Here is a 1,153,433-nt window from a genome sequence, read left to right as displayed (position 1 = left end):
GTAAATGATAACAGATTTTTTTTTTTTGGGTGAACTATCCCTTTAAGCTGCTGTCTCAGTGGAAACATCCCAGACTTGCTGACTGAACCTTATTTAATTTTTTTCTCCTCGTTCCCTCAGCTTTTGTGTGTACCCCAAAGGTGACACTGGCACTTCATCTGTCTGAGTCAAGAGAAAATGAAAAATGCTCAAGCAAGTGACTGCACTGTCCCCTCAATTATTCATTTGTTGCTGGAGAGACTTATTCTGGCATATTGTGTTTTTTTTTTTCTTGGTCAAATCTGTTTTCGTTTGCCCCGAAGGTTCAAAACATTTCAAAAATATTGGAGCTCGTGTCTTCAGTTTAGTTCCCTCCAAAATATAAATTCTTTCTATATTTACTCACCCTTATGTTGTTCCAAACCTGTATGAAAAGAAAATTTGAAGAATGTTGATGCTGCTCTTTTTGATCCATACAGTGAAATTAAATGGGGCTGTCAGTCCCTAACATTCTGCCTAACGTCTCATTTTGTGTTGCATTGAAGAAAGAATGCCATGCTGGTTTGGAACAATATGAGGGTGAGTATAGGTTGACAGTTTATCATTTTTGGGTGAACTATCCCTTTAACCTCTGGATGACACATTCAGGGCAAACCTCAGTCAAATCTTATCCAGCCTATCGGCTGCTTTTCCAGAGGGCCATGCAATAAATGTAGCTGCGGACTTTCAGTTTTAATCAAACCAGAGCTCATTGCAGTCGCTCTGTCTCTTGTTGGGCCACTGCCTTACTGAACCAAAATGTTTACTTAAAGTCTTGCAGCCTCTATATTGGCCCTCGTATTCTGCATTTGGTGGGTCTTAACTTCAGATTTTGAGTAAACTTTAGAGCTTCAGCAATTGAGGTGAAGCAAGTTCACTTCTATAATTGCTTCATGTAAGCATAATGTTTTATTATTTGTCAGGCCAAATTAAACGCCAAAAGTGTGTGTGGCAAAGTCAGACCAGCAGGTGGCAGAATTGAGTGTAATGGAGAATTTCACTTGGGTTGGGGCTTGTGGGAATGGCTTTGAATTGTATTTTCTGTTTCACTTTTTGTCTGCTGCAATATAGATACATTCAGATTCTTGTGACCCATTTAAGAAAACTTGATGAATGGTGTCCAGTGAGTGTCAAACTCACCAAAAACCAAACACCAGCACAGAATGAATGAAAAAGATCAGTGACAGTGAGCTGGCTTTGGGTTTTTATTGGGTTTCTGTTTTATTGCATTAATGTTTTTGTCATAGTAATAAATATCCTGAGAGATTATACACACTTGACGATTGTTCATAATGTTAATTTGACAACCTTTAATGTAAAAAATGTATTTGTTGAAATAACATTGATTAATAAGTGCTGTAAAAGTATTGTTCATAGTTCATGTTAGCTAATGTAGTTAACATGATAAAATAATATCTAAGGGCAAATGAAGCCTCATATATATATATATATAAAATACGTGTGTATATATACGTGTGTGTGTGTTTGTGTAAAATATATATATATATGTATATGTATATATATATGTATATGAACCAAAAATGAAAATTCTGTCATTTACTCACCCTTATGTTGCTCCAAGCCTGTATGACTTAAGTGGAACACAAAAGAAAATATTTTGAAGAATGTTTCAACTGTTTTTGTTCATTTAATGAATGTCATATGAGGTCCATTGTTGTTTTGGACCCCATTGACTTTCATTGTATGGACAAAACAATAATAAATACACTGAGACATGTTTCTTTTGTGTTCCACAGAAGAAAGAAATGCATGCAGTTTTGGTGCGACATGAGGGTGAGTAAATGATGTCAGAATTTTCATTTTTGGGTGAACTCTCTTTAGGTATAGTTGTGACATGGCTCTTTGACTACTAGCTGACACAGTCCAGAATGGTCATTTTTGGGCCGTTGGGTAGTTTTCCTGTTTGTCGGTGGGGATAAGCGGTTCACACTCTGAAGCTCTTGTAAAATTGGTGCCACCATCCATCGTAGTGACTTTCTGACTTACTCCCAGAATCAGGTCCAGTTGCTGGACCACAGAATGTAAAGTCTCTCTTCTTGCTAGCTTTATTTACACACTTATATAGAGAAATGTATTTGTCTATTTCTTTTTTTTGTCATATTCTGTTATTTCCGGATTGGTAGACATATGAAATCATCCTCGGTCTTTGTATATAAGGCTCCTTTTCCCCATCATCCTGTTGTTCTTTTTAATGTTGATTATCTATTTGGTTTTTGTAAGAAAAGCATATTATGCTTTGTTCTGGTTGGATGTATTGACATTTGAAATTTTATTTTTGGACAGAACACAGAGCAGATGCTGTGGTAATAAACTTATGCTTCTCTGATTCATCAGTTTTGATTTTTACTCTTATTGCAGCATGTGTTTTATCCTCAGCCTGATTGCGATTGTTAGGGAAGTTGCTCAGATATTGGGTTGCAAAGAGAAGATCTCATACCTGAAACTTTGAAAGGTATGAATTAAGGAGCTCTCCATGAGTTCTAATGGTTAAGTAAATCTAAATAATATATTACAAACTCAATGAATTTCAAGTGTGGTGTTTTTTTTTTTTTTTTTTTTTAAGCTTGTTTTATGTGCTCTTGCATCATCCTTTCTTGAAAGGTTAAAAAAAATATTTCCTTGCATGTAATACCACATTCAAAATTTTTACACAGATACAACAGAGAGGATGTAATGCATGGAGTGATAAGTATATTAATTAATCATTGATCTCTTCGGTCCCTCTCAATCTTTATGGTTCCTTATCCTTATGTACAGTACAGTATTTGCTGGTGCAAATATTGCATTTGAGCTATTGACAAATACGGTTTGTCGGAGATAAAAATTAGAAATCTTTCAAAAATCTTGTTCCAAGTTTGGTTTCATAATAAAAATATTTCTAGCATTTTCAAAAATTAAAGGATTTAATAACAAAATTTCAAGTGATGTAACGAAGTAAAAGGGATTAAAATATTTTCTTTGCACCTTGAATACAGTTGAAGTCAGAAGTTTACATACACCTTAGCCAAATACATTTAAACTCCGTTTTTCACAATTCCTGACATTTAATCATAGAAAACATTCCCTGTCTTAGGTCAGTTAGGATCTCTGTTTTAAGAATTCGAAATGTCAATAATAGTAGAGAGAATTATATATTTCAGCTTATTACTTTCATCACATTCTCAGTGGGTCAGAAGTTTACATGCACTTTGTTAGTATTTGGTCGCATTGCCTTTAAATTGTTTTACTTGGGTCAAATGTTTTGGGTAGCCTTCCACAAGCTTCTCACAATAAGTTACTGGAATTTTGGCCCATTCCTCCAGATAGAACTGGTGTAACTGAGTCAGGTTTGTAGGCCTCCTTGCTCGCACACGTCAGTGATTGAGGTCAGGGCTTTGTGATGGCCACTCCAATACCTTGACTTTATTGTCCTTAAGCCATTTTGCCACAATATTGGAGGTGTGCTTTGGAGGTGTCATTGTCCATTTGGAAGACCCATTTGCGACCAAGCTTTAACTTCCTGGCTGATGTCTTGAGATGTTGCTTCAGTATATCTACATGATTTTCCTTCCTCATGATGCCATCTATTTTGTGAAGTGCACCAATCCCTCCTGCAGCAAAGCACCCTCACAACATGATGCTGCCACCCCCACACTTCACGGTTGGGATGGTGTTCTTTGGCTTGCAAGCCTCACCCTTTTTTCTCCAAACAAAACGATGGTCATTATGGCCAAACAGTTAAATTTTTGTTTCATTAGACCAGATGACATTTATCCAAAAAGTACGATCTTTGTCCCCATGTGCACTTGCAAACTGTAGTCTGGCTTTTTTATGGTGGTTTTGGAGCAGTGGCTTCTTCCTTGCTGAACAGCCTTTAGGCTATGTCGATATAGTACTTGTTTTACTGTGGATATAGATACTTGTTTACCTGTTTCCTCCAGCATCTTCACAAGGTCCTTTGCTTTTATTCTGGGATTGATTTGTATTGTAAAATTAACCAGATTTGTGGAAGTCCACAATTTCTCTTGGCTGATTTCTTTTGATTTTCCTACGATGTCAAGCAAAGAGGCACTGAGTTTGAAGGTAGGCCTTAAAATACATCCACATTTACACCTCCAATTCAGTACACCTCCTATCAGAAGCTAATTGTCTAAAGGCTTGACATCATTTTCTGGAATTTTCCAAGCTGCTTAAAGGCACAGTTAACTTGGTGTTTGTAAACTTCTGACCCACTGGAATTGTGATATAGTCCATTAAAAGTGAAACAATCTGTCTGTAAACAATTGTTGGAAAAATTACTCATGCACAAAGTAGATGTCCTAAACAACTTGCCGAAACTATAGTTTGCTAATATTAAATCTGTGGAGAGGTTAAAAAAAATTAGTTTTAATGACTTCAACCTAAGTGTATGTAAACTTCTGACTTCAACTGTGCATGTGACACGAGTATACATAACTTAATTGTTAGATTTATTGAGTCATGAATATCAACTTTTTTTTAAGTGTACTCCATTTGTCTTAAGTAAAATATGCCTTTTTATAAAAACTTAACACAGTCATGAGGATTTAAAGGGGTCCTCTCTATAAGGCATGAAATTATTTCATGCTTTGTCACAGGACAACACAATGACTATCTGAATGTTAGTTACACAACCTGACTTTGTTTCACTCCTTTTTTCTTTTCTTTTTTAAGATCTAATTATTCTAAACTATCTATACCAATCTTTTCTGGAGATTTTCAGCTTTTTATGAGATTTTATTTTTTCACAATCTCTTGGTGGTTACACCACTTAGAAAATGTTTACTTTAAGCCCCAGAAAAATAAATGTATATTCAAGTAATTTTGTGCGAGTAGCATTTTATTGCATTTTGATTAACTTCTCTGCTTCAGTGCGCAAATGAGAACTTCAAGAGGCCAGTGGAGGGCGCTTTAGGATTAAGGAATACTTTTTAAACTCATCTGAACTCATGTCAGTGTAATAAAATAGTATATATTTCATATTTTTGTGTATTTAATAAATCGGTGCCCGTTTGTAACATTATCTTTTTAGCATATTCAAAGAGCAGAAATGCAGATGCAGAGATATTAATCCACCTGCCAAATCACCACTGTATTTTGATTGAGGAATGTTTTACTTATAACACAAGTCTATAATTCTTACTCTTATGTACCTGCTTGTGTGTGTGTCAGCACTGTACAGTTGGGTGTCATACCCATGCCTTTCCTGTAACCTTACCTTGCCCTACTAACAATACTTCACACCCCCAAATAAATGATTTAAGACATGTTGCAAAGTATTGTGTACTCTGGTTAGCATTTTCTGCAATAAACAAGATAGGACCCTTGAAGGGGTCATTTGAGTTCAATTTTTTTTTTCTCCAAAACAGATAAATAGGCATTCATTTAACCAATGTATATAGGAAGGAAATGTTGGCCTATTATAAAGTTCCTGTGCTGGTTTGCACACGTTTCTGCTAGGCTGAGTTATTGGTGGCCTTCACTGTTCTGAGGGGGCTGGTTTGTGGTCTCCTAAACCTATCTTTACTGTATTGTACTGGTTCGTGTTGGTTTATACTGGTCTGCAATGTTCTGGAACATCTGTCCATATTCAGTTTGTCTCCTTGTGTGTTTAAACACATTCTTGGAATTTATCAATTAGTGGTAACAGTATGATTTATGTTACATCTGCCAAGTTGCTCATTCCATTTCCTGTGACATAACCTGTATGTAGTGGTATGGTATGTTCTTTCTTCTCCTGAAATGGTGTAACTCATCTCTCTCTCTTTTGTCTTTTATGGTGATTCAGCAGTTTGGAATTAGGTTTTGGGCTGTTTGAGCAGTTTATTAACTGTTTCTTATTAACTTCTTGAAAAGAAATAGATTGAAAAGATTTTAGCCCATAGATATTTTATTATCAACGAGAAACACCCACGTCTCTTGACCTTTAACAAAGAACAGTACAGAAATGAAATGTCAATAATAGACTGGTAAAACTGATTCAGTTGGCACTGCCACACACACTCCAGCATCATTTAACTACAGTATTTTGGATTTACTTAAAATAATTGCAGCTGCAAATGAAGTATAGTCTCATCAGGACTTTATTATCTTAATTGGCTTAATTCAGTTTCAATTTATTTGTGTACTGCTTTTCAAAATGCTTATTGTCCCAAAGCAGCTTTATGGATAATAATGCATGAACAGTGCTGGGTAGTAACTGATTACATGTAATCTGGATTATGTAATCAAATTACAAAATTCAAGTACTTGTAATTGGATTAAATTACATTACAAAATACTCGTTATTGGACTACAGTTACTTTCTTATGGATTACATGTTAATTAGGCAATGGCAGTAAATTGTTCATTATATGAAGTTTTTTTTCTCTTTTTAAAAAATCTTTTACATTTTTAACTCAGCCTTTCGAATGTTTTCAGAAGAGAGGGAGGGTTGTTAAATTGCGCACAGATCTGATACTAGTCATTAGCCAGGTGAAAATGGAGTGGTCTAAATCAGAGTTTGACCACTGGATGTCCAGAGATAATTTCACTTTTAAGGTTACACAGGGAAAAAAACATCACTGTGCAATGAAAACTCTGCCTTCCAAAGGTTAATATCCTGTCAACTGTAAATCAGTACAATCAGTACGCGATTACAATTCAGAAGTAATCTGCCCAGCACTACTTACGAACCCCTCAGTGTGCAAGTCAAAGGCAACAGTAGCAAGGGAAAACTCCTCAGATGTTTAAATAGATGGATGGATTTTTAGAATGAACTTGGACATGCATCATGACTCAAACAGGCGACACGACATGCGATTCTCAACAAGATGTTGAGAAATACCATCATAAGAATGACATGTAGAGGGAGCTTTTTATATGCTAAAGGGTGCAGTGTTTGTAAACTTGTATGACTGTGTAACACAGTGTCTGTGTTTTTGTGCACATCCATATTCTGTTGTTGGTTAAACTTACAGTACAGGTGTGACTGTGTTCTGAAGTATGTATTTGTGTGCACACATCATGCGGTTCATGCTATTCAGGAATGTTTCTGTGAGAATGTGTGTGTGTGTGAGTCAGGGCACTCCCTAACACTCGTGGTACTTTGACGTAAAACAGACAAGACAGAACAGGCTGATCCAACTACTTGGGAAAATATTGAGGGGTGGGGCTTAGTACCGGAAACATTCTCAAAAAGACAGTTAACCTGAAACTCCTGCTGGGGGTTAGTTTTGGGTTCAGGTATCAGGCAACTGCTACTTTTGCTTATCATTTTTGTTCTTTACAGCACTGCCAAATATTATAGCAAGCAAAAATGCATATTCTGCTTGGACTGTATGCAGTCAGACATATGCAGACTGAAATAATTATTTTGATTGGATAGATTGGCAAGCAGCCAGTGTTCCATGTTATTGTCTGTTTTTTACAGTATAAGTGACGGTATAAATGAGGAATGGTAGTGGTTTGCTCCTCCATTTGTCTCTCTTTCCTGTATGTACCTCCCTATGTTCTCTCTCCTCCCATTTCCGTTTCTTTTGGAATATTTCCTGGGGGCAACAGATTTAGGAAACTCCAGAGAAAAAAAAAAATCTGGGTCTGACTCATGGTTCTTACTCACACTTTATCAATGTCAAAATGCATATGTTTAAACAAACTCTAAGTAGCAAGTAAAACTTTAAAACTTAAATTTTTTTTTTGTTGACAATTCCAGTTATTTTATTGAGCCTCTTTTGTGTTCTTTATTTCTGAGAGAATGTTTGATTACACAACAGTTAGTTCTGGTCCTCTAATCAGTTTGGACAAGTGCCATTCCAAAAGTTCGGATATGTTTTAGAATAGATCTGATATGTTTCACTGTTTGTAGCACTCCGCTGGTCAGTGTTTGCGGCATTCTAGACAGAATATTAGTCTGTGCGTGGCCAGTGGCACAAAGGTTGATCCTGATTTGGCTTATTTTGGAACTACAATTTTTTTGAAAATAGCAAGAACAGACAAAATAACTGGCCATGTTGTGTCTAAAATGTAAGTTACTCCATATTAATTTCTTGCTTATATGTACATAACAGTCACCGGTCATTATCGCAAAATAAACCCAGACACTGTTTTGTATCACCCTGAATGAGTTTATACTGTGATAATGACCGGCTGACCGTATATCGTTACACTTATTACATGGCTACTTACCAAATAAATAATTAAACTGACATAATTATTTAAATTGAAATTACGTTATTATGCAAGTAGAAATAGATTGCAGAGTCTCCAGAAACAGCTGAATTTAACCTCTGGGTTCTTACCCAAATTCAATGGTATCAAATCAAAAGACTCGGATTAAAGCATTTGGGTCGATTGGATTACCTTTATGCTGCCTTAATGTCCTTTTCTGAGCTTGGAAGGGTTGATCCCTAATTGGCTAGAAGTGTAAGAATATATTCACATCAAATCTCCATCAAAATATCTATGTTTGTGTTCTGCAGAAGAAAGAATGTCATATAAGTTTGAGACAGCATAAAGTCCTATTCACGAATGTTTATTCATAATTAACTTTTTTAATTTTGTATTTATTTATCCCCTTTTCTCCCAATTTTGAATGCCCAATTCCCACTACTTAGTAGGTCCTCGTGGTGGTGCGGTTACTTACCTCAATCCGGGTGGCGGAGGACAAGTCTCAGTTGCCTCCGCTTCTGAGACGTCAATCCGTGCGTCTTATCACGTGGTTCGTCGTTCATGACACCGTGGAGACTCCACATGTGGAGGCTCATGCTATTCCCATTGAGAGTGAGAACCACTAATCGCAACCACGAGGAGGTTACCCCATGTGACTCTACCCTCCCTAGCAACCGGGCCAATTTGGTTGCTTAGGAGTCCTGGCTGGAGTCACTCAGCACACCCTGGATTCGAACTTGCGACTCCAGGGCTGGTAGTCAGCGTCAATACTCGCTGAGCTTTTTATCATGTTTCTAGAGTCACTGCTGTTGCACAATCCAGCACTTTATTTAACTGGCAAAAATCGGCATTGGACGTACAGATGATGATTAGTTTGCACACCCTCAAAAATTATTAACCTAAAACTACGCAGCTGCTGTTCATGAAACCTTTGCGCTACTAACATAAACCTGGTCTGTATTTGAAAGTCTGCTTATACCGTATATCCCATGTATAATCAATAAGCATAAATACAACAGAGTATATTCCTGTGCTTTTGTACTTCTCACGCACAAAAACTCTGAATTCAATGCAAATATGCAGTAAATAAATAATATACAAGCTGTATATATATATAAATTTTGTATTTTTTAGAATATTTATGTTGTTGGTACCTAATATTGTATAATATGCCTGGTGTTTTGTCTTTTTGTCTTGTCAATGTACATTATTTAATATGTATATCACTGTGCATTTTATTTTATCCTGGCATTAAAAATAGCAGTGAGGTTCTGCAATTTGTTTGGATTTAGCTTGTAGTAACATATCACATAAAAAAATATGCACTTTGATCGTAATCTTGACCAACCGTTTTGGAGATTTTGGACTTTCCCAATTCAAGTTGTTAGGACCTGTACTTGTTTACATTGAAAATAGCTGCCCAGCCTGCCTAGCAGCCAAAGATGGCTGTCGAGTATGGACTGACTGGCCTTGAAAGGGACTTTGACCTGGGATCGGGAGTTCGTTTGGAATAGACTCGTAGCAAAATAGATGTGATAATAAAAAGACGGGACGAATATTTATGCAACAACGCTTTCTATTCATTCCACTTGTACAAAGAAAACAGATTCTATATTCCTCAAAATGCATTAAAAAAAAAATTGAAAGAACATAATGAAACAGTAATGCCAAATTAGGTAAATAAATGCCTTAACAGCTTTAAATACTGTATATTAATCTCATGCATTGAAAACTGAATGCTGAAAGGTCTGTGCAGTAATCCAGAATACGTTTGTAGAACAGTGTCAGCTGCGGTACGGGGTGAAATTTTATTTGTTTCGGTCTCTGTTTGAATAGATCTTTCGTCTTGAGATTGTCACGCAAATCGTTGCAGATTTGGAGTGAACAGGCTTTAAGGGTGAGTACATGATGAAAGAATTATATTTTTTTCCTTTAAAGGAACATTCACCCAAAAAATTAAAATCCTGTCATAATTTACACGTGTTGTGTTGTCAAGATTTTACTGAAAAATGACTTAAATTTCATGTTGTTTCTCACCAAAACCTATTGTATTGCTTCAGAAGACTTGGATTATGACGCACAAGTAACATGGATTACTTTTATGATAATTTTGGGTTCTTTTTTTAAGCTTTGAATTGAGGCATTATCCACTGCCATTGTATTGAAAAGGCAGACCGAAATATTCAGTAAAACATCTTTTGCGTTTAGCATAAGAAAGAAAGTAATACAGGTTTGGATCGACATGAGGGTGACATAATTTTCATTTTTGGGGAGTTGGAGTTGAACCCCAACCCGAACTCACAGGTTATCCCCAGACATGAAATCACAGATATCTTGTCAACGTAAGGCCGACATACAAACCCATCATAATTTTTTTGCTCCTATGACTTGTGATTAAATTAAAATTAGCATTATTCATGAGCTCTTCTATTGTTTTGCATGTTTATGCTTGAGTTAATGGAAAAAAAATTGTGTTTGGAGATGCTGTTGGTCTGTTTGAGGGCACCCCTCGACCGCATCTTGTTTTTTTTTTAGGTTGATCTACATAGCAATGAGCATTTGCGATGTAATTTCCTGTTGCTGTGTGCATTCTGTGCCTATGCACTCCATTACACCTCGTAGCTGATCCGCAGTTGTTCTGCCACTTTACGTAAACAGCTCAGCTCGGTGGTTCCCCTTCTTTGCGACCAGCACTTCCTCTTGCTGCAAACACACTGACACACACACGCTCGCTGATGTGCACAGAGGCTCGCGATTTAAACCCTTTACTATGACCTGCTTAAAGTCGAGATCTTCCACAACAAAAGTCCTGTCGTTCACCACCTTTACATCACAGTCGTCATGGCAACTCGCTGTTTCATGTGATTTATGGGGGGATGTTTTCATACACAGGACATGCAATGCAAAACAACATGTTCTTTGGCTCTAATCATGTAATCATTTCTGTTTTTCACTCTTCTAAAAGAAGGCCTGGTGACTTGCAGATACAGAGCAGCAGTGAGAATTCATATGTTCTGTGTTATTTGTGTATGTGTATTTGTGTGTGCTTAGTAGCTAAGGTAATCACCCATCTATTTCAAATTCATCTCAATTTAATGTCTACAGTGGATATATCCCCCTTGCAACCTGATCTTTAGTCTTTGTCAAGGGCAAGGTGTCAGCTGGTAGGTTAGCATGACCCAGTTAGCCTCTGCAGGTAGATGTTGTAACTACACCATCTGGGCCCTAAAAAGCTCTTTCTCCTTTAAAGGCAAATTCTGGGTTCAGTAATTTTTTACTTGACCCTCCTTTTCTTTTTTTAAAAAAGTAGCAAAAATCAAGGTTACAGTGAGGCACTTACAGTGGGAGTGAATGGGGCCGACTTTTAAAGTGTTTAAAGGCAGAAATGTGAAGATTATAATTTAAAAAAGCATTTACACCCTGTCTACACAGGGTGCATCCGTTGACGTGATGCAGCACAACGGCTTGAGGCTGTCGAACGCATCGACACGAACACTCTAAATTTGTGTTGTTGGCAGTAGTAGTGAGACACGTGCAAATGCACACCTTAAGTTTGGAGGTGCAAGTTAGGACAAAATCTTTCAAAAGAAAAATATATAACTGCACACTCTCTTACAAGTTTGACAAAGGCTTGTTGCTGAAACGTTGGTAATAAAATAAACTTGTGAGAGAGTGTGCAGTTATATATTTTTCTGTTGGCAGTAGTAGCGCCAGCATGTGTAGTGCAAAATGGAACGAAACACCTGTTCACTGTTGGCGCAACGTGCTGCAATGGACACTTCCAGTGTAGGCCGAATCATTATATAGATTATAATGAGTTCTATTGCTTTTGACGAGACCCGACGCACTGCTCGCATCCAGTTTAGACAGGGTGTTAAATTATTTCTTCTATTAAAACTTGTCTAGTATTTGAGCTGTAAATTTGTTTAAATTTTCGTTATTACAGGGTTTACATCTGTGACGAGGAGGAGGGTGTGGCCAGCGCTGAATCAGCTGATCAGCGGGAGAGCGAAATAAAGGGGAGCCGGAGGCGCCAGTTCGAGAGAGAGAGAGAGAGAGAGATGCACTTGGCCGTGTTACATGTGTCTGTGTTTGTTTGTTTTAAGTTAAGTTTGACATTAAAACGTAGTTTACTGTTCAACTGGTTCCCGCCTCCTTGCTCATCCTTGAAGTGTTACAGTGGTGCTGAAGCCCGGGAGGGAGGAGGGATGCGCTGTCGCGAAGTCCTTGCCGCTGCCATCCGCCAAGAGAGCAGCCGCGGCCATGTACCGGACGACAGTGCATCTGTGAGCTGGCGAGCAAGTTCTCTCTCGCTCCTCTCTCTCTCTGTGTCTCCGCTCGCCCTTTCCCTCTCCCCTTGTCTCTCCCCCAGGTTCACAGGAGGCAGGGTGGACTACATGCTGACAGAACATGTCTCCCCTCCAGAGATGGGGGGGGAGGGGGAGTTAGTCAGGCCGGTGACGCCCCAGCCTGAATCGGGCGGGGGAGGAGTATGACGAGGAGGAGGCCGTGAAGGCGCTAAATCAGCTGATCAGCAGGAGAGCGAGATAAAGGGGAGCCAGAGGCGCCAGTTCGAGAGAGATGCACGTGGACAGGTGCATGTGTGTATTTCTGTTTGTTTTAAGTTAAGTTTGACATTAAAACTTTATTTACTGTACAGCTGGCTCCTCCTTGCCCATCCTTGAACTGTTACAAAGACTTTACTTCATCATGTCAACAAAGTTGTAAAATTGGATATAAATTATCTTTACACACTTTTGAAACACTAAGTATATCAATGTTTGTGGATTAGCCCTATTCACTTCCCATTGTAAGTGCCTTACAGCCCAGATTTTTGCTTTTTTTTTTTATGAAAAGGAGGGATTTTAATTGTTTTAATGAAAAGGATTTTTTGTTCCTGCTGCTTTTAAAGTCAAAGCTCAGGATAGTTGCTAGTGAAGACCTTGGGACTTTGTAAATTCTTGCAGTGCTATCAGCCAATCACCATTGTCATGAAATTTTCCTGCAGCTCCAGAGTGATTTGTCACATGGCATTTACAGCTCAGGTGATAGGCTCAAAAATTTCTGTGCACAGACCCTAGTGCCCCCGAGGAAAGATAACAGATTTCAGGCTTGCAGGACCACCCAGAAGTAGGCCTGCTCCAGCCAAGCACCTGCCTTTGAGATGAATGGGAACTCTAACTCTGTCTACGTATTATAGACATCCTTCGTAAAGGGCGAAAATAGACTTTTTTTTTTTTTTTTTTTTCAAGCAAGACTGTGACCTTAGTAACTCTAGTTTCTGGTCACCCCTAGCTGAGTATTTTCCGACCACACATCTTGAACTGTTAGGCCACCCCACCCTTTGTGTGTGTTTATAACTGTATGTGTGTATTAGTAATCAGTTCAAATGGTTACATATTCCATTCTGTTTCTTAGCATGACTTAACTTCTGCCAGATGACATGACTCAGCAGATATTCTCTCAGGTGCTGCAAAAACCATGACTGAGAACCCACAAATTTCCAACACTAAGGTCTTCTCATCTCTTGTGGTTTCCTCCCATGTAATTAATTGGGGAATCTTTCCCAGATTACAACAGGGGCATCTCTAAATCATGTTAAAAGTTCAAGCGGAAATGGGTTAGGCCTAATTGTAAGACATAATGGACTTTTGTTGTTCAATTGACACTTTAATTAGTTTACTTGAATTTGGAGCTTCAGTTTGAACTGATATACCTAACAATGACTGAATTGTTTGCCTTTTAAACTTAGCAGGAAATTTTCAAAAGCACTTATATATAAAAAAAATCAATAGCGAATGACAATACTAAATATCCCAGGATGTTTAAAATGCATCTTGACACTGTCCCATGTAACTCTGGAATAATACAAGCCTACTCAAAATGCTCTAATATCAGACTTCTTAAATATGGCTATGTATGCAAAGCATACAGTAGCATTTTATGTGAAACAGAGCCCTGTCAACCTTTATTCTAGCTAATTTGTGAGTCATATGTCTGGCTGTAAAGGGTGTGTCTGGAGTTTTAGGAGGGCAGAGACCAGCTGAATGTGTTTCTTGGATCACTCATTGAAAAGCTCAGACTGGGTTTTATTGTATCAGTCCTCCTTTCAATCACAAAGGGAAACTAAAAGTGTGTAATCATGGGGGTTTCATGTTTCGTGCTCACAATATTTATTTCTACCTGGAAACATCACTCATTTCTGCATGAGAATACACAATACCAAGTTTATAATATACAATACTGCTTAGCACAACAGAATATTACAGAGTCTACCCACGGTCAGAGACAGAGATAACCCAAAGACGTGTGTGTCGTATGTGTGTAATCATTCTTAGGGTTTTTAAAGTTCAAATGCATACGCAGTATTGTAAAGAGGAAGGGCTCTTCATTATATAAGCTCTTAAGAGCCCAAGCAAATATGTCACCTATTTTATCCTCAGTGGTATTTATCCAAGGTCCAGCCAAGTGTTTGTAAGGTCACACATTACTGACCAAAATATCAACAACAAGCTGGTTAGTGTCATCCTCTTGGAACTTAACTTTGCCCCTTAAACATACAGTGACCCCAAAAATTATATGCACACTTAAAAATGTATGAATGTCTTTGCATTATATATAGCCATATACAGAGTGACTATTTGGACTTGATGTAAATAGCACCTGCCACACAGCGCAGCTATTTGCACTCAAATAGTCTGCTGGAAAAATAAATTTAGACAAAATGCCCCATTAGTGTGGCTGCAGTGGTGTGAGCTATAACGGCAGTGTGAATGTGTTTTTCCGACCCGGGTTCGAATTCACCTTTTGTCCCACATTTTCTGTCTCCACTCTTAATATTTCCTTTAATACTAATAATAAATAAAAATGAATATAATGGTTGATTTCCTCACAGCCTTACTACAGTAATATGGTGTTAATATAGTAACCATGTTTAATTTTGTGGTTATTATGATTCTACTACAAAATACATGACTATGGTTCCTGTAGTAAAACCATGGTTAATTTTTTGTAAGGAAGGTTAACGGTAGGTTTAGGAGTAGTTATTGTTGTAGTGTGTCTGTGGGACTCCCCTATATGCACAAGGTGTCTGTGGGATGCCCCTATTTCGTTAGTATTTAAACAGGGATGCAAATAGTATCTGCAGCTATTTGCACTTAGTGCAAAGATGCCTTTTGTTACTATTTGCACTAAGTTATTTTCAAGAGATTTAGCACAAACACTTTTCAAGCAAAACATTGCACCAAAAATTTGTTAAGTTACAGATAATTAAATATATTTTTTTAATTTATTGATAAAAATTCAAATAAAAAGTGAGACTTCCATATTTTTAGACTAGTTGCTTAAAAGTAACTGGTAAAAAATGGCTTGCATAGTCTAGCATTGCACTTGCTTTGATATTCTGTACCTTATGAAATGACATTCAGACATTTTGAAAAGTGATTTAATGTCCAAACACTTTTTTGGGGCCACTGACAAAGACATTTATGGTGAAATAAAGAACATTCTATAAATACAACAACCTCAAGGAGGTGCATTGGTCATTATATCCACACACTAACCTTCAGCTACAGTTGCTCTCTAAAGTTACATTCTTACATGCATTTTATTTTATTTTCTCTCTCTTCTTTTTTCCCCCCTTCTCTTGTTCATGTTATCTCTCCAGGAAGGAAGAGATCCAATATAGTGATGTGGGTTGTGTTGAGTGCCACTGTGTGTTGTCAGTTAAGATTCCATCACATGAGTTTAAAAGGCGTAATTCATGCCTACGTACACAAACACACAGCAACCAATATCAGTATCCTCTGATCCTGATGGTGGCCTATTTTGAGACACCCACACAGATTGTCTATCTCATGGTTAGAGGTGAAGAGAGCAGATGCAACCTTTACGCTAGGGCGGCTGGGAGCCCCTCGCTGCTCTGTGTTGGAGTGATGGCAGGTGGAAATAAATGTTTGTAAAGAAGATAGTGACATCATGAGTGTTAAAACAGCTCAAACTGTAAAAAACAGTATAGTAGTCTTGGGCTACTGGGACAAAAGACAATCTGTAGCCTCAAGTCTAAATGGTTCAAAGACTTAAAGGTGCACTCCGTAATCAATTTCCTCATTTAAAAAGTTTTACTTCTGAGGAAATTTATAGTAATTTTGAAACATAAGTATAAAATCATTACCACTCATGTGAGATGATGAGTTCAGTCATATCAGTAACCTTTTAAAAGCTCTTTTATTCTACATGGAGCAGGGGCGCCTCATGGGGGCAGCCATGTTAAAATCACACAACAAGCTAAATACTACTCGCTTCATGTCAGTAACTGCCCTGTTATTGGACACTTTCATTCAAGAATTAAATTAATCCTGCTTTACTGACTATAGTGAATTTCTACAATGGCATCTGTAACCGAAAACTACTGAGTTTGAATGATGCAGCATCCAAGCCATTGGGTGTCAGTGTAAGCCATACTATGACATACTTGAAAAAATTACTGAGTACAGTGCTTTAAGACAATATCCACCTTATTTTTCAGCGAAACTAGGGCGCCACCATTATAAACCTTGAATGTGGACCACTTCTGGTATCAGCCACTTCCAGCTATTTTAGCGATACAAAAATACCACATTATGCTGCTTTATATTACAGGTTGGCAATATACACTATATTGCCAAAAGTATTTGTTCATCTGCCTTTAGACGCATATGAACTTAAGTGACATCCCAAGATGGGATTTTGACCTCAAGATGGCGCCGAGTATGGCTGCTGCGTTGTGAGCTCCGACACAACATAGCAATGTTTTGTTTGTTTTGTTTACAGTTCTTATGTTTTTTGTCTTGGATGTTGTCTGCCTTATTGTCTACGACAGACAAACACTTTTGGACATTGGTTCAGCGATTTCACACCGTAAACCGGACTTCACATTCCTCAATGCTGACCCGCTGTTTACAAACACACAAGCGGAGCCCTTTGTCTGGGCAGCACGGCCGCGGAAATGCAGGAGGAAAAGGGGAAACAGAGCCGGCGTTCTCATCAGAGTAAGACGCTGCGCAAATCGACCCCCGCTACCCACTATTCTGCTGGCAAATGTTAAGTCTCTGGATAACAAGCTCTGCGAGCTGAAAGCGCGGATCTCTTTCCAACGAGAGACGAGGGACTGCTGCATTATCTGCCTTACAGAAACTTGGATGTCTGCGGAGATTCCAGACTCAGCCATTGAACCCGCGGGGTTCTCCATGCACCGAGCGGACAGAGCGAAAGACCTCTCAGGTAAAACTAGAGGAGGTGGTGTATGTTTTATGATCAACAAATCCTGGTGTGATCAGAGGAACGTACATTCTATCAAGTCTTTCTGTTCTCCTGATCTGGAATTTCTTATGCTTCTGTGTCGACCATTCTGGCTACCGAGGGAATTTACAGCGGTCATTATCACAGCTGTGTACATCCCGCCACAAGCCGACACAGACCAGGCACTCAAGGAACTGTATGGGAGAATAAGTGAGCAGGAAACCGCGCACCCTGAGGCCGCGTTCATTGTGACCGGGGACTTTAATAAAGCCAGTTTAAAATCAGTCACACCAAAATATCACCAGCACATTAGTTTCAACACACGAGGGGACCGGGTTTTGGATCATTGCTACTCTCCGTTCCGGGATGGCTACAAATCCCTCCACCGCCCACCATTTGGCAAATCGGACCACTCTTCCATTCTGCTTCTGCCAGCTTACAGGCAGAAATTGAAACAGGAAGCACCCGCCCTCAGAACGATCCAGTGCTGGTCGGACCAATCAGATTCTATGCTACAAAACTGTTTTGATCACATGGACTGGGAGATGTTCCGGTCCGCCTCTGATGACGACATCGAGCTTTACGCTGATAGTGTAATGTGTTTCATCAGAACGTGCGTAGAGGAAGTGATTCCGACCAGAACTGTACGAATCTATCCGAATCAGAAGCCGTGGATCAATAGCGATGTTCGCGTGGCACTTAATGTGCGGACCTCCGCTTTTAATTCCGGGAACGAGGAGCAGCATAAACAAGCCAGTTATGCCCTCCGAAAAACTATCAAAACAGCAAAATGCCAGTACAGGAGCAAGATTGAAGGACAGTTTAACACCACCAACTCTAGAAGCATGTGGCAGGGAATTAACATCATCACGGACTTTAAAGGGAATAAAAACTCCGCCATGAACACCGCTGCCTCTCTACCGGATGAGCTAAATACTTTTTATGCTCGTTTCGAGGGAAATAACACCGCCCTCGCGGAGAGAGCTCTCGCGGCTGAAGCTACAGAGGTTAGTTCACTCTCCGTCTCTGTAGCGGATGTAACCCGATCCTTCCGACGGGTGAATATCCGCAAAGCCGCGGGCCCAGACGGCATTCCGGACCACGTCATCAGAGCGTGCGCGAACCAGCTGGCTGGTGTTTTTACAGACATTTTCAACCTTTCCCTCTCTTTGTCTGTTGTCCCCACATGCTTTAAAACATCCACCATTGTGCCTGTTCCAAAACAATCAAAAATAACTTGTTTAAATGACTGGCATCCTGTTGCTCTGACCCCCATCATCAGCAAATGCGTTGAGAGACTAATCAGAGATCACATCTGCTCTGTCTTGCCACTCAATCTTGACCCGCTGCAGTTTGCTTACCGCAACAACCGCTCCACTGATGATGCCATTGCATCTACAATACACACTGCTCTCTCCCACCTGGAAAAAAAGAACACTTATGTGAGAATGTTGTTTGTAGACTACAGCTCAGCATTCAACACCATAGTGCCCTCCAAGCTAGATGAGAAACTCCGGGCTCTGGGCTTAAACAGCTCGCTGTGCAGCTGGATCCTGGACTTCCTGTCAAGCAGACGCCAGGTGGTTAGAATTGGCAGCAACATCTCCTCATCACTGACCCTCAACACTGGAGCCCCACAGGGCTGTGTTCTCAGCCCACTACTGTATTCCTTGTACACACATGACTGTGTGGCAACACATAGCCCCAATGCCATCATTAAGTTTGCTGATGACACGACGGTGGTAGGTCTGATCACTGAAACAGCCTACAGAGAGGAGGTGCACACTCTGACACACTGGTGTCAGGAGCACAACCTCTCCCTCAATGTCAGTAAGACAAAGGAGCTTGTGGTGGACTTCAGGAGAAAAGACAGAGAACACAGTCCCATCACCATCAGTGGAGCACCAGTGGAGAGAGTCAGCAGCTTCAAGTTCCTAGGTGTCCACATCACTGAGGAACTCACATGGTCCGTCCACACTGAAGTCGTTGTGAAGAAGGCTCATCAGTGCCTCTTCTTCCTGAGACGGCTGAGGAAGTTTGGAATGAACCGCCACATCCTCACACGGTTCTACACCTGCACTGTGGAGAGCATCCTGACTGGCTGTATCTCCGCCTGGTACGGCAATAGCACCGCCCACAACCGCAAAGCACTGCAAAGGGTGGTGCAAACTGCCAGACACATCATCGGAGGTGAGCTTCCCTCCCTCCAGGAAATATATACAAGGCGGTGTGTGAAAAAAGCTCGGAGGATCATCAGAGACTCCAGCCACCCGAGCCATGGGCTGTTCTCACTGCTACCATCAGGTAGGCGGTATCGCAGCATCAGGACCCGCACCAGCCGACTCCATGATAGCTTCTTCCCCCAAGCAATCAGACTTTTGAACTTTTGATCTCCCACGATCAAATACATCAGCCCTGCACTTTATTACTCTTTTATCTCACACCGGACTGTCATAAATTATATTATTATTATTATATTATGTCTGTCTTAACAACTGACTATCAACCGACAGCCTGAATGTCAATACAGTACAATACTGTACATTCTATACATATATATATGTGTATATATATATATATATATATATATATATATATATATATATATATATATATATATATATATATATACTTTTTTTATATATATTTTAATTTTTCATTTTTATTGAATAATGTGTATCTATATAGTAAAAAACAAAAAAAACAAAAACAGCGTATTGTATACTGTACAGTGTATGTTATTATTTGTATATTGTTGAGTGTAATTATGTGTATAACAGATGTTTAAATTGTGTTGTGTTAATTTGATGTTATTGTAAATTGGTATATGTCTCATCACTGTCACGACTGCTATGTTGATTGGAACTGCACCCAAGAATTTCACACACCATTGCACTTGTGTATATGGCTGTGTGACAATAAAGTGATTTGATTTTGATTTGATTTTTGATTTGATTCCTAATCCATAGGGTTTAATATGACGTCGGCCCACCCTTTGCAGCTATAACAGCTTCAACTCTTCTGGGAAGGCTTTCCACAAGGTTTAGGAGTGTGTTTATGGGAATTTTTGACCATTCTTCCAGAAGCGCATTTGTGAGGTCAGACACTGATGTTGGACGAGAAGGCCTGGCTCGCAGTCTTCGCTCTAATTCATCCCAAAGGTGCTCTATCGGGTTGAGGTCAGGACTCTGTACAGGCCAGTCAAGTTCTTCCACACCAAACTGGAAGATGTCATGTTGGAACAGGAAGGGGCCATCCCCAAACTGTTCCCACAAAGTTGGGAGCATGGAATTGTCCAAAATCTCTTGGTATGCTGAAGCATTCAGAGTTCCTTTCACTGGAACTAAGGGGCCAAGCCCAGCTCCTGAAAAACAACCCCACACCATAATCCCCCCTCCACTAAACTTCACAGTTGGCACAATGCAGTCAGACAAGTACCGTTCTCCTGGCAACCGCCAAACCTAGACTCGTCCATCAGATTGCCAGATGGAGAAGCGTGATTCGTCACTCCAGAGAACGCGTCTCCACTGCTCTAGAGTCCAGTGGCGGCGTGCTTTACACCACTGCATCCGACACTTTGCATTGCACTTGGTGATGTATGGCTTGGATGCAGCTGCTCGGCCATGGAAACTCATTCCATGAAGCTCTCTACACACTGTTCTTGAGCTAATCTGAAGGCCACATGAACTTTGGAGGTCTGTAGCGATTGACTCTGCAGAAAGTTGGCGACCTCTGCACACTATGCGCCTCAGCATCCGCTGACCCCGCTCTGTCATTTTACGTGGCCTACCACTTCGTGGCTGAGTTGCTGTCATTCCCAATCGCATCCACTTTGTTATAATACCACTGACAGTTGACTGTGGAATATTTAGTAGCGAGGAAATTTCACGACTGGACTTGTTGCACAGGTGGCATCCTATCACAGTACCACGCTGGAATTCACTGAGATCCTGAGAGCGGCCCATTCTTTCACAAATGTTTGTAGAAGCAGTCTGCATGCCTAGATGCTTCATTTTATACACCTGTGGCCATGGAAGTGATTGGAACACCTGAATTCAATTATTTGGATGGGTGAGCGAATACTTTTGGCAATATAGTGTATGACATCATATTATTATCATTAATTATGATTTTCATAAACTCATTGGTTTTGAACGCATATAATTTTACCGTTTATTGCATTTTGCCATCGTTTTTATCACACTGTTGCACAGGCAGAATGAATGAAATCAGGCGCTGACAGGACAGTCCTTCGCACTGTCTGACACATCTTCACAAACTTAATGCAACCAGCAGAGAGAAGAAAGCCGTGGGGCAAATACTGCTTTAACTTTCTTTGCACCAAAATGGCGTCTTGTTTCATCTTGGCAAATTAATAAATGCATTTTACTCTCCGTTCTTGTCAGAGAGCATTCTCTCTTTCTTAGCAGTGTACAATAAACAAACACGCAGATCTTGCATACAGCATGGCTTATGAAACATCGCCTTTGGAAATAAACAAATAAAGGCATCATTGGAGGTTATGCAGGTACATATAAATGGAGGTTTACATTGAGACAAGAAACACTGCATCATCACGATCTCTATATCTGTATCTCTGTATATTATTACCATCTCTTCAATACAACACACAGCAACAAGTGAATGATTTACTTACTCTTTTACTATAAATGATGAAGTTAGAAAATTATCTGGCATTAGGCCATCATTCTGCTGTACATCCTGTGGTTTTGTGATAGTTTATAAACTTAGATCACTAAATTCTGGTATTATATTTTGTAAGTAAACTTTTTTATTAAATCTTACAATAATAAAGAAAAGCAAAAACTAATATATATACACAAACAACATTTAAACCCCACAACCAACCCTGCCCCCAACAAACATCCCTGTGGTCACACATGAGTACATTTACAGAAAAAAAGCACAAAAAAGCAAAAAAAATAAAAAATAAATAAATATATATATATATATATATATATATATATATATATATATATATATATATAATCATACTCAAGCAAATCTGCACTACTCTCTCCACGCCCCACCCCGAGAGCCCTCCAGAAACTAAAAATAATTGCACCATTTCCCAACAAACAAATCTAAGTTACCCTGTCTTCCAAATGAGACCTCTTCAAAAGCCTCCACCCTCCCCATCTCTGTGCACCACTCCCAAAATGGGGGCGAACTAGCTGACCTCCAACCCCTCAAAATAATCTGCCTGGCAATCATCACACAGGTCAGAACACAGAATCTGGGGCAAAACGAAACCCAAGTGCCCACCACATCACACACAAAACTCTGAACCTTCAACCAGAATTCCTGGATCTCAATACACCACCAAAAAACATGGGCCATGTCTCCATACTCCAATTGGCATCGCCAGCAGGTGGGTGTGTCTTTAAAACCAAGCCTATACAATCTAAAGCGGGTCCAATAAAATCTATGTAAATCTTGAATTGCATAAGGCACACCCTTGCACCTCTAGATGCAGACTTGATTTTTTTTAGAATCCTAGCCCACACTCCATCTTCCAGTACCAAGTTGACATCTTTCTCCCATAATCCCTTGATAGAAGTTAAAGCTTCGTCCCCCAGACTCTGAATTAGCAGGGAGTAATACACTGATGCCTCATGACCTTTTCCAAAAGCAGTAATCACCACTCCCAGAGTATCTGCCGATTTAGGGTGGTGTATGCTACTCCTAAAAATGGTACAGAGCATGTGGCACAGTTGTAAATGCCTATAAAACTGAGATCTGGGGATCCCAAAATGTTGAACCAAATTTTCAAAAGATCTCAACATTCCACTCTCATATAGGTCACTGAGCGTATTAACCTCCCTCACAATCCACTCTGACCAGCGAAAGGGGACTTATTAATACAAAATTTGGGGTTCTGCTATATGCTCGAGGCAACATTTAAATAAATGTCCGAGTTAAACACTCTGGACACTTTTGTCCATACCACGTGCAAATGCGAGATAACGGGGTGTAACTTAACTTCTCCAATTCGTTTGATAGAAAGGCTTTGCCTTCATCCTGTTCAATACCAAACCAGGGAGGGGCTCTCTCAGGTTGAAGCCACCAGTGAGCCAAATGTCTGAGACCGAATGCATAATAATAAAACAAAATCTTTGGCAATCGTCCTATGTAACTTATTGAAATGTAATCTGGGATGCTTACCATTCCAAATGAAGGACTTCGCTATGCTATCAAATTGCTTGAAATAAGAGAGGGGGACATCTACAGGGAGAGATTGTAGCAGGTAGTTACATTTTGGAATACAATTAATTTTAATAACATTAACCTTCCCAATCACAGATAAATGTAATTGTAGAAGATTCAACAATAAGGAAGCGGGAAGCAGGGTGGCAGTCCAGGTAAATCAAGCTTTAATGGTTTTTCCCAGTCTAACAAAAAGTCTCTGGCTTTTCAGCTCACAGCAGGGCATTTAATCTTCAGCTTCACAACAAGGTATCTACTTTAGCTTTAGTCATAAGAGACAACATAAACTCATAAATAATTAAGGTTAACAGCTTTGCAGCATTTAGCTTCACAATCTGGCAGGTCTGTGTGACTGGGACACTCTCTCTCACTGGTGTTCTCGGCAGCCTTTTCAAGCCCATCTCCGTTGACACTGTAATGAGACACAGGTGTTACGTATCATTAATCACCAGGTGATGGCCCTTACCTCTTCCTCTCTCCCCAGTTACAGACACATGACCACGTCCTGCTCCACAGTAATGAAGCCCACCTGCCCACATCGCTCGAAAAACTTTTTATTAAGGGATCAAAATTAACTCTAACTAAATCAGACAAATTTGCTGGGAATAAAATACTCAAATACTTAATGCCCTATTTGGGCCACTGGAAGGTGCCCGGCTGGAAAGCCGTTACTGGGCAGTACGTTGTCAGAGCCAAAGCTTCAGATTTAGACCAATTAACTCTGTATCCTGAGAACTTTGAAAAGGAATGAATAATTCTGTGGAGGCAAGGCATAGATCTAGTGGGGTCAGAGACAAATAATAAAATATAATCTGCGTAAAGCAAAAGCTTATGCGCCACACCTCCCGCCACCAACCCTGGAAAAATCATCTTCCCTTCTTATCGTGGCTGCTAATGGTTCAAGGGCAAGACAGAACAATAATGGGGTAAGAGGGCAACCCTGCCGGGTGCCCCTATCCAGAGTAAAATCATCTGAAATTAATCCATTTGTTTGTACCACCGCTACCGGATATCTATGAAGTAAATTAATCCATCCAATAAAAGTATTCCCGAACCCGTATATTTCCAAAATCTTAAAAAGTTAATCCCATTCTACCATATCAAACGTCTTTTCAGCGTCAAGAGAGATGGATGCGACCAGAATCTGCTCATTCGCCACTGATCACATAATATTGATGAGACGCCTAATGTTGTCAGAAGAGCTGCGGCCCGAATAAACCCCACCTGATCAATATGTATAAGAGATGTCATAACTTTACTTAATCGGTTAGCCAAAATATTTGACAATATTTTAATGTCTAGCTGGATCAGGGAAATTGGACGATAACTCTTACACTCACTTCGATCTTTGTCTTTTTTAAGAATTAGACTGATCTGGGCTTGTATCATGGTTGGTGGAAGCTTTCCATTCTTTAATGATTATGTATAAACTTCAATCAAAAGTGAGGCCACTTCTGTAGCATAAGATCTAAAAAAATCAGCGGCAAAGCCATCTGGCCCCGGATCCTTGCCTGTAGGCATGGCCTTAATTACCTCGCCAAGCTCCTCCAAGGTTATCTCAGAATCCAGAGAATTTTTTTGCTCAGTTGTCAATTTAGGGAGTTCTAATGGTTCCACAAAATTTCTAATATCCTCATCAGTAGACGAAGACATGGAACTATAGAGATCAAGATAGAATTCTTTAAAAGCATTATTAATAACAATGCTGAGGTAAATATTTCACCACCAGCAGAGGGAATGGTAGAAAAAGACTCTCTCTGCTTTATATATCTAACCAGATTTTCCCTGCTTTGTCCCCCGACTCAAAATATGACTGTCTTGCTCTGAATAACCAAAACTCCACCTTCTGCGACAAAATAGTATTATATCTGTATTTCAGTCGGGTCAATTCTCTGAGGCAATGAGATGACATTCGGTGCTTCAGCTCTGCCTCAGCACTTTTAATATTCCCTTCCAACTCCACGAGTTCCCATGCTTTGGAGTTTTTGATGAATGAGGCATACTATATGATCTGACCCCTAAGAACTGCCTTAAGTGCCTCCCAATCCATGCCCACAGAGGATACTGAGGACTAGTTGGTCTCCATATAAACATTGATTTCAGCCTTTAACATTTGTTGGAAATCAAGATTTTGTAAAAAGGGATACATTAAAGCGGCAACTATATGATTTATTTTTCTCCGTATGTGGCAACACTTCTAAACTCACCAGGGCGTGATCTGAGACTAAGATGTTTCCAACTGAGCAATCAACAACAGATGAAATGAGGGACTTTTATATATATATATATATATATATATATATATATATATATATATATATATATATATATATATATATATAAAAATCTATTCTAGAATAAATGTTATGGACTGATGAAAAAAATGTATAGTCCCTCCCAGATGGGTTTAAAAGTCTCCAAATATCTGTAAGACCAAGATTTTTACACATACTGTGAAGTGTCAGTGTTGCTAGGGGGCTTGCACACTTTTGCTTCGCTATGATCAAGGACTGAATCCATCAATAGATTAAAGTTTCCTCCCAATATTATATCATGAGGGGTGCCAGCGGCTTGCAACATCCCTTCAAGATCTATAAAAAAGCCCTGATCATCAGTGTTAGGTGTGTAAATATTAGCCAAAATCAATCTTTGCCCCTGAATTTCTGCTAAAACAATAATGACTCTTCCTGATTTATCTTTAATCTGTTTGAGACATTTGAATTGTAGATGTTTACTTATCAATGTAATGACTTCCCTGCTCTTACTTGAGCCAGCACTAAAGAAAACAAATCCACCCCATATCTTTCCAAATTTTTCAGCTTCCTGCAGGGAAAGATGTGTTTCTTAAAGAAACACTATATCATATTTCTTACGTTTAAGAAAATAAATAACCTTCCTTCTTTTTATGGGGCACCCCAGCACATTCACATTCCACGTGGAGAGAGACAATCCACTCATATTAACATTTGACATTTTGACATATTAGAAAAAATAGATTGTGTGTCAAAAATAAAATTATAAAGACCACATTCCAACATTAGTGCAACAGTAAAACCCCAAAAATCCTCCAGAACCAAACAAACAGAAAAAAGAAAAACATGCGCATTAACCCCATGCATGACAGCGCCGGTGTCCATCCCTCTAAACTCAAACAGTCCATGCACGCCTACGAGAGTGCCCGTGACAACTTTGCCGTCAGACTGCTCAAGTCTGGTGTTTCTATACAAATGGTGTGAGATAGAATTACATAACAGAAGAAAATCTATAATACAAACTCCAGCCAATAGGCAGAATAAACACAAAGAACATGTAGATTCATTCACAAAACTGTCCCGAAGATGTGTTCCTCCACAAAACAAACTCCAGCCTTTGCAGAACCAGCACACACACACACACACACACAAACACAAAAACACGTTCAGTTTCCTCGGACAGTCAAATGAATGCTCAGTGAGCCGGCCTTTCATGAGTGCAGCAGATGACCTAATCCTTCCAGTGTAATGCAAAAAAATACTCCACAAAACAAACTCCAGCCAATAGGAGGCATAAACACAAGGAACATGCAGATTCATCCACACACTGACCTGAAGGATTGTTATTCCACAAAACAAACTCCAGCCGCTAGGTGGAACCAGCACAAAAAGAAACAAAAAAGGCAGTCAAGTGTATGTTCAGCAAGTCAAGCTCACTTGGGGGCAACATGAAATCACCAAATGGCTTACTCACCCCATTGTCTCCATGAAAGACAATGCTTGCTGTGGGCATGTAAATATTTTGCGGCCATCCTTAGTATCTATTCTCAGTTTGGCCAGAAACAGCAGTGCAAAAGCGATCTTCCGTTGATGTAAGAGTTTCTTGCAGTCCTTGAATCGATCACGTTTCTCTCTTGTCGAATTCGTAAAGTCTGGGAACAAGAAAATGCTGTGGTTCTTCCAAGAAAGCCTTCCTTTACTCCTTGCCTCACGTAACACAAGATCTTTATCGGATGATCTCAGAAATTTGGCCAGAATTGATCGGGGCCTGTCTCCCTCAGCCGATCTCCGAGCCAGAACTCTGTGAGCTCACTCGATTTCCAGCTTATGGCCTGTTATGCCGAGTTGGGAAGAGCTTGTCTAGGAATTTCACCATTTCACCTTCCTCATGCTCAGGAATTCCAACAATTCGGACGTTGTTTTGCCGATTACGATTCTCAAGGTCTTTCAGTTTTTCCCAAACGCGTTCCAAATCTATCTTGGTTGCTAGCAGATTAGCAGCCAACTCCCTCTCCGATGACTCCAGATAATCGATAATCGTTTCTCGACATCCCCGATTCTTGTAACCAATTCAATTTAGATTCCATCGCAGTAATCAATCGACATATTACAGCAAGATCTTCCAAGTCCGCTACAACCTTCATCAGCATCACAGACATGCTGGACAGTTGGCGTTGAATTTCTTCCACCGCACCATCCAAACTGAGTCTGTGGTCTGCGGCCCTGTCAGGGGTATCAGCTTGAGCATGTAAGTGTCTTTTAATATCTCCAGAGCCCGAGGATTTTGAATTCTTTGACTTCATAGATAAGTTATGTAGCAGGGTGTATCGAATCTCACCAGTTTATGACATAAAAATAATAAAAAATTAGCAAAGTGCGCATGTTCGCCGTTCATGTTAATAAATGAGCGTATGTACATTGGAAGCAGAAGCAGAAGCAGCGCGTGAGCAGCAGTGCAGTGGGAGTTTCGGCATTGAGTCTCTTTTTGCTACGCTGCTCAAGTTAAATTAAAAAGAAAGTGCACTATTGATGACATCATGAAGAGTTGACCAAAAAAAAAAAAAAAAAAAAGAAATTAGTAGTTGTTGCACAGATTAAGCATATATTTGTAGTCTAGTGTGTTTTTATTTTAATTACAGCTGGTAGGAAATAAATAAATAAATGACACAAAAACAAAATGTAATTATTTTAATTATTTAGCTTAAGCAGACATTCAGTTTTATAATTTAAAACTAAAGTTTACAACATTCAAAGCCTTAAACAAACAAAATAAAACTGCCCTTTTATATACTGTTACATTGAGAGCAGGTCTAAAGCGGTAACAGTAATAAATACCCATATACAGCCGAGTGTGTTACCAAATGTAAACAAATGCACACGACAGCACGTGTGGTCAGGGCTATAGCAACTAATTCTGGGACCCCTCACTATATATTGCCCTGGGCCTCTTACCTATTAAAATAATACAGTTTTGAATTTGTTGTGGGCCCCACTGGACCTTTGAGCCCCTTGAATTGTTACTGCCTTTCACCCCACTAGCTATGGCCCTGTGTGTGGTTAGTGAATTCAGAACTTTCCTCAGTCTTGTACTGAAAGAAACTTGTATTAAAGTGCTCTGTTGCCTTTAACTTTTCATAAGGATTAATTAACAAAGGAAAAACTGTGGGACCTGGCTGTTGGTGGTGAATATGGTGAGTAACAAAGAACAAAAAGATGGTTGTGCATAATTACTTTTTTCTAACTATATTATTAAGCTATATTATTAAGTGTGATCAAGCCAAACCAAGTGATCAAAACAACATTCAGGCTCATCGTTCTCCCTTTCCACTAAATGATGATGTTTAAAAATGAGTAGAGCTTATTGTGTTGGCTGTCACTACATTAAATAATTCTACAAGACTGCATTAGATAACACCAGCATCATGTAAATAAGATTTCTTGACGATCATGCTTGTAACACTTATCAATAGCTCACTTCTGAAAGCCATTTTATAACTTATTTTTCTGTATAGAGCACAGCAGTCTCTGCAGCAGAAACACTGCTGGTGTAAAAGCACATGCGTTGTTTGCTGCAAAACTGTCGTGATGCACTGCTTCAGTTCAGCTCACGCACTGCTTCGCCGTGCAATGTAAAACAGCCGTAAGTCAGTAGTAGTGCTTGTCAAGGCAAGCATTACTATTATTATTGTTCATAAAACTGAAGTATGTCATTTCAGCGCCACTAGCACCATCAAACTGAATTGCAAAAATAAACATTTTCAGACGGCTTTCTGAATACACCCTTCATCTGCCATTGTTCTAAATAACAGATCATACCGACCCAAACACAAGCCAAAGGTTAGCCAATGTTGTTGTGTCAGGCTGGACGGGTTGCTCAACACAAACAGATAAATGTTGAAAGTGCTGCAGTGTTTACAATTTTAAGTGAAATCAAACTAAACATGGTTAACATACAGGTGCATCTCAATAAATTAGAATGTCGTGGAAAAGTTCATTTATTTCAGTAATTCAACTCAAATTGTGAAACTCGGGTATTAAATAAATACAATGCACACAGACTGAAGTAGTTTAAGTCTTTGGTTCTTTTAATTGTGATGATTTTGGCTCACATTTAACAAAAACCCACCAATTCACTATCTCAAAAAATTAGAATATGGTGACATGCCAATCAGCTAATCAACTCAAAACACCTGCAAAGGTTTCCTGAGCCTTCAAAATGGTCTCTCAGTTTGGTTCACTAGGCTACACAATCATGGGGAAGACTGCTGATCTGACAGTTGTCCAGAAAACAATCATTGACACCCTTCACAAGGAGGGTAAGCCACAAACATTCATTGCCAAAGAAGCTGGCTGTTCACAGAGTGCTGTATCCAAGCATGTTAACAGAAAGTTGAGTGGAAGGAAAAAGTGTGGAAGAAAAAGATGCACAACCAACCGAGAGAACCGCAGCCTTATGAGTATTGTCAAGCAAAATCGATTCAAGAATTTGGGTGAACTTCACAAGGAATGGACTGAGGCTGGGGTCAAGGCATCAAGAGCCACTACACACAGACGTGTCAAGGAATTTGGCTACAGTTGTCGTATTCCTCTTGTTAAGCCACTCCTGAACCACAGACAACGTCAGAGGCGTCTTACCTGGGCTAAGGAGAAGAACTGGACTGTTGCCCAGTGGTCCAAAGTCCTCTTTTCAGATGAGAGCAAGTTTTGTATTTCATTTGGAAACCAAGGTCCTAGAGTCTGGAGGAAGGGTGGAGAAGCTCATAGCCCAAGTTGCTTGAAGTCCAGTGTTAAGTTTCCACAGTCTGTGATGATTTGGGGTGCAATGTCATCTGCTGGTGTTGGTCCATTGTGTTTTTTGAAAACCAAAGTCACTGCACCCGTTTACAAAGAAATTTTGGAGCACTTCATGCTTCCTTCTGCTGACCAGCTTTTTAAAGATGCTGATTTCATTTTCCAGCAGGATTTGGCACCTGCCCACACTGCCAAAAGCACCAAAAGTTGGTTAAATGATCATGGTGTTGGTGTGCTTGACTGGCCAGCAAACTCACCAGACCTGAACCCCATAGAGACTCTATGGGGTATTGTCAAGAGGAAAATGAGAAACAAGAGACCAAAAAATGCAGATGAGCTGAATGCCACTGTCAAAGAAACCTGGGCTTCCATACCACCTCAGCAGTGCCACAAACTGATCACCTCCATGCCACGCCGAATTGAGGCAGTAATTAAAGCAAAAGGAGCCCCTACCAAGTATTGAGTACATATACAGTAAATGAACATACTTTCCAGAAGGCCAACAATTCACTAAAAATGTTTTTTTTTTATTGGTCTTATGATGTATTCTAATTTTTTGAGATAGTGAATTGGTGGGTTTTTGTTAAATGTGAGCCAAAATCATCACAATTAAAAGAACCAAAGACTTAAACTACTTCAGTCTGTGTGCATTGAATTGATTTAATACACGAGTTTCACAATTTGAGTTGAATTACTGAAATAAATGAACTTTTCCACGACATTCTAATTTATTGAGATGCACCTGTACATGTTTTTGCATATTAACCTGGGATAGGGGAAAATATTTGAACATAAAAAAATTACAAACATCAGCATTTGGGTGAGAAACAGAAAAATATTTAAGTCCTTTTTTACTATCAATCTCAATTTTCACATTCTTCTTGTTTTTGGCAGTTTTCATTCTTCATGCATATTGCCACCTACTGGGCAGGGAGGAGAATTTATAGTAAAAAAGGAATTAAATATTTATCTGTTTCTCACCGACACCTATCATATCGTTTCTGAAGATATAGATTTAACCACTGGAGTCTTATGGATTATTTTTAATGCTGTTTTTATGTGCTTTTTGGAGCTTCGAAATTTTGGCACCCATTCACTTGCATAGTGAGGACCTTCAGAGCTGAAATATTCTTCTAAAAATCTTTGTGTTCAGCAGAAGAAATAAAGTCATACACATCTGAGATGGCAGTACAGTGAGTAAATGATGAGAGAATTTTCATTTTTGGGTGAACAAAATACCTTTAAGTATTACACTTGGGCAGTAACACATCCCACACAGTTTTTGCTACAGACGACATATCAAATCGTGCACCTTGTTTTGATGAAAAGGTTCTATACTTTTCAAAACACCATTCAGACATTTTTTTATTTTTTATTTGTTTTCACCTAGCACTGAAAACTAGTAAAAAACTCCTATAAACTTGCATTGAAGAAGGAAACTGAGCTTCATAGAGACCACAATATTTTAGGTGGGCTCTTTTGCCATAGCAATGTTCTAAAAAACACTCAGAATGTTCATACTGTAGCAATGTACATCCTCATGGCAATAGGTTGTTTGCATTGGGATGGCAAGTTTTGCACAGGCAAGCACTACTCACATTTTCTTCAGAAAATGTAAAACTCTAGTTTCATTTGCAATTGATTTCAATGCATTTTGCAATGCGATTCTCTGGATAAAGAAAACTATTACTTGTCATTATTCGTTCCAAAGCAACTAAAAGTACACTGATTACAGTGATAGTCCTCCTGGAGCAACCATTACTTTGATAGGGTGATATAATTCTCTCAGTGGCCCTACCTGGCAAAGCTTTAACCATAAACAATCACCACTTCCCAGGTGGTAGTAGCCTAGTGGTTAAGGGTAATTGTTCGGGTTGAGTTATTTTGTAAATCATAATTTCATAATTTCAGTGTTAGTGTACAGCACTGGTATTATGACATGATGTTAATGGCTCATTAAAGGGGGGCAGTTCTAACATCTGAATGGGTGGCCAGTGATGGCCATAGTGGTGTCATCATTCTGACCAGTGTTCTGTTCGGTTGTGTTGCAAGAACAGGAAAGCTGTCAATTACTCAACCCTGTCCTGCATGATGCGAGCAGTACGACCAAACAACGTGGCGGTTGACATGAGGCACTGCGCAAGCGTGAGAAGGAGAATAGCAGAAGTGCAACAGATGTCGAAATCTGGGCCAGTGTCCTGCTGGGTCATGGCTCCACCCCTTACGGCCATTGTGGACGCCTGAGTTCCCGGCAGCCGTGTTGCAAGGAACCCGGATGTACACTGCCAGCATCATCTACTTGAGCCTAGGAGAAACAGAAGGAGACAAAAAGATAGAGAAATGGGGAAGTGGTGGATGAATGAATGGTTTTACCATGGGTACACTACGGCACTTTCAAATTGCTGACCTCATTCGCACCCACAAACCTGCTTCGCCATTTCATGGAGTATCACAATGATTCTATCCTCACCTTTTCTTTATTTCTCCTCATAAACACTTTATGAACATGGTATAAATGGACTCTTGATATGCCTCATTCAGATCATTCAGATCCTTGTGGCTGATGTCTGGACACCATATACTGTGGCCTACCTGTAATATTCCATAGCCTGGTTATGTATCCTCGGACTGAAGCTGTGTCCCAAATAATGCACTATACATTATGCACTTACAATATACAGTACACTATGTGTGTAGTGTATGAATTTTCAGTGTAATATCATCCCAAATGGAACACTTAACAATTTTTTACTACACAAACGAATTCAGTTTCATAGCCAATGAAAATGACATTTCAAACGCATGTGGTGTGTCGCTGCTAGCTGTAGTGGATTAGCCATCCTCAGTTCAACACTTGTACGTACATATTCACACAATGTAGGATGATGGTAAAGCATATAATTTACATTTGTGAGGTGCTGTCTTCACTGAAGTTTTGCTAGCTGCTACATTCTCCATTATTTACAACTGTTCTACCAGACCAGCAATACAGCTAGGTAACTTCGCCCCTTATACGGCAACTGCGAGCGCTGAGTGCATGAAGTATCCAAGATTCCACACTTCGTCTTGACGGTTGAAGAAATGCATCATCCGGGTGCTCGCAGTACACTTCTTTTTTGTTGCATTTTCAATGTGAACATACTACTCACACTTACACTTCAAAATAATGTAGAATAGTGCAGAAGTGTGCAGCTTGGGAGGTACCGTAACTCTCAAGAGGTGTCTTTTGATCATTTCTCAATTGAAAATTAGTTCTTTTCTAGTTTTATACACGCCAGACCGACAAACATCATCCTGATGTTGACTTCTTGGAAAGGTGTCAGAAACTCGTTGACTATAAATCTGTCTTGGAGGGATAGTTCACAATTGAAAGTCTGGCCTTGTTTTTTTGTGACAGTGGTGGTGATTATATTTAACTATGTCATTTTGGTATGAGGACAGTATGAGTTGGCCTCTTTCAAGATGTTGTAGTTATGCAGCACTTTCTTAGAGGCCCGAGTAGACTGTATGAGCAATGCGCACCAGCCGAACGACATTTTCTTTTAAAATGTGTTTTCAGTGAAAAGGCCATTTCAGGGAAGTGAGAGGATAACCACACTAAAAATATACAGAGGAAACACGAGGTCTGGTGTTTTTTTTGTTTTTTTTTAATTAAAAACATTTGATTTCAGCATGATTTAGACATTTCAGCCAAGTTCTGCAGTGATTGTTACGAATGACAAAAATCGACGTATGCAAAACAAATGAAACATAATGTTGACTTGTTTGAGTGCGTGGGATGAGGGCATGAGAATCTAGTGTAGGCTGGATCATATTAGTATCAGCAGGTCGGCCGGAGGCGTGACGCAACGAATCGTTTACTGACATACGCAACACTGTTGACGGTAAAATCCTGCCTGAAAGCGGGAGGGGCATTGCTTTCTAGTAAAAGGGGAAAAGAAACTTATAATCCTGATGTTGGAAACCCCTGAGAAAGAGCACTGGTACACAGGAGACCGGAACACGAAATAAAGTATATGAACGTAGCGACCGAAGCTGCGGGAGTCTGACCCCAGATTAAACGCACCAAGTCTATAGGACGCTAACTAACAGCTTTGAATAAACGCGCCGAGGAGCGCCTCACAGAAATATATATTTGGGGTCGAGATCTTTTGAATCTGTTTAAAAGTCCAATTGTGTTGGTGGTGTAAGGAGGTTATGTTTTGAAAGCTGTACTCGATGAAGAAATAAATAATAAATTACAATTTAAAGGAATATTTCGGGTTCAATACAAGTACAAGCTCAATCGACATCATTTATAGCATAATGTTGTTTACCACAAAAATTAATTTAGACTCATCCCTCCTTTTCTAGAAAAAAAAAAAAGGTAAAAGTGTGGGTTTAAGTGAAGCACTTACAACAGAAGTGAATGGAGCCAATCCATAAACATTAATATTTCAAAAGAAGAGCCACCAAATGTAAACAATATGCGTGTTAACATGATTTTAGTGTGATAAAATCGTGTACTAATATTTTCTGTGTAAAGTTATATCCAACTTCGTTGCCTTGACGATGTAAATCTGTAAAACCTAAAAGGACCTTAAACACGACAATTTAAACAACTTTACAGCTCAAATTATACACAAGTTTTAACAGAAGAATCAATGTAAGTACTTTTATAGAAATAATAAGCTTCACATTTCTGCATTTAAACTCTCCAAAAATTGGCTCCATTAACTTCCATTGTAAACACCTCACTGTAACCTTGATTTTTGCTCTTTTTAAAGGAAAGAAGGGGCAAAACAAATGCTGTAAATTAAGCTTAACTTGTATTGAACCCAGAATATCACTTTAATAGTGAAGAATAAAAGGGACAACATTAACGAGTCAATTTGGAGATGCATGCTGATACATATGTGGGTGTGAATCATAGGCAGTAAATGGACTGTAAAAACTTTGTAGCTAAATGTGGCACAAATAAGGTTCTCTATCGATTCAGTTCACAAGATATTGCTGAACACTTTGGGGAATTCCTTTTACACCGCCTAGTTGAAGCCTTTGTATCATAATGGCAACCTTATGATTGGCAATGGTGTTTGAGCCTAGCCCTTTTAGGTGCGCATTTGCCCTATATAAACGTGCTCACACACCATTTCTTCAGAATTTTATTCCTTCAAGGATGACATCATATCGTCTTGACTATGCACCTGGATCAGCCCTCCCCTGCAGATGCATCAGGACGTTCTTCGCCTGAATCTCAGTTCCTGCAGAGAAAGATCACCTGCCCCCCTCTAGTGTTCCGGCGAAGAAGTCTATCCGATTCGCAGCTGGATATTGTTCTTCGCTCAGCAAGACATCTACCTGCTTCCCGCAGCATATGTATCCTTTCATATATATATATATATATATATATATATATATATATATATATATATATATATATATATATTTTGTAATATTCTTTCCAAGTGACATAAAAAACTCATAAAAGAGCCGATTGTGTGTACGTGTCTTTTTAAAGATGTCGTATTGCAAGTATTCCTTTGAGCAAAACATCGCTCCGTCAGACCAAAATGAGAGCTGCGTTCAGTGTCTGGGCCACCCATGGTGAAGCAGCTCTCATGGGGCAGCCTGCCCTCACTGTGAGGACATGAGTCTCAAGATGCTCCACTTCCTCTGTGTTAAGTCTCGAGGGACCACATAGAACTGGAAGAACCCCAGGAGGATCTCGTGCTGGCGCAAGCCCCACGAGCCCCTCGATCTTCCCACGCAGCGTCTTTGCCAGTGCAGTACGCACGTGACGACCTCCCGCCCTCTATGAATGAGCACGGTGTTGTCGTATTTGGTGGGTCTGGCGATGATAATGATGCCGTGTCCCTCACAGCATCGGAGAATGGATGTTGCAGCCCCTCCCTCCAGCGAGGGTGAGGAGCATGCACTGGCCACTGATACGAGTTACTCCGCCTCACTGTGTGGGCGGCTGAGGAGCTTGACCTTGAGTGGTTGCCTCCTGTCAAGCCAGAATTCTCATCTGACTGAATGATTCCTGCACACCGTCCGCCGTCAAAAGACCGTGGTTCGGAAAGCAGTGTCGTTCTTCCCTGAGATTCACACGGAGCTTACTAAGACCTGCCGCGTGCCCTACTCAGCGTGTGCCCAGATTGGAGGGGCTGCCCTCCTCAGGCATATTTCAGCATCTTTGTTCTGTGATGCAAATAGCGCTGTCAGACCCCAGCGGGAAGAATCCCCCGTAAGTGTAGCGTTTATAAGAATCTAGAGCTCATGCCTTTTCTATTATGTTTCGATTCGGCCTTCCCCATTATTCTAGCTGGGAATGAGTCAGTTTTTGTTGCAACGTTTCCTATGCATTGCTAGAATAGCGCGCGTACCACGTAGCGGCTACTCGACTCGTGCCGAGGGCTGAAAAAGCTCTTTCTTCCTCTCCAACCAAACTCACTCGCCATGATAACCACAGGTGATTGGTGTCTATTGTTAGCTCGCTCGAGCTTTTACACTATTAGCGCTGTACATGGATGCGTGACATGCTCTGAGTGAGAAGCTCCCATCTGATAAGTGGCAGCTATCTGTGCCCATTATCCAAGCAAAATGTACAGATTTTGCTCATGGAAAGAAATTGATACTTTTATTCACCAAAGTGGCATTCAACTGATCACAATGTATAGTTAGGACATTAATAACATGAAAATTAATATTACAATTTGAATTTTTTTTTTTCAAAACTTCTTAAACTACTTCAAAGAGTTCTCATCAAAAAATCCTCCTCGTGCAGCAATGACAGCTTTGCAGATCCTTGACAATTTAGCATGATTACTCAAGGATAAGGTGTTGGAGTGATGGCTGCTGGAAATGGGGCCTGTCTAGATTTGATAAAAAATGACTTTTTTCAAATAGTGATGGTGCGGTTTTTTACATCAGTACTGTCCTGACCATACTTTGTGATCAGTTGAATGCCACTTTGGTGAATTAAATTACCAATTTCCTTCTGAAACGGCTAAATCTGTACATTATTCCAAACTTTTGGCCACCAGTGTACATATTCTTCTAAGTGTTTTATACCCTGGTGCGTGCATCCAAGGGTATTATGTTACATAGCGCGGCGTAATGGGACTACGTTCCCCAAAGCGTTCAGCAATGTCTCGTGAACTGAATCGATAGTGACCTTGGTTCCCTGAGATGAAGGCTGCACTACTACTTTAGAGATTCGAGGTATGAGTGATGCATTCTTGTCCTCAGTTAGAAAATTCTGAAGAAATGGTGTGTGAGCCCCCACTTATAGGGCACATGCGTGCCTAAAAGGGTGGGGCTCAAACACCATTGCCAATAATAAGATTGGCATTTTGATACAAAGGCTTCAACTAGGTTGTGGAAAAGAAATTCCCCAAAGTGTTCAGCAATGTCTCGTTCCCTTCATCTCAGGGAACTGAGGTTACAAGTCTAACCGGAGACGTTTTCCTGAAAACATGACAACCATTTGTCAATGACAATGTCACTAGTGTCAATAAACACGGAGTATTCATAAGGACAGTTTATTTATTTATTTATTTTTTTTTACCTGTTTTTAAGAACAGCTTAACACTGCGCAATGGTCAAAGACATCTGTCTAGCTTATACATAGAACAATTAAAAAACAGTGCAGAAGGACATAAATTGTGTTTGGTTTGAACAGCCCCTAAAGTGGTTGCACTAAAATTCGTTTTTACACGCAGAATCAGCGTTTTACATGCATAATTATGGTTGTGATAAGTACAAACAGACCTGTAAGAGCCCACTAAGGCATATTCCCAATATTTTACCTTACAGGACTAATTGAAATGTATGACTCACTTTTCAATTCTATAATATTTTGAAATGAATAATGTAAATTTGTAAAATGTTACAAACATTTATTTATTTTTTTATACATAAAAATTTAAAACAAAGGAAACTTGTCAAGTAAACAGTAAAAAAAAAAAGAAATCTAATTCAGTGCATTTATATAGTGTATGAAATGTTGTTTGTTAGCTCTGGGTCTCATAAATATTCACACAGCAGGTGAATTGGTAAGCCTGGTTGTGTTGGACTAAGTTATGTATTTAACAAGAGAGAATCTAACGCAGCAGTCAGTTATAGCAAGCACACATGCATGCACAGATGGAGAAGGAAGTTGGAAGTATTGAGCAACACAGATCCTCCTCCACTATATGATGGTGTAATGAAATACACTGTTCAAAACAACACCCTGTTCCTCCTTAATCAATCTCTTTCTCACCGTTCTACAGGTTCCCTTTCAAACATCAAACAAAATTTCAAACTTGACATAGAAAACTGCGACTGTGGTGCAATCATCTTTTAGGCTCATTCATTTCTAATTTTGAGGGCATTTAATTAAGTAAGACAATCAGTTTAATCACACAATCAATGTTTACACACTAAATACTGTGTGAATGTACGCAGATATTTGGAATATATGCACACTAATTAAATGGTGGAACCATACCAGTACATTCAATCAATCCGAATTTGAACAAGGAGAATCTAAGGTAGAGGAATAAAGTGTTTGTCATTACAAAAACACATTTGTATTTATAGATTGTTTGTTTACTGAATATACTGTATGTCAGTGACTTTTTGGAGGCTTTCTTTGAAAAAGATGTTATTGATTTTCTGTCAGCTGCTCTGTCTCTGGTATGAGAACTCGAACAAAGCAGACAGGCCTCGGTCCTTCTCACACACAAGAGGAAGATTTATTCTAGAAGTTTCAGCAGTTGATCACAAGTTTGAACTACCCACTGATACATTAACTAAACTAACGCTCTCTCTTTTTGTCCCCTCTCTCTCTTTTCTTCTCGTTCTCCCACCTTCTGTTGTCATGGTGATGAGCTGTTCCTTGTCTACCTGTTGGTTACTCTCCTCCCTGACTGACAGGTCATTCAACCTGTTCATCAGGTTCCATTTCCTCCTGTAGGACTATGGCAGGAATGGTCACACCTCAGCAACTCAAGAGTTTACCTTTAACCTACATGCTTAGATCCCAGCAATAAATCTCTTGTAAAAAAAGAAAAGTAGATTAAACAGGTTTACCATCTCTTTGTTGTAAATGTGTTGTTTATGTGCTTATAGTTCTGTGTGTGGGTGATTCAGGACATTTTTAATCAATTGAATCAGATCCATCTTAAAGGTTATTTAAAGTTCATTTAATAAGTCAGTTGCCAAGTCTTTAAAGCAGGTTTTCACTTCTAAATAGATATTAGGTGTTTCATTTCTCATAAGAAACATGAATTTATAATCATGTACTGTAGAAAGATAGATCTGTAGAAGAATAAAGGTTTGTATGATGTGGCCGATTTCCCATTGTATTTGTTGTATTCACTACATAGTGCTTACAACCTCCTATTAGACATTATTAACTAATTTAATTTACTGTAAAGAACCCAGAGCTGGTGAGTCTAGCCTTTAGGCCTCAGGTCAAATGAGCATTTTAAACAAGCTTTGCAATTGAATTGAAGCCCACCATCTGTTGATTTAAAGGTCTCGATTAAACCTACCTCATATTGATCTTTCAGCATTTCCCTTATCTAAATCCTGATATTCACTCTAATGAAACCATTTCACTGCTTACACTCCTATGTCAGCCTGCATTCCACGTCCATGTTTTAACATTTCGTTTTCTCTGCGATGTCCTCACCATCACATGCTTTTTGTTCAGTGGTAAGACACCAGTCTGTTAACTAGGTGTGTTTATTTGTATGTGTTTGTTAGTTTTGTGGGGCTAGTAAGTTCAATGTTTATCTAGCCTTGAACCAGAGTCTATGATGGATCGCTGAACTCTTTGGATTGTGGACCCTGCCTGTGTATTTTAGATAATTGTATCTCTGTACTGAGGTGACACATGAACACAGATCTCAAAAGATCTCCAACATATCGGTCATGAGACACAAGATTTCAGATAAATAACTGTAAACAGTTTGTGTGCATTGAAATAATTTAGTAGGGGCTTCAAGTTCAATTTTTGAAAACAGTTTGTATCTGTCCTGCGGTTTCTATATGCTTAAAAAGAAACTAATAAAGAGAAACCAGGAGTAAACTGCAGAATGGAAACTAAATCTCAGCTGCTGTGGGTGGGCGTGTGTGTGAAAATGATGCAAGTAATCCTGCACTCAAAGGTGTGCTTATGATGTGTTTACTATGACAGCGGTAATAAAACACACACAGGTTCCCATACAGTAAAAATCATTTAATTCAATAAAACAGTATATAGCAGTGGACCAGTTGTACCTTTGACGTCTTTACAAGACCACTTCACTGCCTTACCAATACTGTTACAATGAGTTGCATCATACCTCTGCAGTAAAACTCTTACCGTGACAACCACTGCCCTAGATATGGCGAAAGGAATTTAAATAACAGAATATTAAACAGTAGATATCTCACTTAAGAATCCGTACAAAAATACTTTACAGACGAAATACATGACAGGGTTTCCAGATTACCGAGCACACAGTGAGGATATTGCGCAATCCAGGCGCACAGTCCACTTTCATGTCTTTTCTTTCTCGGTTGGAAACGCGTTTTCGATCAGAAAAAAACAACAACAACCCCTTTTTTATAAATTCTGCACTCTTTGAAGTCATTTGATAGTCCGTGCCTTAATACATGGTCCGAGTACCATGGAGTCCCGTCAGCACTGGCCGGTGGCGGAGAGCAGGTTCCGTAGCGTCGCCAGCTCACGGGACAGCTGTTCTACGCGCTTCTGTAACCGGTCGTTCTCCGCCGCCAGTTCCAGCACTTTGTGCTGTGTCTCTAGGTTGCGCATTTTGGCTTTGTCTCTGCTTTTGCGCACGGCAAGATTGTTTCTCTCCCGCCGCTGTCTGTACTCGTCGCTGTCTTTCTCCAGCCTCTTCTTCCCTTTGCCTCCGGAAGCCATTTTTCCGCCCGGCTGAAGTGATCTTCCCTTACCTGACGGCGCAGGTGTACCTGGTGGACTCGAGCAAGAGGAGGACGCGGTGGAAATATTGCCCAGGCTCCCGCTCGGAGCGTTCTGGTACTGCAGATACGAGCGCATGTCAAACCCCCCGGAACCATCCATTTGCTTGTCTTCGCTGAGATCGTGTCGCCAGTTACTTTTGGCAAAACTGCCCAGAAAGTCCGGGCTGAAGACTGCGTCGATGCGCGTCTCCTGTAGCTCCGAATAAGCCAGTTGGCTCGGGTCGCGTTCGGTCAGCGAAATGTAGTTCTTGTAGTTTTGTAACGCTGCCAGTCTCTTGCTCTTGTTTTCCACCGAGAGAAAGTCGCTGTAGATTCCCACTGCGCGGTGCCGGGTTTCGTCTTGGTTGGCCAGATGCTGGTACTGAGAGTCCAAATAGATGCTGAAGTCTATTGCTTTCTCGTGCTCAGAGATGTCATTAAGCTTCGTCATGGAGCCGTTGGTGGGCTGCTTGCATACGCTGGCGCTGACCGGACTGCTGATGGTGTTAGCGCTGTGGAAGGCGAGGTAGTCCCCCTCGTAAAAATCGGCCACTTCCATGGATCTTAACACCCGCCGGATTGCGGCAGATCAGGGTTTCGCCGCCCTGATAACTTGAGTCGCGAGCGCAAATGGAAAAGACAGCAGCGCAGACTTCAGGCAAAAATGATCTGGATGACTTTTGTCTGGTATGTGGGTAAGAGGCTACCTTCCCAGCGATCGCTGGAGAGCTTAAGTCAGTTCCCATGTCTCGGATTGGGGTGTTTATAAGGGTGTGAGAGGGGGCGGTGACTCTGTATTTGGTATGTGACGTGTTTTTCTGGTTTGACCGCAGACATTGGCAGGACTCAACACTGGGGTCCGTGAACACATCATAAGTGCGTAACAGAAGAAAATAAATACGGTATAAACAGATACACATGTGCTGAGTTTAGGCTTCTTAAGAAACACCTTTTTGAAAATGAGTTGAAGACACATTCTCTTGAGGTCTAGATTAGATAAACGTGTTAAAAGGTAAAAATAGGGTCAGATCAAAATGAGACTAAATTAAAAACAAACAAACCTTTACTTTTACTTAAAAATGTGTGGTTTTGTATTGGCTTGCTTAAAGGTATAGTTCACCCAAAAATGGAAATTCTCTCATGATTTACTCGCCCTCATGCCATCCCAGATGTGTATGACTTTCTTTGTTCTGCAGAACAGAAACTAAGATTTCTAGAACATCTCAGCTCTGTTTGTCCATACAATGCAAGTGAATGATGACCAAAATTTTAAAGCTCCAAAAAGCACATAAAGAAAGCATAAATCCAGTTAATCCACAGGTTTCCAGTGGTTTAATCCATGTCTTCTGACGTGCTCCAATCGATTATAAGAACAGACCAAAGTATGACTCCTATCTCACTCTAAATCTTGACATCTGCAGTCTCCTTGGCGATCATGATCTGAAGCTCGATTACACTTCCTAGCGCTATTTAGCTCTCTGCACATGTGTCAAGCGCTAAGAAGTGATATTGAGCTTGAAATCATGATCGTGCCTAGAGACTGCAGTGGCAAGATGTACAGTGAAAAAGGAGTTATATTGTGGTCTGTTCTCACCCAAAATTGATTGCATCTTTTCAGAAGACATAGATTACACCACAGGAGTCGTATGGATTACTTTTATGCTGCTTCTGTGTTTTTTGGAGGATCAAAGTTTTGGTCACCATTCACTTGCATTGTATGGACCTACAGAGCTGAGATATTCTTCTCAAAATCTTCGTTTGTGTTCTGTAGAAGAAAGAAAGTCATACACATCTGGGATGACATGAGGATGAGTAAATGATGAGAGAATTTCCATTTTTCTCAACTATTCTTTTAACAGCACCATTGCCAAGGGCTTATGCTCACTGAAAGACGGTCCACAATATTTATTCGCACATCAAAGTTATTTGCATATATTATGTGCGTGCTTTATTTTTTGACCTCCCCTCCGAAATAAAATCAATTTCATAATCATCGTCGGGCTGCAGGAGATGGCTGTTGTAATAAACGCGCCTTGAGCATTCTCAATGTTGTGGTTTGTCTGCCTTCTGGCGGCTGTAAGATGATATTACAAGAGCTGCTTTACTGAGGAACTCTCCTAACATTTGTCTTGTTCTGTGCCTAAACATCTAGCTGTGCAAGAACTGACTCACTAAGCTGTCAGCGGACCTTCAATATCAGTTTTGTATTCACATTTGTGCACTGACTATTTTAGTGTGTGTGTGTATATATATATATATGCTACTATCTGTTATTAGTGTGCAGTGCCTCTTTTATGCTGCTACTAGTAAGCATGCAGCTTTATCTAATAAACGAAAAGAGGAGACAATAACCCTGGACTATCCTGCCAAGTGCATTGACCAAGGACACAATGATGATAATAGTTTTATGGCTTGCAGGTATCGAACCAGCAACCTTCCGATTATTATCTGGGCCAAGCTTCAAGTAAAGAGAACCCATAGTGGCAATACCCTTATAAATATAACCACACACTTTCCAGTTTAATCCTGTCTAAACCTACTTTAACACTCACATATTTCTACTTCAATGTAACATTGCTCTACTACCACAACTCTGTATTTATTTACTGATGCTAAGCGTGACTTTTAAATACCTGCTATTTTTACTGCACGGTGGTTTCTGGTGGCTTCTGTGTTTCACCTCCACTCTTTAGGCTTTTTAAGTAACTTTAAACATGCCACGATGAAAATGTAGACAATATTTAGGCCATCTATGTCATCAAAATGGTATTTGTGAGATATAAAGAGAGAACTGTAAACAATAAAAAACGATCGAACCTTCAATCACATTTTTACAATAAATTAATTAGAATTAAACACCACCGTCAGTGTAGCCTGTTTTCTCATTGGTTGCATCGGGGTGGGGCCAACATACCTTCTTTATAATTGGTCTATCAACTTGTTACGAAAATACAATCTAACGAGGCGATTGGTGGAGGGAGGAGACGCGGAACAGGGCGGACCAAGGAGTGGAGTTCAGATGCGGAATTAACATATCCGCTGCACCCTAACCGGACTAAACATGGCGAGCACCGAGAGGAAAAACAGGGCTTTGGAAAACTTTCCAACACCAGAAGCAACTGTATCTGACCAGCCGGGCGCGAGATGGGGTCCACAGCACGCGGGCGCTCGAGAGCTCGCGGAATTGTACTCGCCAGGTGAGAATGAAAACATGTTTTGGTGTTTCTTGGCGGCGCCGGTATCCGCCCGCCTCTGCCCACAGCGCGGAAAGCACTGCCAGCCACGAGTCTCGCAGGACAGCCCAAGACAGCACGGTCACAGAGCCCTACCAACCGCCCCCAGGTCCAGAGTAGTCGGTTTAGGAAGTGCACGTAGCAGAGCGGCTGTAGCTTCAGTCTGTAGTCTGTAGTCTGTGCGAGTGTAAACACGACGCAGTTATTATTGTATTAGTGTATAGGGACGGACTAATGAATACTGCAAGTGATGTGACAGTGAGTTTAAATGAGTACAACGCCCCACCAATGATGCCTGTCATTAAATGAGTCAAACATGATTGTCTTCTCGAAATGTGATCAAAATAGGTTTAATAAGACCATTTGTGAGCTCTCTCTTTGGGTCCCAATGGATTTCATTCTGGTACTGATGCATTCCTAATTTTGATACGATGTATGAGTTAAATAGTTGTAACCAACAGATACTGACAATAGATCAACATTGATTTCATAATGCCTCCTACATAGATTAATAAACAAAACATTGAAGGACAGTGTCAGATTGGCTCGTTGGAAGGGCCTTTACCTTAATAGGAATGACGGAACACACAGTGTTAAAGCTGAACAACAACAACATTTATTTCTCATTTGTTATTAACCCTTTCAGACCCTGATGGACATCACTTTTCTCTGGTTTTAAAGTGATCTAATGGATATTCATTGGATTTATTGCCTTTAACAGAAACAGTGGTATGCTGTTTTTGTATTGACATTTAACTTGGTGTCTCTTTGGAAGCATGATTTTTATTTGAAACAAATATCTGAGCTGTTCACTGAAAGATACATTTTTTAAAATGATCTTTCACTGTTGTACTTAGTTGTAGTAATTTCTTTAAAAATTTCTCAATTTTACCTTGTTACTACCTGTCCCATTCAAAACCTCTGTCCATTGTAACGGAGATCAGAAATAACTATTAAAATATTTTTCAAAAAATGAATTTTCTGATTAATTATCATGAATGGCTTTGTTATAGAAGAATTAAAGCATGGTCATATTTGATGTGTCCCTGCATAACTCGGGTCTGAAAGGGTTAACAAAAAAACAAAACAAAACAAAAAAAACCCCGTAAAGCCCTAGTTTGTTAAACTCTTAATTCGACTGTGTGCAGTAAATGAAGCAGATGTTCTGTAGGAGGAACTCCATCTGTACCAGAAGGGAACAGCATACCCTTGTCATTGTATGGAGGGCAAACGCTGCATATAATGTATCAACACATGATCAGAGAATGGTGGCGGAAACGTAAACAAAACAGCACAGAAAGCGGAGCAGTGTGAGGGTGTGGAATAGGTGTCAAAGATTTTATTTGTGTGGCTTTGGGTAGGGTGCTATATTTTAGTGTTGAGTGGAGATCAACGGATGTGGGATTCTGGGTAGCAAGAGTTTCTGAAGTGTCATCCAAACTGACATCAATGTCCTCTGATACTCTGGTGCTGTATACAGTTGCCATGGCAATAGAGGGAGTCTTCAGGCTCTCAGTTTTTGATCAGATCAACTCTGATTGACTTGGTATCCCTGGAACAAACACAGCATTATTTCTAGATTCAGACATGGCATCTTTCAGTGTTCTGTCAACTGTGTTGTGAATCATGTCGTTTGGTCACTTCAGATTCGAGCCGCAAAGCTGTTCTGCACTGATTTAAGGGCAGAGGTGGCACACAATGGTCGCTGTGTAAGGAAACAATATGACTGTGAGAGCGTTGCTTTGATACTGACCCACCACAAGCTCCATTTACATTTTTCTAAGACTGTTTGACTTCTGACTTGCTCAACCGTTTCTATCCTAACATTCAACATGTCAGCAGTTAATGTGGTAGACGTAGTTATTTATGTTGCTGTTCTGTTGATTGAACTTTGCCAGTTGTTCCCTTTATAGACCAGGGACCGGGTTTTTTAAAATTTAATTGTAGTCAAGTTTTAATATGCTGGTCTGCTCTAGCTGCTTCAGCATTTGACTTCAAACCGACTTGCCTTTAGCCTAATGGTTAAGTCATGCTCACAGAAAGGTTGTTCTGTAAAGTCCAGGAACTTTAGTGTTCCTGAAATCAACATTGTACCTTGGAGCAAGGCACTTTTTCTTAGGTTGCTCTTGAGACACGGTGTCCCTCCAGTCAGTGTACTGTAAGTCACTTGGGATGAAAAGCTGGTAGAAATTTACTAACACTTTGCAACTCTTGAAATTTTACCAAAGACTGCTCTTAAAGTTTTTACGTTCTTTCTCGCAGGAAAAAGATGTCAGGAATGGATCAGTGTGATACTTTGCTTTACCCTCATGGCCTTCAACTTCTGTTACCTGGTAACATACTTCCACCTGGGACACTCCTGGTACATCCTCTTTAGCATAGGTTGGTACCACAAACAAACCCACACAACCACATCAAGGCTTAATTGAGTACAGGTAGACACAACAAACAAGTCAAAGTACATCTCCTGAATTCTCAGTATTTAAAAGTCCTGGATTCTAACTTGCTGCTAAGACGTTTCTTTCTTTGTGTCTTTTAAACTAGCAAGTAGCAGAACATTTTGTTAAATTATAATTTTTTCTGTATCTGAAGTGGATTTTGGTTTTTAGTAGATTTGTGTAGCTTTTGGTGTGTGTTTTGTGTGTGTGCAGTGGCAGGAATCCTGACTGCAGACTTTGCCTCTGGTTTGGTCCACTGGGGTGCTGACACATGGGGATCAGTGGATCTGCCCATCTTTGGGAAGGTACAGGGGTGAAACGCCATTATTTTTATATTCTAAATGTTATTTCAGAGTCTGCACGGCCGAATACATATGTGGTCTTCAGAGTTATTTAGGGGTATACAAGGTTCTCTGTCATATACTTGGTAAACAAACAGAAATTGACTTCTACAAAGCCCATTGGACCACGAGTTTATTTTATTTTATAACATGGAAATTGGAGTACATGGGTGAAAAAGCATAAAACTGACAATTCAACAAACATTTTTCTAAAGAATAAAATATCTTAATTCCAGTTTTGTTGCACATCTGTATATTGGGGTACAGATTACAGAGAACATCACACTATAGTAATTGGCTATTTGACAACTACACTTTCAACCACTCTGCAGTTGCACTAGCAGTCATTTTTCTTAAAATAAATTCCTCCTTCTTGTTTGTTCACCATCAGGCCTTCATTCGACCATTTCGAGAGCACCACATCGATCCAACAGCTATAACGCGCCATGATTTCATAGAGACAAATGGTGATAATTGTATGTTAACCATCATCCCTCTGGCTAACATGGCAGCAAACTTCATGATGCTCTCACCAGGTAAGACATCAGTCACGTTATCCGTTCCACAGAGAAACAAACAATGAACCAAGAATGCAATTTCTGACTCCGCATCTCACTTCGCTCTCTTTCTCAATCTCTGTCCAGCGGAGATCTATCGGAACTACCCCTGGTACTGTTACGTCTTTGCTTTAGCCATTTTTGTTACATTGACCAATCAAATCCACAAATGGTCGCACACATATTTTGGGCTCCCAATCTGGGTGACGTTTCTTCAGGACTGTCACATCATATTACCACGGAAACACCACAGAGTTCACCATGTTTCACCTCATGAAACCTACTTCTGCATTACCACAGGTATACTCGCATTGTTGTGTGTAAGTACTTACCTTTGTGCTCATACGCTTAAGACTCCTACACACTAGGGCTATTTCTCAAAGAATGCACTTGCATTCTCATGAAGACCAGTCTCACATTGCTACCTTGAAAGACCAAACTCGGAACAACAGGAGGTCATAGAACAGATTTATGCAAGTTTTGAAATGTGCTTCAACATTCCTGTTGTGCAGTTGACCATCCAAGCACATTTGTTGTAGCCAGTGAGAGTACTACTAGCATTATCACACACCCGTGACGGCATTATTGGCATCACACCAGTGATGTTTTGCAGGACTAATCATACGTTGAAGGAAAATGTCTGTTAACGCTAGTTTCCTCCTCGTGTTTATTACTTTCTTGTACTTAAGTCACCATCCAATCCTTCCTCGATACTTAGCTTGATTAAGAACACATAACCGGGTAATTTTATAGGTTTTCTATACTTACATTCTTGAGTATTAGAATTTAATTTCAGCAGTGGATGATGACGTCCAACAAGTCCATAAGAACATAAGAAGTCGTAAGAATGCATATTGAGAAAAAGCAAAGACTTTTGATTTTAATGGGAATAGTGTGTTGCAATGACGTAGAGGGAATAATGCAAGGTTTTTAATTTTTATTATTTTTTTTTTACTTTTGCTGCAACGTATGCCGATGTAGGCATATGTTGACCAATAAGAATTTTAGAGAGATGGTCCAATTTTGCTTTTGGAAATCCCGTTTTCAGTACGAGCGATGTATCCCGAAAACGATAAATCATCTGATATTCGGTAAATTTAAATTCTCTAAGATCCATCTGAGACATGACAATGACTAACCACCATTCAGTTTGTTGTTACGTCCCATTGTGTTTCCACAATATCAGCTGGCGTGCAACAACATCTAATTCAAACAGTACCGCACACAAGCTCATGATATTCAAAGCGCTTACACGTTTCATTCCCCCCTCTATCCTAAACAGTTTCCTGTAACTTTTAACTGCCTTAAAAAGGTAATAACACTTCTGTCACATACTGTCAGCATATATGTGTACATCTCATTTAAGCAAAACCCTTTCTTTTTATACAGTTTAAATGCACAGACCTCACAAACCTGCGCACATAAATGAAAACGCATCTTTACGTTTTTCTTGACCCTATCTGTCAGATGCTCTTTCTGAGCTTTCTCTAGTGTGTAGGCACACTTTATCGAATTTTCACTATGTTACTACACACCCCTGGTTTCATTCAGTCATGAAAACAACCAAGTTCATTGTGTATTATGTATATATGTATATGGCTATGTGTTTGTTTGTGCAGGCTGGTTGAACTATCCTCTAGAGAAATTGGGATTCTGGAGGAACTTAGAAGATCTGATCCAGAGCGTGACAGGAGAGAAACCCAGATCAGATGACCTTAGATGGGCCCAGAAAACCAAGTAATCTTCCTCTGCCATTGACCCACTTCCCCTACCTCAGAGCTGATAATAAGAGAACAATCTTTTTTTTTTTCTCTGTCTATTTGTCCTCCCTCAGACAGAACAAGTGTAATGGAAAGATATCAAAGCCCAACTTTGAAAGCCATCTGCTCTTAGAAACGGAATTGACAAAGCGATTGAAAGCAATATTTCACCCTGCTCACACTCTTCTTCATCCTTTCTGGGTGCAAAGCATCCAGATCCTTTTTGAAAACTTGAGACTTCTGTGTATTGTTTAAAACTCCTTTAAGTGCAAAAAACAAATGAAAATTCAAAAGGTCAATACTTGAACAATGTGGGCTCTTTTCTGGACATTTTCTCCTCATCTTTCTCCTGCTCTCAAAACTTTGCTGACTAGCTGGCCTCTGCACTCTTGTGTTTAGCCTTTGGGACTGATCTTTCTTGCTCTCATCCTCCTCTTGTTTGGAGTTAAAGTGCAGTAAACTAAAGGCATTTCAGCTCTTTGCCACAGAGGGCTGAAAACCTGTGTCTTCATCAGTTGCTTGTGTCCAACTGGACAGCTGCATGATATGCAGTCTTACTTCAATACGCCTTAAAAGATGAATCACAGTTTGCTTCGCCTCATTACAATTAAACATATCTTTTCATTATTAATCATTTTCTTTTGAAGCACATTTGCAAATTCAGAGGTGCTGTAAGCAGTCAGCTCTTTACCAAGATGCATTGTTAGAAGTATTACCAGGTAGGTCAATATTTAAGCCATTAGTGTTTCGGTGTGAATAAGCCATGAGAGCAATGTTAATGTTCATGCTGCTTGACAGTGACATGTAAATAACGAAACCTAATGATATGCAGAAAAGGCCTCTGCGATATCATATGTATACATTTTGTATTAACTTCACCTTAGGAAAGGTGGATGCGAGCATGACTAGCTGACTGACACTAAATAAAACTTTCACTCTACAGCTGGGTTTTAGGTTTGCATACATTGTTACATAACAGATGCCCTGTGTAGTTAGTTCGAGGAAAGACATTTAACTTTCAGTTGAACACTAGCATGTTAAAGGGATAGTTCACCCCAAAATGAAAATTCTATATTGATTATATAAAAATTTAAATTCTAGAATCAGTCACCATTCACTTTCATTTTATGCAAAAAATTATGCAATGAAAGTGAGTGATTACTGTTGCTAACATTCTGCCTAACCTTTCCTTTTATTCACATAAGAAAGAAATTCATACAGGTTTAGAACAACATAAGGGTGAGTAAATGATGACAGAATTTGCATTTTTGCGTGCAATATCCATTTAAATCACAGCTCCTAGATCTTATTTAATAATAGTTTGAAATGTTAGAGGCAGTTATTGCATGACAGGCAGTTATTGAAAAAGACAGACCTTACACCTACTAACTGCTTATAATAAATTAAATGATACACATTTTTCATTATAAAGCTGCAATGACAATGGACTAGCAAAAGGCTGTTTTACTTGATTAAATCATATTTTTCAATTATAAGAAATGAGTCTTTCGCTTATGGAAAAAATATATTTGCTTTAAGTATGAGTGTCGCTATTCAAGTAATGTAGATTAGTATTCATCTTGTATGTGGTTACCATTGTAACACAATCCTCTTATAAAGAGTGAGGAAGAAATGAGTGAGGCTCTGCACTTCGAGAACATGGTTGTGCCATTTTTTATTTATTTATATTTTTTAGATTTTTTAATTGGTTACTTTGTTTCTTACAGAATGTTATATGATTAAATGTTACACTGTGTTTACACCAAATGATTTTATCAGTGAAACATTTTCTGATCGTATCCCCCAAAGCTGTAAAAATACAAAAAAACAACTAAAGTTATAGTTTATTAGGCTCTCTGCTTGTGTGCATTTTCATGCCAAACATTGAAAACATTGTTACTGTCTGCAGCAATGTGGTGATTTGTTTCAATAAGTCAATATGGTGATAGGGAATGTTTAGATACGTAGGTCAGCTTCTCAGAAGGTTAGAGAAAGTGTTTTAGAGAGCATATTCTTTTGTCAGAGTTGATTAACTGTTGTAACAGCCAGAACTATTAAAAAAAGAACATGAGAACATGAAGTGTTTTGAGCTTATTCATAATGTGTCGTTACATTTTCTTTTCCTCTTTTCTAAATTCAGGAGGATTTCTTCAGTGGAATATTATAGTATTTTTGACAGTTGACTAACAGCTTCTATATTTCTATGCTAATATGAGATGCCAAATGTATTTTTGCTCAGCTAATAATAGATCTGTTGTGGTGTGTTTGGTGATAAGAAGACTCTCCAGTGGAAATTTTCTCTGTACAGAGAACTGGAGCTTAAACCAATTACTTTGATTTTGCAGACTGTTAAATTTTTTTCATAGGGTTCCATTGGCTTCCATTTAATTCTGATCGATGCATTCGTTTTATTATGACATCGTTATTTTCTCCTACATTCTACACTTGTGGAGGATCATATACAGTTGTGCTCAAAAGTTTGCATACCCTTGGAGAATTGGTAATATATGTACCATTTTTAAAGAAAACATGAGTGAGCAGGCAAAACACATTTCTTTTATTTCTTATGGGATTCATATTCAACTGTAGGTTATAACAGAATGGAACAATCATAAAACAAAACATGGCAACAAAGAAAATGAAATGACCCCTGTTCAAAAGTCTGCATACCCTTAGTTCTTAATACTGTGTATTGCCCCCTTTAGCATCAATGACAGCGTGCAGTCTTTTGCAATAGTTGTCTATGTGGCCCCAAATTCTTGCAGGTGGTATAGCTGCCCATTCGTCTTGGCAAAATGCCTCCAGGTCATGCAAAGTCTTTGGTTGTCATGCATGAACTGCACGTTTGAGATCTCCCCAGAGTGGCTCTGATATTAAGGTCAGGAGACTGTGATGGCCACTACAGAACCTTCACATTTTTCTGCTGTATCCACTGGAGGGTCAACTTGGCCTTGTACTTAGGGTCATTGTCGTGCTGGAAAGTCCAAGAGCGTCCCATGCGCAGCTTTCATGCAGAAGAATGCGAATTGTCTGCCAGTATTCATCTTGCCATCAATTTTCACAAGATTCCCTGTGCCTTTAGAGCTCACACACCCCTAAAACATCAGTGAGCCACCACCATGCTTCACAGTGGGGATGGTATTCTTTTCACTATAGGCCTTGTTGACACCTCTCCAAACATAGTGCTTATGGTTGTGACCATAAAGCTCTATTTTGGTCTCATTACTCCAAATTACATTTTACAATTTCAGCTGGGGTATGCAAACATTTGAGCACAACTGTATTTCATATCTTTACATAAATGTGTTGAAAATGTGATGCACTGATAATGGACTTCACCAGCTTTAACACATTTCTGAGCTTTCCTAATCGTTTAAAATGCTGTAAGGGGTGGAACAACCATTGTGATGTGATGAAGCAGTGAAACATTGTGTTCTTCAGTTATGGTCATAAATGGTTGCAAAACTCTAGCATATGGATATAAAGCCCATAAAAATTAGGATTTTGCTTAAGAAATTTTACTAGATCTTTGTGCAGTGTGTAAGGGAGACTGATGTTGTTGTGATTGTATTATTGAATATGCAAGTTTAGAGTGCTAAAGTTAATTTCTCTGAGACTCCTTCCTTTTCATGCACAGTACAGCAACATAGAACTGCCCATGTGGATGTGAGGATATTGAACTAATCACATTGTACTTGCTCAAAAATATTGTTTTTTCCTTCAATAACAGAAGAAGCCAATTCCTTTGAGAGAATGTGCTGCAGCTGTTATTGGGTAATTTGATTGATGACCTTTGGCATTAAAACTTGTTACTGAATGTTTGTCCTTATAGATTTATTGGTAGAAGCTTTTTAAAAACACTGTCTCAGTTGATTTTGCAATTCATCTCAAAGTCTCACATTCTGTAAACTCTTAAGTTTTTATAAGATGGCTACTTTAAAAAAAAACAAACAAAAAAAGTAAAATAACACCTTAATGCCTTTTTTGTTATCTCCTCTTTTGGAAACTTATGTCATAAATTTCATAATTATTATGAAATTAATAAAGAATTCACAAGATTGTGACCTGATTTGTGTTTATTTTTTATTATGCCTATTTCGGGTCAACTGACCACAAGATGACTGCAGTTCTTGTATTGGTCAGTCTCTGTATTGAAGAGGAGAGCTAATCTGAAACACCACCAAAATCTCAGATTGTGTAGTTTGCATTCTTGTCATTGGGTCAATTCAGGGATGTTAAAAACATCATAAATGTGTTTTGTCCATTAACTTTACTGCAAGCTCCCACTTTTCAAATGCCTATACCTTTAGGTATGTTAACTTGTGAGAATGATGCAATTTATATGGAAAACTGAAACATGGTCATGTGAAGCACGTTCCTTTTGTCCTCGTGCTTTTACTTTTCAACTTCATTCCAAAGTTCAGTCACTCTCTCTCTCGCTCGTGCTCTCACATTTAAATATTTGGGCTGTCTTGTATGAACAGTTTGCCTCAGGGTATGGGATTTGGTTTAAGATAAGGATAGTGTCTCACCTGTTTTTGCCACAATTCCTTTACTTTAGATGTTCCATAGCTCATTTTCTTGTCTGTATCAGTATTATGATGCATGACAGTCACCCTGAAATTCTTCTGTAGAACTCATTTGTCATCTTCAGAAATTATTTTTTACATATAGTCTGTCTGAGACCTGCGGTCATAAAGTCGCTGCAAAACTTAAAGGAATAGTTCACCCAAAAATGAAAATTTGCTGATAATTTACTCACCCTCAGGCCATCCAAGATGTATCTGAGTTTATTTCTTCATCAAAACAGAATTTAAGATTTTTAGGATTTCATTTCAGGCCTCCTCCTTTAAACAATGCAAGTGAATGTACTCCATTTTTGACGGCCCAAAATGCATATTTAGGGTGCATCAAAATAATCCACACGACTCCAGTCGACAAATAAAGTTCTTCTGAACCCAAACGATTGATTATTTTTAGAAACAAAACAATACTTGTATACCTTTTTAACTACAAATGTTAATTTCCGTACATCTCTGTGACGCACGCTTATGAGAGGGATGACGTAAGCTTGTTGGTAAGGTCACGCGTCACGTGGAGGAGGAGGCAGTAAGCCTTGTTTTGATATGAGCAAAGAAGGCTGTGAAAAAAAAATCTGCATTATTTATCCTTCTGATCTTTCATTAAAAAAAAAATCACAAAAATGTGGCCTTTAATTGAAATAAAACAATTGAAAGAGGGGAAATATCTCATTATTAAATAAATATTTTTCTCCAAAACACATTGGCCTCAATTACTGGTGCACATGGGTGACTAGAAACATGAAATTGTTCAGCCATGACTTCCTGTTTCACAGGGGTATAAATATGAGGTAACACACAGGCCAAATTCCCTTAATCATCAATCACAGTGTGTTAGACTAAAGAATATAGTTCTGCTGTGCAGCAAAAGGTTGTTGAGCTTCACAAAATGGGAAGTGGCTATAAGAAAATATCCAAAGCATTGAAAATGCCCATTTCCACCATCAGGGCAATAATTAACAAGTTTCAATCAACTGGAGATCTTAAGAATCGGCCTGGAAAAGTGACATGTGTCTATACTGTCTCCACGCACAGTGAGGAGGATGGTTCAAGTGGCCAAAGAATCTGCAAGGATCACAGCTGGAGAATTGCAGAAATTATTTGGGTCTTAGGGTCAGAAAGCCTAAAAAAAAAAAAATAAATATCAGACCTCACCTATATCACCACAAGTTGTTTGGGAGGGTTTCAAGAAAAAAGCCTCTGCTCTTACCCAGCAACAAACTCAAGCTTCTTCAGTTTGCCAGACACTACTGGAACTTCAAATGTGACCGGGTTCTATGGTCAGATGAAAAAAAAAGAAGAAGAGCTTTTTGGCAGCAAACACCAGAGATGGGTTTGGCGCACAGAGGTGAAGTACCCAATGCCTATGGTTAAATGTGGTGCTGGATCTTTAATTCTGTGGGGCTGTTTTTTTTGCCAGAGGTCCTGGATATCTTGTTCGGATACAAGGCATCACGGACTCTATCAAATACCAACAGATAAAAAAATCAAAACCTGGCTGCCTCTGCCAGAAAGCTTACAATGGGCCCTGGTTGGATCTTCCAGCAGGACAATGATCCAAATCAAACATCAAAATCAACACCAAAATGGTTCACTGACCACAAAATCAAGGTTCTGCCATGGCCATCCCAGCCCCCTGACCTGAACCCCATAGAAAATTTGTGGGGTGAACTGAAGAGGAAAGTCCACCAACATGGACCTCTGAATTTGAAGGATCTGGAGAGATTCTGTATGGAGGAATGGTCTCAGATCCCTTGCCAGGTGTTCTCCAACCTCATTACAAGAGAAGATCTCAGAGCTTTTATCTTGGCAAAGGGAGGTTACAAAAAATTATGGCCAATGCGTTTTGAAGAAAAATATTTATTTAATAATGAGATATTTACCCCGTTTCAGTTGTTTTACTTCAGTTAAAGTTTAGATTTTTGTGAATGTTTTAAATGAAAGATCAAAAGGATAAACAATGCAGATTTTTTTCACAGCCTTCTTTGCTCATTTACCAAGGGTGCCAATATTTTTGGCCACTACTGTAACTGAATTTCAATGTAACTTAATGTTTTATGTTTTTTGGTTTTGAAATTATTTTGTTGGGTACCCACTACATGGGAAGGGAGCAGTGCTCTATGATTTAAATTATGTTTAGCTCATATTTGCTCATATATATTTATAAATACATGATTCAATAAATCAATGCATTTTTAAATTATAGAGCAGTCTTCAGGGTTCAACTATCGCAATAACTGAATGACCTAGAAAAACATTCGTTTTGCCATAACCTGAAAACCAAAATGCTCTTTTTCCACTGTGCATATGAGCTGCATTTCATATGACCTACATTCTGATGTAAATCATTAGAAAGGCAATCACAGTTCAGTGTAGAATGTGATTTCATGTAACTAAGAGAGGTGCTTTAGGGCACTTGGTGTCTTAACATCCCTGAACCTCAGCAGCAGCTGATTGTTTTTACCTCCTCTCTATTGGTGTCTGTCATTTAAACAAGATCTTATTCTTTCTCCTGACAATAAAATTGGTGTCATTTCTTAGAATTATTATTGTGGTTGAACATCAAAGTTGCCTACAGAACAAAATCTGTGAAAAGTTGGTTAATCAAAAATTTTGTGTATAAGTTTGAACAATGAACTAAGATCTATACAGCCCAAATTGTTTATTTCATTGAGAACAGAGATGTTAATACTTGAAATAAATCTTCTTTATTTAGGTAAAAGTTCAAAGCCCAGATCTTAACTACTGTAATATACTAGCTGTTAATCAGTAATGAGGGTTGCACTTTTAGGACACACCAAAGAATGGCTCCATGCATGTGAATGAGCTTTTAAGATCGTCACAAGCGGTTGCGATGCTTTGTGATTCATTAACTTGGATTTGGCTTGCTATTCAGAGTGAGTATAAAGATAAACAGCACCTTAGGGAAGTTTGATGTTTTATAAAGATTCATAACTGTGTTCAAAGTGTTCTAATATATTGTTTTATCATTTAAAACCTAAAAAACTATTTTTTATTAAATGTTTTGCTTGAAAAGTGTTCTTTCATTAAAATAAATGACACTTTTGATATAGTTTGCAAAGACTTTCATTCATTTTTAAATGTGGCTCAACTTTCCAAATACTTTTTTCGGGCTGCTGTCTTAGTCTTGATGTAGGCACTCTTATTATATATTAAAGACATTGGTTTAATAGAGCAGGTGTTTTGAAAATATAATAATGGATCAGCTAAAATGACATTTTGTGTAACTTGGTCATGTGACAGGAAAGTAACACACTTGATTAGAGAGGTTGAGCTTCAGGAGGGAAACAGACCACCCACCTACACACTATGCTGAGGTTAAAACTATAAATCATTGTGGAAATTAAGCTAAGAGTCAGAAGCTAACCAGTAACAACTGGATACTGGACCACTGAAATATTGTCTTTTCTATTAATTACCTGTTCTACAGCAAACTAATGTTGATGCCAAGAGGAAAAGGGTGTTCTATCTGGCTCATTGCCTCAGCAGGACTGTGAGTAACATACTGTATTTGTTTAATACTCCACCAGTGAGGTAACATGTAAAATTTCTATTTAAAAGCACATAAAATTATTTTGTTCTGAGATGAACAGAAATTGGATATAGAGCTAACATGTGAAAATTACTGATTGAAAAACATGTGCCGGCATTGTTATCATGCTGGAACAATTGTCAGTGTGTATAAATCTTAATTGCTGCATATCTTGTCCTCTTTGACCAAAGTGTTCCATAGTCATGCATGAGAAAGACAAATTCAGTTTCTTCACTTGCTTTAGCTTTTATACTTTGGCTGAAGCCTATAAAGTGTGACCACCTGTGTCATCAGCTTTTTTATTACAGCCTGTTTAATACAACAAACACATGAACCGTTGCCTATAATTCATGTTTGTTGTTGAAAACCCTGCTTATAATCTTCATATTACTATGGTGCACTTGTACTTTGTATTGCACAAGGTGCTATATAAATAACTTTTAAATCTAACATGATTTTTATTCTTCTAATGATATTAAGCTAATTTAGTGATTTTTATAAGCTTAAAAATGATAAAAGTGCAATTTTATCACCTTGAAAATGATTTGTAATTGATGCATATTTTTAAGGCTTTATCAATTTATATTTTAAATATTATTCCCACTCAAAACATTTATATATGAATTTAGATATATTTTAGATCAATAACTTATACAATAACCCAACAAGATATAAAACCCAAACACACACTCCCCTACGGTTAAGTGCTGTATTTATTCTATCAAACAGTAAGCAGTGTACATTACACTAAAAAAACTGTTTGAGAAAAGAAAAAAGGAAAAGAAATACATACTTTAATTAAAATACACAAATAAAAGCATCATTTAATGACAAACAAAATTAAGGTGAAGTTTACAAAGGTCAACTTACTGTCAAATTTGTGCTGTAGTCAAAGACATATTATGACAAGCCTGCTCTAAAAGGAACAGTTTGCCCAAAAAATCTCACCTTCATGCAATTCCAAATATCTGACTCTTTTCTGCAGAATTCAAAAATGATTTTAAGAAAATCTTAGCTCTGTAGGTCCTTACAATGCAAGTGATAGGTGACCAACACTTTGAAGATTCTAAAAGCACAAAGATAACCTAAAATTAACCCATATGACTCTAGTAGTTCAGTTAATGTTTTAAGTAATCCAATCAGTTTGGGGTGAGAAAATACCAAAAATTTTTTTGTGTAATTTTAAAATGCTTTAATTGATTAAACCACTAGAGTCTTATGGATTACTTTTATGATGTTTTTATGTTTTTTTGAGCCTTGCATGATTTACTTGCATTGTATGGACCTACAGAGGTGAGATCTGTGATTTGTGTTCTGCAGAAGAAAGAAAGTCATACACATTTGGGAAGGCACATGTGTGAGTAAATTATGAGAGAATTTTCATTTTTTGGGGAACTATTCCTTTAGGCTATAAAACATATCCTAAAATAATTTTTCAAAAAGAACACATTCATGATATAAAGCTGCTAGACATTAAAGACAAGGTAACATCTCAAACCTTTAAATGTTTTCCAAAAACAAAAATGCCATACATGACGCTTGGCTAACTGGACTGGACTATACCCACACTTGCTGATAAACTTATAACATTCTCCAAGAACATGTCTCTAAACAGATTTGTTTTTGTGGGGGAAAAAAATCTATTCTGGAATAAAACTTGGTAATAAACAAACAACTTTTCTTGCAAAACCAATGACAGTTATGCTTGCTCTAAGCTTGTATTTTGTTGAACTTTAAGAACATATCCCTCTATTCAGTGCATTCTGGACCAAAACCTGGTCCAGGAAAACAAAGAAAAGGCTTTGCTTGCAAAACTCTTAAAAAGAAGTTTGTTTTTAAGTGCTTGCACATTGGTGGATAACTTGCACACATCCATTTCTAATAATATCTTCTGAAAGGCCTCAAATGTATACCTCAGTTGTTTGGGATAGCTGAGGTTTAGGGCATATGTGAATCCCAGAAGAACTGCACAGGCTTTAGCAATATTTTCCAACCCAGTCATGGCTTGGACACCCTCCAAGATGATGCTGAAGTCCTCCTGCTCACCCCTTGTGCTGACAGTGATTTTCATTACATGCTGCAGGAGATCTTGCTGAACATCTGCATTAAAGCACTATAGAACACAAACACACAAGCATTTGATACTTCTCATGTTGCAAGTATTTCTAGCATGTCAGCATTTTAAAAAGTGATGCATGTATTTTTTTTATGTTAAAATACTCTTGTATCTCATTTTAATATTTGCAGACAACTTTTAGTAAACCACATGTTGCTCTGAAAAGTGTAAACATTGTGAATCTTCGACTACATTTATAAAATCCATTCTGACTGGCTGTTTGCAATGCAACTCTTATGGGGGTGCACAAAATTCAGTTCATCGGATAAGTTTTGCTAAAAGTTACCAGGCTGTAACAATGAACACCTAGTCAAAACTATTACTAGTGTATTATACTTATCACCTCCTTTTGTGTTTCACAGAGAGAAACTCATCCTGGTTTGGAAAGACATGAAACTATGTATTTTCTTTTATAAATAGACAAAAGTACTAATGCATTTTGTTTTACAAAACATCATAAATGTTCACATGCTGTATGACCAGTATGCTAATGGATGCTACCTAAGAAAATTTAGAGCACATGGCTAGCTTTTCATGATTGAGTTAAAAGCCAAGAAACAGGGGGGCCTGGGTAACTCAGCAAGTATTGATGCGGACTACCACCCCTGGAGCCACGAGCTCAAATCCAGAGTGTACTGAGAGACTCCAGCCAGGTCTCCTAAGCAAACAAACTGGCCCGATTGCTAGGGAGGGTAGAGTCACATGGGGTAACCTCCTCGTGGCCGCGATTAGTGGTTCTTGGCTCTCAATGGGGCACGTGGTAAGTTGTGCATGGAACGCGGAGAGCAGCATGAGCCTCCAGTGCTGTGAGTCTCTGTGGAATCATGCACAATGAGCCATGTGATAAGATGCGCGGATTGACGTCTCAGAAGTGGAGGAAACTGAGACTTGTCCTCCGCCACCCGGATTGAGGTGAGTAACGAGGACCTACTAAGTAATGGGAATTGGGCATTCCAAATTGGGAGAAAAAGGGATAAAAAAAAAAGAAAAGCCAAGAAACAGAGTATAATGAGTACTAGTCTACACCATATAATTTGAAGTTTATAGGTATAAATGTAAATAAAATAATAAAAAATAAAACAAGTAGACCTTGTTGCTATTTCTATACAAACCATGATCTCTTAGCCAATAAGAGTAATAATCATGTTACACATTACCCCTTTTCATCTTGGGTCACACAAGTTAACAAATTAGTTGGAAATGTTCATCCAAATATTGTGTCGTAACAGGCCAGCTAGCCATGTTTAATGTTCCATTACACCCAACGTACATTATTAACATGAAAATACCTCAACAAGCACACATATTCATTAGTTGTAGCGCATGTTGCTCGCGTCACTTAGGGTGACCAAATGACCATAACAAAAAGTCGGGATAACCCCCCTTAAATTATTAGTAGTTCAGATTAGTTTTCATGACAGTTTACAGTGTTTACCGTCAGTTCGCACACACAAAGTGATGTAGGTGTGTCTGCTGCATTTACTTTGCCGTCATACGTAATTAGAAAATGTATTTAGCTATTAATTATGCAGAAAATATTAAACTTGGTATTATTTGAAGACATTGAGAACTGGTCATTGAAATGATACACAGTATATTCTCTTTAATTAAAAAGATCGACAATCTGTTCACGTAATGTCATTTTATTTGTACTTCTGGAAAATATCCCTGAAATATGGGGCTGCATAAAATGTCTGAGAAAAACATGCATCAATCCATACACAACAGTTAGCTTCTATAGAAGACCAAAACTGCCTAAATTAAAAATAAATACAAATATTTGCAAATAAATGTAAAAAATTTTTTTTATTATTGTATTTATTTATTTACACATTCATTTCCAAATGTATTTCCTCATTATTTATGCATTTAATTATTTACAAATCTATTTATTAATACATGTATATATTTCCACATTTATACATTTCCAAATTTCTTTCTGTATGCTAATGAGGGGGTGTGTTTTCTCCCTCAGACTTTGCAATTGAGCTGAGTGCTCCAGAGTGAAGCTTGGAGGCCACAGTGACATCTTGTTGTTGACAAAAGAAAATGTGAGTCAACAGACTTGAAATATAGCCACAGATGGGTGTGGATGTAACTTGTAAAATAAATAAATGAGGAAATACATACATAAAATTATAAATACTCATTTATGTCACATTTGAAAATACATTTACACTACTGGTCAAAAGTTTTGAAACACTTGACTGAAATGTTTCTCATGATCTTAAAAATCTTTTGATCTGAAGGCGTATGCTTAAATGTTTGAAATTAGTTTTGTAGACAAAAATATAATTGTGCCACGATATTAATTTATTTCATTATAAAACTAAAATTTAATTTAAAAAAATTTTTTTTTCGAAATTGATGACTTGGACCAAATAATAAAGAAAAGCAGCCAATAAGTGCCCAACATAGATGGGAACTCCTTCAATACTGTTTTAAAAGCATCCCAGGGTGATACCTCTAGAAGTTGGTTGAGAAAATGTCAAGAGTACATGTCTGCAAATTCTAGGCAAAGGGTGACTGCTTTGAAGATGCTCAAATATAACACAGTTTTGATTTATTTTGGATTTTGTTTAGTCACAATATAATTCCCATAGTTCCATTTATGTTATTCCATAGTTTTGATGACTTTACTATTATTCTAAAATGTGAAAACAAATTATAATAAAGAATGTGTAAGTTTTTCAAAACATTTGACCGGTAGTGTATGTGTACACAGTTTCAAATGTTTACATTTATTTGGAAATGTATTTAGTTTTAATTTAGGCGGTTTTGCTCCTCCATAAAGCTTTATCAGAGGTTGTGGAGCGTGTCTTTTCATTTTCTAGTCTTTAACAACCACTTTCGACCAGGGGTTTCCAATCCTGCTCCTGGGGACCCACAGCTCTGTATAGTCCCCCTGACACACCCAGATCAGGTCATGGAGCTTTTACTAACGAGCTGATGATTTAAAAAATGTGCAGAGTTGTGTGTCCCCAAGAAGATGTTTGAAAACCACTGCTTTAAGGTTTACAGACTACATTTACTTTTTTAAAAAAAATGTTATCAGGGCATTTTATAGAGGATTAAACTCTGTAATCTTTTTCGGCGCAGGAATGCACAGTCCATAAAAAACTGGGAAAAATACTGGGCTGACAGTAGCAGAAGTGGGAGGGAGCAATGGGGCGGAAAAATTAGCACCACTGATTATGAGACTGCAGGAATTAATTTTTCTCTCATTAGTTGTTGCAAGTTGCTAAAATGATAAAAAAAAAAAAAAAGCACAGCAAATTAAGTTCAGTAACTCCATCGGAACGCTGCCCGTAAAATTGGGACTGTCCCGGTTTTCTCGGGATATCTGGTCACCCTAGTGTCACTTGAAAAAATGTACAAAAACTGAGATAAAGCAAACAGTGACCATTTGTTTAGTCTGATCATGTTGGTTTTCAAACCGTTTCTGAAGCACATCTTGCATTTTCGTTGTTTTTTGTTTTTTTTCAGGTTACAATGACCATGGCATAACCATCCCCCGTTTATATGCCATCTCCATGCAAATGGGTGACAAAAGGGGGCAGCATTATAAAACAATCATCGCCCTTTTTTCATCAGACCATCGTTCACATTTTCTCCAAAAAACACAGCATATTTAGATGTCTCTCTTATTTTACACACCTGATTCAACTAGCTCATCAGGACTGGCTTTGACATAAACTGGGAATATAAAACAAGGGAGCCATCCAAAATGTGCAATGTTAGTGGTGCTCCAGATCTGGAATGAACACACCTGGTCAACCTTTAATGAGACAATTAAGAAACAAAAAGAAATGACAAATTATTAAGGCTTACCTTTTTAGCGTGTACACGTGTCAACCAGTCTGCCAAAATGTCATCAAATCAGCAGTTGTTCACTTTCAAATGAATCGGTGTCCGTAAATCAAAACAAATAATTGCACTACATTTTACAAAATAATAAGGCTGTTTTCTCCCTATTTAATTAGTTGAATTGGTGTCTGTAAATTAAACCACAAAATTGCAAAAATTTTCCCAAAATAATTAGGTAGTATCCTTTCTTAATATTATTAGTTGAATTGGTGTCCATAAATTAACCACAAAATTGCAAAAAGTTTCCCAAAATAAAGTAGTTGTCTTTTCTCTTAAATTTATAAGTTAATTGTCCCCAATATTTTTTATATAATGCAAAGCCATAATTTCAAATATAAAATATCCGTAATATTTATACATTTAATCAAATTTACTTGACACGTGAATCACTTTTTACAGCAGAATCTGCCCAAAGTTAATTTCAGTATAGATTTAAAATCCTCTGGTAATTAAATAAATATTCCTGGTTCAATACAAGTTAAGTTCAATCGACAGCATTTGTGGCATAATATTGATTACTAAAAAAATTAAAATAAAAGTGCTTTTACAAGCTTCACGTTTCTGCCTTTAAACCCTCTAAAAATTAGCCCCATTCACTTCCATAGTGACTCATTGTACAAGTGTCTTACAAGTGTCTCATTGTAGCCTCTTTTTTTTTTTTTTAAAGAAAAGGACGGACAAGTCCACATCAACATGGTAATCAACAACTGCTGTCGATTAAGCTTAACTTGTATTGAACCTGGAATATTCCATCAACATCTCAGAAGATGACAATTTTGGGTGCATACACTAGGGAAAGCTTCTGACGTATGGGATTGCGAAAGGTCCGTTTGGAAGGCAAGTACCAAATGGAAGAGCCGGTTCAGTTTGAAAACATGCAGCCAGTGGTTGAGGTAGCGATGGCTACTGTATCTCTACAGTAACTATCTTTGTAGCCTGGCAGAGCAACATTATAACAGACAGGGATGAATACAACATATGTATGAGTTTGTCCTCCATATTTTATTTTTGATTTCACAGCGCAGCTAGTCCCGCCTTTCTGAGATTCTCATTAGTCAATGCATCCCTACGTCAGAATGCATTACAGCAAAAGTTGAAATGTTCACAATTTTAGGCTGCATGATGGAGCGTCACTATTGCAAACCCTTGCGCTTTCCCTCTCTGTCCTTCTGACGCACCAACCCTTTTGCAATGAAGTAGCTGACATATTGTAAACTCTAGTGTAGGCATCATTAGAGTTTTAATCTAAAAGGATTTCACACTTGCCTGTCATTCAAATTTCAATTGCCAATACTTAGTTACTACTACTACAATACTACTCTCTGTTTCTTTCAAAGGTGACTGGCTGTTGTCTCCACCAAGGGAAGAAGACATCAAACCCAAGTCAAACTGGAGTGACGTCACACCAAAACTGATACTAAAGTGACAAAGAAAATATCTGGACATCTCTCAAACCGACACATTTGCTGTCTAACAAAGTCTTCAGTATGCCTCTGTACACTCATGCCTTGGCATGTGCTTTTGGTCTGGGCTCCTGGGTGTCCATTAATGGCTTGTGGGTGGAGCTTCCAATGATTGTCAATATTCTGCTGGAGGGCTGGGACTTACCCTCTTACCTCACAGTCATCATTCAGCTTGCCAACCTCGGCCCTCTGCTGGTCACCCTGGCACACAAATTCTGTCCAGGGCGTCTACGTGAAAATCTGGTTATCTACACAGTCCTGTTAATCGGTGTTGTAGCCTGTGTTCTACTGGCTTTGTTTTGGAAGAACACCACAGTGCTCCTCGGTCAACGACGTAGCACAGCATTCTTTATCCTGACATTTTTTCTCGCATCAGTCGATTGCACCTCCTCTGTGACCTTCCTGCCATTTATGATGCAACTTCCAGCCAAATACATCACCACATACTTCATCGGAGAAGGGCTGAGTGGCCTGGTTCCAGGCCTAGTGGCACTGGCGCAAGGGGTCGGGATGTCAAAATGTGTCAACGTGTCACATACATCAGATAACCTTACAGATCCTGGAGACACAACCTATGTAGTGGAGACACAGTATCTCCCTCCCAATTTCTCCACAGAGATCTTTTTCTTCTTCCTGGCTGTAATGACTGCAATAAGTCTGGGTGCCTTCTTCATACTAAATCGTGTGCCTCGCACCTTTGAACTCTCCACTGAGAATCTTGTTCCAGGCTTAGATGCTGTGGCAACAGTCTGCAGGGGCTTGGAAGACCCAACAGGTCCAGAGAAAGATGAAAAGAAGCAGACCAAAGTGCCAATCCTTGCACCACTGCACACTGGCTACCAGCTCACGTTCATCTATTTCATGGTGGTGTGGGTGAATGGTGCAACAAATGGACTGCTGCCATCTGTGCAGACATTCTCCTGTATGCCCTATGGAAATATGGCCTATCACCTGTCAGCTGCTTTGTCGTCAGTGGCCAATCCAGTAGCATGCATCATTGCCATGTTTTTCCCTAAACGGTAACCTCTCCTCTTTTCCTTGATTCCAGTTTAACCATCTTTCATTTATTTATCATCTTTCACTGGTTTTGTAAGCATTGTTTATATAAGCTGCATTTGTATGATGAATGTACCAACATTTAAATCGTTATTCACTCTCAAATAATAAACTCAAACACTAAAAATCAACCAAAAAATTGTAAATCAAATATGGCGACACGTCAATAACATCAAACCTCATTGGTTATTGCTTCATGTCATCATTGACAAGTCAGCACTATTTTTTGTTGCAATCAACAGTAGTCCACAGATGCAGTCAATAGAGCTAAAGTTGTACTTAACACAGAATATTTATTTTCTCACATGATGATGTTTGGAAGGTTCTGGCATGTGCTTCATAATAGCAGATTGACTAACAGGGAGTTTATGTGATTTTCTTCCAGCTCATTAGTATTTCTGGGTTTCATGTGTCTGCTGGGCTCTGGTTTTGGAGGCTACAATATGGCCATGGCTGCCATGAGTCCTTGCCCGTTACTCCAAGATACACCTGTAGGGGATGCTATTATAGTAAGTTACTGTACATAGTATTGTGTTCAGCCATTTTCTAGATAAAGATTTTTTAAACATTTGCCTGTTGTTGTTGCCATCCAGAATGAAATGTTAAAAGCTAAATTTAATGGTATCATAACCTGTAAATAAAATGTACATTCTGAATAAGAATGAAACTTCATGAACATTAGAAATAAGTGTTTAATTTAATATTGGGGTAAACCTAAAATCCAAACCCTTGTGCAGAATAACTCCCTAGTTTCAAAGATGAGAGATACCAGTGCTTTCTCAACACCTGTATATGCCAACCGTATAATACCGTATAATAATGTATAATATGGAATCATCATGTATACAAAATTGCGTATTAAATCCATACGAGATGCTGTTTGTCCTGTATTTCAGCTCCTTACACCCAAACTGCTAAGAATGTTTAACAAACCGAGAGCATTGGACCTGAAATACAAACCTTTCGCTTGAGTTGTGTGAGATATCAGCTGTTCAGACCGCACACTTGACAGAAGCGGCCAGGGGAAAGTTTAAAGACAATCGGAGCATGTTTTCTGTTGTGTTTTCTGTCAGAAGCAGAAGCATTTTGTGAAACATATAGCATTTGAGTGCATGCTAATTGTTTCTCACCACTTTGATGATAAAACACCAGTAAACGCACCTATTCATGACATTACATTACATAAGTCAGTGCTCGTTCTGGAAAAGAGACTCTATAATAATACATGGTTGCTTAAGACAGTACTAAGACTTGAACCAGAGCCATAGCTAATGGAGTGAAAGGTGGTAATGATTCTAGGGACCCACATGTCCAACTGTATTTTTATATATGAAAGGGGCCCAGACCAGTATACAGTCGGGGGCCCAGAATTCCATACTTCAGCTCTGCTTGAACTAAGATAGTTACCCTGGAAAGCCAAATAATTTTAAGTGGTATATGGACCTACTATTTTTTAACACATTAGTCATATATTTACAAACTGATGACCCTAATTTTAAATGTAAGGCTGGTTTGTTGAGCTTTATTAAACAGAAAAGACTTAAGCTTTATTTAAGTGAAGAAAATGCTTGACAAAAAAAAAAATATATTTTCTTTCTACATTGATTGCAGCTTCGTTCTTTTGTCAAAAAGTAGTGTTTAATTAAAAGTGAAAACTGATAGAAATGTTGTTCTTCCTAGTCGTATGAAAGCGGTTAACACTGTATGTGTGTTAGGGGCCGTTCACACTGAATGCGTTTTATGTCCTCGCTGAACAAGTGTTAGGTGAACCTCTTTAACTGTTACGCAGGGGAAAAAAGTCCTCTATTTCGAGTTGGAATGTCACGTATTTGGCTGGTAGAAAGTTTGCAACCCTAAACATGACACGTCTAAACTTATATCATATACTTGCAAATATTTTACTTCAACAATGAATGAGGACCTAATTTGTCAGAGAGAGCAATCCTCAAATCATTTTGTATTTATTACCTTATTTTCTGTTGCAGGTTTTGTCGTGGGTGTTCTTCACTGGACTGCTGTCCTATGTAAAGGTGATGGTGGGTGTGATTCTGAGGGACCGGAGTCACAGTGCACTCGTGTGGTGTGGAGCAGCAGCGCAAGCAGGCTCCTTGTTGGGCTCCGTCATTATGTTTCCTCTGATCAACATCTATCACCTCTTCCAGTCAGGGGATATCTGCAATACAGTATGCCCATTATCATGAGAGTTTCTACAGCATTCATGTGTGGTGTGAAGGACTCATAGGGGAATAATCTACTCACACTTTTGCTGAGCGCAAAGAGCTAATAACTCACTGTAGACAAGATGAAACTATTTTTCAAAAGTGCATCAAAGTGTGCCAGGCCATCCTGAGAATAATGACAATATATGCGGCACTGATGTATGAAACGTGCCTGTATTGTGTTTCGATGCTCTTCCCTGTCATTTTATGCTACCATGAATTCACCATTTTTATATTTTTGTATTATTGTGGATTATTATTTATGGTGTTTTGACATCTAAATAGCTAGAAACATTTCACTGGCACAAATATTTTTGGATCATTCTGGACCATATTTTCATCAAATCAGCAATAAAATCTGACAACAATGGTATCATAAATTGTGCTTCATTAATGCTAAAAAACTATTTTTCAGGCTGGTCCAGCTAATGCGCATGCACGTTCTCAAGTTATCTGACAGGTGATGTCTCTTTAAAAAAGGTGATCGGCTCTTTACCTGGAAGGCCTGACATTTTATTTTTCTACACCCGCCATATTGGGTGTTCCAATTTCTCCTTTTTATTTTAATACAAGTGGTCTGTCTCGGGGCTAAATAGTCTCTGGCAGTACTGTACACATGAAAGTTACAGGGCTTTTATGGTGGTCATGAAAGAGTTGAAATATTGGATATAACTGTGTACACACAAGGTTAGAAAGCAATTTTTATCACACTAGTCTTTTTTAAACACGTATAACTATACTACTATATACTATATACTACTATATATACTACTATATGCATTGCCCAATAGAGTGCCATTGTAATTGGAGTAGCTATTGTATGCACAAATGCTTTGCTTGTTTTTACTGGGGGGCAAGAAATTAATTTATGTGGTAATTGGAAATTATGTCGCAGATGCTGTTGATTCGATCTTGTATTGAACCCGAAATGTTCTAAAAATAAATAAATAAATAAATAAATAATAATAATAATAATAATAATAAAAAAAAAAACTGACACTGTCGTGAAATTTTATCACCACTAGATGACGCTCATTTGCTGTATATGTTTTGCTGACGGGACTGCAAAATGACACATAGCCTGAGGTTTTAAAGTAAGCTGCTAATTTTATGTCAGCCAGTGTAAGAGTGTATTGCTGACAGAGCCAAAAATATTATATGCAAAGAAATAAAGCCTAATGGTCATTACATTGTTAATAATGAGTGACATCAGCAAATTAAGTTTTATTTGTCATTTATTAGCCTACTTGCCATTTAGTGGAAGATTTGATAGCTTTTCATCCAAAGCAATTTACAGTTCAGCGGTTGCAGAGACTGCCTTGTAAACTCTCTTGTAGCAACCTGGGATTTAGTGTTCTGCTCAAGGGCACAAACTGTGATTAGGATCTCAGTAAATGCCCAAAGTAGCACAACTGCAAGCAGAGCTGTAGCTAGTGGGGTGAAAAGTGGTAATAATTATTGGGGCCCACAGGACCAGAAGGGCCCCACAACAAATTCTAAACAGTATGTTTTAATAGGAAAGGGGCCCAGAGCAATATACAGTCAGGGGGCCCAGAATATCTTGCTACGGCCCTGGCTGCAAGTGTCTTAATGCTTTTATAAAACACTTTCTACATAATAAGAATATTATGTATTATGTGAGAAATTAACTTTTACATTAAGGGGCAATATTTGCCCCCTGGATTTGATTTACAGAGGCATTTTTTACCTTTAAGAATATATATATTTTTGTAACCATTTAAAACATAAGTAGTGTCTCATTCATTTATATCAAATACTACTACTGTCAAATACAAATTTAATCAATTCATTAATTCAAATTCTTAAGACTTACAATGCTCACCTCTTACTTTATAATGAAATCGACATTAAAGGAATGTTTTGGGTTCAATACAAGTTAAGCTCAATCAACAGCATTTATGGCATAATGTTGATGATTACCACAAAAATGTATTCCGAGTCATCCCTCTTTTTCTTTAAAAAAAGCAAAAATCGAGGTTACAGTGAGGCACTTACAATGGAAATTACTGTGGCTAATTTTGGAGGGTTTAAAGGCAGAAATGTGAAGTTTGTAATTTTTTAAAAGCACTTACATTCACTCTTCTGTTAAAACTCATGTATTAACTGAGCTTTTAAGTTGTTTACATTTTTACAGTCATTTTAGGGTTTGTTGACATTACTTCGTCATGGCAACGAAGTTGTAAAATTGGCTATAACTTTACACAGAAATGGTTATTAAGTGATTTTATCACATTAAATCATGTTTACATGCATATCCGTTATGTCTTGCAGCTATACTTTTGGAAAAGTCAGTATTTTAACGTTCAGAAATTGGCCCCCATTCACTTCCATTGTAAGTGCCTCACTGTAAACCAGATTATTTATTTATTTATTTATTTATTTTATATTATCCCCTTTTTCTCCACAATTTGGAATGCCCAATTCCCACTATTTAGGAGGTCCTTGTGGTGGCGCGGTTACTCACCTCAATCTGGGTGACTGTGTTCTGAGACAGTCAATCCACACATCTTATCACGTGGCTTGTTGTGCATGACACTGCAGAGACTCTGCATTTGGAGGCTCCTGCTACTCTCCGCGATCCACGCACAACTTACCACGCGCTCCATTGAGAGCGAGAACCACTAATCATGATCACGAGGAGGTTACCCCATGTGATTTCTACCCTCCCTAGCAACCAGGCCAATTTGGTTGCTTAGGAGACCTGGCTGGAGTCACTCAGCACACTCTGGATTCGAACTCGTGACTCCAGGGGTGGTAGTCCGCATCAATACTCGCTGAGCTACCCAGGCCCCCAGATTTTTGCTTTTTTCGAAGAAAAGGAGGGGCAAGTCAAAATTAATTTTTGTGGTAATCAATATTATGCCACAAATGCTGTCGCTAGAATTTAACTTGTATTGAACCCGGAACATTCCTTTAATTCATATTTTATGCCATAATACATATAACTACATCTACAATAAGAATACATCAGATTTTACATTACAAGGAAAAATGTTTTGCCCCAGAATTTTCTATTTCGGGAGCATTTTTGGTGTCAATTTTGCCCCAAGCCCCCCTTTATTTCTGACCCTGTTAAGGACACAGTTTTTCATTAAAACTTTATTTTATGAAGCAAATTTAACAAGTGCCATCATTCCTGTATCAAATATAATCCCTAACATCCCATCCATAATGGGTGCTGTAAAGTGATATGGTGAACAAGTGTTTCATGTCATAGCCGTTACTATATTGTGAGCTGTTACTTTACTGTTACTATCAGGGCCATAGCAAGGTCATCTGGGCCCTCTGACTGTATATTGATCTGGGCCCCTTTCCTATTACAAAATACAGTTTAGAATTTGTTGTGGGGCCCCTTGGATCTTTGGGCCCCTAGAATCGTTACCATCTTTCACCACACTAGCTACGGCCCTGGTTACTATATTGAGTCCCTACAGGTGAACAGACTATCAGAAATAAATTTACAGATGACTAAGGAGAGACAAAAAATGAGCAGTATTATTTCACTCAGCCCTTTCTCCCATGGGATTCAAGAGAAAGACAAAGAAGGGAGACACAGAGAGTAAAGGAGAGTGGTGTCAGCTGCTGACCCTGATTCTTGGGCACTCAGGAATGCTTGACTGATCCTAACAGGGTGTAAAATCCTAAATTACCCCCATCCACCCACCCCACGCAAAGCCTGTAGGTCAGAGGTCAGGAGATCATGCAGATGCCCTCTTCTCACTGTAGTCAGCATCTCAGGGGAAACAAAGCATTTCCTGAAATCTTCACAATGAGACATCTGAGGATCATACAGGTCTGTCTGTGTGGCCTTTCAAATATTGACAATACAAAGTAATTAAATGTAGAGTACTATAAATTGGTCATTAGTTTGATTCATATTTGTGTTAGATAATCTTTTTATATATTTTTTTAGAGCTCAAGCATTTTGCTGTCTTTGCTGATCAGTTGTTGCAGATAATAGCTATTTTGATCAATTAATGCAGAAAGAGCCTTGCTACACTGAGAAAATGTTAATAAAAAATGTGCCTCATGTGGTAACATCAATATTAGCTATAAAAATATTATTTAACATACGTAGCTAAATCATCCTAAAAATCCATTATCGGTCTACCTCTGGACATTTTAACTAAGACTGTGTCCCCAGATTTTCACTTGTTTTTCATTTATATTCTTAAAACCCTTTGAACAACAGGCTGCTGTTTCCAAATTTTATTTTCAGATGCCCTTGTGTGTATCAAGGGAACCTCTACAATACAACTGTCATCTGTTTCACTCCCCATTAGCTGTTCAAACACCCTTGTATGTGTCACTTTACAGTCTGAAGACACTCATGAACCACTGTCCTCTGTTGGTTTATCCATTTAAGGGCCCAATTGTTCTTCTGTGAAAAATGGGGTAGAAATAGCAGAGTGCCTGGATAATTAGCTCAATTTCTTGGATCTCTCTTTTTTTTGTCTGTCTCTGTCCCTTTGTGCTACCATGGTATTGACATGCAAAGTGTTTGGTGAGGAGAGTGTATGATTTTCTGGCTGAGTGTCAGATGGTCTTTCACTCTCCCAGCTGGTCCAAGAGCACGTAGCCACCTGGTTTCCTTCTTTTTGGTCACGTGAGAGCTGCAGAGTGTTGAGGGCTCTTTAAAATCACTGCTGCGAGTTCCATCTGCTCTACTCCAAACTTCAACAACATCAACATGCCCTTAAGTCTCCTAAGCCATCAGCAGAGACTCCACTGAAACAGGCTTTGTGAATTGAAAAGTGACACACTGATGTCCTCCAACCAACTGAAAAATGAAAGGATGATGATAAGTTAGGGACAATGTACAGTCAGTTGGTCAATATTGCAAAATAAGTCCTGTCAGGGTGATTTTTATAATTTATATTTATATCATTCTCACTTCCTGTCAGAGGTGAAGTAATGATGTAAAACAAAAGTTCCCATTCCAGTGTTCTGAGGTAATATGTTACAAAATTCATCATTGTGAAACACTGGAGTCAGAACATGATGAGTTTTCGGTGCATCTGGATCGTCCTCTGGAGCTGCATCAGCTGTCTTCTATGTTCAACTGTTTAAGCATTATGGTAACACGATCATTGATGACGTTTTAATAAACTGCTCTCTGTCATTCACACACTGTCTGACAGATGTAAATGTTTCCTCCCCTTTATTGTACCAGAGAGGTTCAGCAAGGGTCAACGGAGTCCCCCTGGGATCCTTTAGTTGCTGACGGTGTGTGTTGGGACATATGGAGCCATTTAGGATGTGAAACACTGTGAGGAAGTGAGAGCTTGTTAGTCTGTTATACTGAGTTTATTATTTCCCACTGAAAGTGTTTGAGTTTCTTGTGGACAGTGCATGTTGGACGTCAGTAAATGTTGTCTGACTGACACATATAATTCTATTTGTCTATCTGTCCATCTGCAGCTACAAATAGCGAAACTATTGGCTTAACTACATTTCTGAGTAGCGAGCTGGTAGCTTTGCTAGTTTTTAAATCAAGTAGCTTTTCAGTAGCGAAGCTATATTTTTGATTAGGTATTGGCATAGCTTTGACAAAAGCTACACCGCTACACCATGCGTGCACCTGGTGTTTACTATCGCCAGTTTTAAATTAGAACTAAAGATGTAGGACTCAAATGAATCGCTCATCTGAGTTGGTTCTTTACAATTAATTGGTCAAACATTATAGCAAATCAGTCTGAATCAGTACACTATTCAATCTGAATGGCTCACGTGCGTGCTGCTGAATCATTTGGTGCACGCTCTCACTTGGCAACATGCTCACGGAATATTTTAAAATATGGAAAATAAAGATAACACTAGTTGCAGTTGATCTACAATCAAAGCATACCAAACCTGCAAATGTGTCCTGTCGTTTTCCAGTGATGAAGAAGGTCTTTGTTATGTTCAACACGTAAACAGCTTGTGCGCTACTTCTGCAGGTAAAGATATTTTACCACCAAAAGAGTATCAAAACATTCAGTAGCCTACACGAAAACACATAAAAAAGTGTTTTTTGGACATGTAGCATTACCTGGGGGCACCATGTTAAGGCAATGGTATATGAATATGTTAATCATATATCACATTACAATGGTAGTACCATGGTATTCTTTGAAGTACTTTGAAGCACCATGAAAATACAGAATTGTACATAAATATGGTAATTGTATCTCAAAGTACCATGGTATTACCATTTGATACCATCAGATATCACATTGTTATTGCCCAGATGTGCTCACACACACAAGAAATTTGGCCTCTGATCATAAGCTTCTAGTGCAGACATACAATAGCTAGACACAAAATTACAGGATAAGATGAACAGTTTGTGTACCACTTTTTATACAGGAAAGAAACTTATGTTCAAATGGGTATGGGTTTGTTGAGGTAGTAGTATAAATATGAAAAATAAAATGTAAAAATAGTGATTTTTCATTTTAAACACATGGGTTTGTATAGGTAGCATGTATAAATATGAATTTACATGTTTTTTTTACATGCACATACATTTCATATCGCACTATACTGTATACTTGTATAATGTATTGCATTATACTGTACTATACTGTACCATGGCTTAGATAAGCATCATGTGAAGTCTTTTAGATGCTTTGTCTGTGGCAGTATGCTCTGTGCATCTGGTTGAAAAAAAAAAAAGTAGCTTAAACGTACACTCTTAAAAATTGCTGTTAATTTACTTCAAAATATCAACAGTATAATCCTGTTATTTTTAAATGCAGTACATTACTGTTAATTTTGGTTGGTTAAATGACTTAGACGTTATATTACGATATTTTACAGTATTGATTGCTCAAAGGAAAGAAAACAGTACTTTACAGTATTTTTTGCATTGCATTTTGGGAACACAAGACTACAGTGAGCCCACACGTGTTTAAGGGGTGATTTTTTTCACCCATCTTCATCTTCTGAATTAATAGGTGAGTACCCTTTTACTTTGTTTTTAGCATAGCCATAAAACATTACATTTATGTTCAACTCATATTGTGCTGTGATAATGATTTTGGTAGCCTACCTGCCATCAGATCCCAATATCAACTAAATAAGCTGTTTGTAACGTTATATTTCTGTCTTTAAGCCCAAGATCTTTGTTTCTTTTACTAAAATTGTTTTCTTTAGGTGATTTGTTGTCAGATTGAATAATGCACTGGATTTGGGTTAATTTGTTAATTTGCATGTCAGATTTGAGATTGGAGTCTGAGCTGACACACAAAACAGTGCAGAAACACCTCACTCAAGCGGTCAGTGTGGTCAGATAACATTAACAACTTTAACGTTCAGATCTGGGCTGCAAATCGCAAAAGAAGGATACTGGAATTGTATCTAACTTTTTAAACACTTGTTTCAGTGGGAAACCAACTGTAACTGTGACACCGAGCGCAGCTGGATTTCTGAAAAGGATCTTCCATATTACAGGGTGAGATTCATAAAAACGTAACTTCTTTTTATTCTGTGAAGTGCAGCCTTCAAATAACGTTGCAAATTTTATTTAAATAATGTTCCATTGTTGTCTCTGTAGCTGAAATGACAGGCATCTTCGTTTGTGCTCTGATGATGATAGAAAATCATACACATCTGGCATGGCATTAAGGTGAGTAAATAATGATTGAATTTTTATAATTGGGTGATCTATTCCTTTAAGAAAGCTCTCCTGACACTAATTATGAATACACACATTTGTTTTTCAGGCGTTTCATTGGGATAAATCCTGAGAGAGGCACCAAGGCTGGACGAGGCAAAGTCCTGTCAAAGCATACGGGGAAAGTTGCCCAGAAAAAGATGACATCAGTCAACCCTCGTGTCTCCAGTCTACTAAAGAAACTAATGGACTTTGAGTGGGACTTTATATAAGTCAGTGAACCCAGTCATTCACACACACACACTCACTCAAACTCACACAAACACTCACATACGAACACTATCTCACACACACACACACACACACACTCAACACACACAAACTCACACAAACACTCTCTCAAACACACTCAACACACACAAACTCACACAAGCACTCACTCACACACACACACACACACACACACACACTCACACACACACACACACAAACACTCTCTCACACACACATACTCTGTACACACAAACTCACACAAACACTCTCTCTCTCACACACACACACACACAAACACTCACACACACACACACTCAATACACACAAACTCACACAAACACTCTCACACACACACACACACACACACACAAACACTCAACACACACAAACTCACACAAACACTCTCTCTCACACACAAACAGTCTCACACACACACACACACACACATTCAACACACACAAACTCACACAAACACTCTCTCTCTCTCTCACAAACACACACACACACTCAATACACGCAAACTCTCACAAACACACAAACACATGCACACACACACACAAACTCACACAAACACTTTCTCAGACACTCACACACACACACACACAAACTCACATAAACACTTTCTCAGACACTCACACACACACACTCACACAAACACAAAAAAGTAAACACATTGTAGTCCTTTTTGCTAGCAGTTCATTATTACTCAATAGCTTATACAGTAGCATGTAGTGTATTTCTACTGTAGTTTACAGTAAAATCCTGCAAATATACCTCTTGTGAAAAAGTGCAAATAAACAGTAATTAACTGCTAATCCTTTTGTCAGTATTTTACTGTAAAGGTAGTAAAATAACAGCTTTGTGCTGTATTTGCAAAAACAGTAGCAAACTGTAAATTTCAGCTACAGCAATATACTGTTAATTTTACAGTAACTTGCTGGCAACCCTGCTGCCAGTTCTTTACTGTTTTTTTACGGGAAAATTTTTAACAGTGAAGCTACTTTTGGCATGTAGCTTGAAGTGTAACTTGCTACTTTCTCTTAAGTGTAGCTTTTAACTTAGCTTAACAAATTTTTTTTTGTCGAGTAGTTAGTAGCTTAGCTTGCTAAATTTTTTGAGTAGCTTGCCCAACACTGTCCATCTATCTAGCCAGCCATCTATCTATCTATCTATCTATCTATCTATCTATCTATCTATCTATCTATCTATCTGTCTATCTATCTATCTATCTATATGTCTGTCTGTCTGTCTGTCTATCTGTCAATCTATCTATCTACAGTTGAAGTCAGAAGTTTACATACACCTTTGCCAAATACATTTAAACTCGTAAAAAACGTTCCCTGTTTTAGGTCAGTTAGGATCACTACTTTATTTTAAGAATGTGAAATGTCAGAACAATTGTATAGAGAATGATTTATTTTGGCTTTTATTTCTTTCATCACATTCCCAGTGGGTCAGAAGTTTACATACACTTTGTTAGTATTTGGTAGCATTGCCTTTAAATTGTTTAACTTGGGTCAGACATTTTAGGTAGCCTTCCACAAGCTTCTCACAAAGTTGCTGGAATTTTGGCCGATTCCTCCAGACAGAACAGGTGTAACTGAGTCAGGTTATTAGTCCTCCTTGCTTGCACACACTTTTTCAGTTCTGCCCACAAATGTTCTATCAGATTGAGGTCAGGGCTTTGTGATGGCCACTCCAATACCTTGACATTGTTGTCCTTAAGCCATTTTGCCTTTGGAGGTATACTTGGGGTCATTGTCCATTTGGAAAACCTATTTGCGACCGAGCTTTAACTTCCTGGCTGATGTCTTGAGATGTTGCTTCAATATATCCAAATAATTTTCCTTCCTCATGATGCCATCTATTTTGTGAAGTGCACCAGGCCCTACTGCAGCAAAGCACCCCCACAACATGATGCTGCCACTCCCATGCTTCATGGTTGGGATGGTGTTCTTCGGCTTGCAAGCTTCACCCTTTTCCTCCAAATATAACGATGGTCATTATGGCCAAACAGTTCAATTTTTGTTTCATTAGACCAGAGGACATTTATCAAAAAGTAAGATCTTTGTCCCCATGATGCTTTTTTATGGTGGTTTTGGAGCAGTGGCTTCTTCATTGCTGAGCAGCCTTTCAGGTTATGTTGATATAGGACTCGTTTTACTGTGGATATAGACACTTGTCTACCTGTTTCCTCAAGTATCTTCACGAGGTCCTTTGCTGTTGTTCTGGGATTTATTTGCACTTTTCACACCAAACTATGTTCATCTCTAGGAGATAGAATGCATCTCTTCTCCTTCCTGAGCGGTATGATGGCTGCGTGGTCCCATGGTGTTAATACTTGCGTACTATTGTTTGTACAGATGAACGTGGTACTTTCAGGCATTTGGAAATTGCTCCTATAGTATATTTTTATATATTATAGTACATTTTTATATATCAAACATAGAAAAAGTGCTTATATAGAATAGTTTGAGCATTATTTTAATCCAGGAAAATAAGGATGAAACTGTAAGGTCTTCGTGACCTTGCTGAGAGAAAACTGGGCACTCAGCCATGACAGAAAAGTACTAGGGAGAGAGTACTCTTAAAAGCACTGAATGGCACAGACAATAGTTAAAGTTATTGTATACTTTCATAATAAATGAATTTAAAAAGTTATTTTTAAAAATAGACTAACTGCCAGAATTCCACCATTAAAAAGAAATCAGAGAGTCTGTGAAATAATGGTGGCGAACAAGGAGAGTGGAGAAGCGCGCTTATTGGTTAAGATAACAGGAGGGGTGTGATTACGAGGTAATGTGTGATAACAGAAGTGTAGAAAAAGACGGTGTGGTTGTTTCAAGGAGCACAATACTTGTTGACCCCTCTCCAAACATAGCGCTTAAGGTTGTGGCCATAAACTCCAAATTACAGTGTGCCAGAAGCTGTGAGGCGTGTCAAGGTGTTGTCGGGCATATTGTAACTGGGCTTTTTTGTGGCATTGGCTTCTTTCTGGCAACTCGACCATTCAGCTCATTTTTGTTCAAGTATCATCATATTGTGCTCCTTGAAACAACCACACCGTCTTTTTCCAGAGCAGCCTGTATTTCTCCTGAGGTTATCTGTGGGTTTTCTTTGTATCCTGAACAGTTCTTCTGGCAGTTGTGGCTGAAATATTTCTTGGTCTACCTGACCTTGGCTTGGTATCAAGAGATCCCTGAATTTTCCACTTCTTAATAAGTTACTGAACAGTACTGACTGGCATATTCAAGGCTTTGGATATCTTTTTATATCCTTTTCCATCTTTATAAAGTTCCATTACCTTGTTACGCAGGTTTTTTGACAATTCTTTTCTGCTCCCTATGGCTCAGTATCTAGCCTGCTCAGTGCATCCACGTGAGAGCTAACAAACTCATTGACTATCTATACACAGACATTAGTTGCAATTTAAAAAGCCACAGGTGTGGGAAATTAAACTTAAATTGCCATTTAAACCTATGTGTGTCACCTTGTGTGTCTGTAACAAGACCAAACATTCAAGGGTATGTAAACTTTTGATCAGGGCCATTTGGGTGATTTCTGTTATCATTATGATTTAAAAATGAGCCAAACAACTATGTAATAATAAATGGCTTCATATGATCACTATTCTTAAATAAAAGACAGGTTTTTTGCATGATCAGTCATATTTTCAAAATCAATGTCAAAATTTCACAATTTCTGCCAGGGTATGCAAATTTTGAGCACAACTGTATATATATATAATCTAAAAGAGCGGCTTATATGTTTGTGTATTTTTAAAGATGTCGTTCCATAAGTGTTCCTTGTGCGAGAGGCACATCCCACAATCAGATCAGCATGTGAGCTGCATTCTCTGTCTGGGCCTTGCCCACACACAGTCAGCTCTCAAGGAGACAGACTACTCTTACTACGACGGCATGAGTCTCAAGATGCTGCGCTCGCGAATCGCCCTCGTTCTGAGGGACGATTCAGCCTCCCGTGCCCTCCCACTCGCCTCTTCTGTGATACCCTAGGGATCACACGAGGAGGCACGGTGGGGCTGCGAGGTCGAGCAGGATGAATTTGAGGAGAACCTTGTGCCAGGACACGCCCCGCGAGCCCCTCAATCTTCATGCAGCGCGTCTATGCCAATACATTATGTGCATGATGAGCTCCGGCCCTCTGCAGGAGCGCACAGCCTCATCTCGTTCAGTGGTTCTGATGCTGGGGATGATGACGATGTCATGTCTCTCGCTGCATCAGGCGAGTGGCCAGCGAGGGCGAGGAGCATGTATGCGCTATTGACAAGGAGATGTTTTGTGTTCTTTCACCTTTCAAGGGCAGTCAAAGAGCTCGATATCGAGTGGTCTCTTCCAGAGAAACCTACACGCTCTCACCTTGATGAATGGTTCTTGCAGTCCGGACGCCTTCAAGCGACCGTGTCTCGTAGATCTGCCTCGTTCTTCCCTTAAGTTCATAACAAACTGTCAAAATCCTGGTGCACACCCTATTCAGCTTGCCCACGCAGCGATTACATCCTCTCCAATGTGGATCACAAGGAAGAAAACAGTTATGCCCAACAACCCCCCCTGAAAGAGGCAGTAGCAGCACATCTCTGCCCAGTGAGTAGCAGGGTGTGGACTAACGTCCGCACTGGCTGGAAGAGCATACCCTAGCGGTGGGCCAAACTGGTTCAGCACTCCACGTGATGACAGTGCTCCAAGTTTTTCAAGCTAAGCTCCTCAAACAAATGGAAAAGCAAGGCTATGATCCAGAGACATTCAAAGAGCTCCACACCGCTACTGACTTAGCGCTGTGAGCCACGAAAGTCACTGCACAGGCCATTGGCAAGTCAATGAGCAACCTGGTATTTTGGGATAGTCACATCTGGCTGACCCTCATGGAAATGTGTAAAGCCGCTCTATTTGATGGTCTGGTGTCTCCAGCTGGCCTTTTTGGAGGCTCTGTGAATAGAATTGATGAATGCTACATCATGACTCAGCAACAATCACAGGCTATGAGACATTTTATGCCAAAACGGAGCAGTACTTCATCACAACCGGCTTGCTCCCGCTCTGTCTCAGTCCAGCGCCCGGCTGAAAACCCCACACCAGCTGCCTCAGCACCGGCAAATGTCGCCACCGAGCTGCTGGTAAAGCCACGCAAGCTGTGGCCCAAACGAAGGCAGCCACCTCAGCTCAAGCCCTGCACCGATGGAAACCACCCCTCGCTCCCCCACAAAGCAAAACGCTCCTGATACACAATACTGTTCCCCTCTTCCCCACTGCTTTTTTATCAGGAAAGGAATATTGTTGTTCAAAATGTTGTTCAATATGTTGTTTTCTATGTCTCACATTAATCACATGCAATAAATTTTGCACATTATGCACAACTGCTTCCCAATGGTGAGCGACACATTATATCATGTATGAACATACAAAGATTGTAAAAAGAGTACAGCGCTCACACAAGACGCTCACACTTTTCAATAAAGGGCTTTCCCACTTCAAAGCCCACATATTTTGCACAACTGCTTCCCAATGGTGAGCAGCGCATTATATCTTGTTATGAATTACAAAGATTGACAAAAGATTACAGCGCTCTTTGCACATGCATGAGATGCTCACACTTTTTAAATAAAGGGCTTTCACACTTCAAAGCCTCACATTATGCGCAACCACTTCCCAATGGTGAGCGGCGCATTATATCATGCTATGAACATACCAAATTGCCCTCTGTCCCGTTACGCGGACGCGTGGCAAGCTCTTACTGCCATTCTGACTGGGTGCTAAAAAACTATCAAACAAGGTTATACAATCCAATTTGCATGTTGGCCGCCCCATTTCAAGGGTGTTCTGTCTTCCACAGTTCCGTCCAAAGACGCAGCTGTGTTACGAGCTGAAATACACAATCTTCTCGCAAAGAACGCGATAGAGGTTGTTTCATATGAATGAATAATTCTGCTGTCCCGCTGCACGAATGCGTGGCATGTCCTCACAGCCGTGTAAGAGCTGGTGTTTACAATGATAAAGCACAATCTGTGGTCTGACCACACGATATGCCAGTGTTGAGTGCACAGACTGCGACACACACAGCAGATTTACAGTCATTAATTCCTCGTTCTGGAGAAGCACAGCGGGCTTCGGCCCATTCTAGTTGAGACGCTTGAATCGCGCGCTAGTGACGCGGCCATTCAAATTGTTAACTCAGAAACTGATCTTATCACACATCTGTCCTCAGGACTGATTTGCATCAATATATCTGAAGGACGCGTACTTCATGTACCAATTGCACCCCATTACAGACAACTTTTTAAATTTGCGTTCGAGGGAACTGGTTATCAATTTAAAATCCTTCATTCAGTCTGTCTCTGGCTCCCAGCACCCATTGAATACCTCGCCCCATTGAAAATGAACGGTGTGTGTGTGTTTCGAATTACCTCAATGATTGGTTATTACTTGCCAATCAGAGGCACTACTGAGCGAACACAGAGACTTGCTGCTTTGCCATATGGAAAATCTGGTCTAATGTCAACTGGCGAAAAGCACACTTTCCCCAGCCAATAAATCTCTTTTTGAGAGTTTGTGCATGCGCACCTCATGAACGAGCGTGTACAGACCATTCTTCAAAGTCTGTTTCAGTTCAAACTAAAAAACATTAACACTGAAATCATTTCATTTTCATGTGCATCGCGGTAACTCGCCACGGTCTGGATGCTCTAGCACCATGGACAGCACCTGACACAGAGTGTTATGCTGGGTCAAGTTTTCAGAAATAAAGTGCTGACCACAAATGCATCCAACACAGGTTGTCCGAACAAACCAGAATGTGGTGATTCACAATACTGGAATGAAAAGCTCTTAAAGCGAGAAAGATGCTTTAAGAGCTTTAAGATGTCGGGCGTACATTACACGGGCGTCCAGTCGGGCGTGTGTAATGGACGCCCGACTTTCGATACCTGAAAACAGGAGCGAAACAGCCGTGACGTCAACCACCTAGAGCTGTTGGCTGTCTTTCTAGCTTCAAGAGCTTTTCATTCCAATATTGTGAATCACCACATTCTGGTTTGTCCGGACAACATAACAGTAATGGCGTATATATGTCGCCATGACATGCTGGCCGACGTATGGCTGGCGAAACGCAAGTATGCGCTTCCCCTGGTGTGCCTCCTTCATTCTGTTATCAGCAAAGTCCGAGTGGACATGGAAACAGTTCTGTTAATTGCGCCGAAATGGTCCAATCAGCCATGGTTTCCGGAAATGATAGAGATGTTATACAGCTCGCCATGGGAAATACAGCTGAGGAGGGATCTCCTCTCTCAGGCGCAAGGCACAATCTGGCATCCCCAGCCCAAGCTGTGGAACCTGCATGTGTGCCCCTGAACGGAGTGCGCTAAACACGCCAGAACTGATGCATTCAGTCAAGAAAACCATTTTACAGGCCAGAGCGCCATCCACGAGACGCCTCTATGTGCTAAAATGTAATGTGTTCACTGATTGGTGTCTTTCACGTGGCAAAGACCCAGTAAACTGCCCCATATATGAAATTCTCATATTTCTTCATTTCTAACTTCAAGCTTTCTTCCCTCCTCCATTTAATTCAGATGAGGAACAATCCTTGCATTTGTTATGCCCTGTGCGGGTGCTACACGAATACGTTGAGCGCACCCACCATTTCAGAATGTCTGATCAGCTCTTTGTGTGCTATGGAGGACACATGAAAGGAATGCTTGTCTCCAATCAAAGACTTTCTCATTGGAATGTTGATGCGATTGCTCTGGCTTACTAATCACAGTGTAAAATGTGCCCAATTGGTGTTAAAGCACACTCAACTAGAGGCATGGCCTCCTCATGGGCATGGACGAATGATTTTTGCAGCAGGATGGTCTTCTCAAAACACATTCACAAGGTTTTACAACCTAGATGTAATGTCTCTCTCTTCACAAGTCCTCTCTGTTTAGAGCGCTCGCTATTGCCAAACACATACTTATGCCCCTCCCCTTAAGTATGGGCTCCCCATAATTTTACACAACCGCCTGCATTCAAGCCATTGTAATTTACCATAAAGTCACAAGCACTTTCATTATAAATAAACTCCCTTCTCAACTGGGTTCGTGAAGGAGTTAATTCATACTATATGACTATAGTTCATATATTCATTCTGAGTGCTCTCCTCCTGGCCCAACAGCATACTCATGTCGGTCACCTGTCCCACGGGACTGCAGCGTCATGTTTCCTCTCTGGAAGGTTATGTCGTGTAGCGTGGCATGATGGGATTCTGTTCCTCATATGCATTAGCATGCAATATCAAGTGTACTGAGTCGTAAGGGAACGTCTCGGTTATGTACATAACCTCGGTTCCCTGAGACGAAGGCAACGAGACATTGCGAACGCTGGCAACACTACAAGACTCAGAGTTCTTCTAAGGTGTGAGCGATGTGCTCCTTGTCCCTCAGTCAGAAAATTCTGAGGAATGGTGTTTGCACACCTGCTTTTATAGCGGACAGCTTTGCGCTTAAAAAGGCGGGGCTCAAACCCCATAGCCAATATTAGAATATTGGTCGTGTGGAAGGACACTCCCCAAATGCGTTAGCACGCATGTCTCGTTCCCTTCGTCTCAGGGAACCAAGGTTACGTATGTAACCAAGACCATTTTCTCAGCCTGCATTAGAGGAGGATTAGGACTAAGAAATTCCCCTTCAGGCTGCATGAATACTAATTAGTGCTGTGTTAGTAGGTGGGGATGACCTTGACGACAAGCACATCTGGAGAATAGCGTATTAACTGTATTAGCATGAGCGTGGCACATTAATGCAACAGAACTTCAGTCACTCTGTGATTCCCACACAGCTACATTCAGCAATCATCTTCTATCATGTGAATTTGTTATAAAGACATTCTAAAGGTTAAAGAACACATTACTCCACAACAGATGGCTAACGTTGAGCTTTCCCCCAGACCCCCGCAAAACCCGATGATTATGATATAATCATAATAAGCACTTGTGAAAGTGCTTTAATGAAAGAAAACCAGTCCTTTTGTACAAAATGATTTAACAGTTAATGTCACAAATTTGCTTATTTGATTACTGATCATGAAATTGTGTAGAATCTTAAATATTTCTTATATTATGTAATAAATGTTTCAAAATCACGTAGAGGGGTAATCAGTAGCACGCAAGCAGGATATTTTAATTATATGAAGTTTTTCGCACCTGCATTCCAATCTACATCTTGATGTAATCCTTCCTCATGATCACCAGGTGTGTTTTCATGAGCTGAATGGGAGGCTAATCACTATTAAAATGTGACAAGTCTCGCTCTGCACGTGCAAGCCATTCGCGCATCACAAGCCAATCAAACAACCCTTAAAATCCTAAAACTTTATTTCCAGGTTTAATTTATATTTGGAATAGACTCAGATTTTTGAACCACACGATGTGGGTTTATGTTTTCTCTATTAATCTTTTAATCCCATGTGTCTCAAGGAAACGATTATAGTTCACTGCCTGATGTATTACTGTAATGAAGCTGATATATTATAAATGATCCAGAGCAAATAAACAGCACTTTGTTTAGTTAGAAAAACATCTGCCAAGAACAAAACAGTGAATTAAGGCCATTGACTTGACAATTGCCACCAGGGTTGGGGAGTAACGAAATACATGTAACGGGATTACGTATTTAAAATACAAAATATAAGTAACTGTACTCCACTACAGTTACAATTTAAATCATTGGTAATTAGAATACAGTTACATTCAAAAAGTATTTTGATTACTGAAGAGATTACTTTGCATTTTATTGTCATTTGTTTCATTTAATATTTAGTCCTTTCAGGTGGAAAACATTTATACATATAAATGATGTGATCCAAAGTGCATTTGAACAGCGTGAAACACTTTCATATGATGTGTTACATTCATACGAGCAGACAGAGAAGTACATTTGAAGTAAGTTTGGAGCAGAAGAAATAGAAATAAACCTTGTGTAAATTGTCAGCTTTACACTAAGCTAAAATGCTATTTCTAGTCATTTTACATGTTCATGTTACCAGGCACGATCATATTTTTTATCAAGAAAATTCACGTTGGATTATAATTTCTTTTTTCTAGTAAGACCTTTGATACTAGGGCAAAAATTGTATTCTTGATAATAATTTTTTTTATTGTTTTCCTCTAAAAAATATCTAAAAATCCTTAAAACAAGATCAATCAGATTAATCTTGTTTTATAAACAACACCTCATAAGATATTTAGGTTTTTCAGAGAATGTATTTTTAATATGTTTATTTTGTCCTACTGTACTGGCAGAGTTTTTATAGTCAAAACAAGTGAAAAAATCTACCAGTGCTGAAGAAGTAATCCAAAGTATTTAGAATACGTTACTGACCTTGAGTAATTTAACAGAATACATTACAAATTACATTTTACAGCATGTAATCTGTAACCTGTAGTGGAATACATTTCAAAAGTGACCCTCCCAACCCTGATTGCCACCCACTGACTGTCAAATACCTCAAGAGACTAGTCATCTTCCACACTGGCTGTATGCTACTGCCATTAAAAACTTTACAGTAAACACTCCTCATTTTAAGAAAACTAAAGTTTTGCTCCATCTTTTACAGTAATGATCAATCTGTGTAGAATTAAATCCACTCTGAACGCCATCTCTTTATCTCTCCCTCCACCACTTTCTCCAACTACCTCTTCTTCCATTCCCTCATCTGTTCCTCTATCCATCAATCTACCCTCCAACCTTTCAATTCTCCCTCCATCCTTTATTTTTCTCCTTCCATCTCCTCCAGCTGATTTATGATTTTTACCCAGGAAGGACACTGACTGCTTTTACATAATGAAAGGATAGAGAGAGTGTCCATTTGGACTACAGCCAGGTGAACACTATTAGCTCATCACTATGGTAACCTTCAGAGAGTTCCTCACCTTTCCAGAGTCACTTCTGCTGTCATTGAGTTTTATGATGTTCATCTTTTCTTTCTTTCCTCTCTAAATTTGCACTGTCGTGGCACAAGTCAATTTGCAGGAAATTAAGAAGTTGCCATGAGGGCCCTGACCCCTGAACCACAGCAAGTGGCTGCAGAGCTGAATGTTGTGGAAATATTTTATTTCCAATAATTACATTTGAAGTGTATAATTTCTGCACCACTAATGTCCCCAAACGGAATACTTGTTTTCAAACAAGTTCCCCAAACACTTCCCCCAGTGTCTGAAAGTAACTTTTATATTAAGGGGTAAAATTGGCCTTTTTTAGTTTTGATTTTAAGGGACATTATTTTACCCCTATGAGGGCAAAACATTTTTTTAACCATATAAAACATAAACTCTGTCTCATTCGTTTATTTCAAATATTTCAATTAAATCATTTCATTAGAACAAATTCTCCAGAGTGAGAATTTATGATCTCTTACCCTTAAAATTAAATCAGATCATATTTAATAAGATAAAATATACTATAATAGAATATTCGGGACTACATCAAATGTTACAAATAATAAACAAAATAATTCAGTACAGGGGCATTTTCTGCCCCCACACTTTGAATTTCTGGGGCCCTTTTGTCAATTTTTATGGCATTTTTGTCCCGAGTCCCCCTTAATTTCTGACCCTGCACTCCACTCCATTTACCATTGTTCAAAAAAAGAATGTGCAACAGACTTTTCACTGACAGATTACTTAACTTTTGGGTTGTTTCTCACCAAAACTTATCATATGCCATCAGAAGATTTGGAATATAATGCATGGGTCACATTAACTACTTTTATGATACTTTTGGGTCCTTTTTTAAACTTTAAAGTGAGTCACTATCAACTGCCATTGTATTGAAAAGACGGAGTGGGATTTTCATTAAGATTTCTTCTTTTGTGTTCCACATAACAACAAAAGTCATACGGGTTTGGAACAACATGACGGCAAGTAAATCATGACAGATTTTTTTATTATTTTTTTTAGAGATTTTCAATATAAGAACATCTATACACAATTTAAAAGTCACTATCACAATCTTAACTAGACACTAGATAGTAAAACATTTAGCTTTCCAGTTTCAGTGTAAAACATGACATAAAACATCTCCTAAATCTTACGGAACTCAGTCCATGGATTAATATTATTGAATTGTTTGTCTTTAAGCGAAACCAGGAAAACCATAGAATCCATCTAAAATATTTCAGATGTAAAATGGAAAATTGACTCCACCCAATCTTTCTTATTTTTTTCTTATGTTACTTATATTTTCCTTCTTATATAATTTCTTCTTTTTTTTTTTTATTTTCTGCATTGTAAGGTCAGTAAATAAAGAACTACAAAGAAAGAAAGAGAAGAGAAAAAGTAGAGGGATGCATTTCAGGACACTGACAATAGAGAGAATTTTACATTCAGGCCAACATTTGCCTCCCGGCTTGATCTCTCTATGTCTCTGTTTCTCTCTTACTGAGCCGCTGCTGTTTATTCTGCCTCACTGCTTCTCTCTTTTCTCATGCCACAACACCCCTTTCTCCTCACCTGGAGCCACAAGTTGACAGCACATCAGACTCCCCCACAGGTTTTTTCCAACTATGAGTCTTTCAATGAGTTTGAAGTTTACAGTTGGACATGTTTTATGCTGTGCTGATTGCTGCTTTCACATGTTGCAAAAGTCCAGGAGTGTTGTGTAACACAGACAGTTTTGACAACAGCTGTCATGTTCCACAAAGTCACCCTGAGCCGAAACATCTAATATTTCAGTTTATGCTGTGGAAAAAAATCTCTTTAGAAGTGAACTCAACAGAAAGATGAATAAACATGATTAAGATGCTAAATACTGTTACTTTGAGTGCTGAAAGGCAATCAAGCTCATACATATTTATAAAAATACATTTCAATTTTCATTTCAGAGAAAAAATAGAAGAGTGACCTTAACTGGATGAGGAAAACTTGAGGGGAATGCACTAAACTTGTACTGAGAATATGCATACATTTGAGTGTGTGTATGAGACTGATCTGTGTGACTGCGTCATAGTAGAATGAAGTTATAGCTGAAGTTAGTTGAAGGTTGAAGTCTGTGTTTTAGTCACTATCAGAGTTTGGTAGTGGAGATTATAAAAAGAAAAAATAGGTTATACTGAAAAACATATTAACCTACAAAAAGTGCTTTATGTAGTAAAGTCTAAACAAACTTATTTTATTCAAGTCAAAAACATTATTTTACATCACTGAAGCAACCTGAATACATTAGGCTACACCAACAAACTAATTTTAAGGGTTAGATAAGGTAGAAATAGCTTCATAAGTTAACAACTGCATGTTGCGTGTTTTATAGTATGCAGTACACTGAACAAATGTTAACCTAAAAAATGTGCTTCATGTGGTGACGTCTAAATTAACTGGCAGAGTTAAAGTATTATTTAATATCACTGAATCAACCTCACAGACGACATAATGGTAAGGGTTATTTATAACAAAAATATAAGGGTTAGATCATGTAGAAATGGCTTCTAAACAAGTGCAGGTTACCACTTTTAACAGTGTAGATTACAGGTAGGTTTAGATAAAAGTGTGGGCTGGTTTATGGGTTGGAATTGAGATTAAGACATTTCCACACTCTTCAGACTGATTTTGAGTCATAAAATATGTTTGTCATATTAACATTATGCCCAGTGACTTCTATGAATATAGAAGCTTTTTATTCAGAGTTCTACGCTGTGAAAAGTGTAACTGCTATTCTGTAATGAGCTATTTCTACCTGATCTGAACCTTAAATAGTTTCGTTGGTGTAACCTAATGTATTCAGATTGATTCAGTGATTTTAATTAACATGTTTGACTTGAATAAAACCATAAATTTAGATGTTACCACATATGAAGCGCATTTTTTAGGTTGTAAACATTTTTTCAGTGTAGTTTTATTTTTTTATTGAATGCCCAGGTAAATAAAACTGTCACTGTTTAAATGTGTTTCTGATTTAAAAATGAACATTAGCCATTTCTCTGATAAAAGTTATATTAACAGGTGTGTGTGTGTGTGTGTGTGTGTGTGCGTGTGTGGGTGGTTTACGAGGACATTTTTTTAAGTTACAAACTGGTAATTACAAGGGTATTATGCTATAAATGTGGTTTATGAGGACATTTGTAGTGTCCCCATAATTTAAATTGCTTAAAAAAACATACTAAATTATGTTTTATTGAAAATGTAAAAATGCAGAATTTTGTGAGGGTTAGGTTTAGGGGTAGGGTTAGGGTTAGGGGATAGAATCTATAGTTCATACAGTATAAAAATCATTATGTCTATGGAAAGTCCTCATAAGGATAGCCGCACCAACATGTGTGTGTGCGTTTGTGTGTGTGTGTGCATTTGTGCATGTGTGTGTACAGGGCTACACTGTACCTAGGCAGGGCTATTCATTCAGAAATTAGGCCATGGCCCAGCTGGTCTCAAGCGATTGGTCTTCTATTCACATACTGTTTCTGCAATACACTGCCCAAGGCCCCTGAAATGCTCCCATAGAAGAAGTCACATATATGGACTCATAGACAAGGGCTGACATTAATGTTTTAACAGAGGCAAATATAGAAAGAGGTTTTGAGATATTAGAATGGGTCAGAAATGAGGGATTGACCATCTCTCCACTCTGGAAAGCTTTTAAATACTTTTTTCTTTATGACAAAGTATAAATAATGGCTTGTTGTTCTTCCTGTGTCAGTTAATTCACAAACATGGAAATATGACTAATACAGCATTCTAATGTGCTCCTGGATGGCGCAGTAATTAATCCCATAGTCGGCCAAATCTGTGATGATTCCAGGGTCATAATCAGGTTCATAGGAGCTTGCACACATGTTCCAGTCCCTCAGTCACACATGTCAGTGCTGGGTGAAGAGAAGAGCATGTATACCTCTCAGAATACTGCAAAAAATGTGCTTTAAACATGAAAGCACCTAACCCATTAAATGACTAAGGAACATTCATAAAATCCCCACAAGCTAATGGACGCATTCATTTTCTGCACTGAGAGACACAGAATTTCAGGTCCAATGGGAAGTGTCCTTCAAAAGCAATATATTTGTGTATTTCTTCCTCTTTCATGGGTGCTTAAAAGTAAAATCTTTAAGTCAGACTGAAATACTGTCAATGATAAAGATCATTTACAGTCACAACAACAAGTGTACAAATATACAGCAGTATATTTGTATACTGTATATTTTAGCGTTTTTGAATTTTACATCCCCATCTGATGTCTTTGCCCACCTATCTAGAGAGTCGCCCATCAATTTACCACTGGATTAAATTGTTTCAGCCACAGACCAGCACACCCACACACAAACACACCAAGCGTTCAACATCAGGCAATCTGTGCTGTGTTTCTCATCCTCTAACCCCCCTCCCCATCTCCCTCTCTTTCCTCCTCTCTTACTACTCTTTGTTAGGTTCCAGCAGATGGATTTGGGAACAAAGAGTCCCCCCTTTACCACCCTACCCCCATCACACACTCACTCAAACATAACACATACTCATCACATATTCTGCAGGATGCTTCAATTCAGACCGATTTACTAGATAGCAGCACCACTCTCGTTTGCCCTCTTACACCGTCCTTCACTCTCCCTTCTCTCTGTCTGTCTGCCAAATTTCTATTTAGCTCTTCATGTGTGTATGTGTTTGTGTGTGTGTGTTTGGGGTAGCAGGTGTATAGATCTTTGGCTTCAGTGGGTCAGTCTCCAATAAAATAAAGAAGACTGAAGTCAGTTTGCGCATTGACAAGCTGCAAATCAACATCACAAAACTGAGAAGATCAGAACCAGCCCACCGGTTCTCCACTCCAATTTCAATGTTTGTCATCCAGTATGGAAATCAATACAGAAATTAAAACATACTGCCGTCATGTTTGCTGTAATTGTGAATGATTAATTACAAACTCTATAACTCTGGTGTGTATTTTGCACCTAGTTTAACATTTCATATGTCACTACTTGTATAATGTTCATTATTATTGGCTGATATGTGATGCGAAGAATCATCAGACAACATACAAGATGAATTATACATTTAGTTAAAAGATTGTTTGGTGAAGTACAGAAAATCAAAATACAAGCCCTATAAATGCATGAGCAGAGAGCAAGAGAGAGCTAGAATAGATGAGAGATAAAAGGTTATATAGCATTTAGATATGTGATACAATACATATAACATGTTATACAAATTTAATGAATATCTGTGTGATCAATGTTAAAAAAATGTGCATGGTGAGGTAACATCTAAATTGACTGATTTGATTCAAGTCAAAAATACCATTTTACATCACTGAATTAACCTTAATACATTAGGTTAGCACTAACAAAACTCATTAGATGGTAGAAATACTGTAACAGCTGCATGTTATCACTTTTTACAGTGCATGATAAATTGCAGTAAAATGATTTTTGAATTTAACATTGACAGATAAAAACAGGATATATGCTCTTCTACAAAAAGGTACAAAATAGGACATTGGGCCTATGTGCGATATTAAGAATAGCTGAAGCTTCTCTTGCTAGAGATGAAAATAACCTACTAAAATTAGCACTGATTACAGTATTTGCAAGGTCAAAGCATAAGCATGTAATGTCACAGATTGTAATATACAGACTGATGAATATGCCTTTGAAATGAATCATAATTTTGGATATACACAAAGTATCCTATTTTTATATTGCACATTCATCAAACTGTAAACAAATCTTCAGTACTTCCTAAGACCAAATCTGAATGCTGAATGTTAATTCGGCTTTCCATAGGAGAGACATTGTCATAACTATGTTTTATTTTATTATTATTAATAAATGTTTGGTTTAACATTTGTAACTATTACTAATCCCTGTCCTCCCAAAGAACCTTCCTCACCCTGAGGGAGTTCTGGAATGGGGAAAGTCATTCTGGATCATGGTGTGGGTCTGTAATCAAGGACGGATGCTCTCTTTGCAGACTGAAGGAGGGGATAACCCCCAGACCTATTATTTTTACAGTCAGTCCAGGTGAGGATTTGAGCTACTTCTGGTAGTTACCAAGCCAGTTGACACAATGAATAATAGTGAAAAACTAAATAACATGCTATGAAAGAGGAAGGAAGTGTAATGAAATGGAGCATCTAGTGAGTGGGAAGTGGGAAGTGCTAGAGTGCCATCTAAATGAGCTATTCAGAGTTTGGGATTTGAATAGATCGTATTTAACTAAGAGGCCCATTAGTCATGCCATCAAGAGCTTCTGCCTGTTGCTTCTGACATGCATAAAGGCACCTGCATCCAACACCCCATGATTTAACTACCCCCACCCGACTCCAGAGTCCTGTTAAAATATTGAGCAGGTACTTAAGTGTAATTTGGCTGAGTGCAGGCATTGCTGAAGAGTCCTTCATTCTCTCAAGATGTTTTTAAGAGACGTAACTAATGGCATCAATTATGTATGCTATTATTCGACATCTCAGACTAAACAGAGAAAAGAGCCGATTCAGCTTTGTTTTTGTTTTTAATCAGGATGTCTGATTACAACATTTTCACAAGTGGTTGACAGGTCTCATGGCAAAAACAATTGTCCCATCATACTAGTTTAATTTTTAAAGGAATGGTTCACCCAAAAATTACAATTCTGTCATCATTTACTCACATTCTTGTTGTTCCAAACTCTAGACTTTATTTCTTCCATAGAACACAAATGTGATAAAAAAATGTGATAACGCTTTAAATGATATTTTACATCCAGTACAAGATTAATGGACTGACCAATACTGTGAAAGCAGTTCTTATTATTCAATGTTATTACACAAGGATAAACGTATATTTTTGGCTCTTTTAATCTGACATAAACCTGTAACTGCATGGAATATCATTTCTTAATCACATATTACATTTAAGGAAGTGCCATCAGATCCCAAATCCTCCAGTTCAGTTTTTTCTTTTTTAATTGTTTTTTCCCCCTGATGTCTCTCTTCATTATCTCAGCTGTCATAACACCTCAATTCTCCCCTGCCGAACAAGTTTTATCTTAACAATTTTCCCCACTTTTTTTCTTTACAAACCATTTATTTTTTTATTTTTTTAGATTAAACTAAAGTTCTAAAATACTAAATACTCAAATTCAAAGTCTATTTATACATAAAAATAACAAACACTATCATTTCAAAATGCAAACCCCACCAATTATAATCAACAGTCTAGAAAAATGGTGGACAGAAAATAAGAAATTCAGAGGAAAATTATTTTCATCTTACAGAAACTTGTTGCTTTGCATCGAAAATCAAGAATTGATCCACAGAGTCAACTGAGAGCTCATGCACATCTGATGCTGTCTAACAACTTCAGGTTTATGGAAATGCTCTACAGGGCAGAAAAATGAAAATGAAAATATATATTTTTTTTTTTTTGTCTCGAGATGCAGTCTAAGTTAATAAAGATCAAAAACTCTCTAACTCGAATAGCACTGACAGAGAATAACGATGGAGAGACAGAGAAAAAGTAATGGAGAGAAGGGAGAGAGAGAGAGAGAGAGAGAGAGAGAAAGAGGCAGAGACAGGGAAGGAGGGGTAATTATGTGGAAATGAACAGTTTCCCAGCATGCTTCTCTCCCTCAGCGATGCAGACAGGAGCCATTTGTCATCTTGCCCAAAATGGCATCTCTGGAGCCTGTTTTAGAGAGTGAGGGATTGCTGAAAAGTGGGACTCTTTCTTTCTTTAATATTCTCACAGTCCTGTACTTGCTTTCATTCTCTACCTCCTCTTTTTCTTCACCCCCAGAACACTCTCTCTCTCTCTCTCGCACACACTCTATTGGAACTGTAAGTTAAGAGATGCAAGACACTTGTTCAATCAATATGTCTACAAAATCTGTTAGAAGAACACTGTTTGTACTGCTCTCTCTACTGAACCTAGAGCTCTGCTATTGACAGTGTTGGATAAGTTACTCTAAAAAAGTAATTAATTACTAACTACTAATTACATCTTCTACAGTGTAATTAGATTACTGTACTAATTACTCTGTCTGAAAGGTAATTGCATTACTTATTACTAATTACATTCTAAAACCCTTATCAACCTCGACCAGATGAAAAATACAAGGATAGTCATTAAATTGTTCTTTTAATTCTTTCAAATAAATTATTCATGATCTGGCCAATGAATTTAAGGGGGCTACATTTAATTAGAAAACATACATTTTATCATAAAACATTACATTTCGATTTTAACTTCACTATTATTTTATCTAGAATTGTTCTATAGTCTATTCAGTATTTAACACAATTACATCAGAAGTAACTGTAATTAAATTACTGAAAAATTAAGAGTAATCCCATACTTTAGTTTTTTCAATGAAAAAGTAATTTACAGTAATTAATTACACCCAACACTGGCTATCGACAACAGCAGTGACCAGAACACAGTGAGACAGAGATAATGTGATGTGATAAGATAAGTGCTTCCACAGGTGTCATTTATTCTTCAGTAGAAATCGTAATGGGTCTAAGGGTAAAATATACTTGTATATAATGGCTGTCACCCACATTCAAATGCGCAGCATTTTAGCAATTACAAGATCACAAGAGAATGACAGAAGTCAGGATATAAAGAATGAATATGAGAGCGAGAGAGAAAGAGACAGTAATGTGAAGGAAAGAGTAGGAGAGAATATCCCTACATGGGTTTTGTGTTTCTTCTTTGAGCAGGGCAAGAAGCTGCTTCCGGATAAATGAAACCACAGCGGAGGTAAAGAGAATCAGACACCTGGGATCTGAAACAGGAAGCATTCTAGAGAAAGTGATGGACGAGGAAGAGAGAGAGGCAGAAAAAGTAGCCTCATCTGAGGATGAGATAGATGGAGAGACAGAGTAAATCCCCCCAAACAATAATCACTGGATGAAACCCAAAGCCTTTCATACAGCACACAGCAGGCAGACCTGATCTGGCGATCTGGCCCTCTGGCCCACAGGCTCTGGGGGTGGGTGTGGTGAAGGGAACCGCCTGTCCTGGGGCAGTGACCAGATGCTCAAATGAAAGATTGGGATTTTTCCTCTTTGTGTGAGTGGGGTTGGGGGTTACACACACAACCTGTAACATTTCACTTGTTGATAATTACAGCGATTTTGGCCACTAGCTAAGCAGATTATAAAGACAGAAAAAAAAAAAAGAAAAAAAAAAAAAAGAATTAAGAAATGGACATAAAACTAGTTATAAAATATAAAATTCTAAAATATCAGTAAATAAAATAAAAAAAATTACATATAAAGATTAATAATTTTGAATATTTAATATTCATTTAATAATTTGACTAATATATATATATATATATATAGTATGTAAATGTACAGTATACATACAAATTGTACACATACAGTTGAAGTCAGAAGTTTACATACACTTAGGTTGAAATCATTAAAACTCATTTTTTAACCACTCCACAGATTTCATATTAGCAAACTATAGTTTGGCAAATTGTTTAAAGGAGACCTATTATGCCCCTTTTTACAACATGTAATATAAGTCTCAGGTGTCCCCAGAATGTGTCTGTGAAGTTTCAGCTCAAAATACCCCACGGATCATTTATTATACCATGTTGTAAATGCCTCTTTTTGGGTGGAATCAAAAACACACTGTTTTCGTGTGTGTCTCTTTAAATGCAAATGAGCTGCTGCTCCCCGCCCCCTTTCTGGAAGAGGGCTGTGCCTTTACAGCTCATGCTTCAGATACTATAGCAACAACAAATCAGAACTAATATGACTGACACCGTAAATACCGGAGTTCAGCCATATATGTATGAACCAGAGTTGGACACTGATGAAGGAGAGACTCCAGCAGAAGTCGCAACCGTAAACGATACAAAACATAGGCATTTTGAGTTTGTGATAGTGCTTCTTATGTAGAAAATCACTGCCCTCCATCTGCATTTCACGCCACAGCAACGCAGTGACGTGACGTCATGTGCAAACAAGCTATAACGACATAGCTCTGGTCTCCGTGAATACAATCAGAGACAATGGTAACTTTAGCTGCATTAGCCGTGGAATCAGCTAACAAGCACATTCAGAAAGGCGATTTGCAAACATTCACAAAATATAAAGTGCAATACTTACATCTTCAGGATATAAAGCTGGAACACGAACAGTTGGTACTGATCCATGCTTGAGAGTCAAATTTTTTGAAAATCCTGCTTTATATTGACCCTCATTCACAAAGCAGTCTGGTGTAAAATTATTTGCACAAACATACACAAATTTTGGTATGTTTTGGGGCACATTTTCTTCAAAAACAAAACTTGTCCACTGTGTCTTCAGTGGCTCTGATGCCAGGAGTACATGATGACTCTTATGTTCACTTTTACAGCCAACAACAGAACACTTATGACGCTTACGAAGCTGAGACATTCTTCTCACTGTAGCTGCTCCAGCGCGGGAACAAAATGGCGGACTGTGTGTCGATCACTCAGGGGAGGATCTACGATAATAGGGTGGAGTCCGTCACCAGTCGTGGGCATGGCCTGCTCTAAAGTGACGTCACTTTAGAGCGGATACGAAAACCAGTCATTTTGAGACACTGTTATTGATAAATAGAAATATAAGAAAGAGGAGTGAGTGGACTTTTAACATTGTAGGGTGGTTGTGTACACACTGCCGACTCACATTTATGTTCAAACACCATGTAAAAGTGAATTTTGCATAATAGGTCCCCTTTAAGACATCTACTTTGTGCATGACACAAGTAATTTTCCCAACAATTGTTTACAGACAGACTGTTTCACTTTTAACTGACTATATCACACTTCCAGTGGGTCATAAGTTTACATTCACTAAGTTGTAACACACCTTTAAGCAGCTTGGAAAATTCCAGAAAATTATGTTAAGCCATTAGACAATTAGGCAATTAGCTTCTGATAGGAGGTGTACTGAACTGGAGGTGGACCTGTGGATTTATTTTAAGGCTTACCTTCAAACCTTCTCCTTCATGGGAAAATCAGCCAAGAAAAAATGTAGACCTCCACAAGTCTGGTTCATCCTTGGGAGCAATTTCCAAACATCTGAAGGTACCACGTTCATCTGTACAAACAATAGTATGTAAGTATAAACACAATGGGCCAGGCAGGCATCATACCGCTTAGGAAGGAGATGCATTCTGTCTCCTAGAGATGAACATTGTTTGGTGTGAAAAGTGAGAACAACAGCAAAGGTCCATGTGAAGATTCTGGAGGAAACAGGTAGACAAGTATCTATATCCACAGTAAAACGTGTATTATATTATATTGACATAACCTGAAAGGCTGCTCAGCAAGGAAGAAACCAATGCTCCAAAACCGCCATAAAAAAGCCAGACTACAGTTTGCAAGTGCACATGGGGACAAAGATCATACTTTTTGGAGAAATTTCCTCTAGTCTGATGAAACAAAAATTTAACTGTTTGGCCATAATGACCATCGTTATGTTTGGAAGAAAAAGGGTGAGGCTTGCAAACCGAAGAACACTGTATAAAAGGCTCCCCAAATAAGAGACTTTTACTGCAGGACTTTTATTATGATAAGAGTTAGTGGAGGTTGCAGTTCCTTACCCTTCCTGTAGGAGGCATCATTGTGTTAGTTTGCTTTTGCTGAGTCAGTGTGTTATATGGAGAGAACTGCAGTGGTGCGGATAAAAGTTTTTCTGCCTGTTATTTGGATGTTCGTTGGTGATTTGGTGATTCAAAGTGTTAGTACATGACCATAGTGTTATTTGGTTTCTTTATGTTTTAACCGTACTGGAAGTGTATTAGTTAACTTTCTTGGGCACTTATATACATGGTGAATGACCAAACAGGAACTGATGTGGCAGGAACAGGAAGTGACAGAGTTCAATATTCAGGTGAGGGCTCCCTCTGGTGGACGGGAGCCTGTTCAGACATTACAGATTCCCCCTTTAAAATAACCTGTAGGTGTTCCTCTTGTGGGACGACCTCTTGGTCTGGGGGCCGGGCGATCCAGATGGGCTTGATGAAAGTCTCTGATGAGTGATGGATCCAAGATGTCTTTGGCTGGTATCCACGATCTCTCCTCTGGGCCGTATCCCTCCCAGTCCATGAGGTATTGAAGTTGACCACCCCTCCTGTGAGAATTGAGAATCTCCTGAACTATGTAGGCAGGAGCTCCATCGATTTCAAGTGGTGGAGGAGGTCCCTCGTTTGTAGCCTCAGGAATCAGTGACTCATGGACCGGTTTCTGGAGGGACACATGAAAAGAAGGAGAGATGCAGTAAGTGGCAGGTAATTCTAAATGGTATGTGACTGGATTAACTTAACGTAAGATCTTGAAGGGACCTACATACCTAGGACTGGTTGAGTAGATGGCAGAAGGCTCTCCATACTCTTGAAGTAAACTGAGGTCCTCGATCGGTGACTATGTCATCGGGTAATCCATAGACTCAAAACATTTGATTGAACAGCACTTGAGTTGTTTCCATGGCAGTGGGTAAACCCTTCAATGGAATAAGACAGCATGATTTTGAGAAGCAATTAATGGTGTCAATGATGGTGGTGGATCATTGAGAGTTAGGCAGATCAGTGATGAAATCAATAGACAAGAGGGACCAGGGATGTTGTGGAATGTGTAGTGGTTCTAATAGTCCTGCAGGTAGTTGACGAGGTGTGCGGGACAGGTCTGACAGGCACTCACATAGTTCTTGACATCAGTGGATAGTGTTGGCCACCAGAAAGAGTTCCTGACTAAAGTGTTCATACGGTTAATTTCAGGATGTCCAGAGGTGAGTGATGTGTGAACCCATTGAATAATTCTGTTGCGTAGACTGGAAGGAACATACACTTTGCCAGCCGGTCATTCGGGAGGGGAAGTTTCCTCTTGTTGAACGTGCTGAATCTCCTCCATGATATCCCACCGGATGGGTGCGATGATGATGAGGAAGGTAGAATCCTCTCCGGATTAATGTGTCTCACCAGATTCATAGATACGTGACATGGCATTGGCTTTACTATTCTTACTTCCTGGATGATATGTGACTGTGAAATCGAACTGAGTGAAGAAGAGTGCCCATCTGGCCTGGCGAGGATTCAATCTCTTGGCTTCCTTGATATATTCCAGATTTTTGTGATCGGTGATGACTTGAAAAGGATGATGTGTGCCTTCTAGCCAGTGTCTCCACTCTTCTAGAGCGGCCTTGATAGACAGTAACTCTTTGTTACCAATGTCGTAATTGTAAAATCAGCCAAGAAATACGTCATGCAGTAAATTATGGCTTTTACCTTGGTGAGATCCATATCCACTCCGGAGTGGCTAATATTATATCCCAAGAATGTGGTGGAAAGGACATGAAGTTCACACATCTCGGCTTTGACGAAAAGATTGTTCTGGAGTAGACATGACAAGACACTTCTTACTTTGTAGATATGTTCCTCCATAGACCGTGAATAGATCAAGATGTCGTCTATGTAGACTATCACATTTTGATTCAGGAGGTCCTTGAAGACTTCACTGATGAAAGATTGGAAGATGGAAGGGGAGTTGGATAGTCCGTACGGCATTAACAAGTATTTGTTGTGCCCCCTGGTGGTGAGAAAAGCTGTCTTCCATTCATCACCCTCTCGTATTCTGATGAGGTTGTAAGCAGATCTGAGGTCCAGTTTCGTGAAGTATCTGGCCTCTCGTAATTGTTCCAGGGAAGAAGAATAAGTGGGAGTGGATGGTGGTTCTTGACAGTAATTGCGGTGAGTGCATGATAGTCAATACAGGGTCTTAAGCCGCCATCTATCTTGTCAACAAAGAAGAATCCGGAAGCAGCTGGAGAAGTAGAGAGTATAATAAATCCATAATATAGAGCCTCATCAATGTACTCCTCCATGGCCTTGGTCTCTGGGATGGACAATGGGTAAACACAGCTCTTGGGTGGAGAAGTGATAGGAAGAAGGTCAATGGCACAGTCGCAGAATCGATGTGGAGGGAACCGGGTGGCCCTCTCTTTACTAAAAACCTCCGCCAAGTCAGCATACTCATTGGGGACATTGTTCAGCAATGAAGGGAGGTTCTCGGTGAAATGAGTTGTGCAGACTGTAAACTTGGGTGGCAGTTCTAGATAGTGGAGATGACAGTGAGGAAACCAATGGATTAAGTCCTTGTTCTTCCATGAAAACTGGGGTTCATGAGTGGATAACCAGAGAATTATTGGGTTTCGTGGTGAGGAAATGACGTACAGAGTGATTTCTTCTATGTGAAATCACATTGGCAGCAGCTCCAGAGTCTATTAACGCTAAGAAATGATATTCTTGGTTAGCTATGGACAAAATAATGGGTAGTGACAAGCCTTGACTGATTGTTAGAGGGTTAAAGATGTGACTCACTCGATAACGTTGTGAAAAGTTGGTAGCAGGTTTGATGGGGCAGTTGGAACAACGATGACCTGGTTCATCACAGTAGAAGCAGAGTTTATGAAGTAATCATCTTTTACGTTCCTCTTGAGACACGAGTTTGTCCTGTTTGCATAGTCTCCATAGGTTGCGGCTGACTTGGTACTTGAACTGAGGTTGTAGGTACATGACATGGCATGGAGGTATTGAAACATGGTTGCGATCGTAAGAGAGTTTGATAGCGAGGGTAATGTACTGAGAGAAGTCGAGGGAGTTATCTCTGCATACCAATTCTACCTGGAGTTTGGCTGACAGACTAGAACGAAAGATGCGTTTCAACGCGATGTCATTAAATCCACTCTGTGCTGCAAGAGCGTGAAACTGTATGGCATGGTCGGAAACAGATTTATTGCCTTGACGTAACTGAGTGAGTTGAGTTTCTGCATCCATGCCTCCCGCAGGGTATAGAAAAACATCACGAATCAACGTAGTATAATGACCGTAAGATTGCTGAATACGTGTATCATGATCCCAGACAGCCGTAGCCCACTCTAATGCCCTCCCAGTTAGTAAAGTCATGATAAATAAGCATTTCAACTTATCCTGGTTAAACACATCAGGTTGGTTTGAGAAGTAAATCGAGCATTGTTGTAGGAAACCAGTACAGTTATCAGGAGAGCCGTCAAACTTATCAGGAAGAGCAAATCTTACCGGATCATGACGTGGTGCAGGAAGGGACCGAATATATTGTGTTAGCTGGTCATTGGTGGCTTGTAACATTAGCAGCTGGTGTTGAAAACCTTTGAGCTCCTTATTTCGATACCCATTGGTTGAAAGGAGTTGAGAGACATCCGCTGGATCTGAGCCGGGTGACGTATTCTGTAAGGATAAGGTAGGCTGAGAGGATTCCATTTGCGGATATTTATTAGAGGGATTGAATAAACAATTCAAACAGTATTCCTTAAATGTAATCAGGTCACAGGCTTGGGACAGAACACAGATAAATTGGTCCACAGGCAAACAAATCCAAAACAGTAATCCAGCGACGTAAATCCAGCAAACGTAAGCAATGGTCATAACAGTAGTCAAAAACAATGGCAGAGAATAAAGGCTTGGTAAGGCAGATAACTGGCATTAGTTCGCAGAGTGATACTGTGAGAACATGGCTTATATATATGGTGAATAACCAAACAGGAACTGATGTGGCAGGAACAGGAAGTGACAGAGTTCAATATTCAGGTGAGGGCTCCCTCTGGTGGACGGGAGCCTGTTCAGACGTTACAGATGGATACTGCATTAAATATTACAGTTTACTTTGTAATCTGCCTGTAACCTGTAACAATTATACTACAGAAGAGTTAATCTGTATTATAAATACATTGGATGAGGTTTATTTGTACTAATAGTTTGTTTGTACATTGATTTGGGTTTATTGATAATAACATAACAGTCCTTGGTAGAACCAATAATCCTGTCGACATTTAATGGCAAATTCTGTTTGTAAATGGAGTTTTTGCCTGTTATTTAAATGTGAAAGTGAATATGCTTGTATTTTGTATTGAACATTGACAGTTATCAAAATATGTACCCATTTATACTTTATTTTAATGTAACATGTCTGAATATTGTTTTTCAGACTGTGAATTTTCTGTTTTAATACACTTTGTAAAGGAAGCTCCCGTCTCCTCATTATTTGTGTCCTGACCGACACACAGGGGTTTTTACTGGTAATAGGAGTAGAGTCAGAACCTAATAGTCCATTCACCTCTCCAACAAATTGGTCCTACGAGCCGGATACAATATTCATTCCTGCCACCATGGAGTTAGATGAAGAGATTAGTGGAGCAACCAGACCTAAGCGCCAAATATGACCACCAGTTCAACTCCAGGATTATGAAGTGCAGCATGTCGGGGGCAGACCTGTGACTGGAAATGTTATATTACCTCCCTGGGAGACACCCGGCCATGTGACACCTCCCCAGTCATCATGGAACTATACTGACAATCTCCATGGTGATGCAGCTCATCACACAGACTCACGTGTAGCATCACCAAGCTTCAGCTATTCAGAGCACAGCAAACACCTACCTCAATCATTCTCCTCAGCCCAGTGGAACAGTTATCCTGTGACTGAGCACCCTAAAGATCTCCAAGCCATCCGTAGAGAGAATGCCAAACTGCTTCACTCGCAGGAATCCTTCCATGCTGACCTGCTGGAGTTGAAAGAAGTATGTACATAGTTCAAAGAACTAGTTAAAGTTGCCCAAGCACTTCGAGCAGACCTTGATACAGCTAAAAGCCATGCCAGTCCTCCCTGCCACATCGACCAGTATGCGCCAGCTATATCAGCTGATGATGAAGAGTTTCCTGAACCTCCACCCTGGCCTGAACCTGATGCAGACCTTAGGAAGGGTATAGAGGCTTTAAAGTTATCAAACCTTGGTAGTGCTACATACCATGAGGTATCAAGGAGTCTAAGGGACTCTCAAGTTCACCCTTCACTTGAATACCATCATTCTCAATATTACTCTCAGAATCCAAGCAGGCTGCCACCACCTCCATCACCTGAAGAGCTCCAAGAGTTTTTATCTCCAGCTGAGCAGCCCTCCTATCTGAGACCTTCACGGGCCCAGATTCCAGCATATTACCCTTAACTTAGGCCCAGGCCTGCCCAGGCAAGTCGTTCAGTCCCTGCGCTTAAGGTAAAGTTACACACAGCACCTGTAACATATACATTAGCCTCAGAGCATGTGTACAGAGGGCCTGCAACGAATAGCCTTAGAGAACCTGCTTCCTTCAGATGGTACAGAACTATTCAAATATCAGATATTGGTTTTCCACTTAAAGTTTGATGAGGGTAAGCTGATAGCGGATGCCTATTTGAATTCTCGCACCCCCTTTACTGATATTATGTTGGCCCTCCATGAGAAGTTTGGTCAACCTCATCAGCTCGCTCTGAGGAAAATTGCTAGTGTCCTGGAGGGCCCTGATGTTAAGCGTGGGGATACAGCTGCATTCCAGAAGTTTGCTCTTCAAGTACAGTCATAGGTGGGCTTATTGAGAACTTTAGGACCTGAAGGTGACATTGAACTGAATTGCGGGTCCCATGTAGCACGCCTCTTGAGTAAGCTTCCTTCCGACCAATGAGCTGAGTTCCGCCGCCACATGTTCCAGCAACCTGGAATTGCACCTACTTTACATGATCTCTCTAACTGGCTCCGCTATGAATTCTGGTCTCATAGTTTTGATGTAGAAACTGCCTCAAGAGGAGTTCAAGTCCGACAAACATCTAGGTCTGAACATAGTAAGAGGACTGTCACCATTCTTCATGGGGTTGGAGAAGCTAAAAATATAGCTTCCCTGTCACCTCAAAAGGGTACTACCAGACCAAGTCAGTCAAAGTGAAATGATTCTGTCACTTCTGTGATAGTACAGAGCATTATTTGAGTCAATGCAATGCATTTGCCAAACTCACCACTGATCAGCTCAAGGAATGGATCCAAAGCAACAACCATTGCTGCCGTTGTGCCAGGTCCCATCATGCTGCTCAGTGCGACCTAAAAAAGCCTTGTAATCTGTGTCAGGGTAAACACCTTTGCCCTCTCCATGAGGTAAATGTCCGGCCATCACATGAGGACTCAGCCAGTGCTGAAAGGAGTTACCTTACTAGTTAATCTTTAGATAGATTTTACCTGGATAAACCTGTTGCCGAGTCATGCTGAAAATAGTTCCTGTGCACGTTCAGTATGAAGACCGCACTTTAGAAACCTTCGCCCTTCTGGATGACGTATCTGAAAGAACCATCCTGCTCCCAACTGTTGCCAAAGCCCTAGGCATACAGGGCAAGCCTGAAGATCTCCCATTGCGCACAGTGCGAGATGACATTAGAGTTATTCATGGACTCTCTATATCCTTTAAAGTATCACCAACCCATAAGCCTCAGACCAGTTACAATATTGAACATGCCTTCACAGTAGACTGTCTCAACTTGTCACGTCAGTCTTATCCTATGGATCAATTGCAAAGGAAGTATAAACACTTACAAGGCCTTCCTATCCTGCCCTTTAAAGATGCTCAGCCTCTACTTCTTATTGGATCAGATCAGCCTCATCTCATTACTCCAGTTGAGTCTGTTATATTAGGATCCCCTGGTGGACCTGCTGCTGTCCACACACACCTGGGATGGACCTTTCAGGACCCTGTATCATTCATGGGGCAGCCTGTACCATCTCCCCAATGTCTGCTGACCTCTGTTTGTTCCCTAAAGATGAGCTCTTCAAGAATGTTGAGAGACTCTGGCAGGTGGAGACTGTTCCTCACAGGGATGAGAAAGAAGTGACTCAGTCCAAGCAAGATCAGGAGGCTTTAAAGCTGCTTTAAACAAAGACCATCCATATGGAAATGGAAGGAGTTATCAGACTGGCAACACCATTATTATGACATAAAGATATGCCACAAATGTATGTCCCTACAGACTCAGTTATGTCTAACCTTCACAGTAACGAGAGACATTTGCTGAAGGACCCAGGGAAAGTGGAAGCCTATCAAGCAGAAATGGAGAAGCTCAAATGTACAGGAGCTATCCAGGAAGTTACCAAAGAAGTAGTAGACTCTGATGTATATTGGTATATACCTCACCACCTTGTCAGTCATAATGAGAAATCTTGCTTGGTTTTCAACTGTTCCCACTAATACTATGGGCAAAGTCTCAAACAGTACCTGTTGCCTGGTCCTACCCTTGGTGCATCATTATTAGGTGTACTCCTCAGATTCAGAGAGCATCCAGTTGCAGTAAGCGGTGACATCAAAGTGATGTTTCATCGGGTCCACCTCCTTCCCGAAGATTGTCCATTACTACAATTCCTCTGGTGTGATCTGGATGCGAATAAGCCCCCCAAAGTTTTTGAATGGCAAGTTTTACCCTTCAGCACTATATGCAGTCTGTGCTGTGCCACTTATGCTCTGCAATGCCATGTGAATGAGCACAGCCTGGCAGATGAGTCCATCAGGTTCTCAGTGGAGAGATGTTTTATGTGGATAACTGCCTTCAGAGTCTGTGCACCCCTGATGGAGCTAAACACTTAGTCGACAGACTGAGAGAGATACTATCACAAGCTGGATTTGAGATACGCCAGTGGGCCAGCAATGTTCCCAGTGTTTTGAGTCACTTACCTGCAGCAGCCCGATCGGAGAGCTTGGAACTTTGGTTGGCTCAAGATAAATCTGATACACCAGAGTCCACCTTAGGCCTAAGATGGAACTGGCAGATGGATACCCTTGCATACAAGCACCGACCTGTAGTGTATGAGACTCCCACCCTAAGGAATATCAACAAGGTAGTAGCCACTCAATATGACCCTCTGGGAATGCTTTTACTTTACACTACCCATGCAAAGATTATCATCAAGCAGCTATGGGGCAAACAGCAGTGTTGGGATGACCCAAACTTACCATCAGGGCTTTTGCAAGCATGGCATGTCTGGGAGAATGAACTTCACTCACTACCAAATATCACTGTTCCTAGAGCATATGTCCCTCATGAGGTCGATCAAGATGGTGTTAAGTATGAAGTCCACATATTCTCTGATGCTTCAGAGCAAACTTATGGAGCTGTGGCATACTTGAGGACCATTGACAAGAGAGGCCAAGTGTTCCTGTCTTTCACTGTAGCTCGATCTCGAGTGGCCCCCAAATGATCACATTCCATTCCTAGATTGGAGCTTTGTGGAGCTCTTGTGGCAGCACAGTTGGTTAAATTGCTAGAAAGGGAACTAATCTTGCTGATAGAGAGTACAGTTTTGTGGACTGACTCTACCATGGTTCTAACCTGGCTGAACTCAGAATCCTGTCACTACAAAGTCTTTGTTAGAAACAGAGTAGCCAAAATCCAGGAGCTAACAGAGAAATGTTCCTGGCGCTATGTGGATTCAGCGAATAATTCCGCTGATGACCTCACTAGAGGTAAGCCTCTAAATGCCCTCACCGAACAGAACAGATGGTCTCATGGACCTACCTTCCTTCTTCAAGATCCAGCTACCTGGCCTGTGATACCAAAATCCAACCTGACAGATGACCACACCAAATTACAGAAGTCTACCTTCTGCGGAGCCGCCATAGTGTCCTCTCAATCCAACAACCCTGAATTTTGGAATTATCATACCTGGCAGGAACTCCTTAATGCAACCGCTCAAGAAATCCAAGTAAACCCTACCTCTAGTTCCTATCCTCACGCAAATTATTATCACAAGGCGGAGGTCCTTATTCTTAAGCGGGCTCAGCAGGAGTCCTTTCCCGATGACTATCAACGCTTAGTATCTGGGAAATCAGTGTGTCTTCAGGAAGTCACCCTCTGACTTTAGCCCCTGAAATCGATGAATCCAGTGATTTAATCAGAGTTGGAGGTCGACTAAGGAGAGCTGAGAACATTGAAGAATCGGCTGTATACCCCATTGCCTTGGATGCTTCTCATCCTGTCACATGGCTGATGATTCAGCACTATGAAAACAAGTTGCATCATTCAGGACCTGAGCGAGTGTTTGAAGAAATGCGGCGCTATTATTGGATCCTTCGTGGCCGTGAAGCCATTTGTCGGTACCAGCATACATATCCAGAGTGCCAACGTTGGAGGGCACGGCCAACCATCCCTAAGATGTCAGACCAACCCTCAGCCCATCTCCACCTCTACAAACCTGCCTTTCATGCATGTGGAGTAAACTGCTTTGGGCCAGTGTTGATTAAGATTGGGACACGTACAGAAAAGTGCTGGGGAATAATCTTTAAGTGCTTAATGACCAGAGCAGTGCACCTGGACTTCCTCAGTAGCATGAATGCTGATTCTTTCCTAATGGCTCTGAGGAGATTTATCACACGACGAGGTACTCCTGCAGAGCTGTGGTCAGACCAAGGAACAAACTTCCGAGGAGGCAAGAGAGAACTGTGTGAAGCTTTTGCAGAGATGGCTCCTGATTTGCAGAAACAGCTTGCTCATCAAAGAATCCACTTTCACTTTAACCCCCATCAGCCCCACACTTCGGAGTGTGGGAGAGAGAGATACGATCTGTAAAGTCTGCACTCCATACTGTCTTGGGAGTCCAGTCAGTTCCAGAAGAGTTCCTCTTGATAGTACTGTTGGAGGTGGAGGCCATTCTGAACTCAAAACCTTTAGGGTATGTGTCATCTGATGTTAGAGACAGTGATCAGGTGACACCAAATAGTTTGCTCATGGGGCGACCAGATGGTTCCTTACCACCAGTAATTTACCTAGAGTTCGAATTGAGTCGCCGACACTGGAGGCATTCACAAGTCTTTGCTGATAACTTCTGGTCAAGGTATATCCGAAACTACATCCCAGGCAAAAGTGGCAAGCTTCCCCACCCTGACTTAAGAGAAAGTGATTGTCATGGTTGTAGATCCACAAATGCCTAGAGCCCTATGGCCTATTGGACATGTTATCAAGACCCACCACGGTCCAGATGGACACGTCAGATCTGCTGATGTAGATATTAAAGTGTAAATCTACACTTGACCAGTAGCACGACTGGTTATCCTACCAGCTTTGCCAGATAATGGAAATAGTCCTACAAGCCCAAACTGAATTAAGTTGCCTTTTAGAAGGAGCAAAGCTGCTTAGCAGCTTTGGGGGTGGCTGTATAAAAGGCTCCCCAAATAAGAGACTTTTACTGCAGGACTTTTATGATGAGTTAGTGGAGGTTGCAATTCCTTACCCTTCCTGTAGGAGGCATCATTGTGTTAGTTTGCTTTTGCTGTGTCAGTGTGTTATATGGAGAGAACTACAGTGGTGCGGATGAAAGTTTTTCTGCCTGTTATTTAGTTGTTCATTGGTGATTCAAAGTGTTAGTACATGACCATAAAGTAAGTGTTATTTGGTTTCTTTATTTTTTAACCGTACTGGAAGTGTATTAGTTAACTTTATGCACTTTCTCGGGCATGCCTGTACATGCCGCGATTCATGTGTGATCGCTTGATCTATAACTATTCATTGGGAATTTAGTTTTATCACTCAATCTGTGATGGATATGCATTAAATATTACAGTTTACTTTGTAAACTGCCTGTAACCTGTAACAATGATACGACAGAAGAGTTAATCTGTATTATAATTCTGTTGGATGAGGTTTATTTGTACTAATAGTTTGTTTGTACATTGATTTGGGTTTATTGATAATAACATATCAATATTCTAGTCATTCCTTGGTAGAACCAATAATCCTGTCGACCTTTAATGGCAAATTCTGTTTGTAAATGGAGATTTGCCTGTTATTTAAATGTGAAAGTGAATATGCTTGTATTTTGGATTGAACATTGACAGTTATCAAAATATGTACCCATTTATACTTTATTTGAATGTAACATGTCTGAATGTTGTTTTTCAGACTGTGAATCTTCTGCGATTTTAATACACTTTGGAAAGGAAACTCCGTCTCCTCATTATTCGTGTCCTGACCGACACACAGGGGTGTTTACTGCTAATAGGAGTATAGTGAGAACCTAATAGTCCATTCGCCTCTCAAACAAACACCATCCCAACCGTGAAGCATGAGGATGGCAGTATCATGTTGTGGGGGTGCTTTGCTGCAGGAGGGACTGGTGCACTTCACAAAATAGATGGCATCATGAGGAAAGAAAATTATGTGGATATATTGAAGCAAAGTCTCAAGACATCAGCCATGAAGTTAAAGCTCGGTCACAAATGGGTCTTCCAAATGGATAATGACCCAAAGCATACCTCCAAAGTTGTGGCAAAATGGCTTAAGGACAACAAAGTCAAGGTATTGGAGTGGCTATCACAAAGCCCCTAACCTAACCTAACCCAGCCCTAACCCTCAATCTGATAGATAATTTGTGGGCAGAACTGAAAAAGCGTGCGGGAGCAAGAAAGCCTACAAACCTGACTCGGTTACACCAGTTTTGTCTGGAGGAATGGGCCAAAATTCCAGCAACTTTTTTTGAGAAGCTTGTGGAAGGCTACCCAATGAAAATTCTATATATAAATATAATATATATGCTTAAAACATAAATTATTACAGTTATGATATAAATTAAATATTTTAAATTGAAATTATAATATATATATATATATATACACAGGTGCATCTCAATAAATTAGAATGTCGTGGAAAAGTTCATTTATTTCAGTAATTCAACTCAAATTGTGAAACTCGTGTATTAAATAAATTCAATGCACACAGACTGAAGTAGTTTAAGTCTTTGGTTCTTTTAATTGTGATGATTTTGGCTCACATTTAACAAAAACCCACCAATTCACTATCTCAAAAAATTAGAATACATCATAAGACCAATAAAAAAAAACATTTTTAGTGAATTGCTGGCCTTCTGGAAAGTATGTTCATTTACTCTATATGTACTCAATACTTGGTAGGGGCTCCTTTTGCTTTATTACTGCCTCAATTCGGCGTGGCATGGAGGTGATCAGTTTGTGGCACTGCTGAGGTGGTATGGAAGCCCAGGTTTCTTTGACAGTGGCCTTCAGCTCATCTGCATTTTTTGGTCTCTTGTTTCTCATTTTCCTCTTGACAATACCCCATAGATTCTCTATGGGGTTCAGGTCTGGTGAGTTTGCTGGCCAGTCAAGCACACCAACATCATGGTCATTTAACCAACTTTTGGTGCTTTTGGCAGTGTGGGCAGGTGCCAAATCCTGCTGGAAAATGAAATCAGCATCTTTAAAAAGCTGGTCAGCAGAAGGAAGCATGAAGTGCTCTAAAATTTCTTGGTAAACGGGTGCAGTGACTTTGGTTTTCAAAAAACACAATGGACCAACACCAGCAGATGACATTGCACCCCAAATCATCACAGACTGTGGAAACTTAACACTGGACTTCAAGCAACTTGGGCTATGAGCTTCTCCACCCTTCCTCCAGACTCCAGGACCTTGGTTTCCAAATGAAATACAAAACTTGCTCTCATCTGAAAAGAGGACTTTGGACCACTGGGCAACAGTCCAGTTCTTCTTCTCCTTAGCCCAGGTAAGACGCCTCTGACGTTGTCTGTGGTTCAGGAGTGGCTTAACAAGAGGAATACTATATATGTATATATATATATATATATATATATATATATATATATATATATATATATATATATATATATAATTAATTATTGAATTAACCCATTTAATCGCAAATTTTTCCAAGTTTATTGGGCGCATGTATTTTAATGATTGGATAGCACAATTCTTTTTAAAATTAGTGAATGTATGAGATTTATTCTTGGTCATCATTGTAACCATTGGAAAACTATAGGTAAATGATAAACCAAGAATAAATGCATATTTCTTTTTAATTTTACTTTGTTTCATTACTATTGTAACCAGCAGGATTAAATGTGTTAATTAATGTAATAAAAGTTGCAATAATGTACAAATGAACCCATATTTATGGACATACACTTGCATATTATATGCTCATAAAAATATTTAAAAAAAAAAAACTACTGAAAGAAAACACCAGTTGATATTTATGAGAACATGACTGAGCGTGTGTGTGTGTTGTATTATAATCATTGTAGAGAACTGTCCAGAGAGAGAGAGAGAGAGAGAGAGAGAGAGAGAGAGCGAGAGAGCGAGAGCGAGAGAGAGTATCATGTGGCGTATTCAAACACTTCATTAAGTGAATTGGGGGCTGGATTGAGAGACTCCCTCTTGCTTTGCATGTGAGCACAAAGACATAAAGAACATAAAGGATGCAGCAAGCAGGCAGATGCCGACATCATCCTGTCCAATGAAGTTCCATTCAGGAACACTGGCCTTCACCTTCCCTCATTGACACACACTGCTTTGTGTGTGTGTGTGTGTGTGTGTGTGAGATGGCCTATTTTGGGAATTTTCTGCAAAATTGTATGAACTCTTGTTCAAGTCTAAAATGTCTACATGTTACAGGTATTAAGGTTTATAACTGTTCAAGCAGACACACTGTAAAACATTTTTACCCACTTAAGTTTAACTGCTGCCTTAAATGTAATTAAAAGTAAAATCAAAGTGGTGATACTAAAGTTAAAACCTGCAGTGATAAATTTATTAAAATTCTTCGACAGTTTGGAATTGAATTACTTATGAAAAGTCAAGCTAAAACTCATAAATTGAATAGAAGTTACACAAATTATCCATGTAAGCGCAGCGTAGTTCAGTGGGAAGACTAGCAGCTGTACATTATCGCACCATTAGCTAGGTAACTCCTAGCCAATCACATGTAAGCCATTGCTTTATAAGTCTGCTCACAATCTATCACATCGCTGTTTCAGTGTGCTAATACAGCAGCCTCCACCACCCCACCACCACCAGTTGAGTCCCGTCCTGCACGGGGGTAGGATCCTCGCCCCTGCCTCCTATCTCCGGCAGGATATGACAGTTCCAAGTACAACTTCTTCGGACCGCCAGATGGGGCTTACGCAAAAGAGAGACATTACATTTCTGTTTTATATTCATCAAATAAATGTCATCTTAAATTTCATTCAAGTCTGCGAGTCTTCCTGATAGAAATAAAGTTACGGTACATGGATGAAAACAAAGATGTAGTGATGAAAACATTTGTATGGTGCAAACAAAATGCACAGTAAGAGTAGGAATTATAATTGATGTTGCTGATATAGAAAGAGTGGGAGAGGAAGATAAAGAGACATATTGTTCATCATGCTGGTACAGCTTGCCAGTGTTTGATATGATTGTCAGTGAAACAGAAGGGACACAAGACGAAGTTGAACAGAGTGCACGCAGGTTGTTATATCAACTCAGTTTGAGATCTGTGTGTGACATTTCAGGCCTGTCCTTCTCTTTTTCTCTCTCACAGAATGGGGGGAATGAGAAAAGAGTATGGTGTGTATCAGAAGGGGGTCTGTCTGTCTCTGTCTCTGTGTGTGTGAAGGCACAGACGGTTCAGTGGTAATGTGATGTGTGTCCCAAGGGATGTTTGATGGATTAATGCTGAGCAGCACCATTGCGATGTACCACCTGATCTCACTCCCACCGCCTCCCTCTATAAAACCTGCCTGACTGCTGATCTCAGCTAGTCTCACAGTCTCTCCTCTCTCTGTCTCTATCTTTCTCTCTCTCTTCTCTATCTCTTCCTCCTCTCAGCCGCCTCCACTGCAGGCAAGGAGCTATCCAGTGCTGAACAAGTGATTTTTTTTTCTTCTTTTTTTTTCAGAGGCGTAAGCGGGTGTGTGTGTGTGTGTACAGTAGCAAGCACATACACAGTATTGTATCATCAGACATTTCTCTCTCCTCCTCTTCATTTCCTTTTTCTACATTCACTCTTTTTCTTTCTGGGACGTGGAACATCTTTTTTTTAAAGTAATTTCGACTGGGACGGCTAAGATATTTTCTCCAGGATCTTTTTTTACCTCTTGGCTTTCTGTCTGCGGCCGATGTGAGGGATTTCTGGTGCGTCTGTGTGTGTGCGACCGTGTGAATCATGCCACGTTCGTTTCTGGTGAAGAAAATCAAACTGGATGATTTCTCCTCGTCTCCTGTGACAACATCTAATCATCATCACCATCATGATCTCGATGACTCCTTTACACGCTCTCGTTCCAATCCCGCGACGAGCCTGGGTGTCCGGCTCTGCGAAAATGGTGAGTCTGAATGTCCATGTTTGTCCCATATATTGTTTATATGAAACCAAACATCCAGTATCTTTACTTGACGTCCTCAATGTCCAACCCTATTCCCAAAAGGTTACAAGCCTTGTAAAAATACTTGCACTCTACCAAAACCATCATTTTGGTAATTTTAAAGTCAGAAGAATTCCAATTTGATGCTTTGTGTTTTGCACATTGAGTCCAACAGATGTTACATAAAGCTTGCCATTCTGTTGTCGCTTTAAGATTTACACTAATCCTTAAAAACCTCCATCCTTTCACCCCAAGCCCTCCTATCCTTGTATCCCACCATTGTGCCCCCCAGACTTTTGTTTGTTTTTGTTGTTTTTGACTCATGCGGACGTGCGGACGCAAATCAGGTCACGCAGAGAGATCAGCTTATGCGAATAAAGCCGTATGAAAGCACACGGGCAGAAGGTTGATACCAGTTTGTTTTCCGTAACAGCTAATGCTAACTCTAACACGCAGTGAGAGTCAGGCTAACCGCATAGATGCTTGGGCTTTGTGGAGCTGATGTGTTTGTCCTTAGCAGCTACTGCCCTTGAGTTTCAGTACAGCCCCCCCCTCCATCACTCCAACATACTCACTCTCTTTCTTTCTCTCTCTCCTCCCCCCATCCTTATTTTTCTGCCACATCTCACTATTTTTCTCTTCCTCGCTCCTGCTTCCGGGCACATGAATCTAAATGGTGGTGGTGGGTTGTGGTGAGGTAGAATTTCAGCCATCATTGATGCCTCTGGAGACATCTGAGTACAGTGCTGTACTGCTTCAAGGAGAAAGAGGGAGATGAAAAGAAAGAGGCCAATGAGGGGATGAAAATGCTTGAGGCAGCACTGACTTTGTCACATGATGCAGCAGTGTGCAGGAAGCACACACGCACACAACAGGACAAATAGCATCAGCATCCCTAAACGGACATGATGGGACAGTCTGAGCTAAAGTAAGCTAGTCTAGTAAATCTAAAGGGAGTCCAGAGAGCTCTGTGTCCTAACAGGCAGATTTCAGAAGCAGATGTGGGGCTCTCTCTGCCCCGCTACAGTACTTTTACGCAAATAAGCGAGATAAGACAAGAGGGATATCTTCCCTCCTGTTACAAAAACACAGCAGGCATTTGATATTTATCTGTTTTGGAATTATATGAACGTTTAAACTGTACTGTTCCTTTAAGAATTACATTTATGCTGATTTGGAATGCACTTTTTCATTACTTGTTGTTTTCAGATGAAATAATAATAAAAGTAAGGCAATTTAACTTCAAAATGCATTCGATCTGAATATGATATGAAATGCATATGAATTAATTATACATATTAACCATGTCGTGTTGTTCCCTCGATTGATTTGAAGCCTATTTCCCAAACAGCTGCTGTAATTAGTGTGAAAGACTGATAATATTGCTGCCTTGTGAAGGTCACTCGACAGGACCTCCGAAACAAAGGATGAACAACTCTGTCAAGTCAATGAGCTGAAGAGCTATTTCTACTGCTGAAAACACACACTTGCCTTTTTATGGGCTTTTATTAGATTCATACCTAGACAGCATTTTTGAGCATCATAAGCATGTTCTGAACGCACTTTTGTTTCACACTAAAATACTGACTGACACTTGTTACACCAGTTTTATTTTCTCTCATTAGGGAGCGGTGTTGAAATAATATAATAAGATCGAGATTTAACCAAGCATAAAAAAAAATAAAATAATTAAAATGACCTTTCTCAGCAGTTTCAAGGAATATATCACGAACTTTAAAATACAATCACCTATTAAATGCAAAGAAAAGTAGCCTCATAAGAAATTACCACAGTAACCACAGTTTTAAAATACTATAGTAGCTATAGTATGCTACCTTTATAACTACAATTACTGTTACTACTGTGAAATCATGCATTAACTGCATTAATACATTAAATAGACAAATCTGGGATCTTCAGACAGTGTAAGGTGCTTCTCTAATATTATTTATTTATTTATTTTCCAACTCCCACAGTTTTATTGTTGTGACAATATACGATTTTGGCCGAAACAACGGTTACCATGATAAAGGGAAATTGCTGACATACAAATTACATATAGGTCTACTAATAGAGGCTACATACAGCATATGCATGTTAAACCTTTCAGGTACTACAGCTCTCTGTGTTACATATTTAGCAGAAAATTAAATTATTTGCTCAGTCTTTTTCTCTCTCTCTTTCTTGCTCTGTTTTCTGTTCTGGCTTAAAACATACACTCCCATTGCTTCCTTCACTCTTACTGTTTTGCCAGCCCCATACTGATAGGCATACTGCACTTTGTAATAAATGCCATGTGGCATTCTCCTTTTAGCGCACAGATTGAATTAAAAACATTTTGACAAAGACATAGCACCTTGGAAGGTATATGTCGGTGAAATTCAAATGGCGATAAATGGCAGGTCTGGGCCCCATGGCTGCCAGAAATCCTTTTAGTGGTTCCTGAATGACCCTCACAAAGCATTAAGACTTGCTCTTCATGGTGAGAGGGCTCCATAATCAGTTTAGAGAAGTTAGTAAGGAGTTTATTTGTTTCATTGGATAGAGAGGCAATAAGAGGTCCTGTTCTATGGAATATGTCTTTATATTTGTAATATACTTCAATGTCTGGAAAAGGAATATTTCATTTTTAAATTTTTTTATTATTATTATTATTTTGAAATCTGGGAGCTTCAGTTGTCTTCTAACAGAAGTAAAAGTGTTTTGTAATGTTCTGTTTTCCTTAAAATGGTTTGAATCTGCTCACAATGTTAAAAACTATTTACTTCTACTTTTAACAGATTATGTTGCATAATGAATAAATAAACACTTCACCCTAAAGGAGGCTAATCTTGTCAAAGCAAGAGAGAGTCAGAGTGGCTTCTTCATCTCATTGAAAGAAAGAAAGACTCTTATATTTCCATCAGAGTTAACCTGCTTAATTAGCCATTACCCTTCTGTCAAATACCTCTGGGTCAACCTTGTGTCAAATACCTCTGGGTCAACACCCCCCCCCCCCCACACACACACACAGACACGCACAAACACAGACACAAATGAGGTAAGGTATGGAAATAGGACTTGAACCATGTACAAAATGAAATCATTTTTATGCTTTATAAAAGTGGAGAATCCAAAAACAAAGACTGTCGACTTCATGGATTCAGGGCTTTCACATTTGATGTGCAGAAAGGAGAAATGGTGTGATGCATTTTAGGAGGTTGTCATAGGAACAGGTGTACAGTCATTGCACTTGTTGAACTTCCTATTTTGTGTTTTTTCAAATAACTTATACAGTAGTATCTGTAATCCTGACATTCAGTCTGTATAGTGTAGTCATTCTCCAGGTTATAAAGACATACACTTGGACTTCAGTGAAAAAGTAAATGGTTAATGACCCAAGTTCAGCCATGAATCTCTATGGTGCAAGATAGGTTCTTTGAACTTGTTATCTGTTAGCCAATTTGCTCGCTCACATGTGACATGTTCAGCCAGTCATTTTGCATGATGTAAGCTGATTGGCCCTTTGACATGTAAACTTGTGTCCTTTTCTTTGTCTAACATTTAAATTACTCCGTTTGGCAGATAAGCTGGTTTCACTGCAATGCGCTGTGAGTTTTTCTCTGAAACTCACCTCCACCCCAGCTTCACTTGTCTAGATCTGCTACATGGGGATTGTTTGTATGTCTATTTGTGCAGCAGCATGTCCTACATGCTTGATGCTTGTCTTATGTTTGGTCTAAATGTGCAGCAACAGCATGTCCATGTAACGGGAGCCAGCTGGTATGTGATAGCTGTGCAGTGTGTGTAAACCTCACTCCCCTGGCCTCAAGAGGCGCACTAGCGACTGATGCTAGAGGCTGTAGCCTTTATCCTTCTCGTTAGTGTGTCCTCCTCCCATGCTGGCAGATGCCGGTTCAAATCCTGCTCAAAGCAGGTCGAGCAGGACCAGTTACAGTGGTGCCGTGACCTGGATGGGAGTGAGGTTTAGGGGGGTGAGTGTAAAGGGAGTCAGCTGGTACGTGATAACTGTGCAGTGTGTGTAAACCTCACTCCCCTGGCCTCAAGAGGCACACTATTGACTGATGCTAGAGGCTTTAGCCTCTAGCCTCCTCATTAGCGAACCTGCCTCCCATGCCGGCTGACGCCGGTTCGAATCCCGCTCAGAGCGGGTCGAGCAGGACCGGTTACATCCACATGCTTAACTCAGTATAACTGTGTATTTTCTAGCAGTAGCAAGTCTTGGTACTTGGTCTGCAGCAGCAGCGTATCAGATCTAGTACGCCAAGACCTATATCTTATCAATACTGTTTGTCATACCAACACAAGCTAAATCTTTTGTGCTGACATGGCTAAAATGAGTTAAAACATGCACATGTGTAATCTTTCTGCTTCTGTCCAACTGCAGGCTACATCCAGGATTACATCAGTTCCTCTGCATACACGGGGGAGAAGCAGGCCGACATGAAGCTGGGCTCTGGGTTGTCAGATCCATTGTACTCCCCCGTCAGCAGTGGAGGAGGTGAGTACTGCCAACCTGACCTGGAGCATCCTGACAGCCCTCAGTCCGGCCTCATGGCCCGTGGATACTTCAGCAGCGAGAGCGAATCTCTGTCTGAGGGTTACACCGTGGATGCATTCTTCATATCAGATGGCCGCTCGAGGAGGAAGGGAGAGGTTGCAGAAGCAAGGAAAGATACCACAGAAGAGAAGGCACCAGAAGGCCCCAACGAGGGCCCCAGACACACTTGCAACGAGTGTGGGAAGACCTATGCCACATCCTCCAACCTGAGCAGACACAAGCAAACTCACCGCAGCATCGACAGCAAGATGGCACGCAAGTGTCCCACCTGCAACAAGGTTTATGTGTCCATGCCAGCTCTTGCCATGCATATCCTCACTCATGACCTCAAGCACAAATGTCATGTGTGCAGTAAAGCTTTCAGTCGACCGTGGCTGCTTCAAGGGCACATGCGATCACATACGGGGGAAAAACCCTTCGCCTGTGCCCACTGCGGGAAAGCCTTCGCAGACCGATCCAACCTACGAGCGCACATGCAGACACATTCGGCTTTCAAGCACTACCGCTGCAAACGCTGCAATAAAACCTTTGCGCTGAAGTCCTACCTGAACAAGCATTATGAGTCCGCCTGCTTCAAAGGCTCTGGAGATGAGGACGAGTCTGGTTCTGAGAATTAAGGACACCAGATGCAGAAAAAGATGAAGAGAAAGATGAAGAAGAGATCATTGTTAACACTTAAAAATCCCTCAACCTCTTCACTAACCCCTTCACAGCCACCCCATTCTCCCTTTTTAAGAAAGCAATATTTTCACCAAGATAAACAAACAAACCCAATCATAAGAAGACAATAATGAATAGATGCTGGATTTTTTTTCTTTGGTTAAAAAAGACACTCTTGTACAGACACTTAAAATTATGAGGCCTGGCATGCAATTTTTTTATGAACATAATACTATTAATAATAATAATAATAATAATAATAATAATCATCATCATATTTAGATTCCTGATGTTTTATAGCAAATCATAAAAAATTCATAAAAACGGACAGCAACAGGTTTGTGTTTTTTTGAGAAATGAAAATCAATTTGTATTTTTATGCTGCTCTTTATTTTCAATTATTTTGCAACTGCCAACATTAACTTTTTATGAAAATGTGAATAATGACAGTATTTGCAAAAAAAAGAAAAAAAAAAAAAAGAAAAAAAAATATGAAAAGAAAAGATTGTAGACCTCTGAAAAGGTAAAACCTTTTGTTACAATTTGGTATTTTATTTATAAGTGTTATTTTTATATTTAAATCCCTGCAGTTTCTTGCTTCCATTTTAATTAATTAATTTATTTATTTATCGTGCCAATCATTTTCTGTAACTGCTGGTGTGTTAGCAGAGTGACCATCGGTTTGTTTACCATGGTAATCTTATAGAGGATACAGCACACAAGACTGAACATCTGAAAAACTTTTATTATACTACGTATGACAGGGACTTTCAACAACAGCATAGCAGATTTTTTAAACCTGCTCACTCTGCTGGTCTTCCTGCACAACTCACACTAAAACAGACTGCATGTGGTCCAACTGCCTGGAGCTTCACCTCTGGTCTTCCTGCTCCATGATTACCTCACCCAGAGGCAGGTATGGCATCTAACCTCTCCTCTGTCCAAGCTCTCCAAGCACCCATCATACAAACCTCATTTCTACCATTCCAGTATTATTGTTAAGTATTTATGTACTTATTTAAGCACTATTTTCATTTCTCTATTTATTAATGTGTATTTATGTATCTATTTATTTATTTATTTATTTATTTTGCTTGTTCTGGGTTATGGATACTGAACTGCCATTGACCTTTTAAGATGCTGCTCTTTAATAACTCTTTATATGCATGATTCAGCTGTAGAGCGATTTTAGTCTTTTTGGAGAGGAAAGGTATGCAGTGTTTGAAACAGAAGAATTCAGGTGATGATGCTTTGTTTATTGGGCAATAATTCTTCATAGGTACAGCAACTGAACTTGTATAATCACAGCTGTCCTATTAGCAGTCAATGTAGGGCAATAAACAAAAACCCCCTTAATATCTCCAATTTCATTCTCTCCATTTCGTTGTTTCTACAACTCCATTTCCTTCTGAGGCAAGCAGAGCATCTGTATACTGTATGGTGTGTTTGACTCCACCCACATTTATGTGACGTCACAATTCATCTCATTATTCGAGAAATCTCCTTAACATCTAAACACCAATAAAAACATGAATGACAAGTACAGCAAAATTCTGATTCCTGTAAGATCAAATTGAACAGATAATAAAACACTTGTTCTGTTCATAATTAAAATTTAAATGTCATTTAAATAATAGAATCAGCCGCAATAAGTCAAACTTTATGTACTTAACACTTTCAATAATTTATGCAGCTTTTTTGTAACAGCAGAATGGATTGTTCGTCTACTTTTCATCAAAAACGTAATAAAAAGCTATTATATCTCAGCAATAGCCAAGTTTTGAATGTAATTATAAAAGACTAACCCACATCATGACATATTTCATGCATTTGATTTTAGCTTACTATCCAAATAAATCCCATCATAAGCTGGAGCCACCAGATGATGACATGAATATGTTTATATAATATGCTTTGGGTGAAAGGAGTGCTGAGTTTCAGGACAGAGATTAAACAAAATAGAGGCTTAAAGGTAGCATTGCTGGAAATAACTGAGCATATGGCGTCAGTGCGCTACGGCTTCATAATAAAGATATGAAAGGTGCTTGCAGATGAAAGGATGAGAAGCACAATCAGATAATGTGATCGTGTAATCAGATGTCTCTTTTCCTGTCTTTCCTATGAAGCAGAGACAGTGGCATTTAAGAATAACAAAACTGTTAATTTAATATTATAGTTTGCACACGGTTTAAAAAAAACCTTATTTACAGAACTGTTGTATAAAAGCAACATCACACTCACAATTGTGCTGTTGTACTGACTACAACAGTATAAATAGGAAAACAGTGGTTCACAGCCATGCTGGTATTCATTACAACAGCACTCTTGCTTATGTTACATTTCTGAAATCCAAATACTTTGATCACCATCATTAAGGAATGAGAACAGCTTAAAATGCAAGAAAATAGATTTTAAAGGCAAAGCCTCTTTATTCTTCATTTGACCTGATTCATACAATCACATTATATGAGCTTATACTACGAGTCTGTTGAATGATTGTTTCTGATTGGTTGACAGACGTTCTAAGGTGTGCAATTATTTTTCAAGTAAACACATGACTATGAAGTAGCTCCAGGTCTTGACTGCATAACGGTTCCCTATCACTTCGCCAAATTATTTCAGTTATTTCAAAGTGCCCTACAGGCTACCACAACAAAATAACCAATTAAAACAAAGACATCGGTTAAAGTAAATCAGTTAAGAACGTCAGACAATGTCTAAAATATCCTACATTTATGTCAGTTTCGGTTGAAATAATGTTGGTGCAACTATCCTTATGAGGACTCTCCATAGACATAATTATTTTTATACTGTCTATCCCCTAACCCTACCCCTAAACCTAACCCTCACAAAAAACTTTCTGCATCTTTATGTTTTCAAACAAACATAGTTTAGTATGTTTTTTAAGCGATTTGAATTATGGGGACACTAGAAATGTCCTCATAAACCACATTTATAGCATAATACCCTTGTAATTACCAGTTTGTAACCTAATAAAATGTCCTTGTAAACCACCCAAACCCACCCACACACACACACACACACACACACACACACACACTGAGACTCGAGTTGCATCCAACAAATAGAGCCGCATCCCGGTGATTTGATTAATACAGTTTCTATTATCCGAAATAACTTTTAATGTTTCAGTGTATTTCGCCGTAATCAGCCTCACATAGCTATAGTGGAAAAAGCACCACGCTACCCCTCCCCCTCTGTTTCGCTCTCACACAAACTCTCTTGGTAGCAAAGTCAGCGCTCCCCCTCGACTCACTGCGATTGTAAACAGTTTTTTAGCAATAGAAAAGCTACATACATGAATGGCGACACTCGCTGCTGCTGAGATTTAAACTTACACTTTGTTAATTTGAAGCGATGGTATTCCTGTTGAGAGCCACTTTAAACACAGGCAGTTCAACTTGCGATCTTTCTCAGTTTCTCTCTCTTAATCTCTCGCTCACACATGATATGCACACACTTACTCGCAAGAGAAAAACAGAGCCGTCATGTCAGCCACACCTGCATCTCAGTAGGGTTGAAAAAAGTTGTTAAGGTGTACAACGGAAATGTGGTGACACTTGCTACTACTGAGAAGTGCTTAAACTTACATCTTGGCGATTTTGAAGCTATGTTACTTCTGACGAGAGCTGTAACAAAAAAGGTAATCCCTGAAGCGATCTCTCTCATTTTCTGCGTTTTTCTCTTTCGATCCCTCAAACATAAACTCATACACAAACTCACACACACACACACGCACTACCACATTATCCAGTAAGTCCTTGAGTAAAGCAGCGCAAGCCTCACTATCCTCACTATATTATGTTTAAAGTGACGTTTTCAAACTAGCAATGAAGGCTCGGACTGTATAAAAGCAAGACGCTGAATCCGTGGTGAAACAAAATAGTTCCTCTCATAAGAGCATTTTAGGGATGAAAACCAGAAAATGTCTTGATATAAAACCCTGAACAATGAATTAAGGTGTGGTAACCGTGGTATAAGTGGAGTAATTGACCCCGGGCCGTTGAATTGTTTAAAAATAATGCTGTACATACACATATGCAGATGCAGCTCATGTCAAAGTGAATGTTAGACTAGGTACAGCCAATAAAAAAGACTGGAAGTGTGCACTCTCTCTCTTCCCTAAGGGGTTAACAGGTGTTGGTGGACAGACAGTAGACAGAGAGCATAATTGAGTCTGTGTTTGACCTTGTGAGGAAGCAGCAGCAGCCAAAGGCTCTTTCAGCATTTTGCATGTTGTAAAAAGGACGGCACAATCTCAGTAATGGGCCAAAACCTGCTGGGAATAGATAATGAGTTTCTCCTCCCACTTTTCTTCTGCTCTTCATCTCTTATCCATCCATTCCTGACCTCGTACACTAGCACGCTGTCTCTCATTCTGTGTCCTAGCTGAGTTCTGCATGCTATTTCGATCTCATCTTTTATGGACACCCATCCTGCTTTTCTTCCCAAATCATCTCCCATATTTCTGACATACCCCACACATAGAGAATCAAGAGACTGCTTGTTATGAACTTAATTTTTTTTTTCAAATTGGGATATTTTCCATTGTAATTGCATCAAAGATTTTGAAGGTTGTAAATTTGAGGAAATTCTAATTATGCAAAGCTTGCTGTAATGTAGATCAGCTCTTTTAAAAGGCTATTCCAAAGGACTACTATCATTTTCCACAAACGTGAGATAACTGAAGAGACAGAGAAAGTGAAAGCATTGTTGCTAAAATAAGTGTAAATATGTGTGTATATAGATTTAAGCAATAATGAGAAATCGCATGTGGGAAAAGCGAATCCCTTTGCTTATACTATACCTTTTCTGAGCAGTTTAACCCTGGACAGGCTGAACAGGATCAGGGACTTCATTAGCTCATTACCTGCTGTAGCTACCAGCAATTTTAACAATGGTAATCATTCTCTCTGTTCACCAGGATCTATGATTCTTTGTCTCTCTCTCTCCCTCTTTCTCTCTCTGTTTTTTTCTTTTGTGGAAGTGCCCAGCCTGGCTGAACAATAACATGAAGTGCCAGAAAAATAAAGAGTTATTTCCATGACAAAAGCCTTCAGCATATGGTAGGCAAGTCACAGCCCTCCATATGGTCCTTGAGAGATTTCAGATTGTCTCTCTTTTCCCCCCTTGCCTTCTCTTTCTATCTTCCTTCTTTTTTTCTTTTTTTTTTTTTGTCTAAAAACCTAGATTTTTCCACTTCTGATGTTACTTTTTGCCTGTTATGAAGGGTAAAGCCAATAGTGATGATGTTTATGAACAATAAAATCAATAGCACAAGCAGTCTGCTGCATCGATTCTTTTTTTATTGGCTTAATTCATTTTAAACTTTCATTTATTTCTCTTAAACACAGAATTAGTATTTAAATGTACACATTGATATTATTTGAAAAGTCACCAACTTTTAGATATAAAAACCTGCAGACCCATATGTCATAAACACAAGCTATGTTTGTAATAGCATACTACTTTACTAGTATTGCTGCAGTATATAAGCTATGTCCCAAATTACACACTATACACTATCTTTAAACAAGTTTAAAGTTTTTTTTTTTGTTTTTTTTTTACTGTATGGCATGAAATTACACATTTTTAGGCCCCAAATTTGTAAAATGTTCGGCCACAATTTTTTAACATTTTTTTAACTAAAAGTTAATTAACAACAGATAGGCGGCACATTCAAACAGTTCTTGCACACTTTCAGAAATCAGAATTTATTTCACCCTGGCCTACCCTTGGCTATGCCACTGCAATATGGAAGTATTCACCATTTAACGGCTAAAGGAGTGACGTTTCAACCGCACATGATGTGTTGTCGCTAGCTTTAGTGTGTTAGCCAACCGAAGTTCAACACTTATGTTTCAAATAATGTACATATTCACAGAGCGTGTGTGATGGTAAAGCATTTTACTCACATTTTTAAGGTGCTGCCTTCACAGAAGTTTTGCTAGTTGGCATATTCACCAGCATCACCACTTCTGCTAAGTATGGCAAGTGTGACTGTTAATGCATGAAGTATCCAACATTCCACACTCCATTATTTTGGTTAATGAAGTACTGTACATCATCCGGTACTTGCAGTACATTTCTTTTTATTGCATTTTTAGCGTAAACATACTACTCACCCTACTTAACACTACAAAATGGTGTAGAATAGTGCAGAATAATGCAAATTGGGATGCAGCTATAGTAGGTAGCAGTGCACAGTATTCAAATTTTTAGTATGCATAGAATATCTGGATGCCTACTACTTTTGCCAAAATGAGCAGAAACAGAGCCCAATGAATGGAATACTGCATCCAAAAGCATTATACGCTTGCCGTGACCTTACGCTGCAAGTTTTGACATCCATTATTTCTGACATCTGTTTTTTGACTAATTGGCTAAATTTGGAGTCAACTACTACTATATATGGCAGAAATAGTAGGAGTAGTATGGTAGTATGCAATTCTGAATTTAGACATTACTGGATCAGACTTCCAAGTGTTAAGACATTTTACACAAAACGGAATTGAAAATTTTTTTATAATATAAACGTTTTTTATAATATAAATACATAAATTCAAACATACATAGGAAAATTTTCACGTGTATTAAATGACAGTTTTACACCAGTCAATAAAACATTGTGAGGCCAAGTGTAGCGTACTCGCGAACTGATTATTGTAAAATGATGCCTATTGTTTCACTTATTTTAAAAACAATAGTGGGCAGCACGCAGTGTATACTGCACAGTATTCAGTAGTAGTATGATAGTGTTCCATTCCACAGAGTCACAGATCAGAATAACTGAGTGACTCTTTCCTGTGCCCCTCCCTGACAACACCCTCACATCTTAGCAATGGCAAAGGAGCCTCTGTGAGCTGCTGAACTCGGATCAGCTTTCCCCTGCATGCATCAAGATTATAACTATCACAAGGAGAAAATATAAACTGTTATCAAGTCAGCAGCTAAAGTCAGCCTGAAACCTGATGCAGCATCTGTTCTGGTGCAGTTAAGCCAGTCTAAGTCATTAAATTTGAATGAAACATTGATTTTATTTTCCACTCGGGCCTTACCAGGATGCAGCACTCAAAGTTGAATGAGACTGATGCTGAAATTGAGCAAGAGAAAAACTGTCATCATAACAGAAATGGGACTGGTTTCCAGGAAATAGGAAACCATAATGACCTTCAATGTCCTACAACTCTATTAAGAAAGAAAAGGAGGAATTGGCTGTGATTTCTCTGATCAACTGATTTAACAAATGGCCGTGAATGTATTGTTATATTATTTTAGCAGTTACCTCAAGTGATGCATTTAAAAATTTAAATATGGTAGAAGTCTGACTGTCTTGATCCCTCAAAGGCAACTGAACACTGTTCTTGGTTTAATACCTTGTCCAGGGCCATAACAACCTAGACATTGTGTATTCAGAATTGTGCTCAATCAATTTGGGCATTTCAATGACCGGTTCTTAATTTTTTGTATTTGGCCCCCACAGTCTTAGATATTTGGTTGTATCCTTGTGTCTGGGTGTTAGTACAAAACAACAGGTTAATTACATCTCTATCAACCTGAGAGCACAGATCAAAGATCACACACAAAGTAAACTTTCGGCCTGTATTTTTAAATTATAGTGGAAGTTTTATTGGCTTAATAAAACCTTTATTGGCTTTATTAAACCAGATTTAATAATTTAATACAATGTCTTGGGTTAGCTTAAGCCAAAATCAATATGGAGCCACACTTTCTCCCTAGAAGTTCCCTGATGTATGTATAACAAAACATTTTCTCCCTTCCCGAAAAAGATTTACTGAAAAATCAACCAATGGCAAAATTCAAAAATTTTGGGGGCCAAATCCATATATTAAACTGAGGTAAAAAGAAACATACTTTATAATTATTTTACACATTATGGTTAATGTTTTATTTTAGCAAACATCCTACAGCCAGAGGCCTTGGTGGCACATCAAACAGACAGACACCAGAGATCCAAAGTGACTGAGCTTAGGAACAGATAGGTGCTTTATGGGTCATGTTTTCACGTCATGTGGAGGTAAACCAGTCATGCAACTAAAAAAAATAATAAAAAAAAAATTTGAATAAACTGTAAAATCTATCCAAAACAGCAGGGTGTAAGTGGGGCTATGACATTAAGACTTAGAAACTTGGATTTAATGTCATTTGAAACAGTGCCACATACAGTTGTGCTCAAAAGTTTGCATACCCTTGGAGAATTGATAATATATGTACCATTTTTAAAGAAAACATGAGTGAGCAGGCAAAACACATTTCTTTTATTTCTTATGGGATTCATTTTCAATTGTAGGTTATAACAGAATGGCACAATCATAAAACAAAACATGGCAACAAAGAAAAAAATTAAATGACCCCTGTTCAAAAGTCTGCATACCCTTAATACTGTGTATTGCCCCCTTTATCATCAATGACAGCGTGCAGTCTTTTGTAATAGTTGTCAATGATGCCCCAAATTCTTGCAGGTGGTATAGCTTCCCATTCGTCTTGGCAAAATGCCTCTAGGTCATGCAAAGTCTTTGGTCGTCTTGCATGAACCGCATATTTGAGATCACCCCAGAGTGGCTCGATGATATTAAGATCAGGAGACTGTGATGGCCACTCCAGAACCTTCAGCTTTTTCTGCTGTAACCACTGGAGGGTCAACTTGGCCTTGTGCTTAGGGTCATTGTCATGCTGGAAAGTCCAAGAGCGTCCCATGCGCAGCTTTTGTGCAGAAGAATGCAAATTGTCTGCCAGTATTTTCTGATAACATGCTGCATTCATCTTGCCATCAATTTTCACAAGATTCCCCATGCCTTTAGAGCTCACACACCCCCAAAACATCAGTGAGCCACCACCATGCTTCACAGTGGGGACGGTATTCTTTTCACTATAGGCCTTGTTGACCCCTCTCCAAACATAGCGCTTATTGCTGTGACCATTAAGCTCTGTTTTGGTCTCGTCACTCCAAATTACAGTGTGCCAGAAGCTGTGAGGCATGTCAAGGTGTTGTCGGGCATATTGTAACCGGGCTTTTTTGTGGCATTGGTGCAGTAAAGGCTTCTTTCTGGCAACTCGACCATGCAGCTCATTTTGTTCAAGTATCGTCATATTGTGCTCCTTGAAACAACCACACCGTCTTTTTCCAGAGCAGCCTGTATTTCTCCTGAGGTTACCTGTAGGTTTTTCTTTGTATCCCGAACAATTTTTCTGGCAGTTGTGGCTGAAATCTTTCTTGGTCTACCAGACCTTGGCTTGGTATCAAGAGATCCCTGAATTTTCCACTTCTTAATAAGTGATTGAACAGTACTGACTGGCATTTTCAAGGCTTTGGATATCTTTTTATATCCTTTTTCATCTTTATAAAGTTCCATTATCTTGTTACGCAGATCTTTTGACAGTTCTTTTCTGCTCCCCTTGGCTCAGTATCTAGCCTGCTCAGTGCATCCAAGTGAGAGCTAACAAACTCATTGACTATTTATACACAGACACTAATTGCAATTTAAAAAGCCACAGGTGTGGGAAATTAACCTTTAATTGCCATTTAAACCTGTGTGTGTCACCTTGTGTGGCTGTAACAAGGCCAAACATTTAAGGGTATGTAAACTTTTGATCAGGGCCATTTGGGTGATTTCTGTTATCATTATGGTTTAAAAAGTAGCCAAACAACTATGTGATAATAAATGGCTTCATATGATCACTATCCTTAAATAAAAGACCAGTGATCAGTCTTATTTTCAAAATCAATGCCACAGTTTCACAATTTCTGCCAGGGTATGCAAACTTTTGAGCACAACTGTATATATAATGCACATATTGTCCTTCCTTTTTCTCATGATAGATTATGATATTGCGTCAGGTTAACTGTGGAATATCAGCATGAATAAAGAGGTCAGTGTAACGTATGTCTCAGTGTGGTGAAGCTCCCTTCCCCTTATGGAACCATTAGATTTCATAAGAATCAATTATTAAACAACATCATCTGCAATATTGAACATGAAACTCTAAACCGCTCAACTCTCATTGAAGTGCCCTGAAAACACGCTGTCCTACTAAGCTTTACCCTTTACTGGCACATGCCTCTCAGGTTTAACTTGTTAGCATTGATCCTACATGAGAAAAATTAAAAGAACAAAAGGTGAAAACAGAAGCACAAGGTTTCATTGCATTCTTGAGGTAACTTGCTAACATTAATGTGATTGGACCCATGTAGTCAACACACACACTATTTGTCATATCATAGTGTGTGACTCTGTGTGCGTGCATATGCTCTGGGAATGCATAGTAGACTACAGTAGTTACTGATTATACTTGAAGAGATAAGAGCACCTAATCCTCCCTTGACTCTCCCTCACTTGCAGATATGGATGGGTGGGGGTGGAGGACGGAAACTGACCAACACACAATGATATAGGTTAGTTCAGTGTTTCTCAATTCTCCCCTAGAGATACCTGAATGTTTCACATTTCGGAATTCTTCCTTATTTGAGACACCTTATACAACCCATAACAACTCATTACATTGTTAGTTGGCTATTATCACCTGACATTGTGATTGCGTAGCCGAGTTCAGAAACTTTCAGCTGTAGTGTATTATAAATAATGATTCATGGCTGGTCATGGCTTATGATATTTGTGTGCTGCACATATGGATGTCAGTTTTAACTCCACCTACTATATCCTTCACTTTTGAAACTCAACATGACTCCGACGTTTGCACGACATCTGCTGGTACTTATAATTCACTGCATCTAGATCACACCTCCCATTTCATCCCATTGTGATTGAAGGGATATTTCAACCAAAAATGAAAATTCTCTCATCATTGATTCACCTTCATGCATCCCAGATGTGTATGAATTTATGTCTTTTGCAGAACAAAATAATGATTTTTAGAAGAATATCTCAGCTCTGCTGGTCCATACAATGCAAGTGAATGATGGCCAGAACTTTGAATCTCCAAAAATCACATGAAGTCAGCATAAAAGTAATCCATTTGACTCCAGTGGTTAACTCCATATCTTCAGAAGCGATATGATAGGTGAGAAACAGATCAATATTTAAGTCCTTTCTTTTTTCTTTTTTTTTTATTATAAATCTCCACTTTCAGTTCCACATTCTTCTTCTTCTTCTTTTTTTAAATTTTTTTTTTTTTGTCTACTGGGCAGGGAGAATTTCTAGTAAAAAATGACTTAAATATTGATCTGTTTCTCACCTATCATATTGCTTCTGAAGACATGGATTAAACCACTGGAGTCGTAAGGATTACTTTTATGCTGCCTTTATGTGCTTTTTAGAGATTCAAAGTTCTGGCCACCATTCACTTGCATTGTATGGACCAGCAGAGCTGAAATATTCTTCTAAAAGATAACAGATTGTATTAGATTTGCACTACCCATGTGTATGTGTGTATGTATGTATGTATGTATGTATGTATGTGTGTGTCTGTACGTATGTGTATAATTAGTTTTATTTTTTATTTTTTATTATTATCTATGTCTTGCTGCTGTTTTTGTATTGTTTTTTGTATTGTTGTATACTGGAAGCTCCTGTCACCAAGACAAATTCCTTGTATGTGTAAGCATACTTGGCATTAAAGCTGATTCTGATTCTGATTCTAAAAATCTTCATTTGTGTTCTGCAGAAGAAAGAAAGTCATACTCATCTGGAATGGCATAAGGGTAAATAAATTATGAAAGAATTTTAATTTTTGGGTGAACTATCCCTTTAATTACACTGAATTTATATATGTATAGCAGTGGGGGGATTATATAAAATTAAGACACATCATTGTAAATTAAAAAATGGCAATGGGATTTAAGAAATGTATCCTTTAACAATAAAAACATATGCAAATGTAAAGGAGGATGTGAATTTGTGTTATTAGTGAATATTTAAAAAAATTGTGAACTTTATTTTTTCTTTAGAAATACTTGCTATATATATGGTATCAATGTAAAACCTGATTAGCGAGTTCACTAAATTTTCAATGGTGTGCTCATTATGGTGCAATGAGATAAAACAATTCAGATTATGGTATGTCCAATATATTATGAATTATTTTAGTGCACACACCATATGGCTTTGAAAGTATGGAGTTATATAAACTCAAAACAGACAGTACAGTTTGTCTTATCTCAGTACAGAGAAAATGAACATCCCTTGCAAGCAATGCCTCATTATCCAGACTCTCTCCTCTTCACTGAGTCTTCTCTATGTGCCAGCCTGACTGCTTGTGATGTTTTCTGTTGTTTGTGTGAAAACCCATCTGTCTGTTACAGCCTGCTTGGCAGTAGGTCCAAACGTCCCTTCTGCTCCTGTCAGAACAATCAGCGCACAGCATTTAGAGATAAAAATGTTCATTTTCCTTTCCATTAACAATTCACAGAGCAAAGTGTAAGACAAGGTGAGACTGGCTCCAATAAATCTCACCTACAATAGATAAATCATAAAGGAAGAGGGTTTTGAGTGTGTTTGAGGAGGTATAGCTCATTAATGAATTAAACTCTAGCATTTGTTTGCAGCAAATTGTTGTACACTAGGCCTATAATTGAAAACAAGTGTTAATTTTTGTCTCAATCTATTTTAGGGTGACCAGACGTCCCTGTTTTCTGCTGTGCACTGAACAAGCACTACACGGACGCCTTTAACACTTGCGGACTGTCACCATGTCAACAACCGTGTCTCCTGATGAAAGGATTTAAACACACTCCTCCCGCTGGGCCCCATGGGAGATGTAGGCCCCTGGGCTTCAGCCCGTATAAGCCCATGCGTTAATGCACCCCTGTCCATAGGAGATACCATATGAGATAGGCCTAACTGATAGAAACAGTTAGGTGAAATAATGTAATAATAATAATTATTATTATTATTATTATACAATATTGAATATCTTTGTGTCATGACTACAAAGTTGAAAAAATCCCCAACAATATGAGGCATCTAAGGGCGGCAAAACCCTCTTCAGAACTGAATTTCAGGCCCTGATAGTACATAAGTATTTCTTGTGATGCTGAAGGAAATGGTAGTCAAGTGAGCTCATTTCTTTTTAAATTCCTCTGCCAGTTTGCCAGCAAGCAAGTTAGTATAGCCTACCATCTTATTTTTTGGAAAGTGCCAGGTAAAGGTGAAGGAAAAGAGGAGAAGGGAAGGAATTTTAGAAGAGAGTTAGAAGACTGATGTAAAGAGTGTGACCAAGGGCAGGTGTCCCTGTGCTGTGGAATCAGCTGCAATAGTTCCTATATTCAGTCATTGTTTATATACGTATGTTTGTTTAGTTCGATTTTATGCCACAATGTCATCTACTGTATACGGTGTAGAAAAGAATGAACTCTAATGTAACAGAAGACAATTAAAAATCAACTTTACCTCAATATCAGAATTTCTTTGAGACATACTCAAAAGAGTATACCATAGTTCACATTACTACATTCACCATGGTCAAAATACATAACATCCGAATTGTCCCCCTTTTTTAATTAATAGATAAGTAACATGAAATTTCAATGACATATTTACCACTGAACTAGAAATGTCCCCATTTTTCATTTCAGAAATCTGGTCCCCTTAATCTATCTTAACCCAGCAAACAGTATATATCTATAACCTATTTATTTGTTTGTCTCTAAATTGGTAATTAAGTAGTTTTGTTATAATTGTGTATGATAAGTAGGGTATTTAATTAATGTTTGACAGAGGTTAAAGGTGCACTCAGTACTTTTATTGATGTCTAAGTGGCTTACATTGGCTTACAATGACACCCAGTGGCCTGGATGGTGCATCATTCAAACTCAGTAGTTTTCAGCCACCAATGCCATTGTAGAATTCACTATGGTCAGTAAAGCAGGATTAGTTAAAGGTGCTATATGTAATATTTTTACTGTACTAAATCATAAAATGTAAAGAGAATTAGGAAAGATGCTAAATTGAAATACTGGCTTCTCCGTTAACAATGCTACAGCCAGTATATTCTACTTTGAAGTTTCCATTCCGGGCCAGAATTTTTGTTTATGTTTTGGCCTGTGTGATCCTGCCCACTGCCCACTCACCAATAATATTTCGACACCGCCGGGTTGCCAGATTTGAAAAAAGTTTTCAGGCAAACAACACTGCGTGCTGCTGCCATGGAAGCCAGTAAACGAACTGGATCAGAGGTAACAGATTCCACCCGACCTAAAAAGCCTTGCCATCCGTCTAAAAACCACCATGACCTGAGGCGTAGTAAAACAAGGATAAATATTGGAGATGCCTTTGGACGATGGAGACAGCTGAGGGCCCAGAAATCCTTTAAAACGGATGCTGAGTTGGCTCCTTTGCGTGTCAACACTCTGGCAACCCACATGAGCTTAGAGTCTGGGGCGGTGCAGACAACTCTCCAATATTTTGAATTTGGACTGCAGTACCCATTTCAAACGCTTGTTGTCAATCGTACATATAGTACTTTAAAGTCATGAATGAAAGTAGGGCAGTTACTGAGATTAAGCAAGTAGTATTTAGCTGCCCCCATGAGGCGCCCCTGCTCCATGTAGTATAAAAGAGCTTTTATAAGGTTACTGATATGACTGAACTCTTCATCTCATATGAATGGTCATGATTTTATACATATGTTTCAGAGTTACTATTCATTTCTTCAGAAGTAAAACTTTTTAAATGAGGAAAAAAATAATAATAATAATAATAAAAAAAATAATAAAAATACCAAGTGAAACTTTAATGATAATTCAGAAAGTAGTGAGACTTTTGATTAGACTCCACTGACTGTTACTTTGGTCCGCTGATTAAAGGAATATTCCAGGTTCAATACAGGTTTAGCTCAGTCGACAGAATTTGTGGCACAATATTGATTACCACAAAAAGTAATTTTGACTTGTCCCTCTTTTACTTTAAAAAAGTAAAAATCTGGGTTACAGTGCACTTACAATGGAAGTGAATGGGGCCAATCCATAAACATTTAAATACTGACTGTTTAAAAATTATAGCCACAAGATAAAATTGCATACTAACCTTTTCTGTGTAAAGTTTTAAGCCATGACGATGTAATGTCAACAAACCCTAAAACCCTAAAATGACTGTAAAAATTACAATTTAAACAACATTACAGCTCAAATAATACATGAGTTTTAACAGAAGAATTAATGTAAGTGTTTTTACAAAATTATAAGTTACACATTTATCTCTTTAAATCCTCCAAAAATTGGCCACAAGGTTACGACTGTAATCATGATACCCTGAAATGAGGGAATGAATGCTGCATCATAGCTGACACTATAGGGTTATCTCCGCAAGTGTAGCCAATCTCTGAAACTCTTTAAAATCTCGCCAATTTAGATTGGCAGATAGCGCTTTGTGCTCGGCCTCCCTTGTGCGCGTAGCGGGCGTATATAGAGGAGGTGCATAGCGCTATCTCTTCAGAATATTCGACTGAATGGTGCAAACGACACTTGGCCCTTGTAGCGAAGATTCAATAGCACGGCCAGCTTACGAAGCATTCAATCCCTCATTTCAGGGAACCATAGTTACAGTCATAACCTTATTGTTCCCTGTCAATTCAGTCATGAAAGCTGCGTCATAGCTGACACTATGGGGAATGTATACCATCACGCTGTGCTACTGATTCACATGTGTAACGATGCCTACTAGCCAATGGGGTAGCAAAAAACACCAAAAAAGTCTCCGCTTTGCATTGCAATAAGAAGGGAGAAGAAGAATGATGAATGGATGGATGTACATGGCGATGATGCTAACCGGATCGGGTAGCGCAGTCATCGCAAGATGAATTAAATCACTACCATGTGTGAGTAAGTATAAATAAGGGACTAACCAAATGGGTAGTGTAAACTTATATAAAGTGATCGCTAACTGCGGTTTATGGGATGACCATGTATAAATAAAGCTGGTAGTAAGCAGCAGAATATACAGTTTAACTCTCCTTCAAAGTAAGCACCTGGGAAGAGAGAGAAGAGACATCCAGGTTGTAAACATCTGGCGAAAGTGCTAGGGGAAGCCCAGCCTGCAGCTAGGCAGATGTTTTCAAGGTAAACACCATTAGACAATGCCCATGAAGATGCCATACCTCTAGTGGAGTGAGCTTTTACTCCAATGGGGCACTGTATGCCTTACGAGTCGTATGCAAGCACAATGGCATCCACTATCTAATGTGAAACCTTTGACTGGAGACAGCCAACCCTTTAAAGTGACCTGTAACGCAGACAAAGAGCTGATCCAAAAGCCGCATTTGCCTCGTGCGATCGATATACGTGTCTTACAGGACACAGTGTGTGTGTGTGTGGGGGGGGGGGTTTCAAAACTCTAAGCAGGAGTCGCTGACTGACAGCGCTTGAAGGTCCCTGACACGTTTTACTGAAGCCAAAGTGAGAAGCAGTGCAGACTTTAATGAGAGTACGTGCAAACTCACTGAATCCAATGGCTTGAACAGTGGGCCTGTGAGTGCTTTTAACACAAGCGCCAAGACACAAACTGGCACAGTGGTAGGGCGAGATGTTCTCAACCGCCTCGTGACACATAAGGATTTCACAAAAAAACGGTGTCTGCCTATTGATAGACCACTCAGTGGGATATGTCCGGTTGCTATGGCAGCAACATTAGGGATGGGCATGAGTACTCGAGTACTCGGGTACTCGGACGTGGCAGCAATGATCGATCATGAAAATGATGATCGATGGTGATCATGCATGATGTGACTTCTCACTTAATTCGAAACTTAGTGACAATTATCTGACAACTAAACACAAATGTGTCAAAGAGGGAGCTTATTTTTAATTTTGAGATTGATTACGCTGTGATTTGAGGGGTACATTGATTGTCTGAGACGTCTCATAGCAACCAAACTTATATATGACGCTGCAATGCTATCTTTACGATCATCAAAAGAGAGTGCGATTTACCATGTTTTGAACACATGTCTCTGCAAAACATTTGCTAAACACATTTTATTATCATATAAAGCTACACTATGTAGCTTTAAATGAGAGAGTGCAACAAAAATCCATCTTCCAAACCACGTCTTTACCCAAATACACTTTGATAACCCTATAATAATGTTTTATATTTTAGAGCTGTTGGGACGGATTTCGTGGGAAATTGCATGCATACGTCTTTTGTCCATGCGTGTTGACGTCATATCTGTACACAGAGCAAATAAGCTCTGGCTACTGTAGCGCATGTGTGGGAGTAGCGTGAACCTGAAAGTTTGTTGTCACAACAAACAAGAAAAATTTACCAAGGATCATTCAAAATGGCAAACCTCCGGGGAATCACCAGTTGTAAAAACAAAGAAATCCTGAACAGAGCAGAGTCTACAAGCAAAAAGGGAAAGCGACAGAGTCCGTAATAAAACCTGAATCAACATCGGCCTGGCTTTTCAGAGGTGGCGACAACTTCGAGATCTGAAAGGATTTAAAAGCGACCCAGAGATGGCTTTTTTCTTACTCAACCCACTAATGGATTTTGTTATCCTGTGTAGGCTAACTGGTTTTACACATGATCCAAGAATGGTTTTACTTAGCAGATAATCTCTGTAGAATGGAATTATCATGTTCCTGGAGAACGAGAATCATAGCTCTGACCAACTCCAAAAGACATAACCTGACATATTTGGTCCTACTGTGCAAAAATCTAATTAATTATGTGATGCTAGTTACAGTGACTAAACAGATCTCCATATGTCTGTCAGATCTCAGCCTCGCCACAAGATGGCAGTGTTATAACACTGATTATAGAGTCTCTGCTTTTGTCCTGCTATTGGTCCTCTGTAAATATCCTTCACTTTCAACACTGTGCCCTTGAGCAAGGCACCTAGGTTGCTCCATGAGGACTGTCTGTGTAATTTAAATTGGTGCCATTGTGTGGTGGAAAAATACAAATTTTATAATTATATTATAATTGTATTATATTATTATATTCTTTTAATACACATTTAAAAAAATGAACTTTCACTGTTGTTAGTTTCACTGAATCCTCCCTTATTCATATAACTCAAAATTTATGTAACCAGGTGAACTTAACTGTAAACCGTTAATTTAATGAAGTTAAATTAAGTTTCTATGCTTTAAAGCTTTACTTAATCTCTTTGTGTTGGGACAACATGATTTTTTGTTTGTTTTGTTAACAGAAACTGGGCTGGGGATTTCTACAGAGCCCTTTAGTTGACAGGGCAGGAATACAAATAAAGAAAAATTTGTTTTGCGTCCCTCACAATAGTTTTGCCATCCCTTGGAATGCGTTTTGCATCCCCTCACAATAGTTTTGTGTTCCTTTGCAAAAATGTACTATGATTTTATTCAGTATCAATTTTAACCTTGATATTCTTAGTAAAACCATAAGTATAATACAGGAAAATGAAACTATATGGTAATACATTTTGTGGTTATTATGATTTTACTACAACTACCATGATAGTTATTTAAGCTTTAAAAAGAAATAAAATAGTCTAAAACAATTAATAAATTTAAGAAAGTGTTTAAAATTGAGGTTTTTAAAAAGTATAAAAGAATGGGTTGAAGTTTGATTCAAATAATTTATTTGTTAGGGTGAAGTTAAATTTATAAATGTTATACAGCCATCTTGCTCTTATTTGTTTCTTTATATTTTCTTCTATTTCTTTATAGTTTTTTTTTTCTTATGAGTTGTGAATAGGAGTGGGTTAAGGTTAGGGTTAGGGGGTTAGGGCTAGGGTTAATGAGTTAATGTTAATGGTAGTATTTAAAAAGAGAATATAAAACTAGAGAGGTAAAAAGGGTAGGTATAATAAGCTTTGGCTTCAGCCTGTTCCTATTCAGATGTTGTATGGATTGAACTATCATCAATAAATAAATGAATGAAAATCAAAATGATACAGTATACTGTATTAAAACCATGGTTTCCACAAAATAAAAAAATAAAAAATAAACATGGTTCCCTGTCTGTCACTCACTCGACGTTGTGTCGATGTAGTGACACTAGGGGTTTGCTCTTGAGTGCCCCAATCACCTTTGCAGGTAGAGCGCGCCGTTGCGGTGCATTTATGCCCGCAGGGCGCAGCCACCTGGAGGAACCGACCAAGGCTCCCTTCTAAGGCGTGTACGTTTTCACTGTCACTCATGGCGAAGGCTTACAACGCCACGGGTCAGACCGCCTCAGCCTTGCATGCCATGGCCATCCTGCAGGTCCACCAGGCCAAGGCGCTCAAAGATCTGCACGAGGGTAGGACCGACCCAGGGCTTATGCAGGAACTGTGTACCACGACTGACCTTGCTCTACGGGCGACGAAAGTCATGGTGCGCACCCTGGGCTGGACAATGTCCACCTTGGTGGTCCAAGAGTGGCACCTGTGGCTCAACCTTGCAGAGATGCGTGATGCCAAGAAGGTCCGCTTTCTCGATGTACCCGTCTCCCAAGGGGGGCTCTTTGGCGACTCTTTGAGGATTTCGCCCATCAGTTCTCGATGGTGAAGAAGCAGACGGTGGCCATCAAACATATCCTGCCGTGGTGCAACTTGGCCACCTATAGGCCTCCGAAGTCCCACGCCCCGTCTGCCTCTCGCCAGGGCCGTCCTCCTGCGGTGCCAGCCCCAGCTCCCCCACCATCAGAGCCTGTACGCTGGCCTCTGAGAAGAAGATCCTCCCGAAGGAAGACGGCACCACCTGCCCATCAGCCGGCCGCCAAGAACCCGGACAGGCTTCGAAGCGGTCCGGAGACAGGCGACCCAGGGATGAGGCAACTCTCGCTGACTGCTCTGACCCAGGTGTGCGCACAGGCCCCACTCCCGCCCCTGGGTCAGCACGAAGTGAGTATCCTCTTAACATCGCTGGATGCGTTCTGGGCTCCGGCACCCAAATTGTCAATAAAAGAGCAGTTTTCTCATTCCCTGGGTCATTCTCCAATATTCAGCCCCTCCAGCCCTCACACCCACAACGGCCAGGCGCTGAAAGTCTTTCCGGTCATATGGCATCCTTGGCGACGGTACTCCCCCTCAGGCTGATGCATATGAGACCGCTCCAGCACTGGCCACAGACTCGAGTCCCGAGGTGGGCATGGCACCCAGTGCATGAATATCATGCCACGGTGCGGTCAAACTTTCAGTTCTTGGTCAGACCTGCCATTTCTACGGGCAGGGGTTCCCTTAGAGCAGGTTCGAGGTGTGTCGTGGTCACGACAGATGCCTCGAATTCGGGCTAGGGCGCTGTGTGCAACGGGCAGGCAGTATCGGGGCTCTGGACAGGGCCCCACCTGCAATGGCACATCAACTGCCTAGAGTTGCTGGCAGTATCGCTGGCCCTGTGGAGGCTTCGGCCGTTGATTCAGGGCAAGTACGTATTGGTCCGGACAGACAGGGTACGCTCACGTCACATGTCGCAACTCGGCCGTCACCTCCTCCTTTGGAGTCAGCAGATGTTGAAGTCTCTGTGAGCCACTCACCTCCCGGTTGGTAACGCTCCGTGGAGAGTGGAGACTCCACCCCCACGCAGTCCAGCTAATTTGGGAGAGATTTGGGGAGACGCAGGTGGACCTATTCGCCTCCCGAGAGTCCTCTCACTGCCCCCTTTTGTACTCCCTGTCCGAGGCTCCCCTTGGCACGGATGCCTTGACACACAGCTGGCCTCGGGGGCTGCACAAGTACGCGTTTCCCCCAGTGAGCCTCATTGCACAGACATTGTACAAAGTCAGGGAGGACGGGCAACAAGTCCTGATGGTTGCGCCATACTGGCCCAACCGGACTTGGTTTTCAGACCTGATGCTCCTGGCAGTAGCCCCTCCATGGCGCATTCCTCTGAGGCAGGACCTTCTCACTCAGAGGCAGGGCACACTATTAATGACCTTTTAATGAACTGATGTTCTCAACAATAATGTAAGTAGGTCATAAACAGAGATCTATATACAGGCTACTGAAAGTCTACTGAATGTTTGTTGAAACACTGTTTACTAGCTATAGCAAGTCAGTCGATAAGCTCTTATTTTGCTGCTGTTATACAGGCTATTGATAGTCTACTGAATGTTTGTTGAAACACTGTTTACTAGCTATAGCAAGACAGTTGATAAGTCACTTATAGTCAGTTAAATATCTGCTTGGGACCATCAAAATAAAGTGTTACCAGATTTAGAAGAGTTTCTGTTATGTTGGACATTTAGTTTCCATCATGCTGAAGAGTGGAGCTTGAGGTTAGCTTTAGGACAGGTACATGATGAGAATGCTTTACATTGTCTTACTCATTGAGCAACTGGTATGCTACTCAAATAATAGTTTTTCCCATTTGCATGCATTTAGTATGTTATCATTTACTGTACTAGCGGGTTAATCGCAGAAAGAGATTCATTTGAATTTGACATGTCTAATATAATTGGGTTTACTCAATTCAATTAGGTTACCTCTACTTGGAGTATTTAAGTTGAGATTACATGGTAGTTTTAATTGAAGAAAACACATTTGAAACAAGTGGAACCACTGTCCATGACTGAATCAAGTTCAGCCAAAGAGTTTTTATTTTTTTAGAATAAAATGCAAATGATTATGTTTTCAACTGGTGCTCAGACCCCAGTTTGACCAGCAGCTGTCTCATTCAGACACTTTATGCCAGAGTTTTTTAAACCTTTTGATGCCAAGTACCCCCAAATGTGATGATCACTTTCTAAAATGTAAAGGCAGTATAAAGATAAATGCTATGGCTGTATATATATATACACAGGTGCATCTCAATAAATTAGAACGTCGTGGAAAAGTTCATTTATTTCAGTAATTCAACTCAAATTGTGAAACTCGTGTATTAAATAAATTCAATGCACACAGACTGAAGTAGTTTAAGTCTTTGGTTTTTTTTAATTGTGATGATTTTGTCTTACATTTAACAAAAACCCACCAATTCACTATCTCAAAAAATTAGAATATGGTGACATGCCAATCAGCTAATCAACTCAAAACACCTGCAAAGGTTTCCTGAGCCTTCAAAATGGTCTCTCAGTTTGGTTCACTAGGCTACACAATCATGGGGAAGACTGCTGATCTGACAGTTGTCCAGAAGACAATCATTGACACCCTTCACAAGGAGGGTAAGCCACAAACATTCATTGCCAAAGAAGCTGGCTGTTCACAGAGTGCTGTATCCAAGCATGTTAACAGAAAGTTGAGTGGAAGGAAAAAGTGTGGAAGAAAAAGATGCACAACCAACCGAGAGAACCGCAGCCTTATGAGGATTGTCAAGCAAAATCGATTCAAGAATTTGGGTGAACTTCACAAGGAATGGACTGAGGCTGGGGTCAAGGCATCAAGAGCCACCATACACAGACGTGTCAAGGAATTTGGCTACAGTTGTCGGATTCCTCTTGTTAAGCCACTCCTGAACCACAGACAACGTCAGAGGCGTCTTACCTGGGCTAAGGAGAAGAAGAACTGGACTGTTGCCTAGTGGTCCAAAGTCCTCTTTTCAGATGAGAGCAAGTTTTGTATTTCATTTGGAAACCAAGGTCCTAGAGTCTGGAGGAAGGGTGGAGAAGCTCATAGCCCAAGTTGCTTGAAGTCCAGTGTTAAGTTTCCAGTCTGTGATGATTTGGGGTGCAATGTCATCTGCTGGTGTTGGTCCATTGTGTTTTTTGAAAACCAAAGTCACTGCACCCGTTTACCAAGAAATTTTGGAGCACTTCATGCTTCCTTCTGCTGACCAGCTTTTTAAAGATGCTGATTTCATTTTCCAGCAGGATTTGGCACCTGCCCACACTGCCAAAAGCACCAAAAGTTGGTTAAATGACCAAGGGTGTTGGTGTGCTTGACTGGCCAGCAAACTCACCAGACCTGTACCCCATAGAGAATCTATGGGGTATTGTCAAGAGGAAAATGAGAAACAAGAGACCAAAAAATGCAGATGAGCTGAGGGCCACTGTCAAAGAAACCTGGGCTTCCATACCACCTCAGCAGTGCCACAAACTGATCACCTCCATGCCACGCCGAATTGAGGCAGTAATTAAAGCAAAAGGAGCCCCTACCAAGTATTGAGTACATATACAGTAAATGAACATACGTTCCAGAAGGCCAACAATTCACTAAAAATGTTTTTTTTTATTGGTCTTATGATGTATTCTAATTTTTTGAGATAGTGAATTGGTGGGTTTTTGTTAAATGTGAGCCAAAATCATCACAATTAAAAGAACCAAAGACTTAAACTACTTCAGTCTGTGTGCATTGAATTTATTTAATACACGAGTTTCACAATTTGAGTTGAATTACTGAAATAAATGAACTTTTCCACGACATTCTAATTTATTGAGATCGACCTGTGTATATATATATATATATATATATATATATATATATATATATATATATATATATATATAATATAATATTGTGGTTAATCTCATGATTAGCCTTTAGAAAGCTGGTCAATTTAAACATGTTAAGCAGCACTGATAGTGTCAGATTTGGTCGATGTTAACTTCTTAACTTTTTAAAAAATATATTTTTTTATATATTTCTCTGAAATTGTCAGCGAAGCCCCTAGGACCTCCAGTTAGAAAACCCATGCTTTATGCCAAACCACAATATAAGCATCCACAAAATGACCACAGGCGTGTGCTGGTCTGGTGAATATCGAACTTGGCCATGCTACGTATGTGCTCTGAACCACAAGCCCTGAGAGTGGGTCACAAGAGAGGACTCTGATGTGAGATGGTAGTCTGGCAGAGACCAATTCATACAAGGACCCCCCCCCCCCCCCATACTATGTCCAGTTCTGAGACACTTCTAATCCCCCACAATGATGCTTTTTCTGATCAGCACATTTTAATTTAATAACAACAAACTGTTGTACTGTGTATGATATGATAGCTAGAGTTTTTTGTGTGAGGGTACTCTACACTCTAAAATTCTGCATACATAAAAAAATGTAATTGCATTTTTATGTGCCAGTGGAAGGGCATGAGAATTGTCGAATGTTCTGAAGCTTATACATTAAGGCAGCAGGACACGTTGGGGGGTCATGTGTCATGAGAACTGGCCGGCGCTCTTCTCCTCTGCAGGCTAGAGAGAAGCAAAGGAATGAATACACTCTCTCTGTGTTATTGCACTGCTATATATAGATAGATTTATGCTCACAGTCACACTGTACTCTAATGTAGAGGAAATAGAGTGGATCTGCTGATCTGAGAACAGTGTAGCATCCTGACTTGGAGAGTAGAGGATCAAACCTAAAGTACTCAAACAGTAATTTCTTCTCAGAGCTCTCGGCTGTTGTCTGGAGATCAGAGGACGACACTTCACATTTTGTTTCCTCCGTAACAGCACTTCCTTGTGACTCTTGACCTTAACGTAATATCCATATCCATAGGCCCCTCAGAGAGGGCTGCCTTCAACAACAAGCACTGCTTATTCTGAAACCCAGACTATTCTGCAGCATATATTGCAGGTGGCTGAGTGGATAATTGTAATACAATGGATGGATGGATGGACAGATACATAGATAGGAGGAATTATGTCTTTACAGCTGCATCCTTTGATGACAGAGGAAGGTACAGGCCTTTGATTGGTGATTACTACCTTGTAGATCACTGCTGGAAAATAACAAGGTCTCTCCATTGGCGATATATGAGTCCCTGGGGTGACGGCCCTGATCTTGGCCTCCCTTTGGGGCCCCTCAGGAAGTAAAGAGGGGGGCCTTGGACGCTTAGCGGAACAAACCTGCATGACTGTAAATTTCTGGCAAAAGAATAGTCGCGTGTGAGAAGACTTCCTGTGACTTCCTCACGGTGAGGAAAAAATGTCTCCTCAGAAGTCTCCTGACACGCACAACCCTGATGGAGGAGACAGAAAGAAAGAGAGACAGCAACACACCCATTTTGGGAAGTGTGGGTTACTCTTGCTGCTTTTTGGGGAAATTAAGGAAGCTGTAAGGTTGTCTCCTGCATCCCAAAGATTTTTCTTCTTAACTAGGTGGAGAGAGATGAGGAAAGACAGAGGGTGAGAGAAGAAACTGTTCAAGGTACATTAAGGAACATTTTACTTACTGATTAACAGCATCTTGAAGTGTTTGAGTGTGTTCTTCAAAGGGTACATTTTTGGAAGTATACTTCCGAATGACTTTGAGCGAATGGAACAGGCACCTGTTAATGTCCACCGAATAAGTGTTCCATTACTTCATGCTTTTGAGAGGCGTGAGAAATGATCTCTCACTCAGACGAATCCACTCTGCCTTAGGATCAGGAAGACTCATAGACTTGGATCTAATCTAGACGTTGAAGAAGAGTGCCCATTCTCTCATTATTGTGCATTAAATCCTGCCTGTGAGATTCAGAATGTGCAGTTATGGAGATTTTCATGGATCTTATTATAGTAGATAATAATAGCCATATTTACAATTCTATTGGCTGATAATGCAATAATGTGTGTTTATCTGTACAAAAATTAACTTTTGTGCTAGAAGAAGTGCCTTGGACTTTTCTTCTAATTTCCACAATTGAAACCTACTCAAAGAACACCTTCTGGGATTTTACTCCATGAGGTCCCTCCAGCAAGTAGCACTCCAAAATGTGTTACTTATATTTTCATTAGTTTGGTCTCATTGGTGTGTCTTAGGAAATCATGTTCACACAGACACAGTAGGTACCAGCCATGTGCAAAGTTTTACTGAATCTGATGAATGAACATTGGCGACGACTTGCTCCATTCTCAGTTTTAATGTGTTAGTTAAGAGTGTGTGCGTTGGTTCTCCCGCTGTATGGTCTTGTTTTGTATGTCAGAGTCAAAGACTTATGAAGCAATAGGACATGAATAGACTTCCTTTTCCTGTACAGCTTTTGACAGGATCCTACCATTGACCCTTACCTGCAGGGGTCAGTCAGCATTTTTCCGAATAGCATCTGATTTCACACTGTGGCTCTGTGCACTGTACGAAACCCCTGCTGACAGTGCAGTCCAGGGGGGGTTACATGATGACAAGAAAATGAGATATACTTGCACACTCACACATGAAAATGTAAACTATTAAATTGAAACTATTTCAGCATGCTTGTGTAGTGACACATAAATGAATAATGGACTTCTCCTCCCCACTGGATAGACACACAAAGGCCTCTTTGCAAATGCTGTGAAAAATTGGCTGTCCTGAAAACACATTTGTCTTCTTCGCTTTCTCATGCGTACACATCACCATCACATGTGGCCACAACATGCACAATATGAGTTATCAGTGAAAGACACACTGACCCAGGTCATAGCATTGATGTATTTCAGCATATTAAATCCCCACAGCAATATAGGATACACTTTCCTTAGATTTAAGTTTGTATATAGTCTCTATTTGTCCTTATGCTCTGTACATATTAAGTGGAAATTCATGCAATGGCGTTGCCAATATTTATAGCTAATAATGTGAACAAATGTGTGTCTATATGACAGCAACTTATGAGCAGGGGCACATTAACGCACAGGCTTTTATGGGCTGACGCCCAGTGGCCTACAACTCCCATGGGGCCCAGCGGGAGGAGCGCGTTTAAATGCTTTCAGCGGGAGATGTGGTTATTGACATGGTGACAGACAGTCCATAAGCGTTAAAGGCGTCCGTGTAGTGGTTGTTCAGTGCACAGCAGTTGCAACAACAACTTGAAGGGGACCTCGGCAGACCAGTGAGTCTATGGGCTGAGAGGTACCTGCTTATAAGAATAGAGCAGTAGAGTGTAGGTTAAATCAGGTGGAGAGGGAGTTCCTATAGAGTTTTCATACAGTCTAATATGGTCTTCCCCCTCTTCCCAAAACATATACACACCTGCTCCACTCACTCAAATACAAAAACCCTACAGCCTACCCAGTCCATCTCACTGTTTTTCCCTTCTAAACAGGACTGTTGGCTTGTCTCTTACATGATGTTATCAGTCCTGTAAATCTGTGTATTCAGCTGTACTCTGACCTCAGTGACTCACTCCATCCAACACACACACACACACACACACACACACACACACACACAGGAACATTGAATCTGTGCTTAATAAATACTTAAGAATTTAACAGTATCGTTTTGTTGAATCAGCACATGTATCAGCTGTTTCCCCTTCTGTAGAATGGATCTGATAAATATGAGCTTATCTGCTCTAATTGATAATTGTTTGTGACACATATGCTGCAAATCTAAGATTGCATTTAGCAGCATTGTTTTATGATCATTGTTGATCAATAGGGTCATCCTGTCTTTATTGATTATTGTCCCCTGGGCTTATAAAAATGCCATGCAGGTGTCATAACAATGTCGTAGAGGTGTCGTAGATGGTAGGAGGGGGGTTGTTGGTGCAGCTGAGGGAACAGAAAGTGCTGGGTTGAAGTGACATGTTTGCAAAAGCTGCTCGAAGTGAAATGTTACGGGCCGTGGAATTACAGAGAAAATAAATGGGAAAGAGAGAGAGGGTCTGGAAACCATTTGCCACTGTCTCACTTTCTTTTTTCTTAGATCATTCTAAACATCTGCCTCATGTTTATTTACTCAACACCCGCTTCTGGCTATTAACAAACCATCTCTACATGAGTTCAGCCCCTACAGAAGCTCATAGCCTCAAGCAGCACTTCTGCCCCAGGGCCAGGGTCGAAACCACAAAATATACATTGAGGGGGACCAGATTAGTGATATCCTTGTTGCTGTTCTGCTGCAGACCATTATGCACCACTGTCTAATTGTCATTAAGTTGTTGCAGGAATAACATAATAGTTTAAAAAAGTAATTTTTACCATGCTCAGTAGAGTTCTATATACAGATCTCAACACCACTCATCAATGTAATTTGAGATAGCCAGTCTAATCGATGAAGGTTAAGAAGCTAAGCGGGAACCTCGTGGATTATTCCAGCACCATGCATCAGCAAGCAGTTCAGGTTAGTGTCATGTGAGATGTAACTAACTAAATATGCAATATTTGCCAACGATTTTTTGATTTAAATGTTGTACCGACTGACAGTAAATTCCAAGGGTGCAAATCCATTTGGCGAAATTCACCATTTAGAATTGAAAATACGTCATTTACAGTATGTGATTCATATGTCATTCATAATTGTGAATGTGAAAACATTAACTGAGTAGTTTTCAGCATATCAGGCTTAAGACAAAGAGTAAATATGTGTATATAATAAGGAAATGAATGAATGTGGTAATTTGGCAGGTTTTTGAAAATTCACTTGACATTGTCTAAGAAACTGATCTAGAAAATGTTCTATCTTAAAGGACCAAAGAGGACCACTATATTTGTAACCTCAACACCCACGGTCCCCCACCCCCAAAATGGATTGGTTCCCCCTAATGTTCAAGACATGGTTACAGCCTTGCCCAGGGCCACAAACCAAACAGAGAGATGAACAAACATCAGTTGCATGTAAAATCAAGTAAAGTAAGACGAGTCAAGTCAGTGAGTCTAGTACTGAGGTTAGGTAATGGAGCGCTAATAAAAGGACTTAACCATCCAAAAAAATGCACTAAATTGTACTCATTTTAAAGAATAGTTCACCCCAAAATTTTTATTCTCTTATCATTTACTCACCCTCGTGCCATCTCTGATGTGTGTGACTTTCTGTCTACTGCTGAACACAAATTAAGATTTTTAGAAGAATATCTCAACTCTGTAGGTCCAGACAATACAAGTCAAAAGGGTTCAAAACTTTGAAGCTCCAAAGACACATAAAAGCAGCATAAAAGTAATCCATATACCTCCAGTGGTTTAATCCATATCTTCAGAAGTGACAAGTGTGGGTGAGAAACAGATCAACATTTAAGTCCTTTTTTTTTTTACTATAAATCTCTACTTTCACCAGCCCTCCTAAGTGCTCTCTTCTCTCATAAGAGTTCTTTTGTTTTTGGCTATTCACATTCTTCGAGCTTATTGCTACCTATTTGGCAAGGAGGGGAATTTATATTAAAAAGGACTTACTGTGAATATTGATCTGTTTTTCATATCGATCATATTGCTTCTGAAGAAATGGATTTAACCACTGGAGTTGTATGGATTACTTTTATGCTGCCATTATGTGCTTATGGAGCTTCAAAGTTTTGGACCCTGTTGACTTGCATTGTATGGACCTACAGAGCTAAGATACTCTTCTAAAAATCTTTGTTTGTGTTCTGCAGAAGAACAAAATTCATACACATCAGGCATGCCATGAGGGTGAGTAAATGATGAGAGAATTTTCATTTTTGGGTGAAGTAACCCTTTAAAGATGAAGAGTGTAATTTCTGTTCCAGTAGCACCTCCAAAGGGAATCACAAAATAAACATTGTTTTCAAACAGCCTTACGAATACACCCTCCACCTGCTGTTTATCGAATGAACAGATAGTCCCGCCTCCAACTCTCATTTGTTGATTCAATGTTGTTGTGTCGGGCTGTATGGGTCGCTCACAAATCATTTTTATAGCAGCACAGAGACATGATAGAAAATTAACCTATGAAAGATATTTGTCTCTGGCTCTGCATATAAAGTTACTTTAGCTTTAATTTCCCTTTATTTTTACATGACATTTTACTGTTACTTGTTATCACTTTGTGATGTAATAGTCTCCGAATCTTAGCTGGCACTGTGCTTTTAGCTGCTGTTATATGGCATATCCATATTTCCATAAAACATAATTGTTCCTATATTTAGCACCATTTATAAGTTATGCATATGGTAACGAATAGATATTATGGACCAAATGAGGATGACAACATTGCTTCAGCGCATAAATTGAGGTCAAAGATGAGAGGTCACAGGTTAGTGAGTTTGGTCACATAAGCCCATATGGTTGATTAAAGGTCTTGCATTCCTTTGCACTGAAACAGAAACTGAGTAAGAACATGGTCCCGTTCTGGAGAGACACGTTATTCTTACATGACAGAGCTAGTCATGAATTATGAGAGGAAGCAAAGCAAGAACGTATTTGCGAGTGTGACACAGAGAAATCAAATGCAGGAAATGTGTGAAACTATATGAAAGACAATAATAAAAAACAAACAAATCATATTCTCTGTATTTAAAAAAAAAACCTTAACAAACAAACAAATAAATAAATAAATATAACACCTGAAAAAAGAAAAAAAGGAACTCCAATTAGTGTGTCCATGACTCCATGTGTTTATGAGAGAAGAAGAGAAGGCAAGAAAAACAAGGAGAAAGAGAGAAAAAGAAAGGGGATGATGGAGAGAGAGAGAGAGAGAGAGAGAGAGAGAGAGAGAGAGAGAGAGAGAGAGAGAGAGAGAGAGAGAGACCCCCACTGTTCTTTATCGTGGCCCCTGTGCTCTTTGAGCTACCGAGAGAAAACAAACCGCAGCAGGTCTAAAACTCAAACTGACCAAAATCCCGTTCTCCACTCTCTGTATTAATATGTCCTTCTGAACTATTAAAAACTTCATTATGTTTATCGGCTCGAATGACTTGAAGCACAGATGAATATGGTCTTGTATTTTTTCGGAAATGCATGATGTTCAGAAAATCCTTGTGTAAATAAACTGTTAATAAGCCTATTTGTAGCATTAGGCTGCGTTTGCCAGTTTGTTTGTTTGCGTGTTAATTATTGTGTCCAGTGTTGTTTTAAACGCCTCACTGTCAAATAGCCACGCAATACAAGGCAATAAATTTGAGAGGATAATCTAGGTCATGAGCTAGGCTACATGCAGGTGCAGCTTCTATCTTTCCAAGTGAAGTTTTATTTTACTCCATGTCCATGATCTCTTTTATCAGCAAGTGTTTTAATGGCCTCCATTTCATGGGCGAATTCCATGTAATGAAATAATTAAAAAGCATGCTCAAAACTTTTTTGAGTTTTAGGATAATATTTATAAGTGCTGTGAAGTGTCATCAAATAGAATATAGCCCATATATATATATATATATATATATATATATATATATATATATATATATATATATATATATATATATACTCTCTCTCTCTCTCTCTCTATCTCTCTCTCTCTCTCTCTCTCTCTCTCTCTCTCTATATATATATATATATATATATATATTACAGAGCCATATTAATGCACGGGCTTACTGAGGCTAAACCCTGGGGCCTGTGACAGCAGGGGGCCCCGAAATCCCGTCAACGTTCTTGGGAGGGTGCGTTTGTAAGTGCTTTCTGCGGGAGACGCTGATGAAATCACAAAGAGGGTGCGCAATGGCTAAACCCGTCCATGTAGGTTATCAGAGTGGTAACCTGAGTAACTGTAGACTTTGTCAGTTTGAACTAGTCTGGCCATTCTCTGTTGACCTCTCTCATCAACAAAGTATTTCCATCCACAGAACAGCCCCTCACTGGATGTTTTTTGTTTTTGGCATCATTCGGAGTAAATTCTAGAGACTGTTGTGTGTGAAAATCCCAGGAGATCAGCAGTTGCAGAAATACTCAAATCAGCCCATCTGGCACCAACAATCATCCATGTGATTATCTAATCAGCCAATCGTGTGGCAGCAGTGCAGTGCATAAAATCACACAGATATGGGTCAGGAGCTTCAGTTAATGTTCACATCAACCATCAGAATGGGGAAAAAATTTGATCTCAGTGATTTCGACAGTGGCATGATTGTTGGTGTCAGATGGGCTGGTTTGAGTATTTTTGTAACTGTTGATGTCCTGGCTGATCGGTGTGTATATATATATGCTTATATGCATATACTATACTAATATTGTCAACTAAAACAGCTATCTTTGATATTGGCACAACGATTGTCAATGGGCTAAATGATAAATTGATAAATAAAATAATAGGCCTAAGCATAAATTATGTTAAACAGCAACGGTACTACACAGGAGGAATAATAATAAACATTTATTCTAAATTAATGTGGTAATAGGAATTATGAATAGATTTAGGCTATTGATTTGTTTGTTCATAATGATTGTATTTATAATGGACACAATGTTACTATCGCCTATGTTCTCTGGGTGTATTTTAATATGTAAAATAAATTGTAAATATTAAGTTGTATATATATATATATATATATATATATATATATATATATATATATATATATATATATATATAATAGGCTTCTTGTTTAAATATGATTTTTGCGAGTCTGAGAGACTTTGGTTATTTGCATATGACTGACTGCTCCTCCCTGATCCTATAAGACTCTGCGCGCTCAACTCCTGGTTTAGCTGTTGGCGCATGATTGACTGTAAGGAGGCATATCAAGAGGATCTTTACCATGATTTTGAGTAACTGAGATGATCGACTCTTGAAACACACCAGATAACAACACATCAAGGTTTTGCAATGCTGTCTTTGCGTGGCTAGTGCCTGACAACCAGTCATCATTTCATTTTGGATACTTTGGATACTGGCTTCCCTGTCTCATTGAGCTCTTCTGATTTTAAATCAGAATCCAAACAATTTCGGTGATGGCATTTGCCATGCTGCGGCCCCTTGCGACCCATCTAGCGTATCCGGATCTTGCCATGATGTCCGAGGATGAGGACAACCGCAGCGAGAGCGACGGCAGTTCGGAGCAAAGCTACGGCTGCTGCCCCAGTTCGGAGAAGCGGCGGAGGATGTCCCGCAAGTCCACGGTGAGCAGTGTGGTTATAGTAAAGCAACGGAACGCAGCAAACGCGCGGGAACGCGATAGGACGCAGAGCGTCAACACGGCTTTCACGGCGTTACGGACTCTTATTCCCACCGAGCCGGTGGACAGAAAGCTGTCAAAGATTGAGACTCTTCGCTTAGCGTCCAGTTACATCTCACATCTGGCCAATGTGCTCCTGATAGGGGACGGAGGAGAGGACGCGCAGCCGTGTGTGAGCGCGGTGTACAGTGCGCCGGGGGAGAGCGGAGGAAAGCAGCCGCGCACTATCTGTACTTTCTGCCTCAGCAGCCAGAGGAAAGGGGTAAGCAATTCAGATTGATGCACATCCAATATTGGTTAAATACCCTACATGTGAGAAATAACCTACTATTTAGAAGGAATTATAGGATGTTCAGATGATGGAATTAGAGGATGAATTAAGCACATCAGAAAGTGTTTATATTAAAATATAAAATATAATCAGTATACTAGCCTACTTTATATTGAGGTTGTATTTAAGATTAGGAAGAAAAACTTAAAACCAAAAAAGAAACTGTAAAAGCAGAGCTTGTTGATCAGTTTAGTGTTAAATATGCCAAAGGATAAGAACATTATGTTAAACTAATTTAGCTATAAATATCAGCAAATTTCCTCACAATATAGGCTGTTTTTCCCTGACACGTTTGTATTTAACGTCTTGATTGGGGCCTAAACCCCTGCGGTCCATGAGTGCTCTAATTTACTTAAAATAAAAGTCTCTTATTTAAAAGTCATTATAAAAATCGAATAAACCAAAAGGTTGGAATAGAATACATTACAGGAATTTAATATATGTGTATGGTCAGATATGAATAGGCCTAGAGCATATACAGTCTTTATTTTTGCTGTTGTTGTCTTTTGGTCACTTTAAATCACACCTGCTGTTTTTGCCAATGTGTGCCTTTGCAGATTAAGGACGGGACGGACTGTGTCCGCATGCGGGGAATCACTTCACTGCGCGTGACACGCCGGTAGCAAGCAGCAAAGCGTGATGAAGCCGGAACTCAGGGAGCGCGAGAGGTGTGCGAGCCGCGAGATGCTCTGGAGACTCCTCGCGAAACGCGCGGGACGGAGATTTTCGGAAGACTCGCCATTGAAACAACTGTTGATTTTGACATGTTTCTTTCCCTATGTCTGTTTTGTATAGAGATGTGAACATTTAAAATGCTGTGCATACAATGTACATTATATATGTTTTTTCTTCATTTAAAAAAAAAATAATAATAGAATTTATACTTGTCTTTTTTTTTTTTTTTACAGAAGTGAGAACACGGCGAAATAAAATATATTTTATCAGATCTCTCTCTCTCTCAGTTTTGAGTGGATAACAGGTGAAAAACAAAAACAAATCAGCACTTCTTAAAAATGATGTACGGTTGAAACGATAACTCTTTAAGTGTTATTTTTTCCAATAAATCTCACAAATGGCTTCCAAATGTAGGCTATAGACTAAAGCTGATCATGGTGACGAGTTTTCGTAATGATCCTAAGAATTTAACAAATTAATAAAACTACAGAATAGTCTATATACAGTCTTAAAATTATTAATTTTTAATAGCAAAATAAAAATAAGTGTTTGGTCGTAGTGTATCAGCTATATACGGTTTTGGCTAGTATTTCTTTGTGGATGATTTAATTGATGAATGTGTAAAAAAGTAACTGCAACATTTAAAAAAAAAAAAAATATTATTATTTTATTTTTTTAATCTGATTTAAATTTGTATTGGATTCTAACCATACAGTAATCTTATGTTTCAAATAGCCCAAGTGGTGCAATTTGAAGATTTAGGAGAACAGTGTAGCAGCTTCTGTTGGATGGTGTTTCTCGTCTGGGCTTGTATCCCTTTCCCCAAAGGTTAACAATCCAAACATGGTCAGGAAACTACACAAGCTAAAAGAACAGTTCTGGGCTCATGGGATACAAGCAGGCCTTCAAAATTATCAGTCTTCTCAGAATAAAAAAAAAAAAAAAAAAAGAAAAAAGAAAAAAAAAAGTCATTGATCATGTAATTGCATTAATTATATTTAACCTATCTTTTTCTCTGAGGTCCTTTTTGCTCAGCACCTGGTCAGTAACTTGAGTGAAGGACAGAATTTAAAATCTCAAACTTTGCCTTGTTTATATATATACACTCTCTCTCTCTCTCTCTCTCTCTCTCTCTCTCTCTCTCTCTCTCTCTCTCTCTCTCTCTCTCTCTCTCTCTCTCTCTCTCTCATTTTCTCTATATGACTCTCCCTATGTGCTTCTGAGATCTGGGATGTATTAGTCACGGTAAATACTACCCTTCAGTCAGCATGGGGACCTGCCACAGCTGTGCATCTGTGAACAGCATAAATCACCATTGTGTGTGTGGGGGGAGGGGAGGGGAGAGGTCAAAGGTCTGGGCAAAGATTAGGTGTCACAAACTCTGATCAAGGTCATAGGTCACTGTACATAGATTTGTTGGTGTTACACAAACTTGTAGTCCAAAAATGTTTATTTATGCACTTGGAAGATGCTTTTATCCAAAGCTGTGCCTTCAAGGTATAGGCCTTACATTTTATCAGAATGTGTGTTCCCACAAGCTCTGAAAGCTTCAGAAATCCGAAATCACTCTAAATTAAATATATTTATTTTTGAAATAATTTTTTATTGTTTTCAATTCCAACATAGATAAAACACAAAATTTAGGCCTGTGCATACATACATACATACATAGCCTATATATATTTCAACTTGTTAAACACATTGATGAGTATGCCACACTGACCATTTCAGAAGTAAAAGACCTTGTTTAAGAATCTGTGATGAATTATGAGGAACGTTATAGAAGAAGGAAACTTGAGTTTATCAAGACATTTTATTTTTAAAGTTAATTTAAATTATAACAATAATTTACTGTGTTTTTTTTTTTTTTTTTTTTACTGGTTCAGTATATTGCAATGGTGCTTTGGCAGCTGGCTTTGTCTGTATTCCCCTCGCCATAAGATGCAGATCAGCAGTGTCTAATGTGTGACTGATCTCTCACAGCCAAATGTACTGTAACACTGCAGTAATCGTTCGCACACTGCTGTGATTTCAACATTTCGCAGTAGATTCTGCAGGATTACCTTCGATATTGGACCTCCATAAATCGGTTTTGATTGGGTCTCATTGGGTCTTTCACCTGGCTGATTAGAAGCATTTCATAACAGAACCCAACAACCTCTGTCCTCTTTAGACTTAAACGTGACATTTGTTTATGAAACGGTTGCCTAGTGACACTTATCCCAAAAGGAAACTCCCTCCTCTAAGTTCTGGCAGGAAAATAGAATCTGCAGCCAGTATGGACACAGGCACACACACACGCATGTATACACACAAAGTTTGACAGACTTAGAGCAGACAGTTCAGTAAATGGTTGAGGAAGAGTTGAGGAAGACTCCCTGGTGCTTGTGTATTCATGGAAACTCAATAACAATTTAAGAATAGAGAAGAAATCTGCCTCTCTTTCTTTTTCTCTCCGTCTCTCACTCTCTTTCCGGTGTGTGTGGTTTTGGCTCATATGTCCGATGTGAGATGGCTCCCCTAGGCTTCTGTTCTGCAGGAAGTTGTCACGGACACACAGGAAAGCAAAACATGCATGTCCGACCCCACCGTGACTGTCTCACCATGCCTCACACACACACACACACACACACACACACACACACACACACACACACACACACCACTGCTGCTCCACCAGCCCAGCAGATGAATGTTTCCCAGACACCATATTTCACTCACATGGTTTTATCTGGGGAGGAAACAGAACTCTGACCACCATGGTAATCACATTAATATTGTAATAAAAACAATTTGATTATGCTTTTGAGCCCCTTTAACTGAAACAAGGTGTTGTGACATACAGTTGCTTTAAAAATAGGCAAATCTGAGTTAACATGAGAAATAAAGTAGCACATACAGGTGCAGTGGTGTAGTGGTTTTAACATTTAGTGGTTGCTAAATGACTATATATATATATATATATATATATATATATATATATATATATATATATATATATATATATATATATAGTATAAATGTATAAATGTATAGTTATACTTAAAAAGATTTAAAAAAAAGTCTAGTCAGAAGTCCAGCACCAAATAAATAAATAAATAATAATAATAATAAATGAAAACTAAAATTCTTATGTAGTAATGAAACTGTATTCAGACATACTTATTCAAACACACATAAAATGCATGAATATTGTTCACGATCAGTCAGTCAACCTGAATGCCATAAACACTAATGACAATGCCAATGATTTATTACAACTCAAATAAAATAATAATCTCAGCTCAAGTTTTTCAACTTTCCAACCCCTAAAGTGATAGCTCACCCAATAATGAAAATTCTGTCATCATTTACCCATCCTTATGTTGTTCCAAATTCTTCAACTTTCTTCTGTGGAGATGTTAGGCTGAATGTTAGCCACCATTCATTTTTATTTATTTGTTTTTCAATGCAATAAAAGTGAATGGTGGCTGAGTCTAACATTCTGCAAAACATCTACTTTTGCATTTCATAATTAAAATTTTTGGCTGTACTATCCCTTTAAGTTTTGTGGAGAAGAAAGGTGGAAGCATCACACATCTACAGTATAATGACTCACATTCTCAGTCTCTCTCTCTCTCGCGCGCACACACACACACACACACAGTTATTGTTTTTGTTCAATGCTCAGGAGCCTGGAAGCGGAATTCCCAGAGTTGGGAATTACGGGACAATGTAAACGCTCCACAGCTATCAGCATGGAATGCTGCTGAGCAGAAGATGTGACCCTCCCAGACATTAACCATGCAGAGGTGGTAAGCTAGGGGTGAGGGGTCAGTTTCAGTATCGTGCTAATGAAGCTTCCGAAAGAAAACAATCAAACAATAAGACACCCATACATCAGGAGGGGTGCAGAGAGTGAGATACTATCATCATGATCATCATCATCACCACCATCAAAGTATACTTAATAGGGACTATGTCAAAACTGGGTCACTGAAGGCAGCTCTCATCCAAAACACAGCAGACACAAACACAAAAAGTCCAGGGTCTGTGCCAGAATGCATTTCTTTAAACAAGCCTTTCACTTGAGACTGATTTTTTTTCCTGACTTATGACAATCGAATACATGTCTACCTTATCAATGAACGTAAATGGATTTAAAACAGAATCTAGATGCCCATCTAATACCAGCAAAGTCAGTGATACAATTCAAGTCAATCAAAAGAGAAATCCATCTCTGCTGAGTCTCAGCAAACCCATATGACTTTCTTTCTTGTGTAGAACACAAAATGAGATGTTAGATAGAATGTTAGCATCAGTCACCATTCTCTTATTGTTTAATAATAATAAAAATGCATCGAAAGTGGAAGTTGACAAAGAGTCATATTCTGACTGACACCTCATTCGGTGTTCCACTAAAGAAACTATCCCTTTAAATCTCCTCAAATTATAATAAATGCATGCTAAGAGTCTATATTATTTTCTAAATTTTTTTTAAATATATGAGCTGGGTGTTCCAGGTTTTCTTTATGAGTCTTTGCATGTATATGTGAACTGTATTATACACAATATTAATTATGTTTATTACATCATTGATGTATGTGTTGTATGTGTATGAGTGCATATTTCTTACTGTGTTTTCACATGGGAAAATCTCCCAGCTGTGGAGGCTTTGAGAGTCTGCTGAATATTGATGGAAAATTTGGGGCGTTCCTCTGTACGTGTGTGTGTGTGTGTGCGTGTGCAGAGGTAACGATCATCTAGAGGAAATCCTCAATCAGACGCCAGAAAGAGTGTCTGAACAAGCTCACTGACAGAAACATGGGCCTTCACAAACACACACACAGCTGTGCCTGTTAACAACCTCAGGGACCTGCTGCCGTCTACACAAAACACAATCACACAGACACACACGTCTACCTTCAAATTTCTGTCATTTTGTTTTGCTTCATTAAGAAGCCTCTCTGATACTTGTTCCTTCAGTTTTTATCTATTTATTAATTTTTTTATTAATTATTTCCCCACTGATGTTATGTCGTTTAAAGGAATGTTCTGGGTTCAATTTAAGTTAAGCTTGATCGACAGTATTTGTGGTATATTGCTGACTAGCAAATATTTCCAACTTGTCCATTGTTTATAAAAAATAAAATACAATTGTGGTTACAGTAAGGCGCTTACAATGGAAGTGAATGGGGCCAGTTCATAAATATTTAAAATATGCACAAGATGTAAACATTATGCAGGTTAACATGATTTTACTGTGACAAAATTGCTTACTTTGTCAGTGTGTAAAGTTATATCCTGTTACAACTTTGTTGCCTCCGGTAAACCATGTAAGCAATTTTATCACACAAAAATTGAGTAGAACAGAGATTTTAACATACTAAAATAATGTCAACATGCATAATGTTTACGTCAACAAACATGCCATTATGCATAATGTTTTTGGCCAGGGCCATAGCAAGGTATTCTGGGCCCCCTGACTGTATATTGCTCTGGGCCCCTTTCCTATTAAAAAATACAGTTTAGAATTTGTTGTGGGCCCCTTTGAACCTGTGGACCCCTAGAATCATTACCACCTTTCACCCCACTAGCTACGGCCCTGCTTGTGGCTATACTTTTGAAGCAGTGTGCATTTTAATGTTTATGGACTGGCCCCATTCACTTCCATTCTAAGTGCCTTGCGCTAACCGCGATTTTTGCATTTTTTTAAATGTATTTTTTTCCCCCTGTGGTAATCAGCGTTATGCTATGAATGCTGTTGATTAAACTTAACTTGTATTGAATCTGGAACATACCTTTAACCAAATTCAGTAAATTCAGTTCTTGTGCATTATTTTAAAATTTGCACCAAACCATATTGAAATCACCATCACCATTTTACCATAATTTCATTAAGATTAGCCAACTGTTGATGCTACTTAATCAAACCTCACATGGTCAGAACGTTTCATAATGTACTAAATATCATTATTTTATTTATGAGTATAAAAAGTTTTCTGCATGCAGTGGAGTAGATATCTCAGATCATCAACACGAGCCAAATCTCTCTTCTTCTCCCACTTCCCCTTGCTATAATCTCATTCATTGTGTCAGTTCATCCTGAGGTAGCCAAGGCATTGTTTAATCCAGATGGCATAATCACAACCCTCTCTCTCTCTTCCTCTTTCCATTCATAAGGTCTCCTATTAATATCCTGATGCCTAACTATCCTGTCAGCAAGAAAGACATAAGCAAACAGTGTGAAAAATATGGAGGTCGAGAGAGGGAAAGAAGGAGAGGGGAAGAGGAGAGAAGTGGGGAATCCCCAACATGAAGAACAACAGGATGGAAGAGAACATGTCTTACAGTACATTACGGGCAGGAGGAACTCTGTCTCCAGAGTGAGAGAGAAGACGGCAGAGTTCCTGAAGAAGAGCAAGTCTACCGTCAACCACTTTCACAGACGCCTTATTTACTGCTGGGGAAGAGTGGTTTTACGGCACTGTGATTCAGCCATTTGTGACTGCATATGAGACTCAAAGGAAGAAAAAAAAACTTCAAAAGAGAGGGAGATGAGAAAAAAAGAGAGAATGAAAAGAGAAGAGATTTTTTGAAATATTTGTGAATACTACCAGCATGAGAGCAGGTGTAGGTACTTTAAATCGGCCTTTAAAAACAAATAAGTATATGTAGAATGCGTTTAAAGAATACTTTCAATTACATGGATGACCAAAATAACAGAGTTCATCTGTCTGATGATGACTATAACTCTCTCCTGTTATTACTGTAACTTAACCACAACTGCAGTTCTCTTCCAGCAAAACAGTGCACAGACAGCACAAATCTACAAGTTGCAAAGCATTCATGTTTTCCATCTTATTCTGTGGTCATTAAGCACAGTTTCTAACCTGTCAGTAATTCCGTTATATCACATTGTGTTTACATCGGAAATTAGAATTGAAAACGTCAATTCATGCTTCCATGATGTCATCAATTCAATACACACTACCAGTATAATTCTTATTATCCTGTATTTTGTATGCAATTTCCCTTTTATTTAGAGCTTTTCATTTAGATATCATGCGCAGAATTTTGTCATTTTAACGCTTTCTAAATTACATGCCCATTGTTGGGGTTCAATGTCAATTTTCAGCTGCTGATTTAGCAGACTGAACATCATATCTGAAAGAGAATAGGTAAAACTTGCTAGTTTATAGCATTAAAACAAGTAAACAAAAGCCATTTATTTTCTATTGATTTATTTTGGTACAGAAAATTAACACAAGAGGAATGAAACAGAAAAATGCAAATCCAGCATAGTTATATGAAATTGATGTAATTTGGTCGCTTTTCCCCATTTTAGAAGAGATAGTGGGGGAATAAGAGAAAATCAAATTTAACAAAGAACTGTAAAATAAGCATGCATGCATGCAGAGGTATGTATCTGTATTTATTTAATTTTCAGTTACAGTAATATTGTAAACTGTAACTTGTTTGGATGGGTGTCTCTGAAGGCATATTTGATGAGGATAATAATAATATTGTTTATTATTAAACATCTTACTGAGGCATGATGGTGCACTGTTAAGATGGGTCCAACATTTCATATTAAGCTTGTCAGGGTGCGAGAGAGGACCCAAAAGCAGAGGTAACAGTTCAGTTGGATTTATTAATCAAACACAAAAGGTTCTTCAACAAAGCAAAGTCAAGCCCAGGTGATCTTTCTCCCCCGAGATGCGGGCAGAGGCCGAGGAATCCTCCTCCACATGAACTAGGCACCGAACTGGGGAAGGCGGCGGCAAACACGAACAGAAGGTAACTTCACTCCAGAAACTAAACAGCAGCCAGCTCCAACTGCACAAGAGAGCACAGTTAACATAGACAGTAAACGATACCTTCACGCTTGACAGTAACAAACACAACAATGATCCGACATCGGACATGGCACACGAGGGGATTTAAATAAACAGGGAAACAAAAAGAGGTGGGTGTCGCTCGCAGCTGAAGGTTGTAATGATCAGCATTCCCATGGAAACAATCAGGGTTCCCATGGAATTCAGCATGCCAGCGGCACCTGAAACATATAAGGGCAAAACGTAAACACGCTTTGACAAAACCAACAAGGGACGATGATGCCACAGTCCTCAACAGGCGGAACACACAACCTGGCAAGGTGCCAGGACCGTGACATCACCGGAGGGCACACTGAGGCAACTCACACACTGCGATAACCCACCGCCGGACCCGTACGGCCACACAAAGCACGAACACGAAACAGACAGGGGACGATGATGTCATGGTCCTCGTCAGAAAAAAACCCAACCTAACCTGTTGACAGGACCATGACATCACTGCTCAAACAAAAGGGGTGACACAAAACACTAAGGCAGGCCGATACTGCCACGACAAAGCTTCAAAACCTGCAAGTAGGTATAAGTAAGTTTTAGTTAAAACAACTGTTTTCGCAAACATCAATAAAATACAAAGTTTTCAAATTTAAGATTAAATTATTATGGGGTATTATTAAAATGCTATAATTCTAGCTTTCCTAGACTTCACACAGAAATGTTCAACAAGCAAATTCAAGCACATTTTTGACATACCTGTACTGAATTAAATTCTGCCATGCGATTTATTCTATTTTTCACCCTGTTATTTTTACAAGCTGGTCCAGTCTAAATAAAATTTAAAATAGAATAAAAGTCATTGAGTTTAAAAGTTTTAAAAATGTTTGGTTAATAAACAAGTTTTAGCAGTGCTGTTTCCCTCACTGCTACCATCAGGCAGGCGGTATCACAGCATAAGGACCCGCACCAGCCGACTTCATGATAGCTTCTTCCCCCAAGCAATCAAATTTTTGAACTCTTGATCGATCATGATACATATATCAGCACTGCACTTTATTAGCCTCAGACTGGACTCACATTTTATACTTCTCTTAATAACACGCTGGTAACTGACTATCAACTGACAGCTGAATGTCAACACAACACTTCATATTTATTTACACTGATTACAATATACTGTATACTGTATATTATTTTGAATGTATACAGTCTTCTTATTTTGTGTATACTGTATATTGTATATTATTTTTATTGTTTACAGTCTTCTTATTTTGTGTATACTGTATATTATTTTTATTGTATACAGTCTTCTTATTTTGTGTATACTGTATACTGTATATTATTTTGAATGTATACAGTCTTCTTATTTTGTGTATACTGTATATTGTATATTATTTTTATTGTTTACAGTCTTCTTATTTTGTGTATACTGTATATTATTTTTATTGTATACAGTCTTCTTATTTTGTGTATACTGTATACTGTATATTATTTTTATTGTATACAGTCTTCTTATTTTGTGTATACTGTATATTGTATATTATTTGTATTGTTTACAGTCTTCTTATTTTGTGTATACTGTATATTGTATATTATTTTTATTGTTTACAGTCTTCTTATTTTGTGTATACTGTATATTGTATATTATTTTTATTGTATACAGTCTTCTTATTTTGTGTATACTGTATATTGTATATTATTTTTATTGTATACAGTCTTATTTTGTGTATACTGTATATTGTATATTATTTTTATTGTATACAGTCTTCTTATTTTGTGTATACTGTATACTGTATATTATTTTTAATGTATACAGTCTTCTTATTTTGTGTATACTGTATATTGTATATAATTTGTATTGTATACAGTCTTCTTATTTTGTGTATACTGTATATTGTATATAATTTGTATTGTATACAGTCTTCTTATTTTGTGTATACTGTATATTGTATATTATTTTTATTGTAAACAGTCCTCTTATTTTGTGTATACTGTATACTGTATATTATTAGGTGTATATTGTGTTGTGTAACAATATGTGTAAACTATGTTATGTGTAAATCAGATGTTTATTGTAATTGTCATACTGCTATGTTGCTCGGAACTGCACCCAAGTCTTTCACACACTGTTGCACTTGTGTATGTGATTGAGTGACAGTAAAGAGATTTGATTTGATTTGATTTTAGTTGTAATGTTGGTCACGTACACCCTTACATTTTGTACAGTAAAATAACTTTTCTTTACGCTGGGACACAATGTAAAAGTCCCACTAGAGGTCAGAAAAGAGACATGTTTGAGGATGAGTTTCAGTTTTGCTAGATTCAAATACTTCTATTTGTATCAGACTGATGATGCTTTTTTTCAGTAACCTGTTTGTAGATCAAGTGAGTGATATGAAACCACTGTCTTAATAACTTAATAACTGCCACACTTTTAACTACTGTAAAGAGCTGAGAATGAGAAATCGTAGGATTTTAGGTAAGTGTATGAAACCTTAAACCTATATAAATGAAACCTAAAAGTTAAAAATCTTTAACTTTGTGAAGCCTGGTCAAGCTTATATTTATTTATTTCATTTCTTTATCTTAAAAACATAACTGATTATTTACTTATTTGTTATGTAGAAAACAAATCTGTGAGTCATCCTGGTGGGATCTGTTTATACATTATAGATTATAAAGGAGTGATCTGGTGTGTGATGATTTCGAGTGCTTCCTGTGCATTTCATTTTAGCTTTGTTGGTTAGTGTGGTAAAAATAATGGCTGAGATAGAGCCAAATGAGGCTTCAGTAAAATATTTTCACTTTAGTTTGTTCCCATTTATGTTAAAAGAGAACTGAGATTGATGCTGAAGTAGAGCTACTACTTCCTGCTGTGAAAGTAACTAGATTTACAAAATGACTGCTTATTTTCAATCTTTTTTAAATGATCTTTTTGAGTAAATGCTCTTTTGTGAAAGTGTTTGACAGTGAGTGAAGTTGAAGATGATTGGGAGACATTTTTCAGTTTTCTTTTATTTTTTGTGTAACATAAAATTAGTTTTATTGGAAAAAGTCACTCAAGCTTTACAAAGGTCTCAACTTATTGTAAAACTAATCATATATGGCCACCTCTTTAATCACATATTTATACTATCATTATCACTATATTATTTCCTTATAACAGGGCACCACAGGTTTACGTGACCACAAATACACAAAGTTTACTATATTCAGCTGTGCTTTTGTGCTGGAGATACCCAACATTTGAAACAGTTTCACTGTTGCCTCATGATTTTTCTCTGCTCAGTTCTTTGCTGTAACTTGCTATGTTGTCTCTGCTCCATGCTATGCTCATTAAATACACTACATCTCCGACCATGCCACTGCATCGGCACTCAGCAACTCAAATGCAATAATAATATTAAAGGGGTCATGACATAGCCTACTCTTTTTTATTTATTTTATTAATTGTATTATCTTTCCTGAGGTCCACTTATAATGTTACTACATTTTTTTTTTTTTTTTTTTTTCACCAAAACAGTCATGGTTTAATAATATATGATAATTTTCCACCCTGTCTCTGGCCCTCTGTCTGAAATGCTCAGTTTTAAGCTATCTGACCCTTTAACTCTCCTGTTGTGTTTAAATTTGGGTGACAACTTTTATGTTTGGGGTTAAAATGACCCCAAATATTTTAAAATAAGACTAATTACTCAAATTCTAAATGTTATTTGCTTTTATGTCATGCTTACTGACTGTGTCCCTTCTGACCAATCTTTTTATACAAAGTAGTAGGAGAAAACATGGCACTTGATATTTATATGTTTATTTTATATTTATAATTACATGTCCGGTTTGCATAGGAAATAATTTTTTATATCAGCAAAATCACAATTGTGTAAACAAACAATACTTTGTGCTGTTTGAAGGCTTAGTTTGTGGCATTAAGTAATAATATTTTTAGTCTTGTAAGAAAGGGCAAATTAATTTACTGTATGTTTAGGAAAATTATAACATTTACTATGTTTGGGGTCAATTTGATCCCAGTCTAAACAAACCTACTTTTAACATACTTACATATTTATTTGCAAAAAACATCACAGATCCTCAACAAGAAACATTCAACAATAGACCAGTGACAATAGATCAATGTTCATTGATATCCAATGTTCAGTCCTCGTCTGTGCTACTATGCACATTATGTACAGATTGTTTATAAATGTCTGTGTATTGCATTTGAAAGCAATGCCTTTTGATTCATGGTTGTAAAATTAATGTTTTTTAGTGCAGGCCTACTGTGTAATGTGTTTGTAAACACATTATTATGTTGTTTTCTTATAACCAGTTTTCTTCCTTCATACTATAAAAAAAGCTATACTACTACTACTACTACTACTAATAATAATAATAATTAAAGGCTAAAATACCCAAGTTACTTTTTCAAATTAGCTAATTCTACATTCATTGAATTTATTTACTGATAAATAAAACCTCTCCCTTTCCAATCAACATGATCATACGAGAAGTCAACATGTTGCTCCCAAATATTCCAGCACCCGGATATCAACCCCATTCTGCCGAGGGACTGGCAAGCACCATCCCCCATCAGACATCTTTTCTAAAGCTTTACACCTTATTCTGTGGTGCTATTTATAGTGTGTTGCATGCCAAACACAAATTTAGAATAGTCCCTTCATTTGTAAAAATCATGTTTATTGCATGTGAAAGCGATGCCTTTTGATTCATGGTTGTAAGAAAAATAGAGTCGTGTTTATAAACACATTATTATGTTGTTTTTACAAATATTAGTTTTCTTCCTTTATTTTAGGAAAAGTTGTTGATATAAAACTTTCACAATTAGTCAAAAAGAGGTTTTCAAAAGCGTGAAACACTGAAAGGGGACCAAAAGCTCATAAAAGCTCTCTAATAGAGAAAAACTCATGTTAGGGCATAAAGGTAAGAGACACTTTTGTAATAAGTTGACACTATCATGGGAGATAGTCGGCAAGGAAAGGTAAAACAGTAGAGAAAAAAAAAGCTGTACATGCATTTGGCAGATGCTTTTATCCAAAGTGATTTACAGTGCAATTATTACAGGGACAATCCCCCCAGAGCAACCTGGAGTTAAGTGCCTTGCTCAAGGACACAATGGTGTTGGTTGTGGGGATTGAACTGGCAACCTTCTGATTACCAGTTATGTGCTTTAGCCCACTACACCACCACCACATGCCTAACATAAAATATACTACTGTTCAAAAGTTTAGGGTCACTTACTCATTCTTTATTTTATTTTTTCCACATTCTAGAATAATAGTAAATTCATCACAACTATGGAATAATAGAAATGGAACTATGGGAATTATGTTGTGACTAAAAAATCCAAAATATATCAAAACTGTGTTATATTTTTGCATCTTCAAAGTGGCCACACTTTGCCTAGAATTTGCAGAAATGTACTCTTGGCATTTTCTCAACCAACTTCTTGAGGAAATCACCCTGGGATGCTTTTTAAACAGTACTGAAGGAGTTCCCATCCATGTGCTGGGCATTTAGTGGCTGCTTTTCTTAATTACTCAGCCACTTTTTTTTTTTTAATTAAATTTTAGTTTTATAATGAAATAAATTAATTTGGTGGCAAACATTTAAGCATACACCTTCAGATCAAAAAGTTTTTAAGATCATGAGAAACATTTCAGGCAAGTGACCCCAAACTTTTGAACGATAGTGTAGATTGGGGTCAAAATGACCTCAAACATCACCAATGTGCTTAAAATATGTACAAGGATTTTGAAAACTCTGAAACATGTGAAGAACATATTTATGTGTTCTTCTAATAAATTAAGGAAAGGTCAGAAGGATTCAAGGTTTTTTAGTAATTAAGACAGGTTTTGTATTCCTCTTTTGGACATATTTAAAAATATATATTTTTATTGATAGAAGGATTATTTGAACTGAGCTTATACCGAGCCAGTGGGGGGGCACTCTCTGAAGAAAATAAATACATGAATAATTACATAATAAATTAATAACCACTTGCTTGATCTGAACAAAGTAGGAGTAATTTTAAAGCTTAGAGTTTGGACTTTTCAATGCAAATAGCTGATCCTACCAATTATTAAATAATGCTTTTTAAGACTATCTTGATTCAAACGAGCCCAAACACAACATAATATAATAAGTAGATCTTGAAATATTCATCAAAGAGTGCACATGGAAAGATGATGCACAAAAGGGTGCTCAGCACACATTGTGTGTGTTGTGTGTGTGCACATGTCCGTGGACTTTGTGTGTGCAAACACACATCCACATATGTGCTCATCTAAAAGCTTGGGATGCTCCTGAACACTTAATATTTTCTGCAAAAACGGTCCAGGACACCTACAAAACAGCAAGAAAGAGCACAGTTGTTCTAATTTGACATCGCATCTTTTAAAAGCAGCGCGAGATGCATGATAATGGTCAAAGCCGTTCATCTAGTGCATGTTTATGTAGAAAAACATTGAAATCCAGATAGGCACATGAAGGTGTTATCTTAAAAGTGTAGATAAATCTCCCATGACAGGCCCTCTCTCCTCTTCACCTGTGTGACTGAGCACAGTGGGCAGGGTCAAGGGTGCAATGATGAAAAATAGCAGTTGATGTCTTGCTGAAGAGGCAGTCACATGCAGATGTATTTGGTCTTTGTGATGTCACAAGTTCCACAAATTCCAAATGAGCCATTTTTGAAGCTTGGTTTTAATAAATGCTCCTTTTCTATTAAAGAGGATGTTTTGAGTTCTGAATCTTACAGTACAGTTTTTATAGTACAATGACCTTTTACATGTCAAAAGATTAAGGAAAATTTGATTCCTCAAGTCATGGCCACTTTAATGTGGGGAAAGATGATGGTATCACAGTGAGAGAGAAAAGAGTTCGGAGCGGTGATAAAAAAATGCTGGTAGCCACAAAAGCATGAGACAGTCTACCCCGTCTGAACTGAATAATTACATCTGACACACGCACGATTACCAAAGAATGACTACAGGAATCCCTACCAAAACTTCAAAGAATTATTTGATATATTGATTAAAATTAGTTATTTATATATTTTAATGAGTTGAAAGACAAGAGTAAGATTTTAAGCTCAATAATAGATGAATCTTTAGAATTTAAATAGTTGTTACTGTGGCTGAGATACATAGTGTATGGTATATAAATATGGCGTAGCTCTAAGTAGTTAATTTCCATATGCCTTATTGAATTGCTTCTCTTATCACTATCATTAATCAGCATGGCTTGCTTAATTAAATGGAGGTCTGCTCGTCACAGGTGCAGCATAATAATTGGACAAATATATTTCTCCACATAGCATCCATGCAAGAACTTTACAACTGTTTGATCGCGTGCTAACATGTAGTGTTATATAAATATTGCCAGAACTACGGCCATACTGTATTAACTGCATGCATATTAATCATGCCTATTAATTAACCTCTAGTGATGGTTTAGTTTTAAAATAAAAGATGATTTAATGGTAGTAATTTAGAAGTACCAACAATAATATGCCAAAGAAGAATTATATTTTAGCTTTATTGTAAACATGGCCGGGTCTAGGGGGGGATTTCCCCATTGCCCTGCTAGATTTTCCTTGTGCCACCCTGAAACTTCTGATGCCCCCTGGACCAACGCTGAAACACTATCAAGGGGGACCAACCCAAGCAAAGTTATCAAGGAGGAGCACTTCACAATCCGACCTAGAGATATACACTTGCCCACCCTAAATGTCAAAATACCTCCCCGAAGATCATATTCTAGTTTCTTCACTGATTGTGAGGTAAAAATTCGGATTCACTCTGTATCACTCAGGCACCATCTGTAAGTTTCTTCAGAAAACAGAGTGTAGTGCACTTGGGCATGTTTAGAAATTTTAGAAGTAAAAAATCTAATTTGGATTAATTCTGAAAACTGGGACAGATAATGGACAATGTTGCATTGTGTTAAGAAAAAAATCTAATTTTCTGTTTCTAGTTTTCTAGTTTTGATAAAACACCACAGGACCCCCCGAGTTACATTATTTTGGCCTTATGGGGGGTCCTTAACTCATCTAGGGGGTCTGGGACCCACCAACATCCCCTCAATATGAACACTCGTCAGCGTTTCTGGTATGCTGATTTTAGGTGCCTCCTGAGAGCTTTATATGGGCTACTTTTGGTTAGTGTAAGCTGGAATAGGGATAACATGATTAGGTTGAAAAGACATATTTTTTCTACATCAGCAAAGGCTTTGAAAGTTTTTAATACTTGGGCTGACATGTTCAAACAAGGACCCCAATGCTCCAAAAATTAGAGCATTTTATTATAGATGAGAAATTAGCAGATACAGTATGCCGTACTGACATATACATACAAAAGTATTTGGATGAAACCTTTTCTCATTTTGATAAACCTGATGTTTGCTGTTTAGAGGGATTGGGCAGAAAGTTATTTTATGTTGTCATGATTACTCAATATTTTGTGTTGCTTTCTGTTTGCAGCATTCCTGTTGTTTGTAACTGCAGCATTACACTGTGAGATATTGGAGGGCATGGATTCTATTGAGGGAAAATGTAATGATGAAATCATACTTCCCTGTAAAGCTACTGACCAAACAGACAAGTACCGTTATGCCATTTGGAGAAAAAAAAACACACACGGAGCACCGGTATGTTGCTACTGACATGTTTTTGAGTGAGATTTTGAAATAGACACAGAGTTGCACTTTTAAAGATCACAATTTTTGTACCAAAGGTTTAAAAAGTAATATGAAGGAAAGCATATAAAGTTATTATTTTAGAATATCATGGTTAAACAGCAATACATTTCCTTTGAAGAGTGGAAGCCCATGCACCTCAGTGGCAAGTCATTCAGGAAGTGTAACATTTGACCTGCCTCTGTCCACAGTAAACACAGCTACAAAATCCCCTTACACTACCATATCTTTCTTTTCTGTAGGACACTCCTATCATCAAGAAGAAAAATCACAATATTACGCACTATTACATGTTAACTTCTGTGTCTCTGAAAGGGAAAGAGTCCCTGGAGTTACATAATGTGATGCCTTCAGACTCTGGAGTGTATGAGTGCTACCTTGCGGCAGATGTTGGGGGTCGAAATCAAGCATCTTTAATTAGGTTGAATATCTCAGGTAAATCAAGCTCCAACCAGCACTACAAACATCACTTTTATCCTGCACAATGAAAACATCAAGCTTGTTACGTTTTCGAATCTCACCTTCAGACATTGTCATGTATGTGTTTTGTCTGCTATATGTTATATAATATTTATATTTTAAATATATAAGTATGGTTACATTTTAATATAATATCGATAGTTTGAGTCCCTAACTACACTCCTACTCTAACCACTTCTAAACAATATATAAGAAAAACAAACATAAAAATCAGATAAATGTACAGTCACAATTAATTTAGTTACATTATATTCTTTTATTTAAGCTTTGGGTACAGGAATAAAATCCTCTGAAAAGACTCCAATATGGCACCAGACTGATATGTCATTTAAATATGGACCAAGAGTGGCTTTTTGGTGGTGCAGGATAAAAGTAGCTAGAGTTTCATTTCCTTTTGAGATTGCGTTGACAAAACAACTTCTACATCCCTTGTGCAGGAGCCACCAAGTTCACTAGAATTTCCTTATACACAGTAGTACTGGTACTTTTATTAAAGGAATGTCCCAAAGCAGTTGGAAAGCTAAACCCTTTTAAACAGCATTTCTAAGGGTGACATATTTCAGCTACTTTGCTAATTTCAACCACCCTTTGTTAAAAATACTGTCCTCTAAAAACATGACAGCCAACCCAATGTCAGCATCGGCAATCCTGCACATGCAAAATAATTTACGGACAGAATGGTTTCTGATTGGGTAGTTTTCTGATTGGCAAAAAAAAAATAAAAATTAAAGCCGCCCCCTCACTCTTTTTGGCTGTTTACCGAACTCAGGGCTGTCACAGAGTCAGGTATAATTTTTAGGACATCAATTTCAGTGATATCTGTCAGAGCATGGGGACAATTTATGCACAATATATTAAAAAAACTTACAGCACCTTTAAGACTTGTCTGGCACACCTGTTAGCATCTAATTTGTTACCACTGAGCAACCATCACGCGGCATTTATGAAAAGTTTTATGAGTATTTTTGATGTTCAAATTTAGCTAATTTTAGACTTAGGGTCTGTTCACACTGAACACTCCCTTGCGTTAAAAAACTAGACACATCGCCACAAATAGAGCAGAATGCAGGTGTCTCAAGGTGCATCAAAGCGTCTAAAAATTCTGGTGCTTCTGCATGAAGCACTAAAAAAATAGCAAGATGTGACTCAAAGGTTAAAGACGTCCAGATTCTAGTTTTTAAATAGGAAAATAATTAAAAAACAGCCCAGGCAGATGCAAAAATGCATTCAGTGTGAACAGCCCCTTAGGCTCAAGTCCACATACTGTTGTCTTACTTTGAAACAATCAGATATTTCTAGTATTATTATCATAATATTATCAAACTGTATTTCTTCCTAACTTCTGTACATGCATGTGTGTGAATTTTTAAATCTTTTCTTGTAATGTTTGTGACAGTATGCCAAGCATGTTTTATGTGACCCCGGAAAACAAAGCACTAACAGGGATCTGATTAATCAAATAATGTTTCTTTTACTTTTTTAGAATGTGTACATGTGAGGACAGTTTATCCTACCACCATGGTCACTAACATGTCCTGTCCTGCTGTAGTAGAATTTTCTGTTCCCTGGGCTGTGCTCGGCCTGTCTCTCTTCAGCCTGGCCAAAATTATACTTTGCATTGTAGCTGTAGGGGTGAGTATAATGTCAATCAATCCAATCAGTCATTCAAAAGACCTTTCCAGGAAATGCACAGGATATCGCATTGCACATTGCATGCAAACTAACATGGCATGAAATAAAATTAGCTTGAGTACATTTTTAAAAGACTGCACTTTTACAGTCCTATACAAAAGCCTTCAGCTATAACCACAATCCACAGTCATTGTGGTGGTCCTTTTACATCAACTGCATTGATGTTGAGCTTACAAATCTAACTGATTTTGAAAAAGTTTTTTTTTTTTTACCTTTTTTTTTACCTTATGTAAAACCAAATATGATTAGGCTAGTTCAGTGACATTTCACAGAATCTTTTTACGAGCACTACATAAAAGAATGGAGAATAAAAGCGAATTTTCCTGTGTATTTTCATTGAAGCTTCGGTTTTCATCATCGTTTTGCCTCTTGTGAAAAAAGGTTGTGCATATGAGCTGACATCACTTCTGTAACAGTTTTTATTTTAAGTCTGTAGTTTTAACTGCACCCAACAGCTAAGCAATTTGCATAAATATTTTTGAGTGAATAAGACACGATAAAATGTGCTCACTCAAAAGTTACGTGTTCATGTTTTGGAGAATTGTGAAACTGAACTATGTCCAGAAAAGAATAAACACGAGCGTTCCTCCGGAACTGGACTACTGATCGCTTGACAAGCACCATTGCACGTGTTGAGTGTTGTTAAAGTCACCGCTGAGTTTTGCGCAGAGAGGGCTCAGATGTTTACCGCCACAATTTTATCAAAAATCATATGGAAGGTCAGATAAAAGTGATTGGCAGGCCGCATCAAATCACTGGCTTACATTAATTAAAGACATTACATCGTACTGGGAGACTCTGAGAAGTGGTGGTACGCAAGAAAATCTGCCGGTACTCTGTAGAGTAAATTATAGAAGTGCAGGTACTGCGTACCACTGCGTTTTTTTTTATTTTTTTATTTATTTATTTTTTTTTTTGCATTTTACACCTCCAGAAACTATTGCACAACAGGAAACTTTGAGATAGTGAGGCCCATAACACTCCCCTTCTCTTCAAATATATCCCCCCTCGCTCACATTTCCTCACACTTTTACGCCCACACACACCCACAAGTGCACTTCAACAATGTTTTTGCACGGCTTCTCTTATCACTGAAAATAATGCTTTTTGTACTGCAAAAGATAGCGATGGTTTTGTAGCAAACACTACAAAAAAAAAAAAAAACAAAAAAAACAAAAAAAAAAAAGAAAAGAAAAAAAGACACTGATATATATGTATATGTGTCGAGATAATGGAGCAAGTGTTACATCAATTGTGTGCACATCAGGTTAGTAATAAGATTTCCGAATAAGCCCTGACTTTCAATTCCTTTATCACCTGACCATTAAGATGCTTTGGCTAAGCTGTAATTACGGATAATCTTTTGAATTCAGAAATTATTAAAAAATTACAATAACCAGAGTCTTATTGCTGAGAGTACAGTACATGGGAGAGTGTGTTTTGTGTGTCTGAAGCCTGTCTACTATAACATTTATTTTTGCAGGTGTGTGATCAAGTCATATTTAAAAGACTAAGAAGAAAACAAGATGTAAGGGGAAGCAAGAGAGAAACGTCAAGCTGTAAAGACTGAAATTCACACAAAGCTAATGGGGACATTTTTAACATATACATTAGCCAAGCTAAAACAATCCAACGCTCTAAACATTTAAAGGATCAGTCGCACCATTAAGTTGGGCTGATGAGATTCATTTATTTTCTGTATGGCTTTGTTATTCTTCCTTGCTTTTTATAGATGGTTTATTCCTAGGGGAGAAGTAACTGTCCATAAAAGTGGTTTGTTTTACAGCTGTTGAGGGAAAGAGTTGCAGAAGGTTGCTAATAATTAGGTCTTTATTCTGGCATTGCCAAAGCTACACAGTCGCATTTTATATTTTCCCCTGTAGTTTACAATTTTACATCCTGTACATATTTTTGTTTTGGACTGTCATTTGAGTATTTTAGATAAAACAACAGACAACACTGTTTTTAGACAACATGACAGAAAATGGATTGGTCCCAAGGGGAAAATATAGCAATATATATTTTAATGTTTTAAACTCTTAAATAGTAAAATTTAAAGGGTTAAATAAAGATGGTTAACAATATACTCTATCTATCTATCTACAGTTTCTCTCTCTCTCTCTCTCTCTCTCTCTCTCTCTCTATATATATATATAGTCAATGAGTTTGTTAGCACTCACATGGATGCACTGAGCAGGCTAGATACTGAGCAGAAAAGAACTGTAAAAAGACCTGTGTAACAAGGTAATGGAACTTTTTAAAGATGGAAAAGGATATAAAAATATATCCAAAGCCTTGAAAATGCCAGTCAGTACTGTTCAATCACTTATTAAGAAGTGGAAAATTCAGGGATCTCTTGATACCAAGCCAAGGTCAGGTAGACCAAGAAAGATTTCAGCCACAACTGCCAGAAGAATTGTTCGGGATACAAAGAAAAACCCACAGGTAACCTCAGGAGAAATACTCTGGAAAAAGACGGTGTGGTTGTTTCAAGGAGCACACTACGACAATACTTGAACAAAAATGAGCTGCATGGTCGAGTTGCCAGAAAAAAGCCTTTACTGCACCAATGCCACAAAAAAGCCCGGTTACAATATGCCCAACAATACCTTGACATGCCTCACAGCTTCTGGCACACTGTAATTTGGAGTGACGAGACCAAAATAGAGCTTTATGGTCACAACCATAAGCGCTATGTTTGGAGAGGGGTCAACAAATATTGTGCTCCTTGAAACAACCACACCATCTTTTTCCAGAGCAGCCTGTATTTCTCCTGAGGTTGCCTGTGGGTTTTTCTTTGTATCCCAAACAATTCTTCTGGCAGTTGTGGCTGAAATCTTTCTTGGTCTACCTGACCTTGGCTTGGTATCAAGAGATCCCTGGATTTTCCACTTCTTAATAAGTGATTGAACAGTACTGACTGGCATTTTCAAGGCTTTGGATATCTTTTTATATCCTTTTCCATCTCCATAAAGTTCCATTACCTTGTTACACAGATCTTTTGACAGTTCTTTTCTGCTCCCCAGCTCTTTTCTGCTCAGTATCTAGCCTGCTCAGTGCATCCATGTGAGAGCTAACAAACTCATTGACTATTTATACACAGACACTAATTGCAATTTAAAAAGCCACAGGTGTGGGAAATTAACCTTTAATTGCCATTTAAACCTGTGTGTGTCACCTTGTGTGTCTGTAACAAGGCCAAACATTCAAGGGTATGTAAACTTTTGATCAGGGCCATTTGGGTGATTTCTGTTATCATTATGGTTTAAAAAGTAGCCAAACAACTATGTGATTAATAAATGGCTTCATATGATCACTATCCTTAAATAAAAGTTGTTTTGCATGATCAGTCATATTTTCAAAATCAATGCCAAAATTTCACAATTTCTGCCAGGATATGCAAACTTTTGAGCACAACTGTATATACCGATCAGCCACAACATTAAAACCACCTGCCTAATATTGTGTAGGCCCCCCTCGTGCTGCCAAAACAGCGTTAACCCGCATCTCAGTATAGTATTCTGAGACGCTATTCTTCTCACCACAATTGTACAGAGCGGTGCCAAAAACAAAACATATCCAGTGAGGGGCAGTTTTGTGGATGGAAATGTCTTGTTGATGAGAGAGGTCAACAGAGAATGGCCAGACTGGTTCGAACTGACAAAGTCTACAGTGACTCAGATAACCGCTCTGTACAGTTGTGGTGAGAAGAATATCATCTCAGAATTTTATATATATATATATATATATATATATATATATATATATATATATATATATATGTACACTACCGGTCAAAAGTTTTGAAACACGACTGAAATGTTTCTCATGATCTTAAAAATCTTTTGATCTGAAGGCGTATGCTTAAATGTTTGAAATTAGTTTTGTAGACAAAAATATAATTGTGTCACCATATTAATTTATTTCATTATAAAACAAAAATTTAATTAAAAATACAAAAATGTTTTTGAAATTGATGACTTGGACCAAATAATAAAGAAAAGCAGCCAATAAGGGCCCAACATAGATGGGAACTCCTTCAAAACTGTTTAAAAAGCATCCCAGGGTGGTACCTCAAGAATTTGGTTGAGAAAATGTCAAGAGTACATGTCTGCAAATTCTAGGCAAAGGGTGACTACTTTGAAGATGCTAAAATATAACACAGTTTTGATTTATTTTGGATTTTGTTTAGTCACAACATAATTCCCATTGTTCCATTTATATTATTCCATAGTTTTGATGACTTTACTATTATTCTAAAATGTGAAGAAAAAATAAATTATAATAAAGAATGAGTAAGTGTTTCAAAACTTTTGACCGGTAGTGTGTGTGTGTATATATATATATATATATATATATATATATATATATATATATATATATATATATACTGTATACTGTATACTGTGTGTGTGTGTGTGTGTGATGTTAACCAGATAGTATTTTATCATCCTCTCAGGGTGGCAAACATGTCTGTGTAGAGGAAACCTGACAGGCTAGCTCTGCAGAAATGTAGGACTACATCAGAATCTTTTTATCTATTATTTGTGGTAAAATCACAAAGGCAGGTGATTTGGCACAAATCAGACTATCGGTGATATAATTAATTGTAAAGTCTAAAAGTTGTGGCCATAACAACGTTTGTTCCATCTTTTAAAAAAGAAAATAAATACAATTGTTTATTTTTTATGGTCTTTGTGGTAATTAAATCCCTTGATATTTTAGAGACCTACACAAAAGGGCCTCTCTCTATATATTTATTGGTCATGTTTTGTATTTTATGTGTATTATCATTAGGCTTATATTCAGTGTGTGTGTGGGGTTATATAAAATATACTCTGAGGCTGGGTTTGTTTGCAACATAAAGTATGTTTATTTAAAAATAAATAAATAATTTTGGGGATGTATAAACTGAACTGGGACCAAACTTTTTTATCCGTATTTATCTTACCTAAAACTTTTATTGTAACTAACTTGTTAACATATAAAACAAAAGGGTTAATAATGTGTTGTGAACAAACAGGGTTTGATTAGCTTTACTTTGAAAATAAAAAAACATACAAAGTACGGTCGTTGTTTATGAAAATTGAGAAAGAATATATAGATCTGCTAAAGTCTGTATCTTTGTCATTATCAAGACATAAGAGAACAATGACAATCTAATGTCTTATTATACAAAATAAATGTGGCCCAAAACTGAAAAAGAGCATTATGTCTGTTTTTCCTTTTTAAAATGTTTATTATCCTCCCATTCAATGACGGCAATTTGCCTTCCTTATCCTGCACACATTAATTTGCACACAGGAGCCAGATACTTGTGCAGATAATAATCATTAGAAACGGTGATCAAACTGATTTGTTGACGTTCAGGATTGAGAATTATGTAAAACCAAATATGATTAGGCTAGTTCAGTGACATTTCACAGAATCTTTTTACGAGCACTACATAAAAGAATGGAGAATAAAAGCGAATTTTCCTGTGTATTTTCATTGAAGCTTCGGTTTTCATCATCGTTTTGCCTCTTGTGAAAAAAGGTTGTGCATATGAGCTGACATCACTTCTGTAACAGTTTTTATTTTAAGTCTGTAGTTTTAACTGCACCCAACAGCTAAGCAATTTGCATAAATATTTTTGAGTGAATAAGACGCGATAAAATGTGCTCACTCAAAAGTTACGTGTTCATGTTTTGGAGAATTGTGAAACTGAACTATGTCCAGAAAAGAATAAACACGAGCGTTCCTCCGGAACTGGACTACTGATCGCTTGACAAGCACCATTGCACGTGTTGAGTGTTGTTAAAGTCACCGCTGAGTTTTGCGCAGAGAGGGCTCAGATGTTTACCGCCACAATTTTATCAAAAATCATATGGAAGGTCAGATAAAAGTGATTGGCAGGCCGCATCAAATCACTGGCTTACATTAATTAAAGACATTACATCGTACTGGGAGACTCTGAGAAGTGGTGGTACGCAAGAAAATCTGCCGGTACTCTGTAGAGTAAATTATAGAAGTGCAGGTACTGCGTACCACTGCGTTTTTTTTTATTTTTTTATTTATTTATTTTTTTTTTGCATTTTACACCTCCAGAAACTATTGCACAACAGGAAACTTTGAGATAGTGAGGCCCATAACACTCCCCTTCTCTTCAAATATATCCCCCCTCGCTCACATTTCCTCACACTTTTACGCCCACACACACCCACAAGTGCACTTCAACAATGTTTTTGCACGGCTTCTCTTATCACTGAAAATAATGCTTTTTGTACTGCAAAAGATAGCGATGGTTTTGTAGCAAACACTACAAAAAAAAAAAAAACAAAAAAAAAGAAAAAAAGACACTGATATATATGTATATGTGTCGAGATAATGGAGCAAGTGTTACATCAATTGTGTGCACATCAGGTTAGTAATAAGATTTCCGAATAAGCCCTGACTTTCAATTCCTTTATCACCTGACCATTAAGATGCTTTGGCTAAACTGTAATTACGGATAATCTTTTGAATTCAGAAATTATTAAAAAATTACAATAACCAGAGTCTTATTGCTGAGAGTACAGTACATGGGAGAGTGTGTTTTGTGTGTCTGAAGCCTGTCTACTATAACATTTATTTTTGCAGGTGTGTGATCAAGTCATATTTAAAAGACTAAGAAGAAAACAAGATGTAAGGGGAAGCAAGAGAGAAACGTCAAGCTGTAAAGACTGAAATTCACACAAAGCTAATGGGGACATTTTTAACATATACATTAGCCAAGCTAAAACAATCCAACGCTCTAAACATTTAAAGGATCAGTCGCACCATTAAGTTGGGCTGATGAGATTCATTTATTTTCTGTATGGCTTTGTTATTCTTCCTTGCTTTTTATAGATGGTTTATTCCTAGGGGAGAAGTAACTGTCCATAAAAGTGGTTTGTTTTACAGCTGTTGAGGGAAAGAGTTGCAGAAGGTTGCTAATAATTAGGTCTTTATTCTGGCATTGCCAAAGCTACACAGTCGCATTTTATATTTTCCCCTGTAGTTTACAATTTTACATCCTGTACATATTTTTGTTTTGGACTGTCATTTGAGTATTTTAGATAAAACAACAGACAACACTGTTTTTAGACAACATGACAGAAAATGGATTGGTCCTATAGGGGAAAATATAGCAATATATATTTTAAACTCTTAAATAGTAAAATTTAAAGGGTTAAATAAAGATGGTTAACAATATACTCTATCTATCGAGCGCTCCTCCGGAACTGGACTACTGATCGCTTGACGAGCGCCAATGCTGTTGCACGTGTTGAGTGTTGTTAAATTCACCGCTGAGTTTTGCGCAGAGAGGGCACAGATGTTTACCGCCGCGATTTTATCAAAAATCATTTGGAAGGTCAGATAAAATTGATTGGCAGGCCGCATCAAATCACTGATTTACATTAAATAAAGACATTACATCGTACTGGGAGACTCTGAGAAGTGGTGGTAGGCAAGAAAATCTGCCGGTACTATGTAGAGTAAATTATAAGTGCAGGTACTGCATACCACCCCACTTCAAGCACTAGTCGTTTGTAGGCTACGTTATACATGGTTATTATGCAACTGTGAAAACTGAAACTGAAAGAAGCAGTAGGCGAAAGTACGGAACATATCTGATCTGACTGTCATTTAAATCGCAGACGAGGCAAAATTTTTGTGTTGGTGTTTTCCTCCCGCGAGCTCTTTCTTTTAACCTATATAGTTTTGATATGATCGTATGAAAACCAATGAGATCGATCGCGTCATTTCTTCCTGGATTGCTGCAAAAGTGCAAGCAAATCGAAAAGTAAACAAAACGAAGATCATGCTACAATTCCACATTATTATTTGAAATTAGAAATTGCATTTAATCTTGCATGCACACTTTCGTGTTTTGCATTAGGTTTTGCAAAAGGTGCAAGGACGAAACAAACAACAACACGCAGATAGCCTACTAAACTGAAACTACAGTATAATATACTGTTAAGATCGTGACGCAACTGCGTATTCGTCTCCAAAACAGAACAGCTGCTGTGCAGCATTCATTTTGTTTCATACGATAAATGCATCAAATTGTATTATAATATAATTCCTTCAGTCAATCTGGTTCACCAATCACTACCAATAGAGGATCAATGCTGGATTAAAATACCTTGTCAAGCAAATATCGAACGAGGTCTAAAATACAGGAAAATCACCTGGTACAATGTTTGTGTTTTCAACAATACCATTTAAAATGTGCACTAACATGTTTGGTGAACTTGCAGTGTCTACTGGTTTAGGCACTGTTCTATACGTGCAGCTAATTTCACCTGTAAATATTTATGATCACTCAGTCAGATTTAAGAGCCAGAAATCCAAGAGAATGATTTGATTGTATAAGGAGAAATGTACTTCCTGGGGGAGTGTACTAAAAGTGCAACAAATCTATTTTTAACAGGTCGAAGAGGGCTCTGATGTTTTGACTGGACTTCTTTTAAAGGACCTGAATAAAAACATTACAACCCTCTTTAAGTTTGTTAAGCATTCCTATTAGGAGGATAACTCTCTCCTGATACCTGGTATTGCTGGAGAAAACTGTGGCCTTTACAAATGTACCCTGTGGCCTCCACTAGGTCATTATATTCAGGAAGGAGACTATGAATATTATTCAACAGGTGAGAATGGCTGTGCCTACAAGCTATGGGTGGGGTTCAAATGACTCTCTACACACAGTACTGCTGTTTCTCTGTGATACAATTTACATTTTGATATTGGTTGCCAGAGAAGACTCTAATTATAGCAGAAATGCATAAAACAGAATTTCTAATCTTAAATGTATAATGAGAATTTTTTACATACAACAACAACATGAAAATGTCTAAATTGTAACATGTATGTCAAGCATTGTTTTATTTTCACCAATTGTGTTTGTATTTAATCTTCCTAAATGATAAATGTGATGTGAACCAAAAATTAATCTTTTGTGTGTGTGTGTATTTTTGCTTAGATTGCACAAAATCTCAACAGCAAACGGTAAGCAGCAGGAAAGACGCTCAACCTGTCAAGAATCATTTAAAAATCTTAATTATCCCATGTATTCTTTTGGCTTGTGCTGTTGTTATTATGTTTCTAAACTACAAAATGATAAAGACACCTAAAGGAAAAGCTAATGTTAAAGAAAAACTTGTGCAAGCTGATGAAAACCTTTAGGAACATAGTTTGCTTCTATGTTCATAGGAAGTAAGTGAGTGTCATTGAACTTAAATTTACTGTAGCTTTACATAAGGTGCTATTTCGTTTGTTTCTAATTTACAGCATTTCTTAACATTGAATGATTTAAAATTTAATTTAAATATTATACAAATAAACAAAATACTTAAGATTGTCCTGTTACGTCTCTGGGTGTATGTAAGTGTAACCTTTTATTTGTTTATATTACTTGTTCATTTTTTAGTCACATCCATGTATAGAAATTTCGACAATTTTATGTTATTTAATACTTCCACTTTTTGTTATTTACTAAATAAAGTATTTTTGATTTTAAAATTGACTGGTTTTTGAGTGCTGGGATGGGAGAGGGGAAAACAGCCTGGTTACTTTCATAACCTCTGTTCCCTGATGGAGGGAAAGAGACATTGTGTCGATGTAGTGACACTAGGGGTCACTCTTGGGAGCCCCAAACACCTCTGATTTTGAAAAAATGCCAATGGGAATTGGCGAGTGGAATTTGCATGCCACTCCCCTGGACATACAGGTATAAAAGGAGCTGGCTCACAACCACTCATTCAGGTTTTGTGCTGACGAGCCGAGACAAGGTCCTGGCCATTTCAGCGGGTAGTTCAGTATTGTGGCAAGAGGGACACGACATCTCGTTCTCTCCATCATGGAACGGAGGTTACGAAAGTAACCAGGACGTTCCCTATCTGTCACTCACTCAACGTTGTGTCGATGTAGTGACACTAGGGGTCCCTATACGAAACGCCACAATAAGCTGAACTGTGATACGTGGAAAGGTGGTGCGAGACGGGCAGACCACTGTGTGCCTCGTAGCCAGCGCACCAGGCCGTCACGTAACCTCCCCCAATGCTCTTATGAGCGTCGATTGGTCCTTTGGGAACAAGTCGACATGCCCAACAAATAGGGACAGGCTAGCCCAGCCGTGGCCTCTTTTCCTCTTTTTTCTCCCCAAAAAGAGTGGAATTTTGTTTACCGGCTGGGGGCCATAAGTGTCTACATCGGGGGTTGTCACTCCCAGACACTGCGGAGACCACACCCCACACGGAGGGGGGTATTTTGAGTGGAAATTCGTCACATGGTCTTACTGAGTCTTGTCGGAAGTATGTCGTGGAGAACGGGGGAGGAGTTCTACAAACATGGTGATCGGGGGCAGAGGAACCTCTGCCCAAGGAAGACATAGTTTACCGACAGGGAAATAATTTAGCGGAAGATATATCACATGGGGTCACCTATGGGGAACCAGTGCATGTGGAGCACCTACCCCAGTACAGGGCTTAGTTAGCACATGTACTGGGCCGGCAGCGAGTTTCTCCGCAAACTTGCCTGCCACAGGGCTAAGGAGGAAAGTCATCCAGGGATCACAACTTGTGAACACGACTGGGAGTCAAAAGCGCACGTTTTCACCTCATGGGAGGGGAAAGGCGCTATTCGCAAGTGGTACACCCAGCCAGCTGTCCCGGAACTTACCTGCTCGTACCTGACAATACACGGGACGAGACCGGCTCAACCCAGAGATTATAGAACTTCGCAAAGATGTTGGGTGTTGCCCAGCCCGCTGCTCTGCAGATGTCTGCCAAAGAGGCGCCATTAGTCAGGGCCCAGGAGGCTGCCACACTCCTAATAGAGTGGGCTCGTAGCCCCACAGGGGGCGGCACGTCCTGAATGTTATATGCCATCACGATGAGGTCAAAGACCCAATGGGCGATCCTCTGTTTGGAGACAGCACTCCCTTTCCGCTGTCCGCCAAAGCAGACAAGGAGCTGCTTGGAACTTCTAAAGCTCTGCGTGCGATCCAAATAGATGCATAAAGCATGCAGCGGACACAGCAACGCCAAGGCTGGGTCTGCCTCCTCCCAGGGCAGTGCTTGCAGGCTTACCACCTGATCCCTAAATGGGGTCGTGGGAACCTTGGGCACATAGCCCGGTCGGGGTCTCAGGATCACGTGAGAGTAGCCTGGATTGAACTCCAGGCACGTTTCGCTGACAGAGAACGCCTGCAGGTCCCCTACCCTCTTGATGGAAGTGAGCGCAGTCAGGAGGGCAGTCTTCAAAGAGAGTGCCTTAAGCTCAACTGACTCTAGGGGCTCGAAGGGAGCTCCCCGTAGACCCCGAAGGACTACAGAGAGGTCCCACGAGGGGATGAGGCGCAGTCTGGAGGGATTCAACCTCCTAGCACCTCTCAGGAACCTGATGATCAAGTCATGCTTCCCCAAATACTTACCATCTACTGCATCGTGATGTGCAGAAATAGAGGCTACATACACCTTCAAGGTGGAGGGGGACAGCCACCCCTCCAGCCTCTCCTGCAGGCAGGAAAGCACCGATCTGACTGTGCATCTCTGGGGGTCTTAGCGTAGGGAAGAACACCACTTAGCGAACAGATGCCACTTCAAGGCATACAGGCGCCTCGTAGAGTGAGCCCTAGCCTGAGTGATCATGTCTGTCCTCCCGTCCAAGGGCCAGACATGGAGATTCCAGAGGACTAGTCGTGGGTGCCAGATGGTGCCCTGTACCTGAAAAATAAGGTCCTTCCTCAGGGGTATTCTCGGGGGGGGGGGGGGTGCTGTTGTGAGGAGCATGAGCTCCGTGAACCACGTCTGGGTGGGCCAGTAGGGTGCTACTAGGACGACCTGCTCCCCGTTCCCGGGTCTGTGCAAGTAGGCTCATTGGGGGAAACACGTATTTGCGTAGTCCTGGGGGCAAGCTGTGTGCCAGCACATCTATACCGAGGGGTGCCTCGGTCAGGGCGTACCAATGCAGGCAGTGGGATGATTCCTGGGAAGCAAACAGGTCTACTTGTGCTCGACCGAATTTACTCCAAGTCAGCTGGACCACCTGGGGGTGGAGTCTCCACTCTCCCCTGAGCATAACCTGTCGTGACAGTGCGTCCGCTGCGGTGTTGAGGTCGCCCGGGATATGAGTGGCTCACAGCGACTTGAGGCGCTGCTGACTCCAGAGGAGGAGATGGCGGGCGACGGGAGTGTAGGCCGCCTTGGAAGTTGATGTACACTACCGTCACCGTGTTGTCCGTCCAGACCAACACATGCTTTCCCTGGATCAACGGCCGGAGACTCATCAGGCGAGCAGTACTGCCAACAACTCGAGGCAGTTGATGTGCCAATGCAGCTGCCGGCCAGTCCAAGAGCCAGCGACTGTGTGCCCGTTGCAACTGTGCCCCAGCACACCTTGGAGGCATCCGCCGTAACCACGATGCGCCTGGAGATCTGCTCTAGGGGAATCTCTGCACGTAGAAATGCTAGGTCGGTCCAAGGGCTGAAGAGGCGGCGACAGATTGGTGTGATGACCACGCGATGTGTCCCGCGGCGCCATGCCCATCTCGGAACTCGAGTCTGAAGCCAGTGCTGAAGTGGTCTCATATGCATCAACCCGAGCGTGTGGATACCCAGGAGCATCTGAAAAAGTTTCAGTGGGACCGCTATTCTCCATCTGAATGCCTTCAGACAGTTCAGCACCGACTGTCCGCGCTCGTTCGTGAAGCGCGCCGTCATCCAGACTGAGTCCAACTCCAAGCCGAGAAAAGAGATGCTCTGAACCGGAGACAGCTTGCTCTTTTCCCAGTTGACTCAAAGCCCCAGCCGGCTGAGGAGTGTAAGCATCAGGTCTCTGTGCGCACACAACACATCCCGAGAGTGAGCAAGGATTAGATAGTCGTCAAGATAGTTACTTCCCTTAGCGGGGGCAAGGGCTTCCTCTGTGACCTTCATGAAGACGCGAGGGGACAAGGACAGGCCGAAGGGGAGGACCTTGTACTGGTATGCTTGGGCCTCGAAAAAGCAAACTGTAGGAAGGGTCTGTGACGAGGTAAAACCGAGACGTGGAAGTACGCGTCCTTCAGGTCTACCGCCGCGAACCAATCTTGATGCCGGACGCTCGTTAGAATGCGTTTTTGCGTCAGCATCTTGAGCGGGAGTGTGTGCAAAGCCCGGTTCAGTATCTCGCAGGTCCAAGATTGGCCGCAACCCACTGCCTTTCTTCGGTACGATGAAGTAGGGGCTGTAAAACCCCTTCTTCATCTCGGCCGGAGGGACAGGCTTTATCGCACCCTTCCGTAGAAGGGTAGCGATCTCTGCACGCAAGGTAGCGGCATTCTCGCCCTTCACCGAGGTGAAGCAGATGCCGCTGAACCTGGGCGGGCGCCTGGCGAACTGAATTGTGTAGCTAACTCAGATGGTCCGGGTCAGCCATCGCGACGGGTTGGGAAGCGCAAGTGAGGGGGACAAAGGGGACAATCTCGTCGGACGTACCGGTGGGTGGGGCCTTGCGGCAGGGCGGAGCCTGAGGCACCATGTTGAGAGGGCTCGAGCCCCGTGGCCGTGCTGAGTCCAGGGACATCGAAGCACTTCCTGGCTCCTGATACCCACCATAGGATTGGCCGGGGTTGGGCGTGTTTGTGCCACAGCTGGGTGCGCAGTGGCGGGGGGGCGCCCCTGGAGCGCCATACCTGCCATAAAGGAATGGTGGCCAGTGGTCGTGATAACGACAGCCGTGAGCACCAGATATGTGACCCAGGGAATGAGGAAACTGCTCCTTTTCTGAATGTGTAGGTGCCGCAGCCCTTCGGGCGTACGGCAAATGAACGAAAAGGCAAAGGATTCTCCTCCCGGCACTCCACTGGGGGATGGAGTGGTCTGCTTACCATCTCCAGGTCTCCACGTGCCTGGGTCGCCCGTCTCAGTGGTGCTTCGAAGCCTTTCTCGGGTTATTGGCGGCTGGCCGTGAGACGGGTGGCATCTGCTTCCTGTGGGTGGCTCCACGCCAGGGCTGGGCCGCGGGGGCGGGCTATGGTGGAGCCGGTGTTGTTGTGGTAGGAGGACACCCTTGGCGACGAGCAGACAAGGTGTGAAGTCTTGAACCGCGCCAATGCAGGATGTGCTGAATAGCCTCCGTCTGCTGTTTCACCGGCGAGAACTGATGGGCGAAGTCCTAAACGGTGTCGCTGAACAGGCTGACCTGGGAGACGGGGGCGTCAAGGAATCATACCTTCTTAACCAAGTTGTGCCATAAGTGGCACTCCTGGACCACCAGGGTGGACAACGCCTGCCTGAGAGTCCGCGCCGTGACCTTCGTCGCCCGGAGAGCGAGGTCTGTCGCCAAACGCAGCTCCTGCATCAATCCCGGGTCAGAACTACCCTCGTGCAGTTCTCTTAGCGCCTTGGCTTGGTGCACTTGCAGGGAGAGCCATGGCATGCAGGGCGGATGTGGCCTGTCCAGCGGTTCCGCAGGCCTTATTCGCCAGAGGTGACGTAGCCCTACAGGCACTGGAAGGGGGTCTCAGGCGGCCCCGCCACGTGGCGGCGTTTTGCGGGCACAGGTGCACCGCAACTGCCTTATCCACCTGGGGAATCGCCAAGTACCCCCTGGCAGCCCCACCATCGAGGGTAGTGAGAGCGGAGGAGCTCAGAGACCGGGTCTGGGCAGTGGAAGGTGCACACCACGACCTCGTGGGCTCCTCATGCACCTCCGGGAAGAAAGGGACCAGGGCGGGGCGCAGCCGTGAGTAGCTCTCCGGGCCCAGGAACCAATCGTCAGGCTGCGAGGATTCAGGGGGGTGGAGGGTTTCATTCCAGCCCCACACACGCAGCCGCCTGGGCTAGCATGGTTGCCAGCTGCACGTCAGTCGAGTCCTCAGCGTCAGACTGGACAGCCCACTCTCCGATGCAGCAATCGAGAGCTCATCCACTTCACGAGCGCCAAAACGAGATCGCGAACTCACCCTGAAACGAGTTGGTGGTCTCATCCCAGCAGGGCAAACGAGCGTACTGGGTAATGGGAGGTCCGTGGGGAGTTACCTGGCGGAATGGCTTCCAACTGCGACCGCAACGTTGTCATGGTCACGCTCTCACAGTGAGAACATGACCCGTCCACAAACGCTGTCTCCGCGTGGGCAGCGTGGAGTGATACTAAAGTATTTCTCAAAAAAGTTAGTGTACTTATTAACCAAATCAAGAAAAGTGTCAGTGAAAAGCATGAAATATGAGACAAGAGATATTTGAAAAAGCAAAAACAAAGAAAAAATCACTTGTGGGCAGAATAATTTTATTTGGCGTCATTTTCAACTAAGCTTGTAATTTTGTGAAAATATTATTTCGTTGTGCATATTTAGGATACGTCAAATGTTAGCTATGATATTATTCATAGCAAGACAAAGGAGTCTAATAAATACATTTAATTAAAAAAAATAAAAAATAAAATTCCACCACAGAATTTGAGATGTAGTGGAAATGACACTGTGGTGGGAATTTGCATGACTTTCAGAAAAAAAAGGAGGTCCGTGGGGAGTTACCTGGCGGAATGGCTTCCAACTGCGACCGCAACGTTGTCATGGTCACGCTCTCACAGTGAGAACATGACCCGTCCACAAACGCTGTCTCCGCGTGGGCAGCGTGGAGTGATACTAAAGTATTTCTCAAAAAAGTTAGTGTACTTATTAACCAAATCAAGAAAAGTGTCAGTGAAAAGCATGAAATATGAGACAAGAGATATTTGAAAAAGCAAAAACAAAGAAAAAATCACTTGTGGGCAGAATAATTTTATTTGGCGTCATTTTCAACTAAGCTTGTAATTTTGTGAAAATATTATTTCGTTGTGCATATTTAGGATACGTCAAATGTTAGCTATGATATTATTCATAGCAAGACAAAGGAGTCTAATAAATACATTTAATTAAAAAAAAAAAAAAAAAAAAAAAAAATTCCACCACAGAATTTGAGATGTAGTGGAAATGACACTGTGGTGGGAATTTGCATGACTTTCAGAAAAAAAAGGAGGTCCGTGGGGAGTTACCTGGCGGAATGGCTTCCAACTGCGACCGCAACGTTGTCATGGTCACGCTCTCACAGTGAGAACATGACCCGTCCACAAACGCTGTCTCCGTGTGGGCAGCGCCCAAGCACGTAAGACCGCGATCGTGGCCATCGCGATCGTGGTAACGACCGCAACCAGGAAATACACACAAATGGAGAGGCATCTTTAAAAAGACTCTCTCTGTTAATGCCACTCTTTTAGAAGGGAAAATATACTCTTTCAGTAGGAAGAATATACTCTTTTAGCTGCTGAAGCGCCCAGGGGCGTTCTCTGCACTTCACCAGTGCAAGAGGGGGAGAAGCCGCTGTAATGTGCCGTAAATCCAAAAGCTTTTCGAGGTGAATGGATCGGCAGAGTAATTCAACTCGCTGAACACAACCACTCAGCTCCGAAGAGAAAATCTGAATGAGTGGTTGCGAGCCAGCTCCTTCTATACCCGTATGTCTGGGGGAGTGGCATGCAAATTCCACTCGCCAATTCCCATTGGCCTTTTTTCAAAATCAGAGGTGTTTGGGGCTCCCAAGATGACCCCTAGCATCACTACATCGACACAACGTCGAGTGAGTGACAGATAGGGAACTCAATCTTTTTGATACTCCTCCCCAACCCTAGACTGGGGCAGAATGTAACAAAACTGAAAGTGTGTTTGGTGTATGGCAAAATGACTCAAATGAGAGGTTAGGGTTGACTGCAGTAATTCTCCAACCATTTATGAAACCCGCATAAAGACTTTCCTCAGAAAATATGAATCTAATGACCAGTGGAAAAGAACCAACTTCAGAGGAAGTGTGAGCGTAATGCATATCATCATTTTCGAAGATGATGATGATACATTTGATAGTGTGGCATAAGTAACCCTATTTTCTCTTTCTCTATTTTACTTACCACTTTTAGCTAATAAACTTATTGTACTGAAAAGGCCATTTAAAAGATTATTCCTGTTTTTTGAGCTATAATGTCTATATTTTTTTTAGTGTTTACCCTTAGTGTAGTAGTTGCTGAAGACAAGCCTTTGTTAATCACAGCAGACTGCAGAGATCACATCATTTTGCCTTGTGCTGCCTTTAAAAACAGTCAAAGCTACACCTCTGTTACTTGGTACAAGGTAAGACATGACCCTCAAATCTCAGATGACCACTGCTGGAAAGCATGCGGTGCATGTCTATATATTAACATGCTGAATTTATTAAATATCTGTAGATGCTGATTTGTGGAACACCCCCTCATGTGTTCATATATCCACATTGCTTGGCCAAAAGAGTTTTCTAGTTTGTGTCCTATTTCTGCTATATCAATCTGTTTTAACATCTGTTGCTTTAGGCAGGAAATGCGCTGATACATGGTTGGTTCCGCAGGCCTTATTCGCCAGAGATGACGTAACCCTACAGGCGCTGGAAGGGGGTCTCAGGCGGCCCCGCCACGTGGCGGCGTTTTGCGGGCACAGATGCACCGCAACTGCTTTATCCACCTGGGGAATCGCCAAGTACCCCCTGGCAGCCCCACCATCAAGGGTAGTGAGAGAGGAGGAGCTCAGAGACCGGGTCCGGGCAGTGAAAGGTGCACACCACGACCTCGTGGGCTCCTCATGCACCTCCGGGAAGGAAGGGACCAGGGCGGGGCGCAGCCGTGAGCAGCGCTCCGGGCCCAGGAACCAATCGTCAGGCTGTGAGGATTCAGGGGGGTGGAGGGTTTCATTCCAGCCCAACACACGCAGCCGCCTGGGCTAGCATGGCTGCCAGCTGCACGTCAGTCGAGTCCTCAGCATCAGACTGGACAGCCCGCTCTCCGATGCAGCAATCGAGAGCTCATCCACTTCACGAGCGCCAAAACGAGATCGCGAACTCACCCTGAAACGAGTTGGCGGTCTCATCCCAGCAGGGCAAACGAGCGTACTGGGTAATGGGAGGTCCGTGGGGAGTTACCTGGCGGAATGGCTCCCAATGGGGTCCCCAAATCGCCACCAGTGCTAATCGACGCGGCCTCAAACCCGTAGGTAGAAGGACCGAGGCGGGGAGCCGCTGGGGTGGTCTTTCCCTCTAACAAAGGAAAAACTGCGACCGCAACGTTGTCATGGTCACGCACTCACAGTGAGAACATGACCTGTCCACAAACGCTGTCTCCGCGTGGGCAGCGCCCAAGCACGTAAGACTGCGATCGTGGCCATCGGAAGCGGAGTGGTAACGACCGCAACCAGGAAATACACACAAACGGAGAGGCATCTTTAAAAAGACGCTCTCTGTTAATGCCACTCTTTTAGATGGGAAAATATACTCTTTCAGTAGGAAGAATATACTCTTTTATCTGCTCAAGCACCCAGGGGCGTTCTCTGCACTTCACCAGTGCAAGAGGGGGAGAAGCCGTTGTAATGTGCCGTAAATCCAAAAGCTTTTCGAGGTGAATGGATCGGCAGAGTAATTCAACTCGCTGAACACAACCGCTCGGCTCCGAAGAGAAAATCTGAATGAGTGGTTGCGAGCCAGCTCCTTCTATACCCGTATGTCCGGGGGAGTGGCATGCAAATTCCACTCGCCAATTCCCATTGGCCTTTTTCAAAATCAGGGGTGTTTGGGGCTCCCAAGATGACCCCTAGCGTCACTACATCGACACAACGTCGGTGAGTGACAGATAGGGAACTCAACCTTTTTGATACTCCTCCCCAACCCTAGACTGGGGCAGGATGTAACAAAACTGAAAATGTGTTTGATGTATGGCAAAATGACTCAAATGAGAGGTTAGGGTTGACTGTAGTAATTCTCCAACCATTTATGAAACCCGCATAAAGACTTTCCTCAGAAAATATGAATCTAATGACCAGTGGAAAAGAACCAACTTCAGAGGAAGTGTGAGCGTAACGCATTTCATCATTTTCGAAGATGATGATGATACATTTGATAGTGTGGGGTAAGTAACCCTATTTTCTCTTTCTCTATTTTACTTACCACTTTTAGCTAATAAACTTATTGTATTGAAAAGGCCATTTAAAAGATTATTCCTGTTTTTTGAGCTATAATGTCTATATTTTTTTTAGTGTTTACCCTTAGTGTAGTAGTTGCTGAAGACAAGCCTTTGTTAATCACAGCAGACTGCAGAGATCACATCATTTTGCCTTGTGCTGCCTTTAAAAACAGTCAAAGCTACACCTCTGTTACTTGGTACAAGGTAAGACATGACCCTCAAATCTCAGATGACCACTGCTGGAAAGCATGCGGTGCATGTCTATATATTAACATGCTGAATTTATTAAATATCTGTAGATGCTGATTTGTGGAACACCCCCTCATGTGTTCATATATCCACATTGCTTGGCCAAAAGAGTTTTCTAGTTTGTGTCCTATTTCTGCTATATCAATCTGTTTTAACATCTGTGGCTTTAGGCAGGAAATGCGCTGATACACAAACATTTCCTTTTCACCTCAGATCTTTATTTGAAAGAAATGGACCCGTGCATGTTTTGCTCGCAGTGTCAAAGATGTAAAACATATCCTTATTAAAGGTGCACTCAGTAATATTTTCCTCATCAAAAAGGTTGTACTCCAAAATAAATTAATTATTCATTATTATAATTATAAAAATATTTATAAAATCATGAGTACTTGCATGAGATAAATGAGACTCTTGTCATACCAGTAACCTTATAAAAGCTTTTTTATTTTACATGGAGAGGGTCCGCACATGGGGGCCGCCATGTTAGAATCACATGACCAGCCAAATACTACTGGCTTAATCTCAGTAACTTTCCTGTTATTGGACACTTTCACACATGGATTTAATTAATCATGGCTGACTGTGACTGTAAATAGTGAGTTTCTATAATGGCATCTGTAACTGAAAATTTTTATTTTGATGATGTTGCATCCACGCCGCCAGGTGTCACTGAAAGTCCAAAATGACACAAACCCAAAAATTACTGAATGCACCATAATGTTAGAGTACCAAATAATAATAATAATAATAATAATAAACATCATTCAGTAAAATAAAAGTCAAATATAAACATTGATCCAATTTAATGTTATTTTAGTGCTAAATGCGTAGTGCATCCTCAAAGAAATACATTTAAAAAGTCCATGTGACAACAAAATAAGTATATTTCTTGGTTGGATATGGACATAGTGTTGTGTAGATCAGTTGATTTTAGTGTAAGCATTGTGTGATTTTCAAATTGTGTATTAAGTTCCTGGATTTCAACGAAAAAATGGTCAAGAAGTTTGATTACTAACTTCTAAAACACTGCATCAAGAATTTCATGGTGATTAGAATATAAAACATGTTTTGCTGTTAAAGGGGTCCAGTTGGATTGAGAGAGATTCTCATCTTTTTGGTTTGATCCTCTTAACCCATCAGGGTGTTTCTTCAACTTTTAGGTAATTTCATGTCCCAGGGGTTAATTTGTATTGAAAAAAAAAACAAACAAATTTCAAGATTTTTCTTTTTGTTAAATGAAGGCCACATTATAACTGAATGGGACATTTTCTTTTACCAGGTCATCATTTATTTTTGGTACTATTTTTTTCAAATGCCCTTTATGTACAAATTATTTTGTTTTAGTTTTTTTCAGACCCAGACTTTCAATATTAAACTAAGAAAATCCATTATAAAAATAAAAATGTTTACATGTTTAAAACTAATCTGAACAAAAAGTTAAATAAACTATTTCAATATTTAGTGTGAATTATTTCTACCAATTTTTAATAAAATTACAACTGTTCCATAGTTGTGCTGTCTTTACCACCACACCAAATGATTTTACCCCTACTAAAGTATTTCTCAAAAAAGTTAGTGTACTTATTAACCAAATCAAGAAAAGTGTCAGTGAAAAGCATGAAATATGAGACAAGAGATATTTGAAAAAGCAAAAACAAAGAAAAAATCACTTGTGGGCAGAATAATTTTATTTGGCGTCATTTTCAACTAAGCTTGTAATTTTGTGAAAATATTATTTCGTTGTGCATATTTAGGATACGTCAAATGTTAGCTATGATATTATTCATAGCAAGACAAAGGAGTCTAATAAATACATTTAATTAAAAAAAAAAAAAATTCCACCACAGAATTTGAGATGTAGTGGAAATGACACTGTGGTGGGAATTTGCATGACTTTCAGAAAAAAAATAATAATAAAAAAAGTTGACATAAATCTCCTAAAATGCATGTACATGCACTGTTGGACATTGTTAGTAGGCTTAAAAAAAAATACTGAGTGTAAAAATGTTTTACCAATACTTTAGAAATTCACAGTGCTAAAAGTCCCCAAATGTTGAAGAAACAGCCATATAAGTAGACGTGTATGCTCAGGCATTTCTGTTAGAATTGGCAGAAAAAAGTTTTAAGAACCTTTTTATCTACTTGGTGTTGTGTTGCATGTGCAGAGCTACAGTATTTACACACTTTTTAATACACCATACAAACTTGTGCAGTGGCACATATTGACATGTATTTGTTTCTGTTTCTTAAAGATCTACAATAAAACCTGTTCGTCAATCCTCATTCAGGAAAAAAGTGTTGGCACACGAACTAAGTACAACAATTCTGTGTCACTGGGTAAAAATGCATCTTTGATCTTAAGGAAAGTTGCACCTGCAAATGCTGGGACCTATAAGTGTTTCTTAAGAGCGAAGGTCGGAGGGATAAACAACCACTCTTTGCTTACACTGAATATCTCAGGTATTAATTGTTTTGAGTAAGTAAATATTAACACTTGTTAAAGTTTTGCAACATTTTATTCAGCATGTTGTAATACTGCTATGAAATGGTAACACAATTTTGGCAAACTAGACACTCGTACACACATACACAAGCAGAGGACAATAACAAATTACCAACAACTGAATACTGTACATATGAAGTGATTCTTCACAATTTGCCCATTTCAGTTTGAGGAGGTTGCTCACCCAAAAATGAAAAGTTGTCACCATCATGTTGTTTTAAACCTGTTTGCCATTCTTTATGTGGAAAGAAGAATTTTGGGGACTGATTTGGTTCGACTGCTTGTTCCTAATCCTGCTTTGTTTCCTCCCCCTCCCCTGCCATCATATAGTTTGAGTTCGAACCGCTGTCCGATTGCGTCATCAGTGTGAGTACAATCGGCAGCTGTTTATGATTGTAACAAGGTAACAACTCGAGAAGACATCAGCTTTACTGTCTTAATTGAAGTATTGAAGTATGTCCCTGGATTTACCACCAAAACTTTACATGCACAGAACAACACTTGTGCTTGTCTGCCATGGATGCATTGAAGTTGCCAACCTGGTCTCATAGATTACTCTACATACGTTTTTGCAAACTGACTTGTACGTGCTACTTTCTATGTTTCACTGCAGTTTCCTGGTGAAATGAACACTAGAGAAACTACAACAACTGTGTGGTTTAAACATTGTTACACAAATCATGAGTATAAAAACGTATGTTTCACTCTATTTCTCACCCGCTATGTTATGGTATGAAAACACTTTTACTTTAGCGCATGATTTGAAAAACGATACATTTTAAAACTTGTATTACAAACCCACCTACAGTACATATACACTCTTATACTTATGTCGTTAGCTTGCTTGGTAGCTCACTTGAGAGAACATTGAACTTTGGCCTCCATGGCCACGGATGAAGTCCAGCCAAGGACACACAAAATTGAAAGTGGCATAGAAACAACATAAAATGTTCTGGTTGCTTCAGTTAATCTGTGTTTTCTTTTTCTTTTCTTAGAATTTGCATTTTAAAACACTGTCGGTTAGGGTAAAGGCCTAGGTATACTTCGTTTTTGCGTGTTCTGGATCGCCTCGCGCCTGGTCAACTGCGTTGCCTTTGTGAGTATACTCTACTGATGAATATGAACGCCTTTGACGCATGCCTACTACAACTTTTTTGTGACACTCTTTTAGTAGAGTTAATGGCCGGCGCATGTACCAACTATGCGCACAGACGATGACGCATCTGCGAGTCAAGAATATAATTTAGCTCAGTTTTGGCGCCCCCTGCTGGACATTCCACTTGAAATCTGCAGCTAAACATTTAATGAAGCACGTAATTTCAGTTTTGCAAAAATGTTGCAATGCTCACGTAATTTCATGAGACCAGGCTGGAAACTGCAATAATGTGAAGAATCTTGGGGTTTGACTGCTGCAAACCCGTGGATGTGTTGCAAGAGAAATGAAGAATGTGAGCTGTTCTGCGATTTAACTGATAGACAAGAAGATTTGAAAAATGCATTATACCATAATAATTGCGATCGGGAGCATGCACAGGCACAAATTATATGGCATCAACAGTGGTTCGATTGCGGTCATATCAGCAGCGAACCATACTGGAGTGCACATGAACCGTACCCCAGACCACTTTTTCAAACAGGATGATGTGAACAGTGTTTTCCGAACTTGGGTGCGCACCCGCGAACCACACCCAAGCTTGGAAATCAGTGTTTGCATCATCCAAATGAACCAAACCTTGATGTCAAACAAACCTGGGTTAGGTTTATATGCCAAAAGTGCTAGTGTGAAAGCACACTGACAGCCTCAGTCCTCTTCATTCACTTATGCTGTGTGGAAAAAAAGAAGCAATGAAAGTAAATTGTGAATAAGGTCATTTCATTTTGTGTTCCATAGAATAAAGAATGTACAGTCCCATAGGTCTGAAACAACATGAGGGTGACTAAATGATGACAGAATTTTCATTTTCGGGTGAACCATCTCTTAAACGACATGAACATTTCAAACACAAACACAAACACAATATTCTATAAGTCATCTGTGTGCATTGTTTCCAGAATGGCAAAGTTAACTTTTTTCCAAGATCATTTCTGCTCAGATAACATAGCTCTGTGATTGTCTCCCTAGATTGTATGTCAGCAGTTTCACCCACCTTTGATTTCTTCACCAAGTTTATTAATGGGTCATCGGAGAACATTAGCATGACTTATGTGAGTATGGATGCAGGGCTATCAACCCTTTGGGCCTCTGTAGGACTGGCTTTGAGTAAAGTTCTCCTCAGTGCTGTGTGTATATGGGTAGGTACCTCCTCTTGTGTAGCTGGCATCTTCTAATGTGTGTGTGTGTGTGTGTGTGTGTGTGTGTGTGTGTGTGTGTGTGTGTGTGTGTGTGTGCGTGCTTGTGTGTATTTATTTAAATATTGAAATCTGAAGTCTGTAGGTTTTGAGATGTTTCTATCCACAGGTCTTTAAGGAGCTCAGAGAACTTAGGAAAAGAAGACAGACATAAGACATCTTAATGTCTATCATCACCATTGTTTGCAGTATTTATTCATCACAGCATTCATATGGACATTCCTTACAGGCAGAGGAAATTCTGCAAAACTTATTATAAAAGAATATTGTTTGGTTGAGTAATTTATTTTGTGAATATATTGATCTGTGAATTTGTGAATAATATGTATTTTTACTGTAATTAGGAAACTTATGCTTTATATCCTTTAAGAGTAAATTGGATCCTAATACACTGTAAAATGATCAACTCTTCATTCCAGATTCTTGTACCTACTTGCAGTATTTAAATACATTATTTTACATGCTATATTTCCATAATGTGAGATGGCCAGGAAGATACATTTTATTAATAAAAGTTTGATTGTGCTTGCGTATGAGTGGGTGTAAATGTGAGAGTTGGTTTTGCTATTCATGGTGACAAAATTTCTGAAGAACTCATGATGACATTTAGATGAAAACAATGCCATAAAGGGTCCACATTATAAAGTAATATCTAACATATCTAAGATATATACCAGGGTAAGAGTTTATTTTTAATCAATAAATCTAGCTAGTTAAAGGGAAAGTTCTCCTAAAATTGCTAGAATATAATAATTATGTTGTTCTAAACCTGTATGACTTTATTTCTTCATATCAACACAGTAGATGTAAGGCAAAATGTTAAGGCTCAGGTATACAGTACCTTGTTTTTCCACATTCCACGTTCTGGGTCGTCTCACACACGGTCGAGCACGTAGCCTTTTACAGTATACTCTTTTGACAGCTAGCGAATAAGAATGCGTTCGACGCATGCACACTATGACTGCTTTGTGATACACTTTTAGTACAGTCAAAGGCAGGCACATGCACCGTTGATGCGCACAGATGAGGGCAGACTGTGCTGATGATGAAATTTGCTTCACGCATACTGTGTGTGTTCCAATCAGCAATGCCGACAGCTGATGTATACTTTGGCCTTTTTAGCCTCAGACATTAATGAAAGTGAATGGTGACTGAGGCTAACATTTTATTGAAGACAGAAAGTCATATGGGTTTGAAACAACATGAGGGTGAGTAAATAATGACAAAATATTTGTTTTGGGACAAACTATCCTTCACTTCTTACAGAAATTTGGTCTGCCAACAGCATTTCTGGTGGTTCTACATAGCAATGATTCAGTTATTTTATTCTCCGTGCCTGTCTGGTTTGGCTCTGCATCATCACACTTCCAGGAGAAGTTACGGAGCAATTTGTGCTGAGTTAATTAGCTGCCAGCTCCCTTCCCTCACAGATCTATATTCCTCCAGAATGAGAAGCGTCTGACCTCTCACACAAGACCACTTTCTATTCTAGCATCATCCATCTAAGCAGAGGCCAGGTCTGAGAGCTCTAAAATTCAGGAACAATCTACTAACTTTCAACACCCAGGCTAAAGCTATCTATCATAAATAAGTACTTTGCTCCCATATCTTCAGAGACCTCATCTCACTCACAAACTGAACATTGTTGTCTCCTTTGAGCCTCTACAATACTACTAGTTTTCTCATATACCTTATTCATAGAAGCGCCATATTTGATTTTTGATGTGAAAGGAAACAAAGCTGTCAGGGATGGACTTACTGTCTATTCAATGGAATGCACTGTATAACGCTCCTATATTACATGTACTTTTCCACAACTCATGTTTTCTGGAGTTTTGTCTTCTAAAATTTCTTGGAAAGATGTTTTCTTTTCAATGATTTGTCAATGGAATGACCAACAACAGTGCAACCCAATTTCAGAAGCAATATGATTGGTGTGGGTGAAATTTAAGTCCTTTTAATATCCACTTTCACTTTCATATTCTTCTTTTGTTTTTGACGATTCGGATTCTTCATGCATATGTAACGGGAAACAGCTGGTACGTGATAACTGTGCAGTATGTGTAAACCTCATTCCCCTGGCCTCATGAGGCGCACTAGGGACTGACGCTAGGGGCTGGTTGTAGCCTTTAGCCTCCTTGTTAGCACGCCCACCTCCCTTACGGCGACACTGGTTCGAATCCTGTTTGGACCAGTTACAGTGGTACCGTGACCCGGATGGGAGTGAGGTTTAAGGGGGTGAGTGTAATGGGAGTCAGCTGGTACATGTTTGCTGTGCGGTATGTATAAACCTCACTCCCTTGGCCTCAAGAGGCGCACTAGCGACTGCCGCTAGGGGCTGTAGCCTTTAGCTTCCTCGTTAGCACACCCACCAGCGACGCCATTTCGAATCCCGTTCAGAGCGGATTGAGCAGGACTGGTTAAACATATCGCCACCCACTGGGCAGAGAGGTGAATTTATAATAAAAAGAGACTTAAATATTGTTCCATTTCTCAGCCACACCTATCATATTGCTTCAGAAGACATGGATTTTCCACAGGAGTCTTATATGGTGCCTTTATATGCTTTTTGGAGCTTAAAACTTCTGACAACCATTCACTTGCATTAAATGGACCAACAGAGCTGAGATGTTCTTCTAATCTTTCTTAATCTTACAATCTTTGTTTGTACTCAGCAGAAGAAAGAAAGTAATTCACATCTGGAATGGCATGAGAGTGAGTAAATGATGAGAGAATTTTCATTTTGGGGTTTGATTTTAATTTGTTTTGTTGTTGCGTGTATTAATGTGCCTTTTTTTTATACTGTTGTTTCCTCTGCACCAAGACAAATTCCTTGTATTTGGTGAATTGTAAACTTTGAATGACAATATTTTCAAAATGCAAAAGACAGGTGTTGGCCAGCAGATGGCAGTGAATTGAAGGGCATGTCGTTTAATCACTGGATTTTATTTATTCGTATGACGTTAAACAATTTGTAAAAGCACAGCCATCATTACATGTAAAGTTGTCATAAGTTAAAGTCCAAGTCAGCTAGATATTGCACTGCCTCAGGAGTTGCTTCATGTGGCGCCCGAAGACCACCAATAAAGCATCTTATTGGGCACTCATTTACTATGTGATCAGTTGTCTGGCAAGCTGCCCCACAGTCACACGCTGGGGAATCTGCAGCTCCCCACTTATACACGAGAGAGACACACCTTCCTTGGGTGGTGCGAAAGCAGTTCAACATGACCCACTCACGCCACCTCAGTTCATAGCCAGGCACTCTGATTACTGGGTCAGCAAAACGGTGGCTATTTGCTTTAAGACGTGCTTGTCCATAAGATTCAATAGCTCCCTCTTGTGTTCATTGATTGAGGCGACAACATTGTTCAGAATTAAGATTTACACTTTTGTATCTGCAACATGTGCCATGTGGCAACGTGACAGGTTTGCAGAACTTCCTCAGAATCAGAAAATGGAGTTCCATGGAGGTCAAACATGTGGAGGAACTTTGAGTTTCGTTTGATGTTTGCTTCTTTAGGTGGAACAACTTGAAGCTTATTTCAAGCAGAGAAGATTCAGAGTGAAAAAAAAAAAAAGACAGAGACCTTGACTGCTGAAAGAGCTGGAGAGAGAGAGAGAGAGAGAGAGAGAGAGAGAGAGAGAGAGAGAGAGAGAGCAATACTATTTAAATATACTTATTTACTTAAATATTTATTTAATAATTTTACGGGTGGGGTCACACCACTGATGACAACCCTGGTTCTAGAGTAGCTGATGGGTTGATGCTCTTTAGGAAACTATACAAGTGAGTGGTCACATTCTGAGAGTTTCTCCCTAAGGTCCTTCTTCATTTAGCTGCAGGGGGCCCCAAAGTGTACAGAAAAAAAATTATTCATATGTCTTCTCAGATAATCTTTTCCTCGCCTGTCGAGAAGCTCTCTGATCACTGTCATAGGATTTCTGCCATCTCTCATTTACTCAGTAATTCTGCTTGTGTGTGTTCAAACCCCATGATGTTCCCCCTGCTGTGCAATGGTATTTTGCATGTTTCAGGTTTACCAACATTATGGGGACAAAAATCTCCTCAAAATACACCAAAAATGGTTAAAAACAGCATTAAGGGAACATCCCAACCATCCCCATAATTGAAACAGCTAAATAAACATAGCAAACAATGTTTTAATAAAAATGTTAAAATACAGAAATGTTTCTGTGAGGGTTAGGTTTAGGGGAAGGGGTATGGTTAGGGTTAGGGTATAGAAAATATCATTAACTCAGTATAAAACCTTTATGCCTCTGGAGATTCCTCATCAGAATAGCCGTACCAATGTGTATGTGTGTGAGAGTGTTTGGAGTATTAAAGCCATTATAAATGCAGAACAACATAGTCATAATTCAATTTTGTGCAATTATTGGCTCCTGTCATCTTTAGTCTTGCATTTGGAGTTGCACCGAAGCATAAAGGATGCATTTTACACAAGGTAGACTTCAACACATCATAAGCTGGGCTGTAACCACAAAAGACATTTTGTGTGTGTGAATCAGATACAGTATACACCTCCCCCCTCCCTCCCCCCCCCCATACAAGCACTGCAGTATAATTCACATTATGTTGTTACATTTTGTGATTACATAATGGTTTAAAGAAGTTTAATTTTTATTGTGCTAAGTGCTCTAACACTGCTTGTCAATGTTGTTTGAAATGGCCAATCCAATCAAAGAAGGCGGTACTCAGCTTTCATAGAAGCTAAATGGGAAATGTTCAGCATGACACATCAGCAAGGTCAGCAGTTCAGGTTAAGAGTATCAGTGCCATGTGCCAGTGCAATTCTCTTGACATAGTATAAGATAATGATTCATAAAAGTAGGAAAGTTATCACCCTCAGATTAGAACAAGAACATAGTAAGGCTAGTGGCTTTGACTTGTGTTTTTAGGCTGTGGCAAAGACAGTGTTATATACATTATATATAGTTTTTAATGAAAATATTTGCAAATAGGTCTACTTTACAATAAATTTGAGCTTTTCTTTAATGAATTCGGACTTTTGGACAAAAATCTCCTAAGTGTCTTCATTTTATTTTGGGTATGTGCTAGTCAGGTCTGTGCTTAAAAAGAGAGCAGTTTAAAGAGTAGTGTATTTAAGTCATGGTAACTCTCTGAAAGATTTAGCATGTTAATGTGTATGACATATTGATAGGAAATTGGTCTTGGCAGACTAGATCTGCTACGCTGCTTCTGCAGAGCAAGTAGGGAGTCTTGCTACTGCTAGAAAATACACAGTGTGGACATTGTCTTTTATTGATATAATTATACTGTATGTTAGTGAATATACTATGTGAACTTCAAAAGAACCATGTATCATTTAAAACCAAAATAATATTACATTTTGAGTCTTTATCAAATTTAAAGCCTTAATTCCAAAAGATTTAGCATTCAGCACCATAATTATATTAAGGACAAAAAAGGACAATTACATTTGTGTGTACCTCAACACCCGTGACACCCCCAAGAGGTTCAAGACGTGGTTACAGCATTGATCATCTGAATTATTGGATGCAGCCTGCTTTCCTTTCAAGACCCCTACAATTTAAGGGCCAGAGAGTTGGAAGGTGAGATCATTACTGATCTTTACATGTCACAGCTCAGGATAGTGAAGACTGTGCATGCTTTTGTGGTGACATCAGCCAATTAGTGTTGTCATGTGGTCATTTTTCTTTGGGTCCAAAGTAATTATTCACATGGCATTTATGGCTTAGATGTTTGAATCAAATACATACATACATACATACTGTACATACTTACCTAGCTGCCAAATTGAGTGCCCATAAGTGAAGTACTTCCAGGGAGTCCTGTGCCAGCCAAATAATTTCCATTGAGATGAATGCTAAAGGATAGCTTCTTCACAATAGGCCTCCTTGGTTAAAACCAAGTATCTTTTCTGTTTGTTTCTATATAAATTGTGAATTTAAGGGAAAGTCTCACATATTGTTTGTTGCTTGAGACATTTAAACAAATTTAATGTAGCTGAATAAATTGTCCTGTTGTAGCTGTTTTACTGCTGGTTGGTCTCTTGAGTCAATTTATATGATTAAACTTGAGTATCACTCATTCTCATCATAAGACTGTCCAGAACAGTGTTTAGGGCTTTATGCAAAAAATGCTTGTGCCCTGTTCACCAGCAAAAGCTCACTACTCTGAAGTTCTTTCTTGCCTTCAGCAACTGACATTTTTTATTCATGTGTTGGGACTCGTTTAGCAAAAGAATTTTAAAGCCAGTTTTTTCAAAATAGCCAGTTCAGTCTATTCATTCAGTATAATTAAATACTAGGCTAACTGTATATGGATACATATGTACCATTCTGAATGGCAATGTGGCAATGTTTCTTTCTAAAATGTGCTTGGGAAGGCCACAGCACAATGGTCAAACTCAGTGTTTACAATATTTCACAAGATTCAGTGTTATGAATTCTATGCTGCATGCAGAGAGGTAACCATTAACTGATCATTCATTGGGAGAAACTTTGACCACTTTGCTTACTTTATGATTCATCTTAGTGCATGTTAATTTAGGACTGTGCACATAGAACTCTGACTGACATGCAGTATTTAAAAGTTTGGAGTCAGTGTGGTGAATGGTGAAAATGACTGAATATATTTATTGATAAAAACAGGCTTTGTATGCTGACCTAATTTTTTTTGCTACATGGCAAGAGTGGTTATATTTTGAAAAATATCCATGCTTCAACGTTACATAGACCTTGACATCAAAAATGTTTTTAATTAACCGCACAAGCTTTAAAACATAAGCATAGCTTGCTCATTATTTTTTATATGGCAGAACATCACGGCAATTAATTTTTTATTTTTAAAACCCTTTTTAACCAGAACAATACAAATAGGATAGTTACTGCAATTACTGAATTTGAGGATAGCCTTTCCATCTGCTGTAATTATTATCCATGTTCACCTAAAGTTCACCTCATGTTTGCTACAGAGATACAAAAAAAAACTGAAGTCAGAATGTGAAAAACTATCATTAATCAAATATTTGTGGTCCTCCTGCATACCTACAAAATATTGCACATTCACACTCACAGACAAATAGTTGTTTATATTGTTTTTACTGTTACTGAGCTTATCATATTTTCTATGCCCCCCACCCAACACATTCTCACACATTTGTGACATTAAGAACAGCTTTGATTGGTTAAATATTATATTTTACATTTCTGTTTTATTTTCCTTTTTATTTACTTAAATATAAAATTTTACATTTATGTTTTCCTAAAGTGATAGATTACTTGTGCATGTAACAACCAATCAAGTGCTCAAACAACAGTTATAGCTCATGCGTTAAAAGTGCTAATACAGTTGTAAGCATAAAAGTTAACACCATTTTAGTGAGACAAGTCAACTAAATAGACCACTTAGCGCACATACTGTGGTACTGTTTGGTTAATAGCATAGTTGGGAATGTCTATTTTGTTGATTGAAATTGAAGTAGATGAATTTAGAAAAGGTGTATCGAAAAGTTAATGGTGAGCCTGGAGTTTGTTATTGAGGGTATATTTCACCACTGAATATTTGAAATTTGAAACTTTGACAGCAAACTGATCGACATTAGCTTACTTCAGCAGCTAGGTGGAGTGTGAAGGCAGACTGTTACAAATGGATCTATGAATTTGATTCTGACTGGTCTGTGATAAGACAATGTTGACACCTGAGTGACGGATTGCCCTGCTAAAAAACAACGTAGACCAAAATTATTTTCAATGCTGATCCAGGCTGGTTTATGCTGGTTGGTGTAGCTGTTGGACCAACATAGCCATACTGTTCACAATCTAAACTTAGCTGGCAAAGCAAGTCGACCAGCATTGTTTTTCAGTTGAAACTGGTTGGCCAAGGAAGTTTTGCTGGTCAAGCTAGTCATGAAGACTTGTGGAACACCAGCATCCCAAGCTAGGGACCAGCAACAAAAATACAACATCTGCTGGTGACCATACTTTTTTTTTTTTTCAGCAGGGGATGCACTCAAATGTTTCCAAAAGCAACCTTGATTCTACATTAGCAGCATTGAACACAGGTATTTACACACTGTTATCAGACAGAATGGACAGAACACAGTTGTACCATAGATTCCTGAAATATGCTACTGACGTCACTATACATAAATAGCATTAAAAATACATAATTGATCTTTTTCAGAAAGCACTGGGACACATTCCAACTGGTCACCTGACTTTTTTTTTTTTTTTTTTTTTTTTTTACACATAATAGCATTTGAGCTTTCAATTTCCTTGATAATGCTTTACAAGTTTCTAGATTCAGGTTCCTTTAAACGGTGTGTGTCTGCTTTTAGTTGCTTCCCTTAGCAACCTGGTTGCTTATCTCAGGCTGTGTAGCATAATTATTAACACCACCATTGCTGCGGGGAAAAAAACATGTAACCAGCCTAAGCTTTGCTGAAGGGCTAGCCAGGCTGGTCGAGCTGGTCCCCAAGCTGGCTAAACTGATGCTCAGCTGGTTTAGCTGGGTTGCCTGCTGGTCTCCCACACTGACCAGCTGAAAATAGCCCAAAACACCCTCTAAAACCAGCAAACAGATCAGCCTGACCAGCCTGGGAGACAAGCAAAGACCTGCAGTCCCACTTAGGCAGGCTCAGGGTAGACTTAAGTTTCTGCTTGTCATATTAGTTAAACTCTCCCTTACTGCGTCCATGACTTATTTGAAATCAGTCAGTCTTCTGTCTCTGCCTTTGTCTCTTTCTTTCCCTCAGTTTCCATTATCCTCACTCTTTTTCAAAGTGGAGGCTGACAGCCAAAACAGCAGAGTATCTCCTTGAAGGTTTTCCTCATCTCCAGGCTGCGGCAGGCATAGATGAGAGGGTCGATCACAGAGTTGCACATAATGAGGACCAGGTACGTTGTGAAGTGGGACATGTAGCAGAGGCAGAGTGGGTGGTGTGGACAGGACACCAGCAGAATAAGATGGAGGAAAAACGGCGCCCAACAGCACACAAACACCCCAAGCAGGATGGAGATAGTTATGGCTCCCTTCATGCAGCTACGTTGACGTGGGGCAGGGTTGCCGGCAGCAGCTGCTGCTGGGGGCAAGGCAGCAATTCGCTGGACATGAAGTCTGGCGAGTAAAAACATGTGTACGTAGAGAGTTGCCATGAGCACTAGCATAGCAATGAACATTGTAATCAGACACACAATCACAGTCTTGCTCTCCGAGTAGACTATAAAGACAATCCCACAAACCACACACACTAGCCAGATTGCAGCGATAGCTGCCAGTGCTCTTCGTACAGTTACTATGCTGTGGTAGCGTAAGGCGTAGAAAATTGTAACGTAGCGGTCAACAGCGATGGCCAGAAGGTTGCAGATGGATGCCACAAGTGAAATGCAGATCATTGAGTCAAAGACATTGTCCATCAAACGCACAAAATGATCACTGGCTACCAAAAGGCGACTGTTTAGTACTGCAATAACAACGGTCTCCAGAGAGTTTGAAACACTCACCAACATGTCGGCAGCAGCTAGACTGCACAGGAAAAAGTACATTGGAGAGTGAAGATTCTTATTTTTTACCACTGCTGAGATGACGAGGATGTTCTCCAGTAGACTCACGATACCCAAGGTGAGAAAAACCTCTGCCTTGATCTGCACCTGCTCACACAGCGCCCCTGCTGGATGATCCGCAGTACTGCCATTAGAAGGCAGCAAAGACGTACTGTTTGCATATTTCTGCCCTTGCAGGAATTGCAGGTATGAGTCCTTCATCAGAATTTGAAAAGATAAATAGAGCAAAAAGAAATGGGGAAGAACAGACAACAAGTGAGAAAATGAGAAAGAGAGAGTGAAAACAGAGAGGAAATAAAAAAATGTAAGCAAGATTGAGTATTAAAAACTAACAAAAATAATTAAGATAGTGGAATGGAGAATAATAATAATGGAAGGAGATGTAATTTAAGAATCAGATGAGGCAGTTTTGCAGATGTTTTCTTAGAAAAATCCTCTGTTGCTTTTTTGTGTTTGATGCTGGTGTAGAGATGCTCTGTGATTCAGAGGCTCGGAGCAAACGGTCTCTCTCACAGCCACTAACAGTACGTCAGCGTCATGCTGCCTCCCCCTGCTCTTTGTGTGTGTTTGCTTAAGATTTTAAATGAATGATGTGGGTTGATACACACACACACACACACACACACACACCACACACACACACACACACACACACACACACACACACACACACACACACACATGTTGGTGCAGCTGTCATTATAAGGACTCTCCATGGACATAATGATTTTTATACTGTACGAACTATAGATTCTATCCCCTAACCCTAACCCTACCCCTAAACCTAACCCTCACAAAAAACATTCTGCATTTTTACATTTTCAAAAAAACATAGTTTAGTATGTCTTTTAAGCGATTTGAATTATGGGGAATGTCCTAGAAATGTCCTCATAAACCACATTTATAGCATAATACCCATATAATTACCAGTTTGTAACCTAAAACCTTGTCAACCTTGTAACCATAAACCACTTTAACCGCCCACCCCAAAATACATCATTAAAAAAAGATTGGGAATGATTATATTTTTGTTTAAAAGGGGTTAATGCAGAACATCTGTATAGATCCACAAGTTACTGCAATGCATAAGTTACTGAAATCAAAATAATTAAACTAAAATTTGATAATATTGTGGGGGAGTTTTTCATTTAAGCATGTGAAACGATGAAGAGAGCATGTTATAGCTTGTTGCCAAATAATTTTTAGCTGGGATTTCAAAATAATTTAATATCACAACTTTGAGTTGCTACATCTATTTTTAATATATAAATAATCTATAATCACTGACTTACTTGTGCAACACTGTGATAATGAAATGTCCTTGCATGCAGAATTGATCTTTCTAAAGTATTCATAGTCATTTGCTACATGCAACAGATAAATATATTCCTTCTCTCGTATCACGCAGCTGTATCCAGGGCAACTTGTATGTTTTTCTTTACCACAAGCATTTAATTGTCAAACCTTGAGCAAGGAATCATGTTATGAACAATTATGAACAACAGCCAAAAATAATCACCCATGAATTAATAAAAGTGTCTTTTAAAGGTATGTCCACTATAATGGGCACTTCCATGTAACACCACAGAAGGACATGTCATTTTACAGAACCAAGAAACTGCTTGTGTGAATGAATTGAGTGTGAATGAGAGTGTATTCTTTTGGGTGAGAGTGTGTGTATTGGTTTTTGGGAGTCTACTTTGAAACTGTAGCTTTCCAATCTACAACTGCTCATAATTTCAAGTAGTTAAAGCACAGTCTGATTTTGTACACTATCTTTTAAAAAGTAGTTAGCTACACTACAAGCTAATAACAAAAAGTAATTTAAAAAATAATTGTAATATAACTATCAGATTATATGACTTATTTCTTAAATCAGAACACTATTTAACTTGCATAAAAATTAAAAATAACTAGGATGAAAACATTAAATTGAACATAAATAGAAGTTATACTAAATATCCTACATCCTATACTAAATTGAACACTAAACATAAAAAAATGTATACTAAATGAAGCTAATAAAACTAGAAAGCACCCTATATTCAAAAACATTGTAGGAAACAGCTACAATTAAATTCAAATAAAACGATGCAGTGACTTCTTTGCAGGGGTTCAAGTGAATCTGTAAAACTGATTAATTAACATGAAACATTCGAACGAACCAATTCATGAAAATACATTGGACTTCCCAACACTTCAAATCAGTGAATTGTTTATTTTAACCAGTTCATTTTCATGAACCACCTGAATGAATCAATTCACTCAAATGTTTTGGTCTTCCCAATGCTCTATATGATACATAGAAGAGAGTTTAGGTGAATGCGTTTGCTTGCTGCCTCGGCTGTATTACCTTGTGCGCAATGTGACAAAAAAGCACTTATATCCACCAATTTTTTTTTTACATAACATATTTTACATATTTTCAAACTTTTCAGAATTTTTGAACTAGCAACGAAGGCTCGGACTGTATCAAAGCAAGATGCTGAATCCGTGGAGGAAGAAAGTAGTTCCAATCACAAGAGCATTTTAGGGACGAAAACCAGAAAATGGCTGGAGATAAAACTCTGAACGACGTCTTAAGGTATGGTAACCGTGGTATAAGCTGAATAATTGACTCCGGCCCGTTGAATTATTGAAAAATAATGCACACCTGGTGTAACATTACCACCTCGGGTGTGCATTATTTTTCAATAATTCAACGGCCTGATGTCAATTATTCCTTACTTAGTTATTATATAATAAAGGTTAAAGAAAGGTACACATAGATTTCCAGTTGTTACATACACAGTACAATATGACTTGTTGTAATTTCCATGACACAGAATTTACAAAGCTAACTCAGATCAGCCCAAGGCTTTAACAGACATTGTGAATAAATTAATCTCTATGGTTATATGCTACATGTTTGCAACAGGTGGGAGTTTTTTTTTTTTTTTTTTTTACAGAGTGTGGCAATTTTTTTTCTAGAATTACAAAGATTATTTTTCAGAATAAAAGCTTTCTTTTTTTACTTTTCTTGCACTGCACAAGCTATTTAAATTGCCAACGAGAAGTGGTGTGTCCTTGACTGTGGATTTTACACAGCCAAAATGCACCATTTTTCCACAGAGGATGAGTTTAAATAAAATCTTTCCAACATTACCTATGAGAGATAAGATAATACACTACCGGTCAAAAGTTTTGAAACATTTACTCATTCTTTATTATAATTTTTTTCACATTTTAGATTAATAGTAAAGTCATTAAAACTATGGAATAACATAAACGAAACTATGGGAATTATGTTGTGACTAAACAAAATCTAAAATAAATCAAAACTGTGTTATATTTTTGCATCTTCAAAGTAGTCACCCTTGGTCAATCTGGGTGGCGGAGGATGAATCTCAGTTGCCTCCGTGTCTGAGACCGTCAACCCATGCATCTTATCATGTGGCTTGTTGAGCGCGTTACCACGGTGACATAGCGCATGTGGAGGCTTCACGCCATCCACTGCGGCATCCACGCACAACTCACCGCACGCCCCAACGAGAGCGAACCACATTATAGTGACCATGAGGAGGTTACCCCATGTGACTCTGTGCTCCCTAGCAACCAGGCCAATTTGGTTGCTTAGGAGACCTGGCTGGTGTCACTCAGCATGCCCTGGGATTCGAACTCGCGAACTCCAGGGGTGGTAGTCAGCGTCTTTACTCACTGAGGTACCCAGGCCCCCAGTGATGACAGCTTTGCAGATCCTTGGCATTCTAGCTGTTAGTTTGTCCAGATACTCAGATAACATTTCACCCCACGCTTCCTGTAGCATTTGCCATAGATGTGGCTGTCTTGTCGGGCACTTCTCATGCACCTTACAGTCTAGCTGATCCCACAAATGCTCAGTGGGTTTAAAATCCATAACACTCTTTTCTAATTGTCAGTTGTCCAATGTCTGTTTCTTTGCCAACTCTAAACTTTTCTTTTTGTTTTTCTGTTTTAAAAGTGTCTTTTTCTTTGCAATTTTTCCCATAAGGCTTGCACCCCTGAGTCTTCTCTTTACTGTTGTACATGAAACTGGTATTGAGTGGGTAGAATTCAATGAAGCTGTCAGCTGAGGACATGTGAGGTGTCTATTTCTCAAACTCAGTGGCGATTTCTTAGGGCCAGCAAAGCCTTCTCTGCTGGCGTCACATGCCTAATAAATAAATATTTTTCATCCTTTCATTCTCATTGACCTTTTTGCCTATGTATTTTCAATCGCTTTTTACTCCTAATTAATCTAAAAACGAATAGCAAAAAACTAAACAAATGTATCCATTCAGAATTTATTCCTCGATGCTTACAAGCAAAGTGTGACAACTGTCCAAAGCCATGCTCGTTAGCCGAAGCAGCGTGTAAGTCTGAGCTCCACCCCGTCAGGCCTTCAGAATTTCCACAGAATCCCTCAACACTGCAGTGAATAGGCATCTAAAGTCAGATTGTCAGATTCATCAGCCAATCAGATTGATTGATTTGTTCTTGTGGGTGTGGTCTTTAGGATATGTCCCAGTCCAGGCCTTCTAGCTGGCCTTGAGTGACGTAATCACGCTTTAAGTGATGCACGTAATTTGAAAGCGAAAAGCGCGAGATCTTGCTGATGAGTCGGCTGTCATCACTGCTGTTATTGCCGTTGAGAAAGAGATACTTTTGGATTTAAAAACCTAAGATATTCTGCATGATCGTGCGATTGATAAATTAAACCGGAAAGGAGGACTGATTTTCACTTCAAGCAAATTGGTAAGTGCTTTTTGCATTGTTATAGCAACATCAGGAGTTTTCTAAGTGTAAATTAGGTTGCTTGAGCATTCAGTGTCAGATCAAGTTTTGAAAAGTAACCATGTACCCTGATGAAACAAAATTTATTGCAAGCAAAACTGCAAAATTGCACAAACCGGCGCCGCGATATGCCAGCGATATGCAGAAAAGGACTTTTGGGCCAGTTTCTATATAAAATCCCAGGCCGATTTCCCTTCCCTGTCCGCCCTTGCTACACATGTCCGAGCACACACACAAAATAGAAAAATAAAGAAAAATAAATCATCCTGGTCAAAATGGATTAATGGATTTTTAAGGGTTAAAGAAATTTCAAAAGGCCAGCTGCAAATATGCTTGATTTCACTGAGCCGTTAAAGACATAGTAACTGATTTCATAATGTTTTCAAAATATGATGCTATGAACCGTCCCATAATAAAATGTACAATAACTTGTACGTTTGCCACCATACATACACAAACGTTCTTACATTTTAGCCACAATAGGGACAACGGTCTATAATGGTGTGTTAATGTGCTACTGTATTTAGACCTACTGTATTTAGACTCTGCAGGTCCATACAATGCAAGTGAATGGTGGCCAGAACTCTGAAGGTCCAAAAAGCATATGAAGGCAGCATAAAAGTAATCCATACAACTCCAGTGGTTAAATCAATGTCTTCAGAAGTCATATGATAGGTGTGGGTGAGAAACAGATCAATATTTCAGTAGTCCTTTTTTACTATCAGTCTTCACTTTCACATTCTGCCACCTACTGGTCAGGCTTGTCAAAGGTGGAGATTTATAGTAAAAAGGACATAAATATTTTTTTACCCACACCTATCATATCACTTCTGAAGACATGGATTAAACCACTGGAGTTGTATGGATTACTTTTATGCTGCTTTTATGTTCTTTTTGGACCTTCAGAGTTCTGTCCACCATTCACTTGCCTTGTTTGTATTCTGCATAAGAAAGTAAGTCATACACCTCTGGGATGGCCTGAGGGTGAGTAAATGATGAGATAATAAAATATTTTAGGTAAACTATCCCTTTAAGGTTTTAAGTCTTAAAACCTTATGGAATAAAAAATAAAATAATAAAAAAAGACTGGCTAGAAATGTCTTAGGTAGCATAATAAGTGAAGATGATGACGGCAAAACTAGAGTCCATTATTAACAATTCTGCACATCCTCTCCACAAGGTTTTTTCTTGGAACACCTTGGTCACTGCCTTATTTCACCAACCAAGATCTACGTTTTTTTTCTCTGTCTCGCTCAGCTTTAATTTACTGTCTGACAGTCTATTCAGGTGTAATAACACTGCACATGTTCAGTTTTCTTCTCCCTCTCACAGTTGCATAACCAGTGAATGCACTCAGATGTACCTTACGGTGTGTGTGTTGTGTAATATTTCACACTGTCCATTGTTTAACTACATATATATGTTGCTGTTTTGTGTTGAAGTCACCCTCAAAGAAGAAATCAGAATGTTGATCGTTAATCAGTTGTCTTTAAAGCCCTGTCTCTGCATTGTAGGGACAAATTAGGTTGAGAGCTACAATATGAGATTAAAGCAATAAGATTTAGTATTCTGGTAACATTACAAAACATTTAACATAATTCCAAACATCATTTATGATTTAGTTGAAATAGACCAAAGGGCTGTAAATACAATTAAAATACAGACAAACAAAGACTTGAGGCACGGCAGAAAACCGAATACTTGAGAGGTTATAAGTTAGTTATAAGATTTGCCATAAGGTAGCAGCAGTGCCAGAAATGAATGTTTTCTGCTTTTTTTTATTTAATTGGCCACCTGGATTGCTTTTCAGGGGCATTTTTTTCCCTTTCTGAAGGCATATTTTCTTATCCATGTAAAACAGCGTGCACCCATTCATGTCAGATATTTCAGTTGAATCAACTACAGTACTTAATCCAGTTATGGCTGTAACATATAAAACCATTTTAACATCATATACAAAAGCAGCTGAAAAATAATTCACAAGATATCATATAACACAATAAAAGCTTTTTACACAAATAGTTAAATAACAAATCTGCATGAGATTAAACACCAAAGGAATTCACTGTGGGAAATTCACTATCCTCTTTTTAAATATGTGGGGCAATATTTTTATTTATTTTCTGATCACTTTCGGTGGCATTTTTTGCCCTGAGCCCTGGTTCATTTCTGACCCTTGGTGGCAGCAAAGGTGCAAATGCATTAGTTTTAAGCCTGTTTTAAAAAGGTGAGTTCTGAGACTGTAGAGTTTATTTAAGTTAGTTTGACAAATTCATATTTGATTAAAACTTTAGGGAGGGGAAGGTTTTGTAACCCTAAACTCTGGAGGAATGAAGATGATCTGGATGACTGACCACCATTAGAATTTTTACTGGCCTTTTAAGGCTCTGAAAGTTCCTTTACTAGATTGAGCTAATTATCCACCTTTTTCCTGAACGCGGAAGTGCTCCACGATTCGACTGTTTTCAATTTCCGGTCTCCAGTGTTTTCACTCGCATCAGCGTATACTCTTAGAGGGGTAATGTAATGTTTAAGGTATTACATTTGTAAAAATTTCCATAAAAGATGCTGATACTTCACAGAGTCTATTTTTTTTTATAGACAGTGCCTCACCTAAGTATGTAGATGACATGAAGCGATGGTCAGAGAGGAGATAAGTTGACATCATTAATTATTATGAGTTGTTATGACAGCCAACAACTGCACAAGTTGAGCCTTAACACTTAAATTGTTGTTGTTCTCTTCTGGTCGCTTGTTTTGGCAGTTTTTACTTGCCATCTGGAGACCAGAAATAGAAAACAGGCAATTAGAACCATCATGGCGCCGCCCAGTGGTTGCTCAGGAAAACTGTGGATAGAATTAAAAGAAAAGAAGGGCTTATTTAGACAAATTACTGTCTTCTGAGCAATGGAGTTAGGCTTTTCTCAGAGCTTAAAGGCCATTGGGCAAAATAGTTCCAATAAAAGGATGCAACAGAGATCAGAGGAATGGGCAGAGATCTGACAGATCTGGTTGATTAGTGACCACATGGAAGACAGGCAGACTATAATGAAGAATCTCAAGAGAACTGAGAGAAATAGGCAGTGGCACAATTAATGAGCTGCAAGCCACTGAAAAAATGCACTGTGGTTTAAAAACAATGGTGGTTTGGAGATGATGGGTTAGTGGTAACAGTATCATACACTTTTATTCCCAGCCAGTGCTGAGAAACCACACACAATAGCCAGAAAATAAGTAAATGATGTAGAAAATCCTTCTTAATGATTAATTAATTTATATATCAATTTGCATATATATCAAATCCATGTTTTTTAACAGATGTAATGTCAATTGCAGTCTTTGTACTCCATGATTTAACTGTCATCTAAGCTTTATGTGTGGAAAAACTGTAACATCTAAGAACGAAAAACAACATCAGTGAAACTACTGTTACAGAGATGGCCACTTACATAAAAGACCAGAGAAACATTAAAAGCATGAAAATGTGTGTATCAGGTAACTATTATCAGAATGATGTGCGAGACCCGGTTGCGGAGTTCTGGGTCAGTATGTTTCCTAGAAAATAATTTTAAATTAAAAACTATGCACCCCTGTTTCATTCATTGATAAAAAAACAAAAAAAACAATTAACTTCTGATGTGTGGTGATGATGCTCTGATTTTGGTTTTTCAGACAGCATAGGTTGTTACTGATAATAAAAAAAATAAAAAAAGTGATTTTTGTTAACAGAAATTTTGTGTATATTGTCAAGGCCTCAGACAGCTCGGCCAAGGACTGTCTGATGAACTGTACAGTAGGGCCTATATGTTACACTAAGATGGCGAGGTAAAAGCCCATTGGCTAGCCGCTTTGTAATTCCAGAAGTGGTGTGCATAGATTTTTATCAAACAGTCCTTAGGGAAACAAAGTTTTGTTTAATAAGTATTTGCATTAGTTTGATGTCTTTGGCTATAGAACTTCAGTAAGAGAGCTTTGGAAACCTATGAGTGGCCTTGTCTCTCTCTCTTTTTTTCTTTTTTTCTGATTTTCTCCCCTTTTTCTCCCCAATTTGGAATGCCCAATTCCCAATGCGCTCCAAGTCCTTGTGGCGGTGTAGTGACTCACCTCAATCCGTGTGACGGAGGACGAATCTCAGTTGCCTCTGCGTCTGAGACCATCAACCCGTGCATCTTATCACGTGGCTTGTTGAGCGTGTTACCACGGAGACATAGCGTGTGTGGAGGCTTCACACTATTCTCCGCGGCATCCACGCACAACTTGCCACGTGCCCCACCGAGAGCGAACCACATTATGGCGACCATGAGGAGGTTAACCCATGTGACTCTACCCTCCCTAGCAACCAGGCCAATTTGGTTGCTTAGGAGACCTGGCTGGAGTCACTCAGCACGCCCTGGATTTGAACTTGCGACTCCAGGTGTGGTAGTCAGCGTCTTTACTTGCTGAGCTACCCAGGCCCCAGTGGCCTTGTCTCTTAAAGTATGCCTACGAATACCTCAGGCACAACTGTGAAAATGGCAGAGTGGTGGTAGATACAATTTACAGCTACGTGTAGTAGCAATGCCGAGGCAAAGTATGAAATGTAGTAGTTGTAACATGGACAAGTTGTCACAAGGCCTATATTTCATCAGCTACTGTACCTGTGTAAGTTTTGAGACAAAAGTCCAAAATATTTTTTCTCTAGCAAGTTTTGTAAGTTGGTTTGAAAGTGTTCATAACCCTCTTAAATTAGAATATTTTTTATGAATTCAATCCTGCAGTAATATCATCATATTTTGGCTATAGCTGTTGGGTAAACAATTAAACACCTTGCACCAAAAAAACATTAAAGTTTCATGAATTTTGCTTAAAAAAAGCTTATAGCTTACAATAGGCTGTTTAATAACAGGTTCCATTGTGACGAATAATGTGACATGCTATATTGGGGCATGTCATCAAAAATGGTCAATGTGTGTTCAGTGAAGTGTATCTTATTTTTTACTTTTAATAATGATGGATATCAATTGCTTTTTGTAGGCAAGACTATATCATATGTGCTTAAATAGAAAATGACTTATTTAAATTAGATTACCCTGGGAAATATTTACTGAGGAAAATGTGTGACAACTAGCCCCGGTTTTGCCTACGATGCACTTTCTGATACAAGCAAGAAAAAAACTAAATAAAAATGGTTAAAACTATGCAGCCTAATAATAGTCTACAGTAAAACTGAAACTAAATTGAAAACCCAAAATGCAAAAAAAAAAAAAAAAATAATAATAATAATAATAACCCTGCACACAGTCACAGAGTAGCCTACTTCCTAAAAGTTAATACACTGTGTAATCTGGAAAACATTCTAATGAAACATTATTCATCATCTCAAGATGAGTTGACCTCTGACACAGTTCAAATATTATCACGCTTTGCAGACACATTTTCTTTAGTTAATAAAGTACACTTTTAGTGCTTACTCTAACCTTCGTGAACCAGAAAACTTTGCTCTTCATCAATCCTGGCGCTGAAGACCTACCCACATTGTAGACTAAAGTCGAGGGGTCTGTGTACACACAGGGAGTTAACGAGTAAGCCAATAGTTAATCTTCTCCCGCTGTGCTAAAATATAATAAAGCAAAAGTAATAAAGTTGGAGACCAAGCACCAGTCTTCAGAGCCGCAGCGGTGCAAAGACAAGGAAGCCACAAGGAAACGCTTTTTGTACCGCTATGGACCCTGCAAAGTTTTCCAGGAAACTCTGGTGCATGCGCCAACAGCTCATTCTGATCCTCACGCCGCTGGTGTTGCTCCCTGTGCTCTTCGTTGTGCCGCCAAAGGTAAAAACCAAAATATATACACACACAGTATATACTGTATGTTAAATTCACTCACGGGCTGCTATGGCCTTTTGAACTCCTTGAGCTTTTGAGGAAGTATCATATGGGCAAATATTCGTTAAACCTACTTGATTTTGCCACCTGAGTAAAGTTATCTGTCTGAAAATACTGCCAGAGTCATCCTAAGAGAAATTCCAGATAAGATTTGTTTCATTAGTCTTGATATTTACACTCAAAAAATATATATTTTAGCCTATTTTTAAGATTTACGCATTTCATTTTTTTTTAAACAAAGTTCCATCAAATTTAGTTGTGTAATATTTTGCAAAATTAAATTAATAAAATGTAAAATATGTATTTTTTATTTGATTTGATTAAAAATTACTCTATTCAATTTGTTGGGATTTTGTTATGAAACTGAAATGTGTATATGTTATTATTTTATTGAGTGTACACTGACTATGGTATACAATACAGATGTATACTATATGATGCTAGGTTAAAATATGTAATTCCACTTTACATAATTAAAATTTTACCTCTTTATGAATACATGTATTGCTCTGAGAGCGTTTTAGTTTTTTTTTTTTTTTTTTTTTGCTGAATTTTTACACATTTCTCTCGGGAAAGGAATTTTCCTTTAGCCAGTCATGATATTCTTCATTAACTCGGCCCTTAAATGGATAGTTCACCCAAAATTTCTGGCTTCATTTACTCATCCTTATGTTGTTCCAAACCTGTATGACTTACTGCCTTCTGTGAAATGCAAAATAAGAGGTTTTGAAGCCTCAGTCAGCATTCCATTTTCATTGCATCTTTTGCCCCCCAATACACTGAAAGTGAATAGTGACTGAGGCTGTCATTCTGCCAAACTTCTTTTGTGTTGCACAAAAAGTAAAGGTTTGGAACAACATGAGAGTGAGTAAATGATAATAGAATTGTAATTTTTTTGGGTTAACTATCTCTTTAATACATACATGCATCTTGTCATCCACTCAACCAAGCTTCTAGCCATCCATGCATTCACTTCTCTATCCTTCCTGTCTGTTTCTTTCAGGAAGGAAAATGTTTGTATGTAGTGTTGCTTATGGCATTGTACTGGTGCACTGAAGCGCTCCCACTGGCAGTGACTGCCATGCTTCCTGTGTGCCTCTTCCCCACTATGGGAATCCTACCTTCTAAGAAGGTATGTCCACAGTATTTCCTTGAGACTAACTTCCTGTTCCTGAGCGGCTTAGTGATGGCATCCGCAATAGAGGAGTGGGGTCTCCATCGCCGCATTGCCCTCAAAGTGCTGAAAATCGTGGGAGTGAAACCGGCATGGTGAGAAGGTTCAAATTAAGAGGCTCTGTGTTTTAATTGTTCTTTTATAATAACATTTCTCATTTTATGATTCACGATCATCTTTATCTCCAAACTCAGGTGTTATTAATTGTAATTTAGGGCATTCTGTGCATACATGATCTATTTTAAACATAAGTCTACAGCAGGTGTCTGGAGGTGTGCGTGTGCTGGTGGTAAAATGATGCATGATGAAGTCGTCAATTCTGTCACTACAAAGTCAGCTTTCACATCTGACAAATAATTAACAAAACAGCAAATTTTTCTTTTATTCTGCCAAAAAAGGTTTTCTGCAGTGTATATTTAAAGCTTTGTTAGCCAAATGTTTTTATCATAAAATTAATCTGAGATTACCAGCAGATATTCCCAAACAAAAGGTTTATTTAGGGATAGTTCAGCTAAGAATGAAAATTCTGTCATTATTTACTCTCATGTTCTTTTAAACCTGTATGACTTTCTTTTCTCCATAGAACACAAAAGAAGATGTTCAGCAGGATTTTAGCTTCACTTGTATGGAAAAAAGATGCAATGAAAGTTAATAGTGAATGAAGCTAACATTCTGCCTAACATCTTACTTAATCATTTGAAAAATATACTTAACAAAGTTACAGTAGGCTATGTCACTGATTTCTGTGTGTCCTGAATTACCATGCACAGTTGGCTTATTTTATACAGTCACATTGTATTGGCATTGTAGCTTTATGAATGTTCAAATAGTTTCCTAGATTTTGGTGGTTGTAACTGTCTTGTTTTTGTTTCCATTTCAGGCTGATTTTAGGGATGATGGTCACTTCCTCTTTTCTGTCAATGTGGTTAAGTAATACAGCCACAACAGCCATGATGCTTCCTATTGCTAATGCCATACTGGAAAGTCTGTTTGGGAATCTGGAGGCTTTAAAAGAGAACTGCAAGGTCAAGAGTGACCCAGAGGGTGGGTGCAGTGAGAAAATGAATGAGCTCTTAAAGGTGCACTCAGTTGGGGGCCTGGGTAGCCCAGCGAGTAAAGTTCACGAGTTCGATCCCAGGGCGTACTGAGTGACTCTAGCCAGGTCTCCCAAGCAACCAAATTGGCCCAGTTGCTAGGGAGGGTAGAGTCATATGGGGTAACCTCCTCGTGGTCGCTATAATGTGGTTCGCTCGCGGTGGGGCTCATGGTGAGTTGTACATAAATGCTGCAGTGGTTGGCGTGAAGCCTCCACACACACTTTGTCTCCACGGTTACGTGCTCAACAAGCCACTTGAAAAGATGCGCGGGTTAACGGTCTCAGACGCGGAGGCAACTGAGATTCGTCCTCTGCCACCCGGATTGAGGCGAGTCACTATGCCACCATGAGGACTTAGAGCGCATTGGGAATTCCAAATTGGGGAGAAAAAGGGGAGTTATTTCGTTTTTAGAAATGTTGTTTTTGGGCAATTAATTCATGAGTAAAAGTGTCCAATGACAGGGTGGTTACGGAGATTAAACATGTAGTATTCGGCTTGTCATGTGATTCTATCATGGCAGCCCCCATGAGGGGACCCTCTCCATGTATAAATAAAAGAGCTTTTATAAGGATACTGATATGACTGGATTCTTCTTGTCATGTGAGTGGTCATGATTTTATACATATGTTGAAAAATAACTATTCATTTCTTTAGGAGTAACATTTTTTGAATGTGGAAAAAGTTAATGAGGGCACCTTTAAGTTTCTTGTATTTGTTGCGAAATCAACCTGCACACATGAAAACATAATGTAATAGACAAACTGAACTGAGAACTTTGAACTATACATTTTTTTCCAAAACAGCACTTTTGTTGTCAGTCAATATTCTTTTAATGTAAAGAGATGGAAAAGCTTTTCTTTTTCTTATTAAAATCTCAGACACACATCTATTAAAAGTAATGTTTATGTTTAATTCAGTTAAAAAAAAAAAATATTATAAGAGGTATTTATAATAAAAATTTGCATTGCAGGTGATTCCCAGGTGAAGATGTACGTACTACCTTCTGAAAAACAGATCTTGACAACAGATGACAAGTGAGCATGCAGACTTCAACTGTGAATGATACATCATCAGTATAGTGTAATAATTTAATTATCTGAAGTATTTATTATAGTTTATTTTTTATTGATGCACAATGACACTGTATACACATTTTATCAACATTATAATCTTATAGATTGTCACTGTGGATTAAATTGCAAAAGATGTCATTTTGAGACAGCCAGGCATGCTGTCTAAACTCTAGCAGACTCTTAAGTGTTAGAGCTCCATGTTAAACTTTCATCATCCTTACAGCTCCTAAATGAAAACATCCCATTCATTACTGAAAGTTTTTGTCCCATCTGTAACCTCACAGGTCTGTCTGGACAGACAGATCAGAGAAAAAGAATTTGGAAGAGATCAGAAAAGAGGCAGAATACCAGATAAGAGTGTGGAAAGGATTTCTGATCTGTATACCTTATGCTGCAAGCATTGGAGGAACGGCGACCCTCACCGGCACTGCCCCTAACTTGATCCTGGTGGGTCAGCTGAAGAGGTATTCACCCCAGACTATGCAGAAACTCATTTGCATGTCTAGATGATTTTAGTTCCTCTGTGAAAAGCAAAACAGCAATATAATCTTTAATACCTAATTTTGCCCATTAAGTCATTAAGTTATAAATTACACAGTACGTTTTAGAGACATGCCAAGTACTTTGCTATGAAGAAAGGCAGTGTTATTAAAATTTCATAATCTTCTTGGCATCTCCCACTCTGCTGTTATGCTCCATCCTTACAAAAATGTACCATGTTTCTGCCAAATATACAGTATTAGTTATTGTTGATTCTGTAAAACCATAACACATTAATATGGAATCTTCTTCAAACAGTGTAAGAAGCTTTCTGTCATTTTGGTTTATTTTATTTTTTATTTTTTTTATGACATTGGTGAAAATAAAACATGTGTCTAGCTTGGGGAGGATGAGGCCTATTCTTAGGACCACTGGGACTTTTACGTTGCGATATTGTTTTCATGACCGTTCTTAAAAACTTAGTCAATGGGTATGACTCTTAAATGGCTCCTAAAAGTCCATGCTTTTGTCATCAGTTACATCATTAGCAGCTTGATTACAGTCCCTGTAGGATTTAGTGATACCAATTATTCATGTCAATGACAGGTGACACTGTTGTGCTGCGTTTCCCCACATGTAGATGGCTTCAATCATCATCTTAAATGATCTTTTTCAAAGCTATTGTTCACCCAAAAATGATGAAATTCTCTCATCATTTACTCACCCTCATGTCATCCCATATGTGTGTGACTTTCTTTCTTCTGCTGAATACAAACATAGATTTTTAGAAGAATATCTCCCCTCTCTTGGCCAGAACTTTGAAGCACCAAAAAGGACATAAAGTCAGCAGTAATCCATAGGATAACAGTGGTTTAATCCATGTCTTTTGAAATGATTTGATAGGTGTGGGTGAGAAACAGGTCAATATTTTAGTTCCTTTTTACTATACATTCTCCTCACTGACCAGTAAATGGTGATATACACTAAGAATTTGAATCCCCAAAACAAAAGTAGAATGTGAAAGTCAGAGTGGAGATTTATAGCAAAAATCTGACTTAAATATTGATCTGTTTCTCACCCACACCTATCATATCACTTCTGAACACATGGATTAAACCAATGGAGTTGTATGGTTTACTTTATGATTCCTTTATGTGCTTTTTGAACCTTCAAAGTTTTGGTCAGCATTCATTTGAATTGTTTGGACCTACAGAGCTGAGATATTCTTGAAATCTAAAAATCTTTGTGTTCAGCAGAAAAAATGAAAGTCATGCACATCTAGGATGGCATGATGGTGAGTAAACAATGAGAACATTTTAATTTTTGAGTGAACTGTTCCTTTAATGAAAACACATGTAAAAGGCTAGAATCTTTAAGCTTCGGTTCAAAGAACTAAAACAGTGCTTTTCAAATTAGAGATTTTAGCTTTAATTCATTGCTAATAAGAATAACATTTATTTTCTCAGTACCAATGGATGAAGTTTATTTTTTCAGTCATCTAAACTTTTGCATTTTTAGATGATCTTTAAGACATTTATAAACTGTATTCCTCATGTGCATCATTGTTGATTCCCCACAATTTTAGGTTTTACTGTCCTTGTGAGGATATTTGATCACAATGTGGACAAAATCTGACCCACGAACACGTGCACACAGAAAGAGAGAGGTGAAATTAGGTTTATTTTTAAGAGAGGGACCGACTGTTAAAAGATTTGTTCTGCATTTATTTGTTTGTGCATAGTCTGTGAAAACTCCAAAGCAGTCATTTTAAAGAAAAAAACTGGGGCATTTGAGGTAAAAGAAGTTGTTTAGTCAAGTAATTAGGTCACCACTATCAACGGGCAAAAAAGGAACATAGTTTGCCCTCCACCCAGGATTACCTCGGAATTTAGCTGGCTGAGAGCCCAGCTGTATTACAACACATTTTACCAAGCAAGCTGAGTAATTCTGATTTCTGGAATAATTGTTTTTAGTAGTTGTTAAATAAGAAGCAGAGACATTTAATGAGATGCTGCACCAAACCATAAACCTCTGAAATCATGGCACTTGGGAACACAAGAACTGCGATGCATCAATTGAAATTCACAAAATTATTTACATTTATATTTATGCTTTTGGCACACACTTTCTTAGCATAGTGATTTACAAAAATGTGCTCACAGTTATATCAAGTAACAGGTGACATCAGATAGAAAGAGAGGACTGTACTGATCTGTGATGCAAAGGGTTGGTTAACTTTCATAATTTGTTTCAGTTGCAGAATGGGGTCTGAAATGTTAGTGAAGTGGAAAAAAGTCTCTCCAGTAAGAATAAAAAAGTAGCTGGTGAGTCTAACTATGTTCATTAGCTACCATTCGGGTATAAAGCGAAAGAACTTCCTCAGTCTGAATGTAGAGCACCTATTGTGTGGAAAGACTGAAGAGCTAGTATAGCAGTGGATGCAGTTGACCGCAGTACTTCAACTATGCTACTGTACTGTATATGGTTTAATCATGACTTGCAAAGGATGAATTGTAGGCCACAAATATAGACAGCCGAAAAAATAAATAATAATAATTATATGTTACTTAGTTTTTTCCCATTAATTTCTTTCTTTATTATTATTATTATTATTATTATTATTATTATTATTATTTTGCTTTAATCCAATGGTTGGATAAGTATGAACCCTGAGACCCCCGACTGAACTGAGTGGATGCCTTTATGTTTGGGTTGCACACACAATTCAGCATGTCATAAAGTGAGAGGTCAAATGTATCAGTGCTATGGTTCATTTGTGTTGCCACAACCTTTAGACATCGATTCTCTATGAAACAATCATAAGTTGAGCTGTACTTCTCATATTGAACCTTATCCAATGAGAGATTCCTGTTCGTGTGGAAAATCTGACAGTGTTTCTTTGTTATTTTCTTGTTTCTTAATTCAGCTGAGGTCCAAATGTTTGTTCAGCTGCTGGGATCCATTAAATGCTTTGCAGTATAATACACAACCAGTCAAAAGTTTTGACACAACTGACTGATTTATGTTTCTCATAATCTGAATATAAATTTCTTTACAAGAAAAACATTTAAATAATAATAATAAAAAAGTTTTCATTAATGAGTTGGATTATATGGTGAAGGAAAAGCAGCAAGGCCTTCTCCAATACTTTTTAAAAAGCATCCCACAATACCTCATAAAGTTGGTTGAGTGATGTCAGTTTTGATTGCCTTATTATTCCACAATCTAGAAAATTGTAATAATAAAGAATGAGTAGGTTTGTCTTAACTTTGGACTGGTAGTGTGTCTGTGTTTTAGTCTCAGAGGATACACAGTTCTTTATAGGCACTGTCAGTTTGTGGAAACATTTCCTTCAGTAGCTCATTTGGCTTTACGCTCAAATCATTTACTGAATTTCCTCACTTATGTCTAATTGGCAAAGACTTCTCGTCTCATAATGACAAGACAAAAATGACAGAAGTAGAGCTGAGGTCATAAAGGCTAGCTTTACAGTTTATGTGATCACCAATACTTTTTCTGCTTTAAGAATTTTAAAGAAACTAGAATTAGATTTAATTAGAATGTAAAAATAATATGGCTCTGAATTAAAAGATTGCCCAAGTTACCCAGTCACCACGAAACAGCGGACACAGAATTATTACTCCTTTTGTTACTTAGTAAAATCAAATTCAAAATATCAGTTTCCATGTCTCTAAACTGCCTTATCTTAAAGCTGTGATAACACAGACAAAAAGTGATTAACATTTGTTTATGTAAATAATATGTATTTGTTGTAAGCCATAATAAATCAGGTTCTACGCAACTTGTTTTAAGGTAACGTTTTATAATTTGATGAGAGAATGAACTTTACTATGTGAAAAAATAAATTAATGTATGTTTTCAATGCAATGTCTCGCATGTGTTTGTCTGTAGCTACTTCCCTGAATGTGACCTCATCAATTTCGGCTCATGGTTTGTCTTCGCCTTCCCGCTCATGCTCCTCTTCCTTATCCTGGGCTGGATCTGGATTGCTTTCCTCTATGGGGGGCTCAATACACGGTACACACCCCCAATCTTAGTACACATTCTCATGCACTGGAAGATACTGTACATACATCCTCGTGCATACATCTAAAAAATGTTTTTGTTTGTACACAGACTATGTATAAGTAAACACGATGAACGTGCAGCTGCAGAAGCTAAAGCCAAAACTGTTATTGATGAAGACTACAAAAAACTGGGGCCAATAAAGTAAGCCATGGTACAATTTATCCTGTTTACCAACACACACACTTATTTTTTTCACCTTCCTTCAATATAAAAAGAGAAAATGTGTAGTTGTAAACTTAAAGATCTGTTTCTACTGTACCTGATCTGACCCTAAAAAAAAAAAAAAAAAAAAAAAAAAGAGCCTTTTTTTTTTTTTTTTTTTAAGTAATTTTTTTAGGTTACCAGGCAAAACATTTTCTACAATGCTCTATTGTTCCTTTCCATCAGCAATTCCATTAAAATCATTTTTAATTCCTCTCCTCCAATCTTAATAGATTTGCAGAAGGATCCATCGCTTTCTTCTTCATTCTTTTTGCTATCCTTCTGTTCACCCGAGATCCAAAGTTTGTAACAGGATGGTCCATTTTCTTCACCAAAGGGTAAGACACATCTCAGTGACAGAAAGGTAATGAGCAATGTTGAAGACACTGAAAACACATTAATGTCCTGTCACATTTAAAAAGTAAAAGTAAAAGTTTAATGTTTTGGGTAATGCAATATGAATCCAATACCAAAACTGTCAGACTGAACATAAAAATAAATAAAAAAATAAAAATAAACAGAATGTGAATATTTTGTTTAAGTCATATATTTATATATTGTGAAACAAGCTCTTTTCAGTCTTTGTTATAAAGCTTCTTCATTTTGGCAACCTAATTTTCCTAAACAATAATCAGTATAATTTGTCTGTCTAACTTGAGGTGACATTGCTTGTACAGTATTCTGCATTTGTATTTGAATGCTGGTTGCCATACTGTTTTTCAGTATCTAATGTTGATGGTAACACATCGTATTTCAAAAAGTATGCCTATATAATACAAAATGACACTTGTTTGTTAATTCACGTTATTGCTGAAGGTCAAACGAGCAATACATTTTCAAAGAAATATCTGCTAAATTAAACCTGTGGCATATGGAATTGGTCTATTCTTTGTGCTGAAAATGTATGCAATTAGCAGTGTTTAGATGAATTATTATCATTCTGAAAAATAAAATGAATTTTTTTTTTTTTAAATGCCTCTTATATCAATGTTCCATTCCAGTATATATGGAAATTTTCATTTTTGAAAAGTTTGAAAGGTTTTAATAAATGTACAATGTCAGTACATTATTACATTAAGATTTGAAGGATTTCACTTACAAGGAAGAAAATTAATTTAACATATTTACATATGTAAAAGAGAATCCAGCAATAAGCCTCCTCTCCTCTCCTCTCCTCTCCTCTCCTCTCCTCTCCACTCTTACTTTTCTTTTTCTGTGGTCCATCACACTAATGCTTAAAGACAGAGAGGTTCAAGAATATGGACTAGTTGACATGCTCTCCATAGAGCTGAACTTTCTCTGTCTGCAGGATGTCAGTTTACCTCAGGTCATGCCTGAGTTACCAAGATAAGCCCACAACTTATAGCAAAGAAACAAAGAGAGCAGGAACATGATTCATTTGTGCTCAACAAGATATGAGGGTGATTCAGCACCTGTAGATGAAAGGAACATGTTTAAAAGCACGCTGTCTTGGAACAGTAAGAGATGATAAATTGGTTGCTAGGGTTGTGGACATTACATTGATTCAGTGCTACATATTAATGTGCTTAATGTAAAATCAAGATTGCTTGTTGCATTAATGTTAAGGATTTTTTGAATGCAAAATGTCATCAACTTTTTTCATTTTCAAAGCATCTTTTATTTCACTGTAAATGATGTAAACAATGTATAAATAATTAAAGGTGACTTGTGCCATTTCAATGTTAAAACACTGTCTCCAACTTAAAAGGCATAGTTTACCCAAAAGTAAATGTCATCATTTACTCAATCTCATGCTGTTCCAAACCTGTATTAATTTTGTTCTTCCGTGGAATACATAACGAGGTGTTTAGTAAAATGTTGGTCACCATTAACTTTCATTGTATGGAAAAAGATGTACTGAACCAACGGGGTAAGTGAAAGAGACAGAATTCTCATTTTGGGTGAACTATCCTTCTAATAAAAAAGGTAAGAGAAAACCTGCTGGAAAACAGTCATTATTTTAGCAGTTCTGTTTGGCGATGCTAGTGGCACAGGGTGCAGAAAATATGCTCTTTACTGTTAAATTATTTTTTCTAATTGTAAATTAACTGACAAATTGTTGATAACCAGTCAACTTGCTCATCAAATCTGGCACATAGCTTTCAACCTTTCAACCAAATTTGAAGCTATTATGAATAATGCAACATGATGTGTTCTCAGGGGCTTTACTCAATGCAAGAATTCCTAGCAAAACACTTTGTTTCAAAACAACAGAACAGCTAGTTCTATTATTGTGTTAAGAGTTGAAGCTCATATGACATAGCATGTACTGTGGTCCACTTTACTAATTAGAGCTTAAATTAGCAATGTGACTTGGTTTATACCTGTTTCTCTGTGCATCTGTATGTTTATCTCTCTCTCTGCTTTGCTGTCTCTCCAGCTATGTATCTGATGCTGTTACTGGAGTCATTATCATCTCCTTCCTCTTTTTCTTTCCATCCCAGCGTCCATCTAGCCGCTGGTGGTTCGATCCGAGAGGTCAGTAAACAGTTCATTGATCTCATTTTGTGTGGTCTTATGAGAGTTGAAAATGAACCATGGAGTATGAAATGAGCTAATAAACTTTAAATTGTGTGAAGACTGAAGAAATCAACATAATCTATACATATAATAAACCAGGAGGCAAATGACAGACACATCCTAACTCTAGAGTCCTATCTCATCTTATTAGTAACCATGGTGATTTCAGAACCATAACCTGGATTTGTCAGATCTTTAAGGAATAGTTCACCCAAAAATTACAATTCTCTCATCATTTACTCACCCTTATGCCATCCAAGATGTGTGTGACTTTCTTTTATCTGATGAATTCAAATGAAGATTTTTAGAATAATTTCTCATATTTTTTGGTCCATACAGTGCAAGTGAATGGGTGCCAAAATTGTGAAGCTCAAAAAACCACACAAGTCAGCATAAAAGAAATCCATAAGACTCCAGTGGTTAAATCAATATCTTCAGCAGTTATATGATAAGTGTGGGTGAGAAACAGGTCACTTTCACATTCTTCTTCTTTTGTTTTGGTGATTCTACAAGCATATGGCCCCTACTGGGCAGGGAGAAGAATTTCTTGCAAATAAGGACTTAAATATTGATCAGTTTCTCATCCATACCAATCATATCACTTCTGAAAATATGGATTAAAACACTGGAGTAGTATGGATTACTTTTATGATGCTTTTGTGTGTTTTTGTAGCGTCAAAATTTTGGCACCCATTCACTTGCATTGTTTGAACCTACAGAGCTGAAATATTCTTCTAAAAATCTTAATTTGTGTTCGGCAAATTAAGAAAGTCATACACATGTGGGATGGCATGAGGGTGAGTAAATGATGAGATAATTTTAAGTTTTAGGTGAACTATCCCTTTAAGACTTAAAATAGGACATTTCATTAATGCATCCCCTGACCTCTACCAATATTAGGCTAAATATTGTAAAGTGGGACATTTTTTGTTTGTTTTTTTGGCAGACACCAATGTTGTCAGTACACACTTTTACCTCAGTAACCTTCCAAAAGTACAGTTTATTCTGGCAGCCGAATAGGTTTATAGATCATGTGTGAATGTGGTTAATGTTGAATAAGATGAGGAATATTAATGATTCAGATTAGTGTGTCTGAGAGAGATCCAGCAGAGAACACTAATTGTTGGGCCACTGTGCAGAGATTATAATAATCTCACAGAAATCTCACCACCACTCACTATGTCTAACTATTTTTAAATTCTACTTTATTTGTAAGATCTCTTTATTCTGCTTCTATCTTGCACAAGCTTCTCATTTTACATCACATGTACACCACAGCAATATTGTCATGGCAGTATTCCGTGTGTAAAGGGTTAAATATGGCTTGAGCTATGTTGGTGTCTAGATCCTGCCTGTAACATTTTAAGCTCTCTCTAGGTCACAAAAACCATCTGCCTTACATCAATCAAATGAATCAAAAGTCAGACTTAATTTTCTCTGCTGCCAGATGCAATATTTTTACTTCCAGTTCCAAATCAATTTTCTTTCCTAGTGCAGTTCAGAAGATGCAGTCAAAAGTCAAACAGTGAAACACAAAGCATTTCAGAATTGTTTCGCCCAAAAAATTATGAATTTAAGATTTTTTTTTTATTAATTATTAAAAAACAAAATGCTGAGCAAGCTGAGAATGGAATCAACTTCAACTGAGTGTAGTGTTTCGTATTTATAAACATTTACATACATATACTACGCGGTTCAAAAGTACACTTCCGAAAATGCTTCTATTTTTAAATTGTATTCGTTTAATACATTTTTTCATTACAAATTGTATTTTCAGCATAAAAATTTTAGTAAAAAGTTACATTTAAATATGAACATGAATTTCTTAGTATTAGGTATATCCCAAGTTTGCTGTAATGACAGTACACACTCAAGCTAGTATAGACTCCACAAATTTGTGCAAAACCTGATGATTTGTGTTATCCAGCATGATTTGAAAGTGTTTCAAAGTAAATCTTGTATGATTTTTCAAAATGTAAAAAAGACATTGAACATTCAATTTTTTTTATTTTCAATGTGGACAGACATTTGAAATCACTGTAAACATCCTTGTATTTATTAACCTACTATCTAATCTTTCTCACACCTAAGATTTTTGCTTTATCAGCTGCAGAGACAGTCAGTCCTGTTAGAGGTTCTTGGGGTCATAATTTATTTTCATTTCTATCTCTGCCTCTCCAGCTTCAAATACTCCATATGTGCCCTTGTTGTCATGGAGAAAAGCTCAGGAGTGTGTGCCATGGAATATTATTTTGCTTTTGGGTGGTGGATTTGCAATGGCCAAAGGCTGTGAGGTACGTCATTATCTGTTAAGTTAAAACTGGTATGCATCAGAACCAAAGAGGTTGGTATGGCTCTCACAGACCCAACACTCAACAGTACAGTATTTAATTATTATGTATTAATATATAGGTATAGACAAAATTTCATAAGTCAGCCATTTACACTGGCGGCCAAAAGTTTAGAATGATGTACAGATTTTGCTCTTATGAAATTGGTACTTTTATTCAAAAAAGTGGCATTCAGGACATTAATAACAAGAACAATTACTATTACAATTTGAAAAAAATTGAAAACTACTTCAGAGTTCTGGTGATTTGCTCTGGTGTTGAGCAGGTAGAATTCAATGAAGCTGTCAGCTGAGGACATGTGAGGCATCTATTTCTCAAACTAGATTCTCTGATGTACTTATCCTCTTGTTTAGTTAAGTACACATCTCTTTCTGTCCTTGTTAGAGCCAGTTGTCCTTTGTCTTTGAAGACTGTAGTGTACACCTTTGTATGAAATCTTCAGTTTTTTTTTTTTTGGCAATTTCAAGCATTGTATAGCCTTCATTCCTCAAAACAATGATTGACTGATGAGTTTCTAGAGAAAGCTGTTTCTTTTTTGCCATTTTTGACCCAATATTGACCTTAAGACATGCCAGTCGATTGCATACTGTGGCAACTCAAAAACAAACACAAAGACAATATTAAGCTTCATTTAACGAACCAAATAGCTTTCAGCTATTTTATAATGGCAAGTGATTTTCTAGTACCAAATTAGCAATTTAGCATGATTACTCAAGGATAAGGTGTTGGCTGCTGGAAATGGGGTCTGTCTAGATTTGATCAAAAATGATTTTTTCAAATAGTGATGGTGCTGTTTTTTACATCAGTAATGTCCTGACTATACTTTGTGATTAGTTGAATGCCACTTTGGTGAATTAAAGTACCAATTTCCTTCTGAAACAGCAAAATCTGTACATTATCCCAAACTTTTGGCTGCCAGTGTACATTTGAAAAACTTCAAAATGGCATAACTTTTGTTTTGAACCTTTGAAGCATTTTGTAATTATTATTTTAAATAATTAATATTTAAATCAACATACAGGGATGCAAACTCATGAAAGAAAAAAGACTTCAGACAATCACAGGTCCACAAACATGTTATCCCAGGATAGATGAAAGTAAAGCTTATTAATGGCACAATTTTGCAATAAATAAAGGACATCTTTTTGTGGAGCACTTCTGTTTAACACATGACAATAAAAAAACTGAGTACATGCTAGTCATTAAGTAAATTAATCAATTACAATAATATGCACATGCACACTTTTATTTTTACTTTGTGCTTGTGCATCGTGGGATTTTGATTTATTCAAGTGGCTCGGGTCTTTTAACTACGTTAACCAAAATTCGTTCAGATTTATTTACTGATTCAACCATTTCTGGTGATGACAGGAGGTGGTGACAAATGAGCGTCTTGTGTGAAAGGAGTGATGTCATCGAATCAACAAACAAAAAACATTTGTACGTCTACAAATCTACCAAGATTCTTCAGTAGTGTTTAAACATTATAAAAACAAAGCAAATCTATAATTTCCCTTTAATTTGTGAATTGCTTATCAAAAGACAACACTAATACTAGTCTAATAATTATGAGTTTTAAAACGTCTGTACATTTTTGTGTATTAAAATGTGCGTCTACAAAGACAACAGTAATAGTCTAATGATTTGTATGAGTCTCAATAACGAACGTTTTATATTAAATTATTCTGACGTCACACCGTAGGAAACCCCATTTCCGGGTTCTTACAAGCAGCAGATTTCAATGGTGGAAATAGGCAGCGCTGCAGTTTAAATAATCTTTTAAGCTTAATAGAATGTAAAAATGTATTTTAATGTTAATAAAAGTTATTATAAAGGAATATCTATGGTTTACAGTGAAGAAAGTATGTGGGTTCTTTTCTGAAATATCGGCAAAACAAGTTTAAACTTGGTTCAATGAGCCTGTATGATTATGTCGGACATGTAACAGATTGATGAATACACATCCTCACATGTTTAACACACTTCTAAAGCCTAAGAAATGTGACATATAAAAATAAAAACTACCACTAGACATGCAATATGTGTCTTTACTGCTTAAATTATTAACCCACATACATTAAATAATAATATTCTTCAGTATGATCATATTCCATATCAAAACTTAATAACAGCTGTTTCGATTGAACAATATTATTTACTGCATTCAAAATAAATGCAAAGACATCGTTTTCACAGTATGACATTATTTTTATTCACTTATCCTTTCACAGACAGTAGTCCATGTTCTGCGGTTGTGGAGACGGGATCTGTTCCTCCCATTATATTGTATATGGTGGTCTTGATATAATCGTTAGATCATTTGACCTCATATCTGTCACAGCTACAGCACTTTGGAAATTAAAACAGCCATTTGCGATCAGAGTTTGCGTGATTTCTTCGTAAAAAAGTTAATATACATAAACAGCTGCTGCGGGTCAATTGTGTCTAATAGAACATACGTGATAACAATGACGGTGATCCATGAAGTATCATCATTTATGTAAAATCCTGAGATTTACCTGATGCAGCGATCTGGTGGAAATTTAAAGAAGCCCTAATCTCCAATAATCTGTGGAAAACGGGGTGTTTCAACCCCCAAAATAACACTTTTTGGGCAGTTTCAGCGCAATTTGAGTGAAGCGCCCATAGACAGCAGTTCTTTTCTGGGCAACCAAAAGAACCAGGAAAGGGCAGGGTGGAGCATTTTTTCTGAAATCGTGCCTTTTATGTAAATTTGGATAGTGCCTCATAAAGGGCGTACATCAGTGCTGCACAGAAATTTTTCCCAGAACATTCTCGCGACCCGGTAGCAATTCTTCCACGGCCCGGTACTGGGTCGTCACCCGGGGGTTGGGGATCTCTGGTCTAATCAATGCATCCATTCATTTTTAGAAAGTTGCTTGTACTACAAGGATTGTTTCAGTTCATGAAACTCAAATTTGATTGGCTGGATGGCTACTCAATCAGAGAATTCTGAAACATTCTGTATTCCAAATCCCTTTGGAATCGTTATGGCTTTAGCTTGAAAAAGTGCAGGGGACATGTCCCCACGGCTGTTATGCCCTCGTGTTTGTCCGTTCAAAGCAAGACGGAAAGAATATTCCACTAGGTGATGCTAGGGGTGCAGAAATTACACATTTCAGTGTTAAACCCTGATGTGGATTCTTTGTAAAGTGATACATGTGTTTTTGTTTTGGAATAGGAGTCAGGGTTAGCAGTGTGGATAGGAAGCCACTTGGAGCCTCTCGCCCAGGTTCCTTCTGCTGTCGCAGTCATGCTCATCACAGCCTTCATTGCCTGCTTCACTGAGTTTGCCAGTAACACAGCCACCATCATCATCTTCCTTCCCGTCATCGCTGAACTGGTATGGACACACGCACAGTGGCATCACAGCTTGTGTTTTTAATGTTATATGTGAGCTTAGAGTAATAAATATGCCATGATATAAACCATGAAAGAAACGTCCTCTCACTTTCAACTGCTTTTATTTCCAGCAAACTTAACATGTGTAAATATTTGTATGACCATAAAAAGATTCAACAACTGAGACATAAACTGAACAATTTTCACAGACATGTGACAAACAGAAATGGAATAATGTGTCCCTGAACAAAGGGGGAGTCAGTCAGTATCTGGTGTGGCCATCAGCTGCATTAAGTACTGCAGTGCATCTCCTCCTCATGGACTGCACCAGATTTTCCAGTTCTTGCTGTGAGATGTTACCGCACTCTTCCACCAAGGCATTTCCATGTTCCCGGACATCTGGGGGGAATGGCCCTAGCCCTCACCCTCCGATCCAACAGGTCCCAGACGTGATCAATAGGATTGAGATCCGGGCTCTTCGCTGGCCATGGCAGAACACTGACATTCCTGTCTTGCAGAAAATCATGCACAGAATGAGCAGTATGGTTGGTGGCATTGTCATGCTGGAGGACTTTTCGCAGTGCTGTCTGGTCCAGCGAAGGTGGGTTTGTGCCCATAGGTGACGTTGTTACCAGTGATGTCTGATATTGGCCTTCCTTACAACAGGCCTGTGAGCCCTCAGTCCAGCCTCTCTCCGCCTATTGCGGACAGTCTGAGCACTGATGGAGGGACTGTGTTTTCCTGGTGTAACTCGGGCAGTTGTTGTGGCCATCCTGTATCTGTCCCGCAGGTGTGATGTTCAGATATACCGATCCTGTGCAGGTGTTGTTACACATGGTCTGCCACTGCGAGTACGATCAACTGTCCTTCCTGTCTCCCTGTAGCGCTGTCTTAGGTGTCTCACATTACGGACATTGCAATTTATTGCCCTGGCCACATCTGCAGCCTTCATGCCTCCCTGCAGCATGCCTATGGCACGTTCACACAGGTGAGCAGGCACCTTAGGCATATTTCTTCTGGTGTTTTTCAGAGTCAGTAGAAAGGTCTCTTTAGTGTCCTAAGTTATTTTAACTGTGACCTTAACTGCCTACTGTCTGTAAACTGTTAGTGTCATAATGACTGTTCCACAGGTGCATTAATGGTTTATGGTTCATTGAACAAGCATGGAAAACATTGTTTAAACCCTTTCCAATAAAGAGTTTATTTGGATTTTACAAAATTACAAAATTGTATCAAAATACAGTATCCTGAAAAAGGGACATTTCTTTTTTTGCTGAGTTTGTTTTATAATGTGAACAATGAAAACAAATTGAAACATGACACTGTAAAAAGTGATAAGATGCAATTGATACCTTGAGGTTCAATCTACCTTGAGATCTAAGCCTTAAAAATTACTTTCGTTGGTGTGACCGGCTAATACAGTGATGCTGATTCAGTCATAATGAATCATATTTTTGACTTTAATAAAACCAGCTAATTTAGTGTTACCTGACTTTTTTTTTTTTAACACAACATTAGATCCACCAAACAGTAGTAAAAGATTCTCAAGAGGAAACATTTACATTGAATTTAAAGCATTAAATCTAGTGCCTGTTTAGGGCTTTACTGGTTGTTTAGATCAGTGTTACTATCAGAAATAATTAATAATTATTTCTGTAGGTACTAATTAATATTTAAATTAATCAATTGAATCTAACTCATTAAAACCTCATATGGGGCTCCAGTAAATGTAGTGTGCTACGTTTAGGAGCAAGTTTGGTTATTAGCAATAATTAATATTTATCAAAGATAATTATTAATTATTAAAATCAATAGAACATTGACGAGAATCAATGTTAGCTTTTTTTTAATCCTTTAAATCAACAATTATCAAAGATAATCATTAATTGTTAACATCGATGAAACATTAAAATTAACACTAGCTTATTGATTATTCAAATTCAACAATCAAAGATAATTATCAATTATCAAAAATCAATAGAATATTAATAAGGATTAACATTGACGGGGCACCACCCTGGAATTAGGGACTAATAACCAGATAGTAAAACAGTCTCAATATTAGATTGTTTCCTTAGGAAAATCGACATCCGAAGAATATCGATTTTCGGGAAAAAAACAATGAATGAAGGTTTGAATCCGAGCACTGACATCCCGTCAGCATGACACAGGCGTATGCAAAACAAAGATTATATAAACAAAGTTTATTTATGCAGTAATATCAATTAATAATTAATACAATGCAGTCAATAAACTTCTGACTTCCAACTACAAACTAAACAGTGATATGATTAGATATGGAAATAAAATAATCCTATAACACATCAGGTGTGTGTGTGTGTGTGTGTGGTTAGTACACGAGAAAGAGAGAGAGTGAGAGAGAGAAGTGACAGCCCTAAAGCCGATTTTGCGATAGTGGGAGAGAAAGCAGCACTCAGTTTATCACTCAGAGATGCGGTTTTACGAGCGGGGCTCGTAAAAGTCCCTTGTTATTTGACTCTTTAATGGATGAACTCAGTTGCTGTCTCACCTGCGATGGCGAAATTGCACAACAATCCAATTTGGTTGGACCACAATACAGCAAAACAAATTGGTGATAATTAATACCCTGAGTATTAATAATGAGCGGACATGGCGGTCCGTAAACTGTACAAGCAAAAACCTTGCTACACAAGAATAACACACTATAATGTTCTATCTCTGCCCAGACGTAAACCTCTTACTTGAATCGCATGAGGACACAGGTAGAATGTGTGTTCCTCCATCCTCTAACTCTGACCCGGTTCCTTGAGGCTTGGGTGATGACGGGAGGCCGTTTCCACACTCTGTCGGCGGGCGGTATGGCTGTTGATTCTCGGCGGGCTGGCGGAGAACTCAGAAATGTCGACTTGATTGAAGATGGAAGAGAAATCTTTAATCTCTTCACTTCTGTAGGCAAACGGATGAAGATGCGAATTGCTCGGCGGTCTCCTTCGGATCCGTTAGAGTGTTCGGTTGAACACAGAGTAATCTCAACTCGTCCAGTGAGATGGAGATTGTATGGCTACAGTTTCAAGTTGGACGTTACTTCCTTGTGCCACGAGGTTGCACAGGAGAGCAGCAAAGAGCTGCGTCCACACGCTGCAAACAAAGTCGCTGGAAGCAACTCATGAAAAAATTTCAGAGGTATTTCAACTCCTGATGATGTCATGTTTGAGGGACATTCTGTTGTGTGCCTCATCCAATAGGAGTTGAGAGTTCGATCCTTTAGTGAGCAAGGCTTCATGGATTTGTAGTCTGTTTTGGACTCCCTTTGTTTGATTTTGGCGCGATTTTTATCAGTAAGATTTATGACATGGAATGTGGGGGCTTGAGTTAGGTTTTTACAACTGTTAGGCCTGCCTTTGTCTTCTATCTGAATACATGAGGCCCAACACCTGTTTAAAGTCTTTGTTGATTTGTGTATATTTTAGGCCATCCGTGTGAAAGTCAATCCACTGTACTTCATGATCCCAGCAACAATGGGTTGCTCTTATGCTTTCATGCTTCCTGTGTCAACACCCCCCAACTCAATCGCCTTTGCCTCTGGACACCTGATGGTCAAAGATATGGTGAGAAGAGCAGCCAACCACAAAACATATGAAAAATCATTAATTCAGAGCACACAGATGTTATTTCTTCCATTCCTTATAAATACAAGACACATAGTCAAGTGAGTTTAAGGTGCACTCAGCAATATTTATGTTTGTGTTCGCTGACACCTATCGGCGTAGATACAGTCATACGCGAAAACAGATTATGTCAGATTGTAAAAATGCACTATTCGCAGCCAGCCATTTTATTCTGCGAGTGAACACATCCAATTATAGGGGGCTATTCAGATAAAGCGAGTTAAATTCGGCTGGACATGGTGGCACTCATGAATGTCTGCACACACTGTATATAGAATAAAACAACTTTTTCCTGATTTGACATAAGACTTTATCTCATGTGAGGGTATTTTAAAAATATTTTTTCAATAATATTCTACTACAATTTCTTTGTTTAAATGTTTTTAAAAAAATGCATAGTGTTGGGGTTTGCAGGTAAACAACTATTAATTAGATTCATGTTGGGGTTTCACAGGTGAAGACTGGGTTTGTGATGAACATCCTGGGAATTATGTGTGTGTTTCTGGCCATGAACACATGGGGTCTTCAAATGTTCAATCTACACATGTACCCTGACTGGGCAAGACCTTTAAATGCTACCTCAGCAACTGTGCCTACACATACCATACCAGCTACGAATATGACGTGCTAGAGAACACATGCCTACACACATGCAAACCAGCATATGGACATGTACACGGGGACTAAAAACGGTTCAAGGAATGAAAACCGAAAACGAACAATTTCTTCTGCAGAACGTAACCGAAAATGGGAACAAAGTGATTTTAAATTGTTTCAAATTGAAAACATTATTTTTAAATGCTTGTAACCGGTTATAACCGGTTAATTTCGTTCTGATAATTTTTCATGAAGCCAAAGGTTTATCACAGTAATTTTTTGGAACTACAACACTTCATGTTGCCAGAAAAATTAAAAATGTGCTTTGATTTAGAAGGAAACTGGTGCATCACACATTTCTTTGCCTAATTGCCCATTGTGGTTGTCGCATTCTGTTAATGAAGACCTTTTTTAACAACTATGTATAATTACCACATATACTGTACATGCATGGCTAATTCAAATACAGGGAAAACATTATTAGAAAGTACATTTCTCAGTTGTTTCCAAGTCTTCACTTAATTATTGTTAGATATGATGAATTGATACAGTTTTGATACTGCTGTGTTTTGACTGAGAAACAGATCTTTAATTATTTTTAATTGTTAATTAACTGTATGCTTGTTATGATTTCTGTGCTGATAATTCCACCACACAGGGGAAAAAATAGCTTATTTTGGTGAGGAATGTGGCTTATTTTGGGCCTGTTTTTCCAGACCATGTTGCTTGTTTCTCTTGCGAGATCTGGCAAAACTGCAATTGGTATTTCACCCACCCTTTAGGAGTACTGTCATTTTAAAAAGAACATTATTAACTGTTCTTTTATTTTGTTCTAACCAGTTACCATTTTGAAAGAAGGCTGCGGAACATCTGAACCAGAACAAAAAAATACAGTTTCTGCTCAGAACGAACCAAAATGAAAAACGTTTAATTTTTAGTCCCTGCATGTTCATGCATACGCACACACTATTCTTGTGAAGTGAATAAAATCCATGTATATAAGACCAAGTTTATGATACTTTCAGTCCAGATTCTGTATATACTGTAGATATAAGACTGAAACCAAATGGAAAATGAACTGACGAAATTACCACTGTAGATGGAGCAACATACTTTCATGACCTCACTTCCTGTTCAGCACTGCCCTCTTGTGCATTGAAGGAAACTAACGGGTGATGTTTAAGAAGTATATTAAGTTCATATATGTAGTTTAAAGCTGGTCTTTAAATCTTAAAATCTTTTAAGGAATCCTAAGCATCTTCTTGTAGATTGTAAATTTGTTCTATTAATGTAATTTGTATAATGTTAATTTGTGTGCAGTTGTTTTCTTCCAGTAATTAATCTCCAATATTTCCATGTCAAATTTTTATCATCTTGTGTCTATTATCTATAAATCTTAATTAAAGGTTTGATCCAACAAAACTACGCTGAGTTATTGGCAAACCCCTAATTAGACCAAGTCATATATTTAACATGCATTTTTATTGTTACACTCGCACCCACACAAACACAGAACACAGAAACACATTTCAAAGAACAACAAATACAAATCAAAAAAGATCATTCAGGTAAATAATCAATCCATACAAAGGAGATATGATGTCATTGTTCCCTGTACAGAACAGTATAAATTCATTAGAAAGGACTGTGGTAAAAATGAAAATGTACAGATGAAGAAAAAAACAAAAAACAAAAAAAACAAAAAAAAAAAACCGGCCAATATGCCTTTTTTTTATTTTTATTTTTTTTAATAAGAAGTGTATGTGTCCAAGTTCTATGAAAACCATTTGATTTGAAACCAGCAAGCACAGCACTGACATGTTTGATGGTTTCAGACTTCTGCATACTTCCCTTTCCCATATTTTTGGTATCTTCCTTTTAAGGTTCATTAAAGGAATTTGTGTTTTATCTGTCATGTCATGTGGTGTGAGTACGTTTGTAGCTGTGCAGTGTGGCCTGTGTTTATGTCTCATGTGAATCTGAGCAACTTATGAGTCAGTGTGCATGTGTGTTCAGTGCCCAGCTCAGAGTCATAGGATTGTGCATGTGTATATATATATGTGTGTGTTCAGTGCCCGGCTCAGTCTGAAGCTGACCAGTTCTGCTGCGTTCAAGTTCTAAGGATTTTATCAATTTTTTTATGTTAAGATGAATCTATGATCTTATTCAAGCCTCCGTTTAACCTACAGTATGATGATGTACTTCAGAAAATCTCTCTCCCTGTTTTCACTCAGGTATGTCAATATTTTCTGAAATGATAACAAACATATGACTCCAAGTAAATTGTTATGATTTTAATTTTGATTGTAACAGCACCATGGCTGAGAAGCAAATTATGAAGATTATGTAATAGAAGCATTTATTTATTTAGTGGTCACACTTAATATTACAGTGTACATGTTATTCCAAGTACTGAGTAAAAGTAATGAACTACATGTATTTAGTGTGTCCTTTTACACATTTCTTGCAATTTGTACATTACTATTGCTGTATTCATGTTACTCCGTAGTTACTATGACCTACAGTGTAATTATTTAGAATTACACATTGCTAGTATTGCTAAATATATTGTGACATGTTGTATTTGTAGCATAGACACTATAAAATAGTTTAATTGGTTTAGTTTTCAAAAGCTTTGTATTTGAAATTAGCAATTTTGTTCATTAAGAAATGCAATTTGTTTACAACTTTTATCTTTGAAGTAGAGCTTTAAGATGCAGTTAACCATCAGAATGACTTTCATAAAGTGCATTTGCTATTATACACTGTACACTTAAAAATATTTTAACCTATTTTTAAGATTTACACAGTTCAATTTCATAACATTTCATAGTAGGCTCAAATATTTTTGAGTGTACTCACTCAGCCCTCAATAAGGCATGGTCACATTTACCATTGCACAGTGAAATTCTGCATTTGAAATATAGTCATCTCATTGGGAATCCAGACAATTAGGAATTTTACCTGATTGACTTCCAGTGGCGAAGAATTTACCTAGAGATACTCTTGAGGAGATAACCTCTGCGGCTGTACCACTGGAGAATGTGTAACAGTCAATTGAGTTTTACGACAGTAAATCACACAACAGAAATTAGGCAGCACAATTATTCAAATAAATGATTGAGATCTGCTCGATCAACAATTACTGCTGCCATAATTATCTAATCATGGAAAGTGTCAATTATAGCATTCCACTGAGGTCTAATCTCAATGCTTTTTTGTTTGTATGTTTTTGCAGCAGCAGCAGTGGAGCACTAACAAATGAGACATGTCTGTAGCTCGATTTCTATGTATAATTTTTTCAAAATGTTAACAGTTTTGTTTATAATTCTGCAGAGAGGGCCCATAGGAAGTTGACCATTTAGGCACTGTCTTGATTTACTGAAGGTTAAAATAGCCATAAAGTATAAACAGTAGAACAGTTCTCAGCTAGTTTTTTGGATGTGTGGGTTACATAAAAATTATGGCATGCAGATGCCCCAGACAAAAAATTTATTTAATGTAAATTCTATTTTTCAAAATGAATCACAATACCATTATCAAGGGAAGTAATCAACAATTATGATTTATCATTATTTATCATAATTGTGCAACCCTAACACAATAGAATGGGTAGTTGTAAAATAAATCCTACCTGTCTGTGACTTCTCTAATAATGTTTTTTTTATTTATTTATTGTAAACTTCAAACATTTTGAAGATTAGCAGACAGGCAGACAATTCATTAAGTGATCAGCTGTTTCCTCACAAAAGCAGTTCATTCAGTGTACAGTGCACTTGCTGATATCCCGCCACATTGAGCTTTTTTTATTTTTGTTTGTTTGTTTTTTTGCCAACTTCGAGGCCACCTCCAAGGGAGGGGCTCTGATTTACATACACTGTTAACCCGAATAAGTTAGTAGAACTCAAAAAATTGAGGTAATCAGTTACATCAAATGTTTTAAATTAATACATTACAAGTTTAAGTAAGCAAAACTGTCAGATTTTGATTTTGTTCTACTCATGTGTGTTGATTTATTTTTTCTTATCTTGAAATATTGAGTAAGCTAACTCATGCATTTTAATGGTACTTTAAATTAAATCTTTGGCTGAACTTAAAATTACCATGTAAGCTCAACTTTAATATATAAAATAGAGGGAACCTAGCTAGCTAATAATAGTTAAACAAGCTAGTACAGTGAATGTTAGCATGCTTAATGCATGCTAATTGATAAACCATGCTTTTATTAGCACAGTGTAACGCTTAAGATGGTAAGGAGGAAGCTGGGATCGGCTTGACAAACACAGACATTTAATGATACTTTTCAGTGTGTAAAGAAACAAAAACACGCCCTGCTTTTCAGCCAGCTATGTCAAATCATAAAGACAGTCAAACACGTGGACAAGCTTCGTATATCTCTCTCCCGTCTGCCGCTGTCTCTTCTCCTTAAATACCTCCGCCTCCCCTCACTGGAATCACTCTGCCCAGATGCCGCTCTGCTCCGCCTTGCTCACCACACATAGAATTTTCTCAACAAGTATATCAATATACTGAAGAACATTCTAATATTGCACCTGTCCTCAATCTAATCTCAAGCTCCACTATTCACCATAATGGTAACCCCCCAAAAACTTTAACATGACAGAAACTCTTCTAAACAACACAACAAAATATTAAACACTAACAAGTATTTCCCTTTACATTCATCTTGCACAAAGACACACTATGTAACACTTAATTTTAACATTTACTCTCCCTGTCGAGTGCCATGTAAAGCATGCTGGAAAATAAAAATCCCCTTCCCAGTTTCAGTTAAATTTAACTTCCTGTAAATTTAAAGAGACAAATTCATTAAACTCAAAACATTATACTATTCTTGTTAAGTTTTGTGAACTCAAAAGAAAGTTCTAAATACTCATCAAGGTTAATTTATTTGAACTAATTTGTGTGATTTCATTTTTCCCTACTCAAAACAATGAATTATTTTGAGCATTAGGGTTTACAGTGTACACGAATAGGGTTCAAGTTTGGTGAACTTTCATACATAAGTTGGCAGCGTTGACCAATAGGAAGTTGCTGGATTTGGCAGTGACCTCTGTGTGTGCAGTGCTTCGTACATAGCTACACTGAATATTCTCAATGGACAAGGAAATCATTTTAGTGTTGAGTTTAAAGTACAGCATATACAGTACAGTATATATGCTACTTGACAAGTATTTTTTGCGGGTTTGACATCCGCCAATGCCTTCTTCGCTTGTGAAATTTGGCCGTGCAAAGGTAATTGTAACTGAGCCCTTCAAAACAGACATAGAGGATTTTCCTTCTAGTCTCTAAATCTTTTCCTGTACTCATTTACCACCTTTTCACTATTTATGTGTTTGTGTGTGATAGAGCATCAGTAAGGAGCAGTATGGAGATGCTCTGGTTGTGTTACTCTACTCCAACTCCTCAGAGTGCACATCAGCTACTTGCTCTATTTACTCTCTGTTTCTTCATTGCTGGGATCACTGCTGCCCTACTTTTCCACTGGCTCACAAACTTTCTAAAATATGATGTTCAGACAGCAGGGGTCGCAGCTGGTATCCATGCTACAGCTGTGTTCATCCTGTCATCTCTCATCCACCCATTCCGATGTGTCTTCACGCTGATCTTCCCAACATTGGGCACAAGACAGGGCCGTAAACTCCTCATGTCCACTTCTGTGATGATTGTTGTGCTTTACGTCCTACCCAACATGGCTGGCAACATTGCAACTCTAACACATATTGTGAAATGTGCATCAGAAAAGCTTACGCAAAGTCTCCTGAGCAGCTCAGAGCTCATCAACACCATAAAGGACAATATAGTCAAAAGAGCCGAAGAGAGTGTGGAAGCGACTTTGGTGCACACACTGCGTGATTTTGATCACACTACAAATATTAATGTTTCAGAAGTGAAGGAACGGTTGAATTTCTTGAGTAAACAAGTGCAGGAGGATTTCTCTGAATTTAAAAGTCAAGTACAGGATTTAAAGCTGGTAATGAGCAGAATCTTTGCAGCTGTTTTTGTTCTGTGTTTGTTCACAGAGTCTGTCATTTACCTCCGATCATATTTGACATCTGTGAGATTTGACAACACATATATCACAGGTGGGCTGAGGAGCAAAGCAACCAGTAAAGGGATCACTGTTGAAGCAAAGGATGTGAAAAATGGGGTGAACTCCACCAGTTTCAGAATAACTAAAAGGGAAATTTGCAGATGTCTGGCTCCCTCGGTGGTGATAACTCTATATCTATTGATGACAATTTTTCTGATAGTGCTGGACCACTTCTTATACTCCTTAGTGAAATCAGGTGGCCCTTGGATTTCCAACATACCATCCAGCAACGTCAGCATTAACGTCAACTTCAAGGTAATCCATTCCACCAGTTTTCTGACATTTGGGAGACACATGATGACAAAGAATGACAATTTTTTCTTCCATCTTCTGTTTTGTCACAGGTTGCAACTACGCTGCACATCTTTCAGCTTCTTAACTCAGACAGTCTGGTAGAATTGTTTAACTTCGACAGATCTTACACAGCCCTCATTCACTCAGATCCAAATGTGTGTGATGCCCAGCCCAGTAAGCTGAACCCAAGTGCAGTGACAGCGCTGGTGTTCCTGTATCTGCTCAGCTACACCATGCTGCTTCTGGAGGTCTATGCACGACGCCTTCGGAGGAAAGTTGCAGCTTCTTTCTTCCAGCAGCAGGAGGAGAGAAGGATTGAATTCCTTATTCAAAAAATTCAAGCCAAGCAAAAAACAAGACAAAATCAAGTTTTCTTTATAGAAACCAAACACCAGGATGAAGATACCAAGAAACAGATCTCTGGGATGGCAAGGGAATAAACTGATAAAATCAGTGATGCAGAATTCATCCTAAATATGTCTGTGACATACAGTATCTGTACAGTCCTGCATCATGGAGTCTTTCAGGTTCCTGGGCACTGCAATCCCCAGAACCTGAAATTGAAGACCTTTTCAGACTCCATTGTGAAAAAGGCCCAGCAGAGGTTGTACTTCCTTTGCCAGCTTAGGAAGTTCAACCTGCCACACGAGCTGCTGATCCAGTTCTTCTCAGCTGTTTTAAGGTCTGTCTTGTGCACTTCTAAAACTGTCCACCAAAATGGATCTAAAAAGACTGCACTGGGCAGTCAGAACCACTAAAAGGATATTTGGTACACCCCTGCACTCCTCACATGATTTATACAACTCTGGACTGACATGATCACACAAGAAATTGACATGCTGCTTCCGAATGTTCAAATACCCTGAAATCAACCCCATTTTGCCTAATTACTGACAAGTGCCATTCCCCATTTCCCAAATTACTAGCAAGCACCATCCACTATCAGACATTTATGCATCAGATAAAATGTGTTCACCTTTCCCTGTGGTGCTAGTGTGCGTTTTGCAGGTAATCTCTTAAACACACGTTCTAGTCTCATAAAAAACAGCAAGGAATCACATTCACTTCGAGACACTGGTTTGGGTCTTGAGGAAACCAAGAAGTAATCACATTCACATTTTCCCTTCAAAATGAAATTTTTACTCCATTGACAGTTAGGTTTAGGGTTGGGGTCTAGGTTAGGGAGTAGGGTTAATAAAATATGCATTCCTGTGGACTGAACCACATAATTTACTACTAAAAATACTTGTTTTTGTGCCACCCTACAGACATTTGACTTCAACAACCCTTTCAGCTTTGACCACTGGGGCAGTGGTTTCAAATTTCAGTAAACACAGACCAATTTCAGCAGCAGAACTTACAACCTCCTGTTGCCGAATTTACAGTGTGATCAGTCTAGAGAAAAAGGGCATGAAACTTCACAGACTCCACAGGCCACAACCTTTGTACTTCTGCCCTGTGGCGGGTGTTGCAAAGCACTGCATACCAAAACATACATTTATATATACAGCACAGCCATTATAGTCTTTTAGCAATATTCTTTTAGGCATGGTAGCTCAGTGGGTAGCACTGTCACCTCACAGCCATAAAGTCCCTAGTTTGAGTCCCGGGTCACCCAGGGCCTTTCTGTGCGGAGTTTGCATGTTCTTCGTGTGGGTTTTCTCCAGGTGCTCCGGTTTCCCCCACAATAAAAATAAAAAAAAAAAAACATTATTTATATATATTGTACAGTATTGTATTATATTGTATATGTAAACACACAGCACCTGTACACCATAACAAATTCCTTGTGTTTGAGCACATTTGGCCAAAAAAAACTCTTTCTGATTCTGATATCTATACACATCTGTACTGCCATTACAAACATGCTGTAAATATCAGACATAAATAATAAATGTGTCCTTTATATGTACATATCTGCATATATCTGCATTAATACTTATTTTTATTTGGTAAGAGGGTGAGTTGGGGCTGGATTCATCATTATTGTTGGCTTCATCTGTGTGTCTGCCACAAAGCAACTGAACAGAAATTAACATCAAACATAAAACAAAACCTTGTTTAAATGTGATTTGCATTTTATTTGGAAAGGTTTTTGAGATCTCCAAAGCCCAATAACAGACAGCAGAACCTGCTTTTGTCAGTTCAATTACTTTAGGGCATGACACAACTGTCTGCTTTCTCCACTGGACAATGGAACATTCTTTCTTTGGGGACTTAAGAGAAAAAATTATTGTCAGTGCCTTTAGAAAGTATTCAACCTCTTCTTCAATTGTCTTGTTACATCTTCAAATACACACTGAAACATTTATTTGACTTGAATAAAAACATCAGTTCTCATTTTCCAAAATATTTAACCCTCAATGTATTTAAATGAATGCGCTGAACATTTAGCCTATATATTTAATCATTGATTTTTAGTTGGACTCTTTCTTTTAGATCAAATTTTTTTTTTTTAACTAATTAACTTACAATCCATCAGTAAATCAATAACCTATTACTCTTCAGCTGTAACACACCTTGTCAAAAATGAGTTTTCAATAATGTTTGGGACTTATCTGTCTAAATCACAGTCTGTCTTCCAACTATTCTAACATTATTTTTGTCTTTTGCATGTACAGTATAATGTAATATTTGTTTTATTCTTATTTATTTGTATTGCTATAAGATGACCATACGATTTGAGTCATATGATGTATGACACGATAATGGATAAAAAGTCCTCAGTGTTGAACAGGGTGAAAACAGCTTTCTGCTTTTAACTATGAGGCAACAATCCATTAAGGAACCATGTTTGTGACATGCATCACAGTCCTTGGTCTAGCAGGAATGGCTGCTAGGAACACAACACTAATGGAAAGGAAATCAAAGGGTCTTACAGAACAGCAATCTAGGACACAAACACAAGCCTCAGTATGTAAGGAAGAGTAAAAGGTTTGGGTACTGCAATGTGGATTAAAGACTAGATATACAGTTGAAGTCAGAATTTACATACACCTTAGCCAAATACATTTAATCTCAGTTTTTCACAATTCCTGACGTACAAAACCATAGAAAACATTCCCTGTCTTAGGTCAGTTAGGATCACTACTTTATTTTAAGAACATGAAATGTCAGAATAATAGAAGAGAGAATGATTTATTTCAGCTTTTATTTCTTTCATCACATTCCCAGTGGGCCAGAAGTTTACATACAATGTGTTAGTATTTGGTAGCATTACCTTTAAATTGTTTAACTTTAAGGGCCAAAGGTTTTGGGTAGCCTTCTACAAGCTTCTCACAATAAGTTGCTGGAATTTTGGCCCTTTTTCAGTTCTGCCCATGCATTTTCTATCAGACTGAGGTCAGGGTTTTGTGATGGCCACTCCAATACCTTGACTTTGTTGTCCTTAAGCCATTTTGCAACAACTTTGGAGGTGTGCTTGGGGGTCATTGTCCATTTGGAAGACCCATTTGCGACTGAGTTTTAACTTCCTGGCTGATGTCTTGAGATGTTGCTTTAATATATCCACATAATTTTCCTGCCCCATGATGCCATCTATTTTGTGAAGTGCACCAGTCCCTCCTGCAGCAAAGCAACCCCACAACATGATGCTGCCACCCCCATGTTTCACGGTTGGGATGGTGTTCTTCAGCTTGCAAGCATCACCCTTTTTCCTCCAAACATAACGATGGTCATTATGGCCAAAAAGTTAAATTTTTGTTTCATTAGACCAGAGGAAATTTCTCCAAAAAATAAGATCTTTGTCCCCATGTGCACTTGCAAACTGTAGTCTGGCTTTTTTAAGGCCTGTTTTGGAGCAGTGGCTTCTTCCTTGCTGAGCAGCCTTTCAGGTTATGCCGATATAGAACTAGTTTTACTGTGGATATAGATACTTGTCTACCTGTTTCCTCCAGCATTTTCACAAGGACCTTTGCTGTTGTTCTGGGATTGATTTGCACTTTTTGCACCAAACTACTTTCATCTCTAGGAGACATAATGCATCTGCTTCCTGAGCGGTATGATGGCTGTTGTAACATTTGCTGGAACTGCTGACAATGATGTCAAAGACGAAGACGTGAAGATGAAGAACCCAAGTGCAGTTTATTTACAAACGTGAACACCAATAACCCTGACTACAAAACATGAACATGGACTAAACTAGACTTGACTTGACTACAGCGTACCAAACACATACCATCACATTCAATACTAGACAACTACACATTGGAAAACATGAGGCTTAAATACATGGACATGGGGGAAACATAAACCAATGAACAAACAGAAATGATAACAAGATAATTAAACAATAAACCAATGAAAACATGGCACATGAACATGGAGGGAAAATAGGAGTCACATGACAAGGGAAACAAGAACTAAACATTTCAAAATAAAAGACATGAATCAACAGAATACACATGACATATCCCCCCCACTAAGGGGTGGCTCCTGACACCCCAACACATAAACAAAACATGTAAAACATGACATAAATTCAAAGTTCTGTAGGGAGCGGGGGGGGGTGTCTTGAGGCGTGGGGCGTGGCGTGGTGAGAAAGGGCGAGGGGCATGGGACCAGGGCAAAGTCCATGGGGGGTGGAGCCATGAGAGGCTCGAGGGGCAGAGCCATGGAAGGCGGAGCCGTGAGAGGCTCGAGGGGCGGAGCCATGGAACTTGGTGCCCAGAGAGTAGCCGAAGACTCAAAGGGCCAGGGTGGAGCCGATGGCAGGGAGGACCAAGGCGGTGCTGGAGGCTCGGAGGAGCAAGGCGGAGCTAAGGGATCAGAAGACTGAGGTGGAGCCGGTGGGACTGAGGACCAAGGTGGAGCCGTAGGGAAGGAGGTCCCCGGTGAAGCTGACAGATTGGAGGGACGAGGCGCAGCCAGAGGATCGGAGAGCCAAAGCGGAGCCAGGTGACCGACAGACCAAGGAGGAGCTGGAGGGACGGGGGACCCCGGCACAGCCGACAGGCTGAAGAACCGTAGTGGAGCCGAGGGAACGCCGAGCTGAGGCAATGTCGAGGGACCGACAGGCCAAGGCGAAGTCCAGGGCTCGGAGGGTCCAGGCGGGGTCGGAGGGCCAAAAGTTCCCCTTGCCTGCTCAGGAGAACTAAGGGTGGGTATAAGGGTGGGAACCATCTCCAGGTCCCACTGCTCAGGTGTGGCTGTGACATGGCATGGAACAGGCTGAGGCGTTGCTGTGACGTGGCATGGAGCAGGCTGAGGCGTTGCTGTGACGTGGCATGGAGCAGGCTGAGGCGTTGCTGTGACGTGGCATGGAGCAGGCTGAGGCGTTGCTGTGACGTGGCATGGAGCAGGCTGAGGCGTTGCTGTGACGTGGCACTCTGGCTCGGCGGCGGCCGTGACGTGGCACTCTGGCTCGGCGGCGGCCGTGACGTGGCACTCTGGCTCGGCGGCGGCCGTGACGTGGCACTCTGGCTCGGCGGCGGCCGTGACGTGGCACTCTGGCTCGGCATCCGCCTCCCCCACAGTGAACGGGGAACCGATGAACCATAGGGCGAGGTCGATAGATTGAGCCAGGCTGAGGGAACTGCGACCGCCAGGCATCAAAAAAGAAATGGACTCATTCGGACCAAATCTAAAACAGTCTTTGAGGGCAACCTCATTAAAGTCCACCTGGCTGGCTAGACCGCAGAAGTCCTCAACATAGTCCTCCAGGGGACGATTCCCCTGACGTAGGCGCAGAAGTAAAACTGCTGGGTTCATGGTTGGTCTAGTATTCTGTAACGTTTGCTGGAACTGCTGACAATGATGGCAAAGACGAAGACGTGAAGATGAAGAACCCAAGTGCAGTTTATTTACAAACGTGAACACCAATAACCCTGACTACAGAACATGGACTTGACTTGACTTGACTTGACTTGACTACAGCATACCAAACACATACCATCACATTCAATACTAGACAACTACACAATGGAAAACATGAGGCTTAAATACATGGACATGGGGGAACATAAACCAATGAACAAACAGAACTGATAACAAGATAATTAAACAATAAACCAATGAAAACATGACACATGAATATGGAGGGAAAACAGGTATCACATGACAAGGGAAACAAGAACTAAACATTTCAAAATAAAAGACATGAATCAACAGAATACACATGACAGCTGTGTGGTCCCATGGTGTTTAAACTTGTGTACTATTGTTTGTACAGATGAATGTGGTACCTTCGGACATTTGTGGAGGTCCACAATTATTTTTCTGAGTTTTTGGCTGATTTCTTTTGATTTTCCCATGATTTCAAGCAAAGAGGCACTGAGTTTGAAGGTAGGCCTTAAAATACATCCACAAGTACACCTCCAATTCAGTACAGTTCCTATCAGAAGCTAATTGGCTAATTGTCTGAAGGCTTGACATCATTTTCTGGAATTTTCCAAGCTGCTTAAAGGCACAGTTAACTTAGTGTATGTAAATTATATTATAGTCAATAGTCAATTATAGTCAATTAAAAGTGAAACAATCTGTCTTTAAACAATTGTTGGAAAAATGACTTGTGTCATGCACAAAGTACAATGTCCTAAATGACTTGCCAAAACTATAGTTTGCTAATATTATATCTGTGGAGTGGTTAAAAAGTGAGTTTTTCTGACTTCAAAAGGACCAGTTCAAAAGAAAGATTCACTTGATGTTTTCATAAAACAAAAGATAAGTCTTGATAAGTCTTTCTGATTAGTCTTTTTAATTTTTAATTATGAAATATTTTATAATGTAACCAAAAAAATTTGCTTCATAGGGTAACATCTAAATTTACTAGTTTTATTCAAGTAAAAAATGACAAAAATCAGCTCAGCAAATTAGATAACACCAACGAAAGTCATTTATATGGTTTAGATCAGGCTTGAAGGTATTTTTTTTTTTTTCAGTGTTCACTGGCTGCCTTTTCAAACACACTGGACTTTCAAGAATAAAACGTTTGATGTTTTTACAATTTGCCAAACTGCCACTTGATGCCACTTCACAGCTTTGTCCCACTTGATCTGTGTTTACTGGTCACTTCCTCGAACCCTAAAGTTATGACTGACTCTGAATGAATGAATGAATGAATGAATCATCGTTACACTTATATAGCGCTTTTCTGACACTACACTCAAAGCGCTTTACATGGTGAACAGGGGACTCTGCTCACCCACCACCAGTGTGCAGCATCCACCTGGATGGTGCAACAGCAGCCATAGTGTGCCAGAAAGCTCACCACACACCAGCTGTTGATGGAGAGGAGAGAGTGGAGTGATAGAGCTAATTCATGGATGGGGATTATTAGGAGGCTATGATCAATAAGGGCCATGGTGGTAATTTTGCCAGGATGCCAGGATTACACCCCTACACTTTTACGGGAAATGTCCTGGGATTTTGAATGACCACAGAGAGTCAGAACCTCGGTTTAACATCTCATCCAAAAGATGGTGCCTTTATAAAGTATAGTGTCCCTGTCACTATACTGGGGCATTACGACCCACACAGACTACAGGGTGAGCACCCTCTGCTGGCCTCCCTAACACCTCTTCCAGCTGCAACCTTAGTTTTCCCCAGGAAGTCTCCCATCCAGGTACTGACCAGGCTCAACCCTGCTAAGCTTCAGTGGGCAACAGGTCTAGAGCTACAGGGTGATATGGCTGCTGATATGGCTCTGCCATAGCAAACTTATAAACATATTCTGCAAGCAACAGCACTATCACCTGTCTCATAGCAACTGCCTCTTTAAATTCACTGCATCACCATGCCTTTGTGATGCTAATAAACTGATAGAACCATTTTCAGGGATGAAAAGAGCAACCATTTGTCAGAGACCAAAAAAAAAAAAAAAAAGGCAGTTCTTGAAAAGGTAATTATGAGCATTAAAATGTTTAGAAGAAAAGTCAGTGAGGTCAGATATCCTAAACATAATGGATGATAACTGAAAATACACTGGAGACTAAAAACAGTGTAGAAAAAAGATGGGCTACTTCATAAAACATGGTGATTAAAATAAAATTGTACCCGACCCAACTGACATCGATAATGGACTGTTTTTTTCTTTTAAATCTAGTAGAGAATATGTGCTGATGGTTTCTCAGATTGTATTGCCTCTGAGAGCTTTTACCAACAAGTTTTACTGACTTATGAATTACAGATCCATTTCTTCTAACAATACACCACAATATGGTGTCCTGGAAATATAGTGTTAAGATACATTTGACTCATACATATTTCAGAAATTCAATGCATTGCATATATACAAAAAAAAAAAAAAAAAAAAAAAAAAAAGAGGATTACTGAAACTGCATGAGAGTTTCACATTTATGATGACAAAGCACTGGACAACTCAATGTATATAGAGAGGGGAAAGCTTGTATAGGAGCATATATTAATGTGGAAAGGAATGATTCAGTCAGCCTCAGACACGCACAAGCTTTTCTCTCAATCTAAGCTCTTGAGTTTATCCATTTTGGATAATTAAGGCTGCTGTGACACAGGTAGTGATGCAATCAGATTACAAAAAATACGCAATTAATTCAGATCACTTTGAACCCCTCATAAAACACTTTAAATTATTATTATATACTTTTCTAGATGTTCAGACACCTCACTGATTCACATGAGCAGCATTTCGAACAATTCAATTATTATTCCTGAATTTACATCGTCTATATTTCTTGTACATTAAACTTGTCCACAGAATTCAGAAGTCTGATTCAAAATAGGCTAATTCCTTAGTGTCATTTAACTCAAAAGGCAATCTAAAGCAACTCTCTGGTCTGTGATATATGAGAAATACAGTACATCTAAAAGCATTCCACAAGGGTGTAGTAAAATGTTATGTATGACACTTTCAGTACACATACTCACGTGCATGCAAATACCAGTGGTACATTCACATTCACTTGCTTAAAGGAATAGTTCACCCAAAAATGGGAATTCTCTCCTCATTTACTCACCCTCATGCCATCTGAGATGTGCATGACTCTTTCTTTTGCTGAACACAAACAAAGATTTTTAGATAAATATTTCAGCTTTGTAGGTCCTCATAATGCAAGTGAATGGGTACCAAAGTTTTGAAGCTCCAAAAGCACATATCAGTAATTAAATCATTTTTTACTATCAATCTCCACTTTCACTTTCTTCTTCTTTTGTTTTTGGTGATTCACATTTATAAAAAAAAATAAATAAAAAAAAAAGAATTAAAATGTATCTGTTTCTCACCAACACCTATCATATCACTTCTGAAAATATAGACTTAATAACTGGAGTAAGGCTTTTTTCTTGTTATTGACATTTTTATTGATTCCATCCACAAAAACCAATAAACACAACATAAAATATAGAATCAGTTATATAAATTAAACCCCTCCCCCCGACTCAAACACACATTACAGTGGTCTCTTACAATTATAACAAAAAAACAAAAAACAAAAAAAACAAAAAAAATTGAAACAAACTAAAAAAATTTACTTTCAAAAAACAAAGAGTGCACATACACATCAAACTAAAAATTTAAAATCAAAAATCCCTCTCCACTGCCCCTCCCCGAGAACCCTCCAAAAAATCAAAATATCCTTCCTATTAAACAAATCCTACTTTCCCAACCTTCTATGGATCGCCTCCTCAAATGCCGCAACCTCACCCATCTCCCCGCACCATTCCTGAAACGAAAGTGCCCCAGCCATCTTCCACCCCCTGAGAATTATTCGCCTGGCCACCATAACTCCGGCCAGGGCCCAACCTTTCAAGTGGCTATCCCCAAAATTAATGACCTCCCCATCACCCAAAATGCAGAGTCTGGGTAAAAAAAATGAAAATTGTGTGTCCAAAACATCACACATAAATCTTTGAATCTTTAACCTCCTGTATTTTAGCACATCCCCAAAAAACATGGGTTGTGTCCCCGTCTTCTGATTGGCATCGCCAAGTCTATACAATCTAGAGGGGGTCCAATATAAAGTGATTCAAAATCTTAAATTGCATCAGATGCACCCTTGAATCTCTAGATGTAGACTTGACATTTTTTTGAATCTTAGCCCACACTCCCTCCTCCAATACCAAGTTTAAATCTCTCTCCCACAATCTCTTGAGAGAAGTTGAAGCTCTGTCCCCCAGACTCTGAATTAACAGGTAGTAGTACACCGATGCCTCATGACCTTTTCCAAAAGCAGTAATCACAACTTCTAGAGTATCTGCACTTTTAGGGGGGAGAATGCTACTGAGCAGGTGGTGCAGCTGTAAGTACCTGAAGAACTGAGATCTGAGAATCCTGAAATGTTGGACCAAATTTTCAAATGATCTCAACCCGCCACTCTCATATAGGTCACCGAGTGTATTAACACCCCTCACAATCCAGTGGTGGCTCAGCGGTTAAGTCTCTGGGTTACTGATCAGAAGGTCGGGGGTTCAAGCCCCAGTACCGCCAAGATGCCACTGTTGGGCCCTTGAGCAAGGCCCTTGACCCTATCTGCTCCAGGGGCGCCGTATCATGGCTGACCCTGCACTCTGACCCCAGCCTAGCTGGGATATGTGAAAAAGAAGAATTTCACTGTATATGTGCAAATGTATAATGTGTGATAAATAAAGAAGATTGATTATGAATCCACTCCGAACAGCAGAAAGGTGACTCACCAATATGCAACTTTGGGTTTAGCCATATGCTCGAGGCAACATTTAAATAAATGTCTGAATTAAACACTCTGGACACTTTTGTCCATACTGAGTGCAAATGCGAGATAACAGGGTATGACTTAACTTCAGTTAGTTTAATAAAAAAGGCTTTGTAATAGTAAAATAGGGGCAAGAACTTTCTGTTAAATTCCAAACCAGGGAGGGGCTCTCTCAGGTGGAAATGACCAGTGAGCTAAATGTCTGAGACCGAATGCATAATAATAAAACAAAATCTTGGGTAGGCCTAGCCCACCTTTGTCAACCAGCCTATGTAACTTATTGAAATGTAAACTGGGACACTTTCCATTCCAAATGAAGGACTTCGCTATGCTATCAAATTGCTTGAAATAAGAGAGGGGGACACTTACAGGGAGAGATTGTAGTAGGTAGTTGAATTTTGGAATACAATTAATTTCAATAACATTAACCTTTCCAATCATCGATAAATGTAATGAAGCCCACTGTAAGGGGGTTCAGTGGAAAGAAGGCGGCGAGAACCGGCTTGACAACTTAAATAATAATTTAATAAACAATTTAACCAAAAACACACCACCATAAACACACACAGTACAGCTGCCTGTAATTCTCTCTCTCTCGAACTGTCGTCCCCGGCCGCCTTTATCCCTCGCGCGCTCCATCAGGCTGATTGGGGACCGGGCGTGCGTCATTCCAGCCCGGCCCCGCCCTCCTCGGCTCTACACTCCTCCTGGCATTGCCTCAGGCTGGGGAGCCCCCGGCATGACGTACATCCCCACTTCCTCTCCGGGGGGCGTGCCTTGCGCCCCGATTGCCGGCGGGTCATCCCCGCCTTCCTCGACCTGGGAGGAGACAGGAGGGGAAAAACAACAACAAAAACAAAATAGGCGAGGGAAAGGCCAACACAGAGCGACAGAGAGAGAGAGAGAGGAGAGAGAGAAAAAGAAACTCACCGGTTCTCTGATGCGCCGTCGCGTGGTCCTCGATCACTCCTCCACCCTCTCAGGTGGACGGCAGCCGCTCCTCCCCGGGCGGACCGGAGTCAGACCTCCGACCCCAGCGGACAGAATGCCCCTCCGCATTCCCGGCGTCCCGTGGGGACACTCCTCCGCCCCTGGCAGCGGCCCTACCACTCCAGGCGGTCGGGGAATCCAGTCCCCACTCGCCTCGTGGAAGGCGGCCTTTCCCCGCGTCCAGGTGATCGGGCAACTCTGTCCCCCGTCGGATGGCAGCGGCACTCCCCTGGGTGGATGGCAGTGTCGAGGACTCTGCGACGGAAATCCCTCCTCCCTCCTGGGTTTCGGCACCAGTGTAAGGGAGTTCAGTGGAAAGGAGGCGGCGAGAACCGGCTTGACAACTTAAATAATAATTTAATAAACAATTTAACCAAAAACACACCACCATAAACACACACAGTACAGCTGCCTGTAATTCTCTCTCTCTTGAACTGTCGTCCCCGGCTGCCTTTATCCCTCGCGCGCCCCATCAGGCTGATTGGGGACCGGGCGTGCATCATTCCAGCCCAGCCCCGCCCTCCTCGGCTCTACACCTACCTAGTCACATCACTCTCAAACCTTTTTTGGGTGGGGTGGAATAATAGGGTTCAAAACAGTGTTACTATGAATGCAAACTTTAATACAGTGAAAAAGACACTCTATTAGCATAACAAATATAAATAAATAAATAAAAATTTCCAACGTACTTTTGAATGTCCATGTACTAAAATAAAATATTTGATGCCATGAGTGTACCTTCATTTACTATTACTATTATTTTGAATGGCCATGGAAAATGAAGCAATGTGATAGCAATTTTACCTGGTCACAAAAACTAGTCCGTTAATTTACCTGATGAACTTTCACCTTTTGCTGACCCTTTATGTTTCGTAGAGCTAATGTGTGCTTCTAAATCACCTGCACCTTTATTAGCAACTGACACAGAAGTGCCAGCTTTACATGTCAAACATTATGCTTCCCACGGATCTCGACATGGACGAAAGCATGTGAATTTTTTGTGCAAATCTTCTGTAAATTTGCACTTTCGTTTGGGCACTGTTTCCACTCAGCTGTCATTTGCTGCTACTGTAAAGCAACTGTTTGATGCTGAACACAACAGCGCTTCACGCGTTCGCGGAGAGATTGACAGGCAGGAATTTGGCCAATAGTTGCTGCAAGCCTCTTATAATCGACCAACTGGTGTGCAAGAAGGCGGAACTTACAAAGAGGGGTTAAAGCAATGCAAATATGCACGCGCACACAATGAAGTATTAGGCCAGATGCACATCATAATGCAACTAAAGCCGAATCCCGGACATTTTTGCAAATTTAGAAATCCCGGCCGGACACTTTTTTAAAGTCCGAAAAAGAGGACATGTCTGGGAAAAAGAGGACATATGGTCACCCTACATTCTACCATATCATATGCCTTTTCGGTGTCAAGTGAAATGGCCGCGACTGGAGTCTGATCATTCGCCACTGACTACATAATATTGATGAGATGTCTAATGTTGTCAGAAGAGCTGTGGCCCCGAATACACCCCACCTGATCTATATGTATAAGAGATGTCATAACTTTACTTAATCGGTTAGCCAGAAACTTTGACAACATTTTTACATCTAACTGGATCAGGAAAATTGGATGGTAACTTTTACACTCGCTAGGATCTTTGTCCTTTTTAAGAATCAGACTGATCTGGGCTTGTGTCATGGTTAGAGGAAGCTTTCCATTCTTTAATGATTCCGTATAAACTTCTAACAAAAGTGGAGCCAGTTATGTAGCATAAGATCTAAAAAATTCAGCGGCAAAGCCATCTGGCCCTGGAGCCTTGTCAGTAGGCAGGGCCTTAATTACCTCATCAAGCTCCTCCAAGTTTATCTCAGAGTCGAGAGAACTGTTTTGCTCAGTCGTCAATTTAAGAAGTTCTAATGGTTCCACAAAGTTTCTAATATCTTCATCAGTAGATGAAGACGTGGAACTATAAAGATCAAGATAGAATTCTTTATTGGCATTATTAATATCAATGGCCGAGGTAAAAGTTTCACCACCAGCAGATTTCACTGAGGAAATGGTAGAAAAAGACTTTCTCTGTTTAATATATCTAGCCAGAGTTTTCCTGCTTTGTCCCCCGACTCATGACTGTCTTGTCCTGAATAAACAAAACTCCACTTTTCGTGACAAAATAGTATTATATCTGTATTTCAAATGGGTCAATTCTCTGAGGCCATCAGACAACATTTGGCACTTCAGCTCTGCCTCTGCCCTTTTAATATTCCCTTCCAACTCCACGAGTTCTCGTGCTTTGGATTTTTTGGTGAATGAGGCATACTTTATGATCCGACCCCTAAGAACCGCCTTAAGTGCCTCCCAAGCCACGACCACAGAAGATATTGAGGACCAGCTGGTCTCCATATAAACACTGATTTCAGTCTTTTACATTTGTTGGAAATCAGGATTTTGCAAAAGGGATACATTAAGGCACCAACTATATGATTTCTTTTTCTCTGTATGTGGCAACATCTCTAAACTCACCAGGGTGTGATCTAAGACTAAGATGTTTCCAATTGAGCAAACCACAACAGATGAAATGAGGGAAAAAAATCCATTCTAGAATAAATCGTATAGACTGATGAAAAAAAAATTTATAGTCCCTACCAGATGGGTTCAAATGTCTCCAAATATCTGCAAGACCAAGATTTTTACACATCCTGTGTAGTGTCAGTGTTGCTCTAGGGGGCTTACACACTTTTGCTTCACTATGATCAAAGACTGAGTCCATAAATAGATTACGAGAACCCCCTCATCAATTTTGCCATCGGATTGCTCAAGCCCGGTGTTTCTATAAAAATTTTATGAGGCAAAATTACATAACAGAAAATACTTTGTAAAACAAACTCCAGCCATTAGAAGGCATAAGCACAAAGAACAAGCAGATTCATCCACAGCTGTCCCGAAGGTATGTTCCTCCACAAAACAAACTCCAGCTGCCAGGCGGAACCAGCACAAAAAGAAACAAAACAGGTGTCCCGGTTCCTCGGACGGTCCAGTGTATATTTACCGAGTCGATTTGACTCAGAGGCCACATAAGAAACACACCATGATTTCCTCAGTCCATCAACTCTTTAGAAGACATCGCTTGTTGTAGGCATGTAGATAGTTTGCAGTCATCCTTATCACTAGCCGGGAACTTCAGTGTAAATCGATCTATCAGTGCAAAAGTTTCTTGAAGGAGTGTCACTCCACAAAACAAACTCCAGCCGCTAGGCGGAACCAACACAAAAAGAAACAAAAATGGCGCCCAGCTTCCTCAGACAGCCAGAGTAAGTACAGCGAGTCAGTCCACTCAAATGAGAAACATCAAATGGCTTACTCACTCCAATGTTTTTATGAAGGACAGTGCTTGCTTGGGGCATAAAAATACTTTTAATACATGCTTTGTATTTATACTCAGTTTGGCCGGGATCATCAGTGCAAAAGCGATTTTCCGTTGATGTAAAAGTTTCTTGCATTCCTTAAATCGATCATGTTTCTCTCGTCGAATTCGCAAAGTCTGGGAACAAAAAAATGTTGTGATTCTTCCAAGAAAGCTTCCCTTTGCTCCTCGCCTCACGTAACACAACATCTTTATCGGATGATCTCAGAAATTTGGCCAGGATCGATCGGGGCCTGTCACCCTCAGCTGATCTACGAGCTGGAACCCTGAGAGCTCGCTCGATTTCCAGCTTGTGGCCTGTTATGTCGAGCAGACTCGGGAAGAGCTTGTCTAGGAATTTCACCATATCTCTGCCTTCCTCATGCTCAGGAATTCCAACAATTCGGATGTTATTCCTGCAGCTCCTATTCTCAAGATCTTAAAGTTTTTCAAGAACGTGTTCCAAATCAACTTTGGTCGCCAGCGGATTATCAGATAATTCCCTCTCCGATGACTCCAGATAATTGATCCGCTTCTCAACATCTGTCACTCTTGTAACCAACTCAGAGAATTTTGTTTCCATCGCCGTAATCGATCGACGTATTACAGCGAGATCTTCTAAGTCAGCAACAATTTTCATCAGCATCACGAACATGTTGGACAGTTGACGATGGATTTCCCCGGCCGCACCATTCAAATCGAGTCCCTGGTCTACATGCCCGTCAGAGGTATCAGTTTGAGCACATAAGTGTCTTTTAATATCTCCAGAGCCTGAGGATTTTGAATTTTTTGACATATTGACTTCAAAGAGCAAATATGTAGCAGGGTGCATCAAATCTCACTGGATTATAAGACAAAAATAACTAAAAACTAGCATAGTGCGCAGAGCTCGTCGCCTACACGTCCGCTCCTCGCATGGTGTCACGACTCCCCTTTATGTGCTTTTTTGAGCTTCAACATTTTGGTATCCATTCATTTAAAGGGGTCATGAAATGGAAAATCAAATTTTCCTTGATATTTAAACATAAGACATACTTATGTATTATGTCTAACTACTATAAAAAACACAAAGTTTCAGATCTCAAAACTTCCTCAGTCTAAAAAAAAAAGAGCATTTATAGTTCTCACCTGTTTTAAAACGTCTTGTTTTGAAAACTGTGTGTTCGTGACGTCACAAGACATTGCTCAGTTATATTTACACACCCCACAGTGTGTGTCATCGCACCCTTGAACCCTCCCACTGGCGTTCAGTTCGTATCATAAACAGAGAGAGAGAGAGAGAGAGAGAGAGACAGGCCTAGTGTGACCAACTATTTCTGAACACTAAAGGGGACATATCTGGAATATTTAGATGTTTTTTTGTGAATATAACATGCATTACAAAGATGTTTTTGACCATTGTCATGTTTTTCACACCAGTTTTTAATGACACGGTGTCAAGTTACAATTCAGAAACAGAGATGCCATTCAGTTTCATTCAGTTGATCTGCTTTCTGTTCTTGCGCCCATCTGCACTATTTTTAATTGTTGGTGTGTGTAAACAAACACTATCTGGACGTCTTTGACAGTTTGGATGCTTTTCTGGCGATCTGCGCCTCAGTGCACCAGTGTGTGTGCATCTTGTTCATCTAGCAATGGACTGTGTATGTGGGAATATCAGCGTGGACTGCTTGTGAACCATTCATAATACGATACAAGTGTTGCAAAGGAACTGTTATTGAAGAAGAATGGGGCAGTTAAAAACACTTGGACTTTACTGCAAAATTGTGAGTAAACAGTTTCATTCATGAATATTTCATATGTCATGACTGTTTGATAGTTATGTTCCTGATGTGCTTGAGTGAACAGTGTAATATATACAGATGCAATGTGTTGGATGTGCGTTATGTGTAAACCCTGAAAGTTAGCTTTACAATGTTGTGGAGAACTTGTTTATTCTCTTCCGATTGAGTTTCAAATATGGCTGAATTTGAGGGGCTGCACGATGTTAGCTATTCAGAACAGTGGACATTTACATTTAAATTTAAATCTACACTATGTAACTTTTTTGTTAAAAAAATAACAAAATGTTATTAATGAGAGAGTGCAACAAAAATCCATCCTCCAAACTATGTCTTTACCCAATACACTTTGATAAACCTATAATAATGATTTATATTTTAGAGCTGTCGGGACGGATTTCATGGGAAATTGCATACATACACTAGCGGCCAAAAGTTTGGAATGATGTACAGATTTTGCGTTTGCTGTTTCGGAAGAAAATTGGTACTTTAATTCACCAAAGTGGCATTCAACTGATCACAAAGTATAGTCATGACATTACTGATGTAAAAAACAGCACCATCACTATTTGAAAAAAGTCATTTTTGATCAAATCTAGGCTGTGTCTCATTTGGAAGGATGCGTCCTCCGGAGGTCGCATTTCTCGGCTACATACGTCATCGAAGCTGTCTCATTTCATAAAAGCGAGTAGGACACTTCGAATGCAGCCTTCAAATGCGACCTTCTTTCACGGGAATTCGGAAAATGCATGAGGTGTATCCTTCGTGGGCACTCACAACCCACAATTCTTTGCTTCAACAGAAATGTAAAAAAAAAAAAAAAAAAGAGCCAATTTGCCCATAAATATGATGTTCAAAAGCAAGGAATGTTAATTCCCAAGTTGAAGTACCTCTGTAGATGGATGCAGAGTATATAATATGTATAATTATATTAATATATAATTAAAATAAAGTATTAGACTAAAAGTACAACTGTAAAATCTATTTTCTTTTCTCTTTACATCATAACTCTCCTTAAATGTACCTTATACATTCCCTTCTAAAGGGACTTTGTTCTCTTCTCACTCAAAGCGCTCGCACTTGTTAAAGAGTGGCGTGCTGTCATAGCAACCATGATACGTTCCGTTTCCGTTTGTCCTACGAAGGCCGTCTTGGTTAAATGAGATTTGTTTAAAGGAGGACACTCGGTATACTGCAGCCTTCAAAGGACGCGTCCTACCTAGCATGCAGCCTTCCAAATGAGACACAGCCCTAGACAGGCCCCATTTCCAGCAGCCATCACTCCAACACCTTATCCTTGAGTAATCATGCTAAATTGCTAATTTGGTACTAGAAAATCACTTACCATTATATCAAACACAGCTGAAAGCTATTTGGTTCGTTAAATGAAGCTTTACAGGTGCATCTCAATAAATTAGAATGTCGTGGAAAAGTTCATTTATTTCAGTAATTTAACTCAAATTGTGAAACTTGTGTATTAAATAAATTCAATGCACACAGACTGAAGTAGTTTAAGTCTTTGGTTCTTTTAATTGTGATGATTTTGGCTCACATTTAACAAAAACCCACCAATTCACTATCTCAAAAAATTAGAATACATCATAAGACCAATAAAAAAAACATTTTTAGTGAATTGTTGGCCTTCTGGAAATTATGTTCATTTACTGTATATGTACTCAATACTTGGTAGGGGCTCCTTTTGCTTTAATTACTGCCTCAATTTGGCGTGGCATGGAGGTGATCAGTTTGTGGCACTGCTGAGGTGGTATGGAAGCCCAGGTTTCTTTGACAGTGGCCTTCAGCTCATCTGCATTTTTTGGTCTCTTGTTTCTCATTTTCCTCTTGACAATACCCCATAGATTCTCTATGGGGTTCAGGTCTGGTGAGTTTGCTGGCCAGTCAAGCACACCAACACCATGGTCATTTAACCAACTTTTGGTGCTTTTGGCAGTGTGGGCAGGTGCCAAATCCTGCTGGAAAATGAAATCAGCATCTTTAAAAAGCTGGTCAGCAGAAGGAAGCATGAATTGCTCCAAAATTTCTTGGTAAACGGGTGCAGTGACTTTGGTTTTCAAAAAACACAATGGACCAACACCAGCAGATGACACTGCACCCCAAATCATCACAGACTGTGGAAACTTAACACTGGACTTCAAGCAACTTGGGCTATGAGCTTCTCCACCCTTCCTCCAGACTCTAGGACCTTGGTTTCCAAATGAAATACAAAACTTGCTCTCATCTGAAAAGAGGACTTTGGACCACTGGGCAACAGTCCAGTTCTTCTTCTCCTTAGCCCAGGTAAGACGCCAGGAGTGGCATAACAAGAGGAATACGACAACTGTAGCCAAATTCCTTGACATGTCTGTATGTGGTGGCTCTTGATGCCTTGACCCCAGCCTCAGTCCATTCCTTGTGAGGTTCTCCCAAATTCTTGAATCGATTTTGCTTGACAATCATAAGGCTGCGGTTCTCTCGGTTGGTTGTGCATCTTTTTCTTCCACACTTTTTCCTTCCACTCAACTTTCTGTTAACATGCTTGGATACAGCACTCTGTGAACAGCCAGCTTCTTTGGCAATGAATGTTTGTGGCTTACCCTCCTTGTGAAGGGTGTCAATGATTGTCTTCTGGACAACTGTCAGATCAGCAGTCTTCCCCATGATTGTGTAGCCTAGTGAACCAAACTGAGAGACCATTTTGAAGGCTCAGGAAACCTTTGCAGGTGTTTTGAGTTGATTAGCTGATTGGCATGTCACCATATTCTAATTTTTTGAGATAGTGAGTTGGTGGGTTTTTGTTAAATGTGAGCCAAAATCATCACAATTAAAAGAACCAAAGACTTAAACTACTTCAGTCTGTGTGCATTGAATTTATTTAATACACGAGTTTCACAATTTGAGTTGAATTACTGAAATAAATGAACTTTTCCACGACATTCTAATTTATTGAGATGCACCTGTACATTGTCTTTGTGTTTGTTTTTGAGTTGCCACAATATGCAATTGACTGGCAATTAAGGCCAATAGTAGGTCAAAAATGGCAAAAAAGAAACAGCCTTTTCTAGAAACTAGTCAGTCAATCATTGTTTTGAGGAATGAAGGCTATACAATGCTTGAAATTGCCAAAAAACTGAAGATTTCATACAAAGGTGTAGGATATTAGAAGCAGAAGAATTGCAGCCATATAACTTAACCCAACCTTCTAACCATGGAATTCCTCAACATCATAAATTAAAGACTCATGAAGCCTAGCTGACACTCACATATGGCCAATAAACTAACAAGAGACTGTCTAAATAACGCATGACTTGAGAACTTCATGCTTCTGAAGAAATGCCCCCACAATCAATGGTTCTGGCCTGACACTGCTATTAAGAACTTCTCTGCAAAGAGGCCCCTAAGTGCAGAGGTCACAAGCAATAAAAGACAGAAGACACATTCCCTGGAAGTCCCAGGAAAGACTCTGTTTTGTCCTCCGATACAAACCAATTTGCAACATTAAGACTCATGATTATTATTCTGCAAACCGCAGCTAAAAGGAATCCATGAACATTGTACTTCGCTGAGTTAAATCTACAAGGTACAGAATGCATTTAAACCCACAATGTACACAATACCTACCCTTGCTAGATAATTCTGCAAATTACTTTGACCTGTGTACTTTTAGAACTGACAAATTAATGATTATAGCCTAATGTACCTATTAATGTGTAGTGATTTGTAATCACTTATAACTAACAAATCGATGATTATAATCTTCAATCTGGTAAATTTAACTTGATAATATACCCCGACAATCAGGTTTCTCATAACGTGTAATGTATTATCCATGTTGTAAAACCAATGAATTAACCAGTATGATTTGTAACCAGGGATTTTCATGTTTTGTTACATACATGGGTTATATTTATGAAAGTATGTCATATTTAGTATGTAAATGTTTGCTTGTTTATGTAGAAGATGTTTATGACAACCAATGTCATGTCTCTTGCAAAGTTTTCAAGATATAAAAAGTTCATGAGTAACATGCACTAATTTTGAGCAGGAGTTGAAAAGAATCCTGTACACACAAAGGGTTGTAAATCAACTGTGAAAAGGACAGACCAGTCGACCATGTGATTCTGAAAAGCCACTTCTGATTGGCTCAGGACACCTTTGGGGTATGGCCTATTTCAGTTTAAAAGTTCCTAAACAGGAAGAACACGCTCTCTTACTTCTTCGCTGCTGCTTCTCTACTCGTCTCTTGCTTTTCACTGCAGCTCTTCAGCTCCAGATCCTCCGTGCCATGTAGAGTTCGGAAGCCTCTCACTCTCTGCTCTATGGTTCACACACCCTACGGGAGTCGCAAGTCTTCCTTGCAGAAGGCCTTGTTTCAAAGCCCACCAGCTTCATCCAGACAACAACTATCAGCGATCTAACAGAGATCCAAAACATCGAAGGAACGAACTTTCGACAAAGAGCCAAAGAACCAAGCAACACAAGGAAAAGCAACGCAAGGAAATGCAATGACACGCAAGTACATCTCCAGACTTTTGCTCAAAGTGCTGGTGTATTAGTTAAATACTTTGGGTAATCTGATTGCAAATTGATTTAGACTCAAAGAAGGATAAATGGTTCTTAAGGCATTGTCAACAGACTCCATAAAGTTCATTTTCTCTGTATTGATAATTTATTTCACATTCTGTCACTACTCACCAACCTGTTTCATGTTGTATGTGTTAGATTAGTTTTATGTTTAGAATAGCAAATTGTGTATGTATTCAAAGATAATTTGACTGTGATATATTATGATAAATAATCCAATCCCTGTTTTCAAAAGATTTCACTTAAAAGCTATACCTAAACATGTGTAATATTATTTTCAATAAGCCATGAGAATAATACTACTCCAATAAGTGAATTAATCATAATTCGCTTATTAAAGCTAATTCCTTTCAATAGAAAATGTGAGCTGATACAACGAGACGTTGTATTATGATTTTAATGGTGGAGAATTTTATTCAGGCAAATAATCTAGTTATTTGTCATTTATCTAATTTATAATGGTTATCGAACACAACTAATTCCATTATAAATTTCCTTACATAATAATGTAGGATAAGGACAGTTTAATTTAATTCCTAGCTCACACATATTACATTTCCTTGCATATAATGGTGGGGGTATGCAGGCATTGGGATTTTAACCCATCCCGTGTACATTTATACTACCAAAATTCCTACATATATTGGTGGAGAATGCGGGCAGAAATCTAAATGAGTTATTTGTTGTTTTATACACAGTCATTATTTTCTTTTAATCCATCTAACATATATTGTTGTTGGAAGGCGTGCAGAAAAAATCTAAATGAGTTATTTGTCATTTTATACACACAGTCATTCTTTTCTTTGAATGCGGAAACAGAACAGAGAAACTAAAATTTGCGTCTGTGTCGTATAGGTTATGCGCCGGTTTGTTGTCATGACAACGAGAAAGCTAGAGCTCCTATTTACCTCCGTTATAAGTTAAAGGCTGAACGCCGACTTCAGCGCTCATGAAAAGAGCACAGAAATTGAACTGAACTATCTGATTAAACAAACCCAGACCCTTTATGGAATAAAGTTCCAGTTAAACTAAGACTGCACGAAAGGAGTTTGAAATTTCCTCTGCCAGTACGAAGGAATCTCCTCACAGTGCAGTAAGGAAAAGATACGAGCGTTGTTCATCTATCTCTTTCTAAAAGGCCTTATTTTATAGCTAGATTGATGACATTGTGATGTTCCAGTGCATTCATCTAGACTATCTTAATCTTTGAAGTATATGTTCGCATTTTTGTGTCTGCTCGCTGAGCGAATTTGAAAATAACTTGTGTAATGTGCATCATTGTCTGAGTATAATTTTGAATGGGAGTGTAAATGTTTGATCACACTAGAGATTTGCAGTAAATCTTTTTTTTTCACCCAATTTGGAATGCCCAATTCCCAGTGCGCTTTTAAGTCCTCGTGGTCGCGTAGTGATTCGCCTCAATCTGGGTGGCGGAGGACGAATCCCAGTTGACTCCGCGTCTGAGACCATCAACCCACGCATCTTATCACGTGGCTTGTTGAGTGCATTGCCACGGAGACATAGCGCGCGTGGAGGCTTCACGCCATCCACCGCGGCATCCGCGCTCAACTCACCATGCGCCCCACCGACAACAAACCACATCATAGAGACCACGAGGAGGTTACCCAATGTGACTCTACCTACCCTCGCAACCGGGCCAATTTGGTTGCTTAGGAGACCTGGCTGGAGTCACTCAGCATGCCCTGGGATTCAAACTATCGAACTCCAGGGGTTGTAGCCATGCAGTAAATCTGTTTAACTTCAGTGGAAAGACCCTGTTGCATATCCAGAAACTGACACAAAATCCACTCTGATCAAATTACGTTGTTATTGAAACATCCGCAGTGAACCTGCCGCTTAAATATAGATTAATCTCGCTCCGAACGAGTCGAAAGTATAAGCGCCACTCCGTAAAACAATTACGTGAGTTGTCTGTAACTTGCATTGCTGAAGAATTGCTCTTTAAAAAACTAGAATGATAATACCATGCTGCAAACTGCTAAGCATGCTGTTTAGTTGTGCATTAAGATTCACCTTGAATGCATTGAGATCACAAGCGCCACATTGTGCTACGAGCTGGACGTGACAACTGTGATTTGTGCATTGTGGAATGTGCTGACATTCATAGGAATCGCTGAAACTGTGTTTCAGAAGTGCTAGAGAAAGATCATAAATCACTGGTGTTGGTTGCTGTGACGACGAAAGTTCATGGGGAGTCCTAAAGAGACTCTTCCCGGGCAAATTACCGCACATGCTCAACCTGCCGACGCCATATTGTCAATACAGCACAGCTAAGCTAATAGCATAACACAGCTAAGCTAACAGAATAACACAGCTAAGCTATACTAACAAGTTAGCGGTCTTTCATTGAAAGCCTATACTAAACCCTAGCATCAAAAGCTAGCAGTTAGCATCCAGCAGCCTGTTACAGTTAAATACAGATTGTGTTTGAACAAACTTTAAGCAATTTAACCCTTTTTCTTCTCAAACTTTAAACACTTTTGTCTCTCTTATGCATTTTATTCAGTTTTTCTCCCTCTCCATTATCTCATAACACATATTACAGTCTCTCAATGAGCAATTGAGTTGAAGTTATTTTAAGCTGAGTTTGGAGAGCTGATTAAAATTGATCTTTTCTTCACGTTTTCTTTATCACCACTTTTATCAAATCTTTATCAAAGCTGAACTACCTGATAATAATAAGTCTGAAACAGTGTACTTTTACAGAAAACTTACAGCTGCCTTATTATCTACCACCCATCAGTTTCCAGCTTATTTTTTAATTACATATTGGCTGTTTTATTTTATTTCACTTTTGTGTGTTGGGCACTGAGCTGATTCTGTTCTATGTGGAGGGCCCCCACTCTAGACATAATCAACTCAATCTCCTGGCCATACAGATTAAGACTTCCCCATAGTGGAACTTTGATAAAATCCCTCCAATAAAATTCTGTTACACAATCACGATCAACGAGTACCAAGCCTCAATCAGGATCCCTGTTATTGCTATCAAGCATAATGACAGTGGTGGATTTTGTTCATTTATTCTTTGTTTATTTACCACTTCATTTTTAATTCTCTGTCTCCCTCTAACTTTTCCTCTCCCCACTGTTTACAGTCTAGAGACAAAGCCTGTCGAACCACATATATTTCTGGTAAAATTTTTGGTCGTCAATAAGAGTCATCTTGGAATGTCAAATCATTAACCAAATTTTGTGTGTTCTCCCTAGTTTTAATGTCACGCAACTACTTTCTTTGTGTTTATCAATGCAATCCAAATTCCGGCATCCAAACACAGCCACGTCCGGAAATAAATTGCAGAGAGAAGCACCAGGTAACCGTGCCTTTGAGGCATCTGTGGTAAGCAGTTCAACTGTACTGCATAAACAGGTGTATGGTGTCAATCCTGCCAGATTGAAAATAAACATTTAATTACACTTCACTAGTTGTTCACACCCTCCATTTGTGTCCTCACACATTGAAGCCAACACCTAGCTGTAACACTACACCTAGGTCCTTAACCTCGTGCAGATCTGTGTCAGCTCTCTCTCCCTAGTCTTCCATTATAGTGTGCCAACATGTGGCTGAAAACTGACCCCACGGCCCACTGGAAAGACTTGAAGGCAATACTGAGTGACATGCTGGAAAAAGTCAACAACTACCTGGCCCACAGCCTCATAGGCCAGATGAAACTGAGCGACAAGAACGCCACCCATCTGACACAGGAAGTAAACGACCTAAAGCTGCAGTCCACAAAGACCCAAAAGGTGCTAACACATGCCATGTGCCGCATAGACCAGCTAGAAGCTGAAGCCCAAGAATGACACAAGGTGTCCAAACAACTTCAACATGCGTCAACGAGAGAAATCGAATGGCCCCAGGAAGCCCTGACAGCTGCCAAGCACAGAGAGGAGCAGGCTAAAGCAGCCCAAGAGGACCTGGAAAAGAAACTCCAGCACACTGGAAAAGGCCATGTTTGATTTGAAAAAGATGAACTCTCGAAACAAGGCCTTGGAAGGCCATCTGGAAATGTCCAGCACTAAAAATTAAACCCTGACCCAACATTTTGACCTCACCAAAGATGAGCTTGACATGGTCAGAGATGAACTGAAACACTCTTACGAGTTAAGGCTACAGTTTAAGATGGACGGGCATCCCACAGCAGCACCCCTGGTTGACAAAGCAGCATCCTACAACCAAAAGCTTCCACATGATGAGAGACACGATGGCCCACAGCACAAAACCTCAGCGGCCCTCTTCCAAGAACCCCTCTCCAACAACAATGAAAGGGTAAACATCCCAACAAACCCTGAAGCAGCACGTGGAATGGATTTGAAAAACCTCGACAAGCTGGCAAGGAACATTGAAAAGTTCACACCAAATCCTGCTGAGAGTCACAAGATCCATGCTTACCTGCGTGACATAGACTTCCACCTGAATATGAGGCCTCAGATGACTAACAGAGACACTTTATACCTACTATGGATAACATCCAGCCATGAGGTACAAAGTTTTCTTGACAGACAGTCAAACCACACAAAGTCTGACTACTGTAGGGCTTTACTGGTTGTTTAGATCAGTGTTACTATCAGAAATAATTAATAATTATTTCTGTAGTTATTAATTAATATTTAAATTAATTAATTGGATCTAACTCATTAAAACCTCATATGGGACTCCAGTAAATGTAGTGTGCTACGTTTAGGAGCAAGTTTGGTTATTAGCAATAATTAATAATTATCAAAGATAATTATTAATTATTAAAATCAATAGAACATTGATGAGAATCAATGTTAGCTTTTTTAATCCTTTAAATCAACAGTTATCAAAGATAATCGTTAATTGTTAACGTCGATGAAACATTAAAGTTAACACTAGCTTATTGATCATTCAAATTCAATCAAAGATACTTATCAATTATCAAAAATCAATAGAATATTAATAAGGATTAACATTGACGGGGCACCACCCTGAAATCAGGGACTAATAACCGAATATTAAAACAGTCTCAATGTTAGATTGTTTTCTTAGGAAAATCGACATCCGAAGAATATCGATTTTCGGGAAAAAAAAACAATGAATGAAGGTTTGAATCAGAGCACTGACATCCCGTCAGCATGACACAGGTGTATGCAAAACAAACCAAAACACTTCTCTTTGTAATATAAACAAAGTTTATTTATGCAGTAATATCAATTAATAATTAATACAATGCAGTCCATAAACTTCCGACTTACAACTACAAACTAAACAGTGATATGATTAGATATGGAAATAAAAATAATCCTATAACACATAAGGTGTGTGTGTGACAGTGTGTGTGTGTGTGTGTCAGTGTGGTTAGTGAGAGAGAGAGAGAGAGAGAGAGAGAGAGTGACAGCCCGAAAGCTGATTTCGCGATAGCTGGAGATAAAGCAGCCATGTTCATCACTCAGAGACGCGGTTTTACGAGCGGGGCTCGTAAAAGTCCCTTGTTATTTGACTCTTTAATGGATGAACTCAGTTGCTGTTTCACCCGCGATGGCGAAAATGCACAACAGTCCAATTTGGTTGGACCACAATACAGCAAAACAAATTCGTGATAATTAATACCCTGAGTATTAATAATTAGCGGACATGGCGGTCCGTAAACTGTACAAGCAAAAACCTTGAAACACAAGAATAGCACACTATAATATTCTATCTCTGCCCAGACGTAACCTCTTACTTGAATCGCATGAGGACACAGGTAGAATGTGTTTTCCTCCGTCCTTTAACTTTGACCCGGTTCCTTGAGGCTCGGGTGATGACGGGGGCCGTTTCCTCGTGCTGTCGGCGGGCGGTACGGCTGTTGATTCTTGGCGGGCTGGCAGAGAACTCAGAAATGTCAACTTGATTGAAGATGGGAGAGAAATCTTTAATCTCTTCACTTCTGTAGGCCAACGGATGAAGATGCGAATTGCTCAGCGGTCTCCTTCGGATCCGTTAGAGTGTTCGGTTGAACACAGAGTAATCTCAACTCGTCCAGCAAGATGGAGATTGTATGGCCACAGTTTCAAGTCGGAAGTTACTTCCTTAAGCCACGAGGTTGCACCGGAGAGCAGCAAAAAGCTACGTCCGTATTCGGTGAACGAAGTCGCTGGAAGCCACTTTGGAAGCATTTCAGAATTATTTGAAGTCCTGATGATGTCATGTTTGAGGGACGTTCTGTTGTGTGCCTCATCCAATAGGAGTTGAGTGCTCGATCCTTTAGTGAGCAAGTCTTCATGGATTTGTAGTCTGTTTTGGACTCCCTTTGTTTGATTTTGACGCGATTTTTATCAGTAAAACATCTGACTTAGAAGGAGGGGGCTTGAGGAATGTTTTTTATGACTGTTAGGCCTGCCTTTGTCTTCTATCTGAATACATGAGGCCCAACACTACCAACATCTGAGAGAGGCCCTGATTAAAGAATTTTCAGACCCAGAGTCTGAGCAAGAACTGTTTACCACCCTGAACACCAAACAGGGACAGAAAGAAACCATACAAGCCTACTACCATAGACTACGGCAAGACTATTTCCAGTCTCGGAATGAACATGAGATGGAAGAAGAATTCAACTTCAAAACCATTTTCCTCTGAAACCTGCGTCCCACGGTGAGATATCATCTAGGAGTCACAGCCTGTCCTCGCACGATGACAACTCAACAACTGCGTGATTTAGCACACAAGGCGTATGTTAAACAAAGAATGGCCTCAAGAAAGGCCCACAAGGCATCATCAGTCTCAAGCCTTACCTCTCAAAACCAAGGGCTGGCATCAGAAGATGTGGCATCACAGCAAAGCCAGGTTCTTTAGCATAGAGTGAAGTAAACTACATGGCATTCAAGAGCATGACCCCCACATTAGTGCCAGACCCATATGCATGTCCAAACCATGGAACAGACCATGTCCCTCAAGCAGTCCAAAAGAAAGGACAACATGGGAACCCAGACGGATGTTTGAAGGCAACCGATGATGAAAACCATTGCAACACTGTGCAGACAGACACAGAACTGAGCCTGCACACAGACATAGAACTAATCCTGCACATGAACCAGATGAGCCACCTGCAGAAAACTCACCAGAACTGCTGAAGCTACTCACAGCATACTTCAAGCAGAATCCACCCAAGGCCAACCATAAAGACATTTCATACCCCTCCTGTCATGACCAATGTCAGGAATACAGGTGCCAGACACAGCAGTGACTGACATGGCACTGGCTTATGGACCGAAAACTCAACCACATTCTAATTCAACATGACAGAAACTCAGTCATACAGCAGCTCATGATGAGTTATATACAGACCTCAAGAACTGTGTGAAAGACTTCTATGAACTGTGGCTTCATCAGCACCCACAGTCACCTAGAGGATCCAGATTAGCCAAGACGCAAAGCGCCAATCTTCAAATGGGTCCACTGAAACCAAGTCGACAGAAACGAGCTCCAAGTCTGACACAGTTTGAAATAGTCCAGCATACAGCTAAAAACAGTCAGACATAATTCAAAGTGTTCTTATAACACACCTTTAACACACCCAAACACTATAGGGAAATAACAAACTGTTTTCCTCATAGATAAAGCACCCAACATTACTTTTAAGGTACTGAAACCTTAGCTACCCTACACTAAGTCCATACAAGGTCACACTAACCACTCAACACTGGGTATGTAACTTACCCACACATTATGATAGGACACACTCAATAGGCAACACGCTAAAGCTAATCCAATTATATCAGGATTGACTCCTTAAGCTTTTCATTCACGAGCCACCATGAATTCATAGAGCATTCAGACAGCCTTGTGCGAATAAGACATTTATCCGTGATATGCTATGATATTGTGGACAAAGAAACCCTCCCAACTAAACTGAAGGAGCTTACTGCATTAAGCTACACAACTGAACCATGCGGATCAATTTCCAAAAGAACGCAATCCTTCATGTTTAGGACTTAGCCTTCGGTACTTTCCGAGTGAAGAGTGTCAAACAAAACTCAATCCTTCTGGTTTTAAATGGGTACTCCTTCACCCTTGGTTCTGAATCGCGACAGAAACAAGGCGGAAGGAATTCACCTAACTGAACTGACTGTAATCGGTTCAATTTCACAAACGATCTCTCGTATTCACGATGATTCACCTCAATCAAATCCAAATTACCCCTCCTGGTTTCTGAACCACTAAGGATAATTAAATACGACTCTAAAACATGAACAGTCGTAGAAGAGTCCAAATAATACATCCCAAGAATCCTTTGAATGCTAGAACACTTACTGAATAATTCATTATTCTGCACCAGTGCTTTAGCTTTGATGGAGGTGTTGTTTTGCTGTTTGTTTGTCTTCTTCTGCTTGTTTTCCAGCGATTGCGGATGTTTGCTTCAAACTTCCACAATCGAAAGGGGGATATGTAGGATATTAGATGCAGAAGAATTGCAGCCATATGACTTAACCCAACCTTCTAACCCTGGAATTCCTCAACGTCATAAATTAAAAAACTCTGCTTGAGCTGACGTCAAGAAGCCTAGCTCACATCTGGCTAATAAACTAACAAAAGAGACTTGTCTAAATAACGCATGACTTGAGAACTTCATGCTTCTGAAAAAATGCCCCCACATTCAATGGTTCTGGCCTGACACTGCTATTAAGAACTTCTCTGCAAAGAGGCCCCTAAGTGCAGAGGTCACAAGCAATAAAAGACAGATGACACATTCCCTGGAAGTCCCGGGAAAGACTCAGAACACACTCTGTTTTGTCCTCCGATACAAACCAATTTGCTACACTTAGACTCATGATTATTATTATGCAAACCGCAGCTAAAAGGAATCCATGAACATTGTACTTCGCTGAGTTAAATCTACAAGGTACAGAATGCATTTAAACCCACAATGTACACAATACCTAGCCTTGCTAGATAATTCTGCAAATTACTTTGATCTGTGATTACTTTTAAAACTGACGAATGATTATAGCCTGATGTACCTATTAATGTGTAGTGATTTGTAATCACTTATAACTAACAAATCGATAATTATAATCTTTAATCTGGTAATCTTAACTTGATAATATACCCCGACAATCAGGTTTCTCATAACATGTAATGTATTATCCATGTTGTAAAACCAATGAATTAACCAGTATGATTTGTAACCAGGGATTTTCATGTTTTGTTACTTACATGGGTTATATTTATGAAAGTATGTCATATTTAGTATGTAAATGTTTGCTTGTTTACGTAGATGATGTTTGACAACCAATGTCATGTTACTTGCAAAGTTTTCAAGATATAAAAGTTCATGAGTAACATGCTCTAATTTTGAGCAGGAGTTGAAAAGAATCCTGTACACACAAAGGGTTGTAAATCAACTGTGAAAAGGACAGACCAGTCAACCATGTGATTCTGAAAAGCCACTTCTGATTGGCTCAGGATGCCTTTGGGGTACAGCCAATTTCAGTTCAAAAGTTCCTAAACAGGAAGAACATGTTCTCTTACTTCTTCGTTGCTTCTTCTCTACTTGTCTCTTGCTTTTCACTGCAGCTCTTAAGCTCCAGATCCTCCATGCCATGTAGAGTTCGGAAATCCTCGGTACACAATGTCCCGAGGAAGCCTCTCACTCTCTGCTCTACAGTTCACACACCCTACGGGAGCCGTGAGTCTTCCTTGCAGAAGGCCTCATTTCAAAGCCCACCAGCTTCATCCAGACAACAAACTATCAGCGATCTAACAGAGATCCAAAACATCGACAGAAAAACTTTCGACAAAGAGCCAAAGAACCAAGCAACACAAGGAAACGCAATGCAAGGAAACGCAACGACACGCAAGTACATCTCCAGACTTTTGCTCAAAGTACAAAGCTAGACTGTATGGTGCGTGAGAAGTGCCCGACAGGACAGCCACATCTATGGCAAGTGCTACAGGAAGCGTGGGGTGAAATGTCACCTGAGTATCTGGACAAACTGACAGCTAGAATGCCAAGGATCTGAAAAGCTGTCATTGCTGCATGTGGAGGATTTTTTGATGAGAACCCTTTAAGTTTTTTTTTTTTTTTTTTCAAATTGTAATGGTAATTTTTCATGTTATTAATGTCCTAACTATACATTATGATCAGCTTAATGCCACTTTGATGAATAAAAGTACCAATTTATTTCCATAAGAGCAAAATCTGTACATTATTCCAAACTCATATCCATCATATCTGTACACAGAGAAAATAAGCTCTGGCTACTGTAACGCGTGTATGGTGTGGGAGTAGCATGAAGCTGAAAGTTTGTTGCCAAAACGAACGAGAAAAATTTACCATGGATCAACGGCAAACCTCCGGGGAATCACCAGTTGTAAAAACAAAGCAACCCCGAACAGAGCAGAGTCTACAAGCAAAAAGTGAAAGCGACAGAGTCCATAATAAAACCCGAATCAACATCAGCTTGGCTTTTCAGAGGTGGCGACAACTCCAAGATCTGAAAGGATTTATAAGTGACCCAGAGATGGCTTTTTCCTTACTCAACAGGTACTATATTTTATTGATATGGTTTATGTATAGTTGTGTAATCACACACAAACACATCTGTTATACTGTAACTTGCTAGCACGCGTGTGTATTATTCTTTATAACGGCAATAATTTATATAAATAAATCCTTTAGTATTACGCTTGCCAAGGACATGCGAGTCTTGAAATGATGTTGACCACTGGTTGGTAACAATGACAATCTATAAATGAGTTACTATCATGATCTATTTGGCCAGAATATCCTGCAGTTATAAAAACTTTACAACGTTTGACCTTATCAGACTAGCATTCATTGTCTAATGTTAACGAACGCTGCCTAACTTTTGTAACGTCATTTTTTTCAAAACATCAATGTTTCCAATAAGTCAAAACAACAGCATAAGATATGGCGCTTACCTGCTCAGATGACATGTATTTGGATATCCGTCTTTTCCTTTCTTTTGTTATTTATTTGTCCATTCGCTCTGATAAGATGTCCTGTAGCCATGTGTACACTGGTGCCTCGAACCACATTCATCCGTGCAGAGAAGCAGAGCCGAAGCACAACCAAAACAATGTTCTTCTGCAAGACACATGCAGTTTTATTTTTTAACCGCTAGAAGGCCACCAGTTACACAGTGGCCAAAACCGATCGTTTCAGACAGAGGGCCAGTAAATGATCATTTATTTCTAAACTATGACAGTTTTGGTAAAAAACACTTTATTTGCATTGTCAGTGGACCTCAGGGAAGATAATACAATTAGAAAATAATAGCATTTCATGACCCCTTTAAAAATCTTTGTGTACAGCAGAAGAAAGTAAGTCATACACATCTGGGATGGCATGAGGGTGGGTAATGGTGAGAGAATTTTCATTTTGGGGTGAACTAACCCTTTAAAGCCTTCATGCTCATTATACACAGACGCTCCGACACATTAATGTGCACTAGTGATGGGAAGATCGGATCATTTTACTGACATGAATCTGTCTCGTTCGGCAAAATGAACTAACGACTCTGACCAGAACACTCCAGAGGTGAACTAATCATTTCTGTTTCCTGTGTGAGCAATGTATAGCGTATACGGCTGTCACGTGACAAAAGAACGAACGACTCGGACCAAAAGAGTTTCCTGTACAGCCTATGCGGTTTTCACGTAACAAACGAACGGAGGTTGCGCAATGCACATGCGCGGTCAACACAAAATGAACGAATCACTCTCTGAGACTATACTCGTTCTTCTGAGTCACATAAAAGATTCGTTCAAAATGAACGAATCGTTCATAAACGACCCATCACTAATGTGCACAAGCCAGCATACATCATACACCGAACAAGGAGTAGTGCTTTTGATATGAGCAATGACTGAATAATCTAAACCACCAGTGAAGCCTCAAATAGCACAAACATCAGCAGGTTCTGAAACCTGAGCTTTCCTAAAACACACACTCCAAACTGCTAAATTTTATGGCAACAGGGACATCGCGTGGAACTAAAAAGAATTACAGAATGAAGGAAGGGACATTTTTAGCGCAGTGAGTGAAGTTATGGATTCGAGACGCTATAAACGAAGATGTTGTTGTTATACACTGTAAAACGTGACGTTTAAAAAGAAAAGTGTGAATTAATGAATTAACTTTTAAGTAATAGACTCGCTTAGTTAATAAATGTGATATTGTGCTCCAACACGTACATTGAAAGTGGACCATTTTAATTGTATTAAAGACCACTGACCTACTTTTACCCCCTTGCTTACAGAGAAATCGTCTGACAACAAAATATACTGGTTAAAACCACTTTGCACAGTATAGATTTGTTAATGGGGAGCATTTGATTCACTTCATTGAATTAAGAAACAACTGATGGACCAAATCGCACTAACGGACAAATTCCGGCTAGTAGAACATCATATAAATAATAATAATAATGATAATAATAATTAAAAAAATAAATAAATAAATAAATAAAAAAAACCATCAGTAAACACCAGTCGCCTCACCTGTGTCAGTCCCAGAGCCACTGCACCTGTCTGTGGTCTCTGAGTGACGCTCAGGTGCCTTAGTTGCGTCACGCGCAGAGGCAGAAACGCGGAAGAGAAGCGCGAGCACATTCCACGTCACTTGATGTGGATTTGCGCGAGCTATCCAGGAATCAATGACAATTGGGGATCCAGGACATGACAATTTAACGCTTTGATGCGAATCTCGTCGGGTGTGATGCCACGATCATTTTGCCTACACGCTCAAGCTGACAGTGAACGGAATCGCAGCGGATTGTGATCGGAGAATTCGGCTCTAGGTAATGTTTGTGTGTTTTTAGCTGTATTGGGGGCAGCGCGTGTTGCAGGCAGTTGTCTGTCACTGCTTTGACTGTCAGTTCTGTTTTCATACGCCGTCTGTCCTTCACAGCGGCAATGCGAATGATATGAGAGCCACATATTATAAAATACATGTGTTTTACAGTGGCTGTGTCTCAAAACATAAAACGGTGTCTACCTAGGCAGCATTTCTTTAAGCATCATAGGAGCGTTAGGAATTAGTTGATGCCCAATAATAATGCGCGGGCGCCGGTGATGCCCAAGCTTACTGTTTAGTGAGGCAGCTTACTACGTTTTGATAAACTGCTAGTGTGTTTTTTTTTTTCTCGACAGCTTTGAGCTGTGGTTCAAGATAGATTAAACACACATAATAATGGGCTGCGTTTGATTATGGGCCCTTTTCGCTTTGATTCCCTGATGATAACACTTGATAGTGCCTTGCTCTGTTCTTGCTTACTTGGCATACTTCCCTCCCCACAGATTTAATGCCAGTTAAATTACTTAGGTGTCTATTTGTGTAGATGTTTAACTAGCTTAAAACAGCTCTAAAATTCCCCACTTGCCAATTGCGGTACACCTGTCTCCCCCAAAGATCATTATAGGTTGCATGATATTATTTATTTTAACGTGCATAAAAGTGAAACCTAAACAATTGGTCTGTTGTGTATTAGAATGAAATCATGATTATGTTAAATATCCTTTGGCAAAAAATTAAGTAATTAAAGTTCCATTAATACAGGGTAATATTTTGCCATATAACCCATCAAAACATGATGTCTCAAGTAAGGTAAATAAGGTGCTGTTAAGGGTGTATCTTCTGTCACATCATGAATATGGGGTGTGTGTGCATTCTTTGTCTCTAAGTCAGTGAGAACAACTTCATTTTACTTATTCTGGTACAGTGTAATTTCATTTTGAAACAATGTTGGCAGTAAGGCTGCATAGGGTGCTTAATATGCTGTAATTAATTGTACTCTGAAACTGAATCAGAATTCATGTTTATTAGCCAAATAAGTTGCACTTACAAGGAATTTGACTCGGTCTTGGTGACTTGGTTTGCTCCAAGAACACACAGTACCTAAACTATAGGACACACACACACAAACAGAATATAAATGTACAAAATACAGTATATACCCTCATGCGCATCCATTATGTTTTGGCTTCGCTGTACACTATGCATCATTTAATTTCTTTTAAACTGACTGATCTCTGTTCAGGACACTCTGGGTTGTCATAAAAGGGTTCAAATTTAGACACACGGAGTCATGTGACAAAACACTGACAATGACTGCTGATTTTTTTTTTTGTTGTTGTTGGGAGAAACACCAACAACATTGCATCTTGTAAGAAACCTCATTAAGTTTTTCTAATGAAACCTGTTTGAGTCAAAAGACTAGAGTCTCTAGTTTCACCCAAAATGCCATTTTAAACACAATGACCGCAGGCGAGGTCTATAGGGCTATTTCCCCTTAGAAATCCTTTATTCACCTTGCCTTATATCACTGAGAATCAATGGTTACATTCAGAAGATGGAAAATGTTGCTTTTAGAGGCTTTATATGGAGTTAGGATGAAAATAAGGTACTTTTCTGAGACCAATGTACAATACAATATATGACATACAAGCCAACATGCGCTGTATGCACTACAATACAATATACAACAGTCAGTGTACATACAGTACACATGTGTGGGGTGTGTAATGGTGTAATGCTGCTCTCCTAGATTTGTTTCTCCTGTGAATCTAAATCACAAGGTCTGTTTATTCAGTCATTGTGCTGATACTGAACATGCCTTATTTTTTTCCTGTTGCAGAGTGTCTGCTTTGTTGCTCAATTTTAATGGGCGAATCAGGGACACGTCGCTCCACCCTGGTCTCCAGGCTTCCCATCTTCAGACGGAGTGTGAATAAGAGGCAGGACTCGCTCCCCTCCTCTCCCTCTTCCGGCTGTGTTGGCAATGGCGTCCACACTTCCTCTCCCTCCAGCACCAACTCCAGCTCAAGCAGCACAAGCAAACGCCGCAGCCTGTTCCGCACACCGTCCCTTAGCTTCCACAGCAAGCGGAACAGCGACCCCACCCAGCTCAACCTGGACAATCACAGCCAGGGGTCTGAGATGGTCTTCCGAGACCACAATTCAAAGACTCGACATTCGTTCGGATTTGGAGGACACAAAAAGAAGATCACCCAGTCTCAAACGGAAGACCTTAAGAAGGCCTCCACTAATCGCAGTGTGTTCATTAACTGCATCAGCTCACGGACGAATGAAGGAGACGATTCAGGTTTCCTTGATGATGTGAGCAGCAAAAAGTCTTCCCGACATAAGAAGCAGCTGCTGCCCAAGTCCTTCTCAGCCCTTCAGCAGTTTTCTAAGACGTCATCCAATGTCACTGAACAGGGTGAAGTTCAGGATTGTGCGAAAGAGCCTCCCAAAACTGGAACTCCAGTGTCCTGGCCTGGAGAGTTGGCTGAGAGTTCTCTACAGTCGCCTATGATTTCTGAGGATCACACCACGGCAATCACACCCTCTGATTTTGTTCCCGTCACCGAAGACTCTGTCTCAGAAGTGGATGCGTTGCCTGCACCCAGTCCAGCTGCTCCTCCAGAAAATTTCAGCCAGGCTGTTTCTACCTCACATGTGTCCATCAACCCTGCCCAGGTCACCACAGAGAAACCTGTACTGCCAGATACCAGCCACACAGCCAACACACAGTGTGAGAGCACCACTGCCCATACAGAGCCAATAATGCTCCAGACAGTTCAAGAGCTGAACCCTAACCCTAAACCTGATCAGTCAGAGGCCAGTGAGAATGAACAAGCTCCAGAACTTAGTGAGGATAGCAGCTCCAATCCAGAGGCCCGTGAGAGGAGGTCAAGGAATGCTGTTCTTATTCAGCAGGCTGGAAAACCATCTGGCTACAGCAAACTTGAGATGAGGCCAAGTCACCTGAGAAAGCCACACACAGGTAAATTCAGTGTACCCAGTTACTGCGTTTTGTTTAGAGACTATTTACTGTTTTATTTTTTTATTTTTTTTACAAAATTACAAGATCTCTACTGAAGATGACCTCAGGATAATACATGAAAAGCCATTTGGCATTATTAAACTACTTTGTCTTAATTCTGCGCATATTAGGTGTCTTGCTTCTGACACACCTGATTTAATTCAATTTACAGTAGTACTTTATTAATGAGATTATGAGTTGAACCAGGTGTGTTAGATTAGGCTGACAGCAAAAATGCATAGTGTTGGGGAATGTGACTGTTGTGTCTAGAAGGTATGCCTCGATCTGGTAGAGTCTGGCAAGAGTTGCATTTGCTGTTACTTTCTAAGGTGTGTCATAAAGAGTTTATTCATTAACTGATCAGAATCAAGTATTCCAGAGAACGGTGTTAAGAAATTTTAGATAAACTGAGACTGCTGAAGAGATTTCCAACCCAGATATCAGATGCTTTTAATGCAACATAGTCTTTTGACAGCCCGTAATAATTTGTATGAGATGGCGAAACTGTATGACTTGGCTCATTCAAAAAGACTTTTAGACCCATAGAGACCAATCAATCAACAAACTGAATTTGAAATCGATATCATGCAGGCATAAAATTTTAGCCTGACTCCTATCCAACACTTTATTTTACGAGAGGAAACATGTGCAAACAAATTTGATGTTTTCTTTCATCTGTTGTACACAAGATATTTTAATGTTGAAGTCATGGTAAGGGTTTGGGTATGTGTTCAGACTTTCTGGTTAGGTTTAGGTTTGGGGTTAAACTAAGGAAAAATCATTAGAACGTCTGTTCAGAACCTTGATGTTTCTCTTTCGATAATATATTATATATTATGTTTTAACAAATATACAGTTGTGCTCAAAAGTTTGCATACCCTGGCAGAAATTGTGAAATTTTGGCATTGATTTTGAAAATATGACTGATCATGCAAAAAAACTGTCTTTTATTTAAGGATAGTGATCATATGAAGCCATTTATTATCACATAGTTGTTTGGCTTCTTTTTAAATCATAATGATAACAGAAATCACCCAAATGGCCCTGATCAAAAGTTTACACACCCTTGAATGTTTGGCCTTGTTACAGACACACAAAATCAAATCAAAAAATAAAATCACTTTTATTCTCACACAACCATATACACAAGTGCAAAAGTGTGTGAAATTCTGGGGTGCAGTTCTGAGCAACATAGCAGTCGTGACAGTGATGAGACATATACCAATCTACAATAAACATCAAATTTACACAACACAGTTTAAAATCTAATTTACACATAATTACACACAATACAATATACAAATAATAACCTACAGTGTACATTATACAATACACACAATATAGAATACACATTATACAATAGAAAAAATAGTGTATATTTAATATATAGTATATATAGCGCTGATGAGCCTTCTTCACAACGGCCTCAGTGTGGACAGACCATGTGAGTTCCTCAGTGGTGTGTGGACACCCAGGAACTTGAAGCTGCTGACTCTCTCCACTGGTGCTCCATTGATGGGGATGAGGCTGTGTTCTCTGTCTTTTCTCCTGAAGTCCACCACAAGCTCCTTTGTCTTGCTGACGTTGAGGGAAAGGTTGTGCTCCTGACATCAGCGTGTCAGAGTGTGCACCTCCTCTCTGTAGGCCATTTCATCATTGTCAGTGATCAGACCTACCACCGTCGTATTATCAGCAAACCTAATGATGGCATTGAAGCTATGTGTTGCCACACAGTCATGTGTGTACAGTGAGTACAGGAGTGGGCTGAGAACACAGGTGACACACACAGGTTTAAATGGCAATTAAAGGTTAATTTCCCACACCTGTGGCTTTTTAAATTGCAATTAGTGTCTGTGTATAAATAGTCAATGAGTTTGTTAGCTCTCACGTGGATGCACGGGCATGCTAGATACCGAGCCATGGGGAAAGAGAAAAGAACTGTCAAAAGACCTGATTAACAGGGTAATGGAACCTTATAAAGATGGAAAAGGATATAAAAAGATATCACTGCTTTGAAAATGCCAGTCAGTACTGTTCAATCACTTATTAAGAAGTGGAAAATTCGGGATCTCTTGATACCAAGCCAAGGTCAGGTAGACCAAGACAGATTTCAGCCACAACTGCCAGAAGAATTGTTCGGGATACAAAGAAAAACCCACAGGTAACCTCAGGTTGTTTTCAAGAAGCACAATATGACAATACTTGAACAAAAATGAGCTGCATGGTTGAGTTGCCAGAAAGAAGCCTTTACTGCGCCAATGCCACAAAAAAGCCCGGTTACAATATGCCCGACAACACCTTGACACGCCTCACAGCTTCTGGCACACTGTAATTTGGAGTAACAAGACCAAAATAGAGCTTTATGGTCACAACCATAAGCGCTATGTTTGGAGAGGGGTCAACAAGGCCTACAGTAAAAAGAATACCAAACCCCACTGTGAAGCATGGTGGTGGCTCACTGATGTTTTGGGGGTGTGTGAGCTTTAAAGGCATGGGCAATCTTGTGAAAATTGGTGGCAAGATGAATGCAGCATGTTATCAGAAAATACTGGCAGACAATTTGCATTCTTCTGCACGAAAGCTGCGCACGGGACGCTCTTGAACTTTCCAGCATGACAATGACCCTAAGCACAAGGCCGAGTTGACCCTCCAATGGTTACAGCAGAAAAAGCTGAAGGTTCTGGAGTGGCCATCACAGTCTCCTGACCTTAATATCATCGAGCCACTCTGGGGAGATTTCAAACGTGCGGTTCATGCAAGACGACCAAAGACTTTGCATGACCTGGATGCATTTTGCCAAGACGAATGGGCAGCTATACCACCTGCAAGAATTTGGGGCCTCATAGACAACTATTACAAAAGACTGCATGCTGTCATTGATGCTAAAGGGGGCAATACACAGTATTAAGAACTAAGGATATGCAGACTTTTGAACAGGGGTCATTTAATTTTTTTTTTTGTTGCCATGTTTTGTTTTATGATTGTGCCATTCTGTTATAACCTACAGTTGAATATGAATCCCATAAGAAATAAAAGAAAGGTGTTTTGCCTGCTCATTCATGTTTTCTTTAAAAATGGTACATATATTACCAATTCTCAAAGGGTATTCAGACTTGAGCACAACTGTATCACATTGTCATATTTGTGATAAAAGCAAAATTTTGGGCTTCCTGAATGCCATGTAACCCAAACCCATAGTTTGATAATAGCTTAAACTGAGCGTGAAACTGATTATCTTCACAGCTCTGGGGAATTATTTTTCTTCGTTACTGTTGTTATTTTTATAGATAAAACCAAACTACACAAACAAAAGCTGTTTTTTTTTTTTTTTTTTTTTTCATTTTTTTTTACAATTTTGTAGAAGATTTTCCCACAACAGAAACTGTGTTCTCATGCTCCACTTTGACTGCATTTTGCTTATGACCTGTGTGCTCTTATATTGTAAGAGCTTTCACTCCAGAATGCCTGTGGCTTAGAGGTTTATTGGAAACAATGCTCCGCTGTATTAAATTTTCTCTCGTGATGAGCTGATATTGGCTTCCCTGTCTTACTCTCTCCCACGGATTCTCTTGCAGGAGAGAGTGAATTCTAGATATCTGTGGGTATTAATTTACAATTATTGTTTTGGTGTGATTCATTAAAGGAATAGTTCACCCAAAAATTCTCTCATCATTTACTCAACCTCATGCCATCCCAGATGTGTATGACTTTCATTCTTTTGCTGAACGCAAACAAAGTTTTTTAAAAGAATATCTCAGCTCTGTTGTTTCATACAATGCAAGTGGATGGTGATCAGCACTTTAAAGCCCCATACAGACATGCAGCGACTTTATCGCTTGATGTCGCTAGTCTCTGTACTGTGAAGACACTCGTGGGTTTTTCTGCTGCTGTCACTCTAACTTTATTGGTGGACTGCACGTCTAGCCATGTCTTTTAAAAATCCAATCACAGTTGAGGCATTTTGCAAATACAACTAAGATATCATTCTAATTTTACAATTATTCAGTTTTCTTGTCCCCAAAAAATGCACATTCTGCAGGGGAGAGTGTTTTTATATAAACTGCAGCAGTGCTCAGTGCATCATATAATTAGTAAGATGAACTATCTATCAATGTACAAATCAAACATCTGATTGCCAACAGTTTCTTTTCCATGTATCGTTTTTATCATATCCATGCATGTGGTTATAGATAAATCAAGCAGAGCAGTGAAATCTAGCCTGCAATTGACTCCATTATCTCAAAGGAAACGGTTGACATGAGCTCCACTGACACCATCTTCTCTCCTATTGGTTGTTGCTCCCGAAAGTTAATGTATCGCTTTATAACACATTAATTTAACCAGTGGAGTCATATGGATTACTTTTACTATGACTGTCTGTGCTTTTTGGAGCTTTAAATTGCTGCTCACCATCCAGTTGCATTGTATGGACCTACAGAGCTGAGATGTTCTTCTAAAGTCTTTGTTGGTGTTCTGCTGAAGAAAGAATGTCATACACATCTGGGACTGAATGAGGGTGAGTAAATTATGAGAGAATTTTCATTTTTGGGTGAACTATCCCTTTAATGTTTATATAAACAAGTATGCTTTGAGGTCTTTTATTTCAGAAATGCCTGCTTATCTCCAAAGAGGATGAAAGGTGTCTGAATGCTCATCTAACTTTTAAGATGCTTGTCAAATTTATTGTTCTCATTATTCATGTTGGCAACAGATTTGTATTATTAAATAATTTGGGCTTTACAAGCAGAGGCCATAGGCCAGATCGTTTGGCCTAGTTCAGATTTGCTAGAATCTTTAGCTTGTGTGGGTTTTGCATATTGTTCTCTTTTGAATATTTTTCCAGTGATCAGTACTTTGTATCCTTTTGAGCAGTATTTCTTGTGACTTTGAAGGTTTTGGGTTTTTATGGAAAAGCAATGTTATCTTTACACTTTTTATAAAAAGTTGTCTCAGTAGTGTCTTAGCTTCCAAGTATTTATGAGCACAAAACTGGAGCCAAAGTAGGCCTATGAGGCACCACTGAAGCATTGCTAGATTGCTTCACCTGCCTATGTTATGTAGCATGTGAGAATAGTTTAAGAGACAGGCAATGTTTTTATTTTATTTTAATTTATGTAAATCTCATGCAGTGGACGATTTTTAGGTTGTGCCCCAGGCTTAATATTTCTAAGATACTGTCTTTGTGTACATAGCATCTTTGCTACTTTTTATTTCCTTCAGCTTTTGACCTACAGCCTAATTTAAAGTCCAGCTGAGACTGGAAGTTACTGTAAACGATTGTTCATCAGCCAATAAAAGAAAGCACTGAGAACACCCTGCAGCAAGGTGATTTCCATATTTATTTTACCACTGTATTTGAATATTGTTTTCCATGAAACTACTTTCCCAGTTCACATCTTGTGCACCTTGTAGCCGTTCAAAAGCATGCTTTTTTTCTGTAACACTTTATAATAACTTTATCATTAAAGGGATAGTTCATCCAAAGTGAAATTCTGTCATCATTTACTTACCCTCATGTTATTCCAAACCCATATGACTTTCATTCTGCTCAAAATCCTCAGAAGAGAGAAGGTCATATGGTTTTAGAACAACATGAGGGTGAGTAAATGTAATGATGACAGAATTTTCTATTTCTATTTTCTAAGGGTATCTCCCTTCTACAAATTTCTTCGTTTGGCCCTCCACTTTTTGCAAAATTATACATTATGTGGTAAAAGTTTTGGCCGCCATGCAAAAATAAAATAAAATAAAAAATAGTAGTCTGCCACATAAAACAGCAGCTTTAAGAACCTGCAGTAGCCTCTGCATGTCAACCGACCAGCAGTGATCTCAAGGAATGCACAAGAGGTAGTCTAGGCCAGTGTTTCCCAACCTTTTTTCAGTCAAGGCACTCTTGAGAATTTAAAAAATCTTATGGCACCCTAGGTGGGGGAAGGAGGGGACTAGTAATATTAAAACATCCAAAAGTTTACAATAATCTCATCTAAATTTCACAAGGACTATTTTCATCAATTCTTACCTCCTAGTTTTATTCAGATGGAATGATTTTTTTAGTATACAACCTACTTTATAGCCCTTCTCTTCAGTCAGTTGTATTTCAGCAAGACATGCAATAATGTGCTGGCTTGCATATATATTGTTCTTGGCAAACACCTTAAAAAATAAATAAATACTTTAACCGGTAGTTACTGTAAAATGATAGTTCACTCAAAAATGAAAATTCTGTTGGATTTCAATGGATTTCAAAGTTGAATTTCAATGGTATCCCTTAAATCAATGCCCTCCAGAATAAAGTTGACAAAATGCACACAAAAAAATATCAGATCCTGAAAGAGGGGACATTACTGCTACATTAGTGATGATGTTGATTTGAAAATAGATAATATGAATAATAATAGAAATAAGACAATGATATTATGCATGTACTTTATTAATAATACAGTGTTTTATGTAAATTGGAAAACAGGTCACTTATTAAAATGACTGATTCACAAGACAGAGAAATACATGTAGTCTATAAGTCAGATTGAGAGGAGACATGTATCAGGTGTTTAACTGGATGAATAAGTCTGTTTTAAGAGTTTCTTTTCACCCTGAAGTGGTTCTGGTTGCATTGTACACAATTTTCTGTGCAATGGACAAAAGGTAGTGCGGTTCTTCCAGGGACACATACTTTAATACACATCAAAGCTGACATAGGACACAATAAGCTATATATGTGTAGCAGTAAATCACAACAACTATAACAGTAAATTACAATTAATTAGTTGATTAAATAAGTCAATGCATTTACATTACAGTTGATACCTAATTTAAATGTAATTATGTAATGCAATTAAATACACGTTTGAATGTGTAACATACATTAGATGTACAGTATGCAATGTATAACATACTTTCTGTTGGCAAACTGTTGGCAAGTCTATCATCAGTCTGTGCTGTTTTCTTCCCAGTATCCATGTGCAGCAGCGTGAGCCCGTACCATGAGGTGATGCGTATGGAGAGACGTCTACGGTCAGCCTCTGAAGGTGCAGGAGGACCCAGACTTCACCTCAGCCTCAGGGATCCTCACTGCATGGAGGGCAACACTTTATCCAAACAGAGAACCAGTTCCTCATCTTCCAAACTGGGTAGTCTGGTAAGTGTGAGTGTTGAACCTATAGACTATAAACCATAGTTCACCTCAAAATGAAAATGTTGTCATTTTTGCTCACTCAGATGCTATAGAGAACGCTAGGGACTAACAGCCTTAGTCGCCATTCAATTATATATATTTCTTTTCTCCATTCAATAAAAGTGAATGGTGACTTAGGCTGTTAGTCCCTAACATCTCCTTTTGTGTTCTACGGAAGAAAGTAATTTGAGTTTGGAATGATTTAAGGGTGAGAACATTATGATACAATTTTAAGTTTTTTCTGATCAATAGACCAGCCTGCTGTGTTTAAAGGGATAGTTCACCCAAAAATGAAAATTCTCTCATTTACTCACCCTCATGATATCCCAGGTGTGTATGACTTTCTTCACCAGAACACATTTGAAGAAAAACAGAAAAATATCTCAGCTCAGTAGGTCCTTAAAATGCAAGTGAATGGAGATTTCTCTTTTGAAGCTCCAAAAAGCTTAAACATCATTGATATGACTCCAGTATGTAAATTAATGTCTTCTAAAGAGATACGATCACTTTTGGTGTGAAAAAAGATCAATATTTAAGTACTTCTAAACTAAAAACCATCACTCTTAGAGTATGTCACGAGAGGGTGGAGTCCAAGCGGTCTCTCGTGTGACGTCTTCGCGTTGCCATGATACAGACGTAATCTCACGTTCTCCACTCAGTTGAGACATCCAGGATAAGCACACAAACGCACCATTGTGAGTAAAGAAATGGATAAATACAGATCTAAACCAAAACAGTAGTTGTTTTAGAAGCTGAGCAAGTAATACAATTTATATACAAAAATAGTTAATCCAAAAATGAAAATCCTGTCATTATTTACTCACACTCATGTTGTTAAAAAAAATCTGAATGACCTGTATTTCCATTGGAAAATTATTTTAGATTGTGTTAAGCATAAACCTAACCTAACTTATGCAATTTTGCTTCTCAGGTTATTTAAAAAAATAGTTTAAGTTGTATTTTAAAAATGTTTTTTTTTTCTAGAAACAATAGTGATTAAAATAGTGGTTATTTCACTCAAAAATGAAAATTCTCTAATAATTTACTCATGCCATCCCAGATGTGTATGACTTTCTTCTGCTGAAAACAATCAAAAATTTTAGGTCCATACAGTATAAATGAATGGGTGCCAAAATTTTGAAGCTCCAAAATCAAAAGTGGGCAAAATAAAAGTACTCCAAATGACTCTGGTGTTTAAATCCATATATTCTGAAGCAATTTGATAGGTGTGGGTGAGAAACAGATCAATATTTAAGTCCTTTTTTACTATAAATTCTCCTCCCTGCTCAGTCAATTTCCACTTTCACTTTATCAGTCTCCTTCTGTTTTCGGTGATTCACATCTTTCTTGCATGTCACCCCCTAAGGGGCAGGGAGAAGAATTTGTGACAAAAAATGATTTAAATATTCATCTGTTTCCCACCTACACCTATAATATCATGTCTGAACACATGGATTTAACCATTGGAGTCATATGGATTACTTTTATGTTCCCTTAATGTGGATTTTGGAGTTTCAAGATTTTGGCACCCATTCACTTTCATTGTGAGGACCTACAGAGCTGAAATATTCTTCTAAATATCTTAATTTGTGTTCTGCAGAAGAAAGTCATACAAATCTGGGATAATTACAGGGTGAGAAAATCATGAGAGAATTTTGGGTGAACCATCCCTTTTTTAGAAAAATATTTTCCAGTGTAAAACACTTTTCTGACATCATAAGATTGCAGCCCTTTTTATATAAATAAAACGCAATGTGCAAGCTTATCTTTTGTTTTCTATGGTATTTTTCATAATGTTTTGTTTTCAGTTTTTTTTAGTTCATTACTTGGCCTGTTGGAGTCGGCAATTTACACACACCAGTAAAACAGTGTGTCTGCACAGTCATGAGTGTGCTGACGGTGTGCACACATTTATGATTTAAGTTTATTTTATATAAATCCTGATGTGTGCGTGGGACTCAACTTTTATCCACCTTTTTCCTGGGGTCTTACTGGGGAAATGAATGTGGGTGGAACTTCCGCTGGAAGCCGTTCTGTAGCATTCCCTAGCCCTGGCTGCAGTCAATTTAGCCCCTGTTTACAACTGGTAATAAGACACGTTTTGGATGACCTGATCGCAAATGGTCAGCGCTAAATATAGTTGTAATCGGGGTGTAAAATGTTTTGTGATTGGATCACAAAAACACGCACAGAGACAGTCAAAAACCACATTGCATTTGAGGTTTAAAATGCTGTCCTTATGCGTGCTGGACGGCAGCGAAGCACCACCTCTCACCTTTCAATCACCCGCCAAACAAAAGTTTAAATTTGCTTGTGGATTTAAAAGGAAATAACTGTCCAATCGAAAAAATTGAAAAAGCAATTACATATCCAATGATGAGAACTTCACGGTAGGGATGGGCGATACCACTTAATTTTCTTTTTGATCCGATACCAAGTACTTTTTGGCCAATATCGCAGATATTGATACTAATAAGATACCTCTATTAAATTGAATTTTTACAAATTCTTTGGATAAAATTAGTAACTTTATTATTATTATTTTATATATTTATGGGCATATACAGAAAATTATTAGTCTGCTTTGTTTACCCTTTAAAAATTAGTTAGTATAAGCCACATAACCTAAAAATTTACCATAGATATTATTATATGGTTATGATTACAAAAACCAAGTTACCATATGCATACTACTGTAATGCTGTAGTAAAACCATGGTTAACTGTATCAAAACCTTGGTTACTGCCAAAAAATAAAAAACAAAAACATGTTTACTACACTTGTTGTTACTAGTCATGGTTAATACAATATTACTACAGTAAATCCATGGCAAGTTTTCATAAGGGTATCATTTATTAAGAAGGATTAAAGATCATTATAAATGTTTTAACATCTCTGAATTTAAATAAACCTGTAAAAATGGTCACACAAGCCCATTATAATACATGTCACATCTAGGTTTGTCATTTCTTAGTGTGAATAACTCCAGATGCTGTTATTCTGGAAAACTCAGGAAACCTCAGGAAAGCACTGCTCCCTATTTGAACGAGCGCTATGACTGAAAGGGTGGGCGCTGTCTGACTGCTAGTGGTATTTAGCATTTCTGCACGTCAAGATGAACGGAAGAAAAAATAGTTCCGGTGCCATGCAACAATTCGCTCATATAATCCTTTTTTCCACTTCAAACCTTATGAGATGCATTAATATTCATGTCATCTAAATAATAAGATCACTTGTTAAAAAAAAAAAAAAAAAAACCTTCAGAATTGATATTTTTATGTCAGAATCGATATTCTTTATACCACATCAGTATCGGAAGTATTGATACTTTAGTATCGATCTGCCCATCCCTACTTCACGGCTCTTCCTCAGTGTGTCTGTCTGATTGGAACGTGCAGGGTGAGAAGATGACAAGTACACACATCTGAAGCTGAACTAACACAGGTACTCCACTGAAACAACTGATAATTTTGCTCAAATTGTTGTGTTTGTGCTTCGATTAAATCTCAATTGCATCTGGGAGAAACTGTGTGCCGGTTTTGTTCACACTTTCTTTGTCTTTATGACTTTTTTGCAGTTTATTATCATTCAGTAACACACTGAGTGATTGATGTATGTCCTCATGAAATCATACACGCTCTCCTCAAAATCCCAACAGGACAATGAAAGATTGAATGGACGAACGCTGCAACAACAGCTGTGTTTACTTGACAACAGAAATAACGCCCACATTTCGCGCTAAGCATCAGGGGACGTAGGAAAAAGGTGGATACATCAGCCCCCAGGAATGTGTATAAAGAAATTAAATAGGATTCATTTTGATTTCATGTTGACTAAAGGACAAATTTTTGGGGGTTCAACCCATAATGTGAAACAAAATGTACATATTTTGCCTAGCTCCCAACAAGATATAAAGCATTTCTTTTGTTTCTGAATAATGTAGCCTGCACCTGCACAGCTTGAGGCCAAACTAATTGCACTTGTTTTCCACAAGCAAAGGAAACCTCCTCGTCCTGTGTTATTGTTCTTTAATGCTTGCAAAGGTGCCACTGCTAATTTATCATCGGATCACGTGCCGTGCAAAATCTCTGAGAAAGGTTTGCCGTAACTGTAGGCTGATTGGGGATTTCCACTTACATTATCCTGTTTGGCAGTTGTTCTTGGAAGAAACTATTTCCTAAAGGCAGTGTGTCTTATCGAGGACTTGTCAACAGGAATCGGAAATCATAAGGATCTCGTGCTGCAGAATGTTTTGGGTGACACTTGGCCTGTTGTAGATTTGTCAAGATCCAGTTATTGGTATGTTTGATACCATGCCAGATACAGATGAGATATGTGAGCCCACATTCTAATTTCAGGATGAAACAGGTTTTTTTTTTAAGGAAAATCCTCTTCTCCTTGATCAAATTTGTTTGATATGCAGTGCAATCATGCTGTTGTCAGTGGTTCAGAGAGAGGGCAGCTTAGCATGGACAATCATTTGCAAGACCAATCCTGGATATGAGGTCACACAAATACCCACCTTTGTTGAGCCATCTTCCATCTCAAAAAATGTGCAAAAAATAATTTGTAGTCAAATTAGGTTTGTGAACCAGCAGCCATATCACAAATTTGATGAAGTAACAGACAGATTTACTGAAGGCACTTATTTATCATTTATTTCATTCCTGAAAAAAGGCAGAGGAAAATGTATTGTGTGGGACAGCTTTATGCTGGCTTCCCATGGTTGTGGCAAACATGTATTCCAGGCTTGGAATTGTGATTTTCCGGCATGGGAAAGTAACGGAAATTACTCTAAATCTAAAGTAAATTTGCCATCAAGCCAGAGTTTAGGGTCATATTAGAGAAATTTTTACATCAATAAGTATAATTGTTTAAATATATTAATTCAAAAGACTATCAGGCCCTATTTGACATACAAATAGAAATCTGCCCCAGCAATCACTAAAATTATTTTGAAAAAATCCTTATCGAGTAATTTTAAATGACTGGAAAGGCCATGGAAAGGTAGAAATGCATTGGTCAAAAAGTGTTCGAACCCTGTGTATGAATATTTCTTTTGTAGATTTTTGGTAACGCTTTACAAAAAGCTAGAATTTGTTAACATTGGCTAGCTACATTAGATAACATGAACTAACAATGAACTGTTACTTTTAAAGTGCTTGTAAATCTTGGTTAATATTTATTCTTACATATACCAATTAGTGTTGCTCTGATACTAAAATTTTGGCTTTGGTACGATACAAGCCCTGGTGCCTTGGTATCGATACTAACTCGATACTTGGGCAACAAATAAAAAAACTTGAAGTCAGAAGTTTACATACACCTTAGCCAAATACATTTAAACTCAGTTTTTCACAATTCCTGACATTTAATCATAGAAAACATTCCCTGTCTTAGGTCATTTAGGATCACTACTTTATTTAAGAATGTGAAATGTCAGAATAATAGTAGAGAGAATTATGTATTTCAGCTTTTATTTCTTTCATCTCATTCCCAGTGGGTCAGAAGTTTACATACACTTTGTTAGTATTTGGTAGCATTGCCTTTAAATTGTTTAACTTGGGTCTAACGTTTTGGGTAGCCTTCCACAACTTCTCCCAATAAGTTGCCAGAATTTTGGCCCATTCCTCCAGACAGAACTGGTGTAACTGAGTCTGGTTTGTAGGCCTCTTTGCTCGCACATGCTTTTTCAGTTCTGCCCACAAATGTTCTATCAGATCAAGGTCAGGGCTTTGTGATGGCCACTCCAATACCTTGACTTTATTGTCCTTAAGCCATTTTACCACAACATTGGAGGTATGCTTGGGGTCATTGTCCATTTAGAAGACCCATTTGCGACCAAGCTTTAACTTCCTGGCTGATGTCTTGAGATTTTGCTACAGTATATCCACGTAATTTTCCTTCCTCATGATGCCATCTGTTTTGTGAAGTGCACCAGTCCTCCTGCAGCAAAGCACCCTCACAACATGATGCTGCCACCCCCATGCTTCACGGTTTGGATGGTGTTCTTCGGCTTGCAAGCCTCACCCTTTTTCCTCCAAACATAACAAATGGTCATTATGGCCAAACATTTAAATTTTTGTTTCATTAGACCAGAGGACATTTCTCCAGAAATTAAGTTCTTTGTCCCCATGTGCACTTGCAAACTGTAGTCTGGCTTTTTTATGGTGGTTTTGGAGCAGTGGCTTCTTCCTTGCTGAGCAGCCTTTCAGGTTATGTTGATATAGGACTTGTTTTAATGTGGATATAGATAGTTGTCTACATGTTTCCTCCAGCATCTTCACAAGGTCCTTTGCTGTTGTTCTGGGATTGATTTGCATTTTCACACCAAAATATGTTCATCTCTAGGAGATAGAATGCGTCTCCTTCCTGAGCGGTATGATGGCTGTGTGGTCCCATGGTGTTTGGAAGTACACCTCCAATTCTGTACACCTTCTATCAGAAGCTAATTGTCTAAAGGCTTGACATAATTTTCTGAAATTTTCCAAGCTGCTTAAAGGCACAGTTAACTTGGTGTATGTAAACTTTTGACTCACTGGAATTGTGATATAGTCTATTAAAACTGAAACAATCTGTCTGTAAACAATTGTTGGAAAAATTGCTCATGTCATGCACAAAGTAGATGTCCTAAATGACTTGCCAGACTAGTCTGCTAATATTAAATATGTGGAGTAGTTAAAAAATAAGTCTTAATGACTTCAACCTAAGTGTATTGTAAGGGGGTTTAGAGGAAAGGAGGAGGCGAGAACTGGCTTGACAACTTAAATAACAATTTATTAAACAAAAACCCAACCAAAAACACACAACTAAAAACACAGCACAGCTGTCTGTAATTCTCTCTCTCTCGAACTGTCGTCCCCGGCCGCCTTTATCCCTCGCGCGCCCCATCAGGCTGATTGGGGACCGGGTGTGTCTCATTCCAACCCGGCCCCGCCCTCCTCGGCTCTACATGTATGTAAACGTTTGACTTCAACTGTGTGTGTGTGTGTGTGTGTGTGTGTGTGTATATATTATTATTGGTAAAAAAATAAATAACAATGATGCGCAACACAGCTTTACCGTATTAATGAAAACATTAAATGAAAACAATTTGATTACCTTAGGCAAAAGGCTGCCATGGCTGAATCGCAACATGCTGATATTCAGTATACTTGCTTATGTGATATTGCTTACAGATAATAATACTAATAATATAACCATTTAATATTATATTATTGTTACAATGAGTATTATTGTTACTGCTTTGAATATTACACTTTTATACAGTAGTAATATTTTTCTGTCGTAATGTCTTGATTTTCACGCATCCAGTTAAATAAAGTTATAATTTCAGTGTGAATTTTATTTTGAAATATCTTTGAAATTCTTCCTGTTTGTGAAGGGTTAGTTATATCAAGCTTCCCGTAACTCGCGTGCTGAAATCTCTGAGCTGCAATGGAGAAAGAGTTCATTTGAGAGTTAACAGGAGTTTATACACTCAACACACTGATCTGTTGCTCTGCAGATGGATACTATTGGACACACTGCATTAAAATCAAGCATTAGAAGTGTGTGTTTCATTTGTGTGTGTGTGTTTGTGTGCATGCCTGTGTGCAGTTTTAAATTTTTTGATATCGTGATATTTTGTTAGTACCGGTATACCGTGCAACCCTAATGCTAATAAAATGAAAAGTTACTTTAAAAAGTATAAGTTAACAAGTTAATACTGTAGGGCTTTACTGGTTGTTTAGATCAGTGTTACTATCAGAAATAATTAATAATTATTTCTTTAGTTATTAATTAATATTTAAATTAATTAATTGAATCTAACTCATTAAAACCTCATATGGGGCTCTAGTAAATGTAGTGTGCTACGTTTAGGAGCAAGTTTGGTTATTAGCAATAATTAATAATTATCAAAGATAATTATTAATTATTAAAATCAATAGATTCTCATCAATGTTAGTTTTTTTAAAATCCTTTAAATCAACAATTATCAAAGATAATCATTAATTGTTAACATCGATGAAACAGTAATTAAAATTAACACTAGGTTATTGATCATTCAAATTCAATCATCAAAGATAATTATCAATTATCAAAAATCAGTAGAATATTAATAAGGATTAACATTGACAGGGCACCACCCTAAAATCAGGGACTAATAACCAAATAGTAAAACAGTCTCAATATTAGATTGTTTTCTTAGGAAAATCGACATCCGAAGAATATCGATTTTCGGGAAAAAAAACAATGAATGAAGGTTTGAATCCGAGCACTGACATCCCATCAGCATGACACAGGCATATGCAAAACAAACCAAAACACTTATACTATAAACAAAACACTATAAACAAAGTTTATTTATGCAGTAATATCAATTAATAAATAATACAATGCAGTCAATAACTTCTGACTTACAACTACAAACTAAACAGTGATATGATTAGATACGGAAATAAAATAATCCTATAACACGTAAGGTGTGTGTGTGGTTAGTACGAGAGAGAGAAGTGACGGCCCTAAAGCCGATTTCGCGATCATGGGAGAGAAAACAGCTGTTAGTTCATCGCTCTGAGACACGGTGGATGGCTCGTAAACAGTCCCGCATTATTTGACTCTTTAATGGATGAACTCAGTTGCTGTCTCACCCGCAATGGCGAAATTGCACAATAATCCAATTTGGTTGGACCACAATACAGCAAAACAAATTTGTGATAATTAATATCCTGAGTATTAATAATGAGCGGACATGGCGGTCCGTAAATTGTACAAGCAAAAACCTTGAAACACAAGAATAACACACTATAATATTCTATCTCTGCCCAGACGTAAACCTCTTACTTGAATCGCATGAGGACACAGGTAGAATGTGTTTTCCACCGTCCTTTAACTCTGACCCAGTTCCTTGAGGCTCGGGTGATGACAGGAGGCCATTTCCTCACTCTGTCGGCGGGCGGTGTGGCTGTTGATTCACGGCGGGCTGGCGAAAAACTCAGAAATGTCGACTTGATTGAAGATGGAAGAGAAATCTTTAATCTCTTCACTTCTGTAGGCAAACGGATGAAGATGCGAATTGCTCTGCGGTCTCCTTCGGATCCGTTAGAGTGTTCTGTTGAACACAGAGTAATCTCAACTCGTCCAGCGAGATGGAGATTGTATGGCTACAGTTTCAAGTCGGACGTTACTTCCTTGTGCTATGAGGTTGCACCGGAGAGCAGCGAAGAGCTGCGTCCACATGCTGCGAACAAAGTCGCTGGAAGCAAATCCCGAAAGCATTTCAGAGGTATTTCAACTCCTGATGATGTCATGTTTGAGGGACGTTCTGTTGTGTGCCTCATCCAATAGGAGTTGAGAGTTCGATCCTTTAGTGAGCAAGGCTTCAAGGGATTTGTAGTCTTTTTTGGACTCCCTTTGTTTGATTTTGGCACGATTTTTATCAGTAAGATTTACGACTTGGAATGTGGGGGCTTGAGTTAGGTTTTTACGACTGTGTTAGGCCTGCCTTTGTCTTCTATCTGAATACATGAGGCCCAACAATACATTATGAACTAACAATGAACAATTGTATTTTTATGAAGCAACAATAACCAATATTAATACAACATGTAAAAAAAGATTGCACATTGTTAGTTACCTAATACGTTTACCAATAGGGGTGTGACGAGATCTCGCGATATTAAAACGTGATGATATTTCTTGTTGAGGTGAAAAGCTGTCTCACGATATCAGCATGACGGAGTGTGAGGGTGAAATTATCATAGAAGATGCCCCCGCCACTTTTAAATCGTTTGTGTGGCAGCATTTTAGGTACCCGGTGGAAACAATTAACGGCGACAGAGTGACAGGCAAGACACGAACAAAGGCGTACGTCATCGAGGCTGTCTCGTTTCATTTTTTTTTTTTTTTAAATCTATTGTCAATGCCTTTTATGTAGATGCACTTACATTTATACAATTGTTAACCTTTTTTGCATTCCCAATAAAAAAATTAAATCAAATAAAAATGAAACGAGACTGCCTCGATGACGTATGTGGCCGACAAATGCGACCACAGGAGGACGCAGCCTTCCAAACGAGAGACAGCCAATATGTAAGCACTGTAAGAAAATAGTGCCTTTACACTGCGGCTAACACAAGCACTATGCGAAGACACCTACAGAACCACCGCAGCTCTCAACTAAAATCAACCAGGTCTGAAGAGACTCATGTGAAATCATACAGGAGAGAAGCCAGTCAGTTGAGTTTGTGGCAAAACCTTTTACAGTGCTTGCATATTGTTTTGTATTTTACTGCATATGATAATTCATACTCAGAAAGTAGAACTGAAGTGACATTCATTACAAGATGATTAGTTAAAACATTTCAAAATGCACCTGCATTGTTTTGCATTTTGTGACTTTCAGTCGAATAAAAGATTATTTTTCCAGTCATATACACTACCGGTCAAAAGTTTTGAAACACTTACCTGAAATGTTTCTCATGATCTTAAAAATCTTTTGATCTGAAGTTGTATGCTTAAATGTTTGAAATTAGTTTTGTAGACAAAAATATAATTGTGCCACCATATTAATTTATTTAATTACAAAACTAACATTTATTTAAAAAAAAAAAGTTTTTGAAATTGATGACTTGGACCAAATAATAAAGAAAAGCAGCCAATAAGTGCCCAACATAGATGGGAACTCCTTCAATACTGTTTAAAAAGCATCCCAGGGTGGTACCTCAAGAATTTGGTTGAGAAAATGTCGAGTACATGTCTGCAAAATCTAGGCAAAGGGTGATTACTCTGAAGATGCTAAAATATAACACAGTTTTGATTTATTTTGGATTTTGTTTAGTCACAACATAATTCCCATAGTTCCATATATGTTTTTCCATAGTTTTGAAGACTTGACTATTATTCTAAAATGTGAAGAAAAAAAATGATAATAAAGAATGAGTAAGTGTTTCAAAACTTTTGACCGGTAGTGTATATAGTGTTAAAATATCGTCTCGTCTCGTTCTCGTGAACCCAGTATCGTGTATCGTCACACCCCTATTTACTGTGCTAACAGATAGAACCTTATTTGTTAATTGTTACCAGATTTTCTCTTCTTACTACAAAAGAACCTAAATGCTTTTAACTTGCACAGTTTTTCTATGTGGATGTTTTCATTTACTTCTCCACTGCTGTAAGATTTTTTTAAACAAAGACCGGCAGGAAAAGGGAAGTGTTCAGTTGTTAAAGTGAGAATTTGTGGTCATGTTTACTACTCTAATGGGAAGCATGCCATTTGCTGGTTTGGGTATTCCTCAAACATTAAAATTTGAGTAACTACAGTAATTTCCCATTTTTGTAATCTTTGGCCAACACGCTTGTAAATCACCTAACAGTGTATTGAAAATTGGCTTTGCCTTCTGTATCTCAGTTTGCATCAAGATGTTATTTGTTTGATACAGCCTTAATTGTTTTTTGTTTGCAATCAACCTTCATATTGTTTGAGCAGGAGGCTTTGGACTTGCTGATGAATGAAACATTTGGCGGAAGCCAGTGTTGGTTAGCTTTATGTGCCTAAAGCCCTTGCATTTCAATTATGAGCGAGCCTTCTTATTGAATCAAGTTATGTTTTGCTCAATAGGCTGTGGTGGCCTAGCATTTCACCTTGACTTCAAATGAGGCATTATTTGAAATGAGTCGTTAATGTTATTTTGATTGTTTAATCAAAATTGTCTCTGCAGGTTCATTGCGTGGCTTAAAACCAGAACAGTCCAGCAATACTGATAGAGACATAGGTTCGAATATGGTACTCGTCAAATCCATATCCCACTCTCCTATTTTCTTTCCACCATTTCCTTGTCATCTCAACACTTTTTCTATAAAATAACCCCATTGGGACACATTTCTGCTGCACAAAGACAAAACTCAGTTTCTACGCCAATGGTGAACCTGATTAAAATGGCTTCAAATTTTTTTGGATTGTCCCGCCAGATGTGGATTGCAAAATAATCTTACTCGTTTTTTTTTTTTTTTTTCTGAATCTGAGCTTGTTTAGCCAAACCCATCTGTCACAGGACAGATCATAGTCTAAGAGACCCGATCTCAATTTAAATACCTGAATTTTGACAAAATTTTGCCTTTGTGATGTAGAATTGTGCAAATATGTTTTCTCAGCCTTATTTGGCTTCTGTAAGCAGTGCAGATTGCTTCTGAATGTCTCATGTCTGAGGGTGTATCCTTACATAACCTACGAATGTGTTAACCGGTTATATTTGTTCCTGAAATAGAGTGCTTCTATATGTTTGTTTTCTCACAGGGATGCGTTTCAAGCGATTACTGAAATACCAAAAGAGGAAAAGTTGTTTACATTGCGACTGAACTGTTTTGACCTTTTTGACAAGGGCTGCAGGATACCGCATTGATGAGTAAAGTATGTTTTCTCTCGATGCTGACATGAAAATAACAGAAAAATCATTCGTAACGTCGAGAGAGAGAGAATGAGTCACACCAAATGTCAGCTCTCCGTCACCCCCTCAATACCTTGGAAATAAACGTTTGAGAAAAAAGACCATCATCTCTTGCACTGGCAGTTATTTTTTTCTTTGTGGCCTTGTCATCTTGGACTGTCTATAGGTTTGAAAATGTCATTTGTTTTTCATCTTTATTTCATTTTGTATGGTGGTTTTAAATTCCAATTCAGCTTTATTTTTTATTTTTGGAAAATAACTATTTTTAGTGTTTAGTTTCAGTATAGTTCTAGTAGAGTCATGTCATTCCTATTATTTGTATAGTGCTTTTTACAGTGCGCATTATTTCAATGCAGCTTGACTGAAAATCATGCCTATAATGTCTTAAATGTCTGAAAGCCCCTAGTGAACAGCTTTATAATTCTAGTTTTCTCTTAGAAGCACAAGTTGTTGCATCTACCTGATGGCACATACCACACTTGATCAGAAACGGCACTCACAAAAAATAATACAATCAGAGTTTAAGTTCAAAGATTTATTTGTCGAATTCATAACACTGCAGTCCGCTGTAGTACATGCGGACAAAGAAATGCGCTAATTGCCCTTGCTGCTACATTTAGCAGTAAATTGTATATACCATCTCCAGGGCTTTTATGATTCAGCAGCATGGACTGGATAAGTTTAGATCTTCAGTCAGATGGCCAGCACCAGAGATAAACTAGTTGCTGGACTTGGCAGCATGTAAGTTTGCAAGTTCATGGAATAGGATCTTTGTATTATACTCGAGAGTTTTGTTTGAGGCTGTTTGTATCAACTAAAGGAGACTCTTACATCCACGTGTTGTCTTTACAACATTTCACGGAGGCCACAGCTCCATTATTTGATGTAAACACATTATTTGTTGCTACTGTACACACTAGTTAAATATTGTAGTGCCATTGATTTCAGATTTATCGGTCCATAAATGTCACATGCAAAAGGGGACCTGCTAACGATAATAACTTCGGTGTCTATGAATTGTTACTGGATTGATCAAGAACATTAGCGTAATTATGCACAAACACTACCTGTGTTTGGACCTTTATGTTTTACAGGGACGTTTATGAGTCATTACTTATTATAATGATCCTCTTTAAATATATCTAAATACAGTGTTTAAGCAGGTATCTTGTATGTCATCAGTACATGCTTAATAAGATCATTACAATAGTGATGCATTATGTTCATTTTGGCATTGTAATATTTCACAGAGGAAAAGACCACACCGTTTCATATCCTGTAAGTCTTAATTTGGTGCCCAGTGACCCTTTAATATCTTGCAAAGTCAAAGTCAAGGCACTTTTCTGTTCGGATGCACTATCCAGTTCTGTCCTCTGTCCTGCTTAATTAGCCGCAGAGCTGGACTTCTCCATTTTAATGGGACATAATAGCTGCACTTTTGCTGTTTTTTCTTTTACATGCACTTTTAAATAAGATTATCCTCAACTCATATTATAGCTCGGCTGATTCTTTATTAGTTTTTTTTTTTTGTCAATCCTGTTTGTGAGAATGGGCTAACTTGTTTTATTATTGTTTCTCACAGATTTATAAAGGGATATCTCACCCAAAAATTAAAAGTCTGTCACCATCTACACACCCATATGGTGTTACAAACCCGAAAGTCTTTATTTCTTCTGTAAAAAAATAAAAAAAAAAAATACAAAAGAAATTTTGTAGAATGTAAGCCTCAAGTCACCATTCACTTTCGTTTTATGAAAAGAAGATGCAATGAAAGTGATTTGGCCTGACATCTTTTTTTGTGTTCCATGGAAGAAAGAAAGTCATGCTGGTTTGGAACAACACAAGGGCAAGTAAATGATAGAATTTTCACTTTTTGGGGAACTGTTCCTTTATATCTTAAAAGCTGTTTTTTTTCCCCATACTGCGCACAAGATGGCAGTACAGCACTTTGAAGAGCATCAGCAAAAGCCTTGCAAAAGACATTTGGTTTGAGTGATAGCTACATATCCTGCTCCTTGAACACACTGTTGAATTTTTAACACCTTTTAGTTGGATTCGAAAAAAGGTTGCTGTGGAGGCGGTCTCTTTGAATCAAATTAAATCCTCTTTTGTCATCTCTGTTTAACAAGCTACCATTGAAATGCAGCTGGAGGTTTGTGCTGAATTGAAGAAAGTCATTAGTCATCGGTACCTGGCAAATAAATGCTTTGAAGTGGTGCAGCATCTAACTAAATATTGTCACAAATTAGCAAAATACCTATCTTTTAGTGTATGACTACCTAGCAAATAACTGTGGGTGCAAAAATTTTATTCATATTATTATTTTTTTTTTCATTACAAATTATCAGTATAACAATTTGATTGTAAAGTACATACGTTTTACATAAATTTCAGAATGTATTAGTATTTGGTTTGTCCCCCTTATCATTAATCATATGGCATGGACTCCATGGGTTTAAAACCTGATGATTCAGGAGCCTGGTAACCTAACCTCTCATACAAAGGCGTTAACATGGTCATTGTCACAAATTTACTTAAGTTAGAATCTTAAGTAGTTCTTAAGGTTTTTTTTTTTTTTTTTTTTTTCTTTTACATTATAACATGTCTTTTGTTTTACTTTCCCAGATTTTCAGTTTGGACATTTGGCCCTTACTGAATGTGTTTGACCTTGATCCTTGCATGATAAAGGTTTTTTTACTTTACAGGATGTTTTGAATAATTTTGGCTCTTCAGAGCTGGATGAAGATGACCTGATGCTGGATCTTGACCTCTCGGATGACCAGCGACCTCACCATGGTGTGTTTTTACTAGATTCCAGCTGCTCTCTCCTTTTACTTCAGACTCTCGAGCACACGTCATGGCGTTTATCTCTCATTCATATTCATGTTGTTCAGTCTTGTTGTAGGAATTACACACTCTTTAAATGGCTGGATTGCTTGAAGAAATTATTTTTGCATTAGATAAAAAAAGATGAGACCTACTTTCCTTCCCAGCTCTTTAGCCGGAAAGCTTTTAGATTTTAATACCTTGTAAAATTTTACCCCATAAAGTTATGCACGCATTCTATTGTGTATATTAGACATGCAGTCATGTTAATATTCTGATCTTTCAGGAGGTGCAACTCTACATGTAACATGCACCAAAGGCAAACCCTCTAGACACATAAACACTGCAGATGTCATTGCTGATATTCGCTAAAGCAGTTCTATTGCATGAGAAATGTATAGTGTAGTGCCTTTGCATGATATTATTCAAAGACTTTGGTATGAACGTCCCCTGGAGGTTGGATTTCGGACTATATGAACCCTAAGTTTTATATGTACTGTAGCCAGAGAACCCCATTAAAACATTTCATCACATCATTAATGAAATTCCCATTACTTTGGTAGCACTAAAATCTTATTTGAAAGGAAATGAGGAAGCTGATATTTTTGTGGTGACTGTGACTTTGATTACTATTATAGCTTCACGGGAGGATTCCAGTCAGTCCCTTGCATCGTGTCTAAACCTGCTGCCCTCACCCATGGAGCGGACCTCTGGAAGAGAGCACAGGGAGCCCCCCCACAGGTATTGTTGCCTCTCCAGAGCTTCTCTATAAACCACTCATTCACACTGCAACGTGTTTTGACAGGGAGACTAATATAACATACCCACTTCAATGACACAGTAAAGATGTTCACATTGTTCACACAATGGTCATCTTAGGCTAAATTCCCCATTCTGTTTGCAACCCATTTAACTTCTGTAGTGTGACATATTTCTGTCTGAAAGTCTGTAGGATATTCTACAAGAAAATGTAGTGCAGAACTTGATTTTATCCATTGGGAATTGATTTGATTGTGAAAAATAGGCATTAATACTAGAATGGAGTCTGATGACTGATGGAGGAGGGATGAAAAGTGAGATTTGTGATGTCAATGGAAAAGAAATCTTCAAAGGTGGAACAAGTATAGTGCACAATAAAGAATATACATTAAGTAAATGGGGTCAATTTTGTTTTCATATTGACTTTAACAATTAAAGATGAACAGTGTCATTTCTCTGTAAGTTTAATTGTAAGAGCGTAATTTTTTCAAAATAGCTTTGCTAAAACATTGCCCATTTGTTTTTGATAAACTACAGTAGGTCTGCCCCCAGCTCACACCATTGGTTACATCAGTGTTGTTGTGTCAGGCTGGACGGGTCGCTCAAAACAAACTGAGGAATTTTTATAGCGCCACAGAAACGTAGTGTTTACAGTGTTCGAGAAAATGAACCTGAGAATGCCTTTTAGTTGTCCCTGCATATTAAGCTGGGATAAGAGAAAATATTTTTACACCAAAAAAGTTACACACTTCAGCTTTTAAGTTAAAAGGTTTTGAAACTTTTATTTTATAAATGTTATACACAAACTGTTGATAACTGTCATTAAATAACGAGAATGAAGTTGTCAGTACTGCAGGGTAGGGAAGTTATTCAATTCATATTTGTTAATTAATTGTGTTAGTTACTATGGTGAAATCTCTAATGTAATTACTTTTGTAATTTTCAATTAGTTCCTTGTAATGGGAGAAATCAGTATCACAGTTGGGTAAGTAAACACATCAAATGCCTTTCCTGAGAAGTTAAGTCTTTCACTGATAAGAAACACATGAATGTTGCTTGCCTTCTAAGTTTGCCAGTTAAGTTGAGTGTATTAGAATGAATTCAAAGTCATCTATGCGTTAGTTTGTGCAAGATGTTTTACAGTAGGGGTGTAACGGTACATGTATTCGTCCCAAACCGTCACGGTACTGACGTCATGGTCCGGTGCATGCAGTCAGACGAAGAATACATCTGAGTCAGTCACAGGTGATCCACACTCCAATCCAGAAGGGGGCGCGCATGGTAATGCAATGCTGTTTGCTAACCGCCACAACAGGGAAAAGAGCAGAAGAAGAAGAGACCATCTATGCACCAACCCAAAACAAGAATGGCTTCTCCTAATGCACAAGTTTTATTTTTCATTATTCTATTTATTTTGTACTTTTATAACACAAGAGGTGCTTTCAAGTTTTGTAGCTGATTGTGACCAAATACCTTTTGTTTTTATCAACCCTACAAAAAAATATGGCCTATGAAAGAGTGCATTCTGTTTACTGCTTTGTGCTTAATACACTAAAGGAGGCTGTACTGTACCAACTACCTCAGGGGGGACTAAATGCTGCTAGGTGGAACAAACTGTAATTTGCACTACTGTATGTTCAAAATAAATGAAAAGAAACCTGGCATTTTGGATTTTTCCTTTTGTACCGAACTCGTATCGAACCGTGACTCCAAAACCGAGGTACGTACCGAACCTTGACTTCTGTGTTCCGTTACACCCCTATTATACAGTATACAGACCAGTTATTTGCAACTGGTTTTCCTTCCAAATTTTTGCTTTGAACATCGAGTGGAAAATCAACCCAGTTTATCATAGAGTGGTAAACAATATGACCTTAAAGGGATATTTCCCCCCAAAATTAAAATTCTGTCATCATTTAGTTGGTACTAGTCAGTTCCAGTCTGCAGATTTTTGAGTAGTCTGAGTCGAAGAAAATCACGTAGTATAAGATTGGTACCAACTCCGATTTCTTAGCCTTCGAATGGGATTCCATCTAGTCGGAGGATATCAAACATGTTTGATATTTTTCAACTGACTTTACACGACTACTAGAGGAAATCTCATAGTGTATGATGCTGCGTGACTGAAATCTCAAGTCATATGGTGATCAGCCAAAAGAAATTGAGCATGCAGTGGCTACGAAGCTCATAAAATGGAAATTGACCACTCAATTGCATCTTGTTTCCTAAATGATCAAACTTTCACTGGATGGAGTGGCATAGGTATTCACCTCACCAGTGGTTTGCACATTTAGAAAATGTTCTCTTACAAGATGAAGCTGAAACTGAAAGTCTGCCCTGACCCTCTTGCATAATGACAGCAGAGAGAGAGAGCAAATTATAGCATGGAAATTAGCCTAGAAAATTGAAAACATTTCCTGACCTTATAATTATTTGTACAGTTTTTAGAGCATTCCCCCAAATAGACTGGGTTTATTTTGAAATTCTTATAGAATGGACTCTACAACTGCTGCATGTTAACTACATTGAATATGTGATTAAATGTCGCTTTTTCCACACGAGTGAAAGGTTTGAAATTTAAAATCAACAGTGTAAATATTACCTTGAATTTCAGCAAAGTTATGGAAATTACATAAGCCTATATTAGAAAATGACATTTAATCGTATATTTAGAGGATGCCCTAAAATAGACTGGGCTTATTTTAAAATTATTACAGAAGATACTCTCAGACTGCTACATTTTAAAGGAATAGTTCACCCAAAAATATAACTTGCATTGTTTGTAGTGCTAAACAGCACAATTTCTCATGTGAACACGCTCATGAAGATGCAACGTCAATATTTTCACTGAAATATGACTTAAATTGTGGGTTGTTTCTTGCCAAAATTCATCACATGCCTTCAGAAGACTTGAGTTGCATTGATAACTTTCATGATACTTTTGGGTCCTAAAAGATTTAAAGTAAGCCGCTGTAAACAGCCATTGTATTGGAAAGATGGACCTGGATATTCAATAAAATATTCCCCTTTTGTGTTTTTCTTAAGAAAGAAAGTCATATGGGTGTGAAATGACACGAGGGTGAGTAAATTATGATCGAATTTTCATTTTTGGGTGAACTATTCCTGTAACTGCATAGAATGTGATAAATATTTGCTTTGTTTAACACAAGTAAGGTTTTAAAGCAACACTGCAGTGCGAAAGTAGAAATATTACCTTGAATTGCAGAAAGATAATGAGAATTACATTTCCAAACATGTATTGGGATATGGCATTTTATCATATTTTTAGAGCATGCCCCAAAATACACTGGGTTTATTTTGAAATTATTACTAATTTTAGGCTGCTCTAAAACTGCATGTTCACTACATGTTACAAGTAATTTAAATGGTTTTCTACACAAGTAGAGGCTTTAATGTTTAAAAGCAACACCTCAGTGCCAAAGAAAATATTACCTTGATTTGCAGAAAGGTTATGAGAATTACATTTCTAGACCTATACTGGGATATGACATTTTATTGTATATTTGAGCTACCGAATGCCTCATAAAAGCCATGCTGCTTCCAGAACACGTATTTTCGCCTTGTCAGCAGGTGGTGATTGAATGACCTTGTCTTGATGTCTTTGACATAGTTTTGAATGAGATTTCTACTCCGTAGCCCCGCAAGTCAGTGTTATTTTGGTTTATGTTGCATCCGAAGAATCTCTTTATGCATTTTCTGAATTTATGGCACCCTGAGACTGTGTTCTGTTCTCATCAATGTTAATGTTCTCACATCGTGTACTATGATACAACCTTGTGATCGACAAGGTTTATTCTTTTCATTGTCACCCTGGTTTACGCTATTTATTCTGCCATAACTTGTTTCATTATTAATTATTCGTCACTTGGCATGGTGCAGTAGTGGAGAGAACATTTAAAGCATTAGTACATCCAAAAGTGAAAATGTTGTCATTTTTATTTACTCCCCCTCATGTCATTTCAATCCTGTTTGCTGTTATTTTTTCAGTGGAAGCAAGGCTAATTTTTGAAGAGTCTTTATCCATCTCTTTTCCATACAACAACAGTTAATTGTTACCACAGCTGTCAAACTCCAAAAATTCCTTAAAATAAAAGTATTCTAGGTGCGCTCTGTGTGAGAAACAGACTGAAGCTGAAGTTGTTATCACTAAAGTTAAGTTAGTTAATTCCCCTCTGCTGCAGCAATTATGCATATTTGAACTGGAGCATCACCTTCGGTTACGGCACATATGTGAGAGCCAATGCCGTTTTGGCATCCATGACATTAAACCTGACGTCATTGCTCCCTTTTTGAATCTGAATGTGGGCATGAATGAGATTTCAAAGAGAGATTTAAGTCAGTAAATAATGACTTAAATTTTAGGCTGTTCCTCATACAAAACTATTGTATGTCTTAAGATTTCGCGTCATCCCCGCTGAAAAAAGATACAAACAAACAAAATAATTATATTGCTGGTCACCAACTTATTTTGTGTTTTGTTTACTGGTCGCCCAGTATGGGATGCTGGTGTTCCCACCAGGCTTTCAAACTAGCTAAACCAGCTTCATCAGAAAGACCATGCTGGACCAAAAGGCTTCACCAGCAAGGTTTTGCTGGTAAAATGCTTGGCTATGCTTTTCCACCAGTGAGACATGCAACAAATCCGTACTAACCATCATAAACCAGCCTAGACCAGCATGCTGGATAAGCTAGTCTTTATAGCAGGGATCTGAACTATTGTTATGGTGTGTTTTGTGCTTTTTGGAGCTTGCTTGCTGTGGTCACAAAAAAGTGCTGCGTAAAAGGTTTTTTTTTCTAAAAAAAAAAAAAAAAATTCCTAATTTGTGTTCCACAGAAAAAATAAAGGCAAACAGGTTTGCAATGACATGAGGGGTTAAGTAATATTTTTGGGTGAACTGCTCCCCTAAATAAAACATGCTGTTCCTAGCAGGAGTAATAACTCACCCTGTTACAAATTAATGAAACAGAAAAAGTAAAGTAATTGGCTTTTTCCTCATAATTGTGAAATTCATCACTCAGAGGGGCCAGGCAGAAGTGACGTGAAAGATACATGGGGTTGCAGTATAGTGTCATTATGGTGGGGAGGTGTCAGTTAGTATAGATGTCTTTAATGTACAGTGGCTGGGAGGCCTGTTTTCTGCTGTGAGTCAAGCTCAGCTAGAGTTGAGTATGCACTGTTTGACGGAATATAATCCTACACCCTGACTAAGTGACAAGGTATATTATCCCTAGGCAAAATCTGGGCTGTTGGTGTGGAAATGCATGAACCATCAGCGAGACTGATGCACAGCAGCTCATGTTGTGTTTTTCTCACTTCGCCCATTTTACCGCTCTGTAGCAAGGCAGATGGAAGTGTTTTGCTCTCTGAAGAGAGGCAGAAAGATGAAGCTATAGGAGAGAGCTGAAGAAAGAGCCTCAGTCCAACTTAACAGAGCTGCAAGTCTGAAACAGCATAGAGGTTTATGATTGATTTTTCTCTCATATGGCTTTCACACAGAGAGAGAGTGTGTACTTTAAAATTGAAGGAAACTGAAATCCTGGACCATATCAATTGGGTAGTTTTCCTTTTGCCATTTTGTGAGGAAAGAAATGGCTTTATTACAGTTGGATCTGATTTAGTTACACTATTATAGCAAGATCGTCTGAGGGGAAAAATCTAATTGTAAAACAATATCAAATTAAATTTCCTTGCTTTCCCGCATTTTCTTTAAATGTGCACACAGTCATTTTTTTTCCACAGTTTTATACAGAAATTAATAATACTTTTGAATAATATAAGTACAGTGATGTACACTTCAGTACATGAGATGAAGACTCAGTCATATCAGTGGCCTAGAAAAAGCTGTTTTTATTTTAAATTAACTCATATTGATATCTCATGACCTGTCACATGTCTTGCAACTCCACCAAATTAATAATAGAAATAATAATAACAACAACAACAGTAATGTATTTTATATATTGCTTTTCCAACGTTCAAGGCACTTTACAAAATTTATAATCTAAAAAATACAAGCAAACCAAACAATAAAGCAATAAACACAAAATGAAGTACATACATACAGTATATGCATATATAAATATGAATGAGATAAGGACTACAAGTGTGTGTGATTTAAAAAAAAAAAAAACTGTTATTTAACAAATGTGAATTTGAAGCTGCTGTATAATTAAAAAAAAAAAAAAATGGTGAAATTATCTTAAAGTAATTTTAACCATAGTCCTTATTGTACTCATAAATCCAAAACTGCTGATCTAAAAACCTATAGGAAATTCCAGAGGGAACCCATGGTAAATTCCAGGATGGCCTACAAATTGATGCTGTAGTCTTTAGGTGTCAATATATTGTAAATTTGAAGATCACTAAGACAACAAGAGCAAGTAAAACACAAACAAGAACTTACTGAGTGCACCTTTAACTCAGAAAGCCCAGTTGGTGGTGAGTGTCAATTCTCAGTGTCACAGTGCTGTATCTCTCGCTCCCTCTCTCGCTCGCATGTCCTTAAGGAGCAGGTTTGCTGCAGCAGGGGGCAGACTCCTCAGCTCTCTGCAAGCTGTGGTCCTCCACAACAGAAGGCTTCATGTCTGGCCTTGTGCTAATTTTCAGTCTCCTTACCGAAGTCTGTCAAGGTGATTCAAAGTGAGTGTGTGTGGGGGGGGGGGCCTTTCAAGAAACTCAGGTGTGACAGAAGGAGTTCAGATCTTTGCAGAAGTAATTACTGCAAATCAGTCCGATGTAGATTTTCTTTTTTTCTTTAAGTGTGGACAGGGAGTGTGACTGTTCCTAACCTTTGATCACACTCTCTTTGTGGCATCATGTTGAGTTCTCCGCAGTCAGTGCATGTGTGTGAGACCTGCCTCAGGGAAACTCTTCTGGGTGTCTAGCTGAGTCACAATGGCAGAATCCATTGTTGTTACACATTGCAGGGAAGCCTGTGCCATCACTAATTGGATACAGAGTGGTCTTGTTGGAGGCACCAACAGGCCATAAAATGTTGGAATGACGATTAAAAACCCAAATGGTTCTTATTTTTATATGGTAAAAGGATTCTTTCAAGGTTTTTGTTATAGAACATTTTGACAACTTGTAAAAAAGTCTATTAAAATATTTTTCTTCTACAGTAAGAATGGTTACCGCCTAATAAAAAATCATCACAAGAAGTCATCACCTAGAGGAAAAAGTGCTTTGTAATGAAAATCCATTAATCTTGCATTGTTTTGTAAAAGATTGAGGTAAACTTTTAAACTAACATTGCCTTCACTACAGTTTTTCACTACATCAGAAAATGCTGCAAATCACATCACACATAATGTAAGTGACACATTCTCATGAGACCAGAAGTTGATAAACATTTTTAAAAGAATAATTTGCATCTTGTGACCAAACATCACACACATTCGGTCACAAGACGAAATAAGAACCAAGGTTATGGACATAGCTGCCATTTCATTTTAGCGCTTTATGATTCATGATTTGATTTAATAGTGAATAACGACTTCAATTTAGTTCTGTTTATCTCACAAAGAGATTGTATCACTTCAGAACTATTAAAATCTTATATCAAGACATACCGATTACTTTAACTGTGATTTGGTGTTGTTTTTTTTGTTTTTTTTTGGGAATTGGAACTTTGAACAGACCAGAATCACAAGTCACCTGCATTATGGCAATCAACACTGTGAAGACTCAAGCTCCACTAATCACCATAATAGTAACTCCCAAAGCTCCAACATAACAGAAACTTTATAAATTATACAACAAAACTTTAAACAATAACAAGTCTCCCCCTTTATATTCATCTTGCTCAAAGACTTTTAACATTTATTCTCCCTGTGAAGTGGCATGAAAAACATGCTGGGAATTAGAAATCTCCTGCCCAGTTTCAGTTAACCAAAATAAAAATATTCATGTTGTCTAAACACACATTGATTAAGGAAAGCTTGGAAATAAAAATAGAAAAAAATTTGAGTAACGAGGAATGCCCAATAGCCTGCATCATTTTTATAGCAAACCGAAGCTTTTTGGAGAAAATTGTAGTTTCACCAACTCCACCAACGTTTAATGCATCTCTATAGAGCTGTGTGACAAAAATGCCCAAAAGTCTCTGCATCTACGCTCCAACTGCATCATTGATAGCTCAGATTGAGAGACTTCTGGACATCATTAAGTTTAAAGAGACAAGTTCATTACACTCAAAACAATAATACAGTTTAGGTTACTTAAAAGGTGTCAATTTTGTGAACTCAAAAGACAGAGAAAGTTCTAAATACTCATCAAGGTTAATTTATTTGAACTAATTTGTATTACTAATGTTTCCCCTACTCAATATAATAAATTACTTTTGAGCATTAGGTTTTCGGCATTAGGTTTACAGTGTTTGTGTTCCACCAAGGAAAGAAAGTCATGAGTTTGGAGAGACATAGCATGAATTAATGACAGAATTAAAATTTTTGGGTGAACTCTGTGAACTATTCCTTTAACTCTTGCTGCAACGCACTCTGATGTAGGCATCCATTGACCAATAAGAATTTCAGAGAATCCAGTTGTGCTTTTGGAAATCCAGCTCCCTGTGTTCTGCTTGATTTCAAACAAACCTGGCTCTTTCCACTCCCTCAAAACAAATCTCATGCATTCCTACCTGTCAAACGTTCCATCAGAGCCTTTTGTATCTGTAGGCTCCCTAAGACTGTCACTTGCAACAAATTACTCTTCCAAACACGTAAATATTTGATCAACCAGAAAGATTGCATTAATGTCAACAAACCGCCTGCAACCACTCCCACGTGAGCTCTGACATCATCTCTCGTGCCCTACTACAAAAAATTTAACGAAATATGCTGCAAGGGATGACGTGTAATGAACAAAATTAACACATTTAAACGTTTCAGATGTTTGGGGTTAAAGAGTTAGAAAGAAACAAACAAACACAAATTATGTCACTGCTGAGGTTGCTGATCTTGGCCAGAAGCTAGTCGTTGTAATAAAATGAGTGAAAATGTTTTGAGGAAGATGGTTAATGGCAGTGTGAAAACTGTTGACTTTTAAACACTACCACTGCTGCCAAAAATGCTTGCATTCATGGGTCTTTAGCAATTTGTTGTAGTCTCTTAGGGTTTTGTCAAAATATATTGCTTCTATAAATAAGATGGCCATCACCAAGAAATATGAGCATAAGGTCCAAGAGTCTTTAAATTTTTAACTCAAGGTACTAGTTGGGAAATTTGTTATTTGACAAAGGCACTCAATGTTACCTCAGTGCCAACAATAACAGTCAACCATATCTATCATACGGATGCTTTTCTTGATAAGGAATATAACATGGCAGCAGTAGCTTCTAGTAATGTTTATTAGTTTGAAGATGATAATAATGTGACCGGAGACAGAGACAGTATAAGGGGGAGGAGGTGGACCATTTCTAGGAAAATTAAAGGTATAGATCATTTCAAGGATGTAAATGATAACAAAGGAATTTGAAGGCTACTGGTCTGGGAGCACCTCCTGTTTCATTATCGGATCTTTTAAGTAAGGCTCTAAGTTAACATATTTTACCAAAGAACATTAAACATTTACATGCAGTGTTATAATCAATAAAGCTGTTCAATGAAGCTGTCTGTGTGACCCGTGGACAAAGTAAGGATTTCTTTCTTTTTTTTGTTTCTTTTTTTTTTTGTGTTCCTACTTTATAAATCGTTTTGGATAAAAGCATCTGCTAAATGACTAAATGTAATAGTAAATGACTTGTGCATCTTCATTCATTATAATGGGAGCAATCTACAGTCACTTTTAGAGCTCTACCTATCAAACTTACAATTAGTTGGCATAAATGTCAGAGGTGAGATGTGTGCTACAGTTGTTAGTACTGCATGTATCCAGCCGTCTCACTTCACTGCTGTTGTTCAAGCGTCCATTTGCAGTTGCTTTTTCTGAGATCTAAACACTTTAATTTCCATTTGTTCTAGACATCCAGGGAGCAACGAGTCACCGAACAACATGGTCCACATTTTAATGATGTTTTATGATGATTGCTATAATGAAGTATTTAAGCACACAGTTAGGGATAGTACTGGCTGACAAAGGCAGGGCCCAGATGGCATCACTCACATGTGAGTGGTAAGGAGGTGGCGGATGCGTCCTGGGGGAAGGACATAAAAGAGGAATGGTTCTCGACTAGGACACACGGGGATCTGTCGCCTGTGTACAATGTTTTGTCGCTGTGGATAATTATCCCATTATTGGACTACTGATGATGACTTTTTTTTTTTTTTTTCTTTTTTTGTGGAAATTGTCACATTATGATTGTTAATTGCACCTTTATCATCACCACCATTTTTTGTTTTTGTTTTTGTTTTTTCTCCCCAATTTGTAATGCCCAATTCCCAATGCACTTTAAGTCCTTGTGGTGGCGTAGTGACTCGCCTCAATCTTGATGGTGGAGGACGAATTCCAGTTGTCTCCGCGTCTGAGACCGTCAATCCGCACCTCTTATCACGTGGCTTGTTGAGCGCATTAACGTGGAGACGCCACGCGCCCCACCGAGAGCGAGAACCACACATTATAGTGACCGCGAGGAGGTTACCCCATGTGACTCTACACTCCCTGGCAACTGGGCCAATTTGGTTGCTTAGGAGACGGAGTCAATACTTGCTGAGCTACCCAGGTCCCCCCATCATCACCACCATTTTAAAATTGAACTGAACTGTATCTATGCCGGGGCTGGACCGTTAAACCCGATCTCTATGCTGCATGCCACCGGGCCAGAGCGACGCCAACAGGTGCACACACACACACAACCATCCATTCATTTTGTTAGGACGTTATATTGCATCACATAGGGACAGTTAAGTTTGCATGCTACGTGCGGAAGCCTGTTCAGTGTATTCCCAAGATAAACCTTTGTAGCGTGTTTGGTGGCAGGGTTCCGTATCGTAACATCCTAAACATTAGTAAAGTAAATCGTCACTATGAATGAAGCGCCTCCTGCTGTTGTTTTGAACGAGTATGACAACTAGTGGGAAATGTACAAGGAACTAAGTCGTCACTTCCTCGAACCGATGAATAGTCCTTGAAATGGTCTATATGGCGACTATAGGAATAGATTTCCCACCTTTCATTTAAAGGGCCAATCGACTTTTTGATATAGGCATCGCCTGTTTGTTTACTTGATAACACTTTCGCATTAACTGGACCAGCCTGAAAAATACTGTACTGTTTTTGTTTTTTTGTTTGTTTGTTTGTTTTTTTTGCATGAAATTATCAAAAGAAGCTAAATTTGTTCTACAACTCTGGTTTAGACAAATTTGATTGCTTATGTATTATTGAAATGTAATCTTGAAAAACAGTTTGGAGATTTTGGTCATTCTCCATATAAGCTGATAGGAGCTGTAGAAAATAGCTGCCCGGAGGCGTTACCAAAACATCTGTCATCTTGAGTTTACAAGGACACCTAGCTAACAATGCAATTTTTTCAAAAAACAATATTTGCAGTCAGCCATTATTAATTTAGTCAGTGATGGAAAGTGTCCAATAATGGAGGTTACCGAGATAAAGCTTGTAGTATTCTACTGGTCATGTGATCTCTTCGTACCAGCCGCTATGAGGTGACCCGCATCCTGTAGAATAAAACTGCTATTTGCTTCTGATATGATTGGAGTCTTCAACTCCATGTGAGTGTACATCATTTTAAACATATTTTTAATATTACTATTAATTTCCTTTTCATGTAAAACTTTAATGAGGTGAAAATTACTGAGTGCACCTTTAAAACTTTGCCTCTCTCACACTTACCCGTGAATACGTTCTAACAGGATCCACTCTTCCGTTAAACTTGTTTTTGTTTAAAGCAGGCTCTCCACTCGCACACAATACACACGCCTACGGAGCCACGCTTACTGAATACCTACAGGGGAAATAGCTTAGAAATGACTCCACAGAAAAGGTCAGAAGTCTTTAAAATCTCCATTACAATAATAACTGTACTAACAAGGACAGTGAACTTAAAAAAAAAAAAAAAAAAAAAAAAAAAAAAAATCTGAATATTGGAAGCCAAGCATTGAATCAATTGTTAAACTTCAAATACACAAGTGTCCAACTGTGATGGGGAACACCAAAACATGGGCAGAGCTCTGCTCCTTTTGAGCAAAGTTAATATGTAATTTAAGAACAAAGGGCCAGGGTTGCATAATGCTAATTATGATGTTAATAGCTTGATGAGAACGGCGCTAATAACTGTATTACACAATGTCGATCTGTCATGTGCCAGTACGGAATGCCAGTATTCTGGCTCTCAGTGACCTTGAAAAACACACTGCCTCCAAATGAGAGCTCACGCAGGGGGGATGTCAACCTGCTAAGTAGGGGTCAAATGCAAAAAAGCCCTAAACTTGATGGCAGTGTTAGCAGTGCCATAATCAGATAACGGCCAGATGCAATGTGATAATGGATATTCTGTAGTAGAATGATGCAGGGGACTTGATAATTAAAGTGGAATATGTACAGTAGGTATGACTTTTGCTGTAAATAGCGAGACAAACCTGCAACAGCAGCAAAGTGAAAAGGCCCTGAGGTCAGCAGCTTTTAGGGGTATCTTGGGACAGGAGCATTTCCAAAGACATGATTAAAAACACCTTGCATCTACTATGGGTAAATAAACAGTGTGATGTTATAAATAATAGATAGGCTCTGTTCCAAAACCTAGTGAGCTTCCGACTTAGGCAGGATTGTTGAAAGGCGTCATAGGCGTGCTCTAAACACCGAAGGCTGTTCCTAAAGGTAGGCATGTACAGTACTTTTATTCTTATTTTAGAGGATTGGGTCATTAGCTTGGCAATATGCTAACATCAAACTCTACTGAAATGACTGAGTGCCCTGGTTGACTGTAGTTATTCCCAGAAAAGTCTTTGACTGTGTTAAGTATTATTATAGAGACCAACTGCAAGGCCTGTCAAAGATGCACTGACACATAAAATTGTGACTGATGTTTGAATCTTAATAATGACTAGATATATGGAGCCTCCGTCAAGTAAATAAAATCCCCAAACCCTTCCAGACACAACAATAATTCTGATAGATCTTCTTATAGGAGATGGCATTTAACAACAGTGTCTGTGTTTTTAATATGCCTATGAATTGCCGGAGAGTGGCAAAATTGTGTTTCTGAATGGTTTTGAATGCCTCAGATAACTGACCTAAAGTAAATGCTTAGTCACTAGAGTTGTTAAGCAATGATAGATAATGACTGCTGTAGTGCTCACTCTGATTTCCTTTTTAAATAATAAATATTGTTTTTCATTAGGGTGGTCAACCGCTTATAATTTTTACTAAATACATTTTATGATATGCTGATTAATTGTATATTAATATTTGCCACCCATAAAGATAATTCCAAGACATTAGCCTACATTTTTGTGATAGACATTAGAAAATGTGGGGTTTAAAGTCAACGTACTGATTGTTTTATTTTCTTATTATTGATCATAAGCCCATCATTGGCCTGCAATCCATTTTCGAATTGACTTTGTCTGTGGTACACTTAAGGGCCGTTCACGCAGAACACATTCTTGTATTCCATCTGCGATATTTTAATTGTTCGTCTGTAAACATCTTTGGTCATTGTATAGAATCTCACGCCAGAGCACCAGTATGCGTCCTGTGTGAACGATTCCTTACTGATTCAATGCTGCTCTTGGTTGATGTGGTTTAGCGAGGCGCATTGTCTGCAGACTTGGAAAAACTTTGTCTTCTTTAAGCTTAAATTGTTCTGTAGGAAAATCCCTTTTTACGGAATTTACGAACAGGTTAAGGGGGTATGATTAATTGCGTTTACTTTTTTCCCAGTACATTGTTTCTCTTTAAGTAATCGCACTAGTCAACTTAAGTTGAAAGCCTTTGCTTTCATACTTGGGAATTTGTAATTCCTGTATGCAGTGTTTTATTTATTGATTTATTTTTTCGTGCCACATTTTGACAAACCTTACCTTGTCTGAACCTTGACCCTGAACCTTGACCCTACATTTTACACATCAATTCACTCAGTGTCATGTAAAAAGTGAATATTGTTAAGTGCCATAGTCTTTTATTGCAGGCTGAAACTAAGAATAAAATCTTTGCTGCTGGCTTTCTGTTCAGACATTGAGTTATACAGCTTCTATTAGTTTAATGAGTACATTGAATGAGCACATCTTTCCCTATGCCATGTCTCAGAGAACATCATGAATAAGTCAGGATCCTGTCTATGATTTCTGAGACATTTGGCAACATAAGCCATTTATGAAATCATTTGTAAAATTCCAAAGTAGAAACAATTGAATGTGTCTGTGGAGGCGAGGGCGTGGTCGAGCGTTCGTCTGGGGAGAGAGCAAGCGGTAAGTGTTTTCACCTGAGATGAATTGCTGGTAATTGCTGTTTCTGTGTTTGCAGTGAGAGATGGGGGGGAAAGTAAAAAGGGGCCAGACCTCAGAGTGAGTGGGAGAGAGCCCAGCTGACAAGCTACGTGTCTGTTGGCCACTGCTGTTTCCATTAGAGAACCTTTTGAGTGGTTTATCTGAAACTACACCGTTGCGCATTCAATCGAACTTTTTTTGTTAATAATTTACCTTTGAGTTGGATTCGCTGTCTCCCGCTTCCTCATTCCTTGAACTTGTTGCACTGGTGCTGAAACCCGGGATTAGAGGAAGAAGGATACATTGTCATGGAGTCGTCGCCACTGGTGGAAGTCTTCCAGTCCCTTTCCAGCATCCAACAGGGCCAACATCAGGCCCTCGTGGATCTTCGAAGAGAGCAACAACAGCATTTTGAGGTGCTCCTTCAGGCCCAGGAGGAGGACCGGCAAGTGCTGCGGAGCTTAGTACCCCATGAGGGGGCGGCCACCATGGCCCTGGCAGCAGCGCACTCCCATGTGTTGCTCACCAAGATGGGACCTCAGGATGATCCGGAGGCATACCTTGAGCTCTTTGAGCACACCGCTGAAGCTCTAAAGTGACCACTGGATCAGTGGGTGGTCCATCTTCTGCCGTTGCTGATTGGGGAAGCCACAGTTTCCGGTCGCTGCTGAAGTCCATCTTGCAACTGGTCGGCCGCAGCCCAGAAGAACACCGCCAGGGCTTCCGCTCCTTGACGCTGAGCGAGGTTGGCCGACCGTTTGCCTTTGCCCAGCAACTCCGTGATGCCTGCCGGCGGTGGGTGCTGGCCAAGGAGAACAGCGTTGCCGATGATGTTATCAACCTGGTGGTGCTAGAGCAGTTTGTCTCCCGTTTGCTGAAGGGTACGGCCGAGTGTGTCCGGTGCCACCGACCGGTGTAGCTGGACGAAGCGGTCCAGCTGGTGGAAGACCATCTGGCAGCGTATCCGGGGGCCGGTGCACACCACACCCTTTCTCCGTCTAATGTCTTCTCCCCTGTTCTCCTCTGTTCTCATAATATTGAGGCAGTAGTTAGTCCTTGCTTCACCCATCCGCTAATTTTGGGAACTAATTGGCTCGGTCCGGTTCAGTGTGGATTATAGTAAAGTTAATGCGGTGTCGAATTTGATGCTTATCCAATGCCTCGTGTTGACGCTTCAGTTGCTCCACCACATGAAGGATGCCAATGCCTGGTATCTGATCACCTGTTGGTATCTGGCACTCCAGCCGTTTAAGTTCAAGGATTCACAGGCTGGGGCGCAGATGGCTATCTCAGACTTCCTCTCCAAAAGGGGGTGGGGGTGGATGTGGTCAATTCTGGTTCCCCCGGCCCGAGTCGGGCGGTGGGGGTATGTGGAGGCGAGGGTGTGGTCGAGCGTTCGTCTGGGGAGAGAGGAAGTGGTAAGGGTTTTCACCTGAGATGAGTTGCTGGTAATTGCTGTTTCTATGTTTGCAGTGAGAGACAGGGGAAATAAAAAGGTGCCAGACCTCAGAGTGAGGGGGAGAGAACCCAGCTGAAAAGCTACATGTGTGTTGGCCGCTGCCGTTTCCATTAGAGAACCTTTTGAGTGATTTATCTGAAGCTACACAGTTGCTCATTCAAGCGAACATGTTTGTGTTAATAATAAATTTACCTTTGAGTTGGATTTGCTGTCTCCCGCTTCCTCATTCCTTGAACTTGTTACAGTGTCCTTCAGGATATATAGTACATTTTCACTAGTCGATGGTATGGATTGAGTTATAAGAGAACATATCCCCATTTTTCTGAGAGATGTTACAGAAGGTGTATATTTGGGATGTTAATTGACAAGTGTGAGATGGAAAGCTTGTAACCTGCCACAAAGCAGTAAAGGGAAATTTCACTTTCCTCTTGCAGCTCCAAGGACACTCCACAAAGGCCCTGAATAAACTGTGGTAATGAAAAACAACTGCAAAAATGTCAGACATTTGTTTGAAAGACAGAGACTGTGTTTATACTGACTTGTCTTGACTCTGCAGTTCTTCTAGAGGTTTCCAAGAATCAAATACCTCATTTTAATGCAAACTCAGAGGTTCCTTTTGATCTTCTTTTAATACTGCACTTTCAAGAAGCATAAATACTTAATTATTGTTGAAGCACTTGAAATAAATTCGATCTGAAGCTCAGAAACGTAGAAAGACAAGTCTGGAGTAGAAATGTGCTCCTCCTTTTGAGCTGAATCAAAGTATCCAAATTAATGAGAAGTCTCCTTGTGTGTTTTGTGTGGGACTCTCAATAAGAGATCATTATCAGTACTCTCAATAAGAGATTATTATCAGTCCAAATACCCTGTGCTTCCTTTGAAGATTATCTTTGAAACAAGGTATAGATGATGGGTTTTTGTTCTTTCATAAAATAAGAACCAAAGAGAGAATCTGTCTTGAAAAAGATATTGCCTTAGCCTTGGATTTTGTGTTCGTCAACCGTGGAATGGATGGGGATGTTTTTCTTCCTCGTATACTGATATAGATCTCATAAATGAACATTATGAACCTCTTAACTGTCTAATTGTCTGAGTATATGTATAGTTAGTATCCACTTGCACCAAATGAAAGGCCTGATGAAGAGGGTATGTCTAGCCTTTCAATTGTCTCTCGAGTGTGTTTTCTCGTCAGTAAAACTTTGCCTTTCTGTCTCTTTCAAGAAGCACTCCTAATCAAGTATAATTTTATCTCATTCTCTACATGAATGATATTATCTGTTAATTTACCCAGATATCTACATGTAATGAATAGACTAAAATTATATTGTGATTCAAGTTAATTCTAGTTTGAAACAAGATTATGATTTTAGGTAGAAGACATGATTCAATGAATTGCATTTTATTTCATTTCATTAAATGCAATTATATTGCATTGTATGGTATTAAAATTCCTTCAATACACTATGTCGGCCATCGATTTTTTTCTGTGGAACTTCTTTGAACTCAAACTGTTTTTTGGAACTGTTACAGTTTCACTGTCTGTGATTATTCTACCTGTTTCATGCTCACTGTTTTAAGCTATATGGTACGAGAGGCTGTGCTGTATTGTGAGTAAGGTCACAGCTAAAGGGCTTTGTTAGGCTCAATACAGTCTAAAGTTTGGACACCAATTCATTCTTAATTCTTACTATTTTCCATGTTTTAGAATAATGTTATAGTCATCAAAACTATGTGATAGCACAAATGGAAGTATGGGAATTATGTAGTGACCAATTATTTTAATTATTTTAGAGTTTCCTTAGATTATGAGCTCTGCACTCGCTTGGCATTGTCTCAACCAACTTTATGAGGTGCCACTTGGGATGCATTTGAAACCGTATTGAAGGGTACTATGTATGCTGGGTACTTGTTGGCTGCTTTTCCTTCAACATCCATTCAACTCATCCATTGAAAAAAAAAATTGTAAAGAAAGCTGGAAAAAGTATGTAGGTACAGTTTATATTTGTCAACAAAATTAATTGCATCCATTCATGCCTTGTTTTTTTTATTTATTTATTATTATATTTTTTTATATTATTATTATTATTATTTTACATTAGTAGTTTAGTATACATTTACAAGGGCTCTCCATGCCCTACCAGTTTCATGCTTCACCATGTACCCAGAAACTGATTTAAACATTCACAAGAGCAATGCCTCAAGTGCTATAATGCTTTTATAAAATTGTTACTAAATAATAAAAATATAAATGACACACTTTCAATTAAATTGTTGTTTAATTTAGCAAATTCATTAAGTGCCATCCTTCCACTTGGATATACAGTATATAGTCCCTGACATGTAAGCAAAGTTAATAATTGGCCTCTATGGTTGCTGTGCTATGATATACAAATATTTTGTGTCAGCTGTTACCATGTATTTTAGCATGGCTGAAATGCTGTATTGAGCAATCAGCATTCACCAAACAAGAATGGAGCTATGCTTTCAGAATGTTTTCTCATGTTTAATGTGATCTTTCGGTCCTTCCAGGGAGCAGCGGCCGATGTCCCTCTGCCTGTCTCGTGACGATGAGCCCTTGGCTGGGCTGGAAGCATTACCATTCAGGCTGATGCAGCAGGACTGCACAGCGGTAAAGACTCTTCTGCTGCGTTTACGCAGGACCCTGCAGGAGGTAATGTCCCTGACACTTCCTTCATTAAGCCACTATAGAAGAGAGCTGTCCATGCACTACCTCATCATGTACCCAGAAACACTGAGAGGATGTAAAATTTCAAAAGAACCAAATTCAGACAGTATAGACCTTTGTTGGAGTAAACTAAATATTTAATAGGTCACAAACAAGAAGGCTTTGAGGAGTGGAAGTACAGTCTGTTTAATGTGTTTTGTTGTGTACTGTACCTGGGGTCATTCAGCCTACAGTACTTTGAAAATGTGTCTTTCTTTCAATTTCCAATGGACATAACCTCAGGCAACATGGGTAGTGAACAATAGACCTACTGTAGACTTTAGACAGTATGACATATTGAAAGGACTGCACTTCTGTCCCTCATAGCCATTTTTTTTCGCTCTTTATCTAATAAAATAAGGAATCTACCTACACTAAAGTTATCTGCCATCCTTCATAAAGACTTCAAGAATACAATAATTATTTATTGCTGGTACGGTTGTCATGATACCAACATTTGAGTAGTTGTGAAAAATGAAATTTCAGAATTCTTGAAACCATTTTTGTTACCACAGCAAAAACTAATACTTCTACTCTTATATTAAAAAAAGTGAGATATTGATATAAATATTAACAATTAAGAGAAGTGAGTTGTTTTGTCTTTTTCTGGTTAATATTGTTGATTGATTAATATTAATTAAATAATAGACAGCGGCAGATCTGTTGGGCTGCAAAGGCTAATGCACAGATATTTTGATGCATCTTTTTTGACTGATATTGTTTTTGTTTTGTTTTGTTTTTTTTGTAGGGCTGTGAATCGATACATGTTTTTTTACTAATTAATAGTAAACATGATAAATTACAGCAAACATTAAAACAATCACAGGACACCTTGGTATATTATGAAATTATTAATTTAATTTATTAAAAATGGACAAATTCCATGTATTCCATCAATAAATATGATGATATATAAGTCTTAATATAATTTATGATAAATTGCATCTAATATGTCTTAATATAATTTATTATAAATTGCATATAATATATTGCGCAAATGTGTGTGTGTGTGTATGTATGTATGTGTCTCTCTCTCTCTCTCTCTCTCTCTCTCTCTCTCTCTATATATATATATATATATATATATATATATATATATATATATATATATATATATATATCTCACACGCACACACTGATCAGCCACAACATTAAAACCACCTGCCTAATATTGTGTAGGTCCCGCCATCAATCATGCCATGGTCTAAATCACTGAGATCACATTTTTTTCCCCATTCTGATGGTTGATGTGAACATTAACTGAAGTTCCTGACCCATATCTGCATGATTTTATGCACAGCACTGCTGCCACATGATTGGCTGATTAGATAATCGCATGGATGATTGTTGGTGCCAGACGGGCTGGTTTGAGTATTTCTGTAACTGCTGATCTCCTGGAATTTTCACACACAACAGTCTCTAGAATTTACTCCGAATGGTGCCAAAAACAAAAAACATCCAGTGAGCTGCAGTTCTGTGGATGGAATCGCCTTGTTGATGAGAGAGGTCAACAGAGAATGGCCAGACAGGTTTGAACTGACAAAGTTTATGGTAACTCGGATAACCACTCTGTACAATTTTGTACTCTGTACAAAAGTTTAACTAATTTTCTCCACAAATGTCATGTCAAAAATATTCAACCCCCAAAGTCAATCATTTGTGGAGCATCCTTTATCCTTAATAACAGCAAATAAATGTTTCAGGTAAGTGTTCTCAGGCTTCGGACACCTCTCTTTTAGAAATGTTACACATTTCTCATGAGCAAAAGCTTCTAGCTCATTGACATTCTTTGGTTTCTGTACTGCCACTGCTTCCTTGAAATCCCAACAAAGGTTTGCAATGGGATTTTAATGATGGACTGAAAGGGCCATTTAAGGACATTCCACAACCTATCCCTGAACCAGATTTTGGACAACTTGGATGTATCCTTGGTGTTATTGTCTTGCTGGAAAGTCCAGTGATCACCAAGCTTCAATTTACACACTGATGGCATCAAATTTTTCATGCCAAAATGGCCTGATACCTGAAAGAATCCATGGTGTCAGTCACATAGTCAGGATAGCCGTTTCCTGCAGCCGCAAAACTCCTCCATAACAGGACTGACCCATCTCCATGCTTGACTGTGGGGATGGTGTCGTTCTTGTCATCACCTTGTCATCTGACTCCAGACGTACTGCTGACCTATGGGTCTAAAACTCATTTTCAGTTTAGTGTCATACGTCTATAAAACCTTCTTCCAGGACTCCACAGGTCTTTCCTAATTACTTCTTGAATATTCAAGTCAACATTTCCATTGGTGAAGTTTTGCTTTCTTCTATACCCAAAGAAGGTTGCTGTTGTACCATATTTAAAAAATGTATGAATGGTGCTGCCAACTTTGTTTATTGGAAATTGAAGTGCCTTGGAAATGTACTTTTAGCCATGACCTTTCTTGTGTAATGAAATAATCTCCTCTATTAGCTTTTGAGACAGCTTATTTTTAATTGCATTTTTTGCATAGAAATACATTTTTGCTTACAATGCTAAACTTAAATTTTAAAACTTAAATAAGTGCCATTGCAGATTGATGACTTAATTTTGTTTTAAAACAATTACTTGTGTAGTCTTACATATTTAAGTATAGCCTTACTATACTTACATATAGGGGTTGAATAATTATGACATGGCTGTATTTTAAAAAAATCCTGCTATTTAGAAATATTAGGTTATATATTCACACTATGACTTTGTGTCACTCAACTGATATAGATGTAAAGTTTAAAAATTCTGGGTCATCAGAAAAGCTTACCTTTTGTAAATCCTTACTGTCTTGGGGGGGGTTGAATAATTTCGATTGCAACTGTGTGTGTGTGTGTGTGTGTGTGTGTGTATACATATATATATACACACACACACACACACACACACACACACACACACACACTGGCGGCCAAAAATTTTGAATAATGTACAGATTTCGCAAAAGTGGCATTCAACTGATCACAATGTGATCACAATGTGATCACTGAGCGGACGGAGCGAAAGACCTCTCAGGTAAAAGCAGAGGAGGTGGTGTATGTTTTATGATCAACAAATCCTGGTGTGATCAGAGGAACGTACATTCTATCAAGTCTTTCTGCTCTCCTGATCTGGAATTTCTTATGCTTCTGTGTCGACCATTCTGGCTACCGAGGGAATTCACAGCGGTCATTATCACAGCTGTGTACATCCCGCCACAAACCGACACAGACCGGGCACTCAAGGAACTGTATGGGAGTATAAGTGAGCAGGAAACCGTGCACCCTGAGGCCGCGTTCATTGTGACTGGGGACTTTAATAAAGCCAGTTTAAAATCAGTCGCACCAAAATGACACCAGCACATTAGTTTCAACACACGAGGGGACCGGGTTTTGGACCATTGCTACTCTCCCTTCTGGGATGGCTACAAATCCCTCCCCCGCCCACCATTTGGCAAATCGGACCACTCTTCCATTCTGCTTCTGCCCGCTTACAGGCAGAAATTGAAACAGGAAGCACCCACCTTCAGAACGATCCAGTGCTGGTCAGACCAATCAGATTCTACGCTACAAGATTTTTTTGATCACACGGACTGGGAGGTGTTCCGGTCCGCTTCTGATGACGACATCGAGCTTTACGCTGATAGCGTAATGTGTTTCATCAGAATGTGCGTAGAGGACGTGGTTCCGACCAGAACAATACGGATCTATCCGAATCAGAAACCTTGGATTAATAGCGATGTTCGCACGGCACTTAATGTGCGGACCTCCGCTTTTAATTCCGGGAACGCGGAGGAGCATAAACAAGCCAGTTATGCCCTCCGAAAACAGAGAAAACGCCAGTACAGGAGCAAGATTGAAGGACAGTTTAACACCACCAACTCTAGAAGCATGTGGCAGGGAATTAACATCATCACGGCTTTAAAGGGAATAAAAACTCCGTCATGAACACTGCTGCCTCTCTCCCGGATGAGCTAAATACTTTATTTATGCTCGTTTCGAGGAAAATAACACCGCCCTTGTGGAGAGAGCTCTTGCGGCCGAAGCTACAGAGGTTAGTTCACTCTCCGTCTCTGTAGCGGATGTAACCCGATCCTTCCGACGGGTGAATATCCGCAAAGCCGCGGGCCCAGACGGCATTCCGGGCTGCATCATCAGAGCGTGCGCGAACCAGCTGCCTGGTGTTTTTACAGACACTTTCAACCTTTCCCTCTCTTGCACTTGTGTATATGGCTGTGTGACAATAAAGTGATTTGATTTGATTTGATATATTCTGACTGCACCCATGAGTTAGAGCACTTTATTGAGTTGGAACTTTTCTGGTAAAAACGTTTGTTTCTCACTCTAACAGATATAATTTTTCTTTCATTAGGCTACTAATGATTTAGGTGAAGTAATCATTACTGTGGTTAGGTCAATTTAAATATATATATATATTTTTTTTTTAACACCTGCTACAGTTGAAATAAAATGTATAATAAATTATTTAAAACTATAACATTTCTGTCAAAATACCACAGTTACTGTTACTGTAAAATCATGATAAATATAAGCAAAAGTGATGTGTAAAAAAAAAAAAAAAAAAAAAAAAAAAAACTATTTTGGCACCTGCAGAGTGTTGTCTCTTTTCTTCGTCAGTGATGAATAGAATGTTAGGGCTGTCCAGCTGTTTGAGAGGTTTGACTTCCTCGGCAGGGCTTTAAACTAGACATTTTCAGAATTCAAATGGGTCTTAAGTTTTGAGGTCTCTGCCGCAATATCAAGTGTTCAGTTCTGCACAATCCCATCTCAGGAGTGCTGATAGTGAGGGGAGCCCGGTTGAAACGCACGCTCCAAAATTACACTAGAACAGAGTTCTGTGAAACTAGGCTTCAACAGCACCGAGCAAAAAGCGCCGGACACCAGCTTTGATGGCCCAATACTGCAAAATATATTTGCATGTCCATGTGTTTCACTTGAATCGGTCTTTAATGATCAATATAGAGATAATTCAAATAAGGAAAGTGATGCATCGGAAAATCTATATTTTTACCCACCCTTGCTATTAACCGTAACGGCCGCACCTCTGTTCCACATTCCTACAAGTAGTAGCTCAGTTTTACAGTCCACCACAATAACAATCACTTTCCTTAGCAAAGGTCCAGAGAATAGCACACATGCATGAATTTTAAAGAGGAAGTTCTTTGGCCTCTTTCTGACTCTTCTCATTAACATACAAATTAGCCATCTTCCTTCTGAATTTGTAAACCACTATGTAACAAGAATCACAATGGCTCATGTATTTCTGCTGCACTTTTATTGTGCTTGACCAATAATTAAGCATAGCCTGGTCCATCTTCATTTCTTTTTGTGTCCTATAATACCTCATCTCCGACAAATTCTTGGCAATGCGTTGAGTGTACCAGTTCAAAATAATTAAGGCTCACAATTCAACGAAATGTAAAATAGTAAACATGTGATATGCCCATGGATTTAAACTGGCTTTTTGTTGTCCTGCCTGGCTTATCTGCATAACTATACTGTTTTACGCTAGAAACATTTGTTCAGAAGTTGCCATTTGTGTGCAAATAACCATTTTGTTACTTCATATTCAGAGCATTCATTTTAATGTTGAACAGGGTAAGGTGTTACAGAAATTAGTGTCATATTTTTTCAGAAAATAATTTAGGGTTTTAATGTCTGTTTCTGGTGTTATTTTGTCATTTAACAGTTTATGCTTGACAACCATGAATGCACTGGGATTAATTAGCATTAGTGAAACATTTGTCTTTGTTTTGCTATATACCTTCTTGATTACCTCAATATGTTTGCACTTTTCATTATAGTTTTCATGTCCTCTCCTTGTAGTTGAAACACAAACACACATTAATAAAACAAGCACATATTGTATCATATCTTGAATCCTTTAATAACTAGAGTCTGAAACGACTGTGATAAACTTAATTTGCTGTGGAAAATTTACCAAAAATTTAATTTGAAATTGTGAAATTATACAAGTGGTCGCCTTCACCACTTGATTCATGTCCTTATTTTCTCGTTTCTTTTTTTTTTTTTTTTTTTACTTCCCACCATGGTGTTACTGGGATCTTATTGGCCCCAGTGCAAAAATACTTAATAAAAATACTTGATTGAAATTGTGAACATTTGTTTGTTATTAATAGCACATAGAACTGGTAATTTAAAAGTCTTTACTGTCTCTTCTTAAACATACTATTCCAAAAGGAGTAGTTAAAAGTAGTGTACAAAATAGTAGTGTTTATTCGTTCAGAAAGGCTGGTTAAATTTTGCTTAATAAAGCAAAATTAAGGGGAATAATTACTGTAATTATGCAGTATTATTTCTCCAACACGGTGACTTCTGTAACTACGGATGAATTTACCGTCTGTCCCTTTTATTATCCTATCATCTCAAACCAGTTTTCTTTCTCTAACAAAACATTACGGTACCACCACATGCTATTTTGCCTGATTCAGCTGAACTTTCTTGCTAGGATTGCCCAAAGCAAGAAGATTGTTTCAGTGTTGCTTCATCCTATATCTCAGTGAAAATATTTTGCTGTTTTTATTTATTTATTTATTTTTTTGACAAAGTTCTGATATCCGTATTATTGCTTTCTGTGTGTCTCTGCTCCACTTTACTTAAATTAAAATGTTTTGTTTCTGACCATGTCCCTCTCTCTTCTCACATTAAAGGAATAGTTCACCAAAAATGAAAATTATCTCATCATTTACCCTCATTCTTTCTTCTGTAGAACACGAACAAAGATTTTTAGAAGAATATCTCAGATCTGTAGGTCCGCACAATGCAAGTGAAGGGTGATCTAAATTTTGAATGTCCAAAGAGCACATAAAGGCAGCAGAAAGTAATCCATAAGGCCCCAGTGGTTTAATCCATGTCTTCTGAAGCAATCCAATTGGTTGTGAGTGAGAACAGACCAAAATATAACTCCTTTTTTACCATAAATCTTGACATCAGCAGTATCCTTGGGTATCATGATTTTGAGCTTGGTTACACTTCCTGTTGCCATCTAGCGCTCTGCACATGTGTCAAGCACTAGGACGTGTTAACAAGCTTGAAATCATGATCGTGTCTAGAGACTGCAATGGCAAGATCTTCAGTGAAAAAGGGGTTACATTTTGGTCTGTTCTTACCCAAACCATATTAGATAGACATGGATTAAAACTCTGTAGTCTTATGGATTACTTTTAAGATGCCTTTATTTGCATTTTGGGACATTCACTTGCATTGGATGGACCTACAGAGCTGAGATATTCTTCTAAAATACTTTGTTTGTGTTCTGCAGATAAAAGAAAGCCATACACATCTGGGATGGCATGCGCGTGAGTAAATGATGAGAGAATTTTCATTTTTGGGTGAACTATTCCTTTAATGGGTGTAGAGGTGACCGTAGTGCAGTGAGGAAGAAAAGGGTTCTGGCTACTGCCCAGAATGCAAAGAGCCATCTATACCATAAGTAGGGCTGGGCAATATGTCATAAAAAGTTATATCTCAATATTTTTCAGCCTATTGACGATATTTGATATATATCTCGATAATTATGTATTTGCTTTAAAATGGTTTAAAAATGTTTTTTATCAGAGGAACCATCATTTCATCCAAACAGCCATTGTAGCCAAGTAGATTAAATATTTTTAAGACATTAAGTAAAAATCTAATAATTAGTGTTTCATTAAATAAACACAAGGGAGAATGAAATTCAATCATTTTCATTGATATGCACTTTATATTAATATTTAATACACAATGATGCATAGTAGCTTAATAAAAAGCATTATTTGCCTTCAAATGTTTTTACTAATACATTTTTGTGAATGAACAAGGTGTGCAAAGCTACTTCACTGACTTCTTTTTGAAACCCCAGTTGAACATTGCATAATACAAAATTATTACTGGGACACGCCAGGTTTTTTATTATTAATATAATGCTGAATTATCATTAATATTGTCATTATTAGATTTCACCTTCACCTGGGGCTTTTATTTTGACACCGAAAGTGCTGTATTTCAACTTCACAAGGATCTTTTATTGCGACACAGAAAAGGCGATGTGTATTTGACAGTTTACAATGTCCCGCATTTCCTGAAACACTGTTATCTCCTTTTTTTTATTCTGAGCTGCATTTGTAGATTTGTATAATAGCTTGTAACTGTTACTAATGTTTGGAATTGCATGAATGCTTGAATCTGCATTACTTTGATTTCACAATGCACGTGAAAATTCTGAATATATATATATATATATATATAAGTCTTAGGCCCATTATATTTTTTTTAGAATTGAATTGAATAGAAGATGGACAAGGAACCCTACAACAGATGGTATGGCCCCCACAGAGCCCGGATCTCAACATCAATCTGGGATTACTTGAAGAGACAAAAGCAATTGAGAAAGCCTAAATAGATAGAAGAACTGTGGCAAGTTCTCCAAGAAGCTTGGAACATCCTATCACATGTGCCTAAAAGTTTTGCACATTACTGTACAATATAAATTGGTTGTCACATGCCCCAAAATAATTTTGGTGAACCCTTGACTCCTGTCATTGTAGTAAAATCTTTCCCCGTTTATGAAGGTGATGCAGAACATTTGCCATCACATGTTCAAAGGGTAATTAAACACCATATCAATGGGATCATCATTCTAGGCAGCACAACTAGAGTTTGTGAAACATGAAATTGGTAAAGTAGTGTGATCTGTATCAAAACTGTGTTGTTGTCCAGTTTTTTAAAAATGCATGAGTGCAATTGGTTTTCTGAAAGCTTTGGAAAACATGTTCTTGTTGCTTTTGGCTGTGTCTGGGTCAGATAGTTGAAATCGAGCATTTTAATGCTGTCATACTAGAGAGACCTCAGAGTCAACCAGTTCAGAGTAAAACGAGCAGAATGTTGTTATTTTTCTTTTTATTACTTATTTTCCTTTCATGTGTTCATTATATATTAAGATTAGCATAATCTTTGTCTTTCAGAGCACAGAGATCAGCCCTGCCAGCAGCCTTCATTCTCTCCCCTTAAGCCCCTGCAGTGAGAAATCACTTCCTTTTAAGGTAATTGTCAGCATTCAGTGTTTTGTCAAAATGTACAGTATGTCGCTAATATATTAAAGACCTTGTGAAATTGCTTGACCAGCTGTTTTCTCTCTTGTTTTGACGTATTTCCTATTAAAACATGAAGTTTGGGCAAGGCATATTGAAGGACTCTTTTGTTGTTCTTTAAATACCCAATAAGCAAGGTGCAAGACGGGTCATCTATATTTTTTGTCAGTTTTCCTGTAAGAGAAAAATGTAAATATGAATTCATATATCTGATAAAAGTGATTTTTGTCATTTTTAAGGAGAAGCACACATGGCCTTAAAGCCACAAACTCTAATTGTTGTTTCATTAATAGCTTGAAATGGCACTACTTTGTGACTGAGATTAAAAACACAGATTCACTTCTCTGAAGATTTCAAAGCCGATGGATCAAAAGTAACAACTGCGCTAAGAGACTGTATTGAGGCAGAGTTCTCTGCATTGATGTAACTAATTTTCCTACTCCATTGTACCTCTCCGAAGCACACCCTGTTCTTCTCATGCTGGCTTCTTTCTCTGACAGAATTTTAGTTACTCCACCATCAATAAACTTTTCCCACTATCATGATGGGATTATTTTGTTACGTCCCCTAATCTTTTGGAGATGGACTCGGACTGTCATCGGGAAAGGTTTATGAATTTGTATTTTTCTATGAGGAGCTTTTTGTTGGTAGAAGAGGATTTTGTTTTTCAACAGATTTTTTTTTTTGCATGGCTCAAAAATCCTGTCGAGTTGAGCGAAGTGGAAACGAGGACTGCGTCTTTCTCTATCCTCCTTACTGACCTACATGGAGCGCTAAAAGAAGTGACGGTTGCGGCAGCAAATCATGTGACTTTCAGGCTCATCCTTAGCCTAGCGCCATGCAGTGGGAGAGGGAGATGCTTAGAATAGGAGCCCATGCATTCTAACATTGTGTTCAGCTGACAGGAGAGGGGTGGGACTTGTCCTGATTCATTCCAGGGGAAAAAAAGGAAAAAATTCCAGATTTTAAAAATAAAGCCCTAGAATCCACCTGAGACGGAACCGTGTCACTTCTTGTCCTACTTTTAACAGAAAACTTCTCACCAAACATTTGTTATCCCCACCTTCGTAATAATTAGAGCCTGCGGAAAGCGTTCTCCTGCAGTGAGAGCACAGCATCGGATTGGGGAATGGAGTTGCATTGCACGCCTGGGAGAATGTGAGCGGACTGGGGTACCAGACTCATTTGTCCCAGTGTTCCTGTCACCTGCATATTAATAACATCTTGTTAAGTGAGTGTAGCTGTGCTCTCCACTCCGAGGGTGTCCTGTTTAAAATTTGTATTATCACAATCCTCCCTATACAGGAATAACTAAGGACATCTATTGCGGTTACACTTCCGATGCCCCCTTCAGAGTAAATCATGGTTAAAACCCTTTGCAATACCTTGTGCATCTCTAATTACTCCATACTTGGAAGTGAGAGAGAGAGATTCTTGCATTGTTAAAGGAATAGTTCACCCAAAAAAGAACATTCAGTCATCATTTACTCACCCTCATTTAGTTCCAAACAGTATGTCTTTTTTTTTTTCTTCTGTTAAACACCACAGGAGAAGTTTAGCAGAATGTCCAAGCTGTTTTCTTCCATACAATGAAGGCAGAAGGGGACCAAGCATTGTCGAGCTCCAAAAAGGACCAAAAAAAAAAAAAGCACCATACTATACATTTTGTCCATATGACTTGTGCTCTTTATTCCAAGTCTTCTGAAGCCATATGGTGGTTTTGTATAAGAAACAGAATGAAATTTAAGACGTTATTTACTGGAAATCTTGTTTGACAGCAGTGCTCACCATTTACTTTAATTGTACGGAAAAGAGGAACTTGGACATTCTGCTTTGAATAACTCCTTTTGTGTTCCACAAAAAAGAATGTCATACAGGTTTGTAATGACATGAAGGTGATTTCATTAAGACATTCTCATTTATTAAGTCCTTCATCCTTTTCTTGCCTCAAGTGTTTAATCTAGGACAGACAGATGGAAAAGTCACTCATATGCTGCTTTACAGCTTGGGCTAAAGACCCAGCTCTCTTTCCTGTGTGTGTATGCAACTGTGACCAAAACCTCTCTAGAGGTCCTCCATGGCACTGCACAGATAAAGTGCCTCTTGTTAAACCGATATAATTAAATATTCCCCACAGGCAGGGATTTGGAGGAGGCTACATCCTGCCTTTTTACTGCATGCATCGCTCAGGACATGACCTTTTTATGGCATCAGTTAGAATCAATTTGTGAGTTGGAAGTGCATGCAAAAGTAAATTCAAACTGGACGCACAAAAAATGCATTAAGATGTTATAAGTAAGGGCTCGGTATGGCACACGAGTGATACGATTGCAATAAAATGGATATGTATTTATTTTGTTTAGTTGTTTACCTTCCTCTTGCAGTGATCCTTCCTCATCGTCATAATGTTTGTTTTATTTTGTTGTAAGCAATTTAGAAGCCAAAATGTCCAAATGATACATATAGCACTTGTCCAGTTTGTCGCACAAGTAATCATGCACACATGTAGTTAGGTCTATATTTTTATTGTTTTTTGCTCTCAGAATTATTTTTTTGTATAAGTGAGATGTTACTGCGAATAACATTTTAAAATTAGGATCTCCACAGAATAAGACAATGGCAAATTCAAGATTTTCAACTTTGAAAACATGATTCTTAAAGGAAAAGTTCACCCAAAAATGAAGATTCCCTCATCATTCACTCACAGCCATGCCATCCTAGATGTGTATGAATTTTCTTTCTTCTACCGGACACAAGCAAACATTTTTAGAAGATTATCTCAGCTCTGTAGGTCCATACAATGCAAGTGAATGGTGACCAATATTTTGAAACTCACAGAAAGGCAGCATAAAGTAATTCATAAGACTCCAGTGGTTTAATCCATGTCTTCTGAATAGACTTTGGATGAGAACAGCCCAAAATAATAATCTTGACATCAGCAGTCTCCTTGGCGATCATGATTTTGAGCTCGATTACACTTCCTAGCTCCATCTAGCGCACTGCGCATGTGTCAGGCACTAGGAAGTGTAATTGAGCTTGAAATCATGATGGTGCCTAGAGACAGCAATGAGTTATGCTTTGGGCTGTTCTCACCCAAAAACAATTGGATCGCCTCAGAAGACATGCTTTAAACCACTGGAGTCTTATGGATTACTTTTATGCTGCATTTATGTGTGTTTTTGAGTTTCAACATTTTGGTCACCATTCACTTGCATTTTATGGACCTATAGAGCTGAGATATTCTTCTTAAAATCTTTGTGTGTGTTCTGCAGAAGAAAGAATGAGGGTGAGTATATGATGAGAGAATTTTCATTTTTGGGTGAACTATTCCTGTAACATTTCACATACAAAACACTTTGATGATGATGGTCTCAAAATTAAACATGACACAGTGATTTACAAGAAAAAAAATGGCACTTCATGTGATAGTTCATCCAAAAAGAAAATTCCATTTCATGAAAATTCTGTGACTGTGGCAAAATTTATCCAAAACAAAATTATGTTCATTACACATATAACTGCAGTTTCGAGGTGAAATGTCTTCCTACTTGCACAAAGATAAAAATTCTAGTTAGTCACTCTTTTTATGCTTTCATTACCAGGCAGAAATAAGCTTTCTTTACACAAACACATCAGACATTGACAACAGCTCCCTTGAGATGTTTATGTAATATGAACAAAAGGAGTGCATTCAAACCAAAGCCACAAAGCTTTGAACAACAAGGTCTCAAAGTATGTGACATTGAAGCTCATTATCCCCTCTACTGATCTCTCATGAAGGGTTCCGAACTCACGCACATTGTGTCCAGCTTCCTTTATGCCAATGCTTTCTACTCTAGTATTTCTGTAGAGGAAAGCTCTAGTTTTCAGGGGACGCAGGTACTTTTTGGTTGTTCGTTGAGGGCATATTCAGCTCCTGGGCCTTGCAGTCCTCCTCTGCTGCCCTTTAAGCTGTGGTCCCCCCTCCCCCAGCCTCACATAATGGATGCTGACAGCACAAGGTCGTGGTAAAGTGCCTGCTAGTTCAGGTGAAGTTTATGGAGGAGAGTGAAACCACGGCACAAAAAGCACACCTCCACCTCTCAACGGCAGCAGTTTTACACCCACACAGAAGGCTGCAGATTCAAACTGGGGGCGACGGCTTGAAAAACACAGACTGACTTTTTAAAGAGTATTTGTGTGTGCTTTGTATATAGGATCCTGGGAGAGAAGAGAACCAGTTCCTGCATCAGCAACTGAAGGAGAAAGATGAACTGATTCTTCGACTGCAGGCAGAGTTGGTGAGGAAACTCAAAAATTTCAAATTCTCAAGATAACACCTCCTCAAGTTTCATAACCAAAGCAGCACCTGTCTTTTGAGAGACTTGTAAGAGCCCTCAGGAGGCTTTACAATCAGAACAAGCTCAATTGCTCCATTGTCATTGGGATATCCAAATTTTATGCATTTTTCTGTTGAACAAGGACAGTTTGCATTGTACAACATTAAGTTCCAGTCTTCCAATCTAATTGAAGAAGTGCCATTCAAAGAGTGCTGATAGTTAGTATAACAGCACTGGGACACTTCAGTGCTTTGAGTTTGTTCAAAAAAACTAGAAAAAATAACTAGGCCATATTGTGTCTAAAATGCAAGTTACTCGATTTTAAAAGAATGGTTTATATTCTTATTTTTTATAGTAATAATTTACTCACCCTCATGTCTTTTAAATCTTTTATGACTTTCTGTCTTGTGCAGAACACAAATGAAGATGTTTTAAAGGGGTCATGACATACTCTTATATTTTATTTATATATATATAACACCCAATACGTTGCATTCGAATACATTAAACTGCCCACTCAAGCACAGCAGCGCCATAAACTTTCAAACAGTCATGACATTGGAAATATTTGTGAATTAAACTGTTTACTTACGGTTTTGCATCGGATCCAGTAGAGTTTTAACTGCCGTATCTTTAATAATGCTCATTCAGTAACAGTTCCTTTGCAAAACTTGAATCATATTTTGACTGGTTCACAAGCAATCCATGCTGAACTGAGCCAAAAACACATACATTACAATCCACGCTGAAATTTTCTGAATACGCAAATGTAATACAATCCATTGTGATTTTTGGTGCTTCAACAGCCAAAGCAGAGATGCTGGTCTTCACATCTCACATCGTCCATGTTTGTTTACACACAGAATGGCATGTGTTTATCCCAGTCAGTGGCAGCAGCAGAATGAGATGCGTTTTTAAAGGTTGCACTTGTACAGCTCTTAAAACTTGGTGCACATCACTGGAAATGCATCAGAACGATCAAAGACATCCATCTAGTGCATGTTTTTAACAATTAAAAAAACACAGATGGGTGCAAAAATGATCCAGGGCACCTCCAAAACAGCAAGAAAAAGCACAGCTGTTGTAACTTGACATCTTTTAAAAGCATGTGAGATGAATGATAACGGTCAAAGCCATTCATCTAGTACATGTTTATGTAGAAAAACATTTACATCCAGATAGGCACATGAAGGTGTCCTGTGTAAGTCCCCTTAAAAATGTAGATAAATCTCCCATTAAAGGCTCTCTCTCCTCTTCACCTGTGTGATTGAGCACAAGTGGGCGGTGCCAAGGGTACAATGACAAAAAAAATCTGTTGATGTCTTGCTGAAGAGGCAGTCGTATGCAGATGTATTTGGTCCTTGTGACGTCATAAGTTACACAAATTCCAAATGAGCCATTTTTGAAGCTTGGATTTAATAAATGCTCCTTTTCTATTAAAGAGGAAGTTTTGAGTTCTGAAACTTACAGTATGTTTTTATAGTACAATGACCTCTTATGTCGAAAGATCAAGGGAAATTTGATTCCTCATGTCATGACCCCTATAATGAATATCCTGGTCCATCTGTTCAGTACAATGGCAGATGATAGTGACTCAGTTTAAAGTGAAAAAAAAAGGACCCAACAGTATAAAAAAAATGGCCTATGTAACTTGTACATAATATTCTGAGTCTTCTGAAGTCACACAATACGTTTGGCGAGAAACAACCCATGAGAAACTTTGTTCATTAAAACATCTCCTTTTGTGTTCCACATTAGAAATTAAATCATGAGGGTAGAGTAAATTGTGACAGAATTTGTTTTTGTTTTTTTCATGGGGTAATCTACTTCTTGTTTTTAAGACTGTTGTATAAGAGCAATATTTCAGTCACAGTCGTGTTGTTGTACTGAATATCAACACTGTTGCTTGGGTGATATTGCTTAATTAACATTGTTTAGTTTCATACCCCTCCCCTCTCCCAAGGCTCTTATCAAGAAGTTGTGCCACTCAGCAGTTTCCTTTCAAATTTTAATGATATTTGATAGACTCACTTAATGTGCAGTAAACAGCTTGTTGCATGCTTTACATGCACTGTGAGACACATAATGTTCCCAGTCCTTGCAGCAAAAGGAGACACAAGTGAAGGAGAAATATGACAGCTCTATCTCAGATTTATAGACTAGTGGTCTTGTAGAGAGGGATGGGATGGTGTGATAGGCATGGAGGATGGGGTAGGATGAATAAAAATTACAGAGGGCACTAAAGAGGCTGTAAAAGCAAAAGGACAAACAAAGCTCATACAAACCACGAATATTATTTACTATGTGTATGTCTTCTAGCATTTAGAACTACTGTTCCCTGCCTAGATGAGAGGAATGATTGCTCAAGACTAGGGTTGGGAATCGAGAAATCATTCTTATTCTGAACTGGTACTATTTTTAAAATGAAAACCAGAACTGATGTTTGGTTCTGTTAATGGTTCTTGAGCATCTACATTCAAATAATTTACTCATGCCTTTCAAAACTTGTATGACTTTATTTCTTATGCAGAACACAAACGGAAATGTTTAATGAATATCCCGGTCCATCAATACAAAGGCAGATGATCGTAAATTCTTGCATCTATGCGGACAGAACACCGTACTAAAATAATATGACAGCATTTCCAGTACCACTACTGAATCTACAGCACCATGACAAATTAAGTTGTTTTAGCTGGGAAATCATACAAAAATCACATCTTTCTGATTGGTTGCATGCAGCAACATAATACAGCATGACTAGTGTAGTCTAGTTTGCAAAAAAGTTACATTTATTTAATTGGTTCTTTTTAATTAATTGCTCACAAATCAGTCTCTGTCTCATGAGATATCTGTTTGAATCAATCTGATGGCTCACTCACTGAATCAGTTAGAGCGGATCTTGACTTATTCAATGAACAGCAAGACTTGAGATGAACCTAGAACTGTCATTGTTTGTGTGTAAACTTAAATCGGTGTAGTTAAAGATTAACATTTAGAACAGTGCTTAATTGTAATAAATTGTTCTTCAATTAAAAAAAAAAGACATGTAGCCAAAAATAGTATTGTTGTTGTATAGCTTCATTAGAATTAACAATCATTAAAGAGCCAGAATCGTTAGACGGAATCGGAACCAGAATCATTATATTTCTTAAGATTCCCATCCCTACTCAACACTTAACATTTCAGCTGCAGCACTGCATACATTTACATGTTTTCTAGACTTATAGATGGCTTTCTAGATTTTCAGTGAAAAGATTGCAAGTTTGCATTGATGTTTTGTGAATTTTTTTTTTTTTTTTTTTTTTTTTTTTTTTCTGAATTCAGAAAATTTGCTCCCAGTAGTGTTCAGCACATCTCTGAAGGTCACAGTTCTTTTTCTCAGAGAAAACAGTTTGTTGATAACACAGTGCTCCCTACAGTTGCTCAAATCCAAAATAAACCAATGTTTCAAAGTTCATGTGTGATGTGGGTTTCAGCCAGAGGGACTCCTATGGTGACTTTATATAATGTAAGACAAATATACTCTGAATTTACTGAACTCATTAAGGAACATATGTTTAAACCTGCATAATGTGGCATCTGATTGACGAAATCGTGATCAAAAGTATATTTGGTCATTGACATCATCACTTTACAGACTCTGCCACCCACAAACCTCTGCTTTATTTTTAGGAGTGTAAAAAATACTCATTGGTGAAACTGGCAGCCTGCTGGCTAGGCTCGTCTTTGTCAATTTTTACTGTCTGTATTGAATGTTATGAAGTATGGCTGCCCTAAATTTTGCTGCAGTAGTCTGCCATTCTGCCACATCCGAGAGGGGGATTAAGGCTGTTTGATATTCAAAGTCGGGACTCAACATTTTCTGATGATAAAGCTGATATGAATATAATCCAAATTTTTTTATGCTATACTTTGGTTTTATTTTATACATCCTTTTTCTTAACAGGACACCACCCGTGCTGCTCAGAAATCTCTTTGCCAAAAAACTGACAAAACCACTCAGACTGATTTCTTATTCTCAGAGGTGAGTACCCATTAAAGAACTGTACAAGAGCTCCCGACAACATTGCTAATGTTCAGAGGTCACTGAGCTGTGTCTAGTTTTTCTAATTGAATACAGGTTCCCACATCTGTTTTTTTTAATTTTTTTATTTCACTGACTTTAATGGCAGAAGGCACTGAAATTTGATTTCACATCATGAGCTAGTGGTTTTTGGAGAGTGTGGTTTCATTTGGTGTGGAGCAGTGGTTCCCCATGGTACTTCAGCCAGTTCGAGGGGGGATTTTGATTTCGTTTGTTAAACCCATAAAACGGAAATTACAATTTCAAAACATTAAAATAATTAAACTCGATTAATGTCATGATATTTTGGTAGTTAACACATTCAGTTCCTTTTTAAGGCAAGAAAGCAATGCAAACAAAAAGTTGACAAAAAGTTCTGTCAATCTGTTTGTGAGACACTTGTAGCTGTATATACACCCATATAGCCTATAGTATATAAAGGCTGCACAGAGGTACCTGGAATTTTTTTTTATTTTTTATTTTTTTTCTACTCAGTATTTGTGTCTTGTTTTTCAGTGAAAATGTCTCAATATCTTTAAAAAAAGATAATTTGACTTACCAAATGGGGTAAAAAATAGAAACATAAAGGGAAAACAAATTTATATTTATTTCCCCATTGGCAAATATTGTTTTCTTGTTGTAATACATTTTAATAAATATGTGTTACTAAATTTTGTTAGATTTCTCTGAAAAAAAAACCTAAAGGACTTAAAATACCAGCTATTTTTAGGGATTTGAACTGGTAAATGAAACAAAAATACTGAATAAAAAAATTCTGTTTTCTTTTACTTGATTAAAAGGGCTGTCAATTTAACGCATTTATTTAGTGTGATTAATTATATAAAAATAAAGTGTTAAAAAAATTAACGCATTAATCAAATTCTAGAATAAAAGTACAAATTTTCCTACCATACGAGCAATTCAAGTATGAAGTACATCTGTTTTTACGAGCCGTGTCGAAGCATCACAACAGACATCACAAGCAGCGCAGCCACAAAATGAGAACCGCTCACTTAGTAGGAAGCACAACAGGTGTGCGAAGCATCCTAAAAAAAGCAGCGTTTATGACGCTGAATACCAGTGAGATGCTCCAAACATGTCCGTCATGTGAGGCACGCACATGTACCGTACATAGAACGAGAATTAAAAAACGTGCAGATGGAACGCATACTTTGAGAACTGGACACATTGACTAACTCTATGCAAAACAGATTGCGTTCAACTGTAGTCTTGTTCAATGAAATGAGAATAAAACAAACAATATATTGAGTTCTTAAGCCTCTTTTTGTATTGTCTAATCAATGCTTTATTCATCGGCCACAATAATGCAATTTATTTAAAACTGAATTTCAATCCGTATTATATATTTAGAGGGTGTGCCCAACGTGCATGCCCTACGTAAGCCCTGTGTATTATATTTATAAATATTTGAATAATAATGCATTATTTATATGAATTATCTTTATTTAAGGGCCTTTCTCAGCAAATAAAGATGTATGTGATTGCAATTAATTTGATTAATTAATCGGCATGTCGTAATTAATTCTGTTACATTTTTTTTCAAGTGACAGCCCTAGATTAAAGATAATGCTAAATGATATCCAGTATAGTACGAGTTAAAATAACCCCATTTCTGGTTTGGTGGCTTTAGCACTTTAAGGACAAAAAAGTTTAGGAAACACTGATGTAGACATATATTTTAACAACTATATTTGGAATGAAATGTAGGTGCTTGCTTGTTCCCACAGGCGCCTCTTAATGGTGCACAAACAACAAATGATGATGCTATATTATAGTGAGTCAGCAAGCTGTGTTCATTTAAGCACATCAAACTTTAAATGACTCATTAACAGAGATTAATGCAACTGAGAGATTAAAGCATCAGAGACATTTACAAAACCCAGTCAGTAAACTTTTTTTAAACAATTTGGAATACTTACAAGAAGGCAGAAGTACATTTGATGGTTTGATGAAAAAGCTATTTGCACACACTTAATAGATTCCCCCCCCCCCCCGGCTCATAAATCTCTTTGGAATTTTTAAAGTTCTTTCAGCATTTGTGGTATTTGTGATGAGCATATTAACATTTTAATAAATTGAATTTGTTAGTTCACTGATGGTTAAGAAGAACGATTTCTTTCAAGATATCTGTCATATTTTACGTCCCAGGGGTAGAGTGGCTTGACAGTGGCCACATCAGTATGCATCTAGTCCCTTTTTTATTTTGAAATGGCTTTTAGTTGGACACGTGTGGAGACATGGTCCATTTTTTCCCCCTGGCATTTAACATCTCTCCAGACATTGTGCCTTGTATTATAGCTAATATGTGTATGTGATTTGAATCCAGATGGCTTTTTTCAAATTGCTTGACAATCCATTCTGATTCTATAGCGCCACTACTAATGTGCTGCCGTTCCATCAGACCTCAGCGTTGAATGCTGTTGATGAAAAGTGCTCTTAAAGTTGAAATATTAGAGTGCTCATTATATAGCTGTTTCATTAGATAAGCGTCATTTACGCAGTAAGCCAGCATCTTTTTTGCTGTGATGCCAAAAACAGCCAGCGTGGAAATGATCGTGTGGGAGGATGTAGGTGGATCTTCCTGTCTACCTCAGATGTGGCGGCAACGGATGAGCACAGAGAGGAACTGCACATGCACACGCACAAGACCCTCAGGCTTTCTGAATGCAACACACACCATCATTCTTTCCCCCCCGCTCAGCATGCGAGTTGAGTTTAGCATTTCCACCCTGCCCTATGTAGACTACGCCGCTATATGGGTTACCACATTGAGGACACGCAAATATCTGAAAGTGTGTCTACAAGTGGGTCAGCTATTTCGAAGGCTACTTCAACTGGAGGAGGTCATCTGTTTCCTTTTTTTCTCCTCGTTCTCCTCTTTCTTTCGTCTTTTTTTTTCTGGAGCACCCTGCTTCTCTCTCCAGCTGAGCTAATTAGCTGAAAGGGAGAGGAAGAAAGGCTTTGGTGCCCTCTGTTGAGTCACAGTGCACCAGAGGGCCAGACTGACATCTTTCGGACATGCTGGATCCTCTGTGTTTTTTGCTGCCATTGTCTCACAAAAACTTCTCAAGTCCTCTCTGTCTCTACTGGCCTGACGCACAGCAGGCAGGAGCAGGTTCATGAGGAGGGGTTCCTGTTAGGACAAAGAGACACAGCTAGATGGACAAGGGCCAGCCTGCTCATCTGTCCAAGAGAATGAGAAATGATGCGTAGTACTGCAGAATTATGTATAATGCTCTGAAGCGCACTGCTGAAACTCTTATTAGCTGAGTAATACATTCATATAGAATTCAACACATTTGCCACGTTCCCGCAGCACTGTTTTAGTCTAGTTTTAGAGTGCTAAATACAATTATTTCTCACACAGTTTGGTTATCAACAAGAGTGACAACCACATTTTATATCAAAATGACTTTTTAAAATGTTCATGTTTAGTTCAGGTGATCTGTTCTGTGTTAACGAAACCGCACTGGACAACGAGATGTTGGTCACGTCATACAGTGGGATAGCCACTCTGCACTGCACACCTACTTGTTCCAATAACTCACTGAACTGTGTGTCATCCGAAGGTCTTAGATCCAGTTGCTGTCTTTATGGATCTGATGAGCTGCTCCTATCAGTTTTGTGGTCTGGGCACAACCCAAATCCTGCACTCTACACTCTGTTATAAATAAATTAAAAGTATCTGAAGCCACTTAAGGTTGTTTTGATGGATGAACTAGTTCCTTGATTGCACGTTTTTATTAATAACATTGCTTCAATTGTAGTGAGACTTTCTGGAGTTCTGGAAGTTGCCTTCTTTTACATTTACTTTAGTCTCTGTTACTATGGTTACAGGCATTGTGGCTATCGCAAGAAATAAAGGGGCTTGACTTTGGCTATTTATACAGACAGTATTCAAACCATTCCTGTAAGCTGTTGTATGAGCAGGACAATTCGAGAGCCACACCTGTTAGTAAATACGGTTGTCATTCCATACATTGACTATGTGAACGTAGCCGTAGATTTAATAAGCCAGTGTCATGGTCACCTCAAAATTTGATGAAAGACCTTTTCTTTTGATTCCATAAGAAGCCTGACTGCACTGTTATGTCTGTTTACTCTGCTTTATTATGCTGGTTTAAGCCAGTTAATATTAAGCTCTGCCCTGCTCACTGCCGCTCAGCTATTTAAATGAAGAAGCACTTAAGCGCTCATTTACTCTGGCATTCCTCCCATCCGTAGCAGAGGTATGAAGGTTTATGGATTAGCTTCTGTTTTTTTTTTTTTTTTTTTTTGTGTGTGTTATTTCCCTTCTGGTCATAAATCTTTTTTATCAGTCATCATCAGTCTTTTTTATAGAATTGACAGTTCTTATTGAAATACTTGAATATTTAGCCAAATGGAAACCCCTTCCAGACAGAATAAGTCGGGTTTGAAGCTTGATGCCCAAACGGTTGGATCTGTACCAGTGAGCGAGATTGATCAGTGGTCAGCTCCATATAGCTAGAGGACACCTGTTAATGGAACACACTGGACATCACCCACTGCTCTGTTTTTCAGCTCTCCTTGCCAGGCCTGCTGAGAGGCTTGTTTCCTGCTTGTTTCATGAGGACCTAAATAATTTCATGCATCACTTTATTTTTCAATTCATTTTGGCTTGCTTATTTATTTATTTAGATTCATTTTGATTAGGGGTCGCCCTGTCTCACAGAGTCATGCTGCAGCCCATTGTTAGTGTTACTGCATTAAAAAAATATATAATTGAGGGTGATGATGTGTATTTTAAAAACTGATGATGTATTTGCCTCATCTTTACCCAGTTAGTGCTGTTTATAATGTATGTGCTGTCTAGCAGTTTGAGAGGTTTGACTTCCTCCATAATACTTTTTACTAGAATGTTCTCTGTAGAATTCAAATGGGTCACACGAGTTTTGTGCTTTCCACCGGCTGCCGCAATATTGAGTGAAGCGCGACTGAATCATGCAAGTTTCGCTCTGCGCTGTTCCAGAGCTCTGGCAATCTTATCTCTGGTATGCATTGCGGTGGTGCACACGAAAGCACGCTTCATTCCCCTCACACAGATGCACATGTAAGTTATGAGAGGCTTGATTACCATTAAATTTCCTTCGGCAGCAGCTCTGAGTCGTCTGACATTAACAGAATTTTCATTGCAGGAAAAACCCTGAAAAAACATCACACCGCCAAAGTGGTAAGTAAGAGTGACAGACTTACCCGCCATGGCCGATTTTTACCCACATTTGGCGGGTTGGCGGGTGTTAATTTTAAACACTGAGTGTTATGTAATTTAAGCTGTGGGAACACTGCAGTCTGCGCCTGCCCTTGGCACTCTGCAAACCCCATGTACTTGCTCCTGGGAGGAAATGGCCCAGGGTGATTAGGCTTCTGAATAGGGAAGTCATTCTTCATGATGGTTTTACCTTAACCTATCAACTTTTACTGCCTTATCTGTCTCTGAATTTGGCAGCATTGTAAACATCGCCAATGGATTTAGTGACCTGGAGAGAAGTTAGATAAACTTGGGCCAGCGCATTAATGAGACACGGTAAATAGGTGAGGTGAATTAATGATGTGTATACAATTCCAGATTGAAGTTCAAGGCTTTCCTTGCTGGCCAAGTTGTCTGTTGTTCCTGTGTATGTGTTTTGTGTGGTTGTTGACAAACTGTGCTCCAAAGATATATGCTTTGCTTTCAGGGCCATGCTTTAGTCAGCGCACCTGCCGTTTCCTAATGTAGGAGGCCATGTGAGTTGTGTTCGCTCATTGTGTTGTGGTCACTCGTGGTGTTTCCACCTAAGCATGGGATGCTGTTGTGCCACCCAGGGTTTGGCAACTGGTCTACACACCCTCTTTCTTTCTGTATGGTCTAGGGCTGAAATGATTAGTCAAAGTTATCGATAATGTTGATGATAAAAAATTGACAGACAAACATTTTCGTTGTCAAATAGCCGTTTGATCTCATTTAACACAACATTAGCTAATTTGAAATGCTAATGATGACGCAGGAGAGCAGCACTTCAGCTCGCATTTGATTGAGGAGAGGAAGAAAACCACTCACAGCCCAGACACATTCCAAACTTTCCAAACAGATTAAGGTGATGTATATCGCAGAGTATGAGGGAATTATAATACAAAAATGCAAAATAAGTAAATACAGAAGCAGTGCGGTCATGACATTAAATAAAGCAGAGCCGTACTTGGCATTCCGCTCAAGCAAACTTGCCTGTCAGAGCATCTAAGAAGGATACACCCCGGCGTTATGTCTTTAATGCATCCTTTATTAAAGTTCAAATAATAAGGAAGTGGTTTGTATAAATAAGCACAAACTCTGAAACTGACATTTCTCTATGCCTTCAGAGCCGCCTATATGAGTCGCATGAAAAACAGCGTGAGAGTGTTTCAGTTTTTCTCCCGGCTAATACACTGTCTCGTGCGGAGACACTCATCCCTTGCGCGCGCTTGCTGCAGCTACGTTATAACGTGATGGATCGCGATATAGTGGATTATAATATATGTCACAGTGTGTATCTTATCGTGAAAAAAATCTGTGATACGCGGCACTATTAAGAAGAGAGAGTTTGTTTTTTGTGAGATAAAGATGGATCGAAATCAAGTGAACAAAAAGGTGAGAGAGTGTAGTCTTACCCCATTTTATACAATGCAAAAACATTTTTTTTCCAATATAAATATCTAAAACTCCTTACGTACATTTACTTTAGGAGCTATTCTACAGAAGATAAAAATGTTATTGGCGAATGTTGAATATAATATTTAATATTTTAATATTATAAAATATCTAAAAATCCTTAAAACAAGATACATTTACCTGAGAAGCAACATATAAGATATTTAGACTTGTTTCAGAGAATGTATCTTGAATATAAATATATTTTGTCTTTACTGCACTGGCAGAAGTGTAAACAAGTGAAAAAATACACTTGTATACAAAATACACTTATAGGCCTATTCAAGATACATTCTCTGAAAGCAAGTCTGAATGTCTTCTAAGTTGATTCTTTTGATTGGTCGCAGAAAAAAACTCCAGAAAACTGACGAACACCGCATTACCGCTGATTGGATGCTAGGTGGTACTATGGGGTAATTTTCTTTAAGCAGGGTTAGGGTTAAGCCTACACAATAAAGCAAGACACCTTGATTTCAAACTTTGAACTTTGAATTTTTAGCTCAAATAAATAAAAAATAAATGAAACTGGAAAAAAAATTAGTGCAATTAAAATGTGTGTTGTTCAACTTTTTGAAAGATGGCTTTGCAACAGTTGTCAACATCTCTCTGGCAAAGAACCAACTTCATTTGTGCATTCTCTACCAGTTGGGTATTTCGTTGTCTGGGAAAATACATCATGTGTGTGAATAAATTTGTTTTGTTCCCTCCTTCACGATATATATATATATATATATATATATATATATATATATATAATATATATATAAATAAATATATTGCAATATCCAATTACATCGGCAACCCCCGGGCTGAGGGATCGGTGAATATTCTTGCTTTAGTGATTTTGCATTGAAAATTAAATGAATTTATTAAAAAACGAAAAACTTAAATCAAATACAATTTCTAAATTCAATTTGCACTCCAAACGAAATGAAAAAGCAAATAAAATAATGAAGTGATAAAAGAATAATATATATATATATACACTGAGATGTCTGAGGTAATTTGCAGCACTCATATACGATACTGTTCTTGCACAAAAAAATAAATTCAGGAGACAGAAACAAAGAGTGAGTGAGAACCTTTTACATGCGTGTGTTTCACGAGACTGCACGCCTCTGTATCAGCGCATCATCCATGCGCATAGACGGCTTTTCTGTCATCTGTTCTTAATAATATAATAAAGTGTTTCTTCAAGCGCGTGTCTGTGTGTCTATGGACAAGTTATTTGTAATATTTATTTGATAATAAAAATAGCCTAATAATAATAATAATAATAATAATAACAATTTAATACATGGGAAAATGGGCCAAATATAATCTTGACATCGTCAAAGGCATCAGCTATTGGTGATCACTCTGACCATCGTCGATCCCGAGATCATCATCTATCGGCACAACTCTAATGTGCATTTCTCTCTATAAATTCACAAAATATTCAGACAGTCTCCTTGCTGGTTTTTCCGACACATTCAGAATCATTACCGCTTTTGCCTGTGTCACTGTGGCTCGTTTCGTGTGTGCGCTTGTAAAATGTATATTTTAAAGGCTCATTATTACGGTTTAGTATTTCTCTGTAATGTAGAACAGCGTTAGCAATGTTACTAATAACGTTCTTTCTCAGCCCTGGAACTCAAACCATTTTCTGGTGCCCCCCCAAAAATATATATTTAAGTAATTAATATTATAAACGTGCGACTAGTCGACTAATGGCTTAAATGAATGCCTACTAGTCGACTAGGAAAATCTTTGGTCAGGGGCAGCCCTAGTAAGCATGTTTAATACAACCTTTTTAAGTCGATGCACAAGCTGAATAGTCGGTTAAGAGCTAATGATTAATTTTTGCAATAATCGCCCGAGTAGTTGAATAATCGTTCTAATAATCGTTAGATTAGTTGATTATAAAAATAATTGTTAGTTGCAGCCCTAGGATGGCCATTTTGTCTCAATGTCCACAAACCCCAGCACAAACCTGTACTCTTGCCTGCCTCTCTCTGCCTTTGTGTGTGTGTATGTGTATGTATGTGTGTATGTATGTATATATATATATATATATATATATATATATATATATATATATATATATATATATATATATATATATAATATTTATAAAATATTTTTATTATCTTGTCTGTTGATCTTGGTTCCTTTTCTTTCAAATATTCAGCGCAGGTTTTCACAAGCATCATGACTATCCAAGTGCTTACTCAGATTTTGGAGCCAAACGGGTTTTAGATGCAACTTCCTAAACATATTTGTGTCTCTGAAAATTAAGTTACATGATTATCGAAGGTAGAAAGTGTTTGTCTAAAATAATGTGCCAGAAGTCGCACATTCACGTCTAAATTTGGTCAGTCCAGTCGAGTCACACCTTCTACAGATCATTTGCATTAAACTAAATATTTTCTCATCATCTATCCACACTGTCACACGAAACAACACGAGTTGTTTTCAAAATGCAAAAAGAAAGAAAGGAAAAAAGAAAGCTGCTCTTTCCAGACAACTGATCACTGGCTGTCTGTTGCATTTTTTTCTTGGTTTATTAAAAAATGAAAATACATTTTAGGTTGAGATTTGAACCCGGGTCTCCTTGCACGCTACACGAAAATTCCTTTGGCCCCTCATATAAGTGCCTGACGCCCCAGCAGGTTATCACTGTGCACTGCTGGATACTCTGCACTTGGATGTACACCAGCCATCCTGTTTGGATGGCCACACTTACAAATGCCACTTAAGGAATGCTTTGAAATACCATCTGTACGACAGACACTTTTTTTTTGCATATTTTCTCTTTGTGTTTTTAGTTGAAGCTTTCTATCTGTCCATCATGCATTACTCATTTCCAGCTTCAGCCAGTGCCAGTACTTCAAAAACAACCTTGGTCTGATGAGTAATGTTTTGTCTATCTGTTCAGTTTCCATAACTTATTAAGAAAAAAATAACCCAATAATTAAAATTCTGTCATCATCTACTTACTCTCAAATTGTTCCAACCCATATGATGTACTTTCTTCTGTGCAGCATAAAAGATAACTTTTAAAGAACATCCTGGCCCCTTTTTTTCTATATAGCTGTAATCAAAGTGAATGGCGACTGGGGTTGTCAAGCTCCGCAGTGACAAAACACCATAAAAACGGTCCATACAAAGGAGTGCATTTTAATGTTCTTCTAAAACCTCTCATATTTAAAAGATTGTTTACCTTTCATGCACATTATGGATAAAAGATATTACAAACAACTTATCTTTTAAAGAGAAAATAAGGCTTTGACTTCATAATTTTATACTTGTGTTTGTCCTATAATGACTTCAGACGATATGAAAACGTTTCCAGTAAGGGAACATAATAAGCAACTAGTGTTGTCACGGTACCAACATTTCAGTAGTCGGTACCGATACCAGTGAAATTTCACAGTTCTTGATACCAATTTCAGTACCACAGCAAAAGTATGATAATGTGCTATTGAACACATAATTTTAGTTATTTTTAATAATTATTTTAGTAATTATTATTATTTTCCAGAACATGTTTTAAAGTTTAATTAAATTTAATCATCAAAATGGTGTCTAATCATTAATTCTTAAAACTTTTAGTGGAAAAATAACTTTTTAACATACACTATATTGCCAAAAGTATTCGCTCACCTGCCTTTAGACGCATATGAACTTAAGTGACATCCCATTCTTAATCCATAGGGTTTAATATGACGTCGGCCCACCCTTTGCAGCTATAACAGCTTCAACTATTCTGGGAAGGCTTTCCACAAGGTTTAGGAGTGTGTTTATGGGAATTTATGACCATTCTTCCAGAAGCGCATTTGTGAGGTCAGACACTGAGGTTGGACGAGAAGGCCTGGCTCACAGTCTTCGCTCAAATTCATCCCAAAGGTGCTCTATTGGGTTGAGGTCAGGACTCTGTGCAGGCCAGTCAAGTTCTTCCACACCAAACTCGCTCATCCATGTCTTTATTGACCTTGCTTTGTGCACTGGTGTGCAGTCATGCTGGAACAGGAAGGGGCCATCCCCAAACTGTTCCCACAAAGTTGGGAGCATGGAATTGTCCAAAATCTCTTGGTATGCTGAAGCATTCAGAGTTCCTTTCACTGGAACTAAGGGGCCAAGCCCAGCTCCTGAAAAACAACCCCACACCATAATCCCTCCTCCACCAAACTTCACAGTTGGCACAATGCAGTCAGACAAGTACAGTTCTCCTGGCAACCGCCAAACCCAGACTCGTCCATCAGATTGCCAGATGGAGAAGTGTGATTCGTCACTCCAGAGAACGCGTCTCCACTGCTCTAGAGTCCAGTGACGGCGTGCTTTACACCACTGCATCCGACGCTTTGCATTGCACTTGGTGATGTATGGCTTGGATGCAGCTGCTCGGCCATGGAAACCCATTCCATGAAGCTCTCTACGCACTGTTCTTGAGCTAATCTGAAGGTCACATGAACTTTGGAGGTCTGTTGCGATTGACTCTGCAGAAAGTTGGCGACCTCTGCGCACTATGCGCCTCAGCATCCGCTGACCCCGCTCTGTCATTTTACGTGGCCTACCACTTCGTGGCTGAGTTGCTGTCATTCCCAATCGCTTCCACTTTGTTATAATACCACTGACAGTTGACTGTGGAATATTTAGTAGCGAGGAAATTTCATGACTGGACTTGTTGCACAGGTGGCATCCTATCACAGTACCATGCTGGAATTCACTGAGCTCCTGAGAGCGGCCCATTTTTTCACAAATGTTTGTAGAAGCAGTCTGCATGCCTAGGTGCTTCATTTTATACACCTGTGGCCATGGAAGTGATTGGAACACCTGAATTCAATTATTTGGATGGGTGAGCGAATACTTTTGGCAATATAGTGTATCTTTGCATTTTTTTGTCAAACTTTTATTCAACAGCTGCCTTGCTTGTGAACAATTTATTAATTATTGTTATTATTATCATTACTACAGAGAATATTACATTTTACTATACATTTGTAATATATTTTTATTCAAAAATGTTTTTAATTTCTTCAATTTCAAGCATCTAGCTTTTATTTTGAATCGTGCTTTTATTATGACATGTGTTTTTCGCCGGAAGCTTCACTTTTCCGGATAAACTACATGGTCCAGTGTGATCATTGAAGACTTTTAAGCCAGGTCTGAAATCTCATCTGTTTACACTGGTTTACATATTCTGACAAATGAAATGTAGGACACAGTTTTGGAGTGTGTGTATTTTAGATTACTGGTGTTGTATATGTGGTAATTTTGAAATGTTATGTTTTAAATTGTATTACTTTGAATCACTTTGGTCAACTCTGTTGTTATAAATGCTATATAAATAAAGCTTAGCTGAGATTAAAGCACAAATGCTGTGATTTTAAATATAAAATATATTTGACATGCTGCGTGGTTCACAGTGGATTAGTGCTCTGCTCTGTCATCTCAAACAACGTGAATGATTCTCAATGTCTGTGGAGTTTCTGGTGGATGAGCGGTTGGATTTATACATTCGTTTAAAGTACACAGTTCATCCATGCTAAGATTGTAGCCTTTAGCAGTTTAATAAATCACACTAGGACATGTCACTTGGATTAATTGTCCATTTCAGTGTAAAAGGAATTACCGAGCACTTGTTCAAAATAAGCCTGTGAGCATTTTAAAGCTGTCGTGTGTCAGTCATATTTCACGGACTGGTACTGGATATAGTCGGTGCTCGGTACTACCGGTACTGCAGAAACACTGGTATCGTTACACCTTTTCTATTTTAGTATCGACTTGGTACTGAAGTACCGGTACTTTTGACAACACTATCAGCAATTATGCTCCCTGGTTTTTATGGTGCATTCTGGGAATGCCCTGACTACTGAACTAAGGAGCTGACTGATAGGCACCCTTACAAGCCATATAGACAACTTATATGGTGCTTAATTGTAATTTTGAAGCCCCAGTTCTCATTACATTTCACAATATGGAAAGAGTAGCCAGAATAGTCCTGAAAAATTCCCCTTTTGTGCTCCACAAAAGAAAGAAAGTCAAACAAGTTTGGAATGAAATGAGGGTGAGTAAATAATGACAGAATTTTCATTTTTAGGTGAAATATTCCCTTAAATCCTATAGACCTACCGTTTTAAAATAACATTTTGAGAGATCGCACAGAACCATACGCGTACATAGACTGTGTTTGTAGCATTGTAATTCACACAGACAGTGGAGACAGTGGTACCCAGCACTCTGTGTACCCAGGGCGACCGGAATGGGGAAAAGATGAAAGCCCCTTGTTTACTCAGGTGGAGGAGCTTTCTGCTGAGAGGTAGGGGCCTCCGACACTTTGATCCTCTTTGTCTGTTTATATTGATGTTTACAATTGTGTCTGCTGTAATGCAAAGTGAAAAAAAAAATGCACAAAAAGAGAGTATCTGTTTCTGTTATATGGCAATATTGACCTATTTGTTAACAGAAATGGGAACTGGGATATAACTGACACTGTTCCAGCGAATGTGGGCTGTGTAAGAACCGCAGGCCATAGATAAGTTGTATTGCATTCTTTTGTTCTGGCTGTTTATTTAGCAGAACACTGTCCCTTACCAGCTTTTTTCTTTAATGTTTTTGCCAGAACCCCTCCTTGTTTGTTCATTTCTTTTATTTATGACTTTGGAATTTCAGACCCCGGTGGTCCTTTTTTACTTGCATTAGCCATTAGGGCTGTGAATCTATTCACAGGCACCTCACAATTTGATAAAAATTTTATTCAAGGAGTCACAATCAGATTCCAAAGCGATTCTTGTTGCATCTCAATTTTTTCAGCAATATCATTGGGGTGCAAATTTGAGACGAAATTGTGAGTTAAGGTGGCTCGTTGACAAATTGTGCTCTGACCTGCAAACACAAAAAAGCTGATGCAATAAACTAATATCTGCTGCTTCTGTATGGTGTATAGTAAATGCTTTTCAATAATCAGAATATTTATAATTAATTTAAAAGTTCAGATTTTTGGAATCAATCCAGAATCATTTGAGAGAGTATGTAAATAGATTTTTTTTCTTCCTCTTCTCTATTAGACATTATCCCTCAACCAGCATCAAGAGTGTGTCATTGATAACCACCTCTGGGAGTTTGCGTGCTGTGATGGCAAGCGAGCATTTGAAGTGTCTCACAGTTCATAATTAAGTGTCACTCTGTGCCGTTATGCACATGATGAGATTGAGCTGGATGGGCGCCAGAATGTAGTCAGGTGGTCTGAGCTACCACATCTTTCTCTCTACTGGCTCTCATTTAGCCTAATAAGGAGGATGTACATCATCTGAGCTGTTTTGTTTCTGTTTACGTCCTGCTGCCATAGCCTTACGGCTATATCCAGGTTCAACTTGCAAGCAGGGAGAACAGTAGAGAGATAGAAAATCAGGTAGAAGAAGACCAGTCACAGAGGGATCGTGTGAAAAAGCAGAGTGATGGGGGAAGGGATGGTGGACAGAGCAAGTGAGAGAGAATTTGTGATAGTCAAAAAAGAGGATAGATTAGGTTTAACACACAAGGGATATAGATTTAGAGTGCTTTTGAGGTTAATAGAGAGACAGCAACACATGAGGCTAGTCATTAGAGTGGCCTTCCATCTGGGCTTTCTGTTGAAAAAAATATCAGGTGAGTCTGTGTTTTTGGTGCTGCAGTGACATGAGAACATCCACCAACAAGTAGTTAAGCAGCTTCCACATGACTCGCATTGGGTGTCAATGCTCTGCTGAATGCCAGCTTAAGCACCGCATTGCCCTCCTCATGGCAAGCATTTCGGAAAGAGCTACGGAGGGATGATTTTACAAGTTGGCCAGGCAGAAACTGGGAGGTGTGCACAGTAAATATTGAAAATACATATTGTATTTGGAGAAAAGAAATAAGTCCTGGCAATTGCTTTGATACATTGCATTACATTCATTGCTGAAAGCAATAAGAGGACTCGTTTATGCTAGGGTCTTAGAATGTTCTGAGAGCTGAGGTCAGTATTTAAGAAAAAGACATACAATATCCCTTCATAAAGTTTGACATTTTTATAGATATTTCTAGTTGTTATGTATTCTAAAATTCATCAGTAGTGAGGCAAAAATGTGTGTGAAAATAATTTTAGGGTTAAGTTAGACATGTAATTGTATAGACAGAATTTGCATATATGCAAATTGCCCAGTAATCATTGGTTGACACTTCGAAAGCTTAGCGGCAATAAGAGTTGAAATTGTTTCAACTTTGAGTGCCGCGTCACAGCCCTTCTATCAAGGGGAGCCTACAAGGTTAGCAAAGCAATACATAACTTGGCAATCCCAGAGACATTCTATAAGCAATACACTGGCGAGGAGACGAGGCCATTTTTATTTTTAATGGATGTCTATGGAGGAAATGCTTCAGTGTGCTGAATAAACTGCTTTTTGTGAGGAAACAGCTAATCACTTAATGAATCGACCGCCTGTCTGCTAATCTTCAACATGTTTTACACTAAAGAATCCTTTTGGAATTAACTATTTGTGGTGTTTACAATGATAAAATGACTGTTTTGCAAGAGAAGTCATGGACAAATTTGCGACAGGTAGGTGTCAGTTTATGGCTGTCACGATTCATTTGTATGGTAAACGTAAACTGTAATTTACTGTCGTAACACGCTAGTTGACTGTTACGCTTTCTCCTATGGTAAAAAAACGCAGAGGTTGTAATCTCAGTTTAGAAGATCTCTTGCCGCGTTATAACGTTTGACAGAAGCTGATGCTTCACTTCGTAGTTCAATGTATGCTGACGCTGATTGTTAACACGCATCAGTTGTTCCTGCTTTGGCTTTTTTTTTTTATTTATTTTTTTATCTATTTTCCTCAACGGAGCAAAAATAAAAAAATTTGCTGGCCATGTTGAATATTACAGGTGCAATATGTAACAATTTTCATGTAATACTCGCCTTTTTTTTTGGCCAATGTGTGAACGGCTTGTAACGTAACTTAAAACATGTGCCCTTCCCGGACTTCCTAGGTTGCCTATTAAAGCCTGTAGACTGATTTTGATCTACAGTCTGAGGTGGTACACCAATTATTTCAACATTCAAAAATCATACTCATTCTCATATGTTCTCATAAGCTTCTTGCACAATCTGGAAATGAGGCTACCTTTTCTTTCCTTTGGGATTTTCTAAATAGCAGGTCTTTTGTATTTTTATTTTGTATTTATTTTTATTTTTTTATTTAGCACCACTATCCTGTGTAAACATGTCGATGATAACTTTGTCAAGGGAAAAACTGTGATTCTAAGCCCTGACAGAAGGTCTGAGTCCCCGTGGACAGGGCCGACTGGAGACGCAGGGTGTTCGCAACCATTAGCAGAAGGTGAGTGCTGGTCCAGCCTATTCGGCCCTCTCCTGGGCCACTATAATAGAAAGCACAAGCAACACCTAACTGTGGACAGATGGCTAGGAGAGTCAGGAACATTGTGCCATAATAAAGTTCATAAATAATAATATAAACGGTGACATTCAGCAGTAATGAGGATCAGAAACGCACATTTATTTTGATCAAAGTTGCTCTCTGTGCCGGTGATTTGTATGTGTAATTTCAGAGGAAGAAAAGTCACATTCCTCTGCTCATACTGGCTGGGAAACAAATATGATTTTGCAAAACTCCCCTTCAGAATATTTGTGTTCCTATAGCAATGTGAAATATGACAGAGTTGATTCGATCAATGATGCCTTCAATTGTTTCTTCTGCAGGCAAGTTGAGTTTAGAACTGTGTTATTGTTAACTTAAAGGGGACATATTATGCCCCTTTTTACACAATGTAATACAAGTCTCAGGTGTCCCCAGAATGTGTCTGTCAAGTTTCAGCTCAAAATACCTAACAGGTCGTTTATTCTACCATGCCTTTTTTACCCCTGTTTTGTAGCCCTGTTCCAAACGGGCTGTTTTAGTGTCTGTAGCTTTAAATGAAAAACAGATATAGCTGTCGAAAATACCACTATCATAATCGTTTTTTAAATAATGACCGGTTTTATTACATGGAAATTCTTCATTACTTGACCACTCAAGCGGGACTGTGGAGGACGCCAATCAGTTTATATCGTAACTGAAACAGAGCTACAGCTTCATTGTTATGGAATTAGCACAAGCGGCTCTAGCGAGGAGATAAATATGGCGGACTGTGCGCTGCTCGCTCAAGTTTTAATGAGGGTAGATCTCTTCGCCAGCCATGTGTGGTACCTGTCCCCTTTTGACATCATAAGGGGCTGCAAACCTGAACGGCTCATTTGGAGACATTTTTTTTTTTTTTTATTGATGGTGAAAGGCAAGAAACGAGGGGATGGTCTTTTACCATATTTTGTGGTTGTTTACACAAGCTGGGGACACATGCTTTTGACCTGTAGACAAAAAAGTGGATTTTGCATAATATGTCCCCTTTAAACGTGCAAAAATATATATATATATATATATATATATATATATATATATACACACACACACACACACACACACACACACACACACACATATATATATATATATATATGTGTGTGTGTGTGTGTGTGTGTGTGTGTGTGTGTGTGTGTGTGTGTGTATACACACACTGTTAAATATTTTCCGTAAAAAAACAGTAAAGAACTGGCAGCAGGGTTGCCAGCAAGTTACTGTAAAATTAACAGTATCTTGCTGTAGCTGAAATTTACAGTTTGCTACTGTTTTTGGAAATACAGCATGACGTTGTTATTTTACTACCTTTACAGTAAAATACTGACAAAAGGATTAGCAGTTAATTACTGTTTATTTGCACTTTTTCACAAGAGGTATATTTGCAGGATTTTACTGTAAACTACAGTAGAAATACACTACATGCTACTGTATAAGCTATTGAGTAATGGACTGCTAGCAAAAAGGACTACAATGTGTTTACTTTTTTTTCTAAACCTTGTGATTTAATAAATTATTCCTTAGTCTTGCAATAAAAAATACCATGTTTTAATAGTGTATAAATGTAGCCTTTGAAATAGTGACAAACTTTTAAGACAAATAATACAGCTTCAAAGTGTCTTTTCAAAACTCTCTTTATTTGCAAAACACCATTCTTGCAAAACATCTGTACAAAATTATAAGGCAATTGGTAAAACAAAGCCCAAAGCTGATTTGGGTAAATAAACTTACATTTCAGCCATATAAATAATAAATACATATTATAACAAATAATAACAAATCTCTGTCTGTCCAAACACTGAACTCTGGACACAAACACTCAGTAAATAACTGAGAAAGTGGCAGAATGAATGACTAAAACAGTGTGTGTGAGTGTCTGAGAAAGTGTTTGTGTGTGTGTGAGTGTCTGAGAACGTGTTTATGTGAGTTTGTGTGTGTGTGTGTGTGTGAGTGTCTGAGAAAGTGTTTGTGTGAGTTTGTGTGTGTTTGTGTGTGAGTGTTTGTGTGTGTGTGAGAGTTTGTGTGTATTGAGTGTGTGTGTGTGTGTGAGAGAGAGAGAGTGTGTGTTGAGTGTGTGTGAGAGAGAGTGTTTGTGTGAGTTTGTGTGTGTGAGAGAGAGTGTGTTTGTGTGTGTGAGAGAGAGAGAGTGTGTGTTGAGTGTGTGTGAGAGAGAGTGTTTGTGTGAGTTTGTGTGTGTGAGTTTGTGTGTGTGAGTTTGTGTGTGTTTGTGTGTGTTTGTGTGTGTGAGAGAGTGTTTGTGTGTGTGAGAGTGTTTGTGTGAGTTTGTGTGTATTGAGTGTGTGTGTGTGAGAGAGTGTTTGTTTGTGTGTGTGTGTGTGTGTGTGTGAGAGAGTGCTTGTGTGAGTTTGTGTGAGTGTGAGAGTGTTTGTGTGAGTTGAGTGTGTGTGTGTGTGTGAGAGAGAGTGTGTGTGTGTGTGTGTGTGTGAGATAGTGTTCGTATGTGAGTGTTTGTGTGAGTTTGAGTGAGTTGAGTGAGTGTGTGTGTGTGAATGACTGGGTTCACTGACTTATATAAAGTCCCACTCAAAGTCCATTAGTTTCTTTAGTAGACTGGAGACACGAGGGTTGACTGATGTCATCTTTTTCTGGGCGACTTTCCCCGTATGCTTTGACAGGACTTTGCCTCGTCCAGCCTTGGTGCCTCTCTCAGGATTTATCCCGATGAAACACCTGAAAAACAAATGTGTGTATTCATAATTAGTGTCAGGAGAGCTTTCTTAAAGGAATAGATCACCCAAATATAAAAATTCAATCATTATTTACTCACCTTAATGCCATGCCAGATGTGTATGATTTTCTATCATCATCAGAACACAAACGTCATTTCAGCTACAGAGACAACAATGGAACATTATTTAAATAAAATTTGCAACGTTGTTTGAAGGCTGCACTTCGCAGAATAAAAAGAAGTTATGTTTTTATGAATCTCACCCTGTAATATGGAAGATCCTTTTCAGAAATCCAGCTGCGCTCGGTGTCACAGTTACAGTTGGTTTCCCACTGAAACAAGTGTTTAAAAAGTTAGACACAATTCCAGTATCACCAATCTTTTCAGATTAAAAGAGAAGGAATATCATGCATCCCTGCATAAAACTTAACATTATCAACTGTACAGCTGCGTTTCCCAAAAGCATTGTATACTTCGACTTCGTCGTAAGTAGATTGTAGAAAGTATTTTCACCAATGGTTTCTACAACCTATTTAAGCTTACAGTGCTTTTGCGATTTGCAGCCCAGATCTGAACGTTAAAGTTGTTAACGTTATCTGACCACACTGACCGCTTGAGAGGTGTTTCTGCACTGTTTTGTGTGTCAGCTCAGACTCCAATCTCAAATCTGACATGCAAATTAACAACTTAAACCAAATCCAGTGCATTATTCAATCTGACAACAAATCACTTAAAGAAAACAATTTTAGTAAAAGAAACAAAGATCTTGGGCTTAAAGACAGAAATATAACGTTACAAACAGCTTATTTAGTTGATATTGGGATCTGATGGCAGGTAGGCTACCAAAATCATTATCACAGCACAATATGAGTTGAACATAAATGTAATGTTTTATGGCTATGCTAAAAACAAAGCAAAAGGGTACTCACCTATTAATTCAGAAGATGAAGATGGGTGAAAAAAATCACCCCTTAAACACTTGTGGGCTCACTGTAGTCTTGTGTTCCCAAAATGCAATGCAAAAAATACTGTAAAGTACTGTTTTCTTTCCTTTGAGCAATCAATACTGTAAAATACCGTAATATAACGTCTAAGTCATTTAACCAACCAAAATTAACAGTAATGTACTGCATTTAAAAATAACAGGATTATACTGTTGATATTTTGAAGTAAATTAACAGCAATTTTTAAGTGTATATATATATATTAAAAAACTGACACCAAACTAAAATACATTTTCATGACTCTAAATAAAAGGTAACACTTTACATTAAGGTTGTATACATTAACATTAGTTAATGCAGTTAACATGAACTATTAACAATGAACAATACTTAAAGCATTAATTCATTTTATTTAAAGGTGCTGTATGTAAGATTCAGAAACCCTTGTTATTAATGACACCTGTGGCCATAAAGTGAACTGCAGCCAGCTACCTGTTGCTCGTGCTTGCGCTCGTGCACACATTCCATAGGGACGTGAGCGAGCGAGCATCGGCCAAAACAATGATGTAATGTACAAAGAGACTGAACGTGATTCTCCAGCATCATGCTGACAGATGAGGTAGCATAATTAAAATTAAACAGTTATGATTGTTTTACTTCAAACTTTGAGACTAAACTAAAACTACTTATCAGCTAGTATAGCATACTGATACACACATACATCTACATACTACCGAACTATACCAGACAGTTTACTATTACACTGCACTGTTATGTTGCACTATTGTATGTTTTGTATGTCATATGTTGTACTACAATCAAGAAACCAGCGTATTTGCTTAAATTTATCCTGTATACCTGACTTTTAGTATAAAGAGAAGATCGTTGAAATTATTTGAATGTTACGAAGCAAGGTAGCTTACAATTCGTCAGCGTTAGCAGGCAAGATCAAGTTAGCTAAAATTATACAGATCAATCCTTGTGGCACTGTATTTCACATGCTTTGCAGTTATGTAAGCTTACCTGTCCAATAAGAAGAACGGCAATTCAGGGTCGGATTTGATCCCCAAAACCGAACGAAGGCCCCTCCAGGAATCAAATACCATGCCGATGTTCACTCTAGTTTTCGCTCGACTACGATCATGTTCCCGCTTAACCAGACGGGATTCAGTTGATAATTTTTTATTTATTATTTTTTTTGGCTTACTCTGAGTTGGTGTTGTGCTGGGAGCTGGACGTTTTCTGGATTCCATCTCTAAGATAACGTTACCTAGTGTTGCAGTTTGTTGTCACTGTTGAATAGAGGAAGAGAAGCACCGAGGGAGCTCTCTCTCAGGAGCGCAGATAAACGACACATCCTTTGGATTTTCCCAGCAAAACCGACCCACTCCCTTAGCATGAAAATCAGTCTACAGGCTTGAATAGGCAACCTAGAAAGTCTGGGTAGGGCTCATTTTTTAAGTTGCATTACAAGCTGTTCACACATTGAAACAAAATGCATTAACTAATGTCATCATATAGAACCAAATTGTAAAATGTTAACAAAATAATAAAGAAAAGAAAAATAGATACATTGATAAAATATTTTTTTCAATCCTTTACAACCCGCCTTAATTAAACATCAAGATAACAATGGATGTCCCTTAGAAATTTAGTGTGTTAAATAATATCACCAAACACTCACGCCCTAAAATATTAAAAATAAAGTAAAAACTAAATATATAAAAAAAACTAAAACTAATCTTAAATTAGAAAACATGCTTAAAAAAAAAAAAAAATGAAAATGAACAGTCATGGAATGAAAACTAAACTGCTGTAAATTGAAATGACAGATTGAGGAAGGACACTCAGTCTTTCGCTGTGATGTTGCAATACAGGCCTTACCATTGCCTACATGAACTGCAACACCAGAAATCAATGAATATATTAATTTACACGAGTTGCAGGGTTCACACTGTCTTCATCTGGATTTCTTGCCATGAGATGGGAAATAATTTATGGACCAGCCTTACGTCTGTGTTCTTTTATTAAAGCTTGTGGCAGATTACCATTTTTTTGCAGTTGTTTCAAATTCCCTTGTTATTCTTGGCAGTAAAATATACTTGAGTTTCTCTTTTTCTTCGTCCACACCACAGTGTGACAGGCACCCACCCACAGCCTTCTCTAGCATCTCCTGCTTCACTTCCCAATCTCTCCATCTCTCTGTCAGACTGCAGAACTGAAGCCTGTTCCTGCTCAAACACATTTTCAAACACGTTCTCCAACTTCTGTTTTGCTCATTACTATTTTATTAACCTGTAAAACAATCTAGATAATAGGATGAACAAATGTAGGAATTACAGATTTGATTTCTCTCTCTCTCACTCTCTCTCTCTCTCTCTCACCCACTTTCTCATATATATTTATATATAATTAGCTCCCTGTGGCATGTAATTAGATCTATGAAATTTTCCTTTGTTTAGTGAAGATTAGTGCTGCTGGTTCCCCTTTTAAAATACCATTTGCCATTTCCATATTATCTTAATTTAATTCTAAATCTCAATGCCTTTTAGTTTTGAAGATGTTATCTCAAATTAGTGCTTGGTTGTTGAAAATTGCTTAAACCTAGTTTTGTTGACCTCATGTACCTGACATTTTGTCTAGCATTTATATGAAACGTATTCAGAAATATTGTGTATGACTGAATTATATCCACTGCAGCCTCATTTCCCACCCTGCTGCCCATCACCAGAGCTTAATTTATTACCATCTAATGTTTTTATGTTGTTTGTACATACACAAGCTAATGCACCACCATATCTGCAAACTGCCACAAGCCATTGTTTTTGGTTAGTATAAACCTTTTCTCTCCACTTCACTGAATTTACTTTCTGTCATTTGTACACATCATGTTCATCTGTCTCCTTGTTGTTTTGTTCTCCCCTCTCCCCTTTTTCCTCCCATGGGTGCAGTAAGCAGCAGCAGCAGCCCACGTTGGCAGCACATTGCAGGTAGGGTGTCTCACTGTGTACAGCAGCTCTGTCTCTAATCAAAGGCAGACAGCTTTTCCCCACCAATTCTCACCTTGGCTAATTGAGGGAAACCACAGAGCTTTTAAATTGCATCAACAAATAATCACACGCAAATGTCTTAATTGCTGTGGAGCTGTTTACGAAATTACCTTGATTGTTGCGTGGTAATTTTATCAGCGCTGTCCTAATCGTCTCTGTTGGCGACATGTTGATTGCTTGCTTTATTTTAATCCACACATGCAGATTCATGGCTGGCTGTGCTTTTCTGAAATCAGGTGGTATTTCTTTGGCGAAATGCTTTGCAGTGTATTTTGGCAATTTTTCTGTAAGACTCTTGTTTCACAAAAAATGCAAATCAGACCCTGCACTGTATGCAAGACATTGCTGTAATCTAGCAAAAAGTGGCTACTTTGAAGAAGCCAAAATATAAGAGTTTTGAGTTGTTTAACATTCTGTTTTGGTCATTACATAGTTGTCATTCTTTCATTTGTGTTTCTATTGGTTTGATGACAAACGTGGAAAATAGTAAAAATAAAATCATTCATTACATTAATGGTATTAAACATTTTGACATAATGTAATGGACATAATATAAAATATTCTAATTAATTGCAATTGCATATTTTCAATATTTGCTTTTTGACACCGTGTCAAGTTTTGAGTCTCAAGATGCCTGCGTTTTGTTCCATTCTGTTGCTCCTTGTCTAGCTCTTAGGAAAGCAAGAACAACTCAAATTGGTATTTTTTTTTGTGCGAAATGCTTGGAATTGTATTTTGGAAATTTTTCGTGCAACTCTTTTGCCATGATGCTGCAGACTCTCTTGTTCAGATTGTCACAAAAAATGCAAATCAGAACCTGAACTGTAAACATGACATTGAGCATTGTAGTTAAACATGACAGAAAAGCAAGATGTGTATATGCAACACAAGAGTCATTTAAAACACAGATTTGTTGGGAGATATGTGTGAAATCGAGGAAGACTTAGATATACATATTTATAGAGCAAGCCTCCAACACTGTTACAAAAAAAAATGTCAATAAGCTGCAAATCACACCTATATTTATTTCTGCCTGCTATATCTGCCTCTTGTAGTGGGTGCACAGTGGGTGCAGGAAAAATTAGACCTACAGTAGCTGCTTTGCTTTTTGCATTTTTGTGTTGTTTTAAGCTGAGAAAATATTCTGTCCCTGTAATAGTTACTGTGCTTATGGTGTAGTGTGCTCTGTTGGGGTGGGAATCAGCAGGGACCTGGCATTATAATATTATATCAATATCTGGGTTGTGATACGATAATATTGTGATTTTTATGTTTAGTGTATTGTAATTTAAAACTGTGATATATTGCAGTATTTTCGACCTAGTCTCAGAATGAACATTAACAAATTTTTTGCAAACTGACTTTTTCGTCACAGTTTCCTGGTAAAATGAACACTAGAGGCGCTACAACAACTGTACGCTTTATTCCCTTTCACACAAATCACAACTACAACATCTGATTATGACTTTTATAAACACTCATTTTTCACACTGTTCCTCACACACTGCTATGTTATGATATCAAAACACTTTTACTATAAAGCATCACTTGAAAAACGATATATTTTAATGCTTGTGTTACAGAATCGCCTACATTTACACACTTATCCCAGTGTGATTTACTTGCGCAGTAGCTCACCTAATAGAGTGTTGGACTTAAGACTCTGAAGTATGCGGTTTGAGACCTGTCAAGCACACAAGTTGACACGTGAGACGAGAGTGTCATAGAAGTGACATGAGATGACATGGTTGCTTCAGAAAATGTGCTTTTCATTTCTCATTTTCTTTTTGGATACTATCAGTTTAGGCATTGGTTTAGGGTAAGTACTGTATGTGTTTTGTTCACCTCTCATTTGATTTGAGATCACTATTGGTTAGGATCGCTTTTGACGCCCCCGGTGGACATTTCACTGAGAAACTGCAGCCAAATTTGTAATAAGGCACCTAATTTTGTTTTGCAAAAATGTTGCCACAGTCACATAATGAAACCAGGCTGAATATTTTACTCACTTGTTTCTTATTCTTCATTGGACTGAAGTGCTTTGTGTAACGTGCTGAACATCCTGCTTTACTTTATGGAGTAGAGCCATTGAAGTAGCATAGAGCATAGGCTCATCAGTGTCAGTAAAAAAAAAAAAAAAAAAATTGACATGAGGGAATAGTGTACCTTGGTTTCAGTGCATATAAAATTGCACAAACCTTTCCAATCTGGAGGATTTTGCTGTACGGAGGATCTGAACAGGCATCTTTTAAAATGAAGCAAGTTATTGACTGAGTTTGCATTTTGGTTGAATAGAAATAATTGAGTGTTTGTTGACCTAATGCCTTAGTACCCTTCATCACCTCACATATTTGTTTGAGTGGTGGTCAATCTTTTTCCCCCAAAAAAATATTATGTGAAAAATGTAACTACAAAGATTGATTCTTGGCCCAAGAATATCAGTAAAATATTATGAGGTAAAATATTCAGACTCGAGTCGCACTTAAGTCGAAAAAAAAAAACCCTCGCGCCTTGATTCGGACTCGTAAACAATTGACTTGAGACTTGACTTGGACTTGAGATCAGAGTCTCATAAAAACACATTCATTAGCATGCTTAAATGCATTTTTTTAACATTCCTTGAACAGGACAAATGTCTGGATAGAGTGAAGAGGTGCCGCTCACTCTCCCTGTGAGCTGTCTGGCTCATTCGTGCAGATCGTTTATTTCTTTAGTAGGTAAGGCTCAGTGTTGGGTAAGTTACTCTAAAAAAAAAATAAATAAATAAAAATTAATTACTAACTGTTAATTATATCTTCTACAGTGTAATTAGATTACTGCACTAATTACTCTGTCTGAAAAGTAATTTCATTACTTATTACTAATTACTCAACCAGATTAAAAATACAAGGATAGACATAAAATTGTTCTTTTAATTCTTTCAAATAAATCATATAAATGTAAATAAATTATTCATGAACTGGCCAAAGAATTTAAGGGGGCTGCATTAAATTAGAAAACATTTTACATTATACATTTTAACATTAGACGTTAAATTTTGATTTAAAATTCACAATTGTTTTATATAGAATTGTTCTGTAGTCTATCCAGTATTTAAGACATTTACATCAGAAGTAACTGTAATTAAATTACTGAAAAATTAAGAGTAATCCCTTTACTTTTCCCCTATGAAAAAGTAATTTAATTACAGTAATTAATTACTTAGTAAAGCATTACACCCAACACTAATACAGCTGATTCAAAAGAACCGACACAATAGAATGACTCGGTAATTAATTGAAATCTTCGCTTCGGCACGACTGCATCATCTAAACACCATTTATCATAACTTTGGATTCAAAAACCTTCAATATAATCAATAAACGGAATGCTGTATGTAAAACATGTGGGATGAACATCAAAGGTGCTAGCACTACTACACTGAACTTCATGAGACACCAGAAAAGTTGAGTCAGGCTTTTATGCTGTGAAAACAAATGTTTTTCTGGCTATGTGAGCAAAAATGCAAATACCCTTCAAACGTCATAATGATCCCTATTGCTTGATTTTAATCCTGCTGCGCTTTTTTCTACACCATTTACAAGGTTCGCACAAAGCCCTTTTAAGTGCTTGAATTTGTCTTTTAGAAATTTAAGAACTGGAATACCTGGAAAATCACCTTGTTTTGTTGAAAAGTGCTTGGAATGAAAACAGACAATTTCTTCTGTGCATGCGTGTCCAGCAAAGTTGAAATCCCGCACTCCACTTACATTGAATAATATGCCTTTTAATATTGTTTCTGTTCTTTACAGTCAGATAAAAAAAGTAAGAAGAAATATACATTTTAATCACACATAATACAGACAGATGTGATAAAAAAAAAATAGAAAAAGAAATAGAAATCAAAGGCTTTACTCTCGTTAATAAACGAACTGTAACATCTGTGCGAGTGTGTGAGATGCACGTTAAACTCTTAAAGTGACAGTACCATTTTAGTGTTTGTTATACAAATGAATGTCAACTTTGTTATTACTTGTAACTAGTATTATTTCAAACAGTGACACCTCATATCAGGTTATATACTTTTATAAAAATAAATGTGATTATAATAATGATGACAAACATATTATTAAAAAATAAATCGTACACTATTGCTTTTTCTGCAACTGATAAACCTGAATATAGTCCACTATTTTAAGGCATATTTGTTTGTGATCTTTTCTTATAGAGAAAGGTATATGAGAAACTCTTATTATTTAAACTTTTAGCATATATATATTGTGTATTAAAGAACATTATTTTGATAAGAAATTGTAATGTGCAGTTTGCTCAAACACAAAAAAACAACACCACAATTTTCTGTCATACTTTGTCATTTAAGTGTGATTATATTGAATCATGAACCTCATATCGTATATCGAACCGAATCGTGAGATAACAGTACTGTCCCATCCCCACTTATAAAGGTTTAAGACTTGTTTTAAATGTTAAAAGTCTATAATGCAGTCGTTGTTCACTGTCTGCAGGTTCACTGAATTCACCAGAGCAAAGAAAGCTATGAAATACTATGACATTTTGAAATTAATTGTTTATTGATTTTTATTTTTATTTTTTTTAACTGTATAAAAACAAAGTGAAATCTTATGTACTTTATTAGAAAAGTTTGAATAAATAAAAAACAATCCCTAGAAGTAATCAGTTTTAATATTTCAAAATTGAATTAGCCTTATACAGAGTTTATTAAACTAACCCGCTGAAGATAAAGAACTGTTGCCGAAAAATAACTTAAGACTTGACTTGGACTCTATGGCAGGGACTTGTGAACATGTCTGCTCAATGATCTTGACCAAACCAAGTGCACAAATCCTCTGTCAGTGTTATTTCAGTGTCACTGGATGGAAGAATATATTGAATTACTGTTGACTTTTAGAAGATTGTGTAGAGGTATAGTACAGAGACACCTGTTCCATAAATTTAGAAAGTTGCTCATGAGTCCTGCTAGCTGGTAGTCTTTTATGGAGAGATGTCAATATTTGGTCTCTCTTGATCCACGACATGTACCCCTCTCCACAGGTAAAACACCAAACCACAGAAATTAGTGCTGCTAAAAATTCTTTACGATCTTTAGATTTTTACGATACTCTCACTGTCAAAGCTCAAGGGCACAAGTAATGGAATCACGTTTATGATATCAGAAACTTGGCTTTTGGTATAAAAAATGGGTAGAAAATTTGTATTGTTGTGTACTGTTCTAAGAGACAAAAGAAAATAAGCAATGATCTTGTGGTATTGCACTAATGCTGTACATAGTTTTAGACATTTTCCCCAGGTAGGATGACTGACAGAGTTTTTCATCCCTAGTGGAAGCATGACAAATATGGATGTGACATTGATGTAATAGTTGACTTAAAGGGAGCAAAGTGACTTGCAGTCATGCATTTAAGTGAATATCTAAAAGACTTTGGACAGAAGTGATTGTGAGTGCCTTTTTGTCAAGTTAAATAGTATCAAATACTATTATATCAAATATCATGTGTCAGTCATCTTCGATGATAACTTTTTTCTGTGTGTGGTGGTATATTATGAAATATTGATGTCAAATTAGTGACATGTTGTATAGAAATGTTTTAAATCGCCAGTAATGATATAGAGTGTTGCTGAACAAATACACTGCACAGTAATTTACTGTGACTTTTGATGGAGGACCATTCACTCATTCATTCAATACAGTTTAAAAACATCACAGGTGGCACCTCAGAAAGTTGGTGGAGAGAATGCCAAGAGTTTGCAGAGCTGCAATTTAGTCAAATGGTGGCTACTTTTAAGAAGCTAAAATATTAAATAATTTTAGCATTATTTTGGTTACTATATAATGCCAATACTTTCCATTTGTGGTTTTGCATACTTTTGATGACTTTATTATTATTCTAAAATGTATAAAATAATGATAATAAATGAGTAGGCATGCCGAACCTTTGCCAGGTGGTGTTTATAATAAGTATTTAGTAGAGTACTATGGGCAAAATGTCCAAAGTGGGCTCACATTGACTGGTCCAATCACAATGGAGATTTATTTCTTTATAGAATACTTGAGATCTTATTAAAATGCCAAATATGATTGAAATGAAAAGGAAACGGTCCAGGTGCACCCTTTTCTAAAGTAGTTATTTTGAATAAGTGTTATCTTAATTTGTTACTCAAAAGTGTTTGCATTAGTTGGCAAATAAGGGCAATAGTTATAGTGCAAAATATACATTATCACTATAACCCCCTGGGGGCCCCTTACCCCACATGGGTTAAAAGGTCCCCTCGCCACTTTTTCACCTTTTTTTTTTAATGCATTTTAATTCAAACAACCTTCTTTTATTAATTATTTTCACACAATATATTTTGCTCCATCATTACTCAATAAAAAATAAATCTTTTCTTTATTGTTTTATACATTTTGTGACCAGAAAAAAGCACATATTCATTAAGGTGTGCCTTTAGCCCCATTGTACACTAATAATAATTGCCCCCATCTTTACCTAGGACTTGTCCTCAGATTTTATTGGACAAATGCTATTCGAGATATTTACTGTAAGAGGATGTTGTCATCATTAAATTAAAACTTAACAAGTGACAGATGGGTTTCCATACTGTCCGTACCACCATTGAGGACATTGTCTCTTTCCAGGGACATTACTTTTAATCAACCTCAATTGAACTGTTGAGGGCCTGCACTGATGTAGTAAAACTAGATTTTTTATTTATATACAAAGTGGTTCCTTTTAAGAGGAGAAAAAATGTAAGCCCCCACATAAATCATTCAAAGGATGGCTCTAGAAGTAATTGATTTTGTGTGAGTTGTTTTAGATGAAGCCCATATCAATCCAGTAAAATGAAAAATGTGCATCGAGCCTTTTTGCCCAGGGCGTTTTTTCTCATGTATGCATACAGTATATGTATATAATCGCCTTACCCATTTGGCTGAAGGGAAAACTGCTGAAAAGCAAGCTTAACTTTACATGACTTATCAAGTATGGCAGTTCCTCACTGATGATCCCTGAAATTGCTTGCACAATCACATGCGTATGCTTTAGGAACAAAACATTGAGTTATTAGCCTCTGTCCTTATGCAAAATATTCCGGTGCTGCTTATTTATGAATTCAGCATTTTTTTTGTGCTTTTTATTATTACTTTTAAATTGCCAAGATCACCTTGTAGATCCCTTGTGTATCTCATTTATTTCTTAGTGAGGTTAAGTCTAAATTACACAGCCTTTTGTTGTTGTTGTTAATGCATCTTTCTAACTTCCTGGACCATATCAAAGGGATAGTTCACCCAAAAATAAGAAATTCTGTCATTATTTACTCAGCCTCGTATTGTTCCAAACCCATATGACTTTCTTCTATGGAACAAAAGAATTGGATTATTTGAGGAATGTTGATGCTGCTCTTTTTTTCTCTCTCCGTAAAACTGAAGTAAAAGTGGACTGAGGCATTCTGCTTAACCTCTGCTTTTGTGTTCTTCTGAAGAAAGTAAGTCATACAGGTTTGGAACAACATGAGGTTGAATATAGGATGACATATTTTTTGCTTGAACTATCCCTTTAACACTGCCTCAAAAAAAAAAAAAAAAAAAAAAAAATCAAGCTTGTACACCAGCTCCAACTTCTTCATCTCTTCTTTCTTCACTAGTCCTTCAAATCTACCCAAATGTATTCTTGCCCAGAGATGTAGTGTGTGTTTTAAACAAACAGCTGTGCTGGATACCTGTCTCCATATGGATCCTATTAAAACCTCACGCAGCCATCTGTAGCTTAACCATGCCTTGATATCTCAAAACCACTTCCCTCAGCTCTGCTCTAGTTTGTCTTGTGAGTCTGCCACGATCCTCTTGCACGTTAGATTGTACGCAGGGAGGTGTGGCCTGCCTCTATCGGAATACTTCCATGTCTCTTATGAATTTTGATTAGTCTGAGAAGGTTAGCTTAAGGAACTTTACATTTACATGCTGGGTTTAAAAAGGATTAGGGCGAGTGCTTGGTTCCTGCCTTGACCCGTAATCTAGTCTTCCCATTTATAGAACACGACCTGCTGCTCGCTCCATACTGCTCTGAATGCGTGCCAGTATCTTACGAGACCAGTCATGTATGATTCACTCCTGATATGGACATGCATTTCAGTGCATCAATATTTAAATTTTTCTTATAGACCCATATGTGTCTAGGTGTAGTGAAGCTTCACTGATTGTGGTGCAAGACAGGGTGCCCCCTGATGATGCATTCTGACAGTTATTTGTTAAAATTAAAGGGATAGTTCACCCAAAAATGAAAATTCTGTCATTATTTATACATTGTCATGTCCATGTTCCAAATAGGTTTGACATTCTTCCGTGGAACACAAAAGGAAATGTTAGGCAGAATCTTAGGGACTGACAGCCTCAATCACTATTCACTTTCATAGCATCTTGTTTCCATAAAGAGAATGATAACTGAGGCTAACATTCTGCTTATAGAGAGAGTTCACCCAAAAATGAAAATTCATTCATTATTTACTCACCCTCCTCTTGTTCCAAACCAATATGACTTTCAGTACACAAAGGGAGGAATTTTACTCATTTCTGCACAGTGATTTCATACAATGGCAGTGGATGGTGACCACCTCTTCAAACAAAAACAAAAATACGCAGAAGTAAAATTCACAAGTCTAATACATTTTTAGAAGAGGTGGTCACCATCCACTGCCATTGTATGACATTACTGAGCAGAACATTTTGCCTTTGTGTACCAAAAAAGAAAGTCATATTGGTTTAGAGCAAGATGAGGGTGAGTAAATAATTAATGAATTAAAAATTTTGGGTGAACTATCCATTTAACATCTCCTTTTGTGTTCTATGGAATAAAGTCATACAGGTTTGGAATGACATGAGGGTGAAAAAATGATGATGAAAATGAAAATGCTGATTTTCATTTTTGGATGATTTATTGATGATAATATTTATTGAAAGTTTATTGTTACGCTGAGATGTGGCTTTGGAAAATGAACTATGGTTTAATAGTGTGATTTTTAGATGGGCCTTTAAAAAAAAATCTATTTTTGTTTGCATGGTGTTCTCAGACACCAGTGTGTTGGCTTCCTTAGAAACATGTTGTCTGTCATAGATTATTTTTTCTTTTATTTGCCCTATAATGCTGAAAATGTTGAATGAAACATGAAAACACATCAGATTTTTGTTGTTGTTGTTTCCTATTAAATATTCAAGTAATGACTGCTATTTATAGCTCAAGAAATCAAGAACTCATTAGCTCAAATCAGAAATGTGGAACAAAGTTGTCGAACTGTACTTGTGTGACGATTAACTCATGACAATACATTGCTGAATTTTTTTTTAAGCATCGTAATTGGAAAAACTCTGCAATCCACATATTCATCAAAACCAAGATTTTAGGTTTATTCATCTCTTAGAATATGCACACAAGAGAAAGTGAGACTGGGGCAGTCCAGGGCTTGAATCAGAGTGGAATTGTGGCTGAGTTGTTTCTTTGAGAGGAATCTGCTTTTAATGACCTGTCCAAGCCAGTATGCTTTTTTCTGTAGATGCCTATAGCCTTTAGAACACTAAGGGCTAGAGAAAAAGATTTGCAGCTATGGATAGCACCTTGAGCATTTTCTGGTTTCACTTTGCACTTGACCTAGTTACCTTTGAGTCTGGCTTAGATAATATGGCACAAAATGTGCATAGAATTTGACTGTAAATGTAGTTAGCTCTTTAATGAATCCAGATGGGATGTCTCTGTTTGTTAAACATTATTAGTGGCTTTTATGGAAATTAGAAATTTTAATGTAACATCATTTGAAACATTTACTTCAAAGATATAGAACTGAACTCAACATGAATATTAAATGGAATATAATTTTTTTTTTTCAAAAGTTATGCTTTAATTGGAAATTAAATTAGATGTGTTTCATTAAGTCAACTTAGAATATAGTCCTGTCCAAAGCTTCATCTTTTTTTATAGAACTACTGAAAATAGAACTACATTGTCTGAAATCATATGTTTGTATCCAGTTAAACGCAATCTAACGTAATCTAAAAAGCAGTTAAAGTGTTTTGGGGCTTAAATCAAAGTAAAGCACACATTATCTTGGGGACATCACAGAAGTTGTTAGATACTTGATTAGAAAATTGAAGAAAATGCCAAAGTAGATAGTAGATCAGATTCTTGATCTTCTTTGAATATTGTGTATGTTCACGAAAGATTATGTCAGAAGTACGAGATGACAAATAGATTATATCTGTATCGTCCTAGAGCATGTTTAATCACTTCAGACTAGATGTAGATTTCTCAGTGCTCATTGAAACAAACGTTTGTACATTTCCTCCCAGCACCATTCTCCAACTGGTCAGGGTCTATTTTAATTTGGACTATATTACATACATTCTTCCTCTAATTATGTTTCAAGTAAAAAAATAAATAACACAGATTTTGATTTATTTTGTTACAGACTGTGTTGCTTATTAAGTTCACATTACAGGCACATGAAGCTAAATGAACAAGTGTGAGGTTTTATTGCATCAGGATTTTATTCAGTGTCCTTGAGCGCATCATTAGCACAATATATTACTTTCGAATGCTGTGTTGAAATGGATAGAGCTGCTGAGAAAGTTGTTTACCTCCAGAATTCCTCTATTTTGTACTGTATATGTGACAGAAGATTTTTACTGTACAGAATAAGATGTGGGAAGCAGGGAAATGCAAACAATCATTGGAATTTGAAGCAATGTCCTCCTCTGATACGACATGATTTAATAAATTTTATGAATTCCCGTTCTGGGAAATTAAGCTGTTAGCACAGGTTCAAGAATGGTCTTTTTGTGTTGTATAGGGCTTCCATGCGCAGCCATCCTATATGTTAGATGTGCACCCTATGCATAGTCATCCCCTACTCAGTATCGCTAATTGATGCTACATCTTTCTAACTGTTACCTGTGTGTGTGCTGGAATAAATTTAAAAAGTAACCTGTACCAGAAAATATGTAAATAATAAGCATTATTTTCACTTGGATAAAACAGTGCCATTTTTCTGGTATTCTAATATATATAAACAAATATATAATAAAATTATATACTTTTTATTTTTTATTTTATTTTTTCAGTAGTCAGTAAATTTACGGCCAAATTCCTACAGCAATCTACTGCAATTCTTAAATACAGTAGTTTGCTGTTAAAAATCTTGCATTCTCACAAGAGCAGGCTCACTGTGAAGTGACTAGTTTTATGGTAAATAGCTGTTCTGTGCAAGGCATTAGGGGAAAATGAACATTTAAAATCATGATATCATCTTGGTGAAAGCTATAGTGACATTTTGAAATGTATATTTTAACCCCCCCATGTTTGTGGCACATGGTTAGTGTTCATGATGTTTCTGACCAACACCTCTGTACTTTATCATCTCACATCAGCCTTCACTTGTCTGTCTAATGAGAGGTCAAATAAAACAAAATCAACCTTAGAAGCAATGTACATATTAAATGTACAACTTTGCCAGGATTGAACAGTGTATTTTGTATGAAAAAAAAAACAACAACAATCTGTACACAGTAAAATAACAGTATAGCACTGCATTGTTGGTTATAATGGTGAAATACCCATAAGCCTTTGTGCTTAAGTATTAAGTAATAAGTATGTATGCTTTGGCAAATGAATTGGAGCTACAAAAAAAAAAAAAAAAAAAAGAAAAGAAAAAAAAACGTACAAAATTATTTATTCAGACTTAATAGAAGTCTTAGTTAAATTAGTGTTGTTGTTTTGTTATCAATAGTTGTGTTTTGATTGAAGTCACCATTATGGTGATTAGTGATCTCTTGAGCTGGCACCTTGGACCTTCTTTATTATTATTCTATTATGTTCTTCCAGCCAGTCAATTTACGTTTAAGTAAAAGACAAGTTGTTGCACTGTGCTACTTGGAAGACAAAACCCAAGGTCAGCCTGAATGTCTGATTGCAAATGGCACTATATGTGGCAATAGTGATGCATTACACATAAAAGCAAAAACAATAAAGGATATTTCAGCAAAATTATATCAGCAAATTGAGTGTTTGATGTTTTTGATGAATTTACAGCATAACTCGAATTTGATGAAGTTACAGCATTACTCAAGTTGTTATCAAGACACACAGATATCAACTCTCGGCATACAAAATGCAACAGTGGTGACAATTAACAAACATACTTTTAGGTAAATAAGTAAGAGCTGAATATTAAAATCCAAGTAACTTAGACTACAATAAAAACAACATCAAAATAAACCAGTAAATAGTAATTTCTTCATGCCGCAGTGCATGCTGGGAACTTAGCTGTAAATTTCAACAACAGTAGATAGTATGTAATTTGACAGCTATATGCTGCTAAATTACAGTTGTATACTGTAGCTGTAAAAACAGTATCTAGCTGTTAATTTCAGCAACAGCAAGACACCGTTAATTTTACAGTAACATGCTGGCAACCTGCTAGTTCTTTACTTTTTTTTGACGGGAAAATCTTTAAGAGTGTGGGTTTCGGAAGTATTTTTCCCATTCGTTTCATCCATAGACTTTTCATAAAATCCTCTGTAAAAGAGTTGTAAGTCATGAACCAAACCAACCAGCTCCAAGGTAAATCACAACATCACAAATTTTGTTTTGAAGCAAAAAATATTTGAAAATCAAACAAAAAGACAAAGGTACAAGAGTGTATACTTACTGTCTTTCACAAGGGCACAGATTATAATCTCATGAAGCATTGCGAATGATGTCACTGAATAGAAACGATGGGAATATATTAAACTATTGATTTTAGGTTGTTGATTATAAGTATAGAAACAATATATTTTATGTTTATTGCAATATATTCCACTATGTACAAATAGATAGTAGAAGTAGTTTAAGGGTGAAGAGACACCAAATTGATTACATCATTCACAGTCCGTCATGGGCGGTCGCTCAGAGGCATGTATTGTGGGCTTGGTTGTCCTTTGTTCTCTGATTTGTGAAGCTTTCTCTGCTGGACTATGGATAATGTAGTTGTTTACCATGAATTCCTTTATCAAACATGATTTTAAAACAATGAAGTTGAAATAATTCAGATGGATAACTTCAACGAAAGCATATAATCTCGATGAACAACCTTTGATCTTGCAGTAGGTCTGTCTTTAAAGTTATCGTTGAAAATCAATTCACCTACGGGAACAATTAATGGGATTTTTACTTCCGGAACCAGACTGCTGTGCTCATAATTCTTCAGTCATGGCTTACTTGCTAAACTGGATGGGATTTTAAATAACCTGGTAAACCACATTTGAAGAACAGATCCATTTAAAACCACATTTTGAAGACATCTTACACAATACATTAGGTCTTTTGCAATAATAGAGCTGTTATTACAGATGATACATTGCTTTTTCTCTATATTTTTCTATATAACAGAATATATCTATATCTGTATTATTGCTTTTTCTCTCTTTTTCTTCATATTGTGGCCCAATTTTCAATTTTCCTTTGAAATTACATGATTGCGAATTCCCGTTCCAGGAAAAGACACTGTTATGTTTCTGTATGTTTCTGGGAATGCTCTTCTTGTGTTGAAAAGGGTGTCAATTAAAGGTGTGCTGATATAATAACATATTGATATATCACAATACTTTTCTGATTATATCGTATTGATACTTTAGATCCCTGTTATAATATTTTTATTCATCTATTTGTATATTCATATAATGTAGACCTGCAAATTCACAATTTCTCTAATAGACATGCTGGGTCTCTCTCACGCGCTCTCAACAGTTTTAGTCGGATTTCAATTATGATAATGTGATCATGCATTGTGATGTATTGAATCTCTACATATGTATTGCAGTGTCTTGAGGTGGTTGCCGATACCATGGTGTGCATACACCTTTCTATAGTTGGATAGCTTCCGTGGCTTCCGATGTTTGGTCATCCCCCACTCAGCATTGCTAATTGATGCAGCATCCTGCTGATTCATACCTGTATGTGCTAGCATGTGTCCAGTCATGGCTCTGTGCCAAGGGATGGGTTGCATATCCATCACTACTCTTCATTGAGTGATCAGGGACCAGCTGAGGGACCAGATGCAGGACACCTCAGGTTCATTAGTCTTACCAAAGTAGGGCAGGTGCGGTGTGAGCACCCAAGTCCCTCTTCTGTACTGTATCTTCTTTGCGAGGCTCAGGGTATGACAGGCGTGACTCATACAACACAATGGCCATTTTTGCATAGGCCAGGGTCTTTCCTGCTCTCTGCTAAATGGACCCGGTCACCATTTCAGTTGATGGAACCCCCGGCTGTTAAATATTGGGGGTTCCCTGCCATGTGCTGTGAATATTTTGTCTCTCAGATACTGAGGGCCGCAACCCTTTGAATCTCATAACAATTTACAGCAACATGAATGAACAGAGCTAAAACATTAATATTAATGAAAAATTCCTTCTGCACATTCGGAAATGCCTTGAGGTGCAAATTGTTAAAATGTTTTGCCAACAGATATGGAAAATTAATATGCAGACAAAGAAAATCTGATAACAGTGAATATTCTTTGCTTTTTTGTTTTATGTGGAGAGTCTTCAATGAGACAAGCTACCCACACATTTTCATTAAAGAAATATTCTGTGTTCAGTACAAGTTAAGCTCAATCGAAAGCATTTGTGGCATAATTTGTGGCAAAAATGACTGCAGCCAGTGCTAGGAAATGCTGTAGAACAACTTCCGGCAGAAGTCCCACCCACATTTGTTTCCCCAGTAAGACCCTCAGGAAAAAGGTGCATAGTCTGAATCGACTTAAGCGGGCATAGACGGTGTGAGTTCTGACACTTGGGAGGTCATTGAGCCCCTGCACACATTACGAGTCAGTTTGTCTGAAAATCGTACAGGTGCAATCGTACACGACACGACTTTACGACCTGGTGAATTCCGAAGCAATCGCACAAATTTTTGTGCTATTTATCATTATTAGACATAAAGCCAGAGGAGGACATTGTTTTCATTCCTTGTAGCTTGCGATTTAGAAATAAAAAAGAAGACTGGCATGGCCAAAGGCTGCATTAGCTGACAACTCAAAAAAAAAGAAAAAGAAAAAATATATATATACACTACCATTCAAATGTTTGGGGTCACTTGCCTGAAATGATTCTCATGATCTTAAAAACCTTTTGATCGGAAGGCATATGTTTAAATGTTTGAAATTAGTTTTGTAGACAAAAATATAATTGTGCCAACATATTAATTTATTTAATTACAAAACTAACATTTTATAAAAAAATTAATTAAAAAAAGTTTTTGAAATGGATGACTTGGACCGAATAATTAAGAAAAGCAGCCACGAAGTGCCCAGCATATAGATGGGAACTCCTTAAATACTGTTTAACAAGCATCCCAGGGTGATACCTCAAGAAGTTGGTTGAGAAAATGTCTTGAGTACATTTCTGCAAAATCTAGGCAAAGTGTGGCCACTTTGAAGATGCTAAAATATGACACAGTTTTGATTTATTTTGGATTTTTTTTATTCACAACATTATTCCATATTTGTGATGACTTTAGTATTATTCTAAAATGTGAAAAAAATAAATATATATATATATATATATATATATATATATATATATATATATATATATATGGATAATTAGTACAAATGCTGTCTGACATTTGACAGATTCAGATTTCGAAGGGAGGCTTTGATTTCATGACTGCATACATCAATCATAACATCAGTGTGTTGCTGCCAGTTACTGCATGACAATAAAGTGCACAAAATTGACAAGATTAAAAAGTGCAAAATTCATGCACCGTTTCTGATGGTTATACTTGGATTTAATCTAGATGTAGGCTACGTCCTTCTCATCTGTATCACTACTTGCATGTTGATAGCAGACATTCTACGGAAGATCCATGAGGTCTTGTCCATGTAAATGCACTTTAAAGCCGTATGTAGCAAAGCTTAAAAATCTTGTTTTAGTGCAGCTGTTGATTGAGAGGTAGAACTTTCAACCTAGTTTTCTAAGTAGTGTAGAAAACCTTGTTTTCACCAGACTCACTCTTGGGGAGTTAAACAAATCTATCACATATCCACTATCGTGTATATACAATTAGAACAGATGCTATCCACCTTATTCCTACATTCCGTGATTCTTTGCGCTAAATGTGGGAGGTACTTCTGCTAAGAAGTAAACACAGTTGTAGTTGCATCGTACATTTATTAATTTTTTCGGTGCGGTGTTGATCATTCTTTTATTCTTCTAGATGTGTGAGCACTGCCTGACAGAGCTTAATAAGAACAATATACGGATAGCCGTTCCATCTTTAATAGAGGTTTGGGGGGACGATTAAAAGAAGTGGCCTCAGGATGTATGTAGAGCTACGAACCGCACGTTATCCCTGAGCTCTGTAAGGACATCGTAACGTGTTCTAGCCGAAACCACTTGAGCAAAACATAACACAATATTCACTAAGACCTTGTTTATAGCTGGTATTTGTTTTGTTTAATGATTCAAAATAAAATGACTCGCATCTCAACACGTCTCTGTTTATTAACTGATCACACATTACATGTTAGTCTTGTACATCTGTTTCTCAAACTATTTGTAACATTTGCTGCAACACAGTGCCATCTACTAGATTCTTGAAGAACAACAGGTATTGTAATTAATGCACATCATCACAGTATTAAGATGTATCTCGGGTGATCCGATCACATGTGGTCAGGCAAGACACATCGCTGTTGGTTGCACAAATGCATCTCCTGTGAGCACTTGTGATTGGTTTTTGAGGGGAGGGTTTCATGATGGCATATATCATCACTACATCATACATTAATAAACCAGAAAAATGTCACAAAAGACAAAGAAACTTGGAAAAATGGTGCATCAGGTACAGCTCAAATTTCAACTACTGTAAGTGCACACAAAGACACTGAAGAAGATCCGTAAAGATCTCGTACATGTATATGTAAGCTATTTTTCAATTTTTATGATCGGACAGTTATTTCCTTTTAAAGCCATGTGTCACCAGAGTCATGAACAGTTTAAACACTTGATTTAACGCAGCAGTTGACTGACAGATATGGAGTGGCACTTTGCTGCATCCCGGACGGTGTTTACAGCATTTCAAATGTGTTTTTGCCTCTCTATGTGTTTTTTGTGATTCGACCACAAAAGGTTTTGCACCCCATTTACACCTGTATATTGTGCTGATCACTTGTCATTGGATCATCCGAATCACATCCTATTACCAGCTGAAAATAGCGTCTAAATGACCGCTGCCTACATTAGCGAATGCTACAGAACGATATCCATCAGATGTGCATCCCTTATCTGTTTCCCCAGTAAGACCCCGAAGAATAAGGTGGATACCCCCCTAAATAATGCAGTAGAACTGAAACGAATGCAAGAATGACGAATAAAACAGACCATGACGTCCATCAGAGTGATAAAGATTGTTTCCAAGCACAACCTGTATGGCAAATGATTTGTTTGATGAACAGAGAACATCATGGCATTTCTGTAGAATCCTTCCCAGTGATGTGGTCGTGAATAATATGGGAAAACACAGTTTTAACACGACCATTTTCTCCAAATGTGTAAAAGCTTCATGAACACTCAGTTTACATTGATCGTGTGAGTTGTAACACCTTCTCTTGATTGGTCAACTTCAGGTAGATCGGCAAATCGGCCCAAATTTTTTAAACATCTTTAAAAATTATCGGGAGGTCATGAGCTGCTCGTAAACAACTTGGCTCCGCTCGTAATTCCTTTCACACGATGAGAGCTATGACCACACAAGCACCCACGTTTTCCACGTGATCTCTCCCGACTGGAAAAAATCGGTCGGGAGCTTGCACGACAGCCAAAAATCGCACCGTGTATGCCCGCCATAATTTATTAGTAACTGATGTCGGCTGGTCAAACATACCGCTCAGGAAAGAGGCGCATTCTGTCTCCTAGAGATGAACATAGTTTGGTGCAAAAAGTGCAGATCAATCTCAGAACAACAGCAAAGGACCTTGTGAAGATCCTGGAGGAACAGGTAGACAAGTATCTATATCCACAGTAAAACGAGTTCTATATCGACAAAACCTGAAATGTTGCTCAGCAAGGAAGAAGCCACTGCCCCAAAACCGCCATTAAAAAAGCCAGACTACAGTTTGCAAGTGCACATGAGGACAAAGATCTTACTTTTTGGAGAAATGTCCTCTGGTCTGATGAAACAAAATGACCATAATGACCATTGTTATGTTTGGAGGAAAAAGGGTGAGGCTTGCAAGCCGAAGATCCACTTTTATCCCCTTTTCTCCCAATTTGGAATGACCAATTCCCACTACTTATTCAGTCCTCGTGGTGGCGTGGTTACTCACCGCAATCTGGGTGGCGGTGGACAAGCCTCAGTTGTCTCCGCTTCTGAGACCGTCAATCCACGCATCTAATCACGTGGCTCACGTGGAGGCTCATGCTACTCTCTGTGATCCACGCACAACTTACCATGCACCCCATCGTGACCATGAGGAGGTTACCCCATGTGACTCTACCCTCCCTAGCAACCGGGCCAGTTTGGTTGCTCAGGAGACCTGGATTCGAACTCGCAACTTGCTGAGCTACACAGGCCCTGACATTTCACATTCTTAAAATAAAGTAGTGATCCTAACTGACCTAAGACAGGCAATGTTTTCTACAATTAAATGTCAGGGCTTGTGAAAAATTTAAATGTATTTGGCTAAGGTGTATGTAAACTTCTGACTTAAACTGTATGCTTGCACACAAACAGATGAAAACATCAGTCATAGTACAGCGTAGTGGTAGTACAGCATTTTAAAGTTCCCTATTCAGAGTATTTTGCCTTTACAAAATTATTTTATGCAGCCAGTTTAAAAATTCTGTCCCATCATGACAATATTGTTCTAACAAAGACCGCTGTCAAACTCCTCTCCTCCCATGCCCATCAAATGATGTTTCATCACACTCGTAGTAAAAACATTCAGTCAGTGAACAGAATAATTATTACACAGCAAACAGGGTTTCAAATTTCATATATGTTCACAGATAGACAGATAGATTTAAAGTTAATAAATGATTCATGAAAGAATACTTTTGTTTTACTCACAGACTTTATTTGTGCACAGCATAATTACAACAGATGTGGCTTATTTGTTGCTTATTTTTCATGAAACACAAACATTATATGAATTTTTTTATAGATGATTACTTAAAGTAGACTCTCTCGATTAAAATAATTCTGAAAACACCATGATACGGTGTGTAAATCCTGAGGGAATCTCCATGGAGTGTGTCTGACATGCTTCTGAACGGCTGAATGCCTGCCAGTTGCAACATTTGTCATGAAACACTAAACTACATTTTCTGAGATGTTACCTGGTATGTATGTGTTACACATGATAGAAGACAAAGTATCCATTATTTTAAGACAAAAGTGATTAATTTAGGGATTTTTTGCACTATTTTCATCTTCAGGTTTAAAATCAACATCGAGTCAATGTCACACGATGTGATGTGTCCCTGTACTATGGTGCATCGTCACGTCATCAGTGTCTCATAAATATTAATGAGACTGTGTGGCCTTATCCTGTGAGAACGGGCTGTCTCATGATTATTCATTAAACCACATGACCAGCGCTTCAAACTCTCAAGAGCCTCGGTGTCAGTTGACAGTTGATTGTACCAACGCAAGTACCCCCCACCGCGTGCTGCTGACAGAGGGACAGGATAGTCTTTCAATCATTGCCAAAACCTTTTAAATTTTCAAGCAGCATGCATTTATTAACATGAGTGTTTTGAGATATGCGGTGAGGTGGACTGTCTCTGACTGGGGCTTATTTGAGATGCGGTTTACATCGATTGTCCCAGACACACAAACCCTGTCCGTCCGTCCGTGTTAACCGATCTAAGCACTTATATTTGTGAATCAACATCTTGGAATAAGTCTCAAAAGTTAAGTATAAAAAACACCGCCTGCACACCACTAGCAAAACCGCCTGCAATTTGCCACTTTCCGCGTGCCTCTAATTGAAAATGAACTAGACACTTGTGCTTGCCGCATCCCGTGTGAAACGGCCTTTATTCACAGGTGTGACTTATCTGGGTTTTTTTTTTTTCTCTCAACAACGTGATTTTGACTAGGTGTGACTTTTATTCAGGTGCGACTTTTTCCAAAAAATACGGTCATGGGGTTTCACTTCGATTCAAAAGAGATTTTTGTAAATGCAGAATGATTTCATTTGATTCTTTAAACTCAACAGCGAAACTATTTCAGACTGTTTTTTTGCACCAAAAGTAGACCACATGGGCCGTTTGGAATATAATAAAATCAGTACACTTCTACAGTAAAGAGTGTACTGTAGAAGTGTATAACTAATTAAAAGTATTATGTAATTACTAATTATTTATGAAAATAAATTTTTATTCAAAGCATATTTTTTTTACCAAGTATGTAGATAAAATACAATCCCAAAATCACAAACTAATTTCATTAAGTTACTTCTGGACAACCTCAAGGCCACATGTGCAATTAAAGAAAAAGAGAAAAGCAATATCAACTAGATAACTTAAACATAGCACAGCAACATTGTCGTAACCAATAGCAGCTGGTTTGGGAGTTTGGGACAGGACTATCTGTTTGTCCAACCATTGGATGACAGAGAAGGGATTGTTTGGGAAATGGTCATTATTTTTCCACTTCACATTCAAGTATACATTTTTATTCTTTACACTGATCAAAGATGAGACCAAGTGCATGAAGTTGCTGGCAGTTACAGGGCGCAGGTGTACAAGGATCACTGTCCAGATTCGTCTCCCTTTGTCCCATCTTGCTGTCCTCTTTCTTTTCTCCCTCCTGCACCTCTTCATGGTCTGTCAGTAGGTACAATAGTGGTAATTAATAAGGGCTGTGTGTTGAGCAGGACTTGCATGTGTGTGAGGAGCTGACAGCAGAGGCCCTGACTGTAGAGCCCTCAAGGTGAGTTAGATATGAGAGAGGCTTCCACAGGGCCAAACTTCCCTTCATTCACACAATCACCCAACGGCGAGTGTCATTTGACAGCTCTGCCCAGGGTAGCCATGAAGGACAGAGTGTTCTCGTCTTTTCTATGCTTCGCCGCCGACCCCCGGCGCACTACCCTCCCTCTTCTCTACCAGCAGTGCATGAGAATTTTGCCCAACGCTTTGTGCCCTCTGTGAGTTCCTTGAAGCCAAACATTTTGAGTAATCTAGACAGCCTCTTATAATTTCAGTTGAAAGCTGTGCCATCTCTTTGTATTCCCAGTCATTTTTCTGTGAAAAATTTGTTTATTTGGCTGAAGAAATTTGAGCTCACGAAGTAACATAATAAAGCAATATCACCCGAGCAACGAGTGATGTTACAGTCACACTGATGTTCAGTATAAGAGCACAATTGTGAGTGTGATATTGCTGTTTTATACAACAGTTAGTTATGGTCCTCGAATCTGATTGGATGAGAGATGCTCCACGAGTACTGATGTCTCACACCATCAGCACTCAGATGCTTCACTGTTTGTATCACTCCACTTGTGTTCATGGCATTCTAAACTAAAGTGTATGAGAGCAGCGCAGATAAGAACAGCTAGATGAGTGTCTTTTCATTTATCCCTGTGACATTAGAGGTTTAGCTGACAAAAGACCATTTTTATGTGTTATGAACAAGTTAAGTTTGACGTGCAATGAGTCAGCGCACGTCAGTCAGCTAGCATTTTCTTTGAAGTCATCGGCATTGTCTCTCACTCCATTATTGCTCGGATTACTACTACTATTACTACATCACAGCTGGGAAATACAGTTGAACTAACAGCTTCAGCATTAAGGCATAACACAGCAGAGAGACACAACTGACTGTGTAATTGGATACCTGATACTATTGGATACCAGAGTGTCCACATTGGGAAATGTAAACATTCATCATGGCGGAGGAGAGTATGCACCAGCTACCACGAAATACTTGCGGTAGCCAGTTATTGGAGCTTGCAGTCCAATAAATTATTAGAAACAGCCCAAGTCATCCTTACTAGTTCTAAAGTGATGTTTTCAAATTAGTAATGGAAGTTTGTACATATCTTTTTAACTAGCAATGGAAGATCCTGATCCGTAGCGTAAGAAAGTAGTTCCATGCACAAATGCTTTTTTGTGACAGTCCTTAGTTTTTCCTCATTTTTTATTTACTTGTTTGATAAACTGTTGTATAAAAGCAATATCACACTTGCAATCATGCTCTATGGCCATAAATCAGCACGGCTGTGATTTCCTGCAAAATTTTAAATAGAGTCCACGTAAGACCTATTATGCGTCTCCCATTCCTCTTCAGTACGAAACACACACTGCTGAATTGTGGGTTTTCTTGTCAAAGTCATTCACTTGCGGCTGAATCACAGCTATGCTGATGTATGGCCATACATCGCTCTTGCTTGTGTGATATTGCTTTAATACAACTGTTCTATAAACAAGATGTTAAAATTGAGTAACTTGAGACAAATTTTGGCCATTTCGTACTTTAAATGTTTTCTCCACCAATGAAAATTATTTCAAAAGAAGTCAAAGCATAAAGATTTGCATGTCGGCAAGCAACATTCACATGCAAATCTGACAGCCTGTCTGGAACAGAGTTTGTGAGTAGAATCCTGCTCCAAGCGATCACTAAGTGAGAGAAAACTCTGATGCTCCAACTTTCAAAAAACCCACTTCTTGTCCTATGCAAAATTACACAACCCCACTTGCACTCCACACCGTTCACATACCATACTTAGGTCTCGAATGCCGTGAACACAGACAAGTGTCCCATGGCTGTTACACTAAATAGAAGTACTTTTGGAATGCCACTTGGCCAGTCAAATTAATGGAACCAGAACTAACTCTTGTATAATGATGAATAAGATTACAGAAATAAATTTTGAAACTTTTCTGAGATTTTTCCTGTAGCAAGTTCATGTTCCCCCGTTTGCAGTTTAGTATGAAGGAAAACTTGTTTCAAGATTTCTCCAGGAAGAGTAAACAATATCAGAGAGTCTGAGTTTAGGCTGGATTTAAGATGCATTTTCGTCCAGTCAGTGTAGGCTTTGCAATGGCCCGAAGGCCCTTAGAGAGAGAGAAAGGGAATGAATGTGTGTGTCTGATGCGGATGTAGGATGTACTGGTGTGAGAAATGAGGTGCTGTGAAGTAGGCAAGCCCTCCAGCAGTCCGTGTACTGCTGATAAGAGATGAGGGCCTCGGGGAAATGTAGCTGGTCAGATAACAGTGGCGTTTCTCACAGGTGTTTTAGGGCAAAAAGCATGCACCCACACTCCAGTAATGCTTGGCATGAAGAGCCTTTTATTGAATCCGATATGCAAATACAATACTCATACAAAAAGCATTGGTAAACAGAGATGGTGCAGCCTAATGAAACTATCTTTGTTCATGAAATATTAAATAATTCAAACTGGAATTGCCTCATTAAAAAATAATCACAGTATCTGCTTTGGCAAACTTGCAAAACCTTCCACTTTGAGAAAGAAGTAGATTTGATTTGAGAATGTTCTAAAGAATATCGTGTGTGCTTCAATGGATGCAAGGAAATCTGATCTTTTGTTCAAGGTCAATGTCACAAATTTGCTTATTTGATTAGTGACCTAGAAAAGTGCAGAATCTTAAATATTTCTTATTCCTTGTACATCATAAAATGTCTTTGTTTTAAATCTTTTAAAATCCTAAAACGTTTATAAACCTATAAATAATTTTTTCATGTTTAAATTTGATTTGTTTGTACTCTGACTTTGAAACAGTACTGTAAATTTACAAATGATTTAAAAAAAAAAAGTTTTATTATACATACTGTATATGTAAAGTTATACAGAACAAAAAAACAAAACAAAAAACAAAAAATCAGCAAAAACTATGGCCCAGATGTTGACATTCACATGGATTTTGCGCTGTTAGTCTGGTAGGACGACTTCTTGCGTGTCTCATATCAGGAGACTCATTTGGCTTGAGGATGTGTGTCCTCATATACTTTCACACCTGACGTTAAAGTCTGGGATTGGGCTCTGCAGTACAGGTCATCACATCGATTTTTGCTCAAGCCCTGAGCCAGGCTCAGCATTAACAGCCACATGAGAATGACAGTTCACATTTCTGCGGAGTGACACCAGAGCAAATGGATGGCAGCAGAGGAGATGCACTAAACAACACAACTAGAGGGCTTTTAGACCTTTGGCTTCGTGAATCATGTTGTACCTCCACACCACCGCCATCGCTCTAGATGGACTGAAAATTATGCATCATGCCAGGTTGCTTAAGGGATACTCAGCTTGGATACAAAGAGCGTTATTTTTGTCTACAGTGCTCAAGGACTGCAAATTTCTGCCATTGTTCTGGCAGTTTTCTGCATGGAGAGTCTAGAAGAACGTATGTGAGTGGAATGGAGCGACAGTAGTTTCACCTCCTCGCTCAAAGCATTCTGCCATAAGTCCGCTCCAGTTCCACTCTGGGTTTTCCATTTCCTGCTCCCCTCTCATTGGTGAGAGAAGCCCAAACTGATGCTGGAGCATGAAAAAATACAGACGCACTGGCTTCAAAGGTGAAGTGTAACTTATTTGATGTTAAACTACTCCTGAATGCAGAGGCAACTATAAGTAAGCCATTCATAGCCACCAATGGGCAACACTGTGTTTCTGTGGTGCTATAAAATTATTGCTCAGTTTGTTTGAACATCCTGACTGCCTTATGAAGTAACATTGACTCAACCAATGGCATGAGTTTGGGGTGGGACTATCTGTTTTTTCAATCAACAGAAGACAGGGAAAGTATTTGGGAAAGCTGTTTCCATTTGCAATTCCATTTTTAAACACTTCAGATTAAAAAAAAAAAAAACCCTCAGTCCAGGCAAGTCCACACAGCTCCGCTTCCACTTCACACCGCTCACATACATAAGTCTGAAACAGCACAAACACAGAAAAGCAGAGTGCAGAGATGTGTTTTTGTCTTCAGCACTTGAGGACTGCTAATCTCTGCCATTGTTTTGGCTGTTTTCTGCTTGGAGAGGGTTGTTGAGTAGATATCAGCTGGAGTGCAAGGAGCCAGCAGGTTTCTTCCATTGCTTTGTGTGTCAGCTTGTGACACTTAATGGTGTGCAGTAAGTTGTGCGACACATGTTGTTGCGTTAAGCTACTCAGTGTAACACACATGCATACATGTGTGGTTCCTTCATGGAGCTGACGATCATTAAATAGGCAGCTGAAGCTTTTCGATGACACTCGTGCAGCTGCAACAGTCTCATAAGCTTCAGAAGACATCTGCCACCTTATCTGATAGAAACTCAATTTATGAATGTTTTTTTTCTTTCAATCCTTCATCTCTTTCTCTCTTGCTAGGATTCCCCCCCATTTTGATATATATTTTCCATTATTGTTTATCCAGGTCCTGTGCTGTCAGAGAGAACAACACAAGGACTGTAAAGAATCTTATCTTCCCTAAAACTGACAGCTGTTGGAGGGGCTCAATAGGGGGGAAAGCCTTTGAAGTATACTCACTTCACATATCAAATCCAGCCTCCATCATTCCTCATCATCTAGGAACAAGGCTCGCTTCTTTCACGTAAAAACTCAGTGAACAGAGCACCCCAACCCGCATGCGTCTTTCAGCTTTTCGTGTTTCTCTTTTTTACGTTATCTCTGTCTGAGTTTTTCTTTTTGCTTCCATCCATTTTGTCTTTGTATTTTGGGAGCCTCTTTTTCAGCCCTCAAATTTCGATCAGTCTTTCCTCCATCAATCACGGTTTCAGCACACATAAATGTGCAGACTTTTCTGTAGCTGACATTTCTTTCCTTTAATCCACCTGCAGTTGAGCTGGGCTCATATGACCAATTTTTGGGGAAGCTACTTGGAAACTGGGGGGCTATTTAAGAAAGAACTATCTTTCTTAATATATAACTATCAGATGATGTATGTATGCATTTTTTTTTCAATCAGAGCTGTATTTATCTAGCACAAAAACAATGATGATCTTAATAAAGTTGACATCATTAAACAATTGATTTACATTAAATACTGTACCTCAAATATAACTGAAAAACCCCATAATTACATAACGTCAAAAATATTGTAATGAACATCAGCATTTAACTAAATATTATATTGTTTCATAACATTATTCTAATTAATATAATATTGTTTTATATATCACTTAGATAAATGTTATGTTGCACAGGGACTCATCAGTTAAACGAATGCCCAAACAAGTAGATTCATCAGATTAAATCTGACTTAACAGTGCTTCATATGAGAGAGATATGGATAGCTGGGCTATACAGCTGCATGTGCAAAATAAAGCAACAATATACTTGTTACTAGAAAAGTGACTTTGTTTTGAAAATGGGTTTAAGTACTGTCAAGCTACTGAAAAAATGTAGTTAAAGGAATAGTTCACCCAAAAAGTAGTTCATCCTTCTTTCATCATTTACTCACCCTCATGCCGTCTCAAGCTAGTATGACTTTCATTCTTCTGCGGAACACAAACAAACATTTTTGAAGGGTTTTTAGGTGTTTTTGTCCATACCCCAGTGTAAGTCAGTGGGGTCCTAAACTTTCAGGCTCAGAAAAGTGCATAAAGGCAGCGTTATAGTAATCCATGGTTTAATCCATTTCTTCTGAAGCGATATGATAACTTTGGGTGAAAAACTAAGAAAAATTCAATTCTAATTCACCAAAATGTTTTACTTCTGAACTTCCATGTATTGCACATTCGTCAGGTCCTCGCATGAACATGCAAGTGTGCATGTGTCAAGAAGACGGATTAAACCACTGAAGTCGTATGGATTACTTTTATGCTGCTTTTATGTCCTTTTTGAAAGTTTAAGACCCCTTTAACGACTTTGTTTGTGTTCTGCAGAAGAAAGGCATATGAGTATGAGATGGCATGAGGCTGAGTAAATGAAGAGAGAATTATAATTTTTAAGTGAATTATTCCTTTTAGTAGTGATGCTACTTTTTATTAGTTACTGGTTTATTATTATTATAACTGAAACTGACACATCATGGCACAGGGTACTGAGCATAGGGGCAGCCGTTGTATACCATGAGCCCATTAAAATCATGTAGAGGCAGTATTTTAATCATCACTCTGATAAGCACTGGTGAGGAGGACAGCCATTTGTCTTTAAGACCCCTCAAAATGTGGCACTTTATCCTCTGTCTTCCTCTCCTCCTCTCTTTCTCTCGATCTTAAGCATCTCTTCATCATCTCAACCAAGACTCAGAGGGATGCAGTTTCAGGAAGTATGTGCAGACGACATGCCTCTCTACCCCTCATTGGCTGATTATGGAGCCTGGCATTTGGGAGACAGTGACAAAAGATATTGGCTCACTGTATGCCAAAATAAATTTAATTTTTTACCCTCTTTCTGTTGTTGTCTGATCGAAAGATATTACATACACTACCGGTTAAAAGTTTTGAAACACTTACTTATTCTTATATATATATATATTTTCACATTTTAGATTAATAGTAAAGTCAGTAAAACTATGGAATAACATAAATGGAACTATGGGAATTATGTTGTGACTAAAAATCCAAAATAAATCAAAACTGTGTTATATTTGAGCATCTTCAAAGTAGTCACCCTTTGCCTAGAATTTGCAGACATGTACTCTTGACATTTTCTCAGCCAACTTCTAGAGGTATCACCCTGGGATGCTTTTTAAACAGTAATGAAGGAGTTCCCATCTATGTTGGGCACTTATTGGCTGCTTTTCTTTATTATTTGGTCCAAGTCATCAATTTCAAAAACCTTTTTTTTTTTTTTATTACATTTTAGATTTATAATGAAATAAATTAATATGGTGGCACAATTATATTTCTGTCTACAAAATTAATTTCAAACATTTAAGCTTACAATTTCAGATTAAAAGGTTTTTAAGATCATGAGAAACATTTTGGTCAAGGGTTTCAAAACTTTTGACCGGTAGTGTAGGTGTATTTCTTATTTAATGTAGGCTTGTGTCTGAGAGATAAATTGAATAGCGTACTCTGTGTCCTCAGCAGAGTCGACGGTAAAAATGGTGTTGCCACACAAATTCAAAGAGGAAGCTGTGGCACTCTTTCATGGTGTTTATTTGAGAAAACCTCCTGTGTGAGTAGAGAGATTCATAGTGTCTATTTATTTAACAAGATCCCAGGAAAAAATAAAAAAACTTCTTGTCTGTCAAGACACTGACGAGAAGTGCCGTTGAATTGTTTCCCCTCCCCAAACATATTATTTTTCTGAGAGTATGAAAATGGGCTGTGCTTGCTTGAAAGTACTTTTTTGAAAGTAATACATCATAAGAGATCTGTAGACTGGGCTCAGTCATCAGTCTAGGACTATACATAATACAAAGGGATTACTGTCCATTACCTACGGCTTAGACAGCGTGGCTCTTTGCAACAGTTGCTTGTTGCATGTGTGTGAGCGTGTGTACGTGTGTTTATAGGTGTGCTGAAGTGTGAAAAATGAGTAGGCTGCATCTTGCTACTTCCAGCCTACTGCATATAATCAGCCAGGGGCTTTTAACAGAAGCATGCCATTAGCGCAGAACCTGCTTTTTCACAAGCTAATAAAGACCCATATGCATTACGATTGTTAAATCTGTCTGATTTACTCCAGTCGCTGTTTTTCCACTGGATGACTCTAGGCATGTGTGCATTTCTGGCCTCAATCCAGAGCAGGTACCAAACTTCTCTCTCCGTCACCATCTGATGCATTAACGCCTTTAAGTGTATGCATCCAAAGGCTGAATGCTGGAAAGAGTGTACTTAAAAGAACATAGGCATTGTAAATCCAAACTCCAGTCCCAAAAGCATCACCACAAGACTCACAACTTTCTCTATTTTTGATAGCGTGAGATGCATGCAAGGTTAGCTTAAAAACTGTGTACCGCAGTCTTGACCTGGAAACGAGAGGCTATTCTGTTTCAGTGGAGGAGATGCCTCAGTATGCTAAATGAACTGCTTTTCAGTTAATAGATTGACTGCTTGTGTGCTAATCTTCAACATGTTTGGTATGAATTCATTTTGGATTGAGCTATTGTATGTTTGAAGTAAAAACATATAAGAGAAGTCAGACAATTTTGTGACGGCACTTAACATACATTTTTATGGTATACGTAAATGGTGACTTGCTGCCGTAAAACTCTGAAAGCAATTCAGTGCTATTAGATCTATTAAATTACTGGCTTCAAAGCCACACGTGTTGACCATTATGCTTTCTCAACTAATGCGGAGCCGTTTCACCTGCATTAGCATGTACGTCTTTCCATGCCTCACATGGAGTCTGTTCCATAACGTAAGAATTTAATTACAGCCTCTATTTTAAATTTTATTTCACATCACAGCTGAAGTTCTTACATTAACCACATCACATTTAATTAGCCAATTTCCTAACTTTGTGAAGTGCTGATTAGCATCAAGTAACAGAGTATTACTTTATGGCTGCCAGCTCAGTCTGAGTTACAGTTTGAGTTATGAATCAAACAATCAGTCTCTAGTTTTCCGCTAATTTATTTTTTGTGTTCAATATTTGTACTGCACTCATTTAACATTGTGAGTATTAGAGAGTCTGTTATGTAAGGAGGAGGCAGTGTTGTGTGCAAAATGAACAGGTGGCTCAAGCTCCTCGGCGCAGGCTTTGTTTCTTGTGCCACCTCCCCACAATGTGTGCCTTTTGGCCTCCTCTTCCCAAAAAAGGCAATATTCCAGTTGGTCTAGAAACAAGTAGAAAAGGTTTTAAAAAGCCAAGCAAGCTTTTTCAAAATGTCAAAGAATTAAGTGGCTTAATTTAGGGGCTTTCAGACTGGAGACTTTGAAACCCCAGGGGCCGTAAGGGAGTGCTAGGGAGTCTGCAGAAATTGACCAGATTTGGCATAATTTTTATTTTATGCAGTTTTCTAAAGACTGGTCAGAATAATTTTATTCAGTTGTCAGCCATAGATTTTTAACGGTGAGAAATAAATCGGCATATAGTTGCACTCTAGGGAGTTTTTCCTCACCACCAATGTCCCCTTGTGTAATAAAGCACTTTATAAAAAATTTAAACTGAATTGAAATGTATCTCTTCATGGTTTTTGCTAACATTGCTCTAATAGTGGGTAGAACTTAAAATGAAGTAAATATTTTCTAGATATTTTTTTCTTCTTCTGGCTTTTGTAAAATAACTATATAGAAGTGAATTATTTAATTATGCAATCAACATGTTGTCTTTCTAATACCACTCTTAACCATTGTTCTTTAATAGTATAAATAGGTCTTTATGCATATATGGCTGCCTTTCTATTTTAGGAATGGTGTCCCTCACAAGAGGATGATCATAATTGGGGGTCCTTGGCATTATAAAGTTTAAAAACCCTTGGCTTATTAGACCTTAGTCAGGGTAGCCATAATGATTTTTATGTAGATGAAAACGAGCTGTGTGGGATAGACTTGCAGTCTGAAAGGTTTTTGGAAAGATACATTTTCTATGTTTCATCAGCTGTGAATGATCACCACCAATTATTGTTAAACAACAATATAACCCATTGAACAGACTGTGCATCTATCCCTCACACAGCCTTGTTTTTATTCCCATCTCAAATTCAATACAGCACTACTCTGACTAAGGTCCACTTGCTCTTAGTTTCCTCACTTTCCAATCTTTTGTTTCAACAGGCCAATCATCCAAGTCGTCCCAATGGCCAAAACAGCAACATTCCTAGCAGCAACAGCAGCCTCATAAGGGAGCGAAGGCCAGCGCGACCTGCACCAGAGCGGCCAGCAGTATGTGAGGAGTGGGCTTTCGGCCATGGTGGGGGAAGGCTGCGAGAGCCACTGCGAAGAGCCGCTGAAGGTGGGCCGCTGACATCTGAGATACCTGGACCTCGGAAGACAGAGCACCCGGGGCCATCTCAGATCCCTCGAGCAGTGGCCGGCAGTAGTACGAGCCTTCCCAGCAAGAACAGTCCTTCACGGAGCCTGTCCTCAGACAGTGAGAGGGGGCCCCGCAGTGAGCGAGGGGCTCTTCCCAGACTTCAGTCATCCTTCACTGGCCGCCTGGGCCAGCCGCCCCGTGGGCCTCTGTCTTTACATATGTACAGCCGAAAGAACGTCTTTCTACAGCACTCACTCCATACAGCTGAACTACAGGCTCTCGCTCAGCAGGATGGCTGAGAACACCCACTTGAAACACACTTGTACACACACATGGATACTGAACAGTGACACATTTCTCAGATGCATATGAACTCAACATTAACTTAACCTTGGAGCAGTTTCTCAGTGACCAGGAGTACCTTCAGACCCACTTGTGCTCAGTTATTTTCCCTGCACAGTAACAACTGTTTTTCCTCTTAAAGGGACCGTTCACCCAAAAATTTTAATTCTTTCATTTACTCAATTTCATATTGTTCCAAACCCATATTACTTACATTCTTCCATGGAGAACTTAAGCAGACGATCTCAGTCACCATTCACTTTAATTGTATGGAAAAAATATGCAATGAAAGTGAATAATCACTGAGGTTAACATGCTGCCTAACATTGCCTTTTTTGTTCTGCAGAAGAAAGAAAGTAAAATGGGTTTGGAACAACACGAGGGTGAGTAAATTATAACAAAATCAAAATTTTTGGGTTAACTATTGCTTGAAATCTCAGCCAGACTTTAACCACACACAAAGACTCTACTTCTTTTCGAAGAGTTTTGAAACCCGTCATCTATATTAAGTGTACCAAAACCAATCCATTGTCTGCACTACTTACTGTTGAAGTCATTAAAACTATTTTTTTTAACCACTCCACAGATTTAATATTAGCAAACAATAGTTTTGGCAAGTCGTTTAGGACATCTACTTTGTGCATGACACAAGTAATTTTTCCAACAATCGTTTACAGACAGATTGTTTCATGTTTAATTGACTATTATCACAATTCCAGTGGGTCAGAAGTTTGCATACACTAAGTGTGCCTTTAAGCAGCTTGGACAATTCCAGAAAATTATGTCAAGACTTTAGGCAATTATCCAATTAGCTTCTGATAGGAGGTGTACTGAATTGGAGGTGTACTTGTGGATGTATTTTAAGGCCTACCTTTAAACTCGGTGCCTCTTTGCTTGACATCATGGGAAAATCAAAAGAAATCAGCCAAGACCTCAGAAAAATAATTGTGGACCTCCACAAGTCTGGTTCATCCTTGGGAAAAATTTCCAAATGCCTGAAGGTACCACGTTCATCCATACAAACAATAGTACGCAAGTATAAACACCATGGGACCACGCAGCCATCATAACGCTCAGGAAAGAGATGCATTATGTCTCCTAGAGATGAACATAGTTTGATGCGAAAATTGCAAATCAATCCCAGAACAACAGCAAAGGACCTTGTGAAGATGCTGAAGGAAACAGGTAGAAAAGTATCTATATCCACAGTAAACCGTGTCCTATATCGACATAACCTGAAAGGCTGCTCAGCAAGGAAGAAGCCACTGTTCCAAAACCGCCATTAAAAAAAGCCAGACTACAGTTTGCAAGTGCACATGGGGACAAAGAACTTAATTTCTGGAGAAATGTCCTCTGGTCTAATGAAACAAAAATGTAACTGTTTGGCCATAATGACCATCGTTATGTTTGGAGGAAAAAGGGTGAGGCTTGAAAGCCAAAGAACACCATCCCAACCATGAAGCATGGGGGTGGCAGCATCATGTTGTGGGGGTGCTTTGCTGCAGGTGGGATTGGTGCACTTCACAAAATAGATATATTTAAGCAACATCTCAAGACATCAGCCAGGAAGTTAAAGCTCAGTAGAAAATGGACAATGACCCCAAGCATACCTCCAGAGTTGTGGCAAAATGGCTTAAGGACAACAAAGTCAAGGTACTGGAGTGGCCATCACAAAGCCTTGACCTCAATCTGATAGAAAATTTGTGGGCAGAACTGAAAAAGCATGTGCGAGCCAGGAGGCCTACAAACCTGACTCAGTTACACCAGTTCTGTCTGGAGGAATGGGCCAAAATTCTGGCAACTTATTGTGAGCTTGTGGAAGGCTACCCCAAAATGTTTGACCCAAGTTAAACAATTGAAAGGCAATGCTACCAAATACTAACAAAGTGCATGTAGATTTCTGACCCAGTGGGAATGTGATAAAATAAATAAAAGATTAAATAAATAATTCTCTCTACTATTATTCTTACCTTTCCCATTCATAAAATAAAGTAGTGATCCTAACTGACCTAAGACAGGGAATGTTTTCTATAAATGTCAGGAATTATGAAAAACTGAGTTTAAATGTATTTGGCTAAGGTGTATGTGAACTTCTGACTTAAACTGTAAGTCTGTTTCAAAGAAATAGTACATGCTGCTCTAATAAGGACTTTAGATAGTCTGTTCATGTGACAGTTTCACTCAAAAGACCTCCAAGGTATCCAAGAAGTTCTGAGGTATGTGAAAGCGAATATGTCAACATTTGTCCTCCCTTGTCTCATTGTTTGAAAGCCCTCAGTGAGTTTCATTTCAAAGTTTTCAAGACATTTTTCTCTAGACTCAATTGTTAGAATAAGTCTAATTAGTATGGTAGTAATTTTTATAATAGTAGGTTACACAGCTAGCCCCACCACATTATTTTGCACCAGCAAACATGACACTGAAGACCCATGCATATATTGCCAAATCAATCCTCGGTTGGAGAGAGTGCTTTAAACTCTTGCTGCCAGTGAGAATAGCCCATGTGTTCTCAGACCCTTTTTAGGAAGTTTAGCACTCATTAGCCTCTTTTAATTGCATGCTGCTTTTTTTTTATTTATTTTTCTGTTTCATTTTGCTGCAAACAAAAATAGAAGCTTAGAAAAAAAAAATATACTGATTGTAAGCTAAAATGGATTTGACAGCCCTTGTGGAAGGATTCAGCGATAGAGCCTTAAGTCTTAAACACAACTGTCTTTGCTGGAGATCTGTCTGTATTGACTAGTTCAAGACAGACAGATCTTAAAGGGATAGTTCACCCAAAATTGAAAATTCTGTCATTATTAACTCTGATGTTGTTCCAAACCTGTATCAATGTTTTTCTTCCGTGGAACACGAAAAGAGATATTTGGTAAAATGATGGTTACATGGCTCATTGTACGTATTGTGGCACTTTCCTGGTGAAATGCGGCACCACAACAACAATTAATTTATTCACTTTCACACAAATCACAAGTAAAATAAATAAATTCATAAACACTTAATTTTCACACTTTTCCTCACACAATGCTATCCTACGACATCAAAACACTTTTGCTACAGCACATGACTTGTAAGGAGATCCATTTTAACATTATGCATTTATGTATTACATAACCAACTACATTTACAAGCTTGTTCGAGTGCGATCAAATTGTGCGAGAGCTTAACTGATAGAGCATTGCATTTGCCATCTAAAGGACTGGGGTACGAGTCCTGAAGAGCACGAGAGTCAACACTTGAGCCGGAAGTGTCTTAGAAGCAACAAAAAATGACGTGGTTGCTTCAACAATTGTGCTGTTCATCTCTTATTTTCTTTTTATGACACTATCGATTAGGTTTAAGGTCTAAGGTAGGGAGGAGGTTTTGCTCATTTGAAACTTGATCAGGCATAAACCATAACCTCATCTGTTTGGGAGAAATTTGAATTCTCTTTTATTGCCATGAGGACATTTCACTTTGGAACTGCCGCAATACTTGAAAGGAACCATTTTGCAAAAATGTTGACTGAGGCTTAGTCACCATTAACTTCCATTAGATGAAACAAAAACAAAAAAAAGCAGCATCAACATTCTTCTAAATTCTTTTCCGTGGAAGAATAATAAAATCTAGTAATTGGGAACAACATGAGGGTGAGTAAATCATGACAGGATTTTTATTTTTGGGTGAACTATCACTTTAAAGGCAGCTAGATTTAAAGAAAGAAATGAAAAACTCCCTGCAGTGAAGTAAACCACATTATTAGATTTACTTTTTAAAAAGCACACTTTTAAATAGGTGAGGCTTTAATTTTAATTTAAAAATATAAGGCAAGTAAAATTTTATTAAAAATGTTGATAACTTTAATAAATGTAAAACTACCAACCTCTTATGGAGATCAAATGCACTCCGAGGAGAGGTGGTTGAAAGGAGGAATGGCCTCATTTCCGCAGTGTTGGGACAACATTGGTGTAACATTGGGACAGTGTTGACCCGACTTTGCGGATCAGGAGCTCGAGCAAGGACACATGGAGGAGAAGGAAACCCTGAAGAAACACAGTCCCATCCAGCAGGTCTACTCCCCTAGGTCCACTGCTCCAGTTTCAGCAATCTGTTGGGAGCACCATCACTTTCAATCTCTCTCTCTATACGTCTCCCTCTCAGACCTACTTCCAGCTCTCTGTGATCAGGCCCAGGGAAAGAAAGGCTTTAGCACGGTCTCACCCTTACATGCTCTGTTATCGATACCTAACGGGAACGTGTTTGTCTTGCGTTATTTCAGAATGACCTCATTAGGGCAGACACTGCTGTTCAGTCTTTGAGACAGTTCAACCCTTGATCACTGTTGTCAGCAATACTGTTTAAATTCTGTATGGGTGCCAGTCTGTGACTGTTGAATGTTAAAGGGTCAGCTCACAGCCATCATTTACTCAGCCTCATGTCATTCCAAACTTGTATGACTTTTTTTTTTTTACGTGAAACACAAAAGAAGGTGCAAGGCAGAATGTTAGGGACCGATAGTCTAAGTCACCGTTCACTTTCATGTGGAAAGAGTGGAAGAGAGACATACACTCATGCTTGTTTGGGACAATATGAGGACAAGCAAATGATGACAGAACTGTTCCTTTAAATGTGTTTTTTTACGAGCTGGAAGAATTGTTATTATTGATTGCTGTGCATTTGAGCCATGATACTTGAAGGATGTATGTTTAAATGGACTTGAATATGGGAGATCATGGGTACGTGCAAGTACAGAACTCATGACATCTCTACAAATGTCAATAAGTGACTCGATCATAAACATGACTGTATGTACTGTCACATTTAATTGTTTAATAGGTATTTATTATGTGATATTGTGAAATGACTATCACCTGAGACTCTTATTTGATTTGTCTGGGCTCTTTGTATCAACATATAAAATTGTCTTCATTACCGATACTGGTGATGTCAAAATCGTCTCTTACTGTACATCACTTTGAAATGTTGAAATTCTTGTTTACATACAAATGGTACATTTAAGAGATTTAAACAATAATACGATTTTAAAGAACCTTTAACTGTATCTTTTCTCTCACTGTTGGTATTTTCACTGAATTTAATATATTCACTCTCAATAAAGAGATATTATTTAAAGAAAAAGAAATTACCTGTAAAGAGAAACATGTAAGCCCTTGTTTTTGTTGTTAATTGTTAGTTTTGATTTGTTTGTTTTTTTTTTTGTTGTTGTTTTTTTTTTTTCAAGCTGTCTTTTTCAAGTGCCAGCTTTGCCAAATTAGGATGCCTGTTCCTTGACGTTTGACAATTTTTAATGTACAGGGTATACTTTACATCTCTGGAAACTAGGCAGCATGCTGCCCTGCCTTTGCTTCTTGGTGAAGAGGAAAAATAAACATCTTCCTTCTCAAAACGTTCTCTGGAAATTGCTTATTGTGTTGCCTGTAGTGTATTGCATCAGACTATATGGCTCAAAAGCCCCTGTCTAAATCACGCTCTTTCACTGATTTCTTGTTCAAGCTTCACAGTCCACTTCAACTATCCAGGTTGCACAGCATATATCGTTCCTCTTATTCATCCATAAGTTTTTTCCAGCTAAAAGGAGGCCAGAGAGAGACCTTCAACTTCTGGGCAAAAGTAATTGCAGTGCTCTGCAGGGAGGGAAGCCAGTACCGTACACATCGGGGAATGACAAGTGTTTGTTGTCTCGGTGTGGGGGTGTGTTTTTCTGTCACTGCTCATCTGTGTTTTCATGAAATTGATGTGGTTATGTATGACACCTGCATGAAAATCTCAGTAATCTTTTCAAAAAATGTGTGCGTCCACTGTTGTCAGAAGTGATTTTCTACGGGGTTTTTGTTTGTTTTTTGAGTGCCTCTTTTTCATACTGTTTCTTGAAGTTGTCATTTTTAGTGGTCATAGACCTTATTCAGAGCAGCACCACATTTAATTTTTGATGTGAATGAAAACATAGCTCTGGGGGATAGAGTTGGTCTCTTTGGGACTGGACTATTTTTTAGATCTGGTGTTCAACATTGTGTTGACAAACATAAAAAATGAATCTCTCTAAAAAACTGCAGAAAACACGAACTGTAAAAAGCTGATTTGATCTTGGACCATTATAGGCCTTTTTACGTTGCATGCCATTGAAGATATAGGTCGACCGATACTGGATTTTGCCGATACGATAACTAAGGTGGTGGAAAAAGCTGATAAATTATTAATCTGCTGATAGTTTTCATGTGTCATGCATTGGTCCATAAATAGTAATGTTTTTGGACAAATGTTTTTTACAAAAATGGACGACATTTTTGTATTTATGTCCTACTGTATATATTCACCAGATGAAGAGTTTTAATATACATTTACATCTTTGAAGGAGATGCCATGTACTGTACAGCATGTACTGACAGGGCACATTTCTGCATAGCTTACATGGATGTATACCTGCATTTCAGATAAAAACACTTGATAATTATCTATGCATTAATCCTTAAATGCACGGGTGTTTCGCCAAACATTATTACATACCTAGCGACCCGGCATGTATATCTATCATAAATGGATTTACAAAATGACCAGATGGTGTCAAATTTTCAAAGCATTTTCAAGACAATTAAACAATAATAGAATAGCATATATTCTGATATATTTTTATGTTCTATTTTTCAAATATCAAAGAGATGATGCAACAAATATAGAACAGAAATAATTTCCTCCACGGTGAAATTTCATGAGATGCAACTGGCTGTCAAACACATACTGAGCTACATACAGTATAACACATGAGCTACACATGTATTTTCGTAGGCACTTTTTGAGTCTAAATAGATGCAAAACTTACATAATTTCAGTAGTACACAGAAGTGACAATAGCTATATGATACTGTTCATGTGTTACACTTGCTATAGTTTACTTTCACATTGCTTCTACATCAAATAGCTATGTCAAATGAAAATCAAGTCAATCTTTGAAACATCAGCGCCGCCTTCAGTAAGAAATAGCATGTATAATATGTATGTGTACACGCATATTGAATACTGATAATTCACCATTGTCACACAGAAAACGTGATATAGTAGTCATTTGTATTAATATAGTACTTGTCTTGGAATAAACAAAGAAATAGATATCCTGTAATAGAAAACTTCAGACTGGAGACATTACTTAATTCATTTGTGTGGAGTGCCACATAAATCACAACAACAACAACAGAAATACTTAATTTGTGATTTTATATGAGTTAACGTGGAAATACAGAGGCAGAAGTCACTGATAGGCTACATACAACTACATAGGTTTGAACAAAGTCTGTTTCGGAAATCTTGGTCTTGCCACATCCAAGCCCTTTGGTAGACTGAACGCAATATAATAATGAGCTAACTGTACATTTCTTAGTCATCTCTGCTGAACCGGACTATGCTGGTTCAGGCTAGTCTCAGCATTGCCAAGCCAGCCTATCTGTTTAGCCAGCTGGTCTTCCAGCCTGAAAAGTTCCCAAAAACCTGCCAACACACCAAGCTGGGAGACCAGCAAACCATCTTAGGCAGGTTTAAGTTTTGTTTTTTGTTTTGTTTTTCTACCCGGTAAGGTAGAAATGTATCTTGGGAATACATTGAAAGAATGTGTAAGGAAAATAATAACATCCATATTTGCAAATGTGCCCATTAACCCATATTAAAACTTGCTACTCTTAATTACACAAAATGTTTTGTTCAAAACACTTTGGGCTCATGGCTTGCCATTGAGAGTAAACACACACTGAGTTGATGCTCCCCAAACTCAAGGAAGGTCTTAGTGGGCCAACAATTCTGCCTGCAGCTCACTGCACCCCACTGGGATGCCTGTCTCCCTATGGTGCCCAAAGCAATGCCCTCTGCACTCACCCTGCCCAGACACACTGACATACTGAGCCATTCTTGGAACCAAGAAGAGACAGACTCACCAGCTTACTTTCCCCACATGGTGATGCTTTCTCTCCGACAACTAAGGAATGAAACAAAGCAGTAGGAGACGACATAGAACAGCCCACACAGCTCCTGGTGGTAAAGGGAGTGTTGTATCTTTATACGTTGCCATGCTTGGCAAGCAGCTTCTCAGTCATTATTGGCATCATCTGCTATGACACATCATGGTGAAAAAGTCTGGCTTGTTGGTCAAACAGCACCAGTGTTGAGTATCTACTCTGGATGAAACAAGGTTTAACACACCTCCACTGGTCTACAATCCTTATCTCCCCACTTCATATTCAAAGAGCTCTCTGCACCAGCTAAACAAATGGAGGGTGCCAGTAATAGCAAATAAATATGATTATTATTCCTTTCCCGGATGAGATAAAGAGTGTGATGGAAGATTCTTTTTAACCGTCAGCTTCTTCCTCTATAACAGGAATTCAGTTATGCTCGTGAAGGAATGGTATATAATATCGGCTCGCTTTGATAGCATGCGTCTTAGATTGGAAATCACCCAGCGATATGAGGAATAATCAGAACTGATGTTCTGATTTTCTGAACATGTTTCGTCATGGGAGGACAGCAGGAACTCTGGGCTCATTTGCTCTCAGCGATTATCAGCAGGCTTCTCATAGCGAGTGAGAGATTCAGATGACTCTCATTCTCTCTATCTGTCTTTCACTCTCTCCTCTCTCCCCTCCCCAAAGTGCCGTGGCAGTTTTTCACACTTGCTGCCATTAATTTTTCTTAATGTTAATCAATTTTGCGGTCTATAGGCCTTGTCTGACTGACATACTGAAGCATTTTCATATCAGCACTACTAGACAATACTGAACAGTGTTTTTAAAAACTATGAAACTATGACTTATGTGAAGAGGTGCATGTTGGGATACATTCATGAGTTGTTATTGTTTTCCCTCCCATGGAGCCACATTCATTTGCATCTTCCATCAGAGAGCATCTTTTCAGCTGTGAATAGCCTACGTCTTTCACAGTTTTGCTCACATTCAGGACTCACAAACCATTGCTTGCAGCAACACCACAGCAATGAGTCTGAAACCTCCCTAACACCTGCAAAGCTGCATTACATATTACCCAAAATTGCAGACCTCAGGGCAGTTTGTTGTTGCTGCTATAGATTTAGGTCGATAAATGCCTCAGCAGGTTTAGCTCAGTATCAGGTCTCCCCATTCCACGTCAATCCAGGCTAATACCTTCCGCTGTTCTCAAGGTCCCACGTCTTTGATGCAGGTGTTTGACCTATTTTATCTTCAACAGCTCCTACCAAAACTACTCATAATATCTGACTGCTATGAAAGTAGTATATTTGTCAGTGTAACGGGAGTCAGCTGGTACGTGATAGCTGTGCAATGTGTAAATCTCACTCCCCTGGCCTCAAGAGGCGCACTAGCGACTGACGTTAGAGGCTATAGCCCAGGGCTAGTCAACTGGAGGCCCACAGGCCAAACCTGGCCCACCAATCATCTTTGTCTGGCCCTTCGACTGATTTTTGATCAAATTGCCTAGCCATCTGAAATACCAGAGCGCTCTCTGTGCAAAGCTCAGCATCCGTAAGAGCGAGCCTCAGTAATCAGCGGTGAGTTTAACAGCGCTCAGTGGTGCATGCAACAACATTCAGCCATCATCAGTTGTCCAGAACGGAGCGCATGTTTAAGCTTTTCTGGCAATAGTTTAGTTACATTGCTTTGCTTAACATGGATTGCACCATTTAGGTGAGAATTTGATCGCATCGTTTTCAATCAAATGTATTTATATAAACTGCTTAGTTATGTGGAGTGCAGTCAAATCTACAGATGTAAAAAATTATCACCGCAGAAATATTGTCAGCACATATGCACATCTTAGGCAACAACGTTCAAAGAAAATGTGCTGAATAGTTTGCGTTTTTCACTATTCTTGAAGTGTCAGACTAGCATGTTTCATCTGCTCAGGGTCTGTAGAGCTCATAAAAAAGTGAGAATGTGAAACTGAACCTGCATATATCCTGATTATATTTGGTTCTATACAGCTGTGAGTTAATCCTCTCAACCACGAACAGCATCAACTCAGTTTGTTATTCTTTTGCCAGTGATTATCTGCACAAAAATCTGGCTCCTGCACTGGCTATTGTGTGCAAATTCACAATATTTGCAGGACTATTTTTTCCTCACTGAATAGGATGATACTTTATAGAGAAAATGGAAGACATTTTATCTTTTTTTTTTTTTTTTTAAATAAAATTGAATTTAAATGCATTAAGTAAACATAACATTTCTATATGACCATTGTTTTCATATGTGGGTTTATATTGTGAGAGGGCTTTAGGAGATCTAAATGTTTTTCCTCAGTTTTCATAATTTGTAAACAATAGCCCTAAAATGTTAAAATTATTATAATGTTTTTTGTTTTTTTCCAAGTAAAGCTGATCAAAAATTATTTGTTAGTTAAGAGTATAAGTCATTATTTTCAGTCAGATCTTATAAAGGAATTTATGGCCAGACCTTAAAAATGTATAATTCAATATACAGTATACCCTGTGACTATTTTAATATGAATAAATGCACAGTATTAAAGGTGTTTTTAAGTAGCATGTTACTTGCAGTCAAAGTGCTAGCTGAGATGAATGCTGAAAACATGTTGGCCCCTGCCAAGTTTTCATGTGGATAATCTGGCCCCCGCAAGAAAGAAGTTGAAGAGCCCTGCTGTAGCCTTTAGCCTCCTCGTTAGCACGCACGCCTCCCATGCCGGCTGACGCTGGTTCGAATCCTGCTCGGAGAGGGTCAGGCAGGACTGGTTACATCTGGACAGGGGATAGAAGTGGTTTTGTTTGAGCTGTAATGTTGTTTAAATTGTCACTTTTACAGTCGTTCTAGGGTTTTAGGGTTCACAGCATTACATCGTCATGGCAACAAAGTGGTGATATTGGATATAACTTTACACAGAAGAGGTTAGTATGTGATTTTGTCACACTAAAATCATGTTAACACGTATTGTTTACGTCTTGTGGCAATACTTTTTTCCCAAAATGTTAAAATTTACGGATTGGCCCTATTGACTTCCATTGTAAGTTCCTCACTGTAACCCAGATTTTTGCTTTTTTTTTTTTTTTTTAAAGAAGATGGACAAGACGAAATTAGTTTTAGCTGTAAAAAATATTATGCCACAAATGCTGTTGATTAAGCTTTACTTGTATTGAACCCGGAATATTCCTTTAAAGACATGTTTTACTGAGTCAGGTGTGAAACAACTTGATTGGCTAGCACAAAGCCCAAACCTGAACCCCAATTAACATCTTTTGGATAAAATAAAACACTGACAACGAGCCAAGCCCCATCGCCCAACATCAGTGCCTGCATGCTCTTGTGTCTGAATGAAAGTAAATCCCTTCAACCATAGCCATGTTCCAACATCTAGTGGAAAGCCTTCTCAAAAGAGTTGAAGCTGTTGAGGCAGCAAAAGAAGGCACCAGTGGCATAGGTTTGAAATTAAATGTTTAATAAATGTTAAGCTCAGACGACAGCATTTATTACACGATGTTGATCACAAAAAAAATAAAAATAAAAAAGAAATATATATATATATTTTCAGTCGTCCCCTGTTTTTTTTTTTTTTTTTTTTTTTTTTAATATCAGACAATATGACATGTTTTTTTGAAGTGTAAATTCCTCCATTAAAACTTGTATTATTTGACCTGTACATTTGTCTAAATATGTATTTTTTGTGGTGGGACAACTTTTCAAAGTGGATTCTCTTTATTATTTGTAGTTCCTGTGAGCGGCACCACACACCTGTTGCCAGGTAAATACTCATCAGAAAGCTTTTATTTTGACTGTTTCTGGCTGTTTTACATTATCAGATAACGTAAACGTATGCAGACAATAGAAAGTTGACAAGTTTATGTTCTTCTGATGGTTTAATATAATGGCACACTAATCAATCAGTAGTTGTCAACAAGGTAAGTTACATCACCTCCTTATGGTATCCGCATAGCCATTTTAATCTGCACTGTGCTAAAGTTACTGGAATTACTGGTGTGATGTTGTCATGACAACAAAGTTGAAACATTGGAAATAACTTTACACAGACAAGGTTAGTAAGTGATTTTATCACACTGCATTCATGTTATCACACATATTGTTTACGTCTTGTGGCAATACTTTTTTTCTCTCCAAATATTAACATTTATGGATTGGCCCCATTGACTTCCATACCTGTAACCCAGATTTTTGTTTTTATTTTTTAAAGAAGAGGGACAAGTCAAAATTTAGTTTTAGTGGTAAAAAATATTATGCCACAAATTCTGTTGATTAAGCTTTACTTGCTGTCGATTAAGCTTTACATGTTAACACGTATTATGTTTAAATCTTGTGGCTATACTTTTAAAACCGCGTGCATTTTTATGGTTTGTGAATTGGTCCTCCTTCAATTGTAAGTGTCTGTATACAACATTTTTGCTTTAAAAAAAAATAAATAAAAAGCATAAACAAAATGAGGGGGAAAAAAATATTTAGCAAAAACATAATGCAACAAATGTTTGCAAGGAAAACATTCTGCCTAACATAGCCTTTTGTGTTCCACAGAAAAAATAAAGTCAAACGGGTTTGAAACAACCTGAGGGTGAGTACATTTTGACAGATTTTTTTATTTATATTTATTTATTTATTTATTTTTGGTGAACTTGTACTAGAATCATTATTTTTTTTTTTTAAAACAGGGGATGGATATTTGTGTGGGGGGTCCATATAAGAAAGCAACATGTTTGTCTGGACTGGGGACAAAAGTACTCTCTTTGAAAGATGATATTTGGCAATGCAGTTTCTCTGAGAAGCCTGGCAGTTGTACTGGTTTCCTGTGAGGCATTGCAGTAGAGAGTACCTGTGCATTTTGGTGACAGTGATGACCCATGGACTCTTGTGTTTACTTTTAATCTGTGTCACTCTGACAGTGCAACAGATATGGCATCTTGCTGGTGCCCACTTGTTCCTACCTGCTTCAATTAAGTCCCTACCATTAATCATCTCCCAGAGTAGGCTCCTCAGCCTCTCCTTTTAAACTTTTCTCTAGTAATCATTTTAACAGAAATAACCCTCTCTCTCCCTCCCATTTCTCTCACCCTCTCCTCCATCCCAAAGGGTCAAGGTTTAGCATGAATACGATGGTTTATGGATTATGATGTAACTAACTACACCAATATGGGGGCCAAAAGCACCTTTCTCCATTAACGGCCATTCATAATTTGTTGTGTTTTCTTAATGGCAAAAAATAAATATCAATCAATAATATAATTCAAAAATTATTATATTACAGTAGATTTTGTTCAGTGGAAAAAGCATGAAATTTCCCCGGTATGCTGCCTTTGATGTCACAGCTAAGGATACTTAGTGAAGGGCTTGGGACTGTGGTGCCATCATCCAATCAGAATATATGTTTGTATTGTCATAGAAGCATGCAAAAGGAGGAGCATAGAAGATTCTAAAACCCTAGCCTTTCCACTCTCCCAGTCCTGGAAGTGGTTGTGACAGACAGAATGGGAGAAGGCTTGAGTGGACTGACTAATTTGTATATTCTTTGACGTCAGAAAACATGGCCGCAGTGCTGCATCTAAACAGTGTGCTCCGACGGTAACGGCTTTATACTTTTATTTAGCGATAGTTTTAAAGTTTGTAACATAAAAATATTGTGATGTTGAAAAAACTGTTTGATTAGCTTGTTCATTATGACAACCGATTTTGCTGGTAAACAGCAGCGTGAATGCAGATCACACCAGTTTGATCGTACGCGTCTGAGCCCAGCCTAGTGTAATCACACCGGTTTGATTGTACAAAATAACTGTATCTGAAACATGCAGAATTCAAATTGCGTATTTCTACTGCCTTATGCGCTAGCTAAGCAACTGCCTTTGTGATGAATGGATGAGAATGCTAATGAATAGCTTTTTTCTTTTTTTTTCTCAGCTGTCTCACTTCAAGTCTCCATGGACATTTTGTCCATGCAAATGGCTCTTATCAACTCTCTGGTACTCAGCATTTCAATCCCCATCCACCCCTAGACAGTACACTCCATTTCAACTCACTTTGTATGCCTATGTTTTCAGGGTCAGTCAGCCAGAAAAGCAATCATTCAGCCTCCCTTTATCACCTGAATGAAAGCAAGAGGTGTTAAGACCTGCAGTGATACTATAGACTCACACAAGTCTTACTACAGCAACCTTAAGAATCTTTTCTCTAAGTAACTGTATCAGAGTTCACCACCTCCAGTTGGGCATTAAGAGGAACCATTGTGTTTCATCTGCTTGCTGAAGAGGCAAAAGAAATTATCATGGCATTTGCCTCTTTATCCCCAAAAATGCTGCAATTCTGAGATACATGAATGTGTGACCCATTTTCTCCAAGTTCTCTGTCACCCTGCTAAAGGGGAGGGAGAAGCAGTTTGACACAATATACAAACACATTCAGAGAAAACAGCTCAGTGAAAACGCCTGACTCTGCATTGAGATCACGGTGGGGATTGATGGATTTATACACTCAGAGGCAGAATAGTCAATTATTCTCACAAGTGAAATGGAAACTGGACGTTGGATACATGTGACATCTCTTTCCTTTCAGCATGAAAGGAAATAACTGTCTTAGCTTGTTGAAAGTTTGGTAGGTAGTGCAGTTTCTTTAGGGTGTGAGGGTGTTGCCAGTTATGCTGGGCTTCTGGAACACGTGTGAAATTAGTTGGTTCTTTCACACTTGGTTTGGTTGAAGTAGGGATGGGAATTGTAAGGTGTTTCTGGTTCCGATTCTTCTAAATGATTCTGGTACCATTAACGATTCTTTCAGGAGGTCAGCATCATCGGATGAAATTTTGGAAATATGAAATGCAATTCTTATTGCATTTACTGCCTTTAGCAGCCTGTTACCACCAATGACGAGAACAGATTCTTAAAAAAATAGGTATCATAAACTAACAATTAACAAAAAATTAAGCATTTTAAGAAGATTAAGCATTTATTAATCTTCGTTAATGTCAATTAAAAATTTCAGGCATATTTTAAAAAGTGGAACAGAACCAGATCTAGGGTCCCAACTATAGGTGTGAGTTTTTCCTGCCTTTGAAGGTGTGACTCCAGGCAACATGCACAGAGAGTGCCAGAGTCAACCACATGCAAGGTGTCCCATTAATCATGTGAGGCAAACTCCACTGAAGGTCAGTGCCAAGGAGGTGGACTGCATCATCTTTTGGCCCCCTTTGGCCCTGTGGTTGGTGAACCCCAGGGGGAGACAAGTCTGTCACAAAGGGGCACATTCTGTTCTAGCTCAGTGCTTAACCACACTTCTTGGTGCCCTTGAAAAATGCAAGCCAACTTCATGACAGGAGGAAATGAGTTTAATATACGGAGGAATGGTATTCTTAGCAAATATCAAAGCTCAGATTGATGATGCCCTTCAGGAAACTAAACTGACAGTATTGGTTCCAGTGAAACAAACGTCTTTGCTCTTGTGTCAGAGGCCATAACTTATTGGTGGCTTGCCGCAGATAATTTTTTTGACCTGTGGGGGTGGGAAGAAGGGAAAGACACTGAAGGTGCCGTGGCATTGTGTGATTGGAGTCTCTCTTTCTCTCTCATCCTCTGAGGACAGATAGTGATTGATCTAAAGAGCGTCTGAGTCCTAATGCAGCAACTGTAAATAACCTAAAACTCATCTTTATTCAGACCTCTCCACCTACGTATTGACCCAAACACTTGGCACAAAACCGCATGCTGCAGCACTATCTCTTTATGGAGTCCTTATACAACTAGACCTGTCAATATTTAAGTAATGACATTCTTATCTCAAATGTGACCTCTCCTCCCATGGAGCAAGTTAATTACCATAAACTCATATCAGTTTAGATGCAACACATTTATGTTTAAACCCAGTAGTGTTTGCAAAATACTTTGAATCTACTGTTTTTCCTTCTCCAGTCAGAAAATCAAAGCGTTACATCCTGACAGTCTCATTACTTTCTTTTCCCCCCATCAAATCTTCAGTTACTTCAAAGCATTCCTTTATTGAAGTGAAATGTCAGGCAGCTCAAATAGAAGGGAGACCTCTGCTGTTTGTGAAGAGGTACTACTTTCATGTTGTAATGGCTCTGTTGCACATTAGACTATTAGTCAGTTTTATTTTGTCAGCAGAGTAGTGCATGCCATCAGTATTTAGCAATCTATCAGTCAACAGATGCAGATGGACAAGACATTCACTTTTCATGTGCTGTAATATCTAAACTGACTTGCTGGAAATCAGCACCAGCATAAGGTGAACAGCCGTCCTGTGACAGAAAAGCAAAGCAGCACTCTTGCGAAACAGCCAGACTCAGTTGTAGTTCCCCTCCTCCTCATGCAGTGGACAGCTCCTTTAGCACTGTGAATGAACAGGCTCTTATTTATAGATCACAGCTACTTTATGATGTCTTCTGAAACACTTGTCATCTTAGTCTAGCAAAGAACAGGCTCTGGCATGCAGGTTTTGTCAATGGAATCACATTTTCTGGAGGGAGCAAATAGCTAAAAATTGATCCACCAACTTTTATGCCCAGGCAGCAAATTACACATAACAGCCACAAATCACAAAGCTATTTCATTCCATTTATGAGCAGTTAATACTATTTAGTAATGGGGCCGATTTTCAGCTAAGTGTGCAGGAAGAAAAAGCTGCAATTGTGTTTTTTATTTCTTGGCCTTTATTTGAGCCAGTGATCAGCTATTTAGTGGCCCGACAGCTCACTGGATATCGCTCACAGGTAGTGCTATAAATAATGCATATGCTGTAACATATAGAAGTTTAAGTGCTCTTTCTTCATTCTGACACAGTGGCTTTTGAAGCTGATTCTTATGCAGTCTATCAGACTTGAAGGTCTCAGCTCAATTAATAATCTGGATCTAAATAAGCATTCATAGCATGTGATGGCCAGCACTGTCTAGGTTTCAGTTCAAATATGAATGTCTATTTCACTAATTATGAACAATCTTTTGGGAAAGTAGATCTACCAACTTTATCTTTTACTTGATGTGAAAATATCAATAGCTATGCATAAGATATAACTAAATGCAACCTGCTATTAACAGTAAGTAGTTCTCACCTATACACTCACACTGTTGTTGTTGTTGTTTTGTTTTTTTTGTTTTTTGTTTTTTTTCAAAAGTCCCCAAAAGCTCTGCAATACTTTATTTTGAAGTAACAAGATATTTTATTATTAATGAAACTTTGGAAACGTTCTCTCTAGCACAAATCTAAAAATTATGACTCTGATGTTGGGAGACCTATAAATATTTGGTGAGAATATCAGGACAGCTGCTGCTGCCTGAGCAAACTCCACAACACCTTCTAAAGTGCTTCTTATCCATTTCTCAACCCTAACTTTGCTCAGTCAACCTAAGGGCATGACATTGTGCGGACATGACCCCATAATCATTCTGTTTGCTTGCTGATAAATAATTTATTTTCAGAAATCACAGTGTTGGTGAGCAATGAATGAATGTGCTCGCTGTGTTCGTGTGGAATATTGTACAGTAGGTGATAAATGAGCAGCCTGGTCTCGTAAAATCACATTACTATACCTACATTCAGTTGCAACGCCAAGGTTGGGACATGGTGGGCCTGGGCCCACCCAAATTAGACCCAGACCCACCCAGAATATTAGAGATTATTCTTTGACTTCAAATATATTTATAAAATAGTTTAAATAATGCACAAATTCTGATTTCTGAAAGTGTGAAAGAACTGTTTGAATGCGCCACCTCTGTTGTTAAGGAAAATTTGGTAAAAAAAAATAAATAAATGTGGGCGAAAATTTGGCCCGTCCATTTTTATTGAGGCCCACCCTACATATTTGCTAAATTATTTTTACGTAAGTCATTGTAAGTTTCCTGGTGAAATAAACACTAGACTAGAGGCGCTACAACAACAATAACTTTTGTCCACTTTCATAAATAGTGAGTTGCACTAGCAATGCAAAGAGTCCTGAAGAGCACAAGAGTCGACACATGAGCCAAAAGTGTCATAGAAGCACCACAAAATTACCTGGTTGTTTCAGAAAATGCTTTTTTGATGTCAAATTGGTTTTTATGACACTATAGTATAGGTCTAAGGTTTAGGGTAGGCAGGTAGGTTTTGTTAATTTAAGACTCAATTGAGCATTCACCTTAAAAACCTCTTATAAATCTATTTGGGAGAACATTTAACATTTTATTCAGCTCGGAACTGCCGAGATATGTGTACAGAATCACATAATATCATTTTGCAGAAGTGTCTTTACAGTCACTTAGTTTTCATGAGATCAGCCTGGAAATGAGCTTGGGTGGAAAGTCTAAGAGAACAGAACTTAGTTACTGAAGTTTTTGAGTAAAAGAAGATATTTCATGGTGAAGTACAAAGAGTTTGAAAGGGTTACCAAATGCTGCATGTATTTTGAGTTGCTGAAGTGTGACAGAAAGGACTGTTCTTCAACAAAACACTGAAACTAATCTCGAGTGACAGTGCAGACTTCATGTGACAACATGCATGACAACATTCTTACACCAGATTCATTCCCATGCACTACGTTTACATGGCATCCATTAAGAGGCTTATCAATATTTATGCTTGCTAAAAGACGGGAGGATGAAGTCAGAGTCAAAGGTGAATGGAAACCCATCAAGCAGAATCCCACGTCTATACATGCATGTCAAATGGACAGCTATTGTACTCTAGTAATGGCATCAACTGCCTGACTGCAATAGGTTATATCTGATGTGCACTATTAGAATGAAGAGTTGCTATTATTTATTTATTTTTGATTTTTTTCCCCCCACCTTTTCTCCCAATTTGGAATGCCCAATTCCCAATGTGCTTTTAAGTCCTCGTGGTCGCGTAGTGATTCGCCTCAGTCCGGTGGCGAAGGACGAATCCCGGTTGCCTCCGCGTCTGAGACCGTCAACCCGTGCATCTTATCATGTGGCTTGTTGAGCGCGTTGCCACTGACACATAGTGCTTGTGGAGGCTTCACGCCACCCACCGCGGCAACCACGCTCAACTCACCATGCGCCCCACCGACAACGAACCACATTATAGCGACCACAAGGAGTTTACACCATGTGACTCTACCCTCACTAGCAACCGGCCAATTTGGTTGCTAAGGAGACCTGGCTCACACGTGATCCAATCACCCTGTTTAATGAGCCATCACTTTGTCTCTCTGTGGATTTGATATAGATGTTGAGACAATGTCTCCATATTCCCATCTCCTATAATCCTTTGGGTTTGCTGGGTCACATTAAAATCAACAATGTCATTGAATGGATAAACAGGTCATTGAAGTCAAGCCACACAAACTTATAATTGATAGGTCATGAGTTGTGACCGTTTAAAAAAAGGCTAGAATGTCACCTGATAAAACAATCTTCCAAGAGGTGTAATAACATTGTTGACTTTATATTAGACAGCGTTGTTTGTCAACCCTGAGTGCAACTGACAGCTCATGGAAGTCTCTTTGAGGAAGAAAGAGTCAGCACATCTCATGAAGGTTGCAAATAAATAAAGACGAAAATGTAATCTGAAGAATACCAGTACTGAACTGCTTTGTTTTATCTGGCACATCGAAAATGAACTTCTTTGTAGACGGCCAATGAAACAATGCCATAAAGCAGACACAAATGATCCAAACAGAGCAGGGTGCACTTGATGGATATCGAGGGTAGGCTGCATATTTCTGTGCTCAATGAGCAGTGCAAATCCATTTTGCGACTGTCATCAAAATTACTTTTGAAAAAGCATTAAAAAAAGTGATGCCATTGAACATGTTCTTTTGTTCTAAGATAAAAAAGAAATGCTTGCACAGGAGCAGACAATACTTTTCATCTTTCAGACATAACTAGCACACAGTTTCCTCAACAAACACAGTTTATTTTAGAAAATTCATCTCAGTAGTTGCCGACTTAAAGATTGTCAGTTGTCGGACAAGGGAGGCGTCAAAGTCTCACAGATGAGCCCTCTCCATTATCATGAAACTACCTGCTCCGCCCACTTTTCTGTCTATCATCTCTCTTCGTTTCTCTTTCCTCTGTGTTAATTCAGTTCTGGACAGCGCCGGGTACTGATGCTGCTGCCCGTATAGTCGCATATATCCTGGAGGCCTCCTCCCACTCATCACAGCTCGAGATTTCGCATCACGAGCCCTTAATTTTTTATCGCAGAAAAGTCCTGTCTCTCCGCAGCACTGCATCGGAATAAGGGCTCAATGAAGAAAATCTTCTTCAACTGAAATTTAACTGACATATCAGCGACATTCGTGACCGAGAGAGGGAAACCGGGTTTTTTTTATTTTTTTATTTATTTTTATTTATTTTTTTTGCATCAGCGCAAAAGGAAGTTATGTTCATTCCAGTCGCGCGCGGGGATGCTGGGATGCGTCGTGTTTAGCGCACGGAACCTCGATTTATTCGGCCAGACGGGAGAAATAAAAGGACCAGTATATGAGGCACATTTTTAACTTTGTCTGATATCGATTTGGATTCGCTAGAGAGCATTTGATTGGAGCATCGGGATGTTTTGACGGGTGCGGGAAATCTCCAAACAGGTTACAGAAGATTTTGCCCTCAAGTGAACCACATCCAAGCCAAAAAAATTAAAAAATAAATAAATAATAAAGCACCGACAGAGAGCAGTTTGAAAGGAGGCCAACCAGCCACTCTGCACAGGATTTAAAACTATCGTCGCTTTAACATCTTTTTGCACCTTCAAGGAGAATAGATTTTAACCGAGATGAAAGTTTTCCCGGCAGTATTGTTTCTTATCACATTTTGGAGTCTGGAGTGGGAGCCTGTGCTCCCCGATTCAATTATTCACATCGGTAAGTTCGGATCTCTGATACGACGGTTAGGGTTAGATAGACAGTGATTGCTCATTATATCATCTCCCATTGGTTTCCACTTGTATTATTTTCACATTGAGAAAAGCAATGCATTGTGAATTCACTTTACTTTGATTTTAAAAATGTAGCATCAACAGACGATCAATGTAATGTCCATCAGAAATGAATTTAGCTTTACAGGAACTGCTTCGCAATGGACGCACGTCATATTTTACTGCATAAATCCATTTGACTTTGATGAATAAGGTTGTGGCAGTAATATCAAGTTAGGGAATGAGATTAATATCTCCATTTGTCCCCATCAATACGTCCATTATGTAGCCTTTATAGCGATACTGACTGAGAACAGGTGGTTTGACTAGAAACGATCTCTCGTGACGCCGCATTGTAGGCTAAGCATGCATGCCACCATAGCGTTACGGTTTTGTTTGAAAAACAGATACTAGGTTTTGCAAAGGTTAAGAGTGTTGGAAATTCTCTTTGTAACCCTCTTTGGGGACACGTACGTGCATGTTTCAGTGATGGATACGAGGATTGGCACTGCAGCGCGAGATCGGATAGGGTTTAAGAGGTCTTATATCAGAGGTGCTGTAAAAAAAAAAAAAAAAAAAGTAGGTGGTGTGGAGGTGGAGGCCAGGATGCTGGGGATATGGCAAGAGTGAATTTGGCGTGGGAGCATGCGCTTGCTTAATTTAATTAAAGCTTGACTGATGCACATAACGAATAAATATGCGATGTGCCTGTATGTTTTTCTGGCTAGATGAACTGGTGCATGCCTATAAGTTGGTGAAATGACAATTATGCGTTAAACCTGGCATAAAAAAGACCTCCCAAAATGATCCATTCTCATATGGCAATCGAGATGGCCGAGGTGGATATTCGATTATGGGGATGAGTATGCCTGGGGATAGCTGGCAGACATGAAAATCGTTGTGCACAGTATCTTACGTCTTCTGCACCACTTGATGGATGCACCATTAATGTAGCAATTTCATGAACAAAACGACAGGGGTGAAGGTAAACTTTGTCTGCCGCATGAACAGTTTTTCCAAAGCAAACAGGTGGGTTTCAATACATTAAGAATATGTGTGTGTGTGTGTATTAAAATTCATGGTTAGCATTTTCACAGCATTCTGTGGTAATATGAGATAATACGGTTAAGACGCATACGAAATCAGAATATGCTTTCTCGTACTGCAGTGCAAAAAATGACATTGCGTGTTTCAGAGGGACGCTAGACTTTCTCTGCATTAGGACGGCTGAGATCATTTTAGCTGTTTTTAGTAATCCCCTCTTGCTTAATATTTTCTTCTGCAAAAGCCCCATGAAAAACTGACGTCATTTGAAAGATAAAACGACATCGTTTTCTGTTAGGTGAGGCGAGACATCTGATGAAGGCATTTTATCACACGCGCTTTACTTGATTGCAGAGGAGCATTCTAATGAGTTGCACACCAAGAGAAGTGTCTCGCGCGCAGTGCGCTGCATAGCAATTCCGCAGATCCTTTAGGAGCCCATTGAGAAAGTCACAGTGATGTCTGCGGAAAGCACAGTTTCCAGCAGAATGTGTATGCACGGTTGGCACCCTTCGTGGGGTGCACTTCCAAATGCACCCTTTCGTGAAAAAAGGAGGCTGTATAGTTAAGCTTTGAAGTTGGTTCTATCCTAGAGATTCATGATTAGGTAATTATTGCTGACGCTCTCCTAAACTCTGTTCACAAAACAAGTGCATACGTTTGATTTGGCTATGATGAATTTTGAACAAAGTAGCTCTACTTCCACCTAGTGGCTGCCCTACACTCTCCAAACTGAAAATACTCCTATGGGTTTTAAGTTATAAGGTCGCTCTATGCTCCTCTAAGCAAGTATTTTGGGGGATATTAGCATTCATCATGCGTTTCAAAAGCACAGCAATGCCAAACATTTGAACTGCATTTCCTCTTCAGTTAGATGCTCATTTCTAATGTGCTTGTCAAATTGGTTGGGAGCAATGCTGTAATCTTTAATGACATACAGTACCTGTTTCAATTAGCCTAAATGAAGTCTAAATTCTACTCACCATATATGATAGATGTAGAGTGTGGACTAGAGGTGTATAAGCCTCATTCTCAGAAAGATTTGGCAGATTGAGAGCATGTCTGGAACTCTTAGGGGATATCACAACACACTGACAGCATGCATTTTCAGTTGGGCTAAAGCCTCCTTGTAATGTTGGTTGCATGCTTAGCAATAATTATTGCGCAAATGAAAGAAAATATGGAGAAAAGCAATCAAAGCTGGTGCTGAATCAAATCATTCTCTCTGTCCTCTGCACACTCATGGGAAGTTACATGTTTAACTCTAAAGCCAGAGGAAATTGTAGAATATAATCCTGAGCACTTCATGGTAGGGGGGCCAGATGGGTTGTACCATTTCGTCAGTCTATTTTTGGACAGAACTGCTATGGCCTCCATCTCAAGAACATGGCGATAATGAGATGTGGTAGCCTGGAGACTATCCTTCATAGTGTTGCTTAAGCTCTCTGTCTGTCCTTCTTTGTAGTCATACAATGTAATGTAGTTACAATATAGTTAATGAGGAACTGTGCTTGTAAGGTCTTGTAAGTACAAGCAGTGCATTGAGCTGTATTTGTTTTGATTGTATGGCTGTATTGTGCCTGCTCAGGTGCTGTAACAGATAATGAAATGTTTAAACTCTAGAGATGGAAGGCTTTTCCAAAGATGATAAGGTGATTAGTTTTGAACTTTATATTGTGGCATTAGAAGAAGCATTTATTATGCAGCATTTGACAGAAAATGTTCTCACTCACAGTAAAGGGATAGTTGACCCAAAAATGAAAATTCCCTCATCATTTACTTATTTACCCCATGATATCCCAGATGTATATGACTTTCTTTCTTCACCAGAACACATTTGAAGAAAAATAGAAAAATATCTTAGCTAAGTAGGTCCTTAAAATGCAAGTGGATGGAGATTTCTCTTTTGAAGCTCAATCACAGACAGGCAGCATAAACATCGATACGACTCCAGCGGTTAAATTAATGACTTATAAAGCAACACGATCGCTTTTGGTGTGAAAAAGTTAATATTTAAGTATTTTTCTTTACTCTAAATCGTGCTTCCGTTCTGCAGCGGTATGCGCGTTTGAAATAATTGCATTGGCATTTGAAACATGTGAGAACTGACGTACGTGCGTCACAGCCAGAAGAGCAGTGCTGTTTACAATGAGAAGGAGGAACGCTGTACAGTAGCTTGGTTGGTTTTGGTTTAGATCTGTAATTATCTATTGCTTTACTCACAATGGTGCATTTGTGTGCTTATCCTGGATGTTTCAACCGAGTGGACATCGTGGCAACATGAATACATCACACGAGAGACCGCTTGAAATCCACCCTCTTGTGAAGCTTGCCGGAAAAGTTTGATTTTAGTTAAAAAGTACTTAAATATTGATCTTTTTTCGCACCAAAAGTGATCGTATCACTTTAGAAGACAAAAATTTAACAGCTGTTGTCATATGGATGAAGTTTATGCTGACTTTCTGCTGATTTTCAGAGCTTCAAAAGAGAAATCGTCATTCTCTTGCATTTTAAGGACCTACTGAGCTAAGATATTTTTCTTCAAATGTGTTCTGGTGAAGAAAGAATGTCATACACACCTGGGATATCATGGGGTAAATAAGTAAATAATCAGGGAATTTTCATTTTTGGGTGAACTATCCCTTAAAATGTTATGCAACATTTAGAGTTTAGTCAAGACAAGCATAAAGGGAATCTTCAAGAAATCAGAAAGCCTGCTATTGTAAATCAGTTAGTCTATCTCTTTAACATTTAAATACTAATGCATGCATACGTATAGGCAGGAATGCACCTTAAATGTTCATTTCTTTTTGTGCACATTACAAATGCAATTTGTTATATGCTATATGTTATATGCAAAATTATATTTATTTGAGAGACAAATGTAACATTTTATGCATTTATGATCAACAACAACAATATTATCTCCATGGAAGAACCCCTAAAAGATAACCATGTGAGGTTCTAAAAGAACCATTTGAGTTTAATTTAATTATACCAAATGTTTAAATGCTTACAATGGCTGTCACTTCAGTTGCCATGTGTTTTTGCCAATGATGTATAAAAAAAGCTGAAAATCCATTTTGAGAGTAACTCTTCATTTTATAACATTATGTAAGGTAGAAATTGAGTCAAATTGAGTCAATAAACTGTGGCACATTTACTGTACCATCAAAGACTTAAAATTATGTTGACAGTGACTGTTATTATGTTAACAAAGCACAAGAAGAGGAATATTAGACCCACTCATTTGGTTGAATGCTACCGTCTGTTTCGGATGTTCTCATTTGTTTAAATCTTCCACATTTCTTTGAAGTTTTATTTTAGATAGAATCGACCCATTGTCGTGAGATTCTGAGAACATAAGGGACGTTCTCTATTGTCTCTTTGTATTCATTTGATGCTGAGACTTTGAGTATTTCCTATGTGTTTACTAACAGGCTCCCAGTCGACAGAAACGCAGCGCTACGCTGAACACGTCAATCAAGCCTCGCTGCAGGCGTTATGGTTTGTTACTACGTTGCAATTACAATATATCGCTTGAAAATAAAAGTGTTTTGCTTCACTAACTGCTACTCTATCATCCATAATATCCCCATGCAAATTCAAGTCTTGAATTGAAACATCTGCTGAACATAAAACACAAAAAGTATGGGTTGTTCTGGACTAACAAATGCTGATACTCCAGGAAAGACGTTGAACTTAAAGGGATAGTTCACCCAAAAATAAAAATTTACTCACCCGCATGTTGTTTCAAACCCACATGAATTTCTTTCTTCCATGGTTCACGAAAGGACATGTTAGGCAGAATGACAGCCTGATAGTATGGAGAAAAAAATTACATGAAATGGTGACTGAGGCTGTCAGTACTGAACATTTTACCTTACATCTCCTTTTGTGTTCCACTAAATGAAGTCATACGAGTTTGGAACAGAAGGTAAATAACAATTTTGTTTTTCTTTGTTTTCAATGCACTAACCCTTTAAGATATACAAATACCTAGAATCCATACAGATGAATGAGACAGAAGTCTAGCATACTGTAGTACTCTAAGCACTGCTCTGAAAGGAGCAAGGCCCTTTTGAGAAGTAGTGACTCTGATCATTGTATGCGCTAGCACAGGGAGCCTTGGGCCTCCTCCTTAGACTGTTTTCTGTCTCTCTGTGTATCTTTTTCTTGCTTTCTTCCCACCTGCTCACTTGGTCCTCTTTAGGGGCATTTTGCTTCAAAAGCAGACGAGTTTAGTGTGTGGGGTGCATTTCTTACCAAGATTACGGTCACTCCCCTAGGAGGCAGTAGAGAGGCTGGATCTGTAAAATGCAGTGTTGTCAAATTCTTGTTTATTGTCATCGCATTATGAATCACAGTTATTTGCAGGTAGCCTTTTTGCCAAAGGAAAAATCTCTGTCTGTACTACAGAGAACATCTTTTTTTATTTTTTATTATTATGTTTATTTTCATTGCTTTCTTGAGATGTATTATTTACAGATAGTCACTCAATACAATTTCTTTGTATCTCTCTCTCTCAACATCTCTTCATAAAGTGTTGCTTTTCTCCTTGTGTCTGTAAAAAAGCTGTCTTGTCATTTGCATAGATGATTTTTGGCTCTGCGAATCTGTGTTCTGATAATATCATGTGATAAATATACTGTAGATATTTTTAAACACGTTAAATAAAATAAATTATGAATTGTGCAGCAATACTCATGCAAATGACTTATTCAATTATTCTGTTCTAAGCATAAGTCTTAAAATAAAGATTTAAAGCCTTAAATCCTCTTTGGAAGAATCCTGCTCTAAACCGTGTGGATACTGTTGTTTGGTCTCACTTATGCCTCTGATTTTCTCTGACCCCGAAATGAGGCATCTGCCTTTGTTCTCAGTAAAAGTCAAATCCCAACTTATGTCACCATAGACCCTCTCGTTATTTTCGATACCTCCATTTTGTTCAATAAGTGAGAAAAAGACACACACACACACACACACACAAAAACATTATCAAAATTAAACACACACACACACACACACACACACACGTGACAGTTTTTCTCAGAAAGGCTAATGATTGGAAACAATAATAGCTAGGCAAAAAGAGGCGCTTTCATATTAATCTAGCAAAAACCAGCACCAATCTCCAGTGCAACCTCTATGGGCCCACTTGGTAATAGACTGTATATTCTGATAATCGGGTGTGTGTGTCTTTAATACAACATCAAACTGAGTATACTGGTGCTTTAGGGCTGTTATTTTCTATAGGGCTTTTTAGAGGTTGAAAGAACTTTTCAATAAAGATTATATAGAAAGTTCAAAATCTTTCTCCTCATCTTCAAACCAAAGGTGAAGAGTGTAATTTCTGTCACTGTAGACCCTTGTCAATTTTTTTTAGACCTCCGCTTAGTTCAATAAGTAAAAGTAAAAACAGGCAGAACCAAAAAAAAAACAAAAAACAAGAACATACATACACACAAATGTGCCAGTTTTGCAAGAAAGTCAAATCATTGGAAACAATAGCAGCTCCGGGTTAACTGCGTAAGGTGTGGGCCAAAAAAGAAAGAGGGATGCAATTTAGTTGTGAGGCTATAATTTTCTTTAAGGTATTAAATCAGTTGTGTTTCCTGTCTGAAGCAAAAACGAAATGAAAACCATGATGTAGAGCAACAACAGAGTTACTTAAATGTGTAGTTGTTTTTGGTAGCAATGTACTGTGTGCTTCTACAGTACTGAAAACAGTGAAACCGCTGTACTTTCATGCTGGGAAAATGGAAGTCAGTGGGATGTTGCTTCTAGACGCTGCTGCTGGTTAACAGAGCTTTGTTCCAATAGGCAAGACGGCATCAGTTTCAAGGCTCGGAACCCAGCCAGGGAAGTGCAGGGCTAAAACACTGATCACAGGCTTTTGCTAGAGATTCTGCACTTTCGTTGGTTTGTAATGTTGCTCTTGGGACAACCTCCATTTCGATTTAATGCACCATGAAAAGAGGATAAACCATTCCTTTTAGGATAGGAGAGAGGAGGAAAAAAAGGCGTACGGGTGGTAACATGATTCATAAGACTCAAAGTCAGTCCCTAACTGCATCTTTTTGAATATCAGTATTGACAAGTTTAAGCTTCCTGCAACTTGTAAGTGTCAAACAAGGTTCCTCATCATCTGCTGGCTAAAGGCGTGTGTTGGAGGTATGGCCATCTGGGAAATCTAAACTGTGGTTGGGATTTTGGGCTGTCACTTCAACATTTAACAGCAACCATTCAGATCACTGTACATTCTGCATTTGAATTTGGTTATCTGATAAATTACTGTGAGACCAATAAATAACTTGAATCAAAACAAAATGTGCTGTGTCATTGTGACTGTGTTAATTATAGATTAATTTCTAAAGGGGTTTTAAGACTACAGAAACGTCCAATGTGGTCTCATAGAAACACATTACTATATCTAAATTTTTGCTAAATGAATTTTTATGTGGCTCAGCAGTTTTATCGCAGCAGTTTCCTGGAGAAATAAACTCTAGAAAACCTAAAACAATAACTTTTATCCCCTTTCACACCAATCACAAGTAAAACAGCAGATTATCAGTCCTCACACAATGCTATCTTATGACATAAAACACTTTTACTATAGGGCATGACTTGTAAGGCGATACATTTTGAAATTTGCTTTACATAACTAACTACATTTACAGGTTGTTCGAGAGCGGTCAAATTTCGCTCAGCTGATGAGAGGTTTGCACTTGCGATGCAAAGGCTTGGGCTACTAGTCCTGAAGTCACAAGAGTCAACCGGTGAGCCGAAAGTGTCATAGTAGCACCACAAAATGACACGATAGAGCATTTAACCTTGTAAATCTCATCTATTTGGCAGATCATTTAACTTGCTTTTAGCACAACTCAGTGAACATTTCACCTCGGAACTGCCGCGATACGTGCAAGGTGCCACGTGAAATCATTTTGCAAAGATATTGCCACAGTCATGTAATTTTCCAGCCTGGTCTCATGAAATTTACGTGAACATGACAACATTTTTGCAATTCAAAATTTATGTGCTGTATATCACATCTGGCTGCAGGTTTCCAGTGAAATGTCCAGCTGGGGGTGCCAATGGTGTTGTATTCAGACGTGGCTTTAAGGTGAATTTTTGATTTATTTTTATTTTTTTAAAACATAACGCCTAACCTAAAACTTTTGCCTGAACCTAACCAATAGTGTTTTAAAATGTGTTTTAAAATGCAGAAGTGAAATGTAAAAGCACATCTTCAGGGCTGGTCTTGAACCACAGTCCCCCAAATGGGAGTCCAATGCCCTGTCAGGAGAGCTACCACACAAACTGTGTTTGAATAAGTATATAAATGTAGGTGACTCTGTAATAAAAGCATTAAAATATCGTTTTTTTTAAAAGATGCGTTAGAGTAAAAGTGTGTCGATAACATAAAATTGCAGGGTCTGAGTAATAGAGAGAAAACAAAAATATTTATATTCATAATCAGCCATTTAAGTCATGATCTGAGTGAAAGTGAATAAAAAACACAAAAATTGTAGCTCCTCTAGTGTTCATTTCTCATGGAAACTGCAGGGAATTGTACCTGGAGACATGTTTAACAAGTTTTGGGATAGAGTCACGTTTTCACTGAGACCAGGTTGCAGCCTTAATGAGATCAGGATTAAAACTTAGATGTACCCTTTTATTTTGTTCCTCTCAGCTTTTATAAATGTTATGCATTTTCTCTATTCCTGACTTCAAAACAACACCATACTTATGATTGTATATTTATTTTGATGAGGAATATTTTGTGGGACAATAATGAAGCTCCATTTCAGTGTTGAATTGCAGTAGATGATGCATTTTGAAAGCTAGGCAAAAGGCAGTGCATTTCAAATTAGTCTTGCAAAAACAGTCTCTATGGATTCAAAACAGCAACCTCTGTGGACCCACTTGGTGATAGACTGTAGAATATTGTGAGAATTATATAAGAATGTGTGTGTGTGCGCGCAAACTAGGGGTGTACGTAACAGTTAAAATTTCTCATGTTTGGGTTTGTATCACGGTTTTAGGGCCACGGTTTCGGTCCGGTATTTGCTATGTTTAGAAAAAAGTATATATACTTCCAAATCCAAAGTAAGAAATTATATTATTTGGTAACATTTCAACATGTTTGCCCTTACTAAAATCACTATGGTTTTACTGCAGTAATCATAGATTAACTATAGTATTTGTAATAAAATCATAGTAACCACAAAATTAAAATAGTTACTGTCATCATGGTTATAATACTATAGCAAAATCATGGTTACTATATGGAAATTACTGTATTACTGTTGTAAAACCATGGTTAATTGTGTCAGAACCATGATTTCTGCCAAGAAAACCATGGTGACAGCAGTCATGTTTACTACAATATTACGATGGTAAAACCATGATTAATTTTTGTTAGTTCTTAACTAAAATATATATATATATATATATATATATATATACATTCTTATATATATATATATATATATATATATATATATATATATATATACGTAAGGGAATTTGTGCAGTTTTGGCTCACCTACGGCTCTGTGTGCGTTGCACGCTATCTATCCTCTTACAAAAAATCATGTTATTTTCACATGCAAATGAGCTTATGATTCGGTGCAAATTTTGCAGCTCTTGTAGTGGTAAACCTCCGGCAAACCTTTGACAACAATGAATAATTTGCCACAAGTTCGCCGCAAAGCTAATTTGCATGTGAAAATGATCTGTGGCGAATTTGCGGCAAGTTTGTGGAAAATTTGCCATGAGCTCTCAATCTCGAAGGGTCACTGGGTGATGTCATCGTAAATAGCTAATCATATATCGATGTATTACCAGTAAACAGCACTCGCGTAGAGCAATGTCTGCTAACAGTGCCTATTTTGTAAACGTTTTTTAACAATCGCTGTTGTAATTATTACAAAAAAGACAATGTTCCCATAAAGGAGACTTGAATGACACATTGGGGCTTCTCTATCAGCGGTTTTTCTCCATTTTTCCATTTTTAACTTAACACTAATGAGTGCAGAAAACTGATGTCATAAACTGATTTAATATACTTATAGTTAATATGACACCTTCTCTCTGTAGAAAGTTGACCCACATGAAACACAGATGGAGTGTATCCATTCACAGAGTGATACATTGCATTAACGGAGGTCGTAACTGTGTCTATCTATTTGATGCTTTGTTTTCCTCACCAAACCTAGTGCTCCATATGCGGCATTAAACTTACAGAACTGTGGGTGGTGAACCAAATGGTTTGTTTTTTTTACCGAAAACCAGTATATACCTAGCGCGTAGCTTATGTGTTTTAGTTTTGTTTTTTGTACTAAAACATAACACATCATAACTGGAGCTGTATGCCTGTTCTTATTATTGGGGTTTATACAAGAACATTTCAAAAGAGATTCTTTAGAAAGTTCAGTAACCTCCTCTGCATCTCTCAATGTAGCTAGATGTTCTTAAAGGGAAGTGTGTAATTTTTGCGCAACTAGCATCTCCAAATGGAAGAAAAAATGTTTTCAAGAAAAAACATTTTTGAAAGAGATTTCCCGAACACTTCCCCTGTCTTCCATTGGTTATGCAAACAGAAAGTCTCACCCCAAAGCTGGGATTGGAGAAAGAAAGAAAGAAAAAAATAAAGAAAAAAAAATACACACAACAGACTATCAGTGGCTGTCACATCAGCACTCCAGCTCCTCTCACTCTTCTCTTCTGCATTTGGTCGAATTACCTCATAAGTCTCAGCCATTTCCAAATGCCCACCCCATCATTATCGGAGATCTCCTCTTTAACCCCTACTCTTGCCCCACAGTTTCACAGCTACAAACGGCTTCTTTGACCTTCTCCATCATCCCCTTCTCATCCTCTTGAAGCCTTAAGTGTCACCCTCATTCACTGTTCAATGCTGTGTGACAACCTGCAGGGCTTGGATCTTATCTTATTATTTCCCATCGGTTTCCTTTATAACTTAAGCAATAGGTCTATGGATGCACTCTTATCTCTGTGTATCTCAAACTCCTGTCATTCATCCAAGAACTTTGACTTGTGTGGAAATGCAGTGTCCTTATATGTTTTCCTTGGCAGACAACCGACAAGCAGATGTGTTGTGACTGAGCACTGCTGTGTTTATGTAATTCACACATGCAAAGCATTGCTTGTGAATTCCTCGAATGACGTGGCATTGACTATGACATATGGTCAATGAAGCATAATGACCCAAATACACCTGCAGTATTAATCTGTGTCCATATTGAATATTGTAGCTGCTCAAACATTTTGCGATAAGATACATTTTCTCCTTTGATAAAAAAATTCTCCAAGTAAACTGTTGTGCTGGTATAAAGTAAAGGAATTCGTCTCTAAAGAGTTCAGGTCTATAAACCTTTTTTCCCCACTGTGATACAGTCTGATAATTGGCTTGTGCCACCAAACTCGTACTATTATAAGGGCGATTTGAGAGCTGGGTTGACCAACCTAATTGAAAAGGATGTGTGAGGAGACCTGAAATGTTTTTTCAGGGCCTGAAAATGAGCAAGTGGCAAAGGAATAATGCATGTCTCTTGGAGCGAAATTAGCAATGTTTTGTGGATTGTTTGATCTGCTGGCAATGGCCTGTCAGTCTGTCTCACAGCCAGTATGCTGTGCAATTTGCCACCATCTACTCAGCTCTCATTTAGTGAGTTCCCCTATTCTGCTCATATTCATGTCATCTGACGGGGAAATTGCCTTTCTTGTTATCGGATATCGCTCTTCACACAAAACTTGGCATAGGCGCCTACGCTTTAAGAAATAAAAATTTTGAAGGAAATAAATGTGTTTATTACAACAAGCTTGGTGATTAAAGTGGCTTTATTAGACCTGTATTTTACAATTGTAGTGCCTAGAGGCAAAAAAGGAGAGCTTTTGTTTTATCAGAGTTTACCACCAAGCAATGGCAAAATGCAGTATCTATGCTGCATCAGAATTGATTTATGACTGAAATCGTGTCTCTTGGAATATGATCTGTCATGTGACAGACTGGTTTGGCTCAACTTTGCTCAAACTGAGAGAACATGGAGTGTGAATATTGCACTGTTACATTAACTACATAATCCAGAGTAAAACCAAAACATTTTGAAGCCATTTCTCAGTTTCAGTGTTATTGCAGTTAGTGTTTTGCTTTTGTAGTGCAGTATTTATGATTGTGGACATCTGAGATTATAGCATGTCTATGTGATTCTTCTTTGTGGCAGTTTCACATCACTGATATTATGGACATGCTATACAGATGATTATGTTAAAGCTGTTCCAGTAATATATTCCAAGCATTTCTGTTGATAGGATGCTATTTATACCAGCAACGATAAAAACAAGGGATTTTGACAACAAAAATCTTAAATCTTGGTTTGAACAACAGTTGCATACTGATGCCCAGAGAGATGATGTGGGTGTAATGGAATTTCCATATGGAATCGCACAGTAAAAAAAAATAGGTTGGAAAGTGTCGCTGTTAGCAATTGTTGCCCTTTGCAAACCTGTGGCATTTTTGTCGGTCAGTTTGTCCCTTGTTTCCTCTAGTCAGTTCAAATTGTGCTACTTGTGTTTTTCTGTCTTGCTGGGAGGACACTGATGTGGTCTGGACTCCCCAGAGAAAGTCTGATCACAGGCCTTAAAATAATTGCTTTTGGAGGAATCAAATAGGCCTTCTTCCTCATAGCAAAATGCACCACCAGCCATTCCTTTTATTGGATGGTCAAAGGTTGCGGTCTCACCTCTTCCCACAAGGGCTTGTAGAGTCACTAGCTAATGGGAATTGTGATATAAGATAATATGTATTGATTGCTGAATGCAGTGTTTTTGCCACTTTGTCAAGCGCTTTGGATTAAACAGGGAAACCCATGGGCTGATGCAAAGCCTTGAAATATACTTTTTTACTCTTCGTCTGAATCACAGAAATGCTCCATCCCTCTTGCCATGCTCTCTGGCCACCCATCTTTCCACTGATAATTGGATCCTGGAAAAAGCTCAGTGAGAAACTGCTTTACATAGCTTTCTACATCAGAACATTCCAGGATTCCAGTGCTCTTCAATATTACATTTTGACCCTGTGTGAGTGGACGAAATATTCATAACGAAAAATGACTTTAATATGTGAAACTTTCCAGTAGTGTGTGAGCTGAATCTAACCTATCTATTGCCATTCATTTCATATGTAATTATATTTCAGTGTATCTGTTCATCTTACTGACATGTGAGCTGAATCTGACATGTACTGTTTAGAAATGTAGATCTTAAGATGTTGAACCTAATCCTATAATTTAATTCAACTAGGGCAGTCACATAAAGGGTACAAAACTCATAACTCATATAACTAAGTGTAGAGCCGAGGAGGGCGGGGCCGGGCTGGAATGAGACACACCCGGTCCCCAATCAGCCTGATGGGGTGCGCGAGGGATAAAGGCGGCCGGGGACGACAGTTCGGGAGAGAGAGAATTACAGGCAGCTGTGCTGTGTGTTTAGTTGTGTGTTTTGGTTGTGTTTTTGGTTAATAAATTGTTATTTAAGTTGCCAAGCCGGTTCTTGCCTCCTCCTTTCCACTGAACCCCCTTACACTGGTGCCGAAACCCGGGAAGAAGGAGGGATTCCCGTCGCAGGATCCTCGACACTGCCGTCCACCCAGGGGAGCGCCGCTGCCGTCCGATGGGGGACGGAGTAGCCCGACCACCCGGACGCGGGGAACGGCCGCCGTCCGCAAGGCGAGTGGGGACGGGACTCCCCGACCGCCTGGAGCGAGGGAGCCGCTGCCGGGGGCGGAGGAGTGCCCTGCCGTCCCCCGGGAACGCGGAGGGGTCGAGAGAAGACCGCCGTCCGCGGGGGGAGGAGGGAAGCGACTCCCCGACCACCTGGAGTGGTAGGGCCGCTGCCAGGGGCGGAGGAGAGTCCCCACGGGACGCCGGGAACGCAGAGGGGCGTTCTGTCCGCTGGGGGTCAGAGGTCTGACTCCGGTCCGCCCGGGGAGGAGCGGCTGCAGTCCGCCTGAGAGGGTGGAGTAGTGATCGAGGACCACGCGACGGCGCATCAGAGAACCGGCTTGGCAACTTAAATAACAATTTATTAACCAAAAATACAACCAAAACACACAACTAAACACACAGCACAGCTGCCTGTAATACTCTCGCTCCCGAACTGTCGTCCCCGGCCACCTTTATCCCCCGCCCGCCCCATCAGGCTGATTGGGGACCGGGTGTGTCTCATTCCAGCCCGGCCCCGCCCTCCTCGGCTCTACACTAAGGTACAGTATGATAAATGTGGAGTCACAATAATTTATTTGTGAGAATTACAAAAAGCACCATAAAAGTTGTCTAAAAAACTCAATCCAAGTGCTCCAAAGGCATTCAATAGCTTTGTGTGAGGAACAGAGTGAAATGTAAGGTTTAATAGTTGAAAATCTTCCCCTGCGTGAAGGCAGTCGCATCTCATTCAAAAGGATACATCCACTTTGGAATGTTGCAGTTGTTAACAATTCATACAAGAGCCAATGGCAAGTGACATCACTGATGTCAAACCTGTCTTAAAGATTTTTGAGGTGTCAACTTTTGTTTAAATGTGCTGAGATTCATGTGTTATGGTGGAGGGGCCAAATATCAGTGAAAAAATACTAAAATGTTTATGTTTCTTTAAACATTTTTCAACAAAAAGTTCAAAGTACATCTTAATAGTTATGGACTATATTTTTAGCTGTCTATAATTTACATAAAAACATGAATGTTTTAAAAAGAACAAGAAGCTGACACTAATAAGATTAAAAGATAGCTTTGTCGGGACTGTAGCAGTTGCATAGTTAATGCCTCCTAATCCCTTAGTGGAGAAAATGGAAACTTGGAATTTTCTAGTAGTTCTAAAATCAAAAGTTTGAGTTCTGGTTCTGCACTCTTATCCATATTCTCCATAACTAAATACTGAAACTGAAATAATTTCAGGCCACTCGCACTAGAGATAGACTCTTTAAAAAAAATAGTTTTTTCAATGATTCTTAGATTCAGCAAAGAACCTTCTACAGAGTTTATAAATGTTGCATTATAGGTTCTTCAAATATTGGTTTGCGGGGTCTGTAAAGCACCAGTACATATATGCTTCTTTAAAGAACTAGAGAATATTTAGTTCTTTGTAGAACTTTGTCTCATGGCATCAGGCTGTAAAATCTTTTTTGATTCTATTTAGAACTTACATTTTAGATTTAAAGAGCTTGATGACAATAGCAAGTCAAACTAAGGAATAATTAGTTTAGCCAGCCTGTACATAGTGCTCCTCTCCTGGTCTCCAGAGACTTCATGGGGTTAGAATTTCACTCAAATCAAAATGCAATTAAAATGATTGTCTAGGAGTGATTTTGATGCTGTCAAATTCAGAGAGTTCCAAAGGAAATATGTCAGTGGTTTGTCATCTCTCCTACTGTGATGTGCTGCTGTGCATTTCGATGTTAATGTAGAGCTTACTGTACACTGTTTGATTTTCATAGAGAGTGGGTTTGTTTTTGTAATAAAATATGATAGAGGGAGAGCACAGTAGGTGGAGCATTTTACAACAGAGCACCAGTAAAAATTATTGTTTGCAAGCACAGCTTGGCCTGCAGAGCCCAGCTTTATTTTATCTGCTTCAAAAGTGTTTCTGTTGACCAAGTAAATATAGCCCAGTCATCTAGGCCATCTTTTTCTAACTACATTCAAAGGTGATTGAGTGTCTGGCAGAGCATGTGAGCGAAGCGGAGTGGCGTGACACTCCTACCAAGCGGATGCTCCGCTCAAGTACCGCTCACGCTCACCGGTAAAAAAGCGTTCACTCAAATCCCGCTCCAACATTAAATTTCTCTGTAGTATACTTGGATCCAAACAGGTACACAGGGGTAGCTACAGTGACCCAAGCAACTGCCCCTTTGCCCACATGGGCTGAGGTGCCCCTCTGGGTGAAATATAGAGTATTGGGTGACATTTATTAAATTATCAAATGATTAGTAATAAACACATCTGAAATTATGTGATTGTATTGTTGTGTTTTAGTATATAAAATATCGTTGTTTATTTTGGACTGGTTTACAACTGCTGTTAGATAAACGGGTGAACCAGACCTTCCTTATCATTTGTAATCAGTCAAATATTTCCCTGTTAGCACATATCTTCAAATAATGCCTTAAAAAAATCCCAGTTCTAAATGACCTTTATTTACTTTAAACAAGTCTTCAAACATGCCTCTACAAGTGATAAAACATATGTGCGTTGGCACGTAAACTCGCATACGCGCAAATTTGCGCTTTTCAGTTTAAACTGGACCCGAGTTATACAACCGACCCAGATAAACACAATCTTTTCAACTATAAAGTTTGTTCGAGTCGTTTATGGCAATAATGAAAACATGGAGTGGTACCAGGAAAAATATTGCAGGTAAAAGTGAAATTCATAATTGTTTTTCAGTTGTCTCCACAGAATGATTATACTGTAGATTTGATACAGATTTGTTTCTGATTTAATGCTATCAGACTTTGGGTCTGTAAATTAAAATGAGCAATTTCTCATCCTAATTTTGTGTTCAGTTTTAAAGGGCGTATTATAGTTATAATGCTAAATAATGCTAAATTGCGAATAGATTTTTGATATATCAAACGGTGTTGCCATGGCGACGTGATAAAATAACGTCAAAAAATTGGAAAAATGAAGTTACTCATATCTTCTGCGTGCATCTTGTGATTTTCATCAAAACTGAGCCAAATGTTTGGCCTTGCGGGCTGATCACATTGAGGTGGCTACTGTGGGTCAGGGCTATATTTAATGTTAAGAGTACAAATAGCTCTACGTATTAACTTATAAGATAATATAAACATGTTTAATGCTCTCAAAATGAATAAGCAGCATAAGAACGTGTCTATATTCAATAACACTTCATTTAGTGATCTTTGGCATCAATATTATAATTCTATATTACAAAGAAAAGTAATGTAACAGAATTGAATGCATTGCTTTTTTATACAAAATTACTGGATGTATAAGTAAAATTCAGCATTCAATCATGGTAGATTAGTCTTATTTATTACAAAGAAAAGTAATGTAACAGAGTTGAATGCATTGTATTTTTATATAAAATACTGGATTTAGAGGCAAACTTCAGCATTCAATCATGGTAGATTAGTCTTATTAATGACAAACAATAAGATTAATCACAATTTGTTTAATTTACTGACAGCCTCGTGTTACTTCCATTTATAGATCGTAATTTCTTAACTTTCATGCGGTTTTCAAGGCATCCGGTTAAACCCTCGCATTTTCATTGCACAGAACACTAAAGAAAGACCTTTGAGTTTGTTTCTTGTGTACTTTACAATAGTTTTAATAGCTTTAAAATGCATCTCCCTCTGTCATATCCATAGAAACAAAGCAAGTGGCTCGTCGCGTCTCTCTGGTACTCGCATTGTCATTTCCTGAGTACTGGAACCTGTCAGGGCCAAACACGTTTGGTATTGCGCGAATGGGAAATTCAAGTGAGCCTGGAGTGCTTTTTGTTCACAATGCACGTTATTAGCGAACCGAACCAAAGGCTGCAAGCGAACCGTACTCAGATCACCTCCCGAGATGGTCTCGGCTCGGTTCGCTTTTATGGGGTCTGAGATCATTTGGTGCATACACATATGGGCGAAAAATCCTCCAAACTGATCTCAGACCCCTTAAACAGACCAAGAGTGAAAACACCCTAAGACTGCCTCTGTAGCACCCCTATTTTCACTTACAGTCACCAAAATTGGTACATATATCATTCTCGTCAAGCCGAACAATTTATGCATAATTATAGTCAACCTAACATAATTATGGTCATTAGGTCCGCCCAACAGGAAGTTGGCAATTTTTTATTTTTTGAATATTGCAGTCTCTGAACTTTTAAATACTTCTCATAGGGGATTCATGAGACTGTCACCACATTTAGACAACATTATGCCAAGACATTGAAGATGCTAAATTGTGAACATATTTTTGATATATTGAACGGTGTAACCATGGCGAGGCAATACATTTATGGTGAAAAAAGGGAAACAGGAAGTTCCTTATATCTTCTGTGTGCATTGTGTGATTTTGATGAAAATTCAGCTGTATGTTTGGTAATGGGGGCTGATCACATTGATGCAGCTATTATGGGTCACGGTCATAGCCCCACCAACTGGCAGCAGGAAGTGTGGCACTTTTAACAGACTTTGAAATAGCCCTCTTGTGTTTACATGAATTGCTTCAATATTCTTTAGAATAATGTCAAATGCCAAATGCATATGTCCACCATGCATTGTTTTTCGAAAGCCACCGGGTGGAAATGGACCCATGGTGCTTGGGCCCATCTTCGCTGCTTGCAGTTATATATGTCTCAGGTTCTCCTACAGGGAAGGCAATAATTCTGTTGCAAATCACCTATTCTTAACTGTGGTATATTAGCAATAAATTACTTTGATTTGTCTTTTGTCCTTTGAAAATGAGGAAAAATTAAATAAATATCAAAGCAAACAAACACACAAAACAACAACAACAAAAAGCAAACAAAACAAAAAACATGCTGTCTGAACATAATCACTTTTTTCCTGTTCTAATAAAGATAAGTTAACCTAATGTCATGACAAAATCGAAATAATGTGTTAGCCAGATGGCAAAATTGTAAGACAATTTAGCTTGAATGAAAACGTACGATTTTATTCCCATAAAGACAAACCAATTGATAATCAAAATTTTCAAATAAATACAATTAAAGTATCACATTTTAGGAAGCTTCCTATCCAATACTTTATTTAAAAAAAGGCAACATCAGTGAACAAATTTGGTTAATCATTCCATATTTATTTATTCAATACAAATGACAGATTAAGTCAATAACCTATATTTAATATCCTTTTTGTCATTACAAACTCATTTGTTTTCTTTCCTCCTTTTAAACACAAAAGTTATTTTTGCTATTATTTTCATATAATTGAATTAGAACTGGGACTGTCAAGCCCAAGAACAGACAAAAAACTACCATGTATTGTATTATACCATAAGTCCTCTGTCTGAAGCCATATGATAGCTTTCAAATCTCCCACTTTCAAATTTACCATGTTGGCCTTACGCACAAGAACCAAGGAAGTTTGACCTCAATTTTTTCTCCTCCAATAAAATGAATCTGACGTATCTGTGTACAAAACCAAAAGGAGTTATTTCTTGAATCATTAGCATGCTGCAGCAGATTTCAGTACACCAGATTTTAAAGTTATTGTATGTCATCAGAGGACTTGGAATATAGTGCACGAATTGTATGAATTATTTTTATGGTACTTTTTTGAAGCATGACAGCCCCTCCTATTCGGAAAGGCACAGAAATGCTGTGACCCCTTCTTGACTGATTCAAAATTAAAATCCTGGTTGGGTTTAGGTTTGGGTAAGGGATCAACTTTATGGTTAAGTTTAGTTTTGGGTAAGGAGATAGACATAAGAATTTATTGGTTTAAAATTTAGTTTGCTGTTTGGTTGAATTTTCTATATGAAAGTAAAAGTTGTACTTGTACTGCGTGAGCCAATTCATACACTATCTTTAGATTTTGCCATCTGGTTAAATCGCACAAATTATTATGAGTTCAACAAGAGATCGGGTTGGAAGAGTGGATACCATTGCACGTGGACTATTTTTGAAGATGGAATACTAGGAAGAATATTAAAGAGATGTACTGTAGCTTGAATTTGCATACTTCCCTGCTCTTTGATTTAATTAATACAGTGTCAATACACTGACAAAAAAATAAATAAAAATAAAACCATCATGGAAATCGTTTTGAGGCCAGTATTGCTAAACTGCTCTGGGCTCTGGCTCTAGGTTTTCTCAGAAAAATGTTTATGTCTGTGTTTACTTTCAAATTATGTAGTATTAAGAAATGTTTTACCCTTCCTTCAAAGAACAAAGTTAATCAGTAGGACAATGGCAGCTTTTGATAAATGCCAAACGGGCAGATTTAGCAGGCCCAGCTTAGAGACACATTTAAAAAAATCTGAAAACAATACGTTCTGATTGAGCACCGAGAAAAAGCAAACAGACTGATTTAATTATGACATTGCCTGTGGTATCTGAGGTATAACGAGCACTAATGGCTGAGCCCAGCCTAGCACGACGTGTAATCTGGGACTTGTTTGTTTATCTTTTTTCCCCACTGAGGTGACTATCTACAGTAAGCAGAGCTCAGATTAATGAGATGTCATCTGATGAGACTGCAGCGAAAATCCACCAGAGATAACTGCATCTACTGTAGTGTGTATGTGTGGCTGTTCAGTATATGCTATGGTTGAGTATCTGGGCCTGCTTACATGTAGCTGCACATGAATGTATGCACATTCTTTGACACCTGGTCTCCTCAAAATGGATAAAAATCTGATCAGCTATTACTGTACTGTATGCAAATGTAACAGAGCTCACTTCCGTGAAGATGCTAATGCCAGGCAGCAATATATATGGCATTAGTGTTTGAGTTTCATGGTTACTCCATCCATGTGGTTCATTCATGATTACTTGCTCTCGTGTGGATTGTGAGACTCCCAGACTTCGGAATGCTGACACAAGTTTACATATGTGGTCTGAAACACCTCCCCCCCCCCCAATTATTAATATATCATTGTTGCTGTTCTAATACAGTCCATTATGCACTGCTGTCTAGTTGTCATTAAGTTGTTGCAGGGTTAGCATGATAGTTAAAAAAGTGACATTTTTAGGGTGCTCAGTGGTCTAACACTTCTCTTTGCCTTTTAGCTAAATTCATTTTAATTACTTCATTTAATTAATGAATTATTATTATTTTATTTTTTATTTTTATAGAAAGTTATTCATAAAACTCAAAATAGGAGAGTTATGGCCCTCAGATTAGAAATAGAACATAGTAAGACTTGTGGCTTTGACTCAATTGTCTTTTTAGGTTGTGGCAAGGACAGTGTGATATTTTTTAATGAAAATATTATTTGCAAATAGTTAACAACAAATTTGAGCTTTTCTAACAATTTTCTTTAATTACTTCTGACTTTCTGACAAAAATTGTCTTCATTAAAAAAAGACCAGGGTTCATGAACTGCAACTATTTTATTTCAGGTATGTTTGAATGTACTATGTGAACTTCAAAAAATAAATAAAAATAATATATCTTTTATAACCAAACAATATTACATTTCAGTGTTCAAGACATGGTTACGGCATTGACTGCATGCACACTCCTTATTGGGTTTAAGTGATTGTATTGTTATCCATCTTGAATGCATCTTTGATGGAATTTACACTTGTCATGATTGGCTGACCAATCATTGAAAACGCATGAACTAACCAAGTGTAAATCTCCCCCCTGTGCCTTGAATTTTCTTTGTTTATGTTCTTGGTCTAATGCAATTGATGCAAAATCAGTTAAATGTATTTATATGCTTTTTGGGATTTTACCTTTCCTTTAGTGTGTAATATAGCTGTTTATGCATGGAAAAGGTATGCAAAGATACAAAGCACAAAGTCCACCCAAAAGGAAGTTATTGTCTCCCACAGACAACACTGCTCAAGAACTACAAGAAACGGCTGGATTGTAGTCCAGCCATTTCTTCCATAAAGTAGCTATGTCACTATGTAATACATTTGCATAATGCCTACCTTAGGGCTACTTTGGCCTGTCCTCAAACAAATGTAGTTATAGCAGAAGCCAGGATGGGTTGGGTTAGTGTTGTCACTATGTCGAGAAGACGCTGTTTTCTTCACTGCAAAAGCAAAACATCTTTGTTTGGACTTCCAAAGGCAGACGAATTGAAGTATCAGTGGTTAAAATTTATTTTTACCACTATTCCTCAGCAGTACAACCACAACCAATGCCGAATTTTCAAGACAATTACTCCTGAAAGATGGTGCAGTTCCTAATTTGTTGGGTCAATCTGGTGCTTCAGAATCACAACCTTTAAGTATGCTTGATTATTTGTGGATTTATCTTCTGCCGAGAGTTCAAATGCAGAGTTTTGTGTTGTAGCTATGGTGTACACCCAGTGCACAGCTATAGGCCTCTGCTAACCTGCTAGCTAATGTTATTGTGTTGAAATTAGGGATGTGTGAGACTAGTCGACTAGTCGACTAAACGGTTCTGATGCTGCTAGTCGACACTGGAATTACTAGTCGGTTAATATTTCCCCCCATTAAACTGATAATAATTTTTACACATTTACATTTGGCTTTATATTTTTACAGAGGCTGCACTTAAATTACTGTCATATTAATGTTACATATTTTAAATAGAATTAATAATACAAATATTATTTAAAAAAGAGGATATCTGGAGCAGATACAGAGTTTAATTTCACCTCAGGCTGCATGTGCTTCTTCCCTCTCTCACTCGCGGCGTGCAGAAAAATGTCCTCTCGCTAGACAAGCAAACTCAGCAAAGTAGTTATGAAATCACTTCGGTGGTGTGGGAATCAGCTTTCCAAATGTTTGAAAGTCCCTAAGGATGTTTTCAGATTTGAGTCTTCTTTACATCTGTGCATGCTTGTATGTTATTTTTCCACTGACCGGGCTTTTTCAAGTGCAGGATAGCCGCCTCAGGTGAGTCAAGTCCCGTCTTTCACCAGACCATGTCGACAGGTTAATGTTACTCATCAAAAAAGTTATGCTTTTGAGTAAGTAGCCTAGAAAATAACTGTTTTAGACTAGGTGTGCAATTTTTTAAATCTGCTGATTAAGAAGGCTATTTTCAACGAGGTACCGGCTGCTTAACATTTTAAACTATCTTTCATTCTGTGTGCACGTCATGTTTAGAATACATTAGGTTTATTGTAGGCTATATCACAGGCCTATTTTTTCTATCCTATAGCTATTTTAATTTTAATTTTTAAATCGTAACTGTTATTGGTTGATGTTCTTTACCGAATAGCTGTCATATTAGATCAATGGCTAATGCACGACTGCACGTCGTGAAATACGTGTGACTTTTCAGCACATTTTTTTCTCTCTCAAGATTTGGCTTAGTCTAAATGTTAATTGTTTTGTCCTGACTGAAATATGTTAAGTAACTTTTACTTGGTGATTTCCATTTAGAACAGGCTTTTAGGGTTGTTCCATTAATCCTGCACTATTCATTCAATTGTTTTCAATAAATATGTCTATTAAATATTCGCTAATGTTGATTCAGTGTATGCTGTCATGTTCTATATTTAAAGTACAATGATCATAATTCAAGGCGAGGACGTCGCAGATAAATGCCCCTTTTCAGTGGAATTTTGCTTCGATTTGGAATAGATTTAAGTATTTTAAATGGGTTGCATAATTATTATTATTATTTTTATTTATTTTTTATTGTTTTCTGAAGGTTGGTTTCTCTTTAGACTAGTCGGTTACAAAACTTCAGTATAAACGACAGTCAAATTAGTCGTAAACATCACTAGTTGAAATAGTTTTGCTAATCAGCTGTGGGCCCACTTTTACCTACAATTGTGTAGAATTATGCAGATTGTTTGTCGTTCTTACTATCATGAATAGCGATCAAGTGTGGAAATGGATTTACTTTTACAAACGGTAATTTTTACATCTGCAATCCACAGTAGTGCTTGGCTAACTTGCTATGTAATGTTATTGTTTTGGTAAGGGTTTACTGTTCAGCTGTGGGCCGGCTTTTACCTAAAACTGTGTAACAAAATGGTTGATCTCAAGAGTCTTATATAATTATATAATTACAAGCTGTAATGTTATGGCCGCTATCACGGTAGTCCACGGCTAACTTGCTCACTAAACGGGAGTAAGCCTCTGTTCTCCATTCATAGCATGGGCGAAAAAAGTTCGACTACACCTATTCCAGCAAAAGATGACTAACTTAGATGTACTATGCGTCTTTTACTTGAAGCTTTGTTAGCTTCACAATAATCAACAGTATACTTGTAAGAAAGCCTCAAAAGTCAAACTTACCACTGTGAAACATCCTGCTCAAGTCGTGCTTACGAAGGGGGTTCGGGTCGATCAGCTTGTTCTTCCAAACTTTCATTATCGGACTCGGGCTAGAGCTGAAACTCAGTTACAGTAAGGGCCATTACATTTCCGACACGCGGTTGACCAATCTCAACAGACTGGACCAGCTGACCAATCAGAGCTGAGTGGGCTTTTCTGAAAGGGGGGCTTCTAAGAGACAGGACCTAAATAAGAGCATTTAAGCAGAGGATGAAAATATGTTTAGCAGAACTGTACCGTATGAGACAAATAATGTGTTTTTTGAACATTAAAGTATGTAAACCTATTCTAGTAGACCCCCAAAATAAAATCATGTACCTGTAAATTAGCATAATATAGGCGCTATTTAAAGGAAATTAAATTTAGTCCCTTTCTTTACTGTTACAAGAACGACTTGTTCTGTCACATTCAGTCAAGTGTGTCTCTTTAGGGTAAGTTAATTATTTATGATCAGAGAACCCAGAATCTAGGCTTTGAACAAATTTACATTCCATATAGCAGATATTGTCTTGCCAATGAAATTATCATTTTTTTTTTACAACTTTATGACATATAATGTGTGGGTGTATAAAATATAATTGAAACAACCTGTCAAAACTTTTAGAGCTCAGTATGAAGTCAGTGAAAGTTAGTAGTAAGTTTACTACAAAGAGTTTGTAAAACCCACTCCCTTTGCTGTCAAGAAAAAAGTAAAATGCATGACTGTTTTCTCATCATTGTATGCCGATATTTATCTCACATTTGCAGAAAATAAGAAAAATTTGATAAATGCATTGCAGATGAAAGCGTAACGATCTCAGTGATAGATCTGTGACCATATTATTAGTGATAGATTTGTGATCATATTACAAGTAACTGGCTTGAGTTGCATGTCTTTGCCATCAGAGTTTATTTGTTTACAATCAAACACAATCTTTGCTCATATGCATGATCTAGCAGGCATGGGACTAAATGCTTGAAAGACTGATGTTATTCGTAAACAAAGAGAGACTGTCTTTGATATACATGAAGTGCAGGAATTTTTCATGAAGAAGAAAGGAAACAGTCTCCACACTTTAAATGTATAAAACCTAGGCTTCTAGTTGTCATTACCCAAATAAGCACAACACTTATTGGAAATGATGCAACAGTTAGTTCAGGTCCTCTAATCTGCTTGAACAAGCAATATTGCTGATATTTAGCATAACAGCAAAGGACTTCATGCATTACTCTACATGTCAGACAGGCAATGCATAGTTTATTTGGAACTATTTTGATTTGCGGAGCAAAAATAGACAAATGCAATATTGTGTCTAAAATGTAAGTTGCTGGATATTAATGTCTTATTCATAGAATTTTGTAGAACTAGAACTAGACTTTATATTATTTATAGAAGTGTTGTATTAATAGGGCTGGGAATCGAGAACCGGTACTTGTTCCGAACTGGTTCCATTCTTTAAAAAATACCGGAATCGTATGATCTTCATGATTTTCTGTTCTGTTAACGGTTCCACTACGTGCAATTTCCTGCCGATGCGGAAACAACACTGTACTAAAAAACGTCCTGGTTACTTGCGTAACCTCCGTTCTCTGATGGAGGGAACGAGACGTTGTGTCGATGTAGTGACACTAGGGGTCACTCTTGGGAGCCCGAGACACCTCTGGTCTTTGATAAAAGGCCAATGAAAATTGGCGAGTGGTATTTGCATGCCACTCCCCCGGACATACGGGTATAAAAGGAGCTGGTATGCAAGCACTCATTCAGGTTTTATGCTGAGGAGTCGAGACAAGGTCCGGCCATTTCAGCGGGTAGTTCAGCGTTGTGGCAGGAGGGACACAACGTCTCGTTCCCTCCATCAGGGAATGGAGGTTATGCAAGTAACCAGGACATTCCCTATCTGTCACTCACTCAACGTTGTGTCGATGTAGTGACACTAGAGGTCCCTATACAAAATGCAGCAACTGGCTGAACTGTGTTACGTGAACTGGCGGTGTGTGACGGGCAGACAACTGTGTGCCTCGTAGCCAGCACACCAGGCTGACACGTAACCTCCCCCAACATAGTTATGAGTGTCGAACGACCCTTTGGGGACAAGTCGACTACCCAAAAGATAGAGACAGGCTAACCCAGTCGTGGCCTCTTTTACCCTTCTTTTTTTCCACTCAAGGGGGATTATCCGACTGGGCCGCCAGGTCTAGTCAGGGGTTGTCCCTCCCAAGGGGAGGACACCGCGGAGACCACACCTTGCCCAAAGAGAGGGGGGATATTTAAGTGGAAAATACGTCACATGGTCTTGCCAACCATGTGGAGAAGTCTCATGGTAGATCCTACCCAACGGGGGAGGAGTTACTACATACATGGAGACTGTGGCAGAGGGGCTCTGCCCAAGGAAGACGCAGTTTGCCAACAGGGAAACGAATTAGCAGAAGATATACATCGCATGGGGTTACCTTACAGGGAACTGCCACATGCGGAGCACCTACCCCAGAACAGGGCTCTTAGTTAGCACGTGTACTGGGCCGGCAGCGAGTCTCTCCGAAAACTCGACTGCCACAGGTCTCGGAGGAAGTCAACCAGAGAACATAGTTTGTGAACACTACTGGGAATTAATTAACCCAGCTGGCTATCCCAGGCTTATCCGCTTGTATTGCATGCCACTACCTGGGACGAAACCAGTTCCACCCGGAGGTTGTAGAAACTTGCAAAGGTGTTCCCCAGCCCGCTGCTCTGCAAATATCTGTTAGAGAGGCACCCCTGGCCAGGGCCCAGGAGGCCGCTACACCCCTGGTAGAATGGGCTCGTAGGCCTACAGGGGGTGGCATGTCCTGGGTGTGATATGCCATAGCTATGGCGTCAATGAGCCAGTGGGCGATCCTCTGCTTGGAGACAACGCTTCCTTTCCGTTGTGCACCAAAGCAGACAAAGAGCTGCTCAGAGATCCTAAAGCTCTGCGTGCGATCCAAATAGATGTGTAAAGCACGCACCGGACACAGCAACGACAGGGCTTGGTCCGCCTCCTTCTGGGGCAGTGCTCGCAGGTTCATCACCTGGTCCCTAAAAGGGGTCATGGGAACCTTGAGCACATAGCCCGATCGGGGTCTCAAGATCACGTGAGAGTAGCCCGGACCGAACTCCAGGCACATTTCGCTGACAGAGAACGCTTGCAGGTCTCCTACCCTCTTGATTGAAGTGAGTGCAGTCAGGAGGGCAGTCTTCAAGGAGAGTGCCTTAAGCTCAGCTGACTGCAAAGGCTCAAAGGGGGCTCTCTGTAGACCCTGAAGAACTACAGAGAGGTAAATGAGGGAACGAGGCACAGTCTGGAGGGGTTCAGACTCCTGGCACCTCTCAGGAACCTGATTATCAGGTCGTGCTTCCCTAAGGACTTACCATCCACTGTGTCGTGGTGTGCTGCTTTAGCAGCAACGTACACCTTCAAGGTGGGCTGTCGCGAGGAACGTGAGGTCCGAGAACCACGTCTGGGTGGGCCATTAGGGTGCTACCAGGACGACATGCTCCTCGTCCTCCCTGACCTTGCACAGAGTCTGGGGGAAACACATATTTGCGCAGGCCAGGGGGCCAGCTGTGTGCCAGCACGTCTATACTGAGAGGTGCCTCAGTCAGGGCGTACCAGAGAAGGCAGTGGGAGGATTCTTGGGAGGCGAACTGGTCTACCAGCGCCTGTCCTAATCGACTCCAAATCAGCTGGACCACCTGAGGGTGGAATCTCCACTCTCCCCTGACGGTAACCTGTCGTAACAGCGCGTCCGCTGCAGTGTTGAGGTCGCCCGGGATGTGAGTGGCTCGCAGTGACTTGAAGTGCTGCTGACTCCAGAGGAGGAGACGGCGGGCGAGTTGTGACATACAACGAGAGCGCAGACCGCCTTGGTGGTTGTTATATGCTACTGTTGCCGTGTTGTCTGTCCAAACTAACACGTGCTTGCCCTGGATCAACGGCCAGAACCTCCGCAGGGTGAGCAGAATTGCCAGCAACTCGAGGCAGTTGATGTGCCAGCGCAGCCACGGGCCCGTCCATAAGCTGGCGGCTGCGTGCCCGTTGCAGACAGTGCCCCAGCCCGTTTTGGAGGCATCTGTCATGACCACGACACACCTGGAGACCTGCTCTAGGGGAAAACCTACCCATAGAATGAGAGGTCGGTCCAAGGGCTGAAGAGATGGTGACAGGCCGGCGTGATGGCAATGCGATGTGTCCCGCGGCGCCATGCCCATCTTGGGACTCGAGGCTGAAGCCAGTGCTGAAGCGGTCTCATATGCATCAACCCGAGCGGGGTGGCCATCGCTGAGGATGCCATATGCCCCAGGAGCCTCTGAAAGAGTTTCAGTGGAACCACTGTTTTCTGTTTGAACGCCTTCAAACAGGTCAGCACCGACTGTGCACGCTCATTCGTGAGGCGTGCTGTCAATGAGAGTCCAACTCCAAACCGAGAAAAGAGATGCTCTGAACTGGGAGGAGCTTGCTCTTTTCCCAGTTGACCCAAAGCCCTAATCGTCTGAGATGTGAGAGCACCAAGTCCCTGTGTGCACACAACATGTCCCGAGAGTGAGCTAGGATTAGCCAGTCGTTGAGATAGTTGAGAATGCGAATGCCCACTTCCCTTAACGGGGCAAGAGCTGCCTCTGCGACCTTCGTGAAGACGCGAGGGGACAAGGACAGGCCGAAAGGGAGGACCTTGTACTGCTACGCCTGACCCTCGAATGCAAACCGCAGGAAGGGTCTGTGTCGAGGTAGAATCGAGACGTGAAAGTCCTTCAGGTCTTCCGCCGCGAACCAATCTTGATTGGACGCTCGCCAGAATGCGTTTTTGCATCAGCATCTTGAACGGGAGTCTGTGTAAAGCCCGGCTCAGTACTCACAGGTCGAAAATTGGCTGCAACCCACCGCCTTTTTTCATTATGATGAAGTAGGGGCTGTAAAACCCCTTCTTCATCTCGGCCAGAGGGACAGGTTCTATTGCACCCTTCCGTAGGAGGGTGGCGATCTCAGCGTGCAAGGTAGCAGCGTTTTCGTCCTTCACCAAGGTGAAGTGGATACCGCTGCGGAACCTGGGCAGACGCCTGGCGAACTGAATCGCGTAGCTGTGTTGGACGGTCTGGACCAGCCATCTCGACGGATTGGGAAGCGCAAGCCACGCATCCAAGTTCCACACAAGGGGGACCAAAGGGACAATGTCATCGGACGTACTGGCAGGTGGGGCCTCATGGCAGGGAGGGAGTTCGAGGTGCCACACCATGTCGTGGCCGTGCTGAGTATAAGGACATCGAAACACTTACCTGGCTCCTTGTGACCACCCCCGGAACAGCCTGGGATGGAGAAGGAAGAGGCCTGTCCTCGCAACCCGTGGAGACTGTCACATCGGGGGCGGATGTGTGCCACAGCTGGGCGCGCAGGGGCGGGGAGACCGCCACTGGAGTGCCAATCCTGCAAGGGAAAAAAGGTGGATGATGGTTGTGATGACGACCCAGGGAAGGAGGAAACCACTCTTTTGCTGAACTGTTGGGTACCGTAGCCAATTGGGCATGCAGCGAATTCAAATCAAAAGGCAACAAAAGATTCTCCACCCAGTCCTCCACCGGGGGATGGAGTGGTCTTACTACCAGCTCCAGTGCAGTGGGTTCCATCGACCCTGGGTCGCCTGTCTCAGGGGTGCTTTGATAACCTTCATGGGTTCTTGGTGGCCGGCTGTGAGACGGGTGGCGTCTGCTTCTTGCGGTGGGCTCCATGCTGGGGCCGGGCCAAAGGGGCGGGCTGCGGCGGAGCCGGTGCAGTCACCGCAGGGGGACGCCCTTGGCAATGAGTGGTTGCATACCAGCTCCTTTTATACCTGTATGTCCGGGGGAGTGGCATGCAAATACCACTCGGCAATTTTCATTGGCCTTTTATCAAAGACTAGAGGTGTCTCGTGCTCCCAAGTGTGACCCCTAGTGTCACTACATCGACTCAACGTCGAGTGAGTGACAGATAGGGAACTCTGACTGTGTTTCCAGCAGCTCATTTCAGCAGCAGCGCTGACCTCTACAGGGTCTACAGCGTAAAACACAGCACTACCAGTGTATTTTGATTCATGAAGGAATTACTTTTATGAGCCGGCTCTTTTGAATATACAGCACAAAACATATGGCTCGTATAGTACAGTAAAGTATTAATCTTATACTAATGCACAAGTTAAGTCGAACTCGAAATTAAATAAGAACTATTGAAGTTTCACAAGCGTGATGTACAACATTAGGCTACAAAGCACAGTCTAAACTGTCTCTGGAACTGTTACTGTTATGTAATGTTCGTGAGATTTTAATCAAGCAGTGCAGTTACTGACTGGTGACAATGTAAAATTAAAGATACACAAGTTTTGTTGTAATAAGTGGAATTTTATAAAAGAATCAATTAATTATGCCATCACATTTGTTGTTTGTGTAGATGTTTTATTTAAAATAGTGTTAGGATCAATAATTGGATAGCATTTATGTCTCTGAAAAGTCTGCAAACACACCTTTTACAAGAATTATATAAAATTAATTTCTGATTTGTTATATCTGCTCTGTAGAAATCTGAAATGATCTCATAATTTTGCAAAAGACTGCAGAGGGCAGTAAATACAATAAGAATTGTATTTCTCATTTAATAATGAGAATATTAGTAATCTCATCAAATAATTCTTCCTCAAAAGTAGTACTGGAATCATTACTGGAACCATTAAGGAACCAAAATCATTAAGAGGAATCGGAATTGTAACCGGAAGCATTACATTTCTTACGATTCCCGTGCCCATGCATTAAAGAGTCGTGCCATCTATGTGTGTGTTTCTTGTGAGATAATAGTATTTATTTACTACTAGAAAAGGGCTGCAGTTTTTAACCATAGAGATTCCATGTATTATCCATTCATTTTATGTTTTTAATTACACACACATAACTAACTTGACACATATCAAAACACCTGGCACATACAAAATCACTATAGCGAGAAACTGATTCTTAACAGACTAATGTGGGACAAATATATACAAGATTTGGCAAGGACAGTTGCTGCATCATCAGAAGAGATTTCCACAATCATACGTCACAGCGGAGTGTGTTTTTGTTGTATGTATTGAGCTGAGCTGATTCAGAGAGAAACAAAACTCCGGTGATTATCTCGCAGCTGTTTCCCAGGGCGCTCACCTCAGCCCCCCCTGACCCCATCATGGTGTGCATGCATGTGGCGGCACCTGCATTAAGGCAGCCCGGGTCCAGCTCTCTCAGCTTTGCATACATCACCTGAGACACTGGAGAGATGTAACATCTGATGTGCTCTTTGACTGTTGCCCTATAGCGAGACTACATCAGGACCGCAGATTTACATCAGCGCTGTGCCAGTCTAGCTCTGCTTTATTTGATTAAAGTCTTGGCATACGAACAAAGGAGAGCAGATTACTCTATCGATCCAGGGAAGCTGAACTTCTTTGCAATGAATATTTCACATTCATTTATGATGTGTAATGGATTTGCATTATGAGAAGAGTAATATAAATATGAAATTTATTATTTAAGTTATATCACAGCTGCCTGCCGTACCACATTTCTCTCCTTTTCTTTTTCCTTTTCTCGCACCCGGGTGTTATTTGGGTCCCAATTCTAATCTGGTCAGAGGAATGCAAGGACATTGTTGCGGCTTGATCAATGCTGCTGTGGATTGAGTGTTTGCGTGTAGGTGGCAGTGCATTTTCTGAGCACACACAGTCACATCACCAGCCACAGGGAACAATTTCAGCTCTCAGATTCTCTCCTTTTATAATGCAAATGCAGTTTTGTCTGAAAATATGCGCTTATAGTGTCCTTCACGGCAGCTCCCCAGCTATGGACGATCTTTTATAAAGAAATTGCTTTGGAGGACGACCTCAACATTAATGAAAATCACAACTCCTTTAGTGCCATAATCTACATTACTAATTTTGTAGCAACATTTGTCCTTGTTTTATTGGTTTTTGTGACCAGGTTTCCGCCAGAAATATTATCACAGTGTTGATGTCTAATTACATTTTTTATTGTCTGAGACTGAGACTGTAGTTAATGACATCTGTGCTTGTATATTTTTGCATTTAGTCCATTATTTAGTGTAGTCATAAAATGGCATTTATTTGTGGTGGGTTGTAAATCTAATAACATAAACGGTTGGTTTTACAACAGTCCCTTATTGGTTTGTCACAATGGCATTTTATTTTGCAGGGTGTATAGTCCTTTATTGTCCTCATGTTTCAGTGTACTTGCATCACCAGCACATATAGTCCTCTTATTCAGATTTTTATTAAACTACTGTTGCATGAATAATGGAATTATCTTGGAGAGCTGGTAAAGGTCAAGTGATCATGTGTTTAACATGTTTTGAGGGTTAATTTGAATATTCATTTAGAAGATAAGTAGAGAAAAAACAGAATGAGTCATGATTAGTGGTTGACCGATATGGGTATTTTAATGGCCGATGCTGATATCCAGAGAGCAGGATGGCTGATAGGCCATATATATATCACACAATTTAATATAGTAAATAACATATACATAAAATTGCTAAAAAAAAAAAACAAACTCTTATTTAGCACTATATTTACTCATAGTACTCATGGGGGGGGGGGGGGGGGGGGTCCAACCAAGGAAAAACCCATATCATTAGACCACTACTGTGAATATTGGGTGGGACATGTTCCCCTCAGTGTCTATGGTAGTTTTTACTCCAGTGAATAGTGAACATTTCCACCGTCATTGCCTCAGTTCATCGAACAAACTATAACTTTTTTTTTATATATATTTTGTGAAATGCCCCACTAGTCACACAGTGTATATGGGATGTTGTCAACAATAGAACCTGTAATTAAACATTATAAGTGAAACAGCAAAAATGTAAAAGGTATCAGACAAATATATCAAACCAGTGTTTTGGCCAACAAATATTGTAATTAATACATTAATTAATTAATTAATAATTTTAAAAAGTGCACATTTATGACATTTGCCCAAACCTGACAAAAATACCTTTGTCCTGAGAACACAGTTAAACTTTTTTGTTAAATTCTACCTTCAGTGACGCTTGCCTGAATAGTGTAGTTTTAATGTGTTCACATGTTTATACAACAGCTATACACACATTTTTATTGTATTGGAATTATAGTTTAGAGAACAGAATTCACAAAAGTATGATAATTTAGGAGGGATTTGAACTAGGTGTTGAAACCAACGTTCAAAACCACTGCTAAAGAAAACACATTTGTATAATTGGACTTTTGATGTACTTTATATTTACTGAGATATATCCCTTGTAACAATTTCCTCATGTAAAAAAAAAAAAAGATCCTGTTCTTCCCTATCTGCCCATTACATTTCTTGTGGTAACACTGATTTAAAGTCACACAGTTGGTGAAATGAATATGCAATGTGCAGAATCAACCTGGTAGCAGATAAGTAGAGATAGTGGGAGTCCCTTTGAAGAGTCTCTACAGCAGCCGTGTTGTAAGTGACAGGTGTGAAATTACTGTGCTGTGGTTGAGGACATTCCCCACACTTGCTTTTAGACACAGTAGCACCATCCTACTGTCCTTCGACTTCATTTACATACCTTATAGGAAACATATAAAGAAGATTCACTGCCTGCCACAACGTCATACAAGGCAATTTCAGTGGAGTAGCTGAACCGCAGTGGATATTCTTGACTTCCTCCCAAGATGTCAGTGCATATAGAGCAGTATGCTTTGGAAAGAAATAGACAATGTTTATGTAGATATTTTATAGGGTGAGATAGGAGAGACATGTGAATGTGCACAGTGTTTTATTTTTAGGTGTGCTACAGAGGCAGTGCATATTGATAAACAGTATGTTATATAATCCATGCATACAGGCAAAATGTTTTCTAGATATTGCTTATTGAATGATCACAGAAAAGAGAAATAAATTCTAATTTAATGCCACAAAAATGGTTGACTTTTGATATTGTGAGAGTCTGGCCCTTTACATGAATTATTTCCATTGCATCTAATTCTTGTCCAAGTATTGTTAAAGGCAAGACTACACTGAAATTAAATCCTTTTCTTAATTTTCCAGTAGAAAACATCTTTACTAAGCCCAACTTAATGTATTGAGGTTCATGCTTAAAACAAGTGGAACTAATCTGCCATTGGAACAAGAAAAATACACTTATATTCCAGATAAATTATCTGAAAACCAGTCTTAAAGGGAAAGTTCACCCAAAAATGTAAATTCTGTCATTATTTATTCACCCTCACTGCAAAAATTTTGCTTGAAATACATGGTCACCATTCACTTTCATTGTATGGAAAAGAGTAGCTTGGACAAAGAAAGTCATACTAGTTTTGAACAAAAAGAGGGTGAGTAAATAATGACAGACTTTTCATTTTTTTTGGAGAACAGTGCCTTAAATATTTGTTTTTAGAATGCTCAAAGATAAAAGCTAATGATCGAGAATTATTATTATTATTTTTATTTTTTATTTTTTTTGCAGTGTATCCCTCCCAGACTGATCTCACAGTGAAATCGTAAACAGTAGGTTGAATTTACTTTAACTGAAATCAGTCTGTGCTTATCCAAAATGTAAAACAATACCCCCAGTGGCCAAAGTGGTAATTGTTGTTGGGTGTTTGGGCAGGCATGAGCTCCTTTTTCTGTCTGTAGTGTCCATGGAGGGGCCCTAAAAGAGTGAGTTGTGAAGCGAGTTGTTTTGAGTTGTACATGCTGTAAAACAGTGAAGATGAGTGCATATTTTATAAACTGTAACCTCCAACCCAAACACCAAACCTAAACCTAATCATCAGTAAAGTAAAAATGTAATGTTAGAGGAAAAATGCAACCTCTGTATCACACTCATCACTGATTATGTGAAGGCGATTACTTCCTGGTTTCAATGCGTGAGCCGAACCCAGATCTACCACACTGCTGCTGCAATGCGCTTCTGGTCATGCCACAGGGGAAGGTAAACACATTCGAGCCGAAGACAAAAATGTCTGATAGGAGATGCTGCTTGTTTGTAAGTCTGCAAAATGTGGAAAGAACATGCTCGGAAATAACTTGCCATTGGTGTATCAATGGGTGTTTAATACTTATGTGGTTTTCTTCTATTCTTGCAAGTAACAGGTCTCATTATACTACAAGAGGCTGTAAGTCTTAGCTTATACTTTCTCTTCGCTGAGGAATGATTTGCTGTTGCCTGTTGTCCTCCCCCATTCCCCCCTAATGTCTCATTGTCCTGGAGACTTTCAGAAATGAAAAATGAGAAAACATGTAATACCTTCACAACAACAGTGGGGATTTCGTATGTCTTTGTGGTTGAAGTGTTGGAGTTTAACATTTTTCTCATTTTGCTGCTAGGCCAAATGGAACCCTTTGACAGAGGTTACAACATGGGGTTTTAAAATGACAAACAAGAGGGTGCTGGGAGACACCTGGGTCATGCTCATGAGAGAACTTAAATTCAGCCACGTTGAAAACATGTTCCCACCCTCAAGACATGCTTGCTTAAATGGAAATTCATGCTTGAGCACTTCTGTGTGACCTCGCTGAATCTCATTGGTCTTTTCACTCTTCCTCGGGAAAAGGATATTTATGTAAAAATGTTCTGCTTATTTATTTATCATGTGTGTCTTGGCTTGTAACACCCATGTTCCATGTGATCGCGTGCACTCCTCACGTTAAGACTTTGGTCTATGCTTCATCTGTATGACCAATTCTTCTAAATCTGCTTCAAAGACAAAAGCAGTCAGGTTTGGACAGTTTCCCCAGAATTTGTCTAATCTTCCTCCTCAGAGTGAACGAGAGATGTTGAAGAGTTTTCCAGCGGCTGCAGTCAGCGGTTTCCCAGCAGCAAATGCTCTCTTCTCTGGCTTGACGACATGGAGAGAGGGCTCCATGCATGGAAATCTCACTGTCCTACATAATGCATGATGAGAGGTTTTCTTTTTTCTTTTTTCAAGTAAACAGATAGTGAATTTTTCATATCGCAGACAGATCTGATCAGCCTGTCATGCAGAAGGAACAAACTTGGTCAAGTGGCAAAAGAGGTTAAGGATTAGCTCCATGTATTTTGGATCCTAAAACTCCAGAGGTTGTTGCATAATTGAAAAAGGGTTTGCTCTCACTGTCTAACAGCAAAACTGTTTTGTATTGACACTCAATACAAAGGCAGTAGTTGTGTGGGGAGATCAGATCTGTGAAAAATGCTGCTATTTTTTGGAGTATCACTGGGTATTTAAGAATATCTCTATTATACTCGTTGCTGAAAAGCTATTTCTGGGGCTTTTTAAAAATAATTTAAATATGCTTTTTTATAGGTTATTACACAAAAAGGATACACTTTAGGAAAATGCACAAATAAAGACTAAATCCCACCTTGTATTTGTATTACCCTGAAATAGAAATCCCTGTGATCAATTAAAAAAAAAAATAAATAAAAAAAACAAAACCTTTGCAAAATCTCCCCTTTTCTATGATTCAAAGAATTCAGCAGATTGTAGGTGGCCAGGGTAGCTCAGCGAGTATTGACGCTGACTACCACCCCTGGAGTCGCGAGTTTGAATCCAGGGTGTGCTAAGTAACTCCAGCCAGGTCTCCTAAGGAACCAAATTGGCCCGGTTGCAAGGGAGGGTAGAGTCACATGGGGTAACCTCCTCATAGTCGCGGTTAAGTGGTTCTCGCTCTCAATGGGGCGCGTGGTAAGTTAGGCGTGGATCGCGGATTTAGCATGAGCCTCCACATGTTGTGAGACCCCGCGGTGTCATGCACAGTGAGCCACGTGATAAGATGCGTGGATTGACGATCTCAGAAGCGGAGGCAACTGAGACATGTCCTCCACCACCCAGAATGAGGTGAGTAACCGCACCACCACGAGGACCTACTAAAGTAGTGGGAATTGGGCATTCCAACATTGGGAGAAAAGAATAAAAAAATAATTCAGCAGATCAGAACAGATATTACATAGAATGCACTAGAGCTGACCATGCAGGAATGTTGTTTACATGGAATCCTCAATATTAGTGATTTTGACATGTGATTTGTTACAGCATAAAGACATCCTTTATAGGCATAGATTTACACTACTTTGGTAGTGCCAAGGGGTCAATGTTTGGCTGATTACTATCATCCAATAATCCTGTGCTGGTAGATCCCATCATTACACCATTTCAGAATAGTTATAGATGAAGACATTTGGAATTTGTGCATTCTTGTGGTGCCATAAGTTTATCACTGTTGTCAGCATGTCAGGACATCATTTTCCTGTGGCTCCATGGTGACTTGTTACATGGCATGTACAGCTCAAGTGATTGGCTCTAAAAAAAAAAAGGGCCTTTGGAAACGAGTGTGCCTTCTGCACTTTAAATGAGTATATGACTGAAGTGAGTGTGATCCCTACTTACTTGAATCTGTCATTACCATATTAAGTACTTGTCCTTTGACACACTAATTCCCAATAGATTTATTTGCGTGACTGAGCCTTATTTAAATTCATTTAATTTATGTGATGAACTTGTTTCTTAACTGATTTTATTTTTATTTGTTTTTGCTTATACTTGGATTGGTGGGCATTTGCTCCATGATATTCCATATCAGCAATTATCAATGTATTATCCAATTATTACTTCTCATCAAGCCAATAAAACACTTTTTTTTTTTTTACCTTTTTTTTTTCAGACATTTAAGCCAAAAAACAGAACCAAACCTGACAACACATTATTCACCTTATCAACACACAATATCAGTACATAACTCATGTCCATGCATACCATCACATACACATGCAACATACTCATACCTACTTTCAAAATAAATATCAAATATTTCAAAGAATGAAAGTCCTTCCATCGCTGCTACATAATGTTTTGCTGCAGTAAGTCCATCAAGCAAAATTTGTTTGAGTTACATATATTTTATGACACAAAATTTACAACCATGCCCCAAAAGCTGGTTACACAAAACGGATTTTCACACTGTGCTTCAATGCTGGTTATCATTTTTAAACACCGTTTTTAACACTTTACTATAAGGTTCCATTTTCCTAACATTAGTTAACAACATTAGTTACCTTGAACTAACAATAAACAAACGTTTTTGAGCATTTATTAATATTAGTTAATCTTAATTTCAACATTTACTAATAGATTTTTTAAATCAAAAGTTGTATTAGTTAACATTAGTTAATGCACTATAAACTATCATGAACTAACAATGAACAATTGTATTTTTATTTACTAACATTAACAAAGATGTATTAATGCTGTAAAAATATATTGTTCATTGTTTGATCATGATACCTAATGCATTTACTAATGTTAACGATGGAACCCTATTGTAAAGTGTTACCCCTGCTGTTAACCAAGGGTAAAGCAATGCTTTGCACATGTATTTTTAAAAAGGGGTAAGGACCACTTCTAACCCTGGAATATGAAACCCTGCCCTAGAGCAGGGTTAGCACTGCTTTTGTGTGGTTAACACCATAACTACATATAATAATGAGATGAGGCTGTAAGCCCGCATTGCTGTGCCAAGTGTATGCAGTGTAAAACACTGCAATGTTACAGGACATTGATTAGCAGCAGACAACCAATCATATAATACCTCAGAATTTACCTAATTTATTTTAATGCACTTTGTACAGTCGTAGAAACCAAGGGTTTACAAATCTACAGGGCGAAACCTCAAAACCTGTATACCCAGGAGCCAGGATTAAATCCCTAACCTAGAGTAAAGTGTGAACAATGTGAAACATGAAACAAGATAACCTAGGTTTTCATATTTCCAGGGTTAAGAAATATTGAAAAGTGTAAAAAGCCCTAAAGTGTCTCTTAACCCATTCTAAATATTCAAATTCAGATGTGATTTCAAAAGAACAATTTGACCAGAACTACAATAACTCATCTTCACACATGCACGCACACATGCACGCACGCGCACACACACACACATTTATATATTTAAACCCCTGTGGGAGTCATACTGCAAATGAGAAGAGTCCTCATTTAAGAACAAGGAGAGGAAATGGAAAAAGTAAGAAATAATAATGGAGAAAACGTCCACAGTGGGAAAGCAGAGGTTTATGGGGGTTATGAGAGGTGGTGGCAGTAAGGTTGAGTGTTGGGAGGAGGGATTAACGGCAGGGGGCCAAGGAGTCTAAGAAACCATTGTCACAAATCTATGTCTAAACACTTTATAAGAATGTCTGTTTTGCGAGGATATTAGAAATGGACAACCTTGTAAATTTTCAAAAGTACATTGGCCATTCATGAATTCCTTGAACTTGAAATAAAATATATTTTGGTTGCTAATATGGCTGGTAGATATAGACAACATTTTTTAAATAATTATATCTCAATATTTGTCAACCTCGGATGATATTCAAAATCTAGATATTTTTATATTTTCTCTTACATGGGTGATTTGTTTATTTTTCAAAGAAAAAACATCAGTTATAGCCAATAAGATTCAAAATGTTAAAACAACAAGTAAAATACAGTAATAAAACAAAAACAAAAACAAACAAACAATAAAACAAACAATTAAAAGCATTTTTTAAAGGAAAAATTTAATAAGAGAAAAATGACATTCAATTATTTCCATTCATATGCACCAAACAATAACATAGTAATAAACAGCAATATTTACCTGTATACACTGGCTATATTTTCACTACAATATTTTAATTGTAATATTTACTATGTTGCAGAATTTTATTTTGAATGCAAAGTTATTATGAATATATCGTTAATATTCAATACATCACACAGCCCTAGTTGTTTCTCAAAACAACAACAGTTCTGGATGTTTGTTGATTCGGCAGTGACCCTCTTTAAAGCCCGGACCACTTTAGGTACATTTTCAGTGACACCTTAATGTGTGGGCCATATTTTTTAATGGTAGCTACCCAAGGATAGGTGATAAACCTCTCTGTCTCAAGGGCACCTAGACATGGGAAACAATAAGTAATGGTGTGTAGGTGTAGTACTCTTTGTCGAGCAGTCTCGCGTTGCTTTACCATGTTATTATGCTGCCTATTTCACTCCCAAGAAGAAGTCATGGAGTTTGATCTATGGCAATAACTCATATGCAGCTGGTGTGGCTGATACGAGTAGCTCTTTACCGTAAGTAATGACAACATAAAGGAAATTTACCACCCTGCCACTCAGCCCTGGAGTAGGGCTCTGATATACGGACAACATCCTTGTGCTCGCTCTTCCAAACACGAGAGTTAATAATTCGACCAAGAGCACAGAAACATGCCCATGAATCATTGTGAAACAGTGGGGTTGGAGAAGCAGGGAGGTTTGATTTGAGGGCAAAACAGTGGGCTTGGGCTCAGAGGTCAAGGGCTTGAGAGGAGACAGCATTTTGTTGGGTCATAATGTTGATTTTGTGGACATTCCCATATGCTGTTTTGCATTGCTACAAGAAGCACATCCAGCATGTGGCTGAAGGTCATTGATCTGGATATATGAAATTCAGGGCTCAGCTTGAGAGTTTTAGGTCCTTCACTTTTGGCAAACATCCTTTCATTATCAGGTGTTACCTTTGATACTGCTTTATATATACAGTGGCACCAAAATGTATTTGGAAACTTTTGGAATGCCATTGCATTAGATCAAAACGATCATACCAAGTTACATTTACTGTATTTAAACCGTGCATTAACATTTATTTGTTTTCGGTGATCGGATCGCTATCGGATTGCACCTGATCACTTTAAATGACAGGTGTACATGCACCAAAGATGCAATGAGATCGGATCTAAATAGGAACACCGAAACCACATTTAGATGTGGTCAGGGACGGATTCTGACAATATTCAAAGAAGGTGTAAATGCCAATGCATTTTCGCATTTACCACTCTCTCTCCTCAAATCCACTCGCTTGTTTCTCTCTCATGTTTTCTAATCACTATGTGGCTTGCACGATACTCACGTGAAACCAGGCTTCACTCACTTATTTCAGATGAGAAGCATATTTAGCATTTTCAAAGTGCCGAACAAGAGATGATTATCATTAAATTTGCTGCAGTGACCTGCAATATAGAACATTTTCAGTTACCACAACCTCTGATGTAATATGTAAGTATTGTTTTCCATTTTGCGTGGGTAACTTTGATTGGATATCTATCCGATCACAGTGGAGAAGCATTTTACTACAAGGTGTGTGACAAGGAGGAGGGCGGGGCTTCGAGAGAGAGAGAAACGCACGCAGCTGTGCTGCATGTGTGTTCGTGTTTGTTTTATGTTTTTATGTTGAGTTTTTATTAAACTTTATGTTTAATGTTCAGCCGGTTCCAGCCTCCTACTTGCCTGTCCTTTAACTGTTACATTGTTGCCGAAACACGGGAGGGAGGAGGGATGCGCTGTCGCGTAATCCTTGCCACTGCCATCCGCCAGGGGAGCAGCCGCAGCCGTCTGCCTGGGACAGAAGGGTCGCTGCCGGCTGCCAAGAGCCGGAGGAACCGCGGCCGTCTGCAGAAGAGGAGCGGTTCCGTCCGCCAGGGGCCGGAGGACTCGCTGCCATCCGCCGGGGTAGGGGCGAGCTGGCGTCCACCAGAGGGTGGAAGAGCGGTTGAGGACCGGGTGACAGTGAGTCCGGGAGCCGGCGAGCAAGATTTTCTCTCTCTCTCCTCTCTCTCTCTGTCGCTCCGCCTCGATCTTTCCCTCTCCCCCTTCCCTCCCCTCATCTCTCCCAGGGCTCCAAAAGGCTGGGAAGACCTACCAGCAGCCACGGCTGGAATATATCCATTTAAAATTATAATGGGATCGATTGGATCGATCTGTCATTGATAAAAGTCCTATGCTTTCCCCATTTGTTTGCAGATGCCACTTGGTTAGATATTTGGTTTTCTAATGCAACTACATTTAGATTTGTTTAAGTGTGAACTAAATAACTTTTGGTGCCAATGTACAGTGTATCTCCGATACAGTATTACTGTAAAAATTAACCCTTGAGGCAGACAAAAATTATACATTTGGCCATGTCTTTCCTAGAATGGATCTTGAAAGTTTTATGATGGTCCACTAAGAGGGAAGTACACGATTCTTAAAGAAAAACAATTTTAATGGACAGAATGTACTAACAGAAAACACTGCTTAATATCCATTACTGAAATAATATCAAAGTAATTTGATGTTACAGTTGTAGTTTATATAATTTGATAGTTTATGTAGTTTTTCTTATCAGAAACACTTTTGAAAGATATTAAAAATCAAATAGTTAACTAGAGGTTTTTGTTTCGACTTCATAGTAGTAAAATTAACCAAAAAAGGGAAAAGTCTTTGTGTTGTGGCGGAATGATCCGCCCCTCTGGCTTGTCATCATCGCCCTGCCTCTTAGGGCTGCCCTTCTGCCAGGCTTACGATGGGAGTTGGGCGGGAGAGGGAGAAGAGGTGCATAATTAATAAGCCTTGTTTGGTCAGTGGTGAATGAAGCACACCTGATGGGGATAATGCTTCAACACCGCTGTCTTTAAAATGCAGTGCACACCTCTTCTCGGGGAGCCGGCTTCAAATCTCCATGTGTGCACACACTGGCATCCTCGCACACCCAGGACCAGAGCTGGGAGGGATCGGACAAGTGGACGCACTGCCGGACCCGTTCTTCGGACCCCCGGATGCCGTAGTGAGTCGCCGGGGGTGAACTATGAACACTACCCTGCCCCTTTCACGGAGCCCTGTTCACCGCGAGGATGCCAGATTCCCCCTTTTTTATGAACATTATTTCCCCTTGGACACTTTATTACCCCTTTTGGACATTTTATGTTTATTATTGTTTCCAATAAATGCCTCTCCGAGGCTTGACGCCACACGCGCTGTGTCTGTCTCTTGCTTGCCCTGCCACAGTATCTAATAAATATGTTTTTGGATCGACAGCCTTACTGTTCACCAAACACTTGAAAGCACTCTGCCGACCCGCAATAACATAACGCCAAGTTCATTGTTGTTATAAAAAATATTTCACTTTTTGTGAAGCTTTACACAGAGAGAAATGTTGAATCTCTGGTATTGTGTAGTCAAACACAATTTTTAGCTTGTACTGCACAATCTGCCAAGATTTTCTCCACTCCTCTGTGTAGTAGTGTTTGTTTAAAACTGCATTGCTGTAGGCTTTTCCAGATCGTCTGCAGCCAGAGGGACATTTTTATAGAATGTTCAATGGAATGCATTTCTGTGCTCATATTACCATTTACAGCGTGCCGTCCATTTAGACTTTTGATTAAGACCTCATCTTTTGCATAGAAAGAGACATACAGTGGGTGGATTTAGCTCATACAAGAACTGTGCAATATGTTAATAATTGAGAAGGCATCTGTTCCAATTAATATGCCCCTTCATATGAAATCCCCATTTAAATTCCAAAACTGGGTCACAGTCTCTATAGCATGATGAGATAAAATAAATAGCCTTCTTTATATCATTAAGTTTTAACAAGTGGGTTAAAACACGGTAGATTCTCCCTCATTTCTCCAAAGACTTCAGGAAGTCTCCTGGGTTTTCGACTGAATTTAAAGACGCTAACTTGCATAGGTTTGTGTGGATATCAGAATGCAACTCATTCCTCTACACGCTGACTCACTTTGAATGAGATGAGGCAGATCATTTCTTAAGTCTTTGTGATACAGGAACATCATTAACCTCATATTATGTTGATAGATGCCTTAATAGATCTTTAGAGCTGTTTAGGATGCGGGAGAAGTGGGCTCGACTGTAAAATTCCTTTGTGGGCGAAATGTAGAGTGTGTTTCTCATGCAGAATATCAAGTTGAGACACCAGTGAGATTTCTGCTCATTCTTTTCCAAATGGCTCTCCCTATCAATTGTCTCTCAAACACAGAACTCCTCCAGTCCTCCAGGGCCAAATCATGTGTGATTCCCTCCAGTGACGATGGATGTGTTAGCGCAAGTATGCCTGCATTCTGAATCTGACATTATACATGCTACATATTACATGTGCCATTTCTCAGGCTTATGTAATGCACTGAACATATTTGCTCTTTACAACGCAATGTAAACACATCCAGTGCCAGGGAGAGATAGGAATCAACTCTGTGTTCGTTACAGTAATGAGGATCATGTCTAGCGCTGACACTCTACTAATGCTTTATAGTGAGGCTTAGTTGTCGCAGTGTTTCTCCATGTGTGCCATTTGATCTTTAGCTGGATATGATTAAAGGGAGAAGGGAGACCTCAAGGAGGAAGGCTGAGAGAGACCAAGGGCACTGTGTCTCCATCTGTTTCATAGAGAATCTTAAAGGAGCACTGCACTGTATGTGTAAATCTCACTGTGATAGCAGTGTCGGATAAAAGGTGCGAGCTGACACCATTCGGAGTGCAGACACCCTCAGCAGTATTTTATCAGTGCTGTCAATGGCAGACAGAGCCTTTATTCATAGGTTTGGCAATTCACTCCCTCCTGAGCTGAGCGCAAACCTGCTCTGGTGGGTTCTGCTTTTTGAGGAACACAAAACTCTCCAACTTGCTTTTATCTTCCCTCGACTCACAGAACAACATGGCATTTCCCATATATCACTGATAGGTTGTGCCACAGATATGCTCAATGTGTCTTACTGCAGAATATGTCAACTGGTTATTCAAAGTCATAAAAAGTTGTTTTAAAGTGGGTGAGAGCCCAACGGTTTGACAATCACATTTTTATTTGTTTATTCTTAGATATGCATCAAAAATATCCCCATCTACAAGCAGTTTGACTTACGTTTGTGGAGACAAATATAGATAGTGGTAAAATGTAAAACATGGTGCTACAACCCAGAGTGTGTTCATTATTGAACACTTTTGGCAAACGCCTTTCAGGCATTTCCGTGGAAGGATGAACTCTGCCCTGATTGCTCACTTCAGCACAAACAGCCTTGGATGCCTTGTGAAAAGTCAGTGCTTTAAGTGTTCTGTGTACATTCAAGGTTTGACACCTGAAGCTTTAACTGCAAACTGTGTGTTTTGTGGTTAGTGGGCTGTAATTTATCTCTTGTGTGCCTTTTTATATGCCTGATGGTTAAAAAAAAATAAAAAAAAATAAAAAAGAGAGAAAGAAAACCAAACCAAAACAACAAATCTTAAACACAGTGTCAAATTTGCTATACATAAAAAGAGTAGTTTGTGTATCAGAATTTTCTAAGGATGGGCACACTGCACACTGTCTTTCATCCTCTGGATTTATGATGATCTTTAAAGGGGTCATGACATGCCTTTTTTAATTATTTAGATATGTTCCTTGAGGTTCACTTATAATATTAGGGGAGTTTTATAATAAAAAAAAAAAAGTCACATATTTGTAAAACATGATAATTTTCCACCCTCTGTCAGAAATGTTAGGTTTTGGTGCTGCCTCTCCTTTAAGATTTGACAGTAAATGGCCACTGTTATGAGTGGCTCTCTCCTCTTGACTAACCTGCTTTCTCTCCTTGCCATCTCACTGCTCACCATTACTGTGTGGGGCTGAAAAATACAGCACTTGAACATATAAAGCTTCCTAGTTGAAGGAGCTCTAGCATTCAAAATAGTATCAACCCCAGCGGCGGATAACCCATTATTCAAAAGAGTGCCCCATTGCGGGGCCATACCCATAACTTCCACAAGTCCGGCCGGGGGTGTCAAATGCTGCCCCGAGCCTGAGACAATATGTCTGTTCTGACTGGAATCTCCAGAGGCATTTCCTTGAGGAGAGAGACCAGAGTCGAAAACCATACTTGAGATGGCCAAAACGGCGACACTAACAGAAGCTAAACCAGATCCTCCAAACTCTCTGCAGAGCTGCATGCAGCAGACTGATCAGTAGGAATGCGTAAAGACACATTGTTGGCCACTGATGCGCCAACGCATCGATGCCCAGTGGTGTCGGGGGTGTGAGGGAAAACCAGAGGGGACAGTGTGACGTCTTGCTCAAAGCGAACAGGTCCACTTCCACTCTGCTGAACCTTCTCCAGATTTGTTCCATAATCTGAGGATGTAATGTCCACTCTCCGGGCATTAAGCACTATCTGGATAGGAGATCCGCCCCCAAATTCAACCAGCCTGGGACATCCATGGCTCATAGAGACAATACATTGTGTGATGTGCCAGTCTCAGCATGGCATGAGAACGCACTCCTCCTTGGCGATTGATGTACGACACCACTGTCCTGTTGTCTGATCGGATGAGGACATGGCTGCCCTGAATCTTTGGGAGGAAAATATTTAACGTCAACGTGAACATCTCCAGACTATTTATGTGCCAATATTGCTGCTGGCCCCAACCCGTGGAAGAGGTGTCTGCCGTTATAACTTTGCGGCGGCACACCTGTCCTAACAGAACACCTGATATCAAAAGGCGGGTCCGTTTCCATGGTAACACCCACAATAGCACCTACGTGTCACTTTGAAGAGATGGAACGCATGCTTCAGTAGTTGAAGTCCCTTTGTGGAGTTCATTCAACACTGAAAAGTTCTCGCATGCAACATGCCTGAGGAAATGACAGAGGAAGCCGCGATCATGAGCCCCAAAAGCTTGTGAAATGTTCTCGCAGGGAGAACACGTCCCACTCTGAACATCGCTAGACACTGGTGAAATGACAGAACGTGAACTGGAGACAAACGCAACTGCATCGCTCGCGAATCCAGCTCCACCCCTAGAAACAGAGTCTATTTCCCTGGTAACAGGACACTCTTTTCTAGGTTACACACAGCCCTAGATCAAATGGCTGGGAATGACATCTCGATGTTGGGCAGCCAAAGACTCTGATTGGACAAACATCAACCATTTCTCGAGATAATTCAAAATGCGGATGTCTTGCAGCGCGCCCTGTAACCACTAGATGGCGCACTTGGCTTTCTTTTGGCGACTGCCCCAGAAACAGTGGCACAGTGGAGGGAAGCCTTCGCTCTTCCAATACTGTGGCCGGTTGAAGGGAATTTGATAATATTTTTGCCTTTATTGTATTTAGGCATAAATGATGAGTGCCCTGAATGTATCTACAGCAAGGACACTGACAGAATAAACATTGACCCTCCCTGGTATTTGAATGGGAAAAAGTGTATGAACATTTGGAGGAATGTTTATTTTAGCCTTACAAGGCCGGCACACCGTCCTCGTCCTGTCTACCACTCACTCTCCACTGCTGCTGTAGTTCAATTGGAACCCGAAACTTTCCCACACTGCTGATTTAAAACAAGTAGGCGGGTCTTCGAGCTCTTGCGTGTCATCTGAACTCACCATTCTTGTTTTGGGTTGGTGCATAGATAGTGTCTTCTTCTTCTGCTCTTTTTCCTGTTGTGGCTGTTAGCAAATAGCGTTGCATTACTGAGCGAACCCCCTTCTGGATTGGATTGTGGATCGCCTGTGACTGACTCAGATGTATTCTTCGTCTGACTGCATGCACCGAACCGTGAAGCCAGTACCGTGATGGTTCGGGACGAATACATGTACCGTTACACCCCTACTCTGAATGTATTTACAGCAGAGGATGCCAGATAAACCATCTTCCCTAGCATAGAACGGGGAAGAATGTGCGAACATGGACAGTCCCAGCATTTGTGTGGATCTTATGTTCACTGTGTTTTGTGTACACTTGTGCTTGATGAACATCTAATTCTGTTATGCATGTCTCGAGACCCTTGGTCATGGAGACAGATGCTGAATTCGGGAAGGTTTTTTTTTTTTAATGTTCGCTCTCCAGCAAGCTGCGGGGGAAAACTAAGCCATATTCTGGTTGTTGGACATTCGAGACACGTACAACGGCAAACTCATCCCGATACAGACCGAAGGGCAAGCAGGAAAGAAATGGATATGTTTATACGGTCCAATTTCGTTCACTGAGTAGGGGCTTATCCATCATTACACAGCAAGCCTGTCAGACTCATGTGTAGACCAATTTTTACTGTACATTGAGTTATATTATGCATGCCCCGAGACCCTTGGTCATGGGTGCAGAGGCAAAACTCAAGCTGACAATATTCAATGCACGTTCGGCTGCATAAATTACAGGGGAGACTGAGCTAAATTTGTGTACTGAAAAAATGGGTTAGAACTAAACCGGTCCCAACATATAATGGGGGAACAACGCGTAGTACCCAGATAGCACGAAACACCCTCACGATCAAAAGCATCGCCTTGACCAACTCATTACCCAGCACGAGCTGCAGTGGGAAAACATGAGGGAAATTCCAAACGTCCATGACACCACCGAAAAATCGAGCAAAAACAGCAGTGCATGTCTCTTGTCTCGCCAGAACGCACAAATTAATTTATTAATAAAATTAATATTAATCCACAAATAAAATACCTTGCATCTCCTCATAGCATCCCAAAAGAATAATGGCACCGACAAAGCGCTCGCGTATTGGTTTGCCATCACTCCGTTGGGGCATATTCTCTTATTCCAGCCCCCTCGTTCTGCGGCCGGGCTCACCGGTCCATGCATGATCCCCTCCGCCACGAGCAATACGCTTCGAACAGAGAGGGGAGAGAGAAAAAAGGCAGAGGCTGCTCCTTCATTGACATATTCATGTGCATTCTCCCAGAATGTCACAGAAAAAGACAATAGGGTCAAAGGGGCCAATTCGTTTCCTTACCTTCATACGAATTCTCTCATACAGCATTTTTAATAGCGATGGCTCAAGAAGCGCATGGTACCTCTTTCGTGCGCTTGTTTTGTCAGAAAATGGCCTCCGAGATAGGCCTCAGAGCATGTCCAACGTGACTTGCACTTTCGCTAAAGGAGAGGGCGACAAACATGAGGAAGAATCCTATGTCCATTTGCACTCCAGTCTTCTCAGACACAAAGCCGAAAAACCCAAACTGCCCCTGCACACGGAGCTCCAGACTGAAGGCTGTGGACCTGGAACAAGTGGGGATAATGCCTCGTGGTGAGAAATTGCGAGCCCCGAACAGCGCCGCTGTCCCCGTCAGACCCTTGAAATGTTTGGAAAAAAACCACATTAAAATTGCTCTGAAATTAAATCACTTCTTAAATTCCATCCTGTGTTGCCACTCAAAATAGAGAATAATAATGATCCTTGCTTCGACATGAGTCGTTGGTGCAACACGGGCCAGACAAGATCATGCACTGAAGAACCGAAAACCTGACTCAATGGTGCCAAAGCGAGCACTTTTATGGAGCCCATGACGTAGCTCCCTAGGGGCATTGCTTAAGTGCCATGAGCCAATAAATTGGCGTGATTGTACAAGGGCTTCAGACCATGTGACACTCAGTGGTCCCAATGCAGATCGAGTTCCTATGAAAGGGAACCATACTATAGTACAACACACTGTATGGATACGTCAGTGCCCAAGATGAGAGCTTGCTTATCCCTCCTCTTACAAAAGCCTCTCCCCCCATTAATGTCTTTGTTATTGAAGCTCTCGATGGTATTTTAATCATTCAAGGATTACATATTCTTTTTCAAAGGGAAAACCAGCATGCAAACGTTGCACAAATTGTGCTCGGAAGGCATCCAATTCATACACAGGAGATTTTCTCAGCATTATCTGTTGTCATATGCCCCACCTAATCATATAGTTAGCAGCAGGAGGGAAAACCTGTCACTGGATTGAACGATGTACAATACGGACTCAAGACTCAAGTAGAGCTTGACACTCATTTGTTATTGTGGGTTATCTATTTAGTTAAGTTGTTAATGTGAAACATTTTCTGATGTGGCCGTCGAACTCTGATGAAAGCTTTACACATTTCCACATTCCAATTCGAATGCTCTTTATTTGTATTCATTTATTACATTTTCCTCATCACAATTGCATTTTGAAAGAGTTTTAAGTAAATTTCGTTTAAATGAATAAATAGAATGTAAAATTTGGAAAGGCTACAATTATTTTTAAAATATTTGATAATGCTTTCTGCAACCAATAGACAGCAGAAACTGTGTTTAAATCAATATATCTAGATTTTCCTCAATAATCATTGAAAATGAAAAAGCAGTATAAATGTATATAAATATTCAGCAAAACATTTTGTTTTTGTCCTCTAATATGTTTGGACAAATTTCAGAGTGTTGATAGTTACTACGACGTCACTGTATCACTTTGCGTGTCTGTGTTTGCTGCATTTCAGACAAGCCATCTCTAGGATATGCAGCGCTTGATCATGCTTTGGCTTCATTTGGAACTAAGTGACATAAAATAGATAAAACAACTAGCCATACTTTGTATAAAACATCAGTTACTCAATATTAACTTCTTACATGCAAGGCCTGTGGCCTTGAGCTTATGGCCAAATCACAGCCATGCTGATATTCAGTACTGCAAAACTCTTGCATGTGTGATGTCGCTTAAGTAAGGCCTACATACAAGTAACAGGCTTACAAAACCATAAGTATTCACTTCACAATTCCCATTCTGCAATACTTTTCACTTTACGGTATATACACTATATGGCCAAAAGTTTGTGGACACCATATGTTCTTGATGAACATTTAATTTCAAAACCTTAGGCATCCATTTCCCCCTTTGCTGTAATAACAGCTTCCACTCTTTTGGGAAGGCTTTCCACTATACTGCTTGTAGTAACATGGCTGCAGGGATTTGCTCTCATTCAGACACAAGGCTATCAGTGAGGTCAGGAACTGATGTTGGTCGATGGGGCCTGACTTACAGTTGCTGTTCCAGTTCACCCCAAAAGTGATCAGTGGGGTTCAGGCCTGGGCTTTGTGCAGGCCAGTCAATTTCTTCCACGCCAGACACAGTAAACCATTTCTTTATGGATCTCACTTTGTTCACAGGGGCATTGTCATGCTGGACCAGAAAAGGGCTATCCCCAAACAGTTACCACAAATTTGGAAGCACACAAAGCCCAAGCCATTACATAAAAAAACATTAAGATTTTTCTTTACTGGATTTAATGGAGTAACCAACTTCGTTAATTAGAAGGGGGTGTCCACAAACTTTTGGCCATATAGTGTACTAAGGTGCTTATGCAGCAGCAAATATTTTCATGATCAAAATCTTTGGTGTTTGCAAACTTTTGGACAACTCTTTGATCTCATCATATCAGCTCAAGAACTATACTTTCAGCATGGCTCACTCAAATAAGGTTGCATCAGCAGGGATTCGTCTTTTTTCTTCAAGCCGACAATGTCATCTCTCATCACAAAGATGTTTTTGTTCCTTGTTTACACAGAAATAGTCCCGTACAGATACACTGTGTGCTTATGTAAATGCTAGACTTTTGTTATGCTAAGCACTCTCTCCCTTTCATAATTTTTTCAGCTCTTGGCTGGCTGTAAAAGCAACCTCACCTGAATGTTGGCATTGTTAATGGGATGGTATATATTCAATAAGACTTGCATTTTGCTTCTGCGTTTGGAATTTTTTTTTTTTTTTTCTGCAGTGTGGCGAGCTTCCAATCTCTCTTGGATAAAAGTATGTAAATGGATCTTTAAACCAATGTGGTAAAGGACTTTTGAAGAGTGTGCTGACCAAAAGGCAATAGGCTGAGCAAAAATTCTGCATGTCTATTTGATTGCTTAATTAAATGTTTGATTTTCACCATCACTTTTTCTTTACTCTTGCTAATAAGGAATGCTTTTTTTGTGTGTTTTGAAGTTGAAGTGTTTGTCTGAAAATCTGTACCCCAAGGAAATACAAATTTCATGCTTTGCATGCTTTGTAAATGTTAGTATTAAAATGCCATTGGGCATTACATATATCATTGATAAATTGATAACATATAGAGTTTAGAGAATTGACTACAATTGATTTGTGATTTGGCCTAAATTCACTGGGTTAGGCCTAACTGCTGGAACAAAGTGCATGTAAAGCATCTCTTGTGTATCTCTGAAGATGTTGATCCACCCGCCTCCCCACCCCCTTTACATAATTTATGTTATAATTTAGCCGAGATGAGGATTGCTTGTGAAAAATGCAATCTGAAATGGGGAGAAATATTGTATTATTTATTTTGCTTAGGTGTTTTGTTGATTCAAGCAGAGGTCTCTCATTTTGTAAACATCAAACAGAGAACCAAGATCATAACTTGTCATTCTAGTGATGATTTTATTAGACAAAAAGGTTTATATACCTAGGTCTGTCGCGATTATTAAATAATCATCTGATCGCGGTTATTTGACCCAAATAAGGGAATCTTTAATCAAATATTCTGTATAAATGCCATGCACTTTAGTGTGTCATTCAGTTGAACTTTGAGTCTGAGCATCACTGAGCCGCAGCATGGAGGTGAACCCTCTCCTGTCCTGAAGAGCGCATGAAGCGCTCTGATGCGCATGCTGTCAGCTGAGGCTCGTGCCAAACTCCTGCAAAAATAAAAACTAACAAGTATAAACTTTGATGTTTCACTTTAAACGATCGTGTAATGGCAAATGTTTCTGGTTCATACACACGTGTTAATGACACGCAGTGACAAAGAGGAGGAGACGCACACTTACTCTATTTCTGTGGACTGATAAAATGATGAAACAAAATCTCAAAGGTTTTGCTTCATGACTAATATATGGAAGCCCAGAAGTGCCATTTACAAAAGAATGAAGAAATAAATGATCAATCTATTAATTTGAAAATATAAATGTGAATAAATAAACCAATTTATAAATGGACAAATAAATAGACACATTTAAATGTGAATAAATAAACCAATTTAAAAATGGACAGATAAATATATGCATTTAAATGTGTTTATTAAATTAATATTTTAAAATGTACTTATATTTAGCAATAAAATAGCACATTAATAAGTCATTTTAAAATGCACCTTTTAAATGGTGTTTTAAAAAGCATTTGCCAGTTGCTTTTCTTCATCTATTTGCCAACTGCTTTTCTTTATTGTTTGAATTTTCCTTTTCTTTTACCATTTGTCAGTCCATACCAGCTGAAGCCCAGGAGTTCCAATTAAAAAAAAACAATGAAGGAATACATTATCAATCGATTAATTTGAAAATAGAAACTTGAATAAATCAATTTGTAAATGGACAAATAAAAAGACAAATTTAAATGTGTTTATTTAATTCATGTTTAAACATTTAATTATATTTAACAATAAAATTGTGCATTAATAAATCATATTTATTTCATCTTTAAAATGTCATTAAATGTAGCAATAAATTAGTCTTTTAAATGCACTTTTAAAGCACCTTTTATATTGCATTTTAAAAAGGTATTTGCCAGTTGCTTTTCCTCATCCATTTGCCAGTGGCTTTTCTTTTTCGTTTTGCTTTTCGTTTTCTTTTTCATTTTTCTTTTCTTTTCTTTTTTTCTTTTTTATCCCCGTTTCTCCCAATTTGGAATGCCCAATTCCCACTACTTAGTAGGTCCTCGTGGTGGCATGGTTACTCACCTCAATCCAGGTGGTGGAGGACAAGTTTCAGTTGCCTCCACTTCTGAGACAGTCAATCCGTGTATCTTATCACGTGTATCGTTGTGCATGACACTACGGAGAATCCCAGCATGTGGAGGCTCATGCTACTCTCCGCGATCCACACACAACTTACCACGCACCACATTGAGAGCGAGAACCACTAATCGCAACCTCGAGGAGGTTACCCCATGTGACTCTACCCTCCCTAGCAACCGGGACAATTTGGTTGCTTAGGAGACCTGGCTGGAGTCACTCAGCACACCCTGGATTCGAACTCGTGACTCCAGGGGTGGTAGTCAGCATCAATACTTGCTGAGCTAACCAGGCCCCATCTTTTCCTTTTTTTAACCAATTGAGAATCGTGTTATAAAAATGCCAAAGGACTGTTGACTCCTGAGAGCAACCAATGAACTTTCGACTCAGTTATAAGACACACCCCCTCTCCCACGTGCCACTCGAAGAGTATGTAAGACGGCCTGTCGTTGGATGACGGTTTGAGCAGTTTACATGATATTATTGGATATGCACATAAGAAACGGGTGTGAAATATTTAAGAAGTTAATGGTGGCTCATTCACTGTTGCTGTGAAATACTGAACGTGGCCCTGTCATGGCTCCGGCGTTTGCCGGTTCATTCTGTTGTTTGTTTTTCTCTCTCCCTCGTGTTTCACAGGTGGAGTCGGTGAGCTTAAACGTTGTTTCCATGGGAACGCTGATCGCTCTCAGGGAGGCGTCGATTACGGTAATGGGTTTCTCACACACTTTACCTGTCTTCCTCTGATTGCATGCCCTACTTTATCCCTTGTGTGTTCCCTGTATTGTTTGCTTTACCTTAACTTTGTTCTCCTGTTTAGTGTGTAGTTCCGTTCTGTTGGTTGCTTTGTCTCCAGTGGTGTTTGCCCATCAGATCACCATTGCCTGGTGATCGCGCTCGAGAAGGATTCCTTGATTTCTGCCTGCGTGTTGGGAGACTTGTTTTGGGCTCTGCTTCACACCACACCACAATTCAATGGATTGTTCCTGACCTTCACAGTACACACGCTGATGAACACACTATCCTTGCACCAGTGGCTTCCTTTTGAGCTTGACCGAGCTGGCGCTGTTGCGCTTTTGTGAAGACTGTTTCATTAAAGACTTGTGAGCTTTACCTCTGCTTTTGGGTCCTGTCTTTCCCCAGCGTGACAGGCCCTACCTGAGCATGCACAGTGATATGTATCCATATTAGAGCTGGTAATCGTGATGCTGTGAACAGAACCAGCCTCCTGACATGCAGGAGGATGTGAGCAAGGGCAACGGCTCGAGATGCTGGAGAAAGCCGATGGACTTTCCAGAACTTATACTGAAGAAAACGCACATTCCCTTTCAGTTATATCACATTCATTAAAAAAACACTGTATGATCATCTTTAAATATTTTATTTTTATTTAAATAATTGCCTGTGTATGATCGAGAAAAGGCAGACTGTCGGAATGACGGTCAGCTGATGATACAGAGAAGGCAAGTGAGCACACTTTTGTGGAACAAATGGCAGTGTTTAAACTAATGTTGTGTATTACTAATGTGTACTATGAAAGTGTCTCTTTCAAATGAAAGTTTATATATATATATATATTTTTTTTTTTTTGTATATCTGTTTATAATGTCACAAATAAAGATTGTGCTTAAACTTTTGTTGTGATAATTTTCATAAAGATGTTTATTGACTGACAGGAGCTATTCACACAGTAAATACACAATGTACACATTCTTTTATCACATTCCTCTTTTACAATTGTAGTCTGGGTCTTATGGATTTAACATTTTGAATTTTGAATTAATTTACATTTTAATTGTACCTTAATTTATTATGTTATAAACAAAATTTAATTGACACAGATAATGGCAATTAACATGTCAAAAATGTTTGAGGTAAAATGTCCAAGATTTAGGCAAAAAAAAGCAACAACCAACAAGTGTTTTATCCCTTCACTGCTTGAATTGTGTGAAATGAAACAGTCACTTAACATAACTTTTACTGGAAGAAGAAAAAATTGCTTCTGGTTGTGTAAATGAAAGATAACACTTTATTAAGCTTTATAAACACAAACAGTTTAGCAAAGTTTCATTGTGTCCCAGTGCTTTTGATCGATGATCTCACAGTGCACAGAAGGTACAGTATCTTGTTAAATACAAAGAAAGGAAAACTTTATGATGTTTCTTTTAATGTCACAAATTGAGCACAAACGAATGGCACCTGTTTGGAGTGATTTGGACCACAAGGAGTGAAAAGTGACGTCACACAGTCAAAACAATTATGTCTAATATCTCAAACACCGAACCAGCACAAACGTTCATTTTTGCGGCACAAACGAATGGTATAGATTTGGTAATGATTTAATTATATGGGGTGCAAACTTCACAGAGGTTACTAAAGCAATTGCTTCTCTGCACTGCCTGAACTTACAGCTATTCACCTGTTTCATTACTGTATGACCACTCTCTCTGCCATATTTGTGAACAATGCCCATATACTGTACCTTCTGTGCACTGTGAGATCATCGATCATAAGCACTGGGACATGATGAAACTTTGCTAAACTGTTTCTGTATATAAAGCTTAATAAAGTGTTACCTTTCATTTACACAACCAGAAGCTCTTTTATTCCCAGGAAAATTTATGTAAAGTGACTGTTTCATTTCACACAATTCTAGCAGTAAAGGGGTAAAACACTTGTTGGTTATTGTTGTTTTTTTCTCGGAAAATGTCTGGCCTAAATCTTGGACATTTTACCTCAAACATCTTTGACATGTTAATTGTCATTATCTGTGTCAATTAAATTTTGTTTATAACATAATCGATTCAGGTACAATTAAAATGTAAATTCATTCAAAATTCAAATTGTTAAATCCATAAGACCCAGACTACAATTGTAAAAGAGGAATGTGATAAAATAATGTGTACAATGTGTGAATTGTGTGTTTACTGTGTGTATAGCCACTGTCAGTCAATAAACATCTTTATGAAGATGAGCACAACAAAAGATTAAGGACAAACTTTATTTGCAACATTATAAACAGATATACACAGTAGGTTGGTGTGGGGAATATATATATATATATATATATATATTAACTTTCATTTGAAAGAGACACTTTCATAGTACACATTAGTAATGCACAACATTAGTTTAAACACTGCCATTTGTTCCACAAAAGTGTGCTCACTTGCCTTCTCTGTATCATCAGCTGACCGTCATTCCAACAGTCTGCTTTTTCTCGGTTATACAAAGGCAATTATTTTAATAAAAATTAAATATTTAAAGATGATCATACAGTTTTTTTTTTTAATGAATGTGATATAACTGAAAGGGGATGTGCATTTTCTTCAGTATAAGTTCTGGAAAGTCCATCGGCTTTCTCCAGCAACTCGAGCCATTGCCCTTGCTCACCTCCGTTGTGTGTTTCAGTTCAGGCTGCGGGTCGGGAGGCTGGTTCTGTTCACAGCATCACAATTACCAGCTCCCATCCTGTACACGTATCACTGTGCATGCTCAGAAAGGGCCTGTCATGCTGGGGAAAGACAGGACCCAAAAGCAGAGGTAATGCTCACCAGTCTTTAATGAAAAAGTCTAAACAAATGCGCCAGCTTGGTCGAGCTCAAAAGGAAGCCACTGGGGCGAGGATAGTGTGTTCGTCAGTGTGTGTGCTGTGGAAGTCCAGAACAATCCATTGAATTGTGGTGTGGTACGAAGCAGAGCCCAAAACAAATCTCCCGACACACGGGCAGAAACCATGGAATCCTCCTCGAGCGCAATCACAAGGAAACGGCGATCTGATGGGCAAATACCACTGGAGACAAAGCAACCAACAGAACGGAACTACACACTAAACAGGAGAACAAAGTTAAGGTACAGCAAACAATAAACCAGCAAACATACAGGGAACACACAAGGGATAAAGTAGGGCGTGCAATCAGAGGAAGACAGGTAGAGTGTGTGAGAAACCCATTACCGTAATAGATGCCTCCCAGGGAAATGCTGATTAAGCTCACGACTCCACCTGTGAAACACGAGGGAGAGAGAAAAACAAACAACAGAATGAACCGGCAAACGCCGGAGCCATGACAGGGCCACGTTCAGCATTTCACAGCAACAGTGAATGAGCCACCATTAACTTCTGATATATTTCACATCCGTTTCTTATGTGCATATCCAATAATATCATGTAAACTGCTCAAACCGTCGTCCAATGACAGGCCGTCTTACATACTCTTCGAGTGGCACGTGGGAAAGGGTGTGTGTCTTATAACTGAGTCGAAAGTTCATTGGTTGGTCTCACGAGTCAACAGTCCAATGGCACTTTTTTTTTTTTTTTTTTAACAGTTCTCAATTGATTAAAGAAAAGGAAAAGAAAAAGGAAAAAGAAAAGGAAAAGCAAATGAAAAAGAAAAGCCACTGGCAAATGGATGAGGAAAAGCAATTGGCAAAAGACTTAAGAAAAGCAATTGCCAAATACCTTTTTAAAATGCAATTTAAGATGCTTTTAAAGTGCATTAAAAAGTTCATTTAAAAGACTCATTAATGTACTCATTTATTGATACATTTAATAATATTTTAAAGATGAAATAAATTTGATTTATTAATGCACAATTTTATTATTAAATATAATTTTTTAAACATTAATTAAATAAACACATTTAAATGTGTCTATTTATTTGTCCATTTACAAATTGGTTTATTTATTCAAATTTTTATTTTCAAAATAATAGATTGATAATTTATTCCTTCATTCTTTTGTAAATGGCACTCCTGGACTTCCATACAAATAAAGGCTTGTGGGTTTAATCAGAGCATTAAAATGACGTGTGAAAGTGAAGGAATTAGGAAAGGAATATTTTACTATTGCATAATATAATAACAAATATTATGTAAATATACTATTATATATCTAAAACTTATATTTTATTTTTTATTAAACAAATTATAAATTATATGAGTTAAAAAAACAAGTGTAAATGTAAAGATGACCAAAAACTTAACTTGACCAAAAAGAGAGATATATTTTAAATATTTAGAAATATTTTGATATTAAAACATTATTTTCATGTCATTCATAAGATTTAAAGCCTTAAAAGGCAATCAAAGTTTGTTCCAATTTTGTTATTTGATTTATATATTTAAAGTTAAATATGTAAAAATGACTTCTTAAGGTGTATGAAGCACACATGCAGAAAAAAATCTGACAATTTATATGACAATTAATCATGAAAGCCCTTAACGAGACAATTACTTGTCACAACCTTAAAACAGACAACTAATTGTCATAATCGCAATTATCTGTTTGACAAAAAATCGTAAGCCAAATTTCTAAATCGTGACAGCTCTAAATATGCCCTTGTTTGCAAAAGGAAAAATGCATCTTTTTTGTCATTTTTTTTCTGAAAAGAAAGACTGTAGATTGTAGATGCGTATATCTGCAGAAAAAATTATTTGGTCTACTTTTATGGCCGAAAAATACTCAACACATATACGTAAGCACAGATACTTCTGGCTACACAAACGTTGATTCCGTGCGTTCTTGCATTCCAGAATGTGTCTGACCGCAATTCATAACACAACACAAGTACGCATTGCATTCTCAACATTAACACAAGGGCTGCTATAGCAGACATAAGTATGAACTGTCCGCTTTTACCGTGAGTTTTCTCTTATAAGACAAAAACTGTCATAGCGGAGCAACAATTTGAAGAGAATCTTGTTGAACAAGTAAGTTAGAGACAATACATTTATAGCAACTTATCTTCATAGCACATCCAGTTTAATAGCACAGAATTTTGACGTAACTCTATCGCCCCCTTGAATACTGGGGTTTGTTACTAGCACACTAACACAAGAACGTGCGTTAAGGATCTTAAACCGGAACGTGCATTGGCAATATGTTGGCTAAGCACTTGCATCTCCAAACGCGTCTTTGCATGAAGTAAATCTCTGGCCTTAGGAGTACACTAGCACATAGATACAGTATAGTAAAAGCCCTAAAACCCCCATTTTGATTTCATGTGGACCAAATCTGTGACGATTTTGCAAGACTAACCTCTGACGGAACGTCTATTCACACTGAGTCCATAAAAAATGAAACTAAAAATTATTTCACTCCTGTACAGTTGGCAGCGCTGTTGCGTGGCTATTGTTATGCCAGTCTCCTGTCCACACCTTCAGCTGTTAAGAGGTTAATATAATGAATGCTGTTAAAGCATTTAATTACCTAATTTGGTATAACTGTTGCATTATGTTCTTTCCATGTTGTTGATGCATTTTGAGGAGTATATAATCTGTTTTTTATGCGAGTGAGATGAGTAAATTGCGCTGTTGTATATTTATTGTATTTTGCTACGAGTATATTACAAACAGACACCTGAAGCCAACTCTTTTTATAATGCCTGGATAAATGCCTAGATAATATAACACAAGGTACATTGATATAAATACATGTGGAATAATGTACATTAAGAATAACAGGTGTATTATAAAATATGATGCATAGCCTAATATTAAAAGAATATAAAATAATACGCTGGCTCTCGGTCTTTATTAAAATCCTTGCAAATTCGTTTGTCTACGGTAAAGTATAGCATGTAAAGAGTCTTTTTGAGGATTTTCTATGAGCTCAGTGCAAACGAATTGCTGAACCTCTCTGCTATTTTTAATGCTATGAGAATATAACAGGCACAGTGATAATACATATTAAATAATGTACATTAAGACAAACAAAAAAGAACATAAGCATACTTTCAAAAACAGAGTGGGTTTATGTTTGTACAAAGGGTTCATGAACTGCAACTATTTATTTTTAATTATATAATTTTCACGGGTGTGTATCAGCTGAATGTATGCCGGTGTTTGCCAGTTGATTAGCGTCATCAACATGCTGGACTGAGCAGCTGCAGCAACTGACAAAAAACTCTTATCTCATCAGTCAGTCAGTTTTCATCGCAGGAACACAAATTGGAACACTCACCATAAAAAAAAAAACTTTGGATTGTTGACGGACGATTTGTCGGATACAAAAGCTAGTTCGGAACGAACATTCGTACTGAAAAAACAGACTTGGTGTGAACAGGCCTTAACACTGTATGTCTTGCAATCATTAGTAAAAGGCACACTGAGTCATTTTCATCTTTAAACTTTGTATTACACACATTCCACTTGTTTGTCCTCTATAAATATGACCTATATTCGAATGGATTTGGTATTCAGAATATTGCATGCATAGATGCAAAGCTGTTAGCCTGTAGGCAAATGGAAAAGTTGGGGCTGCACACAGTCTGTTGGCTGGGAGCACTTGCTTTTTTCATCTCCTTCACTCCCCCCACTCTCTTGTCCTCCAGGCCACCCACTTCTGCTCCAGTGATGAATAAAACAACAGACTCGGGTTTGTTATGTTTGTGCTGACTCCCTGTGTTTTAAATGAAGCAGCAGACAAGCGCGAACACATTTACAAGTAGCGCCTTGCTTCGTAACACACATAATCACGCACAGGTCAACAGGGGAAGGGCAAACGGCTCCTGAAAAGTTCGCTTCATTGAAAAGCTTCCATGCCATAAATGAAAACTTCGGTACAAGATAAGGAAGGTAACCTGGCCCTTGAGCTGATGTATATGGCCAGGGGAGAGAGAAGCTCCCTTAGTTGTTCTTTTTAAGTCTGATCCCATAATTTGCCTCATTTCTGCTCATGGCTGATGTGTTCTGTGGTGATGGATTATGGGCCTGGGCACATTGTGTTAGATCTTGCATATCTTCAGCCAAGCTTGTCAGGAGCTGACCAACCTGCTTTTAAATTAATCCATCCCATCTCTCTCCCTGTCTCTCTCTTTTCCTTTTTCGTTCTCTGACACCCCAGAGTGAGTAGGGCGAGGCTGTGTCTTCTCATGCAGAATTTTTCACAGAATTACATCAGTGTCAAGCAGGCGAACACTTCCAGAAAATGTACCTCTCAGAATAGATGGATTATTACGTCTGTAACGCAACCTTATTCACAACAGCCTTACAAACATTTAAAAGATGCCTAACTGAATACGGACACCTACTTAAATTTTTGTTTATCATCTGCCTAACTTTCAGAAAGTGTAGCTAGCTATTTGAAAAGGTCACAACAAGCTACAGTAAATGCACTTCCTCAATGATGGCTTGTACTTAGCAAATCCATTTGAAAATAACTGGGAGAGGTGTCTTGGTTTACAGAGAATGACAGAGTCAAGGCAGTCTACTAACCTGTAATTCTAGTACATTTTCTCTCAGACCTTAATGTTGCGACCTCACCCTAGACGAGGTTATAACATAATTACTTTAAATACTTAAAGTAATTAAATACTTTGTTACGTCCCGTCTAGGGGTAAGGACTCACCATTAATAGAAACATTATATAATTTTTCTCCAACATGTGCTTTATAGATATTAGTGAATAAACAGCTAAACTTAAAGGAATATTCCAGGTTCAATACAAGTTAAGCTCACTTAACAGCATTTGTGGCATAATTTTGATTAACGTAAAGAAAAATATTTTTGTGAGGGTTTAAAGGCAGAAATGTGAAGCTTATTATTTTATAAAAGACTTTACATTAATTCTTCTTTTAAAACTTTTTTGTATTATTTAGGCTGTAAGATGTTTCATTTTTACAGTTGTTTTAAGGAATTACTGTTTTGTCGTCATGGCAACAAATTGTAAAATTGCATATAATTTTAGACAGAAAAGTTTAGTAAGCGATTTTATCACACTTAAATCATGTCAACACACATATTGTTTATGTGTTATGGCTATACTTTTGAAGCTTTGAGTATATTAAAGACTACAGATTCGACATATTCACTTCCATGGTAAGTGTCTCACTGTTACCCAGGTTTTTGCTTTTTTTTCCAGGAAAAGGAAGGACAAGTCAAAATTATTTTTTTGTGGTAATCAATATTATGCCACAAATGATTGTATTGAACCTGGAATATTGGTGAATGCATTGGTCTCTTCAGTGATGCTCACGAATCAGGACTAATGTTGGGATTCACAAGTCGTCACAAAAAGGAGCCTGCATGCTTGATGTGTGCAGTACCTGTAAGATCATCAGTGTGTTTAAACCTTAGGACAATAAATTATCTTATGCCTCAGTCTTAGTCTAAGTCTTATACTTGAATTTCTATCTCTGACTTTAAGACATCATTACTTGTCACCAGAGTTAAAAAGCAAACCTATATTAAGTGTTAATCTGACACTTACCGAGAGACCCTCAGAGCTGTAAATGAATGAATCAAAGCTCACTTTCCTGATTGTCTAGCCCTTTTGAGAGGTTCCTTGTGAGACCTGATTCTCTCATTCCAACAAACACAGACAGTGGGGACGCTGCGGGGAGCCATAGCAACAATCCTCAAGCTGTACGGGTAGGTGAAAATAACTCTTCGCCTGCCCCACTTTCCCCGGCATCTCCTCTCATTGCTTCTGCGCCTCTCCGTCTGCTGGACAGTGTAACTCATTGTTGGACTGTCACTCTCTTAATGATGTCAAAGGGTATTTCTCTAACAGGAGTCACGCCTTCACGTGCCCATCTGTCTAAGGACTCAGCAGCCCCATTTAAGCCAGGTTTGATTAAATGTCAGAAGCAAAGATGTGTGCAAAAGGAAAAGGTGAAGGACAGCAATGCAGGATGGAAATTGCTTTTGAGGGGTAGGGGAGGATAGCAGCTTAATGCATTAATGATGAAGGGAAATTAATTTACATTGTAATAATGAAAGTGCTTGGGAGCTGGATGGATTGTGGAGGGAGGCATATGGCAGCTTTCGCTGAAGAAACCATCTGAATATTTTTTCAAATCATTCTCAAAGGGGATAATGCACAGCAGGTGTCTCATTGCACACACAGGTCCTGTCACGCTGCCGATGGGAAAGCTTTCACTGACATTTTTCTACCAAAGTCCTAATATGGCCGTTCTGCTCTCACCTGAATGAGAATGGGCCCTGACATAAAGCAGAATGCATAACCACCTGTCAGACAATCACAGCTCCTTGTCTTGTAACAGCTGTATTGTAACAAATACAAATTAACAATGACTAGTCTTGTTTGTAATAAGTTACAGTCAATTAACCCCACAGTGACTTCTGTTGCACCAATGGTAGTTAATGAATCTGCTCACAAAGAGGAGATTCTACTCCCTAATTTAGACATTGTTTTCATGTGGTAAAGGATGTCCCTGCTAAAAAGACCAGCTTAGATCAACATTTCCATTTCTTTTCAGTACTTCTTCATGCTGGTGTATACTGGTTAGTGCTGGTCTGGAGATTGTTTGGTTGCATAACCATGCGGTTCACTAGCAAAACTTAGCTGATGAAGCTTTCAGTTGCCAAATTCATTGAAATAGTCTTTCAAGAATAAAGAGTTTAGCTGCATCAGAATTTGCGAACTTTCAGAGTATGTACTGCATTTGATGAAGAATATACTTATTAGCCATTAATAAAGGAAGTTCATTTAGTATGCATGTAAGTAGTATGAACATACTGCTGAACATACACGGGCAAAGTTGGCATTGTTCCAAGACCAGGAAATATGACATAGTAGCAACAGCTGTGAAAATTATTTAGTGTGGTTTTGTTAAACATCTTGTGGTTCTACACCATGTTTTAAAATTAAACATTTTGAATATGATGTCTTCTCAGCTCTGTCCAATAGATGCTCACTTCAGAATCTTGCCAAATGTAATAGGTCATCCGAATATTTCTCACCTACTGCTTTATGAATACTGAGAATTTGGACATACTACTCTGTTGACAATGCTTTTGTCATACTATATGGTAGGAAAGTATGCATATTGGGACACAGGACAGGTGTGCATTGCCACATCTCTCAGCGGGTGGGTGTGAGCGTAATGTTCCTCTACAAAATGCATTCTAATTTAGTCAATTATGGTTGTTGTCTTATACAGTCTATTACAAATGTTATTGTGATACATCTATTCTTATTGCCACCAGAATGAGGCATTGTAATATGTAAAAAGACAATGGGAGGGCAATGTCGGAGGGAGTTGTTTAGTCTGACACCCGTCTTCCATTCTTAATCACTGAGTGTTTAGACTCTAAGACCTCTTACAGAAGGCCAGAAGGCTCCTCAAAAACAGTTGTTAAGTGTTACATCCCCTACCAAAATTTAGTTGTTTTGAGACTGCTAGCGGGATGCCACCCAAAGATGATCTCTCTTGCCCTGTACTCACTGGTACCTATCTTAAGTGATCCAATCAGAAGTGTGTCTCAAATGCATCACCTGTTGCCACTTTTATCCAATTTTGAGGGTATTTCTGACTTTGTGACTATATAAGTGATTTATTTTCAGTTTTTTACTGCATGTTGATAAAGAAAAGTAGCACAGAGCATTTCTCCCAAAATATTTGAATTATCTAACCACAAATGCAATATTTTAAGCACAATTCTCTTTTATTTCACTCAAAAACATGCACTGAATTAACTTTAGATATGCTTGTCTTACTATGTCATTTCATGTTGATCTCAGGCATTCTGAAGATATTCTATTAAGTCTTGTATGTGACTATTTAAGGGCTTTTCAAATGTTTTATTGATCTGAAGGTTGTTGTCTTTTAAAGCCAGATAAGTTTAAAACCCGTTTTTACACAGCTGTTGATTGACAGGTAAGAAGGCATCCTTCTCTGTCCGAAACGCATGAGGTTATGCTAATACCATGTGTAAACGGTGTCTCTGGTTAAGCTAGTTAAGCAGACTGGATGTGACACTGGTATCCCATGCGTCGAAAACACAACATATCTATGCTGGTGTTTTCAGCAGGGGTGCCATCACTGTTTTAATATGGTTATGATGGGCTTTAAATAACTGCAAATAACCACAGCAGGTTGCCAGTCGTTCTTGACAGTTTAATTAAATTTCACCCATGGACCAATAAATGCAGGCACAGGCTTGAGGGGAGACCACCATACATCCTCCAACAAAAGCCAGAACAGCACCATTTGTTTTGCATGCTGGCAGACAACGTGAGGGCTTCACGGCTGCTAAGCAAAAATTGAGAGTTATTAATGGCTGACAGTGCATTGCAGGCCTCTGCCAGTATGATAAACAATGCTCCATGTTGCCTTTTTATATCACATATTATATCAGGCCATTACTGTTCTCAGTGGTCTGCAAAGCTCATTAATCCGCCTTGTCTCAGAGGTGTCACCACACACTGGCCGTCCTTTTTAGAGATGCGCCCCTGTGGCCATAAATATGCACCTAAGTCTCCAAAGCCTTCTTACCATTGCATACTAATACATCATCATCAGGCCACGCCAACAACACAGTTGCCTTCATCATCACCAAGGGCCACATGGGTAGATCAGGGTTGTAGCCCTTAAACACAGCAGTGCCATCTTTGATTTTTGACAACAATGATGATGAGGCTGTGAGGGATTGATGTACATTATTTTCAATGGGTTGTACTGTAATTTAAAGTGTTTTTGGATCGTTCCACTGACAAAATATCTTTCCAGACATGAGTTGTGAAAAATCAGATGGGATTTTTTTAATAAAGGAGATTTATACAGCTTTGTTCTGTGTGTGCCATTGAAGAGATGATAAGTCTATCCCTCACAGCCTCGTTTTCATTCAAGTCAAAGATGGCGTTAATGTGAACAAGGTCTATGCTTTTTTACTTTATCCTCCTGACTGCTGTACTGTACATTAAAAACCCCCTTCTTTGTCTGATTGTTCAGCTGGCCCATCTGACCTTTGGAACTGTGTGTGTGTTTGTTCAGTATTACCATTATGCCCTTAGGGGTGTTAAGTCATTTTGAATTGTGCGATAGAGGACCTAGTTTACACCTGGTGGTATTTAAGACAGATATGCATCTGAAATGTGTCTCTAGTGACCACTTATGATCAGATTTCGAGGGAAGGGTCTCTGATTTAATGATCACCTACATCACTTCGTCAGTGTATCGCTGCATTGCCGATAAAGTGCAAAAAAGTTTTTAAAAAGTACATACAGTAAAATCAGCACACTGTTGCTTTCAAATGAACTTATTCTCGCTGCAAATTTGACTTTTCGAGTGGAATGCATATTGTTATTTTACATAAGCATGCAAAGTATTAACTGAACTTCAGAAATGAGACCAACCAGAGAACTTGCCAAATGTAGATATTAAAACCAGGTGTAAACTTAAATTTGGGGTGTTAACCAAGATAACACAAGTGGTCAGCCCTAACACTGACCACTTGTGTTGTCTTGGTGAACACCCCAAACTCAAACTCCCATACACGCACATGTGTATACATACATTAGTGATGTTTTCTCCACCATAATAGGTGCTTTTACGGGAGATTCACCAGATAGTTTCCAAATGGCAATTTGCTTGCAAAGGCAGTTTCATTACACTGCCAATACCACTTAATATGGTTGTATGACAGGATGAACTACAGAGACTTTTCACCCAGCTGTGGTCCTCTCAAACTGACTAATAGTGACAGGCCTGACAGTGTGTTCCAATATAGAGCCTCTAGCTGCTCTGACTGACATGAAGGAGGGAAAAAGTCGTCTATCGTTTTCTTCAGGCCGAGACAGTTCATTCAGAGAGAACACACTGTTTAACCCGCTTATGGCCAATTATCCAAGCTCTTCCTCCAATGAATTTGACATTGTTTGAGAAGATCAATACGTTTTTGTCATCAGTGTGACATTGAATTATTTTGGCATTGTTCCATGTTCCTAATCCTTGTAAATGATTAATTGATTCTCATGGACAAAATGGAAGAATTCAGTTGCATTGCGATTGTCCTGTGCCCTTAGTTAGAAATTAGTAATAAAAGAAAGAAAGATAAAGGCGAGTCAATGCATACCCACTTCCTCAATAAGTAAGGCTATTATGGGTGGCACAAGTGACAGTCACTGGCCAAATAAATCCATAAAAATATAATTTTTAATTCAGTATATATGAAAGATGTGTTAGTATAGCAGTACATTTTTTATTAGTGAGCAAAGGAACCCGAGTTCAAATCCTGACCTAATATATATAGGTTTTTTAATATATCACGCATAATTGCAATTAAACTTGACAGCCAGTGATCACCATTTTATGGAAAAAAGTAGCTTTGACATTTGAAATTTTTGGAACATGCCCCCTCAGTTTTAATGGACATGATGCTTCTGCTGCTGCTTCTGATGATGATGAGAATAACAATAGCAACAACAACAGTTACAAATGTTCACCAGAAAGGGAGCAGTAACATTAACATTGTCTAATTGTCTAATAATAATCAATCATTAGCTACAATAAACTAACATTTCCAAATCATTGCATGATTGCTTCAAGAGGACAGGGAAAAATAATTTGGATGCTGTGTCAAAAAGTATACTTACTTTTTTTGGTTGGCCAAAGTTCATTTGAGCTGAGCCCACTTAATTAACCCAATATTTCTTGACGAGAAACCATTTAAGCAGTATATAATTTAATTAATTAATTTAAATTTTTAATTAATTAATTAATTAATTTATATACATGTACATTAATTAATTATACATAAGTATATAAGATCTATATTTTTTAATTAATTAAAAATCAACTTTATGCTGCTTTAAAAACAAATATTGGGTAAAATTAAAAGGGAGCACATGGAATTTACTCATTTCATTTACCAGAAAACTTTAGATTTCATGTAGCTTACACTTTAAAATTTGTATTTTAATTAAGGATCTCTTTCTGCCTGATCTAAAAAAATAAAAAAATAAAAAATTTGGTTTGTATAACTAAATGTAATCAGGTTGATTCAGACATATTAAATTGTTTTTCTTTTTAATTTAAAAAAAGCGGTTAATTTAGATGTTACCACATTTTTTACCTAACACAAGTTACTTGACAAAATATTTTACATATGCAGTACATATCATAGACACAGTAACAACACATTTTGCCCAAACTGAGTCATTACACTAATTGGGTCTGTTTATTTTCAGTCTTAGACTCTTTAGATTAAAAATTTTCTAACATCTAAATTACTTTTAATTGGTCAAAAATCAAGTCAAAAATATTATTTAACAAACTTTAACTGCATTAGGTTACACCACGAAAGACTATAATTTGGGGTTTAGATCAAGTAGAAAGAGCCCCTTAAGGTAACTTGCAGGTTACCAATTTTTACAGTGATCCTGTGACAGATGGGAAGCCAATTTTCTCAGTTTCATTGTTGGCGTAGTTACTGCATTTGCATTTGTGGGGCACAATTTGACAAATAGCTAGAGAAAAACACTCACTCTTTGGCTTGATAACTTCAGATTTTATATCTCAATCCAAGCAATAATACATAAATTATTTGGCTAATTTTAAATTTACTGACTTTTCAGTCAAACTCCGATAGCAATGAATCAGTACTAATATATTATAATTACGGTTTGAAATGAACACCAGCCAACCCACCAAATGCAGGTAAAAATCATCCATGGTGGGTAATTCTGTCACTCTTACTAGCCACTTTGGCAGGTGATGTTTTTTCAGGGTTTTTCCTGCATTGAAAATTCTGTGAATGTCGGGCTACTCGGAGCTGCTGCCGAAGGAAATGTAATGATATTCATGCCTCTCATAACTTACACATGCATCTGTTCAGGGCGAATGAATTATGCTTTCGCATGCACCACCGCAGCGCACACCAGAGCACTCTAGAGATAAGATCGCCAGAGCTCTGGAACAGCCAGGGTTGGCACCTGTCCCGTTAAATACGGGATTGTCCCATTTAAAAAATGAAAAGGTGCATCCTGTATCGAATCAATACGGGGCACGATTTGTCCTGTATTTTAAGCTGGTCAGATGGCGTCAGTGAAATCGTTCAAGATCGTTAATTTAATCTTGATGTTCATTGTAAATGTTGCCTAATGCAGGTAAGGGACTGTCTAAAAAGTCCACACATTGTGCTAAAACATCCTAATACTGTCGCGGGCGTGATAAGGGGCCACTGATCCACACAAACAACAACTGCCATTGCAACAAACATCTATTAGACTTTATTTTTATTAGGCTTCAGCTGTGAAAGGTGTAGTTAAAGGTTTCTAAAGGTGTTTAGGCTATTAGTTTTTTTATAACAAGCACTGTTTTTTATTTTTTATTTTAGAAAAAACTATCAACATTAACCTAACCACAGTAATGTGAAGCCACCCATGGTCTTATCTAATGGCCTTGTCATTACAAATGCCACTGTTAAACAATGGTAGAACAATGGTAATCTTTCATAGGCAAGTACAAATAGAAGGGATTGAAACTTCCATGAACTATGGAAAAATCATTGACACTAAAACTTTAGGCCTGTGTCCTGCTGAACTCACATAATTCCAGTTTAAATAAAATGTCCAAACAAATGCATGCAGTTACAGTCTTCAGTTACCTTTATCATTTTTTTGTGAGGTGGGGGATTTTGGCTAGTGAAAATTCTGAGTGGCATTTAAAACATGCCCAAATCACTCAAAGCATTCCATGCATTCCCAACCAGGCTCCAAAGACATGCACAACAGTCCTAAACACTAGAATTCTCATTACACTTATAACACGCACTACACCCATCCACCAAACCAGAAAACACTCTAGGCCATAAATTACCAAAATGAGACATGACCAACACCAAACCTACACACCCAGTGTCCTCGCATATGCACAAAACTTGGTCAAACTCCACACATGCAATCCACATGCACATCCCCCCCCCCCCCCAAAACGATCCACAACAAACACTCAACTTCAACACACAACTCCTCTGAACACACACCCAATGTAAATCGTCCTGGTTACTTTCGTAACCTCCATTCCCTGATGGAGGGAACGAGACAGTGTGTCGATGTAGTGACACTAGGGGTTGCCTTTGGGAGCCCCGAACACCTCTGATCTTTGAAAAAATGCCAATGGGAATTGGCGAGAGGAATTTGCATGCCACTCCCCTGGACATACGGGTATAAAAGGAGCTGGCTCGCAACCACTCATTCAGGTTTTGTGCTGAGGAGCTGATACAAGGTCCCGGCCATTTCAGTGGGTAGTTCAGTGTTGTGGCAAGAGGGACACACATCTATCTGTTACTTACTCGACATTGTGTCGATGTAGTGACACTAGGACCTATACAAAATGCAACAACGACTGAACTGTGTTACATGGACTGGCAGTGTGAGACGGGCAGACCGCTGTGTGCCTCGTAGCCAGCACACCAGGCTGTCACATAACAGTCCCTTCAGGGACAAGTCGACTGCCCAAAAAATAGGGACAGGTTAGCCCAGCCGTGGCCTTTTTTCCTCTTTTTTCTCCCCAAAAAGAGTGGAATTTGTTTACCGACTGGGGGCCATAAGTGTCTACGTTGGGGTGGTGTCACTCCCAAGGGGAAGACACCGCAGAGACCACATGCAATGGGGGGGGGGGGTTTGAGTGGAAATACGTCACATGGTCTTACTGAGTCTTGTCAGAAGTATGTCATGTGGAGAATTCCCATGGTAGGTCCTACCCAAGGGGGGAGGAGCTCTACAAACACGGTGACCAGGGCAGAGGAACCTTGTCCTGAGCGTGATATTCCATCATGATGGAGTCAATGACCCAGTGGGTGATCCTCTGTTTGGAGACAGCGCTCCCTTTCTACTGACCACCAAAGCAGACAAAGAGCTGCTCGTGTGATCCAAATAGATGCGTAAAGCACGCACCGGACACAGCAATGCCAAGGCTGGGTCTGCCTCCTCCTGGGGCAGCGCTTGCAGGTTCACCACCTGATCCCTAAACAGGGTTGTGGGAACCTTGGCACATAGCCCAGTAGGGGTCTCAGGATCACGTGAGAGTAGCCCAGACTGAACTCCAGGCAAGTTTCGCTGACAGAGAATGCCTGCAGGTCCCCTACCCTCTTGATGGAAGTGAGCACAGTCAGGAGGGCAGTCTTCAAAGAGAGTGCCTTTAGCTCAACTGACTCCAGGGGCTCGAAGGGAGCTCCCCGTAGACCCCGAAGGACTACCGAGAGGTCCCACAAGGGGATGAGGCATGGTCTGGGGGGATTCAACCTGTGAAAGGTGCCCGCCACGACCTTGTGAGCTCCTCATGCACCTCCGGGAAGAAAGGGACCGGGGCGTGGCACGGCCGTGAGCGGTGCTGGGCCCAGGAACCAATCGTCAGGCTGCAAGGGTTTGGGGGGGTGGAAGGTTCTACTCCAGCCCGACATACGCAGCCACCCGGGCAAGCATGGCTGCCAGCTGCACGTCAGGCTGCGACTGGGCGACCACACCCGAAGGTGGGAGCCCAGTCAAGTCCTCAGGGTCAGACTGGACAGCCCGCTCTCCGATGCTGCAATCGAGAGCTCATCCACTTCGCGAGCGCCGAAATGAGATCGCGAATTTTAACATTTGCCTTTACACATGTACACATTTGCTTTATAAAACACACAATGTAAACACATTTGTTCCTTGAAAAAGTGCTGGGGACGAAGTTTGGTTTTATTGAAAGTGAGGGGAACATGTCCACTGCATCCCCCTCGTATTCTACACACATGTATTTCTGACTTTTCCACTGTTTTCTGCTCTGATATAAACAAGACAGGTTATAAGAAATCTGATTGACGCCCCTGTCTCTGACTGTGGTGGCTAATCAAATTTTAAGGGTGACCATTCTGGACACACCCTTGTTACTTGGTGATATTGTTACCAGATGTTGTTGTATGAAATTATGATATAATAACAGAAAAATATGGCTGTATTAATCCAGTTGCCCTTGGTATGTCTGCTTGAGTCTGATTCAGTGCTATTTCTTTCCTCTTTGATTTATTTGATGAAGTTGCCTTTTTTTCTCACAACTCAATTGCCCAAGATCTGCAGCCACTCAGCCTGTTCAGAGCTGCAATACAGTAGCTTGTAAATCAGTACTTGCAACTGCCCTCTCATAGTCGCACACACGTGCTCACTTGCACTCTCTCACTCATCCGAAGAAGAGAAGCCCCCAAGAGATTTGCTTTTTTCCTCTTGAGAGTGGCTGCAGGATATTAATCTGGGCAGTGTTGCTCATGAGGACATGCCACAGGCTCTTGAGCATCTTATTATGGAATATGTTTTGTTCTCAATCATGCTACCTAGGTCCTTGAGAAAGTCTGTGCTGCATTTTGAACAAGCATCTGTGTCCTTTCGAAAATATAACCTTTTTTTTGCTGCCATCCTGAACCTCAGAAGTGCCACGATCATTCAAACTGAGTGGGCATATGCCAAGTGCATTCTGAATGCATCTTATGTACACAATTAAGTTGCATGATTATTGCAGGTACTAAAAAGTGTTTGTTGAAATAGCTGTGGCAGAAATTCCCATTCCCACTAGTCCAATCGAGTCACACCTTCTGCAGATCTTTTGCTTCATACTGATATTTCTGTCATCGTCTAACCACCTTCATGTTGCTTGAAACTCATATTACCTTTTCCATGTGGAACACAAAAGGAGTTATTACCAAAATGTTAAAGCTGCTCTTTCCAGTACAATGAAAATGTATGGTGATCACTGGCTGTAAAGTCCAGTCACAATTTTAACTGGTTATAAAGGAATAAATTTAGGTCACCTTGATTGCTAATAAAAAACTCTACCTCTAGACCAACAGTTCTTTCTCATAGTAATGGCTACTGAATTACTACTAACTATGAAACATTACTTTTTCTTTGACCTTGTGCTTAGGGCGATAAGGGAGCCAAGATCCCCACTGGTGCCCCTTAAAAAATGGGTGCATGACTCCCATGACACTTCAAGATTATTGGTCATTATCTGTCTTATTTCCCCCCAATTTATTATGAAGCAAGGTGGCAAGGTGCTCATTACTGACATGCAAGTTGAAAAGTTACAACAGATTATTATTCTGCTTGAACTCTGAATTATGGATATTTTACTTAAGGTGGCAAAACAAACCAAGGGAGGGTGGCCATAGAGAATAATACGCCCTCTGCTGTATTCCCCTCTGCAACGGATGAGTTATGCAGCTTTACAGAAATTTCTACCTTGAGTTTTGTTTCTATGGCAACTCAGATAACAGACCCATTATGATGTTTTGCAGATGATTGGAGACAAAGTGTGTGGGTGTTTTCTGAGATTTGTCTTGTTAAAAGCCTGACAGTTTTCATACAGTCTTGCAGGTAGTGTCTTGACTTGTCCTGTTCACTACTGTCCACAGTATTTAATGTGATATACTGTCTCTTGTTGCCACTAATGTATAGAGTACCAATTCATCCCTACGAAAGTCATGAACTGTGAAAATACTTGGCTTTAGCCTACTTCTTACGGACCACTAGGAGTTGACAAATTTACTTTCATGCATACAAGTCTACAAGATTAAATTTCCTTGTACATAGATATACAAGATCCGATTCTAGGCTCTGAAATACTGTTTTCTGCAACAGCCACTCTGCAGTGTCCAACAAGTGTAGATTAAATTGTTTACAGAAACATTTGCACTCTGCCTGCACTTATAGAAACCTGATGTGCACATACTGTATGTGGAGAACATTGTGTTTACGTGCATTTATATACAGTTGTGCTCAAAAGTTTGCATATCCTGGCAGAAATTGTGAAATTTTGGCATTGATTTTGAAAATATGACTGGTTGTTTCAAGGAGCACAATACGACGATACTTGAACAAAAATGAGCTGCATGGTCGAGTTGCCAGAAAGAAGCCAATGTCACAAAAAAGCCCGGTTACAATATGCCCGACAACACCTTGACATGCCTCACAGCTTCTGGCACACTGTAATTTGGAGTAATGAGATCAAAATAGAGCTTTATGGTCACAACCATAAGCACTATGTTTGGAGAGGGGTCAACAAGTATTGTGCTCCTTGAAACAACCACACAGAGCAGCCTGTATTTCTCCTGAGGTTACCTGTGGGTTTTTCTTTGTATACCGAACAATTCTTCTGGCAGTTGTGGCTGAAATCTTTCTTGGTCTGCCTGACCTTGGCTTGGTATCAAGAAATCCCTGAATTTTCCACTTCTTAATAAGTGATTGAACAGTACTGACTGGCATTTTCAAGGATTTGGATATCTTTTATATCCTTTTCCATCTTTATAATGTTCCATTACCTTGTTATGCAGGTCTTTTGACAGTTATTTTCTGCTCTCCATGGCTCAGTATCTAGCCTGCTCAGTGCATCCACGTGAGAGCTAACAAACTCATTGACTATTAATACATAGACACTAATTGCAATTTAAAAAGCCACAGGTGTGGGAAATTAACCTTTAATTGCCATTTAAACCTGTGTGTGTCACCTTGTGTGTCTGTAACAAGGCCAAACATTCAAGGGTATGTATTTGGGTGATTTCTGTTATCATTATGATTTAAAAAGGAGCCAAACAACTATGTGATAATAAATGGCTTCATATGATCACTATCCTTAAATAAAATACTTTTTTTGCATGATCAGTCATATTTTCTAAATCAGTGCCAAAATTTCACAATTTCTGCCAGGGTATGCAAACCTTTGAGCACAACTGTATATGATAACTGTGTATTAACTTTAAATAGTTGCCCGTCTACATGCAAAACCCTCTTTACTTAAAAGCTGGTGTATTATGCATAGTGTAGAATTGATTTAATATATTCTAAGTAATGTGCTGAATAAAGCCAGACAGAGTAATAAAAATAAAGCATTAGTGTTTGGCACAGTACTGCTGTCTGAAGCTCATTTTATGTTGTATATAGTCATTTTGCTTATGTTGTGGTAAAAAGTGTTTCCTAACTTTTATATTTGCATGTCCATAAATATTTGTCATTTCTTGCTTCAAAGAAAATAAATTGATTTCTAGAATGTGCTACCATATCAGTTATGTTGGCTAGATACATTTCATATTGCCTCAGTTTCTTAAAAAAATATAAATGAAGAATGAATACTGAAGAGATTGTAGCTATTTATGGATTCATGTTTATTTGAGAAACATTGTAGTACCTTCTGTGTTTTGAAGCTTGAGCACCAAGGTAGTACTGTGCAGTACTACAGCACAATGACGAATCTTAATAATCTGTTTTAGGGGCCATTTTCGATGAGTCTGCCAAAAAGGATGATGAGGTGTTTCGCCTGGCGGTGGCAGATCTCAATCTCAACAACGAGATTCTGGAGACAGAGAAGATCACAGTATCCGTGGAGTTTGTAGATGGGAACAACCCTTTCCAGGCAGTGCAGGAAGGTATGTCATTTGATTACTGAATATTTCAATGATCTGACTTCACAACAGTGGCCTGCACTTTTCCACATTCATGCCCTCTAAAAGCCAAAGTCTCATAAGAGAAGCAATCACAATGCAGTGAATTGTGACTTGTTCATTAGCTGTGATTGCTCTCATTTATTTTTTCTTTCACTGCACTCTCAAAACATCTCAACAGACTGTTTGGTTTATAAATGTTGGATATATGATAAGTGCCTCATCAAATCAGTTTACACTAATTAGAATAGAACAAGACAAACAAAACGTTCTTTGTATTTTGAAAGATTCAGACAGACAGACATACTTGCATAGCTGATATCACTGAGACTGGCTGTGGTCTGGAGAGGAGTGTTTGCAGATGGCAAGGGGATTTTCTGAATAAATCTTTTGACTAATTTAATGAAAAACAAAAGTTGGCAAATAATATCAGAAAACAGACTGTTGCAAAATCAAAATAAGCTGAACATCAGTTAAGCAAGAGTTATTAGAATTGAAAATAAATTCTCCATAAGGGCCAAAATATCACAGCAAAATGACCTCATATACAGATCTACTGTATATTGTATATGAGGCATTTAATACAAATTGAGTAGTATACTAATGATAGTATGCTGACAGACAGACAGATAGAGAGACAGATTGACATACATAAAATAAATACATAAGATAGATAGATAGATAGATAGATAGATAGATAGATAGATATAAATGTATTTTACTATACATCACATGAGGGAAATTGTACATTAAACAAAACAAACAAAAAAAAAAAACAAAAAAAAAAACACACACATATAAATACATATGAACTGGAGTGTACTAAAGGTTGTAAACAGAGCAAAGTAAAGCATTTGTTGAGAAAAACAGTTGAAGGCAGAGGATTCAAAACAAGTCAATGTTTCACTTCTCATGCACACAGCAGACGAATTGTAGAGTCTTATGACAGTAGGCAGGAATGACCTTCAGTGGCACCCTCTGTTACACCGTGGATGGATCACCTTCTTACTGAACGCACTCCTCATTTCAGCAAACATGACTTGGAGTGGGTGGGAGACATTGTTCATGATGTTCATTAATTTAGACACCATTCTCCTCTGAGCCACTACCTCCCCAGAGTCGAATAATGTTTGCATTAGACTAAAGACATGAATAGCCTGCATTTGTTTACTCGCTATTAAAAATATACATGGGATGTAAATAACTTTTTTGTGCCTATAAGGCCTTTATTTACATTACAATTTAGCTTGAAATTCCTGAATTTTTTTAACTTGAAGGGTAAGTACAAACAATTTAGGTGCCTGTTTTAATCATTAGAATGATATCTTGGCTCGGAGTCCGCTGTTGCGCCTGCCATAACTGTCAAGCCGCATTGGTTTTATTTTCATAATTCAAAAGTTGTCGCCTCAAGAAGCATTACAACACAGGTTTTATGTCATTGATGGTTGGGGTTAGGTTTTTAGGGGTAGGGTGGGATTAGCGGCTGTAAAATATATAGTATATAAATTATTATATTGTTACAAAATTGTTTGTCACAGTACATAAATCTGCCTGTTACATCTTTTTATCCACCATTTCTCTTCGTCCCGTGATGCTTAGAATGAAATACGGGCATTACTTTCGTTTTCAAGAAAACACAGCTGTTGTGCAGCATATGTCCATTCATTCTTTTGTTGCGGTGTTGGAATTTGAGGAGAGTGTGTATGATTTTGTGAGGAATATATCAATCACTATACCAGAATGATAATAAACTGCAGAAAAGCCATAAAGACAAAGAAAGCGTGGACAAAATCGGTGTGCTGTTTCTCCCAGATGCAGTTAAAGATTTATCTAAGAACAAATGCAGTATTTTGAGCAGAATTATCTGTTGTTTTTAGTTGAGTACCTGTGTTAGTTCAACTTCAGATGTGTGTGCTTGTCATCTTGTCACCCTGCATGTTCAAATCAGACAGACACACTGAGGAAGAGCCGTGATGTTTTCATCCTTGGGTATGTAATAGCTTTTTCAAGTTTTCCGATGGGACAGATATTTCCTTTTAAATCTGCACGTAAGTTTATACTTTTGTTCAGCGGGTGATTGACAGGTGAGAGGTGGTGCTTCGCTGCCGTCCGGGATGCAGCAGGACGGCATTTTAAACCTCAAATGTGATGTGGTTTTTGACTACCTCTGTATGTTATTTTTGTGATCCAATCACAAAACATTTTACACCCCGATTACAACTATATTTAGCGCTGACCACACAAATATATCTACACAGATATAACGTCCTGGTTACTTTCGTAACGTCCGTTCCCTGATGGAGGGAACGAGACGTAGTGTCGATGTAGTGACACTAGGGATTGCCCTTGGGAGCCCCAAACACCCCTGATCTTTGAGAAAAGGCCAATGGGAATTGGCGAGTGGAATTTGCATGCCACTCCCCCGGACATACAGGTATAAAAGGAGCTGGCTCGCAACCACTCATTCAGGTTTTGTGATGAGGAGCCGAGACAGGGTCCAGGCCATTTCAGCGGGTAGTTCAGAGTTGTGGCAGGAGGGCCATCAGCGAACGGAGGTTACAAAAGTAACCAGGACGTTCCCTATCTGTCACTCACTCGACGTTGTGTCGATGTAGTGACACTAGGGGTCCCTATACAAAATGCCACAACTAGCTGAACTGTGTTATGTGGACTGGTGGTGCGAGATGGGCAACCATTGCGTGCCTCGTAGCCAGCGCACCTGGCCGTCACGTAATCTCCCCCAATGCTCCTATGAGTGTCGTACGGTCGTACGTACAAGTCGACTGCCCAAAATGGGGACAGGCCGCCCCAGCTGTGGCCTCTTTTATTTTTTCTCCCCAAAAAAGAATGGAAATCGTTCAGCTGGGGGCCATAAATGTCCGCGTCGGGGGTGTCCATTCCCAAGGGGAAGACACTGCAGAGACCACATCCTGCCCGAAGGGGAGGCAATTGTGTGGAAATACATCACATGGTCTTACCGAATCTTGTCGACAGTGTTGCATGTGGAGAAGTCCCCGTGGTAGGTCCTACACATGGGACGAACTGGCTCAACCCAGAGATTGAGGAACCTCGTGAAGGTATTGGGTGTTGCCCAGCCCACTGCTCTACCAATGTCTGCCAAAGAAGCACCATTGATCAGGGCCCAGAAAGCCGCCACACTCCTGGTGGAAGCCACGACCCCAAGCTCCGGGCGAGGGGGACCAAGGAGACGCGGTGGGGTGAAACCGGAGGCGCCACACTGAGGGGGCTCAGACCCTGAACTCGGGGCCGTGCTGAGTCTGGGGACATCGAAGCACTTACCTGGCTCCAGGTACCCACCATAGGACCGGTCAGCGACGGGGAGGAGGGAACCGTCCTCGTAATTCGTCACAACCGCCCGGGCAGGTGTGTTGTGCCGCAACTGGGCACACAGGGGCGGGGGTCCCACCTCCATAGCATCATGCCTGCCATAAATGTGCAGTGTCCGGCGATCACAATAATGATGGCTGTAAACACCGGGTGTGTGACCCAGGAAATGAGGAAACCGCTCATTTTCTGAACATGTGGGTACCGCAGCCTTTCGGTCATGCGGCGCATCAAAGAAAAGGCAACAAAGGATTCCCCTCCCAGCCCTCCACCAGGGGATGGAGTGCTCTGCTTACCATCTCTGTGAGACTGTGAGACGGGGGGCATCTGCTTCCAGCGGGTGGCTCTTCGTCAGGGCTGGGCCACTGGGGGATGCCCTTGGCAATGAGCAGACGGGGTGCAGAATCTTGATCTGTGGTGGGGCAGGATATGCTGAATAGCCTCCGTCTGCTTCTTAACCGCCGAGAACTGCTGGGCAAAGTCCTCGATGGTGTCACCGAATAGGCCAACCTGGGAAACGGGGGTGTCAAGGAACCGTACCTTGTCAGCCTCCCTCATCTCGACCAAGTTGAGCCATAGGTGGTACTCCTGGACCACCAGGGTGGACATTGCCTGCCCGAGAGTCTGCGCCGTGACCTTTGTTGCCAAGCGCAGCTCCTGCATTAATCCCGGGTCAGAACTACTCTCATGCAGTTCTCTTAGTGCCTTGGTGCACCTGCAGGAGAGCCATGGTGTGCAGGGTGGAGGTCGGCCTGTCCAGCGGCACCATAGGCCTTAGTCGCCAGAGACGACGTAAACCTACAGGCGCTGGATGGGAGTCTCGGGCGGTTCCAACAGGTGGCTAAGTTTTGCGGGCAGAGGTGCACCGCAACCACCTTATACACCTGGGGAATCGCCGAGTACCCCCTGGCAGCCCCACCGTCAAGGGTAGTGAGAGCGGAGGAGTCCTGAGACTGGGTCCGGACAGTGAAAGGTGCCCGCCACGACCTCATGAGCTCCTCATGCACCTCCGGGAAGAAAGGGACTGGGGCGGGGGCGGGCACGGCCGTGAGCAGCACTCCGAGCCCAGGAACCAGTCATCAAGTAGCGAGGGTTCAGGGGGGAGTGGAGGATTCCATTCCAGCCCAACATTCGCAGCTGCCCAGGCACGCATGGCCGCCAGCTCCGCGTCTGCCTGCAACTGGGTGACCGCACCCGAAGGTGGGAGCCCAGTCGAGTCCTAAGCATCAGACTGGACCAGCCCACTCTCCGATGCTGCGATCGAGAGCTCACCCACTTCGCGAGCACCGAATGAGATCGTGAACTCGCCCTGAGATGAGCCGGCAGTCTCATCCCAGAACTCGACCGGGGCAAACGAGCGTACTGGGGAATGGGAGGTCTGTGGGGAGTTACCCGGCGGAGCGGCTCCCATTGGGGTCCCCAAATCGCCCCCAGTGCTAACTGACACGGCCTCAAACCCATAGGTAGAAGGACCTTGGCAGGGAGCTGCTGGGGTGGCTTTCCCTCTAACGAAGGAAAGCCACGACCGCAATGTTGCCATGGTCATGTTCTCGCAGTGAGAACATAACCAGTCCACGAACGCTGTCTCCGCGTGGGCAACGCCCAAGCATGTAAGACAGTGATCGTGGCCATCGGAAGCAGAGAGGTAACGACCGCAACCAGGAAATAAACACAGACGGAAAGGCATCTTTAAAAATACGCTCTCCGTCAGTGCAACTCTTTTAGTAGGGAAAATATACTCTTTTATCGCAAGAATATATACTCTTTTAGACTGTCGAAGCGCCCAGGAGCATTCTCTGCACTCCACCGGTGCACGAGGGGGAGAAGCCGCTGTAATGCGCCGTAAATCCAACAGTTTTTTTAGAGGTGAATGGAACAGCAGAGAATTCAGCTCGCTGAATACAACCGCTCGGCTCCGAAGAAAAAATCTGAATGAGTTGTTGCAAGCCAGCTCCTTTTATACCCGTATGTCCGGGGGAGTGGCATGCAAATTCCACTCGCCAATTCCCATTGGCCTTTTCTCAAAGATCAGAGGTGTTTGGGGCTCCCAAGGGGGACCCCTAGTGTCACTACATTGACACAACGTCGAGTGAGTGACAGATAGGGAACATCACATTACATGAGATGTATCTTGACTCAAGCATATTAGGTAACACTCCCTGTTAACTCTATTAAGATATGGTATTGTAAACATGGCTGACATTTTTTCGGACTCCCATTTAATAGTCTCTGATACTGTTATGTCGGCCAGCTCAGCTTTTTGTTCTCCTTCACATCTGAACGTGGATGAATTTAGCAAGACATCCTTTTAGCTGCTTGCATGGAGTTTAAGAGGTGGGAGTGTGAAGCATGTTTTGGTTGAACCCTGTTATCTAATGGAGAGGCCTGCTTTGGCTAAATACACTCTCTGCTCTTGAGATGTCTTCTCTCACATTATAAGGCTCCTTGGCTGTGTTTGCCTTCATCCTTTCTTCTATTTGTTTGAAGATCCTCAGTGACAGAGCCTAATTACAGGTGCACATGTGTTATGGTTCAGCATGAGCGCTAATGATTCTGCTTCTTATGGATGTATGGTTCTGGACCTCGTTATGTATACCTCATTTGTTTAAACATCTGTTTATCTCCTCAAAGTCAGCTTGCTATGTGATTAGTGTATTTTTTCCTCTATAAAAAGCATTCAAAGCTTGCCTCTCATGTAAAATCTGTTCTTCATTGGAACATTTCAGCAAGCTAGGATCTAATACCTACTTTTCTAACACCAAATTTGTTGGTTTTAGGTGGTTTTAGATGCTAGTTGGGCACTTGTGAGCCAGTCAGGGTTGAACTAAACCAGCTGAAAACCAGTTGACCAGACCAGTTTATACCATTTAAGACAAACTGGGAGTTTTTTTTTTTTTTTCCAAAGGAGGGAAGAGTTGACAAATGTACACTTGTTGTGTGGATTAGCTCACAGTGCATCGGTTTCCTATAGAGCTTCTGTTTATTAAAAGTAAATGAGGCAAAATACCCAGACTTGACATAAATAGAGATTAGCCTGCTATGGATTGTTGCAAGTTTTGCATGTAACCCTGTGGAGTCTACTTGTTCTTGTTTAATGTTTTCTTTAAAGGCGTGTGCATATTAGTGACTTGTTTATTGTGAAAAACAATTTTAAAGCCAGTGATTTAAATATCACAATGCATTATTTTAGACACAGACAATTCCCATCAGCCCATCCAATTGCGTCTCATGTCTGTACATTTGTTTGTGTTATGAGGCTGTGCAGTTTTTCACCTGAGTAGCAGAGTGAAAGATTTCTGTCTTCCAATTCTCAGGACTGCCCTTTCAGGTTTCATTCTGCCCTTAGGGGTAAAAGAGAGTCATGAAGGGGTGCCAGGAACATTTTTATTGTATTTTGTATTTTTTATTTTTTTTTGTATTTTTTTTTGTTTTTTTGTATCGAGAATCAGTGTTCATTTCCCACAAATTCTCCTCCTGGACAGATTGGTGTGTGCATGTGGCATGCTTTGTTCTGCTAGCATTCTAGGTGCTGTGAGTTTCTTACCAATCATCGGCTTGTCTGATCTGCAAACCGGGACTGACAAACTCCCTTTGAACTCACATCATAGATGTATTTTCTTTCGTCCTTTTCAAGGAAGCATCATCGGTCTCACCGGGGAGTGTGTCTTCATGAAAGGTCAGATGCACCGAAGGATGGCTGTTGAATTGAAAAACCCTTCACATACATTTAGATTCTGAGAAAACAGCCATGTGTCCGATGCAATATAGATTTGCTTTATTTATTTACTGAAGGCCTAGCACCATAAACCCTAGTAATACTACTGTATGTATTGTGGACATACTGTGATGCTGTACTTTTGAAGTAGACACACCAAGGCCATAACCACCATAGACATTGAGAGGAACACATCCCCAGGATTCAGGGGCTGGTTGCACCAGCTATACGTAAGTTACAACTTATCCTAGTTGTGGCGTAAATGGGAACTAACTCACAATTATGCACTACTAAATATTTGAGCGTTGCACTATTAAACTTAGGTAGAACCTATGTATAAAAATATATTTACGGTAGCCTCCGACCAGGAGTAACGGTTAGAATAATAAAGCAGACTGATATTTTATGACATCAGTGAGTTCATGTTTTTGCGTAACAGGCTTCAATCCTTTCGACATACCGTATGATGTTGACCTTTACACTTGTTTACATTTAAGTGAGGCAAAAAACTTTCTTTTAAGCGGCTCTTCAGCATGAAACATCATGGTTTCTTGTGTAACCACCGTTCCCAGATGGAGGGAACGAGACGTTGTGTCGATGTAGTGACACTAGGGGTCACCCTTGGGAGCCCGAGACACCTCTGTTCTTTGATAAAAGGCCAATGAAAATTGGCGAGTGGTATTTGCATGCCACTCCCCTGGACATACGGGTATAAAAGGAGCTGGTATGCAACCACTCATTCAGGTTTTATGCTGAGGAGCCGAATATAAGGTCCGGCCATTTCAGCGGGTAGTTCAGCGTTGTGGCAGGAGGGACACGACGTCTCTTTCCCTCCATCAGGGAACGGAGGTTACACAAGTAAACATGACGTTCCCTATCTGTCACTCACTCGACGTTGTGTCGATGTAGTGACACTAGGGGTCCCTTTACGAAATGCCACAATTGGCTGAACTGTGTTACGTGAACTGGCAGTGTGTGGTGGGCAGACTACTGTGTGCCTCATAGCCAGCACACCAGGTCGACACGTAACCTCCCCCAACATAGATATGAGTGTCAAATGGCCCTTTTTGGGGACAAGTCGACTACCCAAAAGATAGAGACAGGCTTATCCCAGTGGTGGCCTCTTTTCCCCTTCTTTTTTTCCCACTCCCTAAAAAAGAAGGGGGATTATCCGACTGGGCTGTCAGGTCTAGTCAGGGGGTGTCCCTCCCAAGGGGAAGACACTGCAGAGACCACACCTCACCAAAAGAGAGGGGGGGATATTTAAGTGGAAAAATACGTCACATGGTCTTTCCAACCATGTGGGGAGTCTTCAAGGTAGATCCTACCCAATGGGGGAGGAGTTACTACAAACATGGAGACTGGGGCAGAGGGGCTCTGCCCAAGGAAGATGCAGTTTGCCAACAGGGAAACGAATTAGCAGAAGATATATAAATCGCATGGGTTTAGCCTTACAGGGAACCACCACATGTGGAGCACCTACCCCAGAACAGGGCTCTTAGATTGCGCGTGTACTGGTCTGGCAGCGAGTTTCTCCGAAAACTCAACTGCCACAGGGCTCGGAGGAAGTCAACCAGGGAACAAAGTTTGTGAACACTACTGGGAATTAATGTTGCACATCTTCAGCTCCAAGGGAGGTGGAAAGTGCTATGTGCAAGTGATACACCCAGCCAGCTATCCCGGGCTTATCCGCTTGTGTTGCGTGCCACTACCTGGGACGAAACCGGTTCCACCCGGAGGTTGTAGAACCTTGCACAGGTGTTGGGTGTTGCCCAGCCCACTGCTCTGCAAATGTCTGTTAGAGAGGCACCCCTGGCCAGGGCCCAGGGAGCCGCTACACCCCTGGTAGAATGGGCTTGTAGCCCTACCGGGGGCGGCATGTCCTAGGCGACATATACCATAGTTATGGCATCAATGAGCCAGTGGGCAATCCTCTGCTTGGAGACAGTGCTTCCTTTCCGCTGTGCACAAAGCAGACAAAGAGCTGCTCAGAGATCCTAAAGCTCTGCGTGCAATCCAAATAGATGCGTAAAGCGCGCACTGGACACAGCAGTGACAGGGCTGGGTCTGCCTCCTGCTCGGGCAGCGCTTGCAGGTTCACCACCTGGTCCCTAAAGGGGTGGTGGGAACCTTGGGCACATAGCCCGGTCAGGGTCTCAGGATCACGTGAGAGTAACCTGGACCGAACTCCAGGCACGTTTCGTTGACAGAGAACGCTTGCAGGTCACCTACCCTCTTGATGGAAGTGAGCGCAGTCAGGAGGGCAGTCTTCAAGGAGAGTGCCTTAAGCTCAGCTGACTGCAAAGGCTCAAAGGGGGCTCTCTGTAGACCCTGAAGAACTACAGAGGGTCCGATGAGGGAACAAGGCGCAGCCTGGAGGGATTCAGCCTCCTGGCTCCTCTTAGGAACCTGATGATCAGGTCGTGCTTCCCTAAGGACTTACCGTCGACTGCGTCGTGGTGTGCTGCTATGGCGGCAACGTACACCTACAAGGTGGAATGGGACAGCCTCCCTTCCAACCTCTCCTGCAGGAAGGAAAGCACTGGTCCGACTGCGCATCTCTGGGGGTCTTCCCGACGGGAAGAACACCACTTAGCGAATAGACGCCTCTTAAAGGCATACAGGCGCCTCGTAGAGGGGGCCCTAGCCTGAGTGATCGTGTCTACCACCGCGAGTGGTAGACCACTTAGGTCTTCCGCGTCCTGTCCAGGGGCAAGACATGGAGATTACAGAGGTCTGGGCGCAGGTGCCAGATGGTGCCCCGTCCCTGAAAAAGAAGGTCCTTCCTCAGGGGCATTCGCCAGGGGGGAGCTGTCACGAGGAGCGTGAGGTCTGAGCACCACGTCTGGGTGAGCCAGTAGGGTGCTACCAGGATGACCTGCTCCTCGTCCACCCTGACCTTGCACAGGGTCTGTGCAAGCAGGCTCACTGGGGGAAACGCATATTTGCGCATGCCAGGGGGCCAGCTGTGTGCCAGCGCATCTATGCCAAGAGGGGCCTCGGTCAGGGCGTACCAGAGCGGGCAGTGGGGAGGATTCTTGGGAGGCAAACAGGTGCACCTGTGCCTGTCGAATCGACTCCAAATCAGCTGGACCACCTGAGGGTGGAGTCTCCACTCTCCCCTGAGGGTAACCTGTCGTGACAGCGTGTCCGCTGTAGTATTGAGGTTGCCCAGGATGTGAGTGGCTTGCAGTGGCTTGAAGTGCTGCTGACTCCAGAGGAGGAGACGGCGGGCGGGTAGTGACATACAACGAGAGCGCAGACCGCCTTGGCGGTTGACATATGCTACCGTCGTCATGTTGTTTGTCTGAACTAACATGTGCTTGCCCTGGATCAATGGCCGAAACCTCCGCAGGGCGTGCAGAATTGCCAACAACTCGAGGCAGTTGATGTGCCAATGCAGTTGCGGACCCTTCTAGAGGCCGGCGGCTGCATGCCCATTGCAAACAGCACCCCAGCCCGTTTTGGAGGTGTCTGTTGTGACCACGACGCGCCTGGAGACCAGTTCTTAAGGAACACCTGCTCATAGAAACAAGAGGTCGGTCCAAGGGCTGAAAAGACGGTGACAGACCGGCGTGATGGCCACATGATGTGTCCTGTGGCGCCATGCCCATCTCAGGACTCGAGTCTGGAGCCAGTGCTGAAGCGGCCTCATATGCATCAACCCGAGCGGGGTGGCCACCGCCGAGGACAGCATATGCCCCAGGAGCCTCTGAAAAAGTTTCAGTGTAACCACTGTTCTCTGTTTGAACGCCTTCAAACAGGCCAGCACCGACTGGGCATGCTCGTTCGTAAGGCGCCGTCAAGGAGACTGAGTCCAACTCTAAACCGAGAACAGAGATGCTCTGAACTGGGAGGAGCTTGCTCGTTTCCCAGTTGACCGAAAGCCCTAGTTGGCTGAGGTGTGAGAGCACCAGGTCCCTGTGTACCCACAACATGTTTCGAGAGTGAGCTAGGATTAGCCAGTCGTCGAGATAGTTGAGAATGCGAATGCCCACCTCCCTTAACGGGGCAAAGGCAGCCTCTGCGATCTTCGTAAAGACACGAGGAGACAGGGACAGGCCGAAAGGGAGGACTTTGTACTGATATGCCTGACCCTCGAACGTGAACCGCAGGAAGGGTCTGTGTCGAGGAACCAATTCTCTCGCACCCTTCTGTAGGAGGGTAGCGATCTCTGCAAGGTAGCAGCATTTTCGTCCTTCACCAAGGTGGAGTGGACACCGCTGAACCTGCGACGCCGGTGGATCGCGTAGCCGAGCGACGTCCGGACCAGCCCTTGCGATGGATTGGAAAGTGCAAGCCATGCGTCCAAGTTCCATCATCGGACGTACCGGCAGGTGGGGCCTTGCGGCGGGACAGAGCTCGAGGTGCCACACCACGTCGTGGCCGTGCTGAGTCTAAGGACTTTGAAGCACCTACATGGCTCCTTGTGACCACCCCCGGAACAGCCTGGGACGGGGGAGGAAGAGGCCTGTCCTTGTGACCCATGGAGACTGTCATATCGGGGGCGGATTTGTGCCACAGCTGGGCGCTTAGGTGCGGGAGACCGCCGCTGGAGCGCCAAACCTGCCAAATAGAGTGGTGGACGGTGGTCGTGATGACGGCCGTGCACACTGGATACATGACCCAGGGACAAGGAAACTGCTCTTGCTGAGCTCTTGAGTACTGCAGCCACTTGGGCATGCAGTGCAATTAAATGCAAAAGGTAACAAAAAGATGGAGAGATCTGCTTACCAACTCCAGAGCAGCAGGTTTCGTTGTCCCTGGGTCGCCCGTCTCAAGGGCGCTTTGAAGCCTTTCACGGGTTCTGGGTGGCCGCGAGATGGGTGGATCCTCCTTCCTGCGGTGGGCTCTACGCCAGGGCCTGGCCGAAAGTCCTCGACAGTGTCGCTGAATAGGCCCGCCTGGGAAATGGGGGCAGCAAGGAACTGTGTCTTGTCGGCCTCGCCCATCTCGACCAGGTTGAGCCAAAGGTGGTGCTCCTGGACCACTAGCGTGGCCATCGTCCGCCCGGGAGACCGTGCCGTGACCTCCGTCGCTCGGAGAGCGAGGTCAGTCACCGAGCGCAGTTCCTGCATCAATCCCGGGGCGGAACTACCCTCGTGCAGTTCCTTTAGCGCCTTGGCGTACTTGCAGGAGAGCCATGGTGTACAGGGTGGAGGCGGCTTGTCCAGCGGCACCGTAGACTTTGGGCGTCAGAGACGACGTAAACCTACAGGCCTTGGACGGGAAAATCTGAATGAGTGGTTGCATACCAGCTCCTTTTATACCGTATGTCCGGAGGAGTGACATGCAAATACCACTCACCAATTTTCATTGGCCTTTTATCAAAGACCAGAAGTGTCTCGGGCTCCCAAGAGTGACCCCTAGTGTCACTACATCTACACAATGTCGAGTGAGTGACAGATAGGGAACTGATCTAACGGTGCAATTTTCAGAGTGCGTTGCTCTGTGTCAAGTTTCAACACTTTCAAAATATATATAGGATATTAAAATGAATAAATGTCTATTTTTCCAGCATTTTGTATTAGTTTTTATTTATCATCCCTTATTTATTTTAGAAACAGTTCATATATATTGTTGATTACACAGGGCAAATATACTATTTATCAAATATAATTTATTAAAGCTGACAGTTACCTGAGCAAACAAGGTTTGAACATCAACCGTAACTAGATCAAATTGAAGTTCACGGCTTTTTAACAGTTCTGTGTACAAATTTGAAGGCTGTTTATTGGATCAATACAGGTAAAGTCATATTATGCGACTATGCATTACTTTACGGAGAGCTTACAACCTACTATTTAAGTCTTGCCTTAAGAAAAGGTGGTGCAACCAAATTAAGCACTGACTTAGTTACAAACTAACTAGTCGTTACTAAGCCCTTATTGTGAACTTTACTTCCCAACTTACGTGAGACCATAGGCACAGCTGGTGCAACCCTACCCAGATTAGTGTTCCATGTATCGTAGGGACTGTGGGAAGGCCTCACAAAGATAGCAAAACCCACTCAGACACCAGTAGATATAGTTCTGTGCTGTATGTGCTAGTGCTGTGTACAGTTGTGTTACTTAAAGAGATTCAAAGAAAGCCTGTCACTATGGACATTGTTTCTGAAAAAAAACCTTTTTTACAGAACTGTTTATTGATGCTTCTAGGCATCATGACATTACAGCTAAAATGCAATCTGGTTCTTTGGTACTTTGTGATAAAACTCTGAATATTTCATATTATATGATAAAGTTGTTGTTAATGATTCAGGTTGCTCTGTTCATAATCATTGTTTTTGTTTGCTTTGGTTAGTTAAATTTAGCTGCTTCACATTTTGAAGACCAGCTTTTCAGTTATTTATTTCATGGATTTGACCACAAATATCTCTTTCCAGCAATGGAAAGGCTGACATTTGTAATAAAGCGATGGTATGATGGCATTCTGCAGCTGACAGCTCGGTTAAACCCTGCCGCTGTGTTTTGGTGGCATGTTGAAGGAACTCGACTTTCCAAATATGTCAGTTTGGCACTTCTTCAATGGGGAAACTGGAACTTTCGAAGTTTCCCATGAATGATGGAGGGACATTTCTTTGTGGTTTTTGAAAATGCAAAAAGAGCAGCTGGTGGAACGTCTCTATTGGACAACACAGGAGGGGCAAGCAGCTTCCTACTCCAGCAGAGAACCGCCTGCTTGAGCTGTGAGTCTGAATTTGGCTCAAATGATGGAACTGATTATGATGAGAGGAGTCAAGCACTTGATGATCTGAAGCACCAGTGTTACGAAAGATAATTGGTTTTTAGATATAATTGGAAAAAATTATTATTGAAATGATATTTCAGAGGAGAAGATTCAAAGTATGTTTGAGGAAATAATACATTATAAACCTATATAAATGTCATTACCTTGAAAGTGAAAAATATAGGCCTACATTCAAGCCTGGCTCCAGTTCTCAATCATTAAAGGGACAGTTCACCCAAAAATTATGTGTTGTTGTTTCAAACCTGTATGACTTTCTGTCTTCTTGTTTTAAACATTACAGTAACTAATTCAATAAAACAAGATGACATGACCAAAAGTGCATTAGATATTTCTGTAAAACACGTTTTTGCAGCATATTAATATTAAATGTTGTTTATATTGTTGACTTCATTCTGCATCTTTTTCTTGGTCTTGTGTGTGGTTTTGCTATCTCTCCCATGCTGCGATTGTCCAAAGTATGGACAAAGCATCCAATCGTCTGAAAAGAGAGGTCCAGTAACCCTGGGGCTAAAGCGGTTGCCTCTTGTGCTCTCACTAAGCATACCCCCCCCCCCCCCCCCGTGTTTCTCTCCTTCTCTCCATACATAGCAAGAGGAGAAATAATAACTCTCATTTATTTCACAGATATCCTCCTCAACCTCAATCGCACTCTTTTCAAATCATTCTATTGGATCCTGTCACCGTAATGACACTTTTCATGCCTGATCCCCCTGAGCCATTGTGTGAGAGAGAATTAGGTTCTCCTGACCAGACCGCCTCTACTCTGCTGGGAACCTGATTGTGCAAACTGCAGACTGGCCTTCCTTTCCCCTCCAGCACAAAAACAGAATATAAATCAGCCTGCAGCTCCCTTCATGGTGATTTGAATCACTCAGAGGAATTATAATGACTTGGACCTTATGAAAGGTAGCATTTATTCATTAGTGTCCGTCTACTGTCACTTCTCGTGTCCTGGCTTGCAGGCAAAATTTCTTATCTCTCAGACAAGACCAGATTTCAAATAAAACTTTTTTTTGGAACACATTTGTAGGGTTAGTTCAAATTATTTTTTAAATTTTTTATTCACTCTTATGCTGTTCCAAACCCATATGACTTTTTCGTGGAACACAAAAGGAGATGTTAGAATGACAGCCACAGTCAACATTCACTTTCATCGTATGGAAAGAATATGCAGTGAAAGTGAATGGTTACTGGTACTAACATCTAACATCTGAACCTAACATCTCCTTTTGTTTTCTATGGAGAAAGTTAAGTCATATGGGCTTGGAACAACACAAGGTTTTTTTTTTTGTTTTGTTTTTTTTTGGTGATCTCTTTAAGTAACGGGTGAAGAATTGTTAAGAAACTATGGCTTCTTATCAATGAGACAATGCAACATACTTTTTTTATTCCTTAAAGGTGATTTCATCAGTGTTATATTCTGCTATCCCAGGTTACTGTGCTGAGACACTCAATTAAACTATTCAAAGGTTAATTTCCCCAAAAAGTGTACTGCAGCTTGGTGGCGCTTTCAAAACTGATCTGTTTGTTTGAGGATCCAGAGGCTGACCTTAATTCTATTTCTTTATTGCCCTTCCATTTGATCTCCACTGTCAAAAAGACCTCAGACAAACTAGAAGATTTCTACCAAGGCCTAGATCCTCTCACAATCTCTAGCAGCATGCACTGTACTCAAGAATTTTACAGCTTCCTTTCTCAAAGGCCTGGATTTAAGCCTCATTTAAGCATTTGGTTGTCAGTGGATGATCCTGGGATGATCTGGGTTTTGTGCTGATATGTGACACTGTGTGTTGTTACCAACAGCTATCCTTGTAGATCCTGGAGAAAGACATATCCCACACTATCCCTCGTTTAATCTTCCCATCTCTCCTTCCCCACCTCTATTGGCAGATGTAAAGCCCTGTTTGCCAACACACTAGTGTCGTCCATCACTCTGCCAGTGATTAGTATCCCCAGATGTTGGCATCTGAGATAGGCTGTTAGTCAGCTGACTGAGTTTGTGATCTGATTTCTCCCGACACTGGTGGTATAAATCAGGACCTGAATAATTAGTCGGAGGAAAAATTCACAATTCACAACTACTCTATTGGTCAAAACCAAAATGTTATTCCTTAAAGTAGGGGATAGAATTGACATATTACATAATATGGTTTAAATGAACTGTTCAAATGAAAGATGATGTAATACTGCTGGGCTATTCAACTTCATCGACAAGTGGGCCAGATAAAAAAAAAAAAAGACTTTGGGGCATGAGGGCTAAGCCTGAATATGTTGTCAATGAAAAGTTTCTATCTACATATAGTGTTATAGTAAATCTAAAAAAGTTGTTCAGTATATAAATAAAACATCTGTGTATATAGATGTATTTTTTTTTATTTATCATGAGGAATGTTTCAACCTAGCAGGAAATTCTAAAAAAAAACAAAACAAAAAAAAACAGCAACAACTAAATATATATTAAAGTGAAGTTTGTTATAGATGCAATGGTTTAAACTTTTGATTTTTAAATTGAATGTTTTCTTGACCAAATTAATTAATATAACTTTTTTGTTTCTTTGAACTTACGCTTGTCAGTCGACGATGATTTTAGTTATTTAATATTCCCATTCCATCAAAGTGATGGATAATGATCATTTTTTCCCAACTTCTGAAAGCGTCTAAAAAACATGGTGCTCCTGCACGAGACATGGCACGATGATCGCAGCCTGGTCTCATGAACATTACTTGACCATGGCAACATTTTTGCAAAAGAAAATTACATGCCTTATTACACATTTGGCTGCAGTTTCTCAGAGAAATGTCCAGCAGGGGGCACCAAAAGCAAGTGAAATAGTTTCTGAATCATATGAGGTTTTAAAGGTGAATGTTAGATGAATAATGAGTACTGTATTTCCCAAACCTAAAACTTTAACCTAAACCCAACCAATTGTGATCTAAAATCAAATAAGAGCTAGACACAAAACAGACATTCTTACCCTTAACCAATGCCTAAATGTATCCAATAGTGTCCAAAAACTAAAATTCGAAATTCAAAGCACATTCTCTAAATCAATCACGTCATCTCATTTCACTTTTATGACACTCTTCGCACATGTCAGTTTGCATGCTTAACTGGTCTCGAACCATGTTCTTATAAGTCCAAAGTCCAACACTCAATGAGGTGAGCCACTGTGGAAGCTAATAACAGTGGAATAAGTGTGTAAATGTAGGTGATTCTGTAATACAAGCATTAAAATATATAGTTTTTCTAATGATACATTATAATAAAAGTCATAACATAGCAGTGTGTTAGTAATAGTGCGAAAAATAAATGTTAATAAAGTAATAATCAGCCGTTGTTGTACAGTTGTGGTACTGCCTCTAGTGTTCATTTCACCAGGAAACTGCAACGAAAGGTTGAATTCGGCACGTAGAAGTCAGTTTGCAAAAATGTAGTAATACTAAAGTTCATTCTATGAGACTAGGTTGAATGTTCTTTTTCCTCGCAAGTTTACATGGGAAAACAAATAATGAAACATTTATATGCAAACAACAGACAACCAGTGTGAACAACCTTACGCGGGCCACTGACAATTTCAAAAGGACTGGAATTGGCTTGTGGGCTGCCAGTTGATTAGGCCTGTCAAAAAGGGTCTTGGTTCTTGGTTTCCTTTCAGAGAACATAAAGAATGTTTATACCACAGCAGTCTTTAAAAGGATGTTGAAGTTGTTGGACCTGAGATGGTGAACTTTCAGGTTCATCATTGCTTTATGGCAGTAAAGACACTGTAAGACCTCTGATAAGCTTTTAGTACAGAGTGGAATGTCAAGAGAAATGAAACTGGAGGTTACAAAAGGGACTGAACCAGAAAAAAGACAAGATAAGCACATTATTGTTATGTGCTTATATGTGCCTATATTATTGATATACAATATTTTTTTATGCGCATTTTACTGTAGTCATTCTACACCTTTTCTGTTAGGACCTTTTGTACTCGTTTTGATTGTTTTGATTTTGATTATTAGGCTTTATGTGAATCCAATATGTGATGACACTAAAAAGGAAGCCTAGTGCCACATGCACAAGTGACTGTATAGAGTGTATTTCATCTCAGTTCATTATATTGTGTATAATCCATACCTCTACACTGAAAAACTATTAAAATGTGCTTCATATGTCTTAACATTTAATTAACTGGTTTTATTCCACTCAAAAATATAATTTAACATCACTGAATCAACCTGAACACTTATTTTAAAGGTTAGGTCAACTAGAAATAGCTGCTTAAGGTAACAATTGCACTTTTGACAGTGAAGTCAGTGGCAGACCCTGGTATTGGTGAAATAGGCATTCACCTATGTATTCTTTAGGGTAGGGTAGCACAGGACACAGCTCCTGCACACAGTGCTCAGATGTTTGCTCCGCCCATCTACTGTATTGCTCATCCATGGCCCCACTCTGTTCCACTGAAATCTTCTAATAAAAGCAACCAAATGTGCCTTGTTAATGATATACATCCAATGATAGACTTTTGCCATTTTTATTTGTTTATTAAAAAATACTTAATTCAAGCAGGTATTGAAGCCAAGGCTTCTTGTTAAAGGCTTGAAACACAGATGAATACAGCTCACACTTTTGTGAAGTACTCAGACCCCTAAGGCTAAAACCCCAGAATCACCACTGATCACATGTTTTTTCTCCCCTTTTATCCCCAATTTGGAATTCCCAATGCGCTCTAAGTCCTCATGGTGGCGTAGTGACTCGCCTCAATCCAGGTGGCAGAGGACGAATCTCAGTTGCCTCCATGTCTGAGACCATCAATCCATGCATCTTATCACATGGCCTGTTGAGCGTGTTACCACGGAGACCTAGCGCATATGTAGGCTTCATGCTATTCTCCGCAGCATCCACGCACAATTCACCATGTGTCCCACCGAGAGCGAGAACCACATTATGGCGACCATGAGGAGGTTAACCCAACGTGACTCTACCCACCCTAGCAACTGGGCCAATTGGTTGCTTAGGAAGCCTGACTGGAGTCATTCAGCACGCCCTGGATTCAAACTTGCGACTGCAGGTGTGGTAGTCAGCTTTTTTACTTGCTGAGCTACCCAGGCCCCCCACTGATCACATGTTTAAAAAAATGGCTACATGTGCCACAAAACCCCCCAGTAAACTCTAGTTATATGTGCAGTAATATACAGTATGTGCCCCTGGCCACATGTACCAGGAAATACCTACATGTCCTGCAAAAATGGCTCTGTAAACTTAAGTCATATGTACAGTGTACAGTCAGGACAGACCATTTGTATCAAAGCTCCAAATCAGATTCTGCACAGTGGTGACTCTTTCACTGTAGCTTACATCACCATATGAATGTCACGTACATTACACTTCCTTTTGGCATATCTTTCTACTATGACATAAAGCCTTTGACCATTTTTGTCTTTCCCCAACCTTCTAGCACAAAGCATGTCAGTCACAGCCTAAACACCACTAAGCTGATCCTTGTTCTTCTAATTCCTAGTTCCTGCGTAATTTCTCTGACTACTCAAAATGATAATCTGGCTATATATAGAACTCACACAATTGGAGCCTTGATATCTGAATAGAGAAGGTCAGAGAACACAGGTGTGGTAACCGTAAAAAAAAAAATAAATAAACTTAAAACTGACTACTTCTTTCTTCCGTCTTATGTCAACTGATTCCAAGCTGCGTAAAGTTTTTATAATCAGGCTCTACCTCAGTACTGCCTCTTCATGCTAAAATTAATGAGGTGACTTTTCAAAACAGAGCATATTAACCCAGTCTGAGTTTATTTAATTAAAAATGGTAGAGCACTCCTCATGCCACAGCAGCAATGGAAGACTCTAAATGCCAGAGCCCATGTTGGTGGCTCTCTGCTTCTCAGGAGAGCATCTCTGCAGAGGGATGATTGCTTTGTTGAGTTTTAATGTCAGGATGTTTTTATTTATTTATTTATTTATTTTATTATAGGAGATGCAGTCCAGAAGCTTCCTTGGCTTTTGTTAGATGTGATAAACAGCTCCCTGGGCTTGGACCATAAAAACACTTTTCACATCTCTTAATTGAATTAACTTTTCTCATTGTGACAGCCAGGAGAGGGATATTGCCACAGGGACATGACTTTGATGGAGCATGGCATGGGTGGCGGGAAAGAAATCGGATGAAACCCGGCCTGGTGTCTTGTCAAGACTTGACATGGATTGATTGTTGTCCTAAATACTGAGATCTTTATATGGGCTATCCTGCTGAAAAAAAAAAAAAAAAAAAGCCTAGGCATGTTTGCTGGTCTTAGCTGGTTTAGGTTGGTCTTAGCTGGTTTAAGCTGGTCTCCCTGGTCTAAAACACTGTAATCCAGCTAAGAATGGTTTAGGATGCTTAATTTATTTATTTATGTATTTATTTATTGTCTACAGGGCAATAATTACAATTACAGTTGTAATAGCATTTTGTTTGTCTTTAAGATTTTGTAGAGTTATTTGTCAGCCCCCTGTTTGACTTGGCTGAGCTGTAGTAAGTAGACTGTGACCCATGTCTCCATCACTTGAACATACTGTCCAGGGCATTCAGTGCTCTCACTCTAGTGTGGCAAGAGACCTGAGGAGTAGGTTGCCATGGCAATGTCATCATCATTGTGTCCCTGTCGCTAGGCACTGGCTTTGGCGTGGTTTGCAGTGGGTAAGTGGGCGAGACTTCCTTCGAGCTAATCGATTTCTGCATGTGGCGATTGTGTGTGAGTGAATGTGCTTGTGTGAGCCGCAGTGTGTGTGTTTATGGAAAGCTATTAAGCATGAAAACATCAGCGTGTGTGTGTGTGTGCTGTTACACACACCACAGAGGTCAGTAATGAGATTGCTATCTGCCAGAATTCATTCTTGTATGTCGGTATGAAGATGCAGAGATTTAGACAGGGTCAGGAATCACACTGCACACTGAGGTTTTGCTAACAGCAGCCGGCAAATATTTTTGCCCCATTGCATCTCCTTTGCCGGGTAGATATTCTCATTTTTCTGGCCCTTGTGTCCGTGACAGGTATAAATATTACATCTATCCACAGTGTTGGAGAAAACAGTCTTGGCAGATAAGTAATAAAACCGAAATGAAATAAGAGAAAGGAGATTGATGAAATGTTAGTGATGAGGGGCTATAAAAGAACTGTTTCTGATCACATTACATAGCAATGCCACGCTCTCCTCAATCTCCCCATATCTCCCTCTGTGTCTTTCTTCTCTCTCTACTCCTCCCTGCATTTTATTGTCCAATATAAGTATGTGGGCAGTCCATAAGAGTGCTATTTTTGAATCTGTTCAGGATGGATGTCTCCTGGGAGCTGACTGGTATAATTTCAGGACCCAATCTTCATAGTTCCTAGTGCCCCCACCACAACAGGGATCACTTCAGCTTTTGTGGTCCACATCCGTGATACTGCAGTCTCCAGGTCTTTGTATTTGTTGATCTTCTCTGCTTCCTTGAGAGAGATATTCATGTCGTCTGGTATAGCAAGATCTATAAGTAAGCATTGCTTTCCCTTCTTATCATGGAAGATAATGTCGGGTCGATTTGCCCCTGTGGTACGATTCATCTGCATCGCCATGTCGTACATAATTGTGGTGTCCTCCGTATTCAAAACTTTGCTCATACCAGTGATCAGGCATGCTCAGGCCGAGTTCTTTTAACATTGACCAGCACAGAAAGCTAGCGATCTTATTATGCCGATGCATGTATTCAGTCGGTGCTAGCATGGAACAGAGTGCGATGATTGTTGATGGGACATTCTGCACTTACTGTCAACATTTTGCTTGAGAATTGTTCGTTGGTGGTAAAGTGTATTCAGTGCCTAATCTTGAGCTGCTATAATAATACTCTCCGTTTTTGCCTTGAGACCTGCACTGCACAGCCAATTCATTGTCATTTTCTTGTCAGCATATTGTTTGTCTAAATTCTTAATGTATTGGCCGTGAAGAGGCTTTGATCTGATGTTATTGATCTTCTCACTTTTTAAATTTTTTTTTAGTTTGGTCTTCATTGTCAGAGTTGATGTCAGTGTTTGACTTGTAGGCTCAGGCTGTAGGTATTTCTTCCTTATTTTTTGTCCAATTTTAGAGAGGGAATATTTGGCTTTGGAATCTTCATGATTTTTGATTATCTTTGTGAACTTGTTACCGGTTTGCTTAATGTAGTCACTTAACCCAAACATTGCATTGTTGTATGCACCCTCAAGTGTACAGGTGATCAATTTCAGTTTTTGGGTGATGAAAGCCATTTGACGTTAAAATGTTGGTCCATAACTTGAAGCATATTATTATTATTATTATTATTATTATTATTATTTAATTACTATAATATAATATTATGGTTGACTGGATTAAAAGAAAAATGATGACAAGTAGGCTGAGACCCTATTACAAAAGTAGGCAAAAAAGGTACACAGTGGACAGATGCAATGTAAATACGAAGAAGATGTGCTTTTTTCTTCTGTGTTTCACTGTTTTATTTATTTAATTTGGTTATTTTTAAGAGGACACAAATGTGAAAACTTTTTCTGGAAAATAGTCACTTACAATGTTTATCATATCACAGTTCAAATCACAATCACATCTTTTTTTAATAATCGCTATTACATATTTTGTCCAAACCATTCAGCCCTAATGAAAACCCTAATAATCTGCCTGTACAGTGGAACATTCCAGGCATCCTTACAAATGAAACACTATAGACTTTTATTCTTAGATCTTTAATGTTTGCATTTTGGTCTAATAAGGGTGCCTAGCCCCTTAATCCTCAGGTTCTTGACCTGAATTAGCATAAGCATCACATTTCTCACCTTTGCCCCATCTGAGGTGAAAACACCAGAATTGAGCTCATTATCAACCGCCCCTGAGTCATCAGGCATCCAACACATGCTGACATCATGAGCTCCCATCAGTAACTGCTAATGGCTGTTTAGTGTTAACCTCAAAGCAGAAAACAGAAGCAAAGGTTATCCTAGGAATAGCAATTTGTACAGCATAGCTTTTAAGAGGTTGAGAGATTCTGCAAGAAATTTAAGCACAGCGTAGTTCTAGCGGATGACTAGCAGCTGTACATCATCGCATCATTAGCTAGGTAACTCCTAGCCAATCACATGTCAGCCACCGCTTTATAAGTCTGCTCAAAATACAATGTGAATACTATGTCACATTGCTGTTTCAGTGTGCCAACATGGCAACCTCCACCACCCCACCGCTACTAGATGAGTCCCATCCTGCACAGGGGTAGGCTTCTTGCCCCTGCCTCCTATCTCCGGCAGGATCTGACGGTTCCGAATACAACTTCTTCTGACCGCCAGACGGGGCCTACACCAAAGAGAGACATTACATTCCTGTTTCATATTAATCAAATAAATGTCATCTAAAACTTTACTCATGTCTGCGAGTCTTCCTGATAGAACTGATTTGTACTGTAAACCAGTAGTTCCTCAACTGTTTTTGCTTCAGGACTCTATTCTTACATTGCAAGTGGTGACCCACAATATGTACCTAAATTGTTTATCGTACAAATTTTTTATTTTTTTTCCTCCAATGGTTTCATTCTGTCAGCACTGCACATAACACATAGTAGTCTGCACAAACCATGGTTATCCTTGTTGCAAGTGAACCAGTATTTAATGTAGTCTGGCTCATATTCATCAGGGCATGTCATGCAACCTGTTCATGTTGGTGTCTGCTTAATTTGGCTAGCTTCTACCAAATGACAGATCCAGCATTGCACCAAAATAACATTTTGATTGGACAAACAACCTTTGACCTGAATAACTTTTGAAATTTTTAAGCCTATTTGTTCTACTTCTTCTTTTCCACCCATGCTATGGAACGTTTTGGGCAACGAGAGTTTTCCAGCAGGTGTGATCAGTGGCGAGGTCTTCGACTTCATCCCAGGAGACATTGAGGGCTTTAAGGTTGTAGATGAAAGTCTGGTGTCAGGTCAGTCGTGGTCGGCCTCTACCGTGCCGGCCTCCAGGTGGAACCCATAGAAACGTCTTCTTGGGGATGTGGCTGCCGTCCATGTGGATAACATGTCCAGCTAATCGTAGGCAATGGCGTGCAATGATGTTCTACTCCCTTACATTAAATAAGTAGTTTCATACTGTTATTAAATTATAGTTGCATTTAGCATTGTTTTCCCCTGTTGTCTGTGACCCTATCAGAAAAGATGTGCAACCCTGACCCACCTTCTACAGAAGAAGCTGTACACCTTTCATGGCTACTGGCAGCAATAATGGATGGCTTGTGAATCCTGGAAATCCTGGAGGAGCTCAGCATTACTAATGGTCCCAAAAGGATTAGATCTTTAAAGGTCACAAAAGATAAGTTGGCCTTATCTTTTTGAAGTCAGTATTCCCCCCCCTGGGAAATAGTGCTGGTGTGTTCTCACAGCAAAAAAGGAAAAGAGCTATGAGTTGTGGTGTTCATCTGGGAGATTCTGGCCCATGCATCATCTCTCACCAACGGGGGGGATTAACATTTTTGTTAATACTTTCGTAACTGCGAATAACACAGAATACGATGGTTTGACAGCACTTAACAGGAAGTGCTGTAATGCCCATGGCTATGTAACTGGATCAGAATTTAAGAGATGCATGCTAAAGAATTTTGCTTAAATTGCTGTAATTGTTCTCCAGAGTTTGACAACTTGGGAACACTTTTTGACATATTGTTTCCAGGGCAACAAAAATGAGTAGGACCTGGCAAATGCACCTAGTTGGTACACCTAGATTGGAAATGTAAAATCAAAGGTAGAGATGTCACCAGATGGAGCTCTAGCAGGATGGATTAATGACAAAATGGAATTATGTATCTCCAAACCAGATGGAGATGCATCTGCTTTTCCTGTTTTCAGCCCCAGGGACAGTGGAGACACCAGAGCCTGGAGAGGTGAGCCAAGAGATACAAATAATATTCATCCCAATATTTCATGTCCTATGAAAAGGAAAAGGGTTTAGAGGATATTATCACGGAGAAACTTACTGAGGCAGGGATAAGGACTCAATCGCAGGGTTTATTGAACAGGTGAATTTTGCAGAGAATAAAACAACAGGTGAGGAACAGTCCTTTGATCTATGCCAGAAACATAAACAACACAGGAGAGTCCAATATGCTGGGGAATAAATGGAGGATGAACCAATACTAAACACTGATGAGGGGGACAAGAACTAGGTAAGTATTTACACTGGAAGGTCTAGACAAAACTAAGGAGTCTGTAGTCTCCGGGGAAACACTGACAATAACAGACAATGAATGTGTGTGAGAGCGGGGTATAAATCCAGTCCATGATTAGTCATTGATGATGTGCAGGTGCGTGTGATCAACTCAGGGGAGAGTGAGCAGAGTGTGGAGTGAGAGAGGGAGTCCGGTAGATCCGTGACAGATATTGCTTTAATACACTACCAGACTGCAATTGGATCTGATTTGAAACAAGCCTCTACTTGGTCAGGGTCAAGTTATGCAGTAGTGGTGAATTAGTTTGACATCTGTGGGCATCTTCCGTTTGGGTTTCTAATTATTTAGTTTCACAAGAGTAGCTGTATTTAACTTTATCAATTAGCAAGCCAAAGGGAGGAGAAAATGCTTCAGTCTCATTCTTGGCACCCCTGTAGTGAATGATGACACTGAAACTGTCAAGTCCAGCGGTTGTTAGATTGTGTGTGTGTGTGTGTGTGTGTGTGTATGTATATGTGTGTGTGCTGTAGTTGCTTGGATCTTAGATCTTTAGAATCCTCAAGGTGTATACCTGCTGAAAAGACAAGCTTGGACCAGCATGAATTTCCATCCTGGTCCAAGCTGGTTTATGCTTGTTTAGCTGGTGGACCAGTATAGACATGTTGTTCACCAGAAAACAAAATGCTGGTCAGCATCACTCTCACTCTACCAGGCAAAGCAATGCAGGTCACAACACATAGATTGGTGCAGCACAACATGTTACACTTTATTATGTCAAGTGGATCTCTCAGGCCACTAAAAGGTAAAAATCATTCAATCCTCAGCTTGAATGTCTAAACATTTGCACTATTTTTGCCAATGCACTCTCAGTATTTTTAATCAAGTCTCTGTTGTGTTTTTACTTCTTTTGTGACTGGGCCAAAAATAAAATATTTATATAATAGTAGTTCACGTTGCAGACTAAGTAAAATAAATGAAAATGTGAATATGGTTAAAAGAAAAGTGACTGCTTTATTGTTAAAACCTTTGTTATGCATTTATCAAGCATGATGCTGTGTTCTGGTATTGTAAATGAGGCCCTGTGCATAAGAATTAATAAATAAAAACTCTTAGTAAGTACTGTAGTCATTTAGCAGAGGCTTTTATAAAAAAAAAAAAAATAAGTATTTTGGAGCAACCTGTGGTTAAGTGCCTTGCTCAAGGTCACAATGGTAATGGCCCATGGCTCTTTCTCGTAAGCGAGTAACTGCCTGATGGCCGAAATTTGTTTTTGTCTTTTCTATTAAATTATACAGGAGCATTTATGACAGTGTGCCATTCTCTTCTTGTTTATGCACCTGCTTCAGTGTTTGGATGTGCACATACTACTTCTACTCTTTCTGGTAAGCGGCCCAAACCCCACCCCACTACGATTTTCCAGTGAAATGACAACTGTACCAATGCCAAAGATCACAAATATTAGGACATAAGTGTAAGTTTAAAAAGAGTTATATGGTAATGTAAACGACATTAGTTCTTAAAGGAATGTTCCAGGTTCAATACAAGTTAAGCTCAAACAATAGCATATGTGGCATAATGTTGATTACCACAAAAATTAATTGTGACTTGCCCCTCCTTTTCTTTAAAAAATCTAAAATCTGGGTTACAGTGAAGCACTTACAATGGAATGGAATGGGGGACAATTTTTGAATTTCAAAATACTCACTTTTTCAAAGGTTTAGCCACATGATGTAAACAATATACATGCTAACATGATTTTAGTGTGATAAAATCACTTACTAACCATTTCTGTGTGAAGTTGTAGCCAATTTTACAACTTTGTTGCCATGACAATGTAATGTCAACAAACCCTAAAATGACCATAAAAATGTCAATTTAAACAACTTTACCACTCAAATAATACAAGAGTTTTAACATAAGAATTGTTGTAAGTGCTTTTTATAACATTTTAAACTTCACATTTCTGCCTTTAAACCCGCCAGAAATTGGTCCCATTCACTTCTTTTGGAAGTGCCTCACTGTAACCTTGATTTTTTTTTATTTATTTTATTTTTTTTATAAAGGAGGGACGAGTCAAAATACATTTTTGTGGTAATCAACATTATGCCACAAATACTGTCGATTGAGCTTAAATTGTATTGAACCCTGAATATTCCTTTAACAGGTGGGACAGAGGCCAACTAAAAGGCGGAATCATATGGATGGATGGATAGGCAGAAAGTTAGATAGATAGATAGATAGATAGATAGATAGATAGATAGATAGAATGCCTCCCATTCAAACTCAAACACTTGTGAACATGGTTTTCTGCTAATTTCTCCAGCTTTGAAAAATGTGCAAGTGAATAATATAGGTTAGTTAACTATGGGAGAGAGGGAAATAGCACATAGAATTTCAGACTCACAGTCTGACTTTCTTGAAATTTTGAACATATTGTGCACTTAAGGTAGAATTATCTGCCTGAAGGACTTTTTTAGATGCAGAGAGTATAGAATTTCATTCTGTGCCTTTTCTGTGTCATTTCCAAGTCACAGGAGAGAGATGAGGTTTGACAAGACAGCCATCCCCCTCTTTGTTTTTTTTTTGAGGAGAAAATAAGAAGAAAACTGTTCAAAAATGCAACTTGTTTGTTTTAAATTTTATCTTGTTCAAATGGATCACTCACTTGTCTCTCACTCACAAAATTGGACAAGGAAGTGAACCAGGAATATAAAGTCAGTCTCCCCAGACCCAAATGTACTCTTAAAACTCTCCCAGCTAAGACCATTAACCTTTACCTCCAGTAAAGAGCAGATAAACAATGCGTATAGGGGAACAAACAGAGGAAAAATAACAGAGCTTTCCTTACAATTTTAAGCTTGAGAATTCACCTCCTGCCCTCCTGTCCAAGTGGTTAGATCAGATGACATATGGCAATGTATTGCTTTGCATTTTTGATCTAAAACCAAAACAGTGTGTGTAATATCTGTGCTAAAACACAATATGTTGCCCTTAGCTTTGTCATTTGTGGTGTATAGTTCTAATAACTGTCGAAGAGCTTAAACGTCTTATCAACGATCATCAACAACAATAAATTCCCAGTTGTGGATTGCTTCACAGGTGATCTTGCCCAAGGCTTGTTTGTGTCAAGGCTGGTGGTCTCTCTCTCTCTCTTTCACACACACCTTCCCCCATTCTCTCATCTATAGACAGTACATGCATACATTAAAGACAGTTTGACAGCCCCCCCTCTTCATCTGTCATCTGCTTTTTCTTCTTAGCTCAATTAGCTGCCTTTCAAGACAATGCCAACAAGACAATCACAGAGCCACTGCCTGTGTTCACCCATTGGATTCAGTTTGTAAGGATTTGAGTAGAGAGTCTGAATATTGATCATGATATTTCATGAAACGTCTTACATCTGGAGTCCCTCTGGGTTGATTTGTCATTCCATCCCCACCATCATTTGCATATCCCCCCTGTGGCAGAGGCTTAATTAGCTGGAGTCACTGGAGCAGTCTTTGATTATGCCTTTTAAAGAAACGTAACATTTGATCTCATTTAGAGCAGTTAAAGAAAGCAGCTAGGCTCATTGACCATTAGCTACGCACCCAACCAGAGCTTCTGGTGCATTTGTTGAGAGCAATGCCCTGAGCTACACTCTGAGCACCTTAATAATACAGGCACACTAGCTTAGTGTTATTTAATCAGCATCTACATTTGAGATAACATTTCAGGGCCCCACCTTCAGGGTGTGTTTTTTTTTTTTATATACCTGGGGAATGCTGCCCTTTAGCGTTCTTTTTTTAACTCAGTGGCAGTTGCTCGGCTGATGCATGCAGCCCCGGAGGTATATGACCTGCATGCTGCCATCTTTGCTTATGGGCACTCCAGAAACATTTGTTTTGAGCCAGTCACCTGAGCTGTATATGGCATGTGAGTAGTTACTCTGGAGTTGCAGGAAAATTACATCCTGACAATGTTGATTGGCTGATGGCACCACACGAACGTGCACAGTTCCAAGCCATTGCAGGAGTTGAAAGACATGAAAGGCAGCAGACAGGCCAATAAATTGGACAATGGTAAAATATCTACGATAATCTACTATTATAACAAACTAACAAAAACAGTAAAATGAATGAAAGTCCACCAGTTCTTGTGCTGTGTGTAGCACTTTCTGCTCTGCATTTCCTTATGAAGCTTGCAAAACATTTTATTTCGCCATAATACACAATTACTTTTGAACAGCCTTTAATGGAGACATAGATACATAATGAAACAACGTAATGATATAGTTACAGAATCAACCAGCAGTTGCGATGGAAATGATAATGAAGAGAATAGCCCATCCTGATAACTGCTGACAAGACTATGTGGCTCATCACCTATAATGCTAATGCTGATCAATGAATGTGCTCACTGGAGATTTTAATTTACAGGTTAGTTCACTCTATCCTGTTAGTGCCTGCCGTCACATTTCTAGTATGGCTTTACCATGCTCTGTGGCCTTAGTGCTTTCTTAAGTGTGATAATAGGCCCTTTCCCACTTATAGTCCTGGTACTTTTCCCTTAGTAACTTTCTAGATGAGAACTCTTATGAGGAACGGAACATCCAAGGAGACTTTTCCCCTGTTTCATTCGCATTCATAAAGTACCATCATAGTGACGTCATCTAGTATCGACCATTTTCATTCTGACGTTATTTGCACGTGTGTTTCAATAGCAACAACAACAAAATCAACAACACTGACAGAGGACACCAGGATCGGAGCTACACTTTGTTTGTTTAGGGCTGTTTTATACAAACTTTAGCTGCAACGGAAAATTTAGCTAATGGTTTATACAACAGTGTTTTTGGATGAATGGAACACTCTGAACAGTTTAAAAGGCACCTTATTTAATCCTACCTTCATCCATCCTTATACAGCCTCTGAAGGCAGCATTTTCTAGTTAACCATGCAGTAACAGGCATGCAAAACTTCCCACATGTAAACTAGATTTAATGATGGTTTATTGTATAATAAAGTTCAATAAACATCACAGTAAACATCTGATTATTTATATCCAACCACCCAGGAAACAGTCGATGTAGTAATCCAGAATTCACATTATTTTCTGTATAGTCACAGAGTACAGATGCGATGAAAACTCAATAATGAAGTCACACTGTATATGTTATTTCTGTTAAGGGAATTGTAAAATTAGCGCAATCCTCTCAATAGCAGGCTAGCAGCTAGTTTGTTTACTATAGCGGCTGTGGAGATTCTCTCCTTTCTCAATGCAGGTGTTTGTCTAATCACAGGCTGCAGCTCAGTTCTACTGTCCCTATATGGCCCAAAAGTATCTACCCTGGAGTAGGAGCTAAAAATGTCCCCTAAAACAGTTTAGAGGAACTATGGTTCCTTTGGTGGTAAAGCAATGAAAAGCACTAGTCCTGGGCAAAAGTACCTTAAAGGGCTTTAGTACTGCCAGTGTGAAAGGCCCTAATAATGTTAAAGGTGACTTAATGTAGTGACCCTCTTGGACACAGAGAAGAGTGTATTGTGGTGCTCGTCAACCCTCACTCCAGTCTATAATTGTGACATTCAGGTTTCCAGGGGAACGGGCACTATAAAGCAGCATCCAGCAGAGACATAGAGGCTCATTCAGGCCCAGCAGCCTCACACCAGCCTGTTACAGTCACTGTGGCCTGGCTTCCTCTCTCAGACTCAGCATTCAGTGGGCTTTTGTCACGGTGACCCAGCTCCATACATTCAGACAGGAGGCGAGCAGAGGAATACAGAGAACAAATGCCATTCATCCTGTCTCCTTTTCTCACTGCCTCTTCCCTTTCACACAAAGACCAAAAGAAAGAGACAGAAATTTCACAGTGAAAAGTGTCTTGAAAAATTAATGGGCTTTGACAATTAATTTAAAATGCATTAATTTTTCTTAATCGTGATTAAAACATTTATCGATTTGACATTAGATTTAAATTTTTTATTCAGCTCTGTATGAGTTCTAAACACTGGTTGGAGTAGGGTGGAAACTTTGCGATGTGTCCACCCGGGGTCATTACACTGACACACACCATGATACACACACAACAGCGATTTATGGTCAGTTATCAAGTGATGGAAAAAGGACCTCTTAATGCTATATGTTGTACAAAACAGGCCCAGGTTGGACTTGTGACAGAAATAAAGTACTTTGCAGCCTCTGTAAGGCACAATTTAATTACGACAGAAGCATGTCAAGTCTTAACTATCATGAAAACGCAGAATGAGACATTGTCTGCAAGCGCTTTTCATGCAGTTAAAAGCACAGCTTGATGCTGGCGTTGACACCCCTGACGCAAATTCTAAATGCGGCTTCACTACTGCTAAAGCAAAGCAGCCACAGTCTGCTGGCCGATTGATATTGTGGGGGATGCGAGTTAAAAGATTTAATGCACACTGCAATGAATACGCAAACTATGGGGACTAGTTCTTTCAGTTAGTCAACCTCCCACCTGTGTTTAATAGGAAAACGTTTAGTGTTACTGTGACAGGTTCTTAGCTCTCTTGTAAAGGAAGGAAGCGGGAGCTGGATAAACAGACCATGTGAGTCTTTATTTCTACACACTTTTCAGTATTTTCATCACTGTTTGATTTTCAGCACAACATGCACACACACAGCTTTGTGCGTCTCTCTCTCTCCCCTCCAGTGGAATGGACTGCTCTTTTATATCCCTCTCAGCTCTCACTGCAAACACAAACAGCTGTTAGAGATCATTTGCCACAGGTGTCAATCCTTACCGTTCTTCCTCTCGCAGCCTCGCTCTCCACAGATGTCGCTCAGCCATGCCCCCATCACCACAGTTACTTAAACTGTTGCTATTTTAGTGCATTTCTGTACTTTGGAAGACTTTGTTTGGAAAATGTTACTAAAGCATTATTGTTACATAGTGTTTTGTTTTCTTTCCTAAGGAGGAAATAAATGCATTTCGACAGGAAAAGAAGTATATAGAGTCAAATGTTAGCACTTTCAAAATCTACAATTAATCACTATTATCTATGAAAACATATGTGATTAATCTCGATTAAAAACTTTAATCAACTGACAGCACTAGTTTCCTTTAACAGGGTTGCATTCTCTTCATTTTAAATAGTTTTGTCCTGTAATTACATTCCCCAGGTGTATGGACAGATGCATCACTAAAACATCATGTATTTTGAATGAATGAATGTTTTTTGGGGTTTTACGTCTTTAACAATGCTTTGCAATAGCAAATTTTCCTTGATTGTTTTTTAGCTCAGAAAAAGTTCATTGTTCATACTGTTGGAGAACTGAAAACATTAATATATATATTTATTTATTTGTTATTTTTTATTTTTATATATTATGTTATTTTTATAACAAAGCTGCTAAATTGGCTCGATCTGCACAACCACAATTTTTTGACTACACAGTTGAATACATATGAACACATGACCACCCATATTTACACGTCACAGATGCCTATTAGGTCTTGAGAAACTTATCCCACCTGTAATAAGGAAAAATCAGGATAGATTCCTAAACACCAGAACTAACAAAAACAGTATAGTGTGGGAAAGTCCACCAATCTTTGTGCTGTTCTTGACTATGTGTAGCACCTGCCACTCTGCTCATCCTTCTAAATGATCCTGAAGGATTAGAAACAAGCAGATTAATTATTTTTATTTTTTTTTACAAAATTCCTGTTTATTTCAGTCTGACCAATTGGTTTGTGTGGCACATTTCTCCACATATTGTTTTGTTTTGCTTTTCAAAGCATTCTCACAAAATAAAACCTTTTTGTCTCGTGCAAATTATACATCTGTTGTGATTTTGGATAAAGTTAATCTTCGGCCCTGCATAGCCATATCCTGAAGTTGTAATGCAGTACATTATGGCCTCCTATCATGGGCAGTACTCACTATAAAGGAATGGGCTTAATAGTTTAACTGAAAGGCAGCATCGATATATTACCCTTAAATGAACGATGGCTTGGCTGTTACTCCTAAATTGATTTGGCAACATGCACACACTCCCACGCACTTTGATTCATGCACAGACATACACTCACTACACACACTCATCACCCACTCCCATCCATGCTGTCCGAACATCTGACACACTCAGATACATTTGTTTGTCAATTAAAGGCAGCATTGTATTTATGAAGTGTCAGAATGATGAACAGGCCTGTGCTGTCAGACCTGCATCAGAGTAAACGTCCACCAAGCGTAGAGACATCAGCGCTTATGTAGCCCATTAAGTCAGGCAGCCATGCATTTCATATCAGAATACAGCCATGGCTTGGAGAGAGACAGTCAGCATATGAACTCAGTATATTGGCCTGCTGTCTGCCAAGGCGACAGCAAATGATTGTTTGGCAGCTTTAAAGTCCACTCGCTCTGACTCAAATTCCTTTATTTGATTTCTCCTTTTGGTGTGGATGTGCTGCAGGGCTGGGTGGGAAAGATAGCATTCATAATACTTAGCTCTTTCATTGGATTGGACTGTGTAGTAGACTTGCTCTCTAGTGCCTCTGTCACTTAAGCTGGTATAGCAAAGTGGGGAATGCTCAGAGTATTATTTACCAAATTCACTTTTGTCCCCCATACGGTTGAGAATAATTTCTAGTTATGTAAAAGATAAAATTTAAGCCTATTTGCCTTCGCCAAATATTAATTATATTAATGCATTTTTATCTAGAAATCCTAATGCATTATACTGTAAAATACAAGACAATACAAAATAATTACCAAATACTGGTTGATAGTGACATACTTCACATGAGTGACACATAATAAGCTTTTTAATGTTCTACAGATATATCTTCTTTGGAATGTAGACTTGCAGGCACACAGATGGAAAGAGTCCCCAGGGATCCGCTATTCAGGGATTCACAATGGACTGGTCATAGTTCCGTCAAGATATATCATTGTGCTTTTGAGTGCTTAAACTGTAGTTCCCTATCTGTCCCTATCTGTGTCGATGTAGTGACACTAGGAGTCACTCTTGGGAGCCCTAAACACCTCTGGTCTTTGAAAAAAGGCCAATGAAAATTGGCGAGTGGAATTTGCATACTACTCCCCTGAACATACAGGTATAAAAGGAGCTAGTATGCAACCACTCATTCAGATTTTCTCTTCTGAGCCAAACGGTCGATGCTCACTGAGCTGAATTCTCACAGCTGTTCATTCACCTCTGCTGGATCTGATGGCGCATTTCAGCGGCTTCTCCCCCCTCTGCACTGGTGCACTGCACTTCATTTAATTTCGCCGCATGCCCAAGTGGCTGCAGTACCCAAGAGTTCAGCAAAAGAGCGGTTTCCTTGTTCCCTGGGTCACATAACCAATGCGCACGGCCATCATCACGACCACCGTCCACCATTCCATTTCGGCAGGTTTGGTGCTCCAGCAGCGGTCTCCCCGCCCCTGCGCGCCCAGCTGTGGCACAAATCTGCCCCTGATGTGACGGTCTCCACTGGTCATGAGGACAAGCCTCTTCCTCCCCCATCCCAGGCTGTTCCAGGGTTGGTCACAAGGAGCCAGGTAAGTGCTTCGATGTCCCTGAACTCAGCACGGCATGACATGGCACCTCAGGCTCTGCCCCGCCGCGAGGTACGTCTGACGAGATTGTCCCCTTGGTCCTCCTCGCTCAGAGCTTGGACGTGTGGCTTGCACTTTCCAACCCGATGGCTGGTCCGGACCGTCTGACTCGGCTATGCGATTCAGTTCGCCAGGCGTCCGCCCAAGTTCAGTGGCATCCACTTCACCTCGGTGAAGGGCGAGAACGCCGTTACCTTGCGCGCGGAAATCGCTACCCTCCTACGGAAGGGTGCGTTAGAGCCTGTCCCTCTGGCCGAGATGAAGAAGGGGTTTTACAGCCCCTACTTCATTGTACCGAAGAAAGGCAGTGGGTTGCAGCCAATCTTGGACCTGCAAGTACTGAACCGGGTTTTACACAGACTCCCGTTCAATATGCTGATGCAAAAACGCATTCAAGCACGCGTCCGGTATCAAGATTGGTTCGCGGTGGTAGACCTGAAGGACGCGTACTTCCACGTCTCGATTCTACCTCGACACAGACCCTTCCTGCGGTTTGCATTCGCAGCCCTTCCCCGTTAAGGGAAGTGGGCATTCACATCCTCAACTATCTTGACGACTGGCTAATCCTAGCTCACTCTCGGGATGTGTTGTGTGCGCACAGGGACCTGGTGCTCTTGCACCTCAGCCGACTAGGGCTTCGGGTCAACTGGGAAAAGAGCAAGCTCCTCCCGGTTCAGAGCATCTCTTTTCTCAGCTTGGAGTTGGACTCAGTCTCGATGATGGTGCACCTCACGAACGAGCACGCACAGTCAGTGCTGACCTGTTTGAAGGCATTCAGACAGAAGACAGCCGTTCCACTGAAACTGTTTCAGAGGGTCCTGGGGCATATGGCATCCTCAGCGGTGGCCACTCTGCTCAGGTTGATGCATATGAGACCGCTTCAGCACTGGCTCCAGTCTCGAGTCCCGAGATGGGCATGGCACCACGGGACACATCGCGTGGCCATCACGCCGGTCTGTCGCCGCCTCTTCAGCCCTTGGACCAACCTCACATTTCTACGCATCGTGGTTATGACAGACACCTCCAAAATGGGCTGGGGCGCTGTATGCAATGGGCACGCAGCCGCCGGCTCCTGGATGGGCCCGCAGCAACATTGTCACATCAACTGCCTCGAGTTGTTGGCAATTCTGCTTGCCCTGTGAAGGTTTCGGCCATTGATCCAGGGCAAGCATGTGTTAGTTCGGACAGACAACACGGCAACGGTGGCATACATCAACCATCAAGGCGGTTTACGCTGCCGTTGTATGTCACAACTCACCCGCTGTCTCCTCCACTGGAGTCAGCAGTCACTCACATACCGGGCGACCTCAACACTGCAGCGGACACGCTGTCATGACAGGTTACCCTCAGGGGAGAGTGGAGACTCCACCCTCAGGTGATCCAGCTGATTTGGAGTCGATTCGGGCAGGCACAGGTAGACCTGTTCACTTCCCGAGAATCCTCCCACTGCCCGCTCTGGTACGCCCTGACCGAGGCACCTCTCGGTATAGATGCGCTGGCACACAGCTGACCCCCTGGACTATGCAAATATGTGTTTCCCCCAGTGAGCCTAATTGCACAGACCCTGTGCAAGGTCAGGGAGGATAAGGAGCAGATCGTCCTGGTAGCACCCTACTGGCCCACCCAGACATGGTCTCAGACCTCACACTCCTCGCGACAGCCCCCCCCCCGGTGAATTCCCCTGAGGAAGGACCTTCTTTCTCAGGGATGGGGAGCCATCTGGCACCCATGACCAGACCTCTGGAATCTCCATGTCTGGCCCCTGGACGGGATGCGGAAGACTTAAGTGGCCTACCACCCATGGTGGTAGACACGATCACTCAGGCTAGGGCCCCCTCTACGAGGCACCTGTATGCCTTGAAGTGGCGTCTGTTCGCTAACTGGTGTTCTTCCTTACGCGAAGACCCCCAGAGATGTGCAGTCGGATCGGTGCTTTCCTTCCTGAGGAGAGGTTGGAAGGGCAGCTGTCCCCCTCCACCTTGAAGGTGTATGTAGCCGCTATAGCAGCACACCATGACACAGTGGACGGTAAGTCCTTAGGGAAGCACGACCTGATCATCAGGTTCCTGAGAGGCGCCAGGAGGTTGAATCCCTTCAGACCATGCCATATTCCTTCATGGGACCTCTCTGTAGTTCTTAAGGGTCTACAGGGAGCCCCCTTTGATCTCCTGCAGTCAGCTGAGCTTAAGGCACTCTCTTTAAAGACTGCCCTCCTGACTGCGCTCACTTCCATCAAGAGGGTAGGAGACCTGCAAGCGTTCTCTGTCAGCGAAATGTGCCTGGAGTTCGGTCCGGGCTACTCTCACGTGATCCTGAGACCCCGACCGGGCTATGTGCCCAAGGTTCCCACGACCCCTTTTAGGGATCAGGTGGTGAACCTGCAAGTGCTGCCCCAGGAGGAGGCAGACCCAGCCCTGATGTTGCTTTGTCCGGTGCACGCTTTACGCATCTATTTGGATCACACGCAGAGCTTTAGAGTCTCTGAGCAGCTCTTTGTCTGCTTTGGTGGACAGCGGAAAGGAAGCACTGTCTCCAAGCAGAAGATCGCCCACTGGGTCATTGACGCCATAGCAATGGCATATCACGTTCAGGACGTGCCGCCCTCGGCAGGGCTACGAGCCCATTCTACCAGGAGTGTGGTGGCCTCCTGGGCCTTGAACAGTGGCGCCTCTCTAACAGACATTTGCAGAGCAGCGGGCTGGGCAACACCCAACACCTTTGTGAGGTTCTACAATCTCCAGGAGGAACCGGTTTCGACCGTGTAGTGGCAGGCACAAGCAGGTAAGTCCAGGACAGCTGGCCGGTTGTATCGCTTGCGCATAGCACATAGACGTGCACTGTTGACTCCCAGTAGTGTTCACAAACTGTGTTCCCTGGATGACTTCTTCCGAGCCCTGTGGCAGACGAGTTTGCGGAGAAACTTTGATCCATTTACATGTGCTGACTAAGCCCTGTACTGGGGTAGGTGCTCCGCATGTGTTGGTTCCCCGTAGATAACCCCATGCAACGTATATCTTCCGCTAATTCGTTTCCCTGTTGGTAAACTGTGTCTTCCTTGGGCAGAGGCCCCTCTGAGGATAAGAGGCCACAACTGGTTTAGCCTGTCTCTATCTTTTGGGCAGTCGACTTGTTCCCGAAGGGCCGTTCAACACTCATAACAGCGTTGGGGGAGGTTACGTGTTGGCCTGGTGCGCTGGCTATGAGGCACACAGTGGTCTGCCCATCACACACCGCCAGTTCACATAACACAGTTCAGATAGTTGTGACGTTTCGTATAGGGACCCCTAATGTCACTACATCGACACAACGTTGAGTGAGTAACAGATAGGGAACATCCTGGTTACTTGTGTAACCTCCATTCCCTGATGGAGGGAATGAGACGTTGTGTCTACCCGCTGAAATGGTTGGGACCTTGCCTCGGCTCCTCAGCACAAAACCTGAATGAGTGGTTGCATACCAGCTCCTTTTATACCCGTCTGTTCAGGGGAGTGGTATGCAAATACCACTCGCAAATTTTCATTGGCCTTTTTTCAAAGACCAGAGGTGTTTCGGGCTCCCAAGAGTGACCCCTAGTGTCACTACATCGATACAATGTCTCGTTCCCTCCATCAGGGAACGGAGGTTACACAAGTAACCAGGACGTTCACTGTACTATTGTCCACATACATTTTCCTGTGTCTGTTGTCATAGTGCCAGCTTAAAACATTAAAAACATCCGGGGTTCTCTAGCTCCGTCTTCTTCCTTATGATCCATTTAATTTTATGACATTGTTAATAGTCTTTTAATATGTTTATATATGTGACTGCAACGCCACTACTTTTATTAGCTGAATCTGCATTTATTAACATGAACATAAGAATAAAGACTAAATTGTACTATTGTAGCGCTGTCAATTTATTAAAATAATTAATTGCGATTAATCCCATGAGTTTATAACATTAATGTGGTAATCAGATAACAGCATTTACCATGTTTTATTTTAAAATTGCATTAGTAAATTGTGTTATACTTCTAGTTGTAAAAGAAAAAAAAAAAAACTCTCTGAGTACAGCACATGTGGACACAGCAACATGTAATTTTGGTTCATGTTTTTATTTGCTAAGTATCAAGAACACCTCTTCCGAGGCGAATGGCACAACTTATCCATACAGTGGGAGTCAACCAAAGTCAAGGACAAGAATTGGTTCTTGAGCCAGGCTTCTTGCTATTAAGCCTAACTAAGCCATTCACATATTGGCCTGTACACTTGCTTTTCTTTATTTGTGTCGATCTTTTGCAAAGAAATTGAATGGGGGGGGGGGTGGGGGGGGGGGGGGGTTGTGCATTGCATATTCATGATGACCCCAAAGTGTTTTCCCTTTTCGCACAGCAGCCATTTCACCGAGCATACAGAATAAACAGACTTGGGTTTATCCCCAAGACCCCTTTGACGTCAGCTTAATATTATCAAAGTCAAAGTAAGTCAGTTGACACAGCAGCCATCTTGGTAACTCCCTTGGCCAGCTCTTTTTCTAGGTAGGTAATAGGCATACAAGTACAGCTCCTATCTACTTAAATGGGAAAAGACTGAAATCTTTGACATCATATGACAACATTGCCATCATAAATTTAGCTTTTTAAAGAGATAGTTCACCCCAAAATGAAAATTCTCTTATCATTTACTCGCCCTCATGATATCCCAGGTGTGTTTGACTTTCTTTTTTTCAGCAGAACACATTTGAAGAAAAACAGAAAAATATCTCAGCTCGGTAGGTCTTAAAATGCAATTGGATAGTGATCAGACTTTTGAAGCTCCAAAAATCACAGACAGTCAGCATAAACATCATCCATATGACTCCAGAGGTCTTTTAAAGTAGGGCTGCTCGATTAGGGCAAAAATTATAATCACGATTATTTTGGTCAGTACTGAGATCATGATTATTTAACACGATTACAATAGTAAGTAACACATTTAACAGCAGTAAGCATTTTCTCGTTTTCTTGTTATGGTTGTTTGATTACTATAATGACACACTACACTAGATGGCAGCAGGTCTATTAGCTTACATTATACATATATATTAAGTCCGACATTTTAATACAAATCTGCTTTTTTTCTCTGGTGTTTACATTCACTTTAGACATCACTTTCTGTGTTTACATGAATACCTCACCAAGACGGGCATTTTGGCGGAATTTTAAAATGTATTTGACCGTTCAGGCACGCATTAGCGTGAGCATTTTCGGAACACACGTGCATGTTCAGCACACACACACATATGCCTGCTGTCAATCAAACAATCCTGTTACGAGATCGCTAGCAAATTATAAAATTACATGCTCTGGATTACTTTCAACAGCAGAATAAGAATATGAACTTTCTAATAAGTGACACAGGCCTATGCTATCACAAATATAGCTGGTTATTTTTTCGTTATTGATGTTTTCCGGTCGGGCAAGTAAAATTCTCTTTCACTTGCCTCTTCAAAAATCCACTTGACAAGGACAAGCGGACAAGCATTAATGTCGAGCCCTGATTATATTTTTCTTGTGCAGTATAGCTCCTAAAATAAATGTACATTGTTTTAAATATTATTTTGGAAAACAAGCCAAAAAAGACTAATCAAAAACGTATTCTGTTCCAGTGTATAATGGGCTAAGACTACACTCTCTCACCTATGTTCACTTCGATCCATCTTTGACTCACAAAAAACGTTCTCTTCTTAATAGAGCTGCGTATCACTGATTTTCTTTTCAAGATAAGATACACAAAGTGAACGTGACACATATATTATGATTCACTATGACACGAGCCATCACATTATAATCTAGCTGCAGCAAACGTGATGAACGTCCCTGCGCCAGAGTGTGCATCAGCCGGGAGAAGATTCGATCTCTTCCTCAGTCACTTCACGCAACTCATAGATGCGGCGCTGACCGTACAGACAAAATGCCAGTTTCTGAGTTTATTTTCATAACCTGCTTCCTTATTATTTGAACTTTAATAAATAATGCTGGTGTGTTTCATTGCGAAATGGATTGTGGCACAATAATCATTTTATCTCGATTATCTTGTTTTCATAATCGTTGGAAGCCAAAATCGTAATTGAAAATAAAATTTGATTTATCACCAAGCCCTATTCTAAAGCAACACGATTGCTTTTGGTGTGATAAAGATAAATATTGAAGTACTTTTTAAATATAATCCATTGCTTCCAGTAAACTTCATGAGAGGGTGGAGTTCACACGATCTCTCGTATGACGTATTTACGTCGCCATGTTATGGACGTATCTCACGTTCTCCTCTCGGTTGAGACATCCAGGATAAGCACACAAATGCACCTACACGATTGCTTCACACGCATACTGCTGACTGGAAGCGATGATTTAGAGTTAAAAAAAGTACTTAAATATTGATCTTTTTCACTCCAAAATTGATCCTGTCACTTAAGAAGACATTAATTTAATCGCTGGAGTTGTATTGATGACATTTATGCTGACTGTCTGTACTTTTTGGAGCTTCAAAAGTTGGATCACCATCCACTTGCATTTTAAGGACCTACTGAGCTAAGATATTTTTCTATTTTTCTTCAAATGTGTTCTGCTGAAGAAAAAGTCATACACACTTGGGATATCATGAGGGTGAGTATATGATGAGAGAATTTTCATTTTTGGGTGAACTAACCCTTTAAGATCAAAACTCCTTTAACGCCTCTGCTATTACAATTACTGAAGCTTAAAGTACAGCAGTGATACAGCTAAAGCACCATTAGAGGGCTTGATTTGAAAAGGAAAACAAAAATCAATGAAGTAGTCTTTTGTTACATGACCATGTTACTTATAATTTCCCCCTTGTTTGTGTGCTATTGGTTTGTAGTGACCTCTTCCACTGTGTAATGAAGAAGTGTGGAGGTGTTTCTGATTGGCATGAGGTTTTACTCACATACTTCTCTCTTTCTCTCTCTCTCTCTCTCTCTCTCTCTCTCTCTCTCTCTCTCTCTCTCTCTCTCTCTCCTCTTTCTCACACTCAAGCACTCTCTCTCACTCACATCCACCATTCTTTCTTCATTCTGACTTTGTTCGTACCCAACTGTGAAATTATAGGATCGAAGATAATTTTTTTCTGGCTTTAGGATCTGCAGGCGACCCGGCACAGTTCAGTGAACAAAGTGCCATTTAGAGTTACAGAGGTTAGTACATTTTATTAAAAAAATAGCTGTGTAATTTTTATGAAGTTGTAAAAATCAATGAAGCAGTGACATCTCAGTCAGATGAAATGCATGCTGTGAAATTAATATAGTGGATGTAATACCAGAGCTACAATAAATAAAAGCTAAAAATACTGTTCTCTCATATGACATAACAAAACACCCTTCAATACGTTTTATTAACACATCACATTTGTTCCTTTGTGATGATAGGATCAAACATACAGTATATATTCATATAAAATTATGGGATTTTTATTATTGTTATTACATTAATGAAATACTTTTTTATTTCACCCCTCTCAAAATACCTGACCACAATTGCAAAAAATGCTGTGTCTTTATGAATGTGTAGGTAACGATTTTTTTTAAGTTGAATTACTCATACTTCTTTTTTATATCATGTTGCATAGTGTTTGAGAATCATATTCATGTTTAAAATACTGCCCACAAGCTTGCCGAATGGTGAATTGCCTGAAACATGACTTTTAACACATACCAAACATGAAAATATATATAATATAATATAATATAATATAATATAATATAGTTAGTTCCGGCCCTCGAATCTGATTGGACAAGAGACGTTCCATGAGTACTGATGGGGGGATAAAGATGACTTATGTTTGAATCTATTGGCAGATGAGTGAATCCTCAATGATGACTAACACTATTCTAAAACCATTTCCTAACAGCTATTTTGTTTTGTTTTTTTACAAATAAACATGGCCCATTTCCACAGACACACTTTGCCAAACTGTCCCTGATTCCTTTTATATACTAATTAAATTAATTTTATATTAAATTGATTAATTAAATAGCATTGCATTAAGACTGTGTAAGAGGACAGTAAATACATGAGGTACGCTATAAAAGAATGTGCAGTTGTTACCTTAAGGATCTATATCTACAACAAACATAATCTGAACTTTAAAATTTACTTCTGTTGAAAACCCCATGGTTTTCAAACTGGGAGGTGTGGAGATTGATGATAATTTCACCAAGTAAAATAAAAAGATACATAAATACAAAACAAATTTATTGTGAAGATAAATGAAAATTATTGGCATAATGGACCATAGTCCTGCTTCATAGACCATAGCTCTATGGCATTATAATATTGTTAATGTCGAGAGCACAACATGCATATCAAGCGAGATGTACCAGTTGCACCAGCGTGAATCTCTCCGCTCGGACACAGGCAACTCTCGCTCAAAACTGTACGCACGCGCTCTACATTCCAAATCTGTTAAAAAGCCACACAGCACCGCCACTGTTCATTCAGATTCTGCTTCTGCAAACGTGTTATATCAAGGGAGAAACAATATCAGAATAATCAACTCATCATTTGGCAGTAATTTATTTTTTATTTTTTATTTTTTTTAAATGCATCATAATATGGTTACATTCGTATTGCAAGAATGATATTCTGATGCTCACTGATGATGTAAGTGGCGTGAGCAAATAAAACTGTCAATTAAACATATGTTGCGACTGACAAAACAGCTGCACAAGTTAATCTAGGGTGCAGAAAATCCGAAAATATGTGGAACAAAATCACGCGTGCCCATTATTACAAGTTCAACATGATATTGGGTTGATGTGTCTTCATGTGTTTGTGACACATAGAGATGGAGATTGGCTCATGTGCTGAGTTTATCACAGATATAGGATAAAAACAGTTAGGCTAAGTAATCCCATTGTCATGAGGACAAACAGGTATTAAAAATAATGCAGAATACAGTTTCATATTATAAAAAAACAAAAACATTTATAGCTGTTAATCAAGCATCAGTGTTTACCACATTGGCCGAATGCGTCTGTCAGACTGAATTAAAGGTTATTGATCATCATTGGTGAAATGCTCCAACACCTGAAATACGATGCATTTTTATTATATTACACTAGAGGAAAATATCTGATAAAACTTCAGAAAAGTGGCCAGAATGTATCTGCTGTCTTATGTTTATTTATTTTTATTTTTTATTTATTTACATTTAGCATAGGCTATCTTATTTATTATTTATTTTGCTATTGAAAAGGCCTATACAACATTATTGTATGTTTGTAAATAAAAAAATAAATAAATAAAAAAATGTAAATTTAATTTTAGTCTTGTATATTTAGTAAAGAGGGCGGGCTTACTGTCCAAGACTTTGAAAAATCCCTGGTGTAACCTAATAAAGCCAGGTTAATTCAGTCACATTAAATAATATTTTTGACTGAAATAAAACCTGTTAATTTAGATCTTACTGAAGTAACCTAAATGTTTTAGGTGACCTGACCTAAAGTGTACTGAAATCTCACAATGATACACTTAGGCCAGTAGTCAGATATACAATAAAAAAGATTATCTGTAGACACAGTTTCCCCTCTGAGCTGTCTTACTGAAGGGAGACCAGGGGCAATTGCAACTGTGGGCAATTTCTTCAAATCAAAAATCAGCAAAAGCTGTGACATCTACTGTGTTTAGCACATGCTCAGTAGACTCAGTAGATGTGTGATCATATGACAAAGTGATTTTGAGGTAAAAAAAAGTTTATTTTTTATTTTATTTTTTTAGATATCCAGTATTTTTTCTATGATATCTAAAGTTTTGCCTTTGGATTAAAACTGATATCTATTTCATCTGTAGGTTGTTGATGAAAAGTTAACATGAGTGATAGATGCTAACATTGTCGTTGGTAGCTACCATTTTCCAAGAGTTGATCATGGCTGTGAGGTTGGGGGAAATTTAACACTAGTAATTAGATACAAATTGTGTGACATTTTAATTATAATTTGTATTTAGTTGTTTATGACTTATCAGCTGATCAATATATTTTTCATGGAATTAACTCAATCATTTCAAATTATTACAATGCATCCACTTGGGGTGTGTTCACACTTGGCAGGTTTGGTTGGATTAAAACAAACTCTGGTGCGATTGCTCTGTTAGTGCGGTTAATTTGAACAAGTGTGAACGCTGCCATCCGAACCTTGGTGCGCACCAAACAAGCGGACCGAGACCACCTGAATAGTGGGTCTCGGTCCACTTCCAGATGAACTCTGGTGTGGTTCGATTGATATATGAATGTAACATGGACCAAGGACGTCTAAACGGACCAAAAACAGGAAGTAATTTGCCTAATACTGACCTCAAGCATACCTGGTTCTTCTCATCATAGGAGCTATGTTGCCAATTACAGTTCGGTACAGGCGTCGGAACCGCCATCAGCCGTCCTTGCAGCATATCCTCATTTGTGTGTGCAACGGAGGAAATCCTGGCACTGTTTTGACTCCTTTACACATTTGATTAGCTCTTCGTTTGTTCTCAGCTTGTAAAAATACCACCATATATGCATATATAAATCTAGCATTGCAGCCAGCATTGTTTTGGATGTTCGCCAAGTTCCGTTGCAAAAATACATCATGTCCAATCAGGTTGTGACTTTTTCCTGATGCCTTTTGTTTTATATCTTTAGGTTCAGTGTTAAAAATGCCAGTGTGATCGCTAAGCGAACCAGGACTAAATGTATCATTTTCTTTTTTGGTCCAGACCAAGATGACCAAGAGAACCGAACTAGACTATGGGGCCTTTTACACCGATGTTTTATTACATCCGTCTGTGTTTTGTTTCTGTTGTCTTCTTATGTAAACCTGCTAGACAGACACTTTGTGCTGTGTACCACTGTTTTTTCAGCGTCTTGCACTGGAGCCCCATCTTTTTTGACGTGGCATCAGGTTAAAAAGAACATGTAAACACATTTAAAAATGTGTGTTGAGACACTGCAGCTTTTTTTTATGCAAGGATGCGTTCTGTGTGAATGGCCCCTTAGACTGCTTTAATCACTTATTATTCCTGACAGCTATAAGAATTATTACCTATTATTCCTGACAGCTATAAGAATTATTACCATATTAAGGCGAAAACTATTCAGTAACAAAATACAGTATAAGCATTAAAGTAATGATATTATTGTTTTAAGTGGTGGTCTTTTTGAGATATTGTGATTTACTTTACAGTGCTTTTTGGCACATGTGTATGTTTAGACCAAAATATGACAGGCAGATCTGTAGTAGTCTGTGAGTTAAGATGTAAAATGTAAAATATGTTAAAATAAGTCTTTGTATTTTACATTTACATTTATTCATTTGGCAGACGCTTTTATCCAAAGCAAAAGAGGAAAACATAAGCGAATCATCTTAAGGAGACAGTGGTATGAAAAGTGCTGTATTACAAAGTTTCACTAGCATCATAATATTATTCAAAACAGAATAAAGAACAACTTTTTTTTTTTTTTTTTTTTTTTAAAGACTGGTTAAGTGCTCATGGAAAAGATGTGTTTTTAGTCATATTTTGAAGACAGAGAGTGAGTCAGCTTCACGGATGGAGTTGGGAAGGTCGTTCCACCAACGTGGTACGATGAAGCTGAAAGTCCGTGAAAGTGTTTTGGTGCCTCTTTGTGTAGGTACAACAAGACGACGTTCCTTAGCCGACCGCAGGCTTCTAGTGGGCGCGTAGCTCTGCATAAATTATTTTAGGTATGCTGGAGCAGACCCAATGACTGTTCTGTATGCCAGCATCAGAGCCTTGAATTTGATACGTGCATCAACCGGCAGCCAGTGGAGAGAGACAAGGAGTGGTGTAACATGTGCTCTCTTTGGTTCATTAACTCAAGATGGTTAACAGGCGAGGAGTGGTGTAACATGTGCTCTCTTTGGTTCATTAACTCTCTTTGGTTTTGGACTCAAGATAGCGCCGAGTATGGCTGCTGCGTTGCGAGCTCCGACACAACATTGTAGTGTTTTGTTTGTTTTGTTTACAATTCTTATGTTTTTTGTATTGATGTTGTCTGCCTTATTGTCTACGACAGACAAACACTTTTGGACATTGGTTCAGCAATTACACACCGTAAACCGGACTTCAAATTCCTCAATGCCGACCTGCTGTTTACAAACACAGCAGCGGAGCCCTTTGTCTGGGCTGCCCGGCCGTGGAAACGCAGGAGGAAAAGGGGAAATAGAGCTGGCGTTCTCATCAGAGTAAGACATCGCGCAGATCGACCCCCGCTACCCAGTATTCTACTGGCAAATGTTCAGTCTCTGGATAACAAGCTCTGTGAGCAGAAAGCGCGGATCTCTTTCCAACGAGAGACTAGGGACTGCTGCATTATCTACCTAACAGAAACTTGGATGTCTGCTGAGATTCCAGATTCAGCCACTGAACCCGCGGGGTTCTCTGTGCACCGAGCTGACAGAGCGAAAGACCTCTCGGGTAAAAGCAGAGGTGGTGGTGTATGTTTTATGATCAACAAATCCTGGTGTGATCAGAGGAACGTACATTCTAAGTCTTTCTGCTCTCCTGATCTGGAATTTCTCATGCTTCTGTGTTGACCATTCTGGTTACCGAGGGAATTCACAGTGGTCATTATCATTGCTGTGTACATCCCGCCACAAGCCGACACAGACCAGGCACTCAAGGAACTGTAGGGGTTATTAGCAAGCAGGAAACCGCGCACCCGGAGGCTGCATTCATTGTGAACGGGGACTTTAATAAAGCCAGTTTCAAATCAGTCACACCAAAATACCACCAACATATTAGTTTTAACACACGAGGGGACCGGGTTTTGGACCATTGCTACTCTCCCTTCCGGGACAGCTACAAATCCCTCCCCCACCCACCATTTGGCAAATCGGACCACTCTTCCATTCTGCTTCTACCCGGTTACAGGCAGAAACTGAAACAGGAAGCACCCACCCTCAGAACGATCCAGTGCTGGTCGGACCAACCAGACTCTACACTACAAGACTGTTTTGATCACGTGGACTGGGAGATGTTCTGGTCCACCTCTGATGACGACATCGAGCTTTACATTGATAGCGCAACATGTTTCATCAGAAAGTGTGTAGAGGACGTCGTTCCGACCAGAACAATACGGATCTATCCGAACCAGAAACCTAAGCTACAGAGGTTAGTTCACTCTCTGTCTCTGTAGCGGATGTAACCCGATCCTTCCGACGGGTGAATATCCGCAAAGCCGCGGGTCCAGACGGCATTCCGGGCCACGTCATCAGAGCGTGCACGAACCAACTGGCTGGTGTTTTTACGGACATTTTCAACCTTTCCCTCTCTTTGTCTGTAGTCCCCACATGCTTTAAAACGTCCACCACTGTGCCTGTTCCAAAGCAATCCAAAATAACTTAAATGACTGGCGTCCTGTTGCTCTGACCCCCATCATCAGCAAAAGCTTTGAGAGACTAATCAGAGATTACATCTGCTCTGTGCTGCCTCCCTCACTAGACCCATTGCAGTTTGCTTACCGCAACAACCGCTCCACTGATGATGCCATTGCATCTACACTACACACTGCTCTCTCCCACCTGGAAAAAAAGAACACTTATGTGAGAATGCTGTTTGTAGACTACAGCTCAGCATTCAACACCATAGTGCCCTCCAAGCTTGATGAGAAACTCCGGGCTCTGGGCTTAAACAGCTCGCTGTGCAGCTGGATCCTGGACTTCCTGTCAAGCAGACGCCAGGTGGTTAGAATAGGCAGCAACATCTCCTCATCACTCTTTTTCCTTAGACGGCTGAGGAAGTTTGGAATGAACCGCCACATCCTCACACGGTTCTACACCTGCACTGTAGAGAGCATCCTGACTGGCTGCATCTCCACCTGGTATGGCAATAGCACCGCCCACAACCGCAAAGCACTGCAAAGGGTGGTGCGAACTGCCAGACACATCATCGAAGGTGAGCTTCCCTCCCTCCAGGACATATATACCAGGCGGTGTGTGAAAAAAGCTCGGAGGATCATCAGAGACTCCAGCCACCTGAGCCATGGGCTGTTCTCACTGCTACCATCAGGCAGGCAGTATCGCAGCATCAGGACCCGCACCAGGGTAGAGAGTAAGATCTGATGGTTGACTGTGCCAAAGGCTGCAGAAAGGTCCAGCAGAATCAGGATGGATGATCTGGATTCAGCTTTCACCCATCTCAGCGACTCAGTGACAGACAGCAGGGCAGTCTCGGTGGAGTGTCCACTTTTGAAGCCTGAATGATTGTCATCCAGCAGCTTGTTCTGTGAGAAATAGGCAGAGATTTGATTGAAAACTGCCCTTTCAAGTGTTTTTGCCATGAATGGGATGAGAGAGACTGGTCTGTAGTGTTCTATTTGTGTGGGTTAAGTGCGGGTTTCTTCAGCAGCTGGGTTACTCGAGCCTGCTTAAATGTAGTGGGAAAAGTGCCTGTAAGAAGAGATGTGTTAATTATGTGTGTGAGTGCAGGTAGGATGGATGGAGAAATGATTTGTATTTATTTGTATTTTTTTTTACCATGTTTGTTTGTTTCTGCATTACCTTTTCAGTTTCATAAATTTTTTGCATTCATTTTCAATTCTTCTTCCAAGAACGTGTATGCTGTTCAACTGTATTCTTTTATGTTGGCTGGACACTATGATTTGAGAACTCATTACAGGATTCTCAGGAGAGCAGTGGACATTTCCACTTTTCTCCTAACAGACAGTTTAAATTTGTATTCCACAGAGCCCGTAGTGCATCCAGGGAGCTCTGTGTAGCAAATGTCATGTTCTGTGTTTCAAAGCGTCTGACAAACTGACATTGACATTGGGCTGAAATGATTTATAGGAGGAAGTCTAAAGTTTTTATTTTATTTTATTATAATTATTATTATTTTTGTAGAGAAGAGAGTTTTTATGGAGGTTATTACATATCTACAGACACCACATCTTGCAGTCCTTGTCCAATACACTTCACTATCCATCTCAGGTACAAAACAATACAACTAGATTAAATTACGTGAGACAACTGAGTGATTTTTCATTCATCCAGTCCACCTTTTTCCTGACTTCTCCATGGGCTCCATGCTCCGCGCTTCTGCTTAGTTGTTGTTATTGTACGCTAGAGCTAGACAAACATTACTGTTGATGCCGATCATCAGAGGCTCTTGAGGAATATGTGCTGTTAGAGGATGTTATAACAATTACGGGTGGCTTAAAAAATTACTGGAAAATGAATGTTACAACTATAAACCCACCTAAAAGCTGTCAATGCCTGAAACTTTGAGTTGCACCAGATGCAATAAGCAGAGGTTGCATTAACATAATTCTCTGTCATTTGCCTATTTTTTTAAAACACTGATGGATAATTCCAAATGATACATCCCTCAAATCTGCTGAGTTTTAAATGAAACCAAAGGAGAACATGCGTCCTCTTTTCACGTACATGTCCTCTTTTTTGGATCTTAAAAAGCATTTGGTTGGATTCAGATTCCCAGATTTGTCCGTTTTCATATTGAAGTGCTTTCTGTCATCATCATCATACATTGTGTGTGCAACAAGAAACCTGGTGAAATCTAACGCATCATAAATGTGAATTCTCTCTCTGCGCACTGAATGTCTGTGTGTGTATCTCTCTTTTACACACACACACACACACACACACACACACACACACACACACACACACACACACACACACACACACACACACAGGGCATGAGCAGAAAGCGGGAGAGCCCAGTGTAGTAACTTTACCATGCAAATGTGTGTGATTATGTACTTATATATTCAGCGATTGCCATCAAAAGCGCCCATACACAGATTTTAGTGAGACAGGGATTTACTTTAAGTAAACTGGGAGTGTTCCATCGTTTTTGACTGTCGTTAGTGATTATTTCAATGCTTGGCAATGTGAATAAGTTGCAAACCGGAAGTCTGTAGCATCCGCATTGGGAGTACACGCTAAGCATAATGGGTAATTTTGCCACCACACCACTTCTTTGTTTATGTAGAGATGACAGTGAACCACTCACTATGATCAAATAAAGAAGTTTGTTCAGGTCCAACACAGGAGCAGGGCCAATGTTCACGGTTTAGTACAGGAACTGTAAGGTATTTCTAACTACTTACATATATGCTCAGTCAATAATATATGGTCAGAGCATTAATAAATTAAAAATAAAATAAAATAAAAAAATAGTCAGGCTAAGCTGAGATGAAACATGGTTCAAATCCAATGAATTTGTAGTAGATTCATTTGTAGTAGATACACACTCTATATACCAGCGGTCACCAATTAGCGGACCGTGGTCCGGGTCCAGACCCCAGATTGGTTCTATCTGGACTGTGAGACGTCATGACAACAGTTGCCCCATATCACCATTTCTACACTTTAGGTTAGCAGCGCGACAAAACAATGGACCTCAGCTGTGTACACGGTTATTTTAACATCAGTAGACCGTCGCAGAGAAATACAATGAACAGCAATATAGATGGATACTGCCATCTTTTGCTAAAACACACTGTAGAAAATGAAAATTAAGCAAAATGAAACAATATTCATGTGACTGATATGATTCCCACGGTTCAGCTAAGCAAGGTTTGTGACAGGAAAATTTATCATGGTTCCAGAGCACCTTTAGACTAGAAACACTTTTTTTTTTTTTCCTGTCAAAAATTAGCTTTATTAATAAACATGTTTTGAGCATATTGATAAAAAAAAAAAAAGATATTTTTGTTTAAATTTGTGAAAATGAATCAGAGTCAGAGATAGCATCATCTCAGGCATGGATAGCAAGAAAGACAACCAAAACTTTGAAATGATGAGTTTTCTGCTTATGATGAAAAACATTTCAACTATTTGATAGTCAACCTATTAACTGTATACTTAACTATAGCAAACAGTATTGTTTTTTTTTTAAATGGCACTATTTTGATATAAATTGTTTGGTTGTTTCTGGTAGATTTGCAGTTTAAGGAAAATATTAAAATGGTTATTTAAGACTTTTACATTACCAACATTTTTTCTCATGGGGGTAACCCCTGAACCCCCATACAGTATCTTTCCTATGTATACATAGAAATGGTAGAAGATCACCCATAGTGCACTTCTTTGGTTGTCTTTGGGCCCCCTAACTCCTGCCCAGTTATTAAGAGACTTTTTGCCTGTTTATAATTTATTATTTTGTTTCTTATTTTACAAAGTACTATTGCTGCCAAAATGGAAATTTATAATAATGTGATTTAACGATCACTCGTAAACCTTTAAAGACAGACCTACCGTAAGCTCCAAATACTTTTTTGCTTCAATTCAAAGTTTGTAATGTGATTTACCTAGGACCTGGTTGGTTTGGTTCATGGCTTAGAACTCTTCAGTGAGGGATTTTATGAAATCCAACTTCCTGTTTCTATAGGAAACATGCCAACACAGTAGAAAACTGTGCTTGTCAAGCGGCATCATGGGGTCTTCAAATCACCAATGGACCATGAAACAAATATTGTCTCTGAAACAAACTTTTCCAGTCTGTCAGCGAGGCTCTTTGAATGCTCTATTAAATGTTATGAGCAAGCAAGGTGCAGAGACTTAACAGATTAGCAAAAAAAAAAAAAAAAAAAAAAAAAAAGGGAAAAAAGAAGATAGAAAATAACTTGGCTTGGCTATGACAGAGCTGTATAAACGTGTTAAGGACAGAGGTGGGTAGTAACACCCTACATTTATTCCGTTACATTTACTTGAGTAACTTTCTGGGAATTGTTTTTTTTACTTACGAGTATGTTTTATGGTGGGTACTTTTCACTCTTACTCAAGTAAATTTCTGTAAAAAAAAAAGTTACTTTTACTTTGTTACAATGGGTAGCATTCCTGTTGTTACATTACTGGTTTTAATTTAATAAGTGTTAATAAATGCGTAATTTATTGAGATTTTGAATGGGACTCTTAAGACAGCGGAACTTCACAGCTGCACGCTGTCACTTGAGTCGTGTTCAACACTACAGCAGAAAGCACTCAAAACAAACATTTCTTCACTCCACACAATGCCTTCATTTACATCAAGACAAGAATATATTTTATGATTAAAATTGCAGCTCCAATTAAAGAAAACACGGTGAGGTAAATTTTAGAGGTTGTGATAATGTGCTTGTCTGTGTCATGGTGATGCTCAGTCATTTTCAGCATGAATCTATAACTGTGGGCTCTTATGACCTCAGTTTTTAAGTTTACATTTTTATATCAGCGCTGCAGCATATAAGTGCCTACTGTATAAATCCTTGTAAACATCTGCATTAAGTGCAAATGTTTTGCTCTGCCTATTGCAATTGTGAGCATTTCTGTATGTGCAAGGTTGGCACGTGCACAGCATTTGACAGATGCGGGCTGCTTTGTCTTATGGAAAACACAGTGTGTGTTTTTAGCCTTAGTGTACAGAACTAATTATATAAATTCTTTCGACACTGAACTAAATTCATGCAGGACTTAAAAAGCTGTGAAATAAGGACAGAAGGCATGAATAAAGCATGATCTTTATTCAGTGTATAATTAAACATTATATATAATTTGGGACTGTTTGACAATGTTCTAGTTTTTCACCGTAATAATTACTAGATGTCAGTATTGGCCTGCCTCAGTGTTTTGTGTATCCCCTTTGTGTGAGCGCAAGGGTCCGGTTGTTTGTGACTGCCGTGCGCGAGTTACAGCCGTGCGCTCTCCGGTGATGTCTTGGTCACTTCAACCTGTCAGGTTGGGTTTTGTCTGACGAGGACCATGTCATCATCGTCCCCTGTCTGTCTTGTGTTTCGTGTACATGCTTTGTGTGGGCGCACTGGTCCGGTGCTGGGTTACCGCAGTGCACGAATTGCCGCTGTGCACCCTCCGGTGATGTCACTGTCCAGTCGCCTTGCCAGGTTGAGTTGTGGTCTGACAACGGCTGTGGCATCATTGTTCCCTGTCTGTTTTTGTCAAAGTGTGTTTATGTTTAGCCCTTATGTGTTTCAGGTGCCGCTGGCATGCTGAATCAGCATTTCCATGGGAACCCTGATTGTTTCCATGGGAACGCTTATCATTACAACCTTCAGCTGTGAGCAGCACCTGCCCCTTGTTTGTTCCCCATTATTTAAATCCCCTCGTGTGTCATGTCCGATGTTGGATCATTGTCTTGTTGTTATTGTTTTGTTTAAAGTGACCAATGATATGTTGAATGCTTGCTGTCAAGTGTTAACCGTGCTCTCTTGTTTATTTGAAGATTGCTTGTGTGTCTGTTGGTTGCCTGTCTCTAGAGGTGTGGTTAACTTCCTGTTCACCTTCACCTGGTTGCCTTCGCCCATATTGTTGCCAAGTGCCCTTGGAGGAGGATTCCTCGGTCTCTGCCTGCATGTACGAGGAGATATTTGCCTGGGCTCGCTTTGTTTGATAAGAAACTTTTTGTTATAAATAAATCCTATAGACTGTTTTCCTCTGCTCTTGGGTCCTGTCTCTCACGCTCCCTGACACTAGAAAAAGATTTCCATACTTCTCTTCCAATTGACAGATTCGTCCAAATCTGAGAAGCATCCTTAAAGTGATAGTTCAGCCTTTAATTTATATTCTGTCGAAATTTCCCTGCCCTCATGTTCTTCCAACCCCATGAAACTTTCTGTATTCTGTGGAACCCAAAATATTTTATAATAGAAACGCCTTGTTGATGAGAGAGGTCAACAGAGAATGGCCAGACTGGTTTGAACTGACAAAGTCTACGGTAACTCAGATAACTGCTCTGTACAATTGTGGTGAGAAGAATAGCATCTCAAAATGCTATTCTGAGATGCAGGTTGGTGCTGTTTTGGCAATATGAGGAGGACCTACACAATGTTAGGCAGGTGGTTTTAATGTTGTGGCTGATCGGTGTATTATAAAGTTATAGATATGTATCTGTTTCTCACCCACACCTATCATATTGCTTCTGAAAATGACTGGTGTCATATGAATTAATTTTCTATGTGCTTTTTGGAGCTTCAAAGATCTGGTCACCATTCACTTGCATTGTATGACCCTACAGAGCTGAGATATTCTTCTAAAAATCGTCATTTGTGTTCTACAGAAGAAAGAAAGTCATACACATCTGGGATGGCATGAGGGTGAGAAAATGAGAGCATTTCAATTTTTGTGTGAAATATCCATTTAATTTGATACATGGAAGAAAGAAGTCACCTGGGTTTGGAACAACATGGTGATGACAAGTTCCATTATTAACAATAATATTAATAATATTATTAATAATAATAATAATAATAATAATCATTCTGTAATGCATGTTAAATGTGTACCATGCATTGGAATATAGGAGAGTAAACATCCATTATGTTATATGTGAAAGTAACTGGTTACTCACTACTTGAGTATTATTTTTATTAGATACATTCTTACTCTTACTTGAGTAATTTTTAACATTCTTACTTTTAGTTGTACTTGAGTAATTGTTTTTAAAGTAATTGTACTTTTACTCGAGTAAAGTTTTTGGCTACTTTACCCACCTCTGGTTAAGGAGCAGTAAAAACTGTACTGGATAATGGAGGGCAAGGGATAGGGTCACTACTGTCTACAATAACATACATTTTACAGTGTTTTTCCTTTCTCTCCACTGCCAGACCATAATGTAACAGTGTAGGTATTCAGTTTCCTGTCCAACCAGCACTGGGAAAGAATATATTAAAAAAAACAAAAAAACACAAAGCCCCTTTATAGTGGAAACAAGCCGACTTACTCTTTGTCATCCCAATAGGTACAATTCCCCATGATTTTAACATTTATTTCTTGATACTGATCTCCAAGGGTGGCAATCATAGGTGACAATTTTGTGATCTATGACACTAGACTGATAGCAATGATTTTGAAATGTATGTGGTCAACCTACCCACCTCTGCTTCCCAGAGGAAATCCCTGCCTCAGCTGGTCTGGTGGAAGAGATATTGATTTGCTTCAAGTGTGCGATCCATTTAGAGTCAAACAGCTCATTAGGCCCTCAGAGCAACAACATCAACTAATCACTATTTTAAAACATCATATGATAGAGCTGGTCCCCCGGCATGACTCCACAATGGAATGGTTTTGTTGGATAGGAAGGATTCCCTCCTGAATTGTGCCCTTCCTCTGTGTTGCTTTCTGATGAATGGAGCGAGTTGAGTTCACTCACATTCACTGAATAAAAGATCCCAAGTAAGCTCTCATGGGATGATACGCTGTCTACCCCTCCCAGCACTTCCCTCTCCCTTTACACTGCAAATGCAGACTCACACTTCAGGTGCCTGTGTTCTCTGGGCTTGGAGTTTTAACTAACTGGAACTGAAAGGAACTGCTGGTGTGCTCCCTCAGCTGGCTCCAGAGAACTGCCATCTTCAGGTGATGAAAGAGCAATGAAATGAGATTATATTATACTACCTGTGAATGAAAGGATTTCAAATGATTGCCCTGCTGAAAAAAATAAATACTTATGCAGGCTGGTTTATTCTGGTTAGTGGTAGTCTGGTGCCAGTCTAGTTGGTGCACCAGCATAGCCATTGTATTCATCAGCAGAACAGATGGTTTACCAAAGTAGCCTTGCTAGTTAAAGGGATAGTTCACCCCCCCTTATAGAATACACAATATTGTCTTATTGTGTATTCTATATATAATTTATTTTCTGTCCTATTTTTATTCTTATTCTATTTCTATTTATTATTTTTATTTTTATTTATTTATTTATTTTTTCTTATTATTATTATCTCTGTCTTGTTGCTGTATTGCGTTGTATTTTTTGTGCACTGGAAGCTCCTGTCACCAAGACAATTTCCTTGTATGTGTAAGCATACCTGGCAATAAAGCTGATTCTGATTCTGATTCTGATACACATAATTGAATGTTTGAATGAATAAAGACAGAATTTTTGGGTGACCATATACTTTTAATCTAGTTAAGAAGCCTGGTGGAGACACCAGCACTCCAGCATCCCATAATGGGGACGAGCACCCAAACCACAACATATGCTGGTGACCAGCCATGCTTTTCAGCAGGGTGCAAAAGAGAGCTGGTTTGAGGACTGCTTTATTGCTTGTTGGCAAGTTGTAAGACCTCATATTACTGTGAGCAGATCTCTGCTCTGCTGTTAGATTTATTTCTTGTCATATGATTTATGGTTTCACAGTAGAGAGCAAAGACCATAGCTGTGGTGATGAGAAAGGTCAACATGTCAGACTATCATGTAGAGCATCTCCAAACTCCAGAAATGAACTGCAGAGCTGAAATGGACTTTGTCAGTCAAAAGAGTTATAAAGAAACCCCAACTGCCTATTAGTGGTAAATATATTCAACGTCCCCATTAAGTCTGTGTTTCTATTTCTCCTCTCCCAAAGTCTATGTCAGCGATTTTCCGTTACTTTCTACTTTTTTTTTTTTTTCTACTTATCCACTTTTTGGTGCTTGTTTTTTTCAAGCCTTTTAGAAAGAGGAGATCCCAAGAGACAGGGTGACTTGCCTATAGCCAAATTCTGGCAGAGTCAACATCTCCCCATTGAACTTTGCACAGGAGTCAGCTCTGGCATTTGAACGAACATTTATAAAGCCAGCAACAAATTGTCAAGCCGTTTCTGTGCTCGGCTAATTCAGCTGACTGGTAAACATAAAGGATGGTAATACTGCAGATTTGTGGAAGGGATCTGTGGTTATTTAGGTAATTTGTGGAGCTGTTCTGTTAGGATAGTTAAAGCCGAGCCGCATTTCTGGGGGATTGTGGGACTAATAAATTAATCCGAATAATTGTTGGGAAGGCAAATAGCACAGTGCAGGGGAGCTGTTGCTTTTACTGAGCAATTATTGGTGGTGCTATCTGTGATTGTGCACTGCTGACCTGAGTATATCCCACTGGTTATTTCGTCATTAAAAGGCACCCTCTTGCTCTCCCTAGTTCTGTGGCTGAAGGCAAGGGTGTCAGACTCAATGTCTCCCAGCCTCAACACTTGCAGATAAATTGACTTAAATATTTTTTTAAGAGTGATAAAGGCTTCCTGTGAGAATCCTCTAGTGCATGCTCATTTTATTCCGCTGCCTTCACAGAAACCATCTTATGATGCTAAACAATTTCCTGGATATCATTTGGTTGGTAGTCAAAGATGCACCTGAGATTGGAGCATATTCCTACAGGACCATGACTCTCCAGGAGGCTTTTTCCAAACTATTGCATAGTTAGAAGAACAGTTGTTAAAACACTGATACTTAAATGTTTTTTTGTCATGTTTTCAATCAAACTTCATGCAATCTGGTTACATTTTTGATCAATTGAGGGGTAGAGTTGAAGTACTGAACAACTTGGAACATCTTTATTCCGGAGGAGCTAAAGCTGGGCCCACTTGCTGTTACAAAGCTGAGGGTTAAATAGGTTCCTCGGTTGAGGATATTCTAGATTAACAATGTTTTCCTTTGCCAAGCTTTCCTCAGAGAGAATTAGGCAAGAGACAACTACTGTAAGTAACATTGTAGAAGACAGTAATTCGTATTTCCCCAAACACTGTGACTCTCCGATGCTTTCAAAACATTAATCTAATACTACGTTCCATTAAACTCAGAAATTTTGAATTTCCAAGCCCCTACTAGGAAAAGTGCAATGGAACACCTCTTGAAGTCGGACTTACAACTTGGAAACTTGAGCAGAAATCCACAGTTCCTATTTCGCTGAGATGTAGGTGCATGACATCACATAGACGTGTTGGCGCCCTGGGAGATTTACAGAATTGATGATAAACTTTCACTTTTATTAAATAATATGCATCAATGAGTCCAAAAAGTTCCAAAATTACATGATAATAAAACTTGTTAGGCAGATGTTTGTAGAGATTAGTGATATCAAGTTGGAAGATTGCACATCCAACTTTGAATGGAATGCAGTATAATTGTTTGAGATTCTCAAACAGCCCAACACAGCAACACTGGCTCAACCGATGACATGAGTTTGGGGTGGGACTGCTTGCTTCTACAATGGCAGATATGTGGAATGTTGGGAAACCTGTTTGAAAACGGTCATTATTTTTCCAACTCTGTTTGGTGACACTAGTGGCGCAGTAATTAGACACTTCAGCTGTAATAATCCTTATGGTCCAAATAATGTTTGATTGTCTTTCACCGAAGACAGTTCTCTAAAATGAAAGTCAACCCAACTATAACTCCAATTTTTGTGAATCAACATAATAATGGTTTATTCACATCAATGTAACAATGTGATATTAGAGTTGGTGGCTCAGACTGGACCCAATGATCGCTTTATCAATGATGCAATATAGCACCAGTGTTTGGCTGCTCAGTTGTGTTGGAACTCTGCAGGGGACATGCAGAGAGCAAGGCTATGACATCACTTTCCAACTCCTTCTCTTATGAGTATGAATCTATATTTCAAAAGCATAGATGCATAAAGGCTCATGAAAATGGAGGCACTGTTTAATATTCATCCATATTTCTGGAGATTGTAAATTGAACATGTATTTTTCAGAGCTGGCGGTTTTGGTGCATATTGGGGCAATGCAAATGAAAGATTAGCTAAATAAAATATCAAACATAAATCAAAGAAAGTGGCATGGGCTGGCTCAATCAGTTTGCCATGTCACAGTTTTGTGAATGCTTCCCATCAGTCAACATTAAAGTCTATAAAACATACAAGTCACTCAACAATATAAATGGTACATTTGATTTCTGTTATACAGCATGCAGTTGCTCTGGGTATTTTTGCTATTCCTTTTCTGGTTGATGTCTTTTTTCAATCTCTTAATTCAGATTTAATTTTAGTGTCTTTGATATTTATGTGTATATGTGCATTGTCTTGTGATATAGATGAATGAGGTTGATAAATCGCTGCTAGTTAGTCAGCTAGAGCTGTGCAAAGAGGAACTGTCAATTTATACACCAGCGTTTAGACATAAAAAACACTTTTTGATAAATGAAGATCTACTTGTCTAGCAAACCAATGTTTGCATGCAACCATTGATTTCTTGAGGCTATAAATAAACATTTACCCAGCCCCCCTCAAATTGGCCCTGTGCAGAAAAGCATGCATAATCCGTATGATTTTAAAGTATGACCAATAATTGTCACCAGGCTACTGTAGATGCCTGTACCTTTGTCTCTTTGCACTTGTGTGAAGAATGATGGATCTATTAATATAAACTGCCATACAATTAAAATTAGTTATTCATTGTATTTGACTTTTTTATATGCACCTCTGTCTTATATATTTGCAGACACATGGAGACATCAATCAACTAAGTCATATTCATAAGACATAATCTCATATTCTTGCTTTGAATACTGTAAGGATTAGTATAATTCCCAAAATCGCTGTTTTATATTGTGTCCTGATTACCTATGGGATGTTGGGTCCAATTCAAAATTTGCCAGACATTTTAAACAAGCTGTTGAGCTGTCATTCAATACATTTAAAGCTGTGTTCATGTTTTGTGAAAATAGATTCACCTCAGAAGTCCTGCATCAGCCATGTTCAGCTGGTTTCCACAAATACTTGCATCTCATTGAGATGCAAGTATTTCAGCGAGCTCTTTATGGTCTCATATCCTATAGATTTATTGGCCTTGGGCCACATGGCAAAGCTTTATAACCCCTGTATATGACATTGTAAAGCTGTCATTTCAGCTTTATTAGTTAATGCTATTTGTTAAAACCCTTAGCTTTGGAGCTATGATTTCCCAGTTGAACTGTCAAGCTGTTCCCAACTGCACTGTAGTCAAGGCCATTTTATATTTCCCTTAGTTTTGTTCTTGCAGGGTTCAAATTTAGGCCTTTAGGAATAACACATTGGAAACTAAACAAGTGATTTACATGACTGTCTAATACCAATGAACAGTTTGACTACAAAGACAAACTCCATAATTATGACTGTAACAATAGGTAAATGTATGGTGAGACTATAGTATTTAATGACTGTGTTGATGCCTCTAGCTCCCATGGAACGCTAATTGCCATCTTTTTTCTCAGCAGGCTATATTAGCACAGGCTTTTTTACTATAGCTGCGGCAGTTCTAGATAACTATCTCGAGCAATGCTTACTATCCTCTCATCCATACCTCAGTACATATGTTCAGTCAGAATACAGTAGAGTTTATTATCAGTTTAATAGAGTGCCGGAAGTAATGAGGGAGTGCTGACTAATGACGGTTTGACAGAGGCAACGTTTAAAGTCCTGAAATGTGAGCGTAATCATCCCATTTTTACATCACATGATAATTAAAGTCATCAATCATATGCCTGGCCTTATCATATTCATGAAAATTTTCCAATTGGAGGGTTAGCTTGATGAGCCACAGCTGTCGTTCATCTGGCAGAGATAGATGGCACTTTCCGATGCACTGGCTGTATTGACATGCAAAAAGATTACCTGTAGGCTATTTAGGAAAATCTTTTAGCAAATATATGAGTAGATAATTACATGAGATCATGTTTATTTTGTAGTCGTCTGATTTTTTTATACTATGTTGAGTAGGTGTCTCTTACATTGTATAACCAACTTTGCTGTTTTAACAGGATTACTGTTCATATAGGGTGATATCAATGGAGAAAATCTTTTCTTAATTAGTTCTCTTCCCTTTTAATAAAGACTAAACAGAACATTATCCCTGGACTACCCATATTAATTTTGAGCCACCTGGCTTAGTTTATGCAAGTACCACTCACATATCCAGAGGTACATTAAAAATTATCATTATCGTCATGCTCTATTTTTATCCATTAAAGAAATATTGCAATGCTTGGTATTTTTAATGTTACATTGAGATCACAAGAACTTCTGTGGCAAGAGTTATTTAGTCTTATGGGTTATTGGCATATGTTTTTATTATTATTATTCTGCTCTTACACTGTGAAATAGTAGATAACAGACATCACAGAATTTTGCGATCTAGTCACTTGAAAAACATTCCATTAAGTATTCCATTGAACTACACTTGGGATCTCTTATTGCTCTCCCTAAATGCCCGAAACTCACATCTCTTTCTCAGTCTATTTTTGCTGGAACGCTTTAAAACTAAACCTAACCCTTTTCTTCACGTCTAATCCCTAATAGCATTCTTTACTGTGGGAATGTTTCTAAAGTAGGAAAATGCAAAAGACCAGATACAAAAAAATTTTACCCATCAAAATGACTGAAAGCATTTTGAATTATGATTAACCAAATTTTTGATTAACACAGCCTAGTTGATCTTAATGATGGTGACTCCACTGACACCTATTGTTTTTATTCTGAGCTAATGATACTGTATGTCCCCTAACCCTACCCTGAAGCCTAACCATCACAGAATTTTTTTTTTCTTTCTGTGTCCCTGTAAATGTGAAAAAAAAAGAACAACAAAAAAAAAAAAAAAAAACATTTTTACATTTTCATTAAGACATTATTTTGTGTTTACACCATTTTCCTAGTGAGGACTTATGGCTTGTCCCCACAATGTTTAATAATTTTTAATAAATACATTTTCAGGTTTTAATATTCTTGTTAAGACTGTCACAATGCAGGCAAAACTTGACCCACACAGTAAACTGTGGCTTAATGCACAAGTCTGCAGCATTGCATCAGCAAAAACTCTTTTGGGCAATTTCTGGTCATTAAGTTGTAGTTTTTTTGGAATGATGCAGCAATATTGGACATTGGGTCGCTGAAATATCCGGCAGCATACTTATGTTGACGTGCGTCTCCTCTACAAGTCACTTAAGATTATGCTTGCTTTGAAATAACTAAGAATGTCTCTAAAATGTCACTAGTCTTATACGAACAGCTGAGTCACAGCGGCTTGTTCGGTTATGGAGATAAAGATGGGACATTCACCCTGTAGCTACATTAACTTAATGCACAGTCAGAGGTGGTCACCAAGGAGGGTTGGAATTCACAGCACAAACTTTTAATGTCTGAGTCAGAAAGCATCATTTCTCTCCTGTCAGGTTACATTCAGAAAGAGTGGCTTCCTAAATGGATTCCTCATGCCAAGCATTAGATGTGTCTGAATGCTCAGCCTTCTAAGAGCACAGTTTTCTTTGCTTAATTTTTTGAATGTCTCAACTTTGTCATGGGATAAGATGAGCCTAGTAGGTCCTGATGACTGTAATATGCAGACTTTTGAAGTGATATATATATAAAAAACAGATTGGTATGTAAGGGAGGTTGAAATGGGTTGGAGAGCTACACAAAGCCTGTGTTTTCTTTACATGGCTAATCAACAAATGGCTCTGTGTTTATCTACACCATGTCTTTTAAAACATTAACACAGCCCTTTAAGGAATTTTCGGAGTTAAAATTTTGTCTTGTCCCTCAGTTTGTAAAACTTTAACAATAGAAGTCTATGGGGCCGATGCACTGGTGTTTTTAAAGCATAAATGTAAAGCTCGTATTTTTGTTAAAACACTCACATGACTAAAATTCAGTGAAAAGTGTTTATTTTACCTGTGAAGTTGTCTAAATCGTCCTTTTGAGGGACTACTTTTCCAGGTGGAAGAACTTCTGATTATATTTGACTGACGTAATTTATGTGGGTGGAGCTTGCACTATTAAACATGGTTTTACAGATTAAAATGGCTTTACCTCACATCCTTTTTTGGTACCTCTGTGGCAATATGATGCACAGGTACTGTTGATAGATCTTAAATTGTATTTAAGCCATACTGTATGTAGCAGAATTGAAGGAGGCACGTCATGGAAAAAACAGGTAAGTTCAGGTTTTGTTATCCCAAAGGGGTCCGCTTTATTGACGTGCAGAAGTGAAAACGTTTTTGTGAGTGTGTGGGAAATTGACGTGGCTCTGTATAGGTGGCACTCTGTGGGGGCTTGGCAGTGAGGTGAGAGTGGTTATCAATTCAGTGTGGGTAGCTCTTTTGTTGTAAGTGGTGCAGCATGTGTCCTAAGCAGCAGACAATCTGTCTCTGTAAGGGAGAAGGACAACACATTAGATTCTCTAAGGAGACAAAGCTCGTCTGAGCAAAGCCGGTATCATGCTTAAATAGTTAGTTAATCATTGTCCTGATGGGGTTCAGGTGGGCCCGGTTATGCTGCCATGTCTGCCCCATTTGTGAGTGGTTGCTTGTTGTTAGGGGCAAAGCTGGTGAACACCTGTCTGACTTGCCACTTGTAATACTCCTTTAAAGTAATATTAACAGACAATTTCCCAAGCACTTTATTGAAGTGTCAGACCTGGGAGGCACTACCTTGATGTTTTTGAGGCAGTGTCGATGATTTACAATTTTAAAATTCCATTCTCTCTGTTTGTGCTGGACTATGAGATATTCCAAATCCACATTTCTGTTTTTAACATCTGGCCACTGGCTAGCCACAAGGTCGTAACATCAAAGTAAGTTATTTTTATAGTCACCAGAGGCTGCAGCTAGTTTATTGTAAACAGGACATGATTAATGCTAGTGCTCTGGTGTTGACTGATTAAACTCTGTTGGCTGGGACATGTAAGAGTCATGTGGAGAGCATCTCCTTTCTGAAAGCATTGAGTGGGAGACAGAGTGAAAGGTGTCGTGGGATATGCACCTCAACTGTAATCTGTAGGTACACATTTTGCTGTTATTGCTATTTCCAAGTGTACCACGCAAGAATATCACTGCTATTTGGTACCCACTTAAAGTAGTCTTTAATATATGTGTTTAGTTGCAATTCACAGATTCCAAATATCAGCCTGTTTTGATTTTGCTTTGGCATTTATGTGATTCGGCTAGCTGTCCACCTGTGAGTCGGCTAGCTTTTTATCATATTTAGCATGTGTAGGTATATAACATGATTCAAGAGTGTTTAGAAACCTGGCTTATGTCTTGTGTCCTCACTTAAAATAATATTAAACTGACAAAACACTGTTGAAAAGACTTGCATACAGTATGTGTTTTAGATGCTGGTCAACAGCATGGGATAATCAGCTATTTTTTTTTTGTTAGAAGTATAAACCTCTCACAATTTTGTTATCAAAAAAGGGCTAGACCAAAACCAAACCAGCACTAACCATAAAACAGCCTGGCCCAGCATTACCGTTTATGCTGGTCTAAGCTGGCTGTTTCAGGGAAAGGTGAGAAGAGGGTGCTAGAGGCATTTAAATCTAAAGTTGTACAATAAAATCCTATGCTTGCACTCCTTGTGGTATTTGTCTCACATGCTCTGACCTGTTCTCCAACTCTCATGCTCTTTATCTCTAAGTTTCACTCTTTCTCCATATTTTCCACGCTCTTCACCTTTCTCCCACATTTGCATTTAAACTACATCACCATTTCCCTTCCTTTTTTCTATGTCTCTTCTTGCTTGAGCCACAGTGAATCGCTCTCCAGTTCACTAGATCTTACCATTGAACGTTGGGCATCACTCTGTAACGGTTTATATTAGCATCACAAAGGTGCAGTGTACTGTAGTTTCCTCAACTATCCTGACTCTCTTGCTTCTCCAGCTTTTGTTATTGAGCTGGAGTGCATCATAACCCAGAGGTCTGCATGGAAACTGATCACACCACGAATTGACACTGTACAGTCTTACTCAACAGAAAAAGCTTCTTGTAAGGATAAGAGACAGCTTGGCTTTAGCTTTCTGTGCAGATGAGGACATTGCATTCTATGCAGATTACACATTAAACACATATGTAACAGGTAAAGGTGGGCAAGGAGGTGGGAACCGGCTGAACAGTCAGCATAAAGGTTTAATGATATAAATGAACTTAACACTATAAAACATAAACGAACACAGACACACATGCAGTGCAGCCGCGTGCGTCTCTCTCTCGAACTGGCGCCTCCAGCTTGTCTTTGTACCCCTCCTGGCTGATTATCCCGATTCAGCCCTCCTCCATCGCCAGACTCAGGCCGGGGAAACCCCCGGCATGACGCACTCCCTTCCCTTCCTGGAGGGGGGGCGTTGCCCTTCTGGCCGTGCCTGCCAGCAGGTCTTCCCTGACTTTCTGGAGCCCTGGGAGAGACGAGGGAAGGGAAAGGGGAGAGGGAAAGAGCGAGGCGGAGCGACAGAGAGAGAGAAAAAAACTTGCTCGCTGGTTCCCGGACATGCTGTCGCCCGGTCCCCAACCACTCCTCTGCCCTCTGGCGAACGACAGCTCGCTCCTCCCCCGGCGGACGGCAGCAAATCCTCCGGCCCCTGGCGGACAGAATTGTTCTTCCCCTTCTTTGGCAGATGGCAGCAGTTCCTCTGGCTCTCAGCGGCCATCAGCGACCCCTCCATCCCCAGGCAGATGGCCTGGCTCCTTTGGCGCTCCTTTGGCGGATGGCAGCGGCGAGGACTCCGCGACAGTGCATCCCTCCTCCCTCCCGGGTTTCGACACTACTGTAACAGGTAAAGGTGGGCAAGGAGGAGGCGGGAACCGGCTGAACAGTCAACATAAAGGTTTAATGATATAAATGAACTTAAAACAACATAAAACATAAACAAACACAGATACACATGCAGCACGGCCGCATTCGTCTCTGTCTATAACTGGTGCCTCCGGCTTGTCTTTATCCCCCTTCTGGCTGATTAGCCCAATTCAGGGCCGGCCGTGTGTCCTCACGGCCTGGCCCCACCCTCCTCCTCATCACAACATAACTAATTGTTATCATTATTTTTATCTCTCCTTTTGTATCACTGTAAAGTAAAAACTGTTAACTCTGCCAAGAAGTCGACCTTGAAATAAAATGCAACAATTTTAAATAAGAAGGGGTTTACTTTTGGCATGTATAACTGATTCATATCAGTTATTAATGAAAATGTAAAAATGCAGAAAAGTTTGTGTGAGGGTTAGGTTTAGGGGTAGGTTTAGTGGATAGAAAATGTCACTACCTCCTTAATAATACAAAAGCAGTCAATGAAAAGTCCCCATCATGATAGAAAAACAAATGCATTTGTACGTGAGCATGTATCTGAGCATGGCATGAAATATGTGTCTGGTGTGTCTGTGCTAGAATTGCAGGTGATGTAGGTCACTGTGACAAGCTCTGAGCATTTGTGTATGTGTGTTTTTGGGTGTCAGCAGCACAGGTGTGTAACGCAAGTGTGTCTGTGTGTTTGACAGGTTTTTTGGTACAGTTGGTCGTACAAAAGCCAGAGTAGAGCAGCTCTGCTTCTCTGAAATCCCTTCAAATAGCAGCTGCTTAAGTCACTGATGGGGTCAGTGATGTAGAAAAAACACAAAACCATATGATGCCCAAGCAAAGCTTGGATGGAGATTGCTTAAAAAAGAAAAGTATCCTTGTTACTCTAAAATTCACTGAGGAATTTAGCACACAGCAGTTCAATATTAAATGGGTAATTGAAGCAAATAATGTTCATCAACACTTTTTTTTTTAAATCAAGGTTTTATGTTAAATGTATATAAATATATAAGAGAAGTGTATATCCTAGGTCCTGGAACTGGTCATAATTTCTCTCACCATTTTTGCTGTCAATAGTTCATTTTGAAATGGTCCTGCAGCAATGTTCCCTCTAACTTTTGTCCTTGCTAAGCAAATCCTATTTTGTTTTAATTGGTACCAGTACAAGTGAAATGTCATTCTTGATATTTAAAATTCAATACCACAGTAACAATGGATAATATGCTATTATGCTATTGAACACACTCCTTTATTTAAAAAGTTAGATATTAATGTAAATGTAAATATAAACATATTAAATAAAAATGTCCTGGTTACTTGCGTAACCTCCGTTCCCTGATTGAGGGAACGAGACGTTGTGTCGATGTAGTGACACTAGGGGTCACTCTTGGGAACCAGAAAGACCTCTGGTCTTTGATAAAAGGCGAGTGAAAATTGGTGAGTGGTATTTGCATGCCACTCCCCCGGACATACGGGTATAAAAGGAGCTGGTATGCAACCACTCATTCAGGTTTTATGCTGAGGAGCCGAGACAAGGTCCGGCCATTTCAGCGGGTAGTTCAGCGTTGTGGCAGGAGGGACACAATGTCTTGTTCCCTCCATCAGGGAATGGAGGTTACGCAAGTAACCAGGACGTTCCCTATCTGTCACTCACTCGACGTTGTGTCGATGTAGTGACACTAGGGGTCCCTATACAAAACGCCGCAACTGGCTGAACTGTGTTTCGTGAACTGGCGGTGTGTGACGGGCAGACCACTGTGTGCCTCATAGCCAGCGCACCAGGCCAACACGTAACCTCCCCCAACGCTGTTATGAGTGTTGAACGGCTATTTGGGGACAAGTCGACTACCCAAAAGATAGAGACAGGCTAACCCACTCCCTAAAAAAGAAGGGGGATTATCCAACTGGGCTGCCAGGTCTAGTCAGGGGGTGTCCCTCCCAAGGGGAAGACACCGCAGAGACCACACCTCGCCCAAAGAGAGAGGGGATTTTTAAGTGGAAAATACATCACATGGTCTTGCCGATCATGTGGAGAGTCTCATGGTAGATCCTACCCAACGGGGGAGGAGTTGCTACAAACATGGAGACTGTAGCAGAGGGGGCTCTGCCCAAGGAAGACGCAGTTTGCCAACAGGGAAACGAATTAGCAGAAGATATACATCACATGGGGTTACCTTACAGGGAACCACCACATGCGGAGCATCTACCCAAGAACAGGGCTCTTAGTTAGCACGTGTACTGGGCCGGCAGTGAGTCTCTCCGAAAACTCGACTGCCACAGGGCTCGGAGGAAGTCAACCAGGGAACATAGTTTGTGAACACTACTGGGAATTAATGGCGCACGTCTTCAGCTCAGAGGAGGTGAAACGCACTATGTGCAAGCAATACACCTGGCCGGCTATCCCGGGCTTATCAGCTTGTATTGCGTGCCATTACCTGGGATGAAACCGGTTCCACCCGGAGGTTGTATAACCTTGCAAAGGTGTTGGGTGTTGCCTAGCCTGATGCTCTGCAAATGTCTGTTATAGATGCACCCATGGCCAGGGCCCAGGAGGCCGCTACACCCCTGGTAGAATGGGCTAATAGCCCTACAGGGGGCGGCACGTCCTGGGTGTGATATGCCATAGCAATGGCGTCAATGAGCCAGTGGGCGATCCTCTGCTTTGAAACAATGCTTCCTTTCCGCTGTGCAACAAAGCAGACAAAGAGCTGCTCAGAGATCCTAAAGCTCTGCGTGCGATCCAAATAGATGTTTATAGCCCGCACCGGACACAGCAACGACAGGGCTGGGCCTGCCTCCTCCTGGGGCAGTGCTTGCAGGTTCACCACCTGGTCCCTAAAAGGGGTCGTGGGAACCTTGGGCACATAGCCCGGTCTGGGTCTCAGTATCACGTGAGAGTAGCCCAGACCGAACTCCAGGTACGTTTCGCTGACACAGAACGCTTGCAGGTCTCCAACCCTCTTGATGGAAGTGAGTGCAGTCAGGAGGGCAGTCTTCTAGGAGAGTGTCTTAAGCTCAGCTGACTGCAAAGGCTCAAAGGGGACTCTCTGTAGACCCTGAAGAACTACAGAGAGGTCCCATGAGGGAACGAGGCGTGGTCTGGAGAGATTCAGCCTCCTGGTGCCTCTCAGGAACATGATGATCAGGTCGTGCTTCCCTAAGGACTTACCATCCACTGTGTCGTGGTGTGCTGCTATAGCAGCTACGTACACCTTCAAGGTGGACAGGGACAGCCACCCTTCCAACCTCTCCTGCAGGGAGGAAAGCACCTATCCGACTGCGCATCTTTAGGGGTCTTCCTGTCGGGAAGAACACCACTTAGTGAACAGACGCCACTTAAAGGCATACAGGTGCCTCGTAGAGGGGGCCCTAGCCTGGGTGGTAGACAGCTTAGGTCTTCCGCATGCCGTCCAGGGGCCAGACATGGAGATTCCAGAGGTCTGGTCACGGGTGCCAGATGGTGCCCTGTCCCTGAGAAAGAAGGTCCTTCCTCAGGGGAATTCACCGGAGGGGGGGGGGGGGTGTTGTCATGAGGAGCGTGAGGTCTGAGAACCACATCTGGGTGGGCCAGTAGGGTGCTACCAGGACGACCTGCTCCTCGTCCTCCCTGACTTTGCACAGAGTCTGTGTAAGTAGGCTCACTGTGGGAAACGCAAGTTGCGACATACAAAGAGAGCGCAGACCACCTTGGCAGTTGACATATGCTACCATTGCCGTTTTATCTGTCCGAACTAACACATGCTTGCCCTGGATCAATGGCCGGAACCTCCGCAGGGCGAGCAGAATTGCCAACAACTCGAGACAATTGATGTGCCAATGCATTCACGGGCCCGTCCATAAGCCGGCGGCTGCGTGCCCATTGCAAACAGCGCCCCAGCCCGTTTTGGAGGCATCTGTCGTGACCACAACGCACCTGGAGATCTGCTCTAGGGGAACACCTGCCTGTAGAAATGAGAGGTCAGTCCAAGGGCTGAAAAGACGGTGACAGACCGGCGTGATGACCACGCGATGTGTCCCACGGCGCCATACCCATCTCGGGACTCGAGTCTGAAGCCAGTGCTGAAGTGGTCTCATATGCATCAACCCGAGCGGAGTGGTCACCGCTGAGGATGCCATATGCCCTAGGAGCCGCTGAAAGAGTTTCAGGGGAACTGCTGTTTTCTGTTTGAACGCCTTCAAACAGGCCAGCACTGACTGTGCATGCTTGTTCATGAGGTGCACTGTCAAAGAGACTCCAAACCGAGGAAAGAGATGCTGTGAACCAGGAGGAGCTTGCTCTTTTCCCAGTTAACCCGAAGACGTAATCGGCTGAGGTGCGAGAGCACCAAGTCCCTGTGTGCACACAACATGTCCCGAGAGTGAGCTAGGATTAGCCAATAATTGAGATAGTTGAGAATGCGAATGCCCACTTCCCTTAACGGGGCAAGGGCTGCCTCTGCAATCTTCGTGAAGTTGCGAGAGGACAAGGACAGGCCGAAAGGGAGGACCTTGTACTGATACGCCTGACCCTCGAATGCAAACCACAGGAAGGGTCTGTGTCGAGGTAGAATCGAGACGTGAAAGTACGCGTCCTTCAGGTCTACCGCCACAAACCAATCTTGATGCTGGACGCTCGCCAGAATGCATTTTTGCGTCAGCATCTTGAACGGGAGTCTGTGTAAAGCCCGGTTCAGTACTCGCAGGTCCAAGATTGGCCGCAACCCACCGCCTTTTTTCGGTACGATGAAGTAGGGGCTGCAAAACCCCTTCTTCATATCGGCCGGAGGGACAGGTTCTATCGCACCTTTCTGTAGGAGGGTAGCGATCTCCGCACGCAAGGTAGCAGCATTTTTGCCCTTCACGAAGGTGAAGTGGATACCGCTAAACCTGGGCGGATGCCTGGCGAACTGAATCATGTAGCTGAGTTGGACGGTCCGGACCAGCCATCGCAACGGATTGGAAAGTGCAAGCCACGCATCCAAGTTCCACGCAAGGTGGACCAAACGTTGTCGGACGTACCGGCAGGTGGGGCCTCGCGGCAGGGCGGAGTTCGAGGTGCCACACTATGTCATGGCCATGCTGAGTCTAGGGACATCGAAGCACTTACCTGGCTCCTTGTGACCACCTCCGGAACAGCCTGGGATGGGGGAGGAAGAGACCTGTCCTCGTAACCCATGGAGACTGTCACTTCGGGGCTGATGTGTGCCACAGCTGGGCATGCAGGGGTGGGGAGACCGCCGCTGGATCGCCAATCCTGCAAGGAAAAACCCGTGGATGGTGGTCGTGATGACGACCATGCACACTGGGTATGTGACCCAGGGAAGGAGGAAACTGCTCTTTTGCTGAACTGTTGGGTACTGCAGCCACTTGGGCATGCGGCAGAATTAAATAAAAAGGCAACAAAAGATTCTCCACCCAGCCCTCCACCAGGGGATGGAGTGGTCTTACTACCAGCTCCAATGCAGTGGGTTTCGTCGACCCTGGGTCGCCCGTCTCAGGGGTGCTTTGACGACCTTCGTGGGTTCTTAACGGCCGGCCTTGAGGGTGGCGTCTGCTTCCTGCGGTGGGCTCCACGCCGGGGCCGGGCCGAAGGGGCAGGCTGCGGCGGAGCCGGTGCAGTCACCACAGGGTATGCCCTTGGCGACGAGCAGACGGGGTGCGGGATCTTGAGCCGCGCCGGGTCAGGATATGCTGGATAGCCTCTGTCTGCTGCTTCACCATTGAAAACTGCTGGGCAAAGTCCTTGACGGTGTCGCCGAATAGGCCATCCTAGGAGATGGGGGCAGCATGGAACCGTGTCTTGTCGGCCTCACCCATCTCGACCAGATTGAGCCACAGATGGTGCTCCTGGACCACTAATGTGGACATCGTCCGCCTGAGAGACTGCACCGTGACCATCGTCGCTCAGAGAGCGAGGTCGGTTGCCGAGCGCAGTTCCTGCATCAAATCTGGGGCGGAACTACCCTCGTGCAGTTCTTTTAGCGCCTTGGCTTTGTGGACCTGCAGGAGAGCCATGGCATGCAGGGCAGAGGCGGCTTGTCCCTGTAGGCTTTGGCTGTCAGGGATGATGTGAACCTACAGGGCTTGGACGGGAGCTTTGGGCATCCGCGCCAGGTGGCGGTGCTCTGCGGGTATAGGTGCACCGCGAGCGCCTTATCCACCGGGGGAATTGCCGTATAGCCCCTGGCTGCCCTGCCATCGAGTGTAGTGAGGGCGGGGGAACTGAGAAATTGGGACCTGGCAGAAAAAGGTGCCTCCCACTATTTCGTCAGCTCCTCGTGCACTTCCGGGAAGAAAGGCACTGGAGCAGGGTGTGGCTGCTTTGAGCGGCGCCGAGAGCCCAGGAACCAATCATCGAGCCGCGAGGGTTCAGGGGAGAGCAGAGGGTTCCACTCTAGCCCAACGTTCGCGGCCGCCCAGGAAAGCATGTCCGTCATCTCTGCATCAGCCTGTGACTGGGCAATCGACCCTGAAAGGGGAGCCCAGCTGAGGCTTCTCTGTCCAACTGGACAAGCCCGCTCTCCATTGCTGTACTCGAGAACTCATCAGCTTCGCGGGCTCCGAACAAGAGGTCGAACTCGCCATGAGACGAGCCGGCGGACTCATCCGGAAGCCCGGTCGGGGCAGACGAGCGTGCTGGGGAATGGGAGGTCCACGGGGGGATACCCGGCGGAGGTGATCCCATTGGAGTCCCCAAATCGCCCCCAGTGCTAGCTGCGCTGGCCTCAAACCCGTAGGTAGAAGGACCGAGGCGGTCTTTTCTTACGAAAGCAAGCCACGACCGCAACGTTGCCATGGTCATGTTCTCGCAGTGAGAACATGAACCATCCACGAACGCTGCCTCCTTGTGGGTCGCGCCCAGACACGAAAGACAGTGATCGTGACCGTCTGAAATTGAGAGGTAACGACCGCAACCAGGAATAACACACAATCGGAAAGGCATTTTTAAAAAGACGTGTCTTTAAAAAGATGTTCTGTGTGTGCCACTCTTTTAGAGAAATATACTCTTTCAGAAAAATATACTCTCTTTTTTCTGCCGAAGCGCCCAGGGGCGTTCTCTGCAGTGCACCAGTGCAGAGGAGGGAGAAGCCACTGAAATGCGCCGTCAGATCCAGCAGAGGTGAATGAACAGTCGTGAGAATTCAGCTCAATGAGCATGAATCTTTCGGCTCTGAAGAGAAAATCTGAATGAGTGGTTGCATACCAGCTCCTTTTATACCCGTATGTCCGGGGGAGTGGCATGCAAATACCACTCGCCAATTTTCATTGGCCTTTTATCAAAGACCAGAGGTGTTTCGGGCTCCCAAGAGTGACCCCTAGTGTCACTACATCGACACAACTTCGAGTGAGTGACAGACAGGGAACAATGGCTTGTTGTCTTAAACACTGATTCATCTGTCGGTACAGAAGGACTGACCTTCATAATGGATCTAGCGTCTATGGAACTGTTGTCTCTGAGACAAGGAACAGAACCATCAAGCAGTACACTGATCAGCATCTCGACCACATGCTAAATTGGGGAGACACTGAGCTGAAGGACATATACAGATTTGGGCTCAATGAACCAATAACATGCTATCTGCTGGGAGGTAGGGGGCTGGCTATGTGAGGGATACCCTGGCGACCACTAGGGTTCCTATGTATGTTTACTGTTCACTTGTCTTTCATATGCTTATGGGTTTTTAAGTTCTTTTCCTTGTCGTTTTTAATTGGTTCTTGTGTTTATTAGTTTCAGGTGTTCTTTGTTTTCTCATTAGTTCCTTGTGTATTTAATCCCTGTGTTCCCCTGTGTTCTTTGTCAATCCTTATCCATTTATGGCTGTAGTGGTTTGTGCTATTCTTGTGTTTCTAGTTTTTTGTGTTTATTTTTCTGAGTTTAAATTAAAAGCCTGCACTTAGATCCTCCTTCTCTCGTCTATCACCAAACATTACACCCATGCTGCTGACCCAACATGCTACTGGTTGTGCCACAAGAGATGTAAACATATTTTATCTGATGTATAAATGTCTAATGAGAGATGCCAGCAGAATGGGGCCGATATCAGGGTGCTGGACTTTACATGCGATCATGTTGAAATGTTTTCCCCCCAAAGTCTCAAATTAGCGTACTGGTATTTAGATGAGAGGCTTCATGTTTTAGCCACGGCAACCAGGAGGCTGTCCCATTTTTTTTTCCAGTGTCTAATCTGTCCTTTTCTCTAGGTTCCTCTGTGAGTGTAAAGTCCACAAAGAACAATACAAACTGTGCTGTCTATAGTATTTTAACCTGCATTTTCAGCAGTGTTGCAGGGAGGACGGACAGACACAGTGGGAACCTTGGAGTCACACCTCAGAGGCTTAATTCACCTAAAAAGGGTGAAATAAAGTGTTCATAGGTGCATGAAGTGCAGGCTTTGCAGAGGTCCAGAGGGTGCTCCAGAAATATATCTACTTTTATGTTGAAAGTGAATGGTTACAGATAAATCAAGTAAACAACCAAGGATGCTCATGTTTATAAGTTTGAAGTTAGTTGTCTGTTTCAAGTATAATTTGTAGATGCAATTATATTTAGAGTAATACAGTTTGCTACTAATCCTTGACCTGAGAAATCTGTATAATCCTTTCAAATGCTGTAAAGCCAACTCATAATGCAACAAAACAAAGCTTTAAGTCTTTCTCCAAAAAAGAATGTAAAATTGTGTTCAAAGGAGCGGTTGGACTCAAAAAGGCATTTTGTGTATTAAAAGCCAAACAATGTCCTAACCTTTTGTGAGGCAATATGATTCCATTTGTTGCGTTATTGGATCAAGTCTGGATACAGGCTGAGAACACTTCATATTTGTCAACAGGAGGTTGCTGCTAAAATCAGTCTGTGCTTAATGAAATTTGAACCACTGCCCCCAGTGGCAAAGCTGGAAGTGAGCTCCAAAAGAGAGTTTTAGTTTTAAATTATGTATTATACATATTTTATTAATTCTTCCCCAAACCCAAATCCTAAACCTAACCATCAGTGGAGTAAAAATTTAATTTTAAAGCGAAAATGCAACTTTCGAGTTGCGCTCACAATTGTTTATGAGAACGTAGTTACTTCCCGTTTTCCATTGGACCCATACCCATGTCTCAGAGTGAACACGATTACTTCCTGGTTTCCATGGGACCAGATCCTGTGTCTAGGAGTGAACGTAATTACTTTTTTGTTTCCACGAGACCAGAACTAATTTCTTAGATATTGCTTGTTCAACGTACTATCAGTAGCTCCACAGGGAAATGTTTGAATTTAATGCAACAAGTTCTGAGGAGGTACGGCACTTGTCAGTCTTTTATCAGAATGGCGTTGATTTCAGGGTACATGAACAATCAGAAGTAGCATGTTGATTTGTGTTAGGTCCTGGTCCTTTATTAGGACATGGTGAAAGAATAGAAATAGTTTCAGACCAGCACTTGGGGATACATGTGTACTTGGATTTCAGTGGTAAATTCTATCCTCTATCTCCACCCCTCTTCCTTAATCTCTCTCACAAATACATACACAGAAACACATACACAGTGACCTTTAAATAGCTTGTCAGAAGTGGCTGTAATGTTGTCAGCAACAATAATTAATACACAGATTAATCATCTTGGCTGTATGTGTGTACGTGTTTGATGGTGGCCCTTCAGGTCTGTGTGAAAATGAATGAGACATCTGTAAGACAAATCTGAAAATATGGAGGGCACTGCTGTAAGGACAAGAGCTATGATTTACTCCTTGTCCTCATTAGTGTGGCCATGTGATGGGTTTTGCCCAGGCTGCCCTCTCCCACTGCAGGCTGGAACAATTAAAGTACATTAAAAGGAGCCAAGAGCCCTGGGGTTCTAGTGCCACAGCTGCTGTTGGTTCTCTTTTCTACTGTATCTGATAATGTTTTTTTTTTAAAAAAAGAAGTGTATGGCTTGCATTTAAAGAGAAAGATGACTCTAAAATACCAAATATTATTCTGCTGTGCTTTGATATGAACTGTAGCTAGGTAAACAGGTGTTTCATGTCATACTGCATAGTGTATTTTAGCATGACTAGGATGCTGTTTTGACCAATCAGCATTCAGGACCAGTACTATTCATTTTTCATAACATGACTAAAGTATTTGGCTTTACCGTGGTCACAAACGTCAGAGCATTTTAAACTATCCTTTGTGTGGAAAGACTGCAGTGCTCCTAATTCTCCATTCCCTCAACACACACAAACATGCTAAGTATAAATATTTTTATCCGTGAGGAAGAAGAGTAATGATATAGTATCACAGCTGCGGATCTCAGCTGATCCCTTTAATCTGCTGGGCTGTACTCCCACTCCTCACATACAGTGAATGGCCTAGGGAACTATATTTCTTGCTGCAGTAATGGTAACACCAGGAACCAGTGGGACATGTCTGTAACAGTATAAGGATGGACAAGGAGGAGGTGGGAACCAGCTTAACAGTCAACATAAACTTTAATGATATAAATGAACTTAAAACAACATAAAACTTAAGGACACAGACACACATGCAGCGTGGCCACGTGCGTCTCTCTCTCTCTCTCTCGAATCGGCACCTCCGGCTCCCCTTTATCTCGCTCTACCTTTATCTCACCCTCCCTATTGATTCAGCACTGCCACACCCTCCTCCTTGTCACAAAGTCCAACTCACTTTATCCCTCAGATAAGCATTCTGACATTGAGCATGGCCTTAGGTGAGGGCTTGACCAATATTTTAGCACCCTTGTACAGAGTCATTTGCCTGTGCTTGATGATATGTAAACAAGAACTGACAGTGTAAAGACAAACAATGTCAGCACTTGCATTAAATGAGGGCTGCCTATTCTCTGCAGCAGTATTATGTTTGTTTTACTGAGTATTTCAACCTTTACAAAACTTTAGCATTGTAAAATACCATAGTTATTGCAAAATACCATAGTTACTTGGGGCGTAAATCGGACGTTTCATCACGATACGATCTTATATAGATTCTCTTGGCCTGCGATCCAATATTTGCCGATTCTTCAAAGTCTTCTGCAATACGATTTCGATTTGATTCGATTCAGGGCCCTGCGATCGATATTCTGATATTATGTGCCTATTTTACACAGTTAAATTTTTTTTGCCCTCAAATCTATCCAAATTATAATCTTAATATTTAAATGAGCTCTCTGAAAAGTGTAAATTTAGTATCTACATTGGGACATCCACAACAAAATAAGGTACTTCAGACGTTGAAAAAAAATTATTCTGATAATAATATAAAAAATAACTTCACACACAAGTGATCATCAATCGTTTGATTACATCTTATTTTTCAGTTTCAAAGTACTTTCATACTACTATTCATGCTATCCACGAGTTTTCTTGGCTACAACTTCCGCAGTTGGAATGAAAAATTATGTTACAGTTAACTGAGATAAATGTTAGTAAAGTCTTATAACTGATGCTGGTGCTGGGCAGCAGGTGATTTCTCTTTCCCTCATTAGTGCTCTTCAGAATGTCAGCATTGTCAAAACGTTTCACATGATGGTTGAACTGCTCTGTGGTACTTTTAAATAGCAAATTCCCATGTAAATTTCAAATGGGTCTCATGCGCAACGGTTTCGTTGGAAGCCAGAATTAATCGCACGTGAGCTGCTCTGCGTTTGTCACGAGAGCTTTCATTTTATGGAGTGCCCGGTTGACGCGCGCGCGCACTGATCCTGTCACTGGTCTGGAGCTAATATTTCACAGGAAGACCGGTTGACGTGCTCGCACTGATCCTGTCACTGGTCTGGAGCTCGCGTTTCATGGGAAGCTCGGGCGATGCGCGCATACGGATAGCAGAGCGCAATTTGGCTTCACAGACCCTGTGCACATCCTTGTCCCACATGAAAAGCGTATTTAGCACTCATAAAGTGAAATTAATGTAATAAGTTTGCTTCATCTCCTGACGGAAATGCGTACGGACATGGCTGACATGAGAGTATTAAAATAAAGGTGCATTTTAAAAATAAAAGTCTATATTGATATTTACACGTTGTATCGATAATATTGGATCGTTGGTTATTGGATCGATGGATCTTTACACCCCTAATTGTTACTACAGTTATTATAATTACTGTAAATTCATTATAAATTAATAAGGCATCTCTTTCAAAAATCATGCGTTTACACGCACAATCTTACATCAGTTTTGCTTAATAAGCCGAAAATGTGTGTGATCATGCTAACTTGTTACACAGTTTGAAGTATAGGTCACTGGAACAACAATGGGTGTTTCCCAGTCTGTAGGCATTTTCAAATTGGGATGGGCATTTTTCAACTATCCAATGAAAGTAGGGAATCTTAATGTTGTAGGCAAATTATGTAAAGTGGTTGAAAAGAGCCCATCCCCATTTGAAAATGCCCACTGATTGGAAAATGCCCATGTTTGTTCTCCACAGTTTTCTTCATAAATGTTTAAGGTCATAAATGGTTTATCAGAAACCAGTTGGCACTTTTACATTCTTGCCCATTTCCCAAATTTCACGTTTCATGTAAACACTTTAACTGCCATTTTTACCACCTCATCCGGTGTTATGTGCATTCCTGTTTACAATTTGTCATCAAAAGCAGAGAATAATCAGATTTTTACAAATCTTTCATAAACATTTATTTATTTTTTTATTTTTTTGCATTGTTGGATTTTAAGTATAAGTTGATTTTGGTAGTTATGAGGGTATTTCTAGGCATTTAGACACACTCGTGATCTTTCTGTCATTGTCTTGATTTATTTTATTTACAGTTATCTCAGTTCTTCCAGTAGTAACAATAACTGCAGTCAACATAATCACATGGGAGGTTGGCATGTTGTTTCTGATACTTATGGAACCCTGGGATTGGCCACATTATGCCGACTCACTGACAAGCGGTATCTCTTATCAGATATGTATACATCGGCTCCAGCATGTTTACCTTTCCCTGTGGCATGACAGCATGCACGCCATGTCAGCAGCGTGGGAGACCTGGGTTTGAATGCCTCATTGAAACCAAGAAGTAATTGTGTTCGCATAATTATTGACGAGTGCAATTCGGAGGTGCATTTTTCCTGTTTGGCAGAAACAGTAGTTATCATTCTGAATTTTGAGTAGGGTGAAAATACTTTCTTGGATCCCAGCTTAATATGCAAATACATCTTAGTAAGACATTCATTGGCTATTTTCTCTGAAAAGTGTAAACACTGTGGCTCTGTGGCTCTATCAAAGCTTTGTGCTGTTTTATTCAGCATTCCAACGTAGCAACATTGTCTCAACCAATAGAATGAGTCTGGGCCGTGTCTATTTTTGTCCGACCAAAGGAAGTTCAGGAAACCTGTTTGAAAGCAGTCATTATTTCTGCAATTCTGTTGATGTGACTTTAGTTGAACTCAGAGTATACACCACTTTTAAATGGACACTAATGAGCTCCCTATGTTTGTGTACACCATAGATTTTCACTCCATGTCATTAACATTAACATCTCTATAAATTCTGCAAGGCTAAAGATTTGTGAGAAAATCATATCAGCTCAGCAACTCTTTCCACGTTTGCCACCCTGCTGCAGTTAACACTGACATAACACCTCTGTATCCACTTAAAGGGTAATATATCATGTTGTTGAGATACATCTTGTTGAGAAACTACATCAGCTGATGGCCATGACTGTGTGTGGCATTCCGTATGCTCAACATAAGACAGAGTCCTAAAATGGATGTATTTCCTGCCTAATCTAGCATTTTAACCCCACTGCGAAGCCTTGTGCACATTAGAGGAATAGTTCACCCAAAAATGAAAATTCTCTCATTATTCACTTACCCTGATGCTATCCCAGATGGGTATGACCGTTTATTCAGCAGAACACAAATTAAGATTTTTAGAAGAAGATAGAGCTCTGTCAGGTCCTTATAATGCAACTAAACGGGTGCCAGCACTTTGACGGTCCAAACATCACAGCATAAAAGTAATACAACAAAACAATGTTGGATGGTTGAATATCCCTGTTTAAAAGACATATGTTGTGTTTTGGATACTGGTCCCTACCAGGCTTCTTAACTAGCAAACCTCCCTTGGTCAATCAGCCTCATCAGAAAGACCATGCTGGTTGACCCTCCTTTTTTTTTTTTTTGCTGGTGAACAACATGACTCTGCTGGTCCACCAACAAGACCAGCATCAAACCAACATGAAAATTCATGCTGGTCTAAGATGGTCTTTTCAGCAGGGATGTCAACGCGCACCCACACGTCAACAGCTGAGCATGTGGGGCACGTTTGAGAATGGATCAATCACAAGAAATCATAGTTTGAGTTTCTCATCGCCTCTGACATGCATTCAGAGTCTAAACGCTAGCCCGAGGCAGAGCTTTAAATATACACATTACTGCCAGCTGTCAACATACATAGACAGGCTCGCTGTTGTATAGGTCGTCTAGGATTGCACTTTTCTTTTGCTGTAGGCCGAGAATGGTGTATTTGTCTATTTTGGAGGAATCTGTCTATTTTTGGAGGAAGCAAAAGCAAAATCTTCATTTATGATTTATAGATTTGCATTCCCAGCAAGCACTCATGAAATGCTCAGTGGTCTCAAGCTAAGCATCTTTGCTCTGCAAAAACATTTTTGAATTGAGAAGGGAAAGTTTTGCTTTTAACACCTCCGGGGGTCTCAGAGGCTACAGTACCCCTCACATCCAGATGTTACATCTTCTTATTGCCTCAGGCCTCTCAGCCGAAGTGTTTAGTGCATTGTGTAACTGGTGTCAAGACTATTTTGTCTGGCCTAACACTTTTTATTTCATACCAACATTGTAAAACTGCCCCAAACACACATAACACTAAAGTAAAAACACAATATACACACACTACAAAAATTTCAAAGTGAGGTGTCCTCGATTTCTTTTCTCATCCTCAAAGGCAATTGTAAAGAGAGGAGATTTCAGATGTGACTTAAGTCTCAACTGAAGGAGAGTTTGTTCCACAAAATTATCCTTGGATTTTATCCTGGAACGAGGGGCAGCCAACTGTCAGGAATGGAGTAAAATGAGGACTAAATTGCAGAGAAAGTTTAACAGTCTTTATTGAATGAACACAGTAGGCAGGAAGAAAGTGGCAAAACGTTCATAAAACCAGCACAGGCTGCAGATGGGAATGTCCAGGAAGGATATTGGAGCACCCGGGCTGATAATGGCAGTGATCTGAATGCAGAAGGTGACTAATATATTCCACAGCATAAATGACAGTGTCCAGTAAACAGGTAATCCATAGGGTGAGGTATATCCAACTGGAAGAAGCATACTAAACAGAGAAAAACAAGAAAACAGACAGCAGACAGACGGCAAGACTGCATGACAGGTGTACTGGAACAATCTGGCGACGAGAAAGAGAAACAAAGGGGAATAAATAAATAACAGGTGAGGATGCTGCCACGTGAGTGGTGTGAATCAGCATTTCCATAGAAATGCTAATTACACCAGCCATGTGGAAGAGGGAAACACTCGTGAGAGGAAAAAAACAAAAAAAAAACCCACACACACGTTGTTCCATGCTGGAACAACCAGATAACTATGACTGATAACCACTGCTCTCTCCCTCACGGACGGTAATTTGGGGATGGGGTTAAAATGAGCCACCTTCGAGAATCAGTCCACCAGAGTCAAAACCACGGTATTGCCACTGGATGGGGGCAAGCCAGTAACAAAATCCATGGTAAAATGGGATCAGAGTCTCGAAGGGACTGACAACGGTTGGAGAAGCCCTGCTTGGGGTCGATTGGAAGTCTTATTGCTAGCGCAAATAGGACAGGCCAAAACAAACCCACGAGAGTCAGTGACAAACTCATGAGAGGCAGTGACGGCCACCAAAACCACTGCTTAATTAACTCCTGGGTCCGAGCAACTCCTGGGTGGCAGGCTAGGTTGGATGAATGGCCGCACTGCAGGACAGGTGTGCGGACCGACTCAGGAACGAACAACAGATTCTCTGGGCACTTCTCGGGAGTGGGGACATCGCGTAAGGCTGGGCAGACTCTGGACTCAATCTCCCATGATACCACCACCACCACCACCACCCTGTTGAATTGAATGATGGTATCAGGAGAGGTTGAGTTGCTCTCGATGTCAAAGGAGCGAAATAGGGTGTCGGGTTTAAGGTTCTTATATCCAGGATGATACGAAATGATAAAATCAAATCTGCAAAAAAAAAAAAAAAAAAAAGCCCAACAAGCCAGTCTAGAATTTAGTCGCTTAGCGGTGCAGATGTACTCGAGGTTCTTGTGGTCATTCCACACAACAAATGGTACCCCTGACCCTTCCAACCAGTGATGACACTCCACCAATGCCAACCTGACAACCAGCAATTCCCTGTTCCCAATTTTGTAATTCTGTTCCGCTGGGAAAAGATCATGAGAAAACAATGCGCAGGGATGCATCCTCTCATCCGACGGAGATCTCTGGGACAAAACGGCCCCTACCTCTGACGCATCAACCTCCACCACAAAATGACGATATGAAACAAAGCAGCTTTTGAGCTTTTTGAATGCAGATTGAGCCTGCATGGACCAACTGAATCGTGTCTTAGTGAAGGTTAAACTTGTCACAGGAGAAGCGATCTGACTAAAGTTCTGGATGAACCACAGATTTAAAAAAACAAAATTGGGCCCTAATCCGGACTATGTGGTAAGGATTTCAGAGGTCCAACTTTGTAAATACGGATGCCCCCTGCAAGAGTTCGAAGGCTGAGGACATCAACAGCAGAGGATAACGATTATTTGCCGAGATGTCATTCAGCCCTGATAATCAATGTAGGGATGCAGAGAACCATCCTTTTTCTCCACGAAGAAGAACCCCGCCCCAGCCGGTGAGGAAGAGGGACGGATGATACCAACTGCAAGAGAATCATTAATATACTTATCCATGGCCTCCCTTTCAGGGGAAGAGAGTGAATACAGATGACCCCAAGGCAGAGAAGTACCAGAAAGAATAACAATCGCACAATCGTACGGGCAGTAAGGAGGCAGAAATGCAGTCTGGGACTTGCTGAAAAACGCCCTCAGATAATGGTAGATTTTGGGAACACCGGAAAGATCCACTGGTTCCTCCTGCAACACAGAACACGACAAAACAGGGTAGGGGGTCGGAACCAAGACACTGAGACAAACAGAAAGGACTCCAAGACAATACAGAACTCTTTAACCAGTCTGTAGCGGATTCAAAAATAAGGAAGTGGGAGGCGGGTGTCAGTCCAGGTAAATCAAGCTTTAATGGTTCTTCCCAGTCTAACAAACAGTCTTTGGCTTTTCAGCTTCACAGCAGGGCATTTACTCTTCAGCTTCACAACAAGGTATCTACTTTAGCTTTAGTCATAAGAGACAACATAAACTCCTAAATATTTAAGTTCAGCAGCTTTGCAGCGTTTAGCTCTCTCCCTCACTGGCGTTCTTGGTGGCCTTTTCAAGCCCATCTCCGTCGTCACTGAAATGAGACACAGGTGTTACGTATCATTAATAACCAGGCAATGGCCCTTATTGCTTCCTCTCTCCCCAGTGACAGACACATGACCACGTCCCACTCCACACAGTCTAACTGTGGATTATGTTTAATCAGCCACGGGTGTCCTAAAACCACAGGAACTGAGGGTGAGTGGATAATAAAGAATTTAATCTCTTCAACATGATTACCAGAAATAATCAGGGTTAGTGAGGCAGTAGTGTGAGTCACCTTAATGAGGGGGGTATCGCAGAGAGTGCTGGCAGTTATGGTCTACTGCATTCTTCGCAATATAACACTCAGAACCAGCCCGCATGATAGAAATTGTGCCATTCAAATTGCGCTCAAATTCGTACAAATTTGTAATGTGGGGTTAGTTAGTTGTTGCCTGATCTGAATATTCCTTTAGTGAATTGGTCGCTGAACCACCACAGACAGCGCATGCAAATACTGTATACGGTGCTTTAACTTATTCTTAGTGAATTGCCCCTTTGTGTTTAATCAGTTCTCATAAGATTAGGACAAGTCATGAAGTATAAACCCGATACTTCAATGCTAAGTAAATTTTCCGAACTATTAAAATGCCCTTGGAATATGACAGAACATGAGGGTTTTGTGAATAGAAAGCCTAGTGCAAAGACATGTGGTATCAAACACAAGTGTTTGTAAAGAGAATTTCCATAATCCTCTGAGATACTGTATGTCAGGGTTTAGGACTGCGGATCTTGGCAGCTGTAGCAATCATCTGTTCTGAGAGTCATAAAGGATGATGTGCTTGAGCTGTAATAACTAGGTCATATGTCCATTTGATTTCATTATGAATGTTTGAGATTAGAAATATCTATGTGCCAGAGTTGAATTAACTGCTGAGTGGCAACAGCTGGATGCTTGTGTAGAACCTTCTGTGTCATTAAAGCATTGGGAAGAATTCTTACAGGAATTTAAAATAAGCTAGAGGCTGAACATTAACATCATTAGCGTGTGGAATATACTGCACACTAAGATTAAGACAGAATACTGTGTGCAAGCTTTGACATGATGTATTGAATGTGATTAATTTATTAACTTGTTGAATCAATCTTTGTTTGATTTATGTGCCTTAAAGGCCAGTTGTCTATTTTCATTTTACAAGTATGTGTGTGCATGCTTTAACTTTTATCCTGTATGTTATCATGTGATGTGCAACACTTTTTATGGCATTGTGCTACTTATTGCAACTGAACAAGCATTATTTGCTTTGATAAAAATAAATGCCCCGTATTCTGTTCAAGTTCAGCATTTAATACTGTTCTCAGAAGTGAGTAGCAAGACTGCTTTCTAAAAGAGTACTGAGAGCACTCTATAAGATACGATAACAATCTATAATTTCTTTTTTAGATGAAAAAAGGAACACATAATATCCCTCTATACCCAATAAAGCAGAGCTTTTAGCACATGTTAGTTCACCATATAGGTATCACTCTGTTGCAGAGGTTGAAATGTCTGTGTTGTATGTGGGCAGATAAGCAGCAGGTTGATTGGATGCGTAGGCCTCCATTGACTGCACGTGCAAAGCTTGCTCTAAATCCTCCTTTCAGTTGTAATTCATTCAGTTCCATGCTTGCTATACATGGCAAAGAACTGTAATGAACTGAAGTGAAATTAACTGGACAGAAAAAAAAAAAAGAAAAGAAAAAAAAAAAAAGAAGAGATTTTCTCTTTATAGCTTCAAAAGCTTTTAAACTTTTGGCAAATCAGCTACATGAAAACAATTTGTGTTTCATTTGTACATCAACAAAAAAGAAGTCCCTTCTATTGACAGAATGAATAAATCATCATACACACTGACCATGTAAGATTAAGCGTCTTTAAAGCATGAGATGGTGCCTCAAACAAAAAAGCTGACTTTTTAAAAGCCTTTCGTTCTCTTAACACACAGACACAATTCCTCTGAGTTGGCCCGCACTCAAATACGGGCAGCTGAAGCAACTGCAATTGTCCTTGGATTCTCTTGAAAATGCTTTGTGCACATGGATTCCTGTGATTTTTGGCTGCGCTTCAAACACAGCTCTCCTCTTAATGCCATTTGCGGTCGTGGTTGGGCTCAAGAGTCAGATGCTACATATACTGCATTTGAGGGTCCAGTAGCTGAAAGTAGCTAATTAAAAAACACCCACAGCCATCGTAAAAACACCTCAACTATAACCTGACTGCAACGATTGGCGGTGGACGAAGGTTATTGGTCCATATCAGCAGTGGGAGCCCATATGTTGAGGGGCTTTCAGTTCTGTGTGCTAAAGGGACTCTGTGTACCCATTAGTTTGAGTTTTTGGTCATGCACTTCCTTATCAGAGCCCATAGGTGCCACTGTTTAATATCAGGCTGATCTGGCAAAGGCTAGGCAGTGGTGATGAATGTGGTAAACATTCATGGCTCCGCACAGTTCAAACCATTATCATCCATGGCCTGACGGGGTCTAAATCCTAATTATCTGCCTGTGAAAGGGAGCTGTTCTAGTGCTGCGTTCACCCCTCCTCTTTTGTGTCAATCATTACCACCCTTTTTTAAACCCAAATAAGGGTGCTACAGCATGTCAAGTAGCAGTGCTCTTTAAATGCCTCTGCTCTGCAGCAGCAATGCTGTGTCATGTCATTATCAGCTTTAATAATACAAAGGTATATGGCTGCATAGCCACATCAGTTGGCAAGTCTCAGACAGATCAGGAAGTATTTGCAAACACTTAGTTCACCCAAAAATGAAAATTCTGTCATCATTTACTCACCTTCATGCCATCCCAGATGTGTTTGACTTTCTTTCTTCTGCTTCTACAAAGACTTTTAGAAGAATATCTCAGTTCTTTTGGTCGATCTGATGCAAGTGAATGGTGTCCAGAACTTTGAAGGTCCAAAAAGCACATAAAGGCAGCATAAAAGTAGACCATTCGACTCCAGTGTTTAAATCCATGTCTTCAGAAGTAATATGATAGGTGTGGGTAAGAAACAGATCAATATTTAAGTAAATAAATCTCCACTTTTAAGCAGCCCTCCTAAGTGCTCTTCTCGCCTAAGAGTTCCTCTTCTTTTGTTTTGCCGATTTTAATTCTTCATGCATATCACCACCTACTGGGCAGGGAGGATAATTTATAGGAAGAAAATTACTTAAATATTGATCTGTTCACCCACACCTATCATATCCCTTCTGAAGTTATGGATTTAACTACTGGAGTCATCTGGATTACTTTTATGATGCCTTTATATGCTTTTTGGACCTTCAAAGCTCTGGCCACCATTCACTTGAATTTTATGGACCTACAAAGCTGAAATGTTCTTCTAAAATTCTTTGTTTATATTCAGCAGAAGAAAGAAACCTTAAGGTGTAAGCACATAGCATATTACTGTTGAGAGAATATACTGGCAAGACTTGGTGACTGAACTTTTGGCACACAGACTTACATCATGGTTAAAAGAACATTTGTGGAAAGGAATCATTTAAATACAAACTACAGTAATGTTTGAATTTTAAAATCAACAAATCAGATAGTTAGAATGGACAAGAGTGTGTGACATCTACAAACACATTCAAACGAAAGCCTAGGAGAAAAGGAGAAGCCAAAAGGGTAATAGCACTTATGAGATGGGTTGTTTTTGTATTATGTCAGACCAGTGAGGAACACACCAGATAAAAACAATCAAAACACCAGTACAAACAAATGTTAAGTTGATAAATGTCATAAAAGTAGACCATTCGACTCCAGTGTTTAAATCCATGTCTTCAAAAGTGATATGATAGGTGTGGGTAAGAAACAGATCAATATTTAAGTAAAATACTGGGCAGGGAGGATAATTTATAGGAAGAAAATTACTTAAATATTGATCTGTTCACCCACACCTATCATATCCCTTCTGAAGATATGGATTTAATTACTGGAGTCATCTGGATTACTTTTATGATGCCTTTATAAAAGTCACCTTTGTCAGTTGTACTCTTGTGTTCAGTGATAAAAACACATGATGTTTTTTCAACAGATGCTTTTTTATAATGGCATTTTATCATAGACATCACATTTTAAGCTGTACATATGAAAAAGTTCTTATGTTTTCAATATCTTTGTACACAGCATAATTAAAACACTTAAAAAATGTTGTATATTCACAGTTGGTGCATGTGTAGGAATAACCAGTCAGCCAGAAGGGGCTCCAAACAGCCCTAAAACAGAACAGATTGATGTAGTCTTTCAAATGAAAATGTAAACTTGCAGAGAGAAAGATGGAGTGTTTTGTTCTCCTGAAAGCTTATTGTGTATAACCTTGTGACCCTCGGCAACATTAAAGGGCGAAAAGAGTTGAGCTATCAGAGGAGCCAGTGAAGCAGATCAGTGGGCCGGCACATCTGTGTGATGCACATTGAGCACTAATGATGTTTTCTCAGTCCTGAGGCTGCTCTCATCTTGTCCGCTCTAATGGGCTACCCATGATTATCAGGGTACGGAAAATGAGATGAGTCATCCAATAATGTGGCAGCCTGTGCTAAAAGACAACTGGAACCAACAATCAGGCCCTGTTTTTCAGATTAATTATATTTAAACATGTCATCATGGATTAAGCATGGAAAAAGCTTTCTCAAAGTGACAGCTCCATGTCATGACGTGTGTGTCAGGTTTGTTTAAAGGAATAGTTAATTCAAAAATGAAAATTCTATCATCATCTAAGCACCCCCATGTTGTTCCCAACCAGTATGACTTTCTGCTGTGGGACACAAAAGGATATGTTAGGCAGAATATTAGGTGCTGACAGCTTTAGTCAATGGTCACTTTCAAGGTATGGAAAAAAAAGGTGCAATGAAAGTGAATGGTGACTGGTGTTTAACATCTCCTATTAAGGTTCATTGAAGGAAGAAGGTCAAAAGAAGAAGGTCAAAATGAGGGTGTGTAAAGGATGCTTTTTTTGGAGCGGGGGGTGGGGGGTTAGGATAGCATCTCTTTAAGAAGTATCGGTTAAAGGGAGGAATGGCAGGATGCAAGAAAACAGAGAGATGAAAGATAGCAGGGGTATTGATCCTCGTCCTCTTTCATGGAGACAGCGTATGCATACTTAATCCGATCGCAAGTTGTCTCCAGCATGCAATGGAGCGTGCAGCTCTCTCTCTCTCTAGCTCTCTCTCTCACACACACACACACACACACACACACACACACACAAAGGGTGGTGAGTATCGCATAGAGATGAATAGCCAATGTTAGCTGCGGGGGGAAAATCGCTTGGGAAATATGAATAATTTGAACATAGATTTGGGTCAGACAATTCAAGTAGTGGCAAGGGACAAGGGATGTGTTTTCACTGCATGGCAAAATGCATTTATACCATGTCGAATGAAGTTCTACAAACCTTTGGTTCAGATCAAAGGCTTTTTAGCAAGTCAGTCCACTGGCAGCCATTTTTGTCATGCCAGTGTAGATCTACTTGAATGGGGGAACACCAAAATCTCAATATGGTTGGTCAAGATTATGATCAAAGAACATATTTATAATCATCAGTAAAATCTGACAATGCTGGTATTATAAATTGTGCTTCTTTACCTCGGATTACACAAAAAAACGCAATTTTCCCGGCTTGTATAGCTAATGCGCATGCACGTTCTCGAGATGATTGACAGGCGATGTCTGTATCTAAAAGGTGATTGGTTCTTTTACCTGTAAGGTGGGACTAACTTTCTACATCCATTGACCGTTAGATGCAAGAGCCTCTTGGTTGGGCGTTCCAATTTCTCCCATTCATTTTAATAGAAGTGCCTCATCTCTACTCAGTAGTCTCAGTTCAGATTCAATGTACCAAGACCTGAGGTCACTTGCCTGCTCATGTTAAAGTCTCTAAAAGGTTTATTTATTTATTTTCACTCTACATTTGTTCTGTGCTCAAGGACAAATATAGCAGTGTTGGTCTCTGCATAGTCTGCACCAAACCAGCAGTAACTGGCCTAAAGCAGCTTGGACCAGCATGGGAATTCATGCTAGTCTTTTCAGTAGAGTGGTGACTCAAACTCTTAGGGAAGATAAATATTCATACATAGTAGCTTGATGTTGCACTGTCATGGTTAGACATTTACCTGTGACTTGTTTTGAGTGTTTGTCTGCAGTGTTTGCCAATACTCTCTTTTATCTCATTATTCATAGAGCTCTTTTAAATCCTACTCCCAGAGAACACCATAGTTACCTGCTTCTGCACCCAAATAGGATCCAATTAGCTCCAATTATTTGTGTCTTTTTCCATAGTGACTTGAAAGGCCTTTTCAAACCTGTGATTTAAACAAGTACTCCACCACACTCCTCCTAATGAGATCTACAGATGTTTTACTGAAGTTAAATTTAAAACACATGACAGGCAGGCTATTTGAATGACTAAGTAAGTTTACTGCTAGCAAATGATAACATGGTCTGCATTTTAAGTGGCCAAGTCTAAAGTGAGTGCATTTCACACCAGCCATGAGCTGTCATTGACTGTGTTTACATGCACAGATCTTCACTAATCTGAATTAAATTCAAGTCAATGGCAGATTCAGAATAGTGTATTTACCCAAAACACTGCAGTCTGATTAATTGTCTATTGTGTTTTTGTATTTATATGTGAATTACATTCATTTCAAACTAAATTTCTTTGTAAGAGAGCATGGGAATTTTACCATACCAGTGAGAAACTTTTGAGTACTATCATTGGTCTTGTCAGGGAAAGTAAAGGAGTCAGCTGACTAAATAAGTTAGGCGACACAGCATGACACCCGAGTGTGTAATTGCCATGTTTGCCTCTCAAACATATCTAAAAATATGCCAGGGAAACTTTGTTCTCAAGTTGTTAACTTTAACTTAAAAAACGAGACAAGAACTAGAAGCAACATCCCAAAATTCTTGTTTAAACATTTTAATCTCCTCTCCAATAAATAGATTTCTCTGGATGAGAGTACATAGCAAAGATTGGCAGGAGATAGTTGTCAAGCACTGCACTGAGCATGTACGTGAAGTATTTTTTAATCTGATTGAGATAGTAGTCAGAATCTAGTGTTTACATGACAATTTTTCCTCTATTTCACAGAATTTTTAAGATCAGCACCACCTCTTTCTATCGAATATTAATTTAAATTGGATTGGGCTTAGTTTTTTTTTTTTTTTTGTTAGTTTTTCTTAGTTTTTTTTTCAGATTGAGGTGTTTATTTTAAGGATTTTCATTCTGATTGATGTATCAGTCAGATTACTAATGTATTGTTAAAATGCATAAAAACATATCTTAAGACTTTTGCATACCCCACATATTTGTTATTCTACAGGGTTCTAAAGGGTCTTTTGAAAAGGTAAACCCTCTTCATACCTTTTGCTTATGTCACTTCTCGCTGGTTGGGGAATGCAGGAAGAGCTGAATGAGATTAAAGCATGGCCAAAGTAATTGGAAATTTGTACCTTGTCCCCCTGCTGGAATGATCATGTCAGCCTCAGTTAGAAGGCTGTTCAGTGTGACTAATCCCATCGCTGATGGACACCTGCTGTCTGTGGTACAGGGTGCAACTTCCCTCTGTGCATCCGCACCTCCGTGTAGTGTGAAATGTTCAGAATAATGGAATTAAAGAAATAGTTCACACAAAGGTGACATTTTCTTTAATTATTTACTCACCCCTCATGATGTTCAAAACCCATGAGTTGTGTGTGTTGGGGGGGACAAAAGCAGAAGTCTGAAGCAAAAACAGCACTGTAAAAACACAATAAAAGTATTCTACTTGACACAGTCCAAGTCTTCTGGAGCCATTTGATAGCTTTGTGTCGGAACAGACCACAATGTAATTCATAATTCACTCTCAGATCATTCATGCAAATAATTATGCCACCTTTTAATCAAATATGGCACCTATGGTGCAGGTTTGACTTCATAAATTTCAGTCCCTATGTCTCCAATAACTTTTGTTGCTATTGACGTCCAAACTGTGCAATGGGTGCCACATTTGTAATGAAAATAATGACTGTACATGATGATAGAATTTTAATTTTAGGTGAACTATTCCTTTAAGGCAGCAAGGTACCTAATAGATAAGAGAGATGGAAGGAAGGCAAATGTTGAGGGTTTACTTGGACATCCTTGAAGCTGCAGCCTTAACATGAGCTTGTTGTCTACTTGTTTTAGTGGTCTGTCATTTTGGTTTGACAGTTTTAATTTAGATTAAAAGCTTATTTTTTAATTGTAATGCAATTACAATAGCTCACAGAAAGTATTTTTTTCTACTTTAATTACTGCTACTTTAATGTATTCAATTACATTGTCATTCATCAAATTAATATTTATGATGTTAGATTTCATTTACGGTTATGAATTTAGCATAAACTATTATCCAGACTGACTTACAGTGCATTCAAGGTGTAACTTTTTTCTAGATTGGTTCCTGGGTGTTGCCTGCGCCATGTTCTACCACTTGAACTACAGGATTAGATCTTGAACTACAAGATTAATGTTTATGGAGTCAGATGTTGTTCAGATTAAACAAGACATCCTTAATTTGGTTATTTGGCATACTTATTGGAATTTATTATTGTTAATATTATTATGGGGTTGTTACGTTATTGCAGTTGCTTATTTATTCACTTCTCTTGTTCATTAGTGGGACATATTTGAGACTAGAACACACTGGTGACCTGAGGAAGTTATGAGGAAGATATTTCTTGTGAAGGCCAAACCTCCATCTGCCATTTTATTATGAACACTCAACATGTCTTTCTCACAATTAATTAACCTTTATTGACTTCCTGTAAGGCATTCAATTCTAGCTTTATCTGCTGACATTTAAATGACACATAAAAAGTAATTGGGAAATGATGGGGCTAAAGCTACATACACATGACAGCTGCTGATGGCTGCGTCCTGTCTTCCTATTGTCAACTCTCTAGGGGCTATTAGAGGTGGGGTTTTTAATGACTGATTTCAGTGATAAATCCTCTTAAGGTGTTGTTGGGTGTACAAAAGATGGATGGATAGCACACCCTTATAATTCAGTCAAATTCAAGTTTATTTCTATAGCACATTTAAAGGAATAGTTCACCCAAAAATGAAGCGCAGAAAGTCGTAGTAAAAGTAATCCACATGACTCCAGTGGTTAAATTAATGTCTTCTAAAGCTATATGATCACTTTGGGTGAGAAACAGATACATTTTTAAGTCCTTTTCACTATAATTGTTTAATTCCAATTTTTCTCCAATGCGCGTTAATGAGAGGACTGAGTTCACACAGCCTCTCATGTGACATAGGAGCATTTGCATGTTCACACGAGAACTGACGTGAAACAACCAGAGGTGCAGCTCGGATGATTTACAAGAGAACGCTGTTCACAAACTTAATTGGATTCAATTTCATTTAAACATGCCAACCCGCTTTTGCCATGTGAATGACTATGTTTACTCGGCCCTCTAATGAACGCCAGTAGAGAGCGACCGCAAGTTAACAATTATAGTGAAAAAGACTTAAATAGGTTTTAACCCAAAGCAAAGGTATCAATTTAGAAGACATAAATTTAACCACATTGTATGGATTACTTTTACTATGACTGTCTGTGCTTTTTGGAGCTTTAAGGTACTGATCACCATCCACTTGCATTGTATGGTGCTACAGAGCTGAGATATTATTCTAAAAATCTTTGTGTTCTGCTGAAGAAAGACAGTCATAGACATCTGGGATGGCATGAGGGTGAGTAAACGATAAGATAATTTTAATTTTGGGTGAACTATCCCTTTAAAAACATCAGAAATTGACAAGAGTGCTTAACACATAAAAAAACAGATAAAACAACAAGAAACATAAAAACATCATACATTCAATAAAACTTATTAACACCATTGTCTTCTGCATCAAAAGCCAACCAAAAAAGGTAAGTCTTAAGGCAAGATTTAAAAGTCTCAACTGTAGGAATAGCTCTGATGTGTAGAGGGAGATTATTGCAGAGTTTTCATTCTTTAGTGGAACATAAAAGGAGATCTAAGGCAGAACGTTCACCACAGTCACTATTCACTTTCATAGTATGGAAAAATAAATGTGCATTGAAAGTTTATGGGTACTGCGGCTTTCATTCTGCCTTCTGTAACATCTCTTTTTGTGTTCCACAGAAGATAGGAAGCGTTTGGAGCAACAAAAGGGACATGTAGGTTTGAAACAAGATAAGCGTAAATAAATGTTGATGGAATTTTCATTTTTGGCTGAACTATCCCTTTAAGAGGATTTATCACTTAAATGACTCATTAAAGACCAAATTTTTGGTCTTATTGAAGGGTTTTACAGTATTTGTGTTGGTCAGCAGTAAAGAGCCTGCCTTGTCTAGAGCCTATAAATTGTCTTTAGAGGGAAGAATTGCCTCTAAAGTAGAGAGCTGAGACACTGAAGCAGCCTGCTATGGAATGAATCACTTTGCATGCCCTCTAAATGAAAGCAGGGAAGAAAGGGAGCAGGGGGAATATAATATTGGTTATGCAGATGAAGCAGGGGGTGTGCGTGAGAGAGCGCCAGAATCATAGCACGAGCCGAGGCGTTGTGGAGAATCATTTGCAAGAGTTTCACAGGGATTGTTTTTGTTTAGCAGTAGGCGGTGGAAAGCAGATGAGGACCCTTGGTAGGAAGGTCTGGTAGGCAGCCAGATATTATCTTGAGGGGTACTAGCACTGGGGTACTCGTGCATTTAGGGGGCTTGTCTGGGTGACTGATTAGCTTGTGATTGCATAATTTTACCAGGTCACCAGCTCCCTTCTAGCCACTCTGTGAACAGCTCATTGCTCCTCAAGTCTATTAATTGATGAGCCAGTAAAGCATAAAATCAAAGGGCTATGTCTGATGATGTCACAATATGATGAAAAAAATTGTCACTAAGAAAAAATCCAAGCACAGAATTTAAATATACTCTTGCATAACTAAAAAGTTAGAGTACAATAAAAGCAGTGCACTTTCTGTGCTATTAGTTGAGTTGGCTGACATAAAAAAATATAATGCAGGTCCAGTGTAAGCCTGCAAGGCACACATCATACAGAAATAGCTAAGTGCTTACTGTTGGTCTACTAAAGGCCTTTTATTTATTGTCAGTATCGATGCCATTTTCAAAGATGGTAAATAAACAAAACAATGAAAATGGAAAATAAATTGCAGGAGCCAACTGGAGCGCTTTTCTACAAGGAGATTTGCTTTGTGGTTTTATATTTGAAGAGCAAAAATAATTTATTATAATGATTTTTAGTGGGTTCACAGGTTTGAAATCCACTCACAAACTCAAGTATGTACTATTATTTTAATCAAGTCAGCATTACAAGCAGTACACACACACACACACACACACACAAAAATGCTTAAAGGAAATATGACAAATAAACACAGATATAAGGAACTTCTCATAACGACAGAAGGTGAGAAGACGACAGCTGTGAAAAAGAAAGGGATGAATTTATTTGCTAACTATAGGGGAAGATATGCACCCAGGACTTTAAAGCCATCAATTTAAGGGGGTAATGCATTTATTCATTTGGAAATTCTATATGATTTTTTTATTTTATTTTTTTGTCTTGCATGGTAGCAAATATTTATAGTGGTCTTGCGTTACTCATCCGGCACTCGTGGGATGCTAAAAGCACTAGTCTGAAATGTGATTGCTAATATTCCAGAGGAAGACAGGATGCAAACCTCCTCACTCTTCATTTCAATAGCAAATTAGACTTTTTCATTTCCTCTGTCTGTTTTCTGAGAGGTATTTTTGTTCCATGGCTCCACAGAGATTCATTATTGCACAATACAGGTTCTCCATCAAATGCTTCACAATCCTGCCTGACAAGTCAATAGCCCCTCATCGCTAGCTTATTTTATTTATTCGCCTTGTAATCCTCAACTCATCATTTCTTCTGCCTGAATTTGTTTTATTCCTATTATCTCCCACTCTTGTTTTATTGCCTACCATCTCATTTAGCTGATTACTTTTAACATTTTATCTGGTTGTTGAGGTCAACTTGTAGACAACAACAGTTTTCAGCTGTATTTTCAGCTTTTCTTGACAGAACTTGTAGAGACTTCAGAATGATGCACTCACTTGGTCTAATAAGGGAACATCTTTCTGTTATTCTTCAATTTTTTTATGTTTTTGTATGTTGGGAGCAAATCCATTGTCAAGTAGGCAAAACAATAAGACAGCATCATATATTTATAGGGAAGACATCAAGAAATTATTCAAATGAGATGATAATTTTAGCATTCAAAGTGAGCCCCACTGTGCTGAGCAATTCGTCACTGTTTCTTTAACTCTAGAATTGTTTATAGCCAGAGAAAATGTAAAAAAAGTTGTATAAAGCTGCTTTTGCAAGGTTAGCATACGAATGTGCAACTTAAGTATAAGGAGCATTATACAGTATGGGGAACTCAATCTGCCCTTAATCATCTTTATGGATAATGAAGTCTCTTATGTTTGGATAATCACGGTGATATAGAAATTACACTACAAGGCCAAAAGTATGTGCATTACCCATTTCATTTAACGATTTTGCTATGTGAGCTACATGAATTTGCTATTTCAGCTACATGAATTACTAATACATGCATACAATCAAGCATATAGGCATGCAGTCTCCTTAGATAAACATTTGTAGTGCCCTTTGCCCCTGTGCACAAAGTGAGGTCCATAAAGAAAGATCTTGTTTGGCCTGCACAAAGTCCAGACCTCCACTAAACACCTTTGGGATGAATTGGAATGCAGACTGCAAGACAGACCGCATTGCCCAATCTCAGTGTCTTACCTCACGGATGCTCTTGTGTCTGATGCAGCCTGATGCAGCCATGATTACTGATGCAGTCATGTTTCAACATATAGTCAAAAGCCTTTCCAGAAGAGTGAAAGCTATAAATATAGTTTTAGCGACAATGGGATGACCAACCCCTTAAGGCCCATGGTTCTGAAATTAATCGCACAATAAGCACAGGAAGACATGGTGTTCAGGTGTCCACATAATTTTTGCCAAGTAATGTACAGTGTGGACGGGTGTAACACAAACATAGATTTGGAAAAATAGGAAGTGTTTTATACATGCAAACTGGGTCTAAATTCTAAGTCAAGTCAAGTAAATTCTATTTGTATAGAGCTTTTCACGATACATATTGTTTCAAAGCAGCTTTACAGAAAAGCATGCCGTAATGCCCTCAGTGAGCAAGCCAAAGTTGACTGCGCAAGGAAACAAACTATTTTTGTTTCTAAGTTGCGCTGGTACTTTTCATTTTGATTTTCTTTTTTGCCCAAATGACAAATTCTGTCCAGTCCAGCCTGGCTTTACCAACTACAATTACAGGCATACAGTCTCCTAGGGAGTTGAATCCCAAGAATAGGCCTGTACCTCTAATGGATAGTAGTGTTTGTCAGAGCACACTGGGCTTCAGGAAGGATGGCTGCTTAGAAAACAATAATGCAACCACTTTGCCCTGAGCCATTTTGTGAAGCTTCTAATGGTGATGGATTGCACTTACTCTGCATTGAACCTTTCATTGAAGAAACCACAAGCACTTCATATTGTCTCAGGCTAACTAACTTCAAAGGGACCACCTACATGTAGCGATCGCCTACACAGAGATGACTCAACTTACACGCGCAAAGCAGCAGCAGAGGCAGATTGTTGGTGCTCTGTTGCTGCGGTGAAGAAATGGGTACTAATTCTTTCTGACTAAACCAGGATAATTAAACAGCAGTTATTTTGAGATTAGATTTGTGGAAGATTAGGATTTTATCATGAACCTTGCTTAATAATACTCTTGTCCTAATTTGAGATGTCTTGTAAAGTCATTAGCATCTAAATGCATTGAATTAACGCTGTCATATGTGGCATGTCATATTCATAAGGAGTGCTTTAATAGTGAAAAATGACTTGTGCTTTTTTATGTCAATAATTTGTCCATGGTATCATGCATGGGCATAAACGGCAAATAAATATCCATTCTATTCTATTTGGGAATTAAAAATAGTCAAGGAACATTCCAATATGCTTTCCAGTGATGGCATGAATTACAAATGGCTTTAATAACCTCTCTGAAAACTGTTTTTCATTGGTGGGCACCACAGCGACTGGAGCATCTCATATGTTGCCAGACTTTTATGTGCAATTAATGGGCTTGCACTCCTGTGCAGAAGGAGGTCAGCATTACTCATACTGCCTAATAGCTACAGTACATGATACTGTACATGAGTATGAACAATAATGAGACAAATTACACCATTACATAGACTATTCAAAATAAGTAAATGGTCCCAGACCACAAATCAACATCGGCAGAGAAACAGATTTTGTATCTTCTACTTGCCTAATGATGATCAATTCTTACTGTAGATATTATATAGTCATAAAAGTGTTTGTCTTTGCATTATAAAAATGTACTGTAGTGGTACGATGGAAGAGTGAGGGTAGTAGATGGTCATGCCATGGTATTTTGATATATACTACATGGCCTCACATACTACAAGTATGTGAACACCTGAACAGAACACCCATGTTTACTTATTGAACAATTAAATTCATAACCATGGGAATTAATATGGAGTTAGTCCTCCCCTTGCTGCCATAACAGCTTCCAGTCCTCAGGAAAGGCTTTCCACTAGATGTTGAAACATGGCTGTGGGGATTTGCTCCTATTCAGACATAAGAGTAATTTACCCAGACAGTGATGTTGGGTGATGGGAATGTAGGTTAGTCACATTATTCCACACCAGACTGAGTAAACCATTGTAATGGTGGCATCCTATTACTGTGCCATGTTGAATGTAACTGAGCTCTTTGGTAAAGTCCAGTGTACTGAAAATGTTTGTAAAAGGAGAGTACATGGAGGTTTGCTTGCTTTTATGCACCTGTTAGTAAAGGGTGTAGCTGAAATATTCAAAAGTATGTGGGTGTGTGCATACTTTTGGCCATGTAGTGTATATACTATAGTAAAATCATTGAGTACTATGGTATAATATATAATGTACACTACATGGCCAAAGGTATATGGACAACCCCTTATAATTAATATTTTGTTTTGGGAATGTTTCAGCTTCACCTGGTACTCTACTCTAAAGAATACTATTATACAGTATGTCCAAAAAAAAAAAAAAAAAAAAAAAAAGAAATATATATATATATATATATATATATATATATATATATATATATATATATATATATATATATATTACTGTATAGTGGTACTAATGTGTCCAAAAACATGTTAATATCATGGTACCATGTTAAAATCATAAGTCCACAATTGATCTCTCTCTAGCTGTGCACCATATGCAGCACATATTTTCCATTTGTAGTCTGTTTTGACACTTTTTTTCTCTGTATAATGGCATGGTATATTTATCTCACACACTTATGTCTGTGGATCACCCATGTCTTTATGATGCAATTCTTGTCCCAACAGTGTTGTGAACTGACACCTCTCTTATTGTCTGTTCCAATCCCATGCCTTGCAATCCACCTCCCAGTGGCCTCTTTCTTATACTGTCTCATAGCACTTCTTCACTCTGCTGGTTTCTGCTTGGTTCCCCATAGAGGTTAATGTGTTAGGTTATGTGTGCTTTACCATGTAACTGTAATGCAGTGGAACAGGAAAAGCAAGTCCCAGTCTCTCCCAGCTTGATCTACTGAGGCCTGATTGGAAATTGGAGCTCTCTGTGGTGCTGAAATAGAAATGCCCTGTGCTCCATGCATCAGTTTAGAGCTAAGAATGACTTATTTTTAGGTTTTAGCAGCGCTGACAATGCATCTGCCAGCTACCTCTCTTCTCCTTTCATGCATTTAGCAGTTTTATTTTTTTTTGGCTTGGTACCAGGGGTTAAGGTATAATTGTGTACATGGAAAATTAATAGCTAATTAAGTCAGTGTCAGCATGATGATCTCACACAGAGAATGGCTTACTGGTAGGGGTGTTGCAGAGAATAGATGCCTCCGTTGAGTCAAGAGGAGGTGGGGGTGGGAGAAAGGCACCTGTAACTAGAGGGCGAGAAGATAGGCAGGAATTAAAAGGGGAAAGGCAGAGTGTTTAATGTATGGCCCCTAGGTAGTGTCATAAATAAATTAAATCATTAATAAGGAAACTGCATGCCTCAGACCGTGACATTTACTTGTTGTCTAGAGCTTGGTGTAATAATTGATCATTTAAATCTGATTAAGAAAAATCAATAATATATCCTGCATGTACATAAACATTCAATAGAAAGGTGAGCAGCTGACTGAGGTAGATCCTGTGTGTGTGTAGGTTTCACTATTTGTGAGTGCCACATTCTTGAGAATGTCCTCACTAATATAGAGAAACTTGTTGAAAACCCATTCGTAAGGACATTTTAGGTGGTCCTCACTAGTAAAAATAAATAAAATAAAGGCCAATAAATCAACCAAATCTTGTTTAGCTTTAAATCTACTGATGTGCACAAGTCTCTGTGAGGGTTAGGTTTAGGGAGAGGGTTAGGGTTAGGGAATAGAACATATCATTAGCCTGCTATGAAATCAAAAGTCTATAAGATGTCCTCACTTATATAGTGAAACAAACCTATGTGTGTGTGTCTGTGTATGCCTGTGTTTGTGTAAATGGGTATTTTCCAAAACCTAGTGAGCTGAGAGCTGGCGACCTCTGGCGACTAGATGTGGCCGTGGCGAGTGACACAACAAAGTTGAGAAAAGTTGAACTTTATGCAAATTAGGAGCAACTTTTGGAAATGAAAACCATTAGGAGTGAACAGAATGTCAGTGGAGCTCACGTCACCTGTCTCCTTTGAGATAATGGAGTCGAGTACAGGCTAGACAGACAAGAAGTTTCTGTTTCTGTTGATATGTCTGTAACCACATACAAGGATATGATAGAGTGATGCATGGAAAAGAAAATGTCGACAGTCTAAGTGAGTTTGATTCGAACATTGATATGTCGTTCATCTTATTAATTATATGATGCACTGAGCACTTCAGAACATTCATTTTTAGGGACAAGAAAACTGATTCCTTGTCGAAGTAGAGTGATATCTTAGTTTTCTTGGCAAAATGCCTCATCTGTGATCAGATTTTCGAAGAGATATGGCCAGACGTGCAGTCCACCAATAATGTTAGAGCAACAGCAGTAGGAACGTCCACTAGCGACTTCACAGTACAGCGACACCAAGTGATAAAGTAAATGCATGTGTGTGTATGGGGCTTTACAGCTGCTTTCAGCATCCCAACAGAGATGGAACCTTTTAAGTGACCGATTTGGATTTGCTCCACAGCAAATTTTGACCAATTTGCTCTACACAGGCAGCAACTCACTGTGCGATACAAATAGAACTCTACTCATGAGACGCGACTTTTATCAATTTATTCCAATAGAGTTTGATTTTAGCATGTTGATAAGTTAACGATCAATCTGTCAGGCACAAAACTGGGCACTTTTCTGGAATTGGTGCAATCCCCTGATTAGCATAAAATTGCATAGCACATACAAATATAAGATAAAATTGTATTTTTCCATAACAGAACAAAAAATAAGTCCATTATAGGGTTGATTATAGGTAGTTTTGTCTGCCATCTATTTTATTACTCATAATTATCTTTTCACACTGTATGCTGAGATTGCATTCTATGTGAAGGGTATATGCATATACGTACCACAGAACTTGGCCACAACATGGTTTCTGAGCCTTTGGAGCAGCCTTCATGTCGGGAGCACTCCATTCATGCCTTAAAATGCTGCCTCCATAGGTTATGGGAGAAAGTTTGTGGGAGTAAATGTATGGGTGAGTATGTGTGTTGTCCCCTCATTATAGCATTATAGAATTGAACCCTTCAGACCTTATTCCTTACAATCTTACGACTCACATGAGACTCATCTGTGTTGCTCCAAGCTTGTCAGCCACTCTTACACATCTTGCTGTCTTACCAGCCAGTGAGTTATAACCCTGGGCAACTCATGTTCCAGGCTTAAACCTCAAACTCCCTCTACTGTCTGCCTCATTTTTCAGCTTTTTTTTTTATTTTTATTTTTTTCTAAACTTGTTATTCACCACAGAGGCTTCTGCCAAGATAGCGAGTCACTAGTTTGATAAAACCATGACAGAAAAATTGATAGGGCTGTTGATGGGGGAATGGTAGTAAATGGAATACATGCACATAAACATGGCAACATTCACCCACACACACATACTGTCCAGAGGAACACTGCGTTGACCCTTAAGCTTTAAACTTGTAACGGTGAAACTGTCTCATACCACATAAAGCTCGTGGTTTCTATTTTTAAGGACTTTCTGGCATGGTTGAGAATTGAAGCCTTCGGATCTGTCACTTCAAATGAATGTTGTAGCTATTGACCACACAATTTCCTTGCCACTACGTATCCATGAGCATCAGTCGTGGGCTGCTAAATTTATCACTAGCAGGGATTTCAAAAGAGTTGACACAAAGAATGTTTCTTTTCATGCTTTGAGTCATCAGTTAGATGCCTTTAAAATCATTCTGTCATGACCATTTTCTCTATGGGAAACCTGTTTTAAATTACTTTTATTCTGCTTTTATTCCTAGGTTGTTCGCTTTTCATTTATAGTAATGTCTCACGAGATAGAGGTAAAAGGGGTTTGAGAGGGAGGGGCAATTGGATTGGGACATATCTAGTGTTGGCATAATGTGTTACATAATCAGATTACTTATAGAAAGTAATATGTTACCTCTCGAATTTACGCTATTGAATCATTAAATAAGTAGTAACCATTACACATTTTATTTATTTACTTAAATACTCTCCCTTTTACATTTCATAGTCACAGTTTGTGACACAGTGCGACATGATAAACTAGATCGCTCCCATTATAATCAGTGAAACTGTCCTTTCAACAGGCATAATGCCTATACAGGGGTATAGTTGTTGCTGGCAAATTAATCAGGGGACCAATACTTCATGCAGCAAATACAGCAAAAAATACTACAGTACTTTTGCATAAACTTTAAACTTTGAGGTTTTTGGGGTTAAACAAGTGTGACGTGAATGTAGACAAGATTTTCTGTTTCTATTTGGGCTGAAAGAGTCTCCTCATCCTGTTTTAATAAAAGTGGCCTATTTGTTGTGTTTCTTATAATACATGTATTTAGAATTTTCTCTCCCTCAGACACACTCTCCCACTCATACCTTTTCTTTTTGATAGCTGTATATATATATATATATATATATATATATATATATAAAAGTGCTTCTTTAGGCACAAAGACTGTTCACATATTTGTTTACTAGCTCATGTAATTACCCGTTTCAGTGTGCCCTCTCACAAAAGAGGCTAGACGTTACTCTCTCCAAGTGAGAAAGGGCATTTGGCAGCAGACTGATCACATTAGAAGCAGCAGCATATACTGTGGTTTCCAATATTTCTGAAAGTTTTTTTTAAAGCTTGAAAACTACTGGTCCGATTCATTGTAAATGCATGGAGAATAGCGACCAGTACATTACTCAAAATTTATATGTTTGTGTTCCACAAAAGAAAGAAAGACATATGGGTTTGGAATGATATTAGGTTGGGTAAATGATTACAGATTTTTTTTTTTTTTTTGGGTGAACTAATCCTTTAAGGTTTATATTAGAGAGGGTTGAAGGCAAAGCTTTTTTACCATCCCCCCCAGGCTCACTTTCATTCTCAGTCTCTGTGGCACGCATCCTCAGATGCTGTTCATGTTTAAAATTGACCGCCATGCCTCTCTGTTCATTTTTTCAAGCCTCACTTATCTTTATTTATTATTCTTTATTGTCTTCCTCACCAGAGACGGCCTGGGAGAGGGTTGGCCTGAGGATGCAAAAATGAAGAATGGAACACAACCTCTTAAGACATTACTCCACAGATATATGCTCTTAAAGGAGCAACATAATTCAAAGCAGCTGACTTGAGTGTCCTGCAACATGCAATGGGGAGTGTATTGCATTGCCATGGGTGTAATGTACTTTGTAGCTAATAAACAAAAAAACTGTAAGTCTGTAATTAAAAAGAAAGCTTAAAATGAGCTTTTTCCCCCATTCTCATCCCACTTAGTGCCCACGCAGTCTGTAATTTTTATGAGAGATCAAAGTTAAGAAGTTAAGGAGGGAAACTTGAGTGTATTCATCCTCTTTAATGTAAGCTGATGGGTTTGGCGTTTATTGTCTGCTAGGAAGTGAGCTCATCAGATGGCAATCTGAAGCAGTTGTTTAGAAACATGATTTTGTAGGCACATAGCCATGAATTACTAAAAGGAAATTACATTACATGTGATGGAGTACCTATAATACGTCAAATTGAATTGAGAAGCTACTTTCAATGCACTATGTGTGCTGTGCTTCACATGTGGGGTCTTGAATGTGTACTTTTCATGTGAGCCCGTTTGTACTGGACATCTTTGTGAATATCTTATCTGAATTTGATGTAGAAAACAAACAGTCATAGTCAACAGACAGCCACATGCACTTCCAGACAAGAAGTAAAACCCAATAAATAAAACAGCAAGTGGAGTCGGCTGAAATCTCTGTGCAATGGGGACTTGTCTTTTCACAGAAATCTGTCTACTGTTGGAAACACAAAGCCAATGCAATGCAGTTCTGTCTTCAAGACACAAGGGCTAACACCTCAGCTGTGCATGTGCTTCCTTGTAAAGCGAACCAATTATAATGCTGCTGATCTATTATGACATGTTTTATATATTTAAAGGGGATGTGTGTATGTTTTCCTTGTTAATATACTTTCTCTTATCCCAGTTTAATTTGTTAATAATATCTATAAGTAATCCATTAGTACACTGAAAAAACACATTTGTTGGTTTTACGTAATTCAATTGTGGACATCGGTTCCACACAATGAAAATGAGTTTCCTTAATATAAAAAGGAAATATAGGCTTTACTGAGATATTTTGTGTTGAATAAACCCAAAAGAATTGAGTTAACTTCACTTAAATTTTATTTGTCCAAATAACTCCAATGAACTTTGCAGCTTGCCACAATCTAGTTACTATACATATGATATTTTTGTTTACTTTAACAAATATGGTGCTGCTGAGAGTTTACACTGAAGCTCAATCAGCCTTTATGCTGATGATTCCTCTGTCTTTGCTTCATAACCAAAACAATACACATTGTTATTTTTTAGCATATATATCGCCCATCCTCAATCTAACCATTAGATCCACTCTTCTCCACAATGGTAACGTCCAAAAAAAAATCCACCAACACAGAAACTTCTCTAAATACCAACATAACAAAACTTTAAACACTAACAAGTCTCCTACTTCTTTCATTTTGTGTAGAAATACATTAAAATAACACTTAATTTATAAATGTACTCTCCCAATCCAGTCCAATGCAAAGCATGCTGGGTAATGTAAATTCCCTGCCCGGTTTCAGCAATAATTTGATGCAACAAATATTATTCGCATTGTTCCAACACAACTGGATTAAGTAAACATAGATGGATTGTACACAATGAAATTAAGTTAAGACCAAATGCTAAAGAAATGTGTTGGTAAATTGAGCAAGCAGTAAAAATTATGTTGAGTGAACACAATCCATTAGAAGTCTGAATCCATTTAATCATTTCATACCAATGTAATCATATCACTTTTTAATGACTGTGTTGAATTTTACTTGGACTTTATGCAATATGATTATGTTTTCATCTCAAACATAAATGTATTAAGTTGATTTTAAGTGCATTGGTTTAGTATGTTCAGTAGAGCTGCTTTCCATTTTTTTCCGTGTATGTTTGTCTTCCTTAAAAGGATAGCTCCCCTTAAAATGTAAATTTTCTCATTCTTTACTCACCCTCATGATATTCCAGGTGTATGAATTTCATTCTTCACCAGAACACATTTGAAGAAAAATATAAAAAATATCTTAGCTCATTATGTCCTTAAAATGCAAGTGAATGGAGATTTCTCTTTTGAAGCTCCAAAAATCACAGATAGTCAGCATAAACATCATCGATACAACTCCAGTGGTTAAATAAATGTCCTCTAAGGCAATATGATCACTTTTGGTGGAAAAAAAAAGATCAATGTTTAAGTACTTTTTAACTATAATCAGACACTTCAGGCAAGCTTCAGGAGAGGGTGGAGACCAAGAGGTCTCTCATGTGATGTATTCGCGTTGCCATGAGACAGAGGTAATCTCACGATCTCTACTCGGTTGAGACATCCAGGATAAGCACACAAACGCACCATTGTGAGTAAAGAAATAGATACAGTCGTGCTCAAAAGTTTGCATACCCTTGGAGAATTGGTAATATATGTACCATTTTTAAAGAAAACATGAGTAAGCAGGCAAAACACATTTCTTTTATTTCTTATGGGATTCATATTCAACTGTAGGTTATAACAGAATGGCACAATCATAAAACAAAACAAGGCAACAATGACAAAAATGAAATGACCCCTGTTCAAAAGTCTGCATACCCTTAGTTCTTAATACTGTGTATTACCCCCTTGAGCATCAATGACAGCGTGCAGTCTTTTGTAATAGTTGTCTATGAGGCCCCAAATTCTTGCAGATGGTATAGCTGCCCATTCGTCTTGGCAAAATGCCTCCAGGTCATGCAAAATCTTTGGTCGTCTTGCATGAACTGCACCTTTGAGATCTCCCCAGAGTGGCTTGATGATATTAAGGTCAGGAGACTGTGATGGCCACTCCAGAACCTTCACCTTTTCCTGCTGTAACCACTGGAGTGTCAACTTGTCATCATCGTGCTGGAAAGTCCAAGAGCATCCCATGCGCAGCTTTCGTGCAGAAGAATGCAAATAGTCTGCCAGTATTTTCTGATAACATGCTGCATTCATCTTGCCATCAATTTTCACAAGATTCCCCATGCCTTTAGATCTCACACACCCCCAAAACATTAGTGAGCCACCACCATGCTTCACAGTGGGGGTGGTATTCTTTTCACTATAAGCCTTGTTGACCCCTCTCCAAACATAGCGCTTATGGTTGTGACCATAAAGCTCTGTTTTGGTCTCGTCACTCCAAATTACAGTGTGCCAGAAGCTGTGAGGCATGTCAAGGTGTTGTCGGGCATATTGTAACTGGATTTTTTGTGGCATTGGCGCAGTAAAGGCTTCTTTCTGGCAACTCGACCATGCAGCTCATTTCTGTTCAAGTATCGTCGTATTGTGCTCCTTGAAACAACCACACTGTCTTTTTCCAGAGCAGCCTGTATTTCTCCTGAGGTTACCTGTAGGTTTTTCTTTGTATTCTGAACCATTCTTCTGGCAGTTTTGGCTGAAATCTTTCTTGGTCTACCTGACCTTGGCTTGGTATCAAGAGATCCCTGAATTTTCCACTTCTTAATAAGTGATTGAACAGTACTGACTGGCATTTTCAAGGATTTGGATATCTTTTTATATCCTTTTCCATCTTTATAAAGTTCCATTACCTTGTTACGCAGGTCTTTTGACAGTTCTTTTCTGCTCCCCATGGCTCAGTATCAAGCCTGCTCAGTGCATCCACGTGAGAGCTAACAAACTCATTGACTATTAATACACAGGCACTAATTGTAATTTAAAAAGCCACAGGTGTGGGAAATTAACCTTTAATTGCCATTTAAACCTGTGTGTGTCACCTTGTGTGTCTGTAACAAGGCCAAACATTCAAGGGTATGTAAACTTTTGATCAGGGCCATTTGGGTGATTTCTGTTATCATTATGAGTTAAAAAGGAGCCAAACAACTATGTGATGATAAATGGCTTCATATGATCACTATCCTTAAATAAAAGACTAGACTAACTAAAAGATAAAAGGTTTTTTTGCATGATCAGTCATATTGTCAAAATCAATGCCAAAATTTCACAATTTCTGCCAGGGTATGCAAACTTTTGAGCACAACTGTAAATAACAGATCTAAACCAAAACCAACCAAGCTACTGTACAGTGTTCCTCCTTCTCACTTGTAAACAGTGCTGCTCTTCCGGCTGTGACACACTAGCGTCAGATCTTGCGTGTTTCAAATACCAATGCAATTACGTCACACGCACTTACCGCTGCTGACCGGAAGCATGATTTAGAGTTTAAAAAAGTACTTAAATATTAATCTTTTTCACACCAGAAGTAACGTGTCACTTTAGAAGACATTAATTTAACAGCTGGTGTCGTATGGATGATGTTTATGCTGACTATCTGTGATTTTTGGAGCTTCAAAAGAGAAATTGCAATCCACTTGCATTGTAAGGACCTGCTGAGAAAATACATTTTTCTGTTTTTCTTCAAATGTGTTCTGGTGAAGAAAAGAAAGTCATACACATCTGGGATATTATGAGGGTGAGTAGATAATGAGAGAATTTCCATTTTTGGGTGAACTATCCCTTTAAGTGAAAATACTGAGGCTCTGTGGTAGTTTTAATAACATTGCTCTGTTTGTTCAAACATCACAACCAGACCAACACAGCAATATTGGCTCAACCAATGCCATGAGTTTGGGGCGGGACCTTCTGTTTGTTGACCAATAGCAGATGTGGGGAGTTTTCTGGAAACATGTTTGAAAACAATCTTTATTTTTCTAATTTGTTTGGTTTCAATAAAGGTATAGAAATGGTAGCACCTTTAAAGTTATGGTAGAAAGAATTAAAGTTTATAATTTTGTCCGACATGTATGTAATTATAAGTAAGACAATTGTAGGTTGATTCCCCCAAACTTATAGCAACACATACTGTAGCATTGACAAAACGACATTGTCTGAACAAATGGTATGACTTTTAGGTGGGACTATTTGTTTGGCTGACCAATGGAAGATGGGAGAGAGTGTTTGAGACAGCTGTTTGAAAACAGTCATTATTTATGCAGTTGTTTTTGGTGATGCTAGTAGCACAGAAATTACACACTTCACCTTTAACTGTATTTTATATGCTGTTAAAAACAGCTCAGTAAGTTTATCTCAGGGGACTATAATTGCTGGTTATAGGTTGAGCATATAGATTTTGAAGGATTAACTTCACTGCAAAGAAGAGACAGATAAGCATGAGGTGATAGGTAATACCCTCACCGAAAGCTATGTAAACCATTTGTGCCAAGGGACATCACAATGCTATAAAGCTTTCAGCTTTTTGAAAGGGTATTTTCGTTTTTCTTTTCCCATCTCACTGCTATCGTTCCATCAGTTCCTCCCCTCAGAAATCTGCTAGACTAAGGAAGACGAAACATTGTTTGGACTTGAGATGGGAAAGAATTCTGCTGCTTCTCTCCAGAGTATATGTGAGAGTAATTTGTGAGGCAACCAGTTTCCCTGTCTCTTTCTCTCTCTACCTTTGTACATCATTCAGACTCTCACTCTATGCTGAGTTGTGGCCAAGTAAATTGACCTCACATCATGCTGGGAGCCAAAGTTAGAATCTCTCACTGCAGCTCATTCTAAATGCCATGTTGGCAGTGTTGGGGAGTAGTGGAATACATGTAACAGTATTACGTATTTAAAATACAAAATATAAGTAACTGTATTCCACTACAGTTACAATTGAAATCATTGGTAATTAGAATACAGTTACATTCTGAAAGTATTTTGATTACTGAAGAGATTACTTTGCATTTTATTGTCATTTGTTTCATTTAATATTTAGTCCAAAGTGCATTTGAACAGCAGTGAAACACTTTCTTATGATGTGTTACATTCATACGAGCAGACAGAGAAGTAAATTTTTAGTAAGTTTGAAGCAGAAGAAATAGAAATAAACCTTGTGTAAATTGTCAGCTTTACGCTAAGCTAAAATGCTATTTCTAGCCATTTCACATGCACATGCTACCAGGCACGATCATATTTTTTTATCAAGAAAATTCACGTTGGATCATAATTTCTTTTTTTTCTAGTAAGACCTTTGATATTAGGGCAAAAATCATATTCTTGATAATATTTTTTTTTTTATTGTTTTCCTGTAACAATATCTAAAAATCCTTAAAACAAGATCAGTCAAATTGATCTTGTTTTAAGTATTTTAAGATATTAAGGTTTTTCAGAGAATGTATTTTTAACATGTGCATTTTGTCTGAGTTTTTATAGTCAAAACAAGTGAAAAAAATCTACAAGTGCTGAAGAAATAATCCAAAGTATTTAGAATACGCTACTGACCTTGAGTAATCAAACGGAATACGTTACAAATGACATTTTACAGCATGTATTCTGTAATCTGTAGTGGAATACATTTCAAAAGTAAACCTCCCAACTCTTTAATACTTTATATACTGGGGAAAGCTATCCGTTAGCATTCCCATTCATCTCAGTGACGGTTGCTTGGCTGGCGCAGGGCTCCCCAGAAATCCACAGTTTGAATTTTGCCATCTGTGCATATGTGCACTCAGTTCCGGAGACAGGGTTTTTTGAGCCAGTCATTTGAGCTGTAAATGCCATGTGACAAACTACTCTGAAGCCTCCGGAAATGACAATATGACTTGGCAATTCATGAATGCGCACTGTCCCAAGCTCTTCACAGGTAACTATCCTGTGAGCTATGGTATAAAAGATGGCAAACAGGGAAAATATAAGCCCAATTCTTTTAAGAGCAAAAAAATAAAATAAATCATTGGGCACTGGTAAACAATCTTCTATAATGGACCTAAATTTTTGCAACTTATGTTGCTTGCAAAATGTTTTTGTCAGAATACATTTACTTTTGAATTGCGGTCAATGGCGAAAGATGCTTTTGGGGTCCAGATGATGTATTTACACCATCTACCAGCAGGGGCTGACTGGGCCATTTTAACCAGCCAAACATTAACCCCATGTGTATATCATACTTATTAAGAGCTTATTTATAGGCATCGTCATTCACAAAATCAACAAAAGACAGTGCCTGTATGTGCCTGCAGAAAAAATTAATAAATACTGTAACTATGGATGTAAAGAATGAAGCAATGTCCATATACAGCATTACTCATTTAGTTTAATACTCTCTGCATTTTCCGAGAGTAGACTTCTCAGTCTTTGTTTTGTCAGGGGGGCAGTTGCCTTGTAGATATTGCATGCATCGAAAATAGCACAAAGAAAGCTCACATAAAATGCTAAAATATGTCATCAGCTGGAGTGGAGGCAGCCATTTTTTTGGAGATGGACATGCCTTGTGCATCATCTTTGCACAAAGCAGATCTGGAGCATACTAGCAATGAAAGCAAAGTTCTTCCACTCACTTGCAGGAAAAAAAGCTTAATTGATTGAACCAGCATCAATGCTCCTGGCCGTGTCTCATCTCAGTGTCTGGATGATGTTTTTGCACCGCCACTTGCCATACCTCAGTGTGGTCTGTTTTTAAGGAGTACATATGATTTATTTCTTGCCAAACAAGCCTTATTCACAAACTGTTTGAACCTTGCCTGGTCAGAAGGACTGAAACCACCACTGATGGTTTAATGCTATGTGACTAACATTACTGATGAGCTGTCTGAATGGAAAGCTTACTTGCCTGCAGATGTAGCGTTACCATGGGGATGAGACTGCCAAGCTTAGACTTGGCTAAAGCAGCTGTTTTTTTATTTGTTTATTTTTTATTTTTTTATTTGCAAAGGCACGTAGAGATTTGATGGTGTAGAACATTCATCAGAACGAACATAATCCTTAGAGAGCCGGTAAACATCTTCATCCAGCACTGTCCACGTCAGACCAAATTGTTGACATGTTTTCTACACTGCTGAATTTAGAATGAGATCAGAAGCTTCACAACCATTCAAACTGAAGGAGCATTTTTGAGCCAAGTAGATTTGAATGAAACTTTCAAAAAACTGATTTAAAAAACAGAAGTGTCTGTCTAAAACTATGTGGCAGAAATCACTCATTCGCAAGTCTAAACTTGGTCTTTCCAATCGAGTCTGACCTTGCACAGATCATTTGCTTTAAACTGAAAATGATATTGCCTACCTTCCCGAATGTCGCTCGAAACTTTTACTTTTCCCTAGTGGAAAACAAAAGAAGTTATCTAAATGTCAAAGCAGCTTTTTTCAATACAACAAAAAATTTATGGTGATTACTGCAGTCAAGTGCATTTGCAATTTTGCTTGATGTATTTTAAAACATAGCCTGAACAGTATGTATAATGTCAAGATTTAAACCCAAGTCCCCACACATGCCAAACATTAAAACACATCTACACTTTCATGCAACTTTTAAATTTATAAATTGCGTTTTTTCCCACCTACCTTCTTATCTTGCATAGGGCACCAAATAAGTGTGCCCTGTTAAAAAAATAAAAAAAATAAAATAGGTGCATGACACATTGAGTGAGATTGCAAATGTATCGACAGTCAAGACACGATCGCACCAGTTGATTCAGTAAAGAAATAGTGTCTTTTGTTTTAGACAAGAACTACCTGTTGCTAGGATTTTTACATGTCTGCAGAGAGGTATGTCTACATTTATTGATTTTATAATCGGTCAAACCATTTTGTTTGAGCGATAAACGACGTACCACCAACACATGATTTAACAAAAATATCTAGAGGTGAGAAAATGGCACATGAAAGATGACATTTACCTGCCGACTAAAGGACAGATATATTTGCACCTGCAATGCATTTTTTATTGAGAGAAATGTGTTTTTGTGAAATAGGAATGACAGTTATTAATATATTTGACTATGAAAAAGCTTTTCAGGGCAATAAAAACATTTTAACTTACTGTAAGTGATGTACTGCCGTGTTTTACATGATAGGGTCATGTTCAGCATCTCTGTTATATACATTAACATTTAGATTTGTCTTTTCTTAACATTTAGATAGTCCTTTACATATTTCAAGAAAAAGCTTCTTTTTTTTTTTAATCAGAATTGTGCGTATTGCTATTTAAAATGACTTTTAGTATGAGACTCTCAATTAATAATTAATAATAATGTCTTAATTTTGAAAACTAGAGGGAAAATAGCTCAGAGATTTTAATTCCAAATGATGTAATGTCATACCCAGTAAAACATACTTCAAACAGTGGACCAGTCCTGACCCCTCTTATCAGCCATTTCAGAGGGATTGAGTCAGTGCGAGGACACAGGGGCAGCTGACGCCCTCTGAACAGCCATTAACTCTGGGCAGTTTAGGTGGAGTAACACCTTCAGATGAACAGAAGCTGTCACCTCCATTTTTAGGAACAATCACTTTTGTGTATTGTGGAAAACACTGGCATTACTTGTATTAGTGATAAAACATACTTTTAAGGGTCCATGCACACAGGACGCATTTTGTGTTCAAGAACAGCTGGCAGTGCTGTGGAATGAAAACACAGCCAAAGATGTCCATCTATTGCATGTTAACATTTTAAAAAACAATTTTAAATGAATGCAGACAGACACAATAACACATTTTGCGTGAACGGCCCTTAACACCTTTAATTCATTGACAAGCTTTATTCTTTCTGCATGTGGGTTCATTTAGATTCAGCTCTTTTGTAAGGAGCTCTGGTTGTCAATAAGGATCGTTATTCAACCCTGTTCCAGCTCTTGAAATCATTCTGACTGTGTCTCTTCAGCAGCTTTATCTCTGTAGAGCTGGATAGGTGAAAGCAAGCAATTGTGGGTCTATTGAAGCAGTGTCAAGGATAGATAGGAAATAAAGGAGGCTAAGATCATTTGAAATATTGGGATGCAGCATCTAATATTTACCGGAGATAATATTTGTGTATATTTCTTTGTTTGTGTGTATAGGTGTCTTGGGTTGGCTGGGTGGAAACTGTGTTTAAAAGTGTAAATATACTATATTTGTTTACTCAAGCTTGCTGGTTTCTGCTTTCCTTGTGGTTTTATGTGTGCACTGCTCTTGGTGTGCAGCGTGTACTTCTGAGGAGATATTTTAGCAGATATTTTCTCTCATCAAAAATAAATATTGTTTAGCTACAATAATAACCCTTAGAATAGTTGAATTATATTTCCTAAAATAGGCTGTACTTTCTGCTCCCAGAGGCTCCATACACCCGTTATTCTTTTTTGTATGTAACATTTTACAGTCCTTCCTCAGTTAAAGGACGGATATACAGTAGGTCACCCTGCTATACTTAAAGGGTTAGTTTACCCAAAAATGAAAATTCTCTCATAATTTACTCACCCTCATGCCATTCCAGATGTGTATGACTTTCTTTCTTCTACTGAACACAATCAAAGATTTTTTAGAAGAATTTCTCAGCTCTTTGGGTCCATACAGTGTAGGTGAATGGGTGTCAAATTTTTGAAGCTCCAAAATACCACATATGGGAAACATAAAAGTATTCCAGATGACTCTGGTGGTTAAATCCATATATTCTGAAGAGATTTGATAGGTGTGTGTGAGAAACAGATAAATATTTAAGTCCTTTTTTTTTTTTTACCAAAAATGTTCTTCCCTGCTCAGTCATTTTCCAATTAACTTTCACTTTCTCATTCTCCTCCTCCTGTTTTTGGTGATATACATCCTTTATGCATATCACCCCCTAATGGGCAGGGAGGATAATTTATGACACAAAATGACTTAGGTGTGTTTGAGAAACAGATAAATATTTAAGTCATTTTGTGTCATAAATTATCCTCCCTGCCCATTAGGGGGTGATATGCATAAAGGATGTATATCACCAAAAACAGGAGGAGGAGAATGAGAAAGTGAAAGTTAATTGGAAAATGACTGAGCAGGGAAGAACATTTTTGGTAAAAAAAAAAAAAGGACTTAAATATTTATCTGTTTCTCACACACACCTATCATATCTTGTCTGAACACATTGATTTAACCACTGGAGTCATATGGTTTACTTTTATGCTCCCTTTATGTTGATGTCGAAATTTTGGCACCCATTCACTTGCATTGTGAGGACCTACAGAGCTAAAATATTCTTCTAAATATATTAATTTGTGTTCTTCTGAAGAAAGAAAGTCATACACATCTGGGATGGCATGAGGGTGAGTAAATCATGAGAGAATTTTCGTTTTTGGGTGAAATATTCCTTTAATGCAGACATATGTTTTGATTTTGTAAGTCTATAAAAACGTGAACCTGCAGGGCTCAACAGTAAGATTTTATTTAATTTTTTTCAGCTGTGCAGTTGGGCCAGTAGTTGCCCTACCAACATTTTCACTGGCTCCACCATATATACAATGTACTCTGTGTGTGTGTGTGTGTGTGTGTGTGTGTGAGAAAAAAAAAAAAAAAAAAAAAAAAATATATATATATATATATATATATATACACACACACACACACACTACTGGTCAAAAGTTTTGAAACACTTGACTGAAATGTTTCTCATGATCTTAAAAATCTTTTGATCTGAAGGCGTATGCTTAAATGTTTGAAATTAGTTTTGTAGACAAAAATATAATTGTGCCACCATGTAAATTTATTTCATTATAAAACTAAAATAAAAAAAAAACAAAAAACAAAAAAAAAACCTTTTTCAAATTAATGACTTGGACCAAATAATAAAGAAAAGCAGCCAATAAGTTCCCAACATAGATGGAAACTCCAATACTGTTTAAAAAGCATCCCAGGGTGATACCTCAAGAAGTTGGTTGAGAAAATGTCAAGAGTACATGTCTGCAAAATCTAGGCAAAGGGTGAGTACTTTGAAGATGCTAAAATATAACACAGTTTTGATTTATTTTGGATTTTGTTTAGTCACAACATAATTCCCATAGTTTTAATGACTTTACTATTATTCTAAAATGTGAAAAAAAAAATTATAATAAAGAATAAAGGTTTCAAAACTTTTGACCGATAGTGTATATATACACACACACATATACATACATATATGTATGTGTATGTGTGTATATATATATATATATATACACACACACATACATACATACATACACATATACACACAGACATACATATATACATATATATACATATACATACATACATACTACATACATACATATACATACACATATATACATATACAGTTGTGCTCAAAAGTTTGCATACCCTTGGAGAATTGGTAATATATGTACCATTTTTAAAGAAAACATGAGTGAGCAGGCAAAACATATATCTTTATTTCTTATGGGATTCATATTCAACTGTAGGTTATAACAGAATAGCACAATCATAAAACAAAACATGGCAACCAATAAAAAAAAAATGAAATGACCCCTGTTCAAAAGTCTGCATACCCTTAGTTCTTAATACTGTGTATTGCCCTGTTTAGCATCAATGACAGTGTGCAGTCTTTTGTAATAGTTGTCTATGAGGCCCCAAATTCTTGCAGGTGGTATAGCTGCCCAGTCTTGGCAAAATGCCTCCAGGTCATGCAAAGTCTTTGGTCGTCTTGCATGAACCGCACCTTTGAGATATTAAGGTCAGGAGACTGTGATGGCCACTCCAGAACCTTCACCTTTTTTCTTCTGTAACCACTGGAGGGTCAACTTGGCCTTATGCTTAGGGTCATTGTCGTGCTGGAAAGTCCAAGAGCGTCCCATGCGCAGCTTTCGTGCAGAAGAATGCAAATTGTCTGCCAGAATTTTCTGATAACATGCTGTATTCATCTTGCCATCAATTTTCACAAGATTCCCGTTCCTTTAGAGCTCACACACTCCCAAAACATCAGTGAGCCACCACTATGCTTCACTGTGGGGATGGTATTCTTTTCACAATAGGCCTTGTTGACCCCTCTCCAAACATAGCGCTTATGGTTGTGAAATTTTTCTTGGTCTACCTGACCTTGGCTTGGTATCAAGAGATCCCCGAATTTTCCACTTTTTAATAAGTGATTGAACAATACTGACTGGCATTTTCAAGGTTTGGATATCTTTTTATATCCTTTTCCATCTTTATGAAGTTCCATTACCTTGTTATGCAGGTCTTTTGACAGTTCTTTTCTGCTCCCCATGGCTCAGTATCTAGCCTGCTCAGTGCATCCACGTGAGAGCTAACAAATTCATTGACTATTTATACACAGACACTAATTGCAATTTAAAAAGCCACAGGTGTGGGAAATTTACCTTTAATTGCCATTTAAACCTGTGTGTGTCACCTTGTGTGTTTGTAACAAGGCCAAACATTCAAGGGTATGTAAACTTTTGATTAGGGCCATTTGGGTGATTTCTGTTACCATTATGATTTAAAAAGGTTCCAAACAACTAAGTGATAATAAATGGCTTCATATGATCATTATCCTTAAATAAAAGACAGTTTTTTTGCATGATCAGTCATATTTTCAAAATCAATGCCAAAATTTCCCAATTTCTGCCAGGGTATGCAAACTTTTGAGCACAACAGTATATGTATATATGTGTATGTATGTATATATATATATATATATATATATATATATATATATATATACACACATATATACAGTTGTGCTCTATCTCTACAGTTATCACATAGTTGTTTGGCTCCTTTTTAAATCATAATGATAACAGAAATCACCCAAATGACAATCTTTCTATTTTGCAAAAATAGCTGGAAATGATACAACTATAACGAAACTCCATAACGGCATACAATGCAAAACATTGGTTTATGTTCAACCCTTTCTTGCTGATTCCTAAGACTATCAAAAGTCATTCTTGCAATTTCCACAAAAACTATCTTTGTTAGCCAGTTAGATGACCTTACCTTGGTCACAAGTTTAATTTACCAGAATTTGCAACAACATTGTTCAATACATTGAAAAAAAAAGAAAAAAAAAAGAAAAGAAACTTAAGTTTTTAACTGGCCAAATAAGCAAGTGACAGTTTTGCCAACAGTGTTCTAGCTGCATTTTCCATTCTATAATTCATGAAAGGCTTTGAATACTTATCAGTTGTAACAAACAGGGCCTCACAATGTCAGGTAAGGTACTTTAGTCATTTTCATTTTACAGTTAATTTGTCATGAACAGAAGCTTGGCATTGGGCTACTTTGACCTGGTCATAGCTCTTTTTTTTTTTTAAGTCAACATTGTCAAAATTGAGTCAAGGCATAAGCGGGTGCCTTCCTGTTGGGATGGCAACCCTTCTGAATATTAAAATAAGGTGCTATGGCTGTGTCCATAAATAGAGCTTGTACTGACTGTGCAAATCATTTGGACTGAGTTGTCAAATGTGATTTTTGCTGCATAGTGCTGCATCTGTCCAGTAGAAGACGAGAGACGTTAAGGGGATGTTGGTAGAATTTGGCTTAAAAATACTATGAGGGGCGAATTCTCTAAACAGTTGCCCCAATTTTCTGCATGGTATTTCAACGCAAAAACCTTATTTTTCTTATTCTATATTCTTATTCATTATCCACCCACAATCTAGTTTAAGCAGGTGCAATCAGTTGAAATAGCTTTGCTTTTTGAGTCATTATTTTTTCCATGCAAACACACCTCCTTTCTATGTAAATTAGGCTCATAATAAGATTGTGCTGTATTCACAAAACTCTGTGCTACAGTATTTACACAGCACAATAAACATTGTGCTATTACCACCTGAGAAAAGCAGGTGGTAAATGGAATTTTATTTAAAACAGATGTTTGTGAACAAGTTTTGTTGTAATTTGTCAAATAATGATCAAATGGTGGAAAAGAGCAAGTATTCATTCAGATGTGTGGTGTAGTCAAGCGCACATTCGGCATGTTAAAGAGATGATTCAGGTGTCTGGATCACAGTAGTGGAGTGGTGCTATACAGCCCTGACAGAGTGTGCCATCATTGCGGTGGTTGGATTTCCACAAGATCAAAATTGTGTCATTCAAATTGGGTTCAGCACAGATTTTGTGGGTGTTTTTGTGTCGTTGCCATTCTGCATTATTCCTTTAGTGAATCGGTCGCTAAACCAACTCAGATAATGTCTGAAAATAAACAGCACTTTTACTGGGCACAATTAATTCAGTGAATTCCCCCCTGACTAATCTGCATTTTTTAGTCTGCAATGATACATAAGACCATAGACAGTTAGCTTCTGGCCCAGGCCCTAAGATTTTCATTCAGAAAATAATCTCTCTCCTAGGTAAAATATCCAGTGCTGACCATAGAAATGTGTGTGTGATCCATAAAGTTTTATACACACACACACACACACATATATATATATATATATATATATATATATATATATATATATATATATATATATATATATATATTTATATTTTCTTTAAGGCATCATTGAAACAGGTGCTTACCACAGTTAACCTAATCATATAACTTTGGCTCCCTCCATATAATAAAAGCGAATTGTGTATAATTTTCTCAGAAATCATACACCCTCACAGCCTACAGTGGTTTATTAACAGGCTATGCCTGATTAGAACCTTCTCAAGTGAATTTAATGGTGCTTCTTGTCTTAAGACATCAAATATGTTTAATGGGCTTTTCATATTGGGAATAAATTGATTTGACACAAAAATAACAGCTTCTCCCCATGATGGAATTTGTTCTCTTCCCAAGATGATTCCGGTGGGGGGAAGCTATTGTTTGGAATCTGGGGCAGAGTTCTCCCTTACCAGTGAAAGGATTATCTATCCCTCATCACATCTCAGTTCTCCTAATACCCACAGATCTTCTTTGACACATGGATAATATCACCACAGAAATAGGACCAAATTGTGAGTCTGTGCCCCCACCCAACCCCCAATCTCTGTCTGGACACTAAGTCTTAGTCTAGTTTGGCAGCTTCTATCAGATGAGTTGCCAGAAGGCATGTTAGCATCCACCTCCACATTAAACATGCATTTAGCTCAGGTCATGAAAACCTGGCAGTACCATGGATCTTCACCAGACCGAATCGGTTCACTGAAAGCTCAGAGCAAAGCCAAAGCTCTAAACAATTTTCTTTATCTCCATCTGGGTTTCTTCCCTGACCATTTTGATCAAAGCAAGGCCACATATTTTTGATCTGATAAGGTTGTTTTGAAAATGACAAACGCATCCAGCCTTGAAAATTGTTTTATGTTGCGTAACATAATTGTGGACAAAAACAATCGTTTTCTTGGCTATTGAGGATGTACAAAATTCCCTGTATGAGGATGGAATTATAACAAAGCGTCTTTTTTTTTTTTGGTATATACAGTATGTGCTATCGTAAAGACTGTACAGACAGTTAGGAGGAATTTGCGTGACAGTGCTCTAACGCTGACCCACTCAACTATGCATCTCCACACAAGAAAACATGCCACGAAAAACAGAAGGGAAAGACTGTCTGCAATGCATTCATATTTTAGCTGTGGCATGCAAGCCATTCGTTTTGTGGAATGGCACCCTTTTGGGCATGTTCCCTACACTGAGTGAGGTGACACATTTTGTTCATGTTCTCCTTAGTGTCAATCACAACCCCTACCATCTGGAGCTGCCACAAATTCTCTTGATCTAGGTAAATGAATGAAACAGTAAGGAAAACTAGATTGTAAATTTTTTTTCATATTTAACTGGTGCTTCCCTGTGCAAAACTCACTGCCACAATGCTAGGGTGTTGTGGGTGGTTGCCAGGGCATTGCTAGTGTGCTCTGTTGCTAGGTGGTTGCATACTGGCTTACTAGTACCCACCCTTAAGTCTCACTGATCTCAATGGGTCCCTCCTTCAATGTAAGTCAGTGTGGTTTTTTTCCCACCCAACTTAAGGTCTACTGGGCAAACAGCATAAGTCAGATCGCTTAGAAAATATAACAGCACACCTCTCCTCAGCAAGTCACACGAGTTGTGGTATCATATATATATTGATAGCACAAAAGCTCATCTAAGTATGAACAATAGTAAAAGTGATGCTTACCTTTCAAGCACCACAAATTAGTTTATTTTGAAAATAATAAAGAAGAAATAATGTTTTTTTGTTTACTTTTTTAAATCATGACATTTTCATTTTATTTTGGAAGCAATTAAAATGTTTTTAAAATCGAGTTTTGAAACATCCAGTTAACAACTAATAAATCAGTGTGTATTAAATTGCTTTTAATGTGCTTAACACTAATGATGCTACTAATCACAATTAAGTTGATAGTTTCACACCGGTGACCTTCACGCAATGATAAAAGGTCTTTTTATGTGTCACATGATGTTTATGATTCACACAACATGTTCAGTACATTATGCATTTTGTGGTGCAGATACAAGCATGACTCTCCATGCCAATTTCCAGCACTACCTTTCTGATTAGCTGCAGTCACATCATTACTTTGTGCATTAAAGGAATAGTTCACCCAGAAATGAAAATTTGCTGATAATTTACTCACCCTCAGGCCATCCAAGATGTATCCGAGTTTCTTTCTTCATCAAAACAGAATTTAAGATTTTTAGGATTTCATTTCAGGCCTCTTCCTTTAAACGATACAAGTGAATGTACTGCATTCCAAAATGCTTATTTAGGGTGCATCAAAATAATCCACACGACTCAAAGTTCTCCTGAACCCAAACGATTGATTATTTTAAGAAACAAACCAATACTTTTTAACTACAAATGCAGTACATGTAACGGGAATACATATTTAAATTACAAAATATAAGTAACTGTACTCCACTACAGTTACAATTTAAATCATTGGTATTTAGAATACAGTTACATTCTGAAAGTATTTTGATTACTGAAGAGAATACTTTGCATTTTATTGTCATTTGTTTCATTTAATATTTAGTCCAAAGTGCATTTGAACAGCGGTGAAACATTTTCTTATGATGTGTTACATTCATACAAGCAGACAGAGAAGGAAGTTTGAAGTAAGTTTGGAGCAGAAAAATAGAAATAAACCTTGTGTAAATTGTCAGCTTTATGCTAAGCTAAACTGCTATTTCTAGCCATTTTACATGCACGTTACCAGGCACGATAATTTTTTTTTTATCAAGAAAATTCACATTAGATCATAATTTCTTTTTTTCCTAGTAAGACCTTTGATATTAGGGCACAAATCATATTTTTGATAATAACTTTTGTATTGTTTTCCTGTAAAAATATCTAAAAATCCTTAAACTGTAGTGGAATACATTTTAAAAGTAACCCTCCCAACCCTGTTCATAGCCTCCTGATGATTTGATGACAGATCTGTGTAAGAGAAGACATTATGAAAAGATAGGTCATGAATGTGGACTAAAAATGGGTTCGCCAAAGTGTACCACCATCCACTAAATGTACAAGCAGAGAGTGATAGAGAGCCTAGGTAATTTTCTTTGATGTGCTCTCTGTAAACTTACAGCTCATACCTTAGACTTAAGGGCAGCAAAACCCTTAGTGTGGTGCTGGTACCATGGTATTAATGCAGTCACACATGCAACAACACAAGCTGCTTTGAGGAAAGTAAGTGAAAGTGCCACTAAAACCGCATTTTAGCACACATCCATTATTATTCAAACCAAATCCATAACATGTTTGTACTGAAAATAAGAAGCTGTTCCTTCAATTTTGAAGAGAGTTTGAATAGAATAAATTATGCTGTGGCATTAAAGCTGAAGTGTGTAATTTATGCGCCATGAGGATCACCAATGGGAAATTAAATAAAATTGCAAAATGATTCCAGAATACTGCCCCGTGTTCAATTGGGTGTACAATCAGATAGTCCTGCCCCAAACTTATACTTTTGGTTGAGTCAATGCTGCTGTGTCAGGCGGGAGGGGCTGCTCAAACAAACAGAGGAATGTTTTAATCAGTCTGATCTCATGAAAATTACATTACAATAATCATGTTGGCACGTGAGACACGCGAGAACTGACACACGTGCGACACCTGGTTGAGCAGCACTGTTTACAACTGAGTTGGAGGAATGCTGTACAGAAGCTTTGTTGGTTTTGGTTTAGATCTGTATTTGTATCTGTTACTTTACTCACAATAGTGCGTTTGTGTGCTTATCTTGGATGTCTCAAACGAGAGGAGAATGCGAGATTACTTTCCGTAACATGCCGATGCAAATACGTCACACGAAAGACCGCATGAACTCCACCCTCTTGTGAAGCTTACCAGAAGTGATGGCTTATAGTTAAAAATAACTTAAATATTTATCTTTCTTGCACCAAAAGCGATCTTATCACTTTAGAAGACATTTATTTAATCACTGGAGTCGTATGGATGATATTTATGCTGACTGTCTGTGATTTTTGGAGCTTCAAAAGTTGGATCACCATCCACTTGCATTTTAAGGACTTACAGAGCGAAGACATTTTTCTGTTTTTCTTCAAATGTGTTCTGCTGAAGAAAGAAAGTCATACACACCAGGGATAACATGAGATTGAGTAAATGATGAGAGAATTTTCATTTTTGCGTGAACTAACCCTTTAACAAAACATACATCCTTACCCTTAACCAACACCTAAACCTAAGTGATGGTGTCCTAAAAGGAAATGAGAACAACCATGTAATATAGTGTTGCTTCAATGACACTCTTATCTCATGAATCAACTTGTGTACTTGGCGGGGCTCGAGTCCTGTCTCCCTAGTTCCAAGTCCAACGCTTTAAGAGGTGAGGTACTGCACAAGATAATCATGCTGAAGTGTGTAACTGTAGGTATGTCTGTAATACAAGCTTTAAAATGTATAGTTTTTCAAATTATATGTTAGAGTAAAAGTGTTTTGATATAACATAGCAGTATGTGAGCATTACAGCGAAAAATAAGTGTTTATAAAGTCATAATAATCCATTGTACTCTTGATTTGTATGAAATGAATAAAACGCACAGTTGTAATGCAAAAAAATTGCAGCAAAATGTAGAACGTGGCACATTAAACTCAGTTTGCAAAAATTTTGTTAATGTTCATTCTATGAGACTAGATTGGTTTTAATAGCATCACAAAGCCAAAGTTTTTATGAAGTCACTGTGAAAGTGCCACTGAAACAGCAATTTACTGGATAGCCATTGTTAATTAAAACAAATGCATAACATGCATGTAAATAATAAGCCTTTTTTTTCTATTAAAACAAACTAGTTGAAATTTGAAGAAAATGCTGTGGGGTGCATTTTGTCCTACAACACAAATGAATGTTCTCTCAGAAGTCTTATTAACTGGAATTTCTGCTTGTCAGTGATTTGCACTGAAACCTCAAAGATCAATGGTGTATATTCACTTGCAAAAACACCTCAAAAAGGCATGTTGCCCTTCCCATAATGAACCCTTAAGAGTGGCTGACAGTGAACAAAGTAATGGCTGTAGCTAGCACCCCGAACATGTTCATTTCATGCGCTGTTGTCCTTGTTAGCTAAAGGCTGTTTGGATTGTTAGTAATGAGTTTTAGGAAAGCTTGTAAGCTACTGGGATGATAGGAAACCTGTGAGGTCTAAAAGTGAGCCAACCTCATAAGTTTCAACAGCAGACACACTCTAGAGGTTTGCTAATGGAGTGCTTCACTTTACCTTCAAACTCATTACCTTTCTCTGCAATAAAAAAATTTGATAATTACTTAATTAAATGGATAAACGAAACAACAGCATAAATAAGCCCTGACTTGCGTATAACCCTCACGTACCTTGTTCTGGTTGACATCTCCCTTAGCAAAGGCATAGAGAGATTGAATTTTGATTGAAGGTAGGTGTTGAATGCCTCTAGATGCAATTTGGGTTGCTTATGCATGCAGAATTAGAACTTGGCTGCTGTGTCGAGCTTGCACTGATTTTCATTTATCTCCAATTATGAAGATTTAGATACAAGAAAATGGTTGCCTGCTTGCTATCACAGTTTTGATGGCAAATAAGATATTCCTTGTGTGGCATTTTCTCATATCTGATCATCAGCAGAAAGGCATTAATTTACGACTTAAATGTGATGTAATTTTTTCATTGTTACAACTTATTCTTATTTTAGTTTAATGTTCAGAGACTACTATATGTAAGCCAATTGAAGGTTGACTTTCACAAGGAGTCTAAATACTGTGTCTTCGTGGCACTTTCAAACCAGTGCTCTGTTTGTTTGAGCAATCTGACATCAAGTTCTTGCTCGACCAATGGCGGAAGTCTGGGGTGGGACTGCTTGGCCATGCAATGGTAGACAACAAATGGGCAGTAGTGTTTGGGAAACATTATTATTTTTGCAATTCCATGTATTGCTACATGGGCGCACAATTGCACACTTCACTTTTAAGGGCCGTTTACACAGTATGTGTTCTAGCTTTCTGTCTGTGTTTTTTAATTTTTTTAATTTTTTTATTGTTGGTTTATGTACACATGCGTCAGACATTTTTGGCTATTTTTTCTTTTATTTTTTTGTTTTCTCATCAAAAATTATCTTATTTACCATGCCAGATGTGTGTGATTATTATTTTTTTTTTCCCACAAACAAAGATTTTTTGAAGATTATCTCAGCTCTGTAGGTCCTTACAATGCAAGTGAATTGTGACCAAAAATGTAAAGCTCCATAAAGCACATAAAGGCAGTGTGGCGAGCAGGGTGGGGTCGAACGGTGTCTGGACAGAGCGGGGCCGGGAAGATAAGTGGTGAATGATTTCCACCTGTGTGCCACAGCGGGCTCGCGTTCCAGTGAGGGGAGGTGGGAGTTTTTAAGGAGAGGAGACAGCAGCAGATGGGGAGAGAGCTGTACGTGTGCCGACGTGTTAGTGTGAAGCATTGTTATTGTGTGCGACTGAAAAGTGCAACAATAAATGTCTACGTGTTTGTCAAGCTGGTTCCCGCCTCCTCCTTGCCCATCCTTACTCGTTACACTGGTGCCGAAACCCAGGAAGGAGGAAGGATGCGCTGTCGTGGAGTCCTTGCCGCTGCTGTCCGCCAGGATGCAGAGTTGTGGCTGCCGTCCGCCGGGAGCCGGAGGAACCGCTGCCGTCTGCCAGGGGAGGAGCGGCTGTCGTCCACCAGGGGGCGGGAACCAGCTTGACAAAACATTGCACTTTTCAGTCGCACACAATAACACATAGGCAGAAAAAAAAAAGTAATCCATACAGCTCTGGTGGTTTAATACATGTCTTCAGAAGCGATATGATTGATAAAATGTCTTTTTTTCCTATAAATTTCTTCTTTCGACCAGCCCTCTTATGCACATTCACGAGATGGATTCACATTCTTCGTGCATATTGCCACCTACTGGGCTGTTGTGCAAAAATGCTTAATTTATTATTTTCCTTTCCTTTATCGCTCCCTGTTTTCTTCCTTGTCGCACTATACACAGAAAGGCGAATCGCCAAAAAACAGAAGAAGAAGAATTCAGTCCTCTCGTGAACAAGCATAGGAGGGCTGGATGAAAGTGGAGATTCATAGTAAAATATATTTAAATACTGATCTGTTTCTCATCTACACCTATCATGTCGCTTCTGAAGACATGGATTTAACCTCTGGAGTCGTATGGATCACTTTCATGCTGCCTTTATGTGCTTTTTGCTGCTTCAAAGTTTTGATCACAATTTACTTGCATTGTATGGACATTCAGAGCTGAGATATTCTTCTAAAAATCTTTGAGTTCAGCAGAAGAAAGTCATACACATCAGGCATGGCATGAGGTTGAGTAAATGAAAAGAGGATTTTCATTTTTGGGTGAACTATTCCTTTAAGAGTGGCTGACATTGCGTTATGTTCCATTCTTTTGCCCTCCATCTCACTATTTTTGAATGCAGGAACACATCCGTTTGAATGACCCCTAACAATGTAAGTTTTACTAGAATTTCCTAATAAGTTTTAAAGGTAAATATTAGACTAAATAGTGGAATTGAGCCATGCCATGTCTCTGCATGAAGTGATCTTGTTTTTATCCAGTAAAACAGTAAATATGTTTTGCAAGTTAAAAATTTCAAATAGTTGTACATGTAGTAACATTAGCAATTTCCCTTAGTAGAACATGGAAGATTGCACTTGGTGAACTTGACAGTGATCTAAACTTGACCTTAAAGGCCTTATTAAACATTTAACATTTACCAATGTTATTTAGTAGGAACACTTTTAGATTCTGTCAACTAGAATATGTCAAGAAACGAAGGTGTGAAAAACAGAAGAGCGTGAGAGCGATGTTAAATGTTCAGCAACTTTTTCCATGTCCTCCATGTCAACGTTAAAGGGATAGTCCAAAAAATGAAAATTCTGTCATCAATTTCTGACTTTCCGTCTTTCGTGAAACACAAAAGGGGTTATCTCAAGGGCGTAGCAGCTGCGGGGGACGTGGGAGACACGTCCCCCATACTCTTTAAAAAGGTGATTTTTGTCCCCCGTACTTTTCCAAGCTAACCCCGTACCGAGTCCAAATGGTGGATTTGTATACAGTATTCTTTGTGTTTTGCTACTTTGGGCTGATTGAGCTACCATCCAGCCAATCACAGTTGAGTTTCATGAGCCGAAACAACCTTTACGTAATAGGCCGTCAGTCAGACAGTCTAATCAACACAGCTCAGTTCATTTCTACAAAATTGCTTTCAACAATGCTCATTTATCCATGTTTTTCATTGATGTTGATCTAAATGAATAATCTAGAGATGAGGAACACACAAATGAGAGTTATTTATCGGCATATCGTTCTTGATTGGCAGCATTACGTGAAATGCGCTGCTGAAAAAAAAACAAAGGATAATCCTTCTTTTAAGCACACATTTTAAGTGGAGTTTATATCAGCGCATGAGTCTTCATTAAGTTATGTTTTTTACATTACGTTTGTGAGGTAATAGTTTGATCGGTTGTTTTTGCCAATTTAAGCAGATTACTAGATCTGTGTTAAATATGTAAAGCTAGTTTTAATATCAGCTGCTGTTTTTTACCTCTATGTTGTTGTTCAGTTGACAAACTGTAGGAAAAAATAGATAGATCTGCTGTGTTCTTAGAACATTTATGCATTTTACTGAAGCAAATAGATATGTAGACATGCTTATTTATACGTACATGAAAACGTACGCACGTTATTGAGACTATTATTGTTGTCTTTTGATAAAAGTTCTGCTCAGCAGTTAACAAACTGTAGGGAAATGATAGATTTGATTTGTCCTTATAATGCTTAAAACCTCTACTAAAATCTCTTTGTAGGTCTGTAGACATACACATTTTAAAAGATTAAAATTTTCATTAAATGGCCCTGAATGGATGTTGGTGGACATAATCAAAACACTCTAGCCATTTGGATACATTTAAATCCCACAATGCACAAGCACAGAGTAAAAATTAAAATTGTCATTATTGTAATTGATTAAATTGATTCAAGACCAGCTTGTGCTCAATCTTTTGTCATGTGTGAAACAGAAGCAAGTGCTCCACAAGATGCCCTTTATTTTTGCAGCTACTTTGCAAAATTTTGCTATTATTTTGCAATACTTGAATCTTTAAAATACTAAAAATATTAAAATACTTATATATACACACATATAAAACATATACCATACTTATATATTAATATATACTGTAATATATTAATACTGCACTGTGTTGCGTCTGTGCGAGCCACCTACTGATAGCTGTCTCCCCACTTTTAAAATGACTGCTACGCCCCTGGGTTATCTAGCCAGAATGTCTAAGCTGCTCTTGTCCATGCAGTGGAAGTAATGTCTTTAATTGTATGGGAAAAGCAGCTTGACATTCTGCCATAAATAACTCCTGTTGTGTTCATATGGGTTTAAAACAACATGAAGGTGCGTAAATGATGCCAGAATTTAATCTATTAAACATGTCTTCCAATCTATGTTTACTGCAAGCCAAATGAGACTTTAATTAAACACTTGCTTTAAAAAAAAAAAAAAAAAAAAAAAAAAAAAGACTAAAAGCCAAAAATCTGCTCTACAGAGACCTCTCCTCCTTTTTAAAAACATTACATCAAAATTAATTTTTAAGTCCATTTTAGCTCTCATCAGGCTTCATTATTTAAACACTTAAACACTTTGATAGAGTCAACTGCAGGTTTTTCAATTTTCTTGTATCATGGTTGCAGGCAACATTTAGACAATCAATTAGATGTTTTTGCTTTGCCAGGAACAAAATACTTTTAACTCAATTTTTACTGGCTGTTTGGCACGCAGCCATTCCCTGTTGTCTAAAGTGACAGTCCAGAGATTGATTACAGCACAGCCACTTCTCATTGTTTGAATGACACATGCTTAGTTAACCCTTTTATTAATCTCTGTCATGTAAATGCATTCAGTTTACAGTGATTGCCGTCTTGATTTTTTTTCTTTTTATTTCTCTCCAATAGTGAGTGCAATAATGTGTCAAAAAGTGAGAAAGCTTACTGTTTATTACACAAGCTCATTATATTCACAATCTAGCAGTAAAGGCAGTCTGAAAATAATAAATTTCTATCTATTTTTTTTCTCTATATGTGTTTACAAGATAGCAAATTAGCACTGATTGGTTTGACTTTGAAATCATTCACTCTCTTTCTATCCCCCCTTTTTATCTCTTTTTCTCGCAATCCCTTTTAGGTGCATAAGTTATAAATGCATAATGTCAAAGTTCCATTTAAAGCTGGTTAACTCGGCAGCCACCTTGGTAACGGCCCCGCACAGCTTTTTGCTATATAAGAAATTGGCATACAAGTAAAGAAAGAGACTGACACAGTAGGTGTAGCGTCAGGCCTTGGAGAGGCATTTTTTGGAAATAATATTAAACAAAACGTCCAAACAGGGAATTAAAGTGTCCATGGGGAAATAGTGCCTCAAAATAAAGGGGGGCACCCTCGTGGTGAATGGGGCTATGTATGGGCAGGGGCAGTGTCCATGGGATGGTCCATGACGTGGGCGGTGTCGAATGCCCGCACACGCACTCCCCTCCTTCTGGTATGCAATGGGTGGAGGCTTCTTTGGCGGCTTGTCTTCCCAAGGCCATGGCGTGTGAGGGGAAGGCGACCCAGCATCTTGGCCCATCGGCGCAAAGCGCGCTCCAATCCAGGGAGCGGGTCCAACGACGCATCTAACTCGCACCGGACCATCCCCGCTCCATTCCTGGATGTGCAAGGATGCCAGTGTGCGCACACGAGGAGATAGAAGCCAGTTTCCCAAGGAGAGGCGCACTCTGCATTTTAATGGCAGTGGTGATGAGGCAGTATTCACATTTGCTGCCCAAACGAGGCTCATGTTGCACCTCTCTCCTTTCTACTCTCGTTGTGAGCCTGGCTGAAGGATGGCCCAAAGAGTTGGAGCGACGATGCCGAGAGGGAGGGTTGGGTCGTTCTGCCACAGTGTTTATAGTTATTTTACAACAGCTTTGAACGCAGCTCATCCAATCAGAATTTAGTGTCTGAACTATCAGTTTTATAATAAGCATTATGTTTTTTTCACCATGTATGGTCCTTTGAATTGCCAGTCTCCTCTCCCTTATTCTGTCTTTAATAACATGTAACTCATCTCACTGTCGATCATTTTCAGCAAGCTTCAGCATCACTACATAGGAGGGTAGAATCCTGTCTCTATCTCTGAGCTATGAGCTGAAACTTTCATTGCATCTGTTGTTTAACATAGCAAGATCTGGAGTTGCTGTAATTACCCTAAAGGATATTGATTCCCTCATGCTTATCTCACACTCAAAGATAGCTGGCCGAGTTGACCATCTTTCTTTAATGGAGGTGAGAGACAGCGTCTCAAATATGCAGAGATATGATTCTTTTGACATTCTAAATGCTCCACTTATAGACAAGTTACTGCTGAAGAAAACCTGTGGTGGTTGTTACTGTGACAGTATCTTAATGGCATTCATGCAGTAGAAAAGAAGATTAAAAGTGCAATTGCTTGTTTCTTTGAGACTAATGCACCAATGCACTTTTTACAACAGATATGTTGTAAATATCCTATTCAGAAAGCAATACAATTAGTCTGACACGCCATTCTACGGTGAATCTCAAGTTCCTTATTATCTTCACCTACCCAGAGCTTTCACTTTGAAAGGCATCCACAATCAGAACACGCAAACTGATTGGTTTGCATGTTTCACTTATTTGCATGAGATTCGGCCATGTTCAATTATCCAGTGTAATTAAATAAATGTCAATGAATGTGCGTAATACCACAAACATTTGCCAAGTAGCACTGCTGTAAAAACAAGAGATAGTTCCGTGGTTCTTAATTCATCGAAGCAGAAGAAATTGTAAGATATTCACTTAAAGCAAATGTAAAGTAAGATCTTTAAACAATTTTTGACACAGCCTGGTGCAGTTTTTTGACTCTATAGAATGAAGTATGGCAGTAATCCACTCAACGGTATGATTCGCCATACAAAAATTCAAGGTTTAGCCTTTTTATCTAGATTAAAGGAAGTAGCTTTAAGGTATATCAAAGAAAACAAAAGTTTGTATGCCCCTTTCCTCGCTTTGGGAGAAATCTACACTGACAAATTCATTTCATGCAGCATTCCTTTGGGTATTTCAAATTATGGAAATAATCTTGATTGTGCATTTTATTTGCTCCTCCAAATAGGAAAATCACCAGACCGTGGCATTTTCCTCAAAACAGTACTTAGATAATAGAAAATAAAACTCTGTAGTGTATAGTGCACAAACAAGGTACTTTTTGAGGGCTGTAAGGCCAGTCAGATACAGCTAAACTAAGTAACTGGTCTGTAGAAGAGCATGAATATGAATTTGACACACCTTTTCCCTGAAGGACTTTCAAGAACATGTAATTGGGCTGTTTTGTTTGAAGTGCCGTCTTCCAGTAAAATCAGTCCATATCTGACGCTTCCATATGATGTGGCTCGACAAAGTGCCAGCTTCATAGGAGTACTTTAAGAACAAAAACAAAACAGCTCAACTGGCCTATTCAGACTATATATCCAAGTGTGCTGTCATCAAGGTTAATTTGCCATGGTGTTAGTTAATAGGAAAAATTATAAAAACTCTACAGTATTACTGAATAAGGTTTGTCTTATAAAGAGACACTGAAAAGTCATGATGATCTGAGAACACATCTTCCAGAAAGGCTAGGTACTACATCTTCATCTAAGTGACAACTGAATAGGCACTCTTTTTACTCTTTGCAGACAAAGTAGCCTACTGACTGCTGATGCATAAAAACTTCTGAATTACAATTTCAAAGATGTGTATTTTTAATAGTCTCTAGTCAGACGTATTTAACACTGTGACAGTGCATGAGATGCAAGTGCATTGGATCTGTGTTTGTGAAGAAGGGACTCTCTTGGGTTAGACATAATAAGGTCAACATCGGTTCAGAAGTGTTATGCTACATTACCACCTTGAATAAATTCTTCTCCCTACAACTTCTTTGGTCTAGCTTCCTTATTGTTCTGTGTTAGGGTTAAGTTATACTTACTGGGCTGCTTTTGTTTGCTTTAAAATTATGACGAAATGCACAGATGTTTTTGTTCTGCTAAAGTGTTTCTTATTGCAATATTTTTCCTGTTTGCGCACATCCCTGAAATGCTTGACCTAGGAGAACTCAGCCAGTCGAAGAGTGTTGATAAGTTAAATGTTAAAAAATTTATCACTTTGAAGCCTGTCTCTCCTTTTTTTATAGGTTGCTAAGAGATGGCAACCTTCTGTGACGTCACCCTCAACGGACTAATTTTAATACAATGCCACGTGTAGTTTAAAAGCAGGCTTCGCTTGCCTACACTGCTTCAGTTTGTTAAGCAGAAAAAAAGTTACACTGTAAAAAAATGTTTTATTGATTCAACTCATTAGATTTAGTGCCTTTTTTGCATGGGCTCCTCTTAGTTTAACTGTCTTAATATGATAAGTTTGTCTCACAAATTAAAAAGTAATCTCAATTAATTGAATGTAGTTGTGAAAACATCAGTTTATTTTGGTGAACTTCATCAGATTAGTCAGCTGAACTTAAATTGGATGTAGTTACAACAACTTCACATTAGTTTATGGAACTTTAAGACCTGCAACTGCAAAGTTAGAGTTCAGTGAACCTAACTTTGTCAAGTAAACTGCAAGTTTGATTAGGAGGCACATTGATGTCAACACTTGACACACAAACCTCAGTAATGGTGATGCTCAATAAACATCAAGTAAAAGATGAGCTCTTAAAATCACCACGCAACTATTAATCAACAGCAATGACAAAAACAACAGCAGCACATATAAAGTCTGCAAATGGCAAAAAAATAAGCCTACAACACTAACCTCATTATTTATTCATGTTGCAATTTTTATTTTTATCTTTTTGCACGATTTAAAAAGTATATATATATATATATATATATATATATATATAAAATGAAATAGCGAATATATCAATTTATATACAGTGCAGGGAGAGGCAGAAAAACCTGTAAGGGCTTATTTAAAGCCTCCACCTAAATAATGTTAAAATTTCATAATGTTAATAGAGAACACAAAATTAACATACAGAAAATAATATGACTATCATAATGATGAAAAACTACAGAAAATAACAAAATATGTACCATAACAACAACAATAAATAAATAAAAATAGATCAATAAACAAAAAAATGAATAAATAACATGTATATGTCTGTGTATATGTGCATTTGTATGCGTGCAAATGTGCATAGTGTGTGTGTGTGTGTGTGTGTGCATACCTGTGTGCGATATTCTATAAATGTGTGTACGTATGTGCAGTATGTGTATGAGCGTGTATGAGTGCCTTTAAGGGAGATATTGAATACACCTGTAATGACTCCTGAACAATAGTAATAATACGTCACTATGAACGAAATAATTAAAACATGACTACATGGACAACAATAAATGGGGAAAAGCAGTTACAAGGCAGCAATTAAGTGATTTTTTTAAGCATCTTTTGTAACATTATAAAGAAGAATATTTTTTTGCCTGTTGAGAAAAGCCATTCCATATTTTGGTACCCCTGAATCTTATCGAAAATTGACCACAACAAGTGAGAAATGTAGGAGGATGAAAATCTGAAGATTGACGAGTTAAGTGTGGACCTGTGAATATGCTTTAAAATAAGTCTTGAAATGCTCAGGAATAATCCCTTCACTTGAATATACCTTATAAATGAAAACACATATTTGAGAAATATTAATATCATACATAGTAAGAATCTGGAGTTTCTGAAATAGAGGGGCAGATGACATATATGACTCTGATCAGGTTGCAATCCTAACAAAACATTTCTGGAGGACCAACATTTTGTGGACAGTAGTAGGAAAAGTACTCGCCCAAACTATATTACAATCTGAAAGATAGGGATAAATTAGACTATAATAAAGAGTAAGTTTGTGGTAACAAGATGACTAACCCTCCTTATACCAAAAGATTTATTTATTTTTCTACTAACCAAGTCAATTTGTTCTCTCCAACTCAAACTCTCATCAACAAAATATTCCCTGGAATCTTGTAGTTGACACTTGATGCATCTCAACAGACTCAACTGTAATTTTAAATAAATCCTTAGAGTACAATTTTTTACCACAGAAAATGATAAAGTTAGATTTTGTAATATTCAGAGATAATTTAATCTAAACCATGTGGCGTAAGCAGTTAAACCAACATTCACATTCTTAATCAGGGAGTTATAATTTGAATAAGAGAGAACTAAGGTTGTGTCATCTGCAAACATTATTGGAGTAAGGATATAAGACATTGGACAAATCATTTGTATAGATAAGAAATAATAATGGTCCAAGAATGGACCCCTGAGGAACCCCACAGAGTAGTCTGGCCTTGTTGGAATAGCAACCCTTAAAGTGCAACTATTATGGTTTTTAAACATGCCTAATTTTGTTTTAAAGGTCTCATACAATAGATTTACATGCATCCAAGCCAAAAAAACACTTTAATTTGCTCTAAATTGCAGCATTACCTTTTTTTCCCAGTGTCAAAAACGACTCCTTCAATGATCCGTTCTAAAGGATTCATTCTAAACTCCTCCTTTCAGAGAGCCTACTCTGCTCCGATTGGTCAGATGTCCCAGTCTGTTGTGTTTGGTCTACCGCTTACAGCGTGTGTCGGAAAGGATACGGCCACTACCATATCCGAGTTTCAGCTCTGTCTAAAAAAATTTCTGTTTTACCTTACCAATTTGAGCCTGAGTCCGATAGTGGTACATTGGAAGATCAACCCGAACCACCATCGCAAGCACAACGAGAACAGGATGTTTCTCAGTGGTAAGTTTATATGTAGTTTGACAATAACGTGAGTTAGCTGGTTAGCAGAGGCTAACAGCTAACAGGCTAACAGCGTGCACTGGCTGTACATGTAAACAGACCAGAGGCCGGTTTTTTGTTACCAAATTATATAGGATAGTACAGGAAGTCTGGAATTACTAACGACTCAGGATCGGTTCTTTCTTTAGGGTGTCAATAACTTTGCAGACTTTTTCACATTCACAAACAGCTATATAACACTGCATGAAAGGTAATATTTGAAAAACCATAATAGGTGCTCTTTAACACAAACAAACAGTCTTCTGTTGGAGACATACTTTTTTAACCATTTGTATGAAGTATCATGAAAACCATATTTATACAGCTTTTCCAGTAAAATATGATTAAATGTTTCAAAAGCTTTTGACACGTCTATAACAATACTATAAATAAATTCATTATCAAGTGCAGAGGTAACTTTGTCAATCAGGTGAAGCAAAGCCATATATTCCGGTCAGACACAACATTAAAATCACCTGTCTGGGGGCCTGGGTAGCTCAGCGAGTATTGACGCTGACTACCACCCCTGGAGTTGCGAGTCTGAATCCAGGGTGTGCTGAGTGACTCCAGCTAGGTCTCCTTAGCAACCAAATTGGCCCGTTGATAGGGAGGGTAGAGTTACATGGGGTAACCTCCTCCCTTTTCGCTCTCAATGGGTCACTTAGTAATTTGTGCTTGGATCGCAGAGGGTAGCATGAGCCTCCACATGTGGAATCTCCGTGGTGTCATGCACAACGAGCCACGTGATAAGATGCGTGGATTGACGGTCTCAGAAGCAGAGGCAACTGAGACTTGTCCTCCGCCACCTGGATTGAGATGAGTAACTGCGCCATCATGAGGACCTACTAATTAGTGGGAATTGGGCATTCCAAATTGGGAGAAAATGGGATAAAGAAAAAAAAAAAAAAAACACCAGCCTAATATTTTGTAGGTCCCCTTCATGCCACCAAAACAGCGCCAACAATAATCCATGCGATTATCTAATCAGCCAATCATGTGGCAGAGTTCAGTGCATAAAATCATGCAGTTACGGGTCAGGAGCTTCAGTTAATGTTCACATCAACCATCAGAATGGGGAAAAAAATGCTATTCTGAGATGCGGGTTGGCACTGTTTTGGCAGCATGAGGGGGACCTACACAATATTAGGCAGGTGGTTTTAATGTTGTGGCTGATTGGTGTAGGTGGAATGATTTTTTTCAAAAGACATACTGGTGTTTGTAAACAATTTAATTAGAATCTAGATGAAAAATAATCCTTTTGTATATATATATTTATTTCTAATATTTTTTGAAAAACATGGCAAAACAGATATGGGTCTATAGTTATTAAAACAACATAGATCATCTGTCTTAAGTAGAGGAATAAATGTGCCTATTTTTAAATCCTCTGGCACAACGCTTGTTTTCAAAGACAGGGAAAAAATGTGAGCAAGTGGGTGCAATATTGACTGTTTCACCTGTTTGACAAGGAATGCTGAAATACTGTCATGACCAGCTGAAGATATTTTTAGTTCATCAATGATATCACTTATTTCTTGGGTATCAGGGGGCTCAAAAGTAGAGATAATAGGAACATTTCTTGGTATATAATCCAATGTATTACCATGACAAGCAGAAATGTTGTGCACTAATTCATAACTAATATTAACAAAAATGCATAATTTTTTTTAGCTATATCAAATCGATTGTTTAGAGAATTTTCTCCATCCAAAAGGGGTAGTCTTTTCTCTTTGCAACAACTGATTCATTACTTTCCATGTGGTTTTAATATCATTTGAACACCTCTTAATTTAAAATATTTCTTTTTTGTAGATTTAATGGAATTAATATATTTATTTCTATAAGATTTATAAACACCATGGGTGAGAAGGATTTGAACCATTTTCTATACAGTTTATTCTTTTTTCTCAACTTCAGTAAATCAACTGTAAACCGAGGCTTCTTGGAGTCTTGACTGTATTTCTTAACAGAACTGCCAACTGGAAAACATTCATTAAAACTAGAGCTAATAACTCTCATAAAATTTTGATATGAAATATCAGCATTCTTTTCCTCTTATTGATCATCCCATGAATTACTGGCAAGCATATCTTTAAATTTAGAAATATCTGACTTGCTCAATTCTTTTGTGCATTATTATTTTTTATTTTTTTTACTAACTTTAAAGAAATAGTGGAATATGGGAAAATGATCTGACAAGTCTAAATTCAAGACCCCAGATTCCATTCCTTCACTCAAAGAGTAGTCAAAATATTATCAAAAGTTGCTGAATTCTCTTTAACACATGTGGATTTATGAAGAGGGAAAAAGTAACTAGAATAAAGAATATTGAGAAAATCCCCAGAAAGGGTATCTAATTTATTTATTTATTTAAAAAGGTTTATATTGAAATATCCTAAAATGTAACAGTTTATCCTCATTGTTTATCAGGTCAAGAGAACTGGTCAAACTTTCATTAAAATCTTTTATGCTAGAGTCAGGTAGTTGATAAATTTACATTTATGCATTTGGCAGACACTTTTATCCAAAGAGACTTACAGTGCCCTTATTACAGGGACAATCCCCCTGGAGCAACCTGGAGTTAAGTGCCTTGCTCAAGGACACAATGGTGGTGGCTGTAGGGATTGAACCAACAGCCTTCTGCTTACCAGTTCAGTGCTTTAGTCCACTACGCCGCCGCCACTCTGTGGTGATAACACCAACAATAACATTCTTTCCACCAGAGAGCTCTACAAAAACAGAATCCACCTCAGCCCTATCTGACTTTAGAGAGAGATCATCTCTAATTTTAACGTCATAGTCACCATGAATAAACAGAGATACTCCACGTCCAGATCTATTCTCTCTTACGTAGTGAACTGAATTTTATTTAGGTAGTTTAAAGATTTCTCTAGAGTCCTCTGTAAGCCATGTTTCTGATAAAGCAATAATGGAAAAATGGTGTTTGAATGAGGATAATGAGGATAATTATTTGTCATAATTACTGGAAAGACTTCTTATATTCAGATGAAAAGTAGAGAATATATTAGGAGGCATAGAAACACAAATCATTAAACTGAGTTTCATTATAAAAGCTACAGAGGTTAGAGGCATGAAATGTTGAAAACATTTTTAGGTCTGGATCAACATCAAAATTGTAAGAGTCAGTTATAGAGAGATCAACGCGTTAAAAAGTCTGGCCTTCAAAATCAGATTTTTTTGTAGTCCATAGTGTGTAAAGAATAATGTACTGTAAATGTGTGATTAGGTAATCAAAATACTGTAAATGCCTAATATGGAGACTAAGGAGCCAAACTCTGAACGTTGGCCTTCTTTTGTTGTGATATTTTTTGGTAAGTGAATGGAGAATAATTTTGTCATATCTCAAATATGCAATGTCACCTCTCTCTCTCTCGAGCTGCCTTCATTGCTGGGAATAGTTCTTTCCCAGATGGTTTCAAGGAAATCCTCATTGATAAAGATGCCTGAGCCCTTCAAGTTTTTAGCTTTATCCAGAACAGCAAGTTTGTCCTTCAGCTGCAGAAATCTGACCACAATGGGACAAGATTTCTGATGATATCATTGGCATCCCAGTCCTATGAGCCCAATCCAAATTTATTTTCAAATGATCCAGTTGTAATTTTTCACTGAATAGTTTCCTCACTTTTTCTTCAGATTCAGACACCTTTTCTCTCCCAGACTTTTTAATGCCATCTACAACAATATTATGGTGTCTTGACTGGCCCTCCAAATATTCTGTCTTGTCTGAGATTGAGATCAAGCTTTTGCAAATTGTGTCCAATTCTGTCCTAGTTTCACAACAATTCTTGGACATGAGATTTTAAAATCGTTCAGAGTCATTTCTAGACTCACCTTGAAACCATAGACTTGCTTTGACAGATCATCAATCCACCTGTTTGAAGAATCAACTATGATCTGTACACAAGCTTTGAAGCTTTTTTCCTGTTGTTCTGTAGAACACTTTTTGCTGTTCCAAGAATTCACACACTTGAGCCATGGTGATATATTCCTCAGTGGTGTTGTTTGAAGCTTTGGGTGGCATGGTTTGGTCATCAAGACCTACTAGGCCCAAAGATCAACTGAATAGAGCCAAAAACCTCTGCAGGATACAAATAATGTCCACAGTTTTGCTGTAGAGAGTTGGTTAAACTCAATCTGCAACAGAAATTTTAATTTCTAGGTAGGATTCCTTAGATTATTGTTGGATAGAAAACCAGTCATAAATTCAGAGAAACACAACGGCAGCCATTTTGTCAATGCTTGCTGGGAGCTGGCAAGTTTTTGTTTGTGCAGACAGCTTTGTTAAGTGAAATGACACCTTAATATGTTAATATGATCACACATTATTAAGTTAAGCTGACTGAACAAATGAGTTGTGTCAACTTAAAAATAAAAAATAATACAGTGTAGGGTTCTTCCATTGTAATAATGAAATAGGATTTAGAAGATATCTAATACTTTGGTAATACACACCAACTGCTCATCCAAAAACAAGAAGATCTAACAGGCTTTTGATTATATCTTTTAAGTTATCGTAGAAACTAGTGTATATGTGCAGAGGAGCATTTCTTATATTCATTGTGGATTTTTGAAGTTTATACCCTAACTCTTTCTCTTTCTCTCTCTCTCTTTTGCTCTCTCGATCTGATGTTGCTGTGCTGCCAACTTCTGAAAATGCAGGTAAGAAACCAATTTACTTGCTTGCTGTTCATTCCACACCCAGTTTAGATTAAATCTGTTCTATGGATCACAGAATAGCAACCTATTTGATGATGTTTAAGCAGTTTTCTTCTCTATGCCAGAGGCCAAAAAGTAAAATAACCTGTCAGTGTGTTCTGGGCCCCAGACTGCTGATTCATTCTGGGCACCCAAACTTGCCATGTCAGCTTGCTGAGATGTACAACAGCAACAAGATTTGCACATTTCATTTATATCAGTGAAATGGTTGGGGAACTTTATGGGCTACTGTTCTTCTGGCCATTGGCACCACAGGAGTGCCCCTATAAAAACACTCACAAGGTTAACTTGCCATTGCTGCCACGCACTATATTTTCCACAGAATGTAAGCGGAAGTGAAAAACTCCTACCGCGTCAGTGGAGCATTCTACTCTGCCATATTAGTCAGCGTCTGGTGGTATGCAGTCATAGAGTCAAAGCAGATGGATAAGTACAGGATGGGGGTGGGTGAGTCATCAACTGGGTGAGAGGAAGGGGGCCTCATCAACTGAGAGTGTGGAGAAAGGACCTGACAACTTTTTGGGCTTTACATCAGTCATTTCTTGTGGCCTTATCGCTCAGATCCCCTTGTAGTTCAGAGAGCTCAGTATGCATCATAGCTGTATTTATTCCTCTGCTTTGTTGGTGTAAAGGCTGTTGTGCAAATTGCTTTCTCTGGCCAAATGGAATGAATTTGGCTGGGGATCTGCTGGAAGCATCTTTCAGATTTCGATCAGATTTTCGATCTGCTTTACAGTAGTCATGTCAGGGATTTCAGGGTTCCTGACATTTGAGGGAGTTGTACAATTGACCCTTCGCTAAGCTCCAACCCTTTAGCTACCGTTGCTTGCTCTTGGCCTCTAGTGGCTATAGGTGGCACTTCATATTCACTATATATATATATATATATATATATATATATATATATATATATATATATATATATATATATATATATATATATATATAATCAGTGGCTCTGTCAAGCTTTGCTGAACTTGCCATAGGAATGAATAGTAGATTATCATTACTGGCGGTTTTTTTTTTTTTTTTTTTTTTTTTTTTTTTTGGCAAAAAATACATATATATATTTTATTTTATTTTTATTTATTTTTTTTTTTGGCGGAATCGATAATATTCTAATGTGGGCTGGAATGAAGAATGACATTTTAAAGCATATTTATCTGACATCTTTTTGAAAAAAAATTTGGTTTTAATTAAGTCATTTGATTGAAAACTGTGGAGACTATGCATTAGAATTAAGGAAAACAATCATCACAGTCACTTGAAAAGAGGGAAGTGTCATTTAATGGCAATTGCACACCTGATAACATTACTGTAACTAAACAGAACTGCTCATAACATCTCATAACACACTAACAGAGGTGCTGTGAACTCTTTATTCACTATAAGACCTGATTTTATACGTAAATTATTAAAGTTAAGTTATTAGCATTAATTTACTTTGGACCAAATGTAGGTGTCCTTGCTGATGTTATACGTATGTGTTCATTTGGGAATGTGGGCTGACCAGGGGCGTTGCTTGGGAAAATGTGCACGAGGTGATAATATGAATATATATTTAAGCAATATCACATGAGCAAGAGTGCAATATGGCCCTACAGCAGCACTGCTGTGATTCGGCTGCAGGCCAAGTGCCATAGGTAATCACAGCAGTGCTGATTTAGGGCCATATAGCATGATTGCGAGTGTGATATTGCTTATATACAACAGTTCAATGAACAAGTAAATTGTAAAAAATTAGGAAAAATTGAGTACGGTCATAAAAATGTATTGGTGCATGGAACTACTTTATTATGCGGTGGATCAGAATCTGCCATTGCTGGTTCAAACCAAATGATGCTTTCAAGCCTCCGTTAGTAATTCAAAAATGTCACTTCAGAAATAGTATCACGGCTTGTGCTGTTTCTAACAAGTTATTGGATAAACAAGGATGGATGGATGGATGTGTGTGAGTGAGTGAGAGAGAGCGAGAGAGAGAGAGAGAGAGAGAGCAGTGGCGTATCCAAGACATTTTTACTGGGGTGGCCAAGATGGGGCACAGACCTAGTGTGGGGTGGTGATACCGGGAGAACCTTTATGAATGGCACATGATCAAAATGTGTAAATATCGCATTGCTTTGCTTCAACATCTACACATGTAGAATAAATGAATTCTTAAACTCATGTTAGCATTCACTGAATTGTTTGGATTCAATATCAGACTGTTGTTTTGACATTTGACAGTTTTCTATTCCTGTTCTATTTCAACCTATTACAGTTTCTGGGAATCTCTGGTTATTTTAACATAACATCCATTTTTAAATCAGTAATTGTTTAGGAAAAGTCAGTTATACATTTTTAAGAGCTATTCTCATGTAGAGAATTAATCTGCGTATAAAATCAGGTATAGTGTATAATCATAAAATGATACAAGTACAGGTGATAACTGATTGAGGTGCAATTCAATCAATTATTCATTCATTTATTAGCTATAACTGCACTGTCCAGCAGAAATATTGTTAAATTGGGTACGAGGGCTTATAGGTGTCTGTCTGGAAACCCCAAAATTGCAGATTGAGCTCTGAATACAGTAAAAAACAAAACTCTATTTACAGTGTCTACTCAGGTTTATTTTCCACATGTTCTGATAGCTTCAATTACTTTGAATATTACCAAATAAAATAGTTAGTCAAATCATTTGCAGCATTTAAGTGCAATTTGCCCTGCCTCTGCATATTTAAAATGTCAAATAAGGTATAAAAACTTTGAAGATTTTATTGGTCTGACTGACCAATAATACACAAAGAGCTCATAAATAACTCATGTAAAGATTTAAAGTACAGTCACAGCACAAACCCTTCCAGTTCACACACAGGTTAGCCATATAAATAACTTTAGCTATTGAACATATACATCTGTAAAACGCTTTACACACCTCCGGCATTAAATCAGAAAACATGGCATTTCATATTTCATGTCAATATAAAGATAACATGCTGAATGTGGTGTAGGGTCTAGCTTACTCTATAACCTAGCTACTGTAACAATGAAAAAATGTTTTCACATTCACATGGAAACTCAGGATAAATTAAATGTTAGATTAGATGAACATACCTCTCAAATAACAGCTTTCTTTTTGACCACAAATCGACGTCGTCAACTCATTGGAAGTTGGAGGTAGACGCTAGCTCGTGTCAGCTTCGTGCTTCTAACCGACCATTATACTCCAGACCTGGCGCCCGCTGCCCGCGACCTGCGGCACCTGCCTGGCCACCCGCAGCCTGCCCCTCCCCCCACTGATCAAAGATCAGCTCACACAGCTTCAGTCCCACCACTACTATAATGGTCAGAAATATAAGACTGACCCTGGGTCAGTGTGGCTCTAAATCAACAAATGACCTGAGATGTCATCTTTGATTGACAGGTGTTTCTATTGGTTCTTCGTTCTTGTGTTGATGAACATGATGAACTACCAATCAGTTCTGGGGTGGCCACAGGGTGGCCAATGAGATTTCAGGGGTGGCCCAGGCCACCACAGGCCACCCCCTAAAATCGCCACTGAGAGAGAGAGAGAGAAAGACTGAGCGTGTGTGATCACCTGTTGCCACACCCAAGCAGAGATGCTGTCAGCTTTCTGAAGATCAGCTTTCTCAGTGGAAAAGAAACGGTCCAAGCGGGGGTAATTCTACCTATTTCGCTGTAGCCGGTGTGCAAGAGTCGATCACTATAGAAACCGCTCCAATGTAGAAAGTCCGATAAGAGGTAAGCGCCTTCAGTTTGTGTAATTAATCAGTCTGTTGTGTCTCTCAGCTGTGATGAGCCGTAATGCTGAAGTTGTTTGTTTAAAGCCGTTTAAAGCTATTTCCTAGCTTTAGTAGTAGGAATACAAGCGATCATATAGTGCAGTATGTAAACACTGGCTGACGCGGATTCACTTCATGTCACCTAACTGGCTCATATTACACATAAAACTGATCTTTTGCCACCACCTGCTGGCTAACATATGTAATGTCCAAAAAATACATGTAAAAAAAAAAAGACAAACCGTAGCTCTTATCACATCTTCACTGCTCTTACACTTTAGCTTAGAATGGCATGAACACAAGCGGAGTGATACACACTGGTGTCAGACCATCAGTGCTCATGGAATGTCTCTCATCCAATCAGATTCGAGGACCGGAACTAACTATTGTATATATATATACAACTGCAAAATTATCAGTTTCTCTGGATTTACTATTTATATGTATGTGTTTGAGTAAAATTAATATTTTTGTTTTATTCTATATAGTACTGACAACACTTCTCCCAAATTCCAATTAAAAATATTGTCATTAGAGCATTTATTTGCAGAAAATAACAACTGGTCATAATAACATAAAAGATGCCATGTTTTCAGACCTCGAATAATGCAAAGAAAACAAGTTCAACTAATATTTTAACTTAGGAAGAGTTCAGAAATCAATATTTGGTGGAATAACTCTGATTTTCAAACACAGCTTTCATGCATCTTGGCATGCTCTCTACCAGTCTTTCACTTTGCTGTTGGGTGACTTTATGCCACTCCTGGTTAAAAAAATTCAAGCAGCTCGGCTTTGTTTGATGGTTTTTAGCCATCCATTTTCCTCTTGATCACATTCCAGAGGTTTTCAATGGGGTTCAGGTCTTGAGATTGTGCTGGCCATGACAGGGTCTTGATCCGGTGGTCCTTCGTCCCGGTGTGAATTCCCATAGCCGAGTGCCCCTGTTATACAGTCGGCCCTGACATTCCTGAGCTTAGAGCAAATTCTCCTGTGTTAGTTGTCCCAGGGTGTGGAGTTTTGCTCTAAGATCAAGAACGTACTGAGTTTCACTTTTACTGTTTGAAGGTCCCTCCTTCCAAGTTTCCCATATGACGTAGATCACGATGCGCAGGTGCCGCCCATACAGCAGCTCGAATGGGGAAAACCCTGTGGAGGCTTACAGGACATCTCGCACTGCAAATAACAGGGGTTCGAGCCATTTATCCCAATTTCTAGCATCTTCGTGGGGGGAGGGGGGGGGGAGATTGGGGAAAACATAGGGGGAGGGGAGAGAGAGTGGGAGGGCTCTTCCACCCTCTGGTACACCGACAGATGATCCTTTGCCAGTTGGACGGCCTCCTCCAGCGACGCCGGGCGATGGCACTGGACCCACTCCGCCTTTCCTTTCAGTAGCCAACGGATCAGCTGCTCCAGGACCACCTGGGGATAACTCCCTCGATGTCATGGTCCTCCACCAACAGCCACTTCAGGAAGGCATCCCGGAGCCACTGGGTGAAGGCAAACGGTCAGCCGGCCCCCTCTAATTTCATAGAGCAGAAGAGCTATCGGTACTGCTCCGGGCTGCGGCCGACCCGCTGCACAATGGTCTTCCTCAGGTCGTCGTAGACCAGGAGACTTGCTGCCAGCAGTTGTTGTGCCACGAGTTGGGCTTCCCCGGACAACAAGGGAATGAGCCTGGCCACCCACTGAGCATGCGGCGAGCCGCAGATCTCGGCTGTCCGCTCAAAAATATCCAGGAAGGCTTCTGGATCATCCTCTGCCCCGTCTTCATGAAAGCGGCCGGGAGCATGAGGGCTGCTGTGTCCGGGGTCACGTCCGGGGCTTTCTCCGGGGCTGAGGAGGCTCTGGATCGCATGCTGGTCCTCTGCTTGAGCTCGGAGGGTCTCATGAAAGCAACAATCTTGGTCTTGGCATAGCTCAAGCAGGGCCTCATGGTGTGTGTGATGCAGACCGTCTAGGGACTTGAGGACTTCGGCCAACTGCGAGAACTCAATTTCGGCATACTTCCTCCAATTTCCCAGGGTTTTGGCACCAGTGTAAGAATTTGACGTAGGGAGGGAAAGGAGGACACAGGAAACTGGGTTCTTCAACTCAATGGTATGATTTTTAATAAACATCTCAAAAGGGCTTTTCAGCAGTACACACTTTCACTTAAACACAACAGTCTCTTACAGATTGGTATCTCTCTCACTCTCTCATCGCTGGCATGGTCCCTTTATACCGCTCTCCCCAATGCTTACTGCAATGAGAAACAGGTGTTAGACATTATAAGGCTCAGGTGTGCGCACCCTTACCGCTTTCTCTCTGTCCGGACGAACGCTCGACCATGCCCGTGCCGCCACACACACATAAAACGATTCATTCTGGTGTCCTTGTAAGACTAGATAGCTTCAAGACACCACCAAACTTGCGACTGAAATAAAGTGATTTTTTTTTTTTGTTTTTTTTTTTTGTTGTTGTTGTTGTTTTTTTTTTTTCTATGATCCGCATAATCACTGACTACTGTGTGCCCCTGTGGCTGCAGCTCTTGCAAACTCCAACAATACTAATTGTTTAGCAGCTCCTCCCTGTTGGATCCCTAGACCTAATGTTGAATTCTAAAGAAAAAAAGGCATAGTGTGTCTCAAGGATATTGCTGTATTGAACCATGCACACTTTGAATACACACAGTCATTTGTTCCTCTCTGAAACCTTTTTGTCCCCCAGACTCCTTTGAGATTAAATGCTTATGAAGTTTTGAGCACCAAGAATGATGTTGCTAATCAAAAGTATAGTCTCAAATATAAATCCCACTATACTGAGCTCACTGCTAAGGACATAGTGAGTGAGAGAGAAATACATTGAAAGATATAAAAAGAGAGAGTGAGACAACTGAGTACAAGCAGTTCACTTGAGAGAAGCCAATACAGACCGCAGTGTGAAGGGATTTCAGTGTGTTTATTCCCGTCATGCTCAGGTGATCAGGACCCCAAGGGGCATGTGACCAACATCAAGTCCATCTCACTTAGAACTGCTTAAAGCTACATACGTATAGAGCATGGCAACGTTCCTGGGGTATTGCTCCCTTGAGTCCTTGATTGCTGTCAATCAAAGTATTTTAACCCTGTTTGCATTCTCATTAAGGCTGGGTGATTAATCAAATTTTATTTTCAATTACAATTTTGGCTTCCAACAATTATGAAAACAAGATAATCGAGATAAAACGATTATTGTGCCACATTCCATTTCACAATGAAACACCATTCCGTTTCGCAATGAAACACCCCGGTGTTATATCTTTAAAGCATCCTTTATTAAAGTTCAAATAATAAGGAAGCGGGTTATGAAAATAAACTCAGAAACTGGCATTTCTCTTTGTGGTCAGCGCTGCGTCTATGAGTTGCGTGAAGTGACCGGGAAGAGATTGAATCTTCTCCCAGCTGATGCACACTCTGGAGCGGGGACACTCGTCACTCGCATGCATTTGCTGCAGCTAGATTATAATGTGGTGGCTCACGACGTAGTGAATCATAACATATATGTCACGTTCACAGTGTGTGTCTTATCATGAAGACAATCTGCGATATGCAGCTCTATTAATAAGGGAAAGTTTGTTTTTTGTGAGTTAAAGATGGATTGAAGTGAACATAAAGGTGCGAGAGTGTAGTCCAGGGGTCGGTAACCTACGGCACATGGAAGGGTATTCACTGGTACGCCAGCAACGTGAGAGAGGAGTAGACTATTTTATTTATATAAATTCCGCACCTTCATTCCAATCTACATCTTGATGTAATCCTTTCTTATGATCACGCAGCGTTTTTTCATGAGCTGAATGGGAGGCTAAACAAAATATAAAAATGTGATGAGACTGCAGTATGCCCAATTCACACATCACGAGCCGGCAGCGCTTCACTTTTGGTTAATCACACAAGTAAACGCGCCAGCTTTGCTTCGGTCAGGCTACGCGGATGACAGCCTATATTCCCTGTTTCATTTGTTTATTTTTGCTTTCAGAACAACACATGATGTAATAAGGAAAACACCACTATTAATCCATGAGATTCAAACCCAGCATACAGGTACACCCTCCTTAAACCATAGTCACACTCAATATTACCTTAAAAGATTAAAAGAGAAAATATAAACCACATCGTGTTTTATTCAAAATATAAATTAAACCTGGAAATAAAGTTTTAGGATTTTGAGGTGCAATTCACCGAAAAGGGCTAAATAGTTGACTGGCTTGTTATGCGCGAATGGCTTGCACGCACAGCGCGAGTCTCGTCACACTTTAATAGTGTTTAGCCTCCCATTCAGCTGATAAAAACATGCTGCATGATCATGAGGAAGGATAAAGATGTAGATTGGAATGCAGGTGCGAAAAACTTTATAAATAAAATAGCCTGCTCCTCTCTCGCTGTTGCTTGTGTGCTAGTGAATACATGATTACAATGACATAATATAAGAAATATTTAAGATGCCACACAATTTTGTGATCAGTAATCAAATAAGCAAATTTGTGACATTAACTGTGTTAACTCATTTTGTACAAAAGGACTGGTTTTCTTTCATTAAAGCACTTTCACAAGATGCTCTGTGAAAATTCACATGCAGGATCATGATTATATCATAATCATCGGGTTTTGCACAAATTTCTGTATGCTGATAATATCATATGTAATGAAAAATAAAGGATTAAAGTAGAAAAATGCAAAATAGAAACATTTTCACAAGTAGACTCAAACTTCGGAAAATCACATAACATTAAGCAGCAGGACATTATGCTAGATAACACCTTTTGTGCTCCATGCACATACACATGTACAATGGCTGTATTACAGTAACTTTTTAATTCTTACTGTAATATCTTTATTTTTAAATCACATGTTTTTTAGGTTAGGGGGCAGGTTCGTCGGCACAGCCATTGACCAGGAAAATATAAAATGGCAATCCATGTCAAAAAGGTTGCCGACCCATGGTGTAGTCTTAGCCCATTATACACTGGAACAAAATACGTTTTTGATTAGTCTTTTGTGGCTTGTTTTCCAAAATAATATCTACAACTCCTTTAAAACAATGTACACTTACTTTAGGAGAATATTGAATACAATATTTAATCAGGGCTCGACATTAACGCTTGTCATCAAATGGATTTTTTAAGGTGCAAATATAAGAGTATTTTACTTAAGCAGACTGATAAAATCATCATTAACTAAAAAATAACCGGCTATATTTGTGATAGCCTAGGCCTCACTTGTTAGAAAGTTCATATTCTTATTCTACTGCTGAAAGTAATCCAGAGCACGTAATTTTATAATTCGCTAGTGATCTAGTAATAGCTGTGACCTGTTTGATTGACAGGCGGCGTATGTGTGTGTGCTGAACATGCGCATGTGTTCCAAAAATGCTTGCGCTAATGCATGCCTGAACGGTCAAATACATTTCAAAATTCTGCCAAAATACCCATCTTGGTGAGGTATTCATATAAACACTAAGAGTGATGTCTAAAGTGAACATAAACAGCGGAGAGAAAAAAGCAGATTTGTTTTAAAATGTTGGACTTGTAAGTATAAATGTAAGTTAATAAGCTGCTGCTGTCTAGTGTAGTGTGACATTCTAATAATCAAACAACCATAACAAGAAAACCAGAAAACACTTACTGCTCTTGACTGGATAACTTTAGTAGCTTTAAAAAGTATCCATGTATTAGAATCATACAGTGAAGACCAGTAGTAGATTTATGTTGCATTGCATTCTGAATGTTTACTTGCATACTTGTATGTATGTGTGTATATATATATATATATATATATATATATATATATATATATATATATATATATATACATATACACTGGTGGCCAAAAGTTTGGAATAATATACAGATTTTGCTGTTTCAGAAGGACATTTGGTACTTTAATTCACCAAGGTGGCTTTCAGCTGATCATAAAGTATAGTCAGGACATTACTGATGTAAAAAACAGCACCATCACTATTTGAAAAAAGTCATTTTTGATCAAATCTAGACAGACCCCATTTCCAGCAGCCATCACTCCAACACATTATCCTTGAGTAATCATGCTTAATTGCTAATTTGGTACTAGAAAATCACTTGCCATTATATCAAACACAGTTTAAAGCTATTTGGTTCATTAAATAAAGCTCAGCATTGTGTTTGTTTTTGAGTTGCCACAGTATGCAATAGACTGGCATGTCTTAAGGTCAATATTAGGTCAAAAATGGCAAAAAGAGAGAGCTTTCTCTAGTAACTTATCAGTAAATCATTGTTTTGAGGAATGAAGGCTATAAAATGCTTGAAATTGCCAAAAAACTGAAGATTTCATACAAAGGTGTACACTACAGTCTTCAAAGACAAATGACAACTGGTTCTAACAAGAACAGAAAGAGATGTCGAAGGCCAGATGTACAACTAAACAAGAGGATAAGTACATCAGAGTTTCTAGTTTGAGAAATAGATGCCTCACATGTCCTCAGCTGACAGCTTCATTGAATTCTTCCCGTTCAACACCAGTTACATGTCAACAGTAAAGAAAAGACTCGGGTGCAGGCCTTATGGGAAGAATTGCAAAGAAAAAGCCACTTTTGAAGCAGAAAAACAGAAAGAAAAGGTTAGAGTGGGCAAAGAAACACAGACATTGGACAACAGATAATTGGAAAAGAGTGTTATGGATCTTAACCCCATTATCATTTTGTGGGATCAGCTAGACTGTAAGGAGTGTGAGAAGTGCCCACCAAGACAGCCACATCTATGGCAAGTGCTACAGGAAGTGTGGGGTGAAATGTCACCTGAGTATCTGGACAAACTGACAGCTAGAATGCCAAAGATCTGCGAAGCTGTCATTGCTGCACGTGGAGGATTTTTGATGAGAACTCTCTAAAGCAGTTTAAGAAGTTCTGAAAAAAACAAAAAATTCAAGTTGTAATGTTAATTGTTCTTGCATCTTTTTTCCATACAATTAAAGTTAATAGTGACTGAGGCTAACATTTTGCCTATCGTCTCCTTTTGTGTTTCATAGTAGAAAGAAATTCATAGGTGTTTTGAGCAACATAAGGGTGACTAAATGATGACAGACTTTACATTTTTGGGAAAACTACCCCTTTAAAACTTTACACCATGTCTACACCGGACACGAGTGAAGCGTCAAAAGGAAATAGATCCCATTATAATCAATGAAACTGTCTACACTGAAAGCGTATGTTGTGTTGTGTCACATAGCGCTGACAATAATAGGATGCCCCGTTCTGTTGCTGACACACTGCAGAGCTTCTCCAGCTACTTTATTATCCTGTCCTTTTGAAATGAATTACTTACAACAAATATTGTACATTTTAATCTTTATGAATTTTGTTTGTTACTTATTTAAATAACTTCTGACTGCTACATTTAAGCCAGCTTGTGATGTTTGTGGTCTCTAGTCTACTTACTAAAATAATCTTTTTTTTTCTAACCACATTTATATGCAATATTAGCAAAAATAACATACAGGTTACATTATTATACCAGTGGATTTCTGGCAAAAATAAATTAGGATGGAGGTTATTTTCCAATTTAACCTGTAGTTTATTTTGAATCGAACACATTATCTTTGATCCATGTTAAGTATGTGCAGACACATCTAGTATTTCAAATATTTTAGGTCTTAATTTGTTTATTTGCACTGCACCCCCTGCTTTTGAGTGACACCTCCACTCACCCATGCATGCTTCATCTGTGTGTGAAAAAACAAAACACACTACCTCACTACGGGATACAGACTAGCTGTCCCCTGTTCTGCCACTGCCTGTCAGGTGCATCCAGATGTGTTGCGGCTATGTGTGCCCATTCCCCAGCTGGGTGCCATGCAGTCTAGAAGATGTGGTTTCCTAGCAACACATATACAAGAGCTTTCTGCAGTCCGCAGCGAGATACAGTGAGAGCGAGGGGCCTTTACCACGCTCTCGTGTTGTTAATGGAGCAAGCCATCTAAGCTGAGGACAGGGCTCTCTGCCACACCACATTTAGCCTGGCTCTGCCTTCTGTGATTTGAGCTCATCCCTGTCTGGCACTTTCCAGGCAGATGTCCCTTGACTGGCCTCAGACTTGGTGGAAAGTAGTGAAAATGTGTCCCTCCCTGTTCTTCAAGTGAGAGAGATGAAAGGCAGCGGGGCAAACATGAAATGTCTGGAACAGAACATGAGCAGATTTTTTTGTGTCCTGTAACACTGTGGCACATGACTGCAGATTGCTTGGTGAACTGGCTAATGCGATCATTTTAAAGACAGACCAGAGATGAGTGCCCTGCAGCACACTGAATGGCGGCAGTCATGTGAACCAGCTTTGATATAAGAAAAGGCAATGAGAGGGAGGTTTGCTTTCCTGGTATGTTAGTTTGATAGCGCTCCAATTGAAGTCAATATGAAATTACTGTAAAATTGATTGCTTTGTGATGGCTACTCCAGTACCTTGTCTTTGTTGTCCTTAAGCCATTTTGCCACAACTTTGGAGGTATGCTTGGGGTCATTGTCCATTTGGAAGACCCATTTGCGACCAAGTTTTAACTTCCTGGCTGATGTCTTGAGTTGTTGCTTCAATATATCCACATAATTTTCCTTCCTCATGTTGCCATTTATTTTGTGAAGTGCACCAGTCCCTCCTGCAGCAAAGCACCCCCACAACATGATGCTTCCATCCCCATGCTTCACAGTTGAGATGGTGTTCTTCGACTTGCAAGCCTCACCCTTTTTCCTCCAAACATAACGATGGTCATTATGGCCAAACAGTAAAATTTTTATTTCATCAGACCAGAGGACATTTCTCCAAAAAGTCAGATATTTGTCCCCATGTGCACTTGAGAACTGTAGTCTGGCATTTTTATGGTGGTTTTGGAGCAGTGGCTTCCTCCTTGCTGAGTAGCCTTTCAGGTTATGTTGATATAAGACTTGTTTTACTGTGGATATAGATACTTGTCTACCTGTTTCCTCCAGCATCTTCACAAGCATCTTCCTTTGCTGTTGTTCTGGGATTGATTTGCACTTTTTGCACCAAACTATGCTCATCTCTATGAGACAGAATGGGTCTCCTTACTGAGCAATATGATGGCTGCATGGTTCCATGGTGTTTATACTTGCATACTATTGTTTGTACAGATGAACATGGTTCCTTCAGGCATTTGGAAATTGCTCCCAAGGATGACATTTACATTTATGCATTTGGCAGACACCAAAGCAAATTACAGTGCCCTGATTACAGGGACAATCCCCCTGGAGCAACCTGGAGTTAAGTGCCTTGCTCAAGGACACAATGGTGGTGGCTGTGGGGATTGAACCAACAACCTTCCGCTTACCAGTTCAGTGCTTTAGTCCACTACACCACCACCACTCCGGATGATCCAGAATTGTGATTTCTTTTGATTTTCCCATGATGTCAAGCAAAGAGGCACTGAGTTTGAAGGTAGGTCTTAACATACATCCACAGGTACACCTCCAGTTGACTCCAATTAGCCAATTAGCCTATCAGAAGCTAATTGCCTAAAGGCTTGACATGGAATTTTCCAAGCTGTTAAAGGCACAGTGAACTTAGTATATGTAATGTTCTTTACTCGTGTCATGTACAAAGTAGATGTCCTAAACAGCTTGCCAAAACTATAGTTTGTTAATACTGTTGAATGCTTGATTCTGACTGGTTGACAGACGTTCTAAGGTATGCAATTATTTTATATATATATATATATATATATATCTCAGTGGTGAATTATCAGGGCCAGCAAAGCCTTCTCTGCTGGCGTAACATGCCAAATAAATAAATATTTTTCATCCTTTCATTCTCAATCACCTTTTTGCCTATGTATTTTTAACCGCTTTCCACTCTTAATTAATCTGCAAACAAATAGAGAAAAACAAAAAGTTTATCCAGTCAGGCCTTCAGATTTCGCCGAGATGCAGGAGCATGATGTCACACAAATATATAATATCGATAAATGAGTTCATTTCCACATTACATGCCCCTCAAAACATTATTGATATTAAAGCTTGTTTAACAAACACCTGCAGAAACAGGTATATAGAACATTATAATCTCTTTTGATAATTGTTCACCTGAAGCACAAATGCTTGTGCTGCAGCATTGTTTATCAGTTGGGTTGCTAGGAGACATCTCAAATGAGAGTCAAACCCCTGCTAAATTAACGGGAGTGTTGCAGTTCCGAATATCGGGGAATGGAATGCATTTATGATCAGAGATATCAAGTAGGAACATCCCACATCCAACTTGAATGGAACGCAGCATAACCGCGTACCCTGAAGAAATGAAATTTATTGCAAGCAACATTTAAATCGCAGATATTATTAGATAGATTTTTCCAGGTATTATAGACCTCCTTGGTAGATTCATATAAAAAATTATGATTTTTGAATGTCTGTTCGGGAGATGTTCATTTCACAAAACAGTCATGCTGCAGTTAAAATTAGGCTTGCTTGAGCAGTAAGTATTGTTTCAAGTTCTGGCTTTCTTGCGTGGACGTGTTTTTAAAATGTCAATTTGTATTATTAGTTAGCTGTGACATAATGTATGATGCCCAAAGGCATAGGGTGTCTTATTCATTGTGAAACTGTCTTAATGGCATGAATCACACTGAAGGCCTAGACTTTAAATGCACGGCCTGCCACTGATATATATATATATATATATATATATATATATATATATATATATATATATATATATATATACTGGTGGCCAAAAGTTTGGAATAATGTACAGATTTTGCTCTTATGGAAAGAGATTGGTTCTTTTATTCACCAAAGTGGCATTCAGCTGATCACAATGTATAGTGAGGACATTAATAACATGAAAAATTACTATTACAATTTGATTTTTTTTTTTTTTTCAGAACTTAAACTACTTCAGAGTTCTCATCAAAAAATCCTCCACATGCAGCAATGACAGCTTTGCAGATCCTTTTCATTCTAGATGTCAGTTTGTCCAGATACTCGGGTGACATTTCACCCCATGCTTCCTGTAGCACTTGCCATAGATGTGGCTGTCTTGTCGGGCACTACTCGCACACCTTACAGTCAAGCTGATCCCACAAAAGCTCAGTGGGGTTAAGATCCATAACACTATTTTCCAGTTATCTGTTGTCCAATGTCCAATTTCTTTTTGTTTTTCTGTTTCAGAAGTGTTTTTTTCTTTGCAATTCTTCCCATAAGGCCTGCACCCCTGAGTCTTCTCTTTACTGTTGTACATGAAACTGGTGTTGTGCGGGTAGAATTCAATGAAGCTGTCAGCTGAGGACATGTGAGGCATCTATTTCTCAAACTGGAGACTCTAATGTACTTATCCTCTTGTTTAGTTGTACATCTGGGCCTTCCACATTTATATATATATATATATATATATATATATATATATATATATATATATATATATATATATATATATATATATATATATATAGTGCCCGACCGATATATCGGATATTAGCCTATCACCGATATATCGTATCGGCGTATATTTTGCCGATATGCGCCGATATGAAAAGAACATATAATGCAGAAAACAATACTTTAGAATTGCATAGTTTGTCCAGCAGAGCGCGCTCCGACTCCACTGTTTACAGAGCTGACTCTGAGCTGACATGGTTCTGCAGACAGGGCAGAGTTAAATGGTGTGGATTTGAGCGATCTCTTCTCATTAAATTGCTAACTAGTTTGTGAAATACACTATATTGCCAAAAGTATTCGCTCATCTGCCTTTAGACGCATATGAACTTAAGTGACATCCCATTCTTAATCCATAGGGTTTAATATGACGTCGGCCCACCCTTTGCAGCTATAACAGCTTCAACTCTTCTGGGAAGGCTTTCCACAAGGTTTAGGAGTGTGTTTATGGGAGTTTTTGACCATTCTTCCAGAAGCGCATTTGTGAGGTCAGACACTGATGTTGGACGAGAAGGCCTGGGTCGCAGTCTTCACTCTAATTCATCCCAAAGGTGCTCTATCGGGTTGAGGTCAGGACTCTGTGCAGGCCAGTCAAGTTCTTCCACACCAAACTCGCTCATCCATGTCTTTATGGACCTTGCTTTGTGCACTGGTGCGCAGTCATGTTGGAACAGGAAGGGGCCATCCCCAAACTGTTCCCACAAAGTTGGGAGCATGGAATTGTCCAAAATCTCTTGGTATGCTGAAGCATTCAGAGTTCCTTTCACTGGAACTAAGGGGCCAAGCCCAGCTCCTGAAAAACAACCCCACACCATAATCCCCCCTCCACCAAACTTCACAGTTGGCACAATGCAGTCAGACAAGTACCGTTCTCCTGGCAACCATCAAACCCAGACTCGTCCATCAGATTGCCAGATGGAGAAGCGTGATTCGTCACTCCAGAGAACGCATCTCCACTGCTCTAGAGTCCAGTGGCGGCGTGCTTTATACCACTGCATCCGACGCTTTGCATTGCACTTGGTGATGTATGGCTTGGATGCAGCTGCTCGGCCATGGAAACCCATTCCATGAAGCTCTCTACGCACTGTTCTTGAGCTAATCTGAAGGCCACATGAACTTTGGAGGTCTGTAGCGACTGACTCTGCAGAAAGTTGGTGACCTCTGCGCACTATGCGCCTCAGCATCCGCTGACCCCGCTCTGTCATTTTACGTGGCCTACCACTTCATGGCTGAGTTGCTGTCATTCCCAATCGCTTCCACTTTGTTATAATACCACTGACAGTTGACTGTGGAATATTTAGTAGCGAGGAAATTTCATGACTGGACTTGTTGCACAGGTGGCATCCTATCACAGTACCACGCTGGAATTCACTGAGCTCCTGAGAGCGGCCCATTCTTTCACAAATGTTTGTAGAAGCAGTCTGCATGTCTAGGTGCTTCATTTTATACACCTGTGGCCATGGAAGTGATTGGAACACCTGAATTCAATTATTTGGATGGGTGAGCGAATACTTTTGGCAATATAGTGTACATACTGGAAAGTTAATATAAAATTACCCCATCATTTTATATAACTAATATAACGTTAACCCTGTCCCTGACAACCATGTCACTCATGTTTATCACATCTGTTTGCTGTTAGCCAGCTATAGTTTGTCAGTACAGTCAGTAGTGTAGCAGATTGAAAGGTAAACATCAGAGCATCTTTTTACAGCTCATCAGACAACGGTGCGGTGGTGGATTGCGTGTGGTGAGTGTTGATTTCACGCTTCGCTGTTGCCTAGTTGGTTAGACACAATGCTGGAAAGTAAATAAAGTCCATCTTTTACTCTCCGTGACAACAAGCTTATAGCTAACTATCTAATCACGTAGCTACTTTCATTGTTGTCAGCTGAGTGGAAGCTAATGAGTAAACATGTATTCACCAAAATGTTTTGTTCAGGATTCAAAGTTTGGTACCCCCTTCATCCGAATTTACAAAATGTCATATTTAGAAGTCTGGTTTTCCAGACATAAATAAAAGTAGATTTAATAAATAGTATATTTGCCCTGTGTAAATAATAATATATAGGAACTGTATCTAAAATAAATGAGGGGTGATACATACTAATACAACAGGCTGGAAAAATAGACATTTATTCATTTTAATATCCTATATATATATATATATATATATATATATATACTGAATGTGTTGAAACTTGACACCAGGCGACACACCCTTAAAACGGCACCGTTAGATCGGTTTCATGCTGAAGAGCTGCTTAAAAGTAAGTTTTTTTTCTCTCGTAAATGTAAATGAGTGTAAATGCCAACACCATCATATATATCGAAAGGACTGATGCCTGTCAACCAAAACATGAGCTCATTGATGGAATAAAAAAGCAGACTCATTTAATGACATCAGTTACTTCTGGTCGGAGGCTGCCGTATATATTTAGTTTATACGTAGGGTTACGTCCTACATAAATTTAATGGTGCAACGCTCAAATATTTAGTAGAGCGTAAATTGAGACTTAGTGCCCATTTACGCCACAACTAGGCTAAGTTGTAACATACGTATAGCTGGTGCAACCTGCCCCTGATGTTTGTTTAGCTATTTATTTTATTTTAATTTATTATTTATTTAAATGGTCAGCATTTGACTGATACTAAACAGTACTGATGTTTATTTAGTTATTTATTTTATTTGAATTTATTCTTTATTTTAATGGTCAGCAATTGACTTATACTAAACATACAGTGCTGATGTTAATTAAGCTATTTATTTGTATTTTTATTTATTCTTTATTTTAATGGTGGGCAATTGACATACTAAACATACAGTACTGCTTTTTATTTAGCTATTTATTGTATTTTTATTTATTCTTTATTTAAATGGTCAGCAATTGACTTATACTAACAGTACTGATGTTTATTAAGCTATTTATTGTATTTTTATTTATTCTTTATTTTCTCAGTTTCATTTCTAGAATTTGTTGACAATGTATAATAATAATGTCAAATATTCTTTGATAAAAATATTTTTTAAGAAAGCAGCCTTCTGAGTACCTTTGCATAGTTATATCGTTGCAAAGTCGGTGCACAATCCACATAGAAAAGGTCTGTTTTCATTCCAGCTCAAAAATTAGCTATATCGGTCACCATATCGGTAATCGGTGAATTTTCCCTCTCTAAAATCGGTATCGGTCTCAAAAATCCCATAATGGTCAGGCTCTAAATTAGAGCCCGACCAATATGGGATTTTTGAGACCGTATATATATATATATATATATATATATATATATATATATATATATATATATATATATATATATATAACACAGTTTTGAATTATTTTGGATTTTGTTTAGTCACAACATAATTCCCATAGTTCCATTTATGTTATTCCATAGTTTTGATGACTTTACTATTATTCTAATATGTGGAAGAAAGAAAAAATATAATAAAGAATAATTGTTTCAAAACTTTTGACCGGTAGTGTGTGTGTGTGTGTATATATATATATATATATATATATATATATATATATATATATAATACTGTATAATTGATATTTGTTTATTTGTTTATTTATATCTATATTGTTTAATTTAAGTGCATATTATTTCATAATACTGTATTTTAAGTGATGGTAATGTATACAAAAAATGTATTGATATATTGTATCTGTAAAAGTAATGTTCTTTGGTAGTTCATGTTAACTGTTGTTTTAATTAATGTTGAAGTATACAACCTTACCTTTTGCCACAGATATGTAGGTACAGTGCTTTAGAGTGAGGGAACAGGAAATGATGGAGAGAAGATGGTAGGGATTGGATCGAGAAATTATGCAAGTCAGACTCGAACCCACATTAGCTACATGAGCACCATGACAAAATGTCAAAGCATGTGAAGTAACTGCTAGACCACGCCTCCAACATCTTACAGTCTTAAGCATATAGTTTCACCGGTCCTAGATGCTCTTTCTGCAAAAGACAGACCCTACTCGCAGCTATGACTTTGCACACAGTTTTCTTTTTTCTTTCTTTTTTTTTTTTTTTTTTTTGGACAGGAGAGCCCTCTGCGACTCTAAGGACTTTACAGAAGGAACAAAGGGTGATCTGTCTGCTTACTGATTTTGCATGAGCAAAGCTGAAATGAGGGGCACCGTCCAGCTCTCCTGGGCATGCTTGATGTGCACATTCAAATTCAGATCTATTGTGCCTGCTGACATGAATAGAGAAAGCTCCAATTTCTGAGCTTTGACAAGATGAGCAGAGGAATTGTATTTGCCCTTCAAGCAGCAGTGATGCAAGAATAAGCAGTGAGGATGAATATTCTGCACTTAAAATCTGCACTTATGGGTAGGACTGTCTGGAATTTGATACCGCAGAATTCCACAAACAACTCTACAGATTTCTCCATAATTCCAGTGTCATTCACAAAGTTACATACACATCTTCTTCATTCATGGCATGTTTGATAATTAAATATTTTTAATACAAATTTAAATAAGCATTGACAGGTACAATAAGGTACCATTCATAAAAAAGGGGCAATTAAAAATGAGGGGTAGATAAAGGTGAGAGACGTGAGCTTAATATGAAAAAGTAGTGCAAATATCAATTGCATGTATTCTACTTTTATTTAATTGTTTATCTGTTTGCATTATCTTTCAGACAAATTTGTTTCATACCAACAAAATTAAACATCTAAGACCACATGGAAATGGTAAAGGTGAAGTTTGTAATTTCTTTGCCACTAGCATCACCAAACGTATTTTCGAAACTAATGTTTTCCGAACACTCCCCCATCTTCCATTGCCCAGACAAACAGATCTGTCTTGCCCCCAAACTTACACAATTGGTTGAGCCAATGTTGCTTTTTCAGGCTGTCCTGATGCTTAAACAAGCAAATGTTTTGATTGAGCCAAAACGATCAACAGTAGGATGGACAATAAGCTCTGATGTTGAGTCTAGTCACGCCCCTGGTGAGAGATTTAGAATGAGAGTTAGAGAAAGACACTTTCCCACACCTGCCCAGTGACTTGGGGGGCAGTGGCTGGCAGAGTCCTCTGCTTCTGTCAGGGCCAATCAGCGTGGGCTGAGAGCCTACATCTGCCATTTAGCTCTGAGAGGAGGGGCCCATGGGGCCAGCCCATAATAGCCCTCCACTTGCTTGATGAATCACCATTGACAACAGTCAGGAAGGACGGTATGGAGCAAGAGAGGTAGAGAGAGGCCAAAATTTATCCGCAGATTGGAACACCTCCTTTTTGGACCGTGCTGTTCAAAGGTCGTGTCAAATAGATTGTTGATTTGTACAAAATAAAGATTATGAGCCCCACAGTGAATGGATAGTATAGCATCATTCTGTTCTCAACACATGATTGTGACTGTGCTTGTTAAGTTATCCATTGTCATTAGGGGTTGGCAATACACCATCGGTAGACATGATAAACCGGTTGAAATTTGGCAACCGGTATACATTTTGGATTATCACCTGTATCGCGGTAACGCAAAATTGCCACCACATGGCAAGAAATGTGCACCTCATTCTATTCACGTAACACGTATGTGTTACACATTCTGTCAGAGAAATGGAAGTGGAAGGCAGAGCGCCTTCACGTGAGATTGGGACAACTGAACAAACAGGGTTTTTCAGGTACTGATGATTTTTCAGCGGCCACCCAAACGAAGTTTCGGGCCGCCAAAGCAAATTCAATGACATTATTTTCGTGTTCTAAATATGCTTCTCATCTCACACATGCAGCTGTGTTTCATGTGATTGATCTCTGAAGCATGAACATACGGGCGAGTCCAGCAGGCTTCAAGATTGTGCTCCACAGACAGGGGAATGCAGAGCGTGTGATCACTAGCGCTACTTAATCCGGTTTCTCTCTTTCGAGGCACAAACTTCAAAATTTGCATGACCCATTTGTATTCTACTGAGTTTTTGTTTTTTACCTTAAAGCGCTATGGAGGAAGTCAAACATCTCAAACGACGAGAGAGCCTGGCATTCTAACAAACACTGACGAGGAAAACAGCTAAAACACTGTGTCATGCGGGAACAATTATGCGTCATCTGTCATGCGGGTTTTTTAAACTACACCTCATCACCTTTAATAAAATTCAGTTCAAATGATGTTAGATATTAGAAAACAAACATACTTTGCTTTCAGATATTCAAATATTTTCTACAGAGTTTACTTAAAAGAGCATCATGAAGTGTTTTTTTATAAAGGATAGGAAGGATATTTTTTACTCATGAATTATTTCCTGTGTTGCATTGCTTTCAGAAGATGTCAAGTTTCTTGAGGAAAGTTTTATAATAATATTAATACTAGTCAACATCATCAGACTGAAATGCAAAATTAATTTAGCATTGTGGTAAGGTTGATTATCATTTTTTGATTACCTCCAATTGATTTTAGCTAGTAGTTTTCATTTTATAAAGTATTTAATTCAATGAATGGATTTTTCAAAAATTGCATTACAATATGGTTATTTAATATATAAACCAATTTTTATTTTTTTTTTGTGAAAAACATAACTATATCGTGATGTATAACGTTATCATGATAGAAAATCTGTGATATTGTGATATAAGATTTTGGTCATATTGCCCACCCCCAATTGTCATTATTCAGTATACCCCATGAAATCACTTGTTGAGTGCAGTTTTCTTTCCTGTGTTTATGTATTTTCTATTAAAACAGGAATTTAGTGAGGAACATATTTTTTAGTTTATCATTGTGGCAGTATGTACTGTATTTGATAAAAGATGCACTTCTCGTTGGTAAAACAGTACGTTCTTTAGGTATTCATGCGAGTAGTATGAATAGATTTCGAATATAACTGTCCTGTGACCCGAATATATGGCTGATAACAACAACCACAGAAGAAATCCACTGTTGTTTTGTTGAATAATGAACAACTTTCTTGGTATGTTCAGCACTTACAGTTGAAAAGAGCCGCCCGACTCGCAGTTCTCCGCCATTCTTTTAAATTCAGCGTTTTGAACGTGATATCTTCTCAGCTCCTGAGAAATTATGGGATCGTAAAGTGTCCACTCGATCCGCACTTCAGAATCTCGCCGGAAATAGTAGGTCATCCGGGTATTTCTCGCTTATTGCTTCATCAATACTGAGGATTCCTACATACTACTCCAGTGGTATACTGTTTTTTTTGGCATACTATATAGTAGGGAAGTATTTATAATCAAACACTTCTTATGTCACAGCCATGAACATGATTTGCTACTCGCTACAGCTAAACCATCTTTACACCGCAAAAGTTGCACAAAAGCTGCATCTGAAATTACATATATATCAAGAAAAGGTGTATTTACACAGACTGTCTAATGCTGCTCAAAGGTGGCATAAATGCATTTACACAGCAATTAAAAGTAGAGAATGTTAATGCACGTTTAAGGAGATTGCCAAGATTACTAATGTTGATTTGCATTATTGAGACATTGAAATTATTCTTATTAATGGACTGTTCTAGATCTCACTGCTTTCCCAGCATTGGGTTCAACTGGGAGTGAAAGAGTGTGAAGGGAGCAACCTCCTTCCAGTCTGCTAGCTCGCTGATGGGCTCAGATATTGGCATCAATCCTATTTGAACCCAGGAATCAACCATCACTTTTTGTGTATTTATTTATTTATTTATTTATTTAATGTACTCCCCACTGCACTTTTACTTGTCTTAATGTCAACAGCTGTTTCTGCGGTTCCTCCAGCTTTTAAAAGCGCTTACATAAATAATTAATTGACCATGAAATAATTAATAAGACCATTTTCTTCTGCATTTTATTATGGCCGAGCTGGAAACTCGGAGGAGAGGAGCCAGTGGGGCATATTGTCTACTCACCCATCCACATTTACACACACATACATGCATACTAACACAAGCCTATTACTGTCAAATCAACATGCTCACATATTGAGCTCCTTATCCACAATGGCCCACGCATCTCTGCACATGTGCACCTGCAAATTACATGCACTGAACATGAGATAGTGCTCTCATCTGCATCTGCAACATATGGCCATATACTGTATCATTTTCTTCACACAAGCCCGCTCTCTCCTCTTCTCCCAGGGATTTTCCACATGAACACACCTGGCCTCACAGTGTTCTCGCTGCAAAGCAACTGTGTATTTCAGGACAGATTACAGAGGGCTGCTTTGAGGGAGAGTGGGGTAAAATGTGTAAATAGGTAAGCTGTGTTGCCCCCTTAATTAGGAAGTGGCACAATTTTTGTCATGTCACCATATACAGTATTTAGAAAGGGCCCATTATATAAAAGCTGTTTTGTCAAATGTGGATCATAAAATAGTCTCACTCCATTTTTTTTTTTTTTTTTCTGAATCTGAGCCTAGTTGAGCCAACTCCATCTGTCACGGGACAGATCATTGTCAAGACCAGAATTTGGTTATAACTACATTTTTTCAAAATGTGAAGTTACTGCATTTTACCTTGGCAGGGCAGTCAAGATTAGCAATGAATCATTAAATTAAGAATTTTCCCCGAAATTGTAGCTGTGCAGTAAAGTGTGTCAGATGCTTTGAGGTAAGCTGTGCCAGTGGCTGTAACAGAGATGACAAGCTTTGTATTCAAATGCAGGACATTTTCATTTAAGCTGGGGGTTCAAATGTGAATCAAATAATATGAGGAAGTGTAGGAAAAGAGAAACTCATATTCAAAGATAATGTTCAAGGAATTTTGTCTGAAGTTATGAATTGAAGAAACTACCTCAGTCTCAAAAAGTTGGGGAAACAGTGACACAGATTACCCTACTCTATCGTACTAAAATTATACAACGTAGTAAAGATTCTTGACAAAGATTGCATTGACCCAGGACCGATGTCATTGAATAATGAGTGTTTAAACAGAGCACTGAGTCTAGACTAATGTACTGTAACAGTCATGTTCTGGAGTTGTACAGCCCTCTACTGGCATGCTACCACTCATACTCACATCGTATGCATATGCAAACACTCAAACTGGAATCTCCCAGCATGCACTTGGGCAAACATGCAGGCACAGAAACGCACTGCAACTACTAAGTCTCCTTGGGGCAAATGTCAATCCATGTTGTGTGCTCTAGGTGGTCTGTGGGTTGACAGTGACTGATGCAGGAGTGGCAGTCTTTGTCAGTGTCTGCATATGTGCACTGTTTCTTGGGAGTGGCATGGCCTCCTTGAAGCCAAGTGCACAGTACAAGATATAAGCTTGTCATCCTTTGATGTTTTATGTCTGCAACTAGTCTGCAACAAAAACTAGTTGCAGAATCTACAACAAATTTGAAACTGGTGAAATTTGACCAGCAACTCATCAGATGTGTCCTGACAAGTGAGAGGGCCACAATGACCAACAGCAAATAAAAAATATACAATGAAATAAAACATCAAACTGCTGCCCATGTCTTGTCAACCATTTTTATCCATATTTCTAGGCTTTTTCTTCCTTTTCCCATTTTGTGTCAAACCTTTTACAAATTAGTGAAAAAATGACCGCAAGCTCCATGTTATTTGTTAACTTGTTGTCAAAAATCAACTCTTACATTGCAATGGCCATAACTGCTGTTATGCTAAGATGCTTGTCCACCACTGGGCGACGGCATGAGAATTAAACATAAGAGCGAGTGCACCATGGGGTTCGATTACATTTTCCAGTTTTATAACTGCTTTTTCTCTCTGGTTTTTACTCTTCTAAAGCATAGGAAAGACACAACACTTGTCGCAAAAAGGTAATCAAAGAGAAGGCGAGTGGTTTACCATCAGATGCTGAGGGGTTGTGTATGCCAATGCCAGACACAAGCACACAGAAAGGTTAAAGTTCCCAGATGGGCTAAAAGAAAAATAATCAATATAGTAATAAAGTAATAAATCAACATATAAATTCAATGAGCTGTCTAGCGTAATATACCTCCCTGAAAAAGGAATGTAGAACAAATATTTACTATACTAGTTAAACCATCATCATAGAATTATGAAGATGCACTAGCATACTTTAACAAGTGACCAATCGTAAGTTGCCACATAGAAAGCCATTCAACCAGCACTGCTGAGCACAGGTAGCTGACCATGCAGATAACGGTTTGAAATTGTTCTGTGCCGAACCACGCTCAAGTGAAAATACTAGTGGAACCATTCCTCACCTCTGAACCATTCAGCCAGATTGTGGAAAAGCACTTCTGGTGTCTTTACTAGACATCTTTACTAGATTGAGCTTTACACTTTGCTAGTTTACCAGCATGGCTATTCTGATCCACCAGCTAGGCCAGCATTAATCAGTTTTAACCAGCTTAGAGCATTGAAATTGTAAGCTGGTCTTTTCAAAGGGGTCTTCAAGCACTCTGGGTTGATATCCAAATATCTCATGTGATGCTTTCTGTCATTCTTCTGAAGTTAAATTTTAAGGGAGATCTTTGGCCAGATCTGTCCGCCATCCTGAGGACATTGTCCATCCGTTGCACTCTGCCTTGTCCTAGCTTCATGTGCATGACTAACAGGGTAGCATGTGAGATAACCCTGTCTTCCCAGAAGATCTTTGTGATGTGATGGAAACAGGGATGAAAGCACTTGTGGTTAGACAAACTGGAGTGGATATAGCTTGTCTGGGCAGTTGATGACTTCAACTTCTAGAAAGATTGTAACAAATGGTGGATACCAGAATTGTAATCTGGTGAACAACCTGAAGCATCCATTATATACACTATTTTATTGCTAAAAATATTCTTAAATGATCTATTTGCAAGCCAATCTATGTAATTCAGTGCCTGGAACATTATTGTCACTCTGTGTGGTCTGGCTATTTTAGGCATATGCTACCTGTGTCCATGAAGTACAAATGGATACAGGTTGATAAACAGCCCCGTGTGGTCCAAGTCTACAGTATATATAAGCAATGAAGAATCCACAGGGGGTTTAGCACAAGGGTTTATTGTCTAAAGCAATGGCACACAGTTATTTCCAGGTGTACCACTCAGCTCTAACAATCAGCCCATCCAACTATATTTATGCTTGATGAAATATGATTTAATGGCAGAAAGTATAATAAAATATCCATAATATATATTGCAATTAGGTTAATTTAAAATGTACTGTTAATGCAAGTACAAAAGCTACCAGAGCTGGCAGAAAGTAGCCAAATTTAATCAATCATGGATACTTGTAGCTTTACTGAAGGACAGAAGAAACAGATATTAATTTTTATTGCCTCTGGAAAAACCACACCCTTTTGTCTGTCTGTAGGCCTTAGTAGAGAGACATAAGAAGAGAATGTGTTAGATGATGAACATTCATCCAAATGAAACATCTTTTTAGTGCTTGGGTGGCTGTGTCTGTGTGTAAATGTGAGTGTTAGAGAGTGTGTGTGTGTGTTTGTGTGTGTGTGTGTGCACGTGCGTGTGTGCACGTGTGTGTGTGCATACTAAGGATGAGGCCAGAATAATTATGCAGCAGGCAGTGAGAGACTACTGCTGTACTGCTCGCCCAACTGAGCTTTTATCATATTTCATTATTCATATTATTTATATGATGCATAAGTAGGTCTCCCTCTTTATTATAGTTGCATTTACCAGCCGCCCCCATCCCTGCATCTCTCCGGTGGCTCTGGGTGCAGGGGTGTAAAAGCCTGCAGCGTTTTCAAGTGTGATTTTAAACAATGCCCCAGGTCATGAAGATGGAGGAAAACAAAACATAAAGATAAAAATGTAAAGTGTTCACTGAACAACTGCTGAGTTGTTATGTTCCCCAGTGCTCCAATTCTGTTTGGTGTTTGTCTTTGGTTTATTTTCTTTTTCTTTCTATTGGCAGCATGTGCCAAAACTGTCTTAGCGATTCTGCTGTGGGTTATTAAATTCTGAGGTTTTGACTTCTGTTATGTTGTGTGTGAAAATCCCAGGAGATCGGCAGATACAGAAATACTCAAACCAGCCCATCTGGCACCAGCAATCATGCCACGGTCCAAATCACTGAGATGACATTTTTTCCCCATTCTGATGGTTGATGTGAACATTAACTGAAGCTCCTGACCCGTATCTACATGATTTTATGCACTGCTGCCACATGATTGTCTGATTGGATAATTGCATGGATGAATGTTGGTGCCAGACGGGCTGGTTTGAGTATTTCTGTAACTGCTAATCTCTTTGGATTTTCACGCACAACAATGTCTAGAATTTACTCCAAATGGTGCCAAAAACAAAAAACATCCAGTGAGCGACAGTTCTGTGAACGGAAATGCCTTGTTGATGAGCGAGGTCAACAGAGAATGGCCAGACTGGTTTTAACTGACAAAGTCTATGGTAATTCAGATAACCACTCTGTACAATTGTGATGAGAAGAATATCATCTCAGAATGCTATGGGTTGGTGCTGTTTTGGTGGCACGAGGGGGACCTACACAATATTAGGCAGGTGGTTTTAATGTTGTTGCTGATCGGTGTATGTATAGGGGATTATTTAGAACTGAGGAAGCTATGGTGGATAGAGGCCAATGGGCAAATTTGGCCAGGACACTGGGGTTACACACCTACTCTTTACGAGAAGTGCCCTGGGATTTGTAATAACTACAGAGAGTCAAGACCCCAGTTTAATGTCTCAACTGAAAGACGGTGCCTTCTTTACAGTATAGTGTCCCCGTCACTATACTGGGCCATTAGGATCCACACTGACCACAGGGTGAGCACCCCCTGTTGGCCTCCCTAATACCTTTTCCAGCAGCAACCTAAGTTTCCCCTAGGAGGCCTCTCATTCAGGTAATAGCCAGGCTCAACTCTGCTTAACTTCAGTGGGTAACCAAGTGAGAGCTGCAGGGTGATATGCTGCTGGTTATAAATGTTTACTTGATAACAATACATTATGTTTAGAAGCAAAATTGTTTAATATATATTCATGCCCCAAAAATCGCACATGCTGGAACTTTAAAGTAATACTTCATCCAAAAATAAAAATTCGGTGACACTTTACAATGAAGTTCCATTTGTTAACATTAGTTAACAACATTAGTTAACATGAACTAACAAAGAACAATACTTATTAAGCATTTATTAATCTTAGTTAATGTTAATTTCAACATTTACTCATACATTTTTAAAATTAAAAGTTGTATTTGTTAACATTACTTAATGCACCATGAACTAACATGAACTAACAATGAACAATTGTATTTTTATTAACTAACATAAACAAAGATTAATAAATTGTGTAACAAATATATTGTTAATTGTTAGTTCATGATGCCTAATGCATTAACTTATTTTTTTACGAATGGAACCTTACTGTAAAGTGTTACCGAAAATTCTCATCATTTACACACTCTCACGCCATCCCAGATCTGTATGACTTTCTTTCTACTGCAGAGTACAAATTATGATTTTTAGAAGAATATTTCAGCTCTGTAGGTCCATACAATGCAAGTGAATGGGTGCCAAATTCACATAAAGGCATCATAAAGATAATCCATACAATTCCAGTGTTTTAATCCATATTTTCAGAAGCCATATGATAGTTGTGGGTGAGAAACAGATCAATATTTAAGTCATTTTTTGCTTGAAATTCTTCTCCTTGCCCTGTAGAGGGCAGTATACATGAAGAATGTGAATCACCAAAAATACATTCATTTGATTTCAGCAGTAGAAAGAAAATCATACACATCTGGGATGGCATGAGAATGAGTAAATGATGAAAGAATTTTAATTTTTGGGTGAACTATTCCTTTAACGTCACATCCCAGATCCTACATTTGAAAATAATTATGTGAAAGAATGCTGTTTTGGTTACTGTTATTGTTAGGGTAAGTTTTAGGATTGGGTTAGTATATTAATGTTATAACTACTCAAATGTTTCCGTAAACCAGACATGCTGTGCCTTTCACAACATATCCAAATAAGTAAGTTCTTGCACTTGCTTACTGCATTGCAACTTTAGTTCCTGCTTCGGCCACTGAGAGATGTAGTATGGACATTCAGAAAGTATACATCAAATTTAGGAAACTATACATTCGACCTCATGCCATCGATTTTACATGAGATTGGTCTGATACATAGTTGACTATGTTGGCAGGGCATGTAGTTGAAAGGTTGATGCTTAAATGTCAAAAGTACACTTCTTCTTGTCCTTAAAAATTCTGGCTGCTGGAATTAATGTTTTGAGAATTGAATATCTTGTCCAAGGCAGCGTACAAAATTAGTCAGTAATTTACTTTGACATCATATCATATTAACAGTGGGACATTGTAAGACTTGTTTTGTATATGGAGCTAAATTAATGTAAATATCAAACTCTAGTGGCTGAATGTGCTCAAGCAAACCTTCCACCCTTGTAAATGTATTTGTTTGTTTGATCATTAGTGACTGTTCAGCAGACTGGCATAGATCACCTATAAATAGAGGAGTGAGGAAATGTGAAGGTTTGTTTTTCACAGTCAAAATAGCTAAAAAAAGTGTCATGTTCTTTTCTGTCGTTTTTGAAATCCTGCTTTGCATGTGTTGTGGCCAGGGGCCGACTAATGGTGGTGTGATGAGGCAGAGAGTGAGGTGCTCGTTAAGGAGCCCGCAGGGGGGTCTGTGTGCGTCTGCATATGTGTGCTTGTCTGTGTGGGCTAAGACCCCCTGGGCGATGTATAATCATTCCCATTATTAATGACATGGACTGCTTGGCCAGAGGGTGGAGACTGGGGCGAGAGTGAGATGTAGCTTTATTTTGCTTGTGTACCTTCTCTGTGAAGCCGGAGTTACATTCTACAAAGGTGGCATTTGACAAACTCATCAAAAATTAAGGATAAACACAACTGAGTCTGAAAAAGATGGAACCTTAAAGAAAGTTCACCCAAACAATGTAATTCTGTCATAATATTTTCTTAACCTCATTTTCTTTCAAACTAGCTTGGTATTCTTCTTTCCTAGGAACACAAAGGAAAATGTTAGGCTTTCCCTTGAAATAGTCACCCAAAAATGAACATTATTTCATCACCCATTTTATTTTCTTTCTTTTGTAAAATGCAGAATGAGATGTTGATGTCTAAGCTGCTGTTTTCCATTCAATGAAAGTGTATGATGATTTATGTTTGCCAAACATTGTTGTTTGTTATATAGTATTTCAAGTTTTTGAAGCCATAAGAACAGACAACTTGAACAGACCAAAATGTAAGCTGTTATTAACTTATATTTGTGAACTTGTTAGAACTCACAGACAGAGAGGAAGATTATCAGTGAACAACAACTTAAATTTGGTCTGTTCCTCACACAAAGCAGTTGAATGGATTGCTTTTATGAAACGTTTATGGCACTTTTTTAAGCTTGGCATTAGAAACCACAATCCACTTTCCTTTTATGGAAAATATCAAGTCGGACAATCTGACTAAACATCTCTGTTTGTGTTTCACACATGAAATGAGGTTGGAATGGCAGGGGTTAGTAAATAATGACAAACTTTTTCATTTTTTGTGTGAACTATTTCATATTTTAACAGGATGAAAAAAAAAATAACAACAATAAAAAATAAAAAAAGTGTTTTTATACACTCTCTGTCTCCATTTGATACTGCTTTGTTTCCTAAAGAATTATTTAGCCTGGTGCACGTTATGTATGTATACTTTTAGAGAAATTATGCTGTTTTCTTTGTAGCTTAAAAATGCCACCTTGTGCTTAATCCTTCGTATCATATTTTTACAGTGTTCTGCGCTGTTGCCACCACAGGTAGACATCAAAGACCACTCAGCAGAGTCACTTGAAATCCCCTGTATTATGTACAGACTAATTACTGTATATTATGTTTATTATTGAGTGGCAGAGTACAAAGTCCACCAGATGTACAGTAGCTACCTATTTTTCCATTGTTAAACATGATCAGAATGCTTTATAGAAATCTGAATGAATTAAACATTCCAACTTCTATAGCGTATTTCCATCAATATGTAAACATTCACATCAGAAGGCAGTTGTCGTTAAGTATGTATTCTCTTTGTGTCTGTGATGTCTGAGTAAAGCTTAGATCCTTTTTCTGCCAAGACAGCAAATGGGGATTAGTCACAGTTAGAGTAAATTGAACCCAAAGCAAAATGACTGCTTCACAAAGACGTGCAATAATAAATTAATTCAACAATTTTGTGCACAAATTATTTCTCGCCTCACTTTTATTTTGGCACATCCAGGATCGTTCAGAGTGCAAAGCGTCTTTCTAATGAATCCCGTTCTTTTTTGTCTTTCTAATGATCAGAGTGGTCCACAGAGATTAGCTATATTAGCAGGAGATGTCTTCTGCCGGTGCTGAGATGACACTCTGTTTTGAAGCTCTTTCACTTCTCGCCAACTCATTAGTTTAATTAAGTAATTAACGAGTGAGGTGGCATGCTAGCTGGCGAATTCTCAATGGGCCGATTGTTGTGTTATTCCATCTCTAGGGCCTGGCGTGAGCGCTATGAAACCAGTAGCCAGATCTGGAAAATGAAAAGAGGCATTGCACTGAAACCGAAATTATTCAAACTTGAAGCAGAACTTCCTCAACCCAACTTCTTCTATGGATGAAAAGACCTCTGAAAACATCAAAGATGCTTTAAAGATTATGTGCTGCTATTAGTTGAGTAATTATGCGTTAGAATAGAAACTCAGATGTTTTTTTATCATAGACTGTTATTAAAGTCTGTTATTTCCTTGTCTACTGCAGCTGTAAATGAAAGCATATGTTTTTGTGGCACTGAAATATATGGCTAATATAGACTTTAATTACAGTTACTCAGACATGTTTACAAGTCTCTGAGTCCAAGTCAAGTTTCAAGCCTTTTGTCACGAGTACAAGTCTAGTTTCAAGTCTTTTGTCACAAATACAAGTCTAGTCTCAAGTCTTTTGTCTGGGGTCCAAGTCAAGTTTTAAGTCTTTTGTCACGAGTCCAAGTCTAGTCTCAAGTCTTTTGTCATAAGTCCAAGTCAAGTCTCAAGTCTTTTGTCACGAGTCCAAAATCAAGTCTCAAGTCTTTTGTGATGAGTACAAGTCTAGTCTCAAGTCTTTTGTCACGAGTCCAAATCAAGTCTCAAGTCTTTTGTGACGAGTACAAGTCTAGTCTCATGTCTTTTGTCTGGGGTCCAAGTCAAGTCTCAAGTATTTTGTCACGAGTCCAAGTCTAGTCTCAAGTCTTTTGTCATGAGTACAAGTCTAGTCTCAAGTCTTCTGTCTGGCATCCAAGTCAAGTCTCAAGTCTTTTGTCACGAGTCCAAGTCTAGTCTCAAGTCTTTTGTCATAAGTCCAAGTCTAGTCTCAAGTCTTTTGTCATGAGTCCAAGTCTAGTCTCAAGTCTTTTGTCTGGGGTCCAAGTCTAGTCTCAAGTCTTTTGACATGAGTACAAGTCAAGTCTCAAAAGTGTCTACAATTCTCAAGTCATCTGTCACGAGTCCAAGTCAAGTCTCAAGACAAGTCCCAATCCAGTATCAAGTCTTTTGTCATGAGTCCAAGTCAGGTCTCAAGTCTTTGTCACAAGTCCTAGTCAATTCTCAATTCTTTTGACACGAGTCAAATTCAAGCTGTCCCAAACACATGTGACTTTCTTTCTTCCATTAAACACAACAGCAAATGTTAGGCAGAATGTTTTCTTATAACCTTATGGGTTTGAAAAAAACATGATGCTGAATAAATGATAGCGTATCCCTGGTATCCCTGGTCTCCTGGACGTCCGCCTGACCTGCTCTGGCTCCCTTGGTCTCCTGGCCGTCCACCTGACCTGCTCTGGTATCCCTGGTCTCCTGGCCGTCCGCCTGATCTGCTCTGGTTTCCTTGGTTCCCTGGTCATCTACCTGATCTGCCCTGGTTTCTTTGGACCCTGGCGTCGCCTGCCTCCTCGCTTCAGGCTTCCAGATCGTTGAATGTGGCAGGTGTGGGCGTTGGCTCGTTGGCCATGGCAGGTGTGGGCATCTGCTCATTGGCCGCAGCAGGCGTGGGCGTTGGCTCATTGCACGTGGCAGGCATGGGCGTTGGCTCATTGGACGTGGCAGGCGTGGGCGTCGGCTCATTGGACGCGGCAGGCATGGGCTTTGGCTCATTGGACGCGGCAGGCATGGGCACTGACAATTTGTGGGAAAGGGTTTTTGTGGCCCTATGCACTGCTATCAGTAGCAGATAATTTAACTTGGAGACAAGGGCCGTGAAGGCCTTTGAGCAATGAGTCGCGGAAGGCTGGACTGTGGCATGGCGTGGAGCCGACTCAGATTTGACTGTGACATGGCGTGGAACAGATTCAGACGTGGCTGTGACATGATGTGGAGCAGACTCAGACGTGGCTGTGACATGGCATGGAGCAGGCTGAAGCTTGGCTGTGACATGGCATGGAGCAGGCTGAGGCGTTGCTGTGACATGGCATGGAGCAGGCTAAGGCGTTGCTGTGACACGGCATGAAGCAGGCTGAGGCGTGGCTGTGACATGGCATGGAGAAGACTCAGACGTGGCTGTGACATGGCATGGAGAAGACTCAGACGTGGCTGTGACATGGCATGGAGAAGACTCAGACATGGCTGTGACATGGCAGGGAGCAGGCTGAGGTTTGGCTGTGACATGTATGGAGCAGGCTGAGGTTTGGCTGTGACATGGCATGGAACAGGCTGAGGCGTGGCTGTGACATGGCATGGAACAGGCTGAGGAGTGGCTGTGACATGGCATGAACAGGCTGAGGCGTGGCTGTGACATGGCATGAACAGGCTGAGGCGTGGCTGTGACATGGCATGGAGCAGGCTGAGGCGTGGCTGTGACATGGCATGGAGCAGGCTGAGATTTGATTGACTCGGAAGCTGGAACCGGGATTGTGAGAGGAGGATCCTCTGTGGAGAGTGTGTCGAGTGCTAGCCTCACATATTCCTCCCAAGTGTAATCTCCGGTCTCCGGCAATTCCCTCCACTGGCGTGTTGTAAGTCCGATTCTGTATATAGATTTCAGAGTGGCATCATCAAAACCAGTGTGGGCGGCAACAGTGGAAAAGTAATGGGAGTACTCCCTTATTGATAAGTCTGCCTGGCTTAATTGAACGAAGAATTCTGCTAGATCCACAGTGCAGTGAATTGTTCTAGTTGAGGCCGGGTGTGCTGCTGGGTTTGATGAAGGAGCTGAAAACTCGGTGGTTAGTTGGAAAAAGCCGTTGGATCAGTTTGTGGCGAAGTCTTCTGTAATGATGAGTCAACGGATTTGAGATCCATGTGCAGCTTTTAATAACAATAAATGCAGTAATACAGACAGGCAGGGGTAAAACACCAGCAGCAGTAATATCAAAAGCAGTCCAAAGGGATATTCAATAACCAGGCAAGAGGTTAGGGCAGGCAGCAGACAATCACAGGTTAAATCCAGATAAAAAAGGTAATAATAGTAGGCAGGCAGCAATGGATCAAAAACAGGGTAAACAGTCCAGGATAATACACAGGAAATACAACAAACTCAGAAAACACTCAGAAATGTCAGCCTGGGCAAAACAAGACTTCACAATGATAGAGAGTGAGAGTGAGACTTAAATAGCTGAGTAAATTGGAAACAGGTGAACAGGTAATTATTGCCAGGTACGGGGATTATGGGAAATGGAGTCCAGAGAGTTAAGTCAATCTCCAGGTGATGGAGCCCTCTGGTGGTGAGTGGGAGGAACAAAGGCAGGATTCATGACAGTTTATGTGTTACACTTGCTATAGTTTACGTTCATGTTGTTCCTTCATCAAATAGTAATGTCAAATGGAAATGAAGCCAATCACTGAAACATCAGTGCCACCTTGAGTAAGAAAGAACATATAATATGAATGTGTACACGCATAAGAATACTCTCACCAATCACCACCATTGCACAGAGAATCAACATGATATATGTATATATGTATGAATACAATACTAATTTATCTTGTAATAAACAAAGAAATAGATATCATGTGATAGTAAACTTAAATAGATATGAAATAATCATAAAAATTTGATTTATGGAAGTAAAAAAAAAAAATACACTATTACATACCTAGGGTCACTAATATATATATATATATATATATATATATATATATATATATATATATATATATATATATATATATATATATATATAAAGTACTGTATTTTGTGTGTGTGTGTGTGTGTGTGTGTATGTGTTACACTATTCTTAAGAGAAATGTTGAAGAATACTAAAGAGGTGTGGGCACAACTGAATGAAGGATATATAGGGGGTCAAATGGGGTCCCGGTTAACTGAAGACCGGAGGTATGCATTGTAGGGTCCAGTGCTATTCATTTCTCAGTCTCAGGCTCCCTTTTCCCTCTCTGCCATTACTTTTATAGTTTTATAAGGCACCCCTTCTAAGTCAATGTGGATCTCAAAGTGGAAAATATAAACTGGGTGCTTAAAGATATATTTAATGTGACTAACACTGTTAATGCTTTTCATAGGCAAATTCTAAGTATGTCATACCTTCCTGTGGAGCAAAAGAAGGGAGGAGATGGAGAGAGACAGAAAGCAATAAAGAGAAAAGCAGATGGGTGATAAACGATGTAGGAGTGGGAGCTGTGTGCCTTAGCTTAGAATGGTAATGATGACGGCCACAAGAAGAAGAAGAAGAAAAGTGCAGTTTCATGTCACTGCACTGATTTATGAATCCTACAGCACAGGAAGAAGCAGAAAAAGAGCCTGCATGTTTCATAGATATACACACACATATGCGCACGCACACGCGCACATTTAAATTCATTGCTTTCGGGCAGTCAGGCCCTAGTGGTTCTTCCAATAAACATTTACAAGAATTAGAATATTAAACTCAACCTGTCATAAGTAAGTTAATATCATAATGCCAGATCTTTGTTTTATGAGACAAATACACATGAGAATATATATGCGTTGTCCTATGGACCATGCAGAAGGCCCCATAATGAACAATCTCATTGTAGCAATGATAACTGCAGCAATTCACTCTTTTTATTGCCAGCCAGGGCTCTGTCTTCTGCAGTTATAGGACACAACCCTTTTGATTCAAGCCTTTTTGAATACACTTCCTTTTCGAGTCAGTTTTTAACCCTCATATTCTGTTTGGGTTTTGAGAGAGTATCTTTTGGTATTTCAAAACATTATATAATTAAAATTTAATATTGAGTAATATTGACTATCAAGATGATACTTAATGATTTTTCCTAATCATCTGAGATATGATTATAAACAAACATGATAACATAGCACCAAACTTCCTCAATTGAAAATGTTACATTACTAATGTTTGGGATCTCAGAGACCCTAGATATATGTAAAATGTGAATAAATGCAGCTAAACTTTTTTACGTGTTAAGATTATCTGGTTTATATTCTGTAGCAGCTCATGCCAGTTGTCTATTTGAATTTTACTTAATTTAATTTGTTTGTTTTTTTATCCCCAATTTGGCATGCCCAATTCCCAGTACACTCTAAGTCCTCGTGGTGGCATAGTGACTCACCTCAATCCAGGTGACGGAGGACGAATCTCAGTTGCCTCCGTGTCTGAGACCGGCAATCCGCGCATCTTATCACGTGGCTTGTTGAGCGCATTACCACGGAGATGTAGCATGTGTGGAGGCTCACATTATCCTCCGCGGCATCCTCGCACAGCTCACCACACGCCCCATCAAGAGCGAGAACCACATTATAGCGACCACGAGGAGGTTAACCCAGCATGACTCTACCCACCCTAGCAACCAGGCCAATTGGTTGCTTAGGAAGCCTGACTGGAGTCACTCAGCAAGCCCTGGATTCAATCTTGCGACTCCAGGTGTGGTAGTCAGCGTCTTTACCACTGAACCCAGGCCCCCTATTTGGATTTGTTTTATTTTTTCTGCACAATCTTTTTTGACAACAGCCAACAAATTGTATAGTACACGGAAACAACATTACTGTACTGGGTAATAACCACAATTCTGAAAAGTGCATGCCAACTTTGTAATATAACAGAGGGTTAAAGCTTCAATAGTATCTGTGAATTGGGTTTCGGTCAGAGGAACATTTGAAGAATCTGGAGGAAAAATAAGAGGTTTTATCCATAAATAAGGATACACACATAAAGTAAATCTCAAAGGGATACATAAATGAAAATTCTGTCATTTACTCACAATCCTGTGGTTCCAAACCCATATGAATGTATTTATTCTGTGAAACACAAAAGAAGACATTCAGCCATTCACTTTCAGTGTATGCGAGAATGATGCAATGAAATGGTGACGGGTTGTCTATCTGTAACATTCTGCCAAATATCTCATGTATTTTTTATTTTATTTTTATGGAAGAAAGAATCAGGTCTTACAGGTTTGGAACAGCATGAAGATGAGTAAATAAAAATAGAATTTTAATTTTTGGGTGAACTATCCCTTTAACAGAACATGAGGCTTTAAAATGCACTTTTTATACCAATTAATAGGTGAATTATCTAACTTAGACAGATAAATTAGACAGTTCACTTCAGAATGTTGAAAACAGTTGTGTAACAATTGTGATTTTTCATTACCTTTCCTCCTGAGTAGATACGTAGTCAAGTGGCACTGCTAATATCTGAGTGTTGTGCACATTTGTTTAGATGTCAAGACAACAGAATATTCCCTGTAGTATGTTTTTTTTTTTTTTTTTTTTCTTTTCTGCATTTTACCTCCAGCACCTCTGCTAAATGTGAATCGACATCGAATTATTGACAGGAAACCCATGCCATCAAATTAAGGAGTCCTCGCTTTTGTCCAAGAATCCACAAGACCTCTCCTTTAGCTGGTGCTGTATTAGCAGAAAAGAAACAATTCTACCGCTCAGTACACATCCTTTGTTCTCTTGTAACAATACTTCTTCCCACATGGCCATTTTCTCACCAGCTGGGGAAGAGTAGCTGTAATATAGGGGTTCTGCAGGCCAGCAACGTTGAGAAAGCACAGGATAATTATAATGATGAACATAATTATGACTTATTGTTACATGCAAAAATTCCCTTACAGATAAATTCACCTCATTTTCTGATAAATAATCTAATCAGGACCATTTGAGTCTCTTTAGAATACATTGTTTTATTTAATATATTTTAGATAGTAAAAGTCTACATCTATAGGTCTACAGATTGGCCGGATAGCAGGAGCCAGTTTACCCCTACTGGTAGATGCCGTAACCACCATCTGGGGCCCCCAAAAAGCATCTCTCTCCATTGACATTGACGGCCAGTCATTGTTTTCTGCAACATTTTCTGCAAACTATGTATGAATTTAAATTATTTTTTATTGCCAGTTTTTTTTTGCAGGGCTCTATAATGCATAATATACAAATATTTTTCTTTAATATCACTCAGGATTGTCATTTGTGAAGGACTGTGTGCGTTGCCATCAGCCAGTCAGCATTGTCAAGATGTCTTTTTTCAGCTCCAGAGTTATTAGTCACATGGCATTTATAGCTCTGGCTAATCCATTGTCCTGGAGTGCCATGAGCAAAGATGGCAGATTTGAAATTGTGTAATTCCTGTGCTAGCCGAGCAACTGCCGTATGGCGTGCAGGTAAACCCCCTTGGTCTATATACTGGAAAATGTAATGTTTAGGTTTGTAAAAGAAAGGAGTTTAATAAATGTGTACTGTACAATAATTATCAATAAGGAAACAGGAAAAAGAATAACAATTGCATGTTTAGAGGAATTTAATGTATTGTCAACAATATAAACAACCCCTAAATAGACTATCAACTGACCCACCTTTGATATTATCTCAGAGAAAACCATTAACACCCCAGGCACACTACAATAATGAATACACTTAGCCTCTTAATTATCACTTAGCAAAGGTCAGTGTAAATTAATTGCAATTAGAAGGTGATCTTGACCATCTAATATGGATCAAACAGCTGTAAATATAAATATAATTACAAATCAATATTACTGATATGCATCTGATTCAGGGGTGCAGCTGTTCTCCAGTAGACTGTAGAAGCACTGAAATCCCTACACTCAGGGGCATAGATTCCGGGGAGAATGGTGGGGAGGTAAGCCCCCCACCACCAACACCATCATGATCAGTGGAAACATGTAAATGTTTCACATTGCAACCACCCCCCTCCTCCCCTCCTCCTCCCCTCCCCAGTGTTCATGGCAAATCTATGCTCTTGCCTGCACTTGAGAAGAACAAAGAGGTAATACTGTGCCTTGTCCTTTTCTATCCTCTTCAACACATTTGTTTGTCAGGGAATGTCTATAGAGTCTGTCAGATGTTGTTATATACAAAGATTTATTTGGTTAAGTCTGATCGTGTGAGTATTACCTCCGATTTCTTGCACACTTTGGATGTGCTGGCCCTGTCTACACTGCTGGCAACGTATTTAATTAGTCACATGCAGGTAGCAAGCCTCTTGGCCATGATAGTATGTCTGAGCAAATTTGAACTCGCTGAAAGCACCTGATCCGCCAGCATTGCCAGCTGTTGGAAAAATCCTCCATTTTCCCACCACGACATGACTGTACACATCATTTTTTATGTGCTTGGCTTTGTGTGTCTGAACTGGCAATGGTGTTCGCTATTGTGCGCAGACACCTTGGGTTTGATTTTCAGTTGGCATCTGTTAAATGTTTGTAAATGTAAGAACATGATTCCAAACAACAGGATTTTCCACACTGTAATGCAGAGCACCCTGCCGAACTTCCTGCCTTCACCATCTGTTTTTAGTTAGTTTTGTGCTGTTTGATCTGTGAAAATCTCTCTAATCTATACATTGTGTTTTCAGAGAGATGCTTTTACACAGTGTGTGCTAAAACTGTGTCGTGGCTATTATCCAAAATTGTTTTTGTTTGTTTGTTTTGTTTTGTTTTTTCCCAATGGATTGTATGCAATGCGTAGTGTTTTATTAAATGAAGCTAATTTAGCTGTATGTTTAACAGTTACTGCCCTTTCTAATGTGTGTAATTAGCCAGCACATGCAGTAACTGTTTTATGTCTGTGACTTTTGTTAAATCCCAAACACAATTTCTACTTAAGCCAACCGTACCCTACAAGACTGAAGCTTGTTTGCCTTTGATGTTTTACATTTGCGACTAGTCTACAGCTAGTAGATAAAGCCCCAGATAGTAGCTAAACCGCTGCACATATTCAATCGTGCGCAATTCATATATGTTCAAAATATGGCTTACCAATCATAAGGTGTGCGCACAAACGAGAGAGCAGTGATGAACTTCAGCCAATGAAATTGCAGGAGAGCAGTGCAAGAGCAGTGTGAGCCAAAAACAAAAAAAACAAAAACAAAAAACATCATAAATAACTCTTCAAACTGCACCCCATTTCTCTCCAATCACTGTCTCATCCACATTTGTCAGATCTTGTTCTTCTTTTTTATCCCAGTTCAGTGCAAATCAATGCAAAAAATGACCTTAAGCCCTTCCTCCATGTCATTTTTTGACATTAATTTTGAATCTTAGAATTGTAGGTGCAGTCGTGAATTTCTTTCTTCCATTGAAAACAAAATGATATGTTAGGAAGTATGTTCTGCCTCGGTCACCATTCGGTTTCGTTGTATGCAATGTAAGTGAATGGTGACTGAGGCTAACATTAGCTTTTTGTGTTCAACGGAAGGAAGTCAATTGGTTTGAAACAACATTACGTAAGTAAATGGTGCCAGGATTTAAATTTTTTTGGTGAACTTTTCCTTTAAATGTGCGCAGGGTGATGAACTTCAGTCTTGTAGAGTGCACTTGGCATTACATGACCTTTGGAGGTGCTAATGCTTAATTTCATAACCCACATTGGCGTTTTTCAACTCAAAAGAAAAAAAATAAGTATTTTTTTTTCAATCATACAGCTTTATGCCATCTGTGCTGAGATTTATGCTCACACCTTTTTATGTGTTTTTATTCTTGTTAATTTCTTTATCAAATTACCCTAAAGAATGTGTCAAGAATACAATAAGCACTGATGCATTCGAATTTCGATTCTAAACAAATGAAAAGCTCTTGAGTTTAATGAGAGAAGAGTTTTGTGTAAAGAGCTTCACACATGAGGTAAGAAGGTTCGTTGCTGTCTGGAACATCGCCTGTTATATCCTGCTCCCACTGGACGATCTGGTCTGACACAACTTCATAATAATTACAGAGATGCTCCTCTGGGGCAGCTGTTGGCAGGGTTCAAAATGAAGCCGATGTTATGGTCGATGGCTTTTTATTATTTCATCCTCATTTTGGGAAGCAATCAGATGTTGAAATCCTGTTTAAATGTCCAGTTTTAATATTTGTAGCAGTACCTTTCAGTCTTCTCCTCCTGATAAATATCAATCTTGACATATATTGACACCCTTTACAAATCCACTTTCCGCCAAACATGCAAACCTAGGAGATTAATCCAGACAACTCAAGGTATTGCTCCCAAATGGCACAAGGAGCTCACTAAATTTGTAATTGAAAAGTAATTGGCTCATGTTCAAATAAGATCAGACAGTAATTACAGATGTGTTTGTTTAAGTGATTATAACAAGTGTGGAGATGAAATCCATTGGGTCATGTGTATCGTCTGGAGCATGTATTGGCCTGCTTTACATTAGCCCTGTATTGCACATTATCCTGACCCTGCATATTGATTGGCTTAAGCAGATGCAAATGCTCTTCCTATGACTTTGAGTGAGGAACTAATCTGGCAGAAGGTGGCATGTGCTATAATTAGCCTGGTTACAGAATTTGATGTGTGCAAACTTCGGACTATTCCTCTTTGTGATTATGTGACTCATGAATTAAATGAGGAGAGTTCTCCACCTCAAGCATTTTTTTAATTTGTCTGGTCTCAGATGCCTCAGAATAGGTCCTGATTCATTATGCACTAGTTTGATAGAAAATTCAGTGTGTCTGAGAGGTAAAGAAAGATATAGTTGGGTTGAGAGTCCACTTGTGAAAATGCTTCTGTTTCGCAATATTTTTTAAATAATTTGTAAGATATATATATATATATATATATATATATATATATATATATATATATATATATATATTATTTTTTTTAAATTACAAATTATATGAACAGTTTCAGTGAAAAATTTAACAGAAAAACATGAATTTCAGAATTTCAGAACATGCAGTTGAGCTGGCATAAAGGTTTGTGTGAAACCTGATGATCCATGTTATCCAGTATGATTTGTAAATATTTCATCTTGTATGCTTCAATAGAAGCAAGAGCATCTGATATTTCATACAAAAGAGTTAACTTGGTCACAGGTTTTTTGTTTGATTAGTGACCTATAAATAGCACAGAATCCTAAATAGTTCTTTTTCATTCTATGTCTCTTATAACGATTCTTTGTTTTACATTTTTCAAAATCCTAAAACTGTGTATTCCCAGGTTTAATTAGATTTGAATCCCAAATTGTCAATGTGGACAACATTGTCCAACAACAGATTGTCCAACAACATGTTGTTGTGTGGCTGTGCATCGGATCAGTACTTGAGCTTCGTTCCACACTGAAACCCTTTGAGAAACAGGATTTGGACTGCTCAGAGTCCACAATTAACAACATGCTTTTTGCTGTCAAGGTGTTTGAAAGCTCACCTCAATTTCAAGCCCTTCCTTAAATGTGACTGTGTTCATTACCCTATCTACCACAACAGACTACTGTCTGCTTTATCTCTCTAATGCAGTGTCTATGGACACCCTCCAAGGATTCTTCTCCCACACTGTGATACTGTTCCCTTTACATTTCCTTTAAAGTCTAAGCAGGTTTTCATACCAAGCAAGGGTTTTTTTTTTTTTTTAATGGTGACTATATTGAGGTTTTAATATAATGGCTCTCCCAGGCATAAACACAAGCAGGATCCATCAGAGCTTGAGGAGCTGTATGCTCCGCCGTCCTACAGAGGCATTCTGATAATCTCCGGACTCAGCGTCCATGCTGTCACCATCCATTCAACCATGAGAAGATCTTATCAATGCTTTTTATCTCACAAACCCTGATAACTAAAAACACTGATGAAGCAGCGACCCACCCGCGGCGTGACAGTCAAACATGGATGTCTTTTAGCCATCGATTTTCTGCTGTTCTTCTCTCTGGCTGTCACTGGAATGACTGAAACGGGCCCCGTGACCAGGTCGTGACTGAAGCTTTGGCTCTTTGCTCATTTCCATGCCTCTCTTGCTCTTAAAACCTAATGCGTCAGCAGTGATGATTGAAGACCACAATGCAGAAAAACAATATGTTTTTCAACATACACTGAACATGCTTGTAAGGCTTAAATAGTTCACACAAAAATGAAAATTCTGTCATAATTTATGCACCTTCGTGTTGTTGCTGTTCATATATACCTTAATATATATGACCGGATATGCAGAACAGATAGGCAGAACGGATAATGGATTTTAAGAGCTCCAGCAGAGGGGAATGTTTACAGGATATAACAACCAAAATGATGACCTGTTTCTCACACAAAGTTATGGTATGGCCTCAGACTTGCACCATAACACATGTATCGACTACTTTTTTGGTGTTTTTTGTTTTTGGAGAAAAGAGCTGTTTCGAGATTCTTGTGGAAAAAAAGTGACTGGCATATTTCTGCAAAATGATAGGCCTATTTCGTGGCTCCTTATACGTATTGCGGCAGTTCTGAGATGAAATTTTAAATCAAGAGTTTTAAATCAACCAAACTTAAACATTAGTCGCATGGTGCCATGCGAGGGTCGGGCGTGTGAAGGGCGAGCTCTGCGTACTTTGGTAGTTTTTAATACTTTTTGTGTCATAAACTGGTGAGATTCGATGCACCCTGTTCCATAACTGTTTTATGAAGACAGTATGTCAAATAATTCGAAATCCTCAGGCTCTGGGGACATTAAAAGACACTTACATGCTCAAGCTGATACCCCTGACAGGGCCGCAGACAAAGGACTCAGTTTAGATGGTGCGGTGGGAGAGATTCAGCATCAACTGTCGAGCATGTCGGCAATGCTGGTGAAGGTCGTTGCTGACTTGGAGGATCTTGCTGTAATACATTGCTCGATCACTGCCATGGAGATGAAGTTCTTTTAGTTGGTTACAAGAGTGGGGGATGTTAAAAAACAGATCGATTATCTGGAGTCATCGGAGAGGGAATTAGCTGCTAACCCGCTAGTGACCAAGACAGACTTGGAATGTGTTTGGGAAAAGTTGGAAGACTTTGACAATCATAACCGGCAAAACAATGTCCGAATTGTTGGGATTCCTGAGAACGAAGAAGGCAGAGATATGGTGAAATTCCTAGAAGAGCTCTTCCCAAGTCTGCTTGACATAACAGGCCATAAGCTGGAAATCAAGCGAGCTCACAGAGTTCCGGCTTGGAGATCCACGGAGGGAGACGGGCCCCAATGAATTCTGGCCAAATTCCTGAGATCATCTGATAAAGATTTTGTGTTATGCGAGGCGAGGAGTAAAGGAAGGCTTTCTTGGAAGAACCACAACATTTTCTTGTTCCCAGACTTTCGAATTCAACAAGAGAGAAACGTGATCGATTCAAGGAATGCAAGAAACTCTTACATCAATGGAAAGTCGCTTTTGCACTGATGTTCCCGGCCAAATTGAGAATAGATACTAAGGATGGCCGCAAAATATTTACATGCCCACAGCAAGCGATGTCCTTCATAAAGTCAATGGAATGAGTAAATTATTGTGTGATGCTCTTGATACAGCCAAATGGACATGACTCACTGAACATTCACTTGACTGTCTGAGGAAACTGAGCGCCTTTATTGTTTCTTTTTGTGTTGGTTCCGCCTAGCAGCTGGAGTTTGTTTTGTGGAATAACAGTCCTTAGGGACAGTTTGTGGATGAATCTGCATGTTCTTTGTGCTTGTGCCTCCTATTGGATGGAGTTTGTTTTGTGGAATATTTCTTGCAAATCATTAGAGTGATTAGGACATCTGTTCCACTCATGTAACGGACGAACGGACAGGCTCACTGAACATTCGTTTGACTGCCCGAAGAAACTGAACGGCCTTTCTTTTTATTTTATTTTATTTATTTTTTGTTGTTGTGCAGGTTCTGCTAGTGGCTGGAGTTTGTTTTGTGGAGGAACACACCTTTGAGATGGTTATGTGGATGATTCTACATGTTCTTTGTGCTTATGCCTCATATTGGTTGGAGTTTGTTTTATAGATTATTTTCTGTTGTGTAATTCTGTCTCACAAAATTTGTATAGAAGCACCGGACTTGAGCAATCCGATGGCAAATTTGTTTCGGGGGTTCACGTAGGCGTACATGGACTGTTTGGGTTTAGAGGGATGGACAGCAGTTGGCAATGTCGTGCGCAGGGTTAATGCGCACGTCTTTCTTTTTTCTGTATTTTTTTGTTCAAGGTTAAGTTCGGGTTTTGTTTGTTGCTCTAATGTTGGAATGTGGTCTTTATAATTTTGTTTTTGACACACGATCTATTTTTTCTCATATGTCAAAAATGTAAAATGTTAGGATTGAGTGGATTGTCTCTCTCCACGTGGAATGGGTTGGGGCACCCCATAAAAAAGAAGGAAGGTTATTTCTCTTCTTAAATGTAATTAACTTATTAAACACATCTTTCCCTGTAGGAAGCTGAAAATTTTAGGAAGATATGGGGTGGACATGTTTTTTTTAGTGCTGGCTCAAGTAAGAGCAGGGGAGTCATTACATTGATAAGTAAACATCTACAATTCAAATGTCTCTAACAGATTAAAGATAAATTAGGAAAAGTCATTATTGTTTTAGCTGAAATTCAGGGGCAAAGATTGATTTTGGCTCATATTTACACACCTAATGCTGATGATCAGGGCTTTTTTATAGATCTTAAAGGGATGTTGCAAGCCGCTGGCACCCCTCATGATATAATATTGGGAGGGGACTTTAATCTTTTGATGGACTCAGTCCTTGATCATAGTGAAGCAAATGTGTGTAAGCCCCCTAGAGCAACATTGACACTTCACAGGATGTGTAAAACTCTTGATCTTACAGATATTTGGAGACTTTTGAACCCTACTTTGGACTCTACACTTTATTCATCAGTCCATAAGATTTATTCTAGAATATATATATATATATATATATATATATTATATCTAAGTCCCTCATTTCATCTGTTGTTGATTGCTCAATTGGAAACATTTTAGTCTCAGATCATGCCCTGGTGAGTTTAGAGGTGTTGCCACACATGGAGAAAAGGAAATCATATAGTTGGCACTTTAATGTTTCCCTTTTGCAAAATCCTGAATTCCAACAAATGTTAAAGGCTGAAATCAATGTTTATATGGAGACCAACTGATCCTCAGTATCATCTGTGGGCATGGCTTGGGAGGCACTTAAGGCAGTTCTTAGGGGTCGGATCATACAGTATGCCTCATTCACCAAAAAATCCAAAGCATGGGAACTCGTGGAGTTGGAAGGGAATATTAAAAGTGCCAAGGCAGAGCTGAAGCACCGAATGTCATCTGATGGCCTCAGAGAATTGACCCGATTGAAATACAGATATAATACTATTTTGTCACGGAAGGTGGAGTTTTGGCTATTCAGGGCAAGACAATCATATTTTGAGTCGGGGGACAAAGCAGGGAAACTCTGGCTAGATATATAAAACAGAGAGAGTCTTTTTCTATCATTCCATCAGTGAAATCTGCTGGTGGTGAAATATTTACCTCAGCCATTGTTATTAATAATGCTTTTAAAGAATTCTGTCTTGATCTCTATAGTTCCACATCTTCGTCTACTAACTTTGTGGAACCATTAGAACTCCCTAAATTGATGGATAAGCAAAAAAATTCTCTTGATTCTGAGATAATCTTGGTGGAGCTTGGTGAGGTAATTGTCAATGCAAGCAAGGCTCCGGGGCCAGACAGCTTTGCGGCTGAATGTTTTAGATCTTATGCTACAGAGTTGGCTCCACTTTTGTTAGAAGTTTATACAGAATAATTAAAGAATGGAAAGCTTCCACCAATCATGACACAAGCCCGGATCAGACTGTTTCTTAAAAAGGACAAAGATCCAAGCGAGTGTAAGAGATATCGTCCAATTTCCTTGATCCAGCTAGATGTAAAATTATTGTCAAAAATTCTGGCCAACTGATTAAGTAAAGTTATGACATCTCTTATACATATAGATCAGGTGGGCTTTATCCTGGCCGCAGCTCTTCTGATAGCATTAGGCATTTCATCAGTATCATGTGGTCAGTGGCGAATGATCAGACTCCGGTCGCTGCCATCTCACTTGACGCCGAAAAGGCATTTGATATGGTAGAATGGGATTATCTTTTTAAGATTTTGGAAATATACAGGTTCGGGAATACTTTTATTGGATGGATTAAGTTACTTTATAGACACCCGGTAGTGGCAGTACAAACAAATGGATTAATTTTAGATTATTTTACTCTGGATGGGGCACTTGGCAGGGTTGCCCTCTTTCCCCATTATTGTTCTGTCTTGCCCTGCAACCATTAGCTGCCACGATAAGAAGGGAAGATGATTTTCCAGGTGTGGTATAAGCATAAGCTTTTGCTTTATGCATATTTTATTATTCGTCTCTGACCCCATTAGATCTATGCCTTGCCTCCATAAAATTATTAATTCCTTTTATAAGTTCTCGGGAGTCAGTTGATCTAAATCCGAAGCTTTGGCTCTGACAGCGTACTGCCCAGTAACGGCTTTCCAGCCGAGTGCCTTCCAGTGGCCCAAACAGGTGATTAAATATTTGAGTATTTTATTCCCAGCAAATTTGTCTGATTTAGTTAGAGTTAATTTTGATCCCTTAATAAAAAAGTTTTCGAGTGATGTGGGCAGGTGGGCTTCATTACATTTATCTATGATTGGGAAGGTTAATGTTATTAAAATGAATTGTATTCCAAAATTTAACTACCTGTTACAATCTCTCCCTGTAGATGTCCCCCTCTCTTATTTCAAGCAATTTGATAGCTTAGCGAAGTCCTTCATTTGGAATGGTAAACGTCCCAGATTACATTTCAGTAAGTTACATAGGCCGATTTACAAAGGAGGGCTAGGCCTACCCATGATTTGGTTTTATTATTATGCTTTCCGTCTCAGACATTTGGCTCATTGGTTGCTTCCACCTGAGAGAGCCCCTCCCTCATTTTGTATTGAACAGGAAGTTCTTGCCCTTATTTTGCCATTGCAAAGCCTTTCTATCAAACTAATCAGAGAAGTTAAGTTACACCCCGTTATCTCGCATTTGCACTCAGTATGGACAAAAGTGTCCAGAGTGTTTAATTCAGACATTTATTTAAATGTTGCCTCAAGGATATGACTGAACCCTAAATTATGTATTAATAAATTTATATAATACCTTTCTGCTGGCCAGAGTGGATTGTGAGGCGGGTTACTACACTCGGTGACCTGTATGAGAGTGGAGTGTTGAGATCTTTTGAAAATTTGGTTCAACATTTTGGGATTCCCAGATCTCAGTTCTATAGGTATTTACAGCTGTGCCACCTGCTCTGTATTCTTTTTGGGAGTAGCACACACCCCCCTAAAGCAGCAGATACTCTGGGAGAGGTGATTACTGCTTTTGGAAAGGTCATGAGGCATCAGTGTATTACTCCCTGCTAATTCAGAGTCTGAGGGACGGAGCTTCAACTTCTCTCAGGAGATTATGGGAGAAAGATTTAAATTTGGTATTGGATTTGGGAGTGTGGGCTAGGATTCGAAAAAATGTCTGTAACACACCAATGGAAAGGAGGAGGCGAGAACCGGCTTGACAATATAAATAATATTTAATGAGAAACTGAACCAAAAAGACGAACACACACAGGTGTCCAACAGCTGTCCGTAACTCTCTCTCTGACACACCGCTGTCTCCGGTCGGCCTTATCCCTCTCGGGCTTAATCAGCCTTATTAGGGGCCAGGTGTGCAGAATCACGACCTGGCCCCGCCCTCCACCCTGCCACAATGTCAAATCTACATCTAGAGATGCAAGGGTTCGCCTCATGCAATTCAAGATTTTACATAGATTCTATTGGACCCCCTCTAGATTGTATAGGCTTGGTCTTAAAGACACACCCACCTGCTGACAATGCAAGTCAGAATATGGAGACACAACCATGTCTTTTAGGGGTATGTTAAGATCCAAGAATTTTGGTTGAAGGTTCAGAGTTGTATGTGTGACGTTTTGGGCACTCAAATTTTACTTGGCCCCAGACTCTGTATTTTGGGTGATGGAGCGGTCATAAATTTGGGGGATAAACATATAAAAAATTGGGTTCTGACCAGTATCATGATTGGCAGACAAATTATCTTAAGGTGTTGGAAGTCAGACGGAGCCCCATCATTTCCGGAGTGGTGTGCAGAGATGGGGAGGGTGGCAGCTTTCGAGGAGGTGGCAAGTAGAAGGCTGGGGTTTGGGGACTTGTTTGTCAGGAAATTGGGTAATTATTTAGCGTTTTTGGGGGACTCTCGGGGAGGGAATGCGGAGAGAGAAGTTTAGTTTAATTATGTATGTTTATTATATTTTCTTTTTGTGTGTGTGTGTGTATGTGTGCATTATTATATGTGACCACAGAGTTTTTCGTTGGGGGTCAGGGTGGGGTTGGTGATTGGGGAGGGATATTAGTGGGGGTTAAATGTTAAATGTTGATTCGATGTGTATGTGTTGTATTTATCTCTGTTGTGTATTTTTGAATCAATAAAAAATGTTAATTAAAAAACATAAAAATAAAAAAATAAAAAAATAAAACAAAAACATAAACCTTGAACCAAACATTAAAGTGTATCTAAAGTAAAAGTGTTTTGATGTCATAGCATTTAGAACAGGGCAAAATATACATGTTTATGGACGGATAATCTGTCCTTCTGCTTGTGAGTTGTGTAAAAGAGAATAAAATTCACTGTTGTTGTAGCGACTCTTGTTTTCATTTCACCAGGAAATTGCCATGTTACATGCAATGAGCCACGAACAAATATTTGTTCAAAAGTGTTCGTGTAGTAACGTGTTTCTATGAGACCAGGTAGGAAAATGCTCAGTAGGAAAAATAACAGCATAAGGGATTTGGAAAAACATGAGAGTGAGAAAATATACATTTTTGGGTGAACTATCCCTTTAAAAGAGATGCATTTAAAATGCACATGCAAATCATACAAATCACTTATTTTACTGTCTACTGCTTTGAGACCTTCCTGGGGCTGTGCACTTGCTCTTTGTGCTAGTGAAAGTGCTAATTTTTTCTTGTTGAATACCCAGCATCGAAACCCTGCATGACACTTGCACAGTAGAAGTAAAATGAAAGCTTTCGTACTCTTCCTCAAGGTTAATGATCCTCCATATGCCCTGGTGACCATTCATGTCCCTGCAGCTTCACAATTACAGCACTGTTTGTGGAATTTCAATTATTTCATACCACTGAATAGTGGCACTTGTTACTTGAAAACTCCCTTTTAGGAGGTGGCAAAAAAAAAAAAAAAAAAAAAAAAGAAAGTGAGGATTTTTGTAAATATATGAGTGATATGTTTGTGATTGTGGTTATGGAAAAAATTATGATAAAGGTTTTTTAATGAGACTTCCAAATTCACAGATTGCCATTCTGCACAGAGGCATAATACGTAGTGAAATAAATTCAACGAAATCATGGACTAATTTATGGAAATTACATGCAATTACAATTAATATTTCCTTTATTTAATTCTATAATACTGAGCATCTGACTGAACAACATTCCTCTCCACATTGACACTTTGTAGGAGAAAAATTTGAATCTGTCTTGGTAGCTCCCAATCCAGTTATAAAGCTTATTGTTTATGTAATAATCACCACAGTACTTTAGCACCTGCAATTTCCAGGAAGCACAGTGCGAGGCCCTGACATTTGTGACTGAGTACAAATAGATCCCACTTGATTTGGCTTGACTGATCGAGCACATTATGGGAATAAATCTCTGAGAGGGTGTCTCAAAGCCCACTGTATGAGGCCCCTGGGAGGGGGGATGAGAGTCATGCTGTCAGCTTCTCTGAATGATGTAGCCAGAAACAGATAGATTTATTTGGCTGGAGACTATTAAGCCTGCTTAGAGAGCACTGAAAAAACTTTACCATGACACTTGTCAGTATTCAACAACAGCCGAATTATCAATTACATCCCGAGACATGTCACATGAGAATGGATTTTGATATTACAGAGAAAGCAGTTAAAGGGACAGTATAAAGAATAAAAATCTGTCATCATTTACTCAACCTCATGTTCTTCCAAACCTGTATTTTGTAAGTGCATCACAAAAAGAATATGTGGGACAGAATGTTAGCCTCAGTCACCATTCACTTTCATTGTATGGAACAAAGATGCAATAAAAGTGAATGGTGACTAAGGCTAACATGCTAGCTTACTTCTCCTTTTGTGCCCCATGGAAGAACGAAAGTCATATGGGTTTGAAACAATATGAGGGTGAGTGAACGATGACAGAATTTTCTTTTTAGTGTGAACTATCCCTTTAAGAAATGCATCATTTTCTCTTTTTGTCTTTCAGATAAGTCCCATTAGATGGGAATTTCACCAGAATCTGTGGTGTTTGTTGATTATCTTGTAGCTGAAGCTATTTGCAGTAAAACATTTTCCCCCAAAAAGGACAGTTCCACTGGAGCAACCTGGAAATAAGTGCCTTGCTCAAGGGCACAATGGTAAGAGTGTACCAAGATTTGAATTTACAACCTTTAAAGTAGGATCCTTAAGTGAATGTTAAAGGAATAATTCACCCAAAAACACATATTCTATCAGCATTTACTCATCCTCATGTTGTTCCAAATGAAAGATTTCCATTTAAATAATATATGATATACTTTCTTGTGTGAAATATAGAATACAATGTTTTAAGAATGTTAATGTTTCATCGATACAGCGAAAGCATGGTGACCACGAGCTGTCAAGCTAAAAAAAAAATAAAAAGAAAAGAAAGAAAAAAGCACCATGAAAATTACATAAAAGTTGTCCATATAACTGGTGCTCTATAAGTCTTATGAAGGAATATGATAACTCTGACTATGGAAACCAAAAACTGAAATTTAATTAACTGAAAAACATCCCCCAGCTCTCAAATTTAATTCTTACCAGCACATTTTCAAACTTGGAACATCAAGACATTAGCTACACATTGTGTATAAGTTATACATACTTCACCATTGAATTCTAAACCACCACCTCCACATTTGTGATCAACAGTTTTACACTATCATAGGCCCTGTTTACACATGGCATGCAATCATTATGATCCAGTCAAGCAGATCGGATCATCACTGAATCAGAACACTGCGCGTTTACATATGATCACATCAAGCAGCTTCTGTAACTGATCAAAAAGTCCCCGCCACCATGCTGACTTTAAACACGTAAACAAAGCATTACGCATTTCTCCAGTACCAATGAGATAAAAATCAAAATAAAAGAAATTTGAAACATTGTGACCACAAAAAAAAACAAAAAAAAAACAAAAAAAACAAAAAAAAAACAACAACAACAAAAAAAGATTTAAGTGTATATAGAAACTTTGGATGATATTTCATGAAGTGTAATGAGAAGATAAGTATGAAGATAAACTTAACTGGTGAGTTGGATCCTTCCAACTTGTAAGAAAAACGCTTCTGGGTCTGATAGTGCCCATGTAATGTGATATCATCAATATTGTATGCAAACTGTTAATGCTTATACAAGCCAAGAACAAAGGACATTTAATTCATATCATTATTTTGTCTTCGGTCAAACAGTTAATAATAACGTATATTAAATAAATAAGAGCCTACACTATCAACCTTCACACAAGATATGAGTGCAGTTAAGCTTACACGCTGATGCTACTGTTGCATGTCCTGACTGCTTTATGTAAACAAAGTGCAGAATGATAGTGTTGTGAGTTCAAGATTCAATTTATTTTCATTCAGCATTTACACAGGTGTACAAGTGATAAAATATTTCACTAAAGGGCCAAGACAGCAACAGAAGAACACTTACAAACGGGAGGAGCTAGGTAAATATTAGCCTGCCATTAGCCCTTAAAGAGAGGAGTGGGCGTAATGACAGTGGACGGGGTTTGTGTGACATTGATATGTGAATGCAGATATGATGGCTGGATTGTGTTTAGTTTACACTGATATCCGATCACAATGCGCCCCCAACTACCTCAGGATGAGGAAAAGCAGATCAGAACACATTCCAATCACAAATGCCTTCACACTTGTCTTTTCAATGCATATGTTCACAACATCCAGATACAGGTCACATTTTAATGGCAAGTGTAAAAGTGTAAAATACTCATTCTGTGATTTGAAATTATCAACACAAGACAAACGAGAACCAAGAACATTTATATTCACACGCTGTAACGTATTACAGTCCATCAGCATTCAGTTTGTTCAAAGGTTTAAAAAATCATTTATCTTGTTTTAGTGTTTGATGCAATTAAGGAGCATCCTGTTTCTGTCTCTCAGAATTGTGGTGTAAAAGACAAGAAAGAGACAAGTGCAATCTGCTGTCAATCAAAATTTCTTACGTGGCAGTAAAAAAATTGCTTCTTGTGGTAACATCCTAAATAACAGGTTTTATATACAGTATATATAATGTTCATATAATATATGCTTTATATATAAGTTATATATATATATATAGTCAATATAAGTCAAATGTAGCCTATTAATATGAATACATACATAAGTCATTTTTAAGGGTTGGATCAATTCGAAATAGATCTTTAAGCTAGCAATTGTTCATTTTTTACAGGGTAGTAGGGACATTTTCTACATATTCCATAAAAAACAAAAAATAGCTTGTAAACAGATTTTTTTCCCTTTGTTCTTGTACTACAGGAACTGCAGATCCAGTCAAGATTACTGATGGAGAATTACAATGTCTTTGGTCTGAAATAAAAATAATTGTAAGGTAGTAATTCCACTTGCGTCAGTATTGTTGACTTAGTGATGGTTCTTTTAATGCACAACAAATGATTATAATTTCCCTGCCAATGTGTTCTAATCTCTGTTAATAGTTTTTCAGGTTGTGCTTATATGATAACTTATAGCGCAACCACAAAGATATAAAAATCTGCCATCCTGGGTAAAACAAAAAAACAGCATGACACCAACAGATCAGCTAAGCCAGAAAGATCAAATACTGTAGGCAATAATCTTTCCATCATTTATGCAAATTAATACTGTTTTATGTCAGTGGAAGCCTGGACTGATTTCTCCCCCCTTCTGACCTTTTGCTTTCCTCATTTCTCATTCTTTAATTTTATCCTTCATTGTCTTTACATCTGTCTCCATCCTCATCTTCCTGATCTTATGACTTGGGGTGCTGACTGGTACACTTCTATTTAATGGTTCAGGAAATCGGATTCCAGAGGCCTTGGCTCCTTTAATCTTTCACCCCTGGCCCCATAAAAATGCCAACCAACCCAGCATCATTCTACTGCACACTCTCTCTCCTCATTCTCCCCATAAAACAGACTGAGCCTGCTAGGTTAGGACACAGTTAAACCATTCATTTGATTTTGTAGAATAATAAATAAAAAATGGTAAGGGAAGACTTGGCATACAAGGGAAATAACACAAAAGGTTGTTGGAAACATGCAGGGTTGTGTGCATTTCAGAATTAAATTGCTTTTTAAATTAAATTCTTGAATTTGAATTGAATTGAAATTGGAGGAACAGGATGCAGAATTTGAATTTTAGAAAGTGGAATTATAATGAAATTAAATAAAAGAAACAAGTAACTGCTAAAAGTGTAGTCTTTAATAATACTTTAGCCATTTATATATATATATATATATATATATATATATATATATATATATATATATATATATATATATATATATATAAATAGGAATTATTCATACAAATTTAATCTTACATACAACATGTTGCATACTTCTCAAAAATAGAAGAGAATATTAATAGTAATCAATTTTGAAATGCCACCTATAAAAAATGTTTGTAATTTATGTATTATAATCCATGTAATAAATTAATTTTCATGGTAGAACACTTTATTTCTTAGTCTTTAAAATGGAGCGAAGTTACATGAAGTAGGCTTACAAGATGTCAACCTTAATCAGAACAGAATAATAATAATATCTGTTTTTGTCCATTTTGTTGAACAAGCAAAATTTTATGAATTTCTCTGAATTACATTTTAATGAATTACTCTCTTTAATTCCAAATTAAAATTCTAATTCAAGTGTTGATGAATGAGAGGATTATTGCTGCTTGAAAACAGAGTCTAGCCATTTGGGATGAACAAGAATAGTTCTCTATTTTATATTCATATCAGTATGTGTTGTTTGATTTTCCTCAGACATCATTAATTTTAGTGACCAATGATTCAGAGTATTGGCCATGCATGTTCTATTAATTATCCCATTAGTCTTGTGTATGTGAAAATTATAATTGTTTAATTTTCTCTCTCTCTCTCTCTCTCTCTCTCTCTCTCTCTCTCTCTCTCTCTCTCTCTCTCTCTCTCTCTCTCTCTCTCTCTCTCTCTCTCTCTCTGAAAACCTTCCACCTTAAAACTCCTCTAGGTACAATTTAAATACACAAAAGAGAAAAAGGCAGAGTGAGACAGAGATAAATTGAATTTCTGTGTGTCAACAAAGTGTACTCCAGATTGCTTTGCGGATGGCATAGAAAAACACCTGTTTTGTTAAGAGAGGAGAGTTGTGAAGAGGCACAAGAGAAATTATTGAGCAGTGTAAAATGTAGCTCTTCAAAACCCACTCTGTAGTGCATCCAGATTGCAGGGTGAATATGTCACATGTGCGTGCAGGGCAACTTGTAACGCTGAGCCATTTGCGACTGTAATAATCAAACAGCACTAAACTGCACCAGTCTATGCATCTGGCCCTGGCCCTTGCATGCTGTTTATACATTTTGCCATGGCAAGCAGTGGTCACATTTGCATGAAATTGACTTGTTTAAATACCCATAAAGCATTTGTGCAAAAAACAGCAACACTTCTGTTGTCTCTGTAACACTCTTGCATTCATCTTGGAAGTCAATTAAAAATATAACATTATTCCTACTGTGGGTGCGTTCACTGTGGCGGCGGTTGCAGATTATCTGAGGGATGAATATAAATCATTGAGGAATGGAGACGGACAAAGATGATGAGTTTAGTGAAGTCATTCCACTGTCCGTGTGCTGCATTATGTATATTTTGTATGTATGTGTGTGTGTATATATATATATATATATATATATATATATATATATATATATATATATATATATATAGAGCCCGACCGATGTGGAATTTTTGAGACCGATACCGATTTTAGAGTGGGAAGATTCGCCGATTACCGATATTGAATTTTTGAGCTGGAATGAAAATGGACCTTTTCTATGTGGATTGTGCACCGGTTTTGTGACATATTTCCATTTCTATTATTCCAAAGTTGTGATGCCTTTACTATTATTCTAAAATGTGAAAAAAAAAAAATGAAAAAAATTAAGAATGAGTAAGTGACCCTAAACTTTTGAACGGTAGTGTAGGTAGAACATTACCCAATGTATAAACTAAATATATACGGCAGCCTCCGACCAGGAGTAACTGATGGAATAAAAAAGCAGACTGATATTTAATGACATCAATGAGCTCATGTTTTGGTTGACAGGCATCAGTCCTTTCGATATATATGATGGTGTTGGCATTTACACTCATTTACATTTACGAGAGAGAAAAAAAAAACGTACTTTTAAGCGGCTCTTCAGCATGAAACCGATCTAATGGTGCCGTTTTAAGGGTGTGTCGCACGATGTCAAGTTTCAGCACATTCAAAATATATATATATATATATATATATATATATATATATATATATATATATATATATATATATAGAATATTAAAATGAATAAATGTCTATTTTTCCAGCCTGTTGTATTAGTATGTATCACCCTTCATTTATTTTAGATACAGTTCCTATATATTATTATTTACACAGGGCAAATATACTATTTATTAAATCTACTTTTATTACATATCCTATTTTAATGTCTGGAAAACCAGACTTTTAAATATTAAATTTTATATATGCAACGACTGGAATTGTTCGGTTGAAGGGGGTACCAAACTGTGAATCCTGAACAAAACAATGTGCCCATTTACGCCACAACTAGGCTAAGTTGTAACGTATGTATATCTGGTACAACCGGCCCCTAATGTTTATTTAGCTATTTGTTTTATTTTATTTATTCTTTATTTTAATGGTCAGCAATTGACATACTAACATTACTGATGCTTATTAAGCTATTTATTGTATTTCTATTTATTCTTTATTTTCTCAGTGTTCATTTCTAGAATTTGTTGACAATGTATAATAATAATTTCAAATATTCTTTGATAAAAATACTTGTTTAAGAAAGCAGCCTTCTGAGTACCTTTGCATAGTCATATACCGAAATCTGTGAAAAATCCACATAGAAAAGGTCTGTTTTCATTCTAGCTCAAAAATTAACTATATCGGCCACCACATAGGTAATCTGTGAATTTTCCCTCTCTAAAATTGGTATCGGCCTCAAAAATCTCATATTGGTCGGGCTCTAGTGAATACATGTGTACATGCTGACAAGGTATGAAAGTAGCTTCGTGGTTAGCTAGTTAGCTGTAAGCTCATTGCCACAGAGAGAAAAAGATGGACTTTATTTACTTTCCAGCATTGTGTCTAACCAACTAGGTAACAGCGAAGCGTGAAATCAACACTCACCACACACAATCCACCACCGCACCGTTGTCTGCTGAGCTGCAAAAAGATTCTCTGATGTTTACCTTTCAATCTGCTACATTACTGACTGCACTGACAAACTATAGCTGTCTAACAGCAAACAGATGTGATAAACATGAGTGACATGGTTAACGTTATATTAGTTATATAAAATGATGGGGTAATTTTTTATTAACTTTCCAGTATGTAATTAACAAACTGGTTAGCAATTTAACGAGAAGAGACCATTTAACGCCGCCCTGTCTGCAGAGCCACCGTCAGCTCAGCTGATATATCGGCCGACCGATATATCCAGTCCAGTTTTTAGTGACCGCCGTGTGCGAGTTACCACTGTGCGCTCTCCTGTTATGTCATGGTCCTGTCACCTTGTCAGGTTGGGTTTTGTCTGACGAGGACCATGGCATCATCATTCCCTGTTTGTTTTGTTCCAAGCGTGTTGACATTTTTGCCCTCAAACCTCAAACCAGTCCGTCTGGCACCAACAATCATCCATTGTTGGTGCCAGAGGAAATGTATCCTCTTGAAATGTTTCAGCTTCTTGAAAATATTCAATACATATCTCAATATTTATGTATTTTCCCTGAAATGGCTTAAATTAAACAGCCATTGTTGTCAAGTAGATTAATGTTTTAAAATATGAAATAAAAAACAGTAAATACATCATTAAAAATATGAAGATGTGTTTTCCACACAGTTTTTCCACTAAATGAACCTAATTTAACGAATAATGATATTTAATCAATTAAAATTTTTATCGTCTCCATAAAATAATACATAGTAAATTTGGCAGTCTGTTACAATGTATTGGTTGCATTTGGGTGCTTATAAATGAAAATAATTAAATATTAATATAACCCATGTGGGGACTTCCGTGAACAAGCAAATCATTGAATCAGTTTTGAATCGATTTATTGAGGACCGTTTTAACTGAATCACAGAAATGTATCAAAATTACCAACTGTAGCAATGTTGCTAATTAAATTTAAATCAGAGATGCCATTAAAGCATCTCTCTCTCTCTCTTAATCCTTAAAGATTGTAAAACTTATCTAATGACACACTTGTCAAATGACACACTCTTCAGGAAAATTAATGGCCCAATAAAAAGCATTAAAATCATCATGAAGTTCACAATGTTGATCAACTTTATAGCGGCATCAAAATCATAATGAATATATCATACATATTCAATATATTGCACTGTACTACATTAGATATCTCTGTAGTGACATTTGACCTATTCTGTTCTCTCTACCCCACAACAGACATTTTAACCCACAGAGAGCATTTTGTGTGAAGTAGGCTGTGGAAAGAAGGAACTGCCTTAAAAAGATTTAACTTTAGTTTAAACTGGTATGGATGGAGAATATATCGAACAGGGAATTGACCCCTGTCTTGTTGAAATGGTTAATACATTTACAGTGAATAGGCCCAGGATGGGAGGGTCTATTTCTTCACTTTTTGTGTATGTACGTCAAGTCTGCAGTTATTAGAAGAGCAGCCAGGTATTACCATCAGCAGCTGTGCCTTAATCAATGAGAAATAGAAGCTTAGGCTACTTGAAGTAGAAAATGGTCCCTGTGGAGCAAAAGGATTGGCTGTGGATCTCAAAACAAGCTTGCAGTAAAGCAAGAAAACATTTTGGAAATTTAAAGTTTGTATTTCAGAGACATGTTGTAATGGATATAGCCTTATCACCTAGATGTCCTCTTTACAGCAAAAAAAAAATAAAACAAATAAATAAAAAAAAAACACATTCCTGTACGCCGCTGTCATGAAAATTGATATCCACCCACAGAATTCTTGGAACCCGAAATGTTGCCAGTTGTGATGCCTGTTCAAAAACATATCACATTATCTTGTTCAAGCTAAGCCGTAATTTGTTGTAGCAGTACTCTACTTATAGCTGGCTTGTCAGTTCGTAGTCTGGCTTCTAAACTATAATGCTAACTGACTAGCAGTATGCTGAGCCAGTAGGCTAACAGTTAGTTTAAAAAACTACTAGAAATATAAAAAAATAAATAAATAATAATAATTCATTTAATTTGTCTATTTATAGCTTTAGTTATATAAAGCTAAGAAACGACATACATACATCATTAAATAATTTTGTAGGTACCAAATAGATTAACCATTAATAGTTATTTCCACCAATAAAATCACTGTGGGGTCCAAGGTGGATAGGACTCTTCAGAGGGATAGAATCTAGCACAACACCGTGTCCAACAAAACAATGACGAAAGCCCTGGGAAATTGCAACACTTCGATGAAGTATCACACCCTGCTTTTGTCTGACAGAAGGAGGGCAAAATTTGCTCTGCCTGGGAAAAAAAAAAAAAAAAAAAAATCTATCTAAAGAAGTGGAGAGAAGCAAGAGTCAAGGACTTCAAATCTGATCTGAGTGTGACATTGAAGTCAACAAAGCAAGTTTGTGAGAGGGTGCAGAAATGTGTCAGGCCCTGGATGCTGGACACCAGGATCTCTTTGAGGTCTAATTCACCTTCCTGGATCAGAGAGATGTGAGAAATGATGGGCAATGCTTACATATTACACAAATATGAAATGTCATTCTGTACATACACTTGTGGCATAAAGTTTGGAATAATGTACAGATTTTTCTGTTTCGGAAGGAAATTGGTAATTTAATTCGCCAAAGGGGCATTCAACTGATCACAAAGTATAGTCAGGACATTACTGATGTAAAAAACAGCACCATCTCTATTTGTAAAAAGACATTTGATAAAATCTAGACAGGCCCCATTTCCAGCAGTCGTCATTCCAACACCTTATCCTTGAGTAATCATGCTTAATTGCTAATTTGGTACTAGAAAATCACTTGCCATTATATCAAACACAGCTGAAAGCTATTTGGTTTGTTAAATGAAGCTTAACATTGTCTTTGTGTTTGTTTTTGAGTTGATACAGTACGCAATAGACTGGCATGTCTTAAGGTCAATATTAGGTCATAAATGGCAAAAAAGAAACAGCTTTCTCTAGAAACTCGTCAGTCAATCATTGTTTTGAGGAATGCTATACAATGCTTGAAATTGCCAAAAAACTGAAGATTTCATACAAAGAGGTACACTATTCTTCAAAGACAAAGGACAACTGGCTCTTACAAGGACAGAAAGAGATGTGGAAGGCCAGATGTACAACTAAACAAGAGGATAAGTACATCAGAGTCTCTAGTTTGAGAAATAGATGCCTCACATGTCCTCAGCTGACAGCTTCATTGAATTCTACCCGCTCAACGCCAGTTTCATGTACAACAGTAAGGAGAAGACTCAGGGGTGCAGGCCTTATGGGAAGAATTGCAAAGAAAAAGCCACTTTTGAAACAGAAAAACAAAAAGAAAAGGTTAGAGTGGGCAAAGAAACAGACATTGAACAAGAGATAATTGGAAAAGAGTGTTATGGGTCTTAACCCCATTGAGCTTTTGTGGGATCAGCTAGACTGTAAGGTGCATGAGAAGTGCCCAACAAGACAGTCACATCTATGGCAAGTGCTACAGGAAGTGTGGGGTGAAATTTCACCTGAGTATCTGGACAAACTGACAGCTAGAATGCCAAAGATCTGCAAAGCTGTCATTGCTGCACGTGGAGGATTTTTTGATGAGAACTCTCTGAAGTAGTTTAAGAAGTTCTGAATTTTTTTTTCAAATTGTGATAGTAATTTTTCACCTTATTAATGTCCTGACTATATATTGTGATCAGTTGAATGCCACTTTGGTGAATAAAAGTACCAATTTCTTTCCATAAGAAAAGAAAGTGTTTCTCACACAAACACAAAACACCATCAGGGTAACGCATGTGAAACTAAAATAATGTAATAAACATTTACTAAACTACATAAAATATAGCATAGAAATCCCCATTGTACATTACAGATATAAATAAATAAATAAAAAACAAGAAGAAACATAACTATTTCCATAAAATATTGTGAAATGTGATGGCTCATGCAGGGACTTCTGGGAATGCCCAGTTTTTGTTTTTCACCATGATTTTATGATTTTAATAGTTTACCATAAAAGTACACGTTAGACAATATTGTTTTCTGTAAAATTACATGTATTACATATAATTTTTTACTGTATATGTTAAGGTAACTACCTGTTAACCAATTAACTTTTTTTACTGTAGCATTTTTACATTAATTTTCTGTTAAATTATGGACATTATTTACAGTTATAGAAATCCCAACATACATGGGTTAAAAAAACTTCCATTTTAAATTTGTACAGTAAGTGTATTTCAATAAGTGAAAGTTTATTTGCTTTCATTTTAATGAAGTAAACTGAACGAGCAGCAAAAATAAATTTTACTTTGGAGTTTAATTTTAAGTTTAACCTTCATTTAAAGGAGAAAGCCTGTTTTTGTCAGTAACACATATAATCTATTAACATTTTTTATTGATTCCTATATTAACACATACAAGCAAGAACATATACAAACAGAATCAATACTTAACCCCCTCTATTACTACCCCCCCCCCCCCAAAAAAAAACAACATCCCAGGTCCCACATAATTATAGACACACAAAAACAAATATAAAAAAAAAAAAATAATTAATCAAATTAAATTATTCACACACATAACGTTTACATCTCTCTCTCCACTGTCCTTCCCCGAGAGCCCTCCAAAAATGCCAAATATTTGCCCCATTTTCCCATAAACAAGTACAAATTACCCAATCCTCTAGATACCCCTTCTTCAAACGCTGCCACCCTCCCCATCTCTGTACACCACTCTAGAAATAATGGTGCTCCGTCGGACTTCCAACCCCTTAAAATGACTTGTCTACCGATCATAACATTTGTTAAAACCACATTTTTTATAAATTTCTCACCCAAATTTATGACAGCTCTGTCACCCAAAATACAAAGTCTGGGGCAAAGCAAAAATTAAGATCTTGAATCTTAACACACCCCCAAAAGGCATGAGTTGTGTCTCCAACTTCTGATTGACAACGCCAGCAGTTCGGTGTGTCTTTAAGACCAAGCCTATATAATCTAGAGGGGTTCCAGTAAAATCTATGTAGAATCTTAAATTGCATAAGGCGAACCCTTGCATCTCTAGATGCAGACTTGACATTTTTTAGAATCTTAGCCCACACTTCTTCCTCCAATACCAAATTCAAATCTTTTTCCCATAATCTCTTAGTAACACATATAATCAGTTAAGTAACAGGGAAAATGTCAATTTGGTGTGAATAAATGCATTTTATTGAAAATGGGGAATGCATGTTAAATTAAACTGCATTTTCTCTGTAAAGATAAATGTATTTTTTACAGTGTATGTTTACAGGTATAACTAATAAAGTGGTAACTGAATCTATATTAGGGTTCAGTATTGATCCAGATTTCCCAATTCAATTATATTCCGATTCACAATCTCTCGATTTGATTTGATTTGATTCATATGGGTTTATTTCAGTTATAATGTCCCTTTTGCTTACATATGAAAGAAATTCTCTCCCAGCTAATGCTGTTAATTATACAGGGGACCTTTTAACTAGTTACTTTAGGAAAATATTCATTTTAATAATTATATTTGATTACTTTTTCATTTTGGTCACATTTTGGCTTTTTTAAAAATGAACAAATTAAAGTTTTCAATCAATAAATCAGATATTATATTTAATATATTATTTTTTGTTACATATTTATTGTTTAATTGCATAATTTGTACTATTTACAAGTATTTACACTGATTTGTTGAACATGTGCTAAAACCGGTACTGTCTCTTTAACAAAAACCAGCATTTCTGTAAAGAGCGTCTGTAAAAGAGTGTGTTAACGAGAGAGGACTCAAATGGCTTTACCTCATCTCTGCTATCCATGATTAGAATACAATTTTTATGGTAACACTTTATAATAACTACATGGTATAAAGTATGTGTAAAGTATTAGTTTATAGTCAATTGATCATTTATAAATTACTGTTCCTATAACAAGCAACATACAAATAGTTTGTTATTTGTTTATATTCACTGTAGAAAATGATTTATTATTGTTTAAGAAGTTCATTTATAGGCAGTTTGATGATGTTTGTTGTTGTTGTTGTTGTTGTTGTCGTTGTTTTAACACGAACAAGGCATGAATTCATAGTAAATAAAGAAATTATATTTGTAATTAATTGAATTTACATTTAAACGCAATTGTTGTATTTGTTATTGTTCTAGTAATACTTACTGTTAAAGCAATTATTAATTAATATATAGGTCATATTAAAGCATTGACTAATTGCTAATTAAGCATTTTGTGGAACCTAATCTAAAGTGAGAACTTTATATGCCTAATTAAACATTTATTAATGATCCATTACTCTGAAAATCTGGCCGTGAAATAACCATCTCCACAGCATCTCAATCACGAAGGCTCAAAACGGACACTTAAAGCTTAAAAAAAAAAAAAAAAAAAAAAAAAAAGTACAGGAATAATAGTTAGAGAAGAAAATCACAGTTTATTAAAAGAGATCCTCTAATTGCTCAAATGGTACTTTAGCATGTTCCATCCTATTAAGCTTTATGAGCAGACTAGTTCTCATTAATGCCAATTAAAATTACTGTCTAATTCAGTTTCACCAGTGGACCTACTATAAATATTTCATTAAAATTAATCCGATTCCAGAAGGAAAGTCCAAAAATCCCGCTACAGTCTGTGCGCGCACTCTGGAAACAGCCAGCATGTCACCACGGTCACATTACCGTGAAAAAAAAAAAAAAGAAAAAAAAACCAGAAATAGGAAAGAGCATGTATTTAAATTATATTTTTGCCAATTCAGTGCCTATTAACTTCGTTAGTGAAAGTTTCCTTACTATGCTGCTGAAGTACAAGCGACGTCGTCACGCCGTACATGTTACTTTTCTCAGCGCTGGGCCAGATGGAACACTAGGGCATATTATGTAATATTTTTCCCGAGATTGCAGGGGCAGATTTGTATCTCAGGTACCAATCCTTGTAGTAAAAAGATACAAGCACAGTATTTAATGTACAAATGTCTGCAGTATGACAAAAAGGTCCTAAGATTTGAATGCTGATCAGCTTTCAGGATTCAGGCGGGGAGGTGCCCCCTTCATTTGTCTCTCATAGAAAGCCATTTTTAGCCAAATCACCACTTCGATGACAAGTTTCAATGAGCAAAATTACATTTTCATTACATCAACAACTTTGTTTCTTCAAAGAAAATGCAAATGTTTAAGTTGGCAAGGCATAAAAAATAGGACCCGATGAAATATTTGATTCCCTAATTCTGCTTTGTTTTCCCAAATTCTGTTTTCCATTCTATTTTTTTTTTCTGTATTCCATGTTTAAAAGATTTTTTTTTATAAAAATTATGACTAATCAAATGAATTCATAAAGAGTTCATCAAATGAAATTATTTTTATCAAATAAAGTGCTTCAATAACATCTTCACAGCTGAATCAAAAACAGTTATTTTTTTGTCAAATAACGTGAGCACAACAGAGAATCACTGTATACTTTAAAAACTTACAGTACATTCAGTACAACAGCACACTTGCTTGTGAAATTTGCTTAAATATAATTGTTCCTGATATAATAGTAATACTAATATTTATAATAATAATAATAATTATTATTATTATTACTATTATTATTAAAATTAATATTAAATTTTTACTATGCAGTAGTAATATATTTTTTGTCATAATTTCTTCAATTTCATTTCTTTTATTTTGATGGATCACTGTGTCAGTTTCTGTGTCTGTTTGACGGAAGTTTCACACTTCTGCATTAGCAGCTCGCTACGTGGTCGTTTGATTGTTACACCGTAAGAGGCTGCATTTTCATTAAATAAATTGTCTGTAATGTGCTGTATGCTTCACATTAAATGAGCATTTCAATTTCTGTAATCTAATACACAGATTACAGAAGTCATAATGTGATGTTTTTAGTGGGTCAACGCCTTCATACATCACTTTGAAGCTTGCAAAACAAGAGAACTGGATATTTCTTAAATGAAATTGCAGGCTGCTGTGGTTTAATAATCAGACTAGGACACATGTACAACACATTTAAAAGATCAACGGAAGAATTTGTGACAACGCAGTACTGACCCGAAAGGGCGAAACTCTCACACTGGCCTCGGGCCAGCTGGCTATACTTACTGTTGAACCATGTTAATAAATGTTTAATTAGGCATATATAGTTCTCACTTTAGATCACGCAAAATGCTTAGCTAGTCATTAGTAAGTGCTTTATTACAACCTCTATTAAGCACTAATTGATTTAATAGTAAGTGTTTCTAAAACATTAATATACACATCAATTAAGCAGAAATGTGTATTCAATTCATTACATATTTAATATCTTTATTAACTATGAATTTATGATTTCTTAATGTTCTCATAAACACTTCTTTACCACTGGTTTGCATAAACTAAAATACATCAGTTAGGTATGATTAACAAGTTGTTTACTAAGGATAAAAATAACAAAACATCATCAAATTGCCTATATATGAACTTATTAAACAATAATAAATCATTTGCTAAAGTGAATAGAAACAAACAAAAACAAAAAAAAACATACTGTTTATATGTAGCTTATTAATGTATTAATAATGTAGGAACATTAATTTATAAATGACCAATTGACTATAAACTAATGCTTTACAAATACTTTATACCGTGTAGTTATTATAAAGTGTTACCATTTTTATTTTATGTTTTTATTTTATTTTTTTATTATAATTTTTTTTATTAAAAACTGACTGTAAAAAAAAAAAAAAAAAAAAAAAAAACTGTTAACAGAGATGTCATTCAACGAGAAATGGGTTGCATGGATTTCATCTATGGGGACACATTACATGGAATAACTTACTCTCAACACCCAGTGAAAGGATTTCGCTGCTGAATACTTCACCACTAAATTACACATTTGCTGGTGAGTGAAAAATACTATATACTAATATATATATATATACACACACACACACATAATAAAAAATAAATAAATAAAAAAATTAATTTCACATATCATAATTATCGGAGTATTAGACTCATTGCATTTGCAATCCAGCATTTTGCAAAAGTAGAATAAGATTTCGGATATAATAAGAACGTTGTGCCACATTCCCAGTTCTAAACCTTTGTTAGTACATAATGTTGGAGTAATAATGGAGTATGATGGAACAGCTGTCAAAGGCCTTAATTATAGCATCGTCTAAATGGCTAGAGGCAGCTATATATAAAAAGGATAAACATAGAACGAGTGTACATCATCAAATCTCATTAGCCTCTGATACACTCAGTCCATCACTCCTTTGTGACTAAAGCAAATTCCTGTGCACCTGCCATCTGAATTTCTTATTTTGTCCTCTGAATGTTGATTTTCATGGAAGTTTTATCAAGACTCAAGGACAAACCTAATTATAGACTTATAAAAGTCACATTAGCAAAATTGGCTGTGTAGTCACAAGTCCTTTGTTCTTTGTTACAAATCAAGCATTTTTTTTAACTAAAACTTTCAAACATCTCTTTTATATGTGCTGAAATGGAAGAATTGCAGTTATCTTTCATACCTTTTGCTGTTGTCACAGTGCAGCACATTTAAAAGGGATACTTAAATAAAGGGTTACTATAATCATATTATGTAGATACAACTACACAGTAAGTAAGCCATTTGAAGGCTGGTTGCCCTGAAATGTGTAAAGACATTGTTCTGTTTGTTTGAGCATCCCAACCAGCCCGACAATGACTCACCTGTTTTAACCAACCAATATACAGTAAGTTGAAATTAGTGTTTGAAACTTGTTTGAAAACAGTGATTATTTTTGCAAATATGTTTGATGCCGTTAGAAATTACACACTTCCTCTTCAATCTCACTATGAAATAGATTGGACTAGTGCTAGATTTTATATATGATTCGTCTTTCACTTTTAGTCATGATGCAGAATTAGGCCCTAACTATGCTCAGTAGATATTTGTGTTTAACATTTCAGTAGAGTTGATGCATTTTCTGTGTTCAAATATCTGTTCTTCCCTGCTGTAACTAAACAGTACTTTGTCAAAAGATTATGTCCGAATACTCAGTATTTATAATACAGTAGGCATACAATACTAGGATGACATACTGAATTTGCTGAGATTCTTAAGTGTGCAACCAGTGGATACTTTGCTATCCCATAGAGCAGTCAGATTTGAAAATATGGAGAGAAAAATGGTGTAAGTGCCATAAGTCCCAAGAAAGTTGTCCCTAGTGATTAAATGTACTTATTTAACAACACCTAAGGAAACTGTTTTCACAGTTGTTGTTAGTACGTCTTAGGTCAAAGAACATACGTGTCCAAGGACAGTGCCAACATGGCGTAATATTTCTATGAATGTGTAAAATGTCTACAAATTTACTTATACACACCTGCATACCTACAGAACGTATTTTATCAACAGATGAGAAGTAAGTTCTTCATGGAAGTCAGTACATACTATTAAAACATGGGAATTCACACTACTGAGAAGGTCTCACCATGATGTACTGCTTTAACACTACACCACAGCTTGCACCTGACAGGCGAAAAAATAATTGCGAGAAAGAAAAAAAAATATCACACATAGTATAAAACTGGGGGAAAAGTATGTGAGGGCCAAGAAGGGTCACTTGTGAAAGTGGACAAAACCTCATTTCTTAATCCTTCGGTTTTTGTTCACTCTGTGTGACGTTTTGGTTGTTAGAAGGAAAGTACAGTATGGAAGAGTCATTATGTCCTTTAAAAAACACTGAGTTGAAGCAGATGAAATCATGCAGTAGGAGACCAGTTTTTCCGCATGCAGGCAGCATTCAGCTCTGGAGTTTTCCACGTTGCATCCTCTCAGCTGAAATGAAGGATAGGTGCACAGTCAGATGCTGGCGGATGTGGGGGAGACGGAAGGATTTATCAGCTTGATTGTGGAGGGTGATGGAGAGGTTGCGCTGTGGCAATCCTTAACTGCACAATTACTCAAGCAGATTTGCCATCACTAGCCTTATCTTCAAACAAGCAGCTTTGATCGATCATCTTGCAGATAGAAATGAGAAAAATAAATATTTCCCCCAGCGGGCGGAGAAAACACCATTTGTAAATCGCTCTGCCACAGGTTAGGTGAGGTGACGGGATACACAGCTGCAGTGTGAGATATCAGCACTCATACACATAAACATGCAGAATGATTGCGTGTTAAAACCTGCTCATATATCCATAAACACTGAACCATCGTATAGCCCTTTTTTGGCAACTTCTCGCTCAAAAAGGCAAGTGTCAGACATAGTTTGATGAAAATGTACATGAATCACACAAATTGGACATGATATGGAAATGAAGAATAGCTAAACAAGCAGAGGAGGTTTTTGGCAACAGAGCTAGTTTTGCAGGTTGAGAAAACCATTGGATTTAATTTGACAAATTGGCTCTTTCATGCAACGGAAAGCATTTCCCATCACCGTCTTCCCTCACGTACCCACTATTGATCTGAACCCTTTTAGGACTGTAATTAGTCCTGGATTAAAACCTGCTATAATGCAATTTGGGGCAACGTGTCTTTTTGCAGCACCTGTCCTCCAGTAACCCATCATCGGTTACATTACCTGCTGCACGGCTTTCCCAAGATAAGAAATTTACAATCATTACCTATTTGCTTTCATTAGCACTTTAGTGTGCAGAGTACCGCTTAACCAAACTTAAATGAATACATGGACAGTAAGTGCTAATAGAAAGCTGCTGCCCTTTCTTTAGCTCTCTCCTAATCCAGTACATTTGCCTACACCCCTTTTCTCTTCTTCAGCTGCTGAGAGAAGGCTTTGATTTTCATCTAGTTGAATAAAAGGATCAAGGTCAATATTTCATTGTAATAGAGAATTTCCACACACCTCGCAAAACAGTCAAGAGGGTATCCGTTGATGGCAGCATGTGTTTTGCTGGGAAAAGTAATTTTGCTAGGCCAATTTATGTTCTCTGCTTTTAGAAATGACCAGTGTGAGGTAGGATCGTTCTGCTCTTGAGATTAGTGATTAGACAGGGAAATGATCTTTTCTGCTCATTGACTCCCGAGCATAGAACGCAAACAATAAGTGATTGCATTTTATTGCCATTATTGGAGAGCTATTTTCGCATTACATATAGGATGCATTTTTTGAAGGTGTTTAGTGTACTTATGATTCATCAGAGTGGGTGCTAGGAATGTGAAAAAAACAGCATGTTGAATTGGCATTTTCAAAATCGAGTAGTCAGTATGTTGCCTGAACATCTAGTTGACCAGGGACGTGCACAAGGTGGTGGCTACATTGGCTGAAGCCACTGCCCCTTTGCTCTCTTGGACTGAGGTGCCCCTCTGGAGAAAGTAATTTCATTTGCATATATTCATTTGGCAGATGTTTTTCATCCACAGCTAAGCGATTTATATATGATGAATAGTACAACACTGTCTGTGGGATTTTTTTATTGTTGTTTTTATGTAAACCTGAGCCAAACAGTCGTCTTTGGCTGCCCCATCGCTTTTGTTTTGCAGGGCAGCGGATCAGGAGCGGGAAGGAGAGGGGTAGAGGGGTTTGATGCTTGACACTTCAGTGGGTCCATTTGCATTAAAAATGTTAATTAATTAGTATTGCCATTGTTTGAGCCAACCCAAATGTGTTACAAACTGCATTAGTTCATTAGGTGAACGATCAGACACAGAGCTAACATAGGGAACAACAAAATGAAAGAACCTATCTGTCACTCACTCGACGTTGTGTCGATTTAGTGACACTAGGGGTCGCTCTTGGGAGCTCCAGACACCTCTGATCTTTGAGAAAAGACCAGTGGGAATTGGCGAGTGGAATTTGCATGCCACTACCCCGGACATACGTGTATAAAAGGAGCTGGCTCGCAACCACTCATTCAGGATTTTTTCTTCGGAGCAGAGCGGTTGTGTTCAACGAGCTGATTCCTTCTGCCATTCCATTCATCTCTGTGAAAGCTGTTGGATTTATGGCGCATTACAGCGGTTTCTCCCCCTCATGCACTGTTGAGTGCAGGGAACGCCCCTGGCGTTCAACAGCCTAAAAGAGTATATATTGTTGCAAATAAAAGAGTATATTTTCTCTAAAAGAGTGGCACTGACAGAGAGTGTCTTTTTAACGATGCCTTTCCATCTGCATATAATTTCTGGTTGCGGTCATTACCTCTCCACTTCTGATGGCCACGATCACTGTCTCACGTGCTTGGGAGCTGCCCACGTGGAGACAGTGTTCATGGATGGGTCATGTCCTCACTGCGAGAACATGACCATGGCAATGTTGCGGTCGCGGCTTTCCTTCGTCAACGGGTATGAGGCCGCGTCGGTTAGCACTGGGGCGATTTGGGGAGCCGCTCTGCCGGGTAACCCCCCACGGACCTCCCATTCCCCAGTACACTCGTTTGCCCGGTCGAGTTCTGGGATCAGACCACCGGCTCGTCTCAGGGTGAGTTCGCGATCTCATTCGGCACTCGCAAAGTGGATGAGCTCTCGATCGCAGCATCGGAGAGCGGGCTGGTCCAGTCTGATGCCAAGAACTCCTGCAGGTGGGCCTTGTACAGCAAGTGTCCAGGTGTGTCGTGGTTACGAAAGACGCCTCCAAGCATGGCTGGGGCACCGTGTGCAATGGGCAGCAACCCCGGGCTCCTGGATAGGGCCACGAATGCGTTGGTATATCAACTGCCTCGAATTGCTGGCAGTATTTCTCGCCCTGCAGAGCCTTCAGCCATTGATCCAAGGAAAGCATGTGTTGGTCCGGATGGACAACATGGCGACCTTAGCGTATATAAATTGCCAAGCTGGTTTACGCTCACATTGCATGTCGCAACTCGCCCACTGTCTCCTCCTCTGGAGTCAGCAGCGACTCAAGTCGTTGCGAGCCACTCACACCCTGGGAAGACGCTCTGTCGTGGCAGGTCACGCTCAGGGGAGATTGGAGACTCCACCCCCAAGTGTTCCAGCTGATTTGGAGTCGATTCGGTCAAGCGCAGGTAGAGCTGTTCACTTCCCGGGAATCCTCCCACTGCCTGCTCTGGTATGGCCTGACCGAGGCTCCCCTCAGTACAGATGCGCTGGCACACAGCTGGCCCCGGGGGCTGTGCAAGTATGTGTTTCCCCCAGTGAGCCTACTTGCACGGTCAGGGAGGACCAGGAGCAGGTCATCTTAGTAGCACCCTACTGGCCCACTCAGACTTGGTTCTCAGACATCACACTCCTAAAGACAGCCCCCCCCCCCCCCCCCCGGCGAATTCCCCTGAGGAGGGATCTCCTCTCTCAGGGACAGGGCACCATCTGGCACCCACGACCAGACCTCTGGAATCTCCATGTCTTGCCCTTGGATGGGACATGGAAGACCTAAGTGGCCTACCATCAGCAGTGGTAGACACTATCACTCAGTCTAGGGCACCCTCTACGAGGCGCCTGTATGCCTTGAAGTGGCATCTGTTCCCTAAGTGGTGTTCTTCCTGACACGAAGACCCCCAGAGATGCACTGTCGGGTCGGTGCTTTCCTTCCTGAAGAGAGGCTGGAGGGGTGGCTGTCCCTCTCCACCTTGAAGGTGTACGTGGCTGCTATAGCGGCACACCATGATGCAGTTGACAGTAAGTCTCTCGGGAAGCACGACCTGATCATCAGGTTCCTTAGAGGCGTGAGGAGGATGAATCCTCCCAGACCGCGCATCATTCCCTCCTGGGATCTCTCCGTGGTCCTGCGAGGAGACCCATTTGAGCCCTGGAGTCAGTTGAGCTAAAGGCAGTCTCTTGAAGACTGCCATCCTGAGTGAGCTCACACTCATCAAGAGGGTAGAGGACCTGCAGCCGTTCTCTGTCAGAGACACGTGCCTGGAGTTCGGTCCGGAACACTCTCACGTGGTCCTGAGGCCCCGACCGAGCTATATGCCCAAGGTTTCCACGACCCCGTTTAGGGGTCAGGTGGTGATCCTGCAAGCAAAGCTGCCCCAGGAGGAGGCAGACTCAGCCTTTTCGTTGCTGTGTCTGGTGCGTGCTTTGCACATCTACTTGGATCACACGCAGAGCTTTAGATGCTCTGAGCAGCTCTTTGTCTGCTTCGGAGGACAGCGGAATGGGAGCACTGTCTCCAAACAGAGGATTGCCCACTGGGTCGTTGACGCCCCCTTGGGGCTTCGGGCACATTCACCAGGAGCGACAAAAACCTTCTTCAGGAGTTAAAAGAAGCTCTTACTGCACATGCATACAGATGGGATCATCACAGATGTTTTTTAATACTGTTACTAAATCAGACCAGAAACAACACAAAAACATTTGTAACTTCTAAATGAGAGATGTGTACGGTGATGTGCCGGTGGGCATGTGCATTCGCCAGTCACACATCAGACTCGCCTGCATCCGTGGATGAATCGTGGATAAAATATCTTTATATGTCCACAAAAGTTCAATTTGGTAATATTTGTGCAGTCTTCAGACCTGTATGAACTTTTCCTGGGACTTGGCATGGATCAAAAGCAATTTTTTATGTTTTTCTTGATATCGTTTTTCCATTCACACCACCATTGTTTCTTCCTGCTGATGGTCGCAAATATGGTAGCTGCTGGGAAAGGTGATGTCACTGAAACAGGTTAAGAGATCTATGCATTCATAAAAAAGAAGTTTAAGACAGAAAGAGCGGAGGGAGGCTGATAAAGGGAGTGTTCCTTTGCAGAGCTGAATTTAAAGCATTAGCAAGCAAGCAGGTGAATAATGATGAAAATATATAGCAAAAGAAAAAACGTATTTTTCCTTAAAAGCATTTGCCATAGGAGGAAGTAATGTTTTACTTTGTGTTTAAAAGTAAAGCATATTTTAAGTAAAACTAATTAATATTAGAATTAAAAAAATAAAAAATAATTAAAAAAAATATTCTCAGTTTGAGCCACTGCCCCTCAAAATGTCCAGTTTATTGTGCATCGCCTTGTAGTTGACTAATCAACCTTAAAAGAATGATCCGGTTTCAATACAAGTTAAGCTCAATTTATAATATTTGTGGCATAATGTTGATTAGCACACACACACAAAATAATAATACAAATGGACTTGTTTATATATGTTTACATTATGGCACTTACTGATTTGAGTGCGATAAAATCAAGGATTTATTGTCATTATGGCATTTACCAGATTACAGGGTTTACCTGTGTAACGTTGTCATTACAACAGTTGTAATATTGCATATCATTTTACACAGGAAAGGTTGGTAAACAATTTCATCACACTCAATCATGTTAACGCGTATGATATTTACGTCTTGTTTCTATACTTTTGAAACAGTGTGTATTTTAACATTTATGGGTGGCACAATTTTTCAAGTCTATTTTTTTGTTTATGGTAATCAACATTATAACACCCATGTTGTCAACTGAACCCAGAACACTCCACTTATCTTCCGTTGGTTGAAAAAAGATAGTCCTGCCCTAAACTCAAGCTATTGGAGTCAATGTTGCAATGTTTGGCTGGTTGGGATACTCAAACAAACCGAAAAATGTTTTGATAGCAGCACATGGCCACAGTGTGTACCCTTTTGGGGAAAATCAACCTAAAAATGGATTACTTATAGTTGGTTCTGCACATTAAAGTGGGATTAAAGAACATATTTTAAGACTGAAAAAAAATTCCATGCTTCACCTTATGGAAGCTATGTATAATTAGACTGATTTCGTGTTCACCTGACCCTGACTGTGTACGTTTTTTTTAGGGGGCAGTTACATAAGACCTTTTCTTATAACTTTCCTATGTGTTCAAAAACAGCTGGATGGAGAGTAACAGAATGGAATGTCTGTCAGTGCACTAATTGAAACCCCACCGCTAAAAATACCAAAACAATTCAAATAAATAAATACATAAAATCTAGATAAACTTGTCGACCTCACTAATGAGCTTGTCAGTTTTAAGTCGACCACTGTGATTTATATCTAATGTGTGCATATGTGTAAACATTAGATAAACACTCATATTACCTGGCCTTTTATGTTGCACCAGATCGAGTTATAATAGGTCAATGAGACCTTTCGAGGAGCCTGTTTTAGTGAAGGGGGACCACTCAACAGTCTTGCCACAATTTAGACACTTCAGAGGAAACAAAAATTCTCACATTCAAAGGGAAGAGAGAGAGAGAGAGAGAGAGAGAGAGAGAGAGAGAGAGAGAGAGAGAGAGAGAGAGAGAGAGAGAATTTTAATTTTAATACTCCTTTATTAAAACAAGTGGACAACAGAAACAAAAATCCTAAACCCCCCCCCCCCCCCCTCAAAAAAAACATATAATTACAGAATTAAAACTAAATTGTTCTCTTCATCAACTGTACATAAAAAACCACCAATACCCCAAAAATCATTAAAAGCAAACAGATTATTTGTCATTTTGTAAAAAGCAAACTCTGCTTTAATTCTAGCAGCTATAAGGGCTTTAAAAGTCAAATCAGAGACATTTTCTTTCTCTCTGAAGCAACATACTTGGGTCCAAATATAAAATGTATTGGGCTACAAACTTCCCCAAATTTCCTAAACCATTCCCCCAAAGTCTGAAACAACCCTTTCAGTCTAAAACAGTTTAAAATAACATGGTCTACAGACTCTTCAAATGTACAAAACGGACACCCCTTTTCCACAGTTGAATCGATATGTGCCACATGTCTGTTTGTGGCTACCGCCCAGTGAATAACCCTCCATTGGAGATCCGCAGTGCGTTTCTCTATGGGAGGCTTATACAGGGACCTCCAGCAGCCCCTAGGGGATGAGTCCGGCCCAAATAGATCTAGCCATTTTGATTCCTTCAGCTTCTTTAGGGAGGCTTGATGAGACACTTTCACACATGTTACATACATTGCTTTCTTAGAGGTTTCCTAAAACTTTGTTAGTTCTGGAGTTCTGAAATTGAGAATCGAGTCCTCCTTTGGTTGTTCCTCAATAGCAGCAAAAACCTTTATCTCTGGAAAAAAAAAGATAGCCTTCCTCCTCCAGCGGAGATATCTTGTTGACCTCAGAAACTTGTCTAAGGACCGAAGGTAAAAAAGAATAAATTTCATTAAGTACCATCTTCATGAACCTGACAGACTTAATGCCCGTCAGGCAACACATCTCCTCAGGACTTTTCCAGGTTTCACCAGCTCTCAGATCTGATATTTTGGTACAACCAGCTTTTGCCATTATAGTCCTTAAACTCTTAAGGTTTAACACCTTAGCTTCTATCAGGGGATTACTGAAAAGTGGTTCAGATTTTATCCAGTCTCCAAGATTTGAAAAATCTCTCTCCAATTTAAAAGTGGATCTCCATGCTTTTAAAACTGACTGATAGAAAAACTAAGTGCCACTCAAATCCAAGTCTGTCAGCCTTATTAAAAACAACTGCTTGTCATATTTAAAAATGTCCACTTTTTGCAGCAAAGCGCAGGCTGTTTCAATCCAATTTGATCCTCTAGAATATAGCAGTCTCTGTGCAGCTTGAAGTCTGAAGGTCATGAGTCAGCTTTGTACATCTATTAATCCGTGTCCACCTTCATGAACGGGCAAAAAAAGCACAGCTGCCTTCATCCAATGACATCCAGACCAAAAGAAATCAATTAGTCTCTTTTGTATCTCGTGAACAATATCCTCTGGTGGATTAAGCACAGTCATTTTATGCCAGAGTATGGAAGCAACTAGATTATTGGCAACCAGAACCCTTCCCCTATATGATAGCTGAGGTAGCACCCAGTTCCATCTAGACAACTTGACACATACCTTTTCCACCATACCCTCCCAGTTCTTTCCCTGATACCCCTCCTTTCCTAAATGGACACCAAGAATTTTTAGCCCTTCACTACCCCATTCAACTCCACCTGGAAGTACAAGGAGATTTCTCTCTTGCCAGCTCCCTATAATAAAACCTTCACTTTTTTCCCAGTTGACTTTTGCAGATGAGGCCTTTTCATAGATTTTTAAACTTTCTTTTAACACTCTTACATCATTATCATTTTTTATAAAAACAGTTATATCATCAGCATATACAGATACATTAACAGGTCTGTTTTCAAACCCTTTAATTAAAAAACCTTGCAATTTCTTCCTTAACTGACAAAGCAAGGGTTCAATTGCCAGAGAATATAATTGCCCTGTTAAAGGACAACCTTGTCTAATGTCCCTATGTATTAAAACTGGCCGACTAAGCCCACCTCCTACCTTTAACATGGCCGATACCCCAGCATATAAAAGTTTTATCCCTGATATGAATTTTTTTTCCAATTCCAAAAGTTTTAAGAGTACTGAACAAATAAAAATGATCAACTCTATCAAAAGCCTTTTCTTGGTCAATAGAAAGTATACCCAAATCTTGATCATCCATACATGCTAAATCAGTTACATCTCTTAATAAATTAGTTCTGTTGGGTACACAGTAGGTCTGGCTTTTATGCACCACATACCCAAGGTATTGCTTTAGTCTATTTGAAAAACACTTTGCAAGAATCTTATAGTCTGTGCATAATAAAGCAACAGGTCTCCAGTTTTTTAAAAGACCAAGGTCACCCTTCTTAGGCAGTAAAGACAACATAGCTCTTTTACAACTTGTTGGTAATTCCTTCTTTTTAAAAGAAACTTTAAAAACCTCTAACATGTCTTCTTTAAATAAGTCCCAGAAATGTTTATAAAGTTCTGCAGGAAGTCCATCAATACCAGGGGCCTGACCAACAGAAAGTTGTTGAACTGCTTTTGACAATTCCTGTAGTTGTATTTCAGAGTCTAATTTCTTTTGCTGCTCAGCACTCAATTTAGGCATATCCTTAAGTAAAAAGTCCATACTAGGGCCATCACACTCTTGTGCTCCAAACAGTTCATTATACAAGTCCACTGCAAGTGTCTGCATCTCTTTTGGATCAGACGTCAAAGTTCCATTAGTTCGTTTCAGATGTAGCATCTGTTTTCTCTCTGATTCTTTTCTTTCTAGACTAAAATATAAAGAACTAGGAGTGTCCATGTCCTGCAACGAGGAAAACCGGGCTCTGATTAAAGCTCCTTTTGCATGTTCTTGAAGAAGAGAACCTAAAGCATTCTTTTTTTTCTTCAACATTCCCACATCTGCTAAATTATTGTTACTTGTTCAATGTCTCTTTCAAGTTCCCTAATAGTTTTTTTTAAACAAACTATTATTGTGAGCAGTATAATTTTGACAGAACATTCTTATTTGGGTTTTCCCCACCTCCCACCATTGTACAATATCATCATATTCACTTTTCTTTTCTCTCCATTCATGGCACAATAAAACAAACTTTTCACAAAAAACTACATCATGCAATAATTTAACATTAAAATGGCAATAAAAACTAGAGCGTTGTGATTTTTTTAAACTTATTTCAAATAAACACAAATGATGATCAGAAAAACCATTCGGAGAAATAATAGATTTTAAAACTCTATTATTACTATTTCTACTAATATAAAACCTATCTAACCTAGCTGAACTAATATATGCATTGGACGCTTTAACCCAGGTGTACTGTCTTGCCTTTGGATGCTGTTCTCTCCATACATCAAATAAATCATAATCTCTAATAATATTACTTAAAACATTTACTGAGGGAGGGTAGGGTTCCTCTCCATTTCTATCTAAAGTAAAATCTAGGGTACAATTCCAGTCACCACCTAAAATTAAAAAAGCATTCTTATCAAATTGCCTTAAACCATCTTGTACTTTATTAAAAAACCTAGTTCTCTCTGCTCCATTATTTGGAGCATAGATATTAACAAGTACAAACAGTTGGCCCATTATATCAACTTGAACAGCTAAACACCGTCCTCTTTCTATCTCACAAGAAGAAAAAATAGTCATATTTAAATTTTTCCCAAATAAAATAGCAACACCCCCAATTACATTAGAGCCATGATTAAAAAAGATATTTCCTTCCCACAACATTTTCCAGTCTATTTCATTTGTCATGTCACTATGAGTTTCTTGTAAAAAAATAATATTAATGTTCTTAGTCTGAATATATTCTGATAAAACTGCCCTTTTATTTCTATCCCTCCCTCCATTAATATTAATTGTTCCTAATTTTAAGCTCTCCATGAAAAGAGGGAAAAGTAAAAGAACAAGAAGAGAGAAGGAAAACAATCTAAAACAAGACAGAAGATTTACCCCTTGTGACATTAACATGGTTTGGTTAGTCTTTTGGTTGAGGTTTTCCCTCTCTGTAAGTTTGTGACAATTTTCTTCAATCTAAACCATTTCCTTCTACTAAGCTCATCAAAACCCACAAACTTCTGTATTTTTCCCACTGAAATCAAAAACTTATTGATGTCTGGGAAAAACTTTCACTCTTCAACTGTTCTGCCAAATGTTTCATCTAAGAAATCATTAATTTCTTTTACAGTGTAGAGCTGTTCATCTCCACACTGAGAAGGGGTGTCTGACATTTCAGAAATGTTATCATCATCACCTATCTCTTCCATACCATCACTAGTTCCTGTCTCCTCTATCTGTGAAAGAGAAGACTGTTCTGCACTTGGGGTAAAAGTTTCTAAAGTACACATGACTTCAGAGGCTTCAGATTCAACACAAGCAGCCTCTACCACTTCACTATTATCCTCCACCACTACACCTGCTGAACTATCCTCCATCACTACACCTGCTGAACTATCCTCCATCACTACACCTGCTGAACTATCCTCCACCACTATACCTGCTGAATTATCCTCCACCACTACACCTGCTGAACTATCCTCCATCACTACACCTGCTGAACTATCCTCCACCACTACACCTGTTGAACTTTCCTCCATCACTACACCTGCTGAACTGTCCTCCACCACTACACCTGCTGAACTATCCTCCACCACTACACCTACTAAACTATCCTCCACCACTACACCTGCTGAACTATCCTCCACCACTACACCTATTGAACTATCCTCCACCACTACACCTGCTGAACTATCCTCCACCACTACACCTGCTGAACTATCCTCCATCACTACACCTGCTGAACTATCCTCCACCACTACACCTGTTGAACTTTCCTCCATCACTACACCTGTTGAACTTTCCTCCATCACTACACCTGCTGAACTATCCTCCACCACTACACCTACTAAACTATCCTCTACCACTATACCTAATGAACTATCCTCCACCACTACACCTACTAAACTATCCTCCACCACTACACCTGCTGAACTATCCTCCACCACTACACCTACTAAACTATCCTCTACCACTATACCTAATGAACTATCCTCCACCACTACACCTACTAAACTATCCTCCACCACTACACCTGCTGAACTATCCTCCACCACTACACCTGCTGAACTATCCTCCACCACTACACCTGCTGAACTATCCTCCACCACTACACCTGCTGAACTATCCTCCATCACTACACCTGCTGAACTATCCTCCATCACTACACCTGCTGAACTATCCTCCACCACTACACCTGCTGAATTATCCTCCACCACTACACCTGCTGAACTATCCTCCACCACTACACCTGCTGAACTATCCTCCACCACTACACCTGCTGAACTATCCTCCATCACTACACCTGCTGAACTATCCTCCACCACTACACCTGCTGAACTATCCTCCACCACTACACCTGCTGAACTATCCTCCACCACTACACCTGCTGAACTGTCCTCCATCACTACACCTGCTGAACTATCCTCCACCACTACACCTGCTGAACTATCCTCCATCACTACACCTGCTGAACTATCCTCCACCACTACACCTGTTGAACTTTCCTCCACCACTACACCTGCAGAACTATCCTCCATCACTACACCTGCTGAACTATCCTCCACCACTACACCTACTAAACTATCCTCCACCACTACACCTGCTGAACTATCCTCCACCACTACACCTATTGAACTATCCTCCACCACTACACCTGCTGAACTATCCTCCACCACTACACCTGCTGAACTATCCTCCATCACTACACCTGCTGAACTATCCTCCACCACTACACCTGTTGAACTTTCCTCCACCACTACACCTGTTGAACTTTCCTCCATCACTACACCTGCTGAACTATCCTCCACCACTACACCTGTTGAACTTTCCTCCATCACTACACCTGTTGAACTTTCCTCCATCACTACACCTGCTGAACTATCCTCCACCACTACACCTACTAAACTATCCTCTACCACTATACCTAATGAACTATCCTCCACCACTACACCTACTAAACTATCCTCTACCACTATACCTAATGAACTATCCTCTACTACTACACCAGTTGAACTATCCTCCACCACTACACCTGCTGAACTTTCCACACTTTCCTGCACAACCACACCTTGTACATTCTCATTTTTGGTTACATTTTGATCTTTCCCTGTTTCAACCCTTTGTTCCTCCGTTATTGGCACTACAGTTTTCGTTCCGTTTGTATTCATATTATTCTCAGTTTGCGTTTTGTGTGGACAAGCAAATTTCTTGTGTCCAACATCTCCACACTCGAAACATTTCAGACTACCATTACTCGCATACATCATGTAGAATTTCCCTTCATGCTGAACGCGGAAAGAGATATCCAGAGATTGTGATTCCAAGAACATAAACACCTGGCGTCTAAATGAAAACACGTGCTTTAACACTTGATTTTTACAACCGAGTGGAATCATTTTTATTCCACTAGCAAGTTTTCCAAATCTCAGCAATTCACGCTCAATATCACTGTTAGATATGAACGGCGGGATATTGGAGAAAGTAACCCTCGTTGAGAGTGAGACAAGCGGTGAAATAACAGAAAAAATGCCACTTACCCACACGCCGCTCTCAATCAGCCGACTAACCAAACCGCGCTCCTTCAAAAAGATCACGATGGCCTTGTGCATTCTTGAGGCCGAGATGATGTTCTCAAAGCCAATCTGTTCACTCACAGCCACGAGCACATCTTCCACAGATGCACTGGCATCAGGCACACACCTGACTCCATGATGGAATGAAAGAGAAGAATTCCACTCACTCGGGTGAGCTTCCATTTCCACACCCCGCCACGAGGTCAGAAAACAAACAAACAAACAAGCAAACAAACACACACACAAAATAAATAAATAAAAAATAAACAAAATAACAAACCAACTCAAAAAAGAAATAGGAGAAAAAAAAACAGTCGCTCTTCTCACCCAACAATCCCAACATACAAAGCAAGAGAGAGAGAGAGAGACAGAGAATGAGAGAGAAAGCAGTTTCACCATCAACTATGTCTGCAGGAGATCTCTCTACTCCCTGTTCTTCTAACTCTCTCCATCTTTCTCTACCTCTCTCTTTTCTCTACAGGTCTCTCAGCAACTGTCTTTCTGCTTCACTCATTACATCCTGTTTGCTCCTCTCTTTCTCTCTCTCCCTCTGATGTCTTTTATTTCTCATTTTCCATGTCTTAATATTTGCCTCCACAACATTTTTATTTTATTTTTTTTTCAGATGAAAAGATAGGAGAGACATGCTGCTCATATTTCCATAGGCTTGATACAAAGATCGGCCAGAGGAAATAGGGAGAGTAAAACTGAGGATGAAAAAGAGAGATAGTAAGCAAATTAGAGTTTGTGTGAGGTTGGCATGGTTATGGCAGATGTACTGTCCATACTATTTAGGCATGTTACACAGAGGAAACCAGGGCTAATTGTCACACTTTTTACTTTTTACTTTTTACTTTAAATTGAATATTTCTCAGGGTTGTGTATTTTTACAGGCCTACTGCCAAAATGGACCCTGCCTATTATACAGCCTGTTTCAAGATTATGAACTTAAAATTATGAAACACAAAACAATTCATAAAAATGTTAAAAATGTAAAAGGCAATATACAAAAATATTAAACCATTGTTTGACCAACAAATTAATACATTTATAACATTTAAAACTCTTTAAACTCCCCTTAATAATCTTTTTCCACAGAGAAATTGCTAGTAAATTTAACAGACCATATTTTCAAGTTAAGGCTACACACAATTCTTGGTGGCTGTAACTAGAAATTCTCAAATGAAATTGACTTTGCAATACTCTGTTTAATGTGAACTAGCACTAAATGGACTAGCATTTCAATGCTTTTATAACTTACTTAGTTAAGCACCACTTATGCAGTTTTTTTTTTTTTTAATCAATTTTGAGATTTATAAATGAACTTCAGACTTTACAAAACAAGACGTTACCAAATATAACAGCAACATTAACAATAAAAATGGTGCAAATCAACTTGCAAACAATTAAACCATGCAAGTTCATTAAGTATTCAAGCCCGGTGCATGCTGGGAACAGCAGCTTCGAAAAGTTAAGTGAATTGACTTTTATTTTTTATTTACCCGTGAAATTTACTCAATTAAGTGAATTAAAGGGTTAGTTCACCCAAAAATGAAAATTCTCTCATTATTTACTCACCCTCATGCAATCCCAGATGTGTGTGACTTTCTTTCTTCTGCAGAACACAAATGAAGATTTTTAGAAGAATATCCCAGCTTTGTAGGTCCATACAATGCAAGTGAATTTTGAAGTTCCCAAATTAACATAAGGGCAACATAAAAGTAGGCTACTCCAGACGACTCTGGTGGTTAAATCAATGTCTTCAGAAGTGATATGATAGGTGTGGGTGAAAAAAAGATCAATAATGAAGTCTTTTTTACTATCAATCTCCACTTTCAAATTCTCCTTCTGATTTTGTTGATTCACATCCTTCATGCACATCGCCCCCAACTGGGCAGGGTGGATAATTTATGATAAAAAGGACTTAAATATTGATCTGTTTCTCACCCACACCTATCATACCGTGCATGAACACATGGATTTAACCACTGGATTACTTTTATGCTCCCTTTATGTTGATTGTGGAGCTTCAAAATTTTGACACCCTTTCACTTGCATTGTTAGGACCTACAGAGCTGAAATATTCTTATAAAAATCTTAATTTGTGTTCTGCAGAAGGAAGTCATAAACATCTGGGATGCAAGGAGGGTGAACTCCACCATCTGGGATGCAAGGTGGGTGAACTATCGATTTAATATAGATTTAGGTTTAGCGTGTGCACAGAAATAAGATAAGATGTAGCACCCGGTCCTAGCACACGGTCATAGCGCATAGCACTGTAGTGTGTCCCACCCCGAAACAGTAATGTTAAGAATTTGATTGTAATTGTCATTTTGGTTATCCTCTCATTTTTTTCAGCCTATGCATAGTGAGGACTCCAATTTGCACGCTCTTTTATGCAAATATTACAAATGATGTTTAAAAAATGAGCACAAATAAAGGGAGGTAACATCAGAGTTAAAAACATTTAGAAAAGATGGCCATCAGCAGCAACATCAACCCACTTGTTTTGTGCCTTTGAGAAAGAGAGAAGCCATAGTGATAAGGAGTTGTCTTATTTCCTAACCTCTAGCCTTGGAGTTGAATTAACATTTCCATAGCAACCACAGTCTCTCTCTTTCCCTCTTTCCCTCCCACCCTTACTGTGTCCTTTTCTCTCTCCAGTGTAAATTCCTTGCTTTCCCCACTCTCCTTTTACCTCCTATTTATTTGGACCCTCATTTTGTTTTTACAAAAAGTGCTTTTGAGTTTTGTCCTTATGCTCTAGCATGCTAACAACCAGGCAGGGTGAGGGAGGGGCGTTGTTAAGATAGGCTAGTGTTGGGGGACATCCGTTCTAAGGAAATGAATTGAAGGGCACGAGTGCTGCTCTCACACTGACAGAATCAGGCTGCCATTTGTCACCACAGAGAGCAAAGGGTGACATTCTTCATGATGTGGAAAAAGACATATATACATTCCCTCTGACCACTATATAGTAGTATTGCCTGCAAGCAGAGTCCAGCATGATATGTTTTCTATGCTGCCCTGAGGCCTTGCCATATACTGTAGTTCTGACCGTTTTATAATAATAAAAAAAAAAAAAAAGTACAAATAAAAACAGCCAAAGGAAAAAGGTTCCCAGTTTTCCAAGTCCTGAAAATGCTCAGTGGGTTTTGATTATTAATTACACCACATGTTGTCATAAATTTGAATGCACATGCTGTTGTTAGTATAGTATAATTTCTAGCAACTGCATACTAGTTAAATGTACATTGCAATGTACTTTGATGTCTATTTTCTTGCACAAGATCAATTATTTTTAGAATAAAAAAAGGTCTCACACCCTCTCTTTCATCTCTCTCCCTTAGACAAGCAGGTAAATAAGCCCTAGCTATGAGTTTCATCAGAATATCATGCTGTTCATTTCAGCAATAATGTAAGCGCCTCTCAGAGCTGCCCAAACTAGTGCAGTTGATGTAGAGAAGATTGGATAGACAGAGACAGATTTTACTGGCTGAAATTCTGCCTGACAGCGCCAAAAAATGAGCAACAATGACACTTTTCCTCCTTCTTGATTACCACCCATTACTGAGGCTACGGAGTCTTTTCAGGAAAATTATTACGAGTCAGTTTAGTATAATGCACGAGGCAGCTCACATAAATCCATAGAAATGTGTCCAGGCTTTGTTTTTCTGCCTGCTCTGATTGCGTTGTTGTTCTCCAGTTTGTCATTGTAGAGATTCCATTTTGGTAACAGTGGGACATCCATTTTCCCATAAATAATTCAGTCCTTTCCCATTAAATTGATGTTGTCTCTTGTTTCAGCAGTCAAACTGCTTTCTTTTGTGCATGGGACACACTCAATTTGACACCAGAAAGCTGGTTTGGTTTGGATGCTTGCATTTCAGAGCTATAAAACCCAGAAACTTGCTTTCATTGAATGACTATATTCCATAGACTCCATGAAACTTTGACGAGTGCTGTTTTCTTTCCTGTGCTGATGTATTTTCTGTTGAAACAGAAAGTTTGGGATGGACCAAGTGATGTGTTAACTGAAAATTCTCAGTTATTTACAGAAACATTTACTGATCATTTCAAATGCTGTCTGTCATTTTGACAGATACGTACAAAAAAGAAATAAGAAAACAATACACCACATGTGCTCGGATTTAGAGGAGAGAGTCTCTGATTTCATGATGGCATACATCAACAGTGATGGAAAGAGTTTTTTTTTTACTTAAAAGTACTGCTACTGAAGAAATAATTCACTAGAGTACAAATAGAAGTACTGAGAAATGTTATGACGAGTTTTTGGCAAACTACTTATTTACTCTTACTTATCTACTTAAGTTACATTATGAAAATTATATATTATATAATATATACGCTTCCATTTTTAGAACACAAAGACATTTTTGTTCTTGAAAGAAATTGATGCTTCCTTTCACCAAGGATACATTAAATTGATCAAAAATACTGTCAAAATCATTAATTGCAAGTTATTATTACGGTTTGAAATAATTGTTTTAAGTGGTATTTATTGAAGTTTTTCTTTACCCGTGATGGCAAACATATCCTGTGTCACCTATTCCTTTCAAAAGCATTCTAAAGTGTTAATTTGGTACTCAAGAAAATGTTCTTATTATTAGAACAATTGAAAATGGTTGCGCTACCATGCGGAAAACACAATACAGTGGGTTTTTTCCCCATTTGCTGAGTTGCATTGAGTTCTTACAATTTACTTTACACTTGCAAGTCAAATTTTTGTTTTAAAAATAGGCAAAAAGAAAAACATTTCTCCTGAAATTCTATTTTCTCCTGAAGTCTATTGTTTTAGAGAGATGAAGGCTATTCCATGCATTAATGTTTTGAAAAATGAATCTCTAACCAGGATAGGGAGGGAAGTGGACAGCCAGATGCACAACAAAAAGACAAGTAAATCACAGTCTCTAGTTTGAGAAACAGACTCCTCACAGGTCCTAAACTAGCAGCTTCTAAATGCCAAAGACCTGCATTGCTACAAGATGATTCTTGGACAAACAGAAAATTTTAAGAATACATTTATTTAAATAGAAATAGCCATTTGTAACATTCTAAATGTCTCTAAATCATCTCTAAACTACAGTACATATTGTATTTTGACTGAAACACATTCCTATTTCAGGTTTATTCTCATTCACGCAAGGGTGTAGATTTGGCTTGAACATTAGGAGGGTTGCAGTGTGAAGTATTTAAATATTTTCATTGATCATGGTGTAAACAATTGGGGGGGGGGGCTATACTTGCTTACTTTGATTATCGGGGGGGGGGGGGAGGTACCTTCATCTTTAACTCACAAAAAACAAAGTCTCTCTTCTTAATAGAGCTGTGTGTCTCCGATTTTGTTCACGATAAGATACACACCGCAAAACATATGTATTATGATTCACTACATCGCTAGCCATCACATTCCCCACACCAGATTGTGCATCAGCCGGGTGCAGTTTCAATCTCTGCCCCTTAAATCGGGTCACTTCACACGACTCATAGAAGAGGCGCTGACAGCACAGAAAAATGCCAGTTTCGGAGTTTGTACTTATTTACGTGACCTGCTTCCTTATTATTTAAACTTTAATAAAGGATGCATTAAAGAAAGAACACCGAGGCATTTCCTTTAAAGATGCTCAGACATGCAAGTTTTGCCTCAGTGGAATGGCAGCTCCTGCTCTGTTTTATTTCACAACGAGAGTGCTTCTGTGTTTACTTATTTTGTATTTTTGTATAATTTCCTCATACTTTGCGATCTACATCACCTTAACAGTTTGGAAAGCTTGGAGTGCATCTGGATTGTAAGCTGTCTTCTTCCTCTCCTCAATTAGGCGTGAGCTGCGGTGCTCCTCTTGCATGACATCATTAGAGTTTAACCCTTATGTAGCTTTGGGGTTCAAAAATGACCCCTTTGCTTCTTTAAAAAAACATGGTTTCCTTCATCTCAGTGGCATGAGATTTGGTGATTTTTCCTACATTTGCTATCTACACACACACACACACACACACAAAACAAAAAATGGGCTGGACTGTGGTGGTGTGGCAAAAAAACTCACACTTGTTATGTCCGGGGTGAAATTTGACCCCACATTGAAAATTAATGGGTGAGACGATAAAACCGAGCAATTTTTAATAAATCAGCTACAATGCAGCACACACACAGAAATGAAGGGGTGAGACCATAACACATCCAGAACGGAGAACACACACACACACACACACACAAATGAAAGGGTGAGGCAATAATACTTAACACACACGAAACATGCTCACACACATGCACACACACACTCACACACAGATCAAAGGCTGAGTTTGAGACAGCTGATTTTTTTTTTTTTTCCCACTGTGAGAAAGTTTACGCTTAGGGGTGGGAGCAAAATGTTTATTCTAAGTTTTATGTTTGTACACAAAATTAATATTCACTGTTCATTTCTGTTTATTGCTGTTGGTATTATTGTCATTTTTTATTAATTGATTCTATTGATTGATTGAATCGGATGTTTGAAGTAAATAATAGGTAACAAAAATCTTACTCAAAGTCTTCTCTTTGTAACATCATGGTCAGTAATCATAATTTGGCATCATTGCAAATACTGACACTTCAAAACCAGAACCAAAAAAAAAAAAAAAAAAAAAAACTTTAACAAATACAGTGATTTTTTTATGTCTTTGATAATGTCTAAATTTATATCCAAATGCAGAACTTGTGATAAGATCTAAAATAAATAAATAAATTAAAAAAAAATGGTTTGCTACAACCATTCAAATGAGTGGACCTCTGCAGCAATCTACTGGTTATAGTTGTAATTTTAGGTCATTTTACTTTAAAAGGGGTTTGTTTGTTTGTTTGTTTTCCAGCAGATGGAAGCAATCTTCCCCTAATGCATGACACCTTTAAATTTTTTTCTGCCTCAATTAAATTGAGAAATGTAGAATGTAACATAAAATGTTCTTATTTTATATTAAAATTAGTGGTGTAGTTTAGTAATTTAGAAGTAAATAAGGTAATAAAAATGAAAAAAAAAATTGTTTTTGAAATTGATGACTTGGACCAAATAATAAAGAAAAGCAGCCAATAAGTGCCCAACATAGATGGGAGCTCCTTCAATACTGTTTAAAAAGCATCCCAGGGTGATACCTCAAGAAGTTGGTTGAGAAAATGTCAAGAGTACATGTCTGCAAATTCTAGGCAAAGGGTGACTACTTTGAAGATGCTCAAATATAACACAGTTTTGATTTATTTTGGATTTTGTTTAGTCACAACATAATTCCCATAGTTCCATTTATGTTATTCCATAGTTTTGATGACTTTACTATTATTCTAAAATGTGAAAATAAAATTATAATAAAGAATGTGTTTCAAAACTTTTGACCAGTAGTGTGTGTATATATATATATATATATATATATATATATATATATATATATATATATATTGCAACCCACCCAAAAACTGCTCAACTTTAGAGTTTTTAAATGAGTGAAGTTAGTGTTATTACATTTGTAAAAAAAAAAAAACATTATTATGGTACAAAATTACAGTTATTGTATTGTTTGACCCCAAAGACCACAAGAATGCACCTGTAACGAAGGGTGCACAAGGGTTAATGTGATCTCATGTTACATTAAATGAGATCAAACAATTGTTTGGCAAAGAAAATTTTTGACTAATCGTTTCAGCCCTGTATTTTACACACACACACACACACACACACACACACACACACACACACACACACACACACACACACACACAAATATATATAAATAATATTTATATATGAAATATATTTATTATACATACTCTATACTGTAAATATAACTTATTCTAGAGCCTTACTTTTTCTTTGAATGTAAATAAGAACACTTAGTCTCTTTTTCATCCTAATTTCTACTTAATTAAATACTAGCGCTAGTGTGCCTGGGAGCCCTTAGCGGATGGCTAGCTTGTACAAACAGCTCTCAATACACAGGCACTGGGAAGCTGCCAGTCTCCAAATTGGATCACAGACTCTTTTTAAATTGGAATCTGTGTTGAAGTATCAAAGAGATTGAATTGCTGACAGCGAGCAGAATTAAGGCTTTAAAAATTGCATCTGTCCAATTTCAGGAAGGGACATAACAGAGAGTAGGAGTGCTGTCCCTTAAGTAGAGTGGTTTAAGGGGCAGGTTTTTTCAGGGTTCAAGCTCTCTTTGTTGTATTCACATGTGTCCTCCTAAACAAGCTTAGAGCATATTTTGTATTTACTACAAAGACCACCATTGGATTTCTAAGTAAATACATAATTAAGTTTTAAAGTGCACCTATTATGATTTTAAAACGTGCCTAATTTTTTTTAAAGGTCTCATACAATAGATTTACATGCATCCAAGGTCAAAAAACACTTTAATTTGCTCATAATTTAAATTGCAGCATTACCTTTTTTTTCCCCCAGTGTCAAAAACGACTCCTTCAATGATCCGTTCTAAAGGATTCATTATAAACTCCTCCTTTCAGAGAGCCTACTCTGCTCTGATTGGTCAGATGTCCCAGTCTGTTGTGATTGGTCTACCGCTTACAGCGCATGTCGGAAAGGAAACACCCACTACCATATCCGAGTTTCAGTTCCATCTGAAAAAATGTCTGTTTTACCTTAACAATTTGAGCACGAGTCTGATAGTGATACATTGGAAGATCAACCCGAACCACCATCGCAAGCACGACGAGAACAGGACGTTTCTCTGTGATAAGTTTATATGTAGTTTGACAATAACGTGAGTTAGCTGGTTAGCAGAGGCTAACAGCTAACAGCCTGCACTGGCTGTACATGTAAACAGACCAGAGGCTGGTTTTTTGTTACCAAATTACATAGGTTAGTACAGGAAGTCTGGAATTACTAACGACTCGTTTCAGGTGTTCAGAATCGGTTCTTTCTTTTGGGTATTAATAACTCCATATTTTGTGCACTTTGATTTTTGAAACTTTGCAGAATTTTTTACATTTACAAACAGCTATATAACACACTACATGAAAGGTAACATTTGAAAAATCATAATAGATGCTCTTTAAGAATTAATAGTCCAAGGGCCTCATTGATGAAACAAGCAGAATGGAATTCTGTGTAAATTGTTAAAATAGTAGTAGTAATAATAATAGTTCAATTCAATGTAAAAAGTAATGTTAGAATGGTTAAAAAAAAAAAAAAAAAAGCAATATGTGTCTTCTGTTTGAAATGTAGCCTACATATTATGAAAAATAAAATTACAACAAGGTTGTATGTTACATTATTGCAATGGATAACATGAACTAACAATGAACAATACTTTTACAGCATTTATTACAGTAATTGTTTAATGTTCATGTTGTGGCAGGGTGAGCAAGAGACAGACACAGTGGGTGTGGCGTCAAGCCTCGTGTAGGCATTTATTGGAAACAATAATAAACGTAAAAATGTCCAAAAGGGATAATCAAGTGTCCAAGGGGGAATAGTGTTCATAATAAAGGGGGAATCTGGCATCCTCGAGGTGAACGGGGCTCCGTGAAAGGGGCGGGCAGTGTTCATAGGAAAGCCCAGGCACGGGCTGGGTCAGTCGACCGTTTACGCTCCCCTCCAAAGTCCACGGCATGTGGGGCAGCGGCGTCACTTGCCACCTGATTTCCCAGGCCTGCGGAAAGCGTTAGGGCAAGGCGGCCCGGCATCTATCGCGTATATTATTAAATTAACGTCATGATCAATCAAGATTAATAGATGCTGTGAAAGATTATTGTTCATTTTAAGTTAATAATACTGGATGCATTAACTGTTAATGTATTATAAATGTATTTATTGTAAAGTGTAACCAAACATAGAGATACTGTATATTGTATATAAGAACACTAATCAGCTTGACAACTAGTCATATTTATAAAGTATTTTGTTGTATCTGATTACCAAGTCCTACATTTCTTTAATCTGTTCATAGAAATAAAATTAGATGAATAGCATAGCCTTAGATAATAATGTAATCAAGCACATAATAACCGCAGCAAAGCAGGAATCCACTGGAATCCACCAAAATGGAGGGTCTCGTCTAGGGTGTCAAATGGGGTAGGACTGGCATTGCTGAAATGGGTAATAAAACAGACTGAACTCACATTTTAAGTAATTTTATTGACAATTTTGTTTGTAATGATCCTACATATCGTTATTGTATTAAATTTGAAGTGCCCTGTGAAGGCATTAATTATGCCGTTCGGAGCACAGTATGTTTTATCGTCGCAAAACCTGATGTATAACAACTGTCGCTCACAGCAAATGACGAAAAAAAAAACACATGAAATCTGATCTGACCATTCAGACTGAGACGCATTAAGAAAAATCTGATTTTATTCGGATACTAAACCACCTACGAAAGTGGTTTGGATGAGGCTTGTAAAAATCTGATTGAATGTGTTTTTTGTCCTGTTCAGACTACAAAAACCTAAACAGATTTGAGTGACAGCGTCCAAAAAATTTGATTTTTTCTGCCTGTGTGAACGAAGCCATGGAGTCTAAAACCGGCCAAATACATCCCACTCACACTAAAATGATTATTTCCATCTTACATAATTATTAAGAACATGTTTCATGTGCACATAATGGAGTTAAAATGTGTCGTGGCATAAAGTGTTGTCCCTGATCAGCACCTGTGAGAGATTAGAGGAGCTTTAGGGCATGATATGGTGGTTTTGAGGGGTAATATGGGCTTGAGATTAAACAATGTGGACCTTTATCTTCTATTAAACCATGCAGGACTTTTATAGTGCCTGGGAGGCCCTCCATGGCCTTTTCTGAAGGCAGTAGAACCTTATTAGGCTTCTAATATCTACTCTGACCGAATATTATCCAGTAAGGTCCTATAGGAATGAGGTTTAAATTGGATAGTATAGAGCTATAAATGAAATTTAAGCCTGCTTTAGTGAAAATAATAAATTAATATTTTTGTAACAGTAATCTGTTTTTTTCTGTTATTGTTAATGTCAACATGAAACGGAAAGTACACGGCTACTTCTGAATGGCTGTCAATGGAGAAAAAAAGTTTTTTTTGACATTATAGGGTATAGTTCCTGCATCTACTAGCAGGGGCTGACAGGGACCTAACAACCAGCTAATTCCTAAAACCCTGTCGTAACCCGGGGTTAAATTGGAGTAGAGTGGTCCAGAACGGTGTTTCACTCTATTTCAAGCAGGTAGGCCATATTTTTTCTATACACTCAGTCTCCATTTAGCGAGTGTGCTGGCTTGATACCACCTTTAAAAGGATAGTTCACCCAAAAATCTCTTCTTATTTACTCACCCTCATGCCATCCCAGATGTGTATGACTTTCTTTCTTCAGCAGAATACAAAGATTTTTAGAAGAACATCTCAGCTCTATAGGTCCATAAAATGCAAGTGAATGGTGATCAGACCTTTGTAGCTCCAAAAATCACATAAAGGAAACATAGAAGTAATCCATATGACTCCAGTGTTTAAATCCATATCTTCAGAAGCAATATAATATGTATGGGTGAGACACAGATAAAAATGTACGTCCTTTTTTTTACTCTAAATCTCTACAGTCACTTTCACTTTTACATCTGAAAGTCACATGTGGTGCCTGTTTAGTTTCACTTTCACATCTGAAAGTAAAAGTTAAAGTGGAGATTTAGAGTAAAAAAAATGACTTAAATATTGTTCTTTTACTCACCCACACCTATTATATTGCTTTTGAAGACATGGATTTAACCACTGGAGTCATATGGATTTCTTCTATGTTTCCTTTATGTAATTTTTGGAGCTACAAAAGGTCTGATCACCATTCACTTGCATTTTATGGACCTATAGAGCTGAGATATTCTTCTAAAAATCTTTGTGTTCAGCTGAAGAAAGAAAGTCATACACATCTGGGATGGCATGAGGGTGAGTAAATAATAAGAGAATTTACATTTTTGGGTGAACTTTCCCTTTAAAGTTCTTTAAAGTTAATTACATAAGCATTAGCCTATGCATTATGCACTCCGTTGCCCAATTCTGTTAGATCACGAATTAATATGCAACCAGTGCTCCAAGTGGGATGAAATCCATGCTGGTACTCCCCCTTGCCATCCGACCATCCCTCTAAGTGTTTCAAAGGAGCACAACACTGTACCAGCACTTTGTAAGAGCAAGAATAGCTGCTGGTACTGTGACGTTTTGCCTCGAGCACTGTATGCAACCAATTGTGCATCTGTTTTGATATCCAATGATATGCAGTAGCAGTTTTGCCTTTTTCATTAAAGTTGTTTATGCAAGCAGCTTTTAAACCAGGACTGTATGTGGCAAAAGCATAAATCATGGGGGCCTGGGTAGCTCAGCGAGTTAAGACACTGACTACCACCCATGGAGCCACGAGTCTGAATCCAGGGTGTGCTGAGTGACTCCAGCCAGGTCTCATAAGCAACCAAATTGGCCCGGTTGCTAGGGAGGGCAGAGTCACATGGGGGTAACCTCCTCATGGTCGCTATAATGTGGATCGCTCTCAGTTGAGTGTGGATGCCGCGGAGAATAGCGTGAAGCCTCCAAACGTGCTACGACTCCGCGGTAACGCGCTCAGCAAACCACGTGATAAGATGCACGGATTTACGGTCTCAGACACGGAGGCAACTGAGATTCGTCCTCCTCGAGTCACTACATCACCCTGGGTGTTAGGGTTCTCCGATCTCCAAAATTCCAATTTAACCCCTGGGTGTAGTGAATCATTCATAATAAGACCACACTGTTAAAAAATAAATAAATAAATAAAATAAAATGAAATAAAAATTGAATCTCTTCTACATCTTGTACACATGGATTTAGTGTGTGTGTGTTATGGTTACAGTGTACTAGAGGGTTTTAGAGCCCTTTTCTGAGACTATGTCAGTGTAGAGCTGGATAACCCTTCCCATTCTACACTGGTAGTAAACCCTGTCTGCTTGTACCTAGTCACTTTGTGATCACAAACTGCGACCGAATTGCTCACGGGAGAAACAGAAAAGATTGTTGAAACTAGGGCTGAAAGAGGTTGTGAACATGCCGAATGGAAAGAGAGAGAGAAGACTGTAGAAAAAAAGACATTTGTGGGAAAAGCAAGAAAAGAAATTGAGGGCAAAGGATGCAAGGCCGAGTCTCATTCATAATAGAAGGAATTGTCTTAGATGCAGTGTTGTGTTCTGTGGTTAATTACCTATGGCTTAGACAATTACTGAAAAGCAGTCAATGCCAATAGGAAGCAGTCTGTGCACACTGTACCTGAATCACTGCCCCTGAACATTCTGCTGTTTGAAAAAAAAAAAAAAAAAAAGACAAAGCAATCTAACGCATCGATCCGACTACAGGAGAAAGCCACCTTTAACAAACTTAAAATGGTGGAATGGAAGGAAAAATACAGTACAAATGTAGACAGCTGTTTTCTACACTCGGGTGTTTCTCTGAATTAAATGCTAAATTGAGACATGAAGGGCAATCTGTTGATACATCTTGGTAGAATGAAGGGTTTAGGTAACAGATCTGTAGGGTGCAAATTGATGCCAGGCTCAAGCTAAACAGCAGCATCCTACAGTAGGTGCAGACAGTGAATGTATTCTCAAAGCAGGAAAATACAGACTGATTTTGTTTTTGAGTGCTTCTGCAAATATGGTTCTCTTCACACACAGGTCAGTAATAAACGGTAGTGACAACTGCATTCTATAACCAAAGTCAAAATTTTCAGGACTCTCAACAGAATTTTGAGGGTTATTTCAGTTAGTCTGTGCGATGTGAACGGAACCTTAGTCGACAACTTCTGTATTTGTCAATCACGTAATACAGTGCTGTAGCACACAAATCCAACAGTTTTAAATCTAGTTGCTGGCTTCCATCTGAGCTGTTGAACCCAAATACTGTGCTCTAGACTCAGTTAAAAATAAAACAAAAGATTCCGAAGTTGTTTCAAATATAACTTTCCAGTGTTATGGAAGTCGCCATCTTTGATATTAACTTGAGGTACTTTCACTATGGTTACAGTGAATCTTTTGCTTCTGTGTACTTTCAACCCCAGAGGCTAGTGATGCCATTGTGTGCCCAAGGACGATTTTTGTGTGCATATGTGAGCATGTTGAAGCGTGAGTATTTGTGCATGTGCATGTGTGTGAGAGAGGATTTGTGTATTACTTTGCTCGACACATGGCCTTATACGAGAACTTCTTACACTGTGGCTATGTGTCCCAGTAGCATTTAGTAGGATAGAGCCAATAAGGCCATGTTATTCTCCTCCTCTATTCTGCTGCTGAAAATATATAGGGGAGATTGGGCCTAGTTTTCACACTTATTACTTCAATAATTATTGATCACATTTCCATCATTATTGCCCAAGAATAGGGGGACAACTAGCCTAAGACTCCCTCAGTATTTGTTTTAAGCCAACGCCCCTCCCAACAAGCCACTTTAATAGAGCCTAAATAAAAGAGAGAGCAGAAAAAATAGTTAAGCAGTTCAGTGTTTGTGAGACGAGAATCCTGGAAGGTTAAGGTTATAATGAGAAAGAACTGAATGGCAGGTGTAGAAACGAGAAAGAAAAACTAATGACAGCAGAGCGCTGCTGGGTCAAAGTCCCACTCATGGATGGTATCAGCTGTGTTTTGGTGGGATGTTTGAGGTTTCATTCTAGAAGGACAAATATGTCACCTTGTTGACTTGCAATGAATTTCTCAGGCTTTGTCTGATGCACACACTCACCACATACACTGAGACAACACATCTGCACACATGCTCCCTGTGTGACTCAGGAATGCTCAGTTGTGTTGGAGGAGTGGGCTGAATGTTCAGTGGCATTGAGATGCACAATAAGCTACAGTTCATTCACCTCCAGAGAACATTGCATTCTGAGAAAAAGAGAGAAGCAGCCTAAGCAGAAAATAAGAGCAACGCTTTCCTCGCAAGCAACAACTCAAGCAAGAGATCTAGACTCACAGTTACCCAGTTCTAGTGATAATAGTAATGGAAACATGATTTGATAGCACATGATCACAGCATTGCGGTATTTATTAGAGAGTAAACACAACAACAGTTGCTTTCTTCGGAAAATGAAACAGAGTTTTGATCATAGCTTTCAACTTGAAACAGTGAGAGGGAGACATCAGTCCCAAGCAGTTATTTTTCTTTCATTCCTCAGTGCCCATCCATTTGTCATGGACATGCCATGGTGCAGTCTGTCTCTCCTTTTTTTTTTTTTTTTTTTTTTTACACTGTTTCTCAAATATCTATCCAGGGCTATAACCATCGTAGACTAGGTTTGGCATGATTTAACATTTCAATACTATGGTGAAATTCTCAATTCCAATTTTGATACCTTTGCAAAAACAAATACAACAAATGTTTTCTGGTAACTCTTTATTTTGATGGTCCCCCTACAGATATTCAACTGACTATAAGTGACTTATCAACTGACTTGCTATAGCTAGTAAACAGTGTTTCAACAGACATTCAGTAGACTCTTTATTAATGACCTTCTTACATTTCTTTGCTTACCTGCTTGTTTTTTTTTATTTCACCTTTAGTTGCCCAAAGGTTTTCTGGAAATACTCTACTGGCTGTTGCAAATGAATTTCCTATCAGTACAGAGTCATGTTACTTTAAGGTAGTATCAACTGTTCATCTATAGTTACCTTGGGACCATCAAAATAATGTGAACATCTAAGAAATATGGTTAGCTGACTGCTACATGTCTCCTTTTTTTAATCAGACTATCAACAGATGGTAAATATCAGTACTGATAATAACACACAGGAATAGCAGCACCACATTGCAATCATCACATAGACTGTATGTAAAAGAAATATAAATGTACAGAAATCATTGTTTTGTCCAACAATTTTAATGATCTGATGTTCTCAACAATAATGTAAGTAGGTCATTAATAAAGATCTATATACAGGCTACTGAAAGTCTTCTGAATGTTTGTTGAAACACTGTTTACTAGCTATAGCAAGTCAGGTGATAAGTCACTTATAGTCAGTTGAGTATCTGCAGGGGGACCATCAAAATAAAGTGTTACTTATTTTCTTAATTAAGTAAAAATGGTTTCAAGTTCTTAAGCAAGTAGGCAACATTTCAAGCCCTATCAACATTTTGATTTCTTTCATCTCCTTTATCCTTCCCTTCTGCTCTTGCTGACATTTTCTCCCTCTCTTTTAATTGTTTTCTATTGTCTTTTATTTCCTGTTCATCCTTCTTTCAAGTGTTCATCATTCTGTATTAGTGCTCTCAGCCCTTTGGGACATCACATGCGAGTGATTCTCATGTGAAAAACATGGTCATAATGATGTTCTCATCACTGTAATGATTTTTTTTTTTTTAAACTATTTAAATTGTAATGTATTTATACTTTATGGTAGTGCTCACTTGGTAGGCTACTGCCTTTATTTTTGCTGATCATAATTTAATTTTTTTTTACAACATTATCTTTTTTACAGTTATACAGTAAAAAAAAAAAAAAAAAAAAAAAAAATGACTGTGTTTACAGCAATGAGAATCACTGAAAACAATGGGAATAGTAAAGGTAATATGTCTGACACATTTTTTATTTATTGACATTTTATTGACAGGTTTCCCATGAACTTATCCTTTGACCCATGAGCCAAAAAACAAAAACAAAAAAAACTAAAATATGTATCAGAATGCAACAGTAGCATTTTTGGAAGTAAAGATCTCATACTGATATTCATATTTTCCATGCATAATTAGATTTTTTAAAGCAGGCCTACCATGACCTACCATGAGCTTTAAGATTGTCAAGCGATAATTTACACGTCACAATTCTTACAGAATGTTTATAGCCGAATTTGCAGTAAAGAACTTCACTACCCTTAATCCTGAACAGCGATCTACTAATCTAAAAAAGTCACTGTATACTGTTGTTTTTTGTTGTTGTTTTTGTTTACTAAAAATTCAAGTTTGAATGTTGTGATTCATCTCGGAGCTGGATGGTTTGGTTCATGACTGAGAACTCAAAATAGTATCACTGACAAAGATGTCATTATGGGCAATTTAGCCCTTTATTTTCCTCTTTATTCTGTGCTGAAATATTTTATGTGCACATCTCGCACACACGTAAATCAATGGTCATCATTCGAAAGTGTGATCTGTGCATATATCTTGCGATTGTGATTCCTGTAAATTTAGGCCACCGCTGTGCGACTTCAAAAATTTTGTAAACACACAGCACATTTTCCTCTTTAATGCGGCCTTTATGCGGAGGAAAATCACTCTACATGAGTAAATGTTTTAATATAATATAAAATGCTAATAACACTATAAGCATGGGCTGCTGGTGTTTCCCGTATGCCAGTAGAGTCATGCTGCAGACCTGCACTCTCAGCTCACATGCACTATCAGTCCATTGTGACTTCATGTGCACTCTCTGTCCAAGAACCAGAAATATACAATAGTCTCTGACTGCAGACCTGGACTATTATCAAACTGCGTTCTTGATTTTGCCTAAAAAGCGTCAAACACGTACTTAAGTACACACACATGAAATCATCTCAGTTACTGTCGTAACCTCCATTCCCTGATGGAGGGAACGAGGCATTGTGTCGATGTAGTGATGTTAGGGGTCGCTCTTGAGGGCCCCGAACACCTCAGATCTTTGAGAAAAGGCCAATGAGAATTGGCGAGTGGAATTTGCATTGCATGGAGCTGGCTCGCAACCACTCATTCAGGTTTTGTGCTGAGGAGCCGAGACAGGGTCCCGGCCATTTCAGCGGGTAGTACAGTGTTGTGGCAGGGGGGACACAATGTCTCGTTCCCTCCATCAGGGAACGGAGGTTACGACAGTAACCGAGACGTTCCCCCTCTGTCACTCACTCGACGTTGTGTCGATGTAGTGACAATAGGGGTCCCTATACGAAATGCCACAACTAGCTGAACCGTGTTACGTGGACTGCCGGTGCAGGTGCAAGCAAGCTGTTGTGTGCGTAGTAGCAGGTGCACCGGTCTGCACGTAGCCTCCCCCTAACGCCCCAGAAAATTTCGTATAGTTCCCCACATCCCTAGATGTATATAGTATGGAAGCAGGCTGCGCCAGCAGGCCTTTTCTCTCTATGTTTTCTCTCCACAGAGTATTCAGTTTTTTGGCTGGGGCCATTTTAACACTCAATATATGCACTGGGGAAGGTGTTCTTTTCCTATCCTATTCTTTCAGAGGGAAAAGACCCCGCAGAGACCACATCCTGCCCGGAGGGGAGGTAACATGTGGCAAGCACGTCATTTGGGCTCAGAGCTGCACATGGAAGAGGTGCGGTGGTAGGTCCTGCCTGAAAGGGGAGGAGCTCTACAAACATGGTGACCAGGACAGAGAGGGCTCTGTTGAAGGGAGACACAGGTCTGCCGACAGGGAGACTGTACTGCGGAAAATTCATCACAGGGGGTTACCGGAGTAACCGGCACCTGTGGAGCACCTACCTCAGTAAGGGCATATTAGCACACATACTGGTTCCGGCTGAATTCGTGAGCCACAGGTCTAGGGAGGAAGGACATCCAGGATTCACGGGTTCGTGAACTTGCATGGGAAAAGAAGCGCACATCTTCACCTCTTTGGAGGGGAAAGGCGCTATACGCAAGCGATACACCCGGCCAGCTGTCCGTATTCCCGAACTTACCTGCTCGTACCTGACAGAACACGGGATGAAACCGGCTCAACCCGGAGATCTCGCGAAGGTATTGGGTGTCGCCAAGCCCGCTGCCCTGCAGATGTCTGCTAGAGAGGTGCCATGGGCTAGTGCCCACGAGGTTGCCAGACTGCTTGTGGAGTGTGCTCGTATTCCCAAAGGGGCGGGCACAGCCTGGGCCTGGTATGCCATAGCGATGACATCCACGATCCAGTGGGCAAGTCTCTGTTTGGAGACAGCGTTCCCTTTCCGCTGTCCGCCAAAGCAGACTCTGCGTGTGATCCAAGTAGATGCGCAAAGTACGCACCAGACACAGCAACGACAGGGCTGGGTCAGCCTCCTCCTGGGGCAGCGCTTGCAGGTTCACCACCTAATCCCTGAAGGGGGTTGTGGGAACCTTGGACACATAACCTCTCAGGAACCTGATGATCAGGTCGTGCTTCCCTAAGGACTTACCATCCACTGTATAGTGGTGTGCCGCTATGGCGGCCACATACACCTTCAAGGTGGAGGGGGACAGCCATTCCTCCAGCCTCTCCTGCAGGAAGGAAAGCACTGACCCGACTGTGCATCTCTGAGGGTCTTCAGCTTGGGAAGAACACCAATTTGCGAACTGACGCCTAATTAGGTATAAAGCTGCTTCGTGGAGGGAGCTCTGGCCTGAGTGATCGTGTCGACCACTGCTGGTGATAGGCCACTTAGGTCTTCCGTGTCCCATCCAAGGGCCAGACGTGGAGGTTCCAGAGGTCTGGGTCGCAGGTGCCAGATGGTGCCCCATCCCTGAGAAAGAATGTCCTTCCTCAGGGGAATTTGCCAAGGAGGGTCTGTCACGAGGAGTGTGAGGTCTGAGAACCAAGTCTGGGTGGGCCAATACGGGGCCACGAGGGTGACCTGCTCCTCGTCCTCCCTGGCCTTGCACAGGGTCTGTGCAAGTAGGCTCACTGGGGGAACGCATACTTGCACAGCCCCCCGGGCCAGCTGTGTGCCAGTGCGTCTGGGCCAATGGGGGCCCCCATCAGAGAATACCAGAGTGGGCAGTGGGAGGTTTCTCGGGAGGCAAATAGGTCTACTTGTGCTTTGCCGAACCAACTCCAAATCAGCTGGACCACCTGGGGATGGACTCTCCACTCTTCCCTGAGCATCACCTGCCACGACAGCGCGTCCATTGTGGCATTGAGGTTGCCCGGGATGTGTGTGGCCCGCAGCAACCTCAGTCGGCGCTGACTCCATTGGAGGAGACGGCGGGCGAGTTGCGACACACGCGGCGGCCCAGGCAAGCATGGCGGTCATCTCGCCATCAGCTTCAGACTGGACGGGCCGACCCGAAGGTGGCAGCCCAGTCGAGTCCTCGGCGTCTGACATCGCCAGTACACTTTCCGATGCAGCGATCGAGCACTCATCCCGCTCCGGAGCTCCGAAAGGGACACTAAGCTGGCCCTGGGGGAGCTGGTCTCCTCTCGGAAGTTGCCAGGGGCAAACGAGCGTGCTGGGGAATGGGAGGTCCGCGGGGATTTACCCGGCAGAGCCGCGCCCATTGAAGCCCCCAAATTGCCTCCAGCGCCAGCCGGGCTGGCCTCGTACACGGAGGTAAAAGGCAAGGCTTGGGGGGTGGCTAGAGTGGCTTTCCCCCGGAAGAAGGAAAGCCGCGACTGCAACGTTGCTATGGTCATATTCTCGCAATGAGAACATGAACCATCCACGAACGCTGCCTCAGTGTGATCACTGCCCAGACACGTGAGGCAATGTCCGTGGCCGTCGGAAGCGGAGAGATAGCGACCACATCCAGGAATCACACAAAGACGGAAAGGCATCTTTATAATGACGTGTCTTTAAAAAGACTTTCAACGTCAATGTGTACGCTCTAATAAAGAAAATATACTCTTTAGCAGGAATATACACTCTTTTAGTGATGTCGAAGCGCCCAGGGGTGAAATCTGCACTCGTCATGCAGAAGGAGAGAAAGCCGCTGGAAATGCACCGTATATCCAACAGAATACGCTTCTTAAGAGGTGAATGGAACAGCAGTAGTATTCAGCTTGCTGATAGTACAACCGCTCGGCTCCGAAGAAAAAATCTGAATGAGTGGTTGCGAGCTAGCTCCTTTTATACCCATATGTCCGGGGGAGTGGTATGCAAATTCCACTTGCCAATTCTCATTGGCCTTTTCTCAAATATCTGAGGTGTTCGGGGCTCTCAAGAGCAACCCCTAGTGTCACTACATCGACACAACGTCGAGTGAGTGACAGAAGGGGAACTGCCCTCTCGATATTTGAAATCAGCATGTTTGAAATCAGCAAGCAAATATGTCCCTTGGACTAGGTTGACCAGATGTCCCCATTTTCTGGGGACATTCCCGGTTTTTGACTGGAGCTGTCCCCGGAAATGTCCCCGTTTTTACTGCGCATTCAAAACAGTCCGAAAAGTGAAAATACATGGCAAGAAAGCCGCTATTGAAACCTACTGGCAACAAGTTTAATCGTGTACTGTTTATTTGACCAGCAGAGGGGGCTACTCGCTATAGCAGCTTTAAGTCATTTGTCTTCCTTTTCTGATTACTTGTTCACACCAGTTTTGCCCTTAAGAACTGGACCAGGGAGCAAGCGCAATTGAAAAGAATCATTCAAAAGAATTCAAAAAGTATCATATCAGCTTCGAGGTGAGGCACATACTAGCTATGTTATAAAGAAGTTATATTGTTATGTATTATATAAAATTAATGCATTTCAAATAAGAATATGGCATTAACAACATGATAATAAAGTATCTGCAAAGAACAACAATAAATGTGAGTCAGCACATTTCAGCATAGATTACAATGCACTTTACTGGGAAAGTGACTGAAAAGAAGCATCATAATGCATAAGAGTTGATCAAAATGAAAAGGTGTAATTAAGAAAAACAGGTCCATAGGAGATACCATATGAGATAACTGATAGAAACAGTTGGGTGAAATAGTTTGATAATTATTATTATACAATATTGATTATCTTTGTGTCATGGAAAAAAATCCCCAACAATATGAGGCATCTAATGGGTGCAATCAGCCCTTCAGAAATGAATTTCAGGCCCTGATATAATACATAGTGTAAGTGTTTCATATTATTTCAGTTGTAATGCTGGGGGAAATGGTAGTCAAGTGAGCTCATTTCTTTTGAAATTCCTCTGCCAGTTTGCCAGCAAGCAAGTTAGCAGCCTTGTTAGTGAAGGAAAAGAGGAGAAGAGAAGGAATTTTAGAAGAGAGTTAGAAGACTGATGTAAAGAGTGTGACCAAGGGCAGGTGTCCCTGTGCTGTGGAGTCAGCTGCAATAGTTCCTATATTCAGTCATTGTTTATATACGTATGTTTGTTTAGTTCACTTTTATGCCTCAATGTCATCTACTGTATACAGTGTAGAAAAGAATAAAGACATATGTAACAGAAGACAATTAAAAATGATCAACTTTACCTCAATATCAGAATTTCATTGAGACATTCAAAAGAGTATGATATACCATAGTTCACATTACTATATTCACCATGGTCAAAATACATAACATCCAAATTGTCCCCCTTTTTTAATTCATAGATAAGCAACATGTGAAATTTAAATGACATTTACCACTGAACTAGAAATGTCCCCATTTTTCATTTAAAAAATCTGGTCACCTTACCTTGGACCCATTGCTCTGTGTGAAGAGAGTTTTCTTTTTTCCTTGTAGTTTAGCCCACAGACAAATCTCTTCAAAGCATCTCTTTTCTCTCTTCTCCATCTAAAGTGCACTTCTCATAACCTCATTCTAGTGAAGTCAAAGTCTTTGGCCCAATAAATTATCCTCCCACTCTGAGATTCCATATCAGCTGTTTGCACTGAATACCTAAGCAAGGTATGATGAAATGTAGCAATGACCTCCGTGATGCCACAAATTGTCACAGAATGAATGAAAAGTAAAGAGAGGCAATGATGTTCTCTTCTCATTCATGAAGTAAGTGTGTCAACAGCATTAGAATGGATGAGAAGTTGACCTATCATGAGCAACAATATTTTTTTTTAATTTATGTTTTTTTCTGATTAAATTTTCCAGCTCTTCATAACAATTAAATAATAAATGAAAGAAACTGTTTACCTCAAATTTCACTCACCACAAAACAAATGTCACCGATCTACTTTTTGTCAAAGACAATGCTGTTCTAACTCTCGTTTTGGCTTTGAATAAAAATACAGGTCATTTATTTTTTTTATTTTTTTTTTACAGTTTTATCTAATTTTTTATGGCTTATCTATTGCTAACAACGTAAAACACAATTGTATTTTATTTTTTATGTTTATACACAAAATATATGATTGAAAGAAAAATATGGCTTTTTTTTTCTCCATATATTACCGTAAAATTACATCATGTCATCTTCCCATTTGACAAATCTCAAAGGAGCAGGGATTTGCATATTTTAATTACATAAAAACGTTAGGTACCTGATCCATGGCACTGTCTGAGATGCTTTGATTTAATTTAGTAATCCCACGTTTCTTTGCTTTCTTTGTTTTATATAACATTTTCAATCACCACAGAGGGGCTTTGTTCAGACGCTAGCCCTTAGAGGAGATAAGAGCAGGTAAGGAAAGGAGAGAGAGAGCTGAAGAAGATGAATGAAGGAGTTAGATGAAAGAGGAGGAGGAGGGGGTGGCGGAGGAGGAGAGGGAGGATGGATGCCGAGGAGATTTCTAATGAGTCACAGGTTGATACCATCCACGTTAGAACATGGAGATTCACTTGTGATGAATGACTCAATTCTAGCTGCTTCAATTAGGGAGGAAACTTTGCAGATAAAGCTGATGATACTGGAGAACACACACAGGTGCATGCAGAGCAGCCACAAACTCTCACCTGTTTGAACACAAGTGCATCCTTGCAATATGATGCAAAAAGCAGCATGGCCTCTGTTAGTGTTGGGGAAGCTACAGTAGTTTGAAACTGTAGTTTGTCAAGCTACAAGCTACTCATATATTTTAGTTAAACTACAGTTTAGCTCTCCATTTAAAAAAGTTTACGAGTTGTGGCAAAAACGACCTGCCCCTCTCTCTTGTCATTGTCACCCCACCGCTGAGGGTTACCCTTTAGCCAGGCTCACAAAGGGAGCGAGCAGGAGAGAAGGGGCACAATTTAATAAGCCTCATTTGGGGAGCAGATCCGCTCTCCCAGAACCCAGGCACGTGGTAGCACGTGTCGCAGCCGACTGGCTAGGATGCCGGGCCACCCTTCTCTTCACACTCCACTGCCTCTGGGAAGACAGGCTTCAACAGAAGCCACCGTCCCTCACGGCCCGGACCCTAGGAGGGGAGCATGTTCGACTGCCAGAACCCGCCCATGTCCTGGACTATCCCATGGACACTCCCCGACCTACACAAAGCCCCTGTCTCACCACGAGAACGGCATATATCCCCATTATTTTGGACACTATCCCCCTTTTTGGACATTTCATGTTGATAATTATTTAAAATAAATGCCTCTCTGAGGCCTAACGCCACACCCACTGTGTCTGTCTCTTGCTCACCCAGCCACACAGAGAAATTCACTTAGAATGAATTTCACCCTGTAAAAGCGGCAGTTATCTGCACACGCTGTCTGCATTGGTATAGCTCCCGTTTTTTTCAAGGAACTATGCAGATCAGACAATGGCGCTGTGCTGAGCGCAATATGCATTTGCAATTCCGATCTCGACACAAACATCATTCATTTTACCTCCTGGTTTTATCTGGCGGTACTGTTTTTATCCTCTTGTATTCAGCCAGTTGGCGTGCTAACCCACAGACGCATCTTCATTACACAGACATGCATACTGAAACAGATCCCTCCAATGCTGCAAGACCGTCCTTTTATCAAACACTTACATCATGACATTTGGAGACTCTCCCACCTGGGACTGTTTGACTCATTTTCTCTCATTGCATGGCACATTTTACCACAGCTCCTGCGGAGCACACTGGCAAACAACTGCCGTGTAGGAAGGGTGCTTAGGTGGTAGTAAAGTCGTGATTGGCATTTTTTCTGTTTTCTTTGAGTGGAGAAATATGGTTGAACACATGTAGCTCAACTCTGAGTTAAAAATAAATTGACCTTAATTTACCTATTAAATCTACTGATAGAGTTGAGCAGACTCTGCTTAGACTATGAAAATATGTGGAGCATTGTGGAGGTGGCTATACAATGTACTTTGTATGAATTTAACATACACTGTACAATTTAGGCTATGAATATTTTAACAGTTGTTATTCACATATATTACAATATAACTATTAACGTACAAAGTTCAGGTGTGTAGTGGAAAAAGACATGGCTAGCTATTAAGGACTGCTATTTAGTATGTAAACTGCACTCTGGTAGAAGCAGTCTTTCAGTCTGTTAGTCTCTACCATGATGGTGCAAAATCACATTTCTGAAGGCATGGGGCAGAACAATTTATGGCAAGGGTGATTAGGATCCTGAATGATCAATTGGGCTTTGTTTTGAAAGCAGATAATGTGGATATCTCCAAGTGGCAGCAGTTCGCATTCTATGACTCTCTGAGCTGAAGAAATAACACGTTGTAAAGCATTTTTATACTGTATGTTGTGATGGTGCTGTACCACACAGTGATGCCGCCAGTGAGAAAACTTTCTATGGAGGGGCAGCAGCCTCAAGGTTTTTGAGCAGATGCTTCCTCATGCTTCATTTTTAGGCACCACAGAAAGTGTAGCTGTTGTTTTCAGATTGGTTACAGCATTGCAGAACTAGGACGGAGGAGCTCACGTATCGAGATACCTACAGAAATGTTATATCTGTAAAATAGATTTGTGTGGGACGCACTATGTGAGGTTACACCTTTCTTTAATCACCACAAAAGGATGTTAATAGGAAAGTTATTTGATGTATTATACTGTAAATTATATTCAATGAGAGTTTCTCTCATCTTTAATCAGAGGTGCATTTTTCAGGCACAAAAATAATGAGGGTTGAATGAATGAACAATCTGAATTAGGGTGACAACATTAAACAGATAAATTTACACAAAAAACGAATACACCATAATTTATAAAACACAAGAGTACAAAAAAATAAAATAATGAACAACAAATTTTAAATAAACATTTTGTTACTTAAATTAGATGTGTTTGATTGTTGCCTCAGATTGATTAGCTGTAAGGGGCCATTCACAACAAATGTGTCCTTGCACTAAAAAAAGCTAGACGTAGTGCCACTGACACAGGTGTCTGGAGATGCGTTTTTAAGAGTTGCAGTTCTTTTTAACTTGTTTCGAAAAATGTAGCGCTTCTAGATGTGGCACAGTGGTCTAATATGTCCATCTAGCACATTGTGATGAGGAGGAGGGCATGGCCGGGCCGTGATGGTGCACTGCCGGCGCTGAATCAGCTGATCAGCAGGAGAGCGAGATAAAGGGGAGCCGGAGATGCCAGTTCGAGAGAGAGAGAGATGCACGTGGCCGCGCTACATGTGTGTGTGTTTGTTTATGTATGTTTTATGTTGTTTTAAGTTGAGTTTTACATTAAACTTTATGTTAACTGTTCAGCCGGTTCCCGCCTCCTCCTCGCCCGTCCTTTAACTGTTACACACGTTTACATAAGAAAAGAACTGAAAAAACAATTTGACATTAAAAACAGCAATACAAAGTTGTCGCACTACACCTCAGATTGTTGGAAAAAGTAGCTTGTTAATGTAATACCATAACTATTTTGAAAACAGCTGAACTACTGTCATGCTAATGAAAATGTAGTGTAGCATGTCATATTACATTACAAAGGTTTTGCCTTTCTTGATTCACCACAGAAGATGTTAAGAGTAAAATTATTTTGTAGTAAAGTCTTCTATAGTAACGTAATTGATTCCACTACAAGGGAGATATCACTAACAATTGCTCAGTTCTTTCCAGAATGGTTTCACACTCTCTTGGTAATTAGAGAATAATGTCTGGCACTTCTACCTCTAATTAAACAACTGATAAGTATCTAATTTCCAAAAGAAGCAATTGAAAACATTACAATAAGGGCTAAAGACAAATCTGCAGATATCTAATATCTGTTTGCCCTGGGCTAGCTGTGTGCTGAAAATCAAAAATGCCTTTCGATGATAAGACTGAAACAACTTGCAACGGTAAAGCCAGGTTTGAGAGAGGGAGAGAGGTGGATGAGTTGTGGATCTTCCTCATAAAAATGACAACAGCAAAAGCCTCCACTATAAAAAGAAAAAAGCTCAGTACACTCCTGGGACAAATTTATCTGGAGTGCTCAACAGCGTTTGGTTTTCAAGGGAGAGTGGGTTCTCTGCTGTTGTGAGTGGTGATATGGAATGCTAAGGAAGCCCGAAATAGGTGGCTGTGTGAGAGGCGGATCAGTGATACTCACTCCTGCTCCTGGAGGGCCTCTGTCCTTCAGAGTTTACCTCCAACTCTAATCAAACACATCTGAATCAATTAATCAAGGCTTTTGGGCTTTCTTTGAGAGTAGGGTTGGAGCTACACTCTGCAAGAAAGTGGCTTTCCAGGAGCAGGAGTGAGTGACATTAAAAGCCAAATTTCTCAACATTTGACAGATTATTATTATTAATCTTTAGCTTTATCGCTCTTCTTTTTGCAGGCGTTTATAAATCTGTAAAAAAATAAAGTATATTTATTTAAAATAGAAGTGAACAAATACACCCAGAGGTTTGAGCAAGAGAGGAGTTGAGCATGTTGGAAGGAAGAAAGAGTGTGAACATGACAGCAGCACTTATGAGTTACAGTAGGTTTTGCTCATGTCGAGCAATCAGGAGCCATTGGCGATTTCTGCAGAAATGCTCTGTATTCATCTGGGATTTGTGTGTTGCGCTCTGGACTTGCACATTCCTGTGGGGTTGGGGACTCAGGGCGTTTTTGTTCTGAATTGGTTGAATTGATTTTATTTGCAGTTTGAATCAAACTTGAGTTATCATCAATCTGAATTAAAGGGATGGTTCACCCAAAAATGAAAATTTGGTTATAATTTGCTGTTTGACTTTCTTATGTGGAACACAACAGGAAATATTTATGAATACTCCAATTTGTATTTAAATACAGTGGCAGTTGATAGTGATTTACTTTAAAGCTTAAAGGTGCTGTAAGTGATTTTTGCCCTTCTAACTTCCTCGAAACTGAGCCGTTTGATTAGCCACACCCCCTCTTTCCGAAACTCCACATACCAAAGATACCAAATTAGCTTTGAGACAGACAACGAGCAGAAGCTGTTGTCAAAAACAACGGCAACAAAATAGAACCCTCAACTGACAACTGTTATGAACAACATGGCATAAAAATGGCATAAAGCCTCAATAATTAGCTGCAAATACAGTACTAATAGAACACTCTAAATGATTGACAGGCAGAAAGCGTCAGTGACCGTGGCCAGCAGACACATTTTTGTTTGCTGTTTAAAGAGTCTAGAGCTGTCCCAGAGATTGGTGAGATATCTCACGACACTCATTTCAAACATTTTTGCATACCTTTCCATGAATAAATCGCTTTCAGCACCTTTAAAAAGGACCCAAATGTAACATATGTAGTTTATGCGACTCGTGTCATATTGCAAGTCCTCTGAAGGCATACAATAGGTTTTGGTGAGAAACAACCTCAAATTTAAGTAATTTTTCAGTAAAAGCACTGAGAGAAACTTGTTCACAAAAAAACATGCCAAAATATTTCAAATAGAAATAATTTGATATTCAAAAGAACATGAACATTTTATAGAGACACAAAGTTTAGATATTTTAAGTGGTTTTGCAAGGCAGTTTTCTATGTTTGTCCAACAGTTGTTTTTGCTGGGTACTTAAGGTGCAAACTGTAGTGTGGGTGTCAACTGAAAGATCTGAACTCTATTTGTCACAGGTGTATTTAGAAAAGAGTTAGAAGAAACAATGTGTCACTGATTTAGCACAAACACAATTAGTGTTGGAGTAACAAAATTAACTGGAACAATTTATACCAATTTACACTAATTACAACAAATACCCTAGTTTAATAACCTTCATCAAAAACAAAGCAGCACTATTTAAGTACATTATTTTTAACTAAGAGAGAGATTGGCATCTCCATTCCCTGTCTGTCACTCACTCGACGTTGGTGTCGATGTAGTGAGACTAGGGGTCACTCTTGGGAGCCCGAGACACCTCTGGTCTTTGATAAAAGGCCAATGAAAATTGGCGAGTGGTATTTGCATGCCACTCCCCCAGACATACGGGCATAAAAGGAGCTGGTATGCAACCACTCATTCAGATTTTCTCTTCGGAGCCAAATGGTCATGCTCATTGAGCTGAATACTACTGTTCATTCACCTCTGCTGGATCTGATGGCGCATTTCAGCGGCTTCTCCCCCCTCTGCACTGGTGCACTGCAGAGAACGCCCCTGGGCACTTCGGCAGAAAAACTAGAGAGTATATTTTCTGAAAGAGCATTTTTCCACTCTAAAAGAGTATATATTTCTCTAAAAGAGCGCACACACGGAAAGTCTTTTTAAAGACGCGTCTTTTTAAAGATGCTTTTCCGATTGTGTGTTATTCCAGGTTGTGCTTGTTATCTCTCGCCTTCTAATGGTCACGATCACTGTCTTTCGTGTCTGGGCACTGCTCACGCGGAGACATCGTTCGTGGATGGTCATGTTCTCATTGCTAGAATATGTCCATGTCAACGTTGCGGTCACGGCTCGCCTTCGTAAGAAAGTGAGCCACCCCAGAGGCTCCCGCCTCGGTCCTTTTACCCACAGGTATGAGGCCAGCGCGGCTAGCACTGTGGTCAACGATGGCCACACTAGTGGCCGAGGAGCACCACCTTTGGCTCAACCTGGTCGAGATGGGTGAGGCCGACAAGACACGATTCCTTGCTGCTCCCATTTCCCAGGCGGGCCTATTCGACGACACTGTCGAGGACTTTGCCCAGCAGTTCTCAATGGTAGAGCAGTAGATGGATGCTAGCTGGCATATCCTGCCCCGGCGCGGCTCAAGATCCCGCACCCCGTCTACTCATCGCCAAGGGCGTCCCCCTGTGGTGACTGCACCGGCTCCACCGCAGACCGCCCCTTCGGCCCGGCCCCGGCGTGGAGCCCACCGCAGGAAGCAGACACCACCCGTCTCGCGGCCGCTCAGAACCCATGAAAGGCTTCAAAGTGCCCTTGAGACGGGCGACCCAGGGACAACGAAACCCGCTGCTCTGGAGCTGGTAAGCAGATTTTCATCTTTTTGTTACCTTTTGCATTTAATTGCGCTGCATGCCCAAGTGGCTGCAGTACTCAAGAGCTCAGCAAGAGCGGTTTCCTTGTTCCCAGGGTCACGTATCCGGTGTGTACAGCCGTCATCACGACCACCGTCCACCACTCCATTTGGCAGGTTTGGCGCTCCAGCGGCGGTCTCCTGCCCCTGAGCACCCAGCTGTGGCACAAATTCACCCCCGATGTGACAGTCTCCACGGGTCACGAGGACAGGCCTCTTCCTCCCCCATCCCAGGCTGTTCCGGGGGTGGTCACAAGGAGCCAGGTAAGTGCTTCGATGTCCTTAGACTCAGCACGGCCACGACGTGGTGTGGCACCTCGAGCTCCGCCCCGCCGCGAGGCCCCACCTGCAGGTACATCCGATGACGTTGTCCCTTTGGTCCCCCTTGCGCGGAACTTGGACGCATGGCTTGCTCTTTCCAATCCGTCACGAGGGCTGGTCCGGACCGTCTGACTCGGCTGTGCGATTCACTTCGCGGGGCATCCGTCCAGGTTCAGCAGTGTCCACTTCACGTTGGTGAAAGACGAAAACGCTGCTACCTTGCGCGGAGATCGCTACCCTCCGACGGAAGGGCGCGATAGAACCTGTCCCTCCAGCCGAGATGAAGAAGGGGTTTTTTCAGCCCCTACTTCATCATACCGAAAAAAGGCAGTGGTTTGAGGCCAATCTTGGACCTGTGAGTTCTGAACTAGGCTTTACACAGACTCCCGTTCAAGATGCTGACGCGAAAACGCATTCTGGCGAGCGTCCGGCATCAAAATTGGTTCGCGGCGGTAGACCTGAAGGATGCGTACTTCCACGCCTCGATCCTTCCTCGACACAGACCCTTCCTGAAGTTCACGTTCGAGGGTCAGGCGTATCAGTACAAAGTCCTCCCTTTTGGCCTGTCCCTGTCTCCTCGCGTCTTTACGAAGGTCGTCAAAGCTGCCCTTGCCCCGTTAAGGGAGGTGGGCATTCGCGTTCTCAACTATCTCGACGACTGGCTAATCCTAGCTCACTCTCAAGATGTGTTGTGCGCACACAGGGACCTGGTGCCCTCACACCTCAGCCGACTAGGGCTTCGGGTCAACTGGGAAAAGAGCAAGCTCCTCTCGGTTCAGAGCATCTCTTTTCTCGGTTTGGAGTTGGACTCAGTCTCCTTGACGCCGCGCCTTACGAACGAGCAAGCCCAGTCGGTGCTGGCCTGTTTGAAGGCGTTCAAACAGGGAACAGCGGTTCCACTGAAACTCCCTCAGAGGCTCCTGGGGCATATGGCATCCTCGGCGGTGGCCACCCCGCTCGGGTTGATGCATATGAGGCCGCTTCAGCACTGGCTCCAGTCTCGAATCCTGAGACGGCCATGGCGCCACGGGAAACACCGCGTGGCCATCACGTTGGTCTGTCACCGTCTTTTCAGCCCTTGGACCGACCTCTCATTCCTACGGGCAGGTGTTCCTCTAGAACTGGTCCCTAGGCGTGTCGTGGTCACGACAGACGCCTCCAAAACTGGCTGGGGCGCCATTTGCAATGGGCACGCAGCCGCTGGCCTCTGGACGGGTCCACGACTACATTGGCACATCAACTGCCTCGAGTTGTTGGCCATTCTGCTCGCCCTGCGGAGGTTTTGGCCGTTGATCCAGGGCAAGCACGTGTTAGTTCAGACAGACAACACGACAACGGTAGCATATGTCAACTGCCAAGGTGGTTTGCGCTCTCATTGTATGTCACAACTCGCCCGCCGTCTCCTCCTCTGGAGTCAGCAGTACTTCAAGTCGCTGCAAGCCACTCACATCCCGGGCAACCTCAACACTACGGCGGATGCGCCATCACAACAGGTTACCCTCAGGGGAGAGTGGAGACTCCACCTTCAGGTGGTCTAGCTGATTTGGAGTCGATTCGACAGGCACAGGTGCACCTGTTCGCCTCCCAAGAATCCTCCCCACTGCCCGCTCTGGTACACCCTGACCAAGGCCTCCCTCGGCATAGACGCACTGGCACACAACTGGCCCCCTGGTATTCGCAAATATGCATTTCCCCCAGTGAGCCTGCTTGCACAGACCCTGTGCAAGGTCAGGGAGGACGAGGAGCAAGTTGTCCTGGTAGCACCCTACTGGCCCGCCCAGATGTGGTGCTCAGACCTCACGCTCCTCGTGACAGCTCCCCCCTGGCAAATTCCCCTGAGGAAGGACCTTCTTTCTCAGGGAAGGGGCACCATACGGCACCCGCACCCAGACCTCTGAAATCTCCATGTCTGGCCCCTGGACGGGACGTGGAAGACCTAAGCTGTCTCCCACCTGCAATGGTAGACACGATCACTCAGGCTAGGGCTCCCTCTACGAGGCACCTGTATGCCTTTAAGTGGCGTCTGTTCGCTAAGTGGTGTTCTTCCCATCGGGAAGACCCCCAGAGATGCACAGTCAGATCAGTGCTTTCCTTCCTGCAAGAGAGGTTGGAAGGGAGGCTGTCCCCTTCCACCTTGAAGGTGTACGTTGCTGCCATTGCAGCACACCACGACGCAATCGACGGTAAGTCCTTACATGTCCTGAATCCCTCCAGGCTGCACCTCGTTCCCTCATCGGACCTCTGTAGTTCTTCAGGGTCTACAGAGAGCCCCCTTTGAGCCTTTGCAGTCAGCCGAGCTTAAGGCACTCTCCTTGAAGACTGCCCTCCTGACTGCGCTCACTTCCATCAAGAGAGTAGGTGACCTGCAAGCGTTCTCTTTCAGCAAAACATGCCGGGAGTTCGGTCCACGTTACTCTCACATGATCCTGAGACCCTGACCGGGCTATGTGCCCAAGGTTCCCACCATCCCTTTAGGGACTAGGTGGTGAACCTGCAAGTGCTGCCCCAGGAGGAGGCAGACCCAGCCCTGTCATCGCTGTGTCCGGTGTGCGCTTTACTCATCCATTTGGATCGCACGCAGAGCTTTAGAATCTCTGAGCAGCTCTTTGTCTGCTGTTGGTGCACAGCGGAAAGGAAGCGCTGTCTCCAAGCAGAGGATCGCCCACTGGCTCGTTGACACCATAACTATGGCATATCTCGCCCAAAACATGCCGCCCCCGGTAGGGCTACGAGCCCATTCTACCCGTGGTGTAGCGGCTTCTTGGGCCTTGGCCAGAGGTGCCTCTCTAACAGACATTTGCAGAGCAGCGGGCTGGGCAACACCCAACACCTTTGCAAGGTTCTACAACCTCCGGGTGGAACCGGTTTCGTCCCAGGTAGTGGCACGCAACACAAGCGGATAAGCCCGGGATAGCCGGCCGGGTGTATCGCTTGCACATAGCGCCTTCCACCTCCTTTTGAGCTGAAGACGTGCGCCGTTAATTCCCAGTAGTGTTCACAAAAGTTGTTCCCTGGTTGACTTCCTCCGAGCCCTGTGGCAGTCGAGTTTTCAGAGAGACTCGCTGCTGGCCCAGTACACGCGCTAACTAAGAGCCCTGTTCTGGGGTAGGTGCTCCGCATGTGGCGGTTCCCTGTAAGGCTAACCCCATGCGATCTATATCTTCCGCTAATTCGTTTCCCTGCTGGCAAACTGCGTCTTCCTTGGGCAGAGCCCCTCTGCCCCAGTCTCCATGTTTGTAGTAACTCCTCCCGCATTGGGCAGGATCTACCTTGAAGGCTCTCCACATGGTTGGAAAAACCATGTGACATATTCTTCCACTTAAATACCCCCCCTCTTGGGGCGAGGTGTGGTCTCCGCGGTGTCCACACCCCCCGACTAGACCTGGCGGCCCAGTCGGATAATCCCCCTTCTTTTTTAGGGAGTGGAAAAAGAGAAGGGGAAAAGAGGCCACGACTGGGTTAAGCCTGTCTCTATCTTTGGGTAGTCGACTGGTCCCCAAAAAGGGCCATTCGACACTCATAACTGTGTTGGGGGAGGTTACGTGTCGACCTGGTGTGCTGGCTATGAAGCACACAACAAGTCTGCCCACCACACACCGCCAGTTCACGTAACACAGTTCAGCCTTGTGGCGTTTTGTATAGGGACCCCTAGTGTCACTACATCGACACCAACGTCGAGTAAGTGACAGATAGGGAATGTCATGGTTACTGGTGTAACCTCCGTTCCCTGATGGAGGGAACGAGACGTTGGTCACTCCTGCCACAAAGCTGAACTACCCGCTGAAATGGCCGGACCTTATATCGGCTCCTCAGTGTAAAACCTGAATGAGTGGTTGCATACCAGCTCCTTTTATACCCGTATGTCCGGGGAAGTGGCATGCAAATACCACTCGCCAATTTTTATTGGCCTTTTATCAAAGACCAGAGGGGTCTCTGGCTCCCAAGAGTGACCCCTAGTGTCACTACATCGACACCAACATCTCGTTCCCTCCATCAGGGAACGGATGTTACACCAGTAACCATGACTTTTTTCTCCATTGATGGAGAAAACTTGAAGAATGAAGTTAGGGCTTGAAGCGCTTGCCAAAGCAGAGTACAGCAAACAGGAAGGGATCTGCTCAGATCTTCATCGGCTCAGATTCCTATCAGGTTATTCGCAAAATAGATTTCCGGGGAGGGGCGCCCAAAGCGAGCTGTAAAGGGAGTTGTTTTCAGCTGTACAGCCTGTAATACTGTAAAGAGGAAAGCGTATTTTATAAAAATTAACCCCCCAACCCAAACCCCAAATCAAAACTTAACCATCAGTGGAGTAAAAAATTTAATATTAAAATGCAACCTCCGAATCGCTCTCGTCACTGACTATCCTAGGATCTCGGAAACATCATGCCGACTTTGGGTGTGATCATGTTGCACTAAAAATGTGAATATTTTTTGAACTGTAGATGAGGTTTAATAGTACAAATTAACAGGCCATGGAATCATATGAAATGAAATACATGTCTACATTATAAGACTTCATTTGTAATGATTGATTCATACTGCCTTTCCCTAACATAATATAGCAAGACCTAAGACGAATGTGGATCACAGACAGGATCATAGCACTAATTCACAGAAGTGCTTTTAATAAGTAAGGATTAACCAGCCTTTCCATTTTCAGTCAGTCCAATCCATAAAGGTGTCTGCAAACGTTCTACCTCATTAAATAAGATCTTGTTAACTCAAGCTCAGCTTATTCAGCTTAAACTTGTGCATTTAATCGATTAAGTTACATGCTTTAAGGTAAGCTTCATAATTCGATATTACTTGGTATCAGATGTCAAGGTTTTGTTATGGGTTATTGTTAGGCAGATTGGTAGTTCTTTTATTGTTACTGAATTTAAATTAGCTGTACTTCGAGTTTAATTAGATGATAAAAAAAAAAAATAAAAAAAATTAGCTGTTAGTTTTGCCAAACCTGAGAGGGTTTGGGTTGAGCCACTGATTGCTAGCATGCTTTTGACATTTAGCATAAAAGCCAATAACTGTCACTCAAAGGTTGCTAGCATTTGTGTCAACGATTGCAGACAAATGAAGGAGCTTTTTGCAGAGCAAAAGTGCTCAAACATTAAAAAATGAACACAAGGATCTTTTTGAAACCAATTTTGCTCATCGTCAAAGCTTCGAAACAAATGTTGAATGTTTGATCCGAAAACAAAATATCCTGTGCACGTTTACAATGTTCACTCAAATCAGTAGAGTGACTTCCATATAAAGCAGCATAAAAAGGCCTAGTTTGCTCATCCACATGCCTGCATTTCATCTCACAGTTTGCTTTTTCAACATTATTGTATGAGTCTTCCCTTCCTCTCATTCTGCCCCTACTTGACACTTCCATGTTTTTTTTGTTTTTTTCTTTGCCAGAGTTGGCACACAGCTCAGCTCAACATACTGCGCTTCACCTTCCCAAACTTCAGTACCAACAAATAAATGTGTCAAGAGAGATGAATGTTAATGTCTGACATCAGCGTTTCTGTGCATCCAGGGAGTCACAGAGTGAACAAGGGCAAAAAAGGGTGAGGTTAGGGGTGGGAGGCACACTGTCATTTCTTAGGAAATAGCCCAGTGCATCATTATATAATTTTTTCTATAGTTTTACAGTGGGTGTGACGCTCATTTTGGAAATGCTCTAATAAGGGCACAGAGAGACACTTACCTTGTCGGGGGTTTAGCAAAGATGAGGACCCAAACGCAGAGTTAAAAACCAAAAATACTTTATTTACAAACTCAAACTCCCACGAGGGGAAAACAACAAAAACTTTTTTGGTGCAAATTCATCTGTCACTTAGTAGAAGCTAGTAAAATTATATGTCAAAACAAATGTACAACTGATTAAACTGTATTAAAATTTGGTTTATTATTTATTTATTTTTTTACAAGGACATGCACTGGAAATTTTAACACTACCATTAAAGTTACTTCTAGAAGTACATCTAGTTAACCAATTTACAACTTTTACTGTAGCATTTTTACATTGTTTCTCTGTTTGAAATTACTGACATTTGTGAAGACCACAGTTTTGTACACCTATTACATATAATAATACATAATAATACATAATAATACATTTCAGTTATTTATTTTAAAGATGTTTTTTCTTCACTTTTATACAACACAATTTTGGTACCGTAATGGCTCGCCATTGCGTCCTGAAGCAAGCCCAATTCAGAACCACTGCCGTAGACTATATAGTTAGAATCTGTAAGGCTATTCAATGCCTTTAAGAGACAGTATTCAAATGGGATAGTCTCTAAAAGTCCTGAATTGTTAATGAACCTTGAAGTGAAGATGAAATAATCATATTTCCACTGTTCCACAGTTGTAATTAAGGCCATGGAGAAGACATATTGATCACCACCAGCTTCGGCTACCAGCCTCTGTTTACATTCAGGGATTTGGTGATACAAACAGAATTTTAAGTTGGCAAGCAACATGGTAACTTTGAACAAAAGGGAATTTAATTTATTCTCAGGTTGTCATAGAAATGTCATCTATCACCAGAACTAAAGAACTCTTCTTGTTTTATTGTCACACTTTGTTGTTTTGTCAAACACACACACACACACAAAAAAAAAAAAAAAAAAAAAAAAATATATATATATATATATATATATATATATATATATATATATATATATATATATAAATTCCTGGCATATGACTGTGGTATTAAAGTGATAGTTAACCTAGAAATTAATAGTCTGTCATTATTTAGTCACCTTCGTGTCATTCCAAGTTGTATGATTTTTCTTCTTCCATGAAACACAATGTTTTGAAAAGTTTTCACATTGCTGTATTTCATACAATAAAGGTGAATGTGTACCAAGGGCTATGATGCACCAAAAAAAAAAAAAAAACACCACAAAAGCATGATAAAAGTTGTCCATATGACTCATGCACTCTATTCCAAGTCTTCTGTAGTCATACGATAGCTTTACATGAGGAACAGGCTGAAGTTATTCACTGATAGCCTAATCCTATTTGACAGCCATGGTCATCATTCAATTTCATCATATGGAAAAGAGCATCTTGGACATTCTTCCATAAATAACAAATTTTGTGCACCATGGAATAAATCATATGGGTTTCAAAGACATGAGTGAGAGTAAATAATGACAGAATTTTCATTTTTGAGTGAACTGTTCCTTTAAGAGTGCTACTTACTCTGTTTGCAAGAGATCTTAAAAACTGTAGCTATATTTATTGAATGGAAAATTAAGTCGGTCAGTCTCATTATAACCACTCCCCATCCCCATTCTCTTTCTCACCTACAGCTTGTGAGTTGATGAACAGAGGAATCCTAGCCCTGGTCAGCTCCATTGGCTGTATGTCTGCAGGCTCGCTGCAGTCTTTGTCTGATGCCATGCACATCCCTCACCTCTTCATCCAGAGGGCACCCGGGGGCACTCCTCGCTGTAGCTGCCCACCCACCAGTCGCGCTCAGCCAGACGACTACACGCTTTTTGTGCGACCGCCCGTCTACCTAAATGATGTCATTTTCCAAGTGGTGATGGAGTACACCTGGCAGAAGTTCATTATCTTCTATGATACTGCCTATGGTGAGTATTTCGATTTACAGATGACATTATGTGGTGCTACTCTCTCGGAGTGTATCCAATCAGTGACCCCGCATTAATAGCCCCTCATTACCACCACCTGGGGGGGAAATTATACAACATTATTACCTCCATTGCTCATTATGTGTTTAAGGCAATTTTTCTGTGTGTGTGTTAAGAGAAAGAGAATGGCCTGTGAGTAAGGGAAGTAGGGAGGGAGGGATTATGGTGCTCTGTTTTATAAAGTGAGCTGTCTACGGAGGCAGCATTTTAAGGCATCATAGGCAGGGCAGGGGCCAAACATTTGGAACAGCCCTTGCCCTGCTGCCTCCTAAGATACCTTGTTTTAGCCAAACAAATTAATAAATCTAAGACGGAAGATAAGGTGAGAGATGTTGATCAAGAATATATTGCTATTTCATACAATACTTGTAGTATTGATAAGAATTGTTCAATGTAATTGTTTTACCCAAAATTTGTCTGTACTGTGCACCGTTAGCTTAGCCACCTTTTAAAGTGTCATGAAACCCCCTAGTTCATCACCAATCGATCACACATTTACACCCTGTCTACACCAGACGGGAGTGGTGCGTCATGTCAAAAGGAATAAAACCCCATTATAATCAATGATGCTGTCTTCACTGGAAGCACCCATTGCGGCGCATCCGTCCCGGCAACAATAAACTTGTATCACATTCTACTACACAAATTAGAACGTCCATGTCAATGTGTCCAGTTTTTTTTAAAGTATAGCCACATAGCATAATGCATAATGCATGTTAACTTGACTCTAGTGTGATAAAATTGCTTACTAATCTTGTCTGTGTAAAGTTTTTGAAGTATTTCAACTCCATTGTCATAACGACGTAAAACCGATTAACCTTGTAGAAGTAAAACCCGAAAACTTTTGCACAATGTAAAGGATGCAAAAAGAGAGATGACATGACTTGAGTTTTTGGTTTTCATTATTGTCTTCTGTTTTTGAACAAGCTGTCGTGTTATCTTGTCTATGATCAGACACATGGAGAACAAGCAATGCAATCAGCACTGTGTCTAACAGCCTCCCCTCATAAACAACATGCTTGGAGCACGATTAGCAGAACTGCAGCCAAAAATCATTTGCGGCTGTCCGGTTATGGACATTGGTCCATTCTGACGAGTAATTTCGATCTCATCACGGTGTTAGTGTAAAAGTTCGCTCTCAGGTCTGTTCTACGAGTGCTGTTGAAGTCTCATGCCAGTCCTGAACAGCTGTTATGTCCATGAGTTTCAATTCTCTGCTGTAATGTGAGCTCAAGCATGAGGCAGCACAATGATTGGATGGAAGCGTTCCTTCTTATGAATATTGTGGAGAAAGGTTCAGAATTTACTGACATACATGTGTACTGTCCTACCAATCATAACTCTGAGTTTACGCATGTACCTCATTTTTGTGACATTGCTTCTACTTTCGTTTTTAACCAGAAGAACAAAATTACTGAATAAAACGAAAATGTAACCACTTAACAATAAACACAATGAGTGCTATCATTGTTCAGTAATCTGCAACCTGTACCTATCTGTTCAGATCTAAAAAAAAATTTGATTTGGTGTTTCATGACCCTTTAATGTCTTTGACCCTTTAAACTATATTTTTAAACTATATTTTTGCGGTCACTTACCATAGTGGTTAGGATGCTGCCTATGTAGGCAGTGAGGAAGCTCACTAAGTTTTGGAGCTGAGCTTAGATATGAGAGTGCCTGTTTGAAAAGAGCCTAATGGACATAATCAAAATGATAAGAAAAAAAAAGAATCTGTGTTTGTGAGTAGGTCAAAGAGAAAGTTGGGGTGAGAGACAGAGAGAGAAACAAAGAAAGAGAGAAAGAGTGAGATGGAGAAATCGAGTGTAGTTGTGTGTGAAAAGAACTCCATAGTTGATGGTCCCACTGGAGGGCATGCTCTGCTGTAGCAGGTTAAGGTCCATATGAATAAGTACCTGTCCCCGAAGAAAAACGGATGTGGTTTCGACCATGTCCTAGATGCCCGGTACAGCTATATAATAATGAAGCCTTAGAGATCCTCACCAAATCTCTTGCCTTAAGCTTGGATAGGGCTTGACCATTGACTCAGAAGATAGATTTCTCAGACATTTGATGAGCTGCCCTCTGAGCAAGAGTTCTTTCAGAGAGAGAAAAAACAAAGTATCCCTAAATTGAATTGGCTTTTTAAGGTGGCTTCTTGGATTTCTTGGATTTCATTGGTTAAATGATTTTGGATTTCTCTGTGTTTTTAAAAGGGTGGAGAAAATGCTTCCCATATCTTTTACTGTTGACATTGAACACTGTGCGTCCAATCAAATTGTACAGTATTGTGGCGCAAATTAATCTGTCACTAAGTAAGAGTTAGTCAAATTAGGTAAATGCCAACATGGACAGGTTGCGTGACATTTATGGGATTAAAATCCCACCAAATGTATTGCGGTCACGGATCCAAAAATAATAAGCGTGAATCAAAATAATAAGCGTGAATCCAAAAATAAAAAGCGCAGATCAAAATAATAAGCACAGATCATAAAATAACAAGCATGAATCAAAAATATATAAACACAATTAAAATATGCTGCAAAAAAAAAAAAAGAAAAACAACAAACAAAATCATGTTTTCCTTGGTTATATTACTGTATTTTGTGCTCTGACAATTTTGCTTATATTTTCATTTTTTTGTACACTTACGCTGTATTTTTCTTTGCTTTTGTTTCCAAGTTCTGCGCTTGATTTTCCAAAACTTGTGAGTAGAGTTTCATGTAAATCAGGGGGGCGTTTTGCATCCCCATTGGTCCACAAGTTCTTGATCGACAGCTCCTCCTCTAGCCAATCATTCGACGAGGGGAGGTGACGTCACTCTAATGCAACTCCGACTGCTGCCGCTCAATATTATATTATTTGTGGTTGATAGATACTCTGCTTGTGTCTGTTTTGCGTATTTTCTGCCAGCTCTAGGAAACAATGTGTTGCCCGAGTAGGCCATTATCATAGTCCATTAACACATGTATCGAGTCAGCTGAATTTAGTTAGGCATTATTTAAGAACTCCTTGTTTGTAGGGTATTGGCTGTATGTCTAAAAAAAAACAAAAAAAAAAACAAACACAAGGCTAGGTTGTTGTGGATGTTTGATGCATGTTTTTACTAGCTGTACCAATGCAGTTGCGAGTTCAGAGCCCAACTTGATCCGCTTTTCCACAAAATAAAATCCAGATCCCGACACCAAGGACTATTACAATACCGATGAATATAGAAATGCTTACATATAACTGGACATTTGTATTTTTTTTATTATTATATCAAAAATTTAAAAGGTGTGCATTATTGCTGACACCTACATGCACACTTTGGAGTTGGTTGTATGCCTGTAAGTCATTTGCTTCAAATGTTACTGAAGTTGTAAACTCTATGTTATGGAAATGTTTGTAAATGTTTTGGATTTGTATGCTCCAATGTTGCTGTATCTTTAGAGACGGTCCCCCTAAATTTGCGACTATTTGTGAATAAAGAGCGTCCAACGTCAAGCCAACTTTATTGCAGTACATAACGGCACATTCAGCAACATGGAAAAGCGGATCAAGTTGGGTTCTGAACTCACGACTACATTGGTACAGCTAGTAAAATCATGCATCAAACATCCACACCAACCCAGGCTTGTTTTTGTTTGTTTTTTTAGATATGCAGCCAATAACCTACAAACAAGGAAGTCTTAAATAATGCCTAAACCAAAGACTCTGCCAACTAAATTCAGCTGACTCGATACATGTGTTAATGGATTATGATAATGGCCTACTCGGACAACACATTGTTTCCTAGAGCCGGCAGAAAATACTCAAAACAGACACAAGAAGCAGCGTATCTAAAAACCACAAATAATATAATATTGAGCAGCAGCAGTTGGAGTTGCATTGGAGTGACGTCACCTCCCCTTGTCGAATGATTGGCTAGAGGAGGAGCTGTCGATCAAGAACTAGTGGAACAATAGGAACGCAAAACGCCCCCCTGATTTACATGAAACTCTACTCACAAGTTTTGGAAAATCAAGCGCAGAACTTGGAAACAAAAGCAAAGAAAAATACAGCGTAAGTGTACAAAAAAATGAAAATATGAGTAAAATTGTCAGAGAGTACAAAAAACAGTAATATAACCAAGGAACACATGATTTTGTTTGCAATTCTGATAACTTTGCTTTAATTCTTTTTTTTTTTTTTTTTTTGCAGCATATTTTAAATGTTTATATATTTTTGATTCATGCTTGTTATTTTTTCATCTGTGCTTATTATTTTGATCTGCGCTTTTTATTTATTTTTGAGCTTATTATTTTTTTTTTATCTGCGCTTATTATTTTTTGATTCGCGCTTATTATTTTGATTCACGCTTATTATTTTTGGATCCGTGACCGCAATACATTTGGCGGGATTTTGATCCCATAGACATGACCTCATCTCTGAAAACCGTGAACAAAACTATGCAAGATAAAGCAGATGACCCAGACTACATCAGATACAGATAAACATGGTTTTGCTGACCACATAGACTTATCAGCTGCCGAGTTCACGATATAGCACAGCCTTTTTCTGCAGAGTGATGTAATGTACCTAATTAGTTCTGCCATTGCCATATTTATTTAAGATACAACGTATTGACTAAATTTCATCAAGGAGGTGCAAACAAGGCTCCAAAGACGTATATTTTTGATCAAGCATGGAGAAAATGTAAAGAACTCATATTTAATATGATGTAAAAAATTATTTAAAGTTCTACAAGGTATCCTCATTTGACTTTCTGTTTTAAATGTAGCTAATGGATAACAAAGACATGTGTTAAACATAATGTGTGTCTCACTGCTTAAGGTGAAGTCATTGACCTCTAATACATTTACCACCTTCTGTAAATTCAGTTTGAATAGCCATTGCGTAGCACTTTAATATTAGAGTAACCTATCCAGACATTTGGCAAACCAGGTTAAGGTTAATTTAATGTGCAGCGAGTCCAGTTGTGGTGATTTCATGGTTAACAGACAAGTGGATGAGAATGATAAGGAAATTGAATCCTTCTTTTGTGGAGATAATTAATAACGATCTAGGCCAATGACCCTATTATCCTCTCATGATAACCAGTCGTCCTCTGTATAGTGGGGTTGGTCAAGAGTGAGAATATATTTAATTGAACATTGTCTCTTTCTTGTACATTGTACATGGTGTTCCCAAACTTCACTTCAGAACTTTTTCTTCTTGGATATTGCTATCAAAATTTTGTTTTGTATACTGGACCCCATTATGGCATGCTCATGTGCTGGTATCCTCACCAGGCATCTAAAAGGAATAGTCCATCCAAAATTTTTAATTTTGTCATAATTTACCTACATGACTTTCTTTCTTATGCAGAACACAAATGGAAATTTTGTATTGCATGTCCTGTTCTGTCTTTTTAATGCTGTAGCAGTTGATAGTGCCTCACTTTAAAGCTTAAAAAGCAAAGAACCCCAAAGTATCATAAAAGTATTCCATTTTACTCATGCGTCAAGACTTCTGAATTAATATGATAGGTTTTGATGAGAAACAAATCAAAATGTAAGTCATTTTTCACTGAAAATGGCATTAAGGTGAGTAAATTATGACAGAATTTTTGGGTATACTATTACTTTAAAAGAGATTACTCAGGCAAGCCTTATATCTTAATCAGCAAGACTACATTTGTTGACAACATTTATACTGGTCCACCAGTAAAACCAGCATTAAACCAGCTTGAACCATCATAGAAATTCATATTGGTCCCCTCTCTCTCTCTCTCTCTCTCTCTCTCTCTCTCTCTCTCTCTCTCTCTCTCTCTCTCTCTCTCTCTCTCTCTCTCTCTCTCTCTCTCAACAAGATGCACTGTGACATGAAGATTTGTTTTTTTGTTGTTGTTTTTTTTTGTTGCACCCATTGTTGCTTGCTGGTGTCATAAAGCCTATTGAAAACATTAAACACAGTAGAGAGGAGACAGCTAGTGGGAAATTCACAGCGTGAGAGCTCACTCAATCAGCACATCCAGCCCTTTGGATTCAGCTCACAGTTCCCACAAAGCCTCATATGTCTGTGTCATTGAGAGCATCTTTCTAGCTCTGAAATTGGATTTAGAGAACTCACGGCAGCTGAAAATAGTGACAGTTCCCTCTAATCAGTAATCAGTAGATAGAACAGGAAACTGGCATGTATTGACTCATGTTTAGCTTTTGAGTGACTTAAGGCCCAAGAAGGGGGTGGACGAACACTAATCAGGCCCAGCAACGTTGATTTCTCACTTTGATAGGGTGAAAGAAGCAGAAGGAAAGTGAACAAGATTTCAGAGTAGTTTGGATTATTATATATATATATATATATATATATATATATATATATATATATATATATATATATATATATATATTTTATTGTTTTATTATTATTTATTTATTTATTTATTTATTTTTCTTCCTGTATTTATTTATTTACCAGAATCTTTGTTTACTTTGCTCATGATTTTGGATTAAGGATGTAGGATATTAAAGAAGAATATATACTTTAATATTAATACTTTAAATATTTAAAAATGTAATATACTTTAATTCGAGAGGCCACACACACACACACACACACACACACACACACACACACACAGTATACACACACATACATTATATGACATACAGTCAGACAGACAGCCAGATGTTATCTTAAAAACTAAGCTTCTTTTTTAATTACAGTTTTGTGTGAAATGTTTTACAAATTTGTCAGTCTTATCAAATAATTAGTGAGAAAAAAGAGATTAAAAAATCATGGCTGTAATTTATTTTGGTTCATTCATCACACTGTACAATACACTGTAATATACTAGTAAGAATAGTATGGTTGTACTGCATGCTATTCGAAACATAGCCAAAATACTGTTTAGTGCAACTTTAAGTTTGCACACGTTATTTAATTACATCAGCAATTTCCAAACAAGGCAATGGCAGTTATTTATTAGTGTGTTTTTTGAAAAGTTTGCTTCAAAGTTTGGTCACAGCTGGGAATCTCTGACAGGAGAAGTGAAGAGACAGTCTCTAATGATATAATGATGACACTAATGCTGATTATAATTACGTGTATTTTCTGACAGATGAAAAGAGCCGTTTAACAAAGTTAAATGATAATTCACCCAAAAATGAAAATTCTGTCTTTTTTTTTTTTTTTTTTTTTTTTTTTTTGGTCACTTATCCTCATGTTGCATTTACTGTGAAACAACACAAGTTCTCATGTGAAGACACAGGCCACTGTGAACAAGCTTCTTTCATGCACTCAGATTTACACATATTGTATGCCTTCAAAAGACTTGGGATATGATGCACATGGAGCCACATGGACTACTTTTATAATACTGTTGAGTGCTTTTTTAACGTTTAATGTCAGTCTACTATCAGCTGCCATTGTACTGAATAAACATACTGGGACATTCATAAAAAAAAAAAAAGTGTTCCGCATAAGAAAGTCATCCAGGTTTGGAACGATATGAGAGTTTGGCAGAATTTTCTTTTTTGAGTGAACTATTCATTTATACTGACTCCAATGGGAGGTCTGCAATATTATGACTTCATAAAGTATTGAATGAGAAATAACAAGCAGTGTACATTAACAGACCATTGCCTCCCTCAATGTTCATTTACTCCGTACTGCAATAACATAGCCTTCTAACATCTCTGTAAATAGCGGCGACACAGATAGCACTCCAGCACAGGGACTGTATCAGGTCCCTCTATGTGTCCTCTGTTAAAAACACAAGCTGCTGTCTGCTGGAGCCATGCCCTCTGAGCTAGCAGAGGAACCTGATTAGAGATTTCCACCAGGACTGCATTTGCTTTAAATTGGATCCAGCGCACAGATGGAGCCGCCGGTGGTTTTGACCCTCCTCCGTCATGGGGTAAAACTTGTCCTCATCTTCCCTTTTTTAGCTGCATCAAGTGACAGCATTTCAGTGGAGATGCAGGGGCCAATGACCCCACTAATTAACCCAAGAGCCAAACAACTCATTCTGTTTTTCTGAAAGTTAAAAACAATGGATTTTTTTCAAGCCATTCTTCAAAAGAAAATTGTTTGGTTAAAGCAGTCTATATTGCAATTAATTAAATGTCAAGTTCGGAAGCCTGACATTAATAAGGAATTCACTAAGAATCACCCGCTGATAGCACCATTTATTTGCACACGCTGTCTGCATTGTTTTAGCACCCGATTTACTTAAGAAAAAAAATCAAATCAGATAAAGTCAAGTAACAGCACAAATGGCCACAAAATTAGTGCTTAACACAATTTGCACTGCTCAATTCCCAATCTAGCAGAAGTTGTAAGTGCTAGGTTGTAAAGGATGATGAAGCAGATTACCTCAGTAGCGGATTTAGGCATGGGCAACATGTGCAGTGGCATCTTGCGGGGGGGGGGGGGGCGGCACGAGGCACCCACACAGACCCCCCCACCGTCCCCACCGTCAACAACTTTGGGGGCGTGTTAAAGTGGGTTTCGCACAGGGCACCATACAAGCTAGAACCGCCACTGGATGACCTGGCGTGTATACAGTATCGCTCTGACTCCATTGTGATTCAGGCATAAAAATCTGCCCTTTAAACTGCTAAAAGTGTGCTGAACGGTGCTGAATGGTATGTCTGAATATACAGTATGGGTGTTTATAATGCTTGTCTCCATCATTTGAGTCACTGCTGCCATGATCAATAGATAATTGAAATAAACACCAAAATTCGGTGTACCACTTGCTTTCAATTGGTGGTAATAGCATAACATTAATTGTGCAGAGCAGAATTGCTGGTATAAGACTCGATCTTTAGTGAGTCTAAATTACAACCACAATTCCGAAAAAGTTGGGACAGTATGAAAAATGCTAATAAACAAAAATGAGTGATTTTTTTAATTATATTCACCCTTTGCTATATTGAAAGCACTACAACTACATATTATATGATGTTTTTCCTTGTGAATTTCATTGTTTTTTGAAAACACAGTCATTTCAAATCAGATGATTTCAACATGCTCCAAAAAAGTTGAGACGGGCAATTTAAGATTAATAACAATTTGACGAGTTGAAATAACAAGGCGATGTGAAACAGGAGATGTTAAACAGGTGAGGCAATCATGTCATAGTATATAGGGAGCCTCCAAAAACAGCCTAGTCCTTCAAGAGGATGGAACATTCGAGACTTGACCATTTGTTCCCCAAAGACAAATTGGAAGGATTTTAGGCATTTCACCCTCTACAGTGCACAATATAGTTAAAATCTGGTCAAATCTCTGTGCGTAAAGGGCTAGACGAAAACTATTTCTGAATGCACGTGATCTCTGATCCCTCAGATGTCACTGTCTTAAAAAAACGGTATTCATCTGTAATGGATATCATAAACATGACCTTGGGATTACTTTAGTAAACCTTTGTTAGTCAACACCATTTGCCGCTGCATCCACAGATGCAAATTAAGACTTCACTATGCAAAGCAGAAGCCCTACATCAACACTGTCCAGAAGCGCTGCTGACTTCTCTGGGCTCGGTCTCATCTTAGATGGAAAGTAGAATAGTGGAACATTTGGTCCGAAATGTCGTGTTATTCGGGCCAAAGAGAAAAAGGGCCAAAAAAATAAATAAAATAAAGCTGTTATTAGCATCAGGTCCAAAAGCCAGTGTCTGTATGGGCCAGGGGTGTGTCATTGCCCATGGTATGGGTAACTCGCACATCTGTGAGAACACAATAAATGCAGACAGATATGTACAAATTTTGGAGCAACATATACTGCCATCCAGCACCGTCATTTCCAGGGATGTCCCTGCATTTTCCAGTAGGACAACTTCAAACCACATACTGCCCAGATTTCAAGTGCATGGCTGTGTAAGCAGAGAGTGTGGGTGATTGATTGGCCTGCCTGCAGTCCTGACCTGTCTCCAATTGAGAATGTGTGGCGCATTATGAAGCACACCATACGGCACGAAGACCCTGTGCAACTGTGCAGCTAAACCTACATAATGGATGATTGGGGGAAAATTCCACTTTTTAAACTTAACAAACTTGTGTCTTCAGTGCTCAAATGCTTAATAAGTGTTATTAGAAGAACTGGTGATGTTTCACAGTGGTAAACACTCGACTGTCCCAAATTCTTTGGAGCGTGTTGCAATCATCTGATTTGAAATTACTATACATTTTCAAAAAACTAATTTTACAAGGAAAAACTTTATGTAATGTGTAGTTGTAATGTTTTCATATAGCAAAGGGTGAATGTAATTTACAAATCACTCCTTTTTGTTTTTATTAGCATTTGTCATACTGTCCAAAATTTTTTGGAATTGGGGTTGTACATATAAAGGACATAATTATCTAATATTTATAGTGCAGCACTATTTCACCTTATTTTGCACCAGGCTGAACTGGATTAAGGGTCATTAGTGAATAAGATGCAGGTTTTAGTGCTGAGATACCATGGGTATTAGTGGCATTCACAGTTCAGCAAATTCGACCTTAATGCTGCTCCATCAATGTGTACGTAATGTTGTTTTTACTGACATATTGTGTGACACGGCAGTCTATCGTGAGGCATTTCATGGTATATTTATTTTTGTAGCACATCTAAAATGCAAGCATGTAAAGTCATCTTTAGCAACTCATGACTGAAGGGCTACCTTAAAGATACTTTCTTCTGATGCTTTTCTTGAATGAGTCTTTTTCCTCACATCTCTGTCACTCAGGAAGTCTCACTTTTAACACCCCCCACCATCACCACCTTAATTCCATCCAGTTCCCTCATCCCAGTCCCATCTTTCAGTGATGCTTTGATCTTGCGTTCTGAACGACTCACCGCTCTGGTTGAAATGGTTTGATGTGGGGAAAGGACGCCTGCACAGAGATGAGTGTGCAACAACCTGTGTGAAATACATCTTTTATTTTGCTCAACCCTGAGATAGCACTTCTGCCTCACCACACTGCGGTGATAAATGTTCTACACAGGTTTCTGTTGCCACCCACTCCAATGTTATGTTAGCACACATGCTAATGCATTCCTGCACTACACACTGTAATCAAAGTAATTTAGCAGGTGAAAATAAAATGGTTTGTATTGCATATCACATATGTTCATCTGCTGACTGAATATGATGCTGGTAAAATGCACTTTGTCCTACCCATTTTTTTCTTCATAAAAATGGGACACATTCATTTAAATTCATAGATTTAAAGGGCCACTCAGTATTTTTTTCTTCATTAAAATTTTTTCACACATAGAAATGAATAGTACTTTTGAAAAATGTGTTTAAAATGGTGCATACTTACATGAGACGAAAGCTGTTCATTTGATATGTAAGCCCTCCTGTTATTGGACAAATCTGCTTGCAGAATACATTAATAATGGCTGACACACACACACACACACACATAAAAACATAAATAAATAAAATATTGTGTGTACCTTTAAGGAAATACATATTTGTTTGAATGCAGACTGGATATTTTGAGACAAATTGTGAAAGGGTCACATATAAAATGAATGCAGTTTAGCTGATATTGTCTCCTGTTGTACAGATATCCGGGGGATACAGAACTTCCTGGACCAGACGTCTCAGCAGGGCATGGACGTGTCTCTCCAGAAGGTGGAATCCAATATTAACATGATGATCACAGGAATGTTCCGCACCATGAGGGTGGAGGAGCTACACCGCTACAGGGACACACTGCGGCGCGCTGTGCTGTTCATGAGTCCCGCTACTGCCAAGGCCTTCATTACAGAGGTACATTCAAACACTCATAATCACAAACTCTCTCATATCTCTGGGAGCACAAGTATAATTGTATAGCTTTTTGCTTATTTATTCAAAACATTTTCTGCCTAAAACTTTGAAACTTTGCCTCAGACATCTTTTCCACGTCTGCTGTCATTACCCATGCATATTAAATGTATCTTTATTAACTTAATTACATAAAATACTAAGAAATACAAGTATATGAAGGGTGATGTTACCATTCACAACACTTATGCTGTACAATTAAAACAGAGGTATGTATGTGATAATTGTAACAGTATATGGAAAAGCTTTAAAATATGGATACTGTATATGTATTAAATATTTTTACCACAGCTTTATTCACAACATCAGACTATATGTAAACACAAACAAGTTGATATGGCAACCACATATTGTTATACTTCTATCAAACCAGGTCAAAGAGGAACACCAAACCATATGGGAATTTGGAAGGAGAGATAACAGATATTTTGTCCTTAAACGTATGGCCGAAAAACCATAATGTACTTAAAGGGAAAGTTCACCTAAATTCTTTCATCATTTATTCACCCTCATGACATCCCAGACGTGGATGACTTTCATTCTTCTGCTGAACACAAATGAAGATTTGTAGAAGAATATTTCAACTCTGTAGGTTCATACAATGCAAGTGAGTGGTGATCAGACCTTTGTAGCTCCAAAAATCACATAAAGGAAACATACAATAGAAGTAATGCATCAGACAGTTTTTGTTTTTTTTTAATCTCTACTTTCACTTTTACATCTGAAAGTCATATGTGGTGCCTGTTTAGTTTCACTTTCATATCTGAAAGTGAAAGTTAACATGGAGATTTAGAGTAAAAAAGGACTTAAATATTGTACTGTTTCTTAACCACACCTATTATATTGCTTCTGGAGATATGGATTTAACCACTGGAGTCATATGGATTATGTTTATGTTTCCTTTATGTGATTTTTTGGAGTTATAAAAGTCTGATCACCATTCACTTGCATTGTACAGAGCTGAGATATTTTTCACAAAAATCTTCTTTTGTGTTCTGCTGAAGAAAGAAAGTCATACACATCTGGGTGAGTAAATGTTAATAGAATCATGTGGGTGAGTAAATGATAAGAGAATTTCCATTTTTGGGTGAACTATTGCTTTAAGGAAGACATTTTTATTAGCTCAAAACAGGTTTTTAACAAAAATGTCAGTTACTGGCACTTACTGAAACTTTCTGACATTTTTGAAAGAGATAAAAGTTTGCATTGTGCATCAACAGACAAGCACAGCCTCTGAAAATGCATTGTGTATTAAATTATATAATATAAGCCTTTGCATGTATCCTTGCTCTCCTATTCATACATTTCTATATACACACATTTGCATACATACAGTATTGCACACTCAAGCACGCACATACACACCAGCATCAAAAGTACATGTCCAGACTCACATTTAATTTTTGCATTGCACAGATGCAAATATGGGCCCTTGAATTCAGCCAGCAGGCATTTCATTGCAAGGCCTTCAATGTGTCAATATGAGTTAAATTGAATATTTTCAGTGTTTTTATGGTTTAAATACATAGCTTGTCAATACTTTCACCCTAGTGCCTTTATATTGTAATGTGAAGCTTTAGCATTTTCCATTTTGGCCTGACTTTCAGTTCCTTTTTTCCTTTTGGTAGTTGTAATTCATTTTTATTGAAAAATGTCACTTGTTTTAATTGCCAATATTTGTAAGGAAGTCATTAAATGGCTTTGCTCTCTCTGATAACTCTCTCAGGGAATTAAACCATGAAGTATTGCTTAATCTCACATGCTATTCTCATTTGCCTTTAATTAAAAATATCCTGTGAAAAGCAATCAAAATCCAATTTTGGTGGAACGTGGAATAGGACAGGAACCATCAGTAGTGGTTGAGACTGCAGGCTGCTGTAATGACCCCTGGGCCCGGGGATGATAAGTTGATCAGGGTGAGCTCAGAGTCTTAAAGATACTCACTTCAGCCAGGGATTCATCACAGGAAATTTAAAATGTAGCTTATTGTTTTTGTTATTGGATTTGACTAGGAAATCGTTATTCTCGCTGAGTATGCCAAGCACCATTAGCAACAAAGCATTTTGTAGTCATACTTTGGAAAACACCTAATATGCAGGCCCACACGGAATCTGCAACTGCAGAATTGTGCTGAAAGATCCAATGCCCATCATTCACAAAGTTCAACATATCCCTTGCTCCTTGCATGTTCATTTGTTCAGAGAAAAATGACAATTCTGTCATCATTTACTCATTCTTTATTTCGTGGAACACCAAATTAGATCACCATTCACTTTTTTTTTTTTTTTACATACTATGACACTGAATGGTGACTGAGACCAAAATTCTGTCTAACATTTAACAAAGTCATATGAGTTTGGAACAATGTTATTGTGAGTAAATGATGAAGGAATTACATTTTTTGGTGAACCATGGCTTTAAATAATTTAGCTGTTTCAGCCATCAGTAAGACAGCAGTTTTATCAGCTCTGTTTAACACATTTTTCCATATTTAAATTAATTCTATCAAATTCCAACAATCAGTGCAGAAAATGAAGAAAAAAAACAAACAAAAAAAAACGTCTGTCTGGGCCTGCTTATGACCCTGCATTACTCAGGCAGGTACTGTGATCATAAAAAGGTTTGAAAAACCTACACTATGCATTTGATAAATGAGAGTTAGACTGTCTTATTCCTGGCATTTGACTGTGTGCAGTAAGAGTGCTCAGGTCTCCCAGTACCACTGCAGCGAAAGCTATTAAACATCTGTTGTGAGCGTTCATTACTGGGTCTTGGAACTGTGGCTGCAGCATTCTGGTTTGCTCAGGAACTGTCACATAAAGCCAGCATATCTGGCTTATCTAAGCCTTTTATTTGCACTATAAAGCAGATTTAAAGGCCAGTTCATTGGACAAGAGACATTCTGTGTATAGATTGAGACAAACTGTTCCTATTAGAAGTCATGTTTCAGCACACAGCTGGTAAACTGCCTCTCAGGTGTTTCATGGTCAACTGTGAACACATTCTACCTGTGCTGGTATTTTAATGATGACAAAAATGCTTCAGTTGCATGACTTTTCTCCACAGCATTTTGAGACAGCTTTCTGATTTTCTTAGAACTTAAATAATAATTAAAAAAAAAAGTAAATAATAATAATAGTAATTTAAAAATAATAATAATAATAATAATAATAATAATAATAATATATATATATATATTATATATCTTAATTTGCAATACTGGAGCTAGATGATTGACATATATTTAAATAACTGATGCTCTCCTGTTGTTTATTATTATTATTATTATTATTATTATTATTATTATTAGTAGAAGTCTAAACTAGTATTTTACAAGTTGCATGCAACAAATGAGCCTTAGTTCACATGGAAGGACCCATTAAGATTTTAGCAGTGTGCTTTAAACCCTTCCAAAATCCAGACTTCTCATATGAGCTGAGATCAGACTGAAATAACATTTCCTTGACTTCAGAATTTGTCTAAACTAGTATTTTACAAGTTGCATGCAACAAATGAGCCTTAGTTAAATTCTGAAGTCAAGGAAATGTTACTTCAGTCTGATCTCAGCTCATATGAGAAGTCTGGATTTTGGAAGGGTTTAAAGCACACTGCTAAAATCTTAATGGGTCCTTCCATAACCAGCCCACTACAGAGAATAACTCTGTTCTGTTGGTATTCAAAGCATGCATTTATTAATGAGTTTACCTTTGCATGTTTTCAAAGAAAATGTATTTACTTAAAGGGATAGTTCACCCAAATGAAAATTCTCTCATTATTTACTCACCCTCCTGGCATCCCAGATGTGTATGACTTTCTTTCTTCAGCAGAACACAAATTAAGATTTTTAGAAGAATATTTCAGCTCTGTAGGTCCTCACAATGGAAGTGAATGGGTGCCAAAACTTTTAAGCTCCAAAATCCACATAAAGGGAGCATAAAAGTAATCCATATGACATGGATGGTTAAATCCATGTGTTCAGACACGATATGATAGGTGTGGGTGAGAAACAGATCAATATTTAAGTCATTTTTATAATAAATTCTCCTCTCCTTGCCCAGTAGGGGGCGATATGCATTAAGACTGTGAATCACCAAAAACAGAAGAAGAATGGGAAAGTGAAACTGAAGTGGAGATTGACTGAGCAGGGAGGAGAATTTATAGTAGGGCTGGGCGATAGGACGATGTTATCAGATATCGACGATGTCTTACAAAGATCCCGATGCTGATTGCGACACTTAGTTGACAGACAATGATCGACAATATCAGGAAAAGGCAAAACCATGGATCTGGGAAGTCGCCAAATATATTAAACAGTGGCCAGCTAACACCCGCCACCACAAAATGCGACGAGGCTGAATCCAGTTTTCAAGCTCTTTGTTCAAATGTATTTCATGTGCTGGTAATTTTGCTCATCTACCCACAACAGGCGGGTGACCTTTAAGACATCTTGGAGTGACACATGACAAGAAATGCTGTTAGTCACAAAGATATGCACTTGAAGACACACACTTTATTATATTTTTAAGAACAGTCAAAAGAAAAGCTGTCAATGCTTGTGTCTGATTCGCTGTTTGTTCAGAGGCGTGTAGCATGCAAGTCACATGTCGGCATGCAGCGCAAGCCTGTCTCGTGGAACAAGCGCATGTAAAGAGTTTTCACTTTGTTTTTCTCTGTTTCATTTGCCTGAAAACTGTTTGCAACAATAATGTCATCTATGAGAATGCTGCAAATTATCTCTGATCATCTCAGGGGGTGCTGTGAATTTAGTTCGCTTTATTTCCACGTGGTTAGCATGCATTGTGAACACAACTCAATACAAGACATGTTCACCTTGAACCTAAAATGTTATTTTATTTTATTAAGGAAGGATTAACTGTATTACCAAAGTGCAATACAAACACAAATTCCATAAGCACACACATTTGGCAACATTATTTTGGGAAAATAAGGAAATTTATTTATTACGATTATTATTATCTTTACATTTATAATTGTCTTTAGTTCTTAACCTGTAGGTTATTAGTAATTTTCCACCTGTTATTGTTGACGGATGCCTGCATGATGGCAAATGGAGCCTTTGGAGATGGTAAATATTTGGATTTGGGGAGGTGGTTAAATAAGATTTTTTGATCACTTCTTGTTTTATTGCTTTTTTTCATTTAGTTTAAAGTGCAATTTGAATTTAAAAATGTCTTTTTTAATGTTTTTCAAGTTTAAATAAATGAATACAATTTTTAAAGCAAAAATCAATAAAGCAAAAATATTCACCAACCCTCGGCAGGGGGGTTGATGATATAATTGTATATCGCAATATTTTTAAGGTGATTATTGATAAAATAATTTTTCGTAAAAACTGCTATAATTTATAGTAAAAACTTGCCATAATTTATAGTAAAAAAAAAAAAAAAAAAAAAAAAGGGACTTAAATATTGATCTGTTTCTCACCCACACCTATCATATCACTTCTGAATATATGGATTTAACCACCAGAGTCGTCTGTAGTACTTTTATGTTGCCCTTATGTGGATTTTGGAGGTTAGAAATGTTGGCACCCATTCTCTTGCATTGTATGGAACTACAGTGCTGAGATATTCTTCTAAAATGCCCCACCTCACCTTCAGCCAGTCATGATTCTCATTTAACAGAATAATTTACCACAAGACTTAAAAACACAAAAGTAAAGGAAAAAAAAATACTTTTTTTTTAAGTTTTATAATTTTTAATAAAAGTGTAAAAAATGTGATTAAAATCAAATTTGTGAACACTGATTGTTCATTGTTTGTATTCTTTTTGCTTTGTTTTAATGCCTAACCAGGTACAGAGACTACAAATGAGCTAATAGCCATAAGCCTATAGAACAATCACACTGTTTACAAAAAATGTTGCGCATGCACAGTGAGTGGTGATAGATTGTGTTAGATATAAAAGATTAGACGATTAAACAAAAGTAGACACAAAACCATAATAACTACAGACATGTTCTTAGCTATACAGTTATTATAATGATATGAGTTAATAATATACCTGTAATGATGTTTGCAATAAATGTTTGCTGCAAAGCTTTGAGTTGAAATTATCTCCTCAGTCCAGTCAGCTCTGTTGATGGCTTGAAGCCACAGTTGTCTACGATAGCCCTTGAAATAATTTTCCAACTATGGAATCTGAAAAAAGTTTGCTCTTTGCGCTCGTTTTTTGCCACCACTTCCGTGTGTGATGTAAGATGTGACGTTGCCAAAGGATTGGTCTATAAAGAGTTAGCTCAACCAGTAGTGTCAGTTTGGGGCGGGACTAAATGTCTGTGTAACCACTGGCAGATGTGAGGAGTGTTCAGGAAAACTGTTCACAATTCCATTTGGTAAGACTAGTGAGGCAGAAATCACACTTCACTTTCAAAAGATTCACCTTCAAAGCTGTAATAAAATTTAGTTTTTGCCTAAACTTTCAACACTTGCTTTTTCTTCAACATTGATTGTATTCTGCATTGAATCTATTCAGCATGTCAGCTGTGCTACTTTAGCAAATGTAACAATTTATTTAATGAACCTGGTCCAACACTAACAAAGTCAAAGCTCAAATGTACTCAGTAGTGTGTCAGTGCAGTCTGTCAGAGCAAGACTGGGCAGCGGGAGTGAAGTGATGAAGTGAGATGTTGAATGGTGTTCTATGGGTGAAGGGTCTTGAGCATTTAACAGGAGGTCAGCCTCATAGTGGACAGACAGAAGACATGATGGGGTATGTCATTGAGGTGAGAGTATGGACAGGGAAACGACTCTACGAGGTGCCTGTCTGTGTGATGTGTTTATGGTGGAGTGTCAGAGACAGATATCCATCACACTTGTGCTGACAGACTAGCAAAATATGGAGTGAAACCGTCCAGCCCAATGGACAATTAATGTAAATTGTTTGAAGAAAACATGGTGGATTTGTGTGGCCTTGTCTGTCAATGTCACAGACATTGTCAGTATATCACGATACATTATGATAACATGCAATGAGAAACAGTGGACTGTGGGTGCGTCTCAATCAGCTCTCTAGCTCCCTATGTCATGAATCAGTATGTCATGAACACAAATTCAGAGTAGAATAGAGTTCTTTGAAAGTTAGAACATGTGCATTCAGAGTAACAATGTCGCAGCTTGCCATACCCTTCCCCATAAGGATTGCAAAACAAACATTTGCCTGCCACATCAGGCAGGCAAATAAGCTGAAGGGGACAGGGGTGTACTTGAATGAGCATCTTACAAAAAATAACGCAGACATTGCCAGACATGCACGTATTCTAACAAAACAAAACAAGATACAAGCAACATGGACGAGAAATTACAAAGTAATGATACGGCTAATTGGAACACCTGAAGAAGCCAAAGTAGTTATGATAAGAGAACTCAAAGACTTTTGTAGTTATTGGATTGGATTGTGTGGGGAGCATCTGCATGGACTATTGTAAAAACAAATGACAGATTTTGAAGAGGACAATTCATTCCCGTTCAGAGACATTGTGTGAGTGATCATTTACATAGACTATATAGTAAGTATGAACATTTTAACTTTAAAACTTTTGACCACACAGCCCACAAAATGTATTAGATTGAAAATGATATTGACCCAGACAAACCACTTTTGTGGTTAAAAAACATCAACAACAATTGTGAGTACTACACAGATGAACAACTCAACAGGAATGTGGAAATAGAAAGGGCTTTATCAATAATACACTTCAACAGTAGAAGCCTCTATAGAAACTTCTCTAAAATCAATGATTATTTGTGTCAATTAAATAAGTTTAATGTAATCGCTGTAAGTGAGACTTGGCTTAATGAGAAAATGTGCGATGTGGAACTGGAAGGATATGAGTTGTTTACAATAAATAGGATTAACAAAAAAGTTTCTCTGTATGTTGATACAGCTTTAAGATGCAGCATGGTTAAATGTACAGTATGTCAAACACCATTGAAAATATTTTGGAATGTTTAACTATAGAAATTGATGTTAAAAAAAAATAAAATACATTTACACACATTTACATGATACATTTACAAATAAATTAGCTGGTATGTTTGACAAATAGAATGAAAAAAAGGTGCAAATTGTATGTGGTGATTTTAATATTGACTTGTTAAACCCAAATGGACACAAAATGTCAACATATTTATTAATAAAATGTACAGCAATAGCCTATTCCCTGCTATTATAAAACTAAGTAGAATAACAACAGATACGGCTACATTGATAGACAACATATTCACAAATAAAATTGAAGGCAGAATAGTATGTGGATTACTTATAACTGACATACGTGACCACCTTCCTGTTTTTGTAATTTTTCAGAATTTCTTTAAGATAAAAAATGAAAATAAGTTAAATATTTGTAAAATGATTCGACACAGAACACCAGAAGCTATCGCTGCCCTGAAGGTGGACCTAATGAAACAAAACTGGAATGAGGTTTATGCTAATGATGATCCTAACAGAGCCTATGAGGCTTTTTTGTCCACATTAACTGTGCAATATGAATAGAACTGTCTGTTAAATAAACTTATATGGAAGCACAATTATGTGGACAAGCCATGGATTACCAAGGGGATAGAGAATGCAAGTAAAAAGAAAAATTATAAAGGAGATTTTTTAAACATAAAAAAAGGGAAAAAAAAAAGCAGAAATTAAATATAAGATATTAAAAAATGTTTTAATAAATATTACGAGATCTAATGAGAAAGAGTATTATCAAAAGCTATTGGAGCAGTATGAATAATACTCAAGGAACATGGAAAGCTGCTTAACAACATAATTAAAAAGGGTGTTCAGACAATCCAATTTACTTTGTAAAAGATAGCAATACAATTTTAAATAAATCAAAAGACATTGCCAATGAACTGATCGAGTACTTTGTAAATGTTGGATATAATTTAGCAAATGAGATTGTGGAGCCAAGAAATAATGAGAGTGTAGAAGAAGATATTGTTTATAGAAACTCCAACTCCAATTTTTATTAGGGAAGATGATGAAAAGGAAAATAAAAAATAAATAAAATAATGCCCTCTCACTTTCAACTGCTTTTATTTTCAGCAAACTTAAGATTCACAGACATGTGACTAACAGAAATGGAATAATGTGTCCCTGAACAAAGGGGGGGGGGGGGGTCAAAATCAAAAGTAACAGTCAGTGTCTGATGTGGCCACCAGCTGCATTAAGAACTGCAGTGCATCTCCTCCTCATGGACTGCACCAGATTTGCCAGTTCTTGCTGTGAGATGTTACCCCACTCTTCCACCGAGACACTTGCAAGTTCCCTTTCTCGGGGGAATGGCCCTAGCCCTCACCGGCTCTTCGCTGGCCATGGCAGAACACTGACATTGCAGGAAATTATGCACAGAACAAGCAGTATGGCTGGTGGCATTGTCATGCTGGAGGGTCATGTCAGGATGAGCCTGCAGGAAGGGTACCACATGAGGGAGGAGGATGTCTTCCCTGTAACACACAGCTTTGAGATTGCCTGCAATGACAACAAGCTCAGTCTGATGATGCTGTGACACACCGCCCCAGACCATAATGGACCCTCCACCTCCAAATCGATCCCGCTCCAGAGTAGAGGCCTCGGTGTAACGCTCATTCCTTCGACAATAAACAAGAGTCTGACCATCACCCCTGGTGAGACAAAACCGTGACTCGTCAGTGAAGAGCACTTTTTGCCAGTCCTGTCTGGTCCAGCGAAGGTGGGTTTGTGCCAATAGGTGACGTTGTTGCCGGTGATGTCTGGTAAGGACCTGCCTTACAACAGGCATACAAGCCCTCAGTCCAGCCTCTCTCAGCCTATTGCGGACAGTCTGAGCACTGATGGAGGGATTGTGCATTCCTGGTGTAACTCAGGCAGTTGTTGTTGCCATCCTGTACCTGTCCCGCAGGCGTGATATTCGGATGTACTGATCCTGTGCAGGTGTTGTTACACGTGGTCTGCCACTGCGAGGACGATCAGCTGTCCTTCCTGTCTCCCTGTAGTGTCTTAGGTGTTTCACAGTACGGACATTGCAATTTATTGCCTCCGTGCAGCATGCCTAAGGCACGTTCACGCAGATGAGCAGGGACCCTGGGCATCTTTCTTTTGGTGTTTTTCAGTCAGTAGAAAGGACTCTTTAGTGTCCTAAGTTTTTATAACTGTGACCTTAATTGCCTACCGTCTGTAAGCTGTTAGTGTCTTAATGACCGTTCCACAGGTGCATGTTCATTAATTGTTTATGGTTCATTGAACAAGCATGGAAAACATTGTTTAAACCCTTTACAATAAAGATCTGTAAAGTTATTTGGATTTTTACAAAATTATCTTTAAAATACAGTGTCCTGAAAAAGGGCCGTTTCTTTTTTTTTTTTTTTTTTGCTGTGTTTACTTGACATTGTTAATAATTTTATGAATTAAAATTCCACAGATTGGGCTGATATTGACATGTTATTATTAAAAAAAATAAAAAAAAAATAAAATATATATATATATATATATATATATATATATATATATATATATATATATAGAATGTATAGTAAAACCATTAACACATATCTGCAATCAATCCTGCAGAACAGGTATATTTCCCAGAAAAATTAAAATAGCAAAAGTCATTCCCATTTATAAAGGTGGAGAGACATCTATTCTCCAGTTATAGACCAATTTCTCTACTTTCTCAGTTCTCAAAATTTTTTTGAAAAACTATTTGTGCAAAGGCTTGATAATTTCATAGAAAAACACAATTTGTTGAGTGAACATCAGTATGGCTTCAGATCAAATAGGTCCGCTTCAGTGGCAGTGATGGAACTGGTACACTGTCAGAAAAAGTGCAAAATTTGTACCACTAGGGGTATAATTGCTTGTCACCAGGGCAGTACCCTCAAAGCTACATTTTCGTACCCTTACAGCTTGAACCTCAGTGATATGGTACTATAATGTATCCTTGGAAAAGGTGCAAATTTGGCCTTTTAAGGGTACTGCCCCAGTGACAAGCACTTTGTACCTTATGAATGGCAAATATGTACTCAAAGCATATTAAAAACTACCAACTTGATGTTTAATCACATTTATTTAATAACATTCAATAATTTCACATTTTTGTTCACAATGTCACAGAATTAACACTTTAAACATCTCAGAATCACAATTTGTCAAATACAGTAGAATACATATTTTTTAGCCATTTTGCTTTAAAAATATTACTGCACATTTCATTTTAACTTAAGAACCCTTTAATACTCACCCCAAAATACATTTTAGGAGCCCATAAAAGGAGAGGTTTTAATGAACATCACAGGCTATCTTTTCAACACAATGGCAGTTGACAGTATCTCACTTTAAAGCTTAAAAAAAAAGAACAAAATGAACATGTGAACACACAAACCACTTTGAAGGAGCTTCTCTCATTTCAAAATGTTTCTCACAAAAAATAATTATCGTATGCCTTCAGACGACTTGAAATTAGACGCACAAATCACATTTTTATGTGACTACTTTTATTACATCTTTTGGGTCCTCTAAGCTTTAAATTGAGCCTCTATCCACTGCCACTGCATTGAAAGGGTGGGCTGTGATATTCATTAAAAATATCTCCTTTTCTTTTCCCACATAAGAAAAGAAAGTCATGAAACATCATGAGGGTGAGTTTAATATGACAATTTTTATTTTTCGGTGTTAATAGACTCTTCTGGAACAAAGGACGTCTTTAAATTATTCTTGACTCATATCTTTGCAATAGCACATTGCAGGAAGTGAGCATATTTTTCATATAGGGCGAAAAAAGTCATGTTAAAAAAGAAAGTATGCACTGAAGGCTGTAATTAACCCCTCTTTGATCCTTATTCCCCTGCACACCATCCATTTTTATCAGGACTTGAACCATCCTGGTGAAAGCCATTTTCATATGGTGTATCAGCATCACACTGTAAGAGGAAAACATAATGTTAGAACAGTATTGAAACCAGGCAACATCTGCAAAAACAACTTTCCAAGCTTTATTTAATTTGCTATGACACAACTTACAGTATTACATCATTCTGATGAAACAAAAACATTTGTTTGACAGTATTTACTACTCATATAATCCGCCATAATGCCACAGTAAATACCTGGAAGATCTTCTGCAAGCATCTCCTCTCTTGCTTCAATTTATATTTTGGCCAAAAGGATTTTTCTTGGTGCAAGCTCATGCACAATACTAGTGAAGCCCTCCTTGAAGCACTGGACAGTTGATGAATGGATTCGGTCAATTTCATCACATAACATTGATAGTAATGGAAAGTTAATCAATAACATTAACTTGATATTAAAGTGGTCACAACAGTCTTATAGAAATAGTTCACCCAAAAATGAAAATTATGTCCCAACTCACCCTTATGTCACTCCAAACCTGTATATATTTTCTTCTGTGGAACACAAAAGGTGAATGTTTGAAATCTTCATAGTGTTTATTGGTCATAATGTAAGTAGATGGTGATTTAAAAAAAAAGCTCAGAAAGAGGGAAAAATACAATAAAACCACAGTAAAACTAATCAATGCTACTTAACTATATTCCAGGTTTGTTCACAGGATGCAGTGAGAACCAGTGAGGTTTTCAGAGCTTTATTGTTTTAATTTGATAGTAAATAACAACTTAAATTATGTTCTGTTCATCAAAGTGATCATATCACTACAGAAAACTCGGAATACATCGTACCTTTTATTTCAAATACTGTTACTGTGGTTTATGTCCTGCCACCAGAAATTCACCTTTTGTGTTACAAAGAAGAAGAGTCATGTTGGTTTGAAATTACATTAGGGTGAGTAAAAGACAGAATTTTCCTTTTTGGGTAAACTAATCAACACCTTTTCAGCAATATAAAAATATTAAAATGCCCAAGTGACAGAAAAATTCAGTGCCCCTCTCATTTTCAAGTCCTCCTGGTCTTTACAATGTAGTTCTAACCTGCTGTTCCACGTGCAACACTGAAATCAAACATGTATTTTAAGCTGATAATTGACATAAAAGTATCTGTGATATTACTTACACTGGAGAGTTTTTATCCACCATTCATTCCATCTTCTATCTCCCTTCTCCACCTATAAAAAGTTTGCTGCATCTTTAACAATCAAGGTATCTGGTAGCATCTTGCCATACTGTACATGCAAAATATTTTTGCATATGATGTGCATCCTCATCAGTGACAGCAAACTCCTGTTGGAGCCAAATAAAAAGTGCAGAGGAAAATGTGTTCAATCTCAAATGTACACATTTTTTTTCCCATCTTAAATTTTGCAGCCACTCAAAGATACTCTGTTACTCTTCAGTTATAAAGAGTATTAATGCTATCCATGATTATTAGCTATAAGTATTGTGAAAAGCACTAGACAAATAAAAATTAAGACTTAAAATATATGTCCTGTAAAACATCACTGTGCTCTTGGCTAGCTAATATGTTTTTCACAATACATACAGCAGTCCACTTACCCCTGACACAGACCTGTGACAGGCTCTTTACAGTTTCTTTGGACTGTATGACTGTGTCCAAATTTCTCCTTACTCCTCTCCTCCTCGAGAATCAGAGGTACACACTCCAAGAGATTGGTGCCAAGTATGCTAACAAAAACAGAGAAACATAAGCATGATCAAGGATTACAGGCAATAAATGTCGTAAAACTTTGTGATTTATTGTGACAATACTGTGGCTGGGGAAGCAAATGTGTAATAAATCAACAATGTTTTTTAATACTCTGGGCGTTCAGAATTAACACTGGCATCTTTCCAACTGTAATCGCGCATATTCAAAATGATATTATTGCTTGTGGATGGAAAACAATCATAGCCGATACACACTTGCCCAAAGCACCAGCTCTCTGGCGAGGTGAGCGGCGTTGAGCGGAATTCTTCCGCACCAGTGGACACGTACCGTTACATGCTCAATAAGTGGTACAGGAATCAGTTTGACAGACTGTGTTTAAATGAAGAAAACATGACAAAAAAGTATTGAGGTGCAGTAGCTTTGGTATAAGCGGAATGATTGTCTCTAATGTCGAATTATTGAAAATTAATGCAAACCTGAGGAGTAACGGCTACAACCCGATTACCAATTCGGGGTGTGCAATAATTGTCAATAATTCGACGGTCCCTCATCAATTATTCCGTACTAAACTGAAGTAGGAAAACAATATGTTGGCTTTCTCAAGCCTGTTTAATTAAAAAAGTATTTTGGCAGGAGAGCAGATCTGGTTAGCACGCAAACACGTCAATGGCTCTGTCAGCGAAAATTACTATCTACAAACACATAACATTTGGACAAATACACAAACTACCAATTATAACAACACATACATTTAAACATACCTCTGAATTTATGTGATTCTTCAGTGACCTCCAGGTTCACCTCCGCGCACATCCCAAATTCCCGCGCACATCCCAAACTTCCCACGCACATCCCAAACACCCCGTCAATTCCTTTGGACGAATTTGAATAGAGCCCTACACTGTGAAATTACCTGTTGCACTTGCAGCTCTTCAGTTTTTTCTTGTTTAAAAAAGTTTGTACTAATTGTGCATAAGTTTGCACTCTTCCTTTGAATAAATTAAACGTCCAAAAGATCCAAAGTTTAATGATTTTATTTAAAGAAACAGCTTGTTTATTTTATATGAGATAAAATTGCATTGTTTCTAAACCTGTTTGTAATTTAATTTAATGAATTTGTTTTATATGTAAAATAATAATAATAATCATCATCATCATCTTGATGCTCTAAATATAAACACTAAAATCCAGAGTTCAGATATGGATTATTTTTTTTCACCTGTTGTATGAGACCAGAGAACATGAACTATTTTACTGTATAACATTTTATTTTTTATCATTTATTATTTAAATTTATGTAGGTGTTGGGTGATTTTCAATTGCGTGTTTATTGAATTGTTGAGATCACGTAGGGGACAATGAAGTGAATTTCATGCACTTGAAGGTTTTGGCTTTGGCAGCCTTGAACCACCCCATCCTTCACCAAGCATATCATTTGATCACAGTATTTTGTACATCTTTTGGGTGAAATGATACATACATGGACTCTATGATGGACAGAAATGTATTTGTATCATATCTATCCCTAAAGGGTACATATTAGTGCCTTAAGGTGTAACTTTTGACCCAGTGAGAATACAACCACATAAGCTGTACCCTATGTGATCACAAATGGACCCCGACCGTACCCTTTTTTCTGACAGTGTAGAAGAGATTTCTACTGCAATGGACAGCAAGAAATATACTGTGGGGGTATTTATGGACTTAAGAAAAAAGCATTCGATACTGTTGATCATGGCTTATTAACGAAGAAACTGGAGAGATATGGTATTAGAGGGATTGCTTATTCATGGCTAAAAAGTTACCTTGATGACAGATATCAATATGTACAAATAAATAATGTTGAATCTGATTTATCGAAAGTTATTTGTGGGGTTCCACAAGGTTCAGTGCTAGGCCTCAAACTGTTTATACTATATATAAATGATATATGTAAAGTGTCAAAATTCCTCAAATTTGTTTTGTTTGCTGATGACACTGATTTATATTGCTCTGGGAAAAGTTTGGAACAGCTTCTAAATACAGTAGAAAGGGAATTAGAAGTCTTAAAGATATGGTTTGATATTAACAAGTTATTATTGAATCTAAGTAAAACAAAGTTTATAATATTTGGTAATCGCAAATCAATAATCAAGTTAAAATTATGACCAATGATTTTGAAATAGAAAGTGTATGAAACTAAATTGCTGGGCGTGATGATTGATCATATATTATGTTGGAAACCACATAAAAATAATGTAAAAACAAAAATGTCTAAAACCATTGCAATATTATATAAAACTAAAGATATCTTGAATCAGAAGTCACTATATAGACTATATTGCTCTTGCATAGTTCCATACATTACTTACTGTATGGAGGTATGGGGAAACCAGGCCCAGCTTCTGACAGCTATGCTAGGATGGGCAGGGGGATATTATACAGTAGGTGGGCATTTGGGATGGGGGAGAGGTTACTCAGACTACTAATTTAATGTCTTTAATTGGCTTAACATGGTGTAATTGTCAAGATCATAAGACCCAATGTAACTATATTTTACACTTTTTCTCCATATTAAAACATATATTTAAATAAATAAACTGATAAACATTGTACATAATCATATGCACTTACTTAGTTTACTAATTTTAAGCAGTAATAGTTCTAAACATAACTAATATTAGCATTATATTCATTCATTTTCTGTTATAGCATAATTTAATGTACAGCTACTTTGAAACAATGGCTGTTATGAAAAGCGCTGGACAAATAAATTTGACGACTTGACTCATAAGATTGAAGTAATGGAGGTAGTATACTACCTCCATTAATAAGAAACAATATAAAGAAATACACTTTTAGATAAATTAGAATTACAGCCTTAAAGCAAATTACAAAGACAAATTAGAGTCTCCACGAATGCAAGGATGGAGTGGAGAGAAATAATGTCAAGGAGGAAAATAAGGATGGAGTGAAAGGAAATATATTAGATGGAGAGAACATTAACATATAAGATTAAGATCCTAAAATTTGACACAGATGGGAACTGCTTAAAGAAGTAATTATGTAATATATGTCTGACAGAAATTTAATTAGCAATGATACTGCCCTACAAAGGCAAAACGCAAAATTGAGTTCTGACTGAAACAGGTCTCTTATGATTTGTCCGGTGACAGACGAGTTTGTCTCATATGCTGAAATTCAGAGTAACCATTGTGTGAAAATGCAGTAACAACAAAATCCACATCAAAATAATTCAAGCCATTTTTCTCAGTTTCAATGTTAGCTAATGAGTATGGCCTTTGTAGGGTAGCAAAGGGTACTGATATTTCTTTACCAGTGAAACTATATGTGTAAAGTAATTTAGGGAACACAGGAATTTGGATGGATGTATGGATGGATGGATGGAAAGTAATGCCATGTAAGTACCAGAGGTTATTTTTATGGCAAAAATAGAGTATTTTAAAAGCAGTGACAAAAAATAAACAAAAAACTTTCACAGACAGCACTGTAAAAATATGTATAAGAGATGTAAGACGCATGGAGACAGACAGAATCTCTCATTGACACCGAATTAACAACAGGGAAAACAGAAGCATGCGTCCTGCAACAGTGCGGTGCGGGACAAGCTTTGATTGCTGAGTGCAGGTGCGGGCGGGATGATGTGTACGCGGGAATGGGAGAAAGAAATGACCCGCGTGACTCCCGCAAAATATAAATATAAATCTATTTTAAAAATAAAATAGATTTATTTCATGTATTTAAGGTACAGAGTGTTATTCATGTTATCCGTCTATTGCGCAAGAGCAACAAAAAAAATTATGATTTACAGGTGCAGGGTTGATTCATTCAAATTCTTCCCTGTGCTCCATGCAATGGAAAGTCCCTTAGTGCTATGGATGTTAACATTTTATAAAGAAAGTTACAAACAAAACTTTGAAAGCAACCAAAGGCCAATCAGATATTTGGCAAGGTTAGTGTTAACACTACCCGTTTTTTTTTTTTTGGTTGTTGTTGTTTTTCGGATGGGAATTGTAATAAAAATAGCCTATGATAGAAGGGACAGAATCACGCAGAAAAAAATTAGCGCAGACCACTTCCTGCGGGAGCGGGACAAAACGTGAAAGTTGCAGGCGGGAGCGGGACAAAATATTACATTTTTTTTTGCAGAAGCGGGACAGAATCTCTTGGGAGCGGGTCTGAAAAATCCACCCACACAGACCTATACTTACACGAACACCCGCAGTGCGATTTTGGGTAGCTGATGTGGAGGGAGAGGGAAATATTTGATAAGAGGGAACCTGTGATACATTAACAGCAGCCACAAGGTCACTGCACACTGAGACAGCACCAGGCTTCTGTATGGACACTAAAAACCTATACATTGCACAGAAATATCTCTTATTACCGTTCTAGCTCACGTAACGTCTCGGATTCTCTGGATTGCAGCAGCCGCTTTTTGAGTGTGTCGTTGCTTTCGGCCAATGACAAAAATAGAAAAACACTACACATTTCTGGTGCTGTTTTGTGATTGGTTGGGCAGTCTACAGCCCACTCTCAATGTTTGCAGCACACAGCCCGCCCCAATATTGCTTTTAACCAATGCACAAATTGAAAAAAATATATTTATATTTAAAACCGTGTTTCCCAAATGTTTGATTGGGTGGGCAAGACTCGCATTTGGGTGGGCTCAGCCCACCCCTGCCCATGCCTACATCCGGCCCTGGAGGAAAAACATACAAAACTAATGCCAATCCAGTTTTCAGGCTACAAAAGAAAGCAATAAGATCTGATTATTATGAACCAAACAGCACACTATTTATTAAATTATGTGCTTTTGCGATCTAGTTGATCTTAAAACTGCACAGATATTTTACAAAGCACAAAATAATTTACTACTTATGTGTATTCAGATGTTGTTTGAAATAAGAGTGAGCCAGTATGAACTTAGTGGAATATGTATGTTTAAATAAACTAGGGTAAGGACAAATATAAAAAATAGACAAATAGTGGTGATTTCTCAGGGCCAGCAAAGCCTTCTCTGCTGGTCTAACATGCCAAATAAATAAATATTTTTAAACCTTTCATTCTCAGTCACCTTTTTGCCTATGTATTTTTAAGCACTTTCCACTCTTAATTAATCTACAAACAAATAGAGAAAAACGAAAAGTTTATCCAGTCAGAATTTATTCCTTGATGCTTACAAGCAAAGTGTGACAATTGTTTCACAAATCGCATGCCAGAAGCAGCCCGTGATTCTGAGCTCTACCCGGTCAGGCCTTCAGAATTTCTACAGAATCCCTCAACAGTGCAAATGAATGGGCAACTGAAGTCAGATTGTCAGATGAATCAGCCAATCAGATTGATTTATTTGTTCTTGGTGGGTGTGATCTTTAGGATACGTCCCGGTCAAGGCCTTCTAGCTGGCCTTGAGTGACGCAATCACGCTTTAAGTGATGCACGTAATTCAAGACCAAAAAGTGTAAAATCAATCTGTCTGACCAGTCGGCTGTCATCACTGCTGGTATTGCCATTGAGAAAGAGATTCTCATGGATTTACAAACATGAGATGTTCTGCATGACCGTGTGATTGCTTAATTTATTAAACAGGAAAGGAGGACTGATTTTCACTTCAAGTAAATTGGTAAGTGCTTTTTGCATTGTTATAGCAACATCAGGAGTTTTCTAAGTGTAAATTAGGCTGCTTGAGCATTCAGTGTCAGATCAAGTTTTGAAAAGTAGTGCTGCGTTCCATTCAACTCGGAAAGTTGGATTTTACAACTTCCTACTAGGAAAAGTGCAATGGAATGCATCTTGAAGTCAGAATTACAACTTGTAGGCTCGTGCAGAGTTGGGTTGCTAGGAGACATCTCTAATGAGAGTCAAACCCCTGCTAAGCTAACGGGAGCGTTGCAGTTCTGAATATCGGGGAATGGAATGCATTTATGGTCGGAGATATCAAGTAGGAATATCCCACATCCAACTTGAATGGAATGCAGCATAACCGCGTACCCTGAAGAAACTAAATTTATTGCAAGCAACATTTAAATCGCGAATATTATTAGATAGATTTTTCCAGGTATTATAGACCTCCTTGGTAGATTCATATGAAAAATTATGATTTTTGAATGTCTGTTCGGGAGACGTTCATTTTGCAAAACAGTCATGCTGCAGTTAAAATTAGGCTTACTTGAGCATTAAGTGTCGTTTCAAGTTCTGTCTTCCATGCTTGGACGTGTTTTTAAAATGTCAGTTGGTATTACTAGTTAGCTGCGACATAATATATGATGCCCAAAGGCATAGGGTGTCTTATTCATTGTGAAGAAATTGTGTTTTCTTAATGGCATGAATCACACTGAAGGCCTAGACTTTAAATGCATGGCTGAAAATAGATGTATATCTGTCAAAGGGTTAAACTTGTGGAATAGTTGCGACAAGGAATTAAGAATGTGTAGTTCACTTTGCAAATTAATAATATTAATAATAATAATAATAATAATAATAATAATAATAATAAAACAATGAAAAATAAGGTGGTAAACAAATAAGTAATTGAGGTATGATAATTATTGTGTATGAAATATTTGGAACTTTTGTTTTGCTACTGTTTTGTTTTGTCTTTGTATAGTCTAAATATATTGGTGAAAGGATTGCCTATTAGGATTTGTTATGTAAAAAGGGTAGGCATAATAAGCTAAAGCTAAAGCTTCAGCCTACACCTTTTCGGTCAATATTATCTGCACAGCCCTAATTTAGAAATGGGAATCAGCAGAGACCTGATGTCTTGATATTAAAGCTAAATCTGAATCATAATAATATAATATAGTGATTGCTTATGTTTAATGTATTGTGATTCAAAACTGTTTTACACACTTTTTCGAATTCATCTTGATTGGACATGGGCGCTTTGCACAACAAGTGCTTAACTTTCTGCTTCATTGTATAGCCATAGAAGTAGCATAGAGAACAGGCATGTCAGTTTCAATAAAATAAAAAATAAAAAACGATGTGAGGGAATAGTTTACCTTGGTTCTAGTGTGTTAAGCATTACACAAAAACCCTTGCAGTTGAGCTGTACAGAGGTTCTACACAGACATTCTTACAAATGAAACAAGTTCTAGACTTATATTGATACAATATTGTGAAGTAAAATGTTATGATTTTAAATATCAAGTTTTTGTGTGTGTGTGTGTGTGTGTGATCAATGTCACTACCAAGTACTACTGCAAAGTACTTTCATTGCACACAAATATTATATCATAATCAGTCATCAGAAAACGGGTTTGCACTACAAAGTTGCGTTGTTTGTCTGATGTGTGCAAGATTTTAGCATAAGCAGCTTTGTGAGATCATTTTCAGTTCTCACCAAATCAGCACATTAGTTCCAGAATGCTTCCTCTTGCTAACACACACACAATATATATATATATATATATATATATATATTTATGAATGTTTCTTTTTTTTTTTTTTTTTTTTTCAATCCGAGCTGTCAGGGCAAGGCAGCTGCTGCTTCCAGCCCATGGTCTGTGCGTGATTCACAGGCCTCACTAACTTGTCAATATCTGTGGTTACTTTGGCTCAAGGTAACAGTGCTGACTGACTGCCGTGTCTGCTCACACACAAGTAGGGACACACACAAGCACACATACACAGGTGTGTTTAAACAGGCCTCGCTAACCACCACCCAAGGTCATGTTCATAGAAGCAGACAAACACAGTGGGTAATCTCTGTTGGCACTCATTGTGACCTCAAGAGGTCTGATTGGATAAGAGGCAAACAATGGCAAATGGGAAACTGTAGCATCTATGCATGCTGGATGACAGAAAAAAATACAAATATAAAGGATAAAGAAAGACATTACAAAACTGCAGAAAGATTACTCTTAACTCAAAGTGGGGAGGTTTAGATCTTTAAAGGTTAAACAGGGAAAAGGCGACAATTGCATCTTCTAAGACAGTGTCGTCCATGATAAAGTTAAGATAAGCAGAATTTGCGAGGTAGTTATGTCATTAAAATGTCTTCAGATAAAGGAAGAAGGCTTTTTTTTCATTTACATGAGAGTTTATATTTGAAATGTTAATTCAAGGTGACAGTTTGGAAGTTAGCACTCTGCTGAGCTCTTATGCTGATTGACGGACGAGAAACTTTTCTGCTGCTCAGACAAATCCTTTTCCACAGCAGCAGGAAACAGAGAGGCATTTTGAAATACATTATTTAAAATGGAGTACAGGAGATAATGACTTCTCAAATTCATTGTATGTTTTTTATGCCAGCCTGACATCATTGGTGCCTGTGCCTATGGTAACAGACTAGGGGGTCCTTACCAGGTACAAAGAGCTTTTGTGATGAATTGTAATGGACAGGGCTGCCATTTTGCCATAGAAATGAACAAATGGTTTAATGGATGAGACAGCATGGTTTTCTAAATTCATAAATCCCTATGCAACAATGTAATTATGAGAATTCCCAGAGGAAAGTAAATTATCTTCTCCCAGAGAGCAGTGAGATTGAATAGAGAGCAAATGGAGACTTTTCCACTTTTTTAATCTCCTGCTTCTCATATGTTACTGCTGAAAAAATCACTACACTGTGTAAATCTTACAATTATTATTATTTTTTTTTTTTTTGAGTGTAGTAATCTCACATGTGTCTCCTCTTGAGTTTCAGAAGAGAATATCACAAACTATGCTCAGATTTGCCAAAATACTAAAGAATGCAATCAAAAGTATTAAATGTCAAAATGATCGCAACATTTCTAATAAATTCAATTCAGTAGCGTTAGTATTTCGCATTTAAAGGCTCATTTGTTGTATGCCAATGATTGCCTTATTGATGTCTATCTTATTTCTAAGGAATTTTAGGATACTTAAAAGAAACATATTTGAGATTTCCATTAAGTAGGCCTATTTTGAGCTTTGAAAGTACAGCCTTTGTGCAATATAATCTTCCTATGGGTTGTCATCATCACTGTGTGATCTCATAGTTCTGACTCCTAATTCTGATTGGATTAGCTGTGTTCAAAAATGTGCGGCAAGCAACTATAAAGAGCCCACAACTAGACTAGTGAACTATTTGGTAAGAATTGTTGTTATTATTAATAATATTCTAATAAATCTTTTAATCAAATTGCTAGCATTATATAAAAGTATATTAGCCACTCGAGTTCATGCCTTACAATTATTTTACCATGAGTAATTGGTGTTCTCAGGCACCACATGAAGCAGAGTGCCTAAAACCCTCTTTAACTTGGTAAAATCACTGTAATGTATGACCTCTTGTGGCTTTCTGCTTTAATAATGCTAGTAATTTGTTGTTATCTCATTAAAGCAAGTCTTAACAGAATGAACTCCTATTGTGATATTTCTACAAAAACAAAACAAAAAAACTTCCTATTCCATAATTCAAAACCTCCAGTAAATCATGCAAATATGAACCAGCCATCACTGTGTGGGCAAAGACTTGGCAGCCTCATCCCAGTGCCTCTGTGTCACAGAGCAGTTGCTGATTGGAATGTTCTTAGCTGCGATGATTCTTTAAAGATGAGGTGGTGGCACTGATTGACGTGTCAGCTTTTTAACTGGGGTGGATGGCCACGGCTGTCAGATGGCAAGCATTTTAGCCCACATGATGGATTATTTACAACTCTTATGCTGCCAGCACTCGCCACTTCCTTTGAGCCAGTCCCGTACTTTATATGGCCAATTACGCCCTGCTGGCCATTTTCTCATCACAATCAAATTATATCTACATTGTGTTTAATTTCAGTTGCAAAGAGCTCAGCCATTTTTACATGGGTCTGTGGAGACAATATATCACCCTGGGAGCCCTGTTGAATGGGCAAACAGGCAGGAATAAAGCAGTCTTTGGAAAATAGATAAAACAGCTAGAGCTGGCTTTTTTGATTAAAGTGGAATGAAGGATGAAGAATAAAATTACTCATGGTAGTATTTCCTGAAAATGTTTTTGCTTCCTCTTTAATTCATGCACTTTACTTAAAATGGGAAAATGACTGCTGTAGGGGAGAGGGAATGTGCACTGTAAAATCAAAACCCATTTTTATTTTTTTTATTTTTTTTATAAAACACTTTTTTTGTTGTGCACATTAACATTATTTAACTCAGTAGTTAACATGAAATAACAATGAATAATGCAGCATTTTAAAAACAATTTTTTTTATCTTTGTTAATGTTAATTGCTACATATACAAATCCATTTTAACACCAAAAGTTAACAGTATGATTCAACAATTGTTATTGCATTGCATGAACTAACAATGAACAATAGAATATTTACATTGTGTACAGTACAACCCCAATTCCGAAAAAGTTGGGACAGTATGAAAAATGCTAATGAAAACAAAAAGGAGTGATTTGTAAATTATATTCACCCTTTGCTATATTGAAAGCACTACAACTTAACATTATAGGATGTTTTTCCTTGTGAATTTCATTGTTTTTTGAAAATGTATTGTAATTTCAAATCAGATGATTGCAACACACTCCAAAAAAGTTGGGACAGTCGAGTTTTTTTCCACTGTGAAACATCACCAGTTCTTCTAATAACACTTATTAAGCATTTGAGTACTGAAGACACAAGTTTGTTAAGTTTAGAATGTGGAATTTTCCCCCAATCATCCATTATGTAGGTCTTGCACAATTGTGGATGTCACAATATAAAAACTCCGCCGTGAACACTGCTGCCTCTCTCCCGGATGAGCTAAATACTTTTTATGCTCGTTTCGAGGGAAATAACACCGTCCTCGTGGAGAGAGCTCTCACGGCCGAAGCTACAGAGGTTAGTTCACTCTCTGTCTCTGTAGCGGATGTAACCCGATCCTTCCGACGGGTGAATATCCGTAAAGCCACGGGTCCAGACGGCATTCCGGGCCACGTCATCAGAGTGTGCGCGAACCAACTGGCTGGTGTTTTTACGGACATTTTCAACCTTTCCCTCTCCTTGTCTGTAGTCCCTACATGCTTCAAAACGTCCACCATTGTGCCTGTACCAAAGCAATCCAAAATCACTTGTTTAAATGACTGGCATCCTGTTGCTCTGACCCCCATCATCAGCAAATGCTTTGAGGGGCTAATCAGAGATTACATCTGCTTTGTGCTGACTGCCTCACTGGACCCATTGCAGTTTGCTTACCGCAACAACCGCTCCACTGATGATGCCATTGCATCTACAATACACACTGCTCTCTCCCACCTGGAAAAAAGGAACACTTATGTGAGAATGCTGTTTGTAGACTACAGCTCACCATTCAACACCATAGTGCCCTCCAAGCTTTATGTGAATCTCCGGGCTCTGGGCTTAAACAGCTCGCTGTGCAGCTGAATCCTATACTTCCTGTCAAGCAGACGCCAGGTGGTTAGATTGGGCAGCAACATCTCCTCATCACTGACCCTCAACACTGGAGCCCTGCAGGGCTGTGTTCTCAGCCCACTCTTGTATTCGTTGTACACACATGACTGTGTGGCAACATACAGCTCCAATGCCATCAAGTTTGCTGATGATACGACGGTGGTAGGTCTGATCACTGACAATGATGAAACAGCCTACATAGAGGAGGTGCACACTCTGACACGCTGGTGTCAGGAACACAACCTCTCCCTCAACGTCAGCAAGACCAAGGAGCTTGTGGTGGACTTCAGGAGAAAAGACCATCACCATCAATGGAGCACCGGTGGAGAGAGTCAGCAGCTTCAAGTTCCTCGGTGTCCACATCACAGAGGAACTCACATGGTCCATCCACACTGAGGCCATTGTAAATTAGGCTCATCAGTGTCTCTTCTTCCTGAGACGGCTGAGGAAATTTGGAATGAACCACCACATCGTCACACGGTTCTACACCAGCACTGTAGAGAGCATCCTGACTGGCTGCATCACTGCCTGGTACGGCAATAGCACCGCCCACAACCGCAAAGCCCTGCAAAGGGTGGTGCGAACTGCCAGACACATCATCGGAGTTGAGCTTCCCTCCCTCCAGGACATATATACCAGGCGGTGTGTGAAAAAAGCTCGGAGGATCATCAGAGACTCCAGCCACCCAAGCCATGGGCTGCTCTCACTGCTACCATCAGGCAGGCGGTATCACAGCATCAGGACCCGCACCAGCTGACTCCATGACAGCTTCTTCCCCCAGGCAATCAGATTTTTGAACTCTTGATCTCTCACGATCAATATACATCATCACTGCACTTTATATAATCTTATTATCTCATACCGGACTGTCATAAATTATATTCTTTCTTAACAACACACTGGCAACTGACTATCAGCCGACAGCCTGAATGTCAATACAGTACAATACAACCTTCTGTATATTTTATATATACTTTATATACTATTTTTATTGTATGTGTATTCTATATTATGTGTATGTGTATTCTATATTGTGTGTATTGTATACTGTACATTGTATATTATTATTGTGCTGTGTAATTATGTGTATATTAGATATGTAAATTGTGTTGTGTAAATCTGATGTTTATTGTAAATTGGTATATGTCTCATCACTGTCATGACTGCTGTTTTGCTCGGAACTGCACCCAAGACTTTCACCCACTGTTGCACTTGTGCATATGGTTGTGTGACAATAAAAGTGATTTGATTTGATTTGAATGGTGTTGACTAACAAAGATTTACTAAAGTAATTACAGTTACTAAAAGTAACTGTTTTTGGAGTATTGCCTCACCTCTTAAATATCTCCTGTTTCACATCATCTTATTTCAACTTGACAAATTGTTATTAGTCTTAAATTGCCCCTGTCTCAAAGTTTTTGGAGTGTGTTGCATCATCTGATTGGAAATTACTGTACATTTTCAAAAGACAATTAAATTTACAAGGAAAAGCATCATATAATATGTAGTTGTAATGCTTTCAATATAGCAAAGGGTGAATATAATTTACAAATCACTCCTTTTTGTTTTTATTAGCATTTTTCATACTGTCCCAACTTTTCTGGAATTGGGATTGTAAACAAACATTAATTAAGATGAATAATTGCTATAAAAATATAGATATAGATCTGTATTATAAAGGTTGGCCCTTTGTCAACAGAATCATGAAAAGTTGTATTTTTAGAATTTATTTATTATTTTGTTTTATAGGTGTGTATTTATTTTTGCATGGGTAACTGCAACCAGAATATTACTGATTGTGATTTATTCATAGTAATGGATGAATGGTTTTCTAACAACTTTAACAGGGTACCCATAGATATAAAAAAAACCTGGAAATGTCAGGGAATTTGACATTTTGAAAATGCTCATTTCCAGGCCTGGAAAATCATGGAAATCAATAAAACCTTAAAAAGTTATGGATAAGTGTATCATTTATCAATTCAAAAATCAGCTAAAAATATATATATTTTTTGCAACATGATTACACTGGAAGTCAGTGACATTTCTTCCAAATGTTCCAGTACCCTGGCATTGGCCCCATTATGTTGAGTTACTGACAAGCTTTGCATCGGTTTAAATGTGTTTACCTTTTCCTGTGGCACGACTAGAGCGTGTTGTGTCAGCAGAGTGAGAGACTTGGGTTCTCGTCCTGCGTTGAAACCAGGAAGTGACTGTGTTCGCATAATGAGTGGCGACCATGATTCAGAGGTTTTATTTTCCCAATTACATTTCTACTCCATTGACGGTTAGGTTTAGGGTTGGGGTTTGGGGGTAGTGTTAATACAAAATGCATTCCTCTTCACTGGATTACATCTTTTACAGCTAAAAACAACTCGCTTTTCATCTCGCTTTTGGCATCCCTATGTGGTAATTTCATCTGGAAATAAGCTCACACATTGCCTTATACGTTCAAAAACACTTTTCGCTTCAGCTACTGGGGGCACTGCTTCAAATTTCTGTAAGCACAGACTGAGCTATCTCAAGAAAAGCCAACCTACTGTTTCCAAATTCACTGTGAGATCAGTCTGCTTTTTTGAGTGTGATCTCCATGAAATTATGTTAAAAATATGTATCCAGTAATTACAAACAACTTGACAAGTCATGTAAATAAAAAATAAAAAAAATCTGTCAAAAAGAGTGGGAATCTTGAAAAATTACCATCAGCAACTTTCCAATTCAGAGATGGAAAGCCAGCATTCCTCAAAATCTAGAACTTCCTGCATCATTTTAAATTTTAAATGGATTTACTTGCCTTGAGAACCATCTTATTTCAAAAGCATGCATTTTCATTTATTTATTTATTAATGCTGCAAGTCACCCAAATAAGTGGTTGATGAATAGTGACACAAACATGGCATGTGCTGATAAACCTTCACTGGGTGGATTACTCCTATAATCCTCTTCCGGCTCACGGTCCCATTACCCATTGCAAAGACTCATGCAAGGGTCACACATCTGGTCACGCTTACATTGTCACCACCCGTCAGACTTTGCTTCTTCCACCACCAGCCAGTAGCAAACAGCACTCCGTAGGACTGTTAGAAAATATCTAGTGACCTCCCTCTTGTGGCAGATTAGGTGACGTTGTTTTAGTGCAACTCTGTCGGATGTCGAGGGATGCACCAAGTGCTTGGGTTTAAGAAGCTTCTGGTGTGAGCCCGTAGAGATTGAATTGAACTACTGCACTTAAAAAAAGGAGCTCTTGATTATTCTTGTGCTATTTCTGACTTGTGCAAGTGCACTTGCTAAACACACAGGGAATAATGAGAAGGAACCAAAGCATCTGAAGAATTTTTGGTATGACAAGAGTTGCATTGTTCCCATAGTACTGCTGATTGGCATCTGGGGATAGGGGATAACTAAGAGTCAAATGCTTTGAGCCTCTAATGAGAAACATGTCTCCCTAATGATAAAATCTTTTGTTTAGCCTTGAGTGGATGGAGGTTATGAAAGTTTCTTCTCAATGCAGGGCTGTATATCATTTTTAATCATAAATGTCCAGAGAAAACCTCCAAAGAACAACAACATTCAGTCTCATAACACATTGACATATTACCACAATACTACTGTAGTCTTACATAGATAGACCTTGACTAAACAATATAAAACCAAAATGGCAAAATGCTGCTTATTCTGGCCAAGAGCCACCCATTTAGAAATGAAGATACCATCTGACTGACATGTAAAGCAATTAACCACAGTGTGTTTCATTTTTACAAAAATAATAGACAAGCATGAGAGCAGTTAAAATTAAATTAAATAATGTTGCGGAAGTCTCTGTGAATAGTTGTGCAAAAAAAAAAAAAAAAAAAAAACCTGGAAAACAATTGCAGAAAATGTGCAGAAAAAGTGATAAAATTAATAAGTACTGATTATTTCACAGACAACTTTGAAAACAAAAGCAGAATATACAGTTCAACAGATATGTCGCTAACTTGCTACTAAGTGTCTTAAACAAAACTCTCTAAGTATTGTTCAAATATTTAATACAAATATTGTCAAATCTAATGATTAATTCTTTCTCTGAAGTGCTCATAATATAAACTCGGCACCTTGAAATCACAACCTTGTTTCCTTGGCGACTCATAAAAAAACCTTTGTGCCTTTACTTCTGGAGGTTGCAAAAAGCCAGCCAATACAATTAGAGCTTGCCAGACAAGAAAGCACTTTCCAATTTTACATGGAATATGCATCAGACAGTCAGCGAATGGACTGTGAGACTTCAATAATACTGAAAAAGGCATTAATAGAGATCAGAAAGGGCAGCGTTCAGCAATTTCATGAAACTTCACCTGTGGGTCATTTAATCACAATGTAAAATTATAATTATAGCATCTCCATTAGGGTCCATAAGTCGGCAGCATTCTTTTGTGATGACATACCCAGGTACATCTCCAACTCTAACCTTTTTATATATTCCATGTGGGTGTTCAAGAAAAAAAAAAAAAAAAAAATAATAGAACATTTTATTTATCTTCTGCTGTCGCAGTTGTTCCACACTCTGCTCAATGTGGATCAAACATTGTAATGGAGAGAAATTACGTCCATGTTGCACATTACAGCTTCTTGCATCTGCTGTCAACACATGAGCCTGCAAGGTAATTATTTGACTACATTATAATTATTTGATGGTAGAAGCTAAAGCTGTAGAGATGACTGCTTTGGAGAAAACACCAGAAATCTTGTCACTTCAACTAAGCAAGACTCAGCAAGACTCAGGTTTGCTGTTTCAGCAGGTCTGTCGAGAGTGTAGAACCTTGATTTAACTGTATTAATCTATCGGAACACAGGTGATCAATGCCTCTGATCGGTTCCTTGCTCTGTGTGTACCCTGAAGCCTGTCATGTGTTTGCTCTGGTTTGCCCTTGAGGCCAGAGCCCTGTTTATTGCCACAGTAAATCAGAAGTGCATTATGGTGAGATCAGAGCTGAATTAAACAGGTAGTTCAGGGTAATTAAGATGAAAGAGGGATGCAAGCAGGGTAAAGCCATTGTGCGAGACTTCTATTCTGTCTCTCATTCAGAACATACTGCATTAATGTACATTGTAAATGATGTAATTTGTTTTGTGGTGAAAAGACCATTTAAGATCTTTAAAGCTGAGAAGTGTGTAATTTATGCACCACTTGTGTCACCAAATGGAATTGCAAAAAGAATGATTGTTTCCAAACAAAAGGAAGCTCACAGAGGCCATTCATTTTGTATTATTTTTCTTTCTTGTTTTCTTGAGATCACAACTTATTTTATGGCCTCTGTGAGCTTCTTTATATTTTAAAACAAAGTATTATTTAGAAATGTTGTTTAGTGTGACTAATGGCTTAGAAATTGCACATTTCAACTTTAATAGATGCAAATATGATCACAATGGGATTACAAGTGTATAAAGCTTGGCTTCTTAAACATTTTTATCTTTTTATATAAGCCACACTTAACAAATGTATAAATGTCATTGCATTAGATAGAAACCAACAAAATATAAAACTAAGTGGAATTTAACAATTATTCGACTATTCGGGCAATTATTGCAATGATAAATCATTAGCTCTAAACCAACTATTCAGCTTGTAACTTGACTTAAAAGGTTGTAATAAATGTGCTTACTAATAATAAAGAGGACAAAATCATCTTTTAAAAATACCTCTAAATGACATTCATTGAATAATAATAAAAAAATACTTTTTAAGTTTCATTCAGTTAAAAAAAAAAATAAATAAAATAAATAAATAAAAATCCTATTGTAATTTAGTGTCTTGTCTTGTTTTCTATTTTAAATTATATAAAAATCAAGATAATAACAAGATACATTTACCTGATAAACAACATATAATATATTTAGGCTTGCTTTCAGAGAATGTATCTTGAATATAAGTGAATTTTGTATATAAGTGTATTTTTTGCACTTGTTTATTCTTCTGCCAGTGCAGTAAAGTCAAAATATAATTATATTCAAGATACTGTACATTCTCAGAAAGCAAGTCTAAATATTGTATATGTTGCTTCAGGTAAATGTATCTTATTTTAAAATATTAAATATATTCAACATTCTCAGATAAAAACATTTTTTCCTGCATTATAGCTCGTAACATAAATGTTTTAGATATACATATTGGAAAACAAGCCAAACAACAACTTTGAATCCATCTTTAACTCTCAAAAAAAATCGATCTTTAACTCTCTTCTTAATAGAGCTGCATATCGCCGATATTCTTCACGATAAGATACACACTGCAACACATGTATTATGATTCACTTGGCGAGCCATTACATTATAATCTAACTGGAGCAAGCGTGGGGCCCCGCGAGGGATGAGCGTGCCAGCGCCAGAGTATACATCAGCCGGGTGCAGTTTCAATCTCTCCCCTAAGAACGGGTCACTTCACGTGACTCATAGAAGCAGCGCTGACCACACAGAGATATGCCAGTTTCAGAGTTTGTACTTATTAACATGACCTGCTTCCCTATTACTTGAAATTTAATAAAGGATGCATTAAAGATATAACAGCGGGGTGTTTCCTTTAAAGGCGCTCTGACACGCAAATTTTGCTTCAGTGGAACGGCAGCTCCAGCTTCGCTTATTCCACAACAAGAGTGCTTCTGTATTTAGTTATTTTGTATTTTTGTGTAATTTCCTCATACTTTGCGATCTACATCACCTGAAGCTGTTTGGAAAGTTTGGAGTGCGTCAGGACTGTAAGCTGTTTTCTTTCCTTAATCAGGCACGAGATGCAGTACTCCTCTCTCACGGCATCATTAGTTTCATATCTGATCTCATGTTACGTTAAATTAGATCAAACGACTACTCGACAACGAAAAGTTTTGTCAACAATTTTTTATCGTCGACGTTGTCGATAATGTCAACAAATCGTTTCAGCTCTAGTGTTGAACTACACCTGTTGTTATTCTTCCAGGACACAGGTGCGAACTTGAGGGGAGCTGACTTCGTACATCCACTAAAGTGTCTCCCCTACTAAAAAGACCAAATGCTGTTCAAAGTTGGTTTATACTGATTAGTGCTGATTTGGTGCTAGTCTAGGTGGTGGACCAGCATAACCACTGGTCACCAACAACACTAAACTAGTCGACCAGATTGTACTCTCTCCAGTTGGAGAAGGAAGTCTTGCCTGGTCTTTAGCAGGGGTATCTAGCCTTGCATAACATTAATGATTACTTCTATTCAGTAACAGTTCTCACACATTCATCTCCACTTGAAAATAATTTCAATTTCCCCTGCAAATGCATTTACAATATGTATGGGCTTTGTAGGAGTTTACATATGAAACAATGCATGGCAATGTTAAAGATGCAGTATGTAAGATTCAGAAACCCTTGTTATTAATGACACCTGTGACCGTTAAGTGAACTGCAGCCAGCTACCCATTGCTCGTGCTTGCGCTTGTGCACACACTCCATAGGGATGTGAGCGAGCGAGCATCGGCCAAAACAATGAAGTAACGTACAAAGAGAATGAATGTGATTCACTGGCATCATGCTGACAGAAGAGGTAGCATAATTAAAATTAAACAGTTATGATTGTTTTACCACAAACTTTGAAACTAAACTAACACTACTTATCAGCTAGTATAGCATACTGATACACACATACATCTACATACTACCGAACTATACCAGACAGTTTACTATTACACTGCACTGTTATGTTGCACTATTGTATGTTTTGTATGTCATATGTTGTACTATGATCAAGAAACCAGCGTATTTGCTTAAATTGTTCCTGTATACCTGACTTTTAGTATAAAGAGAATATTGTTGAAATTATTTGAAAGTTACGAAGCAAGGTAGCTTGCAATTTCGTCAGCGTTAGCAGGCAAGATCAAGTTAGCTAAAATTACACAGATCAATCCTTGTGGCACTGTATTTCACATGCTTTGCAGTTATGTAAGCTTACCTGTCCAATAAGAACGCCAATTCAGGGTCGGTTTTGATCCTCAAAACTGAACGAAGGTCCCTCCAGGAAACAAATGCCCTGCCGATGTTCACTCTAGTTTTCTCTCGACCACAATCATGTTCCCGCTTAGCCAGACTGGATTCAGTAGATCCATTTTTTTTGGCTTACTCTGAGTTTGTGTAGGAGTCGGTGTTGTGCTGGGAGCCGGACGTTTGCTGGATTCCATCTCTAAGATAATGTTACCTAGTGTTGCAGACTGTCTGTTGTCGCTGTTGAATAGCGGAAGAGAAGCTATTACTGAGGCAAGGCTCTTGGGAGTGCGCATAAACGTCACATCCTTTGGATTTTCCTGGCAAAACCGACCTACTCCCTTCACATGAAAATCAGTCTACAGGCTTTAATAGGCAACCTAAGAAGTCCAGGAAGGGCTCATTTTTTAAGTTGCGTTACAAGCCGTTTACACATTGGCAAAAAATAAATAAATAAATAAATAAAATAAAATAAAATATATATATATATATATATATATATATATATATATATATATATATATATATACATGAAAATTGTTACATATTGCACCTTTAAATATGAAACAGTAAGTCATGATACAAACTGAAATTTCTTCCGAAAGTTCTTGATGGAAAGTTTTAAGCTCTGGATCAGATGAGTCAGTTATGCAGTAAGAAGTGGTGGTGTGGAGGCATCTTATTGTGCTTGGCGGATGATAGTTCACGTCTAATTCTGATCATCTCTGCGTCTGGCTCTCTTTAATGAATACATGCCATCTCATCTACAAATTCCAAGGCTCAGACAGGTGGAAAATATGAGATAATAACAATAATCATCATTCTACAAATGCACCTTTTTGAAGGACATTGCCTTCACCATATAATTAAACAAATGGTTGTATTTGAAAGTGGTTTGAGCTTGAATGTCTCTCCTTGAGGGTACTTTTTTTTCTAATTTGTGATTGTAAAAGGCAGGTTGCGAACACTCTAACTCATCACAAAAGAAGGAAAAAGAATAATAGGATGAAATTGTAAGTGATGGATGATTGGTGTTAGCGATACCTATTTATTCTTCAATGAGATTTCACATTAAAGCAAGTTAAGACCTTGCAGCACTGAGGTGACGGCTCCCTGAACTCAACAACCTCAACCTGGATTCCCATGCCCTCTCTCTATTTCTCAGACAAGGGTAGATTTACAGGTGACAGCAATGGCAATGAGTGAGAGGCTCTGTGTGATTACAAGCTTTGATCTTGCTTGCATAAGACTTTACGTTAACCCGCTGTCATTTAGGGGTGTATGCTGTCTGCATAGCACAGCGGATTCCCAGACATTCGTAATCGCACTGCCATTTTGATACTTTAGCATGGTTCATTCGTACTGTATGTGATGACTATACCCATGGAGGTTTTTAATACTCGGAGAAAGCTATCCGTTGGCATTCCTGTTAATCTCAATGGCAGTTGTGCGGCTGGGACAGGACCCTCTTGAACTATGTGATTTGCATGCTGGTTTATGTTGGTCTAGCTGATGGACCAGCATAGCTATTAGCTGGTGCAGGTGGTCTTTCTGGGTAAGCTGATTGATCAAGGAACTCTTTCTGGTTAAGCTAGTAAGTAATGCTGTTTTTTTGTTTTGTTTTGTTTTTTTCAGCAAGGCCGTCAATAGCGAAATATGTTTTGAAACCTGATGATGTAGAAACGGCATCTACCAACAAGGGCTAACAGGACCATTGCTAACCATCCAAACCTTGAACCCATGGCTTTCCCACTGAGATTGTCCTACTCTGTGATTCTTAAGGAAAATCAGAGACGTATTTGCTCTTTTTCTGAGCCTGATCCTGCTCAGGGGAAGATGCTTTTTAACTTGGTCAGATCTGTTGCAACAGGATTTTCCTAAATCAGTCATTCTATGTTAGGCCTGAGCATCTTTTCTGTGCCAGCTTTAAGCCCGCTGCCAGAATCAATATCTTTCTAATTGGCAACGGACAACACACCTCTCAACATAATCTTTATTTGCATTTTTTTTTTTTTTTTATCTCCTATTTAGCTATTTAAATATTTTGCTTTTATGATGTAGAGAGACATTTGTTCCGGTCAACCACACTGTGTAACAATCTTGGTGCATTTTCTTGGCACTATGGTAATCCTTAGAGGTTCATTTTATTCTAGTAGAAGTTTAGCCAATGCTTTAATTAAGCAGAACCATCTGCCTCTGAATCAGATGGTAAGAAAGACCCTGAACCAAAGCTTTAGGCTATATTCAGACGACTGATCCATATACTGCTCTGATGATCCACACACAAATTTTTATTTTTTTCCATCCACAACACTACGCTGAAGAGCCACTCTCATAATGTCACCAAGCATCAGACACCAAAAGGACTGGGCCATATAATTAATAATAATAATTTTATGTCTACTCTTGTTTGGGTGTCAAAAAGCGCATTGTGCTAAATGAAGAATGTCATACAATTATCATAACAGTTTCAAAGTAATTACAAATAGACATTCTATATCTAAAAATCATTCATGAAGACTCCCAGCTTAAAGCCCCCTGAGCTTTAATGTTAACAGAGCCGATGGGATCGATAACAATCGATGGGATATTTTATACCTCTTGTCACCTTTGTAATTAAAAGTTTTATTAGATGTTTGTGGGAGATTAAACACTATTAGTGCTGCTCCAGCCATCAGATTCTCCAGCTGTTCCTTTTGTTTATGAACAAAATGTTTTATGACACCCACGTTTATTCACCTACGTAATTATGGTTAATGAAATTCTGTGCTGGTACACTGGACAGGAGACACATTGATAAAGGTTAGGTGTGGAGAGAGAGAGAGAGAGAGCCAGAGATGATACCTGTTGCACAGCTGTGAAATGGCTATTTTTACACTATTTTTCACTGTTTGCACATATTTTGCACTTTATGCCCTCAAATACACTACCGCTCAAAAGTTTATGGTTACATACTCATTCTTTATTTATTTATTTATTTATTTATTTATTTTTTTCTTCATTTTTTTTCTTCACATTTCAGATTAATAGTAAAGTCATCACAACTATGGAATAATATAAATGGAACTATGGGAATTATGTTGTGACTAAAAAAATCCAAAATAAATCAAAACTGTGTTATATTTTAGCATCTTCAAATTGGCCACACTTTGCCTAGATTTTGCAGAAATGTACTCTTGGCATTTTCTCAACCAACTACTTGAGGTATCACCCTGGGATGTTTTTAAAACAGTATTGAAGGAGTTCCCATCTATATGCTGGGCACTTAGTGGCTGCTTTTCTTAATTATTCAGTCCAAGTCATCCATTTCAAAAGATTTTAGTTTTGTAATTAAATAAATTAATATGTTGGCACAGTTATATTTTTGTCTACAAAACTAATTTCAAACATTTAAGCATACGCCTTCAGATCAAAAGGTTTTTAAGATCATGAGAAACATTTCAGGCATGTGACCCCAAACTTTAGAATGGTAGTGTACATATGCAAATACATATGCAGATTTATATTTATACCCATTTATGTTTATACCATATTGTTCTCTTTAAGTGCTCTTATCTTGACATTTTAGCCAATCACCTGAGCCATAAATGCCATGTGATTAATTACACAGGAGCCTCAGATAAAAATTATGTCCTAACAACACTGATGGCACCACAAGAATGGCACCACAGTCACAAGCCCTTCATTAACAACTATACTGAGCTGTGTCCGTCAATGGAGAAACTGGCTTTTTGCCTATTGAATGGTGTAGTTACAGCATCTTAGCAGCAACTAACTGCCCATGTTTAACCAGTCAAACTTTGACTGCCAGGCAAAGATTTATGTCCACTAAAAGTTGAAAAGTTCTTTCATGTATTCCAAGTGAGCACACAAATTAAACTGCAGGAAACTTCATTTGGCTTTGAAAATGTTCCTGTTCTCACTTCTAACAATATTTCATTCAGTTTCTAATTTTCTGAATCTATCTCTCTTTCTTTATCTCCAGGTGGTGGAAACTAATCTTGTGGCTTTTGATTGTCACTGGATCATCATAAATGAGGTAGGTTCTTCCAAGTAATTTGGTTGGAAATACAGTTTATTCTTCAAACAAAATTAGTTATTTTTGCAGCAATTTAGCTGGCCTAGCTAAATGAAAACATGTTGTAAGCTATTTTACATTAGATTTTTAAAGGGCTAACCCTGGACAGGACAACTTTACATATGTATTTGTGTAAGTGAGAGGCGCCCATAGGCTTAATCTTAATAGCCCGATCCTTGCGGCCAGATAAGGACAAATTACAGTTCAATGATTTAAATTAGATCTGGCAAGTGTGGGAAAAGCTCTCCAAAATAATTCAGTAGTCCATAAAGAATAAAGCATTTTGCAAAATGTTTCACTGACAAGGAGGGAGGAGAGTGAAGATATAGACCTTGTGGGCAAGCTCTGTTGGCTGAATTATAGCTGTTTCAACAACTAAAAGTCCATTTTTATGGCAATCGCAATTAATCCCTCTGGTTTTCTTTAAAGGGATCATTTAATGAAAAATCAGGTTTTCCTTGTTTTGTTTTTTCGAGATAAAATAGTTATATAGTATAAAACATACTGTAACTTTTAGAACTTAAAACTTTCTCCCCAGTCCCAAAAGATCATCTATTGAAACAAAGCGGCAAAAACACCTTGTTCTGAAAATTTTCAACTTTCTGACGTCAAGACAGCTCAATACATAAGCACATGACTGACCACATTTATACATCTAAAGTGCTTTTTTGGTTTTCAGAAACTTGGCCCATGATTCCTAACACCAAAATAACTATAAGAGTCAAATGCAGGAAAGTCCACCAAACCTTTGCTGTTTTTAGCTGTGTGCCACACCAGCTGCTTTGCATATCCTTCCATAGGATTCCAATGTTAGGAAAGAGTGGCTGAAGTTTACTTTTAATAAGGTCTCCGATGCAAAGGGGCTGTTAATTAAGGTAGGTCACTGCAAACTATATTGGACCTGACAGCACAACTGCAGCCTGTGCGTAAACACAGCAAAGCGCTGCATCTCATTTCACATGCGAAGAAGACATTGACACCTGCCACTTAAAGCTGAAGTTTTATTTTTGCAGTTTCATTTGGTGGCACTGGTGGCACAGAAATTACACACTTCAGCTTTAAAGGTAGTTAAAGTCTTAAAGGCACAGCAGCAAAAAACTGCCCATTTTATTTTAAAGGTGAGGGTGAAAAATGGTCATGTGAACTAAATCATGACTCAACTCAACTCCAAATATGCAGCCTTGACTAACATTATTGTTATTAGTCCACTAATAACCTTGACTAACATTATAAGTGGACCTCTGGAGAAAATAAAATAATAAAATAAATGTTTTGACCCCTTTAAGAATGTTGGTGCAGATTAAATGATTTTTCAGCTGCTCAAAAATATCCTTGAGTACTTTCTGAAGTGTCTTCAGAAGCATCTTTGATCATATAAATTTGAACAAATATTGCAGACTTTCAGTATTTCTGCTAACTTTCTAATCTCATCAGTCTACAAGGGCTTACCAGTGTAGGTAGGTGTAGCACTGAGTGCATCTGAGGAAAGATTTATATTCTCAGATTTTAAGCACAAAGGCATTTGACATTACCTCGTTGTGCCCCTTTATGGACACACATTGCTTATAGTTGGCCTTGCTTGACAGCACTCTAAGGGGAAAAACTGAGCCACTGCCAAAACCTGAACCCTAAAATTGGGCCAGAACCCTGTAGGCTTATATTTGTGTCATTCTAATTTAGTGCTGTTCCTAATTAAGCATCAAGGGCCTTTTGTGTTTGTCATCTGGGGGTGTAAGCCACTCAGTGTTGGTATTTTCAGGTCTGTGAAAGAGTGATGTCCTCTGTGATCTTGATTGTTGGGCTACACATTATTAAGGCCTCATGTGCCCTCTCTTGATTTGATATTTAATAATGTATCCTAATTTGTCCTCCATCATTCCTACAATGTTAATTAGCAGCTGCCCGAACACTGTTTGACAGACTTTGATTCCTCCAATCAGAAACCATAAAATTACCTTTCAGAGAGCAGGTTGCATAGTAGACAACATTCATTTTAATCTTATTGAGGCCAAACAGCTTCGACATTCCAAGTAAGTTCCCCAGCATGCCGATAGTGCCGCAAGTTCAAATTTAATGACATACTTCATGAGAGCCAGTCACCGGCAATCACAGTTTTGCAGGTAAGAATGAAACTCAAAAGTGAAGGCTGTCAAAGGAAACAGCTTGACCGCTCTGAAGTCTACATTCACTGGGGGACGTTCCCTGTCTATTCTCATCACATCTTTCCCGGCTCGCTCGCTTCGCTCTGCCTGCCTGTGGAAAAGACGGCTTCAGGCCAAAATTAGCAATCATACCTCCCAAGGCTGCGCAAGGACACGCAAGCACACATGGTCATGTCTTTCTGCCTTTTGGCAGCACTCTGAACACCCATTCATGAGGGTAACCATAACACTGAAGATCATTTTAAATAGTTATGTTTATGGGATTCAAATTGGAGCCACTTTTTGAGAATTTGAGCTCTGGAGAATTTGACCTTGACTGATGATAAAGGGCAACTTAATGTGTACAGAAAGTTTACTTTTTTTTTGTTTTTTTTAATTTTGTACCAGTACCATTGTCAGAAATTAACTTGAATTATTATTATTATTATTATTATTATTATTATTATTATTATTATATTTAAGGGACAGTTACCCTACTGGAATTGGATTTTAATGGGCATTTTTCATAGTATTTTGAACTATATAAAACTCAGTGTATTGTTCATTTACAGTATATCAAATGCTTCAATTAATCGAATAATTAAATAAATTCTCAATCTGAACAATAAACGCTCTGTTAGAATGTATATTAATGTCTGGTCCGTTTATACAGCTCTTTACTGAATAAGTATTTTTCTCTAAAACCATAACAAGATAAGCCCATCACAGAATATCATGAAATATGTTATTTAACAGATAAAAACTACTACATTATATAAACACATTTTAAATATTCGGGGCATTTTTGCCCCAATCTCTGGCTAATGTTTTATCGTGGTCAGTGCAGAAAAGATTTAGCCAAATTTTTGAGATAGGCCTACAATCTTTAGGGAAGTTTCAGTAAAATTTGATTTAACCTGGCAAAGAACGGTGTCCGAATCAAAGATGTTATTTACAGTACTTAAAGGAATATTCTGTGTTCAATACAAGTTAAGCTCAATTGACAGCATTTTTGGTATAATGTTGATAGCCACAAAAAAAATTTTGACATGCCCCTCCTTTTCTTTCAAAAAAATGCGGTTTACAGTGAGGCACTTACAATGGAAAGGAGTTAAAATATTCACATTTTTAAAAGTTTAACCACAAGACATAAACTATATGCATGTTAACATGATTTTAGTCTGATGAAGTTGCTTACTAACCTTTTCTGTGTAAAGTTATAGCCAATTTTACAACTTTGTTGCCATGACGATGTAATGTCAACAAACCCTACAACCCTAAAACGACTATAAAATGAAGATTTAACAACTTTACAGCTCAAATAATACATGAGTTTTAACAGAAGAATTAATGTAAGTGCGTTTATAAAATTACAAGCTTCACATTTCTGCATTTAAGCCCTCCAAAAATTGGCCCCATTCACTTCCATTGTAAGTGCCTCACTGTTACTTCCATTTTTTTCTTTTTTACAAGAAAAGGAGGGATGAGTCGAAATACATTTTTGTGGTAATCAACATTATGCCACAAATGCTGTTAAATGAGCTTAACTTGTATTGAACCCGGAATATTCCATTAAATCATACAGCTGCAATCATGCACTTATTCACAGCAGGGATTCCCCGTGTGATTGACTGGAATGCCGCGATGGTGATTCGCTTTTACCTCACAACAAATTATATCAATAACTTTTGAAAAGGTATGAAAAGAACTAGTGTAACTATAATATGAGTTGTAACATAGCCTAATAACATTCAATTGAATGTTACCAACAGTTAGGTCAGAGAAAGTTTAAAGAGCTAATAATGTTTGTGGTTCTACACGAATCACGTGGATAGCTATTTTGGTTTCAAGACGATGAAACGAAACATATAGAAAGAAAACATTTTGTTTCATATTTAATGTTGAACCCATTTTCTTTCTCTCAACATAAAGTTTGTTATTTACGTTAAAGTGAAAAATAAATCATAATTGTAATCAATGTTTCTTTGACCTAATTCTGCTTAGTCTTTCAGTTGTAAAACAAGGCAAGTTCTGCTCAGCAAGGTGCCCTTTATTTTTGTAGCCAATGTTCCTGCATTGTATGGTTATTTTAGTTTACATTTTAATAACTAAACAATTAATTATTCTGGCACTTTAGGCAAATTTTTTCTTTCTTTCTTTCTTTCTTTCTTTCTTTCTTTCTATAAATAAATATATAAATAAATATCCAGGGGAAACATGACTCCAGAACACCTGTGACAGCCTCACCCTTTTCAGCTTTTTTCTCTCTACACTGTAATCATTAAACAATGTTTTATTTATTTTTTACACTCTGTTTTACACTCTGTTCTCAATTTCCCCTATCTGTCACTTTCACATGCTGCAGGAGATTTCAGACCTGGATGTGCAGGAGTTAGTAATGAAGTCTATAGGTCGACTGACCCTGGTGAGACAGACCTTCCTTCTCCCACAGAACACCAGCCAGCGCTGTGTCAGGGGCAACCACCGCATCAACACCTCCCTCTGCGACCCCAAAGACCCAAAGGCACACATGTTAGAGGTGCGATCCTCCCATTTGTTGCATACCTCTTCAACTTAATCATCTCCCTTCATTTGCTTTTTTGATTGTGTCCATTAACTGTTGCCGTTAGCCAATCATTAGCCTAACCTAACATTATTAGAAAACATGAAAATGCCAATGCTGAAATTAGCTACCTTGTTTTATTGATTTTCTATTTCTTTACAATATGCCCATGGGTGCCATTCATGTTTTCTAATATTCATCTAATGGTGTATATTTCTCACATACTTAATTTATACAAAAATCAACAGACATTGACAGATGTGAAATGTACTGAGCACTCAGTAATGTTAAACTTTACACAGTATATCACTTTTTCAAAACCTTTTCTCATTATTAAAATTAATTTATATTTATATAAATATATAATATTATTTTGTAGGTGTATGTTGGTATCGGCATGGGCAAATACACTAGGGAAGGGCGATACCACTTATTTTCTTTTTGATCCTATACCAATTATTTCAAGTCAATACCAATACTTCTATTAAATTGCTTTTTTTTTTTTTTTTTTTTTTTCTTGGGATAAAAGGGGTAATTTAAAATATTATTTTTAGTCCTAATTCAAGACATTATTATTATTTTACTTTTACATTTGTGAGCCTAAACTGAAAATTATTAGACTTCTGTTTTGTTTACCCTTACAAAAATTAATCATGGTTTCACTACAGTAACTATAGTTTAACCATGGGATTTAGTTAAACCATTGTTACCACACAATTAACCATTTACAATATTAACTACTGCAATATTACTGTAGTAAAACCATGTTTAACTATTTTATCTAATTATGTATTAATAACAATTACACACAAACTCATTATGAGAAATGCCACCTTTAGATATGTTGTTATTTAGTGTGAATTTACCCCAGAAGCTGTTTCTCTGATTTTCTGTCATTACCTCTACAAGGCACTGATCCCTCTTGTTTGAACAAGCATTGTGACGGCGCAAGCGCTTGTCTGCTTGTGTTTTTCAGCATGCATGTTAAGATGAGCGGGAGAAGAAATAGTTCCCATCCTGCACAAGAATCTGCTAATTTAGCCTAATGATTTTTATTTCACTTTGAAGCTTATGATTAATGTTCATGTTCATGGTAACCAAATAATAATATCCGTAGTTTAAATTTTTATTTTAGAATTTATATTTTTATGTGAGGATCGATATTTTTGATAAAGTATCAGTATCAGAAGTATCGATACTTTAGGATTGATCCGCCTATCCCTAAAATACAATACATGGCCAAAAGAATATGGACACCAGAACACTACACCCTATACAGTACTGTATGTGCTTGTGCATTTACATTAATTTCAAAACTAATGGCATCTGGAAAGACTTTCCACTAGATGGAACATGACTGCTGTGATTTGCTCCCATTCAGACTCCCATAAGAGCATCAGTGAGGTCAGGCACTGATGTTGGGCTATGCAGTCTGGCTCGTAGTGAGCATTCTAATTCATCCCAAAGGTGTTCAGTGGGGTTCAGGTCTGGGCTCTCTTTGCACATAGGTTAGGGTTGGGACAATATAGTTATCTCATGTTTTGGTTCGATGTACGATATGAGGTTCACAATTCGATATAATCTTGATTAAATTTAAAACAACACTTACTGTAAATGACAAAGTATGACAGAAAATTGCGTTTTATTTTTATGAAAAATGTTATAATTCCTCATAACAATAAAGTTATCTAATACACAATATAAATGCTCAAAGTTCAAATAATATATATTTCTCTATAAGAAAAGATATTAAACAAATAAACCTTCAAAAATAGCTGCCTACATTTAGGCTAATCAGGTGAAGGACAAACGATATAAAAGGACAAAACCTGTCCTGAAATATGAAGGGTTGCAATCAAAACTCCTCTATAACATGCAAGGGGAAGCTGTAGTTGTTTTCTGTCACTGTTTTAAAATAATGTGTACAAGTTACAAGTATATACAGCAGTGGCGTGTGGTGCATTAACCAGGTACCCCTTCAATCAATCTTTTTTTTTATGTTCATTCAGTGCGTAACCGCTTCTCCTGTGAAGGGGGAAAACAGCTGAATGGTGAAATTAACACATCTGATTGGTCAGATTTTCTGTTACTCTGCTAATACAAATGAATCACACAACCCTTAAAAAAATCCTCTGAAGGAGGCACGTTGTGACATAGCTCTAAAGCTTGATTTGATTGGCTATCACAGACTGTTTACACTTCGTCAGAAGAAAGAATGCAGAGATATTTGAGGTAGTCTATGTTCAATTTAAGTAGTTTTTGAAGTTGTATATTTGTGTATTTTAATGCATTTATTTGTTAGATAAATGCGGGGAAGAGCATTTCAAATTTGAGTAATGTTGCTGTCTCAATTCATGTCAGCCCTTCTCTGAAGGATTTGAAGGGGCTGACTGCAGGTCACAGATATACAGTATATTGAGTTTACATAAATGTTTGTAACAAGCTCTAAAACTGTACTTTTTCTTTAAGAATAGCCATAGTTCAACGAGTGTCAAAGAATAGTTTTTGTTCAGCGGACATTAACGAGGAGTGTTGCATGGTTTCTATACTGCATCCATGTTATGTGTGATTAAAATTAAGGTCTCTTTTTACTTTTTGATAAACAACTAACTGTCGAGAACACAAATTATATTAAAACACATATTACTCAATTAATGTGCGTGATTCTCATCTTTGTGCGTGGACCTCATCTTTGATGGTCACACATTACATGAAAGAAATGTTCTATTTTAATTTAAAGCACTTTTAAGCACTTTCATCAAAACAAGGTGATTTTCCAGCTATTGTGAACCCTGTAAATGGTGTAGAAAAAAGGTGACAGAGAGATTTTGATGTTTGACAAATCATTTCATTTATGATCACACGGATTGAAATTTTTGCCCTCATATGGTTCCTCATTTATTTTGGTTGCCGTTATTTCAAAATTCAATATATTATCCCATCCTTAGCATAGGGGCATTGTCTTGGTGGAACAGAAAAGTTACACTCCATTCTACTAAAATGTTTGTCTAAGGAGATTAATTGGCTGTATACTTTATTTTATGCACCTGCTAGTAATGGGTATTGCTTAAATAAGCTAAACCTAATTAAAGGGGGTGTCCACAAAATTTTGGCCATGTAGTGTATGCATTTTTGGTATGTGTAAGAGAGAGATATGGGTGGACATGGGTTCTTTTCTGTGTAGCAGTGAATAATGCATATAGGCAGGTCATGTTTGACAGCAAGGATTCAGCACTGCTCAGTGGTCAGCAGCCCAACCCAGCAGAGGCCCAATTTTACATTGCACTGAAGCATATCACATCTGTCTCTCTTTCCCCTCCCTCTCTCTCTCTGACTTTCACTGTCGATGTACTGTATATACCACCCTCCCTCTGGAATACCCCTCTCCACCTCCTGTTCCCTGTAGACCACTGATCTCTCATTTTCCTTGGAGAGAATGACTTAACTCCTGCACTTCAAACAGACTTCATGGACTTCCTTGGCCAGCAGGCCTTCTCCCCTCTGAATTTAACCCTGCCTTTGACTATTAACTTCTTTGGCATTGGGTCTTGCTTTGTTGCTTCAGTTGTTTCAACTCCTGCTGCAAATACCGTATCATGAAATGTGCGAATGATGCTGTAATAGATCTCATCTTATGCTCTCTGCTGTGTTCAAAGCGCGAGGTACATTAGCTGAGAACATCAGTCCAATCGGCGCTGTCATTTTATTCCACAGTCTGCTTTGAAGCTGATGTACATATGCTGTAATTGGCAGTTAGTCTACCAGTTCTCAAAGCCATTATAGCCCCAGAGCAGGGCATACCTGTTCATAGCTGTTCACTGAGCCAACCGAGCGTGACTCCCAAAATAATTGGAATGGCTTTTTCTTTGTGCTTCTCTATTTGCTTGTGAACGTTTTCAATGCTGAGGCCATATGTGAATAGCTTACCTCACAAATTGCCTTCATGACAATTATGGGAAACCAAAGCTGATGGTTAGAGGTTTTTCCCAGCCATTAGTCAACATGGTATGACGTTACATTGTACGGGCACTCAATATAGTGTCAAGTGTGCAGGAGAAGTGTGGATTAATAAACAACATGGGAAACCCTGATGACCACTCCACTCTATTTATTACCTTCTCATTAAAATGGAGACAACACTATAGACCAGAGGCGTGCAGTCGATCAGAGCAGAATTAACTCTTTGTGCTGACACCACACGGTATGGTATTATATTGTGTGTTTGAGTGAGGAGCACTACTGGTCACCCAGCATTTCATTCTGATGAAACTGGTTGCCCAAGGGAGGCTTGCTGGAAAAGATAGTTAAAGGGATACGTCAAACAAAAATAAAAATTCTGCCATTGTTTACTCACCCTTACATTGAATAAACCTGTATGCCTTTCTCTCTTCCATGTAACAAAACTATGATGTTAAGCAGAATGTTAGCCTCAGACACTGTTCACTTTTATTGCACTTTTTTTCTCCATACAATGAAAGTGAATGGCGTCTGAGGCTAACATTCTTCCTAACATCTCTTGTTGTATTCAGTGGAAGAAAGAAAGTCATACAGGTTTTAATCAACATGGCAGTGAGTAAATTAAATTATTTACAAAATTAAAATTTTTGGATGAGCTATCTCTGGTTGAGGGGAAGCTAGCCTGGATACCATGCTGGGGGAATAGCATCCAAAACACAACATGCTGGTTACCAGCAATGCTGATTTTTTCAACAGGGTTGTCAGGCAAGATAGAGGGAGGAGATAGAAAATGTGTGAGAGAGAACAACAACACAGAGGGCAACAACCTCTAGTCAGACTCAGACATACAGTTTTATGCCTGGCAGAGACCTGAAGCCTCATGAGCAGGCATTGTTTTGATTGTACAGACAGAAATCACAGTACAAATGGCAGGTATTAAATTAGACTTTTCTATTGTTTATTAAATTACACTGCCTTCCATTGCCACATCTAGTTCTGAATGAGCACTTGTGATCACCTGCTGTCCTTTCCATGGTAGAGACAAAAAGATGATTTCTTCTCGGCTATGTCCACCTTATCTTGTAAGAGAATTTTAATCTGGAGTCTCTGGCTCTCTATGCTCATGTCATATTTCTTCTCTCTCTCCCTCTCTCTCTCTCTCTCTCTCTCTCTCTCTCTCTCTCTCTCTCTCTCTCTCTCTCTCTCTCTCTCTCTCTCTTTCTTTCTTTCTTTCTTTTATTTTTTTTACTCTATCCCCTGTTGTTGTTTTTTTGTTAATTTTTTCAGATCACCAACCGCTACATCTATGATTCGGTGCTGCTTCTGGCCAACACCTTCCACAGGAAGCTGGAGGACAGAAAATGGCACAGCATGGCGAGTCTTTCGTGTATCCGCAAGGGCTCCAAACCGTGGCAGGGTGGCAAATCCATGCTGGAAACTGTGAAGAAGGTAGGACTTTGAGCAAGAAGATGTGTGCATATGAGAGTTTGACCTTGTATGCATTTACATGTGGACAGGGTCATTTCAGAGCATATGGGGGCCCTAGGCAAAATCCTACTTGGAGGCCCCCCAGGTAATGATTACATACAAAATGGCTATTTACAAGGAAATTGTGTAACTGAATCCTCAGCTGTCTTTGATGCCCCTAAATATTTCAGTATGGCACTTGAAAATAATGCAGACAAGACAAATTTGGTTAACTGAATCATCTCCAGTGCTGCAACTACCATCACTAGCTTGCTAACAAACTGAAACAAAGATAGCATTGAGTCTGTGAACAAATCTTGGCGAGCTACACTATTTCTGTTGTCAACACCTTAGTAATCTAGCTTGCAGAAATGTCTGAAAACATGTGCCTTTGAAAAACAGGACACAACTGCAAAACTTTAGCTAATTGTTGCAATTTAATGCATGACAACGAACAAGCACCATCTAGCCAGGTAGCATGCTTACATTCATTTATTACCAGTGGTCTGGCTGCGTTTCTCCTCCATGTCCTTCCTTTGTTCTTTTTTCTGCTCCCAACTTGTAGGTGCGCTTTATGAAGATGAAAAACCCTTTTAGAGAGTGCATGTCTGTCACAACTAGTTTCAACTCTCTCTTTGCAGTTACATTGCCACTTTTATTATATATAATATTGAAAAGATCTAGTGCCTTGTTGAAAATTTTTTCGATTATTTGATTATTCGATTATTTGCTTTAAAAACTATAATTCTTCTTTATAAAATGTCATGTAAACCCTAATGCTAAGTCAGACAAACAGGCCTAGATAATGTGATTGTACTGTAGCTCGGCTTCGTCCAGCATACACATTAAGGGGACCACAACTGGCTTCGGCTTTGTGCCCATATACTTAGATGGACAGAGGTGATGTTCGACATGTATATGTATATCCCGTATTTGACGTTCTTCCTTCAAATATTTGATTACGCATTGTGTCATGTATACTTGAACAGACAGGTGAAGATTGTAGCTAGAAAATAACTGTGCACGTTTACATACTGAGTGTGTCTTCTCCTCCCTGTCTCTGGGTCCCACTGAGGGAGGGGTATGTTGTGATACAGTCAGAGTCTCCTCCCTTTCTCCTGTCAGGTGTACAGCAGGCCTGCAGAAATAGCACACTGCCTGGGGTGAGATGACAGTCTATGTTACAGGGCTAGTGTCTGAGTGCTGGGTTATCACTGTGCTTGTTGGGGAACGGCTTTACCCCCTGAGGGATGTACTGTTCCTCCTGTATGTACATGTATCTGATCCTGCCTGCCATCCACAGTAGAGATATCATCTCTCACCCAGCTCTCACCTCCACACATTTGCGTATGTGACAGTCGTATTAAAAAAGATACAGCGATATATGCAGACACTGGGAGACTGTGACATTTTAATGACCTCTTTTCTGTGGGATGTTTGGAATAACTGAATGTGAGCATATATTATATATTGAAATAGTACGGGTGCTGCACACTTATTTTACTCCACATCAGCTGCATAATGGCCTTGTATTCAATTCCGAGGGGACTGTTTGCACTGGAACACTGCTTTGCAGCTTAATTAGGGGAAGTTTGTGTGCAATGGCTTTACAAAGCAGCAGTTGGTGAACTCATTTGGAAAGTGTTCATCAGCTTTTATAATTGGCTGTCTAATTCATTCTGTCAGCACCGGTATTGGCAGAGTGAATTCATAACAGTTATCTGTCTGTCCATGCAGATTGTTGAAGGGTGGGACATGTTTGGATGTAATATGGAAAGATGTGAGTTTTCTATAGACTGGAATGATGCTGTGTAGTTTTGAGGGCTTTATTTTGGATGCCACATGATGAATGCAGATAAAGAGATGAGATAAGCGGGGAAGACGAGAGAGTCTCTAGGGCCATCTTTATTCATAGAGGTAGTGGAGAAAGGACAGGAAATGTTTTGCCTCTGATTATATAAAATTTGCTTATGGTATACAATATGTTGATTAATACCATGAATATAAAGACTTAAAGAAATATACCGGGTTCAATACAAGTTAAGCTCAATTGACAGCTTTTGTGGCATAATATTGATTACCACAAAAATGTATTTTGACCTGTTCCTTCTTTTCTTTAAAAAAGCAAATAACGAGGTTACAGTGAGGCACTTACAATGGAAGTGAATAGGCGTCCATTTCTGAACATTAAAATACTCACATTTTCAAAAGTATAGCCACATGACATAAACAATATGCATGATTTTAGTGTGATAAAATCGCTTACTGACCTTTTCTGTGTAAAGTTATAGACAATTTTACCACTTTGTTGCCATGAAGATGTAATGTCAACAAACTCTAAAACCCTATTTAGACAACTTTACAGCTCAAATAATACATACATTTTAACAGAAGAATTATTGTAAGTGCTTTTATAAGTTTCACATTTCTGCCTTTAAACTCTCCAACAATTGGCCCCATTCACTTCCATTGTAAGTGCCTCACTGTAACCTTGATTTTGTATTTTTTAAAGAAAAGGAGGGATGAGTGGATTTTTTTTTTTTTTTTTTTAATCAACATTATGTCACAAATACGGCTGATTGAGCTTAACCTGTATTGAACCCGGAGTTTTCCTTTAAAAGTGAAGTGTGTGATTTTTGCACCTTTAGAGGCAGCAAATATAATTGCAGTCATAATAACAACATCGACTCAACCAATGGTGTGAGTTTAGGGCAGTTTGTCAAACAATGGAAGACGAGGGGAGTATTTAAAGCTTGTTCAATCTATGCACAATTTAGAAACCTTGATGAGGCAAAATTGTATCCATTGAGTTTAGTATTCTCATTAGATGTTGATTAAGACATTAGAAGTTGATTATTGTCAAACATGACAAACTGAATCCATTGAAATATTACTGTATGTTCTCTTCAGGGAGGAGTGAGTGGTCTCACCAGCTTGCTGGAGTTTAATGACAATGGCACCAACCCCAACATCTACTTTGAGATCCTGGGCACCAACTATGGAGAGGAACGTGGCCGCGGAGTCAGCAGGGTGAGAGACAGTCCATATAGGCCTTCAGTATCTGTTTCAAATTCAGCTCCATCTCTCCATGTCCCATTTTTTTCCTAAACCTCACTTTCAAAGCTTCACAAGACAATTGTCACAGAAGCCTAATGAATTCCATCAGCCTCCCTAAGAGAGGCTCAGTGCATTGGTACACATTGTTTATCAGTTTGTCTGTTGATTGTTCGTCTGTTCAACTCATCTTTGGTGGAGTGAGGCGGTAGTTATGCAGCAGTAGCTTAAGAATCGTTCCCCAGTGATCCGCAACATAATGAATCTGTTCTATCCATTCGTTTGTCGTTAATTACTTTAGTCATATTTATGTGTATTTGCTCATTCAAATATTAGTCCTAATCTGTCTCTGTGTTCCCCATGGAATTGTGGATCAATTGCTCATGACAGAAATGCTGCTTTGAAACCGAATGATGCACAGAGCAAGAATTACTCTAAATCAAGTTACGCTTTTAGATAGGAATACCCCATTCTCCCCCCATCTGGAGAAAAAATCTGGGCCTGCTCAATTAGTTGGAATAAATCAAATAATTGATTTGCGCCAGTTGCTAATCAGGAAGGCATTCAAAAAATCTGTTTATTCATTCCTCATAGTTAAAAAAAAGCAATCTGTTTTGCAAAATAAAACTTACACTTTTAGTTTTCAAAGAGTGGTTCTTTCATGTTTTACCCTTCTAACACTGTGAAACGATCACTGAAAAAGTCATTTATTATGTAGTATTGAAATACACCAATTAAATTCAAAACCACTTTCTGGTACACTAGTTTTAAAGCACTGTTATTGAATATTTTGTAAGAGCATCAGAGCAGCGGCTAATTGGTATAAACTGAGTGACTGGTTTTGGCCGAAGTACACAACCAATCAAAAGTTTGGACACACTTGACTGAATTTATGCTGTTTTAATGTTTTATTTTTTTATTTTTTTTATTTTTTTTTAAACCTTTAGATTGAAAAGCCTATGCTTAAATACTTGAATTTAGATTTTTAGACAAATGAAAGTTGCAATATAATATAAGCCTGCATTTATTGCAATGCATTTGTTGGACCAGATAGTAAAGGAAAATCTTCCAACAAGTACACAGCATACAGTACATGAGAACTCCTTTGTAAGCTGGGTACTTGACTTTACTGTTTTTGGAGGTGTGTCTAAATGTTGGACTGGTAGTGCATTTGACTCTCTGTATTCATCAGTCAAGCTATAGAAATAACAAGTACAAAGTTTCTAACATGCACTAAATGATTTGATAGATCTGACAACAAAATCTGCTTTCATAGCGCTGATCATGGGTCTGAAGTGGCATGGATCTGATAGAGTGAGATGTAATCTAAGGGTCAGAGATTGTCTTTGAGGACTCCAATGTGCCATCCGGCCAGACCAGATCTATCAGACATAGGCTACCCGCGTAAATGATCCCTCTGCCTCCAAATGTTGAACCTCACTGCAACCATGCACAAATTACATAGTCAGATCTGATTAAAGATAATGGTCTCAGACACAAACAAGATCTGTGCAGTAAGTTTTTGTTTGTGTTTCACTGGATCTTGTTTATCCCTCTGGACCAGATATTGACACCTTTCGGCATATAAGCACGAAGTCTGTTTATTAGATCTGCTGCTGCTTGTTCCATTGCTCCAGCAGGCACAGCTTGTTTGGACATTTTATTTCTCCACTTACAGTCATTCTTTTTGGACTGGTACCCTCACTCTGGACTGTGCTGTTGACTCAGGCTCTGTTGTTATGTTTTATCTTTAATATATTCCGTAGTCTATATTGTGTTTGTTGTTGGATTGTTTGGTTTTCTTGTAAAGTGTTTGTAAAGTGCATTGAGTACTGGAAAAGTGCTATAAAACAAACTTGTCCTGGCCACCCAGGACATCAAAATTAGGGTTCCCTATCAAAATTAGATACTGATAATACACTAATATCAGTAAAATTTGCATTCTTTGATTCAAGCCCAACAAATTTTTGCAAGTGGTTGGTGGTTCTTACTAGAGGTCTACCTAAAGAGGATTTTGCCGATACCGATAACTAAGGTGGTGGAAAAGGCAGATAACCGATTAATCGGCTGATAGTTTTAAAAATTGTTTAAGAGAATGTTAAAAACAATATATATTATAATTTCCTTACTATGAAGGGTACAGACATAGATGCTTCAAGAGTCCAAAATGAATAAAATCCTCAGCTTATTGTTCAACCAAAATCCCAGTAATAACCAGAAAAAAAATTACGATTTGGTGCATAATGAGGGATTTTTAACTATAAACAAACCCAAAACACACTAGTGACTCTTATTTTTAAATGATGGAGACTTGGCTGCATTACAATGCTCTATATTATAGCAATAAAGCCTATACATTCATCAGAAGAAGGGTTTGTGTATATATTTCACCAGATGAGGTTAAATGAGGAATAAGGATTATTATTATTCACAAGATATGAAGTTGGAGACATGATAAAAAAAAAAAAAAAAAAAAAAACTATCACAACTATCGGCATAGATTTCTGCAGATAACCAATAGTTCCAAAAAGCAAAGTATCGGCACAAATTAATCGATTATATCGGTAAACCGATATATCGGTCTACCTCAATTTTTACTAGTGCTTGTGCAGTGCAGTTGGCTTCTGTTTGCCAGTGCTCTGCCATGAGCTTTCTAACTGTTTGTGGCATGCGTGCTGAGGACGATGCAGCTGTGTCTTTCAGGAAGGCAATTTCTTGGAATGGGGGTTGTGGCCATCGTGTCTTACCATTTGTCTTAATCATGCCTCTGCTTGTTTCATTGCTCCAGCAGGCACAGCTTGTTTGGACATTTTAATTCTCCACTTACAGTCATTCTTTTTAGACTGGTACCCTCACTCTGGACTGTGCTGTTGACTCAGGCTCTGTTGTTATGTTTCGCCTTTAATATATTCCGTAGTCTATATTGTGTTTGTTGTTGGATTGTTTGGTTTTCTTGTAAAGTGTTTGTAAAGTGCATTGAGTACTGGAAAAGTGCTATAAAACAAACTTGTCCCGGGCATCAAAATTAGGGTTCCCCATGTCATGTGGTCTGAAGCCCTTATACAATCACGCCAATTTATTGGCTGATGGCACTTAAGTGATGCCCCCAAGGAGCTGTGTCACGAGCTCCATAAAGGCACTCGCTTCGCACCATTACGTTAGATTTTCTGTTCTTCAGTGCACGACTTTGTCTAAGCCTGTGTTTGTACCAGTGACTCACGTTGAAGCAAGGATCATTATTCTCCCTTTTGACTGGAAAACACGTAACGATGTTATACAGCGGAGAAATTTTCAGAGCAAATTTTAATGTATGTTTTTCTAAACATTACAGGAATCTGAGGGAGATACCAGCACTTTTCGAGACTCATAATTTCTCGACACAATGCATTATCCTCACCCACTCCAGTTCCATGACTTCCGGATTTGGAGCTATGTGTACAGAAGCCGTTTGGGGAATTTTCGGCTTTGTGTCTGAGAAGTTGGAGTGCGCATGGCCACCGGTTTCTTCCTTGTGTTTGTTGCACTCCCCTTGAGCGAAAGCGTGAGCCTCATTGGAAGTGCTCTGAGGCCTAGCTTGGTGGCCACTTTCTGACGAACAAAGCGTGCAAAGGATTTACCACATATGTCTTGAGCTGTTGCGATTACAAAATGCTGTATATTGAATTCGTCGTTGGAAGGTAAGTAATAATTTGCCCCTTGTCCTTTTTCTGTGTCATTCTGAGAGAATGTACATGATTAAGGCAATAGAGGAGCAGCATCTACCTTCTCTTTCTCCCCTCCCCGTTCGAAGCGCACTTTTCACGGCGGAAGGGATCATGCAAAGAGTGGTGAGCCTGGCCGCAGAGCGAGGGGCTGGAATAAGATGATATTCCCCAGCGGAGTGATGGCGAACCAACGCGTGAGTGCTTTGTCGGTGCTATTATTCTTTTGGAATTCTATCAGGAAATGTGAGGTATTTTAACTCGTTTTCTTTATCTTTTGCCCGTTCGTTCCGGTGAGACAAGAGACGCACACTGCTATCTCTGCTCAATTTTTCGATGGCAGCATAGATGTCACTCCTTTCAGTCGGCTGTTGGATCTACACACAATGGTTTTCCAGCCCAACGAAGCACATCGCGTAAGAGAATGACTTTGAGCTGATATCGGCTCAGTTTAGAATTTCCCTTGTGTTCCCCCCACGGTTTGCGCTGGGGAACGAGTTGGTCAAGGCGATGCTTTTGTTCTGCAAGGATGTTTCGCGCGATCCGGGTACTATATGGTGTTCGCCCATTAAATGCTGGGACCGGTTTAGTGTCTAACCCGTTTCTTCAGTACGCTAATTTAGCTCAGTTTCCCCCATAAATTATGCCAGTGAATTTAGAGTTTTGCCTCTGCCTCCATGACTCAAGGCGGTCGTACACCGGATGAGAAGCTCCACGCCGCGTAGCGTAGCGGCTAGGACACGGCACAGGTATCAAACACATGGCACGTCGATACGGTTCACGTGCCAGACAGTACACACAAAAGTTAGCAAAGTTTTCCCCTTTTAAAAGTATGAACAAGGCTAGAGTAAATAATAAATGTCCATTGATAATGATTTGGGTTGAATTTAATGGAAAATATTTGAGTTACGCTCCGTGGCACGGCAGCCTCCGGAGTTGTAGGTGGGCGCCACCAACAGATGGCAAGTGGCGGTGTGTGTACCTTCATTGAAAACAATTGTTTCGAATTTTAGAACGCGCCATGTCATCCACCAGACGGGTCTGGCATAATATAACATCACTGTATGATAAAAATAGATCTACACATGAGCCTATGGGCTTGCTGTGTAGCGAAGGAAATGAGCCATTCAGTGAGCGAAATTGGACTGTATTAATGTATCCATTTCTCTCAGGATGAGTTCGCTGTTGAACGTCCGACAACCAGAATATGGTTCAGTTTTCCCCTGCAGATTGCTGGGGAGCGAACATAAAAAATAAAAATAAAACTGTGCTTCCCGAATTCAGCCTCTGTCTCCATGATCAAGGGTCTCAAGATATGCGTAACAGAATTCGATGTTCATCAAAGCACAAGTGTACACAAGGCACACAGTCAGCATAAGCACCACATAACAATGCAAGGGCCGTTGTGCAAGCCTGCTTGTTTTGTCAGTCCTCCTCTCTTGTACATTTATTCCCCGTTTCTATGCTAGGGAAGAGGATTTATCTGGCATCCTCTGCTGTATATACATTCAGAGTGTCTGGCTTTTTATATTTGCCTGATTTAATTCGGCCTCTGTCTCCATGACCAAAGGTTTTGAGACATGCGTAACCGAATTCGATGTGCACAAAACACACAGTGAGCATAAGCAGCACATGTTGTCCTCCCATACACAATTCTGGGGCCGTTGTGACAAACCAGCTCTCCCAAATAAACATCTCCCCTAATGTTCATACACTTTTGCCTGTTCAATATACCAGGGAAAGAGTTTTATTCTATCAGCGTACCTGCTGCGAAGGCATCTCAGGCCGCCCATATTTCATTCATTTGACACCCTCGACTGGATTTAGGGAATTTATGGGTATGGCCACTCAACAGGGCGCTCTATTGAATGATGGTTTATAACCCGCGGTGGTTGATACCTTTCTGAATGCTAGAGCTCCATCAACCAGGAAGCTTTATACGTTTAAGTGGCGCATTTTTGCTTCTTGGTGTATGGCGCAAGGTAAAGATCCAATTCACTGCCCTGTCGGTACAGTGTTGGAATTTTTTGCAAGAGCGTTTTGGAGCCAGGGTTGCCCCGGCAATGCTTAAAGTGTATGTTGCCGCTATAACGGCTGAGTGCGCACTTGTTAATGGAGTCTCTATTGGTAGACATTCTCTTGTCTCGCGTTTTATATGTGGCTTACACAGGCTTAGACCTGTGCGTCCTGTCCGTGTTCCCTTATGGGATATATCTGTTGTTTAAGAAGTGCTCTCGGGGGCTCCGTTTGAGCCTTTGGCAACAGTTACTGATAAATTTCTGACTCTTAAAACGCCCCTGCTGGTGGCATTGGCATCGTTTAAAAGGGTTGGTGATTTGCATGCCCTGTCGATCAATCCCCTATGTATGGATTTTGCACCAGAGTATTCAAGGGTGGTGCTAAAAAGTTTTTGTCTACATCCATTTGCTCGCAGACTATCAGTTTTCAGTCTTTCTGTCCTCCCCCATTTGAGTCGGAGGAGCATGAAAGATTACATATGCTTGGCCCAGTTAGGGCACTGCGTGTTTATGTTGACCGCACTAGCCAGTGGCATAAGTCAGAGCAGTTGTTTGTGTGCTATGGTGGCCGCAACAGAGGTGCTTCGGTGTCCAAGCAGAGACTGTCTCATTGGCTCGTCAATGCAATTTCAAGTGCTTATGAAGCACATGGTTTACCTTCACCTTTGGGTATTTGAGCCCATTCTATGAGGAACATTGCATCCTCATGGGCTTTGTCTAGAGGTGCGTCATTGAAAGAAATTTGTATGGCAGGTCCTCTCCGCATACATTTGTGAGATTTTATAATCTGGATGAGGGTTTGAATCCTGCTTCTCACGTTCTTTCTGTCGGAACAGAAGTAAGCTCATAATTTTCTGTTTATTCAGATACTTTAGCTCGCTTGTGTGCCGCTATGTGCTTGCCACATGGGAATACATAGTTGGCAGCTTCTGTTCGCATGGTGTGAATGTATATCATTCCCCATACCGATTACGCAGTTTGAGTGACCTTGATAGGAAACGTCTCGGTTACGTGAAACGTAACCCTGGTTCACTGAGAGGAAACGAGATGCTGTGTAAGCTTGCCATACTCTCTAGTAGCTGCAGAGGCTTGTGCCTTCCTGCAGAAAATCTGACTTGATGGCGCGAAGGGAGCGCCTTTATGGAGCTCGCGGCGTAGCTCCCTAGTAGCTTAAGTGCCATCAGCCAATACATTTCTGTGATTGTATAAGGGCTTCAGACCATGTGACACGGGACGTATCACCATAGCAATTACGCAGCGTCCCGTTCCCTCTCAGGGAACCAGGGTTACGCTTCATGAAACCGAGACGTTTTAGTACATCAATATTTTAGTGTACTCTTAAATGTTGACAACATTTACTTTTAGCAGATATATGCATTTAAAATGTATAGTCTTTCTCTTCTGGAAAAACGGAACAAAAATTTTGATTTTGGCCACTGAAAATGTGCCTTCCCCTGCAACCAAAGAGAAAGTAGCAAAACTTCAAGGCTGTGACGCAACTTAAGTTATAAAAAAAAGACAAACCCTTCAATATGCACCATTGAAACTTTCTGTTTCAATAGGAAATATGCCAACACAAGACTCATCTAGCAATTTAATGGGGCCTTTAATCTCATGTGAGTGTATATAATTTTAAACATATTTGTAAGAAATGCTATTCATTTGTTATGCCTAAAACTTTCTTTAGCCAGAGAGGATAATTTTTTATGAAGAAATCAAATTTGAGTTAGAACGGATACTGCTCACATTTCATGTGGAAGCATATAATGCAATGGTTGGTTTTGAGATGGTAATAACAAGATGCCACCTGTGCTCACAGTTGTCACATGTGTCTTTTTGTTACCATGTTTTTTTCATGCTGAGCAAGCTTCTGTATGTTTAGAATAAAAAGAACCCAATACCCTCCCCATCACAATTATTCATGTATTCTCCAGTGTTTTACTTCTTTTCAATGCTCTTCATGAAGTCTCTCATGCATTTATTTTGTAGGAAACAACCTGTATTTACACAGGCTTGATAATATGCAAACAAAACGGTTTACACAGAAGGACAGTTCTTCACATAACAAGTATTGTATAAATGGTGAAGCTCCAGTTGAAGCCACTTAGGTTTAAAACAGCTTTTCAATTATCTGCTGTGTTTCCCAACATACACAGTATGTTTTTTCCACAATTGTTGAAGTTGACCAGAGAACAAAACCTGTCTAATATGACCCCCTGCTAACACATTAGCAGTAGTTATCTCAGCTACCTCCTGTGAAGGTGATGTTCTTCCAGCCTGCTCAAAAGCTCAGCAAACAGACTAGGGTGTTTTTTTTTTTGAGAAATTACGATATTGTGATCCACATTTTTACTGTTTCACTAGGGATAGCGTAATTGCTGCTCTCTTGTCATGTGGTCAGTTATCCTGAACATTTCTTAGTATCTTCAGGACTGGCTCTCTAATGGCTTTTGTTCTTAACATAGATTTGTTGCTGGGGTGTGTGGTGTGAAAGTGATCCTGGGGTAATGAGTGCTGCCCATACTTGAACATCCTGCTTTATATTATTTCACTGGCCAAAGTATTTAAATGTGAAGTGTGTTATTTATGCACCCCTAGTGCCACTAAACACAACCAAAAAAAAAAAAAAAAAAAAAGAAAAGGTTTCATGAACACTCCCGATAGCCCCGCCCCAAACTCGCACCACTGGTTTAGCCAGTGTTGCTATGCCAGGCTGGTCAAACAAACAGAGCAATATACCTTATTCACAATAGCACTGTGTTTTATTTTTTAAGAAAATGAAAATGAGACTGTGAGGGATAGACACATAGATAACGGGAGCCAGCTGGTACGTGATAGCTGTGTGGTATATGTAAACCTCACTCCTCTGGTCTCAAGAGGCCCACTAGCAACTGACGCTAGAAGCTGTAGCCTTTTGCCTCCTTGTAAGCACGGCCACCTCCCATGCCCGCTGACGCCAGTTCAAATCCCGCTCTGAGCAGGAACAGTTACACATGCACAGTTTAAAGATGTTTAAACCTCCTAGGTCACATCTAATTTTCCACAACTTTTGTTTTCTGGAGTTTTTTTTGTCCAATGATTTTTTTTTTTTTTTTTTTTTTTTTTGGAAATCTGTTTTTTCAGTGTTTTATCAGCAGAACGATCCAAAACACATCAGCACAACCCACTGAAGAGACTGTAAGTCAATCCCTCACAGCCCTAATTGTAATTCTTGTCAAAAATTAAAGATGGCGCTTCTATGAATAAGGTCCATTTTTTTGATAGCGCCACAGAATCACAATGCTTACACTTTTCTGTAAAATCAACCTATAGTTGCTTACTTATAGTTGTTTATTATGTGGGAATAGGAGTATTTTAACATAGAAAAATTACACACATCACCTTAAATTCATTGATTCAAATGACCCCTCTCCCTCCGAACAATTCACGTTCACCTGCCCACGTGCTAAGGTACACACTTATATATGCCAAGATGTACACTCTCTCCATATTGATTATAATGGTTCAAAGCAATTTGTCATAATTACTTTTACCACCATGCAAGAATTAGTTTTCCACATCATTAAATCCATTGGCTACATTCAGCTCACCTCTCTATATGTGAACCCATCTAAAAGCTTTACTTTGCTGAACAGAGTGCTGGGCTTTGCGGAGTAATTGCTCGATTAGACATTCTGGCTAATCATCCCTGCTGAGGTACAACATATTCTATTGTTTTGGCCTTCATTGAAAATTTATTAGAGAGCAGGTCAGGCAGTCAGGAGGAAGATATGATGGAGTTCACAGTAATGGAAGAGCCCACTGAGCCAGAAGAGGTGGGAAAATGTGCAGAGAAGAATAAAAGGGCATGTCATCTATAGCAGAAGCAGACGTCACTGGGAATAGAGGGAGAAATAGGAAAGGCTGTTACAAGTCACAGTGGAAGTTAACATTCAGCCCTTTTGCTTCATCTACTATGTAATGCCATCAACAAGCACCAAACTAATCATCTTTGGCTGGTTTAAGCAGCTTTTTTTCAGCAGGGAGGTTACAGCCACAGTTGTACAGCACAACTTTAAGTGTTATATGAGTACTTGGAAAAGGCCCTGGCACCTTTTTAAATGGGCGAAATGCATTTATGTGTTCGCTGGTGCGAGTGAAGATTGTGGAAGCACTTGTGTTAAATATGTGAAAACTGTACAGTGGGGAAGATATCCCCTCGGGTCCGACTCCCCATTTCCCCCAATTTTCCATTCCATTAGGTAGATTCAGATGTTCTTTGAGAGGAGCTGTCTCGGCCTGTAGGGTAGAGAGAGAGAGAGAGAGAGAGAGAGAGAGAGAGAGAGAGAGAGAGAGAGAGAGAGAGAGAGAGAGAGACTATCATTGCTTTGTCCACTTTTTAGAGCCACACTTTTTCCTCATTTTGACCGGACAACTCCCAATAGATTGCCAATGTGTTAAATGTCTTGGGTTTCTCTTTTCAACTGCAGCCCCTCTTCAATTTTCTATGACTAGAAAATATATTTTCCTTCATATGTATGTAACAGATTGCATTATCATATTGTTAAAGAAGGAAGTGATTGAATAGATATGGGAGAACAACCGGGCATAGCTGAGCTTTTGTTCACTGTAGTCCCATATTTGCTTCTTTGTTCCACACCTGTTACTTTTACTTTTGAAACCCTTACTGTTACTTTTACTTTTTTCCACTGCCAAACGTGCATTCGTTCTATTGGGTTCAGTTTCCTCTTGTGCGGCTCCTAAATATAACATTATATCAATTTTAGATCACAATCTCATTCATATTTACGAATTCAGGTTGTAAGATAAATGCAATGTCAGTTTGTGCCACATTTGAGGTAAAGAAATGTGAATGATTTAAAGTTACACTTTTGTTTTCCACAGTTTGAACCACCAGCATAGTATTTCTGCATGGGCAAAGAGCCCATGAAGCTCTTGATTATTGCACATTGTACTGGGTGAACGTACGGTGTACTTGGATCAGAGCAGAGAAACCTACCTGTGTAAGTGCTATCAGTGCAGTGTTTGTCTGTTATTCATGTTAGATTTTTTCTTGCATTAAAGGCCTTATAGTTTATGTTTTTGTGATAACCAAAACAACAGGGTCTGTTCGTAGATGTTTTAACAGCATTTGCATTTACAGTATGTCTGCATTTACTCCAATATAATGTTGCAAATGTACACAGTCAATACACTCAACATGGGTGTCTTGTTGATTGGTCTATTGTTTTCAAACTGACATTTCAATATTCTTTCTATAACTACATTTTTGCAGTTCTCTGGTGAAATTAATACTAGAGGCACTACAACAACTTTTTTTTACTTTCACACAAATCACAACTACAATGGCTGATAATTTATTTGCACTATTACTTACTCTATTATTTTATTATATCAAAACAATTACTATAATGCATCATTTGACAAATGATACATTTTAATCCTTGTATTATAGACTCACATACGTTTACTCACTTATTCCAGCATGATTATCTTGTGTGGTAGCTCACCTCACAAAGTGTTGGACTTGGAACTCGGAAGACTGCGATTCGAGCGGTTAGGCTTAGGTGTTGGTTAAGGGTAAGGATGTTTTATGTCTACCTCTTATTTTTACATCACTATTGGTTAGGTTTAGGTTAAGTTTTTAGGTTAGGGAGGTATGATTTACTTATTAAAACCTCCATCTAATATTCACTTTAAAAACCTCATCGGATTATGGCATCATTTCATTCACTTTTGGTGCCCTCATTGTACATTTCACTGGGAAATTGCAGCCAAGGCACGTAATTTAGTTTTACAAAACTGTTGCCACAGTCAGGACAGGCTGGACATTGATATGCTGCGCTGGTGTCCAAAATTGAATTATTTTAAATTGACAAAGCTTGATTTAGAATCTCTTGGCGAGAGTTTAAAAACACTCTTGGTGCAAGGCGCTAAAACAAGGGTGGGGAACAGCACAATGGCCAAAGACATCTGTTTGGCACTTCTGTATATAGACCAGCAATTTTAAAAAGCACAGATGTTCCAAACGCATCCTGGACGTATCCTGTGTGAACGGCCCCCGAGACTGTCTTCAAAACCAGCTGTGCAGTCATCAAGGGAATCAACAATAATTCAACCAAGATACTTAAAAGAATAAAAACTTAATTTTGTTAGGCAGTCATTTTTTAGTTGTTATTTTTATAGTTTACATAGTTTGCACAACTTTGTGTAACATTTACAAAGAAATCCAAACAAGTTTGTGCCACACATTTATCTGTAATGTGATCGCATATTCTTTTGAAAAAATAAATAAATAATCTGAAATACTTTATTTTTGTTCATTATTCATTTATAGCTGTGTGTATAGCATTGACATTGTGTCTGCACTCTGTTTAGTCGCAGAGATAAACATATCTTGCTCTCCCACAGGATAAATGTCCCCATAATATAGAGAACTGTAGTTCTCAAAGCTGAGGTGGTAAATATCTTAGACCTGTTCTGAACAAAACTTTCATTGTATTTGGAGGTGGAATTACAAAGTACCAAAGACCTGTGATCATTTTTTATTTATGATGTTGTTTTACCAAGAAGAAGAGAGATTTTAGAGAGAATATGAGGTTAAACATTGCTTTTTGTCTGCAGAGGGATATTACAAACTCACACACAATCACTCAATAGGCCCTTTCCTGTTGATTTACTTCTAATGAATGCTTCTCACTCCACACAACACAGTACTGTTACATCCAATCTGTTGTAACGTTTTACTTAAAACCTCCTGGATACTTAAGCAACTTACTTGTGCCTCTGGGATTTGAGCATGTGATTTTCAACTGATCAAGTGCCACTTTTACGAGCAGAAACACACAGAACAACATTCTGAAAACCCATGTATCTCTTAGGACTTAGGCCCGAAACATACTCTATTCAAATACATGAACGCAAACACTTCTGGGGACACAAGTTCATGTGTCATAGTATTCCGAAATATGTTCAATGTTATAAAGGTATACAGTGTCACTTCACCAGGTCTGCAGTGCAACTAAAAGAGAAAAGACCAGAACACAGTAGGAATTAACGTAAATTGTCTTCTTTTTTCATCACTGTTCTCTTTTATGTCAACTACTGTCATGGTACAGCAACAGTTTGAAGAGCATCAAGTTGAGTGAATTTGATTTTTTATATTTTTTTTTGCTAGCTACCTGAATGATAACATTTTACACAGGTTTAATTACACAAACATTTGAAGGTAAATCTATATCTTAATTAATACAATGGAGAAAGCCAAATGTTTTTCTCATGAGCAAATCAAGGCATCCTAGGTGAAAGAAGCCTTTTTTATACTATGTGTAACCAGTCCTGCTCAACCCGCTCAGAGCGGGATTCGAACCAGCATCAGCCGGCATGGGAGGCGGGCGCACTAACGAGAAGGCTAAAGGCTACATCCTCTAGCGTCACTTGCTAGTGCGCCTCTTCAGGCCAGGGGAATTAAGTTTACACATAACGTACATCTATCACGATCCAGCTGGCTCCTGTTACCCTCCAAACCTCACTTCCATCCGGGTCACGGCACCAGTTTTATGTAGCAGACTCGCTAACGCTCTCACAAGAACTCAGTGGGACACTTCATCTATAGGAATGATCTGTGCACATCCGTTTCTTCCCATACACAACACACAATATCAGCAGGGGAGAGAAAGAGAGAAAATTTGTGTCTTGCCTCCTCTGCATACACCAGTTAACTGAGGCTGACATAACTCCTGCACCGCTAGGAATCTAGAGCGTACCGCCGATTAGTACCCCACCTAAAATGAACACCCATCATTGTGTTCCCAACATAAATAAAATATATAGTAATATATTTTACAGAAGAGGTTTGGGTAGTTCATAAAAAATAATTATCTTAAGTGTTTTTATCCCAACAAACACCAACAGAAAATATATTTAATATTTAATCCAGTTACATATGCAAAGCCTTAATTTAAAATTTGTTGAGGGTGACGTCACAGAAGGTTGTCAACTCTTGTGCAGACAAATCAGTAGGTAGCTTAGCCAATCATTAATGCTCTTCAACTAGCAGAGTTCTTCAAGATCAAGAATTTAATTGATGTGCTCGAACAGGAGAAATATCACTGAATGAACACCATTACAGAACAAAATCATCAGTGCATTTAGTCATAATGTTTTGGGCGAATTAAGAGAAGCCTATTCACCCAGTCAGTTAGCCTTATCGCCTCCTTGGTTACAAAGCTTTGGCGTCAAGAATGCATGTTAATTATGAACAACGGGACCATGTGTTAGCCAAGCTGCTGCCTGTGCGTTTGCATCCTTTTGCAGAGTATGTTGCTGGTTCTAGTTTAACCGTCTACATTTGATGTATAAATGATATGTATGAATGAAATGCCCTGAATTCACTCTAGCAACATGGAATGATCTTTAATTATCTGATTGTTATAGAAATATAGCATCTGTAGCATAATGCTATTAACATTTAACATATCTCTCATTTAAAGGTATGGTTCACCACAAAATGAAAATTGTCTCATCATTTACTCACCCTCATGCCATCCCAGATGTGTATGACTTTCTTTCTTCAGCAAAACACAAACAAAGATTTTTAGAAGAATATCTCAGCTCTGTTGGTCATTACAATGCAAGTGAATGGTGATCAGACTTTTGAAGCTCCAAAAATCACATAAAGGAAACATAAAAGTAATCCATATGACTCCAGTGGCATATCTGGGAGGGCATGAGGGTGAGGAAATAATAAGATAATTATAATTTTGGAGTGAACTTTCCCTTTAAGTTTAGCTCTAGTCATACAGTAGGTGAGTGTTTCAGGTCAAAACCCCAGTGTTCCCTCCTGCAGTCCTCCATTAGAATTACTTCATGTAAACCAGGGGATTATGGCAGACAGTGCTATTTAGGCTCTCCATGCCTCTGTGGATCAGTACAGCACATTCCCATGTTCCCGCTCCAGTCGGATTAACACAACCTCAGCGATTCTATAGTTTCTTCTTCTCTCAATACCTCAGTTACTGGACTTGCCAGTTGTTTCTCTCACTCTCACTCTCTCTCTTTCACATTTTTGCTCTCTCCAGTATCTGAGGCTTTGATCACTGCAGGCTCCTCTGCTGCCTGCTTGTAATGGCCAGGTGCTGATGAAGCCATCAGAAAAAGTCAGTGTGTTCCACAAGTGCAGTGTCTAGTTTTCTAAAGGTCAAACAAAGGTGTGAAAGTGACAAGTGGTTTCATCAGACATCAGCTAAGGAAACGCTTAAGAACCGTACTTTTGATTCAATGGCATATCTGAGACATGGACGTGAAAGGTGTCATATGTCAAAGAGGCTAATAAACGAGAGTGATGTGCTGTTTGCTTCCCCGTTCTTCTATGTAATTCCCAGGGCTATTGTCTGTACAGGACAAAAAAGCGGAATCGTATTTACTCCACTTATTTCCCCTCCAGCCCTGACTCGTTAATCCACACATGCCTTTAATCATTACATTCTAATACTCCTCATGCTTTTAATCTGTTATTCATGAGTAGGATAAAAGAGAGAAAGGCATCCACAATAACCCAAAATCCAATAATGGCCTCTCTCCACTACCGTCCCTCTAGTAGTATGGCTAATTAAAGTGCTTCTTGGTATCAGGGTCAGTGAACTTCCTAGGTGCTCCCTGAAGGTAGAGATGGAGCATCAGGGCACAGTTAAACAGCAAAAGCACATGATGGCCTTCGCCTGTGAAAAAGCAATTAACATTCTACAGCAATTAAATATTCAAAAGGACTGCATCATTATCTGCTGGCAGGAAATTAGGACTGCCTCTCCCCCTCCTCCTTGTTCTCTATATCATACAGGCTTTATTATGTGGGCTAATACCACATACAGAACGTTTTCTCATGACTGCATTAGTATGACCCCAAGGCCCACTGCCATTGGCCTCACACAGTGGATAAAGAGGGGATGCAGGGTAAGGATCCCGTCAGTCTTTTGGACTCTCCAGTCCATCCACCTTATAATGTTGGAACTTAAGAGCTGCAACTTTAAAGCTACTTTAAATATAAAGGAGAGATGCATTTGCAGTCTTCCCTCTCCTCTTCACATTTGTCGGTCTCTGGCTCGCTCCCTCGTTCTCACTGGAAGGCATGTTGTTGGTGAAGGCTGAGTCACTCTGTCAGTGTCTTAATAGGATGAGGAGGAAGTTTTTCACAATTGCCCTAGTTAGTGCTGGAGGGGGTGATAGTCTGTACCCAGCTCTAATTTTTAACATAGTTGTAAGGAGGAAAGTACACTCCATTAAAAGTCCTGGCATTTGTCAAGAGTCAATTCCGATTTTGCTTGTTGTGCACATGATTTTTCATGCAAACAGCTATAGTACATTCATGTGCATGTGCAGATTCACATGCTGTGTCTACAAAAATAATCTCTAGATGCTTAATGTAGCTTCAAAAACCATTTGATGTCCTTTTTGATATCAATCTAAATTTTAACTCGTGCTTCCATTTCACTTTAGTTCAGATTTCATGTTGCATGGTTCTGTTCATAATCTTTTCACTTCAATTCTGTTGAAAACCTTTCTTTCTTCATCTTCTTATTTATAAAATCATGTTTTGTTTTTGATGTACACATTTCTTTTAGGATTAAAATATCTTTACTATATGTACATTGCCTTTCATTATATGCTTCAAGCAGAAACTTACACATTTATAATTAAAACTCATATTTAACATTTTGAGGCATACAGAAAATAACACATAATATATACATCTTTGGAACATTGCCCTCTATATATTTATTTTACAGTTTGCAGTATTTTGTGTCTTGGTAAGAAATAATATAAAGATTTGGATCTGAAATGGCAAGACAGTCAATATAAACTGGCCTTTATTAGGGAGTAGTTGGCTCTTGTGCAGTTATACAACTGACAAACATTTGGGTCTTCATGTGCTCATAATTTTCCAATCTAAATTGATAATTGTTTTTAATCTTTTTTTTTATGAACTAATTGACTTTGTTTACAAAGCTTTATTAAAATGGTATTTGCTTTTTGCTGTGCTGGAAGATTAAATATTATAATATAATGTTATAGTCAAATTCTTTTTTGTTTATCCAATCATTACTTCAAATGAATATTTCATTTTAAATGATAATTGCGTTTACAAAACAGTTTTACGCCGAAACATATTTTCATTAATTTGCTCACTTTGTAATTATTTTAAAAATGGGTTTTTAGCATCTATAATTGTCAATCTAAATGTACGTAAAATACTTTTACTGTTCATAATTTAATTATAATTTATCTTAGGTAAAGCACAATAACCTCTGACATAATTGTATCCTACTTCAATTAAAAATAAAGAATTAGTCTGTTAGCCAGAATGAGGAAAACAGCTACATTTTGAGTCAGATGGAAACAACAGTTCCACATACTCAAATTCATTACAAATAAAATATGCATCTGTTCCATTATACTTTATCAAACTGTGCATTTACACACACAGAGAAATACATGAGGTCATTGGATATACTTGTGATGACCTCAAGACCTCTTATTGATTTATGCCAATTGACCATTGTTCTTAAATTAAGCTAGTTATAGTTACAACATTTTGCCATTTTTAGATTTTAATTAAGGCATCATTTTACGTCATTTTTTTAAAAAAGTGCACACATACAGTTGAATCTATACCCCATGTAGAGGTCTACATTCTCACGGGGCATGATTAGATTTGTTGCAGTGCCTGACTACATTTCTGGAGCTGTAAGCAGGATTGGATGGTATTTTAAAAAATTGTAGGTGGGAAGGGGCGGTCTGACAGTTGTTATTTTATACATTTTGAAACACATTTGTGTCACATTTGTTGATTGTCAGACCGCCCCACAGTTCTGAGTTCCTTGTAGTATTAAGAAAATCAATTCATTTGAACTGTTTGTTTCAATGAATAAGATGATTTAAAAAATATTTAAAAAATCTAATGAATTGTTTCTGTAAGATCATTATGCAAAAGTGAGCACTGAGCGGCCGGATCTTTGGAGCAGAAGCAATCAGCATTGAAATATTTACCAGCGAACAACATTCTGTTAGGGATGGTTGTTTATATAATGAAATAGTCTAGCAATACAGATTAATTTAACTGTGCAACATTTATATTTACCTTTGAGCAAAAAGAAAGACAAAATTGTTTTTTAATGTAAACATAAGAAGCAGTCTTCTTTGTTTTGAGATTTAATTTATGAGATTTAATGTAAAAAATACAGACTACATAAAAGACCTCTATATGCTATTGTTTCTTCCTTTTATTACATTTTTGAGAATAATAAGGACTGCGACACCAGGGGGAAAAATTAAAATGTGGGAAGGGGAGGGAACAAAATTATTATAAGATGAATGCAAGTAGACACACAGGTCAAATACTGCGGGAGTAGGCGGGAAGCAGGTTGAAACTAGTGGGGGTGAGGGATCAAGTTGGGAGAACTCTGTCCCATGCAGATCTCTTGTAGAGTTCTGCAGAGATTCTCTACCTGAGGTGTGTTAATCAGATTTTGGTATGTTGATATGTAAGAGCTATAGCTCTGGAACACCTCAAAAGACTTCTGCATTGAAGCTGAGCATTGTTGTTCTGCAAAGGGATGTGTGATTAGGACAGGCATACAGAGGAAGTGATCTCAGTTGTTTCTGTCTGTGATGAGGAGGAGGGCGGGGCCGGCCCCCAATTGGGCTAATCAGCCGAGGAGAGGGATAAGTGCAGCTGGATGCGGCAGTTCAAGAGAGAGAGAGCCACACGTAGCTGCCTTGTGTGTGTTTATGTTTGTGTCTTTTTAAGTTTTCATTAAACATTAATTTGATTCTTTGTCTGGTTCCCACTGCCTCCTTGCCCATTTTAAACGGTGTTACACTGTCCATTTAATGTGTAACTGTATTCCATTCACACAGGAGCTGCCCAGCTAAAAGTGCAGACTGAACTTTGATGTACAGCCTCAAGCTCAGGACTCCTTTCAGCACTCCCTTGTGTACTGTCACAACCCTGCAGCCTCCCAGTCTTAATTCTGCTTTAGTTTAGTACAGGGAGAGAGAGAAATTTCGCTGTATTGAACATTTGTACATGTCTTGCATCTAATTTCCATGGGGGTTATTGTGGTACACCTCAATGTGGTTTATTTTGAACAAAGTAGAATTGATTGGGCACCTGAAGTGATTTTTCCTTAGCAGAAACTTTTCTCTTTTTTTTTCATTTCTTTTTTTCACATTAGACAACCTTATTTTCAGTCACTGGTGTGTGTGCATGTGTGTGTTTGCATGAGTGGGTATGCAAAATCAGTTCATACTATTAAAAGGGTCAGATGTCAGAGTGAAAGCATCTACTTACTTCATCATATTAAAGGAATAGTTCACCCAAAAATGAAAATTTGCTGATAATTTACTCACCCTCAGGCCATCCAAGATGTATCTGAGTTTATTTCTTCATCAAAACAGAATTTAAGACTTTTAGGATTTCATTTGAGGCCTCCTAAACAATACAATAAAGTGAATGTACTCCATTTTTTGATGGTCCATAATGCATATTTAGGTGCATTAAAATAATCCACATGACTCCAGTCGACAAATAACGTTTTTCTGAACCCAAACGATTTATTATTTTGAGAAACAATACAATACTTATATACTTTTTAACTACAAATGTTCGCTTCCGTACATCTCTGACATGCGCCTATGAGAGGGATGACGTAAGCTCGTTGGTAAGGTCACACGTCACGTGGAGGAGGAGGCAGGAAGCGTGTCATTGTTTACAAGAGAAACTTGCACAGAGTACAGACCAAGTGCCTTTCACAAACTAAAACAGTCCAAAACAATTTCAGAACAATATATAATAAAATAAAAAGATCATTTCCAAATAGTAATAATTAAAAAAACAATGTAAACAATGACGCACTTCCTGCCTCCCTTATATTATTGATGCACCCTAAATATGCATTTTGGTCCGTCAAAAAATGGAGTACATTCACTTAGATTGTTTAGAGGAGGCGGCCTGAAATGAAATCCTAAAAATCTTAAATTCTGTTTTGATGAAGAAAGAAACTCAGATAAATCTTGGATGGTCTGAGGGTGAGTAAATTTTCAGCAAATTTTCATTTTTGGGTGAACTATTCCTTTAATGTACTCAAATAATTGTACTTAAATAATCAGTTACCATTGGTAAATTTAGCTGGATTTCTCAACTTTTTTGACTTTGTTAAATGTTATTCAGTGACGGAATTTTCCAGGGAGACTGCTATGTGATTCTTGGTGACATTCACCTTGATGATGTTTCTGATAAATTTGCTTCTAGCTTTATTAATAGCCTATCACTGAGTATTTTAATCTTACTCAACATGTAACTGGTCATACACACACATCCAGGGCATACTCTGGACATAGTTTTTACTCTTGGTTTAAATACTGATTCTGCTTTTCTAAGGATCTTTTTATTTCTAATCATAATTGTGTTATATTTGACCTGTCTCTTAATTTGGATATTTAACCTTGTTGTTGTGAAATAAATTATTGCATCCTAAACCATCTCTCTGTGGCAAAGTGTTCTGCTGTCTTTTATAATAGTCCTGTTATTAAGTCAAATAGTGTTTTTGATTCTCAAGTGCAATCTTTTAATGAGCACTGCCTTTCAGTCCTGGATAAAGTTGCTCCCAAAAAGACTAGATTGGCTCCTCTGATTAATTCCTCCCCCTGGATGAACAATAGTATTCATTCTTTTAAACAAACCTGTCGCAAAATTGATTGTTTATGGAAATCCACCCATCTACAAGTTCACTATCAGTATTTTAAATAACTTTAAACGGATATTAATAATATGGTTAAGGATGCCAGACAGAGGCGGCACTAGGGAGGGGCTAGCATGTGCTTCAGCCTCCCCAAGAAAGTCCATAGCACCCCCGTAGCACCCCCAGCAAATGTTTGTAACAGCCAGCAGATTATCCTCTGTATGAAGATTGTATGAAGAAACATTTTCCCTGACAATGTTTTAGCAATCATGTCGTGTGTTCTGTATTTCTGTTTAGAATCAGAACTAGTGATGCCCGATTTACGAATGAATTAGTCATTTGAGTCGATTCCTTCAAATAATAAGTCAAACGGTTTAGCAAAATGCTTCGAATCGTTCAGACAGCTCATGCACTGTATCATTTGGAGCGCTTCTCACTCTGTAAGAACAAAAAACAATCAAGTGGAATATTTACTGTCATGATACACAGATCAGATGAGGAGGTAAACTTAACTGTTGGAACTTTATTAAGTGCACTCACTCCAACTGCATGTCTCACAACAACACTCTCTCAGTAATGGTGGAGCAGAGCCCTCTACCAAGGTGAGCCTGCAAAGTTAGCAAAAAAAGCATAACTCAGACATTCTTATGGCGGTTCACTGGCGAGGAGACAAGAGACAAGAATAATAAACTGCTTTTGTGATGAAACAGCGAATCACTTAATGAACTGGCCACCTGTTCACTAATCTTCAGCATGTTTTACACTCAACAATCCTGTTGGAGTGATCAGTGTGTGGAGTTTATTACGATAAAAATGGCTGTTTTTAAGTCACGGAAGATTTTGCAACATGTAGGTGTCAGTTTACGGCTCTCCCCGTTCATACAGTGACAACGATATTTTGAATCAAAACCTGCAAGTGCATCCTTCATTTAGCAACGATGAATATTGTCTTTATTCAGTTATCCTGCTTGTGCAGCTTTTGAACAACTCAAGTTAAAGCCATTTTTCCAACCAAACAGGTATCAAAAAGTATTATTGCATGTTTTTTTTTTACATGTACATTGGAGTACAATGTAAATACCTTGGTGTACATCAATGCACCACAGTATTACCATCTGATACCATCACAATACCATGGTCCTGCAACAGCAGGCTATTTTATTTATTTATTTGTTTTTGAAAAGTAGTTGATTTTGAGAAACTTAACCCTGATGGAGGGAACGAGACGTTGTGTCGATGTAGTGACACTAGGGGTCACTCTTGGGAGCCCGAGACACCTCTGGTCTTTGATAAAAGGCCAGTGAAAATTGACGAGTGGAATTTGCATGCCACTCCCCTGTAGCAAATTAGCTTAAAAGGGAATTATTTATAATTAATTATAACTGGTTATAATTAATAATAAATATTTAGATTAGATCTTAGAATTAACTGTAGCAGAATCGATATTACAATTACTTGATCTGTCCGTCCAGCGAGCAGACAATATAATTATTTATCAATTCTAGGAAGATTACTTTCCTGGCCAAGGAACAATAGCCTTCCTACTTATACAGTGCTAGCAGTAGTTTAGCATGTAGCAAGGAGCAACATTCAGTGACTTTGAATTATGAGCGGAACACAGAGACAATCAATCGTGAATATAAGGGATTTAATAAATGAAACTATAACTAACATACAAACAAATTAAGCAAAACATACATATATAGAATGAAGGAATGTAAGGAAAAGAGAGAGAGAGAGAGAGAGCACAGAATGGCAATATTTCACATCAGTTAACCACAACCTAAATGAGAATCATCAGAGGCACAATTCACCTTAAAAGGGGTTCAAACTTAAACGCGCATCTAATCAGTTGTAAATGGTTACTTGCATTGGTTTGTTGCTGAATAAGAGTCTTGATGCGGTAGACGAGGTTCTCGACGATTTCTTTAGGAGTGAGTTGAAGAAGTCCACAGGAAATCCACAAAGTTACTTGAAGGTAAACACTGCCAGAAGGTTAAACTCAAGAGAGAGTTTTGGAGTGGGTTGGTCTCAAGAAGAAGATGTTTTGAGCAATGATTAGTCTGCGCTCTGGAGTATTGATAGTTCATTGCCGCACCCATTTTGTGGGTGGAGTGGCCAATCAGAGGCATGCATTTTGAGCGGGAGAAACATCCTTTGTCTCCGTTTATGGCCCATTCGCATTTTATTGCTGATCTGGACCGCTAGTGCAGCTTTTAATTCAAAACATAGTAAGAATTGTTCGATGCATTTCACGATCACATGGTGTACATTATTGTGTGAGAAATAAAGGGAAGATCATTTTGATACCAAGAAGGTAACCTCCAGACGATATTAAAGCAGAGATACACTCATACACTTGAATATAGGCATATAACGTCTAACTAATACAAGTAAAGGGTTTTAACTAAGTTAATATGATAGGGGAATATACATACAACACATGCATATAGCAGATACATTTATAACTGCTTACTATGGCCTAAAATAGAGAAAATGTCTTTAGGTGTGTGTGTGACGTGTATTGGAATTGCTGGAGACAGACAACTGCTCTGGTGCCTGGCACGGGGGTCACCCATTATGGTGTGAGAAATAAAGAGAAGATCATTTTGATACCAAGAAGGTAACCTCCAGACGATATTAAAGCAGAGATACACTCATACACTTGAATATATGCGTTTAACATCTAACTAATACAAGTAAGGGGTTTTAACCAAGTTAATATAATAGGGGAATATACATACAACACATGCACATAGCAGATACATTTATAACTGCTTACTATGGCCTAAATAGAGAAAATGTCTTTAGGTGTGTGTGTGACGTGTATTGGAATTACGGGAGACAGACAACTGCTCTGGTGCCTGGCACGGGGGGGGGGGGGGGGGAGTCACCTCCCTTTCTGTGGAATGTGTTTGAAGCTTGATGGAGACACTTCAGAGGAGACCTGTTTTAGCATCCTTTTGATAGTGATAAAGACCATCTGCAATTTAGCACCCATATAAATGTAAACGTGGAGACCAGGTCAGTAATTTATATGCAAATGTCAAAAGGCTAAAAGGTTTTTTTTCAAACAAAGTTTTTTTCAAACAAAGTGTAATTAGCCATCACTGATCTTACACAGACGTTACACCCCGGACATACGGGTATAAAAGGAGCTGGTATGCAACCACTCATTCAAGTTTTATGCTGAGGAGCCAAGACAAGGTCCGGCCATTTCAGCGGGTAGTTCAGTGTTATGGCAGGAGGGACACAAAGTCTCGTTCCCTCCATCAGGGAACGGAGGTTACGCAGTTAACCAGGACGTTCCCTATCTGTCACTCACTCAACTTTGTGTCAATGTAGTAACACTAGGGGTCCCTATACGAAACGTCACAACTGGCTGAACTGTGTTACGTGAACTGGCGGTGTGTGACGGGCAGACCACTGTGTGCCTCATAGCCAGCACACCAGGTCGACACGTAACCTCCCCCAACATAGTTATGAGTGTCGAACGGCCCTTTGGGGACAAGTCGACTACCCAAAAGATAGAGACAGGCTAACCCAGTCGTGGCCTCTTTTCCCCTTCTTTTTTCCATTCCCTAAAAAATAAGGGGGACTACACGACTGGGCCGCCAGGTCTAGTCGGGGGGTGTCCCTCCCAAGGGGAGGACACCGCGGAGACCGCACTTCGCCCAAAGAGAGGGGGGGATATTTAAGTGGAAAAAATACATCACATGGTCTTGCCAACCATATGGAGAGTCTCAAGGTAGATCCTACCCAACGGGGGAGGAGTTACTATAAATATGGAGACTGGGGCAGAGGGACAGGTTCTATCGCGCCCTTCCGTAGGAGGGTAGCAATCTCCACGCGCAAGGTAGCAGTGTTTTCGTCCTTTACCAAGGTGAAGTGGATACCGCTGAACCTAGGCGGGCGCCTGGCAAACTGAATCGCGTAGCCGAGTCCGACGGTCCGGAAAGCGCAATCCATGCATCCAAGTTCCGCGCAAGGGGGACCAAGGGGACAATGTCGTCGGACGTACCGGCAGGTGGGGCCTCGCGGCGGGGTGGAGCTTGAGGTGCCACACCACGTCGTGGCCGTGCTGAGTCTAGGGACATCGAAGCACTTACCTGGCTCCTTGTGACCACCCGCGGAACATCCTGGGACGGGGGAGGAAGAGGCCTGTCCTCATAACCCGTGGAGACTGTCACATCGGGGGCGGCTGTGTGCCACAGCTGGGCACTCAGGGGCGGGAAGACCACCGCTGGAGCGCCAATCCTGCAAGGAAAAACCCGTGGACGGTTGTCGTGATGACGACCGTGTACACTGGGTATGTGACCCAGGGAAGAAGGAAACCGCTCTTTTGCTGAACTGTTGGGAACCGCAGCCACTTGAGTATGTGGTGAAATCAAACAAAAAGGCAACAAAAGATTCTCCACCTGGCCCTCCACCAGGGGATGGAGTGGTCTTCTTACCAGCTTCAGGTGAGTGGGTTTCTTCGCCCCTGGGTCGCCCATCTCAGGGGTGCTTTGACGACCTCCATGGGTTCTTAGCAGATGACTGTGAGACGAGTGGCATCTGCTTCCTGCGGTGGGCTCCACGCCGGGGCTGGGCCGAAGGGGTGGGCTGCTGCGGAGCCGGTGCAGTCACAGCAGGGGGACGCCCTTGGCGATGGGGTGCGGAATCTTGAGCCGCACCGGGGCAGGATATGCCGGATAGCCTCTGTCTGCTGCTTCACCGCAGAGAATTGCTGGGCAAAGTCCTCGACGGTGTCACCGAATAGGCCAGTCTGGGAAATGGGGGCAGCAAGGAACCGTGTCTTGTCGGCCATCATCCGCCCGAGAGACCGCGCCGTGACCTTCGTCGCTCGGAGAGCGAGATCGGTCGCCGAGCGCAGTTCCTGCATAAGATCTGGGGTGGAACTACCCGCCCCAGAGGTGCAGTTATTTTATCGCCTTGGCTTGGTGGACCTGCAGGAGAGCCATGGCGTGCAGGGCAGAGGCGGCTTGTCCAGCAGCGCTGTAGGCCTTAGCCATCAGGGACGACGTGAACCTACAGGGCTTGGACGGGAGCTTTGGGCGTCCGCGCCAGGTGGCGGCGCTCTGCGGGCATAGGTGCACCGCGAGTGCCTTATCCACCAGGGAATCGCCGTATAGCCCCTGGCTGCCCCACCATTGAGGGTAGTGAGGGTGGGGGAACTGTGGAATCGGGGCCAGGCAGTCAAAGGTGCCCCCCATGATTTCGTCAGCTCCTCGTGCACTTCCGGGAAGAAAGGCACTGGAGCGGGGTGTGGCTGCTTTGAGCGGCGCCTCGAGCCCAGGAACCAATCATCGAGCCGCGAGGGTTCAGGGGAGAGTGGAGGGTTCCACTCTAACCCGATGTTTGCTGCCACCCGGGAAAGCATTTCTGTCATCTCTGCATCAGCCTGTGACTGGGCAATCGTCCCTGAGGGGGGGGGAGCCCAGCTGAGGCTTCTGCGTCCGACTGGACAAGCCCGCTCTCCTATGCTGCGCTCGAGAGCTCATCATCTTCGCGGGCTCCGAACAAGAGGCCAGACTCGCCATGAGATGAGCCGGCGGACTCATCCGGAAGCCCGACTGGGGCAGACGAGCGTGCTGGGGAATGGGAGGCCGTGGGGGGATACCCAGCGGAGGCGATCCCATTGGGGTCCCCAAATTGCCCCCAGTGCTAGCCGCACTGGCCTCAAACCCGTAGTTAGAAGGACCGAGGCGGGGAGCCGCTGGGGTGGCTTGCTTTCTTACGAAAATCTAAATGAGTGGTATTCAGCTGTCTTCAGCATACCAGCTCCTTTTATACCTGTATGTCCGGGGGAGTGGCATGCAAATACCACTTGCCAATTTTCATTGGCCTTTTGTCAAAGACCAGAGGTGTCTCGGGCTCCCAAGAGTGACCCCTAGTGTCACTACATCAACACAACTTCGAGTGAGTGACAGATAGGGAACTAGTGCTGTATGTGCTGTGTGAAGAAGTCTTTTATCAATACTTTATAGCCCGTAGTTACATTAATTGCTACACAAGATATATACTTAAAAATACTTCTCCTAAAGTCACCAGAATTAAATGCTTTAGTGCTGTTTTTGCAAAAAGTTTCCCCTGGGGGAGTATGTCTCCAGACCTCCAATAAAGGTACACTGTTTTGCTGTACCTGTGCTTCAGACAGTACTGTAAAAACACCCCTGAAAGTGTGTTGCTTGTTTTATTGAGGCTGCAGCATAAATATTTCAGTTCTGTTATCACCACGTGCAAACTGATATTAATAAAATCACTTGGCCATGCTGGGTTTTGCACATATTTAGTGACCAAAGCTCAGCTCCCTGTCAATGATTTAGCACCTCTTCAGCACCAACAATCAAAATTTGCTGGTGCCGCCCCAGTTGCCAGAGTTACATACACTGTAAAAAAAAAAAAAAATGGCAGCTGTGGTTGCCAGAATAATTATGTAAAAAAATGCAGTAAAAATGTAAACAACTTTACAGAACAACCTGTACATTTTACAGTTTAATCTGTTGTCATTTACATGACCACGATGGTACTGTAAATGTTTTTTTTTTTTTTTTAATAAAAAATATTCTGTTAAATTTACGGTAAAAAAAGTCATACATTTGATATTAACCATCTGAAATTATACAAATCTGCTTTTTACTTTATACGGTATTGTTAATCACCATAAAAATTACAGAAGAGCACATGATGACATGAAGTTCACCAATAGCAATGACCAATAAACATGTAGAGACAGTGCTCAGTGTCACTCACAAACACTAAATATCATCAGGGTAACACATGTGAAACTTAAATAATGCAGTAAACATTAACTGAACTACATCAAGTATAAGACAGAACACTCCAATATGTGTAACTGATATTAAAAATAAGAAGAAGCATAACTATTCCCATAAAATATAATGAAATATGCTGGGTTATGCAGGGAATTGTGGGATCGCCTACTTATGTTTTATACTGTAATTTTAACAATAATTTACTGTAAAAAGTAGATGTACTCTCTTGTTAAACATAAGGTACATTTTTACCATTAATTATACAGGAAAATCATATTTTTACATCTAAAAAAAATTATTTTTACAAAATGTTATTGTAAAAACTACTGTATTGTCTTTTAAATATATTAAAATGTTTACTGTATATTTTACAGTTAATATTCATTTATCAATTAACGTTTTATTTCTGTAGCATTTTTACAGTCTTTTACCATTAAAATTACAGACATTTTTTTACAGTGTACTACTTTAACCTTCAACTAGTAGACGTAATCCCAAAATACTGTTTGACACCATTAGTAACATTGTCTTTCCTGCATCACCTGCTGCTCCAGTTTCTTCAGTTGATGAGTGCAACAACTTTCTCTTTTTCTTTGTTGGTAAGATAAATGACAGATGAGCAAACATCATTCAGTCTTTTTCCCCAAAAATACCATGCCCTTCCCGGCCAACAATCCTGGAGAGTTTTTCTCCAATCTCAATACAAGAGCTTACCAAACAGGTTAGCACTATGGAAACCTCCTTTAGTCCCTTTGACATTGTACCCACTGCTTTTTTTAAACATGTTATTGATTCCATTGGTCCTTGTATGCTCTCTATAATCAATAACTCGTTGACATCTGGTCATGTCCCATCATATTTTAAACAAGCCGCTGTTCAACCACTTCTCTGTGTTCTTGCCCCAGAACTACAGGCCTATTTCTAAGTTACCTTTTGTAGCTAAGATCTTAGAAAATGTGGTTGCTAAGCAGCTTAAAGCTGTCTTGGATGAACACAACATTTTGGATAAGTTTCAGTCTGGTTTTCGTCAGTTGCATTCGACAGAAACTGCTCTTGTTAGAGTCTCAAATGGTCTGTTAATGCAGGGTGATGCAGGAGAATGTTTTGTATTGGTACTACTAGATCTCAGTGCTGCTTTTGGTACTGTGGATCACGGTATATTAGTTGAGAGGCTCAGGCAGTGGGTGGGTATCTCTGGAACAGCCTTGGAGTGGTTCTCCTCATATTTATCAGACTGGACTTTCTCGGTCACTGTTCATAATTATGCCTCATCTACTGAATCTCTGACTTGTGGTGTTCCCCAGTGTTGTGTCCTGGGCCCTGTGCTGTTTGCATTGTACTTGCTTGCTCTCTGGCAAATAATACGAAATTTAAAAAGTATTTTTTACCATTGTTATGCAGATGATATTCAATTATACATTTAATTTAACTCTCAAAATGTTTCAGAACTGTCTGTTCTTTTGAATTGCCTCAACTCTATAAATGATTGGATGGCAGATCATTTTCTACAGCTAAATACTGAGAAAACAGAAGTTCTTGTTTCTGCCACTGATGGCATTGTCCAAAACGTGATGGAAAGTCTTGGCTTTTTATCTTCTTCTTTTAAACCTACCATACGTAATCTAGGTGTCTCTATGGGCCAGGCTTTGAGTCTTGACCAGAATGTAAATTGTTTGGTTTGCTCCTGTTTCTACCAGCTGAGGAATATTGCAAAACTCAAGCAAATTGTGTCCATAGCTGAGATGGAGATGATTATATATGCATTTATTTCCTACCGAATTGACTATTGCAATTCCCTTTTCACCTGTCTTAGCAATACATCTCTGAATTATGTGGTCCAAAATGCAACTGCCAAGCTTCTGTCCAAGTCATCTAGAAGGTCTCATGTAACACCAGTTCTGATTTCTTTACACTGGCTTCCTACCAAATTTATAATCCAGTTCAACATTTTTGTGATTATGTTTAGAGCCTTGCATGGTCAGGCACCTGCCTATATAAAAGAGCTACTGCAGCCATATAATACCGGTAGGAATCTGAGGTCCTCTGATCAGGGTTTGTTGGTTGTTCCTTGCTCCAGACAAAAGGAGACTGTGCCTTTGAGGTTGTAGCTCCTAAACTTTGGAACTCTCTCCCATTGGGCTTAAGATCTGTGGGAACTGTGGGCACTTCTAAAAAGCAGCTTAAGATCCACTTGTTTAGACTTGCTTTTGTTTAAATTTGTTTGTTTTTAGTTTGTGCTTTTGTCTTGCCTCATGTTTTTGACTGGTTCTCTGCATTTATGTATGTTATTCTGTTTCTTATTTGCTTTTTAGTCTTTTATTGTGAAGCACATTGTGACATCTGTTCTTGTAAGGTGCTATATAAATAAATTTACTTACTAAGTCAATATTACATAACTAATTAAATACATTAAATATTAATGTTTAAACACTTGTAAATGAATGAGATTGGAGGCATTTCAATTAACATTTACTTACCTACAGTATGTGTACAGGAACTCCTCTGTTCTTTCGTAGAGTCAAATTCGTCTCAGTCTCAGTTGTTCATTATTTCCCCCCCCTTTTTTTTCTTTTTTTTTCTTCTTTTTTTTTTTTTTTATAACCTATACGAACATTTGGATTTCGTTTGTATTGCCACTTAATTTGAAAGAGTCTCTTCACCTGCTGCATTAACCACATGCAGGACTGACCACAAATTGAAGTGATACTGAAAGCTGATTTGTTTTCTCTATTTATTATTGGTTACTTATGCACAAGGAAGCAAATTTCATTTTGCTTCCCTTTTGCTTTTTTCAGCCACATTCAGGACAGTGGCAAAAGACATTGGGTTATTTGAAAATCTATTCTCTTTGGTGAGTTTCCTAGAGGACCCTTTATTCTGTCAACTTCCTCTAGCATTACTGCAGTGATTAAAACTTGTATGTCTACCAAGTATGAAAGCATAATAATACAATTGTTCTTTTTATGCACATTAGTAATTACAATGAATAAAAACAACTGTTAATTCACTAGTTGTTATAATAATTATAATTTAATTATATTTATTTATCACACATTTGCACATATACAGTGAAATTCTTTTTTTTCACATATCCCAGCTGAGCTGGGGTCAGACATGATATGGCACCCCTGGAGCAGATAGGGTCAAGGGCCTTGCTCAAGGGCCCAACAGTGGCATCTTGGCAGTGCTGGGGCTTGAATCCCTGACCTTCTGAGCAGTAACCCAGAGCCTTAACTTCTGAGCCACCACTGCCCCATTCATTTTATTCATGTTATGTTCATTTTGAATAAAATGTACAGGAGGCTCAGCCTCACTTGCCTCTGATGAACCACCACTGATATCCGCCAAGGCTTGACTGTTCTACATCATTTGTAGATGATGGCATTTCACAAGCGTGTACTATAAAATTACCTCACTTGACTCTTTGAGGACTTTGGGCCTAATTGTAATTTGCTACAAATTTAAAAGCTTTCTCATCTATATTTGATCACAAAGCCACACGTCATCCAGCGCATTCAGAGGTTTTTGAAATATGCATGCAAAGATGCTCCGGATGACTTGGATTTAAGAAGACTGTCATGGTGTTGCTGTTTCTGTGGTTAAACATGACTGTATGCCTTACATAAACTGTTTGCCTAACAGGTGCTGCTTTGCATTGTTAGCATTTTTACGACTGTTGATTCAACCACAAGCTACTAGGTATTGTTTACATATTGCCTGAGGCAGGGTTCTATTGATATGACCCTGCTTGCATTATGTTTGTACAGTGATACATCCCAAGTCCCTATGGAGTATTCTAGTAATGAAGGGCATAACTGCCAAAAAAAAAAAAAAAAAAAAAAAAAGTTGACAGACACAGTTTGCTAATGTTAAGTGCTTTGGTATTGTCTTAAAGTGCAAACAGAAATGTTTATATAAGGTAAGTATTAGATTGTTGAAAAGGGAACTAAAACAGACATGGAAATTATATGTTTAGAAAATGTGTCTGAGTGGTGATTGTTTCAAAAACAAGGCACAGTTACCTCCCAGCTTTCAGGCTGGACTCAGATTTCTTTAATCTCAGTTGTTTCCAATAGACAGCAGTGAGATTTAATGGAGAAAAAAAAATGAGACCTTTGCTTAAAGCTCATTTCGCTCATTAATAAGCTGCTAAGAATGTCGATAGAGGTGTTCATATGCAATGCAAAATCAGGATAATGGGCAAAAATCTATGTGTGCCCAGTTTGATACACGCTCCAAAGGTTCAATTCGTAAAGGTTTCGATTTTTGTTTTGTTTTTTAAATATCTATTCCTTACACACACCTAGCATTTCAGTTCAGATGACATTAATCAATCCACTGGAGTCATATGGATTACTTTTATGATGGTTATACAGTAAGTGTGTTTTAGAGCTTCCAAAATATGGCACCCATTCACTTGCATTTTTTGGACCTACCGAGCTGAAATATTCTTCTAAAAATCTTTGTTTGTGTTCTGCTGAAGAAAGAAAGTCATACACATCTGGGATGGCATGAGGGCAAGTAAATGATGAGAGAATGTTCCTTTTTGGGTGAACTATTCCTTTAAACATAATGGCTATATGATCTCATTTGTCTCTATTTTTATTTCTCTGATCAACAAAATGTTCCTGTAGTTTGTCATGTAGAGTTGAGAGTAGAGCGATATTATCAAGACACCTTCTTGCTGGTGGTCTTTGCGTTGACTTTCCTTGTCTCATCTCTGCACTACAACGAAGTGTCATATCAACAGCCTAAGAGGTTATTGAAATGCTGCCTTTACCAGTGGTGAAGTCGCTCATATCACGCATCACCTTTGAAACTGTCTGAACACTCTTGCTCTGCAGAGTGGCAGCAAGTACGTCAGATAAGATGAACAGATCCATTGCATGTAATGCAGAAATGTTAAGTGCAGTTGGCGAAACGCCCGCACACCAAATGGGAATGTGCAGAATACAGTGAGGAATTATGGGATGCTAATGGTGTCATTCTCTTGCTGGAGAACCAGAGAGATCGCTTGTTTCGATTTTGCAGTAGGAAATGAGCTCTTATCTGTCCCTCTGAAGATAAAAGCCATGCCCTCTCTCTCTCTCTCTCTCTCTCTCTCTCTCTCTCTCTCTCTCTCTCTCTCTCTCTCTCTCCCTCTCCCTCTCTTTTGCAGTCTTGAAATTTACTGTACTGTCTCCCGAGATGAGACAGTTCACCCCTACTGTTAGGAGATGACAAACATTATGCAGTTTGTTTGAGATTCAGCATGCAAAAACAAATTTCAGATGACAGAGGCACTTCCTGTCACACCATGGCCTCAAAAATACCCCTGCTGAAACTGTTGAAAATACACGCAGCTCTAGAATGACAGTCCTGCTCCAGTGATTGTGAAGAGGGTACCTCATAGAGTTCTCGGGTTTGAGTGTCAGCACGTAGGTCTGTTGTGTTGCTCAGTGATCCCAGAAGTCAACATGACGAGTGACATTTCCAGGGGTCGATGGATGTGTCAATGTATGCTGATGCAGTCCACGGCAGCATTTCAGCCAACCTGCTACATGTATTCCCACAATAAAATTTTATCGATTAGATGAGGCTTGAAATTCCTCACCAGTACTTAGCATTCCCTGCTTGCTGTAAATATAGCTTTTATGAGTTTATGTAGTCATACTCAAGAAGGTTTGATATTGCTGATTCAGCACCTATGGACAGTTCCAGAGTTTTATATAACATTTATATTACATTGTCCCACAATCAAACCATAATTTCTGATTTTCTGAACTGGATGTGACTCATATTTGCTTTCTGGGGCTACTCCTCAAACCCAGTCTAGACCTAGAGATCAATATGGAGACACTTTAAAGCACAGCAGTGTCCTTAACCAAAAAAAATTAATTAATGGAGCTTTGAGTATCAGTCAATCAAACATCATAAAAGCATTCCACTTGCTCCCGCAAAATAGGAAATAGACTGATAATACATGTTTAATGGCTGGAAATAAAGGTTGATTGACTATTGATTTCTGGCATTTTAAAAATGCATTGGAGAAAAAGAGACAAGGACAACATTCATTCTTATTTCTGTGCACAAAACGCCGATCTTTGTGGAACCGCCATCCTATCAGAGCAACTCTATCAGCAATTAGACCAGGAGTTTAGTTTTATAGCTGTACTGAAATACCGTCCAGTTTAAATTAATCAATATTTCTTGTTTCAGCTTGAATTTATGATCATGATTCAGGCTCATCCTTTCTCACCATCAATTACATGCACATATCTCTTTGCAATGTGTGGATTGAAAGATCACATTCTATACTTCACACCTGCTGAAAGTGAAGTGTCTGTTTGGTGAGCTAGAAAGGTAAAATAAACATTAGATCAGTGGGTATATTAAATTGTCAAGTTTTTATTCTGGATAAACGGCTCCATGAATACTGGCTGAATTGATAATAAAACACTAAGGGCAAAGCATGTATGCTAAGAATGAATAAATAGTCTCAAATGTAAGCATTTATTTTATTTTTTCACACAGCTTGAAACGTGACATTTTCTGTGCCACTAGCATCACCAAATGGAATTGCATAAATAATGCAATTTTTTACATACACTAAAAATGCTGGTTTAAAAACAACCCAATTCTCAACCCAGAATTAACCCAGCTGTTTGGGTTACATGGACCAACCCAGCGTGCTGGGTTGCACCAAACCCTGCAAGCTGGGTTACACCAACTCAGCACTATGTTAAACCAACCCAACAACTTGGGTTACAGAAAACAACCCAGCACCTAACCTAGCACTGGGTCATTCTCTCAACCCAAATGTTGGGTTAATACAAACCAGTGTTGGGTTACAGTAACCCAGCAAATTGGTTATTTATTCAACCCAAATGCTGGTTCCCTTTTACAGGAATGCTTGGTTAATTTTATCTCATAAGTGGGTTAATATTTTCAGGTTGTTTTATCCTTTAATGTTTTTAAATGAACCACAAAATAAATGTGTTAATTTTATCCCTCCTTTATTTTGGATTTATATTAATACATGTAGTAAGTGCATTGAAACTCATCTGACAAAAGTTGTAATAGGTAACTTGTAGAACAATAACTTACAATGTATAATTAATGTTACTGCATTAGGCATTAACAACTTTAAACATTCATTGCAACATTAAAGTTACTTAAAATTCCAGTGTCTATTACCAGACAATAATTAATGTATAAGAATCCAAATGGAAGACTGATACCTTTGCTTAAAAAAGATATCCAAAAAGAATCATCATGTGTCAAAATCAAAAGTAACCATCAGTATCTGGTGTGGCCACCAGCTGCATTAAGTACTGCAGTGCATCTCCTCCTCATAGACTGCACCAGGTTTGCCAGTTCTTGCTGTGAGATTTTACCCCACTCTTCCACCAAGGCACTTGCAATTTCCTGGACATTTCTGGGGGAATGGCCCTAGCCCTCACCCTCCGATCCAACAGGTCCCAGACGTGCTCAATGGGATTGAGATCCGGGGTCTTCGCTAGCCATGGCAGAACACTGACATTCCTGTCTTGCAGGAAATCATGCACAGAACGAGCAGTATGGCTGGTGGTATTGTCATGCTGGAGGGTCATGTCAGGATGAGCCTGCAGGAAGGGTACCACATGAGGGAGGAAGATGTCTTCCCTCTAACGCACAGTGTTGAGACTGCCTGCAATGACAACAAGCTCAGTCCGATGATGCTGTGACACACCGCCCCAGACCATGACAGACCCTCCACCTCCAAATCGATCCCACTCCAGAGTACAGGCCTCGTTGTAACGCTCATTCCTTCGACGATAAATGTGAGTCCGACCATCACCCCTGGTGAGACAAAACCGCGACTCATCAGTGAAGAGCACTTTTTGCCAGTCCTGTCTGGTCCAGCGAAGGTGGGTTTGTGCCCACAGGCGACGTTGTTGCCGGTGATGTCTGATAAGGACCTGCCTTACAACAGGCCTACAAGCCCTCAGTCCAGCCTCTCTCAGCCAATTGCGGACAGTCTGAGCAATGAGGGAGTGATTGTGTGTTCCTGGTGTAACTCGGGCAGTTGTTGTTGTCATCCTGTACCTGTCCTGCAGGTGTGATATTTGGATGTACCAGTCCTGTGCAGGTGTTGTTACACATGGTCTGCCACTGCGAGGATGATCAGCTGTCCTTCCTGTCTTCCTGTAGCGCTGTCTTAGGTGTCTCACAGTACGGACATTGCAGTGTTTTGCCCTGGCCACATCTGCAGTCCTCATGCCTCCATGCAGCATGCCTAAGGCACGTTCACACAGATGAGCAGGGACCCTGGGCATCTTTCTTTTGTTGTTTTTCAGAGTCAGTAGAAAGGTCTCTTTAGTGTCCTAAGTTTTTATAACTGTGACCTTAATTGCCTACCGTCTGTAAGCTGTTAGTGTCTTAAGGACCGTTCCACAGGTGCATGTTCATTAATTGTTTATGGTTCATTGAACAAGCATGGAAAACATTGTTTAAACCGTTTACAATAAAGATCTGTAAAGTTATTTGGTTTTTACAAAATTATCTTTCAAATACAGTGTCCTGAAAAAGGGACGTTTCTTTTTTGCTGAGTTTATATGATGTTGTTGTTGACTTTTTCGGTTGGCCTTTTGTCTTTATATTATATTTTGTGGTTGTGAGTATACTCCGGATTATGATTAATTGAATGACTGATTAATGATTGAAGCTCATAGGCCGCTGTCAATTGAGTATCACTTAAATAAGATACTAGTGTGTGTTTGTTCTCATGCTCTGAAGCTAGTCTGCCGAAACGCAGTGGCTTTTTAATGCTTTTCTGCCTAATAAAATAATTTTTTATTGGAGATTGAGTGCCTTGCTCGTTTTAAACTTTAATTTGATGTTGATAGCAATTCATGCATGAAATTAATAAAATAATAATAATTTAAAAAAATCTGTGTGCAGGCCTGTATTGCTTTGTGACGATGTAAGGAATACAGCCTTGACATCTTAGCCTGCTTGAGATACGTCACAATATTTATTTACAACCTTTGAAAGACATACTGTATATATAAGCCCAAAATGCTAGCAATTTCACAGAATACAGGAAGCATGGTTAATACATATACAATATGTCTGTGCAGTAGCAGGTTGAACTTTGCTCCAGGTTGTAATTTTCTTTTTAAGCATTTGCCTCACTGATAATCTTTTTAAAGTACAAAGCAACAAGATATATTTAAAAACGATATCAAATGTCTCATAATTTCTTTTTATTCATTAATAGTTACATGTATGTTTTAGAGCATCTTAAAAGACTTCAGTTCTTTAATTTAAACTCACCTCAACCATTTTCATGTGCTGATCAAAGCTCCGCATGAAGCTTGCATTGAGTGGTGTGTTGAAGCCTGTGATGTGAGTGATGTGAAACGGCTTTCGTGTCGGCGACGCACCGCTCGCATCCGGTGTAGACTAGGTGTTGTAGACTTTGAATTAAGTCTAAATAAATCATGTAAGTGACATATTTTAGATTTAGAATGCAGAATTTTGACGAAAGGAGACGTTTGCATCACTCAAAAATCTGAAAAAAGTGAATAACAAATGTGTTCACGACCTAGTGGGTATAGCAAGCCAGAGTTATTTAAGCTAGCACCACATCCAATAACAGTAATGTCACATGAGCTGTCCTGTTCTGATTTTGGAATAGTATCTTTGCATTATCTAGTGTAAAGTACTATTTTTATCGATACAAACATTGACACAAACCTTATTTCACCAAATAAATCCTCCAATTTGCCAGCGCTGAGAACCGCTCACTCCTGAAGATAATCCAACAAGCTAGCAAGTTGTGAAATTTTAAGTAATACCAAGCAGTAGAAAGTCAGTTTGTTTTTCATTAAATAGTTTATTATGTGTCCAGGAGTGTAGGTTATTCATGTTACATTGTTCATGTTGTCAGACATTATAGACATTACAGCTGCTTTTCTATAAAGCTGAATTAATAATTCTGATTAGAAGTAATGGCCAGCATCATCAAATCACTGCCAACCATGTTAAAATAAAATGTTGCATTATAAAATTCTGAATCTATGTACTGATTATCATTGTCCCATGTCTGCCAAACATGTTGAGTGGTCCAAACATCATCTGCAGCCTGAAATTGAACTTTTGGTCTGATTTTAGGAGTGAGTGCACTTAGCTGCATAGAAAGCTATAGGATGCACCCTTGCTCCCTTGCTCCGTATTTACTGAATGACTTATCCTCCAGTGTGCTGTCTGTCTGCACTGGTTTCAGAACAGTTAGAAATGCACCTTATTTTCATCCTAACTCCATATAAAGCCTCTGAAAGCTAAATTTTTCAGCTTTTGCATGAATACATTTATTCAGGAATGCATTCACTAATGTTAATAAATAGAATCATATTGTACAGTTATAACAAAATAAGCAATAACAAAATTAAAATTAAAAGGAAGCGAATTGACCCACAGATGTGTTAATGTTGAAAAATATTAAAAATAACTAAAATGTTTTTTCAACTTTTGAGGGAACACTGTCCTAATTTCCACATATGTGGACTTGAATGGATGGTTGAATGGATTTTTTAAAGCAGCATATCAAACAAATCTAGAGACGCGACTTTTTACAACCAAACAGGTTTCAATCAAAAAAACGTAGAGGTTTCTTACCAGAGGCACTTATGTTGGCACTGTGCCAAAATTAGTGCTTTCTGTAAATCAATGTCACGCTGTTGTATCATGAAATTTAATCCTGAATTGACAGTGTAGAGTCTTGCAAACAGTATTCAGTCGGTTTGAATTTATTTATATTATGTGTTGCGTACAGAGAAGCCAAAATATTATGTCCACACATGTGAACGTGGTGTTGCACGAGGTAAACAGCAAGATTTTGTACAAACTGTTAGATTAATGACAAATGTCTTTGAAGTCCACCCTGGATTACCTGCAGAAGTTCACATAGATGCATTGTCCTTTGTTAGTTGGCTGATGAAGGCTTTTGTTGGCAATTAATTGATTGTCTATGTATTCCATTTTAAGAGTGTAGTCCATCATTAGACCAAGGTGATGCAGCCAGAGATCAGTTAGGTGCATCACAGTTCAACTGACAGGTCATTTCGGTGAGGTTCGGTGAGGTCCATCCTAAATACAAGGTTCAGGCATTGGCACATGAAGTATCCCATGTCTTACGGCTGGAGTTGGCATCAGTTGGTCCTCTGTTAAGTCCATCGTAGTAGAGTGAAGTGATATCTGGCTGGCATAGGCTGCAGTTAGTTGTCATCATTCAGCGACACGTAGAAGTGATAGTGCCACAGTGTTAGACTTTTACACTGTGGCTTACTTGTAATAGATCCCGATTACATGCACTTAAGAAAATGGTTTATTCCAGGGTTGTTTGCAGAAAGCGGTGTTCTGAAACATAATTTAAACTCGAATTCCGCTTTCCTTTTGCCATTTAAGGGATTAAGAGGAAGTGGTTAAAATACCTAGGGCTCTATTTTAAGACCATGAATATAATTTATGTCCTTGCAGCTGGGAGCCCTAAATAATCAAGAGGAACCAGGATCCAATACTGACTAGTGAAAAATAATAATTAATCTGGCAAAGTTTAAAGTTTTTACAACTGGTAAGACGAGTATTCAACCTGAAATAAAAATATTAGGCCTACTTAATATCTGATTAGTTTAAAATTAAGATAAAAAAAAAAAAAAAAAACCCTTACTGCAACTGCAGTTTTCAGCAAATATTAAAAAGGAGAGTGTAAAGTTGCGGTAAATCATCCAAGATATGCAGCATTTCAGTACTACTGGAAAATTAACAGTGACTGATCAAACACAAAGCATAGACATACAATATATATTAGACTATGAAAAAACTGACTTACTGACCCAGTGGAATTTAGAAACATAATAACTACGTCCTTCTTGAATGTCAAATATACATATATAACACGCTCTTTACATGCATGGAAAAGGTGATGCTCATTCTGACTAAATACATATAGGATTTGATAGAATTAGTGTTGTCACGATGCCTAAATTTTAGAGTTCCGTACAAATTCCAGTACAGTTTCCTGACTCTCAATACCAATTTCGATACCAGAGAACATTTTTTGCTATTGAACACACTCCTTTAGCCTATTAAAATGTAAAAGTTCAATGTAAACAATAAATAAAGCAAGACAAGTTTATTTATATAGCATTTTTCATACACAATGGCAATTCAAAGTGCTTTACATACACATTTTAAAGAAAATATAAGATACATAAAAAAAAAAAAAACAATTAAGAACATGAAATAAGAATAAAAAGTAATAAAATCAATGTAATTTTTTTTTTTTTTTTAATGATTAAAAGGAATAAAAGTGTATGAAATTTGGTAGTATCAATGTACACAGGATGGGTTAAAATGCCCGCTTACCTCCACCATTATATGTAGGAAAACAGTATGTGTGAGCTAGGAATTAAATTAAACTGTTCTTATTCTACATTATTATGTAAGGAAATGTATAATGGAATTAGTCACGTTCGACAACCATTATAAATTAGATAAATAACAAATAACTACATTATTTGTCTGAATAAAATTCTCCACCATTAAAATCGTAATACAACGTCTCATTGTATCCGCTCACAATTTTTATTGTAAGGAATTAGCTTTTATAAGGGAATTATGACTAATTCACTTATTAGAGTAATATTACTCTCATGGCTTATTGAAAATAATATCACACATATTTTGGTATAGCTTTGAAGTGAAACCTTTTAAAAACAGGGATGAGATTATTTATCAAAATATACCACAGTCAAATTATATTTGAATACAGACAAACTTTATTGCTATTCTAAACATAAGACTAATGTAACACTTACAACATGAAACAGGTTGGTGAGTAGCTGGGCAGTGGTGGCTTAGTGGTTAAGGCTCTGGGTTACTGATCAGAAGGTCAGGATTTCAAGACCCAGCACTGCCAAAATGCCGCTGTTGGGCCCTTGAGCAAGGCCCTTGAACCTATCTGCTCCAGGGGTGCTGTAACATGGCTGACCCTGCACTCTGACCCCCGCTTAGCTGGGATATGTGAAAAAAAAAGAGTTTCACTGTATATGTGCAAATGTGTGATAAATAAAATTATAATTATTATAGTGACAGAATGTGAAGTAAATGATCAGTACAGAGAAAATGAACTTTATGGAGTCTGTTGACAATGCCGTATTCAACTAATACACCAGCACTTTGAGCAAAAGTCTGGAGATGTACTTGCGTGTCGTTGTGTTTCTTGTGTTACTTGGTTCTTCGGCTCTTTGTCGAAAGTTCGTTCCGTCGATGTTTTGGGCCTCTGTTAGATTGGGATATCTGTTGTGTCGATGGATGACTCCCGTTGGGTGTGAGAACCATAGAGCAGAGAGTGAGAGGCTTCCTCGGGACTTTGAGTCCCAAGTTTTCCTTGGACTCTACATGGCATGGAGGATTAGGAAGAAGCAAGAGAGCCGAAGAGAGGAGACCAAGCGACGGTTCCAAGAGAGTTCTAAGAGGGAGTTGTTCCTTGGTAAGAAGCTTTTTGAACTGAAATTGGCCACACCCCAAAGGTGTCCTGAGCCAATCATAAGTGGCTTTTCAGAGTCACATGGTCGACTGGTCTGTCCTTTTCAAAGTTGATTTACAATCCTTTGTGTGGAGGATTCTTACGACTTCGTGAACTTCTATATCTTGAAAATGGTGCAAGAGACATGACATTTGTTGTCATCAACATTCTCTAGGTAAACAAGCAAGCATTTACATACTAAATGTGACATCCTTTCATGACTATTATACGTGTAAGTAACAACACATGAAAATCCCAGATTACAAATCATACTGGTTAATTCATTGGTTTTACAACATGGATAAAACATTACACGTTATGAGAAACCTGATTGTCAGGGAATATTATCAGGTTAAACCTTGAATAGTTACCATTCTTAGTAGAATGAGATGAATCATAAAAGATTAAAGATTGTAACCATCGATTTGTTAGTTAGAAGTGATTACAAATCACTACACGTAGTTTAAAAGGTACATCGGCTATAATCATTAATTTGTCAGTTATAAAAGTAATCACAGGTCAAAGTAATTTTCAGAATTATCTAGCAAGGCTAGGTATTGTGTACATTGTGGGTTTAAATGCATTCTGTACATTTTAGAGGGTTAACTCAGCGAAAAACAACGTTCATGGCTTCCTTTTTAGTTGCTGTTTGCAGGATAATAATCACAATGTCTCGTGATCTGATGCGTCTAAGTGTAGCAAATTGGTTTATATCGGAGGACAAAACAGAGTGTGTTCTGAGTCTTTCTCGGAAATTCCAGGGAGTGTGTTCTCTGTCTTTTGTTGCCCATAACCTTTGCACTTAGGGCCTCTTTGCAGAGAAGTTCTCAAGTCATGTGCGATCTGGACAAGTCTCTTTTGTTAGTTTTATTGGCCAGATGTGAGCATCAGCTAGGCTTCTTAATGCCTTAGTCAACAGATTCTTTTAATTTATGACGTTGAGGAATTCCAGGATTAAAAGGTTGGGTTTTCTAGATTGAAGTCATATTGCCAGCAATTATTCTGCCTCTAATATCCTACAGAAGAAAAAGAATATAAAATTATTAACATCATCCATAACTGCTGTTAACCTTCCCTGATTAAACGGAGGATAACCAAAAATTGTAAACACACACTTCAGTTGTTGTTTACCTTCCCTGATCAAACACAGGATAACCAAAAATTGTTTACACACACATTGAGAACAAGTTATATATAAATAAAATGAAAAGAATAAAATAGAATAATTAAAATTAAAGAAAGACAAAAGCAAAGTGATCAGTGAAATCAGTAAGTGCAGCAGTGTTCAGTCTGTAAATACACAGCTAAACAGATGTGTTTTCAGTCTGGATTTAAATGTGACTACTGTTGGGGCACGTCTAACCTCTTCTGGAAGCTGGTTCCAGCTGCAGGTGGCATAATAGCTAAATGCTGTCTCACCTTGTTTTGAGTGAAAGCTCTCTATATGTCTAACTGATTTGATCCTAATGATCTGAGAGGTCTGTTAGGTTTGTATTCAACAAGCATATCTGAAATGTGTTTAGGTCCTAGACTATTGAGCGATTTATAAATGAGTAACTGTACTTTAAAATCAATTCTACATGTAACTGGAAGCCAGTGTAAAGACCTGAGGACTGGAGTAATATGCTTTATTTTTTGGTTTGGGTGAGAATCCTGACAGCGGCATTCTGAATGAGCTGCAAGTGTCTAATGGTCTTTTTGGGAAGGCCGGTTAGGAGTCCATTGCATCAGTCTATCCTACTGGTAAGGAATGTATGCAAGTTTCTCTAAGTCTTGACTGGATACACAGCATCTAATGCTGACTATATTTTTTAGATGATAGTAGGCTGATTTATAATTAAATAAGAAAAACAAAGTTTTCTCAGTTAGGTAAACCTTGCTTCACGTATTTTTAAGTAGGACTCTGTGCAATTCTATTTAAGTTTTTCCCAAATTCCATGTTTTCTGTTTTTCGTCTCTGGTTATGTGTTTTTGATGGTAGTTACACACTTCTGGATAAGACGTTGGTTAAAAAACCCAGTGTGATAACTGAAGTGCACAATGCTGTGATCTAATTATATAAATAAATATATAGTCTGCAGGTGCTGCGCTTGCAGTGAATAAGTGCTCTCTTCTGTTATTTACTACAATAAGCTTGTGATGCTTATAAAATGTGGTGTTTTCTGGATATGAGCAGCTTCAAACATTCACTTTGCAGCACACAGAATATGCAGACTCTTTATAATTATTTAATTAAATCAGATCCATTTGCGGTTTAATCGTCATACTAGGATATATCACAATTTGAATTTTATTAATTGTCCATTTCTGTGTAAACCGAGCATCAGAACACATGCTGAAATGAGCATTAAACTTTTAAATTAAACTTAAAATATCTAAATTAAATATGTTTATTTTTTTTTTTTTCCTTAAAGATTACTCAATTCAGTTTGATGGAAATTTGTTATGAATTTAAAACAGTAAATCCTAAAGCCTAACGCAGGTATGAAAATAGAGCCCCTTGGTTTTCCCCAGAGAAAGCCTAGTAAGAACACCGCTTATGCTTATGCTTACAAGGTCATATAAGCCGTGTTCTTACGGGTTTTTATATAGCGCATGTGCATGGAACAGAGCGGATAACTAACGTAATAGGATGAGGCGCAACATCTTATCAACAAGTTAACACAGCGGAAAAAATGCAACATTTGTGGGAGTACAGTGGGAAAGGGAAAATCACACACACTACAGTATAAACACAACAAATTTATACATAACAATTTAAAACATCGACCGCTGTCCCTCACGCCTGTGTACAGTATATGCGCTCAGGTACACTGAGGGAATCGCAGAGTTTAATGTAACAGGGGAATCCAACAATTGCAGTGCAATTCTGCTGCAGGTCACAATGGAAAGTTAAGGAAACAAACACAGCAACATTTATGGAATATTTGAAAATAAAGAGAAGCAACAGGGAATAAAATAGCAGTCACCTTCTGACACCATGTTTGTTATTTACTCCAGCATCCTGGAGAAAATACATTGCTGTGGAGAAAGCTGCCTTCTGACCGAGCCACATGTATACGGTAGTAAAGAGAAAGCCAATAACACAGTGCATGTAAACATGTATAAATTCTTAAGCAGCTTTCTCACAATTAGCGGCTTTCTGGTGTCTATGTAAACAAGCTTATTGTCTCTGCATATTACACTGGGATAGGAGAAAATTTTTTTAACATCGAAAAATTACAAACATCACCTAAAAATAAGATTTTTAATGCAGCATGATATTCAACATTATTGATTCATTCGCTCACATGTGCACCTACCAACTCAATATTTTAGGTAAATTGATAGCATATTGTAAGTTAGTGAGCTGATACTTCAGACTGATTCAAAAAGAATGAGCTTGAAAAGTCCCGCAGTGCCTCTGAAGTGGAAAGTTACGTTAGAGTTCTGTCACCCTAGCCTCAGTGGAATGGGGTGTACCCTGTCTAATTCCAGTCTAAATATTACGCTAATGACTAACAGGAGCCCACAACAATACAAATCATTGTGTGAAGTGTTTTGTGAGTTGACAAGTTTCAGACAAGTTTCTCTCTTTTGTATGAAGGTGAGCTCCCATATCCAATGAGTCATACTTGGCAATATGTCTTCTACAGTAAGGCTGTTTTGGTGTCATGTTTACAAATGTGGAAAAGGGTGCCATTTGTATTGCACAGATAAACTATGACATTTTTGTATTAGTACAAAGCCAGCCATACAATGATATCCTCAACCAAATATGTATGTGTTTGTTGTGACTTTGTTATTTCACATACATTTTTGGTACAATTTGTACTCTTGTCATAAAAGTACTTTCATGGGAAACTTCAAAAGCATCAGATTCACATTCCCATCCCCCGAGCCTATGTCCTACCATTATTTTTTTTCTCTCTCTCCAAAAAAAGATTTTTTTTCTCTACAAAATCTTTTTTTTCTCCAAAAAATTTAGTTTTTCTCTCCAAATTTCTCTCTCTTTCTCTCTCTCTTTATCTCTCTCTCTCTCTCTCTCTCTCTCTCTCTCTCTCTCTCTTAAAAAAAAAAAAAAAAGTTTCTCTCCAAAAAAAAAAAATGTCCTCTCAAAAAATTAATTCTCAACATTATTTTTTTTCTCTAAAAAAACAGTTTTTTCTCCTCAAGAGGCAACACATGATATTTTTTTTTTTCTTGCTAGCTAACAATTAGCATGCGGTACCAGCCTCGGACACCAGGTTCCACTATCAGGAATCATGAAATCTTATGCTTAAGGTGACAGATAACAGCTGTGGTACTTGGTCTGTTTATTTTTATTGTTGTATAAATACATCTGGAATATTTAGCAAATCTTAATCAAGGAAAGAAACATCTAATATTTGAGAGTCTACTAATACATGAGATCCCTCAGTTAAATGAAGATACCTCAGGTTACTATGTTTCATATGGCATTTGTTGTGAAGTGTGACAGCTGGAGTTCTTTCTGGTTGTTTGATGACATTTACCACCAGGAATATCGATGCTGCTATTGATATTGTGCTTTTTTTTTAATTCGTTGTTCCATGTAAACATACGCTAGATAGATGTCTTTGACCGTTGTGACACCTCTTGCTCTGTTTTCAGTGCTGTGTTTAATGGGATGACTCATGTTAGAGTTGCCCAAATCAATGAGCTCTTTGGAGCGATGTTTCAGCTTAAACCACGGCACCATGTCGAGTTAAAGGAACATGCAGGACTGTGCACACTTCGTGTTCAAACATCATCTGGCTGTCTGGTTGTCCTTGGTCTGTTAAATTTAAACTTTGACTGCACTGATTAGAGTGTTTTGAGGCTGCAGCCACAGACCTGGACAAGCTCACAGATACTGTTACATCATATATCAGTTTCTGTGAGGATATGTGCATTCCTACTAGGACTTATTTGAAGTTCAAGAATGACAAACCGTGGTTTACAGCAGAGCTCAGGCAGCTTCGTCAAGCCAAAGAGGATGCTTACTGGGGTGAGGATAAAGTCTTGTACAATCAGGTCAGGAACACACTGAACAAGGAAATCAGAGTGGCTAAAAGAAGATACTCTGAGAAGCTGGAAAACAAGTTTTCAGCTAACGACCCTGCATCAGTGTGAAGTGGCATGAAACAATTCACAAATTACAGGACTTCTACCCCCAACCCTGTGGTGTACCAACTACTGGCTGACAACCTGAATGTGTTCTACTGCAGATTTGAAAGGCCCAATCTCACATCCCACACCCACTCTGACCTTCACTTCACACAAACACCAACACCTCCTGCAACCCCCCTCCTCCCCCTCCTGCTACTCAACCTGCACTTAAGATCTGTGAAGATGATGTGAGCCAGGTATTTCGGAAAAAAAAGACGAGGAAAGCTTCAGGCCCAGATGGCGTCTCACCAGTGTGTCTTCGATCATGTGCTAACCAGCTGGTTCCCATCTTCACACAGATATTCAATAGATCACTGGAGCAGTGTGAAGTCCCATGCTGCTTCAAATGCTCAATCATTATTCCTGTCCCAAAGCAACCAAAAATCACAGGACTTAATGACTACAGACCTGTCGCCCTGACGTCTGTGGTCATGAAATTATTTGAGGGATTGGTGTTGGCCCACATGAAGAACATCTGGTCCCTTTCTAGATCCCCTTCAATTTGCTTATCGAGCAAACAGGTCTGTGAATGATGCAGTCAACATGGGATTGCATCATATCCTGCAACATCTGGACAGACCAGGTACATATGCAAGGATCCTTTTTGTGGACTTCAGTTCGGCTTTCAACACCATCATCCCAGCTATACTCCAGAATAAATTAAACCAACTCTCTGTTCCCATGTCTATCTGTCAGTGGATTACCAGCTTTCTGACGGACTGGCAGCAGCTTGTGAGACAGGGGAAACTCACTTCTAGCATCTGTACAGTCAGCACTGGTGCCCCCCAGGAATGTGTGCTCTCCCCACTACTCTTCTCCCTCTACACCAATGACTGCATTGCCAAGGACCCCTCTGTCAAGCTCCTGAAGTTTGCAGATGACACCGCTGTCATCGCCCTCATCCGGGATGATGATGAGTCTGCATACAGAAGGGAGGTTGAACAGCTGGCTGTCTGGTACAGTCAAAACAACCTTGAGCTTAACACGCTCAAAACGGTGGAGATTATTGTGGACTTCAGGAGGAACATCCCAACACTGACCCCCCTCACCATTCTAAACAGCACTGTGGCAGCAGTGGAGTCATTCAGGTTCCTGGGCACTACCATCTCACAGGACCTGAAGTGGGAGACACACATTGACTCCATTGTGAAAAAGGCCCAGCAGAGGTTGTACTTCCTTCGCCAGCTGAGGAAGTTCAACCTGCCACAGGCGCTGCTGATACAGTTCTACTCAGCAGTCATTGAGTCTGTCTTCTGCACTTCAATAACTGTCTGTTTTGGTTCAGCTACAAAATCAGACATCAGAAGACTACAAAGGACAGTTCGGACTGCTGAGTGGATTATTGGTTGCCCCCTGCCCCCCTTCAAGAACTATACTTCCAGAGTGAGGAAAAAGGCTGGAAAAATCACTCTGGACCCCACTCGCCCTGCCCATTACCTTTTTGAACTGTTGCCTTCTGTCCGACGCTTCAGAGCTCTGAGCACCTGAACCGTCAGGCACAGTGTGGCAGCGGGGGTATGATCAAGCAACCAGTCCGGAGAAAGAGAAAGTGGTAAGGGTGCTTGCACCTGAGCTAGATTATGTTTAACACCTGTTTCTATTTCCAGTGAGCATGGGTAGAGTGGCATATAAGCAGCCACGGCACCAGCAGAAGGGAGAGAGTGTCTGGCAGAAGGAAGGCCACAGTGCTCCTGAAGCTGTTACATTTATTCTGTTATGTTTGTGAAGTTAATGAGTTGAAGTTACTACGTGCCTGTGAAGCTGATGTGCTTAAGTTACTACGTGCCTGTGAAGCTGATGTGTTGAAGTTGCTACGTGCCTGTGAAGCTGATGAGTTTGTGAAGTTGTAAAGCACTGAGGTGGCTGATTAAAAGTCTTACCTGAGCCTGAAAAACACGCTTCCCTGTGTTCTCCTTTCACTCTAACTCCCTTACACACAGGAACAGTTTTTTTCCCTCAGGCTATCCATCTCATGAACAGTTAAATTGCCCCATTGAGCAATAACTATGTGCAATACACAGTTTAGTCTTTTTTATATTTATCCAACACATCCAACCTCTTCTGCCATTTCATTCCTCTGAAAAAAACAAAACAAAACAAAACAAAAAAACATTTGCAATGTACATAACAGATTTGTATTTGAACTGTACATAACAGATTGTATTAGATTTGCACTACCTATGTGTATGTGTGTATGTATGTATGTGTGTCTGTATGTATATGTATAATTGTTTTTTATTTTTTATTATTATCTATGTCTTGCTGCTTTTTTTGTATTGTTTTTGTATTGTTGTACACTGGGAGCTCCTGTCACCAAGACAAATTCCTTGTATGTGTAAGCATACTTGGCAATAAAGCTGATTCTGATTAAATGAGGGGAAGCACTAAGAACTTTTCATCTCTTAAATATTGCAATGTAGGCAATGCCTGTCCTTTTGTTGTGATGTGTGTACAACTGGTAATGTTAATCTTGTTGTAAGTAATGTTATAATTTCTGGACTAATAAAATAATGCCTACATTGATGGAACGTTTAGACTTATTTACATTGGAACGTTGGACTTCATCACAATGACGCGCTGTCGCTCTGAGAAATGATGAGTTATTTAGAGCAGTGGTTCTAGTGTTCCAACTGATTTTTCTTTGAGACCCAGATTTCACACTGGACATCAAGTGGTGACCCACCATAGTAAAGTACAAAATCTGAACTTAATTGATCCTGAATGGGTCACATTGTTCATTGTTTTTAAGTATAAATGCATGTATCAAGTGACATTTTTGTTGTTGATGTCAAAAACATATGTTCTCTCCCCCCCTTTTAAAGCATGATGAGCATATTTATTTATATGAGCCCACTATATTTATCATCCAGTTTATTTCCTAATATTTAACATCATTCTAACAGAACATAGGCTATTACACAGGAGGAAAACTTTATTCATAATTTGTCCACCAGTATTGGAGGTCCTAAAGCCCTTACTTGTCCTTAGATATACAGTGCAGTGACATATGAGCACAGGTTACTGTTACTACTGTATAATTGTGAAATTTTTTTAAGGGTGATGAGTAATTTTAAAAGAAAAACAACAAGTTTATTTTGGTGCATAACACAGTGTTGCTCTGTCCCACCTCACTGCTGTTTATAATGTCGAGGCTGCCTGTTTGAGAGGTTTGACTTCCTCCATAGCGTTTTAAACTAGAAAATTCTCACTAGAATCCATTCCAGATGTGGTGTTGGGTTAGGGAGAAGAAGGGCAAAACTAAGGATGTAAGTGTAGCTGACTATGCCACCCTGTTAAATAGGGAAATATTAATATTTATTTAAATCACCCATAAAGGGCACACAGGTTCGCTTGTTTCGAAAAAGGATCAGAGATGTGGATATCAAAATACAAAATCTTTATTTATTACAATAATCAAGCAGTATTTTTAAAATATTTAAAAGACTGTATGACCCGGGCAGAAGAATGCACACATGAACACAAACAAACACTACAAAATGAGAGGCCAAGGCTTACCAGTGGCAGGTAGGTTAGCTGACGAGCACAAGACTCCTATATCACAAAATCTCACCACCCGGTGCACATATCTCACCATGCACACACCAGCACACAAATGAGGTCAAGCGTGAATACACATCACTCAGTGACCGAAGTACCGCCATTGCACAAGGAGGCTGGCTAGCTGCCTGCCCTGGGTCTCAGCTTCTGCAAACAGAGACAGAAATTAACCATCAAATAATAAAACTCCAAAATAAAGAAAACCCCCAAAAATAATGGATTACAGTTAAACCATGAAAAATTAAAAATAAACTACAACAGCACAAAAGAGAGTGGTACTCAGTTGTTAAGCAGGGAAAAATGGAGACGTGAAACACCTGATTATATGTTCAACAACTCTCTATAAACAGAGTTCAAAACAGTAAAAAAAAAAAAAAAAAAAATACAAAAAGAATCACCATGTCACCCACCAGCTCCTGCCAAGAAGGTTCACAAAAGACTTAATACCCTCCAATTGACATTAGCAGGCAGCTGGATTGCAAAAAGACAAAACACAATAACAAAACAAATAACAGAACAAAAACAAATAAAATCTCACAGGCCCAACAAATATAGCACATGAATGGAGGTGGTTATTCACGCAACACTCCACAGTCTTACAGAGCCAGAGAAGAGGTTAGATGAAACAAAGTTAAATAAACTCAAAACATCATAAAACCGAAACCAAACAAATAATAAAGACAAAAACTACACACAAAGCAGGTAACTACACACAAATCACACAAACTAAAGACAACACACACAAACTAAAGACAAAGCAAGCAACTACAAACAAAGAAGCAGCGTCAGAGAATGTTGTCCTGCAGGCTTAATCAGATGTGAGGTTTCCTAAAACACAGATTATTCCGCGGGGAATGTTACCCCACCGGCTTAATCAATGAGATGTTTCCTAGAACACAGATTATTCCTCCTAAAAATTAAACAAAGGATTGTTAACAACATAACTATTTAAAAGTATGCCTAAATAGCGATAGTTCCCTATCTGTCACTCACTCGACGTTGTGTCGATGTAGTGACACTAGGGGTCACTCTTGGGAGCCCGAGACACCTCTGGTCTTTGATAAAAGGCCAATGAAAATTGGCGAGTGGTATTTGCATGCCACTCCCCCGGACATACGGATATAAAAGGAGCTGGTATGCAACCACTCATTCAGATTTTCTCTACGGAGCCGAACGGTCATGCTCATTGTGCTGAATTCTACTGTTCATTCACCTCTGCTGGATCTGACGGCACATTTCAGCGGCTTCTCCCTCCTCTGCACTGGTCCACTGCAGAGAACGCCCCGGAGTATATTTTCTGAAAGAGCTTTTTTCCTCTAAAAGAGTATATATTTATCTAAAAGAGCAGCACACACGGAACGTCTTTTTAAAGACGCGTCTTTTTAAAGATGCCTTTCTGATTGTGTGTTATTCTTGGTTGCGGTCGTTATCTCTCAACTTCGGATGGTCATGATCACTGTCTTTCGTGCCTGGGCGCGACCCACATGGAGGCAGTGTTTGTGGATGGTTCATGTTCTCATTGCAAGAACATGACCATGGCAAAGTTGCGGTCACGGCTTGCTTTCATAAGAAAGCAAGCCACCCCAGCGGCTCTCCGCCTCAGTCCTTCTACCTACGGGTATGAGGCCAGCGCGGCTATCACTGGGGGCAATTTGGGGACCCCAATGGGATCGCCTCCACCGGAAAAACCCCCGCGGACCTCCCATTCTCCAGCACGCTCATCTGCCCCAGTCGGGCTTCCAGATGAGTTCGCCGGCTCGTCTCACGGCGAGTCTGGCTTCTTGTTCGGATCCCGCAAAGATGATGAGCTCTCAAGCGCAGCATCAGAGAGTGGGCTTGTCCAGTCGGACGCAGAAGCCTCAGCTGGGCTTTCCCCCTCGGGGACGATTGCCCAGTCACAGTCCGATGCCGAAATGACGGACATGCTTTCCCGGGTGGTCACGAGCATCGGGTTAGAGTGGAACCCTCCGCTCTCCCCTGAACCCTCACAGCTTGATGATTGGTTCCTGGGCTCGCGGTGCCGCTTAAAGCAGCCACGCCCCGCTCCAGTGCCATTCTTCCCGAAAGTGCACGAGGAGCTGACAAAATCGTGGGAGGCACCTTTTACTGCCCGGCCCCGATTCCGCAGAAGCCGGACAAAGGAACCTACTCACCTGGAGCTGGTAAGGAGACCACTCCATCCCCTGGTGGACGGCCGAGCGGAAAATCTTTTGTTGCCTTTTTGTTTGATTTTGCTGCATGCCCAAATGGCTGCGGTACCCAACAGTTCAGCAAAAGAGCGGTTTCCTTCCTCCCTGGGTCACATACCCGGTGTGCACGGTCATCATCATGACTACCGTCTATGGGTGTTTTCTTGCAGGATTGGCACTCCAGCAGTGGTCTTTCCGCCCCTAAGTGCCCAGCTGTGGCACACAGCTGCCCCCGATGTGGCAGTCTCTACGGGTTATGAGGACAGGTCTCTTCCTCCCCCATCCCAGGCTGTTCCGGGGGTGGTCACAAGGAGCCAGGTAATTGCTTCGATGTCCCTAGACTCAGCACGGCCACGACGTAGTGTGGCACCTCGGGCTCCGCCCCGCCGCAAGGCCCCACCTGCCGGTATGTCCGACGACGTTGTCCCCTTGGTCCCCCTTGCGCGGAACTTGGACGCGTGGCTTGCGCTTTCCAATCCGCCGTGATGGCTGATCCAGATCATCTGACTCGGCTGCGCGATTCAGTTCACCAGGTGCCCGCCCAGGTTCAGCGGTATTCACTTCACCTTGGTCAAGAATGGAAACGGTGCTACCTTGCGCGCGGAGATCACTACCTACCTACGGAAGGGCGCGATAGTACCTGTCCCTCCAGCCAAGATGAAAAAGGGGTTTTACAGCCCGTACTTCATCGTACCGAAAAAAGGCATTGGGTTGCGGCCAATCTTGGACCTGCGAGTACTGAACCGGGCCTTACACAGACTCACGTTCAAGATGCTGACGCAAAAACGCAGTCTGGCACCTGCAGTGGTAGACACGATCACTCAGACTAGGGCCCCCTCTACGAGGTGCCTGTATGCCTTTAAGTGGCATCTGTTCGCTAAGTGGTGTTCTTCCTGACGGGAAGACCCCCAGAGATGTGCAGTCGGATCAGTGCTTTCCTTCCTGCAGGAGAGGTTGGAAGGGAGGCTGTCCCCTTCCACCTTGAAGGTGTACGTTACTGCCATAGCAGCACACCACGACGCAGTCGAGAGTAAGTCCTTAGGGAAGCACGACCTGATCATCAGGTTCCTGAGAGAGCCAGGAGGCTGAATCCCTCCAGACCGCTCCTTGTCCCCTCATGGGACCTCTCTGTAGTTCTTCAGGGTCTACAGAGAGCCCCCTTTGAGCCTTTGCAGTCAGCCGAGCTTAAGGCACTCTCCTTGAAGACTGCCCTCCTGACTGTGCTCACTTCCATCAAGAGGGTAGGAGACCTGCAAGTGTTCTCTGTCAGCGAAACGTGCCTGAAGTTCAGTCCGGGTTACTCTCACGTGATCCTGAGACCCCAACCGGTCTATGTGCCCATGGCTCATTGATGCCATAACTATGGCATATCACACCCAGGACATGCCGCCCCCGGTAGGGCTATGAGCCCATTCTACCAGGGGTGTAGCGGCTTCCTGGGCCCTGGTCAGGGGTGCCTTTCTAACAGACATTTGCAGAGCAGCAGGCTGGGCAACACCCAACACATTTGCAAGGTTCTACAACCTCCGGGTGGAACCGGTTTCTTCCCAGGTACTGGTACGCATTACAATTGAATAAGCCCGGGATAGCCAGCCGGGTGTATCGCTTGCGCATAGCGCCTTCCACCTCCTTTTGAGCTGAAGACGTGCGCCATTAATTCCCAGTAGTGTTCACAAGTTTTGTTCCCTGGTTGACTTCCTCTGAGTCCTGTGGCAGTCGAGTTTTCAGAGAGACTCGCTGCCGGCCCAGTACACGTGCTAACTAAGAGCACTGTTCTGGGGTAGGTGCTCTGCATGTGGCGGTTCCCTGTAAGGCTAACCCCTTGCGATATATATCTTCCGCTAATTCGTTTCCCTGTTGGCAAACTGTGTCTTCCATGTTTGTAGTAACTCCTCCCCCATTGGGTAGGATCTACCTCTGAAGGTAGATCCTAGACTCTCCAAATGGTTGGAAAGGCCATGTGACGTATTCTTCCACTTAAATATCCCCCCCTCACTTTGGGCGAGGTGTGGTTTCCGCGGTGTCTTCCCCTTGGGAGGGACACCCCCCGACTAGACCTGGTGGCCCAGTCGGATAATCCCCCTTCTTTTTTAGGGAGTGGAAAAAAGAGTAGGGGAAAAGAGGCCACGACTAGGTTAAGCCTTTCTCTATCTTTTGGGTAGTCGACTTGTCCCCAAAGGGCCGTTCGACACTCAAAACTATGTTGGTGGAGGTTACGTGTCGACCTGGTGTGCTGGCTATGAGGCACACAGTAGTCTGCCCACCACACACCGCCAGTTCACGTAACACAGTTCAGCCAATTGTGGCGTTTCGTATAGGGACCCCTAGTATCACTACATCGACACAACGTCGAGTTAGTGACAAATAGGGAATGTCATGGTTACTTGTGTAACCTCCATTCCCTGATACAGGGAACAAGACGTTGTGTCCCTCCTGCCACAACGCTGAACTACCCGCTGAAATGGCCAGACCTTATTTCGGCTCCTCAGCATAAAACCTGAATGAGTGGTTGCATACCAGCTCCTTTTATACCCGTATGTCCGGGGGGAGTGGCATGTAAATACCACTCACCAATTTTCATTGGCCTTTTATCAAAGACCAGAGGTGTCTCGGGCTCCCAAGAGTGACCCCTAGTGTCACTACATCGACACAACGTCTCGTTCCCTCAATAAGGGAACGGAGGTTACACAAGTAACCATGACGTTCCACACACCTTCATGTTGTAGCTCCAGCCGTAGATCCAATCGTGCACCGACGCGAATAACAAAAGGCAGAGTGAATGTTGAAGGAATTGTAGCCGCTAGCCGACCACAGCGATAAATTGTCTGTACCGAAGCTATCAACCAAGTAAAGAAACCGGTTACCTCAAACCAAGCATATTAGTGTTAGCAAGGGATCAAAACCGGAATGGGCGGTCCTCAGGCAGTGACACACAAGCGATGCTCTGACACACAAGCAGTGCCCTAAAGTTCCATTTTATATGATCCCTAAAGGCCTGTGATTGGACAACCCATGCACCCAAAGGCGTGATACAATAATTACAGAAAAATCTGTGCAATGCCCACTGTTTGTCCCACTACACAGAGATACAGTACATTAGAGCAGATCATTGGCACGAGTTGTTCGTACTCTCACGTGAAAAACAAGCTTTAATTGCACCACGAAAATATAGCATTGCAGAGACGCCTTTTGTGTGTATTAGGATATCATTAAATTGGCTTTGGCAGTCCTAAATTTCATGTTGGTGGCCACTGAAAATGTTTCAATGGGGGAACCATAACATGTTCTCTCCCTGCTGTCCGCGACCCAGTCGAATAACCTGCAACCCACTAGTTGAGAAACAATGCTTTAGAGTGTTTTGTCTGCATGCTCTAAACCACGAGGATTTTAGGAATACAGGAGTCACAGTGGAAAAGTGGCAATTTTGTTCTTTCGTTATAGTGCAGAAGCACAACAACCCACGTCAATCGCTCATCTCATCTCAAAAAGGTGAAGGCAAGCATAAGAGAAAGAGAGAAGAGACAGGAGAAACAATGTGCCAGTTTCACTGTTTGTCAACAAAGCTTGCTGTTAATAATTATAATAATAATTATAATAATAATAATAACAGTTAATAAACGTTAAAAAAAAATAACAATAATAATTGTTAGCAAATGCCATGTTTTGTGTTTAACACATTAACTAAACGGTCCTTTTCAAACAAAGAAAACAATATGTTGGTATAAGTATTAGCTTTGGCTATGATTTGGATGATTATTATTGCATTATTGCACTTAATGAGGTATTTCTGTGCAAACTGAAATCACTCTTAATTGGGATGTAAGGCTATTGTCAACCGCTTAATTCCTTGTTCAGTTCCAGCCCCCATTCTCTGTGCTGTGCACTCGTAAGTCTTAAATAAAGTTTCCCTATTTTCTCATTTGAGTGTTTTGTGTGGTAACCTAAATTCTCTGTCTCCTGTAGACACTGACCTTGAATAAAAAAGAAAAAGAAATCTGTCAAAATCTCTGAAATCTTTCTCTCTCTCTTTTTACCCTTTTTGTGCTATCAACAAACATTGGCAGGTTTCCCGATAACGTTGCAACTTAAGCCTGTACGATCATCTTAACTGACGTTGTTCGTCATTTTACGATGGAGTTACGCCTGTTTCCCAAACCAGCATGTATATTGCTCGTTACAAAGTAGAACTTAAGCGCTTCGTTACGGGAGCTGTCCTGTCCAAAGGTGCTGATCACTTTGGCCAGTATGTCCAGGAGTTTGTCTTCTCAACATGAAAATAATGTGGAAATATTAACAAACATGGAAGTTGTTTGTAACCTTGTAGAGAAGCTGAAACTTATTAACTATTACATAATTTAATTATTAGAAGTAATGATAATGTGATGGAGTTTTAGATGTAATGATGCTCAATTGTAGAGATTAATGAAAGTGCCGCAATAAATGCTTGTAACATGAATGCACATGATGTGAATCATAAGGGGCTCTCACGTAGCGTAAGGTTTTGTTACTTTGGCTGGAAACTGAACAAATGCACACAAAACAGGATTAAAATGACGGGCAACAATACTGGACTACTCATAGACCTTAATATTAATATTATTAGACCATCTAGTTAGAGTTCAAGGCACTGTGTACTTGTAGCATTTAAACTGCAATTATGCAACATGCAATTTGTTACTGCCTTGTAAAAAGACAATAGGCGATAACGTTATACTGTATTATGTGTCATGTAAATTTAGATCTATCACGTCACATGCGCAGATTGCGGAGTCTGCCTATTGATTTCATAGCGATTTTTTCTAACACTTATTTTGATCCTCTGAAATAGTTTACAGTGGCTTTACAATAATCAAAATATATTAATACAGTTTATCAAAAGTCCCATTGTCTTTGATAAACTGTGAAAGATGAGAGAAAGATACGTTAAAGTTGCACTTAATGGACTTAAGGTTTAAAGCTCTCGTTAATTTACAAACGTTTTTATGAACTACATAGTTAACGATGCTTTTTTTAACGATGCGCCTTAGAGATTAAGTACTACTTAAGTGCTGCTAACGTTCTACTTAGTGCTTCGGGAAACCCAGCCATATAACACTTCCTTTTTAAACAATCTAGGTATAGTAGCCTAAGTGTTGGATTCAGCTATTTGTGTAGATTATTATTATTGCACTATTGCTGTGCTTCTTGAAATTACTCCTGAGATGTACTGTAGGTCTATAAATGGAACTAACAAACCCATTTTCTTTACTTTACAAGCACATGATGCATACAGAATGGTACTGATAAAGGACTTTCAATAAAACAATAACAAGCTATTTCTTGTACACGTTGGTCATTTTTGTATATTTGTCTACTGTGTGGAGACTGCACAGTTTTGTTTTAGAGCTCTGCACTCAGAAAAGCTATTTTTTAATGATTTTCAGCCATCAAAATATTGTAAAAATGTTTTTGTAAGTAATGGTAATCAAAAATAATTTGAAGTCATTATTGGAAGTTATTTATGGGTATCTGATGAGACATTATACCATGAGATTCTTATTTCAGTTATGATGTCCATTTTATGCAAGAAATGAGAATTTTAAATGCATGCATTAAGTTTTTATTATTATTATTGTTAACACTCCTTATTGACAAACATATATGACAATGGCATGTCATTGTCACTATATTTGTCAAAAGGCATGATAACACTTTTTAACACTTTTCCTTCCTCTGTGTTTAAAAGAACACAGTCGCCACTTTGCCACTGTGATTCCTGTATTACTAAAATCCTCTCAGTTTAGAGCATGCAGACAAAACACTCTAAAGCATTGTTTCACAAAAGGTGGGTTGCAGGTTATTTGACTGCATCATGGGCAGCAGGGAAAGAACATTCTATGGTTTCCCCATTGAAACATTTTCAGCGGCCACCCAAATGAAATGTATTACTGCTGAAGCCAATTTAATGATAATCTAATACACAAAAAAGCTTCTCTGCAACGCGGTGCAATTAAAGCTTGTTTTTCACAAGAAAGTACAAACAACTCACGCCAATGTTCTGCTCTAATGTATTGTATTTCTGGAATGGATTCTAGTAAGAATTTTCTAGTTTAAATCGCTATGGAGGAAATCAAACCTCTCAAACAGGCAGCCCCGACATTATAAACAGCAGTGAGGTGGGACAGAGCAACACTGTGTTATGCACCAAAGTAAAGTTGTTGTTTTTCTTTTAAAATTACCCATCATCACCCTTACAAAAATGTTTCACAGTTATACAGTAGTAACAGTAACCTGTGCTCATATGTCACTGCACTGTATATCTAAGGACAAGTAAGGGCTTTAGGACCTCCAATACTGGTGGACAAATTATGAATAAAGTTTTCCTCCTGTGTAATAGCCTATGTTCTGTTAGAATGATGTTAAATATTAGGAAATAAACTGGATGATAAATATAATGGGCTCATATAAATAAATATGCACATCAACTTTTGAAAGGGGGAGAGAACATTTGTTTTGGTCCTAAAGAAAAAAGAGTTGAACCACTAGAACCACTGCTCTAAATAACTTCTCATGTCTCGGAGCGACAGTGTGTCATTGTGATGAAGTTCCAACATTCCACCATAATTATGTCTGCACGACTTTACTTTTGTTAAATGTTCCATCAATGTATGCATTATTTTACCAGAGAAATTATAACATTACTTACTACAAGATTAACATTACCAGTTGTACACACAACCTACGTTGCAATATTTAAGAGATGCAAAGTTCTCAGTGCTTCCCCTCATTTAACAGACCAAGGACAACCAGACAGCCAGACGATGTTTGAACACGAAGTGTGCACCATTTCCTCCAGCAGCCCTGCATCTTCCTTTAACTCGACACGGTGCCATGGTTGAAGCTGAAACATTGCTCCAAAGAGCTCATTGATTTGGGCAACTCAAACACAAGTCATCCCATTAAACACAGCACTGAAAACAGAGCGAGAGGTGTCGCAACGGTCAAAGATGTCTATCTAGCGCATGTTTACATGGGCCAACGAATTAAAAAAAAAGCACAATATCAATAGCAGCATCGATATTCCTGGTGGTAAATGTCATCAAACAACCAGAAAGAATCTCACAAATCTCACGAATTAGTAGACTCTCAAACATTATATGTTTCTTTACTTGATTAAGATTTGCAAAACATTCCTGATGTATGTATACAACAATAAAAATAAACAGACCAAGTACCACAGCTGTCATTTGTCACCTTAAGCATAAGATTTCATGATTACTGATAGTGGCACCTGGTGGCCAAGGCTGGTACCGCATGCTAATTGTTAGCTCACAAGCAAAAAAAAAATAAATAAATAAATAAATAAAAGAAAAAAAAAATATATATATATATATATATATATATATATATATATATATATATATATATATATATATATATATATTATTACTTTTGGAAATAATTATTTTTATATTTTGAGAGAAAAAAAATGGAGAGAAAAAACAAAAATTTTGGAGAGAGAATAAAAAATTGAGGGAAAAAAAATATTTTGTAAAGAAAACAAAATTGGAGAGAGAGAAAAAAAATGTTTTTGAGAAGAAAAAAAAAATTGTAGGACATAGGCTTTTTTTCCCACAGTGTAGTTCAGGGCTTCAGTAGTTATCCGACTCAAAAGGGAAAAAATATGAACACAGTAGGGCAACCAATTAGTTTGTTTATGCGGCACACATATTAGCTATGTCTAATTACAAGTTGGTGAATAGATTTGTGTTTGGTTATTAGAGCATAGCCATAAATTACTTGTCTAAATCGTGATTGTTTGCTCATTGCTGGGTTGTCCATGTTAAAAGTTGTTTTTGTTGCATGTTTGTTTTGCATTACTATGGCATTGTATTAGTACTTGATTCACATTGTTTTCTTCAGCGAGGCTAGTTTCTGTTTACTTCACATCAAAATATGAGCCATTCATCAAGTATGGCCTGCATCTTATTGCTGCTTGCTGCAGTTTAATCGCGAGCAGAACCACTAGTCCTGAGACAGCTGGGTGTGATTTATTGTATAAGACCGCACAAGCTGCTTTCCAAAAGCCATGCATTGTTAAGCCATAATGTGTAGTGGCTTTTCAGAATAAACATTAACAATAGCGGCACATTGAAAGGCCAATGGATAAATCTATTCTGACTCATTGACCGTATTTCATTTGGTGAGCTTGTCTCATTAAATTCAAATGCAGATGGTTTAGGAAATTGTTGCATCTTTGCAATGAAACTGGAGGAAAATTTAGATCTGAGGGAACAATCTATGGGCCACAATCTTCACCAGCTGTCAGGGGACACCAACCAAACTTATCAGAGATCTTTGATCTTTGAAATTTTGTGTCTTTTCAAAAAACTGCAATTTTTTCACAGAGATTTGGTTGGATGGATTTTAATGCAGGGTGTTGGACCCCTTAATTTGAAACTCCAAAGATCAATTCAGAAATAAATCACAAAAAGGAAAAGAAAAAAGAAAACTCCCTATGCTTTATGTCCTGAAAAGCAGTAATTTCTGTAACTGCATTTCATGTAAAGAAATCTACAGGCTGTTAGTATAATCAATACTTTTTATTATGTATGCCATGAACTTACCGTGAACTTTCTTCATTTGTTCAGCTCGCAATGTGGGACCCAGTCCATGGACTGAATGGAACTCTGACAGATCGGAAGTTGGAGAACAACATGCGTGGAGTTGTCCTACGGGTGGTCACTGTACTGGTATGTACCTCCTTTTATATTTTACCATAACTTCAGGCCTATACAACTCATCTCAGTGCTACAATAGTTCTTATAACTACAAAGTTTATAGGATGGTAAGTCTTCTAAAATTCACTGTTGTCTTGTGATTTCTCTCTTCTTTTACCTCTAATACAAATGACACCAAACTGACTTAATGAGGACTCCTACTGTCTCTCAGTTCCTCTGTTTGACTGGATATCATAAGGTTAAAGTATCCCATGAGTAATCAATATTCATTCCAATGAGCTCTGTTCACATGAAGTCACTGGTCTCTAAGTTCATTATGAGCTAATTTTGGGGTTCCATGAATGCCAACCAGGGGAGCTGGGTTATATTGAGATTTGAGTTTTGCTATCTCGCCTCCAGCACCGATTTGAGTAAGTTCCCGGAGTTCTTTAAAGATTCAGAGGTTTAAATTCTTCATATCCCTGCTTTGAAGTCATCCAGAAAAAAAAAGAGGTGATGCTGCTACTCTATTTCTCTTCTTTCTCTCAGTCTCCCCCTCTTTTTCCTTTATTCTGTGATTTCTCGGCTAGACAGAATGCTCTGTGAATACCTTAAGTTCACAATCACTAACAATAATAAAATCGATCATGACAGCAGAGGCTGCCATGTTAACGCACTCCCCCTAGTGGCAGGAGGAGGCAGGGGACTAGAACTAAATATATGCACACACATACAGCATGTATGTAAACTACGGATACTGTATTTGATACGACAGGAAGAATTTGTTCAAGAAGGGTATCAGCTGTTTAATCTGCAATGGGATCATGTAAGCTCAGCCTTTTGGGCTGCAACTAACGTTTATTTTGATAATTGACTAATCTAACGATTATTAGAATGATTATTTGACTATTCGGGCGATTATTGCAACAATTATTCATTAGCACTTAACCGACAGTTTAGCTTGTGCCTCCAGTTAAAAGGTTGTATTAAATGTGCTTACTAACAATAAAAAGGACAAAATAATTTGTTAAAAATACCTCAAAATGACCTTCACTGAATTACAGGGAAAAAAAACTTTTTTTAGTAAGTTTAATTCAGTAAAACATTCACTGTAAAAGATCCTATTGGTATCAAGTGTTTTTGTCTTGTTATCCATTTAAAAATAGCTTAAAATCTTTAAAACATGATACATTTATAATGTATATGATGTTTAGTCTTGCTTTCTAAGAAATTTATCTTGACTATACATGTATGTTTATTTTGTGTAAGTGAATTTTTTCACTTGGTTATAGTTCTGCCATTGCAGTGAAGACAAAATAAACTTATATTCAAGATATATTATCTGAAAGCAAGTCTAAATACAGTATCTTATTTGTTGCTTCTCAGGTAATTGTACCTTGTTTTAAGGATTTTTAGATATTTCAATATCAAATATTATATTCAACTGTGGCAGGTCTCTAGCTTTTTTCTTAAGGAGGAAGCGAGGGCCGGGTAAATGTTCAACACAAGTCTTTATTTTGCACACTTTTCAGTCTACATAAATGGGTTGTTTTTTTAGCTCAACATAAGCATACTCAGTCAGCTTCATGTGTCTCTTCATGCGATGGAGCCACTGGAGCATGGCGTGGTCTGAACAGAGGGTGAAAGCACACCGCAACAGATAGTACCGGAGGGTGAGGACTGCCCACTTGATGGCCAAACACTCCTTCTCCACTGTGCTGTACTTAGTCTCCCTCAGCGAGAGCTTATGACTAATGTACAGCATGGGGCGCTCCTCCCCCTCCACCATCTGGGACAGTGCTGCACCCACCCCCTGTCCAATGCGTCCGTCTGCAAGATAAAGGAGAGAGTGAAGTCAGGAGAGTGCAATAGTGGCCCACCGCAAAGTGACACGGCTATGTCCACTGGACTGGATCTGGTGCCCCCTTTTTAGTAAGATCAGTCAGCGGGCTGTGACGGTCGAATAATTAGGCACAAACCTGCGATAATAGCCAGCCAGCCCCAGGAACTGCCTCACCTTCTTTTTTGGTCTTAGGTCTCGGGCATGCTGCAATCGCTGCAGTCTTATCAATTTGGGGCCATGCCTGCCCATGACCCAAATGGAAGCCCAGATACCGTACTTTCACCCACCCAATTGCGCACTTCTTTGGGTTTGCCGTGAGTCCCGCCCATCTCAATGACCTCAGGACAGCCCTCAGATGCCGCAGGAACCGCTTCCAATCATTACTGAAAATGATGATGTCATCTAGATAGGCAGCGGTGTAAGCAGTGTGCGGTCTGAGGATTCTGTCCATGAGCCGCTGAAACGTAGCCGGGGCCCGAACAAACCGAAAGGGAGCATAATCCAAACGGTGTGAAAAATGCAGTCTTTTCACGGGACATGGGAGTTAAGGGGATCTGCCTATATCCCTTTGTTAAATCCAATGTTGAATAAAAGCAGCTCATCAATCCGAGGCATTGGGTACGCATTAAATTTAGACACCGCATTTACTTTACTATAATCCACACAGAACCGGACCGAGCCGTCGCACTTAGAAACCAAAACCACCGGGCTGGCCCAATCACTGTGGGATTCTTCTGTTACCCCCATATCTAGCATGGCCTTTAATTCTTCCCAAACCACTTCTTTTTTGTGCTCGGGTAGTCGGTAGGGACGACTACATACCACTACCCCTGGGTTCATTTCGATATGGCGCTCTATGATATTCGTATGACCGGGAAGAGGCGAGAACACGTCAGAGAATTCTCCTTTCAACCTGGAAACCTCTGTGACTTGGGATAGTGAGAGGTGGTCTCCACAAGTGACCGGGGTGACTTGATTGGTGGCTTTTAGTTCACCTCTGGTCGGAGCTCCTCCCACTCTGGAACCACCATCACCAAAGTCACGTGGACCACCTCTCTACATGGTTTTAGGAGGTTGAGGTGGTAAATCTGACGTGCTCCACCTCTATCCGCTCGTCTCATAATCGATTTCCCCAACTCGCCGTGTGACCTCAAAGGGTCCTTGCCACTTGGCGAGTAATTTAGAGCTCGATGTGGAGAGCAATACAAGGACTTTGTCTCCCGGTATAAATTCCTGTAGTCGAGTACCCCTATTATACAGCCGGTTTTGACGTTCTTGAGCCTGTAGCAAATTCTCCTGTGTTAATTGACCCAGTGTGTGGAATTTTGCTCTCAGGTCAAGAAGGTATTGAATTTCGTCTTTGCTGTTTGAAGGTCCCTTCTCCCAATTTTCCCATAGAATTTAGAGCACGCCGCACGGTCGACACCCGTACAATAATTCAAATGGGGAGAACCCCGTGGAGTCTTGCAAGACCTCTCGTACTGGAAATAATAGAGGCTCAAGCCACTTGTCCAAATTTCGAGCATCTTCATACACGAACTTCGAATCATATTCTTTAGGGTCTGATTAAATCGTTCGACCAAGCCGTCCGTTTGGGGGTGGTAAACGCTGGTCTGAGTCTATTTAATCCCCAGTAATTCGTAAAGTGACATGAACGTAATGCCCTGATCAGTGAGGATTTCTTTCAGAATCCCCATTCAGGAGATTATTCTGAAGAGCGCACTTTGTGCTGAAATGTTGCGCAGAAGCACTGCTTCTGGATTTCACATTGCATAATCCACAAAAACCAACACAAAGCAATGCCCGCGTGCCGTCCGCTCTAATCGGCCAACGAGGTCCATACTAATTCTTTCGAAGGGGACCACAATTAACAGAAGGGGGTGCAATGGCGCTCTTGGATTGGCCGGCTGATTCACCAGCTGACATTCACGAAATGCCGCACACCACCTGTGAACATCCCTGCAAATGCTCGGCCAATAGAAATGGGCCATTAGACAGTTTAGTGTCTTTTCCTGCCCTAAGTAACCCACCTTCAGATTATAATGAGCTGTCTGGAATAACATTTCCCGATGGCTCTTCTGTACCCACAATTGGGTTGTATCCTCCTTTGTATGAGTGTCCTGCGTCACTCGATACAACCGATCCTTGATAACTGAAAAATATGGATATGTGAGTGCAATGTCTTTCACTTCTTTTCACTTGGTCTTTTCACCAAGTGCAATATCTTTTCACTTGGTCAAAGGCGTGCCTAAGGGTCTCGTCTCGCGTCTGCTTCAGAGGGAAATCCCCTGCAGGAAATCCTCTAAGGGCTGGGGAAGCAGACACACAGGTATCTGGTACGCTCCTGCTCGATCGGGGGCCGCCTGTGGCGCGTCGGGGATCCGGACCAATGTCTCCACCTCCATCACAGGGCATCAGTCCTGGAAATGCCCAGGTTTACCGCAGCTTCAGCAGACCGGCCAAAACTTCATGCCCATGCATGTGGCAGCAGATTCATCAGCCTGCGTGGGAGAGCGGAGAGGGTTAGGGAAAACCGGTGGGTTGAACGGTCCATGGGACCGGGGAACCGGTTTTGGGGTTGGAATTCCCTGATTCTGGGGAATAGGAACAGGATGAGGGTAAGGAGAGGGGGAGGGAGGAGAGAGAGAGAGGAATAGGGCTCGCCGGCCCCCGAATACACCGCCATATTGTCCTCAGCCAGCTTGATCGCCTCATCCAGCGATGCCGGGCGGTGGCACTGGACACATTCCACCATCCCTTTTGGCAGTCGGTTGATCAGCTGCTCCAGTACCACCAGGTCAACTACTGCCATGGCGTCGCATTCTGCTGCCAGCAGCCACCGCCGGCAGGAGTCACGGAGCTGTTGGGCAAAGGCAAATGGGCGGCCGAGCTCGCCAAGCTCTGCGCTGCAGCCAACCCGTTGCAAGATGGCTCACTTCAAGTCCTGATACCCAAGGAGGTTGGCGACGGGTAGTTGTTGGGCTGTCAGTCCTTACCCCTCTTCTCTCGGCCTCGCTCTCCACAGACGTCACTCGGCCATGCCCACATCACCACATCAACATTCTCAAAAAAAAAAAAAAAAACTATTGTACTATATAGCTCCTTAACTAAATGTACGTTGTTTTAAAGGAGTTTTTGAAATATATATTGGAAAACATGCCAAAAAATTAATTATAATCTAATTAAAAACTTATTTTTTCTGAAGTGTATCTTTCATTTTTTTGTTCACTTGATTTCGATCCATCTTTAACTCACAAAAAACAAATTATTTTCTTACTAGAGCTGCAAATCACAGATTTTGTGCTATTTATCATTATAAAACGTAAAACCAGAGGAAGAAGTTGCTTTAATTCCTTGTAGCTTGTGATTTAAAAAAATTAAAAGAAGGCTGGCATGGCCAGGGGCTGCATTAGTTTAAAACTCATCTACCAATTAGAAAAAATATATGGATAATTATTCCTAATGCTGTCCAACATTTGTTAGATTCAGATTTCGAAGGGAGACTGTCTGAATTCCTGACTGCATACATCAGTCATAACGTCAGGGCGTTGCTTCCAGTTACTGCATGATAATAAAGCGCACAAAATGTACAAGATTAATAAGAAAGTGCGCAAAATTTGCGCACCGTTTCTGCCAGTTAATACTTGGATCTTTAATCTTTCATTTAATCTACGTTAAGCGTAATGATGATGTCTAGTGCAGTATTTTAAAGGAGTATGCAACCTGTATTATTCAGCTTCATATGCAGGCTACTTCCATATCATCTGTGTCACTGCTTGCATGTTGATATCAGACATACTGAAGAAGATCCGTGAGGTCTCTTTCATAAAAAATGATGTTTTAGCACAGCGGTTGATTGACAGGTAGAACTTTCATCCTAGAAGTCCTTGGTTTCACCAGACTCGGCCAAAATTCTCTCATATATCCACTATCATGTGTATATACAGTTATAACAGTTGCTACATGCATCATGACATTCTCAACTCCGGTTTCGCCGAGATGCAGGAGCATTATGTCACACAAACATGTCGACAGAGATATACAAAGTAAGTGATAAATATTCACTTTATTAAGTAATATCGATAAATTAGTTTGTTTCCACATTACATGATATTAAAGCTTGTTTAACAAACACCTGCAGAAACAGGTGTATAAAACATTATAATCTCTTTTGATAACTGTACACTTAAAGCACAAATGCTAGTGCTGCAGCGTTGTTTATCAGTTGGGTTGCTAGGAGACATCTCTAATGAGAGTCAAACCCCTGCTAAGCTAACGGGAGCATTGCAGTTCTGAAAATCGGGGAATGGAATGCATTTATGGTCGGAGATATCAAGTAGGAATATCCCACATCCAACTTGAATGGAATGCAGCATAACCGTGTACCCTGAAGAAACTACATCTATTGCAAGCAAAATTTAAATCGCAAATATTATTAGATAGATTTTTCCAGGTATTATAGACCTCCTTGGTAGATTCATACGAAAAATTATGATTTCTGAATGTCTGTTCGGGAGACATTCATTTCACAAAAAAGTCATGCTGCAGTTAAAATTAGGCTTGCTTGAGCATTAAGTGTCATTTCGTGCGTGGACGTGTTTTTAAAATGTCAATTGGTATTTCTAGTTAGCTGCGACATAATGTATGATGCCCAAAGGCATAAGGTGTCTTATTCATTGTGAAACTGTGTTTTCTTAATGGCATGAATCACACTGAAGGCCTAGACTTTTAATGCACGGCCCGCCACTGAGTGCAACCCATATGGCAAATGGTTTGTTTGAAGAGCAGAGAACAGCATTGCCTTTCTGTAGAATCCTTCTCAGTGAATAATATGGGGAAAACACAGTTTTAACATGACCATTTTCTCCAAATGTGTAAAAGCTTCATGAACACTCAGTTTTCATAGATCGTGCAAGTTGTAACATTCTGATTGGTCAACTTAAGGTAGATCGCCAAATCGGCTCATTCAACTGCACATGCCTCACGAGTTCAAGCTGACAGAATTTTTTCTACCTGCTTAAAAATTATCGGGAGGTTGTATGCTGCTTGTAAGCAGCTCCGCTCCGCTCGTAATTTCTCACACAGGATGCGAGCTGTGACCAAACGACCACCAACGATTTCCACGTGATTTCTCCCGACTGGACAAAAATTGTCCGGCAGCTCGCATGACAGCCAAAACTCACACCGTGTACGCCTGCCCTTAGATTGGGTCACTTCAGGCGACTCATAGAAGCGTCTCTGATCACACAGAGAAATGCCAGTTTCAGAGTTTTGCTTATTTACATGATGCTTCCTTATTATTTGAGCTTTATTATAGGATGCTTTAAAGATATAATGCCTGCGTTTTTTTCTTAAAGACATTCTGATATGAAAGTTTTGCTTCAGTGGAACATCGGCTCCGCTTTATTCCACAACAACACTGCTTCTGTATTTACATTTTTTATATTTTTGTATAATTACCTCATACTTTGAGATCTACATCACCTTAGGCTGTTTGGAAAGTTTGGTATGCGTCTGGACTGTGAGCTGTGTTTTCTCAATCAGGCATGAGCTGAAGTGCTCCTCTTGTGCATCATCATTCATCATTTCATATTATCTCATTTTACGTTAAATGATATCAAACGACTTTTCCACAACAACATTTTTGTTGAATTTTTCTATCTGAAGTCGTAAGTTAAGACCTTACAAGTTCAATGTTCTATATGACATCCTTATTGAAATCTGCATGGAAAAACACAGATATCATTTTATTGTTAGGCTGTTTCTGTAATACAGCCCTGTGTCGCATGTAAGAGTATTCAAAACGCAACATATGTTACTTTTTTTTTTTTTTGTAAGCCGGGTTCTGCTCAAAGACTCCTGTATAATATCAGGACTATTATTTGCAGCTCACAGTGGTTCCAGACGGTCGTTGATTTACTGCTTTTCCACAGTGACTCATTGGGGCTGTAATGTATTTGAGTGCAAAATTGTCATTTCTAGTTAAAATATTAAAATTAGGATAAATCTTGAAATCTAAAACTGAGTGAAAAGAGTGAAGAAAGTGTTTCATCTTTCTTGTGCCAACGAAGTTCCATAGAGCCTTGTGATGAAACATATGGTTAGGGATGAAGAGAGCTCAAAACCATGGGGTATGTTATCGTTTGTAAAGAAAACTCTGAGGTGTATGGGGAAAGGTGCATGCTCCCTGCCGGTGGCTGATGAGGAGCTCCCTTAGGTCTTACTGCGGGCTGGCTGCTGCTCTCTGGCTCCCTGCAACTTAAGGCGGTCACAAGAAGTGCCACGTCACGTCGCGGCTAGGTATCAAACACAGGGCACGTCGATGCGGTTCACGTAGCAGAGAGTACACACAGAAGTTAGCAAAGTTTTCCCCTTTTTAAAGAATGAAAAAGGCTAGAGTAAATAATATATATCCATTGATAATGATCTGGATCTAATTTAAATTTGAGTTACACTTTGTAACGTGGCAGCCTCTGGAGTTGTAGGTGGGCGCCACCAACAGACGCCAAGTGGCGGCGACGGTGTGTGTACCTTCACTGAAAACAATTGTTTTGAATTTTAGAACAGACACATCCAGTGTGTGACCCCCTTTAGACTCCCTGCTGCTCCCAGCTGCCCCAGTGGCAGGAGTGTCGGTATACATGGCGTGCCAGCTCTGACAGCTCTTCACCGGTCTGAGAAAACCTGGTGCTGTTCCAAACACAAGCACTGACTGGGAGAACACACATCAGCCAGGAAACCATGCAGTCTCAATGCATCATGACACCTGTTCTTGATGTACTCACCAACAGATCATGGCTTCATGCTTGAGAGAGAGTCTTGCATTAACAGAGTTCTACAAATATCAACCCTGCTCACAACTTTATAGACTTGAGTGAATTTACATGCTGATTTATGCTAGTTTGGTGCTAGTTTTGCTGGTTGACCTCCATAGCCATGTTGTTCACCTGCTAAAAAAAATGCTGTTCACCCAGCATGGTCTTTCTGATGAAGCTGGCTGATCGTGGGAGGTTTGTTAGTTAAGAAGCCTGGTAGAGACACCAGCATACCAGCATCTAAAACACAACATATGCTGGTGTCACCATAGTGACTTTTTGCCTGCACCATAGCAACACCACAGTCATTCTGTTCTTATCTCGGTTCGGGTGATTCGATCATTAGCTCTGCAATCTTTGGATATTATCCCATTTTTTTTTATTTTTTTTTACCACAATATGTTTCATTATACTTTGAAATATTTGAGTTTAGGTATATTTTACTATCATATCGATATTTAGATCCCTAAACCTAACCCTAAACCTATACATAACCACTTTTCAACAATATAAAACATGTAACAGGCAGATAAATTTACAGTCACAATAATTTATTCCAGTTTATTAAAACTTGTGGTTTTAATCACTGGAAGTACTCTTCTCCATGAATGAATGAATGAAAGAATGAATGTTACACTTATGTAGCACTTTTCTGACATTACACTCAAAACGCTTTACACAGTGAACAGGGGCATCTCATCAACAACCACCACTTAAAAAAACATACTGTAAATTTCAGAACTGAAAACTTCCTCCTTAATAGAAAAAGAGCATTTATTTAAACCAAGCTCAAGAAACAGGCTGTTTGGAATTTGTGGAACTTGTGACATCACAAGGACCAAACACATCTGCATATGACTGCCTCTTTAGCATGACATCAATGCCTGTTTTTTTGTCATTGTACCCTTGGCCCCACCCACTGCTGCTCAGTCACACAGGTAAAGAGGAGAGAGGGCCTGTCATGGGAGATTCATCTACACTTTAAGCGGACTTACACAGGACACCTTCATGTGCCTATCTGGATGTAAATGTTTTTCTACATAAACATGCACTAGACAAACGGCTTTGATCGTTTTCATGCATATCGCACCACTTTTACAACAGCTGTGCTGTTTCTTGCTGTTTTGAATGTGTCCTGGACTGTTTTTGCACCCATCTGTTCTATTTTTAATTGTTACTCTTTTGTAAACATGCACTAGATGGACGTCTTTGATCGTTTCGATGCGTTTCTGGCAATGTGCGACAAGTTTTAAGAGTACAAGCACAACTTTTAAAAACGCATCTTATTCTGCTGCTGCCACTGACTGGGAGAAACAAATGGCGTTTTGTGTGTAAACAAACACGGAAGATGTGAGATGTGAAGACCAGTGTCTCTGCTTTGGCCTGTTGAAGCCAGTTGAAGCACCCAACATCACCATTGATTGTATTACATTTGCGTATTCAGAACATTTCAGTATGGATTGTATGTGTTTTCACCTCAGATCAGCATGGATTGCTTGTGAACAAGTCAATACATGATTCAAGCTTTGCAAAGGAACTGTTATTGAATGAGCATTATTAAAGTTAGGGAAGTAAAAACTCTATTGGACCCGATGCAAAACTGTAAGTAAACAGTTTCATGCACGAATATTTCAAATGTCATGACTGTTTTATAATTTAGGTGCCACTGTGCTTAATGTATTGGGATGTAATGTATTGGGTGTATGTTATGTGTAAATCCTGAAATTTAATTTTATAATGTTGTAGAGTTTGTTGTTCATTTATTTTTATTTTTTTCTGATTGAGTTTCAAATATGGCTGAATTGGATTGGGGGCTGTACGATATTAGCCAATCATAACAGTGGGCATTTACATTGAAGCTTTAAAGGGCCAGAGAGCTTAAAACCGAGCGTTTCAAACAGAGGGCCAGAGACAGGATGGAAGATTATCATATATTATTAAATTATGACTGTTTTAGTTCAAAAAACACTTACTAACATTGTAAGTGGACCTCAGGGAAGATAATGAAATTATAAAAATAGAGTTTGTCATGACCCCTTTACGTGTTTTATAGAGTTATAATATATAATAATAAATATGGTATATATTATAGAAGTGTTTATATTATTAGTTTATGTATATTACATGACGATAATGAGTGTTTATAGATTTTATGTGGTGAATCATTATGTATATAATTGTTTGAGATGTGGTATGTGCTGAGTGGGCAGAGCCTCAGCTTTAAAAGGCATCCCAAAGTCTTTTGTAGTTAGTCATTGTTCTGAACCCTGTTGTGGAAGAACCTCAGTCAATTGCTATTACACCCATCTCTATTTTTTGTAAATACTGTAATTTCGTGACAATATGTGACCATTTTTTCTCTGTTTTTGCACTTTTGGGATTACCTCGCACTGTTCAATAAACACCTTTGGACTGATGTGCTATTACGGCCTTCGCCACACATCACTGATGTCAAAGTTGTTTTAACGCTTGTTGATGTGATTTGATAAAATACATTTGAGTGTCACGGCAGATGTGAGGAATGATCATTCACTCGCATCACACAGCCTTGGAAGATATAGGAATACAGTGCATGAGTAGAGTATTATTTTCTATGAAACATTTATGGTGCTTTTCTCATTATTTGAGCTACAGCTTTCTCATTATTTGAGCTACAGACATTATTAAAAAAATAAAAAAATAAAAAAAAAAAAAAAACTTACAGTAAGTAAATGATTAAATAATTTTCAATTATTTTCTAATGCAATGTTCCAAAATGAGTTGAATATTGCAGTAGAGTGATATTTAAAATACGGGCCAAAGGTGAAGTTTTGCTGGTCCTAGCAATGCACCATGGGTGACGTAATGGTGGTGCGGGCCAAATGTTGCCATAGGGACATATGGTTATGAGAGTGTGTTGTATAAACACTCCAAGAGTGGTACATGCATGCATGCAGCAACTGACACTATACACAGGATGTTACTGATGTTAGGCACATGCATCACTGGGGCACTCAGCTTGTGTTGTTTCATGCTTACTATTGATTTACGTAGCAGCAGTACAAGAGGTTGTTCACAAGATCTGTGTGAATTTTAATCACTGCATGTGTAGTTGGGTGGAAGGAATGGCCATGTAATGATAGGGGAATCAATACAACATTGGTAGAAAAGGGGTGTGTGGGCTGTACCCCTTCTGGGCCAGCTCAATAAGAACAAGGCTACATCTCAACATAGATTAAAATATATATATATATATATATATTATGTGGACCGTGCTGATGGCCAATTAGGCTGGGAGATTCTGGTAGGGGTCTCACATTGGACCCTCAGAGGGAGGTCTGATAGATGGCACCTTTTGGCTATAGTACGAGTTGGCATGCATATCCTCACTTCCTCTAATAGCTTATTGAGCGAGGGGGGTCTGTTGAGGATTAGAAAGCGGTGGCTTAATGTGCAGGCTGCATGCAGTCAATAATGCCCCTTCCGTGATAAATCTGCCTGACATATTCCCAGAAACACTTCAGTCATCAATAGGGATTTGTTTAAGAGAATATGAAAAATAAACAGGGGGCTATTATTTTCAGTAGGCTGCCGGCGCCACGCAAAGGTGGTATTGGATCACGGTGGTATGCAAGCGGAACTGTCAGAGACTCTGGAGAGAGATGTAAGTGGCCGGTTACATGATGGTCAGGCCTGTGAAAGTTCAGCTGAGTTCAGTTCCTCCAACTTTTCAAGAATTTGTTTTACACTTGTGCCCTTTGTGAGCCAAGTTTGATAAACATGGATATCTAAGAAGTTCAAGAATGGCAACTATAATTGAAGGTTTTATCAAAACTCTATTGCTGACTTCATATTAAGAAGCCAGGCATGTTTACTCTGAGGAGCTAATTTTGAAGAGAAAGTAATTTACAGTACAAAAATGAAACAAAACAAATATTATGAAATACGAGATCAAATACTTTATACACCATTCATGAGTAGAATAATTCCCACATATCATGTCCACAAATAGGTATGAATGGGTCAAACAGGGGAAAATAGATGTACTTATTACTAGGTATAAAACTTGGGACATCACCAATTTCGGCATGTCCGAATCAAAATGAACTTGAATAATCAGTGAGCAAGCCATTTTTAGTGACCACTCAGCTCGTTTGGCTTATCCCCCCTAAATTCCTCGGATTTTTTGTCACTCTGATAAAACAAATTAATTATAAAACCCTTCAAAATATCCTGTGAAGGGGAATGCAGTAACCTAGAGCTACATTGCAATAATGAGCAGTTTTTATTGGTTGCCGTGGATTGTTTACACATCGCTTATGTCAAACAGGAGAAACAATGCAAAGATATTTAAGGCAGACTACAGTGATTTTAAGTTGTTTTTTTTAAGTTTGAATATTACTTTATTTTAATTTATTTATTAAATGCATTTACATTTTTTATATAAATGGGGAAAATAACATTTCATAATTTGAATAACTTTTTTGTCACCATTTACAGTATGTCACCCCTTCTCTGAAGGGTTTGAAGGGGCTGACTGCACACCACAGTTTTGGGGTGAACTATTCTTTTAATAAAAATATAGTTAACTGCATTGTAGATATTTAAGCCTCTGGAGATCTCTCCATTATTGGGAACTTGCTTGCTCTTGAGTATTTTCCCTCACAATTCAATGTAACATGCAGTTGTCAGCATTCCTGAGGACATTGCCACAGCTTACACAGAGTTCTTCTCTAAACTAAAAATTGAATTGTGTCTATGTGACCTTCAGAAATTCTCCAAAGCCAGTTTGGCAGTGTATGACAATGTTTGTAGACCTTTTAAGGGACACTGGTGAGCCCAAGGCTCAAACTAAATCCAAATCACGTCATATCCACCTCCACAGTAGCCTGCGGAGCAGGTTTTGTGGAACCATGGAGACAGTGCTCATCTTTATCTGTGAAGAAAGACTAACCGATATGAATGTTCAAATGTTGCCCGGTCTTATTGCTGTAGAACTTCACTTAAGTATCTTCAGCCATAGGTATAGCTGATGCTTGGAAGATCAGCTTAAAACAGGTTATGTATTTTTCATTTAAAAGCACAGAAAATCCTTCACTTAAAGACTTAATTTCTTTGATGTGAGCAGTAAAACCTTAAATCCCTAACTGAGCATTAGGGATCGCAAGAGTCAGTCAGAACTCTCTATGAATACTGTATGACTGACAAGTACCATCAAGTTAAGTAATGTTTTGATAAATGTGAATCTTAATATAGAACTGAGAGAAAATTGTTGGTGCAGTCCCCTTTTCTATTAAATGTGAAGATTTTCAAATTTACAATTTCGAAGAACTTGGAACCGATCTGAAACCTTTGAAATCAACTGTGTACATCTCTGGAGAAACTATTCTATCACTACTCTTACTCAGCATTTGCAGTTATAGTGAGAATGTTAGTCATGAATACTGTTACTAACTTACAGTTACTACTAAGTTAAAGGAATAGTTAAAAAAAAATAAAATAAAAAAGATAATTCTCGCATCATTTACTCACCCGAATGCCATCTCAAACTCGTATGACTTTCTTCTGCAGAACACAAATTAATATATTTTGAAGGATGTATGATGTGTCTTTGTCCATATTATGTAAGTCAATGGGGTTCAAAATCTTCAAGCTCCATAAAGGTCATAAAGACAGCATAACGCTAATCCATAGGACTCGAGTAGTTTAATCCATGTCTTCAAAAGCAATATCACCAGTTTTGGGTGAGAAACAAACCAAAATGTAAGCCCTTATTCACTATAAATCTTGCCATCAGCCATCTTTTTGACATGTTCATGAGAGAAGCTCATTTACACTTCCTCGCACTTGATGCATGCATAGAACATTTATTGTTAACATCTTCAGTTTAGGGTCACAAAGGTATTTTAGGTAATTGTGCCTTTATTTCCTGTCACGACCAAGAAACAGTATATTGTTACAAACCACTTTGCTCAAGGCAGAGTAACATGAAGGGGAGGCCACACGTGGATATGATTTAATATATATATATATATATATAATTTATTAATCATAAAAAAAGTAAATAAAATAAATAAATACAATAAATCAAAAAAGAGGCAAACACACTGGGGAGAAGGGTCTTTTTATAAGCCTCTCAAACCAGGACTCATCAGGAAACTCATTGCGCCTGTTCTTAGACTCCACACTGGAAAAGAGACAATGCCATCTGGTGGACAAAACAGCACTAACACCCAGGGCCGTAACAATATCAACTCTCATTACACAAATTGTATGGGATTTGCAGACCATTTCCCTCATTTTAAATAGGTCCTAGAGTATTTGTAGCATGAACCACTAGACAAACAAAATATCTTTTGCATTTAATACATTTATGACCATCAGGGGTCATCTCAGTTCCCTATCTGTCACTCACTCGACGTTGGTGTCGATGTAGTGACACTAGGGGTCACTCTTGGGAGCCCGAGACACCTCTGGTCTTTGATAAAAGGCCAATGAAAATTGGCGAGTGGTATTTGCATGCCACTCCCCCGGACATACGGGTATAAAAGGAGCTGGTATGCAACCACTCATTCAGATTTTCTCTTCGGAGCTGAACGGTCATGCTCAGTGAGCTGAATAGCACTGTTCATTCACCTCTGCTGGATCTGACGGCGCATTTCAGCGGCTTCTCCCTCCTCTGCACTGGTGCACTGCAGAGAACGCCCCTGGGCGCTTCGGCAGAAAAACTAGAGAGTATATCTTCTGAAAGAGCGTTTTTCCCCTCTAAAAGAATATATTTCTCTAAAAGAGCGCACACACGGAATGTCTTTTTAAAGACGCGTCTTTCTAAAGATGCCTTTCCGATCGTGTGTTATTCCTGGTTGCGGTCGTTTTCTCTCAACTTTGGATGGTCATGATCGCTGTCTTTCATGTCTGGGCGCGACCCACACGGAGGCAGCGTTTATGAATGGTTCATGTTCTCACTGTGAGAACATGACCATGGCAACGTTGTGGTCGCGGCTTGCTTTCATAAAAAAGCAAGCCACCCCAGCGGCTCCCCGCCTCAGTCCTCCTACCTACGGGTATGAGGTCAGCACGGTTAGCACTGGGGGCGATTTAGGGACCTCAATGGGATCGCCTCCGCCGGGTATCCCCCGCGGACCTCCCATTCCCCAGTACGCTCGTCTGCCCCAGTCGGGCTTCCGGATGAGCAATCCGGCACATCCTGCCCCGGCGCGGCTCAAGATCCCGCACCCCGTCTGCTCGTCACCAAGGGCGTCCCCCTGCGGTGACTGCACCGGCTCCGCCGCAGCCCGCCCCTCCGGCCCGGCCCTGGCGTGGAGCCCACCGTTGGAAGCCGACGCCACCCGTCTCACAGCCGGCACCAAAGAACCCATGGAGGTCCTCGAAGCGCCCCTGAGACGGGCAACCCAGGGACGAGGGAACCCACTCATGTGGAGCTGGTAGAAAGACCACTCCATTCCCCGGTGGAGGGCCGGGTGGAAACTCTTTTGTTGCCTTTTTGTTTGATTTCACCGCACGCCCAAGTGGCTGCGGTACCCAACAGTTCAGCAAAAGAGCGGCTTCCTTCCTCCCTGGGTCACATACCCGGTGTGTACGGTCGTCACCACGACGACCGTCCACGGGCTTTTTCTTGCAGGATTGGCGCTCCAGCGGTGCCCTTTCCACCCCTGAGCGCCCAGCTGTGGCACACAGCCACCCCCGATGTGGCAGCCTCCACAGGTTATGAGGACAGGCCTCTTCCTCCACCGTCTCAGGCTGTTCCGGGGGTGGTCACAAGGAGCCAGGTAAGTGCTTCGATGTCCCTAGACTCAGCACGGCCACGACGTGCTGTGGCACCTCGCGCTCCACCCCGCCGCGAGGCCTCACGTGCCGGTACGTCCGACGACGTTGTCCCCTTGGTCCCCCTCGCGCGGAATTTGTACGCATGGCTTGCGCTTCCCAATCCATCGCGGTGGCTGGTCTGGACCGACTCGGCTACGCGATTCAGTTCGCCAGGCGCCCGCCCAGGTTCAGCGGTATTCACTTCACCTTGGTCAAGGGCGAAAACGCTGTTACCCTGTGCGCGGAGATCGCTACCCTCCTACGGAAGGGCGCGATAGAACCTGTCCCTCCAGCTGAGATGAAGAAAGGGTTTTACAGCCCCTACTTCATCGTACCGAAAAAAGGCAGTGGGTTGCGGCCAATCTTGGACCTGCGAGTACTAAACCGGGCTTTACACAGACTCCCGTTCAAGATGCTGACGCAAAGACGCATTCTAGCGAGCGTCCGGCAGCAAGATTGGTTCGTGACGGTAGACCTGAAGGATGCGTACTTTCACGTCTCGATCCTTCCTCGACACAGACCCTTCCTGCGGTTCGTGTTCGAGGGTCAGGCGTATCAGTACAAAATCCTCCCTTTCGGCCTGTCCCTGTCTCCTCGCGTCTTTACGAAGATCGCAGAGGCTGCCCTTGCCCTGTTAAGGGAGGTGGGCATTTGCATTCTCAACTATCTTGACGACTGGCTAAACTTAGCTCACTCTCGAGATGTGTTATGCACACACAGGAACCTGGTGCTCTCACACCTCAGCCGACTAGGGCTTCGGGTCAACCGGGAAAAGAGCAAGCTCCTCCCGGTTCAGAGCATCTCTTTTCTTGGTTTGGAGTTGGACTCAGTCTCCTTGACGGCACGCCTTACGAATGAGCGTGCCCAGTCGGTGCTGGCCTGTTTGAAGGCATTGAAACGGAAAACAGCAGTTCCACTGAAACTTTTTCAGAGGCTCCTGGGGCATATGGCATCCTCGGCGATGGCCACCCCGCTCGGGTTGATGCATATGAGGCCGCTTCAGCACTGGCTCCAAACTCGAGTCCCGAGACGGGCATGGCACCACGGGACACACCGCGTGGCCATTACATTGGTCTGTCACCGTCTTTTCAGCCCTTGGACTGACCTCTCGTTTCTACGAGCAGGTGTTCCCCTAGAACTGGTCTCCAGGCGCATCGTGGTCACGACAGATGCCTCCAAAACAGGCTGGGGTGCTGTTTGCAACGGGCACGCAGCCACCGGCCTCTGGACGGGTCCGCGACTGCGTTGGCACATCAACTGCCTCGAGTTACTGGCAATTCTGCTCGCCCTGCGGAGGATCCGGCCGTTGATCCAGGGCAAGCACGTGCTAGTTCGGATGGACAGCACGGCAGCAGTAGCATATGTCAACCGCCAAGGTGGTCTGCGCTCTCCCTGTATGTCACAACTCGCCCGCCGTCTCCTCCTCCGGAGTCGGCAGCACCTCAAGTCGCTGCGAGCCACTCACATCCCGGGCAACCTCAGCACCACAGTGGACGCGCTGTCACGGCAGGTTTCCCTCAGGGGAGAGTGGAGACTCCACCCTCAGGTGGTCCAGCTGATTTGGAGTCGATTCGGTCGGGCACAGGTGGACCTGTTCACCTCCCAAGAATCCTCCAACTGCCCGCTCTGGTACGCCCTCACCGAGGCTCCCCTCGGCATAGATGTGCTGGCAAACAGCTGGCCCCCTGGCATTCGCAAATATGCGTTTCCCCAGTGAGCCTGCTTGCACAAACCCTGTGCAAGGTCAGGGAGGACGAGGAGCAGGTCGTCCTGGTAGCACCCTACTGGCCCACCCAGACGCGGTTCTCGGACCTCACGCTCCTCGCGACAGCTCCCCCCTGGCAAATTCCCCTGAGGAAGGACCTTCTTTCTCAGGGACGGGGCACCCTCTGGCACCCGCGCCCAGACCTCTGGAATCTCCATGTCTGGTACCTGGACGGGACGTGGAAGACCTAAGTGGCCTACCACCCACGGTGGTAGACATGATCACTCAGGCTAGGGCCCCCTCTACAAGGCGCCTGTATGCCTTTAAGTGGCGTCTATTCGGTAAGTGGTGTTCTTCTCGACACGAAGAACCCCAGAGGTGAGCAGTCGGATCAGTGCTTTCCTTCCTGCAGGAGAGGCTGGAAAGGAGGCTGTCCTCTTCCACCTTTAAGGTGTACGTTGCTGCCATAGCAGCACACCACGACGCAGTTGACGGTAAGTCCTTAGGGAAGCACGACCTGATCATCAGGTTCCTAAGAGGCACCAGGAAGCTGAATCCCTCCAGACCGCCCCTCGTTCCCTCATGGGATCTCTCCGTAGTTATTCAGGGTCTACAGAGAGCCCCCTTTGAGCCTTTGCAGTCAGCCGAGCTTAAGGCACTCTCCTTCAAGAGGGTAGGTGACCTGCAAGCATTCTCTATCAGCAAAACGTGCCTGGAGTTCGGTCCGGGCTATTCTCACGTGATCCTGAGACCCCGACCGGGCTATGTGCCCAAGGTTCCCACCACTCCTTTTAGGGACCAGGTGGTGAACCTGCAAGTGCTGCCCCAGGAGGAGGCAGACCCAGCCCTGTTGTTGCTGTGTCCGGTGTGCACTTTACACATCCATTTGGATCGCACGCAGAGCTCTAGAGTCTCTGAGCAGCTCTTTGTCTGCTTTGGTGCACAGCAGAAAGGAAGCGCTGTCTCCAAGCAGAGGATCGCCCACTGGCTCATTGACGCCATAACCATGGCATATTTCGCCCAAAACATGCCGCCCCAGGTAGGGCTACGAGCCCATTCTATCCGTGGTGTAGCGGCTTCTTGGGCCCTGGCCAGAGGTGCCTCTCTAACAAACATTTGCAGAGCAGCGGGCTGGGCAACACCCAACACCTTTGCAAGGTTCTACAACCTCCAGGTGGAACCGGTTTCGTCCCAGGTAGTGGCACGCAACACAAGCGGATAAGCCCGGGATAGCCGGCCGGGTGTATCGCTTGCACATAGCGCCTTCCACCTCCTTTTGAGCTGAAGACGTGCGCCATTAATTCCTAGTAGTGTTCAAAAAACATTTTCCCTGGTTGACTTCCTCCGAGCCCTATGGCAGTCGAGTTTTCGGAGAGACTCACTGCCGGCCCAGTACACGCGCTAACTAAGAGCCCTGTTCTGGGGTAGGTGCTCCGCATGTGGTGGTTCCCTGTAAGGCTAAACACCATGCAATCTATATCTTCCGCTAGTTCGTTTCCCTGCTTGCAAACTGCGTCTTCCTTGGGCAGAGCCCCTCTGCCCCAGTCTCCATGTTTGTAGTAACTCCTCCCCCATTGGGCAGGATCTACCTTGAAGGCTCTCCACTTGGTTGGAAAGACCATGTGACATATTTTTCCACTTAAAAATATCCCCCCCTCTCTTGGGGCGAGGTGTGGTCTCCGCGGTGTCCTCCTCTTGGGAGGGACACCCCCCGACTAGACCTTTCAGCCCAGTCGGATAATCCCCCTTCTTTTTTAGGGTGTGGAAAAAGAGAAGGGGAAAAGAGGCCACAACTGGGTTAAGCAACCTCTATCTTTGGGTAGTCGACTTGTCCCCAAAAAGGGCCGTTTGACACTCTTAACTGTGTCGGGGGAGGTTACGTGTCGACCTGGTGTGCTGGCTATGAGGCACACAGCAAGTCTGCCCACCACACACCGCCAGTTCACGTAACACCGTTCAGCCTTGTGGCGTTTTGTATAGGGACCCCTAGTGTCACTACATCGACACCAATGTCGAGTGAGTGACAGATAGGGAACGTCATGGTTATTGGTGTAACCTCCGTTCCCTGATGGAGGGAACGAGACATTGGTCCCTCCTGCCACAACGCTGAACTACCCGCTGAAATGGCCGGACCTTATATCGGCTCCTCAGCATAAAACCTGAATGAGTGGTTGCATACCAGCTCCTTTTATACCCATATATCCGGGGGAGTGGCATGCAAATACCACTCGCCAGTTTTCATTGGCCTTTTATCAAAGACCAGAGGTGTCTTGGGCTCCCAAGAGTGACCCCTAGTGTCACTACATCGACACCAACGTCTCGTTCCCTCCATCAGGGAACGGAGGTTACACCAGCAACCATGATGTTTCTCTCCAGTTCATGTTTCACTCCTGCCTGAGTTCAAACATTTAGCCATTTGACACCGTTTTCACCTGTTATTAAGATGCGTCTCAAGTGATCCGATCACATGTGGTCAGGTGAGACATATCGCTGTTTACACCTGGTGTTAAATGCATCTCTTGTGACCACTTGTGATCAGATTTGGAGGGGAGATCTCTGTTTCATGACGACATACATCAATCACTATGTCAGTGTGTTACTGCATGATAATAAACCAATAACAAAGTCAGAAAAGACAAAAATAAAAGCATGAAAAAACAGTGCACTATTTCTCCCAGATGCAGCTGAAATTTAATCTAAGCACAAAAGCAACATTTCGAGCAGAATTATCAGTTATTTTAGCGGATTACTTGTATTAAAGGAGCTTCAGATGTCCGTGCTTCTCATAAGTGTCCGTGCATGTTGATTTCAGACACACTGAAGAAGATATATGATCTTCTCATGTTTGTGTTTATATCCGCTGTTTTTTTTAAATAATTTTTTATTCAGATCGGATGGTTATTTCCTTTTGAAGCCGATCATAACTGGCAAAGTTTAAACTCTTGTTTTAGCGCAGTGGCAGATTGACAGGTGAGGGGTGGTGCTTCGCTGCTGTCCGGGACACGTTCAGGATGGACCAGAGGCAGGTAGAGTAGCCAAAAACTGTACTCAAGTAAAAGTACAATTACTTTTACTTGAGTACAAGTAAAATTAATTGCTCGAGTAGAAGTAATGATATTAATAATTACTTGAGTAAGAGTAAAAAAGTATCAAATTAAAAGAATATTCAAGTAGCGAGTAACTAGTTACTTTCATATGTAACATAATGGACGTTTACTCCCCTATGTTCCATGACATAATACACATTTAACATGTATTACATAATAATAATAATAATAATAATAATAATAATAATAATTTCATATTGGAAATTCTTTCATCATTCACCCTCATGTTGTTCCAAACATGTATGACTTTCTTTCTTCAATGCAATGCAATACAGTTAAAGGAATGTTCCGGATTCAGTATAAGCTAAGCTCAGTCGACAGCATTTGTGGCATAATGTTGATTACCACAAATGTATTTTGAATTGTCCCTCCTTTTCTTTAAAAAAAAGCACAAATCTTGGTTCCAGTGAGGCACTTACAATGGAAGTCAATTTTACAACTTTGTTGCCATGACGATGTAATGTCATAAAACCCATGGACAACAGAGAACAAGCTCTGAACTTAAATAAGCCTAACATGCTTCCAAATACAGAGATAAGCTGTAGTTTATCTTTACTGTACATAACTAATTATCTAAATAACTACACCTAACTAAGAATCCATGCGATTCAGTACAAGTTAAGCTCAGTCGACAGCATTTGTGGCATAATGTTGATTAACACAAAAATGTATTTTGAATTGTCCCTCCTTTTCTTAAAAAAAAAAAGCACAAATCTTGGTTCCAGTGAGGCACTTACAATGGAAGTCAATTTTACAACTTCGTTGCCATGACGATGTAATGTCATAAAACCCATGGACAACAGAGAACAAGCTCTGAACTTAAATAAGCCTAACATGCTTCCAAATACAGAGATAAGCTGTAGTTTATCTTTACTGTACATAACTAATTATCTAAATAACTACACCTAACTAAGAATCCATGCAGGACTTTAAAAAAAGCATCTTTCAAACACAAAAGTTGCTGTGCAGTGTGCACGCACAGAGATGCGCTTTAGTAGTCATGCACACGCAATCGCAGAGCAAAAGGCATTTACACCTAACGCGGATGTTAACATGGATTTCTACAGTAGGCACTGATATATTTCAGCACTGGTATAAAAATGTATACCTAGAAACTGAGGTCATTGGAGCTCATAGTTACAGCATCATCCTGAAAATTACCAGCACCATGACACAATGTTATCACAATCGCCAAAACTCACCGCAACAAGTTTTCTTAAGTTGCAGCTGCAGTTCTAATCTTGAAATATCCACTTGTCTTGGTGTAAAATGAAGGTATTGCATGACGAAAGGAAGTGTTTTTGATGAGTGCTTGCTGCTGCTGCAGTGATGAACTCGACTCCAATATGACAAAGCGCAGCTGCAAAGTTACACTGTTGTAAAAGTTCCGCTATTCAAAGAAATCTCTCAATAAACTATGCATTTATTAACAAATATTTAATTAAAACCAGTATTGTAATGACAGGAACATAGTCCATTGTAACAAAGTAAAAGAAAATTTACTTGAGTAAGAGTAAAAAGTGCCCACTATTAAACCTACTCTTAAATGTAATGGAGTAAATGTAGTGCTTTACTACCCACCTCTGGGACAGACTGGCATTTACACATCAAATGTGATGTTCACATTTGTATGTGGCTTTTATGATCTGATTACAAAACATTTTAGACCCAGTTTAGACCTGTATTTAGCGCTGACCACGTGATCGGATCATCAAAAATGCATCTTAATACTAGGTGGAAACGGGTTCTTTGTGAGGCCTTCCTAGGTCCTTAAGCACCCTTATATCCTATATTCTTTGTAAAATTTCACTCAGATGCCCTAAAAACAAAACTATGCATATTTACTTTCCTCATATTACTCTTGATTGGATATGGCGTGGTGCTAATTCCCTCCCGACTTTTCTTAGAATTATGCCGCAATTCATAAGGGCAGGTTAAAGTGAAATGACATTAAGCCTCAGCCCGTATACAACAGCTTTGACTCCTGCTGAAAATAAAATAAAATTATAAGCATTAACTAAGGCACTGTAGAAGCTTATACTTCTGCTTCAGGTAGACACTCGTCTTAGATCCAGGAATGGATCTGCCACCCTCAGAATCATGAACGTCAAGCTGTGTTCTTAGTAGAGTATTTATAATACCCTGCTGACTTTTAAACCTGTGCCCTCACCTACCTTAATGTCCATAGGCAATACCGTGGGACTGTTTATTATAAATGTCTTAATCCTCTGCAACTGTGTTTGTTGGAGCTAGAATCTTTAGTCTCAATAAGCTGATTTAATTATTTTTGTGCTGCTGCTTTTTCCAGGAAGAACCTTTTGTGATGGTCTCTGAAAATGTACTTGGGAAGCCCAAGAAGTACCAGGGCTTCTCAATTGATGTGCTTGATGCTCTGGCAAACTACCTTGGCTTCAAGTATGAGATCTACGTGGCTCCTGATCACAAATATGGCAGCCAGCAGGCAGATGGGACTTGGAATGGTCTTATCGGAGAGCTGGTTTTCAAGGTAAGATAGACTTTTTATACATATATTTATATAAAAATGGTTTGGACACTTTAGTGTGTGAGTGTATGAATGCATGAAATCTTCATAACACAATATAGAACCAAGTGGCATTTATATTAAAGATAGGAAACTTATCCAGCAAAACATTTCACAAAAAGACGTTTTTTAGGTTTCAAATGATAAAACTATAGATATACTGTTCGTAATTATGACAACTGTTTGGACACTTTCTGGTTTATCAAACATAGTGGAAAATGTCAATAGAAAAAAAAATTGTTTGCAGATGCCGATTGTTTTGATATTTTGTATCTAATCCAGAGAAATTAATTTTAAGTGGGATACAAATATTTTTGGGGCCATTGTATACAGTATATACAGTATTTGTTGAAGACAATATGTAAAGTTTTAATACACCCAATTCAAAGCTGAATGCATTTCAAACAATTTGATGATGCAGAAGTATTTTTAGTGCAGTCAGCACTGCCTTTGATATGAGTAACATAATACATTACTCCTGAATGCTACAAAGCTTTTCATTGCTTCCCTTAAACTATCTTGGGCTTTTCAATTTCCCTGGTATCCCCAAACAGTCTGCACTACTTTGATAAAGAGGAGCACAGATTTCTTACATGTGAATGAGAAAAACCTCATACCAAAATGCTATCAGCTGGCAGATAAACAAAACACAAATCTCAAAGCAGTGAGAGGTCACACATTTTCAGGGCCAATACTCACAACCTCCTGCTGCTTTCCATTCCACAGCTCTTTACAGTTCCACGACACGCCACCGTACCTATACCGCTCTCTGTCCTGTGAATATTCCTCACCACTGTTCGTCAGGGAAATAGAAATGAGTCACAGTACACTGCTGCTATCTTCATTTCCAGAGAGATAGACAAAAACGCAAGGAAAAAATAATCCCATTGTTGCGGTCTCTGTTGACACATTGTTTTCCAGCAACTTCAAATCTGCACGCTTTCATGATACACCAGACCTTTGATGTTTTATTGAAATTCAGTATTTCAGTAAAAAGTTATTTGATTTTTCTCTGGTTTTGGATTGTGTTCGGTCTTATAAAGTAGTTGAAAACAGGCTTTATGGTAGGATATAACAGGCAAGGCCATTACAGTGGAAGTGACTAATGTGTTAACAGCAACTGTCACAAGTACATGTACAAGTGCATTATTTACACCTAAACACACATGCACACTAACACACAACATAGTATTCCCTTGTGACAGGCCTTTGAACTTTGAATACCTTACAGTACAAATCTATATGCCTATGTAGTACTTGTGCAGCATAAATGACCATTTCTGCTCATTTAAGCATTTTGTTTCCTTAGCAGACCATGAAATTAGCAGATTTAGTCAGCTGTGTATTATATATGTGTGGGGTGGCTAAGATGACATCAGGACATATTGCTTACATTATGTCCATGTCTTCTTTCCTCTTACAAGAGCTTGAGAGATATGTCATTTGTTAATGCACCAATTTACAAAGTCGTTATTATGTTTTTGCAACCATGACCAGTTGCCTAGAGCAAGTTAAACTTAGGAAAAAGAGGCCCACAAACATTTGCCAGTGCAAATTTACAGTATAAAAAGAACCCTTGCATAAGAGTTTTATAAAGACAGCACTTGAAGAAAAGCTTTGTTTAAAGGGGTCATATAAAACTATAATATCAAGGTTTTACGTTGTTTTTTTAGAAGTTTATTTATTTTTTTTTTTTGCTGCTTAACTTTAAGACTTCCATAACTATCCTTTTCAACTCTCTTGTTTCTAAGATGGTGTTTCTTAGGTGTACCACTAGCATACCAAGACTACATCTATTATGTGCTCCCTAAATCAGTCTATTTTTTTCTCAGTTTAGATTCTCTCTATTTTGTGAAGTGTAGTTTTTCAGGCTCTTACAATGAAGCAAATAGTGTTGTACAGCAAAGTTTCTATGGCAGGACAATTGGAGGAGCACTTGTGTGGATTAGCATTTGTGAAGTGACTGGGGAGCCGGATGCTTCTCTAACCCTTCTAAGACACTGAGGTCGTGTGGGGGTCCCTGATCTCTGAAGGTGGTCAAGCAGGTTAATGGGAGTCAGACAGGTGACTGTGGCTCTTGCCCTCTGATAATGATCTGCTTTTGTTCTGCGGATGATAATGTCTCTTGACAGGAACTCTCTCAGGCTGCACAGGTCTCATCTAATCTCTCTGCAACTGTGTGAACCTTGTCACAATGATTTGCGGAACTGCCAAAGAAAGAATAAAAATTAGATGTTGTTTAGCATTTAAAAGCCTTATATGCAATTTTGGCAGCAGAAAGTATCCACAGTTTTCCTGAACAACCACTGGGCAGTGCCATGATGATTCTAATTGCCTGTTTTCTGTTTCTGGTCTTGAGACGCTACAACTTGTGCTGTTGTTGGCTGTCATAACAACTCAGAGTAGACTAAGGGCCCAAACATACTTTACGCAAGTACACAAATGCAGACACGAGCACTTCTTCAATGCATGGCCAACGCGTGGTCCCATTGTACATACATTACGTGCGCTCTTGCGTTGCTCTGGTGGTTACAAACCTCGGACCACAAGGGGGCAAAAGAGTTTATAGGTGCCACGAAACCGGATGTGGTGGAGTCAACATGTCGATAGTTGAGGAGTATGTTCTTTTGTATTTGCTGAAAAGATGACAGAAAATATGTTTGTATAATCTAACTTGCTCCGCCATGACAGTTGTTGACCGAAAAAAGAAAATCCACTGTAGCGGCCCTTGCGGCAACGCTGAGAATATAGCTTGTACTTGCGTTAAGTTATGAATTGCGCTCTGACACATTTCACAATGCAACAACGCGTGAAAAGATGCATCTGCGTTCACGTGCTTATGTAGAGTATGCTTGGGCCTTAAAAGACACTACACTTCCTAGTTCACGAAAAAGGTTGGATTTCCCCAAGCTACATTGAAGGAATATGAGAATATTTTGTTTTCAATCTGTATGTGTGTATATGTGTGCGTGTGTGTATATATATATATATATATATATATATATATATATATATACACTGTCATTCTAAGAGAGGGTGGGAAATGGTCATGAAAAAAATAAATTCTGGCTGTTTAAAAAAAAAAAAGTGAATAAAATAAATGATAAATATAAATATTGAAAAACCAACAAAAAATCTGTTTTAATTCTCTCATGCTTCAAGTTACATGACAGGGAAGGATTATTAATCAAATGATGCTATCTTTAGAAAACTTAATGGCCCAATAAACATTACATTAACATAATTGTGATGTTTAAGATGTTGCTTATTTTTATATCAGCAGCAAAATCATTGTGAATATATTCTGAATATTCAATATATCATCAAGACCTAGGGCTCCATTTTTAGAGTGCTAATGCTAAGCGCTGCACTCTGCCATAATTTATAAGTGCACAGTCAAGGGGCATGGCCATAAAGTTTTGATATTTTCATGCAAGCATGCGCTAAGTCTAGGGACAAGTGGGTTTGTCAAAATTGTGTGTGCAAAGCGCTAATAGGCTGGGTGAAGTGCAATTTAATTCTGAGGTTCTTCTTTGGGTATTATATAGTCCATTTCCTATCAAGCACCAGCAATATAAACAAAGACAGCACATTTATAGAAATTGGTAGTGTAAATGGACTGTTTCCAATGAATTAGAAGAATAGAAATATGTACTTAGGTTATTTTGTGCATCAACTGTGTCAGGCATATTTCTAGTGACACGCTGATTTTATACGCATGGAAAATGTGGTTCTTGTCAGGATTTGGATTTACGCTCCATTAAATTATAGAGAATATTCATCTGACAGACAAATCATGGGTAGTATTAACTGATTTCATAGGAACACACTTTACCTCTACCGGTCGATGTTGATTTTTAAAAATCTAACTAAAATATTTCTAAATTCAAATTACACTTCAAACAAAATGAAAATATAATCAAAATAATGAAGTGGTCAAAAAAATCATACCAAATTTTACCCTCTCCATTTTCTTCAACTCAGGTTGCTGCCGAAAAAGGTGTTAGTGAGGGCGACAAATGCTGCAGTTTGTGTGGGTTCTCCTAACACCCCAGTATAGTGACAGGGACACTTTACTGTAAAAAGGCACTGTCTTTCAGATGAGATGTCAAAACAAGGTCCTGACTCTCAGTGGTCATTAAAAATCCCACTTCACATTAAAGAGTCGAGGTGTAACCATGGTGTCCTGGCCAAATTCCCTCATTGGCCCTTATCAATCATGACCTCCCATTAATCCCCATACATTAATTGGCTGTATCACTCTACTTTCTACCAACATCTGGTTTATGGTGAGTGTACTGGCACACTATGGCTGCAGTCGCATCATCCAGGAGATTCCCCTGTTCACTATGTAAAGCGCTTTGAGTGTAGTGTCAGAAAACCCTATATACAGTAGTGGCCAAAAATATTGGCACCCATGGTAAATATGAGCAAAGAAGAGTGTGAAAAAAAATCTGCATTGTTTATCCTTTTGATCTTTCATTAAAAAAAAATGCACTTGAAAACTTGAACCTTTAATTGTAGTAGAACAATAGAAAGAGGGGAAATATCTCATTATTAAATAAATATTTTTCTCCAAAACACATTGGTCACAATTATTGTCACCCCTAGAAATTCTTATGAGTAAAATATACCCTTCATATTTTACATTTTTAGTTCACCTGGGTGACTAGGAACATTAAATTGTTCAGCCGTGACTTCCTGTTTCACAGAGGTATAAATATGAGGCCAAATTCACACAGTCCAACCTCATTATAAGAGAAGACTCAGCACTGTTATCTTGGCAAAGGGAGGCTGCAAAAAGTAATAAAAAGGGTGCCGATAATTATGGCCAATGCATTTTGGAGAAAAATACTTATTTAATAATGAGATATTTACCCCGTTTCAGTTGTTTTACTTCAATTAAAGTTTATATTTTTGTACATTTCTGAATGAAAGATAAAAAGGATAAACAATGCAGATTTTTTTTTCACAGCCTTCTTTGCTCATATTTACTATGGGTGCCATTATTTTTGGCCACTACTGTAAGAGTAACATTCATTCATTCATTAATTCTCCCACTGGCCCCTTTTGCAGTGACTTAAAAATCACTCGATAATAACAGGTGGAAAATACCAATACACATTAGATTATAAATACAACTGTAAATTTAAACATAATATTAATAATTGAAAAATAAACCATGACCTATAAATAGTTTAACACAAATCTCATAAAATTTTGTTTTATAAAACGGCTAAAACTGTGATTGTCAGTGAAATAATTGGATGTTCTACTATATTTTCAGAGTTTGGACATGAACTTTATTACCACCTGTTGGTGGAATCTCCAAACTGCAGATGTAGGAAGCGAATTTAGACTTTGCACTGAAAACAGATGTGGTCCTGAAAAGTCTTAGCGCAACAACCTATTTCTCAGGAAAATAGCAAATTGCGCTTTGCACCACATCTTTAACATGCAGTACACTCACAGTTTGCGTAAATTCACCCACATATAGCGCAAACATTCCCACCCATGCCCACTTGTACTTTGCGCTGGCACAAAAATTGTGCTTAGAATTAGAGCTCTCACGAAACCTGAATAAGACATAGCTCACACTTTGCATGCTCATGAAAATAGAGCCCCTAGTCTCAACCCTTCCACCTTTTATTGGCTAAGTTTGGATTTAAACAGAACTAGTTTTGCATTTCTCTTGCCTTATACTACCAAATATCTCAACAGTGTTAATGAGTGTTAAAGGAATAGTTCACCCAAAAAAGTATAATTCTCTCATCATTTACTCAACTTTTATGCCATCTCAAACTCGTATGATTTTCTTTCTTCTGTGGAACACAAATTAAGATATTTTGATGGAGATAGGAGGAATATTTGTCCATGCAATGCAAGTCAATGGGGTCCAACACTTTAAAGCTCCAAAAAGGACATAAATGCAGATGTAAAAATGTATTGTGAGAAAAGACTCACAATTTGTCTATTCTCAGGTGTTCAGTTGGAGCGGAACAGTCTGGAATGATGTTCCAGCAACTCGCCATGGCATTCCGGCACCTCCGACTCCAAAAAGAAAAAGAAATAGTCTAGCTTGTGGTGCATTGGAACCTGTTCCACTATAATTCATCTAGAGCTAGGGGGGACAAGTCCCCCACAATAATCAGATATGGCCAAATTGTTCCCCCCCCTCCCCACCCAATAATTGATATCCTTGTTGCTGATATGCTGCAGTCCATTATGCACCGCTATCTAATTGTCATTTAGTTGTTTCAGGAATAACATCATGGTTTTAAATAAAGTAAAATTTTTAGCGTGTTCAGTAGTCTTAACACCGCTTGACAATGTAATTTAAGATCATTTAAGCCAATCAAATCGATGAAGGCGGGACTCAAGTTTAAGAAGCTAAGCGGGAACCTTGTGGATTATTCCAGCGCAATGCATCATCAAGCATTTCAGCTTAAGAGTGTTAGTGCCATGTAAAATGTAAGTATCTAAATAAACATGCAATATTTGATCACTGTTTTATGACTGAAATGTAGTACTGACCGACAGTAATTTCCAAGGGTGCAAACTATTCACTATTTCGCTAAATTCGCCATTTTGCATTGAAAATATATCATGTACAGTTCTCAATTCGTATGTCATTCATAATTGTGAAAAACATTAACAGAGTCATTTTCAGCATATCAGGCTTAAGACAAAGAGCGAAGGTGTGTATATAATCAATTAATTGAATGAATGTGGTAATCTGGAAATCATTTGAAATAGCTTTTTTGTAAAATTCACTTGACCTTGTCTAAGAAACACAATGTAGAACGATTTCACCCACAGATTAGAACTAGAACATGGTGAGACCTGTGACTTTTGGCTTCCATTGAGTTTTTAGGTTGTGGCAAGGACAATGTCATATATTTTTAATGCAGGTATTATTAGGTAATAATTTACAATCAATTTAAGATTTTCTAAATTTCTTTGTCTTTAATTAATTCTGAATTTTGTACAGCATCTCCTAAGAGTCTTATTTTAAAAGAAACCTTGTCAGGTTTGTGCTTAAAATATTAGCCACCAGTTAAAGGAGTAGTTCACCTAAAAAGGGAAAATTTACTTTTACTCACTCATTTGCTCACCCTTATGTTGTTCAAACCCATATGATGTTACTTCTTCTTGGAACACGAAAATATATATTTATATTATTTATTTATAGTGAGCAGGAGCTGTCAAGCTTTATAAGGGACAAATACTATAAAGCACTATTAAAGGTTCAGTATAGACATCATAACAGTAGTCCATATGACTTGTGCATTTTATTCCAAGCTTTCTGGGGCCATCCAACAGCTTTGTGTTGTGTGGACTACTTTTATGGTATTTTAATAATGATTTTATTTATTTTTTCTCTCTCTCTTTGGACCTTGACAGCAGTGGTCAATATGAAATGTTTTTGTATGGAAAAGAGCAGTGTTAGGATTCTTGAAGAAAAGATTCTGTTGAATGAGACACAATGAGGGACAACTTGAGGGCAGTAAATTATTTTGTGTACTTTATTTTTGCTAGCCAGCTGACACAGTCAGGTCTTTTTACAGATACATTATTGATGAAAAGAAATTCAAAATATATAATTTTTTTCTTTGAGACAATACAAAAAAGAAATAAAAGATGACTGAAACAGACGAATTGCTTGCAATGCAGACACAGTGTTTGTCTTGTCCTTAAAAGAACTTAAACTTAAAAAAGTTCAAGACATGGTTACGGCCTTGCTTCAAGCAGTTCAGACCCCTGTCTGTTCTCAACCAAAACCGGTCGTCGTGCTTCAGAAGACATGGATTAAACTATTAGAGTGGTATGGATTACCTTTATGATGCCTTTATGTCTCTTTTTGAGCTTGAAAATGTTGGACCCCATTGACTTGAATTGTATGGATAGAAACATCAGACCTCCATCAAAAAAATCTGCATTTGTGTTCCGCAGAGGAAAGTCATATGAGTTCCTTTAATGTTAATTTAAATGCTGCTCTAGTTTGTGCTTTGTTTATTTGTTAGCACAGTTTGAATTGCTCTCTCATGTCCACGGTGTTTCTTGTCTTAGGCTTTAGGCATGGTGTGCATATGAATCTGTTCTTCACATGGTCTGGGTTTAATTTGAGTGTTCTCGGTGTGTCTGTTTGTTTGGCAGAGAGCAGATGTGGGTCTCTCAGCCCTGACCATCACTCCTGAGCGAGAGAGCGTGGTAGACTTCACCACTCGCTACATGGACTACTCCGTGGGTGTGTTGCAGAAGAAGGCAGAGAGGACGATGGATATGTTTGCATGCCTAGCCCCCTTCGACCTCTCTCTGTGGGCTTGTATAGCTGGCACAGTGCTGCTAGTGGGGACTCTGGTGTATCTCCTTAACTGGCTAAACCCACCCAGACTGCCAATGGGATCTGTCTCCTCCACCACCCTTTACAACTCCATGTGGTTCGTTTATGGCTCCTTCGTTCAGCAGGGTAAGTGTGAGTGTGCATGTGAAAATTGTGCTGGGAGAAGAAAGAATAATTCAAAAGGAATAAAACAAGGAAGACAAAGAGAACAACGGTGCAGAAATATGATTTTAAGTGCTCACTTGCTGTTTAAAGTGTCTGCGTTTTATAGAAGAAGAGTGTCAGTGTGCACAGGTACATTGTGTGGACAAAAGATTATACATAACAAAAAGAGGAAAAAGACAGAGATAGATAGTGTCAAGGGAAAAATTAAATTATACTCAGATCAAATCTGCACTTTCTGGTTTTGGTCAAACTTTATAATAACTTTTAATAAATCATTTACAAACATTTTAAAATTGTATAAAACAGATCATTAGTTAATGTATATTCAGATAGTTAGAAATATGACATAATGAGCTTGTTAATGTTTACTAATGAATTTAACTAACATTAACTTAAGCATTATGTAATGTAAATTAAAATATTTACAAATGTACTTACAAATGTTTTTAACTTTCATTCCTATATGGCTTTGCACTTTTTAACACCTATAAATGATTTTAACAAATGTTACATAATGATTAACAGATCCAGAGGCATCATGCCCATTCAAACTGAGGGAGTACATGCCCCCTTGGATTTTTGAGCCAAGGGGATTTTGAATGGAGTATTTAAACTTCCAATAATGTATTTGTACGTTCGATAATTAAATTAAAGGATTATACCTGTAACACGGCAGGCGAGGATGGAGGATCTAAGTGCAGCTTTTAATGGAAACAAAAGATGAACAAAGTAACTCAGAATAAAAATGAAAACAAAACACAGGGAATCCGGTACAGAACATGACAATACATGTGAAGACTGACAAAGGAAACAGGGAAAACAAGGGCTTAAATACACAGGGGCAAACAAGGGAACGAGGAACACCTGTGGAAACAATCAGGGGAAAACCAATCATAAAATGAAACTACAAAAGGACTACAAACTAACAGGAACATGAGAACAAAACAAAAAAAAACTCAGTGCAAAAAACAGGGAATATGTGACAGAGCCCCCCTTTTAAGGAGCGGATTCCAGACACTCAAAAAAAAAAAATTGTCCATGGGGTGTGGGGGAAAACAGGTAGTTCAGGGGGGCACAAGGGGTAAACAGACAGTTCAAGGGGGCACAAGGGGCAAGGGGAGCAGCGGAACAAGGCAAAGTCAGGGAGGCTTGAAACCAAGGCGGAGCTGGAGGGATGGAGAGCCAGGGTGACATTGCAGGCTCGGAGGACCAAGTAGACCAGAGCAGATCAGGCATGCGGCCAGGAGACCAGGGAGACCAGAGCAGATCAGGTGGACAGCCAGGAGACCAGGGAGACCAGAGCAGATCAGGCGGATAGCCAGGAGACCAAAGAGACCAGAGCAGATCAGGCGGATGGTCAGGAGACCAGGGAGACCAGAGCAGATCAGGTGGACAGCCAGGAGACCAGGGAGACCAGAGCAGATCAGGCGGATGGCCAGGAGACCAGAGCAGATCTGGCGGATGGCCAGGAGACCAGGGAGACTAGAGCAGATCAGGTGGATGGCCAGGAGACCAAGGAGACCAGAGCAGATCAGGTGGACAGCCAGGAGACCAAGGAGTTGACCTCAAGGTGGGGACTGGGTCAGGAGTCCTGGGAGGTGGCCGCAGGACCAAGACAGGGTCAGGAGACCTGGGAGGTGGCCGCAGGGCCGAGACAGGGTCAGGAGGCCTGGAAGGCGGCCGCAGGACAAGGACTGGGTCAGACAGCGGAGCCGCTGTAGGAGGAGTCTCTGGGGGAGCGGGCGGAGCCGCTGGGGGAATAGTCTCTGGGGGAGCGGGCGGAGCCGCTGGGGGAATAGTCTCTGGGGGATCGGGCGGAGCCGTGGCAGGCTCGAGAGGCGGAGCCATGGAAGGCGGAGCCGTGGCAGGCTCGAGAGGCGAAGCTGTGGAAGGCGGAGCCATGGCAGGCTCGAGAGGCGAAGCCGTGGAAGGCGGAGCCATGGCAGGCTCGAGAGGTGAAGCTGTGGAAGGCAGAGCCATGGCAAGCTCAAGAGGCGAAGCCATGGAAGGCGGAGCCATGGGAGGCTCGAGACAAAGAGTCCTGGATGAATGGGAAACGACCTCTGTGGTAACGAACATGGGAAGAAACTCGGGAACGAACACTGTGGTCGTGGGCATTGACTCGGAAATGACCTCCGTGGTTGTGTACATGGGAAGGGACTTAGGAACGACCTCTGTAGTCGTGGGCATGGGCAGCGACTTGGAAATGACCTCCGTGGTCGTGTACACGGGAAGAGACTTGGGAACAGAAACTTTCCTTCTCTTCCTCCTCCTTTGGATGGCCGAGGCTGGCAACGCTGGCTCTGGGACGGATGAGGCTGGCAACTCATTGGCCGTGGCAGGCGTGAGCGTTGGCTCATTGACCGTGGCAGGCGTGGGCGCTGGCTCATTGTCCGTGGCAGGTGTGGGCGCAGACAATTTTTGAGGTAGGGTCTTCATGGACCTACGCACCGACATCAGTGGCAGATCATACAACTTGGAGACAGGGGCTGTAGAAGGCTTTGAGACAGGGGCCATGGAAGGCTTCGAGACAGGGGCCGTGGAAGGCTTGGACAAGGGAGCCAAAGACGCAGGTTTTGGCCCGGGGTTCCTGCCATAATCCACTGTATAAAAGGAACTGCAAAGTTCCAGATCCTTCTCCACATATTCGCCGAGCGTCCAGTCCAGGATCAGGTGGAGGCATCAGTTCTCTCAGTGCACTATTCAGACCAGCCCGGAAGAAAACCACCAGAGAGCGGTCTGGATAGTGAACTACATTTGCCAGCTCTTAAAACTCATGGACGTAATCCTCAACTGGACGGTCCCCTTGTTGAAGGAGCAGAATTCTGACGGCCGCTAGATCCATTTTTTGGTCAGTCTTTCTGTAACATGGCAGGCGAGGATGGAGGATCTAAGTGCAGCTTTTAATGGAAACGTCCTGGTTACTTGCGTAACCTCCGTTCCCTGATGGAGGGAATGAGACATTGTGTCGATGTAGTGACACTAGAGGTCACTCTTGGGAGCCCGAAACACCTCTGGTCTTTGATAAAAGGCCAATGAAAATTGGTGAGTGGTATTTGCATACCACTCCCCCGGACATATGGGTATAAAAGGAGCTGGTATGCAACCACTCATTCAGGTTTTGTGCTGAGGAGCCGAGACAAGGTCCCGGCCATTTCAGCGGGTAGTTCAGCGTTGTGGCAGGAGGGACACAATGTCTCGTTCCCTCCATCAGGGAACGGAGATTACGCAAGTAACCAGGATGTTCTCTATCTGTCATTCACTCGATGTAGTGACATTAGGGGTCCCTATACAAAACGCCACAACTGGCTGAACTGTGTTATTGTGAACTGGTGGTGTGTGACGGGCAGACCACTGTGTGCCTCATAGCAGTGCACCAGGCCGACACGTAACCTCCCCCGATGCTGTTATGAGTGTCAAACGGCCCTTTGGGGACAAGTCGACTGCCCAAAAGATAGAGACCGGCTAGCCCAGTAGTGGCCTCTTATCCTCTTTTTCTTCCTCTCCCCAAAAAAAGGAATTAACTGACTGGGACCACCAGGTCTACATTGGGGGGGTGTCCCTCCCAAGGGGAGGACACCGCGGAGACCACACCCCGCCCAGAAAGCAGGGGGGGTATTTTGAGTGGAAATACGTCACATGGTCTTGCCGAACTTTGTCGGAGGTATGTCATGTGGAGAAGTCCCATGGTAGGTCCAACCCTTTGGGGGAGGAGTTTCTACAAACATGGTGACTGGGGCAGAGAGGCCTCTGCCCAAGGAAGACGCAGTTTACCAACAGGGAAATGAATTTGCGGAAGTTATACATTGCATGGGGTTACCTACGGGGAACCACTACATGCAGAGCACCTACCCCAGTACAGGGCTTAGTTAGCACATGTACTGAGCCGGCAGTGAGTTCCTCTGCAAACTCGTCTGCCACAGGGCTCAGAGGAAATCACCCAGGGAACACAGTTTGTGAACACTACTGGGAGTCAACAGCGCACGTCTTCAGCTCAGGGGAGGTGAAAGGCACTATGCGCAAGCGATACACCTGGCCAGCTTGTGCGTGCCACTACACGGGACAAAACTGGTTCCACCCGGAGATTGTAGACCCTTGCAAAGGTGTTGGCTGTTGCCCAGCCCGCTGCTCTGCAAATGTCTGTTAGAGAGGCCCCACTGGTCTAGGCCCAGGAGGCCGCTTCACCCCTGGTAGAATGGGCTCGTAGCCCTGCCGGGGGCGGCACATCCTGGGCGTGGTATGCCATTGTTATGGTGTCAATGAGCCAGTGGGCGATCCTCTGCTTGGAGGCAGTGCTTCCTTTCCGCTGTCCACCAAAGCAGACAAAGAGCTGCTCAGAGACTCTAAAGCTCTGCGTGCAATCCAAATAGATGCGTAAAGCACACACTGGACACAGCAACCTCAGGGCTGGCTCTGCCTCCTCCTGGGGCAGTGCTTGCAGGTTCACCACCTGGTCCCTAAAAGAGGTCGTGGGAACCTTGGGCACATAGCCCGGTCAGGGTCTCAGGATCACGTGAGAGTAACCCGGACCGAACTCCAGGCACGTTTCGCAGACAGAGAACGCTTGCAGGTCTCTTACCCTCTTGATGGAAGTGAGCGCAGTCAGGAGGGTAGTCTTCAAAGAGAGTGCCTTAAGCTCAGCTGGCTGCAAGGGCTCAAAGGGGGCTCTCCGTAGACCCTGAATAACTACAGAGAGGTCCCATGAGGGAACGAGGCAGAGTCTGAAGGGATTCAACCTCCTGGTGCCTCTCAGGAACCTGATGATCAGGTCATACTTCCCTAAGGAGTTACCGTCCACTCTGTCATGGTGTGCTGCTATAGCGGCTACATACACCTTCAAGGTGGAGGGGGACAGCCACCCTTCCAACCTCTCCTGCAGGAAGGAAAGCACTGATCCGACTGCGCATCTCTGGGGGTCTTCGTGTGGGGAAGAACACCACTTAGCGAACAGACGCCACTTAAAGGCATACAGGCGCCTCTTAGAGGGGGCCCTAGCCTGAGTGATCACGTCTACCACCACGGGTGGTAGGCCGCTTAAGTCGTCCGCGTCCCGTCCAGGGGCCAGACATGGAGATTCCAGAGGTCTGGTCGTGGGTGCCAGATGGTGCCCCATCCCTGAGAAAGAAGTCTGGGTGGGCCAGTAGGGTGCTACCAGGACGACCTGCTCCTCATCCTCCCTGACCTTGCACAGGGTCTGTGCAAGTAGGCTCACTGGGGGAAACGCATATTTGCATAGTCCAGGGGGCCAGCTGTGTGCCAGTGTGTCTATACCGAGAGGTGCCTCGGTCAGGGCGTACCAGAGCGGGCAGTGGGAGGATTCTTGGGAGGCGAACATGTCTATCTGTGCCTGCCCGAATCGACTCCAAATCAGCTGGATCACCTGAGGGTGGAGTCTCCACTCTCCCCTGAGGGTAACCTGCCGTGACAGCGCGTCCACTGCAGTGTTGAGGCCTGCTCTAGGGGAACGCCTGCCTGTAGAAACATGAGGTCGGTCCAAGGGCTGAAGAGGCGGTGACAGATCGGTGTGATGGCCACGCGATGTGTCCCGTGGTGCCATGCCCGTCTCGGGACTCGAGTCTGAAGCCAGTGCTGAAGCGGTCTCATATGCATCAACCCGAGCAGAGTGGCCACCGCTGAGGATGCCATATGCCCCAGGAGCCTCTAAAACTGTTTCAGTGGAATCGCTGTCTTCTGTCTGAACGCCTTCAAACAGGTCAGCACCGACTGTGTGCTCTCGTTCGTGAGGCGTGGCGTCAACGAGACTGAGTCCAACTCCAAGCCGAGAAAAGAGATGTTCTGAACCGGGAGGGGCTTGCTCTTTTCCCAGTTGACCCAAAGCCCTAGTCGGCTGAGGTGTGAGAGCACCAGATCCCTGTGTGCACACAACACATCCCGAGAGTGAGCTAGGATAAGCCAATCATCAAGATAGTTGAGGATGTGATTGCCCACTTCCCTTAGCGGGGCAAGGGCTGCCTCTGCGACCTTTGTGAAGACACGAGGGGACAAGGACAGGCCGAAAGGGAGGACCTTGTACTGATACGCCCGACCCTCGAATGCAAACCGCAGGAAGTGTCTGTGTCGAGGTAGAATCAAGACGTGGAAGTATGCATCCTTCAGGTCCACCGCCGCAAACCAATCTTGATGCCGGGCGCTCGCTAGAATGCGTTTTTGCATCAGCATTTTGAACGGGAGTATTTGTAATGCCTGGTTCAGTACTCGCAGGTCCAAGATTGGCCGCAACCCACCGCCTTTCTTCGGTACAATAAAGTAGGGGCTGTAAAACCCCCTCTTCATCTTGGCCAGAGGGACAGGCTCTATCGCATCCTTCCGTAGGAGGGTAACGGTCTCCGCGTGCAAGGTAGCGACATTTTGCCTTTCACCGAGGTGAAGTGGACACCGCTGAACCCGGGCGGACGCCTGGCGAACTGAATCGCATAGCCGATTCAGACGGTCCAGACCAGCCATCGTGACGGGTTGGAAAGCGCAAGCCATGCGTCCAATCTCCGGGCAAGGGGGACCAAGGGGGATCTCGTCGGATGTACCGACGGGTGGGGCTTCGCAGCGGGGAGGATCCTGAGGTGCCACGCCATGTCGTGGCCATGCTGAGTTCAGGGACATCGAAGCACTTACCTGGCTCCTTGTGACCACCCCTGGAACAGCCTGGGACGGGGGAGGAAGAGGCCTGTCCTCATGACCCGTGGAGACTGTCACATCGGGGGCGGATTTGTGCCACAGCTGGGCACGCAGGGGTGGGGAGACCTGCCGCTGGAGTGCCGAACCTGCAAAAGTGGAATGGTGGACAGTGGTCGTGATGACGACCGTGCACACCTGGTATGTGACCCAGGGAACAAGGAAACCGCTCTTGCTGAACTCTTGGGTACCGCAGCCACTTGGTCATGCAGCGCAATTAAATGCAAAGGTAACAAAAGATTCTCCTCCTGGTCCTCCACTGGGGGATGGAGTAGTCTGCTTACCAGCTCCAGAGCAGCGGGTTTCGTCGTCCCTGGGTCGCCCGTCTCAGGGGCGCTTCGAAGCCTTTCGCGGGTTCTTGGAGGCCGACCGTGAGACGGGTGGTGTCTGCTTCCTGCGGTGGGCTCCACGTCGGGGCCAGGCCACGGGGGCGGGCTGCGGCAGAGCCGGTGCAGTCACCGCAGGGGGATGCCCTTGGTGATGAGCAGACGGGTTGCAGAATCTTGAGCCGCGCTGGGGCAGGATGTGCCGGATAGCCTCTGTCTGCTGCTTCACTGCTGAGAACTGCTGGGCAAAGTCCTCGATGGTGGTGCCAGGTGGCGGCGCTCTGCGGGCATAGGTGCACCGCGAGCGCCTTATCCACCGGGGGGATTGCCGAATAGCCCTTGGCCGCCCCACCATTGACCAGACACGAAAGACAGTGATCATGGCCGTCAGAAGGCGAGAGATAATGACCGCAACCAGGAATAACACACAAACGGAAAGGCATCTTTAAAAAGATGCATCTTTAAAAAGACGTTCCGTGTGTGCCGCTCTTTTAGAGAAATATACTCTTTTATTTCTGCCGAAGCGCCCAGGGGAGTTCTCTGCAGTGCACCAGTGCAGAGGGGGAAGAAGCCGCTGAAATGCTCCATCAGATCCAGCAGAGGTGAATGAACAGCCGTGGGAATTCAGCTTAGTGAGCATCGACCATTCGGCTCCGAAGAGAAAATCTGAATGAGTGGTTGCATACCAGCTCCTTTTATACCCGTATGTCTGGGGGAGTGGTATGCAAATACCACTCACCAATTTTCATTGGCCTTTTATCAAAGACCAGAGGTGTTTCGGGCTCCCAAGAGTGACCCCTAGTGTCACTACATCGACACAACGTCGAGTGAGTGACAGATAGGGAACAAAAGATGAACAAAGTAACTCAGAATAAAAATGAATACAAAACACAGGGAACCCGGTACAGAACATGACAATAAATGTGAAGACTGACAAAGGAAACAGGGAAAACAAGGGCTTAAGTACACAGGGGCAAACAAGGGAATGAGGAACACCTGTGGAAACAATCGGGGGAAAACCAATCATAAAATGAAACTACAAAAGGACTACAAACTAACAGGAAACAGGAACATGGGAACTAAAGAATTTGAAAAGTCAAAAAGAATTTGAAAAGTTTATTGACATAAAAGTCAATGCAAAATACAGGGAATATGTGACAATTCCATGCAAAATAAAAGTATGTCTATGGCAGGAATCTTAATTTTACATGTCTAAATTTCGCCAGACCAAATCCAATCGAGTCAGATATGTTCTGCTATATGTGACATCCCGTGGCTGTTTCAGAGATCACGTTCAACGGGGAAGGTCAAGCACCAAGGGAAAGTGCAGTGTTATGGTAATAAAAACTAATTCATTGCATCAACTTCAGTGCAGTTAAGATTTCCTAACTATGTCTGATCGCTGTGGAACTGTCAATCAGTGTTTTTATATAATCTAATATAGATTATGTTTATGTTTTTGTACTGTTCATTTACTTTGGTGCTGAAATGCATTTACAGTAAAAGGTTTAGGCACTTCTTTACACTCTCTTTTCTTCATGTTTAAAGAAAGCAGCGACTCATCTTATTTTAGTGTGAATCCTCTCATTTCCAGCCATTGTAAAAACTTTAAGTAATAAAAGGTGGTTATTCATGGTTCCTTGGTAGCCGCGGGTTCCGTATTATCAATGGGAGGGAAGTGGTGGGCGGCTGAACGGATTGAAGCAGCAGCGCTTGTGCTCAGATTACTTTGTCACTGCTTACAGCACACACTGCGCAAGATAAAAAAAATAAAAAAAATTGCGGCTACTGCGTGTCATTGACCATCTCACAGAGATAAATTTTATTCAGCTGGCATTTAGCTATTATTTATTCCATTCCCTTAAGCACAGTCTGATCTGATTGATCACTCCCACTGATCTGTAATATATCAGTAATCACTCCCTATTTCCTATATAGTGCATTGTGTTGTCGATGATGTCTGTATCAAGCATACAACTAAATTTAACAAACCACCCCTTACACAAACTTTGTTACAGTAGCTCAAAGTCCAGTGCCCATAAAGTGCCCTTTGTAAACATTTAAAATGTTTAAATAGTTTCAACTTTAGAATGGGTATGGCAAAAATATGAACAAATAATTAATAAATGAGTTGTAAAGATGTGTATATAGTAAAAGCATGCTTACAATACATACGGCAATAAACAAGCAGCAAATGTGTGGCTTTACAGACCTTCATTACTAATTAGCTGGACATTAATGAATAATTTCTAAACATGAATAGTGAAGTGGTGAAACATTCTGATGCTTTATGAAAAAAAAAATATGTAAAAGAGTGCATGAGCTCAAAAAAGTTTAAAGATATTTGTAAGCATTCAAATATACATCATATAAATAAAAATAAAAAAAAAACAAACAAAAAAAACATTTATAGATGTTAAAAAGTGCAAAGCCATATAGAAATGAAAGCTTAAAATGTTTAAGTATTTGAATTTACATTGACTAATGATCTGTTAAGCATTATATAATGTTTGTTAATGATTTAATAATGAAAGTTATTATAAAGTGTTACCCTGGTTTCTTTTAAATTCTCAACAGGTGAAAGCTGTTCTTTGGACAAAAGATGACAGAAATGTTGTAAGGGAAGGGTAAAATGAGAGAAGAGTGCAAGATTTTACGTCTCGCAGATGAGGGAAATAGGAAAGATGTTTAGTGTAATAAACTACATAGTTGAACTTGTTAATTCCTATTAATATTTTTACATGTTTAACGACAGACTGATTAATTTTTTTAAACAAGGTGAAAGATTTAAGGCCATTTCCAGCATTAGAGATGTGACATTTGTAGTCAAAACGTGAAATGAAACTTCTCAGAGAAAGTACCAATAACTATCAGTAAATCAAACCTTTTGTATGTATCTACTTAAACCCGCGCAGAAAAGAAAAATCTCAGTCTATACAGGGTTTTTTTTCAATTTCAGGGAAATTAACTTGCAATATGGATGTGACAAAAAGTCACATTACTTGTTTGGAGACAACAACACACTTTGTAGGATCACTGTTAATTAAAAAACACAATCTAGAAAAAACAATACAGGTGCAATGGAGAAGGGTTGGCTCTCAATACAACATAATGAGGAAAAAAACAGTTACGGATGTTAGATCTTTCTGTTACGTAAGTCACAGATCTGAAATATTTTACATGCTGTCAGCAACTGTTGCAAAAACATCTAATGGTGCTTTCACACTTGGTTCGATTGCTTGGACCGCACCCAGGTTTGTTTCCTCCCACCTCCCTCTGCCCCTGCTGGTCTCTGTTCACATAATATCTTTTTGGATCGAACCACAGTCTGATTACATCAACGTGAATAAAAGCGGCAACTGTTTACCACTGTAAATAGGCAACAACTCAAGAAGACATCAGCTTCGCTGTGTTACTAAAGTATTCATCTTTTTGGATTTACCACCAAAACTTTACAAGCACAAAACGACAATTATGTTTGTCTGCCACGGATGCATTGAATGTGCAATGATGTGAAGACTATTAGTGTTTGTCTGACGCGACCCCGTGGATGCGTTGCAAGAGATGTGAAGGATGTGAGCGTTCTTTATTAGGACACATGCAGGTATGAGAAATGCATTAAACCATAATAATTGCAATCAGGAGCCTGTAAAGATGGAAATTATACTTCATCAATATTGGTTCACTTCTGCAATTTGGTACGATTGCATTCACATCTGCGGCGAACCACACCGGAGTTCACATGATCCGTACCCCAGACTATCTTTTCAAGCAGACTTTGGTGCAGTTCGGAAAACAGTGTTCACATCACCCAAACTAACTAAGTTTTGATGTCATTCGAACTCGGGTGCGAACTCGGGTGTTTATGAAAAATATTTATGAATATTTATTAATGGAGTTAACTTATTAATATGAATAAATGTAACCTCTAAAACATATGGGTATGGTAAAATGAAGTGACTATAGCCCTCATGAATTTAAAAGTTAGCCTAAATATTTCTCAGACATATTTTATTTTTGTAAAATTCTTATTGATAAGATAAAGTGAGAATTAAGATTCTTTTGATCCCTCTTTTGAAACCCTGAAATATGGCTGATTGAAAACTCTGTTTTAGTATTGGTGCACAGCAGTGTGGGGGATAAACAATGCACTTATTCTTTTTACAGCTCTATTTCAAAGCATTCATATTGTAAAATGTATGGGGTTTTGTTCCTTTGGTACACACAATTTTGTGGAAATGGAATGGAATGGAAACGTTAACATTAACATGGAATTGCCCCTAACCAAATATCAGTAAATCTACATGAACTGGTTATAATGATCATAATTATAATAAGACAACCTAATTGCTCCCCTGCATCTGGGTTCATTGCTGTTCTAATTGCAATCTATGCTTCTTTGAAACGCAGTCATTATGATGAGAAATCAGTTTATTAATGCGCTTTCATCAGACCAATGAACCAAGTACTTGTGTCTTTTAGGATGACATTTTGTAAATTGAGCTGATTGCATGCTGTTGAATAGGCTATCATACAAGAACCAAACAGAGACAGAAAGATCTATGCACAAATGCACTGTAGCATTCCCCCAACACTATCACTATCATCCTTTTGTCTCAGTTTTTGTTTGATGTTTCGTGGAGTTGATTTTACAAATACACCCTTTCTCTAAAACAAGAGAGTGGGGAGAGAAGGTACGTAGCTGGAATGGCATAGCTGGAGTCTCTCTCTCTTTGATGAGTCACTTTCATCTGCCTCACAAAAACCTTTTCCACTCTCTTCACATCCATCTCGAGTTTTTGCTTTATATAGACCTTTAAACAAATACCTTTCTTTCACATTCATTTCTATGCAGTGTCTTTCTGTAAAAGAGTTCCCTACAGAAAGAATTAAATACTATATCCACCTTTTTCATGGTGGTCTTACTGGGGAAATGGATGTGGGTGCAACTTCCATCGGAAGTTGTTCTATAGCATTCGTTGCCTCAGGTTGCAGTCATTTTAGACCCTGTTTACAGCTGGTATTATGGATTGGCCGATGACAAGTGGTCAGAGCAAAATACAGGTGTAAATGTGGTGCAAAATCTTTTGTAATCGGATCACAAAAGCATATACGGAGGTAGTTATAAATGCATGTGTGTGCAGCAAGCCATTTTTATTTGCACTTTCTATGTCTTTTCTGACTATGTTCTGACTATCATGCAGTAACACACTGACATAGGGATTGATGTATGTCATCACGAAATCAGAGACCCTCCCCTCAAATCCGAACTCAAGTGGTCACAGGAGACGCATTTAAGTGACCAGGTGTAAACAGCAATGTGTCTCGTCTGACCACATGTGATCAGATCACCCGAGATGCATCTTAATACAAAGTGAAAACAAGGTCTTAATGAGTATTGTATTATACTGTATTCAGATCGTTTAGGCTAGAACACATTATGGTGTCCTTACAGAGCTCAGGGACAGCATGTGCAGTTCACCCTCTAATAAAGAAGGAACGGGTATCCATACATTGTCCTTATGAAGCTCTGTCAGGCTGTGTTCCCACATCTAGATGTATGAATGAATGACCAACACCGCAACGAAAGAATGAATGAACGTAAGACACACTGACAACTGTGTTATTTACCTTCTAACGGAAGTAACGCCCATATTTCGCACAAAGAATTATGGGGAGTAGGAAAAGGATGGATAGTCTGTGTTTTTGTGCACAATAGTTTTCTTATATTAATAGTTATTTTGGTCATATTCTGTATACTGTATGTATGCATCATGTAAACACATTAATGTGATTAGAGTAACCTTCTAAACCTGATTAAATATTCCAGTATCTAGACATCCAAATAAAACAGCTGGCTTATGCCTGTTTTAATCAGAATTCATTGTCATGTAAACACCTTATTCAGAATATCCACTGTAATGGAATTTTCATTTATATTAGCACAAGCAAATGAAAAATGAATGGCATGCTACATACACAACAAGCCATTGTAAAAAGTAAAGCAATTAGAGACACAGTTTGGAGCTAAGAGGAGACGGACTGTTTTCACAACATAAAATAAATCAACATTCAAATCAATATGTAGATAGATGAAAGCACCGTAACAGTCTTATGGCCTACATTTTGCTGTTTATTTCAATCTTGTGTGCTGGTGTCAATTAAATTAATTATGAGAATTAAAGATTTGATTGCATTACTGATCAGAATTAGTGTAATAAAAGGCCAGAGTGAGCATCTTCTTCAATACTTCCAGTAGAGAATCTTGGTAAAGGAATACACATGTGTTAGTTTATTCAGAATATGCTGATTCCATGTAACAATGGATATATAAGTATCAGTGAAGCTTGTAAAAAAAAAATATTCTCCAACAAACACTATCAGAAAATCATGTGCATGTAAATGTGATCATGGACTGCAGCTCAATGAAAAATTGTTTGGTTGGTATTTAAAGATTTCAGACTGATTGCAGACCAACACGGCTGCAGCTCAAGCAAATATCAATTATTATTATTATTTTTTTTTCATCTTCTGCAGCAGCAGCTGCGAGACACACACGGATGCATCAGGGATTTAGGTACATGAGCAGCACGCAGAACAGCCCTGTATTGTGTGGTTTCCTGCAAATTAACTAGAAAATCATGTCCGTGATGACATGGGACTAATATTATCAGTGGACTTTTCCAGTGTTTTTGGATGTAGCATTTGCAGTCAAATCGTGAGATGTAACTTCTCAGCGAGTGCTAATTACTACTGTTGACTCATTTGTATGTACTGTATTTTCCCAAATCAGTCAGCAGATAGAGAAAAAAAGATTCAGAAAGAAATGTCAGTATAGACTATTATTTCTTTAGATAGGGATAATTTTAAATAAAACTAAATTAAATTAAAATGACATAATTGAAAATGAAATAGAAATAAAAAATAAAAAGTAAAAATTTGAAACATAATTACCTTGGTTGTAATGACTAACGCAGCTTTCACTTTCTTTAGTCTATGTTTGAGTGGAGGGGAAAAAGCAACAAATAATTTAAACGTCAACAGAACGCAATAAGAAGTGTGTTGAAGGACAGTTTTGTCTTCATACACCTAAAGCATATGCTTTCATCCTGAAACCACTTTGAAGTCTGTTCAGCAGGATAATAATCATAAAATGTATATATGAAATGCAACAGAGGTGTTTTTGTTACATTTATATTTACAAACTGTTTTTCGTAGTTGTGAAGTTTAAAATAAGCTTAAAATATTGATGTTGAGTTTACGTTACAATTTTAATTCAGATTCATGAACAGATTCATTTGGACTCAGACTCGACTCGGACTCGGCCTGTTATGGACACGGTCTTGAGTCCGACTCGGCCCCAACTCGGACTCGATTGTTTAAAGACTCGGACTAAGGTGGACTCGAACCTAACACTATCAGAAGATTTTCTGGAAATGTTTCTTTATCTGTGTGCATTTGTAGTAAAATATGTAGATGTGTAATTAATGCCAAGCTCCCTGATGTCTTAAGCTTACTAAAGGAACTGCTTTAATTAAGTGAAATCTGTAAAGACTTCTGCTGATCACTCAGTAACCTTTCTGCATGAACTGTAGCTTTGTAAAGCACTGAAATTCACTGTTTTCCCTCCATAATGCCCTATGATCCTGATAAGCTTCTTCACTGACAACACTTTTGTACTGTAATGTAACACCATAGGCACTGCAACACAATACAAAAGATTGTGTTAAAAAGGAAAATATTTGAGGTAAAGTTGGTGTTTGTGCCTGAGGGTATAGCAACTACAGTTGCAATCGAAATTATTCAATATATCCTGACTATGTGACTGACACCATGGATTCTTTCAGGTATCAGGCCATTTTGGCATGAAAAATGTGATGCCTTCAGTGTGTAAATTGAAGCTCGGTGATCACTGGACTTTCCAGCAAGACAATAACATCAAGGATACATCCAAGTTGTCCAAAATCTGGTTCAGGGATAGGTCGTGGAATGTCCTTAAATGGCCCTTTCAGTCCATCATTAAAATCCCATCGCAAACCTTTGTTGGGATTTCAAGGAAGCAGTGGCAGCACAGAAACCAAAGAATGTCAATGAGCTGGAAGCTTTTGCTCATGAGAAATGTGTAAAAATTCTAATAGAGAGGTGTCCGAAGCCTGAGAACACTTACCTGAAACATTTATTTACTGTTATTAAGCATAAAGGATGCTCCACAAATGATTGACTTTGGGGGTTGAATATTTTTGACATGACATTTGTGGAGAAAATTAGTTATTTGTTTTATTTTAAAATTTGGGTAAACTGAACTCTTTGTTCCCAAAATCACTCAAATGTGTATTAAAAACGTCATGGTTACTTGTGTAACCTCCGTTCCCTGATGGAGGGAACGAGACATTGTGTCGATGTAGTGACACTAGGGGTCACTCTTGGGAGCCCGAGACACCTCTGGTCTTTGATAAAAGGCCAATGAAAATTAGCGAGTGGTATTTGCATGCCACTCCCCTGGACATATGGGTATAAAAGGAGCTGGTATGCAACCACTCATTCAGGTTTTATGCTGAGGAGCCGATATAAGGTCCGGCCATTTCAGTGGGTAGTTCAGCGATGTGGCAGGAGGGACACAGTGTCTCGTTCCCTCCATCAGGGAACGGAGGTTACACAAGTAACCATGATGTTCCCTATCTGTCATTCACTCGATGTTGTGTCGATGTAGTGACACTAGGGGTCCCTATACGAACCGCCACAATTGGCTGAACTGTGTTACGTGAACTGGCGGTGTGTGGTGGGCAGACTACTGTGTGCCTCATAGCCAGCACACCAGGTCGACACGTAACCTCCACCAACATATTTATGAGTGTCGAACGGCCCTTTTTGGGGACAAGTCGACTACCCAAAAGATAGAGACAGGCTTAACCCAGTTGTGGCCTCTTTTCCCCTTCTTTTTTTCCACTCCCATAAAAAGAAGGGGGATTATCCGACTGGGCCGCCAGGTCTAGTCAAGGGGAAGACACCGCGGAGACCACACCTTGCCCAAAGAGAGGGGGGGATATTTAAGTGGAAAAATATGTCACATGGTCTTTCCAACCATGTGGGGAGTCTTCAAGGTAGATCCTGCCCAATGGGGGAGGAGTTTCTACAAACATGGAGACTGAGGCAGAGAGGCTCTGCCCAAGGAAGATGCAGTTTGCCAACAGGGAAACAAATTAGCAGAAGATATATAATCACATGGGGTTAGCTTTACAGGGAAACGCCACATGCGGAGCACCTACCCCAGAACAGTGCTCTTAGTTAGCGTGTGTACTGAGTCTCTCCTAAAACTCGACTGCCACAGGGCTCGGAGGAAGTCAACCAGGGAACAAAGTTTGTGAACACAACTGGGAATTAATGGCGCACGTCTTCAGCTCCAAGGGAGGTGGAAAGCGCTATGTGCAAGCGATACACCCGGCCAGCTATCCCAGGCTTATCCGCTTGCATTGCGTGCCACTACCTGGGATGAAACCAGTTCCACCCGGAGGTTGTAGAACCTTACACAGGTGTTGGGTGTTGCCCAGCCAACTGCTCTCTAAATGTCTGTTAGAGAGGCACCCCTGGCCAGGGCCCAGGGAGCCGCTACACCTCTGGTAGAATGGGCTTGTAGCCCTACGGGGGACGGCATGTTCTAGGCGACATATGCCATAGTTATGGCGTCAATGAGCCAGTGGGTGATCCTCTGCTTGGAAACAGCGCTTCCTTTCCGCTGTGCACCAAAGCAGACAAAGAACTGCTCAGAGATTCTAAAGCTCTGTGTGCGATCCAAATAGATGCGTAAAGCGTGCACTGGACACAGCGACGACAGGGCTGGGTCTGCCTCCTCCTGGGGCAGCGCTTGCAGGTTCACCACCTGGTCCCTAAAGGGGTGGTGGGAACCTTGGGCACATAGCCCGGTCAGGGTCTCAGGATCATGTGAGAGTAACCTGGACCGAACTCCAGGCACGTTTCACTGACAGAGAACGCTTGCAGGTCACCAACCCTCTTGATGGAAGTGAGCGCAGTCAGGAGGGCAGTCTTCAAGGAGAGTGCCTTAAGCTCGGCTGACTGCAAAGGCTCAAAGGGGGCTCTCTGTAGAACCTGAAGAACTACAGAGAGGTCCGATGAGGGAACGAGGTGCGGTCTGGAGGGATTCAGCCTCCTGGTGCCTCTTAGGAACCTGATGATCAGGTCGTGCTTCCCTAAGGACTTACCGTCGACTGCGTCGTGGTGTGCTGCTATGGCGGCAACGTACACCTTCAAGGTTGAAGGAGACAGCCTCCCTTCCAACCTCTCCTACAGGAAGGAAAGCACTGATCCGACTGCGCATCTCAGGGGGTCTTCCTGACTTGAAGAACACCACTTAGCGAACAGACGCCACTTAAAGGCATACAGGCGCCTTGTAGAGGGGGCCCTAGCCTGAGTGATCGTGTCTACCACCGCAGAGTGTCCAGGGGCCAGACATGGAGATTCCAGAGGTCTGGGCGCGGGTGCCAGATGGTGCCCCGTCCCTGAGAAAGAAGGTACTTCCTCAGGGGAATTTGCCAGGAGGGAGCTGTCACGAGGAGCATGAGGTCCGAGCACCATGTCTGGGTTGGCCAGTAGGTTGCTACCAGGACGACCTGCTCCTCATCCCTCCTGACCTTGCACAGGGTCTGTGCAAGCAGGCTTACTGGGGGAAACGCATATTTGCGCATGCCAGGGGGCCAGCTGTATGCCAGCGTGTCTATGCTGAGGGGGGCGTCAGTCAGGGCGGACCACAGCGGGCAGTGGGGAGGATTCTTGGGAGGTGAACAGGTGCAGCTGTGCCTGTCGAATCGACTCCAAATCAGCTGGACCACCTGAGGGTGGAGTCTCCACTCTCCCCTGAGGGTAACCTGTTGTGACAGCGTGTCCGCTGAAGTGTTGAAGTTGCCCGGGATGTGAGTGGCTTGCAGCGACTTGAAGTGCTGCTGACTCCAGAGGAGGAGACGGCAGGCGAGTTGTGACATACAACGAGAGCGCAGACCGCCTTGGCGGTTGACATATGCTACCATCGTCATGTTGTCTGTCTGAACTAACACGTGCTTGCCCTGGATCAATTGCCGAAACCTCCACAGGGCGAGCAGAATTGCCAACAACTCGAGGCAGTTGATGTGCCAATGCAGTTGCGGACCCGTCCAGAGGCCGGCGGCTGAGTGTCCATTGCAAACAGCACCCCAGCCCGTTTTGGGGGTGTCTGTCGTGACCATGACGTGGCTGGAGACCAGTTCTAATGGAACACCTGCTTGTAGAAATGAGAGGTCGGTCCAAGGGCTGAAAAGACAGTGACAGACCAGCATGATGGCCACGCGATGTGTCCCGTGGCGCCATGCCCATCTCGGGACTCAAGTCTGGAGCCAGTGCTGAAGCGGCCTCATATGCATCAACCCGAGCGGGGTGGCCACCGCCGAGGATGCCATATGCCCCAGGAGCCTCTGAAAAATTTTCAGTGGAACCGCTGTTCTCTGTTTGAACACCTTCAAACAGGCCAGCACCGACTGGGCGCTCTCGTTCATAAGGCGCCATCAAGGAGACTGAGTCCAACTCCAAACCAAGAAAAGAGATGCTCTGAACCGGGAGGAGCTTGCTCTTTTCCCAGTTGACCCGAAGCCCTAGTCGGCTGAGGTGTGAGAGCACCAGTTCCCTGTGTGCGCACAACATGTCTCGAGAGTGAGCTAGGATTAGCCAGTCATCGAGATAGTTGAGAATGCAAATGCCCACCTCCCTTAACAGGGCAAGGGCAGCCTCTGCGATCTTCGTAAAGACGCGAGGGGACAGGGACAGGCCGAAAGGGAGGACTTTGTACTGATACGCCTGACCCTTGAACGCGAACCGCAGGAAGGATCTGTGTCGAGGAAGGATCGAGACGTGGAAGTACGCATCCTTCAGGTCTACCGCCGCAAACCAATCTTGATGCCGGACGCTCGCCAGAATGCGTTTTTGCGTCAGCATCTTGAACGGGAGTCTGTGTAAAGCCTTGTTCAGTACTCACAGGTCCAAGATTGGCCGCAATCCACCCCCTTTTTTCGGTACGATGAGGTAGGGGCTGAAAAACCCCTTCATCTCAGCTGGAGGGACAGGTTCTATCGCGCCCTTCCATAGGAGGGTAGCGATCTCCACGCAAGGTAGCAGCATTTTCGTCCTTCACCAAGGTCCAAGTTCCGTGCAAGGGGGACCAAAGGGACAACGTCATCAGATGTAACGGCAAGTGGGGCCTTGCGGCGGGGCGGAGCTCGAGGTGCCACACCACGTTGTGGCCATGCTGAGTCTAAGGACATCGAAGCACTTACCTGGCTCCTTGTGACCACCCCCGGAACAGCCTGGGATGGGGGAGGAAGAGGCCTGTCCTCATGACCCGTGTAGACTGTCACATTGGGGGCGGATTTGTGCCACAGCTGGACGCTCAGGGGCGGGAGACCGCCACTGGAGCGCCAAACCTGCCAAATAGAGTGGTGGACGGTAGACATGATGATGGCCGTGCACACCGGATACGTGACCCAGGGATAAGGACACCGCACTTGCTGAGCTCTTGAGTACTGCAGCCACTTGGGCATGCAGAGCAATTAAATGCAAAAGGTAACAACAAGATGGAGAGATCTGCTTACCAGCTCCAGAGCAGTGGGTTTCATTGTCCCTGGGTCGCCTGTCTCAAGGGTGCTTTGAAGCCTTTCATGTGTTCTGGGTGGCCGCGAGACGGGTGGCGTCTGCTTCCTGCAGTGGGCTCCATGCCGGGGCGAAGAGGCAGGCTGCGGTGGAGCCGGTGCAGTCACCGCAGGGGGATGCTCTTGGCGATGAGTAGACAGGGTGTGGGATCTTGAGCCGCCCCGGAGCAGAATATGCTGGCTAGCATCTGTCTACTGCTCCACCATCGAGAACTGCTGGGCAAAGTCCTTGACGGTGTCGCCGAATAGGCCCACTTGGGAAATGGGGGCAGCAAGGAACCGTGTCTTGTCAGCCTCGCCCATCTCGACCAGGTTGAGCCAAAGGTGGCACTCCTGGACCACTAGTGTGGCCAGCGTCCGCCCGAGAGACTGCGCCGTGACCTCCGTCGCTCAGAGAGTGAGGTCTGTCACCGAGCGCAGTTCCTGCATCAATCCCAGGGCTGAACTACCCTCGGGCAGTTCCTTTAGCGCCTTGGCGGACTTGCAGGAGAGCCATGGTGTGCAGGGCGGAGGTGGCTTGTCCAGCAGCACCGTAGGCCTTGGCCATCAGAGACGACATAAACCTACAGGCCTTGGATGGGGGCTTTGGGCACCCGCGCCAGGTGGTGGCACTCTGCGGGCATAGGTGCACCACGAGCGCCTTTATCCACCGGAGGATTGCCGAATAGCCCTTGGCCGCCCCACCATCGAGGGTAGTGAGGGCAAGGAAGCTGAAAAGATCAGGACCGGGCAGTAAAAAGTGCCTCCCGCGACCTTGTCAGCTATTCGTGTACTTCCGGGAAGAAAGGAACGGGGGCGGGGCGTGGCTTTGAGCGGCGCCGTGAGCCCAGGAACCAATCACTGAGCCGCGAGGGTTCAGGGAAGAGCAGAGGGTTCCACTCTAGCCGACGCTTGCAGCTGCCCGGGAAAGCATGTCATCATCTCTGCATCAGCCTGTGACTGGGCAATCATCCCCAAAGGGAGGAGCCCAGCTGAGGCTTCTGACTGGAAGATCACTTTCGCGGGCTCTGAATAAGAGGTCGAACTCGCCATGAGACGAGCCGGCGGACTCATCCGGAAGCCCGATTGGGGCAGACGAGCACACGTTCCGTGTGTGCTGCTCTTTTAGAGAAATATACTCTTTTAGAGAAATATACTCTTCTATTTCTGCCGAAGCACCAGGTGCATTCTCTGCAGTGCACCAGTGCGGGGGGGGGGGGGCTGCTGAAATGCGCCGTCAGATCCAGCAGAGGTGAATGAACAGTAGTATTCAGCTCAGTGAGCGTGACCATTCGGCTCCGAAAAGAAAATCTCAATGAGTGGTTGCATACCAGTTCCTTTTATACCCGTATGTCCGGGGGAGTGGCATGCAAATACCACTCGCCAATTTTCATTGGCCTTTTATCAAAGACCAGAGGTGTCTCGGGTTCCCAAGAGTGACCCCTAGTGTCACTACATCGACACAACGTCGAGTGAGTGACAGATAGGGAACTTACTTTGACTGTTTACTGAGGTTTTAGCTGTGTTTTAATTCACATCACCAGAATGTATTGCTGGTCAGGGGGGTTGAATAATTTCTATTGCAACTGTACAATGTGCAAAATTTGACAGTGCACCAGTATATTGTAATGTAATTTGTTGCTTTGCTTTGTGAACAGGCTTTGTTAAAGTTGTATAGTGCATTTTTTATCTGCTACCATATTTAGCTTTGTATAGACAAAAGTTTAAGTTAGGTAGGACTAATTAGTGGTGCTTGTGCTGAAGCAAGCATCACTATTACTGTTGCTTAAACTTGAACAATCCACCCTCAAACTCTCAAACTTTGCCATGTAACTCCTCCCCCACCATTTGTGATTTAATCATAATCGATACCTTAAATTGTTTGGCACGTTGAGGAGAGGTGTGTTTTTACTATTCCAGGTGATCAGCCATTTGGATTTTCAGATTTTCACCTGACAGACCTGCAAGCAAAAAATAAATAAATAAATAGTTTGCATTGTCTTACATTGAAGCAGAGTCTTGAGACATATCTAGGGACCAGAATATCAAAGAGACTTGGGTGTGGGCTCTTTTGAATTGAACCAGTATGCAACCACCCAGAACCCCTTAACAGCCACTTAAAAATGCCCAAGCATCCACTCAGAACATCTTGGAAACTGCGCACAGTACCAGTGCCCTGGCTGCCATCCAAAACTTCATAGCATTGTGGCAGCGACTTTTGCACAGGCAAGCACCACAACTTTTCTTCAGAATATATAAAATTTTAGTTTTTAAAGAATTTCCTGGTATTTTTCTCAACATAAAGTTTTTCATAGGGTTTGTCCACTGAAGCAGGAAAGTCATGATTATGGAGGTGTCAAGGATAACTTGAGGTTTACAAGTTGTCAGTTTATCATGATGCCAGTGAGAACACTGTGTAATGTTGGTTAATTTAGAGTGCTGTGGCAACAGAAGACAATGAGGTGAAACAAACTATGGGGAGATGGAAAAAATAGAAAGCGAGAAATAGGTGACAGGTTGTATCATCTTGCCATCTAAGTGGCTTGCAATTAGATCAGTTTCTATGGTGCACAGAACAGGTGCCACAGAACAGGTGCAAAACACATGTTCTGTTACCACAATTATATTTGTATGTTGCAACATACAGTACTGTGGACTTGCACACACACATACCAACACACAGACATCCAAGTTAATGTTGTGCTGCTTTCCTCCCCCCCATTGCCAAGAGGTTGCATTCACACATCCCCCCCAAACAGCCCTTATACAGTACATACACACACATGCAAACGAGTGGTATCACAATGATTGTTAGGGCCACGGGCCTCTATCAACCCTTTCATCTTGGCTCTCATCTCTTATTCCTTTCATCATCATTCTGACTGAGCTCCCTCTCGCTTCTCTCACTCCTCCATCAAGTCTGAAATATTAAAAGCGTAATACTCCAACATTGTAGATTTTACTCCTTTTTCAGTTGCGTCATGTGTCAGTCTGAAGAGAGACATTATTATGCCTTTGAAGAGCCCTTTTTGGTCTGACACTTAGGGTGATACAGATAGGAGAACAGAACAAGCCATTTTTTTCTGTTTCTTTTTCTTTTTTCTTTTTTTACCACATGCCCTTTGCCTTATCGCTGACACACAGAGACCCAGTGCTGGGGTTCTTCAGCAAGACACAGGATTGACTCTGACTACCGTTTGCTTTAATCTTTACAGCCAGGGGCACGACAAACCAGCACACGCACGCCCTCAATGGCTTGCGGGTCTTCACCTTCCCAACATTTAGTCTTACAGACTGCTGCAAAAGCAAACAGACATAGACAGGCAAATTCAAGCCCCCAGATGACCCTCCATTCCAAAATGTACAAACCGAGAAGATGTGTGTTGGAAGTACTGCAACAAAATCCTGTTGCAAATGTTGGAGTTGGTATCTCTGAATGTTTTCAGAGGGGCGCTTTGACCTCTGTAATTTGGATGGGTGGAAAGTTTTTTTTTTTCCGATTAACATTTTGAAACAGAAAAGCAAAACATTAATGCAAAATATTTATGCACAGAATCAACTTTTAACCCCCATTATTCCCCCTCCCAATCCCCAACCCCACCCTAACCCATAAACATCAATGTGGTCAAAGCCAAATCTCACACACACACACACACACACACACACACACACACACAAAAACAGAAAAATATATATATATATATATATATATATATATATATATATATATATATATATATATATATATATATAGTACTGTGCAAAAGTTTTAGGCACTTGTGAAAAATGTTGCATAGTGAAGATGTCTTCAAAAATAATGACATAAATAGTTTTCATTTATCACTTAATGTCATACAAAGTCCAGTAAACATAAAAAAGCTAAATCAATATTCGGTGTGACCACCTTTGCCTTTAAAACATCACCAGTTCTCCTAGGTACACCTGGACACAGTTTTTATTGGTTGTTGGCAGATAGGATATTCCAAGCTTCTTGGAGAATTTGCCACAGTTCTTCGATCTATTTAGGCTTTCTCAATTGTTTCTGTCTCTTTATTTAATCTCAGACTGACATGATGTTCAGTGGGGGGCTTTGTGGGGGACATGACATCTGTTGCAGGGCTCCCTGTTCTTCTATTCTAATCATTTCTATTTGCAAAAGTAATGTTTGGGAGTCTAACATTTATATTTCCCATTGACACACTAAAGCTGAAGATATAAATAACCATCTTAAGACAAATGCTTTTGTGAAACATCTTATGTGCCTAAAATTTTGCAAAGTACTGTATATATATATAAAAAATACATAATAATAATAATCACACACATTCAAACTATAAATCCCTCTGCACTGCCCCTCCCCGAGAGTCCTTCAAAAAGGTCGGATAGCTGCCCCATTTCATATCAAACACTCCCAGGTTGCCCAGCCTTCTATCTGACATCTCCTCAAATGCTGCCACCCTGCCCATCTCTGTACACCACTCCCGATATGAGGGCGCACCAGCCAACTTCCATCCCCTCAGAATGATCTGTCTACTGATCTGACTAGGACCAAATTCCTTATGTATTTATCCCCTATACTAATGATCGCCCCATCGCCTAAAATACAGAGTCTGGGGCAAAATGAAATTCGAGTGCCCAATACATCACACATAAAACTCTGAACCCTCAACCAGAATTCTTGGATCTTAACACACCACCAAAAAACTTGAGCTGTGTCCCCATCTTCTGATTGGCATCGCCAGCAGGTGGGTGTGTCTTTAAGACCAAGCCTATACAATCTAGAGGGGGTCCAATAGAATCAATGTAAATTCTTGAATTGCATAAGCTGCACCCTTGCATCTCTAGATGCAGACTTGATGTTTTTTAGAATCCTAGACCACACTCCCTCCTCCAATACCAAGTTTAAATCTTTCTCCCATAATCTCTTGAGAGAAGTTAAAGCTCCGTCCCCCAGACTCTGAATTAGCAGGGAGTAATACACTGATGCCTCATGGCCTTTTCCAGAAGCAGTAATCACCACTTCCAGAGTGTCTGCCGCTTTAGTGGGGGTGTATGCTTCTCCTATAAATAGTACAAAGCAGGTGGCACAGCTGTAAATACCTAAAGAATTGAGACCTGGGAATACCAAAATGTTGAACCAAATTTTCAAAGGATCTCAATACTCCACCTTCATATAAGTCACCGAGCATATTAACCTCCCTCACAATCCACTTTGTCCAGCAGAAAGGGGACTTATTAATACATAACTTTGGATTCAGCCATATGCTCAAAGCAACATTTAAATAAATGTCTGAATTAAGCACTCTGGACACATTTGCCCATACTGCGTACAAATGCGAGATAACGGGGTGTAACTTCTCCGGTTAGTTTGATAGAAAGGCTTTGAAATGGCGAAATAGGGGTAAGAACTTCCTGTTCAATACAAAATCAGGGAGGGGCTCTCTCAGTTGGAAGCCAAATGAGCCAAATGTCTGAGACTGAATGCATAATAATAAAACAAAATCTTGGGTAGGCCTAGCCCACATTTGTCAATTGGCCTATGCAACTTACTGAAATGTAATCTGGGACATTTACCATTCCAAATTATGGATTTCGCTATGCTATCAAATTGCTTGAAATAAGAAAGGGGGATATCTATTGGGAGAGACTGTAGCAGGTAGTTGAATTTTGGAATACAATTCATTTTAATAATAGATAAACATAATGAAGCCCACCTGCCCACATCACTTGAAAACCTTTTTATTAAAGGGTCAAAATTAACTCAAACTAAATCACACAAATTTGCTGGGAATAAAATACCCAAATAATAATTCCCTGTTTGGGGCACTGGAAGGCGCCCGGCTGGAAAGCCGTTACCGGGCATTACGCTGTCAGAGCCAAAGCTTCGGATTTAGACCAATTAACTCTGTATCCTGAGAACTTAGAATTAATAATTATGTCTAAGCAAGGCATAGATCTAGTAGGGTCGGAGACAAATAATAAAATACCATCTGTGTAAAGCAAAAGCTTATGTGCCACACCTTCTGCCACCACCCCTGGAAAATCATCCTCCTTTCTTATTGCGGCTGCTAATGGTTCCAGGGCAAGACAGAGCAATAATGGATAAAGAGGGCAACCCTGCCGGGTACCCTTATCCAGAGTCAAATAATCTGAAATTAATACATTCGTTTATACCACCGCTACCAGGTGTCTATAAAGTAACTTAATCCAACCAATAAAAGTATTCCCGAACCCGTACATTCCCTAAATCTTAAAAAGATAATCCCATTCTACCATATCAAACGCCTTTTCAGTGTCAAGTGAGATGGCAGCGACCGGAGTCTGATCATTCACCACTGACCACATGATATTGATGAAACGCCTAATGTTATCAGAAGAGCTATAGCCCCGAATAAACCCCACCTGATCTATATGTTTAGGAGATGTCATAACTTTACTTAATCGGTTAGCCAAAATTTTTGACAATATTTTAACGTCTAGCTGGATCAGGGAAATTGGACGGTAACTCTTACATTCGCTTGGATCTTTGTCCTTTTTAAGAATCAGACTGATCCAGGCTTGCATCATGGTTGGTGGAAGCTTTACATTCTTTAATGATTCCGTATAAACTTCTAGCAAAAGTGGAGCCAATTCTGTAGCATAAGATCTAAAAAACTCTGCGGCAAAGCCATCTGGCCCCGGTGCCTTGCCTGTAGTCAAGGCCTTAATTACCTCTCCAAGCTCCTCCAAGGTTATCTCAGAATCAAGATATTGTTTTTTGCTCAGCCGTCAGTTTAGGATGTTCTAATGGTTTCACAAAGTTTCTAATATCCTCATCAGTAGACGAAGATTTGGAACTATAGAGATCAAGATAGAATTCTTTAAAAGCATTATTAATATCAATGTCTGAGGTAAATATTTCACCACCAGCAGATTTCACTGAGGGAATGGTAGAAAAAAGACTCTCTCTGTTTTATATGTCTAGACAGTAGTTTTTCTGCCTTGTCCCCCAACTCAAAGTATGACTGTCTTACCCTGAAAAGCCAAAACTCCACCTTACGCGACAAAATAGTATTGTATCTGTATTTCAATCGGGTCAATTCTCTGAGGCCATTAGATGACATTCAGCGCTTCAGCTTTGCCTCGGCACTTTTAATATTCCCTTCCAATTCCACAAGTTTTTGTGCTTTGGATTGTTTGGTGAATGAGGCATACTGTATGATTCAGCCCCTAAGAACCGCCATTTTTTGACGGTCCAAAATGCATATTTAGGGTGCATCAAAATAGTCCACACCACTCCAGTTTACAAATAAAGGTCTTCTAAACCCAAACTATTTATTATTTTTAGAAACAAAACAATACTTATATACTTTTTAACTACAAATGTTCGCTTCCGTACATCTCTGTGACATGCGCTCATGAGAGGGATGACGTATGCTCGTTGGTAAGGTCACGCGTCACGTGGAGGAGGAGTCAGGAAGCTCGTCATTGTTTACATTGTTTTTTTATGATTATTATTTGGAAATAATTTTTTATTTTATTTTATATTGTTTTGAAATTGGTTTGGACTGTTTTGGTTTGTGAACGGCACAAGTTTCTCTTGTAAACAATGATGCACTTCCTGACTCCTCCTCCAATTGACGTGTGACCTTACCAACAAGCTTACGTCATCCCTCTCATGAGCGCAGATCACAAAGATATATGGAAGCGAACATTTGTAGTGGATGTAAAATGGAGTACATTCACTTGCATTGTTTAAAGGAGGAGGCCTGAAATGAAATACTAAAAATCTTAAATTCTGTTTTGATGAAGAAAGAAACTCAGATACATCTTGGATGGCCTGAGGGTGAGTAAATTATCAGCACATTTTCATTTTCGAGTGAACTATTCCTTTAATCCCCACAATCCCGCACTATTGAGCTAACATTCGATATTGAGATTTTAATCAGGCTGCTTGTCCGGTCGGGCAAGTAAAATTCTCTTTAACTTGCCTGTTCATAATTTCCACTTGTCCCGGACAAGCGGACAAACATTACTGTCGAGCCTGGGTTGCAATTTTCATTAAGCACATATTTTCATTATTTCACAAAAATTAGTTTGAGATCAAACAATAATTGGCGGACCCCCTGCAGTACCACCGATCCTCTGTTCAAGACCCCTGTCCTAGAGCAACAGATTGCCTTTACTGACCGCTCCTCTTTCCTGCTCCTGAAATGTTCTAATGATTTCACTTGCTGTGCATAGAGAGGAAATGTAATGCATGCATTATTAGTGCATAACTCAGCACTATATGATTCTTAAGACATACCGTGAGTGTGTAAGGGAGATTAATGTATAATTTCAGACCTTGCTGAGAATCGCCACTGGGATCCAGTTGAGCAAATCAAAGTGGAGATGTAAGCAGCCACATCACAGCAGTGTTTCCACAGTACACAGCCCGATGTGTTATGGTTTCACACAAACAGATACTGTGCACAGACATAAAATCAGACAGCACCATATAGAGCACACATGAGACACATAATAACAAAGCATATCAATAAGCATGCTGTGCACTGAAACATGCCGACTGCCTCTAGCTGCTGGTATTACAGGCATGAGGACACAAACTCAGCGCATATACACCAACACCACACACAAAACCACAGTTCTCTTCCCTCCCAGTAGAGTGTCTTGTCAGGACAATGTTTCTTATATAATTGGGGCAGATCTGTTTCAAGTGGATACTGTTACACATCAATAAGAGAATACAGTGGAGAGAACAAAGACGAAAAGTGGAGAGCATTTGAGTGAAGCTGTTTTAGGGGGGTGGCTAGACTCATCCTGACTCTTTCTCTACTCTCACAGGGAGCCCCACGCAGCCCATGCGAAAAATTACTCATTTCCAGCATCACCTCACTTTTCTCCTTTCATTAGTCTGGCCCATTTAGACTGCCAGAGAGGTGCTGAGCCCCTTGGCTGCCTAGAGTCGTAATTATTACTGACATGCTCAGACTGCCCCACCTCCCTTCTGACCTAATCCAGAAGAGTGTGGTGGTGGTGGAATCTGCTCTGCCAGTCACACCATATGAATCTAAGCCGATCTCAGTTCTGACATCTTATTTGTTTCACCTAATCAGAAAGTTGGCGGTGCATCACAAAAAGTGGCATAGAGAAAAAGGGGGCATAATTAGTTATTGTGTCTTCCCTTCCCAACAAAGGAGACTTTCATCATGTTGGAGGGTCATTTGTAGTTTGTCTGTGTTTTAGTTTCAAAACTCATTCACCCAAAAATTGGAAATGTTATTTACTCACCCTCATATCATTCCAAACATGTTCTTTATGCACCTCTTTTTCATACAGTGTCAGTTCATAGTGACCACAGGTGTCAAGCTCCAAAAAGAAGACATAAATCAGCAAAAAAGGCACCATAAATGTAGTCAATATGACTTGTTTACTATATTCCAAGATTTCTGAAACAATACAATAGCATTGTTTGATGAACAGATTTAACTTTAAAGGAATATTCTGAGTTCAAAACATGTTCAGCTCAATCGACAGCATTTGTGGCATAATGTTGATTTCCACAAAAAATTTAATTCGACTCGTCACTCCTTTTCATTCAAAAAATCAAAAATTGAGATTACAGTGAGGCAGTTACAATGGAAGTGAATGTGGCCAATTTTGTTTTAGGATTTAAAAGCAGAAATATGAAGCTTGTAATTTTATAAAAGTACTTACATTAATTCTTCTGTTAAAACTCGTCTTATTTGAGCTGTAACATTGTTTAAATGGTCATTTTTACAGTCATTTTAGGGTTATAGAGTTTGTTGACATTACATCGTCATGAAAACGAAGTTGTAAAATTGGCTATAACTTTACATAGAAAACGTTAGTAAGTGATTTTATCACAGTAAAATCATGTTTACATGCATATTGTTTGTCTTGTGGCTTTACTTTAAAAAAAGTTTGTATTTTAACATTAAAAAATTGGCCCCCATTCACTTCCACTGTATATCCCTCAATTTAACCCAGATTATTGCTTTTTTTTTTTTTTTTTTTTTCTTTAAGAAAAGGAGGGACAAGTCTAAATTAATTTTTGTGGTAATCAATTTTAAGCTTAACCTGTATTTAACCCAGAATATTCCTTTAAATCATTATTTACTGATGACCTTCCTTTCTGTTGAAGTTCTGAAGTCACATTCTCATTCAGATTCCAGATTTTTTATTTAAAACCATTCCATTCATTTATTCTATATTTAAGACCTGTCTCCAAGCTCTTTATACACTTCTAAAAGGTCCACCCACTCTTAATGAAACATTCCATATATACAGAAAAATTTAATATTTGAAACTCAGACTCACTGCTGGGTAATTCTGAACATCTTTTGAATATTATTAAATTTTCTTAAATTCTGGTGTGATCTATTGCTATGTATGCATTTCTTTAAACTGCTGTTTTAACTATCAGTTTTGCTTTAAATATCAAGCCATGCTATGCAGTTTGGCAGCAAGCCACATAGACTAGGACCTAGACACATTGCTGTGGTCAGGGGAGTCATTTTACATTACTTTACATTATGCTAGTTGGATGACACCCACCTACTCAGTTTACTTGACCTACTCGACATCCATCTTGTATTGAAACTAACTCAACTGCAACATGTCTTCAAGGAACAGGCAAGTCATGCCCTCTCTACATGCAAGTGTGAGGCAGTATGTGCAAAGTGCAGCACTTGGTCAGTTGTCAGTGCTGTGACATTAGCAAAGGGCTGTTGGGGTTAAATTATGTTTGAAGTGTCAAACTGAGTCATAGTCTAAGTGCAATCATTAAGATATGCACATGTGTGAATACTCAGTGACAGTACAGTTCGTTAAAGGAAGAGAGAGATAATGTTTACTGATGGCCAGAGGTGCTATTTTTTCAGTGTCTGATGCTGACCTGAAATATTCTTTCACATCTCTTATGAAAACATGAAATGTGCAAATTATATTTTTGCCCTTCACATACATTACCAGTCAGAAGTTTAGACATACCTGACTGTATTATACATGAGTTAGACTGAAAAGTTAAGGGAAAAAAGCAAATAAGAGTCCAGCGTACATGGGAACTCCTTCAGGACTGTTTGAAAAGCATTGCAGATGGCTACCTTGAAGCTTGATGAGAGAATACCAAGAGTGTGCAAAGCTTTAATCAAGGCAAATGGTGTCTACTTGTTAGAAACAAATTGTAGGCTAATATAATTTTGGTTTGTTCCCTTTTTTTTTTTTTCTACTTTTTTTTTTTTTATGTAGCTCAAAGTTTTGATCATTTTAAAATTATTCTAAAGAAGAAGAAGAATAAAGAATGATTTTGTTTGTCCAAACTTTTGAATGGTATTTTCAACATAGGGCAAAAATTATGGACCGGGCCAGTGCCCTGAGGCCGTAGACTGTCAAGGGCCAGCAAAGCCTTAGACTGTCTGTCCAAAGACTGCCAAAATCCAGCTAAACCAGGGTCTTCAATGCATACAGCACATGCTGATCAATATGGTCCCTGTTTAAATATTTAGTTGTCTAATGTTAGCCTATCAAAACACATTTCCTCATGTTTTTAGCCAAAAAGGGTGGGGCCCTCCAAAGACGTGTACCCTTGGGCCACGCTGGACCATGATTCCAGCCCTGTGTTCACCTGGAAAGAGTCCAGCTGGCCACAGCTGTTCATAGTATTAATACGTAATCTTACATGTTTTGTCAGCATGACCATTTGAAAGTTCAAACCTCAAATTTAAGTGTGCAAGTGTTACTGTCACAAGCCATGAATTATTGACTGTACTTGAAAGTAAATGCCATTGGCATAAACTTGCTCTTGTTGAATTCTGTCACATCAGCACTGTGTGACAAAGTGAATTAGATCCAAACAGCATCCAGGAAGATTGAAAATGGTCAGTGACAGCTGGCCTTTCTGGATAGATAATTTATCTGTCAATCATCTATACAATTATAACAGCATTCACTCAGATGTGGGAGTATAAAAAAGTCAGGCTTACTTAAGCCAACTTGATGCTACATCCGCAAAGCTTGACATTTTAGCTAGTGGGGCCCTCTCTCTCACACACACACACACACACACACACACACACACACATGTTGGTACTCCTATCATTATGAGGACTCTCCATAGACATAATGATTTTTATACTGTACAAACTATATATTCTATCCCCTAAACCTACCCCTAAACCTCACCCTCACAGAAACCTTTTGGCATTTTTACATAAAAAAATAAAAATAAATAAATAAATAAAAACATTGTTTAGTATGTTTTTAAAGCTGTTTGAATTACAGCGAGACTAGGGGTGTCCTCATAAACCAATTTATAGCATAATACCCTTGTACATTAATTACTAGTGTGTAACCTAAATAAATGTAATTTAAACCACAAAAAACAACTCACACACACGTTCAGTACTTTTTGTGATAAATGCAACAATTACGTCACAACCAACAAAATCTTTATCATAAAAAGGCCCACCAACATTATGCTACATCAGCAGCCTTTTTAAAAAATGTGTATTAATCTGTAGGAAACACATGCACACAGACATGGCCAGAGAAAAAGAGAGATTGCTAAACAACAGCTTACTTAGCTGACATACCTACTGTGAGCTCTGAGGTTGTTAATATGCAAGCCGTAAATCTGTGTAATTCCAAATTCCTTTTTTCGAAAATTGTGTTTAATTGCTGAATTCACAGTAAAGTATTTTTTTATTATTATTTTTTTTTGTATTTTTTTTGTATTTTTTTTTTTTTTTGCTCTGTCTCAAGTGTGATTAATTTCAGAGCTGGTTGGTTTGGTTCAAGGCTCTTAACTAAAGAAAATGAGTGGGAAAATACTCTCAAAAGCGATCCAGGCTGCTGTTGCACTGTTGCACTCTATTCCAAGAGCTGAAAACTCTGATTGGCTCATGGTTGTGTAATCAGTTGGGGAAACTTCATTTTAACATATTATTACAAGGGTCTTTGCAATACTCAATTCTGACTGGTCAAAAGTGCCACCCAGCGGTCTGATATTCCTGAATAATGACAACACACCCATTAACAATATTTCACTGGTCATCCGGGTATTGCGAGTCATCTTTTTATACTGTATTTCTTTTTTTTGTACAGGTAAGCTATTAATAGTTTGAACACAAATCAATATTTCATGTCCATTTATTTATTTATCTATTTGGCAAATAGTTATGTATATAATAAACAAAATGATGTGGTTGCTTAAAAAAAAAAAAATGCTTTTCATTTCAAATTGGCATTTTAAAACTATCGGTTAGGGTTAGATGTTGGTTAAGGGTAAGGATGTCTGCTTTGTTAAACTCACATTTATCTGGACATTTCACTTGGAAACTGCAGCCAAACGTGTAATGAAGTTTTGCAAAAATGTTACAATGTTCACATCAATTTCATGAGATCAGGCTGCATAATAACATAATTTTTACTCATGTCATTATTTCATGTCTATTTAATTATTTATGTGTTATGTAGCTGTGTAACAAGTAGGATTATTTACAATCAGCAGCCATTATTGCGAAATAAACCCCATCAGGGTGATGCAAGGCATTTATATTGCAACAATGACTGGCTGACTTAAAATACCTAGATTTTATATATCCATTATGCGTATTTGTTGGTGTTAAAAAAAAATAATAATTTAGCAACATTTCTGCCGCTGGGGGGTCCATTCCATTCTATGCCTGTGCATCTGCACCTTCTTCTGAAAAGATTGTAAGCCTTCCTGCACTGAAGAAGGACAGGAGCATTTGTTTCATTCACGCTTCACTGCATATTGCTTCTCTTGGGCCCATCGCTTGCATGAGGAGCTGGGTGTGTTTGCTGTAACCTTGGCCTTGTGAGTTCATAATTCATTCTGCCCAGCCAGAACATGAATGACACAAATGGCTCATCATGATGAAATAATCAGACACTCTAAATGAAAACCCTTTTGGAATTAATTCATGAGGCCCTGCATCCCCTGCCCTCCGGTTTCTGATTAAATAAAATGAGAAAAATTGACAGTGACCACGAGGGGATTAAATATTAACCACACACCGACTGACGGCTAGAGCTTCAGTGAGGATGTTGATTTACGTCGGTGTCCTAGCAAGAAAATCCCAAATGAGAATGTTTCTGGAGTTTTATAACCACAAACTCAACAATTCTCTTAACCAGATCACTTAAGGACTCTAAGACTTTAATGTTGAACTCTCAGACAGTTACCTGGAATATAGGTGATGCATCCAATAGTAGATTGTAGATTCAGCCTCAGTATGTTTTGCAGGTTAACTAATGAACTTAGATATTATGTCAGTGTTTTATCTACCATTTTATTGCTTAAAGCTGCAGTACTGTGTGCATTGTTTGTGCCACTAATGGGACCAAATAGAACTGCAAAAGCAAGGGGCATGGTAGCCATGGGGGACATGTCCCCTGCACTCTTTAAAAAAGGTGATTTGGTCCCCCGCACTTTTCCAAGCTAAACCCATATCAAGTCCAAATGGTGGATTTGTATACCGTATTCTTTGCATTTTGTAACTTTGGGCTGATTGAGCTACCATCCTGCCAATCACAGGTGAGTTTCATGAGCCGAAACAACCTTTACGTAATAGGCTGTCAGTCAGACAGTCTAATAAACACGGCTCCGTTCAGTTCTACTAAGTTGCTTTCAACAGTGCTCATTTATGCATGTTTTTTTATCGGCACTGATGTTGATCTAAATTCATGTAGAGATGAGGAACACATAAACGAGAGTTATTTATAAGCATATCATTCTTGATTGGCAGCATTACGTGAAATGCACAGCAGAAAAACAAAACAAAGGACAATCCGTCTTTTAAACACACATTTTAAGTGGAGTTTATATCAGTGCCTGAGTCTTCTTTAAATTATGCTTTTTACATTGTGTAAACTCTAGTTATGGTGCCGCAGATGGCTGCTTCGGTGTGGAGCTCTCTAGCATTTTTGTTACTTTTATTTGTTTGTCATGTTTTTTGTCACTCTTTCCCGATCAGTTTCACCAGGGATGAACTGCTGAATATTCGGCAGAGCATACCTGATAATTTTTTGATGGTATTTGATTATTCGGACATTTTATTTGACATCTTAGTTGGAGGCGCAGCGGTGCTCTGCAAGCGATCCAAAAGACACACGCGAAGGAAACGAGTCAGCGTGCTTGTGAAGATTGTCAATGCGGTTTTAGGACTCCGCTGCAGAGTATTCATCTGGTGAATGTCCACTCCCTTGCCAGCAAAACGAATGAACTGCTTCAGTGGAACATGCTTTTACATCAACGAAAGTTGGTGTACAGATGTAACAGCATTGAAGAAGATGTTCTGTCCTAATTTAGAAGCGCTCTTCATCAACTGTAAGCCTTTCTGCTCGCCGCGGGAGTTTTCATCGTTCATTCTGGTGAGTGTTTATCCCGCCACAAGCGTGCGTGAACGCAGCGTTGCAACAGCTGGCTGATCACATCACAGACACAGAGCAACAAACCCCCGACTCATTATTATTCTGGAAGATTTTAATAAAGCTAACCTCACCTGTGAACTGCCAAAATACAAAAAACACATCACATGCCCCACCAGAGACAGAAATATACTGGATCACTGCTACATCACTGTAAAGGATGCATATCGCCCTGTCCCACGTGCAGCTTTATGACTCTCTGATCACTGTCTGGTTCATCTTCTCTGGACCTACAAGCAGAAACTAAAATCAGCTAAGCCTGTGTTAAGGACTGTAAAAAGATGGACCAATGAAGCAGAGTTGGAACTACAAGCCTGCTTTGACTGCACTGATTGGAGTGTTTTTGAAGCTGAAGCCACAGACCTGGATGAGCTCACAGATACTGTGACATCATATATCACTTTCTGTGAGGATATGTGCATCACTACTAGGACATTTTTATCATTCAATAATGATAAACCATGGTTTACAGGAAAACTCAGACAGCTTCGTCATGCCAAAGAGGATGCTTACAGAAGTGGGGATAAAATATTGTACAACCAGGCCAGGAACACACTTACTAAGGAAATCAGAGTGGCTAAAAGAAGATACTCTGAAAAGTTTTCATCCAATGATCCTGCATCTGTGTGGAAGGGCCTGAAAAGCATCACCAAGTACAAGACACCACCACCTTGGTCTGTAGAGAGACAACTAATGGCTGATGAACTGAATGTGTTTTACTGCAGGTTTGAAAAGCCCAGTCTCACACCCCTCCCCCGCTCTGATCTTCACTTCACACACACACACCAACATCTCCTGGAACCCCCCTCCTCCCCCCTCCTGCTACTCAATCTGCACTTAAGATCTGTGAGGAGGATGTGTGCCGGTCTTTCGGAAACAAAAGACTAGGAAAGCTGAAAGTCTGCCCTGACCAACTGGCCCCCATCTTCACACAGATCTTCAATAGATCACTGGAGCAGTGTGAAGTTCCCTGTTGCTTTAAATGCTCCACCATCATTCTGATCCCCAAAATCCCAAAATCACAGGACTTAATGACTATAGACCTGTTGCTCTCACGTTTGTGGTCATGAAGTCGTTTGAGAGACTGGTTTTGGCCTACCTGAAGGACATCAATGGACCCCTGCTGAACCCCCTTCAGTTTGCTTACTGAGCAAACAGGTCTGTGGATGATGCTGTCGATATGGCACTGCATTATATCCTGCAACACCTCGACAGACCTGGGACTTATGCAAGGATCCTATTTGTGGACTTCAGTTCAGCCTTCAATACCATCATGCCTGATCTTCTCTCAACCAAACTGACCCAGCTCTCTATGCCCACCCCAATCTGTCGATGGATCACCAACTTTCTGGCAGATAGGCAGCAGCTAGTGAGACTGGGGAAACTCACATCCAGGACCCTCACTATTAGCACTGGTGCTCCTCAGGGATATGTTCTCTCTCCACTGCTCTTCTCCCTGTACACGAATGACTGCACTGCAAAGGACCCCACTGTCAAGCTTCTGAAGTTTGCAGACAACACCACGGTCATTGGCCTAATCCGTGATGGTGATGAGTCTGCATACAGACGGGAGTTTGAACAGCTGGCTGTCTGGTTCAGTCACAACAACCTTGAGCTAAACACGCTCAAAACAGTGGAGATGATAGTAGACCCCACCCCCCCACCATTCTGAACAGCACTGTGGCAGCAGTGGAGTCATTCAGGTTCCTGGGCTCTACCATCTCTCAGGACCTGAAGTGGGACACCCACATAGACTCCATTGTGAAGAAGGCTCAGCAGAGGTTGTACTTCCTTTGCCAGCTGAGGAAGTTCAATCTGCCACAGGAGCTGCTGACACAGTTCTACTCGGCTGTCATTGAGTCTGTCCTGTGTACATTTGTAACTGTCTGGTTTGGTTCAGCCACCAAATCAGTCAGAAGGAAACTATAAAGGACAGTCAGGACTGCTGAGAGGATTATTGGTGCCCCCCTGCCCACCCTCCAAGACCTGTACGTCTCCAGAGTGAGGAAACGTGCAGGTAGAATCACTCTGGACCCAACACACCCTGCCCACTCCCTCTTTGAACTGTTGCCCTCTGGCTGGTGCTACAGAGCACTGAGGGCCAGGACATTCAGGCACAATAACAGTTTTTACCCTCAGGCCATTTTCCACATGAACAGTTAAACTGCCTCATGTCTCCCCCAGAGTGCAATAATGTAAATACATATCTCATTATAAAGAGAAAACGATGGGCAAGGAGGAGGCGGCAACGTAAATTTTAATAACATAAATGAACTTGAATCAATGTAAACACAAACACATAGACACACACACAGTGGCCACATGTGGCTCTCTCTCTCCCAAACTGGTGCCTCCGGCTCGTCTTTATCCCCCTCCTGGCTGATTAGCCCGATTCAGGGCCGGACATGTAACCTCATGGGAAACCCCTGGCATGACGTACTCCCCTCCCTTCCTGGAGGTGGGGGGGGGTGCCCATCTGGCCATGCTCTTCACCGCCTTTCTGGAGCCCTGGGAGAGACGAGGGGAGGGAAAGAGCGAGGCGGAGCAACAGAGAGGAGAGAGAGAGAAAACTGGCTCGCCGGTCCCCGGACATGCTGTCGCCTGGTCCCCAGCCACTCCTCCGCCCTCTGGCAGACGACAGACACTCCTACCCGGGCGGATGGCAGCGAGCCTCTGACCCCTGGTGGATGGAACGGTTCCTCTCCTTCCTGCCAGTTGACAGCAGTTCCTCCGGCTCCCAGCGGCCGGCAGCGACTCCTCCGTCCCCCGGCAGACGGCAGTGGCGAGGACTCCATGACAGCACATCCCTCCTCCTTCCCGGGTTTCGGCACCAATGTAATGAGTAAACAATGTGCAAGGAGGAGGCGGGAACTGGCTGAGCAGTCAACGTAAATTTTTATATCATAAATGAACTTGAATCAATGTAAAAACAAACGCATAGACACACACACACAGCGGACACATGTGGCTCTCTCTCTCCCAAACTGGCGCCTCTGGCTCGTCTTTATCCGCCTCCTGGCTGATTAACCCTCCTCCTCGCCACACTCATGTACATATGTAAATTCACATATTTAATTCAATAACTGTACATACCCCTACCTTGCACATACATTACAACTTGCACATGTACATACGCCATTCTGTTATATGTCTTATTATTTTTATGTCTACTTATACTCTTACCTTGTTTTATATTCTGTGTCTCACTGTAATGTTCTGTGTGCACTTGTTTCTCCTATCACCAAAAAAATTCCTTGTGTACGTGAGAACACTTGGCAATAAAGCTCATTCTGATTCTGATTCTGATAGCTTGATCGATTGTTTTTACCAATTTAAGCAGATAACTAGCTCTGTGTTAAATATGTAAAGCTAATTTTAATATCAGCTCCTGTTTTTACCTCTGTGTTGCTGTGCAGTTGACAAACTATTGGAAAAAGTATAGATCTGCTGTGTTCTTAGAACACATGCATTTTACTGATCGTGAATTATGTAGACTTTTTTTATATATGAAAACGTACGGGCATTATTGAAACACATTATAATGATTATAAGACTATTATTGTTGTCTTTTGATAAAAATCATGCTCAGCAGCTCACAAACTGTAGGGAAATTTGCTTTTTTCTTATAATGCTTAAAACCTCTGCTAAAGTCTCTTTGTAGGTCTGTAGACATACAAATTTTAAAGGATTAAAATGTTATTTTGATCATTGATTCAGTGACTAACTCATTTGACACAAGACACTCATTTGTCACCACCTTCTGGCATCACCACAAATGGTCACTGAACGAATCATTAAGTGGATCTCAACTAATTTTGGTGAACGTAGTCATAACACTCGATCCACTTGGATACATTTAAATCCCACAATGCACAATCACAGAATAAAAAATAATGACAATTGTGCATGTGCACAATTTTATTGTAATTGATTAAATAATTTATTCAGGACCAGCTTGTGCTCAGTGTTTTATTGTCATGTGTGAAACAGAAGCAAGTGCTCCACAAGATGCCCTTTATTTTTGCAGCTAATTTTGCAAAATTTTGCAATTAATTTGCAATACTTGAATCTTTAAAATACTACAAATATTAAAAGTATATAATATGTATATATCAATATAATACTTATATCATACTTGTATATTAATATATACTGTAATATATTAATACTGCACTGTTAGTGTTGGATCTTTGCAAGTCATCTACTGACAGCTGAGCCCAGAGTCTACAGTATATATGCAATCTTGGCAGTTTCTAAGCAATATGATGGAAGAGCACCCATTTTGTGTTTATTTAGAGTGTATATAAATCACAGGCTATGGAGAGTTGAAGCTCAGCTTTTAAATGGGTCCCTGTGTACTGCTATAGAGAAAATACCCCTTAAAAACAAAAAGGCAGTTTTGTGGCTTTCTCTGCATAAATTAACACCTATAACACCATCTATATTAACAACAATAACCAATGTCTCCACTCAAGTGGGAAAATAAAATAATTGTTCTTACAACCCCTCAAATTACATAATTTATTGATTCTGAAAATGAGAAACAAACTAGTGGGGGTATCTGCTGAATCAGTCACTCTCCCCTCCTTAAAAGTTTATTATTATTATTATTATTATTATTATTATTATTATTATTTGCTTAAGGCATCAAAATGTGAAAGAAAGAAAACATTTCTTCTCTAAAATTCATAAACCCATTCTGGGTTTTAGAAAAGTGTGGGTAAGGTGTGCTTCTGCATAGCTTTGCAGAGACTTTTTCACTTGTAACTCCTTGGTGCCTGATCTACTCATATCTACAGAAGTTCTATTTAAATTTAGCAATTTGTTTTGCGTAACTGCTAAGCTGTATTTGAATTCATGACATTCTCAGCCAGTGCTTTGTGGAAGAGTTTTCAAAGAAAATAACACTTTCTGAAATTCATGAATGAGTGAGTAGTGTGTACATGTGTTACACTGGATCCAAATTTAAAGGCAGACATACTCTACTCAAGTGTGTGAATTCAGATGCTGCTAAGCTTTATATTGTGCATTGTTCCATTCCAAAATGTAGTGTTGGGTTCGAATCCACCTTAGTCGAGACCGAGTCCATAACAGGCTGAATCCGAGTCCGAATGAATCTGATCATGAATCTGAATTCAAATTGTAACTGTAATCTCAACATCAACATTTTAAGCTTATTTTAACCTTTACAACTAAGAAAACACAATGGTCAATATAAATGTAACAAAAATGCCTCTGTTGCGTTGCATATATTTAGTATTAGTATCTTTAGTATACTGTTGAACAAACTTCAAAGTGGTTTCGGAATGAAAGCATATGCTTTAGGTGTATAAAGACAAAACTGTCCTTCAACATGTCTTATTGCGTTCTGTTGAGATTTCAGTTATTTGTTGCTATTTCCCCTCCACTCAAACATAGACTAAAGAAAGTGAAAGCTGTGTTAGTCATTACAACCAGGGAAATTATTGTTTCTAATTTTAATTTAGTTTTTATTTCTACTTCATTTTCAATTTGTTCTTTCAATTTAGTTTAGTTTTACCTAAAATTATCCCTATCTAAAGAAATAATAGTCTATACTGAGTGCAAATGCTACATCTGAAAACACTGGAAAAGTCTACAGCTAATATTAGGGCCATTTAACACAGACATGATTGTCTAATTTGTGGAAAATGGCACAATGCAGGGCAGTTCTGTGCACTGCTTGTGCACCTAAAACCCTGATGTCCATGTGTTATCATTTAAAAAAATAAAAGGGATCATAAAAATGTATTTAGTACTACCTTGAAGAAGCTATTTGACAACAGATACTCACATATATTCCACAAGACAAAATAGTAACTGAATTTAAGCGAATGATCCTGTGCAAAAGTTTACAATTCCCTTAAAGGATTAGTTCACCCCAAAATGAAAATTCAGTCACTGTTTACTCACCCCTGTGTTGTTATAACTCCATATGACTTTCTTTCTTTTTCTTAACACAAAGGGAAAAATTGTGCTCAGTGATGTCATACAATGGCAGTTTATGGCGACCACCTCTTCAAGCTTCAAAAGGACACAAAAGTATAATTCAGAAGTCTAATAAATTATTGTATGCCACTCATGTCTTGTTCTAAAGGAATACTATAAGTTTTGGTGAGAAACAAACCAAAATCTGATGTATTATTCAGTGAAACCCTTGACTGACCATTGATTTCCTGTGCGCGTTCATGAGACAGACTGCACTCTAGCTTTAAACCTCCTTTAGAGCAAACCTTTTAATATGGTGTGTTGCTTTCTCAATGATTAATGACTGTTTGTGTAATAAGTGTTCATGAGTCCCTGCTTTGTCCTGAGCTGTGAAGCTGCCCACTTTTCTTAAGAAAAATCCCCCAACTACTGTACATTCTTTGGTTTCCTTCATCTTCTTCACATTTCGTTTTTTCCCAACAGTGGCTATATGATACAGACATCCAGCTTTTGACACTTAGGACAATTGATGGACTCATGCACAACTATTACAAAAGGTGAAAACATTCATTGATGCTCAAGAAGGCAACACAATGTAGGACTTTGACGCAGAAGTGAACTAAGAGAAATTTAACAGTTCTACACCTAATGATTTAAATCTGGTGCCAGCAAGTCTGAGTTTCTCACATATGGCAGATCATAACTGCCTTAAAAACAGAGGTGAATGGGGGGAGAAGTACAACAAAACCCCTCTACTCTTTGATAAGACTAATAAGACCATTTGCTGAAATAACTTCTACACCGAATGATTTAAATCTGGTGCCAGCAAGTCTGAGTTTCTCACATATGGCAGATCATAACTGCCTTAAAAACAGAGGTGAATGGGGGGAGAAGCACAACAAAACCCCTCTACTCTTTGATAAGACTAATAAGACCATTTGCTGAAATAACTTCACTATAGGAATTTCAGAACAAAGACATTCCATTGTTCTTCAATGAACCATTTCAAGAATGTAAACAAAAACAAAGGAATTAGAACAGTCCAGACGTATTTCCGGATCATTTCAACAAAGTCTCTTTTTCAAGGTAAGTCAGTCCACTTGGCGGCTATTTTTGAAATGCTCTTGGGCAGTTTGGGAAGCTATTTTTCTATGTATACAAGCAGCATGAAAGTACAGCTCCTATCTACTTGAATGGGGAAAGACTGATATCTCCAAAACTGTTGGTCAAGATTAAGATAAAAGAACATATGTCAAATAAGCAAGAGACAGACACAGTGGGTATGGCGTCAGGCCTCATAGAGGCATTTATTTAAAATAATAAACAACAGAAAAGGGGGAATAAAGTGTCCAAAGGGGAAAGTGTCCAAAGCAAAGGGGAATCTGGTGCCTTTGCAGTGGAAAGTGTTATGTGAAGGAAGAGAGTAGTGAAGACAGGGGAAAGTCAGGGGAAGACGCCATGTTTTATTTATGGTTTACAGAGTGTAGGCATAACCACTTCCGGTTTTGCCAGGCACCTGGCCAGAGACCGCTAAAAATTGCATTTTATATGAGGTGTTTACAGAAAAGAGATTTAAAATTTATTTTAGCTTCACAATGAAGAGACATGAGGCAATCTTATAAACAGTTTGTTTATTTAAGGCTGCTGTTGGCCACAGCCACAGCATACACTGTGTTGTTTAGAGAATCACACTTAAAACAACGGTGAACCCCTTCTGCACACAGTCTCCCCGTGCACACATACATACACAAAACATTCAGGAACAGCTATCAATGCAAGACATTACAACCCAGTAAAATGCATAACACAAATTCCTCTTATCAGTTAGAATAAGACCATAAACCACATGTCAACACGTTACAGTATGTATGCAGTTACATCGATGAATATGAAGTTAAGAAACTAAAATAAACATCAGAAACAACAGTAGCTCATCTAAGTTTCTGTGAACATGAATATATAATGCTAGGCTTGGATACAGATTCAGTAAGATATACAAATTAAAGTTGAATATACAACTGCAGGGTAAATAAGGTCATTGAATATTCTGTTGAACAACAACCAACACATTTATGAATTTGCAATTTCTGTTTGTGTCTTATGTCTGATTACACAACTTTTTGGTAACACTTTACAATAAGATTCAGTTCTTAAACATTGGTTAATGCATTTGGTATATTAAACTTACAATGACTATTTTAGAGCATTAATCTAAGTTAATGTTTCATTTAAATATACTATTGTTCATTGTTAATTACCATTTGTTCATATGCACCATTGTAGGAACAGTATGTGTGTTAGGAATTAAGTTAAACTGTCCGCATTCTATGTCATTATTATGTAGGGAAATTTATAACAAAAATTAGTCGTGTTCAACAACAATTATAAGAAAAATAAATGACAAATAATTAGATTATTTGTCTGAATAAAATTATCCACCATTAAAATCGTAATACAACATCTCGTATCTGCTCACAATTTCTATTGTAAGGAATTAGCTTTAATAAGGGAATTATGATTAATTCACTTATTTGAGTGAAATTATTCTCATGGCTTATTGAAAAAATATCACAGATATTTTAGGTATGAGCTTTGAAGGAAGAACTTTTAAAATCAAGTGACAAGATTATTTATCAAAATATACCACAGTCAAATTATCTTTGTATACAAAGAAAGCGTATTGCTATTCTAAACATAAAAACTAATCTAACACATACAAACATGAAACAGGTTGGTGAGTAAAGTAGGGCTGCACCTAATGATTATTTTTTTATCGTTTAATCTAACAATTCTTTTTCCGATTAGTCAATTAATCTAATGACTAATTTGCCGATTATTCTAAAGATTTTTTTATAATTATTACTTGATTAATATAACAATTAATTATCCCAAAATAAATATAAAAAACTTGTCTCATTAATATTTCAATATTTTATTAAATCATCTTCTCTTAAACACAAACAAATGTACAAGAAACAAAGTGTGCACTGCAGGGCATTATTCTGCAACAAAAAACAGTGTTACTATGAATGCAAACTTTAATACAATGAAAAAGACACTCTATTAGCATAACACAAATAAATATATATATATATATATATATATATATATATATATATATATATATATATATATATATATATATATATAAATAAAAATTTCCAACATTCTTTTGAATGTCCATTTACTAAAATAAAATATTTGATGCCATGAGTTCATTTACTATTACTATTATTTTGAATGGCCATGGAAAATGAAGCAATGAGATAATTTTACCTGGTCGCAAAAAGTAGTCCGTTAATTTACCTGTAGAACTTTCACCTTTTGCTGACTCTTTATGCTTTGCAGAGCTAATGTGTGCTTCTAAATCACTTGCACCTTTATTAGCAACTGACACATAAGTGCCAGCTTTACATGTCATACATTCTGCTTCTCACGGATCTCGACCTGGACGAAACCATGGGAATTTTTTGTGAAAATCTTCTGTAAATTTGCACTTTCGTTTGGGCATTGTTTCCACTCAGCTGTCATTTGCTGCTACTGTCAAGCAACTGCTTGATGCCGAAGCGCTGCTTTGCACATTTGCGGAGAGATTGACAGGCAGGAATTTGGTCAATAGTTGTTGCAAGCCTCTTATAATTGACCAATTGGTGTGCGAGAAGGCGGGACTTACAAAGAGGGCTTAAAGCAATGCAAATATGCGTGCACACACAATGAAGTATTAGACCAGATGCACATCATAATGCAACTAAAGCCGAATCCCGGACATTTTCACAAATTTAGAAATCCCGGCCAGATGCTTTTTTAAGGTCCGAAAAAGAGGACATGTCCTGGAAAAAGAGGACGTATGGTCACCCTATGTTAGCAGCGGTGCAGAAATTACTTTTAACATGGGGGCGATGAGGAAACATTTAGAAAATCAATTTAAAGTGACTACTACTAACAGAAACACGTGTTGTAATACGTTATGCTTGGGTGGGGACAAAAAGTAAACAGGACTTAAGGTGCTGCCTTGCTGCCGTCTTGACAAAGCGCTCTGGGATGCTTTCGCTTCAAGTGTTCGTTCATGGCGGTTGTACTGCTGTGATAAGCCATTTCCAATTTGCATAGCTTACACAGCACCACACTGTTGGGTCTCTGGCTAAAATTCTCCCACGCTTGTTCTTCGGGGGAATCCATACTTAAACCGGGCGCTGCCATTTTAATTACTCCATTGTGACGCGCCGACACATGTTATGCAAATCGACGTATTTCTGTAATCGATGACGTCGATTACGTCGATGAATCGTCCCAGTCCTAGAGTAAAGTGACAGAAAGTGAAATAAATGATCAATACAGAGATAATGAACTTTATGGAGTATGCAGACAATGCCTTAAGAACCATTTATCCTTCTCTGAGTCTAAATCAATTTGCAATCGGATTACTCAAAGTATTTGAATAATACACCAGCACTTTCAGCAAAAGTCTGGATATGTACTTGCGTGTTATTGCGTTTCCTTGCATTACTTGGTTCTTTGGCTTTTTGTAGAAAGTTTGTTCTGTCCGTGTCTTGGACCTCTGTTAGATCGTGGATGTCTGTTGCCTGTTGCGTCGAGGGATGATGAGGCGGGGCTTTGAAGTGAGGCCTTCCGCAAGGAGGACTTGCGACTCCCGTCACGTGTGTGAACTATAGAGCAGAGAGTGAGAGGCTTCTTCGGGACTTCGTGTCCCGAGCTTCCTTGGACTCTGCATGGCATGGAGGCTGCAAGCCACGAGGGAAAGAGCGCAGAGGATGCAGAGCTGCAGAAGAAGTGAAGAGTGGAGAAGAGAGAAGATGACGAGAGGAGACTGAAGAGTTCTTCCTTGGTACTTGAGTGTAGACTGGCTGCAGCCCAAAGAGTCTCTAAGCCAATCAGAGGCAGCTTTTCAGAGTCACATGGTCAACTTTTCTGTCCTTTTCAAAGTTGATTTACAATCCTTTGTGTAAAGGATTCTTAAAAATTCCCACTCGAAATAGTACGTTTTAAACATACATTTTATATCTTGAAATCATGTAAGAGACATGACATCTGTTAAAATCAGCATTCTCTACATAAACAGGCAAACATTTCCATATTAAACATGACATAATTTCTTATTCAATTTCAATTATAATTTAGTTATAATGCATGATAAAATTTCCTACTAATTAGTTTGTTAGTTTTAAACACGAATAATACATTACACATTATGAAAAACATAACTGTCAGGATTATGATCAGGTTAAACCTTGAATTGAACATTCTAGGCACTTTGGCAGATTAAGTGCAGGATAAAAATACATTACAGTAAATTTTGTGTTTGTGTCAAAATACCTAGATTAAGATGAGATGTCCTGAGATTCACTTGTATCCACTTGAAATATTAATTTGTACATTTGAAGTTATGAGCATTAGTTTATTCTGCTAAAGATAATACCTAGGAATCCTTTCAAAGAAGCCTGCTTTCTTCAAGTCATCAAGCTCTTTTTGTCTTAGGTGAGTTTTAGCATATGACGGTCAGGTGTTCCCCAGGAAATGTCTAATTTTAAGTGTGTCATATTGTTTTTTGTCCAGAATAGAGTATCTTAGCTTTTCATGGGTTTCCAGGGCAACAGTTCTTTAATTCTCTCTTGGAATGTGTTTTCCAGTGGTGGGAGTTTTCCAAGTGTGTGTACGGACAGATCTGCCCTTGTTTCTAAGAGACTAAGTTGCACAGATGGTTATCCTTATCTCATTTAGCTGGGTCATGCCAGAATTTAAGGAGCCATTTTGTCAGTTTCTTAGTTTAAGGCTTTTGGGGAATTTCCAGGGGCCTCTGAGCGTGGAAATTAACGATTCTTCGGCCTATGAGATCCTACACCATGTTAATGTATAGATAGAAATGAACATTAATCAAGGTTAATAAATGATGTAAAAGTATTGTTAGTCGTTATTTGACGTTAGCTATTGCATGTTGAGGTACATAATCTTATTGTAAGTTCATACCGTTGGTCAGCTCATCGCTGCCGGTGAGGCACACAACAATGTAAAGTGAATGTTACCTCTGTCGCTGTGTAACGATGCTGCTGGTGCTGGCAATGACAATAATGATGAAATGAAGAACCCAAGTGCAATTTATTTATAAATGTGAAATCCAATAAACATTACTCCAAACGTGAACAAAAACAAAACATGAACTAGATTAAACTTGACTTGAACAAAACACAAACATGAACTTGACTTGACTTAACTTAAAACGGCATGACTAGACAATGAAACATACATTACATCAACAATACAATGGAAAACATGAGGGTTTAAATACATGGACATGGGAGAACACATGACAAAGATAACCAATAAACAGACAGAACTGATAACAAGATAATAAACCAATGAAAACAAGACACATGAACATGGAGAGAAAACAGTACATCACATGACCAAGAAACAGGAATTAAACTTTTCAAAATAAAAGACATGAAATACATGAACACACACATTAAACATTACATAACCCCCCCCCCCCGACACCCCAAAACATGAACACACACATTAAACATGACAGTTCCAAAGTTCTGTAGGGAGCTGGGGGGGGGGTGTCTTGAGGCGTGGGGCGTGGGACCAGGGCAGAGTCAATGGAAGATGGGGCCCTGAGAGGCTCGAGGGGTGGAGCTGTGGAAGGTGGGGTTGTGAGAGACTTGAGGGGCGGAGCCATGGAAAGTGGAGCTGTGAGAGACTTGAAGGGTGACACCATGGAACTTGGTGCCTGGAGAGTAGCCGAAGACTTGAAGGGCCAGGGTGGAGCCGATGGCAGAGAGGACCAAGGCGGTGCTGGAGGCTTGGAGGAGCAAGGCGGAGCTGGGGGATCGGAAGACTGAGGTGGAGCCAGTGGGGCTGAGGACCAAGGCGGAGCCGTAGGGATGGAGGTCCCCGGTGGAGCTGATGGATTGGAGGGACGAGGCACAGCCAGAGGATCGGAGAGCCAAGGCGGAGCCAGGTGACTGACAGACCAAGGAGGAGCCGGAGGGACGAGGGGCAAAGCCGACATGCTAAAGGACCACAGTGGAGCCGAGGGAAGCAGAGCTGAGGTGATGTCGAGGGACCGACAGGCCAAGGCGGAGTCCAGGCAGGGTCAGAGTGTTAAAAGTTCCCTTTGCCTGCTCAGGAGAACTAAGGGTGTGTACAAGGGCAGGAACCATCTCCAGGTCCAACTGCCCAGATGTGGCTATGACAAGGCATGGAGCAGACTTAGGCGTGGCTGTGACGTGGCATGGAGCAGGCTCAGGTGTGGCTGTGACGTGGCATGGAGCAGGCTTAGGCATGGCTGTGACATGGCATGGAGCAGGCTGAGGCGTTGCTGTGACATGGCTGAGGATCCATGGCAAAAGATGGCACTAGCTCAGCGACCATAACGAGGAACTCTGGCTTGGCGGCCATGACATGAAACTCTGGTTCGCGGCCATGACGTGAAACTCTGGTTCACGGCCATGACGTGGAACGCTGGCTCAGCGGCCATGACATGGAACTCTGGCTCGGCAGCCATGTCGTGGAACTCTGGCTCAGCATCCGCCTCCCCCACAGTGAACGTGGAACCAATAATCTGCAGGGTGAGGTCGATATATTGAGCCAGGCTGTGGGTACTCTGACCACCTGGCATCAGCAAAGAGATGGGCTCATTCAGTCCAAATCGGAAACAGTCCTTGAGGGCCACCTCATTAAAATCCACCTGGCAGGCCATATTGCAGAAGTCCTCCACATAATGCTCCAGAGGACGATTCCCCTGACGTAGGCGGAGGAGCTGGATTGTTGGGTTCAAAGTATTTCTGTAACGATGCTGCTGGTGCTGGCAATGTCAATGATGATGAAATGAAGAACCCAAGTGCAATTTATTTATAAACGTGAAATCCAATAACCATTACTCCAAACGTGAACAAAAACAAAACATGAACTAGACTAAACTTGACTCGAACAAAACACAAACATGAACTTGACTTAAAACGGGATGACTAGACTATGAAACATACATTACATCAACAATACTTGACAAAGGACAATGGAAAACATGAGGGTTAAAATTCATGGACATGGCAAAGTTAACCAATAAACAGACAGAACTGATAACAAGATAATAAACCAATGAAAACAAGACACATGAACATGCAGGGAAAACAGTACATCACATGACCAGGAAACAGGAACTAAACTTTTCAAAATAAAAGACATGAAATACATGAACACACACATTAAACATTACACGCTGATAAACCACACTCCTTTCTTTCTTTACTTGTAAACACGCTCATGCTGGTCTCAACCAATTCTTTAACAAGTCTCCTTTGGAATTTTCTTCTCAAAACAACAATAATGCCCTGCTTACACCGTGATCACACTGTGTGTTCTCACTCAGTTTCAATGAGCGCTCATACAACCGGATGTAAACATGCACACACTCGTGTGGTGAAAGCTCACAGGTGCCGTGCGTCTTGTGCGACTAGCCAATAGCGGCCTGGCATCCTGCCCGTTGTCTGTGAGGTGTGCTCCAATCCCCGTCATCGCATCTAACTCATGCTGGGGTTCCGAGGTGTGGGTTCGGCAACACATTTAACTTGCACCGGACCCTCCCTGCTCCGTTCCTGGACCTGCGAACCGCAGAGGTAGAGACCAATCTCGCAAGGAGAGGTGCGCTCTGTGTTTAAAGGCAGTGGTGATGAGACTCTTCATTGGGATCACACAAACCCCATCATGCGAGGCGAGGGGACGATGATCTACGGGAGGGGAGTGTCTTTCCGTTACAACCTCGGATTACGCTAAAAAACGCAATTTTACCATCTTGTATAGCTAATGTTCTTGAGTTGATTAACAGGCGATTTCTGTATCTAAAAGGTGATTGGCTATTTTACCTGTAAGGTGGGACTTCTTTTCTACATCCATTGACCGTTGGCTGCTGTAGGGCTTTACTGGTTGTTTAGATCAGTGTTACTATCAGAAATAATTAATAATTATTTCTGTAGTTATTAATCAATATTTAAATTAATTAATTGGATCTAACTCATTAAAACCTCATATGGGACTCCAGTAAATGTAGTGTGCTACGTTTAGGAGCAAGTTTGGTTATTAGCAATAATTAATAATTAAAGATAATTATTAATTATTAAAATCAATAGAACATTGATGAGAATCAATGTTAGCTTTTTTTTTAATCCTTTAAAATCAACACTTATCAAAGATAATCGTTAATTGTTAACATCGATGAAACATTAAAATGAACACTAGCTTATTGATCATTCAAATTCAAAGATAATTATCAAAAATCAATAGAATATTAATAAGGATTAACATTGACAGGGCACCACCCTGAAATCAGGGACTAATAACCAAATATTAAAACAGTCTCAATATTAGATTGTTTTCTTAGGAAAATCGACATCTGAAGAATATCGATTTTCGGGAAAAAAAAAAACAATGAATGAAAGCTTGAATCCCAGCACTGACATCCCGTCAGCATGACACAGGCGTATGCAAAACAAACCAAAACACTTCTCTTTGTAATATAAACAAAAGTTTATTTATGCAGTAATATCAATTAATAATTAATACAATGCAGTCAATAAACTTCCGACTTACAACTACAAACTAAACAGTGACATGATTAGATATGGAAATAAAAATAATCCTATAACACATAAGGTGTGTGTGTGACAGTGTGTGTGTGTGTGTCAGTGTGGTTAGTGAGAGAGAGAGAGAGAGATTATTCAGTGACAGCCCGAAAGCTGAGTTCGCAATAGCTGGAGATAAAGCAGCCGTGTTCATCACTCAGAGACGCGGTTTTACGAGCGGGGCTCGTAAAAGTCCCTTGTTATTTGACTCTTTAATGGATGAACTCAGTTGCTGTCTCACCCGCGATGGCGAAAATGCACAACAGTCCAATTTGGTTGGACCACAATACAGCAAAACAAATTCGTGATAATTAATACCCTGAGTATTAATAATGAGCGGACATGGCAGTCTGTAAACTGTACAAGCAAAAACCTTGAAACACAAGAATAACACACTATAATATTCTATCTCTGCCCAGACGTAAACCTCTTACTTGAATCGCATGAGGACATAGGTAGAATGTGTTTTCCTCCGTCATTTAACTTTGACCCGGTTCCTTGAGGCTCGGGTGATGACGGGAGCCGTTTCCTCGTGCTGTTGGCGGGCGGTACGGCTGTTGATTCTCGGCGGGCTGGCGGAGAACTCAGAAATGTCGACTTGATTGGAGATGGAAGAGAAATCTTTAATCTCTTCACTTCTGTAGGCCAACGGATGAAGATGCGAATTGCTCAGCTGTCTCCTTCGGATCCGTTAGAGTGTTTGGTTGAACACAGAGTAATCTCAACTCGTCCAGCGAGATGGAGATCGTATGGCCACAGTTTCAAGTCGGACATTACTTCCTTAAGCCACGAGGTTGCACCGGAGAGCAGCAAAAACTACGTCCGTGTTCGGTGAACAAAGTCGCTGGAAGCAACTTTGGAAGCATTTCAGAATTATTTGAAGTCCTGATGATGTCATGTTTGAGGGACGTTCTGTGGTGTGCCTCATCCAATAGGAGTTGAGAGCTCGATCCTTTAGAGGGCAAGGCTTCATGGATCTGTAGTCTGTTTTGGACTCCCTTTGTTTGATTTTGGCGCAATTTTTATCAGTACAACATCTGACTTAGAAGGTGGGGGCTTGAGGAATGTTTTTTTATGACTGTTAGGCCTGCCTTTGTCTTCTATCTGAATACATGAGGCCCAACACTGCCTTTGGGCATTCTAATTTCTCCCATTCATTTTAATAGAAGTGGCCCATCTCTGTTAAATAGCCTCTGTTTTGACAAGCAGGAAATATTCATGGTACAATGATGTCACCAATGAACAATCCTTGAAATTGTCTAAATAACCAACTCTCTACACTTAAAATTATTATACTAATCATGAGGCATGTTTCTGGCTTTCCATCTCACATGAAGCTTAATTCATGAACATTTGACATGGACTTTGGACTTTTCTTATTCACTGCTATCCAAATATACAGCCGTGTATAGGATTTTACCAAATTGACAAATGCTTCTATGCAGATGATAACCCTGACAAGTATGTTTCTCATAATGTGTAATGTATTAGCCATGCTTAAAACTAACTAACTAAATAGTAGGAAGTTTTATCATGCATTATAACTGAATTATAACTGTAATTTAATAAGAAAGTACAAGTGTCTGGTATGTAATTGATTGTCTCTTAAATTCCAGAGTGATGGTGTGAAGTATATTCAGGTTATTTGAAGTTACTGTATATTTTTCTTATGAAATTCATGATTAAAATATTAATTTTTGTAGCGGGAAATTCACAAACCTTAGAACAATAGGTCATAAGTTAATTATCTTGAAGGGAGGACACTTTGAACACAGGCCCTCTGAAAATCCGCCTCTGATTGGCTTAGAGCCTCTCTGGGGTGTGACTAAACAGAAAGGGTTAAAAGACCAGCCTGGACAACCCCTCTCTCTCTCTTCTCTGCTCTACGGTGTTACACACACTTTTACATCTATCCCGGGAAGTCCCGAGTCTCCCTTGTGGGAGGCCTCGCTTCTGGGGTTCCGCCTGGTTATTCCATCACCCATCCATCGAACAAAACAAAGGCCTCCAGGATCTGAACCAAGCCAAAGGACTTCTAGAACTCCACACACCAAATAACACATGCAACACAAGTACAGACCTCCAGACTTTCACAGAAATCTGGTGCTTTCTTTAGTATAATTAGAGTAACACGATCTCAAATCACGGCATACTAAATGAAGTATTGGTGGTTCAAGGCAAGGTCTATAGACTGCATAAAGTAAATTTTTCTGTTACAGACAATTTTCCATTCATCTTCTGTCAGAGCTCACTTACTAACCCTTGTTTATGTTTGTTTGTCTATGTGTTAGTTTAGTTGTTTGTTATTTTAGTTGGTTGTTGTAGATTAGTTGATAAAGTCATGTTTGTATACAAAGAGAAGTTGACTGTGTATTTGATTAAATCATATCGGCATCTTGAAATCTGTCGATCATAAATGCTACACGCTCATAAACAGTATTTCAATCTATTTCTGATATTATTTTCAATGGCTATGAAAGTAGTATTACTGTAAGAATTAATCTTACATTCCGATCAACTCATCGTTGGCTGAAGACATTGATCGTACATGGACATGGACGTAAACACTTTGTAACACAATTTTTGCTCCTGGGTAGTAAGTGTTTTTTCCTAATTGCTTATGCCTCAAAAGTATAGAAAATGGCTATTATTCCCCACAAACTTTGCTTTTGTGACCAGGACAGTGAAATTTTGAAATGTACCTATTTCCAATGAGAAAAAAAATTGTGTCTTTTCGTTCACATAAAGTCAGAAAAAAACAACATATGAATCTAAATTAACATGTATTTATACTAAAGTAATACAAAAATGACTACAAAAGATTTAGAAGTGAGTAGTTTTTCGAGATTTACGATTATTCTGTAAATCACTTTCACGAATCAGCCCCCAAATGTAATCTCCCATCATGTTCTTGTTATACTGTCCTTGGTAGTAGCATTCAAAGTCCAGTATATCCTGATGGAAGTGCTCACCTTGCTCCTCCGAGTACGCTCCCATGTTCTCCTTGAATTTATCAAGATGAGCACCAAGGATATGGACTTTGAGGGACATCCTACAGCCCATTGTGTCGTAGTTCTTCACCAGAGTCTCAACCAGCTCCACATAGTTTTCGGCCTTGTGATTGCCCAGGAAGCCCCGAACCACTGCGACAAAGCTGTCCCAAGCCGCTTTCTCCTTACTTGTGAGCTTCTTGGGGAATTCATTGCACCCCAGGATCTTCTTTATCAGTGGTCTGAGGAAGACACCGGCTTTGATCTTTGCCTCAGACAACTTAGGGAAGAAGTCTTGAAGATACTTGAAGGCTGCCGACTCTTTATCTAGAGCTCTGACAAATTGTTTCATAAGGCTCAATTTGATGTGCAGTGGTGGCATTAACACCTTCCGGGGGTCCACCAGTGGCTCCCACTTGACGTTGTTCCTCCCCACAGAGAACTTGGTCCACTGTGGCCAGTCCTGCCTGTGGTAGTGCGCCTTGGTGTCCCTGCTGCCCCAAAGGCAACGAAAGCAGGGAAACTTTGTAAAACTACCTTGGAGACCCATCAGGACTGCCACAATTTTTAAGTCTCCTATGACCTCCCAGCCATACTCATCATACTTCAAGGCATCCAGCAAGGTCTTGATGCTGTTGTAATCCTCTTTGAGGTGCACCGAGTTAGCCAGGGGAAGAGACGGATACTTGCTACCATTATGGAGCAGCACGGCTTTGAGGCTCCTGGATGAGCTGTCAATGAAGAGGCGCCACTCATTCTGGTTACAGGTGATTCCGATTGCCTCAAACAGACTGGTCACATTGTGACAGAAGCAGAGCCCATCTTGACGGGTGAAGAATCTGGAAAAGGGTTGGTGATGCTTCCTCTGATCTGCGACTTGCACACTTTCATCCAACAAGTTCCACTGCTTGAGCCTAGACATCAAAAGCTCGGCATTGGACTTGGTGAGACCAAGATCTCTAATCAAGTCGTTGAGGTCTTTTTGGTCGGGGAAGTATGGGTTTCTCTCCTCAGCTCCACCTCTGAAATTGTCATCTGGATCTACAACATCTTCCTCGCTCTCTGACTTGCTGCTCTCTTATAAAGATGGCTGCTCTTTCTCCAGAGGAGTGGGTACGGGGAACTCATGGCAGTGTGGCACCGGGGCGATGGATGAAGGAAGGTCCGGATACGTGATAGCAGGTGCATTCTTGCCAGTCCGATGTTTGGAAGGGTCCACCATGCAGAAGTAGCAGCTGCTGTGGGTCAGTGGGTTCCCACCAAATTCTTGGGATAGCGAACTTCATGGCTCTCTTTTCCCCTCTGTACCATCCTACAAAAATACATTTATTTCCTCATGACTAATGTGTAAGAGATTCTTGCAAAAATTTTCATATATAATCTATTTTTTCAATAACACTGAAAATTGTAAAACATTTTAAAATTAAAAACTTTTAAAATTTTTAAAATGAAAAAATTTTATAACAAAATTCCGAGCAACAATTGTCCATCTTACCTTCCAGAGTTTTTTTTTTTTTTTTTTTTGCAGTGCTCGCAGGTGAAATGATGTGCCCAGGGTTTGTCTTGATCCCTGACAGGCATGCCGAAATATGCCTTGTAGGCCTCACACATCTTAGCAGATGCTTCCACGGAGTACTTTTTCACTCTTGTCTTGATAAATTGGCTGCAGACATAGTAAAATGCATCTGCCAGATGCTTGCAGCCTCTTGATGCCATCTCAGAAAAATGCAGATATGTATCCACTTAGGCAGCTGGAACTAAACTGAACTGGTGGACTTAAGGCCCCTGTATTTATACTACTATTTATATTACTGGAAAGTTCTAGAAAGTTCTAGAAGTTACTCCAAGTTTACTCAGCACTGAATATATCTGGAATGTTCTGGAAAATAGGTAAATTTCAAAATATCACTGTCCTGGTCACAAAAGCAAAGTTTGTGGGGAATAATAGCCATTTTCTATACTTTTGAGGCATAAGCAATTAGGAAATAACACCTTCTACCCAGGAACCAAAAAAAAAAAAAATTTTGTTACATGGTGTTATATTCCCCAAATCAATTGTTAATTCCCCTTTTTGAGCTAAATTCCTTGCATATAAATTGTGAGCAGATACAACAAGCCTGTCGTATTAAAGGAATAGTTCACCCAAAAATGAAAATGTGCTGATAATTTACTCACCCTCAGGCCATCCGAGACGTATCTGAGTTTTTTTCTTCATCAAAACAGAATTTAAGACTTTTAGGATTTCGTTTCAGGCCTCCTCCTCTAAACAATGCAAGTGAATGTCCTCCATTTTTTGACGGTCCAAAATGCATATTTAGGGTGCATCAGAATAATCCACACGACACCAGTCGACAAATAAAGTTCTTCTGAACGCAAACGATTGATTATTTTGAGAAAAAAACAATACTTATATACTTTTTAATGACAAATGTTCGCTTCCTTACATCTCTGTGACTTGCGCTCATAAGAGGGATGATGTAAGCTCGTTGGTAAGGTCACGCGTCACGTGGAGGAGGAGTCAGGAAGCGCGTCATTGTTTACAAGAGAAACTTGCACAGAGCACAGACCAAGTGCCTTTCACAAACTAAAACTCCAAAACAATTTCAGAACAATATAAAATAAAATAAAAAAATAATTTCCAAATAATAATAGTAATAATAATAAAAATGTAAACAATGACGCGCTTCCTGCCTCCTCCACTACGTGACTTTACCAACGAGCTTAAGTCATCCCTCTCATGAGTGCACATCATAGAGATGTACAGAAGCGAATATTTGTAGTTAAAAAGTATATAAGTATTGTTTTGTTTCTAAAAATAATAAATCGTTTGGGTTCAGAAGAACTTTATTTGTTGACTGGAGTCGTGTGGATTATTTTGATGCACTCTAAATATGCATTTTGGAGCATCAAAAAATGGAGGACATTCACTTGCATTGTTTAGAGGAAGAGGCCTGAAATGAAATCCTAAAAGTCTTAAATTCTGTTTTGATGAAGAAAGAAATTCAGATACATCTTGGATGGGTGAGTAAATTATCAGCAAATTTTCATTTTTGGGTGAACTATTCCTTTAACGTATTTAATGGTGGAGAATTTTTGTCAGATCTCTAATCTGCTCATTTGCAGATTTTACATTATTTTTGGTGGTCGAACACGGACAAGATTCTTAAACTAATTATCCACATATAAAATCCTACAAGAACCAAGGGGATGCAAACTTTTGAACAGGATGATTTGTGTAAATTACAGTACATTTTAAGTAATGTACTGAAGCTTTTGAAGGGCAGTACTACATAAAATAAGTAATTTTTTATCTCTTTTATTTGTATACATTCTAAAATGTGTGTGAGAACTTATAGGCCTAAAACAAAAGGGGTATGCAAACTTCTGCAATATATAGTTTGTGAAAATGTATATTTTATTTTATATTTTGTTTTTCACGATTTAACCACATTTTTTTAATGTAGAAATTCCATGTAGCCTATTCTATCCAAATGATGTCATATTGCATGTGTAATTATGAATAGACTTGTTATGTCATGTACACATTTTAACACAAAATTCAAAATGGAAAATTAACATTCACAGAGAGCAGTTCAAGTTGACAACACTGCGTGGACCACAAGAGACTACTGAAGCCTACATGTGTGGATACATTACTCCTAAAAAGACTAAATAGCCCAATATTAATAATAATCTTTCTGAATTTTTATTTTGATAGGTTGTTTTTTAGTAAACTGTGATAGACATGATGTGTCTTGACTTAATGATGTTCTTAAAAACTATGAAACCGCGATGCGAGTACCGTCTCGGCTGCACAAACGGCATGTGCAATTTTACCAGTTGTCAGGTCCCATGCCATGCAGAGTAAAAATGCATCTGAATCCGTGACAATTACAAGTCCATTAAAATTGGACTCGTGACTCGGACTCCAAGTCCAAACTCGAGTACCCCAACTTTACCAAAATGTGTCAGACCACAGTTCATAACACAACACAAGTATGCACTGGATTCTCAACTTTGCCGCAAGGAGTGCTATATCGGACATTAGTGTGAACTATCCACTTCTACTGTGTTTTCTCCTTTAAGTCAAGTACTGTAATGGCAGAGTAATAGTTTGAAGAGAATATTGTTGAGCAAGTAAGGTCAAGTCAGTATATTCATAGCAACTTACCTGAATTATTTTTGAAGGTAATTTTATTGCCCCCCTTTTTTACTGAGGTTTAATACCACTGCAGTAATGCAAGAACACATATTAAGTATGTTTAACTGGACCGTGCGTTGACGATGCGGTTGCCAAACATTCATATTTGTGTAAGCGTAGTTGCGTGAAATATGTTTCCAAATTTAAGTAAAAATGGCTTTGGCAAGTAAATGAAACAAAGTTACTTGCCAGTAGGACAGTAACTTCAATAAGAAGTGCAACATGGGTTAAATCAAACTGTAAGAATATCTGACTATGGCAAGCGGGGTGAGCAGGGCATGGCCGAGCGGCGTCTGGGCAGAGCGAGGCTGGAAAGATAAGTGGTGAACGAGTTCCACCTGTGCGCCACACCGGTCTCATGTACCATTGAGGAGAAGCAGGAGTACTTAAGGAGAGGAGACAGTGGCGGAGAGGAGAGAGAGAGATGCACGGAGGTTTGTGTGTGTCTGTGTTGGTGTTGTAATGTTGGAAAGCAATATGTATTGGTACTGCTAAAAAGCAGCCGAGTTTTAGTGTTAGATGTACACTGAAAAGTGGTGCATTAAAGTGTTTTACGTGGATTGTTCACCTTGCTCCTGCTTCCTCCTCCTTAGGAAAGGCAGAGCCGACCCTCATTGATGTAAGTGTGTCTACTAAAGGAAATGTCTGTTGTGATGTTTTCTAACGTTTTCAAATTTTCTAACGACTTTTTCCTCATGGGAAAATTTACCATCAGATCTAGAATAGTTTCTTTTCCCCTCCCAAACTCCATATGTGCAACACATATGTGTGCTTTACATTAAGCCAGCAAAACAGATATATGAGGAACAAAATCACAATGTGTGTTCATGTTTTTGTCACAGCTGAGACATAGATACTAACTCATGTATTTGATGCTATAAGTGATGCAATAACCTACACTATGACCTGCAGCAAATAATCCCAGTGCCATCTGGACAAAAAAATATGTTCCAATAAATGGGGTTTCAAGACTGATAAGAAATCATTATGTCCAGTTAATTTTCGCTTTAAAAATAAAAAAATAAAAAAAAAATAAAAATTGGACCTGCATTCTACATATTCTTAGGTATATCAGTAGAAACGACAATGTTCGTTATCATTGCTATATATTAGAGTCTACTAAATCAGAAAAAAAAAAAAAAAAAAAAAATGACAGCATACAACAGCCTGAAATATAAAACTAATATGCTCTGAGGTGATAGTCTGGTATTGTAACTGAGCTAGATGAGTACAGTATATCAATCTTGACAGCTTGTGTGGGTGAGCAGGTCAGCCATGTGTTTTGTAAACATAAATGTGTAGATAAGAGTGCTGTAGCCTAAACTGTCATGAAGGGTTTCTTTTGTGAACTAGGTCAGATTGGGACTTGTCATTAAAATGAAAATACAGCATATAGTTGTTTAATTACAGACTAATTACAGTAAAAAAAATGTAAATAAAAAAAAAAATAGTCTATAACAGCACATACACTCACACACATTAGACTCAATAATTATGCAAAAACCAAATTATGTTGAATCACATATAAGAGGGTTTGTAAGGACACTTGTATTTGCATTTGAAAAAAAATATTTATCGAGAGGGCAGATCAGATGAACAACCCACAAGTTTCCTGCTTCTGCTGGGTGAAGTACATCATGATATATCCTACATTCAATAAAATTAAGTCACACGGCACGCTCACGGATAACATATACTGCATATAGGATTACATATGGATTATTCAAGAATATGTGAAGTGAATTCAAATCATCAATTTATAGACAGGCGTCTCTGTGGGAAGTTTAATTAGCATAGATCCAGGTTATGGAGGTGTTATGCTGGAGAATCTATTTTAAAGCTTTATATGCCAATTTACCTCAAATCTTTCTTTAGACATGAGAAAGAGTGTGGACAGGATGATTTTACATTCTCTCTGTCTGGCCAATTCCAATATCTTGAAATATCATGGCTAAAAGCAATTATTGGGGAGTATAAATTTAAATCTAATGGACTCTGATTGTAATAATCTAGTAACTAGTGTTTGACCTACTCTACTGGAGAAACAATGATTTAAGTCTTACCTCTGAAAAGGTAGAGCTAATACATTTTCTATGACTTGTTGCTTATCCTTTGCACAGTCTGAGAGTAAATGCTGTACTAAATTATGCACATCCAATGCTAACCAAAGTCACGGCAAAAGTTTGCTGAAAACAATGAAAAAAATCTCTGGACTGATTTGTTTGGTTTATTTGTAAGGTAAGTAACATCATTTGGGTTTGGAATAACATAAGGGTGAGTGATTAACTACGTTTCCATCCAAGGATTTTTTGCGAAAAAGGTTTTAGCACATCAAAATAAAGCTGATGGAAACGCAAATTATCGATAAAAGTGTCGACATCATATTTTTCCATTTAAGTTTAGCGCATAAATCCTATGTCGACACATCAGTTGTTGCGAAAAATTGGTTTGGAAACAAGTTTTGGTCAAGAAAAATGGCATTAAAGCAAAAATGTAGTGTCACATGACAGAATTTACATCACATTTGTCTTTACAACAAAAAGCATAATGGAGAGGAACATTCGAGTTTTCCTCAGTTTCTTAAAAAGACACATTACCTTTATTCTTGATGGAAGTTTTTCCAGACTTTTTATGGACTGCGCGTTCCGAGCCAGTAAATATTACTACGTTTTACCAAAACACCTGGTAAAAAAACAAAACATTTATATTAATCAAGTGCGATTGACAAAATGCTAGTAAAAAAAAAAAAAAAAAACATGTGAATCTGCACTGTCTAGCCTGTAAGCCTTATTTATGCTTGTTTAAGTTATCTGAGTGTCTGAAGTGAATGTCGGCCAATGAGAAGACGCACTTCTTTTTTATTGTATTGCAATAACAGACACAAGTTTTCAGAACAGAAAAAAACAAAAAAAGAAATAAAATTCAGCGTCAAGGGGTTTGAGCAAAAGTGCTAAAATAATTACGCTAATGTACAGATAAAAAAATACAGGGGCAAGAGCTGCCTCTGCGACCTTCGTGAAGATGCGAGGGGACAAGGACAGGCCGAAAGGGAGGACCTTGTACTGATATGCCTGACCCTCGAATGCAAACCGCAGGAAGGGTCTGTGTCGAGGTAGAATCGAGACGTGAAAGTACGCGTCCTTCAGGTCAACCGCTATGAACCAATCTTGATGTCGGACACTTGCCAGAATGCGTTTTTGCATCAGCATCTTGAACGGGAGTCTGTGTAAAGCCTGGTTCAGTACTCGCAGGTCCAAGACTGGCCGCAACCCACCGCCTTTTCTCGGTACGATGAAGTAGGGGCTGTAAAACCCCTTCTTCGTCTCGGCCGGAGGGACAGGTTCTATCGCACCCTCCCTTAGGAGGGTGGCGATCTCCGTGCGCAAGGTATCAGTGTTTTTGTCCTTCACCAAGGTGAAGTGGATACCGCTGAACCTGGGCGGACACCTGGCGAACTGAATCGCGTAGCCGAGTTGGACGGTCCGGACCAGCCATCGCGATGGATTGGAAAGTGCAAGCCACACATCCAAGTTCCACGTGAGGGGGACCAAAGGGACAACATCATCGGATGTACCGGCAGGTGGGGCCTCGCAGTGGGGCGGAACTCAAGGTGCCACACCATGTTGTGGCCGTGCTGAGTCTAGGGGCAGAAAGACCACCGCTGGAGCGCCAATCCTGCAAGGGAAAAAAGGTGGATGGTGGTCGTGATGACGACTGTGCACATCGGGTATGTGACCCAGGGAAGGAGGAAACTGCTCTTTTGCTGAACTGTTGTGTACCGCAGCCACTTGGGCATGCGGCGAAATCAAATTAAAAGGCAAAAATAGATTCTCCACCCAGCCCTCCACTGGGGGATAGAGTGGTCTTACTACCAGCTCCAATGCAGTGGGTTTCATCGACCCTGAGTCGCCCGTCTCAAGGGCGCTTTGACAACCTTCGTGGCATCTGCTTCCTGCGGTGGACTCCACGCTGGGGCCGGGCCGAAGGGGCGGGCTGCGGCAGAGCCGGTGCAGTCACCGCAGGGGGACGCCCTTGGCGACAAGCAGATGGGGTGCGGGATCTTGAGCCGTGCCGGGGCAGGATATGCCGGATAGCCTCCGTCTGCTGCTTCGCCATCGAGAACTGCTGGGCAAAGTCCTCGATGTGTCGCCGAATAGGCCAGCCTGGGAGATGGGGGCAGCAAGGAACCGTGTCTTGTTGGCCTCACCCATTTCGACCAGGTTGAGCCAAAGGTGGCACTCCTGGACCACTAATGTGGACATCATCTGCCCGAGAGACCGCGCCGTGACCTTCGTCGCTGGGAGAGCAAGGTCGGTCGCCGAGCGCAGTTCCTGCATCAGATCTGGGGCGGAACTACCCTTGTGCAGTTCTTTTAGCGCCTTGGCTTGGTGGACCTGCAGGAGAGCCATGGTGTGCAGGGCAGAGGCAGCTTGTCCAGCAGCGCCGTAGGCTTTGGCTGTCATGGATGACGTGAACCTACAGGGCTTGGATGGGAGCTTTGGGCGTCCGCGCCAGGTGGCAGCACTCTGCGGGCATAGGTGCACCGCAAGCGCCTTATCCACCAGGGGAATCGCCATATAGCCCCTGGCTGCCCCGCCATTGAGGGTAGTGAGGGCGGGGGAACTGAGAAATCGGGACTGAGCAGTAAAAGGTGCCTCCCACGATTTTGTCAGCTCCTCGTACACTTCCGGGAAGAAAGATACTGGAGCGGGGCGCGGCTGCTTTGAGCGACGCTGCGAGCCCAGGAACCAATCATCGAGCTGCAAGGGTTCAGGGGAGAGAGGAAGGTTCCACTCTAGCCCGACGCTCGTGGCCTCCCGGGAAAGCATATCCATCATCTCTGCATCAGCCTGTGACTGGGCAATCATCCCAGAAGGTGGAGCCCAGCTGAGGCTTCTGTGTCCGACTGGACAAGCCCGCTCTCCGATGCTGTGCTCAAGAGCTCATCAGCTTCGCGGGCTCTGAACAAGAGGTCGAACTCGCCGTGAGACGAGCCAACGGACTCATCCGGAAGCCCAATCAGGGCAGACGAGCGTGCTGGGTAATGGGAGGTCTGCGGGGGGATACCCGGTGGAGGCGGTCCCATTGGGGTCCCCAAATCACCCCCAGTGCTAGCCGCGCTGGCCTCAAACCCGTAGGTAGAAGGACCGAGGCGGGGAGCCGCTGGGGCGGCTTTCTTACGAAAGCAAGCCGCGACCGCAACATTGCCATGGTCATGTTCTTGCAGTGAGAACATAAACCATCCACGAAGGTTGCCTCCGTGTTGGTCATGCCCAGACATGAAAGACAGCGATCGTGACCGTCTGAAGTTGAGAGGTAATGACCGCAACCAGGAATAACACACAAATCGGAAAGGCATCTTTAAAAAGACACGTCTTTAAAAAGACGTTCCGTGTGTGCCGCCCTTTTAGAGAAATATACTCTTTCAGGAAAATATACTCTCTTTTTTCTGCCGAAGCACCCAGGGGCAGTGCACCAGTGCAGAGGAGGGAGAAGCTGCTGAAATGCGCTGTCAGATCCAGCAGAGGTGAATGAACAGTCGTGAGAATTCAGCTCAGTGAGCATGACCGTTCGGCTCCGAAGAGAAAACCAGAATGAGTGGTTGCATACCACTCCCCCGTATGTCCGGGGGAGTGGCATGCAAATACCACTCGCCAATTTTCATTGGCCTTTTATCAAAGACCAGAGGTGTCTCGGGCTCCCAAGGGTGACCCCTAGTGTCACTACATCGACACAATGTCGGGTGAGTGACAGATAGGGAACTGCTCCATTAATGGTTTCACATTCACAATTATGAATGACATACGAATCACGTACTGTATATGACATATCTGTTCATTCAAAATGGCGAATTTCGCCATATGGTGAATAGTTTGCACCCTTGGAAATTACTGTTGGTCGGTACAAAATTTCAGTCATAAAATAGTGGGCAAATAATGCATGTTTACTTAGATACTTACATCTTACATGGCACTAACACTCTTAACGTGAACTGCTTGCTGATGTGTGAAATAATCATATGGTTCCCGCTTAGCTTCTGCAACACAGGTCCTGCCTTCATCGATTTGAATCTCAAAAAACATTGATGAGGGGTGTTAGACTACTGAGCATAGTAAATATGTAACTTTTTAAACCATTATTTTATTCCTGCAACAACTTAATGACAATTAAGTTTGGGGGGGGGCGGTGCTATCCCTCTCAATGTATATTGTGGGTTCGGCTATACTGTAGTTGTGAGGGAAATTTGTTTTCAATTTCCTCACTTATATAGTAAAACATGACAAAAAAAAAAACAAAACTAGTTAAAAGGGCTTATAAATTGACCAAATCATGTTTTGCTTTAACCCTCAGTGAAACAAGCATTGATATTGATGAGCAAGCAGAATTTTCCTCCATTTATTCATTATGCAGGTCTTCAGCTGCTCAGTTTTTACGGGGCCTTCGCTGCCATAATTTGTGCTCCATAATCAGGGGCACTTTAATATACCTCTGGACCCATGGGCTCACCATTCCATGAGGATCACCTTCCAAGCATACCACTAAATATCAATGGCGTAGACCCCAAAACCTGAATAAAATTGATAATTTTCTTCTTTGAAGCACTATGGAGAATGTCAAACATCTCATAAGGACAAACAGACCTGCCATTCTAAACAGCGCTGATGAGGAAAAGAGGAGAAAACATAATGCCATTACTGTAGTAACATCAACTGCAGTAACAGGTATGATTTGACAGAAATTTTATATATTCAGAATCAGAATCAGGATGAGCTTTATTTAAGTATACTTATACATACAAGGAATTAGCTTCCAGTGCACAAACAATACAGCAACAAGACAGTGATAATAATAATAAAAAAAATTATTTAAAAAAGCCAATAGAAAATATAAGTATATATAGAAACAGTGCAAGGGAATGTAATGCAGAAAAGGTAGGATGTGTTAAATAAATATAATTGACTAAGCTGTGTATTGCACATAATTATTGCACAATGGGGCAGTTTTAACTGTTCATGAGATGGATAGCCTGACAGAAAAAATGTTCTTGTGACTAACGGTTTTGGTGCTCAGAGCTCTGTAGCGCCGGCCAAAAGGCAACAGTTCAAAAAGGTAGTGGGCAGGGTGAGTGGGGTCCAGAGTGATTTTTCCAGTCCTTTTCCTCAATCTGGAAGTGTACAGTTCTTGAAGGGAGGGCAGGGGGCAGCCAATAATATGCTCAGCAGTCTGAGCTGTCCTTTGTAGTCCTCTGATGTCCAATTTTATAGCTGAACCAAACCAGACAGTTATTGAAGTGCAGAGGACAGACTCAATGACTGCTGAGTAGAACTGGATTAGCAGCGCCTGTGGCAGGTTGAACTTCCTCAAATGGTGAAGGAAGTACAACCTTTGCTGGGCCTTTTTCACAGTGGAGTCAAAGTGGGTCTCCCACTTCAGGTCCTGTGAGATGGTAGTGCCCAGGAACCTGAATGACTCCACTGCTGCCACAGTGCTATTTAGAATGGTGAGTGGGATCAATGTTGGGGTGTTCTGGGTTAATTTATTCCATATGAGAGCTGGGATGATAGTGTTGAAAGCCGAACTGAAGTCCATAAAAAGGATCCTTGCGTATGTCCCTGGTCTGTCCAGATGTTGCAGGATATGATGCAGTCCCATGTTGACTGCATCATCCACAGATCTGTTTGCTCTATAAGCAAATTGTAGGGGATCCAGAAAGGGTCCAGTGATGTCCTTTAGGTGGGACAGCACCAGTTTCTCAAATAACTTCATGACCACAGACATCAGAGCGATGGCTCTGTAGTCATTAAGTCCTCTAATCTTGGGTTTCTTTGGGACAGGGATGGACAGGGGTGTGTGTGTGTGTGTGTGGGGGGGGGGGGTTGCAGGAGGTATTGGTGTTTGTGTGAAGTGAAGGTCAGAGCGGGTGTGGGGTGTGATACTGGGCTTTTTTAAATTTACAGTATTACACATTCAGGTCATCAGTCAGCTGTTGATTCCCTACAGTGTTGGGGGATGGTGTCTTGAAGTTAGTAATGTCTTTCAGGCCTCTCCACACTGATGCAGGGTCGTTAGCTGAAAACTTGTTTTTCAGCTTCTCAGAGTAGCTTCTTTTAGCCACATTAATTTCCTTAGTCAGTGTGTTTTTGGCCTGATTATACAAGATTTTATCCCCGCTTCTGTAAGCATCCTCTTTGGCATGACAAAGCTGTCTGAGTTTTGCTTTAAACCATGGTTTGTCCTTGTTGAACGTTAAATAAGTCCTATGCACATATGCACATATCCTCACAGAAACTGACATATGATGTTACAGTATTTGTGAGCTCATCCAGATTGGTGTCTGCAGCTTCAAAAACACTCCAATCAGTGCAGTCAAAGCAGGCTTGTAGTTCCAGCTCTGCTTCATTGGTCCATCTTTTTACAGTCTTTACTACAGATTTTGCTGATTTTAGTTTCTGCCTGTAGGTTGGAAGAAGATGAACCAGATAGTGATCAGAGAGTCCCAAAGCTGCTCTAGGGACAGAGTGATATGCATCCTTTAATGCTGTGTAGCAGTGATCCAGTATATTTCTGTCTCTGGTGGGGCATGTAATGTTCTGTCTGTATTTTGACAGTTCACGAGTGAGGTTGGCTTTTTTAAAACCGCAGAGAATAATAATAAGTGACTCCGGGTATTGTTGCTCCATGTCTGTGATCTGATCAGTCAGCTGTTGCAGCGCTGCGTTCATGCACACTTGTGGCGGGATGTACACACTCAGCAGAATAAACAAGGAAAACTCCCGCGGCAAGTAGAAAGGCTTACTGTTGATACAGAACGCTTCCAAATTAGAACAGCACATCTTATTTAACGTCTGTACACAAACTTTTATTGATGTAAAAGCATGTTCCACCACCTCTCGTTTTCCCTGTTAACTCCACAATGCAGTCCGCTCTGAACAGTTGGAGGCTTAGCAGATGAAATGCGCTGTCCGGAATGGCTTCACTCAGCCAAGTTTCTGTGAAGCACAAGGCAGCAGAGTTTGAAAAGTCCTTGTTTGTGCATGTGAGGAGATGTAGTTCATCCATTTTGTTAGGGAGAGAGTGGAGATTCGCTAGATGAATACTCGGCAGTGCTGTTCGAAAGCCACACTGTCGGAGCTTGAACAGCTGGCTCGTTTCCCTCACTTGCGTCTCATAGCACGCTTTAACAACACAGCTGTTCCTCTGACTAAAATGTCCAGCAAAACGTCCGAATAGTCCAAAACGGGGAAAAGATTGTCTGGTATGTGCTGCCGAATGTTCTGCAGTTCGTCCCTGGTAAAACTGATTGGAAAAAAATTAAAACAAAAGAATTGGAAAGCTCCACACCAAGGTGGCCATCTGCAGTGCCTTCTTGAACTAGTAAAAGGAGAAGTCTACTTAGTTTTATAACAAAGGCATTTTGTTTAGGTTACTGTTTTTCCAAAACAAAATGCTGTAGTTTGTTTTACATTTACATGTATTAATTTGGCAGACACTTTTATCCAAAGCAATGTTTTATAGAAACCATAATTACACTGACCTATTCAATAATGCGCCATCAAATATGTGGTAATTCTTACACATGAAAAAGTCAAATCAAGGGCTTTAAAGCCTGGAAAAAGTTTCTTATTTTGTATTTTTACCTGTATAAAATCAGTTCTATTCTAATGGGGAAAAATATTGGTTTTGTTTGCCTTCAGACATTCCAAGATATGACTTATCCCTTGAACGCATATGTAACTTAACCCCCTTAAATACATATGTGGGTCAATAAGAGGTAAAATCTAGATGCTTATTCTTTATAAAAAAGAATATTTCCTTTTTTTCAAGGAAAGTTAACTCTAATGATAATTTTATAAGTTATTAAAATTTGTACATTTAAGCTATATATATTTTATTCAGTTCTGAAGATTGAAGACTTTCAGACACATTAATAAAATGAAGTAGGACTTTTAGATGTGAGTGTAAAAAAGCCTGTTTAACAGAAATATGGGCAATTTCCATGTTTGGTGGTAAAATATGAAATGTCTCAACAACTCTACCCACACAAACACATACATATACGTAAGTACAATGGACTAGAAAAAATGTTTTTTTACAACAAAAAAGTATATATATATATATATATATATATATATATATATATATATATATATATATATATATATATATATATATATACTGCCGGCCAAAAGTTTGGAATAATGTACAAGATTTTGCTCTTATGGAAAGAAATTGGTACTTTTATTCACCAAAGTGGCATTCAACTGATCACAATGTATAGTAAAGACATTAATAATGTGAAAAATGACTATTACAGTATATATATAAAAAAAATCCATAACTTAAGATCCATAACACTCTTTCCCAATTATCTGTTGTCCAATGTCTGTGTTTCTTTGCCCACTCTAACCTTTTTGCTTTTCAGTTTCCAAAGTGTCTTTTTTTAATTTTTTTTTTTATTCTTCACATAAGGCCTGCAACCCTGAGTCTTCTCTTTACTGTTGTACATGAAACTAGTGTTGAGTGGGTAGAATTCAATGAAGCTGTCAGCGGAGGACATGTGAGGCGTCTATTTCTCAAACTAGAGACTCTGATGTACTTATCCTCTTGTTTAGTTGTACATCTGGCCTTCCACATCTCTTTCTGTCCTTGTTAGAGACATTTGTCCTTTGTCTTTGAAGACTGTAGTGTACACCTTTGTATGAAATCTTCAGTTTTTGGGCAATTTCAAGCATTGTATAGCCTTCATTCCTCAAAACAATGATTGACTGATGACTTCTTTTTTGCCATTTTTGACCTAATATAGACATTAAGACATGCCAGTCTATTGCATACTGTGGCAACTCAAAAACAAATACAAAGACAATGTTAAGCTTCATTTAACGAACCAAATAGCTTTCAACTGTGTTTGATATAATGGCAAGTGATTTTCTAGTACCAAATTAGCAATTTAGCATGATCACTCAAGGATAAGGTGTTGGCTGCTGGAAATGGGGCATGTCTGGATTTTATCAAAAATGACTTTTTTTCAAATAGTGATGGTGCTGTTTTTTACATCAGTAATGTCCTGACCATACTTTGTGATCAGTTGAATGCAACTTTGGTGAATTAAAGTACCAATTTCCTTCAGTAACAGCAAAATCTGTACATTATTCCAAACTTTTGGCCACCAGTGTCTGTGTGTGTGTGTGTGTGTGTGTGTGTGTGTGTGTGTGTGTGTGTGTGTGTGTGTGTGTGTTTATATATATATACATATATATAAACTTAAAATTACAACCTTATGTACTCTGTATTGCCATATGACACTATATTTCTATTTTATTCTACAATCAATTAATATATTATAAAAAATAATACCAGTGTTAAATGCATAGGGCCGTCATATGCATTCTAGTGTTTGTCATGGAAATTCTCTTAGAATTAAAAAAAAAATTTAAATAAAAAGTTAGTTTGCATGATAGAAGACAACTTAATTGAGGAATATCTGTAGTAGCAGATCTAAAAGACCACTTCATGTTAAATTTAAGTGGGGGTCCCCTCGGTAGCGATTGCCCAAATCGCAGGGCCGCACCCGTTGCACTGCCATAAGGACAACCCTGGATTTGTGTGAGGTTTAGGTTTAGGGATTGGGGTAGGTTATAGAAAATGCTATTACCTCTTTTTGAAAACCATAATGTTGATGAGAAATCCTTACTAATATAGTTAAACATGTGTGTGTGCATGTGCACCTGTGTGCAGGCATATATGGCCTCTATGCAGCATTTAAATTGAGGAAGGGAAAAGGTCTTGCCATTTCTTATGAGAAGCAACAGACTTACTTGTGATGAGTCAGGGTTAAAGTTAGTTCACCCAAAAATGAAAATTTCTGGTAATTTACTCACCCTCAGGCCATCCATGATGTATCGGAGTTTCTTTCTTCATCAAAACAGAATTTAAGATTTTTAGGATTTCATTTCAGGCCTCTTCCTTTAAACAATGCAAATGAATGTACTCCATTTTTTGACGGTCCAAAATGCATATTTAGAGTGCATCAAAATAATCCACACGACTCCAGTCGACAAATAAAGTTCTTCTGAACCCAAACGATTGATTATTTTTAGAAACAAAACAATACTTATATACCTTTTATCTACAAATGTTTGCTTCCGTACATCTCTGTGATGCGCGCTCATGAGAGGGATGACTCGCTCGTTGATAAGGTCAAACATCACGTGGAGGAGGAGGCAGGAAGCGCATCATTGTTTACAAGAGAAGGACTGCTGTACAAAAGTTTAATTGTCTTTGCTGTAGATTTGTATTTGTATAAGTGTATTGTTCAAAATGGTAATTTGGCATGTGTATCCTGGATGCTTCAAACCTTCAGACCCCAATGAAAATGTATAAACATAAAAATATAAACTTTTCATCAATTGCTTATACATGATCATGAGCGATTAAAGCTCTGGCTTATCGCGCTGAACCTGGATATCAGTACACACCTACATTCTTTCAAATATTGGATGGTGTGCAGTGAACATTTTACCTCTGAGGATTTCAGACCATCGAAAGAAACAAAGGGTCAATATCTGAATTAATCGGCTGTGACCGTGCTGTTTTTCCAGCAAACTCGGGTGTGTGTGAAAACGTTGTCATTGTCACGCCTCCCTCGGGCTCTGCACCTCCTTTAGCGCTCCGCTCCTCATCACCCAATTTCTAATTCACCGCACTTGCACTCAAATTTTAAATAACTCACCTTCACGCCACTTCTTGTAAAGTCTCACACAAAGGACTCTAGTTTGACCGCACTGCTCTCACACATGTTTATTTACCTGTCTGTATTTGCTCTTGAACTTCATCGATATCTGTTTAGTGTTTACCCTGTTGTTTTGCCTCTTCTTCAGTTTGTGAAGCTTCTCTTCTGTGTGATATCACCTGTACCATTGATCTCACTGTGTAAATCCTGTGAATCTCAGTAAACGCTCTCGCACTTGGTTTCACTAACTACAACTTGTGTGGCTTGAATTCCTGACAGTCATATAGCCTATATATTTCTGCTAAAGAAAAAGCACAAGTAGATAACGCAGCAGAATTGCTCCGAAATAAAGGATGGATATTTACTGCAGTAATGTGTTTTTTTATTTTTATTATTATTTGGAAATTAATTTTTTTATATATTGTAGCGAATTTGGTAGTATAAATGTACACGGGATGGGTTAAAGTGCCCGCGTACCTCCACCATTATATGTAGGGAAACAGTATGTGTGAGCTAGGAATTAAATTAAACTGTCCTTATTCTACATTATTACGTAAGGAAATTTATAATGGAATTAGTCGCGTTCGACAACCATTATAAATTAGATAAATAACAAATAACTAGATTATTTGTCTGAATAAAATTCTCCACCATTAAAATTGTAATACAATGTCTCGTTGTATCTGCTCACAATTTCTATTGTAAGGAATTAGCTTTAATAAGGGAATTATGATTAATTCTCTTATTGGAGTAATATTATTCTCATGGCTTATTGAAAATAATATTACACATATTTAGAAACGATGAACTTACGGTGTTAGTTTGACTCTGTTATGGTCGAGGAAGTTACACATGGCTTGATGTGTTAAGGCCTGCTGGCACGCGACCTCGCGGTTGGACCGGGTGTTTCCGGTCCCACACGAGCTTCAACCATGATCAGAAGGGAGAGAGAGAGAGAGAAGAGAGGAGAGAGGTCACTCCGACAGTGCCCTTTAACTCCTGAGGGAGGTCACTCCTCTCGAGTTTGGCTTGACCAATGAGAAAGGTACAATTTTCCAGCAGGAAACATGATTGGAGTAAGCTGGCAGTTTGTACCCCTTTATGCTCTGATTAATATAACAAGCATACAATGCATGCTATAAGGCTTTGAGATACACCAATGTGCAGAGAGTCCCACAAGAATTAATTTGATAGGAAGCATGATACCAAAAATTTTACCATATCTAGTGGTTCTGTCATAAAGCATGCATATACAGTACAAAAGACACTATACGAGACAGTAATAATCATACACACAATGTCCTGAGGATATGCATGTTCATTTATAGAACAGTTTGTTTATAAATTAATGAAGAAAAGTCTGTTTTATGGGCTTTATGTCTCTTTCCTATGGGGGAATAGAGTGAGTTTCTTCTCCACATTCCTTTGCTTTTGCTTGTGGCTACCTTCCCCCACCTGGAATGTCTCTGAGGTCCACAAGTTGCTGGACTAGTGTCAGCAAAGGGAGAGTAAAAGCTGATAATGATTAGTGGGAGAGCCGACATCTCGGAGTCTGCTTGGGCCTACTTGGACCTTTGCTTGTTATGGTCTTGATACGTCTGTTGGATTATTCATTAAATAATGAATACTTGTGTGTCTGATTGGTCCAGATGCTACAATATATATATATATATATATATATATATATATATATATATATATATATATATATATATATATATATATATATATATATTGTTTTGAAATTGTTTTGGACTGTTTTGGTTTGTGAACGGCACTTGGTCTGTGGTCTGTGCAAGTTTCTCTTGTAAGCAATGACGCACTTCCTGCCTCCTCCTCCACGTGATGCGTGACCTTACCAACAAGCTTACGTCATCCTTCTCATGAGTGCGTGTCACAGAAATGTACGGAAGTGAACATTTGTAGTTAAAAAGTATATAAGTATTGTTTTGTTTCTAAAAATAATCAATCATCTGCGTTCAGAAGAACTTTATTTGTCAACTTTATTTGTCGACCTTTCCGTATGGAGTCATACGGAAAGGCATAATAAATATGACAAGATATTACAAGATAAAGGTTTTTTGGGCCACATCCTGAGAATGTTCCTTCACAGTTCCTTGTGCTTTGCTTAGCACAAAGCCATTTATTAATTTCAAAGAAGAAGTTGAAGCATCAGGTGTTATCACACAGTGGGCTACAGTAAACGCATGCATTTTGAATAGGAAAACATGTTTGCTTTCGTGTTGTGTTTGCATCACTGAAAGTGGAGTGGTCTTTATTTGTATGGCACATAACATGTCAAAACTGTGTTTACTCATTGAAAAATTACAGAATGCTACTTGACTAGGGAGTACCATCTTAGGCAAGATGGCGTTAAGAGATACAGTAGTACACATTGTTCAGATCCCTCTAAATTTATCGTCTCTTTGGGATGCCTACTCTACTACCAAAGCTCTCACCTAAGCTCTAAGCTCTCCTTTTCATCATCTACCCATGTGAGTATATGTTTCTTGCTTTGCCATCTTGCAAGCTGTGACTAAAAAAAGTGTTTGTGTTTGGAGGTGCACTCCTCGGTTTATTTACTTTTTTTTTGCTGATATATAGCGTTGAAAGTTCCAGAGTGGCTGCGTGGTGCGATAGCAGTTCAGGAGTCGGGGTCCTGCTTCAGAGCGTTAAACTGTATGCAAATTGATGACAGTATTTGCCAGCGAGCCTCATAATGGGATACTTTATGGCTAAAATAAATGCCATATACATAAATGGTCATATACACATATACACACAAACATACACATATTTACACACTCAAACTTGGAAGGCCTGGTGTGGTGAAAGGGAAATAAAGGTGACATGCTGCAGGGAACAACGCTCCAGCGAAACGAGTAACATGTTTTTCCTTAAGTTATTTATCGCCAGAGGGCTTGTGGAAAGAAAGGAAATAAATAAATAAAACTAACAGCACTCATCAGATGCTACAATCTCCAGCTCTCAAGGTGCTGCAGAGATTTAAGGCTTTACAAGTAAGCAATGAATAAACCTTTGAATGTTCAGCACCAGTAGTTTCAAAGGGCTTATTTGAAGTTGCTTTAACTGGTGAGAGACGTCTCTGAACCTGAGTTTTTAAAACGGGGAAAAAAAAAAAAAAAAAAATTATCAATCTTTGCATGTACCCATATTACATTTGAGGTGTAAACGCTAATCCGCCCTGTATGCGTCCCGGTAAGCAGCGAAGTGCCTCCCCTCACCTGTCAATCAACCGCTGCTCTAAAACAAGAGTTTAAACTTTGTCGGTTACGTGCAGTTGAAAAGGAAAACATGTCCTATTGGAAAATGTTTAAAAGTGGATACAAACACAAACTCGAAAACTTTACGGATCTTCTTCAGTGTGTCTGATATCAACATGCAGGGACTTATGAGAAGCACGAACATCTGCAGCTTAGGTTAATACAGGTAATTGTGATGGAGAGCCTGTGAATCTGTGTTCATCACAGGATTTAAAAGTGTCTAAAGGACTTGTTTCTTGTTTTACTCACGCATTTTCAATATTTATTGGGGTTTTAGTTTGCAAATGTTTTTATCCGTCATATTTATTGTATTTATTGGTGTTGTTTTAACTCTCATTTATCTCGTTCTTATGTATTTATTCCATGATATTGTTTTTAAGAGAGGTGATGGTTAATTTTATTTAAAATAATTGTTTGCTCCAATTAGCAAAGGTGGGAAAATTGTGTATTTAAACCAGCCGCCACTAGAAGATGGACGACGTTTTTTTTTTTTTATTAATGTAACTTTGTTTTTATGTTTGCTTTAAAATGTATTTATTTTGATTTTTTTGCACATTTTGCACCTCCAACAAAATAAACATCTTTTTGGAACACCATTCCTTCTCTACGGTGTGAATCTCTTCGTGAATGCTCTGGTCCCTATCACAGTAATCCACTAAAATAATGGACAGTTCTGCTCTTTCCTTGTCTTTTCTGACTTTGTTGCGGTTAATTATCATACAGTAACATATGTTGTCTTGAAACTCCAAATCCCTCCCCTCCAAATCCGATCACAAGTGGTCATAGGAGACGCATTTAAGCAACCAGGTGTAAACAGCGATATGTCTCACCTGACCACATGTGATCGGATCACCCGAGACGCATCTTAATACCAGGTGTAAACGGGGTCTTTAATCAGTCGTGCAGTTGCTTTACATGTACAGCCTTCAAATGATTCTTAATTCATGTAATATTCAATTAATTATATTTAGCTCATTGTCATGATGTCTTGGTACCAGGATTTGTTCATTGTACTGTAAAAAAAATTGAAAGTCAGCATAATATGGAAGCAAGTGCTACAGATCCCAAAAGTTGTGATGTTTGGACAGAATCCTCCAGACCTTGCTTGGCCTTTCCTTAGCCTCTCTAGGCAAGTGAGTTGAGGAGTTGTGGATGCAGTCAACCTCAGCTTTATTTGAATGAATTTTAACAGCCATGAAGGGCTCTTTATTGCATTTCATGATGGCTTGTGCCACTTGGAAATCCACTTAATCCACACTGTCCTGTCTGCTCAGATCAAGAGATATAAGAGTCCCAGAACACAAAAAGAAAAGATGTTTTTGACACCTTAAACATCTACCCTGTGTTAGTGCACAAGGGCTGTTAATGATATTTTAACATTTAACAATTACTATGTGTCTTGAATTTAACAAACTAAACAATGTGAGATGCTGAATAAATAGCTCAGTAGTAGGCTACAAAAATATGATATTTAAAGGTGCATACATGTTTTCAGCTAATATTAAAGGATTTTTCTTTCTTTTTTTCCTTCATTTTTTCTTTCCCTTTCTTTTAATTCTGTCTATCTTTTCTTTCTATCTTTATTTTCGTACATTTGTACTTTCACTTTCTTTTAGTTCTTTCTTTGTCCTTCTTTCCATTCATTTGTTCTTTTTCTCCCTTCTTATCTTCCTTTCTTTTTTCTTTACTTTCATTTTTAGATCTTTCTTTTCATTCTCTCTTTCAAGCACAAATATCTCATGCACTGGTGAGAAACATGTTCGTCCTTTAAAAGCTTTTGTCTTATACACATTCTCTCTCTCTCTCTCTCTCTCTCTCTATCTATCTATCTATCTATCTATCTATCTATCTATCTGTCTCTCTCTCTCTCTCTATCAGTGTGTGCTAGCTCACAGTTAGGGGTTGAGAGAAGCGTGTAGCCCCTGGCCCGCTGCTGAATATTAAGCAAGCAGTTAGAAACCTGCTGGAAATAGTGCTTGCTGATTTGATGTGCGTGGCAGGGCGCTTTCAACCCCAGTTGCTGGGTGTGCAGATAAAAGCTACTTTACCTACTCCTGCTCATTTTCTAAAGATCAACATCCTGCAGCCATAGAGAATGGCATGCAATCAGCCTCTGCTAAAGCCCTGACATGATTCTATACTCATTGCCAATCATATCTCATAATAGGACCCTATTCAATGGCAGCCATGCCTCCTATCAATACTCTACTTACATTTCACACCAGAACCCTTCTTATTACCAGTGTAGGGCTGAGCAAGGATGAGGGAGCAACAATTTACATCAACATGGCCTATAGGACCTAGATAAGCAGATGCAATCACACCCCTGGTGCACATGAAATAAGCCGCAGTTATTTGGACTCTCCCACTATACAGGATCTATTGAAATTTTTGTATTTTAATCGATTTTTCAGTCTTATAAATGTGGATGTATGAGTGTCCTAAGTATAGATGGTCAATAACCATCTTTCAAAAAAACTTGTTTTTTGGAAATATGCAAATAAACCTCTTTCCCTATGCATGCAATCAGGGCTGTAACCAGGGTTTAAAAATTAGTGAGGTCTGGGGTGGGGTGCCAAGAATTGTACCAAAATTACAATTATATTTCTTTGCGTTGCACTTTATCATGAATTTGCCTGATATGAACTGATCTAACGCAATTAAAAATTGCAGTCGTGTGCTGTTCAGTTGTATATTGCTTAGAAATTTCTTTTTGAATATTAAACATTTACCGAGGTCCGGACCTCGGTGACCACATAGCTGGTTTCGGCCATGCATGCCTACAGATTAAATTTTTTCCATATTTTCTCGGTCTTATGAATACCACAATTGGATGCTTCTCTCTGATAAGTGAACAAATCTTTGCTCAGGGTAAAACCATTAAGTGGGATGCTAAGGAGGTTTTAACATTGCTCACAAATCCATGAAAGTGTGAGTTTGGACTGTTTTCTGTCATTGCAGTAATATTTAGCTAAAAGGTGACTTTAAAACTCCAGTTTAGTTGGCCTCTCGTAGCTGTGTTGTTTTGTGTCATTTATATTGAGACATCACATTATTTCCACTTTGTGATTTTGTTTAGCAAGTTTGAGTGCAGAGTTGCTGCACCATTCTTAGCATTTGATTACGTTCTGTGTGATCATACACCGTAGTTAAAATCTTAAACATATGTGTACATCCATAACAGAGCTAATTACTACAGTAACATGAATTTAATGGAGTTAGATTAGCAACACATTTTAGCAATGTCATCTTTTATTCTCCTTTTTCTCATAGAGTCTTTGCTTTAAAACATCCAAAGGTTACAAACCAAAACCAGTCATACCTCCTACGTGTTTCCACGCTATCAGTTTTATCACATTGCACTACCATGCTTAGATGCCCGTTATAGCAAATGTGTTTGTGTTTTTATAGAAAACAATATTCCTGTCTTTAAGGCACTGGTGGGTATGGAAATGTTGATTGGCTTAATTTAAAAAAAAATGGTCTCAGTGTTTATAGAGAACTTTTACAGATGTTATTTTTGTTTGCATGATAATTAGTCAAATGAAAATTAATCAAAATATCAGCCTTGTTTTAGTGTTAGTCATCAGAAAGAAATTCAGATATTGTACTGCTTCAGGGCATTTACATTTATTTATGTAAAAAGAATGGCAAACATATGGTGGACTTTTAACCCGTTCATAAAAAGGAAATCTGAAGGCTACCACCATGATTTGAGAGATGCTGTATGACACCAGAACACATTCTGCTGAAGAAGGAGCTTCTTGGGGATCCTCTGACATTTGATCAAATTGAAGTCCAAAATCTCTGGTTTAAATAGCAGATGTAGACGCTCCCTTAGCTTAAAGTCTGTGGGGTTCTTTAGTAAGAAAACCCTAGAAAGATGTTTAGAAGAAATGTGTGGGCTAACACGCTGTCATGGATTTGTTTGCTGAAATTAAAACCGCACCAAGTTTGTGTGAAGCAGAGAGTACACAGCCTGCGGGACGTATGCGTGTGAGTCATCTAAAAACTTTCTTTAATGAGACAGCTCATCTCTGTGGACCCCTGCAGATATAGAGTTGTCAGATACCTTATTGAGTGCTGAAATTCTTGGCATTTACCACGCAAGGCTTCAGAGATACGGGAAGCCACGAGGATAGATGGGACTAATTGTTAACAGTCCTCAGTGTAGCTGCAAGCCTTGATTTGTGCATATCCATCATTATTGTGGTGTGCTGTACTTCTAAGAGGAGCCGTTGTCATGTGGCTGTGGAATTAGAGGGATCTAAAATGCAGAATAAACAGACAGGTTTTTTTGCTTTGACAGTGGTGATGGTGGAAATGTAGATTTGACATTACAACTGTTTTGTTTTATTCTTCTGTGCATCAAAGTGAGATTTTCCATCCCCAAAGTCACAGTGGTTTGGGTCTTGCACACCCCAACTCCCCCACCCTCTTGTGTGCTGCAAGCTTCCATTCCTTGTCAGTCCTTTAAAACATTACACTACACTTCTAAAGATAAGCCCTTCTTATACTGCATTTTTTTATACTATGCTGTAATTTTCTTATTATAATTTTCAGTAGCTCATCTGCTGTAGTGTATTGCTCCTGCATGGTAGAGCAAAGCACTACTAATGATAAGGTTGTAGGTTCAATTCCCAGGGAACACATGTCCTGATTTAAGCTCCTGCCAAATAAATACATTTAAAATTAAAAAAATAAATAAATAAATAAATACAAATAAAATCAGTTTTCTGATTAATCACAATCTTCATTTGAGCCATTCAGATAGTGATTCTTAAAATCCCAAGATCAATCTTTTACTCACTGCCTGTTTTCAGTGGCTAAGTGAAAATGTATATAGAATTCATCCTGTCCTGCAGATGTTAACACACAACTTACCAAACATTTAATTGAAACACAACAAATTAATGAATTTCCTCCATATGTTAGTAAAATGGACATTATAACTCAAACATATATAAATGAATCAGAATTTAATTAAATTGAATCCAAATTAGTTTGAATTAAAATATGTATTACGGTTAAACAGGAATGCACTGTAACAAAACATTCTACATTAAAAAAGGGCATTACAAGTATAGCATTAGGGGAAGGTTGTACAATTTTCACAGTTAATAAAACTTTACTTGATCAATTGAGAATATTACTTTGAATAACTTTTTAGTGTCCCATCCCAGATTTAATTCTGGACATTCTGTCATTGTTCAGTTTGGCAATAATTTATTTCTTAGGTTTAATATCAATCTAATCCAGAAGGTTTCTAGTTTGGAAACAACCACGGTCGGCCAGACAGTAGGGGGCCTCTTACAGTATTGTTTCAGGAGCCCAGTCGGGAGTTTGGGCAGGCCTGCCTATATGCAATGGATGGTTTTGTAATATATCAATTGATGAACTTACTAGAATCTGAATGTCATACTTGAATTGAATCAAATTTCTCCCCAGTTACTGTAGGTTGGAAAGTTGTAGCCTTGCACATCTGATATAATTTCTGAGACAGCACAGTCCTCAGTGTTAAGCCCCATCCAAAAAAGACAATGAAAAATGAAGCAACTTTTTTGTTTACTCCTTTCTCCTGTTCCCTCTATAGGTGGCGAGGTGCCCTACACAACTCTGGCCACAAGGATGATGATGGGGGTTTGGTGGCTGTTTGCTCTGATAGTCATCTCCTCCTACACAGCAAATCTGGCTGCCTTCCTTACCATCTCTCGCATTGAGAACTCCATTCAGTGAGTGCACAAATTTATTCAGAATGTCACTTTTTTGCATCATATTTCAGCAATCATCTTTACAAAAACAAAACAACATTCAGATGTGGCTTCATTTGGGCTAAATATGTTGTTGTGGTTGCAGGTTTTAGTGTTGTTTAAACATTACTAAAAAAAAGCTATGATTTTCAGGCATCATTGATTAGGATTAGAGAGGAAGTGTATTCATTGAGTACCATTCATCAAACAAAATGAAACCTCTCTCCTTCTAGCAAGCTTCAAAGAAAGAATCAGATAATTAAATCAATTATACTCTTGACACAAAAACTCAGACATGGATTTGCTCCTTACATGCAAGTAAAGATGTGCTCAATTCCACTCACAGACTTTGTGTCATTAAATGCGCTTGAGACCCCAACACAAGTTTGGTCATGTGGCGCTCAAAATGCTTCTTTACTAATAAGTTAACAGTGTGTGTGTGTGTGTGTGTGGGTGTGTGTGTGTGTGTGTGTGTGTGTGTGTGTGTGTGTGTGTGTGTGTGTGTGTGTGTGTGTGTGTGGCAGCAGGTACCCGCATGAACGCAGTAACTGCCAGATGCTAAATGTTTTGGAAAGGATTGAATACTGACATGTGTAACAAGTTTCTTGCAAACATGCATCTGAACTATTTATGTCCTTTTTATATTTCTATGTCAAGTGGATATAAATAAATATTTAAAATGTGTGTGTGTGTGTGTGTGTGTGTCTGGGTGTGTTTATAGAGCTTCTTTCGGGGGCATGCAAAATCCCTGTTTTAATTTACTGCTGCACAAATTTGATGTATCATTCCAGTGAGAATGACGTCAGATATCTGTGCACCGGCGATTCATTTAAACTGCCTGGATGAGCGCACAGAGTCAAGAGGAGCCCAACATACACACACCCAAATTCAAACCCATTCCAAACCCTGCTTTTTCACTGTGGAATGTGTCACTGCCTTCTTTCTGCCCACTGTGAGACCTCACAAATCCAGTGCATTTATTGCGCTACTTAGATTCAGCAATGCCTAGCGGTCATAGATTTAAAGCTACTAGTGTCACGAAATGGAATCACAAAAATAATGACTGTTTTCAAACAGGTTTCCCAACCAGTCCCCCTACCTTCCATTGGTTGGCCAAACAGATAGTCCTGCCCCAAACTCACGCCATTGGTTGAGCTAATGTTGCTGTTTCGAGCGGGTCAAGATACTCAAACAAACAGAACGATCTTATGACAGCTCCACAGTTTTAATTATTCGAGGGAATCAAGCCACTAATGACTTGAAAATAATAATCCACAAAAATGTACAATAATATGTACTCCAGTTGTTCCAGCTTTCTCTCTGAGAGTTCTCATCCCTTGCATGTGGTACAGGCTAATCAAATTCAGTGATGGCTAGCAGCGATAGAGTTAATTGTGCTTGTATGATCCCCATCTCCTTCGTTATGTAACCATGTAGGTGATGGGCATGGGGGTGTTACTAGTGAAATGAGAGTATTTCTTTTTTTGAGATCTCAGTTTGTTTATTTTTCTTTGAATTAGATTATCATTAATGAGCTTGTGTTTAGATCGCTTGATTCTAGTTCTATGTACCTAATTAGGATTTCCATAAATTTAAATGTATTATCTTTTAATGTGTAGATGATGGCAGGGTCATTACAGAAATAATTACAGCCTAAACTGTTCACCCAGGGGTCTGTTGTGTTAAAAAGCAGACGATGTAGCTGTTCAGTCAGGAAGAGCTGAAAGATTTATAAGATGAGCTGTGCGGGGGCGGGAGGGGGTTTGAAACACATTGAGTTTACAATTACACAGTTTTGTCTTGAGATAGAAGTTTCATTACCTAATAGATTATAAAAGTATAGCTGTTGGTGCAGTCTGCTTAATATCCTATTATTTATTTGCTGTGCAAATTTTAAGCAAGACAGATTCAAGGCCAAATAGTGGAGTATTTTAATGTTTATCTGTCTCTTTACCGATTTACTGATCTTAACCAAGTGTTAATTAAATAAGGCAACATCAACTAATTGACAACTCTCACTTACCCCACGTAGCTTTTAACTGGTAAACACAAAATCTATGCATTCACTCGTTTCAATTCATCAGGCTTTTTATTTCAGTAGTTTAAACAGCTTTTACCTTTTTTGGTATCAAATGCATTTACTTGAAAACTTTTCCAGCCCGGCTAAATTCAAAAGGTTGGTAAAAGATTTGAAAGTAATCAAAAACTCAGTAAGTCAAATCATGGATCAATCCATGCAGAGTAAAAACTGAACTGTGAAAATTTTATATTTTTTGTTTTGTTTTACATTATGCACCTTATGTCACAGTGATGGCTGGTATAAAGCTGTAGATGTGTTCAACTAGAATTTATCTTATTGTGAGTAAGCTAAACACTTCAGATATGTCTAGTTTATTCTGATTGCCATTGTGTTGAATAATTTGCAACACTGTGCCCCTGATTTGCTGGCTTTAATACAACTTTTCCAACAAGAAACACATCACTGATGTTCACTTTCTTCCTGACATATGCAAAATGAAAACAAGAAAATTGCATCCAATTTGCTTTTCATAAAGAAAGAAAAATCAAATACTGTACTATAGCCTTAATGTTTCAATCTGAATTGCAATGTGTCCTTGTGAGGCAGCATATTTGAATATTCACGTATATTGTTAAATGGTTAATTTGAAACGAGCAGGTTTAGAAATATAAAAATGGTTTAGAAAACAGACTGTACAATTCTGTTCCAGACGTATCGGCTTTCAGCATGGCTGTGAGACATGTCCATCTGGTTAAGGTGAAGGAGGGCCAGGCTACAGGCTTCTCGAGATTGGTTTTTCTTCACAAACATGCCATTTTGCCTGCAGTCTGGCTAGTCGCATTCCCTCCATGCCAACTTCCCGGGCAAGTAAATAGATCAGCTATGCGGCTATAGCATTTCAATGGCACCAGATGGTCACCTATAAAGGGTATGAAAAGTGTATACACGGAGAGATTGCTATTCTTGTGGCTAATTGAATTTTGCTGGAACAAAAAACACATTGCTGGCTTGCAAATTTCCCACTAGTATAAAACAAATACAGAGATGGATTAACCTGCACTCATTACTATGATATAGACATGGCATATTTACATTTTCACCAAATCACGCAATCTGTGCAGGTCTGCTATAAAGAGGCAATTACGTTCAATATTGACCCTACTTAAGTGCTTTCATGTGCACAATGAGCCACAGAGTAGATTACAAAGACAAAGAATCTGCATTAGCATTGAAAATGTAATGTCACAGACTGGCCCTGCATTGCTCAGTAGCTCTGCAGTGGTGTTTTATAGTACTGCAGGGTACTCAAAGGCCATTTTTATGGCAACTCTCTGTGCAAATGACACCCTACACATGACCACAATTCTTAGGGAGGGGCGGGGATTAAGTGCCGAGATTAATTGGGAGCAATAAAAGATTAACATTTGTGGCCAAGTTCATTAAATCTTCAAAGGGTGCTAGCGGAGATTAATACTAGAGGAGTCTGGTTTGAAGACGACAGCTGTCTGATGTTATAATATTTAATGAATTAGAGGTCAGACCAACTATCTACGGGAATCTCAATGGCACCAAGCAGCGCACCCACTGTCCGTGACTGCTCAAATTTACACCAATCAGCCACAACATTAAAACCACCTGCCTAATATTGTGTAGGTCTCCCTAGTGCCGCCAAAACAGCGCCAACCTGCATCTCAGAATAGCATTCTGAGATTATATTCTTCTCACCACAATTGTACAGAGCGGTTATCTGAGTTACCGACTTTGTCAGTTTTAACTAATCTGGCCATTCTCTGTTGACCTCTCTCATCAACAAGGCATTTCCATCTGCAGAACTGCTGCTCACTGGATGTTTTTTGTTTTTGGCACCATTCTGAGTAACTTTTAGAGACTGTTGTGTGTGAAAATCCCAGGAGATCAGCAGTAACAGAAATACTCAAACCAGCCCATCTGGCACCAACAATCTTCCATGCGATTATCTAATCAGTCAATTTTGTAGCAGTAGTGCAGTGCATAAAATCATGCAGATACGGGTCAGGAGCTTCAGTTAATGTTCACATCAACCATCAGAATGGGGAAAAATGTGATCTCAATGATTTGGACCGTGGCATGATAGTTGGTGCCAGATGGGCTGGTTTGAGTATTTCTGTAACTGCTGATCTCCTGGGATTTTAACACACAACAGTCTCTAGAACTTTCTCAGAATGGTGCCATAAACATAAAACATTCTGTGAGCAGCAGTTCTGTGAATGGAAGCGCCTTGTTGATGAGAGAGGTCAACAGAGAATGGCCAGACTGGTTTGAACTGACAAAGTCTACGGTAACTCAGATAACCATTTGTACAGTTGTGGTGATAAGAATGTAATCTCAGAATGCTATTCTGAGATGTGGGTTGGTGCTGTTTTGGTGGCATGAGGGGGGCCAACACAATATTAGGCAGATGGTTTTAATGTTGTGGCTGATCGGTGTATATTTAGAAGTTCACATAGTTATTCTAATGTGCTCTTGTGTGCACAGAGTCAGTCATATATGGTATCATTAGGTTGTTTTAATACAGTGGAAAAGCACTAATTTGTATCATTATCAGTTTTCTAAATGAAGTGAGACTTTGTTGAAATGCTTTAATGAGAACAGCACTATTTTGAGTGAAACTGAGAGGGCTTCATCCTTATTGTGTGTCTCGATTATTTGGTTAATGCAAATATTACTGCAGTGAATTAGTGTCCCTTGCTTGGCTAACTTTTAATTAGATGTAAGATATTAACACAAACTGCTGAATAAACAGTATTTGGCATAACATGAGTGGGAGAGTGTCTGCGTGATGGAGCTTTTGAATGGATTCACACAATGTTATGCCTGCATAATTAAGCTCAATCAAGTGTGGGTATTCATGCATTAACATTGTAGATTTTGTGTATAATGCTTACATTTTTTAATTATTACACCTCCAGGCATCAATCCAAGAGTCCCATTTCTCAGTATTTTCAATGATAAAATGCTTCATTGTCCCCCTTCAGGTCTCTACAGGACTTGGCAAAGCAGACAGACCTGCCATATGGCACGGTTCTAGACTCTGCCGTTTATGACCAGGTTCGCAGCAAAGGCATGAACCCTTTCGAGAGAGACCCTATGTACTCACAGATGTGGAGGATGATCAATCGAACAGGAGGAGCTGAAAACAATGTGGAAGAATCAAAAGAAGGCATTCGCAAGGTAGGATGCCATGCTTATCCATGACTACAAAGCCAAGAATATGCCACCATTTGTCCAATTATGATGCTTAGCTAAGCAACAGTTTGTAAAGATAGCGCTAATCATCTCTGAATAGAGATATAAAAGTGAAAGTACGCTAATGTGGTTTAATAGTGCGTGAGTTATGAGTAATTTTGCTCAGAAAATTCTCTCTCTGAATTCCCATACTAATTAGGGTTAATGCCTTATTTGTTAGCCCACCATTTTTTTTATTCCTTCCTTCCAAGGTTGTTTTCATTTTGGAATTTTATAAAGGCTGCAATTATAAAGGCTGGTAAGCAAGAGAAGTATGAAGGCAAGAGTCTTCACCTTCATCAGATCTTGTGAGAATACTTAAGAGTAAATGGCTGACTAGAGTGTCATGTTAATGTGATGTCATCTCACAGGTGTTCGGATAAATATTGTATAACACTTGCCAGAGTCTTGCCAGAGGCATCACCCTCTTTCAACCTCTTCTTCCTTTGCTTCCCCTCTATTTAACCTGCCCTTTTCTTTCGGTTGGATGTAGGCTTTAGAGTGCCCCCTAGTGAATGCTTCCTAAGGAACTGAGAAATTTTGTTCTCTTAAAATTTGTGGCCACAGCAACATTTGCATTTTAGGCATTTAGCTTATATCCAAAGTGGCTTACAAAGAGTGCTTTAGGTTTACTTATGCCATTTATAAAGATACCCGCTAGTAAAAAAGTTCTATGTAAACAAATACAAATATGCAAGGATTATCTAATACAAATACACCTAATAGGGGTTCTACCACTTTTTGTTGCTTTGGCTGATGTAGCCATAATCAGCATAAGGGAAACATTGACTAGTCAACCACTTTTCTGAAAATATAGTCAATAAGTAAAAATATGTGTTCATGAAAGCCATAATACTATCAGGACAACACTATAACACTATTTTTAATTAATTCAAGTATTGGTGAAAAAGGAGAGTCTGTGTCTTGAACATTGGGAGGGATTCTGATGTTCTCACATGTAGGGGAAGTTGATTCCACCATTTTGGTGTGAGGATTGTCTTACATAAGCTCACATATGAAGTGCTCTTTAAGGAATCTAAGAAATCTGAAGTCATTTTGTGACAGCAGGACTTCTTGGATCATGTGAAATCATCCATAAATATAGGAGTGGCTGGTACAATGGACAAGTAGCTCCTTTGGTTTCCCCAGCAAATATTTAAGATGCTTATTCTCTATTGTATTTCACCTTTTCTTTGAGTTATATATGTGCTAATGCTGAGAGCTCCTGTTCTTGAACTCATTTTTCAATAATAGGAGCAGACTGGGAGTTTCATTTCAGTGCTAAGGAAGATGTGCGTTCATAATTCATGAGCAGAGCATGCAAGATTTCAATTTTTATGGCACATTTTCATCCACATTTCAAAATAATTCTTTCCTTCAAGATGAATGTGTTTCATGAATTGTCTTAGATCTTATACCGTAGCTTTTCTGAATATTTTCTAGACATCACATCCTTTTCCCTTAAATGGTTCAATCATAAGCTACATCATGCTACAAGAATGGTCTGGCTTTTTTTGTCCTCTAGACTAGTAATTCACCTACAGCAAATGTATTGTAGATACAAGGAGCAGGCTTTTGTATGGAAAGCTTAGCAATCCCAGAAGGACATGAGAAGGTCTGCATCTTGGGAAGACATTTTTCAGGTCATAAGCTCAGATATGCCTATTATGTCTAGCTCAGTATCCACCAGAGGAGAATTTTGTACATATTCCATTAGTTAACATCAAAACATGATGGGCAGAGGAAGAAGAGGAGGGGGGTTTGAGAAGGAGATAGAGAGGTGCCTTTGAATGCAAACAAGAGAGTCTATATAAGCCAGCACTAAAAGGATTTCAATCCTTTTTCAGCATACACAGACTTCATTATCTAAGGCTTACATGGCCTGCATGTCCCTCACCTGAGAGTGAGATATATAGAAAAAAAAAGAAGGGAGACAGGAAGAAGTGACTGAAGGCCAGGCATATCCAAAGACACAGCCATCTCCTATAAGGAGGAGGATATAGACATCTTTTGCAAAAATGAATTGTTTTTCTAGGAATGGATGTTTTGCTTTACAGTTCCAATGCCTCATTCGGCTGATTTGGATACGTCAACTGTGGCGCCATCTTAGAACAGTCAAAAAGGAGAGCTGTTTGAATTGGTTTGAATTTTGAATTGCTCTGTTTGTTTGGCTCCTTTCTCAAACCGCTGCATAAACTGCTTTTGTGTCAAAACAGTATTGCGGTTCAAAGAATCAGCCGATAAGAAGGGATCTACATATGAATATCTACAGTATAACGAGAGGCACCCTCCACAACGAGCTGGCCGGAAGTGAACATTTTTAGTAAAAAAAAGTTTTAAATATTAATCAATTTCTAACAAAAACATAGTGTTTCGCTTCAGAAGACATTAATTAGACCATTAGAATCATATGAATTATTTTTATAATGGTTATATATACTTTTTGGAGTTTCAAAAATTTGGCACCCATTCACTTGCATTTGATGGACCTACAGAGCTGAAATATCGTTCTAAAAATCTTAATTTGTGTTCTGCTGTAGAAAGACAGTCATACACATCTGGGATGCCATGAGGGTGAGTAAATGATGAGAGAATTTTCATTTTTGAGTGAACTATTCCTTTAATATGGGGGTTGCAGAAATAGTAGTCCCGTTTTGAGGGGCTTACACATAACTTGCATCGAGGCATCAACACACTTCTCAAACCAGCATCAAGCTCCGCTTTTGACCTCACTTTGACCTTACAAGCATTGCAGATAGCATCATGGAATGGCAAATTTAGGATTTTGCCAGGCAAGTAAGCAGGAGATGTGCACAGAAAACGTTTATTTAGAGAATAGAAAAAAGTCCTGGCAATTGCTATAATACATTCTTTTTAGAAAGTATTTAGAAGACTTGTTTACTAAAGGTTTAGGATGTTCTTGCTAAATTTAAATGAAAGAACTGAAGTCTATGGATGCTCGGAAACAATAAAGCAAATATATATGAATAAATGAAAATGACGAAACCTTTCTTCAAGTTTTAAAATATTTCTTGTTGCTTTGTACACATTAAAGACATCATTTGTGAGGAAAAAATGTTGTAAAAAATCACTACTGTCCTGTCATTCAAATTGGCCGGTAATTATTAGCCCCTTTCACATACAGAGCCTTTTCCAGAAAATGTGCTGCATTTTTCAGGTTAGAGGTTGTGTGAGAATACAACCTTTTTTTAAATACTGATAAATTTTGCTCTGGCTTGTAGTTGTATCATTACCTATACATTTCAATATTGATGGTATGTGTGAACAGCACATGTGGTACATTTACCAGTAAAGGCAACACAACAATTTTCCTGTAATTTACCTGGTTGCATGTGTGAAAGGGGCTATTGGCTGCTAATTCAAAAGGTCAGTGGCAACAGGGTCACAAAAAAAAAAAAAAAAAAAATTGTGCAGGGGGCATAGAGGGGACTCTTCACTCCACAAAATTCAATGTATTGGGTAACAGTGACGTGAGGAAACCCCTTTACAGTTCAAAGAGCCAATCAGCTTTTTGATAGAGGCATCACAATGCTCAATATGTCAAATCTAGGAATGGAAGTCCCTTTGATTTAGCCTATGGAAGGACTTTTTGATAGCGACTCTAGGAATGGAAGCGACTCTAGAGTCAATGTGGTGACTCAAGGAATGGAAGTCCCTTTGATAGCGCCTATGGAAGGCCTTTTTCATAGAAGCATCATCTAGAACACGCATGTGCATTAGCTAGAACAGCTTGACTTTTTTTTTTTTTTTTTTTTTTTTTGCCATTTTCAATTTATATTATCTTTAAATTGAGATAAAGAGACACTATCGCTGCCAGATTTTGTTCCTGATTTGAAATATGCTATTGGTACATAATCTTGACCAACAGCTTTGGACATTTTGATCTTTCCTCATTCAAGTAGATAGCAGCTGTACTGGCATGACTGAAAATATTCCTTGGGCTTTGCCAATATGGCCGCTGTGTGAGCGGACTTGCCTTAGATTGAACTGAACTGACTTGGGCGCAGCTTAAAGAGTGACAAAAACATGGATAGCTCAGAAGGAGGTGGGAAGGAAGACGGGGAGATTGGAAGATAGACAGATGAAAAGAATTCTCATCATAGAGGGGAACTAATGATCCTTCCCTCATTCTTTTTTCATTCTCTAGATTCACACAAACACGCTACACAAAGAGCTACACTCCTCTCATTATACAAACGCTTATATATCATTTCCTTCTCAGCTTGCTCATTAGTTTGTTGTCACACCGAACAGCGCAAAACAGCGAAGCGCATGTGGGAAGTCGGACCATGATTTAAAAAGCGTAATGACGAGAATTGAGTCATCACCAGCTGGGGCAAAGCGAATGCGTGAGGAGGCTTGCTGTATGGGAAAGATTATAACTCTTTAATGCCTGCTTGGTGTGCTTGAGAAATGTCTGTGAAGATCAGAGAGCTGCAGTGTGTGTGTGTGTGTGTGTGTGTGTGTGTGTGTAACTGTGTTTAGACTGTGTCACATCACTTGTTGTATGCACCTGTTCACCACTAATCAGGAAACATTGCTGATGTTGATTGGAAGATATTTAGAGCTTTCATGTAAGCAGTGTGTGTTAGTGTTAATCTTCATCTCAAGAAACAGGCAGTTTTTTATTAGCTACATTAAAGACTGAATTAGATCCAAGAAACAATACCGTGGAAGAGGGGTAGGAGAATGTTTAGAGGTTATTTGTTAAGTATCTTAATTACACACAGAATCTTTGGAGCTTTTCTTTTGATCATTTGGCTAAAGCAACCTCAAGTCTTCTGAATGTTTAAGACAACATTAAAGACTGATAGACTAATTCATTAAAAATAATCAAGAAGTGATAATTTTTAAAGAATCAGTCTAACTGATTTGCAAACTGGTCAATAAATCTGAATCAAATTCAGGAGTTTTTCATTGGTTAAAAAGGTTGAATGGTTTGTATTGATCAGTGAATCGAAGTTTTGGTCAGTGAATCAAGTCGTTTAAAGTCTTTTGCATTTCTACCCTTTATCAAATGATAATTCTCTCATCATTTTCTCACCCTTATGCTGTCTCAAACTTGGATTACTTTCTTCTGTGGAACACAAAGGTATTTTGATGATGATATGAATATACAGTATCCATACAATGCAAGTCAGTATGGTCCAACACTTCCAAGCTCCAAAAAAGGCAGCATAAAGATAATCCATATGACTCATGTGGTTTAATCCATGTCTTAGTGGTACAGTGATACAATCAGTTTTAGTTAAGAAAAGACCAAAGTGGTATTCCTATTTCACAATAAATTGTGCTTCTTTAGCTTAGATCACACAATTTTTTTTATTTTTTTTTAAATATACCTTTTTCAGGCTGGATCAGCTAATGCGCTTGCACTTTCTCAAACTGACAGCCGATGTCTGTATTTAAAATACAGTGACTGGCTCTTTTACCTGTAAGGTGGGACTTACTTTTCTACATCAACCATATTGGGTGTTCTAGTTTCTCTAGATATTCCAGGGGAATATCTAGTTTCTTTAATACAAGTGCCCTGTCTCCGGCTAGATAGTCTCTGGTGAACCTCACTCCGCTTACTCAGGCATATTAAAGAGAGAGAAATATAAAAGAGTGTAGAGTACAGAACAACAGACAATAAAAGAGTTATGGACAACCAAAGGTGAGAGAGAGAAAAAAAGATATATAGTGTAGAATATGTGGCAGAGAGGATAATTGAAACTGGACATTACAGGTAAGACACAAATAGAGGAGAAGGAAGAATGGAAGTGCTGCTTTAACTGAAAATTAGCAGAGACTTATCTTCTCTCTGCTGATTTATTTAGCTGAAGATTGTTGCCAGGCATCTGATAGAATGAGCGGGTGTTACAGCTTCAAGAGAAGGGGCGAACTGCCGAGAGACACAAAGGACCAAAAGAGAGAGGAATGGTGTTGTTCAGAAAAGATAAGAGGACTAGGGGGGGGGTTGAGTGGTGACACTGTAAAACTGTATTTAAAGTGTCTGAAGTATGTATTTCTTCTCTGTGCACACATACACACAGCAATTTGAGCAAAATTAAAGATAGATGAATAAATTGAGAAGGGTTGGTCTGAGGATTAATAAAATACCTGGAGAAATTTGCTCATTATCATTCCCAGCATTCATTTCAGTAGCAATTGGTCAACTGATGCATAAACCCCTGGAAATGTGCAATTTGAATAGTCATCTTTTATCATGGGCATTGAGCCTTAATTATTCAGGGGCCACAGGAAAACTAATGGCACCACAAGAACGAACAAAGTCCCAAGCCCCTGACTAGTGACTTGTTACGAACAAAGTTTCCAGAAGTTAAACAAAAAGGTTGCAATGGCCATGGTAAAAAAGAAAGAAACCAACAGTAAATATAAACATGCTAAATCAAACAATGACAGGTGAGCGGAGTAAATTAAACTGTCAAAAAACTAAGAGTAAAGAAATCTTTCTAACTCCCACTGAAAAAGAAACAAACACAGAAAATGAATCTTCCAGATCCACTTTCTTACCTACACTTGCTATTTTAATCTGTTTTAACCTAACAAGAGACAAACTCACCATCCATCTAAAAGAAAAGGAATCAAAACAACAGCAAACACACACTAAACACAGAAGTGGGATTCCTGGGGCAGCAGCCATGAAGTGAAGCCAGCACCTCTTAAACAGGCTTCAGTTGTAGCTTGTTAAGAGTCTGTGCCCCCATCTAATTGGCAGACTCACACAGGAAACACAAAAGCAAAAGAGCAGGGGCTCATAACATGATTATCCTGAGCTATGATGTCAAAGACAGCAGACAGGAAAAACGATCGGTTTTTACTTGTGAATGGTCATCATTGGAGACAAATGCTCTTTGATTCCAAGAAGTGTATTTGTGGCATCTATAGTACCAGCTGGGGCTAACTGGACCATGCTAACAGCCAAACCTTGATCCATTGCATTGATTTAATAGAACATGGAATTAGGTTCCGGCCACATTATTTGCTTGAACATGTGGAAGGGAATTAAGCTTAGGGTGTTCAAGCTGCTTGGCAGAACATTTGTCTTTATCCTTCACAAAACTCATTTTACTCCTGACTCCTTCATATATCAGTCTCTCCTCACTCCCTGTGTGTCTGTCGTTCTGAAGAAAACATGATTCTGGGTTATTTAGCGATGCTGAAATACAAACTTGTGAAATGGGAAGTCTGTTAGCAGTAACTAAAACAGACTAAAATTGAAGGAATCTTTGGTGAGGGACCTCATTAGCATCCAGTGGTGATTCCATGCAGTTAAAGGGATATTTCTGGTTCAATAAAAGTTAAGCTCAATTGACAGCATTTGTGGCATAATATTGATTAACACAAACATTTATTTTGACTCATCCCTCCTTTTCTTTAAAAAAGGCAAAAATCAAGGTGACAGTGAGGCACTTAAAATGGAAGTGAATGGGGGACAATTGTTTACATTAAAAAACTCACTTTTCCAAAGGTATAGCCACAAAACATAAACAATATGCATGTAAACATGATTTTAGTGTGATAAAATCACTTACTATCCTTTTTTGTGTAAAGTTATAGCCAATTTTACAACTTTGTTGCCATGACGATGTAATGTCAACAAACCTTAAAATGACTGTAAAAATGACTCTTTAAACAACTTAACAGCTCAAATAATACATGAGTTTTAACAGAAAAATTAATGAAAGTGCTTTTATAGAATTATAAGCTTCACATTTCTGCCTTTAAACCCTCTAAAAAATGTCCCATTCACTTCCATTGTAAGTGCCTCACTGTAATCTCGATTTTGCTTCTTTTTTTTTTTGTTTTTTATGAAAAAGAGGCTGTGACTAAATTACATTTTTGTGGTAATCAACAATATGCCACAAATGCTGTCGATTGAGCTTAATTGTATTAACCCAGAATATTGCTTTTGGACTTTCTAAGATCTCCTTATATATTCCATATGGAACCTTGATGTGATGACAGGTCCATCAAACAAAGAAGCAAATTTGTATTTTTGTTGTTTTAAGTTTGTGAATTGTATGAGAGAGAAAGATGTGACACCATGAAAAAATATATTGACAATCATGGGTTGAATCATTCGCACAAATCTGAACTGAACTGAAATTGAACTGGCGCAAACGAATAACTGAACCAAAGATCATTACAATAGATATGATTTGAAATGAGCCAAGAACCGTTCTGTCAATGTGTACTTTTTGAAAATAATGTTAAAAATGTAAATTTTAAGGTTAGAGTTGTTTTGCAATAAACTGAATAAAAAAAAAAAACTCCCAAAAACAAATTCTGAAAGAAACACTTTAAACCTTTTGCAACATTTTGATGTCTTTAGTAACGTCAAAGAGTTTCCTTTTGTCGGGAAGTGAAAAAGAGTAGTCCTCAACATGTCCATTTTATCCCAACCGAACTTAAGTGCAGAGCAACTTCTAAGAACTTGAAGACAGCATTAAATCTGAGATCTCTTGCTGTGACACTCCAGAAGGTGACACTCCAGAGAGGTATGACAGAGTTGAATTGTTGTGAGGGCTGAAATTCTCTTTTAAACTGAAGGAAATGACTGACTTATAAGTAAATCCAGACCTCGCATTGCTGCTTCTCTGAGCGATGTTTCTCCTTCATGCAGATAAACATTCTTAATCAAACTCTAAAGAGTCACTCTGGTGTACTTTAATGACAAATGTAAATGGAAAGCTAGATAGAAACACACGCAAACCAGAAAAAAATAAATTAATGGTGAAATTAAGGGTATAAATTTGAGGGGAGAAACATCAATGTGAGAAAATGGAAAAGACAAACAGCCTCTAAAGGATGAGTTTAATCTCGAGCTCAACAACCCTCTGGTCTGCCAGCAAGATGACCCAAATTGGATCATTAAATTTCACTTCTGTATTCCCATAGAGAGCAGAGGAGAATGAACCCCCACACGTTTCTTTTTGGGTTGTGTTTTGGAGACAAAGTTCAATTATTGAATTGTAAATGAATTAAAGGAAGGAGCGGCTGTATCTAAGAGTCAGCTGTGGCATACATTTTGCAGCAGGTATGTGTGTTTGCAGAGCAGGAGGTGCAAGTGTTTGTGTGTGTGTGTGTGTGTGTGTGTGTGTGTGTGTGTGTGTGTGTGTGTGTGTGTGTGTGTGTGTGTGTGTGTGTGTGTTTGTGTGTGAGTGTGTGTTTCTTAAGGGAAACTGCAGCGATGCCCCACTCATTCTCATTCTGTTTATCCCTGCACCACATCTTTATCTCTGTCTGCGGGAGACAAGATGGCCCACCGCCAAGCCTTAATGGACTTTTGGAAAGCAAAGAAAATAATACATCATAGGTTGAGAAAGGAGAGGTAGTAAAGGGGTGGTGGTCCTAAATATTTTTCTCTTGCCAGCACACATCTGAGAAAATATCCTTGGCTGTTCAGATCTCATGTGAGAGAGAGAAAAGATACCTGGGCCTCACCCAGACTCACACGCACACAAATACACACAAACCATTTGTCATAACCCAGAAAACATGGGCATACTTGTGTGTGACCATTTCTATATGGTCCCGTTATGAAAAAACATAATGGCTTGAATCTGAAATGACACTTCAAACCCTTTTTCCTCAGTCTCATATTGTGGATGCTGGTTTGTTACACAAATTATTGCTTTCCCGTCAATGTAAGTGCCAGATCACATCCACACCTGCACAACATGCTCATGCACCTCATGATTTTTTCAAATTCAAACTTGTATAATTCAGATTTTATGAGATCACAGGAGGTCAGATGCCTCAAACAGGAGAAGTCCCTTTGCGAATCTCAAGAGTGGTGACTTTAAATTATTCTGAAGCTAGAAAAAAGCATGCTGTCAATCAAGAGAACAGGCTTGCTGGAGCTCTATATCTTTGTCATCTTAGCATGAGTAAAAAGCATAAAATGTCAACATCACAGCCACGCATGATGCAGAGGACAGGGGCTTCGTTTAGTGTGTATGTTGCCCTAACGTGCAACTCTGAGGAACAGAGAGGGGGTGCTCCGGAAGACAGCTGCATGAGTGATGAGGAGCACTCTGATTATTCAGCCGGGTGTGTGGGCATGTCTGCTGGTATCGAATTGTGTTCCCTGTTGGTATCTGTTTCCCCCTAGCTCCGATAGGGTATGGGGTTATGGTTAGGGTTAGGGTAGGTAGGGTAGTGTAGGTTAGGGTTAGGGTAGACAGGGTAGGGAAGGGTTAGGCTTAGGTTTGTGCATGGGGGAACGCATTCTGACAGCGGAGAATGTTACCGTCAGATACTGTTCCCCCCATACAGATCTGCTGGGAGGAAACAGATCCCAACGGGAAAACAGAGTCGACATAACACCGGGATGTGCATGTGTGCACTCATATGAGAGAGCGCTAAGAATGTCAGGATGCTCGTGTCCTCAGGGTACTTGACAGCTTTTTCTCTCTGTCATTTCTGGGATTGGGTGAAGCCTGTATTTAGCTTTTTCATGGAAAAGATTCATCCACTGATCCATGCTGTCATCGTAGATAGACGGCAAGAAGAGCGAAGGGGAGAATACTTGATTTCTGGACTAGAACAGTCCCCTTCAACATCAAAGAAAAAATGATCAGACCAAAAATGGCCAGAGATGTGACTTGGTATTACCAAAGTTGCTTTAATGCAGTGGTTCTCATTTTTATTTATTTATTTTTTTGGTCACTCCCTCTTTTAAACAAGAAAAATGTTCAGGGGTCCCACCCCCACCCCATAATCTGATAAAAAAAAAAAAAGAAATAATCATGTTTCAAATATTTTATTTCTTTTATTTCAAGTATTTTTTCACCTTTATGTCACAACAAAAGTTTTATTTAAAAAAAATGCAATGAATACTGAAGGCTTTCAGTTTAAATTTTTCTGCTGAATAATGATAAGTACTTTGTCACTAGGCTTATATTGTGCTGCATTATGTTACATGAATACATAAAACATTTTAATCATGCCTATATACAGTACTTTTAAAACAGAATAAATTAAAATTGACTGTTGCAGGAGCTGTCTTAATATATAACAGCTCACCCAAAAATGAACATTTCTGCCATCATTTACTCACCCTCGTCTTTCAAAACCAGTATGACTTTTTCATCAGTGAAACACAAGATTGAGGGAAGAGAGGATTGTGGTTGTGACTGTGACTGTCAACCTCCAAAGCACATAAAAGCACCATAAAAGTTGTTCATATCACTTTTTTGCGCTATATTTAAATTAATCTGAAGCCATACCATAGTGTTGTATGAGGAACAGACCAAAAATTAAATGATAATTCAACTCTTCACCCACTGAATCTAGCACGCACACGAGAATGTCTTTGTTTACTTAAGCACAGCACAGTGAGCGAACCTGACGTCACATAAACGCCTTGGGCTGTCGAGAGCTACACGTAGGACATGCTGTGCTGCCAGAGGAAAGTATAAACAAAGCTTAACGAGAAAAGGCAGAGGAAAATAAATTGTGCATATTGGTTCCATTATGTATTGTCAAAATGTTTCTTTTTTTTATCATTTCAAAGTTATAGAGATTTGAGAATGGGGCAGTCTTCTGCACCCCTTACAATAGTGGGGCACTCCCCACACTTTGAAGCAAGTGAGTTCACTTGGCAACCATCTTGTTAATGCCCCTGGCAAGCTATTTTTATGTAAGCAGAGAACTGAATTCTCTAAAACTGCTTGTTAAGATTATTTTTCAATAACATACAGTATTAAAAATAAGGCTGAGTAATGCCAAATACCTCACAATATAAAACTTTTCACGATATAGATGTCCTGATTCAAAATATAGCAATGCATTACAATATCATAACTGGATTACAATTTAAATTGCACCAAATGCGTGCGTGATCTAGCGTGTCTATGAGAAAATGCGTGAATCTGTGGGTTCAGTTTCAATATCTCTGGTGCATCATAGACGTGGCTCTGAAGGCACTGAGAAACAATGGCCTCAGAGTTTACACTAAAAATTACCTGCTTTATTATTAAACTGTTGTATAGAATATGAAATATATGAAAATACAAAAATAAATGAATAAAAATCTAAAGTATCGATACAATATCATGTGAAAAAGTTGTATGATGTAGAAATGCAATTGTATCGCCTGACAACAATGTTATCAAAATCTTTCTTCTTTAGCACAGTTGTCAGTTAATTGCTAAAATGTATTCATATGTCTATGAAAAATAGCATCTATGAAAATCTACCCAGAGTAGATGGTATAATGAATAAATAATGATGAAAAATAACTATATGAAGTGCAATAAATAGTGTTTTAGTATGGGAAGCCAGTTTTAAAGTAAAGTAATAGCTCACAATGTCACAAAGTTGTGCAAAGTACAGTCGTCAAAAACCAAATGCTAACTAATATAATCTGTTAAATATTTTTTTCATAAGTAGAAGAGAAGTGCTCTTGTGGGGAGGTTAGACAACTTTCTTTGCAATCAATCTCTACATTCTCTGAGGCTAAACTTGCAGTCTCATGGCTGTCCTAGCCACTTTATCTTTCACCCTTTGTGTGGGAAGCTAAAAAGGATATGTACAGGCCCTCTTCTCTTTTCTTTTTAAGTCTTAACTATGTCTTACCCGAGTGTGTATAGTAAATGATCAAAAGACCAGTTCGGTTTATGTGTAGCTCCCTCCAAATCAATGCTAAATTAACCGTCCTGTTTTTGCAATCATGCAGAGCACTTTAAAAGGTAAAAGCCAGTTGTAGGATAGTCAATCAGAGAGAGAGAACAGAACGTAGCTTGTTAAATAGATGAAGAATTAGGTGACATTGATGAGATTTTGGCAAAGGACACTGGTTGGATCCAGCCTGGGTGACGGTGCATTTTTACCTGTCAAGAATGAGCTCTTCTACCAACCCAGGTCTTCATACATCATTTTTTGTATAAAGGGGAGCAATTTTCTATGGCACTGAATGCTTTTCTTTTAAGAAATGAAAAGCAAAACTGAGAATTACACTTCTTTCTGTGGCTCACCACTCAATCTAAATGTCAGAGGCATAATTCATCTGTTTTAGCAATCAATAGCCTACACTTCACATTTCTCCCTCGAAGGTTCTTTCACTTCCTGCTGAGCGCGCTGCTGTTAGCCGTTTTCATGCTGAAGTGTCATGGAAAAATGACAAGTATATGAATCCAATATGTTACAACTGGGATTTTGCCATTTTGAGGGATGTTATTGTATTTTCAGTTCAGAAAAAGAACTGTATTCTTATATTGCCACCTATTAAATTGAGGGTGTTTGATGTTTTCCTGTTTGTCGTTGTTTTAGAAAATAATAGGTGATGTTTTTTGAAAGATTAAAAATAGTGTTTTTGTAATTTTACATAGCAAGGTCTATTCAAGGTCTCTTGGTTGAGACTGCATTGTAAATTGTATTTGAAGCCAGAACATTTTGAAAGAGCTTGTTCATTATTTGTAAAAAAGAGATTTTTTTCTTCCATTATTTTTTTTTACATTGGAACAATCACTAATCAGTTAAGGACCATATTTGTAATATTTCAAAACAACAGATTGAAAAATGAGATTAAAAAAAAAAAATCATGATTTATGCCATATCCCATTAGAAACAGCTCAGTGAGCTGTCCTGGACTGTTTCTCCAACATCTGTCCCTAATTATTCCTCTCTCACTTATAGATCCTGTCTTTGGGAAGAGGTACGTCCTTTTGCATATGGTGTGTGGTAGACTATTAATTGCTTTTTCTTCATTTTTTGTAGAATAGAGAGTACTAATGACAGCTCAGAGCCAATTAGAGAGTAGAGGGAACACAGGAGTGGAAGTTGTCATATTGGTATCTCTGTGTGTGTTGTGTCTGTTGAGTGCACATTCAAGCTCAGGCCACCTGGGTGTGCGGTTTCAGTGTACCTTGCTTGAGAGTCTGCAAAGACCGTTACTCGGCTGTCTATCTCTAACAACAGCTAATTAATGATACTCCTCACTGCTCTCTGTAGCGTTTTAATGTACTCTTTCTGCATTAATTGTATATATATTTTTTATTTCTCCTAAGATGATTGAGAAACATCTGAGAAAAAGTTCAAATTAAAATGAAACATAACAGAGAACTTAATTAAGTCTCATAAAATATGAGAGCCATTTCTGAGCAATACATTTTTTTCTGGGAGCTACCAATAGTTGCTTTCACATATGCAGCCTGTTCCAGAAAATTAACTGCAATTTAATGTTTTTTTTTTTTTTTTTTGAGGTCATGTGTGAATATGCCCCATTTTTAAACTACCGGTAAATCAGCTCTGGCAGTTTCCCTGAGTGAGAAGCAGAAACATTAACTGAAAAGTTCAGTTTTGATGCTGTGTGTGAACAAAGCCATAAAATTATAGGTTTAAGCACATACATGTTTAGTATGCACTGATGTTAAAAGTCTGCTTTGGGCCAGTCACAAAGTTCTTAAAGAGATGATTCAGTTACTCTGGAGTCAAAAAATGTAGTCAAATTGTACAGATAGTGAAATGATTCCATCTAGATGGAGGATATCAAACATTTTAGAGTGGACCATAGAGGAAATGTCAGAGTGTATGATGCTCCACAACTCAAATCTGAAGTCATATGGTGAGTAGCCAATGGAAATCGATCATGCAAGGCCATGAAACCGGACCATGAAAAGTAGAGATGGTTAACAAGCGCTCTAATTGGAGCTTAACTTTTAATGCCACTTACCTCTGACAAGGGCTGGGCGGTTTTTCCGATTTTTTCAATTAATTTGAATTTGCGTTTTGACATGATATATGTATAAAAATCAGATCGGGAGCAGCATTAAGACAAATGCTGTGAATATATTCAGCCTTTGGTGGATTTACATGGACATATCTAACTATAGCTTTTGCAATTTTTTTATGCAAAATCTTGATTTCTCGATAAAATATATATATATAATTCAAAATAATAATAATTTTCACAGCATTTGTCTTAATGCTGCTCCCGATCTGATCAGCTGCACGTGTGTGGCACGCTCCAAATGAACGTGACAGGTTTACATAGAGACTGATGTAAAAGACAGCTGTAATATTCCCAGTAAGATTGTAAACAGTTTTTCTAGTAGCTCAACTTTGTCCATCATGCATGTGTACACTGGCTTAAGACCATAACAGGCCTCAGCGTGTGCATGTTGATGAATGGTCTTCTTTCTTTTCTTTTTGCCCATAAAAAAGTGTTAGTTAGGCTACGTGACTGTTACGGGTGTTTCATTTCAAATCATATGGATAGGCTATATATGGGACATCAAACATCCACCGCTCCTTTACCATGATGTTTTAGATAGATCGCTAATTATTGCTTTGTTCTGTGAAGTGTTTCAAGTGTACTGCATCTATAGCCAACAGTTGGCAATTGGTCATTTTAAAAAACTTTGGGAGATGAATTGTAATGATAAATTATTTAATATTTCTGCACTGCTCAGCGTGAACTGCTAGAGGGCACGTCCATATGCAGAGGTTTATGAATATACAGACAAATTGTTTGATATATCTCTAGATAAACTTGATAATTTATAGAGACTGATTTCTAGATAACTTTCTAGATAGACTTGGTTTAGATTTAATGAATACCTACACTGGTTAAGAAGTATTGTGCAGTTTTCTTATTTTATTCTATTATATCTGAACATCTGGGTTTAATAGATTTTAATTTATTTTACATTTACTTTATGTTGACAACTTCCCCATGTGGTTTTTCTTTATATATATATATATATATTTTTTTTTTTTTTATTTTATTTTTTTTTTTTTACATTTTTAACTGTACATTTAACTGTACCCCCAATCCAAATCCAAATCCAAATCCCAGACCTAAACCTAACCATCAGTGGAGTAAAAATGAAACCTCCAAATCGCTGATTATTCTTATATGATTACTTCCTGGATTCAACGTGGAATCTGAACCTGCTGCTGATGCAGTGCGCTTCCTGTCATGTCATAGGGGATTCGGGGAAGGTTAACGTCCTGGAAACTATGTAGAAATGTCCAAAGATGCTTGTCGGTGAGTCGGATACCTTAACTCTCTGAAACAACATGCCGACTTCCGATGTGATAATGTTGATGTGTTACATTTACCAGTAAAGGCAATCCAACAATTTTACTGCGATTTAACGGGTTTCATTTGTGAAAGTGGCTTTTGACTAGCAACCACAAATATCTAAAAGAAAAGACTCTAAAATACTGTAGAATTTCCTTTTGATCTTGACAGAGAGTTCAGCTCATTTAAAGTTTGAATTTATCTTTTTTTTTTGTTTGTTTGTTTTTTTTTTTTTTTTTTTTTTTTTTTTTTGCTTTTTGATATGTGCAATTTCAGTAGGATCAAGTAACAATTATACAAACAGTCAGCATTTGTGTTTTACTTTGAATTAGCTTGAAAATCCATTTCAGCAAAAGCATAATCATGGGTTAAAAGATAAACTGAAAAAATATGGTGGTTTTAAACCGAAATGGATCTAATGAAAAAGTGTATTAAATAGAGAAGAAAAAGAGAGCCCACTTTGTCACTGGAGACCAATCCCTGAAACTGGATGAAACCGTCCTTAATGGAGGTAAGCCTGTTTGATGTACAAAGTCTTGCAGCTGGCACGATGGTCTCAGGGACCTTGAGCCTAGGCCTTTTGAAGAAGTCTCAGCAGGAAATCAGAGAACAAAGCTGATTGGCTCTCAGCAATGTCATCCTGGGAGATGATCACTCAGCAGTAATGTCCTCCATCAAATGAAGTGGACCTCTCTCCACACTTACATGGGTACTCTGGAACTCGGTTTTTGAAGCATTTTATGCTCTTGACCTTTTAGAGTTTAAACCTGATAAAGGTTTTTCAAACTAAGATGTCAGCCCATCAGGAAATGACGCGGGAAATCAAGTAATTTTTTTAATTAATGGAAAAATTGCTAAAAGAAGGAAAAATTGTGTAATTTCATCTAGAAGACGAGTAGGCTAAATGTAGACTACTCATATTCAGCATATTTGGCCCTGCAACTCAAAACCAGTGGTATGAATACTACAAGCAAAACTGTTATCCAAACAATCCCTAATAATTGTCTAAGATGACAAGCAGAAAAACAACGTCTGGGTGAAAGGTTCAAAATACCTGAAATTACACGTACTACACTTCAGTCCTAACAAACATGGGGAAAAGCACCTTCGGAGGAATGTGCATCTTGCCTTAGACATTGATGGGGAAGACTGATCACACATTGAATTCAGCTTGCAGAATGATTACCAAAATTCAAACCACTGCCCCCAGTGGCCAAAGCTGGAAGTAATGTTGAATGTAGAGGCAAGTGTGAGCTCCAGTTTTAAGGTGAAATGTCCACAGAGTGTGGCCAAAAACAAGTTGTATTTTTAGTTGTAAATTATGTAATACAGTCAACAGGAATTAATTTAATATTAACAGTACACCCTAACCCAAACCCCAACCCTAAACTTAAACTCAGTGAAGAAAAAATGTAATTTTAGAGTGAAAATGCAACCTCTGAATCGCACTCATCATTGTTTATGTCAGTGGTCCTCAAAGTGTGGGGCTACAGAGGTATTGTAAGAGAGGCGCAAAAGACTGGCAAAATTTTTTTTTTTATTATTTGTTTCAAAAGGAGGCGTGACAAAAATAAATAAATAAATAAATAAAATAAAATTTGAGAACCAGTGGTTTATGTGAGCACAATTACTTGTGAACTTGTGACTCTAAAGTTGCTTTCCCATGAGTAACACCAGAGGGAAAGACACTCACATTTGAATTGATGCAAAAATGTCTGATGTTTTGTCAGTAATTTGGCAGAATGTGCTCAATTTCAGGGAACATTAGCATTCGGAAGAAAAATGTCAAACAGCCCCTTTACAGCTGTTCTAAGGACATTGTTGACATGTAGTATTTCGTTATTTGCTTTGTGTGTGTGTGTGTGGGCGGGGGGGGGTGGTTTAAGTGGTTTACGAGGACTTTTTTTAGGTTACAAACTAGTTATTACCAGGGTATTATGCTATAAATGTGGTTTATGAGGACATTTCTAGTGTTCTCATAATTCAAATCACTTAAAAAACATACTAAACAATGATTTTTTGAAAATGTTAAAATGCAGAAGGTTTTTTGTGAGGGTTAGGTTTAGGGGTAGGGTTAGGGTTAGGGGATAGAATCTATAGTTCGTACTGTATAAAAATCATTATGTCTATGGAGACTCCTCATAATGATAACTGCACCAACATGAGTGTGTGTGTGTGTGTGTGTGTGCATGTGTGTGTGTGTGTGTGTGTGTGTGTGTGTTTTAATGAAAGATGTGTTTACATTAAGAAGGCATAGCAATATATGTGTGTTCATAATTCACTCAAATAACTGGGTTATAAAAAAAATAAGTTCAGTGCCTTGTCAAATCATGCAGCTGTGTCCTTCTGAAAGTTATTGATTTCATAAAAGCTTTGATTCATTCCATTCTACCGGGCTCATTTCTCACCAAATATCAGAGGAATCCTGCTGTTTATAGAGCATTGTCATTTTCCTTTGGCAATAAAACCATGAGAGCGCTGCAAACACTGCATTGAAACATGCTTGAATTTGGTGTTTGCATTTAACTGGATGCCCTGTATTCTTCACAGCTTCGGTGTTGTGAATATGAATTTCATGAGGGCGTGTGCTTGATACCTCTCTAGACACAATGTACTGATTAGGATGCACAGAACATTATTTGTTATATAGAAAATGGCTTGAAATAATTACCTTGGCACAATTAAACTCACAACCCCTTAGATTGCAATGACCGGGTGGCTCCAACACTTTGAGACATGCTTTACTTTTCTTTCTGTAATGTGTCTTGGGTCAAGAAGCTTCTCTCTCTCTCTCTCTCTCTCTATCTCTCTCTCTCTCTCTCTCTCATCCTTTGTGAAGCATCCACTTTGTGCTGTATTTCTTCCCTGTATGAAGGCCTCATCATCTGTCACATTCCCATTATAATGCAGTTGTGGCAATTGTACCACCTTAATTTTTCTCTCTGCTCTGCTCTGCTCTGAATTAGAATCAATAAAACAATGCCTCTAGCATGGCAGAACATGCTCTATTCTGACTTTCCTGCTCAATTTAGTGTTATTGTGCTGTGGCAAGATCTATTGTGATTTGTTTTGTGTGCCTGTCCAAATACATACAGTTCATGATGTTGTGTGCTTGTGTGAGTGTATGTAGGTAAGTGTTTGAGCTTTCCAATTGAGATTTAGTAAAGAGAATGCAAAATACCCCCAAGAAAGTTTAACTTAAACCAACTTGAATTACAATAAATCCATTATTCATGTAATCAACATAAAAATGTTTAAATAGTTCAACCAAAAATTAATAAATAAAAATAATAATGTGCTCACTCTACTTCCAAACCCGTATGACTTTCTGTCTTCCATGGAACACAAAAGGAGATGAGAGTGAGTAAATGAGGACATAATTTTCATTTTTGGGTGAATTATTCCTTAAATTCATTAAGCAGTCATTCAGATAGCATACCATGTGGTATGTTAAAGACACATTACAAAGCACCATGACCATGCAATGTAGTTGCAAACAAGCACCCAAGTAAATTGAATTATCGTTTCCAGCCTGCAGTGGAGATTATAGTTTGCATCACATCTGTAGCCAGTGAAGTTGCATCTGCATTCATTGCACTGGAAACACTTGCTCTTCTTATCAAAATAAACACTTGCTCTCCTTATCAACATGAGAATATTCTCAGTGTTTTCAAAGGCCAGGAGCCACTCGCAACATATCTTTGTGCATTATCAGACTGACCATTAGTTAAACACAAAATCTGGTAAGCTGTTTGGAGTAAATAAGCTGTGTTCTCATTGAAAGCGATTTCTCTGAAGGCATTTTCTCTGAACTTGCTCTCTACCATTGCAGACTGTTTTAAAATGGCTGAAAATTTTATGAGCCGACTATTAAAACATATCTGCCTAAAACTCAGACATGTGGAATACCAAATAAGCATGTCTGTGCATATTTTTACCACAAAAAATAGCCATATCGTATGTGTCCCAGGATGATGGACCACAGAGTGACTTGACTTTAGTGAAGCTCAATTTAAAAAGAGAGCTCTCTAGATTCCATTAAAAGCCTATTGATTTTTACATAAGACTTTCTTGGCCTTGAAATTTTCGCTCAGAGAGTATAGGCCATCTTTCACTTGATTTGCTCAAGGAGAGCATCCTGGATACCAGAAATGAATGCCCCTGTTTTGTCTGTATGTGTACACTCAGTGTTAATAAACTTGGGCCCTTCATAGAATTTAATTATTTTGTAGAGCTAAAGATAAAGGTCAGAGCCATTGGAATGTTTTGTTTCACTAAAATAGGAGAGATTATATTTAGAGGCTTGTATGTTGAATCCAACAGGCTCTTTTCTGCTTAACCAATTTCGCCAGTAGGTAAATTGAGATGCTGTACAATGAAACTGCAAACTAAGTTGGGAGAAGATGCAAAAATTGTTTGTGCATACTGTAGCTTCTCAGCCATATTGATAAGCAGTTAATGGTAAAAGGGTTTAGGGCCCTGCTGCAGTATTATTTAATTCAGGCATGATTGTTTTTTAACAGCAGAGCTAGACTATGTCTATTATGTAGACATGCCATTTTTACCAATATGCTCAGCACCTGGTTGTATTATTTATGGACATTTGGTACTCTCCTGATTTGGTTTTGAATTCATAGTCCTCATATGTCTCTCTGCCAGTCTGTTTTTCTTTGAACATGATTATCATTCTCTCTCTTAAAATACTCTTGTTCTTTTGTGTACATTCATGTGTGTTTTTTCTCACCCATTTAGGTGAAGTACGGGCGTTTTGCATTTGTGTGGGACGCAGCTGTGCTGGAGTATGTGGCCATTAACGATGAGGACTGCTCGCTTTACACTGTGAGCAACAGTGTGGCTGACAGGGGCTACGGCATCGCGATGCAGCATGGCAGTCCCTACAGGGACATCTTCTCACAAAGGTACTGTATGATAAATGCTCTTATTATCCATATGTAGCTGTCCATCTCAGAGGTCCTGCTGTTCCACCAGTAGTGATTACCCAGAGGAATTTTAAAACGGTTTCCTGTGAGCAAGTTACTGTGACACAAGTTTAAGCTGCAGGTTTTCTGTCAAACCAGTACAGCTTTTTGTTCATTTACAGGAATATGATTCACAGAATTTTCATTAGAGCTTTGGGGGTCCGAAAGTCTGGGAACAGATACAAAATCTCACATTCAAAATCTAATTTAAACCTGTAAATAATCTTTCCGTTTTAGTCATTTGTAAAAATGTAAAACAAGGAAATGTTATGATGTAAAATGATTAGGAAATAATTAGGATTCTGCACTATATTTCTCTCTTTTCTTATTATTATTATTATTATTATTATTATTATTATTCAGTATTAATAATAATTAATAAGTTGGCTTGGTTCCAAAAAATAATGAGGAAATGTGGGCTGAGTCCTCATCACAAAGTGCACAGCTTGACGAATCCTTGAATGAATGAACTCAAAGAATCAGTGTTGTTCAATGTTCATATGACAATGTGTAGCTAGTTAAAGATAAAATTTTGCAATATAGTTATATATTTAAATGCAATTAAATTAAGTAAATATAAACATTCAATTAAAATGTTACTTATATATAATATAGTAATAATATAATAAATGATAGTTACCAATGTTCTATAAGAATAATTTTATTATAAAGGGTGGAGGTGTCTTCCCCCCATTGCAAGACCTGAATTCTGTAGGAAACACTGCAAAACACCATATAAAGTAATAGCACTGACGTAAAACACTTTAACAACCAGAACAGCTTTCTGTTATTGTTTACATGTGAGGTACTCTTTGAATTTCATAACATTTCTGAATTTAGTGAATTTACTTTCACTTACAATAGGAATTACAATAACAATGTGTAATTAAAAGCAGCTCCATAAAATATTTTCACAGCAAGTAAGGTTCTTAAGGAATAAGTAGTACTAAGTTGTTTCAATAGTAGTAATAAGTACAAGTAAATACATAGTAACATGAATGCTGTAAAATAAAGTGTGACCTTTTATTACATTGTTACTGTTTTGTAAAAGCAATACTGTAAATAACTCACAATGTAGAACAGCCCTTTCACACCTTATTGTCTAATTTTAAAGTTCCCAAACCCATGTTCTTTTGAGAAACATGCACAGATAAATTCCTCACCTGATGGACTCTAATTACCTGACCCATCTCAACTAGAACTTTTAACACACTGTCCAAAGTTAAACGTAAAATAAAGCAGAAACTACACTATATCAGGCTCATGTTTTATCTTGGATTACTCCATCACTTAAGTTCATCGTGCAGTCTTGCATCTTTTTATTTCTGTTGCTCACTTATTTTTTTATTTCAGTTATTTTTATTTATTTGTCTATGTGCTAAACAGTATGTTGCCTGAAACACACTGGTGGTGTGTGGTCCTTATTCAAGTAAATGGGCTATTAATTGACAGGCACATTTATTCCCTTTCCTTTATTGTTGTGACATTGTTGGTTTCTTAGGCAGCCACCAACACAAATTTTAATAGAGCTGTTTAGAAAGTGTTCCCTGTGGTTCCTGAAACAATGGCAAAAAAATTGCACAGCAAAATTGGATGAGTATGTTTTCAAAAAGGCTTTCGGATTTAGCTCAATTCTTGATGTGAAAAGAAAAACTCTCTTGTATTCCCTATAAGGCAGTATTTCAGTACCGCAGAATGGTTTCAGCACCAGTGGAGATCAAATGTATCAACACAGAGTTGTTAACGGTAGGAACATGTTTTTTTTTGCTCTGCTGCTAAAATGTGGGGAGCTGAATAGAGATCCATGCCGTGTTAAATAGCTCACTCTGAGTGAAATTGTTATATTGAAAAATCAGTATAGTGTCTGATTGAGAAAAATAATATAGCATGGAGTGGTAGTCCCATTGTAGGTGAAGTCAATACATGCTCAACTTTAAGTCATTGCCAGGAGTCTAAAGAGAACATGCTAGCACCCAGCTGCCATAGTGCATGAGTAAAGAAGTCTGTGGTAAGCAAAGAAAGAGAAGAAAACATATTCTAATGCTAAAGTGACAAGTTAGGTATAATTTAGTGATTCTGTTGAAAAACTCTTGTGGATTTTGAGGAGCTTTTACCAATCCAAGCATGGGTCACAAAGCGGATGCTTTTATGTGTGTAAAGGACTTTTCACACCAAATCACTTACAAATCCTAAATGAATCACTGATGAAACAAATTCACACCAAGAACTTAATGACTCTGTAAGCTTTATAAAATCTAATACACTCCTGTACAATAGGTAGCGCTGATTTACAATCACAAACAGGACAAGCAAACAAGTTCAAGATTTTGGGTGCGTTCTTTTCAGAAGTGATCATGTCCTATTCCCTTAGATTTTACTTTCCACTGTGAGAGCTATGGAAGTTTGAAAGGTGTGGGACTCAAAAAAAACATTTTGTCATTCATAACTCAATTTGTTCTCTCTTCAAAGTGTATTGTGAAAGCATCATTTAAACTTTTTGGAACACAGAGTCTGTCTAATGTCAATAAAATGTATACCTATTTTGATACTCATGATTCGATATTTGACAATTGCTCTACAATAGCAAATCCCACGTAAGAAAAGATGAAATGTTGTTCTTTTTAATGTGTGAATTGCAAGGGTGTGGGTGTAGGTTTGGTTTGATAGTTGGTAGGGACTCGTGCGAGGAAGACATAATTCAAAATGTTGATATAAGAATGTGTCTATAGGCACAATATATCCTTATATAACAAGTCCCATTTTCTATTCGTCTGCCACACCATATTAAATATTAGCCTGTTTTTTACTAGAACTATTTTGATCACGAAGGTCTAATTTTATTTCCTGTATTTTATTGACTAAACATGCTTTTCCTATTTACCCCGATGTTCTTCTCCAATGCGAAAAATATAACATGTATAGGCTAAATGTATGCTATTCATTGTGTGCATAAAATGATGAAATATTAGTTAAAAATGCAAACATCCTTGTGCTGTCATAGACTGACCTTGCGCATCACACGCCTTTGTCGTCATAAAAACACACACACCAGATGTATGCCTAATATTATTTGCGCCCCGTATCTTTATACACTTTCAGGATGAATGCATTAAAATCATGCCACAAATTAATTTGTATACCGCAAAAATTCAATATATCGTGCATCCCACTGGCCACCACTAAATTCTTCATTTGGGATGGCAATCTGTTGTCTGTGCAGTTATCCTAGCATCTTAAAATCCTGCACTTTTAATTCACCCCCTTACCTAGCACAGTCGTTCAAATTCAATAATTCATATAGGAAACATTTGAACACTAAAAGTATGCTTGTTTAAATCTATTAGTTTAAAGTATTGGACCTAAGATACAAATGGAAATCCACCCAAGTAATCTCCAGAGAATTATTTTAAAAGCCCTTATTCAGTTATCACAAATTACTGTGATTGATTCATCCTGAACAGCGCTGAGTAAAGTAACAGGTGCCACGTGACAATGCCATTTATGTGCTGCTTCACAAGACTTTGGGCAATAAATAATGATACTGAGAATTTTTAATAGTCATTAAAATTCATATAAAAGCATATTATACATTTAAAGTGGTAAAACTGCCCACATGTTGGTCAGGACATTTTCGATTTTCTGAAAAGTGGTAGGTACATATCCCTAGAATCCCTACCTAAATCTATGCCTATGTTGAGATGAAATATTTAACACATTTACTTACTTTTTTGGTAACTGTTTCATTCTGTGATTTCTGAAGACTGAAATATCCAGAATTATTAAGAACGGCGACAGAGGTGTGCAAGTGTTTTTAGATCTTTCTATATGCAAATGTATAGATTGATGTAATCTAAAATATTTGAGATTTATTGTTTATTGAGTGCATGTAGTTTGAAATCTAGCATGTATGGGCAATAATAAAATTATTATTTCTTTATTTTAGATTGTGATTTAAATTGCACAATATTGATTGGGGTGCTAGAACACACAGGTGGTGTGTCAGAGAGAAAGAAATATAGATAAAGACTGTAAAATAAGAAGCAAAAGAGTAAGATGTATTTTAGATATTTTAATTAAATGCATAGCACCAGGAGTCAGAAGAGTGCTCTCATTTGTATGTGATATATAAAGCAATGCATCTTTAGAGAGTGAAACAAACAGCTGGTGTGTTTAACTGTAAACCTGCACCTGCTAAACACTGCTGGGAGTTTGAATTGGATAGCAGATTAGTTTTCCTGATTCATTGGTGCCCAAGCAATTTTAGTGGTGCTTCCAAGGACAGACCTGAGCCATATTGAGAAACACAATTTTATAGAGACTTGAGAAAGGGATGCTCTTTTGATTTAGCTGGGAAAAAACATAAACCTGTCTAAGGTGGTTTGCAGGTCTTAGCGGTTTTAAGCTGATTTAATTGTTCTCCCAACCTGGCCAAACTTGTGTTTAGCTGGTCCTCCAGCTGGTCTCCGAGCTGAACATCTGAAAAGTTCCTAAACAGACCACCTGACCAAATTATGCACATTATGCACCTTATGCTGCGTTCACATCCTGTTGGAATTATTGGAATTACAGGATGGTATTTGTAACAAAGTCTCTTCTTAATGAAAAGGAGGAAGCGGGAGTTGGCGAATTCAACACAAACGGTATTTATTTTTATAAACAACACAAACTCGCTTTTCAGCTCAATCTTAAAGAGGCTTACAGGCACAGCACAGTCTCCTGGTGTGTGCGTAGCTCTCTCTCTTCACTGGCGTCTGAATTGCTCTTAAAACCCTTCTCCACTCTCACTGCAATGACAAACAGCTGTTAGAGACAATAATTGCAAGGTGATGATCCTTACCTTTCTCATCTCCTGATCTCGCTCTCCATTCACAAGCCGGCACTCAACCACGCCCCCACCACCACAGTATTCTACAGGGAGCTGTTCATGTCTTGGGACCTTGGAAGTTATTTGTTTCTATGGCAACACTCATAATGCCAAAACAGATTTGTTCATTCATTAATTTACCTCTATATGTTCTTGCAAAATATATAAGAACAAACAAAGCACTCCAGGTAACAATTGCATAATAAAATGACATCTAAATATTTTCTCCTTTTTTCCCTTTTTTGTTAAATGTGACATCATGACTGTCAAGTCGGTGCTTTCCTAGAATTCTGAGTTTTTCGAGTTCTACGAAGATGCAAACATGAACATTTCAAGTCGGAATCTTGTACATACTGTAATTTTGACATTACTTTTTTTTTTTTTTTTTTGCCAAAGAGTAAGCATCCACCAAGAGCTCATTATTAGCCACCTAGCAAAGCCCTAGCAACCACACAGAATACCCTAGCAGCCACATTAGCAATGTGCAACTAAACACTCCAAATACCTTAGCAACCACATAACAACACTCTTTCATCATGGCAATTACAAATGGCAACCACCAATCACATTTTCTTCTGAAAATGTCAGAATCTAGTTGCATCTTCAACCCTCTATGGACATGTTGGAGAAAGAATTGCCATTGGCCAGTAAATATCAGTTTTTACTCACCAGACTTTTCACGTCATGTAAACATTATGCAATTGAAAATTGAAAAAAGATATTAAGCAAACCAAGAAGGGTGCATCTTCACATATACAGGTGCATCTCAATAAATTAGAATGTCATGGAAAAGTTCATTTATTTCAGTAATTCAACTCAAATTGTGAAACTCGTGTATTAAATAAATTCAATGCACATAGACTGAAGTAGTTTAAGTCTTTGGTTCTTTTAATTGTGATGATTTTGGCTCACATTTAACAAAAACCCACCAATTCACTATCTCAAAAAATTAGAATATGGTGACATGCCAATCAGCTAATCGACTCAAAACACCTGCAAAGGTTTCCTGAGCCTTCAAAATGGTCTCTCAGTTTGGTTCACTAGGCTACACAATCATGGGGAAGACTGCTGATCTGACAGTTGTCCAGAAGACAATCATTGACACCCTTCACAAGGAGGGTAAGCCACAAACATTCATTGCCAAAGAAGCTGGCTGTTCACAGAGTGCTGTATCCAAGCATGTTAACAGAAAGTTGAGTGGAAGGAAAAAGTGTGGAAGAAAAAGATGCACAACCAACCGAGAGAACCGCAGCCTTATGAGGATTGTCAAGCAAAATCGATTCAAGAATTTGGGTGAACTTCACAAGGAATGGACTGAGGCTGGGGTCAAGGCATCAAGACACAGACATGTCAAGGAATTTGGCTACAGTTGTCGTATTCCTCTTGTTAAGCCACTCCTGAACCACAGACAACGTCAGAGGCGTCTTACCTGGGCTAAGGAGAAGAAGAACTGGACTGTTGCCCAGTGGTCCAAAGTCCTCTTTTCAGATGAGAGCAAGTTTTGTATTTCATTTGGAAACCAAGGTCCTAGAGTCTGGAGGAAGGGTGGAGAAGCTCATAGCCCAAGTTGCTTGAAGTCCAGCGTTAAGTTTCCACAGTCTGTGATGATTTGGGGTGCAATGTCATCTGCTGGTGTTGGTCCATTGTGTTTTTTGAAAACCAAAGTCACTGCACCCGTTTACCAAGACATTTTGGAGCACTTCATGCTTCCTTCTGCTGACCAGCTTTTTAAAGATGCTGATTTCATTTTCCAGCAGGATTTGGCACCTGCCCACACTGCCAAAAGCACCAAAAGTTGGTTAAATGACCATGGTGTTGGTGTGCTTGACTGGCCAGCAAACTCACCAGACCTGAACCCCATAGAGAATCTATGGGGTATTGTCAAGAGGAAAATGAGAAACAAGAGACCAAAAAATGCAGATGAGCTGAAGGCCACTGTCAAAGAAACCTGGGCTTCCATACCACCTCAGCAGTGCCACAAACTGATCACCTCCATGCCACGCCGAATTGAGGCAGTAATTAAAGCAAAAGGAGCCCCTACCAAGTATTGAGTACATATACAGTAAATGAACATACTTTCCAGAAGGCCAACAATTCACTAAAAATGTTTTTTTTTATTGGTCTTATGATGTATTCTAATTTTTTGAGATAGTGAATTGGTGGGTTTTTGTTAAATGTGAGCCAAAATCATCACAATTAAAAGAACCAAAGACTTAAACTACTTCAGTCTGTGTGCATTGAATTTATTTAATACACGAGTTTCACAATTTGAGTTGAATTACTGAAATAAATGAACTTTTCCATGACATTCTAATTTATTGAGATGCACCTGTAATATTATATACTGTATATGGCTTCACGCAATATAGTATGCAAGATTGTACATTTTATTTTCATATTTCACTTTTGATCATTTAAATCACATTTCAGCTTGTGTATTTCACATTCTATCAATTTATTTGATGTCATGAAATTGCATTTTTAATAATGATAGAAGCTGTTGTCACTGTTTGAAATTTCATTAATTATAAGTTGGAACCTAATAATGATAAAAATAGAATTACACATTTAACAATTATTTAATAATTATAATATAAAAACAATAATGTAAGTGCTACTATATCAAAACTACTATGCAAAAAAAAATAAAAAAAATAAAAAATAAACAGTTCAACTTTACAGTTGAATGAGTGCAGCGCACATTAACAGAGATTATTTTATTTACTGAGACAACAACCTCCGCGGCTCTATCATAGGAGAGAGCGTAACGGTAAGTTACCGTTTGCGGATACCATACAAATGAATGGGGAGTGCTGTAAACTGACACCTACCTGTCACAAAATTGTCCATGTCTTGTCTTATAAAACAGCGATTTTATCGTTGTAAACTCCATAGGTAGTTCATTCCAAAAGGATTGTTTAGTGTAAAACATGGTGAAGTTTATGATGAGCTGTTTGCTCACAAAAGCAGTTTATTCAGCACACTCAAGCATCTCCTCCAGAGACATCCACTGTCACCAGTGTACCGCCATAGAATGTCTATGGGATCACCGTGTTATGCTCTTTGTTAGCTTGTAGGCTCCCGTTGATAAAAGGATTACCGAGAGAGAAGTTGCACAGTGTTTTTTCCTTCATCCGTGCAATGTATGATTAGAATTAATGTTTATGTTTTACTTTTTTATCACCAACTGACTGTAAATAACAGAAAGGATATTAAAAGAGACATGGAATGAAAATGGAGTGTGTGGCTGTCGTGTTTTGGACACAATACACTGAAGGAAACTTTTACTTGCATAATGTGTATTGACTTACATCTACAAATATTTATTGTACAAGTTCTCAAATTCAAATCTACAACCTCTCGAGTTTTGCAACACATTAACCTTCTAACAGACATCCAACAGGGGCGTTACTGGTCTCTAGCCTTTTTTTAAACATTTTAATCAAAGTCAGAGTTGACTTTGTTAAATAAAACGTCAACGACATATCATGGCTCATCTAAAGCGATGGTGACAGTGCTATCACGACATCACAGGACCCACTGCAGCCAAATAAGTTCAATTTACTTCAGAGTGCGCACTCACGAGACACAACATGCAGTTGAAGACGAGGCAGAATCCAGCTTCTTAATCACCATCTTCTTATTCAGTAAAAGGATTGTGGTGCTTAAGTTCTTCTACGCCACTACACTACACAAAAACCTGAATATTTACTAGCCATTGGCTAATAACAGACATATTTTTGTCTCATAGTGCGATGTTTAGTCGCATATGCGAGTGATATACTCGCAATGTAGAGGACTAATCTTGTTTTCTTTAATCAGGAGGATTATTACAGGAGTGAAGACCAAGAGTGAAGACCAATTACCCTATTAAAAATGGCACACACCAGAGCGAGCTCCACTTAAACCTGACATTTTGCAGCCCACATTGCCAGTCAGTTTCCATGACAGATGTGAGGTTGCTTATACTCCTCAGGGCAGATACCCATGTCAGGCTGCTTATGGCCACATGTCGCCTGTTTACACAAAAGCAGTCCCTTAGCAAATGGTGCAGGGAACACATGACATTTTGGACCCATAGTCCAGCTGATAGAAATTGTTAGAATAAAGCCACTGAAAATGCTGAGCTTGGTAAATAAATACTGTGTTAACACTGCAGATTTCCTCTGCATGAGAGCCCTGGCAGTCAGTTCAACCTGTACAGAATGAAAAATATCCCATTCTCTTAAAACTCTAATTAGATATGATGACTAATTGAAGTGAATATTACCTAGGCTTAAGGTTGGCCAGTGACAGAGATAGAGAGAGACCGATATACTGTATATTATGACACAAAATATCTGGAATACTTGATTTTGATTGGTGAATTGCAGCACTCAGTGGTGAAATATTTCTGAATAATGACTGTTGACCTTGACAACACTGTTAAACTGACTGCTTATCAGTAAAACTTGTTTCCTGCATATTTCAACATTGTTTCCACATATTTATGTATTGCAAAATAGCTGTGTAATCAGCTGGACAATGTACAGTCAGCCAGTCCATCACAAAATAAACCCCTACAGGGTGAAACAAGACCTATTATTTTGTAATAATCATCAGCTGACTGTACAGTATCACTAGCTGTTTATATCAGGGATTTAAAACCAATGTTTTTCATTTTGGTACATTCTGAGCAGAAACTTTTTTTTCAGTTCCAGCATTCTGCAGCCTCCTTTCCAAATAGTATGCGGTTAGAACGAAATAAAAGAACCATTAATAACATTCTTTTTTTAAATGGCAGTACTCTGTGCTAGGGGTGGGTGATAGACCAGTTGAAAAGTTAACACATCTCACAAGAATAAAAAAATAGCACAAAAATAAGGGACTTGCCTCAACCAAAATAAGCAAAAATGAGCAATTCAATTTGAAAATCATAACAAGCATAGTATACAGTAGCATATATAAAATAATTTTCTTAATATTTAATATATCCCCAAAAATATTTCAGATTTTAATTTGGCCACCTAAAATCAATTAATAGCCTAAATCTCTTCTCTCCTGCCTGCACGCGTACTGCGCAGGCGCGTTTGGACTTAACATCATCTTATATGGGCCAGCTGATTTAAGTTTTTTAACATGTCCTTCAGAATCAAAGTGCATGCTTATGTTCTACTTAAAAGAGAAAAGTCAAAAACATTTCGGGCAACAGGAAGTGATGTAATTACGAAAGTGTATTGCGATAAACTCTTTGGTCTTTGGTTTCATGAAAAAATGATTGGAACAAAATTAACTGGTTATTAACTGGTTACCAGCATTTAAAAATAATGTTTTCCCTCTGGAACAATTGAAAGGGACTTAGTTCCTGTTTTCAGTTACATTTTTTTTTTCTTTTTTTTGGGGGGGGGGGGTCTTTCCTTGGATCGTTTTTAGTCCCTGGTGTACAGTATATATTAATGGAGTCTACAGAGAGGAAGAGGGAGAGAGATTTTGAAATATAAAGAGTGGCTATTACATGGAGATACAAGTATCTTTCATTATATTGTAAACTGTGAAGAAATTCCCTCTGTTTTTCTGGGGAACAAAAAAGTGTTTGCCTTTGTCTTTTCTTTCCTTTTCACTTCATGTTTTCCTAGCTCTTATCAAGTAGTTTGTCTGCCCGCAGTCAGAGACATCTAATAACGTGATCATTTCTGCTGCAGCTGGTTGCCATAGCAACAGCTCCAGCAGTCCACACTCATATCGGTGCACAGGGCCCAAGAGGCGAGCAGGGAGACTACATGACAGACAGACCAGAGGAGAGAACCGCAAAATCCCCATGCATCCGCATTATCCCCAAAGAATAAAAAAATGAGTTTGAAGCGCAACCACAACCCAGCACGTTGAGACACAGAATCATGCTCAGTTTCATACAGGGTCTTGAATGAAAACATGTTGCAGTTAAACTGGAACACCCAGTTGTCATGGAGAATCATATTGGTCTGCACTTCTGCATTTATCAGGGCCAAGAGTTTGTGTTTAGCCCCTGATGTAATGAACGTGCACTACGGCCAGCTGAACTCCCTTCACTGGGCTTGGTCAGTGGTCAGTGGTAGCACAGTCCAGAGAAATAAAGCAGAGCAGGTGAATTTATCGCTTGCATTTTGCCCTAGCAAGTCAGTCAAGCACAACTTTTTCAGCATGTGTGCCACTTATCGTACCCTTCTCAGCATCCGTCACCTTTCTCTTAATTTTTCACTCAGTTTTAGGAGGAGAGGAAATAAAGAGCAAATACAAACGTCTGATGTTGTGAATCTGTTGTTTCTCTGTGAGAGCTTGAGGAGAAAGCAATAGGATGGATTCAGTTATTAAGAGAAAAATTGCAAGGTCATTAAATAAGAACAGTTAAAGGGGGTATTTGAGAACATTAGTCAAATTACCAAAACTTCAGTAATACTTAACAATAAGATTGTTTATGTTAACATTACTCAACGCGGGGGCCTGGGTAGCTCAGTGGTAAAATACGCTGGCTACCATCCCTGGAGTTCGCTATTTCGAATCCCAGGGTGTGCTGAGTGACTCCAGCCAGGTCTCCTAAGCAACCAAATTGGCCCGGTTGCTAGGGAGGGTAGAGTCACATGGGGTAACCGCCTCGTGGTCGCTATAATGTGGTTTGTTCTCGGTGGGGCGCATGGTGAGTTGAGCATGGTTGCTGCGGTGGATGGGGTGAAGCCTCCACACGCGCTATGTCTCCATGGCAACGCGCTCAACAAGCCGCGTGATGGGATGCGTGGGTTGACTGTCTCGGACGCGGAGGCAGCTGGGATTCATCCTCCGCCACCCGGACTGAGACGAGTCGCTGTGCGACCACGAGGACTTGGAGCGCATTGGGAATTGGGCATTCCAAATTGGGAGAAAAAGGGGAAACCCCCCCCCAAAAAAAAAACATTACTCAACGCAAGAGTTACCATGAACTAACAATGAACAATACTTTTACAGTGGTTAATGGTAATTTCTATATATTAATTTAAACATTAAAAGTTGTGTACGCTAACATTATAATATTATAACTCTAGAGGGTAATGCATTATGAACTAACATAAACTAGCAATGGATATACATAAATTAACAGGTAACACTTAAAAAGTGTGTATTCATTCATTACTTTAGGTAACGTGAACTGACATTGAACAATATATTTACATTAAAAGTTGCAGCAGGCAGTCCATTAACATTAGAGAATGAAATGTGAACTAGTATAAACAATGAATTTTAGTATTCTGATATCTTAACTTTAACCAAGATTATTAAATGCCGTGAAAAATCATTGTTCATTGTTAGTTCATAATACCTAATGCATTAACGTAAGTTAACTAACTGAACCATATTGTAAACTGTTACCAATTATCATTAACCATGATTAATAATGCACCAAAGAATTATTGTTCATTGTTAGTGCATTAACTAATGTTAACTTCTACAACTTTAATGGAAAGTGTTACTGAAACTTTACCGAAAGTTTAGCAAAAGTGTGTACACCAAAAAGCTTTTCAATTTCACTAAATCTACAGCAATTTTCTTTCAGCATATGGCCGTCAATGGGCTTATCCTAACAAACAAGGTAAAATCCAGTCCCCTCTGAGATGTCTACTGTCATCACTTTCTCTAGAGTCTCTCGAAGACAAACGTGGTAAATCCTCAAGGGCAAAACTGGACAGTTGATTTTCGGAGAAAAAACACCTGGTGGTAATGCCTGTGGATCACACTGCTCTAATTTGTTAAAAACACCAGGGTGTTAATTCATTAAACACCAAGGCTGTTAATTTGCCCAGTACCAGCTGCTGGAAAATCACAAGGTCAGAAACAAGCTTTCAAATGTATGTCCTTGAAGGTTGACATGGGCAAGGTTAAAATGTGGCACAGAATAGAACAAAGTAGAGTAGAATAGAGTTTTCGCTTGGAATGGTAATACACAGATATTTATAACCATTATAGGCTATAACCAAAAGTCAATTAAAGGAATGTTCCGGGTTCAATACAAGTTAAGCTCAATCAACAGCATTTGTGGCATAATGTTATTTGATGGTTTCAACAAAACAAAACAAAAGTAATTGAACAAAAAATTAAGTTGAAAATTATTATTAATACTGTGTGGCTGGATTATATCGAATTAAACTTTGTAGACTGTATATGTATATATTAAGATGTTCGCTTTCTGTAAAGTTGTGTAAATATGTGCCAGCCCGAGGAGGTGTGCTTCCTCAGTTGAGTCTTATTTTCCCCTAAGGTTTCTTTCTCATCTACCTAAAAAGAGTTGAGATTTTTCTAGTTTGCGATTTTGTCTGGGAGGTTTGTAAAGCACTTTTCTTTTTAAAGCACCTTTGAAAAAAAAAGTATTGTAAAAAGAAAAAGGAAAAAAATCAACATTGGTCCACCTTGTTGTGAGTCCTGTGAGCTGTGCCGATAGCAGTGTGTGGGTGAGTCATTCTCAATCTGTTGATTGTAAAGTAGAAAATTCAAAAAGAGGTTTTTCTTTACTTCTGCATTATATAATTCTGAGAAATACAAAATGGTGAGTGGCGTGTTGTCTCACTGTGAACATCAAACATTTACATGTACATGTCTTATAATATGATGCTTGTACATGCTTGAGTAAGTGTTTAGAGCAGCTGCAGTCTGGGTTTCTATTTGGAAGCTTGCTAAACTCCACCTCAAGCTGGTGGCTTTGCTAAGAGACCACCATGCAATACAGATCAGTCAATCAGTGAGGCAAATTCTCCTAAAACTTAGTATCCTGTATTCATTATCATTCATTTGCAAGCGCTGGACTGGCATTTATACAAACTGCCGTCTCTACATCACAACACGCTCATTTCTGTGATTTCAAGTGAATGGGAAGATTCTGTTGCCTGCGTGTAATACTGAGGAGATACTGCCCCCTGGTGTTTGGAATAAAAAATAACCACTGCAACAGCAATGCCACTGAACAGATTGGGACCATTGAGAGTTATTTATAGGGTGATACACAGATCTTAGTGGCATAGTTAATGTGTATAAACAGAGCAATCCGATATTAAACTTACATCCATAATAAAGTACATTTTTGTAATGGGACACACAATAAAATGCATAATTGTGTGTATATTTAGATCGGTAAATGTCCAGCCATGGAGTGCAACACTTCATCTATTTCATGATGTTTCCTAATTTTTTGAGGGTTTAAAGGCAGAAATGTGAAAATTATAATTTTATAAAAGCACATATAAATTCTTCTGTTAAAACTTGTGGTTTATTTGTGCAGTAAATCGTTTTTACAGTCATTTCAGGGCTTTAGGGTTTATGCCATTATGATTTTAGTGTAATAAAATCACTTACTAACCCCTGACTGACCATTATGATGACATAATGGTTAGTCAAGGGTTAGTAAGTGATTTTATTACACTAAAATCATGTTAACACATATGGCTATACTTTTGTAATAGTGAGTCTTTTAACGTAACCCAGAATTGTTCTTTTTTTTTTGTTTGTTTTTCTTTTTTTTTCTTTTTTTTTTTTAAGAAAAGGAGGGACGAGTCCAAATTTGTGTAGTTATCAGCATTATGCCACAAATACAGTTGATTGAGCTTAACTTGAACTGAACCCGAAATATTCCTTTAAATCTTTTGTATAAAAGGCCAGATTTCCTTGCTTCAATTGAAACACACAAGATGCTCACTGGAACATTCTCAAATCATGCTGAGATAACATTGATTATCAGGCTTTTTGCACAAACTTTTCAAGTCCATGCTAGCTCGGATGCATGCTGTCATAAAAGCTAGAGGCTGGCATACTAAATACTAGGAAAAATCTTAAATTCATGGCAGTTTTTCAGATTAACTTTTAACTCATTGTTATGCTGATATTACAAAACATATTAAATTAGAAAAGAAGCCTTTTCTCTGTGTTCATACTTTTAAACCCCACTATTTGTATGTCTACTATCTTTCTTTGTCTAGGATCTTGGAGCTTCAGCAGAATGGGGACATGGACATCCTAAAACTGAAGTGGTGGCCACGGGAAAGTCCGTGTGACCTGTACTCTCCTGTGGGCACTCGGAAGACTGCCACCGCTTTAGACATCCACAGCTTTGCAGGCGTCTTCTTTGTACTAGCGGCCGGTGTGGTGCTCTCCTGTCTGATTGCCACAGTGGAGACCTGGTGGACACGGAGGAAGGGCTCCAGAGTGCCCTCCAAGGAGGTGAGAGTCCTTGGAGGGGTGGGTGTGAAAGTGGGGGAAGTTTGGTCTTCCAGGGGATGCTGAGGTTTATCATAAATCTATAGCATAAACATAAGTCTAATGTGATCCAGTTCTTATTGAATATCAAAAAGTTATCTGTGACAGCAACATCCCTCTTAAATTGCCTCTTAAGGTAGAAGAGCAAAATAGATAATAAAACATACATACAGTTAAGGGTGGGCGGTATGACCAAAACCTTGACCAAATCAAAGTAATTTAATCTCACGATAATGGTTTATATCACATTATAGTTTTTATGGAAACTCAATGGAAAAATGGTTTGTATATTAAATAATCACATGATAATCCAATAGATTATCTAGTGAATTAAATACTTTATACATTTATATATTAATAAAAGGTACTTCACCTAATTTGATTATTTTCTCTTTGTATTTGGAACTTGATGGAAACAAACCTTTTGTTGATTGTTCATTATTCATATTAAATTATCTCAAAAGTGTCACATAAGACCAGAGTAAAAAAGAAAAAGTTTTGTATTTTCGCATTTGTCCATGTTTTTTTCCTCATTATTTTTACCGTCATACCACCCAGACCTAGAAGGATGTAAGTAATATTACCAAAAAGAGCATAAAATGAGAAAGAGGGAACATTATGCAGCATAACAAACAGCAGACAAAGCAGTTTTTCCTCACTCTAATTTTTCTGATAGATACATAAATAAACCCACCTCTCCAAAAAGTACACCAGGCTTTTAAATTGCCTTCCAAGCACATTAGCTATAATAGAGCTCTGTTGAGAAAATAGGCATAAACAGGCAGGCCTACTTGAAAATATATGTGTTGAAACAAGCTGCATATATCTGGATAAATACTGTTAGGCAAGCCTCAAAGCAGTTGGGCTAAATACAAAGCCATAATACCAGACTCATAAATGTGCTTTTTAATATCCCATCCTTCATTTCTTGAAGGAGAATTTTAATTAATTTCTTTGCATGTATTGCTTTTCTTTGCTTTTCCTGTTTTTGCTCAGTTCACTTTACAACAGTGTACATATGGATCTTTGGCATCCAGTTAAAGCTTAATTAACAAAGATCGCACACGCAGTTGAATATTAGCATTTCACATTAATAAAACTGCAGTGACTTCAATGCAACTCGGATGTAGCAGTGACAGCACATTCATATTGCTGTGAATGCACTTTTTGATGTTGCCTTTGACTCATTTCTTTGATGTTAAGAGTTTGTTATGCCTTATGGCTCCCTGTAATCTTCTGCAGACGTCACATTGTGCGTTTTCCTTTCCTAATATTACATCACCATACCCATTGTGCAACAATCTCTGTCATTACTCCAATCGAGTGCCACCCCTCCCCCCCACACCAACATGTACACCTGACTTCTCCTCACACCCATCTGGTACGTGTCATCAAGCTCTCCACAGGCAAAAAAACACAGCATTTCATCTCCAGTGTTCCACCTAAAAAAACAAAGCAAAAACAGCTCTGTAGTGCTTTTGATCAATGGTCAGGGTTCTTCTCTTGCCTCCTCCCAAGCAAACCCCACCATGAAGCAGCTTTTATCTGTCAGGAACAGCAGCAGGCTATATGACCCCCACAAACAGAGTGGCTCTTTTTCATCCATGTTCCTGTGAAGGCCATCGTCCAGTGTGCTGAACACTGTGAGGGCAGCCAGCTGGTCACCGAAATGTTCAGAGGTTATGATTTGTGTCTAGAAATTAGTGTAATGCATCTGTTTGGAACCCTCTTGAAATTACATGTTATGAATGTCATTTTTACTAAGGCATGCCACAAATAGCAGGCTTATTTCTAAGATTCAGTTTCACTAATTTTTACTTCACATATAAGCATGTTAGCTCATTAATTGCGGTTATGACAGTGTAATTAAAAATACAGTGCCCCCAAAATGTGTTTGAACACTTTAAAATGTTTGAATGTACTTGCATTAGAAAACAAAATATCAAACAAAGTAGCATTTATTTAAAGAATGATAGCACAAGCATAATTTTTAACAAACATTTTACAAAAAGAAGTTTTATAGATTTTAAATTTTAGAACAATTAATTCTAAAATTAATAGAAAAAGTTCAAAATTAAATGTTAACAAAAGTATTTGGACACTCGGTGGAACACATTCATAATTATTGTGATGAATTACACCTGTTGGCACTTTGCAACCTTCAACCTTGGGACCATTTAGTTACAAGTAATTGCAAAAATTTATCTGAAAATGAAGTCAGTTCTGAGAAAAGGTCTAGCTTAATTTGTTTGCAGATGGCACTTGCTTTGATATATTATTATCTAATGCAATGACATTATTATATTTTTAAGTGTGGTTTAATGTCCAAACCCTTTTTGGGGCTGCTGTAATGACTGCAAAGATGATTCAAGATGTTTGAAGTGGGGTGAAGTGCTTTGGCAGTCACACTTGAACCCCGCTCATTTCTGGCCCAGTGGTCGGATCATGCAGAGTTGGGCTCATTCCTCGGAGCACTCTTCCAGACGGTTCCATCAGACTAGAAGCTTGGCAGAGCTTTGCACAGATATTCACGCAGATATGCTGATAAGCACATACTTTTACACACATGGTTGAAAGAGCGATACATTTTAATGCCGAAAGCAACCTGACCTGACAAAAACAAAACAAAAAATAACACATCACACTCATGTCACTAATGTTTTCGGTTCTACAATTAAAACTCTTCAGTTTGTTTTTTTCTGTCCTAATTTTCATTTTGGCACATCCTAAAAAGATGCAACTTTTTCATTGCTGGCTGGTGTGTCCCATTGTCTTGATGCATTTGAAATTCTTCCTGACTGCTTCCTCTTTTCTTTGTGATATCTTTTGACACCTGCCTAACACTGAGTTCATTGCACATCACAACAATAGCATGACTTTGTGCTTGTGTCTCTGTATCTGACACACACATACACACGCCAACGCACACGTTGCATATGTCTTGGTGTTAGTTTGTCCCTGTTTCCTCTCTCTGCTTCTCTGTGATCTCGCCGTCACGGCTCCTTCTGTAGTGTCGCAATTTGGTCTGAAATTATTTGATATGACAAGTCGTCAAAACGAGTTCCACCTCACACTGATGAATTACTTTTTGCCACTGAAGTAGAACTTTTTTGTACCGCACCACCTGCCAATCCAGAGAGGATGAGCAGGCGAATCTGTGGTCCAGAGAACCGGAGGTTTGCTGTGTGGATAAGCCATTCCACATGCCAAGCTTTGTGTCCTGATCATTTCTGAAAAAAAAAAAAGTTATTCATGTCAGATGTCTGCTGTGTCATTGATATTGTGGTTGTCTGGCGTCCCGCGGTTTCTCTACATTTCTTGGCCACAGTATGAGGTCCACGTTCAAACACCCAACTGTTCAGTTTAGAACCTCCAAAATAAGAAAAAAGGAAAAAATGTTTGCTTTCTTTTAATCCGAGTCAAAATTAAATGTATTGATTTTATATTCATAGTGGCTTTATTGCTGCTGTATTGGGTATTTGAAAGTTGGACCTCACTGTGCGGCAAAATTAACAGAGACCGTCGAACACCAAACAGTGCTTTCTGTCAGTCATTACCCTTGACTTCAGAAAATGTTTGATTTCTCTCAGCAAAGAAAAACATGTTATTCTGCTGTCATAGCCTGAAACAACTTTTATTTTGTTTCATTTTGTTTTATAGATAAGTACTCTGTGTTGAGGGGTTAAGCGGGCGTGAGAGAGAAATGCAAAATGCCATTTTTACCATCTCACACTTCCAGGTATCTGGCTCCTTGGACAAAAAAAAGAAAACCAAAAACGTCTGTGTGCTGACTGTTTGTTTGTTGTCTTTTTCTACTCATTCCCCCACCTCTCTGAAAATAACCTCTTCCCCATCCTCTCATTTGCCTGCTTCATCCGTTCGTTCAAACCTCTGTCCTTCTTTGTACGCTTCCATATGCGTTCGCACATACACACAGACCCAAGCTGACAGACCATCTGTGAGGCAAGATGAGCCATGTCATGAGCCACAGACTGACATCATGCTCACGCTCAGGCCTTCCTCCAATCACCTGTCACCTGCATGCTGCGCCACGCCCCTCGACTCCAAGCTGAGACACACGTTTGCGATTCCGTCGCGAACGGTCTTCTGCCAACACTGAGCAACATTCTTTCCACACTCTGCAAGCCTCAAGCCCACGTAGGTTAAGAAATCCTCCCAGCGCCAAATGCAGTGCAATAAATTTTTTACAGACTTAACTGACTCATCTGCCGTAGGCGTATACACACGTCTTAAGTAATTACTCATTGGCTGCTGAGAGAGATTCCACTAGGGTACTATGATACATTTCAGCTACAAGGAAGGTCATCATTATTATTTCCACAAACCTTGAGAAAGCTTTACTATAAACTCTTTGCTCAGGAATGTAATATGTTCTATTTCCAATACCCATTTTCACTTTTTCTTTAATCTGAAGTCCACAGAGAATAATTCATTAGTGCCAAGCTGCATAGACTAAAACTGGCGATTAAACATGAGAGGAATTCATCTGAATGCATAGCTCGCATTTGCGAAATTGCTTAATATTTATACTGCCTCTAAATTCCAGTTGTCCCTAGAACTGATACAATGTCGCCCTAGTGCGAATCCATATCTATAAATCCTCAAATAAAAGTGCTTTGGCTTAGATTCATATCGCAAATGGAGCTTTGAGCAATCTCACCCTGCCCCACGAAGGAAAAAGAAACTGGTGTTTGTAATTACAAAACACCTCACTTTTATTCTAAGTATATTGTGATGTCCGCACCAATTTCTTTTTAGCTAGCTGTCCCTTACACTGACCATTTTTACAAGGTCCCTTGCTAAAGAAAACACAATAAATGTCTCCTTTCATGTAATGGTCTTCCCACAATCACTCTTCCCTTTACTCCTACTCCCCTCGTCTACCGCCTTCCTCTACTGTGGTGGTAGGACGGGTACCTACAAACAGAACCCCCAACTCCCTGTCCCACCTGTGCCCAGCCAGGTTTCCCCCTGCATCTCTTTACTCAGGGCCGTGCTGCCTGTTGGTGGCGGTTGGAATCCACAAAGTGCTTTATGCTTCCAACAAACAAGACTCTATTTTATTCTCTGAGCTCAATGCATCTGCAATGTCAACCCTCATGACCCTGTGAGTGTTTTTAAATCAAATTTTAATAATATCATAATGCAACATATTATGGTAAATATGTTACAGTTACACATTTATAAAGCATATTTGTTACAGTTTTATCATAATTCAAAGAGCAAACCCATTTCAAACGCTATTGAAATTTTTTCTGATGGCTTAAAAGTGGAATGGTTTTGTAGGCTGTATCTACATAACATTCATTATACCAGTTCCTTCCAAAGATATGCAAATCCATGTGTCTGCAACACGAAACATTTATGCGTTGATGTAAACAAATCACATAGTTGTCTATAGAATAAATCCAAGGACAGCAATGGCTAAGATTGATGTGTTTCCATTACCATAGCTCAGTCTGTTTCCTTTTTTATACCTTCCCCTCTTCTTTCTGTTTGTTGCTAATTGTGCATTCACTAAAAAAATCTGGCTTGCACCTTATCCATTACTACCTGCCTCCACCTCATCTCAACCTTATAAACTTCCTCCAACTTGTCTGTGTCTTTCCCTCCATTCCAACTACATCCAAACATTCTTGCACCTTGCTGACTTTGCCCGCTTTCCAATGTCTTCTTCAATGTTTCACCCTGTTTCCCTGTTAACCACCTCACGGCCATCTTGCTTCACTAACCCATCCTGCTATGTATCTTCTTTTATGACTGTACACCCCCTTCTCCTCACTTTACACCTCTTTACCTCTTTTCTCCTCCGATCCTGTAACAACCTTCGCTCCTCCTCCTTTTCTTTCCCTCCTTATTTTCTTCCTCTTGACTTCCCCTTCCTTCCCCACTCCACTTCCTTCCCTTTTTTTAGGATGATAAGGAGATCGACCTGGAGCACCTTCATCACCGGGTTAACAGCTTGTGCACGGAGGATGAGAGCCCCCACAAACAGTTCTCCACCTCCTCCATCGACCTGACGCCCCTGGATATGGACTCCCTTCCGGCTGCCCGGCAGGCCCTGGAGCAGATCAGCGACTTTCGTAACACGCACATCACCACCACCACCTTCATCCCAGAGCAGATCCAGACTCTCAGCCGCAGCCTCTCTGCCAAGGCGGCGGCCGGATTCGCCTTCGGGGCCATGCAGGACCACCGGACTGGGGGGCCTTTCCGGCAGAGAGCCCCCAATGGCGGCTTCTTTCGCAGCCCCGTCAGGACAATGTCCAGCATCCCATATCAGCCCACCCCAGCCCCCAACTTCAGCTATGGCAATGACCCAGACAGGGGCACCTCCATATAAACTAGAATGGGCTTGGGCCTGTAAGTTGGAAACAAACATACAAAAGAAATATATGTAAATACAAATGTTAATTTTTGTTTGTCGTTTTCTCTTGGCTTTGGATCTTGGCAATGGAGTGCAGAGTACTTGTCCTGACTGAACTCATCAACGAGATGAGGATGGAATAAAATGATAATTATCATCTTTGTGGTTGTCTGGAGATTTCCTCTTTGAACAAAATGCCTTTTTTGCCACATTACATTTTTGATGATCTCATTTGTGGGGAGAGAAAAAAGACTGCATCAGATGTTGCAATGATGGTGTGTTCACCTTTTTGTTTTGTTTGGAAAAAACAAACTCTGCCAAGTTTTCCACAGATCTGCAATAACTCCATTACAAAGAATCGTCAACTCGTCACTGAATCTAGCTTCTTACTCCCTCTAGTGGAGCAATTAAACATGGCAGCCAAGACTGTGCTGCTAACATTACAGAAAGCACCAGGCAACCTGTGGAGTGCAGGACTGTGGCTTTCTTCTGCTGCCTCGGCAGTGTGTTTCTGAAGACTTCTCATCCTCTCTGCCATCTCCCTGAAGATGAGATCTACATTAAGTCTTTAAAGGACTCTGTGGGAAAGACTGACTGAACTTTATAAAAAAAAAATTATTATACAGGAGAAAGGATGAAACAAATGCTACTAAATGTCTCCTACTGACTTTAAGTATAACAAATCTTAAATGTATGGAATGTGTCTGGTCAGAGAGTTTTAACAAAAAATAGTTCAAAGCTGTCTGTAGTTTTAGTTCTCTCTTTTTTATTATTATTATTATTATTAGTTTTGAAATTGCTTCAGTGCCATCATGTTACTTTGGTTTGCACCATGAAATCAACAAAGGTTTGTAGTCACGTCTGTAGCTGTAATCCAGGATTCAACAAAAAACAGCATTGTGTAGAATAGCTTCATTGTATATGCCACATGCTTGCAGCTGTGCATCACAGATTTGGGAGATCATTGATTGAGAGAGTTTTTAAATGCATTCTTAACACAAGCCTTAGAAGAAGGGGCTGTTTTTTACTTATCAAATGTCAGTCCTCAACTGAATACAACGCCATCTGAAAACGCTGATATGGTGGCCACTTTTGAGGGGGTTATTTGAAATATCTTTCTATTTCATTTCGTAAATGTTAAGGGGTAATATTTATCTAACTTTTTTTTAAGTGCTAATTGTTTAAACAAGGCCATCAAAGTGTTGTAAGAGTTAAAAAAAAAAAAAAAAAAACATTTAACATTTTGAGAACAAAAAACAAACATCCTTTTCACTAACAAAATGTATTAATATTTACTAATGTTAGTCATTTAGATTGAGCTTTCAGTTTGTTATCCTCTGACTAATTCGCAAATGTTTTGTGTAGAGAAAACAGTGTTTTGATGCAAGCCTATAGGTGTACTTTTCTTAAGATATGATTACTGAAAGATTATAGAAGCTATTTTTATTTAGTATCTGTTTAAAGATTATTATTTAGAATAAATGAAGAGACATTAAAATGTATATTTTACATGCAGATAATTTTTGTTGGGTTGAAGAAGATATAGAGTATACTGTAATATCTGAGCGTGTAAAGCTCAGTTAGCCACTGTCACATTACATGAATTTTTCCACAGTCTCTCTGCAGTAAGGCATTGTCATTTGATTTCATTTCATTTTGATTTCTTAATTTATCAAAAAGGAGGCAAGGGTTTTTTTCTGTAAAAGAAGCATGCAAAACCTGCTATACATTTTTTTTTATTATTATTTCATACATAGAATTGTACAGGATTACTTCATTTTCAACTGATTATAATGTACAGTATTTAATATAGGCCTATTTTGTTGTATGTGTTGCATATTATTCAAATGGAACAAACTGAGGCCTCTGTTACAAGTTGCAAAGCTTTCTGTGTATAATTTGTCTAATAAACATGTTTTCTACAGTGGCTTTTGTTGTCTTTTCTGTATTTTATGCTAGTAATTTCCTTATTCTTGATTATAAAAGCAATTCCACCAACAGATATATAGTTATAATGTCCTAAAATGCTATACATGCGGGAAAACATCAGAACTAGTTTGTTTTCCCTCCTCAACAGGGGCTGAAGAAGTTCAGTGGATTGATGCACAACCAGGGTTGGGGAGTAACAGAATACATGTAGCGAGATTACTTATTTAAAATACTAAATATAAGTAACTGTATTCCACTACAGTTACAATATAAATAGTTGGTAATCAGAATACAGTTACATTCAAAATGTATTTTGATTACTTTGCATTTTTTTTTTTTTTTTTTTGGTCATTTGTTTAATTTAATATTTAGTCTATTCAGTTGGAAAACATTTATTTCACCAGTCTGTCAAACTGCTAAATCAGAGTTTGGGTTCTAAGTAGGCCTCACTGTTCCTATGTGGACTAAGCACTGAAGAAAGTGATTAAATTGATGCAGTTATTTGTAATGTCTGATGTAATATATGTTGTAGTATATTTGTTTCTGTTGTTTGGTTAAATATTGTGTAAATGTTATTGATCTGAAACAGTGTATGTCTTGGGATGCAAGACAAATTTCAGAAGAAATTCTGATAATAAAGTGAAATCAAATCAATCACATCAAATGTATCCATATAGGAGGAGCTTTTGAACAGCAGTGAATCACTGTCTTATGATTTGTTTCATTTATACGAGCTTAAGAGTAGCTAGATCTTTTTTCTACAGCTTATCAAAATACAGTTAGAAACTCTTTGACAGATGAAACATAAATCCAAAAAATACACGATTCCATGCCTTGTCAATGTTTTTATGCGTTTAGGGTATTTTTACAAGAAATGCTAACCAATGTAGCCTTTATTATTATATAGAAAGCTACAAATAATATATTTTCTGCCTCATTCTATGAACAGAATCCAAATACAATCAGAAAAGGCTGTTGTTGTGGACACTGTGTGGGGTTTTTGAAGTTTGGAGCAGCAAAAATAGATAATCTTGTGTAAATTGTCATGTGAACATTTAGCATATGCTAAGCTACAATGCTATTTCTTACCTTTACATACATCTGTGTAACAAGGTTAGGATTGGGAAAGGAGGAGGCGAGAACCGGCTTGACAGTATAAATAAAGTTTAATGATAAACTTAAACAAAAACTCACAACCATAAACACATATTCAGGGCAGCTGCCTGTAGCTCTCTCTCTCTGGAACTGCCACCTCCGGCGGCCTTTATACCTCTGTTCGGCTTAATTAGACTGATTAGGAGCCAGGCGTGCGTCATCACGGCCCGGCCCCGCCCCCCTCCTTGCCACACTCCTCTCTCTTTTCCTTCAGGTCGGGGAGCCCCCGGCATGACATACATCCCCCCCTCCTTTCCGGGGGGGCGTGCCCTGCCGGCAGGTCTTCCCCACCTTCTCGGACCTGAGAGGGAGACATGGGGAGGGAAAAACAACAACAAAAAAATGAGAGGGAAAGGCCAACACGGAGCAACAGTGGGAGAGAGAGAGAAAAAAAAAAAAAGTACTCGCCGGTTCTCTGATACGCTGTAGCCTGGTCCTCGGACACTCCTCCACCCTCTAGTGGATGACAGCCGCTCTTCCCCGGGTGGATCGGAGGCAGTCCTCCGGCCCCTGGCAGATGGAACGCCCTGCCATGTTTTGGTGGATGGTAGGGGTCTCCTCCACCCCTGGCAGCGGTTCTCCGCTCCAGGCAGCCGGTAGTGAGCCCCTCCCTGCTCATGGACGGTGGTCTTCCCTTCGACTCGGCCATGTTTTAGCGGCCGGTAGGGGTCTCCTCCGCCCCTGGCAGCGGTTCTCCGCTCCAGGCAGCCGATAGTGAGCCCCTCCCTGCTCACGGACGGCGGTCTTCCCTTCGACCCCGCTGTGTTTTAGGGGCCGTTAGGGGTCTCCTCCGCCCCTGGCAGCGGCCCGACCGCTGCAGGCAGTCAGTAAGGAGCCCCTCCTCCCCTTGCGGTCGTTCCTCTGCTTTCAGGCGGCCAGGCTCCTCTGTCCCCCGGTGGATGGCCGTGGCTGCTCCTTTGGGATGGATGGTAGTGGCGAGGACTCTACTACGGCACATCCCTCCTCCTTCCTGGGATTCGGCACCAATGTAACAAGGTAAAAGGGAAAGGAGGAGGCGAGAACCGGCTTGACAATATAAATAATCTTTTAATAAAACAAAAAGACGCAAACATAAATGCATGCAGGGCAGCTGCCTGTAGATCTCTCTCTCTCTGGAACTGCCGCCTCCGGCGGCCTTTATACCTCTCATCGGATTAATTAGCCTGATTAGGGGCCGGGCGTGCATCATCATGGCCCGGCCCCGCCCTCCTCCTTGCCACAATCTGCTATCAGGTGCGATTATATTTTATAATGAATTCTATGACGAAAATGCACGTTGGAGCATAACTTTTTTTCTCTAGTAAGACCTTTGATATAAGGACAAAGATATTATTCTTAGTGTGAATTTAAATGTTGTTTTCCTGTAAAAATATCTAAAAATCCTTAAAACAAGATACATTTACTTGAGTAGCAAAACTGCATAACATATTTAGGCTTTTTTCAGAGAATGTATTTTTACATTGAAGTGTATTTTCATACTTTACTTACTTGTTTATAGTCAAAACAAGTGAAACAACTTGCCAGTGCTGAAGAAGTAATCCAACGTATTTAGATTACGTTACTGACCTTGAGTAATCCAACGGAATACATTACAAATTACATTTTACAGCATGTATTCTGTAATCTGTAGTGGAATACATTTCAAAAGTAACCCTCCCAACCCTGTGCACAACACAGTAAGGGTTGTGGTCAAAGATTACCCACTATTGGCTTTTGGCTGGCCATTGACTTTGTGAGCCAGACTTCATGCACTGCAGGTCAAAATGAATGGCACCACAGCATTTCAAGTTATGCTCTAGTGCATGGAGAGTTTGTCAGCCACAGTCCGACACTGACCCTGAACCTGCCATGTTCCAAATGTATTGGCCAACTTCTTGTATTTGAATTTATGTTATACACTACATTTATTAAGAGTGTGTAATATTTGTATAATGAAAACAAAGGAAAAAGTACTTTGTTGAAGTGTGGAGAATCATACTAGAACAACGTTGGACAGGCCACAACTAACTGAATATTTCACTAAAATAAAATGTGGCATGTTTTATGGGGAACTGATGTAAAACGGCTGTTTTTATTTTGTTAAGGTGAAATCCTCATTTTTAAAATTACCACTTCATCAACAGTTAATGCACAGAATATCCACCAGATGTCGCCTTGGTGGCCTTTCGGTTTACTGTCCGGAATTGAACAGAGATGCATTATAAACTGAGCACCTGTTTTGACGTTTAGGGATTCAGAGGCCTCATTTGTTTCAGGTTTTCATACACATTCAGAAACATTAGGCCTACATAAAATTGGTGGATGCACACAGTACCACTTCAAATTTATCTGCAAGCTAAAAATAGACTACGGCTCTAAATTTAGACTGTAAATAAGCCCATTGTAATAATTTAGTCTAACTTATTACATTTTGTCTATGTAATTTACTAAATTTGTAGATATTCGTTTTATTTGTCATTTCTAATGTCCTTTTTTAATATACTGTATAGCATTGTCCAGTAAAGGTATTAAACAAATAACAGCATTATTATTGTTATTAGCCTATTATTATTATAATTATGATTATTACTACTGCACATGTTGGAGAAGCCCTATGTCTTTTATCAACTTTGATCAACATCGCGAGATCTCTTGGTCTCCTAGGAGACAGGAATGAAGAAAACAGCATGCAGACTTGATCGCGGTAGAAGCCCCCATCGAGACACATTTTGTGCCCTTTATCCAAAGAGTTCTTCAGGCGTGTCAAATGGAACATAGAGTATCTATTGTCCCTGAGACACTTTAATAATCGACGGCAGCAATCCCAACCTGTTGTTTGCTTTAGGACCAATTCCAAGACACTCAAGCCGCCTGGATGAGGCTCCGGTTGGGGTGGACTCAGGCGCCAGACCGCAAGCCTTCGCACTCTATGCATACATGAATAAATGTAAAAAGATTAATGTGGAGTTTTTAAAGCCAGAAAACCGTAATTAAGGTCCCGTGCGCCACAGTGTTGCCTTAAATACTTTGTTTCAGTGACTAACTATAGGGCATGCAACTGTAACCTGTTTCACAGCGTATGCAGAATAGAAATGTTTCTTAATGATAAAGCACAATTTGCTGTCTACACACAATTTATGAAAACCCGATTTTCACTCGACTTTCCTTGTTTTCACAGTATTTGCAAAAGCCACGCGATGACAATGACAACACGCAAATGTCATAATTTTTGTGAAGTATATACAATTATTAAATGTGTCTATCATAAACAATGATAATAATAATAATAATAATAATAATAATAATAATAATAATAATAAGGATATAATAATAACAGCTACGTTGTTATAAATAGTTTGTAATAATAACTATAAATACAGATAAATAATCTAAATATATAACAGTAAGATAAAGTTATTATTAATATTATTATTATATTACTGCTTCTTTTGCACTTGCTCTTTTTCCAAAGCTCGTGACAGTAAAGGACTGTCGCGCCTCCAGATCAAGTTTCCGATCTTTGGGGAAGCTCTTTTAGTGAAAGGGCGCTCCTTGAAACGGATCAAAAGGTTTTGAACTTGTTCAAAAAGAAAAAGAAACTCAATCTGGTATTAACCTTCATTGTTTAGGAATGTGCAGCTATAGAAGAAAGAATGATTGCATTTTGTTAGCAGTGTTTCTCCGAAAATTAAATTTGATCTGGATGTCAAGTGCGCTCAACATCCACGTACATGATATACGATTAGGCAAATAGTATCATATCAAATAAAACATTACTGACACATACATATAGAAAAAGTTAGGTCTAAGTTTGAAATGAATCGAAAATCCGTCTTCATTGCTTTGATTTCGAAGAACCCTATAATCAAATACAATACGGGTTTCTTTCAATTTACGCGTCAGTGTGCGTCAAGACCCAATGCATATAAAAAGCAATCCTATTTTGTCCTGCTTGAAAGCTAATAGGCCTTTTAGTTGGAATAGACCTAAAATTAAATTTAGGTACATGTAGCCTATAATGTTATGAAACCCGAGTGTGTTATTCGTTAGTTCTTGTCCTTTATAAATAGGAATATTCGTATGTCAGTATAAAGATTTTCAATAACCCCTTTCAGTCTATTTCCAGAACCCATTTCAGAATGTCGAGACAAGTATTTTCCTCTGCGCTTTTGTGGCATAGACTATCTAATTTCCTAGACATAGCGTGTTAGGAGGATCGCCACATAACTTTATTCTGTGTCCTGTGGGACGACCTATTGTGATAATAATTCTCTAGTTAAACAGGTTTGGAGCGCGACATTATAAAAAAAATAAAAATAAAAAAAAATAAAAAACAGTCTGGGTATGATAACCTCTCTCGCGTTTACTGCGACTTCTCATTGGTCGCCAACACGCGCCTGCCCCGCGTACTCTTATTGGTCAAAGCGCCACGCGACCAGCTTGAGAAGGGGGGCTCCCTGGCGCGTGCCGCTTTTAAAACCAACGAGTCGCCCAGAGACATCAGTAAAGAAATCCTCTTTGCCACTGGACGAGAGCAACAGGTGAACGGAGAAAACCCCTCCACGGCAAAATCCGTTCTATAATCCATAGCCACAAACTTTCCCCAAACAAATGGATGGAACGAACGTGGACGGCGTAAGCAATGATACAAGAGAGGTGGTTGAGCTCGACGTCCAACATCCGAGCTTTGGGCGGGGGGAACAGCGCGAGTACCCACCAGCTTTGGCACTCATGGCCAGCAGTGACCCACGCGCCTGGCTGGCTCCCGTGCAGGCTGGCACCTGCGCGGCACACGCCGAATACCTGTTGCACTCGCCCGGCTCGAGCGCGGAAGGCGTGTCCTCTGCTTCGAGCAACAGCTCAAACTTCAGGAAGAGCAGCAAGAGTCCTGTCAAAGTGCGCGAGCTGTGCCGGCTAAAGGGAGCTGTGGGAGCAGATGAGGGCAGGCAGCGGGCCCCGTCCAGCAAAGCGACTAACGGTGTGCAGAAGCAGAGGCGAATGGCTGCCAATGCTCGCGAGAGACGGAGGATGCACGGATTGAACCACGCTTTCGACGAGCTGCGCAGTGTCATCCCAGCCTTGGACAATGACAAGAAGCTCTCCAAATATGAAACCTTACAGATGGCTCAGATCTACATCAACGCCCTGTCCGACTTGCTTCAGGGTCCTGGTGCTAAAGCTGACCCGCCAAACTGCGACATGCTGTCTGCCAATGTGTTCGAGGAGGAGCGCTCTCCTAGAGGATCACCAAACGTCTGTCGGAGAGGCGCAGGTGCAGGTCTCCCTGTTCAGCTGTCCGCGCTACACTATCAGTACGAGGACGGAACATTCGCCTCTTTCGTGGAGCAGGACATTCAGTCTCCCTCTGGAACGAGCAAGTCCGGCTCGGGGGGGAACAAAGATTCTCCGCGGTCGAACCGAAGCGATGGAGAGTTCTCCCCTCACTCGCACTTCAGTGACTCGGACGAAACACACTTGGAGATGCAGAGCGAAGACGAGCTCTCTGAACTGAAACTGCCTAACCACCGCGCTTTTTAGAAACGCATCACCATCAATCGTGTCAATCGTATTTTTGCCTTTGCCCAAAATGTCCATTCTAATGTGTTGCTTTATTTATCCAATTGATTGGTTTCAGAACTTTATTTGTTTTACTACGTTGTTGTGTCCGACAATTGTCCGCCAATAGAATTAGTTGCCTATTCGTGACATTGACCAGACCCCTATGCCATGTCAACTGCCGCGTGCAGCAGTGCCATGGGCTCAAATGTCATGCATAAAACTGTCTTCCGTGAACTATTTTGACACCGTTGATTCATACGTGATTGTCATGGGCCTGTTTCATAGATACGATTGATGATGGTGTTGATTTGAACCCTGTAAGAATTTGCAACTTCTAAAGTTTACGTGCACTTTAAAACGGGCCATAGGCTTGAGACACATTCTTTTGTCATTTGGAACAAGAAACTGTGTGTTTTATGTAGAAGTAATGCCAATTTGATGAATATATTTAATATAGCCATTAGATTTTGTACATTCGTTGATTTTTAATATTTGGTCTCATTGCAAAGAATTTGTTTGTTGCCTCTGCTATTTATTTCCGTTTGCCTTGCCTTGTCTTTTTTTTTTTTTTTTTTTTTTTTTTTTTTGCGTTTAATTGGAAATGAGCAGTTATGTTTTGTTTTTATTGTAGAAATAAAAAAATTGAAAACATTTGACACGATTATGTCTCATTTCTTTGAGAAAACTCTAATATTTATTGTGACGTCTTAGCTGTGCAACACCCAGCCAGTTCACATTTTCATTATCTATTTACATAATTTACCCATTTACCTTTACATTTATTCATTTAGCAGACGCTTTTATTCAAAGCGACATTAAATTATTATTATTATTTCATTTCAATAACTTTGGATTTCATTCTGTAGATCTACCCTATTAAAACTCTTTTAGAATGGAAATTTCATTGGTATGTTACCACAAAAGGTAAAGTGTCTATGATTATTCGCTAATTTAAAGTGAAATGGGTTCAAATCTAATAAATAAATAAATAAACACTCTCACTTGCCAAACACACGTTGCTAATAATGTGTAACAGTGATATTGATCAAAATTTTATAGTTGAAATTGAAATGTTACATTATATTTGATAAAAATAGGATGAACTTCATCAGAACCATACTGTTCACATAAACACATAATAAATTAATTTAACCTGACATATTCCCCAAGTTGTTAATTAAAGAACAAATGGAAATTAACTGACAATTCACCTAGATAATTTATGCCATTTAGGCCTACATCTTATTTATTGAGGCTAATTTAAAATGCTTCAGGTATATGACTGAAAGGAGTAAATGTTTCAAAAATCGATAGGCCTTTGATGTTTTGTTTATTTGTTAAATTTAAACTTCCTCTTCATGTTAATGATAGTTGAGTATTTTGCAGTTGTTTGTTCACTAAATCATAGTGTAAGTGTTGTCACAACTGAACTGAACTTTTCTTTATTTTGGAGAAAGTTTGGAGACACTTCTGTGATTACATTTCATTTTGCTCATCTGCTAAGGTTTTCTTCATTCGAATATGCTGGTATGTCGCGCTACATTCAGCCTCCGTGCCAACTGTCAGCTTCTCTACCCTCGAGCCTTGGCAAACATCATGCATTAGGCCCTATCTTGATCTTGCCTATGAATGGGATTTAATCGAATTCTTATCTATGAGTAAACCTGTGTTTATTGAAGACTGTGTTTTTCATAGTAACTGTATTTGAAGCGTTCATTCATTTTTACAAAATGGTTGGTCGACCCGTGGCCAGGAGTGTTGGGTGTCCTTCTGGAAGCACACGCTGTCAGCTGGTGAGCGCAGCAGTGAGTGGTGTCCCGCAGGAGTCAAGAAACTATACGCTCGCGCGGTGAGTCTGCCACACACACGCTCACGCGCACGCCAGCACTCACCAAGGTACACGTGCTGACATACACATACAAACACGCTCACACACACACACATCTTTACTGTCTAAAAGCGGACTTACCATCGACTTCTATTGTTTCTAAATGCTTCTTAAAACACTTGCTACAGAAGAACCATGGCTACCTCTAATATATAACTTTTTGCATTTTTGTTTTCCTTATGTTTACGTCCCCAAAGCTTTTGGCAAATTTCAAACATGTTTTAGACAATTTCCTCCCGCTGTATAGCTAATTTAGAACATTTACATCGTCTTCGCTCTGTGCAAACTTCGTTTATTTCAAGCGGGGAAATTTCATCAAGAGATGAATTCTGTTCGAATACATTAATCATAGTTGTTTATTCTTTTATCATTACACCAGAAACCCGTCGCAGTGATCTACTGAATGATTTTAGGGTACTTGAAGAACATAAGGGATAGGACATTTTCCAAAACGTTTTTTGTCCGCTCCCACCTTCGAAGACTTCACTGGAATTGCTCAGGAATTATTAATGATCGCGCGCTGTGTACCTGCTTGTTTGTGTCTCCACCCCTGGTTTTAACCAATCACTTTAGCCGTGCGTCTGCGATCCCACTCCAGATTAACATCGAGAATAATAGGCAATATCATGCACACGCTCAGCGCGCTAAATTATTTACAACCTTATCCATAATACCTTTATCTTCCAGTGAACTGCGCGACCATCTGTGCTGTGACTGTCCTGTTACATGCGACCCCTAAACAACAAACGCGATCAAATTTCGCGACCACGCGGCTGTAAATGGGGAATACTGGCGCCTATACCAAACTGTAAACTAGTAAAAAAGTTTTTCATCTGCAATTTGTTGGTGCATTTAATGTGATTATTGTTAAGCATAATTATTTCCAACGATATTAGTCCACTCCTCCTGTTGTTTACAAATATCACCGCTAATTAGGTCTATTTCTACACTAAATATTTCTGTCATACAAAAAGACTGTTAAATAAGATGGCTTTTTTGTTTGTTTGTTTGTTTGTTTGTTTGTTTACAAATTCGAATGACACTAATTACACCTTTTTATGTCAGTTTAAAAGGGAAATATGGTAATTATGCTTTATGCTGGCGAGTCTAAAGCGTATATTATTTTTCATGCCGAAAAAAAAATGAAAGTAGGTTAGCCTATGTTACAGAGACATCAGGAATAATGGCAATTGCAGATAATTTTTGGCACATATTTGCATTGTAACTCTGAAATAATATATCAAATAATATTTGTTTAGGTGTTAGATATTTATTTAATAAGATTTATTATTATTATTATTTTATTATTATTATTATTATTTATGTATTTTTATTTATTTATCTATGTATCTATTTTATTTTATTTTTTGCGTAGGCTTACACCTGGAAATGTCAGTTGACCCCGCCCGCCCTTTCATCCCAGCATCAGACTGAAATCAACCGGTGGCATCAACATCGTGTTTTCTCTCTCTCTCTCTCTCTCTCTCTCTCTCTCTCTCTCTCTCTCTCTCTCTCTCTCTCTCTCTCTCTCTCTCTCTCTCTCTCTTTCTCTCTCTCTCTCTCTCTCGTTTTACTAGTGAAGTATTCCTGATAACAGCTGGGAGACTGCCTGAGTTGAGGTTTCACATCTCATTAAATATTGACGTAGGGCGTTAAGGAAAAACATAAACAAACACCCCCTCCCGCTTTTACGCAATGCGCGAGCGCAGAATCTGAGAAGCTCGTGCGCAATACTGGTATCATGTTGCTTTTCAGGTACATTCTAACAGATTTAAATTCACAATTTTCAGAAAACCACCAAATTAGCATATATAGTATTTTATATAGAAATTAAATAGAATTATATTTATTGTCGTTTAATGATATATAATACAAACAGAAAAGTCTGGAGCTTTTCTAACATAAGTAGCTCCTGTTTGGCTCTGTAGGCTCTAACTGGCATGCATGCACATTTGACTGTTTTTGTTTGACAATGACCAAAAAGTTAGGAAGAAGATGATTTGCTGCTTTCTGCAATACTTGAATTAAAGATTGTGTAATTTGTTTATCTGAGTCCCCTGTGTGTTTGTGTAGGGAGTGGGATGTTGGAGAATTGTTTGCTTTACTATCTTCAGATCCTCAACCATTTTCAAAATGATTGACAGGTCATTAAGAACCTCCATCATGAAGATCAACCTCCACCATGAGGATCAGTGCAAGGTGTAGACATATTTCCGGATGTCATCTATGCTCTGAAAAAGGTAAAGTGTTAGAAACTGAATACAACAATGTAAATCTGTGACCAGAACACATGCTCATTCCTATGCTTACTTTAAAAGTGAGGTCCCTAAACTTCATTGGAGATAAGGAGAGTGGGAGGGGCCAAGAAAAGGGCTCGGACTCTCTGGGGACATTGGAACAAAAGCCCAAACTGTGCCATACTTTCCATCTGCTTCCAGACTGAAGCAACAACCATAGAGCAAAACAGAAGAAGAGAGAGTGTGTGTATGTGGGGGTGAGGTGTAGCCTACAAGACATTCAAAAGAAAGAAAAAAGAAACCTTTTGATGCATGTGCTGAAAATGAATTGGAAAAGGAGAAAATCACTATAACATTTTGGCCTAGATGATTTCCATCAACATCTCATCTTGTGCAGAGAAAAAAAATTAAATCTCCACAATATAAGCACTGATCTGAAAGACTGTGCCAGGTAACTCTTACTCATTCAGCTATTGTCAAATGTAACATTTGGATGCTATAAAATATTAACATGAGGTAAAGACATTTGTTGACAGATATGCATAACATACACCTGCATGTAGCACAACTAAATGGTTAAAAAAAAAAAAGCTTTGTGGCCTTTTAAAAAAGATTGTTATCTAAGCAAGGAAAGAAAATAATAGAAAACGTCACATGAGCCGCTGAATAAGAGGTATGAATAATGCATTGGCTTCCTGTGAACACTAGTCTGCAGTCTCTGATGGTGCATATCAATGTAACCCAAATAGCCAGGATTATTCATAGTCATAGATAATATTCTTCATTATCTTACACTCTTAACTTGCAAAAGACCAATTTGGATTTAATAGTTCCTTTAAAATGATGTTCAAAGAGTTTGGAAAATGGTTTTAGGAACATTTATGAAGGTCAGTTGACTTGATCATCTGAACATAATGCAGTAGATTTGACATGCATCACATTTAAAACATACACAAATACATACAAATACATATTACACACTATGATAATCTCTCTCATACAGATAACTGCATTAAAATGTTTAAAATCTGACATGAGTCTTTATGAAAAATCTTGTGATTTTAGCTTAAACACTTAACATATGCAAAAAAAAAAACAAAAAAAAATGGTTTATGAGCCATTTGTTAGCCCATCTTGTCCATCTCATCCATATCATGTCCTTCAGCACACCATGAAAAGAAAACTGAAAGAGCAGTGGTGAATCTTCACATCTTTGTTCCTCCTCTGGCTGCCCTTTTGTGTCTGCACAATGTTCAAAGTGAAGGCACCTACACCAACATGAGGCTTCTTGGGTAACCATCCCATTCAAATATACACAATGGTGAGGCCAATTATATTGACGTTTAATGCCCTTTGAGCATCAGTTACATTCATTGTGAGGATATGGATGTGTGTGCATATGTATAGGAAACACCTAAACTGTATGAGCATTTATTCTTTTTGTCAACTTCCTCTTGGGTTGGGTTACGTACAGCATGTCATTCCCCTTCCGACGAGCGAGTGGCTGTGGTAGTGAATGGTAGAGGTCAAAAATTTGGCGCTTGTAGTGCTAGAGGCACTTTTCGAGTCACACCTCAGAACATAAAGGCGGATCTTTATTTAAGGCAAGAGGTGAATGTTTTGGCTTGTATGGATTACAAGGGGAGACACAGAGATTTATTGGATTTGTAGTGTTAACCCAAAGAACGGTGCGCTCACCCACATCATCCATATCCACGACCCCAATAAACTCTTCTTAATATCTCGTAAGAAATGGTTGCAAATTATGCAATTATGAACTTCAGAATGCAACTCGATAGGTAAAGTTTTTTTAAGACAAACTTTGATGTAGGCTTGACAAAGCCTTTTTCTGAAAGTTCACATTTTTAAAGTTTGATGGATATACAGTATAGACAGTAAGACAAACAGCCAGCTGGTTAGATATTTGTCAGAAAGATTGTCACATAAAAAGTCAGATAAACTGTCAGATAGAGAGAGCAACTTAAAGCAGATTAATTGCTATTTTTGGGTTTGTTTACATTTTAATTTTTTACAGTTGGGATTTGAATTAATGAGCATTTCGTTGGCCTGAGAGTTGTCTGATATATTTTATTGTCCATTGTGCGAAAATCGTTAGTCCAATCAGTTAAATAAAATATTTCACACTTTTCCAGAACAATGTGAAGGTCTGTGCAGAGTGCAGGATGTTGCTTAAAAGCTCTAGGAGGAGTTAGTGTTAGAAAGTTTAGTCTCTGTTTAGAGATTTAAAAAAAAAAAAAAGTTTGTAGAATAACAGTATGTTGGCTTCATCTAGCCAACATAAATAAAGATGCCTATAAAAGGATTTTTTTCCATTGAAAGCCCAAATGTCCATAATAATATAAGTTTTATTTTTTACTCTCATTTAAAGTCTCTCCTTGCTGATGTCAGGTGTTGGATTCAGTTTCATACCTCTGATTGTTCTCTGTTATCCACCAAAGCTTACTGCATGTGTGACTAAAGATCCAACTTGTTCCAGTTATCATTAAAAAAAAATGATCTTTAATGAAAAATCTTTAAATGTCCATGGCATCTTGAATATTTTCCTCTCCCCTAAAAGAAAGTATACTCAGGACATCTCTTGCCCCTCACATCTCTCTCAATGCCTTGAACTCATTTAACTCTGCCAGGTTTGGAGAGCACTGGCTGTCCTATCCATTCACCTGTGAAGGCCACACATCTATTAAGGGACTCTTGCCCCCACTGTACAGTGGCTGCACAGATAATGTTTCAGCTGTGAGCCATGCTCTAGGGAGGGATACTGTATATTGTTAGGAGTTTTCTTGTGTTTTATTCCACTCTCCTTTCATGGCCACTGAAAGCCTCCCCTGGTCCAGTTCCCCAGAGACCCTCACTCTCAGGTATCCTGTGGGTGGAGCAGAGGGGAATGGGGCAAGCTAGGGGAGACAAGGATATCACTTTCAGCTGTACACATAGACAACCGTGCCTCCCGCCCACCTTTTTTCCCTCCCACTCCCAATTAGGGATACATGTCCGACCCCTTTTCTCTTTTTTTCACCCCATTTCCATTCATCTATTCAGCACTCGGAGAGAAGCCTCCGACAATGGAGAGTTGTGGAAAGCAACTTTGCAAATCGAACAGTGTCAGGCAGGGCAGGGAGAAGGAAAAGTGACTGATTATATTTTGGAGTGGAGTGGGATCAGTTTTAAAGTTATACCTGCAATAGGTACCACTTGGAATCCAGATAGATCTACATACTAGAATACAGTGTGTACTGATTTCAATATTTCGTCAATTGCCATCACTATACTATGATTATGAGAGCGTAAAGAATTAGTGAGCATCCCTGCAATATGAGTCTGAGACATGAGTGGATGGGAGGTAGTCCCAGAGAATGTTCTTAGACTACCTGACCCCTTTCAAAATAGAGTGTTCCCAACACTTACACAGAGTGACTTCCTTGTTGCATTTACTGTATACAGCCTAGATTCACTCAGGATACAAAAGGAGCCGAGTAATTAGTTAACCAGCCAGCAGGCTTCTCAGCAACTAATACCTCTAAACCCCCCACACCTAATTCATTACTCAACAAGTCTAAGTTTTATTTTCAACTACTGTGCAGCAAAGCTTGACAGACTGTGGGGCAGTGGTTCACCCAAAAATAAAAATTCACGTTGTTCCAAAAAACAAAAGTAGATTTTGTGGAGAATTTTCATTTCTTCAATTATTTTCCATACAATGACAACAGCCACCACACCATAAAGAACCAAACAAGTAGTCCATATGTCTCGAGTGCTGTATTCCAAGGGCCGATTGCACCAGCTATACGTAAGTTACAACTTAGCCTAGTTGTGGCATAAATGGGCACTAAGTTACAATTTACGCACTACTAAATATTTGAGCGTTGCTCCATTAAACTCAGGTAGAATGTAACCCTACGTATAAACTAAATATTTACGTAAGCCTCTGACCAGGAGTAACGGATGGAATAAAAAAGCAGCCTGATATTTTATGACATTAATGAGCTCATGTTTTGCGTAACGGGCTTCAGTCCTTTCGTATGATGATGTTGACATTTCCACTTGTTTACATTTACGAGAGAAAACAAATAAAAAACTTAAGTCTTAGCGGCTTTTCAGCATGAAATTGATCTAATGTTGCACTTTCCAGTGTGCATCGCCAGTGTCAAGCTTTAACATACAAAATACATAGGGAATGAAAATTCATAAATGTCTGTTGCAGCCTGTTGTGTTAGTATTTATTCATAAGCACTAATTATTCTTAGATACAGTTCCTGAATATTGTTATTTATTGGATATAGGCTTAACATATTATTTATCAACTCTACTTTTACATCGAATTTCAATGGGGATATAATCTATTACAGCTGACAGTTACGTAAGCAAAGCAAACAAGGTTTGAACATCAACTGTTACAAGATCAAACTGAAATTCACGGCTTTTTAACACTTCTGTCAACTCATTTGAAGGCTGCATATTGGATCCATACAGGTAAAGGTCATATTATGCAGCTACGCCCCACTTCATGGAGAGCTTACGACCAACAAGCTAAGTCTTGCCTCAGCAGGTGGTGCAACCAAATTAAGCACTGACTTAGTTACAAACTAACTAGTAGTTGCTAACCCTTTAGTGTGAATTTTAACCTGTTCCCATTGCCCCATTTTCTGAGCTCAGGCCTGAATTGGACAGACTCAATAGTAATGGCTATAGTTAATCACCTCTTTGTATTACAGTCATAATTGTGGTCTGCTTTGGCAGAAGACACTTGTAAGTTTGTTGCCCAGATGTCAGAATTTATTAAAGTCATAAAGAGAGGAGAGGGAGAGATGCTGTGCTGCTGCTTTCCCCTTGATTGGTCTGAATAACTCACTGCTGCCTGCTCTGCCTTGTCTGTCCGTGCACTGTCAGTGTCCTCTTTGCTCCGTGATGTTATCACTGCATGAGAAAAGGGACGTGTGGCATGAGAGCATGAGAACAGTGTCAATTGCGTGAGTCTCACAGTAAATGCGTGAGAGTTGGCAGCCCTCAAACCCACAAACCCACAAACCTTATTTGTGCCTACTATGGCGAAGATTAGCATACTAGCATACTTTTACTGATCGCATGTTGATTCCATTCATAGAATGAAGCAGAAATCATAATATTTATAGAATATGCAGCCTATAGCAAACAGCAGGTTCAGTGACAGATGCAGAATTCTTCAAGTATACAGACATCAAACCTACAAAAATGCCAGCGATCGCTTGGAAAATATAGACAAACCATACATTTTCATAATCCTCTAGTCATGACATATTTCATAAATCTAAATGTAAATTTTATGGTATACACAGAGTTTTTAATCCTACTATGGTAAGAGATGAGGAACACCTGTCATGTGGTCTCTGACATAATAAATTCTCTTCTTCTAAACTCCATATATGGATCATATCTTGCTGCGGGCTCCTTCTATCTTCCTGGTTCAATAGAACGCAGCTATACAAGAGTATTAGAGTGCTGTACTACTTCAGATTGCATAATGTGGCAAAAAATTGACATTATTTTTCTGGCTAAAGAAATATGAAGTACCATTATAAAAATCCATCATAATTTCTCCAAATGTGCACTTTTGACTAAAAGATTTAGCTGAAGTTTTTTTATTGAAGCCATCAAATGACAAGTATACTGGATCTTTAACGATTGGAGATGTGTTTGCAGAATTATTTCATAATATGGGATGTATGATACAAATGTTTTGATTTTTACTCTTTACATAAATTGTGGAAATACATTAACTATAACATTTTGATCATGAAACAGCTTTCAGTCATCAAAGCATGAGATTTAGAGTATCAAAATGATTCAAGATTACTTAAAAATTCACCTTTTAAACATGCAGTTGTGGTAACTGGGCATTCAGGTGGGTCTGCAGAGACCCATCAGAGGTTAAGGGTTCCCAACTTAAGTGAGAACTTATGCACAGCCGGTGCTATTCTACCAAAGTCTTTTAAAGCCATAGGATGATATTGTGTGAAGTTATTGTTTACTGATAATGTTTTTCAAAATCTAATTCATGCCTGCATTCAGATTAACAATGGTGCGTTGATGCAGCAAAATGCTGCATGTTAGTTTGAATGGAGAACAAGATTTGAGAGCTGCAGTGGGGGGGGGGGGGGTCTTATTTTTGTATTTTTTACTGAATAATGACTTCAGACTGTTCCTCACACAAAGCTGGAAGGTTTGGAAAATACTGTATGAGTCACACAGACTACTTTTATTGTGTTTTTGTCCTTTTTGGAATTTGGCAGTTGCGGTCACTATGAACTGCCATTTGGTAATAGAAGGCATATTGTATTTTATTTATTTATTTTTTTTTTTTTTTTAAGAATAATGATAAATGTAGCTAAATAAAGCACAGTAGACTGAAAAAATGGCAATGAAATAAGGTACAAAAAATACGGTAGAGACTAATGTCAAAAGAAAATACAAACAGGGCATTAGTCTACATCTATCCTCAGCATACATCATCTTATTACATGTTTATGTCATTCACAGCATTTTATATATTTTAACCAGGCTTTAAGGACATATATATGTTCACTTAACTGGAAAACACTCTGGGCTATAAATCATTAAATAAGATATGATTAATACTCAATTTACATACCCAGTTCTTGCACACGTGCACCAAACGTGGTCAAACCCCACACATGCAATCTATGTGCAGCCTTCAAAAATGATCCATAACAAACACTCAATTTTAACATACAACTCTTCTGAACACATATTTAATGCAATTTATGAGCATTTTTTGTAGAATTTTATATTTACCCAAAGAATTATCAACAAATGAACAAAACTGGGAGCTCTCTTGCACAGCGTCTCTTCTCATGTCTCTAACAGGAGAGAGTGTGGAATGCAAGTGTTGCAAAACTCCAGTGTTGCAAAACTCTTAAAGGGGCCATGTCCAATTTATGACTAGAGTTAAATTACATTAAATATCTCCAATTGGCTACAAATATATAGTACATGCAAAATAATATTGAAAGCTTTATTCTCCTTTACTTGAGCTCATCTCCCCTCCCTGCAGATTAGCCGTGCATCCCTTGTTTTCGCATCATCAGACTCAATCCACATCCTCATGCTCTTCTCTTGAAGGGTCCTTCCCCCCTCTGCAGATCAGTGCTGCCTCACTGCACTCTTTATCTATCCATCTCTTCCCCCTTCCACCTTATTTCATTTTTCTGCATAAATATTTGATGTTCTGAAGATGGTGCAGTGGAAAGTTTAATTTGTAACAAACTTCTAAATTTTCAATTACTAAGCAGTGAAAGACATTGTTAAACAGCTTTGACATACAGTGAAAAGATTGGGAAAAAATCACATCAGCTGACAGAATATGAAATACGTTCCTTTATACATAAAGGAAAATTTTGAAAATGATGTACATTGTACACAAGTGGTAACCTCCAGTTGGTACCAAAAGGAGCTATTTCTACTGGATCTAACTCTTAAAATGAGTTTTGTTGGTGTAACCTAATGTATTCAGGTTTCCTCAGTGATGTTAAATTATATATTTCAAACCAGTTAATTTACATGTTAGCACATGAAGCACATTTTTAAGATTACATTTTTTTTTTTCAGTGTACACTACGACTCCAGTCATATTAGTAGCCTAATAAAAGTCAGCAAAGTTTTGTACAATTCCACCCCTAGGGGGCACTACAACTAAAAAACGGCTGATAACTTTGCAGCCGTTTGAGTGACAGTTCAAATTAGATATGCATTTTCTTTGGTTCAGTTGCTAACATATTCTTAAAAAATCGATTCAACAAATTAACAAAAATGGCCGCTACTGACCGATCAAATTTCAGCACCTTATAATTCATATTGGGAATGGCTGTGGGTTATGGAAATTACTACTACACAAGCAGGGTATCTACATGAAGCCGCATATAAAATTTTGTGACATTTGGCCACACAGTAGCGGTATAATTAGCTAATTCACATTTTTGCTCATAACTCCGGAACCGTATACGCTACAATACAAATTTGTAGCTTCTCTGAATCCACCAGTGCCCCGCAATGATATGGTCACATTATTTTCCATTTCCACAATAAACTTTTTAAAATTATTTATTTATTCGAAAAACCTACTTTTTCGAACTTGTCCTAGGCCATTTATCTGACTTGCACAAAACTTGGTATACTTCATCCACAGACCCTCCAGACAAAAACATATCAAAAGAATTTTGATATGTCAACTCATTCCAAAGATATAAGCAAATACGTTTTTGGCTGTGGCCCATAATTAATAATTGGCACGTATCTTGTGAGAACAATTTTAAAACGTAACAAAACTTAGTATAGATGCACAAAAGAACATTTTGAGGTAACATGCTAAATTTCATGAATTTGGCAAAGCTATAATGTAAGAAATAGCTATTTTTACAACTGTAATTCATGCTGTAATTCATGCTGTACATAAATAGGCTGTTGTACATTTTGTTCACCAGAGGGAGCCACATGACAAGAAATGTCTTCAAAGAATACCAACAGTTATATTTTGCCATTCAGCCACTCCTTGTAAATAAGATAAATAAATTAAATTAACAGCTTTTTTCTTCTTAATTTCTCCTTAGAAAGAATTACTTCTGTTGTTCTTATTTGTCAGTCACTTGCTTAATGAAGAAAGATAGTAAGCATACATAAGCCACAGATCTTCTTTTTTTTTTTTTTTTTTTTGGAAATGAAAACAAAAAACACTAGATAGATTTAAACACTATTCAGACAGGATTCGTTTTATATGTGGATGTGGGGGAATTTAATAATTACACTATGTAACACAATTTTTGTTCCTGGGTAGAAAGTGTTATTTCCTAATTGCTTATGCCTCAAAAGTATAGAAAATAGCTGTTATTCTCCACAAACTTTGCTTTTGTGACCAGGACAGTGATATTTTGAAATGTACCTATTTCCAATGAGAAAACGGGCGAATTTGTGTCTTTTCGTTAACATAAAGTTAGAAAAAAACAACATATGAATGCAAATTAACATGTATTTATACTAAAGTAATACAAAAATGACTAGTGAGTAGTTTTTCGAGATTTACGATTATACTGTAAATCACTTTAATGAATCAGCCCCCAAATGTAGTCTCCCATCATGTTCTCGTTATACTGTCCTTGGTAGCGGCATTCAAAGTCCAGTATATCCTGATGGAAGTGCTCGCCTTGCTCCTCCGAGGATCCTCCCATGTTCTCCTTGAATTCATCAAGATGAGCATCAAGAATATGGACTTTGAGGGACATCCTACAGCCCATTGTGCCGTAGTTCTTCACCAGAGTCTCAACCAGCTCCACATAGTTTTCGGCATTGTGATTGCCCAGGAAGCCCCGAACCACTGCGACAAAGCTGTTCCAAGCCGCTTTCTCCTTACTAGTGAACTTCTTGGGGAATTCATTGCACTCCAGGATCTTCTTTATTTGTGGTCCGACGAAGACACCAGCTTTGACCTTTGCCTCAGACAGATTAGGGAAGAAATCTTGAAGGTACTTGAAGGCTACCGACTCCTTATCTAGAGCTCTGACAAATTGTTTCATAAGGCCCAATTTGATGTGCAGCGGTGGCATCAGCACCTTCCGGGGGTCCACCAGTGGTTCCCACTTGACGTTGTTCCTCTCCACAGAGACTCGGTCCGCCGTGGCCAGTCCTGCCTGTGGTAGTGTGCCTTGGTGTCTCTGCTGTCCCAAAGGCAAAGATAGCAGGGAAACTTGGTAAAGCTGCCTTGGAGACCCATCAGGAATACCACCATTTTGAAGTCTCCTATGACCTCCCAGCCATAGTCATCATACTTCAAGGCATCCAGCAAGGTCTTGATGCTGTTGTAATCCTCTTTGAGGTGCACCGAGTGAGCCAGGAGAAGAGACGGGTACTTGTTACCATTATGGAGCATCACGGCTTTGAGGCTCCTGGATGAGCTGTCAGTGAAGAGGCGCCACTCATTCTGGTTACAGGTGACTCCGATTGCCTTGAACAGACTGGTCACATTGTGGCAGAAGCAGAGCCCATCTTGACGGGTGAAGAAGCTGGAAAAAGGTTGGTGACGCTTCCTCTGATCTGTGACTTGCACACTTTCATCCAACAAGTTCCACTGCTTGAGCCTAGATGTCAAAAGCTCAGCATTGGACTTGGTGGACTAAGATCTCTAATCAAGCTGTTGAGGTCTTTTTGGTTGGGGAAGTATGGGTTTCTCTACACAGCTCCACCTCTGAAATTGTCATCTGGATCTACAATGTCGTCCTCACTCTCTGACTTGCAGCTCTCTTCTAAAGACGGTTGTTCTCTCTCCGGAGGAGTGGGTACGGGGAGCTCATGGCAGTGTGGTACCGAGGTGATGGATGAAGGAAGGTCTGGATACGTGGTAGCAGGTGCATTTTTGCCATTCCGATGTTTGGAAGGGTCCACCATGCAGAAGTAGCAGTTGCTTGAGTGGTCAGTGGGTTACTGCCAAATTCTTGGGATAGCGAATTCATGGCTCTCTTTTCCCCTCTGTACCATCCTACAAAAATACATTTATTTCACCCATGACTAATGTGTAAGAGATTCTCACAAAATTTTTCATATATTATATATTTTTTCAATAACATTGAAAATTGTAAAACATTTTAAAATTAAAAACTTTTACAATTTTAAAAATTAACAAATTTTAAAACAAAATTCTGAGCAACAATGTCCATCTTACCTTCCAGAGATTTTTTGCAGCGCTCACAGGTGAAATGAGGTGCCCAGGGTTTGTCTTGATCCCTGACAGTCATGCCGAAATATGCCTTGTAGGCCTCACACATCTTAGCAGATGCTTCCACGGAGTACTTTTTCGCTCTTATCTTGATAAATTGGCTGCAGACATAGCAAAATGCGTCTGCCAGATGCTTGCATTCTCTTGATGCCATCTCAGAAAAATGCAGATACGTATACACTTAGGCAGCTGGAACTAAACTGAACTGGTGGACTTAAGGCCCCTGTATTTATACTACTATTTATATTTCTAGAAGTTACTCCAGGTTTACTCAGCTTTGAATCTATCTGGAATGTTCTGGAAAATAATTAATTTCAAAATATCACTGTCCTGGACACAAAAGCAAAGTTTGTGGGGAATAATAGCCATTTTCTATACTTTTGAGGCATAAGCAATTAGGAAATAACACTTACTACCCAGGAAAGAAAAAAAAACAATTGTTACACGGTGTTACCAGAGCTTCAGTAATTTTAATTCCTCGTCAAGTCAGTATGTAACAAGGTTAGAATGGGCAAGGAGGAGGCAGGAACTAGCTGAACAGTCAAAGTAATATATAATGAAACAAAAAGACAGAAAACACACACACACACACACACACACACACACACACACACACACACACACACACACACACACACACACACACACACACACACACACACACACACACGGGAGCTGTGTGTGGCTTTCTCTGTCTCAAAATGACACATCCCGATGCACTTATCCCTCTCCTCGGCTGATTAGCCCGATTGAGGGCCGGGCGTGCATAGTCACGGCCCGGCCCCGCCCTCCTCCTTGTCACACTCCTCCCTCCTTTGCCTCAGGCTGGGGAACCTTAGGCTTTTCCCTGCCTCTCTAGAACAGGGGAGGGGGACAAGGGGAGGGAAAAAAAAGAGGAGAGGGAGAGGGAAAGGGCAAGGCGCGACAGTGAGAGAGAGAGAGAGAGAGAGAGAAAAATTGCTAGCCGGGTCCCAGACTTGCCGTCGCCTGGTCCTCGATCACTCCTCCACCCTCTGGCGGAAGTCAGCCACTCCTCCCCGGGCAGACTGGAGCAAGTCCTCCGACCCCTGGTGGATGGAACGCCCCTCCGCATTCTGGCGGCCAGTAGGGAGCCCCTCCGCCCCCACCACTCCAGGCGGCTGGCAGAGAGCCCCCCTGCCCTCATGGATGGCTGCCGTTCCTCCGTGTCAAGGCGGATGGCAATGGCGAGGGCTCCACGACAGCAGATCCCTTCTCCTTCCCGGGTTTCAGCACCAATGTAACGAGGTTAAAATGGGCAAAGAGGAGGCGGGGACTGGCTGAACAGTCAAAGTTATATTTAATGAAACACAAAGACACAAAACACAAACACACACACACGGCAGCTGCGTGTGGCTCTCTCTCGAACTGCCGCATCCGACTGCACTTATCCCTCTCCTCAGCTGATTAGCCCGATTGGGGGCTGAGCATGTGTAGTCACGGCCTGGCCCGGCCCACCCTGTAATTTTATTTAGACTTTTTATGGTGTGCACCTTCCTGCACTGGTAAAAAAAAAAAAAAATACAACGTGTTTTATCTACTATAAAACGCCCTGTAATAATAGGCCTTGGTGATGTTAATAGCCTGTGAATTGACACGTTGGTAAAAAGCCTGTAAATCAGCACTTTATTTCAGCTATGTTTGTTAACAAAATGCCAGAAAATGTAAGACGTGCTTCATGCTGCTGAGTTCACTCCACAAACCTACGTAAGATTCTGAGCTGGGCTCTCTGCATCATTATTCAAAACTGTTTGGATCCAAGCTATAGATGCAATAAAATTATTGTGAATTTTATTGCATTTTATCATGAAAAGTATCGATTATACTAACATCCCATGTATAACCGCCTTTACATGCTACTAGATTGTATTTGTTCTAAGACCCTGCTTGATTTAAACATGGATCTTATTTGTTTGCACATGATATATCACCTAATTATTGGTGCAATACATTTTGACATTATATGATATGCAAATCTATTACCCTTATTTATTTGAGTGCTTGGATTTTTCATCAAGCACGACTATTTATCAAAACAGAAAATTTACTATACGGCTTGCTGAAAGGCAAGCGCAGAAAAAATGCACATTTTTCCACGTTTTCATTTTGTTATTGTACTGATTTTGCTTGCACTTTAAGCAACATATTAATCCTGCAGTAACACAGTAACGTAATGATTCATGTATTGCGGCTCGTGACCACAGATATAGGTGGGGCAGATCTTGTCCTGAGTGCTATTTATGTAAAAAAAAAAAAAAAAATATATATATATATATATATATATATATATATATATATATATATATATATTATTTTATTTTTTTCACATTATTCAACTCGTTCAACTCATTCTTCAAATACAAACACGACACAATATGTGTCCTTGCATTATTCCACCACAAGGCGGCACTCTTAAGAACATAATGATTTTATTATTTTAAATAAGAACACTTTATCACGGAATGTTGATTTGTTGAAGATCAAAATCGAAATCAAATATAGTTTTATAATGTCAAGTGTTATTAAACAACCCCAGGGAGAAGAGGAAGAGAAAGCTATGAATAGAAATATCTATCTACATACATAAACAGAACTATACGCCATTTTCACATTTTCACAGAGCTAACAATAAAAAAACATGCTTTTAATAATAATAATAACAATGTTTTAATTCACAGTAAATTTCAAGTTGTAAATAGGTTTGCAGTAGAAATGTTAGTGATTTAACACCGCTCGTCAACGTCATTTGAGATGACCAATCAAATCAAAGAAGGCAGGACTCACGTATGGAGAGGAGCAGCGCGCGGCTCGATGCAAAGAAAGTTAGTTCAGCAGTCATTACGTCATATGTATGATGTGAGTAGTGAAACTATATGGCTTTGTTCACACTGCAGGAAAAATCTGATTTTTCCACAAATGCGATTTTTTTGAGTGACTATTCAAACTGCAAGTTATATGTAGCCAGATCAGATTTTTTCTGTTCAGACTACAGTCACTTATGCTATCATGTCCAAATTAGCTGTCATTGTAATGCAGCAAACTTGCGTACATTCACCATGCGTGAGATTTTAGCGATGGATGTTTTACCATTGATTATGCTTTTCATGTGGGCAGTTTCCATATATGAACATTCTTCACAGACAATGGCTTAAAAATGTGAGCGGTGGCATATGCAGTGTTTGTTGCTGCTGTTGTTGTTGCTGCCCATTTTAGGGATGCTGTTTATCTTGGGGTGCTGTATTTTAGCAGTGAGCAAAACATCCCATATTGAAGGCTTTGTGTGCCATATTAAATCATAAAAAGTTTGGACGGTGAGACGAGGACTCGCGTCCTGTCATGAAACGCTTCTCAAGCGTCCTGTATTCGTGTGACATTCAATACTTTATCGCGTTGTGGTTTCTCACAACCAGTATGGTTTACTGCACTTTAGTGCATCTCTTTGGGTTAAGTTAAGCCAATGTCTGTGTTATTATAAGAGGTTTGCAGTGCTTTGCGTGCCCTGTAACATATAAATGACATATGGGTTTTTATTCAGAAGTGATGATCTCTATGCCCTGTTTACCTTCCACTGTGAGAGTTTTGTAGGGTTGAAATGTGTAATGAAACAGGCTGAACTCACTTTTGAAATAATTTTTATTGAAAATTCAGTTTGTAACGATCCTACTGTGTGGTCATTATTGTATTAAATTCAAAGTGCCCTTTGAAGGCATTAATTATGCCGCAAATCCTGACAAATAACAACCATCGCGCACAGCAAATGATCTGATATGACTGTTCAGGCTGAGATGCATTAAGAAAAATTTGATTTTAATCAGATTCCAAATCACCTACGAATGTGGTTTGGATGAGGCTTGTAAAAATCTGATTTAATGTGTTTTTGTCCTGTTCAGACTATGTATTTGGTGTTTTATGCACACCAGTAAGCAGTTTCATATGTTTTACCATTGTACCCAGTTGAGCTGATAATATATTTGTTAAAGTGTTTACATGGTTGTAGTTTCAGTTCTATAAAAACGTTGCACATTAGAGTTTAAACACAACAGTTCACGAAAACACTTTTATAAGTTATAGAGCCACATATGTTTATTATAGAAATACATTTTTGTCTAAAAAGAAGTGCTTGTGGACTTACAAAGTTTTGAACTGCAAATTGTTACTTCACATTCGATTGAAATGGACCCATTTGATCATATAACGTGCAATTCATAAAAATGTTGTTGTTTAACATGAGTCAACATATACTATGAAATAAAGAGGTCTGGCCATAAATTCCATCATAAGATCTGGCTGAAGAACAAAAATGACTTATACTCTTAACTAACAATTAATTTTTGATCAACTTTAATTTGAAAAAACAAAAAAACAAAACTTAATAATTTTAACATTTTAGGGCTATTGTTTACAAATTTTTAAAACTGAGGAAAAACATTTAGATCTGCTAAAGCCCTCTCACAATATCAACCCACATATGAAAACAATGGTCATATAGAAATGTTATGTTTACTTAATGCATTTAAATTCAATTTAATAAAAAAAAAAAAAAAAAAAAAAAAAGATAAAATATCTTCTATTTTCTCTATAAAGTATCATCCTATTCAGTGAGGAAAAAATAGTCCTGCAAATATTGTGAATTTGCACACAATAGCCAGTGCAGGAGCCAGATTTTTGTGCAGATAATCACTGGCAAAAGAATAACAAACTGAGTTGATGCTGTTCGTGGTTGAGAGGATTAACTCACAGCTGTATAGAACCAAATATAATCAGGATATATGCAGGTTCAGTTTCACATTCTCACTTTTTTATGAGCTCTACAGACCCTGAGCAGATGAAACATGCTAGTCTGACACTTCAAGAATAGTGAAAAACGCAAACTATTCAGCGCATTTTCTTTGAACGTTCAGTTTCCATAATCGATTTATCTTTTGATGCCTAATGTGCATATGTGCTGACAACATTTCTGTAAACTGCTGTGATATTTTGTTACATGTGTGGATTTGACAGCACTAAGCACACAACTAAGCGACTTTATATACATATTTGATTGAAAAAGACGCTATCAAATTCTCACCTAAACGGTGTGATCCATTTTTAGCAAAGCAGTGTAACTAAGCTGCCGCAAGAAAAGCTTAAACACGCGCTCCAGTCTGGACAACTGATGACGGCGTAATGCTATTGTATGTCTATTGAGCGTTGTTAAACTCACCGCTGAGTGCTGAGTCTCGCGTCTATGAAAACTGAGTCTGGTATTTCAGACGGCAAGACATTTTTATCAAAAATCAGTCGGAGGGCCAGACAAAGATGATTGGCGAGCCGATTTGGACCGCGGGCCGCCAGTTGACTAGCTCTGTTGTAAGCTGTTTCATCAAACCCTAACTTTTCAGTGGAGATTCAAGATTGTTGACTTTGCAGTAAAACACATTGCATTTGAAAATATACATGACAGTTGTAAGACCAAATAGTCTACTTGAGCCATTGCTGCATGGATCCCCACGATTGTCGCTTGCGGCTATATAGTTTTTTTTTAATTTTTTTATGTATTTATTTATTTATTTGCGAATGAAAATGAGGCTGTGAGTGATAGATGATCAGTTCTTTCAATGAGTTGTACCATCTAAATCGACGATCACATCCAATTATCATAACCCATGTTTTTGTATACCTAAAGTTTTTTTGTATTATTTATTTATTTATTTATTTATTTATTTTTATGATTTATTTTCAATGTTTATTCTGCTGAATGACACCAAAATATTAAACAGTACCACCCACTGAACAGACTGTAATCCTCCCAGACTTGTTTTCATTTGTGAAAAATAAAATATGTCATCTACACTGACTGAAGTCTATATCGGCCAGTGCAAAATTAAAAATTACTGAGCACACATTTAATGATATCGATATCAAGATAAACCAAAATGCAGTAACTATGCAGGCAGTATCTAAGATCTACATTATTTTTGGATTTTGGATCAACTGACCGTTGATAGCTCCTTGATGGGGTGATGAGCAGTGCATGAAAACTCCTTTTCTTGATGCATAGACAACCAATCTAGCTCTCCCCCCTCCCAGCCTCCCCCAGTCTAAAGTGTGTACTTTGGGGAAGAGCATGAGATGTGAAGGCTCTGCCCTGCCGGTGAGACAGGGTGAAAACAAAATGGCACGGCTAACAAAAGGGCCTGTATCCAGGCCGAGGCCAGCCATTGTCCTATGCAGAGCCTGCCATCGAATGTGAGACGAGTGGGTACCCCCTCCACTGCAGGAACCTAATAGGAAATCAAAGTTCTCAGGGAGAATGGGCCGGGCTCACAGTTACCCTCCCTTGGGTCCTGCTGAAAGAAGAGTGCAGAAAGAACTCCAGGGAAGGTTAATGCAGTGGATAGTCTTTCTGTTGCTTGCTTCCATGGTGCACACTAAAGTGTCTGTCTGTCTCTCTATCTGTGTGTTTGTCTGGAAAGATTCCTTTGCTGCCCAGATTATAATATCTAATTGGAAACCATCTGAGCTCATTCAACACACCAAACCTTTATTATGTTACCAAAAACAGCCCTGATCATCCAGACCTTTCTATTGATAAATGTGTTATGATGTCTTAAAGAGACTGTTCACCCGAAAATGAACTCATTATTCAGTCATCCTCATGTTATTCCAAACCTTGAAATACAAAAGGAGATGTTAGGCAGAATGTTAGTGACATAATATTAGTCAAGGGTTGTCAGGTTGTTATTCACTTTCATTGTATGGGGAATGAGCAGCTTCAAAATATCTCCTTCTGTGTTCCACAGAAAAAAAGAAAGTTAAACAGGTTTGGAACAATAAGAGGGTGAGTAAATGATGACAAAATTTTCATTGTTGGATGAACTATCCCTTTAAGACTGCATGACTCACAACCCGCTTTATACAATCTCATTTGGTGTGTCAGCATGTGTTGGCCCATTTAAGTGGGTGACTGTTTGTCTGCAGGGAGTCTTCAGATATGTCTGAGGTCAAGAAGCACCCTTAGTGGGACATGTGAAACACCAAATAAACTACTTTTCAAATCGGATGAAGGTGTTAAGATGCTCTTCAAATCAGATGGTGGTGTTAAGCTGTGCAACCATATTAAACTGTTTAAATGTCTCAGAACCCCTTGAGGCATCAACAGGGGAAGATCACCTGGGGGAAGCTTTTTAGTGTGACATAACCCAGCACAGGGTCTGTTTCTGGGTTAGCCGCCAGAAAACAAGAGCTTTTTGCGGTTCAGATTCTAGGAAGGAGTTAGATGTCTGCAGTGTCACAACTAACAAAACCATTTGAAAACAAAGTGGCCCACTGAATGTAGCACTGCAATGTGATCCCGGTCCCTTTGTGCCATAGAAGAAAATGTCCCCGCAGAAGCAAGGGGGAGACACAGCATTTAATTCCTCTGATTTTCTCCTTTTAAGTGTATTCTTCAAAGGTGAACATGTTGACTATAAAGGAGCTATGTTGCCTCTTGGGCAGAGGCAAACCCTCCCTTAGTTTTTAGCTGTAAAGATGATAGACAGGTTGTGCTCCAGTTTTATAGGAAGTGCCACACATCAGACTGCAAGTAGTCAATGAATTAGATTTGACATATTCAGTAACTACAATAATCTTACCATTAAAATAATGTTTTTTATTGATTTTCTTATCTTATTAAGGCATCTGTTTAAACACCAAACAAGACTATAGAGAAGACACTTGTATAATGATAATCAAATTTTCCATGTTTGGGGGGGACCAAAGGTAACATTTTAAGAATTAGTCATTACAAACCCCATATTGATTGACCACTAATCTGAATACTGTCTATGGTGGTGTGTATGCAGGTTATGGCACTGCTTTTTAAAACAGCACATAAAAGACACGTCAATTTAAATTTAAATCAGATAAAGAAGCTGAGGGGGAATCCTTTTTCTTCAGATAAAGAGGGAAGGAATTCTTAACTCTTCTGTTTTGGGAGAAAATTCCAAACAACCATTTTGTTCAGGTCAAAAAAGACCCTTTAGAGCTCAGTAGATACAGTATAGAGCACCCCCCTTTTGATTCTAAACATGCACATATAAATACTGTATACAGAGTCTGGGGCAAAATCATACCCAAGTGCCTAATATATCGCACACCAGACTCTGAACCTTCAGCCAAAACTCCTGAATCTCAACACACCCCCAAAAGACATGGGTTATGTCTCCATCCTCTGATTGGCATCGCCAGCAGTTGGGTGTGTCTTTAAGACCAAGTCTTTACAATCTAGAGGGGGTCCAATAGAATCGATGTAAGATCTTGAATTGCATAAGGCTCACCCTTGCGTCTCTAGATGCAGTCTTGACGTTCCTCAGAATTCCAGTCCACTCCCCCTCCTCCAATTCCAAGTTTAAATCTTTCTCCCATAATCTCTTGAGAGTGGTTAAGGTTCCATTCCCCCAGATTCTGAATTAACAGGGAGAAATACACTGATGCCTCATGACCTTTTCCAAAAGCAGTAATCACCACTCTCATAGTATCTGCCACACTAGGGGGGCGTGTGCCACTCCCAAAAACAGTGCAGAGTAGGTGGCGCAGCTGTAAATACTTATAAAATTGAGATCTGGGAATTCCAAAGTTTTGAACCAAATTTTCAAAAGGTCTCAATACTCCACTCTCATATAGGTCATCGAGTGTATTAACCCCCCTCACAATCCAATCTGACCAACAGAAAGGGGACTTATTAATGCATAGTTTAGGGTTCAGCCATATGCTCGAGGCTACGTTATATAATAATACGTAATAAATATCCGAATTAAACACTCTGGACACTTTTGTCCATATCAAGTGTAAATGCAAAATAACGGGGTGTGACTTAACTTCTCCGATTAATTTGATCAAAAGGCTATGCAGAGGCAAGATAGGAGCAAGAGCTTTTGTCAACATTTGTCAATCGGCCTATGTAACTTATTGAAATTTAACCTGGCACGCTTACCATTCCAAATGAAGGACTTCGCTATGCTATCAGATTGCTTGAAATAAGAGAGGGGGATATCTATAGGGAGAGATTGTAACAGGTAGTTGAATTTTGGAATACAATTCATTTTAATTACATTAACCTTCCCAATCATCGATAAGTTTAATGAAGCCCACCTGTCCACATCATTTAAAAACCTTTTTATTAAGGGATCAAAATTAACTCTGACTAAATAAGACAAATTTGCTGGGAATAAAATTCCCAAATACTTAATGCCCTCTTTGGGCCACTGGAAGGCGCCCGGCTGGAAGGCCATTACTGGACAGTATGCTGTCAAAGCCAAAGCTTCAGATTTAGACCAATTGACTTTGTATCCTGAGAACTTGGAAAAGGAATTAATAATTCTGTGGAGGCAAGGCATAGATCTAGTGGGGTCGGAGACGAATAATAAAATATCATTTACGTAAAGCAGAAGCTTATGCTCCACACTTCCCGCGTCACCCCTAGAAAATCATCCTGCTTTCTTATCGTGGCTGCTAATGATTCCAGAGCAAGACAGAACAATAATGGGAAAAGAGGGCAACCCTGCCGAGTGCCCCTATTCAGAGTAAAATAATCTGAAATTAATCAATTTGTTTGTACCACTGCTACAGGGTGTTTATAAAGTAACTTAATCCAACCAATAAATGTACTCCCGAACCCATACATTTCCAAAATCTTAAAAAGATAATCCCATTCTACCATATCAAACGCCTTTTCAGCATCAAGTGAGATGGCAGCGACTGGAGACTGATCATTCGCTACTGACCACATGATATTGATGAGACACCTGATGTTATCAGAAGAGCTGCGGCCCTGAATAAACCCCACCTGATCTATATTTATAAGAGATTTTATAACCTTACTTAATCAGTTAGCCAAAATTTTGTATAAAATTTTTACATCTAATTGGATCAGGGAGATTGGATGGCAACTTTTACACTCGCTTGGATCTTTGTCCTTTTTAAGAATCAGACTGATCTGGGCTTGTGTCATGGTTGGAGGAAGCTTTCCCTTCTTTAATGATTCTGTATAATTTTCTAACAAAATTGGAGCCAGTTCTGTAGCATAGGATCTAAATAATTCTGTAGCAAAACCATCTGGCCCCGGAGTCTTGCCAGTAGGTAGGGACTTAATTACCTCGTCAAGCTCCTCCAAGCTTATCTCAGAATCAAGAGCATTTTTTTGCTCAGTCTTCAGTTTAGGAAGATCTAATGGTTCCACAAAGTTTCTAATATGTTCATCAGTAGACGAAGATGTGGAACTATAAAGAACAAGTTAGAATTCTTTAAAGGTATTATTAATATCAATGGCTGAGGTAAAAATTTCACCGCCAGCAGATTTCACTGAGGGAATGGTAGAAAAAGACTCTCTCTGCTTTATATATCTTGCCAGAAGCTTCCCTGCTTTGTTCCCCGACTCAAAGTATGACTGTCTTGCCCTGAATTTACACACTTTTGCTTCACTGTGATCAAGGACAGAGTCCATCAAAAGATTAAAGTCTCCTCCCAATATTATATCATGAGGGGTGCCAGCAGTTTGCAGCATCCCTTCAAGATCTATAAAAAAGCCCTGATCATCAGCGTTAGGTGCGTAAATATTAGCCAAAATCAAGCTTTGCCCTTGAATTTCAGCTAAAACAATAATGACTCTCCCTAATTTATCTTTAGTCTGTTTGAGACATTTGAATTGTAGATGTTTATTAATCAATATAATGACTCCCTTGCTCTTACTTGAGCCAGCACAAAAAAAAAAAACATGTCCACTCCATATCTTCCCAAATTTTTCAGTTTCCTGCAGGGAGAGATGTGTTTCTTGAAGAAACACTATATCATATTTCTTACATTTAAGAAAAGTAATAACCTTCCTTCTTTTTATGGGGTGCCCCAACCCATTCACATTCCATGTGGAGAAAGATAGTACACTCATAATAACATTTGACATTTTGATATAGTAGAAAAAATAAATTGTGTGTCAAAAACAAAATTATACAGACCCCATTCCCCATTAGTGAAACAATCAAACCCCGAACTTCCCCCCGAACAAAACAAACAGAAAAAAGAAAAACGTGCGCATTAACCCCGTGCACAAAAGCGCCAACCGGAGACGATCCCTCTCAACTCAAAAGGTCCATGAACACCCATGAGCCCCCACGACAACTTTGCCATCGGATTGCTAAATTTTTCCTCACAAATTTGTGAGGCAAAATTACATAACTTAGAATACATTGTAAAATAAACCCCAGCCAATAGGAATAATGAACACAAAGAACATGTAGATTCATTCACAGAACTGTCTCAAAGGTGTGATCTTCCACAAAACAAATTCCAGCAAATATAAAACCGTTCAGATTCCTCGGACAGACAAACGAATATTCAGTGAGCTGGCTGGTATGAGTTCAGCGGATGACATAATCATTCCAATGTCCTGTAAAAATACTCAACAAAACAAACTCCAGCCAGCAGGAGGAATAAGCACAAAGAATGAACAGATTAATCCACAGCTGTTCCAAAGGAGTGTTATTCAATAGAACAAGCTCCAGCCGCTAGGTGGAACCAATACAAAAAGAAACAAAACCGGCATCCCGGTTCCCCAGATGGTCAAGTCAATTCACTCAGAGGCAGCCTAAAAGTATATACCATGACTTACACAATTCGTCAACTTTATAAAAGACACATAAGTGTCTTTTAATATCTCCAGAGCCCAAGGATTTTGAATTCTTTGCCATGTTGACTTCAAAGAACAAATATGTAGCAGAGTGTATCGAATCTCACCAGATTATAACACAAAAATTATTAAAAACTAGCAAAGTGCACAGAGCTCGTCGTTTACACGTCTGCTCCTCGCATGGCATCACCTGACTCTCGTATATTTGGTTTTTACACTAAACACAAGCTTTTGTAAAAAGCATTTTATCTGGAAAGAGCACTACCTATATATCAACGGTGGTACTACTCCTTTAAGTCAAGTCATTTTTAGTTTATGTGTAGCGTTTCTCACTATATTTCTCACTAATTCTGTAACAGAAAATTATACTGTGATGTCTTAAATCCTCCTTGTGCAGTATAAATAAAAAAATGTTTTTAATTACATGCCTTAAAAATTATTTTTCTTTAGGTGAGCAATGAGCAAGCCAAAAGCGACTGTGGCAAGAAATACAGAACTCCATAAGATGTTGGTATACAGAGAAAAATAACCTTGGGGAAACCAGGCTCACCATGGGTGCCAGATCCCCTCTTGCTAAACAGCATGAATAAATGCCAATATTAGTTATCTATGTGTAATACAAGTCATGGTTTAAATTAGTATACTGAGTAGATGTTGGTGTCCAATGTTTAAACTAAAGGATTTTGCATGAACTGTAAGATTAATTACTAAGTATCTTTGAAGTCCTTCCTGAATTGACTGCAGAAGTGCACATACAGTAGATGCATTGTCCTTTGATATTTGTCTGATGAAGGCTTTAGTTGGCATACATTTTTTGTTTAATTGTTCCATTTAAAGAGAGTGCAGTCCATTCTATGACCAAGATGATGAAGGCAGAGGTCAGTGAGGTGCATCTCAGTCTTGCTAGAGTTCATTTCATCCATCCTAAGTCAGAGGTTTCAGCCAGTGGCCGATGAAGTGTCCCATGAATTACGGTTGGGCTTGGCAGCAGTTCATCTTCTTTGATGTCCATCGTAGTGGACTGAAGTGATGTCTGGCTGGCACAGGTTGCAGTTAGTTGTCATCACTCAGCGACACATAGCGGTGGGAGTGGGACATTGGGCAGGACCGAAGCTGGATCTGGCAGGCTCTGGTAATCTCAGGATAAGTATCCATAGGATGAGACAGGGAATCAAATAGAAAAATATTGGTGTGTATGCCATTCAGTTTAAAGCAGAGTAGTAGAATATGAATGTTTCTGGTTCCGGCAGACCTGGCTAATGCAGAAAACTGTGAGTTGAGGGATAAATTAGGTGTATGCCTGGCTGAAGAGATGAGTCTATAGTCTAGACTTAAACTAAGAGAGTGTGTCTGAGTCCTGAACAATGCTAGGAAGACTATTCTGTAGTTTAAGAACCAAAAAGTAAAAGGATCTACCTCCTTTTGTGGATTCTGATATTTGAGGTATTATTAAAAGGCCGGAGTTCTGCGATTGTAGTGAACGTGATGGATTATAGCGTGATAGTGTCATGGGAGGATTCATTCTGCTGGTTTGTTTCTGTGTGTCTCCCTCGTGTTGTTGCTGGTGTGGAGTTAATCACGCGGCAGTGTTGCCCAGCAACACTCATTACCAGCTGCTGCTTGATTAGCTCAGCACCTGCACACTATCTTCTCTCTCCCTTATAAGCAGCCCTTTTGTGTGAGTTCAGTATCGGATCGTTCTCTTGTTGTGTGCGTTGTTACTCGTGTTCTCACTCTGTTCTCTGTATTTTTTAGGCTGGATATTTTTGCCTATTTTCCTGTGCTCCAGCCATTACCAGCCATTCACCAGGATTTCTCACCTCTGTTTCTCTCTGCTCCATTCGTCACCATCTCCCACCCTGGAATATACATTACCTCTACTCACTTCCTTCTGCAGCTGCCGCCATCAGAGTCCTCCACCTTCATCTTCTTCCACCTTGTCTCTGGACTGTTCCATTGTTTGTGCTACTTCATATTTTTTCATCATATACCTGAACTTTCATCATATACCTGTCAGGAAACATCAGTATGCGGCTACATAGGACCCCCTTACCACGTGTTCAGTATACTATAGCCCAATAATTATTTGCAATAAGTGTAAATAGCACTGGGCACACAGCCCTGCTATATGCACGCCAATAGTCAGATAGAACCTGTCAAAACTATTAAAAATATTACACACACTTTGAAGAAAAGACATGGAGAGATAAGTATGTGAATTTGACTTCCTCAGCCTAAGATCTCATGTAGTGACTTTAATTTGACAGCTTATTATTTGCATGGGCAACCTGGGTTCAAGTTCACCTTTTGCCAATTTTACTATTCTCCCCTTATCAATCCATATAAGGAAAGACAGATGGTGGCTGTGCACACTACCGAAAAGTAATTTATTTTAAATAAAAATGAACACAAAAGGTATAAATAAAGTGTCTAAGGGGTGTGTGATATCGCTGAAAGTAAATGTGATGTTCTTATTGTGATCGAGGGGCTCACTAAAGGTTGGGCAATGAAGAGAGGGTGGACAGGCGCACACATGCCTTTCCCGGTCTGGAAAGCATGGTTGGCGGCGTTTTCCAGCGGCTCGGCATCAGCATCTCACAGGCTGGTGTAAACTGAGGGTTATGGTGGCGACTTGGTTATCACTTTGCTGGACCTGAAGAGACCACTCTCTCTAAAGTTGTGCTCAGCATTTAAGGTATCATAACGTGACACATCAGGTGCTTCTATTGTCAGCGATGTAGTCAAGTTCCATCACAATACTTACATTACATACACTGATGTTGTTAGATTAAATAGCCTACTGTTTTATTATACACTAGGGTGCAAATAGCATATGCCACTATTTACAGCAATTGAAAATATCATCTACTGTAGCCTTCCATACCTTTGTTGGGCCTCATGTATTCAGATAGAAGACAAAGGCAGGCCTAACACAGTCGTAAAACCTGACTGAGGCCCACACAGAGTCATAAATCTTACTGATAAAAACAGCGCCAAAATCAAACAAAGGGAGTCCAAAACAGACTACAAATCCCATGAAGCCTTGCTCACTAAAGGATTGAACTCTCAACTCCTATTGGATGAGGCACACAACAGAACGGCCCTCAACCATGACGTCATCGGGAGTAGAAATAACTCTGAGATCCTTTCCGGGAATTGCTTCCAGCAACTTTGCTTGCCATGTTTAGACGCAGCTCATCGCTGCTCTCAGGTGTAGCCTCGAGCCGTCTACCGTGTCTCTGAGTGATAAACTAACCGATGCATTCTCTCCCACGATCGCAAAACCGGCTTTGGTGCCGCAACTTTATTCTCTCTCTCTCATACTAACCACACACACGCGACCCCTCACAAACACTCTCGCACACGCTTTTGACTAGTAGATAACTACGTGATAAAGCTCAGCTTTGTCCCTAAGTTATCGTACAAGCGGAGACATGCGGTAAACGTGAAGACGCCATTAACCGGCTTCTCTCCGCCCACATTCACAGCCATATTCTCTGGCCGGAAATCTCGTGTGACGAACGAGAGTCACGTCCACCATTTTGTGCACATCACTCCTTACACACACACACATTCACACACACACACCTTCCTCTCATGTGTTATAGGCTTATTTTGGTTACCATATCTAATCATGTCACTGTTTAGTTTGTAGTTGTAAGTCAGAAGTTTATTGACTGCATTGTATTGATTATTAATTGATATTACTGCATAAATAAACTTTGTTATATTTCAAAGAGAAGTGTTTTGGTTTGTTTTGCATACACCTGTGTCAAATGCTGACAGGGGATGTCAGTGCTCGGATCCAAGCCTTCATTGTTTCTTTTCGAAGGTCGATATTCTTCGTATGTCGATTTTCCTAAGAGAACAATCTAATATTGAGACTCTTATACTATCTGGTTATTAGTCCCTGATTCCAGGGTGGTGCCCCGGCGATATTAATCCTTATTAATATTCTATTGATTTTTGATAATTGATAATTATCTTTGATGATTGTTGAATTTGAAGGATCAATAAGCTAGTGTTAATTTTAATCAATGTTTCATCAATGTTAATAATTAATGATTATCTTTGATAATTGTTGATTTAAAGGATTAAAAAAGCTAACATTGATTCTCATCAATGTTCTATTGATTTTAATAATTAATAAGTATCTTTGATAATTATTAATTATTGCTAATAACCAAACCCGCTCCTGAACGTGGCACACTACATTTAATGGTGCGCCGTGTGAGGTTTTAATGAGTTAGATTCTATTATTTTATTTAAATATTAATTAATAACTAAATAAATAATTATTAATTATTTATGATATTAACACTGATCTAAACAACCAGTAGAACCTACACCTTAATTTGGTAATTGAATTCCTTTTTATTCATTTGCACAGTATTTCATTAAATATATGTATTAATTTGTGCATGTTATATATTTATTTATTTTTTTGTACTTCTGAAGTAGTTATACCTGTGCTGATAAACTACTATTGATATGCTTTTGAACAAATAGACTTGTTTATTTGTACAATTTAAACTTGCTTAGTTATTGATGTTGGACGTGTTTGGATAGGTGTACTTGTAGGTAGGTGGGCCCCATTTTGAAAATCTTCTTAGGGGCCCCCAAAATGCCAGGGCTGGGCCTGGGATATATAAAGCTGGGTATCGTTGGTGTAACAGTGAAAATTAATTCCATGGTTCCTGACAATATCTCCCGGGGGAAGCATTTATAAGGAGAAAAGCAGAGGCCCTTAAACTGATCCCTGTGGCACTCCATACTTAACCTTAACTTGATCAAAATTTAGACTTTTTTATCTTCACAGTAGATACAGTAAACCCTTCATTTTGAGTATACAAATGATGCCAGAATCATGGCTTTTATTAAAAAAAATTTTTATTTCAGAATGTAAATGTCCTGGCAGGCAAAAAATGAGCAAAGAATCCCGTAAACCTCCATTGAAAAGGTGCATATACATATCCAGGTGGATGTCTGGGATGGACTTGGGCCAGTAAGCAACTATCTTGCAACCATTTAGCAATTCCCTAGCAATACCCAAGCAATGCCCTAGTAAACACCCAGCACACCCTGATATTGCATAAATACAAACAAATATCATAAAAAAGATTTTTTTTGTGGAGAATCCAAAGGCATTTTGACCAAATACAAGATTAAGATTCATTTTTAACTATTAATAACTCTTAAATAGGTAAAAAATGACCTGAACACAACAGGAGGGTTGAATGGAACAGTAAGGCTTAGGATTATTATTATTTTGTTTTATTTTCATGTAATTCTAGAGAATGACAGAGTGACAGAGTTGTGTTGCATCTTAATTTCAAGGCATGAAGGGGACATATCATCCTATTAAACATGTCTTACTGTACTTCTTAATTTTAAAACAAAGAGTGAAAGAAAAAGAGAGAGAGAGAGAGGAGCAACACAATAAAAGTACAAGCACTAAACTGTGCGGATTAATTTAAATACATTTAGATTCATCACAGATCAAAATCCAGAGAGTCACTCTTGTCCGCATTGAAATGCAAAAACACCTTGCCTACAGTCTGTCCTGTTGAGTTTGGCAGTGGTACGATAGCTTATTCTCTTTCCCTGTTGCAGTCATACCCTTGTCAATCAGCGAGTTAATTACTGCCTTTGCCCACTGTGTGAAAACTTGTGTCAGGAACTTTGACCCCATAGGTTGAAGCCCCCTCCATTGCTGTCTAGAGCCATGGATGGAGAGGTGCTGCCAGAGAGCAAACACTCATTGACCACCTGACACAACACCCTGTCCTCCATCTCTACTCCAATCTATGTTGGACTTAGTGGGATAGTTCTGCCAAAAATGAAAAAGGAGATGTTAGGCAGAGTGACAGACTCAGTTACCTTTAACTTTCAATGTCTGGAAAAAAAGATGAAAGTGAATGGTCACTGAGGCTAACATTCTGCCTAACATTGCCTTTTGTGTTCCACGGAAGAAAGAAAGTCATACAGAGGTTTGAGCTATCCCTTTAATGGGGAAATGTCCACCTACATGTGTTTATGAGAATATCTTATGCAAGCATAGAGCCAATACATGTCACCAAGGTCAAGAGATAAATGTATGATTGTGTGTGTCTGTGTGATTAAACCCTTTCGGTGTTGACAGTGACAGATGGAGATGAAGAGGAGCAGGACTCCTGGGGCTTAAAGCTAATACAGCATCCTAACAATGGGCTTTCCTGGCAGGAGGGCTTTGACTCGCTGTGACCAAGGCAGGAGGCGGAAAATAACACACTGACATGTTTCATTAAGCTTGTTAATGCCGTCTCTGCCCCTGTCTCTCCTCTCAGATCCCACAGGCTATAAGCCAGTCATCCATGTTTGAGAATGCGGTTTGAAGGAAGGTTTGATCAATCACTTTTTACCTAAAACTGAGTTAGTAGTCTGAATGGCATGGAAAAAATGACTTAACTGGTGCTCTGTTAGAAATGTTTCTTGTTATTTAAGCAAAACGTTAACTTATGAACACCTTTTAAACAGAATGTGCATTAAAAAGCATGCAAAAAACTATTTAAATGAATGAATTCCCAATAGTACAGTATATGAGAGCCTTTTGACTTTGAATGGCTTTCTTTCTTCAGAAATGCCATCTGCATAAGTCATGGAGAACAACCCAAAAAGCACAGACAAGTTTTCTCTTAAATCATGTTTAAATAATTTACTACTTAAAGTAAATGTGTCATTTTCCTTGTAGCTTCATTGTTTAAAAATGTGGTTGTGTTATACAAAGAAAATTGACAGTCCCTGATTAAACAAGCATCGGTCTTTCCATCAAATAAAAAGCAAAAGTAATTTTCAAACAACAGTACCTGTGCACAAAAAAAAAAAAAAAAGGTTAACCTAACATGTGTTTCATGTGGTAACTTTAACTGGTCTGTTTCAAATCAAAGATATTATTTAACATGTCTGAATAAATCTGAGTACATTAGACTGTACCAACAAATCTAATTTCAAGGGGTAAATCAGGGAAAAATACATAGTTAAGGTAACAGTGGCAGGTTATCCATTTTCATGGTGGATCTATAGGTACATTGTCTTTAATCTTGTGTAAAAATGTTTATATCCAGTAAAGAAAAAACAACTGGTCTGCACACAGAATATATCAAAAACAAATTCCACTTCTTTTTAAAATTATTGCACATCACAACCATTCATGAAATAACATTGCACAAAGTCAATACCACATATTGAAGCATTTTCACATCCATAAACAGTTATTACCAGCTTGTCTTTTCTTCACCACAGCCCAGATTAACCACAGACATGTCTGCCTTAAAAGAATCTAAAAGAAAAACATACCCTCCACAATTCCTTTGAGAAAAATAATGTTATTTCCAATGATCAATACCAACCTGTATCTGTGTGGAAAGCGAGAAAAAAGCAGCCAGCTAAATAAATAAAGTGTAATACGAGAATGAAAATTAAAATGCCATCGCTTTGTGGCAAGATGAAAGGGAGAGTGTAAAAGAAAGGCTTTGGAAGCAGATTGGGTTAGGGTGCCTGAAATCACATCACTAAAGACTTGCCCCCTCTCTACAAATTCGATCGCGAGCAATAACCGTCGATTAAGAGCACACTCCGTGGGTTTAAAGAGAAAATTCAAAAGTCCACTGTGACTATGGGGACCTGGCAGGATTGGGTTAAGGTCTAGAGTAGGAAAGTGACCACAGGGGAGGCATACTGATAAGAGAGGAGGTGAGAGGGAGAGGCATAAAGGAGCAATCCAGCTAAACTCCTGGAGACATACAAGCTCAGCAAGCTTTATACAGAACATTTAACCTGTAAAGAAAACATTTCACTAAATTTTTCTTACAGAAAGTATATTGTTTACACATTAGATTTGAAAACATGCAGAAGTAGTTCACCCAAAAAATGAAAACTGCCATAATTTATTCACATGGAGTTTTATAAACAAGGTTCAGGAGGAGCAAGGTAATTTAATTAAACCAATCACATCGCCTGAGTGAGCGTATATAAACAGTTGCTTACCTCTACATGGCATCAAGTCTTCCAGCATTACACCCCACCCATACTTGAAGATGTCTCAGGAACTCGACCTGTTCCCCTCCGACGACAAATTCATCCATCGCTCCGGACTCTCACAACAGGTCGTTGAACCCAGGATCATCTCTGCTTCCCCCAACGCTGTTCCTCAACCACCAGCAGTGAATCGAGGCTGCCAAACCTCACGCTCGGAGACCTCTTCTCCCAGGCACCGCCGCAGGATTATCACTTCTCCCCCTCCCTCAAGAGCTTCACATTCCTCCTCATCGCATGCCTTTTCCACGCCAGATCGCCATTCCATCCCCAGCATAGCTAAATGGACCATCAGTGGATTACGACACGCTCTAGCCACCGCAGATATCACGTACCTTAGGCGCGCAAACAAAGCCCAGCTCTTCGAGCTGCTTGTTGCCTCTAAACATGGCGATTCAGACATTTTTCCTACCCCATCTCCACCTGCTAAACCGGCAGCCTCTAACCCCAAATCAGCGGGAATCCTTCCTCAGACATCCAGCTCCAGTGACAACATACACCCGAAGGTAAACACGGAAGTTCGGCGCTTGTGCAGAGCCTCCGGTCATGCAGCACACGTCACTATCCCCTCCTCTGTCGAATTATTTTTGGAAAAAAATTATCTCACAATAAACCATCCCCAGATCTCACTCCTCATCAAGGGCATCCACAAAGCCCAACCCCCAGAACTGATACCAGACAACCACTCACCATCAATTTACTAACTCGTTGCCTAAACACTCTTCGTCAATGTTCATCCTTACATTCTTTGGCTTCCTCCATTGCTCCAAACTCACCACTACGTCAAAATTCTACCCAAACCGGACTCAAGATGGCGCCGAGTATGGCTGCTGCGTTGCGAGCTCTGACACAACATTGCAGTTTTTTGTTTGTTTTGTTTACAATTCTTATGTTTTTTGTCTTGGATGTTTTCTGCCTTATTGTCTACGACAGATAAACACAGATAAAATCTGTAAACCAGACTTCAAATTCCTCAATGTCGACCCACTGTTTACAAACATGGCAGCGGAGCCATTTGTCTGGGCAGCCCGGCCGCGGAACCGCAAATCGACCACCGCTACCCTGTATTCTACTGGCAAATTTTCAGTCTCTGGACAACAAGCTTTGCGAGCTGAGAGCGTGGATCTCTTTCCAACGAGAGACAAGGGACTGCTGCATTATCTGCCTTACGGAAACTTGAATGTCTGCTGAGATTCCAGATTCAGCCATCGAACCCACGGGGTTCTCCGTGCACCAAGCGGACAGAGCGAAAGACCTCTCAGGTAAAAGCAGAGGTGGTGGTGTATGTTTTATGATCAACAAATCCTGGTGTGATCAGAGGAATGTTTATTCAATCAAGTCTTTCTGCTCTCCTGATCTGGAAATTCTCATGCTTCTGTTTCAACCATTCTGGCTACCGAGGGAATTCACAGCGGTCATTATCACTGCTGTGTACATCACGCCACAAGCCGACACAGACCGGGCACTCAAGGAACTGTATGGGAGTATAAGTGAGCAGAAAACCTCACAACCTGAGGCCGTGTTCATTGTGACCGGGGACTTTAACAAAGCCAATTCAATCAATCAGTCGCACCAAAATACCACCAACATATCGGTTTCAACACACGAGGGGACCGGGTTTTGGACCATTGCTACTCTCCCTTCCGGGATGACTACAAATCCCTTCCCCACCCACCATTTGGCAAATCGGACCACTCTTCCACTCTGCTTCTGCCCGCTTACAGGCAGAAACTGAAACAGGAAGCAACCACCCTCAGAACGATCCAGTGCTGGTCGGACCAATCAGATTCTACGCAGCAAAACTGTTTTGATCATGCGGACTGGGAGATGTTCCAGTCCACCTCTGATGACGACATCATGGTTTACGCTGTTAGCGTAACGTGTTTCTTCAGAAAGTGCGTAGAGGATGTTGTTCCGACCAAAACAATACGGATCTACCCCAACCAGAAGCCATGGATAAATAGTGATGTTCACGCGGCACTTGATGCACGGACCTCTGCTTTTAATTCCGGGAACGCGGAGGAGCATAAACAAGCCAGTTATGCACTCCGCAAAACTATCAGAGCAGCCAAACGCCAGTACAGGGACAAGATTGAAGGACAGTTTAACACCACCGCCTCTAGAAGCATGTGGCAGGGAATTAATATCATCATGTACTACAAAGGGAATAAAAACTCCGCCATGAACACCACTGCCTCTCTCCTGGATGAGCTAAATACTTTTTATGCTCGTTTTGAGGGAAATAACACCGCCCTCACGGAGAGAGCTCTCGCGGCCGAAGCTACAGAGGTTAGTTCACTCTCCGTCTCTGTAGCTGATGTAACCCGATCCTTCCAATGGTTCAATATCCGTAAAGCCACGGGTCCAGACGGCATTCCGGGCCGTGTCATCAGTGCATGCGCGAACCAACTGGCTGGTGTTTTTATGGACATTTTCAACCTTTCCCTCTCCTTGTCTGTGGTCCCCACATGCTTTAAAACGTCAACCATTGTGCCTGTACCAAAGCAATCCAAAATCACTTGCTTAAATGACTGGCATCCTGTTGCTCTGACCCCCATCATCAGCAAATGCTTTGAGAGACTAATCAGAGATTACATCTGCTCTGTGCTGCCTCCCTCACTGGACCCATTGCAGTTTGCTTACTGCAACAACCACTCCACTGATGATGCCATTGCATCTACACTACACACTGCTCTCTCCCACCTGGAAAAAAGGAACACTTATGTGAGAATTCTATTTGTAGACTACAGCTCAACATTCAACACCGTAGTGCCCTCCAAGCTTGATGTGAAACTCCGGGCTCTGGGCTTAAACAGCTTGCTGTGCAGCTGGATCCTGGACTTCCTGTCAAGCAGACTCCAGGTGGTTAGAATGGGCAGCAACATCTCCTCATCACTGACCCTCAACACTGGAGCTCCACAGGGCTGTGTTCTCAACCCACTCCTGTATTCCCTGTACACACATGACTGTGTGGCAACACATAGCTCCAATGCCATCATTAAGTTTGCTGATGATATGACGGTGGTAGGTCTGATCACTGACAATGATGAAACAGCCTACAGAGAGGAGGTGCACACTCTGACACACTGGTGTCAGGAGCACAACCTCTCCCTCAGCGTCAGCAAGACAAAGGAGCTTGTGGTGTATTTCAGGAGAAAAGACAGAGAACACAGTCCAATCACCATCAATGGAGCACCAGTGGAGAGAGTCAGCAGCTTCAAGTTCCTCAGTGTCCACATCACTGAGGAACTCACATGGTCCGTCCACACTGAGGCTGTTGTGAAGAAGGCTCATCAGCGCCTCTTCTTCCTGAGATGGCTAAGGAAGTTTGGAATGAACCACCACATCCTCACAAGGTTCTACACCAGCACTGTTGAGAGCATCCTGACTGGCTGTATCACTGCCTGGTATGGCAATAGCACCACCCACAACCGCAAAGCCCTGCAAAGGGTGGTGTGAACTGCCAGACACATCATCGGAGGTGAGCTTCCCTCCCTCCGGGACATATATACCAGGCGGTGTGTGAAAAAAGCTCAGAGGATCATCAGAGACTCCAGCCACCCGAGACATGGGCTGCTCTCACTGCTGCCATCAGGCAGGCAGTATCGCAGCATCAGGACCCGCACCAGCTGACTTCATGACAGCTTCTTCCCCCAAGCAATCAGAATTTTGAACTCTTGATCTCTCACGATCAATATACATCAGCATTGCACTTTATTAATCTTATTATCTCACACTGGACTGTCATAAATTATATTCTATTATATTAACACACTGGCAACTGACTATCAACCGACAGCCTGAATGTCAATACAGTACAATACAACCAACTGTATATTTTATATATACTATATATACTATTTTTATTGTATAATGTGTATTCTATATTGTGTGTATTGTATACCGTACATTGTATATTATTATTTGTATATTGTGTTGTAATTCTGTGTATATTAGATATGTCTATTGTATTGTGTAAATCTGATGTTTATTGTAAATTGGTATATGTCTCATCACTGTCTTGCCTGCTATGTTGCTCGGAAACTGCACCCAAGTCTTTCACCCACTATTGCACTTGTGTATATGGTTGTGCGACAATAACAGTGATTTGATTTTGATTTGATTTGAAATCCATCCCGCTATTTCGGACCTCCAGATCCTAGATGATGACACAATCAGATACTTCATCAAACAAAGCAAAACAGATCAAACCTAAAAAGGTCATTCAATTTTCATTTTCAACCTCCCTACTCCCATCCAGCCCTTCCAACCACTAGCACACTACATACACTATAGAGGATCCCAAACAAGAAACCCTCTTGTTCCCCTCTTTGTTGATGACCAAAATCAAACAGTATCCCGATTCTGGTTTCAAAAACACCTCAAATCCATCCTGGTCAAATCCGGTATCCCAGAAAAACCATCCTCAAGCCATTCTTTTCGAATCGGCGCCGCAACCACAGCAGCACACAAAGGCCTGCCCAATCACCTAATAAGAGTACTGGGCCGCTGGTCATTGCATTCGCAACGCATTCCTCAGTTGCATCTGTACCAACCGCCTTCATATCAGGAAGGCCCACCAAGCCCTGATTAACTAGCCACAAGTTCTCATCCGGGGTCAGGGGGATGCTTGCTTCATCCTCGAATTTCCAACAGGCCAGCCCCACCGTTCGGATGCAGCAGGGGTCCACCCCAGGCAGTCCAAAAGCCCCCCATTCCACAACACAGGATGGGCCCACCTAAAGCAATCAAGGGCTCTTCCATTCGAACCGTTGTGGGGGTTCTCCCGCTCGAATGCCATGAAAGCGGACACACGTTTATTTGTATCGTGGGCTCCCCCGTTCGAAGCGCAGCCAGGACTCCCCCGTTTGAATGCTGTGAGGGCCCCCCATTGAGATGAGGAGAAGGATCCACTCCTATACTCGGGGTGACCTGCCCTAGTGGCTAAGATTCACGACTACGCTCAGGCAGGCCTAACTCCCCCAGTGCAATCCACAAGGGCTATCCCTTTCAAACCGCAATGAGGGTTCTCCCATTCTGAATGCTGGGAGCTATTCACGTTTATTTGTATTGTGGACTCTCCTGTTCGAAGCTCAGAGGGCTTTCCCAGTCAAATGCAGTGAGATAACCCGTTTGATCGCAGGTTGGGCTTGCCTGCTTGAGCGGCTGCCGGCCCCTTCCCCCAGGGTTCGCCCGTTCGCTACACGGGCCCATCCATTGTACTCACCAAGCCTGGAGGGAGACTTAATGTTGGTCCGGGTGGCTAGGATTCTCGCCTTCATCTGGGGCAACCCAGCCCTAACGCAGGGGTGGTCCCCGCATTCAGGCGTGACGATCCCTCCAGTATTTTTTAGCTCTCGCAGAGCTCGTTTCTATGCGGCCTCAACCTCCACTGTCTCTTCAGTGCTTCTACCTAATTTTCATTCTCCATATCTATCTATTCTATACCTCCCAGTTTCCTATCTTCCGAGCAGACCCTAGTGTGAGGCTGCCTCCACTAGCAACCTCTGCTCGTTCTATCATACTTTGGCACTTCTGCCCACCTCTCACAGGGCTCAGCAAGCGCCTCCCCCTTCCCCAAACTCATTTCATCGCTCCACACTCCTTTTGGGGGGTACAAGAGGTATCATAAATACTTTGTCTCATCTCAAATGCAAGAGGTATCACAAAATACTTTGTCTTATCTCAAATACAAGACTCCATAGACAACAATTCGCTGTCCCGTTTTCTGGCATCTTTTGGGGGATATTTGTGCTCAGGTCAAGCCTCGAGCCTCAAACCTTTCGCCCAGGACAGCGAGCCACAAACCTTTACACTATCCTCTAAGCATGATTACAGTAACTTGAGAACAACTGAACCTAATGTTGTGCTAAACCTGTATGACTTTCTTTGTTGATTCGAACACAAAAGGAGTCACGCAGTATGTTACTAACTGAACATCTTTTGGAGGTTTTGTTCCTTGCCACAGTAGCCTTTGGCTTGCTCACTGGGAGCTTAAAGACAAAATCATTAAGGCATGATTTTCAATCAAGTTTTTTAATGAAGCTGTTGACTGGGGACATTTAAGACATTTAGACATTATAGACATTATTATATGATTTTCTGTAAAGCTGCTTTGAAAGATGTGGATTGTAAAAAGAGCTACACAATAAAAATTACTAGACTTGAGAGTTTCAGTCACCATTGACTTTCATTGCATCTTTTTATTCCATACAATTAAAGTGAATGGTGACCGAGGCCATACTACTGAGGTCATTCTGTTTAAGAAAGAAATTCATGCAGGTTTGGAACAACATGATAAGATAATTGCATTTTTTCGACCATTTTGAATTTAACTACTGATAATGAAAATTGAAACTCTGGCAACTCATAAAATCGATTTGACTAATGTGATAAGTTAAATGGATGGAAACAAAAAATGATTTTGTTATAGCATAATGCTGTAAACATTTACAGTGTAGGAAAGATGGTATAAGAAATTTGATAATACTTTTTGTTTCTATCACAATAAAAAGCAATATCATAATTTCAAAACAAATCAGCGAAATCAGAGGAAAATCAAGCCATTATGTCTTAGCAGCCAAAAGAACCCATGAACTCCATGACCCAAAGTACTCAAAATGCAAAACTGAAAAGCAAACCACTCAATGAATGAGAATGAGTGAGCGAGAAATACGAGGTGTGGTACCTCTTCTCTTCGTGGTCTCCTTCATCTCACAGTGAACTTTAATGGCCAAAGCCCCCTTCTCTGATTACTTTCTGACAAATTGTCTTATCAGTCCTGAGGCCGATTGGGCGAATGAAAACATGACCCTGGCCTGAATCTCACCAACATTCACACAGACATCTCGGGTACAACTGATGGGGCAGATAAGCCGGATCAGTGCAGCCACTGGAGTGGCTAACAAGCGGCCATTAGACTTTCTTTTCATGCATGCTGCTGAAAGGGGCCAGCAACCGGAGGGGAGGTGGGGTGAGGAGGATGGTGGGGGAGATCGGAGCAAAGTAACCTTTTAGATCAGCATTATTGTGCGCTGTTAAGAGGCACAGCCTTTGTGCCTGAGAGGCAGGGGGAACGGGAGGTGGGGCAGAGGGGGGCAGGTTGGAGATAAGTGGCTCCTCCTTTCTGATTCACGCTCTGCTACTCCCACAGTAGCTGATGGGGACACAGGGAGAGAGGCTGCCGGACACAGTGAAGGCTTTGTGGGAGCAGCCCAGACGGCCCCTTGCTTTAGAAAGGGTGTGTAAGATCGAGTGGGGAAAAGAGAGGCAGAGAGAGAATGAAAGGTATGGAGAGAGAGAATGGAAAAAATCACTTAGAAAGAACAAGACGAAGATGGAGAGAAATAGAGGATAAGAACATTAAGGAATCTGAAAGCAATAGGTGGACCTGCTTGTGGAGAATCATAACACACCTTGAGATTGGTGCCATTAACTAACCTGTTCACTAACAGAGCGGAGGGTTAATGGGATGAAGGTACATGGGGTGGGGTTAAAGCTTAGGTTACACAAGAGCACGGCTGTCATGTCCATCAATTTTTTTTAACTCAGTTTCAATAAGATAAAAGACAGCATGTGTCTGGACTACTTCCTCTCCCAGGTTTGTGGGTAGGACAGAATATCACACCTCAAAACAAGGGAAACATCACAGAGTTATCACACAATATACAGACCATCAAGACCTATGTGGCATGGGGGGGCGTGGTCATGTGTCTGTCTGCGGGAGAGGGAAAGCGGTAAGGCTCTTCACAACCACCAAGATTGTAGATTTGCACATTTCTGTTCATTGAATCAATGTCTTATTAAAAGTGGAGTGTGTGTAATGTTTTCAGTGTTAAAATACTTTCTCCTTAACCAGTTTAAAATGCAGAGACAGTGAAATAAGTCGTATGTATAGGTTGATTCTGCTGAAAAGTATTTACACTGTGACTTTGTGGTGCAATCAAAACATTGCTCTGGAGCATAACGAACAATCCCTATACAGCAATATTAGCTCAACCGGTAACACTTTATAAAAAGGTTCCATTTGTTAACATTAGTTACATACATTCAGGGGTCAAATTGGGCCGGTATGATCTAGAATGGCGTTCCAGCTCCTCCAATACCAAAAAGAAAAAAATATGCTTGTTTGTCAGTTCATTCCATTTATTCTATTCTCCGATGCGGTTTTGTTTGATCCATTTGACACATTCCGTCTCTATTTAGCTAGTGTAGGCCTAGTTGTTAAAACATTTTTCAAGTTCATTATGCTTCGTTCTAGTCAGTTGTGGACACTGGTAGAGGCAACATATTCGAGAGCAGATTGCAACATCACCCGATTTTAGGGTTACCCCACCTCAATTTACCCCACCCAATTTACCTTCTGCCTACATTAGTTAACATGAACTAACAATGAACAATAGTTTTAGAGCATTTATTAATTTTGGTTAATGTTAGTTTTAACATATAATACATTTTTAAAATCAAAAGTTGTATATGTTAACATTATAGTTAATGCACTATGAACGAACAATGAACAATTGTATTTTTGTAAACAAACATTAACAAAGATTATGCTGTTATAAAATGAATTGTTCATTGTTAGTTCACGATACCTGATGCATTAACTAATGTTAAGGAATGGAAACCTTTTGTAAAGTGTTAATGCTCAACGCATGGCATGTGTTAAGGACGAGACTAACTGTTTGGAACCTGTTTGAAAACAGTCATGTTTTTGCTATTCTGTTTGGTGCATCTAGTAGCACAGAACTTATATGCTTTACCTCTACAGAAATAGTTCAACTTTAACCCACCTCACATTGTTCCAAACCTGTATGGTTCTCTTTTTTCTGTGGAAAACAAAATAAGATATTTTGAAGAAACAAAGACATACAGTGACCAGGAGCTGTTAAATTTGAAAAAGGATGCAAAAAAGCTCCAACTCTTTTAAAGCCATTCAATAGCTTTGTGTGAAGCACAGACTGAAATTTAAGTCATTATTAATTGAAAATCAAATCTCATCTGAACCTATATATATGCATTTCATATTCAAACTTGCATGTGCTTGAAGACACATTGCATCTTGTTGGACATTAATGATACCTTACACCATTGGTTCTCATGTGTCTCATAACTGAGTTTAACATGTTGAGAAAATCATCAAGGTTTAAAACAGCATGAAGGTGAGTAAATTATGACAGAATTTAAATTTTTTGGTGAACTGTCCCTCTTTGAAATCACTAAACTGCCAGTCTATAAATAGTCATATTTAAAATTTTCAGCAGCTGTGTTGTTACATAATCACTAAGTGGAATGGTGTTCTAGATGCATGGATTGGATACTGCTGAAATGGGCGTTGTGTCTGTTAAATTCAAAACCACCTCAGAAATGTTGTAGCTTTGAGTTTGAATGAGGTCCACTAGCAAAGTCGATGAACAAAGAGAGAACTCATGGCAAAAGAATTGAGAATGATGACAACTGGTCCAGTCACAGAGCCTGATGATGGCCTCCTGAGACCCTGCAGGGGCCACGCTGGGACAGGTCATGTCAGACATCGACTCCCATGGAGGGGCCCTTCTTCGTAACTCCTCCTCCACTGTGACTGTCACCACCTCCCCACTGGGACCGTCCAAACTCAGACTGACCCCACCAGTCCGAACCAGCAGGGGTGTGTCCCCTACTTCACAGTCCCAAGCAAGCCATCACAGTCTCACTTTAGTGGGAAATAATGAGAGCAAGAGCCTTGATGCTAATATGTGATCATTATTTGCTCCAGAAATTTTGGTGGATGTATCTGTTTGGGCTGTTTTAAATTTATGGTTGATATCTGAGGATTTTGAGATGAAGCATGGTGTTATTTAATTGATCCATTAAATCTTTTCCATACCAGTCTTTTTTCTGCTTCTTCTCATTGCAGTATATGTTGTATGTCCAAGCCATACTTTTATACATGTTGGATATAAATACTGTGATGTTGCAGAAGCAGATAATTATTTTCATTATTCAAATGCAGTATTATTATTATTATTATTATTTTATTAAAAATTTAATAATAAAAACTAATTATTTTAAGTATTAATTAAAATGTCAATTAAAAAACACAATTTAATATTGAAAAATACAATGTGTTTATTCATGGGGATTCAAATTTATAGGGAACGCTTTAACATGCTGAATCACTGGCCACAGTGGAGTGCATTCTAGCTGTCCCACTAATATCAATAATGATATTAATATTAATAATCATTAACAATAATGACAATAATAATACAAATAATAATAACAATAACAATTGTCCTTCAAATTAAATGAAAAAAACTTAAAATTTGAATTAAAATTATTATTTTTTAATAATAATAGTTAACAATTATTGTAATGATTAATAACTATTAAAATATTAATAATTATTATAATTATTAATTACAATATTAATTAATAATTACAATATTAATTAATACTTAAAGTAATCATGAAAATATATATATATTTATCTATTATTCATTGGGATTAAAATTCATAGGGAACACTTGCTGAATCACTGGCAATGGTGATAAGCATTCTACAGTAGCTGCCTTTGCACAGTTGTAATTACTAATATGAATAATAATGATATTTATTATTATTAACAATAATAGTAATATAATAATAATAATAATAATTCCTTTACATTTAGTAGGGTAATCTCCACAAGCCATTCCTCTGTAAAGCAAGGATGCAAGAAGATTATACATACAAATTATGTTTATGATATGTGTTGGTCACCTCGTCTGCACATGCAGCTAATCAAAAGTTGATTTGAGTTCTTAGCTGATAATTACTACTATGATAATATCAATCATATCTAAAGCCATCAAATATTTGATTCAAATCAAGAGTGTCTCTCTCACCTCTCATTCCTTGGGAATTCCCACAGTATATAAGAAGTGGCGGGACACAAAGAGAAGACACAGCAAGGAGGTGCACATTCCCTTCCCACACTGCCTTTACCCTGGAGATGGTCAGATTCCCCCCCCCCCCCCCACACTACACTTCCATCTTCCTCATTGTAGACTGATTTAATTAAAAAGTACCCAGCAGCACCACCCTGGGCCTCGCCCGCCAGGGTGGGACCTCTAGCTGTGGCACAGGGAGACATTGTCGTTCACTGTTTGCACACACACACACACACACACTAATGCACACACACTCGCACATTCATAGCCAAAGTTTTCCCATAGTAGAAGGTAATCTATAAACAAATATGTTGCATTGACCTGGCAGAATGACATTTCAATCTTAATTTCACACTATTTGGAGTCTATACATTTTCCAGTGATGTAATTCAACATTTGATCTTTAGAGAACTCACTCATATGTACAGTAGAGTGGTCAGTTATACTCAATAAAAGACTTTATAAGTGCCATTTTTCTTACAGAGCAATTTGAAAAATTTTGAAATAAAACGTAGTCTTTTTTTATTTAATTTTTTTACTTTCTTACTTGATCAATGCAACATGAAGCACTTTGATTTGCTAATATTTCAATGCCTACCCATTGATTGTGGTGGCAACCTGTATTTTATCTTATGCTACCATCATCATGTCAACTGTATGTTCATGTTGAGTTATTAGCATCAATTAATCTGCAAGTGTCCTCCAAACTAGAATCTCCAGCCTAGAATCTCCAGCCTAGAATCTCCAGCCTAGTGTGACAGCTCTTAGATAATGTCTAATGATGAGGAATGAGACAATGGCAATTAATTTTGTGATGATCTTGCCATTTGGAAAGGGAGGGTATTTTGTTTTAGGGGGTGGGACAGAGCCAAATCGCAGACATGTTACCACGGTGATAAGGTACTCCCTGCCGCCGTCGGGTCTCAGACAAGCAGGGAGCCATGGTGACTGGATAGTGACAGACAGAGTGACAAGTCCACAAGGATGGTGGGTCAACCTTGAGCTGAATCCCTAAAGCGACCATAAGAGTGCAGTACACTTTATGTAAATATACATCTATACAATAAACGGATGAGAAGGGGCAATCTGTCTGGTCATAATGAATTGCCTGCATATACAACTTCCATTCTAAAGCATTCCGTGGAATAATATCCAAGTTTGCATAACCAGGACTGGGGCACACACTAAATCACAATCCTAAAATCACAGTGACATTGATAAATTTACATTGTTCAATGCTGAAGCTATCAGTACATTGCTTACCTGCCATATTCAAGTTGCATTTATTTACGTACACATTGATAAACACATAAATGGAGTTTATGCATAGCAGGACTGCAGTAAAACTAAGTGGGGTCCGTGACTCAGTTCCCTGCTGTTTAGAGTCAGGAGTCCGATCAAACTCAATGTCAGTGTGCCCATTGTGTACATGGCACTAGTGTAAGTTATAGGAATCTCCATAGTGACAAAGAGAGGGAGACAGAGTGGCGGCATAGTATACTCAGCACAATTCAGGACCACATACTGCGTACATGTACATTTGACATAGACTCTACAGTGGTGTGTGGATGATTGCCAAGATGATTATTACTACTATTACCACTCTTATAATAACCCTCCCTGTGTGTTTACCATCAAGCTATTTAAAAGCATGAATCTTAAAAAGTACAATGTATTGTGCATGATCAGATAGTCTGTACATGTAGTGCTGTTTACAACTTTGAAACTTTTGTCCAGATTTATTAGTCTGAACTCCAACAAATATTTTGCTTGTTTCCTTTTAACAAACGACAGCAACCAGTGTATGCAACCCAAGAAATGTTCCTATATTGTTAAAATGTTTGCATAGTGAAAGATGATCTTGATATGATATGCCATATTGTTTTTAATAAGGTTTGGAAACAGCATGCATTAATAACATAATTAACATAGTTCAGAATCAGAATCAGAATCAGTTTATTGCCTTACACATACAAGGAATTTGTCTTGGTGACAGGAGCTTCCAGTGTACAATACAAAAACAATAAAAAACAGCAGCAAGACATAGATAATAATAAAAAATAAAAAATAGTTATACACATACACACACATACATACATACACACATAGTGCAATCTAATACAAATCTGTTATCTGTTATGTATTATGTTATGTATATATAATGAAAAGTGACTTAGAATCATATGTGTTCATAATCTGTATAATTGTGAGGTAAGAGGATCATCCTTAAATCCAATTAAACAAAGTTTGTTAGTTTACAGCCCAATTAAAATACTTTACTAACACTTGTTTACAATCAAATGTACATTTTTTATGAAATCTCTAGGAAGAGGGATATTTTGAAGCCATATAAACACAAACCTCACAAAATAAACCTTACAATAAGCTTTGTGTGGCAAGGTGTGTTTATTAAATCTGATAGGGAGGACCTGTTACCAGTCTCTGCACTGGGATCATAATGCTCATTCTGTCAGAAAGAGACTCAGTGTCGCCCCCATTGGGACAGGCAGGACATGCAACTGCAGCTTTGTATTCAAAGTGTGGCACCTGGTGGATGGAAGAAGGAATTAAATGTAAAATTAATTGCATGGAATTTTTTACATGTAAATTTTTTTATGATAGCGTCTGGTCGGAAACTTTTAAGCATAAAACACGTCGAATGTGAGTAAGTCTGGGGTAAGATGAAAAATATGATGCGAATGCGATTAATAATCTTAACATGGTTAATATACTGAAAATTGTTACTAAATAAAAATTATCACAAAACAGTAGTTTTATATAAAATTGTTTTATCTCCAATGCTTTCTCCCTTAAGTCGTCAAGAATATTTAAAAACCTCTTTGATTGAGAATTTAAAGGGATAAGGCTACCGTGTTTCCGTTGGTTTTAAAACGGAAGTGACGCACGCCAGCCGGTGGCGGGAACTGAACGTCTCATTTGCTGTGTTCGTTACTTACCGCGCTGTAATTATCGAAAGACAAAGAATTTACACCTTATATATTTTAGAAAATAAACAATCGTGACACTGATGTAATGTTGTGTTATATACAGATCAGATTTTGATAGTCTGTGAAGCTGTCTAGAGGGATTTATTATCGGACATAATTAAGTGCACGAGCATCACCGGCGGCTATCAGTCCACGCGAGACAGAAGATTCTCATAACGGGTCGTATTTAAAAATATTCATATCAACATGAGCTTCTTCAACCTGGACCGGTTCCGTTTCCAAAAAGACAGAGGGGTTGACAGTCGTAAATCTGTGGATGAGTCCAGGTCGGATAAAGAGAATCTCCGGGGTGAGCAGAAAATACAATTTTAAAAACCACGCCTTGTTCTTTATATTTATTAATGGCCGTGTCTGAAACCCTAGCAAGCAGCCTACCTAGACGGTATAAGTGCGCTCTTAACGTTCGTAAAATTCCGTTATTTTCAATGTATGTGCGACCATTGATTAGATATGTAATTCTAGTTTGTATTCTTGTGGAGAACATCTGTGGTCAGTAAGATTTTCACTTGCCTACCCTCATTATCTGCTCATTATCATTGTCAACCAGCTGTATTTCAGACCGTATTTTTCAGTCTATATATATTGTCACAGAATGTTAATGTTGTCAGATTTCATGGTTCAGTCTTGAGTTTTCTGTTTGCAGCCCACCAAAGGAAGATAGATGTACGATGTGCTCCAGGAAAGACATCGAGACAAGCACTGGAGGATGTTTTTGCTGATGACAAGGTTGTCAGGATGGGCAAGTAAGTGAGACCACGAGTAAAACTGTTGCAGGTCTTCACTCAGCTGCTTCTACACACTTTTTCCATAGATGTGAATCTTACTGACCACGTTACTAGCGTTCTGAACTGTCTGAAATTTCAGTTTACATGCATCCAGTATGAAATAATTGATAACATGCAGTTAATTTGTAGGGATACTCCATCAAAGTCAGTACTAGAGACTAAGCACCAGATAAACAAAGAAATCGAAGACAGAGTGACCAAACTAATGGAGATGTTTCCTCAGAAGAGCAAGAAAGATCTGCTGGAGGTAACACATCTGTCTTTGATGTAACAGCAATACTTATTAAACCAGGTGAACAATGGATTTGTACTCCTTTGTAATTTCTTTTTTTGTTGTGACAGGTGGTTGAGAGTACTAGCACACTGGAGGGAGCTGTAGCACAATGTTTGATAGTATATGGGGATAAAGGTAACACTTTTTTTTATTTAAAAGTACATATCTGACCTATAGATGTAAAACATTCAACCCTTGTTTTAACTTTAGTATTTGTGTAGTGCTTAAAAGCCGTTCTTCTTAATAAATTGCATTATTACACTACTTTCTGGAACTGGTCAATCGCAGCATTCTGCAGTCAAATATTTTTAGTGGCCATTGAACTTTAGTTTAGTATTGACCGTTATCCCAGGTGACTGATTTCCTAACTTGCGTCTCATATCACTCCTCAGTCTTCTCACAGAATTAATTTAAACTCAGTAGTATTTTATTTCTAATGTTTCATGTCCTTTGCGTCAAGGTGCTGTTCACTGTCACAATTTATTTTGTGATGATAAATGTGCGTTACACCTTTTAAAATGGTTTTTCATATCAAAGCTTCCACTTCTGTGTGTTTTATAGAGGATGATTCAGGCAGATGGAAAGGGAAGGCAAGTCATAGTGAAGATGATGATACTCAACCAATGAAGAGGAGAAAAATTGTGGTGAGATCTATTTAAATCTTACGTTTTAAAAACAAATTTGGAGTATTTATTTTGCAAATTTGTAGATGTAAAAAAAAAATAAAACAATTTGGTAACCATTTTAACAAACTGTCGCAATTACAATGATAATTTGCATACGTTGAACTCATTAAAACTAATTTTTTAACCACTCCACAGATTTAATATTAGCAAACTATATAGTTTTGTGCATGACTCAAGTAATTTTTCCATCAATTGTTTACAGACAGATTGTTTCACTTTCAATTGACTATCACAATTCCAGTGGGTCAGAAGTTTATGTACACAAAGTTTACTGTGCCTTTATGCAGCTTGGAAAATTCCAGAAAATTATGTCAAGCCTTTAGCCAATTAGCTTCTGATAGAAGGTGTACTGAATTGGAGGTATACCTGTGGATGTATTTTGAGGCCTACCTTCAAACTCAGTGCCTCTTTGCTTGACATCATGGGAAAATCAAAAGAAATCAGCCAAGACCTGAGAAAAACAATTGTGGACCTCCACAAGTCTGGTTCATCCTTGGGAGCAATTTCCAAATGCCTGAAGGTACCACTTTCATCTGTACAAACAGTAGTACGCAAGTATAAACAACATAGGACCACGCAGCCGTCATACCGCTCAGGAAGGAGACGCATTCTGTCTCCTAGAGATGAACGTAGTTTGGTGGGAAAAGTGCAAGAGGGTCAATCCCAGAACAACAGCAAAGGACCTTGTGAAGATGCTGAAGGAAACAGGTAGACAATTATCTATATCCACAGTAAAACGAGTTCTATATCGACATAACCTGAAAGGCTGCTCAGCAAGGAAGAAGCCACTGCTCCAAAACCGCCATAAAAAAAAGCCAGACTACAGTTTGCAAGTGCACATGGGGACAAAGATCTTACTTTTTGGAGAAATGTCCTCTGGTCTGATGAAACAAAAATTTAACTGTTTGGCCATAATGACCATTGTTACAGTGCATCCGGAAAGTATTCACAGCGCTTCACTTTTTCCACATTTTATGTTACAGCCTTATTCCAAAATGGATTAAATTCATTATTTTCCTCAAAATTCTAAAAACAATACCACATAATGACAACATAAAAGAAGTTTGTTTGAAATCTTTGCAAATTTATAAAAAAATAAATAAAAAAAAATCACATGTACATAAGTATTCACAGCCTTTGCTCAGTACTTTGTTGAAGCACCTTTGGCACCAATTACAGCCTCAAGTCTTTTTGAGTATGATGCTATGAGCTTGGCACACCTATTTTTGGGCAGTTTCTCCCATTCTTCTTTGCAGGACCTCTCAAGCTCCATCAGGTTGGATGTGGAGCATCGGTGCACAGCCATTTTCAGATCTCCAGAGATGTTCAATCGGGTTCAAGTCTGGGCTCTGGTTGGGCCACTCAAGGACATTCACAGAGTTGTCCCGTAGCCACTCCTTTGTTATCTTGGCTGTGTGCTTAGGGTCGTTGTCCTGTTGGAAGATGAACCTTTGCCCCAGTCTGAGGTCCAGAGCGCTCTGGAGCAGGTTTTCATCAAGGATGTCTCTGTACATTGCTGCATTCATCTTTCCCTCGATCCTGACTAGTCTCCTAATTCCTGCCGCTGAAAAACATCCCCACAGCATGATGCTGCCACCACCATGCTTCACTGTAGGGATGGTATTGGCCAGGTGATGAGTGGTGCCTGGTTTCCTCCAGACATGACGCTTGCCATTCAGGCCAAAGAGTTCAATCTTTGTGTCTCATGGTCTGAGAGTCCTTCAGGTGCCTTTTGGCCAACTCCAGGCGGGCTGTCATGTGCCTTTTACTGAGGAGTGGCTTCCGTCTGGCCACTCTACCATACAGGCCTGATTGGTGGAGTGCTGCAGAGATGGTTGTTCTTCTGGAAGGTTCTCCTCTCTCCACAGAGAAATGCTGGAGCTCTGTCAGAGTGACCATCGGGTTCTTGGTCACCTCCCTGATTAAGGCCCTTCTCCCCCGATCGCTCAGTTTGGCCGGGCAGCCAGCTCTAGGAAGAGTCCTGGTGGTTCCAAACTTCCATTTACGGATGGAGGCCACTGTGCTCATTGGGTCTTCAATGCTGCAGAAATTTTTTTGTACCCTTCCCCAGATCTGTGCCTCGATACAATCTTGTCTCTGAGGTCTACAGACAATTCCTTGGACTTCATGGCTTGGTTTGTTCTCTGACATGAATGTGTTAATTGTGGGACCTTATATAGACAGGTGTGTGCCTTTCCAAATCATGTCCAATCAACTGAATTTACCACAGGTGGACTCCAATCAAGTTGTAGAAACATCTCAAGGATGATCAGTGGAAACAGGATGCACCTGAGCTCAATTTTGAGTGTCATGGCAAAGGCTGTGAATACTTATGTACATGTGTTTTTTTTTTTTTTTTTTAATTTGCAAAGATTTCAAACAAACTTCTTTCACATTGTCATTATGGGGTATTGTTTGTAGAATTTTGAGGAAAATAATGAATTTAATCCATTTTGGAATAAGGCTGCAACATAACAAAATCTGGAAAAAGTGAAGCGCTGTGAATACTTTACGGATGCACTGTATGTTTGGAGGAAAAAGGGTGAGGCTTGCAAGTCGAAGACCATCCCAACCGTGAAACATGGGGGTGGCAGCATCATGTTGTGGGGGTGCTTTTGTGCCCTTCACAAAATAGATGGCATCATGAGGAAGGAAAATTATGTGGATATATTGAAGCAACATCTAAAGACATCAGCCAGGAAGTTAAAGCTCAGTCGCAAATGGGACTTCCAGATGGACAATGACCCCAAGCATACCTCAAATTGTGGCAAAATGGCTTAAGGCAACAAAGACAAGGTATTGGAGTGGCCATCACAAAGCCCTGACCTCAGTCTGATTGAAAATTTGTGGGCAGAACTGAAAAATGTGTGTGAGCAAAGAGGCCTACAAACCTGACTCATTTACACCAGTTCTATCTGGAGGAATGGGCCAAAATTCCAGCAACTTGTAGTGGGAAGCTTGTGGAAGGCTAACCAAATTTTTAGACCAAAGTCAAACAAAGGCAATGCTACCAAATACTAATAAAGTGTATGTAAACTTCTGACCCACTGGGAATTTGCTGAAATAAATAATTCTCTGTTCTATTGTTCTGACATTTCACATTCTTAAAATAAAGTAGTTATCCTAATTGACCTAAGACAGGGAATGTTTTCTACGATTGAATGTTAGAAATTGTGAAAAACTGAGTTTAAATGTATTTGGCTAAGATGTATGTAAACTTCTGACTTCAACTGTAAGTAGATTTACACACACATTCCTTCTGTTTGTTTCATTTATGAGGCCTAGTGTTGTCACAGTCTGCCATGATCGCCTTGATGCCTGTTTTACATCACATGCGTGAGCAGAGCATTTATTTTATTTTTTTGGCCCACAGGTTAACAGGCTAGAGCATTAACATTGGAAGCTGAAGCAGCGTGTCAGAGCATAGCAGAAGATAACTATTTTATAAGTATGGTCATTAATAAAGTAAATAGTTACATAGAAATCAATTTTATTTTTTTATTTTTCTGTATCGAGCCGCAGCTGTAACGCTGTTTAAAAAAAAAAAAAAAACATTCCCATGTGAAAGCCTGCTGTAGTTGTACTATAACTTACAATGCAAAACAGGCGTTATATTGAGTACTTTTCCTTTAACTATTAACTCTAATTTAGCGCTCTGATTCGGAGGAGGAAGAAGATTCTGAGGATGAGGAGAGCCAGGAGCCAAACAGAGAGAGGCAGGAGGCTCTGTTGAGGAAGCTGAAGAAGAAACTGCCTGATTTAGAAAAGGAGGTCTATCAAAGTTTTGATAATGAAGCCATATTAAGTTATTGATGCAGTGGAAGGTTCTGGAGGGTTTATGCGTCAATTTTTATAACAGGTCCTAAGGGATGTTCTTAGAGAGCACGACTGGGACTTTGAAAATGCTTTGGGATCACTGCTTGTGTTTTCATCATCAGGTGAGATGGCCAAAAGCCCAGCAAGGTCTTACAAGCTCATACATTTTCTACAAATAGTCCTTGTGTCAAAGGTTCTGGTACATTATTATCCATCACTCTGAGGGACCAAATGATATAGCCAACATTTTAATTAATTACAGTTCAAAGGCAAAGATTATTTTACCAGGGAGTAGCTTACCTCAAGAAGTAACCTAGCTAACACGTGGTGGTGTACTGCTTTAACTTCGCACTAAGTTAGGCCGGTATCAATTCTGAGTCATGCACCATGTTTTGGACTACAAAATATAGACTATAACAGGGTTCCCACACGTCCAGGAAAACCTGGAATTTTTCAATGCAGTTTTCCAGTCATGGAAAATGAGAAATACCTAAATGTCCTGGAAAATAATTTAGTATAATAAAATGGTTTGACTGTGTTGCTAACGAGGTTTTCGTTACATATACAAAAAACATGGTAACGATCGGGACTCAGAATAGGAGTCAAATACACAAATTTGTATCATTTTGTCACTGCCGGTGGCTGTGCATTGTGAAACAACGTTAGCGGGTAAGGGCCTTACACCCTCATGATTGATTACAGCAGCGGCCAATCTTGTGCTTTGCAATCACGGTCTGACTGAGGCAGATCGCTTGATTGGTTACAGCTGCAGCCAATCGTGTGCTTGGCTGCAGCAGCGCATGCACAGTGAGAATTGGCACTCATGAAACTTCTCATTGATAAACAAACTGAATGACCTAGTACATGTACCGACCGACAGAATGAGAGGGGCATGTTGTTTGTTTACTTCAGCATCTGTATGTGAGTCTACCTTGTTCATCACAGAGAGAAAAGGGTGGAAGAGCTATTAATGCGTAAAAGTGACTGATGAGGGGTTTTCACATGACTTGCGTCAGCGCTGCCGAATACATTGAAGTATATAAAGTGACGCGTCAACACAACCTCAGCTCCAACTACACCCCAAATTTTTTTTCACACAGGTTTTTGCATCACAAATTATGTCTTTGAGAGTACAAAGCTACAAGAACATTTTTAAAGCTGTCTAAATTGGATATTGAATGTCTCCTAATTCATTTTAATTATTACCTTATTGTTTCGGAGTATCCAGAGACCCCAGTTATTGAACTATAGTAATTACATTCACCAAAAAATAAATAAATTAAGACCTGAACATAAACGTCCTCTTTTTATTTTCTGCAGTCAAAGCAATTGCCTTTTTTTTTTTTTTTTTTTTTTTCTTCCAAATACATGTTTTCAATGTTTAATGTGCACACCGCCTACTTTCTTGCATGGCAAACTTGTAAATTCGCCCCTCTGCGACGCTTACTGCAATGCTTGTCATATGGAGGGCAAAGCGGTGCTTGAATCTGGCGTTGAGCGGAGCATTGATGCCTCAACTCGACTCATTTGAAATGCGCTTTACAATGATGAAAAGACATTATTGAAAATCAAAAGTATTATTATTAGGCTATTGTTGTCTTTTCTAATACAAGTCATGCCCAGCAGTTTAAATACTGTATGAAAATGATACAGTAGATCTGCTTTTTTCTTATAATACTTAAACATTCTACTGAAGTCAGTAGATTTGACATGCAAATTTTAATAAAGGAGAAGGTAAGGACATTATTGATGCTTATTATTTTTAGTAGATTTATTGTTGTCTTTTTGGATGAAAAGTCATGCTCTGCAGTTCACAAACTGAATGGAAATTATAGATCTTCTTTGTTCTTATAATGCTTAAATACTATAAAGTCTCTTGGCAGATTTCGGTTGTGAACATCTCAAAATTATTCAAAGACTTACTCATAAGACGCTCATTTGTCGCCACCTAGTGGCATCTCCAGAAGTGGTCACTAAACTAGTCAATTAATGAAACTGAACAAATTTGTGAAACAGAGGCAAGCCACAACAAAATATCTTTTATTTTTGCAGCTAATTCTGCACAATTGTGCAGATAATTTGCTATACTTGAATCATTAAAATATCTTAAATTGGTGCTTTTATCTTATACTTAAAAAAAAAAACAAAAAAAAAAAACAAGAAAACGTGTGGATCAGTAATTGTCTCACCTTTTTTGCCCCTCATGAGTTTGCATCCCTGAGAGTTATGAACTTTAGACAACAATGACAGTGAGACCACTGAGTTTTATTTATTTATGTATTTTATGAATTCACACATGGTGATTCGGCCTTAATACTTCGGGGTGTGAATTAATTTTCAATAATTCAATGATCAGAGTCAGTGTATACTGCGGTTACCACATGTAGTATGTGGAAAGCACTGAATCTAGTCATAAAAATGGCATTAGCAATAAAACGCAGAATGTGATGGAATATGACATATTTAGACGAAAATGAATGTTTGATTTGTACAATTAGTCAAATTAAAATTATGATATGTCCTAGTGTGATAATTAAACTAAAAAAAGTCTCTGATTCAGTTGAATAAGTAATCTGCAAGTGATGCATGTTTCAAAATATACGTGTAGAGCCGGCTGTTCATACACTGAAAACACAGTCATCATTACACGTGCTCTTTTGTGTGTGAGATGACAGAGACAGAGAGCACTCTGAAGTGAACGGCATATTCAGACTATATATTTATTTTTTAAATCACATCGTTACGGGGATTAATAATCACAATGGGCCATGGAGCAAACTGCTTATCTGGAGGTTAGAAACTACAGTCAAAAACAAAGAGAAACGGCAAAATAAAAGCCCGAAATAAATGGTGCATGTGTTTTTGCTTAAATATAACCTTTGTTGGTTGCATAAAATGTTCTGGAAAATTGTTCCTTGAAAAGAGTGGGAACCCTGTACAAGTTACCACGTTACCAAGTTACCAAGATTTATAAAACTAAAATCATGCAAGACTGACAAGTGCAAGTCTGGTTCTTGTTTTTTTTTTTTTAGCTGTCAAAATTAAAAAAAAATTACAAATTGGTAAAAGATGGAACATTTTTAGTTAATGAACCTTAGCTTACATTTCTGCTACACTTTGTCAGAATGGGAATTTTGATGTGAGAATGATTTGAGCCAATTGTGCTTCCCGCTAATGCAGATGTCAGTTCCCCAGAAGAACAGAGACAACAAAAGCCAAAATTATCTCACTCCAAGGAAAATACTGGCAAGCGCTTGCCGAAGCCTGAAAGTCTGTCAACATGGCTGACAGCAGCCCAATCATCAGTGCGAAAAGTCTCTGGTCTGTCTACTCCCAAGATGCAGAAATCAGCCAGCAGCAAAAATACTACCACAAATTCATTGTTTAAATGGAAGAGGGGAGATAAAAAGCCATTAGATGATGTCAGTGGCTCTGAGGATGAAGAGGAGCTTGACAGTGATGTTGAGAGTGTCTCGGATGATTTGGAATCAGAGGATGAGGACAGCACCTCTGGTCATCTCCAAGACCAGATCATTTCTTTCCTCCAGGAGGCTTCCCTAGATGAACTTGCTCTGATATCTGGCTGCTCAATCAAAAAAGCCCAGAAGATCATTTCCCTGAGGCCCTTCAACACTTGGAAGGATGTGGTAAGATTCTAAACAGTGTCTGTTCTGCCAGACTCAATCATTGTTTGCTGTACGTGTTGTTTCTCTTCCTCCCAGAAAGAGCAGTTCTATAAGGACAATGGCCTGTCTATAGACCTGGTACATGGCTGCAAGGTGGTGCTTAAGGAGAGACAGGTGGTTAGACACCTCATGGGCAGATGTGAGAAGATTGCACAGAAAATGACTAAAGATGTCACCCAGGTCATAGAATTAGGCATGGGGTCTATGAAGCAACCCAAAGTCCTGAACAGCAAGTGAGCTCATATATCCGATATTCAAACATAAGATCTTATATTAAGCCATCTTTTGTATTGTGGAAAAATCCAAATAATTTCTTTTTTTCTGTCTCTTATCTGTTTTTTTTGGGGGGTGGGGGGGGGGGTCTTGTAGTTTTAAATTACAGCCATATCAGCTGATTGGCTTGAAGTGGCTGATACTGCTGCACCAGCATAAGCTCAGTGGGATACTTGCAGATGAAATGGTGAGTCACTGCACTGTCAACTTGAGCTCATAAGGTCACATGAAATCAATTTCACAAATCCAACGGAAGGACAAATTGAATAAATGACTTTTTTTTTCTTCATATGGTTCTTATAATCCTCTAGTGGCACTGTACTACTATGGACATTAGTCAAAATTAATTTGGTCTTTCCACAGGGGCTAGGAAAAACAATTCAGGCCATCTCTTTTCTGGCTCATTTGTATGAAAAAGGCATCATGGGCCCTCATCTCATTACTGTGCCCTCATCCACACTGGGTAAGAGACCCCTATTTTTGAGGAAGTGTAACGAATAATGTGTTTCTAAATACTGAATTTTTGTAGCAAGTTTTTCTAGGAAACATTTTGTTTTACTCACTGCCCTGCAAAAAAAAAATTGACTTTTGAGGCATTTAAGTCATGTCAGAATTGTCAGAATGTATTGTACTTATGAGCTGAACACACATAAATGACACCACAAAGTCATTATTACAAGTGGAAAACTCTGAATTTTCTTTGAGCCCCGACTTTGAGTTAGGGGCATGTCGATTTAGGAAACATGTGGAAGCAAATTGTTATAGATAATAATTCAGTTTTACTTGAGGATTTTGACTGTGCAGGTTAGCTGGGGATGAATTTTATTTTTATTTTTTTTTTGGTACTGTAAATGAACAATAATATTCACCAGAAATAAGATTCAATTAGCTTTGCAACAAACTACCCATCATTATATGTGGCCACACAAGAATGATAAAATAAAGCATTAATTACACACCTAATGTGTGGCTTTGCTCTTCATTTTGTTGCATTGATGCTAAAAAAAAGTGTCCTGTCTTAGCTAGTAAGTGGAAGAAGAGAGAAAGAAATATGAAATTGCAAAATGGGTCCGTTCTTTCTGACTAAAATTACTCAAATGCATGTAATCACGTAATATTTACGATTTACGACCTCATAAGTACGAACTGCCGAGGAGGACTTGAGTGCACCATTTGCCAACTTTGCTTTGAAGTGCTGCTTGAGATTCATGGTACGATCTCTCTTTGCAGATAACTGGGTACGAGAGCTGGGTCTGTGGTGCCCGAGTCTTAAAGTCCTTGTTTACTACGGTGAGTTAACTTCCACTCTTTTCCAGCACTATTTTGTGTCCAGAAGTTTTGTATCTGCAGCCTGCTTCTCTGTTCTTTCTTTGCATAGGGTTGTATCATTTTTTGATCATTCTGATCAACTTGAAGTATATATGCTCATTAATGTATAGCCAATTTAATTTTTTTTAAATCACTTCTGTCGTCTTTGTACTTGAAGGCTCTGTGGAGGACCGGAAATACTTGCGCCAAGAAATTCTCAGCAACCTAGTCGATTTTAACGTTATTGTATCCACGTAAGTATAGGATGCTTTACTGTTGTGAACCAATCCTTATGTATTGTTGCTCTATTAATGAGGGAGAAAATGCTGAATTTTGCATTTATAAATAGTTAATTCTATTCAGTGGCACTAACATTTGTCTGTCATTGTGTTTCTTCTCTCACTGTATTAGTTACAATCTCACAATAGGGAATGACAATGACCGGAGTCTTTTCCATAAGCTGAGGCTGAAGTATGCAGTATTTGATGAGGGTCACATGCTGAAAAATATGAACTCCCTACGCTACCGCCGCCTTATGGCCGTCAATGTCAGTGCAAGCAGTCTCTTGTGACATTTATATTTATTCATTTGGCAGGTGCTTTTATCTAAAGCGACTTACAAAAGAGGAATACATTATAGACAAATCATCTTAAGGAGACAGTGGTACGAAAAGTGCCGTATTACAAAGTTTCACTAGCATCAGAATAGTAGTATTCAAGACAGATTAAAGTGCAACACTAATTATTTATTTATTTTTATTGACTGGTTAAGTGCTCATGGAAAAGATGTGTTTTAGCTGTTTTTTGAAGACAAAGTGAGTCAGCTTCACGGATGGAGTTGGGAAGGTCATTCCACCAATGTGGTACGATGAATCCGAAAGTCCAGGAAAGTGTTTTGGTGCCTCTTTGTGTTGGTACAACAAGGCGCCATTCCTTAGCCGACCGCAGGCTTCTGGTGGGAACGTAGCTCTGCAGCAATGATTTTAGGTATGCTGGAGCAGACCTAGTGACTGTTCTGTATGCCAGCATCAGAGCTTTGAATTTGATAAGTGCATCAACCAGCAGCCAGTGAAGAGAGACAAGGAATGGTGTAACATGCGCTCTCTTTGGTTCAATAAAGACCAGACATGCTGCTGCATTCTGGATCATTTACAGGGGTCTAATTGCGCCTACAGGGAGGCCTGCAATGAAAGCGTTACAGTAGTCCAGTCTAGTTATGACAAGTGACTGAACAAGAAGTTGTGTTGCATGTTCAGAGAGGAAGGGTCTTATCTTCCTGATATTGTAGGGTGGAAATCTACATGATTGTGCTGTCTTTGAGATATGGTCCGTGAAATTTAGTTGGTTATCGATGGTTATCCCTAGATTTCTGACCGTTTTGGAAGGCGTTACTGTAGTTGAACCCAGCTGCACGGTGATGTTTTGTTCAACAACCATGTGCCTGAATGATGGGTCCCAGGCTAACTTGAGGGACCTACCTGAAAGATAGGAATTAAACCAGTCAAGCACAGTTCCTGTGATGCTCAGAGTAGAGAGGGTGGAGAGTAGGATCTGATGGTTGACTGTGTCAAAGGCTGCAGAAAGGTCTAGTAGAATCAGGACGGATGATCTGGATCCAGCTTGGATACAGCAGGGCAGTCTAGGTGGAGTGTCCACTTTTGAAGCCTGACTGATTGTCATCCAGCAGCTTGTTCTGTGAGAGATAGGCAGAGATCAGAGACATAAACATTGCAAATACAATTGGAAGAATGCTGTTCCATACACTTTCCTTATCCTAGTACAGAATTTATTAAATGTAGAGAAGTGTTGAAATCTGAATTTGTATATGTAAATATTCCTTGGGTGTACATGGTCATTTGTGTCTATGGTCTACAGGCTGAGCACAGATTGCTGCTGACAGGAACACCTTTACAAAACAACTTGCTGGAGCTCATGTCCCTGCTGAACTTCATCATGCCCTCCATGTTCTCCAGCAGCACCTCACAGATCTCCAAGATGTTCTCCACGGTACTGTTTCACACAGAACCCAACATGCTTTTGCTTGCATGCACCCAAATGCTTATCAAAAGTAAATGTTTCCCAGTTTAAGGACACAATTATCTTTATTTACCTAAAGGGAATGCTCTCTTTCTGCCCTGCTGGTTTGTTTCAGAGGTCATCAGAGGAAGAAAGCAGTTTTCATAAGGAGAGAATCACACAGGCTAAACTTATTATGAAGCCATTCATCCTGAGACGAGTCAAGAGTGAGGTAGTGGCTTAATTTTTCATTGTCAGAGATCATTTAATGACTAAAGCATTGATTTAGAGAGAGCTGAATTGCAGCTCTAGGAACTGGCACAAGGAAAAGCTAACACTTCTTTCAATAAGTTGGTCTTTACTTTTGAAAATGTTGATACCACATTGCCCAGTATGTTTGTTTTTCCTTAACCACGTACTTATTGGGGATATGCACGAAGAGTCGACATTCGGTTAACTGTTCAATGTGTCACTATTCGAATATCAAAAATCACTATTTGGTTATTCTACATGTGCAATACAGGCCTACAACCTGACCTGAGCTCGATGAATTCCGACAAACCATCAGGTTTTCCGGCCGGGTTTGAGTTAGTTTTTCAAGTATAGGGTGAATATATGTACTAATTTTCAATTATAGATCAATGCTAGATGGACTTCCTTTGGCTGTTGTGCTGCGTTCTGAAGAAGAGTACTTTGTGACTGTTAAACCATTAAACATGACTCTAGTTTGTTTTTCACCGAGCAATGTTTCAACGCTTTATAAAAGGTAAGACGGTGTTTTTTCCTTTTGCTCTGCTGTCTAAATTTAGTACAATAATTAGACAAGTACAAAGTAATTTGATTATAAAACATTTAAAAATCAAAGCACCCCAAAGAAGTTATTTAACTGCAGCAGTGTGACACCACTCCCAGTATAATATTTGCATTTGCTGCTTCACGGATGTGTGAACCTGCCCATGCAGAGCGTATACACTGGCAGTGACGGATTGATTCAATGCGAGATTTTATCATTTGAAGATGTATGTATTGTGCTGCTTGGACTCATGGCTCACAGTGCACTTTATTTGCTGCTGTTTTTAGTAGTGTTTAAGGAAATTCCATTACAATAAACATTTTTTATTCCCGTGTCCCAACTCCAGACGAAAAACCGATTAACCGTTCATGAAACCTTGCGGTTAGCCAAATGTTAAAAATGATAACCGTGCACATCCCTAGTACTTATGACAGTGTTACCCACCCTGGTTGTGTGACTTTTTGAATGTCATTTTTAGGTGTTGAAACAACTTCCACCAAAAGTAGAGAAGATTGAAATGTGTCCCATGAGTGATGCTCAGCAGAAGCTCTATGACAACCTTTTCAATAGGCTCAAGAAGACTACGAATGGAGATAGTATTCACTCTATTGTTTGACTATAATTTCATACCTTTTATAAATGCCTGCCATTTTAAATATATGAACCACTGGTTTCTTCTCAGCTTGAGGTTTTATTTAACCATTAGGAAGAAATTATTGTTTCCATAGTTGAACCACATTTACTGTCTCTGATTATCTGTTCCACACTTCCTTTTTCTCTTGCTTTTTGTCCTCAGAGCGGGAGCTTTGCAATGTGATGATGCAGCTGAGAAAGATGGCTAATCATCCATTGCTACACCGCCAGTACTACACCAGTGACAAATTGGCTGCCATGAGTAAGGCCATGCTTAAGGTGAGGACAGGGAATTTTGAGAATGGGGGAGGCTGAATAATATATTATCTGTTGGATTCTTGAATATTGAACTGTACATCAATAAAGGAACATTACCTTTTAGCTGACAAAGTCATCATGTAAACAACACTTCTCTGTGGTCATGACATAATTTGGAGTAAAGGTCATCGTGTGATATTTAGTTATTTTGAATAAATACATGTGAAATGTGCTTGTTGGATTCTAGTAGTTGGAGATGACATGATCATCTCTTTTTCTAACATAACTTCTTTTACTCCTATGCTGCTGTTATATGAAGATGTTAAAACTAGGGATGTGCAAAACTGTTATGGATAACATATAATTAGGCTTCGGTATGTTAGCGTGACCCCCCAATCAGACACGTTTCAGAGGGATATACAGATGCTAAGCACAGCGCTTTGGTAACTAACAGATATTCAACATAAATGTAAACTAAACTATATTATTGCACAGAACTATCAAAGAGAACTTTTTCCTGGGTCAAAATGGTCTTTGGTGGTGGCTGATGTACATGTTCATCACGATGCAGTTTTTCTTTTTAGAAAATTGCAATTAATATTTAAGATATTTTGTTGCATTTCTTGGTGGTAATGATTATGTATTTTTGATCATCTGAGTATATTGAAACTTCTGAATTCAAGAGATTTTTTTAACTTCAAGGTGCTGTGGGTAATCAAACTAACTTAACACCTCATTTCTGTAGGACTAGTTTTAATATTCATGAGTAAACCACTGATTTGGACTGTTTTGATAGTAATAATATGTTTGTTTCAAACTTAATAACAGATATTGTTTTGCTTTTTAGACTCTTAATGTTTTAGGAATCGTCAACGATTCTAAGAATATCTGAAGCCAAGCCAGGCCAGTTTCTTTCTTAAAATCAAATATCATTAGAACAGGAAATATATTACAATGTTCCACATGACCTTCATAACTTATAAAGGTCCAGACTTTACATTGCAGCCTACTTGCCCTTGTGTTTACCAAAGACCATGGATTGCTGCTCAGTTGTTAGGTAGGTAGTTGTGAAAAAATAATAGCCTAAACACATTTGAAATTGAAATTTTAATACAACTACCACAGTTGTAATGAAAAAATCTTTTAAAGTTTAATGTGATAAATGTTAGTAAGGGTGTGTTAATGTGTACATGTGAAAAGTCGTGTTATTGATGCTGGTGCAGGTGTTGTCTCTTTCCCTTGTCAGTACTGTTCAGAATTTCTGTGCTGTAACCGTTTGAAATGGTTGCTTGCTTCATATCACATAAAAATGGAAAAGTCTCATGTAGAATTCAAATGGGTCGCATGAGTTTTGTTATGCACCATGATATCGAGGGAAGCCGCTCTGCGCTATCCTGTTATCGGAGCTCACATATCGAGGGAAGCCCAGCTGACGCACACACACACGTGCTCCAGTATACAGTAATGGGACAGAGAAGAGCGCATCACTTGTGCGAGAGTTATCGGTGGATTACGTGATATGCAAACGATACCAGTTTTCAATCACCCTGCACACATCCGCGTACCACAGGAGAAGCATATTTAGCGCCTATTTATCTTGCTTTCGCCGCTTTACATCATAAAATTTGCTTCCTGAAATTTCCTTTCAATGGCCGTCTAAAAAGTTTCAGTGCAGGAAAAACCCTGTAAGAAACAAGAAGGGCTCCAATACAGAGTTGCACAAAACCATTTATGCGCGTCCTGTACGCAGAATGATGTGCTTCAATGTAACCAAAGAATTTAGGAGTCCCAGGGTGATCCTCGCTGTGCAATCCAAAGTACAGAACTGCAAGATAATGATGTGGGTACTGGGTACACCTAGTTCATGACATTATTTAAAAAGTGTCAGACATAATCAGCAAAAAGACTTCAATCTCTCCAGTGCACCTCATAAATATGGGAACATTACTGACAGCAGAGGAGTTTATGTCCGACAGTGATCGTCTTGTAATATGATGTTGATGCAGCGCTTTGATGGCTGAAAGAGCAGTCATGTATAAATGGAATAAACTTGAAGCATTAAAGAGACTAAACTTTTGCAGAAGATTTTACTGTGCTGACTTTTCACTTTTAAGCACAAACTATACTTGTGCAAAAATGCTGTCCATGAATTTGTTTCACAATTAATTTGAGAGTTACGTCTCCCATTAAAACCACCACCACTAAAAATAGTTGTTTTTATTTTTTTATGATTAACATTTTAATTGATTCCTACATCGAACACAGAAAGGAAAACATAAATGCACAAAATCAACATTTAACTCCCACTACAACCTCTTCCACACCCCCCCCCCCCCAGTCCACAACAAACATCCCTGTGGTCACACATGAGTACATGCACACAAAAAATATAATAATCACACACATTAACAGCTACCCCTCTCTCTCTAATGTTCCACCCCGAGAACCCTCCAAGAATGCCAAGTATCTGCCCCATTTCCCAACAAACAAATCCAAATTCCCCAGTCTTCTATATGACCCTTCTTCAAAAGCCGCCACCCTCCCAATCTCTGAGCACCACTCCTGAAATGGGACGCTCCAGCCAACTTCCAACCCCTTAAAATCACTTGTCTGTCGATCATAACACTGGTTAGGACCCAATTTTTTATGTTTATTCCCTATATCGATGACCGCCCCATTGCCTAAAATACAGAGTCTGGGGCAAAATGAAATTTGAGTACCCAAAACGTCACATATAAAACTCTGAACCTTCAACCAAAATTACTGGATCTTAACACACCCCCAAAAAACATAGGTTGTGTCTCCATCTTCTGATTGGCATCGCCCACAGGTGGGTGTGTCTTTAAGACCAAGCCTTTACAATCTAGAGGGGGTCCAATAGAATCACTGTAAAATATTGAATTGCATAAGGCGAACCCTTGCATCTCTAGATACAGACTTGACATTTTTTTAGAATCCTAGCCCACACTCCTTCCTCCAATACCAAGTTTAAATCTAACTCCCATAATCTCTTGATAGAATTTAAAGCTCTGTCCCCAGACTCTGAATTAGCAGGGAGTAATACACTAATGCCTCATGACCTTTTCCAAAAGCAGTAATCACCTCTCCCAGGGTATCTGCCACTTTAGGGGAGTGTATGCTACTCCCAAAAACAATACAGAGCAGGTGACGCAGCTGTAAATACATATAGAACTGAGATCTGGGAATCCCAAAATGTTGAACCAAATTTTCAAATGATCTCAAGTAACCCCCCTCACAATCCACTCTGACCAGCAGAAAGGGGACTTATTAATACATAATTTAGGTTCAGCCATATGCTTGATTCAACATTTAAATAAATGTCCGAATTAAACACTCTGGACACCTTTGTTCATACTGAGTGCAAATGCAAGATAACGGGGTGTAACTTCCCCGATTAGTTTGATAGAAAGGCTTTGCAATGGCGAAATGGGGCAAGAACTTCCTGTTCAATACAAAACCAGGGAGGGGCTCTCTCAGGTGGAAGCGACCAATGAGCCAAATGTCTGAGACCGAATGCATAATAATAAAACAAACTACTCTTGGGTAGGCCTATCCTACCTTTGTCAGTCGGCCTATGTAGCTTATTAAAATGTAATCTAGGACACTTACCATTCCAAATGAAGGACTTCGCTATGCTATCAAATTGCTTGAAATAAGAGAGGGGGACATCTACAGGGAGAGATTGTAGCAGGTAGTTAAATTTTGGAATACAATTAATTTTCATAACATTAGCCTTCCCAATCATAGATAAATGTAATGAAGCCCACCTGCCCACATCGCTCAAACCTTTTTATTAATGGATCAATGAACTAAATCAGACAGATTTGCTCGGAATAAAATGCCTGAATACTTAATGCCCTGTTTGGGCAACTGGAAGGCACCCGGCTGGAAGGCCGTTACTGTGCAGTATGCTGTCAGAGCCAAAGCTTTGGATTTAGACCAATTGACTCTATATCCTGAGAACTTAAAGGAATTAATAATTCTGTGGAGGCAAGGCATAGATCTAATGGGGTTGGAGACGAATAATAATCTGCGTAAAGCAAAAGCTTATGCACCATACCTCCTGCCACAACCCCTGGAAAATCATCTTCCCTTTTTATCATGGCTGCTAATGGTTCCAGGGCAAGACAGAACAATAATGGGGAAAGAGGGCAACCTTGCCGAAGAATGTGTAGATTCATCCACACAACTGTCCCGAAGGTGTGTTCCTCCACAAAACAAGCTCCAGCCCCTACCGGAACCAGCACAAAAAGAAACAAAAAGGTGCTCAGTTTCCTCGGACAGTCAAGTGAATGTTCAGTGAGTCAGGCCCACTTGGCTGTTACATGAGTGCAACAAATTCCCTAATCACTCCAATGTTTTGCAAGAAATATTCCACAAAACAGACTCCATCCAATAGGAGGCATAAGCACAAAGAACGTGCAGATTCATCCACAAACTGTCCCTAAGGAGTGTTATTCCACAAAACAAACTGAGTTTGAACCAACACAAAAAGAAACAAAGGTGCCCAGTTTCCTCGGACAGTCAAGTGACTGTTCAGTGAGTCAGGCCCACTTAGCTGCATCGAGAGTATTGCACAATGACTTATGTATTCCATTGACTTTATAAAGGACATTGCTTGCTGTGGGCATGTAAATATTGCAACATATCCAGTGCAAAAGTGACCTTCCATTGATGTAAGAGTTTCTTGCATTCCTTGACTCAATCACGTTTCTCTTGTCGAATTCGCAAAGTCTGGGAAGAAGAAAATGCTGTGGTTCTTCCAAGAAAGCCTTCCTTTATTCCTCGCCTCGGGTAACACAAGATCTTTATCGGATGATCTCAGAAATTTGGCCAGAATTGATCAGGGCCTGTCTCCCTTCGTGGATCTCTGAGCCGGAACTCTGTGAGCTCGCTCTATTTCCAACCTAAGGCCTGTTATGTCGAGCAGACTCAGGAAGAGCTCATCTAGGAATTTCACCATATCTCAGCCTTCTTCGTCCTCAGGAATTTTAAACAATTTGGACGTTGTTTCTACCTTGGTCGTTAGTGGGTTAGCAGCTACTTCCCTCTCTGATGACTCTAGATAATCGATCCTTTTCTCAACATCCATCTCTCTTGTAACCAACTCGGTGAATTTCGTCTCCGTGGCAGTGATCAATCGACATATTACAGCAAGATCCTCCAAGTCAGCAACGACTTTCGTCAGCATCGCCATCATGTTCAACAGTTGATGCTGAATCTCTTTCACCTCACTTTTAGTCCCGGGCTTGTGCCCTGTTGCTCAGGGGCTTCAACTTGAGCACGTAAGCGTCTTTTAATGTCTCCAGAGCCCGAGGATTTTGAATTCTTTGACATTGTCTTCTAGAACAGTTATGTAACAGGGTGTATCGAATCTCACCAGTTTATGACACAAAAAGAATTAAAAACTAGCAAAGTGCGCAGAGCTCGCTGTTCAAATGTCCGAACCTCGCATGGTGCCACGCGACTCCCAAAAATAGTAATTTTAGTAGTCAACCCCACTAATCAACTAGTCAGTTGTTGGATGACTAGATAATTAGTTTCCTAATTAAAACCATCTGCTACAAAGTTACAAAGGTTACAAAGTTGTCACACTCTTCTCCCAGACATCAATTTTATTTTTTTCATGTGGGGAAGAGTAAAAGCAATGGTGCAAGCTTATTGGGAAGGGTGAAACAAAGGTAATTCATTAAATACCATGAAATATTTTTGTCATGACTCTTCCCCCCCAGTTGCATTTGGATTATGTCTCTTAAAATGCCTTGAAACCAATTCTTCACATTTGTGTATGTTTCACAGACAGTCATGCAAATTAGATTTCATATTTTTATGTGATGACATCAGTGCGAGGCAGTGAATATTGTGTTGAAATTGGGTGACCGGGCCTTCTGTGTCCTCAAAACCCGTGTGAAGCAAGTAGGTGTATTCTATACTATGATCAAGGTGACATGGTTCTGCTCTCTTTAGGAGCCAACCCATTTTGATGCAGACCATGTGCTGATCCAAGAGGACATGGAGGTGATGTCTGACTTTGAGCTGCATAATTTATGCAAGCAGTACAGCTCCATCAGCAGCTTTCAGCTGGAGAAGGAGCTCATCTTAGACTCTGGAAAGTTTGCACTTCTAACTAAGCTTCTCACCAAGCTCAAAGAAAAGGTAACAAGAGCCTAGTTATTGCAATCTCTGATTTTTATTGTATGTCTGGATGTTATTTAATGATGGTAATTAGTGTTGTCACAGTACCAAAATTTCAGTAGTCAGTACCAATACCAATGAAATTTCATGGTTCTCGATACCAAATTTGATACCACAGCAAAAATATGCTAATATGATAATGTGCTATTGAACACACCAGCTTAGTTATTAATAATTATTTTAATAGTTATAGTTTAATAATTATTTTCCAGAACTCCATGTTTTAAAGTTTAATTTAATTTGATCATCAAAATATTGTCTAATCAATTAATTCTTAAACATATTAACAAGTGAAAATGGAACGTTTCAGCGTCTTTTTTTTTTTTTGCCAAACTTCTATTCAACAGCAGTCTTGCTTGAGATATATTACTTTATTATTATTATTATTATTTTTATTATTCCAGTAAATATTATTTTTTAATATACATTGTAATATTTCAGTCACAATTTCAGGTGTCTAGCTTTTATTTCGAATCATGCTTTTATTATGACGTGTTTTTGCCAGAAGCTTAATTTTTCCGGATTGACAGTTCATGACCATAGACTGTATATAAAGATGGACGATATGACAGCTCCCCAAAAGTTAAGCCAAAACATCTCGATCGCCCCCTGGTGGCTGGCTGCATTATAGTTCATAAACCCCGCCCCCTGTTAGCGGATTCGACAAGAGCTAAACTAAAAAATCAATGTACACCTCAAATAAATTTTTCCCAAAGATAATTTGTCAGTTTAGGTAGTTCTTATCACGTTGATGTATGTTCAGGTGTTCATTTTCTGATAAGTTTGGTTTTAATTAGTTATTTGATGGTATAAAAAAGGTGTGTGACGCTGTGATAGACAGCTTCTCTGAGTGAAGTAGTTGCGGAGGCACCTGCAGACTTCTTTTCGGGAACATCGGGAGGAGATGAAGCGTTAACTTTTAATTTTCCATAACTGTGATTGATTGTCTGTTTCAAACCGACAAAATGAGTTGTTCTGCAGTAAACAGTACAAACCTATCTGAGGGATCATTGCCGTTTTTTTTTTTTTTTTTTTAGGTTAGTTAAATTTGTGCTTTATAAGCTAATCAGTAAATTAATGTTATTAGCTAGCTAGCTAAGACAACAAGCAGTTTAAAATTAGCTATGTGGAAAAAAGCAGGTGATCGGTAGCTAGCAGTTACTAAATATTTATTTTAGAAAATAATATGGAAAAAATCTGAATTATACTCTGTCTAGAGATACCACGGCTCCACCCCACGATCACAAACTCTGGCTCCAAATGACTTTTCCGGGATATTTTGGCTTCGTTTTTGTACAGTGCGAGGAAGTGGAGACGTGTTGTCTCTTTATATACAGTCTATGTTCACAACACTGCCCAGTGTAATCATTGAAGACTTTGAAGTCACTTTTAAGACTTAAGTCTACATCTGAATTCTCATCTCTTTACTCTGGCCTTTTAGTCTATCAGATGAAATGTAGGACACAGTTTTGGTGTCTTTGTATTTTAGATTACTAGTGTTTGTGTCTGTGGTAATTTTGAAATGTTATATTTTAAATTTTATTACTGTGAAGCACTTTGGTCAACTCTTGTTTTAAATGCTAATTAAAGTTGAGTTGAGATTTAAAAGGCAAAAACTGAGATTTAATTATATAAATATAGTCTACATGTAATACACGCTTTACAGTGGATTAGTGCTCTGCTCTGTGGTGGAATGAACTTCCAACCTCCTCACAATCTGCAGTTACCTTCTCAACATTCAAGAACCAGCTGAAAACATCTGTTCTGCGAGCACTTAACCAACTCACACTAATTGCATTTACTACTGCTCTTAACCTGCACTTAATGTACAAAAAAATAAAAATCCTTTCTTCTGTGCTAGCATCTTTACTACTCCAGCCACTGTGAGAAATTGGCAGTCCTATACTGCAGATGTTGTTAAACTTTGTATGACAAATTGCTTGCTATGTGTCTCATTTGTAAGTCGCTTTGGATAAATGCGTCTGCTAAATGACTAAATGTAAAAATATTAATGCTTTGTCATCTCAAACAACGTGAATGTCTGTGGAGTTTCCAGTGTATGAGTGATCAGATTTATACATTCATATAAAGTACGGAGCTCATCCACACTAAGATTGCAGCCTTTAGTGCTTTAATAAATCACACTAGGACATGTCGCAATCTTAATTTGATTAATTGTCCATTTTAGTGTAAGGATTCAGAGCACATGCTCAAAATGAGCTTTTTAAAGCAGTTGTGTGTCAGTCATACTGCGTTCTTGTACCGGATAGAGTCGGTGCTCAGTACTACCGGTAATGCAGGAACACCGGTATCATTACATCTTTTTTTATTTTAGTATCGACTTAGTACCGAAATACTGGTACTTTTGACAACACTAATGGTGATTAGGCCTGTTGTGATTATTGAATAATCTTTTAATCGTGGTTATTTGATCTATCTGCTGTTATTTCAGATAACTGTGATTATTGTGCACTTCAAATTCCAATCACATTTTAATGCCTAAATAAGGGGATTTTAAGCGAAAATATAAATTCTACAAACTGCATGTTTGTGTGCCATTCACTTAAATTCCAAGCTTCACTGAGCCGCACCGCGGACGTCAACCAAATCAGCTTCTGACCAGGAGAGCATGTGAAGCACTTCTCAAGCGCTCTGATGCTCTCTTTGTCAGAAGAGGCTCGCACCAAACTCCCGTGAAAATATAAGCAAACAAATAGGAACTTTGATCGTGAATGCAAACTCCGGTTTCACTTTAAACTAACGACGGTGTAATGGAAAGTGTTCCTGGTCATATCGGGTTCATACACGCAGTGTTAATGACACGCAGTAACACAGGAGACACATACGCTTCCCTTATTTCTGTGGAGTGATAAAATGGTGAAACAAAATCTCAAGTTTTGCTTCATGAGAGAAATAAGGGCTTGTGGGTTTAATCAAAGAGAATTAAAATAATGTGTGAAAGTTATTGCATAATATAATATAAGTTTTTATAAATTTTTTATATTTAAAACATTACTTTTCATGTCATTCATAAGTTTTTAAAGCTTTTAAAGGAAATCATATTTCCCTATTTTATTAATTGATTTATATATTTGAAGTTAAATGAATAGTTCACCCAAAAAACGTTGTCATTGTCACGCCTCCCTCGGGCTCTGCACCTCCCTCAGCACTCCGCTCCTCATCACCCGATTTCTAATTCACCGCACCTGCATTCAATTCACTCGCTCATCACTGCCTGCATAAATAACTCACCTTCACGCCACTTCTTGTAAAGTCTCACACAAAGGACTCGCAGTGTTTATTTACCTGTCTGTATATGCTCTTGATCTTCATCGATATCTGTTTAGTGCTTACCCTGCTGTTTCGCCTGTTACCTCTTCAGCTCTGTGGACTTTAAACCATGTGAATCCCTCTTCAGTTTGTGAAGCTTCTCCTCTGTGTGATATCACCTGTACCATTGATCTCATTGTGTAAATCCTGTGAATCTCAGTAAACGCTCTCGCACTTGGTTTCACTAAATACAACTTGTGTGGCTTGAATTCCTGACAGTCATATAGCCTATATATTTCTGCTAAAGAAAAAGCACAAGTAGATAACGCAGCGGAATTGCTCCGAAATAAAGGATGGATATTTACTGCAGTAATGTGTTTTTTATTATTTGGAAATTATTTTTTTGTTTTTATTATTATTATTGTTTTGAAATAGTTTTGGACTGTTTTAGTTTGTGAACGGTGCTTGGTCTGTGCTAGTTTCTCTTGTAAACAATGACACGCTTCCTGCCTCCTCCTCCACGTGATGTTTGACCTTACCAATGAGCTTGCGTCATCCCTCTCATGAGCGCGCATCACAGGTGTACGGAAGCGAACATTTGTAGTTAAAAGGTATATAAGTATTGTTTTGTTTCTAAAAATAATCAATCGTTTGGGTTCAGAAGAACTTTATTTGTCGACTGGAGTCGTGTGGGTTATTTTGATGCACCCTAAATATGCATTTTGGACCGTCAAAAAATGGAGGACATTCACTTGCATTGTTTAGAGGAGGCGGCCTGAAATGAAATCCTAAAACTCTTAAACTCTGTTTTGATGAAGAAAGAAACTCCGATACATCTTGGATGGCATGAGGTGAGTAAATTATCAGCAAATTTTCATTTTTGGGTGAACTATTCCTTTAAATATGAAAAATTACTTTATAAGGTATATGAGGCACACATGCAACACAAGAAATTAAAATGTATATTACAATTAATCGTTATAACCCTAAAACTGACAATTAATCATCGTAATCTTAATTATTTGTTTGACAATTAATCGTAAGCCTAATTTCATAATCGTGACGGCCCTAATGGTGATTTATTATGAAATTCAACTCATTGTTCATTTATACTCATGCACTGACATAAGTGTGTCATGTTTTGTTAATTTTAATATTATTAAAATAGTTATTTGTTTTTTCACTAAGGGTGATAGGGTTGTACTGTTCAGTCAGTTTACCATGATGCTGGACATTGTGGAGATTCTGCTGAACAATCTTCATCATCAGTTTGTTCGACTGGATGGCTCTACTCCCATGGCAGAGAGGTGAACTGGTGAATAATTGATTTACCTTCTTGAGTACCTCATGTCATCAAGTCTAACTCGACCCTCTTGGCATTTCTAGGATTGGTCTCATTGATCAGTTCAACACAAATCCTGAGATCTTTGTGTTCCTTCTATCAACCCGTGCTGGGGGTCAGGGCATCAATCTCGCCACTGCTAACACAGTGATACTGCATGACATTGATTGCAATCCATTCAATGACAAACAAGCAGAGGACCGCTGTCATCGAATGGGGCAAACCAGGTGAGTATCCACATGAATGAAGGAGTATACTGCAGGGTACCCACTGTCATGGAAAACCTGGAAATATTAGGACATTTTTTATAGTAGTGATTTCCAGGCCTTGAAAAGTCATGTAAATTTAAATCTTAATGGTGCACTTAGTACGTTTTTGCTAATTAAGTGTTTTACACAGACATAAATAGCATTTTTTTAGAAATATGTTGAAAATGATGTACACACAACAGATGAAGATTCCAGTCATATCAGAAAACCAATAAAAGCTGATTCATTTTACATGGAGTGGGTCGCCCCTTCATGGGTGCTGCCTTGTTGACAACCCATGACAACCTGTGTCATGCAGTTGACATGACAGAATGTCTGCCTCAGTCACCTTTCACTTTCATTGTGTGGAGGAAAAAAAGATGCAATGAAAGTGAGTGGTGACTGAGGATGACATTGACATTCTAAACTATTGTCTCCTTTTGTGTTCAACGGAAGAAAATCATACAAGTTTGGAACATAAGCATGAGTAAATTATTCATTTTTGGGTCATCTGTAAAACATTTTAGTTGTGTCCAACTCATCAGCTCGATATTGCACTTTTTTTTTTTTAATCCTTATCCATTAATCATGAACGACTGGGAAAGACATGGAATTCATTGAGCAAAAGTTGTGGGAATCCTGAAGATGAAATCGAGGTTGGCATGAGCAAAAACAGAAATATGGTTCCTGATTTTCTTTTTGCTCTGCAGAAACGTCCAGGTGTTCAAGCTCATCAGCAAGGACTCAATTGAGGACTGCATGCTCCGCGTGGGACAGGAGAAGCTGAAACTGGAACAAGACATGACCACTGATGGGGGTGAGTGCACACAACTGCTAAGAGACCCTCTGTAGTGTAACTCAGTTTGTCTTCACTGCTGAGTAAAGGTTCCTTTTCATTGAGCTTTTTTCACTCTGTTCAGGTGAGGATGGTGCTATGACTGAACAAATGGCAGAGTTGCTCAAAGTCTCACTGGGTCTTTGAAAACTGAAGAACATGGATTTCAGAGTGGTAGTTGCCTGTGCATTACCATTCACTCATCAAATAAAAACAAAGCAACTTAACACCTGACCTTAAATTACTTAATTAAGGAGCAGTTAATATGGGTTGGGTGAAGATTAACACTTTTTCATGGTGTCCAAATATTTGAGGTCAGGCACAAATCTTGGAAAGATGAACTTGGTCATGGGTGGATATTAATGGTTGTATTGCTCAGGGATCACCTGAAATACTTTATTTACTATTCCACACTGAAGTTCCGTACCTCAAATGTGCCATCTTCAAAATGTGTACTGTATCTCGGTTACCAACTCTTTAGCCCAAAATGCACATACATGATTGGGGGATTGCACATACATGATTGCAACCTTAGACTGAAGGCACTGCTGTAAATATACAAGCTAAAAATGTATGAAATTATGTTGAGCTTGTTTTAGTACTGTAGTGGCTGTTTTTCAATGTGCATGTCTTTGTATTGTTTTTCTGAATAAATATAATATGTCTGTTTACTGATTTTGCAGCTCTAATTTTAATCGAAAAGTAGCTTAAAGCATGAATGTTTAGATGATTTTTAGGAAGAAAAAAACAGAAATATACTTTGTCTAGCAATTACATTTAATGGGCTACAAATATTCTGAAATTTGCAAATAATTTCTCTACAGCTTCAAGTTTTTCTAGCTTGAATCACCATGTCATTACATTTGAACACTATAATTGCAGTGGAAGCAAAAATTTCAGAAAAAAAATAGTAACTTTGTAAACAGTATCCCTTATTTTCTATCCAGTTGATCTCTGCACTTGACTTTCCACCTTTTATCTAATTTTTGGATAATATCTGCTACATCTCTCAGGTGAGCATCACAAGAAGCGCTATAGGTAAAATAAAGGGTGCCTCTGTTTAATTTACAGCTGTGTGAGTGAGTCCCATGTTCAGGACTGACCATACATCTCCCCACAATGTCATCATAAAATACATCACTGTCCCACACCTCAAATATAAGTTCATGCCCAAACTCAATTGATCCAAAATTATAGCTAATGTTCCATTCTGGATCATTATTGTCCATAACCACCTCACTCTCCTCATGCATAAGATTGTACCAAACGTTCACATAACCGTCAGTGAAGAAGTCTGCCTTCAGGCCTGCAGCTTTTTGCAATAAGACTGCTAACATGACATGGCTGGCTCTCATGGGGCAGCAGTTGTGGTCCAGATTTGGTGCCTGAGAGCATTCTTGGTTCTTTTGATCTACAGAAAGCATGTTCTCTTCAATGTACTCCATCATGGCTCTTCTCAGATTGACACTGACCTCGAGATCAGCCACCAGATGATGGAGAGGGAAAATTGCGTATGATATAACGTCAGGGTTGTCGTGCAGACTAATCATCCAGCTTGAGTATGCTTCAGCTGGACTTTGGCTGAAAACAAGGTCTGGAAAGTATTTCTCACCTCCCAACACCTTGATCTTGTGCGTCATGAAGACCTGGTAAAATATCATGCTCATGTTATCTTTAAGGATTTCAGAGCACTGGTTAGAAAGAGACATTGGCTGGTATAAATCAAAGCCATTTTTAACTCAATATTCAGGCCGTTTTTGATATCGGATTCAGAGAAGCCTTTCAGGGTTGCAAGACAAGTTCGAAAAGCTGTGACCCATCTCACTCATCCTTCCAGATGGATTTGACGTATGTAGTGAGTGCCATATATATCTATAGTCCTTCGATACAGGGGTTTTGCTTTGTCATCATATTGTGTCGAAAGTCGCTGGAGATGTTTTGAGAATTCGGTGCTGAGTTCTGGGTGGTCTGTATGTCTGTAACTGCAAATGCAATGAAATAATTTGTCAGCATACTCTTTAGTGTGATTTGGAAATAAAAATTATTTGCCTGACAGTTTTCCAGTGTTTTCTTCCTCCCCATCACCAAATAATTTCATGAGAAAATACATGAAGCATTCTCTGGGTTAATTAAAAAAAATAAAAACTATGATTTAGCTTTAACATTTCCAATGTTTTCTTGCTTAAGGATTTGGTCAAAGAAGCACTAAACGGCAGTCTAAGCACCTTTAAGAGATAATGGTTCTTAATACACAAAGTTTAAATAGTCACCAGACTTGCTTCAAATATGTTACAAAAAATGGACTGATGTCCACATACACTGCTGTTCAAAAGTTTAAGAACTTTAAGATATTTTTGTTTTTGAAAGAAATTGATAGTTCTATTCACCAAGGACGCATTAAATTTATCATGAATTACAGTAAAGTCATAATGTTACAAAAACTTTGTTTAAATGAATTCTGTATTCTTCAAACTTTGTTCATGCAACAATCCTCAACTTACAGCAATACAAGTGTTTGGAATGTACTTTTGATAGAAGCAGCTTGTTTAGAAACTATGAGTTGTGTTTTTCAAACTAGAGGCTCTAGGCTGTCCACTTCTCTGTCCTAGTTAGATCCAGTTTGCTTTCTTCTTTTAAAACAGTAGTGCATATATAGTCTTCATCTTTCAGGAAAAAAACTGTTTCTTTTTGGCCAAAATTTGACATGTAATTATAAAGTGACTTGTAAGAAATGCAAGTTTACTCAATACTTCAGCAACCGAAAAAAACACTGTATTGTGATTTTCCACACTTCATTATGTATCACAACAGTTTTCAACTGTTCCAAAAAAAAAAGTTATTTGAGTACAAAATTAGCACATTAGGTGACAATATTTTCTTAGACTGTAGTAATGATTGTTGAAAATGGGGTTTTGCCATCATGGGTAAATTTCAAATGGTAATAATAATTTCTAATAGTTGTGATGTTTTTTGGCAGTATTTTCATTAATTTAATGCATATAAAAAAAATGTTTAAAACTTTTGTAGTGTCATTTTCATAGAGGCTTGCATGTGCATGAAGTGCAATGAGGCCTCACAGTGGTGTGACTAGGATCTTATGGGCACCACTGTAAAAAACACTTAATGGGTGCCCACTATCACAGCCTACAAGAATGAACTCAAAATATATGCAACTATACCACTGTAATTTTTTAACTCAGTATTTCTGCTTATGTCTTATCCAAGTTGGTACTCTCAAGACACTTTTTCATGAATTGTGAGAAAACGAATAGGGTAAACCGCATATTGGCATATATTCATTAGGTAGCTTTGGACTGAAACAACACTGCATAAAAAAACAATTCCCAAGAATTAAAATGGGATAATTAGAAATTAGTCGATATTATTTTTTTTAGAGTAAGATGTTAATAGACTAATTTAGATATAATTTAGGAGTTCTTAGAATTTAAAGAGCTGGCCGCTGTGGATGAGAGAGCCAGCATAGTGTAGGAGACAGTTATAAATAGTGTTGCGGGCATGTTCAAAGATCGAGAGAGAGAGCCTGGTCGACATGGGTCCCCTCATTCTGCAGGCCCCTGTGCGACTGTAACTTTGCAATGCCAATAGTTACACCATTATCAGATTCACAGAATGAGGCAAGGATTTGGGGAAAGTCATCTGGACTTACCTGTAATACACTATATTGCCAAAAGTATTCGCTCACCCATCCAAATAATTGAATTCAGGTGTTTCAATCACTTCCATGGCCACAGGTGTATAAAATGAAGCACCTAGGCATGCAGACTGCTTCTACAAACATTTGTGAAAGAATGGGCTGCTCTCAGGAGCTCAGTGAATTCCAGCGTGGTACTGTGATAGGATGCCACCTGTGCAACAAGTCCAGTCATGAAATTTCCTAAGTCAACTGTCAGTGGTATTATAACAAAGTGGAAGCGATTGGGAATGACAGCAATGACAGGCCACGTAAAATGACAGAGCGGGGTCAGCGGATGCTGAGGCGCATAGTGCGCAGAGGTCGCCAACTTTCTGCAGAGTCAATCGCTACAGACCTCCAAAGTTCATGTGGCCTTCAGATTAGCTCAAGAACAGTGCGTTGAGAGCTTCATGGAATGGGTTTCCATGGCCGAGCAGCTGCATCCAAGCCATACATCACCAAGTGCAATGCAAAGCGTCAGATGCAGTGGTGTAAAGCACGCCGCCACTGGACTCTAGAGCAGTGGAGACGCGTTCTCTGGAGTGACGAATCACGCTTCCCCATCTGGCAATCTGATGGACGAGTCTGGGTTTGGCGGTTGCCAGGAGAACGGTACTTGTCTGACTGCATTGTGCCAACTGTGAAGTTTGGTGGAGGGGGATTATGGTGTGGGGTTGTTTTTCAGGAGCTGGGCTTGGCCCCTTAGTTCCAGTGAAAGGAACTCTGAATGCTTCAGCATACCAAGAGATTTTGGACAATTCCATGCTCCCAACTTTGTGGGAACAGTTTGGGGATGGCCCCTTCCTGTTCCAACATGTCTGCGCACCAGTGCACAAAGCAAGGTCCATAAAGACATGGATGAGCGAGTTTGGTGTGGAAGAACTTGACTGGCCTGCACAGAGTCCTGACCTCAACTCGATAGAGCACCTTTGGGATGAATTAGAGCGAAGACTGCGAGCCAGGCCTTCTCGTCCAACATCAGTGTCTGACCTCACAAATGCGCTTCTGGAAGAATGGTCAAAAATTCCCATAAACACACTCCTAAACCTTGTAGAAAGCCTTCCCAGAAGAGTTGAAGCTGTTATAGCTGCAAAGGGTGGGCCGACGTCATATTAAACCCTATGGATTAAGAATGGGATGTCACTTAAGTTCATATGCGTCTAAAGGCAGATGAGCGAATACTTTTGGCAATATAGTGTATGTACAGCTGATCTCACATAGAACAAATGTTGCTCTATCCATTATGTTCTGAGACTGCAAATTTAGCAATATCTGAACGGCTCCTGCCCAAAATCGCCTTGCCCAATCATCCAGGCTAAGGTCCATACCCCAGTTGTTATTGATGAGTGAAGTCGAGCTCTTAATCAAGGAGTCAACGGAATGATGAATAGTACTAGAAAGCTGTTTGCTGCAGCTCAAAAGGACACCAGTCCAGCACGGCTGAGGGAAGTTTTTGCATCTGCCTCCCTGAAAGTGGTTCTTTCAGATTGTACAAGTGCTGCTGTCTTGCAAGTGTGACTTGACATTGATCAAGAAGGCACCTTTATGGCGCATTCTAACAACATCAAAGCCTTTGCCTGCCAGATTGTAGACAGGCACAAAGGGAGCTTTCTCACATTCTACAGTAGAGCCTGTGTGGCAAGCTGAACTCATGTCCCAATGTGTCAACATCAGAGAAATACAGAGAAACAGGTAGAGAACACTGCAGTTATTCGTATACATGATGATGTCTACAGAGAAATTACAGAGGGTTCAAGCTTAATTTTTTATTTCCACTGACTTGGAAAAACCTTATGAATGAAGCAATATGCACATAGTGTTAAAATTTTCATAATTTTGCAGCCAGAAAGATATTATTATTCACACATTCAGAATAAGTGAAATGGTGTTGCTACAATATTTAGAATATTACTGTAAATGTACATACTAAAAGGCTGAATTAATTGTTTTATAATTCATGCTTCACACCGAAAAACAATCGATACTTTGTTGCTTTTGGAAATTTAAAGTACACCACTGAAATCAGAATTTTGAATCAGCACCGTCTACTTCAGGTTCAATCTCACCCACCAAGTAGCATGCAACTGTCTTTTCTCTTTGAGTCCAGCTTTGTTAAACCTCTTTATTGACCTACTTCTGAAAAGTCCTTTCTCTGTTTTCCACTCAAAATTTTTTTTCTTGTTTCTTCATGAAATATTTTTAATGTAGAGTCACTTTCTGGAATGCTAATGGTGAAAAGGCACACTGCGTGAAGGCTGGAGTCAGTAGCATTTGCTGTAGGCAGTGTCTTCCTTTCAGGCCTATACTTCTGTTCCTTTTAGATTTCATATGTTCACTGGTTTTGTTTTGAATTTTTTTATTATTATTATTATTTTGAATACCAGCTGTACAGTGGGGGAGGTTTCTCATGAGACTTTCTCTGCATGAGAGAGTGAGGATGAAGTGCAAGGTCATGATTAATCAGATGAATGCAGGACACGTGAATGACAATATGGACCATATACTGCATTTTCATTTCCCTGCTGCTGCAGACATTGGCGATAACCATAGGCCTTAAGCAAATCAGAAAATGTAATGAAAGTAAATGTCATAAGTATAAAAATATATATTTTTTTAGCCTTATTTGAAATAGCATGGCTGATTTTTCAAAAGGTCATGCATGGTTTAGGTTGGCCTATATGGTGATTACAAGGAAGGAAAAAGTAAATATGCTTCATTTCTTGCATATTTGCAGCTTGTTGGCTTAACCGTTGTCCTCTTAAGGTATAGTTCACCCAAAAATGAACATTCTGTCATTTATTCTCCCTCATGTCATTCCAAACCTGCAAGGAACACAAAAGGAGTTAACTAGCAGAATGTCCAAGCTGTTCTTTTTAATTCAATAAAAGTGCATGGTGTCCACAGCTGTCCTTGTTCCCCATTTAAATTTACTGTGTGTAAAACATGAAATCGCCTAATTTTGGAGACCAGCCAATGCCATTGCATTTTATTTATTTTATTTTTTTCTGCTTTATATTTAGGGTCCAAGCCCCAAAGTGGCGTAGGACCCTATTGCTTTTGTAGCTTTTCTTATTATTATTCTGCAATGGGAGTATACAGCAGCCCTATGAACCGTATGTAGGAAAATCCTGAAATTTGTCACGCTGATAAGGCTGGGCATGAAAAGCCCCCAAGCAAATTTGGAACCTCTAGGACAATGCCACCAATTGCAAAGTTTAACTTTTCTTTTGAGCGTGTCTTTTGAACCGTTTGGCCAAGAAACAAAATTCTTGTTTTGCATCTGATTACTCTTGTCCTGTTGATTCCAATGGACCCCTTACATTAAAATTCTGCCCATTATAGTAGCCGGCATCTTGGATTATGACGTTTATGGTTTTTCAGCTACTATTCCTTGACATTTTGTCCAATTTGCTCAAACAATGGCTCTATATAATATCCAGACAGAGCTGTACAGATGTGACTCAACCCCATGTTTATTTTCCCAACTGTTGAAAAGTTATGCTACCGCAAATTAAATGATTTCAATGTAAAACAGGAAGTGAGACTGTATCTCAAGAATGCTTTGTCCTATGAAATGAAACTGGTTATGCTTCATGAGGATCACGATCTGAGGGTACATACAAAGTTTGGTGACAGCACCACCTATGGGTCAAGAAATTAAAAAAATATTTTGTACCTTAACCTTTGAACCGTTTGTCCTAAAATTATTAATCTGGTGTCTATGGATTCTGGGTCATACAGAATCAAATGAGACCACGTTTTATATCATGCATATTGCCTCTCCACCATTTAGAATGTTCATGTAAAGTGATATATCTTTTAAATCCCTTGTTGAATTAAAATTTAAATTTGTATGCTTCACATAATGTTCTGAGGGTACCTGATCAGTTTTGAGACAGCATACCTGTAGTTCAAAAGAAAATGTTCTGTTTGGTATGGTTATCACTCTACATGCTTTGATAGCTTAGCATGATAATCGGTTAGCATGCTAACTCAAGAGTGTTCTATCTTTTAAGGCTATTTGATCACAATGCTGTCTGTATGCAACATGCTAATCAGTTATGCTCACTCTAAACTTGTCATGTCTCTTTGGCATTGTTCAGCTGTGTCAACTGAGTGGCCCAGTGCTTAAAGCATTGGACTTTGGCTCAAATGATTGTGAGATTAAGTCTAGCAAAGAACGGTTTCATGTAGTCTTTTCAGTTGTGATGTGCAGTGGTAACTGCTCAGGGCCAATATTCACAAATCATATTAAGGCTAAAAGTAGATTCTAAAGTGGAAATTTAGTGGCAACTATGAAAAATGAAGGGCGTGTCACTCCTAATTTAAGGACTCCTAATTTTATTCTAGAGAAGCATTTAAACCATTCATTCTCTCATCACATATTTCCATCTAGGATTTCTACTCTCTAACATCTGTGTTATGTCTAGTCCTATTTTACAACATATTGGGAAGTGATCACTTCCCATTGTTTGTTCCAACATGTTCCACTCACTTAATCCTGCCAGATTTTCTGAAGACAGTGTTAAATCAATGGCAGAACAACAACCCCTTGAAACATCAATTCTTGTTGCTCTGCCATCATTCAAGCACACTAATCCCTTAATGTCCATTACTTCCTCCACTATGCTTCCAATAACATGCTATGTGCATTAAAATCCCCACACCACATGATTCTATAATTACTGCCTCCCCAAATTGTTTCAAGTGCTTCCCTATTTAGCCTATTGCATGGATTATAAAAATTAACCATTCTTAACATTTGTGCCTCAGCCCATACTTCAGTGCTCTTTATTCACTTGTATAACCCTATATCCCACACCCTACTTAATAAATGTGGCCACTTCACCCCCATTACCAGTCTTTCTGTCCCTACGAACAACTGTATACCCTTGTGGAATGAAATCCAGGTTTGGTTTTAACCAAGTCTCTTAAATGCATATTATGTGTGGCTTTTTCTCCTGTTCTTGTATAAATTTATTAAATTCTAATCCGTGTGCTATAATACTCCTAGAATTTCATTGTATAATTATTAACACCATTATGTCCCACCATCTGACCCCTGTGAGATTGTTACCTGCTCCTTAAGCTTCTCACTTAGTTGTTCCACTGAAATGTCCTGAATGTCTAAGTATTTTTCTGCTGCTTTAATGATTATTTTAATTCTTTCTGTCCTGCTTTCTGTTTGTGCAGCGCAGTTTACTACTTATGCCATGACAGCAGCGAATGCTATTCTGTCCATTTCAAGTATATTCTTTGCTCTGATTCTGGCCTTCAACAATCTGATCTGGTGTGATCACCTTTCCAGCACCCTGCATCAGCTTCTTCACTTTCCTGAGAGCCTCAGCACATGATAACCCCTCAGATACCCTCACATTTTGCACATGCACCACATTCTTATGCATTTGACACCCCTCCATACTCATGCTAACCCCCACACCTTGCACAAAGTTGCCTTCCTTTGCAAACAGCAGCCACGTGCTCATATTTCTGGCATTTAAAGCACCTCAACGGAGGGGGAACATATGACTTTACTGCAAAGCTGACGTATCCCAGGTACACCCTATCTTGAAATGTATCTTTCTCAAAATGAATCATTACTGACAAACTATCCACTCATTATTTCTGATACATTTCAATCATTTGACATTAAGCACTTTCCCATTGATACAGTTTTTAACTTTGCATCCATACTTGTAGGCAGGGCTCGAGTTGAGGGGGGATGTGAGGGGATGCCATTCCCCTTGTTCCAAGAAATACCAAAAAGCACCCCCCTTGTAAAACCGTGTATTACTTAGAACTAATCATTCAAGTAAAATATTTAATATTTAATTTTAATACGTTTGATAAATAACAGACTTTAAGGGCGATTAGCTGGTCAGAATTAGATTTCGACATGTTTGAGGTTGCCAGATTTCTATTGGTGAAATCCCCCATTAAAACAATTTGGAAATATGCTTCCAGGGTGACGCTTTAGTCCCGCAATCCGGCAATCGCACAAACTCTCTCTCCACTGTGAAACAAGCGGGTTATCTGAAAACACTGTAAAACAGGTATGTTGGAGTTTGAGATGGGTTGACTTGTCCTTCTTAGTGTTCACATGAAACTTACGCCACAAGTTTTCAAACGTTTCACGCACTTTCAAACATGGTCAAGTAGTAGATTGGAGTAGAAAAAATGTGTGTTTGCAGTGGGCAAGTGATCTAGAAAAATTTTTTTTTCATGATCATAACGTGGATTCATTTTACAAGATTAATCATTAAATACAATTACAGAGGGTAACAGGTACATATTATGGCCATGTGTGTCCTAAGGGTCAATAAAGTGACGCTCATTTTTGTCCTGATCTATAAATTAAAAATACATTAACAAAATGCAATTCACACAAACCATTTACTTTAATACACATCTTCCATGATGAACATTTATCAATTGCTGAGTTTAAAGTCATATTGATATTTATTTCTGGGGCTTAAATACAAAATGTGATGTGGTGTCCAGAGACAGTAAAAAAAAAAAGAAAAAAAAAAAGGTCAGTCTCATTAAAAGCTGAAATTCCTGAAAAGAGAAATGTTGGCATGACTAGTGCAGAATAATCTTTTATTGTTATTTCTTTAAAAAAAAAAAAAAAGCAGTGAAACAATTGTTTTAAAATATGATTAAAAACGCTTTTGTCCACCAAATCAAAGTCATTGGGTGTAACCAACATGTAGGTTGTTATTTTGTTGTTTATGTTGACCATAAAAACCATAAAACAGAGCGGACACCTTTAGACCCTCAAGACTGAGTGTGAAGTTTTAAAAAACAACTGATATTTCTTTTGACATTTTTATGAAAATGCACATTTTGTTCATGTGGTGTAACCCTGAGAAAACCTCTTGATATTTTTGACTAAAAAATAAAATAAAAAAATTAATCTTGAAAAATATGTTTGAAAACCTTTTGGAAATTAATGATCAAGTTGTTTATAATCTCATGTATTCAAGGTGCAAAGTATTATAATACTTTTTACTTGATGGTTACACCACATGACAATTTTAAAGTTAGATCGTTTTATTTTGTTTTTTGTTTTTTTTTATTTGTTTTTTAAATGATAATGGTTTTTCAAAAATGTATGAAACCAAATTGGACACAAAGATTTCATTTCTTAGAACATGCCACAAGTGTTTTAAAGTAGATTTTTGAAAGATTTCTCATAACTCCTTGTACAATCTTATTTGTCAATGACCCATAAGTATTAGACGGCGGATCCTTTTCACAAACTGTGATGATGCGTTTCCACTTTATTAACAGTGTTAACCTTTTTTATATTTTCATAAAACTATGCTGTACATTTATAACATTAAACTTAAGAGTTACATTACCTTCAAATGAATAAAAAAAATCTAGTTATCACAGCTGCGATGGGGTTTCTATATAGCTGCTGAGGGAGTGTGTCATTAAATTAGGCATCTTTCTCTCTTCTGTCATAATCCACCACTCTGTTTTTATTTCCTCTTGGAAAGTCAAGGAGACATAATAGTTGATTTTTTCTTTTGCTGTTAGAGCAAATGTGTAAGCAAAAATAATATTTTCTGTGGTCTCTCATTCACTGCAATATAAGTTTTCCCTGCAATAGTCTACTTCCATGTTCCAAAACCCAGAAATGTGAAAAAGGTACATTGTCAAATAATATTGACGATTTTATATTTACCCAAAGTTGGGTAACACCCTGTATATGCCTCAAAACACACGCAAATTTCATAAATTTAGGTTTTAACTAGCAAAGTTATTAGCAGACATTATTATTAGCGGTTACTCATCTCTTCTTCAAGGACACTTTATTTTAGAATCAGAATGAGCTTTATTGCCAAGTATGCTTACACATACAAGGAATTTGTCTTGGTGACAGGAGCTTCCAGTGCACAAACAATACAGCAACAAGACAGAGATAATAATAAAAAAATAGATTAAAAATAAAAAGTGAATAGAAAATATAAGTACATATAGAAATATACAATAGTGCAATATATATTTATACATATGTACAATCAGGGGTGCAACTACACATTTCCGAGCGTGTATGCAAAAGTAAATTTTGTGGCCCATGTATCTGTCAAGCGAGAGGTGGGGGAGTAGTGTAATCCATCATAAGCATTGGTGTGGGGGGGGGGATTTGGAGGGGTTGAGGAGGCCGATTACACCACCTTTAGTGACCCGCTGGCGCCCCTATTCATTGCATACCTTGCATATATGGTTTTTGCGCCTCTGTGTACAATATACAAATACAATCTGTTAAATACAGAAGCAAGGGAATGTAATGGCAGAAGAGGTATGGTATGTTGTATAAATATAAATAGACTAAGCTGTGTACTAGACATTAATTATTGCTCAATGGGACCATTTTAACTGTTCATGAGATGGAAAGCCTGAGGAAAAAATTTTTTTCACAAAAACAGAGATATACACACACACACATACTGTAATCCGCATAAAAAAGCATTTTGTATTGGCCTATAAAACTATTTAAAAAATAAAAAATTCTATAAAAAGAAAAAATTCTAAAGCAAATTCATATTTGTGTATTCTTATATCTTTATATAAAAATTAACTACTAAAAAAATTCACTGATTCTCTCACTTGATTTAACCACACCCTTACTTACCAAACACTGAATTAACTACAAAACTTTCTTTCAAAATTTAGAATGACAGAGCAGATTTATTTGGATGCTTTGATTGTTAGGTGTAAAACATGTGATAATGTATCTTTAGAGAATGTTTACTGGATGAGGTCACTACTGCTACTACCATAACACGTGTAACTGCCACTGCTGCTATTACTACTAATTGTGATATAATGCAATTATGCAATGCAATATTAACTGTAAATCACTAAAAGGATCTTTATTCTATTAGAGGATGAGTGGAACAAACACTGTTCCAGCCACCACAAGAGCAATCAAAACCATTACACCAACAGTTACACCAGCCTTCTCTCCTCCGGACATCTGAGGAGATGACCTGTCAAACGTTAATGCCATTTGCCTAATCTCACCAGGCTTTGCCAGTCGCCACATCTTAGTTTCTCCAACTCTCACCCATGAGCGATCGCCTTCAGTCATTACAGCTACAGTGTTTGTCGCAATCATGCTGACCAATGGTGGTTTTGTGGATGGTGGGAGGCGGACAGGTGTTAACTGACCACCAGTGAACACACCTAACTGGACACAGTACAATATCTGACAACCATCACTAATGGCAGCAAGATGTTGGCTGAACTGAGGTGGACAGCGAGATTCACCCTTTGAAAGAGGGTTACCAGTTTGGCAGTTAAAGAAACCCCCAAAAGGCACAGAGAATCTTGTTCCTGTCTCATAATCATTGCTCAGACAAACCATCATGCCATTAGACAAAAACATTTGCGCAAAGTAATTTGGAGGACAGCCATTCGATTTGGTCAATGGGTTTTGCGAAAATGATCCAAATAAACCTCCAAAAAGATATCCAGAATATTCGGGAGTTTTCTCAGTTGTGGAACACCAGTAAGTGTCCATTTTTTCACGACAGACACGGTAATCATCACCACATGTTTGGTCACAACAAGTAGACAGCCATAGGAAACCACAACGATGACAGTGACTGTGGCACTCATAATGATTGTAACCTCTTTCTACTGTCTCAGAGCGTAACAGAGTGGCAATGTACGGTTGACGGCATGAATAATCACCAGTGGCTGGATTTTTCTGTGCTAGCTCATCACACATGGCATTTCCATCTGATGTTAATGGATCACATTTTTGGTAAATGCCACCAAAGCTAAGATTGGTGACCGGACCCTCACAGGATGCATCATCCACATTTTAAATTTTTGGAATCAGGATTTACACACCCAGGAATGATATTTACCTTGTAGTAGCGCTCTGCTGCCTGACGGACTGATAAAGCCATTTTATGAACTGTTGGTACTGGGAGGTCTGGAAATGTTGACGGATTTAGAAAATAGTGTAGAGGCAGCCCAGAGCGGTCAATGGCAACCAGATTATTGAGTGTGCTCTCTTGCCATTTCTGCAATGTGATGCCTGGGTAGAATAAAGCCCCTCCATGGCTCTGAACTATAGAATATGTGATGTTACCCTGATAACTGCTGGTTTCAGAGGTCCCTTTGGATGTATTGGCACCAATATCAAATTTAACTTTGTCAAAAAAGTTAAAACCTGCTGAGGCAGATACAGAAGACATGTCTGAGTGACTGTTAGAGACAAAAGACATTTTTAAATAGTCCTCCTGCACCAAAGTGGCACCAGCATCAACACTTGTGATGACATGAGTACCATAATCAAGTATGAGTTTCTCTGACAGATAAGTTGCTTGACGAGTTTGATTGTTCTCAATAGCATCTGCGATTTCCTCTGCCTGGCAAGCAAAGCGCAAGTCCAAAGTGAAATCAGGATACGCTTTTACTGTGTAGAGATGGTTACGTACCTGAAAAAAGATCATTTGAGACACTGAACAAGGATTGAAATGATCAGAGTGGCAATGTACAACGCTCCTTGAATTAGATAAATATGATTTAAATATGGTAGTGCTTATTTCTTTTCTTTTTTTTTAAAGATAAATATTGAAAAGAGTGGAACATTTTTATGTTTTGATTTAGGAAATATTGTATTAATTGTATTGACTTTGAATTACTAGATTGATGCCTTAAATGTACTCAAAGTCTGACAAACTATAAAGGTTGTAGCAACAGTATTTTGTAATGGCCTACTTTTTATTATTTAAATTATCCTTGTTTACTTAAAATGTCTTTAAAAGATATTGCTTTTTCCATACAGACCATACAAACATATACTCTGATTTTTTTTAAATCAAAAAGCAATTTCTTTTACTTAAAAATACATTGAAAATAAAATGTATTTTTATACTATTTAAATATACAGTGTGTGTAAGCCGTTCAACACTTGCTGTGTCTTATTAGACTAACTGAACATAAGCTGACATTGAGCTGTCTGAAATCAAAAGTTGTTTTACTTACTTGAACTCGTGCTGTTGCAGATTTCTCGTTAACTTGGTGGATTTTCATACGTTGGTTTTCTGTAGAGAATTTTGCATTGACCATCAAAAAGAAGGAAGCATCAGCATTAATGGAGCTTGAAGTGGAGCTTTTCTGTTCCAGCCATGACATGATGATCTCAGAGTTTGTTTCTACTCCACTCACTTTCTGTGGAATGACAAAGATTTCATCTGGAATGAGATAAACACCATCCTCTGTGGTCTGGCACTGGGAATAGCTCAGGTTCATCACCCGTCCCATGTCTAAGTTACGCAGGTTATCCCAGCCTCCACCTGGTAGCACCTCCAGTGCTGTTAAAGTTGAGTTTTTGCGACACTCACGAAGTCCATTACTGGGACGGAAGAGTGGATGTAGATTGCCGACATTCATAACCCAGCAGAGCATCAGCAGAAAGAATGTTCTTGACTCCATGACTGCCAGCTTTCACACTATGTGCTCTTCCTTCTTCAGTCACAGAATGTATGACCTTTTGTAAATTATATCTGGAAACGTTTAGAATATAGTGAGTTCCTCAAAAAGAGCACTTCACAGACAACCAGACAAGAAATAAAGTCCTGAGATCATTAAATAGTTCCTCTTCATGCTCTGGTGAATAATATTTATTTGGTCAAAAATAGCAAACACTAGATGGGTTAAACTTGTGCCATCCATGTTTCTTGTTCACAGGTGTGATTTGCTGAAGCCTTGCTATGAATATCACTTGTCAGTCATAGCAAATTCGGGAGTAACTTCTGTATACCATGCACACTTAGAACGATAATTTAGGAGATTCACTCCTGCATTTAAATCCTAACCATTTAGAGCTTTTTAGGCTGAGTAGCCTTTCAGGAACAACTCTGGGCACCTTTCCCCCATCGTGATCTTGTGAGCTCTGTGTGGGGTGGCATGATTTGGGGCACCATTCACCCATCGCAAGCCAGGCGGGGTGGCACAATTCAGGGCAGCTTTCTCCCATCGCGATCTTGCCAGCTTTGTGCAGGGGTGATCGATCAGGTACCCTGTCGTACCGCCCCAGACAGCGTTGTCGCCATAGGTGCCTGCCTATATCGCCTATGCCAGGATCCGCTACTGGCTGGTACCAAATTTTAAGTTTGGTGAACTCAGGAGTTGGTCAAATATGGCAGAAATTTTATTTTGCTGTAAGCTTTATTATGCTCTAAACTTTATATGCAAACCTTAGTTTCATGAATTCCCTTACCAAAGTTGATTGTAGTATATGGCGAAAATAAAAATACCGTTCCAAGATTGTAATGACAACAGTTTAACATTTTTGAGACTTTGTATTTTCACCTGGGTTGTGTGCTCTTGAGAAAAGTTAATTAAAGGTCCACATTTTTTATGCACGTTGTCTTGGACTTACTGACACCTAGTGGCATGGATGCAGCATCATTCAAACAGAAAAGACTTTAGTTACCAGTGCCATTGTAGAAATTCATTATTGACAGTCAGCCATGATTCATTTTATCCATGAGTGAAAGTGTCCAATAAAAGGGAGGTTACTGAGATTAAGCGAGTAGTATTCAGCTGGTTATGCGATTATAACATGGCAGCCCCCACAAGGGGACCCTCTCAATATAGAATAAAAAAATGTCATAAGATTACTGATTATGACCTGAGTTTTCATCTCTAGTGAATGGTCATGATTTTATACAAATGTTTAAAAATTACAATTAATTTCTTGATGAGTAACATTTTTCAATAAGGTAGAAATACTGAGTGCTCCTTCAACTTAGCAAGCTTGCTGCTGGCGACAGTCTAGATGTGCATAACTATACAAGATGTTTGGAACTACAACTTGAGCTATGCCTTGATATTCCTTACAAGTGCCCTGCACTGAAGAAAGCAAGAATCGACAACCCTGACAGTGTCCAATTCTGTACTTCTGACAGATATTGAAAGACTAATTATTATTAACAAATAATAATAAAACAATCAAAATGCACTTTCCCGCAACACTGCAAAGCATTCAGCTTTGAATCTTGTATTCCATATATTGAGCCAAGGGATCAATATGTGATGTTTAGGTACTCTATTAAAATAATATGAATTTGCAGCCCAGATTTCACCAAACTTGAACTGAGACTTTGGTACTTGGTGGAAGTAATTTCTGAGGGGTCTGAAGTAACTTCAAATGCTTAAAGCGTAGTGTGACCACACCTTAACCTACTTTGAGCACTGGACAGTCTGAACTGCCATAGAACAAATTATTCTTAAACTTCATATATTTAGTTTCAGTCTTTTGTAACTACAATGACCCAGTGATATTTTCAGTTCAGTCTAATACAAAACAATTTGGGTAGTTAACAAATGCACATGGACATAAACTTTTTGTCCAACATAAAGATTTTAGGTTAAAATGTATATATGTATACTGTATAGATAGTGTATGTTTCTAGATGCTGTAACTGTTCACTTTTTTTTAAGTTGTATACTTTCTTCTCCAGCTTTACATGCAGAGACTAAATAAACCATTCGTAGGTGATTTCCCTGAAAAGTGCAAACATTATGGCTCTGTGGCACTGTCAAACAATGATCATTCTAAAGTTTGAAATATTTTAACTGAGCGTGCATTTTATAGCCATAAAGCCATACCATTTATTAACATGTATATTTATTCATTTAACAGACACTTGTCATAAAGCTATGCCATTTATAAATACTTTCCATTTGACCAAGTTCATTGATGTAATATGTATCATCTATTCTACAAAAACTAAAACATGAATGAAAACAACTATTAGAATCAACAAAATACTGCCATGCCTCATGTAAAAGTAAAAGTTATACCTTCAAAGCTACACTACGGAACTTTGGGCTCTTTACCGACATCTGTGGTGGAAAGCAAAATTTGCAAATAACTTGCAGCGGAACATTTCATGTCAACTGTTTCAGCACAGCTCTTCTGTGTGGATAAATCTCATGGTTTGAGGTTACCTGCTTTGTCTGTGATCACAAGGAGATATTCACCTGCAGAGTTGGAAATATAATGCACTATTTTCACATTGATATTATGTTATTAGATTAAACATTTAAAACCAAGACATTACGTGAATGAAACAGATGAAATATACTTTATTAAACATAATATATAACATAATGTAACAGAAATATGCAGTAAAGCAATTACAATAATAAAAAGCTTCATTTTTCATTTCTTTGGCATTAAAGTTGTAATAAAGAGATGATGACATACAATCTAAACAATATATATATATTACTGTGCTATACAATCGGTAAATTAGAAACAACTTGAGATGAGTATGCATTTTATGGGCAACTACCTTGCAGTACATTGTACCTATGTATAATGGATTTTAAACAGACTATCTGCAAAAAGGGCAATGGAAAGTGAGAACAACTTGTGCATTTCTGCAACTGGGGTGGAAAAAAATGAGAAAACAGCAGGACACACACTTAGGGAACCTCGAAACTACAGCAATATTATAAAATACTCAGAGTCATGAATATTAGTAAACATGTTACAGCAACTCGACCAGAAAACATTGCCTAACATAGCGCAATCATTAAACACAATATTGCTTGAGTAATGGTTGACTCATTAAAGCATGACAACCATTAAGCTTCAACAATCCTACCAGAAAACATATCCAAGCATTACAGCAAGAAAACAACTTCACCAGGACATCACATAAACTTGCAAGGATGAATGACATTGGCCTGCAATTTTGCATCAAATCTGACCAGACAGCTCATATAAAGTAAGTTAACAGTGGCAAATCGGGGTGTCAATGACAGGGTTTTGATGGAATGGATATTTGTTAATTATTTAGCAAAAAATCTTATGTAGTGCAGCTTTAATGATCAAGTTAAACCTGTGATTTAAAAAAATTCTGTTTATTTACGTATTTATTACATATTTTTAAATAGAGGCAGAAGCATACCATCTTTCAGATAGTTGTTCCCAACGTTGTCCTGGACTGGGCTTAAAAGAATAGTTCACCCAAAAATGAAAATTTGCTGATAATTTACTCACCCTCAGGCCATCCATGACGCGCTTACTGACTCCTCCTCCGCGTGACGCGTGACCTTACCAACGAGCTTACGTCATCCCTCTCATAAGCGTGCGTCACAGAGATGTACGGAAATGAACATTTGTAGTTAAAAAGTATATAAGTATTGTTTTGTTTCTCAAAATAATCAATCGTTTGCGTTCAGAAGAACTTTATTTGTTGTGTGGATTATTTTGATGCACCCTAAATATGCATTTTGTACATTCACTTGCATTGTTTAAAGGAGGAGGCCTGAAATGAAATCCTAAAAATCTTAAATTCTGTTTTGATGAAGAAAGAAACTCAGATACATCTTGGATGGCCTGAGGGTGAGTAAACTATTAGCAAATTTTCATTTTTGGGTGAACTATTCCTTTAAGGTACAGTCACACTATACTTTGTGTTCCTTTCACTTTGTTCCTATCATACACATGTGAATTTGGGAGAGTGAAAATTTAAGCAGATGCAAAGAAATTTGCACTTCCACTTTAGCATAGTGGAATAGTATAGTTAGTATTGTGAAACTTACATTTAAAAAAAGACTAGGAAGGTAGGTACAAGTATATTTTAAAATATTTCATTGATTGTTATGTGTTTTTAATAATTCATTATATTTTAAAAACAGAACCCCTGGATGATGACATCCTATCATGTTGCTCATATTCATTGCAGTAATTGAAGCAATTTTGCACACTCAAATGAGAGTAGGTGTGAAGAACACATGTAAAGAAGTTTTGCTTTTGCTGGTACCAAAGTTCAAGAAGTTTGGTGAACTCAGAGTTTAGTCAAAGATGGCACAGAGTTTACAGCTTTCGACAACAATCTCTGTATAAAAATTAAACACTTTCTTGAAACATTCACACTGGACAACAGAAAAAAAAGCATACTGGACAATCTCAATCTAGATTTTGCTATGGTTATCTAACATAAAACACTCATATGTAACAATAAAACCCCCCAGTTTCTTACATTGCAATTAACTTAAATTTTTTTTATTTTATTTTAAAAGCAACAAAATTCTTCAGATGCTTTGATTGTTGTAAAACAAATGTGATTTTTTTCTTTAGAGAATATTTACTGGAAAAGGTCACTACTGCTGTAACTATTTGTAATTGTTATTGCTACTACTATTAATCGTACTCATTGTACTGTTATAATGCATCTTAACTGTAAATCCCTGAACAGTAAAAAGATTATTATCCTAACAGAGTTTGAGTGGGGTTTTCATTTGCATTCTCATTCTGTCCTTTCTGAATCTCTACAACACTCTCACTTTGGCCCTCACCCTGAAGCTCTTCATAGCCCCTCTTTAACCTGATGTCAGAAAATCTCCTTCTTCTTTTCACTACAAACACTGTTCCTGCCACCACAAGAGCAATCAAAACCATTACACCAACAGTTACACCAGCCTTCTCTCCTCCGGACATCTGAGGAGATGACCTGTCAAACGTTAATGCCATTTGCCTAATCTCACCAGGCTTTGCCAGTCGCCACATCTTAGTTTCTCCAACTCTCACCCATGAGCGATCGCCTTCAGTCATTACAGCTACAGTGTTTGTCGCAATCATGCTGACCAGTGGTGGTTTTGTGAATGGTGGGAGGCGAACAGGTGTTAACTGACCACCAGTGAACACACCTGACTGGACACAGTACAATATCTGACAACCATCACTAATGGCAGCAAGATGTTGGCTGAACTGAGGTGGACAGCGAGATTCACTCTTTGCAAGAGGGTTACCAGTTTGGCAGCTAAAGAAACCCCCAAAAGGCACAGAGAATCTTGTTCCTGTCTCATAATCATTGCTCAGACAAACCATCATGCCATTAGACAAAAACATTTGCGCAAAGTAATTTGGAGGACAGCCATTCGATTTGGTCAATGGGTTTTGCAAAGATGATCCAAATAAACCTCCAAAAAGATATCCAGAATACTCAGGGGTTTTCTCAGTTGTGGAACACCAGTAAGTGTCCATTTTTGCACGACGGACATGGTAAGCATCACCACATGTTTGGTCACAACAAGTAGACAGCCATAGGAAACCACAACGATGACAGTGACTGTGGCATTCATAATGATTGTAACCTCTTTCTACTGTCTCAGAGCGTAACAGAGTGGCAATGTACGGTTGACGGCATGAATAATCACCAGTGGCTGGATTTTTCTGTGCTAGCTCATCACACATGGCATTTCCATCTGATGTTAATGGATCACATTTTTGGTAAATGCCACCAAAGCTAAGATTGGTGACCGGACCCTCACAGGATGCATCATCCACATTTGCCTGAAAGTTGAAATTTTTGGAATCAGGATTTACACACCCAGGAATGATATTTACCTTGTAGTAGCGCTCTGCTGCCTGACGGACTGATAAAGCCATTTTATGAACTGTTGGTACTGGGAGGTCTGGAAATGTTGACGGATTTAGAAAATAGTGTAGAGGCTGCCCAGAGCGGTCAATGGCAACCAGATTATTGAGTGTGCTCTCTTGCCATTTCTGCAATGTGATGCCTGGGTAGAATAAAGCCCCTCCATGGCTCTGAACTATAGAATATGTGATGTTACCCTGATAACTGCTGGTTTCAGAGGTCCCTTTGGATGTATTGGCACCAATATCAAATTTAACTTTGTCAAAAAAGTTAAAACCTGCTGAGGCAGATACAGAAGACATGTCTGAGTGACTGTTAGAGACAAAAGACATTTTTAAATAGTCCTCCTGCACCAAAGTGGCACCAGCATCAACACTTGTGATGACATGAGTACCATAATCAAGTATGAGTTTCTCTGACAGATAAGTTGCTTGACGAGTTTGATTGTTCTCAATAGCATCTGCGATTTCCTCTGCCTGGCGAGCAAAGCGCAAGTCCAAAGTGAAATCAGGATACGCTTTTACTGTGTAGAGATGGTTACGTACCTGAAAAAAGATCATTTGAGACACTGAACAAGGATTGAAATGATCAGAGTGGCAATGTACAACGCTCCTTGAATTAGATAAATATGATTTAAATATGGTAGTGCTTATTTCTTTTCTTTTTTTTTCTTTTCTTTTTTTTTAAAGATAAATATTGAAAAGAGTGGAACATTTTTATGTTTTGATTTAGGAAATATTGTATTAATTGTATTGACTTTGAATTACTAGATTGATGCCTTAAATGTACTCAAAGTCTGACAAACTATAAAGGTTGTAGCAACAGTATTTTGTAATGGCCTACTTTTTATTATTTAAATTATCCTTGTTTACTTAAAATGACTTTAAATGATATTGCTTTTTCCATACAGACCATACAAACATATACTCTGATTTTTTTTTCATCAAAAGTTTTTATTTTTCTTTCTTTCTTTTTTTACTTACTTGAACTCGTGCTGTTACAGAATTTTCTTTCACTTGGTGGGTTTTCATACGTTGGTTTTCTGTAGAGAATTTTGCATTGACCATCGAAAAGAAGGAAGCATCAGCATTAATGGAGCTTGAAGTGGAGCTTTTCTGTTCCAGCCATGACATGATGATCTCAGAGTTTGTTTCTACTCCACTCACTTTCTGTGGAATGACAAAGATTTCATCTGGAATGAGATAAACACCATCCTCTGTGGTCTGGCACTGGGAATAGCTCAGGTTCATCACCCGTCCCATGTCTAAGTTACGCAGGTTATCCCAGCCTCCACCTGGTAGCACCTCCAGTGCTGTTAAAGTTGAGTTTTTGCGACACTCACGAAGTCCATTACTGGGACGGAAGAGTGGATGTAGATTGCCGACATTCATAAACCAGCAGAGCATCAGCAGAAAGAACCCTCTTGACTCCATGACTGCCAGCTTTCACACTATTTGCTCATCCTTTGCTTCTGTCACTTAATGTGTGAGTGACCTTCAATAAATTATACATCTGCAATTTAGCGAGTTCCTCAATATGAGACCACTTCTCTGTTTCACATTCATCAGGCAACAGTCATGAGACCGTGAACTAGTTCCTCTTTATGGTGAGGCTACCTTGGAGATACAGACAAACCCTAAATAATTTGACCAGTGTTTAAAAAGTTAAATAGAAGGGTGATTTTGAGGACTGGATGAAAACAAATCTGATATTGATATTTATTGTGGGTTGTGGCCTATTTCTTTGTAACTTTTTGCATGCGATTCCTCTACAGTTTTGAGGTGCATCATAATTTTCTATACTTTTTTGATGATGTAGGTGTGTCTGTTTTTTCCGTTCGTTTCTGGGTAAGAGGAACTGAAATTATTGGCTGCTTCTTGCAGGGGCGGAGCTAGGGGGTGGCTTTCTACCACAGTTTCATTTATTTATTTATTTTAATTAAAAGTGAAAAAGAATTAGCAGATGTTGTGTACCAGTAGGCACTGGGCTGAACTGCCAAAGAACCAATATATATCCTCTTTTGAGACCAAAAAAACCCTTTTTACTTTAAGGTATATCCCTTAAAGTCCTGGCTACAAAAAAGATACAGAACATTTCCACAGTTATTGCCCAGGATAAAATGCTACAGGTCATTGAACAACAACAAAAAAGAAGCTAAAACCAGCCTGAGGTGTTTGGTGGGTTTCAACTAGTGTTTAAACGAGTTCAGCTATGACCAGGCTGGGCAACCAGCTAAAAGCAGATGTTTTTTGTTTGTTTGTTTGTTTGATTATTTGTTTGTTTGTTTTTAAAAGCAACCCTTTGATCTGTTGTGACTGACAACATGCCTCAATAGCCGAACTAGGTTTTTTCACTGTACAAGTTGCCAACAGTTCAGAAGATGGAAACTGCCATTAAACCAGTGATGTAGGTTTCAGCTGAACATTGAGACACATCAAGATCAAAACAAACCTATGGTACCCATTTATGTGAATGTTAATCTTAAAAACATTCTATTTTATTATTTCTATTTTGATCATTTAAAAAGGTATGCCTATTTTCATTTGGCGAACGGTTTCATGCTTAATAGAAACATTATTTCTACACTCAAACAAACAAACAAACAAACAAACAAACAGTTGTGTCCATGTTCCAAGATTTTTTTTTTTTTAATGTTCTCTAAGATTAAACCGAGCAGAAAATTCAACATGCTGAAATATAGATTCTTGCATGAATTACACAAAACGAAAATACGAGCTTTATACAGGTTCATCCACAAGGTGGTGTAATGCCTGTAGAAAACTGCGAGTGCGTGAGTGTTCCTTATTTCAACGAATGTAAATATAGCCTAAACTTTCCCAGTATCCTGATATAAGTCATTCATAACAGTGCCGTTAGACATAGGGGACAGCTGGGCTAAAGGCTCCGGAGGGTAAAAGGCTCCATTTAATTTATTTTCTCCCAAAACACTAAAAATCAACAAAAACTACCACAGGACTCTCCTAAACACTTGTTTGTCACTACGCACAACAAAATGTTCCTGGTTCATGAGATCTTTGCGTGTGGTGTTGTAAATGTATGTAGCAAATGAAAATCTCTGAAATTAACACATTTCTTTCAGAGACAAAATTCTAATTGATCATTTTCAGTTTGTTTAGGTCATATTCAATACAAGTATATATATATATATATATATATTTTTTACCTTGATACATTATGCGACCATAAAAACGGCTACATTTCCTTAAGGGGTGCATTTAGCCCCCTTGTACCGGACATTCCAATAATTGAATACCAATCCGTTGTTATTATTTGCCCTTTTACATTTATTAGTTATGTTCAAAATATTAACACACACACACACACACACACACACACACACACACACACACACATATATATATATATATATATATATATATATATATATATATATATATATATATATATATATATATTATTTTTTTTTCTATGGAATTATTAATCAAATATATTAAATCCCAGTTGGATGTGAGTTACAGTAGTATGTAGGCCTAATTTGGTCTTTGAGTAAAATGTTTAAAGCAAGTGTTAAAGAGAAATATTGAACCACATTACCATTAAATCATTAGGCATGCACGCAGGTTCCAGAAGGACTCTGGTCAAAGACAAATCAATTTAAATAATAATAATAATAATAATAATAATAATAATAATAATAATAAATGAACTGAAACAATCAAAACATTACTTCAGATTAATGCAACAAGAGACTACAATACATTTTAATTAATTTAGCTTTTTTATTTATTTATTTATTATTTTTACAAAGCATCAAATGGAGAATCCCCTAAAAGGTATTAACATAACAGTCATTATCTTCTTATTTCTTCGCAGTTTTTGCTTTGGTTGTTTTGGCAGCTCTTCGTTTGGCTCTTATGGGTCTTTTGGTCTTCTTGGCCTCAGTCTCGCTGGCTTGTTCACGACTCTTTACATTTCTCCTGCTCTTCTTTGGAGTTTTCTTTGTTCCAGCGTTTTTTCTCTTTGCCTTTTTCGCCTTTGGCTTCTTTGGTTTCGTAACAGCTTTCGTGCTGATCTTAAAGGATCCAGATGCGCCAGTGCCTTTGGTCTGAGTCAGGCCACCTTTGGCCACCAGCCGCTTCACTGTCAGTTTGATGCGAAAGTTGTTTCTTGCAACATCATAACCACTGGCAGCAAGTGCTTTCTTCAAAGCAACCAGAGAGACACCACCGCGCTCCTTTGAGGCTGACAAAACCTTGAGGATCAATTCAGAGACGGTGGGTCCTGACTTCTTAGCCTTGGACCTTCTCTTTGGCGTTTTAGTTGCAGAAGATGGTACTGAGGTGATGCCAGTGGACATGACTGACAACTCAGTATTTGCTCTGGAAGATCAGCTGAAAGACGTTGTCTGAAAAGAGTGAGTAAAGCGGGCGGACACATGCAATTAAAATAGTTATCATGAGAGCCGTGTAGACTCTAGCATTCACGATATCAGCGCCTTTTTACGAGTCAGAATATTTTGTGCTTTTTCATCGATAGAAAGAGTAGGATTTTTGTTTCTGGAAAACCATATAACGACAAGGATCATGGATCATAAAAGTTAGAAAGTCCCACAGGGACATTTAACCCGGACGTAGCACCTTAATTACAAACTTACCATTTGTTTTCCATTTGCAAATGTGCAGAATTGTTGTGCCATGATGTTTCAAGCCTGAGTAATTTCTGGACTTTGTATAACAACATGCTTTTAAAACAATTATTGACTTACAAGTTGCCACTGCTCAGTGGGACTGGATCATATGTAATATTATTATGAACAAAAAAATAGAACATCTCACAGACTTTTTAAACAAATACTGAAATTTTCAGTTGACTGAAACACATTTCCTTATTTCTAAGTTTTATCAAATTATTGCCCCGCAAACAACATTGACACGGTGCATATGTGATTAAAATTGCAATTACTCTGATACTTTATTTGGATCAGAGTATTTATTTTTATTTAGTTGCTACCTTTAATTGGTTTAAAATGGGTTTGTCGGAGATGGTGGGCTAGTCATCCATTAGGCTTACACCCACTGCGATTATATGGTTGACAATTAAAAAATTGAATCGTCCTAAAAATTACATTTGTTTTATTTATAAATTAACACTCAAGCTTTATTTTGTCTGGACTTAAACGGTCGCTTCCAGAGCGCTAAAACCTTATCTCTGATGCCACACCAGTTTGCTGACAAATGACCAAAAAAAAAAAAAAAAAAAAAAAAAAAAGACCATTTTGGTTCATCCAAAAATAAATAAATAAAATAAAATAAAATAAAATAAAATAAAATAAAAAAATGTAAAGGTTTGGTTAAGAAATAAATTATTTTACTTCTGGATCAACCACGTTTAATTTATTTGTTGTGGAATAGACTTTATTCACAGTAGCGCCATATTTAATTTTTCACGGGAATGAAAACGAGGCTGTGAGGGATATAGACTTACAGTCTCCTCAATGAGCTGCACTGTTGTTTAAATATTTCCGCTGACAAAACAATGAAAAATGTTTTTGCCAAAAAAAAAAAAAAAACATTATATATATATATATATATATATATATATATATATATATATATATATATATATATATATATATATATATATATTATGTAAAGAGGCCTGTGTCAGGTCAGAATGTCCAATGCTATTGGCCTACTGGACATTTTGTGTTTGGCAATTATCCACTTGTAGTATGCTCAGGGCCAGCCCGTGGGTTTGTGGGGCCCTAGGCGAAATTATGAACATGTTAGTTTTCACCATCATTGTGATTTTTATGTAAAATGATCAGGTCCACGCAGGTTGCAAGTTATCCAAGGGATAAGCACTCTGGAAACCATTGGACTGCAGAGAGATTCAAATTATAAGTCTTGTTCATATGCTTTGCACTTGTTCGCGGGGCCCCGTCAGACACTTCGGGGCCCCTCGGCAGTCGCCTGTATTGCCTGTAGGACGGGCCGGCCCTATGCTATCTCAATGATAGCCTACAACTTTATCCAGAGAGGGTGTCAATTAAAATAAATTAAAATACTATTTTGATTACTTGCAAAACTTGTTTCATTTCCAAGATTATATTACAAAAGCAATCAAATACAACATATGTAAAATCCATAATTATATAACTCAATCCACATGTGGACACAAAGATTTATGTCGTCCAAGTGTCATACACGGAGCAGAAATGCTTGACAGTTTGAGAAACAATCACATTCTATAAAACATGTTCATCATGTGTCACGTCTCCTCAGTAAATAAACAACACCTTTCTGAACCAATGACACCTGCGCGGAAACTTTAAATTCGGACGGCGTTAGGACCTGGGGTTTCAGCTATTGAAGTTCACAGCATGTGATGAATAGTCAGCTGTGTGACTGAGCCTACTCCATTGAAAAACACGAGGAAAGAGAACGTCACAGATTGCTGGAAACAATTCAAAGGCTCAACTCCCAGCTCTCCACGCCGCAGACATGGATTGTGGAATCATAACATCGAAAACCGTCCTTTTACTTCTCAGTTTAATATTTTGGGTGAGTCTGTGCTTTATTTTTTATGTTATTTTTTGGTAAAATCCACTCTAAATGTTTTTGTTGTTGCACAAGTGTAGCCTACTGTTAGCTGGAAAGTCGTGTAATTGAACGTTAATATTTTTAATTATTGAACATTATTATTCATATATCATTTTCACACACCTGTCTTTCCTGTTTTTAAGTGATGATTTTGGATGGCATTATTTGTAGAAAGGAGTATCCTTTGTAAGAAAACCAGATTGTATTCATCCTGAGCTTCTTTCTCTCTCCTACAGACCCAAATAAATGTCAAGGCTGAGTTAGTTGCTTTGACAGCATATGTCCTCCAGAACGTAATTTAATTTGGGATGAGTAATTTGTTTGCTCTTTGTTTAAACACGTAAGAAAACCATATGAAAGGCCTTCAGTGTCTTTTGCAATGCAGCCTTAAAATCCATGCCAAGAACTTCTTTGCATTGTACACTAACATATCAGTAACACAGTGGGGCTTGATGTAATTGTCAGACCTCATACATGTAATGGAAACAAAGACTGTTGGTGCCCACACTGTCTGTGCCTTCATTTAAGCCTAGTCATCATCTGACTTGGCTCACTGCCTCTCGCTCATTTTTGGGTTCAGTGGGCACAGTGTCTGTAGAAAACAACACTTATTCCTGCATATGCTGCACCTACAGTATGGTGTCATAAGAGGATAATTATATATCTAAACTTTTTGTCTAAAAGTTTAACACTAATTAAATAGAAGTTTGAAGGTGATAGATAAAATAAATAAAAAAGAAAACAAAGCAAGAGAGAGATATGTTACAGCATTTTAAAGGGCTTTTTTTTTTTAGTTGGAGTTTGAATAGACTTATGGGATTTTTGGGGAGTTTTATTGCCCACTGTGTGACAATTGTAAGTCTGATGTAAAGCTACCCTTGTCAGGACAGCCTGAAGGTCTGTGTCAAGTTTGGTGGCTGTAGCTTGAAAGCTCTAGAAGTTACAATCCTACATTTTGGTCTTGGTTCAAGGCTTAGATTAATAGAATGTTGGCTTTGTCAAGCAAACATAATACAATTTAGAAAAAATTGAAACTTTGAACATTGCCTGTCAAAAAGCTTATTACTTTTCATCATGTGCACTTTCATACTTCAAGGGTTTCTCTTGCTGTGTTGCTTCTCCTCAAGCTGAGGCACAAGACCAAAGTTCCAGGAAGGATTAGGAAGCAGGGGAAGGTACTCATGGTCTTGTGATAGTACATTGTGACTGATGACTGAAGAAGCAGATCATGTGCTACAGAGCTCAGACTGGACTAGCGAGTTAGACTGAACTCAGAAATCCAATGCATTCTTGTTACGAAATACTACTTTATGTGAGAGAGAGGAAAAAAAAACATATTTCTTTCTGTTATGGAACAGAACTGCGTAAATACAGGGGAGTTAGTATCACCTTATCTCAGTTCAGTAGTTCAATTCCGTTTAAATATAGTGTGAAATGTCTAAGTTCGTGGGCAATGGAGGAGTCGGGGAAACAACGAAGCAGTTCAAGTAAGACTTTATTTTCGGTCTCTTTCACACTGCACACTCTCTGGTCTCTTGGACTATTCACTCAAACAGGTTCTTAATAAAAACACTCTTTGAACACATGTCGGGTCACTCTCTCTCCCCCTCTGATGCTCTGGCATGCCTTATCAGGTCTCCCTCTGCCATCACTATAATGAGAGACAGGTGTTAGAGTAATCACAATCCAGGTGACGAGCCTTACCGCTCTCCCTCTCCTGCAGACAGACACACGACCACACCCCCCATGCCACATATAGTTTAACCTAATGTTTTGTGTTGTTCTTTTCTAGGCTGCTGGAGGGGCCCTTGCCTATGTTGGTTCTTATGTGATCAAAAGCTACAATAACTTTGAAGACTTTGTGGCCGATAGGTACACCCTCGTCCCTGCAGCCATTATAATTGGAGTGGCTGTGGTCATGTTTGTCATTGGGACTGTTGGCTGCTGTGCAACTCTGAAGGAGTCCAAAGTTGGTTTAGGCTTTGTAAGTATGGGCCTAACTATCTATGTATCAATGTTGTGTAAAGTACCCAATCATCATATTTAAGTAAAAGTAAAGATAACTTTATGGAAATTGACTCAAGTAACAGTTTATGTAAAAGTATTAATGTAACTGATGTTAAACGTACTGTAGCTACTTCTGAATTAGAAATACAAGTGGCTTGAAGTTAAGTTAATGTTAAGTCAATTGTTTCAGGTAACATGGGTTTTGCAAATGTTATTGTTAGAGACATTTTCATAAGTGCATTTGGTTCATCTTAATTCACACGTTGCACCTTGGTTACGTAAATAGATGTAAATAGTAACATTTTATTGTAACATTCTATTGACCACTTAATAGTAAATATTACACACATTATGAACAGTTCTCTTGGAAAGGTGTGAGAAAATCGTTTCGCACATAACTTCATCAGTATTTCACAACGTTCAGAATGTTTAAGCCAAAAACGCATCAAATGAATTTAATGACAAAAACACAGTCTCTTAAAAAATTTCCAAGAGTACACCTGTTGTCTGTGGTTCCCCTCATTATTTTGATCCAGATTCACGAATCGATTCGAGAAGGGTCGAGAGGAATGTATCGGAGTAAATTATTTTTTGGAAAACAAATGTTTTTTTTTAAGAATACTTAAAAAGAATAAAGTAATTTTTTCTTCAAAATGTAGGGAAGTAAAAGTGTTATTAGAAATATTTATTCTTAAGTAAAAATATTCAAAAACTTTGGAATTAGAATTTTGTTACTATACACGTCTGCTATGCATCTGCAGACATTTTATAGCAAAAGCCTTTTTTAAATTGAAAGTAGGGCTCATGTGGTGGTGATTTCCATTTCTTCTCTGGGGTTTTGCAGGCTTCTGCATTCTGTACTTTTGCAAATGTTTTCCATTTTGATGTTTTTAATGCTTCCCACGTTCAGCATTTTGAATTTGTATTTAGTTCCTTCTCATCATCATGGTAATCTTCGCTGCTGAGGTGACTGCCTTCGTGTTTGGCTTCATCTACAGGGGCAGAGTGAGTTCTTTTTTTATATATATCTGTTTTGTTTATAAATTACCTTCATTAAAATATTGTATGTTGGAAGAAATCCCTTATCAATGTTCTTCTCTATGTTTACAGATAAAGGGTGACTTAGAAAAGTCAATGAGTGATGTCTTCCAGAAGTATGATGGTCTCAACACTGAATCCCATGCAGTGGATTACTTGCAATCTCAGGTAAGGTTAGAAAGGTTTCTTGAAATGGCTTCTCATTCTCTATATTCTTCCACTTTTGTATCATTTTACATTGCTTTCCACTTCTGAATTTCCAGCTGCAGTGCTGTGGGGTGCAGAACTTAACAGACTGGACAGCAACACCATGGTATGACCAACATAACTCCGTTCCACACTCCTGCTGTAAAGCTAACACAACACAATGCAGTGGGCTACTCAACCAACCGGAACTTCTAAACACACAGGTATGAGCGGCAGTACTCTCTTAACATCTTGTGCATTACTGCATTCAGATTAGCATCGCCCAGGCAATTCTCTTTAAAAGTGTAATTCACTAATTTAATGAATTACAATCTTGAGTTTTTATTGGTTAATACTAAATATACAAAGATCTCCATTAACAAAGTATGTAATTAAACAGGTTTTTATAAAAATGCTGTTTTTCTGAAAATTGACATTTATTCACTTCATAAATCTTACTCTTATTTGTGTCAACTCCATCAGACATACTAAAAAGCTTGCTATTTTAGGGGCCCGTTTACATGACAACGTTTTCAAATGAAAACTTTTTATGCATTTTGGCTGTTTGTTTACACAACAACGGTGTTTTGGGGCCTGAAAATGCAAACTTTTGAAAACGGGTTTCAAAGTGCACGTTTTTGAAAACGATGCTGTTATCGTCTCCGTGTAAACATACAAAAATGACATCGTGAAAACGATGACGTCACACGCATGCGTATTACGTGTTCAGTCTATAGGCATGAACTTCAAGAACTTCGTCCTTACCTCCAAGGTGAACAGACCAACATGAGATCACCAGTTGGGAGTCCTTAAAAAGGTGGCGTGCTTTATAATCCAGGGTCACTTGTAGTAATAAAGCAACCTCATCGTCCGTCCAGACAAAATTGCTCGATGCTTTCGCCATCTTCATTGTTTGTATTCACCGCTCTGTGGAAGAATGCTTATGTGCGCAGGCGCGTAGTGTTTCTTTACAAAGTGACATCGCCAACTACTGGCCTGTCATGCATAATACAGCGTTTTTAGTCGTTTTCGCGGATCCGTGTTAAAGGGGATCGTTTTGACAACGTTGTTGTCTGTATGTGAAACTTTTCAAAAATGCAAAGGAAAAACATTTCTGTTTTTAGCACATCGTTGTTGTGTAAACGTACCCTAAAGAGTGTAAAGTCTTCAATCATCTAATAATGGTGTTTATTAACGCAGTTAAGTGATGAAATGCATTCTATAAATTTTTTTCTGTTTTTACACTATTCTGAAAATTCCGACGGAGTTGACAAAATCGAATATTTTTCCATCTTAACCATGTGTTGCACACTGGAGCCACTTTGTTTTGTTTTTTGGTTGAAGCTGCCTCTTAACCTTAACTAAAATGCCAGAATTTATCGCACAGTTCTAACAGAAATTATCATAATGGGAATGACGGAGTTGACATGTTGAAGCTGTGGCCGTGGAGACTTAAATATTGTTTGTTTAAAATATACAAATTACCAGACTATGTGTCCTACTGTTGCATCCACCATGAGCAGGAAATGGTAGAGAGGTACTCAGAGTTATAGTTGACCATGATATTCCCTGCGTCCCAGTCCGGACCTTATCTGCCCTAAACAGTACCCGAGATCAGAATAAGGGTGGAAATGAGTGTCCCAAAGTTGCCTGGTTGGTCTAATATTTCCGGTAGATTTCCAAAGTGTGGATCCGTGAACACTTTTTCAGCTAATATTGCCCACAATTCCTTGCTCGACGGAAGAGGATGTGACCGTTTGCTTCAGAACTACGATTGTCTTACGTGAACAACTACAAACATGGTGATGAGACCGACGGCGTATCTCCACTTCATGTTTTAACAACATTAAACGTTACATAAATTTGTTTGAACACTGTGAAGAAAAACTACTTTGTTCTTGCTTTCGGACGAAGACGAAGATCAGCTCATTAAATTGCGAATGATCAAGCGGCTACATTTACAGTAATCGGTGGGTGCTCTTGTGTGTTCTTAGAGCTTCTTTCTAGAAAATTATCTTTAACAAAATTTGTCAACCACATTTTTAATCGATAGGTGCTATCACAAACAGTAAACTGTCTGTTTTCGTTTTATTTTTGTCATTTATTGTCTCACTGTAGTATAGTGGTGATCTGATTCTCTTTCAAGGGACTGTTGTAATGATGTAAACAGTATGTGATGCTGCCAAAGGAAAAATTAAACAAATAAAGTGATCAGACCAGCACAGTGTCATTTTTGTGTTCTGTCTTTCCGACTTGGTATAACATTTAAGTTATGTAAGCCTATATAATACAAGATCTTTACTTTAGTTAGTGATGAATCATAATATCACATTTTTAACTTTAAATATAACTGTTATCCTTCTTATATTTTATCTGCAACACATTGTGAACATCACACGTTGAATAGAGATAACAATTGGAAAAGAGATGAGTTTAGTTTGCGAAACACCCCACGACAGATATTCAGCGATGCGCTGTTTCTTCTCCAATACGGTAGGAAGCATATGAAATGTAATTAGGAATAATGTATGAATTATAGTAAAAATGAAATGAGGAATGTTACAGTTTTCACGAGATCCACATATGATTTACAGGTCGATGTACAGTGATAGGATACACAATAATGTGACTGAGGGATCTTTGGTTTCAAGACGGGATTTTATGATGTGATAGTATGTCCAAAAACTTGCAGCCTTTTTGCTACACACTAAAGAGTAGACACTTTTCCATCACAAAAAGAGTGCACACTTTAAGGGCATAGTATAAGTAGGTGAATTGGGATGCAGCAAAAAGTCTGATTTATTCAGGATTATAAAAATTGATGCAAAGTGAGGACATAATTTTGATTTGTTTTTTTTAATGGAAAATTTCATTTAAAGTTAGCTATGTATTGTTTGATATCTTACAGATCCCTACCTTTGATATTTATATTTATGAATTTCTTGCATTTTTAAACACTTTGGCAGTTTATCATTGTGACCTCTTGCTGAGGACAGGTTTAGTTAAATGTGCTGCCAAGAATAGAGCATGCATTTAGGAAGAAAAAAAAATCAAATTAAATTATTTAAAAATAAGTAATAAAAGACCTGAGTATACATATTTCCTTGATCTAACTTTTCCAGTATATTTTAGATTTTTTTTAAAAATAAAGATGTCTTTTGTATGTAAGACATGTTTTGTCCCTTATCTCAAGAATCAGTGAACTTATTCCTAATTAAAAAAAATAGTTTTTACTCCTTAAATAAATGACTGATAAAATCATGTACATGAGATGAAGACTCGAGTCATATCAATAGCCAAAAAGCTATTTGGGGGCCATAATGTTGAGATCACATGACCAGCTGAATAATACTCACTTTATCACTGTAACCCACCTATTATCAAACACTTTACCTCACAGAAAAAAAATTAATGATAGCTTACTGGGAATGGCACATTTTTACAAACCGAAAACTATTGCATTTGCATGATGCTGCATCAGTGGCATTAGCTGTAACGTGGGCTTTTTTATTACTTTTATAAAATGTTTTATGTATAGCACATTTTCATTATGAATAAACGTTTACTATCTCTTCCTACAGGGATGTGAATCTAAACTAGAGCAGATGCTGCAGGATGTGCTTAGTTATGCAATGTTGGTAATCTTGGGATTTGCCATCATAAAGGTATATCAACTCTAATTTTTAACCTCATCTTCTTTGTTTTGCATGTTCATTCCAATATGGTTATTAACAAGGTTTGCATTTTTTTTTAGACAATGAATTTGAAACACTTGTTTTGTGTTTCCCTCTCTTTTTCTCAGTTGTTTGGGATGCTCAGTATCTGTGTCATCACCTGCAGAAGCAAAAGGAATGATTACCAGCCTCTGTATGCATGACTGGAAAATTAAGTCTCCTGAATCCCCCTGTGAAACTGTCTCTACACTCTATGCTGTGCAGCTAAAGACAGCCTCACTGGCACCATGAAGAACAGAGGTTTGAGAACGCATATTTTGGAAGTGTGCCAGTATTCCAAATATTCCACGTTTTTTTTTAATGCCTTTGGTTTGAATGCAAAGTTGTAATTTAACTTGTTTTCATCATGAAATACTGACAGGAAGCCACTGAGGCATGTTGTCAGAAAAAAGAACACTGAACAAAAAAACATGTTGCATTCTTAAGTGCATCTCATATTTCCTCCATAATTTTGACGGTTAATGTTTTCCTGCCAAAAAGGTCGATAATAGACCTCAACAAATACTGTAAACTCCCTATCTCCCCAACCCAACAGAGTTTTAGGAAAGATTACTACAACAGAGCTTTGCCAAGTGTGTTATAGAACCTTATTTAGGTCAGAATTTAGAGTTAATAAATGCACCTTTTAAAAATGTTATGTTGTTTCTGTGTGCTTTAGAATGTACACCATGTTATGTTCAGTGTTTTTCTTTTTTCTGCTGTCCAAATGATGTCTCTTAATTTACTGTGAATATTAAACTGTCATCTGTGATGCAATCATGTATGTGTGTTATACCCATTAAAATTTTGTTCAACAGAGGAATATTAAATTATAGAAATAAATTAAACTGTCTAATGCATTTCTGATACCATTTTCAAATATTACAAAAATGCATGTTAGAATTTATCCTCAAGTGACTGTTGTTTATCAACACCATTTCAGAATATCTCTTTCTGAGGAAATATACATGAGAATTTAGATAAATTGTAGGCGTTGACGTAAGTTATTATCTGTCTCTTGCTGACACATTTGTAAAGATATTGCTTATGAAAGTATGATGTGAACTGTCATTATCAGAAATGCCTTATTGCCTCACATTTTAATGCATTGAACACATAAAATGTTCTGACATATGTTTCAAGAGAACCCAAATCATTGCACAATTTACCTGCCCCTTACTGGCTAATGTACTGTATAGCTGTGTTTTAAAATCATCATCATGACTTTGTTGATTGTAGTCAACAAACATTCAAACCAATTAAAATACTCACTGAGCACTTTATTAGAAAGACCTGTACTCCTTATTCATGTGATTATCTAAACAGCCAATCGTGTGGCAGCAGTGCAGTGCATAAAATCAAACAGATACAGGTCAGGAGCTTCAGTTTATGTTCACATCAACCATCAGAATGGGCAATAAATATGATCTCTGATTTGGACCGTGGCATGATTGTTGGTGACAGACGGGCTGGTTTGAGTATTTCTGTAACTGCTGATCTCCTGGGATTTTCATGCCCAACAGTCTCTAGAGTGTATAGAGAAAAAGACATCCAATGAGTGGCAGTTCTGCGGATGGAAGCGCCTTGTTGATGAGAGAGGTCAACGGAAAATGGCCAGACTTGTTCGAGCTGACAGAAAGGCTAGTGTAACGCAGAGCCTCAGAGCAGAATAGCATCTCAGAATGCACAACATGTTGAACCTTGAGGCAGATCGGCTGCAACAGCAGAAGACCATGTCGGGGTTCCTCTTGTGTCAGCCAGGAACAGAAAGCTGAGCGTACAGCTGGCACAGGTTCACCAAAACTGGACAGTTAAACACTGGAAAAACAAGCTTGGTCTCATGAATCCTGATTTCTGCACACAGATGGTAGGGTCAGAATTTGGTGCCAACCTACCTTCAGTCCAGGCTGGTGGCAGTGGTGTGATGGTGTGGTTAATCTTTTCTTGGCACACTTTGGGCCCGTTAATACCAATTAATCGCTTGACTGCCACAGACTATTTGAGTATTGCTGATGACCATGTGCAGAAATTGCATGATGCAATCATGTCAACGTGGACCAGTATCTCAAAGAAATATTTCCAACATCTTGTGGAATCCATCCGTCAACGGACACGCCTGGTGTTGACGGTGTAAGCCATTAACGTATTACGTGATGTAGACAGGACAAAAATCTTATATCAAAATATCCGATTTGTGCGATGTGTAAATGCAGCCTAATAGACAGGCTGCATCTGTTATAAGCCTATCGTTAATATTACTCAAACAACAATATTGACAAGAAAAAGAGAAATGCGCTCACCATCCTTGGCTGGATAACTTCAGAAGCTTTAAGCCCAATACATTTCAATAATGGGTCTACTTTCAGTCAAACTCTGACTGTACTGAATCTTTATTAATGCATATCTAAAAATGTTTTTCTATTTTTCATTTAATTACTTTTTTTAATGTTTTTATATCACATTTTTTTTTATGATTAATTGCTGCTTTTCCTAAAAAAAAAAAACTGAAAGCACTGTTGACTCTGTTCTCTTTTATTATTAGCTCTTGAATAATTACTTTATTAATTTGAAGCAATGTTTAGGAGAAACACTTGATGGCTACATTAATTTAATTTGTTAATATTTATAGCAATATTAAACTTTTTAAATAAAGGAGTGTTTTCAATCGGATTTTTATTTATTCAGTGGTTGGGGTGCCGTGGGGCAAAGAACAGTTTTAAAAAGTTTGAGAACCACAGAGTTATATGGAAATATTAAGTTAAAATATATCAATCAATTAAAGTACTAGTTTCAATGTAGACTTAGTCCTTTGTCAGGTTAACATCAATGTATATACAGAGGAACCCAGCAAGGTTTCATATATAAATAAATGAGTTAAGGCCCATAAAGTTTTGTACTTTCAATTAAAAACTGTATTTGATTAATGAAATCAAAGCTATACAAATGTGCCATTATGAGTGCTAATTATGACTATTAAAGTAAGATTAAAGATTTTACTGGTAATGGTAATTCTATTTTCAAGGCAATGCTTTATGTAAATAATTTTACATTCATCTCCTGTCATTACTGTTTGACTAAACGCCATCTGCTGTTTTATCCACTAGAGGTCGCTATAAGCCAAAAAGTAAACTTTTAAGCTGGCAGAACTATAGTTCATGTCTCTATACTGCACCTGGCAAAAGAGCATCAATCTGGGATCAGTAAAGCCTACATTATCAGTGATTTAAGTATTACTGTTTAAATGATCTGCACGTTTTCTATCTTGGTGTCTTGGGGAGTCTTGCAGTGACAAAAGACACTTTTAAGGTCATAGATTTTAGAAATGTACACCACTCTGGGAAATGATAGGCCGATCTAAATATACAAGAGAGAAAGATGGTCATCAATTTTAGACACCTACGTCACACTGGGAAATGTATAGGCCGATATAAATAAATGTGTATGAAAGAGAGAGAGAACAATAATATAGTTTCTGTTCATTCTTCCAGCTTTTTCTGCAGTCTTAACATTAAAACTCTTTACAGATCACTCTTACTAAGAGCTGACTCGGGTGTTTGAACAGAAATGTAGATCAGCTCTGCATTTATCTAATTTCCTCATTTTGCCACTGACTCCTTAGAGCAGTAACCTGACCCCAGTCAGGATGAAGCGTTTGGAGGGCAGCCAAGCACACTGCTTCCCCTGCTGAGGAATCCAGAGATATACTGCATCTCTGTATCACAGCACTGCTGGAACCAAGGTGCTGATTTTATTTCCAGGAACTGCTGTACTTTCTGTTTGTGGTGGTTAGGTCTTTCGACATTTATCAACTTGGAGATGAAGCACATTAATGGAATGAGGGTGAGAGGAGTGAGAGATAACTGACAATTGAGCTTAACCTGCATTGAATGCAAAATATTCTTTTAACAATTGTTTAATCTTTCTTACATCATATTTAAGGGCATGGTTCAAACAGAAATAAGTTACTTTTACAGTCCGCTGCTGAGTAAGTTTTTCCTTGCACAAAATAAATACTTATTAACAGTGATTAATGTGGTGTGATGCTGTGATTTTTTGTAGTTAAGGGAAATATCATTAGTTATTCTGACACTGAAAATCAACCCTAAAACATTTTGAATGTAATAGGGTTGAGTGGTCATTGTACAAAACATGTTTTGAAAAAGACATTTTTATTTTATTTATTTTTTTATATGTAGATTTTAAGTTATAAACTGTGATTTATTACAAGGCACACCAAAACAGTGATACCAGAAATAATTAAC

General features: G+C 39.2%; 19 protein-coding genes, 1 long non-coding RNA gene and 1 pseudogene across 35 annotated transcripts in view; 14 read left to right on the top strand and 7 right to left on the bottom strand.

Moving 5' to 3' along the window:
* Window positions 1-40,799, top strand: part of LOC127424255 (tyrosine-protein phosphatase non-receptor type 1-like) — a 64,853-nt gene extending 24,054 nt beyond the window's left edge. For 2 of the 3 annotated variants that reach the window (XM_051669272.1, XM_051669271.1), the window contains exons 11-12: window positions 12,131-12,785; window positions 39,639-40,799. In XM_051669272.1, the coding sequence (XP_051525232.1) occupies window positions 12,131-12,201 (71 nt within the window). In that variant the 3' untranslated portion in view covers window positions 12,202-12,785; window positions 39,639-40,799. Of the gene's footprint in view, window positions 2,366-12,130; window positions 12,786-39,638 lie in introns of those variants that run through there. The other variant, XM_051669273.1, reaches the window with a different exon arrangement.
* A 133-nt stretch (window positions 40,800-40,932) lies between these two features.
* LOC127424262 (CCAAT/enhancer-binding protein beta-like) lies at window positions 40,933-42,430 on the bottom strand. The gene has a single exon (XM_051669280.1). It carries the CDS (start codon window positions 42,235-42,237, stop codon window positions 41,392-41,394), a length of 846 nt encoding a protein of 281 aa, XP_051525240.1. The 5' UTR covers window positions 42,238-42,430; the 3' UTR covers window positions 40,933-41,391.
* Window positions 42,431-43,987: 1,557 nt separating this feature from the next.
* LOC127424263 (plasmanylethanolamine desaturase-like) lies at window positions 43,988-54,076 on the top strand. Its single transcript, XM_051669281.1, has 6 exons — window positions 43,988-44,875; window positions 47,174-47,293; window positions 47,563-47,654; window positions 48,082-48,226; window positions 48,335-48,547; window positions 49,867-54,076. Exons 1-6 carry the CDS (start codon window positions 44,740-44,742, stop codon window positions 49,986-49,988), a joined length of 828 nt encoding a protein of 275 aa, XP_051525241.1. The 5' UTR covers window positions 43,988-44,739; the 3' UTR covers window positions 49,989-54,076.
* A 3,883-nt stretch (window positions 54,077-57,959) lies between these two features.
* On the top strand, window positions 57,960-69,241 carry LOC127424254 (solute carrier family 52, riboflavin transporter, member 3-A-like). 4 transcript variants are annotated; one of them, XM_051669269.1, is made up of 5 exons: window positions 57,960-58,101; window positions 62,232-62,307; window positions 65,461-66,605; window positions 67,028-67,151; window positions 68,628-69,241. In XM_051669269.1, exons 3-5 carry the CDS (start codon window positions 65,611-65,613, stop codon window positions 68,841-68,843), a joined length of 1,335 nt encoding a protein of 444 aa, XP_051525229.1. In that variant the 5' UTR covers window positions 57,960-58,101; window positions 62,232-62,307; window positions 65,461-65,610; the 3' UTR covers window positions 68,844-69,241. The 4 variants fall into 4 exon arrangements, with proteins under 4 accessions (XP_051525229.1, XP_051525226.1, XP_051525230.1 ...); XM_051669270.1 differs by lacking the exon at window positions 57,960-58,101 and adding an exon at window positions 60,858-61,168; XM_051669266.1 differs by lacking the exon at window positions 62,232-62,307.
* A 44,909-nt stretch (window positions 69,242-114,150) lies between these two features.
* Window positions 114,151-125,229, top strand: LOC127424260 (transcriptional repressor scratch 1-like). Its single transcript, XM_051669277.1, has 2 exons — window positions 114,151-114,673; window positions 119,100-125,229. Exons 1-2 carry the CDS (start codon window positions 114,514-114,516, stop codon window positions 119,888-119,890), a joined length of 951 nt encoding a protein of 316 aa, XP_051525237.1. The 5' UTR covers window positions 114,151-114,513; the 3' UTR covers window positions 119,891-125,229.
* Window positions 125,230-152,059: 26,830 nt separating this feature from the next.
* Window positions 152,060-153,789, top strand: LOC127424269 (transcription factor 15-like). The gene is made up of 2 exons (XM_051669293.1): window positions 152,060-152,774; window positions 153,401-153,789. Exons 1-2 carry the CDS (start codon window positions 152,289-152,291, stop codon window positions 153,464-153,466), a joined length of 552 nt encoding a protein of 183 aa, XP_051525253.1. The 5' UTR covers window positions 152,060-152,288; the 3' UTR covers window positions 153,467-153,789.
* Window positions 153,790-163,673: 9,884 nt separating this feature from the next.
* LOC127424264 (uncharacterized) lies at window positions 163,674-181,690 on the top strand. Of its 4 annotated transcripts, none has more exons than XR_007894435.1 (6): window positions 163,674-163,808; window positions 169,824-169,990; window positions 170,281-170,473; window positions 172,002-172,150; window positions 180,648-180,864; window positions 181,197-181,690. XR_007894435.1 is itself a non-coding variant. In XM_051669282.1 (5 exons), the coding sequence occupies exons 1-5, from the start codon at window positions 163,787-163,789 to the stop codon at window positions 180,741-180,743; spliced, it is 627 nt and encodes a 208-aa protein (XP_051525242.1). In that variant the 5' UTR covers window positions 163,674-163,786; the 3' UTR covers window positions 180,744-181,690. The 4 variants fall into 4 exon arrangements, 2 of the variants coding, with proteins under 2 accessions (XP_051525242.1, XP_051525243.1); XR_007894436.1 differs by having other exon boundaries at window positions 178,829-180,864; XM_051669282.1 differs by having other exon boundaries at window positions 180,648-181,690.
* Window positions 181,691-189,156: 7,466 nt separating this feature from the next.
* LOC127424265 (uncharacterized) lies at window positions 189,157-196,856 on the top strand. 5 transcript variants are annotated; one of them, XM_051669287.1, is made up of 5 exons: window positions 190,952-191,152; window positions 191,280-191,410; window positions 193,708-193,931; window positions 196,061-196,163; window positions 196,417-196,824. In XM_051669287.1, the coding sequence occupies exons 1-5, from the start codon at window positions 191,125-191,127 to the stop codon at window positions 196,459-196,461; spliced, it is 531 nt and encodes a 176-aa protein (XP_051525247.1). In that variant the 5' UTR covers window positions 190,952-191,124; the 3' UTR covers window positions 196,462-196,824. The 5 variants fall into 5 exon arrangements, with proteins under 5 accessions (XP_051525245.1, XP_051525247.1, XP_051525244.1 ...); XM_051669284.1 differs by having other exon boundaries at window positions 196,061-196,250; window positions 196,417-196,823; XM_051669288.1 differs by having other exon boundaries at window positions 190,962-191,152; window positions 193,708-193,915; window positions 196,081-196,163; window positions 196,417-196,820.
* Window positions 196,857-205,091: 8,235 nt separating this feature from the next.
* On the bottom strand, window positions 205,092-206,078 carry LOC127424259 (melanocortin receptor 3-like). Its single transcript, XM_051669276.1, has one exon. The coding sequence runs from the start codon at window positions 206,076-206,078 to the stop codon at window positions 205,092-205,094; it is 987 nt and encodes a 328-aa protein (XP_051525236.1).
* A 10,147-nt stretch (window positions 206,079-216,225) lies between these two features.
* LOC127424249 (Na(+)/dicarboxylate cotransporter 3-like) lies at window positions 216,226-238,817 on the top strand. Its single transcript, XM_051669256.1, has 13 exons — window positions 216,226-216,477; window positions 217,535-217,800; window positions 218,586-218,749; window positions 219,773-219,836; window positions 220,160-220,339; window positions 224,268-224,393; window positions 224,493-224,585; window positions 224,879-224,983; window positions 227,047-227,144; window positions 229,368-229,480; window positions 232,740-232,901; window positions 236,353-236,490; window positions 237,005-238,817. The coding sequence occupies exons 1-13, from the start codon at window positions 216,370-216,372 to the stop codon at window positions 237,179-237,181; spliced, it is 1,794 nt and encodes a 597-aa protein (XP_051525216.1). The 5' UTR covers window positions 216,226-216,369; the 3' UTR covers window positions 237,182-238,817.
* Window positions 238,818-239,051: 234 nt separating this feature from the next.
* Window positions 239,052-245,899, top strand: LOC127424252 (osteoclast stimulatory transmembrane protein-like). Its single transcript, XM_051669264.1, has 3 exons — window positions 239,052-239,381; window positions 242,518-243,517; window positions 243,607-245,899. Exons 1-3 carry the CDS (start codon window positions 239,338-239,340, stop codon window positions 243,994-243,996), a joined length of 1,434 nt encoding a protein of 477 aa, XP_051525224.1. The 5' UTR covers window positions 239,052-239,337; the 3' UTR covers window positions 243,997-245,899.
* A 31,649-nt stretch (window positions 245,900-277,548) lies between these two features.
* Window positions 277,549-399,424, top strand: LOC127424244 (serine-rich coiled-coil domain-containing protein 1-like). Of its 2 annotated transcripts, XM_051669250.1 has the most exons (11): window positions 277,549-277,731; window positions 279,568-280,719; window positions 287,712-287,896; window positions 303,066-303,156; window positions 303,825-303,927; window positions 322,334-322,475; window positions 331,510-331,587; window positions 335,832-335,915; window positions 339,904-339,981; window positions 362,724-362,762; window positions 393,513-393,649. In XM_051669250.1, exons 2-10 carry the CDS (start codon window positions 279,594-279,596, stop codon window positions 362,724-362,726), a joined length of 1,890 nt encoding a protein of 629 aa, XP_051525210.1. In that variant the 5' UTR covers window positions 277,549-277,731; window positions 279,568-279,593; the 3' UTR covers window positions 362,727-362,762; window positions 393,513-393,649. The 2 variants fall into 2 exon arrangements, with proteins under 2 accessions (XP_051525210.1, XP_051525209.1); XM_051669249.1 differs by lacking the exon at window positions 362,724-362,762 and having other exon boundaries at window positions 393,513-399,424.
* A 14,652-nt stretch (window positions 399,425-414,076) lies between these two features.
* On the top strand, window positions 414,077-1,032,832 carry LOC127424243 (glutamate receptor ionotropic, delta-2-like). Of its 2 annotated transcripts, XM_051669248.1 has the most exons (17): window positions 414,077-414,834; window positions 490,240-490,395; window positions 748,428-748,712; window positions 760,298-760,503; window positions 797,444-797,497; window positions 802,043-802,216; window positions 807,485-807,646; window positions 810,575-810,694; window positions 871,032-871,133; window positions 894,685-894,882; window positions 903,076-903,388; window positions 982,947-983,085; window positions 988,138-988,333; window positions 1,009,197-1,009,363; window positions 1,024,241-1,024,481; window positions 1,028,455-1,028,675; window positions 1,030,453-1,030,555. In XM_051669248.1, the coding sequence occupies exons 1-16, from the start codon at window positions 414,747-414,749 to the stop codon at window positions 1,028,635-1,028,637; spliced, it is 2,784 nt and encodes a 927-aa protein (XP_051525208.1). In that variant the 5' UTR covers window positions 414,077-414,746; the 3' UTR covers window positions 1,028,638-1,028,675; window positions 1,030,453-1,030,555. The 2 variants fall into 2 exon arrangements, with proteins under 2 accessions (XP_051525208.1, XP_051525207.1); XM_051669247.1 differs by lacking the exon at window positions 1,028,455-1,028,675 and having other exon boundaries at window positions 1,030,453-1,032,832.
* LOC127424271 (uncharacterized) lies at window positions 772,677-774,106 on the bottom strand. Its single transcript, XR_007894439.1, has 3 exons — window positions 774,024-774,106; window positions 773,584-773,750; window positions 772,677-772,776 (listed from the first exon to the last, which is right to left on the bottom strand). It is a non-coding gene; the product is annotated as an uncharacterized LOC127424271 (long non-coding RNA).
* Window positions 1,032,833-1,038,503: 5,671 nt separating the features above from the next.
* LOC127424294 (transcription factor ATOH1-like) lies at window positions 1,038,504-1,040,068 on the top strand. The gene has a single exon (XM_051669332.1). It carries the CDS (start codon window positions 1,038,580-1,038,582, stop codon window positions 1,039,504-1,039,506), a length of 927 nt encoding a protein of 308 aa, XP_051525292.1. The 5' UTR covers window positions 1,038,504-1,038,579; the 3' UTR covers window positions 1,039,507-1,040,068.
* Window positions 1,040,069-1,087,960: 47,892 nt separating this feature from the next.
* On the top strand, window positions 1,087,961-1,115,191 carry LOC127424332 (SWI/SNF-related matrix-associated actin-dependent regulator of chromatin subfamily A containing DEAD/H box 1A-like). Of its 2 annotated transcripts, XM_051669410.1 has the most exons (23): window positions 1,087,962-1,088,371; window positions 1,088,726-1,088,825; window positions 1,088,997-1,089,114; window positions 1,089,210-1,089,276; window positions 1,089,703-1,089,785; window positions 1,093,479-1,093,598; window positions 1,093,687-1,093,765; window positions 1,096,824-1,097,290; window positions 1,097,366-1,097,562; window positions 1,097,699-1,097,789; window positions 1,097,966-1,098,065; window positions 1,098,833-1,098,892; window positions 1,099,089-1,099,164; window positions 1,099,322-1,099,457; window positions 1,100,785-1,100,916; window positions 1,101,062-1,101,157; window positions 1,102,197-1,102,314; window positions 1,102,515-1,102,630; window positions 1,108,598-1,108,786; window positions 1,113,284-1,113,402; window positions 1,113,482-1,113,664; window positions 1,114,396-1,114,502; window positions 1,114,606-1,115,191. In XM_051669410.1, exons 1-23 carry the CDS (start codon window positions 1,088,269-1,088,271, stop codon window positions 1,114,665-1,114,667), a joined length of 2,919 nt encoding a protein of 972 aa, XP_051525370.1. In that variant the 5' UTR covers window positions 1,087,962-1,088,268; the 3' UTR covers window positions 1,114,668-1,115,191. The 2 variants fall into 2 exon arrangements, 1 of the variants encoding a protein (XP_051525370.1); XR_007894462.1 differs by lacking the exons at window positions 1,114,396-1,114,502; window positions 1,114,606-1,115,191 and having other exon boundaries at window positions 1,087,961-1,088,371; window positions 1,112,208-1,113,402; window positions 1,113,482-1,113,511.
* Window positions 1,115,192-1,115,327: 136 nt separating this feature from the next.
* On the bottom strand, window positions 1,115,328-1,116,572 carry LOC127424345 (perforin-1-like). The gene has a single exon (XM_051669431.1). The coding sequence runs from the start codon at window positions 1,116,227-1,116,229 to the stop codon at window positions 1,115,453-1,115,455; it is 777 nt and encodes a 258-aa protein (XP_051525391.1). The 5' UTR covers window positions 1,116,230-1,116,572; the 3' UTR covers window positions 1,115,328-1,115,452.
* A 9,556-nt stretch (window positions 1,116,573-1,126,128) lies between these two features.
* LOC127424350 (macrophage-expressed gene 1 protein-like) lies at window positions 1,126,129-1,129,767 on the bottom strand (annotated as a pseudogene).
* Window positions 1,129,768-1,132,314: 2,547 nt separating this feature from the next.
* LOC127424333 (macrophage-expressed gene 1 protein-like) lies at window positions 1,132,315-1,137,146 on the bottom strand. The gene is made up of 2 exons (XM_051669411.1): window positions 1,136,627-1,137,146; window positions 1,132,315-1,136,188 (listed from the first exon to the last, which is right to left on the bottom strand). The coding sequence occupies exons 1-2, from the start codon at window positions 1,137,074-1,137,076 to the stop codon at window positions 1,134,473-1,134,475; spliced, it is 2,166 nt and encodes a 721-aa protein (XP_051525371.1). The 5' UTR covers window positions 1,137,077-1,137,146; the 3' UTR covers window positions 1,132,315-1,134,472.
* A 2,234-nt stretch (window positions 1,137,147-1,139,380) lies between these two features.
* LOC127424349 (histone H1.4-like) lies at window positions 1,139,381-1,140,054 on the bottom strand. Its single transcript, XM_051669433.1, has one exon. It carries the CDS (start codon window positions 1,139,980-1,139,982, stop codon window positions 1,139,485-1,139,487), a length of 498 nt encoding a protein of 165 aa, XP_051525393.1. The 5' UTR covers window positions 1,139,983-1,140,054; the 3' UTR covers window positions 1,139,381-1,139,484.
* Window positions 1,140,055-1,141,689: 1,635 nt separating this feature from the next.
* Window positions 1,141,690-1,150,019, top strand: LOC127424347 (tetraspanin-36-like). Its single transcript, XM_051669432.1, has 7 exons — window positions 1,141,690-1,142,188; window positions 1,144,020-1,144,211; window positions 1,145,165-1,145,239; window positions 1,145,345-1,145,440; window positions 1,145,536-1,145,682; window positions 1,149,040-1,149,123; window positions 1,149,261-1,150,019. Exons 1-7 carry the CDS (start codon window positions 1,142,129-1,142,131, stop codon window positions 1,149,333-1,149,335), a joined length of 729 nt encoding a protein of 242 aa, XP_051525392.1. The 5' UTR covers window positions 1,141,690-1,142,128; the 3' UTR covers window positions 1,149,336-1,150,019.
* The last annotated feature ends 3,414 nt before the right edge of the window (window positions 1,150,020-1,153,433 follow it).

This window comes from Myxocyprinus asiaticus, chromosome 33 (assembly GCF_019703515.2).
Source record: "Myxocyprinus asiaticus isolate MX2 ecotype Aquarium Trade chromosome 33, UBuf_Myxa_2, whole genome shotgun sequence".
Taxonomy (NCBI): domain Eukaryota; kingdom Metazoa; phylum Chordata; class Actinopteri; order Cypriniformes; family Catostomidae; genus Myxocyprinus; species Myxocyprinus asiaticus.
The sequence above is the reverse complement of the archived record's forward strand: the minus strand, read 5'-3'. Positions and strand labels throughout refer to the sequence as shown.

Bases quoted from the DNA above. Each gene is read 5' to 3' on its own strand.
- LOC127424262 (XM_051669280.1), bottom strand. From the start codon at position 42,237: ATGGAAGTGGCCGATTTTTACGAGGGGGACTACCTCGCCTTCCACAGC.
- LOC127424263 (XM_051669281.1), top strand. From the start codon at position 44,740: ATGGCGAGCACCGAGAGGAAAAACAGGGCTTTGGAAAACTTTCCAACA. The intron at 47,294-47,562 runs GTTGGTACCACA...GTGTGTGTGCAG, and splicing joins GTACATCCTCTTTAGCATAG to TGGCAGGAATCCTGACTGCA. The intron at 48,548-49,866 runs GTATACTCGCAT...TTGTTTGTGCAG, and splicing joins CTACTTCTGCATTACCACAG to GCTGGTTGAACTATCCTCTA.
- LOC127424254 (XM_051669266.1), top strand. From the start codon at position 65,611: ATGCCTCTGTACACTCATGCCTTGGCATGTGCTTTTGGTCTGGGCTCC. The intron at 66,606-67,027 runs GTAACCTCTCCT...ATTTTCTTCCAG, and splicing joins GCCATGTTTTTCCCTAAACG to CTCATTAGTATTTCTGGGTT. The intron at 67,152-68,627 runs GTAAGTTACTGT...TTTCTGTTGCAG, and splicing joins CTGTAGGGGATGCTATTATA to GTTTTGTCGTGGGTGTTCTT.
- LOC127424260 (XM_051669277.1), top strand. From the start codon at position 114,514: ATGCCACGTTCGTTTCTGGTGAAGAAAATCAAACTGGATGATTTCTCC. The intron at 114,674-119,099 runs GTGAGTCTGAAT...GTCCAACTGCAG, and splicing joins TGTCCGGCTCTGCGAAAATG to GCTACATCCAGGATTACATC.
- LOC127424269 (XM_051669293.1), top strand. From the start codon at position 152,289: ATGGCATTTGCCATGCTGCGGCCCCTTGCGACCCATCTAGCGTATCCG. The intron at 152,775-153,400 runs GTAAGCAATTCA...GTGCCTTTGCAG, and splicing joins TCAGCAGCCAGAGGAAAGGG to ATTAAGGACGGGACGGACTG.
- LOC127424264 (XM_051669282.1), top strand. From the start codon at position 163,787: ATGAGAAATCGTAGGATTTTAG. The intron at 169,991-170,280 runs GTATGTTGCTAC...TCTTTTCTGTAG, and splicing joins AAAACACACACGGAGCACCG to GACACTCCTATCATCAAGAA. The intron at 172,151-180,647 runs GTGAGTATAATG...TATTTTTAACAG, and splicing joins TTTGCATTGTAGCTGTAGGG to GTCGAAGAGGGCTCTGATGT.
- LOC127424265 (XM_051669284.1), top strand. From the start codon at position 191,125: ATGATGATGATACATTTGATAGTGTGGG. The intron at 191,153-191,279 runs GTAAGTAACCCT...TATTTTTTTTAG, and splicing joins GATACATTTGATAGTGTGGG to TGTTTACCCTTAGTGTAGTA. The intron at 196,251-196,416 runs GTAGGTACCTCC...TTCTATCCACAG, and splicing joins TCAGTGCTGTGTGTATATGG to GTCTTTAAGGAGCTCAGAGA.
- LOC127424259 (XM_051669276.1), bottom strand. From the start codon at position 206,078: ATGAAGGACTCATACCTGCAATTCCTGCAAGGGCAGAAATATGCAAAC.
- LOC127424249 (XM_051669256.1), top strand. From the start codon at position 216,370: ATGGACCCTGCAAAGTTTTCCAGGAAACTCTGGTGCATGCGCCAACAG. The intron at 216,478-217,534 runs GTAAAAACCAAA...TGTTTCTTTCAG, and splicing joins TCTTCGTTGTGCCGCCAAAG to GAAGGAAAATGTTTGTATGT. The intron at 224,586-224,878 runs GTAAGCCATGGT...CAATCTTAATAG, and splicing joins AAAAAACTGGGGCCAATAAA to ATTTGCAGAAGGATCCATCG.
- LOC127424252 (XM_051669264.1), top strand. From the start codon at position 239,338: ATGATGATGTACTTCAGAAAATCTCTCTCCCTGTTTTCACTCAG. The intron at 239,382-242,517 runs GTATGTCAATAT...TGTGTGTGATAG, and splicing joins CTCTCCCTGTTTTCACTCAG to AGCATCAGTAAGGAGCAGTA. The intron at 243,518-243,606 runs GTAATCCATTCC...GTTTTGTCACAG, and splicing joins GCATTAACGTCAACTTCAAG to GTTGCAACTACGCTGCACAT.
- LOC127424244 (XM_051669249.1), top strand. From the start codon at position 279,594: ATGGGCGAATCAGGGACACGTCGCTCCACCCTGGTCTCCAGGCTTCCC. The intron at 303,928-322,333 runs GTATTGTTGCCT...CGGTCCTTCCAG, and splicing joins CACAGGGAGCCCCCCCACAG to GGAGCAGCGGCCGATGTCCC. The intron at 339,982-393,512 runs GTGAGTACCCAT...TTGTTTCAACAG, and splicing joins CTGATTTCTTATTCTCAGAG to GCCAATCATCCAAGTCGTCC.
- LOC127424243 (XM_051669247.1), top strand. From the start codon at position 414,747: ATGAAAGTTTTCCCGGCAGTATTGTTTCTTATCACATTTTGGAGTCTG. The intron at 810,695-871,031 runs GTGAGAGACAGT...TCATTTGTTCAG, and splicing joins GTGGCCGCGGAGTCAGCAGG to CTCGCAATGTGGGACCCAGT. The intron at 983,086-988,137 runs GTGAGTGCACAA...GTCCCCCTTCAG, and splicing joins CGCATTGAGAACTCCATTCA to GTCTCTACAGGACTTGGCAA.
- LOC127424294 (XM_051669332.1), top strand. From the start codon at position 1,038,580: ATGGATGGAACGAACGTGGACGGCGTAAGCAATGATACAAGAGAGGTG.
- LOC127424332 (XM_051669410.1), top strand. From the start codon at position 1,088,269: ATGAGCTTCTTCAACCTGGACCGGTTCCGTTTCCAAAAAGACAGAGGG. The intron at 1,089,115-1,089,209 runs GTAACACATCTG...TTGTTGTGACAG, and splicing joins GCAAGAAAGATCTGCTGGAG to GTGGTTGAGAGTACTAGCAC. The intron at 1,093,766-1,096,823 runs GTGAGATGGCCA...CCGCTAATGCAG, and splicing joins GCTTGTGTTTTCATCATCAG to ATGTCAGTTCCCCAGAAGAA.
- LOC127424345 (XM_051669431.1), bottom strand. From the start codon at position 1,116,229: ATGTCTCTTTCTAACCAGTGCTCTGAAATCCTTAAAGATAACATGAGC.
- LOC127424333 (XM_051669411.1), bottom strand. From the start codon at position 1,137,076: ATGGAGTCAAGAGGGTTCTTTCTGCTGATGCTCTGCTGGTTTATGAAT. The intron at 1,136,189-1,136,626 runs GTAAGTAAAAAA...ATCTTTTTTCAG, and splicing joins CTGTAACAGCACGAGTTCAA to GTACGTAACCATCTCTACAC.
- LOC127424349 (XM_051669433.1), bottom strand. From the start codon at position 1,139,982: ATGTCCACTGGCATCACCTCAGTACCATCTTCTGCAACTAAAACGCCA.
- LOC127424347 (XM_051669432.1), top strand. From the start codon at position 1,142,129: ATGGATTGTGGAATCATAACATCGAAAACCGTCCTTTTACTTCTCAGT. The intron at 1,145,240-1,145,344 runs GTGAGTTCTTTT...CTATGTTTACAG, and splicing joins GCTTCATCTACAGGGGCAGA to ATAAAGGGTGACTTAGAAAA. The intron at 1,145,441-1,145,535 runs GTAAGGTTAGAA...CTGAATTTCCAG, and splicing joins TGGATTACTTGCAATCTCAG to CTGCAGTGCTGTGGGGTGCA.